A 1153433-nucleotide genomic window follows, 5' to 3' on the forward strand; every position below is an offset into this window, starting at 1 on the left:
AGACATTAATAAAAATATTTTTTACATTTATTTTTGATGCAAATTTCGATTATAAAGAATGAAAATAACATTTAAACATTTTTTTCTCCCTGATTTCGTTGATGGACCACCTTAACAAAATTACATGTGAAACTCTGTTCCCAACTCCTACAAAAAATATTTTTTCAGATTTTTTTCAAAAAGTAGGCCACAATGAAATAAATTAAAATAATAACATTTTTTGTTAATTTTTATCGCAAAATGAGCGGGTAAATTATTTTTGTCAGCTCTTTAACGATTTATTTGTCTACAAAATTCATATTGAAATATTTTGCTGATCACAAGTTGAAAGTTAATGATAGCTAAATTTTTTTTCAATTTTTATAATTCCATAACATAAGGTTTTTATTTTATAAATATGAAATAAATGCTTATGTTGTGGAATTATAAAAATTAAAAAGTTATTTAGTTATCGCTAACTTTCAACTTGTGATCAGCAAAACATTACAATATAGAATATAGACAAATAAAACGTTAAAGAGCTGGTAGAAACGATTTATCTGCTCATTTTTTGAAGAAAATTAATAAGAAAAATGTTATTTTAATTTTTTTCATTGTAGTGCACCTTTTGAAAAAATCTGATAAAAATATATTTTGTAGAAGTTGGGAACAAAGACAACACACGTAGTTTTTTCAAGATAGTAAATCAACAAAATCACGGTAGGAAAAACGTTTAAAAGTTATTTTCATTTTTTAAAAATCGAAATTTGCATTGAAAGCAAATGTAAAAAATATTTTTATTAATGTCTAAGAGTAATATTATTAAGGTCCAAGTCTAATTTCATATTTATGAATTGAAAACCTTATGTTATCATATAAATGGAATCATATAAATTGAAAAATAGTTTCATGTTTTTATCTTGAATTTATAGAAAAATCTATTGATTAAAAAATTCAAGCATCTACAGAGTATTAGGTAAATTAAATAACATTTAAATTGCATTTAAAAATCATATAAAATACATATATATTTTAAAATTTAATATAACATATTATTATCAATATTTATTAATTTTCTTAAAGTAAATCAATTACATTTAATTTCGGCTTAAAAATTGATTATATACTTTAATGTAAGAAAAATTTAACTAAAACTAAAAAGAGGTAAATTGTTGTTAATAATTTAATTGAGTATAGTCGTCAGATGACAGGCATGAAATGTAAAAATATCTTGAGTCGGAACACGCCGAATTTACTATATCGATATGCCTTGACACGCGTACAAGTTCATGTGTTAAGGCATCGGTGGAACCTAGTGTACCTGAAAGGCTTCGAGGATACAGCGCTTTCAGTTTTACGCTTTTTAATTTTTTTTATGTCCAAATCTCTTGAGGTACAAACGAAAATAGAAACGACGCTCTTTCAAATGTCATTGGACGTTTTTCGATATCTTTTAAAATGGCTAAGTTTCCGGAGGAAGAGTGTACGTAAAAACTGAAAAGCGCTGTATCTCCGCACCCCTTGAGGTACAAACGAAAACAAGATAGATACAAACGGGTACAAACGATGCTCTTTCGAATGGCATAAAGGAAATTTAAAAATCTGTTAATTGGCCGTTGGCTATTTTTTCATCCCCTTAACTTTTTACCCCTTGAGGTACAAACGAAAACGAAAGTGGTCCAACGGGTACAAACGAAGTACAATTGATAAGTATTAAGCATTTTTGTTTTTTATAAAGTTGAGTGCTAACCTCACACCGGTATATAGCATAAAGGTAAATTTGTAACGCTTTCTCACATATGTGTGATTGCACGTAATCAGACGAAATAATACCATCTTGTTGCATTAAATTCCAGAGACAGTTTTGCATAAATTAAACTTCTAGTAAAACTCGCAGATGGTCGCGATTTATACATCCGGTATTAACTTTAAAATTATTGTATTTTATGGAATATATACTCTATTTTTAAATATTTACAAAACTTTAAAAGAATTTATTTCATTAATTATAATACTATTATGATGAATATCTTATTGAAACGTTGTTTTGATTGGAAATTCTTTGAATATTTATATAATTGCGTATACGAAAATGTAAAATTAAAGTAGAATATAAAAATTTAGTAAATTGCAAAATTTTTTTAGATTCGTGTCATTTGTTACGTGATACTACTCACAGAAAATGAATAGAACTCTATCTAAATTCGTCTTTCAAAGTTTCTTCTCTTCCCGGGTAGTTTGTTTAGATTGAAAAGCAAAAGTGTGAAATATTGCCGCAATTTCACGGAGATACTTTACGCAGTCGAAGTCGGCTTTTAGAATACGCACGAGATGGAAAGTGAGCTTCTCTTAATGAAAGAAATAATTTATGTTCTAACTTGGAATAATCTTTTATTTTCGGTATATTTCGCATCTTAGCGAAACCTACTTAAAGTACCTACGTCGTTCCTACTTGAATTATAAAAGAATATTTGGCAAAGGTATAAAAATATAATGGTCCAGTGCTTTTAAACTTTTACATTCAAGTATTTATTGCGCAGATGTAATGTACATTTCACAATTATTTTTAAGAGCATTGATTAGAGTATAAAAGTAAAAAAGAAATAAAATTTTTTTTTATTATTCTTTTGTAATTGCGAAAAATAATAAAATTTATTAAAAATTCCATGAGCTTTTGTGTCTCATCTTTTATAACAGTTTAATGCGAGTACTGAAAGTAAGAAACAAATGTTCATTGTTTTTGATAGACATTAAAAAGAAATTTCAAAATTGAATGAGCACTGCTCATAATTGAAACTCTTACGTACAACGAGAAAACAAGAGTAGAAGCAAGTTAAAATGGGAAGGTCAGTGAGAACAAGAGCACTATCAGCTTAAACGAACGGCAATAGTTTATACTTCGACATTGTCGCGCGAAGAAAAAGGGAGGAAACACGCCGTCGATATTGACGAAGGTGTTACAGTCGGCGACCTCGTATAGTAGGAAGCGACAAACAAGACCGTAGATATTGCGAGTGGCAATTCACTTTTATGGCTGTTCACATGAAAGAATCCATCTAAATTTTTTTTTTCTGCTAACCTATTGAAACCACACAATAAATTATTAAAGGGGATGATCGAAGAAGAAAAAATTTAGCAAGCGTGAGAGAAAAATAGCAAGAGAGTCACATTGCCATATTAAAAATATGAAATATTGTACTTACGCATTTTGGAATTAAAAATGTTTTATTAAAAATGCAAGATGAAGTTATCCATATATAGGATAAGTAGGCAATTTGTCAAAAATAGGCGGAAGCTAACAAACAGTCTCTGATATTAGAACTTTCACTATTTTTGTGTTGCGCAGCAGCGTGCGTGCTCTGTTCTAGAAACATTGCGACAGGAATATACTGGCCGACATTTATGAGCAAACATCGTAGTTTTGCCACGTGCCTTATTTGGCATTCGATTTTCTACTGTAAATAGTACGGAACGCCAGTATACTTTGCACACATTGTGTTACGAGAAAAACAATATTGCATTTCCGTATCATCTTGCTGTATCATGTCATGTATCTGGCGCACAACGCAATGCGTCATTTTGTTCACGGTAAATATGTTTGTTCTCGGAGAATATCACATTACGAGGCTAGTGTGTGGCCACATCACGATAATTCACGATTTCACGCGTCGGCGATGATTCACACAGTCCTCCCAGGAGACAGAACTCCGTGACTTTGATGCATTGGCAAAGGCCTGTCACTAAATACATAGGATACTATTATCGAGTCGATCTTCGCTTAAATACAGATTTACATATATGTTCAAACGTTGAATTTTTTTGTAGTGATCTGGATATAACAATTTCGTCAATATTTTGTTTAAGAAAGTTAATTTTTAATTTTATTTTAAGAAAAAAGCTATTTTAAGAATTTTATTTTAAGAAAATTTTCAATTTTATTTTAAGAAACATATTTTTTAATTTTGTAATAAATAAATATGCAATAATATAATAAATATAATTTTATTTATCACAACTTTTAGTGTATTTTGTGATAAAGTGAAGTAAGAGGAGACAAAGAAATAACGAATTGACGGAATTATTGTAAATGATAAGTATATTTTTTAACGTATTTTAACTTAAAATAGATTTATCGTACATATTTTTGCCAACGAAATCATTTCCTCGACATTAATCGAATTGTCCTGTACAATTCACTCCTGAATCTGCATGATTTTACGAAAATACTATATAACATATATATGCGTATATATAGTACGTATATTAATAATAACTAGGAACATTAGGGGAACGGATTTCACTTTTGAGCAATTTTCTTTAGCCTAACGGATAAAACGACATTAAATTTCGCCTGATTCAAATCAGTTAGCTTTAAAACTGACTAAATTTTTTGTAATCTCGCGTTATAATTTTAAAAAGCGCAAAAAATATTTATGAAATTATCTAACAGAAAACGCAGATTTTTTTAAATATAATAATTTGAAGAAAAAGTCTGTACAAAGAAATGTTGAAAGTTTCGTGTCGTCGCAAAATAAGTTATCAAGCTTTAAGAAAATGATTTTGATTAATTGCTAACATTATAACAGCGAAAGATTTAGTCTGTTTTAAAACTAAGTGTGGAGTGGTCTTATAAATTAACAAGATTATATCGGAAGACATGCGCATTTCGTGAGATTACGTATACGCTTAGGCAAACAAAAGTACAAATATTTTTCGATGCATACAAACATATCGTACACATAACGCAATATACATGCTCTCTATTCGCCCAACTTCTATTCATGGAATATGAATGATACAAATGCTTTATTTTAAAACCTTATAAAAGTCTCTATGCTACATGATATATATGTGGCAGTTCTGTTTCATAATATAATATACATAACGTCATACTACAACGCGAAATAAAATATGCAATCTTATTTTAATAAAATATCAATATTATTTTTAATTCTGGTTTCTTCAAAAAATCTCTTACGATCACAATTGTTTCTAAATTAATTCGATGATCATATTTACTTCGCGAATCTTGCGTTGTCGAAACGTTTGAGACAACGATTTTTCGCTATTTGGATCACACGTTTAAATGCTTTACTGTTTAAGATAAGCTAATTATAGCACCGCAATAATTTCTAATAACAGAAATAATAATTATTTAATTGATAATTCTTGTCTTATAATAATTTATAATTATTTGCCGTTATCTGTCTATTATTATTACAAAAATATATATATTTGAGAATAGTAAAATAATATCTGTTTCTAATTTAATTTCTTATGAGTTAATATTGATTAGTATGAGAGTTGGCTTTCCCGAGCCATTCTGGAGACATAAATATCTTAACCAGATATCTTATTCATAATTCCAGGTTGGATAGCTTAGGGACATAGATAAGGAAACATATCATTATATTTTAAAGTATGCAGTGGTAAATATTCATATTTGACGCAGTCGGTTTATCGAATTTAAAATTAAGATACGTATCATAATTAATGCAAATTTAGTTCTATCTTGCACAATTATAAGTAAAAATAGATATTTTCACTGTCGCGTTGAAATAATGTTTGCTATTATCCTTATTATTAACAAATTTTTGCAGTGTTGCAATTTAGTAATTTTACATCATTGTCCATGACTGTTTAGTATGTATAATTAATTTTAGTTATAGAAACAGAAATGTTAAATAATAAAATAGATATTCTGTCAAAGAAAGCAATTAAACTTTCGACAAGCAAATCATAAGATCACATGTGGAAAGCACATTTTCTTTCTTTTCGCGTTATACCTCCTATAAGATGAGAATGTTTTCCAAGCGCATGATCGAATTTTATTTAAAGTAATTATTAAGTCTTGAGTACGAGCGAACGGGATCGATCGTTCTGTCGATTGCACGCACGAAATCGATCATCTCCCGTTTACGACGTAAAGGCGTGCGGTATAATTGTGTTTTTCGCTCGAGTGCTCGCTATAAATTATTATGCATTAATATGTACAACGCATATGTAGCGCGAACGAGCACGCGCACGCGGAATATGAAGAGTGAAGCGTAATTTTGCGTCTTCAATCAAGATGCGGAGAGTTCTATCGCGGTCGATTTCTTCTCACCGCGCCTCTCCCACGTGTTGATCCTTTTTAACGGATAACAGATCACAGCCGACAAAAGCATCAGGCTGCCGGACAAGTAGAACGAGGCGTCGTAGCTCCCGGTCGCATCCATGAACGCACCTGTTTACATGTATAAATATTATTATTCAGTTGAATTAACGGTCAATTTCTCTGATTTATGAATGCTTATCACAAGATTTATAGGATCTACGTATGATAATGAATAATTCTAACGAACGGTATAAACATTTCCTAGAATCAAAGGTGCTTGTTAAAAGTCTGCAATCACAAATCAACGTTCCGATCAAACTTTTTGCGACGTCGTATATTCCGATGATCAATATCATTCTAATTACCTGCTAGAGGCGCGCCCACAGTCGCCGCCACACCTTGGAACAGAAGAAGCAGCCCAAAAGCATTTGTTAGTTTCTCTAAACCCAATAGATCCACAACGAGAATTGATCTTAGGGAAGCGAAGACAGCTGTGAAAAAAAATGTATGATGTATTTCACAGACCAATATGCTTAAAACTAGCTTATAAATTTCAAATGACAATAATATATAAATAGAATGAGATATAGTACGATACATCTATAAGATTTTCATATATGAAATGCATCATATTCTTTTGTTTTCATTTGTAAAAAGAAAATTTTAAAAGTCACGTATGCTGCTTACATATACTGAGACCAAAGCTGGCTGCATAAAAGAATTGATATCCCTCGCTTAGAGAAAGGCCGGAGAATATAGTTACTAAACCACCGACGCTGATAAATATATTGTTCACAACAAGAGCGTTAACCCCGGGCAAACTGCTTGCTAACCCGCAAACGATACGACCGATGGTATTACCGATACCTATTACCGAAACGAGGAACATTGCCGTCGAAGCATCAATGTTAGCTTTTATTGCTCGATCTACAAAACAGATAGATAAAAGGATTTCCTTAAAATAAAAGAAACAATGCAGAAAAAAATATATTATTATGACAATATAATAGACAAATTATAAACAGGATATATACATTTTATCTTTATTATAAATCTAAAATTAATAGAAAATAACGCAGTAAGTAAATAAATTTTATTATGATTAAACAATCCTAGCAATAAATAAAATTGTAACTAAATCTTTTATCTTTACTAAACTTGCATTAAATATATTTATTGTTTATATAAGTTATTAATTATTATTTTACTTTTTTGATTTGTAACTATTATATTAGAAAAATATTATGGGCGGTGTGTAGTATTTTGAAAAAATTCTCTTGAAAAATTGCTTTTTTTTTTAAATACGACGAGAAAAATTATGAAAGAATAAATATTAATTATTATTCTTACCTGCTACGTACAAGAAGGGCGTATAAAAGCCCATCATAGTGAGCCCACCAGAGATCGCTAATATTAAAAAGGACGGACTTTTTAGAAGGCTCAAATCCAGCATTGTGGCCAGAATTCGTCGCACGCTTTCCGGACACAGGTAGAAACTTCCGCTTTCTTCCTCCGCCACATCCTTTGCCGTTGGCAATCGCGTCACTGACATGTGATAACCGACCGACGATTGCTAAAAAGTCGTTTTTGATAAGTAAACATTTCTTCTCAGAAATTTAGCAACGTTAGCTTAGCGTAATTTGCTATTTGATGTTTTCGTAAAAATACAACTAAAAAAATTCAATCGGTTAATTATTAAATAATTAAAAAAAGAAAATCAGTTAACCATTTGAAATGCTATGATTTTATATTCTCTGCACAAGAATGCATTATAAATTTTTTTTTATATATTACTAAACATGTTTGTTAAATACATTTTATGGAAAATTTAACAAAAGTACATTACCGGAATATATTCTCGATAAAACTAACTTGAGATCTATAATGAGGAAGTCTATTCAAAGAGCCGCCATAAAAGATGTCATCTCTATAGAACGGTCTCTGCGGATCCTTTGAATTACGTTTGCCCATTCGAAAAGACTTTTGGCTGCATTCCGAATCCGTTCGGAGACGTCTACCGCTAATCGTATGTCGACGGATCTACAAACAGAAAACAGTTTTTACATCTCCAGAGTTACTCCAGAAAAATATATTTTCTATCGTTTTTCACTTAACATTATATATTAGACATTTTTTCGCAGATTCTAAAGTGGAGATGTTTACAAAAATAATTGATTCGCAAGGATTTTTCAGGTCATAGAATTGGCACTCGTAGTTTCGGAAATACTAAATTTCGTTTCTTGGCAAAAGTAAACATGTATTTTTCTTCATTCATATATATAATATTTTAGAAATATTTTAGTTTAAAAAATAAAAGTGAAAGATAAAACTTGCGAAAATTTTAAACTAACAAAGAGCTCCCCGATTATCGATCAAGTTCGATTATTCGACACAATTATTCAAACATTTTTGCAACTTTATTACTGCAATTGATCGATCAATTATAGTTATGCGCAGATAATTTTACCTTGTATTAATTAAAATCACTCTATCGTCCTAAATAATGAGTACTTGATAATTTTTCTTATAATATACGTCACTAGAAATCTTAACATTTTTATTCTTTTGTTCTTTATTCCTTTTAAAATTTTCGCGCAAAAACCCGATGATGGAAGATCCGTCTCAACTTGAAGTTCTGTTTGTTTCAATTTTCCGTCCGTATGTATGTTGATCTTACCGTCGGAACTTTCCCATTTAATCGCTCCAAATCGCCGCCGAGCAGATTGTTCTCCTCGGCGATCTTCTCGTCGTTAGTCATAACGTCTAAATCGGGTCCATCGGCAGGATATATCGGCACGGACAATCGTTTCTCCGAGGAGCTCATTTTTCTCTCCAAGGTCTGAGTCTCCACCTTGTGCAACGAGTGCAGGGACTTGGATGCGCTGAACAGAAATTAGGACATTCCGTTGAGAAAGCTGACGCGTTAAGAGAAACGATTGTCAAATATCTGTGTAAATAAGATCTTTCTTTATTACTTTACTATGTTAGGGCTGCTACTGAGAAGTTCCGCCGCCGTTGGATATTCCGTATTATTATTCGTGCCGAAGACACTTGTTCTTCTATTCGGCTGTACACAGTGTAACGAAGTCATTGACACTCCCTTTTCCATCAACGTTGCTTTCACCTCAAGCGCAGCGTTTTCCGGGGTTTTCTTTACCTTAATCCTCGTTGGTTTCAAAGGACGGAACATCGCGCCGAATACGGCACAATGTAATAGCATACCTGAAAACCGCGTAAACAAGACGTCGATTAATAAGGCATCTCAAAACGTTGAATGTATCTAAATTCAGTTTACTGCTAAATATTAATATAAATTTAATTTTATTATGTTTAAAAATATTACAAATCTCAAATTTTCTAAATGTATAATTATATATGTGCAAAACATATAAAAATCTGTACTATGTCTGTTTTCTGTACTCTTTGCTTTCTATTTTTTGCTTTTAACCTATTGTCTTTTTACCTGTTTAAACACTGTTTTATAGAAATTAGCAAGATAAAAGTTAACGAACTCTGAAAGAGATAAGTGACACGTGACGATAAGAAGCACGATAAAATAATGCGTGAACAGGCAAAAAGATAATATTTAAAAGTTAAAATGCAACAAACAGAAAGTAAAGAGCACATTGTAGATTAATCTTTATGTAAGATTAGAAAAAATAATTGTTTCACTTTTTTCATATTTACTAAAACATTACAAATAAATAATTAATAAATAACAAAATAAATTTTTAATAAACTTTTAATAAATATATTGTTCAATGTATAATTAATGAAAAATAACTATAAAAATAACTATTAAATCATCTAAAAAACATTATTTATTGATTGGGAAATTGAAAAGTTATCATGAGTATTATAAATAACATTCTTATATATTTTTTTAATATCTATATTTAATGCTACTTAGACTTCCGAAATTAATTATGATGTTTGCATGTAAATAGCTATCAAATTTATTAATATAAATACATTCGACAGTTGATTACATGCAAATGTCATAGATTATGAGCCGATAAAATTGTGCGAAAGTAGTTTCTTATGGTTTTATAACCGATTATTCAATTAAACGATACTTTTTTAGACATTAACTTATCTCAAACGGTCCTATTTCTCTCTTGAGGTAAGCGATATGCACACTTAATCATCATATGTTAGTCATGCAAATCTTTGTTATCTAGCTAAACGCACGTGACGTTTCACAATATTAAGAAAGTAAAAGAAGTCGCGTTACTATTTCTCATTGATGAGAAAACTGATAAGATAATAACGAGCAAATTTAATTGAAAGTTTAATTAAGAAAAAGTATAGGGAAAAAAGCAAAGTTTTTTTATTGCTATTTACATAATGTAAAGATGATAGCGCGCCTTTATTTTCCCGGCGGACAGCACAATGGATCTATACATTTAATTTTTCTACGGGAGAAAACTGAACCATCCATAATCGAAGCAATAATTTACAATATAACATTTAGCAAAGCAAAGGTATATTCTTTCTAAAAATATACATATATCAATTTTAAAAATTTTAATTAAAATCTGGTATTAAAATTCATAATTTTGATGAATTTTATTGTACGATCTTAATTAAAATCCGTTATGTATTGTTACAGTAATAAAAATGAAGTTTTAACTTAAATTATATTATATTTCTTCTAATTCGCGATTTAAAAGTCCATTTTTAAATGTATGATTAATTAATTTTTTTAAATTAGTATATTTACCTGCCTGACACAGGAAAGCTCCTCTCCAGCCAAAAGTTTGCATAAGTACATTCGAAAGTGGTGCGAGCAAAAATGCTCCGATACCAGAGCCACATACTGCGATACCTGTGGCTAAGGCTCGCCATTTTTCAAAATAAAAACCAGTAGTTATCACGGCTGGTACGTATATTAGACCTGCTCCGATGCCACCTGGTTTTTGAAAAAAGTCTTATCTTAAAACAAAACTTATGCATAAATTCAATATTTATCTACGTTCGAAAACATTTGAATTAATTTATCAGAAAATCTTGGATATTTAAGCTTGTTGATAGCATATTCCTTAAATTAATTATAATATATTTTATAATTATTTCATAATTATTTCTTGAAAGTTCTCTAAAATAACGGTACTTCCGAATCAGTATTAACATTTATATATCAATAAATGTGGTCAGACTTTCTGCAGGATTTCCTGCAAGATTGGATAAAGTAATAAAATATCGTATAATATGCAAGAGAACTTGACAGAAAAACTCGGCGAAGACGCCTACTACTTCAGCAATATGAAATATCCGAGACACAGAGAAAAAGAACTTACCGATGGCTCCATAAGAAATGTAAAGGAATTCAATGGAAGTACTGAAGTATGCGAGAACGAAGGCAGCGCAACTTATTACGCTTCCTAATATCGCTACCAGTCTAAACCCATATCGATTGGCGAGGGCGGATACGAAGGGACCTGAAAAAAGCGATAATTTAATTTACGATAATTTAATATAATCACTACACCGATGAATATTGGTTGAATGATAACGTATAATAATGATCACTCCTTATACGCTGATTATCGATACGATTCTAATCATTTGTTTTTTTTTCTTTTACTCGCGAATACATTAATTGCCACGTATATTGACTGTTTGACTATACGCAACTTAGCACGAATGTCGTCATTATAATAGCAAGCAAGTTTTTGCAAAAACAATATACACATCGTATGTTTAAACAAGTGATTCTATTAATGTACGTTGGTAATGCGATAACGCCACTTCGCAATATCAAATAATTTGCTATATATTAAATTTATAAGTATATTAAGAAAAAAATCTTATACGTTTTTTAGCACATAATAAAAAATATAAATTCGAGATGCAATAAATAAAATATCCACGTCCTCGTAATTTTTATACGATAGTAAAACAATTACATATATAAAATACAAACAGCTATACATAAATGATTCTTAATTTCTTCGGAAACAATCATTTCTGCAATATTAAAGATAAATTATAGGTAACATTGTTCTTTATCATCACTGGTAATAAGATACAACTTTACTACAACCGATTATAAATGTCTTGCACATGAAAGATTCGTGATATATAAAACTTTCCATAACGATATATATAAATCATCGTGTATTTTCCTTAAAAAAAAACTTAATTTAACTTTTGACGAATGATTAATTATGTAGTATTAAACACATTTAGCATTTATGAAATGTAACTGTTAATTATCGATGTCACTAAAGTGAATATGTGAGCGCGATAATTTAAATGCGTCAAACGTTGTTGAACGAGTTTGAAGATAAATTGAACGCCAAATGGAAATGTTCCGGCATATTTATTTTTCTTGCATTGCGAAAATCCTTGAGACTGGTCATACAAACGGTTACTTATATGCTAACTCGGGTGCGAACACAAGTGTACATCACATAATACATATGTGACTTTATCGACTCGATATGTATCAGGAAGATTCCACATGCGAGCATATTATACTGTTGTATTGTACAAACAGACTTATCAATTGCGTATATTCAACAGAAATATAGCTATCCTTATCCATATTTTCGGTGTCTTGCATAAAACGTGTTGCGTCAATATTGTGACTTGATATGTCAAAGATGTGTAAATTCTAAAGATTGCAAAATATTCCAACTTAAAAATGCAAAATCCGCGTATTAAAGAATTCATTGATCAAGCAATACAACATATTTTGTGCACAAACTTCATATTTTATTTATTTATTGTTTTGATATTTTTTAAAATATTATTATATTTAAGAATTATTTAAGTTATTCAAAAGTTTGTTTATTTGCAACATAATATTTTAATCAAACACAATTTCTTTGATGTTACGCAAGACAGATAGAAATCAATGAAATGTAAATGCATTTCAAATTCCTCTAATAATTGATTTAGGTATGATGTTTCTAATTGATTATGGCTAACTTTACAAAATAAAAATTACTATACTTTTAAATAAAGCAATTATTTATTGAGACAAATAACTTAAAAATTTTTTTACTTTAGATTTATTTAACAGGTACCCTCTAAAGTTTCAGAATGATGTCAAAGTGAAAAATCAATATGTCAAAATTTTTTAAGTATATGAAACATTAATATTTTATAAAGAGTCTTGTAAAAGTGACGTTGCAGTTTTCTAAGATTAAGTACCCGACTTGTTTTTAGATAAAATTTATTTAAAATAAATTATATAACGATTAATAACATAGATCTGCTGTTAAATGTTACATACGTGCCGTTACTAACCAGCCATGAGATAAAATCCGCTCTGTAACGAGTTAACGAACGCGACACTTGCTTTCGATACAGAGAACGCATCCGCGATTTCGTTGAGAAATACACCGAAGCTGAAAATGATACCGTCGACAAAGAAGTTGCACATAAAAGAGGCTGCAACAATCACCCAGCCCCATCCTCCGTCAGGTGGTACGACCATTTCCACTTCGATGGTCTGTTGAAAAATGTCAATGGAACTTTTAATACTTAAACAAATATCTTACATAAAATAGTTAAATATATATTTATGTAAAAATATAAACAATTGTTTTTATATCCTAATGCAATAGCAAATTATTGCAATTTTTTTTCCTACTTTTTAAAATTTTTAATTAACATCGGGTAAATCTATATTAATTAAAGAATTTTATTGAATATATTTTATATTAATAATACTTTGGAAAATATTATAATAATAGAAAGGCAAGATTTTTTATCAATAAAACATAGCTAATTGTAAAAAATATTTATTGGAATTTAGTATTTTCATGATTTTAATAATGAACAAGATAACAAAGAGTTAAGAATTTAAATATGTGATATTGTTAATAAAAGCATTTCAAAACGGCAGTTGCTTGATAAATAATCAAAATTTGTTATGGTTAAGTTATTTTAAATGATACGCGATCAAGTTGCTCAACGAGCGTTGGATTTATACGGATAACCGCAATTACGAAAATTAGATACCTACGACTTTTAATTAGTATGGAAATTTGTGCATATCCTTTACGTTGATTTTGAATAAAAAACAAAACAATACTAAAAGCATTCAAGCTAAAAAAAAACATATACGTAAATATAAATTATTTAAAAATAACTGTGCATAATTCTCGTAGATTAATTCACCGATAAAATAATTATAATTACAATATTATTCTTAACACAGAATAATATTAATTTATATGCTGCAAAAGCTTTATGGAGATATGTACGATATGTTCAGTAAACACAATGATGTAAATACGTAAGATTTAAGTGTAGTAATTATCATATCTGATTTATGCGAGGGGGAATTCACAACCCAAAATTTTGTACACCAATGCCGATTTTTGGCATTGCTGTAAAACACTGCCGACATTTTTGTACACTGCCGACAATGCTTATTGTTAGTCAATGCCTACAATGCCGTCAATCCTATATTAAAATTAAGGCAATGCCATGCAATTATGAACACTACCGCGTGCCCATTATCATACGCCAATGCCTGCACAAGAATTCTAAAGCTTTCCCGAAGTATTCAAAAATTTTTGTGCTCAACCCCATGATCGAAAAACCGACTCTGAAGTGAGCTCACCACTCCCCAACCACTGACGACAATGCCGTCAATATTATAGGTCACTGCTTACTTCTTTCGGCAGTCCACTGCCGAAATTTTGTACACCAATGCCGGCTGTGAATTTCCCCTCGGATTTATGCGAATATTGTCTATTCTAATAGTGATTTAAATATCTCATTTTACATGCAGAACATTTTACATTTGTAAATACTAAAAATATTATCTAGAATATAAACAAAAAATTTTAAAATAAGATTCAGTGATTATTATTAATCAATTATAAATAATGAAAAAGCTAATTTGAAAAATTAATTATAAACAAAAGTTAAATTTTGAAAATTTTTTCATTAAATTTGTAGTTTTTCTAAAAATTATAATTTGCACAATTCGAATATTTCAACATGAGAATTATTCATTTAATATTATTAAAGAATAAGATAATTAACGATATTTTTGCTTAAAGCGAAATTCTTTTTTGATAAGTAGCTTTCAAAATAATCATACTTTTTGTATTAATCATAATTAACGTTGTATTGAAATAATTCGCATAAAAATATACATAGCTGTTTTGCGCAGGCAACGAATTACGTTCAAGCAACATGTTAAAAACTTTGTATCTCAACTTTATCAAGAAATTTTAAGGGTGATAATTATATCGCGTGAAAGCTATTTCCTTGCTCGTGAGAAACACGATACGATACATAGTAAAGCTAGTTTGGAGAAGCGGCACGAAATCAGTTAATTCGCGAGTGTCCTTTTGGTATTTCCACATCAACTTGATTTGCCTTCGCCCATTGGAAATTCAAGGTAACTAAGGTCAAGGTCGTTCGGAAAGTTGCCGAGAGCCCGGTTTTTAATGTTTCAACCGTTTCGTGTGACCCAAAACATCAAAGTTATCAATCTATCGTCAAACGACGCGACGTACGCCTGAGAAACGTTGATTTGCCACAAACGACTTTACTTTCAATAACTTTGATATAAAACATTTTATTTAATAAGATATACAGGAAAGAATTAGTAAATTAATTTATCAATTTTGCAAGTACAAAATTAATACTTTTAAATTTTTCAAAAAATGAGGAAAGAATTGTGAAGAACATGCAATCATATTATTATAGTACTACTTCACTATAAAAAAAATATTTATTTACAATATTAACTTATATAATCTATTCTTAGCAATTTGAATTGGTTAAATGGAGATGTAAAAAAAAAAGAGCGAAACTATTTTAGCAAAGAGGTAATTTAGCAAATTATATCCGTCACTTCATATCCGTCAATAACAAAAGCACTTTTTCTACACAAAATCCAGGAGGCTCCTTTTCTTTTGAAGGTATCAGCTTTTTTGCACGGAAAGTCACACGCATTGTCAGTCATTCGCAGAAAATCGAGAAGTGCCTTATCATCGTTCGCGTTGTTAATTTCCAGGCGGACAGATAAGAAAAACTTTAGTCAGAAACGCGTATCCGCCCCTGGATGACCCACAGCGAGACAACGACTATCGAGTCCATTATGTGTCGCAAATAAGGCGATATCGCGTATACAGTTTTACAGCGCGAGATTCGCCCGTGCGTCGCGACGCAACTCGAGCGTACTGATCGCGCGAGCGAGAACGACGGTCGCCGCGCGCGAATGATCGGTGCGATTTTTTGCACCTTCTGTGCGTTTTCACGCACCTACACGCGAGAAAATATCACGAGAAAATCACCTCGTCGTTGTTATTGTCGTTGATATCCTCGAGCGGCAGTTCCTCGCTCTTGTTACGCTCGTGACCATTTTGCTGCGGCTTGCTCGCGTCAGAAATCTGCTCGTCCATTTTATCCACCGTCGTCGACATCGTCCCGTCCGAATATCTGAAATGTATAACGTTTAACGTCACTTGAAATCTGTTCAACGAGGACAGACATAACATCGATGCGATAAACGTAATCAAACGAAAGATATGCTTGATTTAGATATTAATGGAACAATAAAAACAAGCGACGCTTTCGTGACGCGATTAGTACAGGGATTCTCGATCTTGCCCGTCGCATTCGTGTAATTATTATTACATTTTGCATTTTATTAATAAAAAAAATTAATTTTTTCTCTTTTATATAAATCAATATTGTCGCGATATTTATTGGTATTTGTTGGGCCTATTGGCTCGTAAGGCTTAAAATTTTACTGTCTGGTACAAAAACCTTTACAAAAAGGTTTGCCGAGCCTAAGATGACTCTCGAAGGTACTTATGCTGAAAACAATGACTAGTGTTCTTCTCGAGTGTTATTACAAAAATAGAGACGTTACGTCTTGCAATCGATTTGCTTATGCGATGTTTTCATTCCTAATGTTTATTATCTATCGCTGATACCTATTACGACATTTTTGCTTGAGATTTATAATAACACGATAAAACTGTTTTTTATTGTAAAAAGAAACTACGTTGGCAAATTGCATCATCTTGTTAATGCGCAAGTCCTCAATTTTACGCCATTTTTGCTAAATTTTATGATATACATTTTGCACATTTCACGATTTCACTACAGACAATATAAATATCGAGAATTAATCTGGTTCGAAAGAATGTCACTTGTAAACGTGAATAATATTCAAAACGACGTATGTCTACGCTTGATGTATCGTAACATAATGAAACTTGTTTGAATCCTGTTATTCGCATCGATATCCAAGCCGTTTGAGCTTATCTTTTTTAAAAAAGAATAGACAAATTTTGCAAGCGGATTCCTTTTATGCTATGCTCGACACGCAATACATCCGTGCAAAATGTAAACAATGCAGATGCGAATTATTTTAATTAATATCGAAAATTAATTAAGATAAGATATTTATTTTTTTAGCTTACATAACCAAGAAGGGACTTGGCTTCCAAAACATGCTTGACCCACATATCTCACAAACGTATCGCTTAAATTTATATTCTCTCTATTTTATATATCGAAGATTAATTAACTGACAAAATATTTAGTCGATTTATCTGAAAGAAAGGTCTATTTAGACCAAATTAAGATTATACATATATAGTTTTAGATAAAAAATATCTCTCTCCGTGTGGAACATATCTCTGTGTATAACTGTAATAGAAGAACGTGTAGTAAAAGAATCAAAAGCAAGTCCGAGCACTTTCTTCGTATCAGCGTGTCATCAGTGTTAACTCTTTTTTTCTCACGCACACACGTATAAATCATAAAGGCAAAGGAGTGATTTGCTCGTTAATTGAATGGCGACGAAAGAAAGACGACAGTATTGAACCGGTTAATGGTTACGTGTCAATAAGTTTTCATAACAACTTGGTTCACTTAGCCTTGAACTTTTGAAATTCATCTTCCTTGATCTTCCTACTCGAATTAAGTCGCAGGCATGGCGTTTTCATTATACCTACGATAACTTGGAAAACGTTTAAATGATAAGTCACTTGAGGATACGATACATGAGCTAATCGATCATTTATCGGTCACATGATTGTTATTTCTGAAAATTTATAACGATAATACAGTCGACGGCTGACATTACACAGTATAGAACGTTATCAAGAACAGTGGATAAACAGACAATTACTGAATTAGACGATTTTGTTATCGCAATTAGTCGTTTTGATGTCTAACAAGCTTTTAGATGTTCTTACAATCAGATAAATTTAAAATTGATTTTTCTTTATGAATGTAACTAATTGATGCTTTTTTTAACAGAAAATTATTGTTTATCATCACTTAATTTATAATATTAAATTTTTAATATTATTTTAATGTTAAATATCTTTGGAACTAATTCTAAAAAATTAATATAGAAAATTTATAAAAAATATTACTAAAACTTTTACACATTTAATTTAAAAATTTTACCTATTTACTTTTTTTTTAAAAGTAAATAATATGATGTAAAATTACTATTTTCAACAAACTATTTTTCTGCTTTTGTGATTAATAAGAAGATATGGTAAATTAAATCAAAGAAATCAGATCGTGATTTGATAAGATTTAGGATATCTTGTGCAATTAAACATAAGAAGATTAAAACAATCATTGAAATTCTATTTACTGATCGGACTTACTGATCGAACAGAAGTTTACAAAGAGAACAGAGAAATCAAAATTATAACATTTAATGCGTCTGAAGTATCGAATCTATCTTGGAAATCTCATATTAACATCTTATACGTATTTGACGATAAGATAAGCTTGACAAAATATTTTTGTTTAATACAACATTTGAAATTCTCCAATTCGGTACATTCTTTTTTAATCGACATCAGTTTGCCTGATCAACAGATCTGTGAAGTTGGCACGATATTCTGTTGGGGAAAAAGAGAGAGAGAGAAGTTCCAAAGTTTCTTATAAAAATAACAAATTGTATTTTGTACCCCAAAAAAGCAAAAATGAAAAAAAAATGTGCTAATTTCGCAAATCTAGTACGATTCTTCCTCCAGAAGACAAGAAATCAATACATATTAGTATATTTGACAAGAGTTCTAGTCAATACTATCAGAGTTCTATCACTGATTGCAATTAAAAAAAAAATTTACACGATTAACATTTTTTAAAAACTAAAATATTAAACATACTACGTCTCTTGGGCAACAAGCAAGTTTTTTTATTCTTTATGTCGCTTCACAATATGTATGTGATTATATTGTCTGTCTCTTAGATACAATATCAAAAATAATTAAAAATTACGACTTTATCTTTTTCGCGTGTGCACGTTATTTCTAAAAAGTTACATTGTGCACAAATCAGCAGCTATCATGCAAACAGAATTGTGTAAACTTTGCTAATTGATAACGGATATGCATATTTTTAGCGTGACTTAGCTCATTTTATTCTTTTGCTGAATAATAATGATCTGCGAAAGGAGAAAGTAAATTCGGCAGTAAAAACTGCAACATTGTACTACTTTTTTCTTGCTGCCCTCAATTGATTCTATCTGGGCGCAATGATGGCTTTTAATAAAATATTTCATATAAAAATATTAAATATATTATAAACATTTTTAAATTTCCAGTTTAAAGCATCTACAATATAATTAAAAACAAAAGTTTAATATTTTTTATATAAAATAATTTCTTTAATATTTTTCAATTTATTACATTATATGTTGTTAATTATTAAATATACAATTTATAATTATTCATTTATTTAAGTTAATATTTATATTAGTATTGTACGTTTTTACTTGAACATGGATAACAAACCACGAATGTACTTGTATAAAACTGTTATTTGTATAACATAGAACACATAATGTTCATTAGCGTAAAATTATTACATTTACGTATATATTATATAACAGTTATATCTGTGTTTATTGAAGATATACTAAATCTTTATCTATATACTCGAACTTGCTTGTGTATTTAACGAGAATTCTAAATTCTTTTTGAAATTTTACTCTGACCGACATTATAAGAGTACATGTGACCGATGCTTATGAAATTATTATAGAACAACGTAAAATCCAGATAATTATTTGCTCATTATCAATGCTGTTTTAGATGTAGACAAAACACACTTTTGCAGATAAGATACAGATCATTATCGTATTATTTGCATATTACATCGATGAGTGGCATTGTACAATAGACCGAGGTTTCTATCATGATTAAGTTACAATCTCTTGAATAATCTTGAAAGATACTTATCGTACACTTTATCTACTTAACGCTTTTTCTGCTTCGCTTGTTACGAAATTCGGTCTGCAAAGATTTACATTGATAAAACAAAACGTACGTCACGCATTTACATATACGCGTGAGATACTATTGTTTGGCTACTTTGACGTAGAGATCCACGCGTCAATGGTAACAAAGAAACACGCGCGTGCGTAATTAGGACAATGAAAAAGAAACGAGGTAATCGCGTACTCAGATATGTTCCCCTCTAATAGTCGATCATAATAATCGTTGTTCTAGAAACGAGGGTGGTTCTTGTAAGAGAACCGCTGATTAATTCTATAAACACCGAGATAAATCATTATCGGAACGCAACGGACAATGCAATTCTTCTAACCTCGCTGATAAATTATGCCTGAGTAACTGTCGAGCGAATAGATATCTCTTTATTTTTTACCAGATAAAATACCAATAAAACTTTGCGATTTTACGCGACGTCATAATCGCCACGTGAGGCGCATCGATCGGCAATAAATTGCTGCCACTTCAAAGGGAGTTATCACTCACGAGGGGATAATGAGTAGATCAACACTCGGTCAGAGCGATAATTGTGGTGACCAAGAGGTTTTTGCCTAAGTGTTGAAGTACAGAAGCTTATTGTATATCTTTTTAGAATAGAGAGAATATACAATACGTTTCCGGCACGCGAGATGTGTCTCATTAATTTATAAACTTTTACACTAAACGGACAGTACGATATTGTAGTCGATCGATTTACAAAAAGTAGAACGAAGTAATATATTCTGATATAATTGCGAAAGCGAAGTGCAACGCTAAGATTTTTATTGATATCTGAAGTACATAATTACCGAGGAAGTTAACAACGGGCAATTAGTATGTAAGTGCGATATTGGCAGTCGCAATAATAATATGGATTGTACAGTTTTATACTACAGACAATATGTTTCTTGCATACTTTTTGCATAAAGCACTTGAACCGAGTACCTTTTCTTTTTACATTTATCTCTCTCTCTCTCTCTCTCTCTCTCTCTATTTTATGATTATCACAAAACTTAATTAAATAGATATATTTCTTAAAATTGCCTTGTTCATCTGATAAGTAATAGAACTTTGCTCTTGTAAATACTTTATAACGTATATTTATGTTATAATTGAATTAGTTAATTTATCTCATTCATTGCATCTCTTTTGTTATATAATTATCTTAAATTCTTTCAATTCATTTGCACTTTGTTATTAGAATTGTTGTCATATTTTCTAATATATGTGTTTTCTAAAGATATATAAATTATATAACAAATGTTTAAGCTGTTTACCAAGCCGCCGCTGTTTATGCGTAATTTACAATGAAAATTATTGTTACAAAAGAATCAAGAATACAAGATGCGTTTCGATCTTCTTATTGGATCCTCTTCAGGTGCACAGTGGTAGTTAATGATTATATCCGTAAGAGTGTAAATGAAATCTATGCTTCTCGCACATCACGCATGTTTCAGAATATCAAATGAATTGAATTACTTATCGTCAAAGATGGTAACGAACGAAAGAAAAACCGACTAATTGAAAAAACAGTAACCATAGCGATGTAATACCTCAAATCTCTTTAATTGGTCGGCCTTCCTTCCGTTCGTTACCGTCTTTGATGATAAGCAATTCGATTTAATTGATATTCTTAAACTTGCGTGATGCGAGAAGAGGCATAAATTTCATTTTCACTCTTACGGATGTTAACTACCACTATGCACTGAAGAGCGTCTAATAAGAGGATTGAAACGTATGCATTCTTGATTTCTTTGTAATGATAATTTGCACTGTAATGATAATTACGCGGCGGTTCGGTAAAAAGTTAAATAATAATTATAATTTGGATTAATTCATAGAGCCATATATACATTTTTATTCAATTATATAAATATAAATTTCATTAAATATGTAAGTTATATCAATTTTAATCAATTATTATTTATATGAATATATGAAAGAAAATTATAGAAAATTAGTTAAATTAATTTCAAATACACATTTCGATATTCCAGTGCAAAAATATTTTAATAATTTGATGAACGAATCGTTATTCTTTCGCTGTACGGTGCTACAAAGAAAGTATTTGCGAGCAATACCTTATTATTAGCGTCTAAAAGGTATTTATTCGCACAGCTTATTTTACGACCCTATAAATTTTCGTATAGAATAGATCTTTCCGTTTAAACGGTTGATTAAGTGCCGAAGGAATTAGAAACCAAGTGAATTGTTTTCTAGATCTGCGATACGTTTAAACTGCCCGGCGTTGAACAAGTGTTCTCATAAAATATGTTTTTAATGAATTGCAAATGCGCGCTGGTAGGTGGTTATGTCTGTGCTAGATAACAAACGACATTGCGACGATAAAAGGTATTTCTGCCTTCCACGGTTTGACTTCTTCCGCGTCATTGTTATTCCGCACCTTTATTCCTTCAATTTTTTCGCGTGCGAACACGATGATATTATAAAGATCGCAAAAACTCGATTTCCGTTCGCTCAATCACATGCCGATAAACATTGATACTTGCGCATGCGAGCTGCTGTCGCCGCATATTTGCAATAACATAATTATCGCGGGAGCGGCGATCTTATCGTTCTCTTCGGAATTTCGCAAACATTATTACAAAAGTCTCAGTACCATTCGAAACAGATACTTTGCGGGTGGTCAGCAGATTATTTACGATGATTCCACTGCATTAAGAAATTGCGATGTTTCTTTTAAAATTTTTAGAATTTTTAAAATGTTTACTATTAGAAAAAAAACCTAAAATTTTTAGGAAATTTCTTTTTTATTCTTGAAAATTCATGGATTCGGAGAGATGAAAATTTTAATTTTAAAATTAAATTCTATCTCTTTTTTTTGTAAAATTGTTTTCCTGTTCATTTTTTCTTGATAATGCAAAATGTCGAAAAACTTTTAGCAATGAATATAACACACACATTCGTGTACATTCTCATGCGATTCGTGAGTTTTTACAACAAAAAAAATCAGCGACAATAAAAGATAATACTTCGTTCTAAATTGGTATTGTGTACATATTTAATCGCCTTTCGAGTTTCTTACACGCGGAAAAATAACATACGAGACAAATACGCGGTTTATTGGCCTGTGTTTGCGATTAGTTTTGTAACATTTTAATCCAGTTTCTCGACGTGCGTTATCGCGAGATATGAATATTGCTAGTAAATAAATGCAAATCAGAGACGCGAAATAAGGAAGTACTTCCGGCGAGCTAAATCTATGTATTGCGGACAGATCGTTGTACATCATTCAGTTTATATTATTTACTTATTACTTTTTGAAATTTAATTTTTGGAACTCCTAACTTTTCTTTGTGATTCTATGAAAATAAGTATGACGTTACAAGGTGCATATAGTAAAATAAATTTATTTTAACATCGAACTAAAAATTGAATTGAATTGAAAGTTCTTTAATCTTATTTAGAAGTTTAAATTTAAGAAATCTTGGTAAACCCAAGAATTTTTAGGAAATTCTTTTATAAAATTTAAGCAAATACCCTCTCTTAATGATTTTCAATCTCGCAGCAGGATAAATTTCGGTATAGGAAGGATGCATGTATAATCTTATATTAAAAAGAAAGAAAAAATTGCACATTAATTATTCGTTTGCAAAAGATTTCAATAAAGTTTCCTATAATTGGATAGGTCAATAACACGGAAATATTGCGATTTTTATCTGTCTACCTTAGATCTCTTTAAATTCCACCAGCATACCTTATCGTACAGTTGAAAAATTGATTACCCCGAATTCATTGCTAGTCCAAATTCACTGATTCACTTTGCATCGAGAGTAAAATGTAAAAAATAGATACGACGAAACGTAATAAAATAGAGAGAAAAAAAATAAGACGTCACTCTTATTTTTTTCAAAGGATTGACTCATCATTGCTCTAAACTCATTGGTCAATATGTTTTTCATTTCATTAATAAGTGGAAAAAAATGTCGACGTAGTCGAAGGCCAGAATTTGCGACAACTCATTTTGCTTCTTTGATCTGCATTTATTTACTAGCAGTATTCATGTTTCGCGATAACGCACGTCGGGAAGTTGGATTAAAGCGATACAGAAATAGTCGCAAACACAGGCCAATAAACCACGTCTTTGTCTCGCATATTATTCTTCGGCGTGTCCTCTCTCTTTGTTTCCCGGCGAGGAATCATCAACGATTTTTTCGAACGTGCGAATTATAAACTTCGCTATTGTGACACGATGGAATAACAAATGTGTCCTATTGTTAAAATCCGGCTGCAGTTTTTCGATCGCAGATGCTGCACTGCTCTTCATACGAGGTCTACAATACAGTCGTTACGATGTTACGTCGTTGCGATGTTACGTCGTTGCGACAAACCGATCAAAGAAGAGAATATATGATTTTTTCTTCTTTGATTGGTCCCTCACAGAATGGTAACATCGTAACGACTGCATTGTAAAGCTCGCATTAATGTTTCGAAACTTAAGACTTAGTTTTAAAGGTATTTGTTAAATAATTCTTCAGTGCAGGTAATTTTAAATTTGTTAACTTCGTTTCTTTTAGACGCAACCGATAGGTGTCAGTCAGAAGAATATCAAAATTAAATAAATTAAATTATATAAATTTTCTCTACTTTGAATAAATTAAGTTTAATATTAAAAATTTTTTTATTATCTTTATCTTATATTTTTTAAAAAATTTTATACGTCGAAAAAATAACTGTAACATATTTATTCAATGATTATTTACATAATTTTTTTATTTATAAAAAAGAAAACTTTGAAAAGTTAAAAAGTATTTAGTGTAAAATTACATTTCAAAATATCAATGCAGATATATAAATCAAAGCTTGTCTTGTTTTTCATTAAATCAATAGAAATAAAGCTACTTTTTTACAATTTCTTTATTTTTATATTTTGACATTTATTAAATAAATAGAATTTTTTCTTGGCTGCACTACCGTAATGCAACACTCAGACTGAAGCGTATTTCCATAGCAAATTTTATTCAGCATGTGGTCTCTGTGGTTTCGATGTAAAATTTTATGAAGTGTAATTTTGTTGGAGAACTCAAAAGGCGGTTTAGAGCGAATGTGTTATAACTATGGAGTGCAGTGCAGCGATTATACGCAACCAGTTATATCTTATGGATACATCAAGCATGCACGCGGTCCATCCCAAAGAAAAACACTAAAAGATTCAAATAAAACAACAAATACGAGTCAGGCGCAGTAATTGGTGCATAAGAATAAAAAAGTTCCAGAATATCTTGTAGTTACAATATATTTTTGAAAGTTTTTGTTCCACCTTCGAATCACCTTTAGCGATAATATATATAAGAATTATCGCTGAAAATGGCTCAAAGATAGGGTCGAAATGTTTAATAATACATTGTTGTAACTGCAAAACATTCTAGAATTTGTTTATTTCTGCGCACCAGTTATCGTGCCCGACTTGTATTTGCCGTATTGCTTTATTTAAATCTTTATTTGTTATTATAATTTAGCGAATCTGTTTGGTTGTTTTCTCTTTGACATTTATATTGATCACAAATTTTATATCTAAATTTGCAATTAACATAATATGAAGATTTCAAACAAAAATAATGCTAAAGACTAAAAATATGACTTATAGTTAAATAAATGTATATATATTACGAAAAATTTTTATTTATCTCTAAATTTAACTTCTTATTTTTAAGTCTTTGTGTATTTTTAATCATGTTATGCATGCAAAGTAATACAACATCTGGTGCAGCAAAATTATCAGGTGCGCATGAAAGAAACGTCAACCAAACAAAAGACTTTCAAGATGTGTGATATCTAATTAATTTTTAAATTCCTCATTGGATAGACACTGATGCAAGAAAAAAATAGAAAAATAATTCGCGCCGCATTCGAAACAGGATGATAAATGTACTGCATTAAAAATATTTACAATCTTCTTAACAACCTTGCGTTTCGACATTCCAATTAAAAACTCTACTGTATTAAAAGAAACACCTGCGCGCGAGGACGCATTCCAAATTCGTGAAACCTTCTCCCAGACACTTGCGTCGTGTGAAATAAAAACTGGTGCTCGAAATCATTACGCTTTCATGGTCATCCGTGAATCATTCGTGCTATTGAATGGTTTTGTTCGCAGATTTTCGATTGATATCTAATATATTCGCTATAAAACAAGATTTCGACAAAGATGATTACATTTCACATAACGATGTAGAAAATTGTAAGACTGTATACACAAAAACTTTTCTAAAAATTATAGAAAAATTATAGAAGAGAGATCTTCGATCTCTATTTTATCTCATTGTATTTAAATTTACCCTACTGTAAATCCTCCTTAAATTCTCGAGGTTCTCTCGAGCCATTGCCCCGCCATGCGTTGTTGGTGTAAAAATACTTTGGCTCTAAAAATAGCTATAGAAAGCAGACCACGTTTTCAGAATATACAGATATATTACATGTGTTAATTGATAAACTCTGTCACCAGATATATAATCTAATTATTCTTCGCGATATCATTAATCACGCGTTCTTGAAACATCGCCGATTTAGTATTCTGAACCAACACTTATTAGCTTAAATAGTGCATTACTATCATCATTTATCATTAAAGGAGATATTTTAGGACCAACTAAAAACTATTAATAAAATTTCCAACAGAAAAGAGTGGAAAACATTTGAGAAAGATTAAATCTTTGTATCACCGACATAAAGACAATTTGAGTATTAAACACCATATGTCGAATTCTGCAAGTATTCGTAAAATAACTTAAAATTCTCACATATCAGTTCTTAATTCCCTAACTTTTTATTTAACAATCGCGAGATATGTAGACGAATTTTTCCGATAATGAAATTTAAAAAATTCTGCCCGGAGATTTTAGGTGTCAAAGCGTGACCTTTCCGATGACGACATTGACTCTTCCCACCACTCGTTCCGGCATCAATGACGTAAAAAGTGCTCTATTCTGAGTAGCACGTGTTTCCTCGCTCCATAAAAAAAGTTACTCAAGTACAGGAAGAAATACCAAATAGGGTTCGCATCTATATGTGTTTCGCGTCACTGGTCAGATCACGAATTTTTCATGATATCAACACAGACAATCGATCGTTCAATGAGCGTCCTAAGCGGCACTCACGCTTGCCGACACAATCGTAATTATGTCGCATAATTAATGGCACTCGTCGATTTTACGTGGTCAGGGTTCATCGGCGATTTAACGACGCAAAAAGAAACTCGCGCGATCACACGCGTAGCCGCGCGTTTACCACGTGCGCTTGCGCGCCCTCATCGGCGCGGGAACAGCTCGCGTGAACCAAGTTTCACGTGGTTCAGCCTCATTCGTTCACCTTTTCCCACGCTTCCCTTAACAAAGACACTCAAATGCACTCTTTGGTTCCGGCTGGGGATTTTTTTTTTTTTACGGCGGCACCAAGCGCGATCGGTTTAAAGATCAAGACACGTTACCTCAGATTCTTTCCAAGTCGCACTGTCACCAAACGTGCGTCAAAAAATTCCAGCGCGTGTGTGCATATGTGCGTGTGTACGCGTGCACTAAAGAGCCGCGCGCGATGTGACTCGAACGGAGGGCCCGTCGCCGTCGCGACGTTATACCGGGTGTGCCCCGCGGATTCGCGCTTCGTTTCAGCGATAACGACGGGATGCGAGATTGGCCGGTTTCGAAGTGGAGGAATCGAGGCTGCTCCGTCATCGGTGCCGCCGACACAGATATTGGTGGGAATATCTTTGCACGATCCGGGCCCCCCTCCTTCTTGTTGCCCGTAAATATTTCTCGGGACTTCTTTGCGGCTACTTTGTCCGATAAGCGCCGGCGACTATCCCAGATCGCGACATCGGAGCGATACGCAATTTTTTGGTTTTTTCGGAATTGATTGATAAAGCAGACCACAGCCAAAAAAAAGCGAGCGATCACGTAGGTCACGAACTTCAGTCGAGGAGTTACTCCGTTCTTTCGAAATATTTTTGATTGATGTGAATAAGCTAAATCAGCACCAATAGAAATTAAATTAGAAATGCTTGATTATCAAATAAATCTTGTCTTTTGTATTCTTACGTAGCAAATGTATGTTCTTACCCCCCTCGTGTTACTGTGACTGGATTTTCACTCTGGTTCACTCTAATTCAAGTTTAATGCAGTTTTAAAATTTCAATAATTCAGAGTAGTATTAACATCAGAAAAATATAACTATTACTCTAGAATTGAATAACTTAGGCATAAAACTTTGCTATGAAACTTGCTATGAAACTTAATATAATTATACTTTGTATTTATTCGTGATAATGACACCTTATGGTACAAGTGTGTTTTCAAATACGCACTAGAACGCAGGCGACAAATTTTTTATTAGCGTCTGTCTCTCGTCGCGACGACAGACAGTGGCGTTCGATATGATGCAACGATCGTAGAAAGTTTCAATGACGAAAATTCGGCATTGCCGAAATCTCGTTGCCTCGGCAGTAAATTATCATTCGTCGAGGTGTTCACGTCTGATTGTTCGAAAAAAACTGTAGCAAGCGTTTACTCTCTTCTTATACGTTTCGACGTATCCTTGGGAATCGTACGAAACTTAAACGATCGTAAACCGCGTCGTACACGTGAACAGGTATAAAAGTAAGTGTGGAAAAACGAAAAGTTGAGTTTAGTGCTGTATAAGATTCTTACATTTCGCAGAACGTTGTAAATTAACCGATGTGAGTGACTCTGAAGCAGGTCACCAAAAATTCCAAATGGCATCGCGCTGCATCCGCTTGTTTTACGTGTCGCTGATATCGCTCGCTGATTATGTGAACGCTACTGAATTTTAACTAGATCCGATAATGCATCGCTGTTTTGCAGTGGAAACGACTGCGATACTTGTTTTTAATAAATTTCCATCAAGGACGGAGAAACGTTGATAAAAAGTGACTTTATTGGACCATCAAAAATACTTTTCTTTTCATCTCTATTTCTTTATTCTTTGAGAATAAAATGTCTTATATTATATGAGCAAAATTGAAGAAAATATGAATAAAATATAAATTTAACAGTGATAAATTTTATTGCTTTGTAACGTTACAGAAAAAAATCAAGTAAAGCTCATGGATAATTTATAATAATTCGTGCCACATTTTTCTTTGAATAAAATTCCATTATTTTGTGTTTCGTGTATTCTTTATTTATACATATTCTTGGTTTTTCAAATTATTTTTGTGATATCTGAAATTATAATAAAATTCGAGTAGAACGTTACAAATAAAATTCTGTCATTTCCGATGCAAATTATAGATCGTCAGTGAATTAATGCAGTTTCGACTCTCTCTTTTGTTATCACTTGTGTTTCGTCGTCGCGATTAGAAAGGTCTCACTCAGTGTCAAGTTTACCGTTTCAAGTTTTCCATTCCACGACGAATATACATACGTGGACGTTGACACGCGTTGTCCACACTTATTATAAATTGCAAACACGCCCCCCTCGAATTCGATCAAGTGCACTGTGCGTAACTAAATGAAACGTAACGCGTCGCGCGCGATCTCCTTGTCCAGGCAACGCCCGCGTTATAGTGTTTTATGTATCCTTTCTGATTATGCAAAATTTAACCTTAGGTGTGCGTGCCGAACGCGCACTGAACTGTGCGTGCTTTCAGAAATCGCGCGATCGCCACGTTGCGTGAATGAGTTGTGTCCGTTCGTTTCACCGTGTGCAGGCGATACATTACGTCCTACGTAACTAATAATTAGTTTATCGTTTGCAAATTGCAAAACGACGAAGGACGGAGAGTAAACAATTTGTCGTAGTACGAAATAGAAAAATTCCGACGACCTGCGAGTCTTATTCACAAGAGAGAGACTTGCGTGCGAAATTTCTATAACGCAAAATGTTCTTCCCCGAACTAAAAGAATGGTGGAACACAATTTAAAAAAATGAGCCTACATATACACGTATATCCAGATAGCACAGAGAATTCAAAAAGATTAAAAAAAGAATTCAGGTTTATGTCACCAATACTGAGTTTATTTTGAAATGCAAAAAGAATTCTTTTTCTGAAAAAGAAAGAAAGAGTCACGAAAAGAATTTTTTTGCATTTCAAAATGAACTCAGTATCGGTGACATAAACCTAAATTTTTTTTTTAATGCTGTGTGCTATCTGGGTAGGAACCCCTCCGTCGCTCTGGGAAGCTTCAGGGATCGGACGCGCGGCGTCGCGTGGCGTGCGTCGTGAAACGGCCGTCGATCGGTGATAAAGATTCCAAAGGCGACTGCCCGATAACCCGTTTCAGACAGGGAGATTGTACGAGGCGCGCTCTCCACGTAACTCGTTTTCGACGTTTCCAAGAGCGTGGAACTGGTAATAGCGGCGCGGCGCGTGATGTAACGACGACGCGACGACGATGGTGAAAAAGTTTGCCAGAAAGGTCCCGCTTCTCGAGCGCGGTGCCGTCGAGTCGTGTCGCGAAACGCGTCGGTTTCGTTCGTACACACGTCTCTCCGCGTCAGATCGCAAAATTATTTGCAAATAATAATTGCTCAAGGTTGAGAAGTTACGTCGTTACAGTTACTTTTTTTTTAGTAACAAACTGATAACACTTTACTTTTGTAACTGAAATAGTAACTGATTAAAACTTTCAGTAATGATAATGGATTTAACAGTTAATTTATCATTACTTTACATTTTAAACTTATTTGCAATAATTTTCGTTGTGTATATGTGTGTGCTCAATCTTCGGTGTGTTGTTATATTTAAAATTATCTTAAGTATATACCCAGAGAAGAATTATATTTAAATTGATGAAATTGTTTCTTCAACTTGCTTTTTTTTTTAAGTTTAAATAGAAATACCTTTGAGGAAAACAAAAATTTATTTGATTTAAAAAAAATGATGTTAATAGTCTTTTTAAAGTAAATAAATTATTTTTTTAAATTATTTATTTAAATAATTTGTTAATTCAAAGAATGTACTGACAGAAACTTGAGAAATAATTTAGTTGTACTGATTTTAAAAATATATTCTTTTTATTCAACAAAAGATTGCATTGCATATTCAAACCATATTTTTAATTCTAATAAAAGGAATAAGCAACAATTTTTTTCAAAGAAGCTTTTCTTTAACAGCAATACACAAATTTCTTCGATTTAAATAAATTTTTTTTACTAGAAACTTTTCTCTGAATATTATAATATCAAGGTATTAAAACCAATTATTTTGCTACATACATTTTAAGTTTTGAGTTTGAAATTATCATGTAAAAATGTTTAAACATAAAATTTAGGACGTAAAAAGTTTGATATAAGTTCTGCTGTATTTATATATTTAAGAAAAGCTAAATTTTTTTATATTTACAATTTGAGCATTTTTAAATTTTTCTCTTTTAATGTTTTGTAATCTTGTAAAATTTAAGATACAAAATAATATTATTTTTATTAATATTTAAAATATTTAAAAAGAAACATTAGGAAAGTAAATTTTTTTATTTAATTTGATTTTGTTTTAGCATTAAAAAACGGAAAAAGCGAATCGTTATTTTCTTAAGTATAATGATAACGAATTACTTTTGAAAAGTAATTTTTCAACCCTGTAACTGCTTAGTTAGAAGCCACGTGGATAACTGATGTTATTGTGAGTCGTAGGCGCGAAAGTTGCTAAAGGGCGGCCCACACACGTGTAACATGTGCGCATGTTGCGTAAAATCGCTTCAACTCGACACGGTTCAGTTTGGGTTTCGCGACTCGCCGTGGAATACGATGGCGTCGAGAATTGCGTCTCTTCAATCAACGATCAATTAGTCAATCATGACTTTGACCGACACCGTTCACATCACCCGAGCTCACGAAATTGATGTTCACATCTTTCTTTTTTCTTCTTCTGAGGAGATAAATTATTCAACGCTTTACGATATTTTGCGCATTCAAAAACAGGAGGGAAAGAACGAGGAAGATGATAATCTGTTTTCTTTGAATAATAATAAATAAAAACAAGCGATATCTAGTAATTAAGAAGCAAACATTGCAGGTCAATTAAAAATAATGTATGCACAAAGTCAATAATTTTAGATAAAAAATTGTTCTTTTAATGAACTACAAATATAACATTTAGTTCATTAGTGCACCACTCTCTTATAAAGCTTTTTTTATACTGAACAACTGCAAAATATTCCGCGTTAATCAATTTATATTATCTACAATAATAACCCGTTGCATTTATTAAAGTATCATATTAACGTCCAAGGCATTAATATGTATTTTAATAGATGTAACGGGTTATTAATATGTAATTTTATCTTTGTTAAAATTTTTATTTTTCTTCTATTTTTGGTCCGTCTTACTGACCGAAATATGATAAGCTCGAAATGTGATGAACTCGAAAAGTGTAAGTGCAGAGTTAATTGTAAGTTAAAAAGTCGTTTAATGTAAAACAATGCAACTTTGGTAGTGAGATCAGTATGATATAATACTTTTAAATTTTAAACTTTATAGCATACTCACATTTACTATTGTCACGAAAATTCTCACGTTTAAATTGTGATTTAAGGTTAATAAATCACGTTTCTCCGTGACAGCAGTAAATATTAGCCCGCTATAAAAATTTTCGTTTTTGAAGGTAATTAACTTCTCTGACAGCACAAAAGTCCAAAAGAAGAGAAAAATATTCTTTAGACATCTTTCAAACTTTTATATTGTCTGGGATATAACATATATTTATTTTATTTAACTTAAATCTACACAATTATTTTCTTTATGAAAAGAAGCAAACATTTTACGAACATAAGTGAATTTTTTCAATAAATTTTTCTATTCTTGAGGAAAAGACCAAAAAAATCCGCAAAGAGATTGAAAAAACTTAATTTTTTTGAATCTTTAAAATTATAATTAAAAGACCGACTTTAATTAAAAGAATATACTGCACGTATAATTGTTTTATTTCATAAAAACGCAGCTAACATTTTAGCCAATAAAAAGTAGTGACTAGAAATTAATTCACACGTTTGCTATTTGATGCGTGATCTACTCTTTGTCCTTACCTGCTTTGTTTTGTCAGGCGATGAACTTACGCGGCATCTGATCTCCTCAGCATTTAATTAAGATAAACGCGTTCCTTTTCTTGGGGCTTTTTCTGCTTCTGCGTGATTCTAGTACGCCGACGCAATAACGACCCACGTGCGCGAGTGCGAATATGATTTCAGTTGCACAAACACAGTAACAAATCAGTCTTGAATTTTTATTTATAAGGAAAACAAACTGTGATTTTTCCCTTTCGCGAGCGGGATCGATATTCGCGGAAGTTCGCTACTTTTTCTCGTTCACAAAATTGGAAAGCACCGCCGGGCGGGCACGCGCTAATTCGGATCATACACGTGATGATTCCGGATGCAGCTACGATCGTAACTGCATGTGCAGTTTTAAGTACGCTTCGACGTATACGCGATGTGATACGCGCAAACATCCACGCTTTTTCCTCGCGACTTCTTGACACGTCAAGAGCCGATGACGAGGTGGACGGACGATTAAGTGGACACTCGAAGAGATAGAATTCTCTCTCGTACGTTAACCGGTGACTCGCGCGAGCGGAGGCGTTCGTCTAGATCTCCGACGCGATTTTTCCTGCGTCGATATGTCGAGCCCCCTCCTTGCGTTATCCACGCTTGAACGAAAGTGCGGATTGAGAGCTCGATTGTGCGCCCCGGGAACATGCACTTATCTTCTACAAAGAACAATTTTATTTTTGCGGCACATGAAAGGGAAGAAGGAAAAAATGAAACAAAAATCACGAGAAACAGGCCGATGATCGTTCAATCGCATTTCGCGCTTGAATGGAAGTGCGAATCGAGAGTTAGATTGCACATCCCGGGAATACACGCTTGTTTTATGCGAGGAATAATGTTATTCCCATTCTGCCGTCTCACGGCACGTGAAAGATGAGAAGAAAAAATGGAACAAAAATCACGAGAAACAGATCATCAAATTGTATCTCATTCCGCGCTTGAACGAAAATGTGAATCAAAACGTTTGATTACGTGTTTCGAGATGATGCATTTATTTTCTGCGAGGAACAATGTTATTCTCGCCCTGTCCGCGGCACATGAAAGAGGAGAAGAAAAATGCGAAACGGAAATTACGAGAAACAGATTGACGACCGTCAGATTGCATCTTATTCTCGGGTCACCTGCACGTAGATCGCGTCCGTAATATATGTAATTTGTACACCTTAACGCCGGGTACTTCCTGGAATCGAGCATTCGAGCAGGTTTGCGGAGACCGTTGTCCGTAATAATATTTCGTTCTTGGCGCCTGACTCTCTCGAAATGGCACGTGAGGTGGATTTAACTAGTTTTGCGATTGTACATGAATTGATTTATTAGACCTGAATTAGAGTAATATAAAACTGCATAATTAGCCTGTATCGTGAGTCTGAGGAAGGGAGCTAGGGGCTCGACCTTCCCTTTTCCGAACGTAACTGGAGACCAAGAATGAAATATATAAAATAGTTTATAAATATATCCTATATAAAATAATTTATAAATTTACTCGAAATATTTTATTTCTTATTGCGTTATCAGAAAAAAATCGAAGGAACCACCTATCTGTTTCTATATTTTAATTAATGAATATATGATTGTATAATTTAATTTTGTATCAAAAAAAGTTGCTTTTTTAAGGCATTTAATAATAAAAGATTGATGATCAAAGAAGTTAATAACTTTGAATTGATTTATTAATAAAAAAAATTCTCAGGCATAGAGCATACATAGAAAAAAAAAATTAGTAATCAACAATTCAAAATCAACAATTTATTGTTTCATATATAAGCAAAAATATAAAATCTTCTTAAAAGAATTTATAATCTTAAAAAATACATAATTTACCAACACGACGAAATTTTGTTTTTTTATGTCAGTAAATGTTTGTTTAAAATTATAAAGAATTGTTGATTTGATACTAATTTTTTTATGCTATTAAACGCGCGAAAGTAATTTGAACATACGCAGCAAGAATAAATTTATGTAAAAATAAATTTAATGTATAAGAACAAATTTGCACTTACTTAATCCTTATAGATATGCAGTGATAAGCCGTTATGCTTATACAATAATTCGCCAGGAAAGAACGAAACCCACGTACTGCATCGACATAACGCAATAGATATATATATGTAAATTGATATAATAATCTATTGCCGATAATTACTTCCGACTTGCTATATACACGCAATGAAGTAACGCTGGTATTTACATATTAGAATCACGAAAGCCGACTCGAGAAAGTCGAGGTGGGCGCATTAATATCATTTTTTTTTCCCCGGTGCTCTGGATATGCGGGATATGTACACGCAAGAAATAAACGAGCCAATATATTTTTTCAGTAATAAAAATTCATAATTTTCTCTTCAATTTTCGATAAACGTCACCTAATACATTTGTCCTTTTTTTGTACCATATCATATGTTTAACATATGCACGGAGTAGGGCATGCGCGTCCTTTTTCACGCTCGCACGCGGAGAGAATAGTGCGGCAGTATGTATCGTAGCAATAATGTGTATCGCGGGCCAACGTCGTCGCGAATATTTCGATAAATAATTCGCTCGATCATATATTATTGCGCGTGAACTGTATTCGTAACATCAATTAATTAGCACCCGTAACGACATTACGTTTTCGCGCATAAACGCTCTACCTACTGAGGACGCTCTAGTTTGACTTTGGAACACCACATTTAGGATCCAATAAAAAAAAGTACCCTTTTACCGAAAATGTGTTCAGAAAAGCATAATCCTCTGTAAAAGATACCCTGTAGCGTTTTCCTTTCATGAACTTGATTAAAATCCATCGTAGCTCTTAATAGATGAGGTTTTCAAAACTTCAATCGAAACTTTATCAAAAATTAATGCTTTGTTTATTCAAAAATCTATTATATCTTCCTATCTCTTCCATCTTCTTTCATGTTGCAAAATCAATGCTTCGTTTACTCAAAAATTTCTTATTGTTTCTTCTACGTCTAATGTAAGAAGATATGGAAAAAATATGAGAGGTTTTTGAGCAGACAAAGCATTTCTAAATGTAATATAAAAGAAGTAAGAAATTTCTTATTTTTTTGTAAGGAATTTTTTATAATTTCTCTTACTGCTATAATAGTGGTATTAGTAATGGAAGCGGGTGAGACTATATCAGTTCCTAGACGTTATCTAAATCTAAAGAATTTCTTTGTGAATTCCGTTAAGTTGTCAGTCCTAACCTAGTGATATGTACCGGACTTACTGCTCAACTTATTTTTTCTTAGGCTTAATACAAGCCCTGAGCTTAATATAGTCTCTAAATTTTTTTTAGACTTGGCACAGCCTCAGGTTCTTAGACTTATACAGTCCTAGTTCCTTATAGGCCTTAATATAGCTCTAGTCCCTTAGGTCCGGTACAACCCTAGATCTCTGGTCGAAAAATATATGCAAGGTGAAGTTCGCGATCGAATCCGAAACCTATTGATTACGAGTCGATCATTTTCACACACGTCATCACATTCTCTTAATCCTAATTAAAAAAAAAAAAATTCTGACAGGCGATAGAGTTCGCCACATCTATTAGATCTCAATGTGGTGTTCGAAATCGATTTTTAGAGTACTTGAAAATTAATGCAATTACAGCATGTCTCAATGGCCAAATCGTGTTCATAAATTCTTCATTGATCTCTTAATCGAATCGTGAAATTTTAGAAAAAGTTTTACTCCAAAAATGTCAAAAATCTGTGCTCACTGTACGTAGCGCTTTACAGACACGCATTCAAGTATAAAAAAGACGCCGTTTCAGCCATCTGTACAACTTAACAACGGTATAAGCTAAGAAAACGCCCTTTCAATCCCTTACGATCCTTTTAATTCTCTTCAGCGAGTACCTATTTTATACCCCGAGAAATAAAGATTTTGGAGTAACAATCTTTCTAAGATTATCAATTCAATTCGCTTTCAATTGTCAGTGTGGGTCGGAATATCGATACTTAATATTATAATAATATTTAATAATATTTAATAATATCGATATTCAATGATAAATACATATCTTCCTGGTTGCATCGCCACAATATTTCTCTGCGCGTGAGCGTAGACATGTACGCGCATTGAGCGCACGTTGCACACATGCTACTGTACATCTAATGCACGTAGAATTCGTTCCGCCTACATATCGAATGTGCGCGTGCAAAATGTCACGCGAGCACGCGCGCGCGCGCGTCGACGCTATTTATATAATCTAATAATATATAGTATTACTCTCTGCACGGGATTTTCGTCGCAGTGCGCGTGCACGCGTGTATACACGCGACTTTCGCAGGTGGCCGTACATGCGTATCAACATATGCCACAGTCCCGTTGGATTGAGACCACGCACAGCTTCTTACTCTTCTTCCTTTGTTTCTTCTACTTTTCTTCTTCTTCTTCTTCTTCCCTACACGATTGTAAAACGAAATGTAAGTAACGTGCGTTCACGTAAATTGTACTACAGTAATATTGTAATCGTGATAGGTAGTAATAGCGATAGCAGAGCAGCGGTGGCGAATAGTGTAATAGCACTGTTGGTTTTCATTATCGATATAGCAACAATTCCTATTCTTTTCCTTCTTAATTTTTTTCATTTCTTTTTACCAACAACCGCGCGCGATGGTAATTTAATTAATCGTAATCGTTACGACGTCCTATATACAATGTACGCGGTAGAACGCGTGCATTTGCCACTCAATACGATTTACAATGAGCTCCTCGGTCTACAAGTGTACATATAGATTTACATATGTAATAATACATATATAATTATTTTTGTTGCGTGTACATCTGTAGGCGTATATTCTTTTTCGCAAACGCTAATTACATCGATCCAATAGTGACCGCCATAATGAAATTAGTTACAGTAACTAGTTTCATACACACGCGCGCGCGCACACACACACACACACACACACACACACACACACACAAACACATACACATACCTGAAACGCTCGCAAATCGCTTGCTCTTGGCATCGCGCGGGACATATTCGTCGATTCGAAATTACTTTTGCATTAACGTGCTTCCTAAGTACTATCCTGCACGACACAGTCAATTTCATCAACTAAACGCTTATAAACCGTCTTACACGAGCTAACTGTAGCAGACGAGACGCGTTTCTTTACACATCAATAAGAATTTTCTGTTTTGGATAATTAATATATTAATTAGTCTATCTAACAATGCGTTAATTATCCTTTGATGAATACATTGATTACGCGAGGTCTCACAGCGAGACTCCAGCGTGCAGGAAACCCATAACTTCGTAATTATGAGCTTTTTATTCTTAGCTTAATTCTAAAGCTCGTTAGCTTATTTCTAGAGTTCGTTACATATATATATTTATATATATGTAAATATAAATATATATTTGTAACTCTATAAATTATTTACAATTTCTGTGCAACAGCGATATATTTGTTGCATGTAAATTAATAATTCATTCCTTTCACTTATATGTGTGTATATATTTATATATATATATATACATTTGTCGCAAGTATGCAAGAAAATATCTCTCAATCGTGAATATAATTTGAGTTGTATCTTTGGATGTGGCCAAAAATAGATTTAACTAACATGATAGGTCATTGGTGGGATCTTCTCGATCAAGGATGGTCAATCGTACGTTGATCAGAAAAAAACGTCGTCGTTGTTTTGTGTGCACGATTTTCGTGAAATATGTTACAATTAATAAAGTGGAGTGCATAGATAAATTGGTTACTATTCATCTATACATCGTTAAGCGTCATGATTAAAACGAGCGCCCAATCAGCGATACTTTGACCGATCCTTGTATGCTTGCATACTATATAATTATCAAATTATACAGTATTTCTACAATGCAGATTAATAATTTATACAAGATTACTCGATATGCACGTGCGAGAGCATTTTTTTAGTTTAATATTTTTTTCTTTCTCTATATATATACTGCTTGATCGATACTGATTAGGTTAATAAAACGTTCTATCTATCATTCACTATTACATATAGGCAACTAACAATAAGTATCTGTACCTGATGGCATTTTCGCGTGTATATATCGTTTATTCGCTTCGATAAAAAAACGTCTGACAAAACATACAATGGTATAAATCTAAATGTAAGTACGATAAAAATTCCATCAGGTATGCCACTAATTTGTGCTTTATCGATTAAGTTTGTAACAAAGAAGTACCTTTTTTTAAGACTTTAAAAGTAGCAGCCCTATCACAGTGTGGCTCGGAGTGAAGGCGATTTTTATAATCCGTTTACAAAAGATCAGAAGTACTTATAAAACAGACTCTATTTGCTTGATCTCTTTCTCGGGTGGCTCTAAGGGTGACGGCGCAGTTTCTACAATCTCCGGTATATCCTCCTCGTTCTCTTCTTCAATATCTTCGTCAATTGGAGTCAATGTATCTAATATCACAGGTTGAGTCTGCAACAAACAGAATAATTCGATAATTAATATATAAATATTGGAAAATACTATTTACTAAAAATCGGTACAACTAACGTTAAATGCAAAAATTGCAATATAATTAAGTAGTACAGAATGAAAGATTGATATAAGTTACAGCCTCACCTGCGGTGTGGTACACCGTTTCATAGCAGGGGCTATGAAACTAGTAACAGTGCTTACAAGGAAGAAGAACCCTGCCATGAAGAACGGTATGCTATAACTTTGCGTCGCATCGTAAACAGCTCCCGCTAAGGGTGAGCCAACTATAGCGGCAGCCCCTCTGAATAGAATTAAAAGGCCGAAAGCGTTCGTTAACTTGTCTAATCCCAAAAGGTCCACCAAGATGATCGATGTTAATGAGATATATCCAGCTAAAATCAAAATCATATAATATTAAGAATTTCCAAATTGAAATAAACTTCCATACTTGGCAGTTTCAAGCTAAAATAGATGGGGTTGCAAATACTTACATATTGCTATCCCAAAAAATATGCTCATAATGATATAAGCGGCATAGCTATGGCAAAATGGCGTAGCGGCTACTGCGATTGTAGATATAATTAAGCATATATTGTTTAGCAACAAAGAATCAACTTGTGGAAAATCGGCGACATATCCACAAGCCACACGACCGATCGTGTTCGTTATTCCAATAATAGATAATAAGAATGACGCAGAGTTGCTTTCAATTCCCTTAAAGAAAAGAAACGACATCGATGTATTTATGTAAGCGATGATTTTATGTATAATCAAGCGATACTAAAAATTAATAATACATACATCTAAGACCGCGGCATCCACCAGATATACAAAAGGTACATACAGTCCAGCCATACCAAACACATTGCTAATACCAATTAGGAGGAAAACAGGATCTTTCAATAAAGACATATCCATCATCGTCGCTAAAGCTTCCTTAAAAGAATCAGGTAATACCAAGCAAGGACATAAAGGTTCTAAAAAATTAAAATCTGTGTTATTTTTTCTGAGCTTTAATGTCATATAAAAGTATATTTATATATGAAGAAACAATACGTACGTTGTTGCGCTTTTTCGATATCAATGTCTTTCAAGTCACCACGTACAGATTTTGGAATAGACATAACACTCTGACGGTAATTGGCGAGGGATTTCTGGCTTTGGTATTCTGGTAAATTGACTACGCTACCACTGTAGAAAATATCCTTTCTTGACAAGGGACGGACCATCATTGGTTTCTCCTTTGGTTTCTCCGCCATACTAGCTTTACTAGTAGTGAAAGTAATACTCTCACCATCCTAAAACAGATAAATGCGCTCCGTGTTACTAGATTATTAGAAAAAATATTTGTACGATAGACTTGTTCAGAAAGAACGATAGGAAGATATTCTGTAAAACGTATGACTTACGTCAACCTCAGCATTATTATTTCGCGATCCCAACATGCTGCTTGTGGAAAGTTTCAGATGCAAGCTCTTTCTGATATCTCCGTTAGAATTAAGCGTTGTCCTAGAATTCTTTATTGCACTAAGGCTAGGCTTGTAGCGTTCGCTGGTACTTGTTTTACGGATTCTGTCGAAGAACGGCACGGAGCCGTTTTTAGGCAAACCTTGAACGTGAGTCGTGAAAGCCGGCTGTGACGCATTTCTGGGGATTATCGTCTTATTAAACTCATTCTCGGGCTTCTCCGTGTCCTTCGTGTCTTTGGTTTCATCGATACTTTTCTTGCTCTTGATCTTGTTGGAAATATTCTTTAAATCCATACTGCCGCTATCACTAGTATGTCCACTAGAGGAGTGCTCTTGTACCTTCACTTCGGATATGGTGGGAAGGGTTGGCACCGTCGGAACTGGTGTTAAAGGAGTTCCTTTAATACGGGTATTTAATGAAGGGCTACATTAATTATTTCAATTCGTACGCGCGAAAGCGTACACATCCGTGATTACGGAGACAGCACGTAATGATGTAATTTTGAGTTGATTTTAAAGACGATTAAACTCTCTGCCGCGCATCGAAAAACATTTTCTAATAATTCACCGATTTCTAAATTGATTAATATATTTTTGCTTTAAGAAAATATTTAATAACGTTATCAAAATAAAGGGTACGATCGATTCAACTTTCTTATATTTACGACTTACTCCATTTTCACAATTACTGGGATATAGTCAAACTTGATCGTCAGAGTCCCTTACCAGGCACTAATTGGTCTAAATTGAAGCTGGAATGAACACCGGGATCAATATTAATGGGCATTTTCATCCTCTTTTCCATGGATCCGTCCGGTAACTGCACCATAAAATAAGAGCCACCGATACTACCACGTTCCATTTGAAATCTCTTCTCCTCGGCCATTCTTTGTAGCAATGGCTTAACGGAGGAAGCTTTTGGATATTCCAGTGGTCTCATCATGGCACCGAATACCTAAAAATCATCTATTAGAATTTTTTTATCAGATATACGAGATGCCATCCCGATTAATCTACAGCTTTGCGCTACTCCTGCATAATCAAAGTAACGAGTGATTTCGCATTGTTTACTTACTGCGCAATTTAAGATGAGGCCAGCCAGAATTAAGTTTGCTCCCTTCCAGCTATATGCCTCCAGCAACATGGTTGCGAGAGGCGCGAACGCAAACGTACCGAATCCCGATCCACATACAGCGATGCCGGTGGCTAGGGATCTCTTGGTTTCAAAATAATAGCCTACGCAAACTACTGCAGGTAGATATATCAAACCGAATCCAATTCCTACAAGAACAATTGTGAGAGACGAGTGAAAAAGACGAAGATGAATAAAAAAAAAATACTAATCGAAGTCGTTATGTACCTCCCATAATACCATAAGTCATCATAAGCATATTTACACTGCTCGAAAACGTCGAAAGTACAAACGCAGCGGCACCTAAGAAACTTCCTGCCATACATACTGCTCTACAGCCATATTTATTCGTTAAAGCACTGACAACAGGGCCTATAACGAGGAAAAATTAACATAATAAGTGCATATATAGGGTTACAATAATACGTCATCTCTAGAAGTTATTTTAATGAACTATACATATTTAATAATTATATTTTTTAATAGCTATATTTAGTGTAAACTTTATTGAAAGCTATTACACTGGAAAAAAATCTTGTGTCATCATTTAGAAATCTGATAGATTCAACCAATACCTCTGTTAAAAAATGAACGAATCGGAAATCTTGTAGGAATTACCAGTGTATAGTAAAATCTATCAAACATTCTGATTATAATAATCAGAATCCTATTATAAAAATTAGAAATTCTGTTGGTTTCACCAGAAACACTCAATCACACAAGTTTGTTAATATAATCAGATCTTTTTTCTCAGTGTACAGCAAGGCCGCAATCTAATCTCCTTTCCTCTCCTTTTAAGATAAAGCACACTTAGTAATTTCGACCAAAAGATAAGATTGTTCGTCTCGTATCGCTGTTAAATTTTCTGACAATATGTAAATCAAAATATTACTAAGGAAAAACTTGTGGTTTTTTTATGAAGAAGACGTCATTACAATATTTTTCGGTAATAGCGTATTTTACTACTAGACTTCAAAGTTCATTGGGCGAAATTTTAGAGGCATTTCACGTATCTTACCAGCGCTGAGGTACATTCCAGACAGCAATGAGCCAACCCAGGCGGTCTTGCCCTTTCCTTCCCCAAAGTACTTAACGAATTCTCCCAGAAAGACACCGAACGTGTAGGCAATGCCGTCCACTATCATGTTACACATGAAAGATGCGAATACCACCACCCAGCCATATCCACCGTCCGGCGGTGGTGGTATATCGTGGTACTCGCAGAGCGAACCTCCCTCATCTTCCGGCGAAGCTTCATCGCCACCCGGTCCATCATTCCCCGTTAACCTTGCTTGTTCTTCCACTGAGTATTCGCTCTCCGTCTGAAAGAAAGATGTGGCGCAATGATAATCGGTGTTATTTTCCATAAATCATGTGCATTGAAAAATAGGAACATTATGCATTGTAAAATAGGTGTACCATCTCATAAAATTCCCTCTAAGAGATGTTTTATTCATTAGAAAATAATTCTTATATCGTAGATGGAAACGTCTGAGAAGAGAAATCTTTCTAACTTTAAATGGTTTTTTTTTATCCACATATCTTAATTTTTATATTATACATGCATACCTTGCATATTTATTGCTAAAATATGGTAGAAAATTATCATGAATACAACTGTACGCATCGCGACTCGAATTTTTTCCGTTGCGATAATTTTGCGCAAATAGTTACGTGACAAGGTACACAGGACCGCGTATTCTTTTAATAGTTTCGTAGAAAAACTAGCAAACGCATATAATTGAGGACTGTGCTGTGCCTCGCGTGGTACGAACGCGTTGCGTTCGCCTTGAATGAGACTTGCCGTTGTTCACCTTGAATGCTCTAAGAAAAAGCTTCCTCTCGTGTTGGTGCATAAATAAGTATTCATTTTCTAATGCGCTGATTTACAAAATATAGCCGACTAGACTTTTCATTATATAAATCACGAGAAAATATGAGAGAGAGACATTGGAAAAGAAAAATATATTAAAAATATCTTAAAATCACAGCGAAAAATCGGGATATATTAAATTTAATAATAAATTTACCTCTTTTTCCCTCAATAGAAATTTTCAACGATAAAAATTAATTTTTATATGCAAAAAAATTTGACACGTTATGACACCTACTCATCATTTTTAAATTTCGTATTCTCTTTCGCCTCTCGCATGCAGCTAAACACTGCATATGCGCAAAAGAAATAACGTCGAAAGCACCAGAAACAAGTCAGATTTTCACACACACACACACACACACACACACACACACAACAAGAGAGGAAATCCGAGAACTCACGTATATGCAAAATCGTATGCCACAGCTCGGCGATTTCGTTAATCGCGGGGCGTGACATGAGGCGAGAACAGAGCGCGTATCGCACGCGTTGAGATGATCTCATAGCGCAAACGCCAGCACAGATATTAAATAGCTAACTGTGACTTAATCAGTTTCTAAGGCTACATCTGGCCAAGGTGATACACGTCGCTCGCGTAGAATGCAACGCCAAGATCGAATCGATAAAGAAACAGTTGTTTGCGATCCAAGCCGCGCTTCGCGGGATGCAATTAGGCTTGCCAGTATATATCATTAACTCGTTATATGAGAGACGATAATTCGAACTATGGAGAGGACAGATTTCATTAATTTCTTTCTTTATGTATAATGGAAGATTGAATAATGAGAAACGTATCTAACAGCGTAAAACGTTTTCCTTCACGTAAAATCCTATTTGAAAATTTTATTTTATAAGTGATAATAATATAAATTATAATAATCGAAATAATAATTTTAATCGAATTTTTGCAAGTGAAAATTGTAGCTATTAGGATATTCACGAAAGTTATCAATTTACTCAGTTTTGTTACTTTCATTAATATTGCTTAAAGTCACCTATTATTGTCTAATAATTTATACAATGTTTAATCTGAGTGTTTATATATAATCTTATAACCTACACGTCATTACGTAGGGCTTTTAGCTTTCAGCTGAAAAAAATAGCTTATTAATACCGAGGTATTAATATCTCGATAATCGAGAAGGGGAAATCGAGCTGCGCCCACGAGATGCGACTAATCAACGACGTTTTAGAACTCGCAGCTGTTATGATAATTACACGAGATTGTTGAGCTACGAGAATCAATGAAAGCAAAACGTTCAAATGTTATTAATTACTTCAGCAATCGATGGAGATAAATTGGGAGTTTCAGTCGTGAGCGGCGTTAGTCGAATTATTCATCCATCTGTAATTTCGTACTTCGTAGCAAAATAAGAACGATAAAATATACCATCTAATAATATATCATTTTATATATTATAATTATGCATATATATATATATATATATATATATATATAATATATTTTATATAAGAAATATATAAAGTATGTAAGCGTTTTATCTCAAAACTATTGTTTCTGGATCTACGTATCAAACAACGTATTTACATTAATTAATTTATCTCATTAGTCTACACATAAAAGTATTAATATATAATTATTAAAAAAAATTAACAGTTTACGAGATATCATATATTTTTTGTCAAAATAAAATATAAAATATCTCCAAAACTTGATTTTTCAATAACTCTAATCTATCAATAACTCTAATAAAAGTTTCAATAAACTTTTACGTGCAAAGTGATTAAAGAAATAATACTATGTAAAAAAATCATAATTTTGTTTGGAAAAAATGGTGATGACCTTTAGGATAACCTTACAATGAGAAAAAAATTTGTTTGAGAAACTAAAATACTTAATTCATAATTATTTATTCGATAAAAAATTTGGACAATTGACATGAATAAATTATACCTTGTTTTTGTCAATTTAAGAGAATTGTACATTAAGAATTAAGAATTGTATCAATTTAATATTTATTTGAAATATTTTGTAATAAAATTTTTTTTCAGTGTAAAAAAGCAATTCTTTTCAAAGATTGATTTTATCAGTTATTTGTCCCTTTTTTAGACTATACTTTTGTCTGGACTATATTTCTAGGATAGAGTTATATATTTTTTAATGAATTAATAATTACTTTTAAGCTCGAAATATTTAATAATAAAATTTGAACGACAAAACAAGGTATATTTTTGCTATGTAAATTCAGAGACAATAAGTTATAACGCGCTTTAAATCACGTATTCTGTATAAATATTTTATATTTTAAAAAACGTAACTTGAATAATTTTTTAATTGTAGTTTTGCTTTAGCTGCATTTTCATCTGAAAAGTCTATTCGCGAAGCGCTTCACTGGCTCGGAAAATTGTGCAAATTTGTTTTATTTTCCTCGTCCGAATTATTGTCGCGGCCTCGAGTGTGAACCTCGCCGCGAGGTACGGAGCCCTCAGCGCTAATGAATTTGGATCAACGACCTCGCGTGTCGCGACCGCGAAGACGAATTTAAATGCGGCGCGCGTGAGTTGATCTCGGCCGAAAGGAAGGCCACAGCTGATCAGCTGATCGCGCGCGCTGTCATTCCGATCCGCGCCACCCGACGACGAGAGGCGCGAACCTCTCGCGTACTCTCTCTCTCTCCGCTCGCTCCGGAGAATCCGCGCACCGCTCCGCCTCGCGCGACTCGTACGACCTTGTTGCTTGCCGTCGTTAACACACGCGCGCGCGTGTACGTGCGCGCAATTACGCACCGTCGTAATGCGATGTACGCGAAACGCGTGCGTGCGTACGCAATCATCGGGGCCGACCTATCCTCCCGCCGATTAACCGGCCCCGATTGTCAAGGCTGAGTCACGTGCCGTACGCGAGAAGAGCCACGCAAAACGCGCGATCACCGTCGCGGCAACGACGATTGCAGACGACGTAAATAGATGATCGCTGTAACGGCTGAGAGGCTGCGCAAACTGCGCTGCGAGTTACCGGCTCATCCGGCTAGATTGCGCAAAAATCAATAATGTCCAGCAACGTTGGAATACAAAACGTGTATCGTGGGAATTTCCTCTACTCCAAATAGACCTAACGATTTCGCGATGAAAATCCATCTGTTCCTCGTCTATTCCTGATCTATACTGGAGCAACGTGAACTGATCAATGAATGGGACATTTTTAAAGGGATCTAAAAGACAAGATTTTAGGTCTTTTAAATTTTATTTCGGTCAGAGGTGACACACTCTGGCCGTTGTGTGACCGTTGTAACCGAAAATACGAGGGTCACTTAGGTAGTAAAACGTGATCGCTGTTTCAAACAAATCGGTTAGGATGAGAGAACAAGCAGGTAGGCAGTCAGGCACGGACAAACGTGCAAGAAGGAAGGAAGCGGATTCGCGCGCACTTAACCGACGACACCGCGTGTGTAACCATGGCCAATGCTTTTCTTCATAATGTATCATACAAACCGACATACCGAGCTAATTTTGCGGACGCGACGCGAACCGTACTGCGACTTGTTGAGCGACACTCGCGACATTCTACGACCGCCTTAAACCGTCAGTCACTCTCGTCTTTCTCTCTCTCTCTCTCTTTTTCTCACTCCTGTTCCTCCTCCTTCTCCCTCGTTGTCGCTTCTCCTCTTCTCTTTCCACCGCTCGTTCTTTCTGCGATCGCGGTCGCAACCGCGTTCTATTTTCGAGCGCGCCCAACGCGCGACTCGCGGCACGCAACGCGAAGCGAAGCGAGGCGAGGCGACGCGACGCGGCGCGGCGCGGCCACTCGCGACGCCCGCTCTCCTCGAGCGCGAGGAGCGACTTTGTCCAGCCGCTGGAGCACACTCTCCGCTCTCCGTATCGTGCCCGCGTTCGTGTTTCCCTTCGTGACTCTCTTTCTCTCTCTCTGTCAGTCTATCGGCCACGCTCTCTCACTCCTTCCGGCCCTCCGCAATCCACCCACAGTCGTGGCGGGATCACTCGTCGTAATCTGCTGCCATGTCGACTCCGACCTGCACTGTGCTAGCTGGCGCGCTCGCGTCGTCGTCCGCACTCTCGCTCACTTAGCGCACTGCCATCGCGCGCAGCACGCCGGTACCCGGCAACCCGCCTCGTCGATGCAGAAGCGGGAGAGTGGGAGAGGGATCTCTCCTCGATCTCCTCTCTCTCTCTCTCTCTCTCTCTCTCTCCCTTTGATCCGAGGAGAGCGCCCTGAGCGAACGAGTGGAACGGTGATATCAGCGGTGCCCCCGATGTGCGGACGCAGCACTTTTCGCGATATTGCCTCTCGGCTTCCTTTCTCTTTCTCTTTTTCTTCACGGAAGTCCACTCCTTGATTAATCTCGTTCAAGTGGATTTCTCTTGATTTTCCGACGAGCTATTCTCTCAACGCACTTTGCCTTCAAACTTTTCCTCTTCTTCGTTTCGACCACTATTCTTTGCTTGGCTTCAAAGTCTTTCTTTTCTCGTTATCGAAATTGAAGAAACGTCTCGTTGTCGCGGGCTCTGATTCAACAATCCTCTCAATGTGTCACACTTCACTTCTTTGTCTTGAAATTTTATTTCTTTTTTTCTCTTCAAATCAAATTATTCAAACTGGAGCAATTCAGCAATGTAGTCTTACTTACAGTCGTCAGTGATAAAAAAATAATAAATAATTAGAATTTAGTCGACAAGCTGGCAAATTGTATTTAATAATTAATTTTATTCACAACGTTTTGATCTTAGATTTAGGCCCCTTACTAGGGAGTCGGTTAAAACATTAATATTAATTTAAAACATCTTTCATGGAAACACGACTCTCCATGAAGTAATTTCATCTAATGATACTCGTGCACGTGAAAATGTATTCTTTGAGAAATAGCAGTCCGTTACTCCGGCTGAAAGAACCCGAGAAACTTGCGTGACCGCCAAGGTGCGCACGTGCTAACGTGGCTCACGTGCACCTCGGACAGGAGATACGTATGCGCACGGTACGCTTGGTCCCTTGTTTTCGCTGCGTTTTCTCACGTACGGATACAGTACGCCCACCGCTTCCGTTCAAGGTGGCCAGGATTGCTGCCGAACCCCGTGCGTCAACGGAATCAATCGGCGTGGACCACTCTCGTTCAGATGCACTCCGTCCTCCCCTTGCGTTCTCTCAACCCGTTTCTTCTCGTCCCCAGTCGCGGCTATCGATTCGACTGCGTGCGGGTAATATCTGCACGTGTTTGCCGGGGTGAGCTTGAAAAAGGAAACGATACGCTCTACCCTGAACTCGTGACACACTCACACACACACATACACATGCAAAATTTTCCGTGAGATGTACGAGAGGTCTTTGACGAATCGACGCGTCGTGGGACACCTGCAGCAGCTAGAACGAAATGATTTGGAAAAAAAGTCTAAGCGGCACAGCGTTCTTCGAAGTAAGCATCTTCGCAGAAGATAGCTAACCAGCGTGAAGAACCGAGAGTCACGCTCCCGTCATTTCCCGCGAATGTCAACCGATGACGTTCGCGACTTTGGAAGAAGATAGTACGACGTGCACCATATTGTCGCGTTTAATCGTGCAGTTTTTTGTCCCTCTTCTTCTTTCTCGCCTTTGAGACAGAATTAATGCTTCCTGTATTTCCACGCGATTCCGATCTGTCTCCCTCGATCCTCCCTGCGCGAAACGATCCCACAAGAGATTTCGATGCGTCTCCGCGTGCAAGTTAATCGCGGACAACTCGCTCGCAGCTCTCGTTTCTTTTCCCTTTTTGCGACGCCCGCGAACCCTGGGCTTTCTCAACTCACTGACAGTTTGCGCACAGCCGAGAACATCCGGAGTGGCGCTATATCGAGGATATCCGCGCGGCGTAGCACGGCAAATTCTATTTATACTCGAGAACACGCGCCGACTCTCGAAGCTCGTCGAACTTCCGCGAACAAAGCGCGGCTTCGTCCTTCTCCGCGTCGTGCGTAACGTTCCCTAAATCGAGAGACCGCGTTTTCTTCCCCGCCGCGATGGGAGGAGGGCATCGAGGAGATCGTTCGCGAGACGTCCGAGCGCCAAAATCGGCGTCGGCGAATTGCGATTTCTCGGAGCGGGAGAGGATTCTCAGAGTGATTCTCCTCGCGCTTCCGCGCGTTATTTATCTAGAGCATAATTTTACGATGGGAATTACACATTCAAATTGATGATATTGGTGGCGCGGGGTACGCATTATTGCGACCTTTCGGGGCAAACGAAGTCGCTTTGTCACTCGCGATCTCGAGTCATCGAGCGGAATCCCCGAGTCCGCTCGCGTGGTTCGGATCCGAGCATCGCGTAGCCGCACGTGTGACCCTCCTCGAGGCGCGGCACTGCGTGAAGCTCACCTACGTCGCCGATGTGCACGCTACATTCTCGTTCGCGCGCGTGTATCCCCCACTCGGATGGAATTGCGTGGCACGTCATGACGAAGCGAGCGTCCACTCCGGCGGCGACGGCGTCAAGGGACGCCCGCGTGAACGCCGCATTTTCCAGCGCGCGTCATCCGCGCCTCCGATCATCGAGAGAGGGAGATACTTCTCGCGGGAACGTTTCGCTCCATCTCGAGACCCTAACTCGCGGAACGCCGTTTCTGTTGCTTAGTTTAGAATAATAAACTTTTTTCGCTCACGATCCCTTTCCTTAGAAATTTAATGTGACCATTAATTCTTTTCGTGTAAATGAAGAATGATGTAAGAGTAGTTATAATTTTAACTTTTTAATTAATTGTTTTATAATTTACGTACATGTAAAATTTAATAATTCTTTTATATTTCCATACATGCTGAGAGAAAAAAGTTACTCAATTTTAGTAAATATTTGTTTGAATACTTGAAAATATTTATTAAATGTAAATAAATATTTGTTTAGTACAAGATTTAATTTAAACAAATGATTTTTTAATTTAAAGAAAATAATGGCAGAAATGTAAAAAATAATTTAGCTGTTCTGGTTTTAAAAATATATATCTTTCATTTAAAAACAATTTGCATTGTACAACTAATTTATTTTTAATTCCAATAAAAGAAAGAACTAAATAACTTTTTCAAATTAAAAAATTTTTCTTTAACTGTAAATTATTGCGAATGTTATTTTAGACAACAAATTTTTAAAAGTTGAAACTTGTAAAGATTGCAAAGACTGAAGAATTTAATTCTGCGATAAAATTTTGCAAATCCATAAAAATAAAATTTTATTTTCTCTGAAGATTTTCTTACATTAAATCTATTATCTTATAATCTATTAATTTAAGATTCAAAAAATTTAAATGTTTATACAAATTATCTTTGATTCAAAAATTTTTTTTTACTGAAAGAAAACTTTCTGGGTGTATATTGATTCACCAATTTTTGGATCTTGTACATTAAAAGCGAAATATATTTTGCAACCGCTAATATAACTTTTACGCAACACAGTTTGTTCACCATCTTAGAGAATAAATCCCAGAATGCAGAAAACGTGTATCAAAGATCTCGAATAATAACTCCTTGTGTTTTATAATGTTAGATAATTTTTCCATCTAGATACGATCGCTCGTCGTAATGTTTGCTACGCAATTTAAACGATCTTTCAGAAAATTAAGTCATCGTACACGTCAGAATTCTAGATCCTACAATTTGCGCCACATTGCTATAAAAATGCTGTTCCCCAGCAGCGAATAGGTCTGTTTGTGACGGTGAAAATAGCAACTTCAATTTAAATGAATCTCTTATGGATTTAATTTTAAAGGAATGTTTGACGCATTTATTTTTGCTCCGGCCAATGGGTGATTCATTACAATCTATCGCGGGACACTGTCATGTACAATAACAACAGGCATTAAATATTACGAGCTCCCAATTAAAAGGGACTTAAGGTATAGTCGTACATAACAAACGGATGATTGAAACTCGATGGAACCAGTAATTTATTTCACGAAACAATCTCTTACGGCATTATTAATTTTCGAAGCCCTCTATTGATACGTGCAATTCTGGGAATTGAAAGACTTAGAGAGCGGCGACGAATAGAAAGTCTCGCCTTCTCGCGCGGTTAGAACAAAGCCTTAAGGCCACCCGTCTAATTGTGAGGTCTTTGATCGAATCAGAGAGATGGAACTTACGACGAGGTCGAGACGCTGTTGGTCCGCCGAATCGGCCATAGCGCCGTGTATAATATCGTGGCACGATAAGCTCGTTTTCCTCGGGCTGCCGCGACGAGAGAGTCACGACGAGAGAACGCTCACATCGAAGATCGTCGACGTTTTGTCGGCGGGAACGAGCGAAATAATCCCAATGTCAAAAGTTAGCCCGAACGCGCGGCTGCGAACTCCGGTCACGAGAAACACTGTGCGACCGCGCGGCGCAATGCTCGCCCGGCTGATGACGCTTATGAATTAATTAGATAATAACCAGCGACAATTAGAGCCGAAGGCACGCGGACACATGAAACACACCATCTGCTTCTCATCTCCGCGGAAAAATTTCCTGGCGAAGTCGAGCGGCACGAATAAACAAACGGGTGTGTCTTTCTTACGGCAAATCTATCGATGGTCGATTGAAATCTTTTGGCGGTTGTACGCGCAATAGAATTTTTATAAGCCCACGTAGAAATGAATTATGTTAGATTTGCAGAATTCTCAAATCTTAAATTAATATAATTAATGTAAGGGAACCTTCAGAGAGAAAACAAAATTTTATTTTTATGAATTTACGAACTACGTCGCAGAATTAATTTCTTCAATTCCTACAAACTTTCGTAAATTTCAACTTTTTAAAATGTTCTGTTTAACATAAAGCGCATTAAAAAGTAAATTCTTACTTGGAAATTCTCTTTATAAGTTGAAAATGTTTCTATATAATTAATATAATAGTTGATTTAAATTTCTTTCGCTAAGAAGAAACATCTAACAATAAGTTATGCGAGCATTTAATGGAGATGGGCAATTAATTGAAGTCTTAACATCATTTCTCGTTCGAAGAATATAATCTCTGAATAGATCATGATAATCTCGTGTGTTTACACGACGAGGCTCAAATATTTCGCAAAGGAGATAGACGATTCCAACGCGAAACAGTTTTGAAGTTGCTCGTTTACGCGCTGTTTATCAGCTTAGTAATTTGCTCGGAACGCACGTAAGGCCGATAAAAATTGAAGTGGCCATCGTGCATGATAAACAAAAGCTCGACCGTTCAAGATATATCGGCTAATTCCCGCGATCTATTTCCGGCACGAAATCCCCATTTTATCGAGCGAGCTTAATCGCCGTCGCCTGTGTGTACAATTTACGATTTGGAACCACAATTAATAAACACGTCCGAAAGGGAGAGCAACGTTCTCGGACGCGTACGATGAGTCACATTTAGTATTGTTTGTGCATGCGCTCTAATTACTCCAACCTTACTGGTTTGTGCCACCGCCTGTTGATAGCGAAGTCCGCGCACTTCCGCGCTTACATTCTCAGACGCAAATGACCGCGAGCGCATTTGACGCGGTCATCGCGGAAACGGGTGACTGCATAATTGTAAAGCAAAAAATTATTAGAAGAAAAAAACTTTTAGCGACTCAAATTAAATTAGAATGCAGACAGATAGTACAAATACGAAGTATTTCTTTGTGTATGAAGAATTTAATTTTTATTGCGCACAAATAATGATAGCTGTACTGATTTATCACAGATAAGTCCCCCCTTTTACGTAATTAGGAACGTATCATTAAAGTTATTGACGATAGACAATTTAATCGACAAAAAAATAATCTATGGCAGAGACGCGATCTAATATCTGTCGGTTGAACAGCCGCGGATTCGAGGTGCGTTCGACATCGATAAAAGGACGATAACGGGTTCAATAAACACTCAAAAGATAAGAAAAGTTCGCACACAGGAAAGTAGATCTTGATCACTCTTTAGTCACGAGTGTGTTTAAATCATCGCATGTTGAAAGTCATTTTCAGCTCGAGAAATGAAATGGCGGCTTGCCGCCGAGTTGGTCTCTTGTAATTTTTCAGTCGATGATTTAATATAATATTTCAGAAATCATACGAGAGAGAGAGAGAGAGAGAGAGAGAGAGAGAGAGAGAGAGAGAGAGAGAGAGAGAGAGAGAAATATGCTCGCGGAAACGTCGTCCGGGATACAATATCATGTTTTGTCAGTGCCACGATGTCACATTATCAATTTGCTCGTCAACCGGTCTACAACCCACTTTCACTCATGTACTGCTCGATCGTGTTGCGCATCATTTTTGCCATTTACCTTGAGGAGATCGATTGAGAAATAAACGCTAAAAAGACAGATGCGTGAAAAATGCAGCGTGAATCGTGCAAATTGTACGCTACAACGAAATACCAGCAATTTGTTAAAAGGCCATTCAGGCGTATATTACGTGTCTCCCTTTTTCAGAGAGCCTGCACGATTTCAGGCAGCATTAAATCGGCGTAATGGAACGGATTGTCGTACTCAATATTTTTCTCAACCCTTAGAAAATGCAATGATCCCAGGGAACAGAAAATTATCTTGTAAATTCAAATCGCGAGCATCAATTTTTTTACACGCAATTAACTTTTCTTGCCGTTACTACAATGTACGCGTAATTTGTCTTACCCGTCCATTAGCAGCACTGCTTAAATCGTCTGGAAATGTATATCTGTTTGGCGAATGTATTAGCGACGAATGAATCATGTAGTGAAATGTCGAGTCGCCGTAAAACAATAAGATCGCAAATATAAAGCGCGTGTAACGACAAAGGAACTCAATTTTAAATTATTTATTTGTTCGTTTATTTGTGATATTTGAACATATTAATAATACAAATAATTTATTAAAAAATTATATAATGAATGATGGCTTTCTGGCAATTTTTTTTTTTTTAACTATTGATTATATATATATATTTGAACATTAGGGAACGTGCAAAATGTGTAGGAAATAGAATTCCGTACGCAGACAGAAAAACGAATTGCGGCCGTAGCATTAATTATTTGCTGTCGCCATTGATGCGGCGCGCGCGTCGATCACAGCGGAATTTCGTGGGAGAAAGAAGCAGAAAGTTGAAAAACTACGCCCACAAGTAATTATACACCGTCGCTTCGCTATCGGTTTGATTCGAATTCTTGCTAACGCTGCGGAGGCGCGAGATCGTTCGAGAACACGTAGACCACGTGCGATACCTTCACGAAACCCGACGTATCCTTTGACGAAAGAAAACCGATACTGTGAGATGGAAGCCTTGCTATTTTTAATAATTATAATAATAAAACGTTAATATAATTCATCGTTCAAAATTTTCCATATGCAGAATGTGAAGTCATTGCTATTCATTTGCGTTATCGCGGATATCTTTAGACAATCGCATTAATAAACACTGTCACAAGAGTTAATGTATATATTGTATAAAAATTTATAAATGGAAATATAAAAATATCTGTAATATCTATATATAATATTCCCTTGATTAATAACGTTTCAATACGTATCCTAATTATTCGAGTTGGAGAAGTTCACGTTATCAAGTTCGGATTTTGATGTAGTCGAGAGCAACCTCATTACTCAAATACAATAATGATGGGAATGCAGGAATATAATGATATCAATCTCAACGTCTAATTTCTCTACGAATAATGACGTTGTAATTATTCCGTACAGTATTCAGACGTGCCTGAGCTTTCGTAATATCGCTCGAAAGAAGCAGCATCCGTTATTTCATATATTAATTGACGTTATTGATACATATATCGGATTACATAATATTATTCAAGGAAATGATCGTCTTTAGAGCAACGTTATAAGCCATCGATCCCGCGCAAAGCCATTCCGCGCGACCGTTACACTTACCTTATTTTTAGGCGACATTATCGCGAGGGTGGTGGCGCGGGCTTGCTCTCTCTCTCTCTCTCGGCTGGAGGCGAATGCACCCTCGCGCGCAGGCGACGGCGCGAGCTGGCGGCGCAGCTAGACGCGCGCGGAAGCGCGGCGGAAAGGCACGAAGTAGAAGGCGCGGGACCGCGGCACCTGACCGACCCGCCGGCGACACACGGCGTGTGAAAGAAGGAGGTAGCGCTGCTCGTCGTCCGCTCGTCCGCTCGTCCGCTCGTCCAATCGTAGGAGCTAACTCGGCGCGAAACGCGAACGCGACACGCGCGCGAACGATAGAAAATGCGCTTTGCCTCGCGTTCCGCGCAACCACCGGCCGACTTAATCGGCGCGGACACGCAGTGCACGTCCATCCGATGTTCCCCACCACTCTCCTTGGAAACTTCGCATCTCTCGTCGCCGCGCTCTCGTCCCCGTTCCCGTTCCCGTCCCCGTTCCCGTCCCGGTCCCCGTCGTCATCGTCGCCGCGTCGTCGCGTTTTGCTCCGGCACGTACACCCGGAGTGCTTTCCGCGCTTCCCTGCGTCCCGTTCCATCCCATTCTGCGCTACACTGCACCCGTGATCTCAGTCATCCGTCTCCCTCTTCTCTCTCTCTCTCTCTCTCTCTCTCTCTCTCTCTCTCTTTCTCTGTCTCGCCCTCTCCCCCTTTTGCCCTGTCGCTTCTCTAAACGCGACCAACGTTATTCACCGGTCCGCGTTCATGAACAAAGCGGTTGAGCCATCGTCGGCGACGAGTACAAAGTTCTACACGATATAACTTCTTTGGAGTCCGCGAGACCGCTACACGCGTACTCGAAATCGATTTTCCGAGCGGCAATCTCTCTCTCTCTTTCTCTCTCTTTCCCTTGCGGGTTACGAGGTGCGAGATTATCTAGTTGCCACGTGCAAACGGTCACGGTAATTGAGCCAAACGTACGCGAGCTCTAATGACTTTAATTGTAAAAAGTATAATGTATATATGTATATGATGAATGTGCGTCAGGATGCCGAGAAACTTAATTCGCTGATTCTTTGACCGAAGCGAAATTGACGTGACGCTTCTCTCTCTCTCTCTCTCTCTCTCTCTTTCTCTCCGGTTACAAAGACATTCAACATTGAGAGATAAGATGTCTAAATATAGACAATGACATTCAGCTACATTTTTCTTAAGTAAAAATTAATTGAAGATCAGTCAAGAAACCTGTCATTAACGAATAATGCATAAAAAGAGAGAAACGAGACGTCTTGTATACGTAATGCACATCGATTCCATGTGCGCATCGATTTGGATCTTGTCGCAATGCTGTTGAAACGTGCCAAATTTCGGAGTACCGCAAGACACGAATTAACGTGCACTAAATCAGCGATGCGCGATGACGTAATGATTTCGGCGTAAGTCCCCATCCGATGATTAATAGGGAGAGAACATAATCGCGAGTGCTTTTCATTACAATCTTTATACGTGATTCAATCCAAGAGAGAAACTTGCATATATCATTTCAATTATCGAATATTTATTTTATATTATTTGTATTATTGAATGTTTTTTTTATTATTTTAATTATCAAATATTTATTTTATTACTTCTATACTTTTAATTGTCAGACATTTTAATGCCAACGTTTTACTAACGTGATACGTAACACGTTAACCGCGATAACGATATCTTAATGCGATATTATCGCGTGTTTACAGAAATCAAATGTGATTTCCACCATCGTTAATGAAACTTTGCAAGAAACACGAATATTATATATATATGTACAATATTTGTTTTACATACTTTTGATTGAATTCAATTTTAATAATTGACGGTGTCGAATAAAATTAAAATTTGAGACAGTATTGTTAAAAATTAATATATTTAACGTCAAACTTGACTTTGAAATCTTGGAAAATTAAATTTTTCACAAAATAAAGTGACAGATAAAGGTAGTATCGAAATTTTCAATCTCGATTTATACGTATAAATTACAAGACAAGTTTAAAGCCCGTTTTAGACGATCTATAATTTGTGATAGAATTCTCGAAGCATGCCATGCCAATCCAACTATTTAAAAAAAAGAAACATTCGAATAATGTATACATAATTTTAAATCAAATTATGATTCGTATAATACAACAATTTTTTCTTATCTATAACTATATTTATAATTTTATATATACAATTATAAATTGAATTTTGTTGCAATTTATAGATTGTGTGGTCTCAAGTGCACAAAAACAAGCAAAATTTTAAACGAATAATTGATCAGGCATGCCGCTGTGTTAATGTCACACCATTATTCTATGCTGATCAATAGAAAATAATACATCAGAATTGTGTTAAATTAAAATAAGGATAGAAAAGGAATAATCTAATTTTTGATATAAAAAATATAGCCAGAGCCATTCGATACTGCGTCATATATTAGCTTTTGTACATTTATGAATTTAAACAAGACATAATATCGATAAAAATAAACACTTTTAATGTGTGGATATATTTTTTCAGAATTTAAATATAATTTTTCTATACGATTCGTATCACAGATCTGCAATCCCCGATTGTCGATAAACTCCATTAAAAATAATAGAAATCTACTGATATAACAGTCATAAATAGAACAGCATCATAAAATCGCACATTGAGTGTATTTATATATTTCTATCGATAGTTTCGAAAAAAAGCTTTCCTAGAAAAACATTTCTATCAATAGTTCCGAAAGAAGCTTTCATAAAGGGATGAAACACATTCTCCGACGTGTCCCTCATCCCTTCCACAAGAATCTGGACGAGACTTTGAAAGTAGAATGGTAGAAGAAGTAATGAAAAAAGGAGGGAGAAAGAGAAGTGCGAAACGAAACACTTACGATGTTGTTCGCCACGTTGGTCGTCGGATTCGGATGTATCTGCAGGCCATAGTCGTCGCCGATCTGCTCTCCGATCTGCTCACGGCTGGTGGCGGGGCCCATTTCAGCGCCTGCCGGATGTGGGACGGAGGACGGCTCGGCTTCCGCCTCGTCGTTCCGTCGAAACCGAGGCGCCGGCGGCACCTGATCGACCGATCGACCGATCCCTCGGGCGATCTAAACCAACGATCCGGGTCGGCGTGCAGCCCTCCCACCGGCGGCTTACGATGCCCCCATCGGCGTCAGCCTGGCAGGGATCCTACGGAAATCAGCCTCCTCGGCCACGTCTACGTCCATTTGCCTCGCGAGGGGCGATCGAGAGAATCGATCGTGCGAAGACGATCGAAACGTGCGTAGTCGCGCGCGCGTTATCCCTCTTCTTTCTTCCGCACCGCTTCAAGGGACTATCTCCCGCGCGAACGACTGTCGTCGTCCACCACAGTGAGTTTCGATGTTCGGGAGCTTTAGCGCTTGCAAGTCCAGCGGCGGCAGCTGGTCTTAAGCGATCCCGTTCCTACGCTTCTCGTTATCATCGCGATAATATGAAGTGCTCACGGAGAGATCGGCCACTTACCCGTTACTATTTGCACGGCGACGCTCAGCGGAAATGGTACCTGGGGTGACATCGAGTTTAGGTCGGTCTCGATCTCTCGACTGGCCTCTGCCGGCTTCGACGACAGTGTGAAACATAGGACCACCGATCATCTACCTATAATCTTCGGAATTTCCGATCTTCCTCGGGCAACGGGCCTTCTGTCGTTATTGTCGCACAGATCCTTTGTAAATTTTTTTACGGATTCTTGAAAGTTGCCGAGAATTCTTCAGTCACGTTGCACCGTCAGTCCATCACGGCGTGGATATTTCACGAGAGAGAAATCTTGCCGACTTGAGCCCCTTGGGTCACTGGTTCACACCGGTGTATCTGCCTCCGGCGATGAGTGAATCCCACGACGATCGATCGCGCCCGTTTTCCGGAGCGCTACCAAGAAGCGTTGGTACCGACGTCCCGACGACGACGGGGACGACGACCACGACGCGTCGCACACACCCACCGGCCGGCTGCACCGCGAGGAGGGAAGGAGAACTCGCGCGCGCGGGGCGGAAAGGCCGGCGGTGTCGGGGAGAAGTCGGGGATACGCCGGCTTCGGCCACGCGGAGGTAAAAAAGAGGAAGGCCGAAAGGAGAGACGACGAAGAGGTTCTCCTGGCCGGTGAGAAGAAGAGTTTCCTCTCGCCAGCAGGCTCTACCCCGCCGCGGGTGGGTAGCGCCGCGGCGCCCCAGGATCAATAAAACGACCGCCCGGCCGTCGCCTGTCCTAGGTCCTGCTTGGCCTCTGCTTGCCGTATGCTGGTGCGACGTCGGACGCCCGACATCCCGACCCGTCGCGCTCTCCGCGCGTGCACCAATCCCCGGACGCGGCGGCGCCGCGACGCCGCGCCACGCTCCGGCGCGATCTTCCGTGGGCCGCGCGCACGCCCGCTCGCGTGTGGTACTCGCGCCGCGGATCGATATTCCACGGCGGCGGCGGCGGCGGCGGCGGCGGCGGCGGCAGCGGCAGCGGCAGCGGCGGTCAGGAGCGTCCACGGGAAAATCCGCGAAAAGTGCATAATTCACGGAATTCGTTGGCTTCTTATACACATCAATTCAGGAACGAATATAACAGATTGTATTATAATACCTGTTTTTTTTTCTTTTTTTTTAACTTAAGATTCGACGAAGGAGGGAGAGAACTTTCAATTTTAGTGTTATACTTGAATAAAATATATTTTTAGTCTCTTTTCGTTTATATTATGTTTATGAAAAAATTTTATTTTTTAGAATTAGACTTTTCATTTTTCCATAGCAATTTTTGTATTTTTGTTTTATTTCTGCGCGCGCAAACACAGAATAAAATATCTCGCGATATTTCTCGTACAGTTTCCGTGTATTGTGCAGAATATTTAAATTAAGATAATTGCGCACGATCGAACATCTATGGAACGCACGCAAACTTTTATTTGGAGCGGTCGGTCATTACCTCGATATATCTGTGCTGGGTCAGTGCAACTGACGTGTGTGTCTCGCTTCCCTTCATGAATAATTTATTATAAAGAGCAGACGAAAGAGAATTTTTTAAGCGTATTAACTGCCAGATTTAATAAATATGAGCGTTACCACGATGGAAGCGTAAGCACAACCGACAGAACGTATAAACTGCATTTTGCATTACTTGTTGTGGGAAATTTAATTATTCAAAAAAATCTAATTCGCTTCTCTCATACACTATTATACATTATTATCGTATAATTTACTACGCTATTACTACATAGTACATGCATGTATTAATATTCTTATGGGCCAGTTTTTTACGTAACTCATATAATATCGACTCTTTTTACTGTACAGTGCATTGCATCCTGTACGCTTTCATTTTGTTCCTGCTCTTTGCAGATCGATATCGTCGACAACCCTCGTGCGGTAGCCACGAACATATGTTCCAAGGATAGTCTGCAGTCTGGCGATAGTCTATTATTACAATAGGAAAGGGAACGCGCTTAAAAGTTCAGCGTTTTAGTCTGATACATAACATAATATAATTTGAGGGTTAATTTACAAAATCAAAAATTGAAATAAAACGAAAATTTAACGAGTTTGATACATCAAAAAAATATATATATAAAATATAATAATGTAAAAATTAAAAAAGTATTATTAAAAATATTATAATAAAAATATTTGTAGCATGTTGCAATGTGTATGTATAATATGTGTATTGCATAATCTATGTAATATATACAAAATTGGTTTCATGCATTTTATTTATTAAAGCTTTAATTTTATTTATATATACAATGTAACTTGCAGCTTAATTATAAAAGCCAAAATCAAACAAAATGACTTGATGCATCAGCATGTACGTTAAGAATGTTATAATAATAAAAATATTTGTAGCATTGTAACCAATATTATTATTACACTTAATTAATATATTTTAAATATATAATGAAACGTTTTGTAAAATACAAAAAAATTGTTTCTGATAGTTAATTATCCATTTATTAAAACTTTAAAATTATTTTTAAGAATAGTCTGAAATTAACTGCAATTTAATGATCATTCTTATGAAGAAATTTAAACGTATTAAACATTTTATTATTTATACGTATGTTTATATATGAATTATAAAAGATGACGCACTCGTTCGGAACGCTTTTAATTTTAATAATCACTTCATAATTTTTTGATTGTGCCGTAAAAATTTTACAACTTGTTTTGCAGCACCGCTTATGTCACTTCGTTTTGCGGACGTTAGCGTCTCGATTCTTTCGATGGGAATTGCTGTGGTTAAATCTTGAACGTATTTCGGTTCCTTGAGATCATAAGTGACGGATTGTAAAACGCGAAGACAGAGATACTGCATCTCTTCCGAAGACGCTTCATCATGTAAATAATGACTTAGCGCGTCTCCTATTTGTGACCCGAGCAGGTATTGCAAACCAGTCTTATTCATGCTCACGTTGTACAGGATCATTAACGTTAATCTGCAATTGCAACCGAACTTTAAAGATGTATATCCTGTACAGATTTAGGTAGTAAATAATTAAAAAGTTAAATAATAAAGGTTTAAAAATTAATAACTTTAAACTTATGTTAGCTAAATGATTTTGAATGGTTTTGAATGATTTAATTTTGAATGAGAATAATTTTTAACTTTAATTAGTTATTTTTTGAAGTACTTTAATTTATGTTTTTCCTAAGTTAAAAATTTATGTAAAAAAAGATTAGAATAGAAAAAAATACATTCCTACTTATAAAATATTTTTTTTGCTATTTTATATAAATTTATTTTACAAATAAAATATTAAATTTATTTGATGATTTATATTCTGATCTCTATTTTGTTTTGAATAATTTAACTTTAAAAACTTAAGAATTTCTAATTTAATATGAATAATGCTTTTCAAAATTAACTTTTAATCTAACTTAAGTTGATTTAATTTTAACATAACTTTTAATTCATTTATTTTTTCGTGTAATAACTTAACTAAATTAAGCCATTAACTTCGTTTAGTTAAAAAATATATATATTAACTTATCCAATTCTAATCCTCTGTTTTCGAGTTATTGTCGATGTTTTTCATTTTTTAAATAAAATGTAAAATGTTTATGAAAATCGTGAAGAAAGATAAATAGATAAGATAACTGGGACATATATCCAGCACATATTAGTTCATAGAATAGGTTTTCCATTTACCTAAGAAAATTGAATATTCATAAAAGTTTTTTTTCAACGATTGAAAAAGCTTTCTTGAGCTTATTCTTATGTTTTTAAAAGTTATGTTATCTTATGTTTTACAGTATCTTAGCTATCCTAATAAAATTCTTCAAAATTATTTCTACATATAAAATATTTTGTGCATGATTTGACATGGTAATTATTATTTTTTTAATATTCTGTTCAAGATTTTTGAATATTTGAAAAGTAAAATTTGGAGAATATTCCATTGGACAAATATAATGTTATTTAATTATTAATATTCGGAATTAAATTGCAGAGAAGATTCATATATTCTGTAAGAATATTAGAATATTCATTTAAAAATATTTGCGTAGGAAGAGCTATAGAGAATATATAGGAATGCGGAATCTTCTCTGTGTTGGCTGGATAGGCACGAGAAAAGGATGATTTTATTGAAATGTCTATAAATTCACATTAGATACAGCTCTGAAAATAATTTTATTAAATATCACAGATAATCGTATAGGAGCATCGAAATAAATATGTAGGACACTTAAATTGATTGCTAAAATATTCAAAATTTGTTGCAATCATGCTTGAACATTACATAATTATTTTAATGACAAAATTGTTTTCAAATCTGTATGTAGCTAACTTTAAACTAAAATTAGATACTTTAGCAAAACTATTCTTTTCACGTGAAAATAGCTATAAAGATACGTGGCAAGATAATTTTTTAAAACGTGCATGTACCTTTTTAAAAATACCGTCTCGGGAACTAACGGCAATTCAGGCGTTAGTTTAATTAGTTTCTGCACGAATTCCGTACCGCTGGAATTTGTAATTAAAAATTCACGACCTTCCGGGCTCGCGGATATATTAGTGACGATACCGAGCAGTCCCATTACAAATTGATACTCGATATTGCTTGCAGGAGGAAATACGCTTCCATAAGTATCAACAAATGCGCCAAAAGTCCCGTTCACTATCGACAAGAATTCTCCTATTTTACTCTGAAACTACGACAACATTACAAGACTGATAATTTTGTTACATTTACAAAACGGTTAACATACTTAAAGAAGATATATGCATTTGTACAGAACTTGTTTAATTATATATTATATATTTAAATACATCTTCTGTATTTATTAAATTTGTTTAATTAAGTAAAAATATTTAGAATTTAATAATTAATACTTCTAGTACACGAGGATTATTTAAATGTATACTTAAACACGTTCTCTAAAAATGCATATAATTTTTCTTAATATATATATACTCTTTTTAAATATAATTTTAACATTTAATTAAAAATATAAATTATTTATAACTACATAACATCTATAACTTTAATTAAATACAGATTAGAAAATAATTTTATGTTGGGCCATTAAAATAATTGAGTTTTGACATTCTAGCAACCAAGTTCAATATCTGTTACAATTTTTTTAAATGGTTTAATATAATTATTTTCAGATCTGTATTTCAACAAACTTATTCTTTCCGTGTAATGTAGAAAGACTTTCAATATCACACGTCTGTGTATTTTGGAAATTTTTGTCCTTTATCTTTTCCCATTTCGAATTTGCAAGAAATTTTAGCTATTTTACTCAATATTATTAACATGTACTTACTTTCGATAACCAAGCGTCGACTATTTGCGGAAATCTAGAAGCACGCCACGTCAAGTTACCTAATACTGCACCAAGGCTTGTGCAATACGTACTTTGACTTAATATCTACACGATAACGAACACACAAGCAAATTAGCAAATGGTATTTTTAGAAAATGAATAATGAAAATACTTCATTTTAAGTAATGAACGAGTAAATAATATTCAATATTTATAACGAAATATACAAGCGCGAGAAAACACGATCAAAATAATGAACGTTGGTTAAAGTTAATGGGAACGTGAGATAATAGCATCTGTCGATATCGAGACAACGAAGTTTTACTTGATCTTTCAGTCGTTCTATTTCTTCGAACGCGTCTTCTTTCTCTTTCGTTAGACGTCCAATCTGATCATGCAGCTCTTCGCATTTTAATTCCAGTGTTGCAATATCTTTTGCACTATCTATGAATAAATCCGATATTTAATTTCAGTCAAGCACAGAAATGTAACAAGATTTCGTACAATGAAGCATCGCGTCTAATGATAAATCGTTTTCAACGTATCTACTTTCAATATTTTGCATCACATTTAGCATGACGTTAAATTAAAATCTCTCTTTGTGTATGTGTAAAGAATGCAACCTTTTGACACACCAACGGACGACGTTGACAATTTATCGAAAAGCTTATGTGTCTTTTCTCCGTTCGTCTCCTCTTTGTGAGACACAGCTTTGAAATTGTCAGTCGCAAAAATCTGTGGGATGTCGTCTATGAATTCGTGCAGGTTACGTTCAGTAGAGCTCAAAATTGTCTCCAAGGAATTCTGAAAGGTTCGAAGAGACTTTAATATCGCAAGTGAATGAAAATTATATACGCGATAAACGCAATATGATATGCGAACGCACTAGGAGCTCGTGTTCATCTTCTGAATTAAATTCGTCCATGTGTGCGCTTTTGCGTTATCGAGAAAGAGAAACAATATGCGGGCAATCGTTGTATATAAACTTTTTTTTAGATTACTCGCTGAATTCCACTGCAATGTGACAAACACGTTTGTAACGTCACAATTTTAATTGTTGATGTCTCTGTAACCTAATTAATTCCGCGATTAATGGTAATGCAACTTTACCTTTATTCGTTTCTACGTATGATAGAACCATTATAACCAGATATAACTTTGAAATGGAGGATCATGTATTAATGATGTGTCTCTAAGTATTAAGAATTATGAAAATTGTAATTGACATACACCGACTGAACGTTGTCATTCAAAGCAATTAATTAAATCTTTGAACTTTTTTTCATTATAGGAGAAGATTTCACGAAAATTAACGTTTTAATCTTTAATGTGTCTGAAAAATTTCTGCTTTTAATAGCACGCGTTGACTTCAACTGCATTTGGTTAAGTTATCAGACAGATTGTATGTACAATTACACGTGCGCAATCTCATAAAAAGAAGCACGAATTATATTATCTCAAGATACTTATACTCTGAATATATAGTATGAGATATTTAAATATCATTTTTAAATATCATTTTATTTTTAAATATCATTTTATTTTTAAATATCATTAAAAGAGAAAAGATAATAATGTACTGTTAATATTAATCATTAATACTTTATAATTATAAAATTTTACTATATTTGCAATTTACATATTGTAATAATTATAATTATACTTTCATAATAATAATATAAATGCAATTAAAAGACACAAATATCAAAATACGTAGAATATAAAATCATAAAAAGAATTTTATCCGTATTATAAAATTTATAATTATGCATGTCAAATATGTAAAAATATAAAATTTCTGAGTTAATTTGTATTTTCAAGTTTATGCTCGATATTATAAGTACATGTCTTAATAAGAATATATCATTATATATTTATCTTATAAATACATAAGTTTTTTGTCTCTTCAAATGTGGCATCGCTTCTCATATCTAAGGTGAGTCAAAAGTTTCGAATTGGTAAAATATCTTGAAAATAAGAGTTATATATAATTGTTTTGTGCTCTTAATATTTTTGCATATGAAAGTAATAAGATAAAATTAGTTATAGTTTACAAGATATATACTTTATGTAGAAATATATACCAGAATAAAATATAAAATATATTGTGTTAATTTTTCGATAACTTTACGTTAATATATTTATATGCAAAATAATTCGAGGAATCATTATATGTAAAAAATTTATATAATTCTATTTAAAAGAATTGCAATGACTTTTATACGACCTTAAAAATTGATTTTTTTGAAAATTAATTTTATTATTATTTATTCCTTTCTAACAACATAGAAACCTTCTATGAAATCTTTTTTTTTTATATATGTCTTGTTTTCGACATAATTTATTGATCCAATATTTTTTGCTCAATAAGTATCGATTCATATTAAAAAAAATATTTACATTATATATATAAAATTTCTATCACAATATTTTATAATGATTGCAATCACTTTATTATACCTTAATAAAATAAAATAATATGATAAAATAATACTATATAAGTACTATAATATATACTATATTATTTTATATAATATACAGTATATTAACTCTCAGAATTATTTTGTACTAATTATTAAATATTTATTTGTTCATTATGTTCTGTTTAATCTTTTTTATTATAAATTAGTTTTTATATCATACAAATTTTCCTCTATTGTGCGTAAGCCCTAAGGATTGCTTCTAGAGATAAAAAAATGTAGAGTATAAAATCTCTATAAATTTCTCAAGTCATCTTCGAGCGACACGCTAAATTCCAAGCTGATCGTAAAGAATCGTAACGTGCCGTGCGAGAGACCGTTGAATCACGGCGTGGCTTCCGTTCGTCGCGATAAGATAAGGCCCGTGCACGGACGCGCGTGAATTGCGAACGCACCGTACTGTTAACGGCGGGGGTCGATTTCCCGCGTGGTCTCCATTGAATGAGTTGCGGAACGCTCTGCGTGCGTGTCCTGCGTGCTTGGGTCCCGCGCTCACGCGTCCCTCCCCCATCGGTACTACGATGCGCCAAAGCGGTATCAGGCGTAACCTCACGACTTGTGGAAGTTTTATTATTTTTCACGGCATCGTGGGTATCTACGGAGTGGAACCGACCATTTGAGAACGCAGAGCACGGTGAGTAGAGCATCTGTGAGTCAGGAAAGAGAAGCTCCCGTGGACGCGTACTGATCAAGAGCTCCGAGAGGACGCGTGCCGACACTTTCCCGCGAATCGCCCCCGATTCCACGCGATCGTTTACGTTTACGTAGCCTTCGAACGGGCGGTTACGAAACTTACGCGGCACCCCGCGCTTTTCGACCGAACGAATTCCAGCGTCTCTCTGCTATCGAGGCTCTTGTGCACACGTACGAGGCAATAAACGATTGTTTTTTAGTCGCGATTGCGTTAAATCTGGTTTATACAAGCCCAGTTGATCTTATTATTTTGATTTTCTACTAATTACTCTCGGCATCACACACATATGTATATGTATACATATATATATATATATATATGTGTGTGTGATGTTTATTTCTCACACATTTATATAACACATAAATATAATATTGGGCTAAAAAATTTTAATTAGCTAAACCAAACAGATTATTTTATTAATAAACATTTTTAATTAGATTTTGAGTTAATTGTGTAAATTTGTATAGAGCTCACATATAAATCTCACAATGAAGTTCACCGAGGGTGAAGAAGTCCTTGCCAAGCATCCAAATACTTCTGAATATTATAAAGGGAAAATTCTCAATGTCAGAGGCGATCGATATAAGATACACTTTGAAACTGGTGTCGAGCATACTGTTAGAGAAAATGATATAAAGGTAATTGTTTATAATTGATAACGGAATATTATTAAGGGGTACAAAAAATGTTGGATGAATTTGAAGATCTTGTATACTTTTTTTATGCCTGAAGGCTGATAGAACAGGGAGAACTACAGTCAGAGCAAGCAGAAGAAAAAGCCCATCGAGACAGTCGCCTAGTAGGAGATCACCAAGTAGGCGATCACCAGCAAGACAGGTGACTAAATCGCCTGGGAGATCTCCAACTTCGACATCTAGGAAATTACCCATTCGTAGCACACGACTCGCTAAAATATCTCTATCTCGCATAGATGTTGAAGGCGGTAAGTATGCTTGTGCTGTATTTGACACTTATCACGTACGTTTGGTAATCACATGCAAATTTATCTGATTTACAAATAGATAAAATGAGCAATCATAAAGGAAGCGACGCAAAGGCACTGGAGGAAAGTCCAACTGAATCGTTGCCTTTGCATATGCGCATGAAGAGGGAAATTATGTCGGTAACGCGCAGACCAACACTTCTGAAGGCTGATCAAGAATATAAATCAACTATACTAACAAGAAGTATTGATAGAGCCTCCTCGCTTCCAGTAGAAAGAAAAAATTATGTACAAGATTATCCTCCAGGAGAAAAAGAAAGAGGATATTCAATGCAAAGAGATCAAGTATGTTTTAAATTTAAACAAAAAACTTGAAAAATAAAACAAATGTATGTAAAGATACATTAATAATATATTATTTCAACATTTTTAATATTCTTTACATATAGTTTTTTTCTTAATTTTTCCAATAGAATAATATTTTATTTATTATCATTAATTACCTTTTTCTTAGGATGTGACAAAAGAAGAAAGCGAACAATGGGAAACAGTGATGAATCGTGAAAAAGAGATACACAGAGTTGACAAACCACAAGAATGGGGCGGATGGATCGGGACATCTTTTCTCGTATTTATATTACCATTGTCTATAATCTTGCCACAACTCTTGTGTTCAAAAGGACAATGCAAAACTGCACTTGTAAAACTTTCTGTTGACTGGAAGTCTTACATAAACCTACATGCATTGTCGTACGTTGCGTTTTTAACATCATTGGCTTGTATTTCAATTATACCGATCGGAAAAATCATAAATGGACAGCAGAGTAAAATAGGCAGACTTCAGTATCGCGTAAATGGTACATATTCTATAATGTGCAATTTTTTGTATGATTATATATTATATAACATTTTTTTTTTTTTAATTTTTCAGGCTTTTTGAGCGCTATAGTGGCGATAATTGGACTTGCTTTATGTGTGTATTTGAATATACCAATTAGTGATTACATTCTGAATAATATTGTGCAGCTGTCGATCAGTGGCTGGATTGTAGGAACGATTTTAGCTATGGGATTGTATATCAAGGCAGGAAAGATTTCAGTAATCAATCTAAATATATATGCGTCAACCAACAGCAAGATATATAATTTTTGGCAGGGCAGAGAGATTAATCCGCGTATTGGTGCTTTGGACATTAAGCTGCTGTTAATACGAGCTTCTCTCATTGGCACGGTAATAATTACTTTATATTTTTATTTTTGCTGCAAACGAATTATACAGTATAAAATAAAGTAATTAAAATTTGAATGTAATTAAAACTATGCTTTATTTTTCAGTTAATCATAAACATAGCCATTGCGATTAAAGCTGTTGGCGACATAAAAACTCTAAATATTCAGAAACTTGATGTAGCCACATTATTAGCTGTCTTGTTGCAGCTATTTTATGTTATACATGGATTAATATACGAAACCACTATCTTTACATCCTTTACAATAATGTACGAAGGAACTGGATATATGACATGTGTTAGTCACTTATTGTATCCATTCTTGACGACTCTCACTACAAGATTTCTATTATATCAGAAGTAAGTTTAATTAACATATACATAAAAAAAAAAAATATATATATATATATCAATGCATTATCTTTAATAATATTTCTATTTAATGTATTTTCAGGATGAAACAATATATATATATATATCAATGCATTATCTTTAATAATATTTCTATTTAATGTATTTTCAGGATGAAACTTAACTATTATTTTGCTGGTATATCTGTTTTGAGCTTCGTAGTAGGATATGCTTTGTATAGGACTAGTAACCTGCGGAAAGACGAGTTCAGAAAGAATCCAGTTTCACCAACAGTACCTTGTAAGTGTAAAAGCAGTGCAATAATTACTGCTTTTTTCCTTTTTTGATGAAAATTAATATTTGTTCTTGAAATTACAGATTCGGAAACTATCCCGACATCACGTGGAAAGAAGTTGATGTTGTCTGGTTTATGGGGCTATGTGAGACATCCCAATTATTTGGGTGACATCATAATGCAATGGTCTGTCGCGAGTATTGGCTTGGCAAAGGATATTCTACCATATTATACAGCAATCTGCTGCACGTTAGTGCTCGCTTATAGAGCCATAAGAGACAATAGACGTTGTCAGATGCGCTATGGATATGCTTGGGAACAGTACTGTTCGCGTGTAAAGTACATGATCTTGAAACGTATATTTTAAGGCAATAAAACGTGTAGCGAGGTATTTTTAAATTCCAAAATTCTATATATCAGAGTTATTGCAGAAGGTAATGCTCATTTACATTTTATAAGATCTCTATTCGTGCATTTCACATTATTTTTATGAGATAGGGTGATATAATAGTATTATAAAGTACACAAATGTAGAATTAGATGAGAGCTAAAAATATTTTGATAATTAAGAAATGATTTCACATTAGAGAGAGAAGATAAATATATATGTACAACTTAAATACATATATAAATTTATGATATGAATCTCCATACATGTGATGAGAAGTGAACAAGGCAATGTCACATGTTTTGATAAAGAGAGGAAAACTTATGTATTTGTAGGATAAGTATATATATATATATATATATATATATATATATATATATATATGTGTGTATCGTAAATATTTGTTAAAACATGTGCCTGTAATATCGAGCATTACAAACTTGAAGATACAAATTACTTAAGCAATTTTATACTTTTATATATTAGACATGTATAAGTGTACAATCTTATCATATGATTATGTAGAAATTATAAGCAGTTTCCTTAAAAGACATTTTTTTTTTAATAAAATGTATTCTCGTTTATTTTCTCGTGTTTATCTTGTAATTCTAATGTAGTTGTCTTCAGCAGATAGAAATATAATTATAGTATTGGACTACGAAGTCTGGAATAGTTTACATATATTTTTAGATTAAATAGTCTATAATAGAAACTCATGTATATGAAGCAACACAACTGGATTATTGCTCTAAATTTCTAAATAAAATTAACAAGTTGCTGTTATGAGGAAGCTACAATGCAAAATGGTCATAAATAAAAAAAATATTGCTGTCACTTAAACTTATTAAACAAACATTAAAAATTAGATGGGTTGTTAATATATAAAATATGTAGTATATATTTGTACACTTATTTTTTATTAAACTGCTCGTATATATACATGTACATCTAATTATAAAAACAATCACGTTAAATTGGATTGTTAAAAATATGTCCGTTTGATCCATTCATCTGTAACATAATTATTAAACAAAAGTTTGTTCTCACGCCATAATTCATTGTGTCTTAGCCAATAGTTAATAGAGAATATCCTCTATTTTATATGTTTCTATGTCTAAGAAGTACTATTACTCCTAAAAATGAAGATTTCTCGAAATGGCAGATACGCCTCACTGTAAAATAACGAAAGCAAATTTTTGTGTATCTGTAAATCTATTCGCAATTTAATCGCCCAGATTATTATACATATTTATTCATTATTTTATAGCTTTATATTTATTTCTTAAAATTATATTTAGAAATTGTCGTTAAGCCACAAATGTACTCTCTCTACATAATACTCTTCGAACATTTTATTGCACATTTTTAAGAAAAATATCTTTCAAGTTTGTGTACGTAATGGTATCTGATAATCTATACCGTAAATTGTATGATTAAAAATGACAATTATAAAAACAATTATATAATGTATAGAAAAAATGACGTTTAATTGTCTACCTGTTTATGTATTGCATTTCTTTAAATCATAATGTATTACGTCGATATCTTGTTTCAATTTTATTAGTTGCGTTATTTTATTTAAATTTAAACTTATAATTTGACCCGTTAATTTCGCGCTTATGACAGTCGATCTTAAATCTACTTTGTGCAATTGAGTGCCGGAGAACTATTTTGCATAATGATAATTATAAAAGTAAATCAAGTCACAAATAAAAAATAATATATTCGGTTTTATATAATTAAAACTATGTCGTTGCAGAAAAAATTGACAGAGAAATATACTTTTTATATTTTGTTAAATCATTAAGTAATATTTCTCGATCTAAAGAAAGAAAAATCTTTTTAATATAAAAACATTTTATTTCGAGAATAAAATGTATGACTTAGATCACTTTTATCATCACGAGCACAAATATCTTACTCCTATGCATGTCGTTTCTCGATATCACCGCAAATGTCATTCAAGTGCCTATTTATTGACCCTTCTCGAACATGACAAAGCATCATGCTTCATTAGGAACATATTGTCGCTCATTCGTATTGCTTAATTATTGCTTATACTTTCTAATTAATAAAATCTCGTAAATGCTGTTGGCACACACAAGTCCTCCGCTGTTCTACTTTTTTATCAATAAATGTTTCATGGCAGTACTTTCGATTCAGTACTTTCATCACCTGCTGGTATTCGGTGGACCTTCGTCCTCGTGAAAAATATTGCACATTGTTCGATGGTCATGTTAGAAAACTTGAAAGGATCTTCCCGAATTGATTGGTCCTTTTTAGGCGTATACGAGGCTGAGCGATATTCGATTTCTAATTATCTGTTCGCCGCTCAAAAGAAGTAGAAGGTCCAATACACGGCGTTAAACAGCATAAAGCTGACCGGGAAGATGATCCGCGAATACTTGTCTATCACGTTTACGTCCTTGATCTTTGGCATCGACACACGTAACACAGAAGCTCCTCTACGTAGAGCGTGTAACATCTGCAAAATCCGTTTGCAACTTTAGACTTAAAAAAAATGTGTTTATAAAATCGTTACTTATATCCGCAAAAAAAAAGAATTTTCAGGTTCACTCCTAAATTTTTTTAATTTTCCTCTAAAATTTAAATTTGAACTTTAGGAGACTCCAGAAAGTCCTTACATTTTTTACGAGCTTACATAAATATCTTTCACAAAAATGTGAAACGTAAGGGGTCGCGATTATGTTTGAAACATTCCTAAAATATTTTCTATATAGTTGCGTTTATTTAAGAAATGCCTTTGTATACCTTTGGCTTGTGCGGTCTCGGACCTCTGTACCTGAGACCGCTGTTTCGTCCGTACGTATTGTAAGCGGCAGATCTGGAAATGCGAAAACTCGGCGGAAACTTGGCCGGATCATGATCCTTTCCGACTCCCAATGAAGTGCTGACTAAGCCTGACCTATTTCTAATGCTCGGTAGAGGCGACATTCTGAGGTCCTGAAGCTCAATGATATCCGCGTCCGTGGAGCCAGGGAAAGGTGAGCTGGCTTTGCTCCCTGAAAAGAAATCGCGGATTAATTCGAATAGGCTAGAGAATAATATGAACTTTTAGAAATTCGGCTCGATTACCTGTCTTAGAACATAGTATTTTTTTCTCGTCGGTATCTTTCTTCTTGGGTTTCTTCTTCGCTCTGGCGCCCCAATACGTATAATTGACCGCCGCATATTCCAGTAAAGCCGCGAACACGAAAACAAAGCACATCACCAGGTAGATGTCGATAGCTTTCACGTAACTGATCCGTGGCAGTGAGCTTCTAACACCCGTCGATATTGTTGTCATGGTCAATACAGTCGTGATGCCTGTAAAAAAGAGAATAAATTATACATCCTTTATTACACTTGCCTAATAAATTTAATGAGAAAAAATTGTTTTTATAGCCTCTTTTTGTTAGAAGTTAAAGCTCGGAAAGTTAAAAGTTCTTGAAAAGAAAGAAACAAAATTTATATTAATTTAATTTGATGGCAATTGAATTTTTTAATTAATTAAACGAAATTTGTATATATTTTTTTAAGCTTACCGAGGGCTACTCTCGCGCTGGTAGCTTCGTGATTGATCCAGAAGCTAACCCAGCTGAGCATCACGATTAGAATACTTGGCAGGTACGTTTGAAAAACGAAATATCCGATGTTTCTCTGGAGCTTGAAGCTTAGCGAGAGCCTCTGGTAGATGCCCGTTGCCAACTTCTCCTTTCGATCGTTGGTCTCGTAACCGATTATTGTAAATTGCGGTAATTCTGCCTCCTCGACTCCACGAACAGGAGTTTCTTTCCAGAACATTACTACGTCGAGCACCGTGTATCCATCTGAGCATTCAGAACAGCGTAATTCAGAATAATCTGTAATTTATCAGGACTCAATTTTCTTTTATTTATCGATCCATATTAAATAACTGGTATTTTTTATCCTAGACGACATTATTTTAGTTACAATGATTATAATTTTTGCAAAAAAATATACAAAAAAAATCATAATGCAAAAAGATAAAGAATATTTTACAAGTTTTATCATGATTTCTTAGCTTTTTATGTAAAGCGATATGAAAAAAGAATTTAGTAAATGCTATACATTCGATCGTAGACGCATATTTCAATACATACAGCTTTCGATTTCGACCGTGCAATTTTGCGAGTCGAGGGGATAGTAATGCAGGTCCATCATGCAGGCCAGGGTCGTTGTGAATCTCATGCCGTATGTGATCGAGCCGTCACCAGATAATCTAACGAGTTTGTTACGCTCAGTGACATCGTGCAGAAAGCTGCAATAAATTCGGTAAAACGATATGTTAAAACAAAGCTAAAGAAAGATGAAGAAGTAAATAAAGAAAAAAAATATCTTTAAGAGTAAAAGATAAAAAAATAACTATGAATCGTTCAGCAAGGATTTTTGGAATGTCGCAATAATTTATTCATCGGTGCACCTATTTTTATTATTTATTTCTAATATTTATATTACCTATTTTTATCGTTGGCGAAAAATGTGTCCGGTACCCAAATCTTTTCCGCGAAATCGCCACTTAACGTCAGCACTTCATTCTTATGTGAAAAGGCGAGTCTCTCGTCCTTCCAATATTGATTTAAATACATCGTTATTGTGTAATCCTGGGATGTAAATAATGATTAATGTCGCTAATAAAATGCTTGTTATTATAATTAATTAAAACGAATTATGTGAAACGTATATAATTTATTTGATTGTTTTCAAGGAAAAAGGGGAATATAAAAAAGATATCTCTCGAAAATATAATATGTTTCAACACGATCGTCGATAAAAGAAAAAAAAAGAAACTTTGTTAGATGCATGTCGAATGTGGTTTATCCGCGCCTTGGGGATATGTATACACGAATCGATTTACGAATCGTGAGGATGTTATAAATGTCGGTGAGAGAACGAATTTTGTATTCTGACTTGTGCACATACATCATGTTCCAATACAAACGTCTCCAATGCAACGTAAGCAAACGGTCGATTCACATACATATGTCACAAGATTAAAGTAATAAAAATCAAAGACGCAAGATAGTACTTTAACATATTTTTTTTAATTTGACAAAATTAATTTTATATGATAAAGAAAATACATTTATATTAAAGTTATTAAACAAGTGAATTAAAAATTATTACTGCCACGGAATACTTTTGTATATACAATAAATATCTTTGTTATTTCATTTACTCACCATATTGACTTCTGAGATCGCGTCGAAACTCGCAATGGTGAGATCCATTCCAACTAACAATGGATCGCCTTTAAAGAATAATCTATTATTAATTTTTTTAAATATTTTTACCAAAAGATGAGAATTCAAATTTCTCTACTTTTTAAGATGTGTTTTACTATTTATGATGTGCATGCGAAAATGCAGGGGAAAAAATATAGTTTAAAGTCTTTGTCTAATCTATTGATAATATCGGAAAATTGCTTCCCCTTGTTGCACGTTCAATTAAAAGTACTGATTGCGATCATGCCTGGTTGAATGACGTGGAAAACTTTATTAAAAGCTTTCTATATCGCTTTTGAACTTCATTTTAAAATTTATTCTATCAAGTATGACTCGAAACTCAAATATGAGCGATAGCTTCATTTGTAAAGTTTATTTTGATTTGATATATTTTTAGTTTAAATTGCATATGTTTGTTAAGATTTTTATACATAAAAATGTTATATGATATAATAATTATATTAATATAATTATAATTTTACAGACTATAAATTCGCTGTGAACTTGTGAAAAAGCTTAATATACGGAGTAATTTTTAACAAAACGTGCAGCGAGAGAGAGAGAGAGAGAGAGAGAGAGAGAGAGAGAGAGAGAGAAATCGATCGATTTACCGCCAAAGTTCGGCCTTAATCGGATATCGTAGCCATCGAGTATCCTCGAAATTGTCTGCGTAACGTTCTCCAGTCTATCGGACATCCCGGTATTCTTTAGGGAAGCCCTGTGAAGTGCGAAATTCCAAAAATTATCGATAGGGCTTAGAGCTTCTAAAATAGCTTTAGTAACGAGTATATTGTTAAATGAATATTGAATCGACCGGAATAGCTTTGGCAGTCTTATAAATGGAATTTAATATTACATACATATCTTTTACAATATTAATTAACGTATTATACATTGGTAGAATAATTAAGTATGAATATTGACAAGATTTAATGTTCCAATATTTTAAACAAAAGCTCCAGATTTTGAAGTATGCCCCGGATTACGGTGTAAGAAGACATTCACGACGTTCATTTCTATTAAACATGTCCTAATTCCGTGACAAAATTCCATGATGTGTCAGTTTATTAAATCATTTATCCAAGGTTAGTCTAATATTTTTATTTATATGAGCGAATTATATTTTTATATAAAATACAAATGTTATATGTAGATATATATGCGATGTGATGTACAATAGCGCAATGAAAATGTAATACTCATAATTAAGATAAACGATATCGAAATTAATACGTATAAACGCCGAAGAAAACCATGGACAGGAAGGAAATAATGGAACGTCTCGGGAAATTACTTCCGTTGTCCAATTCGGGCACTGTCGATCTGGTCTGGTCTATAGCGATCATTATTCTTGCGATCATAATATTCTTCACTTTGAGAAAAAGTTAGCGAAAAGATTTCGCATGCGGCATTGTTCAGAAAAAATTATCAGATTCATCTTTTGCCCGGAAAATGGAGCTTTGCTGTTCCTCCTTGTGTACAGCGGACTGATTGGAACGCTAATTGCTCGAATAATCGCCCATGTAGCACGTCAATCTCAATTCAGGTATCTAATTATTTTCTAATTTGTATTTAATTTTCTTTCGTATTTTGATTTATGTCAATTTACTTTCTATCATTATATCAATTTTTTTATTATATATCAATTTTGTTTACTGCATTTTATATAATATTAATTTAGAAGCGCAACATTATTTTTTTTATTAAGATATTATTACCCAAATTGCATTTTAAATTTTATATTTGCACTTTAGATTGTATTGAAATATTTTAAGAACAGTTTGATATTCGCTGAATGATCGAATCAGAAGTCGACTTTTCTTTGAAATGTTTAAAAAGGTTTTAACGTATGACACGGATCAAATCTTTCTGATAATTAGACTCAGAGTTTCTTTTAGAGCTACAATTTTATTTAAATATCAGTGCTTCAGTTATATGAAGATTTCAGGAAGAGAGAAAATTACATTTTTTAATAATCTATATTTTTTAAAGTGGGTTAATTTTTACATGTTATTAATATAAAAATGTTATATTTATTTTATTTTTTAATTTGGGGACAATTTATATGCTACGTTTGTAAAAAAGCTGCCCTTATTACATTCTGCCAGAATGTGAGTGTAAGAATACGTTACACGTGCTCTACAATTGGAACACGGTGGGAAAACATTAAGACTTGTTACCCCTCGCGATATTCCACTGTTAGGGGCGAGGATTTTCGAATGACGATGCTTACCAGATGACACGATGACGCAGCTGCACGAAGAGAAGGACGATCAGCGGCAGCCCGCGCGGCAGCATCCTACCAATCGTCTTCGTTATCCGACCGGGATTGCGTCAGTGAACGACGAGCGCGATGGAGAACGTCATCTCGCGGTATTTTCGCATCCCTTCGGCATCCCTGTAACCGGCTCGATGCCGCCAGCGTTGCTGTTCTGCAATCACAGACGAAGGGAAGAGCGCCCATCGACCCTTCCTGCCTGCTTGTCGCTACCCTTGACCCCGTATACATGCCACACGCAATGTATTCTACTCAAACACGCACTCACGGAGTTATCCAATACGCGGGACAAGTCCCACGGTAACATTTCCCGCTTCTGCAATAAGTCTATTTGGAGGGGTAAAAATTAATTCATCGAATAAAGATCCGGAAAAAGATCCATGGAAGACTTATTTTACAAACTTATTTTGCAAATTCTATGCGTTTCTGTATTTAAACTAAACTTGATTTAATTTTATTTAAATTTATTTTGTTTTGATTTAAAAAAATTATCAATGAGTTGAACTAGATTTCGTCAACGTTAGAAAAAAGAATTTAGTGTCTTCAACAGAAGCTGTTTAATTAAAGCATTTTAAAACCAAATATTTTATTTTGTACACTGAGAGAAAAAATTACTAAATTTTGATAAATATTTGTTTAGATAGTTGCAATGACTTACGGTACATAAATATTTATTAAATAAAAAAATGAGTTGAATTCAATTAATGGTTCTTGTACCAAATAAACAATTATTAACATTTTATCTTTTTATATATATATATATATATATATATATTTACATATAATATTTGTTTATATTGACTAAATAGTTTTATTTGGTACGAAACAAAATTATTATAATCAATATAAACAAATATTCTTTTTTATTTATCTGTATTTCGCAGAAGCAACTAAATTTTTTGTTACATGTAAAGTAAAATATTGGGTTACTACTATTAAATAATGCTTCAACTAAAACTTTTGCTGAAAGTACTAAATTTTTTCCTAGTGTTAGTTTTTCAAAATGGTTACTTCTAAACTGCACTGATTTGTAACTCTGTCATTATAACGAGTTACATGGTACATTACCATTCTCAGAAAAAGTAATAAAAGTTATTGCTTTTTGCGCTAATATTTATTGTTTTGCTACTGATTCGCGTTAATATTTTAATGCTATCGTTAATTTTATCGCGTAATATTTTATCGCTATTAATCGAAAAAGCAAAAAAGTTATAAAGCTCTTTTATTTGTTCAATCAATAACGTTTTCCTTTCTAAAATTTCCGAAAAATTAAGTCATTAAAACTAGATATAACTCCATTATTATACATGATTGATCGAGATTGAAGAATGAAGCATAACGAAAGGGCGCAATAAAGCATTATACGTACAATACACTAAAATAAGAATAAAATAAAATCGTGCATAACGCGCTGTCTACATATCGCGTTGTGCTTCAACTCGCGCTTTATTCACTTCCTATTCAAAGATTGCGCACGTACGAGGCTTCGGCCTCACTTTTGCCTCTATAGACATGACATTCGTATTAAATAATAAAAAAAACACATAAAATATATTCAACAAAATTACGTACTTTTGGTAAATCTATTTTCCCGAGACAATCAAGACAAAGACGTGCCTTGTTAGTCACGAAATTTTATACTCCGTAAATAATGAAGGGATGACTTTTTTCTCCCCTAGGTTGGCTTTATTAATGTTCGAGTTTTAGATTGCTGACAAGGAATATTTCATGCACGCGACATCCTATGCAAGTACTCGACAGAAATTGACCAATATAAAATATTTTCCTCGCGCTGTTACTTTATTTAATTTATTAATTAATAATTTCCCTTGTAAAATTTTATAGAACTAGATACCACCGACGCGCCCTTTGCACGCGCTATTTAACTTTTTATTTTAAACTTTTCGAAAATAAATTGCATTAAGAATCTTTTATTAATGCACATTTCTACAAATTTCCTAACTCCATGATGATGGACCGCTTGTGGAGTTAGCGCAGCAAATTCGAACCAATTAGCAGGGAACAAAAGCGACAACAATTGGAAAAAAGCCAAAAAGCAAAAAAACGAAAAGGCGATAATCGTGCTTCTGGAAGTCTGAATAAATTCCTCAAAATTTATTCAAATTTCAAGAAATATATTTGTTGACTTACATATCCTTTTTTTTTAGAAAGGATGTTTTGAATTGTTTGAACTATTTTTACTTCTCTCGTGTGGAATATTTATGTCAAATATTTATATTAATTAAGCAATTATAAAATTATTATATTTATATTAATTAAATAATTAACGAATTTATACTCTCACGGAAAAGAGACTTCAACACGCCAAATTTAAAATAAAAAAAATTAAAAACAAAATACTGCTATACAAACAACAGAATTACACAAATTAAATCGTGAATTAATAGGAAAGCATAATGGTACATACTCGTACAATACTGAGTTTTAATTAATCTATTCTATTATCTAAACAAACTGTCCGTAACCTGCTAGCAGATTGGCAGTAATTTTGATTAGGAATTGTTAGTCAATTAGCTTTAACTGTGTTCATATTAATCTCGTGTTTTGTTGATAAAATCTGCTAATAAAACATGACAGCAGATTGGCGGCAGAAACCGAGCAGATCTGTCGAACGCAGATTTTGCTCTATTTCTGCCACCAATCTGTGTCAAACTGCATAGCAGATATATTAAAACTCTGCTTGATTTTTATCATCAAACTTTGTTATATTTTTGCCGGTATTCTAGTAACAGCCATCGTATATGTCAAATTTTGTATCAAACCTGTAAACTTTTTGTTGACAAACTTTGTAGCAGATACTTTACAGTACTTATTTTCAACAACTGTCTAGATTTTATATCAATTTATATATACATATACATACATATACATGCATATATATATATATATATATATATATATATATATATATATATATATAAATTTTTAATTTAATTAAAATTTTATACGGCAGTCTATACTTATAAATATTTGCAAAGAAACGGTAATTTGCTGCAACATTTTGCCTAATAAAATTGAAATTACACGTTATTTTATGCAAGCCAAATGAAAATTCGCTCAGGTCCACTAAAATAAATATATTTATGTACACTGTTAAAAATGTCATGAATTCAATGTATTTTTAAGTTACGCAAGTTAAATTTAATGTATTTATAACTGAAAATATGTGCATGAAATTTATTGCACTTTTGACAACATTAAATCCTTTTAATGTACTTACTTGAAACTGTGCTTTTGTTATATTAAATTTTGCTGTTTATTTTTAACAGTGTAGACATATTAATTCTCGATTTGCTGATAAGTATTGTATATTATTCCTTTTGCTACTGAGATTTACATGACATGCAGTAGTACCTGCCGCATCCGAGGGAAATCACGTCACACGTAACGATCTCATCCTTGATCCGGTACCAGAATGATTATTAGACCGATTGTCGCGTCGTTGACCGGAGTTATCACTCGCACACACCTCGGTCCATCGTCATAACTTGAAATCGATTGGCAGCGCAGGATCGCGAGATCTCTCGAGATCGTTATTATCATTCGCAGAATCCACTATTCGCAGGTTTCACCGGCTTGTCACTTCTCGACGCGATCGAATTCTCACGAGCGCGTCATCGATCGTCGCGCAGCATCATTCTGCGTTGAAGACCACGTCCACGTTCACGTCCTTGTCCTCGTCCTCGTCCTCGTCCACGTCGTCGTTGACGTCCTCGTTGTCGGATTGAAACGTAGGCGCGAGATATTCCTGTGCGCCACGAGCCTCACGGAGGCTGCTGCCTTTCATCCCTCGGTAGCTAACGCGGATCCACTGTCGATTACTCTCTTCAGACCCTCTCTCTCGTTCTCTCTCTCTCTCTCATTCTCGCTCCCCTCTTTCACTTCCTCACCATAAACGCGTTTTCCCTCTCTCTCTTTTTCTCGCTATCTCTTTCCCTCTCTTGTCTGGAAATCATCCCCCTCACTTCTACCTGCCAACGCGCAATTCCCTCTCTGTCTCTCTATTACAATTCACAACTCCCTTTTCTCTCGTTCTCGCGAATTCTCCCTCTCCCACGCTCTCGTTTTCGCAGGTCCTCCGTCCCTCTCGCTCGCATCCTCTTTTTCACGTGTGATTGCCCCGCTCCACCCCCGTTTGTCCCTCTACTCGTTTCCTCGTACTCAGTCTCTTTCTCTCCTCTTCCCTCTTCTCGCGCTCTCTCGGATCGCCTTGATGCTACTCTCTTCCGCTCCTCGGAATCCCTCTTCGTCTTTCGTCACCGTTCCACAGGCTTCCCCCGCGACTTGCCGTATGACTTGCGCAGGGCGCATGCACGGTATACCTAATACTCTATCTTCGTGTGTCGACCTAGTGACACACAGCTGGCGATCGGATTTCCAGAGTGAGCCGATCGAACATCTCCACCGTCACCATCGTTACCATCGTCATCATCATCATCATCATCGTCATCATCATCATCGTCATCATTCCATCATATTCGCTTCTTAACGCAAGAAAAGGCATTATTAATTTTCTAGAGTAATAATGCGATGAAAATATGCAGGCGATTGATGCTTATGCGGCAAGAATCGTCATGAATTGATCGGTTCTCTCTAATCGCTTCATGAAGAAATCTTACGTGAAAATAATGCAACTCGGTGGAGAGGACAGAATTATTTGCTCCTTTTACCGCAAACTATGTATCTTTTTAGTCAATCCATTTTTTTGTGTATTGTTATTTTTTTCAATAATAGACATGATTTAACATGACTCAAAAAGATGTACAAATTCGCGAGTAATCTTCGAAAGTTCCTAATTTTCTCAACTTTTTAACGAGAGCAAAATTTTTCGAATGCGACTTCTTTGTCGCATAAGAGTAAAATAAGAGTAAAAAACACGAGCGCGGAGATAAGATTAAATTAATGGATCCTCGGCTAAGCATTAATGAAGATTCTCCTCCGCGTCATATCACACACGTTATCGTGATATCTGATAAGTAAACCGTCGTGATTTGAAACACTTTATCGGAATATAAAGGATAATTTGTGTGAGCATCGTTAAAAATGGAATTTTTATTTTTTATTCAAATTTCAGATGAAAATTCTCTTGAGGAAGAAAATTATTATTTATTGCAACATTTCAACTTTCAGCGATAAGCATTTTTGTAAATTAATTTACAAATGAATAATAATTAAGAGCACTCTTTTAATATTATCATCTTGAGGAATCTGCTTTTATAATTTTATGTATCAAAACTCAGCAGCGAGGTCGTAATAGCGGTTAGATTTACAATCGATAAGCAGTCTCCGCCGGCAGGATGGGTTCACTTACCCTCCAGGAACGATAAGAATTTTCCTGTCGGCAACACCGTCGTTGGTCGGAAATCATTTCAACGCCCGGCGTCCTAGAAGACGCGTTTCGATCAGTTTTGAGATGTCCGTGAGGAAACGCAAGCGATAAATCACAGCACCGTATCTTCGCAATAGTCGTTCCCAAACCAAGGAAACGCTTCCCCCAAACTCACTTTTTATAACACCAGAAACTTTCCTATTTAGAGGAAGACATTCCATTTATTGTTTTAGCAAATATACATCGCGGAGGAAAATGAGGAAATTATTTTTTAAGAGTTTATTAAGTTGCAGCAGGTATTATTATTCTTTATGTGTTCAATACTTGTATTATTTGCCTTAAGAGTGAATTATTAGAAATTATCAAATTTTCGTAATGTAATGATCTATCTGTGTCTTATTTGGAGCAGTTTGTTGTTCAAAACTCTCGCTATGCAAATTTTATACTTGAATGTAAACAAAAATGACTCACCTAAACAAAGCTTAAAATATTTAATTGAATTATTACGGGATTAGAAGCACACACCTAGAATCTGTTAATTAACGTAAATTTAAATTTAATAGCTATTAGGAGTTTAGTGTGATTCGTTCAGAGAAACATGCAAAATTTCTTGATTGCAGATATTTTATAATGTAAAAAATGTTATTTAATTCATAATACTACTTTCTCATAAAATTTGCAAATAAGTACTATAAAATATAATTTTGTGTAAGAATCCAGAGCAAATAACAAATTAAAAATTACCTTTAAACCATTAAGAGAATTATGTTCAAATTTTACAGAGAAACTCAAATGTAATGATAGAAGAATTTATTAAATTAAAAAATTTTGAATAAATGCCAAGTATTTGGAGATGTGACACTGTAAGGAAATGTACGTCCTTAAAATAGTGTTTAGTTATTTTAATGTCTTGCAACCTATAAAGTAGAAAAACGTCTAACGAACTTCTTTAAAGTGTAAAAAAAATTTTTTATCTATGTTAATGAATTTTTATTCAAAATAATATTAACGTTAGAAAAATATAAATTATTCCGTATAATAACGTTAAAATTTAAAATTTAACGTGCAAAATTTGTCATCGCTTACAATTCCGAATATTACAGCTTTTAAGATCCTCATCTTTGTCTTTTCCGGCATTACGGAATTAAGCTGATGAAACTACACGATAAGTCGCACAAACTTTTCCATTTATCATAAGTTTCAAAGTTATCTTTCCGTACGTACTATACGCACGTACTATACGTAGCCCGTATAGGTGTGAAGAGGATTGAATGAATTAAAACGCGAATTATTCAGACCGCAAGTTTTCGCGTCGCGCGGTAACCACGCGTGTAAAGGATTAAGCGCAAATATACGGACGGCGTGATTTCGGGACTTGCGCGTCGCGACGCTGGTAAGTCCGCGTCTTAGGGGGGTTCGCGGCAGGAAGATCCACGCGGCCACCGCAATGGTCCGTCGCGCCTCGTGGCGAGTGTTAAACTCACTGGGCATCAACGGGGATTCAACGAACGTACCCTTTGAAATTTCGACGAAGCGGATTGCGAGTCATCATCGAGAGGATGACACCGGGCAAGCTGTCATTGTGAGTAAAATTATATTGATTAATCGTCAAAGCAAAAATAATTCGCAGAGTAGTTGGACATTGCCACGCATTTTGCATTTATTTTAATATTAATACGGTGCTTTATATTTTAATAGCGTTATCAAAATGCTTCGATTTTATATTTTTGTTCCTTAATTCTCCATTGGAATAAATGAATATTATTTTGCTGTGAGAACAAAAAATAATTGCATTTAATAACAATTTATAGTCATTTTTAGTGCACATTATATATTTATAGTTGTCTTAAATATGCACATTATTACTAATAGTTATTGTTATTATGTACAGTAAATAATAAGCGAATGTTAAAAAAATAATTATATACACTATATTATAATTGCATTTATTATGTAAAGATGTATACTTTTTTTATTCATATCTCAGCATTATAAATATTTGAAGTTATTATTTGTAGTAAAATTTTTATAGTTGGTAAAGCTATGAACATAAAATTATTACTAACATTATAGCAATAATAACTATAAAAATGGAGCTTTTAACTGTAATTATTAGTATGCAATTGTAGTTACAAATACTACTTTATTCTTAGTGTTAATTGTTCTTAAACATATTAAATTTAATTAAAATCATGAATAAGTGCGAGAAGTTAAGAAAAATAATTTTGATTATTTATATTTTATGTTATATTTAAATCGTAATGCTATCAAGTCATATTTTTTTAAAGATGTTTTCATAATAATTATTTTATCGTTTGTTTTGCAAACTTCTTTGTAAAAGCCATCAACTATGCAATTATTGTAATATGTGCCATTAATTTGACTGAAACAATGAAATTAAACAATTAAAGAACTTAAGACATTTGACTCAAATTTAATTTGTTATTCATTACACTTAAAAAATAAGTGTTTAATTTTAAGATATTAAAATGTAATTCTTACGACATCTACATTTAAAACACTAACATATTTAAAGCTGTTAAAGATTTTAAATTTTAAACGTTTTAGTATTTTAAATTCAAACACTGTTTAAAACCAAAATATTTTTAAGTATTTAGGAAACAGAGACAGAAATAAAACATTTTAATATCTTGAAGTTAAACACTGCTTTTTTAAGTATAAGTATACACGTTAATATAATTACTTGAAATTAATGATTGGTTTACTTATAAAATTATTTTATTACATCGATATTTTATTTCTTAAAATTATTATGTTGCACGAAACGATTGCCGATGTTGCATTCTCCATATTCGATGAACGAAACGCGGCTCGCTCCGTCACTCGAAACTTTGTACGGCCCACTCGAAGACCACCTCGAATTGCCCGAAAAATGGGTGTAACATGCTCATACCATCTCGCGATTATGATATAACGGAGCGCAATGTTCTCTCGAAACAACGAAGGAAACCCTCGTGAACCACGGGTAAATGCTGCTGAATCGGCAAGTCACAAGAGGTACTCTCCTCCACTTTTCCTTGCCGTCGCGATACCAACCTCGTTTTATGCCTTAAACCGAACTTCAAACGATGCTCGTCATTTACCCCTTTGGTGCTTTTATTACATTGCTGTATCTCGAATCCCGTAGTAAAAATTAAAACGGATGTAAACGGTTCATGTTCGTTGATTTAATTTTTGAACGTTTAACACCTCTGAGAAATCACTGGACGTGAAATGTAGCATCTATTTTTCCGCATGCTGAGTTAAAATGAAATTTGAAAATTAAAATGGACATAATTAATATTAAGCTTATCCTAGACATGGCTTCTCGTTGATATCAAACGTATATTCAGAAACTCTTAGGACAGTAATCAGTCGGTTTTTTTATTTAAAATGCTCCTAAGTACTGTTTTAAGATGTTACTAATTAATTACAGAGCCGTATTAGTATTTTGAGACTTTACTCTAAAAGATGATTTTGAAAGAAGATTAGACTACGGATACAGCTCCTCCTTACATTGTTATACATTTTTCACTGTGAAACCGACATAGATTTATAAAATATCCCATAGAATTTGCAGATTTTTGTAGAGGATTTCGAAAGAGAGCAAGAAGATCTCGTTACTCTTACGTTTAACAGGCGGATGTCTTCTCGCGTGTGTCACGAGTTGCGGTTTATTGGCAGCGGATAGTCCGGTCCTTGCACCAGAACAAACTTCTGGCACGCGGACGATGCTATTTCGCGGTGACTATGTCGGAAGGGGTGATAGGGAATGTGGGCATAAGAGCTGAGAGAACGCAGCGTGCCCCAGATAACATCTCCTTGTAACATCTTTGTAACGTTAACGTCATTATCATGTCACGTTACACTGCTCGAGAAGAAAAGCCTCGAATACCGCGCGCATCTTTTTGAAACGCGTCATTGATTTTCACTCGACGTGACAGTGTAAAGTTGTTCTAAACCATTTCATTAATAGTAGATATATAAATATGGGGCGTATATTTTGTGCGATTTCAGTGATTTATATGATATTTCTCTTTTTTTTTAAATAAAAATATAATTTGAAAGCGAAAAAAATATATACCTTGAATTAATAAAAATAAATATGAATACAAAGAAATATAAATTAGTATTTAAAAAATTAGAAATATTAAATTAAATTGTTGGAAGATATCGCACGTGCTCTCAACTACGCAAAGGGATTGTTCTCGTTGCAACGAAAGCGTTATAAAAAATTTGAAAGTCAGGATCTATTAGTAATATTAACTGATTCTTTTCAGACTTAAAATGCGAGCAATCGATAAGAATTGAAATGCATTTCTCTTGATAGAACGAAATATCAACTTTAAAACCCAATCGAATATCTACGGTGAACAATGCTATTCATACAATTCATAAAGTGCACTCATGTTCGTTAAATATTTAATGAATATCAATTATCGACATATAGGACCCATTCATAATGTCAAATATAATTTGACAAACATCGACACTCTTTAAAATATATTGCGTTCTATTAATTTTTGTTACGAATCTTTTCTATCTATTTATTTATTTATTTAAAATATTGTTTCGATTTTTTAAGTTTTAGTTTAATACACAAAAAGAAATCGCATATTGCTATAAATTTTCTCATTAATTATTCTGTTTAAGCTGTTTATAATTTATTCGTACTTTCGATACAATTAACAGTTAAGTTAAAAGCTTCAATTACACTGGTTGCTAAAAAAAATTTTAGTCAAATAATCAGAATAAATGTTTTTTATAATTTTTGACGCGCTGAATCTGAATCGTCTTCCTCTGAGACATTTTTCTCAAAAATCTGCCGTGATGTTAACCTTTTTACTTATGAATTTGTATTTAGCGTGTCAAAAACTACAAAAAACACCTAGTCTGACTAAAATCTTGTTTGAAAAAATTTTTTTTTGTCAATCAGTTATTGACAGCACTAACAAAATGTACTTTACTCTGTATAAAATTAAATTACGTATAATTAATAATTTGCACGATAAAATCAATAATTGCCATACTATAATCGTCAAAGCTTCTTTCTACTACTGATTATAATTCAACAACATTTTACTTCATTTGTTAACAGACTTAGGTATCAAAATGTGAGTATAATTTTATTATTAGTTAGATATTCAAGATATATTCAAGAACGCAAATATAACGAACCGTTTATTTTTAAACCGAAGTTGAATTAAATTTTCATAAGAAAATACGAACTTCAAATTTTGCAAGAGATTTATCACTTAATTCTCTACATAAACAGAATATTGCACGCCGATATTCGTCGTCAGTGGAGTAATGAACTCGCTTCTGTGTTACATGCGTAGCCTCGTCATTCTCGTGCCACTCACTGTGTACAAGTATCATTATTATGCATTCGAGACCAAAACGATGACGGGCATCGCGGCGCCGTCATCCAAATCGCTGGAATCGACATTGACAATCGGCAGCAGAATGCCCAGAGCTACGTTGAACGATACGGTCTCGAAAAACATCACCTTGGTCCTCGAAAATCTACTAATGAATTACGAAAACAGTCAGCTGCCCACGCACGGTAAAGGTAAGAAAAATAAGGATTAATGGAATGTTTCTGCAAACACAATTGTGACTTAATAAATTTCTGCTATCCAGAAGTGATAAAAAATAAATAAACTAAAAATGAGATAAAATAGATTAATGCATCCGGTATCAGATCGTTCGTTTCCTTTTCTGAAAGTTTATATATTTTCATCAAGAGTAAGCAGAATTTCTTTTCTACAAAACGTATTTTTCTTAAAAATAATTATGCAATAATGTATGCATTCTAGTTCTTTAATTATACATTTTTACTATTGATTTAGAAGATTACGTGTAGAAAATTTTATTTAATATTTAATAATAATGAACTTAAAGAAGTTTGATTTTTGCAAAAAGATATAAGCATTGAATACACCAGATAAATTACATACAAACGCAATAAGTGTGTGTATGCGTTTAATATTGATGTTAATTTTATGAATACAAGCTATATTGCGTTGTGGTCACTCAACATCACTGAAACTATTTCATCATGCATTATGTCCCACACTAATTGCAGCATCATACGGTGGAAAATAATATAGGATATAATTGCATTCCAAAGAGCTGAGGAAGATCGTACACGGTCGGTTTAACTGCTTTAATTATCGAGAATTCGGACCCCAGGCTATGCAATGCCGAATTAATGGCAACGGTTTGTTGCACATTAAAATTAAATTTAAAAATGTATATCTATGTTTAAACGCATATCCTAATTAATTGCTCGAGCAAATCTGATCGTCACTCTACAACCGCCAGCTATTTTGGTATTCCTTTTTGTTTTGTTGAATCTATATGTTTTCAACTTTTTCCAGAGTGCTGATATTGACATTTTATAAATCACGGAGTTTTGATGTATTTATTGATTTTTTTTTTTTTTTTTTTTTTTAGGCGTACCCACGGTGGTCAAAACTAATATTTTAATTAAAAGTATGGGTCCAGTGTCTGAGCTCGATATGGTGAGATTCGAAACTTCTTAGAAAGGTGCACCAGTAAACCTATTTTTCCCCATCTTCCTTTTTTTTTATTGCGATGCTATATAAAATATTCTAAGTATATCAATTTCTAATTATTGTAATACGCATCAGTCATTTATTACAGAGATCTCATTATGTTTATATTTTCTTTTTATTAATTTTACTTTTCCATATCCTTGACACAAAGTTGATGCAAAGTAGCTCTATAAATTTAAGCCTAATGCAATACTTAAAATATATGTTACATTTAATTTGAAGTAAAAATTGATCTATTTAGCAATAATCTTTAATCGGCTGTTTATTGGTGCGCGTACATTGTTGTTAGTAGGCAGACTCGATACTCTTATCTTATCTACCTGCGAATCTGTATAAAAGTCTTGATGCAGCGTGTCCTTCCATCAGGATTACTCAATGGACTGTTATTTCCGGCAGTCGTGGCGCGACTCGCGTCTAAGCTTCCTGGGCCCGATTAAGTCCCTCAGCCTCAGCATCAAAATGCTCGAGAGGATTTGGCGTCCAGATACTTATTTCTACAACGGCAAGCATAGTTACGTGCACACAATCACTGTGCCGAACAAATTACTAAGAATCTCCCAGGACGGCGATATATTATACTCCATGAGGTTTGTTCGCGCGTGAATTTACGCACTGTGTGGCAAATCGAATCCGATTTCGTCAATACTATTCTCGGACTTCTTTTGCAAATATCAACGTATACGTTTGCAAAAAAAAAAAAAAAATATATGTATACGTATACACGCGATCAATGGATGAAAACATTTAATTCTGTGCTTAATAGTATATTCCATTGCAAAATATTATACGAAAATATAGCGTTTTACTTTTGTTGCTTTCAAAGTAGTTACAATTAAAATTTTTTTAAAAGCCAATTTATACAAAAAATATATAGAAAGATAGAATTAGATACATTAAGGCCGTTTTATTTATAATATAATCAAAAGGATAATATAAAACATTAAGTAATATATCTACATATTTTATAATATCATAATCTATATCTATTTTTAATCATTTTTTTAATTATTCTTTTTTATTGTCTCGTAATGCAGGCTCACTATTAAAGCCAAATGTCCTATGGAGTTGAGAAACTTTCCTATGGATCGACAATTTTGCCCGTTAATAATGGGAAGCTGTATGTATCGACTTTTTTTAAGTGATTACATAGTAATATCGCAACTTGGGAAGATGAGTGTTACGATGTAAAAAAATTTTTTAATTAAAAAAAATACTAAAAAGTTTACAATTATAAAATTAAAATTAATAAACAATTTTCTCTAATTTTACTTAGCAAAAAACAAGAAGTTATACAGATCACTATAATCTTTATTTGTACAATTTTATTTTATATTGCATTTATTAGTTTGTTTACACTCTTCAGTAACGAACTCTTCTTTTCTCAATATGATATGAAATTTGTATGTGTGTTTCGTTTATTTTAGTAAGTCGTGGTCCTTTTCGTTCCTATATTGCAGTTTACAAATCATTTGGAGATATCCACAGAATTTTTGTGTTTCAAGATTCAATGCTGCAGAAATATAATTCGTAAAGAAATCAGGACAAATAGTACTTCATTCGTATGCCCTCGCGCGTTATGCTATTCTTCACGTGCATAACGTTCTGATATTATCCTTCAGCGAGTGTTCGCGATCGTCCACGCCGAAGTTACGATCGCAATAAATTCGATATTCCTTTACGTTTCGGCTTTACGGGTTCTGCCTTCTGTCATAACAGCCACCACATCATGGCTTATGATACGACGTAATATCGAAATTTATTATTATAAGCGTGCTAGTAATCGATTTTTTTCGGAACTCGAGATTTGAGATTAGTCATTTGTATTCAGGCTGGCTAAAGAAATATCCGAGTGGGATAAGGCATCATAAAAGATTTGTTTGACAAATGTATGTTGAATTTTTGGATATTTAGGATTCATAATCGAAGAACACATATAAAAAAAAGAGAAATAAATTGATCAATGCTACGCTTATTGGGTATTTTTTTGTCACTGAATAGATAATCCTAGGATAAGTATGACACATTAAGTGTCTAGGATTATCTATTATAAATTCTGTGGATTATCTATTATAAGTACATACGTCTAGTCTATAGATAAAAAAAATCACTTTTTTTTTGAAGAATTTTTTTTTAGGTTTTTTAAAATAAAATTTTTTTTATTAATATATTATAAGAAAATGCGGATATCTTCGTTAACCGTCTCTGAAATATTTCTAATTGAAAAACTTCCGGATGTTTAAGATTGATAATCGAGAGATAAATATAAGAGAGAAATATTTTTGGGATGATTAATTATTTAATTATTCATTTATTCATATTTATAAAATTTATAAATGGAATATTTCTAGAATATCATCGAAATAAATGCGAGTATCTTCAGCATATTTCTAAAATGCTTCTAGTATTTTGTTAAACAATTAGTATTTTGCAAGACGATTTTTTTAGTTGTATTATGTTGTTATATTACTCTCTACTTGTTAGATGCGTACACATCGGGACAGTTGGTTTACGAATGGCAGGAAGGTCTGTCGGTGAACTTTATGCCCGGAATGGCATTGTCGCAATTCGATTTAATGGGCTCGCCGTATAGAAATCTTACATTTTTCCGTCGCGAGGGTGAATTCTCGGTACTGCAAGTATCCTTCAACTTGCAACGTCACACTGGATATTTTCTCATACAAGTAAACACGCACAAATCTTAGTAAAAAGTGATTAGCAGATATCTCTTTTATACGATGTAATAAAAAGATTTTTTTACATCTACAGGTTTATGTGCCATGTGTTTTGATAGTTGTGCTGAGTTGGGTGTCTTTTTGGATTCATCGCGAGGCAACGAGCGATCGAGTGGGTTTAGGTATCAACTTACAATGAATAAGTATCACGTTACAATTAATTTTTAAATCTGCCCTTTCCATCGCTTTTCTTCACACTTTCATCATTCTGCGCTTTCATGATTTACCCTTTGTCGTAAAGAAAATTCTATACTTGTTCAGCACTCTTTTCCTGATTTCTTCTCCTTTATGAGTATCGAAAATCTTACAGACCTTAGGCACCGTGCGCCTGCGACGTCTAAATAGAATATTCAACCCCACGGATAACACTGTATCATAAATTCTCCAGGTATCACTACTGTATTGACGCTATCGACGATAAGCCTCGATTCCAGAACGGATTTACCGAAAGTTAGATACGCTACCGCTCTGGATTGGTTTCTACTGATGAGTTTCGGTTACTGTATCGCCACTCTCTTGGAGTTCGCCGGTGTTCATTACTTCACGAAGGTGGTAATCGCGATATTTTCCCAATGGATTTTTTGTATGAAGAATAATTCCCAATATATCTTTCTAAAGACATATAAAATGATTACGATCTCCAAGTATGTTTTTATCTTTGTAACATGTATTTTTGATCTACACGTTTTTTGTGTTCACGTTACATAATGTTGGCTCAATAAAATTGCTGCATTTAGAAAAAAATTATTCAAATAATATCCAAATTTTTTTTTCAGTGCGACTTGAAATAAAAACATACGTGGAAAAAAAAGATGAAATTTAATTTAATATTATCCGAATTTTGATTAATTTTCAGATTGATAGCGGCGAAATTCCTCTGGACGACGAAGAATGGGAAGAGTGGAAGGACATCGCGGGTGAGGAGTTCGAGGATACATTTCGATCGATGATTTCTTGTAGCCCTCAGGCTGTTCATCCGGAGATTAATACTAAAAAGCGTGGTTCTCTTATATCAGCATTATATAGCGTTAGTTCTATATTTTAAAAACTGCTACAATTTGTAATAAAGTCATTCTAAATAATGTCAAAGACAGAAATCCGAGAAATTTTTAAAAATATAGGAGCTCTTCAGATATTTTAAAATTTTTACATCTTCTGCCTTGCTGTAAAAATTTTTAAATTAATTAAATTTGCTGTACTTCACAGAAACTTAATTTAGAAAAGATCAAAATGCAGAAATTGATTCTGCAAATTTATTGAAAAACTAGACTAAAGATTTCTTTTTTTCTTTACGAATCCTTTATGATTTCTCCTAAAATTATTCTGTGAAATATCAAAATTTCATGTGAAATATCAGTTACTCAAGTTTCACTTTCGACAGGACGATGTCACATACGAACGAGATTCCTGCCATTCTATCACAGTCGCTATTTCTTCGAAACCATCGACAATGGAGAGACAGACGCAAACTGAGTTTATTTTACCGATATGGCGGCAATTTCTTTATTGCCTAGCAGGAGATGATGCTTTCAGGTACATTATGTATGCTTACTAAGAAAACAAATTTTATAGAGCACGTAATATTTTAAAATAGCTATTCAATTTTTATCGCAATTTAAAAGACTTTAATTATTATATCTTTATTTTTATTGTTTTATTATTATCATCTACACGGAAAGAATGTTTTTGCTGAAGTATCTAAAACTAACTAATTGTAAGATACAGATCTGAAAATAATTTTGTTGAGCAGTCAAAATAGTTACGTAGGATATTCAAGTGTGATGAGCGAGATTGCCAAATGTTTTGACATTCCAGCAACTAATTTAACTGTCCTACACAATTATTTTAATGGTCCAAAATTATCAGATCTGTATCTAACTAAATTTTGAGATACTTTAGCAAACCGTTCTTTCCATGTATTATTTTGACTACATTTATAAAGTAATTAACAAAAACTAATTTGTTATATTAAAGTTTTAAATTATGAAACATTTTATACAACAAGGTTAGAAAAATTAAAGTTAATAACTTAGAAAATTAAAATATAATATCAATTATTAATAATAATAATAATGCGCCAAGATCCATTGTGGCCAAAAGTGGATGTTTCATATATTTCTAAAATTAATTTAGATATATTAAAAGTTGCATGAAAAAACTAACTCAGTTGCATTAGAATTAAATTAAGTTAAATTAAAAGTTAATTTTGAAAAACATTACATTTATATTAAATTATAATATTATATTTTCAAATTAGATGACTCTAAGTAACAAACAAATTTACAGAAAAAAATTTTTTTTATAACATTTATCCTGAAAATCAGTAGTCAGAACAATAATGTATTTTGAAGAATTTTATAAGATTTTCTGTATTTATTAACCATCTACAACACAGTAAAATATGAAGTATATTTGATTATTTTTACTAAACAATATAGTGAAATTTCAATAATTTTAAAATATGTTGAACAGTTTAAAAGTCTTTATTGTTTTAAATAAAATAAATTATAGTAGTGTTAAACATACATATATCTTATATAAATTTTACAATGTAGCATATTTTCGCTCGACTAGTTGCTTACATGATAATTTTACTATACAGCAGAGTAAGAATTGATTAGTGTGCTGTTTATACTATAAATAGACAATATATAACATATATCGATATAAAAAACAGCGTATCACATAAGGCAAAAAATTTGTAATCCAGAGGTCCTGAGTTTAAATCCTACTAAACATTTTTTAAAAGACGATATGTATAACATTAAATACATTATCATATAAAGATACATAAATTTTGTATACAATTGTATATCATTATATGTATAAGAAAATTTTGTCTCAATTTGTAAAAATTTTGCCTAGAATATTTTACAATGTCACATGATAATTTTTATTAAGCAGTTTTAAAATGTCTTTTTTGGATATTTAAAAAATTCTTATAATTGATATTTTTTACGTAATATTTTGGTTACCGAATTGTTTCAAGTTTATCACCACACATAGTAAAATTTGTAGCGAATATTGCAGTAAAATATACGAAAAATTCTTTCCGTCTTATATTGACTATAAAAGAGATTATGCGGTAATAATTAATATTTAAAATTGTAGGCGTCGCCGGCAGCGAGAAGCGGCTAGTAACTATCGAAAATGCGGCTATCGTATGTCAAGAAGGCACATAAACAGCGTGTCTTACATCGACAGAGTGGCGCGAATAGTATTCCCCGCGTCTTTTGGTCTGCTGAATGTCTGCTACTGGGTAGTTTACGTTACCTATCAAGAGGAGTTTAAGTGGCAGGATCCGCCATTCGGATCGATAACGCCAATCTCCCATTAACGAAATATCAATAATAATAATGGCAAACATATAGTATATTGTGAAATGTAAGGAAGTGGAATTATCTTTAAAATTAAATTATTAATCGGAAATTCGTACGTAATGTATATATTAAGCCATAGATTTAATATTGCAATATATAAGCTTATTCCAATATTTATATCGATAAAATATCTATGTACCATAATTATTTTTAGTTATCTCAGTTATTTTCATTTAAGTACTTTCAGAGAACCCATGAAAATGTATTCAGAACTTGCTGTCTTCAAGGGTGACATCCGATCTCTACGTCGCTAATTGGCTAATTTAATATAAAATATTCTGATTGCTCCTAAAGAAAAGTTGCGCTGTAAGTGGCTGTGATCAATTGCAACGTAATCAAATGGCTGTCGCCCTCAAAGTTGCCCACAATGAACGAGAAATTAATTTATCGAATACTCTTCAACATCATCATAGGAGCGCGATATTATTCGTCGAGCGACCAAATTTAACGGTTACGCGATTGGCTCTTACTTTCAGATCCGGTTGAACTGGCAAATTATATTCATTTGACTCGTTCTGCAGAACAAATCGTCGAGTCCCCTACATGCAAGGCCTGCGACTGATTTGCTGGGCGAAAAACCAATTGTGTGTTTGATACTCCGCAACATGACAATTGCACAACTGTTGTTTCCGTTGAACGTGGTTTTGCCAGGTTTTGCGTGGTTCGCGATCTGCTACATCCAGTTTCGAAAAATTGGTTTCTAAATTGATGCAATGCTGCTGTGTGGATAAGCTACTTTAGGAAAAATCGAGCTTGGCGCACTACATCGAAAGAAAAAAAAGATAGCCGTTTTCTAATTGCAGTGTGCAATTATCACGCATTTTTTCTGTGTACATTTCACAATCACACCGGTTCGCAACATGGTGGTTGGATACAACCGAAACATGGCACTTTGGTTCAACATGAGAATCCGTACGTGTGATGTTACATACATACGCACACACATTTATGAAACGACAAGAAAATACTCAAATAGCATCTCAGTTTTAACGAATCAACATCTTTCTTCCCCCTCCCCGCTCCTTCCCTTCTTCGTGTCTGCTTTTTCATAAAATTATCCTTAAAAAGATGTATCTGTATAAAAGTTTCTCTACACATATAAACAACAAAAAGTTTATCATACACAATTTAACTTTCAAACATTATTACAAAATAAAGAATGAACAAAGATGTCTGCTCACAAATATATTACATCTGAAAAAATCAAAAGCTATTTTTTCCTTCTTTTTTTAGAAATAAATAATGAAGATGCAATTGTTTTTAATTCTTTGTCCAAGTTTATTTTCTATGAATGAACAAGAATTAAGCATCTGTAATTTAATCTGATATAACTTAATTTGATACAACTAAATCTAACTTAACTTGATTTTATTATTTAAGAGAAATTTATATGGATTTTGAAAATACAGTTTTGCTAATAATTGTGCACTAATTTGGTGAACCATATAAGAAAAGAAAGCAAATGCTAATATTCAACTAAACTCTATAGCTCAGAACTGTATAAACAGTATAAAATATAATTACTTAAAGAAATTAATTTAGTGACAACAAAATTACAAAACTTAAACAATTCAAATCGAATAATATTTATGCTAACTAGCATCTGTAAGATCCTTTGTCTCTGGAAAAATGAATTATTTTGATCACTCGCAGTATCAATCACAATATTTAAAATATTATCTTGAAATTACAAGTTAGTTATCACATACTAATGCTCTTAACATAACTACAAGTCTTCATTTTTCCTTAAAAAAAAGTGTTATAATTATTGATTCAAAGTAGATAAGAAAGAAATATATTTTATGGTATAAAATATTCTTTGTTGCAGAATTAAAGACTAATTAAAACAAAGTCAAGAAATTTTGAAGAAGTAAAAGTTTCGTAATGGACAATAAAAATCAAACGTATGAGGAAATTGATTGTATTGTCAAAATCGAGGAGATGGAACCTGAACAAGATTTCAGTTCTGAAAATCAGGATGCTAATTTTGAGGAAGTTTCCATGGAAAAACAGCATGTCATCACAACGCGAAGACGTAGAGGTAGACCCAAAAAAGTGCAAAGTACGCAATACGTGCCAAAAAAGTACGTTTATTCTCCGGAAATCAGTTTAAAGGATCGTTTTCGACCGATTCGGCCGAAACCCTTACAACCCACTTCGATACTGAGGCATAAATTTATACCATCCATGTCGAGTACGCCTGAACCACCAAATCGGATTATTGTCTCAGGAATTGACAGAAATGTTGACATTGTCAACAGTAACATCAATAGCGGCAGTAAAAAGAGTATTAATAATAGTAATACCGAAAATCTGCCGGTTACTAAGAAAAAGAGAAGTAGTAATTGTATGAACAGTAGTATTGATAGTAACAAAAGTAGTAATAATAGTAGTGATTTACATACTAAACCAATATCCAAATCTCATAAGAGTAGTATCGAATTATTTTTTGCGAGTATGGCACAGACCGTGTTGAATTTACCTAATGAAGTACAAGCGGACATTAAAATGCAAATCTGTCAAATTGTTACCAAAGCAGAGATACAACACTGCGAATCACAAACAAAGTCCAAGACTGAAAATTAAATTTCGAAAATTGACAATCTGTTATTAGTTTAGTTCTTAAATTTGTTTTATGACAATTAAATTCTTATATATGTATCAAGTTACATATAATGCAGGCTATAATTAATACTTGACATTAGGCGAAATTAACAATAAACTTACGACCAATTTTGAAACAGTAATTACAACTAAAATATATCTAAGTTCTATTTACGTTTTATTTGTCAAAAAAATTTGCATGACTCCTGAATCAAAGTGCTCGTTTCCTCTAACAAACAAAAATGAATTCAAATTCATTTCTATCCATTTCATACCATTTTCGTTTGCTGAGTCTTTTTAAAGATGCTTCTCATCATTCGTATTTTTAAATAGGAATTTTAAATCATGGTATAAATTTTTTTTCTTTGGGAAGAAAAAAAGGATAGAAGCACACTCCTGCTATATTAAATTCAAATTAAAGTGTAATTATGGGTATATTACAATTTTAATAATAATTTTCTGTATGTACCTTCTTACATTTTTTAATATTGATTATAATTTACATTGGACATTTGACGTTGAGAATGTACGGCGAGTAATTTTGTAGTATATCGACGAAAAAATATGAAGTATTAGTTTATTACAATTATATGTGCTATAATTATATGTCGATATGTTGGATTGTAAAATTCACAATTTTTTTGTATAGAGAATATGCCGTATAGAAAAAATATATAAATAAAAATAAATATATATTTAAGAAAGCAATAATTTTTTTTGAAAATGCTATGATAAAATAACATTGCTAATATACTAATATATCAAATTAAGAGAGATTTATCATTGTAAATAGAGAGAGAGAGAGATGTAAGTTAAGAGATAAATCTGAAAATTGATGATTTAATTAATTTCTTCTAATATATTATTAAATTATATGAACGTTGTATATACCTAAATTGGAATAAAAAATATTTGTTAGAAATGTGAAAATAAAACATAAAAAGTTTATCATTTCCATCTTTGTAAAGTTATATGTACTATTATAAAAGTAAAAAATATATGATTATTTTGACATCTACGAATTAAAAAAAAATGACCAACAACTCAAAAATCTTTTTTCCATTCCTATATATTCCTAAAGATATAATAATAAACCTTTATGCAAATAAGTATCTGCAAAATATAAAACGATTAAAAAAATGTCTTTAAAAAATTATCTACACTTGATATAAATATTAAAATAGAAAAGGAATGCTATTCATAGCCTTGAATTTCTCTTGACTTATACAGAAAAGAAATGTAGTTCATTCAGAGTTATGAACATTGTGTATTTTATAATTTCACTTGCAGAAGCAAAAATAAATTATTAATTGCTTTTTCATGAAGACAAACTATAGTATGTATAAGTGGTACACTGAAAGTGATTTAAGAAAGTGATTTAAGAAAGTGATCCAAGAAAGTAAGATATTAAAATTATTTAACTCTTATATCTTATTTAAGCTACAAACACGTTGGACGAGTACAATAGCATAAAAATGGTAAAAGATTGATAAAATACTATAGTGCTTCTTTTTTCATTCACAAATATAAACATAATACAAAATTATCGAAAAAGAAATTATTCCAAAATGATACCCTAAAAATGAAAATTATACCAAAATCAATTATTCATTTAAATCGAATCATTTTTTTCTCTCATGTTTATTACAGATATATAATGACAGCGCATTAAAGGTATATCCATTGATGTATAATGCATGTAATACAAACTAATCCCAATATGTCACGATGTCTATCTAAATGACTAATGGCTCGTGCACATACAATATTTTATATGTAAATTGCGATATGCAATGCTGTCAATATCTACTGAAGTATCAAAGCGTGACACCACATATCTTCCCATTCTTATCTCTGATGGTATTGTTATACGGTGTACAAAGTATATTTTAAGTCTAGTGATTACGAGCACTACATCTACCTAAAATGGATTTCAAAATGCATCTGCATTTTTTTTATTCTTGCTGTTTAATTACACAGAAAAAATTATTAAATAAAACAAAATACATATATAACGTTTGAATCGCAGTATAAAATATATATCAACCCAATGATAATTTCGTAAACTTTTCACTTTCGTAAATGCACTTGTGCTCTTCTAACGAGTCTGTGTCTTTCTCTTGCCAAAGCTCACTTTTACTAGTAAAATGTGAAATGCAAAAGCACTAAAAGCACTGTGAGAAATGAATCAGGAATAAACAATCCTTCAACAATAAAAATATTCTAAATGAACAAAAAAGCAATATGTAAAAGTGTACGAACAATTAACAAATAACGTTAATGTCGTGAAACTTCTCGTTACTACTATTTCGCAATCTGTATCTCGTGTTTTTTTTCTTTTTTTTCGAATACGTTTATAAGGAAATGCAATAACGATGAAGATAAAAGACACTAAAGGCGCGAAAGCCTTGTCTGCTTTTTGACAATAGAGACGCAAAAGCATTATATGGTAGTCGTTCATTCTTCTTCTTTTTCGGCCTTTTCAACGTCTTGTTTCTCTTCACCCTCCACCATATCACCGACCTCGAATTTTGGACCCGGCGCTTCATCGCCCTCCAAAACAATTTCCTCTGGATCAGGTGCACGTGGTAAAAAGTCTTCATCTGGATACATAGACTTAAAAATATTCTTAGCCTGTAAGCAAAAAAAAATGAGAATTTTAAAAGATAATCTAGTGTAATTTATTAAAAAATTATCATTTGATTCAATTGATTCAAATCGATTTAACTTTGGAAAAACCGGTACTGTATAGCAGTAAATATATCTAGATCAAAATTACAAAGTACTTGGAAAATTATATTTTATAATTAGTTATCAAATATAATTTTCTATTTTATTTTTTATTAGTTATATTACTATGTTATATACATATAATTATTATACTGTATTATCATTTTATAGTATCAATACATACCTGATTCACAGCAAAGTCAAAATCGAGCTCAAGATCCGGTCCAGAGCATAGGTGTATATTACTTGGTGCAGACTCGCTTAATTTAATGTCGCTCGCAGGTAAATTCAGATACAGAGACCATAATACTTGAGGTACTGGATACTCAATTGCTTCCTTTTCTTGTCGGTCATCCTATTATTCAATTTGATATATTACTTTTATTTTCATACAATTTTAATATTTACATTTTACTTCTTACACTACATAAAATCAAAATTAATTTTTGTAAAGATACCTGAAGGTGTCGTTTATCAGGAGAAACTGTTTGAGTATGAGAATCAGAACTACGTACAGCATTCGGGTCAAGCGGTTCTGCTCTTAGGAACTTGTTCACAACGTATGCTAGATCCTCCTTTGCATTCTTAGTACGTTTGCACGTCATATGAACTACGACTAAAGAAAAAAGAAAATGTATAACGGATATAAATCAAACTGATTCTGAAAAAATTCGCATTAATGTTACACATACACAATCCTTGAGGACATGCATTAGTAGATGGTCCCAATTCGATTAGAGTAACGGCTTCTTGGTCGGATTTTTCTGGCGGATAATACAAAAGAGTTAGACTTTCCTTTTCACCTTGCATAATTGACCTGTAGAAGCAAAAGGTAACATCTCAAATAAAATATATTAAGCGTATGCATATCATTTTTTAAATTGTAAGAAATCACATGAAAAGAAAGTACCTGTCAGTAATGAAAATTCCGCGCGAAATTTGATTTTCTCCCTCAGAGGCTACGATTTCTGGTGGCAAGTGTCCCTGCCCTACAACTAAATGCTCCAAAGCCAATCTCTGTCTTCCACTGATAATGGCTTTGCATTTATCTTCGCTAACTACCACGCCGTCTAATTGTCTCTTTAAGCAATAAATTCCGCCAAAGACTGCGCACAGTCTGAAAGTATCAAAATATCGTTTTTTTAGGTGACTGCAAAATAGAAGAAAGGTTTCAAGGTACTTTTACAGAAACGCACCTGCAGAAACATTGAGGCAGTTCTCCGCTTCCGTACATAGGCCATAAGAAGGGCGTATTTCCATAACGTCCAAGACTATTGAGAAAATGCTTCGTACGATTAACGCCATCTCTACATGACGTTCTGTCTGTCGCCATTGCGATAGCTTGCATAACATAATGCTGTACTATAGGCGTAAGATTTTTCGTATTAAGATATTCTAAGAATGTTTTATCACGGAAACCTGTAAGAGAGAAAGGTAAACATTATTATTACTATTATTATTAAATGAGGTATTAAATAATTAAGAAAATATAATACTTGTACAATATGTTTACATGTGACTACCCACCATCGAACTCTGGACTATCGGCACCTTGTTCTATGCAGGATGTTAGAAGCTGCATCAACATTCTCTTCTCGATCACGCTAACCGTTTTATTAGCGAACACATCGGCACGGGAGCAAGGAACTTGCGTAAGTTTACCATCCATAAAAGTCGCGACCCTAGAGACTGCACGGAATTCAGCATAACGTGCGATGTTGCTAGAAATCAACAGTTCTACTAATTCACCACGGGCGAATAATAGCTGCAATAAAAATCATGTATCATGTACATGTGCACATTAAGAATAAATGCGCGTATCTGAATATCTGCAATCCCTCACTTTAGGCGCCAAATCGATATTAAATCTTCTATACTCCTTCTTGATACGGTCTATGCTCCATTGTTTCACATTTTCCTTTTTGTCTGCCTTGTCCTGATCAGTCTTTTCCACACCCTCAACTGCGGCACTATCCCCGGAACTCTCAGTCTGGGTGTCCTTCGAAGAAACATCAGGTAGGTCGGCGTCACTGTAGGAAAAAAAGAAGGCTAGTCAGAATATACAAGATATTATCTGAAATCATTGAGCAATAAATGTATGCAGCTCATTACTTACTTGGAAATATACCAGATTTCTCCAATGTTCTCAACAGTGGAATATTGGTCACTAGCCTTCAAAAATTTTTCATTCTTCTTCAAATCAACATTTGTATTCCTAGTATTACTTTTAACACTTTTTAAATCTTCTATCCACTTTTGCAAGCCATCGAAATTAAATGTAGCCCACAGCCCTCCGTAATATTCGTTGCTAAATAAGAATAAGTAAACACTTTATTTAATAATTTATGAATAATGTCTTGATTATAAATAGTTTATCATATCATATCAGGAAGCTGATGGAAAAAAATTTTTTTATCTCTAACAAAAAGGCATGATAAAAACTCAATTAAGATACTGCTCTACTTTTTCTACTTTCCTCAAATGAGATCATCTTTTATATAGTTCTAACATTCTTAAAAAAATATTTCACAATTAACAAATACATATTAACACAACAAACTTAATTCAATATAATTATGACAGTTTCTTTGAGACTTAATAAAATATTAAATACTAATAAATATTGAATATTAAACAAAAATATTATATATTGATAATCAATTGCCTTTGTGATATTAAATGATATGTCAAATTTATTCCATACAAAATTGTTCCATACAATGGTAGGATCTTGAGGATTTAATGAAATATTAAATATTAGCAAATATTGTACATTAAATATAAATATTAAATATTGATAATTAACTGCCATGACATATGTCAAAAGCATTTCAAATAACGTGTGTATGAGATTGACAGGTGACAGATCGTCGGTCTAGGAGAAAAAAGGAGGAAAAGATAGCCGGGCATCTGACTATTACCTGTCCAGATGTAGAACCCTCTTGCCGATCCTGCTTGCCGCCGCGGCGACGATGGACTCGGTCATACCTGTCGAAAATCATGACAGCGGGGTTTACCGGCGAAAAGGTTTATTTCTGCTGGCGAACGCGACGCGCGATCCGTTCCGTCATGATAAAAATCAATACCTGTTCCTACGACGACCACATCGTATTCGGTCGGCAGATCGTCCTCCATGGTTGCCTCTCCCACGACGGCCGCCTCTGAACTGATCGAGTGCAATGCGATCACAGAGGTACGCGACGATTAAGGTGCGCGGGGGAAGGAGTATCGGCGAATAAATTATAAATCCACTGAATTATATCGGACGCAGATAACGTTGGAAGCACGAAATTATTCAAAACTCAGGAAACATGTGGCGATTATTCTTCCAGTTTCAAAAAAACTTGCAAAAAACTTATTTTATATTATATTATATTTTATATTTAATTATTTTATATTCAATTACACTTTACAATTTCACTTATTCACTTGCAGTCTAACAAGTTTTGTCGTGCTGATACCGCATTTTATTTTAAAATTTGATGACTGCAAGTAACATGGACGAAGGAAGAAGCAAGCAGTTTGTTTTCTGTTCCTGAACTCTCTAAATAAGTGTACACTTAAAATGAAATAGATAGATGTTTCAAAGTTAGCTTCTTCTTCTTTTAAAATTGGCACCCGTCCCCAGTGTTTAGGGCAGGGACGATTTGGCCATTGCAGAAAGTTGTATGGGAAACAAAAGGCTTAAATAGGAATACAGAATATGATTGAACAAAAAGTAAGGAGGATTGCGTCAGCAATCCTAACCGCGCTTTTTCACTCTATTACAAACACGCTTACTGGTACACGGCCAACCAGCGACTCTTTCAAAGTTAGCGAAAGCAAGAAGGAACGTTCCAGTGCAGTCTAGTGCAGGAATAGAAAACAAGCCTAAGAAGAAGACGTAATCCTGCGATCGACAAAGTAGCCCGTATGGGCGCGCTAGTGTCGTAAACTGTAGCCAATAGAATGCTAGGTCGGAAGGACCAATGCAGTGAGCGCTCAATCCGAGCGCCACCGCCGTCATCTGACAAATTCTGAGTGCTTTCCAATAGAGTCCTATATAAAGAGAGAAGCGACATCAAACCCCCACCACAACCTTCAGTATCCAATTGAGTCCTCCACCGCCATTTTGGGACCGCTAACGTCATCAAACACCATTCGTATCATTCTGCAAACAGCTGTGGTCACAATATGGCTGCTCGCTTAGCCAATCAAGTATCAATCATTTTACCAATCAGAGCTTCGGACATCAATGTCGCTTCTCTCTTTATATAGGACTCTACTTTCCAACAAGTGACACAGGCGACACTGTATAACACAGTGTCTACATTGGTGCTTTCCAACTATGACACAGAGAGACACAGAGTGACACTGCAAAACACAGCTCAATCTTAAGTTTGGCCGTGTCAGCCATCAGTAGTGCCAACACATCGGACAAATAAATTATTTTTTCAAGTGTGGTACTGGTATATTTTAGTCATGTTCAGTTATGTTTTGTCGCCTTAACATACAAAATTAAAATTATAGTTTGAACCTTTCGTTTCTTTACATGCTACATTTTTAAATTAGCACAATGGACTTATATTTTTACTAAAAATGTCTCGTGTTCGAAAATAACGTACCAGACCCAGAATTCTTAGATGGTAATCAATATTTATTATTTTTATTTAAAAAATTGTATAAGCCTAAGAAACAATGCATTTGTTGATTATTCATTATTCATACGTATTTCATCGAATTAATTTGCAAGTTTATTCTTTTGTTGGCATTGTAAAGGAGTTATTCCTACGTTGGATAATGTAAAATTCCTTTTTTAACGGGTCTGGATTTTCTACGGATAGATTTCTGATTCAATTCGAATCTGTGTTTTTTACTAATTGTAAGTCAGTCTTTTACGCACTCTAGTGACCGTGTTTGGTAACTTATCTGTTCCAATTAGACTACACAACTGTGTTACACTGTGTCTCTCTGTGTGACACTGTGTCACACTGTGGCACTCTTGTTGGAAAGCACCCTCTATAATTCAAGCTGGACAAAATCTTACCGGACAAAATCTTGCAGTAAAGGGTCTCGCACATGAAATGCATAACATACATTAGCACAGCATAAGACCGATGAACCAATAAGCATCCAGCATAAAGTCGCCATATTGATTTACATAAGATTCCCATTGGTCCAAAGACCTTATGCTACGCTTATGCTCTGTTATGCATTTCATGTGCAAGGCTCTTATCTATGCTATGGGACGCCACCCTTAAGGGCCTCGCACATGAAATACATAACATAGCATAAGCGTAGCATAAGGCCTCTGGACCAATGGGAATCTTATGTAAATCAATATGGCGACTTTATGCTGGATGCTTATTGGTTCATCGGTCTTATGCTGTGCTAATGTATGTTATGCATTTCATGTGCAAGACCCTTTACTGCAAGATTTTGTCCGGTAAGATTTTGTCCAGCTTGAATTATAGAATTTGTCAGATGACGGCGGTGGCGCTCGGATTGAGCGCTCACTGCATTGGTCCTTCCGACTTAGCATTCTATTGGCTACAGTTTACGACACTAGGGCGCCCATACGGGCTACTTTGTCGACCGCAGGATTACGTCTTCTTACTGCTTCTTCCTGCTTCTTCCAAGGTCCGTGGATTGGCGTAGGAGCGGAAGGAAAGTCGTTGCATAGCAGCCATTTTCGAGACAGCGAGTCAGTGTTAGTGTATGTACGTAGATAGTAAGGTACTACAGCTATTAGTTGTGTGAGTGAGCGAGTGTGCAGTAAAAGTATGGCCGCCGCCATTTTCGTTCCACATCGTTGAAGTGGATGCAACGACCTTCCTTCCCCTCCAACGCCAATCCACGGACCTTGGCTTCTTCCTGCTTCTTCCGTCCATTGCAACTGTTACGTGCAAGCACGTGCAAGTAAATCATAAATAAAATTGTAAATAAATAAATAAAATTGTTAATAGTTAAATAAAATTGTAAATAAATAAGTGAAGTGTAAATATAAAATATAAAATAAGTTTGCAAGTTTTTTTGAAACTTAATTTCGTGGTTATCTTTCATATAAAGTGGCGTAAAAATGGCTTCGGGGTAAGTCAACTATTAAACGTACAGTGATTTAATCAGTGTTATAACAGGTACCCCTCGAGGTACCCAGATAACAACCCAGATAACAAAATGCGTGCGTAATGAGTTCACGGAGCGCGCATGCTGTGCGGATTATCCGCACGGTGTGAGCTCACGGCTGCTCACGGCATCCGACAGATGCGTCATCATATGAGACTCATATCGGTCGCACGCGTGCGGTACTCATGCGTGCGAGCGATATGAGCCTCAAATGCGTTCTCCAAATGAGACTCATATTGTTCGCACGCATGCATATACGGCACTCAAAAATTCTAATCATTGTCCATTTTTTTCACGTACTTTTAATGCTTATTAACCCTAATTATTCGCGTGGTTTGTTTCTGATACCCTTACATTTATATATCAATGTTTATTCTTTTTTTATGATTTACAATTAAAGATTAATATTATTATATACAATCTTTAGTAAATTAGCATTAAAAGTATTAAAAGCATAAAAAGTACTAGAAAAAAATACGCAATGATTAGAAGTTCATATAGTATTTTGTAAATTTGTTAATTCAGTATAATATACGGGAGGGTCTTGTTTGACCACGTTGCAATTAACCACAGCCATTCACAGGTGCCTAGAATTTTTTTATTGTTCAAGTACTGTGAGTGGCTGCTGGTGGTCAATGGCAACGTGGTCAAGAGAAAAATTAACATGTACACAATTATTTGATGTTAAAAATATATAAACAACACAAAATTTTATTTCAAAAGATATTATATAAACTTCTATCGTTTTGCGAATGCGATAAGATTGAAGAATAAACGTTTGGAAGTTCCAGGAATTTTATTAAAACTTGCTTCAAAGGAACAATACTCAATGTACTATTGCGTAATACAGTTCTAACTCTTTTTTTAGATCTCCCAGATGTTAAATACGATCTTATTATGATTTTAGAAGGTAAAAATAAACAATTAATATTTTTTAAGTATGCAAAAGTTATATGCTCAGTTTTAAACATTTTGAAACCGTTTTTTAAAATATTTAGCATGGATTTTAAATCTGTATTGTTATTAAACCTATGAGAAATAATTGTCAGAAGATTCGATAAATAAGAATTAGTCATTTCATTAATGATACTATGAATAGTTTTTCTACTTAAATTTCCATACGCATATAGATAAGTTATGAAGTAAAGTGACGTATTAATTACTTTATCCTGGAAAGTATTTAAACTAATATTTTCATTATTATTATCATTAATTTCTACGAAGTTTAATGGTAATAAAGAATTGTTTAAAATATCTGTATTTTTTATTAGTTTCTCAATTTCATCGTTGGTCATTTCATGCAACTCTGTAGTGTTATTTACAGACGTACTAGCATTTTCATTATCATTGTTGTGAGAATTATTATTCGAAACAGAAATTTTTTCAATCTGATGATCACGTATTAAATGACGTTTTAATGAATAAACATTTGCATATTTTTTAAAACAATTTGCAAAATTACAATCAACTTGGGAATATATACAAGTTTTATGTTTCAATGTAATGTGTAACATTAAAGTATTTAACGAATAAAACGAATGTTTACAATAAAAACATGAAACCATTGTCAAATAAATTTAAAGTAGAAAAGTTAAATTAAAAAAAATCAATTTAATTCTTTTTAATCTGTGTATTCATTTTCAACTGAAATACTCAAAGATTCTTCATCACATGATAAATTTTCAACATTCTCTTTACCATGAATTTCTACTTTAACTTTATTTAATATATGTGCAATAAATGGTATGGCAGTGTCCCATTTTATATTAAAATTGTAAATACCTTTCTGGATTAAAAGCCATAAATATTCGCTGGCAACTGGATAACTTAATTGAAAGACATGGAATGCTTTAAAACATATGTCTAATGCTGTAATGACACTGTTGACTGTATACAAGGTTTCATCCACACAAACATAGATCTCATTTACTGTATTATTAGGGCCTACAGTGATGATGTACGGTTGAACTGTCAATTTTAGTGTTGCAGCGAAAATCTTTGTTTCCGTTCGTATTCGAGTTACATCAGCGGCAGTCTGAAAATAAATATGTTTATATTGTATAGGATGTGTCATAATAAATATATATATTCTATTATATATTTTTTTCTAATACATACATTAGAAAAAAATATATTATAGATATAATAAAAAATCTATATATATGATTAACTATATAATACATTATGTATATAGTAAAAAAATAATTTTCAAACAAATACTAACATTAACGTGTTTAATCATGCTTTGTTGCGCTATTGCTATTGAAGGTTTAAAAATTTTCTTCCCACGGCCACATAATTTTCTTGGTGGTACAAAATGTGATAATAAGTGTATCATTTTTACTACTTTGTTGTCTGTAAAGGAAAATAATTTATTATAATTATTATAAATTGTTAAAAAAAGTATATAGAAAATTTTTTAAAATTAATAAGATAAAATAAATTTCCGTGTAGGAAATACTTATTTAAAAAAAAAAAAAAAAAATTGTTTATTACCTTCTGTAACATCTTCATTGTCTATTTCCTTTAACATTAAAAATACATTGCTATCTTTGCTACTTGTAGTTTGCATTTCTCGTATAGCTTCAAAAAATTTTTTCCAAATGTTGAAATTTATTTCCATATTTGTAATATTCATTTTATTAAAATCAATATTTATCAATTCATATCCTTGTGGATGTTTAAATAATGACCAATTATCAAAAATATTTGCTAAGTTTCTTTCTTCTAATGTAGCAAGATCATTCATTCTTATGTTATAGGTTTTTTGCCATTTTTCTAAAACATCAGCCCATGGTGCTATATTGTGCTTCAACCACTCAGCACACTCTTTTACCTCATCCTCAAATTCTAAATTTTCTGTAAATAGTACATTTTTATTAAACAAATAAAAATAATAAGTAATAGTAGTATTGACTAATGATTAAGTAGAAATTTATACCTGTTTGAACACTACTATGCTTTATAGTTTCTTCTTTAATTCTTTTAAATAATAGATTATTTTTATATCTTTTATTACGCCACATCGAAATTAATTTGCCTTTTGATATTATTGATTTATTATATATTGAATCTTTTTTCTTGATTGGAGGAATATAATATGTTTCAGATGTTTCAGTAGGAAAAATTTCAACAATTGTTTTAGATATATGCTCACATAAATCATTTGTTAAACTATAAGAAATAATAAAATTAAACAGATTAATAGTAGAATAGGTTAAAAGTAAAGTACAATATGTAAAATTAAAGTAAATTATTACCATGCAGACATATTTTCAATGTACAACAACAGATTAAAATAAAAGACAAAATTGAGTTTTGAAAAAAATAAATCTAAAAGACAGCCACTCGAAATAAAAAAAACTGTTCTTTGGAAAAAGTGCTACTTTTAACTTGCAAGTTATTTTTTACAAGCAAAATAAAGCAAAATATGGATACCAAAACATCAGCAAAGAGTTACAAGAAATAAAATTTATAGTGAGGGGAAAAAGATTAGTTATTAAATACTGCAGATGCACTAAAGACTGTTCCAGCAATTTATGTGGCTGCAAAAAAGGAAATGAGTTCTGCACACAACATTGCAAATGTTCGCAGTGTAAAAACAAAGTAAGTTATAAAAGATCTCCAGTTTGTTTTAAATTATTAACAAAAAATTTTTTTTATTATAGGCTAATTTAAATAAAACATCTGAAAAGAATTCATCTGAAGATAAAACTAAAGATAAGACTGAAGATAAAACTGATAATAAAAGTGCTACTTTTAACTTGCAAGTTATTTTTTACAAGCAAAATAAAGCAAAATATGGATACCAAAACATCAGCAAAGAGTTACAAGAAATAAAATTTATAGTGAGGGGAAAAAGATTAGTTATTAAATACTGCAGATGCACTAAAGACTGTTCCAGCAATTTATGTGGCTGCAAAAAAGGAAATGAGTTCTGCACACAACATTGCAAATGTTCGCAGTGTAAAAACAAAGTAAGTTATAAAAGATCTCCAGTTTGTTTTAAATTATTAACAAAAAATTTTTTTTATTATAGGCTAATTTAAATAAAACATCTGAAAAGAATTCATCTGAAGATAAAACTAAAGATAAGACTGAAGATAAAACTGATAATAAAAGAAAAGATATGAAAAAGAAAAAAAAAGTAAGTAAAGCTACAAGATATATTCAGATTTTTTAAAAACTATTTAAAAAAAAATTTTTTTAATTATTTATTAATTATTAAAACTAATTATTAAAACTAAGTATTAAAACTAACATATATGTTAACATATAAATTTTTTTATATGTGAACATATATGTTGTTTTTTAAAAAATTATTAAAAAAATTTTTATTATTTTACAGGAAGAAAACACTGATCCAAAACCTGGCCCTTCGGGCTATAATTTACGCCCTAGAAAAAAATGATTTTTTTTATTTTGATATGATTGGATATTTTAAAAGGATAATTGCTAAAAAGAAACTACTAAATTAATTTTTATATTTGATGAAATTACTTCATGTGTGTTTGAATTAAATTGAGTTTTAACGTTCCCGTTGCGAAACATAAATTATTTGGAATAAGAGTAACTTATGGTAAACCTTTACAAAAGAGGAGCAGTCTCTGACTACCTTGAGATATTATCAATGGGAAGGTGTGTGGCAACTGAGTACAAAAGGTTTTAAGTTTACCTAATTTCAATGCTTTCGTCGTTATTGTTGTAAAACTATTTTGCGTTGAAAAAATCCCCGTATTTTTTTTATGTGTCATTTCCATATGTCAAGGTCAAAATTATTGGAGGATGGTCCCTATCTTTAAATAATTACCAATGTCTATAGTGTAGATCCGTTTGTAATTAACGTAGAGTGCATCATGCCGTAGGAAAGATATTGCCGGAGGGTATAGGCGAAGTCCAGGAGTTCATCGACATATGCGATTACGCAGTCGGCTTGTCGCGGACGTTATCCGGTACTGTATTCCCGTCGGAGAGAAAGAGCCACACGCTCTTAGAGACGTGGAATCCCTTAGGCGTAGTTGGTGTTATCTCCGCAATTTTCCCATAGCGGTAAACATAATTCTTAGAGAATCTTGCGATCACTCCTCGCCTTCAGAGCTTGTAATTCACCGATTCGTCGTGTCTTAAGGTATACGGCTGGAACAGTGCTATCGCTTTGGTTTGTGGTAACACCATCGTCTGGAAAGAGGCGTCAAGTACACCTCTAGTAGCTATCGCGACCACCAGGATAATGGCGAGTGTCTTGGAACGTAATGGTATCCCAGGCTCCGTTGCATCCTTGATCACAGGTGGACCGGATGTCGGGGAGACTCTGGTGAACGATAAACGGTTAGTTCTGATTTAGATTTATTACATTATTGTCCTACATGTCGTGTTGAGAATAGATGACAACGTTTGTCGTATTAGGGTACCTCTCGTTTCGTTCACTGGAAGCACGAACGTAGGAAGACAAGTAGCTCTCAAGGTTCAGCAAAGATTTGGAAGATCTCTGCTGGAGCTTGGCGATAACAATGCATTAATAGGTGCGTATCTCCTTATATCAATTCTGCTTGTGCTGTGTATAACACATTCTCCTTTGTCAACAGTCGCAGAGGATGCCGATTTAAAAATGGCAGTGAGGGCAGCGGTCTTCTCATGCGTTGGGACAGCTGGACAAAGGTGTACCACCACCAGGAGATTAATATTGCACAAGAAAATAAAGGACGAATTCCTAGGTGAGTGTAAATATAAATAAGGAAACATTTAGTCCATCATATGTTACATAGAAATTTTTAGGGAGACTGAAAACGGCATATAAGAGCAGATCTATTAGAAAGAGTCGGAGACCCGTTGGATGACGGTATCCTATACGGACCGATGCACAATCAAGTAGCGGTCGATGCATACAAGGTATATGCATCATTTTTTTTTAAGCAAAGTACTACATTGATTAAAAATTCATTCGCTCCTTTAATACGTACAGGAAAAAGAACCTTTTGATTAATCCAACGCTTTTCACTGCAGGCTGCAATTCAGAAGGCTGTGGAAGCCGGTGGCACGATAGAATTCGGTGGAAAGCAAATAGAGCGACCCGGTTTTTACGTTGAGCCGACGATCATCTCGGGTTTACCCGCTGATGCAGAGGTGATACAACAGGAAACTTTCGCCCCAATCGTTTACATCCTAGAGGCAAACTCTTTTGAGGAAGCTATCGATCTTAACAACGGCGTGGAGCAAGGACTGAGCAGTAGTCTCTTTACTAGAAGTATCCAAAACGTATTTCAGGTAAATATATACCTAATATGTTGTGCTAATAAGTGCGTTGCAACGCCATATAAACTGATTTACGCAACATATTTGAGCTCATTTATCAAATGTTTATTTGTCACACAGTGGATCGGTCCACACGGATCAGATTGCGGAATAGTTAACGTCAACATCGGCACCAGCGGCGCCGAGATAGGCGGTGCGTTTGATGGTGAAAAGGCCACAGGCGGAGGTCGCGAGAGTGGAAGCGACGCCTGGAAACACTATATGCGACGTGGCACCGTCACGATCAATTACGGAAACGAGCTACCTTTGGCTCAGGGCATCAAGTTCGAATAAATTAAACATGTGTATTTTTTTTTTTTTTCGAAAAATCAGCGCTTTAATTCAAATCGTATAAAATCCACCTGAATGTCGACGGACGCTTTTCTGTGGAATTTGTAAGCCTTCGGCAAGTCATATCTGAGTTCGGCTATCACCGTTCCTGTCGCACCAAGCTGCGTCGCCTTCGATAAGACGTAATCCCGCGTGCTGCTTTTGTGCAGAGAATAAACTGCATTGGACGAAAGCCCGATTGCCTCCAAAAACTTCATGTCGATGCATTGTTTTTGGTGCCAAAAGGTGGATTCATTATAACAGATCAAAGTATTTTTTAAATTTTCCTGTAACGTAAACACTCTACATATTTTGTAATCTGCAATAAATATGAGATATTTATATTTGTATAGATACCTGGTAAATATTGTAGTACGTCGCACTGCACAATCTCGACGAAGAGTTCTATGTCACTGCAATTTCTGTAATGAATATCAACTGCGTCAGAATTTATCTCAAATCCAACTACATATTCAGCACCAAACATTTTGGCGCCCAATGACAATGTGCCACATCCGGAGCCTAAATTCGCCACGCTTTTATCTTTTATATCGTCAAACTGCGTCTGTGCAGTGTACAATAAATGTGACGCGATATGTGCACTGGTGACATATTGTTCAAGCGAGACTTTTGGATTTTCGAACACGTCCAGTTGATGCAGATATTCCTCTAATTGACGAAGTCGAAGTCCAGTCATTATTTACTTAAGGGCAGTCAACTGTGATTCTTCTACAGAGAATCTTATTGCAACAAATATCTATATAAAAAGGTGATTTAATTCCTTGACAAATGAAATTCTTGTTACTGATACATGGTCCTTAATAACATTGAATTGCTTATATACATCTGCACATTCAGTACACGCGATTTATTTATTGTCAAATCTAGGCAGAACCAGTAATATCAGATTTCCAAAGGAAGAATCCTGGGTAACAAAGTAACCAAACAAAGCGGCATGTGCATTGTGCAATGCTGCTCTTTGGGAGGCACTCATCGCTACACCATCGTTAGATTGCCCACCCTGTAAAAACACAGCAATAACGTTAAGTGAAACAAATAAACACTTCAACTATTATTGACACTTGCTATATTTGATGCAGAGCCAGTTGACGAGACTCCCAGCGACGTGTTTAAGCTTGGCGCAACCCCTTGTTTCAATAACATCTGCTTTTTCAGCTGCAGCTCCTCCAAGATTTTTCTATTCTGCAATTCTACAAATTAAACAAAATTAGGGATTTGAAATGGAAAAAAATGTGCAAAATAAAAGACAAGAGGGTATTGCATTCCCATTAAAATTACCTCTGGAGTTTGGTTGTGAAAAAGCCATCAAACTTACATAAATAATTCAATATTATTCAAATCCACGACGCGACGCCGTGCGTATAAGTTGTGTTTATTAAGTATTAAACTTCTTTACTTCCTTCCTTCCTTCTGACCAGTAGATTTTCGATTGCAAATCGAAGTACCACGTGATCCAATTTTTATCGCCGAACTTCCAAGCTTCTTAAAAATCGTATTTAGTAATACTGTTTAAATTTATTAAACTTAACCTTCTCAGGTAATGAAACAAATTGATCTTTGCATTCATGATTTTATTTCGAAGTGCCTTTATGTCTGTAGAATGTGAACATTGAACATAGCCAATGTCTTGGCCACAGGTTATCTACGATTTTGTGGTTCTCTTCCAAAAATAAGAAAGAGATTGGTAGATACAAACAAAGATAATTAATCTATCAAACGTTTTTGTCTATCTAATATACATACTTTGCGACTATAGTTAATAATTTTTAATTTAACATTGTTAATTTTAAATGATTTAATATTTAAATAGTTTTTTTTGAAACATAAACTTTATTTATAACTTTTTTCCTAGTTAAAAATTTATATTAAAAAAAAGACATTTCTACATAAAAGCAATATATCTTTATTATTTTATATAAAGTTGATTTAAAAATAAAATAATAATTGTTATTTTATTAATTGTTACTTTTTAAAGTTAAATTAAAAACAATTCTATCATATATATCAAACAAATTTGTTTGATGATATAAATGTTTTGAGTAATTTAACCTTAAAAAATTATGAATTTTTTAATCTAATAGAAATGATATTCTTTAAGACTGACTTTTAATTTATTTAATCTAATTTTTAATTGAGTTAATTTTTGGTTCATGTAACTTTTAACGTTAAGCCATTAATTATTTATTTATAAGCCATTAATTTTAATTTAATTAAAAAAATTAAGTGATAATAGCGTTTCGCGCCGGTCTAATATAACTCGGACAGAGAGAGAGAATTGACTAATCGCATTTTAATAATTCGGCCAATGATTAATGCGATTGATCAATTCTCCCTATCTGAGATTTCAACTGATTTCTAACATTGTAAAACCTAAAATTTGAGTTTATCGTTTCAACCAGTTGCTTTAATGGTTGGTTGTAGCCATTCTTCTTTTAATTTTTCAATTGCCTTTGTCATTTGAATAATTTCATTACTCTTTTTCTTGACAAATTCAGTCAAGTTTTAATAGTAGCTTTGTATTTCTTCATATTCCCGTAATATCTAAAAATATAAACAAAATATTTGATTTCTGCATTGTATCAATAATTGACAGTGTGCTAAAAAATAATTATATTTTCCATCATGCCATGCGATGATGCTTTTAAATTATCAAAAAGAATTATAAAACCTTATTCTAGTACAAACTGGATATATAAAAAGAAAATTTTCAATTATCGACTTTCTAGAGCACAAAGAACAGTTAAAAATGCTCTGGGAATTTTTGCAAATAAATGAAGAATATTCCACACAGCTATCAGTATGATACCAGAAACCGCTGATTTAATTGTAACAACCTCAATTTGTCTATACAATTATATATTGAAAGAGAAACAACGCAGTGTTGTGCCCGTTCGGCCGAGCTTGAGAAGCTAGCCGAAGGAAGAATCTATCGATCAGACAGAAGAAGCGCGGCCGGCTTTTCTTCTGTTCGGGACGCGGAGCTGTCAAGCGATATTTGAATAATTCCGCTACCAATTAATTGTATATAGTCATTAATTAAAGTCATTTAACACCCATCTCCTGGCAGTTCTTTCGCTGCACTGAACTTGTGCGGCAATTTCTTGTGTTGAATTTTCAGCGTCCCACAAAGCTGCAATCCTGATTAAATTTTCTTGAGATGGTTTAAAAGCCATTTTTCAACAAATAAATAATTTATTGTCAAATTATTTTACTGTAATCACTAAAATTATTTCTCTAACCATCAACGCATGTAACAAAATATAACGTTGATTGCATTTGTTTTTTAACAAGCGTTGAGTGTGATCATAGGCAGTCTTTGAAAAACCCGGGTTTTTTTAAAAAAACAGCCAAGTAAGGCTTTTTCGGATTTTTGTTTACTTTTAATTTATTAAGTTACCAACCCAGATAACAAAATGCGCGCATAGTGAGTTCACAGAGCGCGCATGCCGTGCGGATTATCGGCACGGTGTGAGCTCACCGCATCCGACAGATGCGTCATCATATGAGACTCATATTGGTCGCACGTTTGCGGTACTCATGGGTGCGAGCGATATGAGCCTCAAATGCGTTCTCCAAATGAGACTCATATTGTTCGCATGCATGCATACGGCACTCAAAAATTCTAATCATTGCCCATTTTTTTCACGTACTTTTAATGCTTATTAACTGTTGGAATTCTTGATTTATTTAAATAACGAATTACACTATAGAGAATATAAAAGAACGTATACAGAACACGCACGATCTTGATGACAGACATAAGACAAGTGACACATACGCATTTTAAATCTCCCGCGCGCACGGATTTGGAGGAATAAAATTTTTTTTAGGTTGGTAGGACCGTCTTTGACATCCAAGAGAAGTAACACGTCAAAATATCCATTAGTGTTTGAGATACGCATTGTTTTGTGAGCTGCTAAAAGTGAATTTCTCGTTTTTTGCCGTCACACACTGCGCTGATTATTCATGATTTTTTAACCAAAAACTCGACTAATATCGTTCCACAACCACCGTATTCACCTGATTTGGCTCCATGCGACTTCTGCCTATTCAGCAAACTCAAGCGGCCGCTCCGGGGACACCGGAGTCGATAGAAGAGATTCAAGCCGCTGCGAAGAAGGAGCTAAAGGCCATTCCTGAAATCGATTATTACAACTGTTTCGAAGATTGGAAAATCCGTTGGAATAAGTGTATTATATCAGGGGGGGATTACTTTGAAGGGGACGAAATTGATTTGCAAGAATAAATAAAGAATTTTCGAAATAAATGCAATGTCACCTTACTTTTTGGACACAGTAGTATGTAATACATAGCAACAATATAGAAATCATATTGAACATGTATCGTTAGCTTATTTCATACAGCACCAACACTCTTTTATATTTACTAGATTAAATTATTAATTCTAACACCCCCTCTTAATCTAGTGAGTATAAACAATTTCAGTTATTAAAGTTTAAATCCTTTTTAAACCTAGTCCTTTTGTACAAAATTTATGCTTTGGACCATTTAAAGACTTAGTAAATATATCAGCTATCATCTTGTCAGTTGAAACATATTTAAGTGTAATTAAATTTCTGTCAACAGTTTGTCTGACAAAATGATATTTGATTTCAATGTGTTTTGTCTTGTTATGAAACACAGGATTACATGCCAACTTTTGTGCACTCTGATTATCATTACATAAGATAATTTTCTCATCATAACTAATTAATTCATTTAACAAGCCTTTTAAATGTATAGCTTCCTTGGCAGACTCGGAAAGAGCAATATATTCTGCTTCTGTACTCGATAATGCCACTAAACGCTGTTTTCGAGCCTCCCAAGATATTGCACCATTTCCTAGAATAAATACAAAACCAGTATAAGACTTTCGATCATTCAAATCATTTGCCCAGTCTGCATCACAGAAACCAACCACATTCAAAGAATTAGTTTTTTGATAAGTTAAAGAATAATCGATTGTCCCTTTTAAATATCTTAGAATTCTTTTTGCAGCTTTCCAATGCTGAGCATCATGATTTAAATTGAATTGACTTAAATAGCTAGTTACAAAAGCAATATCAGGTCTAGTATTAACTGCTAAAAACATTAAAGTTCCAATTAATTGTTGGTAGGGTACATCAATATTTTCTTTTTCATTATAATTTAACTTAGAACTCGCTTAGAACCAACTTCCATAGGAGTAACAACATCTTTCGCGTCAGTTAAATTAAATCTAACAAGTAATTCCTGAATAAAATCTTTTTGATTGATACTAATTGTATTCATGAAATTATCTTTATGTATATTTAAACCTAAACATCGTTTAGCTTTTCCTAAATCTTTAATTTTAAAACACTTCATTAATTGATCTTTAAGTTTTAAACAATCTTTCTCATCATTAGAGAAAATCAAAAAATCATCCACATATAATGCAATAATTATAATAGATTTGTCTAAAACTTTAAAGTATATACAGGCTTCATAATTTGATTTTTTGAAACCTAATTTTTCCAAAACATTTTCAACCTTTTTGTTCCAAACTCTGGAAGATTGTTTGAGACCATAGATCGCTCTTTTCAATAAACATACTTTTTCTTTATTATTTGAATCTATGAAACCTTCTGGCTGATACATATAGATTTTTTCTGATAATTCACCATTTAGAAAGGCAGTATCGACATCCAAATGATCTATATTTAAATTTAATTCAGCTGAAAGTGCAATTAATAATCTTATACTTGAATGTCTTACTACTGGCGAGAAAGTTTCATAGTAATCTACACCGTATTCTTGGGTAAAACCTTTAGCTACTAAACGAGCTTTATATTTGACTATTTCACCCATTGTATTTCTTTTAGTACGAAATACCCACTTATTTTTAACTATTTTTTGATTCTCTGGAGGATCTACCAAAGTCCAAACCTTATTTTTCGCCATAGAATAAAGTTCTGCTCTCATTGCTTCTTTCCATTTATCATGGTCATCTCGCTTCAAAACTTCAGTAAGATTCTTAGGATCACTTGGCTCACAGGTTGCTTGAAACAGGAAATAATCGGAAAACTTCTTGCTACTTCTATTTCTTTTAGGATATCTTCTCTCTGTTTCTCTAATGTCTTCTCCTACATTATCTTGATCCTCTTGATCTTGATTTTTATCATTATCTTGATCCTCTTGATCTTGATCTTTATGATCTTGATACCTATTCTCTGTTTCTCTATTGTCTTCTTCAGCATCTTGTTGTTCTTGATCTGTTAAACTTTGAAATTCTTCTTCATCTTCTTCAGATCTTCTTTCTGATCTAATATCATTTTGTTGTATGTCTTCTTCAGAAGAAAGAACTTCTTTATCTTCATTACTCAAATGAATATAAGAATTTAAATTATTATCTGCTTCACTTTTTTCTTCTATTGAAAATTTATTTTCCAAGAAAACAACATCTCTTACTCTGATAATCTTTCCTTTATCTTCTATATCAAATAATCGGTAGCCTTTGGAATCTTCACAATAGCCAACAAATATATAGGGTTTTCCTTTTGCATCCCATTTATTTCTTAGATTCTTTGGAACATGTACATATGCAAGACAACCAAAGACTTTTAAATGACTGAGATCTATTTTTTTACCTGTCCATATCTCTTGAGGAGTTGCTCCTTTAATTATTTTATGTGGAGAACGATTTTTTAAATAGACAGCAGTATTAACTGCTTCTGCCCACATCTTGTGATCACAATTAGCAACATGCATCATACAACGTGCTTTTTCTACGATTGTCCTATTAAATCTTTCCGCCACTCCATTCTGTTCCGGAGTATAAGGAATTGTAAATTGATGTCTGATGCCCTTTGATTTCAGATAAGCCTTAAATTCCTGACTAAGATATTCTCGTCCATTATCAGTGCGAAGAACCTTTATTGTATGACCTGTTTCATTCTCCACCATGACTTAATATTCCTTGAATATTGAATATACTTCATTTTTCGAAGCAAGAAAATAAGCATGAACTTTTCTTGAGAAATCATCTATAAAAGTAAGAATGTACCTTTTTCCACTCCAAGAATAATCAGGCATAGGGCCACACAAATCAGAATGAATAATCTCAAGTAAATTTCTAGCTCTACTTGATTGAATTCTTTTGAATGGCTTCCTTGTTTGTTTACCTTGTAGGCATGCAATACATTGCTCACCTTTTTCATCAGCGAAACTAACTCCTGTTGCCAAACCTTGTTTCAATAAATTCATACTTATACGATTGAGATGTCCAAGTTTTCTATGCCAGATATCTTCACCATCCAGATGCTTCGTCAGATTTCCGACTTCTGTATCCAATTCTTCTGTATCCAATTTATATAAACCATTATGAATTGAAGCTGTTACAACTACTTCACCTTCGATTGAACAGTCTTCAGTATCATAAACTTGACAACCTTCGGAATTAAAAATAACAATGTAATTATTTTTAATCATTTTACTTACAGAAAGCAGATTGGTTTTTAAATCTGGTACATAGACTACTTCAGAAATTCTCTTCGGACCATTTCTTGTAGAAACCAGTACATCTCCTGTACCATAAGCCTTTAACTTATGTCCACTAGCAACAGCAATATTATGAGAAGTATTTGAATTAAAATTTTCAAACCAGTCCTTCTTGTTTGAAAGATGTGTAGTCGCTCCTGAATCGATGTACCAATCTTCCGAATCTGAATTCTTCACTGACACAAGTAAAGCTTTATCAGCTTTATCCTTCTTGCTTGTCGTTTTTTCTTGCTTATCCTTCACATTATCTTTATTTTCCCTTTTATTAGGACAATTATATTTTAAATGACCTTCTTTTAAACATTTATAACAAACCACCTTTCTTTTGTTATACACTTTATTATTTTTTGAATAAAGCGCCTTTTCGCTTGAGCTATTAGAATATTTAATATCCTGCAATAGCTTAGCTTTAACAAAATCACTGGTCAATTTGATGTTAGCACTTTCTAAGGCCATTACCATAGGATTATAATCTTCTGTAAGTCCACTTAACATAATGACAGCAACAAATTCATCGTCTAACGCAGCATCCATATCAGCTAACTTCTGTGAAATAGACATTATCTCACTTACATAAAGTTCCATATTTTTGATATTCTGCAACTTCATTCCTGACAATGTGCAATGTCAATCTTCTTGACAGTCCTTTGTCTTCATACGCTTTTTATAAATTTGACCAAGCTTCTTTTGCATTTTCAGCAGATCTCACATACGCATACGCAGAAGGTTTTATCATTAAGCATATTTTCGCTAAAGCTTTCTGATCTCTTCGTTTCTTCTCGACTTCTGAAGTTGTGTCTTCTTCAGGATAACCCTCTATCGCAGCCCACAAATTTTCATGAATCAGGGCCATCTTCATGCCGAATTTCCAGTTATTGTAACTTTCGCGTCCTTCTAGCTTTTCAAAAGCAAGATGAATTGCCGATTCACTCATTTTAATGCTCGGCAGACATGAAACTATTTAACTGATTAAATACGGCAAGATTAAACCTGATAGAAACTTAGATCCTGCTTGAACTTCTGTCTATCCGTTTTTGTGTCTGGTTTTCTATCCGTTTCTTATATTCGTCTCAATTAATCTATATGGGAGCTTCTGGGCCCATAACCTGTTGGAATTCTTGATTTATTTAAATAACGAATTACACTATAGAGAATATAAAAGAACGTATACAGAACACGCACGATCTTGATGACAGACATAAGACAAGTGACAAATATGTAATACATAGCAACGATATAGAAATCATATTGAACATGTATCGTTAGCTTATTTCATACAGCACCAACACTCTTTTATATTTACTAGATTAAATTATTAATTCTAACATTAACCCTAATTATTCGCGTGGTTTGTTTCTGATACCCTTACATTTATATATCAATGTTTATTCTTTTTTTATGATTTACAATTAAAGATTAATATTATTATATACAATCTTTAGTAAATTAGCATTAAAAGTATTAAAAGCATAAAAAGTACTAGAAAAAAATACGCAATGATTAGAAGTTCATATAGTATTTTGTAAATTTGTTAATTCAGTATAATATACGGGAGGGTCTTGTTTGACCACGTTGCAATTAACCACAGCCATTCACAGGTGCCTAGAATTTTTTTTATTGTTCAAGTACTGTGAGTGGCTGCTGGTGGTCAATGGCAACGTGGTCAAGAGAAAAATTAACATGTACATAATTATTTGATGTTAAAAATATATAAACAACACAAAATTTTATTTCAAAAGATATTATATAAACTTCTATCGTTTGCTTTTTATCGTTTTACTGTGTTTTACGAAATAGGCCCAAACGCAACAATCTTGATTTTTTGAGTCAAGACCCAAGTTAAATAGTCAATAATTTAACACTGTCTTCATTCAGTATTATTCAGAGCTCGGTAAATCAGTTTATTTTAAAATCGCTATTAAAATGTATATTATATTCGGTAGAATAGATAAGTGAAATCGAGTCATTTATCCATGCCATCGTACATATATATGAAAAATAATTCGATCTTAGACTATGATGAGAGTCTCGTGGAACGTGGAAAACATATTTCGCTTTTGTATTTACTACTTCGAGATGAGTGATATAATGGTGAGAATAATACAATCTGTCGTAAGTATCGAACCGTCCACACCTCTTCGAAAGGACTTATAAATAAAATATGCGAGGTCTGTCAACAATATATAAAATATAAAATTGTGCTTGCTCTCGTATTACTTGTGTTCGCTCCTGTTACACACTAACGTAGACGTACGAGACACTTTCCCTAGCAAACGTAATGTAAAGCAAACAACGCGAAATCGTCTATCGATCTATAGAAATCTCCGCTACTTCTGACTTCTGACTGACTTCGACTAGACGCGGGCACACTAAATCCAAATAAAAATAATAGTCGCAATGGAATATCATTCGACGAAAACAATCGCTTTTGTGCATTGATAACAACGAATCATTTCGAGCAACCTATGTCTATCAATATTCTTAAATCACAGTTAATTTAACAGGAATGGATATAATAATTAGCAGTAAAAATAATAATAAGCGATTCTCTGCTTAAAGCGCGATCCCACTTTAACCGCTATTGTCATTATTTTCTAGTATTATTTCCATAGACATTTAAAAATGTTGAGCATCACAAAAATGAGCGATAGTCTACACACAATATATTTACATAATCGTTTTCCACGTAATTTAAATAGCTGACAAAAATACAAAGTATCTTTATCATCATTTATCTACCTATAGCATCTTCATATAAAAGCACAAAAAAGGATACACCAAAAGCTACTATAAAATATATAAAACTGGGTAAAATTATATAAGAGCATAAATATTTCGTCCGATAAAATTGATATCACATTTTTGGCACAATATATATATTATATGTGTATACGTATATATACGTACATTTGTATATTATACATGTATATAAGATAAAATATATATGTATACATATATACGTTTATAAGATATAATACATATGTATACAGGGTGTCAGGTAACGATCGCCCGTGGTTTCGTGGATTGATAGATCAAGTAAAACTGAGCAGAAAAGTCCTGTACCATTTTTTAATATTTGCCATAGTTAACGAAAAAAAAATTAATAAAGTCTGCGAATAAGCGCGTATCACCGCGCGCAAGGACCGCCCGCCGATCGCCGAGACGTAGGCAGCCGTGGCTGTAGGCGCGGCGCTGTGCGGTGAGGAAGGAAAAGCAGTAGCTGTTTCCCTAAATATCAACACAAAAATTCTGATGAACGTTCAAGGCCTCACAAAGTTGGGTTTTCACATAAATAGTTTAACATATTGTTATAAACAATTAATATATATATCAACATTTACATTAAAATATCTTACTGTATAATAAGGTAGACATTTTTGTGTCGCCAAACTTTTCAGTTCCAATCCCACCGAACCACGTGAACTGATTAACCAATTCATCAGTCATAATGTGTTTTACAGAAGTATGTAAAAATTCTCTCAACTTCGCGCCTCCTAAAGATTGTAAATGATAACACTAAAACAAATTTAAGATGTATTATTTTAATTATATTATTTTTCAATACTATACTCAATTAATGTTCAAGTAACTGGCACATATTCATAGATTGCATGGTACATTATAATGAATTCATAAATTTACCAATTGGTTGCGTTCGTTTATTTTCTTAAGTCTCACTCTCAAGGTTATAAAAATCTTCCAATGATTTTAATGGAAAACCATCGAGAGGCTCATAAAATGTTTTAGAGATCTCGGTTGTATTCTCTGACAATTTTTTAAATATTTCCTTCATCTGCACATTTATTGTTTCCTGTCCTTTTAATAGGGTTTCGTATTGAGTTTCCAGTATCCTACAAAATACAAATAAATAATTAGATGAAATATAAAATATTCCTTTTAAGTGTTGAATTGTCATAATGTAATTATAAATTTTCTTGCAAAGTATTGTATTTAATATTTTTATTTACGCGGTATGATAATAAAGTTTGGTGAATATTATGAGAAAATAAGCCACTAAATTAATATATAAATAATCTTTATTATCCTTTAATTTAATATCCCTTAAAGATAATATACGACCAATAAGCTCTAGCCGTGTTGAAAACGGGAGTCTCATATATTGACATAAGAAACTCATAAACTCTAAGACAAAAACCTTATATGATTATTATTCAACCTATAAGATTACATGGTTTTTGTCCTACAATATATGGAATAATAAGACATTTCTGCAGTTGTTAATAAGTTAATTTTGAAATTTATTTTCATACGAAAGAGTCAATTTATTTGATAATAAATACAGTTACTCACGTAAATTTTTCAAGTATTTCTTTCTTTCATTCTTTTATTTTCCAACTTGGCATTTTGTATCCATTTTTCTTGACGATCAATTTCTTTTGGTAATTTATTCATTTTTACACCTAATTTGGAAGTGTTTTGGCATCCTTCTGCTGCACAATGTACCATCTCGCTAAACAATGTGTACAGAAAGACTAACATATTTTCTTTAATGTTATTCTACATATAAAATGACAATAATATTAAATAGAATGTTAACAATAAGTAATAATAAATAGAATGTTAATAATAAGAAATAAAAAAATAGATAAATTTTTAAAACAATTTGAGGTTATATTTGTATACATTATTTCAGAAATAGTTAACTTCTTAGTTTTAAAAAAATTTATCAAAATCGGAGGTGGTGGGGATATTCAATTCAACAAATATTGATAAAACTTACACTTGTGTATGTACACCAGTCAACTGCTTGATATCGTTGAGTGAACACGTGTTGTGTGATCATAACGTAAACGTGTGTTTCTTCGAGTAATTTTAACGCATCGAATGATTGTAGTGATTAGAGTAGTAATTAATAAAGTTGATCGATCGATTCGTCGCGTAGTTCCGCGTTTATCGATCAAGTGCAGAGTAAATAGTGTAAATGTGGTAAAATATGAAACTTCGAGGGATAGATCTGAATAAAGGATAAATTTAAATTAAACTGTCGCATCGTGGAAACAATAAGCTGATTATGTGTGCGTGAATGAACGTGCTTAAACTTGTTTAAAGCCCCCTTCTCCCCCTTCTCCCCCAGAGAGAGAGAGAAAAACTAAATATCAAAAATTTTTTACAGGCAAAATAAATCATCAGAAAATGATTACCAAAACATAAGCAAACAACTGGAAGAATTACAACTTATAGTGAAGGGGAAGAAGTTAGTAAATAAATTTTGCCTATGCAATAAAAATTGTTCCAATAATTTATGCGGTTGTAAAAAAGGAAATCAGTTTTGCACAGAACACTGCAAATATTCGCAGTGTCAAAACAAAGTAAGTTATAAAAGATCTCCAGTCCATAAGGTATCTCCAGTTTTAAATTATTAACAAAAAATTTTTTTTATTATAGGCTAATTTAAATAAAACATCTGAAAAGAATTCATCTGAAGATAAAACTAAAGATAAGACTGAAGATAAAACTGATAATAAAAGAAAAGATATGAAAAAGAAAAAAAAAGTAAGTAAAGCTACAAGATATATTCAGATTTTTTAAAAACTATTTTTTAAAAAATTTTTTTAATTATTTATTAATTATTAAAACTAATTATTAAAACTAAGTATTAAAACTAACATATATGTTAACATATAAATTTTTTTATATGTGAACATATATGTTGTTTTTTAAAAAATTATTAAAAAAATTTTTATTATTTTACAGGAAAAAAACACTGGCCCAAAACCTGGCCCTTCGGGCTATAATTTACGCCCTCGAAAAAAATGATTTTTATATAATTGGATATTCTAAGGATAATTGCTAAAAAGAAACTTTATTAATTTTTAATTTGATGAAATTACTTTATGTGTATTTGATTGATTTAAATTGAGTTTTAACGTTCCCGTTGCGAAACATAAATTATTTGGAATAAGAGTAACTTATGGTAAACCTTTACAAAAGAGGAGCAGTCTCTGACTACCTTGAGATATTATCAATGGGAAGGTGTGTGGCAACTGAGTACAAAAGGTTTTATGTTTATCTAATTTCAATACTTTCGTCGTTATTGTTGTAAAACTATTTTACGTTGAAAAAATCCCCGTATTTTTTTTAACCCAACATTGTCTCACGTCCACTAATGACGAGGTGGGTGCGGGGGAGGGGCGGAGCCCCTCAAATGTACATCTGAGAGATCTTGCGTCGACTACGCAAGCTTTAACTAGGCTGTATTCTCTTTTTATCAGTAAGTAATCAAATGATTTTATCAGTTCGATTGTATAGATTGTATCAAATAATTACTTGTGTCAACAGAAGATCAAACAAACGTCGATCAAGGCTTAGCCGAGGAAGTTGTGTCACAAACTTTGGAAGCATGTATGTTTGCGAGATATAATCAACTGTATAAAGCGGCGATTCAACCAGCTGCTATAGTAATAGTGTTAAAATACAGAGCTTTCCTAATTCAAAATATGTGCGCGTAAGAGATGTCGCTAATAGCTTAAGCGCTGAGCCCTTTTTTTTGAGGAGAGCGGGGAGCGGTCCCTTTGCGTCGGGGACTCTGGCCGCACTTGCGCCTGAGCTTTCTTACGAGACACGTCGTGTAAAACAGAGAATAAAGAGCATTCAGAATATTCAAACGTGTTGCGTCATCCTTTTCACCGTCATATCCTGCACTAAGTTGTCAGGTTATGGACCCAGGACGCGCTTCCACTGCGCGAGTGCTAAAGTGAAAATTAAGAGTGAATCCAGGGCTGCGTTCATAAAGTTTACTCCAAGTAGAGTTAGAGTAGAGTTGGGTTAGGTAAGAGTTAATTCGAAGTTTGTATGACTTTGTGAACGACCGGAGTATCAGTTGAGTGTTGAGTTGATAGTAATTAATGGCCGCTGTCTGAATTTATTAGTAATTATAACCTAAAAAGTTAAAACTTAATAAAACATTTATGCAAAGAGCATTAATACCTGTATCATGGCAGAAAATGTGAAGAGAGTAATTTCTTTCACTATATTTTCTTTTGCAAAAAACTTAATACTGCATATTGAAGTAAGTATTATATATAATACTTTATTGTGTATGCTTAATATAATAATTCATTTTTTTGTTTACAAGTAGAAAATATAATTTTTATAAGTAGAAAATTTAAACAATTATTAACAAGAACATTTTGTAAAAAATTTTTACGTTTTTCCGTAAATATCTTAACGTATTATATACATTTTTATTTTATATTATATGTATTATTAGGAAGAATCAGATAATGAAGACTTTGAAACGTTTTTAATTGGGACATATTTGAAAGAGAAGTCTAATCGTATTGTTGGATACATGGAAAACGTAGCAAACTTTACAAATATAGAGTTTCAACGACATTTCAGATTATCCTTTGAAGCATTTGAGTATTTACTGGAACAAGTTGGTCCACTATTAAAGTCTGAAAATGAAAATAAGCAAACTGGTCGTCCGAAAATAGACCCACGAAAGCAATTACTTTCAGTTATCTGGCTATTAGCTACTCCTGATTCGTACAGGTATTCGTTTATATTCGCAATAAGAAAATCTATTATGTGTCTTTATTATATGTGTGTATTTTTATATGTAATGAAAATGTGAAAAATAAGCAATCCAATAAAAATTATTACCTTCGAGTTTGCTGAATTGATGTAGTGATTGGTTATTGGATTTTTCACATTTTTACTACATTAAAAATATGTAATAGATTCCAAAAATTTAATTTCATAAGGTCTTATCATCAAAATTATGCACACAATTTGCTTACATGAGCAAACGTGGATTAGAATATTGAATCTCAAATATTATCTGATTTTGGAGAGTTCATCTACAACATAATATTTTATAATTTACGAAATATTCTTAGCATATATTCAAATTATTGTTTTATTTATCAATGATTATTAAAATTGTTCAAAGGTATAAATTATTGGGTGAAGGCTAATGCTTATTTTTTAAGGAATTTGCTTATCAATTCTTAGAATTAAAAGTTATTATTACAAATCAAATTGAAATATTAAAGTACATAAGTTGTAATGTCTTAATAATTTTTTAGATCTGTCGGTGAAAGGTTTGACATGGCAAAGTCATCGCTATCAATATGTTTTATGCGAGTAATTAATGCTCTTTGCATAATTGCACCTGCAGTAATAAAATGGCCACAAGGAATAGAATTTGACACAATTGCAAATCAATTTGAAAAAAGTTCAAATATTCCGAACGTTATTGGTGCAATTGACGGAACGTACATTCCAATCAAAGCTCCAAAAATTGATGCAGAAAGTTACATAAATCGGAAATGCTTTCATGCTATTACATTGCAAGGAATATGTGATGCATCAATGAAATTTATTGATTGCTTTGTAGGATATCCAAGTTCTGTGAGCGATGTGAGAATTTTTAGAAATTCAGACATATATACTAATATAATGTCAAATACAAATCGCTACTTTCCTGGAAATCAATTTTTATTGGGAGATAAAGCTTATCCTGCATTACAATGGCTAATTCCACCTTATATCGATAGAGGAAATTTAGATAACGTTAAAAAGCGATTTAATGAAGCTTTATCAAAATGCAGACAGATTATTGAAAGGGCATTTGCCCTCTTAAAAGGACGATTTAGAAGACTTAAATATTTAGACATGAATCGCACAGATTTAATACCAGCGACAATTTTGGCTGCATGTGTCATACATAACATGTGCATAGATCATGAAGATACTAATATTGAGGAATATATGAACGAAGGAATAGAAGTTGATGACAATATGGATGAAAATATTAGAGGCCCAGTTCAAAATTGTCATAATGAAATTAGTGGTAATCAAAAAAGAGATGCTCTTGCTGAATCCCTTTATTACAGAGCGTAAATGTATATCAATTTATAATAATATTTTGTATTCTTTTAGTAAATAAATAAGTTTTATATCAATTTGTAATAATTGCTGTTGGTTATTTGATACATATAAATTGAAAATACTATATTAAGTGAATAGGAATAATAAATCATGTGTTTTTATATTGCTTGAATCTGTATTTTATTTATCAGAATATTCAAATATGTTTATTATAATAACTAAAAATAATATTTGTTTACTTTGGACAGTTTGATAAAAATCTGAATAAAAAAACAAATAAAAAAATTAACTTACAAAATGAACAAAGTTAACTATTAAAACTAAGAACAAATATTATATATAGATGTGGAGCAGTCTGTAAGTATCACAGTTTTGCATTTTTTTGTGCATTAATACTTAAAGTAAATAAAAAACGTTTTTTCAGTAATTAATAATAATTATCGTGGAGCAGTCTGTAAGTATCACAGTTTTGCATTTTTTGTGCATTAATACTTAAAGTAAATAAAAAACGTTTTTTCAGTAATTAATAATAATTATCGTGGAAACACTTAAGTATAACATAAATATTCTTAGCATATAAACTTTATGTATATTTAAATTGTTGAACACTTCATCTATGTTCATACAACAACGTAAAAATATTGAAAATGTGATAAAGTCTGCCTATTAAGCCAGGGACACATACAAAAACTTAAAGTAGTAAGACGTTATAGTAAGCGAATTAGTCAATCACGATAGAGAATGTAAGGTAATTGGCCGTTTCGCTTACTGTTATGTCTTAGTGCCTTAAGTTTTTTTGTGTACCCTTGGCTTTATAAAAGAAAAATTACAACTTATCGATTAATTGGTCCATTTTTTCACTGAAAACCTTTATCGCATTTTCTTGAACAACAATAAGTTCTTTGTGCCTTATATATTTTGCCTCTTCTCTTTTGTTATTAATATTGTGTAATTGCACAAACATTTGCTCAAATTTAGTTTTTTGGGGAATGTTTTTCTTTGGTGCTTCTTCTTCAAAGGAACGCTGTTTTATTTCTATATTCTCTTTGTTATTTTCAATATCATCAGCCTGCAAAATATTTTCTACATTTAAATCGGTATCTAACGCTATTCCCTGACCTCTAGAAGATGATGCAGTTGCAAGAGGAACGACATTGGGTTTGCGTCCTAACATTTCGTTGAATACATCAAAATATTCAAATTTTATAACAGCTGCACCACTTGCTGTCGCTTTCATATTATCAACTTTTGCAGTATATTTCTTTTTCAAATTTTTAAATTTAAATTCGCACTGCTTTGGTGTGTAATAAAAATTTTTCTGGCCCAAATTTGTCGAAATTATTTTCCATACTGCTTCATTTCGTATTGTGGATGATTGAAACATACTCATTTTATTTTTGTATTCGTATATTAATGCTACTGTTGCATCATGCGTCCATTTACTGTTCTTTTCATCGGTGCTATTATGTTCAAATGAAGAGCTTTGACAGCTTTCATCAGTGGTCGACATTTCTTCTGTTGCAATTTTAGCATACATTAAACTCTTGTCTGAAAATAAAATTAAATGAAATATGTTAGTGATACAATTTTACGTTACATTTACGATTTACATTGTAAAAAGATAAATTACAAAGAAAAAAATAAATTATAAATATGTTAACCCTGTCTTCAAAAATTTTAACCCCTTTATTTGCGAGAAAAGCTCTGTTTTATATTATTCATTAATTTGCAAGCCGTGAAAGGGGAACTAATAATTAATTAAAAATGTCTTCACTAAAAAATAGAAAATAAATTACCTGCAACATTTTGTAACAATGTAAGGCCATTTTCATTTAGAATTCTTCCTCCTATTTCGTCTGTCACTATCACATATTTTTCCATTTTGTATAGAATTGAAAATAGAATAGATACGCCTAAAAGTATCTTTATATTGTTTCTAGTGGTAATCAGTAGTAATGGGGTGTGTATTATTTGCACCATTACTTATAAGGTACCTCTTATTTAGGTTAAGGTAAACAGACACTCATTACTGCGCATGTCGAGTTATTTCTACCCACCTCTTTGACATGAGTTAAGATAGTTAACTCTGGAGTTAACTCTATCAAATTTATGAACGACTTACTCTGAACGTACTTCCGGTCATATTCGAGTTTCTGAACGCTATAGAGTCAACTCTAGTTAACTTTGAGTTAAAGAGTAAACTTTGAGTTAAAGAGTAAACTAAAGAGTAAACGCAGCCCTGGGGGCTATCAGAACACAGAAATATTGGAGAAAATCGAAAAAAAATTGTACTCAAAATTTCTAACTTTGACTGATACAAGTCTTTCGTTTTTCACTTTAGTGGTTCGATCCATCATGATAAAAGTTAGAACTCCTCCGGAGGCTATCAGAACACAGAAATATTGTAGAATATGGCAAAAAAAATTTTGCTCAAAAATTTTGGTCTGATATAAGTCTTTCGTTTTTCACTTTAGCGATTCGATCCATCATGATAAAAGTTAGAACTCTTCTGGGGGCTATCAGAACACAGAAATATTGGAGAAATTCGCAAAAAAAATTTTTCTCAAAAATTTTGGTCTGATATAAGTCTTTCGTTTTTCACATTAGCGATTCGATCCATCATGATACAAGTTAGAACTCTTCTAGGGGCTATCAGAACACAGAAATATCGGAGAAATTCGCAAAAAAATTATACTCAAAAATTTCGAACTTTGACTGATATAAGTCTTTCGTTTTTCACTTTAGCGATTCAATCCATCATGATAAAAGTTAGAACTCTCCTGGGGGCTATCACAACACAGAAATATTGTATAATATAGCAAAAAAAATTTTGCTCAATTATTTCGAACTTTGATTGATACAAGTCTTTCGATTTTCACTTTAGCGATTCGATCCATCATGATAAAAGTTAGAACTCTTCTGGGGGCTATCACAACACAGAAATATTGGACAAAATCGAAAGGAAATTGTACTCAAAATTTCGAACTTTGACTGATATAACTCTTTCGTTTATCACTTTAGCGATTCGATCCATCAGGATACAAGTTAGAACTCTTCTGGGGGCTATCACAACACAGAAATATCGGAGAAATTTGCAGAAAAATTATACTCAAAAATTTCGAACTTTGACTGATACAAGTCTTTCGTTTTTTACTTTAGCGATTCGATCCATCATGATAAAAGTTAGAACTCCTCCGGAGGCTATCAGAACATAGAGATATTGTAGAATATGGCAAAAAAAATTTTGCTCAAATATTTCGAACTTTGACTGATATAAGTCTTTCGTTTTTCACTTTAGCGATTCGATCCATCATGATAAAAGTTAGAACTCTTCTGGGGGCTATCAGAACACAGAAATATCGGAGAAATTCGCAAAAAAATTATACGCAAAAATTTCGAACTTTGACTGATATAAGTCTTTCGTTTTTCACTCTAACGATTCGATCCACCATGATACAAGTTAGAACTCTTCTGGGGGCTATCACAACACAGAAATATTGGAGAAAATCGAAAAAAAATTGTACTCAAAATTTCTAACTTTGACTGATACAAGTCTTTCGTTTTTCACTTTAGCGGTTCGATCCATCATGATAAAAGTTAGAACTCCTCCGGATGCTATCAGAACACAGAAATATTGTAGAATATGGCAAAAAAAATATTGCTCAAAAATTTCGAAATTTGACTGATATAAGTCTTTCGTTTTTCACTTTAGCGATTCGATCCATCATGATACAAGTTAGAACTCTTCTGGGGGCTATCACAACAAAGAAATATCGGAGAAATTCGCAAAAAAATTATACTCAAAAATTTCGAACTTTGACTGATGTAAGTCTTTCGTTTTTCACTTTAGCGATTCAATCCATCATGATAAAAGTTAGAACTCTCCTGGGGGCTATCACAACACAGAAATATTGTATAATGTGGCAAAAAAAATTTTGCTAAAAAATTTCGAACTTTGACTGATACAAGACTTTCGATTTTCACTTTAGCGATTCGATCCATCATGATAAAAGTTAGAACTCTTCTGGGGGCTATCAGAACACAGAAATATCGGAGAAATTCGCAAAAAAATTATACGCAAAAATTTCGAACTTTGACTGATATAAGTCTTTCGTTTTTCACTTTAGCGATTCGATCCATCATGATAAAAGTTAGAACTCTTCTGGGGGCTATCAGAACACAGAAATATTGTAGAATATGGCAAAAAAAATTTTGCTCAAAAATTTCGAACTTTGACTGTTATAAGTCTTTCGTTTTTCACTTTAGCGATTCGATCCATCATGGTAAAAGTTAGAACTCTTCTGGGGGCTATCAGAACACAGAAATATTGGAGAAATTCGCAAAAAAATTATACTCAAAAATTTCGAACTTTGACTGATATAAGTCTTTCGTTTTTCACTTTAGCGGTTCGATCCATCATGATAAAAGTTAGAACTCTTCTGAGGGCTATCAAAACACAGAGATACTGCAGAAAGTCGCAAAAAAAATTGTACTCAAAATTTCTAACTTTGACTGATACAAGTCTTTCGTTTTTCACTTTAGCGGTTCGATCCATCATGATAAAAGTTAGAACTCCTCCGGAGGCTATCAGAACACAGAAATATTGTAGAATATGGCAAAAAAAATTTTGCTCAAAAATTTTGGTCTGATATAAGTCTTTCGTTTTTCACTTTAGCGATTCGATCCATCATGATAAAAGTTAGAACTCTTCTGGGGGCTATCAGAACACAGAAATATCGGAGAAATTCGCAAAAAAATTATACGCAAAAATTTCGAACTTTGACTGATATAAGTCTTTCGTTTTTCACTTTAGCGATTCGATCCATCATGATAAAAGTTAGAACTCTTCTGGGGGCTATCAGAACACAGAAATATTGGAGAAATTCGCAAAAAAATTTTTCTCAAAAATTTTGGTCTGATATAAGTCTTTCGTTTTTCACTTTAGCGATTCGATCCATCATGATACAAGTTAGAACTCTTCTAGGGGCTATCACAACGCAGAAATATCGGAGAAATTCGCAAAAAAATTATACTCAAAAATTTCGAACTTTGACTGATATAAGTCTTTCGTTTTTCACTTTAGCGATTCAATCCATCATGATAAAAGTTAGAACTCTCCTGAAGGCTATCACAACACAGAAATATTGTATAATATTGCAAAAAAAATTTTGCTCAATTATTTCGAACTTTGACTGATACAATTCTTTCGATTTTCACTTTAGCGATTCGATCCATCATGATAAAAGTTAGAACTCTTCTGGGGGCTATCACAACACAGAAATATTGGACAAAGACGAAAGGAAATTGTACTCAAAATTTCGAACTTTGACTGATATAACTCTTTCGTTTATCACTTTAGCGATTCGATCCATCAGGATACAAGTTAGAACTCTTCTGGGGGCTATCACAACACAGAAATATCGGAGAAATTTGCAGAAAAATTATACTCAAAAATTTCGAAATTTGACTGATACAAGTCTTTCGTTTTTTACTTTAGCGATTCGATCCATCATGATAAAAGTTAGAACTCCTCCGGAGGCTATCAGAACACAGAGATATTGTAGAATATGGCAAAAAAAATTTTGCTCAAATATTTCGAACTTTGACTGATATAAGTCTTTCGTTTTTCACTTTAGCGATTCGATCCATCATGATAAAAGTTAGAACTCTTCTGGGGGCTATCAGAACACAGAAATATCGGAGAAATTCGCAAAAAAATTATACGCAAAAATTTCGAACTTTGACTGATATAAGTCTTTCGTTTTTCACTCTAACGATTCGATCCACCATGATACAAGTTAGAACTCTTCTGGGGGCTATCACAACACAGAAATATTGGAGAAAATCGAAAAAAAATTGTACTCAAAATTTCTAACTTTGACTGATACAAGTCTTTCGTTTTTCACTTTAGCGGTTCGATCCCTCATGATAAAAGTTAGAACTCCTCCGGAGGCTATCAGAACACAGAAATATTGTAGAATATGGCAAAAAAAATATTGCTCAAAAATTTCGAAATTTGACTGATATAAGTCTTTCGTTTTTCACTTTAGCGATTCGATCCATCATGATACAAGTTAGAACTCTTCTGGGGGCTATCACAACAAAGAAATATCGGAGAAATTCGCAAAAAAATTATACTCAAAAATTTCGAACTTTGACTGATGTAAGTCTTTCGTTTTTCACTTTAGCGATTCAATCCATCATGATAAAAGTTAGAACTCTCCTGGGGGCTATCACAACACAGAAATATTGTATAATGTGGCAAAAAAAATTTTGCTAAAAAATTTCGAACTTTGACTGATACAAGACTTTCGATTTTCACTTTAGCGATTCGATCCATCATGATAAAAGTTAGAACTCTTCTGAGGGCTATCAAAACACAGAGATACTGCAGAAAGTCGCAAAAAAAATTGTACTCAAAATTTCTAACTTTGACTGATACAAGTCTTTCGTTTTTCACTTTAGCGGTTCGATCCATCATGATAAAAGTTAGAACTCCTCCGGAGGCTATCAGAACACAGAAATATTGTAGAATATGGCAAAAAAAATTTTGCTCAAAAATTTTGGTCTGATATAAGTCTTTCGTTTTTCACTTTAGCGATTCGATCCATCATGATAAAAGTTAGAACTCTTCTGGGGGCTATCAGAACACAGAAATATCGGAGAAATTCGCAAAAAAATTATACGCAAAAATTTCGAACTTTGACTGATATAAGTCTTTCGTTTTTCACTTTAGCGATTCGATCCATCATGATAAAAGTTAGAACTCTTCTGGGGGCTATCAGAACACAGAAATATTGGAGAAATTCGCAAAAAAAATTTTTCTCAAAAATTTTGGTCTGATATAAGTCTTTCGTTTTTCACTTTAGCGATTCGATCCATCATGATACAAGTTAGAACTCTTCTAGGGGCTATCACAACGCAGAAATATCGGAGAAATTCGCAAAAAAATTATACTCAAAAATTTCGAACTTTGACTGATATAAGTCTTTCGTTTTTCACTTTAGCGATTCAATCCATCATGATAAAAGTTAGAACTCTCCTGGGGGCTATCACAACACAGAAATATTGTATAATATTGCAAAAAAAATTTTGCTCAATTATTTCGAACTTTGACTGATACAATTCTTTCGATTTTCACTTTAGCGATTCGATCCATCATGATAAAAGTTAGAACTCTTCTGGGGGCTATCACAACACAGAAATATTGGACAAAGACGAAAGGAAATTGTACTCAAAATTTCGAACTTTGACTGATATAACTCTTTCGTTTATCACTTTAGCGATTCGATCCATCAGGATACAAGTTAGAACTCTTCTGGGGGCTATCACAACACAGAAATATCGGAGAAATTTGCAGAAAAATTATACTCAAAAATTTCGAAATTTGACTGATACAAGTCTTTCGTTTTTTACTTTAGCGATTCGATCCATCATGATAAAAGTTAGAACTCCTCCGGAGGCTATCAGAACACAGAGATATTGTAGAATATGGCAAAAAAAATTTTGCTCAAATATTTCGAACTTTGACTGATATAAGTCTTTCGTTTTTCACTTTAGCGATTCGATCCATCATGATAAAAGTTAGAACTCTTCTGGGGGCTATCAGAACACAGAAATATCGGAGAAATTCGCAAAAAAATTATACACAAAAATTTCGAACTTTGACTGATATAAGTCTTTCGTTTTTCACTTTAGCGGTTCGATCCATCATGATAAAAGTTAGAACTCTTCTGAGGGCTATCAAAACACAGAGATACTGCAAAAAGTCGCAAAAAAAATTGTACTCAAAATTTCTAACTTTGACTGATACAAGTCTTTCGTTTTTCACTTTAGCGGTTCGATCCATCATGATAAAAGTTAGAACTCCTCCGGAGGCTATCAGAACACAGAAATATTGTAGAATATGGCAAAAAAAATTTTGCTCAAAAATTTTGGTCTGATATAAGTCTTTCGTTTTTCACTTTAGCGATTCGATCCATCATGATAAAAGTTAGAACTCTTCTGGGGGCTATCAGAACACAGAAATATTGGAGAAATTCGCAAAAAAAATTTTTCTCAAAAATTTTGGTCTGATATAAGTCTTTCGTTTTTCACTTTAGCGATTCGATCCATCATGATACAAGTTAGAACTCTTCTGGGGGCTATCACAACAAAGAAATATCGGAGAAATTCGCAAAAAAATTATACTAAAAAATTTCGAACTTTGACTGATGTAAGTCTTTCGTTTTTCACTTTAGCGATTCAATCCATCATGATAAAAGTTAGAACTCTCCTGGGGGCTATCACAACACAGAAATATTGTATAATGTGGCAAAAAAAATTTTGCTAAAAAATTTCGAACTTTGACTGATACAAGACTTTCGATTTTCACTTTAGCGGTTCGATCCATCATGATAAAAGTTAGAACTCTTCTGGGGGCTATCAGAACACAGAAATATCGGAGAAATTCGCAAAAAAATTATACGCAAAAATTTCGAACTTTGACTGATATAAGTCTTTCGTTTTTCACTTTAGCGATTCGATCCATCATGATAAAAGTTAGAACTCTTCTGGGGGCTATCACAACAAAGAAATATCGGAGAAATTCGCAAAAAAATTATACTAAAAAATTTCGAACTTTGACTGATGTAAGTCTTTCGTTTTTCACTTTAGCGATTCAATCCATCATGATAAAAGTTAGAACTCTCCTGGGGGCTATCACAACACAGAAATATTGTATAATGTGGCAAAAAAAATTTTGCTAAAAAATTTCGAACTTTGACTGATACAAGACTTTCGATTTTCACTTTAGCGATTCGATCCATCATGATAAAAGTTAGAACTCTTCTGGGGGCTATCAGAACACAGAAATATCGGAGAAATTCGCAAAAAAATTATACGCAAAAATTTCGAACTTTGACTGATATAAGTCTTTCGTTTTTCACTTTAGCGATTCGATCCATCATGATAAAAGTTAGAACTCTTCTGGGGGCTATCAGAACACAGAAATATTGGAGAAATTCGCAAAAAAAATTTTTCTCAAAAATTTTGGTCTGATATAAGTCTTTCGTTTTTCACTTTAGCGATTCGATCCATCATGATACAAGTTAGAACTCTTCTAGGGGCTATCACAACACAGAAATATCGGAGAAATTCGCAAAAAAATTATACTCAAAAATTTCGAACTTTGACTGATATAAGTCTTTCGTTTTTCACTTTAGTGATTCAATCCATCATGATAAAAGTTAGAACTCTCCTGGGGGATATCACAACACAGAAATATTGTATAATATGGCAAAAAAAATTTTGCTCAATTATTTCGAACTTTGATTGATACAAGTCTTTCGATTTTCACTTTAGCGATTCGATCCATCATGATAAAAGTTAGAACTCTTCTGGGGGCTATCACAACACAGAAATGTTGGACAAAATCGAAAGGAAATTGTACTCAAAATTTCGAACTTTGACTGATATAACTCTTTCGTTTATCACTTTAGCGATTCGATCCATCAGGATACAAGTTAGAACTCTTCTGGGGGCTATCACAACACAGAAATATCGGAGAAATTTGCAGAAAAATTATACTCAAAAATTTCGAACTTTGACTGATACAAGTCTTTCGTTTTTTACTTTAGCGATTCGATCCATCATGATAAAAGTTAGAACTCCTCCGGAGGCTATCAGAACACAGAGATATTGTAGAATATGGCAAAAAAAATTTTGCTCAAATATTTCGAACTTTGACTGATATAAGTCTTTCGTTTTTCACTTTAGCGATTCGATCCATCATGATAAAAGTTAGAACTCTTCTGGGGGCTATCAGAACACAGAAATATTGGAGAAATTCGCAAAAAATTATACTCAAAAATTTCGAACTTTGACTGATATAAGTCTTTCGTTTTTCACTTTAGCGGTTCGATCCATCATGATAAAAGTTAGAACTCTTCTGAGGGCTATCAAAACACAGAGATACTGCATAAAGTCGCAAAAAAAATTGTACTCAAAATTTCTAACTTTGACTGATACAAGTCTTTCGTTTTTCACTTTAGCGGTTCGATCCATCATGATAAAAGTTAGAACTCCTCCGGAGGCTATCAGAACACAGAAATATTGTAGAATATGGCAAAAAAAATATTGCTCAAAAATTTCGAAATTTGACTGATATAAGTCTTTCGTTTTTCACTTTAGCGATTCGATCCATCATGATACAAGTTAGAACTCTTCTAGGGGCTATCACAACACAGAAATATCGGAGAAATTCGCAAAAAAATTATACTCAAAAATTTCGAACTTTGACTGATATAAGTCTTTCGTTTTTCACTTTAGCGGTTCGATCCATCATGATAAAAGTTAGAACTCTTCTGAGGGCTATCAAAACACAGAGATACTGCAAAAAGTCGCAAAAAAAATTGTACTCAAAATTTCGAACTTTGACTGATACAAGTCTTTCGTTTTTCACTTTAGCGGTTCGATCCATCATGATAAAAGTTAGAACTCCTCCGGAGGCTATCAGAACACAGAAATATTGTAGAATATGGCAAAAAAAATTTTGCTCAAAAATTTTGGTCTGATATAAGTCTTTCGTTTTTCACTTTAGCGATTCGATCCATCATGATAAAAGTTAGAACTCTTCTGGGGGCTATCAGAACACAGAAATATTGGAGAAATTCGCAAAAAAAATTTTTCTCAAAAATTTTGGTCTGATATAAGTCTTTCGTTTTTCACTTTAGCGATTCGATCCATCATGATACAAGTTAGAACTCTTCTGGGGGCTATCACAACAAAGAAATATCGGAGAAATTCGCAAAAAAATTATACTAAAAAATTTCGAACTTTGACTGATGTAAGTCTTTCGTTTTTCACTTTAGCGATTCAATCCATCATGATAAAAGTTAGAACTCTCCTGGGGGCTATCACAACACAGAAATATTGTATAATGTGGCAAAAAAAATTTTGCTAAAAAATTTCGAACTTTGACTGATACAAGACTTTCGATTTTCACTTTAGCGGTTCGATCCATCATGATAAAAGTTAGAACTCTTCTGGGGGCTATCAGAACACAGAAATATCGGAGAAATTCGCAAAAAAATTATACGCAAAAATTTCGAACTTTGACTGATATAAGTCTTTCGTTTTTCACTTTAGCGATTCGATCCATCATGATAAAAGTTAGAACTCTTCTGGGGGCTATCACAACAAAGAAATATCGGAGAAATTCGCAAAAAAATTATACTAAAAAATTTCGAACTTTGACTGATGTAAGTCTTTCGTTTTTCACTTTAGCGATTCAATCCATCATGATAAAAGTTAGAACTCTCCTGGGGGCTATCACAACACAGAAATATTGTATAATGTGGCAAAAAAAATTTTGCTAAAAAGTTTCGAACTTTGACTGATACAAGACTTTCGATTTTCACTTTAGCGATTCGATCCATCATGATAAAAGTTAGAACTCTTCTGGGGGCTATCAGAACACAGAAATATCGGAGAAATTCGCAAAAAAATTATACTCAAAAATTTCGAACTTTGACTGATGTAAGTCTTTCGTTTTTCACTTTAGCGATTCGATCCATCATGATAAAAGTTAGAACTCTTCTGGGGGCTATCAGAACACAGAAATATTGGAGAAATTCGCAAAAAAAATTTTTCTCAAAAATTTTGGTCTGATATAAGTCTTTCGTTTTTCACTTTAGCGATTCGATCCATCATGATACAAGTTAGAACTCTTCTAGGGGCTATCACAACACAGAAATATCGGAGAAATTCGCAAAAAAATTATACTCAAAAATTTCGAACTTTGACTGATATAAGTCTTTCGTTTTTCACTTTAGCGATTCAATCCATCATGATAAAAGTTAGAACTCTCCTGGGGGCTATCACAACACAGAAATATTGTATAATATGGCAAAAAAAATTTTGCTCAATTATTTCGAACTTTGACTGATACAAGTCTTTCGATTTTCACTTTAGCGATTCGATCCATCATGATAAAAGTTAGAACTCTTCTGGGGGCTATCACAACACAGAAATATTGGACAAAATCGAAAGGAAATTGTACTCAAAATTTCGAACTTTGACTGATATAACTCTTTCGTTTATCACTTTAGCGATTCGATCCATCAGGATACAAGTTAGAACTCTTCTGGGGGCTATCACAACACAGAAATATCGGAGAAATTTGCAGAAAAATTATACTCAAAAATTTCGAACTTTGACTGATACAAGTCTTTCGTTTTTTACTTTAGCGATTCGATCCATCATGATAAAAGTTAGAACTCCTCCGGAGGCTATCAGAACACAGAGATATTGTAGAATATGGCAAAAAAAATTTTGCTCAAATATTTCGAACTTTGACTGATATAAGTCTTTCGTTTTTCACTTTAGCGATTCGATCCATCATGATAAAAGTTAGAACTCTTCTGGGGGCTATCAGAACACAGAAATATCGGAGAAATTCGCAAAAAAATTATACGCAAAAATTTCGAACTTTGACTGATATAAGTCTTTCGTTTTTCACTCTAACGATTCGATCCACCATGATACAAGTTAGAACTCTTCTGGGGCCTATCACAACACAGAAATATTGGAGAAAATCGAAAAAAAATTGTACTCAAAATTTCTAACTTTGACTGATACAAGTCTTTCGTTTTTCACTTTAGCGGTTCGATCCATCATGATAAAAGTTAGAACTCCTCCGGAGGCTATCAGAACACAGAAATATTGTAGAATATGGCAAAAAAAATATTGCTCAAAAATTTCGAAATTTGACTGATATAAGTCTTTCGTTTTTCACTTTAGCGATTCGATCCATCATGATACAAGTTAGAACTCTTCTGGGGGCTATCACAACAAAGAAATATCGGAGAAATTCGCAAAAAAATTATACTCAAAAATTTCGAACTTTGACTGATGTAAGTCTTTCGTTTTTCACTTTAGCGATTCAATCCATCATGATAAAAGTTAGAACTCTCCTGGGGGCTATCACAACACAGAAATATTGTATAATGTGGCAAAACAAATTTTGCTAAAAAATTTCGAACTTTGACTGATACAAGACTTTCGATTTTCACTTTAGCGATTCGATCCATCATGATAAAAGTTAGAACTCTTCTGAGGGCTATCAAAACACAGAGATACTGCAGAAAGTCGCAAAAAAAATTGTACTCAAAATTTCTAACTTTGACTGATACAAGTCTTTCGTTTTTCACTTTAGCGGTTCGATCCATCATGATAAAAGTTAGAACTCCTCCGGAGGCTATCAGAACACAGAAATATTGTAGAATATGGCAAAAAAAATTTTGCTCAAAAATTTTGGTCTGATATAAGTCTTTCGTTTTTCACTTTAGCGATTCGATCCATCATGATAAAAGTTAGAACTCTTCTGGGGGCTATCAGAACACAGAAATATTGGAGAAATTCGCAAAAAAAATTTTTCTCAAAAATTTTGGTCTGATATAAGTCTTTCGTTTTTCACTTTAGCGATTCGATCCATCATGATACAAGTTAGAACTCTTCTAGGGGCTATCACAACACAGAAATATCGGAGAAATTCGCAAAAAAATTATACTCAAAAATTTCGAACTTTGACTGATATAAGTCTTTCGTTTTTCACTTTAGTGATTCAATCCATCATGATAAAAGTTAGAACTCTCCTGGGGGCTATCACAACACAGAAATATTGTATAATATGGCAAAAAAAATTTTGCTCAATTATTTCGAACTTTGACTGATACAAGTCTTTCGTTTTTCACTTTAGCGATTCGATCCATCATGATACAAGTTAGAACTCTTCTGAGGGCTATCACAACACAGAAATATTGGACAAAATCGAAAGGAAATTGTACTCAAAATTTCGAACTTTGACTGATATAACTCTTTCGTTTATCACTTTAGCGATTCGATCCATCAGGATACAAGTTAGAACTCTTCTGGGGGCTATCACAACACAGAAATATCGGAGAAATTTGCAGAAAAATTATACTCAAAAATTTCGAACTTTGACTGATACAAGTCTTTCGTTTTTTACTTTAGCGATTCGATCCATCATGATAAAAGTTAGAACTCCTCCGGAGGCTATCAGAACACAGAGATATTGTAGAATATGGCAAAAAAAATTTTGCTCAAATATTTCGAACTTTGACTGATATAAGTCTTTCGTTTTTCACTTTAGCGATTCGATCCATCATGATAAAAGTTAGAACTCTTCTGGGGGCTATCAGAACACAGAAATATCGGAGAAATTCGCAAAAAAATTATACGCAAAAATTTCGAACTTTGACTGATATAAGTCTTTCGTTTTTCACTCTAACGATTCGATCCACCATGATACAAGTTAGAACTCTTCTGGGGGCTATCACAACACAGAAATATTGGAGAAAATCGAAAAAAAATTGTACTCAAAATTTCTAACTTTGACTGATACAAGTCTTTCGTTTTTCACTTTAGCGGTTCGATCCATCATGATAAAAGTTAGAACTCCTCCGGAGGCTATCAGAACACAGAAATATTGTAGAATATGGCAAAAAAAATTTTGCTCAAAAATTTTGGTCTGATATAAGTCTTTCGTTTTTCACTTTAGCGATTCGATCCATCATGATAAAAGTTAGAACTCTTCTGGGGGCTATCAGAACACAGAAATATTGGAGAAATTCGCAAAAAAAATTTTTCTCAAAAATTTTGGTCTGATATAAGTCTTTCGTTTTTCACTTTAGCGATTCGATCCATCATGATACAAGTTAGAACTCTTCTGGGGGCTATCACAACAAAGAAATATCGGAGAAATTCGCAAAAAAATTATGCTCAAAAATTTCGAACTTTGACTGATGTAAGTCTTTCGTTTTTCACTTTAGCGATTCAATCCATCATGATAAAAGTTAGAACTCTCCTGGGGGATATCACAACACAGAAATATTGTATAATATGGCAAAAAAAATTTTGCTCAATTATTTCGAACTTTGATTGATACAAGTCTTTCGATTTTCACTTTAGCGATTCGATCCATCATGATAAAAGTTAGAACTCTTCTGGGGGCTATCACAACACAGAAATATTGGACAAAATCGAAAGGAAATTGTACTCAAAATTTCGAACTTTGACTGATATAACTCTTTCGTTTATCACTTTAGCGATTCGATCCATCAGGATACAAGTTAGAACTCTTCTGGGGGCTATCACAACACAGAAATATAGGAGAAATTTGCAGAAAAATTATACTCAAAAATTTCGAACTTTGACTGATACAAGTCTTTCGTTTTTTACTTTAGCGATTCGATCCATCATGATAAAAGTTAGAACTCCTCCGGAGGCTATCAGAACACAGAGATATTGTAGAATATGGCAAAAAAAATTTTGCTCAAATATTTCGAACTTTGACTGATATAAGTCTTTCGTTTTTCACTTTAGCGATTCGATCCATCATGATAAAAGTTAGAACTCTTCTGGGGGCTATCAGAACACAGAAATATTGGAGAAATTCGCAAAAAAATTATACTCAAAAATTTCGAACTTTGACTGATATAAGTCTTTCGTTTTTCACTTTAGCGGTTCGATCCATCATGATAAAAGTTAGAACTCTTCTGAGGGCTATCAAAACACAGAGATACTGCAGAAAGTCGCAAAAAAAATTGTACTCAAAATTTCTAACTTTGACTGATACAAGTCTTTCGTTTTTCACTTTAGCGGTTCGATCCATCATGATAAAAGTTAGAACTCCTCCGGAGGCTATCAGAACACAGAAATATTGTAGAATATGGCAAAAAAAATATTGCTCAAAAATTTCGAAATTTGACTGATATAAGTCTTTCGTTTTTCACTTTAGCGATTCGATCCATCATGATACAAGTTAGAACTCTTCTGGGGGCTATCACAACACAGAAATATCGGAGAAATTCGCAAAAAAATTATACTCAAAAATTTCGAACTTTGACTGATATAAGTCTTTCGTTTTTCACTCTAACGATTCGATCCACCATGATACAAGTTAGAACTCTTCTGGGGGCTATCACAACACAGAAATATTGGAGAAAATCGAAAAAAAATTGTATTCAAAATTTTTAACTTTGACTGATACAAGTCTTTCGTTTTTCACTTTAGCGGTTCGATCCATCATGATAAAAGTTAGAACTCCTCCGGAGGCTATCAGAACACAGAAATATTGTAGAATATGGCAAAAAAAATATTGCTCAAAAATTTCGAAATTTGACTGATATAAGTCTTTCGTTTTTCACTTTAGCGATTCGATCCATCATGATACAAGTTAGAACTCTTCTGGGGGCTATCACAACAAAGAAATATCGGAGAAATTCGCAAAAAAATTATACTCAAAAATTTCGAACTTTGACTGATGTAAGTCTTTCGTTTTTCACTTTAGCGATTCAATCCATCATGATAAAAGTTAGAACTCTCCTGGGGGCTATCACAACACAGAAATATTGTATAATGTGGCAAAAAAAATTTTGCTAAAAAATTTCGAACTTTGACTGATACAAGACTTTCGATTTTCACTTTAGCGATTCGATCCATCATGATAAAAGTTAGAACTCTTCTGGGGGCTATCAGAACACAGAAATATTGGAGAAATTCGCAAAAAAATTATACTCAAAAATTTCGAACTTTGACTGATATAAGTCTTTCGTTTTTCACTTTAGCGGTTCGATCCATCATGATAAAAGTTAGAACTCTTCTGAGGGCTATCAAAACACAGAGATACTGCAGAAAGTCGCAAAAAAAATTGTACTCAAAATTTCTAACTTTGTCTGATACAAGTCTTTCGTTTTTCACTTTAGCGGTTCGATCCATCATGATAAAAGTTAGAACTCCTCCGGAGGCTATCAGAACACAGAAATATTGTAGAATATGGCAAAAAAAATTTTGCTCAAAAATTTTGGTCTGATATAAGTCTTTCGTTTTTCACTTTAGCGATTCGATCCATCATGATAAAAGTTAGAACTCTTCTGGGGGCTAACAGAACACAGAAATATTGGAGAAATTAGCAAAAAAAATTTTTCTCAAAAATTTTGGTCTGATATAAGTCTTTCGTTTTCACTTTAGCGATTCGATCCATCATGATACAAGTTAAAACTCTTCTAGGGGCTATCACAACACAGAAATATTGGAGAAATTCGCAAAAAAATTATACTCAAAAATTTCGAACTTTGACTGATATAAGTCTTTCCTTTTTCACTTCAAAGATTCGATACATCATTATAATAGTTATAACTCTTCTGTGGGCTATCAGAACACAGGGATATTGGAGAAATTCGGAAAAAAACCAATTTTATTCAAAAATTTCCAACTTTAACTGATATAACTCTTTCGTCTTTCACTTTAGCGATTCAAACCAATATGATAAAAGTTAGAACTCTTCTGGTGGCTATGAAAACGCAGAGATATTTGAGGAATTCGCAAAAAAAATTTTACTCAAAAATTACGTACTTTGACTGATATAACTCTTTCGTTTTTCTCTTTAACGATTTGATTCATTATTATAAAAGTTATAACTATTCTCGGGGCTAACAGAACAGAGAGATATTGGAGAAATTCGCAAAAAAAATTTTACTCAAAAATTTCGAACTTTGACTGATATAACCCTTTCGTTTTTCACTTTAACGATTTGATTCATTATTATAAAGGTTAGAACTATTCTCGGGGCTATCAGAACAGAGAGATACTGGAGAAATTCGCAAAAAAAATTTTACTCAAAAATTTCAAACTTTGACTGATATAAGTCTTTCCTTTTTCACTTCAAAAATTCGATACATCATGATAAAAGTTATAACTCTTCTGTGGGCTATCAGAACACAGGGATATTGGAGAAATTCGGTAAAAAACCAATTTTACTCAAAAATTTCGAACTTTGACTGATATAACTCTTTCGTCTTTCACTTTAGCGATTCGATCTATTATGATAAAAGTTAGAACTCTTCTGGGGGCTATCAAAACGCAGAGATATTTGAGGAATTCGCAAAAAAAATTTTACTAAAAAATTTCGTACTTTGACTGATATAACCCTTTCGTTTTTCACTTTAACGATTAGATTCATTATGATAAAAGTTAGAACTATTCTCAGGGCTATCAGAACAGAGAGATATTGGAGAAATTCGCAAAAAAAATTTTACTCAAAAATTTCGAACTTTGACTGATATAAGTCTTTCCTTTTTCACTTCAAAGTTTCGATACATTATGATAAAAGTTATAACTCTTCTGTGGGCTATCAGAACACAGGGAAATTGGAGAAATTCGGTAAAAAACCAATTTTACTCAAAAATTTCGAACTTTGACAGATATAATTCTTTCGTCTTTCACTTTAGCGATTCGAACAATTATGATAAAAGTTAGAACTCTTCTGGGGGCTATCAAAACGCAGAGATATTTGATGAATTCGCAAAAAAAATTTTACTCAAAAATTTCGAACTTTGACTGATATTAGTCTTTCCTTTTTCACTTCAAAGATTCGATACATCATGATAAAAGTTATAACTATTCTATGGGCTATCAGAACACAGGGATATTGGAGAAATTCGGAAAAAAACCGATTTTATTCAAAAATTTCCAACTTTAACTGATATAACTCTTTCGTCTTTCACTTTAGCGATTCAAACCATTATGATAAAGTTAGAACTCTTCTGCGGGCTATGAAAACGCAGAGATATTTGAGGAATTCGCAAAAAAGTTTTACTCAAAAATTACGTACTTTGACTGATATAACTCTTTCGTTTTTCTCTTTAACGATTTGATTCATTATTATAAAAGTTATAACTATTTTCGGGGCTAACAGAACAGAGAGATATTGGAGAAATTCGCAAAAAAAATTTTACTCAAAAATTTCGAACTTTGACTGATATAAGTCTTTCCTTTTTCACTTCAAAAATTCGATACATCATCATAAAAGTTATAACTCTTCTGTGGGCTATCAGAACACAGGGAAATTGGAGAAATTCGGTAAAAAACCAATTTTACTCAAAAATTTCGAACTTTGACTGATATAAGTCTTTCCTTTTTCACTTCAAAGATTCGATACATCATTATAATAGTTATAACTCTTCTGTGGGCTATCAGAACACAGGGATATTGGAGAAATTCGGAAAAAAACCAATTTTATTCAAAAATTTCCAACTTTAACTGATATAACTCTTTCGTCTTTCACTTTAGCGATTCAAACCAATATGATAAAAGTTAGAACTCTTCTGGTGGCTATGAAAACGCAGAGATATTTGAGGAATTCGCAAAAAAAATTTTACTCAAAAATTACGTACTTTGACTGATATAACTCTTTCGTTTTTCTCTTTAACGATTTGATTCATTATTATAAAAGTTAGAACTATTCTCGGGGCTAACAGAACAGAGAGATATTGGAGAAATTCGCAAAAAAAATTTTACTCAAAAATTTCGAACTTTGACTGATATAACCCTTTCGTTTTTCACTTTAACGATTTGATTCATTATTATAAAAGTTAGAACTATTCTCGGGGCTATCAGAACAGAGAGATACTGGAGAAATTCGCAAAAAAAATTTTACTCAAAAATTTCAAACTTTGACTGATATAAGTCTTTCCTTTTTCACTTCAAAAATTCGATACATCATGATAAAAGTTATAACTCTTCTGTGGGCTATCAGAACACAGGGATATTGCAGAAATTCGGAAAAAAACCAATTTTACTCAAGAATTTCCAACTTTGACTGATATAACTCTTTTGTCTTTCACTTTAGCGATTCGATCCATTATGATAAAAGTTAGAACTCTTCTGGGGGCTATCAAAACGCAGAGATATTTGAGGAATTCGCAAAAAAAATTTTACTCAAAAATTTCGAACTTTGACTGATATAAGTCTTTCCTTTTTTACTTCATAAATTCGATACATCATGATAAAAGTTATAACTCTACTGTGGGCTAACCGAACACAGGGATATTGCAGAAATTCGGAAAAAAACCAATTTTACTCAAGAATTTCCATCTTTGACTGATATAACTCTTTCGTCTTTCACTTTAGCGATTCGATCCATTATGATAAAAGTTAGAACTCTTCTGGGGGCTATCAAAACGCAGAGATATTTGAGGAATTCGCAAAAAAAATTTTACTCAAAAATTTCGAACTTTGACTGATATAAGTCTTTCCTTTTTTACTTCATAAATTCGATACATCATGATAAAAGTTATAACTCTTCTGTGGGCTATCAGAACACAGGGAAATTGGAGAAATTCGGTAAAAAACCAATTTTACTCAAAAATTTCGAACTTTGACAGATATAATTCTTTCGTCTTTCACTTTAGCGATTCAAACCATTATGATAAAAGTTAGAACTCTTCTGCGGGCTATGAAAACGCAGAGATATTTGAGGAATTCGCAAAAAAGTTTTACTCAAAAATTACGTACTTTGACTGATATAACTCTTTCGTTTTTCTCTTTAACGATTTGATTCATTATTATAAAAGTTAGAACTATTCTCGGGGCTAACAGAACAGAGAAATATTGGAGAAATTCGCAAAAAAAATTTTACTCAAAAATTTCGAACTTTGACTGATATAACCCTTTCGTTTTTCACTTTAGCGATTCAATCCATCATGATAAAAGTTAGAACTCTCCTGGGGGATATCACAACACAGAAATATTGTATAATATGGCAAAAAAAATTTTGCTCAATTATTTCGAACTTTGATTGATACAAGTCTTTCGATTTTCACTTTAGCGATTCGATCCATCATGATAAAAGTTAGAACTCTTCTGGGGGCTATCACAACACAGAAATATTGGACAAAATCGAAAGGAAATTGTACTCAAAATTTCGAACTTTGACTGATATAACTCTTTCGTTTATCACTTTAGCGATTCGATCCATCAGGATACAAGTTAGAACTCTTCTGGGGGCTATCACAACACAGAAATATCGGAGAAATTTGCAGAAAAATTATACTCAAAAATTTCGAACTTTGACTGATACAAGTCTTTCGTTTTTTACTTTAGCGATTCGATCCATCATTATAAAAGTTAGAACTCCTCCGGAGGCTATCAGAACACAGAGATATTGTAGAATATCGCAAAAAAAATTTTGCTCAAATATTTCGAACTTTGACTGATATAAGTCTTTCGTTTTTCACTTTAGCGATTCGATCCATCATGATAAAAGTTAGAACTATTCTGGGGGCTATCAGAACACAGAAATATCGGAGAAATTCGCAAAAAAATTATACGCAAAAATTTCGAACTTTGACTGATATAAGTCTTTCGTTTTTCACTCTAACGATTCGATCCACCATGATACAAGTTAGAACTCTTCTGGGGGCTATCACAACACAGAAATATTGGAGAAAATCGAAAAAAAATTGTACTCAAAATTTCTAACTTTGACTGATACAAGTCTTTCGTTTTTCACTTTAGCGGTTCGATCCATCATGATAAAAGTTAGAACTCCTCCGGAGGCTATCAGAACACAGAAATATTGGAGAAATTCGCAAAAAAATTATACTCAAAAATTTCGAACTTTGACTGATATAAGTCTTTCGTTCTTCACTTTAGCGGTTCGATCCATCATGATAAAAGTTAGAACTCTTCTGAGGGCTATCAAAACACAGAGATACTGCAGAAAGTCGCAAAAAAAATTGTACTCAAAATTTCTAACTTTGACTGATACAAGTCTTTCGTTTTTCACTTTAGCGGTTCGATCCATCATGATAAAAGTTAGAACTCCTCCGGAGGCTATCAGAACACAGAAATATTGTAGAATATGGCAAAAAAAATTTTGCTCAAAAATTTTGGTCTGATATAAGTCTTTCGTTTTTCACTTTAGCGATTCGATCCATCATGATACAAGTTAGAACTCTTCTAGGGGCTATCACAACACAGAAATATCGGAGAAATTCGCAAAAAAATTATACTCAAAAATTTCGAACTTTGACTGATATAAGTCTTTCGTTTTTCACTTTAGCGATTCGATCCATCATGATAAAAGTTAGAACTCTTCTGGGGGCTATCAGAACACAGAAATATCGGAGAAATTCGCAAAAAAATTATACGCAAAAATTTCGAACTTTGACTGATATAAGTCTTTCGTTTTTCACTCTAACGATTCGATCCACCATGATACAAGTTAGAACTCTTCTGGGGGCTATCACAACACAGAAATATTGGAGAAAATCGAAAAAAAATTGTACTCAAAATTTCTAACTTTGACTGATACAAGTCTTTCGTTTTTCACTTTAGCGGTTCGATCCATCATGATAAAAGTTAGAACTCCTCCGGAGGCTATCAGAACACAGAAATATTGTAGAATATGGCAAAAAAAATATTGCTCAAAAATTTCGAAATTTGACTGATATAAGTCTTTCGTTTTTCACTTTAGCGATTCGATCCATCATGATACAAGTTAGAACTCTTCTGGGGGCTATCACAACAAAGAAATATCGGAGAAATTCGCAAAAAAATTATACTCAAAAATTTCGAACTTTGACTGATGTAAGTCTTTCGTTTTTCACTTTAGCGATTCAATCCATCATGATAAAAGTTAGAACTCTCCTGGGGGCTATCACAACACAGAAATATTGTATAATGTGGCAAAACAAATTTTGCTAAAAAATTTCGAACTTTGACTGATACAAGACTTTCGATTTTCACTTTAGCGATTCGATCCATCATGATAAAAGTTAGAACTCTTCTGGGGGCTATCAGAACACAAAAATATTGGAGAAATTCGCAAAAAAATTATACTCTAAAATTTCGAACTTTGACTGATATAAGTCTTTCGTTTTTCACTTTAGCGGTTCGATCCATCATGATAAAAGTTAGAACTCTTCTGAGGGCTATCAAAACACAGAGATACTGCAGAAAGTCGCAAAAAAAATTGTACTCAAAATTTCTAACTTTGACTGATACAAGTCTTTCGTTTTTCACTTTAGCGGTTCGATCCATCATGATAAAAGTTAGAACTCCTCCGGAGGCTATCAGAACACAGAAATATTGTAGAATATGGCAAAAAAAATTTTGCTCAAAAATTTTGGTCTGATATAAGTCTTTCGTTTTTCACTTTAGCGATTCGATCCATCATGATAAAAGTTAGAACTCTTCTGGGGGCTATCAGAACACAGAAATACTGGAGAAATTCGCAAAAAAATTATACTCAAAAATTTCGAACTTTGACTGATATAAGTCTTTCGTTTTTCACTTTAGCGGTTCGATCCATCATGATAAAAGTTAGAACTCTTCTGAGGGCTATCAAAACACAGAGATACTGCAGAAAGTCGCAAAAAAAATTGTACTCAAAATTTCTAACTTTGACTGATACAAGTCTTTCGTTTTTCACTTTAGCGGTTCGATCCATCATGATAAAAGTTAGAACTCCTCCGGAGGCTATCAGAACACAGAAATATTGTAGAATATGGCAAAAAAAATATTGCTCAAAAATTTCGAAATTTGACTGTTATAAGTCTTTCGTTTTTCACTTTAGCGATTCGATCCATCATGATAAAAGTTAGAACTCTTCTGGGGGCTATCAGAACACAGAAATATTGGAGAAATTCGCAAAAAAATTATACTCAAAAATTTCGAACTTTGACTGATATAAGTCTTTCGTTTTTCACTTTAGCGATTCAATCCATCATGATAAAAGTTAGAACTCTTCTGAGGGCTATCAAAACACAGAAATACTGCAGAAAGTCGCAAAAAAAATTGTACTCAAAATTTCTAACTTTGACTGATACAAGTCTTTCGTTTTTCACCCTCTTCGGTTCGATCCATCATGATAAAAGTTAGAACTCCTCCGGAGGCTATCATAACACAGAAATATTGTAGAATATGGCAAAAAAAATTTTGCTCAAAAATTTTGGTCTGATATAAGTCTTTCGTTTTTCACTTTAGCGATTCGATCCATCATGATAAAAGTTAGAACTCTTCTGGGGGCTATGAGAACACAGAAATATTGGAGAAATTCGCAAAAAAAATTTTTCTCAAAAATTTTGGTCTGATATAAGTCTTTCGTTTTTCACTTTAGCGATTCGATCCATCATGATACAAGTTAGAACTCTTCTAGGGGCTATCACAACACAGAAATATCGGAGAAATTCGCAAAAAAATTATACTCAAAAATTTCGAACTTTGACTGATATAACTCTTTCGTTTTTCTCTTTAACGATTTGATTCATTATTATAAAAGTTAGAACTATTCTCGGGGCTAACAGAACAGAGAGATATTGGAGAAATTCGCAAAAAAAATTTTACTCAAAAATTTCGAACTTTGACTGATATAAGTCTTTCCTTTTTCACTTCAAAAATTCGATACATCATGATAAAAGTTATAACTCTTCTGTGGGCTATCAGAACACAGGGAAATTGGAGAAATTCGGTAAAAAACCAATTTTACTCAAAAATTTCGAACTTTGACTGATATAAGTCTTTCCTTTTTCACTTCAAAGATTCGATACATCATTATAATAGTTATAACTCTTCTGTGGGCTATCAGAACACAGGGATATTGGAGAAATTCGGAAAAAAACCAATTTTATTCAAAAATTTCCAACTTTAACTGATATAACTCTTTCGTCTTTCACTTTAGCGATTCAAACCAATATGATAAAAGTTAGAACTCTTCTGGTGGCTATGAAAACGCAGAGATATTTGAGGAATTCGCAAAAAAAATTTTACTCAAAAATTACGTACTTTGACTGATATAACTCTTTCGTTTTTCTCTTTAACGATTTGATTCATTATTATAAAAGTTAGAACTATTCTCGGGGCTAACAGAACAGAGAGATATTGGAGAAATTCGCAAAAAAAATTTTACTCAAAAATTTCGAACTTTGACTGATATAACCCTTTCGTTTTTCACTTTAACGATTTGATTCATTATTATAAAGGTTAGAACTATTCTCGGGGCTATCAGAACAGAGAGATACTGGAGAAATTCGCAAAAAAAATTTTACTCAAAAATTTCAAACTTTGACTGATATAAGTCTTTCCTTTTTCACTTCAAAAATTCGATACATCATGATAAAAGTTATAACTCTTCTGTGGGCTATCAGAACACAGGGATATTGCAGAAATTCGGAAAAAAACCAATTTTACTCAAGAATTTCCAACTTTGACTGATATAACTCTTTTGTCTTTCACTTTAGCGATTCGATCCATTATGATAAAAGTTAGAACTCTTCTGGGGGCTATCAAAACGCAGAGATATTTGAGGAATACGCAAAAAAAATTTTACTCAAAAATTTCGAACTTTGACTGATATAAGTCGTTCCTTTTTTACTTCATAAATTCGATACATCATGATAAAAGTTATAACTCTTCTGTGGGCTATCAGAACACAGGGATATTGCAGAAATTCGGAAAAAAACCAATTTTACTCAAAAATTTCCAACTTTGACTGATATAACTTTTTCGTCTTTCACTTTAGCGATTCGATCCATTATGATAAAAGTTAGAACTCTTCTGGGGGCTATCAAAACGCAGAGATATTTGAGGAATTCGCAAAAAAAATTTTACTCAAAAATTTCGAACTTTGACTGATATAAGTCTTTCCTTTTTCACTTCAAAGTTTCGATACATTATGATAAAAGTTATAACTCTTCTGTGGGCTATCAGAACACAGGGAAATTGGAGAAATTCGGTAAAAAACCAATTTTACTCAAAAATTTCGAACTTTGACAGATATAATTCTTTCGTCTTTCACTTTAGCGATTCGAACAATTATGATAAAATTTAGAACTCTTCTGGGGGCTATCAAAACGCAGAGATATTTGATGAATTCGCAAAAAAAATTTTACTCAAAAATTTCGAACTTTGACTGATATTAGTCTTTCCTTTTTCACTTCAAAGATTCGATACATCATGATAAAAGTTATAACTATTCTATGGGCTATCAGAACACAGGGATATTGGAGAAATTCGGAAAAAAACCGATTTTATTCAAAAATTTCCAACTTTAACTGATATAACTCTTTCGTCTTTCACTTTAGCGATTCAAACCATTATGATAAAAGTTAGAACTCTTCTGGGGGCTATGAAAACGCAGAGATATTTGAGGAATTCGCAAAAAAAATTTTACTCAAAAATTACGTACTTTGACTGATATAACTCTTTCGTTTTTCTCTTTAACGATTTGATTCATTATTATAAAAGTTAGAACTATTCTCGGGGCTAACAGAACAGAGAGATATTGGAGAAATTCGCAAAAAAAATTTTACTCAAAAATTTCGAACTTTGACTGATATAAGTCTTTCCTTTTTCACTTCAAAAATTCGATACATCATCATAAAAGTTATAACTCTTCTGTGGGCTATCAGAACACAGGGAAATTGGAGAAATTCGGTAAAAAACCAATTTTACTCAAAAATTTCCAACTTTGACTGATATAAGTCTTTCCATTTTCACTTCAAAGATTCGATACATCATTATAAAAGTTATAACTCTTCTGTGGGCTATCAGAACACAGAGATATTGCAGAAATTAGGAAAAAAACCAATTTTATTCAAAAATTTCCAACTTTAACTGATATAACTCTTTCGTCTTTCACTTTAGCGATTCAAACCAATATGATAAAAGTTAGAACTCTTCTGGTGGCTATGAAAACGCAGAGATATTTGAGGAATTCGCAAAAAAAATTTTACTCAAAAATTACGTACTTTGACTGATATAACTCTTTCGTTTTTCTCTTTAACGATTTGATTCATTATTATAAAAGTTATAACTATTCTCGGGGCTAACAGAACAGAGAGATATTGGAGAAATTCGCAAAAAAAATTTTACTCAAAAATTTCGAACTTTGACTGATATAAGTCTTTCCTTTTTCACTTCAAAAATTCGATACATCATGATAAAAGTTATAACTCTTCTGTGGGCTATCAGAACACAGGGATATTGCAGAAATTCGGAAAAAAACCAATTTTACTCAAGAATTTCCAACTTTGACTGATATAACTCTTTTGTCTTTCACTTTAGCGATTCGATCCATTATGATAAAAGTTAGAACTCTTCTGGGGGCTATCAAAACGCAGAGATATTTGAGGAATTCGCAAAAAAAATTTTACTCAAAAATTTCGAACTTTGACTGATATAAGTCTTTCCTTTTTCACTTCAAAAATTCGATACATCATGATAAAAGTTATAACTCTTCTGTGGGCTATCAGAACACAGGGATATTGCAGAAATTCGGAAAAAAACCAATTTTACTCAAAAATTACCAACTTTGACTGATATAACTTTTTCGTCTTTCACTTTAGCGATTCGATCCATTATGATAAAAGTTAGAACTCTTCTGGGGGCTATCAAAACGCAGAGATATTTGAGGAATTCGCAAAAAAAATTTTACTCAAAAATTTCGAACTTTGACTGATATAAGTCTTTCCTTTTTCACTTCAAAAATTCGATACATCATGATAAAAGTTATAACTCTTCTGTGGGCTATCAGAACACAGGGAAATTGGAGAAATTCGGTAAAAAACCAATTTTACTCAAAAATTTCCAACTTTGACTGATATAACTCTTTCGTCTTTCACTTTAGCGATTCAAACCATTATGATAAAAGTTAGAACTCTTCTGGGGGCTATGAAAACGCAGAGATATTTGAGGAATTCGCAAAAAAAATTTTACTCAAAAATTACGTACTTTGACTGATATAATTCTTTCGTTTTTCTCTTTAACGATTTGATTCATTATTATAAAAGTTAGAACTATTCTCGGGGCTAACAGAACAGAGAGATTTTGGAGAAATTCGCAAAAAAAATTTTACTCAAAAATTTCGAACTTTGACTGATATAAGTCTTTCCTTTTTCACTTCAAAAATTCGATACATCATGATAAAAGTTATAACTCTTCTGTGGGCTATCAGAACACAGGGAAATTGGAGAAATTCGGTAAAAAACCAATTTTACTCAAAAATTTCCAACTTTGACTGATATAAGTCTTTCCTTTTTCACTTCAACGATTCGATACATCATTATAATAGTTATAACTCTTCTGTGGGCTATCAGAACACAGGGATATTGGAGAAATTCGGAAAAAAACCAATTTTATTCAAAAATTTCCAACTTTAACTGATATAACTCTTTCGTCTTTCACTTTAGCGATTCAAACCAATATGATAAAAGTTAGAACTCTTCTGGTGGCTATGAAAACGCAGAGATATTTGAGGAATTCGCAAAAAAAATTTTACTCAAAAATTACGTACTTTGACTGATATAACTCTTTCGTTTTTCTCTTTAACGATTTGATTCATTATTATAAAAGTTAGAACTATTCTCGGGGCTAACAGAACAGAGAAATATTGGAGAAATTCGCAAAAAAAATTTTACTCAAAAATTTCGAACTTTGACTGATATAACCCTTTCGTTTTTCACTTTAACGATTTGATTCATTATTATAAAAGTTAGAACTATTCTCGGGGCTATCAGAACAGAGAGATACTGGAGAAATTCGCAAAAAAAATTTTACTCAAAAATTTCAAACTTTGACTGATATAAGTCTTTCCTTTTTCACTTCAAAAATTCGATACATCATGATAAAAGTTATAACTCTTCTGTGGGCTATCAGAACACAGGGATATTGCAGAAATTCGGAAAAAAACCAATTTTACTCAAGAATTTCCAACTTTGACTGATATAACTCTTTTGTCTTTCACTTTAGCGATTCGATCCATTATGATAAAAGTTAGAACTCTTCTGGGGGCTATCAAAACGCAGAGATATTTGAGGAATTCGCAAAAAAAATTTTACTCAAAAATTTCGAACTTTGACTGATATAAGTCTTTCCTTTTTTACTTCATAAATTCGATACATCATGATAAAAGTTATAACTCTTCTGTGGGCTATCCGAACACAGGGATATTGCAGAAATTCGGAAAAAAACCAATTTTACTCAAGAATTTCCATCTTTGACTGATATAACTCTTTCGTCTTTCACTTTAGCGATTCGATCCATTATGATAAAAGTTAGAACTCTTCTGGGGGCTATCAAAACGCAGAGATATTTGAGGAATTCGCAAAAAAAATTTTACTCAAAAATTTCGAACTTTGACTGATATAAGTCTTTCCTTTTTTACTTCATAAATTCGATACATCATGATAAAAGTTATAACTCTTCTGTGGGCTATCAGAACACAGGGAAATTGGAGAAATTCGGTAAAAAACCAATTTTACTCAAAAATTTCGAACTTTGACAGATATAATTCTTTCGTCTTTCACTTTAGCGATTCGAACAATTATGATAAAAGTTAGAACTCTTCTGGGGGCTATCAAAACGCAGAGATATTTGAGGAATTCGCAAAAAAAATTTTACTCAAAAATTTCGAACTTTGACTGATATAAGTCTTCCCTTTTTCACTTCAAAGATTCGATACATCATGATAAAAGTTATAACTATTCTATGGGCTATCAGAACACAGGGATATTGGAGAAATTCGGAAAAAAACCAATTTTATTCAAAAATTTCCAACTTTGACTGATATAACTCTTTCGTCTTTCACTTTAGCGATTCAAACCATTATGATAAAAGTTAGAACTCTTCTGCGGGCTATGAAAACGCAGAGATATTTGAGGAATTCGCAAAAAAGTTTTACTCAAAAATTACGTACTTTGACTGATATAATTCTTTCGTTTTTCTCTTTAACGATTTGATTCATTATTATAAAAGTTAGAACTATTCTCGGGGCTAACAGAACAGAGAGATTTTGGAGAAATTCGCAAAAAAAATTTTACTCAAAAATTTCGAACTTTGACTGATATAAGTCTTTCCTTTTTCACTTCAAAAATTCGATACATCATGATAAAAGTTATAACTCTTCTGTGGGCTATCAGAACACAGGGAAATTGGAGAAATTCGGTAAAAAACCAATTTTACTCAAAAATTTCGAACTTTGACTGATATAAGTCTTTCCTTTTTCACTTCAACGATTCGATACATCATTATAATAGTTATAACTCTTCTGTGGGCTATCAGAACACAGGGATATTGGAGAAATTCGGAAAAAAACCAATTTTATTCAAAAATTTCCAACTTTAACTGATATAACTCTTTCGTCTTTCACTTTAGCGATTCAAACCAATATGATAAAAGTTAGAACTCTTCTGGTGGCTATGAAAACGCAGAGATATTTGAGGAATTCGCAAAAAAAATTTTACTCAAAAATTACGTACTTTGACTGATATAACTCTTTCGTTTTTCTCTTTAACGATTTGATTCATTATTATAAAAGTTAGAACTATTCTCGGGGCTAACAGAACAGAGAAATATTGGAGAAATTCGCAAAAAAAATTTTACTCAAAAATTTCGAACTTTGACTGATATAACCCTTTCGTTTTTCACTTTAACGATTTGATTCATTATTATAAAAGTTAGAACTATTCTCGGGGCTATCAGAACAGAGAGATACTGGAGAAATTCGCAAAAAAAATTTTACTCAAAAATTTCAAACTTTGACTGATATAAGTCTTTCCTTTTTCACTTCAAAAATTCGATACATCATGATAAAAGTTATAACTCTTCTGTGGGCTATCAGAACACAGGGATATTGCAGAAATTCGGAAAAAAACCAATTTTACTCAAGAATTTCCAACTTTGACTGATATAACTCTTTTGTCTTTCACTTTAGCGATTCGATCCATTATGATAAAAGTTAGAACTCTTCTGGGGGCTATCAAAACGCAGAGATATTTGAGGAATACGCAAAAAAAATTTTACTCAAAAATTTCGAACTTTGACTGATATAAGTCTTTCCTTTTTTACTTCATAAATTCGATACATCATGATAAAAGTTATAACTCTTCTGTGGGCTATCCGAACACAGGGATATTGCAGAAATTCGGAAAAAAACCAATTTTACTCAAGAATTTCCATCTTTGACTGATATAACTCTTTCGTCTTTCACTTTAGCGATTCGATCCATTATGATAAAAGTTAGAACTCTTCTGGGGGCTATCAAAACGCAGAGATATTTGAGGAATTCGCAAAAAAAATTTTACTCAAAAATTTCGAACTTTGACTGATATAAGTCTTTCCTTTTTTACTTCATAAATTCGATACATCATGATAAAAGTTATAACTCTTCTGTGGGCTATCAGAACACAGGGAAATTGGAGAAATTCGGTAAAAAACCAATTTTACTCAAAAATTTCGAACTTTGACAGATATAATTCTTTCGTCTTTCACTTTAGCGATTCGAACAATTATGATAAAAGTTAGAACTCTTCTGGGGGCTATCAAAACGCAGAGATATTTGAGGAATTCGCAAAAAAAATTTTACTCAAAAATTTCGAACTTTGACTGATATAAGTCTTCCCTTTTTCACTTCAAAGATTCGATACATCATGATAAAAGTTATAACTATTCTATGGGCTATCAGAACACAGGGATATTGGAGAAATTCGGAAAAAAACCAATTTTATTCAAAAATTTCCAACTTTGACTGATATAACTCTTTCGTCTTTCACTTTAGCGATTCAAACCATTATGATAAAAGTTAGAACTCTTCTGCGGGCTATGAAAACGCAGAGATATTTGAGGAATTCGCAAAAAAGTTTTACTCAAAAATTACGTACTTTGACTGATATAACTCTTTCGTTTTTCTCTTTAACGATTTGATTCATTATTATAAAAGTTAGAACTATTCTCGGGGCTAACAGAACAGAGAGATTTTGGAGAAATTCGCAAAAAAAATTTTACTCAAAAATTTCGAACTTTGACTGATATAAGTCTTTCCTTTTTCACTTCAAAAATTCGATACATCATGATAAAAGTTATAACTCTTCTGTGGGCTATCAGAACACAGGGAAATTGGAGAAATTCGGTAAAAAACCAATTTTACTCAAAAATTTCCAACTTTGACTGATATAAGTCTTTCCTTTTTCACTTCAACGATTCGATACATCATTATAATAGTTATAACTCTTCTGTGGGCTATCAGAACACAGGGATATTGGAGAAATTCGGAAAAAAACCAATTTTATTCAAAAATTTCCAACTTTAACTGATATAACTCTTTCGTCTTTCACTTTAGCGATTCAAACCAATATGATAAAAGTTAGAACTCTTCTGGTGGCTATGAAAACGCAGAGATATTTGAGGAATTCGCAAAAAAAATTTTACTCAAAAATTACGTACTTTGACTGATATAACTCTTTCGTTTTTCTCTTTAACGATTTGATTCATTATTATAAAAGTTAGAACTATTCTCGGGGCTAACAGAACAGAGAGATATTGGAGAAATTCGCAAAAAAAATTTTACTCAAAAATTTCGAACTTTGACTGATATAAGTCTTTCCTTTTTCACTTCAAAAATTCGATACATCATGATAAAAGTTATAACTCTTCTGTGGGCTATCAGAACACAGGGATATTGCAGAAATTCGGAAAAAAACCAATTTTACTCAAGAATTTCCAACTTTGACTGATATAACTCTTTTGTCTTTCACTTTAGCGATTCGATCCATTATGATAAAAGTTAGAACTCTTCTGGGGGCTATCAAAACGCAGAGATATTTGAGGAATTCGCAAAAAAAATTTTACTCAAAAATTTCGAACTTTGACTGATATAAGTCTTTCCTTTTTTACTTCATAAATTCGATACATCATGATAAAAGTTATAACTCTTCTGTGGGCTATCCGAACACAGGGATATTGCAGAAATTCGGAAAAAAACCAATTTTACTCAAGAATTTCCATCTTTGACTGATATAACTCTTTCGTCTTTCACTTTAGCGATTCGATCCATTATGATAAAAGTTAGAACTCTTCTGGGGGCTATCAAAACGCAGAGATATTTGAGGAATTCGCAAAAAAAATTTTACTCAAAAATTTCGAACTTTGACTGATATAAGTCTTTCCTTTTTTACTTCATAAATTCGATACATCATGATAAAAGTTATAACTCTTCTGTGGGCTATCAGAACACAGGGAAATTGGAGAAATTCGGTAAAAAACCAATTTTACTCAAAAATTTCGAACTTTGACAGATATAATTCTTTCGTCTTTCACTTTAGCGATTCGAACAATTATGATAAAAGTTAGAACTCTTCTGGGGGCTATCAAAACGCAGAGATATTTGAGGAATTCGCAAAAAAAATTTTACTCAAAAATTTCGAACTTTGACTGATATAAGTCTTCCCTTTTTCACTTCAAAGATTCGATACATCATGATAAAAGTTATAACTATTCTATGGGCTATCAGAACACAGGGATATTGGAGAAATTCGGAAAAAAACCAATTTTATTCAAAAATTTCCAACTTTGACTGATATAACTCTTTCGTCTTTCACTTTAGCGATTCAAACCATTATGATAAAAGTTAGAACTCTTCTGCGGGCTATGAAAACGCAGAGATATTTGAGGAATTCGCAAAAAAGTTTTACTCAAAAATTACGTACTTTGACTGATATAATTCTTTCGTTTTTCTCTTTAACGATTTGATTCATTATTATAAAAGTTAGAACTATTCTCGGGGCTAACAGAACAGAGAGATATTGGAGAAATTCGCAAAAAAAATTTTACTCAAAAATTTCGAACTTTGACTGATATAAGTCTTTCCTTTTTCACTTCAAAAATTCGATACATCATGATAAAAGTTATAACTCTTCTGTGGGCTATCAGAACACAGGGAAATTGGAGAAATTCGGTAAAAAACCAATTTTATTCAAAAATTTCCAACTTTAACTGATATAACTCTTTCGTCTTTCACTTTAGCGATTCAAACCAATATGATAAAAGTTAGAACTCTTCTGGTGGCTATGAAAACGCAGAGATATTTGAGGAATTCGCAAAAAAAATTTTACTCAAAAATTACGTACTTTGACTGATATAACTCTTTCGTTTTTCTCTTTAACGATTTGATTCATTATTATAAAAGTTAGAACTATTCTCGGGGCTAACAGAACAGAGAGATATTGGAGAAATTCGCAAAAAAAATTTTACTCAAAAATTTCGAACTTTGACTGATATAAGTCTTTCCTTTTTCACTTCAAAAATTCGATACATCATGATAAAAGTTATAACTCTTCTGTGGGCTATCAGAACACAGGGATATTGCAGAAATTCGGAAAAAAACCAATTTTACTCAAGAATTTCCAACTTTGACTGATATAACTCTTTTGTCTTTCACTTTAGCGATTCGATCCATTATGATAAAAGTTAGAACTCTTCTGGGGGCTATCAAAACGCAGAGATATTTGAGGAATTCGCAAAAAAAATTTTACTCAAAAATTTCGAACTTTGACTGATATAAGTCTTTCCTTTTTTACTTCATAAATTCGATACATCATGATAAAAGTTATAACTCTTCTGTGGGCTATCCGAACACAGGGATATTGCAGAAATTCGGAAAAAAACCAATTTTACTCAAGAATTTCCATCTTTGACTGATATAACTCTTTCGTCTTTCACTTTAGCGATTCGATCCATTATGATAAAAGTTAGAACTCTTCTGGGGGCTATCAAAACGCAGAGATATTTGAGGAATTCGCAAAAAAAATTTTACTCAAAAATTTCGAACTTTGACTGATATAAGTCTTTCCTTTTTTACTTCATAAATTCGATACATCATGATAAAAGTTATAACTCTTCTGTGGGCTATCAGAACACAGGGAAATTGGAGAAATTCGGTAAAAAACCAATTTTACTCAAAAATTTCGAACTTTGACAGATATAAATCTTTCGTCTTTCACTTTAGCGATTCGATCAATTATGATAAAAGTTAGAACTCTTCTGGGGGCTATCAAAACGCAGAGATATTTGAGGAATTCGCAAAAAAATTTTACTCAAAAATTACGTACTTTGACTGATAATACTCTTTCGTTTTTCTCTTTAACGATTTGATTCATTATTATAAAAGTTAGAACTATTCTCGGGGCTAACAGAACAGAGAGATTTTGGAGAAATTCGCAAAAAAAATTTTACTCAAAAATTTCGAACTTTGACTGATATAAGTCTTTCCTTTTTCACTTCAAAAATTCGATACATCATGATAAAAGTTATAACTCTTCTGTGGGCTATCAGAACACAGGGATATTGGAGAAATTCGGTAAAAAACCAATTTTACTCAAAAATTTCGAACTTTGACTGATATAAGTCTTTCCTTTTTCACTTCAACGATTCGATACATCATTATAATAGTTATAACTCTTCTGTGGGCTATCAGAACACAGGGATATTGGAGAAATTCGGAAAAAAACCAATTTTATTCAAAAATTTCCAACTTTAACTGATATAACTCTTTCGTCTTTCACTTTAGCGATTCAAACCATTATGATAAAAGTTAGAACTCTTCTGGGGGCTATGAAAACGCAGAGATATTTGAGGAATTCGCAAAAAAAATTTTACTCAAAAATTACGTACTTTGACTGATATAACTCTTTCGTTTTTCTCTTTAACGATTTGATTCATTATTATAAAAGTTAGAACTATTCTCGGGGCTAACAGAACAGAGAGATATTGGAGAAATTCGCAAAAAAAATTTTACTCAAAAATTTCGAACTTTGACTGATATAAGTCTTTCCTTTTTCACTTCAAAAATTCGATACATCATGATAAAAGTTATAACTCTTCTGTGGGCTATCAGAACACAGGGATATTGCAGAAATTCGGAAAAAAACCAATTTTACTCAAAAATTTCCAACTTTGACTGATATAACTCTTTCGTCTTTCACTTTAGCGATTCGATCCATTATGATAAAAGTTAGAACTCTTCTGGGGGCTATCAAAACGCAGAGATATTTGAGGAATTCGCAAAAAAAATTTTACTCAAAAATTTCGAACTTTGACTGATATAAGTCTTTCCTTTTTTACTTCATAAATTCGATACATCATGATAAAAGTTATAACTCTTCTGTGGGCTATCCGAACACAGGGATATTGCAGAAATTCGGAAAAAAACCAATTTTACTCAAGAATTTCCATCTTTGACTGATATAACTCTTTCGTCTTTCACTTTAGCGATTCGATCCATTATGATAAAAGTTAGAACTCTTCTGGGGGCTATCAAAACGCAGAGATATTTGAGGAATTCGCAAAAAAAATTTTACTCAAAAATTTCGAACTTTGACTGATATAAGTCTTTCCTTTTTTACTTCATAAATTCGATACATCATGATAAAAGTTATAACTCTTCTGTGGGCTATCAGAACACAGGGAAATTGGAGAAATTCGGTAAAAAACCAATTTTACTCAAAAATTTCGAACTTTGACAGATATAATTCTTTCGTCTTTCACTTTAGCGATTCGAACAATTATGATAAAAGTTAGAACTCTTCTGGGGGCTATCAAAACGCAGAGATATTTGAGGAATTCGCAAAAAAAATTTTACTCAAAAATTTCGAACTTTGACTGATATAAGTCTTCCCTTTTTCACTTCAAAGATTCGATACATCATGATAAAAGTTATAACTATTCTATGGGCTATCAGAACACAGGGATATTGGAGAAATTCGGAAAAAAACCAATTTTATTCAAAAATTTCCAACTTTGACTGATATAACTCTTTCGTCTTTCACTTTAGCGATTCAAACCATTATGATAAAAGTTAGAACTCTTCTGCGGGCTATGAAAACGCAGAGATATTTGAGGAATTCGCAAAAAAGTTTTACTCAAAAATTACGTACTTTGACTGATATAATTCTTTCGTTTTTCTCTTTAACGATTTGATTCATTATTATAAAAGTTAGAACTATTCTCGGGGCTAACAGAACAGAGAGATATTGGAGAAATTCGCAAAAAAAATTTTACTCAAAAATTTCGAACTTTGACTGATATAAGTCTTTCCTTTTTCACTTCAAAAATTCGATACATCATGATAAAAGTTATAACTCTTCTGTGGGCTATCAGAACACAGGGAAATTGGAGAAATTCGGTAAAAAACCAATTTTATTCAAAAATTTCCAACTTTAACTGATATAACTCTTTCGTCTTTCACTTTAGCGATTCAAACCAATATGATAAAAGTTAGAACTCTTCTGGTGGCTATGAAAACGCAGAGATATTTGAGGAATTCGCAAAAAAAATTTTACTCAAAAATTACGTACTTTGACTGATATAACTCTTTCGTTTTTCTCTTTAACGATTTGATTCATTATTATAAAAGTTAGAACTATTCTCGGGGCTAACAGAACAGAGAGATATTGGAGAAATTCGCAAAAAAAATTTTACTCAAAAATTTCGAACTTTGACTGATATAAGTCTTTCCTTTTTCACTTCAAAAATTCGATACATCATGATAAAAGTTATAACTCTTCTGTGGGCTATCAGAACACAGGGATATTGCAGAAATTCGGAAAAAAACCAATTTTACTCAAGAATTTCCAACTTTGACTGATATAACTCTTTTGTCTTTCACTTTAGCGATTCGATCCATTATGATAAAAGTTAGAACTCTTCTGGGGGCTATCAAAACGCAGAGATATTTGAGGAATTCGCAAAAAAAATTTTACTCAAAAATTTCGAACTTTGACTGATATAAGTCTTTCCTTTTTTACTTCATAAATTCGATACATCATGATAAAAGTTATAACTCTTCTGTGGGCTATCCGAACACAGGGATATTGCAGAAATTCGGAAAAAAACCAATTTTACTCAAGAATTTCCATCTTTGACTGATATAACTCTTTCGTCTTTCACTTTAGCGATTCGATCCATTATGATAAAAGTTAGAACTCTTCTGGGGGCTATCAAAACGCAGAGATATTTGAGGAATTCGCAAAAAAAATTTTACTCAAAAATTTCGAACTTTGACTGATATAAGTCTTTCCTTTTTTACTTCATAAATTCGATACATCATGATAAAAGTTATAACTCTTCTGTGGGCTATCAGAACACAGGGAAATTGGAGAAATTCGGTAAAAAACCAATTTTACTCAAAAATTTCGAACTTTGACAGATATAATTCTTTCGTCTTTCACTTTAGCGATTCGAACAATTATGATAAAAGTTAGAACTCTTCTGGGGGCTATCAAAACGCAGAGATATTTGAGGAATTCGCAAAAAAAATTTTACTCAAAAATTTCGAACTTTGACTGATATAAGTCTTCCCTTTTTCACTTCAAAGATTCGATACATCATGATAAAAGTTATAACTATTCTATGGGCTATCAGAACACAGGGATATTGGAGAAATTCGGAAAAAAACCAATTTTATTCAAAAATTTCCAACTTTGACTGATATAACTCTTTCGTCTTTCACTTTAGCGATTCAAACCATTATGATAAAAGTTAGAACTCTTCTGCGGGCTATGAAAACGCAGAGATATTTGAGGAATTCGCAAAAAAGTTTTACTCAAAAATTACGTACTTTGACTGATATAACTCTTTCGTTTTTCTCTTTAACGATTTGATTCATTATTATAAAAGTTAGAACTATTCTCGGGGCTAACAGAACAGAGAGATTTTGGAGAAATTCGCAAAAAAATTTTACTCAAAAATTTCGAACTTTGACTGATATAAGTCTTTCCTTTTTCACTTCAAAAATTCGATACATCATGATAAAAGTTATAACTCTTCTGTGGGCTATCAGAACACAGGGAAATTGGAGAAATTCGGTAAAAAACCAATTTTACTCAAAAATTTCGAACTTTGACTGATATAAGTCTTTCCTTTTTCACTTCAACGATTCGATACATCATTATAATAGTTATAACTCTTCTGTGGGCTATCAGAACACAGGGATATTGGAGAAATTCGGAAAAAAACCAATTTTATTCAAAAATTTCCAACTTTAACTGATATAACTCTTTCGTCTTTCACTTTAGCGATTCAAACCAATATGATAAAAGTTAGAACTCTTCTGGTGGCTATGAAAACGCAGAGATATTTGAGGAATTCGCAAAAAAAATTTTACTCAAAAATTACGTACTTTGACTGATATAACTCTTTCGTTTTTCTCTTTAACGATTTGATTCATTATTATAAAAGTTAGAACTATTCTCGGGGCTAACAGAACAGAGAGATATTGGAGAAATTCGCAAAAAAAATTTTACTCAAAAATTTCGAACTTTGACTGATATAACCCTTTCGTTTTTCACTTTAACGATTTGATTCATTATTATAAAAGTTAGAACTATTCTCGGGGCTATCAGAACAGAGAGATACTGGAGAAATTCGCAAAAAAAATTTTACTCAAAAATTTCAAACTTTGACTGATATAAGTCTTTCCTTTTTCACTTCAAAAATTCGATACATCATGATAAAAGTTATAACTCTTCTGTGGGCTATCAGAACACAGGGATATTGCAGAAATTCGGAAAAAAACCAATTTTACTCAAGAATTTCCAACTTTGACTGATATAACTCTTTTGTCTTTCACTTTAGCGATTCGATCCATTATGATAAAAGTTAGAACTCTTCTGGGGGCTATCAAAACGCAGAGATATTTGAGGAATTCGCAAAAAAAATTTTACTCAAAAATTTCGAACTTTGACTGATATAAGTCTTCCGTTTTTCACTTTAGCGATTCAATCCATCATGATAAAAGTTAGAACTCTCCTGGGGGCTATCACAACACAGAAATATTGTAGAATATGGCAAAAAAAATTTTGCTCAAAAATTTTGGTCTGATATAAGTCTTTCGTTTTTCACTTTAGCGATTCGATCCATCATGATAAAAGTTAGAACTCTTCTGGGGGCTATCAGAACACAGAAATATTGGAGAAATTCGCAAAAAAATTTTTCTCAAAAATTCGATTGGTCTGATATAAGTCTTTCGTTTTTCACTTTAGCGATTCGATCCATCATGATACAAGTTAGAACTCTTCTAGGGGCTATCACAACGCAGAAATATCGGAGAAATTCGCAAAAAAATTATACTCAAAAATTTCGAACTTTGACTGATATAAGTCTTTCGTTTTTCACTTTAGCGATTCAATCCATCATGATAAAAGTTAGAACTCTCCTGGGGGCTATCACAACACAGAAATATTGTATAATATTGCAAAAAAAATTTTGCTCAATTATTTCGAACTTTGACTGATACAAGTCTTTCGATTTTCACTTTAGCGATTCGATCCATCATGATAAAAGTTAGAACTCTTCTGGGGGCTATCACAACACAGAAATATTGGACAAAATCGAAAGGAAATTGTACTCAAAATTTCGAACTTTGACTGATATAACTCTTTCGTTTATCACTTTAGCGATTCGATCCATCAGGATACAAGTTAGAACTCTTCTGGGGGCTATCACAACACAGAAATATAGGAGAAATTTGCAGAAAAATTATACTCAAAAATTTCGAACTTTGACTGATACAAGTCTTTCGTTTTTTACTTTAGCGATTCGATCCATCATGATAAAAGTTAGAACTCCTCCGGAGGCTATCAGAACACAGAGATATTGTAGAATATGGCAAAAAAAATTTTGCTCAAATATTTCGAACTTTGACTGATATAAGTCTTTCGTTTTTCACTTTAGCGATTCGATCCATCATGATAAAAGTTAGAACTCTTCTGGGGGCTATCAGAACACAGAAATATTGGAGAAATTCGCAAAAAAATTATACTCAAAAATTTCGAACTTTGACTGATATAAGTCTTTCGTTTTTCACTTTAGCGGTTCGATCCATCATGATAAAAGTTAGAACTCTTCTGAGGGCTATCAAAACACAGAGATACTGCAGAAAGTCGCAAAAAAAATTGTACTCAAAATTTCTAACTTTGACTGATACAAGTCTTTCGTTTTTCACTTTAGCGGTTCGATCCATCATGATAAAAGTTAGAACTCCTCCGGAGGCTATCAGAACACAGAAATATTGTAGAATATGGCAAAAAAAATTTTGCTCAAAAATTTTGGTCTGATATAAGTCTTTCGTTTTTCACTTTAGCGATTCGATCCATCATGATAAAAGTTAGAACTCTTCTGGGGGCTATCAGAACACAGAAATATTGGAGAAATTCGCAAAAAAAATTTTTCTCAAAAATTTTGGTCTGATATAAGTCTTTCGTTTTTCACTTTAGCGATTCGATCCATCATGATACAAGTTAGAACTCTTCTAGGGGCTATCACAACACAGAAATATCGGAGAAATTCGCAAAAAAATTATACTCAAAAATTTCGAACTTTGACTGATATAAGTCTTTCGTTTTTCACTCTAACGATTCGATCCACCATGATACAAGTTAGAACTCTTCTGGGGGCTATCACAACACAGAAATATTGGAGAAAATCGAAAAAAAATTGTACTCAAAATTTCTAACTTTGACTGATACAAGTCTTTCGTTTTTCACTTTAGCGGTTCGATCCATCATGATAAAAGTTAGAACTCCTCCGGAGGCTATCAGAACACAGAAATATTGTAGAATATGGCAAAAAAAATTTTGCTCAATTATTTCGAACTTTGACTGATACAAGTCTTTCGATTTTCACTTTAGCGATTCGATCCATCATGATAAAAGTTAGAACTCTTCTGGGGGCTATCACAACACAGAAATGTTGGACAAAATCGAAAGAAAATTGTACTCAAAATTTCGAACTTTGACTGATATAAGTCTTTTGTTTTTCACTTTAGCGGTTCGATCCATCATGATAAAAGTTAGAACTCCTCCGGAGGCTATCAGAACACAGAAATATTGTAGAATATGGCAAAAAAAATTTTGCTCAAAAATTTCGAACTTTGACTGTTATAAGTCTTTCGTTTTTCACTTTAGCGATTCGATCCATCATGATAAAAGTTAGAACTCTTCTGGGGGCTATCAGAACACAGAAATATTGGAGAAATTCGCAAAAAAATTATACTCAAAAATTTCGAACTTTGACTGATATAAGTCTTTCGTTTTTCACTTTAGCGGTTCGATCCATCATGATAAAAGTTAGAACTCTTCTGAGGGCTATCAAAACACAGAGATACTGCAGAAAGTCGCAAAAAAATTGTACTCAAAATTTCTAACTTTGACTGATACAAGTCTTTCGTTTTTCACTTTAGCGGTTCGATCCATCATGATAAAAGTTAGAACTCCTCCGGAGGCTATCAGAACACAGAGATATTGTTGAATATGGCAAAAAAAATTTTGCTCAAATATTTCGAACTTTGACTGATATAAGTCTTTCGTTTTTCACTTTAGCGATTCGATCCATCATGATAAAAGTTAGAACTCTTCTGGGGGCTATCAGAACACAGAAATATTGGAGAAATTCGCAAAAAAATTATACTCAAAAATTTCGAACTTTGACTGATATAAGTCTTTCGTTTTTCACTTTAGCGGTTCGATCCATCATGATAAAAGTTAGAACTCTTCTGAGGGCTATCAAAACACAGAGATACTGCAGAAAGTCGCAAAAAAAATTGTACTCAAAATTTCTAACTTTGACTGATACAAGTCTTTCGTTTTTCACTTTAGCGGTTCGATCCATCATGATAAAAGTTAGAACTCCTCCGGAGGCTATCAGAACACAGAAATATTGTAGAATATGGCAAAAAAAATTTTGCTCAAAAATTTTGGTCTGATATAAGTCTTTCGTTTTTCACTTTAGCGATTCGATCCATCATGATAAAAGTTAGAACTCTTCTGGGGGCTATCAGAACACAGAAATATTGGAGAAATTCGCAAAAAAAATTTTTCTCAAAAATTTTGGTCTGATATAAGTCTTTCGTTTTTCACTTTAGCGATTCGATCCATCATGATACAAGTTAGAACTCTTCTAGGGGCTATCACAACACAGAAATATCGGAGAAATTCGCAAAAAAATTATACTCAAAAATTTCGAACTTTGACTGATATAAGTCTTTCGTTTTTCACTCTAACGATTCGATCCACCATAATACAAGTTAGAACTCTTCTGGGGGCTATCACAACACAGAAATATTGGAGAAAATCGAAAAAAAATTGTACTCAAAATTTCTAACTTTGACTGATACAAGTCTTTCGTTTTTCACTTTAGCGGTTCGATCCATCATGATAAAAGTTAGAACTCCTCCGGAGGCTATCAGAACACAGAAATATTGTAGAATATGGCAAAAAAAATTTTGCTCAATTATTTCGAACTTTGACTGATACAAGTCTTTCGATTTTCACTTTAGCGATTCGATCCATCATGATAAAAGTTAGAACTCTTCTGGGGGCTATCACAACACAGAAATGTTGGACAAAATCGAAAGAAAATTGTACTCAAAATTTCGAACTTTAACTGATATAAGTCTTTTGTTTTTCACTTTAGCGGTTCGATCCATCATGATAAAAGATAGAACTCCTCCGGAGGCTATCAGAACACAGAAATATTGTAGAATATGGCAAAAAAAATTTTGCTCAAAAATTTCGAACTTTGACTGTTATAAGTCTTTCGTTTTTCACTTTAGCGATTCGATCCATCATGATAAAAGTTAGAACTCTTCTGGGGGCTATCAGAACACAGAAATATTGGAGAAATTCGCAAAAAAATTATACTCAAAAATTTCGAACTTTGACTGATATAAGTCTTTCGTTTTTCACTTTAGCGGTTCGATCCATCATGATAAAAGTTAGAACTCTTCTGAGGGCTATCAAAACACAGAGATACTGCAGAAAGTCGCAAAAAAAATTGTACTCAAAATTTCTAACTTTGACTGATACAAGTCTTTCGTTTTTCACTTTAGCGGTTCGATCCATCATGATAAAAGTTAGAACTCCTCCGGAGGCTATCAGAACACAGAGATATTGTAGAATATGGCAAAAAAAATTTTGCTCAAATATTTCGAACTTTGACTGATATAAGTCTTTCGTTTTTCACTTTAGCGATTCGATCCATCATGATAAAAGTTAGAACTCTTCTGGGGGCTATCAGAACACAGAAATATCGGAGAAATTCGCAAAAAAATTATACGCAAAAATTTCGAACTTTGACTGATATAAGTCTTTCGTTTTTCACTCTAACGATTCGATCCACCATGATACAAGTTAGAACTCTTCTGGGGGCTATCACAACAAAGAAATATCGGAGAAATTCGCAAAAAAATTATACTCAAAAATTTCGAACTTTGACTGATGTAAGTCTTTCGTTTTTCACTTTAGCGATTCAATCCATCATGATAAAAGTTAGAACTCTCCTGGGGGCTATCACAACACAGAAATATTGTATAATGTGGCAAAAAAAATTTTGCTAAAAAATTTCGAACTTTGACTGATACAAGACTTTCGATTTTCACTTCAGCGATTCGATCCATCATGATAAAAGTTAGAACTCTTCTGGGGGCTATCAGAACACAGAAATATTGGAGAAATTCGCAAAAAAATTATACTCAAAAATTTCGAACTTTGACTGATATAAGTCTTTCGTTTTTCACTTTAGCGGTTCGATCCATCATGATAAAAGTTAGAACTCTTCTGAGGGCTATCAAAACACAGAGATACTGCAGAAAATCGCAAAAAAAATTGTACTCAAAATTTCTAACTTTGACTGATACAAGTCTTTCGTTTTTCACTTTAGCGATTCGATCCATCATGATAAAAGTTAGAACTCTTCTGGGGGCTATCACAACACAGAAATATTGGACAAAATCGAAAGGAAATTGTACTCAAAATTTCAAACTTTGACTGATATAACTCTTTCGTTTATCACTTTAGCGATTCGATCCATCAGGATACAAGTTAGAACTCTTCTGGGGGCTATCACAACAAAGAAATATCGGAGAAATTCGCAAAAACATTATACTCAAAAATTTCGAACTTTGACTGATGTAAGTCTTTCGTTTTTCACTTTAGCGATTCAATCCATCATGATAAAAGTTAGAACTCTCCTGGGGGCTATCACAACACAGAAATATTGTATAATGTGGCAAAAAAAATTTTGCTAAAAAATTTCGAACTTTGACTGATACAAGACTTTCGATTTTCACTTTAGCGATTCGATCCATCATGATAAAAGTTAGAACTCTTCTGGGGGCTATCAGAACACAGAAATATTGGAGAAATTCGCAAAAAAAATTTTTCTCAAAAATTTTGGTCTGATATAAGTCTTTCGTTTTTCACTTTAGCGATTCGATCCATCATGATACAAGTTAGAACTCTTCTAGGGGCTATCACAACACAGAAATATCGGAGAAATTCGCAAAAAAATTATACTCAAAAATTTCGAACTTTGACTGATACAAGTCTTTCGTTTTTTACTTTAGCGATTCGATCCATCATGATAAAAGTTAGAACTCCTCCGGAGGCTATCAGAACACAGAGATATTGTAGAATATGGCAAAAAAAATTTTGCTCAAATATTTCGAACTTTGACTGATATAAGTCTTTCGTTTTTCACTTTAGCGATTCGATCCATCATGATAAAAGTTAGAACTCTTCTGGGGGCTATCAGAACACAGAAATATCGGAGAAATTCGCAAAAAAATTATACTCAAAAATTTCGAACTTTGACTGATATAAGTCTTTCGTTTTTCACTTTAGCGATTCAATCCATCATGATAAAAGTTAGAACTCTTCTGGGGGCTATCAGAACACAGAGATATTGGGGAAATTCGCAAAAAAAGTTTTACGCAAAAATTTCGAACTTTGACTGATACAAGTCTTTCGTTTTTCACTTTAGCGATTCGATCCATCATGATAAAAGTTAGAACTCTTCTGGGGGCTATCAGAACACAGAGATATTGGGGAAATTCGAAAAAAAAGTTTTACGCAAAAATTTCGAACTTTGACTGATACAAGTCTTTCGTTTTTCACTTTAGCGATTCGATCCATCATGATAAAAGTTAGAACTCTTCTGGGGACTATCACAACACAGAAATATTGGAGAAAATCGAAAAAAAATTGTACTCAAAATTTCGAACTTTGACTGATATAAGTCTGTCGTTTTTCACTTTAGCGATTCGATTCATCATGATAAAAGTTAGAACTCTTCTTGGGGCTATCACAACACAGAAATATTGTAGAATATGGCAAAAAAAATTTTGCTCAAAAATTTCGAACTTTGACTGATACAAGTCTTTCGTTTTTTACTTTAGCGATTCGATCAATCATGATAAAAGTTAGAACTCCTCCGGAGGCTATCAAAACACAGAGATGTTGGAGAAAGTCGCAAAAAAATTTTACTCAATGATTTCGAACTTTGACTGATATAAGTCTTTCGTTTTTCACTTTAGCGATTCGATCCATCATAACAAAAGTTAGAAGTTTTCTGGGAGCTATCAGAATACACAGATATTGGTGAAATTCGCAAAAAAAATTTTGGTCAAATATTTCGATCTCATATAAGTCTTTCGTTTTTCACTTTAGCGATTCGATCCATCACGATAAAAGTTAGAACTCCTCCGGAGGCTATCAGAACACAGAAATATTGTAGAATATGGCAAAAAAAATTTTGCTCAAAAATTTCGAACTTTGACTGATATAAGTCTTTCGTTTTTCACTTTAGCGATGCGATTCATCATGATAAAAGTTAGAACTCTTCTGAGGGCTATCAGAACACAGAAATATTGGAGAAATTCGCAAAAAAATTATACTCAAAAATTTCGAACTTTGACTGATATAAGTCTTTCGTTTTTCACTTTAGCGATTCGATGAATCATGATAAAAGTTAGAACTCTTCTGGGGGCTATCACAACACAGAAATATTGGAGAAATTCGCAAAAAAAATTTTACTAAAAAATTTCGAACTTTGACTGATATAAGTCTTTCGTTTTTCACTTTAGCGGTTCGATCCATCATGATAAAAGTTAGAACTCTTCTGAGGGCTATCAAAACACAGAGATACTGCAGAAAGTCGCAAAAAAAATTGTACTCAAAATTTCTAACTTTGACTGATACAAGTCTTTCGTTTTTCACTTTAGCGGTTCGATCCATCATGATAAAAGTTAGAACTCCTCCGGAGGCTATCAGAACACAGAGATATTGTAGAATATGGCAAAAAAAATTTTGCTCAAATATTTCGAACTTTGACTGATATAAGTCTTTCGTTTTTCACTTTAGCGATTCGATCCATCATGATAAAAGTTAGAACTCTTCTGGGGGCTATCAGAACACAGAAATATCGGAGAAATTCGCAAAAAAATTATACGCAAAAATTTCGAACTTTGACTGATATAAGTCTTTCGTTTTTCACTCTAACGATTCGATCCACCATGATACAAGTTAGAACTCTTCTGGGGGCTATCACAACAAAGAAATATCGGAGAAATTCGCAAAAAAATTATACTCAAAAATTTCGAACTTTGACTGATGTAAGTCTTTCGTTTTTCACTTTAGCGATTCAATCCATCATGATAAAAGTTAGAACTCTCCTGGGGGCTATCACAACACAGAAATATTGTATAATGTGGCAAAAAAAATTTTGCTAAAAAATTTCGAACTTTGACTGATACAAGACTTTCGATTTTCACTTCAGCGATTCGATCCATCATGATAAAAGTTAGAACTCTTCTGGGGGCTATCAGAACACAGAAATATTGGAGAAATTCGCAAAAAAATTATACTCAAAAATTTCGAACTTTGACTGATATAAGTCTTTCGTTTTTCACTTTAGCGGTTCGATCCATCATGATAAAAGTTAGAACTCTTCTGAGGGCTATCAAAACACAGAGATACTGCAGAAAATCGCAAAAAAAATTGTACTCAAAATTTCTAACTTTGACTGATACAAGTCTTTCGTTTTTCACTTTAGCGATTCGATCCATCATGATAAAAGTTAGAACTCTTCTGGGGGCTATCACAACACAGAAATATTGGACAAAATCGAAAGGAAATTGTACTCAAAATTTCAAACTTTGACTGATATAACTCTTTCGTTTATCACTTTAGCGATTCGATCCATCAGGATACAAGTTAGAACTCTTCTGGGGGCTATCACAACAAAGAAATATCGGAGAAATTCGCAAAAACATTATACTCAAAAATTTCGAACTTTGACTGATGTAAGTCTTTCGTTTTTCACTTTAGCGATTCAATCCATCATGATAAAAGTTAGAACTCTCCTGGGGGCTATCACAACACAGAAATATTGTATAATGTGGCAAAAAAAATTTTGCTAAAAAATTTCGAACTTTGACTGATACAAGACTTTCGATTTTCACTTTAGCGATTCGATCCATCATGATAAAAGTTAGAACTCTTCTGGGGGCTATCAGAACACAGAAATATTGGAGAAATTCGCAAAAAAAATTTTTCTCAAAAATTTTGGTCTGATATAAGTCTTTCGTTTTTCACTTTAGCGATTCGATCCATCATGATACAAGTTAGAACTCTTCTAGGGGCTATCACAACACAGAAATATCGGAGAAATTCGCAAAAAAATTATACTCAAAAATTTCGAACTTTGACTGATACAAGTCTTTCGTTTTTTACTTTAGCGATTCGATCCATCATGATAAAAGTTAGAACTCCTCCGGAGGCTATCAGAACACAGAGATATTGTAGAATATGGCAAAAAAAATTTTGCTCAAATATTTCGAACTTTGACTGATATAAGTCTTTCGTTTTTCACTTTAGCGATTCGATCCATCATGATAAAAGTTAGAACTCTTCTGGGGGCTATCAGAACACAGAAATATCGGAGAAATTCGCAAAAAAATTATACTCAAAAATTTCGAACTTTGACTGATATAAGTCTTTCGTTTTTCACTTTAGCGATTCAATCCATCATGATAAAAGTTAGAACTCTTCTGGGGGCTATCAGAACACAGAGATATTGGGGAAATTCGCAAAAAAAGTTTTACGCAAAAATTTCGAACTTTGACTGATACAAGTCTTTCGTTTTTCACTTTAGCGATTCGATCCATCATGATAAAAGTTAGAACTCTTCTGGGGGCTATCAGAACACAGAGATATTGGGGAAATTCGAAAAAAAAGTTTTACGCAAAAATTTCGAACTTTGACTGATACAAGTCTTTCGTTTTTCACTTTAGCGATTCGATCCATCATGATAAAAGTTAGAACTCTTCTGGGGACTATCACAACACAGAAATATTGGAGAAAATCGAAAAAAAATTGTACTCAAAATTTCGAACTTTGACTGATATAAGTCTGTCGTTTTTCACTTTAGCGATTCGATTCATCATGATAAAAGTTAGAACTCTTCTTGGGGCTATCACAACACAGAAATATTGTAGAATATGGCAAAAAAAATTTTGCTCAAAAATTTCGAACTTTGACTGATACAAGTCTTTCGTTTTTTACTTTAGCGATTCGATCAATCATGATAAAAGTTAGAACTCCTCCGGAGGCTATCAAAACACAGAGATGTTGGAGAAAGTCGCAAAAAAATTTTACTCAATGATTTCGAACTTTGACTGATATAAGTCTTTCGTTTTTCACTTTAGCGATTCGATCCATCATAACAAAAGTTAGAAGTTTTCTGGGAGCTATCAGAATACACAGATATTGGTGAAATTCGCAAAAAAAATTTTGGTCAAATATTTCGATCTCATATAAGTCTTTCGTTTTTCACTTTAGCGATTCGATCCATCACGATAAAAGTTAGAACTCCTCCGGAGGCTATCAGAACACAGAAATATTGTAGAATATGGCAAAAAAAATTTTGCTCAAAAATTTCGAACTTTGACTGATATAAGTCTTTCGTTTTTCACTTTAGCGATGCGATTCATCATGATAAAAGTTAGAACTCTTCTGAGGGCTATCAGAACACAGAAATATTGGAGAAATTCGCAAAAAAATTATACTCAAAAATTTCGAACTTTGACTGATATAAGTCTTTCGTTTTTCACTTTAGCGATTCGATGAATCATGATAAAAGTTAGAACTCTTCTGGGGGCTATCACAACACAGAAATATTGGAGAAATTCGCAAAAAAAATTTTACTAAAAAATTTCGAACTTTGACTGATATAAGTCTTTCGTTTTTCACTTTAGCGGTTCGATCCATCATGATAAAAGTTAGAACTCTTCTGAGGGCTATCAAAACACAGAGATACTGCAGAAAGTCGCAAAAAAAATTGTACTCAAAATTTCTAACTTTGACTGATACAAGTCTTTCGTTTTTCACTTTAGCGGTTCGATCCATCATGATAAAAGTTAGAACTCCTCCGGAGGCTATCAGAACACAGAGATATTGTAGAATATGGCAAAAAAAATTTTGCTCAAATATTTCGAACTTTGACTGATATAAGTCTTTCGTTTTTCACTTTAGCGATTCGATCCATCATGATAAAAGTTAGAACTCTTCTGGGGGCTATCAGAACACAGAAATATCGGAGAAATTCGCAAAAAAATTATACGCAAAAATTTCGAACTTTGACTGATATAAGTCTTTCGTTTTTCACTCTAACGATTCGATCCACCATGATACAAGTTAGAACTCTTCTGGGGGCTATCACAACAAAGAAATATCGGAGAAATTCGCAAAAAAATTATACTCAAAAATTTCGAACTTTGACTGATGTAAGTCTTTCGTTTTTCACTTTAGCGATTCAATCCATCATGATAAAAGTTAGAACTCTCCTGGGGGCTATCACAACACAGAAATATTGTATAATGTGGCAAAAAAAATTTTGCTAAAAAATTTCGAACTTTGACTGATACAAGACTTTCGATTTTCACTTCAGCGATTCGATCCATCATGATAAAAGTTAGAACTCTTCTGGGGGCTATCAGAACACAGAAATATTGGAGAAATTCGCAAAAAAATTATACTCAAAAATTTCGAACTTTGACTGATATAAGTCTTTCGTTTTTCACTTTAGCGGTTCGATCCATCATGATAAAAGTTAGAACTCTTCTGAGGGCTATCAAAACACAGAGATACTGCAGAAAATCGCAAAAAAAATTGTACTCAAAATTTCTAACTTTGACTGATACAAGTCTTTCGTTTTTCACTTTAGCGATTCGATCCATCATGATAAAAGTTAGAACTCTTCTGGGGGCTATCACAACACAGAAATATTGGACAAAATCGAAAGGAAATTGTACTCAAAATTTCAAACTTTGACTGATATAACTCTTTCGTTTATCACTTTAGCGATTCGATCCATCAGGATACAAGTTAGAACTCTTCTGGGGGCTATCACAACAAAGAAATATCGGAGAAATTCGCAAAAACATTATACTCAAAAATTTCGAACTTTGACTGATGTAAGTCTTTCGTTTTTCACTTTAGCGATTCAATCCATCATGATAAAAGTTAGAACTCTCCTGGGGGCTATCACAACACAGAAATATTGTATAATGTGGCAAAAAAAATTTTGCTAAAAAATTTCGAACTTTGACTGATACAAGACTTTCGATTTTCACTTTAGCGATTCGATCCATCATGATAAAAGTTAGAACTCTTCTGGGGGCTATCAGAACACAGAAATATTGGAGAAATTCGCAAAAAAAATTTTTCTCAAAAATTTTGGTCTGATATAAGTCTTTCGTTTTTCACTTTAGCGATTCGATCCATCATGATACAAGTTAGAACTCTTCTAGGGGCTATCACAACACAGAAATATCGGAGAAATTCGCAAAAAAATTATACTCAAAAATTTCGAACTTTGACTGATACAAGTCTTTCGTTTTTTACTTTAGCGATTCGATCCATCATGATAAAAGTTAGAACTCCTCCGGAGGCTATCAGAACACAGAGATATTGTAGAATATGGCAAAAAAAATTTTGCTCAAATATTTCGAACTTTGACTGATATAAGTCTTTCGTTTTTCACTTTAGCGATTCGATCCATCATGATAAAAGTTAGAACTCTTCTGGGGGCTATCAGAACACAGAAATATCGGAGAAATTCGCAAAAAAATTATACTCAAAAATTTCGAACTTTGACTGATATAAGTCTTTCGTTTTTCACTTTAGCGATTCAATCCATCATGATAAAAGTTAGAACTCTTCTGGGGGCTATCAGAACACAGAGATATTGGGGAAATTCGCAAAAAAAGTTTTACGCAAAAATTTCGAACTTTGACTGATACAAGTCTTTCGTTTTTCACTTTAGCGATTCGATCCATCATGATAAAAGTTAGAACTCTTCTGGGGGCTATCAGAACACAGAGATATTGGGGAAATTCGAAAAAAAAGTTTTACGCAAAAATTTCGAACTTTGACTGATACAAGTCTTTCGTTTTTCACTTTAGCGATTCGATCCATCATGATAAAAGTTAGAACTCTTCTGGGGACTATCACAACACAGAAATATTGGAGAAAATCGAAAAAAAATTGTACTCAAAATTTCGAACTTTGACTGATATAAGTCTGTCGTTTTTCACTTTAGCGATTCGATTCATCATGATAAAAGTTAGAACTCTTCTTGGGGCTATCACAACACAGAAATATTGTAGAATATGGCAAAAAAAATTTTGCTCAAAAATTTCGAACTTTGACTGATACAAGTCTTTCGTTTTTTACTTTAGCGATTCGATCAATCATGATAAAAGTTAGAACTCCTCCGGAGGCTATCAAAACACAGAGATGTTGGAGAAAGTCGCAAAAAAATTTTACTCAATGATTTCGAACTTTGACTGATATAAGTCTTTCGTTTTTCACTTTAGCGATTCGATCCATCATAACAAAAGTTAGAAGTTTTCTGGGAGCTATCAGAATACACAGATATTGGTGAAATTCGCAAAAAAAATTTTGGTCAAATATTTCGATCTCATATAAGTCTTTCGTTTTTCACTTTAGCGATTCGATCCATCATGATAAAAGTTAGAACTCCTCCGGAGGCTATCAGAACACAGAAATATTGTAGAATATGGCAAAAAAAATTTTGCTCAAAAATTTCGAACTTTGACTGATATAAGTCTTTCGTTTTTCACTTTAGCGATGCGATTCATCATGATAAAAGTTAGAACTCTTCTGAGGGCTATCAGAACACAGAAATATTGGAGAAATTCGCAAAAAAATTATACTCAAAAATTTCGAACTTTGACTGATATAAGTCTTTCGTTTTTCACTTTAGCGATTCGATGAATCATGATAAAAGTTAGAACTCTTCTGGGGGCTATCACAACACAGAAATATTGGAGAAATTCGCAAAAAAAATTTTACTAAAAAATTTCGAACTTTGACTGATATAAGTCTTTCGTTTTTCACTTTAGCGGTTCGATCCATCATGATAATAGTTAGAACTCTTCTGGAGGCTATCAGAACACAGAGATATTGGAGAAATTCGCAAAAAAAGTTTTACGCAAAAATTTCGAACTTTGACTGATATAACTCTTTCGTTTATCACTTTAGCGATTCGATCAATCATAATAAAAGTTAGAACTCTTCTGGGGGCTATCAGAACACAGAGATATCGGAGAAAGTCGCAAAAAAATTTTACTCAACGATTTCGAACTTTGACTGATATAAGTCTTTCGATTTTCACTTTAGCAATTCGATCCATCATGGTAAAAGTTAGAACTCTTCGGGGCGCTATCAGAACACAGAGATATTAGAAAAATTCGCAAAAATGGTTTTACTCGAAAATTTTGTACTTTGACTCATGTAACTCTTTCGTTTTTCACTTTAGCGATTTGATCCATTATGATAAAAGTTAGAACTTTTCGGGGCGCTATCAGAACACAGAGATATTAGAGGAATTCGCAAAAAAAGTTACAGGTTTTTAAAGTTGGAGATTTTTGAAGTTGGCCCCCCAAATTTTTAAATAATGTTTTTTTATTGCTTTAATCAACAGAACTTTTTTTTTAATCATTCGAAGACTCTTGAACTCTTCGAGGAGCAACCAGAACTGTGCATATTTTTTTCAAATTTTGAAAAAGTGATGCCAACTTCACAGAGATTTTTTGAATTCTATTTTGATTTGGAGGAAAAGATTTGTTGAGCTTTCCTTGATTCAAAATCAGTATATCTACCTTTTTATTGATTTTGTGTAGTCAAACACATATTCTTTCACACAGCTTTCCGGGTTTTGCTATTTTATCTTCTTCAATATTAAAGAAAAAACAATTAAATAAAATACTTTTTCTTGGAATTGTTGTACCGGCGGATGCAACAAGATAAAATTCAAGATTTAATTCGTTTGAAGGTTTGAAACCCACGAGAAGGACACTTGAAGGACTCGCGGGGTAGCCAATAACACTTTCACTTTCTTATTACCAGAAGTCATACATCTTTTAATGTAACAAATTAATTTTATAAGTCATTATTTTTAATTTAATTAAATTTAAAAAATTATTAATTATTACAATCTTGACTTGTTTATATTTAAACAAAATATTTGACGGTACAGCAACAGACAACTGTTTTGTGTGTACACTTTTTCCATCAAAATCAATATTTTCTAGAAGTATGCTTTGTACTTTTTTAGCATTGTTAGCGTTCCTATCTTTCCGTTAATGTTTGAAAAATTTTGTTTTTTGTTATAGATTGCAGTATACGAGACTGACAGAAACATGACTGAATCAGATAATGGAAGACTCGACGTAAAAGATCTAAGTAGTTCGAACAAAAAATGTCTCCGTTGAGGTATTACTGCAGGTGCAGCGTTAGCACTGAGTATATTTTAAACTGTCTTTTAATTTATGTAATACTTATTTTGGCGCAGACATTTGATTCAAAAGAATGCAGCAATAAGGTCTCAGTCACGGTAAATTACCACAGAACATTTTTATTTCTTTTACATTGAGTATATTTTAAACTGTCGTTTTTAATTTATGTAATACTTATTTTGACGCAGACGTTTGATTCAAAAAGCTCCAAAGAATGTAGATGTAAAAGCTTTCAAATTATGTTAAAAACGCAAGAAGAAGTGATTAAGAATTTACGTAAAAAAAAAAACAAAGACTTAAAGGAACTTACTGTTAAGCAATACAACAAAATTCGAGTATTACAAAATGCTATTCAAGATATAAAAAGAAATATCCGAGTTTTTTGCCGAGTTTGTCCAAGAACTCGGAAAGATATTATATTAAATTTATTACCACTTTATTAACACTTGTATAATTAAAAACATTTATTAAACATTAATTTAATATTTATTTATTATTATACGAACGTTTTTATGTTTCAGAAGGCTCGACGCAAAAGGTCAAAGTTCGAGCAAAAAAATATCTCCGTTGAGGGATTACCCGAGATGCGGCATTAGCACCTGCAGTAATCACAGACGTTCTTGTTTTACAAAACATGAATTTTGCACTCAAAGGTGCAAACGCACTTTTGATTGCAAAAATAAAGGGTCAGCTACGGTAACTTACCACAAGAACGTATATAAAGTCTTTTTTAATTTATGTAATGCTTATAAGTTACTTCTACTTATTGTGTTTAACAGATAAAATTTCGTTTGGCTCACAAACAGAATAGACACCTATAAAAACATTAAAACAAGATCAATGTAAAATCATTCAATTGGAATTAGAAATACAGAAAAAAAGAAATAAAAAGTTAGAAGAATTGAATTTAAAATTACATAACAAAAATCAAATACTGCGTAATATAATACAAGATCTGAAAGAAAATATGAGTTTTTTGCCGAGTTCATCCATGGCTCAATCAAATGGGTAAGTAGAAATGGTATATTAAATATTTATTTGTTATTTACTATTATACGTTTTTATGTTTCAGAAGGCTCAACATAGAGCAAAATTTAAATAAAAAGTCCCCCTTGAGGGATTACTGCAGGTACAGCGTTAGCATCTGCAGTAACCACAGGTGTTCGTGTTATACGAAGCAAGAATTTTGCACTCAAAGGTGCAAATGCACTTTTGAGTGCAAAAATAACGGCTCAGGTAAATTACCACAAGAACATATATAAAGTCTTTATTAATGTACCCTATGATCAGAAAGTACCGGGAATTTTTAAATAAAACAAAATAGAGTTAAATTTCAGGCAAATTTATTTTATCTCCTTCAAAATATGATCCATCTAAAGCAACACACATGTGCCAACGCTTGACCCAGTCCTCCATACATCCCTTGTAGGCCGACGAAGGGATGGCCTTTAGTTCCCTCGTCGCATTCTCTTTGATCTCCTCGATCGACTGAAATCTCTTTCCACGAAGTGGCAACTTCAACTTGGGGAACAAATAAAAGTCGCACGGGGCCATATCAGATGAATACGGTGCTTGCTTGATGGTATTTACTTGATGTTTGGTCAAATAATTCAGTACAATTCGGGCTCGGTGCGATGGTGCGTTATCATCATGCAAAATCCAAGAATTGTCGGCCCACATTTCCGGCCGTTTGCGACGTACAGCATCTCTCAAACGCTTCAAAACGGATAAATAATATTCTTTGTTGACTGTCTGGCCCGGTGGAAGGTACTCATAGTGCACAACGCCTTGGCAATCGAAGTAAACAGTCAACATCACCTTCACTTTTGAGCGGCTTTGACGCGGTTTTTTCGGTTTCGGTTCGTCTTCGAAGCGCCACTCGGACGATTGTTGCTTTGTTTCCATGTCAAATTCATAGACCCATGTCTCGTCGCCCGTAATTATCCGTTTCATGAAGGTTGGATCACTTTGGGCTTCAGAAATCATCTCTTCAGCAACTGTCTTTCGGTGGTGTTTTTGCAAGAAATTCAGATCCTTCGGAACGAGCCTGGCTGCCACGCGTCTCATACCCAAAACATCAACCACAATATGCTGTGCCGTTCCATATGCAATGCCAAGTTCACTAGACATCTCTCTTAAGCTGGTATGACGATTTTCAAGCACCATTTCTTTCACTTTCTTCACATTTTCATCGGTGTTCGACGTCGATGGACGTCCGGAACGAGGGAAATCTTCCACCACTGTACGACCACTTTTAAAGTCTTTATACCACTCGTATGCTCTTGTTTTTGATAGAGCAGATTCGCAAAATGCTTTTTGCAACATTTTCAGTGCATCGGCACACGAAATTTCGTTCGCAACACAAAATTTCAAACAAACTCTTTGTTCAACAAAATTATTCATGGTAAAATGCGGCAAAATGAAAAAAGTTGACTGATGTAAACAAACGCCAGGCAGACACTAATGATCGGATGGCACTAAAACCTGACAGATGTGCGTCTTAAGGTCGTACCAACATAAGAAAAAAAAATAAACCGGTTCCCGCATGCGCGGTACTTTTAAATAAAAAATTCCCGGTACTTTCTGATCATAGGGTATGTAATATTTATAAGTTACTTCTACTTATTTAACAGATGGAATCTCGTTTGGCTCAAAAACAGAGTAAAGAGCCACCTGCAAACATATTAACGCAAAAACATCAACAACTCACTCGAGAATTGGAAACGCAAACAAAACAAAATAAAGAACTAGAGGTATTAAAATTAAAATTAAAAAAATCAGAAGAATTAAATGTAAAATTATACAATAAAAATAAAATACTCCATAACATAATACAAGATTTAAAAGGAAATATGAGAGTTTTTTGCCGAGTTCGTCCACGAATAAGTAAATATATTTATAATAATACCTGTTTAACGAACTATTATGAATTAGGGACGATCAGAGGATCCACGATTTCCTTTTTCGCAAATAACGAATATTCCTCATTTTATTATGAGAAAAAATGCGACAAAGCATAGAAATTGTTTCTGAGAAATATAACTCTCGAATGTTACAACCGGAGCGATAAGATTGTTAAGATAGAAACAAAAAAAAAGAAATTGTGCGTTGACAAAATCAAAAGCAATATTTGCTCAAATTACCCAAAGCATCGCTTTCGATATTCTATGGCGAATACAAGAACTGGCTATCGTTCAAGAATACATTTCGTAATATAATCTGATCGCAGGCAGAATTGTCGGACATAGATAAATTGCATTATTTGAAATTGACATTAACTGATGAAGTTGCCAATAAGATAAAGATTTTAACGGATGACGTAAGCTAAGTGTTCAAATAGTGCGTAAGTGTTCGAATTACTCGAGCAATCGTTAAAAGTAATCCCGATACAAAATGATCCGTAAGACAAATTCAGGATTTAAAAAAAAATACTTGAGTTTTATTTAAGTCCGTCGACGACGGGAGATAAAATTGAGTCAAGATGTCTAACAGGAATTAGCAAAACTGTAAATTAAAATTTATAGACCTGGCTTTGTCTGCCTAAATGACGTTTTGTCATGAACCGGAAAAGTGACTAACCTTAATAAATATAGAAAACAAATCCTAAGCAAACAAAAGATATAAAAAATCAGAATTGTAAATTTCCTTAAAATGAAAATTGATAGATCCCTAAAACGAAAAAATTATTAATCTCCTGGATACACGAACAACACGTTGTACACAAAAAATACAAATGGAATCAAGATTTGTACGTTACTAATGTCCAACAAAACACATAGGCCAGAAGAACTAATGAACACCTTTGAACAGCGCATCGCAACCGAGCCAGGGCGGCTACACGTTTAAATGAACGGTAAGTTTATTTATACTTTAGTAAGTTTACTTTTTTAATTAAATTTAAATAATATAGTTATTGAAAAATAATACAATCTTTATTGGGATATAATTGAGATCAACTTATAATTTAATTTAGAATACACGGTGCGGCAACCGTGTATACAAATAATAATATATTATATAATAATTCAATTTGTATTGTAGATCATCGAGATCACATTCCATCACAAAAATAATAACTACAAATAGACACGAGGTATCGAGTTCCGAAAAGAGATTAAAACGTGTCTTCACACGTTCACTCAAATTGTACAAGGAAACTTGAGTATTGCATAGATAAACTGCATTATTTAAAATTGACATTAACGGACAAAGTTGTCAATAAGTTAAAAATTTTAACAGATGACGTAAGCTATGCGTAAGTGTTGGAATTACTCGAGCGATCGTTCGAAGTAATCCCGATACAAAATGATCCGTAAGGACAGACAAGTCAAGATTTGAAAAAAAAAATACTTCAGTTTTATTCAAGTCCGTCGACGACGAGAGATAAAATTGAGTCGAGACGTCTAACAGGAATTATCAAAACTATAAATTAAAATTTATGGACCTGGCTTTGTCTGCCTGAATGACGTCTCGAATAACGACCCGGAAAAGTGACTAACGTTAATAAATATAGAAAGTGAATCCTAAGCAAACGAAAGATATAAGAAATCAGAATTGTAAATCTCCTTAAAATGAGAATTGATAGATCCCTAAAGTGATTGGGCGATGCGACAATTCGTCCCTCTTAGAATTAAGTAAATACATATGATTGAGGTTTTGAAAGAAAACACACATGAGTGCTACAAACATTTTGTCTCTAGGTCTTTAGCTAAGATCTTTGCGGCAAGAAGTCTAGAATCTGACTGTCGAAAAGTTAGAGGCACCTAAAAAAGATAATAAATTCTTGAAGAAAAATGTTGAAAATTGAAAAAAGTAAAGTTTTACGATGCTCCTTCTTGCAACTTAGTATCTGTTGTGTCGTAATAAAGTTATACTCCAATTTTCTAAGCAATTCTAATTGTACATAAATCGACTCCTTAACAAATTTAATCGCTTTAGATATATTTATAATACATATAAATTATAATTATTAAATTTATCGTTTTAATGGTTAAATTTACCGGATTTAATTTGATAAATTTAATAATTGACGTGTCAGCATAAGAGTTAATATAACTTTATCCACCCATTTAGCCCTGCCGCCAAGTGTCGTTAATATATTTTTTCAGTATTCAAAGAACTACTCCTACTGCATCATCATCGTCCAGAGAAATACAATCATTGTTGTCGATATCATCAACAATCTTCGATCAAACTACATTATTTGTCATGTATCGTAAAGATTTGATTAAAAAAATTAATAAATTGCAATCTTGTTTACTCGCCATTGACAATTATAAACATACAAGTAAAAAAGTGCATAAAAAAATATCACATAAACGTCACTACGACTTTGACCATTTCACCGATTTGTTATTTAAATTAATAAATTTATCAAAAATGGCGAATGTAGTAACGAACAATCGTCATAACAGGCAAGACACAGTGTGTAAAATTCAAGATGCTCCTTCTCGCAATTTAGTACCTGTTTTGTAATAATAAAGTTACACTCCAATTTTTCGAGCAATTCTAATTGTACATAAATCGACTCCTTAACAAATTTAATCGCTGTATACATATGCATAATATACATATAAATTATAATTATTAAATTTATCGTTTTAGTTATTAAATTTACCGGATTTAATTTGATAAATTTAATAATTGAACGTGTCAGCATAAGAGTTAATATAACTTCACCTACTTATTCAGCCAAGTTCAGTATTCAAAGACCTACTGCATCATCATCACAGAAATATATTTATCATTGTTGTCGATATCATCAATAACTTTTGATCAAAATACATTAATTGTCATGTATCGTAAAGATTTAATTTAAAAAATTAATAAATTGCAATCTTGTTTACTCGCCATTGACAATTATAAATACATACAAATACATAAAAAGAAAAACACAATACACATCATTACCGATTTGTTACTTTAATTAGTAAATTTATCAAAAGTATATATGCGATAGCGAACAATCATAACACGCAAGTCACAGCGTGACACGTAAAAATAATCGTGTTCGTAAGATGTTCCTTTATGCAACCTGTTGTGTCGTAATGAGACGTTTGTGTCTTTACCATTTCCGATATATCTAGTACAGAAAGAAAGGGTACTGTCAGATCCTTACTGGTTAGGCTATCTATCGGCGGATACTTGACAGAGAAATAGTAAGATAGGCAGCCGCATGAAACGAGAGCGCAGAACGAGAAAATTTGTAACGACGATTAAATCAGAGTTCGGGAAGAGCAAGATGTGTAATAGGCATAGGGCTTCTGTAAGTGGAAGCGTTTAGCTTCGTAGTAAGAGAAAGTAAGAGACAGAGAAACAGTAAGAGAAAGAAAATGAGATGATCCCTACTGTCCTTGTCTAATGTTGTGCATGCGCATCAAGCTGAGTGGTGCTGAGTGGGAAAGTATGGTGTACTTTGCCTCAAATTCTCCCCACTTGACTGCGAAAATCAACAGTGCATGCGCGATTGAACAAAGATGGTGGATCATCTCGTTTCCTGTCTCTTTATATTAGCTTACGCATTCGTAGCTGGCTCTTCCCCTCTATAGTATAATCTCTTTGGAGAAGAGCAACGAACGGGAAAGCACGGAATCGGAGCAGAGTGAGTTAGACAAAGACAGCTAAAAAGATAAGAGGGTGAACGTAATAATAAATAGTTAATACACAAGAGGTGATCACATAGGAAAAGGCTAATGGCATCTCATCTAATCAGACAAATTAAGAGAATTATAAAAGAGAATAAAGGTAAGAAGAAATATAAATTAAATAGAAAGAAAAGCTCCGATCGCGTGTTCCACCCATCGCAATCACGCTCGAAACACGCTCTGCCGAACCCAGTTCTCGGACTTCGTGAAAACTTAGATTTACGTGCCAAATAATCAGTGTATAATTAACAGTTGACTTTTACAAATAAAGACCTTTGTTACGCCACAAAGTGCAAGTGAATATCTCTGCGGTGCCCAACACCTTGCTCCTCCCAATCCTGACACCCACTCTGTGCTCGTTTGCACAGAATCTTACAGTACTAACAATGGAATAGAGAGTGGATGGAGAGAGAATAAAATAGAGATTGAATTAGGCCTACAGGGGAAACCACTATAAAAAAAGGCGTGCCATGTTAATCTACCTCACAACAGGCGGTGTGGAAATGATAGCACTTTATCATTTTCTTAATAATTATTTTTTTAAAAAGTTGTAAAAGTGTTTATTACCAACAAACAAAGTGTCAAACCTTGATTTTAATGAAACTTTACATACATTTAAGTAACATAATAAAGTTTTAAAATCGGAGTGACACTTTGCGATGTTCCCTTGTAAATACCAGAAACAAACTGAAAAGTTTGTAATCTCTGCTAAATTTAAAAAACACGCAAATTCAGGGGCAAAACGAGCCATGTACGGCTATTTGAAAGCGTAATAATAAGCGTCTTGAATCGTTTCGAGATAAGAAAAGCACAGAACACACAGCCAACAAACATCGTAAAATCTTTGAAAATATGCATCTTAACACGCGAGTCATAGTGTGATGCGTAGAAATAATCGCGTTCGTAAGATGCTCCTTTACGCAATGTTAGTACCTGTTGTGTCGTAATAAGTTACACTACAATTTTCCAAGCCATTTTAATTGTATATGAATCAACTCCATAACAAATTTTATCGCTTTATTCATATTACTTAAATTATAATTATTAAATTTATTGTTATATCGACGTGCGTCCAATTATTGCTCTGTTTATCTTCTTCAACTTGTCTTATCTTTTTTATTTTTCTAGAAAATATTGATTTTTAATGTTTTTAAAAAAAGGAATGAACCAATCGTAATAACTTTATTTAATCAGACTTATAATCCGAGTAAAAATAAACTAATTAAATCATTGAATCGTGAAATAAAGATAGATTTAACCCTTAAGCACACCCATCCCGTAAAATACGTAAACACATTTTCGGGTCTGGAAGACGTTTTCAACTTTGAGGAACATAACTTTAGTACCAAACAATATTTTTCAACAACTTTTTTTCTTAAATAAAAGTTCAGAATTTCAGAAATGTGACTGCACAAACATTTTCGGCATTGCCGAAAAATGATTTATTGTAAAGTTATAAAAAAAAACCGTTAGGCAAAAATAAAGAATTGTTCCAAAAATTACTTTTTCTTTAAAAAATTATATCTTCGCAACAAAATAATTGTATAACAAGGAGTTTATGAAGTATTTTTCATTAATTCAAGATGTCTAAAATTGAAAATTGATGTGTTTCATGATATATTTCAGATCCTTCGTAGAAACCTCCTTATCCACAGCACTATATAATATTCAAACTTTAGACAGAATATACGCGAGTAACATACGCGAACGGATCGATTCGAACGTGTACGAGGTGTGTTCAAAAAGTATCGCGAATTTTGTGTTTTTTCAAAAATTATTTATTTATTCATGAATATCTATTTTGTCCCCTTCAAAGTAATCCCCATGAGATATTATACACTTGTGCCAACGGTTTTTCCAATCTTCGAAGCACTTCAAAAAATCATTTTTTTTTATCTTGTTCAGCTCCTCCTTCGATGCCGTCTTTATCTCGTCAAGCGTAGCGTAACGTCGTCCTTTCATGGGCCTCTTCAGTTTAGGGAACAAGAAAAAGTCACAGGGGGCCAGATCTGGGGAATACGGTGGCTGCGGCATCATTAGTGTGTTGTTTTTGGCCAAAAAGTCGCGCACAAGCAACGATGTGTGAGCAGGGGCGTTATCGTGGTGCAAAAGCCAATTTTTGTTCTTCCACAAATCCGGGCGTTTCTGGCGGATTGCTTCGCGCAAATTGCGCATAACTTGCAGGTAATATTCCTTATTGACCGTTCTACCCTGTGGCAAGAACTCATGATGCACCACGCCCCTGCAATCGAAGAAAACTGTCAGCAAAACTTTCACATTCGACCGAACTTGGCGCGCTTTTTTCGGTCTTGGTTCGTGCGGCAGCTTCCATTGAGATGATTAAGCTTTGGTTTCCACGTCATAACCATAAACCCACGATTCGTCACCAGTTATGACCCTCTGGAGCAAATTTGGATCGTCGCGGACAGAGTCCAACATCTCATTAGCAATGTTCATGCGATGCTGTTTTTGGTCGCAATTGAGCAATTTTGGTACGAATTTCGCGGCGACCCGTCTCATGCCCAAATCATTGATAAAAATCGAATGGCACGAGCCAATCGATATGTTTAGGTCCTCAGCAACTTCTCTAACGGTGATTCGACGATTGGCCAATACCATTTTCTCCACTTCATTAATTTTTTCGTCTGTTGTTGAAGTGCTCGGGCGTCCGGCACGCTCTTCGTCGTTCACATCTTCTCGGCCTTCTGAGAACATTTTGTACCACCGATAAACGTTGCTTCGGTCCAAGGTAGCTTCTCCGTATGCCACAGTCAACATTCGGAATGCATCCGCGCACTTAATTTCGTTTTTCACACAAAATTTGATACAGGTTCTTTGATCCATTTTTTTGAATAGGTAAAAATCGAAGACGATCCAAAACACGTGCAAGCAAAGCAGCTGTCAACAATTAAGTGAACATTCAAAATGGCCGAGCTTGTCGGCATAAGTGAGAGACATGAGTACCAACATAACGCCACAAAAAGATCGAAATTCGAATATACGTAACCCGCGAAAATTCAAAATTCGCGATACTTTTTGAACACACCTCGTATTGTCCAGTTTCTTTTTATTATATAAGATTACTCACAAAAAAGTCACTCACACAATTAGTCTCACAGACTCTAACAAAACTTTGCTGCCGTACCGTTTAAATTCTACTGTAAAAAAAAGTTGTAACGATATGATTTTTCTCGCGGTCGCGGATTAGCTCGTCGATGCCAGGGAGAAAATAAGGAACTCCGATTTGAAAAAAAATTAACAAAAATATTTTAAACAAGTATCTCCCCACACACCGTGATACAAAATAAAAATTTTATTATAAAAAGAAAAAGTTGACACCTTCGGAACTCATGTTCCTCGGAACATTAATTACACGCGGAGAGAACTTAAAACTAAATTATAACGCTCGCGGTGTCAATTGAAATCTTAAGTCTAAATACAAAACGCAGATTTTACAAACTAACGCATGGAAAATATTACAAGAAAACGCGGACTTGATGCTAACGCAACTTAGTTTCTATCGCTCGCTAGGAAGGGGTCAAGATGCGCTCGCTTTGCTAGGAGGGCGCTTGTTCAGACGGAACGCTCGGGACGGAGGATATTTGAGGAAAATCCGGCGAGAAAGTTGGAACTCTGGGTAAACGCGTCGTCGCCGATCGAGTGGAATTATTTTAAATTTGCTCTGAAAATAAAACGAAAATTAAGAGCCAAATTACAGGATAGGTAACAGGTAAAGAAACGGGTGTAACAGAGTACGCCCGGCACAGGAAGCCGAAAACGACTGGTTTCAGGAAGTCGAAAACACCCGGCGCAGGAGTACGATACGGAATAACCGAGTACGCCCGGTATCAGGGGGCCGTGAATGACCTATGTCAGAAAGCCGAGAACGCCCGGCACAGGAATGCGGATAACCGAGAACACCCGGTGTCAGGGGTTTTCAGGAAACAGAGTACACACGGTATAAGGAAGCCGAGAAGGAGCTCGGAGTACTCCCGGAGTGTCGGTACCGGTGATTTGGAACCGACTGGTCGCTCCTTCCTGGTGTGGCTCCGTATTTATACCTTCCGGCCGCCCACGCAGTCGGAACCACGTGTTTACTCCACTTTTCGACGCGTTATTGCCAGAAAACAAAGAAACATTATTTAGAGTCGTGGATCGGAGATAAACATATACGAGGGCAGTCCGATAAGTACTTAGCCTACAAAAGAAAAACAAAAATTTTGGAAAAGTGGCGATTTATTTCTCAACATAGTCTCCTTTTAGCTCGATACACTTGACCCAGCGATGCTCCAACTTCTTTAACCCATCTGAAAAATACGTTTTCTCGAAGTCTGCAAAGTAGGCCTCCGTGGCGGCGATGACCTCCTCATTCGATTCAAATTTCTGCCCGGCGAGTGACTTTTTCAAGTTTGAAAACAAAAAAAAGTCGCAGGGGGCCAAATCTGGAGAATACGGTGGATGGGACAACAGTTCGTAGTGCAATTCGACCAATTTGGCCGTGGCGACGGCGGAGGTGTGAGCCGGTGCATTGTCATGGTGGAAGAGCACTTTTTTCTTCGCCAAATAGGGCCGTTTTTACTGCAATTCGGCGTCGAATCGGCCCAATAATTCGGCATAGTAAAACCCTGTGACCGTTTTGCCCTTCTCCAGGTAGTCGATGTAGATCACACCTTGTGAATCCCAGAAAACGGTGGCCATCACCTTTCCGGCCGATAGGACAGTCTTCGCCTTCTTTGGAGCACGTTCGCCGGGTGAAGTCCAATGTTTCGACTGTTTCTTGGTCTCTGGTGTGTACCAGTGGATCCATGTTTCGTCGACGGTCACGAAACGACGCAGAAACTCCTTCGGATTGCGCTTAAACAGCGTCAAACACTGCTCTGAAGTGGTCTCACGGTTGCGCTTGTTGTCCAGAGTGAGCAAACGCGGCACCCATCGCGCCGACAGCTTTCTCATGTCCAAAATTTCATGCAGGATATGATCCACGCGGTCTTTTGAGATGCCTACTGTTTCAGCTATCTCGCGCACCTTCAATCGGCGGTCTGCCAATACGAGATCGTGGATTTTTGTCACGTTATCCTCCGTGATAGCCATTTTCGGGGCACCTCGGCGTGGCTCATCAAAAACCGACGTGTGACCACGTTGAAACTCGTTAAACCAATTTTTGACGGGCGCCATCGAAGGAAAAGAGTCAGCGTACACCCATCAAGCGCTCTTTGATTTCGTTGCGCGATTTCCCTTCCAAAAACAAGAATCGAATCACCGACCGATATTGCTCTTTTTTCATTTTTCTAAAATTCGCGGACACGCCCGCTTCCACACGCGGTAAAAACAAAACTACGAGTCCGATTCGGCTGAAATTTTGACAGTAGCCGTCTACGAGAATGTACTACACGATAGTAAATCTCTTGCAATACTGACACCATCGGGCGGTGAAGCTAAGTACTTATCGGACCGCCCTCGTATATACGTTCTACAGCAAATATATACACGAGAAATAGGAACTCAAAATATTAAACACGTTTCAAACTTTACGTTGGTCCAGCGGTCAGACCGAACATATATACAGAGTTTGTTTTAAAAGTAATGAGCCTCATTTTTTTGCCACGCAACTGTACAGCGCACACTTGCGCGACCGATTGGAAGTTGAGGTGGAGGGGGAGGGGGACTCTAAGCTTGGCAGTGACGCCTGGCTCAGTTGTTTACGAGCTCTCGGAGCGGTCATCGGCGGAATGTCATTTTTAGTGAGCCTCCGCGCAGAGCCTCGTGGTTAGAATGAAGAGAACTTTGGAGCAACGCTATGCAATAAAATTTTGCGCCAAACTCCAAAAGACGGCGAAGGAAACGTTTGATTTGTTCACTCAGGCCTTCAAGGATGATTGCTTGTACTCGCAGGTCAAAAAGTGGCACAAGTCGTTCAAGGAAGGCCGGGAAAAAGTGGCCAATAAGGCCCGTTCTTCGACGCTAAGGGAATCGTGCACCACGAGTTTGCAGGACCTGGGCAGACCGTCAACAAGGCCGCCGACTTCTACAAAGAAGTTCTGAAAAGACTCAATCACAGAGTCACCCGCGTCCGGCCAGAGATTCGGTCGTCATGGAGACTCCATCATGACAACGCGCCGAGTCACACCACCTTCGTTGTCAACTCCTATCTGACCCAGGTCGGTGTTTCAACGGTGCCACAACCCCCCTATAGCCCCGATGTAGCCCCGGGAGACTTCTTCTTGTTCCCAAGGGTGAAAAGGGAGCTGAAAGGAAAACATATGGAGACCCTGGACAACATTCAAAAAACCACGATGAGGTGCCTTAACATCATTCCAAAAAGCGAGTTCCAAAGGGCCTACGATGCATGGAAAACACGTTGGCAAAGGTGTATAGACGCAAGATGAGACTATTTTGAAGAGTATTAAGTTGTATTACATGTTTGATCAATAAATCTATTTTTTTGAAAAAAGACTCATTACTTTTGGGACAAACCCTGTATAAGGCGCGAGAAAGAGAATTCTTTCTCTCGACAAGTATCAGTCTAACAATAAAGACGCATAACTTGTAACTCGGGCGCTTATTTGAAAATACTTATTAAGGCTCCTGACTCCTCAGCCGAGAACTCCGCGTTGACGGTAGTGACATTTCATCGCGGACAAAATTAGAACTAATACACGTGAAACGTGACAGATTGACGATGAAATGTTATCGTGCATGTCATTTTGTTATTATGTGTTTCATTGTGAAAATATGACTTGTCTCGTATTTACCAAATTCGTAAAAATGGACCGCGAGTAAAGTTTCTTTGAATTTTATACATAAAAGTATATTTTTCACTCCTTTTAATAGCTATCCGTGTGTTTTCCTGTCTGAATAGACGTCACTTTACGTGCTTTTTACTACTGTTTACTGACTGCTAGGCGAAAAAAGGATAGTCGTGACCGATATTTAGAAGTGTTTTAAAGTCATCTGCTTAGTCTGTTTTATCCAAATTGACTTTATTTACAAATGGCATGTCGGACAAAATTACGTGTCATTTCACGCAATTTCTCGCTTCTAACGTCACGACTTCAATATGGCCGCGGCGAGTACTCAGGAGCCTTAAATACCGATTTAAACCGTTCCATTTCTCAAATTATTTTCTCATCAACTCACACATCCCACAACAGAACTCTATAGTGGTGACGACCCGACGTGATCGGTTAAACAATTTCTTTTTTTTCTGTCATTGGAACAGTAAAATGTAATAATTTTTTTTTTTACATTTAACGCAAACTTGAGCAAAACCGTGCGTGAGTTGTGAGTGTACGAATAGGACAAAACGTGCAGAATGCCTATCATGAAAGATGATGAAGACACGATGCAGCGGCAATAAGAGAGCCGACAGTGCAGCCGCTTATACAGCCGACGATGCAGCCGATGGTGCAACCGATCATGCAGCCGATGGTGCAACCGATCATGCAGCCGATGGTGCAACCGATCATGCAGCCGATGGTGCAACCGATCATGCAGCCGACAAGACGAGCTGCTATTGTGAAACCGGCGGGTTACCTCATGTCCGGTCCCGAAGTGAGCCGTGTCGGGATGCGTATGCCGCAGTTCATGCCCGATGACCCTGAGCTGTGGTTCAGTATCGTGGACCGCAGTTTTCAGACAGCCGGGATTACAGTCGATACAACGAAATTCAGGTATGCGTTAACGGCGATTATGAATCCGCGTTATGCCACCGAAATACGCGATATCATTATGAATCCGCCGGCGGAACGATTTAATTCCATTTTGACACTTCAGTACGTTTATGGTTTACGAAGGCATGATAAATCGTCATAATTATAATCTTGATGCCAAAACATTGAATTTTATTGAAACAAACGAGATGTATCCATTTTAAATATGAATATTTTGAATAATAAATACACTGTACGTTCTTCTAAAAATGGATGAAAGCCCATTAAAGTATTGGATGTCAAACATGCATTCGTCATTAAAAAGCATTGCGTTAAAATATTTAAGCATAATTGCTACATTGGTACCGAGTGAACGGCTGTTCTCGCGAGCCGGAAATATTTTAACAGAGGAAAGAAATAGATTGTCAGGAGAACATTTACAGCATCTCCTTTTTTTAAATTCGCTTTCGGCAGTTGATTGGTTATTGTAAAAGTAGTTTTAACGGAACCGTTTTAAATAAGTTACAATTATATTATTTTATGTATTTTAAAATGAATAAAGAATATTATTCACAGTATAACATTTATTACATTGCCAAAGGTTTATTTTATTTCAATATCCGGTAATTTCGTATGTTATTTTTTATTATATTATTTTTTATTAATATTACCGATATTTACTGGTATCGATATTTTGTGTCCGATATTTTTGTGTATCGATATTTATATCCACGATACGTATCGATACAATATATCGATACTTTCGTCTGTATCGCCCATCCCTATTGTGCTTTAAATAAAAAACTATTTTAATAGTTATATACATAACAGAAAAATAAATATAAAAATATAACATGTACTCTACTAGAAACATTTATATTAGTTAAAGCTGTAAACTTTTTGCATAGACTTCGTTCACTGAATATATTCGTTGAAAATTCGTATAACCAGAGACGATAAAAACCGCCTCTAAAATTGAACTTATAAAATCAAATATACTACACAGGCATTGGATTAACTAGAGACCCTATATCAGAGTCTGGACAAGGCGCGATTTGGGCAAAATCGCACGAGAGAGAAAGAGATACACATCTCTCTCAAACTTATTCTTGACGTGTCTAACCTTAACTTAAACGCGAAATCACGTGACACGTAAAACTATTGTTCTTTGTGCAAGTTTATTTTAAAAATTATTAAAAATGGGTGGCTGTGCAGCCCCATTTGGTAATAATTCTAGAGCTAAAGGATACATAATGAAAATTTTTCCTAGAAATAAGGAACGCCGCACTTTATGGACAAAAAATGTTGGACGACTAGATTGGACGTCAACGAATAATTCGCTTCTTTGTGAGGTAAAATAATATTTTCATAAATTTTTAAGAAAATAAATAAAATATATAGTGCAATAATTAGCAATGAAAAAGATATTAAAATTATTTTAATAAATTCTGTTTCTTAAAAGCTTTATCTATTTTTTATATAACAATGATAATTGTTTACTAAATTAATATATTCTTTGTTGTATACATAGGTACATTTTGCTCCAGAGATGTGGGAACAAAAGGCTAATAATCGAAAATTAAAACGAGATGCAGTTCCCACAATATTTGGATATTTTTCAAAAAAAGGAAAGTCAAACAATACAGACTCACACCAACCAATTGATGCCAATTCAGATGGATCAATCCATCGGTGTCATCCAGATGGATCAACATATTAATGATACTCAAAAGCAGGAATGTCAGGTTAATATTAAAATTACTTATAATGTAAGACACATTATAAGAAATAAATAACAGTTTCACATTTAAAATTTTAAAATAAATGTTTTAGGTGATTAATAATACAACTGAATCAACATCGTCAATGAATATGGAATCAACATCATCAATGAATATGGAATCAACATTATCAATTAATATGGAATCAACATCATCAATTAATATGGAACAACATCATCAGTGGTTTGTCCAGTTTCACATAATAAATGTAATGATGAAGCAGAAAAGAGATGTAAGAAATTCAAAGATGTTATCCAAAAGCAACAGATAAACCTAATTAAAATGCGAAGAAAAGTGACAACTTTAAGAAATACTATATATACTTTGAAAAAAAAGACAGTAATGATAAATATAAAAAAGCATTACAGTCAATTTTTACAGACTGTCAAATTGAAGCTTTATTTAAGAAAAGACATACTCGACTTTAGTCGCATGAAACAATTGAGCGTGCTTTGCGATTAAAATTTGTATGCGGAACCAACGGATACGAAGAGATAATTCAACAAGGAATACCACTTCCAAATATACGCACATTACGACGAAGATTAGAAAATTTTCAATTTGAACCTGGACTTTCAGAAAAAATGTTTGAATTTCTTAAAAATAAGAAACATCAGTTCAAAAATGACAATGACATAGAATGTGGACTGATATTTGATGAAATGGCCATCACACCACAGCAATGTTACAATTCTGCAACAGGATCGTTTATAGGTAAAATTACATTTCCTAATGATAAAGATAATAATAAAATTGCCACGCATGCTCTTGTGTTCATGCTTGTTGGTATTGGGAATCGATGGAAGCATGTAGTGGGGTATCATTTTACAGGCAATAGTTTTAACAGCGAAACATTAAAGCAAATAATATTTCAGATCATAAATAAAACTGAAGAAATAGGTTATCACGTAAACTTTATTACATCAGACATAAGATCTGGAAACACTGGATTATGGAGAATACTAGGCATAAGTACCGGTAGACACAGTGAAATTGTTAATCATGTTACACATCCATTCGATGCGAGTAGGAATTTGTATATAATTGGTGACCCACCACATGTTTTTAAGAATCTTAAGCAGTCATTAATTAATAATGAAATAATAATCATTCCAAATGATATAGTTAGGAAATATAATTTACCTACAAATGAAATAAAGTTACAACATTTTAATCAGTGTTCAAAATAATTCTGAACTGTTATTAACCCCTCGATTAAACTTAGACGATATATGTACTAATAATTTTAATAAAATGAAAGTCAATAAAGCCAGGCATGTCTTCTCGAATGATGTAAGTAGCTCATTGCAATTGTTAGCAGTTGAGAATAATAAGCCAGAGTTTATTACAACTGGATAGTTCGTAAACATAGTATCTAAGTGGTTTTCGTTAATGACATCAAGATGTTGTAGTATAGCATTGGGCGAAAAAAATAGGAACATATATAATGCAAATATTGATTTTCTACATGAAATTATTAACATTTTTACTCAGTTAAAAATAGGCAATGGTCAGTTTAAACCAGTGCAAAGAGGAATTATAATTAGTACCAAATCTATAATAGAATTAAGTAAATACCTTATAAGAAAAGAATTTTAAATATATTTTAATTTCTCGTTTTAGTCAGGATTGTCTGGAGAATTTATTTTCTCAAATAAGACAAAAAAATGTTATTCCAAATCCGCTTCAATTTTCTAATGATTTGAAATTAATCTCGATTGCAATGTACATGAAACGAATAAAAAATAGTAGTTATAATAATGATGACAGCGAATATTTATCAGGCTTTATTAAATATTTGTCAGAAGAAAAACAAACAAATAAAGGAAACATTGATATAAATAATAATAGCACAAGTAATAGCACAATTCCGCTTTTCAATAAACATTTAATAAGATTATCAAATTTAGAACTAAATAGTTTATATAGCATTGCCGGGTACCTCATACAATCTATTACAAAACAATGCAGACTATGTAATAAATGTTTAAAATCAGTTGGCTCAAAAACTCCAATATTACATTCATTTACCAAATTCGTACAATTAAAATGTTATACAAATAATTGTTTATTTTTTGTTAATGTTGAAACTTTTTTAATCTTTTTTAAGTTTGAACAAATGTTTCAACATTATTCAAAATATTTTAATAACATTACAGATATGAGTTTAAAAAATTTTTTAATTAAAGAATGCAGTAAAGTTACAGCTAACCATATTTTACCATGTCACAACTTATATATAAATATAATTAAAAGGTTTGTAATTTTTAGATTAAAGATTTTTAATAAAAAAAATGCAATAAAATGTAAAAAATATGACACAGTAAGTCAATGGCAATGCATACTATATTCAAATAAAATATATTGTATTACATTATAAAAAAATTTTCATTTATTTATTTTCTATACTCGATTTTTCTATAACATCTAAACGTAATACGAATATTGGAATTCAAATACAGGCGGGAGTTGACCAAAACTGAAGAACCAATCAAAAGTGATTGTCGCCTGTCCAGACTCTGATATAAGGTCTCTAGGATTAACCAAATTCATATTATATTATCAACACACAATATGTGTACCACCCTGTACCACCACAGAACGAGAAATCAGCTCAACAGAACTCAAAATCACGAAGAATAGTTACACACGGTTAAAGATGGGCTCCAACGAGCAATGACGTGTGTAACATCGCGACTCTTATATCCTAATTGCGGAATCTTAAACAGAAGAAACTACTCGCAAGCGCGGCCATCTACCGGCGCGCGCGGTACTAAGCGACGCGGGTCGGCGCCCGGCGATCGACGCTCGCTCTCTCTCTTTTGCTCTTGCGCTTGCCGGACTACCGTTCTACAGGCGCTTGGTGTATGTAATAAAATATACATACAAACATACAATCGGAAGATTGCGATATTTTTTTTTCCAATGAATTTAAGAACACGCGATATTAATCAAGATGCGCTCATGCACATGATTATGATGTTAAATTCGCGTATACAATATGTAACAAATTTAAACAAATGTCATGTGCCACGCGCAAAATCTATAATAAATAAATATTAAGTTTATGAAATATAATGTCAGTAGAGCATATTACAAGGTATATAAAATTTTTTTATTTATCCAATTTAGCATTATACAAATAGCTCAGATAACACAAAATATTCATAAAAGATTTACAAAATATTTATAATAATTATTTGTAACTTCTATAAATACTTACAAAAATAATTCATAAATATATAATATTTTTGTTATTTTAAATTAAAAAGTAAAGTTGTCATAAAGATTTATTATTAATGTCATAAAAATATTTATAAGACATTTATAAAATATTATATGTATTACCGTTTTACTTATTATAAATATAATATAAAATATTTATTTAATATTTAAAATATAAATAACAATAAATAATTATAAATATTTAACATAAACATTGTATGTTACTTAAAAGAGTAAAATGTCAGGATACGATACCTGATTATATATAAATGTTCGACGAACACTTCTAAAAGTTCTGATTATGTGCATCTCAAAAGTTGCTAATTTTTTATTTAAAATTTGTATAAATGTGCTGAATAAATATATAAATTTTTGATTTGCAATATTCTTTATTATAAAGTATTTTTTTATTATAATTTAAAAATAATATATTTCTTAATATTTTAAACACAATTCAGCTAAAAATATACACCTAAAACTCCAATATAATTACATATAATACAATTCTTTTAGTTATTGTGCATATATAAAATTATTAATTTCTTTTAATAATATATTTTATGTTAAATAATTAAAAACGGTCTAAACCTTGTATATAACAATTTAAAAATATAAAATTTAATTAAAAAAAAAATGTTTTCACGAAAATGCTCAATATCCACAACAAACTGCTTTACTGCAGTAAATGTGTGAATAAATACTACACTTTCATAAAATTTTATTAAAGTCGGTGATTCTCATCTCGCGGCCCCTTGTAAGTGCATTTTCATTGTTAAAAATGTCATAGCAATACATGAAACCGAATACGAAAAAACGTAAAATATTTAAAAAAATTATAGCTTCTCAATTTTAGTAAATGAAAGTACAGATATTGGTAATACAAAGTTTATGTGTATTCATGTACAATTTTGGTTGCAAAAAGAGAAAATTGTTAAAATTCAATTGTTAGAATTATTTTCATTAGACACTACAAACTGTTCAGCAAGTTAACTTTTTGAAAAATTTAAGTAAATTTTAAATAATAAATATATCTCTATAAGAAATGTTGAAATAGCAAGCGATAATGCATCAGTGATGATAAGATGCAATAATTCGTTTTTTCACATTTGCAGTTAGAGGTACCGTCTGTAATTTTATTAAATTGTATTTGCCATTTTTTTGCGATAATAACCAATAAAACAAGCAAAAAATTACCGGATTTTTGTGATTTTAATGAAAAAAGTTGCAACTTATATATCGAGTAGTGCAAAAAGGTACGCATTTTTAACAAAATTTCAAGAATTTTTTTAGGTAAAAAAAAAACAAAAAATTCTAGGATTATGTAAAGCATGATGACTTGTTTTACAAAAATACGTGATTAGAATTCTCGATCAATGTGAAGTTTTAAAAAAATTATTTTATTTTAGCCACAATTGAAGATAAATCAAAATCTGTAAAAGTAATTTTAACACAATTAAATAATAATGTTATTGAATCGTATTTGCTCTTTTAAAAATATTCTTTAAAGTATTTTAATAAATTTAACAATTTTTTCGATCACGCGATATTTTATTTAATTCATACATTACATGATGATGATGGCGATGATGGCGACGATGGCGATGATGGCGATGATGGCGATGATGACGATAATGGCAATGATGGCGATGATGATCGGGCAATCGTATTGTCGCTATTATGACGGCAATGGAAATGGCAATGATAGAAATGATAACAATAGTGGGAATGATGGCAATTGTGGCGTTAGTGATAGTCCACTGAATTTCTGCAAAATTAAAAAGAACTTGAAAAAGGAGGATCCAACTCCAAAGTTGGACTATCTCTTACCGTTTTTCCGCTAAAGATTATTCATGTCATTATAGTGGCAAAATATCAGTCACGACGTATGCAAGACGTATGCAACGCTTACGAGCGTTGAATGGGTATCGGAAAATCTCGAGCAAGCCCAAGTAGAACAAAAAGTCATCATTATATCAAAATGACATCAAAATAATTTGAAAATGATTATTATAAATCATTTTTTAAATAGTGACATAAAATTGATAAAATTTTGATTATGAAATTGAAAGATACACTATTTTACATATTTTGAATTCATAATGTTTCCAGTACTTATATTTGCATGTTAAAATTAAATAGAGATATTCAAATATAAATTGTTCTTTCCAACAACAATTTTACAATCATGAATAAAAAATAATTTTCATAATTTATAATTGTTTTCAAAAAAATTAAAAAATGTTACTTTTTCATAATAATTCTTTTAAAATAAAATACAATAATTAAAATTAAACAATAAGTCACTATTATAATTTGTTTGTATAGGAATGAAAACTATTGTGTAATATATAATGTTCTGTTATTAATTAATATTGCTATTCTTTTTATTATTTTTTTTTACTATTTATTTTTTTAAGGGTGCGAAATAAACAGATTTGCATTTTATACAGTAATGAGTAAATATTATTCGTATTTTGTTGTAAACATCTCAATTTCATATATGTAATTAAAAGATTAAAAATATTACTTTTTATAATTGTAAACATAATACTGTCATATAAGATAAAATCAATATAATTTATTATTTACATGTTACATAATAGTTATAGTTTAAAGTTAATATTTTTTTTTACAGTCCCGTTTTAGGGAAAAGAAAGCTCTGCGAAAGTATAAAATCAGGGCAAAAAATAGAATCCATGAAGCTTTCATTCGTTCAAAAGTGCAAGATACTGTATCTGACTTTAAACTTGATCACAGACTTGAATTTATTCAAAGTGAAACGAACCCTTCACTGAATTATTTTCCAGATGATGATATACATAATACTGTTTCAGAACAGTGTTCCATAAATTCCAACAACAATACTTTCTATTATGATAATATTAATTATTCAAGTTCCGAAGCTAATAATGCAAACACAAGTAATGACAATTATAAAAACATTTATTACAATAGTTTTAAAAATAACACTAAAACTCATATTTTTCAAAATAAAGAAGAAAAAAAAAGTATATTTTGACAGGACTCAAAAATTGGAGACTTCGTAATGTATCTAAAAAAAAAGTGGACGCTATTTTAAAATTATTTAAACCTATTTTTCATTTTTTACCTAAATCATATAAAACTCTTCTCAAAACTCCACGCAAAGTCCCCCTGCAAATTGTTGGTACAGGGCAGATGTGGTACAAAGGTATTAAACTTAATATTCAACAAAGAATAAATCAGCAATACTTGGCCATATACCATCAGATTGCTATGGATGTGAATATAGACGGGATTCCTCTCGATAATGAGTCTAGTAAACAATTTTGGCCAATACTTGGAAAATTTGCACACCATAAATATCCATTTATTATTAGCATATATTTTGGTAAAGGAAAACCAAGTAATTTAGAAGAATACCTTTATAATTACGTTAGTGAAGTGGCAGAACTTACAAAAGATGGTTTTGAATTCAATGGATCAATATTTCCATTTTGTGTTAGAAATTATATTTTGGATGCACAAGCTCGTAGTTTTATTAAACAGTGTGTACCACATAATTCTCAGTTTGCTTGTGAAAAATGTGTAGTAGAAGGAAGATGGTATCGAAATAGAATTATATTTGAAAGTATAAACTGTGAGTTACGAATAGATGAAAGTTTCAAAATAAGACAAAATCCATGCCATCATAATGGCAATTCTCCTCTAGAAAAAATTAACACAGGAATGGTGTCTCAATTTCGACTAGATCCTATACATCTTATATATTTAGGAGTTTTTAAACGATTTTTATCTTTTCTTATTGAGAAACGAACAAACTGCAGACTTCCAAGAGACACTGTGATAAGAATTAATGACAGTTTAAATGAGATTGCTCAGTATTTTCCTAAAGAGTTTAATCGTAAACCTAGAAGCCTAGGAAATCGTGATAAAAGAACAAAATGGAAAGGCACAGAATTTAGACGATGTTTGCTGGAATTATAATATTCAAAAATTATCTTCCTCAAAATATTTATCATATATTTTTGTTGCTTCATTCAGCAGTATATATATTATCAAGTAGTTTTTATCATGATTTAAATCATGTTGCTGATTATTTATTGAAAGAGTTCATCAATCATGCAGCTTGTACCCTAGGTCATGAATTTCTTGTATATAATGTACATTCTCTTACTCTTGCTGAAGAATGTAAAAATGGCGCTTTAGAAACATTTAGCGCTTTTCCCTACGAAAATTATTTAGGTGTAATAAAAAAGTTGCTTCAGTCGAATTATAAACCACTTCAACAATTAGCCAGACGTGATTTGGAAACAAAAGGTATATTAATTGAAAATATTACACCTAATTCAAATCAACCTATCTTACGAGAATGGCATGAAAGACGACCAGAAATTATTCAGGGCGAACAATACACGAAAATAATATGGAAAGGAATGATCTTCAGTAATGATGAGCCTAACAGATGTTTCTGTACTGTTTTTGAAGAAATTGTCCTGCTATCAAATATTGTGAATACTATACATGGTGCGGTTCTAGTTGGAAAAAAATTCAAACAATTACATGATTTTTATGATTTTCCTCTTCCATCATCTTCTATTGGGATATATAAAGCTACAGACAAAGAAACAAGATATCGATATTGGAAATTATCACAAGTCAAAACTAAATGTGTAGCCATACCTCTCACAGATGGTATTCTATGCATTCCTATGATTAATGTAGATTACTGAAAAGTATGTTTATGTCAGACATTATATATATTTTATAAAAAAGTGTAAATAATTTCTTTTAATGAATTATGTATAACTCTTTACTAAAATATTATTTAAAACATTTTTTATTCTATTTATAAAATTTAGAAATAGAAAATCTGATAAAATATTTGAAGAGAATACTATTATCATCTTTTATTAGAAAGATATTAAGATTTCAAAATGTTAGTTTATAATGTTATTTAACATAATATTTTTAAATTAACATAATATTTTTAAAATATTTAACAAAATTTTTAAAATTAAGATTTATCTAATTTTTTAGTATGCAGTAGTAAAATTTAAAGAAAACGAGGAATCTGTAGCGGTTGTACCATCTTCTTGGATTAGTCAGGATAAGCTAACATGCAAGTGGCCTCCTAAACAATTTTCTAGTGATAAAATTACAAGACTAATTATGAGTTTGTCAGAGCCAACTTCTGAATTTAATAACTATCCAGTAACAGTTATGCATGAGTATGGTATGTATGCTTTATTTGTAATTTTAAAATTTTTCCTATATTCCTATGAAATAAAATTATATATATATATATATATATATATATATATATATATAACGTTTTATAATATAGTAATTTTATATGTAATTTTATTTCATAGAAATATAGGAATAATCGACCTCTATTAAGCTGGACACCCCACCAGCGAAAATCAAGTTCGCACTAGGTCAAAAATTTAGTGCTATTTATGTGCTAATTTGTTACTCTAGTCCGGATTTTATTGCTCTAGCCGTTTAGCAACATTTAAAAAAAAATGGGGGGGTCCAGCTTAATAACAAGCTGAACCCCCCCATAAAAAAAAAATATATACAGTAGCCCCTAGACAAAAACAACTACGCTAGAATTTGTTGCTAATTTGTTGCCCTCTTATAAGACCAAAATAAATATAAAATTGTTTCTTAAATATCATTATGCGTGGAGCTTGCGCGCCGCGCTGTATCATCCGTCACCTTATCTCGAAATAAATTGCTGCTTGCATAGTATTATATTAAATGATAGAAATCCAACTACTAAAATAAATGCAATTTCGGAATTAGTTGCTAATTATAACTTGTAAAAAATATATTTGTTTATGCGAGGCGCGTGCTTTCCACGCACAAAGTAATTATTTTCAACAAGTTACAGCTAGCAATAAAATCTTAATCTTATACCAAAATGATTGTTAGACATCCTACTACTAAAAAAAATAGGTTTTGGATTTAGTTACTAATTATAACTTCTAAAAAATATATTTGTTCGTGCGAGGCGCGTGCTTTCCACGCACAAAGTAATTATTTTCAACAAGTACAGCTAGCAAAAAAATCTTAATCTTATACCAAAATGTTTGATAGACATCCTACTACTAAAAAAAATAGATTTTGGATTTAGTTACTAATTATAACTTGTAAAAAATATATTTATTTATGCGAGGAGCGTGCTTTCCACGCACAAAGTAATTATTTTCAACAAGTTACAACTAGCAATAAAATCTTAATCTTATACCAAAATGTTTGTTAGACATCCTACTACTAGAAAAAATAGATTTTGGATTTAGTTACTAATTATAACTTGTAAAAAATATATTTGTTCGTGCGAGGCGTGTGCTTTCCACGCACAAAGTAATTATTTTCAACAAGTTACAGCTAGCAATAAAATCTTAATCTTATACCAAAATGATTGTTAAACATCCTAATACTAAAAAAAATAGGTTTTGGATTTAGTTGCTAATTATAACTTGTAAAAAATATATTTGTTTATGCATGGCGCGTGCTTTCCACGCACAGAGTAAATATTTTCAACGAATTGAAGCAAGTAAAAAAATCAAAATCATATACTAAATGATTGTTAGACATCCTGCTATTAAAAAAAATAGGTTTTGGATTTAGTTACTAATTATAACTTGTAAAAAATATATTTGTTTGTGCGAGGCGCGTGCTTTCCACGCATAAAGTAATTATTTTCAACAAGTCACAGCTAGCAATAAAATCTTAATCTTATACCAAAATGTTTGATAGACATTCTACTACTAAAAAAAATAGATTTTGGATTTAGTTACTAATTATAACTTGTAAAAAATATATTTATTTATGCGAGGCGCGTGCTTTCCACACACAAAGTAATTATTTTCAACAAGTTACAGCTAGCAATAAAATCTTAATCTTATACCAAAATGATTGTTAGACATCCTACTACTAAAAAAATAGGTTTTGGATTTAGTTACTAATTATAACTTGTAAAAAATATATTTCTTTATGCGAGGCGCGTGCTTTCCACGCACAAAGTAATTATTTTCAACAAGTTACAGCTAGCAATAAAATCTTAATCTTATACCAAAATGTTTGTTAGACATCCTACTACTAAAAAAAATAGATTTTGGATTTAGTTACTAATTATAACTTGTAAAAAATATATTTGTTCGTGCGAGGCGCGTGCTTTCCACGCACAAAGTAATTATTTTCAACAAGTTATAGCTAGCAATAAAATCTTAATCTTATACCAAAATATTTGTTAGGCATCCTACTACTAAAAAAAATTGATTTTGGATTTAGTTACTAATTATAACTTGTAAAAAATATATTTGTTCGTGCGAGACGCGTGCTTTCCACGCACAAAGTAAATATTTTCAACGAATTGAAGCAAGCAAAAAAATCAAAATCATATACTAAATGATTGTTAGACATCCTACTATTAAAAAAAAATAGGTTTTGGATTTAGTTACTAATTATAACTTGTAAAAAATATATTTGTTTGTGCGAGGTGCGTGCTTTCCACGCATAAAGTAATTATTTTCAACAAGTTACAGCTAGCAATAAAATCTTAATCTTATACCAAAATGTTTGATAGACATCCTACTACTAAAAAAAATAGATTTTGGATTTAGTTACTAATTATAACTTGTAAAAAATATATTTATTTAGGACTTGGTTAGGTGTGGCGAGTGAGAGCGGACGTGTGCAGAGCGTGTGTGTGAGCGATAAGCGTAAAAAGAGCGAAATTGTAGGTAAAGGAGGGTTGTAGGTAGGTAAGAGGTAAGGGAGGAAAGCAAGGAAGCAGGGCGAGTGGAGGGAGAAAGTAGGGTAGAGGGAGAATAGAGCGGCGAGTGAAATTCAACGGGACAGAAAAACGTAGGTTATGTCGACGAGGAGCGCGAGCAGTGCAGGAGGGTCAGGTGTAGGAGGTGTAGGGAAGACAAAGGGAGACAATAGGCAGAGAAAGTTAATAGAGGATAAGGAAGGAGGGAAAAAGGTAACTTTTAGGCTGTCGACGGAAAAGGATGAACATTGCAGTTGCGAAAGAGAAAGAAGGGAATTTAGGGACCAGATAGGCAGGGAATTGAATGCAATAAAGGAGGAAAGAAAGGCAATGAGGGAATATGTAGAGGAATTTAAAGTAAAAGAAAAGCTATGGAAAGAGAGACTCGAGAAAATGGAAGAGAGGTTAGAAGCATTAGAGAGGGAAAGCGCGAGAGAAGAAGGTGCAGGGAGGAGTGAAATGGAAGACGACAGAAGTGTAACGAGCAGGTTCTCACAATACAGTAGGGCTAGCTCAGGGCTAAGTGATAAAGAAATGGACAAAATAAAGAGATGGATGTCAGAGAAAGATAGGGAAGAGAGACGTTGTAATATAATAATAAGGGGGATCGAGGAAACGAAGGAGATGGAAGGAGATAAAAATAAAGGATGCACGTGGTTAAGGGAATGGTTTAGGGATAAATTAGAGGTAGAATGTAAGGTAGAGGAGTGTAGGGTAAGTGGAAAGGTAATCGTAGTGAAATTAAGTAACAGCGAACAAAAGGAAGAAATAATGAAAAATAAAAATAGACTAAGGGGAGGATCAATTTTTATAGCAAACGATTTAAGTTGGGAGGATAGGAAGATACAAGAAAAGATAAATAGGTGGGCAAAAGAACAGAGGGATAAAGGAAAAATTGTAAAAGTGGGAAGGGGAAGGGTGAGAATAGGGGGGGAATGGATAGATTGGGCAGAAATAGAGAGGGAGGAGGAAAATAAGAGGAGGAGGGAAGATAGCTTAGGAAGACAGAATTTCGGCTAAGCCAAGAAGGGAACATGGAGGAGGGGGTTGGGGCGGAAAGTAGGTTTAGGGAGGAAAACAAGGAGAAAACCAGAAATATAAAAAAAGGGAAAGAAAACAGAGGAAAAAGGAAGGGAAGGTTTTTGTTTTGGAATGTAGCAGGGGTAAATAACAAGGACAAAGAATTCTGGGAATTTATAAGAGGCTTCGACTTCATAAGTCTCAGTGAGGTATGGATAGAGGAAAAAGGTTGGGAAAATTTAAAGGGAAGGTTACCGAAAACTCATGAGTGGTGGTGCAGTTATGCGAGGAAAGTTAAGAATAAGGGAAGGTCTATGGGAGGTTTTGTGATTGGAAAAAAGAAAGGATGGGGAATGGATGGAGGTAGCTTATGCCGTAGGGAGGTAGAAGGAATGATTCTGTCTGAGGTAAGGATGAAAAAGGAAAGGGTATATATTGTATCAATTTATAATAAAGAGAAGGAGAAGAAATTAAGGGAGGGTTTAGATGAACTTCTAAAGGAGGTAGGGGAGGCAAAACTAGTCTTAGGAGGAGATTTAAATTTGAGGATAGGAGAGATGGGAGGAGGAGATGAGGAGGAGGGAATGGGAAGATGCAGTAAGGACAAAAAAACAGGGAACGGAGCGGAGAATTTCATAGAATGGATACAGGAAAAAGGGTGGAGTATTTTGAACGGGGCAACGGAGGGAGATTGGGAAGGAGAATTTACGTATATAGGACCAAGAGGTAGCACCGTGATAGATTATGTAATGGTTAACGATAGGATGCGTGAAAATGTAGTTAATTTTAAGGTAGGAGAAAGGGTGGACTCAGACCACATGCCTCTGTGCCTGGAGCTTGAAGGAACAGGAGAAGCAGAAGAAGAGGAGCATCCGGAAGAAGAGGGAAAGGAAAAAGAGACGGAAGCGGAAATAATAGTATGGGATAGAGAAGCGATCGAGAGCTTCAATAAGGCAACGGAAGAAGGAGAGGGAGGAGAGGAGATACAAGTCACGGTGGAAGGAAGATGGCAGGAAATTAAAAACATAGTCTACAGCGCAATGGTTAAAAGAAAAGTAAGGAGACGAAAAAAGGAGTTAGGACACAGAGACTGGTGGGACAGGAGCTGTACAAGAAAGAAAAGAGAAGTAAAAAGAATGCATAAGAGATGGAAGTCAGGGAAGGTGGAAAGAGAGGAGTATATGCTAGAAAGAGCAAGGTACAAAGAATTCCTGCAGGAAAAAGCAAAGGAGAAAAGAGAGGAGGAAGAAGAAGAACTGAAGAGATTAAAAAAGGAAGCGGACGTGTGGAAATATATAAACAAGAAGAGAGGGAGAAAAGTCTGGAAAGAAAATAATAGAAGCAAGGAAGAATGGAAAAGGTACTTCCTGGAACTTTTGGAAGGAGAAGAAATAAAGGAAAGGAGAGAGGAAGGAGAGAGAGGAGGGGGAGGAGCCGCAAGAGGGCTTCTCTATCAGAAAGGGGGGCTCCTCCTGCACAGAGGAGGGCTCCCCCTGCACAGAGGAGAAGGATTTGGAGAGAGAAGAAATAGGCAGGGCAATTGGAAGGATGAAGAAGAAAAAAGCCGCGGGGATAGATGGGATCCCAATGGAAGCGTGGTTGTATGCAGGAAGTTTCCTGAGAGAAAAAGTAGTAAGGTTGATACAACAAGTATGGAAAGAGGGAGTGATGCCAGAAGAATGGAGGAGGAGTATTATAGTACCCTTATATAAAAGAGGGGACCAAGAGAAAATGGAAAACTACAGAGGCATCTCGTTACTATGCACGGCGTACAAGGTGTATGCAGAAATAATAAGGAATAGATTAGAGAAGGAAGTAGAAAGGAGGAGTCTGTTGTCAGAAGGTCAGGCAGGATTTAGGAAAGGGAGATCGACCATAGACAACATATTTGTTCTCAGCCACATGGCCCAAAGAGAAATAAGCGAAGGGGGAGATGGAAGAAAGATATATGCCCTTTTTGCAGATTTGAAGGCGGCATTCGACAATGTGGACAGGGAGATGTTATGGGAAATAATGAGAAGAAATGGCTTGGACGAGAAGATGATAAGAAGAGTAAAAAGGATGTACGAGGTAACGGAGATGACAGTGAGGACGAGGTATGGAACAACAGAGAACTTCTACACAAAGAAGGGCGTAAAACAGGGCTGTGTAATGAGTCCACTCCTTTTTAATTTATATATGATGGAAGTAGAAAATAGGTTAAGGGATAGGGGGGTAGGAGGGGTAAAAATCGGTGAAGAGAGGATATGGAGTCTGATGTACGCAGACGACGTAGTTCTAGTTGCGAATAATAGGGAAGCTTTGCAGGACATGATGGGAACATTTAAAGGGTGCTTAAGAGATAGGAAATTAGAGTTAAGTGCGGAGAAAACAAAGGTATTAGTATTTAACAGGAAAGGAAAGGAAAGGAAAGAAGTGTGGAAATGGGGAAATAAAGAAATAGAGGAGGTAAATAAGTTTAAGTATTTAGGCTTCACGTTCAACAGGAAAGGGAACTATAAGGAACATATAAAAGAATTGAGTAGAAAAGGAAGGTTGGCAGCAAATAAGGTGTGGGGATTAGGTGAGAGATTAGGGAGAAATGATTTCAGAAGGAGGTGGACTCTGTTTAGGTACCTGGTTCAGAGTGTAATGGCGTATGGAGCGGAAATATGGGGCTGGGCAGAAAAAGAAGCGTTGGAAAAAATAATGTTAGATTACGTTAGATGGCTGTTCGAATTAGATTTTTGCACACCAAGATACATTGTAACCAGGGAATTGGGAATGGAAAAATTACGTATAGGATGGGGAATAAGGGCCAAAAGATATGAGAATAGGATCAAAAATGGGGTAGCAGGCAATTTAGTCAAGAACTGTTGGATGGAGAAAGAGAGGAAAGGAAGGAAGGATTTATATAGCAAAGAGAGGGAAAAATATTACAATAGAAATGGTTGGGGAGTGAGTGCAGTAGAGGCATGGAAGGAAAACGGGGGAGAGATAATTGAGAGGGAGAGGGATATACAGATGCAAGAAGAGGAGAGTAGGATTTTAGAATCAAGATACAACAAGAAATACAGAGAAATAGGGGTAAAGAGCAGGGAATCCGGGCCTAAGTACCTAGAAATAGAAAGTTTAAATAAGATAAAGGGAGGAGAGGGAATCAGGGCACTAATAAATTTGAGATGTGGAAATATGGAAGAGGCAAATAAATATTGGTTAGAAGAAGAGGAAAGAAAATGCGTGTTCTGCGAAGAAGGTTGGGATAATATGGAACACTACATAGGGAACTGTCAGGAATTGAAAGAGGACTGGGCGGAATTAGGCAAAGGAAAAGACGAGATTATGGAAAAAATATGGGAAGATAATCTCGATAAGATTAAGGAAAGGATTTTAGGAAGGATATGGCTTAAGAGAAAGAAAGTGAAAAAGATGAGGAAAGAAATAAAGGAACAGGAAAGGAAATTAGGAAAGGGAATAGACGTTAATAAATAGAACGGGCAATAGCAATAGAAGAGGTAAAGGTATAAGATTAGGTAAAAGTAGGGTAAACAGTGGCGTAAGCGTATATATGCGTATATCGAAATAGAGGTAAAGGTAAGAGAGACTGTAAAGTAACACAAAGAGCAGGATAAGGCGAAATGATAATAGGCAAACGAAAGTATAAATAAAGTACAAAGTAAATTTGTGAGTAGAATGTATATAGTAGAGTAAAAGAACTGTAAATATTAGGTAATAAGGATGTAAATAGTAGGATAGGTAGGCAGCGGCCACGAGGCGAAAGTATGGGTTATGGATGGATGCGTGCGGTAAGGAACTCATTGTAAACCAAGTCCCTTCTTGGCATGTAAAATAAGCCGAAGTAATAAATATCTATAAATATATTTATTTATGCGAGGCGCGTGCTTTCCACGCACAAATTAATTATTTTCAACAAGTTACAGCTAGCAATAAAATCTTAATCTTATACCAAAATGATTGTTAGACATCCTACTACTAAAAAAAATAGGTTTTGGATTTAGTTACTAATTATAACTTGTAAAAAATATATTTCTTTATGCGAGGCGCGTGCTTTCCACGCACAAAGTAATTATTTTCAACAAGTTACAGCTAGCAATAAAATCTTAATCTTATACCAAAATGTTCGTTAGACATCCTACTACTAAAAAAAATAGATTTTGGATTTAGTTACTAATTATAACTTATAAAAAATATATTCGTTTATGCGGGACGCGTGATTTCCACGCACAAAGTAATTATTTTCAACAAGTTACAGCTAGCAATAAAATCTTAATCTTATACCAAAATGTTTGTTAGACATCCTACTACTAAAAAAAATTGATTTTGGATTTAGTTACTAATTATAACTTGTAAAAAATATATTTGTTCGTGCGAGGCGCGTGCTCTCCACGCACAAAGTAAATATTTTCAACGAATTGAAGCAAGCAAAAAAATCAAAATCATATACAAAATGATTGTTAGACATCCTACTATTAAAAAAAATAGGTTTTGGATTTAGTTACTAATTATAACTTGTAAAAAATATATTTGTTTGTGCGAGGTGCGTGCTTTCCACGCATAAAGTAATTATTTTCAACAAGTTACAGCTAGCAATAAAATCTTAATCTTATACCAAAATGTTTGATAGACATCCTACTACTAAAAAAAATAGATTTTGGATTTAGTTACTAATTATAACTTGTAAAAAATATATTTATTTATGCGAGGCGCGTGCTTTCCACGCACAAAGTAATTATTTTCAACAAGTTACAGCTAGCAATAAAATCTTAATCTTATACCAAAATGATTGTTAGACATCCTACTACTAAAAAAAATAGGTTTTGGATTTAGTTACTAATTATAACTTGTAAAAAATATATTTATTTATGCGAGGCGCGTGCTTTCCACGCACAAAGTAATTATTTTCAACAAGTTACAACTAGCAATAAAATCTTAATCTTATACCAAAATGTTTGTTAGACATCCTACTACTAAAAAAAATAGATTTTGGATTTAGTTACTAATTATAACTTGTAAAAAATATATTTGTTCGTGCGAGGCGCGTGCTTTCCACGCACAAAGTAATTATTTTCAACAAGTTACAGCTAGCAATAAAATCTTAATCTTATACCAAAATGATTGTTAAACATCCTAATACTAAAAAAAATAGGTTTTGGATTTAGTTGCTAATTATAACCTGTAAAAAATATATCTGTTTATGCATGGCGCGTGCTTTCCACGCACAGAGTAAATATTTTCAACGAATTGAAGCAAGCAAAAAAATCAAAATCATATACTAAATGATTGTTAGACATCCTGCTATTAAAAAAAATAGGTTTTGGATTTAGTTACTAATTATAACTTGTAAAAAATATATTTGTTTGTGCGAGCCGCGTGCTTTCCACGCATAAAGTAATTATTTTCAACAAGTTACAGCTAGCAATAAAATCTTAATCTTATACCAAAATGTTTGATAGACATCCTACTACTAAAAAAAATAGATTTTGGATTTAGTTACTAATTATAACTTGTAAAAAATATATTTATTTATGCGAGGCGCGTGCTTTCCACACACAAAGTAATTATTTTCAACAAGTTACAGCTAGCAATAAAATCTTAATCTTATACCAAAATGATTGTTAGACATCCTACTACTAAAAAAAATAGGTTTTGGATTTAGTTACTAATTATAACTTGTAAAAAATATATTTATTTATGCGAGGCGCGTGCTTTCCACGCACAAAGTAATTATTTTCAACAAGTTACAGCTAGCAATAAAATCTTAATCTTATACCAAAATGATTGTTAGACATCCTACTACTAAAAAAAATAGGTTTTGGATTTAGTTACTAATTATAACTTGTAAAAAATATATTTATTTATGCGAGGCGCGTGCTTTCCACGCACAAAGTAATTATTTTCAACAAGTTACAACTAGCAATAAAATCTTAATCTTATACCAAAATGTTTGTTAGACATCCTACTACTAAAAAAAATAGATTTTGGATTTAGTTACTAATTATAACTTGTAAAAAATATATTTGTTCGTGCGAGGCGCGTGCTTTCCACGCACAAAGTAATTATTTTCAACAAGTTACAGCTAGCAATAAAATCTTAATCTTATACCAAAATGATTGTTAAACATCCTAATACTAAAAAAAATAGGTTTTGGATTTAGTTGCTAATTATAACCTGTAAAAAATATATCTGTTTATGCATGGCGCGTGCTTTCCACGCACAGAGTAAATATTTTCAACGAATTGAAGCAAGCAAAAAAATCAAAATCATATACTAAATGATTGTTAGACATCCTGCTATTAAAAAAAATAGGTTTTGGATTTAGTTACTAATTATAACTTGTAAAAAATATATTTGTTTGTGCGAGCCGCGTGCTTTCCACGCATAAAGTAATTATTTTCAACAAGTTACAGCTAGCAATAAAATCTTAATCTTATACCAAAATGTTTGTTAGTCATCCTACTACTAAAAAAAATAGATTTTGGATTTAGTTACTAATTATAACTTGTAAAAAATATATTTGTTCGTGCGAGGCGCGTGCTTTCCACGCACAAAGTAATTATTTTCAACAAGTTATAGCTAGCAATAAAATCTTAATCTTATACCAAAATATTTGTTAGGCATCCTACTACTAAAAAAAATTGATTTTGGATTTAGTTACTAATTATAACTTGTAAAAAATATATTTGTTCGTGCGAGACGCGTGCTTTCCACGCACAAAGTAAATATTTTCAACGAATTGAAGCAAGCAAAAAAATCAAAATCATATACTAAATGATTGTTAGACATCCTACTATTAAAAAAAATAGGTTTTGGATTTAGTTACTAATTATAACTTGTAAAAAATATATTTGTTTGTGCGAGGTGCGTGCTTTCCACGCATAAAGTAATTATTTTCAACAAGTTACAGCTAGCAATAAAATCTTAATCTTATACCAAAATGTTTGATAGACATCCTACTACTAAAAAAAATAGATTTTGGATTTAGTTACTAATTATAACTTGTAAAAAATATATTTATTTAGGACTTGGTTAGGTGTGGCGAGTGAGAGCGGACGTGTGCAGAGCGTGTGTGTGAGCGATAAGCGTAAAAAGAGCGAAATTGTAGGTAAAGGAGGGTTGTAGGTAGGTAAGAGGTAAGGGAGGAAAGCAAGGAAGCAGGGCGAGTGGAGGGAGAAAGTAGGGTAGAGGGAGAATAGAGCGGCGAGTGAAATTCAACGGGACAGAAAAACGTAGGTTATGTCGACGAGGAGCGCGAGCAGTGCAGGAGGGTCAGGTGTAGGAGGTGTAGGGAAGACAAAGGGAGACAATAGGCAGAGAAAGTTAATAGAGGATAAGGAAGGAGGGAAAAAGGTAACTTTTAGGCTGTCGACGGAAAAGGATGAACATTGCAGTTGCGAAAGAGAAAGAAGGGAATTTAGGGACCAGATAGGCAGGGAATTGAATGCAATAAAGGAGGAAAGAAAGGCAATGAGGGAATATGTAGAGGAATTTAAAGTAAAAGAAAAGCTATGGAAAGAGAGACTCGAGAAAATGGAAGAGAGGTTAGAAGCATTAAAGAGGGAAAGCGCGAGAGAAGAAGGTGCAGGGAGGAGTGAAATGGAAGACGACAGAAGTGTAACGAGCAGGTTCTCACAATACAGTAGGGCTAGCTCAGGGCTAAGTGATAAAGAAGTGGACAAAATAAAGAGATGGATGTCAGAGAAAGATAGGGAAGAGAGACGTTGTAATATAATAATAAGGGGGATCGAGGAAACGAAGGAGATGGAAGGAGATAAAAATAAAGGATGCACGTGGTTAAGGGAATGGTTTAGGGATAAATTAGAGGTAGAATGTAAGGTAGAGGAGTGTAGGGTAAGTGGAAAGGTAATCGTAGTGAAATTAAGTAACAGCGAACAAAAGGAAGAAATAATGAAAAATAAAAATAGACTAAGGGGAGGATCAATTTTTATAGCAAACGATTTAAGTTGGGAGGATAGGAAGATACAAGAAAAGATAAATAGGTGGGCAAAAGAACAGAGGGATAAAGGAAAAATTGTAAAAGTGGGAAGGGGAAGGGTGAGAATAGGGGGGGAATGGATAGATTGGGCAGAAATAGAGAGGGAGGAGGAAAATAAGAGGAGGAGGGAAGATAGCTTAGGAAGACAGAATTTCGGCTAAGCCAAGAAGGGAACATGGAGGAGGGGGTTGGGGCGGAAAGTAGGTTTAGGGAGGAAAACAAGGAGAAAACCAGAAATATAAAAAAAGGGAAAGAAAACAGAGGAAAAAGGAAGGGAAGGTTTTTGTTTTGGAATGTAGCAGGGGTAAATAACAAGGACAAAGAATTCTGGGAATTTATAAGAGGCTTCGACTTCATAAGTCTCAGTGAGGTATGGATAGAGGAAAAAGGTTGGGAAAATTTAAAGGGAAGGTTACCGAAAACTCATGAGTGGTGGTGCAGTTATGCGAGGAAAGTTAAGAATAAGGGAAGGTCTATGGGAGGTTTTGTGATTGGAAAAAAGAAAGGATGGGGAATGGATGGAGGTAGCTTATGCCGTAGGGAGGTAGAAGGAATGATTCTGTCTGAGGTAAGGATGAAAAAGGAAAGGGTATATATTGTATCAATTTATAATAAAGAGAAGGAGAAGAAATTAAGGGAGGGTTTAGATGAACTTCTAAAGGAGGTAGGGGAGGCAAAACTAGTCTTAGGAGGAGATTTAAATTTGAGGATAGGAGAGATGGGAGGAGGAGATGAGGAGGAGGGAATGGGAAGATGCAGTAAGGACAAAAAAACAGGGAACGGAGCGGAGAATTTCATAGAATGGATACAGGAAAAAGGGTGGAGTATTTTGAACGGGGCAACGGAGGGAGATTGGGAAGGAGAATTTACGTATATAGGACCAAGAGGTAGCACCGTGATAGATTATGTAATGGTTAACGATAGGATGCGTGAAAATGTAGTTAATTTTAAGGTAGGAGAAAGGGTGGACTCAGACCACATGCCTCTGTGCCTGGAGCTTGAAGGAACAGGAGAAGCAGAAGAAGAGGAGCATCCGGAAGAAGAGGGAAAGGAAAAAGAGACGGAAGCGGAAATAATAGTATGGGATAGAGAAGCGATCGAGAGCTTCAATAAGGCAACGGAAGAAGGAGAGGGAGGAGAGGAGATACAAGTCACGGTGGAAGGAAGATGGCAGGAAATTAAAAACATAGTCTACAGCGCAATGGTTAAAAGAAAAGTAAGGAGACGAAAAAAGGAGTTAGGACACAGAGACTGGTGGGACAGGAGCTGTACAAGAAAGAAAAGAGAAGTAAAAAGAATGCATAAGAGATGGAAGTCAGGGAAGGTGGAAAGAGAGGAGTATATGCTAGAAAGAGCAAGGTACAAAGAATTCCTGCAGGAAAAAGCAAAGGAGAAAAGAGAGGAGGAAGAAGAAGAACTGAAGAGATTAAAAAAGGAAGCGGACGTGTGGAAATATATAAACAAGAAGAGAGGGAGAAAAGTCTGGAAAGAAAATAATAGAAGCAAGGAAGAATGGAAAAGGTACTTCCTGGAACTTTTGGAAGGAGAAGAAATAAAGGAAAGGAGAGAGGAAGGAGAGAGAGAGGGGGAGGAGCCGCAAGAGGGCTTCTCTATCAGAAAGGGGGGCTCCTCCTGCACAGAGGAGGGCTCCCCCTGCACAGAGGAGAAGGATTTGGAGAGAGAAGAAATAGGCAGGGCAATTGGAAGGATGAAGAAGAAAAAAGCCGCGGGGATAGATGGGATCCCAATGGAAGCGTGGTTGTATGCAGGAAGTTTCCTGAGAGAAAAAGTAGTAAGGTTGATACAACAAGTATGGAAAGAGGGAGTGATGCCAGAAGAATGGAGGAGGAGTATTATAGTACCCTTATATAAAAGAGGGGACCAAGAGAAAATGGAAAACTACAGAGGCATCTCGTTACTATGCACGGCGTACAAGGTGTATGCAGAAATAATAAGGAATAGATTAGAGAAGGAAGTAGAAAGGAGGAGTCTGTTGTCAGAAGGTCAGGCAGGATTTAGGAAAGGGAGATCGACCATAGACAACATATTTGTTCTCAGCCACATGGCCCAAAGAGAAATAAGCGAAGGGGGAGATGGAAGAAAGATATATGCCCTTTTTGCAGATTTGAAGGCGGCATTCGACAATGTGGACAGGGAGATGTTATGGGAAATAATGAGAAGAAATGGCTTGGACGAGAAGATGATAAGAAGAGTAAAAAGGATGTACGAGGTAACGGAGATGACAGTGAGGACGAGGTATGGAACAACAGAGAACTTCTACACAAAGAAGGGCGTAAAACAGGGCTGTGTAATGAGTCCACTCCTTTTTAATTTATATATGATGGAAGTAGAAAATAGGTTAAGGGATAGGGGGGTAGGAGGGGTAAAAATCGGTGAAGAGAGGATATGGAGTCTGATGTACGCAGACGACGTAGTTCTAGTTGCGAATAATAGGGAAGCTTTGCAGGACATGATGGGAACATTTAAAGGGTGCTTAAGAGATAGGAAATTAGAGTTAAGTGCGGAGAAAACAAAGGTATTAGTATTTAACAGGAAAGGAAAGGAAAGGAAAGAAGTGTGGAAATGGGGAAATAAAGAAATAGAGGAGGTAAATAAGTTTAAGTATTTAGGCTTCACGTTCAACAGGAAAGGGAACTATAAGGAACATATAAAAGAATTGAGTAGAAAAGGAAGGTTGGCAGCAAATAAGGTGTGGGGATTAGGTGAGAGATTAGGGAGAAATGATTTCAGAAGGAGGTGGACTCTGTTTAGGTACCTGGTTCAGAGTGTAATGGCGTATGGAGCGGAAATATGGGGCTGGGCAGAAAAAGAAGCGTTGGAAAAAATAATGTTAGATTACGTTAGATGGCTGTTCGAATTAGATTTTTGCACACCAAGATACATTGTAACCAGGGAATTGGGAATGGAAAAATTACGTATAGGATGGGGAATAAGGGCCAAAAGATATGAGAATAGGATCAAAAATGGGGTAGCAGGCAATTTAGTCAAGAACTGTTGGATGGAGAAAGAGAGGAAAGGAAGGAAGGATTTATATAGCAAAGAGAGGGAAAAATATTACAATAGAAATGGTTGGGGAGTGAGTGCAGTAGAGGCATGGAAGGAAAACGGGGGAGAGATAATTGAGAGGGAGAGGGATATACAGATGCAAGAAGAGGAGAGTAGGATTTTAGAATCAAGATACAACAAGAAATACAGAGAAATAGGGGTAAAGAGCAGGGAATCCGGGCCTAAGTACCTAGAAATAGAAAGTTTAAATAAGATAAAGGGAGGAGAGGGAATCAGGGCACTAATAAATTTGAGATGTGGAAATATGGAAGAGGCAAATAAATATTGGTTAGAAGAAGAGGAAAGAAAATGCGTGTTCTGCGAAGAAGGTTGGGATAATATGGAACACTACATAGGGAACTGTCAGGAATTGAAAGAGGACTGGGCGGAATTAGGCAAAGGAAAAGACGAGATTATGGAAAAAATATGGGAAGATAATCTCGATAAGATTAAGGAAAGGATTTTAGGAAGGATATGGCTTAAGAGAAAGAAAGTGAAAAAGATGAGGAAAGAAATAAAGGAACAGGAAAGGAAATTAGGAAAGGGAATAGACGTTAATAAATAGAACGGGCAATAGCAATAGAAGAGGTAAAGGTATAAGATTAGGTAAAAGTAGGGTAAACAGTGGCGTAAGCGTATATATGCGTATATCGAAATAGAGGTAAAGGTAAGAGAGACTGTAAAGTAACACAAAGAGCAGGATAAGGCGAAATGATAATAGGCAAACGAAAGTATAAATAAAGTACAAAGTAAATTTGTGAGTAGAATGTATATAGTAGAGTAAAAGAACTGTAAATATTAGGTAATAAGGATGTAAATAGTAGGATAGGTAGGCAGCGGCCACGAGGCGAAAGTATGGGTTATGGATGGATGCGTGCGGTAAGGAACTCATTGTAAACCAAGTCCCTTCTTGGCATGTAAAATAAGCCGAAGTAATAAATATCTATAAATATATTTATTTATGCGAGGCGCGTGCTTTCCACGCACAAATTAATTATTTTCAACAAGTTACAGCTAGCAATAAAATCTTAATCTTATACCAAAATGATTGTTAGACATCCTACTACTAAAAAAAATAGGTTTTGGATTTAGTTACTAATTATAACTTGTAAAAAATATATTTCTTTATGCGAGGCGCGTGCTTTCCACGCACAAAGTAATTATTTTCAACAAGTTACAGCTAGCAATAAAATCTTAATCTTATACCAAAATGTTCGTTAGACATCCTACTACTAAAAAAAATAGATTTTGGATTTAGTTACTAATTATAACTTATAAAAAATATATTCGTTTATGCGGGACGCGTGATTTCCACGCACAAAGTAATTATTTTCAACAAGTTACAGCTAGCAATAAAATCTTAATCTTATACCAAAATGTTTGTTAGACATCCTACTACTAAAAAAAATTGATTTTGGATTTAGTTACTAATTATAACTTGTAAAAAATATATTTGTTCGTGCGAGGCGCGTGCTCTCCACGCACAAAGTAAATATTTTCAACGAATTGAAGCAAGCAAAAAAATCAAAATCATATACAAAATGATTGTTAGACATCCTACTATTAAAAAAAATAGGTTTTGGATTTAGTTACTAATTATAACTTGTAAAAAATATATTTGTTTGTGCGAGGTGCGTGCTTTCCACGCATAAAGTAATTATTTTCAACAAGTTACAGCTAGCAATAAAATCTTAATCTTATACCAAAATGTTTGATAGACATCCTACTACTAAAAAAAATAGATTTTGGATTTAGTTACTAATTATAACTTGTAAAAAATATATTTATTTATGCGAGGCGCGTGCTTTCCACGCACAAAGTAATTATTTTCAACAAGTTACAGCTAGCAATAAAATCTTAATCTTATACCAAAATGATTGTTAGACATCCTACTACTAAAAAAATAGGTTTTGGATTTAGTTACTAATTATAACTTGTAAAAAATATATTTATTTATGCGAGGCGCGTGCTTTCCACGCACAAAGTAATTATTTTCAACAAGTTACAACTAGCAATAAAATCTTAATCTTATACCAAAATGTTTGTTAGACATCCTACTACTAAAAAAAATAGATTTTGGATTTAGTTACTAATTATAACTTGTAAAAAATATATTTGTTCGTGCGAGGCGCGTGCTTTCCACGCACAAAGTAATTATTTTCAACAAGTTACAGCTAGCAATAAAATCTTAATCTTATACCAAAATGATTGTTAAACATCCTAATACTAAAAAAAATAGGTTTTGGATTTAGTTGCTAATTATAACCTGTAAAAAATATATCTGTTTATGCATGGCGCGTGCTTTCCACGCACAGAGTAAATATTTTCAACGAATTGAAGCAAGCAAAAAAATCAAAATCATATACTAAATGATTGTTAGACATCCTGCTATTAAAAAAAATAGGTTTTGGATTTAGTTACTAATTATAACTTGTAAAAAATATATTTGTTTGTGCGAGCCGCGTGCTTTCCACGCATAAAGTAATTATTTTCAACAAGTTACAGCTAGCAATAAAATCTTAATCTTATACCAAAATGTTTGATAGACATCCTACTACTAAAAAAAATAGATTTTGGATTTAGTTACTAATTATAACTTGTAAAAAATATATTTATTTATGCGAGGCGCGTGCTTTCCACACACAAAGTAATTATTTTCAACAAGTTACAGCTAGCAATAAAATCTTAATCTTATACCAAAATGATTGTTAGACATCCTACTACTAAAAAAAATAGGTTTTGGATTTAGTTACTAATTATAACTTGTAAAAAATATATTTATTTATGCGAGGCGCGTGCTTTCCACGCACAAAGTAATTATTTTCAACAAGTTACAGCTAGCAATAAAATCTTAATCTTATACCAAAATGATTGTTAGACATCCTACTACTAAAAAAAATAGGTTTTGGATTTAGTTACTAATTATAACTTGTAAAAAATATATTTATTTATGCGAGGCGCGTGCTTTCCACGCACAAAGTAATTATTTTCAACAAGTTACAACTAGCAATAAAATCTTAATCTTATACCAAAATGTTTGTTAGACATCCTACTACTAAAAAAAATAGATTTTGGATTTAGTTACTAATTATAACTTGTAAAAAATATATTTGTTCGTGCGAGGCGCGTGCTTTCCACGCACAAAGTAATTATTTTCAACAAGTTACAGCTAGCAATAAAATCTTAATCTTATACCAAAATGATTGTTAAACATCCTAATACTAAAAAAAATAGGTTTTGGATTTAGTTGCTAATTATAACCTGTAAAAAATATATCTGTTTATGCATGGCGCGTGCTTTCCACGCACAGAGTAAATATTTTCAACGAATTGAAGCAAGCAAAAAAATCAAAATCATATACTAAATGATTGTTAGACATCCTGCTATTAAAAAAAATAGGTTTTGGATTTAGTTACTAATTATAACTTGTAAAAAATATATTTGTTTGTGCGAGCCGCGTGCTTTCCACGCATAAAGTAATTATTTTCAACAAGTTACAGCTAGCAATAAAATCTTAATCTTATACCAAAATGTTTGTTAGTCATCCTACTACTAAAAAAAATAGATTTTGGATTTAGTTACTAATTATAACTTGTAAAAAATATATTTGTTCGTGCGAGGCGCGTGCTTTCCACGCACAAAGTAATTATTTTCAACAAGTTATAGCTAGCAATAAAATCTTAATCTTATACCAAAATATTTGTTAGGCATCCTACTACTAAAAAAAATTGATTTTGGATTTAGTTACTAATTATAACTTGTAAAAAATATATTTGTTCGTGCGAGACGCGTGCTTTCCACGCACAAAGTAAATATTTTCAACGAATTGAAGCAAGCAAAAAAATCAAAATCATATACTAAATGATTGTTAGACATCCTACTATTAAAAAAAATAGGTTTTGGATTTAGTTACTAATTATAACTTGTAAAAAATATATTTGTTTGTGCGAGGTGCGTGCTTTCCACGCATAAAGTAATTATTTTCAACAAGTTACAGCTAGCAATAAAATCTTAATCTTATACCAAAATGTTTGATAGACATCCTACTACTAAAAAAAATAGATTTTGGATTTAGTTACTAATTATAACTTGTAAAAAATATATTTATTTAGGACTTGGTTAGGTGTGGCGAGTGAGAGCGGACGTGTGCAGAGCGTGTGTGTGAGCGATAAGCGTAAAAAGAGCGAAATTGTAGGTAAAGGAGGGTTGTAGGTAGGTAAGAGGTAAGGGAGGAAAGCAAGGAAGCAGGGCGAGTGGAGGGAGAAAGTAGGGTAGAGGGAGAATAGAGCGGCGAGTGAAATTCAACGGGACAGAAAAACGTAGGTTATGTCGACGAGGAGCGCGAGCAGTGCAGGAGGGTCAGGTGTAGGAGGTGTAGGGAAGACAAAGGGAGACAATAGGCAGAGAAAGTTAATAGAGGATAAGGAAGGAGGGAAAAAGGTAACTTTTAGGCTGTCGACGGAAAAGGATGAACATTGCAGTTGCGAAAGAGAAAGAAGGGAATTTAGGGACCAGATAGGCAGGGAATTGAATGCAATAAAGGAGGAAAGAAAGGCAATGAGGGAATATGTAGAGGAATTTAAAGTAAAAGAAAAGCTATGGAAAGAGAGACTCGAGAAAATGGAAGAGAGGTTAGAAGCATTAAAGAGGGAAAGCGCGAGAGAAGAAGGTGCAGGGAGGAGTGAAATGGAAGACGACAGAAGTGTAACGAGCAGGTTCTCACAATACAGTAGGGCTAGCTCAGGGCTAAGTGATAAAGAAGTGGACAAAATAAAGAGATGGATGTCAGAGAAAGATAGGGAAGAGAGACGTTGTAATATAATAATAAGGGGGATCGAGGAAACGAAGGAGATGGAAGGAGATAAAAATAAAGGATGCACGTGGTTAAGGGAATGGTTTAGGGATAAATTAGAGGTAGAATGTAAGGTAGAGGAGTGTAGGGTAAGTGGAAAGGTAATCGTAGTGAAATTAAGTAACAGCGAACAAAAGGAAGAAATAATGAAAAATAAAAATAGACTAAGGGGAGGATCAATTTTTATAGCAAACGATTTAAGTTGGGAGGATAGGAAGATACAAGAAAAGATAAATAGGTGGGCAAAAGAACAGAGGGATAAAGGAAAAATTGTAAAAGTGGGAAGGGGAAGGGTGAGAATAGGGGGGGAATGGATAGATTGGGCAGAAATAGAGAGGGAGGAGGAAAATAAGAGGAGGAGGGAAGATAGCTTAGGAAGACAGAATTTCGGCTAAGCCAAGAAGGGAACATGGAGGAGGGGGTTGGGGCGGAAAGTAGGTTTAGGGAGGAAAACAAGGAGAAAACCAGAAATATAAAAAAAGGGAAAGAAAACAGAGGAAAAAGGAAGGGAAGGTTTTTGTTTTGGAATGTAGCAGGGGTAAATAACAAGGACAAAGAATTCTGGGAATTTATAAGAGGCTTCGACTTCATAAGTCTCAGTGAGGTATGGATAGAGGAAAAAGGTTGGGAAAATTTAAAGGGAAGGTTACCGAAAACTCATGAGTGGTGGTGCAGTTATGCGAGGAAAGTTAAGAATAAGGGAAGGTCTATGGGAGGTTTTGTGATTGGAAAAAAGAAAGGATGGGGAATGGATGGAGGTAGCTTATGCCGTAGGGAGGTAGAAGGAATGATTCTGTCTGAGGTAAGGATGAAAAAGGAAAGGGTATATATTGTATCAATTTATAATAAAGAGAAGGAGAAGAAATTAAGGGAGGGTTTAGATGAACTTCTAAAGGAGGTAGGGGAGGCAAAACTAGTCTTAGGAGGAGATTTAAATTTGAGGATAGGAGAGATGGGAGGAGGAGATGAGGAGGAGGGAATGGGAAGATGCAGTAAGGACAAAAAAACAGGGAACGGAGCGGAGAATTTCATAGAATGGATACAGGAAAAAGGGTGGAGTATTTTGAACGGGGCAACGGAGGGAGATTGGGAAGGAGAATTTACGTATATAGGACCAAGAGGTAGCACCGTGATAGATTATGTAATGGTTAACGATAGGATGCGTGAAAATGTAGTTAATTTTAAGGTAGGAGAAAGGGTGGACTCAGACCACATGCCTCTGTGCCTGGAGCTTGAAGGAACAGGAGAAGCAGAAGAAGAGGAGCATCCGGAAGAAGAGGGAAAGGAAAAAGAGACGGAAGCGGAAATAATAGTATGGGATAGAGAAGCGATCGAGAGCTTCAATAAGGCAACGGAAGAAGGAGAGGGAGGAGAGGAGATACAAGTCACGGTGGAAGGAAGATGGCAGGAAATTAAAAACATAGTCTACAGCGCAATGGTTAAAAGAAAAGTAAGGAGACGAAAAAAGGAGTTAGGACACAGAGACTGGTGGGACAGGAGCTGTACAAGAAAGAAAAGAGAAGTAAAAAGAATGCATAAGAGATGGAAGTCAGGGAAGGTGGAAAGAGAGGAGTATATGCTAGAAAGAGCAAGGTACAAAGAATTCCTGCAGGAAAAAGCAAAGGAGAAAAGAGAGGAGGAAGAAGAAGAACTGAAGAGATTAAAAAAGGAAGCGGACGTGTGGAAATATATAAACAAGAAGAGAGGGAGAAAAGTCTGGAAAGAAAATAATAGAAGCAAGGAAGAATGGAAAAGGTACTTCCTGGAACTTTTGGAAGGAGAAGAAATAAAGGAAAGGAGAGAGGAAGGAGAGAGAGAGGGGGAGGAGCCGCAAGAGGGCTTCTCTATCAGAAAGGGGGGCTCCTCCTGCACAGAGGAGGGCTCCCCCTGCACAGAGGAGAAGGATTTGGAGAGAGAAGAAATAGGCAGGGCAATTGGAAGGATGAAGAAGAAAAAAGCCGCGGGGATAGATGGGATCCCAATGGAAGCGTGGTTGTATGCAGGAAGTTTCCTGAGAGAAAAAGTAGTAAGGTTGATACAACAAGTATGGAAAGAGGGAGTGATGCCAGAAGAATGGAGGAGGAGTATTATAGTACCCTTATATAAAAGAGGGGACCAAGAGAAAATGGAAAACTACAGAGGCATCTCGTTACTATGCACGGCGTACAAGGTGTATGCAGAAATAATAAGGAATAGATTAGAGAAGGAAGTAGAAAGGAGGAGTCTGTTGTCAGAAGGTCAGGCAGGATTTAGGAAAGGGAGATCGACCATAGACAACATATTTGTTCTCAGCCACATGGCCCAAAGAGAAATAAGCGAAGGGGGAGATGGAAGAAAGATATATGCCCTTTTTGCAGATTTGAAGGCGGCATTCGACAATGTGGACAGGGAGATGTTATGGGAAATAATGAGAAGAAATGGCTTGGACGAGAAGATGATAAGAAGAGTAAAAAGGATGTACGAGGTAACGGAGATGACAGTGAGGACGAGGTATGGAACAACAGAGAACTTCTACACAAAGAAGGGCGTAAAACAGGGCTGTGTAATGAGTCCACTCCTTTTTAATTTATATATGATGGAAGTAGAAAATAGGTTAAGGGATAGGGGGGTAGGAGGGGTAAAAATCGGTGAAGAGAGGATATGGAGTCTGATGTACGCAGACGACGTAGTTCTAGTTGCGAATAATAGGGAAGCTTTGCAGGACATGATGGGAACATTTAAAGGGTGCTTAAGAGATAGGAAATTAGAGTTAAGTGCGGAGAAAACAAAGGTATTAGTATTTAACAGGAAAGGAAAGGAAAGGAAAGAAGTGTGGAAATGGGGAAATAAAGAAATAGAGGAGGTAAATAAGTTTAAGTATTTAGGCTTCACGTTCAACAGGAAAGGGAACTATAAGGAACATATAAAAGAATTGAGTAGAAAAGGAAGGTTGGCAGCAAATAAGGTGTGGGGATTAGGTGAGAGATTAGGGAGAAATGATTTCAGAAGGAGGTGGACTCTGTTTAGGTACCTGGTTCAGAGTGTAATGGCGTATGGAGCGGAAATATGGGGCTGGGCAGAAAAAGAAGCGTTGGAAAAAATAATGTTAGATTACGTTAGATGGCTGTTCGAATTAGATTTTTGCACACCAAGATACATTGTAACCAGGGAATTGGGAATGGAAAAATTACGTATAGGATGGGGAATAAGGGCCAAAAGATATGAGAATAGGATCAAAAATGGGGTAGCAGGCAATTTAGTCAAGAACTGTTGGATGGAGAAAGAGAGGAAAGGAAGGAAGGATTTATATAGCAAAGAGAGGGAAAAATATTACAATAGAAATGGTTGGGGAGTGAGTGCAGTAGAGGCATGGAAGGAAAACGGGGGAGAGATAATTGAGAGGGAGAGGGATATACAGATGCAAGAAGAGGAGAGTAGGATTTTAGAATCAAGATACAACAAGAAATACAGAGAAATAGGGGTAAAGAGCAGGGAATCCGGGCCTAAGTACCTAGAAATAGAAAGTTTAAATAAGATAAAGGGAGGAGAGGGAATCAGGGCACTAATAAATTTGAGATGTGGAAATATGGAAGAGGCAAATAAATATTGGTTAGAAGAAGAGGAAAGAAAATGCGTGTTCTGCGAAGAAGGTTGGGATAATATGGAACACTACATAGGGAACTGTCAGGAATTGAAAGAGGACTGGGCGGAATTAGGCAAAGGAAAAGACGAGATTATGGAAAAAATATGGGAAGATAATCTCGATAAGATTAAGGAAAGGATTTTAGGAAGGATATGGCTTAAGAGAAAGAAAGTGAAAAAGATGAGGAAAGAAATAAAGGAACAGGAAAGGAAATTAGGAAAGGGAATAGACGTTAATAAATAGAACGGGCAATAGCAATAGAAGAGGTAAAGGTATAAGATTAGGTAAAAGTAGGGTAAACAGTGGCGTAAGCGTATATATGCGTATATCGAAATAGAGGTAAAGGTAAGAGAGACTGTAAAGTAACACAAAGAGCAGGATAAGGCGAAATGATAATAGGCAAACGAAAGTATAAATAAAGTACAAAGTAAATTTGTGAGTAGAATGTATATAGTAGAGTAAAAGAACTGTAAATATTAGGTAATAAGGATGTAAATAGTAGGATAGGTAGGCAGCGGCCACGAGGCGAAAGTATGGGTTATGGATGGATGCGTGCGGTAAGGAACTCATTGTAAACCAAGTCCCTTCTTGGCATGTAAAATAAGCCGAAGTAATAAATATCTATAAATATATTTATTTATGCGAGGCGCGTGCTTTCCACGCACAAATTAATTATTTTCAACAAGTTACAGCTAGCAATAAAATCTTAATCTTATACCAAAATGATTGTTAGACATCCTACTACTAAAAAAAATAGGTTTTGGATTTAGTTACTAATTATAACTTGTAAAAAATATATTTCTTTATGCGAGGCGCGTGCTTTCCACGCACAAAGTAATTATTTTCAACAAGTTACAGCTAGCAATAAAATCTTAATCTTATACCAAAATGTTCGTTAGACATCCTACTACTAAAAAAAATAGATTTTGGATTTAGTTACTAATTATAACTTATAAAAAATATATTCGTTTATGCGGGACGCGTGATTTCCACGCACAAAGTAATTATTTTCAACAAGTTACAGCTAGCAATAAAATCTTAATCTTATACCAAAATGTTTGTTAGACATCCTACTACTAAAAAAAATTGATTTTGGATTTAGTTACTAATTATAACTTGTAAAAAATATATTTGTTCGTGCGAGGCGCGTGCTCTCCACGCACAAAGTAAATATTTTCAACGAATTGAAGCAAGCAAAAAAATCAAAATCATATACAAAATGATTGTTAGACATCCTACTATTAAAAAAAATAGGTTTTGGATTTAGTTACTAATTATAACTTGTAAAAAATATATTTGTTTGTGCGAGGTGCGTGCTTTCCACGCATAAAGTAATTATTTTCAACAAGTTACAGCTAGCAATAAAATCTTAATCTTATACCAAAATGTTTGATAGACATCCTACTACTAAAAAAAATAGATTTTGGATTTAGTTACTAATTATAACTTGTAAAAAATATATTTATTTATGCGAGGCGCGTGCTTTCCACGCACAAAGTAATTATTTTCAACAAGTTACAGCTAGCAATAAAATCTTAATCTTATACCAAAATGATTGTTAGACATCCTACTACTAAAAAAATAGGTTTTGGATTTAGTTACTAATTATAACTTGTAAAAAATATATTTATTTATGCGAGGCGCGTGCTTTCCACGCACAAAGTAATTATTTTCAACAAGTTACAACTAGCAATAAAATCTTAATCTTATACCAAAATGTTTGTTAGACATCCTACTACTAAAAAAAATAGATTTTGGATTTAGTTACTAATTATAACTTGTAAAAAATATATTTGTTCGTGCGAGGCGCGTGCTTTCCACGCACAAAGTAATTATTTTCAACAAGTTACAGCTAGCAATAAAATCTTAATCTTATACCAAAATGATTGTTAAACATCCTAATACTAAAAAAAATAGGTTTTGGATTTAGTTGCTAATTATAACCTGTAAAAAATATATCTGTTTATGCATGGCGCGTGCTTTCCACGCACAGAGTAAATATTTTCAACGAATTGAAGCAAGCAAAAAAATCAAAATCATATACTAAATGATTGTTAGACATCCTGCTATTAAAAAAAATAGGTTTTGGATTTAGTTACTAATTATAACTTGTAAAAAATATATTTGTTTGTGCGAGCCGCGTGCTTTCCACGCATAAAGTAATTATTTTCAACAAGTTACAGCTAGCAATAAAATCTTAATCTTATACCAAAATGTTTGATAGACATCCTACTACTAAAAAAAATAGATTTTGGATTTAGTTACTAATTATAACTTGTAAAAAATATATTTATTTATGCGAGGCGCGTGCTTTCCACACACAAAGTAATTATTTTCAACAAGTTACAGCTAGCAATAAAATCTTAATCTTATACCAAAATGATTGTTAGACATCCTACTACTAAAAAAAATAGGTTTTGGATTTAGTTACTAATTATAACTTGTAAAAAATATATTTATTTATGCGAGGCGCGTGCTTTCCACGCACAAAGTAATTATTTTCAACAAGTTACAGCTAGCAATAAAATCTTAATCTTATACCAAAATGATTGTTAGACATCCTACTACTAAAAAAAATAGGTTTTGGATTTAGTTACTAATTATAACTTGTAAAAAATATATTTATTTATGCGAGGCGCGTGCTTTCCACGCACAAAGTAATTATTTTCAACAAGTTACAACTAGCAATAAAATCTTAATCTTATACCAAAATGTTTGTTAGACATCCTACTACTAAAAAAAATAGATTTTGGATTTAGTTACTAATTATAACTTGTAAAAAATATATTTGTTCGTGCGAGGCGCGTGCTTTCCACGCACAAAGTAATTATTTTCAACAAGTTACAGCTAGCAATAAAATCTTAATCTTATACCAAAATGATTGTTAAACATCCTAATACTAAAAAAAATAGGTTTTGGATTTAGTTGCTAATTATAACCTGTAAAAAATATATTTGTTTATGCATGGCGCGTGCTTTCCACGCACAGAGTAAATATTTTCAACGAATTGAAGCAAGCAAAAAAATCAAAATCATATACTAAATGATTGTTAGACATCCTGCTATTAAAAAAAATAGGTTTTGGATTTAGTTACTAATTATAACTTGTAAAAAATATATTTGTTTGTGCGAGGCGCGTGCTTTCCACGCATAAAGTAATTATTTTCAACAAGTTACAGCTAGCAATAAAATCTTAATCTTATACCAAAATGTTTGATAGACATCCTACTACTAAAAAAAATAGATTTTGGATTTAGTTACTAATTATAACTTGTAAAAAATATATTTATTTATGCGAGGCGCGTGCTTTCCACACACAAAGTAATTATTTTCAACAAGTTACAGCTAGCAATAAAATCTTAATCTTATACCAAAATGTTTGATAGACATCCTACTACTAAAAAAAATAGATTTTGGATTTAGTTACTAATTATAACTTGTAAAAAATATATTTATTTATGCGAGGCGCGTGCTTTCCACGCACAAAGTAAATATTTTCAACGAATTGAAGCAAGCAAAAAAATCAAAATCATATACTAAATGATTGTTAGACATCCTACTATTAAAAAAAATCCGTTACTTTACTGATTAACACTTTAATACCTTATATCGTATATTATTATATAATTCTTTATTAATTTTTTTTTGTAAAGTTTTGATTAATCTTTACGTGATATTTCGTAAAAAACTGTTGAAAGGTTGTATTAAAATCAGATCAATAATCTTCACGTTTGTAAGTTAGAGAATAAAAATAATACTCAAGTATCCATATATTTCATTGATTTTTATTACATTATTATTATTATTATTATTATTATTATTATTATTATTATTATTATTTATTGTGCCATATTAATCGCGCGTATTGTCATTTGTAAATCATGCGTATGCATGTATATGCCATTGTAACATAATAAAAAAAGAGTGGGCGCTTTCTAGTCTCTCTACGTCCCTGCGCAGAAATCGTCCGAAATCCTCTTTCTGAATTTTACGACCTAAACGTAGCACGGAAAACGTGTTGTGTCATGAGGGGAGTAAAGAGGAGGGTATCCATAGAGATAACATTGCCGCTTGCTCCATGTCTATCACCGCGATGCTTTCTCTCTCTAACTGAAGGCCTAAACAATTAAAGGACAATCACGTTAAAAGAGAAAGAGAGAAAGAGAGAAAGAGTGAGAGAGAGTTGCGTCAAGATTTAAAAAAATTAAAAAAGCTAATTTTTTCAAAAGCATAATTTGAAGACATTTAAATAATAAAGAATTATGTAAAAATAAAAAGATGGTATATTTATTCGTGGAAAGACATTTATTTCTTCTTCATCATATGATGCGATGTTAATTACAATTATTTTTTAAGTACTGCGTAAAATGAATGTTTCTTTATTAAAGAACCAAATTCTCTGTTACTATTAAACATCTTTTTTAAGTAAAAATATAATTGTGCAAAATATGGGCATAAACGTATTGATATGTATTAATATCAATGTTAATGTAAATAATTCAGACTATAATAAATAAAAAATTACGCGAAAGTAGACGTAATTAATCATTTGTGCACATTCTCGACCCCTGTTCTGGATGCAACATACGCGATACGCGTCAGATTTTATTTGCAGCAAAATGGATGTTAGCACGGACAACAACCTACATCCATTTCTCGAGAGATGGATGTGGGTTGTTGTCCACACTGTTTTTAACGACGGGTTGCAAAATGGATGTGACACGTAGTTCCCATTCTGACCAGAATAGATGTGCGTCACTAGTGTACGGAAGTTTCGAAGCGTTATAGGAAAAAGGCCGCCATGGCCGCTCTCAGGTTCCTCTCTGGCTATAGTATACGTAACGTAAACTATTGATTTTCAGTCAGTAAATTTTGGACCACAGTCTACGTCGGTATGGCAGGTTTCTTAACCTCAATAGTCGTCAACGATCGAATCTCGAGCCTCTCGAGCAGTAGTAGGAAGAGAGAAAACTATAAAACTACTTTTTATATTGTATTTATTTGACTTTTACTACAAGAATTTGAATTGTTAGTCAAGTTTAACTTTAATATCCAAAAAAAGAGCCAATTGAAACAAGAAGTACTACTACTTTTCTTAAATTGCGAGTTTGGTACGTACAATATTTAAATACATATTTTTCTCTTTCTGATAATTTAATGTGCAATATTTTTTATAAAATAATTTCAAACAAAGCGCATATAAAATATACAAAGGATTTTGGAAAAAATGGTGAACGATTTAAAACTGGAATGCTCCTTTTCTACTTGGTATCCAATGTTCAAGAAAGATACTTTGGAAGCTAGGATTCTTCATATTCCCAATGAGGTTCTGAAGTATTTGCAGCATGATACGTTTGTCTTGCCTCTTGAAGCAATGGAATGCTTACCAGAAGATTCAGAATGGTCTGATGGCTCGCCGGTGACACATGAAGATGAGGTATTTTTATTATTCTATTTTTATTATTCTATTCTGTTTGAGAGATGACAAAATCATATGAATTAGTAATTTATATAACAATGTAATTAATTTGCATATAAATATTTTTTGTAGGAAACGGATTATCAACCAACATTCCCTGAATTCAGTCAACAAATACAGGAAGTATTAGACGAATATGAGGGGGTATTTGTTAAAACAAACTGGAGTACACCTACAGTAAATTATTTTCTATTATTCATTCCTACTTCACAATTGAATCAATTATTTTAGAAGAATAATTTCTTCCAAAATTTTCTCATATTTTTTCAAGAAATAAACATGTGTCTTCATGAACAAATACTATGTATGGTAAAAAACAAAAATTCCTTTTCTAAAACGAGTTATTTCATAGATCAAATAGTTTGTTTATAAATTCTTTATTATAAGGACATCAATATTGCAATATAATTTTGTAATAACATTTTGTTTGAATATTTATAATACTATAACTGTATTAAGAAAATTATAATATAAGTTATATATGTAATTGTAATTCTTTTACAGGATGCCATGTGGGTTGCGCCCACAAAAACTCTTAAATGTAATACTTTAGAAGAGGTTTACTTGTTATTGAAAAGTTCTGACAGGATCGCTAAAGATCTGAACATCGTAGAGTCTTTGAGGAACTGTGAGAATCTTCTGCCATTCTGCTTGGTGTTGAAACAATGGCGGGATATTAATCCCTGCACAGAATTTCGCTGCTTTGTCATGGATAATGAGCTCGTTGGTAATTTATTTGACTCAATTTTCTTTTTATTCTATTTCTAGATTTTATTTCTAGACTTCTATTTCTCGATTGTTAAATTTTATTAACTGTCTTTGCGTTTTTTTCTGTCTGCCTTTGCAAAGTCAACTCTCGCGATAATGAGTCATATCTCTTATGCAGCTATAAGTCAGAGGGATATATCACAATACCACAGTTCTAACGAGTTAGAAAAATATGATATACAGACAGACATCAAGAGTTTGTTTGCCGAGCGCATCCAAGGCAGATTTCCGTTACGTAACTGTAAGCAGAGCACTGTACCAAAATTAACAAAAATACACGAATTCTTGTAACTTGTAGAGTTTATTTTTGGCAGATTCCTTCGACGTTGTACGACATAGAAAAGATAAGGTAAAAATAATAGATTTTGGTGCAATGGACGAAGCGTCTACGAAAGGAACGCTTTTTACGTACGAGGAATTACAAAATCATATTGAAAACACGCCGGAGTTCCGTTTTATTGGAGAGGAAATAGGTATTCAGCCAAAACCTCCTGTGCAGTTTTGTATTCCACAAGAGATCAGCGAGTTTTTGCAATCAAGAGATAATGTTACGTTACTGGAAGCAATTCAGAGGGTACATTTTCCAATTACTAAAGAAATATTCTTGCAAAATTAAACGATTTGTATCAACGTTACCTTTAGATTCGACGCTTGATCACGACAAACGAAATTTCTTTGTTGCAGGAGGTGGAAAGTCAACGGAAAGAGCATGAAAGAGAAAATGCCGACGTTTCAGAAAGTATTTGATGTATGTACAACGTATAAATAAACATGTTTTTCTTATATACGAACAGCTGTAACTCTTTTACTCACATGTACAAGGGATACAAAAAAAAAGAAAGGGACTGTAGTTATTGTTACATTGTTATCTTTCCCAAAGCTATTATCTAATGGTAAGTACATGCTCTAATAAATATACGCGAGATTACACAAAACGAGCGAATTCTACTCTTTAAATCTCATATATTACATTTTAGCCCGTTTAAATCCTACATTTTGAGATCATTCGATTACATCAATGCTAAAAGGAATAATCGAACTTGTTCAAATTACTTCGCTCCTCGTAAGTTTTCAATTTCAATTTCTTCGTTCTTCGTTTCTTCTTTCTTCACTTCGGTACAATACGTGTTACAAGAAATTCTGAATTACCTGCATGCAACATAAATCACTTCGTGATGATCTGTGAATCGAATTTAAAAAATTCCCGATAACTTTCATAACGTGTCGTGAACTTTCAAATTATATACCTTCACAAGTACGTGCAATTAAATGCTCCTGATCACCGAATCGCTCCTACATCTTGGGATGTGACGCGTGTGTACGTGTGTATGTGAATGAATGTACACCGACAAGATATTTAAATACAGAACTTTCACTTTTATTCTGCCAGACTCTCTTTTTCTATCATTACATTACATAAAACGATTAAAGGCTATCCTACCGCTTGAAAGAATTATCATAATATTGCAGTATTTTTCGAGCCATCGGCCTTCTTACCGAGCGACGTCCCTTATATAGAAAATATGTCTTGTTTATGTACAATATGCAATCCTTAATACTTCAGTTTTGAAAAAGGATCTCCGATATATGTACCTCCGGACAAGTTAATATGCTGTACAGTCATATCCAAGGAGTATTTTTCATCTTTCTCTCCCTTTCTATGTTTCTCTCTGTTCCTCCCTCACGTATCTTCTCACAATCTCTTCATAAAAACAAAATCGATAGGATGGGGCGACTACTGTGTGCGATTTTACAATTTTCATCAGTGAATTAATGGTACGTTACTGAAATCCGAGCTCCGGTTCTCTCGCAAAACGACCCAGCAGCTTTTCGCATTTCGGGCCTCGCACTTTGTCTGTACAGTTCAGCCGAGTATTAAGGACGAAAAATACAAATGCTTAAATTCTAATTTTTTGTAACATATTGATTCATCAATTTTTAATAATAATGCAAAGACATTTCTTTCGAAATTATATGTTATTATATAAATAATAACATATATATGTATATATAGTTTACATTATGCTGAAAACCAATATAAAAATTACAATCTTTTACGAATTCTTAGAAAAATACTACTGGAATATTATTCTAAACTTTGACTTAAAAAGTGAATGACGATTCTAAATTTCTGGATGGGGTATCATTTTAGATTAACAATAATGAAGCGATTACATTTCTCTACCATACTTTTATCAAATAATTTAGCCTGGGAGATTTAGAGATTCGGTGGGAAGCAAATCATATTTCCATCATTTCGCGCATCAGCAATCCTGTTTAAATTTCCAATTTCTTTTTCATCCAGAAGACAAAGATAGATAATTGCGCTTTTAATTCGATACGAAGCAAAAACCCGTCATCGAAAATCCGCAAGTGCAATACGATGAAAAAAGTTGCGAAGTCGCTTCGCGAAATAAAGCCATATTTACAGAGTATCCTCTTCTTCACCGCGAGCGAAATACGGTTGATTGCTTCGTCGCCGTTTCATTATTACGGAAAACTTCCACGTTGATCGCGATTGCAATTTGTGCATCGGTCTCTGGCCCACAATATACACGCGAATTCCAGTCGAACGGATCTTATCTAAAAGGTCCCAAGCACCTCCATATATGAAAAAATAAGCTTAGTTCTTTCTAGAGGGAAGTACGATGCCATTTCGCGTGATAAAAATAAATTTGCAGCGCATCACTGTTCCTATAAATAACGATAAACAGTAAGATGTGTGAGGATCCTCGAAATAACGCAGAGTAATTAATATCATGTACATTAATCAGAGCGGTGCGCAGTCCCTTTTACATAAAAGCCTTTCGATTTTTTATAACGATCTTCAGGGAAATGTCTCTTCTCAAGATTGCGAGAGGTCACCTCTTCTCAGCGCATTATTTTCGAAGGACACCTGGTTTTTTAACAACATTCAGCGCGTATGTATAGCGGTATGTGGAAAAAGAAATATTTAATTTAAAATATTCAAATGTTTTATTTCTGCCTTCGTTTTTTTTTTACATACTTAAAGTTTTAGTTTTAAGCGGTGTTTAGACTTTAAACACAGGTCTAAACTAAGGTCTGTTCGCGCCGTTTATAGTTTAACTTTAAACTCGGTTTACTTTTTATCCTTTTCTAAAACTAGAAAGGAAGTTAAATCGAGTTTGAAGTTAAACGATATTGGTGCAATCGGACCTTAAGCTGTTAATGATTTTATCTTTAAACATTTTAGTATTTTAAAGTTAAACACCGTTTAAAACTAAAACATTTTTAAGTATTTAACAGAGACGGAAATAAAAAACATTTTAATATTTTTAAACTAAACGCTTCTCTTTTTAATCTACCATCTAAGAAATGTTCCCTTCGCGAAACACGTGACTAACATCGTTCTCCTATCGTTTGTTATGTACACGTCTCTTCGCGTTCTCATCCGTGATTAGTTTCACGTCACATTCACATACTCGCCCTCGGTTCTCTTCTTACAATATCTGATCGTTCAAATTATTTCTGACTTGATTTGTGCTAGACGACATTGCGTAGCTTAATGAATGTACGTGTTGCGGTATACGGCCGTTCGTTTATCCTCCGCCACCGTTTCTCCTCCGCTCGCTCGCACTCTTTTATCTTTATCCTCTACGCTTTTCTTCTTTATTCTTTTACTATACGTCGCTCGTTTTAATGATACTAAAGTGACGTACAACAGCATTCGCACACTCTCTCAATTCTCTTTCTTACGATCCCCTTTCACTCCTTCTCACTCGCTCTTTTTCTCTCTCTCGAATACTGGTAGGGTGTTGAGTGACAAAAACAGTAGTCTTAACAAACATACGATACAAAAACTCTTAAGTTATCGCTTAACGGCCAGTGTAAAGCGGGTTGTTTTATTTTATCATTATTTCTTTTCTTCTCTCTCTCTCTGTCTCTCTCTCCCTGCCCTTCTATCGCTTTAAGTACCTGAAGAATCTTTGCTTTGAGAAAATCTCGCCTTGATCCGCAAATGCTCTAAAGTCTGAAACCGATGCGGAATCTCGGTAAGATCGGATCTTCGATTCACTTTTCTCTAGTAATGATCCGGAAATCTTCGCGATAATTTTCAGCCTCGGAAATCGAGCTCGCCGAAATTGCATCGGTTCTGATCCTTGTCTCAAAATGTATTTCCCCCTTTTTCTCTCTTTCTTTCCCTCCTGCTCCTACCCTCGAGTCCGCCTCTCGGATTTGCCTTAACGATGAAAAAAGACTACACACCCCTCTATGATAAATGCGATTGGTACGACTAAACTGGGTGGCGAAAGGCCAGACTATCACCGATGAATCGAGTGATGCACACACGTCTGACGTGCGTGAGCTAGAAGCTATCTCCCATTCAAAAAATACGCATTTCTATTTGGTGCGAGACTCACACTCGCTCGGAATTTTTATACACGCGGAGACACGCCGCTTCGACACATTTCTCTGTATTTTTCTTTCTCCCTCTCCGCCTCCCCTTTCTTTTTCCTCTTTTTAATATACAGGAAGATAGAGCACGCTCTCTTAATTTTTTACTGCGGGAATAAATACATTGAAGTTGTCCTCGCTTTATACAAATAGTTCGAGTGGAAACGCGATTCTTTCTTTTTTTTTGGGATACACTCCTCTCGCGCTGAAACACACCGAGAGAAAGCCGCAAAAGAAAATTATGTAAATGCAAAATAAGAGACGGTCTACGAAAAAGAAGGGTGGTTTGTTCCTTTGTTATAAATCAATTTATTTAATCCATATAAATTAAACTTTTTTTCGATTAAAAAATAAATCTCACGCATTTGTGTAGACCGCCTCGATTACATAAAATCGGATTTCGAAATACGGAATAAAATAATACGGTTGATCTCGCTTAAGAGATAGACCGTAGATGAAACTAAATCAAGAAAGAAAAATGTGTAATCTAGGCCACGCTACAATAAGGTCGCTTTAACGCTACATTGTTATACAGATTTTACGCTCTTTAATCGCTCCTAATCAGAAAAGTCCTAACGAGATAACATAAATGCTCCTGGAAACATAATTTATTTACATATATTTTTTCAATGTTATAAAATTGTTGTTTCTGTAGTTAAAATCCAAATTATTTTCAACGTTTCGAATTGTATTTAAAATAAAATAACTGCCGGTACGTAAAAAAGAAAGAGAAAGAAAAGCGCCAACGTGCTTCTTCTCGGAAACGCGAGTCGCGTTTTCACGTCGCGAGATCATAGACCAACTCTACATCATACGAGAAATATACGTGGATATTCGATTACGTTGAACGATTACATACGTGGAACATTCAAATTTCCACACTTCAGAGCCGTAATCGAGATAAACTAGGAAGAGATGAAGCACACGAGGTAGGTATCTTGTTCTTCGTTTAACCGAATGGGAAAATCGAAAGGAACGTGTTTCGCGATATAGTTACAGTTTATAATGAAACGATTATATCACATATATCTCGCGGAGAGAAAGATATTAATCATTTCAGTTGCTAGCGTACGTGTAGAATGTGTAAATCAGGAAGAAACGCAATAACAGAAGAATCGATTATTCACTTCATTTGGATTCAATCTCCACGTAATATACATAAATATTAATTATAAACATTTGCAGCGCTCTACGACAGTTCTATTTGACGCTATTCTGTTAGAAAATAATATTGTATTACATATAAATATAAGTATCTATCTTTTTTATAATTTTAATATCAGTAATAACATTAAATTCGGAAAGAATATAATATAGAAAAGTTTTCTCTTCGGTCTTCATTTAGCGTCAAATAATCATGTGATATTTGCATCAGATGTAAAATAGAATATAATATACATATATATTGTTATATCCAACAAATAATATAGCCTTAATTCTTTTCTAAACATAAGATTAACGATTACTGAAAGAAATAACTAAATTAATCTACGGAAATAAAAAAGAACAAAAAACAAAGAATCTACAGAATGATCGAATTAGTTTAATTATAATTTACATATTCTACACGTGTATTGCTGTTCGCTTTTTACATGGATTCATTACGCGTTTCTCTCATACTTTCTCGACAGAGCCTTCACTTTGGTTCATATCACGCAATGAGACACTATTCACAGGAACAGTTACACCTCGATTACTTGAAGCTATGATATTCTTTTCTTGCAACATCGAAAGAGAACAGAAAAAGAGAGAAAGAACAAACTCGACGATGTAATACTCTACATATTTATACATATATACCGTGCGCCGGGATAAAAAATTTTGGAATGGATATCAGCGCCCGACGTACGTTAATCGTAATTATCATAACGAAATGTTAGATAAACTTATACTCCCACGCAGCCTCTATCCCGTTCTTACGAGCTTTTACAAGTTACAAGTTTAAAGTTAAGTCCATAGTAAAATTTGCGGGCATTCACACGTTTCACGACAGCACACGGAGATACGATATAAATCTATCATTCTCATCTGAAACAAAGTGAAGCGTTTTTGTACTAAAGTGCAGCGATATATATATATATGTATATATATATAATATTATACCTTTTTAATGAATTATCTACGTAATGTACAATCGTGGATTTTTACATGCACCATGACAAGGTATGGTCGGGCCGTACAACAGACAGCTGTTAGAATGATCCGTAGAACATGTTATTGCCACTCCACATCTTTCTTTTTTTTTCTCTCTCCTCCCATCTCACATACGCCTCGCATACTTAAGTCGGGCGTATCGGTCTTATCCAAATAATAACCCCTTGTTCTTCGGGGATCGTTTAAGAGTAGAGTGCCGAGAATTTACAGCGATAATTTTTTTTCTCTATAAAGTTAGAGTTATACAGATACAGGTAAGCATTACACGAAAGGCAAAGACGGTGCGACTCCTCACGGGATCGCCGCACGTCCTTGTTACTATATTCTAATATTTCTTCGAAAAGAGAACTCTATTATTATTTGTCTATTCAGTCTGACCACACCATGTTACAACGTGGAATAGCTTTGCCATGATAGACATACTGTAAGTTGAATTATATAAATTCAGGCTCTCTCTCTTTACTTTGCGAGGGATCTATTAACGATCGTTATGGTTTCCGCTTGCTTCTCTTACCTTAACGCTTTGTTCACTCGTCGCCTATACCCCACCACTTGACTAGATTGCATCGCTAAACGGTCCTTAACGATTTAAAATCTAAGTCTGCCATACATAAATGATCTGTACCTTACAATTTAATATCGTAATTAACACCTAATGGTAGAGGGATGACCTACTGTTATCGACGAGAACTATTTAGTAGTAAATCGTATGCTTATTATACTCTCGTCCTCTCTTTCTCTCTCTTTTTCTCTTTCCTTTCACGCATCCTTTCACACATATATCAATATGCACGTACACAGCACGCAAATAGACGTGAAGTAGATCCACTGTTAATTTAAACTCATGGAGAATATTTCTTTTGCTCGCATAATTGAGCTCGTCTGCCTGCGTGCAAGTGTAGCCGCTGAATGCTCCAAATATTGTAAGTATGATAGATTCACGGAATTCGCGTTTAAGCGCGTCTTCAATAATATTTACAGTGCCATCGTCATGGATCTTTTGATCCATGGATAAGATCGTTCGCTGTCTGAATCGTGTTTTTTAGCGAGAAGCGTCAAATCGCTCCCGGTCCGGTTTCGATCGCGCTGAAACGCCCGCATCGTCGTCGCATTGTAAACCACCGACGACGATGATACGCTAATGATATAACAAGACGTTGCGATGCTCGCGCAAGCGTTCGATCGCTAGGACTACCTCTTCTTGCTAGGCTGCTTCGACGATAGCCGCTTCTTCAGCTTCTGATCTGTCGATTTGACTGTTGTCGCCGCAGTTTTCTTTTTCGGTCGTTCCGGCGAGCCATTGCAGCACGCGCAGTTTTTCTTTACATGGCAACGCAAACTGGATCTTCTAGCGCGACAATCTGCCGGTTCCATCAGCACAATATTGCTCGTCTCGTCCTCCGATGCCTCCGATATCTTATCGCTCGATACTATCATTGACTCTGTTGCTGTTATTGAATCTGCCTTGGGAATCCGTTTTGGAAGTGTCGCTGCTGCTATTGTTGATTTGTGATCAGCGCGATTTAAGATCACTCTTGCGGCATTTATCTTATCCTTTTTCTTCATATACGTGCAATGCCGATCGGAGGACAAAGATTTTAACGTTTGTACACTATCCTCCAGGCCATTACTCAACGTGATGTTATCTTCTAGTTGACTACCAATTGATTCGCTGATGCTAGAATCCTCATCGTCGCTGCTGGACCTCGTGCGCTCGGACATTGGACTCTCCCATGCCATGTACGAATCCATACGCACCTTGGACGACGACATGCGTTTTTTGTTGGCATACGTGTACTTGTGCGTAGACAGCAGCGGTCCAGTCAACGGTGACAATGGCGACTCTATAGTATGATGATCCACAGTATTACCACTTAGCAAAGTCAAGCTTTCGTCGCCTGAACTCGCTGTCGAAGTGTTATTAACGTTCATACTGTGTGGCAACGATTCCGAATCCAAGTCAATGTCCAGTTTCATATTGGATGGTATGCTAGATACGCTGCTGGGTGTTCCCTCTTTCGAGCCGCTCCTCGAGGTAAGTTTGACGCGATGACTCATATCTTTTGACGAGTCGTTCTCTAAAGAGCCAAGATTCGCCGGTGATAGCCTGGAGATATCAGAGTTGCTATTCGACGCTTCATCCTGACTTAAATTGTCCAGAGCCAATCGCATATGTTTCGGGATACCCAATTGCAGATCCTCCTTCTCTCGCTTCCTCTTCGGATCCTTTAAAGCTCTCGCACGTTGACTTGTATTCTTTTTGCGTTCGTTCGTCTTGAAATCGCTTGTTGGACTTGCATCTCTGCTACCGCTAGACGAGTCTAGCGATCGGAAGAATGAACTGTTGTACGGCTTCATACCCAGAGACTGACTGCAGGACGCATCTTGCGAGGAATGATCAAACGACGGCGAATGATTCGTATCAAATAGTAGCTCTGCCTCGGGGAATAGCTCGCTAGTGCTAGGCTCGTCGACTCCCAGGTCTTCACACTCCTCTGACAAGCTTTTTTGCAGCTTGAGTTCACGTTCGTATTTTCTCTCTATCCTCTGTTGCATCAGCTCGCGGTCCATTCTGGGAATCAACTGCGATTTCATCAAGTTACTCTTGTTGGAGTATGGAGTGTCTAGAGTATGATTCATAAAGTATTTTTTTGCATTCGATTGATAGAGTTGTCCGCTCGCCATCTCGATGCCCTGGCCCTTGTTGATAATCTGCAGCACGCTCTCGGAGTTGTCATTATCCCTGGAATTGATCGTGGCCAGTCGAATTCTCTTTCTTAAAAATGTCAAGATTTAAAAAATGATTTGGCTTTAAATAATATTTAAATTAGATGGAAAAACTTTTACAATGTATAATAATCTGAATCGTTACCTGGAATATGCTTTCAATGGCTCGTTACTCAGTGTATTCATTGTCGTAGGATTGTATCTCCATGGCGTTTCCGGCGAGATTTTTCCTTCCGGTTCCCAAGCCTCCTGTAAGTGTGCGTTTTCGTACAGCAACCCATTTCCAACTTTGCAGGATCCATCGATTGTCTCGGTGGACTGTTGCACAGATGACTCCTGGCTATCCGAACTACTCGGTCCACCGGTCACCAGGAATTGCGTCGTGCTATCAATAACGCTCGATTGCTTGTTTGTGGAAGTAATAGAAGACATAGGCTCTATAAGAAAAACAATATGCGAGTATTAATTGTCGATACATGTACATATATTGTCTATGGCGAGAATCGGTACGCTGTTTAAATTATTCTGATACAAAGTATTGTTTCAAAGATTCATTCTTCTGTAAATTATAGTGCAATTATGCCATTTAATAAGTTGACAAAATAATCATAATCATTTTGGAAAAATTATTACAAATAAATTTTTATTTGCATCTTGATTTTTTAACTTAAACAAAAAAATAATTAAATGAGTTATTATCATAAAAATTTACATATCTTGCTGTGAAATAAATATAAAAACAGTAATAATTGAACATTTAAACACAAAAAAGTTTAAAACATAAAAAAGATATAGGGTCACTGCACCAGTCAATGAACAAATAAGAAATTAGACCAGTCAATGAACAAATATAAAATAACTTAATACAATTACATTTTCAAATAAAAAATTACATTTTAATAAAATCTCCATAAAAATTAGATTTCAACAATATTAATTAATTTTGCAGTTTATTATTTTGAAGTCTTATTATGTTAATTTAAGTTTTTCTAAACAGTCATTTATTGGCGACTGTTCAGCGACTGGTGCAACAATCCTACATATCAAAGATAATGACTAAAGAAATACACATGCAGAAAATGTAACTTAAACTTACAACAATTTACTTTTTATTGCTTTAATAAATAATCAAAATACTTTTGTATATAAATAACAATAATTAAAAATTAGCCTTATATAACATCTATCAGCAATTAATTATGTGTAAATCTATCGTATAAAAATGTACTAACATAATTTATAAAGAAAATAAAACATTCTATTATATGTCGAGTAAATTCTTACCAAGTTTTATATTGTTCTGTAATGATGTGGCAATGCTCGAGGAAATCAAAGATCTCGGCGATATGTTTTCCTGTATGCTGATAGTGTTGTCGAATTTTCTCTTTACTGTTTTCGGTGAAATGATTTTGGTACCGGACGTTATCTCGGTGGAAGCTTCCTTCGTGTCCTTCTGCTGTTGTTGATTTGCATCGTTCAACATGGCGTTCACATCAGTTTGTTGAGTGAAGGCGAGCGCGATGGCAGTGCCCGTTTGTATGGGTACCGTCTTCTCATGTATCTGCCCATCTTGAGGTGATTTCTTTTCTGGTGAATGTGAAACCGCAGTAGCCGGCGTGAGACAGACCACATTTTCCGCCTTCAAGGTGGCAGGCGCCGACGACAACTTGTGTATGTTCGAATTGAAAAACCTCGTGTTCTGCAGTGTCGGATTACTGGTGATGACGCCGCATATTTGCTGACTGTCCGATATTTCGTTGATGTTCCGAGTTCCGATTAAGCTGAGAGTGGGATTATTCTTATTCACCACGATAGCGTTTGTCGGCGTTGATTCTACCGCAATCGCACTACCGGTGGCCACAGCATCATTCTTCAACGTCAACTCACTAATCACACTGGGCTTATCTGGTGTCGACACCGTCACAGTAGCTGCCTCTGCAGAAAACTGCGTGCTTCCGGTCTGCGATATCACCACGGGCGTGCTCTGCGCGCCGGTCAGCGTTTGATTATTGTTCGATAATGTCTGCAAGGTGGGCTGCATCTTCATCTGTTTGACCTGCGGTTGCGCAGAAATCAACTTGCCCTGATTGAGAAAAGATTGTAACAGTAAAGTGTTGGGAACAGTACCGCTGGCCGTGCGCATAGCCGTTGGCATAGCCGTGATCAACTTGTTTCCAGACACTATGTGAAACTGTTGGGAACCTTTCATCAATGGTACCACGATACTGGTAGGCATTAGTACTGACGTACCGCTCATTTTGCTCGTTACCGAAGCGAGCGCCTCGCTCACCGAGCTGGATTGCAATGCTTCCTGAACAATCACTGCACGAGTAGGCTGACCTGTGCCTGGCTCCGTGAAGATGAGATTACGCCGTTTCACATTTACTTCAACACCGTCATTCGAGTCGCTCGTTAGATTGCGTACCTCTGCACTTGCGTCCGCACTCATCGAAGGTTCTTCTGGTGCAGAGAAACCGGCTGGACTGTCCTGTACGTGTACAATACCACTGGACGAATCCTCGCTGCCCATAGTTCTACCGAGATCATCCGTGCTAGGGCTCAATTCGGAAGTCTGTTGTCCCACCGTTGGCTTGGTTTTGCTAGAGCTTGATTTCTTTCTTTTCGATGATTGACTCGGATTGGTCGGCGGATTGGATCTTCTGCGAGGCGCCGGTTTGTTATTAAGATCCGGCGAGTTTCTCAGCTGCTCTGCGTATTCGTCAAGAATCGCGTAAATTCGCTGAGCAGTCTGCTCGTCCTCCTGTGGCTTTTGCTGTGGTTTCGGAATCGGTGATGCCTTGGATGTATTAGTGGCACTGCTCTTGACCGCTTTGGGTGTCGATTTCTTCACATTAGTTTTAGCAGCAGCGGCGGTTCCAGTTGCAGTGGATGGCGGCGTCGATGGTGTTTTACCAGCCGATTGTGGTATCGGTGCTGGTGCTGGCGTCACGCATGGGCTCGAAGAACTCTGAGACGTGACGCTCAGCGCCGGTGATGCTGCTGGTTGACAATAACTGGTGACTACGACCACCGGTGTCGTAGAATTGGCCGCCACTTTGGTAGTGCCGCTGTTTGGATTTACATAGGCCAGAGAGACCTTCTGTGGATACACAGAAGATTCCTGTTGTTGGAATGTCACGGTATTGCCATTGCTGGCAAACGGTTCGCTGTTTGAGCTGGATTGAGTCGGCATCATCAGTTGCTGCGCCAAAGTACTAACGGATATCTGTTGTTGCTGCTGCTGCTGTTTGCTTGCCTGAGTCTGTTGCGTGGTGGTCTGCGTCTGCACGGCTGTCGTGGTTGCGTTACTGGAGGTCGACTGATGAGACTGCGGTTGAATACTTCTCTCTTTCACCTGTTCCAGCACACTCTCGAACTCCCGTAATTGTTCCAGAGTCGTCGAGCTCACCGAATTGTTTACCTCGATCGGAGAACCAATTAGACTGTCTGCTCTTACGGCTTGCTGCTGTTGCTGCTGCTGCTGCTGTTGTTGTTGCTGTAACCTCGATGTCAAGACCTGAATAGCTCCCGTGACATTTTGTGGTCTAACTGGCGCACGGATAATATTAAGTTTGACCACGGGAGTTCTGCCACTTTGTGCCGAATTGCCGTGCGATATGATCGTTGGTGGAATGATGTTTAGCTGATTCGGATTATTGGCTATTACTTTGTGCGTATAAATAACGCCGGTGTTTGACGAATTGGCATTTTGAGCCACGAGTTGTGTAAGTGTTGGATTCGTAGTCTGATTTGAACTGAGGGGAGTGTTTGCTGGACCGTTATTACCGGAATTCACAATGTTGACTATCTGCCTGCCGGCTTGCATTTGCAGATTAGGAATGATCGATTGCACATTTACATTTACAGCATTCACCTGTTGTTGCTGTTGCTGTTGATTATTCGGTACAGACGTCTGTACCGCCTTTGATAAATTCGTTGTCTTCTGCGCGGATGTCGTCGCCACTTGTTGAACGCTACCCAGCGGTGTATCTGTCGCAGCATTAGCAACTCCACTTGCGGTCGCATCCGACAAAGTATAGATGGAAGTTTTACGAAAGGCCTGTTGGAACTTAGGTAAACCAGTGTTCTGACTAGTCTGCGACGTATTCTTCACAGTGCTTGTGCCAGTTAGTCGGTCATAAGCGTTTCTGTTAGACGACGCATTGCCTGTTGCATCCACACTACGTTGTTGCGTCGTTTGTCTTATAAAATTTGTACCGCTACCGTCCTCTAGGTTTTGCAAGCTTAAAATGTTCCTTTGATTGGATATAATCTGATTGGGATTAATAGACGCAAGCTGGTAACTGCCGGATTTGCAGATGACTTTTAACGATTCGGATTGCGCGATCACTCCGCCTGAAGACATTGTGGTCGTCGCGGTCGTCATTGTTGTGATTGTAGTTATTCCTACACCCGCAGAACACGGCGAAGAGGGTGACTTTTTCGGTGATTGATTATTCTGCTGATTATTTGCACGGCGTAACTGCGCCATTCTTATTGGACTTGACGACTCGGTAGCAGTAATTTCAAGTTGATGAACCACTGAGGAAACATTATTGGCAGACATCGTCGTCGGAATCGTCAGGCCGATAGTCGACGGTGACGCAGCGTCCAATGGCTGATTGGCCTCTTCGCCGATGGTGTCCGGCATTCCGAGGTTCGATGATGATCTCAACGGTGGCGTCTGACCAGCTGGACTCATGCCAACTCCACTATCGTGGCCACCCGTCGAGGACGGGGTACCCGGCAGCTGTATACTGCCGTTGCCACCGCCACTGCTTTGGTTACTAGCCACGCTTGGAGTGCGTGTCGGCCGCGGCGGTGTGTTACCACTGACGTTAATGGTTGTCGATGTTCCTGTGGCGGAATTTGGACTCTGTGGTACACTACTTCTGGAAAGCTGGACAACATTCACTGTGGAATGCTGTCGCGGTGGTACCATCATATCCAGCGAGTTCAGACCCGGCACATTTTTGGCCAATATATCGGAATCCCTAACGGCCTGCTCTAGAATATCAAACTTGGTTTTATTCAAATTAGACTTGACGGAGCCAAAATGATGATGATTATGATGATGATGATGATGATGATGATGAAGATTATCGCAACGTCCGTCAATTACAACAGAGCAGGATATGTCGCTCTTGCTGCCGGTGTTATTCTTGACGCTAGCAGCACGATTTTTTGGCTTTTTCTGATACGTAATTACACTTTTGTTTGGCGAGAACGGCATCGATTTCTGTATGTTCATCAGCTCGCTGGTGATGTCACCGCTACTTAACCGTTGCTGCGGTTTCTTGACACGGCTTGTCAATTTATGATCGGTCTCGTCCGTGCGCGTCAGCACAATCTTTGGGTTCAGATTCAGCGTGCTCAGCATTGGCGCAAATTTCGCAATGTTGTTGGTCGCTTGTTGTTCGGTATCCGTTCGATTGCCGTTATTAGCATCCTTGTTCTTGTTTAACATATTTTTCTGTAGAATCTGCGAGATTCTCGACGACTTTTTCGACCTGAACATCCTAAGAGATTTCAGCACCGCTGGATCGCTTCTTCTTGGAATCGGTTCACTTGATGTAATGATTAATTGCGCCGCTGCGGTGTATGCTGATCCTTTGATCGTCTCGCGCTTGTTTTCGTCCATATCGGCAGAAAAGAGAGTAATGATATCGTTGCTGCTAACATCAGAACCACTGGCGTCCTCGTGCGCATTCGTGTGCCGCTCTTCATTTACTAACATATGAAAATGCGAAACAGACTCGACAGTGAGGTTTGATGCTTTCGACGCACGTTTCTTACTGGATTCTTTGCCACTCGATTTATTGGATTTCTTCTTAGTCTTTAATCGACAACCGTCACTGCCTAGACTGTCAGTCTGACTATCCTGCGTGTTACTGTCGCTATCTGACACCGAGCTGATCCTATTTCTAAAGTGCTTTGGTTTACGTTCAGTGCTATCGTAGTCACTTTCGGACGATTCCAATCGATGAATCTTTCGTGTTCGTGCGGTACGTCGCACACGTAATACACTACCACTATCGGAATCCGTCGTGGTGTCGTCCAGACTACGACGCACCGATGAACGTTTATAGCCGGCCGCCGGCTGGAAGCTACCGAATTGCTCGGAACTGTCGGACGGCAGGTCGACCCACTGCTCGTAGCCTTTCTCGATACCAAAGAAAACATCCTTCGTATCGTCTTCCGATGGCCAATCCTTGAACTGAGAATAATCAATGTTTAGATACTTAAGCTCCTTGTTCGTATTGCGCATCTCCTCGGTATTTTCCAGATACCGCTCGCATAAATTCTTCAATTCTTTCCAGTCCAATACCCAACTGAGCATGTGGTAACGTGGACTACTCAATACTACAGCTAGATCATCGCACAGTTGGGGCGACAAACCCAATTTCTCGCCATCTAGCACTTGGCTGGGCACAGATTTCTCGTCATAATTCGCCGAACCAGTCACCGCATCGCCTTTGATTAAAATCAACGCGTCCAATGTTCTTTCTACGTTCTTCTCCGGCGTTGTGCTAGCTTCGTCCAATTGTAATTTATCATCTTTTAATTGATTATTATCGGTGAATTCGCCATAATTGAAACAAAGCTCGCCGAGGTCGGATGAAGATTCACGTTTTAGATGCAACGGACACCTGTCGCTATTTGACGTCGCTGGTGTTGGCATTTCAGACGATGTCGTGTCGGTATTATTTGCCAACAGGCTCTTCAATAACTGATTGGTTTGCTCAAACGTTTTCGTTACCTGACCGTTTTGAAGATCTATGTCCTTTGCGATGGTTGAATTTTGATGCAGCAGCTGTGTTTCTAAAACTGTCGAACTCAACGAAGATGCCAACGATGTGTCCATAACACTATTATCTTCTGTTAGTTCAGATTTTATTTCAACCTCAATGGTTGACTCAGGAAGATGAACGTTTGTAGTTTCCATAGATTCTTCCTTGATAGTTGTTTCTTCCTTGTTAATTAATTCCTCTTTGATAATTGGCTCCTCTTGCGATATGCCATCTTCTTTTGCTTTTCCACACGCCACTGCCAATTCCTTTATTCTGTCGTAACAGGCTCTAGTAGGATGTAAGGAGAATGCTGTCAAAACGCATTCTCTTGCGATGCCAATATTGCTGTCTACTACGTCCGCCAATTTGAGGAATTGCGTGCTCAGACGCTTGGCGGTCTCGCGCACCTTATCCTTGTCCGACTTCACCTTCTGACTTTCCAGCTCGTTCATATCCGTTGTTAGCGCTCTGATGTACAGTTCGATCACCAAAGGTTTTATATTCTCGCCGAACTGCAATTAAAAAGAAATCCAAGAAAAATATTATTTGTTTAATTGAAAAAAGATTACTTAATCTTTTGCCGCTGTACACAATAAAATTTGATTTTTCTATTTCTTCTATTAACTTTTAAAATATTTAATTTTTACTAGTAATTCTAATCTCACACAATACATTTTTTTTATTATTTCTGGTAGGACAAAAGAACATATTAAAAAATATTTTTTTATGTTTTTTAAGTATACTCAATTTTTTTAGATTAAATCTTTACTTACATGTTTTGCAAGTACTGCACAGAAGATATAAATATGTTGAGCACTTTCCGCGGGTTCAATTAATTTTCTAATCATGCCAGGCAGAGTCGGTGCAACATCCTTCAATTTTGCGTGCAGCAGTGCCCAAGAGTTCAAAATCTGCTCCAAAATATTTGCACCAGTTTCCGATACCGGTCGTACCATCCCGGCAGTAACGAGATACTGCGCGACCAATTCCGCAGCCTTTATCGAATTTCTCCAAACACGCGCCGTTCCATACTTCGTTGGCTTCTCACCGCTAAGCCTTTGGACCAATTCGAGCCCGTCGTTGAGGTCCATTAATTTTAACTGTAACAAAGCGCAGTTATGAAGTCCAACACGGCAATATTCGCACAGAACGCAAAATTCGCCTTTCTTCAATTCACGTGGAAACGAATCGATTTTCTAAATGTGTAATCCTACTTTCCCACAATTCCAATCGTTCGAAAGATACATTTTTAAACAATAAATGGAAATGTGAATAACAAATAAGGAAAAAAAATAAGGAAAAAATTATTCTGTCGAAGAGGATCTTGGTCTAACATATTTGCATAAATTTTATTATTTCTAGTTTATGCAAACTGTACGTTGCTCATTTGTCGGTCCTAAATATATTTCTAAACTGAGGCCAGAGTACGTAATCACAAATATCACAAATTAAATTGATAAGAAATCTAATAACATTGCTAATGAGCATCTTAAAATATAGTAAAGCATTACAAAAAATATCTTCCATTTCAGCCAAGGATCGCACCTAGACCTTCCCGGACGTTCCGTCTTTACCAATTTCGCTGAGGCGGTGATATTTACCGCAATAACCAGTAAATGTTAAGAGAACGTCTTTTTTCGGACAACGTAAATACATTTTTTAATTTTCTGACTACACCCTCGCGCTTCAGCAAATTTTGGCAAATTAAGCAAGTAGGTCAATATGACTCATGATAGAGTGATCTGACATCTCCGATGATGCATTTGGAGCATCAGATGCGTCACGCTTCTTCAAACCATGATGAATTGGTTTAAGAATACCGCTTAAAATTTGGAGAGCTATTTGTGCTTTACGTACTTTTGGCAATCTGAATCGAATAAACGTCCATTCAAGACAATCTAACCATCTTGATTGATACTTACTTGAGCGAAAATATCTTGCGTGCGTTTCAATTTGTACAAGAGGACGATATACACGTCGATCATGTAATGGACGTGATGAGACTCCGAGAGCGACCGCAGCTGATCGCTTCGTCTGAGGGAGCGCACGCACGCGGCGGCGAGGTTCACCGCTATGTCCTCGCAGCGGTCCTCGCAGAGTATCTTCAGTCTCATCGTCAGCAGCTCGCCTTTCTCCGAACAACAGAATTCTAAAAGCGCAAAACACTCTTTAAAACACGTGCCTCCCGCTGGTTGCCATTCAACAGCGTATTAACGCCGTAACTTTTAAAGGGATGCGAAAAATACCAGAGATTGTTGACAAATTCATTTATCATTTAAACTTCCCAGATGGCAAGCTGACGTTACTTGACGACATTTTGACTCCAAAATAACGTCAGCTTGCTGCCTGGATTATTTCAAAAACTTATTCATGAATTGTTCAAGAACATATTCAAAAGAACCTCGAATAATTTAGACGGAATTAAAATAAAAGTGTTGAAATATCACGAATATATGTATACGAAGAGGACAAAAGCTTTTCGATAATATTGATATAAATGGCATTGGTATAAATGGCACTTCTAGTTTTTTTCTATAAATTCATAATATACGATCATCGAAGATTAAAAACATCTGAACAAATTATGAAGTCAAAGAGACACAATTGGACAAATAAAATAACCAGAGATCATACTAATAATTAAGAATTTAATATATTTAATATTTGAACGACAGAGAGACTATCGTTTAAATTTACGTATCTATATCGAAAGAACGGTGGTTTTCCTAAAGTATCTCAAAATTTAGCTGGATATAAATCTAAAAATAATTCTGTTGGACTATCAAAATAGTTATAGAACGTTTTTTGCAGTATAATAATATTATATAGTATGTAATAAGTTTTGACATTCTAGCAACTGGTTTAAGCTTTTTACATAATTATTTTGAGGAGCCAACAAAATTATTTTCAGATCTGTATCAAACTAAATTTTGAAATACTTTAGTAAATCTGTTCTTTTTGTGTCCCACATGTTGGTCTAATTAATCGCTTTTATAATTTATAAATAAGATCTTTAAATCTAATATTAACTATAATTATATTAAATACAGCACACTAAAATTAAACATTCAAACACGATGATATATCGAATTTCTCTTATATATTATTACTCTCAACTTGGATATGGAGTCTTTGAAATATCTGCTTTATTTTATTATTTTCAATAGTTATTTTTAGAAAAAATATTTTTTTAGAAAAACAAATATTTTGTTCTGTGTACTATTAACGCTGAAAAAATGTAACTGGTACATGTACAAAATTGAGCAATTATTATTTTTCATTTTATCATGTATTTAAAAAAAAAATTTTTTTTAACTCTACGTCAACTGGTGTATAATATAATTAATTTGATTTTTTAAGGCAGAATGTAACAGCTCCCAGATATTAGAAGCATAAATGTTATTTTCACAATTGCTAATAAAAAAAAACTAAGACACTTTTAGATCATACCAACTTTATTGGTCTAATTTGACTCAAACTTGATTTAAAATATTCTAAAAGTTTCACAATTTAAGATCTTAGATTAGCTGGAGTTCTTAATAAATTCTACCTTGGTAATCGTGCCACATATTTTCACCTTGGCAACACCGGGTTAAGGGTTGAAGCAAGTGCGCGCAAATATACTTGTTCAAACAACCCACTTTTCCATCGAGATATTGGGCACAAGATATTATAAGATTAACGACACGTGAGCTTACTTTTTATTCAAATTTAAAACGGGGCCGTGTTATATCAAAATGACGACAATAATTCGTTTTTTCTTACCCTCCTCATGTTCGGAATCCGGTTGACCGTTAAGTATGCTGTCGAGGACGGGATTCGTCCATGGATTGATCACCAGAGCCAGCAGGGCGGTACACCTGGGTGTAGCGGGATGTTGCCCCAGCTGAGTTAAACACCTCTGCAGCGTTACGGTGAGGTGTGTTTTGGGTGCCTTTCCCAATTTCGGCCACTCCCCGCGCAATACCAATGTCAATGTATGTCTGTATAACAGAAAACAACAGCGTGAGTGAGTCGCAACGCAAAAGAACGGTCGGCGACGTGTTTGCGCGAACTTGTTTTCGTATTTACCTCCCAATTCGCGATCTACCTCGGCAGTGCCTATCGCGAGGCCGAGCGTTAAAATAAAAAGGAAAAAGAGAAAGAGATATCTGCATTCTGGAAAGTCAGAATTCCAGCTAAATCGACGTTTCAATTCTGAGTAAATTAATATTTTTTTTTTATTCCTTTTAACTCGTTATTTTTAATCTATCACCAATATATGTTACATTACATAATTAGATTTGTTATATTATATAAATAGATTTAACGTGATAAAATATTTTAAGTGATAAGAAAAGTTAATTCAGATCTTGTCAGTTCGCGATAATCTGTTGCTCCGGTCTTAGCATTAGCAACGGCGAGGTCCGTAAACAAAAAACTTGGGTTAAAATTAAATTAAAAGGCGAAGACTTTTTGATTACTTATTCACGTCTAATTCACCCACGAGATTTAATTAATCCACCAGCAACAATGCCGAATGGCTCGCTAATCAGACCTCCATTACAGAAGACTGGAAACTTTACGAAGAATAATGTTCTCGTGCGTCCCTTTTTGGACCATCCTGTACCCATAGGGTGCCTCGGTTGTATACCCGTCACGTTAACGTGAATTTGCGTCGCATTGCTATTCAAAATTCCAGGATCGTTTGTATGACGGTACTACATACGTGCAGATTCATTACTCAATGTAATCTGTCTCTCTTTCTCTCTTCCCCTTTCTCTCTCTCTCTCTCTCTCTCTCTCTCTCTCTCTCTCTCTCTCTCTCTCTCTCTCTCTCTCGCTTTTTCTCTCTCCCATCACGTTTATCTGCCGTAGAACGACGCTGTTACATCGAAACTCGTTTCACGCTACCTTTACGCCGAAAAAGCTCCGGCCGGTATTACAAAAAAAGTCAACATGCTACGCATTAAATGGGTCATATACGCGCACGCGGAAATATCTCATAATGCAATAATAATGAACATAATTAAATGGCAAATATAACTTGGCAGAGTCGTTATTATATATTCAATTATTTAAATATTCCAATTAAGTACAACGATAATAACGCGGACTAAAAGGATGATGTTGTAAAAAGAATTCTTTCCCAACTCATTATTTCTAAAAGGCATTTAAAAAAGAACACGAAATAAAATTGGTATTCCAAATTATTTAAATTATACAAAAATTAAACTACTGGTGTTTGCTGGGCAAATTTAACTTGATCCTGTTTTCAATCAAAATATAAATTTTGAACAATACACTTATTTCGTATTAAAAATTTAAAAAAATTACAATGTAGACGTAACGCATGTCTATTTTCAACAACGTAACTCAACGAAAAATAATTATAGTTATGCAACGCTATATCTCTAATGATGATATTTTACTTGCAAAAAATAATAGATTACTAGTTTGTTAAGCCCGTTCGACTTATCGTTCATTTTCCAATTAAAATATATTTAACATATGCCTATTTTCAACGATGTAATTCGACAACAGGGGACGATCATAGTTATGCAACGATGTTATAATTATCCCCACGCTCTCGTACGTGTCTTCCTAAAACGAGTTCGCCGTTAATTGAGGGTCGGCTGCATAATTACGGATACAACAACAACGATCGACGGTCGACGTGTACCCACCTGTGAGTCCATTCTATGAGGGACTGGATAGCCTCAGGCGGTGCCGTAGGAATAAAGTTGGTGACATACTCCCAGGCTGCCAGAAGCGCACTCACCTTGTCGCTGTACGGCACCTTCTTCTTGCTGTCACTCAGTGTCGCCTCGAGCCCCTCGATCGCCTACGAAACGAAGAAGTCGCTGGCTTAATTAAGAGGAATCGGAAAATCATCGGAGAACGGAGGGATATAGGAACTGTGTGTGAGAGAGTAATCGTCGCGTCAGGATTGACGCAAAATGCAACGATTCATCCTAATAGAACCGCGTTTTTCGCATTTTGTACTGGACCCCTCAATACACCCCGGTTATCAATTTTGTTTCGTCCGATTAAGAACGTACTTCTCATCTCGTCTAATTGCAAATCGTATTTATCTGCAGATATTCGCTATTTACGTTGGCGGTAAACAACCAATATTACCTTACCTTAGTAACTCTAATTAATTAACTCAATGTGTTTGTCTGCTTCTATATCTTATGTATCTCTCAGCTTCCTATATCCGTCTTCGCATTTCTGCCCTTCTATCTATCTTTCATTTCCACCCACGTATTTCCGTGCATTTAATAAATTAAATTTGAACAAATAAAATATTAAATATACACTTTTGCATCTTCAGGTCTATTTACATTTGTTTTCACTGAAGATATCGAAATACATTAAGTCTATTAATGTAGTTAATTAAGTATATTGATGTACAAAATTATTAATTTGAGAGTAATTGCAATATGTATATTTAACGTCTGTTCTTTCGTCTAAGAAAAGACGAAAGAGCAGACTATGCCATAGTCCATAGTTAACCGACATTGATAAATCGATCCATCGACCGAAAGATCAAGAACCACGCAAGAGAAGATTGAGAAATATATAAATTCAGAAGAGATAGTCGTGTCGAGAAGATCACCGACGGAGAAAGAAACGCAAAGTTTTCACTCGAAGAAAGAACGAAATATTGAAAGCCATGACCCGATAGAATGTTCCATAAAGAGAACGGTACTTCTTAGCGTTCGATACATCAGCACACTCGATATTTTTACGTCAGTGATATGGCTTGTATTACGTAAAAAATACGGTATTGTCGCGTGTGAGGAAATAGCTTTCGGATTATGCGGTTTCTTGGAACACGCTGCTTTCGCGAGAAGAAGATTACCTCTACTGCAAACAGTAATACAGATAAACACAAATTTGTATTATTAAATTAATTGCGTAGCTTCGTAATAAAAATTAAAAATAAAATAAGTATTTATAAATATTTTAATAACACAAATTTTTTCGATAAATTTAAATATTACAAATAACATTCTAAAAATTATCTAAGTTTGATTCCAAGATATATATATATATATATATATATATATATATATACATATATATATTCGAGCTTTCGCTGGGTATTTAAATTTTACCTAAAAATTCCTGGATATATAATTTTACAAGATTTTATTTAAAATTTTAAATAGGATAAGAGAATTCCATAATGCTTTAAAATAAATTAATTTTACAATTTTTATGTTTCTTTAAATATTTTTAATTATGTCTTTTAATGTTTCTTAATCAAATAATCACAAAAAAATTATTTGATTATTATTACATATAAAAAAATTTTACAAAAAAATAACATGAACTAAATGGCATATAATAATCTGTTTCTAATACGTGAAACGTATTGCAACTCATCGGAAGAATTTGAAAAATAATTAAGCACCAATTTAGAAATTTTAGAATAATATATTCTTATGTCCTTTATTGTTGCTAATTTTTTGTAAAAACTCGCAAGTTATACAAGAACGTACGTGAATGTACGCAAATGCACGTAAATGTAGATGTATTTCCTATATTTATCACTTTATTGTTAACATTTTGCACTATTAAAAAAAAATAAAAACCATTTTATCAAAAAGAGAAAGAAATAGAATTTCAAAAGTATAATTCCAAAAATTTCCTTGATTATCAATAAAATTCCATAAAAATTCACAATTTTCACAGATAAGAGAAATTCATTGAAAATTCTAGGTTTTCTCCGATAATAAATGCCCTGTTTCTTTAATAGAAAGGTTGTACCTTCCTAAAAAGCTGAAATGCTATTTTATACGTTCTCAATAGCAAGGACCGACAATGTTGGTCTCTAAAATCGAAGAAGTTGCCATTTTGAACCGGTTAAAAGGGACCCTACTGCATCCGTGCGCTTGTTTCTTTCAGTGAAAAGCGCAGTCGCACATAACAAGCGTAATGACATTTATCCAGGGGACTTTGAAGCGACGTTCCCTTGGCAAACAATGTTTACCAAGGACCACGTAGTTCCGCGGAGGATTGATAACGCGGTTAAAGCTGTGGGGTTATTCGGGAATCGCATTATTCAAAGCAATTACCTGCGCGCACTAAGGTTCGTGTGCGAGACGAAGAAAAAACGGGCGAGCCAAGTTGCAAAATAAAACTCATTTTCCTCATCAAGGATTTTACATGAAAATCGATTCGTTACGTACAGATTTCGCTTCGGAGTTTTTCCGCTGACTCATAGTTATAAAGAAAAAGCTACTTTCTTTCATTATATTAAAACAGTCGTGTTTATCGTAACAAATAATTCATAAAAAAAATGATTCCATTATTGTTCACAACAACAATACTCAATAAATATAATTTTCATAAAATTCAATATCTATTTTATTTTCCTCTTCGTAAAAGTTTCATTAGTTTCGATTACATTTTATTACTGTATAAACTTGAAGTTTTATTGATGTTAGAAAGTAGCACTACAGGAGACTTAACGCATCGTTATCCGGATAGCTTATTTTATGGATAGTAAAGATATTTTGGGAACGCAATACTCTGCCCGTGGGATAAAAGCCTCGCTGTATAGCGCGAAACGCATCAACAAGAAGATTTGCGCGAACTCGATGCACCATCGCAAATATGTTAGATCGGGATGGGGTTCGGCAACAAACCGCAAATATCCGACGATTGAAACGAATTTGACATGGCACTGGCAAATCCGTCGAGTAAATGTCAGCCTTGATTTCTATCGGTTCTTTTTATTGTTAATCACAGTTCGATGCATCTCGCTCGTTCCGCTAACGTTCCATCGTGTGTACGAGATGTACAAAACAAAAACCGTTGCTACGAACGATTTTTAGAAATATATTTTGCTAGCACCAAAAATAAAAAAAAATAAAAAATTGTTAAAGATCCGAAAAGGTTTTCGTTTTGATAAAATTTTTGCGCAGCTTGCAGCTCTCGTGGTCAGATTTATAAAAAATAATAAACAATATTAGCTAAAGATACATATTAACCTGGTGCTGTAAATAATATCAGCTATGTAGCGATGATAAGAGAATTCCTCTTGCTCTATCAATCGTCAAAGATATAGAGACTTACGTTACTTCCACACACTTGTAACGTTATCACCACAGGCACGGAAAACGTTTTTCCTTTGTTCGCAAACATTTCTCTTTTGCATATTTGAAAGAAGCATTTCCCCTGTCAAGAGACGGAGAAAATATGGAAGTTCTTATCTATCTCGGCAAAGTCTTTATGTCACATAATATTATTCTGTTCGCTATCTTTCGGCATGTTTCGCAGCGTGCGCATCTACCGCGTCAAAGGATAAAGATTGCCAAAAGAGCCAATAACGTTATCGAAGACGAGAATCAAAGGATTCGGCGTAACGAAGGGTTCAGTATAATAAATGATAGTGCGCGCTTTCTTCATTTAGTAATATAAGTCGACACAAAAAGGAGCGTTCTGTCTTTTTTAGAGAGTAACAAAGATAGAATGACGTTTGTGTCGACCTGAGTCACTAAATGGAAAGTACGTTCGCTTTTTCTAAGGACGTAAAAAATTAATTTAGATTTTATTTTCAACTCGACTGTGTAAAATTAATGTTTCCCGCTATGCATTAGTAAACAAATGGAACGCACCTTTGTAGAATATTCTTGTCCCTTGGAGCTCGTGAACGAACCACTGTGCGACGCGGGAACCGACTGAAGCTGCAAAAATAAAAACAATGATATTATTAGAAAATGTTCAGAAATCGGTATCGTCGTACTTTCTTACGCTAAAATTAAACTTCAAACGTTTTAGATCTAACTTCGGACGCGCGACGCTTGAGGAATATAAATTAGCATCTGCGAACAAATCGGTTTCAGGGAAGGATATTTTTAAACGAAGTTGCAAGATGGCTTGTCCCAGAATCGTTCCGAATCACACGATGTAATCGGTCACGTTCGCTCGCGCATTACACGAACGACGGAAGTCAACCGGCATTTAATGTTGTAAACGCGTTGCGAATGCGATGCGAAGTCGGTGGAAAATTGGTGCAACCGCATGCGTGCAAGGGAGACCGAGAGGTGGTAGGGGGCAAGAAAGATGTCATTCTCGCAGGACGCACGCTGAGAGACGTCGCGACCGCTTCTCGCGGAGAATACCGCCGACGGTATTCCCGGCCGACGTAGGTACGTATGTATCCAGGAACGTACTCGACACGTCGCCCACAAATTCCCCGCGAATGCGCCTGATGTATCGTGCATCCGGAATACCGGGTGTGCGGCGAGATTCCCCGGGTGCGGCGAGGGAGAGTGCGTCTTTGCGCCCTGCTACGAGCGCGAGACGCACCATAATATTTTAGAGCGGGGTTTCTCAAACTTATGTGGATCGCGAGCCATCTCTTAACAGCAAACATCCGCGATGCATTTAGCTTTAAGGGTGTATAGGATATTTCTCAGAACAGAACTTAAGAAAATTATTAAAAAATTACAGATTGCTTTGTACTGTATTTGAAATTTGTAGAAAAAATTTGATGGCGATTTTCTATCTGAATAAAAAATTATTTCAATGAGAAGTAGACATATGCTCTAATGTATTCTCAATGAGAAGTAGACATATGCTCTAATGTATTCTAAATACTTTAAATATTCAAGATAATTTATATAGTTATCATTAAGATGCAAAAATCAATTCTGTTAAATAAACAAAATATATTTATTCATAAGATAATTAAACAATCATAATAAAACTTTATAAATCAGCTTGAATATTTACAGAAAGAATTTGAGATTTTTCTTAACATTCGCGTTGGGAAAAATAATTTAATTTGTAATAACAAATAAAGTAAATAAATTATAAAAAATATGTTATTAAATAAAAGTAAAATCTTATTCATATAACTTTCATATGCATATAGTTTATTTGAAGTGTTAATATTAATTATTTCTAAATTTTATATATTTTGCAATGACTGTATGTCCGATACATTCTTAAGGATTATGCAGAAGTAAGCTTTATTTATTTATATCACTTTACTATTCCCACTTTGAATTTTTTATTGAATACAACTTTATAAATCTATTTCTCAAAATATAATGTATAAATGCGCTTATTTCTATTGTTAATATTTTTGACATCGCGTTGAAGCAAATCATTTTCATAAAAGTTTAATAAATATAGTTTATTTTTGAAATTTGATTTTAAATTTTACCATAGCTGAAGAAATTTTCGCGACCGAAAAACCGCGCGGGTCACCTACTTTGGAAAGTTCCCTGTTTTAGAGTATTGAATTATAGTTAACGTTATCTATTTTTTCCTTAACCAGAATTTATTCAACGATGATGCAAGCAAGTGAGATTACACATTAATAAGCTAATTGTAAATTGAACGTTCGTTTTTTACGAGCAATTATTACGAACTAAGCCCGAGCTCAAGATGGATCTTCATTTAATAAATAAGGTGATTCTTTCTTAAAATAATCACAACTAAAAAAGGCGACACGTTGTCCCGATGCCAAAAATAAAGACTAACTCGAGTTCGATATAACAATTTTTTTTTTAAAGGATAAATCTTATCGATTTTAAAATTATTTCTTATTTATAGTTGCGACATGGATAGCCAATGCAGAAAGTTAATAAGAGGTTTAATATTGTATTGAGGATATGATGCCACGTAAGATATTATTCCATTATGAATCATCTCGAAGAAGTTTCGAGAGCATCAATAATCTAAAATTGTACAACAGTGGTGCGGTACGTAACAGTCCGCGATCGGCGAAAAACCGCGAGGCGTGGGGATAAACACAGTGCCGAGGCACGACGGCGCTCCTTTATACCCGCCTACACGCTCGCGGAACTCCAGTAAAAGGAAAGAGAAGGATCCGAAACGTTTCATGATGATGGATCACGAGACTCGTCCATACCTGAACGCTACCTTCTGCAGTTTTACTGCAGAAGAAAATCGATTCCCTGCGTCCCTGATCTTTAAAAAAAAAAAAAAAAGTGTTACGAATAAAATAAACATTAAATTTATCGTTGGATTACATTTTTAGGATGAATACATTTTCACAAAATATATGAGACCTCGTAAATATTTAAGGCACACGAGGAACGCTTTCGTGTTCTTATGTATGATCCTCTAATTATTACACATAGCGCCTTTACGGAAATAACGTGTCAGTCCGATATACCCGTGCAACAAGTTTTCGTAAATCTTTAAAGGCTGCGAGCACGCGAGATTATTACGGCAATGCTGCGGCGTTGATGTCCTACCTGTGTAATACGGCAACGGCTACGTCACAAATCAATTGTAATGTTGGCTTTTATTATGAAATACGGGTCAATAAGTTCTCCTAAGGCAATTTCCTCCTGTGTGTTCGCACATCGTGTGTGGGCCGCACGACTGCAATATTTATCCTACGCTGAATGCAATCAGTGCAAAACGTCGCAGTGGCAGTGGCAGTTTCGACGCGTTTTTGCTTTCCCATCGGGCACTTCGTCAAACGATTTAATAAAGTGTACATATAATATACTCAACATGACATCCTCTTTTATTTCTATTATTTAGCTTGAGCGAGAAAATGGAAAAAAAAAACATACTTTACGTTTTATTAGTCTAAAACATTCACATTATTTACGAGATGTCCCAATTTTACCAGTATCTCTGCTATTTTAGCGTTTTTCACTTGTTGGCAGTTTTATTTTCCGCCGGACATAATTTCTCTCTACTTTTCAGATACACGAGACATTTTTATGTAGCTCCAATTTCATTTTAGCTTATTCAATTTTTTTTTTACAAACTTTTTGCTCGCAACCATTTTAGTTTTAATCCGTTCCATTGCGCACGCTTTTCGCGATGTGTGAGTAAGTTTCGCTCGCAATCCGCTTAGCGTTATCATGTGACAAAAGCGTCGGAAATATCGAGCGCGACCCGAGGCTTAATTTCGCGGCATTTATCAAAATCGATTTATCCGTCGGGCTCGGGCCGATCTCGTTCGCGAATCTATGGATTGATCCGACCGGCATGGCCAACTTTCCGGAGAATTACGAATCTGGGTCAAATGGATCCATCGCGTAATAACTTTTGAGGTTGACATTGAGGCAGCGCGAAATTCCTCGAGGCTTTCAACCGCTTGAACGATATTACGAAAAATGGAATGCTTGCTTCTGCCATATAGACAGATCTCGTCCATAGTATATTATTATCGTATTGTTACTATCAATTGCACTTAAGCTCTACTTGCTAAAACTGTTTGATGAAAGTGGAAAAACGCATGCAATGATCGAAAATGAATTAAGATAAAAAATTGAAATATTAAAAAAATGTAATGCTATTATCGATCTTGTTCACTTTGCATTTGCAAAATGCTTATCAGAACTTGTATATATCTTTATATATCTCTTATATATCTTTGCGTCAGTCATTTTAGTAGTATATTTTTACACGGGGTATTTATTATAACTCACGAAAGAAATAGCAGGTCAATCAAATGTAATCCAGATGGCAATAAAAATTTCCAGGAGCAGGTGCGAGACTTACGATTTCTTTTCCGAGCACGCACGCTGCCCGATCGTTAGACTGGAGCTTTATTCGAAAGCACAACTCGCAAGCTTGGTTACTTACACAGAAAGTCCCCCGCCCCCCTCCAACCCTGCCGCATAACTTTACCCATTTGCAACTTTCGTGTTGCGCGCCCCCGTGAACCACCCTTCCGCAAGAGGACCTCGTTTCCTCCGATTTCGTTTTCTTTCCGACGAAAATGGTTTTACGTTCTCACATAACAAATCCCGCAGACGGCGCGGAAAAGAGAGAAAGAGAGAGAGAGAAAGAGAGAGAGAGAGAGAGATCCCATTTATATTCCTTTTCTCTCACTCGTAATTTCCTTTCCGACACGATCCCGAGGTGGACAAACGTTAGAATAGCGTCTCCACTTTTCTACAATGTGCTATTTCACGAGACGTGAGGAAACAAGCTTATAACGATGCGATATAGAATAGAAAGATGTTCTTCTTAGAAAAGATTTAAAGTTGAGTTTTCTTGGGCAGACAATGCATACATAGTCAGGCTAATTTTGACATTAAAGTAAATGTAGATACTTGGATTCTTCAACGTTAAAGTTAACAATAATTGTAGATTAGAATCAAGCACTCGTCTCGTTTCTGAATGCATGCCATTGTACAATCGATTTACGATAGTCTGTAACATCGTCTTGCCTCTTTTGTGGTGATTAATTTCTATTCTATTTTTATTTTCCGATATTTAAAACCCGAGTCAAGAAATTAAATTAAAAAATGTTAATCTTTTCTGTCAAGACAAAATATATAACGAACCAAGTGAAGGAACGTTAATTGAAAGGTATCTGCTATTTATTGATACTTTTAACCTTTAACCTATAAAGGCATATGATCTTTTTATTGCGTAAATTTATTCCATGCATATCTTGAGACTTTATTTAATCTTCTTGAGAAACGTTTATTTTCTGAATAAAAAATCTACTCTATTTCGAATAGCAGCGTCAGAGCGCTGCCATTCATGCAAGATCAAATCGACGTTACAATAGAAACAATTAAACTTCAAACAGGTTCTCGATCGATTCTGAATTAAACAAGTATTATTGTTTACCGAAGTACCATAGATGCCCAAACATGCGGCAAACAAATATTTGAATAAAAATTATAACTGCGATGAAATTTCAATAAAATAAATGCTTTTGTGCTCGGGCTTCCCGTAAAATTCATTAGCATTAATGGAATTGTTATTTCGTATAATTGCAAGTGGTTATTAATTTGCTACGTATTCAATGCGTCATTCAATATGCGGTGAATACGTAAATCGTTCAATACGTAATAGCAAAGAGAATCGCGTCAGAATCAAATTACATTCTTTCCGTCTTTTTTTTTAACAAATGCTTTCTTTAGAATGTATTATAGTTTTATTGTATCGTAAAATTTAACAAGCAACCAAAAATGTACATCATTTATATAAGAATAAAAAGTGACTAGTTTTTATAATATGCTTTCATGTGTCTTAATTACGTGTAATTAGATTCTGACTCGAAAGAACTTAATTTCATGTTTATTTACTTCCATGTATATATAATACATACACATTAAAGTATTTTATATTCATAAACATTTTTATACACGTAAATGGTTAATCGTCCACAAGATTTTATACTTTTTGCTTAAAGGTTAATAAACTCATATAAATCTAATAAATTCAATATATCTAATTTTCAAGAAATTGCTTGCTATTTAGAAAATATGAACAAATGCAAAAGAAAATATTTTACCATCTTTCATCGCTACTGAAATATCTTGATTTTCATCTGAAACTAGTTTTCTATAAAGCTTTATCCGCTGAAAGCGAACAGAATAGTTCTAATATAAAAAGTAGAGAGAGAAAGAAATTCCCTTTATTATATTGGAAATAAAAATAAAAATCCCGCAACATAAAGTGCAGGTCGTATCGGTTTTCTAATTTGGCGCAACATTCAGCCGCTCGCGTAGCCGACAATCGATATATACGCGCAATTATTAATAAGAAATTACTATTTTGAGATACAGTTAATTATATTTGGAGAAACTATGATGTCTGCCGTTGAAGGAACGGCGCGTGTCGCCGACGTATTTTGCGAACTCATTCTCGAACGACAGCCGATACGTCACCGTCGAAGGATATCCGATATCAATCGACATCTTGCAAGGAAATAATGCAAGATCTATTAAAAGGACGAAATGGACAACCGCTGATTCAGGAAGACCGTGCCGCATCGAGCGCGCAGCACAGCCGGATTATTGACTCAACGATATATCCGGCAATATATTTGCGAGGCTAAAATTATAATTTAATTATCTGGGAGTTAATGAGCTTTCTAATTTTCTCCTAGTACACATCGAAAACAACAATTATTATCTATCCGACTGGTTGAGTTAATAAAATTGATTTAATTCCGTGCATGAAAATTGGTAAACCAACTTGAACCGGGAGCAATTAACGGTATAATGCATCATTTTCAATGTTTATCTAATATTTCTGCGTAATAAAATTCGAATTAACATCTAAATTTGTCTATCGTTCGAAAAATAATTTGATAAATGTATAAAATATATTTATGCAACATGAGAAATATAAAACAATATTTTTCAATAAGAGTGAAAAAGAGAAAGAAAGAAAGAGAGAGAGAAGAGAATTTAATATCTCTAAAACATTTATTTATGATAATTGTATGTATTTACACAACAGATAATAGGAATAATCAGAAAGCTACTAATTGTATTATTGGAAAATAATTCCAATGTTTATATATATTCTTTCCGCACAAATAAAAATAAATTAAAAACTTCTCGCTTTAGTCCATTACAAAGGCATGATATTTGAATGAGAAAATTATATCTAACGAAGTTCTGATCTCAGCGATGAGTTGAAGAGTGAATTAATGTTTCGACAATAGAAAGAGGCTGCCACAATTGAATACAATGGAAAGGGGGGGGATGGGATTCTTGCTGAACTTCTCGGGATCTTCAAATGCACGTCTAAGGAAAAGAAATCATTGCTTCTCTTGCAAAAGTCACTTGTCCGCGTACAGTGTAATATTCTATTTTCACTACGTCATAGACGTCTTCCTTAGAAACTGACGTTTCGTTTTATCTGTTCTTGAATTTTAGAAAATACAACACACGCAAGAAGGAGAGAGAATAAACGCTTGAAACATCAAGAGGCATTTTCCCGTGTCTTGTTTCGGAAAGCGATCGCATAACGGAGAATGGCACGAAAGCAATGCACCAACCACGCACTCTTTGGGAAACTGCCAAGTCAAGTAAAACGCCCGGCGGAAAAAGTCGATTCGACAGACCGACGAAGATCGGTATGCGGGGCATTCGATGAATTTATTCGCAATATTCATTGATTACGCTCTGTTCGCAATATACTCTCCCTCTGTCTTCCAACAGAGTAATTTATGATTCCTCCTCTGGCATAAAACCAAAATAAAAATAGAACTGTGCTGTTCTTTAAAAAATTAAAATAGTTTTTATATTGTTCAGATATTGATTTATTATCCAACGTAATCATATACACAAAAAAAAAAACGTTCTCTCAAACTAATACGGGCTGCGATAAATATCACGCCCCAGCAATCAAATTGGTCTAACGCCCAACACGGAATGAGGAAATTCCAGGTTCAGACCGTATCTGGGGTAATATTTTTCGCAATAAGGTCTTTACATCTGATGCTCGTAGCATCATTATTAAATTGGAGCGAATTGATCTGAGATATTATTTTTAATTTCAGTTTACAATTGCATTTTAAGCCTAACAATCCTATCATCGGTACGCAGTTTATCTAATTGAAAAACGCATTTATTTAATAACTAATGTGAAAATATTATTAAGTAGTAAGATTATTATAAAAGATTTTTAATTTGAATTTTATGTATTTTAAACAAGTCCATTCCGAGGGTTATTAAACGTGAAGCGATAACTCTTTCCATGTCAGAAACCGCAACAAAAAATAATACGAAGGACATATATGAATTCCAATGTGCAGTCTTGGCAAGAATCTTTGACCATGCGAGAATATTTCGAGGGCAGATCGATCTTATCATTGGCACAGCAAGGGTGATAGCGAAATCGCTGACGGAGACAACATCGAATCGTCCAAGGAGCTTCCCGTTTATCCCTTCTAGGTTGCTTACGTTTGTGTCACGGCCGCAATGGCCACGAGGTCATCGACCGACCCTCCTGCGATTTCTGCTAGGAGGTAAACGGCTACTACGAGTCTGGCAACGAACCCTTACTTTCACTACCTGCATCGTATTGAATCATTTGCAACACGAATTCATTTTTCTTATCAACGACGATAAAATTGAGAAAACAGTAATGTAAATATAACAATTATACATGTTAAAAAATTATTCAAAACTATCTTAGAGTAATTTATGTGATACTTATTGGAATTAAAAGTAAATATTTAATGATATATTTAATTTATAAATAGAAAATATTTGTCTAATAATTTATCCTCGAAAAGATTTCTACAATTAACTTTCCTTCAATCTTAAAGCTTTCAGCTAATATTTGACAACAACTGCTCTAAAGCAAAATCTCGAATTTTTCATTGAAGTTGTATCGAGAAGCTCAGTATTATCGCCGTAAGCGTTTAATATTATTGCTACTCGTGTCGATAAAAATCAAAAGGATCGGACTGTACCGCACGTCGAGTTACACAAACAGATAAATCTTAATTCTAGGGAAATAGAACGGCAAAACACCACGCTGTTTTTCCGCGATCCCCTTGATCGGCGTTTTTTTCAAATCGACAAAATGAAACGCACGGATGGGAACATAAACCCCCCACGGCGCTTATTGCACGAACGTTTATTCCTCTCTTTATCTCTCGGAGCCTATGTGTGTAAAAATGGATCGACCAGGCGCCGGATTATTCGCATGGAATTCCGCGGTTGTATACGTCCAAAGCTTTGAGCTTCGAAATTCCTTTCTGCCGATACTGACAGCCAATTAGCGCGATGACGCGCGCGCGAGCGCAGGCGAGCGCAGGCGAGCGCACTCTTCTTCTCTTCCTCGCTCCTACGCTTGCACGTAAAATCGGAAGCAAAGAGGATTAAGCTCGCCACACGCTCTTCTCTTTCCTGATTGCCAGGTTCAAAGTTCATGATCCTACGTCGATGCGAACATCGTGAAACAAGCTTAAATTGCACTGCCGTAAAAGCGGACGACGTATTCAAACGTATTTGTATTCGCGTCATTTTATATTTGCTTGAAGTTTCCGAAAAACAATTTTTTTACGTTATAATAGCCATATATCTCGTGCAAACTTTAAAACTTGAACGATAAAAATATCTATAAAGTTGTTGGAGATGTAAAATAGTACGTACGCGGACCATTACCCCCAACATCCTTGAACAAACTTGAGTTTTTAATCGAGATTTCTCGATATCGTGATAATCCATATGGTAACTGATAACAGAGAATCGCAAAGTTATGCGATTTAATTAAAAAACAGAGAAACTGGGTCTCTCGATTTCTGAATGTCACTTCATCAGCACAAAAAGAAATACACTCTTTCCAGGAAGAAAGTCAAGAAACAACTGAGGACTTGTTGGTCATTTTTTCGAAATGTGCTGACGAAGTTTCATTCAAACGACGCGACGGGATACTTCTTCCAAAAATAGCTATGAATTGAAAAGAGTTTTATTGTATTCTTCGTCGGGAAAAGTCACAAAGAGGAAAAATTAGAAAAATAACTATTGATCGAATACGTATAAAACGTATCTGAACAAAAAATAAAAGAAAATAAACGACCACCGGTGTTTTTCTGTTCTAAGTCTCGATCAACAATTAATGTTATAAGCCTTAAGTCGTAAGAAATTGACCAACCGTGGTCGAATATTCTCCTCATATTCAACTAGAAACATACCACACCTATTGTAGACCGTGACTAATACGTTCTAATGGAAACGTTTGGCAAGCCATAAATAATAAATATTTGTCTCTTTACGTGAAAGGAATTCTTTCTCCCGAGTTCTCCGAGTTTCTCATACATTTGTAAGTTACAGTAGTAATTTATATATGCATTCTCGTAATTTTTCGTTTCCTTTTTTCGCATTTTCATGTGACTTAAAAACTCTCTTCTTTAATAAACCTAAAATTAAGACTTGTATACCAGATTGGCATTGCGTTTTTTGTGACTCCGTGTAATTTCAAGCTTACCTACAGTACCGGCAAAATTATATCTTTTGATTTTTGAAGCATAACTTTTATCGAAGTGTATCGAATGCATTCAAAATTTTACAATAAACACTTGATAAAAGGTACACCTTGTACATAAAGTGTCATTAGACTTGACAACATATACTATGATCTTCGAATTTTTTATTAATTTTTCCGTAGTTGCACTTTTGTGCTTTGTTTTTCGTGTCGCAATCATTATTTTTACCATCATAACCTAGTTTTAGTAGTTGAATTTAATATTCTACATTATTTATATTTGTTATGACTCAAAATTATAATTAAAATTTTACATATTTTGAAAATTTCAAATAAAAATAATTTTTAACGAGTTACTGTTTTTATTATTTGATAAAAAGTTATTATTTACGTAGATTATACTTATCATCGAAATATATTATGATAGAGATCTTCTGGGACTTAATGGACCACAATAACATTTAATAAAATTATTAAACATTAAAATTCATTTATCTTAAAATAGTGTTAGTTCAGTTGTTCTATCACTTTACAACCGCCATAAAGTATAAAAAAGTTTTTAAGTTCTTAATTTTTTATTGCCGAGTAAATTTTTGCTCAGAACAGTATTAAAAAAAGATAAAAGAGTACTCTAAAGCTAAGATAAACATTAAGTTGCTGACTAAACTAGACAAGAAAATATGTTTATTGTCACCTGAGATTTGAGATTCGCGTAATATCGTAATTGTCCAAATAAAGATAGAAATAAATAGAAGAAGTATAAAGAAATAAAGTTAGTCTAGAAGAAAGAGAGAGAGAGAGAGAGAGAGAGAGAGAGAGAGATCGGTTCAGGATTGAGAGTTACCATAGAGAGTCGGGAAATTATTTTACAGTGTTGATAAGAAGCATTTTAGGATTGTGTATGTATACACTTCGTCCAGTGCATGCACGCACGCACGCAGATTCGCGTTTGGTCGATGTCAAACATCGGGCTGTGCCGAGAGTAGAAGTGGCACCAGCGTGTGGATGATACTTTATTTCCAGAATGCGAACGGTCTACGGTCCGTCCAACTCGAATCTCAATAGTATACTACGCGAGAAGCCAGATCGATTCTTTCGCTTGGAAAGTTGGTCTTTTATTCCGAAAGAATAACAGCGGTCTCTCCCGGCCTCCGCTTTTCCCCCGTGCGCCGAATGGAGCCAGTATTGGATATCCGCGTCTTACAAAGTACTTGGCTCATCCGAGAAAAGAAAAATATTTTCCACCACATACGCAGCCACCGTAATCTCACGTCAAGGTGATGTCGGAAAACTAAACACGTATCTCCCAGCTTTGTATATATTTGCTTTTTTTTTTCTTTTATTTACTATGCCTCCTCCGCTGCCGCCACATTATATTATAGTTTTCTCTCGCCTTCGTATTCAGAAAAAAGCAATGATACATAAGTGCAATCTTAATTATTAATATGTACATGCGAATGAAATGTTAAAATCAAAAAGTATAAATTTTAAACATGCAATTAATTTTATATAATTAATTAATATTAATAGGTAGAAATGAATAAATCAAGAATTATAAACCGAGACTATAAATTTAGATACGCGATTAAAATTTGATACAAATTTAAATCCAATAAATTTGTACCGCGTTATTTGCTCCTCTGGATGATTCACATTTATCGCAAAATCAGAGCTCAATATAGATTTTACAATTATTCGAAATTAAGAGAGGTAGCTTCCACTTTTAAACTTGCTAAATATTTCTCTTATTTAATTATAATTTTCATGTGATTTAAAAACAATTCAACAGCTGAAAAATTCGTATCTCAAATGAGATACGAATTTGTACGCTGCTAAAAAGAAAGTTGAACGACTTTGTGTTGAAACGCGCTTTTTCAACGAGAAAAAAGAATCGTCTCGAATAAAAACTCTTGCTTAATGTCAACTTTTATCAATTTTAGCCAGCCATAAATCGGCTTGTCCGTGCTCGTGGATTATGCTGAAAAAGAAAGTTTCTTGTTGCATCCCTTTTTACTCTCATGTCAAATATCAACTGCTAACTCTCTCTCCTCACATCCCTCGCCATTTCTCTCCGTCTGCGATGCCTCGCGTAAGATTAATCGGCCCCGCTTCTTATTGGTCGCTTCTGCTTATTCGTGACGAGCGGCAATTATGCTCTCTTCAACGTTCACGACGAAGCTAGACTCGCGGGACTCGCACATACGTGTTATCTTTATCTATCGATTACTCAATTTCGAAGTGCGTGAAGTTTTGTTTCAAGTACCGGGATCATTATCTTCTGAGAAAAATATGCAAATAAAATTGGAATCTTCGATTACTCATTTGCAAGGGATATTCCAAATTTTCGTAAAAGTCCATTTGATTCTTTTCTCTGTTTGCTTATTCAAAGGATCGAAAGAAAATAGGAGCGGTAAAAATCACCGTTGTAAATCAGCTACGTCTGATTTGTTGGATATAATTAATGGAACCGTTAAACCGTACAGTTCAATCTTTTCGAAATTTAGTACTTTGAAAAATACTTTTCAAAATTTTTTGACAAACGTGGTCTCTATATGAGAAATATTGTAAAAAATATTCCATTTTTTTCGAATAAGCAAATAAATAATTTTACCATATTCAGAAGCAATATATACACATTCCCAACTTTATTATATTCGCAATAATTTTTCACGCGTAATTTAAAAGTTACAATGAGTTACTGTGACATCACGCGATTAATTAAAAGTTAAGTTTCACATCTGAAAATAAGGATTCGAAATTTCCTACTAAAAAATACAGATGTTGCCGTTCAACTCGCAAGACTGAAGACGCCAATATTAAACAGAAACGCGACAAGATGCGATCGTTTGAAGCTTAACAGGGCAGAAGCAAGGGGAGTTTATCTTCGTTCCTGAAAGCAAACGTCGGCAGCGAGTAACTAGATCCGCCGGAGCGACGTGTTATCACTTCGCGCTTAGATTCGCTATCGTGCCAATTTGCACGTGAATACTTTCCCGCACGTTAGTCTCGCGAATTATTCGCCGCTCTTTCCGTTGAAATTCTCTCTGAAACTCGCTTCTCGGATTTCCGGTTTTGTGTGCTGACTAATGTTAAAATACCAGGAACGCGATGAAGCGCACTGAGTGCCGTAGAGAAGTCGGAATAAAAAAACGAACGAAAAATAAAAAGAGATCGAAGAATATTGCGAAAATTATTAGAGGAATACGAATCATTTGTGAGTCGAATCAAATTCAATCGATTTTTTTATAACATGTTCAAAATTGAATTAAATTAAATTTAAAACTTTCATGTCGAGTCGAATTCCAATCAAATTTTCGCATTATATAATTTTTAGAAAATAATTTAAGAAATGATGCGCTTAGTACAAATTTATAATAGACACTGGACAATGCGGCACAAGCTTAGTATATTGATATATGAGCATTGAATACATATCATACAAATTATAATGCTACTATCAAAGTGATAATACTTTAAATGCATTTCATTAGAAAAATGTAGTTCAATAATTTTTCAAATTTTATTCCAAATTTTATAAAATCGTGATACAAATCTATAAAATGTTGAAATAAATTTACGAAAATAATTGTCTATCATGTATATAAATTTTTGAATAGTTTGTAAGATTTAGAAACGTTTTGGAAGTCGACAATCACATATAAAAATGAATACATGCTATTCGAATTTGAAATTCTTTTAGATTCAAAAACAAATCCAATCAAATTCACCGTGATTTAATTCGATTCGATTTAAATTGGAACTATTTACACATTTATAAATTATTATTGCGTTATTTTTTCATTCTCGCTTTTAGTTTTTATGATTATCTTATCTCAGTTTAACATTGTGAACGTATCAACGAATAATAAATTTTATGTCGATAGAACGTTCACAATTGAACTATAAAAAAATTTACAGAAACTTGAGAAATTGTCACGATTACGCCAATAACCTCATTAAGATTAATATTTGTCGCAAAATCTATCCGATTTAAAGCTCGAAACATTTACTCTGGGATACTACGTATAGAGATAAATTAGAGATGACATCTTTTTAGGGCGGCGAAACCACTCTCGACATCCGTTCCTTCTTGTCGAGATGCGTACGTGTGCATCTCAAGGAGCCCGAATCGCTCCACACGTGGGAGACACAGCGTCTCAAAATAAAATAAAATAAATAAAAAAAAAAGATATCTCTTTCCACGGGAAAAGAAGAAGGGCAAACCCGCGTACCCAACCGCGGCTTCAGCCGTCACTCCGCCACACCGGTATCCTGCCGGATGAAAACCTCCCCTCGTACTTCGGGAAGGCGCAAAACTTTTGCACGTGCACCGTACCCCATGCTCCGTATTACGCAAAAACTTTCGCGTGACCGCGCACACGAATGGCCACATCGCATCGTTCGCCGCGACTCTCCGCGTGCGGCCAGCGTGTTATCCGGCGCGCGAAAGCAAATATTCGCTTGCAAGGTTACAAGGGGGCCAAAGAGCACTCGGTAAAAAGGCACGTGTCGCTTATTCTCGCTCGCGCCACGTCCGCCCCGTTATTCCGTATAATCTCGTAATATCGAGAACTTAGTGGAACGCGCGACGGGCGTTTCGAGCGCAAAAATGTTTCACGGCCCGCCGCCATCCGCGGAATAAAAATGCTCAAAATCTATTTGCTTCGCACACACGGCACGATAATTCTGTTCGGTTTTAATATCTGCAATATATTGGTCGCGTTCGAACACTTTATTTGTCTAAATAATACAATAAAAACGTACGTCGATGAATTTATGCGCTGTAGAAAAAAAAAACATTAAAACAGAATTAAAAAAAGCTACAGTGGTCTGAGTAAATTGGATCAAGAAAAAATAAATTTGTCTATTTCGTTTCTACAGTCTAATATTATACCCTTTATTTTTAATTAATTAAGAATGAACAGTCGTCGCGTGCTCTGCGTTAGATCTTCCTGAACGATACGGAATGGCTGAACGTAATCGGCATTACCGCGGGAAGGAAAACCACCTGTACGTTACGGAATTGTTCTACTCCCCTTTTTATCCCTTCTCCTTTTTGCTCCTTTTAACTTTCGACCTTTCAGCGCCGCCACTAAACCCTCTTTTTGGGGAAGGCGAAATCCGGGGAGCCGGAGGGGCGGTCCGCCTATTTTCGAGGGAATAAGGACAGGGTTCTTAATCCCATAATACATGCGCCGTGTGACGTCAGAACAAAAGCAATGTGCGAAAAATAGCGGAGTCGAAACGCCTCACGTACGCTTTGTTGCGCGCGACGATGTGCGGCTCGAGTGCGCGCGCGCGCGCGTGTGTGTGCGCGCGCGCGCGTGTGTGTGCGCGCGCGTGTGTGTGCGTGCGTGTGCGTGTGCGTGCGTGTGCGTGTGTGTGAAATATGAACAAAGATGTGTGTTAACAGAGTTGGTCTCTGTAACAAAATGCCTTCAAACCTTCCAAATTTTCCGATTCAATTTTCAAACTTCCGATTCTCAATCCACAAAATTTCCTTCCCCTCCAAATTTAATACTTAACTACATTGACGGGCTGACGGAGTATGCCAAAAATATCCAACCGCACACAATTACGCAAATATTATTTCTCGTGTGGCACATTTATTTATTATTTTAGCCTTTTTAAGAGTAAATAAATTATTTGTTTAAATTATTTAATTTCAACAAATAATTTTTTAATTCAAAAAATAAAGTAATGACAGAAATGTAAAAAGATAATTTAATTATCCTGATTTTAAAAATATATATCTATCATTTAAAAACAATTTGCGTTGCACAACTAAATTATTTTTTTTTAACTCTAATAAAAGGAACAACCAAAAGATTTCTTCAAATCAAAGAAACTTTTCTTTAATCATATAGCAATAAATTTCGTTGAATCAAATATTTTTTCTGGGTGTATAAAACAATTGACGTAGTTACCAGATTTGATCAATATGGTCAAGGGTTAAATTTGATACTTAAATAAAATTGATAAAATCTTAAATAAATTTTTGACTCTCGCGACACAAAGTATCATTTTTTCAAAATTGTGTCAGTAAATATTTCAAATCGATCCTCATTGGCAATTTCTCTGATATTATCTCGGCGAGCTTATTTGAAGAAGAAAATTATTCTTTACATGAGCGCAGTGCGACTACCAGAGCCACCCCCGTCTAGGGAGTATAATTTCTCGAATTTATACAGTGCTGTTTCCCTTCCCTCCTTTCTCTTAATCCGGATCCTTTGCGTAGCAATTCGAATAAGACTGTTCTGGGACCACGCGAACTAACGTTCTTATAAGAAAACGCAGTGCGGCGGAGCTAGAGTTTCCGAATAACGCGTTCCGAGAAAGCTCGTTACCGGCCGCGGTCGTCTAATCACGGAAAGAAGAGCGAGAGCAAGAGAAAGTGCTACAGGCACTTCAAGATTAAATGCGAACCGTCTCGCAACATTCGTAGGAACAAGGAAACTTCGATCAAGCTCGCCTCTCCTTATTAAGTGAGAGGGGGGAAAAAAAGAACGGCGACATAAAGCCCGAAGTCCCTTCGCTTACGCGAAGTGCTTTACTGGGTAATCCGGAAAATCCATATCCTATATGTATATAAATAATCTCCTCTAAATATAATTAAAAATATTAAATATATTACACTAATATATTTAACACACTAAATATATTAAAGATATTTTTAAAAAAGCAATCGAAGGATTATTAACTTTAGGATCGAGCAAAATGTTATTGCGGATATTATTGTAGTTACTTCCGTAATGTTATAATATCTTTCTGTAAAATCAAAATATTCGAAATAAAATATTGAAAAACGCAAAATCTAAATGAGGAGAAAATTAAATGGTAATGAATGTTGGAAATGTTTCTTTCCTACACATTCTCGTCGAAATCGCATAAATATCGCAAAATTACTGTACAGAAATCACAAGTGAGCCAACATTTTTCCTCCTGCGTTCCTCCTCTTCTTTTTTGTCGCATTAATTCGGTCTGTCAAGGCGGTGTATCGTATGTATCGCGACTTTCGCGTGCAACACGCGAAAGGTCGCGAGCTCTAACTGCGCTTCGAAGCTTTAAGCACTGCGATTTGCCGATCTCCACGACCTCCAGATTTGTTGCTTCAGATATTTCGAGACCGGCGAGTCACGGATAGAATTATATCACGGGTAGAACAGACTAAAACCGACGTTTAAAAATTTCCGTCTCGATTTATTTTCTTTTTTTTTTTACGAATAGTGGCAGAAAAACGCGCGCATGTGCAACGTATGTGACGTTTTCGTCATTGGGGCTTACACCATTATGCGAGCTACGCGTACAGGATATGCGCTGAGGAATAAACGCTAAATAAAAACGAGCGCAAACTGCTATTCGGATAATTAACAAAAAACAACTTTCAAAAGCTGAAGCAAAGTTAAAATAACTGCGAAGTTAATCCCTGTGTCGTCAGCTGTTGCGTGGCAACAGGTGGTGCTTTGTGCAAATAAAAAAAGAAATAAAAATATAATCAGTTGCAACGATCTCTCGTATTTAACATGTAAAATATAAATCTTTGTTGCAAAGAGAATTTTTTACAATGAAGAGTGAGAAAAACCGGAACGATTTGCACGTGTACATTCGCATTGTAAAATTATTATATAAAATATAGATATTTATGAATAAAGCTCTTTTAATGCTTGCGAAACCTCGGTTGACGATTCTCTCTGTGAAATTATTTTTGAAATTAAAGTCTCAGCTACAACGCTACCAAAAAAAAAAATATTTATTTAGTCCCTGTAAAAGTTTTACAGTCTTTAACGCTTATTGGAACACCTATGTGCAGCGATCGCCATTTTCAATTCTTTGAGCCAACAAGTCGTCGTTTTATTCGTCAGTTTAATGTAAACACAGAAAAAACCCAATATCCGTTTTCTCTTTTAACTTCTCGTCGATTAGAGGTGCATAAAAAAGATGCATTTTAAATTTTATTAATTTCCGTCGCGTTTACATCGTCACGAGATACCGTGAACGAATCGTGTCGTCTTCGCGTGCTAGCGACGCGACGCGGCAATCGAAATTTGACCACGCTGAACTGTAACGGTCTCGATCTCTGTTTTCACACGACAAACGTGGACGAGCGTCAAAGGATTTTCGCGTCTCCTATATATCTATCTATACACACATCCCCTTTAAAAGGTATCCTAGATAGAACGAGACCGACGAGCGGAAAGAAAAGCGAGCGACAAAGAGCAGGGGAGAGAGAGCCCACCCTCCGAATACCGAATGGGAAGGGGCGAAGAAAGAGAGAAAGAATTGAGAGAGAGAGAGAGAGAGAGAGAGAGAGAGAGAGACATACATACATATACACATGTATTCGCCCTCTCTTTCTCTCTTTCGTTAAATATCATACGTTGAAGAACCTTTCCATCAGGGACTTTCGAAGACAAAACGGAGAGCGTCGGCCGCTTGCGATAGATATTGCGAGTCGAGCGCGGGTTACGCTATGGGGAAACGCGCCATTGTTTCCTGCTCAAAGGGAAAGTGAGCATAGGATAGGAAGACACGGAGAAGATATGGGATGGAGGGAGTAATATAAGAGAATCGGAATTATGATTAAATTCTCGTCCACTCGCGCGCGCGCGCACAAAATGCGGAGCGACAAATATTATCCGCGAGTCGAGATAAGACGCTTTACATTCGCGCTAAATGTGACTGAGCGATAAGATATTCCGATACGTACGCTCAGTGTTAAATGCGACGATTGATATTCATCCTGCGTTGACGTTGAACACGATTCTCGTACGAGATCACTAAATAAACGTCATTCAATTAGCAGCAGCCAAAAACAGTTTGAAAAAATGTGGCAGATTCTTTTCTTTCAATTCTTTTATAAGATTTCCGGATAATCTCATTTCCAAACATGATGTGTGTGATAGATTAAGCTACGTTACTCCGTGCCTAATCATACCTATTACATAATTTATTACGAACACAGAATGATTAACCAATATGGAAAATTGACGGAAGAACTTTAAGTATATATGGATCATATCTCAAAACATTATCAAAAATGTAAAAAGTTTATAGAATATTCTAGAATTATATTTTAGTATCTATGTAAAATTTGAGCACAATTCAATTATTGGTTTAAGAGCTATTTAATTTTTTGTTTACTTTTGTAAAGTAGCATTACCAATTAAATCAAAATTTTTACGTATACTAATAAAACTCTAATAAGTATTTGTGCAAAAATTCATTTATATCCACTTACTCGTTTAAAAATTATTTATTTAAAACCGTAGCAAAACGTATAAACACACACAACTAGTCTCAAGAATGAACTAATAAACAAAAATTTTTTTGAAGAATGTTAAAGATAGATAGAGTATTCTAAAAGTTGCATGAAAAAGTTATTTATTAAAAGTATTCAAAATTGAAAGGATTAACACGGGTTATTTTCATGATAGAAATGTTGAATGACAAGAGAGCGAATGAGAGTTCACATTATTAATATGTCAAGTCTATAAATTTGCTTGAACTAATAAAAGTGGCGAATATATAATTAAAGAAAACATTATTAACAGTATGTTATTTTTGCACATATTTAAAATCCATTATTATTATTATTATTTGTTGTTATTATTATTATTGGATTCGTTATAATGAAAAATAAAAGCCAAGTTAGACAGGAAAACGTTCTTCTCTAAAAAAAATTCGGCGAGAAGATATTTATTTTTCTCGCATCGCAATTTTTTCGTATTGCGCGTCCGCACAGTTCAGCGTATATTCCGTTGTAAGGATTTAATTAAATCACATAACGGCGGTCGGTAACACAAAGAAATAAAATTTTATTCCGAATATGGGTTTCACGAGGAGAACATTGCCGGTAAAAATCCTTTGTTGGATATCTGTGCGCGCCCGGTGTAATAATAACTGCGCCTCGCGGTCCAATTAATCTCGCTGTTTTTCAGCGGGAAGAACTGTTCGTATAACGTAAAGCACGATAACGATGATTAGGTATGCCGCGAATGGGCAGCTGTAACACAACAAACTTCAAAAAGTTGCCCCGCGGTCGGAAAAGTTGCTCGGATGCAAGTTGGCGAATACCAGTCAGAACGCAGCGATACATAGCTTTTCTTCTTATATACGTCCAAACTTTTATTATTCTTTCCTAATTTTACCGCGACGTAAAGTTTTATCTAACGTCTCGTCGGGCTCTTACCCGCTCGTAGAAATTCGTACTCGCGTGGTGTATTATTTTAATTTTAATAATCGCATGAGAGATGAACGATGTACGAGCGGAGAATACAACGGTCCTCTCCTCGACGTATCGCGTTTTTAGGTCAGATGAAAAACGCTCAAACCTTGACACGAATACCCTCGTATACTGTGAAAACTCGCTTTTATTCCGCGGCTAAGATAAAAGTCGCATCGCGAAACTTATCTTCATTGCGCGAGTAGTTACGCAAGTTGCATAAGTACTCGACTTTAAACAAGTAGCAGGTATTCCCATTTAATTTTCGTACTATCTTTTTTTACATGTATATTCAAGAGGGGAGACTTCGCTCCAAGACAGAAAAGTTTTTCGGACGCATAATCTTCTCTTAAACGGAAATAACAACGCTATTAAGCCACTACACCACCGCTAAGCTGGTCGGGTGGGGAATGGGGATAATTAAAAGCCCGCACATAATTCGCGGACGGGAGCTGCAGTCGCGCGTTGGGAAATTTGTTCCGCGGGACGTGCTCAATCGGGAATACGAGTTTTCAAGAACAATTCACACAACGCGTACGTTTCAGTCCGAAACAGACGCGCGCATGTAAATTTGCATGCGAGAGCAAGGGCGAGCGGGATGGCTGCAGAGGGAGGGAGAGAGGAAGGGAGATGTAAAAGCGTCGTAACAATTATCGGGAGGCATCACGCGCGCCCGCGCGCGTGCTTCGGGTTTGCACTCAGACGTAAAAGCTTACAATGCATATCGCTGTGTTACAGCAACGCTGGGCCGCTTTATCATGTAAATGAACCGTCAACCACGAAGAATGACGATAAATCCCAAAGACGAGTGATATAGAGCGTTATAAATGCTCGGCGGTACCAGACGCGGCGCACTGCAGACGCCCGCGATTAATAAATAACGCAATTTTGCGATTTTCCGCCGTCTGCGCTCCCTTCGCGTATTTGCGCGAGATATCGACATTTCAAAATTGAAATTAACAATACCGTAGTAGCATTTTATGCAACCCGATTCTCGTGCGCGCACAAGCAAACATATTTTATATTATAGACGTACAATATTATCTTCCCTTTAACTCCAGAGGCCGCGGGGCAACATTAATTACATTGCTTTTAAAACGACGATTTAACGTCGGACATTTTATAAAACGTAATATGAAAAAATTAATATGAAATGATGACTTACTACCAGTGTATGAAATGTTTTACACGTCCTTGCTTTAGCGATAAAAATTTTTTTTTCTATTTTAGTACGCATTTCAAGTATTAAATTAATAAATTAAAAAAAATAAAATTTTTATTAGATAAATTAATTAAATTAACTAAATTAATTACAAAATAATGTAGAGTATTAACAATGTTTTTTTTAATTATGAAAAATTAAAAAGATCTTGTCGCAAAACTAACGGTCGGACGAAAACTTTATTATTCATTTAATTTCAAGCGCATTTTGCTCTAACGGAGTTTTAATTCCACGTTTACTTACCAAGGAATTTAATATCATAAATTACGAAGTCGTAATAAATAATGACCTCGCTCGAAATTCTTCCATAAGAATTTTCATCTTGAATTTAAATAGCGTACTGGCCTTCACGTTAGTATTGTAGGGAGCTTACCCTGTATAAACACGAGACGGGGATGCAGTTGATAACAAGTTTACGATCGCCGTGCCGATCTACGCTATTCCTTCCCGTAAAGCCGGGATTACGGGGGATATCGTACCCTGTCGTGCGCAATAACTAAATAGCGTCTAGCTGCCGATTTTTCCCTGAGAAACCGACAAAATCGCCTCGGCCGGCGAATCGATACGCGTGAGTAATACAATTGCTCACGCGATCTTTCTCTCTCTCTCTCTCTCTCTCTCTCTCTCTCTCTCTCTCTCTCTCTCTCTCTCTCTCTCTCTCTCTTTCGTCGTTTCAATTAATATACACTTTAACTACGGCGTAGCGATTCCGCTCACTTGTGTTATTTTTCCGTGGAAGGAAAAAGTTTTCCCGAGCGAGTCGATCGAATCCCACCCATCGACGGGTTGGTTTCCGGCACAGGGGGGACAGCAAGGTAAGAGAGGGGAAAAGAGTACACGAGGGTGAAAACCAACGGCAAAAAGGTCGGCCGTCAAAAGCCAGAGCTGCATCCCCTTTAAGTTTGTGGAAGAATGTGTATGTGTGCGCGCACGTGTATGTATATGTGTGTGTGTGTGTGTGTGTGTGTGTGTGTGTACGCGCGTGTGGGTCGTACATATACGTACGCGTGTACGTGTGTATACTTTGTATGCATGTGCACACGCGCGTGTACGCGTTCCCAAGAGCTTATAATAAGAACGCGAATCGTATTCCGGGGCGACCTGCGCACTTTACTGGCGCGACGCCGCCTGATTAGATAGCACGGATAATCGTAACGACATGGTAAAACCTCGTGGACTTTTAACGCCAAATTAATTCGTTACATGGACTACCTTTGCGCGTGATGGTTGTCTGCACGGAAAGAACGGTTTTGCTAAAGTATCTGAAAATGTAGTTTGATACAGATCTAAAAATAATTTTGTTAGGCCATTGAAATAATTATGTACGACTATCAAACTGAATTGTTACAGTGAGAGAAAAAATTTGGTAAATAAAAAAATATGCAAGAAAAAATCACTTTAATAAAAATTATTTCTTTATTTTATTTACGTAAATATTTCAATTAAAAAAAATGTTTAATTTGACTGCAAGTAAGTAAGCGATTGGGACTCACCAGGAATAATTTTTTTGTGTTAAGTAAAATTTTTTTATTGTAAGATTTTTTTTTTCTATCGTGTAAAGAGATTTTTTTTTCTATCGTGTCAAACATTTTTATAGCATTGTTCATCATGCTGGAACATCCGTCACAAATATTTTGATAGTCCAATAAAATTGTTTGCAGATCTGTATCCAGCTAAATATTTAGATACTTCAGCAAAATCATTCTTTCCGTGTAGCCAAAGCGTGTCACGAACGAAACTTTTGGTCCAAGAACGAAGGACGATGGATCTCTTTGCTTTCGCATTTGTATAACAATAGCACTCACTTTATTTTACACCCTAGTTTCTTACATCCGTCGTAGATGTTTGTGAATATTTTAATTTTAAAAAGCACTCTTTTAGAAAAAGAAATGTATTCCAACACGAGAAAGAATTATTATATATCCAAGAAAAATTTTTTTATTTTTAAGAGATTATGCGTTTCTATATTTTTTATTTAAATTATTCGTAACTTTCTATCATTTTTATAACCGTAGCAAGAAATGGTCGTCACGAGGGATGCAACAATATTCACATATTTCGAAAATAATGAAAAACAGGTCGTATTATACCAAGTTTCGTAATTAAATATCTCGGGCTCGGTTAAAAGGTATTAGTTTCGCCGTGAATATTTGATGCGCGTTTCGTAATTACGACGCTGTTCTTTGATGCAGTTTGCAGGCAACTGTAGTCTCGTATGCAATCTCACGTCGCCGATTGGCCTTTGTAACGTAACGTAACGAGGCGTAATGCGGCGCACGAAAACGTAATCAACGCGGGACAAACATCGTAATGCCCATGTAACTCCGACGTACAATTTAAATCAACGGGGAACAACCCCGGCTACTTGCTTGATAATGAACCCAACTGGCATGCGTTCTATGCCCGATTAGTTATTATCGATACGTAACAGTCGCATACGCAATATTGCAACTTGCACTTTGTAACGACGAAGTATCTCAACATTGTAATCATGCTTGTCGAAAGCAATTATTCAATACGATTACGTCCGCTTAATTATTTGAACGGTAATAATCCTGCGTAAGTTATTAGAATTATGTCAATCGCTATGTGAGCACAATAATTTATCAAGCTCACATAGCATCGTAATAATAATATGGACAAATTAAACTATTGCTCATTATAATTCAATCGCAACGCACAAAGTAGTCGTGGCGCAAAAATTTTACATACCATTTTCTACCCCGTCGTAATATTAATTTCATTTAACATATAATAATTTCAATTTAATCGATGTAAATATATGTCTCCTTAATAAATGTTAAAGCTCTAATTATTATTTTACATATGAAATTATAAAGAAACTCTATTAATAATATTGAATATCAATTTATATAAATTTATGTAAAATATTATAACATAAAATTAAGATATTTTACATAAATATAATATTAGTTATTTTTCTTATTTTTTTTATAACGTGTATCATTTTGTTTTATTTATAAAAGTATCACAAGTATATTTAAAGAATAACAAAGTTTATATATGCATGACGAAAAAATAAAATAATTGATCTGTCACAAAAGATTTCCTCAATTGGACAAGATTTATTGTTTCACTAAATTCGTTCGCCTCTCCCGCACGTGTTACTTTTTCTATCAAACGTTGTCCTTTTCAAAAACATGAAAGTGTAATGAGAATTATCACGCGCAGTATGTCGCTCAATTTTCAACATAGATTACATACGCCCGTCACAACCGCAGTGTTATCGATGCAACATCGACGCGATAGCTATAATTAATTACTCTCGTGGTTCACCATGGCCTGGTTCGCGTGTTAAATAATCCAAATATTACAGTGCTTTATATAACGGACGGCTGTTTAGCCTATTCGACCGGCCATACACGTTTTACGTCGCGTTTGTCACTCACATTTCATATTTCACGTGCTTGTTCCATGTAACGCTTTTCCCCTGACGTCCTATGTGTGTCGCGCGACCTCGAACCTCTATCAAAAAGATTTTGAAAATATAAATCGCGCCTCCAAACAACCGTCAGACTAGGAGATAGATTACTTTCTTTGCTGCGGAATATATATCGCGATATTCTAAAAGCGAGATTGTGTCGACTGAAAAAAAAATGAGTCCTTCGGTACGAGGTTTCAACAATATTATAATTTCTAATATTTTCTATTATTGTCATCATTACCATTTGACATTTATAGAAAATTGTATTGTGTCCCCTTTGTTATATCGTCACTATAATTTCTTGATTGTTATTTATTTTGAAAAGAGTTTAAGCCACGCGTGAAATAAAATTGTGGCATTTTTCCAGGCCATAAACCGAATGAAAAGCATTTATACGAGCGCAAAAATATAAAATCGATTTTTCTTTTTTGGCCATGACAGTTTTCTTCCGGGTGGCGCGATTTATATGCGCGAGCCATGATATTTATTTTCGCTGGTAAATTACGATAAGCGACACTCGAGCCACGATAAGCCTTCCATCGTCGCGAATATTGATTGACATCGACGTGAGTTTGTAATAAATAAATCGCGCCGGATGATTTATAGCTATGGATCCGGAAGGTCGAGAGAAATCGCGTGCGTGTGCGTATTATAACCGTTAGAAATTATACAATGATTACAGATGATGAATTCGCGATGTATTGATATCAACGCAAATCGATACAATAATTAATATTATAATTAATAACATTTATAATTAGTAAATATTATGTTGTTTGTTGTGTAGTAATAATCTTCTCGTATTTGCTTTGACAATAAATTGGCTTTTAAGTAATCAATGTGTGCAACTGTTGTAAAATTTGTTAAAACTATTTGGATTGAAGAACCGTTGACAGGAAGATTAATTAATAATTATATCTTATTTAAACTGAAACGCGCGTAACTGTCGATATTATTGCATTTACCGTATTGTATAGGCTTTCTCAATATCGAAAGCCATTTTATCATATGCCATTATCATTGGGCGCAGGAGGCATTAACTACGGTTATTCCTGACAGTGGCGTTTCACCCCCCGAAAATGTCCATAGCAATTGTTCGGCGTCGTGTTTGCCTCTGCATTCGTCGTCCCGTCACGAAAGCCCAGAGACCCAGAACATTTCGTGCACCGTATACAACTACCCTCTAGTAGTAGAGGGTAGAGTCGCCGCTCTGGCCCAGCCCCTCGGTAATCCAGCTGGAAACACATGGCGTCATCGCGTCCGACCGCCTGGCATATGCAACGAAATGCCTCGCATTCGAATGAGAGCAAAAATCATCAAACCAATCCCACGAACCCGAAGTGTGTGTCATATATACGTATGTAATGGTACATGGTACATGGTACAGATATATATCTATTATATCGTTCCATATGAAGTGGATTTCGAGGGCGTCAGTTTCGTGAAATGCTCTTAAAATAAGAGCGTCTTGCACAATATGATTTATGATTCTATATTACGTTAAAATGACTCAACTTGGTTTACATGATCGTGCAGCAGTTTTTATTACTTTTTCAGTGTTAAATTGGAAGGTATCGATCAGTTATTTGCTCTATGAATGATTATGACGGACGCTTAATATCGTTTAATTATCCCAGGCAGGATGGAAATTATAAAGTTATAAAGGTCAAAGTTGAAAGAGCATCGAGGGACACTGCGGGCGAAACGAAGTCGAACAGAGGAAGTCCATTCGCGCGAGTTTTAAGCAAGTTTTCGATCGAAGTCAGTTTTCCCGTTGAGCTCATTAGGTGAGCCCTCCCTGACCCTTCACGCTCACGGATTAGATGGCCATCGTGATTAGAAGCTCCCTTTTGCCGCCCTTCTGTGGGTCGCCTACGTTTTAAGAGCTGTGCCCATAACGCTTCGTCAGCGCTGTAAACACAAAACTTCCTCTTTTCTGTCGGATGTACTTTCCGTGATGACTTTCGAAGGATAACTCCGACAACTCGCATCTCGAAATTTATCATCCCGTGTAGTCAAAAATTTTCCGGACAGGCGTGCCATTTGTAGGAATCACTTTCTGCGTGGAACGTAAATCGTTTTTGAAAATTGAACTACCTTACTATTCTAGAATTGCACTCTGATCCGACTTGCAAGAATCTCAGAAAACACCGTCTCTATATTCCCTTGTTATTCATACATCTATTTAACCGCGCGACTTTCAGGCACAAAGCGCTTCAACATTCATAAATTTATTATGGGACGAATAAGATCGAATTCTCGGATACTTTGCCGTTAATTAGAACAACGTCTTCATGTCGTAAAATTATAAAAATATTCCTTGGATAAAATTCGAAATGTCAAACATGATTTTGAATTGCACTTTATTTTAATCAACAAGACAATTTTACTGTTTCCTTTAATATAGTCGTCTCGTAATGCTGTTGGGTAATCTTATCAGTCTGGTTCTATTTTTACGAAGGCAGATAGCGACGCTGTAAACTACATGCCACGTAACTCAGCAGAAGTTTCAAATCCGCGGTCTTCTCTCTCTTCCCGTCTCTCTTGATCGCGATCGCGATCGCGTCGAGAGTAAAAGTAATGAAATTTTTTGAAGTTTCCTTTGATTTGTCCCTCTGCCGACGTGAGTTTTAACGGATGCGAAAATGAGATCTCCGTCTTTGAACTTTCTACCAAGAAGTTTCAAGAAAGGTGCTCTCACGCGTATTATCCATCCGTACTCAATCCCCTTTCGTTCCCGCTCCCCCTGTTCGTTTCCTCTCACCCTCGCTCCGTCTTCGCCCCATTCGCGCTCTCTCCTCTCAATTTAATCGAAGAGAAGAAGTGAAGAGATGCCCGAAAGACGGCGTATCGACGAATCCTTCCTGGATGCTTTCAAATATCTTCTTAAAGCAATCGTCCACGAAATTGAACCTGCAGTCTAATGTAAGACGCGAAATCAATATTATCGTTCCGACGATAATACCCTTCTTTCGTTCATTTGACGTTTCTGTCGTTTGTTTGTCGTTTCACTTTTTGTTCTATCGGTCTAGACATTTACATCGATAAACGATCGTGGATTTTATTCCATCTTTAGATTCGTAATCGAGTTCGAAATATACGTCAATACTAATCACGAAAGATCTTACATTTGATAATTCATACTGAAGGACTGTTAAATAATGAAAGAAGATAACTATCGGAGCTGAATATTAACTCTGAATAATTCCAAGAGCAAGCACTCCATTAGATAACACGAAAATGCATGAATTCAAATAATCTAACATTTACAATGCACATCTCCTTTTAATTCGTAATTACGGCTGTCGCCGATAAAATAGCTGTAATCATCTGAATACCAAAATGAATAAATTAAAGTGATCTAACATCTACAGTGCATATCCTTTTAATTCTTAATTACAATTGTCGCTGGCAAAATAGCTGTAATCATCAGAATGCAATTTCGATATTTATTATCCATTTAAATTTGCTCATTTAGTTTAATTTTAATAAAATTCTAATCTCTTTGCCGTTACGTAATTAAGTAGGATCCAATAAAGCTTTCCCTAAAAACAAATCAAATTTCGAGTTCACTCGAAAATACTTGCGCCATCCGTGTATACAAGTACAAAAAATGAGAAAGGTCCATGGGAAGCAATTTCAATTGCATATTCAATACGCATCTGAAAATACAGATTTAATGTCGAAATGGCTGATGTGCAGAGACAGGTATCAATATCACGTAAAGCCGACAAATATTCATTACCGTTAGGCGCGATCTACTCGACAGTTAACTATAAAAATTCAAGAAAATGTAAACGGTTAGAAAAGTTTCTTTGACTCAAAGAAATCTGTTGAGTGTTACTTTTATTAAAATTAAAGAAACAGTTTGGTTGTGCAACGCAAATCTTTCTTTAAATAAAAGAAATATCTTTTTAAAAATATATTCCTTTCAAATAATTTATTTGCTTTAAAAAAAAAAAAAAAAAACCTAATAACGTCGTTTCTCGAAATCAAATAAATTTTTATTTTTTCCCTCAAAAGGTATTTTCACTTTATCTTTAAAAAAAACCAAATTAAAAAAACGATTTCATGAATTTAAATATAACTTTCATGTATAAAGAATCTGTTTTCAATGTGTATTACATGCAAGTCCAAGTGTATAAAAAATAAAAAGTAAACTCCATAAAAATAACAGCAAAATATGTTAAACTGCATGCAAATAAATGTATAAATTCGCCTTTTTATGCGGCATACAGCGTATTATTTTTTACGGAAAACTAAACCACACACATGAATAAAGCACTTTTTACACACTTGGATTTGCAGTGTGCGCTGAATTAGAAATAAAAAATTGGAAAAAGGTAACAAAAAATATATAAAAAAAAAATATGACAATCGCAACTCGTCTGCATAAACAAGTTACACGTCACAAGACTGAAACTGCTTGGCGGGAACAGTTGTACATCTGTCTGCTTCAGAGTTTTGTATTGACCAAACAAGACCGATATCGGTCGAGGCGTGCTTACGAAGGAGAAAAAAATGCTGGGTTTCGAAGAAATCAAGAGCTGCTACGTGACGCGCGCGAAATACAAGCGTGTGTGTGTTATACGTGTGTATGCAGTTCTTTCTGAATATTTATAACGTCGAACTCGGGGGCTGCCGTGACGGCGGCGGCAGCGGCCTCGGGCAAGGCGGAAGGACGGAATATCATTTTGAAGAAGCGAAAAACGGGCCCGTGCGCTTATTCATCGCCATAATTGAAATGACTCTCGAATAAAATCCGTTCAAGCGAGACAAGCGAGAAACCATTTTAGCCCAGTCGTCCCGAGCGCGCAAATACGTATCAGGATTATCTAATATTAAAAAGGTGGAGAAGTAGGGTAGGTCTCGGAGATAGAGAAAAAAGGCTTTCTCGCACACGCACGTCCACATCGTGTACTTCCATTAAGAGGGACTAGATAGAAACGTATATTGGAATCCCTGAAGAAAATAAAATGCTCGTGCAGTCCTCGTGCAAAATGAGAATATAGTCCTAACATGAAGCCATTACTATTAAAAGATCGCGGGAGAAATACAATTCGTGTATGCCGTCTCAGCAAAATTGAAAAATAGATTCAACAGAAATATTTATTTAAAGAATATATCTGTATACAAAATATTATTTAAAATAATTATTTATTATTTTCTTTTTTGTATTCTCAAGAAACAGAAAATATAGTAAATAAACAATAAAAATTATAGAAAACTTATTTATGACATATTGAAATGTAAAATAAATTTCTTATTTCAAGTATAAATGTACATATTGATAAACATCAATACTATTTTTATATTTACTACATACACACAAAATACTTATATTTTGAAAATAGTATTTTTTATATATACATTCTTTAGAAAAATATTTTCTATTTCAACTATTTTCTCCAGCACTGCTGCTTACAGCCTTTCACGTCAATCAGAATAATAAAATAAAACAAATAAAAATGCATGAAATATCAAAAATTTTAAGAAACCTTTTTTGAAAATAAAAAAAAATATTTATGGGTTTGTAAGTGTTATAAATATTTGTTTTTTTCAGTATCGAAGTTTTTTGACGCATATTGATAAAAGCAAAATTTTTTAATTGAATATATACATTCATTTATAATAAACAAATCTGTCTATTGCATCAAATTCATGACAGGAATAACAGCTCGTAGAAAACCGCGGCAGTATGTTTATATAACTGTAACAAGTTTGAAAATAGTTTTTTTTTGTTAAACTTTCGCATTCACGTGACAAAAGGTCGGGCGCACAATGAACAGACAATAGATTGAATACGACCAAATAAAAACGATCATTAGCGCGACTTTAACGAACTGCAATCGTTCAGGACAATCAAACTGTTAAGAGGGATCCGTGCACACGCACGAGTTGGTTAAATCAAAAATGCATAAAACAATATGCGTGCTCGTGGATAACCCATCTTGACCTCGATACAACGGAGTATTTCGAATTGTTTGTAATCCGCCGTTCGAATATCCAATCGCGCAGAATTCGTTGTCTGCCTAGCTGGCAGGCATCGAATATCAAGATTCAATATCTTAAGAACGATCCGTCGAAGGGAAATAGCCCGAATGCTGGAGGATACTTCCTCACGTGTAACATTTATTTCCGACTTCCTTCTTCAGCCCGTTTTCATCACATAAGGTGCTTTTCATAACCGAGCGAGGACAGCTCTTGAAAAATTCTCGTCATTAAAAATGATTGAATGATATAAGGCGAGCTTTTCAAGAAAACGTAATTTTAAAAATGATTTTTGTACACTGAAAAAAAAAAAGTTATTAACTTGACTCAATTTTTCAGCTCGATTAAATTTTTTTCAACTATTCATTTAGGATTTGGCTTAAATACATAAAATACTTGAGCTTAAACATTTATATATTTAATTTAAATACATATATATATATTTAATATAAATACGTAAATATTTAAACTGAAGCAATTCAAATCTAAATCTAGAAATAAAAATCTAGTCAAGTTAACAACTTTTTTTCTCAGAGTCGCAATACTTAACATATATTAATTAAAGCATGCGCGCGCGGTCACCGATTAACTTCTTCGATATATCATGCAAATTTAATTATGTTTGAACACCATACCACATTTCCTCACAAATTCTAATTAAAAATGCTATGAAAAACTAATGTCATACTTTTGCACTTTCAAATGATTGGAAGATGGAGACAACGCAATTATCACGTCTGATAAATGCGATGATATTTTTGGATTTCCCTATTAGAACGTGATCGATAAGGGCTAATTAATTTATCAGCATTGATACCGTGGTGTATGCTTTAATTTAACTTGGGTTATCGCGAAACATGCTCTCTCAGGATCGGTGAAAAATAAATTAAACCAGTCACTTAATTTTATTGTGAAATATTTTCGCCATTTGACACGATAAGAGGCTTGTCAATTTCCGCGATTATCTTTATTAAAAGAACGAACTCGTGACCCTTCCAAACTGCTAGCTTCTTTTTTAAAGAAAATCGTTTTACTGCTTCATATTTTCCTCTCCTGTAGAAGGCAAATTAATTAATATCCCTGGCTTGTGGGAAATGTTATCTTAGAGACACTCGAAGTGCTCCGGTAACGTCGGTTGCACGAATAAACGCTAAGAGACCGAAAAGCAAACATTCTCATGATCTTCCAGCTCGAATACATATATATATATATATATATATATATACATATATATATATTCCTTAGCTCGCACAGAAACTGCTATCCGCGAGTGTCCCCATTAATATTCGGTGCTTTCATATTTCACTCAGCAAGCTCTAAACCAACCAAAATGTGCCCGATGCAGAAAGCGCCGGGATACACGTAAATCTCAAGTATTGTATTTACGAATCTCTTAGCGATCACTGACTGTAACGAATCTTTCTCCTTTCCCCCTTCCTTCTTCTTTCTCTCTTATATTATTGTCTTACGTAATGTACAATAACAGAAAGCGTAAAGCGAAAATAATCAGTTTATAAGTTTCCTTTCTCGAAACATTTATTCATATTTTTTTATTTTTCGTCTTATTGTAAATTAAAATTTCCAAATTAAAATAAAATAACAAGAGTTCAATTTTTATTTTTTTCATAAATGTAATAATTTATAATTAAAGAATTTTCTACAAAAACATTTTTTTAAATTTAGTTTATAACAAATCATTCTATATCAGTATCGTTACATTGCAAATAATTCTGTTCCGGCAAGAATCAAACAAAAAACGAAAAATATAGATAGTAAATATAAATTTCCACAAGAATGAAACAAGTTCAGATATCTTTTTTTTAATGGATTCGTACAATAATAAACAGAATCTAAAGCTTTATTCTTCTACCTGTATATGTACTATCATATTTTCAGAGAAAAATTACCGTATTTATACAAAGAGAAATATAAAAACATGTTTTCGTTGACAGCAATTTGTAAATAAAAAGTGAAAAAATTGTTACTTTATATTTTAATATTTCCTTCTTCATCCTTATCATTATTAATATTACAAAAAAGGTAAATGTAAAATATTATAAGATAATTTGATAGTAACTATGTAATTCCTCGTGTAATTCTTACAAAAACCAAACAAGTCCAGAAATTTTTGTTTTTAAACAGGCTTCCAAATATTAATCCACTACAACTTTGTTCTTATATCTATTACATGTTTAGAAAAAAAATTATCATTTATACAATAAACGGTTTAAAAATGATAAACTTTTGTTTCCTAAAAATTTAATTTTTTGGACTTATTGAGTTTTTTTGTAGGAAACTCTTCAATTGTGTTCTACGTGTGTAAATAAATATATAAATAAAATAAAAAGTTAACTAAATTGTGAAACAGCGATTGCGTAATATTGCGTAATATTAATAAAATTTGATTAAATAACCAATTATTTGGTTAATATTTAATAATTTACATTTAAATAAGAAAAATACGGGAATTTAGTGAATATTTTCCCACCAAATATTAAAAATCGTACATTAGTCATCCATGGTACTTGGCCGCTCAATTAATAATTGACAACTACGAAGTTCTGGTCTAGCCCTTTGGCAAAACGTCCGTGTTTTCCTTTCCAATAAAAATAGTAGTTCGAGCGTGGGACAAGTACGACTGAAAGAACTGCGAGAGCCATGTTCTGTCCTCTCCGACAGGCACGAAGAAAGGACACGGAAAGAAAAGCAATCATCAGTTTGTTATATAGATTTACTCAAACATCCTTTTCGCCGGGAAAGTTGTTCTCGGGACGCAGATTGCTTTCAGCTGACGGTCAGAATTTTTTTATGTACGCGCTGTAATTACTCGTACTTTATTCTCTTTTCATTGAACCATCCTTATTGTTCATTGGTATATAACGGGTTCTTTAAAATTGAAGCTCATTTACTCAGTCTCGATTTCAGGTCAGTTTATTATCGTTTCCAATATAAAGGATAATCATTAGAACTTTTAAAAAGCTCACTGAGAAAATTCTCAAGAAAGAACGCAAGATTCTTGAAGATTGGTAACTTACTTAACTGTCGCGTTTCTTTAAATTTCTGTTAGAGAAAATCCCAGAACCGAAACTCTATGACAATATCAAAACTCTGAAAATAAAGTGTTAACGTTCCGTTTTGGGACACGCTGTATACGCGAAAATTGCATTATCGAAATTCGATGAACGGCGAACGTCGAAAATCACCGCGCGCGCCGAAAAATTCGAGATCACGAGAGAGAGAGAGAGAGAGAGAGAGAGAGAGAGAGAGAGAGGGGGGGGAAGATACCTTTGGATTTTTTTAATCCCAAAAGCGAGCCCGCTGCTAGGCTGCCCGGGACGACGGACGACGGAAAGTTAAATCGCGGTAACTTTTTAATTGAAATCGAGAAAGTTCACGTTGAACTGAACTGAAAGACGCCCCGGCGAAGAAATAAATGTCCCGTTGCGTCGCGCCTTCCCGGCTTTGCTTCTGTGCCGTCTTTCTCTCGTTGAATCTTATAAAAACCGACCGGGAGTTACTCGGACGATAATAATACGGCCGGACTTTAATATACAGCCTCTTCTCCGCCGCCTTTCCCCTCGCGATTTCCTGTTCGGTTTCTATAGGCGCTGCGCGCGCTTTTATTGAGGATATATTCAATCTTGATCTTGATAGATGTTCAATACTTCCTTCTACAATCGATTATTTGATCGGATATAATAGCGAAACCTCACGCTCGCTCTACTTTTTCAAGATTTGCGTTGAAGCCGGAATATTTTTTTTATCTCCGACTATAGGGACGTTAAAAATGTTTTTTCAGCGTCGCTGATCCCACGCGGAAAAGCCGTGGCTTTTTGAGAACAAAAGAGGACGGAAGGAGATAGAATCGTTCGCGAAGAGAGAAGTACGATAAGAAAATTGGACGAAGGAAGGAGAAAACTGGTACAGGAGTCTCGCGCCATTGAAGGAAAATGAAGTGGAAGAGATAAAAGCCGACGAAACAAAGCGATTGGACCGGCGTTCCTAATTGTGTGATTTTTCAAATTTTCTCGAAGAAATATCACAGCGATATGAGTTATTTAATCTCTCGCTGAGCGCAATCGTCTGTGAGATCCCGAGACCTTTTTTAAGCAGAAATTATATATCAAACGTTGTTTCGATAAATTCAATTCCCTAGCGAAAGGAGAAGCATGGTGAATTGAAAAATGAACTCAGCGTAATTGATTCCCCAGTTACATTTGGAAAATTAGATATTCCACTGTCTATTCCACTGACAAACCTATACGCGCTGTTTCATTAATTAAATTGTATCGGCTTTAAATTTTTATTTTCAACAGTAAAATGCGCAAAAACAAGTTCGAAAACAAGTTGCGCCGCGAATGATATTTAAAAAAATAATCTCTTCGTGCTTTCGTGTAATAGAATTCCAATTAACGAAACAACGCATGGCAGTGATATTTCACTTGCCATTTCTAGAACAGGGTATTTCTCGAATTAACGGGCACGAGGATTAAAGATAAATCGATAGCAGTTTTACCTCGAGAAAAAAATTACCCCGAGAATTATGTGAATTAACGCCAAAGAAAAAAGAACGTGTCACGCGCAGAATTTGCGAAAAGTTCATATTTACTTTGTAAGCATTAATTTTTACTCTATAATGCAAAATATTACTTTACAAAAACATCTTACAAAATTATTGTTCGACGAATATTAGGTCGACCACGTCTCGCTTCTTTTCTGCTTTGTACTTCTTATTGAAGCAATAAAAGAATGGTTGTCTTATGGATCCTGAGTGCGTTTGTATGTACCTACGTATGTCGTGTGTGGTTCTCGAGAGAGAGAGAGAGAGAGAGAGAGAGAGAGAGAGAGATTTCTGCAGACGAGTAAAAATGCAATTACCGGACCCGGATCGCGCTACCGATCAGGTCTGTTGTCTTCTCGGAGAATTTATGATTTCAAAAGCTCGCCCCCGGGAAATAGGAGAAATATTTTGTTTACAAGCCCGCACGAAAATGGCTTTCCGCCGTTCAACCATTTTCGGCGTCCATCGTGTAATTTTATTGAAAATTTGATCACTCTCGCGCAGTTAATAACGCAAAACATTTTCAAAATGCACAATCATTTACGTAGGATCACTTATATGCGCAAGTGTTACGATTTTGCGCAAATTATGCAAAGCATCAAATGGTGATGATTATTGGTAGCGTTAATTAGAATAAAAAAAAAAATTAAACGTTGAACACACAGCATTAAATATTCATCAGTTAGACAGTTAGACTGATATTAATTGTATAGTAATTGTGTTAAATAATTAAAAATACTAAAATCAAGTTATCAAAGCTAAAGATTATACTGAAGTATTCGGCTAAAAGAAGTTACAATAAATAAAGTAAAATGTGATTTAAAGTCTGTCTCTTTTTTGTCAAGTGCAAAAAAAGTGCTTCTGACAAATAGAAATAATTCAAGATTAAGGATGATGTATCGAACATACGATCCCTACAAAGTAAATAAAATTTGGAAATGTGTTAATATTAACACTTCAAATAAACTGTATACATATGAAAGTTATATAAGATTATATTTTTATTTTATAACATATTTTTGTAGTTTATTTACTCTATTTATTAAAAATTAAATTATTTTTTACAACATTAAGAAAAATCTCAATTTTTTGTGTGTAAATACTATAAGTATTGTGATTGTCTGTTTAATTATTTTGTAACCAAATAAATAAATTTTACAGAACTAATCTCTGCAATAAAACTTGAAATAAATCATCTTGAATATTTAAAGTACTTAAATAAAAAAAATCAGATTTTTTTATTTCTCATTTTATTATTAATTATATTTCATTAGAGCACATGTATACTTCTTACTAAAATAATTTTTTATCCAAATAGAAAATCGCCGCTCAATTTTTTCTATTATTTTTAAATGCAATATAAAACAATTCGTAATTTTTTTCATAATTTTCTTAATGTTTTGAAAAATGTCTTATACATTCTTAAATGAGGTACTTTGTTTCAATTTGCTTGGGTCAAAATTACATTTACATATAGCCACGTAAATAACTTAATGGAGAAAAGAGTATCTGTATGAAAATAAAATTGCATTTTCGCCAAAGAACCCGCGTTTGGAGGGGAGGGTAGCCGTATAAAGCGCCGTGAAACGAGCGCGTCGACGAAACAAGATTGAAAAATAAATGAAATCGGCGTCGGCGTGCAGTCGATGAAAAATCACGGGAGGATAAAAATGCGCAGAGAGCAGCAGTTCTGTCGGAAGTAATCAGACCGAGAAGCAGACGCGATCTTTCGCGCCGCTCGTACGTTCAGATGTGTCATGTCAATTTATCGGGAGTGTGTCTTTACGGGAACTTTGCTTTCCCTTGCCGCGTATGTACACACGTCCTTTGTGTAACTTCGGTGATTTTATGGGCGTCGTTAGAAATTTGTCTCGACGTAATTCCGCGCGTGTTGGAATAAAATTCTATTTACGAGAGAACAACAGCGCGCGACGACTGCGAAACTCTCGCTTCTATAGAAATCGATATGTACGACCTTCCGACAAGCTTGCGATCTTATTTTCACTTGTACTTTATACAGTGCGAGATAGGAGACTGCGATATCAGTCAAAAGTATTCGGAGCTTTCCGACCTTCCCATCGTTGACCGGAAATTCAATTTACGAAAAAAATTGTTTTTTTTTAGCATTCCATGTATATATATAAATATATACATAAATGTTTTTATAGATCTGTGATGTTATCATTTGTAAATTTTGGAACGGAAATATATTTTATTCAACTGCGAAAAAAATGTGTAATTTTTTAAATCCAAAAAAAATCCCAGTGACATTTTTTTAATTCTTTATTAAAGCTTGTTGCCTTCAGCGCGTGTTGCCAAACGAACCAAATAAACGCAATAAATCACAGCCTTTTTTTTTTTTCAAAAATAAAGTTTGACATTTCGAATATCCTTTTCACATTTTTGTTTCAGTTCTCTTGTTTTTCGTGTAATATCGCGCGAGGCGTAAAGGTATTACGTAAAATCCATAACTAAATATAGTTTGCGATAAAAACGCTTGCAAACACGTTGTAATATATCCCACGAGAATGAGTCGCGTAAAAATGTAGTCACTGTTCTTTAATATACCTATCTCGCACGAACGTTACACCTATTTAAGTAGATGAAACAAAGTTTGAAAAAATAAAAACAAAGCACACATTCACGTTTTTTTTTCTAAAATGGAAATAACTGTAAATTACAACTTTTTTGTTCAAAAATATCCCCTCAAAAACAATTACTTACAGTTCATGAATTGCCACTTCAGCGCGTTCAGCTTGCGACTTGTTCCGCAATAAAGAAGTCGTCTTTGCTGAATACGTCGAAGACACGTCACGTACACGCTTTGAATATGTAGAACGATTCTCGGCGAGAAACGTTTCAACGAGCACGAATGTCAATGCCAAACGTTGGTATACGCTATATATCGCAGTTTGATTCAAGACACGCGCGACATTTTACTAATTAAATTGCGGCGGCAATTTTCACTCCGAACAGTGAGATTAAAACGATATCATATCTGATTAAATTTATCAGAGGGAGGGGAGGGGAGGGAGGAAGAAGGAAGGATCCTGTTTTCTCCAGAAACTCGGAAATTTAGTGAAACTTCCGAAGCACGACTCGGCGGCAATCCTGATTAATCCTTTCACTTTACGTTGGTAATTTTGGAGCTTATCCCGAACTTCTTCGGCGCAGCAATACTCGATAGTTTACTAATCAGGGCTTTAAATTCATTTCCTAACGCCTGATTTCTTCCCCTTTAATTGACTGTCAGATAAAGTTATTCATGCGATAACTTTAACCTTCCTCTTTTCAAATCCTTATCTTTCTCTTCTTTGCAACGTTTACATAATAATGTAGATAAAAAAAACCGAACATTAAAATGCTATAATAAATAACAGAATAACGACACGTACCTATCGTAAATAAAACTGACCAAGCTTGAAGGAAGCGACTGCGAGAAAAGAAAAATAAATCTATTGCAAATTGCATAAAGAATCACGCCTCGTTGCATATTTATTTTCTGGACAAATTCCCGCGTCTGGTATTTTCGAGCACGAAAAGTCTGTTACTTATATGCGCGGAAACTTCCGGTAGATGAATCTTCTGAGTGGAACTACGTACTTGGAAAGAAGTACATCAGCGAATCTGTCGAAGCTTCCCGTGAGACCAGAGATCGAAGATTGATCGAGCAGAAACTCTTTTATCATATCGACGTTTTCCTTTTCCACGAGAAAGTCTCAATGGGCAAGTATATGTTAGCATAAAGTAACGTAATAACGAATATTGTCTCGCGTTTACCGCTTGCGCCTTAAAAAATATTGCTACTCTTTATAATAAAAAAAATTTGTATTCGCTTTAATCTTTCAGACTGGATTTCGTGCGAAATAAACGCAAATGTTGTATCGCAGATGATTAAAATGTTAGAGCATGGAAAATTCAACGAGATGCAGGTCATTCGAAGTTCTTCGAAGTTCACTGATGTAATCCTGCCGACTTAACAACACGTAAACATTTTCGAAGCACGAAAATTCATCTTGCTCTTAGATAAGGGGATTTGCGATTCGAGAGTCGGATGTCGTTTGCCGGACGAGATAGCAACGGCCGTTTACTCTCTCTCTCTCTCTCTCTCTCTCTCTTTCTCTCTGTTTCTCATTTCACTACTTGCCTTCGCTGGCTAACATATGCACACGGTATCGTGCGTATCGCGATACGTATGTGTGATACACACACGACCGGTCTAACAAGAACCGTATTTATACGAAGCCGGTGTGGCCGCATGCGAGAACGCCTCGTGTAACTAATCGCGTATCCCATTGCTAAGAAACGCGCTCAAGAAACATCCCCCTGAAAGCAGTGGTTCACAACTACTGAGCGGTACCGCGAATATGCAAAGTTATAACATTTTTACAATATAATGATACACATAAATAACATATAGGTATATCGTGTCATTTATCAAATAAAAAAAATGTTTTTTCTTTTGATTATGGAACGTAATGATTGCGAAAAGTGAATATGCGAACATTTAAATTTAATTTGGAGTTAATTTTCATTAGCAAAAACATATCGAGGCAAAATATGTGCTCAGCAAGGTACATACAAGCTATTGGAAATGAAGGATTCTTGCAAATTAATGGAATAAATAACAAAATGTTGTTCATGTTCATATTCATGTTTATCAGAACGCAATGTTATTCGCAAATGATAAATGGGAATTATCTGAATCTTACTCTGTCTCTTCTTCGTATTCTCTTTCAGCAAGCCAATTACAGTGCGAATAGCTGCGAATGAGCCAGAATATATTCGCAGTTCATCTTGGATGCACTTTAACAAGAGTACATTCTTAGTGACATAGGTGAAATCGTGTGCTGCATTGTGTTACTAAGCAACAGGAGACAATTTGTCTTGAAGATTCTCGAGTTGCACAAACGAAGAGGAGCCAAGTACGTCAACCATAAGGAGCCAATATGCGAAATTGAGAAAAGTAAATAACACGTGAACGTGCAGATGTTTAATCGCCAAATACGTAATTTAATTTCTCTCGAAAAAATATTTCGTCGTAAATGTGCATTATTTCATCCTTCCGAACCGTGCTACCACGATTATATGTATTTTAAAAAGTATTCTAAAAAAAAAAAAAATAAAACAAATCGAGAATATAAAAACAAATAAAGAGAATTATTCTTGAGATAAATTGGAACATTGATCCAAAATAAGAATAGAGAGAATTAAATCAGAGATATTTAATGCTGAAAATAAAAAACAAATTTTTGTTCTTATTAATTAAAAAAAAACTAAAAAAACTTAATACATTGTATAATAAAATCAAATATCTATTATTCTGAAATAATAATACGCATTAATTAGAAAAAAATGATAACCTGAGCCTTTGAAGAGGTAGTGCAAAACGAATTTGAATCTCGGGATGATCGATTATAGCGCTCGTTCACGTCGTGAAAAATCGCGCCACTATTCCCGGGTTAATAACTTTTCTAATGGAAAGTGATAAAGTACTATTTTAACACGTTACGTGCATTCGACGGAGGCCGAGCAGGAAAGCCCATTAACGGTTTTTGTGTAAACCTATGACTAACATGATGAGCCAGCAAGACACGTTATATAATCGTTCAACGCTGTTACACGCGCGCGCACGTCTGCTAATAAACAAGCGTTAAATTTTCCAGCTGAAAGTATCGAAATGAGCGATTCGATTCCAACGTAAAGCAAATTCAACACTGGCGCACAACGAAATTAACTTAAATTGTTTCCGCTGATGAAATACCAGCGTAATAATATCATTGATTTAGAAGAAGCTTCACGATACACTCATTTAATTTCAGAATAAAATTCAGAGATAAAACAAAATTATATATAATTATATCGTGCGTCTGCTAAAGTAAAAACCGTCGCATACCGAAATTAATTCATCTTCAGCAATTTAGAAAATTATGACAAATTACTAATACAAATTGTCAAACGATTTTAATATATTACTTTTAAAGAGGGAAAAAAAGCGTAAAAATTAATGTGAAATAATCTTTCACAGTTAATTCATATTAATAGGTGAAACAGATCATCTGTGAATTTGTAGATTGCCCTACGGCAATATCTGACCAGCTCATTCATTCCGTGAAACAAAAAAAAAGTGATAAAAACGGATTACGCACCACATGTGGGTGGTAAACGTATTCGAACTTCGCTTTATTATAAAATGTCATCGACACTTTATATTGTCCGAGTTAATAAAAATGACAAACGTAAAATGGCTTTTCTATCCGCCTACGCCGAGCATAATAAAATTTCTCTCACTGCGAATCGCACTCGCGGGAGATGGCTACAGTTTTAATTGCCGGAATTCTTCCCACAGAGATATTTTGAAGCAGTTTTCTCGCGCTTATGCACGTCGGATCCAATGCGTTTACGCAGCGTACCGTAGCAAAATTATCGCATTATAAACATTGTTGCGCAAAATAGTTCGCCTCTGCAAATACATATATCGATTCCCATATCAACGGTGAAATTCACGTTAGAATGTTATGGAAATATCATATGGAAATATTATGCTCGCTCGCTACTGTGTTATTACTGTATAATGCAAAATTATTATTTGACAGATGTTGAAATTAACATAAAATCGCATTTGATAATGTGGGTATTTAGGATGAATATTTATCGAATGCAAGCAGGATGTTGTTATATGACGTTAAAATAAATTGTATCAGTTAATGAATTATGTTGTACCGTTCGCGAGGGAGTACAAACTGAATTTCTTCCTGTATTTTCTTTCTCCGCCACTGTTTGGAGAGGCAAGACTAGGAACAGACAGAATTAATTAGAACTCACTTAACTTCAGTCTTTAGCAGTTTAATTTTAAACTTAAACTTTAAACGTATAGCGCCACGTTATAACTACATTGCCCTCGTAGATTCTGATTTCTATAGAAAAGCTCGCGAAGTTATTGTTACAACTGCATATCATCGCGGAATAACGCTATTATCGTGCGGCGAGATTAAAGCGATAAGATAAAGTAGCTGAAGTTTACACGTTAGAATTATCCATCAATTTTCTTCGATTATCAGTCAGTAATACCAATAAATGCGAGATCACGCGCTCCCGTAAAAACAACCACCGTAATAAAATATCGATAGCAGTTATATTTAGCCCTTCACAGTTTCCGATAAATTCCAAGCAATAATCTACGACGATCTGCATAATCCTCGGTGTTGTTTTCGCTCAATTGCGTAAGCTATTTTAACTGTGGCACTTATATCCCACGTATACATGCGTGACACAGAACATCTATCACAGCGGATTGAATTACTTCTGTTCTTTACTTTCTTACTACGATTATCTCTGGAAGTGTACGTTTAAAAAAGTCTTTCTATGAAAAATCTACTCCATGTTTAGCAACAGTTAAGGGCGGTGTGTTTATTTTTCATCGATAACGAGCACGTTCTGTAGAATCTACTTTTTACGAAGCTACATTTTTTTTTATTTTACTTTATAAGACTTTTCATGAAATCCGAGAAATTGAAACGATTCATTTTTATTTTCTAGCTGCGTTTCATGACACACTTCGCATTTAAAGCAAGATATATTTTCGGAAAAGTTCGGACGGAGAGAGGCGCAAAGTGCATAAAGTAGTTAGACATGTAACTGGCAATATGGACGATTCTCGCATTGTACAGTCGCGTTCCTGGTGCAAGGCACCAGGGGGAATCGACATTCCTGTATTCCGGAAAGCGTCTCGACTGCGGTACATGACCCCGATGCAGGTCGTATGACGTAATTAGGGATACAGAAACAATGCGCGGCTTTGCCACTGCCGTTCTATTAATGCCGCTTAATCTCCGTTGCCAATAATTACTCTCAGACCGAATATTATATTGCCTTGAAGCGTCGCTATTCGCCCGACACGAATTCAACGGGCCGCGCAGTTTCGTTTTAATATATCCTCATGTTTTAGTCATAAATATAACTGCTGTATGATTAATTTATCAGTTCATTTCAATTGATAGCGTAATAATGCTGATGCATCACTGCCGCGAATCTTTTAAATTTCGATAGTGCTTAATTGAATTGCTGATTTAAAGAGGGAAGCCGGTTAACTAGTCACCGGACTATAGAATTCTCTGGGAATTAAAAAAAAACCTTTGCTTTGTAACTTCACTCACACTGAAAAAAACGTTATATACTTATGCACGGAAAGAACGATTTTGCTAAGTATCTGAAAGTGTCTTGTAATGTACCTCGCTAAAGTATCTGAAATGTACAAACCTGAAAATAATTTTGTTAGATCACCAAAACACTTGTATAGGATGCTCAAGCTGATTGCTAAAATGTTAAAATTTTTTGCAGCATTGCTCATTATGCTTGAGCTCATTATGCTCCCACATTAAACTGATGGTCCATCAAAATTATTTTCAGACGTATGCAAAAAGAAAAAGTTATTAACTTGATTAAATTTTTCAACTGGATTAAATTTCTTTAGTTCAAGAATTTAAGTTTACTTATGTATTTAAGTCAAATGTATATGTAGTTAAGATAAATATATTATAAATGTTTAAACTAAAATTCAAATATTTTATGTATTCAAGTCACACAAATACATAAATGCTTAAAAAAATGTAATTAAATTAAAAAATTTAGTTAAGTTAAATTTAATTTAGTTAAAAAGTTTAGTTAACAATTTGTTTTTTCTTAGTGTGTAGTTAAATTTTTGGACTTTACACTGAGAGAAAAAACATCGTAAAACAAAACATTATTTATTTGGTAGGTAAATAATACAATGCAATCAAATTAAAAATTTCTTAATTAAAATATTGAGTGAAACAAAAAAACAATTTTTAACCAAGTAATTTTTTCTTACAGTTTGGAAAATATTTATTGTTAGACTTTTTATATTCAAGATAATCAGATTTTTTAATCTACAAAAATAATTTAATTTAATTTAATAATATTACTAAATTATTTGTAAAATCATTATTTAAATGTAAAAAATGTAAAAATGTAAAATTATATACTTAAGATAATATATCTATTTACTCTTTAAATCTGAATCAGTAGATAATCACTGAATTACCAGTGGTATACTTAAGACTGATAATTCAGTGATTATCTTAACCTAAAAATCAATGAAAAGTAGTTACTAATATTCATTGAAAAATTCTTATTAATCAGTGTATTAATGAATATATTCATAAATACTATATTAATAAATACACAATAAATTCATTGATTTTTCAGTTCGGATAATCACGGATTACTAGTGGCATACTTGAGACTGATGATCAGAATTATCCACTGATTTAGATTTAGAATACTTAAAAGTAAATATTTTTACATAAACTGAACAAACAAACAAATGCATCAAAATATATGATTTTAAGAAAATGTATTTTTTTCATTAAAAAAAATTTTTCTTTCAACGTAGCAAAATCATTCTACGTATTCATATTTTATTTGATTCTGTTTATGCTATATTAATTCATCCTTTCATACGAAAGAAGAAAGAACTAAAAAGAAAACAGAAATCTTTCTACAGATTAACGATCAAAAATCACTTCGTAAAATTCACACCATATTTTTACTGCGCTTGCCTCGGACGTACGGCGAGGAATTTTCAAATATACCTATGAAACGCGATATTCATTTCGCTTACGTTTTTTTTTTCTCGCACTAAAAACATAATCGTCTCGCGCATTTATCTACCCGGAACAATCGCGCGTCGCGCGCAATGACTGGCGACAATAACAGAATCAATAGCACATCACGTTTCAATAAATTAATGCCGCGCGTTTTATTTCCGCCCTGCCCCACCCCGCTGTATTAAAACAACGCGATGTTGCAGGTATTTACAGCGGAACGCCAGTTTCCGAGTAATTCTTCCTAATTGCCAGGGCGGCGCGGCATGGGATTAAAATGCACGGCGCGTAGTGGAAATGGTTAATGCCACACTCGCGAAAATAAAAGTCTCCTGCGTTCCCTTATACACATACATCTCGTCTTTTCCCTTCTTTTTTTTTATTCTTGATAAAATAATTCGCGGCGCTAAAAAAACCCGTGGTGTATCCTCCTGATAAAATCGTATTTAACGAATGAAAATAACTTAATAAGAGAGACCTGGGAAAAACACTTTAAACACAAAGCGCATATTTTAACAACGGAGCTTCTTTTAAGCCCCGCAGCAAAGCAAGTTCCGATATTTATATCGGCACGTGCATTGCGTTTATACGCGCATTACTTTTTGATAGTTATAGTTACATTTAATTATAAAGTTTACGCTGGCGCGCGAAATATATTGTACGAAGTCAAAAACAATGGCGCTAAGAGAGGGTGAGCGCACCCTCGTCACCGTGAATTAAAGTGAAAGGGCAAATGGTGCAGTGGGACGCGCGCGGTATTAAAGAGGCCGAAGTGTCGGAAGGGGAATGATTAATCGTCAAGCAATCTCTTCTATGCGTTCGCCAAAAAAAAGGGAAAGAAAAAAGGAAGACATGCGTGGACAAACACGAGAACAACTGATGATGTGACATGTTTACGATGAGATGTATCGCACGATCTTGATCTACGGCGTTTACTTCTTGACTAATATGACATTCATTATATACAATGAGACATAAATTCGTACACGGGATGCTCGATAAAAAGCATATAAACATCTTATCGACGGAGACGGTTTTTATTTTCAAAAGGCACGTATTTTGATAATTAAAATGAAAAGCGCGTTTTAATCGAAGCGATAAAAATTGCTTTTCTCCATTCACAATATGGAATTTGCGTTTGCCATTAGCGCGATTAAAACGGATCATGAATAAAAAAAGATTATGAAAATGTTGGCCGCACGGGTAAATCTATGGCTTATAATATCCTTGAAATTTGATTTATAGATTTCCAGATTCTCGGGTCCTAAAAGCCCGGGGTTCCCCGCGTTTTATTTCCAGAGACTATATTTTAAATAATTTGTGAACGGGGAGAATTAAAAATTTGCGACCGTCCGACGTTAAAGTTTGGTGGAGAAGAATCGGTTTCCTTTGAAAGCAGATTCTTGCGTGAGCAGAATCATTTCTAAAATATTTCGTATACGGAAAGAGTGGACTCGGAATGTATCAACGATCTAATATATTCCTTTGATACGTTGAATCGTACGCATTCAACGTATTGAATAAAAGACGTCTTTATGTATTTGCAATACTAAATATTTTTCAAATCCGATGATATATTCACCTGCACTACCTGAGTGAACATTATAGAGCTTCTATCTTTAGGAATTGTCAAGTCCGGAAATCCGTAATGAAAATGACGGATATGTAGCAAATAAGATTGTCAAGCAAGATATTTGTAACAAAATAAAAAAATAATCCATTGAAAAAATAATGTGTAAAACTTACCATCAAAAATTTTCTAAAGCAATGCATTTTTCTTATAAATAAAATAATAGAGAATGATAGAGTAAAAATTTTTATGTTTAATTCAACACAGTACACATGTCCTAAAAAGTTTACCCAATTTTTTCGGTTAATTTAACATAAAATGAATATTTTAAAAAGTAATACAAATATGCAAAAAATCAACATAAAATATGTAACATTTGGCATAATTTGAAAACAAATTGTAGAAGCATATTTTTTCAGTGAAGTTATTAAACTAATAACACAGTAAAAATTTTATGTCAAATTTAACACATTTTAAATATCTCAAAAAGTTTACTCAAATTTTTGCTGCTATTAACTAAAATAAATATATTAAATAAAAAATTTTAAAAATAAACAAATATTATGTAAAAAAATTAATGTAAAATATATATAATATTTAACACAATTTCAAAACAAATTGTTGAAGATTATTTTTTCAATAACATTATTATTTTTTACATATTAATATTTATAATTTTTCATTTATCTTAGAAAAAAATTTTTAAGTTTCAAAACTATTACTTTTATCTTCTTATTTGCTCATTTACTCATAAATCGTGTTATTTTTGCATTAAAAAATGTTCAATATTAATTTAACATAAGATATTTAAAATAATACAATTACATTACGTTAAATTAGCACTCGGTTATGTTAAAAATTTAACACAAAATTTTAAAAAGGACCGAATGTAATATAAATATAAAATGTTTTCTACTGTGTATTGAATCTGCACACAGTTCTGCTCTGTAATATTCACTCCAGTAAAAGAGCAAGCCTGCGAGGTCAACATGACGAAAGAATATTTCTATATATATATATATATTCTACATCTAATTACTAATACATCGGAAAGCTTATCGAAACGTGAAGAAATATATGAATAAGGAAAAAAAATAACGAAAAAAATATCTCAACACCGTTAAAATAGCTTCCTCCCTCGTGCTCCCGAGAGTGAACTCTGATAACGCGAGGTCTATAAGCGAAACATAATTCGAGTGCAAAAGATTGCCGCGTCAGCTGAATATTTGACGTACGTAGGTATTAGCATTGACGAGAGTGTCGACCGCTACTCCGCATATTTACGAATGCACGGCGAAGGAAGAGAGGTTATGCGCCGAGGCCTCTTCGAGGTTCAATATATCCAATCAGCATTGTTCTAACGCGAGTCTTATTCTGCATAATCATGAATACGTCGACGAGGAAGTGACACGCCACGACACCTCAATATGTCTAATCAACGTTTGACAAACGCGCGAGGGACGCTTCACAGTGGACGTCGCGGCGCGGCGCGGCGCGGCGCGGCGGCGCCGAGAGGCGGGAGAGATTAACGTCGCGAGAAACGTCTCAATGTACATAATCAACGGAAACGTGGTCGCGGGAATGCTTCGCTCTCCGTGTCGGGCCGTCGCCCGTTGTCGCGTACCGGTGCATAAAGAGCCGCACACGTTGACCGAAATCTCAATGTATCCAATCAACGTTATCCCGGCGCCGCGTTGTTCCGCGTCACGCATCTCCGCGATCTTAAATTATCTTATCGACACGCCAACACGTGTGAACGCCGCGCGACTATAAATACCGGAGGGAAAGATCGCGTCACGTGTGAACGCGTATCAACATCAGCGGGCAGCAACACGCCGCGCCACGTTGTATATCTATAGAGACGTATAAGAGATCGCATCGCGCATATAGAGCCGCTAGATACATGCTCCACGCCTGTCCTAATACGAACGCTATCGGGAAGAGGTTACGGTTACCCCCCCGGGACCCGGCAGCGGCGGCGGCAACGGCAGCCGCACTAATCAACGCGGATACGCGCGCGCGGAGCAGCACCGTGCGTCCATAAACACGAAGAGACATCGCGACGACGTCGCGCGTCATAGCGGCTCACGAGACGGACGCACACGTCAGTCGGCGTCAACGGTGTGTCAACACTACGCTACACAAAATACACTCGTGGGCACGAGGGAGGAAAGAGATTACGAAACACTCGCGCTGCCCAAAAAGATCACCGATGACGATGACGATGACGACGACGTATGTCGACGTCGACGTCGACGTCGTCGTCGTCGTCGACGACGTCGACGTCGACGTCGACGTCGACGTCGTCGCCGTCGTCGACGGCGTCAGCAACAACGACGACGACGACGACGACGACGACGACGACGACGACGGTGGCGGCGGCGAGCGGCGGCGCCAGCGCGAGCGTTGGAAAATATGTGTGCAAGGTGTACTCACCGTGTGGCTACCATAGGGCCTAGGAAGGGTGGTATTGCTGACGGAGGTAGGGGTAGACACGGGGGTGGCGAGCCGCTGTGCTGTCTCCGTGCGACGAAGACGATGCGTAGACATCAGGCGGCACGGGACGCACCTCGTCGACTATGCCGCTCGTCGTACACACAGGTACCGTGCCGCACGCACCACGTACACGCGCCGTCATCCGGCGACGGTGATTGTGGCAGGGGGCGAAGAGAAAAAACTGAGAAAACCGAGAAGAGAAGCTTTGAAGTAGAGACCCGGACAGAGAACACACACACACGCACTCGCACGCACGCACGCACGCACGCACGCACGCACGACACCCCGAACGACGTGAAGGGGCGGGGCGAGGGGCCGGGGAAAGAAAACGTATCCCACGCCGGATAACTCGTCACGAGAATCCAGAAGGCGCACCAGGAAGCGCAGTACTCCGAGGACGTCGGCGGCGGCGTCGGCGGCGGCGGCGGCGGCGGCGGCGGTGGCGGTGGTGGTGGCGGTGGTGGTGGTGGCGGTGGCGGTGGTGACGGCGGATTAATATGGCCGTCCCTCGGTTGACACAGAGGCTCGGATCGCGCTTAAAAGCGAACGCTTGCGACGCTGGCAGCGGCAGCGACGGCTGCTCGGTGTTGCTGGCACAACGGCGAGATGGCACGATGACGCGACAGCGACGGCGACGGCGACAGCGACGACGCACTTCGTTGGCGGTCTCGTAGCTCGTGGCGTACGACGCGCACGCATTTGTTTCACTCGCGGGGAAACCACCACGCACCACCCACGATCACGATAACTTAGCTAGAGCCTAAGCGCGACACACGGGACACACTGCTCGTATAACGCGTATCTCTCTCTGTCTCGCTCTCTCTCTTCCCCTTCCCACCGGTACTCTCCTTGTCGCGCTCGTTCTGTTTCTCCCTCGCCGGATTTTTTCCACGCGCCAGCGGCCCGGCGACGATTCCTCGCTGACTCCTCACTCGCACACACGCACGCACGCTCGTCCCACGACTTTCCTCCGCGACGAAGCCCCGCACGCGCGATCTTTCTCCTCTCACGTAAACGTGCGCCCGATGTTTCCGGGCTACGTTCTCACTCGCGACGGTCACGTATACAAGTTTCAGAGCACTCGTTATCTCACGTTCTCACTCTCTCTCGCTCTTACTGTAGCTAGCTGTCTCTCCTTTCTCACCTCTCGCTCGCTCGCTCGTTCGTTTTCCCTGGAGGTTCCGTTCGGTCGAACGTCGTCTGGAACGCCAAGGAGAAGAAAGACCACTGTAGAGTCACACGAAATCTCACGGCACTCGATCGTCGGGATCAACGACGGGCACCACCTTCGCTCGCGCTCTGTCTTTCTCTCTCTCTCTCACACTCACGTATGTTCGTCGCCCGCGACGATGCTCGATGGGCACGACGGCACGGTCCACGGACACGGCGTACGCGGATGTACGCACGCACGCACAACAATCTTCACGCGGCACGAGGACGTGACGCGACCTCGGTACGAACGACAACGTCAACATCACCACCGTACGCTTTCGTGGCGGCCATCTTTTTCGGGAATACAGTGGCGATATACGCGAATCGCGGAACGTGAAACGCACGCGCGTACATGGGTGTAAGTGCGCGAGGGCGCTGCGCGCGTGCGAGCGGGACTGTCGCCGTCGTCGCACCGTGTGTGTACGTTGGTGTATGTTCCTCCATCTGGCTGTGCGCGCGTCTGTGTGTTGTGTACGCCGTGCGCGCAGGAGCGTGCCGAGCGCGAGAGGACCGGGCGTTTACGAATGCCTCCTGAGATTTGCTCGTATCGCTTGAAATTTTTAACAGTTTTCACATTCAAAGCGAGACAGATGTATGTGTATTCGAGCGTTGCGAAGAGAGAAAGGTTCGGAATTCAAGAAACACAAGCGACAGATTTATGTAAACTGTTGAAAACAACGTACTTCGTACAGACTTCTAAAACATATTTTTATTCTCAGTGTTGGGTAATAACTAGTTAAAAATTTAAAACTTAAATAATAAAATTTTAAAAATTAATAACTTTTAACAAAGTTAATTTTAAATGATTTAATTTTTTACTTTATCTAGTTATTTTTAAAACACAAAATTTTATTTATTAACTTTTTAAGTTAAAAATTTATCTATGTAAAAGAAAAATTTAAAAAATATATATTTTCATATAAAAATAATATTTCTTTGTTATTTTATATAAATTTTATTTACAAATAAAATATTTTTGTTTGATGATTTACGTTATAACCGTTTTAAGTAATCTAACTTTAAAAATTTCTAGTTTAAAACGCGAATAATGGTTTTTAAAATAAACTTTTATCTTAAGTTTAAATTAATTTAATCTTAACATTTAATTAAATGAATTCATGTAATTTTTAATGTAAATATATCAATTTTATAAGTAATTAACTTTAACTTAATTTAATTTAAAAAATATATTAGCTTACTCAATCCTGATTATTTTCATATTCATATTAAACCATATTTAATGTAAGCTAAAAATTACAAATATGTCAAAGCTTAAAATTATACAAGACTTATTTTTTATTAGCTTTATTAAATAATTACGATTTAATCATGTATAATTGAAAACATATTATAAAAATATACAGTAAGTAAAAAGTATTCGTACACAGAATATTTTTTAAAACCTTGTTTTGAAAATATAAACATTGAAGTCTGTTCTTTTCAGTTAAATTTTTTATACTGTTTAGCTTTTCTCTTTACATTTGCGTTTAGCTGAAAAGAACAAACCTAATAAGAGTTAGCAAGCCACTATATAAGTGAATAGAAGTATTTTTATTTTCTGCGAGTTATCTCTAGGGAACGTTTTATCGAAACAGAATTTTCTTTTAAAATTCGAATAAAATTATGCATTTCGATGAAAGAAAATTGAATTATAATTATCGTTCCTGAGCATTCCCTTTATATCTTTCAAGAAATGTACACGTAAGAGAGAGAGACAGAGAGAGAGAGAGAGAGAGAGAGAGAGAGAGAATTGAGAAAGAGCGCAAGTTCAGTTAGAACAAATATAAAGAATGTTAGAGCAATATGTGAATACAAATAATAGTGCCACATTAAAAAGCTCTTCTTTTTTAAAATATTAAATATATATAATAAAATATTTTCTACCTTATCTTTTAGATATTTTTTCCTCTCAGCCCATGAAAATTATTATTGAATAATGAAAATATATTTTTTTTATGAGACTACACAAATTTATGCAACAAGTTATACATGTTTAACACTATACAATCTCATTTCCATATTTATTAATATTTCAAAAATAAAGTTATTTTTAAAACAAGAATGTTTTTTTCAGTGTGTCTCAATGTGATACTGCCAAGTGTGGAGGCTTGTATTAAATTTCTGTAAGAGTTTATATTTTGCGTGTTCGGTGTTTTCAAATTTCTAATAAATCGAGATTGCCGGCGAGCGATTTACCATCCACGTCGCGTCCCTGGCGATACGACGCACACGCGGCGGGCAAACGTGTCACGTACGCGACCATCGTGTGAGCACGCGATACCGGCTGACCATCGTGGAGGGGAATTAAAGTTATGCGCACAAGCAGTGCACGCCAACACTCGGCGGCCATGACGGCCTGGTTGGCGGAGTAGCCGATTTTGACCGAAGGAACGCGGAACCGACCGACCGTCATTCCGCGTGTTCAACGAAGGACTCGTGGCGCCACGTTCGAACGCTTCGGAAAGCCATGACAAACAATGTCGCCGGTATAATCGTACAAATTAATGCCGCCGAAAACTTGCCAACGCTTGGAAATTCTCCGCTCGCTTGCAATCACGAGCTGCACGAACACGTTTAATTGAACGTCATTCTATGTAAAAATTTTTTAAATTCATAAATAAGCTAACTAATAAACTGAAAAGATTACCGTGTTTATCGCTAACGTAGACATTTTACGCTTCGCGTTTGATTTATTTTGAAATTTTATTAATTGCGAATTAATTTATTTCAATTTTGTCACATAAAGCATCCTCATTATTGATCAAGTATAATGTAAAAATATAGTGGACGTATAAAATATAAAAATATTTTTGGTAAATATAGATTCTAACGAGATCTAAATAATCGATATATGTCGAAGACTGAAATCGATGAGATTTTCATTTATTGTTAGCGATTAGCAGAAGTGAATAATAAGCCATAAACGTAAATTTTTAAACATACTTAATTTTTCACATCAAAACAAAAAAATATTCTCTAAAATCGATTTGTAAAAAAAACCGTCCCTGCACTATTTAAACTACTTACTCCAAGATTTATATCATAATTAGAAAATGATAAATTTGCATATTTTGAAAGCCCACTGATTTTTTAATTTTAAATATATTCTATATTTTAAAAGTATTATTTTTATGAATGAAATCGAAATTTTTGTTTCTGATAAATAACAAATTATTAGATAAAAATGAGATATTTTTAATTTTTTTAAGGCAAAACACAATTTAAATATTTTCTTTGGAAGAGTGGAACGGACCGCACAGTGGAAACAAGAAAATAGAATAAATTATTTTGAAAGATAATTCTATTTCCATTTGATGTTCTTTACAAATAATCCCAAAAAATATTTTAATATTTCACTCTTGTGCTTTGTAACGTAAAAACATTTTTAATATATGAAACATCAAAAATGGAATTTTATTAAGGAATAAATTTCCTTATATTGAAAAATGTTGTACAAACATGTTCGTTGTTTACAAATTTAATTTTTTATATAAATTGTATATGTATATAAAGATTTTTCTCTCGGTTAACAGACCATATATTTCTATTGCTTAAAAATAAATGCTTTTGCTGATTACATGTACACTCAATGTACATTAGGCCTTTCGGAGTAGGGATTGAAATTTACTTCCGCTAGAATCAGATTTTGATGCTGCGGATCACTTCTGATCTGCAGCATCAGAAATTTAATTCCATCGAAATTACACCAGTTTCAGTCATTACCCTTCAATCGTGTTTGATATTTCAAAGATGGAATGTTTCGTCGTGTGTACTCCATCAAAATTTGTGCTTTAAAAAAATAGAATATTGTTTGTACATAAACAGTTTCCCGTCGATCTAACCAGCAATCTGTAGCTTCGAGACTAATATTTCATAATTTCCTCCACGGCCACGCTAATATTATGAGCACTGATACCGTACTTCTCAAGCAATACCATTGGCGGGCCGGAACGTGGTACCTCCGACACTGCCAATTTCTTTACTATTATGTCTCTTTCCATAGCCACCGCGGATTGAACGGCCTCTCCCAAACCTCCTTGTGCGTAATGATCTTCAACGGTAATGATCCTACCGCCGACTTCTTTGGCGTTCTTTATGATAGCTTGTGCGTCGATGGGTTTGATAGTGAACGGATCCATTACACGAATATTGAGCCCAACTTTGGCTAATTCGTCGGCCGCCTTGAGTGCCTCGTGCAATGTTACACCGGCGCCGATCACAAGCACCTTATCCTTAGCGGAAGATCTGACCACTTTGGCTTTACCGATGGCCAACGGTTCGTCATTCTTGTATAAAATTGCCGTAGCTGGACGAGAAGTACGAATGAAGCAGATGCCTTTGGTGTTGGCCGCCAGTTCGACGGCGCGCTCCGTCGATACGGCGTCGCTTGGGTAAAAGATGGTAGAACCTGGAATCGCGCGAAACATTCCGATATCCTCTAAGCCCATCTGCGAGGGTCCGTCTTCGCCAATGGATACACCGCAATGCGAACCAGCAAAGTTTACATTCGTCTGAGATATCGCACCCATACGGATCTATAACAAAAGTTAATAATGTATTTATCTATCTCTTCGTCATTGTCAATAATTTTAACAAATCTGTATCTTACCTGATCAAAAGCACGCGTAAAGAATGTCGCAAAAGCGGATACAAATGCGATGGTACGATCTCTGCACGAGGCACCGATAGCGACACCCACAACATTCTGTTCAGCAATGAATCCTTCAATAAATCTGGCTGGATCAACCGCTTTTATCTTATCAGCATAAGTAGAATTCTTTGTATCACCATCCAGAGCTATGACACGAGGATTATTCTGTGCCAACTAAAATAAAACGATTAAAAAATACATTTTTTTTAAATATATTCTAGGATACAAAGTTTAAAAATATTAAATATGCACGAACCTTTGCAAGAGCCGTGCCATAAGCCAATCTAGTAGCTACTTGTTCACCTATTTTATAATTTGGAGGTGAAGCTAATGTGACGTTTTTAATATTTACAATAGGAGCATCATCTATGAGTGGCTTTTGTGGATGCAAGGCAAGAGGTCCAGAATTCTTCAAAAGTCCTTTCAAATGCTGTAATAAAAAAAATGTTGCAAAATTTTTTTTTAATTTTCGTAAATTCTTATTATCATGTTATTAACAAAATTTGATATTAATATTAATATACCTGAATAACTTCATTCGCCTTATTACCCAAAGGTTTGCCATGCCAGTTTTCCAAATCTTCGATTTCAGGGAAGTTCTTGCCCTTAAAAGTCTTAGCTAAAATGGCAGTGGGACGTCCTTTTGTATTTTGCGCTTCATGGAAGGCCTAAAATAACATAACTTCTTTGGCATATATTCAAATAAACACAATTATTTTGATTAATATAACTCTCATGTACCTTCGCCAATTCTTCCACGTCATGACCATCTACAACCAAGGCATTAAATCCGAAGGCCTCTAATCTTTTGCGATAAACTTCCATATTATGTTGCAGCGACGTCGGTTCGCTTTGTCCAAGACGATTGATGTCAAAGATAGCACAAAGATTGTCTAATTTGTAATAAGACGAAAAATGGAGAGCTTCCCAGATGGAACCTTCGGCAGCTTCTCCGTCGCCAATTAAACAGTAAACACTGAAAGATAAATAAATACAAAAAGAAAATGTAATAAAAAAAAAGAAAGCAAATTTGAAGCAATTCAAATGATTCAAATATTATACGTTCTAATATGATATTAAATATAATATTTATATTACAATATATATTATAATTTAAATATCATAATATGTAATATTTAAATAACTTAATATATTATAATTAAATCATCTATATTATAATATATTAAATTTATATTATAATTAATATAATTGGAGACATAATTTATTAATTAAATATTGAATAGCATACCGGTAACTGGCTTTATCGTAATTCTTTCCGACGTAAGCCATGCCAGCTGCAACTGAGAGACCTTGTCCTAGTGAACCGGTTCCTACGTCTACGAAATTGAGCCTCGGGGTAGGATGCCCTTCCAGATCGCTATCGATTTTTCTCAAATTCAGTAGCTCGCTGGTTGGAAACAAGCCTGCTTCCGCCCATGCTGTAATAAAATATAAATGTAAAACAAGTATATATTATAAAATTTATTATTAAAAAATATCAAAAAATATTAAAATAAATTATAATATTATGAAATTAATTCTAATATATTAAAATATTTAGTAATTTTATGATTAAATCAAATTAATGATGTTGATAAAGTACAGAAAAAAATTTTGTATGAGTAAATTTACCTGCGTAGAGGATTGGAGCCGCATGACCTTTACTGAGGACAAACCTATCACTGTTCGCATCACGTGGTGCTGATACTTTGAAACGCATTGTATGGAAGAAAAGAACGGACATAATTTCGGCCATGGACGCACATGATGTCGGATGCCTATTAAAAGAAATATAAATCAATATAGAATTAAATAAATCTGAATAATCAACTACAGTTAATTATATTTAAAGAATAATTGACTCCAGATAAAAAAATTATGAGCGATAATTCTTTCTGAATATTGGTTCACAACAGCGATAATTCCGTTCACGTAATCGAACGATATCTGTTTTTTTCTAAAGCATTTTTTGTCGTCATGGCAAGGTCAGACTATCAACAGTGTCGGGAAATAACCTATCTTTGAATCTCCTTCTCACGAAGGGTCACAGAAATAACATTGCGATATTCATAAATATGGTAAACCTAGTTACAAAATATACTACAAAATTTATATTCTACCATCATGATATAGATATATATATATATATATATATAATTAATTTCATTTAAACATTTTATTTAAACAAAGTCACTTATCTAATTATCTTTTAAATATAATTAATTTCATTTAAACATTTTATTTAAACAAAGTCACTTCTATCTAATTATCTTTTGAATATAATTACATTAAAATATGATTAAAGAACATAGGGTTAAATAACGCAGTAAATTTTTTTTTACTAAAAAAATAGAAAAAATAAAGTTCAAGTTTCACTATTCATTACATTAAAAAAAAATCATCTCAAATTTATAACAGAACCTATCACAGTACAATAGTGATTTTATTTCTTGTGTAAAACTTCTTTATTACGCGGCTTAAAGATTAAAGATACAATATTAAGTTGAACAAGGATAAAATGTAACAATAAGAGATAAAAAATTACGTCTGGGTAAGGAAAAGCGTAATGTCCATTAACGAGAAAAATACGTTAGCTAATTACAAATGTAATCTACAATCTCTCATCGTACCCGCTCTTTGATGCTTCAGTCGCTTGCACGCACTCAATACGCAGCTTATTTGCGAGATCCTGGAGTTTTTCCATGTTCGTGTCTCGAACCATCGTGAATTGAATTACACACCCAAGTTCTCTGAGACTATCGTCGACAATGAACGTTCGATCGCGACTGCCGGCGAGACGAGTTTCGGCAAACGAGCCGGCTGCGCGCGATTATCTCCCTACCTCTTCGACTCGTCACAACGACGACGAGTACGACGACGACGGTGACGACGGTGACGATGGTGATGACGATGACGACGATATATAGAGCAAATATATAAGGTGTCTCGAAACATATCAACGCAAAGAGCGAGCGTTCTATATCGAACAGTTTTTCTTCTCTTCGGTATCTCAAAATATATTGTCTTTCAATTCGAATAAATGCTTCCACTTTGATTGTAATTTTTACTTGCATTTGTACTACTCTTTAACAGTGCCACATGTAGTCACGTATTCTTCCGTCTTGATTATCGTTTCCAATTATTTTCAGGGTTTTTCGTAACTCGAAACTATAAAACCGTGTGAAATATTAGAATCTTATCACCTTTTATTTCCATTAATTTTATTACAAGTAGTCATTCAGCTGTTCAGCGATTCGCATATGTCTTATGTAAATACATCACAGTAAAATTCCGTAGAACGTTCGCCATATGTAGCAAACTTCATTTGCATACCAATGATTCAAACGTAGTACTCATTGTTAGACAAGCGTAGTACCTTACGTAAAAGCTCATCTGTTACTTGATTTTTCAAAATGAAAAAAAGAAATCGAGAAATTTAACAAAACCTTTATACATCCTAGATAAATTTTGATTTGAAATATACAATTTCCTCATGCTCTTCTTAATTAATTCTGCCTTAATAAATTCCTTACTCTTTATACCAAAATTAATGCTAATCTTTTCCGAGTCATCAATATTTCCGAGTCATTCGAGTTGTGTGCACAAAGAATAATTTATTAGAAAACCTGCTACCATCATTACATTTCCTTCGCTTTACGTGACCTCGAATGCAAGCGCATGACTCCTTCATTTCTTACCTAGTTCTCATAATCGTCCACACACACACACGCACACAGATTAAAAGACATAAAATGACAATCAACGCAGAAAAATATTATTCAAGTCGATATTCTTGCAAAATATACACGACAGATTCTTCCTTCCGTCATTAGATGATTTATTTTTATTTTTTTAGTTTATCATTTAAAATATGTATCAATTACTAGTAAATACTGCTCGTGTAATAAGAAATATTAGAAATTCTGGTTTCTAATATTTCTTATTACAAAGTAATAAGAAATATTAGAAACCAGAACAATTACACAAGCTGAATATAATAAATGTTGATTTATTTATAATTTATTAAATAGTAAGAAACGTTTTGTCTAGCTTGATCCTCTTCAATTATTCTCTTTTACTAACATCTCATAATTTCTGTCACAATTATTATAACAAATCAAGATTGAGATATTTCTACAAAATGTGGAAATGTTATACCTACTTTTTAATCGCATTTTTTGTGATCTGTACAATTTTTACAAATATTTTACTTAATTTCATTAATCGCTCTGTAGAATTTTGTAAATGACGATTTATGAGCTATAAATTGTACATGTATAATACAGGGTGTCTATAGAGTCTGTCCCCACTTCCTATAATCTTTTGAAAGCGGTTTAAAATTATAAATACGTGCTCGATCATTTCGAGAGGTTCTTCCATCCCTTACCCTTAAAATAGTTTTCACACTTTTCATAATATTGAACCGTTTCCGAAATGTAGCGAATGGAGACAGACTTTATAAACACCCTGTATATTAAATTTATTAAATATTCACTATATTAATTATAAATGTAATAGCTACTAATAATAGGTGTAATAATATTATAATACATTATTCATGCAATCGCATGAACATGATTGTAAGAGTGTGGGAGTGTAGTAACAGTAGTAGTGAATGTTGGTTGTACTACAAGGTTAATCTACAATAAAATAAAAATATCCTATGAACGATGGCAACGTGAACACGTGACAAAGTCTTCCGATTAGTTCTCTCTTACAACCAACGCTGTTGTAAGCGTGGAAGATAAAATTCAATCGTCTTTTAACAACACACTTTGCAACCAGTAATAGCGACTTACAATCGCTACCTCTCTTACATTTTACATTTTACAATCACGTTTACGCAATTGTAAAATAAGCTTTAATGTATTCTTTTTGAATTTTTAATTTTGGAGTAATGTCATTTCGATCAGTAAAGTAAAATCGTTAAGCCCTTCATTTCCTAATTCTTTCATTTTCTAATTTTAGTAAAATTGCCAAAAGATTAGAAACGCGAGTCATCAAACGTAAGAGCGCGCTCAGTTAAAAAAAAAACTAATGAGTTAGCAATTTCTTAAATTACATCGCCGTCTAAAGACATTCCGGCAGCAACAATAACGTGATAAAGAGTGGTGGATAGCATGAGTGAATTTTATAATTTAGCTTAATTTAATACATGCGATGTAATATAAGTAACAAATTACGCGACAAATTAGTAATACAAGTTGAAAAATATGATACTAAAAAATGTAACATTGTCTGTTTTATCCACTCATCTCTCTTTTGAGACACAGATCGATAAAAAAATTGTGCCGAATTAGATTATCTGTCCATGCAACTGACAACTGGCAATTTATTTCGATTCTTCTTGTTTATAATGAATGAATACAAAGATCATTTTCGCTTGATTATAAAGCAAGAATTTTTGCTGAGTAAACTAAAATTACATCGATTTGAATGATGTAAGTTCTGTTACGAAATACGTTCGATCTCTCATTCATTTTCATTTGGAAGATTAAAATGCTTCCAAAAAGCATTTTTGTACGATCAAATTGAAGGCAAAAATTGCGAATTTATTTATTCTCTCTTCGTTTAAGTATTTCTTCCTATCATATTTGAGATGTAGCAAAACAACTTGTAATACAAAACTCATTAAATATACAAGAATTTTCTGTCATTAAAGATTAAAAAATTTCAAATGTTTTAAGTACGCAGTTTTATTTCGCGACTTTTAAAAAAGCCTTTTGCTATTTTCTGGTCTAATTTTCCTCAGAACATTTAGCTTTATAGTTTGAACCTAAAATAGACTTACAAAAATGTTATTGCAAAAACAACACACATAAACATAAAACTTTAATTTCCGCGTAAAATATTCTCTGTATTGTTATTTTTTTGTAATACCATTTTTCTGTCTTTTTTTTAGATCTTAATCTGTAGAGCACAATTGAGGAAAAATTAGACCAGAAAATAACAGATTGCTTCCTTAGAAAACATTTTTATATTTTGTATTAAAATTAATTTTCTTTATCTCAAATATAGTCAATATCAGCGTTGGGTAAGTTAATATACGTTTTTAATTAAATTAAGTTAAAAGTTAATGGTTTACAAAATTAATTTAGTCACATTAAAAAACTACGTAAACAAAAAAACTAAAACCCAGTACATAACGGAAAACTATTAAATGTTAAAAATAAGAATTAAAATTTTAGAAATAATTTCTTCAATAAATATTAGATATTAATATGATACATCAATTTGTTATACGAAACACAACTTACTATTTATTTATAGTGTTTATTGAAAGAATTGATTCTAATATTCTAATTCCTATTCCTAATATCTAATATTCCTCCATTATATACAAGACCTAACTCACAATCAGTTAAAAGTTACGTTAAGATTAAATCGATTTAAATTAAAAATTTATTTTGAAAAGTATTATTCGTATTAAATTAGAAATTCGTATTTTTTTAGAATTAAATTACTCATAGCAATTATAATAGAAACTATCAAACAAATTTTTAATATTTTATTTGTAAATAAAATTTATATGAAAGGAAAAAAAATTTTCAATATTTTATTTGTAAATTAAGTACATATAAAATAACAAAAAACCATTGTTTTTTTTACGTAAAAATATATATTTTGTTATAATTTTTTCTTTTACAGAGATAAATTTTTAACTTGGAAAAAAGTTAATAAATCAAAGTTTGTATTTCAAAAATAACTAATTAAAGTAACAAATTAAATCATTTTTAATTAACATTATAATTAAATTAAGTTATTAATTTTTTAATTAATTACTATCCAACTCTGATAAATGTAAATATAATAAATAATATTCAAATAAAGAACTGTGTCCACACAGTTTATTTCTTTCCCTCACACAAATTCGCAAACTTCGCGTCCAGTTTAATCAATCAAAACATCCCAACTTTCCTTAAAAAAAAAAAAAAAAAAAAAATTAAATAAAGGGAAATCGTATAATCGAGTTAGACGCTGAATTGGCATTTTGCAGCTTGCATTTTAATTCGTTACTCGTTCGAGTAACTGCGTTACATTAGGCATAATCGATATGATGCTCTTATCAAAAAACTACGAGAATCTATCGGGTCATAAATATATGTCAAAATACATAGATACATAACTCCTCTGGCTATAAATACTTCTTAATTAGAGATGTTATTTGTCAAACATACACATAGTAAACACGACTGCACGACCGAGTAATGTGTGTCAGCCTCTCTCTCTCTCTCTCGCTCTTTAGCTGACTCCTCCTCCAGCAATTTTCAACTCCTCTTCCTCTTTCAAGACATCGAACAAAATACTTGTCGTTTCAAACGCATGTAAAACACAAACAAAAGCAACATCTCAGTGGTCAACTCGATCATTCACGCGGGAATTTCCGAACCTGCGATTACATAATTCGGATAACCGCGTGTTCTCGCTTATCATCGTCCACCGGGCGGCGTTCGCCGTAGTTGCCAGGACGACCGTGTGTGCTCGTTCGTCACACCGGTTAAAGTATTGGAAGGCGAACTCACCCCGATTTGCTCGCCTGCGTGGCCTCGACCGCGTGAATCCTCAATTTGTTCGCGATATCTCGCAGCTCCTGGATAATTTTCAACTCGGGCTTGTGATAGTTCGCCATGTTTTGTCCGTGTGTGTGTGTGTGTGTGCGTACGTGCGTATCTCCGTTGGACGGCGCGGCCTCGCGGCTTTTTCGACGGACGGTCTCTGTAAAAATGCAGCGAACGAATCGAGCGACGCAAGTGTGCGCACGCAAGGTTTGGTTTGCGACACGCAACAAGTACATACGCAGATTCGCGGGAACTCGAGGATGCCCGAGCCGCCCGAGGACGCCCGAGCGGCGCCGAGCGCGGTCAATTCTACGGGCGCGTTCCCATTGGAAGCGTTCGATGGACCCAACAGTTGAGTAAATGCTCGCTGTTATTGGTGTATTCTTTTAGATCATCCAATCAAACTTTAGATCTAGAAGAATACACCAATAACAGCGAGCGCTCATTCGATTGCGGTCTGCTGAAAGCGGCCATTGACAACTATCAATGCAACTTTTGATTGGTTGTTTCCTCATTTCTAATATAAATGCGCCTTAAGATCATCAAGTTCCCACATGTTCAACGAATAACGAGCTTGGATGTATTCTATTATTATTTGAAGCAATTTGGAGACAGACTTAAACTATTAGACGGTGTTAGAAAGCAATGTTGCCTTTTTTTTAAATAAAAAAGATATCAGCTTTTGAATACACTTTCCAAAAAAGCGTTTTTTGGACAAACCTTTATTAAAATTAGAATGCTAAGAACGACTAAGCGCATCCAAACTCTTGAGGTAACTATCGAAGTTAAAAGTGAATTTATGTGCATCGAAATAATGGGACCATTGAAATATTTTTTGCAGTATGAAACTATTCACTTTCGAAATATATATCCTTTGAAACGTTTGAAACAATTGGAACTTTGGTTGATCAGCGTAGTGATTGTTGATATCTGTTTGAAATAGCCTCTCTCTCTCTCATTGTTTTTAAAAGGTGAAACAGTTGAAGTTCCGCCACGTCGTGTGAATGTTCAATAATCGTCTGTGAGTAAAATAATACCAGTTTTCCAGCAAGAGACACAAATCGATAGGAATTGCTTTGCCTTTGTTTGATATTCAGAAGAAAGAAAGACAAAATAATGGTCTCTTGTTTCTCTTGTTTCCCATGAAAAGTGACTTCATGTAGGATTTGCAATTAAGAGACATGAGTAAGAATATTAGTTAAACAAAAAAGTGAAATCGAATAAAATGCACATTTGCATTAAACGAGTCAGTATTGTTAGTTTTTACACTCTTGCACTATAATTTGTATAATTCTAAAATAATAAAGAATTCAAGAAAATACAACACGTAATGTGTAATGTCTTTACCTTGGTTTAATATTTTTTTAATTATAGAATCATCTGCACTCAGTAGCATGAATTTTTTTATTACATATATGAGGGTTAGTACATATATTGTATATACTAATAGACACTTATTCTTATAATATAATTTGAATTACGATATAAAAAATTAATATATCAATTTAAATCAAGCTTTACCTTTCATTATATCACTTGTGATTTTTATTTGTTTATTTTTTATGTTTATTTTTTTTAATTTACTGTGCTGCCAGGAGGAACAATGGAGGACAAGGAGATTATCAATGAGCCTATATATGAAAAAAACTTCATAGGTCACAAGGATGCAATAACAGCCTTAAGCTTTCATCCAAATGGTGATCAACTAATATCAAGTAGTTTGGACAAGAAAATAATATTATGGCATTTGAAAAAAGATAAGCCAGCTTATAAGTTTATGGGCCACAAAGAGAGTATCCTGGATGTGTGCTATTCACCACATGGAGACCTTATGGCCAGTGCTTCAAAAGATAGATCTGTGAGAATTTGGACTCCTAAAATTAAAGGACATTCCTCAAATTTTGTAGCTCACAGTTCTGCAGTAACATCGATACAGTTTAGTCCAAATGGAGAAAAGGTAATTCTTGTATTTAATTAATTAACCAATTTGTTGTGGATAACTTGTATAAATTGTTGGTATGTCTAGTTGGTTACTGCATCAAATGACAAAACTATAAAAGTATGGTTAACACATGAAAAAACTTTCTTCAATTCATTTGTTGGACATACACATTGGGTCATGTGTGTCAAATTTTCTCCCGATGGAAGACTTTTGGTATCATGTAGTGATGACAAAACGATAAAAGTATGGGACAATATCAGCGGATTGTGTATTAAAACTTATAATCAGCTAAAAGGTTTGTTAAGAGCATTAAGTAATTTTGTATTTTAAACCTAGAGTAAAATTTTGCTATATTAGCTCCCGCTAGGTATGTGGACTTTCATCCAAGTGGAGCAACTATTGGATCAGCAAATGTGGATGGGTGTGTTAAATTGTATGATTTAAGAACAGACTCTGTATATCAGCGATATAATTCTCATAAAAAGACTGTTAATATGATTAAATTCCATCCAAAGGGACACTTTATGTTAACAGCTTCTAGTGACTCTACAATGAAGGTATTTGAAAATTTTGATTTCATGCAGGGTATCTGAAAAGACCAAACTTATATAATGTGTTAATAAGGCCAAATAGTATAGGTGAAAAAAGTTTGTATGACACCCTGTATAGCTTTCAATAGATTATTATCGTATTTATTTGCAAACGTGGTAATATCTGATAACGAGAAATATCAATTAGATTTTAGATTTACTAGAAGGCCGTCCAATTTATACTCTCAAGGGACCTACACACAAGACTGTCACAACATCCATAGCATTTTCAAATGATGGTGAGTTTTTCGCTTCTGGCGGCACGGCTCAACAAATTCTACTATGGAAATTTAATTTGTATACAAATGTCCAAAACGGAGAGATCCCCAAACAGTTAATATCTCCTATCATCAGAGAAAAATCTGATGATGTGGATGAAAAATTGGACAGCAACGAACATAATGAAGATGCACACAAGAAGCAAAACCAAGCGAAAGTAATAACTTAATACATAAACATAATCTATTGAAAGTAACGATTGCATTTTATTTACTCTGGAATGCTATTTATATGTTTCTAATAATTAAGAATTTTTTTTACTTTTGTATTTAGGTTGCAAGGTATTATGATAACTAACTGACACTATTTTAATGTAAAAAAATTTTATTAGAAGATATATTTAATCAAAATTTTAATAACAGTTTTAAAAACTACTGAATTGAATTTATTATTTTGTGTGAAAATTCATCCACAGTAGCATTCCAGGATCAAAAAGAAACATCAGAAACTGTTAATTTATAAGATATCATTTCAGTGTTTATCAAACACATCAGAAAAATTGGATTCAGAATCAGACAGCAGTCAAGAACCGCTAACAAGACAAATAAAACCGGAAGTGATCAATATTAAGAACATCAAACCTATTCAAAGGACACGTAGCAAACGTGATGTAGCAAACGTGCACGTTCCACAAGGTGAAATATTACATGATGTACCTTCTAACCAATCCATGAAAAAGATAGATGTACTCTGTGATCAAGTACAATTACTACATCAAAGTATTCATATGATAGAACGACGCTTAATAAGATTAGAAGAGAGATTTCATAAATTGAATTTTGTAGCTTACAATCATTAACTTATAATTGTTAATCACTCTTAACAATATGTATATATGTAATATTGACAACTGGTTAATTTTTCAAGCAGAATTTCAATTGATACAGTAAATGATATATATTAACTATAAATATAAATAATTATACACAAAATATCTCCTAAAATATTGTATATATGTATATAGCCTACATACATATATAAAAAAATAATTGAAAAATAATTAGCAAAGTTTTTACCTTAACACAGTTCAAATCGCGAAAGTCTATTAAATGATCATAGTAAGATCTTAATGCTAAAATAATGTTTCTTGTATGATTTTTTAAATTCATTTTCTAATTCTTCGAACCGTGCGCTATTACTTTCAATCTCAAACACAACTCTTGAACTAAATAAAAAAAAAAAAAGTAATATTACAGTATTAAATTGATGACTAACTTTTCTGATTTAACTTCAAATTATTTGAGACTAAAAATAATGACACACTGTTTGAAGAATTAGAAAATGTAAAAATCTTAAAAGAAAATCATACAAGAAACATTTCAGATCTTATTATAACCGTCTATTTACTTTTCTCGGTCTGAATTGTGATGTTATTCCAATTACTAATTTTTTTCTTGTTTTTCTTTACAAAAAGTAACATTGCAATTATATTGTACAATATGCATAATTTATACATGCAATTTTATTATGTTATACATATGATATATAGACAATTTTTTTCTCAAATTAAAAAAAAACAATCCAACAATTATCTTAATTATTTTTCAATTTTAATTACTTTTCTTATATATACAAACGGAAAAACAAAATAAACAGAGACGTTTCATATATAATTATATATATTTGTATTTGATAATAAATGTTCTATTGATAATAGAGTTGGTAAAAATCATGTTTTTTTTTAAGAATTTTTTGTTTACTACATATTTTTAACGTTTTAAGCATGTTTAAACACATAATATGTGTTTAAAATGTTTAAAACATTATTTTTATCAACTCTGATTGAGAAATAGTTTCATAATGTATGCTACGAAGAAATAAATATTATAAATTTGCTGAGACAATATTTCAAAGCTTTATATTATAAATGAAAAACGTAACATATCTCATGTTGAATTATAATAAATTCAAAAAATTTTTAATATGAAAGCTGCTTAAGATAATAAAAATTTAATTATATCAATATATGATCTAAAATGTACCTATATTTTTGTACTTATATATATGAATAAGTAATTAATGTAATTTTTCTTATTTTTTATAGAAAAGATACAATGTAAAAAATATCTCTCTTATAATATATGCCTGACATATTTAGCAGCACCTGTTACAATCACATAGTGTAAATCATTCATTTTTCTTAACGGGTCCCTAAGAACTGGCAACCCTTTCCTGTTTTCTTGATTGTTTGTAAAATCTCATCTGAATCCAGTGCAGTGGTCACAAGTACCTTCTTCCCTGGTAAATCTATCTTGATATCATTGATACCTATATATCACATAAATAATATGTTGGAGATATCTGAACAATACTTCCATTTCTTTATATATTTTAACTTTGGAGTGCTACTATGGATAAATTTTTACCCAAATAAAAGCTAATTCAATTTTAGTACAGATTTTGTTATTAAAATTTTGATATCTCAAGATAATGTTTAATAAGATTTTATTTCCATTAAAATTTATTTAAAATAGTGTTAATTCAGTTATTCCAACATCTTGCAACTTGTAAAAAAGTGTAAAATATTTTTTTTTTCTTGGATGAATTTTCATCCAGAATCGTGTTAATCCACTGCCTACAATGTGGGACTTTTTTGTCCAGCTCAAATTTTCAGTTCTAGGCTTTCACGAAATTGAAAAAAATTCAGGGTTACTTTTCAACATCTCTATTAAATTACTAAACAGTTTTTTTAACTCATATAATTAAAAACCTTAATAAAAAATTGAAATTTGAACAATAAAATTTTTTTAAGTGAAATTTCGTTTATGCCAAAAAAACCTAGATTGCAGACGGAGAATTAATGTAAGGAAAATATAAGTAGCACTACAGAGTTAACCTAATTTCATACGATTTATTAATTTTTGCAAAAGTAACGTTTTACAAAGCTATTGATGTTATTTGCGGATTATGAGCGGGATTATATAAGAAAATATTTTTACATCCGCGAAAATCGATTTAAATGTTCTCGAGTACCTTCTTTTTTCCTGAGTACGTTTTGCACAGCAGTTGAGCATCCCTCGCATGTCATTTCGACGCTGAATTCGTGCACCTTGTAAACAGATTACTTGTCAAATATCATCTAGGTTTTCGCTGGCTTTTGCCCGAATTGTTTATATCTGTTTGAGATCAGAATATCATTTTCTTATTACCTGAGCTGCCATAGTAACGATACGTCTCCAAAGTTCGACGTTGTAGGTTATTTCCAAATCAAGTGATGAAGTAGGAAGAAAAATGTGCATACAACAGAAACCTGCAGCTGCACCGTAAATGATAACGCACGTATATTGTGTATCGATCGTTTCCAATTGCAAAGTAATTGATTCATATTCAAAACACGCTTATAAAGATGTTAACGCGCTTTTTTTGTCGTTCTCTCTTTATTTTACATTCAATAAACGATAAGGATAGAATTAAAAAAAAAAAAAAACGCGTTATCTTTACAAGTGCGTTCTGAATGCGGATCATTGTGTTTATCGAAATGGCTGATATGTTTCATGTCTGATAAAAAATAATCTTAATCTGACAACGAGACAATATTCGATTTATAAAATAATGCAATAACATTTAATGCAGAGGTCATATAATTTCATGAAAAATATTCATTTTAAGTTTTGTTAACATTCAAGAATTAGACTAAAATTTCAACCAATTTTTGAAGTATTAAATGCATTTCCTGATGGAAAGTTTTCTTAATTTCGTTTTTGTATATATTTATGTAAATTTCAGAATTTCTAGGAGTTTAGAATTTTTTAGAAAATTTCTCAGACTTTTTATATAAATTGGAACACTTTTTTAGAAATGTTTACATCTTTTCTAAAATGTTTCTATATATAAATTTTGAAATATTCCAAGATTTCTATTCCTCATTTTATAATTTCTAATGAAATCATATAAAATCTGAACAAATGGTTTAAAAATTTTTTTAATTATAAACTGAGAAATCTTAAAATATTTCAGAATTCATATATGAAAAATGTAAAAAAAAAGATGACTTTCTCAGTACTCCTAAAGTATTCTAATTCATCAAAATTCTGAAAATTTTCACAATTATCATTATTAAAAATTATATTCTAAGCTATTTAAAAAATTGATACTAGTATTTTTGTATATATACTAAATAATTAAATTTAAATTTATTTTATGTGTTTTATTGTCTTATCGTAAATGAGACTGGTTTAAAAAGAAAAGTTAAGCTCTTCTATTTTAAGTTAAAAATTTGTGAAAATATTTTTGATATAACGAGAATGTTTTTGTAAAGATAAAATAATTATTGACATTTTCTATGAAAGATTATTAAATTTTCTAATAATTCCCAGTCTAAATCATAGTACAAACAAAACATTTTGCACTATTAAGTGGTTGGTAATTGAAAGTAACATTAGAGAATTCTCAGGGGATTCAGGTTTTATTTTCATCCTTGCATCTTGACATAAGGTAGAAAAGTATTACGGTTGAATGCCTAGTAGTTGTGTCAAACTCTGTATACCTCAGGACTGTCTTTTCAACTGCGGCTACGCGAGGAACAAGCTTACATATCCTACTTACAGCATGATTTTGCAAGCATTTCGGCTAAAGGATGAATTGGCGATACAGATTTTTCCAGATCGACTATAACTTTTCCTACATAATTTTTTTCTTTTCCTGCTTCGGGACCGCGTGATGGAAATTCTATTCTTACAACTTTCGAGATGGTGAGTAGCGAGTGAAATGTACAAATGTGTGATAAATTTGTCCCTGTTGTCTCTATGATTGTTCTCACGAACGAGAGAACGTAGACTGGCACGGACGGCGGCGGGATTTATTGGATGCCTTGTGCGAATGAAAGATCTTATCACAGTAATCAGTTCGGCTCGTACTGAGAATGCCTGCTCTGCATTTCACAAATCGGATCAACTCCGTCGATCATCGCTCTTCTATCATACGTGTACCATTCATCCATACATTTGTCTATAGTTTAATTTTTGCACACTCAGTCATATTGCTCTATGGTGTTAGTGATAATCCTTAGTCGTTACACAATTTGTTAATACACTTCTCGATACGCTTATCGAATACGATTTTTGCTATTTCTGTAGGGATACATGGGATCATACTTACTGTAGCGTGAAACGCATTGTCCTTTCCGTTTATCCCGGATGATAGCATAATTGTATCCTCCTCTTTTCTCTCTCTTCGTGTTATTTACTTGACAAATGGGGGAATTTATACATTGATCTTTACACTGACGAGGACTAGGAATAATTTATAAATATCGCAGCTCGTTTTATGGTTATCGATGATTATAGGGCACGTCTGTTACATTTATTCGCCCTACGAAGCATTGGGATTAATGACAATGCGATTGAAATGCGATTTTGTATAATAAATTGTACTCATGAGACGAAGCGGGATTTAATAGTATTTTAGCTTTAGCTTTGGCGCACTTGTCAAGTCTTCGGGATGATCCGAAGACGTAAATAGGAGAAGGGGGGGGGGGAGATTGCATATACTGGCAGTCCATAATTTGCGATTTCGGAGACTATCATACCCCAATTACATACATACGTTTACGCACAATGTTACATGTATTGATTAAGCGATGTGTAATCGACGACTCAGGGGACCTTTCATTAAAATATATCTGTTCTTTCAATAAAAATATACGAGGAGACTATTAGTTTGGTCTCGATGAAAAGACGAGTCACAGATACATGCGAAACTTGTGAAAGGGAGCTCCGTGGAATGCTGCGGCGTCATTAGGAGTGGGAATTGAGCATGACGTTATGAAATGATATTATTGCTAACTAAGACTCGTTTTGTTGGCAGACTATTCTATTTCTTCGATGTAAATACGATACGCAAACATGTTGCTAATAAATCATAAAGGTATAATATCGAATGCTAAACGCAAGAGTCAATGATTGGAAGATAGTTATTCCAAAAAAGAAAAATGCAATTCGTTTGTACTAGTAAAGAGATGCGCTTTTTGTCGTGGCTTATGGCTTGACGCAATTCTCTGGAGACAAAAACTGCGGTTACTTCATCATATCGTTCAGTCCGTCGGACTGACCGGATTGTAGCCTGATGGCGGATTAGCGTGAATCCAGCGTCAGAGAAAACTATAAGTATTCTGAACTGCTCTGCCGGTGGATGAAGCTGAGCCCTGTTGTTCTGCAATGGTGCTCTGTTGCTCTAGTCTCTCCAACGATTCCACGCGCGTTCTTATAGAACCACCATAAGTGCGTACCTATTTTATTAACAACTTATTAAGTAATTGTATATATTTTTGGTCTTGCAATCTTATCAGAAGTTTCTCTTAAAGTTTCTGGATTTTAGAATTAGTACAACACATAAATATATACGTGTCAGGAAAAGACTTGTCAATATTTTAGAGAATGAAACTATAGTATAAGAGAAAATCATGTTTTATTAGTGCTGTAAAGAATATAAATAATACTGATAAATATAAATATTTATATCAAAGTACAGAATAGATATTGTAATACCATTTAATTTAATTTTATTATCATTATAATCATATTATAATCATATTAACATTACATTATAAAATTACATGATCTATTATTAATGATACCAGATTCTATAGATTCACCATAAGAAATATTGACAAGAATTTGTTTAACATTTTTGCGTAAATGTAAGCAAATAGGATATTTCGTCCAGAATATTAATATTGCTCTGTCAATTAATATTAATGCTGTTTTTTATAACTTTCTGATATGTTTTGCAAGTAATTTAATTTAATTTAAAAATTATCAAAGTGAATATTTCTGGACGCTCCTTTATTGCTTGAGGCAAAATTGAAACATAAATCTCTTATAACATGTAATATAATCAAGCACACCAGAAATTTCAAGAAAAAGCTTTCACTAAAAGCGAGCTCCTTGTCCCACGGTCATGTTTCTCTGAATACTATATGTCTCACACATTTATATCATTCCAAACTTTTTACAAAAATTTCACACGGCCATAATTTTGTATATTTAAACGAATGATATACAAATTTAATCAAATTATTTGTAAAATAATAAATAAATGAAAGGTGTAAAAGTGTGTTGTATAACATAACATATTTTAGAAAAAAAATTTTTTTTAATATATGAACATAAGAAATTTTTAATAATACTTTTTTTGTGTGGTGTATATATTTTGAACATATATTAAATAAATTATAACAAATATCAGATTGTATCATAAAAAAAAATACATAAACTGCTTGCGTTACATTTAAACTTTGTATATCAATCTATACAAATTTTCATCAAATTTCCAGCAAGTTTACACAAATGCAGACACCAATTTAAATCTGTTCTGTATCATCGACCATACGATAAATACGGGCGCTTTAGCTGGTTTATCTACTCACTGTCTGTAGATTAGACTTCAGACTGTGGGTGTTGGCCACTCGCGCTCACACAAGAGGAGTTAGACTTCCACTGCAGACTCTTACTTCTCTGGGCTCCAGAGCTGCTGGAGGTCTCCTGTCTTGCGACTGTTGCACGTTCGAACTACCCGCTACGTTATGGTGTCCCGATCGCGTTGCGTGATTCGTCGCCACTACGTATTCTGTTAAAGTAACATCCGCAGTCCCGCCAGATTCGAGTGGTATCGCATTTTGGCGAAAGTGTTCAAGCATATCGTATATCGCAGGAAAGCATAGATGTTGAACTCGGCAATGACCTTGATCATTTAACGTCATCCGTAAATGCTGCAATGAAAAATAATGCATGTAATGGTAAAGTCGTTTGCATATTATTCATTGTTAAGAATTAAAGATAACATAAATTACTTTTGCTCTTCCTTGGAAATTAAAAGTTAACACAAATTCGCCTTTTCTAGTCTCGCTTTGCCGAACTAAGAATACACCATGACCATTAGCTGCACTATGCAATACAAGCTGCGCGGCATCCGAGCGAGGAAGGGTGCCGTGAAACCACGGATATTCTCGTAAACTACTCGATAAATCCAGCTCTCCCTCATTAGCAGGCACTGTGGGCAAACAAATGTATAAATTTTTTACTTATTTCAAGTTATACTTGCCTAACGACATTATTCTTGTAGTTCATATTTGGATTTATTCCTTACTTTGCTCGATTTCTTGCTGAGAGGAACATAATTCTAGATTGCTACTGCTGCGCATGTGGAGTCTCGGAGGTAATTCTGGTGGATTGCCTTGCGAGTCATCGCCATGTTCATGACTAGCGGATCGGAAACTCTTACTCGCCGAGTTGGCTCGTAATCGATCATTGTCGGATCCAATAGCCAACGAACCGTGGCCCAGAGAATCTCCTAAAGAATCACTCGGTCCAGAGCCAGGGATACTGGAACTCTGCTGCACTGTTCGCATGCAGTATCTAATCGTCGCCAACCACGATTTCATGTCATTCGAGTCGTGCGCCTCGATGACAAACTCCATGTTTTGGGTCTTCAGGACGAACGTGTTCTCGTGGTCCGGCATTTCGAGCGCCGTGGTCTCCCTCGCTTCCGTAATCGCCGAGCAAAAAACGCCACTTCGTGGTTTCACGGCCTTCGGGGGGGAATAGAACTCCAACATGTAACCACCGATGGCCTTTATCAAAGCTAGCCGTGACTTTTCCCATTTCTGCGTCCCATCTATGTTCTCCCCCATCAAAGAATTAACGATTCCCTCTTTACGACATTCCACCACGATCTTCGATAGCTTGGCCTTGGAGTGCTTATCCTTGCGGTGTTCGCTGTGGGACAACTCAACTTCATCGCTCTGCTGCTTGTGGAAGAAACTCTTGCCTTTTTTAAGTCCTTTAAAAGATAATCTGCGGAAGAAGGGTTTGTGAGCAGGCTTTGGCGACACTGCCTCTCCCTCATGTTCAGAATAGTCACTGAATTCCTCATGCGATGACGCACGAATTGGTGCATTGGTATTTTGGCTTGCAAGGTTTATGTCTCTTTCATTGGACACTACACTTCTAGTATCATGCAATGATAGCGATCTAAAAAATACAAGAGCAGTGTTACCATTATCTATTATTGGATAACTTAAAATTAAGTAACTTAAAATAAAAATTATTTTTATAAAAAAATGTATATTCTTACATAATATATATTATAGAAATAAAACTATGAATAATTCCTTCTGCACAATAAAAACTTTAAATTTTCAGGTTATCATATTTTCTTATACAATTAATATATGTTATCATTAAAAGTATTCTTGTATTTTTATTTCTATAAAATTTATAACACAAGTATCTACATTTGCAAACTCTAACTCATTTTCGCCATTTTTCAAAACTTAATCTTTCAAACGAGAGTGCATGGAACTTGAGTTTTTCCTCTACCATTTATAATTTAGATGATAATAGTGTTTACTTGCTTTTATATGTGTGTATATATATATATATATATATATATATATATAATATATAATATATAAAACAAAAGGTATATACATATTCTTATAACATAATAAAAATAAAACTATAAACAATTTCTTTTGTGAAATAAGAATATTCTTTTTTAAACTTCTAACTTTTCTTCTAACTTTTCATTTTCTCCTTACTTGATTAATCTGCTACTATTATTAATATATTTTTATAAAATTTATAACAAACAGAAACATCTATATTAGCAAACTCATTTGTTATTTTTCATAAATATTGTTTCAAACAAGAATGCATAAAACTCGAGTTTTTTTCCTCCCCCAGTATTTGTTATTCAGGTAATTACAATATTTACTTTTTTATATGAATAATTTGAACCTCCAAACTTCTATAATTTAAAAACTAATAATTTATAAATAATTTATAAAATATAATAAAAATTCATTTTTGTAACATACATTATAAAAATAATAAAATTATTAACAATTTCTTTTTTGAAAAAAGAATTTCAAATTTCTAGATTATCATCCTTTTCTTGTATAATATGCCATTATTTAAAAAAATACTTTGTATTTATTTTTTTGTGAAATTTATACCAAACACAAGCACCAATTGCATAATTTGCAAGCTCTAACTAATTATTCGTCACATCTCATAAAGTTATTGTGTCGAACGGAACACAATAATTGCAGAAAACTCGAGTTCCTCCCCCAACGTTTGCCATTCAAGGCGATTACTCCAATGTTTACTTCCTGACGTATGTACGAAAGGTTAATGGTTTCCACTATGACTACGTGACAGCGCAACGGCCGCGCACGATAACACGAGACACACACCTCACGTTTTGGCGCAGATACTCGCTCTCGAAGTGCTCGCAGAAGCTCTCGACGAACTTGCGTAAGAAGTCGCGGTGCGAGAGATTGGCGCGGGCGCTCTCGGGCAGGTTCAGGCTAACGTAGGCGCAGAATGCTTTGGCGAAGTCGGAGGCCGAGGCGCGGGCGTGTCTCTCGCAGAACTCGATCCAGCCGGTCGCTGCTTCCGGCGACGCGGCGGTCGCCGTGGACGACGTGGCCGTCGTCGTAACCGGTGCCGTCGCCGCTGTCGTCGTATTCGTTGTTGTCGTCGCTGCCGCCGCCGTTGCCGTCACCGCCACCGCCGCCACCGCCGACGTCGTCGTCGTCGTCGTCGTCGTCGTCGTCGTCGTCGTCGTTGTCGTCGTTGACGTAGTCTCTGTAGCTATCGTCGTCGTCGTCGTCGTTGTTGCTATCGGCGACGTCGTCGTCGTTGGCTTCGTTGCCGTCGATGCCGTTGTTTCCGTCGTATTAATCGCCGGCGATATCGCGGTGCTCGCTGTCGGCGTGCTCGCAGCGTAAACACTCATTACCGGCGTCTGGCTCGCGTAGGGGGCGGAAGGCCTCCCCCTTGTGCCGCGACCGCTGCCGCCACCACCACCACCGCCGCCGCCGTCGCCGCCACCCGTCGCCCTCCACTCTCGCCCGTCGCTAACGGGGTCCCTTCACGATCGCGAACGTCGCTGCGCGAACATATCACTTCCCGTTGTAAAAATTACGGTGATCACGGCGATTGCTGAATAGCCACAGTAGAGTAACACACACACGCGCACACATACCCTGGATTCTGCAGGGAGAAAAGGATATCGACAATGGGACGTTGATACGTTGATTCTGCGTTGAGAGAATCGCTGAGCTCTCAACTTGAACGATACCCGCTGATGAATTCGTTACATTATACTTATATCCCCCCTCAATTCATCGTATTGTTCTGCGGGGAGGGAGCAAGGAGCAGCCGGGTTAACCGGAAACCGACGCTGATGGGATTTCGGAGCGACCGGGAAGTCTTCCGCTCCTCGTTACTTACTCACTCGCGTCTACCTGCGACGACTTTCTCTTTCTTTCTCTCTCCTTTCCTTGTCTGTCTCTCTTGTTCGTACCTCCCGTTGCCGGGTAAACGATAGTGATCATCGGCGGCTTTGTCGGACTCACGCCGGCGACGCGCGCGCGTCGATCTTATCACGCGCGTGTCAAAGTCAAGGACCTACACGCATGATGCTCGCGCGTTCGTGCCGACGTCGGAAACGTTTACGGGCATTATGAAGAACACGCGCGAAATGCGTGATACGCGCGACTCGCTAATGCCACTGGCGCACTCTGCTCTTCTCTTTCTCCTTCTCTCTCTTCTTTATCTCTATCTTTCTCCGTCTCGCGCGTCGCGCGTAGAGGTTAGGTAGTCGCGTGGTCCGCTCTTTCGCACATGAAAATTCGCATTTAGGTCGTCCCATCGGAATTGTTGCTTTACGTTCGTACCTGTAACTTAATTGCCATTACATATTATCTTCAAATGTTATTGTAACAATAAAACGAGAAAAATGATACGCACAATTTGTCATTTTGTAATTATTATTAGAAATTTTCTTTTTCTATTAATTTATTATGTAAAAGTCTGTTCTTTGTAGCTGTACTTTCTGCACTTCAAATGAAATTACCAATAATTATACGAAATTATATATAGGAGAAATGAGGAGTAAATAGGAGGGAGAATGAAGAACTCAGTTGCACAATTGTTTTAAAAAATAAATCAAATTTACAGGCTCTCTTATGGAACTTGTTAGTATGGACACTTAACCTGATTAAAGCAAAGTGTGGTTATTGAAAGTACAATTCCGAAATGATTGAATCTTGCACGAAGAAGCGAATGTTATTAGGTATTACATTCTTAGGAGGGTTAGTTTCTCATATATATTTTTGCATTAAATAACAAATTGGTATTTTCACAAGTTGTTTGATCCTGGAGTGCTACTGTGGGTGAATTTTTTGCTCAAGTGCTAACTCGTATTACAAATCTAATATAATTTTTGTTATTGAACTGATAGCTTAAAATAACATTCAATAAGATTTGTTTTTATTAAAATATTGTCAGTTTATTTATTCTAACATCTTGCAACTTCTAAAATAGATAAAAAAGTATGAAAAATTCTTAATTATATGGGTGTTAATGTAAAAAAATTATGAGTAGCATTCCAGGATTAAACAGGGCGTTTGCTGGATTAACTTTTAATATGTAATTTCATTTCCTACAGACTAACAGTTCTAGCGCTAATTATCGAAAGCCACTGGACAAATAGCTCGAGTAAGCTCTACGTCGACAATTACGAGAATAATTCTTCCTGTGTCTCTGGTGAGGAGTACGAAGTGATATCCGAGTGCCATCCATGCACAGCTTTCGAAATCGCCAGTGAAAGCATTGGTGTTTGTGTCCATGCGAGGTATAAGGAAGTGCTGAAATGTAAGAGTGGTGAAACTATAACAAGAAGGTACGTACTGATAGAATTTTATGTCTACTTAGCTCTGGGATTGATATTTGTAAAACATTTATGTTCAAAACAGAGATACTAAAACATCTTTATAAGAGAAAAATTCAATATAGATTTTAAAGGAATATATTTGTATGGTTGTTTTTATTTGTAATGTTTATTTCTCAAAAGTATTATAAAATTTATCTTATTTGTAAAATATAACAAATCTTATAACAATATTCAAAAGATATATGAAAGCACAAACAAAAATTATATTTTTGATTCTGTTATTTAAATTTTAATATTTTCGTATAGATTAATAAACATTCTTTTCAGAATATTTAATTATATTTACTTCTTAGTGTTTATTTTTATTAAAAATAAAAATCTCAAAAATAACAATTGCAAAGCTGTCTTTTCTGAATGCAGCCAATGTTTATATAAGTAATATATAATTAAAACACTTCATTATATTTTTTTGAAATTTTTACACAGAAATAAAATAAAACTAAATTTGAAAATAATAATTACTTACTAAATTCTTACATTAAAACAAAATGTAATATGAGATTGACATAATTATATTAAAAAATTGGTAGATTTATATTAAATACATTTATTTTATATTACATTGTCTTTAAAATATGTTTAAATCAAGTATTTTTATTTAAAACATGTTTAAAACATTAAAAATATATTTTAGACAAAAAAACAATGTTTTTTTAATATGATTTTGACTAACCTTGCATAGTATTGTATATTATATTCTTGCATATTGATGTTACAGTTGTGACAAAGTAGCTTGGCTGGAGGAAAGAGCATTTTGGAAATTTGAAGGTTTCATGTTCGCCGCGGCGATCATTTCTTGCTTCACTGTGTATTGGAGAGAGAATATATTAAGACAGAGAATAATCAGGAAAGTGGCAAGACAATTGCGAATTAGCGTGTGAATGCAGTGAGTTAAAAACGTGAGTTTTATTTTTTTATCTCTTGTTTAAGAAAGAGACATGGAGAAAGAAATTATAAGTGAGGTGTATTTAGTGATATATTCTATATCGAAGGACTTGTGTCTCGCTCCGATAGAAACGATAGTAACGCTATTTACTATAAAATATTGCGAGTCTCCAGTTAGCATCAATTTAATACCGAGCAAGCAAGATTTAAGCGAACAAGCGTACACGATAGATCTCACGAATTTCGTTTACAAGATTGTAAATATAAATGAAATACCTTACTACGCGAGCCTGTGCGAATTACCGATTGTCACTGCGAATGACAGCTGCATGGCTGGTTTGTGCACAGTATTAAGACAAATTGTAAAAAGCGCCCCAGAATATTCATTGCATACTACTAAGTTATTAGGCTTTAAGGATTCCTGTTTGATTGCTTGCTCCGAGTCAAGTGTGTGGACAAAATTTTGTGAGGTTGATTTAATTTTAACTCTGAAGTCTTTGGACTCAAAGAATTTGGAGAAATCTGTACTGCCCGTTAGCTTAGCTAGATTCGAGTGTCACATGTCTCAACCAGTTAGACTGCACAATTTGTACAAGTATACAATGTCCAAAAAGTTCGCTGCGCTCGATATATCTAAATGGGATAAGACAGATCTGCCAGAACACAAGTACGTGGAAAATGTGTATATTACGTTATCTGACATAATTATATTTGTGTGCATGCACATTCTGCTGAATATGTTTCCGAGCCAGATGATATCTGAGCTAGTACCACTGACTACCAAATGGTACAATGTAATGTTAGCAGATCAGTTCATAATGCGATGTCTAAGCTGTTTACGTTCATCAACAAGCTTTTCAGACGTTCTCCAGTATACGCTTCCAGTTGTAGTAAACGAGAGCTTGTACAAGAAAGATCCTAAACGATACAAACCGAGAAACCGCATTTACACAAAGCAAGAGGATATAGAACGTTCGTTGCAGTTGGTCGAAGGAATGAAAATCTTAATGCAGCTCGACATTGGACCATTTGGCGCAGAGATAAATCTCGATTGGTCTAATGTCCCTTTTGAGGCCACACCAGCAGGCGGTTCATTGCCACCTACGAGGCTGCAGCAAAAGCAAGAGCAACTGCAGAATTTATGCAAACCTGTTCTGAAATTGGCGAAGGCGGGTAATACTATTGTGGATTTTTGCTCGGGTAGCGGCCATTTGGGAATATTGGTAGCATACTTGCTGCCTCGTTGCACGGTTATTCTGCTAGAAAATAAAGAGGAGTCCTTAAATAGAGCTAAGGAAAGAGTACGAAAGTTGAAGTTAACGAACGTCAAATTTTGTCAATGTAACTTGACTTTTTTTAAGGGTGATTTCGACATTGGCATGTCATTACACGGTTGCGGTTTGGCGACAGATCTGGTTATTCAATGTTGTATACGAAAAAATGCGATTTTCGTGAGTTGCCCTTGCTGTTATGGCGCGCTGCGGGATGGTCATCAGATAACATATCCGCAGAGCGATGCTTTCAAGGAGCATATCAGTAATAAAGAATACTCATACTTGAGTCATGCAGCGGATCAAACGCATGACGAACGGAATATTAAGACTAAACAAGGTTACAGATGTATGACGATTATAGACACGGACAGAAAGCTGTTTGCTGAACAATTTGGGTACAAAGTATATCTTGCTAAATTAAATCCAGAAACGTGTACACTTAAGAATCACTTATTAGTTGGTATACCGAAGATAAACTAATATATGGCAATTCATATGATAATTGAATGATTTTTGCAAATAAATGGCATTTATATTGAGAACATTCATTAATTATGCAATTTCTTTATGTTGATATCATTAAGCAAACATTTTTTTATTATATGAAGAAAAATCAGAAAAGTTTATTTGTTCCTCATAATACATGTGTTAGCAAAATATATATATATATATATATATATATCATTTTTAATCAATTTTTTCAACAAGTTTTGCTGCACATTTTAACAAAAGATATGGGAACGCAATAGTGATTACTGTTGCACATTTTTAAAATTTTATTTACTTTAAATCGTTACTTATAATTAAAGTAATTGGCATATTCTACATCAGTTATTTTAATATTTGTATTTTTTCGCTAATCAATTTTTTTAATTGTATTTAGATCAAATAGTTGCTGTTAAATGCGAAATTTCTTCTGGTCGCTTGTTACCGTAAGAATTGGCCAATCACAATCAACTTATAGAAGAATATAACTATGATTGGACGATTGCTTACGGTAACAGCTATTATAAACCAACCTTTTATGCATTTATGTAGGGCTGTGTTCAGATTAGGTTTGTTCGAGTTGCTTGAAATCCCCAAAAATTTTTGCACTCGAGATAAATATATATTTGATCGTAAGAGAGAGACGACAAAGAAATTAATTCAAAAAGGGCAGCAACAGGCCTATTCCCCACCCGGGTGCACCTAGATGTTGTTTTATCTTTGTTATTTACCGAATGTTAAACAGAGATAGAATGATGTCTGGTTGCACCCAGTTGAGAAATCTGAACATAGCCTAGAATGGGCTTAAAGCCTATCACACATGAAATGCATAGCATAAATCAATAAACCAATGAGAATCTTTTGTAAATCAATATGGCGACTTAATGCTGGTTATTCATTGGTCCAGCATATCTATGCTTTATGAAGATTGGCTGAAGCACAGATGTGCGATCCATACTCTAGCCAATCAGAGTACTGTTACGTGACGAGTTGGCGAGTCTCTTTTCATAGGGCCTTTAGTCACTACGTGAAAAGCACCTTAAAACAATCGTTTGTGATGCACGTGGTTTAAAGAAGTTATTAATTTACAATAATTATTTTCTGTTATTGCAATGTCTTTTTTTATAAGAAATAATCGAGGAAGAGGTGGTACACAAAAGCGTAAAGTAAGTGATTTATTTTAGTCTCTTTTCGAAAGTGTTGCTTTCTCTTCTGCATAGAGGTTAAATTTCAATTTTTTTCAAAATGATTATATTGTATTTCTTCTGATACTTGTTGAATATTTACATATTGCATTGATTTGTTAAAAAAAAATCATTACAAGTTACAAGATAGCAAAATATTAAATTAAGTTGAATATGTATTTTATATATATAAGGCAACATATTTGTAATTTTTTTTCTTGTGTACAATTTAATGTATTGATTACTATTAATTTTGTAAATTATAATTTTATCATGTTAGCACAATGGTCACTTAAGTAAGACGTCTACAGCTCAGTTTACAAAACAGTCAAGAAAATCAAAGAAGTCCAAATTCAATGACAATGAGAGTATTGCCAGTACAGATGAAGAATTTGCAGAAGAAAATTTAGGGTAACAATAATTAAATTTATTTAAACAGTAGTGTGGTAGTCCATATGAGTATTACAAAATTCTCACTTACAGAAATGAAGCAGAAAGTGAAACTGAGGAAGAGGAGGAGACTGCGCAAGAGAAACGTTTGAGACTTGCAAAGAAATATCTTCAAGAAATTGAAGAAGAAGGTACAATACTGGACAAAATATTTTTGTTTTATACTATTTTCAAACGAAAGAAATGATTATATGTAATATATTTTTCTTCTGTTAGAAAAAGATAGAGCAGAATTTGAAGAGGGTGCAGTTGCACGGAGATTGCGTGATGAATATCTAGAGGAAAAGGGCCGATTAAGAAAAACTATAGCGGCAAATTATGTTGGTCATGATGAGTTTATAATATTGAAATGTAAAGAACACAAGTCGTCTATTACTTGCATTTGTCTTTCTAGTGATGGCAATATATTATATTCAGGATCTAAAGACGGCAGTTTAGTTAAATGTAAGTTTATAAATTAGCTTTAAATAAATAATAAAAGCTAAAAATAATTATATATAACAATTAAAATAATTAACTGGTCAGATACTATTGTGAAATATAAATTGGCAATTATTTATTAGGGTCAGTTAAGGAAAAGATTAAATTAAAAGCAATTAGAGGAGACAGAGGGAAAACAAAACCTGGAATAAAATCTGTACGATGTTTGGCAATTAGCACAGACGGAAAGTTTCTTGTGAGTTGAAACGAAATCTTTTTTATTTCTTATAAAAAAAATGATAATATAAGTTTTTTTTCTTTGTAGGTAGTAGGAGATGGTGGATGTAAAAATATAAAAATATTTTCTGGCGATACTCTCGATCACATAAAGGATCTGCAAGGTCATAGAGGTCTTATATCTGGATTGGTATTCCGTAAGGATACTCACACGTTGTATTCCGCATCCGAAGATAGAAGCGTGAAAGTTTGGAATTTAGACGATATGGCTTATGTTGAATCTTTGTAGGTAACTTTGCCAATCTAATGGTATTTTTTTACTTTACACAGTAACTTTCAAAAATTTTTAGCCAATGACTAACTTAATTTATATTATAAATTAATAGAATCATTTCTATAATTAACTTCAAAACACGATATTACTAGATTAGAATACATATATTTTTATCACTTATGTACATTAGATCTTTATTTATAAAAATTCTTTACTTGAGTAATGAAATAAAATTATTCACTGGTTAAAAATTTTTGGCAGCCACTATTTATATTGAATTTATTTTACTTCAAATTACTTCTAATTGTATCGCTTCTCTTACAGATTCGGACATCAGAATGCTATTACATCTATCGATGCCCTGTCGCGAGAACGCGCTATCACGACCGGTGGTTACGACGGGACTATTAGGATATGGAAAATAGTCGAAGAGTCGCAATTAATATTTAATGCGCATAGCGTCGGTAATAGCACTGATGTGGTCAAACTCATCAATGAAGAGCATTTTTTCAGCGGTGGGAATGACGGACAACTTTGCCTTTGGGGGTGTTTGAAGAAGAAGCCACTATGTTCGGTACTGGAAGCACATGAAAAGGACGAAACCAATGGTCAACCGATGTGTATTTCCAGTATCGCTACACTACTGAATACAGATTTAGTAGCATCAGGTGCATTATCTTATATCTTTGTGTCCGTGTCCATATTTTTTTCTTTTTTAATATTAATTGCGATTTCTAGGATCGCGAAATGGTACGATCAAGTTGTGGCAATGCGGTGAGGGCTTTCGATCTTTAAATCCGTTGTTTGAAGTTAAATTACTGGGCTTCATAAATGCACTCGCATTCACTCCCAATGGGAATCACCTTATTGCTGCTGTAGGTAAAGAACATAGGAGTGGTAGATGGTGGCAAATACCTGAAGCAAAAAACGCTGTTGTTATCATACCTCTAGTACATAAACAAAAAACAAATAAATAACTTTAGATCAATTTATGTAGAATTAGCTCTGCATATAGATCAGTTTTATAAATATTTTTGTAAATCATGGAAAGCTTTATTTACCTATCACACTTTTAGTTATATTTATAAAACATAAATATCTTAAATAAAACAAGAAATAAAATTAATTTGATAGAAATATTTATGGCAATCGTAGTATTGAATTTTTTAAAACAAGAACAACTGTTGCCTTTATAATATTGACGCTATGTAAAATTTACGTATTCGATGGTTTTGATGTGAATGAAATGAAAGAAATATTGGTCCACAGTACAAGTATTTATTCTGTACAAAAGTTGAGTTATAAAATATTATGTCCCTATTTTAGGTCTTGTTTTAGTCTTGTATACCATGCCGTCTTGAGTACATTCGTATAATAACAATATCGCCGCATGGAACGCTCGCGTTCGTTCGGGATGGTTCTTCGCAGTTCTCTTCGCTTCATCTTATTCCGATTCGATGGTTCGATTCCCCGCGACAATTATAATGTTCTTTGTAAGACCGAATTCCCACGTCTGGAACGATCACGCCAGTGTTCCACTTGCGCACGAATCTTGGACTCACCGTGTACATATAAACCAAACCGACTTTAATCCGCATATTTATTCGAGTCAACAAACAGTAGTACAGCGAGTGTACGCTACTTCTTGTGCATTCTTGCGATAAGTTTTCAAACGAGTGCGATATATAGGCCATCCTTAATTCGGGGCACACCACCCTTCCGTCGTGTCGTTCATTTATTTTTCCTTTTTTTTCACCGACGTTGCTTTGCGCTTTCTTTCTCTCCAGGCCGTGAGGGTGCTGTTTTTCGGGTGCGTTTTTTAAGGGTCCTCAAGCGACATAGTTTTCCGCAAAAATATGCTCGATTAAATATCTCCCTGTTTCTCTCCAGGCTGGTATTATCTTATAAGCGCTACAATATTATTTAATATTAAATAATATTTCTGAAATATTATTTAATATTAATAAAAATGGTTATATGTATTCACTGATAATATTATATGAATATGAGAAGTAAATAATATTAATTACTTTAATATTTTAATTTACCGGGAATATTATAACTTTTAAATGTAATAATTATGTTTGTGAACATTTTATGCATAATAATTTACATTAATTTTTACCACAATAACATTCATAGAACATTTTTATAATATTCCACGGATATTGAAATAATGTAGTAAAAATATTATATAAAAACGGACATAACATTAATACAATGTTCCCATAAATATTAAAATAATATTAAAAATATTGAATAATATTCTCGAAATATTATTTTAATATTATTTTAATTTTTAATAATATTCGTATAATATTCTAGGAATATTGTAGCACTTATAAAGTAATTTCTGTGAGGCAGACTCAGGGGTGAGGGGAGGGGGGAATTTATTTGGCAGATCTTGTTTTTCCCCTTCGCACATTTGGCTCACTTCAATTTTTTTGTTTTATTTTTTAATTTCCTTGCCGTCTCATTTAATTGTTCGGCCTTTGACGCGGTTGATACGTGTGTGTGTAAATTGACGCGCTCTGCGCGACGAGTGCCTCTTCTTTTTCTCTACCTCCCTTGTCGCACTCCTACCTCCCTTGTCGCACTCCTCGCGGGGTCTTCGCGTCCCCGCGCTGATTGCCAGTCTTTCCCTCGTAAATTCACTCGCCTTGGAAACCAGCCAGATTTATCAAAGTATCAAAGAGTCGCCTTTAATCTAGAATCTAATAATAAATGAGCCTCGCGTTTGACAAAACCGCCTGAAACCCGACGACGCTCTTTCTGTCGCAAGCGCGAAGCGGAGTTGGGCGCGGGCGCGCTTATTCCGTTGCTCTTGGTCGATAAATCACTTGCTCTTCCGTTTATTCCTATCGCAACGAAATGTGCTCTTTTTTTTTCTTCCTAACAGATATCCGCGAAACCGATAGATATTGTTGCTTCATTGCACGGCAGTCGAGAGCGATTGTTTTATTGCTATCGAAAATACTAATCTTACACGTCCAACTCCGTACTTCGCCGTACATTGCACGCTGATGATTTTCTTCCGTCGTCGAAAGAAACGGAAGTGTTACAATGATCGCGGAGAGAGACGCGTCTTCGGTATGCAATTGACGCTCGTTGCACGTTAGATATGGATCGGTGTTATTCCGAGAGGATGTTACATCCCGCTGTTAGCCTCCGTGAAATTTCCTCGTTTAGGAAATTGTCAAATGCGCATGGTAACGTAACTCCTAAAGCGTAATGCGACTGAATCTCCGTCAGATATGCAACGCAGGAAAGAATGAACCATATGTTGAAAACGTTCGTGCTATTCTCACCGCGATTACCTTATTTATTTATTTATTTTTTTTTTGCTTACTGTGTGTGATCTCTTACATAACAGTCCGAGAAACTTTACATATAGAAACATTTGAACGGTGCGTTAACGATTTACGTACGTTAGATTTGAATGTCAGTTACGCTATCACGAATAAAGCGGGTCTTGCGTTACCTTCATCGTGTGTTCGTACAAAACAAAATAGAAGGCAAAACCCAGTCGACACAATTTGTAACCGCTATATAATTTGGGGGAATAATATTTTATATAAACAAGACCTAACAAATATTTCGTGATATTTATAATTACTTGTATCTATTGCTTTTTTTATATAAATGTGTAAACACTACATATTAATTATGTAACAAATATGTGATGCTTCAACATAGAATTTAAACATTAAAACTATATAAACTTTACGCAAAAAGGTAATTAATTGTAATAAGATGATGTAAATGTATCATCATCGTACTTTTGAAAAAGGGCGAGATTATAATGTAACTACAACATTGCTGCAACTTTCACGTTATATAAAATGTGACACTGAAACTTATAGCTATTATATAGTGAACACATAACTGTGTCGACTAGAAAGTAGCTTGCGTGTGCGAAGAATATAATTATTTTTACAATATTAAAGCAAACTTAAAATTATCAACGGCGACATCACGTCGCGCTTATCGACAGCCCTTAATCCTCCGATGTGGAGAATATTGCATAGCCCACAGTGGAAACGCGAGTCGTACGTTTATTACGGAAAAATTCGTTGTTTACCAAACGCACGCAATAGTAATACCTGTCAAAATCGTTGAAATAATATTCTCCTCTTTTTTATTCTTCGGATGTACTGAAAATGATTGGTCTTTTTTATATGGATGATTGCTTCCAGTTTTATCTGCTTTCTATTAGTCACGCATTAAGTATTGAATCGAAAATTGATGACGATTATTAAATATGGCAGCTTATTTCGGGAAGAATTGCTTTTCGAATAGGATAGTTGTTTTGCTCGATTATACTTGACGTAATATATACGTACAAATGAAAAATATGTTATATTTATATTATTAAAGAAATTATTTGAGTTTTTTTTTATATTAATTAGTGTTCTTTAGTTATAGATTTGGTAACAATAGCAGGAATATTAAATTGATTGAAAACGTTTCTTTTTAGATGAAAGTTTTTAGGCCTCTTTTCATGGCGTGAAGTATAATGGTCAGGTTTGAGCGCTCAATTAAAATAGGCAGAAAGCGCGAATGTATTAAGATTTAGGAACCACGTCTTTTAGGTCGATAAAGCCTTCCACGTTTTTGAGACCGATATGTGTAGTTATTAACATCCTCGAATATAAGTAAATCATGCAAAATAGTTGCAAAAGATTTATTCAATTTTCAATTTGAAAGTGAAAAGTTATCTATGTTTTCAAATCTCCAGTTGAACCACGGAGGGTTAAATAGAACCGAAGTGACGGATCAGTTGTCAAATACTGTTATTTGCTCGCGATTTATGTGACGCAAGTGGAATAAATCGCGCACCGAGAAAAAAAAAGTTAATTTGACTAAACTGATTGTTGAGTTGACAAAATTTTTCAACTTGATTAAATTTCTCCAAATGTATATGTATCTAAGTCAAATTAAATTTCTTCAGTTCAAGCATTTATATATTTAATTTAAATACAAGATATTTGAATTGAACAAATTTAATCAAGTTGAAAAATTTAACAATTTTTTTTTCTCGGTGCGTATATCTCGTTTTTGTACTAACAGCAGGATCGTAAGATAGGACGGTCCGCTTCTTAACTTCGATACACAATTCACCGTGAATTACGATAATAATTTAGCGAAGAGTGTAATGTAACCGGCGCTCATTAAATCGAAAGACAAATATTGCTCGCGTTAAGAAACACTTTTCTTTAATCACCGAAACTATATAATTCTGACTCGTGACGTTTATTGCGGCAACAAATACCCGGGAAATATTGAAAGCGGACGAAAGTCGCGGGATGCTTAAATTTGAGAAATTGATGCAATCGACACACTGAAAAAAAAATTAGTATCAAATCAACAGTCATCATGAAATTAAATTAAAAATTAATTTAATATTACCAATGCTAACAGGTATCTCTCTACGATCCCTCCATATCCCGTAAAAATTTGCCAATATTTTAATTTTTTACAAATTTTAAATTTTAAGTAATTTGACAAAAAAGCAATATTTGATCAGGGGGATATCCACGTTGCACGTTACAACAAAAGAGAAAAGAATATTTGCATGTTGAGATCACCCCCTTTTTCTCCCATTTAAATGAAATTGTACTCTACATTCAAAAAAGTCAAAAGTTCCGTCCTTGTAAGCAAGTTATGTCTATTTAAGATTCTTTCAAATTCTTTCGAGAAGATTTTAGAGACTCTTGCTTACACATGAGGCAATGATTGTTGATCTGATACTAATTTTTTTTCCTGTGCGATTTCGCGATTGGCGAGCGTCTCTTTTTCGGACTGTCTTGTCCCTCCGACTCTCCCGAGCAAACAGGGATGAATTCGTACAGGATGTTTCGAAACGAAATACGATACAGCTTACAACCCCCCCGGCCCGACGCACGAAATCTTTCCATTTCTTCCTTTCCACTTTTTAAATTACTTTCGTTTGCCATCGATATATATTTCGCTATATATCGACATACATATAGAATATACCTACATAAATTGTGTAACACCGACGAGCCTACGCTCCCTCGCGTAAGATCACGTACATCCTCTTTCCCTCCCCTCCCCCCCCCGTTCTTTTTCACTCTCATACATCCACGTTGCACGCGTGGTGTACGTTGCGCTTACACGAACGCGGTTTTTTAGATATACCGTGTGCTTCACCCTTATCTCCCCTCGCGCTCTTGATCACCTTTCTCTCGCTCTGCCTCATTCTCTCTCTCTCCTTCTCCCCCATATCACGCGTATGCGATCTTTCGCGCAGTTTCCGCGGTTCCGCGTCTACGCGTAATGTGTCTTGCGTCCGCTTGTTACGTCTACCCTTTACACGAAAAATTTATTTACGCTTATTTCCCTCTTTTCTCCATGCGCTGTTCTATCTCTTTTTCGGTTGATTATGGCGATATTTTCCTGTTTTCTTTCTTTCTTTCTTTCTTTTGCAACCGGCGGCTGCTCGTTTAAATACTATTTCGCTATAGTGGACTACCGTTATGAACGCTACGCTACTTTGTATTGTATCCTGTAATGCTTCGTAATGAACGACTGGTACTGAATGTGCATACTGGTGAACACACGCAATCTATAAGGTCCCGTTCCAAGGATACCATACGCGGCGGCCGAGCCGAGCGGCGCGGCGCGGCGCGACGCGCGGAAACGACGAGCGTGCTCGTTAACGAGCCCTGGCTCGTAGACACCGACGAGATTTTTAATTAATATTCCGAGTATATCGCGGCCGCGCGAACGTCGCGTCTCATTAATCACAGGACGCGCCGCGCTCGACAAAATAATCGTCCGCGCGAGAAAGAGTGTCGCAAAAACGGATGGTCGCTATTAAAAACGTGCCCGGACAGCCTTGATCGGACTCGAAGCGAAATTAATGGGATCTACGGATCGAGATCGGCGTCTCTCGGAGAGGAAGCTAAATAAAAATGTTATTTTTTTTATCTACCGCTTTTCAGCGTTTTTTTTTCCTCTCGTCGTTTCCCTCCTCTTGATTAGTTGTACACGCGAGTATTAATCAAAATTTTTTTTCGACTTTTTGTGACGACTCACAAGAACGAGTCCGTCGCCGCGTTTCGCGATAGAGATGCCGCGTATGCTAGCCGTGACGTCGAGAGTGTGTATGTATGGGTCCTGTACGCTCCGGTTACAAAATAATATATGCAACGTGAGAAATCACGATCTGGCTAAGTGTTGCTCCGCCCTCTGAGCCTGCTTTCCTGTTTAATTAGTACTTTGCGTACTCCGGTTACGGATAGTGGTAATCGTGTAGTTTACAATTAACCGCTCTGCGTCCTCTCCATTCTCATTAAAAATCTTAGACATCAACATACATTCACATTTTTTTTCTTATTTTTATAATAAACCGTTATTAGAAACCTATCTCGTTATTCGCTATGCACTTTAATATAAATTTCATCGTGTTTACCGTTTATTTTATCGTTAATTTGTTTATTTACAGCGACGCATATTTATTCGAAATTCGCTTTATCCTCTTTTTTTTTTAACTCGTTAATTAATTAATTAATTCATTCATTACAAACCGCGCGGCCGTGCTTGTCAGCGCGGCGGATATTTTACCCTCAATCTCGAGAAGAGAGGAACAAGTTTTCCTTTTTTTTCCATTTTTTTTTTCTTTTGACGCGTGAGAACGCGCGCGGCGTGTCCCCCCTCGCCCCGAGAGAGAGAGGGAGAACAGGAGAGACATCCGCGCGCGAGCCTCGCATCCTTTCTTGTTCTCTTGCACACGCACACGAGTGGATGATTACGTAAGTGAAGTGGCATTACCGAACGTAATAGCAGACGGGAACTCAGACCTCCTCGGGATGGACGTGAAGCGTATCCTGTTCTCGTTTTTCTCTTTTCTCTCTTTTTTTCCCCTTTAAATCCTATCTCGGACGTTTATTTACACGCGTTTAAATCTCGCATCGACGGATCCGCGGATCTCGCGCGCGCGCGCGCGGACCGTAATATAGATCTGACTCGTTAATACAGGCGGCGTCGAATCCTCCCGCGTACGCGCGCACGTTACATCTATTTACATAATACGTTTCTGAACAAACAAACCCATCGCAGATGCGTTCCCTCTATCTGCTGTTAAAAAAATACTTTTTCTTTTCCTCGTCGAGGCAGCAGGACGCCTCACGTCTCGCGGTCTGCGGCACGGGTCTGTGGGTGTACATAACGGTGTGGACGTGCGGTGGATGGGTGGATGATGGACGCAAAAAAAGGGGGGAAATAAAATAAAAAAAAGAGGAATGAGTTTTGCAGTGAGCGACCTTGTCTATTTTCTATGTCGAATAATTCGAGTCTATATTATTGTTATAACGTATTCACTTATATCGTCTGCGCGAATGAGTACCCAGCGTGTATCGTGAATCCATGTACCCTTTCGCCCTTTCGCGTGCGAACGATCGATTGAGCGGCGCTATTTCCGTTTATATCCTTCGCCATCACTTAAAAATAAATTCGATTGACTGTCCCGTGATACTTTCGCAATTCCCAACAATGCAACTGATGGTGCAACGAGCGAGCGTGTTCGTTCGCAAAGTGAATTCCGAGGTTCTATAAAATGTTAGGTGCGTACCAAGAACTCTGGTTGAAAGAAACTGAAAAGTATCCTTAGTATTCACAAGTGCTCATAGCTCAAATGAATATCTAAAGAATCGAATGTAGATGCAACAATTGACATCTATTATTAATAAATGATTATAGATTACTGTACTGACTATAACGACAATTGCATCAGCACATTTCAACCAGGAAGATCGAGGATGGCGAGTATACATAACATAAATAAGTCACTCTTAATCTGACAAATTTCAAATACAATAATGATTGTCTGCAAATACATCTTGCTTAACGTCGCTTATCTAAACGAGACATGTGAGTTCCGAATCAACGATCGAACCATAAATTGAAACCGTGAAAGATTGACGTCGACTAGCTCACTCGTCGCTAATTGCTGTTGCAGCAACAAAACAGAAGTGAAAAATCCAAACCAATGGATATCGCATAACGCTCAAACTTACAATATCGTTGCTGAAGCTTTCGTTTATTTCGCGAACATATTATTTTGGGCTAATTGTGGTTATTCGCAGCTCTCGCGATCGTAGACGCGAGTGGGGACAATGAACTATGAATGAATTTCCGAAAGCGAATCGGTTTGCGTCGAGTAGTCTTCAATGCGTAAAAATTCTCATTTTACTACTTAAGATTCTGTGAATAAGGATCTCTTTTTCTCTCTCTTTCTCTCACACGTACTCGTAAATACGCAATCATGCATCCTCTCGTCTCGCTATGGTACTCATTTTTTGCGTATAAATTCGTATTTACAATAATTCGTTAGTGCAGTCGCGTTCTCGCAATTGTATTTTTTTGTGGACACGAACGAAAAATTACTCACTGCTTCGTCTTTCGTCCTTTGCGTGCCGCGGCCACGCACGCATGCATGGGCTTCACGCGAAAGGTGAATCCGCGAGTGTATATGCATGAAACGTGTACACGCACAAGTCTTTTTCCCTGGTAATGTGTGAATAATAAATAGAATAATAAAAAAAGGGAAAACGTAGAAAAAGATTGGTATAAATCGGAAACACGATCAACTAATTAGACATGGTATATAGTAATGAATAGAAACATAATTGTTTACGATAATCTGAACGAAATCAGAAACGAGGGAAACAACAAATGACGGTTGGGAACGGGAAATTGGCTCCGGGGGCTCGTTCGTGCCGCGATCACCGCTTCACCCCCGGCGCCGGCAGTACGTTAATTTGTTCGCTATTAAATTTGATATTTCACTAGCAAATATAGAATATCGAGTGTTGAATATTCGTAATGATAGCGGATAATAAATATGATACAGATCTATAGATAGAAGTCTCAGTATGGTACAGCTATTATACAAATCTGTCTTTTACTTGATTCGCGACTCAGTCTCTCTCTCGCACAATATTCTCTATTCGCTTGCTCGCTCGCTCGCTTTATCTATGCTACTTTCCTTACTCAACGGCCAACGATACTATATGCTATATCCTTGACTCGTGACAACGATGCAATTAGACCTGTCGTAGTGGCAGCAATTTGCATAAGTTCGTGGCTCCGTGTCGATTTGTTCGATGAGCACGGTGCTCACATAATAATCGCATTATGCACATACACGCTCACACTTTCTGATCCATGCGTTCTCTCTTTCTTTCTCGTTTCATATTGTAAGATTTACCTAGAAATACGGCACTCTTTCTTAAATCTCCCCGACTCCCCGTTGTCGTCAGCGACATACAAGGCAGCCACAAGAGCCACTTGTACATATTCATTAGGAATTTATTTACACGCGTGCTAACTATCCTACTCGCGATCTCGCATGCGAACTCGAATGATCCTTCGTCCTCGGCGTCCTGCGATTGGCCGGGCGGCCGTGGCGATCAGCCCGCGCGAGAGACACGATATTAATCCCAGACGATTCTTTCTGACTCTTCTGATCCTTCGCCCGGTACAAGTCGTTCCGATCATCGAGGAACTAGGGCGCGTTACGTCGACGACTTCGAGGGTCCAAGTAATCTCTACGAGGGTCTCGGAAGCCGCTCGGCGATAAAGATCGCGATCGTTCGCTCCCGAATTGTCATCTTGGCTGCGAACCGAAAGCATTCAAGGATTTTCAGGTACTCTTTTCTCGAGGCACGGCGCGCTTGCGTGATCGCACTCAGGACAAACTATTTCCTTGCCGGCCCCGAGCGAGGACCCCTTAACGAAGGACCGTTCGTCGTCGATGGCCGAGTCCAAGCGGCATTCTTCCTCGAATTAAAGATTCGCTCGATCAATCAATGATGAATGCGATCTGACGTTATTCGTTACATAGCCCTGGTTACTAATACATAATAGACGTCCTTTCGCCTACACTTTTCGCTCTCGGTCGAGGATACTTAGCACGCTGTTACGACTCTCGGCTCATATCTCTCTTTCTCTCATATTCGAATAAATACCTACAGTTAGCGTAATGATAAGAAGGACAACCAATACGACTACCATTTATAGTAGTGATAATAGTGTGGGCGTGTACTATAAGTAGTGTCTAGTAGTAGCGCTTCTCTTTTCTTCTCTGCTCTCTTCTATTTCCCGCCCAATCCTCGTCTCTTCGCTCTACGGTATTCCACCCTAGAACTTCGCTAGTTCCTTAATTGTATTTAATATGGCGTTGCCGCTCGTGTGTCGTGCGTGTCTCTTCTCTCGACGTGGCTCTGCTTGTCTCGTTCTTCATCTTCGTCTTTTTTTTTCTCTTTCGTTCTCTCCGTCTTTTCTCTCTTCTCTGCTATCTCTCGAGTCGGCGCGACCATGGATCGTGCGTGTCTCACTACGATCGAGGGACGGCCGAGATACGCGCGTGTGTGTCTCGCGCGCCTCTCAAGAAATCAATTAAACGTAGGATAATCACAGAAGAAGGGGTTTCGACGCATGGGATATACGACGTCCTCGTACATGGCCGGTGCTGTCGCTTCACCGCAGCAGCTGCTGCAGCAACGCGCTCATCAGCAGGCTGCACGTCGCCAGGATTAGACTCTGCGTGTACCGAGCTCGCGTAAGAGCGTACGAACTTGCGCCGTTGTACGTCAACTCCTCGTTCTTCACCACCTCGTTCGGATGATCCGAATACTCTTCTATGAAACACAAAAGCATAAGAATTCATTAGCCAATGATAAGTTATACGATGAGCGACGGTAGAATATTAGGAAGCACAGATTTCATAAGCTGATAAAATCGGGGATCCTGCAACCAGAGTCTGACCATGAGGCGATTTAATCCTACGAGAGAAAAGGATATACATTCCTTAACTCTTTCTCATACTTTTTCTCCTTTATCTTATCTCTTTCTCTCTCTTAGGGATTGGATGACATATCAAAACATAGCGAAGCAATTAAACTGGCTATCTTATAACCAGACTCTGATTGTAGAACCTTTAGTTTAAACGATATTAGAGAGACAATCTTTTTAAATATGAAGAATTTAAAAAATCTTTGGAAAGCAAAGGATGACAAGTAGAATTATGTACTCCTGGATTTCATTCTTTTTGCTGCTCCCTCTTTCTTGTTCAAGTAAATTCCATTACATCATTAAAAGATTAAGTCCCAAATTTTTAAGTAGAACAATACAATTTGTTCTCATTTTTTATACAACTATGTTTCAATTTTTATGACAGAGATCAGTTTACGAATGGGATATGCCGCCGAGAATATTCTTGAACGGATGTTCAAATCGCAGCTCAAATTTTAATGTTTATTACCATATGCGGAACCGCGAGTGGGAAAGAAAATCCCTGGCAATTTCGTGTCGACACCTTGGGGGAACGTGTATCCTCTATCGTGCCGTGTCTCGGAAACACGGCACCGTTAATGGGCGAGCGCGGCTATCCGCGCGCGGCTTATCGGCAAAATGCAAATGCGCACGTACGCGGCGCATTTAGAAGTCAAATTATATCGTAGACGTCGACGCGAAGAAGAGCGTGCGGCACCGGGATCGACAGATGGCTTTCGTTCGGTTTTCATCCGGACGGAGATCTTGACATTGCGCCTCGCTGACCTTTCCACCTGGCGTATGCAGAGGCGCGCGTATTTACGGCGCGCATTTGCAACTAAATGTGGCGATTCGACTCTTATCTCGCACATAAACGCGACGTCAAATAAATATGTAAATCTGTCTCACTTTATTTCCAGAAATAATTTGTAATTGAACGGGAATAAGGAAATTCGCCCGTATCAGCCGTGAATTAATGAGATAATGAGGTAGAACGAGTGCGGAAAGTGAGATAACTTGGAGGAGTATAATTTGCAACCGGTAATAACTGGCGACCGACCAGCATTATTATTTCTACTATAATTTACTGTGGTACCGTAGATATGCCGCAGATAGGCCGGAGTTGTATAGATAATAGAAGATACGGCCGTTCACGCCTCATCATAGAGAGCGAAGCTCAAGTGAATGCATTAAAAAAGAAACCCGACTGGCACGACGAACGTTGCCAATGTTCCGACTGTCAATTAACGTCGATTTGTAACGATCATCATGATAATTACCGCGGCGCATTTCACTCGCGAACGTATATACATGTGACTTAATTATACCAAGTGCCTCTCGATAGAGCAAAAAGAAATCAGCGACGGATTAATCCGACTTTCACGAACTGCCCGATGACTCTACCAATTTCGAGACTGGACCGGTATCGAGTACCGGTATCGAGCCGGTACCAAGTGACTCGGATAGAATACGAGACACAAAAGCAAAGCCGCCGCGCGAGGAAGCGCTTCAAAATGAGATTCCGATTCGGACAGACAAGTCAGACAGATAGACAGACGGCAGCGCGCAACGGTGACGACGTGATACGTACTGTTCTTCTTCTTCTGACCGGTCGAGGTCTTGGGCGGCGTGATCGAGGACGGCGGTCCATTGTGATTCGGCGGCTGCGGCTGATGCGGATGCACGGGGTAGATGGCCGGCGGGGGCACATGGGCCAGAGTCGGCGCCGCCGTGCCAGGCTGATGATGCTCGTGATGATGATGAATGTTGCCCCCCGGGTAGAATCGATCTCCGCCCCTGTAGACGATCGGCGGCGGTGGCGGGGGCGGCAGGCCAGCGGCGGAGCCGCCCAAAACCGCGGTGCTCGTCGAGCTGCTGCTGGGCACGGTGCTGCTGGTCACGGCTACGGCTGAAAAACGGACGGTGTTAGGTGATTACGCGTCATATCTTCTCTGCACCTCCGCCCGACTCGCGATCGAGTCGGGCACAGATGTCGAGGGCGACAATCGGCGACGGTTACGGCGCACGACCAAACAACGAGTTGGTTTCTACTTGTTAGTAGACTGAAAGGAGAATTTATATGTCGAAATGGTTGTTTCAGGCATGACGTTTGAATATCTTATCGCTGAGAACATCTTGGTACTTATAGAACGGCTCTTGGTTCTCTACCGATACGCTGAGAGAAAAAAATGGTTGCAATTACCATGATTTAACAAGCAATAGTCATTTTTGGTGCCAACTATATATTTATAATTGTTTTAACCATGCAAATTATAGTTATTAGTTATTGTTACTATGGAAATAATAAGCAAATATTAAAATTATAATAACTTTAATATTCGTTTATATTAATTCTATAATTATTTTAAGACACTGAGAGAAAAAAATTTTATATTAATATTTAAAATGATCATAATTTATAGCAAAATTTTGTCACAAATGGTATTACTATAAAAATAGAGCTCTTAACTATAATTATTTTACCAATTATTTTGCATTATAGTCACAAACATATTTTTCTTGGTATACTCGTTCGGTTTCAGTATGATTGTATGGGTACTCTGAAGGATCGTATTGCGTGTATAGAGAATAATATATTTTCAAAGAAAGGCTCTCTAACTGCGTATGTACGGTTGATTGTAAAACAAATTTCCTTTCTCTCCCAAGAAAAATATTTAAAGAAAAATACTTCAACAAAGTATTTACCATTGCAAAAGATACTTTTATATTTAATAGCTATCTGTTCCATGCATTCAGACTTTTTCTCTTCATGCATGTCACAAGCTCTTTACGTTTAAATAATATATTTTTAAGTAGGATGAAATCGTTTCGTATTTTCAACTCGCCTATCCATGTTAAATATCTTATAAATCTTGCAGTGTAAAAAAACAAAGTTTCCTTTCATCTCTAAGATAAACACGCTGTTAAAAAACGGCGAGGAGAAAATCTCCTTAAATCGGTTTTAATGTATAAAGAAGTACGGATAAGTTTCAGAAACTGCGAATTGAATGCAGCGCGAGAGGCAACCTTCGTCATCTTCACACTTTCCCATCGCGAAGACCCGCCGATAGCCCCTGCGTTATTCCGAACGCGCAACTTGGTGTGCTGTACCTGCTAACCCTTCGAAAATAAAACTCGCGGCCGAGGAGGTACGTGCACCCCCCGGCGATATAATTGTGTGGAAGTAGCCGCGCGCGAACTTCTCGACGTCTACCGTGAATGCGAGGTCGGGTCTCGCCGTGGAATCTTCAATGCCCGAGACGCCGAACACACCGAAAGAGAGAGAGAAAGAGAGAGAGAGAGAGAGAGAGAGAGAGAGAGAGAGAGAGAGAGAGAGAGAGAGAGAGAGAGAGAGTTCAGAGTTCCCGGCCAGCAAAATAGCTGGTCATTATGGCGCATGAATCGTCTCTGCCGGGGCGGAGGTGGCAGGAAGAGAGAAAAGAGGGACCAGGGGGAGGTAAGAGGGGGACCGAAGGAGCGGGAGGACGCTTCGAGGATGCTTCGGAACGAATTGGGGAGAGAATAGCGGGGCGAAATGAAATGGTAGAATTTATTGTGCCCCGGGACACAGAATTGGTCCCCCTCCGGCCGCAACAAATGACGCACGGTGAGGATTATAATCGATAGGGATTATTTAAGAGAGAGGAGAGAGAGAGAGAGAGAGAGAGAGAGAGAAGGGGAGGGATGGCGGGACGGACGACAGGAGGGAAGAAACGGGGGCGCGAGGTGGATAAGAGGAAGAACGAGGAGGAAATGAGCTCGAAAGGATGGCGAACGAACGAATACACCGCCTGTTATGGTAGCCGTTCCTCTCACGTAACTGATTACGGGATAATGAATTTATGGACCATTTCTGTTTCGTGCCCCTGATTCTCTTCTCCCCCTTTTCCCCTCCTCGCATCCCTACGTTTTTTTCTCAGGAACACGCGTCTTCGATGGAGGCCGCGCGGAACGAGAAAGCGTGAAGAGTTAAGAGTGTGATTTACACGTGGAATGAAAAGGCGGTGTCCTTCGTGCAAACGACGCCTGTAATTTTAGATTATGATAATTGAGAAATTAGAATATAATTGGCGCGCGGATTATGCCTTCCATGGGAAGAGCTCGCTGCGCGTTTCGGGCACCGTTTCGCAGAGGGTGCGCGATGCAAATGAGGAAGAACACGCGAGTGAACTCGCACAGTGAATCGTCACGCGAATTATTCGCGGAGGATAAGTTTCGGCCACTCTGTCGGATCTTGGAGAACAAAAGAAATTCATCGCTATTCGATCCGAAGCGTTTCCTTCTGTCTCGGGATCAAGTATTATTCTCTAGTGCTTACAAGCGTTTCTTAAATAAAAAAATTCAATTTTAATTAAGATTGGAACGATTTTCCTCTTTGCTCGTATATTAACTTTTGGGTCTTTCAACTTTGCAACGCGTTACGCCACGAATACTTACAGTTGTTGCGCGATGTCGCCGACGAGGAGGTCTCGGCCTCATTGCCGCAGCAGACCTTGAAGACGACCTTCATGTTGTGGCTGGTGCACCGTCCACCGATGCGCCTGTGGAGATCGTCCTTGGACGAGGTGCTGATGAAGTAGTAATCGTGGCCCGGGAGGAACTCGAGGCCCCCGGGTTGCGGCGTGAACGGCCTGAACGTGATGGTGAAGTACATCGTTTTGCGCGGCTTGTCGCACACCGCTATTACCCGCGGACTCGGGTTCGTTATCCGACATGTCTCGTACTCCTCCTTGGACACCTGCAAAACGCCCAAGAGAAATACTGCGGTCAGTCGCGACGGTATAATCGATCGGCGATGCGGGACGACGCGCGGATCGGCGACACCGATCGCTGATTGACTACTGTGAAAGGTGCCATCTTAGCGTTTCCCCCCAGCGAACCGATTCCCGGGCTCTTCTGTAGAAGAGGGCTTCATTGTTGGAGCTAATCGTCGTGTAGGAAGAACAGCGGAGACAATGGGACGACGGATGGCGGAGAGTGGAGGGACAGTCCGGACAGTCAAGTGGATCGAAACGATTAGGTCGCCGACGACGCAGGAATGGTCTTTGGGAGGTTTTGCTTTGCTCGAAAGGGTGGACGTCACCGGAATGTTTGATGGCCACGTCCGTGAAAGCCGAGATTCTGCCGCGATATCCGGAATTGGTTATCGGGGGAACGAAAGTTTGTAAAAACGTATCAATGTGGAACGCGGTGTCAGATTTTCGTCTTTACACCAGCGACAGTTTTTTTGGATCTGAATTAACTTTTAATCGAATAAAAGAATTTATAGAAAAATATTTTAGAGAATAAAAATATTACTTGGAGAAATCTCTGCGGCAAATAAAGAGAACGGCGAAAAAACTTGTTGAAAAATAAATAATTAAGAAATGGAATAATCTTCTTCATCCAAAGATAGAATCGCGCGCATCGAGCCGAGATTAAAATAGAGAAGGAGGTCGTGAGATTGCCAAACGTACTTGTAGATATGTCCACTATTTCTTTCAGTTTATCGATAAATCTACATTTTAGTAGTACACGGTACGCTCACTGAAGAGCGGATGTCGTTTCGGGAATATAATGGAAGCTGGTTAAAGAACCAGTTTCAAGTAGCAGCAGCTGTCTAAACATTGGCAGACTCCGATCGACAATTTTTTATGCCTAATACAACTGATGTTGTCATAGAGACACACACATGCACGTCGTAAGTTATTAGTTTGGAATTCGTTAGCTAATAAATGCATCGAAGGGAAAGGTGTCGCTGCATTTGGCTCGACTATCGATATTCAGATAAATATATATTGCAAAAGTTGACTTACGTTGTAAATGATGTACTTCTCAGCATCGTCATCGACGTACGAGTCCGGCGGATACACGGGACATATTATATTGACTTGATCATATTCGAACATTGCGTTGTTTTTGTTCACGTCAATTATGTGATCTGTGTTGTCTATTCGAAATCTGTAACATAAAAACAGACGGGATTAATTAGCAGAGAATGGAAAGATTCCTAATTGAAAGTACGATTCCTATCTACCATGCAAATATAAATTTATTCTAATGCTGATGATAACGCGAGCAAGAGTATCACAGTATTAATTATTCAGTGAACTTCCTTTGTCGAAACATTATTTATTTTGCGAGATAATAAACATATCTTTAAAACTGTATTACTATCGCAAATGCATGTTTGGAAACCGCATATCAAAAACTTTACACGCGATTTGCTAAAAATCTACTTTACAGTCTCGGAAGCGTATTCAGGAAACGCTTCTTGCGGGGATCATATTTCTCGCAGACTATGGCGATGCAACGTATACCGCCGTTTCCGTGCAGCAAGTTCCAGGACTATCCGTGAAACATTCGCGAGATACCGACGCCTCCGGTGGAGCCTGGGAAGGGCAGAGAGAGAGAGAGAGAGAGAGAGAGAGAGAGAGACCGACCAGCGTCCCTACGGCCTGTCGGTAGCCAGGTCAGGAAAGGGAGAAAAAGAAAAGACGCGGACTCGCCCTCGTAAGCACCCAACGTCAGATAGGCAGGCACCCATGGTGTCGAAGCATCGCGCAAGTGTACGTACACCGACCCTTGTACAGGATGCCTCAGAAACAGATTTTCCTCAACTGGCAACTTTCTCACGAATAAAGTGAAAACCAAAATCATCTTTCTTCTAGTACCTTTCGGCATATTGATATCCGAATGATTCAATTACCATCATGCTGAAGTAAAAATTTATACAATGTTAAATAAGAAAGATCTGACTCATCCCGCCTCACTGGCGAGTCAAACGTTATTGACGTCTTCACATTGAAGCGATCACAGCGGTTTCGCTTGGCTTGGCATTCTCTATCCAAGCTCAAACACCCTGTACTTCTACGCGTGCGAGTATGCGCTTAGCCTAGCGGCCGTGCACATACACACACATATATGCGCGTCGCCGCATTATATAGCGGCGGGTTCGCCGATGAGGATACTCGGGGAGGACGGAGGAACGAAAGGTCGGCGGATGAGCAGAGGAAGAAGAGGAGAAGGTGCAGAGAGAAGAGGTAGCGGACAGTCCCTATATAACCGGTTCTTACCGCGAGCACTCTCGCACACGCTAATACGCGCTCCGTAAGTCGAGGTGTGCATACGCAACGGCGACGTCTCCCTATTCCGCGACGTTCGACCTATTTCGCATTCGCGACTCGCGGCAAGAACTTGCGCCGTCATTCAATAAAATTAATAAGTCGCGAAGAAACTCAATGTAAGACTTCACGCTCCATCAATATACTTTATATGTATCAATATATTTATTTATACATTTATCTGTAGATCTACGCGAACGCTTATTATTTATCTATTTCTATAATAAACCTTCTGAGAAATATTTATTTTATACTAGCGTAGACACGAAGACGCCTCGTCTCGTTGCCGCTGGTCTGTGATTTCGTCGAACGGGACTGCATATTTCACCGCGTTGCCGGACGCGGGGCGTCGTGCCGTTTTTCACTTACGCGAGAGAGCATCTCGATTCCCCGTTCAAGCCATTTACGCTTATAGATGCACGCACTGTCGGGCGCGTCTACTTTTTGCGGGCGCATCACCAGCGCATCCAAGCCGCGACGTAGAGCTTTACACGGGTATAACCATATTTATTCTCTGTCCCTCGCTCTTTCTTATGCGCACTTGCCTTCGCGCTGGTAGCGCGCGCGTTCTTACGTGTTTAGAGTTTACCCGTGAGCCGGCAATACGTACACATTGCACGCATGGTAAAACGTACAGATATTTTTGTTGCTTATTCTCATGCTATCTCACGTGCGCTTCCGCGGTTGGACCACGTACAGTTGGAGCCACGGACGATATGAGCCGCAAATCGTATTTATCTTTTTCCCATACGTATATTTCAGGTTTTGTTGTATACTCGATATTAAAACTTCAAAATGCATTTATCATTTTTGAGAAAATATAGAAAAGAATTAATTATAAAATGCAATCCTTTTGATAAGATTCAAGTAAAATTTTTCAAATAATTTTATTTAAATTTCTGTTGGATTTATTTCGTTTGTTTCCTGATATTTTTTTTCTCATCAAAATATAAATACAGCAAAAACTGATGATTTTGAATTTATTCCCTTTTGTTTTCAGCTACAAGTTAAATGATGAAATAAATAATTTTTTTTTTCTATACATATATGTATAGAAAAATTTTATTATGTAGCTGCCATGTTGTGGTACTATTAAATATAACAAAATTTGTGTCAATTTTGGTGCCCTTTTGCTAAAAAGATTTGTATCAAAATTTTACAAGGTCTGTTTTCAGCAAACTTGGCTATCTGGGTACATTTATGATTTTGTTATAAAGCTCAATCCTTTTCAAAATTAAAACTTTATAGTATACTTTATTTCGTATAAAATAGAAAAGTCATATAAAACGTCGTCCTTTTGATAAGATTTAAATGGCATTTTCAACTAATCCTATTTAAAATCCAGTTTGATTTATTCCGTTCTGCGTTTCGTTATACTTGTTTGCTTTATTATGGAAATACAGACATAAACGAAACCGATAATTTTAGATTTACTTCCTTTCGTTCTCAGCTACGGGATTACGATGAAGTGGGTCGACCGCAAATTTGTCAAACGGTACGACTCCACAAATTTGATATGAAACTTCTCATGAGAGGAATGAGCGCTTCTCTCACGCGCGTGCACAGTCCACGCTTGTCACGGGAGACATGCACGACGACGACGACGACGACGACGAACGACGACGAGGAGGACGCTGTTACAGAGGAAAATGCGAGCGTCGGATATACGCGTCCCGACATTTCGGAGCGTTAACGGACAATCTCGTAAGTGGGCGTGTAAGGGCTCGAAAATTGGAAGGTAGGCTGGACCTCGGCCAAATTAACGTTTGGCGATAATATCCGCTCCCTCTCGCTCGTCGTCGTCGTCGTCCTCATCTCGCCTCTCTCTCTCTCTCTCTCTCTCTCTCTCTTTCTCTCCGGGGTATCCTCGTCCGGGGTCGGTCGAGCCCGATACCCTAAACGTGCAACAACGCGGTCCAAGGAACGCGTGTGCGCGTGCATATGCGTGCACGTGCGAAGGCACGTGTGAGTGCGCGTGGGCGTATAGGACGTTTCGTTCGCGGCGTGGCCATTCACGAATTTATTAGAGACCGTATATGTACGTGGCAGCCTGAATTACTCGTGATAAAAACGCGCCGTTCTCCTTTCGCCCCGAGTTCCCTCCCCTACCCTCCCCGTTCGCCCCGAGAGCGAGACAAGAGCAAGAGGTTTTCAGGTCGTCGTCGTCGTCGCCGTCGTCGCGGATAATGTACGCGGAGGTGGCTATACGAGCGAGAGCAGCTTTATCGCCGTTTCCGCCGAAACACGTAGTCTCAAATGTATTTAACTTTTCGCCCTGCCCGGAGGAACGTTCGTTCCTCTACGGTGCGGACTTTTTACTCGTTCGATTATTGCCGTCGACGGGTTAGGGACCCGGGCGAGTGGCCTCGTCGCGTCTTCCTCTTAATCGCGAAAGTTCGACGATAATCCGACCTTTTTCCCGTCGCTCGTCGCTGATGTTGGAATTTCCTTTTTTTTTCTCTCTCTCTCTTTCTCCCCTTTCTCGAGCATATCCCGGGCACCACGGCAGTTATAAAATAAGATCGCCACATTCGCTCTTCCTCTCCTCCATTCTCTCTTCTTCTAGCTGCCACAAAGAACGGACTCTCTTCTATATGTACACGTAGGCCAGACGTGTTATTGGTAGCCCCGATGTGTGATTTAAAGGATCTCCCTCCGGGGAATGGTGTCATTTGCATATACCTATGTATTCGTAGGATCCCTCGAGTATCCTCGTATTAATGTGATACCTCGCCTCGGTTTTTAACAGTTCTTTCCTGGCCTTAGGTAAACACTCGGCATGAATATGTATGCCACCTCGCCGGTGACCCGTCCGAGATTCGAAACTACTACGCAATGGACATCGAGTGGCTCGTTTCATAGTCGCGCGTCCCTGTACGCGATCGCCATATAGTGGATCGTCCTAACGATATATTATTGAACGCGTGTATTATTCGGCGATTCCCCGTCAACCCGGCGTTGCGACAGAGGATAACGGTATGTCGGATAGATAGGAAAACGTGATCGCCATCTCTCCCTATTGACGGAGATGACTAAGTATGGGATATCGCTGGCTTTGGGTTATTTACGATTTAATGCAGGATTATTGGTTTTAACTCCGCTCTCGCGCGGAGCTAGAGAGTTTCCCTTACCGCGTTACAAAATGATAATCATATGCTAACCGGTTGTTAGTTACGCTTAATCCTATACAGATAATAAAAAACGAATATTCTTATTACCAGAATATCTTCATTTCCAAAAATGTAAATACTGAAAGATTGCCGTTAAACAGACATGCTTGGATGAAGAAACTCTGTACGGAAAAATATGTTCAATAATAATTTTCATGAATTGAGAAGAAAAAATATAGGATGGGAAATACAATATCTTGAAACTAATTAGAATTTTTTAATACTATTATTATCGAAACAATCATATTGTGTTCTCGAAACAACTGTTATCGTAATGAATTAAAAATATATTGCTGAAATTAAGATTCTCAAAGTCTTTAAAACAAGATTTTACACTTATGTATAAAAGAATGATTACGTTAAACAGAATACATTAGTTTTAACTTGATGCTAATTTTTTTATGCATCATTTTTTATTATATCCAATGTTGATAGCATTTAGCATGGGAGACGTAAAAGGTTGAAAGATAAAGATAAACTAAATATAAATAAATTAAAACTAATGTGAAATGTTAAAAGAATTAATTTTTAAGGCGAAATGCTACACATGATTTTTAGTACCGCATTATCGACGAGGCATCAGTCGAATACGATCGGGCAGCAATCTTCCAAGTGATTTCCGTACGAGTGCAAAAGTGGATTTGGTCGTCGACACCGCGCCATAACACTCTACCTCTAACTGTCTTCATTAATTCCCACCACTGTCTAGCCGACGCCAATCAACTACCAAGCGAATCCTGCGAGAGGGTCTTCCTAATTGGAATCGCGAAAAAGTGGGCGTGTCCCAATCCTTCACCATCGTTTCGAATCGTTCCTGTGGATTTCTGTCAGCCATTCGGCGGCGACGGCAATTTTCTGTTCCACTAATTTCAACGTCGATAACTAAAATTGCATTTCTTGAACGCTGTCGTTTTACTGTACGATATGTAATGTATCTCGTGATTACGATACGGATTAATTTCGGGCGCAGCTATCATTCAACTGTTCCCCTGCGCTAAAAAAGATAAAACCGAAAAGAATAATGCGCAAAATGAATTTTTATACTGCCCCGATACCGTTAACAAGTCAACGTCCTCGGGATTATACGCGTGCAACGAGAAAATTATATGTAGCACGCAGGCAGGTTATTTCGATCGTCCGACTGCATCGGGGAGGGTTAATGCAATCGTCACGATCTGCCGTTCGCCGGATTCACGCCGACAATGTTGAAACGAAAGCGCGAACAAAGCGGAGGAGCGGGTTAACCTGCCTGACCGAAAGCAAGCAACGCGAGGCGATACATTCGCCCACAAAGACCGCCTTTCGTACGCCGATCCTTGACCCTCGCGTGTCGTCAAATTGAAAGAGAGGAGATCCCGCGAGAGGCTCCGCGGGACGCGAGCGTCGCGCGCGATTCTCGGTGCGTCGCAACTCCGCGAGCTCGGAGCCCGATGGATGGACGGACGGCGGGACAAAGCCTCTCTCAGTGAGAAACCTCGGTGAGAAAAGCGAACCAACGCGCGTCGTAAAGGAGAGAGAGACACGGAGCGGAAGAGAAATGTAGAAAGACTGGGGAGAGAAAATAAAATGAGGCGATACAGAGACGGGGGACTTGGTGAAGTTTCATAGCTTGGAACACTAGCACTATTATTAGCAGCTATTATTCCTTCTCCGGCAGCAGTTTTCTCAAGTAGGTTGGTTGATTAACGTTAAGTAGGTTTACGTTAAATGTTCCAATTCGCCGATGTTCGTCCGGATGACTTCCGGGAACCATGGGTGCGCCTTTTGCGCGCCTCCTCTCTCAATTAGAAAATTTAATGAATGTCTCTGGATACGATTATTCCGCGAGGTCGTTTGACAGAGCTGTAAACTCCGGAGCTCGTGAGCCTCATTGCTTTACATATACGGATGCGCGCTTCTGCCGGCGACGAAGAGGAGGCAGAGAGAAACGTAGATGAAACGGACGCTCGTGCACCAACTGTAAGCGGGATATTCTGGCAGGAATATCAAAGCGCCGGGACCGCGTCAAAGAGCGCGAAGAGAGCGCAGCGCATGGAAAGAAGAAAAGAAAGGAAGGGAGAAAGAAAGAGGGAGAGAGGGAAAAGGAGCGAATGCAAAAAGGACACCGTGAACGGAGCGTGGACGTTACGGCTTCGGGACCACCGCTTGACTCTTTCATTCATCATGTTCATTCCTCAAACGGGCATTGTGCCCACGTATGATGTACGTTTCTTTCTCTCCGCTTCTCTTGCCACCAAGTCGTAATATTCGCGGGACCGCAAATCGTAAACGAAGATATAAATTTGGTTCGCGCACTCACGTCGACACGCGAATTTATCGCCCTTAATGTTGTTTTATTCCACGGTCGAGATTAAGCCGCTAACGTAATAATTTAGCCCACCCCGCGTTGTAAATGACAGCCTATCTAGTTCTCGGGAAGATAGCAAAAGAAATCATTGGATATCGGTATCTCCAAGAGTGACATTCTGCACGAGAGCAGCTCGCTCGATCGAGGAGAAGTCGCAGCTAAACGGCAAAAAATTACTCCTCGAGTTCTCGTGAGTCGTCTCGCGTCGAGAATCGTCCGACAAAAGGAAAGGTAAGAGCGTTAATTTTCCGCGTGAAATCTGAACGGCGCGGCGCGGCGCGGCGGCGGCCGTGGGTATAACACGTCCGGGGCGCGGAATCGTTAAAGTCCGTTTCTCGGAAGGCGCGTATCGGCGGGGCCCTTCGCACCTGCCCGGCCTGCTCGGCCGACAGTTGCAAGTGCTCGGCAGAGAGAGAAACAGAGAGAGAGAGAGAGAGAGAGAGAGAGAGAGAGAGAGAGAGAGAGAGAGAGAGGTACCATGCGTCGCGTCGTGATTGGCTCCCCTGGGGGGTGATTTTATTTCCGCCCGATACACGACCGGGCCCTTTGTCACACCCCCCGACAGTTGCATTCGCATTGCACTTTCCAATTTCCGTCGCTGTCGATCGCGCCGCGAGGCAGATGTACAATGGATTTGTCGCGCGCGCACTTCCCGGCGCGATGTTGTATCGATTCTATCCGCGCGCTATCCAGAAATTCGCTGGCACGCGCGTCATCCTTTTATCGTGGAATTATCTTATTCGTGAAACGATGGCAGATCGCAGCGGCGTTTCCCCTCCCAATTTATTGAAAACACAGAAATTAAAAAAAAAAAAAATGGAAATCAATTCGAATCAATCCAGTTTACGTAGTAAGCTGCCTAAAATTCGCGTTGGTACGTTCAACGTGACGGACGTGCATTCATATATCTTATTCATACTTAAACGCTAAATCTGGCTATTTGATTTTCAATCTGAAATAACATTGCATACATATATGAGACGGATAAAATTCTCTCTCGGATTGGTTCTTCTGAAAAGCATCATCGGGCCTCCCCGGCGAACGCTTGAAAAGGCGGATTTACGCGATTCACGGACCCTTCAATTCTTCTGTATTCTCGCGGTCGCGTCCGTTCCTCAAGTGCCGTGCGGTTCGGAGATCTCTCACGGCAATATCTCATGTTTCGCACGCATGTATACCGTGCTACCCTGCGAGATGCAATAATTGGTCGTTAGCGCCTACACACCTATCATTTGCAACTGCAGCGCGCGGTAAAGTTCGTGCGCGCGGCCGACATTCGAAAGCTGTTGCGGTGGCGGCGACGGCAGCGATGTAAAACGTGACTCTATAACAACTTCCTGGACGACGTCGACGTCGGCGGATCCCAAGCCCCACGAGCGGCGACGGCGTCGGCCCGCTTAATGCACGACATTAAGGCGTTACGTAAATGCGTCTCGCGTGCTGCGTGCGGGACGACTCGCTGCCGTCGTCGGCGGCGGCGTCGGCGTCTTTTGGGCGTCTCTCTCCATTAAGACGACCCGCGACGTTATTATTAGTTAACTTCAAATATTTATCGTATTCTTCCTCCACACGGCCTCTGTCGCCTGTCGCCCGACGGATTCGTCTCGCGCGGACTATTCTCGTATTCGGGCTAAGTAGGGACTTACGGTGAACCGAGAGCAGTTAGCCGAATTTATCCGATATGTGAGAATTAATCTCTCGATTTTTGGATTATTTAATCTATTGCTTTAAAGATAGATACGATTTATAGATTAAATTGATAGAAATAGGTTGCGCCTAATAAAACACGAGACATAGATTCGCGTGACGTAAAATGGTGATTTTTAAATAATTTTATAGGTCAATATCAAAATTATCTTGTTAGATTGCTATTTAAAATTTTATACATATTCATAAATAAAAGATTAAATGGATTTTTCTGGCATGGCGAGGAAAATAGCAAGCAGAGGAAAAATGTTCCGTGAAAAAAAAAAATGAACATGACGTGAAAATATAACAAAAAAATTTCTAGGGAAGTTAGTAAATATTAGCTTAAGGATGTATACGATACCTGCAAATTAAATAAAATTTGTTTAATATTAACACTTCAAACTATATACATACAAAAATTATGTGAATAAGATTATATTTTTATTTAATGATTCGTATTTACGTGGAGAGAAAGAGAGCAAAGGGGCAGAAGATAGGCGGAAACGAGTGCCGGAATTCGAGCGCGTTTCCTCCGTCCGGGAAAAAGCGGCCACGGCACAGTTGCATCATTCGCGTCTCGCGCATTTGTTACGCCAATCTCTCGCGTCTTTTTGCCGCGGCCGGCGGGGCAATCATCGCGCGAGCGTGTTGCTGGAAAAAGAGAGAGCCGGGAAAGAAACGTTGCCCTCGAGTCCTGGTGTAACATAGCCTGGAGGACAGCGGTGACGGCGAGGGGAATGTTAGTTAACGAGGCGTCGGGTGATTTTATTCCCCCCCCCCCCCTGGAGAGAGAGAGATAAAATTCCGTTTGCGTCGGCGAGTTTTAACTCTAGCTGTTAAGCGAGCAAAATACCGGCAAACGACCGATAATTTGTCGAATTCCGTGTCGTGACTAGTTTGAACTAATCCATTATCGACGGTACATTTCGCTCGTCGTTGTGCCACGCGACTCGCTCGCTAACGGATTAATGAGACCGACGATGGTTCTTACGTCACCGAGACGTGGAAGCTGCCAGACCGTTTGCTCCGCGACGCAGCGACGACGGGCGGAGACTCGTGTGAGTCGGATATTTAATATAAAAAGATGATTCACGCGTGAAGTGACATTCAAGTGCAATGAAATGAATCACTGGCCGTCGGGAGGTCGCTTGAAAACTATAGCGCGCATTCGACAGAAATAGTGCTGGCACAACGGTGAAACGCTGACGCTCAATAAGATTGCACTTCCTGAGATACGAAATTTATTCAGCGAGAGATCCACTTTCACGCTGAATGTAATTTTCCAAGTTGTCAGTGTGAGAAAGTCACCGTCGGAGTTCTATTATTCAAGGTTCTTGCTCGGATTTCTTAAGCGACGATACTTTAGGCCGTTTCATATTAATAATTAATATTTCATAATTGACAGTAAAATCTTAGTCATTAAGATTGCTATGCCATTAAGTACAGGAATTGATTAAATTCTTCACAATCCTGTAATAAACGTTTACAGATAAAAATCTTGTGAATAAAAAAACGAATGATCGCCTCGTATTGCTTCTTAAACTTGCATTATAAATTAATTTCTGGTAATGCGTTTCCCGAATCGTCCCTTTCCATTTTCTTTCCGTCTCTTCTTTTATCCGTAACGAATGTAATCCGTTTTATGAGTATCACTCAGGACTCGCCGCCTCTTCCGTCGTTGCATTTCTCTTATCTATAGCACATTATCCGTATCTTCTTGTCGTCAACTCGAACAGCGCGATATTTCCGAGGGGAATGTGGCACATAAAACCCTCCGTCGCGTCGTCTCGAAAAAGATCTTTCTCTTTCTCTTTCTCTCTCGATCGATCTGCGAGAGTCCGAGCTCTCATCCGATAATAAAAATCACGAAGTAACATTCACGTCGTCACGTTTCGTAATTTCGCGAAAAAAAAGTAAGAATGCTACAAAAATCTTTACGTGAGATCTGGAAGAAAAGTAAAAAAACGACTAGAAAATGATAAAAAGAGTTAAACTCTTGTTTTGTATTTATACAAAGTTATTTTCATTATATGAAACTCTTTTGTGTTGATTGTTAGACCTATTCACGTCTCTCGGTTTTTTTTTTACGATCGTGCGCGAATCCATTTTGATACAACGATGTGGTAAACAGCTGGCTGCGAAATGTGGCGAACGGACGGACTTTGACGTTACTCTTCGTGACTTTTATTAGAGGGTTTCTAGCCCGCGCCTATAGTCAAAGTTCATCGATCCACGCGCGCCACGACGCCGGGCGTCCTATTAAAAGCCGCCTCCACCGTCTTCGCCGCGCGCGAGGCGCGGAGCGGAGGCAGTAAAGTGGCTGGACGGACAGACGAACGGACGGAGTGTCGGTGTCGGACGGGGAGAGAGATCAGAAGGCCGACGTCGAAAGAAATAGTTCGCCGGCGAGAAACGCACAAGAGAGGCGAGCGCACCACGTGTTTTCGGAGCTCGCGCGTCTCGTCTACGGCGGCGGCGCGCTCCGTCGATTTATCAAACGCGACGTCTACGGCGGCGGCGCGCTCCGTCGATTTATCAAACGCGACGTCGAAAGGCGCGACAAGCTGCCGCTTTCACCCTTTGCGTTCACGCCGCGGCTCAACAGGTGATAACACGAGCGAGACACGGTGCCGCCTCTGTCGGGATCTGGCACTTAATTAGCGCCGCCGATTGATCTCCTGCATTTCAGAAATGCAGAAAAACAAATCTGACTTGTGCAGCGCGGTGCAAAATAGGACGAGCTGCTTAGAGAACAACGTACGTGGAACTATATATTTCTGATTTATTGAGTAAAACATTAAAATAAAGTATTACACTTTTTAATTTGAAATTTTATTTGTGTTTAGGAAATAGGGAATTATAGATTAAAGTATTTTATGATATCAGAGATTATAGAAATTTGACAAATTATGCTTCAAAATTGCACAGAAATTAAACATCTCCACTTTAATTAGTACTATATAAACTCTTCTTTAATAAGCATAAAGAAAGGTCACAGACAAGCTATTTAAGGATGTCAAACATATGTTTTAATCAATAAAATTTAGATTAGGAACGTTTCAACTTTACTTAGTCATCATCAGCCTCACTTTTATTGATTAAAATATATGTTTGACATCCTTAAATAGCCCATTTATGACCTTCCTTTATGATTGTTTTATTTTTAGACAATCAAGCGTTTTTTAATTGTCTTTAATAACTTTTTTTTATACAATTAGTACGATACTATCCATTTTTTACGAAACGTTGTATGAAACAATTTCCTAAAAAAAAAATTTGAAGATTGTACTCTTGATATTTTTGACGTTACAAACGAATTGCTCAATATATAGCTATGCAGTCTATATTTCTCGTAGGTTGATCTATGAGAATTAATAGCCGAAAACTTTATACGTCGTCGATTTATTGCAGTTGGTAACGCCACGTTGCGTTAAACATTTGTCCGAGTTTATAACAGCTATTATTTTTATGTTCGTTGCTTTCGTACACGCTGGAACGATCATCAATCATCGATACATCATAGACACGAAAAGCAAAAGAGCGATACCTATACTTTCCAAGTTTAATACGTTACAACGATCGATTAATACTGTTCAATGAATTCATAGAGAGAATTGGAAGTCACGTTTTAGATTACTATAAATTATTCATCGATGATCACCGAACGGTTATTGCCTCTACAAAGTAACAAGAAATTATTGATTAACAGGCAAATTGTGTTCCTCCGCACATAAATTTGTATCTTTTTTTTTTAAGTAGCCGAGCTATGCGATGCCTCGGCCACATTAAAAGTGATTTAATTGCACGTTTCCTAATTTCAAGCTATTTCCAGCTTTTGTACCGGCGATATACTCGCCGTGAGAGAGCAACGAGGGACCGAGCGAACCACGATGACATTTGACGACGGTTTAATTTTACGATCGTTGGGTTTACGAGGCTTTCGAAAGTCGATTAGGAGAAATCACTCTTGGGGCGGAGTCGCCACGTTGCCGTGGTCTTAGTCTCCGAATTTAGGAAGAAAGCGCGGAACTCGCGGTGACCTTGGCACGTTACGACTTCCTCGGGTTTATGGCTGATACCGTGGTCCATGTACGAGAAAAGTCGAAAGGTTTATGATTGTGGGAATACTTGTTCCTTGTGGTATATTAAGTACAAAAAAAAAACGCTCGAATAAAACTCGGCCGGAATTGGGAATTGGAAGGTATATAATATCGTATACGGCTTATCGAATATAACTACGACGGATCCACATATTTATGCATTTTGGTTTTCAATAATTAGCTACCTTATTATATCCAGACTCTCTAAATATAAAGATAATCAAGAATCATATACGTAGAGGAGAATACATATTTGATGAATGTGCATAAATCAGTATTTTTAGACGTATATTTATAGTTTAAGTTTAATTTTCTAAATATGGATCTGAATAAATTTCTCTTAATCATATACTTGGTGTTAAATTTAGATACGTTTTTTTTTTAACGTGTCGTTATTATCGTAGCACCGAGATTAAGCTTAACAGAAGTTTAAGAAAAAAACAAAATCTCATTTTACAATTTTATATTTTGTTGAGAAAGTACAACTATATTTAAAATGATATATATGTATATTAATATGTCGTGAAAAATACAAATCTAATAGAATTTACGATAAGAAAACGTCAATGTCAAATTGATCGAGCAATTTATAGATAAGAGTACTTGCAACATCCTAAGAAATGGTCGAAAGGAATAAGAAAGAAACTGTCTGACATTGTTAGAAGCTATACGCCGATAAAATCCACGATGTCGGATCGTAGCTTCCCGTTTCGTTTCTTATCCCGTTCGCGCAGGATTAATGTCCCGAGAGCACAGGATGCCCGTTCGGACCACGTGCATCAATTGCAATGTCAAGCTATCCCCCCCCCCCGTACAGATAGCGCGGTATCGAGCGGGGCAACCGCGAGCTCGATGTCTTCCGGGGCGATATGACCAGCCACGACCGCCTCCAGCCGCCGATTTCTACTTCAACGACTTCGGAGATCCGCATTGAGACATTTCTGTCCGGCCGATACGGGCGGGATAACCCGCGTTAACCGGGTCTCGGGGCCCGGGGTCGGGGCCCCGTTCACTTCGAAGCCGGAGTCAGATTCTCGGGCGGACTCCGTCATCGTCATCGTCGTCGTCGTCGTCGTCGTCGTCGTGTTGATATCCCCGCGATAGCTCCATTGTTCGTGGACATTCGGGTCGTGTGCAAGCAGGTATACGCGCTCGTGCGATCAGCCCGTCGCCGTCGCAACAGTTCGGGGTCACTTCCTACTCGTCGGAACGTTTAACACCAACGTGACACATCGGCGCGGCCGTACAGTCACGAATTCGCGTGACCGCGCCGCGGAAAATCACCGGCCGCGCCGCCTTCCGACAACGGGACGAGATGCATCTCCGTTCCGATCGCCGATCGGTGAGAAATCTCGACTTTCTCGCGTTTCACGTGTAGGCATGCACTCACGTGAGTGCCACGACTGCCACGCCTGCGTGTAAAATTCCCGGCCCGGCTAAGACAAGCCGAAAAAAATGAACATTCTTAATAATCTGTTCTCTACGAGAAACTATAATCTGCAATTTTTTGTCTGATTTATAAATCACGTAGTTAAAATGCATTTTTGTATCTATTACTTTTTACACGTAAATATTATACTTATATTATTATTATTATTATTATTATATTATTTATCTTGTAAATTCTGCAAACTAGAAGAATTATATAAAACAATGAAAATGTTAAGTATCTGTATGTGCAAGATTTCCTTTACGTTTTCTAAATTACATTAATACCAAAATAAAATAAGCATATGTAATCTTTTATGTTTTTAATTTGTTTCAACAAGGTTAATAAGATCTGCATATCCATCAAACGCGTGATACGTTCCTGAAGTTATCAAAAAAATATGTCGCGATATAGTTATCGATTCTTTTCTCAATATCAAGAGTACAGCTAGCGAGGAAGTTATCACATATATCACTTTCTTGGAAAATTCCGTTTCTTGTGAGATAATGTTTGCATCGATTGTCACGGTAACTATTTAAGTACAGTGAATGCATGTTCTTTGATATCCATCGCATCTGCTAAAAATAAACTTTGTTACTTATCGATTTCTACCTTCTATTTTTATTTTCGAGATATGTAGATTTATATTCAACTAGAGACATGCCTGCATTGAGAAAGAAAGTTGTTAACTTGACTCAATTTTTAACTTGATTAAATTTCTTTAGTTCAAATATTTATGTATTTAAGTTAAATTTATAAGTGCTTAAACTAAAGTTCAAGTATTTTATGTATTTCAGTTGAAAAATTTAGTCGAGTTAATAACTTTTTACTTCTCAGTGGATATATACACGCTTTAGTTTAGAAAATTTAAATATTTTCCTTAGCTATTCTCGGTAAACGATCCCTGTTGCTGCGTGTCGCACGAGAAAGTAATGTAAGAGTCTCCATGATGATAATGATACATAAGTATGCATATAATTGCTAAGAACTACGGAAAGTAATCATGTAAAAGCTAAGCGATTAAACGTAACAAATTAAGTACTGCTCTTTAAATTAATGAGCACAAGCCAGGTATAATTACCAAGTATAATCACCACGGGCTTTTTCGTATAATCCGTAGTGATTATGATAATCACTTTTCTCGTCAATCACCAAGCTATTGCATACATTACACTACGAATTTCCGTAATGATTACATTTTTTTCCCTTTTTTTTTCATGCGACCATAAAGATGGTTCGCACAACCTTAAATACGATAGCCTTATTGTTTGTACACGTGAACGGGAAGTCGTCGTTTTCTTTTATTTTTGACGGGATACTTCCAAATGCGCAACTGACAAAAACTTCTTTGCCACATTCCGTGTGCATGTGTGTGTGTGTGTGTGTGTGTGTGGGTGTGCGTCTGTCAACATTTCGACGATTCCTTCGAAGAGTCCTCACGCATAAATCACGCCTTCGTTCGTACCTGCCATAATCTCCAACGTCGCCAGCACTTGTTCTAAGGAAATAGACTCGTCATCCCTTTACGACATGCTAAGGAGCAAGGTAAACATCGGGACCATCGTCCTCGTTGACGTTGAGCCGGTCCGAAGTCTTACCTCCCTCGACTTTTTACCTCGGTCCCGGTATCCGCACGTGACTTTCAACGTTCCGAGTCCGTCTTCAGCAGTGGAAAGACAAGGACAAAGAGACGAGGTACCGCCCTCTTGGGACTTGGGTCTCCACCACGTGCGGTACCCCTTGAGAATAAACCCGGGGTCCTAAATCCGGGTCTCATAATCTGCGCGGTGGGGTATGGTCCTATATTTATGCGACGGAGGCAAGTGGTTGTGCCAATACGAGGCCGGCAAGTGGTACGGAAATTAACCTTGAGGAACCTTCCCCTCCGGCTTTCTCTCCCTGGTTACACCCCTTTTTTTCCTCGCGAGTATCTCGGTCGTCCTTGTTGGCCCGGAAGGTAAAATAAGGGGCCCCGGTCTGCGCGGACCCGGGGCGGGGTAGCTACGGTATAAATCTCGATACCCTAGACAAATGGTAAGGGGAGAGAGAGGGGGAGGAGGGTTCCTAACGGTGCGTGCTTGCTTGGAGTTCTGTGTGAGCATGTATGCCACGAGGCCCCTCTTTGTTCTTCGAAGGACAACGCGCCGGGCGGCATTCGGCTTGTTTGCTTCGCAATCCTTAGATACTCGCGCCGATGCGATGCAGTTTTCATGAGGCGGATCCGCTCGCGTCCAAGGTCGCACTACCGCAAAGAGAGTGTTCGTGTTAGGTCCGCGCGAGCTGAAGAATGAGTTCGCAAGCGAGAAGCTACAAGAATAATCACCGAGCTGGAGATACGATCTCATTTCTTCCAAAGTGGTTCAGATCGATGGCGATGAAAATACGATTTAGATTAATAATCATTGCGAACAAGCTTGGTAAAGTGTCAATGAAAAAAATTGACAACAAAAAAGATGTAGATTGAAAACAAAAAAATAAATAAGTAAAAATAACTGCGATTAACGGCGACAGTTTTTCTTTCATTTCTGCATTTTAATAAACATCAGTATTATTTTAATAGAAGTCATTTATACGAATCTCGCCCGAAATATATTTCGAAGTTAACTTGCCTTTAAAATTTCGTAATTTGAAAATATATCGACGAATTTTTCTCTTCCACGAGATTCTACGATCAGCGGCGAACAAAAATCATGAAACTTTGCCTGGAACTGGGGAGGAGCCGATCGTACATAAATCCTAATATCCTCTAGACTTAGATGAATAGGTTTTAACGGTGCGTACGGTCTCCACGCGCTCACACAAGGCCATGCGTTCACCTTTGTCCGACGAGGACAAACGTATAGAACGTCAGTCATTTTCGATTTTCAAGGTTCAGCCGTGTAGAAAGACTCGCGTATACCTGGGCTTCTCCCCGAGGATTTTCAGGCCGGCTGCCAGGTATCTCAGATTATGTTCGCGTCTCCCTTTCGGAGATTTTCTCTCCGCGTCTCTTCCGCGTCGCGTCCACCCTACCCTAGCCTCCTTTCGGCGTATCGTCGAGTTTTCAGCAAATAATGGCCCACTTGATTGTGGGTATCTTAAGTAAGGATGCGAGGGACATCCTCGTCATGGTACACGCTTCACTCATATATATCGTTCCACCGGTAGGGGAACACGAGATCTATTGTCGGGGCTCGACGCATCACATCGCGGAGAAAAGAAATATTGCGGCTAGAAGTGGCACGCATTGTTTGCCCAGCATTGTCACGGAGGTTAATATGAAGTGGTTTGTTGCCGGAATTTTTCGGGATCGCGCGGTTTAACAACAGATGTTCGCTGATGGGCGGAACCGTTCGCCCCCGTGACGCTACATCGCTTACAAACAGCGAGACCGAGTGCTCGAGATTACTGTTTTTATAACTTACAGCCACAATGGATCGGTTAGTTACACATGCAGTTTCCCAGCAAAATTTCAGCAATTTTCTGGGATATGTTCAGAGAGAGAGAGAGAGAGAGAGAGAGAGAGAGAGAGAGAGAGAGAGAGAGAGAAGGGAAAAGAGAGAAAATAATAATAATTTTTTTCACATATACAACGAGGGTCAGTGATTTTATGATATTTTTTATCGTATATTTATAGACAGAGCTCCGAGAACGCGGGCGTCGGACCTGCACGACGAACTGCATCATCAATCATGAGGCTCTCCGTCGATCGCGCAAGGTGCAATTATGGATATCCAGAAACGGGTGGCGGCCTCAAATACAAAGAATCCATTTCACCCTTCCTCGCGTCTCGCGCGCACATCTTTCTTCTCGCCGATCGCCCCCTTTCTCTCATGTCTCTCCCGCTCGTCTCTCTCCCCCTCAGTTCGTCCCCGAGAATCGACCTACGGCTGTTCCTTCGGAAACCATATATTTTTCGTTTCACAGTTCGCAGCGCCGTTGAATGCCCTGCCTCCATTCAGACGAGGGTGCATCTCCGTAGCAGCCGCCAGGTATAAATTCTGGCGTTGGCTACGCGCGCTCGATGGGGTGGGTGGGAAGGTAGGGCAGGGAGAAGAAGAGGAGGAGAAAGATCGGTCCCATGGTAATCGATTACCTCCCCCGTATCCCCAGAATCCCATATAGTGACCGGCCCCATGGCCCGAAGATTGAACCTTCGATAACCGGTGTGCTCCTCTCTCGTTCTCCTCTCTTTTCTGTCTCATCCTCTTCTTCCTTCTCCACTTCTTCGTCTCCCCGAGTCGGTCGGTGATCTCGTCTATTTTGTTGTGTCGCGCGACGAAGGATATAATTCCCCCGAGTCTCGGAAACGCTGCGCTAATTAAGCACACGCGTTGCTTTGGCACCTACTTATAAGAGCATCTTCTCATCCGCCACGATCTTCACGCGACTATGCACGATATAAAACAAGGCGTTTAGTGCACGATGTGCCTCGAAATAGCGAACGAGGAGAAGCAAAAAGAAAGTATAATAAATTTGTAAAATATGTGCAATAATTAATGTCGCTGTTAATCAAATCGTGATTAGAGTCTTGGATCACGTCGTTGGTGATTTTGAGTGAATTTTATGGCATGAATTTATGCTAATTAAGTCACAAACGACCTTTCCGCGCTTACCGCCGCGCCGCGCCGCGCCGGCGAGACGCTGTATGGAGATGCAAGTGTGCAGGACGGGTCCTTCGAGGCGCCATTAAAACGCGCCGTTAATTACACGCCACATCGAAATGCGTGCTACGCGCCTACTATGTAAGCGTGCATGATGCGCAAGATATAATTGAGTCGGGCGCGTCTTTGGCCCGCACGTATGCGTCCGTACGCACGTACACTCGCGCGCACCTGCGTGCATGGCGATCAGACAAACCGCGTAACTTGATATTCCTAGTTCTAATTATAAATTCCCTGCGCACAAAACAGCTAATTGAGAGGGCGATGCTACTGCATGACGTCACCTCGCGAATTCCGCAATTCGGATTTCTGCGTGCCGGATCACCGAGCTATCATTTATCTGCATGCTTGTACAGTATTTACTGTGAACAAGTAAGTTGTAAATGCATCATCCTTTGGTGTTAACCGCCGCGGCAATTAGATCTGATCCTCTCTTATCGTTTTCATTTGAAATAACTCGTGATAAAGTCATAGAAAATATGACTATCGTATGCCGGCGCGTAACTTGATACTAGATCGACATCTCTTTTATCTACCGGTTTATGCTTTCAAATTCCAACGACCAGATATTTCGATCGATAATTCCATAATTCACGGAAGGTGAAGCAAGGCGACGTCGAAGAGATGACTTAATCAAATTCGAATCTCGCTTATATGACGATACACACAAAAAAAGGTGAAGTATAAAATTCTCATACAGATTGACATAAAGTGAGTGACAAGAATAATTTCTGAAATGTTAAATTATTTACACCCACGTCCGTCTTGGAACTACTTTTATCGGTGGATTATCCTTCTTGGAAGGCATCTGTCTCCGTAGTATGCGATAAGGACTAGGAAAACCGAGCGATATTCTTATCACTTGGAAATTGATACTTGTGCAGCAGTCGAGAAATATATTCGCAATTGGATATATACAGAGAATTGGATATATACAGATATAATTGATAAATGTGTTTTCTAATTTATCAAAGATTACTGAAATCTAGATTGTAATGATGATAATAATAATAATAATAATACCATCTCGTACACAGAAATTTAATAACTTTTAAAGGCATGTAAATTAAAAATCTGATTAATAGTACGGATTATAGCAAATTTAGTGAACTAAAATTATGTGAAACGCAAAAGATATAAATAACGTATACAGAACGAGTAACACGAATAAGTTGTGAGTGAATACAAGCGTACACGAGAAATAAATTTTCTTTTAAGACCTACGGAGCACGCGATATAAAATCTACGACTGCTGTCGGTATACGAAAAAGCGGACGTCTCTTTAAGGATCATGTTACAAAATGCCTATCACAGTCATGTTTTTCGGTCGGTCCGATATTTACGGCAAGCTGAAATCGTAGAATCGGAGACAGGGACGGAGAGACGATCGAGACGATATCTCGTGCTCGGAAGGCGCAGTCATAGGCCGTACAATCATAACGCATAAATGCGAGAAGGACGATACGGCTGGGTGCATAGCGGGGTGCAGCTGCCTCTTCTTCTGCAGCCGGGTAGCCGCATCTGCCGATCTTCCTTCCCACCCCGATGCGTCGTCCATCCGTCGTCCTCCATCTCATCGGTCTCTCCCCGGTCATCCTCGTTTCGGGCCCGCGGCGCATTACGCGGCACATTTTCTCCGAGATGCATCCTCTTGCAGGATCTTGCGGCACCGAAAAGACCGGCTCTCCGATCTCCTTCCTCGGGTCCACATTCAGGGAACGTACCGCGCCCCGGTGTAATAACATCCCTCGCGCGTATAATATCTCGGCCCGCGCGTAATATACAAAATATTTTCGTGAACATAGCGGGTGATCATATGGTGCGCGAGCATCCAAGTATCCTGCGCGAATATCAACGCGAGAAAAAAGAAACGCGAGGCGTTGGAAGGAAAGCGAAATCCACGCGATAACGTACGTAACGGTGATGTTACGCTATGTCAGAGCACTGCTGAGAATCGTACATATCTGTCCGGGAGTTTACGAATGATTAAAGTAGTATCGCGTAGCAAAACTGCCGCTGAACATGTATGTTAAAGAATGAAATGAAAATAAGCACACGCGGTGTAATCGAATAGCACGCTATTGATAGTATCGCCACACGTTTGCATCGGTGATGCAAGCCACTTTGTTATTGTATTCCGAGGAAGAAATGATATCAGAGCAATGTGTTACGACAGGAATCATAATTGAGCGATAGCCATTAGAGGCTGATGCAAGAGGCGCGTTAAGACTTATTTCACGCCCGTTGAATTTAATCGAATATATGTTTCGCGCGATCAAATCACATACAGACCTATTTCTCCAGTCAGTGTTATTTCTCTCAAGATAAACCTTTTCACTCGTCCCTTGAATTATACACGCTGATGTAAGAAATGAGTCGCCGCTCGGTATACATTTTGCGAGATGAATAAACAAGCAACAGTCGTGAATCACGCTTCATATACTGAATGCGAAAATATGTGGTTTCTCCCCCTTTTTCCCCGACAGGTTTCTTATACATTAATCCACCGCGCTGCGGTACGAAGAGGGCACGCGAAGTCGATCCGCAGACGTTTGTTCATCGTCTCAAGGATAGTTCATCGAGAGTAAAATGTTTGCTAGACGACGAGGAGGAGAGAAGAGAGGATACCGCGCGGGAGCTCTGCTCCCTGTTTACCTTGCGCTTAAGTACACGTTAGTACACGTATTCGGCAAGTTCGTGGCCGGGAGAGACCGGGGGAGGGAGGGCACCATTCACCCGGCATTGTATCGAAGTTTAAGCTTCATTCAACGAAACGTAAATCCCCCGGCCTCGGGTCTTGGTTCCCATTCAAGGAACGCGAATATAAGTCGCAGCCGCCGCGAAATACTTCAGCTGCACGAAAATCCCAGGGCTGCCGGTGCAGATGTAAACATACTGGAGTCTTCGAGGCAGCTCATTCGCATCTCCCCGCGTTCGGGATTTTATATAAAAGGAATGAATAGCGCGCGGCGCATGACAAACGCGCCACTCCAGAATGATCCCTCGGACAAACGTGCATCGTGATGCGTGCGAGACGGAGAGATTTTCGGCTTTTCGACCATTGTACGCGAAGAAGAATCGTCCTCTTAACACATGTTTCTCGCGGAGAATGTCAACGAGTTTATTTGTTAACGGAAGTTCAATTCTCCAAGACCTATTGCTTTACTTTGCAAATTAAGGTGATGGAAAGGGATAAAGATTCCTCGCGTTACTGTCAAGTATTGAATTTTCATTAAAACACGATAGATCACAGTAACAATCCGCGAGAAATTCATTATTAATAACAGATCGTTAAATTAAGGATGTATAGAAAGTTATTGTTTCACTTAAAATCATATCATAAAAATATAATGTATATCTACACATTCACTCCGCACTGATTTTCGATATCCCCCATCATTATTGATAAATCGGTGCGTAGATTCTCAAGCGATACGTGGGAGGATACTCGTTCTGCCGCGCGGCCAGGATGCGGCGAAGGAGAAAAGGATGTTACGGCGGAGTTACCACCTCGGGGTAAGAACGTATCGTATTAGAGAAGCAGCCGCTTTATACATTGGTTTAGAAGCGGAAGATGAGCGCGGGTTGCGCTGCGGCGAGAGGAAGAGAAAGAGAGAGGACGAACGGGAAAATCGTTCCTCGCTCGATAGCGTACACATATGACGGGAAATTACCGCCAATTCTCGATAAGTTATCGACAATTTTAGAAGAATGCCGTCGGGAAGTGACGCCGCGTCGCGCGTTCGTATCGAGCAAAACCGACAATTTGCCGGGCATTAAAGGCAACTGCGCGCCGGTGCAACGTCGGGCCGTTACAGATCGAAACCGCGAGGCTCTTCCGGTCTTTGAGGGAGGAGAAGGAGGAGGAGGAGGAGGAGGAGGAGAAGGACGACGAGATATGAATCCGAGGCATCGACGAATTAACGGCATCTCTCCCGCCGGATCGTATCTCCGAGATGGCACGCCGCCCTTCCAAATTTCGTCAGCGTCGAGTGTGCGCGCGCGAGGAAGTTATTAAGGCAGCACACGGTGTTACATTAGGCAGATAAATGGTAAGATAGAGGAGGATTAAATTACAGCGCTATACGCGCGGCATTAAAACTATTCGTGCCTGGCTCGTGGAAAAACAGAGGGGCAAATTACAGACGGCCGTCTCCTGTAATAAGCCGACGCAACGCGCGTGGACGTTACCGCTCGCCGCCGTTAATCGCGTCATTCGATTAGTAGTTGATCGCCGCATAAATCCTGCCGAAAGCGTAGCGGTACGTGAAAATCACGGCTTGACGCCGCTCGTAATCTCGATCGGATTAATTTTCGATTCGGGAGATACGGATGAATGTAATTTACGCCTGCCTGTCGCAATTTATCGTATGCATCGCTTGAAATCGGAACGCACGGAAATTATGTCGGCTACGATTCTTGCGGTACCGAAGACATGTAGATTACGGAGAAATTTTCGAGATTTCGGACGATTCGTGAGACAATGAAGCCCGTGGCCGAGAATCGAGGCGGGAAGTTGGGGGCCACGAAACTCGGGGACTTAATCTAAACTAGCCGGGCAGGTTCTCCCAGAGGCCTGCCCGTAATTAAATATTACAAATGATCGTTGGCTGCGTCTTGAGGGTTTCTCCATCCCTTGATGGCGACTGGCGAGAGAGAAGCGCTTCCAACACGGTAGACCATTCACGATCGCCCTGAAGGGAATAGGTCCGCTCCACCCGTTGCAGGAGCGTAACCCGTTTCAGTCACGCTCACAAGCGGACCTTTTAACGTGTGCTACGCACCTAAGTCAGACTGATTTGTAACGTTTTTCTTGGAACACGCGTGTAAAACTAATAGGTGCCGTTGCGCCGGATTAAAACAATAACGAAGTCGTTTTAAGATGACTGGCACGAGTCGTTTAATTTAAGAATGTTGGGGACGGTTTTAAAATGTCTTTATTATAATTTCTAATTACGATGTTATTTATATGACTCGAGATATTTAAGAATAAACAATCTGTCTACTCTCTAAGTTTCGCAGAGTCAAAAGTCACTCGAAAAATTGCTCAATTTTCACTCTTTTAGAGTACGTCATTCCATGATATTTAAAGAATATCTATTTCGTTTTGTGATAAAGAGTCACGTGCGAGAAAGACAAAGAATCGCGCTGACTACGCAACACCAATGTGATTCTGTGACATTTAAAAGTTCACGAGCAATTCTCTCACGCGTATCTGGATGGACCAAATGTCCACTTCGAGGATGATGAGGCGCAGTAGCGGTGATTCATCTCGGAGCGAATCTGACGAACGGTAAGACGACGTTGCTTTATCAGCATTAGTAGAAATCAAATAACGTGCTGATATCAAACGCGATTATCGAGACGGTTTCGTCTTACGTTACACGAAGGATGGTCCATGTAATTCGAACCTGGGCTCCAAGAGCCGCCGAGACCACGGCGCGGACTCGGTACAACGACTAATCATCGTGAGAAGCCCTCCTACCTCCGCGGAAGCGCTTAATTACCATCGGCTTTCTCCCGATAACGCGACCGGGAACTTCGACCTCTTTGTGCCTCGAGGTACGAAAGACGAGACGGACGGAGGTCGGGCCCATCTAGATAGAGTCGTAGCGAGCGGCGATCCATATCACTATCCGACGTGGAAGACAATTGGAAACGAGATTTCGTAACGGCGACATAAACGTAAAAGCAAACGATCGTGGCACGACGCCACGACGAGACAGGGACTGCCGAGCGAAATTCCATTCCTCGCTCTCTAATTCTGGACGAGGAAGAGGGAGATACTTTTTCCGTTGAATGAAAGTTTTTTCCACAAATTTTCTCTTCGCAGCAACGACAGCGACGATGACGACGACGATCTTCTGCAAACTTCCGTAAACGCGAGACTCTTTAACTCGTCGTATCGCGAAAACAACGCGGCGATTTAGCATCGTGAGTTTTGCTGCAAAAGGATAGTCGATAAACGATAGTTTTTTTTTAAAGCGAATTTTTAAGTACGCTCTTGCCAGAGAATCGATATTTAGTTCATTTTTTTGCTAGAACGAACATGCATTTAACGATGCATATATTAGGGTTATAACTGGCATCCCGTGAAGTTGGCATTTCTGGGAAACTTGAAAAAATATCCAAACCCCGATTTCTTAAAACTCGTCATTTCAGATCTGTCAGGACTGTCAGGGATAACCGTGTGTCGCTTTAACGAATTTTTCCAGCACAGCGGGGAATACAAGATTATAGCGATGAGTTCTCCTTTGTTTGGCTTGAAAACCTTGAAACGGTGACTCAATGACTGTCGATGGTAACGCTGATTTGTATTATGAAACAAGAAGTCGACAAGTTTCTACGAAGTTAGTTTCCCTGTCTATTCCATAACCGTGGCAACTACGTTGTTTGTATGGAGCGTAGCGTGGATCCCGAGCGTCTCCGATTTTAGCGGACAATGTAGTTCGTAAAATTGTGAACAAAAAAATAACGACAATTGGCCGCCCGCGATGCCACGGCGACATTCACGAAATTTTTCTACCCGCGTAAACAAGCTGTCTCCCGATCCAACAAGAAACCCGATAGGATCGCTGCCTCCCGCGGTATTCCGTAACGACAGGACTTTTCCTTGTTTCGGTGGTTGGCAGACCGGTGGAAAACACATGTCCCGACTGCGGGACGTACACAATCGATGCGGCTGCTCGGCGCATTCCTCATCTCTTGTCAAGTACGAGAGAATGGCTCGTCCTCGTCGTCAAGGTATGATAAAGACCAAGAATGGGAAGAGAGGGAGGACGAGGAGGAGGAGGAGGAGGAGGAGGGATCGCATCGTCGTTGACGACCATCGTGGAAAAGCAGGACGAGCCAGGGCCAGATGGGAGGACGATGACGGGGAAGGGAGAGAAAAGGTGAAGGTGCAACGAGGTAGAAAGCAACCAGTCCAGCTCTGGGATATTCTATTATGCCGGGTTATCTAGATTATGGCATTCCTGCTTCGTGGAACCCAGCAACCCGGAGTGGACGCGGGGTGGACGGGGTGTTGCGAGACCAGGGGCCCCGGATACAATCGCCCTTCTCGCTTTCCGTATATCGCGGGCCCTCGAACGCCCATTAATCCTGCACCGTCTCGAAAAGCCCGAAATTAAAAAAAGAATATGCGTAGATATACGTATAGAGGGGAGAGATCCCGGACAGAGAAACGGCCTGCCGTGCCGCCGCGCTCGGAACAGGTAGTGCGCGTTCCATCCATCCAGGTGCTCTCCTTCTTCCCACCCGTGTTTTGGGAGCTTCCACGATTCGCTTCGCATTAGACGAACACGCTCGAACGAACGGACGATTACTCGCGACGAGCGAAAACATCGCTGCGACAATAATGTTGCGTGGCACTGGAACAAGTTACTGAGGATCGTTTACAGGAGTTATAGTTTTTTTCGCTCTCTCCTTTAGAAATGTATTCTTTTTCTCTGAATTTTTTTTTTTTCGTTTACGTTATTTTGAACGCTTCATTTAATGAAAAACTAAATCGCAGATTGCGGTGTAATGACAGACGGAAGTTAGAGATTTTACCGTAACTTATTTTTCTCTGTCGCGACATCATAATAATATCGCTCGTAAATATTTCAGTCGGACGACCGTATCTAAAAGGTCGAAACGTAGATCGGAGACCGTCGAGGTAAGCCAGGTAGCCGATCCGGGTTAGTCTTTGTTTCTGCATTCCTCTTGTTCTTTCATTATCTGAAGATTATGTTACATTAGTGTATCCATCCGTAAGATTTACAGCGACAATGGTTGGGACGCATGGCGCCCGTAATAATGGCCCTTGTAAAAACGCGGCGGAACAAACAAACTTGTGTCAATATGTCGATCCATTAGCGGGTGATTTTCCGATTTTACTGTACCTGCCCGGAGAGTGAGTGAGGTCGGATACGAATTTATATCTCGACGGCGCCATTAGCGGCTACTCGAGAAAGATTAAATATAAGACGCCGCGTGTGCAGCGCTGGCTAGATAAGACGAGTAAATCCCATTACTTTTTTCGGGAGATTAAGCGATTGCGGTAGATGCAACGGACCACGTAGCGAGATGAAAGGATTGCAAACAATCGGAAGTTTGCATTGTAACGGACGCGCCTTCCATTATGTGGCCTTGATAAAAAAAAAAAGTCTGCACCTCGATCCTACGTTCCCCTTCGAAGATACGCCGTCGAAAAATGTTTGCCATTTTTCAGGATCGATTGTAGATAATATTTAGCCATAGGATAGTCCAAGGGAGAAGATAACATTAGTCACAGAAGTTCCATTCGAATTGAGACAAAGAGGCTCGCTGACGATCTACAGTGCTTATCTCTACGCTCGGGACCTATGCAAATAGGTATTATACGATGAGATTCCTCTCTCTTTCTCTTTCTCTCTCTCTCTGACATGCTTCTTTACTCTAAAAAATTAACACTGTAATCTAAGAACGCGCCTAGGCACGTGTCCAGTTTGCCTAAGCGTAAGATAGGCCTCGGCAATATAACAGTAAACGCTGCTCGAAAGTGGTTTCGGTGCAACGGCCGGCGATTCCGTCGGTCCTTGAACGAGTCATAAACGTGAACAGCCGTGGTCTTCGACTGCTCTCAGAGATGGCGCCGCGTGTAGCTCCAGGAAGGGAAGCTGAGAGAGAATCTCTCATTGAAAGAAATATACATATATTCTCTCGCTTGCGAGATGGACCACTCTTCGAAAACAACAACCCGCAAGAGAGACGCGGCGACAACGCCTCACTTTGCATCGCATTAAAATATTTTGCGTCTTATAACTAGCTTAATGAGTCTTCTCTGTACTCGTACCTAAGTTCTATACGGAGATTTCGGTCGTTTCGAAACGGCGCGTAGTTATACGTCGAAGACTTCCGGTCGTTCGTACTCGAAAATATTCCGGACGAATAAGGAGACTTACAATAACGCTAATTTGATAGACAATAATAAATAGAAACTTCAAATACTGTTTTAATTAGAAATTGTAGAGGACCCCGGTACACTAAAAGAACGATTCTGTTGAAGTATATAATATTTAATTGGAACGACAGATTTGAAAATAATTTTATTGGACCATCAAAATAATTATGACGGATGTTCAAGCATGAGTAATGCTGCAAAAAATTTTGACACTTTAGCAATTCAGTTTGAGAGTCCAACATAATTATTTTCATGACCTAACAACATTATTTTCAGATCTGTATCCAATTAAATTTTTAGATACCTTAGCAAAACCGTTCTTTCCGTGTATACGATATTATCTGTGATGCATGAGCCATATGTTTTAAAAGAGACAAGTTAACTTTTGAAAAGATTCCGAAAGATATAAATTATTGTACCGCCAAATTATTTTACAATAATGTAATACACTGGCATTTTCTATGTAATTAACATTAAAGCTTAATTAATTCCTGATATTTTCCTCCGAACGTTTTCAATTTTTTCAACTCTCCTGCTTCGTCCGATTTGGCTTATTTTTTAAAAGTTTCAACAACAATTTCCCAGCCTATTTTTTTGTTCCGTTTCGATGAGAACATAACTGCGCGTAAATATTAAAGACTTCAGGGCGCGGAGAAATTTCAGCGCAGTCGGCGCAACGCGAACTGCACTCGGGGCGCAAATTATCTCATTAAACGCTTCCACGTTTCGAGGCCCTCCGCCTTCCGCGGCGCAACAAAGTGTAGCCGCAATAATTGCGACGTCATTCATACTCTCACAATGCGGCCGACCCCGGACCGAGAGTCACGTCGCGGCTGCGGCACGGCCGCTGCCGTTGCCGCCGCCGTTGCCGCCGCGCGAAGACTAATCTTCCAGATACAGAAAGTAGTTCCCCGGGGCGACAAAAAGCAACGCGCGCGAGGCCGCGTGTATACCTCAATTACACGAAGCCGAAGAGAGATCGCACCTTGCGTCGCAACCCGAAAGAGGAGTCCCTCGCCGGTCCCTACCCGGAGATCCGTCTCATCCGTAACTCGGCCGAACGAATGTCGTTTCTCTGCGGGATAACTTGGCCGACCGATATGCACCGACATTCGTAACGAGTTCTCACGAGGAAATTAAAGATGAGATTTATGGGAAATGTAACGGGGCGATTCTAAAAATTGACGTCGATAACAATCGCGAATTACAGCGCAATAACGGCAAAATGGGATTAGAATTGGTTTTTAAATTAAACATTCGCGTTGCGCCAATTCGCTTGCTTCAATTTCCACGTAATTTCCTCGGGTGAGGTTGAATAAATGTAATATAACGCGAACGTTAAAGGCTATTTAATATCACGTATCTCGATCGCCGAACTCGCACTGCACAAGTGTACCCCGGCGACGCACACGCAACGCTCGCATATGCGTGCAGGTTCACGGGCGCGCGGGATGACCGTGAAAGCGCCGCTCATTACGGTATAATGGGTTATTTCGATCCTTCTCGAATTACCGAGTCGACAATAAGAGATTCGATTCGAGAAAGCCCACTCGCTTGGGTCCTTGCGAGTGCCTTCGTATTGGAGGCGATATGGAATAAGGACAAAACGAGAAAGAGCATGAGAACGAGAAAAAGGAGCGAATGATGAAAAAAAAACGAGGGGAAAATGCGTTTTAATCGGACAGTTAGAAGTAATATAAGCCGGAAAGTTTCGAGCGTACTAAATACGAAAAAAAATGTCTTTAAAATCGCGGTTAATAATAAATTTAAAACCTGCATTATTAAAGCATATGCATATTAACTCTGGAATGCTACTCATCTCTTACATTACTTTGGGAAAATTCAGTCGCATAATTAAACATTTTTTTATACTTTTTAATGTCTACTTTTTATGCCTAGGTTGCAAAGTGTTAAAATAACTGTAGTGACATTTTTAATGTAAAAAAAATCTTTTGGATAAAAAATCGGCAACGTAATTAAACATTTTTTACGTCCACGTTGCAAAGTGTTAGAATAACTGAACTAACATTTTTAATGTAAAAAAATCTTATCAAACGTTATTTTAAGCTATGAAAATTTTAACATCAAAAACTGTACCAAATTTGAATTAGTATTTGGACGAAAATTCACCTGCATAATTAAGAATTTTTTACACTTTTTTTTATGTCTACCTTTTTCATGTCTAGATTGCAAAGTGTTAAAATAACTGTACTAACACTTTTAATATATAAAACTTATTAAATGTTATTTTAAGCTATCAAAATTTTAGCATATTTTAAAATTTTAGTATGAAAACTGCCCTGAATTAGCACTTGGATGAAAATTCCACAGTATAAACATTCCAGGATTAAATACATAATATTGAGTCAATATTAATCGTTTCTTGAGCTATTTATCGATTGCAATCACTATTTTCATGAGCTACGGTAAATATGCTGCAATTATACTGCATCTGTTAAAAGAATTAATTCAAAGAATTAAAAAAACTAGCTCCCTAGAAGAATTAAAAGTCGCTAATTAGACTCTTAGCACATTTTTAACTTCTCATCCCAAGACAAGGATGACTCGAGAGAATACGGCGCAGGGAAATCAAGGACAGTTACGCACACGCGCGTTCATTTCTGTTACCCTTCATCTGAACGATGAAACTCCAAGATGCAATCTCCTTCACGGTACGATTTTGCATGCGAAACGTACACTTACACGCACTTCACGCATTCTCTCCAGTCCACCCTCGTACTTCGCGTGGCGTGTCGCTTCGTAGACGACGTCTCTTGTGTCACGACACTCGCCGACACACCGAGCTTTAGAATCATCGAGTCTTCCGGGTGTGACGGAGCGGAAATCGCCATTGTGTCGCGCTAGCACGGCTCTTCGCGCACGACTCGCGCCTCGAAAGAAAGAGGGAACGGATCGCCATGCCGGGGCGAGGACTCGCTTTTCACTACGCGCTACGCCATGGCAATCATAAAGGGAGAAGAAGAGGGCGACGTTTCATCGGTTGAAACGGCGATTGCGCTCGCGCACGTTTCGCTCATCGTACGAAAAATTCTGATTAGACGTTGCGCTCGCGAGAGAAATGTATGCGGTAAAGCGTAACGTATAATGAGATACGTTTAAAAAGTACACATCGAGAAAAAAATTTCCTAATTTTAATAAATATTTATTCGAATAGTACTAATGAAATATTACTTGCAATACATAAATATTCATTCTACAAAAAAAATAATACTTAAATTAAATTGGTGGTTCTTGTATAATAGCTAAATAAATATATATTTGCATTTAGTAAATATTTCATTAGTAGTATTCGAATAAATATTTATTACAAAATAGTAATTTTCCCCTCAGTGTAATAGGAATAAAAATATTAATAAATTTATTGCAAATGCAAAATACTTTCGTCGATATCACAGTAGAGATTAGAGATTATTCGCAAAGCATTATATACCGAAAATGAGCTACTAATTGCTATCTGTAATTTCCTCATAATTAGAAGTGTTGGCTATGCACCCGATCTAATAGCCGAATTATTGTAGTGCGTCAAGATTTTCTCGTGAGTAATGCGCGCTTAGATATTCTTTGCACGCATCGAGCGGAAAGCAGATTCGTCGACCGCGCTAATTAGGCCAACGGTCGGACGCCGACGAGCGTCTTCTCGCGGGTTCCCGTGGGAATGAAATTATCCCGCGCCGCTCACGTATATGCACGCGCGGACTAGTGTGCTCGCAGACTCGAGGTGCATTGCGGCGTGCGCGCGCCGGGCCCGCAATTATTTTAAGTGCACGGCGATATCCAAGTAGCTATTAATGACGTTCCCGCGGATGGAATCGCGTGCCGAACGCGGATAACGCGGCGCGTCCACGTACGACGTCGGCGCACGTACATACGTACGTACGTATGTATACGCAACGTGGGCGTGAATTAATCGGCGTAATAATGATCGTTACGGTACACCGAGTCTCGGCGTTATAGTTTTCTCTTTGTTTTTTTTTTGTTTTTATCATGGGACATCACCCGCTGAGTCCGTGGAGGTTTCGGTTACCGGAGATCGTTCGTCGATGTAACCGTTAATAATCCCGAACGTGCATCTCGTGTCTCCCGGAGACGGTGCGTGGTTTTTAGCATTACGGCGAATTTATAACGCGACGTATGTCCCGCTCGTTATTGATGTCGTACCAGTACCCGGGACTCGACGTTGTCACTCGTTTCCGACGTAGTCATAATTGTGAAAAATTGCAATTCGCAAATTAAGGTTCAGAAACTTGAGTAGTTCCCATCTTTTCTTTTTTTTTTACAGTTATAATCGGAAATGTGATTCTTATGTTTAAAAAAATTACACATAACATATTTGTGCAATAATTATCCTCTGTTTTAATAACTGCAATTCGCATAATATGCTGAGATGCAATTTCGAAATCGTAATATTGTAATTAGTAAGTCAATCTTGTGATGAACAAGACGTTGGCATTTCAAGAATCATGGTTACCATTTACGCAATAGTTAAGCTCAATTATAATTGCGCGAAAATATCAAGATAATGTCCGTTAATTTACAAAAGATGAGACGAAAGCGAGGGAGAAACGGCATTAATTATATCTAATCACTATTGCGAAAACGCAATCATAATATTTAATAACTCAATTAATTTTGTGATAGGGGAGACGTCGACGCCCTCGAGAGAGATAAAGGGAGTGGGGGCTTTATATTTACGTAATTATATCCCATTGTATCTCGTACTGCAAGCGACACCATCGTAAGCCCTTACGTCAGGTCCGACGTCCGGAACGTTATTATTCACGCCACCCTCGAACAGAAACGGATACGGTGCGTCGTCCTCGTGCAATGTGGCGCGACACGAAATTAGGCACGGCATAAATTCTGCTAGCGGTCGCGCGTTTTATGGATTACAGTCGCCCCCGTCCTGGTTCGGCGCGTAAAGTATCCTGTAAGCCGTGTAAGCGCCAGGGGCTGTCCTCGGGACACACGGGGGTGTGGGCCCCCTTTTCGTCTTTCCTGACTCGCGTGGGTCACGGGAGCTCCTCCCTGACAGGAAGCAGCTGCAGCTGCGACGACGCTCTTCCGATTACGCGTCGTGATGGCTTGGCTTTTCCCTTCTACGGAGGCCACTGTATCGTCGTCGCGCTTTGCCCCGTCGGGGGTTTCCAGTTTCTATATTATCGCCGTCATAATTAGTGACAAAAGTAACGAGGTTCCGATAATGGACGACGACACGTTTCCCCCCCTCCCCTATAACGCGGCGCGCACTCGAGCGATTCTCCGCTCGTCGAAGCAGGAAGTTGGCATCAGAACGGATTACTCGGATTGCTCCAATACGAAGTGACGATTAGCGGGTGTGGCTGTCGCGCCAGGATCTTTCTTTTTTTTTTACCGTGTACAAACGGGTTCATAAAGCGCCGCGTGAATTGGCTGCGGACATTGGTTGTAAACACGTGGAACCAGTTTCCTGAATTACTGGAAAATGCGCTCGTTGCACCACGCTCGCTCGATTCTGGATTTTGCATCGCTTCGGGAATGAGTATCGAGCGATTGGGAACTAACAGTAACGTCAATAGCTTGGTGAAGTAGAATGATCTGTGCGGCTTGAAAATAGAAAGGTACGTTCAAATATAGAATATTTGCCCTTTCACTCGCAAGCCGCAAAATACTGTCGACATGACAGCAGAGTTTGCGATATGTAAATTCACTTTGACAAATCCAGACAGCTGACAGAAAATCTTACATTGATTTATAACTGTACATGCAGAAAAATATCATTTTTCTGCTAAGAAAAACCATTACTCAGGTTTCTTTTTTTTTCAATAACAGTTATCTTTATAAAGAATATTTTTTTGTTAATAGAGTTTAAAATACACTCATTGTTTTTTTGAAACACAAATAATATTTACTTAAAATAAACTTTTGTAAACTCATACATATATAAAAATACATACTGTAAATAACTTGAAGTTCATCATAAGTATCAAATTTATTCGAGAATTTATTCAAAATATATTCTGAATCCTAACAATTTGATACTTCAAGAATATTAAGTTAAAATTAAAATTCGATTTGCTTATTATATTCTGATTTTTCTTTGATATAATTTTATAATATTTTCTTCAAAAAATATAAAATATTTTTTTTAGTATATGAGAGATCGAGAAATAATAAGCTTTTCTAAAATTTGTGATAAGTATATTTTAAGATAATTATTAAGAAAATGTTTCTTATTAAGGATAACCGTTATTTGCTAAAAGAAAAACAGTAGAATTAATATTTTTCTGTGTGCAGTTACAATTTAAGTTAAAAGAATTTTTCTTTTTTCTATTAATATAAGTATTACGTAAAATGTTTAAGACCCATTTGCATCAATGTAGATTAACTTTAATACCGGTTTAACTTACTTTCTATATTTTTCAAATTTCTTAGAACTAAAAAAAAGGATAGAAAGCAAGTTAATCTGCGTTGGTGCAAACAGACGTAAATCATGTTGTTTAAGGATCAGTTTTATCAAATTACAGTTATATCGCCATACTTTATAAGGAAACGGGATTTTCATTGAGTCCTGTGGTAGCACGGCAGCAGTTATACATATGTCTTGAAAAAAAAAATTACACGGATAAATAAGTCTCTAAACGAGTTTATAATGACTAGTCGTGCCCGCCAGCATATATTGCCCGGAGCTCGATCCGAGAGAGCACGAAGGATACAGTGAGACAGGAAGAAGGTGTCTCGCAAGTTCACGGAGATATTTACGTGCTGTCCGCGCACTCGTAAATGTCGCCACGGCGTCTTGCTTCTCGTTTTCCTCGGCTTGACGTGACAGCCCGTTAGGCTTTAATGATGAATAATTAATTTGCGGCTCGTTAAGATGATGCGTCGACCGTTCTCTATCTATCGAGCGCGTGGGCTTCGTAATCGTTCCAATAGGTCGTCCTAATTGCAATAGATTATCCAAATTACATTTTTATTTCCCAACTAATTTCTCGATTAATCGGTACTACACACATTCGTCCTTTCGTTTCCCGCGTCGCTCGAAACGTAAGTACACCGTATGGCTCCAATCGTTGCGGATTCACCTAGGAATTTTCAATTTTCGAGGAGAATAAGTGCTGTTTCGCTCGGGGAAACCACCGATTTAAGGGACGCCTGCTCGCGCTTTAAGTGTACGGGATTTCACACCGCTCGCGTAATCATAGCCTGCGGTGTGAAGCTACCGGCGACGACATGCGCAGAATCCGACCTCCTTCTCGGCGAGTTCGCTAGCTGTATCCTAGCTGACCTGCTTTTGCTAATAAGCAACGAGGAAAGGTGACTGGCGGCGTCAAGTTCCGGTCAAAGTTCAAATGAGAAAACTGCAATCTCTCAGTCATCGGACGCGCTCCAGCCGCCTTTATAATATGTACTTCGCGTTGACGAGAAATGAGAAATTCTTGTTCGCAAAATATTTAAAAGTTATTAGATACATTATTTTGATGTTCCTGTATTAATTTTTCCGTTAAATAAATAACCGTTAGTCTTTTGATCTATGGTTTAGGATACTCTATCTCGCACTTCACTTAATTTATTAAATATATAATCCGAAACGACTGAATTATACCTAATAGAATATCGTTACAATGTAATCGGCAAGCGAAATTTACGGCTAGAATTTACGTAAAAAATTTACAACGACAAGCAACGCTCGTGTAATGGCGGCGATTAAGATTCCGATATGAGCATTTTTACGCCTACGTGCTGCCGTCCGGCTCGTCGTGACTGAAACATCCATCGGTTTCCGCGTGATTCGCTATGACGGTAGTGCGCCCGGCGATGGGTTATTTCCACGAATCGACCAGCGAATTCTCAATCTTCAGGAACGGAGGGTACTAGTTTCCTCGGGGAAACCGCTGATTTGCGGTGGCTGTAAATCGATGTTGCTTTAATACTTTGTGCTGCAAAGCACCACGGTACCCGAGGCACGGGGGCGGATAATAGGAAGCTTCTGCGGCTTTCAAAAACGAGCTTCTCGTCGTGTGCGCCACGGCAATTTAATTTAATAACGGGATCTGCGACTCGTGCTAAAGTGTAACGGGGTAGCTGCGGAAATTAATATTTTCCACGAAAGTGAAAATTATTATTTAGCGCAGACCCCGCAGTCTCGTAGAACCGCAAAGAGGAAATTCGACGTTCCGTCCGATAAGGAATTCAGCCGGACGTCAATTTGGTCGACGATGTTGTTCAACGGTTTTCAACGTATCGAGCATGTTTCAAGCGTTATCTAAATAGCACGGGAGATACGGCACGTAGCGTTCGCAGAAAGGAACGGGGAGTAGCATATGGAGAGGCGCGTGCACTTGCAGAATTTACCGCACGAATTCTTCGAATGACGCGGCCGGTCGCTCGCCGCACAATGACGCATTTAGATCCACCTACTAAGCGTATCCCGACGTTGGCAATCCCCCTACACGATATGACGAATAGGCCGCGGTTGCGAGTTCTGGGTAAGCCGGCGCGGCCGCTTGGTATCGAGCCAAAATTCGCCATTCATTAAGATCGTTCACGGTGACGTTCAGGTCTGACATATCGGACGTAATAATCGAGCAAAAAACTAATATTGGAATCGAGTCTGTTGCTCGACGTGAAACTTGATACCTCTATGAAGATATCGATTGTATCTACTAGCTTATCGTGAAAAAAAAATGGGACAATGTTGTCACAGCTGTTGTCACGGATATCGTTATTTCGTCGCGACAAAGTAAAACAACGTGGCAACAAATCAATGCTCGATGAAAAAAAGGCAGTTTCTCTATAAAAAGTAACGCTTTGTACAAAATCGATTTTTTTACAATAGCGAAGTCATTCGCATTTCGTACCTGATTGAGGTGCTATAAATACTACAGAAACGCAAGCAAAAAACAAGCGTGTTTTCAAACTTTAAAGAAGGAGAGAAAAAAAAGGAAGAAGAGGATTGCAAGAAAATGCGGCAAAAAAAGAACGGACTTAATAATAGCACCAAAAGACTGTTAGGTCTTGCCATTACTCCGAACCCAATGGAATTATCCACGACAATGAGGGGGGGGAGAGAGAGAGAGAGAGAGAGAGAGAGAGAAGCAGACAGAAAAGAGGTAGAGAGTTCAATAATCTAGCAGCGCGGATCTCGTTGCCCGGCATTGAAGTCTCCAATGGCGACGCATTGCGACTTCTCGTCGCCACCGCGGCTCGTGTTTTCGGCCGTGTGTTCGCGAGGAAAACGGCATGCGAGGAGAGATGCACGTGTTACTTCGCACCACTCGCATAACTCGAGGAGAGATCTCGCCTGCCTATCTCGCGTGGCGATTTAAAAAACGGAGCACGACGCGTGACTTTCGTAATGGACGCTGTCACCGTTTGCGCAACGCGCACGTATTCATCACTTTTTCTTTTCTTCCTCTTTCTTCTTCCTTCCTTCTTTTAAAACCTCCGCACACGGAGCAGTACGGAGGAGCGATCCTTTTTTCGAGAAGCATTCTCGTCGAGGAGGCAGTAAACGTCGGAGCTTACGCTTCGTCCGATAGTCGCTGCGATCATCGCGGAAGCAGATTTATGATAATCAAGCGGTATCGGCCGTCTCTCTTGTTCGCTCGCAGCGTCCGCCGCCAGCCGACAGCTTTCTTAAAACGAATTTCGATTTCCCAATAAGAGGCCGAGATTTACGGCCTCCCGTTTTGCCCGGGCACCTTTTTTGCGCCTTGTCACGTATCCTCTCCACCCCCCCCTCCCCGGGCCGTGCGCCCGGATCCTCTTCTTTTTTTCCCGGCCTCGCGAAGGAGGCGCACGCTTTTTTACTGCCCCTTCGTACCGTCCCACGAGCAGGAGGACGGGCCTGACAGCGTCCCTCTCCTGCTGCACAAAATGGATTTTCGCACGTACCCGAGAGCTCGCTCACTCCCTGATTCACGCATTCACTCGCTCGCTCGCTCGCGGGGTTTCGTAGCCGGCCTCGTAATGCACGCGCGAACGTCAGAGTCAGGTAGACGCGTTCGTCGGCGTCGGGGCCCCGTGAGCGGAGAATAGGACACCCGATTTTGCTGCGCCCATCGGCAACCGGCCTCGACACAAGGTGCAGTTAAATGGAACGCGAACGCTCCCGTTCCATTTAAGGTAGCGATCGAAAAGCGCGCGGCCAAAATAAAAGTTATTCTGCCTAGAGAGATCAAGAGGCAGGCGTCGCCGTCGGTGGTTTCGTAACGCGAGAGAGTTAGCAATCGTGATCGAGAACAAAGAAAGAAAACGGATGTGCGTCTCACTCGACAATTAAAACGTATACGATCGAGATTTTTAGATCAGATGTGATATGAGGAAAGCAAGAAGCGAGGTTCTACGTTAAGAGCAACGCGGTCGGAACGATTTAACGTCGATCGATGTCATTAATTGCGATCGTTAATTGAAGCGAATTGAAGTCAGGAAGGAAATCGGACGGTTTCTTTTCACGTCACAAAAATGGAGACACGTTGCTCTCGTTGTACGACCTTAGGTTTGCGAAATGCAAAATACGAGTAGCACGAGTGAATGGAGCACATTGAAAAAAAAATTCCTAAATATTTAGTCAAATAGTACATTTGCGGTATATAAATATACTCTATAAGAAAAAATAATACTGAATTAAATTAATGGTTCTTGTACATACTAAATATATATATATATATATATACATATTTACATTTAGTAAATATTTATTAAATTTTAATAAATTTATCATTATACAGTTGGAAAAATTAATATATAAATTTAATATAAATCACATATCTTAAACAGTCCACTCAAAATTTTGTGTCAATTTAACATAATCCGAATGTATTAAATGATAACATTAATATTGCGTTAATATTTCAACAAAAAAGAAATGTAATCTTGATCGTAATTTCAAGTTACTTGTATGTACAATTAACATAATTTTTATGATAAAATTAACAGAAGAACAATAAAAAAAAATATGGCACAGTTATCTTCACTTCTGTTACAATATAACATTAACACTCTTTTTCTGTCAATTTTAACAGATACAAAATGTAAAATTATAAAAATGATTTAAAAAATATGTTAAAGTAACACAATTTGCACGTATTTAATATATACATACTTTAACATATTTTTTAAATCACTTTCACAGTTTTACATTTGATAACTGTTAAGTTCAGTTAACATAGCAAACGTATGTTAAAACACGTGAATATGTTCACACACACATACACACACACACATTACTTAACACAAATACTTTAATCAACAGATTTTTTTTATAAATTTTCCAACAGTGTAGTGCTATTCAAATAAATATTTATTAAAATTTAATAATTTTTTCCTCAGAATATACATCCCTCATCATCGTGAGATGTGTGAGAAGGAGGAAAAGGGAGAAGAGGGCAAAAAGCTTTCTCGCGAATTACGCAGGCTGCTTCACACCAGGCGAAAGAAATCATCAGGGGTAACGAGGTACCCACGTACATAAGGCCACGTGTTTCCTTATACATAAGAAAAGAAAGAAAAAAAAAGGGAAACGTTACGAGATTGCGGCGGTTAACCTTACTGCGTAGTTATGCAAGCAAGCGGGCAGGGGTCCAGCTACAAAGTCGGTCACAATGTTGCACATGCACGCGCGTGCACATACGTACGCGGATGCATTTGCGATTCGTTGCACCTTTGCGCGCCGCCGCCGCTCTCGGTTAGACGAGTCGTGTTCGACTGTTCTTCTTATCGATCAATTATCGCTAAAGAGGCTGCACGCCGCGTAAGATATGTCGCATTAGAGAAGGCATTAGCAATACTCGGGCCCGTCGCTCGAGCCGATATCCTTTAAGGAATCCGGGATTAAGCAGGATTCGCTAACGCCGTCGACCTGCCAAATTCTTAACGAATTCGTTTCGGGGAGATTCCTCGCTCGCAGAAGTTTTGCGATGACGCGCGCTCCGAGAGAATCCGAGACTGTTCGCGCGTGCAAAAGTCATCGCCGTCGAAATATCGAAATATCCTTGCGACTTGGAAATTTTCAGTTCTTACAACTTCAAACTTCTGCGCGCTTGCAGCAGCTCGGGAAATTTTCGGAAAGCTTCAGAAATATCCTACTTCCGACTCGGAAATTTTCAATATCGCGTAAGTTCCGATTGACTTTCGGCAAAACAAAATTGCCCCCCTTTCATCAATCGCGAGGATTACCACTACCGTTACACCGAAACTTTCCTGCTCGATCTGCATCGTGCCGTTGCGCTCGCAACACCGCGGCATCGGCCACAATATTGCGCCTGCCATAATCCCGGCGCAGTTTCTGACACGTCGCTTCCGCCTCTCTTTTTCTCCGCGATCGCCTGCAATTTGGACGTCACGGGGAAACGCCACACGGTCGGTCGGTCGGTCGGTCGGTCGGTTGGTTGGTCGGAGGGGATCGGCCAATTCGCCGGCGCGGCGCATTAAAGTCGTACACACGATGCTGCAATTTTGGCAGACGCGGTACCACGCCCGGCGCGATAAAAGCTCGCCGGAAGTGGAAAGAGAGTGTGTGTGTCAGAGAGAGAGAGAAAGAGAGAGAGAGAGGGGGGAGAGAGGTGAGTGAAAAGAGTGAGATCCAACGGGAGAGAATGGCTGTTATGCGAAACGACAACGACGACGACGACGACGACGACGATGCCGGTTCCGCCGTGAGAAATCGATTCGACCGGCAAAACGGCTCGCTTGCAAACACACCCCGGAGACTTTTAAACGTCTTGGCACACGCGCCAAACACCGATACGGTTCTCCTCGCTCGTGCGACTCGTTAACGACAAAAGGAAAGACCCGTCGTGACGCAGCGGCGGAGAGAAAAATGTTGGTGCGCCCGGGAAAAAGACCCCTGTCATGAGATTTACGAAAATTTCGGAGCGCGAGGCACGTGAACGAGAGAGAGAAAACAGTGAGTAAAATCGAATTTTGTCCAAATCCGTTCGCACGAGTGCGCCGTATTCTTTATGGAGATACGCGGATTATGAAACGAGACCTATATTCTCCCTCGAATATGTAACGCTATCTGATCCCTACTTCGCATTTAGAATCGAGATCGAATGATCTCACATTTAGAGTTAAATTCATGATAGTCTTTAACATTTCAAGCGAAAGAATATGCAGCTGTAAGTGCAATCAAATTGCAATTTAGACAGAAATTCCATCGCAGTTTATGCATTTGAGAGAAAAAATTCCTAAATTTCAACAAGTATTTATTCGAACAGTACTAATAAAATATTTACGTACGGTACATAAATAATCATTATGTACCGTACTCTGTAAGAAAAACTGATGCTTAAATTAGTTGTTTTTGTATTAAATATATATTTACATTTAGTAATAATTATTTCATTGCAACTATTCAAACAATTATTTATTAAAATTTAGTAATTTTTCCTCAGTGCAATAATTTATATTTTATTCTACACAATTTCAAAGATGTACAAAAAGTAATATAGATTTGGTTTTTAAAAGGAACATAGATTGCGCTCAAACGGATAGATTAAAATTTTCAACTGTGTTCGTAATCGATTTTTATTTTAAAATTGTTTCAAGAAATATCTCAAGATGCTAATCGAAAACGAACGATCTCACATTTGAAATTAAATTCCTAATAATATTTAACATTTCAAGCGAAAGAGCATGTGAGCAATTTAATTGTGCATGCAATTAAACTGCAATTTAAACATTCAATTACAGTTCATAGGAATTTATATTTTATTCTACAAAATTTTCTAGATGTAAAATTAGCGATTTAGAAAAAAAAAGACGTTAGCACGGCTAGATCAGATTTTCAACCGATAATCGTAATTAATTCTTATTTCAAGATCGTTTCAAGGAATGTCTCAAGATGCTAATTGACTCCGTGATTAATTGACAACATCCTAAGACAGCACTTACAAATATAAGAACCGACTACGAATACTGGCTTCAAGTGGAATTAAATTATTAATTATTTTACCGAGCAGCACTATGTCTGCGATCGATCACGTAATTCTCACTCTTCGCGCACGAGATTCGTGCGAAATTTTCACTTAACGTTTTCTCCTCACCCCTTTTTTTTTGGAGGGAACTCGGGGGGGAAGACCGCACTCGCAGGGAACCATTACGTGATCGATTGACGGACTCGTCGTGAGAACGCGCGACACGATCGCGGAAAAACACTGGTGAGTCCAGAAGCTTGGAATGCGCACTTACATGGAATTGGTGGTGTTCCAGTACATGCTGATCGTCTTCGCGCAGTTGCTCACAGTCGACAGTAGTACCGTTTGCAGGCACACGAAGAACACCAGGGTCACGAAGGACGTGGAAACCATGGTAACAACGACGGCGAACGACGGACGACGGCACCGTCACTTTAGGCACGGGGCGTCCGTACTCGGCCGTGTTACAACAACCACCGGTCACCAACAACAACAAGCACGAGGCACAGCACCCGTCGTTGCACTTTCGCCCGCGACGACCTCGCTGCAGTCGTCCACAACCACCTACCTCTTCCACCACCGTCGCACCTCCACCACATCCACACTCCACTTTGATCGTGTCGCGCTTTTCCTCCGCAGATCCTGAGCGCGACGCACTGCACGTTGACACCCTCCTGGTCAGCAGCCCACGCACCTTCTTCGCGATCCTGTGCCGTCGCTCACGCCGTCGTCATCGCGACGAGCCTTCCCGGAAAATCCGGAGCGACGACGATTTTTGACGCTGGACGCTCGGCAATCACCGTAGAATCGATCTATCGATGAGGTCGCGACTCTCGCGTCTCGCCAAATCGGAACGACGATCACACTCGATCCGCGTCTCTCGGCGCGCCGTGGTCGTTGGTGTCCGTCGGTGAAAGAGTAGCGCCGGTCCCATGGAGCCAGCCCGTGTTTCTCGCGTCGGGAACGCAGTTCGCCAGGCGGATCATTTGGTTCACAGTTTTCTCCCCCGGGATCTCACGGGGAACGGGCGACGCGACGGCGACCCGACGCCAGCGAACGCGGACGCGACCGGCGCCTTCTCGGAGGCGAGCGAAGCCACCCGTCGGCGAGCTCGCCGCTCGTCGATCACGCGAACCACTCGGCGATTGCACGCGACAGCGCGCTTCGCATGTTCAGATCCGCGCTTTTTCCCCCCCCTCGGTGACAGTTGGGAGAAGAAGTGCGTGAAGCGTGCGTGAAATGAGTATTCCGTGACAAAGTTAGACGACGACGACGACGACGACGACCAGTGGGCTTGCGACTCGTGCACTTTTCAAACGCACCGTCTCGTACCTCCACATATCCGTCGCGAGGGGACGAAGAACGTCGTCGTTTCGAAGTAACACACTAAGGTAGATCCACACTCTGGAACGATCCTCACGATATTATCCCTCTCTCGGGCACACAAACACTGTCGAGTACTCTCTCCTCGCCGCGTCGAGAATCACACCTCTCTCTCTCGAAGTCGCACTCGCCGCTGACTATTCTCACGGAATGCCGGGACGAGATTTCGCGTCGCGCGAATAAGACTCGGCGGGCCGCCGCGATCCGAGCGACGAGAACCACAAATCAGTTGGAATATGCACGCGCGAGCGGCCGAAGGAGAACCGAGCGATACCTCGCGAGGTGCTCTCTCGGAGAGACTCCGGCTCGTTGGGCGGACTGAGCGTAACGATAACCACCCTGCACGGTGTCGCGGACGCGTCTGTCGGCCGAGCGTTCGTCTCACGTCGGCAGACTCGGCTGGCGGCGGTTGGAAGATGGGGGGCGCGCCGAGCGTCGACGAACCCGCGCGAAGTCGGCCGAAGTCGCGCAGCCCCGTGCGCCTCTCGCACAACTTCACGGGGTTCGCGATTCTCGCAAGACTACATCGTCGGCATTATGCCGCTCGCTCGCGAGACGCTTAGAATCGGCTCTTCCCCTCTCTGCGCCGATGGAAGTGCGTTTGACTCGTCTGCAGTCGGTGCAGACGAGACGTTGCGGTTACACAGTGACACACAGGTTTTTTTTATAATATCTATTATAGACTGCCTCTGACACCGTTCGAACCGCGCGCTCCAACCGAGTAAAGGTGTAATAAAAAAGATAGCGAAACTATCATTACGCAAATTTAACATTTATAATCGCGAAACTAATTGTCTGGATATTAGAAGATAATTTTATGCTTAATTTTGCCGAGTATAATTTTACAGGGAAAATTTAATTAGAAGTGAAAACTCTTGCCAGTGATATGCATTTTCATCAAAAATAATCTGTGTTCAAATTGAAAAAATCACTGGCCTGTTATTAACAACAAGATCAAATTGAAAGATGTACTTAAGTAAAATTGTAACGATTAAAAAAAATCGATTCTGTTTTAACTCTATCTTTATCTATTTTTACTTAAGTTTGAAAATGTGTAAAAAAGATGTTGGCGAAATGCGGAATAATATTAAATAAATAAAGTAACCTTACATACAGTTACGAAACTAATTGTCCGAATATTGAAAGATTATCTTATGCTCAAATTCATCAAATATTATAATTTTCTATAAAAAATTCGATTAAAACTAAAAGTGAAAATTCTTGCCAGTGATACACATTTTCATCAAAGATAAACTTGTGTTCAAATTTAAAAAAATCACTGATCTATTATTAAAAAAATCAAATTAAAAGATTTTTTAAATTAAATAGCAACAAAACACTAATTTTGCTTTATCTTAATTTTTATCTGTTTTTACTTAGGTCTGTGTAGGAAATGGTAAAATTACGGCGAAATAATATCAAATAAATAAAAATAAAATAAATAAATAAAATAATCTTATAATCACAAAATTATTTGTCCGGACATATAAGATAGAAGTATATTTTGTACTACAAATCAAAATCATACTTTTGATGAAAATGCATCACAAACAAGAGTTTCACTTCCAATCGTGTTTTCTCTAAAAAAAATTATATATTTAATGAATTTGTAACATAAAATAAACTTCTATATCTTGCTTCCAAACATTTAATTTCGTGACTGTAACTAAGCAGATTTTAATGTTGTAGCAATTATAATTGCTTTCGGACACAATTTCTTTGCCATCAAATTTGTTTATTTATAAATATTAAATTTATGTAGCAAGCTATAATTGTATTGCATCAACCTATTTTTTTTCGGTGATGTAATTTTACGAGCATCGTGTTTACTTTATAAAATACATAGCATTTGATATCGAATCTGCAGTGACAATAAAGCGATTAAAAATTTGTGTTGAACTTAGAATAACTCCTGTTATTTTTGTAAAAGAGGAAAGGAGCAGACGCGTTTTACATAATATTCCAACGTATCACATTTTCTTCCCCGAATGACTTTTTTAGTTGTCCCTATTCCGACGTACTGACGTCTACCTTTTTGTGATCTTTTCAAACAGTATAATACGTACGAAAAACTTCACGTGGTTTTCGCAGGTTTCTTCCAACTCAAAGAGAGTTTCGCTTCAATATTTTTTTTCAACTTATTGCCTCATCCAGACACGCGACTGACACAAAGCAGATCAAACAAGCTCCAACGTCACGCCAGCCGCTATTTCGGAGCTTATACGTTGTTCCGACCGATCCCCTCCCCCCAAGGGGAGAGAGGGCAGTTTGACACTCATTAAGAAAAGCAACTACCGTGATGAATTCGCCCCGGCGGTCGACGGTTCGCGTAAAACTCAGCAGGAATTTAATTTCGGCAACGCGAAGCGCGCCGACGGCACAACGATCTCGGCTGAGTTTGGGCACGCTGATATTACGTCGGCGTCCCTTAAGCCTCATTACCGCCGTCCGAAATTTCCGGCCTCTGGGATATAATCGAGGTGACTAAGCCGCGCGGAAGAAGGGAAGAGAACGGTTCGCTCTTCTCGCGAGCTATGAATTAGCGCGCGCGTGTCGCGATGCGACGCGACGCGTTCCGTTTTCTTTTCCCCGTGCACTACGGGCTTTTAAGAGCGAGAGTGCTTCCTTGACTTACGATCGTTGCCGACTCGCGTTTCCTGTTACGATCTCGCGTGCGTCGCGTCTTCTCCTAATTCTGTCGCGCCTTTTCTCGTTCCGCTTCCGACGGAGACAGACGCCGCACCGGAATGGATTTTACCCCGGTAAGTTAAACCCTGCTAAGTCTAAACGTGAGATTATCTGGGAAATGATGTTCTCTGACAAATTTAAAGTCGCTTTATAAACATTTAAAAAGAGATCTCTCTATCGTTTATGTATCAGCATGAAATATTTCAGTTGACGGAGGTAAAGCTGCTTAAAATAAATTTTAGAAATGTTGAAGCAATTTTCTATCTGAAGTCCATTCAATTTTCTTTTTAAAAAGATTTCGTGATGTAACGTATTTTTAATTCTCTTCACATTAGTTTAAAATTATAACGTAGACTCTCGCGCAAAAGTTCCTTTCAAGAACTTAAAGAAACATCGATAATCCTGACAGAATTCGCGTTTTCGTTTTCTTCGAAGACAAATAATTTTCATAAGAAAATCAGGTTCATCGTGCTCCGATACCTGACTCACGACTTTTTCGCGCGTGCATACGAAACGTGCAATCCGCGGATGCACTCGAGTACGTGGCGCCCTCAACGCGAAGAGGCGATCATCGGCCTCCGTATTGCTCTCTCTCGTGTGCAACGATCTTCTTCGGGGCATGCTCCCTCTCGGGGATCTCGAAGAACCGGTATCTACCGACCCACGGACAGTCATGTCGGTCATTAGTCGGACTAATGTAATGCTTCAAATTCTATCAGGGCCCATGGCGCCGGGACGTTTGCCTCCGTCCTCCCACTAAAGCGTCGAATCGTTAATATATACGACGATAGGAACGAGGCCGTATACCTGCTTTGCATTTTGCACTACGCTCTCCTCTCCTCTCCTCATCTGCTCCAGGTGCTTTTTTGTTTTATAATTAACGCGGTCGAAATTCGAGATAAGGGATGGTCCTCGTTAAACCGGAATCGACGACGATCCTCAGATTAATTTCCGCCGGTGCGAATGACAGCGATTTAGCAAACGCGAGCGGCACGCACACGCAATATTGCGACATGACATTTCATTGGTTTATCGCGAAACGTTTTAACAATGATTAGATAGAGCGGTGGATTACTCTCACGCAACGGTTTCCTTGAAAATTGCTGTTCCGTTTATGCATACGTACCGCCGCGCCGTCTGATTTATTAACGTTCGTTTGTTAATTGAATAAATGACTATCATTAGGCCACTCGCTTGTTGTATTAATAATAGCGCGTTCTCTCTCTTTCTCGCATTGAAATAATAGCGCCAGCAAACCGTGATAATTCGAGGAATAGAAACAAAACGGATACGGCGAGCGATTATTCGTCGAAGCGTTGATTTTTCTCTCCTGTCACGGACGATTAAACAGGGTGTACCCATAAAACTTTGATCTGCTATTTGAATCTAATTTATGGGAATATCCTCCCTATATCTTTAACATTCCTCAAGGAGATTTAAATGTGAAAAAATTACGAAACAATAAATTACATTTGAAATTTGTACCTAAATTCATTTAGTTGTCGTGCGAGAGACATCGGACATGATGTGCAATGTATTTCCTAACGTAACGACGAAAGAGAAACTAATAAAGAGAAGCAAAGCGAGGTAAATAAAAAAGAGCAAGCTTTAGGGCCGGCTTTAATAAAGTCGAGTCACGCTTCGTACAGGGAGATCTTTAAATCGTCCTCAAACAAACCCGGTCCGGTCCTTGATCGTTGACCCGCGATCCGTTTGTTACACATCTTACCGGGTTCTCTCTCTCTCTCTCTCTCTTTTCATCTGCCTCTCTCTTTTTTTCTCTTTCTCCCGTCGGCTTCTCGCTCTTTCCCCGGTCTGCGTTTCTTTCTCCGTACCGTGTGCAAAGCAGCCTCGCATGAGAGCACGGTACAATGGAAGGTATTAAATGGATGTAAGGTAGTGGGTAAAGCTGACCAGAAACGTATATACGTACGAGTGTCTCGAGCGGCGCATCACGAAAATGAAAGTGCTTCGCAAATATTGGTTGCCGTTGACCTTACCACCGCGCCGTCGAGGAGCCGAGAAAGGAAGACCGGGAAAAAGCCAAATCCTGTGTACATATTACCACCGCTTCGAGCACTTTTCAGCGGGCTTCCTTCCCTCTCGCGGAGCACCCACCGCTCGATCGTTCGAGCGAGAAACCGCAGACGCATTCCGGAAGACAGGTGCGATTCTTTGGAAAACGGCACGCCGCCTTCGGAAAAGTTATGACAAGCGGTTGCCCGAGTCGGTCCGCGGAGGCATCAACAAACATCCTGGCATATCTATCAGACTGTCGTAATAAGTTTTTGTACGTCTAGCTAGAGTCGTTCGTATCCTAATGAAACGTCATTTTATAATCATTATTTTTGAATTATGGATATTACGGGTCAGATCTCCTTCACGTTTTATATTATACATGGATAGCAGCGGGTACCTTTCACAGGTTTTCTTCTCAATCTATATTAATCGTCAGATTATCCGAAAACGAGCGCACGAACGTTTAAGACGAGGCAGGTGCGGGATCGTTGGGCACCCTTCGGATTTATCGGAAACTTGCGAGGAGAATGGCGCGTCTTGAATTTGTGTTTGCGCTCGGGCAGGGAATCACACGTGAAAGAGAGGATAAGTCACGCTCGGGGAAGCTCGCAGCTCGATGATTGCAGGAAATTTACCATCGCAATTGTATTGAAGCACGTGTAAAAGTGACGATCGAAGAACACTTCTGATGTAATAGACTAATCCGAGATATCTCGGAAGATAACAGTTTCTTTCGTAACGCATGTAGAAACGGTTGTTACGGGGTTGACCGCAGACATAGCTCCTAGATCGCTATCCTATTCGTCGAAAGGTCGCTGATCCTACCAAACGATCCGCGCGCAGAACGGATTATCATATGTTAATAAGTCCCGGGAACCGTAAGCCCGGCTACGCCTAATTTGCGAGGTAATCGCGATCTTTACTCGTACAATACGAAATTCTCAACGGCCATCGATCATCATTATTTATCGCCGTTCGCCAAATTCATATCGCGCGTACACTCACGTCGTTCCTCAAGAGAAACGCGCGTGTGAGTCGGCGAGTGCGTACACGCACTCTCACGCCGCGCCGCGCCGACCGGGGGCCCAATCCATTTCGCTTCATTACGGCGCTCCTCTCGCGCGAGGATCCGAGGCTCTTCTTCCTGACCCTGCCTTGAACTATGATTGGACACGTTACATCGATCCTCGTCGATCCTGATTCGAGGCGTCCCGAAGCGCGCGGGTAAACGCTTCGCTGGGCCTCTTCTCACCTTCGTCAATCGCGCTGACGATATCGCCTCGTATCGGCCTGTGGCCTTTCCGCGAGCAAAATAGAAAGATACGAGAGGGAATGAGACGAGACGAGACGAGACGAGACGAGACGCGTCTTGGTCGGCTGGTTGGTTGGTCGATCGATCGATCGACCGGCGCTGAACGAGCCCCGGCACCTGCGGACCCCGTGCGCGCGAGAGAAACGCTTCAGCGCGCGGGCCGCGATGCCCGAAGGATCCATTAGCCATTAGCCAACGCTCATGCCCGTCAACTTGTCAACGGCGGAACAATGCGTCCAGCGAGAATAGAAATCGATTTTTACGCTTCCCTTTTATGACGCCATCGTTTCTCGGCCTGCTCGCGCTATTCTTCCCGCGACGCGAACTCCGCCACGCGAGTTGCGTAATCGACATCCGCGCGCGTATCGCTCTTGGTCGTCTCCTTCCGCTGCGACCCCGATCGCGCTTCCGCTTATTAGCAGTGGCGAATCTTCGATCGGGACTCTTACGTAAAGGTATATTACTTCCTCCCGCATAAAATATACACGTGGATATTTTATATTAAGAGACGAAACGCGCGAAGGTATCTGGAGAAAGCAATCTAAGGTTTTAATTGTCGGTATATACTGGTGAACTCGCGAGTAAATGGGAGAACGGCGCAAGAATCGACGTTCGGCGATATTTTTCCATGCGCTGCGATTTCGTTTCGGCATTGGAAACCAGCGGACGCCGAGACAGTGGTTTCTCCCGTCATCCTTTATTGTTTCGGCCGCGTCTGGAATCTTAAAAGACTACCCCATTATTATACATCCATCCAGAGGGACCCTAGCCCTCTTTCCCTCGTGTAATCCCCGAAATAAACCGGCGAGCGTACGAGACACCTGCGTGAAATCGAGCGGCGTCTAGAGGCGCTTGCGCGAAGACCTCACTAATCAAGTTTTATGACCTTTCTAAGTCTAAGAACGTTATTTTATAGATGCATATAAAATAACCGCATAATCTTTACGTTTCCACGCGAGTGCGCATGTGCGCTCGTTAAATACATTTTAATGGGAAGTTATAATTAACTCTTTCATTTTCAACGTCCATTACAATGGACACGTTTTGCCCTTACTCGCGATACAAATATACACGTTCTTTAAAACGTTTGGTACCATCTAATAATTTTCAAGTAACGTAACGTAGAGGGAAAGAAATTCTTGCGTCGAAAATCCAGCCTTGTAAATGTTAAATCTCATTTTATCTGTAGTTACTAACGGATTCTAATCACTCTTACGAAACACGCGTAACCGACGCGTGCAGTTAAAATCGTCCCTCTCGTGGCGACTCGCGCTAGTGTCACGGATATCGTGCCGTCGCCGTCGTCGCTTCCTCTATCTCGCGAGTGGACCTCCGCGGTACGTGCTTACGTTACGTCATTACGCATTTGAATGCTCGACAAATTATGCCACGAGCGCCGAACGTATGCACGCATCGAACGGCGTCACGGCGTCACGGCGTCACGGCGTCACGGTGCCAACACGGCGCGACCGCATTCGTGCCGGCGAACTTTGGAATCTCTTTCACAACCCTTTGACGCTGCGCGCCGTGCCGGTGGACGACGACGCTTTCCACGAGAATCGAAGAAGTAGCATAATGCACGCGGATGGAATACGTATGCGCGGGTCGCATAAAGTCCCGGGCGTACCGTGCCGATGGGCAGAAAGCATAATGGCCCGACCGCCATAGGTGTACCGCATTACGAGAACGAAGGTGTGCGCTCCCTTGTCTCCATACCTCTCCTTCTCCGTCTCCCCGTACATCCACATACTGCGAGCACGCGCGTTTGTAACCACGCACGCATACACAGCCGAGTAACCGATACGCGTTTGTACCCATCGTCGGATCGAGAAAAAGAGAGACAGAAAGGAACACAATGGCAAATGGTATTCTATTATTCCAGATGGGTCCCGCGCGCATCTCTCCTTCGTTGCTCACGGGGTCCGAGGAATGCAGGCATGAAATCATTCTCCAATATCTCACCGTAGGACTCTCCTCTCCCCTCCGTCTCCCCAATCTTCTACTTCTCTCTTTCTCTCTGCCTCTCTTCCTCTCACCGCGACGTTCCGAACAACCACCCGTCCGTAACCCAAAAGTAAACCCTAACCACCGGCATCCCCCACGTCGCGCGATACGCCCCTGTCTGCGCTGGTCATTCATCACTCTCGTCTAATAATCCTCTTTGCTCGCCGAGGTAACATTAATTGTGGCATGAGATGCATCGCGCTGAATACGGCGGACACGCGCGTGCGTGTGTGCGGGTCGAGACGCGCCCCGAACGATGATGATCGATACCCCGCTTTTTCTCGCGGTTTTCACTTTAGCCCGGATTATGGTGGTGCGGCCTTTTTATTCCTTGTCATCTGTAATAGCCGCATTTAAGACTGAATGGTGCTCGTTCGAGCCGCCCGTTGAACGATCGCTCGACAGTCTGAACGTTGCCAACCTTGACCGAGAGCACGTTTGATAAATTATGGTGTGTGTATGAAATATGTCAAAACTAAAACTTGAGTTTATTACAACAAATTGTAATAAACATTAAAATATGGTTATCAATATCTTTTTAGGACAATTAAAGTTATAATTTAGAAACATCGACTAATTAATTTGATCCACTTGCAATTTAATGAAAATGTGGCATCAGATGAATTCATCTCGAATAATATTAATATTTCTAGAATTTAGGACACCAAATTTATGTTAATCTATGTAATCTAATTTATGAATGTTAATTAATTAATTTGGCCAAATTATAATTTGCTAAAAATGGTATGTCAGATAATTTTATTTCGGACAACTGTCAACATTTGTCAAATTTGGAAAACTTTAGAACAAAATTTATTTCTATGAAATAAACTTTCGAATATAAATTGGCATTCTCGTCGCCGGTATTTTCGTCGCACTTAAAAATTATGACAGTTTGTTTCTTTAACGCGCGGTCCATGGTTATATTTAAAATCTGTTTTCGTTCTCTTCACTCTTTTTCTTCGTGTCGCAATTCTCTCTCGGAGAGAATAAGAAATCGCGGGCAATGATTCGGAACAAGTCCCATCCTGTTTCGCGCAGACATTTTTTCACGGCCCATCGTTATTTCCGAGTCTGGGAATGTTCTCTAACGAACGCTCATCGCGCGGATTCGCCATTATTCCCGCGTCCTTTCTGAAGTTCCCGAAAAAAAAAAAACGGAAATGAAAATGTCGGCGATATTATCCCGCGTATTCTAGCTATCCCTTCATTATCCCTTTGTATTTATATTACGACAGGATATATAGAAGCGCACACTAGGTACGAAGCAAATTTCTATCTCGAGTCATCTCTTCGAAATAAATTATTATTCCAAGGGCTCGCTGAGAGATCCGTCGCTATATGAAACACGTGTGTGTGTGTGTGTGTGTATGTATAAAAAAAAATACTATCGCGACGTTGCGGAAAATTGGCGATAATATGTGATACCTTCTGCAGAAGTGTTTCGATCGAGCTTAACGATATTTTCGACCGTGCTGGCATATATTGCATGACGTACTGCGATGCCGCGATATCTGTACTCGCGCGAATTTATTGCCTCATTTGTTCGTGACCGAATATTCGATTCTATCCCATCCGTTCACGTGTGGACGTGGAATATTATACCGTGCACGTGACAGTTATACCGTGCACGTGACAGGTGCACATCACGCATATACGTTACGGAAGAGACTCTTTTCGCTCTCTCGCGCGAGTCCCTACGAGAGCGATCAAGCGCCAATGCACAATTCCACCTGCTGTAAACGGTGATGGTGATGAATCCGCGTCTCGAATAGTGCAAATTTGCAGATCGATAACCGAGACGTTTACTCTCTCTTTAACACTCGCTTACTAATATTATTCTTCTTAAACCACTAATATTATTCTAGAATATTTTCAATCCATTTTCAAACAAGTTACAATTTTTATAACTATTTTGCTGCTTAAATTTTTTACCTACAACGAAAATATATCAATATTTTACATCTATCTATCTATCTATATATATATTATAGAGAATTTTTATTAAAAAAATATTCCTTTTAGAATTGTTCGCTATGGTACGCGCATTGCATGAAGACAATGCCTTCATGGTATAATAAATTAAACCATATGCGGCTTGGAAATTGTAACAGTGCAAGCCGCGTTTATGCTTGTAACTAGGGGTGCGCAACCCTCATGAAATAGCCCTCGCGTTTTAGATGTTTATTTGTACGACGACTAGCCCACACGAATTGCTCACCCATTGTACGCTTTGGACTACGATATGATTTATCCTGAATTACATGTTCAAGTCGCACATAAATTTTTCTTTTGTCTAGTAACGATTGCAGCGACTATCGCTAAGCGGGAATAGAACCTGGCGAAATCGATGAGTAAACTTTTAACATGCACAGCGTAGAGTTACGTAGAACAATTTCGTAATCGCGAATAAAATATTCCACCATTCTTGAAAAGAATTTATATTACATATTTATGCAAGGGATATTTCAAAATTAAATTTCTTCTCGTTATAGAGCGCGGATATCATAAAAGAAAGTTTCAAATGTAAATATTCGCTATTATTGTTACTCATCACGAAAGGTATATCTTTTCTAAACATTTACTGCTTTAGTAAGAATATTTAGCGAGTGAAAATTGAAATACAAACTAGAAGTACGATTTTGCTGAAGTATCTAAAAGTTTAATTTAATGAGACAGATCTAAAAATAATTTTACAGATCTAAAAATAATTTTACCGGGCCATTAAAATAATTCTGTAAAATACTCAGATTAATTGCTAGAATGTCAATTTTTTGCAGCTTATATCATTCAACTTTAGAGTTGAACAAAATTATTTTCAAATCTAATTTAATTTTTAGATACAATTTTACTATTAAGACTTGATGCAAGAAAATTAATGTGTGCAAAAGTATATATCGTATAAAAATTTTGACAGCACAAGGCTTCCATTCTCATGAAACGTCGTTAGGAAATTAGCGCGTACGATCGACCTGCAGAAAGATTTAACTTCAAAGATAGTAATCGTGGAATTTACGCGCGCGACCCGTGCACGGGATTCCATAAAGAGCAACGAGTATGTACCGAAGCTAATGCCGTTGCAGCACCGTCACACTCCGCGCGCTTTTTGCACGGACACTCATGGCGCGGATGCAATCGCGCGCACACCACCACGCGACTTAGCCTTAATTAACTTAGTTCGGCTTAATGCAGCGAGATGCCTTTGTCTCTCATATGCAGGCACACGTACACGTGTATCTGTTCCCTAATGCATGTACATACACATCTACCGTCGCACATAGTAGTGGCGTAATGCTGCATGTCGGCGGACGTGCTGAATGCCGAACACTTTCTCCGACGTGGCGGTATCGGTAATGCTTCGATTTATTAGTCGACACTTAGCCCTGTTGCTCCAGATTCCGCGGTCGGATCGGATCGCGGGACCGGTACGCGATACGAATTAGTTTCGCGCGATAATCACTCATACGTGTGCGAGAAAGAGAGAGAGAAAGACAGGAAAAGAGAGAAGGCGCTTGCGATCGAGGATTATTTCGCTCTTTAATCGAGCTGTCGATCGGCAGAGTCGATCGCCATTGATGGTGCTCCGTTCTCGCCGAATGAAGTCACGAAGAAATTCTTCGTCGGATTCGATAAATACATCGGCGATCAATGTTGTCGACGATGTCGGATTACACGGGAGAAATTAAACCAACAAACCACTCGCGATAAATCATTTCGAAAAGCAATTAGCGGCGGATCTGTTATTAGGTGCTCGAGCGATATCCTATGCCAGATGCTCGAAGCATACGTGTCCCGACGCACGTTCATCCCGTTGAAATGCAATTCTCGAGCAACGATTTTGCTGTCGTAAAAGACGCTTAAAAGCAACGTAAAAATCCAACTGACGGATTTCCGCTTTTTAATATGCGACACGTCTGTGGACGGAATAAAGTCATCTATTTCTAACGTAATTGCGAACATGATAAAGTCTGTAACTATTAAAAAATATGCCAATATCTGACATTTCCGCTTTAAATGAACAAATGTAAAAAATAACTCACTGAAAATATTCGCAGCATTTTTATGCAGAAAGATTTTGCAGAAATACAGATCTGAAAATAATTATGTTGGTCGCTTAATCCGATTGCCAGAATATCGAAACTTTTTATAGCAATATTATCATACTCGAATTTCTTATATAATTATTTTAACATGTCCAACATGAAATTATTTTTTGATCTAGATATAAATTTTAGATACTAAAATCGTTCTTCTCGTGTAAGTGAAAAGCGGCATTACGAGCTTCTTCGATTAGAGATGCGATACGCGCAGCGTACTCGATTAATTCGAGGGACCATTGGTCTTCAGCGACTTTAACGAACAAACAAAGTTTCCTCAAGACCGCGCACGACCCGCATGCACGATCGCGTACCGTAATCATTGTGGGTTATCTCCCGGCGTTACGCAACCGCGCGTTGTATTCGGTGTGTATGTAAAATGGACGCGGTAACCGGTATGAAGTGCACGTGCGAATACGGTCCCGCGAGTCCTGCACCGCTGACAGAAACGTTAAATTGGCTCGTGTCCCGTGTGCATTCTCTCGGACATTTACGACGTTGCGCCGGCCGACGAGGGAGGAACCGGTTGCTTCCGCGAATGATTTTTCAAGCTACGTTTACGATGAAATAATGCGAGTCATTTTGCGGGCTGCAAGCAATCGCGCTCGAGTGACGCTAAAGACACACCGAAACGAGACCCGCAGGAATTTCCTCGCATCCCGACCTTGCTGATTACGTTACCACGAACCTTCTTTCATACGACTGAGGCGGCTAAAGTGGACAAGTACATAATTGCCCCGATTTGATGTGACAAGTACATCTATTGAAGTAGTTGAAGTTGTGATTATTACTCCTAGTACCAGTGAAGTGCCGAGATCCCTCTTACCTAATAACGTTAAGTACGCTTGTACAAATTAAATCGATGCTGGTGCTAATATATATTTAAGAAATTTTGATGTAACATTATATTTAGATATAATGTCATGCTTCGATATAATATTGGACAAAATACTTTTTGTCCCAATGGGAACAAAATCGCCGATGGAACAAAAGGGAGGTGTCGGGTATTCACAATCGAGGGCGAGTACGTGTCAGCGACGACACGAATAATCTCGAAGGCTGTAATACCGTCGAACATCAAACGACTGGGTCCTGGTGATTTGTTTTCGGTGTAAAATTCGCGATTCTCCTCGCGTCCGCGTCGGTACGTAGCCGCGTGTACCAAACGAACGTGTCCACGGATTGAAAAGGATGTACACCACGGAACGATGTGACCCGTGTGTCCTCGGGGCGGCCATTTCTTGAGGATTGGACATTTTCAGTGTTGCATTGGCTCCGGCAGTTCGGTTAATTCCAAATTTCGTTGTCCGAGCACGTACTTCCTCGTAGGCAAAAAAGATCTTTCGATCATCAAGAGGCGGTTTTCTTGGAAGACGAGGAATTTTATTGCGTCAAGTACCAAATGCTTACTTTTATTAACGCTGTTGACTTATAAATAACCAAAATATTTCTACGATATTAAAATTCATAGATCTGTTAATTGTTCAAATATTGAGTGTTCTATATATTTTACAGAAAGATGAAATTTTAAAAGTCGGATTAAAAGAAGCGGCAATTTAGGACGTACAATTAAAATAAATTGAGAGTCACGTTGCCGTTTCATTGTCGCGTCGATTTAATAAACGAAATTGAAATTAATTCGCGAGATCGTCGAATTAACATCAAGATATTAATAACTTCCACAAATTAAGCGAGATACACCGCATCCAATTAACGTTTCGTTAAGAGTTAATGAGCACTTTCCCCCTTCATCGCGCGGATTTGTGTCTCCCCGCCTCAGGAGAAACAAAGCATCGCGGATTTGTCGCGGCACCAGGCGGTTACGCTAACCAGATTCTCGTTATTACGTATATACATCCTCGTATAACAAGGGGATTGCGTAATCGGGTCAACTCTCCTCCGGGGCCGAACACGACGTCCATCCTGTTAGTGTTTTGAGGAAGAGAAAGGGGGAGGACCACTATCGCGCAGGCAGGCAGGCAGGCAGGCAGGCAGGCAGGCAGTAGCGTGCTTAAATGCGGCGCTTGATTGTCACTCTTAATGCCAATAGGAAATGACTCACTCCTCAACGCCGCAATGATATCACTCGAGTCGTGCGACCAGCGATCGAGCGCGCGCGCTGCGAGATCATGATCCGATCGTAGACGTGGTAGGTAGATAGTCAAGAGCGTGGGCTAAACCTCTAGTATTATACTACACCGATCCGTCGCCGACGCCATTCGCGCCGAGCACTTCGCGTTTCGCTCATTTACAACGTTATCCGAGCTCGTTCGCGCGAGATTGTGATTGCGTAATTATGCCATTTGCAGGCACCGCTTATCCTACTTGCGAATAGCCGTGAATAGTCTCGCTTTAAAGCGCAAACTTTCGTCGAAAATTCGCAGCGTCGAATAGTTCGCAAGGTAACGAGGTGAGAGAAACAGGCAAATGCCTCCGCCTTTCTTTCGCAACTGCTGCGCGCTGTGCGTGTTGACAGAGCGTTATTACAACAGAAGCCAATTGCGGGATTTGCAAACGTGCGGTTCTAGAGCCAATTATATCTACGAGTATTGTTTGTAATTTAAAAGCTCATTTGTGCCCCCGCGCTTATAAACAATCGCTTCTACGTCAAATCACCGTGTTGCGGTCGTTTCAAAACCGACTTTTACACAAAGCTAATTTAACCGCGGAGAATCCGACGAGCGATCCGGTAATTATTGGCATTAGCTTAGCACATACCACGTATCGGGGTATGATCGGCTTTAGCGTAGCCGATTAGTATACTTTGTCCTTCGCTTTAATGCATGCATGCATGTATGCATACAAGCGGTATAACAAGAGAATGTGTCCCGAAGCCACTGTGGCGCGGCGGCGCAAACATGGAGATCCAGACGATTAGGAGCGTATATGCAAGTCGATGAGTGCAAAACCGTGGCCCCTCTCGTAGACGTCTCGCAGTCAACGTAGGCGGTTCTTACGGGCGTCGGAACGTCGATTGCGCGCACCCGGTATCTGTAATTATTTAGGTCGCCGACTGCGTTGAGCAACGCAGAAACCATCGAGTCGCGCGCTAGGATAGGACGGCTGAGCGCGTCGCTGATAGTTTTATAGGCGCATACGTTATCCTCCAGTAACGAGGAAAAGCTTCATTAGCGCCGCAAAGGCAAAACGCGTTCTCCAAATCGCTGGCGCGGCAACGTCGACGATGCCCATTCGTCCATTCGTAATTTCGCTTTAATCACACGTCCTCGGCGCCTCGCCACGCGCGCCTCTTTTTCTTCCGTCAGCGTCCAAAGAAAGTAAGTATTCTCGCGTTCGCGCGCGTAAAGTAAACGCTTATTAAATAGCGCATAAATAAAGACCTTTTCCCGTCGCGCCGCGACGTCGCGGCGTTCCGAGGCGCCGGAGTTATTGCTGCGGGGGCACAAAGGCTGCGGCTCGTCGTCTTAAATTATATTCCGCGATTCTTAACGAGGGCCCCGCGAGTGCACCGGCGGGTGGGTACTGTACGAGAGAAAGAGTGAGCGAAAGACAAGAGAGAGAGAGAGAAAGAAAGAAAGAGAGAATACGGTAATAGCGAGTTAATAGCTGGCGCGATTTCGCGCGAGAGCCCGCCGGGCGCCGGGCGTCGTGCTCTCCTACGCCCGGTACCGATCCGCTATCTCCACGGTGGAACACTAATATCGGCAAAGATGATGGATGTCGTGTCGGGGGAAACTGTTTGCGAGAAACCGTGCATCGCGCGGCCCGGTTGCATACCGGTTTCCCCGTAGCGCAGCTATGGCAAACTTGAAGCATCGTATCTCACCGGAGCAGAACAAACCGTCATATTGTATACCGCTGTCATTTGCTGAACGTAGTACGTAATAAGTGGAAACGCCTGTGCTTCAAAACTGTACTGTCTAAATCATACTGGCCTGTGTGTAGCAGGAAGCGTGAATAATAACTCTCCGTCGCCCTACAAAAACGAGTGTTTCGTGTTTCCAGCCCGAGTCGCCAAATTTTAATTATACAATTTTAATAATTATATAAAATTAATTAATTTATATAATTGAAATAGCATATTTTTATATTAAAAAAATTTTTATGATAATTAGTCCCATATTTTATTTGAAAAATTATATTTTATGAGAAGTGCACATATAAAAATCCACGGATAAATTATGATTATAAATAATTGTCTTTTACTACAGAACATAAAGTCGTGCTCCGGGCTGCTTGTTAGATTTATGACGCTTCGGAGACAGTGACTCGAGACATCGACACAGAGAAATGCGAGAAAGCGTGTCTCCAAAGATCGCGGGGGTATATCGCAACGAGGTGATGAGGTAAGAGAGCGATTCCGGAGCAAAAGCGACTGCACAGGAACGCCGGGAGAAGGTGGAGGAGGTGAAAGAGGAGTGGGCAAAAAGGAAGAAGTGGATCTACATAAGAGATCATGACTTGGGCGCGCTAGTCGAGTTTCGCCGCGCGGAGAGCCAGAGAGGAGAAAGTTACCAGGAACTGCTTGAATCTGCCCGATTGGCAGCCTCCTTGCGCGCCTTTTCCACGGACCGGGTATTGTAGTCACGAACGTGCAAACCATAACAGCAACAATAACCCCTCCCACCAGTCCGCCTCTTCCCACCTCGCACAACGAGCCTTTGTTCGCTTCTTCTCTCGGCGTGCGGGTGGTTTGTTCTACTCGCGATATTTGCTCGGCACTCGCTGTATTTTCAATCTTCGTTATTATTTTATTTTTGCTCTCTTATCTTCCCGTTTGTGGCGCGCGCCGTCAGAACATTCTTCTGAAAACTTCATGAAAGTAGAACAACTTCGTGTATGTACGTTCGCTACTACATGCAAAATGCGTCGCTCGCGACATTCGCCAGATTATTTGGTCGATTCAGTTTTTTGGCAAATTTTCAACTACGAAAGATATTTTACCTAGCTAAGTTTCTTTACTCAGAGAGTTTCATTATTTACTTTGAATTTATTACAAATTAATTTTTCATTTAATAAGGTACGAAGGTACTTGATTTGACGAATACAACGCGAAGCGGATTTTAGTTCAGCGATACATTTGCGCAACACCGAGCTATCAGTTTGTGGTGTCTTTTTCAACATTGATTGTCGCTGCATTACATTGCTCCGATCTCAATCTCATGCCATTAGTTGCAATTAGTCCCGACGATGAATTTTCTATGAGTGAATAATTAGGCGTGCTTGTGTACGTAACTTCTGAGCGTCGTTGAGTGATTACACTTTCATGATCGAGGACCGACGATCGAGTAACCCGATGATTCGTTAAAACGTTCGGGAGGTTCGATTACTATTGAGGGTTTTCGAAATCGACGATCTGTTTTCATCCTGATTGTTGCTACTGCGTTCAAAGCACGTAATCAACAAATCGTACTAATTCGTGGCATTTTGCTAATGAGCTGCGATTACAGTCATGCAAATTTTCTTAATTAATTTCCCCACGATTTCTGCACGTTTAAACTGTGACTCAATCGTAATCAAAGTCGACAATTGTCGATTATTTTTTTAATTCATCGGATCAAATGTCATTGTGTGCTAATCTTTCCAATTTTCTTGGAAAAGAAAATTATTCGTTTTTACGGCAAGTGATAAACATCGCGTACACGTGCTGTTTGCACAGGTAAAAAATACGCTTACGTTCTAATATGAATCTTGAGAGATCGCTCCCGTTTTTGATCGACCTGAAGAAAGCTACTGCGCTCCACTTTTCGCAGCTTGGTTTCAAGACAGAAATTTATTCACTACAATTCGCGACTTTGCGGCGCATTCGCGGAACAATATCGATAATTGATCGATAATGTCGTCTCGGTGGTTGTAAGTAACGCCTACTCGACGGTGAACCGGCCTGCAGCACATCGAGAGATTGGACAGTTATTAATAATTACACTTTCGAGACCAGCCAGATCGGCAGATACGTCCGGACGTTCGGCTGATTTGTCAATACGTGGCGAGTAATGTGTTTCGCCGCCGCGTAGCCGAAGCCTGATTACGATATTTGTTCGCCTGCGAACCGATAATGCACCTCGCGATAACGAGATGTTGATTATATTGTCGTATACGTCGGATACGATTGACGTTATTATCATTGCATACATCACAATGTAGAAAATTTAATTTAACATGGACATTATGTATGTAACGTAATATCGCGTCTGCCTCCCTTTCTCTTTAGATATTGTTATTTGTACACTTGTACATCATACAGTGAGCTGTGTATCTATCATTATTATCATACTTTTCTTTTATATTAAATAAAATTATTTTACTTTATCCAGAAATTCGTAATTTTATATTGAGAAAAAAAATTTCTAATTTTTAATAAATATTTATTCGAACTAATAAAATTTTACTTACGGTACATAAATATTTATTCTATAAGAAAAAATAATACTTAAATTAGGGCTTCTTGTATCAAATAAATATATATTTACAATTAGTAAATATTTTATTAATACTATTCAAATAAATATTTATTAAAATTTAGTAATTTTTCCTTGAGTGTATTTTTTGATATAAATTTTGATGTAACTGAGAGAAATAACAATAGAAAAATATCGTGACACAAAATTTTCGAGAGTATCATTAAAAAATAAAAGATTACTAATAAAAAACAATTTTTATATTCTTTGCACGTATAATTTTAATATATGTTATTAAAATTATAAAATTATCGAACTTATTTCGTATTATTTTTATTCAAATAGTAGCATAATTACACGCGTATGTGCGCCTGTGCTTTAATCACAATGTATTGTAATAATGAAAAATGAAGCTGGATAACTTGTTAAAGGATACGCCTATGTTGTAAGAAAATAGTTCCATTAATAATTCCGCTTTCGCCGTCAAATAGATCAAGATATATGCCGAAATGTTAGTAGAATTGGTTTATGTCGGTTAGAACCCGCTGTAGTAGTAGAGCCATAACTTTGATATTTATATTATAGTAACGCGACCTATAATACTCTCGACGACCAGATAACCAGGCTGTATTCGAAGCCTGATGTAAAGACGAGGATAGCCAGGAACGTTTAATATCTCCTGCACTACTGTTGGATTATTCCGTTTGTACGACGCCGTAAATTCTCGAAACTTTTCGGTAGTAAAGTAGAAAGCGGAGCTACGTCGTGTTCCCATCCAATTATAAATTCTACACGATGAATGAAAAAGGATGAATCCTTGTGCATTGAGACAGACGTGATTTTTAAATTATGAGTGTTTCGAAATTAGGAAGCTGAACGAATAAAGTGTAGTAAATCTCGACAAAACATTTTAATTCTTTATTTAGAACACACTTATGAAAATGTTAGCGCACTTTTCCATCACCCTTGTTTTACATGTAATAAACGATAAAGATAGAATGACAAAGAAAAACGAACTAACATTTTTATAAGCGTATTCTAAATATGAGTCTTACTCCTCATTTAAATTAGATTTTCCAAAAATATATAATACAAAAAATATACGCGATTGATATGCCAATACATCTATAATAATGTTATGTTAATGTAATATTAATGTCAATGTTCATAACTGCCATCTGTTAATAATTGTGTACGCGACGGTTATTAATTACTAAGAGATATATTGGTGTGCATGTATCGTTTATCAACGTATGACGCTTAATGAGTTTGCCGTGCTGCATACACATTTGATACGCCAGTATTCTGCCAGTGTAAACTCTTAAATGATTGCCAGATGCTGTTCTCCGGACTGATGCTCAATGAAACTTTAAGTTGTGTTTAATGTGACACGTTGCCTTACGATTATCACATACGACGAATCAAACGCGCAATTTATCAAAATGTTTCAAGCGAAGAAAAATTGAGTCAAGCTTTAACCCGTTCATAATAAAATGTTAAAATATGTAAAATTAATCGTATCAGCCAACAGTCAAAATTAATAGAGAATAATGTGAATTAAAATATTGTTTTAATATGACACAAAGGAATTGCATTAAATGAAATACGAATTAAACGCAATGTATTAATAAATCGAAATGTTTTAGAAGAGTGAGCCAAGTGAGAATATGTTAAGCTGTTCATAATAAAATGTTAAAATATGTAAAATTTAATTGTGTTATCTAGCAATGAAAATTAACAGGGAATAATATAAAATATTGCTTTAACGCCGCACCGGCGAATTGCATTGAACGAAGAATCGTGCTATTTAGCACGCGTGTTGTGCAGTCGAGTAAATGCAACGGATTGTAAGCGCTTTTCAGACTTTTTTCTGCCGCGGATATTATCAAAAAATCAGATAATATCACGTTAGCGTACGAACGTCTGCGTCGTCTCGTTCGACGATCATTCTCATCGCTTTGGCCATTGTTACGTGACGAGATACTAACCGGCGACGTGCGTGTACAAGATTAGTCATTGATTTCAAAGAGCTAAACCTGTGGTTACGGCGGGCCTCTCGCACGATACGGGGATTCCACGGCGTTGAGTTTAACTATGATTCGTGTAATGACATCCGAGAACGCGCGAGCGTTCAGTTAAAATGTATCTTCCGTTCCAGCGGATAAAAACCCGGCATTTACTTCTTCCTGAAATGATATAATAATACGGCTGTCTGTCAATACATGAATGCGCCCGCCGTTTTTTCTTGCGCGCGCGCGGCGCAACTCGCGCCCAGCGGGTGGCACCCCAGCGGGTGGCACACCTACATGACGTAAAGACTCGCCTTCACATGGACACTTTTAACCAATAATTACACGTCCGTTTTTAATAATGCAGGTCGAATCGACCTCGAGACCATTCTCTCCTTCTCGGTATTTCCTTCTGACAGAAGTATTTTAAGCGTCTCACAGAAATATTTCTTTTCCACACCTCCCCCAATCTTTCCTAGAATTATTTTAGAGATTTTCGCTTGCGTACTCTTTGTTTCTCTTTGAATTTTTAAGAGATCGCACGAACTGTCGAGATAGCTATAATCGAGTAGGTAGTTATCAATACATCGTGTTTCACCATTTACTAAATTTCTTCGTCCCGTGATTAATTTACGAATTCCGTGCAGACGCAGTGCTATTATAAAATGATACATGGCATTTAATACGCATGTAAGAATCATTAATAGATATTAATAATTCTCAGTCGAGTTTTGCGGTCTTCATTCGGTAATTAAATGCGACACGCAATACATCACGACGGCGACGTTGGCATTTCTCAGATTCGACACGATCGCGTGATACCAGGATTGGGAGATCGCAGAATTCGAAAAGAACGACTGTGTGCCACCGATATAGAAGATAGCAGAAGCTTTTGTCTTTGATCGCGCTCTGCCGGGGTAACCCACGTGTCCCTTCCCACGTAGCCCACGATCGCGGATAATTGTCGGTTTAACTATCGCTGCGCACTCGGCTGTGTACACACGTTTCCGACGTCGGAATATCTTTTCACGCTCGTACGTCGTGCTGCACGTATGCAATTAGAAATTTCCCTTCACCGGCTCGTTGACACTAATCACGCGGGCGTCTCTGTCTTTCTCTCCGTATTCTTTTGTCCCTCTCTCTCTCTCTCTCTCTCTCTCTCTCTCTGTGTGTCTTGCTGTCGCACCCGCGCCTTAACAGTCATAACCATGGTTGTAACATACATTGTTGTGTATATGTGTAGTAGAAATTGTCTTAATGATTGCCGCTAAGTTCCAATTACGCAATGTTAAATTATATTTCTTCGTCGTACGGAGTGCGCAATTTGTTTACGAATTTTTATACATCGACTAGACGTAATTAATTGACGGATGCAATAATTAGCATAGCTGTAGCTAATTCTTTGCAATAGATTTTCTTAGCATCGATTCTGTTTATTTTTTTAGTGGCAAATGCCTTACGTTTGGCTCTGCTATAAACTTTATAGTAAAATTTCTATAAAATGCGCAAAAAATTAAGTATCTAGAAGGAATAGAGGTAATTATGTAGAAAAAAAGCTAATATTGACTTGGCATGTATGTATATCCAAAAAATTAAGGCATATTATATGTATGGAATTTTTTTGCTCGTGCTAGATGTTAAAGAAATTTCGCAAAGCCTCTTTATGAGCGCGTTTTTGTTCATTTCTTTTATAGTAACTCTATATTATTAAGAATTCAAAGAGAAAATTGCTCACTTTTAACGACACCCTGCAGCATTTGCGAAGAAAAACATCTTTCTCTTGATAGTAAAACTCGCATGCAAGACCAATATGTTTAGATATTAAAAAGGCATCTCAGAAAATTATATGTTAAATGTTTTGAGGCTTACAAATCCAGTCTCTTTTATTTTAAAATGTCATTATTTTTAATATAAAGTGCAAACCTTTCAATATTTTTTATTATAATGTATTAGCGACGAAAGAGAAATTTTTTCAACATTCTCTCTGTATAATATCACACATATTGCAACTTGTGTAAAGATAATAATATCATAAAATGGCGAGCAAAGATTTGTATATTATACTGCTGACATATAATTACATATCAGAAATTAAACGAAAACTCTATAAATATGGAAAAAATATAAAACGGTTTTCCGCACAGCCTATAATTTGTGTGAAACTACGCGAACATAATTACATATTTCTTTCATCGAACGACAGCGCTCTTACAAATCATTCGCAGTTATTGGTCCCGAGTTTTAACTCTCTCGTCTATTCCCCGAGAGAATAAATCCAGTGGCACCGCTTTCGCGAATACCGTTAAGCGATCGTTTCCAGCGCTACCATGGCCGGTGCCAGGCAGTAGCTCCGTGTTATTAGGAATTCAGAAAGAATTGCCTCGCGTCTAATGACTCCTCCCTTGGAGAATAATTTCCGAAAGGGAACGATCGCTCTCTCTCGCTCGCTCGTCGCGATCCGAAAACGCAACGAACGTTGCCGAAACGATTCTCACGGATCGTTGGAGGAATGACTCCTCTCTTTGAGGTGGCCTCCCGCTACCCATAATAGACATTCGAATCCGTGAGTCCCCTGTGCCCCGTTTCGCCACAACGAAATAACAAACGAAACGGACGAAACAAATGCGAGTAAAGAAAGAGACGACTATTGGCGTGGCACGCTCTAATCTCGGGTCTAATCGCGTGGGCCCGCGGGCACGCAACGGCGAGTGGAAAGGAGAAAGGACGGAAAGAAGGGCACAAACGGCTGAAGGGTTACTGTTGCATCGGCAGCAACAGGTATCGGCCCGCGCAACGACTGGTCGTATCGATGTCTCGAATAGGATACCACGGCATAGACGTATATTTTGACGACTGAAAATCGCCGGCTATCGGTACGGGCGCCCCCGGGTATTCCGACGGGCCACCGGGGCCCCTCGCGCTCTCCTGCCGTTTTTCGGCCTGGCGCGATGTGCCCCGACGTGGTCGAGACCGTTCTGTTCCCATTTAAAGATCGAGATTAACGGCACTCCGCCGAGTGGCTCTCTATTATTTCCTAAGAGATCGAAAAGTATAACTGCACGTTCGGCGATGCTCCATTTCGGTTTCGTTTCCGTTGCTTGCAGGTGCATTAAAAAACGCGGCGTTTCGGCCCGATTTCGACCGGCGTATACGCCGGGCCCGGGATGTATGCCGCGTCGGATTCAAATTATAATACACACCGGGACGGAACCGCGAATTTTCTGTCGATTCGCCAGATGGTAATGAGACGGAATTAACGAGCCGTTGTGCGTCTCGGGCCGAAGCGGAGCGGCATTTTTCGGTGGCTCCCTTTTTAGGAATTCCGTGTCACTACTCCTCCTTTACCCCTATAACGCACGCTCTATCCGCTCTCTAGCCAGTATACTAATTTTACGGCGCGACTATTAAACACGATCTGCAGCACGCATATCTAACGACCCACACGCAGTTCGTTCTTTCTTGTCTGGGGTACCGCGCGGCGCGCGGTAATAACACAAATGGCAGGTTCCTCGTTTCAAACGGCGAGGTCCCGACGTTAAAGTCAGGATGCACGAACGGCCACATTCCAGATGGAAATCGCCGTTCCGGTGTTTCTCGTTTGTCATGCTTCCTGTCTCGCGGCGTGGTGTAGCGCGGGTGCGCTAAACGCGCGATAGAGAACTCGGCAGTTTCTTCCTCTGCTATGGGAATCGCATCGAATTATGGTCAATTTGAGAAATATTAAATTTCTTCTTCCGTCACGATACAATAGAGATAATTGCGAATAATTTTCTCACTTGCCTAAATCTCTCGAATCTAATTGTACCGAGACACTGATTCGGCGAACGCATGATTATTTATGAAATTGTAATTTAACGCTCGTAACAATCGCAATTTCGCTCCAATTAAAATTATTTGCCAAAGTTCTAACCAAACTTTCTAGCGTTATAAATTAAATATAAATTTAACAAACAAATACATATGTAACTCCTCTCGCAGGTCCAAGTTTCCTGTGTTTCTCATTAAACGTGAGTTTCGAGCGCCGTTATAACTTACAGTTACTCACTCTATCTGCAGCCACATGCGCTCTTCTCAAAGAGATAACGTTGCGAATAAAGAACAATTTTTTCCCTTGCAAGCAAGGGTGATAACCTCCACGTTGCGCTCTCACTCATTCGGTAATTATTTCGAGTGTACGTGCGCTTTTTTATTTGGCGTATGATTCTTCTCTCGCAGCGTCGATCGGCCGACGATAAATTTAATTTAACGCTAGATCTCGTTGCAATAAAATCTAATGATGCACCGTGTGCAAACGGAAAGCGACGAGGAGAACGTATGAGGAGAGGGAGAGTTCGCTAACGACGACGATGAAAGTACGGCTTGGAGACAGAAATCGATTTGCGGTGATCCGCAACGGCGGATACTCGCGGAAAAAATGCAAGAATTTGCGCTACTTTCTTTCCTCATTGCAGAGAGCTATGCGATGATTATGCGAGTGATTTCGAAATCGATCCCTGTCGCCTCGTTTCTGGATAAACGAATCACGGAATCTATAGAGAAACGTAAAAAATTTCTCGTACTTTCTTCATGACTCAAGAATTAAAAAAAGATAAGTATCGATTTTTAAATTGGTGCCGCTGTTATAATTCTAAATGGATCTAAATTGGTCTAATCACGAAGAACAATTTCTAATTTTATCGTGCAAAAAACAGATAAAAATGTTCAGGAAGGATATAATAATGCAGTAAAAAAAAAATAACGTAATTATTAATCTATATTTCTTCTTTTAAACTATCTCTCAATAAGAAAGTTAACAAGAGAGAAGGAAACGTGAAATACACACGTTTTCCTCGTTCTGATAAGTCCGTCATATTTTCGTGATATTAAACCGGAAGATATTACATATCTAACGTTATCCGCATTTCATTTCAACTGGGAGAAGTGTCTACGGTTGGTTGATAAACGAGAGTTATAAGTACGATCGTATATCAGCATTTGGAGATACTATATGATATTGCTGACGTCGCGCCTATTTTCTTATTATGTTCGCGCGAGAGGATAAAAACTTCTTCTTTATTTGCTCCCATAAGCTTGCTCGAATCGGTTCAACAAATTCACGATTTAGGAATCGAGAAAGATTAATTTCCAATGACAATTTCAATGATGATGACTTTTTTTGTCCTGTAGTTACGAGACGGTCTTTATAGCAAGACTCTTCACGAAATATAAATGGACACGATTACCTCTCTTTACATCAAATCGCATTTACGTTTCGCGTGTATATTTCAAACACTCGAAATATGCTCAAACACAATCGTATATACAAACGAATGTAGCCTGCAACTCCTTTCCTTCGGCCGAAGTTCAATGCTTCGGGACTTTCTCTCGTGGCGCGTTGGAGGGCCGCCTTCTCTATAGGGATTTATTAGTGAGTTTCGTAGCTCGCGCGATAAATTACGGATTTATTGGGCAAGCGGGCGGATGGCAGACGGCTTCGTGGCACGAAAAGGGGCGAATCGGCGAAGGGAAGCAGAGCACGGGGGAGAGGAAGGTTCTTTATCGCTATCGCGCGCCTCTTCGTCGGAAGCCCCGTCGACACTGCTACGGGCCGATTAGAAATCACGAAGTGACAAGTCGAGAGGGAGAATCGGTCCTATTGATTTTAATTATCTGCGGTCTCTCTGGCGGCGCTCGCTCCATCAACGGATAATAATTCCGGAATGTCTTTCGCATATACGCGCGATATTTCTCAGATCGACATAATTTGTAGTCGACCGGTATATTTCCGCGGGACGGCACTTTAAACGTAAATCTTCTCGTTAGTCCTGCCACGGACGAAGGTGTTGCGAATTAGGTGCCAGTATACTGTCGCGATAAATTACACGGGTTTTGTCTCTGCTTAGTTTATGGGTCTTGACTGCGTTTGAGCCGGCGCGGCGGCGCGACGCGGCGGTGCAATGTGAAATGAGTATCATTAACAGTATTGTAATATACTTAGACGATATTTTAGCACTACTATTACTACTATTATATGAAGCAGTAGTATTTCATTGACAATAAAATTGAAGCCAAAGTGAATTTTCTACATCTACGTATGTAGAAAACGTTCGTCGATTTATGAATAAATATGAATGTTGCGCTCTCTAATCAGTATTCAAGCGGTTAGTCATTAATTCAATTAATGCAAATTTCTCGCTGTCAAAATTACGCATATACATATTTCAAGATTCGAATGATATAAAATTATGATTTCTTACGTTCGAATATGTAATAAGGCGATAAATTACGCGATAAGCGTGTCAACACTCGGCACACGTTCCGTCTGTTAAAAGTTAATATGCGATGTGACGTGAAATATGTCTACATTATGCCATTTTAAAAACTATCGTTTCGGCGAAGGCGTTTTAATTGCAGGCGAGAAGTTAATGTAGGACCGGTATGGTCCGGATCAACTCTCGGGATCGGGGCCGGGTCTCGGCGAAATATTCCGTATATTTCATCGGGTCCCGAGTTATTAGGATTAACGGTCGTCAGGTTCATTAGAAATTGAAAAATGACCATAATTAAATCATCCGTTAATTAATTCCAAATATGAATTTATTACCGGCTAAAATAGAAGGACACACGCTCATTATTTCTCAACTACTTTGTAATCGCATCGTTAGACCAAACGGTATGACCTCGACTAGAAAAAGAGAGAAACACGACAGAGAGATGCGCAAGACGAATTCCTTCGATTAGGATTAACCTACTTTTTCACCAATCTTTTTCCTTGGCTTCATCCGTTCCATCATTTATTACGGATAGATACGCGTATCATTAGACCGTTTCTCGTTTGAAATTCATAACTAAATAAATGGATACTTTGGAAGGAGGTTTCTATTTACATGTGACGTTTTCGACAATATTTCATCTTTTTTCCGTTATTTCCGTTAATATCGAAATAACTCAGCTCACAAACGAAATAATTTTCATAATTAGCTGTAATAAAAAATTGTATTTCTTTCTTCGTATCAAAGAAAGTCATGAATTTTTTCTCAGTCCTAAGGGAAAATTCACACCTTGGCGGAAAAGCGGAAAGCGGAAAGAAGTGTCAATCAGAACTCGCGCTGGTAGTAAGTGGATACAGTCTGTAACAGAAAATTGAAACTGTATACTACCAGCGCGTGTTCCGATTGGCTCACTGCTTTCCGCTTTCCGCTTTTCCGCCAAGATGTGAATTCTCCCTCATATTAATTTTTTTCGTACGATTACCATCAAAGGTGTAAAAATACTCGGTCGCGTCCAAGGCACCGTTTCTACGCTACCTTCGGGGAGTGCTAAAAAATTGCCTCATGTTCTGTAGGAGCCGCTTATTTCCTCGCGCTCTTTTGAATGTATATACGTCCTCGCAGAATCGACGGAGGAATTTCAGCCTGCGAACGCCCTTCTTTCTCCCTCACTAATTTTTCGTCGAGCTCCTAGACGGATACCCGCCGAGATGTTTAGTGGGTGTTGGAAACGGCGAACGAAGATACGGAGGAAACGGTCACTCGAGGAGGAACGAAAGAGGCTAAGAGAAAGAAGAAGGATGGAGAAAGAGAGTTGTCGGCAGACGGATTCCTTCGATTCAGTTCGGTTCGTGTTAGCTGGATTTGGCGAATACGGCTCGTTTGTAGTCCGCCGAGAGCCCAGCGGCTGTTCCCTTCTCTCTATTCCTCCTTCGCACTCCTTCCTCTTTCTCGAGCGATTCGAAGCAGGGAACCGAGCAGAACGGAACGAACGAGCTACCTGCCAGTCCTGCCAGACGGATGCTGCGTCTCAGCCGGAGGAGAAACTGAGTGGAAACGAGCAGGAGGAGACGAGGAGAACGAGGAGATAGAGAGGATGTACGGACGTACGGACCTGTTGTTCGTAACACGTGTTTGCGTGAACTCGTCCTTCGTGTCTCTCCCGTGTCCACCCATCTATAAAGGGCCAGGCGAAGGCGACGATGTATTACCACCGGTGACAGTCCATCACCTCTCCTCTATCCTCCCCGCGCTTCTCCTACCTCCTTCTCTTTCATCTGCTACCGAGGACGACATTGCCGCCGCCGCCGCCGCCGCCGCTGCCGTTGCCGCCGCTCCAGGGAAATGAGCAAATAAAGGCGGCACCGGCGGGCGCCTCCAGATCGTGCTTGCTCCAGATTCCGGAATGCGGTTCCGAACAGGCGAGGAGTATGGGAATTCATGTTAGGCAAGAAAATCGTAGGCACCGAAAAAGAAATTCGAGAAGTGAAAAACGCAGCCTCCATGTGACAGTTACAGTATTAGGGCTGACAAGATCAGCAGGTCAGAAAAAAATCGACTATGTAGGTTCGGGAAAGAATCTACAAATAATTTTCTTTAGGGATAAAGACATAAAGACATAGATGAAAGTTATACGTAATTAAAGACGTACAAAATATGACAAATAATATCGTGAAAAAAATTTTGTTTTAAACTGAAAGGTTACAACTATTTTAATAATTTTTTTTTCAGAAAATAATTTGAGAAATGTGAGGGTGTAAAATTTTTTGATTGTTCGCATTGTGGTTTAAAATTTCAAAAGAAGAAAAAAAGACTTCTTAAGAAAATGGATGTATATGGCGCTCACGTTAACAACGAGTGCATCAGTAAGAAGAGAAAAAGAGAAAGAGAAAGCAAGAAAAAAGGAGAGTTCTAAGGGCGCAGAAAGAAGGGAGTTCTGGGCCAATGAGAGTCCGTCGTGACGGCGGCCATTTTAATGATCGGTATAAACAAAGAGAGAAGGAAAGGGGAGCCGAATGACTTTCCAGCCCCTCTCTCTCGTGGGGATGCATGCTCCCCGCGAGTACAGTAACCCCTTCACACCGCGTATGTATGTGGGCGTGCGAAGGGTGTCGTCGACCAATCATTGGGCCGCGTCTTCTTGGAGACTCGAAAGAACACCATGGTGTACCCCTCCGACGTTCTCACCTTTCCTCCGCAAGTATGTGCATACACATATGCGTATACATATCGCGCGTATATATTACTTACACTCAAAGTGTGTCGTAAAAAATAAAAGTCGGTAACAAGGCTTTCTAATAAATTTCTCGACTAAAATTTCACAAATCATCTTTTCTTGAAATCTTCGACTTCATAGCTAGTTATCTTGGTGACTTAGTATTTGTTTAAATACTTTAATAAGACAATGTCGAAAATTAAGATAAAAAATAATTTCAAATAAGTAGAAGCTCAGATGCCTTCATTCCTTATTTATATTAAAAATGTGATTTGTGATTATGTTTAAAAATAATAAACATATGTTTATTAACATTTTTAGTTAAAAATTTTTACATTGTTGCATTTTAGTGTCTGGCAAACCATTCCAATTCAATATTTTTTTTTAAGTCTAGAAGATAGATCCCAACAATATGCAAGAAGCGTTAAAAAAAAAACTAATTCTGCGGAATAGATTTGCATATAATATTACCAAAATTATGGATCACATCGACGTTTTTATACCTTATTACACCGTGTATATTCACATGCGTATGTGCACGCATCGTCATCGTCATCCTTATGTTCTCGTCGGCTCGTTACACATTTTATGCACGCGAGAGGAGGGACGAATATGAAAAGTTATATCACGCGACAGACGGCGATTTGCTGATGAGATTGTGAACGAACGAGAAAGATACGAGTGGGTTGAAAAAGTGCGAAGTAGAACGCGCGCAGGCCAATTGTTCGCGATTAATTAATGCACGCGTGTCGCTAACAAGTGCGAGACAAAAATCATTGTCTCCCAATTGAAAGTCCCCGATGATGACGCCTCAGCGTGCCGGAGAGTCGGTGCGTGAAAACAATTTCTTGCTCGGGTACACATTGTCCTTCCTTCTGCTGAGTAATGACTCGCCCGTCGTGCCACGGCAGAACTGAAAGAGAGGAGAGAAGACCCGCGTGTGTAAATCCCCTAGAGCGGTTTTTTGCGATTTCCGAGAGTCGTATCCTCGCGATTCCGTCGCCACGCCGCACCGGAAAGTAAGCGTTTACATACTTATCACATGCGGGCGCGTTCGACAGACGGCTGCTGAATACGATTATATAAGTATGGATCGCCGATGCAAAACGCATGTTCTACCGGTCGAAAAACGCCAGCCATCAATGGCCTTCTTATGTATTCAATAATCACCGAGGCATTCGCGCCTGCTTTTAAACAGAGTTATTTTTCATCGTGCGTAGCAATTTTTATCCTCACCGTTCATATCAATGAATTTTCTCGTAAAGATATTACCGCTCTATCAGCGCTGATGATAATATAAAATCGATATTTTAATATTTAGCGATGCAACAGCAAGTGACGATATATTAATATATTGATATATTTACTCCCGCGTTCAAAAGTTATTTAAGCTATTTAAGCTCTAATTATTCTCAGAGATATTATATTATTGCATTTGTTTTAAACCTCACGTCATATTTAGCATAAAATATTTTACACCAAACACTTTATTTCTCCAATATGATTAGCGTACGTAATATTAACGCGACAGTTTGACAGACTCATTTAGCGCTAAATCTGCGGTGAGAATACGGGCCGTACCACATCCACATAGAGATATACGGCTTCCAATTTCGCACAGTGGGTCTACCCACAGTTCATTCTGCACTTCAATGGATCGAAAGCGCCACCGGCAAGTCGCCTAAGAAGCGAGGGTTGGGGAACAAAGCGCGATATATTTTACACGCCTACCGGAAGTGCGGCGGTGCGCACCAGGATGAGCGCGAGCCTCGAGATGAGGGAGAGGAAAAGCAGAAGCCGGCACACATGGAAGGTTTCGAGACAAAATACACACCTCGTAAGAATGGCCGGTCGCGTAGGAGGGCGGCGAAGGGGGGAGGGAGGGGGGCAGCTAAACAGGGTGGTCGAGGAGTGTGGGGAGAGTTTCTTCGTTTTCCTGCTCTGCGACACTCTACCCTTTCTCCCCTCGGTATACACGTCGACCGGAGCGAGCCCGATGTGATTTGACTACATTCGCACCCTTGTCCTGGCACCAGCCCAGTCCTTTGATGCCCGGGGGACTCTCACGCGAGGCAATACACATGTGAAAAAAGAAAGAAAAAAAAATGCCTCGCTGCAGTGAAACGCGGGAGCGACACTGCCAGTCGGGATACTGCATTGTGATTACGCACGTACTATAGACGTACTCTCGTTAGCTATTGCTAATTTCCTATCACGTTCGATATCGCATTTGGAATTAATGCAATAGAGTGCAACGTGAAAGAATAATTAAAAAATTCAATTTTAAAAATTGTAAAGATCTTTAGACTTACTCTAATCCGATTAATAATGTCATTCTGCTAATGCTTTTAATTATGATGGTTATTAATACAAAAGACAGATGTTATCTGTAATTTTGTGGCGGTCTCTTGTATGTGATAGGAGAAGAAAAAATTACTGCATTTTGAGCACGTTCATGAAAAATTTCGTGAGATGGTGGCTTCAGCGTCAAGTTTGACATTGTCAGATGCTGTTACTTGCGGAATTCTGGGAGAAGTTACACCGCGGATTATTTTCCTAATCTACGAGAGGGGCGTAAATTAATGAAAAGTTACCGCGCACCATTTCCTAAGATCTCCGTGGAAACGGTTCCCCTGTAAGGTTTTATTAATCCTATTCACGAAGCAGGGTTCGAGTTACCGGCTCGCAGAGAAGTACGTCTCGTATAATCCCTGTAGTCGGTAGTTCGAGTTTCACGGAAACGCGTCTTCATTAAGCCCTTTCGTGCGGTGCCGGTACTCGGTTCGTTCCTAGAAAAAAGATTGAGCCCTGATCCTAACTTCGGGATTTCTCGTACGTATACAATAGACGCACCCTATTCTGATAGCGTCGTTAAGAGTCGGAATTTACTGGCGTGTAAGAACGTAACTGCACTCCTCTTACTATGTCTACGCGTATAGAGATGAATGCATTTAGAGATTATCTTCCTATATTACATTATATCCACTTAACTTTAATTTCAACACTAAGGCCGATATTTCATGTGTCGTACGACAAGGCTTTCCAAGCTGGTTGATTGGCTACAGGACAGAGAGATACGAAAGTTTCTTTGTCCTACAGCTAATCAACAGACTTAAAAAGCCTTGTCATAGGGCACATAAAATATCGACCTAAAATTCTATGCCTAGCATTCCGATATTACTTTTTTCATATTGTTCTGCTAACAATGTGTTTTACTTATTCCTGAATTATATATATGTGTATTATATGCATATATTTAAATATAATTCAATAAGTATAAATAAAATATATTGTTAAGCAACTATAAAATAAAGATAATAATTAAAAACTAATAAAAAATAATAAATTTATTATTTTTTAATTATTATTATCTTTTTACTGTCTTCTGCTATTTATAAGATATTTGTAAAATCAGTGTAATTTAAATTTATAATTATAATACAATATATGACAATATAAACATTTTTAATCAATACCCAAATTTCATGTTTTAATTTCGATCTGCTTTTGTACAACATGTAAAGTATTTTCCAAATATAAGCCTTCGAGTGTAAAGTTTAATAAAGCCCAGACACATATTACGTGCGATTTAAATCAAATACTTTCGAACATGTCATCTCTTAATGGTACCGGATCCGATTTAAGATTGGACCGGGAATGACAAACTAAATAACCAGTGCGAAATCCGAGGGGCCGTTCAATTCTCCGTTCATGCGCTTAAATGAAATCGTAAAACGCGTTTAATAAGGCCGCTACTCGATCGTGTTAGCTCTCACCACCGTCGGGTACCATTAAAACATGTCGCGCAGAGTTACGGGGTTTTCGGCGTTTCGGGCCCGGAACTAATAAACCCATTTACAATCTCCCGCATCGTAATACGGCCTCGCCGCAAAATTACGCCAGGATTACACTTCGCTATTCTTGATTTACGTCTGAAAACCGGTAGTACGTACGCTGCGCACGCGTGTACGCGGCCGCCCATTTTACAGCGCCGCTATTCTTGGGTTCCGATTGCGAAATCAATCTCGCTCTCGCTCGTAACCCGGCGCGGCGCCCGCGCGCTCTCCTGGTATCGGCGGCCACGTCTCTCGTGGCTCCTATAGTATTATAGACGATACTCGCCGCGATATAACTACTGACTTACGTCTCGTAATTCATTAAAGCGGTATTCTTGCCGTTTAGACTTCGCAGCGCGCGGCCGGTTCCTCTGTGCCGCGAAGGGAGGCGTAGGATGAGGCCCCGACATAGCCTCGTGTATTAATTATTGCACTGTGGACGCGGAATGTATAGAGGCGACGTCAATTGATCCTGTAACGGCAGACGCGGTCGTTTCTACGTGCGCTTTCATTCCTCGTCCGACGCTTCTTGCACCTCGGCTCCTTCGTTCTTGCCGTCTTAAACGTCGCGCTACTCGTACGGCTACAAAATGCACTTGGGTATCGATTTATCTTTAACGAGTTTTCAACGGCAGGGGATAAAAACGTTAGCGATACTTTTGCTTGTCCATTAAGAATAGTTATATGAGCCCTCTCGATAAAAAGGATCGACGTTCTATCATCAATGTAGGTCGTCAATTACGCGAGCCGGCTCGGCGCGGCAATAATGCTATTTTTCAGAAATTCCTGGAGGTTTATAGTATAAGGTTCGGCCATATGGTAACGTTTCACGGTGTACCGTACCCGTATTCGATTACTGATGCAAACGACGCAGAGCAGAGTTCGTATCGTAACGAACAGTATTTTCTCTCACGCAAGCAAAACCGAAGGGGCGTCCTATACCTTCGAGAATTGGCCGCGTCGAACCCAAGTGGTACGTGGACGGTACGATATAACTACTGTACATCCCATAATTCATTAAAGCGGTATTCTTGCCTTTGGACTCTGGCCATTAACGGAGTTGCTGTCTCACCGACTAGCCTCCGACTCGCGGCTGTAGAAACCGAGTGCGAGAAGGCGAGAGAAACATGAAAGCAAAACAGACGAGAAAGGAGAGAGAGGGAGAGAGAGAGCAGAAAGAAAAAGATGGAGAAGAGAATCTCTCCCGTGTACCTACATGCGCCTGTATTAATTATTAGTATCATCGCCTCGACGGCAATGTGCATGCCTCTCATTCCTTCACGCTTCTAGAACCTAGGAAGTTCGAGCGGTGTTTGTATAACCCTTCCCGAACGCGTATCAAGAAGGTATCTTTAGCGCTCCGCTTTTAGACTGATTCTTCTTATTCTTGTTTGCAATCAAAATCGCGTATCAAGTCGGCCGTCGCAAGAGGTTGTTTCAAGTGTTCATACTCTCTCACATTCTGTTGCGTAAGTCTGACACGCGTATCAGCAATAATTCAGGCGCTCTTATCTCCGCGCCAATAAAATGTTCCGACTTTATTAATGAATTTTTAACGAACAGTCATGATGGTGAAGGAGCAGTATTTTTCTTCGATGAACTGAGAAGGTCCGCTGGGAAGGAAGCACGTGAAGAGCTGCAAAGATGGCTGATTCTTGTAACCAACACCATCCAGAGCAGCCATTCGCGAAACATAAGGAATCCGATACGGGGTTTTGATCTCCATAAGCCCACCCTCTATCGTGTTACCCGTGGACAGCGCTCTCACCTTAGCGGTGCAATAAAAATGGCACAAAGAAGGGAGGATCTTTGGCAAGGGGGAGGATCTTCGTGATGTTCGCCTGTCCTGCCAGGCCACGAAGGCGGTTGCGATCAGTCGGCGATGCCCCTCCTCGACCTTTTCTCCAGGGTTAATTGTCCACTTTGTCGTTGGAGTGTTCTTCTATCCGTTCGGTATCCGCTCAAAAGTCTCGAGGGTGGGAAACTGTTGTACTCAGGTAAAAAAAGAAGAAGAAACCGGGCTGCATTCGGTGCACCACTTTGTCTGCCGTACTAACGGCATGCAAAATTAACGCGATAAAGTACCGTTCAGGTGGGCGCTGTTGTGTGTGTGTGTGGTAGTAAAGTCTTCTACCTGGTCACGACGTTGCCTTACAACAAAGAGCGCGGCTACCGCCGCATTGTTGCAGGTTGAGAAAATTGGTCGGTCGGGTTCCTCGGTATTGTGTAAACTCTGGATAAGTATTTTCAAAACTTGCATCAAATTATCAAGGCGTATTTAACGAGCCGTCAAATTAAATAACGAGGCGTGCGTCTTTGAGACTAAGCCACAACATTTTTCACCCAAATTCACACGATTACACATTCTATTTTATTCTAACAATAAGCTCGATTACTACAGTTACGCGTCTTTAGATATTCGTGAGGAAAAGCAAGAACGATTTTGAAAGTAATTTTATACAGATATTAAGCGCGTTTATGATACATCGGATGTTTAAGATATTTAAATTATTAATACTGTTATACAGGTACAAATATTCGCCTTTTTTATCCTGCGGACTAGAATACAATAGTGATTTGTCGTTCCGTGTTACTAAAGTAACATAAGTAATTGGACAATCAGTTTCCATTTGCCCTTGCCTTATCTCGCGATCGCGCGTAATCCGGTCGAAAGTTATTACGCGAGTCGCGCGCCAGCCAGCCGCTGGTTTGTTTCGCTGCGAGCGGAGCGTGGCAAGGAAGCCAGTCTATGAAAAGGATTCCGGCTTTAATCTCGCGGTCATCGTTTTCACACGGCGTTCCATTAACGATACACTTGCAATTTGTCGCGTCGATACGCGGACGTCGATTTTACGGCCGCGTCGGGACGGCCGTTCCCGTTACCAATCCTACAATTCTGTGTTAACGAGAGAAAAACAGAGCTGGCTGCTTATCGACTCTGGCGCATGTACATGGTGGATATACGCCCCGGCTGCGGCCGGTCGCGAGCCGGTTTAGGTCACGCCGGAAAAATCGTGTCGACTTGTTTGATTTTCGCATCGCACGCCTTACGGCACGGCGTAAAGTTCGTCCTCTCGTTCGTCCAGGAGCCGAAGGAAGTTAATCCCGCTATCTCAAGGTCATCGGCGTCGCACGGACACACTCTTAAGGGATGAATACGTTAGTTAGCCGCAACCGTAGGTCATCGTCTTGTTTCGCTGGCTTGTACAAGCGATACGTCGGAGGATACGGCTCGCCGTGTCGCCGGACAATTTAATTTCGAGCGTCGCGAGTTTAATGGCACCGCGAGGACACTATTGGTTTTGCAATTAATACAGGATAATGGAATTAAAGGCACTCCGGGATCTGATTACGAGCGTTCTATCGGAGGAACTTCCACCCCGGCGAACCTTGCGGGATCTTCGCCGACTTAACTTCATTAGGATAGAGTTAAGCTGATTGTAATTGGTTTTCTTATTTCTGACTTGAGAAAAAAATGTCGACGTAGCACAATCTATCTCAATTATTTACAAGGGCAAAGTTATATAAATCGCCTTATGCATTAGCAGACTCATGAAGACGTTACGCACTTTGACTTTGTAAAAAGTAACTAACTTTAAAATCCAATTTACACAATTTTACGCGTGCCTAAACGAAAATCTAATTTCTACAAATTTTCATTTTCCTAAATTGACAAAAATTTAGATTTTTTGAAAGCCTAAATGAAAATCTCAATTTAAAACATGTATCGAATTGTGAACAAAAGGACAGTGTTTCTATAACTTGATCAAGTTATAGTGCATCGCAAGATGGCAATCTGTATCTCATGCAGTCATGCATGCGCGAGCAATTGAAAGCTGCTCGTCGCAGACTACTCGATAATACCTCAATTTCAATTAGTTGCGCGTTTTGTCGTGCGATTGCAGATTCATCTTTAATCCGGCTCGCTTCGTCTCGCTCACGAACAATGTGAGCGCAGAGCAAATTGATACGTTGGCATTAATATCGTTCTGTCGATCGAGATTTTCGGTCCGATTTGTTTCGGACGTTCGGTCTCAGCGCGGCGATCGACGAGCGTAATCTCTCTGTGACCGGCTCTTAAGAGCGCTGTACCCGTTAGGCGTTTCGCGCGCGAAACGAAAAGCCGCCGTGGAAGCGATAAGGCGGCCAGGCGGCCTCGCTCTCACGAGAGATCCGCTCGCGCGAGCCTTTTTCACGCTTCGTCGCTCTGGTCGTACAGCACTCACATCGAGATAAAGAGTTAAGCTCGGTTTCGTGTACTTTGCGCTGCGCGCTCGTCTATTTGCGTAATATCGTTAATATAACGTTGCGTTGATATCCTCTCAATGCAAAAGATTGATAATATAATTATTCAAAGAGTGACACTATTTCAATACCGTTTACTTTTTCACGCGCGTTAAATTACTTATCTATATCACTTGGCAAGAGCCATTTTTTTTAGATCGCGGAGAATTCGAATACGAACGCTTTCATGTGATGTTTGCCTCGCTGTTGTAAGATATATCAAGTTTTCAGACATGCTCTGCTTGGTCACGAATTAATGATAAGGCAAAACGATACAAGAGTGGTCTCTTTACGTTGCCTGACATTTCTGATTCTTGCTTATGTCGCGACACCTCAGGCGTAAATGCGAAAACATGTACTATGCTTTTAGAACACGATCATTTTTGCGACACCGCCCTTTTAACTCGACAGGCTCGAGAAGCATATATTTATGAACCTCCTCTATAACAACCGTCCTACTCCCGCAAGTTTTGTATCTCTAGTTTTTTTTTTATCAATATACACGAGTGAAAGGGACAAAAATTTAATTTTTAGAGCTTTGAGATTATCCAAGAAGAGAAAGTACTAGTAAATTTTTATGGATTTTGGAAAATATGCGTTTACGCATTGCACGCCGGTTTCGCGTTTCGTTAGAGTCTCTCGCAAGATTTCATTTATGCGAATCTTCCAGGTTAAAGAATCTAGCGATCGGTAATTCGTCGACGAGGCTCGTCCTCGCTCGCTTTCATCCGACGTCCACGGAAGCCTCGGCGCGCCCATTCTCCCTCGTTTCACCCTTCACGAGACACACAATTTCCACTCTTCCGCCGGAGATTCGAGCGAGCTTGCCGCGGCGTGTAAAACGCGCGATAAACTAGAAGCTTTACTGGGTATTACGAAGGCGCTAAAACCTTATTCGAGCTCCACCGGCGCACCACCGCGGAATTGCACTATAAAACAGCGCGGGGTACATTGCACGCGCACCTGACCACATCACATCAGCCGAGGCGTGTTCCCGGAGGTGCAGTCGATAGTTATCCATTATTTAGTTATACCCCTCTCGAGATTATCAATCCTTTTTTGCAGCTGCCAACCAAGTGGATTGCCCCGAGATCTTGTCAACTGAAGTGATATTTTAATCATACTGAAAGTTCGGATTAGTTATGCCGGCCGCCTTAGTTTATCAACTCTAGTTAGCAATTCTCAGTCTCTCTCTCTCTCTCTCTCTCTCTCTCTCTCTCTCTCTCTCTCTGTAGATGTCGGAGACATAAATTCCATAAATTTAGATTAACATAAATATCGAAGGATGCTTTAATTATTCCAGACGGACGATTAGTTGATCTTGGCGAAATAGAACATCCTCATTAAAAAAAATTATCCTTATAAAATTATTATATATAGTTTAGGTAACATAAATATCAAATGCCTAAGAAATATCGACGAGGTCTTCATTAAAAGCGGATAAAGAGAGCCTCGGCACTTCGTTCTGAAGTATAAATAGACGCAAAGGCATAAACGTCTTTCCGCTATAAAGCAGTCGACTCGTTATTACGGTTCGTTGCGTTAATCATTCGCGTTAGGTTTTCGTTTGAAGCACAAGTTTCAAAAATCAAGTCCTTCGTGAATTATTTTGAAACATAACGAAGGCGAAGGTATGTCGAAGGAAATTATAAAAATACCGCTCGATAAGATGTAACGTCGCCTAAAATTAACAGATAACACATGCTAATGTCTCAGAAAAATTATATGGAAAAAAGAAGAGTTATAATTTCAATCCAGAGTGTGTCGATGGAGGGTTGGGCGAGCGCACGTCGGAATGCGCGAAAGGGGGACGTTATGGAGAGAGAGAGAAAGAGAGAGAGAGAGAGAGAGCGCCGGCAGTGCCGCGGCTAATACATTATTGCATCGCGCACAACTAGGTAGGCAGTTAATTTAGCGGTGGCATACCTCCATCGCCGGCCGATTGCTTCTTGTATTGCCTTCCACCGGTCATATGCATAATGTAATTGACTTCATCCCGCGCTACCTCGCTTTTCGCCTAGTCGTCGCTGGCCTTTATTCCTGTTTCGCAAGCCCCGATCCTCCGCCACGCCGACGTTCAGACCAGCTCTCCAACCCCTTTCGATGCCACGTTCGCGAGTATAGTTCGAAATAGGTCAAAGAAGAAAGCAAGGAATATATTCGTTTAGTCTCGTTTCGATTTTTGATATATTTGTAAAGCAAACGAGTATAATTTTTACGTGCTTTTTCATAGTCGTCGATGTTGAAGTTAAGGGTACTCGATACATATTCAAAATTGTCGAAGAGATAAAATTATTTTATTTTTTTAATCCTTTAAATACTGTGTAGGAATCTTTTTTTTATCTTCAATAAATCCGTGAATGAAGTATCGCGCTTAACTGCAATATTTTAAAAAACAGAAAGTGATACGTTTTTGCAACAGTGGAAGAATATAACTGCTTTTTTTTTATTATTATTAAAACGGCAATGTGAACGCGACTAAAACGAATTCATCGCGTGCAAGTTAACAATGGTAATGGCAATTAATCTGGAAAAGAGTTACATTGAACTCTTCCGCGTGAAGGGAAGAACCATAATTCCGCATTAAGCATTGTAGGAGGGAGCTTCGGCTTATACTTAAGAGGCTTTTATAAAGTTTTCGTGCCGCGCGCGCGCAAACGAAGAAAGACGAGAAGAAACGGATTGTGTTTCGCCTGATCGCGGTTATGCTCATGACGCGTGACGGAGAATTCTGATGGAGCGCGGTCGCGGATCGTTACGGCGTAATTGTCCCGGTGGACCTGATCGACAGATATGTCCGGCCGGCTAGAAAGGTCAATTTCATGTTTCAGCGATCGTTACGTCGGGAGGCATGTCAAAGGTGCCGGGTGTCGCAATCGAATCTCATCGGTGCTTTCAGCGCGGCATTACGGACCCTTTTCAAAGGCTCTTAATCGCACGTGATCCTCCATCGAGGCACTCTGAAAAGTAACAATACACGCGAAATAATGCCTCGCGCGTCTCTGCGATTGAATACCGCGTTATTTGTAAAGCGAGAACGGACGGTTCGAGATCCTCGAATTAATATCTCTCCCCGCCGCGCCGCGCCGCGATGACGGGACTAATGCGCGGACTATGCTCTTTCTTCGGGATGATAAGAATTTTTAATGCCTCCTCCTCTCGATAAGGCTCTTCGGGTTGCGTGCTGTCGTCCGAGATCGCCTGCATATACGCGGCCAGATAGATTGTTAATTACACGAGCGGAAACGTCTCTAAAAGGCAGGATCTATCTCGCGCAGATAGCTCGCGTCTCCCCTTTTTTCTCTCATCGATGGCCGATTCGCGATAAATGTCTTCATGCGATCCGCCGCAAACGTAGTGCGGGCCGTGCCCTCGTATCTCGCCAGCGGCCATTTCTCAAAACGTTCCTGAAGTAAACTGTTGCAAATTAAGGTTGCACAAGGAGCCAGTGGTCATTTCTCAAGCTGTCTTCCCGCATAAATTATTGCAAACGAAACCCCGCGACGAAAGAAACGCATAAAATGCCTCCTCTACCGCTCTCCACGCTCCTCCGCGTCTCCGCTCCGCTGTCTCCCTTTCTCTTTCTCCGCGCCACGCCGCGCCGCGCCGCCGGTCTCTTTCTTTTTCGAGCATTCTCCCATTTCTTCGTTTCCTTCTCCCTCGCGCGGCCATACCGTCGAGTTCCGATATCGCTGAGGTACGACTAATCCACCAGGTAAAAAATAACCCATCGTGGCAGCGAGACGCCATTTCGACAACGCTCGAAAACTCCCTGAGTATCTAGTGGTGCCGAGCGGCGTCATAAATTAAGAAAAGTTTCCGACCCGCATTGTTTACCCGGCGTAATTGAGAGTCGGTAGAAATATAGGATATTGAGAATTAATGGAGTATTTTAAACTTACGATCGCTGCGTCTACCCAAATATTCTCATGGTTTGCCTTACGTACCTGAAACAAAGAAAAAGGCTACAATTAGAGGGAGGCGAAGTGACCGGTATAAATCGAAAATAAATAACACAAATTACTCGTTTTCAACTTGTAACGAGTAATGATGAGCCTTGTCAAATTCTTACGTCTATTGTGTGAAATTATTTTCAAGCGTGTATTGTCGTCACGTAGTTAAAATCAGTTAGTACCTATTGAACAGGAACGATATTCCGCATCGTAAGTTTTACACTTAAAAGTTTCTAGCTTCAATCAGCAATAACAGAGGAGTTGGAGCGTAAATAATTATAACCCACTTAAAGCCCCTCAACTCCTATATTTTGGGGATAAAAGAACGCCTCGCGCTTGAGAAAAGTTCGACGAAAGTTCGCTTGGCGGCCGGTGGTGTAAATCGATATCGGCCGGTCGAATTACTTCATATTCGTTTGAAAAGGATATCGTTGGAGAATCGTAAAAAGAGACGTCTATTCAGCAGCTGTCGCATTCGAGAGAAATCCATTTCTATTATAAATTAGCTTGACGAGAAAGGGAGAGCGATTAATAGCTCAACTATTCTGGCGTTGATGAAATATCATGTCATAATCGCATACCAGTTTTCGAATGATTATCAAAGCAAAATTGAGTGAAGCAGGTGATGTGGTTTGTTCTTTTAGAATGATTCGGCAAAGCGATTATTTAATACGCAAGTTACATTCTCCCTCTCTGAAGAATGTACTTCGCAAAAATAATAATCTGTTTAGGCACACGTGTGTACACGTAGCCATGCATTCAAATTCAGATGACACTTCGTTCATTTTTCCACATCGGATAAAATCGTTCGTGAAACTGTGCAAAATTTCTCGTTCAATTACGGCGCGAATTTCACGTCCCGTAATAAAAAAGTGCCGCGTGTCCCTCGGCAAGGATGAATCGTAGGAGACGAACGTCCGGAGAGAGGACCGAAGAAGACTTCTAACGCAAAGTAATACGGCGCGGTTAATTCGACGAAAATTGCGAGGCTGTCTGCCCTTATTCATCAATTTTAATTCAGCTCGCGGCCCACCCACCGAGGGCGTGCCGCCCCTGGCAACTTCCGTTCGCGGTCCTTCCGTGAAAAGAGGCGCGGGCCTCTCCCTCCGTTCGTCCCTTCGAACGGAGAGGCTACCACGAAAAATCGCTATTAATCGTTGTCAGGCCGACGACCCGAAAATACAATAGCTCGTTCGAGATAAACAAACTTCAAAAATACGAATTCTACTTCAAATTTACTTCACTAATATTAAAAGGGTGACATTATCAAAAATAAAATAGACGAATACGAAATACGATGCTTGAAGGATTGATCACTAACATAAAGAATTTTCCATGTTCATAAGAATTTGTTTTCTTTGTTTTTTACCATTTTTAGACATTCTGATTGTTCTAGCACTGAGATATAATAAAGTAAATTGTTATAAATAATAAATATTAATAATAAACACATATGCATACACAAAAGGTACTACACAGTTTCGAGCAGTTATTTAATGTATAGACATTCATAATCTGTCTTTTTTATCGTTGCCTTTCCATTTTTTTGAACTTCCAACGTTTTTTGCTCTGTACTGGAAGGTAAAAAAAAAAAAAATTTTTACAATCTGCTATCCTTTTTAAATTTTTCTATAGCTGACATTTAATTTTTCTTCTTATAGTCAAGGATATTGCCCACAAAAAGTTCTTTTCAATCCTACATCCCCTATCCTCATAACGAAATATGGTCCACGTGCCGTTCGTCAAGCGGATTAGCTTTTATAATCTTCAAACTTATACATCTACCTGTCAGATTTACACCTTCTACCTGATTTCTTTAGATGTTTTTCTTTCAATTCCCAGGAGAATATCTCGTATCAGTTCGATCAGCATAAATTAGAATAGGTAACAATGCATACAATTCTTCATGTTTAGCATAAGTAACAAAACTTAGATAATAAACGAGATAGATTCCGACTAAATCGTTTAAAAAAAAGTCATTTAAGCTTCCTCTTAGTTTTAATGTATCGTCCTATTATCTGTAATCTATGATAATTTTTAGATCCTTCTACGCAGAAATAAACTTATCGGTCTATGCGATATACATACATCATCATCCATCAAATAACTGCGTACAAAATTAAATTGTATAGAGAAATAGAAGCATATATATGATCTTAAAAAATCATTCTAAGTATTAAACGGATTGTAAAAATGTTAGAAATGCATTTTGATATTTGTGAAAATTCGGAATAATCGTCTTTTAAGTCAAAATATAATTCTACGTGCATAATCGTTTTCACTCTAAATCTTCTCTTTTTTCTTCTATTTTTTTGCAAATTATCCCTTATTTAAGATACAGTCCTTTTACATTTTCTTTTTCCAAACCCTTCTTTATAATTCGTTTATTTATAACGGTGATTTTTAATATGAATCTATCAATGCAGAGTAAAATAAGAGGAAAACTGGTGAGAGAACCTTCCTAATTTTTTGCTGATTTTTTTGTTCCAGTTTCGTGTCAACAAGGTCAGTTCAATGATCCAAAACTATGAAAATCTTTCCTCTTAACGAGCGTAACGTAACTAACGCGTCGTTCTTTCTAAAATTATTGCGGTCAGTATAATAATTTTTCTCAAAACTCACCAGGGACAGATTTTTCTACAATACTTTGACAGCTGTTTGCCATCTCTACGAAGATGATTGTGAAAGCATGTTCCATAGTCAAAGAGAATCCGTCGAAATCAATATAATTTCTTCGCAAACGGCTTTGCACAGCCTTATGATTTTAATCGATTATTAAATATGATTTGAGCTTTCAAATCTTATAAAATTGTACAACTAGATGGAATAAAAATGAAACTAATTGAAGAATATAAAATAGCACATTTAAAATAGGGTTCATAAAATTATTTAAAAATTTATTCCAGTTGTGTAATATATTTATATAATATTCGTGCAAAACAACAAATTTTTTCATGCATTTCCATGTGTTTCAAATCGATTCACCTTGCAATGCAAACATTGAATAGTGAGAAAAAATGGGTGATGATCACACAAGGCACATATGCACATTCATCTTACGCCTCACACATGAGAGCATTTTAAGGGTTGCTACGACTTTCGCTTTAATATTCCCTTTATCTTCGATTTTAAAGGGAGAAGAGAAAAGTTCGATTATGACGGCGCAGGATAATTCTTCGCGCCATCATCGCTCCCTTGTCCTTTCTAACGTAGAGAGGCGAGAAAGTGAGATTCAACCGGAGAAGAAGAAACAGGGGAGAGAACAGCGTACCCTTTAATGATGCTAGGTGCGAAGTGCGTATGAATTTCATACGAGGGTTGTAAATCTTTTTTCCTTTTATAATCCAGTCGGAGAGTCTCCGCCGCACGTCCGGCTCTCAATTTCTCCCTTCTTTCTTTTTCTCTTTCTCTTATGAGGGGGATGAATCGCGCGTGTTTACGGGGATTGAAGCGCCGCGGAGTATTCAGATGCACCACGGGGTATCGTGTATGGAAATATGGAAGGGTTCCATATTCCAAGGGAGAAACGGCTGACGAGAGGATGGTGCGCGCGCGGATACGGCCGACAGCCGGAAGACGGCTCGCGCGAAACGCGCGCTCACTCGGAAGGCTTTCCGCTCGCTTTTCCGCGATCGTTCGCACTCTCGTCTCCCAGGAAAATCTCAATTATTTCGCATCCTTTGTAGCCGCGGCAACGTAGCCGCGCTATCAGGCAACTACTCCACAAAGTGGGATCCATGAGCGTTAATGAGACACCGTTACGGCACTTTTTTGTCGCCTGGCTAGTGCGGAACATGTTACGGACTGTGCTGGTCGAGCTAACCGCCGCACCCGCTGGTCCGGGATTCACCGGGTTTATAGGTCATGGAGTGAATGGAGCCGAAGTCCTGGACGCAGGTTTTATCGCGCCTCGCTTCGTTCGAGGATGAGAATGCACTTTTCTCCCGAGCCGGCTTTCGCTTTTCTCGCTGAAAGTTAATACTCTCCTCTTTGCGGAAGGTATTTTAAGTACGTAATTTCCGTAAGTCTTTGATACTTAAACTGTGTTATGCAATGCGCAAACTCAAGTAACTTTTAATAAAATTCTGGCTCGCGTACTTCAATCTTTTTTTTTCTTTAGTCGTTCTTTTTTTTTACAGTTCAAGTTCACAGGATAGATGTTATTTTTACGCGCAGTAAGATTAATGCGCTCTATGTTTATTGTCAACACGCACGCGATATTATCGGGGAGTAGGTATTCACTGAGGTAATCTGTATGATTTGCGGGAAAGACTTCCACGGAGTTTCCGCGAAATACATTACTCGAATATGGAAAGCAAACAAATGCAGATTTGTATGACGTGCCTGAATGTCCGCCCATCTCACGACAATTTCTTCTCTGAAATACTGACGTCCTCGACGTTTTCTGTTATCGACGTGTGCGTAAGTAAACCCTGCCATTACGCTCGAACGAGGCAACGTGGAATGCATAAACTTTTTCGCGGTGCTGCTGTTTTCCAGCGAGGTAGAAAGGAGATACGCTAACGGAAATTTCTTCTCTTCATTCTTAACCGCATCGTAATCCGTACGGCAAAACATTTATTCACTACGGCAGAGAGAGAGAGAGAGAGAGAGAGAGAGAGAGAGAGAGAGAGAGAGAGAGTGCTGCGTATTTACGAATTATGGAATTATTATTGCACTCTTACAACTCACGTCGCGCTTAACGTTAAGTGGTAACTTCAGATTTGCGTTGCGGCGCGCTGCTGCGGACACGTGCGCTTACCGTAAATTAACATTATCTCAGTGTTTTCTAAACCCTATCCCTCTATCTCTCTTTCTCTCTCTATCCTCGTTTCTTTCCCTCGCTGCGCGCGCGCGTCCGTATAAAACCCAATTAAGTTTCCAGTTAGCCGCGCAACTGGATTGCCATGCATATTACGGTAACGGCACGGTTGTGCGAGCACACGGCCGCTCGTAAATTCGTGCAATAACTTGGACAAAAATTAACGGCGCGGCGCAGGATCGCGCCACGACCTTGGACAAGATAATACGCCGTACATGCGTGCGAGAAATCAATTACGTCGATGAATATATATTGGCTATTAGATAGTGGGCGTCCTGTCCGTCGCGTACGTTAATAATGTATGACATGTTCTTGCCGTATTGCTGCGGGCACTTAGCCCGATCATACGAGGCGCTGCGCCCGGCACGGCGCGGCGGCGCGGCGGCAGCGCTAATGGGATGCACCCCATCCGAGACCTCGCCATTGTTGTTCCGCAGATGCGTGTGTCTTCTCTGACCCGCGACACGAGCTTGTACGCACACCAGATTTCCCCCACGTAAAAAGTCCACTCACGGCGATTACGCGGCAAACGTGAGAACCAGAAAAACCGGGATGCGGCCTGGTATTCGAAGTGGTTTCCGGAAATGACTCGAGCGATCATGATCATATATACTTTGTTGTAAAAAATTAACAATTTATCGAACAATCGTCGTGACATGGCGCTTGAGCGTGAATGCACGCTAAGGTGGAATTTTTACGGCGGGATATAGCCACGAATAGCTTTCTACGATAACTGCTTTCGTGTAGGGGGAGAAAAATGCGTGCGATGTGAAATAATCTATCCACATCCACGTATTTTTGTCCGTCGAGCAACCGGCCGCCGATATTTTCCTCGTAAACGCGCACTGGAGTGCTATTTTATAGCGGACCGAAGACGCTTGTGTCATTCTGGCGATAACTCAAACATTTGTCGAGTCGTCAAACTGTCACAGCCGAGGGTATCTGTATACGTTTCACTCGTCGCTATCTGCCCTCGTAACTCAACGACGGGAAAAAGTACTACATGAAAGATTTCCCGTCGTAACTTCGTCGTACGACGCTACGTGCGGAAGATTGGAGAACAACTTGCTTAGTCAACAGGCGGTATCCAGACGAGACAGCAGAAAGGACAAGAGATAACAGAACCAAGTTATTGAACTGTTCGACTAAACGCCTGTTCGACTGAACTCGATGATATAAGCGCCGCTAATGCGATTGCGAGACATATCGCGTGCGTAATAGAGTACGTGTTATTTATCAAGTGTGACACACACGTACATTTTACCCGCGATCTATTTTAAAATCTCTAACGATAAAAATTATATTAATTTGTAAATATATATATTTCTGTACATTTTACGTATTTAGTAAATAATATGATTTATGTATACTTAATTCATGTATGTTCTATATTATATTATTTTATTCTCCTAGTAAGACAATACAGAATGCTCTCTTTCTTTTTTCTATTAATGATATTCAAATGTTATTAATATCGATATATGATGCTTTCAATATATTTGTAAAAGTAACATATATTGACAAAGATTTTTAAGGATATCACTTTAAACTGGGCATTCTTTCTACAACCATGGTTTAATCGCGTTACGTCGGCATGCTCTTTGGAGTGCTATTATACGGTCTACGAAATGGACCTATAGACGAATGGACAGCTTAAGGGTGCCGTTATCGGAGAAAGGGTTTTACAGCCTAATCTGGGTTCCGGCCTCGGATAAGGAATGTCAGAGCTCTGGATTCTTGGTCACCTGATATATACGCGCGTATACGCAGTCGAGAGGTATCGAGATAGCTAGGTATAACCTTAGGAGCGACCCGCGGAGGACGATTTGTCACTCTCGAACTGACGCGAGACAACGAGAGATTAGTCCCGATATACGCATTCGTGTTCTGGGTTTCATGATAAGTTACATTGCGTCCGTAGATGGCACATTTCGCCGTCGCGTCTCTAGAAATTAAAATATGCGATAGAAAACCGGTACTAGGTCTCTTGAAATTAATAATAATTGTAATTAATTATGCTAATTAAACGAAGTGTGTGACAATTTATAAAGACGCACACATTGCGTAATAAGATAAATAATGGTATTAAATATAATTTGTATCATGTATTTAAAACTATGATACGCGCGATTTCTTTCCAAAGTTTCTTCATTATTGAAAACAATGAGAATCAAGAGGCAAATCTGGGACATCGACTTTCGATTATTACGTGATAAATTTGAGATTTTGCAAGTCAGCGCAGATATAATTTTTCAGGAAATTAATTTTCTACGGAGTTTCGCTATTCTTCAACGAGGTCACGACGAAGGTTCTGTCACAATCGGGAACAAGAAGGAGGGGCTTCGATCGGCTCTGCTCGATGAGCTGGAGAGAAAGAGCGGTTTGCCTGATTAATTTCGCCTTTCCACATCGAAGTACATAATCCGCCTAGTCACGGAAGTCCATTCGTGCTCCCCCGATTTTCCATCCGAGGCCGATGACGAGAGCATAATAACCCAAATCATAGGGGAGCCCCGTGCACCCTACTCGACCAGGAAAAGAAGAGCATTCTTGGAAAATAGGCTTTCCAGGATGTTCTTCGAGGCCGTAAAATCAAGGACAAAGGGAAATTTCGCATGGCGGTTGCATTGTGAGAGAAGGGCGGAGCGGAAGTCGACCAACAACGACATCGTTCGCTTAGGGCGTACCTAAGGATCGAAGGGATAATCCCACGGAATCCACTCGCAGTCGTACCGAGTGCCACCCATGGGGTACCGATGTTTTTCCTCGAGCTTAAAAAAAAAAAAAAAGAGAGAACTTTTCCAACCATCTTGAACGTTGTCTCGAAACTTTTTCAATGGTCCGACAGACAGCGACGTAGTTAATCCCGGAATGCCATGGCCACAGTGATGTACTGGTCACAACGATGCCTTGTTAATATCTTAAAGGACGATGTCGGGTTACCCGGAGGATAGGTGGCTCGAGGGTACATTCGTGAGGGCATTGTGAACGCATATTTGAAGCCCGTCCGGCGCAATTCCTGAAATATTCAAGGCTCCCGCCGTTGACGACGGGCTCTGAGCGCCGGACTCTCCTCCTTCTTTGTCTTCCTGTGCGCTTAGAACGAAAGAAGGGTCGAAAAATCTGATAAGGGCTTCCTGATCCTTCCTACGTTGATGCCACCCGCCGGCTATGACGATCAATCTGACCGTCCGTCGCCGACAACGACGTGTGCCACGACGTCGGTCGTCTCGCTTGAGGGATTACGTACAAAAATCAATCATATTTTCCAAGCAAAATAATGAATTAATTATATTTTGTGATAATTTCGGGTTAAAGAGAGAACGCGGTTTGATGGTATAAAAACCGTAGAAAAGATTCAGAAAAATTCTTGTTTCCAATTTAGCAGAACGTCTGACGTGACCTCGTTAAGGAGCAGCGAGATTTTGTAGAAAATTAATTTTCTGAGGAATTATATCGCGCTGACTTGCACAATTTAAAATATATCGGGTAACGGCACAAGTATAGCTGCATTCATAAAATAATTGGGAACTCACTTTTTGCTACTAAGAGAAAAGATCCTCCATTACTTATAATATGTATCAGACGGTTTAATACAAGAAAAGTCAGATTCCTTTACAAAAGATACCCTATTCTACCCCATTTTTAATGCCATTGCTGCCGAAGGAGCTACACTCGCATTTAATATAAATCATCTGATCTGGTATATAAGTGATGCTATTCAATTAAACATCACGAGTTAAAAGGCCACGTCGACCGATCGATCTTTATCGATGGCGCATCGCGAGAAGAAGAGACCTGGCTCATCTAGGACAAGTGATTCGCACTCGTTCCACGTACGCGTGTAGGCGTGACTGTATTCGCGTGCACTCATCTTAATCTCTCTGATATCGTTCCTTTATACTTGCAGCCAGCGTTCGCTTCTTGCCGGCGATTCTCATCTCAGGCGAAGCGGAGCGTGCACTCGAGTGAGTTGGCATAAGGTGATTATCCGTTTCTTGCCAGCGGATTTATTAGCTTTACCTATTTGCGGGGCTGTGCGAGCGGTCTGTTGCGAGCGAGGCGAATCCGCGACAAAAAGGATCTCCGCGTCGCGAGTAATGGAGGTAGTTTCTTCCACTTACTTGTGGTTCTGTTTGCTCGCGGGCTTTCTTGCGACCGTGTCGACGTCTCGTTGGGATCGCAGCGCGGTCGAACGAGCGCGGCTGAAGAGCGCCAGCGAGACGCGTTTAGTGTGGGCCACGGGTTTCGCGAAAGCGTTGAGACGCCCCTCGTTCGAGGGAATAACTGTTACTTGGAATCGTGATAGAATGCCGGCTGAAGATACAGTGAAGGAGGGAGGTTAATTAGCCGTTACCGCCACGGCTTTTCGACCGCTTTAGCTGTTCTGGACTCGTGGAGCCGCACGAAACGCGAATAAAGTAATTAATTGACGTTTTTGAACAATGCATTTTTGCCGGCATTACTCATTGGATGAGAAAGACCTTGGGAAATATGCTGGAAGCTAATTGTGTTAGTGAAGCGAAAAGTGAACGATATACAATGACATTACACTGTGAATATACATTAAAGCGGGAATTCTTATGTTAAGCAAAGATATAAATCTCTAATTGCAAGCAGAAATCACACAGGTACTCTTAATGCGATGTATGTCAATCTGTGAAATTGCATTTTTTTTCAACTTTTTTTCTGAATAATTTATCACATTCATATTAATTTTAGCGTTTATATCGAACAGCTTATTAACTTTGACATGCGAGTAATTAGTTGCATCAACGTAATTAGTTTCTAGTAACGTATTGCCACATATATATGTATACACAATGGAAACGTCGAGCTGTAAAATTATTAACATATTAACGGGAGTGCGCGCTACCACTTTAATAAACCGTTCGCAGCAGATCCCACGGATCATGAAACCAGCTTAAAATTCCGACCGTTCCGCCGACCGCGAACTCTGACCTGTCATTTCGGTAGAAATTTCCCGAGTGAATTCATTTCAGGACCTGTTCCGGCAAGCGATTCATTAAGGCTGGCTCCGTCGCGATGATTATTCCGCGTGTTCAGCAACGATAGCACAGAATGTATGTACCTACGTGCACATAGACGTACGCCGTAATCCTCGCACACGAGCGTCGGAAGTAAATCTGAATTTTGTACCTACGAGAACTAAGATTAAATGACGCTAATAGTTTTCCAGAGTATTAGAATTAGTCAATAATTTTATCGCCAAGCATTCTCGTGTTTTCGTATAATTCCAATTAAACAGAATTCATCTATACATGTGGACACTAGTTTTCATTTGAGAAAAATTTTTAAATATCATTAAATATGATCTAAAAATTAATAAATAATGTGTATCCTTTTTGCATACAAAATTTAAGAAATTTTTAAGTATTATTAAATATGATCTTAAAAGCACTAAATAATGTGTAATCATTTTGAATAAAAAATTTGAGAGATTTTTAAGTATCATTAAATATGATCTTAAAACTGCTACATAATGTGTAACTCTTTTGCATAAAAAAATGGAAGATAGAAAATTCCTAATATATCCAACTTGAAATTGATAATCGATTTTTTTTTATACGCAAGTAATATATTCATTTATTTTTAAAATTCGATAGCTATCTTTCAATTTTTGCACCTGTGTACTTAACTATTTTTATGAGGCCAAAAATTGACTTCTGCGATTGCTATTTGCGTACGCGCACGCAAATCCCACGAAGAAAACGGATTAGGATAACAACGCCGCCGACGAAGTTAGAAGAAGAGAACGAAGAAGAAAGACGTCACAAGCTAAAAATATTTTAAACGTGACAGACAGTGAGTCTACAAACCCCTTACTTGCTGCGACGTTGACGATCACCATGCTCAGTACAGACTCCTCGCTACTTCAGTCTACCGTTTCGTGTCTCACCTTCGGAGCGATGCGGTATAATCTCTTTTTGCATAACTTCCCACGACTGACGGCAGCTTCGCGCCACGCCGCGCCGCGCCGGTCGGTCGAGCGGGACTCGCGCCGGCTCCTCGAATCCAGTTAGCCTGAGTTGTTTAGCGCTCCATTAAATAATCGCGTAATGATTCTAGAGCAACACGGGCGGTTTACTTTCGGAATCGCTCGCGCCTAACTGGAATCCCTCTCCGCGTGTGTGGGACCGTTCGTCCAACGTCCGATACGGCCGACTGGATTCCGGTTTCGATTACTGGGATTCTCGTACTGTTAGTGCTATTAAGTACCGTAAGAGTAATGCCAACATCCGGCGCCTCGCATTGAATTCATTTGTAATCGTTACCTCAGTTACCTATCGTAAATTAGTTTATACAAATAGCACAAATTAACTCCGTTATCTAAACTTGAAATATGTGTCGATAAGAGATAAAAATAATTGATACTGACATGTGATGACACTTCGAAAAGTATTACACTAATGCTATTTTTATCAAAGTAGATTAACTGTAATCTCGGTTTAGCTTACTCTTTATCACTCTTTTAATTCTCAGAACTAGAAAAATATAAAAAGTTAAAAACCGAGATTACAGTTAATCTGCATTGGTAAAAATGGACATAATACTTCTAAAGGAAAGGGAGTTTCGTAGAACGTTTTTCTGTAATACACACATCGCTTAATTTCATCAAACAATAAAATATGATCAATTTACATAATGAACGTTTCTCGATCTAGCTTTCCCTCAAGTTATACATAGATAAATATTTTCAGTTCTGATTATTAAGAGTTTACGACGTGACAAATGTGAACACGACTGCATTTTGAATTAATAGGCCTGGTTATTTGTAATGTTAAAAATCGCAAGGGGAAAATATTATTTTTATCGTTACGTAGCGATCGTATGTCAAATCGTTATAAGCCGCGATAAAGTAACCTTTCAAAAAGCGCTCGGTCGCGCGCGGATTTTTGCATTAGCGATGTCGCGGTATTGAAAGTTTCGCGCGCCTATAAATTTTCCAATTTATCGGTAGTCATAAAGCCACTTGCGTAATCACCTTGCGCACCACTCCCCGTAAGGAAAAAAAAAACGAGACCGCAACCGGTCGAGATCTCGTGGTCTCGCGGAATTAACAACCGCTGCGGGTGTTAATTTCTCCCGGACATGGAAAAAGCGTGCCAACTTTAGCCTGATTAGGTCAGAGCTGTCATCGAGGCACGAGTCGAACGCGTGGGTGCGCACGTATTTGCGCGGCGTTAATTTCGCGTAATGAAGATCATACACCGGGTCGGAATGTCTCGCGGCGTGAGACCGGTCGGCCGCCGCGCGGAGAAAAATTTCCCACCTGGCGGATGGACGTGCGCCGTCCGTCGAGGCGTTAATTTGCAGCGGTAAGAAAAAGAAGTTCTCCGGGTGGAAGCACTCCCATCAGATCAAAGGAGAAGAAAAAGAAGAAAAATTTATTACGCTTCAAGAAGAGTCCGCTGGATCACGTATAGATACGTAAAAATATTTAAAAAAAATTTGATAACCTAATGTAGATTTGTTGTTAGATATTATATAAATTAATATGTGTCGACATAATTTTATTTACATATTAATTTATTTAGATATTACTTAATTTAAAGCATATCAAAAAATAATATAGCTGTATGGGGTGTAACAAAAAATGAATCGTACGCGGCAAATGAAGATAACATTCTGATACGGAAGCAGTATCAGAAAAATGCTTTGCGGCGTTTGTTATTTCAAATATATTGTTTCGTTCCGCAGTTTATTTTCGCCTAGCGCGTTTTGCGATGTGCGGTGAAATCCAAGAGAAAAAGTCATTTATCGTTTTTATATATCGTTCCGACTATGTGCCAACCGACTATGTACCAACAGTGAGAGTGGACACAGATCATTGAACATTTCTGAGAGCATCGAGAGAGTCTTGATCGGACGGAGTCATAAGCGACTTGAACATAGCGTTCATTACATCTTAACCAAGTCCCATAACACTTGAAAGTATCAAAGTTGGATGAGTGTACACAGACGTAACGTGTCGTAAGTCAAAACTTAAACTTAATACCACGCCCGAGGGAGGGATTAGCTTTACGATGTTTTTCTCCTGGAGCATTGGCACGTACGGCCGCGGGAAATAAAGTTTTCCAGACGTTCGCGCAGTCATGCCAGCGGCAAAGTTCCCGGAGCAAAAAGTCGCCAACACTCTTTTCGGCTCGGCGCGACGGACGCGGCGCGGCGCAGCGCAGCGCGACGACGGCTTGCGGGAAAGTTTACGCGGAAAACGTGTAGGAAATTTCCTGTATAACGACCGTGGAAAGGAAACTCGTTGAAATGGGTCAAAGCGGATTCAGCATGAACCCACCTGTTGCCCGCTCACATCTTCTGGTATATCTATATAGCCGCGGCCGCACTGAAAGCGATGGAGGAGGTAAATGGTCGGAATGTGCGAGCGAGCCTAGATAGTGCTTTGGACTGCCATCGATCCAACTCTTTCGCTACAGGTGCACGAGCAGGCTTCGCCTCGTTATCCGCTGTCGCGCGGACGCTCGAGGCTCGGAGCGCCGAAACGCGAGTTCGGAATTCGCCGACGAGAGCAACTTTCCACGTCGTGGAGCGTAACGAGAATCATTTTTTTCACCAGTATTGATTAACTGTCACTGTGATTTACCTACTAAGAGATACAAGGTACATACTTTATGAGGGCAATTTCGAATTTTATCAAAGTGAACCGTACCTTTCTACATCGCAGTACCGGTTGTAATATAGACGCTAAGAAACTGTTTAAGGCGCTAAAGCGAGTCAATCATTTCGTGTACGAGACAGGCGAGAGGAATATCTGAGTGAACGTATCACGTAAGACGGAAGTCGGTGAAAACAGGATTAAAGATATTGCTTGCCGATAGGTGTAGTTGGCCGAAATATAAAATGATCAATGTTGCAAACGAGAAAGCAGCGGCAGCAGTAGAACTGAGGAAAGTTGGATTGTCAGTTGCAAATTTCATCCGATTTTTAATCCGATATCTCTTAGCCGACTCTTTTTTATCATATAAAAATTTAGAATACCTCTTAAATACAATTTTACTAGAATAATTTCATTCTCCTTTTTGATATCTTCTGGAAATACCCGCGAATGTACTTTGTGGTATTCGCGGCTACCTTATAAACCACCAGACAATGAATTATATTTAAAAATATTCCCTCTGAATTTCTCAAGTTCTCTCTTCACGGGTTCCACTACCGTCAGATGAAATTTCATCCCTTCCGAGCTAATGAGAAAAACTCACGGCGCGTCTCGCGTTCCACAGAAGCTGAACGCGACGTCTCGGTATCTTAGATGCGGCGTCGCCGCCGCGAAATCTTGTGGAATCTTTGCTATTAACTTAACTCGAGAGCATTTCAATTCCACTACGCCTGACCCTGCACCGGGGATTCGCCATACTTCTCCGTGGGATTTCCTCGCGTGTATCCCCCTCGTACGAGAGGACGCATTTGTTTTTCGATCGTCGATGTCGTATCATTCCGCTAATTATCGAGTAACTCTTTCTCTCCCAATCTTTTATCCCATTCCATTCCTTCGAGAAGCAACGCACTACGCGCTGGCGTGGCTGGGCGGCGATCGATGTCCCATGGATCGTCCATGAGCCCTTATCGATCGCGTCGATCGTATCGTCGCGTCCTATCGCGCTAAGATCGCGCATCTTCGAGAGGCGTAGCGCCGACAGGAAGAATGGATAGAGACAGCGACGGAGTTTAGTACCTCCTTGGCTTGTCGCTGGCGGGTAATTAAATCATGGTGTACGAGGGGAAGAAAGGAGATCCGTGGCTTAACGACGTCGGCTCTTCAGATCCTCTCGCGCCGCGACGACGCTGACGTCTCGATGCTTGACGTACGTCCGTTGCTTGTTGCGCACCAGTACTATTCAAACACACCACGTGGGTGTGACGACCTACCTTAAGTTCAGTCTGATCATGCGTGACACGTGCGTGCGAGCACGCGCGACTTGAATGGATCAATAAAGTGACCGCGGCAAAAACTTGTGATACAGATTGATGAATGTATTTTCCCTCGTGTCTGCCCAAAGCTTCGAGAAGAGATCGTAATAGAAAGTTGTACTCGATACAGCAAAGTTTGCGTCATCATATTAGATTGTCACGCAATACTTTTTAAATTAAATTAAGAAATAAAAGAACATTTTATCACCCACGAAACTGTGATTATTTGTTTGTTAAATAATAATTAATTACGAATACCGAATGTTATGTTAATTTATGAGTTATATTATTATTTCAATAATATCGCCCAATAATAAGCCCTTTCACGCTATTTTGTGAGCGAGTAATAAGGTGCAAGCCTTTCAGAGGAAAAGAAGCACTGTTCATTATAATTTTTCACTATTAACCAGCCGTGATCGCGGTGACCACGCGAAAGACGCTTTTTCCTTGCACTCGAAATCGCAACGAGGCATGCAGAAACGAAGAAGGGCCCCATGGATAATTAGCGGTAATTAACGGCGGTGGCTCGACCAATACGACGGTTTTAATTACTTCGCGAAAGGCACAGGGTTTCCTTTCTTTCCGTGACTGATCCCACGCCACCGTGCCGATACGGTAATGAGGAATTAAGAGACCGACGGCGCGGCGGCGGCCCGACTTGATCTCTCAAAAGTATGCAATGACTTTCGACGTGTGGTGACCGAAGCCTCTCATTAATGGCGGCCGGGGTAATTTGCGTGGATGACTTTGGTGCGTATCGGTTCTCCCCGCGATTCTCCCGCCGCTCTCATCGACGTGCACACGCGGCAACGGGATTTCTAACGCCTACGCCGACCGCGCATGCCGCGCGGCTCGGGTCGATGTGACGCGCGATGACCGATCATTAGTTCACGTCTGTCCGACAGCCTACACACGATTCCATTCGATCCGCGATCGTCCGCTTCGAGAACACGACGATGGATTAACCCCGTATCCCGCGACAACCCGGATGTTTGTGGAAAACTTGTATATGGTATGTACGTTACGTTGATCTTCTGAAACTGAAATTAAATTTAACAGAAGAATATGGCATGCAGAAAATTTCGATTAAATGAAAGCATTCAGTCATTTCAATCTCTGATTTTTTATTTTTTCCTTCATTCCGTTTTCACTTATCTCTTTCTACGTGACCGATTTAGATAAAAGTTGATACGAAAAAAGAATCAAAAGGAAGATGTGTAGTTTGCGATATCGTAGTCAGAAAGATAATGTATGTAATATGTAAGATGTGCTCGTGGCATGGGCGCGATAAAGGAATGCATTTTTCACCACAACGATGTACAGCGGGAGTTCCGCGAGGAGCCATTTGTCGAAGGAACGATTCTTCAACGGAACGAGAAATTCTCGCGGATTACCGGACGTCGACGTTCCATCACCGGCGGCTACGCGCCGATGATAAATCACCTCCCCGTAGCTAACTCGTTCACGAAATTCGCGCGGCAGCCGCGCCGCGACAGAGACGCAAGAGAGAGAGAGAGAGAGAGAGAGAGAGGGAGAGAGAGAGCGGTGGTGAGAGAGAGAGAGAGAGAGAGAGAGAGAGAGAGAGAGAGAGAGGCGGTGGTGGCGAAGAGGGTTCAGGCGGCTCGGTGCCGGGGCCGGGACTTTAATACCGTTAGTATAACGAGAGGCACCGGTTATCAGCGTGCGATCGGCCAATACTGCCGGGGAATAAATGAAGAGGCGCAGATCCGAGGCGAAATCATTACAGTAACGAGACATTAAGCAGATAAGAGAGACGCCGGCCCTCTGCTTGCATCTATCGCGCGTGTGTTGCCGGGCGCGCATCGCATGTGCTCGTAACTTACAACGGGGCGGCGTACGTGTGTGCCGGAATGGAATTTTCGTTATTAAAATACGGTTCTCCCCTCGGCCAAATGGATCGCGGGTAAAATTGTTCGTTAAGACGTAACGGCAGCTCTTCTCGGCTGGCGCATGAGCCATCTTCTACGTGCATCGCGACGTTTCTTCAATGCATTCGCCCGCGAATTACTCCGTGTGTGCGCCCGCGATACGCCATTAAACTAATAGCGTAACGTATTAGCGTGCCGTTATAAAAGGTCTGCATGTACGTACGTTACACGCCGGATGATCGCGTTTGCGCTTAATGATTTAGAGAGCGACAGGACTGCGCGGCACGGCGCGGCGGCGACCCGCGGAGATCCTTGACGCTAAGTCAGAGAGGCTGACGATCAGATTTCTATAGATAATGCGTGTAGATATTGCAAGGCGAAGTAAACTCTGTGATTAGCGAGAGTAATTAGCCAGCATTTCGCTACTCATCGTGACCTGTTGTAAATTACTTTATCACACGCTGTTATTAGCGCCTGGTAATATAATTCCAGTTCATATATTAATTAACGGCTGATCAAAAAATTATCGCACGAAATGAATTAGATTCTACTAGGTACGCTACTAGAAATACATCGACGATGATTTCGAAGTATATGGCTTGCATTTTCATTGGAAGCACGTTAATAGCATAGTTAATGACACAAACGGCCTTTCACCAGTGTTATTTCGTTATTATCCTTTTCAACATCGGCACTTTACCCTGTTATCTGATCTCATATTAAGATAACGATCCTTTTATTATTCAAAGACTTATTTCTCATTTTACAACTCCTTCCATTAGATACGCAATACACTTGCAACGCAAATATTAGCGAACGCGCGCCGTTGGCTGCAAAAGACTCATTTTACGTGAAGAGGGTAATTATTAGCAGATGTTATCGAGGCCGAGAGGTATCGATCACGAGTCAATGGCACCGTCTCGACACAATCGCTTCCCGATCCGAGAGTTTTCGATACCGCGGGGACACTCGTGCGCTGCTGGTTTATCAGAGATTTACAGAAGTATTTTAAGAGGGGAAGGGAGGGTCGGTAAGGGCTGCGGAAAGAGCGGAAGGGGTCAGGCAGGTGATCTTGTTTGCTAATGGCGTACTCGTGTTCGAATGTAGTTGCCCCGCTATGTCCATACGTCTTCTGATTAAGATTAAAGAAACCGCGTATCTCGTCGAGCCGCGCGCTTAATGTATTCACGCGCCCATGTAAAAGTTAAGAGTCGCCCTGGCGTACGATAGACCGCACGAAACCCTTTTCCGTTCGTCGACTGGACGCTGTATATTGATCGGGCCGCGCGTTCGCGCACGCCGAGCGACCGCTGAAGGCGAAGTCGTTGTCCCGCTTTTCGCGTAATTGCGATCTATGTTGCAGTCGGCGCGCCCGCTTTCATTAAGATTGTGGCGCTCCGGGCGTAATTGGCGGCGATCACGACGAAGAATAATTAATTCGTTCATGCGCAGAGCGCGTGCTGTGCCGGGGTCTCTTCATTGTCAGGTAATACGTGCACTTGGGGCGAGGGAAACCAATGCGCTTCTCCCTCGACGTTGAAGAGAAGAAGCCCTAGATACGACGAGTATCATTGTCTCTTACTGATAGATACGATATTGATAGTGTCGATAACGATCTTTCGCCAAGGGTATGATTCCTTTTCACGTTTGACGCAAGGAAAACCGAGAAACTATTTTCCACATAAAATTATATCATAATTAAATCGACTATAAAATAATTTTTCAAAATATACGGTAAAAGTCTAAGGCTGGTATTTTCAACCCGATCTTATTTCAAGATCATTTTAAGTATTATAATGTCTCGAGATGCTACGGTTCTATGATTGGTTAATGACATCTTAAGACTGCACTTAAAATGATCTTAAATATAAGAGCCGAGCAACCGACTGAATACCAGCCTAAATCTCAATTTCTTTTTACTGCACGCACACATACACACACTCGTTTTTATGTGCCCGCAGAACTTGGTCGTTGCCCGATTACACTCGAGTGCACATCGATGCGTCGAGCACTCGCCTCGGAATGCACTCCCATTCGGGCCGCAGCACAGCGAAATGCGAATAACGAACTTCATGCACACGCACATACACACAGACGTACGCGCGATTGCGTAAGGTAATTGCGAATAGTACGTGCAGAGAGGGCTGGTCTCTAGATCACACCTCGGAGCTCGAACGATCCCGGAGGCTGCTTTGGCTACGGAACGAGTGTCGCAGCCACGCTCGAGCTGCGTGTAATTGTGAGGGACAGGCAGAATTTCTCGCCTCGCTAACAAAGACACGAAGAAACCTGCACTCGAGCGAACACGTTCGACAAAGCGGGCCTCGCGAAATAAAGGAGACCACGTTTACCGTCCCTTTCCCTTCCCCTCTTCTCTGTCTCTTCATCCTGCTCTTGGCGTGCATATCGAGAAAGCATAGAAAGAAAGAGAAATACAGAGACAGAGAAAGAGAGAGAGAAGAGGATTCGATGGCCTCATAGGTGTGTGCTGCATCGAAAACCCCGCGGAACGGGGCCGTGAAAAGAGGCCCCGTTCCGTCACCGCTTTGGCAGCGTTGTGCGTGACATCAATGGACCGATGCGAGAGAGGAAATGTCCCGCTAACCGATGTTGACAAGCATTGCGACCGTATTGCAAGGAAAGCGGCCGTACATGGTTCACGGCTTGAGCGGGAGCGAGATAGACGCGAGGAAACAAGAGGTCGCGCGGAGTGTGACATTACTGATGTAGAAAGAGTATTGTTTTTTTTTTTCCAGGCGCGAAGTTCTCTTCACACTGTCGGAGATCAATCGCGATGAAGGAGAAGGATCGTACCTTGTCACCGCGAACGGCGTGTCGAATTTTGGACACCTGAAGAAACGAGACAAACTGTGAAGACATGATTGCGTTCAATCTCGGCGAGTCACATCTCCATGCGCACATACAGTCGGAATTGTCGCGAAAAATAGGACAGAAGAAGAAGAAGAAGAAGAAGAAATTTGAGAGCGCGGCTGTTATATTGAACATTATATCGTATATTATTGCTCGTCAGCTGGAACGAGACGATGGTGTCGAAAAGAGGCAAGGAGACGCGTTACAATGACGGTAGCCGTGCGATTGCAAACTTGTAACTATGGAACCGCTTCACAAGATCGTCCTGCTCCAATAACCTTAACGCCTCTGTCAGAGGGGGGCCTCGCTTGTCTCACGTTTCTTTCGGCTGCTTGCACGTGTACGTGTCCATGCACGTTTCCGTCCAGCGTGACGATCTTGTTAACACGGTTAATTATTGTTTGGACCGTACGGTTCCGAGAAATAATTATGCCAAATGAATACGTCAATCCACGGCAATGTGAAACAATCCAGTTTGTTACAGAATTGATGCCAGTCATGTAATTATAAAATACTTCTGACGTATCCTAATTACGTATTTTATTCCACTGACTGCTTTCAAGTTCCATGATTGGAGCGGACACGCATTACTTTATAATATTACTGAATTATTGAAATATTTAATTTTATAATGCAAAATTCACACATGGCAGATTTGAAAATTAAAATTAATGCATAGCTTTTCCATTATGGTGGACTCATCTTCAGACAAAATAAATGTTTAATCTAAGTAAAATATATTGTAATATAATTCCTTTATCACATCCTTTCAAAGATGGTAAAGTGATACTAGCCTCGAGCATCAAACCACGTTATTGCATGCCCTCGATCCTGCATTAGCCGTTATTAAGTTTTCTACCGGGGAAAATTTTAGCGGCGGCACGGTTTTTCTCATCTACGTCTAGACGACAGCGAAATTCTCAAAGAGGATATTCTGGATTGGAATGGGTAGCGTCGGAAAGTCATTAACAGACTTGAGATATTCGACAGACAAATTCCATGAAAAGATCCCGAAAGTGCAAGTTAGTTTAAGTTTACAGACTTCGCAAGTCGGTCGAATTTCCTTATTCGTTTCTTCTCCTCTCTCCCTTTTTCGTTTCATGCAATGGTATGGAAACTTTTGGATATGCGACCCTCCGAATATAGCGAATAGATCGCGAGAGATAACTTTCGTGCAAGAGCTCGTTTTACGATTAATCCTCATCATGCAGTTAATTAAATAAATACTCTATATAATTCGAGCGTACGAAAATTTTATTCTACAAATAAGAACTAGCAACGTTCGATGGCTATCAATTAAATAGCTAGTGAATAATAATCGCAGCCAAGGAGTTGGCACAGTTGGAATACATTCAAACTAGCAATTGAATTTCGACGTAATAAATTTTTAATTCATTGCGTTTTAATTTAAATCACTTCGGTTTTAAGAACCTTAATTTATTTTGCTGGTTTTGTTTGTGCACGTCTATATATAAAATTTATATTTCTTGATCTTTAATGATATTACGTATTCATCACGTTCGCAGTCGTTCCACTCAAATGGTTGTAACGGACGGATAGTGGTAAAAACTAATTAAGATTTATATGCCTGAAGAAAGGATAGGCGTAGACTCTTTCGTATTTAAAAAAATACGAAAAAATTATCGACGTAGTCTGCAGCACCATGCGTTACTCCGTGCACCTGTTTTATCGCATCCTCCATCGGAGTAAGTCAGTGATACGCTGAATATTTTACGAAGCGACCCTGATGAGGAGATTCCAAGCGAGACAGAAAGAGACCGAGTATAAGTGCTATCAGCGGATAGGTAGTCAGCTCGGTACGTATATTCATGCGCCTCCGAATAACTCCGAAGCGATGATATCGAAGCTACAAATTACCAGGAGGCCAACCACGAAACTCGCGATGGAAGCCCTCTTCTTTCCTCGCGGTTCCTCCTTCGCTCGGTAACCACTTTTTCTTCCTCTTCTTCACCATCTTATCCTCTCCGTTCGGTCCATCTTTTGCGTTCGCTTCTTGCTGTTCTCTGCTTTTCTCTCTCTCTATTTTTCTGCCGCGGGATCTTCCTCCTTCGTCTCCTTCGTCGTCCTTTCCTCTCGAATCTCTCTCAGCCCGAGAGTCTTCGCATCGGTTCATCAGAGGTCCATCCACCGAAATTATAATAACAATAATGATAAAAGCAGGAACAACGTGCTGTGTCCGCGGGAATATAGGTAGAGGACCGCGGTATGGGAAACTGCAGGAAGGAGAGGTACAACGCGGAAGGGGAAGGAGGGGGGAGAGGAAGAAGGAAGGAGGGTCCTTCACCTGCCGCCCGGGAGCCATCGTCTTTTTCTTCGTCTTTCATCTCTGGCACGTTTTACCATGCCACTTTTCGCTGAATCGTCAACCATCGATATCCCGGCGATTGATTGGGAGAGTATGTCCATTTCGAGAGGGACAACGTGAAAGAATGCCAATTAATAATTCATAGTGAGCCTAATTATTCCGAATACTGATTCTTCTATATATTATGTAGTCAGTACGAAATGCAATCAGGATGACTAACTAACATTACAATTGCTTCAGAGAATCTTTTCTACGTTCCTAAATGCTAAATAAAGTTATAAAAACAAGCTGAATATGCATTGGAAGATAAATTTGTTAAAATAACAACACGCAAAAATGATTATCTATATTCATTCTTCTCTTCGCTATTATAATTCACACGTTACCCTTAAAATAAACTTCTCAATTGTAATTACTTGCGTCTTTTAAAATTAAAAGACCGCTCCTACTCTGTAGTTAGATAGTCCCGACGCCGATACGTGTCAAGACGTAAGAGGATCATCAGCGTCGAGTAGGCGACGCAACGTCGGTGGAGAATAAGCAGCCGCGGGCAGGATGGGCCCGCTTTCTGATGCGCGCAGTATGCGAGAAACCCGCGGTCCACCTAATAATTAATGCGGAGGCGTTTGAGATACGCCACACCCATCGGAACTCAATCAACGCGAGGCTAAAGGTAAGCAGGGGCTTTTGTAGGGGCGAACGGCTTATCTCGAAGAGCTTCGAGTCATCCTAATCAATAGCGTTGGTGGACGCGATGATGGCGCGCGGTGCATCGCCTTCCTTCAAGGCGCGCTGCGCTGCACTGCGTTGCGTCGGTCGTTCCCGTCTCACGTTTCTCCATCTTGTTCTCGCCAGTCGTCGTCTACGACGCCGTTCTATCGTCTCCTCTTTACAGTTACGCATTAATTAAAATGCCCGGTCGTTTAATGGTCCGTGTGTTTCTATCGTGCGCGCGTTGTACGTGATGCGCCTTTGTGAACGCGCTTCTTCGATCGAGCGGCGATCGGGCGACCTAATCGCGCGCGTGAAATCGATGTTCGCGATATCGATTCCCGGGGGTGATTTACATGCGCGAATATTATGACCGCCGTCTATCGTATCGGGGACGAATCAATTTGCCCGCGTAACAGAACGGTGTGACGCGGGACGCCTGCTGTCGGGCTTATCAATCGCGATTGAACGTGACTGGGCCTTACTGAGGCCCTTTGCGCTGCTAAGCAGCTTCCTGTGCTCGCTGCTCGCTGCTCGCTGCGCTTTTCTTACTCGACAGACTTAACCAGTTAGACTGAGAGATTCGTATTATGAATATTCAACGTTCTTGCGAATTCATCGTAAAAACGATGAATCATGCAAGGTAACGGCAGTCAAGCAAGATGGGAGCTGCTCTAACAACATTGGTTTTAATAGCGAGAACTTTGTTATCAGTAAACCAATAAAGGAAGCATTTTGAAATCGCCCCTGATTACTGTCTGTGAAACGTCCACTTATCAAGCTCTGATAATTATCAGTTACTAATTAGTGACTTTATTATCTGAATTATATGCGCCCGTGAGAAAGAAATCGAAGCGGCTCGTTAACCGCTCAATACGAAAACCTCTGCGAAGCCGTGCGTATGTTTGAAGCAGCCGAAAGAATTCTTTGTCTTCGGGCACAAATTGCTTGGCTCTGGCAGCGGTTGCTCCTGTCTGCCATCGGGCGGAAAGAAAGGAGAGAGAGAGAGAGAGAGAGAGAGAGAGAGACGAGATACCCGCGATGAGAGGAGGCGAAAAGGGAAAGGACGCATTCTCGTCGGAGAACCGATTCATCTCGTGGTCTCGTTAAGTCGCACGAGACGTAGGGTATCGAAGGGAGGTTCGTTCGTCGACAAGAGGGCGAAAAAGGACCCTCCCCGAGTCCGTCCGCTCTTGTCCGCTCCTCGCGACAAACAAATTGTCTGTCGTGCATTGGAACATGCGGAAATCGTTCCGACGCGTCGCGTTTTCTCCCGGTAGGCTTGCGATCCGTCGGCGAGATTCGAAAGATCGAGAGATCGCGAGAGTGACGAAACAAGAAGGACAAGGAGGAGCGTTGGGGATATGTGGCCGAAGCAAAAAACGGCAAAGCCGATCGTGATTTAATGGACAATTTCACTTAAGTCCCATGAAACCGATGATTCGTAAAACATCGATAGCGTTGTAGATTATTTGCGTCGCGTAAACAAACTGTGTAGTGCGATACGCAATTATTGCGTAACACGACTTTTTTCCCGTACTTCAACGTGATGTTTGTTTAGAACTATTAAATATGTTGTTAGAAACGACTATTGCGGAGTCGTATTTTCGTCGTAATAATATCTCTGATTTGATATACAATATTTTTTATATCGGATTTTACTTATAAAGAATAATCTTTTGACGTAAGATTTGTGGCGTATTCACAGTAGCGTTGTTTAGATATATTTGGCGAAATAAATGCAAAATAAAAGAAGCCAACTACCCACTTAGCATCGAGAAGACAAAAGGAGAGACTGCGGCGACGCGCAATTTAGGGAGGCTGCAGCGATGCGCAATTTAGGGAGGCACCGACGGCGTGTTAACCCCGTCGCCGACGCGTCATTGTCATTTGTCATTGTCTCTTATGTTAATGTTCACCGGCGCCGGCGCGATGGTGGGAGCTTACTAATAGCGGTAATTAGCACCGTGGAGCCAGCCGCCCGATATACATCACCTTCAGGCCGCGTTCTCTCTCTCTCTCTCTTTCTCTCTTCAAGAGAAGCTCTCCCCTGCATCTTTCTCCTCGTCCACCTCTCATTTTCGTACGTTCGTCTGTGGTCTGGACGGACGCGCGATGATTTCGCATACGCTGGCGAATCATCGCTAGATCATTACGCGCGGCGGCGCTCGCATACACCGATCCGTCGAGAGAGTTGTTGCTGGTCATCGTCTGCAATCGATATCAGCCCTCGAGACGACGACCGTTCGTGCATACGTTATACCGAAGAGAAGACGCTCTCGCTCTCTCTTTTTCTTTTTCCTTCTCTGTCACTCTCTGACCGGATCCCCGTGTACGCGGGAGCGACTAATTATTCTTACAATTTAGCCTGTCTTATTACTCGCGCGCGAGTATTTACACAGTCATGATATTACGTCGATTCATGATTGAGTCGCGCGCGCGACCCATGCAGGAATGCTTCCTCGTTGCCGAGATCGCCGTCATCGTCGTCGTCGTCGTCGTCGCCGCGTCGTCGCCATCGCGCCGGTGATTAATATACGCGAGCGAACGAACGAGCGTACGCGAAACTCGTTTAACGAGCTCGATTTTGCCCGGCGCGCTAATTCGTTTTTGCATCTCCATTCCGTTCTCGCCGTTAATCATTTTTCCGCTCGGGTAACGCGCCACGACGCGACGGGGAGAAAGTCGAATTCGATTAATATTTACTTTTTTCTCTTTTTTTCAATCCAGGATCCATTCTGCATTCGAAGTGCCGGGTCGGTGCACGATGCGCAGCTGCGATAGGGGAATCGATGTACGAAATGCCGTTTCGATATTTATGATCGATACCGGGAAATTGCCGGCGATATAAACGAGTTCCGTTATTTCAGATTGAAAATCTCGGCGCGCGGCTCGCTACTGCTGGAAACTGTGTCAAATCCCGATCGCGCCGATGAAAACTTGGTATCAATCCTATCTGCTCTATTTGCCGTGCCTGATTTTTAATAAACCGCGGCAGCGCGCGCCCGCTTCGTTATGTATTCGCCGTTATACTTTCTCCGGGGCGCATCTCCTTTGAGTGGGCGCTTAATAACCGCGCGGCGCGGCGGGTTATTTCGAGTTCCAAATCTGGCGCATGAAACTTTTTCAGGTCTATCGACGAATCATCGTCGGTTCATTAGATTGCCCAGCTGCTTGGAGATTACTATTGTCGCGATTGTTGCCGGTCATCGTTTGCAATCGATGCCTCGAAAACAGTATGGGGTCTATTCTCGACGTATGCCGTACGGCCGCGCGTCATTTTATTCGCGCGATATCAAAGCCGACGGATTCGCCTTATTCGCATTCACGCCGTAATTAAATATTTTTCCCGTGACGGGGGGATCGCGCTCTGACTGCGTGTGGTATAGAACACGTGGGTGTTACAAAAGATCCTTTCAGCCCCGTTTAATAATGGATTTCTCATTATAAGCGAAAAGTGTGACTCAAATTACACGGTTGGGTGTAATTTAATAAATATTTTTGCCTTTGTTTTCAATAAACATTTAGCTCGTAATCTCTTAGAGATGTGCTCCTGATGCGAAAACTGAATTCTACTTAAAAATTAACGCGAAAGTCTTTCCGCGTTAAAAATTTTTAACGCGCTATTTTCCTAAATCTTTCTTTATGGATGGCTCTCTCTTTCTCTCTCTCGCCTTCTCTCGTAAAAAATTATGACAAAAATAGCAAAAATCAAACTTGTTACAACGTCTATCTAGGTAATTAAACGTTAATTAGTTTAATTGTAAATGGACGTTACTTCTCCAAGATTTCTTTTCTCTCAGAATTTACTACTTTATTGATAAGGCTCGTTGGTATTCCATGCCATATTACGATTGCGTGAAGCGTGCGGGCGGTCTTGCTGCTGAGAGAATTTTTCATCATCTTTTAATTGCAGCACCAGAGAACCGGCGACGCGGCGCGGAGGCAAATGAATCGCCGTAAAGACGGGGCGTTTTCCTTGAAGCCGGGAAACCGTGTGACTGTGCAGGGACGTTCCCTCATTGTCAATTACCGAGAAACTCTCCTGTCACGCACGCTAGGGCAAGCCGCGTCCTTTAGCCGTTTTCTAAGCACCACGCGATAATCGCGGTGCTCCACGGCGCGCACTACTAATTATCATTACGTCGCTTTATTGCGGCGAAGGGTAAGCGAGAAGATCGAGAAACGCACATAATACGCTTGGCTGCATAGTCCGCGGGGACTCCCGCGGGCACGTCTCGCATATTCATCCGCGTCCACTTTGCCACCGAGTTTACACCTGCCAGGTAGCAACGCGTTTGTTTCAATACGCGCTTCCGCTTCGCATTCTCATCTCTCATTTTCTCAAACAATTCTCTATAACCCGCAGTCATATTCTCATGCTGTTATTTATTGCAGCTGCTGATGTGTTTCATTTTTTGGGCCCTGCAGATTTCTTTTTGCGTTAGAATTAAGTATACATCGCAAAGCAATATAATCCTTCGTAAAATGTTAACTAATTAGTTATAATTAAAGTATTCCGGCGTTGAATTCGTTCAATTGCGATATTCGCTCATTACATATGCTTAACGAAGCGCCACAGCGAGAAAGGAATTGGGGTCGACATCGTTCGTTCCGCATCATCATTTCGCAGAAGCTTCTTCTCGTTCCTTTTGCTCTTTTTGCGAGATAACGTCGCAAAAAATATCAAATTCCGTACTTGCGATTGGCTGAACGTCCGCGTGAGAAGGTCAAGCATTAAGGCGTAAGTACGCGCACGAATATCGGCAAACAAGGTCGATGCAATTATCGTCGGAAAGAGAACCGGTAGTAAAATTTCGGGCCTCCCTCTACACGTTTATTGCCGTGGCGTGGACGAAATGGGGATGATTCGGGCATCGGTTTCCTCGTGCACGTAAGTGGCGATTTTCGATCATTATGGCCGACTAAGTGGATCTCGGAGGGTCGATTTCGACGGACCGAAAATGTTGCGCATAACAAACAAACGCGGGGATGACCGCGACTTTTTTATCCATGCACCGCCGCAAAGCGCAAGTCATTTAAACCAATCGGGTGGCTCGTAAAAGGGATGGTAAAAAAAAAGAGTACGCGGAAAGAGAAAGCGAGAGAGAAAGAGATGTTAATAGCCGTTCACAGCCGCGGGGGATACAATTGCAATTTTATATTTTACGTTCTTGGGACGCCGTGAATTCTAATCGTTCCCGTTTATCTGAACATTACATCTGGGCAAATCACGCCGCAATAAATTTGCGGAAGTAAGTTTTCGACCATTTAAAGTCTCATTAATGAGTAATATAAAGCGAATTTCGTCCGTCGATACGATCAACGATTAGTGAGTATTATAACGGGTCACGATTCCCCCACGATTGGAGCGGCGCACAAAATTACGTGCGGTCGACGGCGGCGCGGTAAGTGCTGCAGGCTCGGGGAGTTATGCAAATGGAGAAAATAGCAAAGAGGCAAAGAATGCGTGGGCATGCGGGGACGCGCATTGACAAATAGACGGATAGCGATGTTCCGCGGTAACATACGATCTTAGCTCGCGGACACTTAACATCGTAATCCCTCCAGTCACCTATCCTGTCATATGTGTACATGACTCTGCACATATATATTTTTTTTTCTTCGTCGTTTTCCCTCGCCGACGTGCGACGAAGCGCATACACGTGTAAACGCACATGCACGCACACACGGACATTATTTTGAACAAATTATTCAATTCGCGGGGGAGACATTTCATCATTTGAATTAATCAAAAATTGAAATACCAGCTAAATGAGTCTCATTGTGCCACACACCTCCGAAGACTTTATTACACTCGAGGACGTCGTCGTAACTTCTCTATTAGGAAAGTTTCCAAGTATCCGTGCGAGATAGGCACCGAGTATAAATTCGTTGCAGGTGCGTGATTAAGGGGAATAATAAGAAGCTACCTCGGCAGTATCCCGAGAATGGCCAGGATCCTTTCGAAACGGCGATGAGATATTTCCTCGGAGGTAATCGCGCGTAAGAAACACTTTCCAACATTTTTATGAGGTTGTGCATTAACGCGCCGACGGGGACCGGTTTATTCGCGGTATGAAGCGAAAAAGGCGCGATAGGCATATCGCACGAGGCTTTCAGAGGCTTCGAGAAACCCACTGTCATGCGAATGAAAACTCAATGACGACCGCGAGATTTTCTTTCGCGAAAAGGGGGAAAGGGGGTACTCCGCACCTCTCAGCCGGTCGTTAAGTAAGACGGTTACATTGAGAGATGGCCAATGTAAATTGCGACGGCACGGTACGTATGTGTCGTGCGGTCCGTGTAACGATACATCAACGTCAGCAAATTGTGATAAATAAAGCGCAATTGAAGACGAGAGGACGGACGGACGGATAGACGAACGAACGAACAGGCAGGCACGGTTGGACGAAGGTGGATTTACTTTTCAGCAGATGCTAAAGCTGTCTGTGAATCCCTATCTCGCCAGAGCAGAGCGCGCGCTAACGACAGCCGTAATGAGTTGCTATTAATTAACGAGGCTCATTGGCGTAACGCGCATAATACGAATCATCGGCTATAATGGACGCGGCAGCGAGGCGACTGACGTTGCCGGCAGACAAACGAGAGATGCAACTCTCGCAGGATGTTGTCACTTTTACGGTTGTTGCAATTCAAGGATGTTTCAGTATATTCAATACAATGATAAAATTAAAGTCAATCTAAACGCCTTTTCAAGGGAAGAATTTATATATTTGCAGAACAATTGTAACAAAAATATGAAAAATAAAGAGTAAAAAAAAAACGTGGATTAGGTAATAATTTTCGCAACAAATTTGTTACAAGTTTTTTGGAATGAGGGATTTTATGGAGGCCTATTGGCATCAATATTATTAAATTGATTAGCAATATTTAATATTGTAATATTACTTTTCTGGTTCTATTTGAGCTGCGTTATAAAATCGATAAATATGTGGCACGCAGTTCGGAGAATTAGAAAATGTTTATAAAATTAGAAAATTATTATTTCAGCACTAAAATTCGCTTTGAGTGCTATTTGGCGATTTCTTAATTTAAATGTGTTATACTCACTTCGCGGTCTCGTATTAATTATGTTAATTATAAATTATAATGCTCTTCGTCGTATTTTTTTACGACAAAAAAAATTATTATTTTATATTAATTGACGCATGACATATCTAAATTCAATTTATCATGGAATCTACGCCTTAAATATTTATAGAATCTTGGATTGCCTTAGTATAATTATCCCGAAGTGAAGTATATGACGTTATCTTAAATTATAGTTGTTAGTCGACTCGTCAAGTCTAAGTGCTTCTATTATACACCTCGGCAAACGTCAAAGAGTCGTGACAATCAGAAATCCCCGGTAGCCCGCGATCTATCGTCAGTCTGTTAAACTCGCAGCGAGCCGTCATTAAATTATTACGCGGTGGCGGGTTCCCGCGGGGTGGGAGGGGAGGGAATGAACGCGCGATTATCAAAGTTATTCGGCTGTATATCGTTATTAGAGCTAGGAGCGCGAGCTCTCTACGTATCTCCTTGGAGTGCGATGACAGTATGGGCCCGCCGAGAGCCCCTCGTTATTGTAATTGGATAATGCCCATACTAGACCCGCTTTTCCTTGTGCCGCCACTATAACGGTAAACGATCTGTACACATGCAACTGTATAGTGTAAATACATGGATCCGCTAAAGAGCCTCCTCCATTTTCTACGAGCTTAATTCTTTTCCTTTGCTCTCGAAGGCAAATGCTAACTTTTCGAGACTTGATAATTATTTTATTAAGAGATACAATTAAGAATTTAAAACGGGATACTTAATTTTAAAAGACTGACGGATATCTCGGAGAAAACTATTCTCTAAAATTATAAAGGTCCGTATGATTGAAGCGTAAATATAAGCTTCATTACTTATACATTTACTGTTGCTTCCTTTAAATACCTAACTCACGAATCATCCGTTGCGTTGCCCATGTATGGGCGTATCGACGAGAAGGCGTATAGAATTTGAGAGGGTTTCCGCGCTATCTCTGAACGTAAAGACGAAAGGAGGCTAGAGGGTACACAGAAAGTAAAGAAACGAGGGAAAGGAGGAAGAGGCTGCCACCGGACCGCGTCTGGACCTCATCGCATTACCGTGGGCACTATAGAAGCAATCAGCGAACGATGGAGTGGAGGAGGGGGAATCGTCAGCGCTATCTACGTAATATATCGTGGGTTAATTAATCGTTTAATGAAACAGTAGTTAGCCGTGATGATTGTGATATTTTATTATTATCCCTCGGCGAGGAGAGAGAGATTCGGCGAGAGGATCCCGAGGATCGACGGACCGACGACCTTAGGGGGACGCATGGATGACGGCTTGGGATAACTAAGGAAGAAGGAGGAGAATGCGAAAAAAGAGGATTGCTGACCGATGATAAAGGGAGAAAAAGAGAGAGAGAGAGAGAGAGAGAGAAAGAGCGAGAAAAAGAAAAAAAGAAGAAAGAAAGAGAAGCCCGAAGAGGTGGACCAAGAAGCAATTTGCGAGGAAATCGTTGCTGCCTGCCAGAGCAGCGATTGTTCGCGCTTGATGTATGGAATGCTCATGGAATGATTTTCGTTATGTTATCACGCGTGTTGTTGTTGCGTGTAACGAGATTTATGCCGTAGTTTCTTGAAATTACGTTCTCAGGGTGGTGGGGCCAATTTTCTATTTCGCCAGAGAGTTATTTGCGCGCCGCGCCACGCCAGACGATTAAAACCGACTGATTGCGTTGCAGTGTGATATGAAGTTTCGGAGTAAGAAATTAATTTTTTTTTAAGATTAACGCCGACAAACTCGAGATTAACCTATTACTGTGACGGGTTACTCGCACGATATTTTGCATATTTTCCGCCGTGCACATAAATAACGTCCCTAATTTCCTGTTGTAATATATCACACATTTCATTTGTTCAGTTAATCATATTTTATACAAAGCTCTCCGCGTACTTTTCTTCGTTCATGAATTCTTCCATTAATTTTCAAGTTCAAAGCAAGAGTAATTTTTTAATATCCCTAATATCCCTAAATAAAATAAAACGAAGGGAGGGAGTCGATATGTTACGCTCGATACGGCTTTCAGTTAGAGACTTCGAAAAAATAAGATACGTTTACCGGTTGGTGGGATCTATCTAGCACAAGAAATCGTTTCTCGCCACGTCGCGAAGCTATCGTTGGGCGCCCGGTGATAAATCAACGCTGCAAACGGTCGGGCGATCGCCGTGAAATAAATGCAGGAGGCGGCGGCAGCATTTTCCTCTTCTTACACACGTCGCTTCAGCACGCGCGTAGCCTCGCGAACGTAGAAATTCCGTGCCGACGACGACACGGGCCAAGAATTCGTGTCGGTGGCCGGCGAGCTGCTCGCTCGTTATAATACACGAGAGCGTTCAATGGAACGTTTAATAATGATGATTTGGTGGTCGTCGAGTCCCATCTTCTTTTAGTTCCCTAACCCGTTTCCTCTCTTCTTCTTTCTCACCTCTCTTCTGTACCGCCAAATCGCCTCCGTTTTCTCTCATTGTCTCCTCTTCTCCTCCGCTGCTCCTAACCTGCCGCTCGTTTCGGTAGGTGGGATATGTACTTCTTGTAGAGCGAGTGATTGATCGCTTAAAAAACTAAACTCCACTGCGTACCACGAGATCTGGAGCCTGTGTCGACCTCTCTCTCTCTCTCCTCGTTGTTTCTCTTCTTCTCTCTTCCCTCGCTCTTCGCTTCACCTTTTCTCGGTAGCTGTTGTGTACCCAGCAGTGCGTCTTTTTTCGTTATGCCATTTTTAATCAGCCGCTGTGCTGACATCGGCCAAGCAACCACCACGTCATTAGATTCGCGAGAAGAGAGACCCTGGTCCTCAATCAGTCATTGCGACGCTCATGGAATCGAGATAAATTAATCGATAGCGGTGATTTCCATTACGGCCGGATTCCACGCTGGAATGCTTTTTCTCTCGCTCTTCATATAGATGTCAGTATAAAAATAATAAAGTAGCAACTTATAAGCATTTATTTTCGTTTACTGTTTAAGTACGTATGTCGAAAAGTTGCAATTTTAAAAGATGATTATCTTTTTTAATGTTCGATGAAAACTATCTGTCTGATCCACATTTTCACTTGTTGTAATTGGTATGTAAATAATTAATTTTCAATCAGCAGAAGAAATCAAAATCTGACAAGATCTAATCTGATTTCTACTGATGTGCTATTTATTTAATGTGGATATGCTAGAGTTTAAAGTGATTGAAGAAACTTCTATTGACGATAAGAGCGTTTTTTTTTACCCGATAGAAATTTTACGTCCATTTCTCAATACTTTGATCGGAACTTTTTAACAATTCAGAATAAAAACAAATGTGAGTTGTATATCCCCCCCAAAAAAAACGCAACGCGACCGCAGCGTGCGCGTGATATCGCCGGGGGCCACCATTCCGGGGGCCACCATTTCGAATGATATTCCGGAGGATTAAGAGGACTCCTTTCTGTTTTTTAATGACAGAGCGCAATCGAAAGCTCGCACACGCGCGCTTCCGGTACGATGTTCTACCCACACACGCGACGCTGGTAACTTAATATCTCGACGCGGAGACAAATTTCCGACTATCGATACCTGTTGCTCGCCGCGGTATGGAATCTACATTCATTAGTCCGATATCGTTTGCCCGCGCACGTTGCACCGTTGCATCTCCGTCGCATCCGTGCGCTCCGTGTTGAAACGCTCGCGGTCGTTGAAGCGCACGCGGCCGGCCTCTCTCTCCTCTTCTTCATTCGTCTTCGCACACACAGGCGCGGCCTAAAAGCGCGTAAACTGGCGCTGTTGCCGGGTGATAAATGCCGAAGAGAAAAAGGATTCGCGCATCTCGTTGTTCGAGTCGATTCGGCCGCTCCTTTCCCTTTGGCGAGAGAGGACCTGCATGCCGCCTCCCTTTCCTCGATCGCTCGCGCGTATTGCTTTTTAAAAAACAGCTCGCCTCGCACTCATTCGTTATGTATTATTCATTACGCATTATTGCGGGGATTGCCGATTCATTTGCTACCGCGGCGGCAGATTATTACTTCTCGCGTCGCGTGATGGCATGAAATCGCGAGAGAGGCGACGATTCCGAGGAAGCAAACGTAATTTCGGATCGTAAAAAGTTCTCCTAGAAAAGAGAATCTTTGCGATTCGTTCGTTTGTTAATGTATAAAAATACATCGCCTTGATAAGCGCAACTTTACACGCGAATAACCTCGACACCCTACAGTCGCTAGATATTTCTCCCTTTCCTCCGCAGACTTCCTGGCGTCTCGAATCGGAATACGCCGGATCGGACAAATCTCCGGCTATCGATAACCGACGTTTCTTAGAGCGGCGAATCTACATTCGTTAACTCAAGGCAACGGACTGACGACGAATAAATCTCAAGACAGTCGCAATCCGCCTCGCGTATTCCCGTGTATACCCTTCATCGTCTCCTCCCTCTCTGCCCCCTCCCTTCCTCATTCGTCTCCTCGTGAGCACAACTTGCACACACGCACGACCTAAAAGCGCGTAAACTGGCGCGGCTGGCGGGTGATAAATGCTGGAGAGAAGAGGATTCGCACGCCGACATCAGTCGTCTTCTCTCTTTCTCTCTCCCTTCTTCCCGCTTGCTGCAAGCTCCTTCTGGAGCTACGGATCGCTTGTTACCGTCTGCACGCGTTCACGCGTGTACCGCGTACGTGTATACACGTGTGCGTTCGTGCTTGCGGACGCGCATTCGCTGACATATCGAAGAGAGACGCCGACATACGTAGCTACACGTACGTGTACACGCACGCACGCATGCAGGCAGGCGGCCTGCACTCGTGCGGCCTGCGCCTCATCCTTCTTGAGGCTACTGACGCGCCAATAAGCGCGCGCGTTTCATTTGTAATTAGGGAGAATGTAAATCAAAGTCCTGGACCGCGCCGCCTCCTACTCCTGCGAGCGTCTTCTCTCCTTCTTTAGCCTCCTCGCGAATGTGTATCTACTATCTCGTCCTATACGGGTCCATGTATACGTCGTACGCGTCGTCTCTAGCGCACGGCGAAAGACGTTCGGCGGCGGTTGTATGCAACGTGCGCTGCAACGAACTCCAATTCGCTCGCACACGTATGCATGCGCAAACAAGTATTAACGTTAGAGTATATATATATATATATCGATGATAGGTGTGTGTAAAATGCACACACATACACAATATGCATGCAATGGACTCGACAAGCTTCCTCAGGCTGGCGCATTAGTTAGCTGTCCGTCCGCGTCCAGGTGTCCGCACAGTTAAATGTTAATTTCGTTGTTCCAGCTCGGGCTCTGGAAGTTCGCTAATTAGAAACTATCTATTCGAACGGCAGGACGTGGGTGTGCGCGCTAGGGCTTCCGCAACGGCTCTATTTCGACTGCGCGACGATTTGATCGAATTCGAACGGAGTGATGCATCGCGAGCGATTCGTTCTGTACGACAGCATCATTTGCTCACTCGAGAAGGGATGAAATCGATATCACGAGTTGAGCACATTCCGCGGGAGAATGTACGTAAATTACACGACGGGCCAAGAAAGCTTGCAATATAATAAATATTTAATGAATTTTTTTCCATGTATCGTGTATTATGTATGACGCGGGCATTTTAAAAGAAAAGAGTAAGGTAAAAATGTAGAAAAATAGAAATTATGTTACGTAATATTATACAAAACAAAGGCTGTCAATATCATTTACGTTGTTAGTTGTTATTCTCCCATTATTTTCTAAATTATAGACGTTAAAAGCTTCACATTTTCTTTTATCGTAAAATTGGAAAATAATTTATAATATTAAAGGCATTCAATAACACAATTGCAACATAAATGCAAATTACATTAATTATCTTAAAATCTGTATTTAAATAATTATCGTATTCGATAATTATAATTATATTTATCATAATGTAATTAATTATAATTATATTATAATAAATAATAATCGCAATTTATCTAGATTAAAATATTTATTATCGAAAAGATGCGATTGAAGCCAAATAATCAAAAGAACGAAGATTGAATGAGAATTCGGTAGGAACCTCGTTTAACTATAAGCCTTTCTTCTTTCCTCCCATTCTCTCGCCTGCAGCATCCGTGCGAAAGTGTCACTCTCACGGCGGCGATAAACATGTGCGGGAGTCGGTCCAACAGGACAGACGAATGGAGACCATTCCTCGCGCGTAAAGCGAAAGGACGAGACTATGGGGGATGAGACACACGGGAGACAAAAGGCGCAGGAAGCAAGGGCGGGCAAGGCGAGAGACGGGAGACGTTTCTCGAACCTGGGTGCGACGCGCGCGCATCCCGAACTCCTTCGTGAAGCGCGCATACCTGACCGCGGAATGCGCGTTCGCAGAAAACGAGAGGAACGGCTATTGTCTTGTCAGCGGCGGCCGCTAAATCTGCCCGCGGATCTCTTCACGATCGTACCCTGCCCCCGGTCCGGCGGCCCTGCCCCATCGATTCCGCCTTCTTGTCTTGCGTATTTCTTGGTCGTTTTCGCCACGTCATTTTGTTACTTTGCTCCTGCGACGGTCCGTCCGATTTCTCTCGGTATCTTCTAAAATGGTGATCGTTCGAGAGTAAAAGAGAGAGAGACGGTAAAAGATATCGTTATTAAATTAAATATTTATTGATAGTTAAGACGAATCTCTGTGTATCGGCTTCTTTATTTGTAAACTTATAAGAATAAGTTTTAATTAGTTTAAACCAAAGATGTAGCAACAACTTTTTTCACGCTAATTTGAACATGTTTCTCAATGTTTGATTTATTAAACAGAAACTAAAGTAGAAAATTCTTGAGAAGCGCCCGTACTTATCTACAAACTCGTAAGGTATCCCGAGTTTTCCTTTTAATAAGTAAAGAAGCGAACATCTCGGAAGGGATAAAATACAGTAACTAGCGAAAGGCGAACAGGTCGATTACAGTTCAACAAACCTTCGGGAACGTGGCTGGAATTCGAGAGGACATTTCGATCTCAAGCTTCCACAATCATGAACGAAACTTTATTGCGGCGGTACTTGGATGAAGTTGGAGTAGATTGCAAACAGTCTCGGGGTGTAATCGTTAATGATGGTTTGATGATTTCAAGCATTTAGTGCCCGGATACACCGCAGGAAAATCTGCAACGGCGACGACCATGATGCTGCGCTCGTTACACCGGTACCTATACAGCGATATGCCTCCATTCCATAGTATAGAACGCAGTGGCCGCTGCGTGTGTACGCAAAGTTATTACATCCGCTTTTACGCGTGCGCGAAATGTAAAGACCGGTCACTAACGCGGTTCGCGAGGCATAAAGGAAATACCGAAACACAGTAGGAGAGTTCATAACGACCGGACATCACCGAGGCGGCTTTACCGAAGGATTAGCTCGTCGCTCGTAACAACCTCAGACCCGACAAGAGCGCGTCAAGTAACGTCACTATATTGGTTACGTAGTAATGCGTCGCGTCGATAAAACGAGCGGGAGAGTAACGGCGAGAGAGCGAGACAGCGCGGGAAAGGGGTTAGGGATTTTATGAACGTATGGAGAGAGAGGAGGTCAAAGGACTTTCGCACGTGACCCGTCTTGATATTCTCTGCTTCGATATTCCACTCGTCTTCTCGTTTGCGCACAATGCATTCATCTGTCTAATGTATCTAATGCTCACTCTAAGACTCGCACACGCGCTTCCGGCACGAGATGACAAGTACCTCCCTTTTCCATCCGATTTGCAAGTTGGTTACAGACGATCGAACTTGTATCGATCGATCGTACGCGACCAGCGATCAGTTAGCCTGACAAAGCTCGGGGATGGAAATGTCCCGAGGAGACGGACGAAGAGCAGAACGTCGAAAAGAAGACGTGCGCTGCGGAGAACGACGTGAACATGAACGCGGAGAACGATGAGGAGACAACGAGTGGCCGAGAGAACGGCGAGGAACTATTCGCTGAGGAGGAACGTGTCTCTTCGATTTCCCTGATGTACGAATGAAATATTTTAGATGAGGAGAGAGAGAAAGAGAGACGGAAAGTGAAGCAACGATGCATTTATGCGACATCTACTGGAGGCCTGGACCTTATGGATGTATCGTAATATCGCAAGGTCTCACATTTCATATGGCATCGACAGAGACTATCATCGTGTATGAAGGACGAGCTTATATTTACAGGAACGTCTTGGCGGCCCACGCCTCGGACGAGAACGCGCTCTCCTTTTTGCCTCACCTCGCCGGCCGGCGTGGTTTCGTTAAATCCGCCCCGTTTCTTTCTCGCTCCGACTCTCGTTGCTCGTCGTTATGGTACAGCACCGCGAGCTATATTAATTTCTGCACCAAGCATTGATTAATGCCGGTGCCCCGCGATCGTGCCGACCGTCGTCGGCGAGCACCGAGATGAAGAGGGCGTACATCCAAGGGAGAGAATCAGGACTGAGAAGCGACGCGAGATCGCGTGACGGCCAGATATTTGTGGGACATAGTCCGTGAAATAATAGAGGCACGCTGCGCCGCGATAAGTCGTCGTCTCGAATCGTTCAACAAATCCTGGAAATACGGCGAAGGCAGTGAATATCGCGAGAACGTGTCCGCTCGTTCGCAAGAGGGATACAAGCGGCAACTCGTTGCGAACTGGTTTTCGTCTCATTTGGCGATTAACGTTAATTAATCGCGGTCCAGCAACGACGCGCAGCGTCGATGGTTATTCTGAGCGAAAGTGCTCCTGCGTGTCTGCGAAATATTAGTGACAGTTGAACGAATCTGAGTATAGGCAACGTAGCAAATATAATAGGGACATAAGTTTGTTATTTAACTGTCGCGAATGTACAATTTAGTAGTAAGAAACGTAGGTTAATGTCACGTATAATTTCTAAAAGAATATACAAGTTTCTTTATGAAAAAATTAAATGTTAAGGATATTTTGTTAAAGTCGTTTAATAACAATATAAGAACTATTTTTGAGAAAGATTGAAAAACGTTAAATAAATATGTTCTTATCTATACAGAGAAAGAATTTTCTCTCAGAATTTACTTTGAAAGTTATGGTAGTTGTGGAACAATGCAGCCTTCGAAAAATTTTACTGTAACTTTAATAAAATTTAGTAAAATTTTGATAAAGTTTAACCAACTCACCTTCTATTGTTAAATATTTTATATCGTTTCTAAATTTAAAGAAATGTCACTAAAATTTTACTTAATTTTACTAAAAGTATAGTAAAATTCTTAAAAGTTTATGTTGTCCTTTATTATGAGAATAAATTCTAAGAAAAATTCTTTTCATGTACATTTAAAAATTTCTACATATTTATTGTATTTTGTACGCAATGACGCTGTCGTTTTCAAGAGAAAATTATATAATCAGTTTTTATAAATAAAAAAATGTTTCTATTTAATTTTATTATGTTACAAATATAAGAATTAATTTTGCAAATAAGAAGATAATTAAATTTTACAAAAATAAGATAATTTATAAAATAATTAATTTTTACGGAAGGTTCTAAAATTTCAAATTGTATTTGAAATGAAATTGACGCATTGCGGTGTGGGTAGCGCCAACGTTTTTGATTACGATGTGGTTACTCTTCTTTCTGAAGTCAAGGCGGGTTTTACGTTTAGAATAAGTTAACTTTTTCCGTACGCGGCTGTCAGAAGACAACAGAGAAACGAGGCCGAAACCGTCGAGTACGGGACTCGTCGGATGAGTTACGGCTGATCGTTTTGGGCTTGCTCGTTGCGAGTCGCGATACCGATGCTGGAGTGTGCCAAACTAACTTTTTGTCAGTTTCACTCTCCAGCCTTCCGTCTCTATTTTTACTGCTTTTTTTTTTACTGCTTTTCATAAGCCTTTAGATTTCAGAGCCGTTCATAAAACAATCTTGACATATCTATTAGGAGTGAATTAAAATCATTCTTAAAAAATAAATTATATTCATGTTCCATTTAATTCCTAAACTGAATAAAATTAATTGTACTTAAATATCAAATTAAAATTAACAGAAATAATATAAATTGATATTATTCTAATGTTTCTTTCAAAAAGAGGAATCGCTTTTTTTCTTCGATTTTGTAGATTCAATGCTTTGAGCGGTCGTACCGCGTGTGCACGATCTATTTTGTAACTTCGTGATTATTTACTTGACCGCGCGAACTCATGTTACATCGAGAATTATATGCCAGTCCGTGTGTATACGCATAGTTCTACACGACATTTCTTAACTGAATGGATGTAATTAATAGCAAGCTGTGAACGTTTGCCATTTCGATTTTTTCTTTTACTCTCGAAATTCCTTTCGAATGTTATACGTATCTTAAGCTTGACGTACACTAATATTTCTAATCAAATCTGATAAATCAATAAATTATAGGATAACGCAACATCTTACGTGACAAAACGATATTATCAGATATATCAAAAACACAGTGTTGTGCGTTCGACACGGCAACCAGAATTTCGAATGGGCCTCGATTAATCGTTCAATCGGTCAATTAACCGAGAATCGCGCCGCGCCGTTAATATTTTCGCACGGCAACTTGCTCATGACGGATCTATCATTAAGCGCGCCTTACTCTTTACCCTACGCACACTCCGACGCGTGTACGCGCGCGCGTCGGTTGCGAGCTCGCGAAAGATAAAGGATAGAGAACAGTAGCGGCAATCAAGGCAGACATCGGACAGTGACGAATGCCGCATATCATCGCGTATCATTAGCCTCGACTTAAGGCACTCCCTCTCTGCACCCTCTCCTTTACGTTCGCACACCTACGTCTCTCGTCGGCATTGAAATCCGCCCGAGAGGAAAGAAGGAGAGAAAGAGAGACGGGACAGCGGGGCCGGCAAGCTGCAGCGTACATGCGCTCTCTTTCGAGGACGATGATATAAGCGCTCGCTCCAACTTGGACAGGAACGATACCGTAACAAACGTACACAATGTATGTACACGAGGCGCAGGTTCCGTATACCGTCGGCGCAGTAACACGGGCGACAAGTAAGCCGAGAGGGGGACGATATAATCTGCATATATGACTTCACTCTCGATTCTTTCGCGAGCGACGCAAACGGGCGCGCTCGTCCCCATGAAAAAAAATGTGATCTTTCGCCGAGCGTGCTTTGTCACTCGCGACCTGCAATTTACCATCCGCACGCCACAATTTACCATTCGCAGGGGCTTCACCAGGGACTTTCGGCTTTCTCGACGGACACGCGGTATTATTAATTGCCGCCGCCGCCGCCGCCGCCGCCGCCGCCGCGGCCGATGCACCGGCTCTGTCCGTGCGCGCAGGGAGACAAACGAGCGTGCGAACTCGCTCAATTACGGCGATATCGCGACGTTTCGCAACTATTCCGCGGTAACAGTGCCCGCGAAACTCTTTCGGGAAAACTCGTTTGCGATTACAATCTCACGCTGGTACTTTTAACGAACCGTATAAGGAGTAGCTTGTGCAGCTAAGACAACACTGAGCCGCAGACGGATTAAAAGACCCCACGGATCCATTTGTAATCTTTTGCTTTATAGCTCTAGTCTAACAAAGTGTGCCTCGTGACATAATAACGTTACGAAGACCGTGCATTGTGAATTAAATCGTAACTCTCTTGCAATTCGAGAAGTTTCAACAAAACATTACGCTAAAGCATTAAAAGTACGACGACATTTCAAATAGCCTCGTCAGCTTTCTGTATAAACATCCCTCGTTCGCTTATCGCGGACGCCGTGGACGTAACACGGTTTTAATTGTTATTTTGCAGTTTATGCGCGGCCGAATCTGTAATTTTGTGTTAGAGGTACGGCGAAGGGTGAGCGACATAAGTTCTCGAAGGCATTTACTTTTATTTTTCTCGTGTTCGTCGACTTATCCCGTGATAGCGCGACCTGCGTCTCGGACTGCGAGATCGGAGCCGACGGCGGCGGCGGCGGCGGCGACGGCGGGCGCATCGGGACGGAATGCGGCAGGAATTCGGGATACGTCTTACGTGAACGGTAGCCAAAGGGCGTTGATACGTCGAATCGGTGGTAAATGAAACGGGTAGACTGGGGGCACGTGGAAACACGAGTGCATGCCGTGTATGTGCGCGTGGCGCGGCGGCGCGGGTGAACGGGCGAGGCAGCCACCCAAGAAGTTTTCGGTTCTTGGTTAATAGCGCGCGATACAGAGAGCGGCGGAGCCTCTGAAACTTTGCCGGCCGTAGAGATAAGAGTGCCGACGCGGGGAGAGTGCTTGGCGCACTCTCGACGGTTCTCTCCCCGGCGCATTCGGCATTCCTCGAAGATTTAGCTAATTTAATACTTAAAGTGCCCATAACGCTCGAATCTAACAAACTTCGATCGTATACTTGTCGTTTGAATTTTCCTCCATCGGCGTTTGTCCGCATTAAAAGAGCTGACTCCCTCTGCGATTACGGTTTGCGAATACGCCGTAGGCGTATTAACTATATATTCGCGAGTGTGCAAGTCCTTCAGAAGGAAGAGAGAGAAGGGGAAAGTTAACGGGTCGACGATTTGGTTTTGGGTTAAACCAAGTGGTTTTGGTTTAAACGCGAGGCTCCGAAAATGGAAACAAAAAGATAGTAGTCATTCATACTTTCTATAGATACGCTCTAAATTTCTGAAAAATTACTCTATAAGTGTGAACTTTTTAAATTCTTATTTAATAATAGAGTGACAAATTATTCGAAAAATTAGGTTCAATTTTCATTCTTTTAGAGTGACGTTTCACTCTATGAGATTCAGAGAGGATACTTGCTTTAATTTATATTCGATATTTATATAGAATCTTATCGTTTTTGTAATGCACTTACGTTTGTGTATAACGTCTTGGACGATAGAAAGGCTCTCTGTATATTCAGTAGACGTTGCCATGAGATCGTACTTACCTAGAACAAAAAGAAAAGAAACAGATTATTAACTCGCTTGGAACCGTACATGGAAAGGCAAAGTGTTAAAGTTCGTTTATCTTTCTTCCATACTTGCCAGAGAGGAAGGATTATGTACATTAGAATAATATGTCTGTATTAGCTACAGTGCACGTTTCCATAGCAAAATCATGAAATTATAATGTGAACGTAACAATTTTAGGAAAATTAGAAAGAACTTAAAATTTAACAAAGATATTCTCCAAGAATATAAAATATTTAATAAATTGGCATACATAAAACGTGTAAAATATAAACGTGTAAAATATACTAAAAAGCATTCTTAAAATATATTATATAAAATGGAATAATTGTGACATTTAATCTTGTGAACAATTTTAGAGTTAACTCTTAATTTAGCACAGAATGAATTTTTAAATCATAATTTTCTTTTATTCTGTTATCTCGAGTAGTGCCAAGATGCATTATAACGTCATGCAAACGTTCGTAATCGCGATTATAATGTGGTGATATTTGTCATAAATGCTGTTCGTTCGAGATATTGTCGGACAATCCTTCAGGTCGTGAGAACGCGAGCAGGCGCATTGAACTCGCGGAGCCGCCGCTGTCCAGAATCGTTTCCGACTGCTCGTTTCATCAGCAAGAAGCTAACACTTTCTCACCCAGCTTAACATGACTTTTTCAGACCGTCATTTCACGAGGACGAGACCGTCGCGCCGGGGATAATAGTATGCACACAGACCGGGGCCAGTTGCCGTTGAGGTCGCTTCCGTGTCCTCGGCGAGGAATTTCGAGATCTTGCGCCAGGTAGACCGTAACTCTCGTGAGTATACTGCGTTTGCGCACGAACGCTCTTAAACTTAACGCTCCGTTGAGTAACGATCGCCATACGCGGTCCACTGTTGGCATTTTTCACTTCGGCCCAGTTCCTTCGCAGAAATGAATTTTTGGACGCGGTCGCGGTAGTCGCGCGTATTGGCTCACCTCGCATCAAACGTTTCGTAAATTTTCATAATTTACGCGACGACGCGGAATGAAATTTTCGAAAATCAAACGGGATATTAAATATAAACCCACTAAAAGATTCAATTTCACTTCGCTCAACACTGATATTAACGTTAAATGTACTGTAGAGGATACGCGCGCGCGCACATGCACGCGTACAATACGCGCACGCAGGATTATTACAGATTTGCCATTGTTCACATGCGGCGTTATCCTATCCGCGCAACCATAACGACTGGGAATATGTACGCGCTGTGCGGTCGTCCTGCCGCTTATGAATTTGTATCAGTCCATGTTTTTGGCTCGTTACAAGCGTCACTCTTAAGCATCGTCGATTCTACGAGCGGAATTACAGCAACGCCAATCCGACTCGGTCGCGCGCGGAATAAATGCTCGTCAATGCCAATCATTAAACGCGAATTAATGATCCGGCCATTGTGAGCGTTTATGCGTCGCTCTATTCGCTCGAGCGACGATTAGCTGCGGATTACGGGGCACCGCAATGTCGGAGATAATGCTCGCTCTATTCAATGTTCGCCACCGGCTAATTTAAATCCGAACCGCGAAAAAGGACTTTATCGTATCGTTGTATCCAAGCTGGCAGGATTTGGTAGAATCGGTACAGCGCGGAGCGGCCAATTTTCGATTTAATCCAACGATACGTTGCGCGATCTATATCCGCGTCATTATTCAGATATCGGCGAGATGGCTCCCGCCTGAATGCCGTCTCGTTATTATATTTCATGAAATGGGGTATTACTGTCATACGCCCGGCAAACGGGTTGAAAACACGTGAAATGCGCCGGTTATGATCGGACGATGCGAAAAGTGACGAATTTATCAGCATACGTGAAGCGCGATATCCCTGCTATTATGATTCTGAAATTTTTACGAAAATCTTATTAGTCGCCAATCTCGTTCGCCTCGTGCTGTTAGCTTGATCGTACTCGTGCAGCGATATAAATTTTATGACGGACAGATTTCTTTTGAATGCCATTGCTATATTGGGGGAAAACAGTGCTGCACATCGGCCGTTTGTATTTCACGCTTATCGTAACTTAAAACTCTCCACAGTCTTTGGATTAACGTTTTGATCGCAGACCTTCGCCATGCAAAAATCACCGCGAATACGAGGGCGCCGCAAAACATTCGCGACGGAGAAGGATGACGGCGTACGCCCATTTTCCTCGGTGTAAACGGAGAAACGGATAAAATGCAAGACCGCGAACCTCAGGCTCATCTTCTCCTTCTCCCTCTTCCGATCCGCCTCGATTTATTACAGTGGCACGAGGATGATTTTCGAGAGACGAGTCGAGCTCTCTCTCTCTCTCTCTCTTTCTCTTGGGAAGCTCACAGAGAGATTTATCGCGGAACGTGGATGTTCCGTTAAGGATGCGGGTTAAAAATCAAGCGTCGGTCAGACTCTTCTCTCTTTCTCTCTTTCTTTCTTTCCTTCTTTCTCTCCGTTTGCTGTTTCGAGCTCGTTGTACATTTGCGTATATACACAACGCCGGTTGACCGATGTAAGGAGAAGCCAGCGAACAGAGTGGCATTGACGACAGCGTGCTCTCGTGAGCAACGGTATCGCCGGGGCCGAAAGAAAGGTTGCCTTGTCCTCTTCGGTTTCCTGTCCGCAAGAAGAGGACTCGTGTACCGCTCGACATCATATCCACGCGCGCTAATCGTCATCGAGGATGGCCCCAGGCCCCGGGCCACGCACAACGTGCCGTACCTCGCCCATTGTCCTAATTTCCGGGCCTGACGATCGTTCGCGCGCGCCTAATGCGTGGCGTCATTCATCAGCATCTACTTGTAATAAATACTCCCTTGAGTCAAGATTGTGCGTTTCTGTAACGATGTGCCACGTCGACTCGAATATATATCACGGCCTCGTCAAAATTCGGCCCCGTGCGCATTCAGCGAGCGCTAGACGAACGAAAGAAGAAAAATTGCCCCGAACGGGCCGCCATCGACGAAGGTCGACGATGCCATCTATTTCCTGCGTGAATTAAGTCGCTGGGATATTTAATTCTTTGAAAAGAAATCTCATCAATTTATTACAAGAGATTTATGTAAGCTTTTTGACGTGGCAGTTTTATATTCCTCCGAAAGAAAATACGCAATAATAACGAAACATCAAACATTTTAGATATTCAACTTCGTATTTTGCTTTTTAAAATTCTAATTAAATTTCTAATTACAAGTTGTACTGAATAATCAAGTATCGTTTTTGACGGTACAAAGAGGTACGTGAGCACTTAAAAGTTAAATTAATTGTTTGAAACAACTGTTAACCGTCGTAATGCGCGTTTGGCTCGTGGGAAATGAAGTCGCTTCAATGAACACCTGCTGAAGTTTACATTGCGTTTAAGTTTGGATTTACCGTCAATAAATATAAGGCGTCTCATTCGTCGTCGCACGACACGAGGGAAAGTTTTCCTTTGAAGGGAGTGCAGTAAATGACTACCAGTAATGTAGTGCAATCGGCTACGCGGCAGACTTTGTGCTCGTAAATCCCGCCGGTTGCAGCACCGATTGTAAGTAACTACATCAGGTACAAACATTACGCGCAAGCAAAGGATCCGGCGAGTAAAAGGAATAAGTTATGCGTTCTGAAAACGCGAGCATGCAACAGCATGCATTTTCAAAATTCAAGTTCTTAACAAGGGTATAAATCTCAATATCTCAATATCTGAAGTTTGATTTATAAAATGTTAGCAAGACGAAAGAAAATATCCAACCAAGGCGTACATTAAAGTTATTGGTTAATCAATCCTTAAAATTTTTCCGAAATTATCTTTAACAATAATGTAAGATTATTAGAAAGTCAAAGAACCTGCTGCACAATAAAATAAAACTTTTGACAAAAGTTCATATACACTGTAAGTAAATTTGGTTAAGTTACGGAGATATAGATAATTTTATAATTTTCTAATTATATTATTTATTCAAAATGTTTATTTTCTACTTGTAAACATGCTATTATTTTTTGTATCATAGAATGCTGCCAATTAGTTTGCACGTGTTCAATAAAATTTTCAATAAGTAATATTCACCTAATAAAATAATAAAATAATAAAAATTATATATGTTTGGGATTTTTTGACTTGTTATAATATTATCTATGTCTCGATAACCGAACTGAATTGACCTATAATGCATATAAAACATTTAATGTTATTTTTGTATTCTGAATTTATTTTTGAAGTTATGCCCACATGTTATAAAGCACCCTGTATATATTCGCAATTATAAACCGTTGGTTTATCCATTTTTCTAAAGCGCGGACTAATTGCACATTAGTTGCTACTAAACAGCGAGATCATCGAGCCCGGTAGACTTTCCCACATCACTCACGGACACGAGGCGCAACCCGGATAATCTACGGGGGGTCGTCGCGAAAAAAACGCCCCGCAAACTCACGGGAAGAATAATTATAAGCATCTATGGCAGAGAAAGTATCCTCGGGGAGTCTTGAGTGAGCGGATGACGACGATCGGTGGTGCGGCGACCGAGCATGACGTACTCCGCAATCGTAAATCCTGTCGGTTGTATTAGCGATCCGCGCAGGTACGTACGTGAGTATGTACATTATGCGCGAGAGGACCACAGTAAGTCACCCACCTTAAGAGAGAGGTGGTATCCTCTTCCTACCTGCAGCTAGGAAGCGAGAATAATATGCGCTCGGTGTACGAGCAAAGCGACCGCAAGCTCGTGAGGAAGTCGAGAAGGAAGACGAAAGAGAGTAAGAAAGACAGAAAGAGAGAAAGAGAGTCACGTCGCGCGGAGGCCACGGGCCCATTGATCATTTCGATCACTTATGCTAATCTCCGGTGAAACTGGTTTGGATGCCATTCCAAGTAATTATTTCACACTTGCAAAGCGGCTGTTATTATTAGTAGCAGAGCTGATACACGGGCACAAAGACGAAGGGAGGATAGCGGAATCACCGGGAGACACGAGGAAGAGGGACCGGATGATATGGGGTGTGAGATCTCGGGTGGGCACGGCTATCTGGACGCGCGACATGCTTCGTTCGCACAAGACGTCTCTCTCGTAATCAGATATCGATTTCGCTGATATCCTGATCGCCAATGCTGTCCCGATCAGTTGTACAAAAACCGATTAACCTACTTATTGTGACGCATATTACTCAAATCAGTATAAATATCTTTATTAGAATGTTCACGGTGAGAATGATTTTATCAGCTGCATCTTTGTAGGCGAGTTTTTCAGTCTGAGTATGTTTTTTTTATGTAGAGATTTCTCTTAATATAACAATAATAATTTTATAAAATACTAAAAAATGAGAGACAGGAGGCACAGAACGTAAAATCCTGCGAATAAATCTGCATTAGTGACTTAATAAATTAGCGAGTATGCGCGTAGATTACGTAATCCCATAAAAATATAATCTAAATAATTATGTTGGACGAATTTCTGCTTGACTAGAGAGAGCATTGTGTACATGTTTTAGGAAAACGACAACTTCCGCACCATTAAATTAAGACGTAGGGTAGAGAATCGAAAATGTCGCCATCGACCATTTACTCCCATGAGTCCCATAGGAAATAAAAGTGAAAGCTTTTTTCGTCACTAATGCACATACAATATTAATTTTTTATGTCGTTAATTTTTTACTGCAGCCATTAAATTAAATGTTGATATATTTAATTAGTGAAGGAAGCTAAACTGTTTTGTTTTTAGATTTCTAAAATAAATTTAAAAATAATTTTTCCAAAATTTCTGAAATATATATTTTTTTCAACTTAATACAATAATATTATATTAATTTCGTACAAGTGCATGACGATTAATTGGACTAACTTTTCGTTTTTCTTTTTAATCTCAACTTATTTTTCCTGTCATAACGCCCGAAATTAGAAGGCGAAAGGTTGAGAGAAAAATGCGCCGATCGACACCGTGGGCCACGAATGATTTAACGACTCCCTCGAAATTTCGATCGGATCGCAGCGAGGGAAAGAGAAACGGCCGACGATGAAGAAGAAACGGAAGAGTTGAAAGATGAGAGTTTGTAACGAGCGGTAGCGCACTCCGATGATTTACGGGTCGGTTCCTACGCATGAATCATATACGCGTACGGGAATAAAGAAATAGGAATGAGCGTGGGGTGGTCGATTCAAAGAAGAGATATAATTTTCAGAAATCTCCCGGAGCTGTGTAATTGCGCGGTGCAGCGTACAATGATTAACGCGCATTCGCGATATCAATTGGTGAGAAATGATATTCATTATGAAACCGCATTTTTTGCTATAAGCTGAAATTGATATTCCATATGCTACATAATCAAGTATGATAAAGCTGTATATATTCTTGACACAAGAAAATGTGCAATTTATCGCGAATGAGACAGTTCAATAAGTTACGTAACTTTACTGCAAATCTCCTTACGTAGAACTCGAAAAACCAGTTTTAACTTGGTCATATAAATTATGTATGATCTATTTGTTTATTCTGCACTGAAATGCAGATAAAATTGTCTACTATAACTACATCTATTTTAAAGCTTAATGAAGCCATCAAGCATTAATAAATAAGCGTTCTATTTTTCTACTTTCTTCCCCGCGAGAGAAAGGTAACACTTCCTTGTTCGTTCTTAATGGATCCTGCGGTTTTCCTAAATAAAACCGGCTCTGAAGTGAAACAGAAGCCTCAAAAGCCCGTTCTCGCTACGCTGGTGGTGCATTTCCGCGGAACAAAGCTATCTCCGTGTCCATGCCCATGCAGCGCACGGTAGGTATTCGTATTTGTATACAATAGAGCATCATAATACGTAATCTGCCTAACGTATTCGCGGGTCGGGGAACTACCTGAACATCTCTCACGTTCTATCTCAAGGCGGGACGCGTGCACCATCCTCTCGCACTTGTTCGCGCATCGTGCGAAGGCGTGTATGAAGAGCCGACACATTCGACCTCGTGCGCCTCGGCACCACGTGTGCGCAAAACGCATCTCGCCCGCCGTAAATTTCACCCGTATTCGATCTTTTCTCGTTTGCGCGTCGACTTTATTTCACATTAAAGTCAGCGAGAGAAATATGCGAGCACGTGTGTCGCAAAGGATTCGATTTCAAATAGCCGCTTGCGGTTGCGCATCGCGGTTACACAAATATTGAATAATATTATATATAATTATGCAGCAAAGTCTCTTCGGCATTTATTTGTAGTTATATATAATAAATAACAGCGAAAAGAAACAAATAACATAAATGAATAGGTTAAGATACAATTGGAGTGTTAAAAGAATCAATGCATTATTTTAATAAATTAAAACAATTTTAATTGAATAAAATGTACTGTGTAATTGCAAAAAAATGTGTTATTATTTTCTTGAGGCTTGTAACAGGTATGTATTAAGAAAATTTAAATATCGTTTTCTTGTAGTTCTCTGTAGTTAAAATATTTAAGTTTTAAAAGAGATATGTAAAGAGATCAAATGTAGATTTCAAATTCTACTGCAATGATACTTGAAAAGTGAATTAAACTAAAGTTGTAACGATAAATTAAGAAGTTAAAAGAGTTAATTGTGTACATGCTAATTAAACACGGTCTTAATTAAACACAACGCTGTACTTGAAAATAATCCGTATTTGCGATATTTAATTGATGCAGTACCGTAATAGCATTTCGAAAGGTAAGTACAAAAATATATTAAGCAGGTCAGGCCGCTATTCGCTAGATTGAACATCGTCGCGCAAATGACAACAAGATACTTAATATGTAAACATATAGTACAAAAAACGTGTGCCGAGGTATATGTACCAACTAGCTTACGTTTATAAAATATTCACTGCCTTATAAACTATTTGTATATCGAATATTTTATTTATTAAATTAATTAATCTTGTATCAAATTAATTAATAAGCGATTACGCTGCGATTTTTCGTTACAAGAATTACATGTTCAATGTGTAGTATATCACTTTGCTCTCGATCCGAAAAAGGCAAAATACGTTTAAATCGCAGCAGAATTAATAGCGTGACGTATATCAATCAATCAATCAACCAATCAATTACGTATTCGAATTCAAATATCGTTAAAAGAAATAATTACTTGCATAAATACTATAATAAAATAATAATACAAAAAGTATTAAAAAAAAATTACAATATAATATTTAATATTAATGCACTTATAACTTACTAATTTGTTATTGCAGCTTGATCACTGTAAATTCAAATTTTTCGATCTCATTCATTATGTTACATTTTATTCTACGTTACAAGTTCAGAATGCCAATGCTCAAATAGCGTGTACATAAGATATTGATTCAGTCGCTGTACGTTTGGAACGTGTTGCATTAATATCGAACCATGTTCCTAGCAATGTAGCAAGGTTCTGATATCCACGCGCATCTCTGCATCCGGTGCCGGATGCAACGTAGAGTGAATGTACGAAAATATCTCAGCGGTATCCTCGAGGCATGTTCTGCAACGCGATCGTGTAACGTGGTTACATATTGCACATTAAACGTTTCCATTCTCGCTGCGTGTATAATTTGCGTTTCGAGAACATAAATTATCCACGGTGCTGTTCGCTAACGCTTTCAACATGCAAAATTGAAAAATTACAACTATAAACAAAGCGTGCGTCGATGCAACGATCGCACTTTTTACGCCATCCAAAATAATCTAAGAAATCATCACTTGACCATTTGAAATTCCGCAGCGTTAGATCTCGTCGAGTAGACTGGTCCGAACATTCGCGCGATACGAAACCGAACGACTCGGAATAATATTATTGAAATGTGGCTTATAAATATTGCAAAACGTTAGCTTGCGGGAGTCTGAATGGACCGTCCGTGGCTCGACCGTGGCTGATTCTAGCGTCGATGAACTACCCTCGCCCTTTATCCCTTCTTTACGCTGCATCGTATAAATGCATGTTGGGCCAAATCACGAAACCCGCGCCGTTGTTAGCATAATTCTTGCGTTACTGTCAGAAAAGTGCTGGTTTATTGAACGATGGAAGCGGCAAGCTATCGCGAAGCGATAATGCGCGAAACGAATACGCGATTAGACTTTCAGGTATGATGATAGTAATGTCGGAAATTCATATAACTGGATCCTTATACAAATTTGAGGAATGCAAAGAAGAAGTCGCTTTTGTATCTGCTACAGAGTAAGACGCGATCGTTATCAAAATTGAATCATTAACTTCATTATGAGCGCAAGTACGACGAGCGGTGATGCCTATCGTCGGCAGATAATTATAATTATCACTTGTCTCGCGGATGACCGTGCAAAAAACCCAAGTATCAATTTGCCGAGCGGCTTCGATGCGCTCCCTTCGCGGCGTTATTCGACCGAGGAAATATCCGCCGAGCGTGGAGAGATCGGAAGCAAATTGGAAATCGTATAACTACGTTAGCCGTCCTCTCGGACCTGCAATTAAAGCGCGCTCAGGTACGAACGTGTCGATGCGTCTCGATTAAAAGGCAGCTGGCGTCGCCCCGTGTGAAATGGCAATCCAAGTTTGCTGGTCGTAATTCAAGCGTGTTTCCGACCGATAAAGTATGACGGAGTAACTAGCCGCGCGGGCGCCGTAAATTAGTCTCTAAACGCAGCGCACTACGTAAACTACGCGGACGGTACGAAATCCAGCGGGGAGAAGAGGGGGGGGAGGGACGAAACGGCGGCGATGTATCGAGCGCGTCTTGAATCCGTGAATTAAGTTATCCCCCACTAATCGGCTTCCGAGCTCCGCGCGAGCGTGATATATACTCGATCGTAAAGTCAAACTTCATTCCACATTCCTGTCTGGCGCTCCCTTTACACACTCTATATGTAAGCGGTTGGTCGCCATGGCCTAGCTCGCCTTTTACGACTCTATCTCGATGTGACACGACAACGAGGTTAAGAGTCGAGGTAACCTGAATGCGATGGCTACTGCACCAAGATGGGTTCGACCTGTAACGATTTTATGCCCGCGGTAAGCCGGTCTTAAGCCTGAAATTAATACCCTTACGTGCGCCGAAAAGTTAAGGAGCTTGATGTCCTTTATAGCAATAACTCGTTATGCACTCTGATCTAGCGAGATTTAGCGACAGAGTTCTGATCACGCGACAGGATTTATCAAGTCTATGGAAAGGTGAAGCCACTGAAACGTGTTACAAAGATTATCGCAATAGTAAAGTGTTTCTTAGTAATTGAATAATTTTTCTGTAACAATTGAAGAAATGTACAGTTCTTAAATACAATAATCTCTCTTATTAATCCGAGAAATTGCTATACAAATAGTTATGTGGATATCTTTGTCAGTATTGATTGGCCGCATCTGTATGAAATGATAATAATCAAACAGACAGACGAGTTGTATTGTACAGTCAGATTGTCACGTTTCTATCACTCGCGTTGATTCTTTTCCAATACTCAATATAAGCGAGTGGAGAGGTATGAGACACAATAGAGCTTCAAGACGTGATACGCTTCGGAGAGCGATACTTATCTGCGTCGATGAGGTTAATATCTACGTACAGGCCAATATCCGCGATAAAAAAGTTAACGTTTTTTCTCGCTGACAATGGCCCGGTCAGAGGACGAGATCTCGAAACTCGATCAGCTATGCGGCGGCGAGAGCTGTTCGTCCGAGCGGACCGATGGCCCAATAGAAGACCCGCGGAGATTAGATCGGATTGGCCCTTTCTGCGGAGCCGTTGAACGACCGGCATTGTCCGTCTTAAGTACCTTCGGCCACGCATCGATGATGTCGACAGGAATTGCGTGAACCGCATCAAGAACTTAGATTCGGCTCCCGATCGAGATCCTCACTTCTCTCACATCTCTCGCGCTCGCTCGGCATCTCCAGCCTCTATCGACGTACCGTTTCTTTAATTACAAACTGCCTCCGTGAGCTCCCGTTGGCCAAGCTGGGTTTTACGTCAGAGAGAACGCTATGTCTTCTTTCGCGGTCTGTGACGACGACCAGCGGAGCTCGACTTCTATTGTGCCTGTCAAGCCGCTTGTAAATCGCGAATCGCGAGCTTTACGAGCGGCTTTTCAAAGTTCTGTTTCCTGCTCGAGGGAACTAATATGCGTCGCAACAGCCGTCATTAATTAGTTTCGCATTTTAACGGCGGTTCATAATGGCTTCCTCACTGGGACGAAAGCTTTGCTGTTATATTTGTCAAGTGTTCGTGCCACGATGTGAATTTATCTAAGCTATTAAATATCTATGTATATTTAAAAAGAAACGCGTTTTTCTCCTATTCTAAAACTTGCAGATTGATAGATACTTTTGATAACATATAAGAATAGGCCATTCGCTTGACATAACTCAATGCTGACGTGAATTCATTGCCCATATACGCATATGCGTATGGCGATCGATCGCTGATTAGATATTATTAGATAATCGCGATCTCTGTGCCGTATTGTTTCAAACGAACTGATTTCCAAGGTAAGAGAACAGACAGGCGAGCGAAATAAAGTGCGATCGGCGAGAATCGAAAGGCAGCCGACAGAGAGTGATACGAGAAACAATGTCGACACGCTCTTATACACAGGAACGCGAAGGTAACGCGCGTATATCGCTTTAAAACGTAGGTGCACGTAACGACATAATTCATTAACAATTCGATTCACGGGGAACAATCGGATTCATTAGTACTCGTGGCCGTAGTCTTCTCTTCCCGACTGCTTCTTCGTTCGTCCGTCAGTCAGTCCGTCTGTCCATCTTCCCGTCCGTCTTCTCGTCCATCCCTGAGAGATATAAATACGTCTCTTATTGCCCGACTCGCTCGATTATTCGTTTTACCAATCAACGCTCGCGGTTGTATCTCGCTCCGGTGAGCGAGAGCGCATCCACAGAATCTCGGATCGATGAACGAACCGAGGGGGGAATCCCGCCCGATTCTATTCGAGAAGCTCTTCTCTTTGCCTGCTCTCACCGGTGGCTTCTTTCTCCCGCGTCCACCTTCTCCGCTTCTATCTATCTCTCTGTCGCGGCACCAGATGATAGACGCGAGGCCTACTATAAGGCCCGGTCGGCCGATACATCTTGCGCCAAGAAGATAAATACCCGAGCGCGCGTACTCGGCTGGATTTAGACGAACAATCGGCTAATGATGTCAAGGTTGAAAAGTCGCTTCGTTAAGGTAACGAAGCAATTTCGAAGGTCCTTTCGCGAGTCCCTCCTTATCCCTTCTTCTCTTTTCTCATTCTCTCTCTCTCTCTCTCTCTCTCTTTCTTTCGTAGGATCTTGTTTGCGTGCCGATGCACGAGATGGTCTTCCGCGTTTTACATAATTTTAATATCCCCCGACAGTTGCGTCTCGAAGGAGGAGAAGCCATTTTGCGGCCACGGGCTACTTTGTGTCTGAATGGCGTCGGCCATTTGTTTCCCGCACGCACGAATAAAGGAATCGATTATGTCGGCCATCGGGCCCCTCGCGTGGTACTGAATGGCCGTCGATTTACTCGGGGTATGTTGGCGCGCACCGCCTCTGACAACTCGGGTGTGGACGCCTTAAATGTATGCAGATTGCCCGAAGCATGATATTTCGCCGGTGCCTCGCGTTCACGCGACAAGTAAGACGTCCGCGTTTTATTAATGTGCCGTATTTGTTGCGAGAGCGCGAGGCAGTAGATATTTAAATATAACACATACCATCTCGCTCGAAGATTAACATAAATTTTCGAGTACATTTTTAATATCCAGGCCGACAGAGCCTGTCGCCTTGTTTAAGTATTTAAAGTGATGCATGATTATATTTTTTTATCTTCTTCCTGTTATCTTTACAGTATCATAGAGAGGTTTTGTTAAAAGGATCTGTTAAAATATTCGAAGTAATGATCATTTATTTGACACAAATGAGAATTTGTTGCGAAAAGTCAAAAGTTCTGTTGAAAATCACCGTTTTTCTCTCGAAACATTATTCACATCGTTCTCACGAAATAAACGGTATAATCGTCTCTGAGTGTACAGCTCGATTAAATTCGCGATTTCCAACAGCCGCGCTTGGAAAAGCAGTCTCGTAGACGGCGAACACTCAGCAGAAATAAACCCCCCGCGGCTCAAAAGCCTCGACTGACTGCTCACTGGTGGGATGATGCGAAGAGAAGGCGCGTATGAAAAGGCAAGTGCGGTAGTAAAAACGCACAGGTGGGAGGATTAGCCCGTCTCAGAAGAGACAGAGAAGGATAAAAAGAAACCTCTCGCGCTGCACGTTGAATACATTCGGATTTCGTGCAGACACAACGCGGCGGCGGTGTCCGATGCAATGCCCGTCCGTCCATACGCTCCTGCCGGTCCATCCATCCATCCTACCATCTATATCCTCGCTCGCGGGCCATTCGCACTTTGCCAAGCAATCCTCATTCCCATTTATCACCTCTTCCTCCGCCGCTCCTTCTTTTCTATCAGCCCGTTCTTCCTCGGCGCGTCCTTCTTTTTTAAACCCTTCGACTCCAATTGGTTTCTTTCGAGACCTCTCATTCGAACGCCTTTCGTCCTCTCTTTATCCATCTTCCTCTCTTCCCGCGAGTCTTTGCCGTTCTCTCTCTCTCTCTCTCTCTCTCTCTTTTTTCTTTCTATCTTCGTCGTACGCAGGTACGAATACGAATTTGTTCTCCTGTGCCGTCTCGTCCGGTCCAACGCACTTTCTTATTCCTGGTTACCTTGGGGAAGGGGATTCGCGAAAGAAAGGCGCACGACGACGTCTGAAAAGGGAGCTGCCGAAACATCGGACGGAACCAGACATTTGCACGCTTTATTGCACACGAGGAGACTCGCTCGCGATCCGACAGCGTGGAAAATCGATCGTTAGAATCGCCTTTTATTGCAATTCTGTTATTCATCACTATTATATATAAAAAAAACAATCTGTAACCTATCTAATTAATTCTCTACTTGGTAACAAATTTAATAAAGAAAATTTAAATTACGCTATGTTATATACACAGAAAATAATATAAATATTAACAAAATAATAAAGAATTGTATCTTGCGAGCTTCACCCCTATTTCCGGCGCAACTAAGCTTAATATCGCTACATTTTATGACATATCCCTTCAACGAAACATTTCGTTTGTCATTTGAGACCTCTTGCAAGTATGTCTGTCGTTCTTCCATGCTATAACGGAAAATTACGTTCTCGTTTCTCTAAGATATTACGCAAAGCGGGGATTCTTTCCCGTTGTATATCACTATAATGCGACATTATTTCTAAGGTCCTTCGGCGGTAATCATGGACGATTATTGTCCCGATGGCCACCTACTGAGTATTAATAAAACCGAAGAAAGGTGGCGGCAGGTCGCCACGTTAACCCCAACTGCGCGGCTTGACGTAGAGGAATCGAGATTTCGTTCTGTCGGAGCCACCGTTGGGTGGCTGATCCTGGCCGGGCCCTAAGGGAATAGCCCGCGCGCAGGATACGAGGACCCTTCCAGGAAGAAATAAGCGAGAGAAGAGCCTTATCGTTTGTGATCGCCAGTCCCGGTCTCACAATCAATACTTAGGTTAATAATGAGGCTGCAGCATTCCCCGACATTTTATTATCATTATTATTTATTGTTAATTCGCCTCCTCCTGGGCCATGCCTGCCATGGGTGGTAATAACACCTCGAGAAGAACAATGCGCCCGTTCTTATGTGGCGGTCAAAAAGAAGGCAGCAACGCCGAATGATTTGCATTCACTCTGATTCTTGTCCAACCATCATTTTATTTCAAAAAGGAAAATGTTATTGCATTCATTTTCAATTATTACTTTTTAAATAATTATGCCTGACAGATGTATAAATATGTATAAAAAGAAAATATATGTTTTATTACCTAATTTGATTTATGTATATCTAATAGAAATTCTTAAGTGACTGAGAAACCTCTATTATATTTAAAACGTTAAATGCTTCTAATAACTTCTGCAGCTATTTTTATTAAGTTATATAATTTTCCAAGTTTTAAGCTATAAAAAAATAAGTACACCTGTAAAATCAAATTTAAATCTCTACATTTCATTTAAATCTCTAACATTTCACTTGTTCGATAAGGAATATAATGACAGAATAAAATATTCACGCGACATCAGCGCGATTCTAAAAGAAGCAGTTTTAAAAGTAGCTTCCTTAATTTACTCGGAACGTTAGATCTATATCTACTTACAAATGGAATCAAGTCTACGATAAGCTTTATATAAAGTGTCCTTTCTTCCTCCCTCGTAGTCGGAATATTGTTAATTATAGTCTTTATAACATTTCGTTATTTGATACTCGCGGAAGAGGGAATAACGACTTGTCAGTTGTAATCGCAAGTCGTTTACACGGCTTATCCTGGTGTTCCACATAAGGAAATAGCTATTGTATAAATGCTCGCATGCTCGTTCATGAGAGCAAGGACTGTAACGGATCTTTATTATTTCAATCACGATATTGCGATTATTTTATATATAAATATTGGTATTAAGATATACTAGAAAATCTTTATCTGTATAATTTATAATATGTTATATTATTTGTTATTTTCGTTTGTTATGAATTCTGTATATAATAAACAGTTTCGAAAGCATCTACAGTATTTCTAATTTTTATTCTATTGAATACCTATCTAATTGTACAATAACGTTTTGCCTCACATTTTAATTTCTTCTTCGCGCATAGCCGATGGCGCAATATCCTCTTGCGAGGATAATAGGCGACGGTTTGAAGTCTTCGCATTTTCAATTAGCTTCAGTGACGATGGTTCATCGGTTCCTTCGGACGCTCACGCGTGATTGCGATTAGAGTCGGCTTAGGCGAGGTATCAGCGAGATATTGAATCGTTCGATAACTTCGCGCGGACTAGTCGTGCCTTCAAAGGCGAGACATAGCAGGAAGTATCCGATCTTTCACGGTGCTTTCTTGGTCGACGAGAGAGAGAAGATAATAACTCGAGATCTGTGCCCGCTTACGTACCGGTGCACATAGTCGGATTTTCGTTCTTATAAACGTGGGTGGTTTTGTGCTCGCGTATTAGTACTTGAAGTTACCTAGTCATAGGGCTGAAACGCTCGCGATAAAAATGCCTCAATGTCCAATTAGCAAACAAGAGGTATTGTCGCGCATCCCTTGCATTATGCGTGGTAGGATGTCGCGAGAAGTGACACCGTACGACGGACACGCATGCACATTTCATCAAGTGCAATATCTAGAAGAAAAATGTAAAATAAAACTGTCATGTGAAGCGCTCGCCAATTGTGTGGGGTACACACTCTCGCTTTAGTATTCTCAGTCGCGAGAAGCGCGTCGAAGCTTTCGACAATTCAATTGTCACTTAAGAGTGTGTGTCACATAATTAAGGCGAAGTGCGAGATAGGATTGTATTACTAGTTCCAGCCTTTTGTGCGCCTTCGAGACGTACTTCGCGCTCGAAGTTCTCGAACTAGTTTCGCGAAACTGGTGTCTGCGAAAGTTCTGCACAGTGGCAACAACGTCGCTTCGGTACTCAATCAACGTACATCCAATCGGATCCCTTGTTCCATCTTGACACAGTTCGACGAGATAATTTCCTACAGTTAACCATTCCCACGTTACGTATAGAATGAATGCCAATTCAAACGTCTGATGAAAGATAAAGATTAGTTTATCTTAACTTAAACATAAGCGAAGAGCGATCTGCGCGAAGAGTGTAAAGCTGATATTAATGTAAAGGGATAAACGTTAGTCAAGTTTTGCGCGCGGCACAATATGCTTTCGTTACTTGCAGCGAGACTAGGATTCATGACGACGCAGCATTACGTTGTAGTATGTATCCCAGTGGGCGTACCTCCAGGTAACGAGGTGACGTCTAATACCGTATGTCACGCAACCGTTTCACGTACCCGAAAAGACGTAAGCTCAGCGCAAACGTCAGACATAGAATTCCGCCGTAGCGAGAAACGCCGAGAATCGCGTTTCTGATTATCCGTCACTTAAGACGCCGCCTGAAAAGCGCGGATGCTTCAAAGCGCGAGGCATTCCTCAATGCACTTATTTCTCTAGCCCGCCGACGGCACAATACCCGCGTCGTTTCGCGATGAGATTACAGTCACGTGTGTGACGTATCCGCGGATTAACGTGAAATGCCACGTAGACTACCCGTTTCTAACTCGAGGCTCTTTGTCCGGGCCCAGTCGAGGATTCCAAAGTTCTTCTCGCCTCGTCGAGGTTCAACCAGCGGTGCTTCAATGACCAATCAGCGAGTAGCCTTTCTTTAATGTCTCTCTCTTTCTTCCTTGATTAGATTCCGCGATGCCGCTTATCGTTGTCGACGAGATAGATTGACCCGCGCGTCGGTCGAAAAATTCCGTCCGAGTAACCGTAAATTATCGCTGATTTTGACCCCGGAGATCATTTACAGTCGGCTCGAACATACGCGCGGTGTTTTGAGTTATAGTTCTAGCTGGGCATACCATAAATACGACACGCACCTCCATATAATTCCAACCATGCGCTTATTTTATGACCGCGGCGGCTTTCCTCCTTGTGCACGTGAACGCGCCAATCGATGCTCTTTCCGCGGGTCCTTTTCCTTTCCCCGCGGAGGTCAAGGCGCGCGATACAGCCGCTGCAGAAATATTTCTGTCGTTCACGGTAGAAACATCGTAATTCAGTGAAGGTATTCTGTATCCATTCAACGTGCAACGTTAATATTTACGTGAGGATACCAAAAGCACGATACATTTAAGCGCGCATTTCGTTCAAGAAGGAAATGCTCTTTATCGAAAGCAAGTAAGCGCGCTCGTATCGATAAATTATATTCACAAAAACCGGTCGCCTTAACCCACTAAATTGGCATTCATTGCATACAAGGCAAGTTTGCGCCAATCGCCGGCCCTATTGCTAGCTCTTACCGGTCACGAAATTCAGTCACGCCGTCGTGATAAAGTCGCCACCATTCACCTTTAGCGATATTTCTGATAAAAAGTTAAACACTACTTGTCTGAATATTTTTCTTTAATGTAAATTTAATCAGGCACCATTTTCATTTACTTTACCTTCATATTTAGCATTAAAAATATTTTCATAATTAAGTATCAAATAAAAATTTTGGCAAAGCCAATATTTGATATTGGATATTTGTTATTAAAAAATTCAAACTCCTAAAATTTTATTCAGAGCATTTTCTTCTAATAATTATAATGCAAAAATTGTTGACGTCTCAATGGCTTTAGTTAAAGGAAAATCAACTTCAAGTATGGAATTACACATAGAAGCTTTGCGGAAGTAATTAAATTTTAAAGAGATCTACGATAGTGTTCATCGTTCATTGATGCACATGCTTGCGTCGTATTATCGACGGATGCTTCGTCAGGTCCGCTTGTCAATTTCACGGTAATAAACCACGGCATCGACGACCCCGGGCGCGATGAGGAACGCATCGATGAAACGTTCTCCTCGCATGTGTCACACAGTGCATCGAATTCTCGGGTTTACCGTACGGCCGTGCGTCGTCGGCCAACGCGACATGACCTGTGCGAACGAACTTCTTCAGCTGCAAAATCTCACACGGAGAGGAAGAGGCGCGAGCCACGAGCGCGGGCACAAAACGAGGGAGGGTTCTCCTTGAGCAGAGGAGCACATAAAATTAAGCCGCAAATAAAGTAAGCCCGCGGGTCTCTTCGGAAGAGCTCGTACCGGCTTATGCCCACGGGGCTGTGAATCATCGCACCTAAACTAGCGACATTTATTGTCAGGGATAACATTTGTCATACTAGAGTAAGGAGGCCATCGATTCTCACAGCGAGTAGGATGCGCGTGAGGAGAAGAGAAGGAAGATGCACCGGGATCGACGGAAAGGTGCCAGCAAAGAGGGATGGTTTGGTAAAGGAGTAAGACGGATAGCGAGCTCGAGTTCATAGGCACATCCGTACACAGGGCAAAACTCCAAAGCACCATCGTAAATCTCTTCGCCGAGCACTGCCTTGAGATCGTTGAATTAACGGGTCGTGATCGTAAAGCGCTACGCGACCGGTCCTCGTCGCGATGCGTCGCGATGGTAGCACGAACAACGCGAAGGATGGTAAAGGGACGTCTCCCATGAGAGAGAGATTCACGGCGCGGAAGAAATCCGATTTTCCTAGAAAAACCGTCCGGAATCATCCGGCTGAAGCAAGAACTCCTCGTCATCTTACTTGGTGATCGAGAAGGATCGCAGCTCATAATGTCAAATTGTGCGTTTTACATCGTTTTACTTCAACATTTTTCAAAAAAAACATTCTCGCAATGTCTGAAATAACGTATTTTACACGTGAGCTATAATCAAATGAGAAATGAATAGACAGCTAGAAATCATTCCTCAGCAATAGCGTAATAACTTAAAAAAAGCGTAATATACGGCGTAATACATAAAGATTTAATAGCAGTAAAGATGTAACATCTGGAACATATATCATCGCATTTTCTTCATTGTTTATCATGATAAAAAGTGAGTCCAAAATTCAGTTCCTCGAAAACCAAATTAATTGAAGATACTGCGAGAATTCACCAAAGTCAGATCGGTACCAACTTTCTGCGCCGAGATATTGTCAATTATCAGTACATAAACATTCGTTCTCCATGTCAGCGTATTCCCATGGCTGCTTGCGTCGCGAGTTATACGCGTACTTTCTCCGCGTCGAGAGGAGACACCGACACGCATAAAGTAAGAGCAAAGAGATGGAGAAAAGAAATAGAAGGTCGACACAGACGAAGGAGAGGAGAAAGAAAAGAATGAAGGCGAAGAGGAGGCGAGGAGGAGTGCGCGCAGCGCGACGCAACGTACTCGGGAACGTACGACGGAAGGAATGGAATATGATATAATGCGAAGGTAAAAAGGAACGACGAAAAAGGGAACCGCCACGATGATGGGGGCAAAAGGGGGAGATTTAAAGCCGCATGGACATTGTCATCGGACGCGCGGCTATAAACCAAGCCGCGTGCCACGTTGCTGAGACCGAGTTCGCTCTCGCTCTCCCCCCCCCCTCCGCGCCCCCTTTCGCCACACAGCCGTGAAAGGGTGCTGCAATATACACCCCGCGTTACATACATACTCTCGGTCGTCTTGCCCATAGGTATAGATCCATGGGGACCAGCGCTTTCCTACACGCGATATATTCGCGGTGCATTTACGATCTTGGCAGCCGGACCGGGACAAGTGTTATTTTTCATCGATTCGTTCGAGCGCGCGCGTTCGGCCATGCCGGCACCTTAAGTCCCGTGCCGATTTTCAGCCTGCCTGCGAGAGAAGACAGAACGGACGAAAGAGAAGCGAGAGAGAATGAGAAAGCGAGGGAGAGAAAAGGAGAGGAAGTATAGCGAAGAGAATGGAGAAAGAGAGAGCGCGTGCGCGCGCGCTCGCAGTAAGATCAAGGACGACGACAATCTGATCGAGATCGTAGCGATAATAACGCATTCGGGAGCGGCGGTGGTTTGAAAAAGAGTTTAAAACCGCGGGTAATAAATAGGAAAAAATCAACTACGCGGCCGTGATAAGAATCGCGCCTGTGTTGTGCGGCGGAGTGAGAGCGATCGCGGATAAATCGTTACGCGGCGTACCAAAAACATGAATCGCGGTGCGATATTTAACTCCTTCAGGGCACACCGTTCGCTTTCACATTTGCGAGCCGCTTGCTCCACCGCGTGAAGTTTGCCTGTGAATAAAGTTTTCTTTTGGAACTGAACTGGGATCGTCGGTACACACGTCGAGACTTCGAAAGGATGTTGTGGGACTATCCGTTTGAAATCCTTTCTCGATCGATGGTATTGCACCGCACGAATCAGAACCTCAAACAGCCCCGCGGTTTCGACGATGAGACTGTCGGGCGCCCCAAAGGACTAACTGTTTCGACCCGGGCGGCGACGTCGTGTATCGTATCCTCGACTCGTAGTCCCGACTCGCATATCACCGACCCCCGAAGACTCCCATTCCGAGGCACGATTCCGACGAGGTACCGTAACCTCCCGCGAGTGCATTTCCATATCCATGACTGCACCGTAACGTTCGTTCGTCGACTACGTTGGAGATCGCAACGGCACTGTGACGTCCCGAGCGGTTTCCTTAACCGCCAAGCTGAGGAAACCTCTCTCGCGACGCGACACCCCGCCGGCCGGTCCAGCTTGCACGGCTGCAAAGCAGGCATCTCGTTCTCTCTCTCTTTCTCCGTCTTTGTTTCTCGCTCCTACCTCCGTCTCTTCCTTCTCTCCGTATTTTCTCATCCGCGGGGCTCTTAGGTTGCGTTTCGCATTCCTTGAACGCTCTAAGCGCCTCGATTCGAGTCATCGCCGAGAAGCGCCGTGACCCTGCCCGAGACTGCATTTCCATACCGCCACCGCCGCAACAGCGGTCCGCGCGGCTTCGATTCGAGTCTGCGATGAACCGCGACATACCGAACACGCATACACACAACGGCATTAAGATATCCATCGGGCGGGCCTTTTTCTCGCGGCCGAGCGCCCCGGCTCGGGGTCATGGCCCGTTCACGGTCGTGAGACACCCCACAAAGACGACGCGCATGGACGTCTCCGTCTCGAGCTCTGGTGTATACTCGTGACGGCTCGCTATCATCAATTGTTTTGCCTTCGGCTCGTGCACCGTTCCTTCACCCCGATTCGCTTGTCCTCATTCCCTCATCTTTCGTCCTCTCGCTGACTCTCGTGCTGACAACTTCAGAAGACTGCGACGCGAGATTTCAATGGGCATTTTTCCGCCGACGTCATAGAGACGTGAGTAAATATCATAGTACGTCTTTCCCAGGACAGAAGCGTAGAGAAGATGAGGAGGAAATCGAGGCGAAGGACAGCAGACGTCGTCCCGCACGCTCGTGTTGTCATATAACGATCGTAGCTGTTTCTCTTTCAATCCTGCGAATGCGTCGCTGTTTGAACGCTGTCTACTTCTATTCGTCGGATTCCATTTGCATTCTTCAACGCGCGTGTCAATGATAATTCTCGTGCACAAACGTCGCCGTAACGGCCGGAAAATAGGTTGCGTGATGCGAAAGTGAAAGTAAACGACGAGACAGATGTGTGAGAAGAGGAATTTGTCATTTCACTTTGCGGTTGCACGCGACTGTTTTTCAACATTTTGCCGTGTGATGTCCTACTGCATGTTATTTTATTGCTCATTTGCGTATCCGAGATGACGATAGTAAAGTTTTCTAGTTATTTAACTGATACACTGTCGTTTAATCAACGATGACGTTAGTGATTTGCGTAATACTTCCGTAATAATCGTAGCACCCATATAAGTACCTATGTAAGATAATAAACGATTTACTTGTAATAAGAAACTGCAGCTTGTAATTTATACAATATTCAACGCAACATTTACTTGCTAATAAATATTTTGACTTTTTTTTCTCGCAATCAGTGTACGTGCGGCTATTTATTCGGGATGTAAAGCGGATGTTTGTTTCGCGATGGCAAACGAGCAGCTGCGTTTACCGATAAAAACAATTCGTCGCGGTATGTTACAGTAGCGCAATGATCGCAATAATAATCATAGCAGCATCGATAGCATCTAGTCGCGGGTTCATAGCGCTAGAAGCGCGCACCCGCTTCGCGAGCTCGTAACCTTTAGAGCGATACACCGTGGCTAGATGATACAAGATAACAGAACATCACAGATAACGGTGCGGGATGACCGCCACAACGAGAGATCTATGGCAGGAAAGCGAAGATAATCGCGGAACTGTGGGGATGAGCGGAGGAGATCCTGGTATCCGTTTACCAAATCCGTCGGATTCACGTGCAGGGAGGAAGTCCCAAACAACTTTGCGGTTCCCTCGTGGCGAATTTATGAACGCGATTTCGACGTCATTAAATACATCCAGCGGTCACCGAGAGTCGTTTAGTTATGGCCAACTGCAGCTGTTGAATGCCAATGGGTCTGAATTTCGAAAGAATTTATGGATATGTCTTTATTTTCTCTCTAGTGCAGATTTTTATACAATAAGACAAATCCCGAAAGGAGACATTAAACGAAACATTAAAGTCTCAAATTGCGAATCTTTCGGCAACCGGAAGTGCTTTTCTGATCATTGAGAGCGTACTCGGTAACATTTTTTCAACCGTTATCTCGAACGCGACGAATTACGAGCCCACGAATCGACTTTCGGGCTACCATCGATGCCACTGCAGATTAGCGGACGATATATATCTACATTCGCGCTATACCACTGTCTCACGCACACGCATATACGTACAGGCACATACCATGCCTCCTCAGGCACACGGGCGTGCATCACGAGACCGTGAAACGGAGCTCTACGTGTACCACGGGTAACTTAACACCTTAACAGATATTTATGGGCTTTCGCTAATACAAAAAATAAAAACAGCGATTTTGGTTGGCTTTCAACCGGCGCTGTGCAACATGTATAATGCGTCATGTCGCACACACGATGACGGAGAGTGCACGTGCGCCAAGTACACGACGATCACGCACTTGTTGACGAGAGGGAAAGGCTTGTATCTAGATCGAGTATTTGGTTGTAATACATGGGCGCATTCATCACGCTGCATCGCCGATGCCGAGAGTAAATTCCGAAAATCTCACCACGATACACGATACATCTCAATTACGCCCCAAGTTTGATTTCTGGAGATGATGTGATTTTAAGAGGCTATAAAGTCGTTTAAAGTCTAAATGAATATTCCTGGAATACCTGAGAAAGGTTCCCTCTCAGGAATTTTATGTCTACATTTTCTATTTTTCGACATTACGTATATCACGTAAAGAAATCAATTTTATGATCTTTTTTTCCTCAGATTATACGACTCTTCGGGTTATACATAAGTAAATAAAAATTTTTGATATCTGTAAAATTATTCATATAATTTTACAACTAGCATTTAGATAGATTAAAACGTAGACGTTTCGTTATTTTTTAACGACTACTAATAAATGTATTACATCATATTACACATACACTGATTTAACATTAAATAATAACGATAAGAATCTTCTTCGCAAATCAATAATTTTTCTAATATACTGTCCTCAAAATTAAAAGACCGATTCTGACAAATGCCCTTAAATTATTTCTAACAATTATTATTAAATGAATTTGGCGAGTTTATCACGAGCAGGATTAAAATAAAATTCCGTGAGAAGATTGGTACATGACGGTCTCGCGAAATTGAAATGTCTCGGGACGTATGCACGGTAGCCCTTCGCGAAAAAGGGCGTGCCGGACGCGATTATTCTGCGGTGGGCGGGAAAAGCAGTATAAGTCATTACCTTCTACGTAGGTACCGATGCGAAAAGGCCTTAAGTTCGCGGCTCCAGGGCCCCGCGAAAGCCCATCTGGCTTTCTTCCCGTGTGCCACCCTCTTAAGGGGAAGGGATGGAAACGGAGGAGCTGCTCAGCGGTACCCTTTAGTTGACGACCGACATTGCTCGCCTCCGCGACTACACGCAGCGTGGCTTCATTTGCACGTACACGTTCGAGATGCGTCCGGTTGTGCGTGTATGCGTGCGCCTGCCATTCGAGTTCTCGCACCATTCCGCATCCCCGTGGTTACTCGAGGTGGCAACGTCTAATTATCCCGCGGAAAGTTCATCCTCCAATTATAGTAGGCCGCCGCCGCCGCCGCCGCCACTTCGGCATTGTTACGGATTCTTCGTTGTTACGTTATTATTACGGACAACCCGCGCCGTTTCTTGACTGACACGTTACACGCGCATTTACTTCTCGATAACGCGATGGTATTTCTATGATGAAAAGCAACGCGCCATCATTTCGTTGCACGAGCCCGTGGTCGCCGGGGCGTTGCGTGCTTATCGCACTCACGGCGTTTCTGATTCTCTATAGAATTATTAGGTTCGCTTAACACCTCTGACACGTCCCACTCTTCATGCGTGGGTGAGGAAAATGAAATTATCACGTCTGCCCATTTGACGGAGGGTAGAACCCCATTATTACAGCCTGTGCGCAAGGCTCACTCAGCGGAGCGTATTTAAGCGGCGTAGAGGTGAAACTCGTTGACGCCAAAATTTACAAGACTTGAAAAAGTACGAAATTATTTTTAATATAAAACGTACGAAAGCTGAGAAGAGCAGCGTGATGTAATTTTCACGAGGGATAGATCTTAATTGCGAGTATAAGGAAATGTACAGCCTCAGCTTCAGCTTATACGCGTATATTTTATCCCATCCAGTCATCTCGACGTCACATTTATTTTCCACGCCACACTGTGTATATGTACACATACTTTATATAAAGAACATTATTGACCGCGAGTAAATCCATAACACTCGTTAACGAACCAATCTCGTCTGTCGATCGGTATCTAAATGGGAACGTATCGGCCGCTTCAAGTCGCAGCGTCGCGCGAATAATGCGGCAACATTACTCGCTGATCGTCGCGCTTTTTCGCGATCCTCGCCGGATTATATTCGTATCGTTCGCCCGTCGACACGCCGATTAAGGGTCCCATCGTTTTCGCACGATTAGCACCCGCGTCGGCCGGACGCGATCAATTCTATCTCGATTTCGTGATCTCCCGTAGGCATTAACCGCAAACGACGAGTGGATTAGGTCTCCTCGAGGAGTAAAACTCTCCTCTTTTCCCGTCTCGCGTTATTCAACGACACAAACACGCGTGCTCTTCGCGAGGAGTCCGTTCGAACGCAATCGCCGATTGAACGTGAGCAAAAGAAACCAGATGCGGGTACACGACATAAGCGTATCAATAAAATGTTTAATTGGCATTTACATTTCTTCATTCAGACCCAACAAGATCGCGATACGGATCTTTCGCTCGCTTTCTCGTGCAGGCACCTCGTCCTTCCAAGCGCACCTCGGTCGCTCGAACGTCAGCTTGAATGTCGAGCTGGTAACCGGCTGACAAGGGAGACGCGTAGGACGAAAGAAAGAGAAAGAGAGAAAAAGAGGGAGAATCGGTGTAAAGGTGAATTTACACGGTTTTCTTTTGGCCGACTGATTCATCAAAAGAAAAGTGGAACCTGTTTCCATAAAAATGGCCAGCCGTTCTTGAGGCTAAAAAGAACATCTTCATTTTTCAGCAACACTTCAATGATCAGTCAGCAAAAATAAAATCTGAAAAATGAAGAATGAAAAGAGCTTCGTTGTGAATGACTCAGTAGAAATTCGTATTTATAGAAGTCACGTTTCGTAGACATATTGTTGAGGAAGACAGCTTGAACTGAAACATTTATTTTTGGCATTTATACCCTTATCTCTTCATTCGTGTGAAAGAGTATTCTCTTTCGACGATTCACCTTTGTCGATATATCACTTGATGCGAGTCATTTAGGTCGATCATTAGAAGTAAACTATGCAAATTCGCCTTGAGAACCAGTGGCAGGCCAAAGAGAGTCGACCAGACGGAATATATTGTATACATACTGTCGACATGAACGACCCGGCGCGCGGCGGTGTTTGGTATCTCTTACATTAGTTCGCTACCGGTAAACGGCTTCGTGTTTTCGCGTGCTTGCGTGTATAGGTGCGTGCCCACTTGATTGACGGACCATTTGAGGTGCTACGACGCCTTCCTCATGTCCGGTTGCGACGAATCGGCGCGCGCGACGTGATAATGGATGCAATTGGTGCCTCCGGACACGGTCTGTTTGCGATAAGATGCTGGGCGGAATTTCGGAGCGACATGGTGTCGCCCATTATTTGTTCTTATTTACGCGCGCGGGCCACGTACGACAAATAAAAGAACGCAGACACCCCGGCGGTGGCGGTTAATATTTTTAATCGGCCTGGTAGAAAATTGGAAGATTATAGGATGACAGAGGCGGGATCCGTGTGTATGCGTCGAGCGCCTCACGCTTCTCGCTAAAAACAACCTCATACGGGATTTATTAATCGAGATAACGCTTGCGACCGTTTGAGATAGGTATTCAAATGCTACACAGGGACCGTCCCCGCTGGTCTCTAAATTTTTCAATCGTGATCATGCGGGCTCGAAAAAATGTGGTGGCTACTATCCCTTCATTTCACATCGAGCTCCCTGCGGCCGAAATTCTACAACTCACACAGATCCGATCTGATATCCGCGAAGATCGCGCGCTCATACGTCGTCGATTCGTTCATGAAGGAATTTGGCCGCGCGATCCCATCGGCCGCGCGTTCACGGTCTGGAGAGAGATCGCTCCAATTATTTTTTATGCCACGCGACATATTTCTCAATTTAATCTGGCGCAAGAGGGTCGGGATTGCGGCGTCGAGAAGGACGAGATAGAAAGTGCTCGCTCGTTGTGCATCCGCACCGCGCGATATTTCACGCCAAAAACGAACTTCGCGAGAGTGATGTAATCGCTTAATTAACGAGCCGCGCTACTTAACGCACTCGACGTGTCCTGTCCCTGTCTCTGTTTTCTCTCTCTCTCTCTCTCTCTCTATCTCTTCCTCGCGTCTCTCCTTCTTACAGAATGGAAAGAGAAACGATACACGTGTAAATGCTGCAGCCAAGCTTGCGTGTACGAACGAGCGCGCTTGTATACATATGAATCGAGGCGCATCAGCGGGCATACCACAGGTGCCGAAATTTCGTTCATTTATCCTCGGCTCCCGGCCAGTTTGTTGACCGTTTACCCGCAACACCTTATACATCACGGTCGCATCGTACGTGCATACAGCCGTGCACGCGCGCGGCCATTGCATACCGTGCGCGTGTACGTGTGTGTACGTGTGCATGCACACGTATCGCGGTTCGGCCAGGCGCCCGATGGCGACGGTATGCCATCCTGTTTGCACTGATGAATTTTTTTGGAGGAAACTCCGTGCGAGAACCGGTGGAATGCAAACGTCGCTCGTCCCTTTCCTTGGGAGCGCCTATATCCGACGCGGCTCATTAAACGCGCTCGCTGAGCGAGCGACAATTGCACGAACGAAACGCGGCATATAAATGTCTCGCGCTCGCATAAGCGAGGTGCGTGCACATGCGAGTGCTGACGTAATGATTCCTTAGCTTGAATACGCGGGTAAACGATGGTTAATGTTTTCACAGCAGCTATGAACCGAATGAAATGCAGTGTTTATTTCGTCGAAATTCGTCGCGCCTTTATCTTGTGATAATTTTTGTGATATTCCTCGTACAATATTTTAATTGTAACTTTTCAAATTAATTCATTTGTAAAATAATATCCGATTCCTTCGGTTTAGTGATCCCGTAACAATGAGACATTAACGTATCAAATTTTGTCTAACAAACTATTCTAATTTATTAAAACAAAATTTTCGTTAATTGAAAAATAATGATAATAACGAAATAATCGGTATTACTTGTATTATAAAACAAAGTGTGCATTATTATGCTTACGTACATCACGATTGGAATTTTATCGGCATTAAATTAGGCGGAAATTATTCGGCTACGAGAAAAAGCGCAAATTGTTCTCGCCATCATTCGTCCGCGATTGCAGATAAAAAGATTACGTTCACCCGATGGAACTCCACCTCGGCCGGACTAAGCCATCGCGTCGGCGACTTTAATAAGGAAATAAGCGGAAAGACGAAAGTTCGAAGGTAGAGAAAGGAGAGAAGAGGCCCGTTAATGATTTACCGCGGCTTTATAACCGCGAATTCACCGCGCACCGCCGCCACAAATGCAGGAGAGAAACTCGTCGGAAGGAAAAGGAAAGAAAAGAGAGAGAGAGAGAGAGAACTGCGCGCCACGCCCCCGACTTCTCATCTTTTACGCGTCTCATCTCATGACGTTGGTACGTGAGGGCCCTTTTGAGCTGGACCCCAAACGCCCCGTACGACGACGACGAGGAGCGTTTTCGGGAACCTTTTTCCACCTTTTTGTTCCCTGGAATGTGTTAACCCTGAAGCGAGGCTCGCGTTCGGCGCACGATATATCTGCCGGAGATTTAACTTCGGGATTACTTCGCAAGAATCTTTTCGGAGCAACGAGAATATGGAGAGCTCTGATCGTAATAACTTTACACTTAGAATAATCTTGCTGCTTTTAACAGTAATTAAAAATAGTATTAACTATGAATCATTTTTAATACTTGGATTGAATGTACAATTTATTTGACGAGAATTTTATTAAATTTTAAGTATAAGTGTTCACATAGATATAATTTTGTTAAAAATAATCGTATAATTTAACAAGTTTATTCCTTGGCAGCAAAAGATCGGTATCTAGATGCTATCATGGATAGATAATAAATGATCCAAGGTGTTTGAAAATAAGCGATTCCCGTTATGATGAGTGAAAAGTATCAGATATATCCGGACAAGCGGTCTATTTTAAGGATCATTATTTCCGGATCGGTTTACCACTATTCATTAACGTCAAGCTTTCCACGCAACCCGAGCCGACGCGTACAAACCGCTTGAGCCACCAGCTGCGTGTTTACACGCGTAAAGGTGCTCTCGGATAATTATTTTTCCTAGCCGCCTCAACGTATCGTGTTAATTACTTTACAGTGCCCGTAAAGCGGGGCCTGGACAAAGTTCGACATTATTATGTCGTAAATATATGCAAACACGTCAATAATAATTAATTAAGAGGACAGGGTGCTATTTTTACTTAACTGCGGCAATACAGATTTAAGAGGATTAAAAATATAAATCAAAAATATATATACGCAGTGAGCACGACAGAAAAAAGCAATTATTTTAGTAAGTGAGATTTTAAATAGTACACAATTAATTTAAGTATGGGTATACTATTAAATTATTGATACTTGGAAAATGTAATACAAAAATGTAATACAATTTAGATTAAATTTTAAATAACTGAAATATAATTGACACTATTAATTTAGTGACATTTATAAAATTTAATTAAAAAATCTTTTTTAATCTATATTAAATATTTCATTTATCTTACACGTAAACAAGATATTCTAAAATTAATACGTTCACACGACGTAGAAAATACTGACTATTTCTCAAATAAATCCTCCCCGTAAAACATTGGAAAGAACACTTTTTTAACCAATATCTAAGGAAAGAACGGCTTTGACATAACTCTAGCAATTCTTGCCTGGACACGTCGATTCAAAAGCGAGTAGAAAGATATACTGGCCACGAGGGATCATTTCCCAGCAATCCTACGACTATCGATTCTCGCTCGTGTCGAAGACCGGGCGTGGCTATCACGGAAAGAAAGATATTCCAGCCACTGCGGCCACTAAAACGGAGGTGTTGCCGCGGCTGCGGCTGTAGCAGCGGCGGCGGCGACCACAGGGACTCTTTCACGGCTGCCATAATGGATGAGCGTTCTTAATGATTTTTTCGCCGGCGGAGGCATTCGTCATTGAGTAATGATACGCGTACGAGATAAGAGCCGCCGTATGTGCCAGCGCAAGACGAACGAGGAGAGGCGAAGGAGGGAGCGAATACGCGTTAAACCCCACGGCGCTTTGGGCGTCATCGCCCTGTAAGAGAGAAACAGTCATCGTATGTAGGATACGCTTGAAAAGATGCCAGTCGGTAGCGAGGATGTATTTTCAGTCGACCCCTGTGCGTTAAGAAAAATACCTGTGAACTTTATTACGAGCACATTTGAATGCTAAATGTTATGAAATTCTGATGAATCTAATCGCACAAATTTAAATGAATAAAAGCTAGTTTTGCACACTTGATCTGATCTTTCATTTCAAAAGTACTGAAAATTAAGAAATAATTCGTTCGACAACAAGCAAATTTTCAAATAAATTCTTCTAATTACATTTTAATTACAATTTTGCTTAATATTCTTTTCAAAGCCCTCAAACTGTTAACTATTTCGTGTAGTGTCGACCTACGTCCTACAAATCACTGGTGTTTAAAGACTTCGTACTAAAAGAAGCAAGTCCCTGTCTTTTGTCATATTTCATTAAGCCTCTCGAAGTGAGCGTGTTGCAGAGAGGACAAAATAAACGAGGAAAACAGGCGAAAGAGAGAAAAGGGAGAGTCCAGGATGCAACTCGAGTCGCGCGACGCTTCAGGCATTCGTCGCTTTGTCGAGGAAAAGCATTTGTCGCATGACGCCACTTCGGTTTTCATGTTGACAGTTTATTTCAGAGAATAGTGGTAGGCTTTGTCTCGAGTGCGTTTCGCGTGCATGCGCTGCGCATAGCTTCGCATTAATTAATAATCGCAAAACTATGCGGCGACAAGCAATTTTGCCATCCTTTCGCGTGACGCGACGTCGGCGTTTCGTTTTGGCTGATAGGAAAATCTTATCTGCGCTCTCCTCTAGCTTCTAATCGCTTTACACGGCTCGTTCCGCCGACGGAATGCCGGAGTATTCCCTATGTTCCGGTACGTAAAATGTAGAGAATAATTTTCGACGATAAGTATATAAACGGCGCCGCGGTTAACCGGAGAAGACTCGCAGACAGCAAATATTTGCGTTGTATAGCTGCATCTTGTTCAATTGGACAAGAGTGTATCTACTACTGAGTGAGTATATATTTGAATATCTCGAAACTGATACAATCAATACCGTAGAGGTAGAATAAAGAGATTTTTTCCCCCTTTGAAGATATAACACTTGTTCTAATATTGATTCGAACGACTTGTTATCTAATAAAAATTACATTATCTCTTATCGGACAAACACTGCAATTCTTTTGTATTATTCCACGTATATATATTGTTTCAACAAACTTTATTATACTACTAAAGTTTAACGTATAATAGATAAGATAGACAGTAGGATAAACAATTTTATCGACAAATAATCTCGAATTAAGTAATGTTCAATTAACATTTTATATCCTATCATGAATTATTGCGTCGGACTATTCGGGTCACCGAACGGTTTCGCAATTATTATTAACTATGAAACGTGTACGCTTTGTGAAAATGAAACAAGTTCCTATCGTAAACAAGTCGATAATAATGTCTGTTAAACGCCTAAGACGTCAAGAGTGATAATTACCGTGGAAAGTCTCGTCGGACGATAAATTAATTGTGCTCGCGCGTATATCAATTAAGCACAGGATGCACGAATCATTAATTAATTCGATGTACCAACGCTACATTCATCTCTTCCTTCTGTTTGAGGACACGTCCGCGAAAATCTTTCGCAAGCACTTGCCACGAGAACGAAGAAACTCGAGCGATTCGATGAGCGATTGCTCATTAAGTAATTACAAAAGAAATTTTGTGGGCAATTATTTTTAATGTTAGATAACGCTAATAAAAGTTCGTATTAGAAGTATTAATAATAGATAAATCGAAAGCATGCACGTGCAATTAATAAAATAAATAAATGAATTATTATCTAACGTCTGTTCTATCGCATTTTCCATGATTATGATTCGAGGAAGTGTCTGCCAAGGTGGCGCGGCGCGCCGCGGCGGGTCGAAAAAGGGTTAAGACGAGGATACGAGAAGGGAATTACGACGTCGTTTTACGATCGCGTCGTGCAGTCGAAAGAAATTAAACCGCAGTTTGGCTCGAATCCACCGAGTTTCCTTCACCCTTTACAGACATACTGAACTTAGATCGAAAGGGAAAAAAAGTGCTCACAGGAAACTCGACATATTCGAATTTTAAATAATATATGACTGGTTTAAACATTTATCGTTTCTAAAATAATTAGAAACATAATTTATAGAAATGTTGAATATTAATGAATATGTATAAGATGTTATGATCCCGAAAACGTAGTCATAATTTTGTTAATATTTAATATCTTTTGAGACTTTGTTGCGCTTTTCTTGTTAATATAATAGATGAGGATTGTACGATGTAACATCTATTGGCACGTCTAAGGCTCGAATTGATCGCATCCGAAAAAAATATATAGAAATCGGTTATGATCATGCGACTCTTCGGCCCGAGGAGATCCGGCGAATTCCGTCAGTCGTCTCGCTTTAAATGAAATGTCCGTGTCAGTGGACGTCGGACCCCCTCTGGGCCCGAGCCCGGAGTTCACTGAAACGTTGCCTGACTATGTGGGACACCGGGCGACATGGCGCGTCGTGTCACTCGCGTCCCTTATTATCCTTGACGAGATAGTACATTCACGATTGTATTAATCATAGACGATGCAGCGTGGATCCGGCAGACATGACCTCTCGGAACCGAGACCTTATCTACATGATCCTAAAGATCCCCCCCTCCTCCCCTCCCTTTCGCGTCTGATATTCCGCCGGCAGATCGATTATCTCACGAGGACACGGGATGCGATATATCGCTTTGAGAGTTTCATCATACCTCCGCGGACCGGTGAGCAAACGATTTGTCAACGTACAATCGTGCGTTTCACGGATCATATTTCCCGGGTAATTAATACGTCTTTCAGGGAGGGTGAACGTCAGTTATTTGTAAGAATGGAGATGCGCTTGTCCAATTATCGTTTATTCTCTGGTGATAAATTAACATTATGACTGTCAGGATAATATCATTACATTTTTTAATAGACAACAAACGTAAATCTGCGAGAGAAAAAGGAGATAATAATTCAAGAGAAAGGAAAGATGTTCCTTTCTATTCAGCTGTTACCAATTGCCAGTCGCGATAAAAGTAGTTCGCGAATCTTGAGAATCGCAGACGCGACGTGCTCAACGTCGCGACGACTTTGTCTCCCTACCAAACCACGACCCTTGACCTACCATTCGTGTAAGAAATTCGGGACCGTCCCCGAAGTGGCAGCCGCTTGGAAATCATTTGTTTTGCTGTCGCTGCGTCGTTTTGCGGTTGTCGCCCGTCTCTCTTCCGCGAGTTCTCCGTTTTCCCCGAGCAAATACTCCAAATAAATCACCGACTATCGTCTTAGAGTCGGCTCTGTCCGCGTCGACGGAACAAACAGTTCGGAACGATCTCGCTCGCTCGCGCGCGAATTCAGAACTTATGGAATGCGCTTTGAAGAAGAGGTCCGACTCCGATGGTCGCGGTATTCCCAGGCTGCGTTCGCCACGATAGAAACGTTCGGAATCTCGCGCTGACGTGACTATCTTTCCCATCGCCTAGAGCTCGCGCAATCGTCGACCGGATAATTACACTATAAATCAGCTGATAAATAGATTCTCTCGGGTGCGCGCGTATCGCGACTTTGGTCATCACCATCGTCATTCCTCGGCGTCGTCACAGTCAAAGTTTGCTATTAGTTTTTACTGCCAACATTCCACGAACAATGCGCTTCATGGCACGTTATTATATTCCATGCTTAAACGTTTCTTCAATCTCTCGGATAAAAAAGCGGCGGATAAAAACAGTTCTATTTGAATTGTTGCGTTTCAAAGAAATTTTGGGAAAGAATTATTTCAGAAGCCTTTTGGAACTGAATTCTCTCGGAAAATGCCACTTTCGTGCTCGCCTTTGCGCACCAAGCTGTTACAGAAGTTCTTAAAGACGCGGTATCGAAGAGAACTGGACGCGGATGCACCAGCTGGATGTGAAAAGGAGAGAAATGTAAAAGCGAATAGAAGATGGTAAACGATGGGAATGAGAAAAAGAGGAACGCCACGTGAAGTACGCGCAGAAAGAGCGAGAGAACGTCCGTCGCCTCGACGGAGTTTCACCGCCGCGGAGAGCAGAGTGTACATTCGTTATCTGATCAGAGACTTAAGGCCTACCTTGAATGAGATAAATGCCTTTACGTGTCTCTTGCGCGCTTACCTAGGCGCATCCATTCGCCCTTTCATTTCAAGTGCTCCGCTGCCCTTTTCTGGGTGGCTGCCCTTTCTCCGTGGCCACCGTGATGTACCCATCACTCTTTCTGCTCCCCCTCCCCCTTCTTGGACTGTGGGCCTTATGACTTGTTATTTATTGTACGGGTGAAAATTTCGCGAGCATCAAACGCGGTCGCGTGATCATAACCTTTCCCAATTTTTATCAATTTTTAGCTAGAAAAATGAGGTAGTACATTCCGATTTGTTTATATTTTTGTAAATCAAGCATATAGTTATCACTGAATTCTCATTTTCCAATTTTTAAATTTCCTCTCACGTAAATTTTATTATTTTCTGTTGGAAAAATTATACGATCAAAAAATAAAAAATAAAAAAAATATTAATTTTATTTTAGATAATTTCATGGGCCCGTTATTAACTATAGAAATCGTGATTCATTAAGAACGTCACGCTATATCAACATATCAGAGATATTTAGCAATCTAAAATGCCGATCGCTCAATACGTCGATACAACGACACCTTCGTCGACAGGATGAGACATGCGGAACGCGACAAGGTGTCTCCAAACGAAGAGGACGAGCAGGATGAACAGTACGATCCTATGAGTTCTCCGCACGGTGGATCGACGATCGGCGCTAATTTAACGAGGTATAAATAAAGTTGGAGGGCGTGGAGGGCTCGAGATGGAGGAAGCTGGAAAGACTTTGAGTAGGGTTCACGAAGAGAGGAAGAAGGAGGTTGGCGAAGGGAGAAGGACGCGCTCAGGAGTCTGGCGGCGAGATAGAGGTGGACCGAAGGCTGGTTAGCTGTTTCGGAATGACAAGTTCATTTTATTAAGACGCCTTCAGCCGCATTATGGTAGTCACGTGTTATTCGCGGACCTGCAGCCGACCGGAGTTACCCATATTCTCCGCGAGCCGAAAGCGTGTGCGTGCGTACATGCGTGCAAGCGTGCATACGCATACCATCGCGACGATACGGTCCACGAACAACCAAGGAACAGGAGGGAACATATATGAGTGCCGAGTGTGAACGGATATGTCGCCTTCTTTGATGTCTCCGTCTTCCCCCTCCAATAGCGATGAGGACGACGACGACGACGACGACGACGACGGAAACGACGACGATGAAGGAGAAGCGAAAGAAGAGAAACACAACGATGATGAAGAAAGGCTAGCTGCTTTTCGTCTTTATCCTTTTTTTTTCACAGTTTCTCTCCTTCTTCGACCCTCTCCTGCTTCTTTTTGTGTGTACTCTCCTTAACTATTTATTTATTTCTTTCTTACTCCAATACTCAATAAACGTGGTCAGTTAAGAGCTTATATACTAAAGCATGTATTCTTTCGCTGCAAACAGTAGTTGCTCAGTTACTTCTTTTTCCGAATGTTCGAAAATTGGAAAAACGCGAGAAAATTTCAACTTGAAACTGTTACTAAACTTGACAGGTGCAAGTTGCTGTCGAACTTTCTCGCTAAAATAATTAAAGAGGTACGTCAGATAATTTTTAGGTGCAATAGTATTTTAAGAGAGATACTACAACTGTTATTATCTTTAGTAAACAATAGAATTTTTCACGACATACTGAATTTTGATTAAAAATTGCGTCATATCTCCCAAAAATAACATTGGATTGTTGAAGAATTATAACTATTTGTATTCATATAAATTTCAGTAATCTTGAGTAAATGACACTATGAATGTTGAGATTAAATGATAGCATTTAAGATTTCACACCGTACCATTAGACATCTGTGGATAATTGTCGGAATACAATTATCCGTTATACCTTTCAGCGAGTCTGTCCGGGGCGTTTATTACGTGAATGAAATAAGCCGCTTTTACCAAGCTTCCTAAATAGCGTCATATTTCCCGGAGTAATGTAACGACGCTTTAAAAAAAAAAAAAAGTAATCTTGAGTGGATGCGAGGAAAAATACAAGCGCGTCCGCAGTCGCGCGAGAGCTTTTGATAAAAGATCGCGACGGAAAAGATGACGACAGTACCAATTCGGCTTTCGGCCGGTACTGGAATAACTCTGACAAAGTAACCCTATAAATACGCGCCCGCGCGGGGTTTCTCCTTTTTTTCCCTCCTCTTGCCCCTCGGTATCGGAGCCAGAAAACATTCCTATCGTCAGTCCGGGACCTGACTCGTCCTCTCTCCGTCGGCCGCACGATCCCGATGTATCCTCCTTTTCTTCGTCGTCCCATGATCTTCCTCGACATTACCTTGCGCATTCGCGCAGAAGGGGTCCTGCGGCCCTTCTTGTATCTGATCGAATCGGAGGGGCGTCCTTCTCTTCGGCCGAAGAGGTAAAGACCGTCTTCTTCTTCTTCTTCTTCTTCTTTTCATCTCCTTCCTCCTCTTCTTCGAACGGAATACGACCGATACGTCACGATAATTCCCCCGTATATCGGCTGGTCATTGTGCAACGGCTTTTTGGAGCTTCCCACTATCGACGTCCCGTGGATATCGCGTTATGTTATTTCAATATCCGAGACATCTGCGAGCCGCTTCAAACGCGAGTCTGTTGCATGTCTGAATTCGGTGACGCGCAACTTGCGATTAAAATGTTGCTATATATAAATTATTATATAAAAATTCAAGTTAATTTAATTTAAAAAATCTGATATAATATGATAATTAATATCAAGTATTTATTTCAAGTAGTGAAATAAATATGAATAAATACAAATTAAAAATCTATAATAAATACATAATAAAATTGCTTTATGTACTATTTTGATTTACCGATTTCGTCTTAGTTGTTTTTTATTTAAATTAGCTTTCCGTTGTCTTATCAAGACACAAGACAAATTTCTGATTTATTCAATAACATTATAAATACTATAATTTGTTCCTATTTGCTCTAATTATATTATATCGTTGACATCTCTTTAGAAAGTCGTACAAACTACTTGCATAAATCGCTTCTCTTTATCTTGAAGTTATAAATGAGTATTAATTAAGAAAGATTATATCAACAGCAAATAATTAGAAGCAGAATTGTGGCAAAAACTTTTCGTTTTTTTTTAAAAAAAAGCAAAGAAAGAAAGATCTAAAATAGATATTCTACTGGATTTTCGCGTTTGATAATAATCTTAATTAATTATTTCTCTTGTTTGCAAACAATGCAATTTTTTAATGTTATATGCAATAAGAAAATTCTTTTTTAAAAGCAAAGTACGATAGAAAAAATTATAAGAAAGTAAAAATTATGACAATTTCAAAGCCAATATTATGAGCGCATCTCAACTTCAAACTCCTCTTTGAGATCTTTACATCTTCTAAAATCATACGGCATTTTTCTTTCGCACAATTTTCACTGATGGCCATGAAATTGTTGTTATCGTCTTGAAACCGGTTTGCTCCCTCGCGAGTGTACCCGCACGGTCTTTTAACTTTTATCTCCTTGCGTCGTTTCGTTCGCTACTGCCCGTAATATCGAATTCCTACGTGTGTTAAATTTTCTCGAGGTTATTCGATTTATCGCGTACGTTCATACGTACAGAATTTTTTAATATGTGCAAATTGCAAATAGATAAAAATACTGGGACATATCGAGTTGGGAAAAATTAACAGAGATAAAGATTATATAAAGATTTTAATAAAATAAGCTTATGCCCCGAAGGAAAATGCCGTTAAATTAAAGAACTGACGCTGTAGAATGACCATTTATGTATGATTAACCGTGAAATAGAAGTTAAAATTCCATTAGCTTCATTCAGTTATACAATTATAAAGTAACCGTGTGCTATCGCTAAATTTTAGTCACGGATTAATTAAGGAAATTAACATTGAGATGAAATGATAGTCAAATTGTTCTGTAGGTATCTATACTTTTCTTTTTTTTAGTCGCAATCAACAACAAATACTAAACTGATAGAAATGTATATACTATGCTGCTTCTCAGAAAAAAAGACGATTGTATGCACACGCATAACTAATTTCGCACCGGCGCGGCGGCGCGCGGCGCAAGTCGGACACGCGGGTTTCTATGTTCACGCACTCGCGCAGAGCGCATATGTTCTTTTATTCCGTGCGATAGCGTGCGTGTGAAGCGTCGTCGGCGCGCAGGTGTGGGCGTGATCACCTGCTCTCGGACCCAAACCTTTGCCCTCCCGCTGCTTCCATCCGGCGTGGCTAGTGGTATTTCGCTCGGTATTTCGCCAACGCGCCAGACTTAATTTTACAGCGAGCTTTTCGGCGCGCGCCAGCCTCTGGGAAATTCTAGAGCGGCATGTACGGGCGGATTGTGTTGTCACCGGCGAGAGCACGGTTCTTACTCGCGTGGAATGCCCGCGATGTGCAAACACATAGGTGGGATTTTATGAAAACGCATCGTTATTACTGCAGCTGACAACCGGAAAGTTCTTCGGAGAAAAATTATTTAATTACGAAAAAACTGTTCTAAAGTAAATTGAGAATGTCGTGGCAAATTTTGACTTTAAAAGTGAAAATCGTATATATATCACATATATTCCTAAGAGAAAGAGTTTGCAATTATAGAGTTAGCATTAAAGAGCTAGTTAATATAATATTAACATACATATCTTGATATAGCTATCTTTGTTTCTTTAATTCTCATCTTTTTATTCCTGCGCTACGGAAAGAAAAATTTTATCGATGTGAAAGCTAGATAACATTGAATCCTTCCTGGTGAAACAAGGTGTGAATCTCGTTTTGCTATTCTGATCGTTGCGCTACACGGTGTTAAAAGCTGATGCTTGTAAATATTATTACGTTATTACAGCATAAGTGTACAACGAGAGATTTACACGCGCTATTATCTTCTATGGTAGAACTTCCAAGTAAGCCATGCTGGGTCATTGATTTATTTAACAGTTTTGTATCAACGATGCATTTCTTCTAACATATTATGTTAGGAGAAAAAACTAATAGCATGTTATTATTGAGAATGTATTCAGATTAATACGATTTATGAGGTCCAAATTTCGTTAGCCAATCGGTGCAATTTATTGTATTTTTTTCTAGCGATTTATTAAAATTATGATAATTTTTTCACGCTTCATATCTTTTGTGCCTCATCCATCCTCGATTTCAGTACCTTTTCGTTTAATTCTTCGCCGCCGTTCTCTCGTCCACCTTCCATCGTTCCTCACCTTTCTCTCATTCTTTTCCTCTTTCCTTCTCTCCACCGCTTCATACGCCATATCGAAACGCGGCGGACGAAAGAAACCGTGACGCCGCAATTAGCGAAATTGCTAATTTACAGCCTTTTTAATCAAATTAATGAGAGGGTAGATGCGCACTTTTATGCCCCCGTCCAGTTATTTATGGTTTATGGTAACTGCCCGAAACGGACCTGCGTCCATCGGTCGCGGCTGAGACCGGGGCCTTTCGGCCGACCCCCATACGAAGCTCGTCTCCCGGACGACCGCCCTTTCTTCTTTCGCAGGTCTCCACTCGCGCGCCATTCTTACGTTCTTTATCACTTTCCTCTCGTCCTCTTGCCCACCCGCTTCTTCGTTTTCCCCTTCCGCGTCCGACCGACCGGTCAAAGCGGCCTTACGACTGTCTAATTAACGGCGGATCCCAACCGTAAGGGATCATCAGCTTGTAATTTTTTGTCACCCGTCCGCCTCGACACATTCCCTCGCTGCGTGTACACACACTGCTTATGAAGCGTCGAAGCAATAGTAATTAAGACACGTATGCGACAGAAAAGACCAAAAAAGCTGGTAATGTTAAATACGAAGTTTTAAGCAACGTTGCAAGAAGTCTAAAAATTACATGCTGCAAAATCCACACTATTAAGAGTGCAGATGTTATATCCAAATTAAAAATCATTTTCCATTACTCGCCTTTCCGCTCTTATTATTTGTTAAGCGTTCGTGACGAGTGTATGTTTATTGTGATAGTAATTGACACACCTAAGAAGTAACGGTACGAACGCATTAAACGTGAAGCGTCTAATGAAAACGATGACAGCGTGACGACGTTGTACAAGTCTTTGACGTCTCTCACACTCGAATCTAGAAACAACAACACGATCAAAAATCAAGTTGGTCTTTCCGCGTTGAGGAAACGGCCGTTAACGTCGTTGTCGCGGGATATCAGTCACGCATTCGCTCTTTCTCGCGTGTTCAATGTATTAGTCTCTTCGGCCCCGTAATTTCCTACGAATATTACTTCACGCCCACCATTTCCTCCGCTGCGATCAGGCGGTACTTCTCTTTTCCTCATCCCTCGTTGATTTTCTTTCGGACTTCACCTGCCGTTGTCGCCCGTACGGACGTCGACGGTGTCCATGTAGATTTCTATTTAACGGTGTGTCCGAAGCAAGAAAGGGATTTCTTGGATGGTTCGTAGCGTTTTTATCGTTGTGCAGCAAGAACGTCCTAGCTATGTGTATATCCGTCCGCATAGCGGTATATACACGTCGTTGAATGCACCGTGCAGATGCTCACCGGCTAAAGGCCTTCCTCTCGCCGGAGAGAACGATCTGCCAGGAATGGATCAACGACCTCCGACATACGATGCCTATTTATGGGCGAGTAAGCTAGGCTCGATCTTCGCCAAAGAGGCGAGATGTTACGAGACATCTTAGCGGAACAATGGTGGCCACATTCTTACGTCAGAAGTGTGACAATACGTTATTCCCATTTGATTGCGTTAGATTTATATAATGTATAATCATATATACACACATATAATTAGATATGTGTATTATAATATATATTTCATGATACTTTTTATTATATTTAAAAAATAAATATATTGTAATATGACTCAATAATATTCAAAAGTTAGCTCACTGTTATATCTATCATATTTCTTTCACGATAACAGAATCACTTATCTACTGAAATAGGCAATAAGATATTAGATTAATATGCGCAATCCGATACCGCGCTTCTGGAGGATAATTCCTAAAAGCGATCTTCGATCAATAATCGACGGAGGAATCGTAAGAGGACATGGCGCTCGATAATAACGCGTGGGAGAGCAGATCGGAGCTGGACGTTGAATAAGGAGAGAGAGAAAGACGGATCAAGGAAAGAAAGATGAAACGTGATAGAGGGCGGGAAGTATAGAGAGTAAGAGAGAGGCAGAATCGCTTGGAACCGGGCTGGACTTTGATGTACTGTCAGGCAGACATCGTAAACGCATTAGTTCCCGGTATACGAGCCGCGCGCTCGTGTATGTCCCTACCCCCTGTGCGATTCCGTTATAGACGTTACCTTCCTATCCGTCGCCCATCGGACGCGTCTCTGTGTGCACAGAAATACACGCGCGAGTTCGTGGGAGCTGCAGCGCGCACAGAGACGGAGAGACAGACGTGTGGTTTCGGTTCCACGCAACAAGATCTCGGTACATACCGCGCGCGGATAGGCGAAGTACGGAGCCAGGGCGAAGTCGAACACGAGAAGTGATCGATGTTAGATTATGATGCGGATGGTACGCGCACCGAGAATGGTAAAGAATGTCCCGGCTAACAAGGCTAACATTGGTTCAGTCGGTCGATAGCGCGCGCGGTTCCGTAAGACAGTGAGAGTACGTCCATTATAAGTAGGTACGTGTGTATGGGAGAAACACATATTTCGAGCAATACGCGAACGCGCAGAGACAAATCTACATGAAAGACATTGGATTTTATTTGACGCGAAGAGGCCGCGTGATAGATGTGTTTGGCAAAAAAATTTTCAATTCTTTTTAAACCGATGCCTCAGGCTCCGAATGTTTACGTAACGTTACGTTTCGAAATCGCGCGAAACGACGGCGATAATTCTCGCGTAAATCTCATCGATTCTCATTATCGTGTTTATCGCGGCCGAGATGGCAAAATACGCGGAGGTTAATCACGATCGCAGCTTTTACCCCGCAGCTTCCAACGGTTGCAGGTTGTACCGTACCGCCTTCCTCCCATATGAAGTCGATGCTTAGACACGATACGTAGGCGAGTACGTCTCGAACCGAACTCTAAGCCGAACGTAATCGATTCTTTGTCGATGCATTGAAAACGCGCGATACCATCGGGGACAGGAAAAAAATCATGTATTAGCTTATATTTGATGATTATCGGCTACGGCAATTAGGTGATTCGGTACTTGACATTTTACATCCGTGTTCCATCGTGTTGCCTGGTTACCCGGAGTTGCCTCGTGATAAGACAGGACATAATAGGCACAGGTAAATAGGAGATGTAATGTAATCTCGCAACATACACACGCACAGGTACACATAGGAGATGTAATGTAATCTCGCAACACACACACACACACAACATGCGGACGAACGATGGAGAGAACGCAAAGATACACTCGGAGAGAAGGTGATCGATGCTAGATTATAAACGCGTCCACTATGGGCCGCGCCACAGGAATTATAAAGAATGTTCGGCTAACAAGGCTAACACGGGCCCTCGCAGGGCGATACAGTCGCGCGCGACGTATCGTCCGGAAAATAACAACGCGATTGTGCCCATAATAGATATCGAAGAGGATGACCCTGCGTGAACCCCGCGTGACTCCACCTGGGTGCGCGGGGTCACGTCAATCAGCGGGGTCCAGGTGGATGCTGATCCGTCCGCGATCGCCAAAGGTGATTTGATAAAGTGCTTGTTACTACGTGACTCGGTGGTCGCCACGCGTCTATTCGCCACGCGTCTATTCAGCGCCGAGAGTGGATCATCATGCCGATAAATACACTGGTAGCGGAGTGCGGCATTAAGAAATGCGCGAACGATCAATTCGAACGAGCGAGGGAGCTTCACTTTCACGAGTGAATCTTGCGAGTGGAATCGTTCGGTTCGGATTTAAGAGATGCGATGAAAGTCCGTGCGAGAATAATGAAAATAACAACGTAATGGCCCCTTCGTCGTCGGTGGCGATAAAGTTCGCGAAAATTACCGCTTCATTCACAGTGAGAGTTTGAACCGCGCGAACTAGGAAACCTCGCTGGAGCCCAAGATTTTTTACGCATGCTCTATAACGGGAAGTATATAAAATAGTTTGCAATTAGTACGATATTGAAGTTCGTGCTAAGCGCGCGCAGCAAATATCTCTTATGATAATTAAATTGAGCACGCTATAACGCTGGGAAAAATATCGGTATGTTAGATAGTGGCGTGATAAGGTCAGCGTTTAATTGGAGGATATTCTGACCTCACCTGAGACTTAGCGCACAGTCACGCATCAATCAATGATGATAGACGACGATGATTCGATCCATCCGCGTTCCACAAAGGCGACTCGCTATCGTGTCGCCGATGTTTCCGCGACGCGTCAGCAGTTAACCTGTGTGTCACATCTCGGTAAGACACTGGCATGTATACAGACGTGATTCAGCGTTTGAAGCTTCGTACAACTGTGCAAAATTGCATCACAATATTGTGAGTATTATTATTTTTAATAAAAAAGAAATTGCATATTAATCCCTAATTAATCGGTTTCCTCTTTATCACGATCTCTCTCACTTAATCTTTTCAAAAATTGACAATAGATTATTCAACGACGCAATATAAAGATATTGGATCAATATCTTCAAGAGATCTACCTGTATACAATAATCTATGAGTTGACGCATCGATTTGAAACGAAGCATTTTGCAATCCGCTCGTGAGTTCATCCCGGAGATTGCGCATTGATCAATGACCGCGGACGACGACGCGATTTATTCGAGTTCAACGGAGCCATCTGTCGAATACCGATTATTAATTTATCTGCGTTACGAAGTCGTAAAAATATCGAAGCTGAACATAAACCGCTGACATATCGCTGGCTGAACGAGGCATTTCGTGAGCCACGCGAGAACGGGAGGTCGCCGCATCGATCAGCGATCGCGGACGATGAAGACGTGACCTGTGCGATTTCGATGTGGCCAGTATTGATCCTCCGACTCGTTAACAGTTAACTATCCGTTCGCGTACGAGGCTTCGTATGCGTTATCACGGTGTGTGAGTCATCGAACGAAACTCCGTTGAATCGCGAGGCAAGATTTATTCGCTTGCACGGCGGCATGATTCAAACGTATCTATAAAAGGTAAAGACCAATAACGGTAACTAGCTGTATTATATTTGCAGCAATGCGAAAATCCGGGGTTAACGAAATAGTATTCGAACGGTGCCTCTCGCGTGACTGCGGCAGAGAACCGGGAGGATCACGTGTCGATCGATGATTATAGATGACGACGTGATACATTAGTGATCAGCGTATTATCTTCATCTTTGATCTCTTGGACTTGTAGCCGTTAGTCTGTGACACATACACTAGCGCTGTGATTAAGCGAATAAATGGGAAATGTATTGCTATTTCAAAACATCGGCGGATATTCAATTCATTTTCATCTAGACAAGACTAAAGGTGAATTCTATTATACCATATGCATAAAGTCCCATTGCATAACGTTAACATATTAGCGTACGATAGATCACACAAACATAGATATATATTATTGACAGTTATTAAAGAAATCATTCGAGGTTGATTTTGCCAATGCCGGTTCCAATGCTCTCCTCAGCAAGAAAACGCATTTTTTTTTAATTTTTGCAAAATTGTTGCATCATACTAGTAACATATTTCCTGCTATATCAACGGGACAATAACCTGAAAGGCGGCTAACGAGCCACCTATTACCAGCAAAAATTGCACTACTGTAAACACCATAAATTAAATTACCGACATTACATGCGCCGTACAACTGACGGGATACCAAATGGTCTAACAAATCGGGTGTCAGGCATCAGCTCTCTCTCTACTTCTCTCAAGTAGCAGACGTCGCTCACGCATCGTCGTGATCCGTCCGAGTTCGGTATCATCGGTATTGAACACTGTCGGCTCGTTAGTTGTTAATCTCCGAGCCACATATCTGAGAGCGAGGTGAGGTGAGATATACGCATCGTCGTGCAACGTGATTCATCGCAAGAAACTCAGTAAGACTACGCGGAACCGGCAGCATAGCGATGTTGGCGATCCTCGGGAGAACGTTCCGTTCATACACAACAACTGCCGGAGAGAGATCCTCATTGTTGGAAAACGCTAAGAAAGCTGTTGCAAGAGAGAGAGTCGGCACTGTAAAAATCGCACGACCGTTACTGGTCACTACCGGTGTGCGATGCCATCGCGACGGTCATCTCGAAGCGCAGCGTCGCAGGGTGCTGAGAGAGCGAGAAAGAAAGGCCGCGAGGAAGAGGAGGAAGAGGAGGAGAAGAGCACGATATGAATCGTCTCGTGTCTGAGTTACAGCTGACCTGGTGTGACCTCGGATTATGAGGGTTATTGCCTGCGCGCGCGAGTATACTAATTAGCGTGGATATATACTATGCGCCTATTACGGTACAAACACTGTCGAGGATTTTCGCGTGATCCGCAAAACGATCGCTGAACATACGTTCACCCATACGCGTGCTGCATTTGCTTCCTCACCATCGCGAGCGACACGACGCCGCGCCGATCTAGTGGCGGACTGACGGCGGAAATAATTACACGATTTTTCGAATCGATTTATCGTCCAATCAACCAGTGCCGAAACGCTCTTATCGCAACAGAAACGAAGAGGACGAGTCAATCGAGAATTACATGAGAGTCATTACTTGCGGTTTCGCACAGTATAATACGTTAATTATCATAGCACTAAAGATATTATCGTTTCTTTTTTTTTCATCAATAGATCTCAAAAGATTTTACGTATTTCTAGCAAGCTATTGGACATTTTTACCAAAACAAATTTGAATTTTTAGGGAAACTGCCGAATAGTTAATAACGTCTACGTCCATGCAGATCAAATCTTACCGTTACCTGCATCGTGCCGCGCGACGATGCGACGGCCGATGCCAGGCAACGCGCCGCGAAGAGCTTGCCCGATTAGAATCGAAGAATTTCCCTCGATAGACGCGCGGATCCGTTCGTATCTGCAGGTGGTTAGTACCGCCAAGTTCGTCTTAGCGGACCGGTTCTCGGGATCTCGGGACTCTCTTCCCCGCGCCCATTGCTCCTTGCGAGCAGGCCTCCCTGTTACGCCGCAATGGGCGCTACCATGACTCTCGTCGTGCACCACGAGGAAACGTAATACCCAGAAGGAGCCCCGTGGTTGTGGTCCTTCAACGTTCGCGGCCACCGGTCGCCGGCGAGCATACGTCGGTTCTGGCTGCAAGAGCTGCCCACCGCGTCGGTTTCGGTCGGCAGTACGGCCATTTAATATGGCAACGCGCTCGCCGGAGACACTGACAGATCTCGGCAATTAATAAAACGTTTCCCTGCTTATTGTCGTGAGCTACTTGGTTATGCTCCGTGGGCTACCCTTTTCAACGTTGCGGGCACGTATATGCGAGGTCTCTTGCCTTTCTCTCTTCGTTTCTCTCTCTCTTTGCCTTTCTCTCTACCGCAGCTTCTTTCCATCTCCCTTGCTATCTCTCTTCCAGGCTTCCGTGCCGCACGACCGACACGATGTACCGGGTGTGCCGCGGAAAGGCAAGCGTGCACACAGAGGCGCGGCCGCGTTTTGAACGGACGCGTATTAATTGGCCCGCGGTTCGGAGCTGGCACTAGTGGATGTCCTCGTGTCGAGTTTCCGCCGTGGCGATTGTTGCCGCGCTAAGAGTTCTGCCCATCGTTGGCAGAGATAACGAACAGCACCCGTTACTGCTGCACGTTCGAGGGACGTTTCGGACCTCCTAGGTTCGCGAGATCGCCCGATTATATCAATTCTCCGCAATTCTGGCGCTTGACGCCAGGCAGTCGTGACCTGGACGAGAATATGTTGAAACTAGATAGACGTTACGAGATCTCATTTGATCACAAAGTAAAAATGTCTCCCATATATTACGAAATATCTTCATTAAAATGCACATTTATATTACGTAATATGTATTCATATTAATTTCAAGAGTTATCATACTACTGTGATCTCTCGTTAAAAATAATTGCAAAATAAAACAATTTAATTTTTTATACATCACAAAGATATTTATATAAGAAATAATAAAGACATTTAGTAGATATAAATTTATAAAGAACTTCATTCTAGTTATTCGACGAAACGAATTTCACGGTTATGGGAAACTGAGGCGAAACGATGCGAAACATTACGATGTGCGATGGCAAAAACCGCTGTAAGAATAGCTCACTGGTTTCCACCGAAAGACGTGCGGATACTTTCGAGAAAGGAAATTACGTCGGTATACTACGCGATGTACCGCTAGAAATGATCTTGCCGTTGCAAATGCTCATTCCACGCTTTTCAAAGCGAATGATTATCGCGAGTGTTCCGTAACAATGACCTGGTTCTCGCGAATCTCTGAACCATGTTTCGACAAATTTGTCATTTCCACTCGAGTCACTCATTCTAAGAGACAACGTGGCATATTCATCTTCATTTGATTTATTATTATCAAAATTTTTTCTTTTAGAATAAAACATTTTTTTTTAGATTGATGTATAAAAAAAACGATTTTACTCAAATATCTAAAAATTCGGCTATAAATAGCTCTGAAAGCAATTTTATTAGAAACTATACAGATCTGAAATTAATTTTATTAGACCATCTAAACAAATATAAAAATGATTATTTTTCTTAACAATTTGTTTACAGTATTTGGGGAGAGAGAGGAATAGATGCTTTTGTTAGTTTCATTCATTAGTTTCAATCATTATTTTCAACTTCATTAATTTTTTAATATCGTGATATACTTTTTTTTCAACTTATAACTGTGTTTCAAAACTAAAAATTTATTTGGTGTCAAGTTTAATGAACTTAAAGAGATATAGAAAATCACATAAAAAATAGTTATAATTGAATAAGACTCATCTTTAATTCAAAGCTTCCTTAATAGATTTATATTGATCTATATTCTTCTATTATTAAATATGTAAGACTTTCAAGAACGATGAAGAGTACAAAAAGTCTTAGCAGCCATTTTGAATGTTCTACAAATTTAATGGTCCTACAAAATTATTTTTAAATCTGTATCCAACTAAAATTTTACATATTTAAAAACTGTTCTTTCCATGTATTATTCACAAAAATCTGTTCCAAACTTTTGTCCCGATAAGGTTAGGTGTAAAATAGTAAAATTTAAAACGGATAATAGTGACATAAATTCTTAATTAATATGTCAATCAAGTGTTCCTTTCTTCAGAGAAATTGTCACATTGAATTTTCTTGTGAGCCGCGACGGCCAATGGCAAGCCCGAAAGAAAGGGAGAAAAGCGACCATGGCCGAATATAGATCAAAGATTTGACGTACTTTACGATTGCCATCAGCTAACGTACTTTGCGTTCAAGAGCCTCGAGTGTTCCATCTTTTCGCGGAGTCAAACGGCGAGTAAACGCTATTAGCTATTAGAAGCTTATGTATTCACTACGGTGATGCTGGTTTCGGCCTGCTGTGTTGGCAATCTTTTCGCTGGCTTTACATTTTCTCAGCCTGCATGCTCGACGACGAAGTCATTAAATGTCAGTTCGCGTCTCCGTTGGGTCTATATTCGCGTCCAACCGTTGCGCATCGGTCGCAAAAGAGATGTATATTTGTAGAACGTAGTGGCTTTATCTGACGAGCGACAACGAAAGGATTGCGTACAGTTAAAGAAGTTCTGTCAAAACAAAACGGTAGTGTGACCTCAAACCTAATTATACACTAAATAATATCTACAAAATTTGACAGTAAAAAAAATTAATACGTTAAAACAGAGAGAATATAATTCTTTAATAATTTTAATATCAGAGAAGATTTGTTGACGTAGCCATTTGCAAAGTTAAGCGACGTATTTCACAATTATCTGTACAAATGCGGATTATTTAAAGATAAGCCGCGTCAAACTAAGCAGCAAACGTGAATGTTGCAACAAAGCGAGTTCAATTGCCGCAGATGACAGTGATACGAATAGCCATTGTCGCTTTAGATGCGGGGGATCCACGGCTTCGCCTTTTATGTCCGCCTTGCACGTCGGTGACGCCGGCAAATAAGATGTATCATTAGCGAAGATATTCGCGCTGCGCTTTCACACCAAGTTGCAAGTGGGCGATGAAAAACACGAGATTATAAATTAAAACGGAGAGGAAAGAAGTTTAAATGAAGATAAAGAAGACGACAAAGAGCACCGTAAGGCGCGAGAGAAATCGAATCATCTTAGCTGAACGCACGAGTGTCTTTTTATTTCTTTTATGCTCGCACATTAATGTCGCCAGACGGCGCGAATTCCATCGTTGGAAATTTGCACGTTAATCCGTTATCCAATATATTTCTCGCCACGTTATCGATGCATACGACCTCTCATTTCTTAATCTAACATTTGGGACAGTCGCAAAGTAGTCGCATCATTACGAGCGATATTCGCGTCGCGTCGCGATACGTACTGCCGAAGTTCAGTTTATAAGTTGTTACGAGTGGTCAATTCCAGAAAAAATATGGATCTCAATCGAGATAACGAGACCGTCGAAAGCGGTGAGAGAGTGGCGGGTGGAAAACGAACCTAAACTGGTTCGTTGCGGACCACTTACGTGCAACGAAGAGAACGAGAGACGTTTGTTAGATACGAGAATTCACAGCGGTGGACAAAATTATCTTTTTACAATGTTACATCGCGCGATATCGACGCAAATCGAATTCTTTCACGTTGCCTAGATCTGAGCTGTTAACGTCAGCAACGTTAAGCAACGCTACATCTTGTTACGTACGTTGATCGGTATCTCACCGTACTCCGGTGGGTGTCGAAGAGTAGGATCGGTCTATTGAGACATTCAATTCATGAAACGACACTGAATTCATGAAACGACACTGACTCTCAAAGGAAGATAGCAACGTATGTATAGAAGTGATCGAAGAAACCTCGACTCACTCAATAGCTATTTTGCCAATTCACTCGAACGGTAATATCATTGCTACACCGTTATGTGTCTACAGATGCAAACTTTTATTGCAGGATGTGTAAGCAGAAACATTATTTTCCTCTTTAAACATCTTTAATTTGTTATCGAACAAAAGACAAATAAAAGATTCTAAAAATTTGAGTTTTAACAGCATTTTTTGAAATTTTATACTCCACAGCCAATTAGCACGTTTGATAAACTTACACAACAAACATGAAATAATTCGTGCCGTTTCATCACTGCAAATAAGCACAGATAGCTTGTATTCTTTCCAAATTGAGAGAAGGTAGTAAAGATATGAAACACGAGAAACGAAGTTGAAAGAAAACGAGAAGGAGAATGAAACGATAAAGAGGCGGCAGTGGACGCGGGTGAAAGAGGAGGAGGGAGAGAAGGAGGAGGACAAAGCTGACCTGGACGCTGGTTCATTTCGAGTTCGGGATTTGGGAATTGGTTATGAATAATGCAAGCGCTCTTCGAGCGTTCGGCCGACCGGCTGGAGATCGAATCCGCGCCGGTCAAACGGAGGTTCCGGGTGAGAGGGTTGGTCCCCCAGCTTTAAACGCGAAACGACGATGACAACGACCTCAGTCCGGCTCGGTTCTGTTCCGGTTGTCTCGCGCGGCCTCTTCGTTGTCCCGGCGTTCATCGCGGATGACGATCTCGCGGAGTAACGATTTCGGAAACGGAATCGACCGACGTAGCGTTTCGGCCACGATCGAAGGTACCGTGATGTCTCTCGACCGATGAATAATGCATCTACTTCGAGCGAGTCGATGACCCCTTAGCGTGCCGTTATTGCGAACATCTTCTGCGATTACAATAGGAAATAGCGAAATATTAGACAGTTTCGCTTCGCGGAATATCTTTGCGAGTGGGAATGCAGCCCTATAAAAGTCAATGATTAAAAAACAGTAAATGTGCAATAAGGAGAAGAATTCGAAGTTAAACGTTGATGCACGCGAGCTTCTGTGGCTTTTCACTTTTAATACAATCAGATGCGTATGTCATACAATAGCAGTAAAAATAATATTTTTTTCGTAGAGTACAAATAAATATTGTTATATTTCTTCAATAATGTTATTTTGTAGAAGTCATGTGTCTTTGCTTTACTAACTTTGTTATTTCTGGTAGCAGGAAATGGTGGTGGGGATACATATTTTTTGCGAGTCGAATTTTCCCTTGAACATTTCAATCAAATTAGGAGCCGACGAAACTGGACACGCGCCGCTGTCCATCGCGATTTAATGCAATTAGCTAAATGCGTGTCTGCTGTACGTTGAGTGCAAACACTGCTAACGCCGTCAGGGCCTTTGGAAGCGACTCTGACTCACTGTCTGAGCGATTGATCGACTCGGTGAAATCGTAAAAACGAAATTCATTCGTTCGATAAATAAACTGGCATAGGCTAGAGTTTGAAGTTGCAATTTACTAACCGAATAGTAATCGTAATTACCAAGAATTTTCGTTTCGATCTGACGAACCGCAGATGTTTTTCTTTTCGGACATTTCACAGAAAGCAATCTCGCGTTTGTGGGTTTGCATGTTTTATTGACCGCTTGACTGTTCGAAAGGGCATTTTGCTTACATCTGCATTAGCTATGTTGCGCCAACCGAGATATACGCAAATCGTATAATATCAAACGAGAAGATGTTTAAAATAAAAAAAAGAAAACAGCTAATATTCTAAATGTATCAGATTAACTAATAATATTAAATAATATATTAACAAATAATATTAAAAATATATTACGCGTGTAAATGTTTGAATATTATTTGCACTATACTAGGAGAACGTCAGCATGATGATTTATGCTATGTCTTTTTGACAAATAAAATTTCGATTGCAAAATTTAAATTGCTTTTAACTTGACTGTCGCAACATTTGCTTATTAGAATTTTTAAGTTTAATTTATTTTCACAAATACGTAATTGAAACATCGTGCGACAGCTTTTGGGACACCTTATATACAAGAGAAACCTTATTTGCTCGTAAAACAGACGGTGCTGTCATAGAAAAAAAACAATTCTGCATTTTAATGTACGGTAGAATCCATCGGTAGCCGCAACACGTGCCCGCGTGACTCAAGAAACGCGTCCATCAATATTCCAACGCGAGCGTCTCAGTCATTGGTTAATTTTGAATAGGGGCTCATTTGTGGTCTTCACGCTCGTACATTTTCTATATAGATAGCCGTGCGCATGTGTATGAAATGCAGAAGTTGCAAAATCGCGCTGGACACGAGAATCCTACGAATGTTCGACGCATGTCCTTCCGCTTCCTCGAGCGCCACATGTCGTCCCTTTCAAACATTCTTTTTTTCTCCTTCTTTCTATCTCTTTTGCGACCAATCCTAGTGTCCGTCCTAGCGTACCTAGGAGCCCTCCTAAAATTTTGCGACGCGAAAAAGCTAGAACGGACAATTTTGTCACGCCACTTTCAAGGTAAAATGTGAAACTTGTCGTCCGCTCTGATTCGTTCGGATTCTTGACACGTTCTAGAATGTGAGCAGCCAGTACGAGGATACTAGGCCAAATTGTACATTTGCCAATGATGTTTAAACAGATGTACAGTTTTCGAAAGACGATATTGTTGTCGGGTGAATCGAAAGTATTGTCATTCCTTCGTTTTGTGTTTTTACAAGCGTCTTGTGTAACAAAACAAATAACCGTATTAAAAAGAGAGAGATTTTCTTCAGATGGTTGTAAGTTAAGCCAGGTATATACGCGTGAGCATATGCGGCTGTTAGTTAGGCGTAACTCAAATCGACTTCAAAAGCAACGCTGACAAGCGCATGAATTCGACTTCTTCCGCATACTGACTTGCCACATAAACGCATTCGCGTATACGACTGTATGGCGTAAGCGGTATGCGAGTGTTGCAAAGGTACAGTAGATTTGTGCGCAAAGACGAGGTGCTACGATAATGCATACTTCTATGGGGTTCTTCGTACCTTTCTCCAAGTAAAAAAAAAGCAGTCATAAATAATCGTCGCGCGGTCCCGTGTCTTTAATTGCACTTGAATTCTTCTGTGTCGCAACATATCAAGTAGATATACGGCGCTTCTAATGGAGAAGTCAGCGACTGCAAAACCGCCGTTTCTTCGTTCTGACTGCGAGTTGTCATTTAAATGATCTCGAAAGAGTTTCTGCAAAAGCGAACTCTTCCGCGTACCGTCGAGTACCGATCTCGGAAGATGCATCGAGGACGTGGCACATTCCATTACGTGACACACAGATGTTTGAGGTCACTCGCAGGAAGATGCCTGCGTTTACGACACAGTCCGTGAAACGATAACTCGTTTTTACGAATCGCCACTTTTTTTTCATCCTCGTCCGGTTCATCCAGGGTCAAATCGATTTCGGTCAGAATTGGAGAAAAGTTTATGCGACGGTGCGCCGGGCATTGGTCGGGCGGATTGCACGGAGCATATTGCGGCCCCTTTTTAGCGTGCGCCATACGAGTCAGCTGGCCGCCTTCTCTCGGAGTCTTTGAGCGTATGTACACGGGTCAGAGTCAAAGCGTCGAGCCCTCGAGTAGCCGACCGACGCATTTCACACGTGTCAATCGCAATAAGATTTACCGTCGTCCGTGCCGTCCCCGTTCCCTTCGTCCCGTTTCGTTCGCGCGTCGTATATGCGTGCACGTCGGAGTAGTCTCTCGTCTCCATTCGTTCGTCCGTTCGCCTTTCCCTCTTTCGCTTCGTAAATCATTCTGTGCGTTTTACCTTGCGAACCACGACGCGACGTTTACGGGTCCTACGCTTATTGGATCGGTCCGAGACGCGTTGTACCGCGTTATGGATTTTTTCAGAATTAGTCGCGACTGAAATACTCGTAACGAGCGAGATGTGAAATTATGCGCAAAGACCGGATGCGAGCCGATTGAACGGACGTCTCGAGAGGTGATTATTTCGCGGCACGCAAATCTAGTTTGCGTAATATGAAATGTAAGCGCACAATTGGAAAACGATTTCTAAACATAAAAGATATACATAACTAGCGTATATATAATTGCACCTAGAAGCAATTAAAATTGTTTTTATAGATACAGCAATTAGAAAACATTTTCGCTCTGTCACTAGAGGAAATATTGATTCTCAAAAATGTGCAAGTATAAATATTACAAAAATGATGTCTTAATTTATGTCATTATAGACATTATAGATATTAATTTGGTTAAATATATGTATTTACGTATTTGTTCAAAGAATAAATAAAAATATATATCTTCTTTACAGCACTTTATATTTGATCCGCTTGCAAGTTTACTATATGAGAAAAAAGATACTTTCCGTTTTCTTGAGTAATCAACCATGCTCGCGCAAGACTTCGTTGTTCTTCGCGCCCGTTTCATGAATGTCGTAATATTTCCTCGCTTATATGCCATATATATATATAGAAGAATGGGCATGAGCGGATCGCCGGAGATGGGCAGTAAACCTTCGAAGCGTGTGGCTTGAGTAAAGAATGAGAAATTGTAAGTTTGCAAAGTGATGACGTGTTTTTACAGAACTAACGGCGAAAAGCAACTACAGCTTTTTATGGCCTAATTTGCGATATTGTATACACTCGCTTATTTATCGTAGATGAATGATTAACGTGGTTGATGCAACTCGTTCGTTACTAATTAGTCGACGCTCAACCGAAATAGCAGCGATAATTACGTTTAAACTAAACGAAACTCGTCGAGATACGATAAGTTTAAGTAAGCACGCAATTTTCGTAGAATCTCTATAGATGCATCTCGATCATTGAATATGTGTTCGTGATACCACATACATTACAGTTCCGTTAGGAATTTCATCCACGTTCCCGTAGAATACATATTTTATATATATATATGTACACAAATTTTATTTTCTCCTTTTTACACATATTTTCCTCTCTTTTTGGCATCCCGTGATTCGATACTGACATTTTTATCGAAGACGGAAGTTAGTTTAACGATTTTTTTAAGTTGAAAAGAGATTAAGAAGAAGAGAACAAGATTGAGCAAATATAAAATAATGGAATATTGAAAAAAAGTACATCGATATATGTTAATATTAGAAAAAATTAATCGGCATATTTCCTGGTACTGTTAAAGTTTACATAAGTTAAGTTTAAAATTTCAATATAAATTAAGTATAAAATTTTATAAGAAAATTTGTTATAGTTTAGACTGCAATTAACTATTAATTGTGTGCGTGTGTGTATGTATGAGAAAAGGAAATTTGTTTATATTATATTTAATTAAATTATATATGTTACACGATGTTTTAATTCTCAATAATTTAATTCAATTTGATTTGTAATTGCCATCATATTTTTTGTTATAAGTTGCACGTTCTAGAACACTTTAGATTCATGTGAAAAGTTCATTAAAAAATTTTAATGTGACGATAAGGTTCCTCAAGCAACATCAAGATCGACCCGATAAATTTTTTCGAGCGTAATGATCTTTCCCTAGCGCCAGTCTCCGCTATCGCGCGTCTTAACGTAAAAGAATCTCGGTCACGTCCACGTGAGGTAAACGCGACTCATCGCTCTCTGTGGTCCAGCTATTCATACGAGGCTTTATAGCGTGTTAATGAAAAATGCGACTAGTCAGCTGGCGTTCGTCTTTAAGTGTACCGGGTGGTCGCTTTCGCCATGATTACTCTCGCCTCAATTCCTCGTATGCGAACTTCCTGCAATCAGCGCATCTCGTATCGACTTCGCGGAAGTCTGTTCCTGTCTGAAACGCTCGTTATAACGTGCAATTTTGCCAACTAAAGTCGCGAGGCATCCGATACTTTCTTCGCTCACTTTCCTTGTATGTCAGTGTTGTATCATTCCGGAAAGAAAGCAGCAAGAAGGTGTTGGAATAAGGAGGGAACTATGGACCAGGTGTAAACACTAAGAAATGATATAATTGCACGGATGCTCTTTAAGGAATGCCTTTTTGCTGGAATACTCTAGCAAAATGCACTTAAGAGCGTGCTCTTAAAGTTTCTTTAAGTACCGTAAAATTATCCATAGTAATAAGAAGACGGTGTGCATGCAGATGCCGGGAGGAACGAAGGAAATGCATTCGACGAACGTGCCATGCGCGTGCTGTGTGAATTTGATCCCACGAAACGCGATTCTGATTTCTTGCGAACAATCGCGCACCACGCCGCTCGAAACGCGGCCGCTCGAAACGCGTTAGAATCGCGCCTCTCATACTTTATTATAACGGGCGCGATGATAGCTCAATTGTGCGAAACGTTAGATAAATTACTGTTTCGAATCGCTACGGCGAATCGCACGGATAGATAGAGAAGGATAATAAATCGTATGGAGGAATGGGGCGTGATCGACGTAAGCATAATCCTTTTAGCATTTTCTAGCGAAGATAAAAAAAATTCTACGGAATCGGCGTATAATATCAGCGTCATTGTACTACACGTAAAATCAATATTGCTCGAATGTCTTATCAATTAATTCAAAGGAAATCGAAAAGCAACATTATACAAGGCATCAAACGGTAGTAAGGTTTTCAATGTCACCCTGTACATTGTGCACAAACGAATCTGTGTATACGTATACTAGACGGTATATACTAAATGTCTACATAGATACCTAGAATAGATACTGAATCCGTACGTGATGGTATATAAAAGTGCACAAGAGATGCCTATCACCAGCGGGAAAGGCATAGAAACCTGCATTATAAGCTCCTGCTTACCATCAGTATAGTATCCATTAATTGCCAGCTTTTCAAGCATGCTCGACCCGCACGTTTTGAAGCTTGCAAGCTTTGTATTTCTGATACTATATATCAAGCGAGGCTGAATGCGTACGCGAAATTGAATCTTCGAAGCTTTCAAAAATATGTTATATAATTTCTCTGTTGTTCTTTTGTAATAACAATTAAGTTAATTTTGAAAATAATTTCAACTGTTTTAATAAATATCTACATCGAGTTTATTTCTTTTTTTCATGATAACATTTTATACTTTTGTCTGCCTGAGTGAAAAGAAATTATAATAATTTTACATTTTGTGAAAATAATTATTAAAAATATTAATTATTCAATGATTGTATTAAATGTAAAATGCAAATATTAAATTGCAAAATAAACATTGTATAAATAATTAGTTTCTATTTATGAAATTTTAAAGTTTAACAAATTTGCGTTGCCTGAATGTGCGTATGTACACGCAAATTAGTAACATAATTTATAAGCAACATTAATTACGTAGACAGGAAGTTAAAAAAGTGAATATATAAGAATCAATTGTCTATAATAAAAATAATTTGAAATTATACTTGAAAATAATCTCTCTAAAGAAATGGTTCAACTTAAAACGCATTTTTACTATTTTTGATGATATATATATATATATATATATATATATATATATATATATATATATATATATTACAATTATAGAGAAGCATTGCGTGCAAAGACATCAAAAATAGTAAAAATGCGTTTTAAGTTGAACTATTTCTTTAGGGAGATTATTTTCAAGTTTAATTATAAATTTTATATATTAAATTATTATTTATATATATATATATATATATATAAATTTTTGTATATATATATATATATATATATATATATATATATATATACATACACATATATAGACGCAATGATGCTATCTAATTCAGAATGCAAAAGTTATTTCATTAAATAATTACAAGCAGGTTATTCTTGAAGAAATTAGTCGCATGTCTGTAAAAATTGATAATAATAGAATCAATAATTATGGAACGGTATAAAAGAGCAAGGATGATTGGATGATGAACGTTCATAATCTTAGTCAAGAAAGAGAAAAGGAAAGAACAGAGAGTAGAGAGAGAAGAGTGTGCTTAGCTTCGACCGAAGGAGAAGTTCTTGCCGCGCGTTCGCACCGTTTCTCCCGTTTCCTCTTCCTTCAACGATCCAAGCGAGTCTCCCTTATTTTCCAGTTGGTTAACATCCGTGAACTATGAGCAAGTCCTTACGACCGGGACGCGAGAACAGGCGAGGGACATTATCAATGGATCTACCTTCTTCGTACGCTTACGAGAATACTTAGAGTGGCTGGCGCATGCGTTAACGTGGTTTCTGCTTCCTTTAAAGAGAGTTTCGTGCCTCTAAATGAACCTCCTTCCTTTCGTTTTTCCACTTATTAACTTGGATGATTCCCTGCCTAACGGCGGAAAGATGATTACAGAAGTCGTTTACAACACCCAAAGCGGAAGTGTTTCAAGCTATTTCATGATTTTGCGGTATTTCAAATATCTGCTTTTTTTCGATTAAAGTCCTAGTCGAAATAATTAAAAGTTACAGATAACAAGCCATAACTTTTTGAAATATAAATAACATTTTATATAAAATTTTTTCAAATAAATTAATTGCGTCGCAATTTAATACGTATACAAAGAGCAAAAATATTCAAACATAAAAAGTTTGAATATTTTATTTTGTACTTTAGAAATATGCATATATTATAAATTCGCAATGAAACATATTCGATATTTAATAAATAAATAAAAATAAACTTGTATGTTCAATTTTATCAAACCAAACAATTTCACAGTAATTAATAACTCATCAATTAACGAGATGTTTGCTTTTTATATCTATTGCAATGGCAGTAAAAACATCAATCATGTTTAAAATAGGAATATAATTCATAATAATCCTTTGTATACATGTGTATGTGTGCGTGTATACAACTTGTATGTAAAAAATTTTGTCGACGATTCTAATCGACAATCTCGCTGATAATTAATCAAAAAAACTGACGTTCAGTCGTCACCTTCTCTTTACTGTTTCGCCTGTGCGACATTATTCTCACTACCGTGGCAGCCCCATTACTTTATTTTCTGACGTCTGCTTACGTTATGAGAGCTAAACAATCAGGTTGACGTGTACAATAAGGCGCGGCCGCCTTTGATCATTCTTGACATTCGGTATTTTCATAATTTATTCTATTGCTCCGAGTTTCCCTTTACTCTCCCCATGTAAACCCCAACGGCACGTCCCCGACTATAGGATAAAATCTATTCGTTAGAAACGTCTGTTCGGAAAGCGGCGTACATAGAAGCGCATTAACACCGAGTATCCTTCATAAATTAGAAGTCGAAATGCGGACGCGTGGGCAACGCTTAATAAGGCATTTAGATAAAAGACTGGTACCCTCCCAAGACTTTTCCGATTTATCACGCTCGCGGCCGGGGTCCTTGCTCGCAGACACGTGAAAGTATTAATTTATCGGATATACAACTGGGAACTTAAATCAATCTAGACAGTTGTAGAAACTCGACAGCTTGAAACAAGAGTAAGCAATGATATATGTTTTGCGATTATAAATTTATATATAGAGAAATACATTCTGTTCCAAATTTTCCCAAAATAATTTAATTGTTCTTTTTATTATATATATTAAATTACATTTAGGTAGCTATAATAATTATTCTGTTTAAAAAACAGAGATTATATTAGCATAAAAGAAATATATAAAAAAACCATATTGACACAAATATTTATAATTAACAAAAAATTAATTGATTATGTAAAATGGTAACGAAAGTATGTTGTTTAATTTATATTACATGTTCAAAGTTAATAGTTAATTAGTGTTTCCAATCAAGTAGACTATCAATTACAACATAGGATATGTTATAATATGACGAAAATTTCCAATTTGATTTTAATTAAATTTATGTAGACGTATTTTCGAATATTATTATATACGCGTATATGCACCCGATGAATGAAACGATAACTGGGTGCTCTCGTATGAGATATTATCCTATGGGATAAAATATTAAATAATTAAATTTTAAAGCATTATGCAAAAATATTTCACAAAACAATTCGCGTAACTTACAATGCATGTTAGCGAAATTAATAACAAAGCGTAAAATCTGTACGCGTCACTGAGCTGTCTCGGGCGAAAAATTTACGAGGCATTTTTAAGACTTTCAATATCCCGCTCCCAATTTTGGGATACAAATCGCCTTGTTCCTCTCGTTCGTGCTGATGATTCACATTCCAGATGTATAGCTTCCAATAACACGTCTGACTTCTCGCGTATGCTCGCCTTATGGCCTCGTTAGAGCGGAAGCTCATTACACCGTCTAATGTCTACGGAAATTAGAATTCTCTGGCTTCACTTAGGGCACGCTAAATTAGAACAAAGTCCGATTTTCCGCTCGAAGATTCTTAGACTGCTTAATTTTATTTTTATGTATATCGGTATACGTTACAAATTAATATTTTTTAATGCCTCAAACAAGAAACCTAAATACATCAAATCGTATTTTAACGTTTATTTGAGATATACTTCGTAATTAAATAAACTTCTATGTTTATAATGTTTACCTTTATGTGTTTTTCAAATCTTCGTTAATCAACTTTATCTACTAAATAAAACGAGCAATTAGATTTCTTCTCTTTCTGCTTACCGAGAAGTTTGAATAATCTAGGACTAACACGTATTTATGGTGAGAAAACACCGTTTGACGTGTAATGTATTACTTTAATTAATAGTTATGTAACTTCCTTCTAGATGATCATTACGTGTACATTGCAATTAGCCTCGTTGCCCAACACGGCGTTAATATTCGCCTTGGAGATTGCGCAGGGCAAAAAAAAAAAATTATAATATCAAGTACTCGGTTGGACTCTGAAGACGTTAATATTTTTTTTCCGCGCATTCTGAACGTGACCGAAATCTTCGTGTCTAGTCTCTCTGATCCGAGCCCATCCTCTCGACCTCCACGAGCCTCACGATGCACCGGCGGCTCGGGCAGCTAGAGCGAGAGAGGGAAGAGAGAGAGAGGAGAGGAGGAACGTTAAGACTCCGTTAACTTCGTCGAGTATGAGCCAGGAATTGCGTGGTGGATAATTAATTGGGTGACATGTCGTGCGCTAGGTACTACGCCAACGGCATCGAGCCGTTATACCTATTCTACGGTGCGTTATAAATAACACGGCGCATCCGCGTATTTGCATATTAATTTCGTGTAATGAAGCCGATTAGGCTAATGAGTGTCGAATGTGACTGTCATGGCGGTAACTCTATATGCAATTCTCTCTATGCTCGTCGATTAACTCCCAGGGCAACCTATCTCTTTTATCGCCCACCTGCGAGCGATCGTCCGATCGATTTAAGCGAAATTCAATTAACCAGATGCATTTAAAGCGCCGCCAAAAATCTACGCTCCGCATTTCGCTGCATTGTGTTCCGATCGCGAGGATGCACGTACGTTCTAATTATATGACGCGTCGTAGTACGCAGACCCTCATAAATTACACTATCGCTCGCGGCGGCGTACGGTTAGACTCGCCGCAAAGTACTTCGTACTTTGTTGATTTGAGAGAGATCGAATGAAGCAAATTGAGGGGATGCACACCAGCTACCGACCATTCGAAAACGATACCCGTCCAGCGGGCATACGAGATGTGTTATTAAACAAATGCGATAAAAGCGATTTTGATTAACGGGTGTTCCTTGGCTCGAACGGCTTTTGGCGCCCCCTCCCCCCAACCCCGGATCTTTAACTCCGATTAGTCCAAGGATACGTAACTACTAATTTACATGATGCAGTGAGTCGCGCTTTTACTGTTCGGAAGTTACGCGATGCGTGAAGCAAGGGTGCAAGTGAGAGGCATCTCATTAAAAAGCGTAGCCTCCAAATGCTGCGACTTGTACTATCCAAGAAAACTCTCAGACACAATCGTATTCGACTTTCGTTTCGAATACTTTAATATTTTTATGTTCTACGAGTCGTATTTAAACCTTTGTGACATAAATACATATTGTGGTTGCATTCTTCATTTTAAACGTTTCCGCGTAACATTTCCCTTCGAATGTCAAAACACACGATTTACGTAGACTTAACGTATCACTATTTTCAGTGCTGTTTATTTGCCTTGCATCTAATGCCCCGCCAGATGCGTTCTACGCTAAATTAACGTCTTCCGACGTAAATACAAGGGGGAATAAATTTCGATTAAAGCGAAAATTCCCAGTCGGCGCGGATTGAAAATAATGATTTGCGCGGCGGTGATTATTAGGGTCGATAAATTTTAGTTAAAACTAATGACAAAAACCACACAACTTCCACGCGAGTCGAACTCGACTCGAATATCCGGCGTGTCGTAAGAGGGAATTTATCGGCGCGGGTAACTCATATGCCTGCATGATTTATCGGCGCGGGTAAATTAGCGGCCGGTTAATTAGTATGCGACCACAAAACGAAACAAAGCACGAAAACCGGTGTGTTTTTGAGTGTCGAGACCGAGTGACCGATGACATGTGTCATAGCACGTCGACACGGATAAAACGTACGTGAAATTATATAAATATAGTAGCATCTGTATAAATGTCTGAGATTTCATGCATATTACGTGAAAATTAATTTAACGTCAAAGTAATTGCTTTTAACATTGTACTGTGCATAACGAAATTCGTGTTATAATACTCTCGCGTATTTAATACGAGTAACAAAAAGTAAAACTATATGTAACTTGAAGTGCAAGAATAAATAGCGCTGCCGTTATTATAATCGCGATTTTTCTTATATGATAGAGTATCATTTCTGGCATCAATATGCATCCCTAGCTCACTCGAGCGTTACACATATATAAAACCGACTTATTCTCTCCCGACGGCAACCGTTGTCCGAGCATTACTAGTCGCGCGGACCCATTACGGTAAATCAGCACTCCCACTCGCGGTATGCTGAAACATCCAGCACTTTGTATTTATTTATCTCATCTCGTCGCGCGGCGAGAAATCGCACACGAGGGAGAACCGAGAGTTACACCTGTACGGGAATCGCTAATGAGAATCCCCGCAATCACCGCGCGACGATAGATCGCCTCGCCTCGCCTCGCGATCGCCTTCGCGACGCACCACCGTCGTCGCCGAATATTATTAAGGACGTTTAACAGTTTGTAGCTTTAACATCGGGATCTTGTGCGTGCTCGTGCGTTCGCATGTGCGCCAGCTGCGTAAATCACAGGGCCCGCCCGCGGGCCCGCCGATCGAGCCGTTCGTAGGGAAATTAGACACGCGTGCTGTATAGCAACCACTATCAGCCTCTCTCAGTCATCCTCATCCGATTCTCTCGTTCGCGCTCCTTTCCGTTCTCATCGACCCCAACCTCCGCTACCAGCACCTCTTTCTCGGGGCCCTCTACGGTCTCCTCCTCATCGTCGTTCGCCGTGCACCGACCGGCGGCTAATTTATGTAATTATGCGATCTTACCAACACTAGATGGTGTTTACTCGAAAATCCCGGTAATTATTGGACGCATGTTTCACCGCCCGTGTGCGTTACCGCCCTTCCCTTCCTACTTTCTCGCGCTTTTTCGTTGCCCCTTTATCGCGAGATTCTTCTCGCGCGGCTCGTCTCCCATTACATCTTTCGGACAGCTTCGTTCCAGGTCATGATGCATAAATCGTGCGCTCGTATACGCCACGAGTCACGAGCACGTGTGAAATGGGTATATGGAATTTTTAAGAAAAATATGCAAGGTGTCAACTCGTGTGTTATTACATATGAAATTCTTATTTCATGTTCACACATTGCCTTGTAAATTATGGTAATGTGAACGGAAATGACAATTTGATCTTTCATCGTGTTTTAATAGTGTCTATACGTCATCGCTAAAAACATTGAAAACATTAATTTTTTTCTTTTTAAATGTATATAGAACTAGAAATTAAATGTAAATTTTTATTTAATTTTTATTTAATTACGAGAACATGAGAAACCATGAGACACGCGTATTTATATCGAAGTAGCGTAATAAGCGGTAGATGAAGCATCGACTTCTCTTTTGTTTAAGGTAAAAGAACGGAATGTTATGCGAGTTTATCGAGTCTGGTGGTTCTGATAGCGAATAATTGGATCGCCCGTCTTGTAGCTGTCGCACATTATTTGTCCCGTATCAATTGCCATTAGTCATTCATCCAAGCCCATTTGCTGTGGCGAGACGCGTCAGTAATCACTTCCGCGAGGAAGACGCGAGCGATCCTGTTGGCTCGTTACAGACATGTTCTACACGCGGCGATTTGTCCCGCGTTATCTACGTACGACGTGTTCGCGAAACGTTAACCTACCGTTCATTAAGTCTTTAGATTTACACACGCGAGCGCGCACGCGCGCACATCCGACTCTTCTTCGTTGCAACAAGTTCCCCGCGGCCTTTGCCGCTCGTAGGCTTTATCGTTCATTTGTCCATGTCTAGCGACGCTATCGGTACGATCGAATTGTTTTTACCGCGCCGTTCGACGATTTCAATTTATAAACAATATCCGGTCTTTCGCGATCGTAAAGCCACACAACGCAGTCGTTAACATGAGAGTATCGTGAAAAAAAATCGCGCTAAGCCGCATTTGCGCATGATAAAGCGACTAGATTGTGAATAACGACCGTAGAAATTTCTCGATAAGAAATCATTAACGTTATCTAAATTTAGAAATATAAATAATAAATTAACTTCTCAATACCTAATATTTTAGCCATAATATTGAGAATTTGAAGCTAAATGAGTAATAGATGAGAATAGAAGATCGATATTCCATTTTACGCTTCTATTTCTTAATAACAATTTATGTCTATTCTTATTCTCTTAAAGATGATTTGTCTATGTAGTTCATCAAACACAAAATCTTCAGTAATAGTAATTTACCTAATTTTGCTAATTTTCCGTGTTAAACCAATTCAGATCCTTAAATAAATTTCCTCGTTCGTGAACTGTAATGCGGAGGCAATTTCATTCGTTCATATATAAAGAAATTTACTTGACGGGTTCTTACTTCTTCACGAAGTCGTAATGCGGAATATGATTCACAATGTACTGCATGAGATTTGACCGAGTTTTATTTCGTTTTGGTCTATCTTACGTTTATTACTCCGCAAGCAAATAATGCCCATGTCTCGACGTCTATTATAATCACGCATATATGCGTGTCTGGCACGAAACACCAATTTTGCGTGTGCCAGAAATGTACGGTATTCGTTTGGCAAATAGCTTTTTCGTGGAATTTAAACACTGTGGAATGAAGTGGTTGACTACTTGATCAAGCGTCGCGTATACATTGTGAGTTATTTCCGGAAACCATGTTACCAAGTGAGATTTACATAGGTAAATGAAAAATAATATTAAAAAAAGTATCAAAAGCGATATCTCAACAAATTGTTCTAAACTCAAATTTTGAAACTTCAAAGCATTTATTATGTATATTTTTCGCGCAGACAAATATGAATTATTATTTTCGAGCAAGACACGATTTCTCGCAAGAACCAAGTTCCGTTTGACAGGAGAAAATCGGAATTTCCGACAACGGCACGTTCCTATTCTTTTGGAGAACTATTCCCGCACGAGCCGGATTTCCTGCAACGGTCGCGGCACCTCTCTCGAGGGAGAGGAAGTCGACTTTTACGAGTATGATCAGTCACGGGCGTCACGACGCCAATGAGGATGAGCCTCTCTCCGCGAAATATCAGAAACCTGGCTCTGACACTGACGAAACTTTGTCAGTGTCTCGCACGATTAGCGGCCAAAGGTCGATTCCCTCTGATCTCTCTTGCGCCGCGGTCGGATCATTCCTCGTTTCTCCTGCGGTTTAAGCTGTCGCGCGGCGTCTAATGGTTTGAAAGATCCCACAGTTTCTTCCGTGCTGCACAAATTATCTCAGTACATTCTTCTTGAACTAATTAGTACGGTACGGTTGCCGCCCACGTTGTATCGAACAATTAATAGGAGCGTGAGAAATGAAGGTGGTACTATGCAAGTATATATATCTATATGTCTTCGAGGAAAGACAGCGCGCACGCGATTGCATTCTGAATGATTGACAATATCGTGCATAAAGTAAACGGATAAAACTCGCTGTGAAACGATGATTTAGAAGATTACCTGATCCATCATAATCCAATCGCCCGAAATAAATCGCTTCTTTTCAGATGCGAGAATATTTTTGTCGTAATGAAAGTTTTACACACATGCCGTGCATGTCGATTTCAAATAAGCCAACTGCATAAAAAATAACGTAGCAAGAGAGATTATAAGAAACGTTTCAATTAAAATGGTTAAGTTAAAAATACCAACGTTTATACGAAGAAAACAAAAAGAGGAAAAAAATACGATCAGAAGAGACGTGAATTCGCGTTCAAGAATAGATCGAATGAATCGGTTGAAATGGATAAAAATATTATAAATGTAGGTCAGTTTGCAAATATTTCTGGCTCTGTCAATCCTTTATACGATCGCATATTTTTATAAGCGGATGTAGGTGTTTACCTACAGACAGCGGATGTGCTTTTTAATTAAAAATATTTTTTTATAAATTCGTCACTTTTATAAATTCGTGCCAACATCTCACGTTACCTCAACACTATATACTTGGTGCTCTCATAACTGAATCCTTATAAATTAATGATTGTTTGACTTAACTAAATGTCTTTTATAATCCGTTTACGGTAAATGTAGAATCGTAAAAATAAAATTGAACAATAGAATCGAAGTTCTATACATCCAATTTGTTACGGCTCTCGCAATTATCTCGTAACAAATTTCATCGGACGGATGATCGAATGAAAACAAATCCGACCAATCGAAATGTTAAAAATCCTTTCCGTATCAAATTCCGGTTTGAGATCTCAGGACTCCCCGCCGCGAGCACCTTTATTCGCGCTCTTTTTCGACTAGCCAGCGGAAGATACCGTCGGTCGTCGCTTCTGAGAAAAATCGGGATCAAGAAAGATTAGTGATCGCGCCGCGCGTCGGATCGAGTCCGAACTTTATTTTTACGGCTGCTACGAATTTAAGTACGGCCCGGAGGAAACACGTTCCCCGTTGGGCCAACCGAGACGTCCGCAACTCCGAGGCCGACGAGCCCTCAACAAAACTCGTACAACTCCGCCGGACGCGGCGCCCCATGACGTCGATTGTGTGTGGTCTGTCATCTTGTAGATTCATTTCGAGATCCGCTCGGATTGTTTAGGAAACAGATCTCTGCGGCTGTAGATAGAACTGCGTTTCGTTTCAGACACGCCAAAGTAAACACGGTTCGCTGTAAGAGAATCCGACAGTTCCCACATCTTTTCGTAGTTTCGTTCTCTCTCGACCAGAACGTGCATGATCGCTTTTTATCATCGTGTCTATTAAACCGTACATTAATGCATCTCTTTCTTAAAAATATTTTCTATGTTATGGATATTTTCAATGAAAATATAATAAATGTCATAAAAATTCTCTTATTCTTGTCCCATCTCAAAAAGTGTATTGCATCGATACTCGAAATCTCGAAGTTTATTGTTGTCGTTTTTCCGATGTGCTGATTGATTCTCTTTCAGCACTTACTTCGTGAACGGCTGTCATCGCGGAAATCGCATATGTTGACTATGTGAGAGATTAATAATGTAATATTCAATTTGTAATATGTCTAAAATAATGTAATATTAGAAGCTTTGTAACGCACGTTTGTTTTGTCTAATAAAAATAAGAATTATAGCTGAAAAAAAATTTCAGCATAAAGAAGCATTTTATATCGCTATAAGCATCTTCTTCGTGGCATGTGCAAGAGACATTGCTTGTTACTTGAAATAACGACTTAGCAGTTCAGACGCGATATATACGGGATCGACAGTGAGCTCGTTGCGAATGTGTTCTGCCTCCCGAATCACGTTTAACGCACGTCTAACGTCGACTAAGCTTTTTCAACCACGATTCATACGACACTTGTTTTGTTACAAGCCATAGTCGCAGGCAGCAAGTCACTTAAAGGAGACGCACTTTCTGGGGTGCTTTTGTCAACCCGCGACGTGCTCACAAATCGTGGTTGATCCAACTGATCGGCCGGTTAGACGTTAAGTCCAATGAAACATGGTCTCACTGGACCGATAACGTGACGAGAAGTCAGAGTGAACATTGCATCGATCTCCGATACCGAATCGTAACCCATAATTTCTGATGTGTTCAATCAAACGTGAAAATTATTTTCTGGACAAATCACAATGTCTAGTGCATTTATCACGAAAATTTGAGATAGAAATAAAAATTATACATAAAGATAAAAAAAATTTCTGCATTAAAAAAATCATTTTGTAGCTCTGCAAGCATCTTTCCGGGGCATCTGAAAGAGACATTGCTTATTAGGCGATTAACGAAATAACGAATTAGCAATTCAGACGCGATGGATACGGGATCGATAGTGAGCTCGTTACGAATGCGTTCTGCCTTTTGTATCACGTTTAACGCACGTCTAACGTCGACTAAGCTTTTTCAACCACGATTCATACGACACTTGTTTTGTTACAAGCCATAGTCGCAGGCAGCAAGTCACTTAAAGGAGACGCACTTTCTGGGGTGCTTTTGTCAACCCGCGACGTGCTCACAAATCGTGGTTGATCCAACTGATCGGCCGGTTAGACGCTAAGTCCAATGAAACATGGTCTCATTGGACCGATAACGTGACGAGAAGTCAGAATGCACATTGTAACGGTCTCCGATACCGAAGCGTATCCCGTAATTGCACATGTGCTCAATTGAACGTGAAAATTATTTTCCACAAATAACAATGTCTTTTACACTTATCACAAAAAGCTAAAATTCTGTATCTGAAAAAGTGCATTGCATCAATACTCGGAATCTTGAAATTTATTATTGTCGCTTTTCCAATGTGCTGATTGGTTCTCATTCAATGCTTACTTCGTAAATGATAGCCGTTCGCGGAGAACGCGTATTTTGACTATTTGTATTGAGGAGTTAATAATGTAATATTCAATTTGTAATTTGTATGAAATTATGTAATATAGATTTTCTAGCGCGCGCCACGCGCGCGTCTGTTTTGTCTAGTATTAATAAAAAATTGAAAGTAAAAACACTTAAAACAATAATATTATATTATAGTTTATGATGTTATCTCACATTCACATTAAGATTTCTCGTTTAGTTTAAAGAGAATTTGCAAAATTATATGTATATTTTATTAATAAATTTTAAAAATTATAGCCTTACATTTTGTTTTTTTTTAAATTAAAAAACAAAGAATGATCACACAAATTAAGAAATATCCACGGAAAAGTTATCTAAGAATCGAACAAGTTTGCAGATCGCTTTTTCTTTACAACGTCCGCGTTCTTGAAAGAAAAAACGCTAATACGGCAGACGTATGTACCCGAATGAGCACGACGTTGAAGAAAAAGAGGCACTGTCGTAAAGAGTTGTATGGGTTGGGCATATGTTATTCAGAGTGCGCTCAGTGACCTATTGTAACGTAGGACAATATAGTACTGCTCTTCAATGGCTGGCTGTTCTCAAGGTGTTATGTTATGTGTTGGCTGTTATTCAGACGAATAGGAAAGCATTCAGAACCATCGCCGTTGGTTCACCATCGTGACACGGAGACCCAGACTCCATCATCGGTCAGGTGACATTCATGATCGCGAGTTGTCGACAGTACTTGTCGATAAATTAACTCTGCTTAAATAAACTAGCGACAAAGATTTGCGCAAAAAGGTTTTGCTCCTTGCAATGCTCGATATCGCAAAAAAGTTGTTTCATCTAATTACCGTTAAAAGGATTTGTCAATGAACTAGTCGTGGATATATTCTATTCCGTCATCTCGTAAAACATATTTCTGTAATAAATTTTGCACTTCATATTGCTTTGCGTGAGTATGCAATACGTAAAGTGTAATTCTATTCAAATAACAAGATCATATGCAATTAAACGTTCCTTGAAAAGCAATATTCCAGACATTCCAGAGGCATGTTACTAATTGACAAGTCCTATACAGATACAACAGGTAATTAATAACGTCTGAAGATGTACCGGGTGATTCATGCTGGACTAGTGACTCATCGTGAAGATCTCAGGCATGCGGGGAGAGAGGAGCAAAAAGGGCTAACCGTAGTCTAAGATCCGGTGCGTAGTCTAAGATCCGGTGTGCCTAGAGGGTTTAAGTCCACTCACCGCGTCTCACGCTCGAGAGGGTGGAAACGAGAACGCCCCGGGGCAGGAAAGGACGTCAGTGACTTAGCGGCCGTTTGCTGAGGAAGGATATCCTCTGTCCTCCCACTCGCAGTGAGACGTGATATTTGGATTTGCTCCTGCGGCAGGAACAAGCCCTGTGCCCGCCGGCTTTCATTTTCTCTGATAGTGAAATCCAATGGAGACTTCGTAAGAATCTCTACTCGTAACTTTATGAGTGGCTCACGTTCTTTTAACTATTATTTCTCGTTCTAGTCATTTCATATTTCTCAATTTTAGCACAATTTACAGAACGGCAATAGTAACTCTCTTTGAAAAGAAATCGCTGAGTAAAATTACTATTTTGAAGTGAAGGAACGAAAAGACTACAATTATTATTACGACTCCTTAATTGTTTGGAACAATTATAAACTATTAAGATTAAAAAATTCAAGATAGAATAATTTGAATTTGTATCTCATACAAAAGTGTAACATTGTTACTTTGTTCATAATATTATAATAACACTTGAGAGAAAATATTTTTTAACTTTAATAAATATTTATTCGAATAGTACTAACAAAATTTTACTTATGGTACATTTAAAAAAATAATACTTAAATTAGTAATTCTTGTACTAAATAAATATACATTTACATTTAATAAATGTTAGTGCTATTCAAATAAATATTTATTAAAATTTAGTAACTTTTCCCTCAGTGTACGTTTTCTATTATGCGTTTTTATTACATATAATGAAAATGCTCAGTATAACAAAGTATAATAATATTTCGATTGTATGGCACATAAATATAGGTGTTTCAAAAATATCACAAGTAAATAATATAATACAGGTTCGTTAAATCTGACAGTAACTTCTCAATTAATCACGCAGCGTCCTTGAAGCCTCGAACCTTATTACCACCCACGGCTCATTCTTCGAAGCGTCCTGAGATACGTTCTCGCGCGAGTGGCGATACTCATTAGTAAATCTCTATCCTACGCGAAGTGGGCGGATGTGGACGAGCCGCGGCGCGAAAAGGCAGGCCGCCGCAGAAGCCGCTGTTGGGTCTCGTCCTCGGAGCCGCCTTTCTCAGAGAATACGCGTAAAGCGCGGCTCCATCTCCTTCTTTCTTTCTTTCTCTTAACCGTCTTCGCTACCCTCATATCTTCGTATTCCTCTTACGGATCCTTTCGTTCTCGACGTCGTCATATTTTCGCATACCTACACAACGCATTTCTCTAGCGTGCTTGTACGAGACTACTAACGCGGGTATTCTCAATACACGGGAGAGAAGGAGAGATACCGGTCGTGCGGCGAGGCTTTATGCATCGGCAACTTTAAATCACAGTCTGGGAATAACTTACGTATGGATAGATAGTTATTACTATAAAGCTTATGTGGGACGTGCGTGAGCAGTTGGAGGACCTACAATCGACTCGCCTGACTGGTCGGCCGTCTGACCTCAACTTCTTTCTCGCTTCCTTCGATTTTTGCTATCTTTATCGCCCGCCACCTCTCTCCGCTCCTTAACGGAAGAGGTACATCTCTCTCGGCTGACCGTTACTAATTCCTAGTTTGCCGCGTATCCCGATTACTTATTACGGCGTCGGATGACAAAGCATGGCAGATCGGAGAGTTACGAACGGATTTGTCTATTGGCAATGCGGAATGGATTTAACGTGGTTATTTCTTATTGTAATTTCATGGTATTTGCTGATTAAAATTTTTTCTAGTAAAATGATAAAGCTGTCAGCGTGCTAATTATTATACTGGAATGTCTTCTAGCTTGAAACAGAATTGTTCACGCAATTAGCTAAATAGTTCTTAATTTAGCGAGAAAAGGTTAAGGGTTGACCACTTGAAAAATATGAAGTTCTTATGATTCAAAACTATAATGCAACAATTTGTTGAAATTTATTTTAAATAGAATGATATCACAATTAAAAAAATCGTCACGAAAAAATTAATTTCTCGGAATAAATTCTCTTTATCTTTCGTTCAATTTTTTTCAATTGAAATTCGATATCAACGATAATAAAAGAAAAAGATATCTGGTTTTTTAATATGTCACAATCATTTATAAAACGACGTTATACACAACATGCGGAATTTGGTCGACAGCGACAATCTCAGATCTCGAATGCGAAACCACGTCAGGCCGTAGGTATGCGCGGAGGCCTCCGAAGAGACGGCGGCCTCTAAGTGGCCGAGTGGCAAAAGTGGTCGAAAGTGTCGTAAATTAATGCGGAGCACGGCCGCCTTTTCGACGATCTCTCTCTCTCTCTCTCTCTCTCTCTCTCTCTATCTCTATCTCTCTATCTACCGCCGTGTGATGCGGGCCGAAACGTTAATCGGACTCAATCTCGTGCTAAAGGAGAGAAAGAGTAACAAGAATCGTTCCGCGCGTCGCGGGAAATAACTTGTGCGGGAGAAGATCCCTGTGGAAGCGATCGCAAACATCGCGTCTGATTTACGTACAACGTATGGAAGGGGGCTAAGGAGAGGAAGTCACAATCGAGAGGAAATGGCGAAATGGAGCAAGCGTGAGCAGCGGACGGAGCGAAACGGAATCGACCGGCCGCCTGCTGAATATCATTTTTTCCGCTCGAGAAAATTTTTCGTTCTCCTTTTCGTTCCACGACCATCGTCGCCGTCGCCGTCGTCTTTTCAAGAGTACAGGGATGAGATGAGAGGAGGAAAGGAGAATTTCCCTTTTCTCCGTTTCCGCTCCTATGTGCCCGACTGCGTGCTCTCGCGGTGCCAGACGCGCCGCGCCGTTTCTAGTCCTGTCGTTTGTCAATCTCGACGAGATATCTCGCTTAGGGAGTCCCCATCCTTTCATTCTTTTTTTTCCTTTTTCCGCGCGTTGTCGACGACCAAGTCGTCGCCGATGAGAGGCTTACGCGATGATGCTCTTCTCCCTCGCCGAGTGCGAAAGACGACGCGGCGACAGGAGAAAATCCGTCGAAATTCGATAGAGGTTGCGTGAGTGGGAGCGCCAGCGTGAAATCGCGGGGATCTGCTGCTTCGGATTCGGAAACTTTTCTCGGAATCAAATTGCGCGTGGAAAGGAAGCATCGAGTTTTCGTTGCCTCGATATGATTTATAACTGTGAGTTTCGTGTAATCGATGGGTAGCTGCTCTTGGAGCGAGTCGCCAAAAAAATCTTTCACGAGTAAGATTTCCTATGACGCGTTTCACAAAACACGAACTCTGCTTTGAGAAATGTTTTTCTCATCTTTGAGCAATAAATTCAATTTTAATTGTGTTTAGCACGAAGACTTTGTTTTATTGCAAAATTATGCACACCGTAAATTATATGTTCGAAACTTTTTAATGCGGCACGACAAGCAGATAAAATCGGCTGACTTTGACAAAGGACGCTCGCAAGAAAACTGTAGTCGTGAAATCGCGAGAGAGAAACTGTAATCCCCGAGATAAGGTAACTTTAGATTTACCTTTTTGCCACTCTTGGAAGCCAAATTTTGGTCGACGGAATTTCGACCATAGTCGATAAAGAGTGGATCGACTTTGGAAAGTGGGAACCGGTTGCATCTTCGAAATTTATTGAACGTGGCTCTTTTAGGATTCGTCGTTATTACACGCACGTAGACGCATTCAGACGCGTTAAACTCTCATACCGCGCGGGCCAAATTGATGCGCTGATACGAATCGACACGACACACTCACAAAAGTTGCAAAAACGAGCACAGGAAAAACGCGAGTTGCATTATTGCGGGAGGAGCATAAAACATGCGGATAAACATATTTAAAGTCGTGAGGGGAAAAGAAACCGGTATACGCTCCATTGGTTCTCGGATAGTGCACTGTGAATCTTCAAAGCTATATCGATACGTGAATATTATTCAAATTTTTGATCGCTAAACAATAGATATTCCGAACGATGTGATAGTTTGACTTATTATCTTCTCAATGATTGCAGGCCCTAAACTGAGAAGTGTTTCAAACCAATATGTCATATGTCATAATCGGTAATAACCTGTAAATAACTCTATTATTTCCTACAAAAATTCTTATCAGAACTTTTATAAATTGTAAAATTGGAACACTTTCCAAAAATATTGAGAAAATTCACATCTTTCTCAGAATTTTTCGTAGAACTTTTTTAAGTTCAAAAAATCTAAGCAATTTTCTAAAAGGTTATAAAATTGTATAGAAATTTTGAAAAATACTGAAATTTACATAAAAATTTTAAAAAATTACTTGAGAAATTCTGAGAAAAAATTTATAATCCTGATAAAAATTTTTCACAAAATTTTCCATATAATTTTTTTCAAAATTTTTCGAAATTTGTGTATAATTTTATAATTTTTTAGAAAATTACTTACATTTTTTTAACTTAGAATATTTTAGAAATTATATATATGAAAAATTGTAGAAACATAGATATTCCTGAAAGAAGTATTAAAAAAAAATTTATATAAAAGTCCTGAAAAAAATTTTTCTGTGAGAATGGCTGAGTTATTTAAACTACTGATTATGACATATGGCATATTCAATTCGGAACACTTCATGGTTTAAATAAGAAACCTGTCATAATCTAGAAAAAATAGCCAAATTATTCCCAAAGTTCAAAATATACCCAATATATAATGATGTGATAATAATGACGATGTTTTTTTTCTATCTATAATGTTTAAATAAAATCTTCCTGTAATGTGGGAGCGTGCAGAGACCGCCTAAAAGATATATTTTCACCTACACTCATCGTTCTAGAACTTTGTCCAAGTGCTTACTGCGGTGTGCAGATAGCGTGGTCTAAGCCGAGGTCACGGGATGAGCGCATTACCCTAAGCGTAAGCGTGCAATAAAATCGCGGAGCTAACGACTGAGAGAATCCGGCGGAGCAATGCCGCGAGCAGAACTTAACAGCACGGCCGTCCGGGGCCCGGTTCTCCTGCGGTCCTTTCGGTACATAACACGGAGGATTTCGATAAACATTTCCGAACATATCCGAGGAGGTTGGCTATCGCGGTTTGACTATCGCCTAGTAACGCAATCGAGAAACAAGACTGCGTTTATTTAGCTCGAACATCGAAGCCTCGCCGGGAGGTCCGTTGCAAAACGATCGAACGTTGTTCAAGATAAAATGATCTGGTTGAATTACAGCGCGCACGCAGTTATCCGATCGCTCTCACGAATTGTAGTAATAAAATGGAAAAACATCGACTGACGATTTCCGTATAAATAACTCTGAGTATCCCGAGTGTACGAGAAAATCCGACCGAAATTGATTCGATTGCGTGTACGAGACCGACGGCAAACTTTATTCCAGACATGTACCGGCTAATAAAAACGTCGCGCTGACGGCCGACGGATTTGCAGTGTAAACTCTTCAAACGGAAATCGCCGAGAGTTGTTTTCCAACGGGCAATCGTAACATGGGGAGCTTCCGACAAACGCATCCGGCGACCGCTCGAGGCAAGTGACTTCGATTTTTCGAGTATTTCAAGAGGTGCGAGAGAAAGATCTACCTATCTAATATATATACATTTACCTACCACGAGCTTTAGGGGATTTAGCGCTTTTCTTGTAGATATTCTTTGGTGCAACATGTCAGAAAAGCGCCAACGTGTTGCTCTCTCATTATCTCTCTCGAGCATATTTTTAGAAAAGATCGATCCTTGCTCTTGTTTCTTTGGCACTTTAAACTTTTTTTCCCTACTATTCAACCTCCTTTCATATAATCACAGTTTAATTACACCCCACGATTCTCCCTTCATATTGTCCTGCAATCTCTGCTATTGTCGCCACGCGACTATTTACCGTGATACAAGCATAAATAGCACCGGAAAAAGCATCGGGTACTACTCGTGGCTTACCGTTAACGAAGATCGGAAAGAAATGTGACAACTCTAGCACTTACCTGAAACAGACAAAAAGAAAATTCTTTTATGAAACATGTCAACGCACACAATAATAAATAAAAGATTATGTTTAAAGATATTCAACAAGAATATTTAATAAAGTTTGTTATTTAATTGTTAAAGCTTTTCGTTTTTTTAATCCGCTTTAATTCGTTTTAGGCACTTTATAATTTGCGTCAGAATAGAATTTTATTTGTAATTTTAAACACTGTATATTTTAACATATATGTATTTTTTATATTTGTTATATACAAAATTAGGTAGTAACTAGTAAAAAGTTAAATAATAAAAAAGTTGATAAATAAATAATAAAAAAGTTAATAACTTCTAACTTATTTAGTTAAATTTTAATGATTTCATTTTTAACTCATTTTTAAAACTTGTAAAATTAAATTTCTTAATTTTTTCCTAAGTTAAAAATTTATCTATATAAAAGAACAAAATTTAAAAGAAAAAATAAATTTCCACAAAAACAATATTTCTTTGTTATTTTACATAAATTTAATTTAAAAATATTAAATTTAATTATTCATATTATAATTATTTTAAGTAATTTAATTTAAAAAAATAACCAATTTCTAATTTAATATGAATATAATGCTAATTACAAAATTAATTTTTAATTTAATTGAATTTTAACGTAACTTTTAATTTTAAGTTGGTTTTTTGTTTACCCATGTAACGTTTAACATAATTCATTTTATAAGTTATTAACTATAATTTAATTTAATTAAAAATATTTTCATTTATTCATGTTTGGTTATATAAATTAAATTCTTTATAGAATTCTATTTACAATTTTATAGCTCATTATTTATTTTACATAATTTTATTTATTTTTTGATATTATATTTTCGTATGTCTTTTTTTAAATAAATTTTTATAAAATTAAATAAAAATCTAATTCTTATATAAACGATGCAAATAATTGTAATTAAAGGTATATTGAAAAAGAAATTTACAAATATTAGAAAAATAAAAATATTTCATTAAGTTTCTTAAATATCTTAAAATACAATGAGAAAAAAAGAATTATTAATTTGATTTTCTTTAATTCAAATATTTATGTATGCAAGTTAAATTTTTTTAATGTAGTAGAGAGATATTAAATCTATTTAGATATTAAATTTATTTAGTTCAAACATATATATTTAACTTAAATACAAGACACTTGAATGGAACAAATTTAATCAAGTTAAAAAATTTAACAATTTTTTTTTCTTAGTATAAGAATTATATATTACACTATAACAAACAGTATGCATGAAATACGTATAAAATATTCCATGTACGACTGTAGACGCTTTACTGTTTCATGATGAAATAACGATGCGAGAAAGATTCTGAATCGAGGAAATAACCTTTACTTTCCGCGGCGCTAACGGTTTGCAACTCCAAGCGGAGAATGTGTCGTCACTGCCTTTCCCTCTTTATCTCACCCATCAAGATCACTCATCAACGCCGGCAACGATATACGACTCCGCGAATATCAATTTCAATGCGTAGCGAATATTTTTGGGGGACTCGACGATTCAAGGCCAGATACACGGCGTTCAACCGCCTTGTTTGTTTTTACATACCATACATCGCGCCGCCGCGCGCCGTTATGCTTACAAGCGTTAGCCGCGACATCGGTATCAAAACACGCGTAGAGAGGATGAGCATGCCGGACGGAGCGTCGCATCGTTCCGTATCGCCGTGTCGTTGCTTACCTCTGGAAACGCGATCGCGGCAGGGTTAGCAGGAACGTCACAGGGTGTTCGATGTTCGCTCCCTCCGAGTCGTCCGTGTGGAATCACTCAATCACTGCGATCACTCTCGTTCCCGTGCGAGCGGTTAATCGTTGCGTAGGAAGATGCCGCGAGCGCCGGCCACTCGCTTGGTCAAAGCGGATACTTCTCGAAATTGTCATCTAACCTGACGAGAGATTCGAAACGACGAGAATTCCGAATTACGCAGGCGTCATCCAGGCGGTGCCTCGTTGCGAACGGCTCGCTTTATTTCCGATTATGTACAACATACGCTCACGGACGGTCCGTCGCGTCTCAATTAGTCTATTGATTTACGTCGTATTCACTTTCCGCGCCCCGTGGCGTTAATGGTGTGCAACCCGTAGCGAAGAATGTGTCGTCACCGCTGCCCCCCTCCCCCCCTCCCCGGTCTCCCACCCATCAAGATCAGCTCATCAACGCCGGCAACGATATACGACTCCGCGAATATCAATTTCAATGCGTAGCGAATATTTCTTGGGGGACTCGACGATTCAAGGCCAGATACACGGCGTTCAACCGCCTTGTTTGTTTTTACATACCGTACATCGCGCCGCCGCGCGCCGTTATGCTTACAAGCGTTAGCCGCGACATCGGTATCAAAACACGCGTAGAGAGGATGAGCAGGCCGGACGGAGCGGATCGGACGGAGCGCCGCGTCGCGTCGCGTCGCGCCGCGCCGCGCGCCACATCACTACGCATCGCCGTTTACCTCTCGAAACGTGGTCGCGGCAAGGTGAGCAGGAATGCCACAGGGTGTTCGGTGTTCACCGTTCGCTCCCTCCGACGGGTCGTCTGCGTGGAATCACTCAATTATTGCGATCACTGTCGTCTCCGTGCAAGCAGTTAATCGTTGCGTAGGAAGATGCCAGCGCGACTGGAGGGAGAAGCGGGAGCGCCGGCTTACTCGCTTGGTCAAAACGAATACTTCTCGAAGTTTGTCGTCTAACGTGACGAGAGATTCGAAACGACGAGAACTCCGAATAATGCGGGGGTCATTCAGCGGTGCCTCGTCGCGAATGGCTCGCTTTATTTCCGACGATCATGCACAAACACTCACGGACGGTCCGTCGCGTCTCAATTAGTCTATTGATTCACGTCGTATTCACTTTCCGCGCCCGGGGCGATGGCGTGCGGCCTGCGGCGGCCGCGGCGAGTGCCGCTTGAAGTTGGCTGCGTAATTTCGAGTCGATGCCTCGTTCATTTGCAATATGGCGCTGGTCCCGGACACACGGTAATTACGTTTGCATGCATGATCATCTTATTCTCGTGTTCTCCTCTCATGATACGTAATAAAGTATGTCTCTCGCGTGCCGTCGAAGGCGTCGTGCGAAGTACGTGTATCGCGCGATCATCGGGATAGTCTAACTTGACGAGAGGACGACGAGAATCGTAGTACATAAATGACGCGCGTTACTATCGAACGTAGCTCAGTCGCGAACGGATCGCTTTACTCCCGGCAATTACGTATGTATTCACGAACGTGTCCAACGCACCTTAATTACTCCGTTGACCTGCGACGTATGTACACACGGGCGATCGCAAGTGGCGCGTGGCGCGTGTGTACATACATCGCCAAGTTGGTCGCGCGATTTATACGCAGAATCATTGGCGTCTCGTCCACCAACAACGCAACGCTAAACGTTCTCGACTGGACCGTAGCTGCTCGACTGGACCGTAGCTGCGTAGCTTCGTACGCGCGCACGATTACGGGGAGCATTACGGTGATATTATAGCGTTGTAGATGTGATTACTCGTAATATCTCCGTTATTAGATAACGAATTCTAGCGATTGTATTGACAAGGAGAACACGAGAAATGTTCGGCGAGTTTTTTTGGACGATTCTTGAGATAAAAGATATTTACATATCGCGGCGTTTATCAACGTATGGCTTTAACTGCGTTTCCATATATTGTCAATACTGAAAATCTGTAATTCGCGTTATGTAAATTTTCAATACTGGCAGTGAATTGTGGAACGCAGCCTTTGTTTTTGAGTTATAAATTTTTGAAATCCGAAAAATTGAATAATTGTAAATCGGGTTTGCATTCAAAGTTCGGCAACTTTTTTTTTTCTTTAATACATGTTCCGTTTGTTACTTTTTTCAAATAATTTAAATATTAAAAACATAATATACGAATTTTTGTACTAATAATTAATGAATATAAAATAGCGATGTTTCTTGCAGATCATTATTTTGCTGTAATTTTTGTGTCAATATTTTAGTTAAATATTCCAGCAAAAGTGTTTTTCAATTGATCATAAAATCCCTATAGTAATATAAACAAAAATTGGAGTAGAAAACAGAGCGATCGTCCAATTTTTCGAAATGTTAAAAATTAAAAACTCGAAAACAAAACCGCATATTGATAAACACCGCGATACGTAAACTCTTTTTTAAAAACAAAAATTATAAAAAAAATCATAAAAAAAATTTTCTTTTGTGAGAGAAAAAAAAAGTTCACTAAAAAGAAAATTTGATTGAAATAAATGTGTTATTAATACTACTCAAATAATTATGTTATTTCAAATCAGTAATATTAATTTTAAACAAGAAATATTTATTTGTTCAATACAAACAAAATACTACAATTATTCATTTATCTGATGTAAATAAATTATTTGAAGTGCTAATACCATATTTACTTGAATCAAGAAATCTTTCTTATCAATGTACTTATAGAATTATTTACTCAAGTTATTTGTTAAACTCACTATTATGTTGTGATATGCCAATACATAATAGCTGATATTTGTTATTAGTTTTATTAAATTTTAGTTATGTTAGTTTATATTAGTTTTTGTATTTTTTTTTTATTTTTTAAAACTTTCAAGACTTTCACGTTTTATATTTTAACATTTAATTATACATATAGAATCATCTATAAGTTTGGAACATTTTCGTTTTATAAACACGTATGATAATGATTTACTCATGTTTCAAAAATTTTTCAAAATTTGTGCAAATTCAGAAGTTTATAAAAATTTATTTTCTTTTTTCTCTTTTCTTCGTAAACTCCAAAAATTTCAAAGTTAAAGACATTTTACATGAAAATTGAGTTTATACATAAAAAATTCGATATCACATTGCTAAAAATTATTTTAATCAAGCAATTTTTTTTTCTCACAAGAGGAACCCTAGAAATGTTCTTCGAATTTTTGATACCAATTTTTTTATGATTCTTGAGGCCAAAAACTTTACTTATTTTTTCACAAAAGCGTTTTAAAGCTTAGAAAGTCTACTTTAAAATACTTTTATATTAAATTTTATTCGATGATATTTCAATTTCCAGCGCTTTAAAGTAAAACAAAAATATTGCAAAAAGTATTAATCTTCAATTTCATACAGTTTAGAAACAAAATGTTCTAAAAACATGTTCTTCCTTCTCATAGCCTTCCCTCGCGATACGTAATAAAGTATATTCTCAGTGCGGGAGTATCGAAAGTGTCGCGCGATCATATTTGATAATTAGTGCGCGAGTGATTGTGTTTTCATGAGAAAAGACAATAGACCAACAATGGAGAAATGCGAGAGGAGGAGGAGGCCTAGGAGGTATCAAGCGACAGCGGAGCAACCATCGGGTGAGTATTGTTTATTATTTATTATTAATTATTAATTATTTATTACACTTGCTACAAGTCATTTACAAAACATCGTCCAAAAAGAATCTATTCTATAAAATTCTTTCATTACATATCTGTTTAAAAGACAAATTAAAAATTCCATTGTTTTTAAAAACATTAACTGTTGGGGACATTATATTTTAATTAGGACATATTTACGTTTTTACAGATTAACACCAGCGTAGTGTGTACAACAACTCCGCTACTGCGCGTCGTGTCGGTGAGTTTGAAATTATTTTTTATCTTGAGGTAATAAATTTGTAAAAATTATATCAGATATATGTGTGTAACAAAGCTTTTCTCTGATTATTAATATATAAAAATATGAATTTATAATATTAACAAATGTGTCCGACAGTAAAATATTCTATAATATTCATTGTGAAATTTGCTTAATTCTTTTGCCTGAATTTATTTCTGTAAATTTATTTCTGAATTTATTTCTTAATATTTACAAAAATAAATTTTTAAAATTAATAATATAAGAGAATGGTAGATATATATAACATTTTATAAATTAGTTAAAATAAATGGGCTAAAAGAAAAATTAGTGCAATATTTTAATCCTAGAATATATATTAATTTGTTGTGAATAATGTATACTCAATTTGCCAAGTATATCCAAGATTTTCAAGACATGCAATTAACAGTATCAGATGAAGATGTAACATATTAATCAATTTTATTTGGTTGATTTTAGTATTTCATTATATAATTATTTGAAATTTAAAATGATTATATGAGTAAAAAATAAAGAAAAGGAGAAAAAGTATAATAAAATAATTTATAAGTATTGATATTTTATATAGCTTTAATTAATTAATTTTATAAAAATATAAATATTTAAATAATAATTTCTATTGTTATAACACTAATTTTATATATATTACATTAATCTTTCCTATTCTGTCAATCAGTATATATTTATATATAAATATATTAACAATTTGAATTAGCCATTTGTATACATTAATTTGATTTTATATAATTTGAGAAAAGCAATTAAATGATAAAATAAATATTTTCTTGCATCCTGGAAATTTTATATATATAAATAGAATTAATTGTTTTTATTATTATTCTGTGATTTTATATATGAGATGTTTCGTATAAATTATAAATGAACAAAATTGTTTAACAATATCGTGTAGAACGCGCGCTTCAAATTTACAATTAGGTACCGACATGTACATATCAATTTCTGTTATTTGTTATTAATTTTCACAATATTTTTACTAAAACTCTATAAATATCTTAGATACTATTATTATTATCATCACTCATGAGCAATGCATACAAAAATTAACAATAACCCATGCATTAAAGACAATTTATCGTATTCTTTCCTAAGAGAAACAATGGAAATATATTTGCGGCGAATAAAAGCCGAATAATGCTCCATATTATCTAGCAAGGACGCGTTCATGCGGCCTTACGGCTGTTGGAAAAATCGTCTCAGGGCCAACGGGCGTGTAATAAATTCAACGGGTCCGCATGTGTGCCCCGGGGGCCCGATGCACACCGATTCGCAACGAGACGCCGAGTTTATTCGCACTCACGCGCGTTGCATCACGCGGTGATAGGAGAGGCGAAGGGAGGGGGAAGGAAAGGGATTCGCACCTATGCGTTTACGCAGAAGAGGCAGGCAGGCGCGACGTGTGAGGTTTTTCACGCGATTCACCTGGACGACTCCAGTCGAGGTTTAAGTGGGTGTCCAGGAGATAAGCGGCCACGACTGGCATAACAGCTCGATAAACTCTCATGTTTATTGGATCGCCTTGGCTTCTTCTCCTCTTTTTCACCATCTCGCTTCTATATGGTCCGCCGTGTGTTTGTTACCTTTTCTCTCACTCTCTCTGTTCTTCTCTCAGCGCCTGTATCTTTCAATGTTTTCGTCTATCGTGCGATTCGCGGCGCTTCCGCCACAGCTCTCACTTTCCTCACTCGTCGTTTCCCTCCATTCGACCCTTTACCTCGATTGTTAACCCCAAATTAGTGACCTCGTAGTCGCAAGAAATTCTCAAGCTGCAGCTTTTATTGAGGCAGCTGCTCACGAGCCATTGATCAACATGCATCTAGCGGATCGTTTCGCTGATAATACGTAAAAAATGTGATATTTTGTGTTTAATTTGTTTAAAATTATAAAATTATTAATTTATATAATAATTGTCTATATTATAAAAACTGATATTAACACTTGCAAGAGCTGAAAACTTTTATGTTCACATTTAGTATCATTATGTCACCATTACGTACCATGACGCTTAACGAGCCGAGCTTAATAAAATTTTATGACTTGACAAAGTTTTCATGTATACAGCGCTGAATACTTTATGTTACATAAAATAATTCATAGACTTGTTTATTATAAAATGTAGATTTAAAAAATAATAATCAGACGGTAGGAAAATTTAGTCGAAAGATTTTACAGTTCTCTCTAATATTTATAGAATTTATAGCATTCCTTTGATTGATTAGAAATTAAATAAATTATCTTGAACCGAAAACATATGCATGTAATATACATACGTCATGTTGCAACAGCGTGAAATTATTCGCCTGTTAGTTTTGGATTATTTACCATACTTCCAATTCATGTATCATTTGATTTCTCTTACCCGTGCTTTATGCTGCAACATCTCTTTGATGTGAAACACAAAGCTAGAAACTGAGAAAGATAAATATTGCTTGTGAAAAGGGGTTTCCGCGATGAAGTATATGAACGCGGCGATTCAGAACAGCCAGTATTTCAACATGGTGTTTACATTTGTGTCATGAACGGTATCTGCCATACTTTATCGCAAAATGATTCTCAATAATATTACATATACGCAAAATGTTTACTGACGTTTTCGATATTTGATTAATCCTCTGTAATTAACGTGCACAATTACCTTGCAAAGCAGCGAACTTGATATAAATTGTATTTCAATCTGCATTTAATACTTTATTAAAATATTACATTATTAATTTCAACGTGCAAAAAATAGAACAAAATATCTCGCGTACAACGAACGACAAGCTACCCATTGCGTGCGTGTTATTTGTAACCTCGATTGTATCTGGCTATCATAATATTTATACAACACTTTATCTGTGCGATGTCACGAGTCGCAATGCGGAAAAGGGCTGTTTTCAAAGTTGCGGTACGGAAGAGAAGTGAACGCGCGTTAAAGAAACAGCGAATGGAACAGGAAGACGACGAAGATAAACCGAGGTGGCGGCAGACAATACAGCGCGTTACAAAGACCAAATAGTGCATAGTAGAGCTTTGATTGGATTTGCCACGCAGTGCCGCATTGCGCCCACGTGTAACGCATATTAGCATTCACGGTCGGCCGCCAAGAGTAGCGTCTATTACTATCGTAAATCGTTCTTAACAGTACCTACTCGCCGGAGTTCAGTCGCGCGGACGCGCCGGAATACCGATCATCCGCCTCGTCTCCGAAACGCGCGTGTCATCTTTCCTCGACACGACGACGTCTGGCCGGAATAAGTGAGCTCGCACGTCGAATTTCAATTCGCGTGTTTTCCCGTTAGCGAGTCCTCCATTCTCTTCCATTCGTCTCGTTGTTGGTCTCGAATATAGGTATCGTAGGCGGAATAATGATTCATCTGAACGAACGTTCGTAAAAGCTACGAACATTTTTTTCTTCGTCGCTTGGCAATTGTTCCATTTATTATAACAACCAATTAAAGTTATATGGTGGATCATATATCAAAAAACATAAAAATATAAGAATTTTATAGACCATTTTAGTATTACGTTTGAGTATCTGTATAAAATTTTAATACAATTCATTTATTGATTTAAAAGTTGTTTAATTTTTTGTTTAATCTTGATTCTTTTATAAAATCACGCTTTGCAGTGCTTGTTTGCAAATGGAAAAGTACCAATTAAATCAAAATTTTTACTAATAAGACTACTAAATATCCGTGCAAAAATTTATTTAAATCCATTTACTTGTTTAAAAGTTATTTATTTAAAACTGCAGTAAAATATAGTAATTTTTGCTGCAAGAACCATTATAAATCAAATTTTTCATTGTTTTCTTTTTTGCAGCTAGGGCGAAAATTCGGGCATTCGCGATCAAAATATTTTGTTGTTGAGGAAAAAAACAAATAAATCTATAAAAGCCTTCAGTTTTTAAATTTTTATAACTTTTAATTTGTATTGTATAGCTAAAATATCCCTAAATTTTCTCATGACGATTTGAATTCAATGAAATATGTATTTTGACACATGACTTGTACATATATCGAGAGAAACTGACATTTTATATACGAATATAAATATGTTTGATACTAGTTAATGTCATACTTAGTGGAGACTGCAAGTAATAATTTTTGGCAAAAAGACCGTCCATTTGCTATGCATCGATTTTTGATTGAAAATATACGGTATGTTCAGATTAACGAAGTAAAAAATTTATGTCACTAAACGTCAGGCGCTAAAAATCGAAGAATACTCGTTTATTTAGAACTGTTCGAGAATACAAACTCGGCATATACGTAAAATAACGATTACGAACAAATGTGACTTCATCATTCTTTATTCTTTTCGAGATTGTGTACTTTCTTCTGTGCTTTCATACGCATGTACACGCGCATGTACATCGGCACGCGGGAAGAGTGTCACGCAAGATCAGATTATCATGGCTATTGTTTATGCTTAAAAATTTATGCCCAGTACGTATAAGTGAGTGTGGTGCAGTGTATGGAACATCGGGTCTTATATTTTCACGGTGCATAGGAAGAGCACTGCACGATGCGTGCCGATCTCGTAGAATGCGTGAACGAGCTTTCCGCGCTCTCTTGCGCGTGAAGGGAAGCCAGAGACGTCTTTATGCCGAAGTTCGAAAGTCCTTCGTTGATTTACGAGCTAGAGTGCTGTGTCAACGGTTTATAGAACCCTACGCAGAATGATCCTGCGTCGATTTTACGACAGTTCTCTCGCGCTCGAAATGGCTGTTTGAGCGAAACACTTTTCTCGCTGTAGGCTCTATGTTGTCTATGAGATTGCCCAGACATCGAGAACGCTGGCAACAACATAGAGGCTTGGGAAAGCGTGGGATATAAGGTTGAAAACAAGAGAAGCGATGCATTCATGTGTTGAGAACTATCGTGTATTAAGTTTAACATCAATAGCGCAAAATAATGTTATATTAATGATTTTTTGGAATAAACATAAAGCATTTAGTAATTTATAGCAAGTTCAGATTTTACTCTTTTTCAGACTATAGTAATTTCAAACAGGAGTATGAGAGCACAATATATTTTTAAGAAAAGCCATTGGCTTTCACGATTTCATGATGACCGCGTAAGATTTGTTGCAAGCGTTTCCGTGACTGACCGTAGACTAATCGAGTAATAAAAACGAGTACTTAGAAGAAGATTTGTAGTTTACTATCGAATTCTTTCGATACTCTTGGACAGACAATTGTCTCTTCAAGATAAACGGAGATAGTGCGAATTCCTATGGAAAAGTCAATGCGAGGAAGATCGACTCGTAAAAATAATGCAATACGTCGCTCGTCCGCCTTTCCTCACTCCGCCTTTCCTCACTCAGCCTCGTAAATCCTTATCGTCACTCTCGTCACGCGGACGCTGCTTTCCATCGAGCCCCAGGAGTCTCGCCGTTCACAACGCGGCACCTCGCATTATCTTTACTTCTCGCTTCGGAATGCGAGTCGTGCCGTATAGTCCATAGCTTAACCCTTTCAACAAGCGCGAGATAAACGTGTCGCTGGACACCTTTCGTAAAATTGAATAATTCCGAGCCGCGCTCATATCCGTCCGAATGCACGTTACGACACTTATCTTTACCTCTCTCGAAAACTTTCGAGGTGGTCACCAGCATTCGATGACCTCGAACGGCGAGCGAACGGTCGATCGGACGATCGAATGTTTTTTAAAGACATTTCGTTGTTCCGAACCCACGGCTATCGTAGGTTGATTAAACGCTTGTGGGACCGGACGTGTAAAAGGGTAGATATCGAAATAGGTAGAATTTCGTGGGACTCGATAGCCGATGCCACCAAAGCTAAAAAGATGTGTTTTCATTCCTCTCGTGCGGATTACACGAAAACGATAGTCGTGTTCACATATCTCGTGTAGAGAAAGAGCTATGCTATACTCGCAATGTCGATTCTTCGGGGAAATAAATACGATACGATTACAATATGATTTTATATCACGTTCGAACACGTTAAAATAATATAAAACGGAATTAGGTGTTGCACCAGTAGAACTAAAAACTACATTTAGTATTTAATACAATTGTTTAGTTAGAATTTTCAATATTCGCGAAATTCCTAGATACCAAAAAATTTTTTTCCTTACTTTGTAATCTGAAACCCACTATTGCAGAGAGAATTAATAAATTTTTTATTAAAAAAAACATGCTTTCACCGATAGGTGTTGTTATATTAAAAAACGTGCAAAATTTGATAAAGTCGGATTAACTCGATTCCATTTCATCGACTCTTCAATTACAGAAAACTGATAAAGATCGGCTACGCTTGCGAAGAGAAAACTAAATCAGTGTACGATTTACGATAAATACGATAGCAAACGAAGGTATCGTCCGAGGTGTTAGTGTTCGCTCGCAGATCGCGCAGATTCTTTCGAGGAACGTGAGATAGACGCGCTGTCAGATGGATTTCACCAAATTGAACGATTCCGTTTCTGCGGTCATATCCACCGAAGACGTTTTCCCTTTACCGTGTCTCAGGATACGACCATCTCGAACGAGAAATCGCAATTGGCTACCACCGACGTCCAGGGTTTCTTCTCGCGAGATGAGGCTACATCGTTTTCAGCGATTGAAAGTATCAATCTGGCCTAACCGCACTCATTGCGCCGTAGTGAGTGTTGACTTCCTCGGTATTATATTCTTTTGCTTCGAAAGTACTATTCGTTATTCGCCAGAAAAAAAAACGTAGAGTCTGTTCTACTACCTACATTCTCTGCCAATATTACCAATCATGACAGAAAGTATGCATCCAACAAGGCTCTGCCTGTGTACCTCGTACCCTTTCTACGCTTATCATCGGTTTTAATCGCTCTTAACTCGCTGCCTACGTCGTATCCTTAATTTCCTCGAGCACGGGAACAACGTTACTCAGCGAAATCTAGCTTTTACTAACTGACGTGTCCGTTTATGAGGATCACGCTGTTCAGTTATCAGTTTATGCGTATCGAGCATTCGAGATTTCCAGGTACGTGAATGTCGATCGAGCTTACGCCGATTGCAAACTTGCTTTCTATCGATTAATATCCTCGGTAAAGCCCGCCTCGTAAAGATTAAAAGGCGTTCAACAAGTACAGCATGTCGCGCTGTCGCTAGCGACAGATAATTGGTAACAACTAATGCTCGTACACGAATCGTTGATCCGCGCTATATATATGTAGCGTATATGTCCGCGAGCCACATACGATCAGGTTTCTCCTGTTACCTTTCGAAAGATCGAACTCGTTTTCTCTCTTTTAGATCCTTTACGGTTGTGAACGCAATTAGACGATTCTCCAGATGGCAGTTCTGGCGGATTACGTCGCATAGAAAGTATAACTGCACAATCGAGCGTGGTTTCACATTAGCGAATAATAGACCGAGGAGAATTTAACTCGTTAACTGTATCATGAAAAAAGAGCCTATTGCCCTACATATTCACGCTCGAGCGCTACCGTCTGGTTTCCGTCGTCACGTTTACCACACATTACCGTTATTCCTTGTCTCACTGTCCATAGTATAACGACGCTTGCCATAAATCGCGGCGTAATTATTTTATGTAATAGGTATATTAATAACATGCTTATTATAACTCATTGCAAACGAAAACTATGAGCAGTAGAAAATACGTAGAGCAGGTATGATAAAAATAACATACTGCAGTTATGTATGTATATCGTGACATAACAGATGCAAAACAATAAGTAAAAGACCAGGAAATAAATAAGGAGTGCAACGTAACTGTTACAGGAGAATGCGTACAGAATAATGCAATGTGTAAACTATGATTTTTTTTGCATAGAAATTTAAACGTCACATAAGGTCACATTGCTATGTATGTCTCTTCTACCGCACGCATCGCACGCACGCACGTTTCTCTTCTGTAACAGTTACATCGGCCCCCCTATCAACGGCTCGATTATTTTTACCCCTGACATCCGGTTCCCACACGCCAGACGCTCGATACGCGCAGGAACTGGATCGTCGCTGGCGGCCGCGACTACGGTCGCACATTTCTCGGATGATCGCGGTCGGATCCAGACGAGGATGGTTAACGGAACGCTTGAGATCTCTCTCTCTCTCTCTCTCTCTCTCTCTCTCGCGCGCGCGCGTTCTGTTATCTACCGTTCAAGAATCTGGTGTTCGGTTTCCTCGCGCCTCTATGCCTTTCCGTACGCTTGCCTTCTATACCGCCGTTGCCGCCGCCTTCTATTTCGAAGCCGAAGCTGCCGATCGGCCGTAATATCGTCCCCTCCTATCTTTCCCTTACCTGGCTTGGCCGCGGCATACCGTACCGGCACGCATTCCGATCAATAAGAAAAACACGTCCGGTAGACCGCAGAACGGTAGCTCATTCACACGGTCTCCCTCTTCGTGGCATCTCTTCTCGAACTGTTCGAACCTCGGTATCGCGCGCGAATGCGCGTGCACACGCAAGCGGCGGCGGTGGCGATCGGTGTGTGTGCGCGCTCGTCGACTTCGTACCGCTCTTTCGACGCGTACAATAAACTTGCGACTCGCGCCAGGATAATGCCTTCCTACTGGAAGTGAAATAACACTTGACGTGCCATAGCGAGGAGAGAACCTGGAATTGCCGCTCTTGATGGATCCCGGGAATTGCCTCGGCAAGTAAGCGCCGCGATGCCAAGACGAAGAACACCAAGGGATCCTGACAGACTTGTATTTAAGGTGTGCAGAGTCACACAGAGAAAGATAGAGACAGAAGAGAAAGAGAGAAAGAGAGAGAGAGAGAGAGAGGGGGGGGGGAGAGAGCGCGGATCTTACCGCAAGCGACATGACTCTCGAATGGACTCTCGGACCAAAGTTTTCGGAGGCGACGCAACGCGACGCGACGAGCCGGCACCCGCGGCGTCGTCTGTCGGAACTGCGGCAAAAACGATTCTAACAGAGTTACTCAGGAAGTACTTCGGATTGCTTTGACAATTATTAAAGGAGAACGGTAAGGTAGATTGGAGTTTGCTCTTACCCGCTGGCGACTTTGCCGAGAAATCATTGTCACAGAGAAATTACAGCAACCGGAACTCGCGTTCATTCGCTAAATCAAATTCAAATAGGGGACAGTGAAAGAGCGACGTGTCTTCGTGAAGAATGTACGTGAGATGTTAAGTTCGTAATGAAAAAATGCATTCAAGAAGACGTTCGCCGGTCTTCCGGAAGATCATGGAGATAAAGTCACTAGATATTTTATTATTTCGATTTACATTCCCAATGATTTCGTTTTGGATAGAACACGTTACGGTCGTGAAAAATTAAACATCGGCCGTGTAAGGAATTCCCCTATGCTGAAATTTATTCTGACTCATTAGGCGCGCGTAGATAGCCACGTAACGATATCTAATGCGGGGAAAAATAGACACCAGGAGGATTCCGAAAGAAGAGAGAGATAATATTGAGTTAAACTTTTAATAGATTTCTCTGGATAAGCGTAATTACTTCCGCTTACCGGGATTCCGGCCTTGAACTCAACGCACCTTCTCAGACTTTAATTAAGAAACTATCTCGCCTGTAACCTCGACATTATGGGGAGGAACGCATGCGATGGAGTATCCCAGAATTTTTACGAGGTCCGCACGATGACTGACGATGATCGATGAGGTTCCTCCGTGAACCGTAGCCATTTTTACATCTCCCCCTACCCTCTGTAACTTACCGTGGCGTGGTTGTAAATAATTACAAAGTTGTTGCCTCATAGAATCTTTGTTTAGAATTTTGGTGCACGTACGTGCATTAAATTTATCTATACCTCTTGCGCAAATATCAACAAAATTAAATAGAATTGCACGACGAAAGAATTGGACGGAAATGAAAAAGATCCAAATGAACTTTTGTAAAGTGAAACTTTTGTAATGTATCAGAAATATTGTTTTTTTTTTCGCTAGAATCGTGTTCGTTGGCGAAGCAGAATAGTGAGAAACAGTTACACAATATGTCGATACGGTCTTTCCATCAATTCTTGTTTGACGTTCAGTCGTTCTTTTTCTATTGCACTAACACGCTTATCCATAGCGAACATTGTTCCAGGAATGGTCGATAGTTTAACGCAGACAATACGACTAATGTACGGCGAAAGCAAAGAAATTCGTTGTACGTGTTGCCGATACTTGTAAAAGCAAAAAGTCTGTAACTTATCGGTTTAAAATGTTTTCATTGTAATTAAATGTTTTAAAGCATATCTTCTTCAATCTCTATTAAAGCCACTTTATAAATGTTATAAATACGTATTACTATTAACTAAAATTAATTCAAATTAACATATTTCAGAAATATCAGCACTAAGATCTAGCTATGACCGTTAAGACTTTTTAATTAGTTGTATTTTCACACGTCGGTCTATGTTTTCTTATTATCACATATATTTCTGTTTTAAAAAATATCAAGGATTTATACACTTAAATGCAAAAATATATGCATGTATGTTTTTCTGTAACACCGCGAATTGAATGATATCAAAAACGTACTGACAATCGTGTACCTATCGAACTATAAAATTCTCTTCCTCGAATTTAAATTAATAGTGTTTAAACTTTTATGTTAAATTTATACACTGAACAGTTATCATATAACTTTTATATTTAACTTTCGAGTATAAGTTTTTTCCACCTACTTAGAAAAATGCTGAATAGAAATTTGATAAATTTATTTCTTAAAATTCTTCGGAAAAGAAAACGTCGTTCTTTTCGGAAAAAATTCTCTTTGCAAATTGTATCGTTCAATATTCACTTTTTAATATCATTCAAATTTAAATGGTATTTGCGAAAAGCGTGAACTGCTGCAAGATAGTAAGCATTACAGTTTGAAAGGACCATATCCGCGTGGGGCTACGGTGAGAAAAGGCATATGATTATCGCACCACGCCGGTATCCCGCGTAATATTATGTCATTGTGGTTTCATCAGCCCTACTCTCAGGCGGAATACCTCCGGGGCTTCGGTCTTTGCAGTCTCTGTGAGATCCTACGTTCGCTGTTCCGTCCGTTTCTCGGGCGTTACGTGGTTTTGTCCGGTCGAGAGAGCGTGATGAGGATACGAAGGAATAACGGGGGGAACCGTCTAGAGAGGACTCCTTAATAATACGTTCAGTTCTAACCTCTGTACCTTAAAGAATGGAGCTCAACGTGAAACTGAATGATGAATCGTCTGAATGACCGGATATTCCTTCGAATTTTGAATTGTGCTTAAATTTTTGAGAGGTTCGCACAACGGAAGCATCTTTCAATGAACATAGTGAAATATTTAATTTGCGTATTACAGTGTTTATGCTTTTTCAGAAATAATCATTTCTGGGAATTTACTAAATTTTAATCGCTTTCCACGTAACGGATTTTGCTTGTAAAAACACTACTGACCACACTTACCTATATAACTACATGTGCGATTTCTCGATCTTGAGATGAGGGAATTACAGTGTCAATAAGAAGATGGCTCACTTCGCATCCAGAGATATATTTCATAATCACAGTGTACGAGAGCCCGAAATCTCGCGCGAGATCGTTACCGATCGGCGCGATCGATATCTTTTTTTTGTTTACACACAATTAGTCTTGTGAGATATAATTGCACAGTGTGATCCGGCGCGTCTCATAATTGTCCGCCTCTTTTTGTTCGACGTCCGCACGTCAAAGAAAGGAAGATTAAAAAAAAAGAAAAAAAAACGGATCGAGTTGCGTGGATACGAATGACCTCGTGTGCACTCACCGCGCTACCCGGGATATCGCAATTAGTTTTCGACAGCTTGATTCGTTCCACGTGTATTTCTGTAGGATCGGCCAATCAGTTCCAAAGCTAGACGTTTCTCCCTGCGTGCACAAGAATCGACGATACTGTAGACGCGCTTTGTCGTTTATGACGTTTCCATTTAAGGAAGATCTTTAATAATCGCGATGTCTGACGTCACTTTCGTGCCCGGAACGATCGTTCGATCGGCACCTATGCACGCTGCCCAAAAACGTGTCCTTCGCGCGGCCATGAACTTGTCGGCACTTGTGATCCTCTGATCGATAGAACACGGGATACTAATGGTTTTAACGACAGCATAAGCTCCGATGAACACTCTTTATGAACGGACCCGACGTGATAAGATTTCCTTTAGATACAATGAATTATCACGAAACCAAGATTTATGTTTCTCGTATTGTTTAACGGTGTCAGTCGTTAATCATCAGACTACTGGGAAAACGATTCTCTCTCTTGCTGGGATAGATCTGTCTTAAGGTATCAAATAAGAATAGCTTTCTCATGTATAACAATGTGATATACAAGCACAATATGAATATAACTAATTGTGCCTCATTCTCGAACATAAATATTTTCTACCCAGAAAATCGTGTAGACTATAAATTATTCATACGAATATCGCCGCGTTATTAGTTTGGCAGTATCCTTTTGAGGATTGTATCGATACATATCTGAGCGTGTAATTCTTCAAAATCGGTCAATTCCATCGGGTTTCGAATGTTAATGAATTTAATTACGACTTAGTTATTCGCCACATGCAGCCGTTAATCCGGACAAGCACGTTTCGTCGTCGATACCATCGGGGATCCATAAATCAGCCTCGGCGAATGAAATATTCTCGTGGCCGATTCCCCGGGATATCGTCGCCGACTATCCTTGAACTTGTCGGCAGTTGCATTCCACGCGTCTCGTTGCATTACGATTACACGCGAACGCTGGTACACGCCCGGGATGATCTCCTTTCCCAGTGCTCCCTCTGTGTTCTGAATTTTCGCACCTTGAGCCCCGCGCATGGTGGGAGACCGTATCGCTGCGTAACGAGCCCATAAACATCGGCGGTAGTGCTCGCCGGTTTTCACCGTTAACAGCACCAGGAAGCGGCCGCGGCCGCTGTACCTTTAAGGGTTGAATCGTGATCGGTTACCTCTCCTGCCGCTCGATTTTCCCGCCGCTTACTAGTTTACCGCACCGGACGATACGTTACCGAGGTGCAGAACGATCGTGCGCGGTTTGTTGCGCGGATCGTTTCGCAGCCTCCAAGTCCGAGACGTGGAACGAGCGTATGGAATCCGGACACAGCGTTATCAGATTCGAGGCGTTGCGCGAAACAATTTCGCAAATGCATCAGCCGCGTTATATATTGTGGAGAACGCGAGGAGGCGCGTCTTCCTCTCCGCGGCATGCGCGGAGATCACTATAATTATTTCACTGCTTGTTAAGGCGTAACAGTCAACAGGCAACCGTTCGCAGATAGTGCGATCCTCCAACAATCCATGGGGAAACCATGATTTTTATATTATTTCTCTCGTTCCTTCTCTCGGTCCTTCTCTCCCACAATCTTTCTGATTCTTTTTTATATTTGTTTCTCTCCCTTTTTTCGTCTCCTTTCGTCCTAATATTCTTTTTGCTTAGCACAGATATTATACACGCCATCTTTCTCTCTGATTTTTTTCTCTTATTCTCCTGCGTGACTCGTCCACCTAATCTTTGCGTCTCTTCTCCGTTCTGGCCAAGAAGAGTTCCTTTTCAGCGTGGAATTTCCACCGTCCCACGTCCCGAAGTATGTAACCTATACTTCGCCGAGTTCTCGAAAGTGGCTCGCGTGCTTCGAAAGCGAAGTGAACGGGGCGGTCAAAGTTTCAAACGCGCTCGCGGTGTGTATTTATGAATGGAAATAAATCTATCGAGCGGCGCTTTCGAGGCACTCGAGAAATCGGCTCTCGAGAACTTAACCCACTTCGCAAGCTGATTTTAGACATCTCCACTTTTTACTTCAATCCTAAATTATATTTCCATGACATAGAAGCTATTGCAACATTATGATTTATACCGACCCAAGTATTACTATGGAATTATCGTTAAAATTAGAAAATTAAGAAAACCAATATTATTACATGCACATGGACATTTTTTATGTGAGATCTGCTTTGCGATCAGTCGTAAGATTAAACGATGCTTATCATATAATTTCTTAAGAGTCTAATTACTTTTTACTGGATGAAGTCCCTTTTTTCGCACGATGCCATAGTGGTTTTGGCAGCTTATAACCCTCGTTCCGCTAACGCATTTCGCATCGGAGGACGCATCGTAACTTACCCGTCCCGTATCTCCTTACACTTATCTGCCAGGCTCGTTGTACATTCTCGCGCGGACCCGGCACGGTTATCTATGTGACGTATGTACGAGGCTTGAAGCACGCTAATATACGGTTAATGAAATGTTAAGTCGTGTGCTCGCACACACACACACACACACACACACACACACTGATGTCAAGGAGACCAAAAATACTTCAGCCGGACTTCGCCGGGCTACGTCCGGCTCGTAATTTCCGGCGACAACCGACGCTTTTCGGGTCAGTTGCCGCGATCGCTGGGATAAAAAAATTCCTACATCTGTGATTTGTGAATCGCAACGTTGCTCTACACTTTTACGAATTTAGAAATTAATAGTGCAATATTATTAACTACAGAAAGTTGGAAAACGACATTTGAATAAAGAACCTTCATAAGCTATCCAAAACTTTTCTTATCATACATATCTCATATTGGTCACGAAAACATATAGTATACACTATACAGTATTCAATATTTAATGTTATAATTGATTTATCATTTAATGAGTTTTTCTCTCTTTCTCTCTCAATAAGTTCTTGATTTTTAATTCTTGAATGAAAATTGCATTCAAATTGTTCCCTATATTAATACAAATTATATAATAGACTATGCAATAGCAACCATTGACCTAATTACGTTGTTCACAATAAAATTCAAAGACAGGTTATTATTATAAAGTTTGTAACAAAGTAGAAATGCATAAAACGAAACCCGCAAATCACAGTAATGTAGAATTAATTCGAAGTTGAAATTGACAATATATTGTCGGGATTGTTTCTCCGTGAAGCAGAGGAGTCGCGTAATTCGTGGCGGTTCTGGTTGTCTCGTTGGTCTGCGTGGACAAGGATGCACGTCTGCGATTTGTGAATTACGGTCCAGATACTGCTTGACCCAACGATGGGCCTTCGAAGTACAAGGGAGGTCAAAGATCGTTTTTTCGTCGACATACCAGCTGCAGTAAGAGCAACAGAAGCAACGACAGCGGCGGGGAAGGATGTAGAAAAGGAAGGAGATGCACCCTTCGAGCGTAATTCATTGTCCTGGCTGCAAGCGTACGTATTTCCACGCCGCAGTGCATCGCGCATTATCCAGATAATAGCATCTGAGATGATCATCTCGGATGACCGCGCATCGGCTGACCTTGCCGCTTGAAAACGACACACGCGGGACCAACGCGCGGTATCTCCATCTTATTTTAGATTCAATAAAGGATACATATTTCATCATTTATCCGAAGGCTCTTCGTAATTCAAGGTTGCACGTACAGAGAGCCGCGCGCGCGCGACGAGATTTGCTGTAAATGACGAATTCTTGACGCTTCTATCCGCTGCATTGGCACCGTGAGTTGCTTCTTCAAGAGCAACAAACGTAAATCTCGTTATCTTACATATAATAAGTATCTACAGCATGCCTCTCACAGTGAGCCATTGATTTACGTTAGTATACGCTAGATATCGGCTTTTCCCTAATGATGTGTCCAATCTATACTCGAAATTATTGCGAACGTGGCACCACGGTGCACGTTATCCAGCGGTTAATCTGCAAATAATTTTCAACGCGAAGAGAGGCAAACCCTTTCGATATTTTTGCAATCTACATTTCTCATTGTAACATCGCAGAAAGGAATTCAGGCGTCATTTTTCACGTCACGTTCTGTTATTTGCGTGGTTTCTCCGCGCGGTCGTGCGCGAATGTCTGTTACGTATCTTCCAGTTATTTCAAGCTCGATGAAGATTACATATTTTACATTTTATCCGAAGGCCTTTGGTAATTCAAGGCTACACGCGGGAGTGAACGTAATACCGTACGTGTGGGTCGGCCACGCACAAGAGATTTCAATTTTCTCTCGCGCCTCTACGCGCTTGTATCGACCGCACCTCCGTCTATGTCGCATACGCACCTTTGTATACTCGAATAATCCGATAGTAGATATCTAAATAATAAAATACCGGCCTGTAAAATCTTCTAAAGCTGCGCTCTCGACGCGTACTTCTCGAATATCCGAGAATCGAGGAGAGATTGCATTATCTACGTATCCTTCGTCGCTCCTCGAACGTCCGCGCACTTTTGCCCTCTATTTTTGCGTATCGGTCGAGAGAATGCCACTCGTCGAATCGACGTGCTTATGCTAAAATGTGTCTCTCTCTTTTTCGCCGAAAGGTAACAGGAGATCTTCCGACGGGAGACCGATACCGCGACCACTTTCCGAATACTTCGAACACGTTTACATAATATTCGTATAGAGAGCTGTGTTAGGAGAAGTTATGCTTTATAACGGACAGTTTTATTTCCCACTAGCCACGTCTTTATCAGTTTCTGCCACGCAAATTAGCGAATCTACCGGGAACCGGTTCGATCAGCTGTCACGCCGACTGTATCTCATATGTGTTAGCATCCTATGAGAATGCTTAGATACAGGATGTTCAAGTTTTATATTCTTGGTCTCTACACGATGACTAATCTGCTTCACGACGAACCGATCCTTCCGTCGCGACGCATCGGTGCTTTTTGCACACATAAATCGCGATTGGACGAACGAGACACGTTCTCACAAGTCGTCAACAAAGTCATTTGTAACCGGCGCGAGATTGAATGAAGAATACCCATCATTACCGGTTACATCGGCAGCATCTGCTGTTACACGTTAATAGTCAATTCGTCAATAATACTCTGAAGAGCATACATATGCTAATCGCCCGTATAGTTGATACAGAAATGAGTTCGACATTGTTGCAGTAATAGGTTGCCCCGGTCGATTAGTATAAGGGAATGCAGGAATAATACGCAAAGCTTCCTGTATTAGAACAGGATGCGCTCGCAGAGTATAGTAAATGCACGTTCATCACAGTAATTACTGGTACTACAGCAGTTAAAGCAAATATACGCGCGGTTAACGCACACGCGTTTAATTAGGGGCGCAACTCGATGAAAATATTATATCTACACATTATACTGCGTCGTTCGCAATTTGCAGCCATATACAAACGCATGTTCGCTCTTTTTTTTTTCTTTTTTACGTTACGTGATCGTTCGACAGGCAATTTTCTCGCCAAATCAGCCCTTTGCCGGACATGCTTAGATATATCGATGGTAAAGTGGTAAAGCGACTGTGATTATAATAACGACACGCTATTGTAATACTATTCGCGGGGATAGTAAATGATAGTAGTCATTGTATTCTAACGGCCGCGGCGTAGTCTGGCGGCTCAGTCTCGCTAGTGGTAGTAGGTAAAGGCATGATAGGAGCTCATGATATATGTGGCTCGTGGGCTTTAGGCGAGAGATGCAAACCATGGTGTATCTTCGGCACGTACACGCACACGCGCACACGTTCGCGCGTATGTATTCTCGCATTCGCGAGTGGTGTGTGAGCGATCGCGTGCTTTTTCACGCGCACACATTCGCGGGGATGTACAGGGGAATTATGCGTGTGCAGGTGCGCGACGCATCGCCATAGGGACATCACATCGCGTCATACACACATACACACGCGAATGCATGCGCTCGTGCTAGTCAGGATGGTCTCAGGCGGACATAAAGGTAATTGCATAATTTAGTGCGAAGCATTAAACATTCGCGTATTGCCTCTCGCTCGATTCTCTCCGAACACCGATCCACTCCGGGACTTCTCCCCTTCTCTTCTGCTTCTTCTGCTTCTTTTACGCCTCACGAGCGTTCCACACCTCCGCGGCCCGCGGCCCGCGGGCGCGAAGCGGAATCCTTTTCCTCATCGCGCGAGCGCGCTTACGTTTCTTCACCTCTTCCTGGTGCGAGCGCGCCCAGCGACAACCACGTGAGCGCACATATGTATACGTCATAGGGTTCGAAAGGATGTATCGTGCACGTGGATCTACGGGGAGAACGTCGAGGAAGAGTAAGCGTTCTTCTCGCGAAAAAGATGAGCGTAGCAGATGCAAGGGAAGGGGAAATTTGTGTAACGATCGTAAGCTCACGCGTTTTAACGCGGAAGAACAATGCAATTACCGTCTCTGCTAATAGAATGTATGGCTGAACAAAAAATGCAACTTGAGATGTTCGGGGAAGATAGAAAAATATATAGAGACTGTAAATTCTGTGCCGCGGAAATATGCGGTACGGAGGAAGAGTTTAACGTACGGCGCACGCAAATGCGTGCATACATATATTAACGTATAGACACTCGGGTAAAGAACGAGTAACGTTCGCGTATACACGCCGAACCGAAGAACTGGAGGAAGAGAGAATAGATTGGACACGAGGTTGCGTAAACGCATCCACGTACGTCACGGGCAAGGGCGCTCGGAAATTATGCGCATGTGTACAGCCATGCGAAAAGGGCGCGGAAAGTGCAAAGGGGGAGTAACCGCCGTCGAGGATGGAGGATAGGAGCGAGAAATTTAGATAAGGCTGATAAGAATGGAGACGACAGGATGAGGAGAAAGGGGGCGAAAAGAGAAAAAGCCGAGTGCTGCGGCAGACGGTCGAAGCGGGGCGGGAACACGGGGTCCGGCGAGGTACACGAGGGAGAGAGTATGTATGCAAGTACTAAGTGAGTTATAGCTCTCGGGCAGATATATCAACTCCTTCATTTCCGCCGCAGACGCGACCGGGCATCCCGGCCCAACGGCAACCTCTCCCGGGACCGGTCCCGGTAAGTCGTCGTCGGATTCGCGCGTACACACGCGCACCGGACGGCGCGTGCACTCTTTAACCGCTCGAGTATAAATGGAGCGCAAATGGTTTGCGCCGAGCATGCCGGGCGTTCGCCGGAATCGCGTATACTGTTCGCGGTCTTACGGGTTTAGCAACGATTCACGAGCTGCTCTTCGAAGAACATCGGGAAACACGTCCGAGTAAGCGCAACTTATTTTATTCTCGAATGCTATTATTTTTCAAACCTTGTAGAATAATAACCCATCATCGCGCCATTGATGAAAGGTTTCGTATGTTGTTGCGAGGTGCGCCAAGGTCTGCATTACAGCCGATGGGCTTGCATTACGTGTTGGAATAAGTCCAAACAGTTCGTTTACAGATACAGACAGTTTGCAATTTCCGGTTCACGCGAACTCGAGAATGACGAGTCGACAATTTGATCGTGCCCCTCACTGGACGATTGACTTCTTGCCATCCCGGAAATGCGGCGCATTGCGGTTTAACATCCGATCGAATCGGCTAGCTCGCACGAGAATTACGCAATACGCGGGATAATAGCAGCGATTGATATAATTCGCGGAGCGGAGAGCGCCCCGATATGTTAGAATCCGCGCGAAGGATGAAGATACCAGACTCGAGATGACGTAGAACGATTTCTTGCCGGGAAGAATATTATTTTCTCAATTTTTGCAATCGATATTTTTTAAATAGTTAAGTAACAGGAAATTAGATGGTATAAAGCTAAAAGCCATTATATCAAAACTATTGAAAAATTTTCCCTCAGTTTAATAATTTTTAATAATAAATATAATACACTGATACAAATTCATTCATCTATGAAAAAATAGTTATAAAAGATATGACACATAGATACACATGAGTGGTGGATATATGAGAAATTTCAAAAAACTTATGTATTTTGTTATTAATTTATTTATTATCTTAATGAATCAAGCAAGATTAATAGGTTAATTGGTAATCAAATCAGATATCAAAATTATGTTAAAATACGAAAAATTAAGTTGGAAATTTTCTTATGATTTTACAAACTTAAAATATTTTAAACATTACTCATACTGCATTTACGAATATACGTAGTTACGAACCCATACGGTAGACAAGTATAAATTAACTTGATAAAAAGGCGTCAGAGAAGTCTATTAATTTTATTGCTTTATTCACGCGGCGTGGAATTCTGGGCATTTCCGATTCCGATTTCGTAGTGCCAAATCTATTTGTACAACATCTTTGTCGCTGTGTGTGAGTATAAATGTCTAGGAGGTGGTCGTTTGCGTCACGCTTTTTACACCGGCGCCTTGTACGGTCAGAATTCCGCAGTTTCCGGAGCGACAACGAGCGTGATATTAATGTGCGGTTTCTAAAAACGACACCTCAAAGCGCCGCAAAACCAGAATCTGTATCTACGTGGGATATCTACTTTAAAAAATGAATCCTCTGAATCCGTTTAGTCATTCTTTAAGATGTTCTTAATACGATATTAAATTTCACGGCAAAAGTCTTTAACAAGCGTAAAAACTAATAAATTATTATATAAAATGATCTCATGCGTCCATAAACGAAAAAACCCAACTTATTTAAAAATAAGTTTTTGAAAATAATAAAAGCTGTGCAGCTTGAATATCGCATTTATCGATTTTCATTATAAAATACAAATAACGTTTTAAATATTGATCAACGATTATCGATGTCACGTGTGAAAAGAAAACTATCGGAATTTCCTATTGTAATATCTTTGGCTATCTCATATTCACTTCAAATTCGTGAGAAAGGGAAGTCTTGCGGGGCTCAAGACGTCATATTTCCTTGAGAACGAATCATTGCGATCCGGCATTAACGCCTCGACTCGAAGCTGAGCCGGACACACGGCCGAGCTGATCCCTCGGCAGTTACTCGCGCGGCTCGTTCGACGCGTATATCTGAACCGAGCGGTCTCTTAAGCCGAGAAACATTTGTGGCAATACTAATTTTATTTTTCGCACCCCGGCGCAGCCGCAGGATATATGGTCCCATCGTATTTAAAAATTTGCATAATAGCTCCCTGACATGTTTATGTACACACGCTGGGGTCTCCATCCTTCCTGCCAACCCCCGGGCTCCCTTTGAACCTCGCTACGCCGTCTGCGTGAGACATGCATGTCTCCGCCTAACGCGAACGCACGCGCGGCTCCTCTTGCAGAGGACGAAATATAACGTGAAACGACCGGCAACGGAATCACTCCGCGGTAATTCCCCGCGAGGTCGGGCTCGACGGATTAAAAATCCCATCATTGTACTCAGACGTCGTAAATATGCGATTTGTCCGAGAAAGAGAGAGTACCGTACCGCGCGATACTGGTTAATATCGTCGCGCATCTTTCATGCCTTCTTCAAGCGGTATCTATTCCGATGTTGCATCGTCAAGATGTCTCGACAGAGACAGGCAAGCGCAGCTTAAATCTCGAATTGAAGAGACGCGGTCTCTTGAGCGCATAATCGGTCGTTGATAGGCTTTTTCATTCCAATCGAGAAAATTGAATAAAGTTGATATCATTTCTGATACAGCCTCGATGCAAATTGATAAAAAAAAAAAAAAAAACGCAGACATTAATGCTAAAGTAATAAGGTCATCTGCAGCTGCAGCTAAATATTTGCGAGTGCAGATTACGTTCTACCTACGTGATTCACAGAGATGGAGACTCTCATAGCACATAGCATAGTCATATTCTTGCCCTCGGGAAACGCATTTTACTCCCACACATTGTATTTCTTCTCCCTCCCCCCTCCCTCTTCCCGTCTTTCTACGCTGTCACTCAAGATATTATTATAATCTGCACGACTCGCCGCAAAGATCCATTACCTTGTGCGTTGTATCGAGACGATAACAACATAACTTGGTACTGCATCGAAACGTTCAGAGCCATCCAGCGTCTCATTCCACTGCAGGGATTATTACATTGGCGAGCGCAACGCGGGCAGATCGGGGGCGCGACAGTGTCGTCGGATCGATTGTGCTGCGACTCGCACGACGATCCAGATGTATCGAGCATGCGGACACGCAATTTACAAGTTAAGCATTTCCACCCGTGCGCCATGCGTTCTCCGTCGGGTGTGATTTGCGCAACAGAAACGAAACACCGGCCGTTGCGCCGCATGCGAATGCTCTTTGCGGCACAGCATGCCTGCACACATGCGCGCACGTACGCGTGCGTGCACGCATGCGGTCCGATACGCGTCGATATGTGTGACGGATGATCACCGCGAACGCACGATTTAATTTCACGGATATACAAGCCCGGAATGACTTCGTCTCGAGTAGCGGACGAGGTGGCGGTGCTCAATTTCTCGATCGCCGATACCATTCCATGTCCCTTCAGTAAGTGGTTCTTAATTGCTAGATATTTATGACTTATTCATGGTTATCTCGCGGCCATCTCTCGTAATTACGCGCGGTAGCCACTGCCAGTTGGTGTAAACTATCTTTGAAATTTTATTGGATTATGGATCAAGCGATATGGGACGCGATTAACACGTGACAAACCTTGTTTCATAGAGAGATAAAATACAGAGAGAAAATTTCTTTCAATTTATTAAACTCACTATTTGACAGTTATTTCAAAAAAATCGTAAAATTCAGATTGATCTAAAACTTGTAACTGATTGGATTTATTTAATTTGACAGTGATGAAAAACAGTTGAATTAAAAATATCATGGATATAAAAGACGGTAAAAACACTATACTTTTATATAGTTCTCAAAAACGTGACTTGTCATTTTTTTAATGGAAAAATATAAATATATAATCTGTCAAATATAGCAAATCGATGATCGCGTATGTTTTTAGAAAAATGTGATGCGATGGTGTTAAACAGACAGAGCGCACATTTTCATGACATGTTTCACAAAGATGCATTCGAGGAGATATAGAGAAAACAGATCGTCCAGATTCGGGCCGAGTCTGGTCAACGCTCCGGGCGTACCACGCCCCGTGCACGCGCGTCAATATACGGCATATATATTTATTCATAATGCGTATAAAAGAGAGAGCAAGAAAGGGAGAAAAGGAAGAGAGAAATGCGGGGCGAGAGAAAGAGCGGAACGTAAGCGCGCGGATGATGCACACGCGTATACGCGCGCACGAGTTCGACTCCCCCGCCTTGAAAATGCACGCTATTCCATTCCACACACACATATAATTAAGAGCCCTAAATCGCGCGAGATCGCGCCTCGAAGGGCGTGTCCACGTTCTCGACCACCTATCCATCCCACCAGCTATCGAATACCCATTCCGCCCTTTTCCCTCCGCTCTTAGCTCGCTCTCGAACTTACGCCGTACCATACCATATCGAATCCCTTTTTAATTTCGCGATCGAGACATGTGCGATCGTTACTTATGGGGATGAAGTATATGATGCGGTGTGCAGAAAAGTGTGTGAGAGGGAAATGTACTTAAGAGAACTTCCGTCGAATGTGCACACGGAAATCGGATTGTGTTTTAAGATATAAATAATTTATGCAATATATAAATAATTTTACATAAATTTTGTCCAGAACGTTTTCGAGCATAAATAATTTAATACATCATACATTTTCCGAGAAAAAAAGTTTATTATTAAGCATTATGTGTTTAAATATTTTCTCTCGGTATCAGCGCTTGAGCAATCGTTTCGCCAAAATTTATTTCAGATTTAATAACGCACCGTTCGATTTCACAGTGCAGTTTTAATGGCAGGCCGATACTACATTTCGCATTGAATCTCGATACACACCCAGAAAGATCGATTTTATTATTCTGAGAATTTCGGCCAGTCGTGTAAGATTCGATCGCACGCACTCAACAAAACAAGCTGTGGGGTTAATACCGAAGTTTCATGCTCGTGAATGCAACCTATCTCGCAAGCATCATCTCTACCCTGGGATCGAGCCAAGGGGAGAGAGTGTCGAAGTTTTATCGGAAGAAGGTGCGAGAGAATCGTGCGAAAGGAACGAGAGAAACGGGCCGATTGATTTATAGTGCGAAATGGATTTCGCGGGGAGGAGGCAACGACAGGCAGCGTTGGGCTCGATTAATCTTGAATTTATAGCTGCAATTATCTGTCTACGAAATATCTGAGAGAGAGAGAGAGAGGAACGAAAAAAATGTAAGAGAAGATCTGCAAAAGTGCGTAATATTGTAATTATAATTATTGTTTTTGAAATTTAAATGTTTGTTCTTGAGCCATTCGAGCATTGCATTCGCAAAAAGGTCTAAAGCTTCCACGGGTCAAAGAAAAAATTAAGATGTGTCGAAAAAACACCGATTAAACATGTTTGCTGTTTAATCGACCGCGTGAGATTGTATGCATTAAAAGCACAATCAGTCTTCCTTCTTGTCTTTCATGATTAAAGTCTTACGTCAGATGCGAAGCCTTAATATGCATAAGACAGCGTTTTTACGTGTAACGCTGCCAGATTGTCATTATCCTGTTATATTCATTATGTCACAGAATTAAAATTTTTATTTTATTAAAATTCCTTTATTTATACGAGCATTTGAATAGTTAATTAATTATTCTTTTAAATAGAAAGAAGTAATTTAAATTTTAAATGTAATTGTACATTTAATTTTTAAAAATGAAAATTCATCTTTCTCCTATGGCTGAATAATGAAAATTATATAATTCATTTTTTTTCAAATATTTATGTTTTGAGAAGTAAATGTAATTTTAATAAATAAAACGAAAGTTGAATTTTTGTTCAATATTCATAGCGATTGAGGTTTCACTATTTATTTTATAGTTAATATTGTACTTGGTTTAATTAATATGATGACCCTTCGTTATGCGCATCGCACATCATACAAAAGCATAAAATCTTGCGCTTATTGCTTTTTGCTGTCGATTTCTGTACGAAACAAAATGGATATTGGCCAGGAGCTACAAAAAGTGAATTCAATCTGGCCAAAAGAAAGAAAAAGAGGAGAATCTATACAAGGTAGGCTGGTGTACAACACCAAGCAGAATATAAAAGGTACATGGCATAAAGATAGGCCTATAATGCTTTCTCGCGTACGTGCGATCGCACGTAATCGGAGATAGAAAGATGCCGTCTCAAGTTAAATTCCAGATCCACGTAAATTATAATACACTCCCAATAAAAACTCTCAAAACGCAATTTAAATCTAAATTTACTTTTCTTATTTTGGGTAATCATGATTGACTTAGGTCAGCGTATTAAATAAAAGTGTGGCTAAGTACGGCAACTTATTTTTATTAAAAAATTTCAATTGAAATTTAAATTTGTGAGAATACTTAATCATCTAATTTTACTAAAAAATTTAATGCAAACTTAGTTAAATATTTAATTGCAATTATATATGGAGTAGTTTGTATAACAAAATAAGATTGCTGATATATTTTTTTATGATGAGATATAAAAAAACACAAAACATGCGATTAACATTTGTTGTTGAAATATGTCAAACTCCGCACAAACATCGTATTTTAACGACTATACGTACACAATTAATAAAAAAGTTTTGCCTCACTAATATTGACATAAAATATAGAGACAGTATAATAATATCAACTTGTGTTATAGAATCGTTACATAAATTCAAACGGCTTTTCTTGTCAACTTATCAGCAATTCCTTCTACTTGAGAGATTTAAATAATCCGTGCTTCTGGTAATACCATGTTTACATTGGCAATACCATCGTCTGACACGAGGGTGCATGTGCAATAACATTCAGGTGCATAACTTAATTCAGCTAATTCCTCCTTCAGTGGCGACTAATTATAGCCTATAATTCTACCAAGAATATACTCTGACTTAATCCTAAACTATTCCAGCTATCCCAACGCAACAAAGCTGGCTTGAAGATTCCTAAGAAGCTAAGTCACGCCGGGCTTGTTTCGTATATTAACCCGCGATCCATTACACAGCATTTTCATTAATAAGAGAATAAAACAATTAGAATTTGACGGGTGAGTATATACATGATCTTCGACTTGTGCAAGATGTTGTTTAATATCAAAGTACAATTTCTCTTTCTCCTATCTTGTCAAAGTGTCTCTTGCAAAACTATAATGGCACTAAACGCTCGCATGTACGCATGTAACTAATCGAATTAATTTTTTACAACTATGATGGATGATCATTCTTTATCTTTTCAGTATATAATTAACATCAATCTTTTCAATATATTATTAAGAAATGATAATGAAGAAAAATGAATGTATTGGAAAAGAAGTATTATAAGAATAGTATTATAACATTTTAGTTAAAAATCAAACTTTGATCGATTGTTTTAATTAGATTGTCGCAGAATAGACCATAACTTCCCTTGCGAAATCCTGGGTCCAACACGCAAATCTCGTTCGAACGTAACCAGCCTCCCACAGAGGACTTTCAAGCGAACTATTGATCGTGAAGTAATGAGCGTGACAAGAGCTGTGGGTGAGCAGGTAAACGGGGGACAAAAGCGGCATCTAGGGAGATAGGTGAGGGGCACGATAGTCATAATGCCGTTGTTCAATGCCGACAATGGTGCTTAACGTTCGCCGCGGTGACAGTATGAAATCCGCTGGCGTCCGAGAGTATCTCACTCGCGTAGAAACGCCGCATATGCGGCAACTGGGTCGAGGTGTAATCGTAAAATTAGCATAACTCCTTCTTCTCCACGGCGAATCCGTCGCTCAGCCACCATTGAGAACGTTACCGATCCGGTCCTAAGAGAAGGCGATGCTTTACGACTACCCGGTATGATCGTCCAGAGAATAGACGTTGACTCCGTCCTAACGGCGCACATGGCATCTTAGATGTCCGAATACGTTCTACCAGAAATGTTTTATAGTCTTGATGGGATGAGACAAATTTCACGTTCGACGCAAACACGGTCGTTGAGCTATTAAAATAATTTATTTCAAAAATGATATAAAAATCATAGCAACATCACAAGTATAATAAAAATAAAAAAATATATTTTAGCAAGACTTCAAAACTTTGGTTTATGCAATTAAATTATCTGAAATATATTTCACTCCTTATCTCATATCTTTCATATTATTATGATCCATTAACACTATAATGATCTCTATTAAAAATCGCTGTGAGTCAAGAAATTTGTGAATCATAATAAACTATACTGCATGTCGTCAAAGATACGACAAAGGTTTACAATTTCACAAAATCACTTAACGGAACATTAACGTTACAAAATTGCATGAATAGCTCGGTTATCAGCGGTTATCACTATCCGAACTACAAAGAGGCCTGTTAAACGTTACCGTACACTGTTTTAGAGCTAATACTTTACGTCAGTTTAGCACGAGTGTCAGCGAAACAGCGGACTTCGTTGCAACCATTACCGCTTAGTATATAACGTGGTAGGTTTACAATGTGCTAAAAAGATAATGAAATTTCGCGCGCTCTATATTACGAGAATAATATGGCAAATTTTTTAAGTTACTTAATGAAATATTAGTGGCGTAAAATCGTTGTTATTAGTAATTCCGTCACCGGTCGCTAATAATTAGAGAATAATGGAGATTTCACAGAAGGTGTCGCGATAATTTAAAAGATCAGGCGTAATCGGCTGAGAGAGAATGAAATTTAATTTCATCGTGAATTCGGGATCCATCGTCGGAATTTTGCCGTTGGCGTGCGACTCGCAGATGCAGAAGTCAGTTTAGATAATGCAAACAATGATTTACAGCGGCAGTCGTGTAGGTAATACCGATAACGAGGATAAGATCCAACTAATGCGCCATTGCGGTAATCTTCAAATGCCACGGATGCCGGACAAAAACGGGATCCTGCTCTCATGGAATTATTGATCGCCGGTCTGTTCTCACTCACTTAGCTCGCCGTTCGTCTTGTTACTCAAGCTTCTTGTTTTGTCTTGTCCGCGGAGCGAATAGCGCAGGTGGGCTCCTCTCCGATTTGTTCGCCTCTCGGTTCCGCCTCGACGGACGGCAACGCGATCGATCATAGCCACGAAGCGCAGATCGGGAATTCAATATGATCCGCGTTATTCCGCTTTAACCGGCGTTACCGCCGCTCGCCAGACCGTAAGTCGTGGCACGTTCGTTGGATTCATTCACACTCGCGTCGGTCCCGCTCGCACGCCACGCGAGTGTTAAAGGCGAATTAAGCCACGGTGCCGCGGTAAATTTTATTAGCGACGTGTTGTGACACCGTAACTAGAACCCCGCCTGCCTCGATTGCGATCCTCAAAGACCCTCTTTCAGGCAAGGAGCCCTTTACGCGTCGCGATATCCCGTAAATAATGAAATTTTACGATGCGGAAACCGTATCTGAAACAACGCGCCGCTGCGCAACGAAAGGGTAGACGTAAGTTATAAGGCGGGCACGGCAACCGACGGGCTGAGCAACGGGTGCGAGGCGTTTATCGAGTCGCCAAAGGTTTATGTCGATTCCCCATACACACACGCGAGAGCTAAAATCCCGAAGCGAAACGAGTTTCACTTTGTTGCAATTCCGTTGCACGCGCCAATGTCGCCGTGGCATCAGACGATTGATGTCGACACGATATTTTGTACGTTCCTGTTACCGCGTTATCTCCATTTTAATCGAAAGTCGATTCGCGGTTTCGCCGAATGCCGAATGTCCAAGTCGACACGAGAAATTGTCGTATTTCCGTTCCGATCGTCCGCGGTACAGAATTTTGTATGGAAATGGTAGTTGTAAGGCTTTTTGCCAGGCTGGCTTAATTGAGGAAACGCACCTCTACATGTCTTCGTACATGCCCCAAATTGGGAAAAAAAAAAAAATACAAAATGTATCGGATTTGAGACGTATACACTTTCCAATACACTTAAGAATAACATTCTTCTCAGCAAAAATTCAATGTTCTCAGTGACATAAAAAATTTTTGGCATTTAAAGCTGAAATTAAAGTTTGATCAAATTAAAGTCAATGTTGTAATTCAATAAGCGTTCTTTAGGAATTCTCTCATTTTCAGTGCTAAGTAATCTCAATTCAAATCTTCGACAGAAAAAATTCAATTCCAATTTCGTTGCAAATTACATTCTTGAAACGTTATGTAAATTTTCTGCAAAGAACACCCAGTTATTATCAAGGTTTTAGATTAAAGCTCGAATTTGATATTATCGCGAGCTTAAAAGTTCTTTCCAAAGTTTTACGAAGTCGCTGTGAAACGCCGATAGTTTGCTGAAATAATATTGAACGTATCGATGTCAATGAGATACCTCGTGTTTCCCAACGAGGCACTCTAGGCAAACTTTAAGAAAATTCTGCATACCCTTGCGGGACGAACAAATCCTCAGAGCGAGACTTTTAAATGGAAATGATGCTACCTTGCGCACCGCTTTAATCCGGGAGTAGCGCGGCTCGGTGTTTTCACCGCGCGTCGCGCGATGAACGCTATTATAATCCGGACCTGTATTTCTGACTGACTTCCAGAGAGACGGACCCCCTTGCAGAATTGAGTCGAGGATATGAATAATTCATGCGTGAACGGGCGGAAAGGGGCGGCAGGGAAGGAGGAAAGGGGGGATTACAAGAAGGGCCCCGTTTAATGCGATACGCTGGTTAAGGCGCGGCAGTTTACTGAATAAAATCCCTGATTGACCGGTGGCAGGGTGGTGACGGTGGTAGTCGCCGAGCGGGCAAGAAAGCGTCGAGCCATATATACGCGGTGTGCTCGAGTATTCCTCGTCGCTCTCGCGCCGATCGTTGCGCCGATGTATCGTAACGTAACGAGAGAAATCCACGATCGTTCCTCAACGAATGATTTATCGAATGATTCTCGTAGCGCATAATGACAGGGGGAATTAATGCGCTGAGAATTCACAAAGAGACGCGGCGCGGATGCTTCTGTGGGTACGATGTGACAAAACAGTAATTGCATCCCTTTCATCATTGAGAGTGCTATTAATTAACGTCAGTTGGCATTGGATGATAGCAATTTTGCAATAAAAAGGAAGCCGTCGAGTCGGTCACCGCGCATTATGTAAAGGTGGGTCATTAATTACAAAGAGTAGTACGAGTCTGCCAGCCGCAAAGCACTTTACAATCAGCTGTTACAAAACCGCGGTGACAGCGGAGACCGGCAAGAAGTTCTGCGGGACGCGCTGTCCTGGAGGGAGCCGCTGTCCTTTCACGTTTTACTTCCCTCCGCAGTACCGCCCGGAATGATCCGGAGTGGTTATGATGACTGACAGTTAGAATTGGATTCAAAGAAGAAAGCGTCGGCACGAATAGAGCTGGATATCCTCGAACAAACACCGCGGGCAATCGCGAAATTCCCTCGTGTCGTTATTCCAATTATAAACCCGTTTTCACGCTGGCAGCGAACGGTCTCGCGAAAAGTGGAAGAAAGTTACACACACGTCGCGTTCGCGAATAATTCCGTGCCGAGTGTTCGGCAATGTCGAACCATTTACGAGATTCCGCATCATCTGTGGTCGTTACCGCCGAAGACAGGCCTGAAGGGATACGTAAAGAGGCGCTGTCGTGATGCGGAGCGGGCTTTCACGTGAAAATGCACACTTCCGTGCGCATCGAGTTAGGAAAGACGCGCAGCAGGACTAGCATTCGAAACGCGAGAGCATGTTCTGTGGGAACATACGGTAACCGAATACACAAACGAGAACCCCCGACGCGGCGAAGCGAAGCCTCATCTCTTCTCTCTGGACAACGAAGGAGTCGAGGTGATGGCTCGTGTCAGTTCACTTTATCTCACCGGGACTATCTACCATTACTTCTTTTCACGTTGTCTTGCAAACGTCAAAGGCATTCGTACGGTCTCGCATCGGCCCCGATCTGTAACGGTCGCAATCGATCGGCCAGCCTCATCGCGTTTTGATCTTTGAGATACCTTCGGACTCCTCGCGGCTTTCTCGGATTTTCGGCGTGGACGAGCATCCGCATATAGTCGGAAACAATAACTGACTATCACGAATTGCTCAGAGAACCGGTCGCTGTCGTCTCGTATAAGAATTCGGTCAGAGGTCATAAATAGGCAATTTGTGTAACAGCTAGAACTGGATCTATTTCTTGTATTAGGTCAATTTTTTATATAGAATGTCTCATCAGGTATAATATTATAAACTAAGAAGAAAAAATAAAATATAAAAAATTTATAATTCAATATCAATTTATTAATTTTTTATTACTATTAATATTAAAATTATATAATTAATGTAAATCTATGTTATGATTTATGACAAAAAATTGTTTCAATTAATACGTAAAAACAGCAAGCAGAAGCAAACGTCGAGGCTATATATAGATGTCTGATGCGCTATTTTGATCGGCTTAATGAGCGGGTCATCAGCCCTGCGGTCCTAGATTCATCGAACTCAAAATTAATAGCGTAATCGGCACGCGATATCTGCGGATGCTGATCAATTAATTATCGACCGCGGTCCGCGGGGTGGGATCAAGTATTGTTGGATCACAAAATGGACACGACTTTAATCTTGCCTCAACGCACGATGCCAGAACCGTGACTGGCAGAACGAGGGAGAGAGTCATTATCAGATGACATCCATTATTTCATTCGTCCGTCCGTTCGATTTAATTACACATTCAATTTGGCTTGACCTTATCGCAATCGCTTGCAGGTTTGTCGAACACAACACGCTTAATGACTTCTAACTCTCTGAATCGTTCTTGACTGCTGCGTCGACGGGAGAACCACCGCCGACAGAAGACAATACCTTGCGCAACTATAATTCCGTAACGGACTTTAATTGCTAACGGATTGAACGGGAAAAGCATTTTCGTCAGCTTGTAAGATTATATAACTCCTTCAAAGGAGTCTTTAGCGCTTGAAGAAGCACAAAACTAGTTTGTCATTAAAAGGCAATGATTTAACATGCTGACACGTTGTCTCCTAACGGGCATTAATTGGCGGCGGATCAAACAAATGGAATACTTAACGTTTATTAAGCGGTCTAGTGCTTTTGATCCATATATTGTTGCGTGTGTTCGCATTTCCAACCTTGACAAAAGTATCAACAGCAGGAGCAATCGTTGATATGACTGTCTTATATTTTATAACCGGCATTATTACTAACAACCACGTATTGTCTCAATTCATCGAATTAATCGATCGTTCTTGACCAAATATTTAACAGAGAACTGATTTATAGGAAATCATTCTTTAATAGCTAACTCAATCATTAACGAATTAAATTTCCTTATTTCTATATCGGAAATAATATATTTGCTCATCTTGTCTATTTTTTGTATTAACTGACGATCGATACCGTTTTTTACTCTATACAAAATAAATTCTTTGTTTATAAATCACGTTTACAGTTATGTCACATCATCTTTTATCTATGATTCAATATTAAGTAAAATCTTATTCTCGCGTATTTCTTACGTTTATCCCCAAGAAACGGCAATAAACGTTTCTCTCTCGTTTTCTTTTCTTTCATCTTCGCTCTCTTGAATACATTACGTCGTGGTCAAAGAAAGAAATACCATAGTCTTCGACAAAGGAGGAGAAGCCGCGAGGGAAACCGTAACCACAGTCGCGGAAGCGTGAAGAATGAAATCCTCGCGGTGAGAGCGTAATCAGGTGATATTGCTCGAGCTCCTCCTACGCTATTAATTATGTTTTTACAGGTGCGAAAGGGGATGAAAAGATGAGCAGGGGTGGCTTGGGGCAGGCAGAAAAGTCGACAAGAAATGCCGCGCAATTATCCCGCAGTTACTCGAAATTAGCGTATCGATTAACCTCGTTTCGCCTTGGTTGCATCGCCGACGATGTTTTGCGTTGCCGCGACCGCGCTGGTTCTTTTCCGGTATCGCGCACATATGACAGTATGACGTTCGTAACACGTTCGTGCGTGCATGTACGAGATCTGCCTGAGCTTTGAGTTCTGACCGATCGATGATGAATTGACCGCGGTGGTTAATAAGCTGACTGACATCGATACGAACCAGCCGGATGCGGTTTTTATTACGATAAACGATGTAAACCCGGTGTCAGTTTCCATGACTGACGTCTGTCAATTAGCGTAATAATTGTGGCACGTAAAAAAAATCATGGTCGCAAAATCTGGTTCAGTGTCTTCTATCGTTTGCAACTGGCTAGTTGTGTTGTTAAACGTGATATTTTTCCCATCCACTTTGGGAAATGTTAATAAATTATAACGACTAACGTCGGTAAATCTCAGTACACTTATATGTGAAATGTGATTTCCGAAGTTGCCAGAGTTGTTAATTATGGACTGCGCGCTGCGGTGCAATTTTCAATGGAAATACGTTTCGATAATTTATCATCGTTTTACCAGATTTAATCGACTGTTAATTCAACTGTTGCTACTGTTCATTAAACTCTCAGCTCGGCCGTGCGTGATGTTAAATAATTAACGTGAATTAATCCTGTTATTTTGATAATGATTAAAAATACTCCAATTCTGCTGGCGATAATAATACCTGTACAGATGTTCATAATATTAGTAACCCGAATAGTAAGACGAAATTATTTCGACGACCATATCTTCGAAGGAACAATCGATAAGGAGAATGTTATATGTTATAACAAGCGAAACTAGAAACGATGCAATTTGCGTACACCACTTGAGGGATTTCGAAGTTGCAAAGTTCATACTATTCCGCGATATTGTTACGCAATACATATCAATTATTATTACTTGAATCTGTTACAAACTAGCAACTGTGCAGGTAGCTGTGATGGTTGCTCAATTATTTTACTCCGAAACATTACGACATTACTAGAGATACACGATTAAAGATAACGCGGTATTTAGTGATATAATTCTATTGCATAAAATTCTTATGCCACTTGCATATTCATAAATCACACAGAAGGTGCATACAATTTATTTCCTCCGCGTGCAGTTAGAGACAGGTATTTTTAGAGATACGATAGGGATAAAACGTTGGATAATAAAAATTCGCTTTACGTGGAAGTGAGATATGAGCCAACTTGAATTATCGATGGATGCGAGAGAAAGGAGGAAAGTAATTAAAAATACTGTCAAAGACACACGGGAAGAGCTTTCTCCTACACGCGAAGCTCTCTCTTTCTAGGCTAGAAAAACGACGGCGAACCCGAGAAGGCGTGGCTCGTGCCCCGTTCCCTCGGGTACTCTATCTTCGTCTTCCTCTTTCTTTCCATCAGCCTGTCGTTCTTCCTTGTACGTGAAACACACGTGTAGTAGCACGTATCTTCTCGCGTCCGAGCACACCGTCCGACCTCGTTCGACCGGCTCTGACTTTCGGCCTTATACATAAATATCTCATAAATAACCGTCTGGATAATCAACGTCGATTATAATTACCCACCGCTTGTATCACTAGCCCTATTCACGGCCCTTTTTCGAGCAGACGCAGCAGACGATGAGGAACAAAACACGGCATCCCGGATCCCTTTTGCTGCCACGTCTTTCCATACCATCTTTGGATACGAAACCCTCTCACGGTTTTAAGGTCAGACCATTCTTATGGGCGTGCACGTGTGTATGTTAGCAAACGTTTAAAGGAAATTGTGTGATAAAAAATATGTGGACGTATCGCATTCGGTTAGTTTTGGGTTCAAAAACTCACCTACGTTGGAAACGCGTGAGACATAACTGCTAACAATAAATAAAAGAATATGATAAATATAGATCAATGCTAAATCAAACATCACAGAATGATAAAAGTCTTAAAGAATGCGACACTAAAAAATAAGAAATTATTTTTTGTTGAGATGTATGAATTGAATTTCTAATTATCATATTTAACATCAGGTGAAGATGAATCTTAAAATTTTACGTACATCTGATGGTTGCTTATGCAAATTTAAGCAAGCCGTCCTCCATTTTTTTTTCATCGATCAATAGAAAGTTAACGACTTTTCAATACTGTAATTCACAAGTTCGTTCTTTTACCGTAGACTAAAAATGCACTTCGCTGCGACGAAGAAAAAGAAGAATAAATTCTCGATGCACACAAAGAAATAAGATTACCTACATTCTAATTCAGGTTGCATTTGGCGCACGTTTACTTATCGATGTACTCTTATCGATCATGTTGCCTCGCCGAGTCCGACTAATCGTCTTAATTAATTTCCTACAGTAAGGAATTATTCCAAGAATCGTGAGCGACATTGTTTTCGCGCTATTTAATAAAATGTCAAGATTATTGCACATAGAACATAAGCAAGAAATGTCCTGATTAAAATGTATAACAATATATCATTTTTATACAATGCCGTGAAATACTTGTGCTTAATAGTTTCAGATTAAATATTTAATTTTTAAGATTTTCGATATATGTAATCTAGAATGTTGTTTATATTCCTAAAAAAAACTTAAAAAATCTTTATAAACTTATTACTTTATAAACTAATATTTTTCATGAGTTCTTTTATATTTTTATAATTCTTATCATCTTATATATTATAATCAACTTGTAATTGAAATATTTTATAGCGAGAAAATAGAAAGGGGTAATTTATCTTTAAGCTGTGAAATTATGTCTATCCCATTTCAATGTATTGTAATTATGTTACGTCGTTGTGAGAGAGAGTACAATCGTCAACAATGAAATTTAGCTTCTCATCTCGCTCGGAATAACTTCACGTAAACTAAATCGTATTATACGTGAATTCCTTCTGCATACGCAATACCATGAGCGACTGCTTATTTATGCAACAGCTATTACTCGGTACCTATTTCTAGCAATTTAGTACGCAAGCTTTCCCGAATTGAATCAGCACTTCTCGCGAGCCCATTAATCGGTATGCAATTAATTTCCCAATTTTCCTTCAAACGGTGAATTTTTTCTAAGGTACAATAAAACATTAACATTATAATCGCATCAAATTATTCGTATAAAATTACAATACAAATTCATTTTTCTTAAATATTCATTATTCGGTAATTCAATGAAATAAAAGCTCTCTCGAAAGTTTTCCTAAAGGAGCAAGTGCGTTTCGGAACGCAACGTTACTGATTGACACGACAGTTTCTAAAGCCGAGTTCATCATCAAGCGGCTAAGTCGCCGTCGCAATGAATTCCCGATACCGCGAATAAGCGCAGTAGGCGGTTTTCGATCGAGATTCGTTTCCGCGGGCCGGGGCTTCGGTTATTATTGTTGCCGCCTCAGGGACGTAATCCTGCGCGGCGATCTCGGACGGACGGGGTTGAAATCGCGCAGTCATGCGATCGATTCAGCTTACATCGAGATGAAATCGCTCGCGGTCCGCCGGCCTAATCGATCGTTTGCATTGGGGTTTGTCGAGAGCAACATCATCGGGCACGCTGCTCAATCGTGATTCCGGATCGATCGATGGGCCCTATCGCTGCCCTATCTAACTCCAATCCTCGCTATGAGTTTTATCAACCACTGCACGCGGTATCTCGCTCGTCGATTACATTCGAGATTTCGTATCGTGTCGTGCGATGAAACGCCGGATTATGACCGCGAAATTATTGATTTCGAATCGGTGTCCGAAAGCGCAACCAGATCATTCGTATCCGTAATAGAAAGTTTATACAATGCGTATCAGATATTCTTCTCCAAATAAATAGATATAAAGGTATTAACAATCAGAGAACTGCAAATTCAATAATTAATACGTAAATGATGGAAATATCTCTGTATAAAGTTAATATATTATTAAAGGCATAAATGTACGGAAAGAACAATTTTGCTGAAATACAAATCTGAAAATAATTATGTTGAACCATTTAAAAAATTGTGTCAGTTTTGCTTGATTGCTAAAATATTAAAACTGTTTGCAGCACCATGTTTGGGCGTCCTACATAAGTTTGATGGCCCAGTATAAAATTATTTTCTGATCTGTATCTGGCTAAATTTTTAGATGCTGCAATAAAATGTTCTTTCCGTGTTTCTACTACGTTCTACCGGATTTATTATAAAGTTAGGATCAATTTTACTTTTACACTTTACTTCTGAACATACATGAAAGTCGTAAGAAAGGAAAATTAAATAGTGAAAGTTGAATTCATGAAGAAGTTCTTTGCTACTGACAGTGACGTAACATACATTCGCGGCTAGTTTCAAAGCATAAGCTGCCGAGTTCGTTTCACGAAACTGGCAACCGCCGACGCTTGCAAAAGGCATGAGAACCGTGTAATTGGACGTGTCAAGTGCTATAAGCGGACACGTTGCTGTTCAGTCTTGACTCCCTATGAAGAACGTGCCGCACCGTTGCGCCTTCGCCGACGATCCCTCTCTTCAGCGTGACTATGTATCTCTACGACTTCGCGCACCATCTGCAATCTTGTTGGCAACCGCTTTCATCTCGGGATAGATACGATAAATGTTTCTGAATTAGATCTACCTATCGCGGAAGATACGATCGGCGTCCGCGAATTAGCCCCGACCGCATCAGCCCCGACCGCATCGTTAAAGAAGCCGCTACTTAATGCTGTTACGCTATCGTCGAGGCATCGAGATTATCCGCGGGACGCGTACGTTTCGTGAGCCGGCGATTCGTGTCCGTCGCTTTATCTTCCGCCTTTCATTAATCACCACGGGCGATTTCTCGTTGTGGTGGCCGTCGCGACGTCATTACAAACCCGCGTAACACCGGTCGTCTCACTCGTGCGCCATACAAGTACTATCGAGACCTGTCCTTCGACAGACGGTGCAGGTTTCCCTCGCCTATAACAACGCTTATAGCGTACCGTCGTGTCGGTAATCCGTCGAAATACCGCGGAAGGTATTCTCTCTCTCTCTCTCTCTTTTTCTCTGTCGGAGGTGTGCTCGCGCGACTGAATCCAAGCGCGCGAGCGCGCTCGTGAGCGCGTGTAAGAAGCGCGCGTGTTGTACAGCATCACGCACGAATCGCGGGCGCTTAAAGAGAAGCGCGGCACCATCAAACATCTCGCCGCTAGACGAAGGCGATGATGGATAACCTTTGATGAAATCATTCATACATCAGCGTCTCCACCTCGCGCCTCCTCACCGCCCAGCCAACGAGCGCGCGCGCTCATTTGCCGCGTACCGTTAATCTTTAATTACTCATTGATTTATTATTGGCCACGCGGCGTCCGCTGCGTTACCTTTCGCACCGTAGCCGATCGCTCTGGCAGCCACAGTATTTTTACGGCAAGATATTATTCCGATGCATTCTCTATGCAACGTCGTTCCATTGACACGCCGATGATTCTCTCTTGAGCTTCATAAAGAATGACAATGTAAGCGATCAAAGCATGGGAGATGACATCGCTTGCCGCTGTAAAACCTTGAGCAGGACGAAGAGACGTTGAATGAGATTTTTAGAGATAATGCTCGCGCATTTATAGATTTGATTTCGTACCGCAATTTAATTCGTAAAGTTTTTATTGCGAGATTAAGAAATTCCCAGGCGATTTAGTCATCTGACATTATAACACCTTGTTCAACAACTTTTTTAAGTACTACGATATATTCTTTCGCTCACGCGCGTTATTTTCTTCCAATTATTAAAATGTCGTTTATATATATATATTGTATTTACGGTTTAAATATATATATATAATATATATATATATATATATATATTGTATTTACGGTTTAACAAAATTTTGGTATATAATGGGAGAACTGCCAAATATTTATTGCTTGTAAAATTTTCAAGACAACAACTGTTAATAATTCACTGTTAAAATCTCCGTTTATCAATCTGATTAAAATCTCGTGTTTATCAGTGCTTGAATCGCATAAATGATAATCGTTATCATTGCAATTTCGGCCTTCAAAGTCCGATATGTAAAAGTAATGAAACACCACGTAGGGAAACGGGAAAGCGACAAAATAACTGATAGATAAATCGTCGTCTGGGACATCGATTAGTGATGTCGCGTACTGCCAACACTCGTGGCGTTTGTGCAGATTGATACCGCCGTCGCTGTCGGATCTAATAGGCTCTCGTGTTCAAAGCTGAAAACAGGATGACAGCGTTTATATGCATACATGAATGTGTATATGCGCGCACGTTCGATCTCCCGGCTCGTACACTTTCACTTCGTTGCCGTTGTCGATCGCTCTTATAACGATCGTTTCTGACGCGTCGTCGCGAGACAACCTGCGTTATTAGGAATCGTTATCGAGGACAAGTTCTCGGTCGAGCGACTAACCGATATTGACGTTTTGCTCGTGTCAGCACATGCATACAAATTATGGCCATTATGCGAGTATAGCGGCGCTCGCTTCTCGAGCATCTTCTGTCTGATAAATTGTTCTCACATAGAAATGCGGGAAAAAGATTTCAGTAGCCAGGTCTGGTGTCGTCACGTTCCTGTGATTCTACGCGTAAAGATTTTTATCTTTATCAGATTCAAGACCGTCTTAGGATCAATTCAGAATCGAAGAGAAACCAGTAATTTACATTCTGACCAATCTAACGTAAAGTAAAAATAAACTGAGATAATTAATAAAACTTAGCAAAATAAAATAAAAGGCTAAATATATATAAAATAAAACGTAATAAAATTTTTAAACAAGAAAATTAATTGAAATTTTTACCGTTTTATCGCGATAATAGTTTGCATATTGATCAAATTTGATTGTAATCAAGTTACATCGCGAAATGTCTTTTTTTTTAAATTCCGTAAGTGTATCAATATCCTCCAGGCAGGACGAGTAATATCCACCAAAACGTGGATTACAAATTAGGATTCCTGATTTCGGTACTTCTATTTATAAAAAACACAAATTTCAGCATTTATGTAAGTTTGAGACGTCACTAGCGGAAAAATTGAAATCGGACGTTGCGAGGGCATTTAATTTTTCATGGTGTGGTCACTATCGAAGATTTCAAGCGTCTGTTCGCCATCCTGAGCGCGCTGTCGTCCGACCGTCCGTTCGATTTCACCGAGTGAAATAAATCACGGACCACCGGCGCGCATCGTCCCGATGGAGACACTCGAAATATCACGGGGGGACCGACATTTAAACGCCCGGCGCTAATGTGCGACCCGTGCGAGACCCGAATGACGCTCTCAATAATAGATTAGATGCCGGCTAAGTGCACCGACATCCGCCGACGCCGTCGCTCGTGATTTATCGATACCGGCACGTGCACGTATCGAGATTTTCACTTCTCGTGGTCGACGCGACGTAACGCATTCCGAAATTAACGGTGGCTATAACGTCGCAGTAAGAGCGCTTTTCCGTAAGTGACAATTTAACGATGGGATATAAGAGCAAACGACAAATTGCAATCCATTCACTAAATGTTCACTGAATTACCCAATCAAATTCCGCAAAATGTTTTGCTTGTCAAAAGGTAGCAATGGATAACTCTAATAAGCTATACAATCTTAAAACAGTTATTTGAATCATTTATTGTATCGCGTTCTATATTAAGCAACTCGTCTATAATTCAAAAATCTATCTCTGATATTATTACACGGAAAGGACAATTTTGTTGAAATACATATCTGAAAATAATGATGTTAAACCATTAAAAAATTAGACGTTTAAGCTGGTTATTATAACGTCAAAAGCTTGGCAGCAATATTATCATGCTTAAACGTCTTACATAATTATTTTGATCGTTCAACATAAAATTGTTTTTTGATCTGTATCTAGAGAAATTTTTAGATACTACAATAAAATTGTTCTTTCCGTTTATAAAATCCTAAATTAAAAATAAATACTGGAATCATACAAAAAAAATAGTTTTGCTTCAGTATCTAAAAATTTTTTTTAGATGCAGATTTGCATATAATTTTGTTGAACTATTGCAATAGTTATGCAGGATGACATTCGAGTGATAAGGATGTTTCAAAAAAATTTTGACATTTTAGCAACTTTCTTGATATATAAATTATCCGTCCTATATAAATTATTTTGAGTTCAGTAAAATTATTTTCAGACCTGTATCTCAATTTTTACTTTAGTAAAACCGTTCTTTCCATAGAATTATGAGTAATGTGATGGTATCGCAAATATATCCTTTGATACAAAACGGCAACTGCGTCGGGTTAATTAAACACGAATGATAGATCGCGCCTCTCATGCGTACATCGAGATTTCGATTTCTTGTGCCCGCAGCGCAATGTACGTTTCATAAGCGAGCGTGAAAGAAATTAACAGCAGCCTTAACGTCTGGCAGCTCGACAGAAAATAAAGACACATATCGAATTAATGTCGTGCCTCGATGCTGACACGCTTAATCATTAGATCTGCAGTGGTATCCAATCGGAATAATGTATAAATCAAGCACGTGATTTGCGCGCTAAGAAAGAAAAACGTGCGAGCGATGACACGTAAATATTTCAAAATCAACAAATCCGTGAAAATCTCGCGTGCTGCCCGAGCGAATTTATTCGATCAATCGCAACGTCGTTGACGTTACACGATGAATTCCAATAGAAGCTATTATCCAGCCCAAGTAATTATGACGAGCGATCTATGTACTACGCCGCGATGAATAATAGTTGCGGTTTCCCTCAGATTGCACAATTTCATTTTCCATTTGCATGTATACGTAACGTGGCTTATCGATATGTGTATCTTTGCCACGCAAATATCGGCTTTTTCGCCTTCGTCGGTCGTAAATAGTACGTGTCGGGAAACTCGTGGTTAACAATGGTCTTACTGTTGCCGTTAGGCAGCTATACATCTATTAACTCGACAGGAAGCAAGAACAAATGTCGAATTAGCCACGCACCGTAATACTTGCCGACTAAATCATCGGGGCGATTGAACCTATCGGTCTTATGCATTAGGCGCGGCTTACTGTTCAAAAGATCAATCTAGAAAAAGCGAGCGGAAGCCTATCTGTCGATAGCGATTACGTGATAAAGTGGGGAACGACAGAAGTTTGTGTAATTTTCGGAATTCATTAGTCATCGAGAGAGACTACGTTATTTTGTCTAATTATAGCTTTCAAAGTTTTAGATACTCTATGCTTCCGATTACTGCCAAACAGATGACATAAGGGAGGTCAGATGCAAGCGCAATTCATTAAATATCTCTCTCGACCCCAGTTTGAGAGAGGGAGAGGGTCGGAATCGTGTGCGCCATTCTTCGTGAGTTAATTTTGTCTGTGCGATAAATAATAACTCTTAATGGAACGCCAACACGCGACCATAAACAACGCGCATTCGGGCGTGTGATCTCACTTAATGTGACGATCGTGTCGCGCGGAAATCCAAGAAGATCTGAAAGAACCCTTTCGAGAACCAGCGGCAGGAAAACATGCGTTTGAAAGGTGCCCTCAGTGTTTTTTAGCCTTTCCTAAGTGAGTGCCGGCAAATTAAGAAAGAACTAAGCGCTTTTAGGCTGTCGAACGTGCGTGAATCGGGCAAGCAGACTCGCGCGTGTGCGTGATTCTAGACCCCTCTCTCTCTCTCTCTCTCTCTCTTCTCGGCTTAACATACCAGTTGCTCATAATAAATACGATAGTAGGTAATTTTTCATTAGACGCGAGGACACATTCTCCACGCGTTTATTGGAAAATATGCTAATGCACCGATTAATGAAAAAGAATTTAAGTAATATTTGTGGAATAAAAACTGTTTTCCAAATTTATAATTAATACATACAATAAGTTATGAGATTTTAAAATTTAATTACGATATGATAATTTATTATAGACGCAGCAAAATAATATTCGTCAGAGAAAAAAATGTAGTTTCTATCCTAGCTTCTTAATAATTATAATTAATTATAATATATTAGAGATTAATAATTGTTTTACAGTAAATAATCTTTGATCCGAAATTATTAAATACATATTATAATATTATGAAAATGGGCAATTTATATGCACGTCAATTATGATGACATAATCGTACCCGTAATTCATTATGCACATTTTCAAAATTGTATTTGCCAATTAATCAACTAAGCCAGTTACCACAACCATTTATTTATTTTTAGTTATAAGCAAATGATGGGAAAATAGGAAAAAAGTTAAATCGCTATGGTGCGCATATGGCAGTCGTAAATTATAAAATATACGAACATTAGTTATACTAGACTCTTGTGCGCCCTAGTCTTCATGGTACGAGAAGAATCTCATGGAGTGGACCCTAACTCCAGTGACCCTAACTCCAGTTCCGAACCCGTTCTCAGTTGTCTTAAAAAGAGCAAATGGAACATCGCGGAGCGTGCGAGCAAAAGCCGACAAGGCGAAAAAGATCGTTAGAAGGCGGTTCCTTCGGACACTCTTAACCCAGAAAACCGAGGTCATTCTGGTCAAATTAAATGGCCTAAGATTGCGCGCGCGCGTGTATTTGATTGTGTCGGAAACCCTTTCTGTCGAGGTTTCAAACGAAAAGGACTTCTAATCACAACTGCTCAGCTGGATCGTAACTGTAACGCCACCGCGTCCGCGTCCGTTTTACGACGCAACTCCGCGGGTCTTTTTACGAGTACATAAAGGCGTGTGTGCGCGCGCGTGACATTTTTTTCTAATAGTCACGGCGACACGTTTTCTCCATCTCCGCCCCGGTGACTCACGGGAATGTAAACCGACGACTGGATTTTTCTGCATTTGCTCAGGCCGATAACGACGCTCGCGCGCGCCCCATTGTTTGAACGGTCCGAATACGCGGAACAAATTGTACCGTCGTTAGCATCGAGACCTCGAGGGTCGGCAAGATAAACGAGGCGGCTTTTAACGCCTTATCTAGCCGCGAAAATAGCGCAGAAGAGCCGTACGTGCCGTAGTTAATGACCAAGAAGCAATAAAATCTAAGAATAGGAGTTTAAGAAATGGATAATTTAGGGACACGGCTTTGCGCGGCAAAGTAGTTCATCGATACACAGGGAGAAAATAAAAGATATTCACTTATATATCCTGCATTTTTTATTGATAAGTGAAATCGCTCGTTATATCCCCGATCTTCAATCGATTGCTCCTTATAATTATTATCTTCTCGCGCCTATTGGTAATGAACGTTGTATACTTGTTTTACTTCTTATATTGTGCTCCTATGCTTCATTGTGCCGTGGCTGTAAGAACCGACGTTACTTTCTCATCGTGAAGGTACCACTTGTGGAGCATAAAGGCGGTATTTAACGATGCTTCGGTCAAAGTTCGCACGGTTGGAGTTACGTAAGCGAAGAAACCTTCCTAGTCTCGAGCGTTACCTCGTAAAATAGCCGAAAGAAATTTCAATAATAGGATCTGTTACGTGTAACTTCGATTCACAATGCGCAGGGCAATATGTGAAAAAATTCTTAGCGATCAATATGTATTAATCTAAGTAAAATTCTGTTCTACGGCGTAAATTAATGAATAATTTTAGAGAATTGTAGAAAAGGATTTGATAATTCTGCACGAAACGACTGGTTTTAAGTCATTCATTGTAATGCCATGTTGGATAATGGTCGCGCTTTGGACGGCGAACTACAAAAGTAGCGAGAAAGCATTCTCCGATTCTCGGAACAACAATATTACAAAGCTCTGCTCCATATTGTTCTCATATAATTGCAATTGAAGAACGCACTTTTAAAGGCCGATAATAATTGGCTCAACCGTAATACATGTTAACGCCTCGAGGCATTTGAGCCTGTCAGATTAATGAATACTTATGAATGGATCAATCATTTCGCGAAACTATAATCTAGCCGCAATATTTCCGAGAACGAAACCGGCGGTATCATCGTGCGCGAAGGCATCTCCGGGGCTCAAATCGCAATAAATCTTGCCAACGCCTCGGAATTCCATGCGCAACTCGCGACTGTCCTTCGTCCAGGGTTTCGTGTCATTATCATTAAATCCGTGAAAGGCGCAACTAAATAGAATATACGCAGCCACGCGATTCGCGCCGCGCGGCAGAAACGGCGCGAAATCGCTCTCGAATAGGCGAGATATGTTCGCGCGTACGTCTATTACCATTTGTCCGTTTCGCAACTATTATCGTTGATCGCGCACGGGCGCGCAATATCGAGTAGACGGTATCCGCTTTACGATTACGTGGGAACGCGTTTCCAAGGCGGTGCGTTTGCAAGGTCGCAGGAATACACGATCGAGGGATCTCCCGGCTCCGTCGCTCGAGGAAACGTTCGTCAAAGCGGAGGACTTCTCTCTTTTCCGCCGTGAGGTCCGACAGTACAATGGGATTACAATGTCGCTACATCGCGACGATGCAAATTAAGAGCTCTAATGGCGTTTTAAGTATGAGACGCGCCTGCTAAATACGATAAATGCGCGATAAATTGCTCTTATCCGCTTGGCTCTAGGTACCGATGATGATAATAACCCGCCAGTCTTTCTAGTGGCACTAAAATTGCAGATACGTGATTTTATACACGTGGATCGCGGACTAAACGAATTGAAAATGAAAAAAATGCCCGCTCGCTGAGGCATTTAAACTAATTTAAACTTGCCCCACTAACTTGTCTTACTCGAGCCAGTCACTCGTCTGTCCAATCGTGGCAGATTTTTTTAGAATATGAGTTTTCAGCTTTAATTCGAGATTCGTCGTTCCATTCTGTATTAATCTCTGCTATGACATTACACAGCAGAGTTTTACAAAAATTAATTTGTTTCAATTTAATATACTTTTTTTTAGATCAAAGTTATAAATTGCCAACTTTTTGCCTATCTAACTACTAACAGATTTCTTTTTCATTAAAGTGGTAGATACTTTACCGTTATTTTTTTCAGAGAAGTCACATGGCAGGCGTGTAGCTAATACATGTTTACACGAGGAGGCGTAAATATGTAACTGCTCCCTGAACAGAAAAAAACTCGCTCACACGTGATACTTGGCGGCAGTCAGAAATCCGGGCTTGGCGACGGCGACCCGATCGCTATAAAAATACGATAAAATATTCAGCCGCACGCTAAGGCAGCCGATATAATGTCTCGCGAAGTGTCCGGTTACTCTGGAAAGATTTCAGCTGGGCCGGCCGGATTTTTAGCCGTTCTTTTGCCGTGCACTCGCGTGCACGCGTCTTTTCGCGCGCCATTCTACAAGCGTTAACGAGCGAGCGAACGAGCGAAGCTCGCCGCGTGAGTGGCCATCCGTGGATCGGTACGAGCGCGCGTAAAAAATTTTATGCATTTTCTAATCCCTCACGGGAGAAACGAGGCGCACGGATTATCGGCGTCGTGCTCCGCTAATTTCGGCGCGTGTTGCACTCGTTGGTGGCCCGTTGCTTACGAGCATACAAGTTGGCCTTGAAGAATGGCCTTCGAATCGTGCGTCGCGGATCTACCTGTTTTTTTCCTCTCCTTTTTTTCTTCTACCTTTTGCCAACCCTTCGCTATTCGCGTTGCTCCTGCAGTTCGCTCCTGTTACGTCGTTGGGAAGCGAGAGCGAGAACACAACTCTGTCGAAGGCAGAGAAAGAGATCGGGAGAAATCTGTCGGGCATCGGGAAGAATCGCGCGAATCCTAGAGCGACAGGGAGATGGACGATGTGGAAACACGTCGCGTCGGGGATCGCAGTCCCAAAGTCGGGAGGGAAGAGAAACGGCGAACGAGCTGGATGCGCTCGAGGAGATCGAGAGATCTCGTTTTCTCGGAACCCGGCGAACCAACACGGACCCTACAAAGCGTTTCCGCTCGTTCGATATTCCGAAACCGCCTCGGTCGTACTCGTTTTGTCGCCCGTCGGCCTCGGCGCCTTCGACCGCGCTAAAAAGACGTGTTTTTGCACACCGGGATCGGATATAGCGAACTAGGCTGCTAACGCGTGTCGGTGCCGATTGACGACTCGAGAAAGGAAATGCTCGGTGTGATTCTACGAGTTTGAGATGCACGTCTCGATCTTGGAAACATCCTGGAGCGAAACTGCTGCGTGGACGATATTGCATTGAAGAAGGCATTAACCCCTTCGGAACTCGGGGAACAATGTGTTTCGAACGATTTTTAATGCTCCAAATTATGATTCTTCTCATATACATGATTTACATGGATGCGAAGTGTTTTTCTAAGAAACGAGATATTAATTAAGATTGTCTGCCTCATTTAATCGTTAAATAATGAACGGAGTTTCAATGAAAATTTAATCGTTAAATTCATGCCACAGGAAGATGAGAAGAAGTTGGTCGTTTTACATCCATGTAACAAACCAGTAATAATTTTCTCTCTTCCTCTTTCCTCATTTTTGCGCGTAATTGGATTTATCGATTAAGATATTGGGGCTTAATGCTTTGAAATCGAGAGATTTTCGGCTGTAAATTACGCATTTTAATAGGTATAACGTTACAGTGTATTCAAACTTCATCTCGCGAAATTCGAGAATGTACTAATTACGATCGCATAATTATAACATAGGAGAAATATGTAATTTGCGCGCGACAGTAATTACAATAACAAACTTCGCGCTTAATGAACTGTCAACGGTAACTCATTGTTCCCGCGTAGAAATTGTCTGGAACTTGTTTCTCATTTCGGCATGCCTTTTTTTATTCAATGTGCAATGATCAAATTTCATTAGCTTTAGAAAACATTTGGAATTTTTATCGGCTTATTAATAATCCCGTTGAAACAAATGCTAAAGAAATGGATTCTTTTGATAATGAAATCAAAGGGATCACTTTGTGAAGGTTTATTATGAGCTGCGAATCGATTAAAAATAAGTTTCTCTTCTTTGTTTAAGAATCAATTTTTTCAGATTATAAGTGGTATATGAATCTAAAAATACAATGAGTTTGATTCGTGTTTCATCTGGTATTTTTGTTCGAAAATTTACTCGTTTATCTGTGCAATGGAATGTAAATTCTACTGACAGTTTTAATGGCTATATTCGTATTTTGTTTTTAATAGCTTTTTTATCCACAACTTCACTTCGTGAAACGTTACTTATCGTCGATTACGTGTCTATTTTTATATTTATTCGTATAGTAAGTAAATGGATTCTCTTGATAAAGAAATTAAAGGAATCACTTTGTGAAGGTTTATTATGAGCTGCGAGTCGATCGAAAATAAGTTTCTTTTATTTATTTAAGAATTAGTTTTTTTCAAGAAACAAAAAGATCATGTGGCATATGAATCTAAAAATACAATGAGTTGGATTCATGTTTTATCTGGTATTTTTGTTTGAAAAGTTCGTTTATCTATGCAATGGAAGTTAAAATCTACTAACATTTCTAATCGCTATATTCGTCTTTTTTTTCTTTTAATAGCCTTTTCGTCTACGGTTTCGTGAAACGTTACTTATCGTCACCACGATCGCGTGTCTACTTCTATATTTATTCGTATAGTAAGTAGCTCCGTGTTTTACGACGCTTGATCATACGATTGCTGTGGATAGCATTTAAAACTTCAATAATAGCGTAGGGCCCGATATTTGGTTACGATATTCGACGATTTCGACGATTCAATCGGACGGGAGTGACACCTCCGATCGAGATCATTATCGCGCGTCCTAATTGGTATATCTGTTCGTCCGTGCCCACCGTCACTTTATCAGTGAGATAATATCTCGTGCGAGCGAGCGGCTCGTCTGTGCGAGCGGCGCTCGTTTCCGGTAAGGAAGTCCCGCGAGAAACGGTGTCTCTGATCTTACGATTATTTCGACAGGATATCCGGAATGGGTTGCGCGCCGCCGAGATAACATTCACCCCCGGCGCAATGGTTTGCGGCAAAACAAAATGATATTTGTAATTACGTACGTATGCGTGATGCTAAATAGACAGTAAAAGCAGTTTAATTGCGACATAAACGCAGTCGCATGTGTCGTAAATCTTTTTAAAGTAAAATTAATTGCAGCGTAGGTGGCAATATTAATTCAACAATGGTGACGATTAATTTATTAAGGGATTATTAATTATTTAACACATTGTCTACATAAATGTATTCGCTCAAGAACGTAATTTGAGCAGTGATTTTTTTATATAAGATTTCTTCTGATTAATATTTAAATAATATCTAAAAAACTAAAACTATTTTTATTCGACGTACGTAATATCATTGCGAAAAACCAATTACACCAACAAAATGTTTCTTACATATTATATTTTATACGAGTGACATATCGGTTATAATCGGATTTATAAACACGCGGCGACGCCGCGTGGATTAAGGCTGAACGATTGATTGCGAAATCTACGATACAACATGGAATAACGTGCGATCGCAAGAAGGAAGCGACGGAGACGACAACTGACGAGATTATCGAGAGACAGAAGCCGCGAGCGTTTGGCAAGTTTAGAATGACATCGTTGAAAAGTATTATCGAATGGAATAAGATGAAAAGCGGATTGGAGATATAAGGGAGAAAGAGACGCGAAAGAAGGACTTATGAATTTAAGGACGGTCGGCGCGAAGTCGCCGGATTGATGCTAATCCGACCTGTCGTGGTTACCCGACGGGAAGCGCAGGTGAGAAAAGAATTCTACAACTTATTTGCAACGTTATCCAAATGGTCCGTGGGACGAACAAGTTCGGAGTTCGTACCTACGCGACATTAATCCTCTGCGCGAGCACTCGCCAGTTTAGTCTGGCCTCTCAAAAGATGATATACTCGGCGTAGGAAATCGAGCATGAACACGCTGATACGTCGATCACTCTCGAACAGCCCACGTGCTAATTCGTGAGCTTTTCTTTCTGCCAAGTTCAACGATCGCTTTCGCGTTATCGTCATCCGATGAAACATTATTTACTTCGACAGTTATATTAAAAATACACGACGTTAGAAATGTTGTAATTTTTTTTCGAATTTAAATCTCATCGAGATTGCTCTTCGTCTCTAGTCTTATTAAACAATTTGCTAAAAGAACTTCATTAAGAACAAGAGAACAGTTAATAATTAAAAGTTGTTTACGAGTTGGTTAAAATTATGCAAAATATGAGGCACTTTCTTCCCACTAAGAGGCATAATTTGAAACGTTGAGTGGCCGATCCGAGAATATTCGCGAAAGAGGGGCTCGTCGAGAAGAGCGATCCCGTTGACGAGCCTCGTCAGCGACGTCATCGAGGACCGATCCTGAGGTGGAGAGGACCCCCGAACAGGTTTTCGGTCGTGAGGTTAGCCGCAGGCACGCGCTCGAGAGAGAACATTCACGCCTCGCCACGAAATACCAACCGGATCGACGTGAGTCTGGGGCGTGAGAGAGAGAGAGAGAGAGAGAGAGAGAGAGAGAGAGAGAGGGGGGGGGAATGTGTGTGGACAGCATTCGTAATGTTTAATACACTATGCGCGTGGCTGCATATCGATGACAATGATTCAGAGATGGGAGAGGCGCGAGCTATTGGATCGGCACTCGAGGTATCGTTGCGCGTTATTGTCTGTTGACTCAACATCGCGGAGCCGACAGTGGACATCCACTAATGCCTGCCTGAGAATAATCGTTTCCCGTAACGCGCATGCTAATGACGCCCGCATAAGGAGTTTCCTTTTCCACGATTTACGTACATACGCGAGGGCGTTTATAGCTTCCACGCGACACCATCGCGTCTTCGCCGCAGACGCTGCAGTTCAAGAAGTAATAACGTACTCGTATTTATGACTTTATGGTCACCCAAGCGGCCGTAAGTTCCCGTAATTATTCGATAACCTCTTGATTTATCTTCCTCATTACTGATAAGGAACGCGCTGTGCAAACCTGCGAATCTTAATACCACCGCTTAAGACTAAAAGTTGACAGGTGTGACTCCGCTATGCGACATGAATAAAGATCGCGGATGCCGATCACTTTACTGCCTCGCACGATATAGGATGAAATCTCACAGTATATTTTCGTTTAAGATATACTTTTATTGGAGGCGCGCCCAACTTTGTTTGGCGACGATTTTTAAATTAACTCTTAACTCTCTCTATTGTTCTACATGTCTCTCTCTCTCTCTCTCTCTCTCTCTCTCTTTCTCTCTTGGACATAAATTTGAGTTACAATAAAACGTCGCACATCCGGTTAATCTCGCGGGGACTGACGTATCCGTATGTAGTAAACGCAGATAAGCCTGGTAAACGTAGGAAAGAATCCAGACAACTTCGCTGCGGGGAGAGAAAAGGTGGAACGCGAGACACATGGAATTCTAGACGTCAGCGTGCTCGCGGTATCTCCTGCCGGAGCGGAAAGGAAACGGTAGAGAAAGGGAAAGAATACTTCGAACAGAGTCTTGTCTCTTTCTCTCTTTCTTACATCCTTCTATATGTTCTCGAGGGTTACCGTGGGCGAATGGGGTACCTCGTCGGTCGGAACAAAGCTCAGATAAGAGTAACCGTAAGAGAAAAAGCCGATCGAGAGACACTGAAGAGGAGTACCTCTCTTATCGCATGGCCGGACGAGGCGAGACGAAGGACACTTCGAAGTATTTTTCACGGCGATAAATAATCCAGAACGAACGTCATTCCGTGAACTGACACAAGCGAGTTGCGATAGCAGCTCTTTCATGCCTCTAGCAACTCTCCTCTTCCTCGTCTTCACTCTTTCGTGTGTTCTCGTCTTTCTCCCGGCCGCTCTCTTCGCCAAGAGCATTATCTACCTGGAAGCAGTGTCCACCGCGGGGGCACGTGGGCTACGAAAGCACTTACACGACCTATTTCGAGACTCGGAGAAATAATGTCTCTCCATTGGTGGGCCAGACGATCGGTCGATCGCGATTACGGGTGCGCGCCTGGTTCCAGGGTTCCTGGACTTCCGGTGTGCAAGTCCCCGCTCTTGCAAAAATCGCGGCGCTCAGTAATATATCCAAAGTGGAGCACCATATCTGCGACTAAGAGCCTGGATAAGGAGGACGAAATATATATTCGGTAACGATAACTCTGTTTCACGGTCGCGGCGCTGAAAATGTATAGGTAGTATTACATGCAGAAAAATGATGCTATCATATCATTATAGAATAACACGGAATAAAAATAATATTAATTTTAATTTTAGATTTAATTTCGGGGCTGTTTCCGTTTAACTTCACAATTTCGCTTTGCTGTAAAAATTGAGAAAGAAAGAAATTAGTAAAACGCGGAACTACGTGTGATAATCGTAACTTATTTGTGAGTCAAAGTACTGCACTAAAATTTGCGACTTAAATTGATGACGCGGATGAAAGTGGCGTTACAAGGAAGTGCCCGACGTTTTCTTCATTACGCGTTTAAAGCGTATCATTTGGGGCTGCCCGTCGATCCGATCTCTAAATCTGCAACGTAACAACGAATCATCCATCCTCGCGATGAGAGCGACGGCCTTACGATGATCGACGTATCGCAATCGCGGCTGATTGCACCCCGCAGTATGCAGGTTCGATATCCTCGAGAAATATCGATCCTGTTATTTGCTGAGGATCAGTTCGGACAAGGAACGAGTCTCGGGTACACACGCCGCCGAAATAAATCGTGTAGAAAGTCGCGGCTACGAACTCGAGAACGAACTCGAATACACGCAAACGGTTTTCGGCTAAGTATACTCGTCGCGTAATGCCGTCGCATGGTGCACGTGTCGAAGGAACCGACGTCCCGAATTAGATGCCTGCGACCCGTCACCGTTCGTAGAGTAATTTAGCCCCTGAACTTTGCCTGCACATCTGGACTGTTGTTGACCCGGCGCTCTTGCTCTTATTTCGATAACGCGGTTACGATGGCACCGCAAAGTAATCAAACCTCGAGCAGGTCGAGGCAGTAATATTTTAAGCGCGTAATACAGTTTTGTATTTCGAAACAAGATTACTGTAAAATAGAACGTTTACGTAACATAGATAAATGAAGGATATCGGATAGTGCAAATGTTACTCCGATAAAGTTAATAATATTCTTTATTTGAGATTATTTATTTTAACAGAAATAATAGTACCTACGTGATTAACTTCATTCTGTCAGCGACTCGAAATACTTTAAGTTCAGTATTGTACAAAGATGTTTTAGAGCACGAATGTTTCTATCAGCTTCTCGATTCTTTCGCGAGCCATTATTATTATTACTTTTTTTTTGACATCCCGCAGTTCTCAGCTTTTTCTCCCGTACGCTAGGAACAAGAAACGCAGGCATCCTGCGGCGAAGTTGAATATATTTCGGCCGAATTCCAAGTAGGAAACGAAGAGTACTGATTTTCTCTCTTCTTTCCTCACGATCTTCTTCGGTCCCTCAAACTTGCATGGGGAAGGAGGAACTTTGAATACAGACGGAAGGGGAGGAGGGAAAGCGGCAAAAAACCGTTTCAACTGGTCCGGAGAGAAGCGGCGAAAGGCCCATAAAATGAGGGACTGAGATGGGTCCGTGGTTGTCCCCGTGTTCTAACAGATGTAACGCGGCATTTAATGTGGCTAACCTACCGCGACGAGTGTGCCATGACGAATCCGCGTCTAGCCGAAAACCGGTGAAATCGATACCCGAAGACTCGCTACGTCGTTGGTGTGATTCAGATAATTACGTATACTTCTAAAATAGCATTTTCATTCCTCGTCTCGGATTGCCTCTCTCATCCTCTCACAATAATAATAATTTCTGACCACCTAAACTTCTGACGCATCATTATATTTTTCAAATCTCGATCGTTAAATCGGTGAGAATTGCTGATTTTATCACGCGCAATAAATCTTAACTATAGTATTATTATTGAATATTTCCCAACGCCGACAAATAATCGTGAATAAGATAATCATGAATTGTGATAAAGTCAACATGCCGCAGTTGAATTTTTTTAAAATCAAATACGCATAATTATATTTTTTCCCGATGCACTTGTACGACCCTAATCATATATTCTCCTTAATACTACACCTGTATACTGATTCTCCTGCTCGAGCGATTTTTCGCCCTCGTTCGTCCCTCTTGTCGGCCAGGATCCGTATAATAGATGTGATATCGGGGCTCGAGAGGATGAACGAAAAACACGCACTTACCATAATGCCCGGTTCCGCTTGTGTAAGCGCTGAATCGGTAGGAATCCTATAATCTCTTGACACGCGCGATTGCGAACACAGACAGCCTGATCGGCGGATAGACATACGCGCGAATGGTGCAATTTAAATTCGACGGTTGAATTAACCGAAAAGTTAATTAATGCGGCGAGGTGAGACGTCTCGATCGGCCAATCGTTTTTACTCCGAAAATGCTTCATTTCAATTCGGCAAATTGCTTCTTTCTTTTGCCGTTCGTATATTTCCTAGGTCGGTCTTTGTTAATCAATAATTTATTGTTTTGTGAAGCAACGATTCAAAATTACGTATTTGTAAAATTGTCGTTTTAAAATTGCCGTTTCTAAGTTTGCTTTTCAGGTCATTCGAGAAATACACGGTTGATATCATTACACGATTATATGCGTGATACACATGGTTATCTACCACTATACAGTTAATTGAATCGCAGGATTATTCTCGCAGTGACACGGTAGGAAATTAAGGGTCATCTATCTCCAGCGTTCCACGCTGCGTTTAATAGATTTGTGACAAAATAACATTACGCCAACGTAACATAAATTTCAGGATCGCGAATTATTGCATCTAACGCGACATCTAACTCCGAAATCCTCGTAAACGTGTGTCGCACGTGATAAAGTAACGCGTCCTGTGCACTGCCAGGACGAACGGAATATTATTGATGAAAGCAATATGATATTTAAAATATAAAGCGCAAACTCTATCAGACCTAGAAGAGTGAAAGTCGAGAGATAGTTGCATCTGTACGCGATTACGTCGTGCAACACACAGTATACAAATTATACTTATACATCTTATATGCTACGCTGCTCTATGTATTGTACTTTTGCCGACTCATACGCATATCGAAACTTGCAAATTTCCCTCGAGCGTATCGGTAATTACCTCGAACGTAGTCATCGTGATTGACACTGATTGCCTGCGAGCTACAGTCTGCGCAGCGGATCATTGTTATTCATTAAGACTTCTACAGCGACTTCTGGCATTACCGAAAGCGACTGAAGTCGTATAGCCGTGGTTACGACATGGTTCGCCGCTCCTGGCCGACCACTCGCAGAGAGTGCCGAGTTCGTCAAGGAACAGCGATGCATTTATTAAGCGCCGCAACATCTTAATGGCCGATTATGCATTCGTTTTTCTATCGCCACCGTGTGTGTGAACAAGGCTATATTTACCCTGCGAAAGGGCTCGACTCATTGACTCTGGTATATTCCGTCCGGTATTGAACGCCGTGGCACATCAATTATTCACGTCGCATTATGAGATGCAAATAGCAACGACTAAACGATTAGCCATAAATTTATTTTCAGTATGCAATATTTTTATAAGACAAAAATACCTCGGCTATCAGATGCAGTGCCATGAAAGAAAAAGCATTAAAGCTTTAGAAATCCTTCTTTAAAAGATCTCAAGTTATAACTGTATAAATAGCATTATTACTTTCGCAATGTCCATTTGTGCACGTAAAATTAAAGTTGACTTCCACGACACACCCTGTTAGACTCCGTGCAACGCACTGTTAGTCAACGCCGACGCCGATGGTACAAGATCGAGAGGTTGAGCAACCTCTGGCGTTGACGTGAGCGCGCGCGAACGAGAGTGACGGGAGACAGTCGGCGCGGTGGCTGCCTGCGGTCATCGAGAAATGTTAATTAAACGCCTTTCCTATATAAGGAATCCGGCAATGTTCCATAAGAGGCATTAGGAGGCCTTAGATCCGCATCAGCCTCGAAAGGTCGTCCGAGTGTCTCTACGCAGCATCGTACGGCAGCGAGACATTCGTCGGACGCGAGACGCTTTCCGGTGCTTCGTAATAAAAGGAATGTAACTGGATGCGGCGAGAAACGCGCGACATGAAACGGAGTATTCGGCGAACTTTCTTCCTCGTCGAGAATATTTCACTTCCTCGATACCGTGAATGTGAAACATTAAAGACTCATGCTTCCCTGTTTATAAAGTTCTAAATAATTATGAAACAAAATTGTGCAGCAGATATAATTTATAATATTTATGACAATGTTAAAAATTCGAGAACGCCTTTTGAAGCACGTGATAAAATTTCAATGAGTTTCTACGTGTCTCAGAAACTTGTTTAGACGAGCAAGAGATACGTTCTTCCTCTCGACACTCATTCTCGCGTTGCGTCAGAGTACTCGCGCGGACTCGGCTCCCGGTGGACACGCGTGGCTCTTACGACCCTTATAAAAAAGACATTCCGGCCGGGCTGCGGTTAGTTCTTAAACGTTGAGCTTACTCCCGATGTCGACGTTTTACGGCGTCTCTGCTCCGCGTCGCGCCGGTGGTACTCGGGCGAGTTCCGTGACGCGGGAGCACCGGGGTCTTAAAAATAAACTAATAAAGCGTCGTTTCACACGAAAGTTTATACGAAAGCGAGGCCCCCGGGCCGGTCGCGCCGCGCTAACGTCGTTCTGGTCGCAATAAAAGTAAAACTCGACGACAGTGACGACGGCGCGGCGTCGGCGGCGAAGACAACGAGGCCACATCCTCCGGCTTGTCCATTTCGAGAGGATCGAATTCGTCACCCTTTGTGGACAGAAGGATGCGGTTCGCTTTATTGCTCCTCTCACATCGGTTGTGAAGGCGCTTGCATGCGTGTCCCTCTCTGTATGCGGAGATCCGACCGTCGGCGTTTCTTTTTTTTTTATGGGCGCGGCCAGCTCTTAAAGTCTATACAAATCCGGGCTATGCGCCATCGCAGTAAACGCATAAGTCTTAAAAGGCTCGGCTTTATGCGGGCATACGAGACGGACGAGGAAATGGAGTGTAATAGCCAGGAAAAGTGAGATCGCGCGCGCGAGACGCAATTTGTTCCGCGCTAGCTCGTTGTAATCCTATACGGATAGACAATTTTACTACGTCGGCCGAGTAAATTCATTTGCAAATGAGTAACACCCCAGATTTTCTGAAATGCATCGTGTGTAGAGTTTTTGTTTTTCGAAAGTCGCAGTTTCGAAAATTTCGTTTAATATAAAAGATATTTTCTCTGAATTCTTGATCCTACATACTGAACTAAAGTCGATATCGTGTTCGCGTAAACAGCATGGTATTCTTTTACGCAAATAAAATTTTATGTGCAAAATATTGCCACAGTATATTCAGTAATGTTGAAGGTAGAATAGATCCAAAATTTTGACCTCCATGAAACTAAGATAGTTTTCACGGCGGTTCGACGGCGTCAAAGTTATCACCGTGCCTTTTTCTCCGAAGGCGGTTTGTTAACCCCGTTATTTAACGAAGGAGACGACACGTCATTGCCGCACTGCGGTTTCCAACAATATGTCGAGGCGATGCGGCATGTGCAGCGGCCTAAATGTATATATACACACGGTCCGTAAACGGACGATATATTCCACGAAGGAGAGCGGAATATGAAAGAGACAAGCGGCCCGGAGTCGCGCCGAAAGGTAAGCAAACTTGGTCGCGATTCAAGTCGAAATCCACGTGGACTCCGCGCTGACAAGCAGACGAGAGAAGAACCAGCCGACTCGCGCGGGTGGCGTTATTTCTGGAACGTCGATGTACGTACCGTCCGCGCCAGGATAAAGGAACGGAGCCTGCAAGATCTCTCCTTGGTCTTCTGCATCGTACCACCAAGAGGAAATCATCGGTATGCCGTAACGCAACGAGGCTCCCGAATCACCGGTTTCAGACGTCGTAAATTCGTCGGAGCTCAGCGCGCGAACCTCTGCTACCGCGGGGTTTATGGGGCATGAGATTACTTTTCAGGAGGTCATCGGGGGTGGAAGTAGCGACGTGAAGCCCATTGAAATTAACGTCGTAGCCGCTCGCGCCCGCATGGAATACGAACGCGAAGGGACGTTGAGTCATCGGTCGGATCGATCGCGCACCTGCACGTCGTTATGCGCGGTGAAATAAATCGCGCGAAATAGCTCTGAGAATGTTTTATGAGAAAATGTTGCGCGGTATCGAGCAGAATCGCAAGACAGAATTTATTCGTTTATTCGGAATAACATTTAAAATTATTCTTAAGAAATTTCTTACGGAATTTATTCTTCAGTCCGATAAGAATTTTCGCAGGAAATTCAATAATACCGTTGTCCATTGTAAAAGCGGAGATGAAAAGAGAGAGAAAGAGAGAGAGAAAAAGACCTGTAATAATATTATCAACCACGCGTAACATTGTCAAGTTATGAAGGCGAAAGTAAAGCAACAAAGACAAAGCGGATCTCTGCATGATATCTCCGGCCGTCTCGCTATTAATTCTATCTACTCCATCACCTCTCACTTTGCCACTATTCACGTAATACTCGATACTTTCCTCGCTTTTACACATTCAAAGAATAATTGCGTCGATCGAGTATATGTGCTTACAAGGGGAACGCGAGTAACAATAAAGACGACAATCGACTTTGTGCCGCGTTTGGGGAAAAGTCGTCTTCGTGATTAAAACAGCATTTGAACTATCGCCGTCACGCCGCGTCCTCGAATTCCCGCGTACGGTATGCAAAGAGACGAGTAAAACCGCGAGACGAAGCGAGCGAGTGAGAGTTACGACCGGGGAAAAGAGGCGAACGATACGAAGGAGAGAAAAACGAAGTATTCGAATGACGGCGTAGGCTAGACAAGAGAACACGAGTGAGAGAAATCGCGGACGCAAAGACACAACGGGATGAGACGTAGACAACGTCGAGAGTCATTCGACGTATCAATTAGAGAAGCCGCTATTAATTTCTGAGAGGTAACAGGCATGTTAACAGAGGACACCATTTTTCTCACTCAATCGCTTCATCTCGCTTACGGGCGGCGTCTTAGGTGTTTTCCTCTTCTCGCACGTGCACGGTTCCTCGAGTCTCCCTGTTTTTGGGCAACATCGGAACGTTTCTTTTCCTCTACTTCCCCTAATCTCCGAGATCTAATGCGTGGAACCGTGAGCTCGGTCGCTCGCCCGATTAATAGATACGTCACACGCTGCCAATTAGGAACGCGTACACCGGTATTCGTGATTAATCCCGCCTGTCTGCTGGTATCTCGGACGATGCACGAGCGCGAGCGAGTCGTCGTGAATAACGCGCTCGCACTCACGCGTGCGCGCGATGGCACGTGTGCGAGCGTGAGGACGCGACATCGCCGTGAGTTACATAGTCGCGATAGTCGCGAGGTTTCACGGAGTAATAAATTCCAGAAGGCTACGCAACCGTGCTCTTCTTAGTTGCTTTATCTCGATACGCCTAACGTATTCAAGGAACCGCGCCGCCTTGTCCGTCTAAATTTACTCAACTACAATTATGACGCTAAACGACTCTGGTCTATCGGAGTCGATCGGAGAATTATCAAGGATTGAGAATGCGATACGTAAAAAAGTCAGCGAAAGCTGGAAATAACGATGTCTCACGCTTGATTTGTCGCCGCTGAATTCTCGCGAGTTCACTCCGCAAACGGCGATAATCGTAATGCAGAGAGATGAACTGAGAGTTGACGTGTGTTGCAACGACGGAGTCGGGCGCGGCGATCACGGCTGAACGGCTCGCTGCACGGCCTGTCGATACATTCACGAACGACGAGCGGAACGTTATCGAGATTAGCGATCTCTCGGGAAAATCGATTCCACTCCGGTTCCTGTCGCGCCTCGCGCGTCACAACGTTTCACGCTTCTTTGGGGTTGATAACGAACGCGATGAAAACACTTTGTTCGATCTATTCTCGGCAAGAACGCATTCACGAACAGGTTCCTTATGTAAATCTCTATTTCGTGAGAAGAAACGAGAGCTTACGAGTGCCGATAAACTCCGCCGTTAACACGTTCGAGAGAAGATGTTTCACTTGCGTATCTTTGATCGTGAATCTTGATACGGCATCGTTATGATCGATTAACGGTTTAGCTATTTAATGCGAAAATGCATTTCGTTGCATGGACATTACCGTCCGAAAGCGGTTCTAAGCTAAATGGATGGGATATTTAACTAGCACTTATTAATACGAATGACAGTAATATTAAAAGTACACATGATGTCGATCATTTGGTCGTAACAGCTAAATGTATCGAGGAAGATTACAGGAATAGGTCGTAGCAATATTACGAATAGCGTACTCTTATTTATTACGCAGAAAGAAGATGAAGCAAAAATCGCGACTGTCAGCTTTGCTGTCAGTTCGCCGTCAGGAGCGGCCACGCCTCATTGCGCAGTTTCATTTTCATAACGTCGCGGAATAATGTATTATTCGTGGCAAGTCGCACATATAGCACAGGTCTCTTAACTATTCGACAAACCGGCGATCAGTCGCGCATAATGTCCCCCTGCGGGCCCCGTGATCTACTGCCGAAGGTAGGCGATGCACCTTCGAGAATGCCGGATCTAAATCTTCTCTTCGCCGAGTCAATGGCCGGAACACGACGGTGCATCGGATTTTATGGCCGCCGCCCTGCCAATTTCCGCGTACCGCAAATTTTATGCACCTGTTGACCCGCGAGTGTATCGGCCGGCTAGCACGTAGCCGATGTTCGCGGTTTATGCCGAGCGCGTATCACGTTACATATTGACCAACTGTTTCTTCGTAAGAATTTCGCAACTTTAAATTGAATGTTGAAAATTAATTTTGTATAAATTTTCTAAAAGTTGTACACAAAAATATAATATTCTGAATTTAATAGCGTGCTCCAGATACGTAATATTCAAAATTGAAAAATTATTACAAATAATGTAAAAAGATCACACACACACACACACACACACACACACACACACACACACAGAAACAGCAATTCACTAGTGTCTAAAAAATTTAGCTACAGATACAGATCATAAAAGAATCTTATAATGAACTATCAAAATCATTACGTAAGACATTCAAGCATGATGATAATGTTGCAAAAAATTTTGACATCCCAATAACCAACTTAAACGTTTAGTATAAATTTTTTAATGGTTCAACATAATTATTCTCAGATCTGTATTTTAGCAAAATTGTTCTTTCCCTACAGTATAGATACGTGAGAAATGACAAAAAAAGAAGTCCGAAATTCTTGCTGCCGTGGCCGCTTGACCCCTCGCAAGGTGTTACAACAAGGGTAAAAGGGTCTGAAGTAAAGGGCTTTACTACGGACTGTCTCCCGATAGTAATGTCGTCGGCGTGATTTGTGGTTCAAGTTCAAGAAAGGAATTGTGAGGAGAGCGCACGCAGCCGCGTGTAATGATCGGGGAATGCGTTTTTCACGCTTCTCAATTCGAATTTGCTGTCAGTGTATTAGACTTGCGCGAAAGACCAGACCGCCAAAGCGATGATCGTCGCCGCGTTTCTTATAACAGCTCTTCGTCGCCGCCGTAAGTCACGGCACTTTCCATCCGCGAGCACCTTTCTTGCACTTCCCTCGTCATCCTCAATACATTGTCCGAACGCTGAAAATTGCACATACGGCGAGTAGCTCATCGACGCGGATACGCGAGGGAGTGCAGTTTATTTGGATTCTTCTCGGATGTTTACTCGTCGTGATACGTTTTTGTTACTGCAGGCGGAAATTTACGGCGAAAAAGCTTCGCATACACTGCTGTTTCAGTTGGTCTTTTAACAAATACTGGACAGATACATCGAGCTTTTAAAATTTAACTTTTAATTCAACAATTTAATCAGAATTAACCATTAAAATATTAATTATTTTGAGCGCAATGTTCATTTTTAAATCTTATGTTTGTGTGTTACAGTATCACCGCAGCTTCAGCAGCATCGTGACTGAGTAACTCCGCTCATTGCGCATCGAGTCGGTGAGTCAAAAACTAATTTTTTTTAATTATATTCTAAAATAAGCTTTGCAAATGTTCTGCGCAGGATTTTATTTATCTTGTATTTTATGTACGATTTTTATTAATGAAGTTAATGTATTTTACAATCAAGACTTACTCCACTGCTGTTCGCTAAAAAATTACAAGAGAAAAAAATTTATGCAAAGTTTATTTTAAGAGCAAGTTTTAGAATTGTTGTGGATATAATTAGCGATTTCGAGGCTATAGCACGGTCCGCGATATTGTTTAACTACGTCATAGTATAGCTATTCGCGAAACATTAGTGATTCAAAGTTTCAGCGAATAGTCGCGTCGGGAATGGTCGCTTCGACCATGAATGCACTCGGACATCGTCATCGAAAAGTCATTCGAATTTATTCGCGTTATTCATGAAATATAATCGGCGCTCGAAAACGTGACATGTTCTCACGCGCAACGGATGAAGATGTGAATCGCGGTAGAAAGACGATTTTTTCCACGAAGTGTGGTAGAGTTCGTAGACCACGGTAAAAAGGGCGATGGTCGCCGACGTCGTTCACGAAACAGGTTCACACTTAACCGGGTCGCCATTTAGGCCGTCGGTCTGCCAATTAGTCGCGAGCCTGGTCGGGGAAACACGAAGGGAATAAACGAGAGGCACAAGCGGCAACTACGTGGCCATTACGATGAGTTAATAATAATGAGTTTCAATAAAGAAATTGAAAAAAATCACTTTGTATGTCATTCCGCAGATTTACAATAGAATCTTTTTTAAATCTTGAGATTTTATTAAAAGTTAGACACAATAATGTAAATAAATACGGCAATCATGAATTTTTCATAGATACATGTACAAAACGTGTAACTTCTATACTACATGTAAGGAAAATTAAATTTACAATTAGCATTTGCAACGAAACATTTAATTTAGCTTCTTTGCATGATCGCTGATAGAGTCAAGATTTTGACTTTTAATTCTTTTGCTATTCAAGGAGAGTGCGTGTTTTCTTAATTGATATCGATATCAATATAGTTTAGTTAATATTCGCGTATCATTTTAACAAACGAAAGAGAGAGAATGCAATGTGACCGATGAAAGGTCGCAATCAGACATTCCAGTCGACCAGAGGCATTTCCGTTTCCCGTTTCACACGACCCGGACAGAATGTCACCAATGAACTCGTCTGGCAGAAGGTGAGAATCCGCCTCGGTGACGTTCTCCGGATTCCATCTCGCTCGCGATTGGCACCTCCTGCCACGCTCGTTACATTACTTTGTCAGCGTGCAAGAATAAAGACGCTGTCGCAATAAGATTTTTAATATATTCGCTTGCCGACAACGATTATCGCCGCACGCGTGCGTTTTCTCTTCCTCAGGCCCGTATCTGCCTGTCGAGGGCTATATCGTGCGTCGCATGACCGTTTTCGCGGTGCCTGCGACACAGTTAATTAGTCCCAGTCCCGCGAGGTACGTCGCCCGTTTGCAGATATTTATGTCGGGCCCGCGTCGACTTAATGCCCTTTAATATACGCGCCGAGCCTTCGTCGTCGTCGTCATCGTCGTCGTCGCGCGCGCGCGCGCGCGAAATTAGATGCGCCAGGTTACCGTCAAGTATCCGTCGCGTCCGTCGCGGGAGATGACGAGCGTTCAATTAACACCGTAGGCACGGTGGAATGCCTGCGATCGGTACGTTACGCCTGTAATTTGTTCCCGCCGCGCCGCGCCGCTCGCTCACACTCTCGTGCGGATTGCGTATTACGCTCGTGAACGTACAGACGCGTCTGCAAATTACGGCTCCACGATAGCGAGAGCGAGAGAGACGTGCAGGAATTGGATAGATCTACTGATATGGAAACTAATATAGGACGAATATGGAAATTTAAATTTGTTGCCGCCAACTATGGAAGAGACACCGCAGGATAATTCTGCTAATGAATAATTGTCGTGATTCTTTGAAATTATACGTTGCATAGAGCAGAAGATATTCCTTTTAAGCTTGCTGAGAATAAAAAATGGTTAGTTTCAAACCTTGGAGCGTTGCCATTTGCCTCTGAAATCATGATATTTGCGCTTGAGTTTGCATAGCAGTTTTACAAGGAGAGGTCTCAATTAACGCTGCAAAGTCGATGGAATTTCTGATAATTCTCCTCCTTCCTTCCTTCATCTCGATCTTCTTCTCCAAATCTGCACGATCGCGGATGAAAACGTATCACGCGAGGGACCCGATCGTTGACAAAGTGCGTTTCTCGTTCGATGAAATAAAGGTGAGTTATGCTAATGGAGAATGCATATCCATTCGCTCACGTCGGATGGAAACGTGTTTAAATTAGAGAGTGTAGACTTTCGTGATGTAGGTCACTCGAGCATCGCGCGTACATAACACAAAGTTGCTTCACGTATAACTCCGTCCGCGATTACCTCTTCTACGCGGCGTGATATTACCACACGGAAATGCGCGAATATAATCTCGTTCATCCATTAAATCGCATCTCGCCGATCTTCTCGGCAAACCGCATTATACACTCTACTCTATACCGCGCCGTGGCGATCGGATATAAAAAAAAAGAACCGTTAAAAAGTACGCGCGCGTATTTAACGAGGAAGCGCGAGTCGATGAAACGCGGAGATATGCGCGCCGCGAGAGTTTAACTCGAGGTCGTATCGCGTAATAAATTGCATCGCGGTCCGAGAGAGCCGAACATTATGTTTGCTTTGCTGCCCTTGTCAAACATATGCCGCAGCGAAGGGCCCGTTCGCAACTGCCAGCGTCGACTTCAGCGCTGGCCGCCTTCGACACGATGAGGCACCTTCCTGTGTCGTTTGCATTTCGTTTGCTCTTGCATCTGCTTCTCTGCTTCATCGGTTTCTCGATTGTAACCGCTGTTGCGTAACATTCAATCCTTTATAAGTATTACGTTCGCGTTCTTCGTGGCATAATAATCTTTGGTGCGTGATATATATTTAATGCTAAACGTGGCCTTATGATTCTCAGCCTGTGATAACATCAGTTATAACTTACGATATTCGTGAATCTGCTTCAGGTGATATTATTCATTTTATTAAATTAATTATATAATTTATTACAATGGCTTAAAAAAATTCGAAAATTCTTATTTTGCTAGATTTGACAAAAAGTGTAATATAGGAATTGTAATTTTATATCTTTTAGGAGATAATTAAATAGATAAATATCCAATTGGCTATGAAATTTGTTGTTAGAATTTTAGTCAGGCGAATGCATATATGATATACGTCTGCGGCATGTACTTAATTATAATTTTTCTTAAAACACTCTACTTCTACGTGCGTGAACACAGTTTCCAACGTCTGCCTCTCACTGCGTATTCCTAGAAAATTACAGAGGCTTCTTTTGCTCACTCGTCTGAAGAAGGCCAGCCGGGCAGCTGGTGATGCGATCCGTCCGAGAGACGGGTTCGGCCCGATACGTGTTTCCTCCCTCGTTTCCAGAGGCATTGTCCTTTTTGTGAACCTTGAGCGAACAGGCGCGACAAGAAACGAACGGTCGGTGGCACGCGAGCGTTTAAAAGACCTTGCGCGAGTCCTGTTTAACTAATTTGGTTATTAAAACGAATATCTTTCGTCCTTATGACGTTTCGCGAACACGCGAACCCCGTGCGCCGTAAAAACGTGGGTTTGCATACGCGTGACATTTGCATTACCTTCGGTCCGCGCCCGCCGACCCTCGCCGGACCCCCTCTGGTATATAATGAAAAAGAATTATGCCAGTGTGTTTTCAACCGACGTATATTACGCGACCGAGTCACGAGAGCGATTTGTTTCGTGCATTCTCCTGGCGAGTGCAGTCTAGTCATATTTGCATAATATGCGGCAAGCCGACACTTCGTTTAAATCCGTTTCTATCGAATAATTCTATCGCGTATGAGAGCCTTCTGTTGGTAAAATATATCACCATCGTTGTAAATTGTTGTTTTAGATATAAAACAAAAGTTTGGACGTACCGCGTAGCTTGGTGATTTATAAGATTCTTACGTTACAAGCTCTTTTGCTACGAACGCTCGTGTTCGATATATTCGACATGGCAGGCGAAAACTTTACCGCGATAAGAAACGCCACACGATAAAATCGTTTCACGCTCACAGCGATGTGCCGATGTGTGTCCAAATATAAAAACCCGAATTACCTGCAATGTTTTCCTTTTTTTCAAAAAGAATTCAATGCGGCAGACGTTGAGTAAAGCGAATACGCTCGCACGATGTGCATTGCGTGATAGATCGTACTAAATGATATGTCAGGAAAGAGAAAAGTTTCTATTTTATTTCATTCCTTTTCGCTCGACCTACTAAGGATTTAAAAGTCAGAGACCTCGTCATCGCCCGACGAAACAGAATGAAAGAAAGACGTCATTGGGGATAACAGGTGCGCTTAGTATTTTCTTTATCCCTTGTCGTTCATAATAACGCATGCACGTCGTGTAACAGTAATCCTCCTCCTCTCCTTCGACTCTTGACGCGAGAAAATCCTGTTGTTTCCGCGTTCTTAATTTCGGAGGACCCTAGAAATCTCGTCGACGCTACCGGGCGCATTTTATGCCACTTGAGAACGCGTGCGTCGCGATGAACTGCAGGTGCGCCGTGCACTACGTTCCAGAGAGACGGCGAGGCAATTCGATACAGTCGATTCGTTTCGTGACACTCGCACATAGCATACGCATAGGGCGTCGATTCTCCAGTTTTCATTCGTGTACTCTTCACAATCGAAACACTTCTAATCGTCTCGAGGTAGGAATCACACGCATCTCGACGGTATCTCTGTGAGTTATGGTAAACGGGTGCATAATTCGTTCGTTTCTCATGCTTTCACTCGGCCGTCAAACTGGCGGTGCGGCGGAGAGTGCGTTCGCCGATCAATTCGACGAAGACTCTGTGACGACAAAGTGCTCGCCTCGTTTCGCTCGTCCCCTTAACAAGAAATTATACGCATCGCCGTGACAGTCGGTGTGCCTTCGTTGCTGCGCTACCAATTACACCGGTCGGGATCTCATTAACCACTTGACGTGTAATTATCGGCAAGTGTTGTCACGCGAAATATTAATTCCTCGTTAATGATCATGGAAAGTGCACATTTTCGAAAGTTGATCGATCCCATGTACTCTTCGCAGCCGTGTCTGGCCACTGCGTCGTTGCCAATCGCCTTGTTTGTCGAGAGAAATTTTCGCGTTACAATCACGAACAATGTCGCGGATTTTAATTTTAATGTAACATTTTATCTGCTTGTAAGAATCATTTTAATGATATTCAAATTTTTGTATCAGTCCTCATATTGACTCGTGTTAAACTTCAAAAATAATTAATGACTTTTTTTAGAGACTGTTTTGCGTGTTTGGCATCTATGATATTTTGTTAGAAGATTCCTCTCAACTCTTCGTGCCAAGTCCTGTACCGTTCAACAGCCAGCGAAGGCCGCATTCGCGTGGCTTCCATCAATCATACTCTCGCGCACGATTTACAGCACCCACATATCGCGGCGGTCGCGGCGTTCCGCGACTTTATGTTAACCCGGATGGCTCGTTAACCGAGAATGGTGTTCACGCGTGGCATAGTAACCGCATCTTAGAATCCGTGACTCTTGCCGCGACCCGCGGCTGCTCTCCCGCAAAGTCTCTCTCTCTCTCTCTTTCTCTCTCTCTTTCTCCCCGCACGATTTACGGGGAATAGAAAGTCTATTTCTCAATAACTCTGTAACAGTTTAATGGGATGTAATCGGCTCGCTTATACGGCAGGGGGACATTCGTAATACCGGCTGGCGCCGCTTACCGATCGCATTTATCTTTCATGGCGATTCGCGTCGAGAGAGTCACGTGTAATCATGGTGCGAGGCAACATCAGGATCGCGGGGAGCCTAGGCGAGGATGACGAAGAGAGTTGTGGGGACCAAGCGCATACGCCGTAAACCATAATTAATCGTCGTCGCATGCTCGAGATCTTCCCGTTTCGAGTAGTATCGCGAGAGACGCGCGCGTCATAGAAACCCCATAAATCTGCTCGCTGTCGGACGCGGTACAATCTACCTCCGGCGATTTTGTGCCTCGAGTCCGTGGATAAGGCCGACGACGTACCCATTTATAAAGGACTCTTATAAAGTACCTACTTATATAGGCTCTTACGCAATTATCATAATGCTTTTCTTGCCTTCATCGTAATGCGCAACACCGACGCGCCGTGTTCTTGTCTCGATAAAATTTGCAGCGGGAATGCTCGCGGAGGCCGTGAACATTTGACAAATTGCTAATCGAACGAATGTGCAGCTGGAACATGCCATTCGTGGAGAGAAAAGAGAGAGTTGAAGTACCAGAAATGACTGCATATATTTTATTTCCAGTATATTTCATTACCTTTCATTAGCACTGTGCATTTATATAAATAACGTACGCGAGGCTAATTGATAGGGAAAATTCAATGAACTTTTACTTTTACGTTTGTTAGTGCAAGTTTACTGAAACCCTTATTATGCTACAAAATTAAACGGATATCGCGTTTCGAGTTTCATGGAATGTCTGAGGAATCTTTCCACGAATACTTTCGATAAATCAAATTCCACAAATCGACAGTTGACTTGGAAGCAATTTGAAAAATGCATACGAAATCTCATAAAATTTCTATGAGATATACTTTCGCGCGCTCCTTCGTGCGTTTCGCGGGAGATCGACTTACGGGCATCGGCAATATATACCAACTGTACGTACGTTGCGAGACACGACCATAACGTTCTGTTCGCGGATGGTTTCTATGCAAATGCGGTGAACGACTGTCGATAGGTATTCGAGGTAAGAGAATACGGTGTATCATCTTTTACATACATCACGCGCGCGGCGCAGTGTGTGCAGGTAGAAGCAGCTGGTTCATGGGGTTCATGACCGTCGCTTCTATATAGGTAACATCGCAATTATCCGGGCTCCCCGAAATGCTGTTATAAATGCACGCTCGCGAACGACCGAGAGTATCTTTCGGCGTGCAAATTTGTAAAAATGGCGAAAGAATCTTCTCGAGCGAGGAGTTGTATTGTGCGCATGATAAATGACTCTTCCACGGTTTCGTAAACTACGGGAGCGCAAGGACGGCCGAGATTAATCGCGAGTTTTATTAATTTGTCAAGCAAGTTCGCGCGTTGCGCTGTAAATAGGTTCCCATGGCAGCTTCGCCATTTGTAGCGCGGTACGCGCCGTAATATTGCTCAGATAAACTGCAGAGAATAACACGGTAACTTGGAAAGTCGATAGTATTTTGTGCCTTTGTCCCAGTTGCGAACCAAGCAAGTGTAATAATTTCATTTGTCCGTTGTTATTAGTGTCGTATATCGACGTTTCAGGTCATCAGTTCTCTTATAAAAGAGGCATCACCACTCTTACGTCGAGCGAAAACATAAACATATCGTTTTTCTAGATCAGTTTTCATCATGAAAACTATTACAACGCAGGAAGCAAATGTAATCGTATTCTTTATTGATTTACCAATTGGCGTATAGGCAGGCAACTTTATGCCCTTTACAGTTTCCACCACAAATTATCTGGCGAGATATTATTTAAGCATACTATAGCAGACATAATGGATTTGACCAGAAACACTGTAATAGTGCATCCATTCGCGCTCTCTCAATTCGATATCGATTAAATATTTCAATGCTAGAAAATGTTACTTCCATACGCATAAATTCAATTGATCTCAATGGTTCGGCATCCAAAACAATATTACTTTGGATAATAAACAAATTTAAGTAAATTCAGACTTTGGAATAATATTGTCAAAATTTTGCATTTATATTTTCAATGCTCACTATTTTTTACAATGCATGGAATAAACTTTACTGACAGATATGAAAAGCCGTTGTCAACTATACATGTAAAAAAAAAAAAAAAAAATGTACGAGTTCTTTTGTCAGAAACTTTAACGAGATTTCGTTATATCTGATCGTGCTCGTGAAAATAAAGAACTGCAACTCCTTTTTTCCAACGGCGCCCGCATCCCAAAGTATCAAGCTGCCACGTCTGTAGCTTTTTGTCGATCCGTCTGTCTTTCCCATGAAACTGTACGTGGTCAGGCGGTGTCAAAAGACGCGAAAGAACAGTGTATCTTGTCGTGATTGGGACAAGGAATCCGAGGAGAGAGGAACGCTCTCTCGAACCGACTGAGCGACGCGATATAAATGCGAGGGATTTAAAAGTTAGTGATCATGCTCGTTAGGACGTGTACGAGGGGCCCGTGTCCCACGCCACGCGTATCTATAACGTTAATGCGTTACATACCTGCGCGCGGACGCGCGAAAGTGCGAGTATGCATATCGAAGAAGGACGCGGGTGAGCCGCGACGGGGAAGGAGGCGGGCTGGGAGACAGAAAAGTGTTGCATCAGCTGAGTGCGTGCAGCGCACATGCGTACGCGCGTATATACAGGCGGGTACATAAACTATCCTCGCATTATCGTCTTTCGCGCAACACGTTATACGCTTGTAAAACTGCGAAAACAAATGCCGTCCCGACGACGAGGATGTTAAGGAGACGGTTATATGCCCGGGGTCCCGGGGCCCCGATACAGTCGTCCGCAGGTTTTATACGTATGGCGGGTCATTAATGAAACGCGGACAGCTTTGTCAACCCGGCGCGGATTATCTCGTCGAAGGCCTCCGTCGACGGTGCCCCCTCGCAGCAGTCGGCCGTCGTCGCTTCCGTTCACCGCCAGTAATAAACTCGCCGATGGCGGCGAGAGACGGCTCCATTCTTTCTCCACCTCTGTGGGTCGCGCAGGTCAATTCTGTCTGGGCCAAATGGAGATTGGCCAGGATACAAAAGTGAATGCGTTTCATTTTTTTATGGGTTTACTGTCGTTTTCTATGATAAGATTATGTACCTAAAGACGACGTGTTGAAATTATGAATTTAAACAAAAATGCAAATTAATGATTATCAACATTTTTTTTTAAATAAATTTTATTGAAGAGTTTTAATTGAATGTTTAAAGAAAAAATTCTGTTGTTTCTTGATAACTTAACTTTTTGGACTTGTTTCTGTATATGGAACCATTCAGTTATCAAGTTAATAAAGAACCAAGCACATTTGCTGTTCTTAAAAATACTTCATGACAAAATAAATCTAAAAGGAATAATAATAGATTAAATTTTACATTACACAATGCTTGAACTGCACATATTTTATAGGTCGTCAATGTAAGATTCTTTTGCTCCTGTCTAATATAAGCTATTAAACGTGGAACAATTATTTTTCAGTGCAAAGCACTCATTAAAGTCGTTCGCGAAAAGAGATCGAAAGCTTTGGTTGAAATGTTAAAATGTCCTTTAATTGGCTTTAATTCTCCAATACAAACCAAAAGATATCAAAATTTAAACTTAATTCAAGTTTAAATAAATTTAAATTTATTATGTTTCGCCTAATTAACGATAAAAAAATTTTGATTGCAAATACTTGAAGTTTGACCCCAAAACTAACTACAAAGAATAAAACAGTGAAAAATTTGGCTTATGCAATATAAGTAGATTCAAATTTTTGCAAGGATTTTACGTAAAAATTAAGAACCAATGAAAAATTAAATAATTTCAAAACAATAAGAGCATTACACTCAGCATTGTTCAAATACACTCAAAAATAATAATAGAATTAATTTGTAAATTTGTAAATTTTGATAATACTTTGAGATATAACACAGCATACTTAAAGAAACATAGCTTTATTAATTCTTACAATCTATCTCGTTTATTAACTCGTTTATTATCTAATTAAATCCTAGACATTATCTTTTTTGTTATGTACTCAACTTTTATATTATATAAATATATGTTATAAAAAGGAACACGTAATGATCGTTCAAATTATATTATTCGCAAGAGAGGTGTTTTGATACACTGTTATAACTCGAAGTTCGTAATTGGCACTGTGAGAAACACTCTTTTCCTCGCGATTTCCGACGCTTTGTCGGCATTATTATCGGCGGCATTATTTTGCCGAGGTACCCAAGTGCCGCTGTTTTGACCAGCGCTTCGCATTTTATAAAGTATTTAAGATATAAGATACTAGGTTATATATATATATATATATATATATATATATATATATATATATATATATAATCAAACGTGTTTTATGCCGGCGTATTAAGCCATTTCCGAAAGACCCGATCAAATGCCTGATGGCTTTATGCGGTGGACGAGCCATTAATGCAACACCGTCGCCTTTGCAGAACCGGTACGGATTATCTCGTCGAAAGTTTCTCAATGCAGCTCTTTTGGACCGGGGCCCGCAGCCGCCGCGCCGTCGCAGCTCGCGGTGCAGCCGGGGATGCCCTTGTATAATTAATTGCGGACGCGTAATGCCCGGTACGCTGTAGAATCACGTAGTAATTGGTTCCTCGGTTTTGGTTAACGAGTCCTTTAAGTACCGCGCGTACATTCCAATGCCGGCAAATCTCACACGAGATAAGTACACGTTCGTGTTATGTTCTATGTAATGCTCGGCACGGTGGTGGGCGATTATTATTGTAGATAGTGCGGACGATATAATTTAATTTCGTGTACGCGGTTATTCGGCGACGCGTTAAAGTATTTACGTTGTTTAGTCCTGTTAGCGCGCTTTAATAATTCGGATGCAAATAGGATACGTGCGGTCCTCTCTATACAAGCTTTATTAATCGAGAAGGGAAGAATTCAAAGGATTATTAGTATTCGAAGTTATAATGTTCGTGATGCAAGTTTCTGTTATTGCTATAATTATTTAGAATTAACGCGACGTATATTTAGTGTAATGTACATGCGAAAGTTTGCGAGACAAAGCTTTCGAAATATCATCCAAGTCCAACTGCTAAAACTGTCCGGGGAGCAGCTTACGATAAAATAAATACCGAAACACCAGATTATGTGAGCACATCAAAGTGCAGCAGCGTGTAATTAAGTCGTAAGGATCATTTAATTAGGTCGCAAGGATTAAACGCTCGTTGCACAAAAGTATGTAACTAATGCAACCGCTTTACGGCGGTTTCTCGCAATGGCTTAATTCGTGAGCAGCGCTTACTCGACTTAGCTCGGCTTTGCGTAAGTACATCTTCCTTTAAACGCTGACTGGTCGACGTAATGCCGTGCCAACTACTAAATATCTCCGTCGTGCGATGTACAACGGCAATCAGCGAGACGTGTAGATATTTAAACGATGCCGCTCGCGCGAGGATACGCAGCATTCGAATGAAGTAAAAGTAACGATAATTTTTCCGAAGGCTTCTTTCTACGGCTGAACGTGCCGATTGCTACGAGCATGATCGCGATAACGTAATACGTCATAACTCGGCGCTCGCACATCCGTTAGATTCCTCTTTCACGCTATTGCGAGAAATAAGTTGCACGCCGTGCCGCCGTGCCGATCCGTTCTCTCTATCGGTGCAACCGATCGTTTAGACATAATTACTGACAATCCTCAAGGGCACCGTATCGCCCGTGATTGGCCATTTCCATGGCTCTCGATGATCGTTAACGGGTATTCGTGGCGCTCGTAAAGGAAGCGCCCGCGCGCGCACACAGGATTACTCGCCGCTCTCGCGGATCTCTTCCACGGAGGCGACTCGGGCGCGCGCGCGTGTGCGGAATATAGCCTTTGCCGTTCTATAAATTGTCGGTACACGGCTGTACCACCGTTCGGGATCCAACGTGGAAATCAATTTTATTTCGTGCACACCGCCGTGTGTTACACAGCCGCGTTTCGCAACGATACAAAGACGAAGTATCCGCGCGGAGATGCGGCGTAGGGTATCGGCGCGGCCTTCTTAAGACGGTATATAATTGAGTGGGTACGGCTATTTATGGTCGCTACGTGGCGGCGTCGGTAGTTTCATTAACGATTTAAGCACGTGCCTTATTTCTTAGGGTCGTAGCGCGGAGGCGAGTTTTACCGCGCGCCGCGGAAAATAATGGGATCGAGATAAACCAGATCAACTGTTTTCGGTACGACGATTACCGTACACATAAACTCCTTTGCTGGAATGCGCCATTAACGCGGTGAATTCACTCACTAAATCCAGGGATTGAAACCGGCGCGAGTATGGAAAAAAAAAGAAGCGAGTATAAGAAAGCCATCGAGAGTATTAACATTAAAATTGTGACGCTGCTGTTTTTATAAGTACACGGTACCGTTATCGCAATTTTAACTAGTGAAATCCTTCGGGCATTCGCATTCTCCGATACCATCTTAAATTTCGCGTAAATTGCGTTTAATGAAATGTGCTTCTATCTCTACCGTTGCCTGTGTAATTCATCGTCCAATACACACGACGTCTAATAACGATGCTCGCCTCACGAAGCTCACGATTTCTGCTCGCGGTTCGCCATCGTCGCAAATAAATAAGATCTATCCGGCGAAGATAAACGTAATCTGCCAACGATACCGTTCCCAGGGTTCGCCGTCTCGCTGGTCCGCTCCGTCCGTCGCGCCGATCGCGGCGGGGCTCTTCGGGGTTTCACGGGATGACACGGGGCCGCGAGGTGGTACGTCGCCTTCATTATATTCTCCGCCGAGATTGCCCCGCTAGATTAACAGCCGCAGATTAACAACTGTAGATTAACAACTGTATCGCCGCGCGTACAATTACTAACGGTCAGAGACATCGTAACTCTTACGGGCGGTCATATCCGCGGTTCTCTCTCGGGTGGTCATTAGTGGGTATATGGGTGCCATAATAAAGACGAAAGCATGAAGAGAGACCCCGATAACGGTGCGCTCTCGTCGTCTCTCTCTCTCTCTCTCTCTCTCTCTCTCTCTCTCTCTCTCTCTCTCTCTCTCCCTCTCAATGTTCTCCCGAGATCGACTCGTACGTGGTGCACGTGCACGCCGTTGCGCTCGAGCGTACAAACGCGTATGCATACGTCCTCGGCCTATCTCAGAGGTGCCGTTCGGAGCACCGGCCGGTAGATTGGCTTAATAAGGATGATAAATCGGCGCTAACGCGGGAATTACGAAACGGCGCGCGCAGTCACGTCTCTCCGACGGAGGAGCGAGAGACCTCCTGCGCCGGGGCTCGCGGTACCCTGGACAATCAGCGGGTGTCCGCGCGGGAAAAAAAATACAATCGGCGCGCTCCTACAAAAAGCCGTTCAACCTGCGGGTTCTCAAGGGTGCGTTCTTGCTACACGTATACATATGCGCGTATTGCAGACGCGTGTACGTGTTGTGCACGGCCGCCATGCACGAAAATCGGCAATAAAGCCGACGGACGTCTTCATGCGGCGCGCTATCGCGCATCCCGGTCGCACTCTTGGACTTGTCCTCGCGCGGATACTCGCGCGTTCCCCGTGACACCGTCGCCGCAGCCGGGGACAGCTTACTGGACTTGAATATCTCTATAAATAATCGATTATATGGCACTCGTTAAACGTCTTAATGAGCGAGACACCGGCCCGTTACCCGGCTAGCCGAAAGCCGCACGACGCTCTTCGCAACGCTCATCTCGCTCTTTCTCTCTCGCCTTTCGTTCTCCGTCGCTCTGCCAACGCGAGTCCACCTCTTCCTGTTACTTTTGTACTGTCACGGCCTCGCGCCGCTCCCGGTGGTGCATTTTTCCCCCCCGTAGACACGGAGTCACGATGCAGGTATGCGGTATGGTGGGTAGAACGCGTTACGACGATTAGATGTGTTGCGTAAAACAAGGAAATATAACTGAGGCGAGCTCCTTGCGGAATATGAGAGGCTCCTTCGCGATGCTGTGCCATGAATGAGAAAATAGTTCTTATCTTTTATGCATCACTACTCCCTCTCCTCGCACAAGACATTAAAACGTAATCAAACATCTCTTTACGTGTGTGCTTAGAAATTTAATCGGATTACGTATGCAATATGCTGAAAGTATTCGTTGCGTCACGACAACATTCGTTTTATGTAATTACAAATGAGATAATTGCAGTGTTAGTTAAACTAAAACGTTTAAAGATGTTTGACGGTCCTTTCTAAATGTTATAATAAATTCGTAGAAATCGCCGTGTCTATGTTTCTTTCTGATAAATTGATGATTTATCATGAAAGATTACTAGGGACGACATCGCGCCTAGAGTTAAAAAAATTCAGAGAAAATTATTCAAAGCTCAGGGAATTCTCTCACGCATGTCGTGATTGATAGGAACAAGAAAACGTTCTCTCCTCGTACCGTGAAATCGGATAAGAATCGCCCAATAGTCGCGTTTAAGCGCGCGGCAGTTCTACTTAATTAGCGGCGTCGGAATGTAGTATAGGACGCATCGGTCATTAGAAAAAATCGGCGGCGACTGCGAGACCGGTGGGGCGAGAGGGAGAGGGAGAGAATCGGCATGAATTTCGAAGTTTCGGAGAAAGGCACACCCACGGGTACGAGGCACGCTGGAATGCAGAGATGAGCGGGCCAACACGCCGCGCGAATGTACACAAGTATTCGAAACGACACGCAAGCCTCACCTTTGTTTCGGAATACCTACGCACCTGCTATCTCGCCGGGACGATCTCCGCCGTTGGAGGCGAACAAATCTCCCCCGCCTCGATCACCGGTCGGGAAATTAGGGGAAAGCCGATATGTCCAAATTCAACCCTCTTTTGATCCTATCTAGATCAGTGTTGCTCAGATATTTGTCTGATCCCTTCTATCGCTGCTCATTCCCAATTAATATTCTTAAACATTTGAGCCTTTCAACTATGCCGAAAGAGATACACATCGAGTGAAGTAAAGCGTTGTGTTGGAAAGATAATTCATCTTCCACACATAAGAAGAATTTAGAAAAGAGGATGTTGCAATGAAAAGTGTGTTTCGTAGCAAGTTAGTAGCCAATTATAAGCAATTAAAGTTTTTAGTTGTATTAGAGTCGCTATTGAGAAGATCGTTTCGATAAATAGATTTAACGATTTAACGATCAGTGTATCGGAATTCATTTCGTTATAAGATCTCGAAATATCCACGGGGTCAAAGTTGCGAGATCCCTTTTTTCTCGATCGTTTGATCGGTTGCCGCGATTGATCGATGGTGTACAATGACGTGCACAAAACACAGTTGACCGGCCCGGTGCGATCGTGACATAATAAACGCGGCGATACGCCACTCGAAGATGTTTCCGGAACGAAGAACGTTCTATTAAGATGTCTCGGCGATTCGGGGTCACAGTTGGTCGAGTGGCGCGCTCGAGTGCATCCTCCCCCCGAGTGCATTCCGCCCCGTCACTGCTTTCCTGTCTTTTTACCTCGCGACCGCCACCCTCGCGACCGCCACCACCGTTTATTAGCTTCCCTCGTCTTCTTTACGGCGCAGGTATAGAGTGGACTTCAGAGAAAACCGAGATTTTATCGAGCGATCGCGGCTAACGTCGGGCGTCATCGATATCGTTTTTCGAATGGCGTGTCATCCAATTTCCGTGCGAAGGACGGATAAGTGGGGCCGCGGATGATATTATTTTACACGCCGGGCGGAGCGACATTAAGTCGCACCTCCGAGAGAATCCCCACTTCCCGTCGCATATTTAACGTTCCACCGCGTTTACAATGGTTTCCTTTCTCGAGGGATCGAGCAGGTTACGAGAGCACTGCAGCGGCAGTAAGGAAAGCAAATAGTAATCGTAATACGTAACTATGTTATTTTTCATCATCATATTCTTCCATTTTCATGAAAGACCACATCTGTTAATCAACCATACTTTGCACGTACAAGTAAGAATAGTAAAAGTGCGCGTTTTTAAATTTAATAACGACAATCGCGAACTTGTTTTTCACTCGTTAATAGAGAAAATCTATTTTCCAAAAACTGTACCAAAAATACGAGGGTGATCTCGAGCGTAAGACAGGATGTCGCGTCGTGGCAAGAGATATCTTACCCGCGAGTTACCGTCCTTCGTCGGTAGCATTAGTACCTAATCTACCGGACCTCGTGCTACCGTATAACTCAGAGAGCCAGAGAGGAGGCTAGTCTACGGGGAGATAGAAAAAGTACAAAGAGAACCGGTAGAAAGAAAGATAAAAGAAGTAGGCCAGGCACAAGGATTCTTGGTCGAGTCCTGATAGTCCTTTTTCTATCGCCTCATCGCACCCGGTTCTCGATGTATCGAATTACGATGGGGTTTCCTAAGACTCGGCCATTGGCCAGAGCGCACGAGTGTCAAAGGAAGGAGATCCAAGGAGGAGCGTGCATGTGCAAAAGGGCCACTTGCGTGCGAACAAGATTATGCTAATATAGTGTTGGGGTGTGTATACGCGTGTACAGAGGGCACCCACACAGTTCGTAAATCGCATAGGCAAGACGCACGCACGAATGCGAGAAGTCTGTAACTTCTGAGCAAAACTAATTATGAGCTTGGTATTTAGGTGACGGCACTACCTCTTGTTTAGACGAAATCTCGTTTGAATATATTAGCCTGTGACGAGACGTTCGTCGCGACACGTGCGGTTCATGCACTGATTGTCAATTAAGTTCTCTGTTCTATTTTTCCTACCTTGTCCTCACTTTTTCGTTGCTTGATATTTACATAACGATGGTAAATTTAGTGTCATTGCGTCGTACCATCGGCATTTTAATTATCCACGGTATTATTTTAAAATGATGAGTAATCCAGAATAATAATTAATTGCGTTAATACAAAATCTTTTTTTACCAAATTATCATTTGTTTATCTAATTTTCTAACAGTTAATTTAATATGAAGTAATATTAATCGAGAATAGACAATGAAAACACTCTTATATAGTAGAATCTTTTCTTTTCTTTATAATGAAAGTAGTGTGGCACATTTATCAGTAAATCTATAAACAAAGACTATAAAAGCAATTAAAAATTATTAAAAAACAATATCTAAATAATGTAAAGCAATATATTTTCCAAAAATGGAAGTTTATTCATATTGATCGGTATTATATATAAACACAAATATATAAATTTTTATATTCATAATTACAATAATAAATATACAAAAATATACTTTCTATTATTTTTTATATATATATTTATATATGAAATATACTTCATTTTTCAAACTCCCAATATAGCATAGAATGAAATTTTTCATCGGCCACGTCAACCAGCTGGCCTACTCTATTCCTCAAAGCTTCCGCGTGGTGACAAAAAGCTGATGTCTAATGATCTTTAGAGACGCACGTGTTCCAAATCATACGCCGACGACGGAACGAAACTGCAGGGCACATAATAGTCATCTAGCAGCTAACCGGAGCATAGTGCACTCACATGTACACACACAAGTTCATGTACATCCTCCATGTCCCCGGTGCATAACCCAGCTAAGTAAACCCAGCCCACGTTGGGATCGTAAACGCGCTTACAGTGGCGTAGCGGCGGCTGAATAAAGTACGACGCGCACGTTGCATTGTAATTGGTATTAACACTCGCTATTCTGTTTATCTGAAATGCCAAACTCACTGCCGGCGAGCTTACCGCCTGTTGTTACTAAAATAACGTGTCGCGTGAACAATTAACTTGCCTTGTCAAAACAGTCTATAGGATTTCTATATTTGTGCCAGGATTGTGTTGAGGATTGATTCGTTAATTCATATTCGAGAATGAAACGTTAATTCATATTCGAGACAATATCCTTGAAATATCCCGTTGGATTTAGATGGTAGATTAAAGTTTCATGATTTTTATATGTTATAATAGTCAATGTTATAATAATTGCAGCAATTGAAGTAGCCCATTGTTGGTCAGAAGATTGCTATCATTCAGTTACGAGTCATTCGGGCGTTACGTTTCTTCTCTCTATCGATAGATCTATAAGGTTTTACAGACTCGAGTCTACAATCAAGTTCTATTGGTATCAGTTTTTTATAGCTTTGTAAACTATCACGTGCACCACGTAAAGAAACGGAAAAAAAAACGTAATCCGATTTCATTGCGCATTATCAGTACGTACGTATTGATATTGCGGCAAAATATATTCTGAAGTGAAAGGGAATTATCTTATTGACGTATGCCGGAACGTTTCCGCATGTGTGCATACCATCTGCTCGCAAATTTTTCGACTGCATACGAACGTTTCGTTAAAACGTCTGTCGATTATGTAATATATAATTATTTCCCGTGCCAAGTTCCGCATGTGTTACGTCGTATTGCATGTTAGGAAACGTCAACTTTACAAAAACTGCGATACGAATTTGCTGCTTGAAAACTAATAATTATCGCTATATCAGATACTAATTTTAATGATTATTGATCTGAAGTTTGTCTATCAGTCCTAACTATGTTTACATATTAATTATGTCCGTATTAACAAAGTAATCTTTTTACCTTCAGACAAGTTGCACGATCAGCTACCGGTTGCAAAACGCAACTTCCATTATTTTATTCATGTAAGTTGCAATATCACCTTTGGTACAAAACGTTAAATATTCACAACTATTAAAAGACGGTTATTCGTAATTAACGGTAAAATATTCTAGCAGAGAAAGGTTAAACGAAATGTAGAGGCAATCTAAATAACGTTCAATTTTCTTTAATAGCATATAAAGTTGTAAATACGTCCAATAATTATTACTATCTTTCAATTTGCATATATCTATAAGATTCCAAACAACACTCTCCATTTATGAGTGAATAAATTTTGTAAACTTAAAATCTTCAATTTTACATATTTGTTTCGTCATCTTACGTGCATTTCCGATGTAAAGTAAGGAGGAGTAGTGAAAAATAAAGCATAAATTATATCCGTCTTATTCGGCGCTTCAGGTGAGACTACTGTTCGCTCGTACGGCGGACAATAAAAATGAATAGTCGCGAAAAGGATAATGCAGCGAATGACGCGTAGGAAATTTAATCCGGTATTCTTAGATATAAATATTACTATAATAAAAACTATCAAATTTTATGACGGAAGGGAAAGTACTTTGAGTCACCACGAAGACCCGCACCTTCGAAGAGCGCATTGTTCTACAACGATTAGAAAGCCGAAGTTGAATGCCGATAGCGTGGCGTTCACGGGCATATAGCCGAGTCCTATCGTGTATAATACAACATTTATTATTGCCAGCATACGTGATAAACTCACAACGCATCAGGGCTGTGCGGGTAGAATTGTGGCTCGGTAGACGCGGGTGGGTGTTCGTGCCGAGAATAAATAGTTGTAAACGCGGGCGCGAAAGGTTTCTCCTAGAAGCCGTGCCTGCTATTGTCTTCGAATACGGAGTCTTGTTCACTGTTGCGCGTAGCACACTCACTTCTATATACTATATGCTTGCCGATGATTTCGGGAGAACACTTTCCTTTCACTTTTCTCGTCTTTACTTGTCGAACGTCTCCGAAATACTGATAGAAACCATCTTTGTTCATTTATAACTTATTTTTAAAATATCTTTATTAATTCTAATAATTTCCAATAATTTTTAATATAAAATGAAACATTTATAATGGCCGATAAATACAGTTATCAATGTCAATGTAGAAATATATGAAAAAATTATCGAAGACTTTCTTACACAAATAACGCTGTAATTGGTCCGTTATAATTCCTTTGTATATATAATTCTATTTTGGACTTCTATACTTTGGCAAGTACGTGTATCGGTAAATGTGGGCTATAGGTCGATCGTTTATGTAATTATCGTTTGATTGCAATTTACGTAACTTTGGCGATCGTGCAAAATTTGTACGGGCGCGGACTGAAAATTAAATTAAATCGATTGTTAGTTTGGTCTTCGCTCTCACGTAGTGAACTTCAGGTACGGTTAGAAACAGACGCTGGACAGCGCGTACATTGCGGAAATTAATTGCACTCTAAAACGCGTAATTAAGAAAGCCGATAGGGTATTATTACGTCTTACATTCCATTCGACGTTTGGTCAGTCGAGTAACCTCTACGCAATAGTTTACGATATACATTAAGGATTACTGACAATGTAAACTTCTGTTCAATCTAGTAGCCCCGTCGAGTTCGAAACGAACGATAAAAGCTATCAACGGTCGTTAGTCAGTGATACGCTTTTCATTCTCACTTGCACACGCGATATGTGGGCGGTAATAGTATCGGTTTGTTCTTTACGAAGCACTTGTAAGTACGACTCACAATCAATCTTTTGTTTTTCAAGTAACAGTTATTTTTAGTATAACATATTGAATAGAACGGTATATAACATATTGAATAGAACGGTATTGTGAGATATTTTAAGCTTATCGTCATCCGTTTTCATCGTATATTTCGATATACTTTAATCTTTTAAATTATACAGTATACACCTGGAATGTAACTGTAATCGAAGATGTTTATCAGTTTATTTTTCTTTCTCTTCCTGCATTACAAACCGTCAAACCGAATTTTATTACACAACGATTAGTATGCGAAATATATCTCTCATATGCAAAAATAATAAAGATTAAAACCTAGACCCAATAGTTTATACGTGCAGAAAAATAATTCGTTTTTCATATGCAAAAGTATTATAGTCATCTGTCGTAAAAGTGTTTGGGCAGAAAAAAATGAGCTTTATGTCACTGCGAATCGGCCAAACGAAACCACTATACAATGTGCGACAATGAGAAGCATAATCGAGCTGGAGCGCGATCGCAGACAGTGTCTCGAATCCCGATGCAAAGCCTTTTTAATGCGGTTCTGCTCGTACCGTACTCGGGCCAATCACGCGTGGCAGCGTCGAATCCTACCGCGAGTACGGTCCGGCGTTTATCGGCGGTGCGACGAACCGCCAGAGTGCAGCCGGGCCCGATAAACCGTATGCACCGGAGAGGAGAGTGCACCGTATTATAATGCCATTGCAGACGTGGCATTAGCGTATCGCCCGGCTGCATCTCGATCCCTTCGTCCGTTCGTTCGTTCCTTCATCAGTTACTTTGTAATCCCGTACGCGCGGGATACCACCTTCGAATACCGTCTGGTTACCAGAGCTGCTGCGGGGTCCGATGTAAATAACGGGAAGCGACTTCCACTCTTCTTCTGGTCTCGCTCCTCCATCTCGGCCGCGACCCGTCGCGTCGTCGGTTGCGAAATATCTTCGGGGTACGCGAGCAGCGTTCATCGACATGATTTCGAAGTCATGTCGATCGGCTAGACAATTTATCCCTACTTGCTGTGGAGCGCTGATAATTTTCATCGACCGATAACCGAGACCCCTCGAGCGAACAAATCGTATTGTTCATACCACGTTATCTCGGCACGTTGTTAGCTTGTTATCGTCACAATACTAAAGATGCTTGGCTTGAGATGTTGCGTAAGATTTTTGATAAACACATTCTATACGTCAAATCAATTACAAAGCTTATAAAACTGAAAATGTATATTTAAGATTTACATATAAAATAATATTAGGCACTAAGGTCCAATCTTAATCGGAGCTAGCGTTGCTTTATTTATTTGTGTGTTAATTACGAAGCATAATATATTTATTTAAATAAATAAATAAAATGATTTCCAACGATTACTTTTTCAGGTTGTTAGAGATTTTAATTAATTTATTGTAAAATGACATTAATAGAAACATTTCTAGTTTAGATTAATTTTATTCCCATGGAAGAGATATACTTCGACCGATCAGTACAATATTTTGACAATTGATATATGCACAAATAGAATGAGTCAGAACACAAGCACTCATTGAATACGTAGTACGAATCTCGCCATTAATTACAACGGAAATGCTAATTGGGCGTTTGACAACCCTAATTTCCCTGACACGGTTATTAAACGCGCCGCTCGTTACAACCACGTTGATCGAGGATTGCATATTGCGTGCGTGCGAACTCGTTAACATTCGGCTATTATAACGTCACGCGCGACATTACACTCGCAACTCGATTTTAATATTGAATTTTCCGCGCTACGCGCGAGCACCCTTTTTTGACGTTTCGTTGTACTCGAGGGTTTTGTTAATAACTTGTAATCCACTTGTGATCCATGACAAATTTCCTCGATAACATTATCGCTTTAACATTTCATTATAACGAGGGTGCTTTATTCTCCCTAACAGATTGTGTCACTGACTCGTATAATCCTCTTTTCACGATCAAAAAATACGAGATACGGGTTAGAATGAGTTTATCCCCCGTCCGTTCTGATATAATAAATTCGTAGATTCGTTCTTCGCCGAACGCAAAAGTTCATTCCAAAGCAAACCTCATCGTTTCAACCCGAAACGATCATCTGATTTTCTCGCGGAAAAAGGTTTTACATTTTTTACATGACGGAAAGTCATGTAAAAACGTTTACATATTTGCAATGAAAATCACGCCGCTTGGCGAGATTACGATGACGCGTAGGTTTGTTTAAAACAATCCATACCGTTTATGAGCGCCGCCAACCGGAAGATAAAGCCATCTATGCGCTTTTATTGATTCCAGATAGTTAGGGTACTAGGGTCCGTGCATATGGGAAACCGTGCGACGGCCGCCGGGGTCTCAGCTGCGTACACATCGAAACTAATCCAGGATATCCATAACCCCGGACAGCGAGGCAATAAAAATATAATGCGCGATAAACGCGTGAAAGCGTACTCTAAACTCGCCCCGTGTTGCTGACATTCATATCGACCGTAGCTCTCCGTAGCAGTCCACGAGCCTATTGTGTCTAGATCCATTTACGAAAGCGCTTAACCGCTTTAACGCTTCGATGGCAAATCTTGTCTCTCATTCGATCGCCGAACTCCGGAAAACCGATTACACTCTTTACGAGTGATCGCTATTCCTTCTTCCTGTTTTTTGAATCGACTATGGATAAATTTCATATCTTACACACTCTGTGTTGCGCGTTGCGACAACGTGTTATGCATCAATTGGAATCAAAACTTAGTAGTCTTGAATATTTTAAGGATTCTCGTTTTCTATCAGATATCAATATTGGAAATACACCTGTTGAATGTTTTTCTATATCTTCACATTTCTTCACATCTATCTCAAATAAATTTTAAATTTCATTTGTGATTAAAAAAAAGGGACACGAGACCTTTCCTTTTCGAACTAGAGACGATATAGACATAACGTATGCGTAATTTATTATTAGTCGTCGATTATTCGCCGTCTTAATGTGGCACATATGTTCTCTCGAACGACGTAATTACACACGTTATTATCTTGATTTCAAGATGAAGACGATGAAGTTCCCCTCGGGGTACAGATCACTTTTCGAGATCCCAAGTTCGGTATTGACCGAGAGAGGAATCCAAGCTCCACCAATTTCGAAGGGTTTGGACGACAAGATGTTAACACGTGTGTTCTCTCCCGTATATTGGAGCCAGACCGACCCAAGCGAGGTGACACGACGTAATCTGAGACAGCCGACTTCGACGTGGATTCGGTCGAAGAACCGACTCTCTCGTCGCGCACTTTGCTTTGCTTTGCTTTGCTTTGCTTTGCTTTACTTTCTTTGCTTTACTTTGCCTGGCTTTGCTTTGCACGAACAGCCGGAGTGCGCGCCCGAAGGATCTGTCTTTTACACACGGCAGGATGCGTCGTGACAAAAGAGCAAAGTGTCACGAAGCCACGACCGACGGACCGGTGTGGGAATTTGCGTGCAATTTGTGCATGCTGGCGAGGCATCTGCCCGAGCGAGCGTGATTCGTCCGCGTCAAGGAGGACACCATAAAAAAAATAAAATAAAATAAAAAGATATATATACATATATGTGGATGCTTCGTCAAAAGTGTATCTGGTCGTTATATTAGTTATGTCCCGCGTATATCTTTTTCGTACGAAATTATATGCGTGTCGTGCAATTCATTTTACTTCATTGCCGACAATTTTGCAGCATCACGCAAAAAGCATAAATCGTCATTAATTGGAAAATTCGCGCACATTTACATTAAATCTTGTAGAGAAAAAAATTCCTTCGAAAAATTGCACAGGCTCAATTTTTACTCTTTTAGAGTGACGTTTCACTCTACGAGATTTAGAGAGTGGAATATCTATGCAACTTTGTCGCGCGTATCTCTCGAGGGGATCGAACTTATGTAAAACAGCTCGCAGCGATAACTAATTTCTGTTGAGTTTGAATAAGCGGGAACGATGCAGAAGACATCTTTTAAACGTTTTGTGACAATAGACAACGCCGCGTTGATGTTAGATATTTCGTGAGACTTGACGGTGCGTGTGGGTTGAAGAATGACGGAAAGTGGGACTCTTTGGATCGTGCAGAATGTAGGGAAAGGGACTTGCCCAGCTGCTGTAGTGTTAGTCGAGATATGCAGGCACGCAACACGTGACGTTGCGATTTTTTTGCGGCCGGCTAAATCGACCGGGGCGAATCGCAGTCTTTCTTTGCTTTCGAAAAATTACCAATCAAGATGGAATCCGCGCGAGAACGTGAATACTATCGGGACGCTCTGGAGCGTAAATCTGCAACGTTGCATCATAATTACTCTTTCTGGCAATTGCTGTTTCCTGTCGCTAATGGCACGCTATTGTCCGCGAAAAAGTAACATGTTTTATACGACTAATGCTATAAGAAATGGTAAATTAAATATGAAAAAAAAAGTAGTAGATTCGTGTTTGTTCCAATGTTTGGAATGTAAATTCATAATTGCGATACATCGTGCACAAATTAAACAACGCGTATTTAATATTATCGCCACATAGAATAAGCCTCTCCGCACAAAAGTATCCGTAACGTCATAAGTTAATAAATATTGATCCTAAATCTGTACGCAACAGTAAACTTATGTTAACACACAAAAGAAAATTGTAATGTAACGTTTAATATTATACAATAATTTTTTTATGCATTTTAATGTACGCACAAATTTAAGTTTAAAAACAGTACTCGACGTAACGCGTTACGGATGTTTTTGTGCGGAGAGATTTATTCTACAATATAGTGACAGTATTAAATATTTACGAGATATGATACTTCAAACAACAGAGCCTAATCATTTCCTACGAATCATTAGGCAAGCATCACGCAATCACCACCTTCAGCATACGTACAGTTTCAAACGTGCTTATTTTTCACGTAACCGCCTTTCTTCTCTGAACACCGCTTCTTATCGTTATCGTTCGCCGTAATTGTTACGCTGACATCATCGCGGATGTTATCAGACGACAATGACATCACTCTAACGCGCAAAGAGAAAAGCTAACCGGGATCAGATGATTAATGCTGTTTGCTTAGTACGCGTTTCGGCAAAGAGCGCGCATGGAGACGGACGGAACAGGTTAGACGAGCACGAAGAGTTGAGCGGAGACAGCTAAATAAACATTCTCGTTTTGCTGGGTGCAGCCGCGTGCAAGCGATCAACAACGTACATGCACGCACGCACGCAGGCATGCACGCACGATGCGCGCGTGTCGAATTTCGTGTGTGAATGCAACTCGTAAAACTGTGCGAGAGACCTTCGGATCGCTTCTGCATTTCGCAGCGGTTGGCCTCTGAATACTTGATTTATTGTACCTTCAACAAAAGACGACGATTTACTGAATTTCCCGCTGCAGTCATCGTTCAATGGCATAATTCCTCAATCAGCTCCCGCAAAAACAACTGTCACGCGTCCGCTATTATTAGAGCTTGCGATTTTGCAATTTGTACGGTGATGAAGCGATTCAGCTTATCGCGGATGATTCACGCTCTTCCTTTTCTCTTTTGATCCCGTGATCGCGGTTTTACACGAGCGAGTACACGAAAAAGAAACGACGGCGCCATGCCACCACGGTTACGGTAGACACCGGATGACGTGCACGTCACGCGCCATAATTGAATGATTATTGTTAACCGTAAACGGGTAGCCGTAGGAGGCGTCATTAGGAGGTGACTGAAAAATTCTTCGCGACGAGCGGAACCCATACACGTCCACGTCGCGCAAGCCTGTAATTTTCATCATCGTGCGCGGAGAACATTCCTCTCGTCTTCTTTCGCATCTCCCTTCAGCACCTTCACCCCCGCATGCTTCGACGTCGTTTTAAATCATCAAATGATGATTATCGTATCTCGATATAAAAGCCACGTCCTCTCGTCTTTGCCCTCCATGTAATCTCCTCCTTTCAGGATTTTTCCGCTTTCCTTTTCTACGTTTTTTTTTTATTTTTTTTTATTTCTTACCCCCTTGTACGCGACGCAAACGCTATCCAGAGCAATCGACGACGAGCAGCTGTCCGTAAACGCACTCGCGCCACCCGTTCTTTGTTCGTAGGAAAGGTTTCCTCGAATCGAATCGCACAGGTTCGGAACGCGACATCTCAAGGCTAAAGCATGCGTGTCGCGTTGCGTCTCGATACGCTTAAACAATTTTCTATCCAAAGGTGGAAAAATATAATTAATATAATTAATTATTGCAAGTTATTATTACGAGAGATTCACGTTGATTGATTTCCTCTCTTTCGTATTTTCGTAATTAGGTCGTTATTATTCGTTATTGTAACAAGACAAAGTATTGTACATGTCACGATACGATTAAATTAAACATGAAGCCTAATTAGTATCCTGTAATGACATTGATTGAAGTTATTGTTAAATTATTAACGAACGTCCATACGTGTTTGGCATATTTCAGTGTTTATTTCGCTACTGCATTTATATGATAAAATGATAGAATCTCATTTACGTAAATTACAAATTCACATCTTTGCTCGGTTTTACCGAACAGAAAAATGAAGATGCAAATCAGTAGAAAAATAGAAAAAAAAAACACACCAACTGACAAGTCTAGCTCCGTAAAATTGTGTAAAATTGTCCACATCCGGCCACATGAAACAGAAAATTACGCACACCTGAATAAATGTGCACAATGCATGAAACTCTCTGCTTCTGCTGATTCTAATCGAAAGAGCCCTCTGACAAGTTCAGTTTAAGGGTTTCGAGATCTCGACTGCCGTAATTCCCAAGAAAGGGCTCTTCAGTAGCAGAAACAGGTAGTCGAACCATCGAGCGGATATGCGCTCCGTTCGACGGAATAAATGGAGCTTGAATAACCACTTGCTTATATCACTATTGAATACCTATGCTTTCTACAATCATTGCTCGTGCTATTGCCGTACAACCTCTTCAATTAATATAAAATAGGTATTTTTTTTATGCAATCACCATGTACATATAAAGCGTGCAGTTTTTTTTTTTCACAATGCCATTTAGCTTTGGGCAAGATACACGGTGGCATCTCTCACAGATATATGCTGCTGCGCCTCTTGATTTATGTAGGTGCGAGCGAAAGAAAGAGAGCACGGGCCAGACAGGATTCAACGGATGGACGGACAAGAGAGGACGACATTCGGGCCCCGTCACAACACGGTGTCACTTCTCTGTCAAACCGGATTAGACCGACGGATGGGCGATATTGGGTGGGGCAACGAGGTTTTTTGTGCTCGTAGGAGCATGCTGCCGTGAGATCGAGTATATCGCGATAGAAGTCCGAGAGACCCACGCGCGATCCGCGCCACCGCTTTCACCGTCGGTCAGTCTCGCACTCTTCTACGGACGACGATAAATTCGTGGGTAATATTGATAGCGACACCGCGGACAAGATCCGGCCTGCCCGGCTTGTTCCTCGTTCGGTCGGGATAAATTCTTTTAACGAGCGAGTACGCGTCGCTCGGCGCATTGTTGCCGGCACAATCTATCTCTCTCGCTTCTTCGACGGTTAACCCACCCGCGGCGGGTTTCTCGATCATAGGTGGGCAGTGAGTTATGCGTGCGATCACCTTCGCTGAGATGCGAGTGACGCGCGAGGATAATCCATCGTGCGAGCGTAGATCGCTCGATAGAGTGATGAAACCGATATCGCGTGGCACCGATGTCGCGAACGAGGCGACTGGCGCTAATTGAATTGAGTCGTGAAAATTGGCACCATCCCGAGACGCAAACGAGATAAAGAGGAGAAAAAGAACGCGGACGTATTCTATATATATCTGTATATATATCTTCTTTGGAGTGAATAGATCGATTACTATTAGCAAAGCTATCACGAACGAAGCCTGTCGAATAGAATTGACAGACATCAGAATAAGAGGAAATCGTTCCAATGGATTATAAATTAAGATCTCTCAGAGGAGAGAATCTATTATCTAAGCACTGATAAGTTAGCAAGATAAATATTCTCTGTACCTGCGAGCGATAAGCTGAATTATCCTTCGTAAGCTTGTTTGCCTTTGTTCGTCATCCTTCGCGGCTATCAATTTCCTTAACGAAATTAACTCTCGCACATGCCGCCATGCCGTAAATCATCGTAAGACTTGATAGTCCCTCCGCGTAGTGGGTGCCTCTATTGTGGACGGACGTCTAATTTACGCGACTGTGTTACGCGGACGCAGACAGAAGAAGAGGGGCCGTATCATCTTTGTTCGCCGTCTCGTAGGATCGTTCCAAAGCGACTTAGATGCGTAAACGAGCGGTCTGCCCGGTAGTCGACTATGTTTATTGCCACTGTTAATTACTTTACGATCGGTCATTACTGTCGTGGCGTGGTCATTTCACGAGATAACGTATTACATTGCTACGTTACGTACTACCTCCTGTAATACCAAAAGCGCAAAACACGAGTTATCCCACGTGGGCGGGTAGAGAACGCCGCACCGGCTCGTAAACTTCGGGCGAATCGTAGAATTTTCACGTTGGAAGGCGCGGATAACGGTTCCGGTGCAAGATAAAATTGTTCGTGCTGCGGTTAAGTCGTTAGAGATCGTACACAGCGACTCCACAATTTATACCAATTATCTCGTTTCGTAGAATCTAATCAGTTTAGATCATACACGGTAGGAAACATTTTGTTAAAATTTTTGTATTGAATTTTTAACATAACCAAAAGTTAATCTAACATTATGTGGTTGTGTTATTTGAATATTTTGTATTAAATTGATATTCAACATTTCTTAGTCTTATAATAAAACAATTTATGGATAAAAGAATTTATGACAAATAACGTAAATAATGTAGTTTTTAAGTGTAAAGTTTCTAAGGTATGAAACAAATAAAATGTATGTGTCAACATATATTGTAAATATAATTTCACCAGAGAAATATGCTTTCACAATTAATTGTTTCTAAGTGTTTTCAACTGTGTTAAAATTTTATCATTTTTTGTGTTAATTTTTTTTACATAATATTTATGTTGTTTTCTGATATATTCATCTTGTATTAAATTAAAACAAAAAGAATGAATCGTTTGGGATACATATTATTATATGTTAAATTTAACATGAATTTTCCAACTGTATACATTATACAAGAATTCAAGCGTTAATTTGCACTCTTCTACTCTATCCAACCTTTAAAGACAGCAAATTAATAAGTGAGTACGTTATTTGCTAGATATTTAATTGCTCAGTTGAATAAATAATTAAATATAGTTGATTATAATTTACGAAGGCAACATTTTATGTTGCATCTAAATCATTCAACTTGTGGTCATCCAATTAAATCAAGAAAGTATCGCTACATGTTGATGAGTTATATATCTGATTTGAAGACACAGCAAAGAAAGAAAATTGTGCAGGCGGCATATGCGCTCCCGATCTGCAAAATAGGCATTGGACGAGATGATCGGCATGCCGATCGATCGCCAACCTTTTTCTCATTTTGTCAACCATGATCTCGCGATAAGAAGAAACGCACGAGGGACGAACAAGTATGTTGTAGGTTGTAAGTAGCAGCAAGTCAGTTTCTCGAAGGCGACCCTAATTAATTAATGAGGCAACGTTCGTTGAATACTCGACGCGCAGATGGATCCAGATTGTCTATATATAATCATTTTACATTGAGTTAATTGATTATGTAATTTCGAAGGAAAAAAAACGGGCAATATGTTCGAAATAATTGTTTTGTTTCATACCACAAATAACTACCGTAATAATAATGTTACCATAAATTACGTTACACACCTTCAGAATTAATAGCGTGAGTAATAAGCGTCAAATGAGAAAACTAATCCGAAAATATTACGTCAAGCAATACTAATGACATAGCGTAGCGAGTTCTTTTGCCAGCATAGCTACCTGTCTGATTCAAAAACGATCTTAATTAATTAACAAGTAATTCGCTCGACAGACGGATCATGCTGAGATACAAACACTGCCCGGCAAACCGGTGTTTTGTGCAAACAAATGATCTGCCTGATTTCGATGGTCTTTTCGGTGTACAATTAAGTTCAACACAAGCGCAATTAAATTGGTTCTTAATCACGGCGGGTCACATAAATATGCACGTAATAACATCGTTGTCTTACGCCTTACCGCAATTATAATTCAGTTAAAAAACAAGCAATATTTTTATTTCTTATATTTTTATTTAGGAATGTGATTGAAGAATAAATATTTAATTATGTAAAGAATATACATTTTTAGATATTTGAAATAGATATTTAATTTAATTCTATTATATTCTATTTAGATCGCTAAAATGTGTCTGTCTTTTAAAACCTCTCTTTAAAACTATTACGAGAGCAGGCGATCACTATCTTAAAAACTTGTCGCATCACGCGTTGACGGTGCATGTTTTTCTGCCACGAGCCAAAGGAGAGACTAAGCCGAGCTTAGCGCAAATGTGACCTTAATTAATTAACGAGATGGCGCTCGATGGATCGTCGGGACTCGAGGGAGCGGGCCGGGCCGGAAAACCGGCGTTCCGTACGAACGACCGGTGCGTTCTCCCGGGCGTATCCGTGCTCTACGGTGTGCTAATTCGGTTAAATGCTTAATTGCTTAATTTCATTTAATACGTCTGCTTTCCGAGTGACTGCGCCCGCCTGTCTCCGCTTATCTCTTCTTCCTTCCTGCGGACTTTTTCCGCACACGCTTCTCCGTCCGATCGACATTCCCAATTCCCTCCCCCCCCCCTCCTTCTCCTCTTTCTTAACCATCACCTTATTCCAGCTCCTTGACTTCGTCCCTGTCGATTGTTCCGGACGTTCCACCTTCGCGAGGATGGTTCGGAGGATTCGAAGAAGGGAGGATGCAAGCGAGCATGCGTTTCCGTCGTGGCCGGCCGATCCATTCGCGACGAGGTCGACGGCCTCGCCACGGCCGGACCATCACGGCAGAAAGAAATCACGGGCATAATTAGCGAATGATTGATCGATGCGTGTCGCACAAGCTATGCATGCGCATTGGCTCCTTCTCCCTCTCTTCCTCCCGGTCTCGGTAATGTATCTTCGTCTTTCTTTAGCTCGTCGTCGTTTCTGCCTTTTCTCTGCCGGCTCTGCCTCACATCTCCGTTTCTCGTCTCGTCCGGTTCAGTTCGCGATCTCTTTTTCTTTTGCTTTAATTTAGTGCCCATCCGCGTCTTGGCATACGTCTTGAGAATTGCGTATGTATGCGCAAGTGGTTCGTACGCGGATGCGTGTAATATTCAGAATTTTTTGTCGCAATGCCAAATCGTTATATCAATCCAACTAATTAGACCGTGCGTTGATCATTAATTATGAGTTTAATGTTCATTATAATTGTAATCTTACAGAAAAAAGAACTGTTTAAAGGTGATTACGAAATCACGCGATTAATGCAAATTCGGCGGGGAAAAAAGTGGCAATGTACAATTAGTGAGTCGTAAACATTAAATGAGGCAGATTCTGAGGCCCGGTGTTATTTCGATGATACCACCGATCGCGACGATCGTTTATGATTCCCATCGAAGCCGCTTAACGTTGTCAGTCCGATAGCGATGTCCTTACGCGGAACGAAACACGGCGGGTAATAAAACGCCACCGTAGAAGACCGATCCCTTCAAAAGGTGATCCGCGACGGCGTAAAGGGCGATAAAGATGTGGATTACCGGGACGGGCGTCAGCGACCGTGCCACTTTCTTTTACGAGCCTGTTTTGAATTTCGCGTACTGTCCGCCCAGCCAGTAAATTTCTGCTTGAGCGCGCGCAAGCTTTTGCCAATCTCTATTGGGAACTACGTGGTAGCGTCATATCGGTGTATTCGTCGACTGCAACTGTATTACGTTCGAAAATTAGCTCGGGTGTAATCGATTAGACTAATGCAATAGTACTGTCAGTATCGTATATCGTGGTATTTCGATATTGTAGATATGATTATATTGATTGTTGAGAACTTGACGATTATATCGTTTGCTCTTCATTAAAAGCTTCGACATTTCGATTCATTTGCATGACGTTTAACCGAATTCATTATTATTGATTTTCTTCCGATTTAGCGATTCATCTTTGTGAATTGTTGAACGTTTCTTATTATTAAAATGTCAAAAGTTTATCAAATAATTACTTTTATTTTTTGAGTAACAAAAAATATGGAAAGATCCCTCCATTTAATTTATCCAAATACATATTTGTAATATAAGATACACACCTTGCGCCTCTCGGAGAAACGTTCAGCATGAGTAGTAATGCTACTTACCTGAAACAAAAGAAAGAAAAATATTAGCATAAAAGATTGCGTAGTTTTTCAATCATTATTTAACTGCACTAAATGCATAGCACGTAATAATTTCCCGTAAAATTATTACACATAAAGTACGTGAGACTTGAACGCGCTCATAAAATATCAACCATACTGCGTAATTCTGAGATTCCACATTTCTAGAATAAAAATTAATAAGAATCGTACAATAAAACAGAGTCATGTTGCTGTAAAATATAACGACACTTAAAATAATTAATATTGTCTTTTAACTCTGTCATTCCAATTTAGTATGGAGAAATATAATACATACATACTATACATACATAAAGGAAAATATAAAAAGAAAGAGAAGAATAGTAATCTTAACGATGTACGTACATAAAAAATACTATGCGCACTAAACATAGAAATAGAAATTGCCTTTTTCACGAAAGAAATATTTCTCGATCGAACCTGAAATGTTCAGACAGTGGTTGGTGAAAATTCATAGATGAGGGAAGGGAGCGAGGGTGAAGGACGTCGCGACAGCACGAGATGTAAGTAAACATACGTTCGCGTTTCAAGATCAAAGATCAATGCCCATTGGAGTCGATTTGAAACGCGGGCGCGCAAACATTATTATATACCTTTGCCGACTTTGCATACAGTGCTCTGCCGCCGGTACATGCATTTTGCCTCCTCCCTCCTCTTTTCCGTCTACCAACCCTTCGGGAGCGTCCCAATGGATATGTGCGTGAGTGCGTATTCGCGGGGAGGGAATGCAAAAAGGGGAATAGGATGGATAGCGCGACGCGATCCTGGTGCAACTGTATGTTAATCGAACGTGCATTCGAATACGGAATAAGAATGGAAGTCGTCCAGTTTGATATAGTATTCCGTCTACGTTCTCCACCACTTCGATAGTCATTCACCTCTTTCTTCGTCATCTGGTCATCTTCTTCGTATCCATCTTGCGCGCTCGCCATCGTTTCTTTCCTTCCTCGCCAATTCGAGCACCGAGAACGTAGTCCGCTATCGACACTGCATGAGAATCGAAAATGTCTCGTTTGTGTCTTATTCTTCGACTATCGAACCTATTTCCACATTCTCGTTTTTCCCTTTAACTCGCATGAATCGTAATTACACTAATAATTTGTTAATATAAAATTTCGCTGGCATGCGTAATATTGTACAACAAATTGTACTTTGCTAATTTATTTATGAATTAATGCGACATAGCAATCGTTTTATTACAACTTAATACATATTGAGAAAGCTTGAAAAATATAATACCATAAATTTATAATTGTATTTTCAACAATATAATTAAATTATATTTTTTTATTGCCTATTTTATATTTTTACGAGTAAGATTGGATATATCGCTATCACGGAATCTATTATATGTAGAATCAAGAAAAAAATATTACTTTTCTATTAGGCATTCCAAGAGTCTCTTACACATATTTTAAAACATTTGCCCACGTTCATCGGCGAACATCATTGTGCTTAAAGCAATCGCTATGGAAAACTAAGTAATATAAAGTACTGTCGAGGTCTATGGCAAGATTCGTTCTTGGGCAAAAGACGCGCCTCAGGTGGTCTTGGGCTTCGTCCCCGTCGTCGTCCGTCGTTCGACGAGCGAGTTCGCAATAAATTGGAATACGCCAACGCGCCATCAGCCGCGTCTCTTTCTTTCTCCCGATGACTCCCGTACGGCTCCGATAATTCGAACACGAATAATGGTAAGGAGAGGGTGTTCTCTCGAGTCACCTGTCACAGTCCGCAGATAAACGCAAGAGTATCCGCGAGTAGCTTGCGAAAGCTCGCGTCCTTGGTTGCCGGTTTAGTTGGGTCCACCGAGTCATCGATGGATCTTCTGCTTCTCGTGAAGTAAATCTCGCGCCGACGTTCTCGATGGGCGCGAGTTAGGTACGAACTAGATCCCGCGAAGGAAGCTCATAGAACTCTGTTCCGAAGGAAGACTCGATGAGCATTCGCGGAGGTAACCAGAAGTAAAGCGGCAGTGGACGCTCGATAATGTGCGGCGAATTGAAAGCGAGCTGCGGTGCAGTCGTTAGACTGACTAGCGAAGTACGTCGGATGTAAGAATGAAGCGCACATCAGGCGGAACGTGCCTGTCGCGATTTCCTGATGCCGAGAACACGCGCGGTGTCTCCCTGCCTTATTTGTTGGCGGGAGTGATGCCGAGATTGATAGATGCTCTTTTTACAACGTGTCTCTCTTGGCGCGAACTATCCTATAGAAATTCAATATCTAAGGGGAAAGAATGGTCGCTGATTTAATTTAATTTTTTCTTATTAGAAAGATCTATCAGAAATTCCAGTAATTGAGGCATAATTCGTACAGAATTCGCGTGGCTAATACTTTTCGCGTGTATTGATATAAGTGATATTGTGTTACATATACAAATGGAAAAATGTAGTACAGCAGATTCTGTACAAATGGATAACTACCTTAGAAATGTGCTACCTCCTTGAAAGATATGTATCTGCGAGCTTAAGTAGAGAAAATAATACCGGAAATTCGAGTCGAAAGAAACCACTCACGTCGTCGAAATTGTTTTCACTTTATTTCGACTGTGGCGGATAATAAATTTTCGTTGGAAACGGAAGTCGTGCGGACGTAGCGGCAACGTTCTATAAAAAGGTAAGAGCATCCTTGGGCTTCAGAAAGTAAAGAATATAAGAAAAAAAAGAGAGAAAAAAAGAGGAGATGCATCCTTAATGGGCTCCATTCCATAACAGCGTGTTCCAGCGTACAGCGACTACAAGACAGGTCGAATAGATCAGCTGAGCGCATAGGAAAAGAAGTCAAGTGTCGTATATCAGCGTGATAAAAATGCGCCAGAAACTCGCCGCGTGAGGTACGTTTTATCGAGAGGCCAGAAATCGTGCCACGAAACCTCTTAATTAGACCTACATGCGTGGAATGAAGAAAAAAGAAGGGGGGAAGGAGGAGGAAAAGGAGGAGGAGGAGTGGAAGGAGAAGGGAGAGGAAGTATGACGAGGAAAAAATCAGCATTATCGGATACGTTTGTTTAGCATTTCCCTCTTGGCAACCGAGTCGATTTGCTGCTGCAGGAGTATTTAAAAAAATCTAGACCATTCAACGACCCTTTTCCATATTGCGAGAAGGGTTGCAGACGCATGCACACGTAGCTCTGTGCTAGGTGTTCTACGTTTCGTCGGGCTCCTTGTACGTTTACGCATAAAGGGAACCAACGACAGAAGTGACGTCGAAGGAGAAATAAACGATAGTGAGTATGTTGATCTCAGTTGGTTGCTCGTAACTGCATACCACATTTTTCTCTTCTTCTTCCTCCTCCTTCACTTGCATACGTATATAGATCGTACGTTATACTACATGGAGGGGATTATTCTTAGGGCAGGACTTTGCCACCACAAATGTAAAAGTGCGAAAAGGAACGAGATGAGAAGGGTCGTTGGGACGGAGGTGAGTGTGTGAAAAAAAGAGGAGCGCCTGTGGAAGCGTAAGGAGAGAATGCGGGGATACCGTATACGTGTCGTTGAGAAGGGTGAGAAATCGGAGCAAAGAGTAAAACAGAGAGAGATGGCGCGATACCGATGGAAATGTGAAGATCGAGGGAGAATGAGAAAAAGAGATGGAGAGCAAGAAAGAGGCAGAAGAACGAAAGGTAGGGTGAAGGGAAAAGGGTTACTGCGTGAAGAAAAAGGGGTTGACGAGAAGAAAATCGAGCTAGAGGTTGCATACGAAGATGCATACGCGATGCGCACGAGCACTCGCCAGGGCGGTGCACCCTGACGAGTGCATTGATCCCTCGTAGGTTGTACGTAGGGGCGCCTTAGCTGCCTATCCCTTTTTTCTCGCATCCCTCGCGTTGCGCCTCGCCCTTTGTCCCTTTGCATTTCATGCGCTTCTCCAATTCTTCGCCTTGCTCTATGTACTTATGCGCAGTGCGTCGCCGCGTGTACTTATAACATACACGCGTAAGCAGACGTCCTCTCTCCCCCATTTTGGCGAGCAACACAGGGGTTGGAAAAAATGTAGAATTTTTCTCGCGCGACGACGATGATGAACGGCGACGTCGGTTTCCGTTTACCTCGCGTTTCAAACGGTAACGTGCCGTTACCGTTTAAAAAAGACGTCCGCAAACGGGAAAGAGTTACGAGAATGAAAAAGGTAATTCACAAATGCGGAAAGTACGTACGTATGAAAAACAGAACGACAGTGAAACTCGTTAAAATGAATATGCAGCTTAGATGAATTGCGCGTAAGATATGTAATACGTGTAAAAAGTTAAAAAGAAAAAAAGAAACACGTATGCATGATTCTCTGTTAATCGTCTTGTTGATCGGCAAAAAAGTTTTTAAAAAAAAATTGCATTGATAATTATATATATTTAAAAGAGATCTTTTAACACGTATCAATATATAGCGAAAGGTGATCATGTAATCACGCTTTATGTAACGATATCTAGGTAGAAACTGCACAAGTACTCTTTCAATATCACACACGTGTAGACACATATTTTATGCACGGTGTCTGCAGTTAATAATGATAAAGTGTCAAATATAACTATATGATATTGAATCCGAAAATTCTCATTTATGACAAAAAATGAAAATGGCTCTCGCAGAAATTCATTGTGATTTATCGGCGTTACGCATCACTCGGTTGTAGCTCGTAACTTTTGCCACCTCGCGTTAAATCCGTGACAGTGATAAACTGATCAGCAATTGACGTGTGCAACACAATCGCGTACACACTCGCGCATTCGAGGGCTCTAAAATCTTCCGCCATTATAGAAAATGTACGACCGGGGGGGGGGGGGTGGAACGCGTGATAAGCCAGTTTTTCGCAGCTACGTATCAATTTGTGATATCGAGTTACCTGCATCGCGGCGCGTCGAAAGCGATCCCTCATATCTCGCGTGCATTTTTCCGACGGGACACGCGCCTATTTCTCAGCGTATAAATCACACACCTTCGCATTCACCCCCTTTCTCGAGACAGATAGATAGGCGGAAAGAGAAAGAAAGGGAGAGAGAGAGAGAGAGAGAGAGAGAGAGAGAGAGAGAGAGAGAGAGAGAGAGAGATCAGATCGATTGGCGAGGTCCGCTACGGAGAAAAGCGCGCAAAAACAGGGCGTTAAATCTCGACACGCCTTCACAATGGGTTTTCACGCCACGCGGGTTTCTCCTCGATGTCTTCGAAAGCATGTCGTAGAAATTCGCATACGAACGAGAGATCGGTCCGTATCTATATCATCACGCGGCTATCTCGCGACGAGACCACGAGAGTAGCGCGCTCGTACCCCGAAGATAAGGAAATGAAGAGCTGATAATTAGAGCATGGCACACCACGCCTTCTCTTGAACTGTCCAGAGATAAACGTGATCTCGCTATAATACTCTCGTACACACATGTGTTGGAGGTTGCGTATATAATACGTACGTGTGCTTGTGTTTCCGTATACGTCAACGTGGCGTGCTGTTGCACAAAGTATGGCGGCCATGTGGCTCGGCCAACCCCGGTGGTCCACTGCATTTAGAACAGCACGAGTGGACCCGCTTGTGGACCAGCCGTACAAAGCGTATATCGCGATAACGAGCCTGGGAATTGTACGCGACAGATAGAGACCTGTCCGGCTTCCGGCTTTCTACCGGCTTCCGGCTTTCTACGAGGATGCTCGCGCGACTTGAATCAACGGCGTCTCGCGAAAGAACAGTATTTTGAACATAAGCCCCGATAATGGTTTGCAATATCTAGCTCTCTAGTTTGTCTTTCTTGTTTTCTTCTGCTGTAAAATTTTTTTGTGTCAATTATTTGGAAATATTCTTTGTTAATGAATTTTGTTTTGAAAAAAATCTTAAGAATAAATTATAAAAATACGAAAATATAACATAATCCAGATTTTAAAAAAGAGATTTTCAAATAAAGCTCTTTGCAAAACTGTGTTAAATAAATAAAAGATAAAAATTATGCAATGGATACAAAAATAGTATGAGAGTACTTTATTTCAATTCGGTCAGGATTGTAACTTTAATTCTCAATCTTTTACATAATATATGTTATTTAATAAACTAGTAAGAAATAGACGTCAAATATAAAAGTTTATCATTTAAAAGAACGAAAGAAAAAAAAGAATAATGTATAATTAATAACTTTAGTTTTAGTTAGCTTCTGTTGATTATTAAATCAGCTTGATTTATATTATTCAAAAAGTTTAATGAAATCCTTTAATGTAAAAGTTGAATGTTTTAAATCTGATCCAGTGAAACTTTATTGATTGCAGTGCTTATAACTGTGATCATTAATGACTATTCGCTGTTCAATGATTCCGATTAAAAAGAGGTACTCTCACTGACCGGAATCAGTATATCATTACTGAAAGACAGTGTGTATCATTGATTAATATGATTAAATTACAAGTATAGCACTGAAATTAGACTATTCACTGTTTTTCAATGAATAACACACTGATTTAGAGAGTATAAATCTCAATGTGATAAAGACGATAAAGATGTCTCTCTAAAGAAGTTGAATTATAATACACATAAGAATAGAAGAATTATGATATCAGAAATAGTGCTTTCGTACTACCTGGAACCTCTCCTGATAGTAATTAAACAAGCCTCTAATTAAGGTTAAATTAAGGATGTCTTAGCTCCATAATACCAATTAAATTATCGAATTTAACAACTAATGGCTTTCAGTTATAAATATCCGAATTTGATTCTGAAAAAAGCCGTAAAGAAGAGAACAACGAAAACTTTGGCTTATACTGATTTGTGCAACAAAAATAACTTTATTTTGCTGAAGTTTTAGGTAAATAACTATTAGAAACAAATAAGTGAATCCAAATAAAATTTTTTGCACAAATATTTATTAGAGTTTTAGTACACATATAAAAAATTTATAATGCTACTTCGTTACTAATTTTATAAATAATAAATACTACAAATTAAACGCGATTTTACATAAGAACCAAGAAAGAATAAAAAATTAAATTTTTAAACCAACAAGATAATTATGCTCAAATTTTACAGACACTTAATGATAATTATACAACAATCTATGAAAATTAAAAATTTTAGGTAATATCTTTGAAATGTGGTACATCCTTAAATAATTGGCAGATTATTAAAAAAGCTGAGAGTTCGACTTTTTAATTCCACCAATTATTAATTCATATTATCATGTATAATTCATAACGTTACAAAATGCTTATGTCACATTTAAATGACTTACAGATATAATTTAAGAATTCCCTAAGATAGGCATACGTAAATTATTATATAATACATGTTTTTTTAATGATAATCGTTATGTATAATTGTATAATTTGCGAATTACGTAGTAATATGTGTATCTCATAAATTACGTGAGCCGCATTACAAAGATTAAAACAAGACGACAGAAAGTAAAGATAAAATTGATAATTCGTTCATAATTACATAAGCTGGTGCTTCAGCATCAGTTTAACGGATTATTTGATATTATTTTACGACAGTTTAGATACGATCACGTTAATTCTATACAATTATGCTGCAAAGTGAATTATGCGTATCTATCTCGTTTCTCTCGTAGACAGATACGTTTTCGCGGATCGACATGAAATCAGCTGCGCCAAATAAACGGACACGAGAATTCACTTTCCGATTTGCGCCTGCCTCTCCGCCACTCGGTTCGGCGCATATTAATTAGATGCGGCAAAGCTCCGAGTCATCGCGGGCCGTATAATCTCGGCTCGTTGCGAGCGCGTATACGCGCTATTATGGCGCTCGCAATAACGCGTGACATGATTTCTGCATTTCTGCAGTGAGCTCGCGCGGCTGTAACGTACGTCAGAAACGTCTCTCGCAACTTGCGGCGGACGCGTAAACGTAGATCTCAAAATGCAGATAGAAGAAGGAAGGAGACGAACGCTTAATTATACCACCTCACTCGTTTTCTCTCATTCACTCAGCGTTACTGCCATCTTGATTAATATCAATTGAATTTGAACGTTTAAACTGATCACTCGCCGCGATGTCGCGAATGCGCGTGTTCTCGCATGCACGCATAATTACGCGCTGTGCCGTTCGCTCGCTCGGCGCGAGTATATGTATGCATACGCGCGCGCGTGCATCACAGGGCACCGGAGATTCCTTTCAATCTTAGACGCTTAAGCGCGCGCTCACGCGTAATTACGCGCAATTTCGTTCGATTGAAACTCGCCAGCACCGAGCCCGGTGCGTACATCGGGAACGCGAGACTCGAGGGGCCTCGGCATCGTTATCAAAGGGCCCCGCCGCTTCCACGAAGTCGCGTTCGAGAGACGAGAGAGGAGCCAAGCCCCCGCGTGACCAAACGTTGGCGTATTTTTTCGCGTAAGCGAGGAATCTACGCCGGGGCGGCTTTCGCCATTCTATCGCATCTCATTCTCTCGCGAATCTCTCTCGACGTCTAAAGCGGCGATCGTAGACAGAAATCAGATGTCGATGAAAAGATTAAGGACATACTCGAATTTGAGCCATTGAAAAATATGAGATTGGCTGTTAGAATGATTAGAATAGATTCTTGCTAACAGCATATATTGTTTGCTACAGCAACGTTAATTAAAAAATGATATTGTTTTGAATCATTAAAATTTTGTAATACTATTTTTTTAATTAAATACAATTTTGGTGTAATTTGTTCTGATTGTACTGATTGTATCAAAATATAATAAATTTATCGTTCAGTATATTAAATTCTTTCAGCATCACTCAGTGTATTAAATTTTTATTAAAATTCTTTTTTGCAGACAACTGCAAAAAAAAACGAAAATTTTTGAATTATGTCGTTGTTGTAGCAAATGAGCGATATGATATGTAAAAATAAATATTTAATCGTGGCTTAACACAGGCTTTATAAAAAAGTGCTTTTTGCTATGCAGATAATGGAGCAAATTTTTATTATAATTTCTTTTTTTATACAGAGAATTTGTAACGCGTAAAATCTCTAATCACGAATATTTACATATTTACAAATACGTAATCGTACGAATTAAATCTCACCGTCTTTAGCAAAATGGTGCAACTATTTGCGTACCTATGTGTTTCTTTTGTCGACACATTCGCTGCTATTTGCATTCATTTACGTCTGTACGCAAAACTGCATTGTAAAAATGTTACGTGCAGTGGCCAAGAGCGCTAAAGAGATTCTGCGGGAATACCCGCAATGCCACGGGTGAACAAGGCGAAATACACGGTACAGGAAAAGTGTGTTACGATAAAATCCTGTGCGTTGTACTGAAAATGGTACGACACACGTTGATATCGATCATCGCGTCACATATAACTTGCTGCAAAATTGCACACAAATACACACACACACACACACACACACACACACACAAACGCATTTTTTACTCATATTAGTTTATTGGAATTTTTACAATATATAATTAAATTTAAATTATAACACAGCGTAGAAAATAATAATTTACATTAATATATTAATTTGCGATGACACCCTGTAATCGATATTCTATTATTACGCAAACATATTATAATTAATGTAGAGAAAGAAATGCGTTGCTAAAACTAGAAGATGCGTATCTCTTTGAACATTATTGACAGCAATATTTCTCTCATAAAATACCTTAGTGTCTTTGTGGACTTTACAAAGGTGGACTTTACAAAGGATATGCACGCCTCGAAAACACGCCGCGTAATTTCCGCCCATGAGTCGGTCCGTCATAACCATACATAAATATGATGCATCTAAAGCACGTTGACACATTATGCATATTAGAAAAAGAATAAAGAATATAAAGACAGAGAGAAAAATAAAGATTGCAACGCGGGTCAAAGATATAATATAAAAGTCGTATTCCGGTACACGCTACTGCTGAAAATCTATAATATACGTTGCATGAACTACAGATTTTCAGTACTGGCAGTGCATATGGGAACACAGCCAAAATGCGAGCGGTGAGAGACAGACGACAGACAAGAACGAATGACTAGACTGGATCACTCTGCCAATTGGATAACGACTAGCGTCGATGACAGTTCAATCTAATCCAAACATTAGGCGTTACAAATCGTTAATTGTCACGCGAGGAATGCCATACCGGGACGCGTTCTGTAATTAGGCGGCATGGAGGCGATATCGATCGCGCCGCAACGGTTTTCACCGTCGTGCACCATCGTCGAGCGCTGCCACTTGGTGCAATTTGAAAGAAGCGGCCCGAGAGTCACGACGCGACTTGTCCGGTGGGAATGATCTACGAGCGTACGATCGATCGGATCCGATACCGCGGAAGAGCTTCTAGAATTCTTCAACTTGACTTCATTTATAATGAACGTAAACACCGTGGCTTCCTCTTGGCGTGCTCGCAGTTATAACGAATAGTTTACGGTCGTCAATAGATGAAAGAGGAATCAAGGATCGATCACATGGAATTTAGACTAATACTATCCCTTGAATCGAGTTCGATCCCTCGAATGAGAAAAACACAACGATCAAGACAGTAGAAATTGGTTTATCTTGAATTTTTTATGATTGACCGAGCAATCGCTTTACCAAATGTTGATCTTACATAAAAATACTATATTTATCATTGATAAAGATTTTCTAGGAAGAAAGCACAATCACGGGCAGATTGTGTTTCAGTTGCTATTGACGTTGTTCTCATTCTTAATTTATCAAACCATACTGTGCATGAAATGCGCGGAGGAATGCAGAATTGAGGTCGACTCTAGTGGGAGCGAAAATTAAAAATCATTAATTTTCTTAATGCATGCGGAGAAGTGACTACTCCTCCGTCTCTCATCGTACTAGCGCATTTCCTGTCGTTGATGCTCCGTATTCACCTGCATGGAAAGGCTTGAACAGTGAGGGAAAGTGCGTGGTACAAGAATAAAAATTCAAAAAGCGAAAGCCAGCAGAAAAGGGAGATGCGTGCAAGAAAAATTGGAGTAGGTGAATTGTGAGGAAGATGATGAGCAGTCGTGTGGAAAAAAGAGCGATTCATTAAATGACACTATTTCATCGTTAATAGATATATCAAACAACATATTTTTGAAGGATCGGAAATATATATAAATATATACACATCTCGAAGTATATAAATTTACAATTAATAAGCACGTTATACTTCCTGCAATATTAATTAATTAATACTGTCTCGAATAAAAAAAGACGACGTAACACGTGTGAACGGCTCGACTGACACGCAAGTGTTAGCAGCGCAGGAATAAAAATTCAAACAACAGAAGATGAGAGAAAGGGAGAAAAGCGTTGCATACGGTCGACTTTAATCAGGATGGAGGTGTGGTACGCGCTGCGAGGGGATCGGTAATGTCGTAATCGGGAGACGGAATATCGAGCGCGAAGCGAAAGAAAAAAAGGGGCGATGTAGAATCAGCGCCACAATGGGCCGAGTAATCCTGTCGCGTTGTTAACTAACGTGCGCCTGCTAATAAGTCATTAGGGGCAGAACGTACATGTGTATGTGCGTGCATAGGTGTAGTTGTTGTCGCGACGAGTTACGATTTCACACGCAACGCAACGCAACGCAACGCAACGCAACGCAACGCAACGCAACGCAACGCCTGGTTTCGCTGTGCGTGCATACGTGCGTGCTTGCGTGCGTGCACGTGTCCGCTCGTAGTATCCCTTGCGGAAGGGCTGCGCATCTTGTTAGCGACACCCCTGACGTTGGACAAGGGTCTCTTTCACCCTTTGCTTTTCCTCTCCCTCTCCCTTCTCGCCTGCCTTCTGATTTCGCATCGCGTATGAGTATGTGTACGTGCGTGCATGTCACCCACGCGCTTTCAACTCACGGAGCCACAATAGGGGCTCCGTGATGCACGAACGAGACTCGAAACGCGCTTGTACGCATTTGCGCTCGGCGAACACCGCAAGAAACGATGGTAGAGTGCGACTTTTACCGCATCGTACCGCATGTGTGACATGCTCGCGGTTCGTCTTGTTAAATACGTCAGAACGGGTGGCGTCGTGCCGAGTCACCGTATTTCTAGTACGGTAGGTTAGTTAAGCTCTCTTTCAGCCGCCAACATTGAATTTACTTGTCCGCGCAAAGGACGCAAATAATTTGCGCTTCAGCTTAACTTTGTACAACGCGATGCGAATTCCTGACTGCATAACGAATTTTAACATTTTATAATTAAATTTAATTATAATTTGATTTCGATGTTCCTCTTTTTTGTACGACAAAAATGATTTATATTGCTATTTATAATACACACTGAAAGAAGAATTTGATGATGACTAGCAAATGTTGAGTGAAATAATGTCAATTAAATATTCGATCAATATAATCGAAAATAATTTAAAAATAATAATCTATTTTTCAGTGTATTTTACAATAGCTACTTGTGTTTCCTCGCTGTTTTTTTTTCAATCTTAAAGAAAGAGCATTGGATAGTAAGAGCATTAAGTGTGACAACACTGTAAATTATCGATTTGTTATAGAATAAACTTTCGCGATAATGCTGCCTTCAATCTTGAACTCGGAAGACATTACGCGTACAATTACGTAGCATACAGATGAAATTTATCTAACACTCTCTCTTATGGCTATTTATATTTAAGACTTGTCAGGATTGAGATGATTAATGATGCCATCGTATATAATTTCGTTGTCTCCTAACGCCTAGGTCTCAGCATAATGAAGGCCTTAGTCGGACAACATACACGCTACGATTCATTATCAAAATTATAGTCTTACAGGCGTTATACTTTCCGCGCAAAGTATACACGAAATAAAACAAGCCGTGCGGCGTATTAGTTTCGACTCCCGCTTTAACGCCAGACCATCGCTTTTTGCCGTGTTTAAGTTTTACTTACAAGCGCTTTACCATCGCGCTAGTAGCTCGTTCAATGGCGGTATAAATTCCGGTGATCAACGATGATTTATTATCCTAGAAATTTACTCGGGAAGATATAAACAGAGAAGCAACCCTTTGTCAATCACGAGACATGTTATTCGATAAGTATAATTTACTTTAATTTTGCAAATTTACAAAGAAAAAGTATATTTTCTTGGTGAAAGTTTTTCTCAAAATTTTTCATATAAAATATTTTGCAGAATTTTTTTTTAGAATTCCTATATAATTTTATAATTTTTTCAGATTTTTTATACGAATTAGAATACTTTTCAGAAATACTAAGAATATCTACATCTCTTCTCAGAATTTTTCGTATATTTTAATTATAAAATATCCTAAGATTTCTAAGATTTTTTTTCTATAATTTCTGATAAAATGTTATTAAATCTACAAGTGTTAGAAGATTTTTTAGAAATTATGGGATGAGAAATCTCAGAATATTTTAGAATTCACATGTAGGAAAAATTCTAAGAGAAGATGTAGAACTTTGTGAATATTTTTAAGTATTTCCAAAAGTGTTCCAATTCGTGTAAAAATTATGAGAAAAATTTTGATCAGGGTTCATTATACTTTTTCGAAGACAAAATTTTTTTTTTTATATATAATAAAAATTTGTCGGTTTGTATCGTTATTACTACGAATAAAAAAGAAACAATAAGCTTTTTAATTTATAAAGATTTCAATAATATTACAATGCTTTTATACTGTCACAAAATGAAGAAATAAGCATATAAAATTTTCTTACTTCCATCTTTATATTAGAACGAATCGTCACAAGACTAATCTTGCATTCAATAATGCAATAATAACGGTAACGTCATCCATTTCGTATTAACGTATTAACAAAGGGAGCAACATCACACAAGAAGCAAAATCAGGGTCGAGTAAGATCCAATGTGGCTTCACCGCGTCGTGTAGCTTGTTCTTGTAACGGTAAGAGCCGAAGGCGGACGAGGGGCGGAAGATGAAGTCCCGGAGGTGGCGGGAGGAGCTAGTTGCCTTTGACTCGATGTGGACCTGCTTGGCTAGTGCAGGTATTTACTAGATGCCTGTATATACATGCATATACTCTCCTCCCTCTAACAACGGGCCGCTGTACGTTTACTTGCGCTGCCGGAGCCTATCCACCACGAAGAGCGGCCGCATAGTTCGAAATTTCTTTCACCTCGGGCTTGACGGGACGTCGGTTGCCGTTGCGGGGTTTGTAGAGATTGCCACCTCATAGACGAAGAAACGCGAGGTGCGTTGCACGGAACTAAGTGCACTTCGTGTCGCCGCCTTCGAGGGGGGAAAAAAAAACGCGATGCATTAATCATCCCCGGTGGAAAACTAATGCGTATTAGCGTGAATTGAATTTACATATCAATAATGCAGCAGCACGTGCGCGAATGCGGAGAATCGGTACACACAGAATCGCAGGATTTACGGTTAATATTGACAAATGGGTTGCTCAAACGAACGAAAGAAAACGCACTTGGATTTATCGGTCATTATTCACACGGATTATTGCGGTGTACGCTTTAAGTCGCTGCCTCCGTTCAAAAGGGGTTGCGGAAACTCGAGGCCGGTGGTCGTCGCGGCGCATACGGCACACACAAGTAAAACGCTAGGCCTTTAACATTGAAATCTCTTCACGCGCTTCTGCGACGGCACCGTCACTGCGTTCGCCGAGCGATTAGAAATCATTCCTAGAGATTTATTGATCATTGTTCACGACGGGAGCTGTAAACTGTTCCGCATAAGGTGCTTAAAATTTCCCCGCGATGCTGCAATGCGAGATAGTATCACCGTTGGTAGCGACATAAAGCAAAGCGACATAAAGCAAAGTGCTATTGAATATTTGAATCAGCTAACTCGGACCTTTCATGAAACAATTACCGATCATTGTCATTTTGATTTTATTGGCTATCTGTCACTCCGTTGTACCTTTAGCGTAGTCAAATAAATAATGTGAATTCTTATATCGAAATATTACATAGAATCCTTATAAGGCAATTTGTATTTTCCTGAAATGGACAAAAGTAAGAATATTCGATTTCATAGCAGTAATGCACGGTTCGAACATTAAATAATGACGTATACATGCCGTAAAATATTTATATATTATAATCAGACGCGCTAACAGTACGGAAGGTATTCCAAATAAAAATTGTACGTCACGCGCATCGCGTCAAGATTTATAAACGCTCGTCGGCTTTCGTAAGAAAGTCGTAAATTCTTATCCAGCCCGCGCGTTTCCACGGCAGTGAATTCAAAAAATGCATCGGCTCGCGAATGCAACCGCGGCGGCGGCGTCGGCGGCGGCTAAGGTTACCGCAAGTGACCTTATCGGACCGATCGGACTTAGCGACTTAAATCAACATAAGGCATAAAATAAATTCACCGTAGAGACACATCGTCGTCACGGTTCCCGCGATGACTCTATATCCCTTCGACAAATAATTACTCGCGTCGACGCTGATCAGCAAGCGCACTATGCCGGGTGAAATAATTCATTATTCGCCGCGTCAGAGTCACGATCGCAGCATGTTCCATATTGCGTCTCAACATTACCTGGCAAAGTACTAGTAAATCACTTGGCTATTGGTATCCACCTACGACGAGACTGCGATACATGCGCGTAGTAACGTGATCATTTGCCATCGACTTTCGCCATCGGGATATGGTATATGTAGATTACTGATAAATGATTAGTGATAGATCCGTACGTTAAAGATACACTTGATTCAACGTAATCATTGATGCATCTACGGCTGGCGCAAATTCTAACGTCAATAACATGAAGAAGTGCTGATAACGCGAGTTGCATTGACTTCACCGCTGAACAAAATGTATGCCGAGATAACGGGAGAATCGCAGAAGACTTGAGCTTTGAGCACCACGGTGGATGAGGATATTTAAGTAGATACTTTGCAATTTTAAGTACGCTTCAGACAGTAAAACCAAATTGGGTCTTGAATCTTGAGTGCCCGAGCTCACGCTATGCACTTGTACAGACGATATACCGTCCAGTGAATTAAACGCAGGCTTTTCAAGATCACTATAGATTTTTCATATTTTTAAAAACAAACTCCAAAGGTAATGTAATGCATTCAATTCAGTGCATTCAAATCAGTAAATATATTAATGTAGGATAACTGCACCAATCAATGAACAATGAACAAATAAAAACAATTTAATATAATTACATTTTTACATTAAAAAAATGATATTTTAATCAAATTATAAACATTAGATTAAAAAAAAAATCAATTTATTTTTTTTTAAGTCTTATCGTTTTAATATTTTTCTCAAGTAATTTATGTAATTATTCAGCGGCTGATGCAATGACCTTATGCTGAAAAAAAATTGGTAATCAAATTTAATAATATTCACTGTTAAATTTATAAATATTTAGAAAAGTAAAACTATTTTTTGGTTGTATTAACAAAATATTTAATTGACATTATTTCACTCAACATTTGATAGCTATTACCAAACTCTTTTTTTTTCAGGGTATATAAAGCATTATTATAATTATTAGGAAATTTTTTCAGCAATAGTATCCGTATTCTATAACTATCGCGTCCTTCTCCCTCGTTTACTAGTGAGTCTGCGATTACTCGCATCGGTATCCTCCCCTGGTTATCGTGTCGTCTATAAAAGTACATACACCCCTTCGCGATGCGGTAAGACATTTGTACTTTTATAGGGCAGGAATCGTTCGGCGACACAATCCGCGTAACAGTTATATCGTCGTAATAAGAAATTATACGTCGTCAAACTTGTCGTCCTAGTCTTTCATAACTATCGATACGCGACGTTGTTCCTTCGCTTGGGATGCGCAGGGAGGGAATGGAGGAACTCGTCAATCGGATCGACCGATCGAACGGCTCGTGTCGTTAAACTGTAAACTTGTAACTGGAATCGCATCTTCCTGTACCCATTCATCCAGCAGTTACGCTCGAGTTATCGCTCGCTCGTGCGCGTAAAGTGAAAGTATGCTCGTTTCGCTCGTATGTCGTGCTTAGAATATGCGGGAGATAGATACATATACAAGCTGTCCTCCATAAGTTGCGCACTTTCTCTGATTCATAAATATCTTAGTGTGGTAAGACTTAAACATTTTTTAAGTCAAAAAATCAATTGTTCAAAATCCTTTCTTGATTAAAATATAATTAAGAGATTTTAAAAAATTAATATGAAAAATATATTTAATTGAAATTTTAGAGACTTTCAAAGTTCTCAAATTGTCATAGAATTTATAACCGAAAGAAAATTTAATCCTTGTATGTGGCGCAATTGTGTGTAAATAAATATATAAACATAATAAATATTTATCTCAAAAGAGAATTCAAATAAAAATTATTCGTATATGGCACGTGAAAGAGAAAGGAAACTTGATCCTAAATGTATTGTACCATAAGAAACTTCGAATCACGCTGAGTTTATTAAAGATTTCATTTATGGAGGAACATAACGATGGCGATTATCTAATCAATATCAGTAAATTAGTTTTATAGTCTAAAACGACGGGGTGAATTAACGAGCGTCGTGCCTTCGCGGCTCTCTCGCGGGACGTAGTCATTTATAAATGGTCGACGCATTAATTACCACAACCCGCTTGTTAAATTGTTTATTTATTAAGCCGTTTATTTCGCGTCATCGCGGTTGATTAAACGCGCTCTCGTGGGAGTTTCGCGAGTGAGAATCGTGTCGCCGGTAACAAGCTGTTCCAATCGCGCGTTACGTTTGAGAAAGATAAGTGCAAGATCAATTGGGTGTAGGATATTCAATCAACACACTCTAAGAGTAAATACCCAGTTATTTTCCGAGTTAAAGCCGTGTAATTATTTCGGGAGCGTTATCCCTCGTTGATAAACGATCGAACGTATTTCATAAAGTAACGCACCGATTCTCCGCTTATCTATCCATTATCTATGAACTTGCTTTAACCCCATCACCTAAAGCATGTACTCGATTAATATCTTTGCCCGAAATGCTGTTGATAAGATAAGGCGTGGCCGAGGAAGCGGAATTCTGATATCTCCGCATGCATGAACTTCGACTTGGAGGAGATGATATACGGACCTCATTAAATGCCTTTTACACGCAATTTACTGTAGCAACTATTATTGACTATTTCTAAATCAATTTAACTATTTCTATTTTACGTCGCTGTATCCAAATCGTGGTAAAAATACTCACATTGTGAGAGAAAAAAATGTATTTATGTAGTTTTCTATTACATTCAATATTAATGCACATGCCCTTTTACATCTCGCATTAACCGATTCAGCCTTTGTTTTATGCTGCTAGGTATGTATTCGCGGGCACTTAAGGGTTAATTGCGCCAGCAAAATTATTTATGAGATCAGCCTCGCTATATGAAGGTAGTACCGGCACGGTAACACGCGTAGTAGAATTCTGTTGCAACAACAGCCCCTCGTGAAAATTGCTCATGAATAAATTACTGAAAGTAGCAATGTCGCATTATTATTAATTACATATCGCTAAACAGGCGTTTAATTTGACGTAATTAGTAGCGAGGCTAGCGATGATGTTATACAAGTGAACGCAGAGCACAATCGGGAGAAAGATTCGTTTATTTCGGATGCCTTTTACGTAAGTTTTCTGCATAAGTTTTCAAGCCCGATTACCGCGACGTTAGTTTTAATTACATCGTTAAAGGAAACTCAATTAACAACTAATTTAACGCGCCGCGCCGTTCCGAACCGATATTACGGTGAAAATAATATTTATCTCCCCACGACGATGCGCCCGGAATAATTATAATAATACGCCGCCTATCCCATTAACCTACCTCATTCGTTACTTCATCGCGCTTATCCGCGAAATGATTAATTTCGCGTCGTGAGCACCACGCCGCCGGGCCAAACACGTGTCGGTATCGACAGTTCGAATGAGCGGCGACCGGGGATGATTGCGGAAGCGCGGCATAATCCCGAACACGTGCACGTACGAACCTTGACCCTGACCGGAAGGGATGATGCACGAATGCACGAGACATGGTCTGCCCCGGTCTGTCCCTCTCCACCAACTCGCTCCCAGAATACGTGGGGTTGCGAGATAACCGGAAGGCTCGGGGCCAGATGAATGGCCATGAGCGTGGCTGGTGTAACCGAATAATATCACTCATCGCTGGCGATTAGCATAATTCAATGATTCGCGGAGGGCGATACCGCCGCCGTGTTCATCCCCGACGGGATCGCTTTAGATCGCTCGCTGGCGTGCCGCGCCTTGCATGCGAACGAGAAGCTTTTGTTTGACTGAAATAGCGATTACATATTGTTCCGCGTACAATTTTGTCTGTGTGAATTTGCGTATTGAGCTTAGGAAATAAATGCATTCTGGATATATTTAGAAAAAGTATAATTTATTGTAATAACGAAATAATCTTTATGACTCATATATAAATTGTCAAATAGTTAAATGTGTGTATGATATTCGTTTCGTTTCGTATAATATTTATATCCAATTACTTTTTCCATTGATAAAGTTTAAAGAGAAGTTAATTGTAAAATTAATTCCAAATCAAAATTATATTATAATAGTGTATGTGTGTGTATGATATTTAAATATAAAATTAAAGGGAGCAGAAAGGTTTTCAATAACAAACTCGATAAACTTTGATTCGTTAATATAGGTATAAAAATTAATTAAATACAAAATTATTTTGTGAACTATTTATATTATATATTAACGATAAAAATCTAATTTAAAATTTCAGTTTGCAAATAACCTAATTGACATATTTAATTAAACTAAACGCATTATGTTTCGAAAGCTTTCTATAGAATTAAAATTAAAAAGTCCGATAAAAATTAACAAAATGGCAGTAAGAAAATTAAAAAAGTAGAGTTTTCATATAAAATATAAATAAATAATATATAAAAGTGGCAGTATTCAGTTCTGTAAAAAATTTAATTTTTTTAAATATTGTATAAAAAATCTTAGTCAAAGTTTATCGAATTTTCATCTATTTCAAATATTTCTGCTCTTCTTAAGTTTACAAAAGTGATCCAAAGAGTCTCCAAAAAATGCTCAATTACATGATTTTCTTGTGTTCTTCATTTAGCTATAAAAATCACTAAATAAATAACAACTCCATCAATAATAATTATACTAACATTCAAGCAGGACAGGTAGTCACGAGCGCAGCCGGCGTCATCAAATATAATAATATCGCGATTAGCATAATCCAATGATGCGCAGAACGACCAACATATTTATCGTCGGTAAAGTCGTTTTCACTTTGAACGAGCCACAGCATCGGCCAAATATACGAAGTTTCGGGACATTAGGCGCATTATTACGCGACGGTGCCAGCCACCAAAAGCGGAATAGATAATATATCGTCGCTCGCGGGGCCTTGGGCCCCTTAATATACCGTGCGGCATAATGTATGTGGAATGGTGCTCCCAGACATCGGGGGCGGGCGAATGCATGGAATATACCAACGGGTTATTTATTGATTTATGTGAATAATCAGGTTTGAAAGCGCCTTGTCGAGCGTTAAGGTTCTTTTCCGGCCGGTAGTCGTGCGCCCCTTTTTTACCCCATCGTACCTTTTCTCGCGCCGTTCTCTCCCTCCCCTCGAGTGCGAATAAATTATACTTTAGTGCCTATTTCGTGGTGTGCAAGATTCAGCAAGGGCATGAAGAAAAGAATAAAAATTTAAGGAAGGGGCGCGAGATAGAGAGAGAGAGAGAAAGAAAGGAAATCGAAAAGCACGCAGAAAAGAAGCATCGAGGCGGCAGAGAAGAGGTACGAATCAAGAGCATCTCCGATTTTGGCTTGAAATTATTACACTCGTCCGCGGGGAGCACCGCGTTTCCTGGACACGTGTAGGTACACGTCTACTTGTCCCCTTCACCCTCCTGCCCTCTGCCAAGCTCTCTTCTCGTCCCTTTTTTTCTTCCCGCGTCATCCTGGTCCGTTCGCGTTCCGCACGCATACGAATTGTGGTTAGCGGTTTGTTTCGCTTCACGGTCTCTCCGAAACGAGAAAGGTAAGTAGAAACTGCTTATAACGACTCGAAAGTAATCGGTCGCCCCGCGGCGAAGGGCTGACCGGGACCCACGCAGAATTTCGGGAGAGAGGAAATGAGGGTCGATTGCGTTAAACGCGCTAGTTTACGAGGGATCATGAAATTTTTTTAATGTCGGATTAAATGACCGCGATAAGACGAACTATAATGAATCCATGCTTTCACGCTTGTTCTAGCGTATCATGCAAAAAAGATAATGTATCATGGTTCTTCAAAAATCTTCGATTACTCGCTATGAATAGTTACAAAATGTACGGAGCGTTTTGCTGAATTATCTGAACATTTAGCTGAATACAAATCTGAAAATAATTTTATTACACCATTAAAACAATTATTATAGTAATACTGATATATGAGAACACTCAAATTGGTTGCCAGAATGTCAAAACTTTTTGCAGCATTGCTCTCATTTGCAGCAACAAAATTATTTTATTCAGTTAAATTTTGAGATGTTTCAGCAAAATCCTTGTTTCTGTGCATAATTATCATTTAATGATGCTTCCGATCGAATGTGTTTCGTATTGTTCGTTTCCCGCTTTAAAAGTAATTTACCCATTACTGTTTTTGAAATTAAACGTGTAACATGAATCGAATACTTCAGGTAACGGAATTCCATCATCTGTCAATCGTTAATTAGACAATAATATCTCGTGTGTTACGCGAGATTATGTCACGCACGGTTAATGTCAAGAATACTGTACAAAGTGCAGATCATATTTCAGTAATTAACGCGTCATAATTGAGCGTATTTTCGCGAGTGTTGTGTTATGCAACAGAGAAACCTAATAGAACAAGCTTTAGAGACATTAAGAGACGGCATCGAGGATGGCGGAGGAACAATGAGTGAGTGATTTATTATTTGTATGTTACTTATACAATTTATCGTTTATTTCCATTTGTTTCGTTAAAAAAAAAACCGATATATTTCAACCTGGACGGTCAAAATAAAATCATGATTGAAATTTTACATTAATCCTCATATTAAATGAGAAATAGTGCTTTTTTGTCAAAGCTCTATTACATACACATTTAACTAAGACATACGCATTTTACATGTACCCATGTACCCAATTACGTATAATAAAAAAAATCTGCGAAAAATTAATAGACTTTTCGCGCGCCTCTCTTTCTCCTTCTTCACTTTCGAACGCTGCGCGTTGAAGAGGAAAACGTAGTCCGCGGGGTTTGCACGGTTCGCGAGAGTTTGCGAATTCGCCGGACAACGCGCCGGCACGCGGTGTGCAAAGAGAATTGGAGGAAGTCAAAGTTAATGAAATGCAAACGAGCGTAGGAAGTGGCGGGTTTGCATAGAGTGCGGCTGGCCGTTAACAAGCGCAAAACAAACGCGTGAACAAATAAAAGCTGGGATACCGCGAGTAAAATAAAATAGTTTGATGGTTAGGTCTCCTTGTCGCACGCGTCCTCCTCGGCATCAGCGATCGACGATGAGGAGGACGGAAGAGAGAGAGGCGAGGTGATCCGAGAGGATGGTAACCGGCGCAGCGACCGAAAGGGAAAATTAATAGATGGGTATTTATTAAATTGCACCACCGCGCCCGTTCCGGAACGACCGGAAGCGAATCGGTATTTGTTCATTGTCTCGCCCATTTAATTGCAAACATCAATATGTTTTATTTGCCGTCTCACCATCCTCCCGCGGGTGCACCACCCTCCGCGGCGTTCCCCTGAAAATACGAAATATCCGTAATTTTTTTCCTCTTATGCCGTTACGCTCCATCGTGCGACCGAAACGTGCCGTTTGGAAATTTAACGCGCTTATTTGACCCGATCAAACATTTGTTCGCTCGTTTGGAGTTACCGTCGAAACAAGACTGATTTTTTGGTTTTAAAGGCAAACGTTAAAATAATAAATCAAAGTTGGCCGAATGATTAATTTTCTTCGTTTATCGCAATTTCTTCTAATCTCTCGTTTAAAAAAATAAATCTGTACATATATTTCTCTGTGTAATAAAAGAAAAATTTAGAAATATTTCATATTATATCAATCGTACATTTGTTCTCTCTTCGCGATCGCGCGTTTTACTATATTCACACGAAAGCCTTTCTCTTGATATTCGAAGACTCATGTCCTTCATTGTACGCCAACGCAACGCTTCGTAGGCGGATATTTTTATTTGGAATACCGATTTGCCGGTTGATCCATCCAATTTTCTTGCACAACCGACGTGTAATTTTCGCGGTAATTTCTTACAATTACGCATGGCACCTTTCATTCTCGTTCCCCGTCTTCGCCCAACTTACATGTAATCGTCTTCTTAATTTATGAAAGTACGAGCAGTTGAATAATGAATCATTATAAAACTCTCTCATTATCCGAGAAATACGATATAGCCAACAGATTATATTTAAAAATCGTTTTTCGTACATACAAGTTCGATATTAAGCTCCATTCCATGGGTAAATTCCATTCAGTAAATTCAATTACCGGAAAATAAAATTTTGACAAAAATAGAATTATTATTAATTCAGAGTTTTGAGCAATTGCTTACGCGGACAATCGTTATTCTATGTATTTTTATTTTTTATTTTTACATAGAAAATTTTTTTAAAATTTATCCTCAAAATTATGATGGTCGTGGGATGACATGGACTTCGAAGAATTCTATTATGCTTTAGTAAAAATTTAGTTAAATTTTACTAAAATTATAGTAAAATTCTACAAAAAGTGTTTCACTATTTGTTTACTGTCATGATTTTGACGGTAAATTCTAAGAAAAAATGTTTTCCATACATTTGCAGGGTGATTCATTGGGTGATTTGCATAATTTGCGTTATGCCATTTAATTGAATTTCGTTCGAAATTTCGTATAATTTGGAATGAATCTTTATTTAGAATATTGATATATGGATCAAATGAAGCCGTAACTAGAGAATCTCTCTGTTCCCATTATTCTCGCTATCAAATACTACGAATTTCACTGAAATCTTTGATATTACGTTGGATGTTATTTAAGAATTAATATGAAATTGCAGTGTGCTTGACGCATAAGATTCGATCTGATTCTTCTCTTCCCGTTGGATTTCGTAAATCTATCGAATACCAGTAGCGATCAGCGGCGCGAGAAATAAAAAAATACTAAGGGGGTCAGAGGGGTTTGGAGATGCAAGGGGCACCACGATATTCGGAGTTACAGTGGTAGGACTTGTGCGATGACGTCGCCGACTCCTATTTCACGTCATTTTCATAAATTAAGCCTTATATCAGGGGGCCCAGACGCGACACCACGCGGCCGTAACTTCGGGCATTACAATAATAAAGAGCCGGGTTAGGCCCGGCCGAGAATGCGCGCCAGAGACGAGGAGGGGTCGTCGTAAGTTCGGGACATTTCCATAATCCGGGTCGAGATGGTACCACCCGGTGCCCAATGAAAAGCTCGACTTTACGCGACACCACGCTGGACTCTGCACAACCCTAAGCGTTTGCGAAGCGCGTGCCTTCTCTTGACTTCTAACGATTTGTCCCAAACTCGAAATTTATGCCGTTCGAAAGCGGCGACTGAACTTTGCCGAAGTGCTACGTCGACTTGTACAAGCGAGTGTACCTTTGTGATAACAGGTTGTGGGCGAATGTAGGCGAGCGACGAAAAAAAAAAACTTCGATATGTAATTTAAATAAATTACAATCGATACGACGTTGTAAATAAATTTCCACAATTACTGCATAATTGAAATTAATAGCTCGTAAAACTATTCCTGTTATCCCTGAGAAAGTTTTTCAATATTTTCCATATTCGTATTCGTATTTTCCGTAACGAATATGATAGAATATATAGCTCTGATTATAAGTTTCATCTCTAACTATAAAACTTTTACACCGAAATTATCTGTGGGAGAAATTACTCTTGGCGGATATCTTAGAATTTTCTTACGATCCAAATTCTATGGACTACGATTTTAGTGGAATTTGATTACCGTCGTCCCGTCTTTAAATGGTATCTTCCTTCGTTATTTAATCTTGACGGAACCACGCTCTGTCTGGTTGGGTATGCTTAATCCTTCTCTTTACGTGCGATACATTATCGAGGCGGCGCCCACGGAATTTTTTTATCGTAAACCTTCGTTCGAGCTACGATTGGACCAGACAGCCGGCGCGAGAAAGAGAAAGAAAAAGCCACTTTAGATATTCGATTCATAATCCTGCAGCAGCGGTAACTTACTACCGCGACGGCACAATAGGCGTTACCATGGCATTACGTCTCTTAGCAAGCGAAATAGACGGCGCGCGACTGCAAGTACAGTTAAATCAATTAAGGACTCTCAACTCTGTGAAAGCAGCTATTACCGAACAGCTATGTATGCAACGCCATGTAGAAACATGTCGCAGAGAAACGGAGTTGCTGAAATGAGTGTCTAACTAAATATCTGAATCAAATGTGTCACTTCAGCAAATTTTTTGCTTCCTTGCACAAGCTTGTATTTTGTAATTTAAACGGTGGACGGATTTTATAGACTTGAAAGATGATTGTGAGGATCAAGATCCTTGTTTTCATAATTTTCTTTAAACTTTAAAAATAAGTTTAAAATTTACAAATTATTTATACTAAAAGAAATAAGGAAAGAACAAAAGTTTTATTTCATCGATTCAATATTTTCTTTTAAGCAGAATAAAAATTCAAATAATAATTCAAGTCAACTTATTTTGGGATACGTTTTATTTGTACATCATTGTCACATCTAAACTTGATTTATACATTGAATACAAAATTAACTGTGCAAATATCTCTCTTTCCATGCATCAATATTATTGAACGCGACGGTCCATATTCCGATCACGTCACATGAATCACCGGCGGCTGTATCGTTTCGCGTTTCGAAAAGGCCATAATTACATTCCGCCCGCATAGCCGTCATCCGTGTTTCTGAAAGATCGGTAGCCGGTTGACGAACGATCGCAGACGGTTCATAAATAAATTCGATTGCCTCGACGATCGTCTCGAGAGCAACCGTCTCTTTTCGCATGACTCGTCATGCGGCGAGCATGTTTACGCACGTCTAAGTCTTGTCGTGTGGCCTTCGATGGACTGCAATCTCGTTGCGCATCCTTTAAACGTGCCAGGACGCGACGCGACGCGAATACCGATTTCAGTGGTGAAGGCCAACGCCAAGAGGTCCTCTCTCTCTCTCAGAAAACCTCCTCGAAGCTCTTCGTATTAGCAGTAACTCAGAATTATTAGCTTACCGCGAGACTCTTTACGTCGCGCGTATACGCGTTGTACACGCGCTGCATAATGCGCCGCGATCGACGCGACGGTCCGGAACTGCAGCATCCGAGGAGGACGGCTCACGGCGATGAAGACTGCCGGTTTGTACGTGACGGCATCTGACTCGGCATTCGGTGCACACACGGTCTCACTGCCCCTCACGAACCCTCGCCTTCCTTTGTATGTACGTATGTACCGGCACTCGTGAATTTTGTGTAAGCATTTTTGAAGTGACTTCCAACGCCGCATTTTAGCGAGCGACCATGGTTGCTGGCTAAGCCGAGGGAAGATGGCGTGTGTCTGTAACGTCCAATATTTCCCTTCGCGTGATTTCAAGCAGAAAAGGCTGCGGTGTTCGCACGAATTTTTTTTTACGATGCCCCGAGAATGTGGATATTCCTATGCGGCTTTGAAATATACAATTTAATCTTAAATATTTTCCTCAATAAAATCTTTTTACTAGATTCTACGAAACCTCTTGATATTCTATACAGATTTCCCATGCGATGCGGGAAGAGAAAATTAAAGATAATATTGCGATCGTAATTGTCGTTATAAATATAAGATTGGAAAGAAATATGTACACGAGATAGGAAAGAGGATAATATAATTACATAATAGAAATATATAAGTCCTTATAAAATTATCGCGACGTTGATATGGCAAAAAACTGATATGGTTTTAAAGAAATTCAATTAAGTAACTTGAAAAGTCCGATATCTCTGCACCTGCTTAAAAAAGTATTTCGGGCCTGTCACCTGACTGTTATAATCGAAACTTATCAGATATGCAGAGCATAGTTGAGTACCGATGATATGTGACACGTCATATCGAGTCAATAAGCGGCAGAGATAAAAAAGGTAACGGAAAGAGAAGATTCGATCGTGACGTTTACGAGTCAACGCACACCTCACCGTATCGATCGATCGTGCTTTCACTTTTATCCCTCCCGATGTCATCGATTGTTTCACACGAATATCAATACTTATCTCTATATATTATTCGTTTCCATGTTGACGTAGTAAAAAATTTTATGTTACATAATTTTTTCTATGATTGCAAAGTGTTTTGGCTACACAGTACTAGCTAAAAGTTATGAAAATTTAAAAACTGCAGACTTGTTAGATTTATCCTGTTTTTTTTTCTAATCAATGATAAAAAAATTTTAGTTGTGAACATCCAAATTTTGATCCTGAAAACTGCAAAGAAACTAAAATAATGAATAATTTAGTTTATATGCAACATGAATATGCAATGTCTATATTTTGCTGCAATTTTAGGTAAATAACTTTTAAACGAGTAAGTGGATTCAACTGCATAAGCTTTTGCACAAATAGAACTTTTATATTTTTATGATATTCTCGCAATCGCATAATACCAAGTACTTTCTTTGGACTTGCTCTCGTCGTACTTAATGCGAATGGGTTGCGGAGTGTACATCTTCCGTGTGACCATGCATTCAGTACTATCGCACGACGTGTACCGATCAATATCCTACCCTTCGCAGATTCTGAATAAGAGTCATCCGAGACAATCTGCGAGAAAGGTGTCATCGATGTCGGTACGACAGAACGAAGGACTTCTGTCATGCGTAAATACGGTCTTACTTTATTTCCCACGACGTTCGAGTGGCCACGACGTAATCCGCATCGAGGTGCGGCCATTGTCTATGCTAACTCTCTCGACGTGGCCCCGTCGTGTCCGCCACTCAAGCTCAGACTCTCTCGACAGGCGGACGGTGGACGCGGATAGCTCCGCTTGCATCCTCGTGCGAGCTAATTGCGGCTCTGAGAGTCTGAAACGCGAAGGTTTCGCCAGTTGTCTAGGATTACTCGACTCCGGGGCTCTCGTGTCTTAAAGAGGTATAATCAGGTTTGCTAAAGCTTTACATAATTCGTTGAGTGCCCCGGGTCCGTAAAGCTAAATACTAAAGTAGCGCTACAAATATCTTTCTCCACAAGGTCGCATGTTTCTTGAGCTTAAACAAAATGAAATGTATTTCAATAAGATATATTATAATATTACAAAATAATTTCAGTACTTTACATTGGTGTTAGTGTAAAAGAGAGTCTCAAATTAACAAATAGCGTCTGACAAATGATACAGGTGCGTAGATGTGAAATGAGAAATGTATAGAAAGAGAGATCTACGATACATTAAAGATATCTGACAGTAAATCTCTAGCAACAATGCACACTGGGGCAGCAGCTGCTGAATTTTTGAATTAATCATATTCGTTTCCCGATTCTCTCGGCATTCTATTTCCATCTCATCTTTTAACGGACGCCCGCTCGTTCCTCGCTTCACCTGCCTTCGCTATCGCGGCTTTTAATTAAGGATACGCAACTATATGAAACTTGCCATGCCATCCGGATCAGGAGTTTTGCCAGGATACGACGGGACCAGCCGGTTATACGCGTCTTCTCGGCATGAATCAGGATTAGTTTATTCCTTAGACAGGATCGTGATTTAAGGGTGGCCACACCGGCTGCCAGTTGCAGGAGTAACTGCGTGCTCACGCGTGGGGCTCACAGATACGCGGGCGTACCTTGGGGAAATAAAAAAAAAAAAAAAAAAAAAAAACGGGAGAATCATAATAGCGTGTCGGACCGCGAATACGGCGCCTCCCTATCAAAACACGACACAACGTTTAGCTTATTATTTATTGCTTATTAAAGTAGCAAGGTAGGCCGCGCGCGTTTTCTACCGCTGTCAGTCCACGTTTACGAGTGTATGGACGTATGTACGTACATACGAGAAAGACGCGCGTGTTACACGTGCGAGAAAAATTAAGGAACGTGTCGTTATTTCGCCTTTGTCATTGGATGATCTACGACGGGCTGGATTCCTAGTTGTGTCTTCATAAAATTCGTGAGGGGATTAACGGAATGCCCACGCGCTCTGGCCGTAGGAGGATCCGATCACGGTTTTTTTTTATTGCAGACCGAAGGGATCTAGAAACGTAAATATCTATCTTCGGCTTAGACGTCGAATTTGAAAGGATCGTACTGCTACTCGCGTAAAAAATTAGTGTTTTGATCGCAAAAGAAATATGTTAATCTGATTCATTATGTATTATTTTATGTTATTCGTATATGTTTTAGCTGTGTGTTTATAAAGTTTACATAACGAAAAGTAAGCGAAATGAGATTATGATACTCTCGCTTACAGTAAAAGAATACTCGGCCGTATTCGACACCGCGCTCTATTGTTACGAACTCAGCAGTTTCAGTTTCGTTGATTAAAATTCCGTTAATTAAAATGTCTCATAGTTGTGAACAACACCTTCGCTGGAAAACGTCGCGATGTTCAGCCGCATAAATGCACGTCGCGTATATTCGAGCTTAATTGAACAAGCCGGAGGGTTGGTTTGTACTCTCGAGTCTCTTTGGTACCTCTCTCATCTAGTTCTCTCCATTTTTCTCCCTTTCCTTCCTCCTCCCTTCGTCTCTTTTCTTTTTTTTTATCGCACTAGAAATCATTAAAAATTAAGTGTTCTCACGGTCTACTCTCCTCCTCCTCTGCCGCCGCCGTCGTCGTTCTCGTCGCCGCCGTTTGATCCTCTGCGATCTTTTTTCGCGTAAATCGAGCTTAAGCTCATTAATTTCACAAGGCTTTTGGGCGTTTCGGGGCAAAATTGTCTCGACGACGAAAGGATTACAATTACGAGCCGAGAGCATCAGCGGTACCCGAGCTAAACGTCAAATTACAATTAACGATGAAGTGGCCGCGCAGCGCCGGTCCTCTTTCGCGCAATCAACTTAAGGACCGCAGTTTGCTTCATGATGTTACTCTTCTCCGATCCTCCCCTTTTCCTTTCACTGATTTCGTCTGCTCTTCCGCGTGTGTTACGAAACTGGAGGAAGCGTTCGCGAAGCACCGAGAAGTTATAAAATGTTTTCAAATTATGCTCAAAGAGCGGTCACTCGAATCAAGTCGATAAATTCGTTCCTTCGTGTCTCATAATTCGCGTTAATTGGAGTCACCTCTGGCGGGCTTTCAAACCAGATGGAGACCAATAAAAAGTAGCCAAGTCGGAGAAGAATTCGAAGAAACCGCCACGAGAATCCGTTGAATTATTTGCGAACTTCGCCCCGACTTTATTCCGTGCGCATTCGTTGCTCCGGACAGCCGCGATTGTCGCAAAGTCTTAAATCCTTCACGATGTAAGAATCGCCGGTCGTCCCGCGCCAGCTTTCAGAAGTTTATAGAATTTAAAGCGTCTCGTTGAAAAGGATTTTCAGTACACTGTCGCATGTGACTGGTACTTGTCACGAGGATACGCGAGAGTATTATCTATTGTACATGATATGCACATCATAAAAGATTTACAATGTGATTTTCATCGCTGTGACAAATCGAAAATACGAACATAAAATTCAGTCGCTTTTAATTTAGTCTTTAATCTCGCTATAATTTTTTCTTTCACATTGCATTAACTCGAGAAGTAACTTGCAGCTGTGTAAAAAGACGCTAACGATAGAATTTGTATTTTCGTTCAGTCGGATTCTCTCGATTGCGTTCCACGTAAGGACGGCGCAAATAGAGTCCGCAAATACCTAAGTACAATTTTCCCGGGAAGTAACGAGCCGGCTACGTCTCTCACGATAATTGACTTCCGGCCGTCTCGCCTCGCGATGCTAAACTTTTCTGGAAATGCATGGAGCGGGACGGGCGCGAGAGAACGAAGTCTGGCGAAGACTGGGACGGTGAGAAGCGCGGGTTGAACGTTTTACGGATTTCCTCTCTCGCATTTCGAGACGGAGGTACGGGAACGGGAGCTGGGTCGGTGCTGGAAAATGCAGTTCGGACATCGTATTTCCTTTTCACTCGACAAAAGCGCCGGGGAGCAACTTCGCAAACGCGACGAAATCCGGTCGCGCCTCTTACTTACTGTCGGTCGCCATAATATTGTTGGGAACTTTTGCGCGCGCCGAGAGGCATTCGCTTAATTGCCGCCGGGAACGTCGACGACAATGAGGAATCTTCAAACAAGGAGCCACGAAGACGTATTCATTCGATTTCACCGTGTAACGAGCGATAACGTTCTTGTGCAACGTTGGTTCATCCGCTATTCAAACGCGTTCTCTGTGCCACTCTCTCATCGCTTGCGACCTGAAGAAGACGCGAACGCATTAATTATACAATATAAACGCTTGGCTTTTGATACCGTTTTCATATAGGAAATCTTCAAAATTTTCCACGAGCGCGAACCCATTCTGTACCTACGATGGTTTTGAAATATAATACTCGCATATCGTTCGTGCTGCGCATTTAATTTCGTGAAAGAGCACATTATTAAACCCGCGATTCTATAGAAATCTCAGCCAATCTGATCCGAGGATTGAGAATCTGAAAACGAATGGCTAATTACATCGAGTATCTCGTAAGAATAAATCATTCATTAAGTTCTGCGGTTTTTCCGAAGTACTTGGAGAACTTTTTCGCGCAGAAGTCGCGCAGCTTTTACGAACGCGGCATTATGTCCCTTCCAGAACGTTGGTAGAAGGTGGTCGATCAAGATGGACAATAATTTTTGATTGAATAAATGTTCAAGTATAATAGATTTGTGTTTTAATTGAAAGTAAAAAAATCGCAAAACTTAATGAACGACTTAATATTAAAATAGTCATTGTTCATACGATTTTCTATATTTTAGCAAACAAATGATGTTTTTGCTTCGGTATCTTAAATCCAATAGCTAATGCTAATTTAGTAAAATTAAAGCGCGATAGCTAGTATCTTCCAATAATTCAAATAATTCGATTCAGCTCCTCTATTATCCTCATTCTCTTTCGCAATTCTAATTCTTCCGACACTTTAGCCACAGGGATTTTGGCATTCACGTTTCTTTTGCGTTTCACACGGAAGTCGAGATTGAGGAACCGCGGTAACACGTCTGCAAAGTTGACGAACGACCGAAGGAGCGAGCATAAGGACGGCGGGGGGGGGGGAGAGGGTAGGAAACGGAGGAAGATGCCAAAGGACGGACGGACGAGGGAGTTTTAAGAGACTGCGAACACGGAGGTCCCGCTGCGAGCGCGAGTTACCCGCGCCTGGGTGGCGCGTATGCGGTACGGGCGTAATGGGGCAACTTGTCAGCTACCGCGGCTCGTTGTCAGCTACCGCGGCTCGTCCGTCAGAGGACGAAAGATACACCCGGCTTCGCTACTCGCCAAGATAGGAAACGACGCTTGGTGGCAGGCGAGTGCGCTTCCCTTTTCCTAGAGAACAGCGCGATCCGCGCTCCGCTTTGCGCCGCGTTTATGCCGAAGATGTAGCCGACTGGTACGAGGAATCGGCGCTTGATATCCCGAACACGTAGACGTGCCAGGCGCCGAGAAAGAGAAGAAATACCGGCACGAGTTGTAAGGAAACGCGGATCCGCTATCGTGAGATCCTGACGCCAAGAGATCCGTCGTACTTTGCCCCTCTCTAGAGCGCAAGTGCGCCGCGTAACAACGTTATGGTCACTAATCTTTAATGCACAAAGATTGGCCTGTCGTAAGAATTGCAATTAAATGATCTGATTGTAAGAAAATATCAAGATTACGATAAAATTATTAAAGATGGAATCATCGAATAATTTTTATCATTATAATACACAGTTGAATAAAAATAATAAGTTCTTTGTGAAATAAAGTTAAAAGTTTCCACCGAGAAGATTTATTCGTTACTTTTGCAGTGTTCTCTTGAGAAAGCATCGAGAGTTTGCACTTGACATTTATCGAGGCTTATTATTCAGAAAAATGTTATATTTTTGTTTGAGATTTTTATTTATTAATTTACTTAGATCGTACAAAAAATATATATATATTTTTGGGCAATTCTAATTAATGTCTCTTCCTTTTTTTTGGTCCAAGTTTAAAATGTAGGATTACTCGTCACGTGCAAGACGGTCAGCGCATAATATTACTTTCGAGGAAGTGTGTGCGTTTATCAGAGCACACGGTCGCGCGAAACGGTTTTAAAACGACGCACGTGCCGTGATTTACGCGTCCCAGTTGTTTAACAGCGGAATTATCGAACGCGCCGCGGCGGCCAGCGTGTACGTCGGACGGAGCGCTCTCGCTTCGTTTCTTTTTTTTTCCACCTGCACCGTCGATCGACAATTACGCGATTGCGATCAGCGCCCGGAACCAATAACGCGCCCGCTCGTTCTCATTTCCATAATTCACACACGTTTCGCCTCTTCCGCGCCTCTCGCGGATCATCGGGACGGCCTTGCCCGGACGTACTCTCGCAGCTGCGCTCCGGCTACATCTGGCGCACCTTCGGGATTCGTGTTACGCAATATTGCGATGTATCAGCGGACGGTATCTGGGAGAAGCGCAAACATAATCGAGACGAAGTAGGCGCACGACAATTGTCGCACGGTCGCTCGACGCAAATTTCATTAGTCTTGCGCGAGCCGTCCCATCCGCATGGCGCAAGAACTCTCAAGAGCCGCATCCTCGTCCGAGAGGATGTGATACGTCTATCGGTCTGTATAAAATATGCCCGATCGAATCGACAAACGATAGAAAAGGAGGAGAGAGGAAAAGGGTTATTTATATTTTCGCTGAATAAAACGATGACTCTCGTCCCGATTATCCGATAATCATCCCTTTACGCGCGACTAATCTTCCATCCGACAACGACGCGTCACGCTTATCCAATTCACACGTGCTCGCGCGCGTTCGACGGCGGAAAATCCTAGGGATTGGATCTATCCTCTCGTCATTTTCTTCATCTCGTTCTCGCGCGCGTGCTCGGCCAGACCGCTGTCATTCTCTCGCGAGTACTATGCCGTGTTACCGCGTCCGCCCGAGACGCTCGCCAACCCGAACCCGACCGGCCATAACTTCATCCTCGGCTTGGCTGACGCTAATTGGCGTATCGTGCCGTAATGCGGTCACGCCATTATCTCTACCCACTGCGAGAGCCTGATATTGCATTACACCAAGTTGATCTTTCATCGTCGGCCCATTTCCTGGGCTCGGCTCGACGATTGGCCGCGGGCGGCGCGCAGCGAGCGGCGAGCGGATGAACCGGAACTCAGCGACCTTGGGAAACGTGACTTTGTCGTGGCCGATTAGGTGGTTCATCAACCTTGCTCTGTTCCGTTAAAAAAAAAAAAACCGTGCTATCGAGCGTCAGTCGATTGCTCCGGGAATGAATCGACTTTCCATGATATAAGCAATTGTGACGATTCAATTGAAATCGATGTCGTATTTTCGGAGAATCTATTGATGATAAAGATTAATGTTATCTTTATACTTTGCGACTCGCAATATTAGTCTAGAAACCGCGGATCGATACATCAATTCATTGTGCTCACGACTAAAGTCGATCTATAAGAACATCGTCGATATACCGGTCGCCGACGAGGTGGCTGGACGAGAGTGCCATAAACACCACGTCAAGGACGTAAGATTTATAAATCGTTGGCTTTTATTTCGAGTTAAGCCAGCTTTAGGACTTGTCCCATTAGGTGGGGCTTCCAGCTCTCTCTCTCTCTCTCTCTCTCTCTCTCTCTCTCTCTCTTCTTTTCGCTTTCTTTTCCGCCGCGGTTGAACGTTGTTACGCCTGCACAAGCGCCGTTTATACGAGGGTAGATTAAGAGGCTCTTCGCGGCTCCTAAATATCTTATTAAACAGCGTCGCGATGGTCTATTAACTCGCCTATACCCTGGCGCATTCTCTTTTTCTCTCCTTCGCGTCTTCTCTTGTTTTCTTCGCCGTTCTTTCCTTCGTTCTTGTTTTTTTTTTTTTTTTTCTTTACGAGATGTACGGTGTACACGTCGTTAATGCGTTTCCACCGTGCGGCCGCCTGAGCTTCCAGCGAACGATTTTTCGCCGTGTGGCCGCCATTAACACCGTGGAACAAAGTATTAAGATCACTCGAGGGTGCTGCTGGCGGACGACCCGCATTTTACGCACAGAGCGAACGACTCGTCGGAAGTCGTCGATTAATTCGCGATCCTTTCCGATTGCCAGCCGCGCCCCGGATCACTCCGACAGAAACGATTCTGAGAAATGGAGCCGTGCAGATTGCTTCTTTCTCTCTTAACGTTCTCTCACGGGCCTTCTATTAAATTGCTATCCGCTTTGTGAGCCTGCGAGGCATCAAGATAGAATCGGGTGAAGCTAGTCGACGCCGGCGACGTCGCGGAAGAGCATCTCGCGTTCCCTTTGATTTCGCTCGGAGCTTTGAGCTCCATCACTTCGCGTGTCTCTTGCTATCTCCATGAAGCTTCTTCTTGTTTCCTCTCACGAGAAAAGTGGTCTGTATTGCGAGCATACGGCGAGCAGATGGGTACGGGGTGTTGGATAATTTGTAATACAGTTAGAGACACTGATAACTCGTAACATATTACCAACGATTTGCGATGTTTTCTCGCGAGAAAAATAATGTAAACGCAGCTATTAAATGTAAAGATTTTTACTTATCTCTTTCGTAATATGTATGCTAAATATCGCTAAGTAGTACATTTCTGGATATCGTGCATGAAACGCTCATCCCCCAAAATGTTTAGTCTCCTAAATGCATCGCATCCGCCATAATCGGGAAATGCAATTAAGAACCACGGCACGCGAGTGACATGCACGTAATAGAAATGCTGTGAAATATAATTATAAACGGGAGCCCGTTCGAAATGCGAGCTTTCAATTAGCGCTCTCCTTTCGTATGAGTGGCCAGTGTGTGGTCGTAAATAATTCACGAAACTTCATCCGCGCGCCGTGTTACCGCCCGACTACGCTGTCTCGAAAGTTTTCGGATGGGCCCGTCTGACGGCAATGTTATACGTAGCTCCTGCATCGTAAACACGAACTCGTAGCCCTGAAGTAACAGACCCGCGTTCACCTGAACGTTGTCGTCGGGGTCTCATCCGTAGCGAGCAGCAACTTTCCCGTCCAGTGACTTCCCGTGACTTCTTGACACGTACGTGAGACAGTTGAACGAGGATCCACCATTAGAGATCTTTATTGATCATGAGTTCCATTAGCGCCGGTTCTTACAAATTTAATTAAAAATTGAAACGCTAGGAACAATTCGATAACGCTAAAATTCTGTATTTTAACATATTTGATTCTTGTCACTTTGAAAATTCGCAAATAAACAATAATGGAATAAATCGGTGTCATTAACATAGTCTCTAGCAATAAAGATAGAATCTAAATAATATGTCGCGCGATAAAAGATTTCATTTTGATATAATTAAAAATTAATTTCATTAATAATTCAAGATGTGTAACAAGTAGAATTTTTGTTAAAATTTTTTCTCATCTAAATTATTAATTTCCACAAAATTAAACTAGGCATGACGATGGTAATGACTGATATTCTAAACGCAAAGAGTAAAGAATCCACAAAATAATCTCAAACGGAGCTCTCCCCGTTCCCCGAAATAACGATTGCCGTCGTGAAATTCGATGCTTTCGCGAAAACTTGATTTAAAAGGGGGCGTAGTCGGACCGTCGGCGTATTAATTATGAGCGGCATGCTGTAGCGATGACATGGAGAACGAAAGCGGCAACGAAGTCCGCGAGGCGAACGTTGTTTCGCCTGGCATGTATTGAATTTCAATTATTTATCGGGAAGCCGGCGCTAATTGCGACAGGCGCTCTCGCAAGAAACGGGCCGTGTCGTCTTTCAGCGCGGCGGATAAGCAACGTTACCGCGTCTTGTCGCGACGGCAAGAAGCGACGGCGCAAAGGAATAGACGAGTCCTTGAAAGGCGACACCGAGCTACCTTGAAACGGGAATGCAGGAATTGGCCGCGTACACACGTAAATCAGGGAGATACCGAAGAGATCTCGCGTATATAAGATCGCGGAGGATCATCGGACACGTGGGTGTAGTAAAAGTTATCCGGCGAGACGGAGGAAACGAATGTATTTCAGAAGCGCCGTGAAAACCGGATTACTTTCGGAGGTGGCTTATCGTCTACGATCGTCCGGAGTCGGATTACGTCTTCGTCGCGGATCCCTTCCTTTTATAGCGCTCCTCCATTGAACCTAAATTATTTTCTTTATTTGAGGATAGGTAACATTCCGTAAAATATGATTTTATAGAATTTTTAGAGACACGCGTCACAATAAAAAATAAATAAAATAAAAAGAGAAAGAGAGAGAGAGAGAGAAGAGAACTCAGTCTAAAAAAAGTCAACAAGCACTGTAACGTGAAAACAAATATTTACATTTATTAAATATTTGAAAAAATACAATACTTCGCAATACTTCCGCAATTTTATAAAATTCTTGTTATATGCTATCAATATAAAAAATTGAAAACTACACCCAGATTATATATAATATTAAAAATTTATTTTAAAATTAACTCGATTTCAATACATTACCGCGGTTGTCTTTCGCTTAAGATTAAGTGGCCACAGTTTCAACTAGTCGATTATTGTGCGATTGACAAAGTAATAGAAAGATAAGAATTACTACGCACGAATACGGGGATTACAAGGTCGGAATGAATATCCCGCGTGTGTGCAACGGGCAATAATAAAGTCATCGCGCCCGTAAAGGGCAGCGCGATGAATCTCGCGTGAGCCGCGCTCCATTCATCGGCTCGCTTTGCAGGTGCATTCTCGGCGACATAAACCCAGCACGCGTCTGCACTCGCGCTACCACGTTGCCCAACATCTATTCCACGATAATTGCAGCCGCAAAACGGTCCGTAAGCATCCGAGGTCGTTCTTCCGCTCGTCAACTTCGTACGCAACGGCGTACCGTTTGAACAGAATATTACGCACCTTGATCAAGAGCACTGGTAACAACATTATTGTGTTTGCGTAGCATATAGTCCCGATCAAAAGTTTAAAATCATCTTCGGCAAAAAGATGATAAAAAAGAAATAAACGCTGAAATTGTCTTATAATCTTAATGTGTAGATTTTCTTGTAAATACTCTTATATAAATTTTATAAAATCTTGTATGATAGTTAAATTGTTGCCTTTAAAACGTTTTATCTTTAGACTCTTGACCAACGCTGTAGTACATTTTACTCACGATCTACGGGTGCGTCGCGGCCGCGCTGTAATAATTACATTCGTAGGCAGAGACGGGCGGTCGTACGCGATCACCGAGCTGCAGCATGCACCGCATGCGATGCGACGCAACGAAGGCTGGCGCACGGTGAACGCCTTGCCGTTCTAGCAATGGCATGTTTGCTGGGGTTAATTGTATTGGCTCCCTCGGCCTCATTCTCATTCAATCGTGATCATTACCCGCCGGGAGAGCATCCTCCTACGTGTCGCTTTGGTCGAAAGTGCATGAAGCGTGGCTGCACACACGCAACGACATTTTCTTCGACCTTAGACGGGGCACTCACCTACACCGACGAGAGTGCCTCACCTATCTCGGTCACGCGTGTCTCCGCCCGTGAGTGTATGGGCTCGACATGGCGCGTTCGAGAAAGGATAGACGTGATTCCGCGGCTTATTCGACTGCCGTGGAGACCAGCTAACGAACGTACGAGTGTGCATGCACGTTTCTCTCTGTTCGCTCTATCGATACAAATTAATAGCGTCTGCCTCACCGAGGGGCCCGAGCATAGCTCCGCGTAGAGAAGACAACCGAGGACGCCCGGTCGCCAGAGCGTGCCGCCTTGGAGCGTACCGCAGTGCATCGTGATGCAGCAAAGAGAGCGAGCAATAGATAAATCTGTCATTGTGTAATGTTATATGTGCGACGAGATAATGAGTAAATGTTAATAAATAAGTCATAAATGAATATTACCGGAAAGTGAAAGTGTTTATGTAAAACATGGAAGATGATATAAACCAAAGCTAAATATTTATATAATGTAGTCTTAATTTTTTAAAAGACCCAATAGAAAATTTGTAAAATTTAATTATTATATGAAAAAAAAAAAAAATACTAAAATACTACTCTATAAAATACTACTCTACCATACAGCAAGAAATCTGACAGACAAATAGTTTAATTTATAGCTCGCGGAAGACATTAACAGTATCAATATCCTAAGTATTTTTTATATTCCTTGTAAAAATAACGTGCCATATATTTTAATTTACGACACTATTCGTTCTGATCGTACGGTGTCGGACACGCTTGAAAACGTCACGCTTGAAAACGTCACGGACGGAGGGTATAAAAATTACTCATCGCGGTAGCATAAATATCGAGATAAGCGACATCGTAAAGAGCAGCATAAAATCGCGAGTAAGTGACACACGGTAGTGACACACGCGTGCGGAGAATAACAATAAAATCGCAGTCGTCATTCGGAAAGATTACGCGCGAGAAATCAGCGCTCGACTATGAGAATGATCTCCGCCGTAAGAAACGGACCCGAAAATCCGTTCTTTATACCCAACGCGGCGACCACCGCGAGAACGTGGAATCGGCTAAGGCGCATAAATAACCCGGCCGGTAGCCGCGCGCAACCATCTCGACGAGTCGGAGTCGGTGTCGAACAAGCGCAGTTACTAACAGGGATACGCGAAATCGGGATTCCTTCGGGCTGCTTCGAAGCCGTCCATTACTCTCGGATCGCTCTCTATCCACGGTGAGGTAGGATACACCATCACGGATGGACATGAGGGATCGCCCGGGGCTCCCCAGGTAGCGCAGCCCGAGGGCCTCGATCCCCGGACAACGGAGTCGCGACAATCATAAATTCTGTTCCAGCGACGCTTTTTTCGGGCTTTCCCGTGGCCGATTCGTCGTCGTCGTCGTCGTCGTCGTCGTCGTCGTCGTCGTCGTCGTCGTCGTCGTCGTCGTCGTCGGCGCATCTCGATTCACGCGACTTCGTCTTCGATCTCGCGCCCGAAAGAGAGGGAACCGTGTGGCGGTCGGTCGTTTTGTTTTGTTGCCCGTGAAGCCCGGGCTAGCGCTCCGGACTGCGAGAAGACCCGTAGAGGGCAGAACGACGGTGAGAACCACGATTTGCGTTTTATTCTGTTGCTCGTTGCGCCTGAATTTATGGCCTTTCCGCCGCTTTGCCGGTCAGCCGAGGCGGAGAGGCGCCGTTTGTGGGCCGCTAAATTATTCGCCAGGGTGTGTATCCGCGTTCGCCGGCGATGCCTTTTGTCGAAAATACGCGAAAAATATCTACGTCGTATTTACATATGTATAGAGATATCGTCGGTTATTTTTACGACGCTCCGGCGTCTTTCGGATGACGAAGAAAAGAATTTAAATTAATCTTCTAGTTAAGAATTTTTCAATTATATTTACAAAAGTTTACGATAAGGAAACGAATAAATGATAGTAGCTAAATGATATTAATTATCCGTGTTAATTTGAATCTCATGCGAGTTTGCTATTATTATGTATATAAAGAAAGAATACGAATCATTGCGAATACATCGAGATTAATTACATGTCAATAATAATAATCAAATAATAGTGACTATTATAGCATTAACAGTGATTATGATAATTAGCTGATGTCAGTGAATATAATATTTTGCAAGGCCTCGTTATTAATGGAAAAGATCTTGTATAGTTCAAATAGCATGCTGTCGACAACGTAATTGATACTTTATTAAGTACAAAGTAACGCGCAAATTCAATAGAAGCCCGTCGCGCCGTCAACTTGTCGCTTTTCGCATGCAACTGGCTAACTCGATTCTCGCACGACTAGACGTGAACTTTTCGCTTGTTCCGAGTTGGCGGTAACGGTCTATAATCGCCAGCGAGATTCAAAGGCAGTAGATCGAAATCCGAAGCGGAGTCGAAGGGTTTGCTAATCAGAGATTTAATTGATACCGCGACAAGCACGACTGCCGCGCACTAGGAATTACTCCCACACAGAGGGAACACTAATACGTATACGTGCATGAGAACGTTACATCGTATCGAGCAAAAGGAACGGACCGTAATACATATGTAACGCGACAGCGCGATGGGACGCGAAATGAAGATGAGAATGGTAACCGGGGAGCAGAACAGAATGGGTTACAGGGAGCTACTTAGTCCTGAGCTCTCCATTAGTAGCAGGAACCAATCACTTCTTCTCTTCGACTGCGAATACCCTAGCACTCGTTTCGATTATTGCACGCCCGATCTAATCTAAATTGTTATCATCGATTTATCCCGTATATTCCAATCGTCGACGAATACTGGTAAGGAGATTAACGTTTACGTTTAATTTTATATAGACACGTAACAAGGGATTCAAGACACAGGCGATTCGATTCTTTGAAGGCCAATTTAATTTTAATTAAAATTTGAATTATAAAATTCTTTTGAAGTTTTTAGTTTTAATAATTTTATGGGAAAGAGATATTTAGATCTTCTCGAGAATAAATATTGTTCTATTTGTAAGATTCTTTATTTCAAACTTGCAAAATAAGGTTTTAAAATTCAATATTAAGACGCTATAGAAACCAGAATTCAAATCTTACAATTAGCAATATTTATAAGGCGTAATCACACGTGATCACATAATTTATATGGATTTAAAATACACATAAAATGCTTGTTTATCGCAATATTACTTCGTTTTATTTCGTCAAATATTTGTGTAATATAGATGTGTAATATGGATTTTGATGACAGCCTCGTAGCTTGTGATCGAATATTTCCGGATAACTTGCTAAATAAATCATTCGCAACTCATTAGTATTCACATATTAAATTAACAAGATATCTTGATTAATTAACAAGCTTCGCAGCTGATCTTGAGCGTCGTAGCAAGTACATTTAAATTTAAACCTGAATTCATTACCTGAATGGCTGGTCAGATCACACCATTGCAAGATCGAGTGAGGATTATATGATACAACACAGTTGTTGACACTTACCTGAAACAAAGGAAAAGAAAAAATTACACTCAGATATTTATAGAGACCAATAATTAATTGATATTAAGTAATTAATTTATGATACATTGATTCATCGTGATAACATTTAACATTTTGCATTGAATATTTCATAATGATACGTAACGAATTGAACAGTGCTCCCTCAGAGTTCGTTTCTAGGAACGTGTCAGTATTGCGCGTTTGACTGATACCCTCCTGAGGATACACCTTGACGTTGGTGCTCGGTACTCGGAAGGATTTATCCCGAAGGAGAAGCGAAGTACCCAAAATACTGCATTACTGTGAGTGGATGCCAATCAAAATGGTCAAATGCATACATAGTGAGCGCATTCGATGCATTAAATATTATTGTACTAATTGACAACTGTACAAAATTGAATAAATTAATCTAAAAAATTCAATACGATCTTAAAATAGGGTATCTTCAATTTATTGCGACAAATTTGAATTTAACGTCTATGTAATATAGTTTTTGCTTCTATTACTCATAATTCAACGTTCTATATTAATAATTAACTTTATATCTAGTATAATAAATAAATAAATAATAAAAAACCTAAGTATACGCATGAATAAAACTTGTCGGCTCTTATATTGTTTTGATTTATATTCTTCAAAGCATACATTTTGTTTTTCATCTTCTATTCTTGTCGTATTTTCAAGTAGTATTTTTAATTACTTCTACTGCCTCGAAGTAACATTACTTTTTTCGTACACCAGCACGATCGCATGTAATGGATCGGAAATGGCTGAATATAGGTGCTGTCAACGCGCTTGCAAAATGAGCATTCGTATAAATGCAGTAGCGCAAATAAATTAATGAAATATATTAAAACGCGTACATACTCGTAAGACGCTTATATTAGACGTTAATAGCCGAACGTACATGGAAAACCGGTTGTAATTTATTTTAATTATAAACATTTCGCACGGCACTTTTATGAACAATTCGCGTTGACTGTCACCTTTCCGTCGAGACGACGCGTATAACGGTTAGCTTCGTCTTTATCGATACGTCGTTCGCGCTTGGGCTTGGGCTCATCAGCGAGCGTTGCTCGTTAATGATGAAATTTTATCGATAAACGTAATGTTGTATAATTAATTCAACGGATATCATCGTTACGCTGGGGACAGACGGAAGGATTGGCCGATCTCGCATTTATTTTGCCCGCCCAAGCGCACGCAGCTTCATATCTGCATAATTGTACAATTACACAAGCGTACGCCGTCATCTTGCTTACGCGCATACGTTTGCCGATGTGTGCACGCATGGGTGGCTTCGTCATTGCGGTTTGCGCGAGTCTCTTGCTCCTTCCTCTATTTCGTTCTTCTCTCTACCGCGACTCTTCTTTCGCTTCACGACATTTCCGCGCTAATTTGTTTACGTAATCTCGTCTTCTCGTTTTCCGCTATCTCGCGCGACACCTATTTTATCCTAACTCGCTGTATTCCTCTCTATTTTGCTTTGACACCGTTCACCGTGAACCGACCTTCCAAATTTCATTAATTCGAGAACGCCAGGGCGACAGATGTTAAACGTAGCTGGGCACTTGCGACACTCGAGACAATCGGGTTATACGGTACACAAGAATTTCTGCACTGTAACAAGGACGAAATTCTCCTTGGAAAATTGTTTAAAGTGATAATGAACGTAATTATTTATGCCGACACGAGTATATGTACTCTGTTATCTTCTTTAATGCCTTTGTTGCTTAGCTCAAAATATGCTAATAACAAAATTTTATTATAATGTATATTCTGCAGTAATAGCGAATGGTATGTCAAGCAGAATTACATCATCAGGAGTGTCACAGTGAGAGTTTAAGTGCTTCCATGTATTTCAGAGATATTTCCGAGATTACTGTTGTCGTATGTAGAACAATAACGCTAATTACAACGAAACCAGAAGTGGAAAGATAATTTGCGAAAACATGGATATTATAACAGATTCAGAAACTTTGTTCATTAGATTTGTACGTTAGATCTTCTCCTGTAGACTTGGAAGCCAGGGCATTAACAATTTTGCAGCCGAGCGGGATCAAGAAGTTGAAGGAATTTCCAGCATGCGTTACGAATTATCTCTCATTATGCTCATCGGCCTACCCTGAACTCCAGTCGCGTTGGAGTACAGCAGTTGCCAGTTGCTTTTGGTTTCGAGTGAAGCAGGTCGGGCGCATATAAGAATTTTTGCTGTTATGAATTGATGGTCGTGCCGCAACGTAACACGAAGTGTTGTCACGTGCGACAGAGTATGAGACTCGAGATGAAATATTCTTCGTTGTTGCGGGAAAGGCCAACGGCCTTTCTCCACATGTTTTATTGCTTCCTCCTGTCGCGCTTCCTCCGTCGCTCGTAACAATTTCTTTGTGTTTCTCGAGATGTTATGATAGAATAACACCGTTTATATTGAAAATAACAGAAGCTAATTTCAGGAAAGATTTAATGAATTTAATTTAATTTAGGAAGATCTAATACACAAGCGTAACGTATTTCTTTTTCGTCACACATTTACTTCAATTGATTTTTAAAATTATGTCCCTTCTGTTATTTTCATATTTCATATTTCGTATATTATTATACATTCCATAATTATGTTAATAATAACAGGGGAAACATATTCTGAGAAACCAGTTGAAATAAATACGTACGACAAAAAAGAAATGCTTTGCATTTGTGTATTAAATCTTCCTAATTTAAATTAAATTTATTAAATTACCTTCTTAAAAATTTGCCATTTCTAAAATAAATATTATTTTATCTTCTTCTTATCTATCACTTTATGAAAATAGAATGAAATTGTCACGAATGGAAACGGTCAAAAATATTACTTCTCTCAAAAATACTTTCAATTATTTCAATTACTTCAATGAAACCGCGCGCGAAGTAATTAATAAAGTGATTAATAAAGAAGCTAACAAGTCATTCGGGGATGTTGATTAATGTGCCTAAAATTTAATCAGGGTACGTGGATTGTGCTCGCGCGTATATTAAATCCCGCGAAGAAACTTTCGCGTCCCGAGCGAACGCAGCTGGAAGTTCGTAGCACACGGAACGGTCGTAACACACACGGGAAACAGGATACGAGCTCGGTGTGTCCAAATTGTCGCGTGTGAGATTACTCGGATAATCCGGGCGCAAGCACTCACCTATGGAAAAGCGACAGCGAGTTTAGCTGTTTAAACTCGGACTCTACGAGGCTGAATCCTCGGCGAAGTCGGTATCCGTTTTCTATCGTGTGCGCGCCGCGATTTCTATTCCCAGTTTTTCGCGCGTATTCGCACGAATCTCAAATACCTTCCCCGGGGGAAGTCGTACGGGTGTCGAAGTGAACTCGACAAGATAATGCAACCTTTTGTAGCTGGTAGCACGGCAATAATGACGCCAGAGCCGTCTCTTCCGTTTTTATGACGTCGACAAAGCGCGAGAACGCGCGTCGATCGGTTGCGAACTCGTAAAACGGCGTTTCCCAGCGCCCGATATTGCGATATTACGCCGCGCGATTCTTTCTCCTCGTTTTCCCTCGATATCCATAAATCTTACGATATATCAAGAGTAAAGGATAGCTAGAACTCCGACGACAAAATGAGTATCGTTAAGAGCTTCTTGTAACATGGCCGGTACAACGTACGATGCTGCACCCAACTCTGTCGTCACGTGTTCGAGGAACACCGTCGAGCTCGGCGATATCCTTACTAGAAATTCCAGCAACGGCATCGTTAAAACGCCCGTAAAAGTGGCCGTGGATTTGGCCGCGCTTTATGGGTCGCGGGGCCGCGATATTTTTTTTTTAGAGTCAACGTTAACGTCGTTAAATTTACGACGCGTTCACTAAAAGTCTAAATTTCTAATTCAGTGACATCATGGCGGCGGCAGCAGGCTGCTCTTTCCGGCTGGCCAGGGATAACAATAGGGGATGATCGACGGGGTGCTCTGGATCGTCCTCGTTTATCAGGGCGAGCGCACAAATAAAGCATAAAGTCGTGCGGGTGGCGAGCGGGCAAGGTGCAAGGTACGGCGTCGCGTTAAATAAAAGATGCGAATGCATGCCGAGTAACCGCGCGGTTTTAAATTCTCGTAATGAAACCGTAAAGCACGCAGACAGAATTCACTTTATGGCCGGTTCGAGTGCCGCTAGACTGTGCGGCCCGTATAAATTTATACACACTTAAAGCGGACCTCTCCCGCGGTTGTTTCGATAAATGTATCGCCCTCACTCGCATTCGGTATTCCCATGACTCTTGGCATCCGTTATAAGTAGGTACGCGGTAACGTTTATGAGCAAGCATTTAAGAATCTCTTTTGCTCAGGTCGGAATCATACGCATTAAAATCTCAATAAGTATATGCATAGAAAAATAAAAATCGGAAAGGGAGATAAAGAGAGGAGGAAAATTTATCGTTATATATCATTATAGTTACATTTTTATCTATTAAGACAACATTTTTGGATAATTTAATTATTTTACTTACAAACTGCTTAAATGACTTCTAATTCCTAAATGTTCCATCATATCGTTTTGAAGTAAGACTAAACGAGAGGTGGAAATTTTTTGGGAAAAAGAAACGTGTCGTAAGTTATATATCCGGTAGGCACGCGTATACACCGAATTGTCGGACGCATGTGTGTACAAGCGGCGACAAAGCGCGCGCGATACTGAGAAGACGAGAGACGACAAGAGAGTAGAAGAGGAGAGAGAGAAAAGGGCAGGTGTTTTGCGAGGCCGCTAAGGCGGACGTTGGCGCGTTGTTGGACCACGAGACCCGTTCAGAAGGCTGTTCAACCTTCCTTCGCTGCCGTCGCCGCAGTCGGACACCCTCGGTTCTCTCTTCCTCGCGGAACGGCCGTGTTTCACCGATCTCTTCGGATCTTCTCACACCTGGCTGCGTTTACCTGCCTACCTAGGCGACTGCCTCGTCCGGTTCGGTTCTCTTGCCGCGCTCGCGTTCTCTCTTTCATTCTTCGCTGCTCTCCTCCGTCTTCTCCCGCTTCGTCCACTTCCTACCTCGCAATCCTTACCCTGGCTACCTGTCTTGGCCAATCGTTCGTCTCTCTCTCTCTCTCTCTCCTTCTCTCCTTGTCTCTTTCCGCCTCCGTTTTGCTGTCGTATCGCTTTACTTTCGAGCGAACGGCGGCCGACACGAATGTCTGAACATTCTTTCTCTCTCCCCTTTTTCCTCCTCTTCATCCACCTCTTTGCCCTTTTATACCGTCACCCAACGTACGTTCTCGTGATCTTATTCTCATTCCCGACGCTCGCGGCTCATTATGCAGGGCTATGCATCGACGAACCGATTGCGTTCTGGCCATGTTGGCGGAAAGATTTTTTCGCATTGATTGCGGTAACGAGATCCGCCGCGCCGCGCCGCGTTGGCATGATCGATAGTGTTCGAATTCGCTCTTGCTCGCTGTATCGCACAATCGGCGATATTCCTCTGGAATAGGTGATCCGAGAAAGGTGTGGGTGTGTGTTACGCGATAAACCCGTTTTCCGGCTTCGCCTTGCAGCGGCGATTCCTCGAGATACCGAGATGGAATTCGCGTAATCGCTGCAATTTGCATTTCTTGATCGGGAAGAGAGAGAGAAAGAGAGAGAGAGAGAGAGAGAAAGAGAGAGAGAGAGAGGAGGGGTACTTTTTTTATTTTTCGATTTTTCCGTCGATTGAAAATTATCTTTCGTTATGATTGCCGATCTTATTTTTCCGATGCGCTGAACGCAGAAAACGCGATGAGAAATATTGTTCGGATATATGTATTGCGACACGTTGGAAGATGGCGTGGCGATAAGGTGCCCTCGAGAAGATAAGTTGGATGTAGTGTTTCAACGCGGAAGTATTTCGAGTTTTGTTCCACGATTGAGAAGCGATATCGATCGCCGTCGCGATCCGTTGTCGCGCGGGGGTAAATCTGTAAATGAAAGAATCAACCAGCCGTATACGGACCGAAGATTGTCTTCTGGAATGAGACGCGAAGTCACAGATAGATTTCGCCGTTAGAGTTTCACGCTGTAGACATTCCCCGTGTTTCAATTTTCTCGATATCGATGGAATCTTTTCAATTTGCATTCCTTCACATTGAAAACCAATTTTCCACTCCAACCACTTTTGTTCTATAATTGGAGATTTTCCCATCAGCGTGTGTGATTGCCGCAGCGTTATATCATTTCTAGCGCGTTCGCGCGTCGATATGAGCCGCCGGACATTAATTCATAATGCATTGAGCAAGGGACTTTTCTGAAATATTTCTACTACGTCAAGAATTCCAAGGTCGATTACGTATCCAAAGATTTACGTTTAATTTGTGTTAGCAGGTAGCGGCTATAAAAGAAAATCGTAAAATCGTGATTCGAAAAGTTGTTATCGCGTGTTTACGTACAGGTCGTAAATGTACACGATTGGTACACGATTGAGAGAGAGACTGTTCTTGAATTTCCTAGAGACACAGTCCCATTAGTTGCATCGCGACGCAGAGAGAGTAATTTGGTTCTCTTCAACAATTTCGGAAATTTTCACAGGCAAAACTAAACTGCAATTCTCGGTGCGTTCGGTGCATCTCCGCGCGCGGACTTATTTGTAATCCGCGTATAGGACGGGATCGATGTCGCGGCGATGAAAAAATCGACGGTGTTCGCCAAGCGAGCTCGCCGGAAAGTTCGACAACAATTTTTAATTGCGACTGGTCGCGTCACACCTCGCACCGCGTGCATTGATCCCGTATGCGTTTTCCTCTTTCGGTTCGCGTAGCTAGCTCGCTGTCGTGTGCGCCGCGGATCAACCAGAAAGTCGTGTTTTTTACGGCTCCGTGGAACGCGTCGAAAAGCTCGGTGCGAGAGATCTCCGACAATAGATGCAGCCTCGACGCGATTGATGAATGAATCCACTGGACAGCGCACAGCGCGAGGCCTGGAAGCATATCGCTGTTTCCGGATTTTCGGCTTTTTTTTCTGGTCTGTCCCAACGTTATTTCGTCACGCCGATTGTGTACCGCCGGGGCCGCCGGACCCTGCAGAGGGTCGGTATACGCCTGTTTTGTTTTCCCAGAATATTGAAATATCGGGATTATATGATACGTAGATCTCCAATTTGATCGAAAATGAAGGAGCGACTTTGATTTACAGTCTGCCGACATTGGTTTAGATATTTGTGCGCGAAGAGTGTGCTGATAGATCCACGTAGCGCTGGCTAGCGGGTTTATACCTTAAAAGCGAAAAAGCGTTTTCAAATCGGCTTACTTTTATCTGACTTTTTCAGTCGCCCGCTCGTTTTTCTAAAAGGAATTGTGTGTTTATACGAACGTAATCGGAGAATGTCGAGTTTTTTTGATTATTTGATTTTACACTGATCGCACATGCGCCAATTATATTTTCATCGACTGTTATAAAAATAGGTATCAAAGCTGCTCGCTAAAACTGCTCCACGGAATTTCTCATGAGCATAGGCTGACCTTGAAATACTCGATTACATTCTAAAAGATAAAATAAAAAATGCAATATGTGAATGTGCCGATGTCATGAACGTGGCTTACGTGAAAGTAGCGAACGCCATAAGCGCCTGTTATTACCATAATCTCTACGTAGCTGCTTATGTAACACGATTGTTCGCACCATCTGCTACGATATCGTTGTCGCGCCCCGGGCGATAAAAAGTAGAAACTCTGCGAGGTCGGCGCGGATATTTGCATTTGCATTTGTACGGTAGGTCAATGTAAACGATCCGCCGCGGCGCCGCTGCGCCGAGGTGCGGAGGCCGAGAACGCGCGCGCGAGCCGAGAGAGGCTCGTGAGAAAATAACGCGAGAGAAAATTCGCGCAAGGTGATCGAGTGGCGAGCTCGTTGTCGGGTAAGCGCCCGCATATTACGAGCGGCACGTCTAAGAATGTACCTCTCATCATGGTGTCGGCGAGGCTTGGCCGCCTCTATCGAGATTAGTCTCTCCCGGCATTATCCTCGATGCGTCGATTATCGACAAGGACGCTAAATGCATCACGCGCGCGATCACGTTATGGGCTTTCGTCGTTTTGCAACGATCTGTCTGCAGTGCGTGCGGACTAGCGCACTCTTGGCGATATTATATATACTCCATGTTTCGTCTTGTTGCTGAGAGATAGAAGAGAATCCGACGTACCACTTTGATCGTACATCTGAAGCAAAAGCTAAAAACAAAACTGTGGAAATGTAAATACAAACTTGAAAGTGCTATTTATGAAATGGTATAGCAGTTTGTATATCATTTCGAATTTTATAATAATTAAACTTTTCGGTAATTAAGGTAATCAAAAATAAATGTCTGATAAATGAGCCCTAAGCTGGCATAACAGGCAGTAATGCAAACTTTTTTTTTCTTCTCTTTTAACATGAGTCATCTTGGCAAAATATTTACAAATTAATATATATGAGGATTCCTAAAAGCTTTTCATTTTGATGTAAAATAATTTTTGTCGATCTATATAAATTCCTTTATACAAATCCCTGTTCCGCAAGACGGATATGTAGGACGGCAATATATAAAAATTAGATTAGGTTACTAATTTAGACGTATCTTTTTTCTAATGCTGGGGGGGAGGGGTGTTATTCTATTCTATATAATTTTTACGATTTTATAACCAGTCTTATCGATAGATGTATATCATTTATGTTAAAAATATTTTATTATTAGAAAAAAAGAGAAAAATAAAAATAAAACAATTAACTCGTTACATGTAAAATCCAATATTACTAATTATATTATTCACTCCATAAACTATACAATTTGCAAAAGAACATCGTGTAAATTTTATTCTTCTTGCTTTGAAGCATTTTTTTAACGGATTTTATGCAGAAAAAACTATGAATGTATGAACTATATATAAGAGTTTTAATTTCTTTAATTATCTAAGCAGATTATGTTTTTATCAGTATTAATAAAGTGCGACGTTTAATTTCCGAGAAATAAGGAGGTATCGCTTTAAGGATGTCGATATTGGCAACTTTCTTCTAGAGTCGATTGTTACAAGGCATTGTTATAATAAACGAGCAGAGGTGTGCCGCGTATTTTTTTTAGAACTCCGTGCGTAATAGTTTGACGCAATACCTATATGCTGCCTTGTTACATTTTAACAAAAGAAGCGCGTGACGTTGTTGAACAAATTATATAACGCATTGCGGTTAAAAGTTAACGTACGTATATTTAAAATGGACACATTTTTGTATTAATTCTTTGTAGCACAATAAAAGCGGGTTAAATTTATAGAGAAATCAGTAAATTACGTCATGCAACGAAACGAGTTAGAAATACAATATCAACCCGCGTTATTTATTGATAGGCACCGTCGCTTTTAAATATTTACGAGCTAACTATTACTCATGAATATGCATTTTCACGACGTAATAAAGCTCCCTTGTTTTTCCCGGTTGTATATTAATATAGCACCTTCCACATTTCCCTAACGTATATATTCTATCTATCGTAAATGTTATTTGAAATAGTTAATAAAAAAAAACAAATGTTAATAACTATATATATTCATGAACAATTAAAAATTTTTCACACAAGTACCTTTCCCATCTCGTAAATTATTAGATTCAAGATGTTTTCCGATAATACTAGATATGTGAAGAGAAAAAATAGATTTTTCATAGCTCACTAGTTACGTGTCTTTTTATACGCGAATATTGACACTTCGCCCTAAAAAAGGGATAATTACTGATAGATAGGTTAGCTTGAGTGATATTTAGTTCTCTTTAACCTCGTACTATTCTTTCCAACATCAAGAGCTCGCTTGTTCTCGGAAAGAAGAAGAAGTAGAAGAAGAAGAAGAACGATACGACGTGAACAAAGACCGATCACCTCTGTGACATGCTCCTAAGTATTCGGAGCTTTCCACCGTGTAAATAAGACAATGTAATGACCACAATGCTTTTACAGAACGCGGGTCATAATAAGCTGTCGGACTGTCTCGCCTTGCATTTCAAATTAGCACATAGATTTGTGATTTTGTCGAGGTAATATTTGATTCATTCATCACGGAGTAGAATAAAAACTGACGTATCTTGTTGCTCGAGTAGAGGAGTTGCGATAATAATAATTTTAGTAATTAGATTTCTATGCTGTCTCTCTCGAAAAAGGTACGATGAAAGAAATATGATATAATATTTCTGTAACGGAATATCTCTTGGAATACATCACGAGTGTTTCAATTTTCTTGACCGCGAAATTCATTTATGCTCTATGCTTACACTGCGCAGAACGATATTGTATTTTCCACGGCGGATTGCTCGGTCATTGAACGCCACTGAGTAAAAGTGCCGCTCACGACAAAGACTCGTCGCGTAAAAAGCCTATACGCAACATTTTCATCCTCCTCTCCGGGCGTCGGCGCCCGCATGCAGTTGCGGCTCTGTCGTAAATTTTTTTTTTTTTTTTTTTTTTTTCCATTTTGTCACCCGTCGCGGAAGCGCGTTTCACGGTGAAACGCCTGAAACGCGTTTGCGAACGGACAAAGCAAGATAGAGAAATGACACGGTACCGCGAAGCACCGGTCGAGTTATTTTCACCGGTCGAAAGTGGAGTAACAGTGGCAGTGCTCCTGCATGGCTCCGAGAGCTGAATGTGGGAAATTCAAAGCAGGATATATTTTTAGAGCCAGACCAAGACCATTAGGCGCCACCACTGTCGCGAATATGTTAGCGGTTAAACCCTTCGGCTCCAAATCAAAGTCAGATAGTTGTCTCGTTGCGGCGGCGCCGGCGTCGCATCGCGTCGCGTCGAGTCGAGTCGACTAGATTGCGATTGCTTTAGAATCCGATCTTTTTGAAGTTCGGAGTCCAGGTCCTTGGTCTTTTATCTCTCCCGGGAGATTCTGTTTTAGGTCGCGCGGTTAGCGAAATATTTGCATTCCGGGCATGCAAATACCGCATTCAGTTTGGTTTTATCTTCTAACGGGCTCGATGTTGCTGAAGAACGTTCTTTACATAGCAGTACATAAGTATTTCGTCGAGTAATTTAACGCGGCACATTTTCTCCGTGTGTTTATTGTTACTGAAATATATATCGATATTAAAGCAGTCAGAGGCGAATTCAAAAGTCAACCAGAAGCTAAAAGTGACTCGTACCACTTCTATTTCGCTTTCCAGTGACTCTTTTTAATCCCGTCCCGTTTAGTTTACCAGTTCAACTCTTCTCTCAGCGATCTAACGTTGATGTCACAACGAATTGGACCGCAACCTCGGATAAACCAGCCTCCGTTGGATAGTTCCGTAAAATCTGGTCTTTGGCGAGTCTAACATTTTCATTCGCCGTCCACACGGCGCGACGCGACCGCAGTTTAATTTACGTTGCCAGTCGCTAGAAACGTCCGACCACAGAACCACAGCGGGCTACAAATATGAAACCCGCCGCGAACGAGAATTCTCAAGATCTAGGCGCACACCCCGGGGGACTTGTGGACAGAGCCGTTATACGAGGCGACGTAATTTAATCTTCATTAAGCGCGGAATATTTTTCTACCATTTTTGGTAGAAATGTGCGCACATATCTGCCGGTTGCAAAATGCGCTAGAACAGCTATTTCGCGCTTGCTACAAAAGGAACCGTGTTAAATATAATGTTTCATAATCATTCGCATCATTAGTTTTCGTTGGAATTTTATTTTTTAGACACCAACAGCAATACTAGCGTAATTATAATTTTTTTCTAACGAATGCGAATGGCGTCGAAAGGACGAGAAGCTCGATTTGTAATAAAATTCTAAAAAATTAGAAAAGAAAATGCTTTCCTGCCATTTCGTAAATATAATTTAGCGTTGATTGAGTTGTGTCTATGAAGGACAGGTATAAAATTCGTCATGTTCCCTTGCTACTTATTTCGCCAAGAATGAGTCACTTAGATCTCACAGGAGCGGAAATCGACGAGTGGAGCGCCTTCTACTATGAAGGCAAACACTAGCCCTGGTTGTGTCGTCCTTTCTTCTTGTCGCGATTCTTGTCGGTTGACGACTGGGTGTACACCGAGTACATTAGCAACCACAACATCGGTTACCGCGGATGGTGAAGGGTTCGGATAGAAACAAGGCCGGGAGAGGCCGAGGAAGCTTTGACAGCTGTTGGCCGGCTTTTGCCTCGCTGTCTACCACTGTACGGAACAGACGAGATACACGATGGGCCGTTATATAGGCTCTGGATGCTCTCCCGTTTCGAGTAACTCCTCGGGCCACTTCAAACGTCGCGTCCATTTTGATTCACGTCGGTGTTTCCATTCATCTCGAGAGAAACGTAATGGGAACGAACGCGTGTACGTTTTTGTAGCGAGTCGTGATATAATAGATACGATTACAGCGTTTAGAGTAACACTTTTGTGCTCCGAACGCGAGAAGGCACTTTATATGCGTACTGCAAAGGATTTGCATGTCAATTGTAATAGCTAATTGTGTTACACTCTTTTCGAATATTATTCTATTCTATTTTCGACCGGTGGGATTCAGTTGCGAGAAGTACAGAAGGCAGGCGAGAGCGCGCTGCGGATCAATATCGAGCTCAAAATATATTTTCAGGAACATCTCAGGCTACTTAAAATGTCACGTTCAGTTTGGTTCGCGTCAACATAGACTAGCATTTGACTAACAGCCTAAATGGAAAATCGTTCTCAAAGTTAAAATTAATGGCAATTCCAGCAGAAATGACCGATCCGTACAGTCATATGTTTATTGTTAGCAAATCGGCAACTGAGTTCAATACATTTTAGACACTCATATATGTATATATATATGTATATATATATATATATATTTCTTTTTCAATAATATAATAAATATTTTTAAAAAGTAAAAATAATTTAGCATTAATGAAACAATTTAAGAATAACAAAAATAAAAATAAAATACTAAAGATAAAATTATATATGTACATAGTTGATATGCATAATAAATAAAGCAAGACAGCTAAAACTAAAGTTTTTATTTATGTTTCTTTAAAACAATGATATAGTTTCTATTTGTACGATATCTTTCATCTATAATAACGTACAGCGGAAATTACATAAAAATAAACTAACAGAATACTGACAACATTCTCTGATATTTAAATAACTTTCATTGGCATTACGACATTTTTATTTCTAGCCATCAATCATTACGACTTTAGCGTTGAAGATATTTTTCTATGATACGCAATTGTACTCATGTGCATATTGCATATAATATTCTCCGTATATTAGAAATGCATACGTATATCATATGTGTTAATTAACTTCGCTTCGTGCATCCTTATTATTATCTCGTAAATAATCCCTCGCTCGACGCTAATAAGTAGCTTCCTCTGATGCAAGACATTATCTCCAAACATAACGTAAGAGAAGATTAAGAGAACAGCTAGATCAGCCACAATGCGATGCGATGCGATGCGATGCGGTGGCACACGCCCTATATACTCTTCCGGCTATATTGACTTCTGAGGTCATCCAGGAATCCTCTCCCTCGCCCTGAGCAATACAGTTCGTTAAACTCGCGGGCGAGAGGGAGATGGGGGGGGGAGGGATGGAGAATGGTCTTATCGACAACGCAGAAACGCATCTTTCACAGTTCCTTTGCAGTTACCATCATCCCGCCGGCGAAGAAGAACGAAGGCGAACGCCGGGCATCTCTCCGCGACGCGGCGTGAAACTGGAAACGCCGCTGCCGCCGCCGCCGCCGCCGCCGCCGCCGTCTTCGTCTGCATCTGCCTCTACGTCTTCCATCAATTCATACCCGTCGGCTGGAAATTGAGCCTTAACATTTGCGCTGACACGCTTAATCTCGCCGAGACCGTGCCCGTCGCCTCGTGCTCGTAACAGCTCGTAAAATATTTCGGACAGTTCGGCGAAACGAGGAGCAGCCCGTAGCGAGCGGTAACGAAGACGAATGACCTTTATCGTCCAAATCAAGCGCGGTGCACCGCGCGAACGCACGGCGCGGCGACGACGCGTTCCGACGTACGTTACATTCGACGTTGGTTGCCGCTTTCATTCCTCCTGAAAACTCCCGCGATATATAATACACGCTCGACTTTCACCGCGCGCCGTTAACGGCGATGCCCAATAAATCCACACGTCTCGCTTGCGATAAAATACAATGGCGCATACCCGTGTGACCTCTTCCCCCCCTGCGATTATGTGGCATTTATCGGGGGAGACGATCTTTTTCGTCGATTCACCCTAATTGGCCCGACGCCGCGCCGTAACGCGTCGAGATGAGGAAGTGAAAGCTCCCGCCGTCGTGCCGCTATTTTTAACTTTATCCTATATGAGCATGCACTCGCGGAACCATTATTAATATCCATTGGCAGCTCCATGACTCACAGATAACTCGTCTAGGTCATGTCGTCGTCGTCCCTCACAGAAGCGAGAGACCTAGGTGTGTTTGGCATTCCTGGGTTACCGCTGGGTATAGGATCGTGGCGAGCAACTAGAGATCGCGGCCCGAGAGAGTCTCCCTCGGGTTCGACACACGCGTGACGCGCCGTTGCATGTGCATCGCGTGCACATCGTATGGCGCGACGCGACGAGACGACGATTGTCCGCGCAAACGAGTTTCGCAACTTCGCCGGGGCTGACGTCATTTGGGACAATGCGCGCATAGTATGCACTCCTGGCACAGATTTTGTACGCCTCGCGCCTCAGCCTGTCTCGAGACAATGGAGGACTTCCACTTCCGTCAATGCGATCGTTGCCAGCCGAGTGGCTATTGAGACACCGAGACGACCCGTGCGCCGAGAAACTCGATGTACTCGCGCCAATGTTTTATTAAAACGGTAGCAGTAATTTATTAGGTATAGTGTAAAAACACACACAGAGACACACACACAGACGTTTCTTGAGCATTCTTTCTTCAGAGAAGAAATTCAGTTCTACACGTAGAATAATTAAAAATAAATAACAAGAAGCAATAATGAAATCGTTCTTAAGTAAATTAAATAATTTATATTTGCAATTAAACAAAAAACATACTATTTTACGCATTGACACAGTATTTTTAGGATTTTTTCCAAGCTAGATACTTTCGTTACTTATGACGAAATAGTATACCACTGTATCTCTCGCTTCATGCTGGATCGTGTCGCAAGATCGAGATATGACAGGAGGATATAAAAGAAGAGCACCGAAACAAAAGAGAAGCTGAAGCTGTCCCCGTGATTTCTATCGCTCAGGTTACGACTATTGTACGTGTACGTAACGTACGTGCAATAGCCACGAGATGAAAAAAATATCTAATAACAGAAAAACGAGAATGATGGCGAGATGGAGGAGAGGTAACTGGTAGCGACAGCAATACGGGTTACAGCATGTGTTTCGCGTCGTGTTACTAAACGGTTTCCCAGATTTCTGTTCTTTCCCTCGTGCAATTCGATCCTGGAGACTCTTAACGAGACAGGAGAGTGCTGTCTCAGTTCAGTATGTAAGGTAATAGTGCAAGAAATCATTAAACTTCGTGTCTTGCTGAAGCTTCTTTTCATCTCAAATCGAAATCACGACGTATTGTATACATTAAGAAATGAATATTTTTCTAAATGACTATAATATCTCAAATTATATATAGATATATCTTGCGATATTAAAAAGGAAAAAAAATGCACATTCTATTAGCTCTGTTTTATAAAAACTTAATAAGATTTTATAAAACTGATAGTTTATAAAATGGGCGTTTCTCAATTTAATTGTGCTAAGAAGATTTGTTACGGAACATTAGCAGGACTTTTGCGAAACAATTGCAACGTTGCGCATTAATTAACATTACTCTTGTATTATAAGTACAATTGCAATGCGTTTTCATCGCTTTGTATTACGAATCAATCAATCCCACAATCCCGCATATATTTTGAGGTAATACTTAATATTGCAAAAATTGCTAAACTACATGTGTATTTATACACAAAAATTGTCGGATAAAATCGCGTTAATATTACTCAGTTGAATTTTAAAATCGTCGATGCAATCGCGGGTCTCTCTCTCTCTCTCTCTCTCTTCGTTCGAAGCATGCGCTCGGAAATAAAAGAGAGGGTTGCGCATACGTAAGGATACCGGTAGCGCCTGTTGTAAGGAAACGTATGCTAATACATGACATATGTCTGTGCATGTCTGGTGCTCATGCGAGCGACGAAGCTACGAATCGACATACATGGGTAGAGCAGCGGCAGCGAGCCGCACAATAGCAGCTTTACGTAATCATTCTACGTAAGCTATTATGATTCTACGTTCTGTCGAGATTCAATTACGCCCTCTACCTTCTCGGTCTCTTCTCCAGTCTCTCCGTCTCTTCGTACTTCTCCGCGCTCCGCCGTTTGAGATGCTGAGGAACAGTAACGCCTAAGGTGGAACTTGCTCGGTGCTAATATTCCGCTTTAGCTTTAGCACGTCTCGCTCAAATCAAAATATTATCAAACAAAATCTGTGTAATTCTTGAATATGTAAAGTTAAAAGAGAAAAAGAGAGAGAGGCGTAAGAAATTTTTAAAATTAATGTAAGTAGATATAATTTTGATTATTTATTTTATCGTCTTGGGTACAGTCATCTCTATCTTTTCACACTTTCATAGATTCGATTGTTTATTTCACAATGTAGAGCGTACGATCGCAGCACGTGCAAACATCGCGCGAAAGTACTCGTATCTCCAAAAGGAAGGACCTTCATGCGTGTACATGAATTCGGGCGAGGACTTAGTGGCCAGATCGATGGCCATCGACGCAATCTAGCTACCAGCATGATCCCCCACTTTGTCGCGCAGGCGGCACCCATATGTGATTTTTTTTCCTAATTCCCACAAGCGCACGTAAGAGGGGACCGCAAAGAGGACAGGGAGTCGAGGGGCTGCGCGCGGTGATGAAAGAGCTCGAAATCGGGGGACATCGTTCTTCGCGCTATTATTTATCCGAGCTGTCGACCATCCCGATCAGTCATGCCGACATATGCTTAAGTAAGATTACATTTCTACTAATGCCTGCGAACGCGTCGCATATATGTCGACTAATAGGCGCGGCGTAAGAGGGTAGTGAGAGAGAGCATTCGGTCGCGGGGAACACGAAGGTGGGGATGGAAAAAAATAGGGAAGGGTAGACGAAGTTAGGTCGGCACCGAGTGATATATCGTGCTTCAACGGGGTGGGTCCAAATTTTTTTTTCTTTTTTAGTCGCTTAATGGTCGCTCTCTCGACAGATTACACTCGCGCTGTCCCAACTGGGACGATCCCTTATAAAGATTAGTGGCTTATCGCAAAGTATTACTGTAATGCGCCGTGGAACACATATAATGCACTGAGCGTTCCGCATGGAGGCTGCGTTAAATAAGTCTACCGTGTAATTCGAGACTACGCGCGCGTGACCCCTCTCACTTCATTAGGTTTAATACCTTTGGAGGATTGCAAGGAGAAACTAAAATGATTGTGACACCACACTGCCGCAAAACACTCGAGTTTCGTACGCTTTGTATTTTTCAATGAAGTTAGAATGATTTTATTCCTTTTCGTACACCTTGCGAAAAACGCATTTCTCATTTCTAACCATCCCTAGAAAATGTATCAATTTACAAAATTATGCATGTTAAATAGATCAATATCGTCCGAGAGTGCTCGTACTTTTTTAGAGACCCTCTAAGAGTCTCGCCAAAGTGGATCAGTATCTTGGTCGGTCGTTATTTATGATCCATTCGTATATTTCGGATAGCTTCGTAAAATTTTCGAAAAATGAAAGTGAAGAGAAAAAAAGGAGAAACAAATAACTATGAAAAAAAGCAAACGTCTGTTATTTCTTTCCATCCATCATTTTTTATCCACTTTGAAACTCTTATTAGAGGATCTTCAGTTTCGAACAACTTGATAAAAATATGCACGCTCGAGTCGTGATTGTGCGTTAATCGTTATCGTTTAGTCTCTACGCAAAAATCGACATTAAGCAACACATATATGTCTATAGCGACGTATTACTGTTGATTGTTTCCATAGAAACATATCCGTGATCTACAGAAATGCAGAGGTAACAGCGATGTGGCGGGGAACGGCACACGAAGCTTAACAAAATCTAAACGTAGTACCGAATAGCAATATAAAGCGGTACCGATACGCTCCGAAAAGTTTCTTCCCCCTTCCCCATCCCAAGTGTGTTTGATGTGCGAATCGAAACACGTGTCGTCGTGACGGCGTGGATGCACCTGGTGCGTGCATACGCACCTCCGCACGCGGCACAATGGGCCGCTAACAAATTTCGCGGGAGGGGACTAGGAAGCTTTATGGCGAACACGAGCGATCTTTCTCACGCGATGCCGCGTACGCAACCGTGCTGATATGTCTGGATGCATCATTTACGATCGCGCAGTCTGCGGTGAAACTTTTTACGCGAAATTTACCACGCCCGACGCGGAGCAATATTTTACGGTTTATTCGATTTGCACGGTATGGCTCACGCTACATTCACTCAGGTTAAGATATTTATGGTTAATCAATTATCGGATTATGTAGAGAGATTTATTTAATAATATAAGGAGAATAATGAATTCTCAAGTAATCAGTTTGATGACTTAATAACAATATACTAGAGTCTCGTGCACATATATATGTGTATGAGTGATCACGCGGTGCTGAATGTCAAATGCAGTAAACGTTATAGAGAAATGAAATGTATATTGAGTGTACTTTACGTTGCGGAATGCATATTGCGTAAAATATTGATTATGCAAGAATGATGGGGCTACGAGAGTTATTATTCGACGTATCCTTTGCTTCTGCTAACTAGATATTGTCGTATTGTCGATTAATAATCTGTCGGAGGCTAAGTACCTCGGGATTATCGGTCCATCAGCTGTGCAGGAATATCGATAGGCATTTCTTTATCAGATCCTCCGCGTTCGTCAGTCTCATACCTCTCTTGCGCGCGCTTCCACCGTCGCGAAAAATTCTGTCAAATGCAAGCGAGCGAACTTGCGTCACTTGAAGGCGTCGTTTCTGCGTGTTCGTTCGCGTGTTCGCAAAAGGAGCGATGCCCGTAAGGAAACGGACACACGTGATCGTCTTTACTCAATACTTACGCGATGATTGCGCGACTCGATAAGGGAAAGTTCACTTGTCCGTGGCTCGCAGCTAAACAGACGATCACGGAGATCGATAGGTTGCGCTGCGAAAGTCGATTCAAGTATTTACGGTGTCGAGAAGCGTTTTTTTTTCTCGGCCGTGGAAATGCCGCCACGCGAATTTGCACTCACGTATAACAAATACGATAATAAGCAAAGTAAAGAAAAATTTGAAAAAAAATTCATTTGCCAACATGAAAAATATTTTATTGTAATAAATATAGTTTTGTAAACACACTTTGTTTTTTATGAAAAATTATCTATGAAAGTGTCAAAGTATCAAAGTTTTCGGGTTTCTTCTTCTGTAATGAATGATGATGTTGTAGCTTGTAGGTTGGATACGATTGGTGAAAGTGACGACTTCGAGAAAACAAAATTTTCTGTGAACTGGAATTGACGGACGAAACAGACAGTGCCAGTTTTCGGAAGCTGACGCATCAATTAGTTTTCATGAGCGAGAAATGTAATACGGAGTAAATTGATATCATTCTGCCAGACATTGACTCTGTGATCAAAATATAAAACGAGTTTTTGTAGTCGATATTTAGGATACGTTACTTCGTTAGAATTATCTATAAATAATGCATATTTTATCACAAAGTATTTAGATAATACAGTTGGAAAATTTAACATATATTACATGTCCCAAACGATCTACTCTCAAATTTTGTGTTATGTTAATTCAAAGATGAATATGTTAGAAAGCAATATACTATATATACAAATATTATGTATAAAATTCACACAAAAAATATTTTGAAATTTGGAAATAAATTATGAAAGCATATGTTTTCATTAAAATTATAACATGTTGGTTGATACGCATATTTTGTTCATTTATCCTAAAATTAAACATTTTAAAACTGTATTATTCTTGTTATTTATTTGTTTATCCATATATTATATTATTTTGACATCAAGAAATGTCGAATATCAATTTAATATAAAATATTTAAGTAACATAATCACATTGTGTTAAATTAATACTCGAGTATGTTAAAAATTCAAAAATTTTTACATAGGACAGTTATTAACATAAATATAAAATGTTTTCTAGCGTCAAAACATAAATAAATCAAATCAATTACCAAATTACATATTAAAAGATTTAATAAAAAATTAAAATGTAGCTAATGATGACATTGCTCATTAAAAAATTATTCATAAAATTCTCATCAAAATACTAAAAATTATTCATATTTAAAATCGTAGAGCTTAAAGCGTCACGGGTCGAGTGTACATAAGTACAAAGTAGAAAATAAAAATCCCATAAAAATGAATATCTCGTCGCTTTAACTGTGTAATCGATCCCTCTTATTCTCACCGTATCACGCAAGAAAGCATATGAGTCGAGACAGCCCAAGATATTCATCATAATTATTGATAAACATAATAATTCGAGTACACGAGTGATGACGGCACGCATGGACGCAACGATAACTCTATCACGCAAGTTACAGGGTAAGCTCGTATCCTTGGATTAAATCGTATATACACGTTGTCTTATCCCCGGGTAACTGCATTCGCACGCCCATCCGGCTTCCCCGTTTCGACGATGAGGCCTAGAAAAACCACGGCTTTTCGAAACAAGGGACGCGCGTGGCGAAGCGTCGATCACGCGGCATTACCGGCGATAGCGATCGGTCGGATCGCCGCCTCGTAATTTCTTCAACATTTAGCACTCTTCCCCCCGCCCCCCTCTCGTTAGGGAAAGCCCGATCCGAATCGTCCGCGCGAGCCGTAAAGCAGCCTATATACGGCGCTAGCGCGGAACGCATACACGGTTCTTACATATACCCAGCACCCCGGGGCTCTCGTAATCATTGCGATTACCGCGCGGTAATGCGGCGCATTCCCTCTCGCGAACTCCGCTCCGCGATGTCCGTGTGGAACGGCGAGTACGTGACTTTGCCAGCTGGCTGAAAAACGCTCAAATACGGGGGACATGCGCGCGCGTATGCGCGAGCCCCCTCACATGTTCCGTGATATTGACCTCAATATACGAGAATCGACGCACACTCTCGTTCGCGCGCTTACATGCTTAGTCGCCATTTTACTGTTTGTAATAACGTGCCGCGTTATCTGCGCTCGCAGCTGGACCTCTTTCGAACGGACCCCGTTATGTCTAAACATGACAATTGTTCGGTATAATTCGAGGAATACGGATAGGACGCGATATGCAGCGTATAATGTGTAAACATTGTGTCCGAAAATTAAAATTCTGCAACACATTGATTAATACCCACACTCTTCGTCATGCGCGCGTATTTAATTTTAATTCGATTGTCCTTCCCCGCCTCCTCCCCTTTCTCTGTCCTCGGCGTGTTGTTATGTTACATTATGTTACATTACGTTGTTATCCTCATCGCAACGTGTACCTTTTTAATACGATTGCCTACGTTCGCAGCACACGATTATACATAAACGCTGCGCATTATTTACCGACTTATGCAATTTACATACATTTCCATAAATTCTGTACTCGTTGTTAGAGCGTATTTCCATTGCGCGATGCATATTTCACTTCCGTTAACGCCACCTTTCTAGCACTCGCCCGTAAACGACGAGATGCGTGAATAGCTATGGCATAGTGCTCTAGCACAATTTTCAACGGCCCGCTCTTCAATGGCTCTCACTTTTCGCTTGTACTTCCAATTTTGCGATTTGGTCAGTCGGTTGCGGCGAAGTTCCTGGTTTCGGAGTAAAATTTCGTGGCTATCTGCACGCGTCGATAATCCAGTATTTATCGGAATCGTCCGGTTAATTGAATAGTTGCTTTCACTCCACATTACCAAATGAATGTATTGTTTTCGTGCAAATACCCACAATGTGCGGTAAGCATCAAATAACACAGAGATCGCGCTTGTAAAACAAAATTTGTATGCATTCTTGAATTCGCTTTGCAGGCGTAATTTGTATTACGCCAATCTCCCTTCACTTAATTAAAACAATTTATCTTATTTACGAACTTATTTACGAGCTTGTTTTTCATTAATAGTTTTATAATTTATATATAGAATATGAATATTTCTATATTCTGTTCAAGATAAAGATAATAGAATACTTTCAATTATAATTAAAAAAATACTAAGAACTATACAAGGTTGTTTTAATTAAATGCTTCGCGTTGTCAAAAATATAAAGTATATAATAAATTTTGTTAATAATAAATCAAATTCTTTTGAGAAATTACGCATGTGTGCGCGCCGGCGTGTAGCTAGGTTGGATTATTAATTATACACCAGATGCGTTCGACTGATGATCCGTTTAGACGTGCTGGTCTTTGGGTTTAAGAAGTGTACGTGGGGATTGGCGTGGCGCGCGATTTCGCCCTGTAATCACATGTACGTGCTTAATGGGAAAATAGACGAGTGCCGGCACTCGAGCGTCGCGATATCTCGCGCGAGCAGGGGAGAGCGAGAGCACGGGATATCGGCGATTCGGAGGGGCGTTGTCTGGTCCAATCTCTTAGGGAAATTGACAAAGAGTCGACAACTGTCAGCGCGCAGCTGGGTCACCGACTTCGAATGCTCGCACGTCGCGTACACGCGCGTATTACGTACGTCGAAATCTCCCCATCTAAGCTCGGCTTGTCGCCACCCTGTCAGCCAGCCGCGCAAATGCCTCTTCGACGAACGTTCAAAAGAGCACATTTCACCCACCCCTTCTGCCTACCCTCTCGCGACTCGCGCAACCGTTCTATTGAAAATCCGTTCTGTTTCATTCGGACGCGGACGATTTCCCATTTCCGCGGCACGTTTTACGCAACCTCGAGTTGCGCTGTACTTATTTATAACGCACTTCATCTCCCGCCATTCTCATCGGTGCGATGTCTTTCTCTCCTCGTTACTTCTCTCTTTCCCCACCCTTTTCCACATATAAAAGTGCTTCCGCTTAAAGATTTGAGAATACGGCATGTCTATCGGTTAAACAACAATCAACTAGAGTAGCACATCGAGAGATTTACGATCTATAAAGAGATAAAATCTTATCAAAGCATTATCAAGAGAAATCGCCTTTTGCCTTCAATTCTAGTTTACTCATAAATCGTACATGAGAGGATTGAGAACCTAAATTGCGGACACGCGAGTTTGTCGATGTAGTTTGCACAGAGATCCTTCTGTTATTGCATTTCATCCCAAGAGGATTCCCACGATGTTTTAATGAGATTCGCGAATTTTGCGAACGCCTCGATTCCCACAGAGTCCGAAAACTTTCTCGGTAATGACTCGGGCAACTGAAGACGGTCGTTTGGTCCTGATCCTGATTTCGTGCGCGCGCGAACTCACTTGTTCGTGGCCGATTATAAGCATTCGGAGTCGAAAGGCAAGCGAGCAACTAAAACGGAGGAGCGTTATCTGCTTCTACTCCGATGGATATCATTTCACGGGATCCTGAGCAACTTCATCCAATCACCACCCCTGCGAAAAGCTCTATCCGTCTCTTCGCCACTCTCTCTCTCTCTCTCTCTCTCTCTCTCTCTCTCTCTCTCTCTCTCTCTCTCTCTCACCACAAGTCGTTTCTCCGTTTTCGCTTTCTCCACCTCTTCCTCGACTCACTTTGGCGCTAACTATTGATTTGTTTCATAGCCTGCGGCTCTTATAGCAAAATGTGAGGTAAGGGCTTCTTCTTTCCCTCTTCAGACTAGGGTGGATGTACATACCACCCCTGTTCTAATCATGGTAATGTCGAACGTCGCTATCCAGCTTGCGATACATATGCACATACACACAGCTGCGCACTGATTTTCTTTTGTGTATATAATGCGCCCGGCTATGTGCGTAATCCCCATCGATGTCCGCTTACGATTTCATCCGATTGAAATTTTTTTTCCACGGGTTGTCACGTATGCCCGCGGCGACGATTGCCACGTGCGATCGATTCGCGATACACGAGATATAACCCGCATGAGTTTCGAGAGGCGAGAAAATTATTGGCAAGCGACAAATGTTCATTCCGTGGATATTGCGAGGTCTCTCTATTTCCGATTTTTTATTACCGTTGATTACTTATGCACATTGCAATTCATACAAATACGAATTTTGCCAGAAAATATTTCTTTCTATTAAATTAGTTTCTTATTTGCTACATGGAAAGAACGATTTTGTTAAAGTATTTAAAAATTTAGATACAGATCTGAGGATAATTTTGTTAGACTATCAAAATAATTATATAGCACGTTCAAACTGGTTGCTAAAAAGTTGAAACTTTTTGCTCATCATACTTGAATGTCCTCTATAATTATTTTAATTATGGCCCACCAAAATTATTTTTAGATCTGCACAGTAAAAAATAAATTGTCACAGGAAGTCACTCTAAATTTTATGTTAAAATAACTCATAAGTTAAGTTAAAATAACTCTTATTTTAAGTTATTAAGTTAAAATAACTTAAAATAAGAGTGGACTTTCTGTGACATTTTATTTTTTACTATGTATATCTAATAAAATTTTTAGATACTTTAGCAAACTGTATATTAATGTATACGTGTGCGCGTGTATATCTAAATAATAAATCGTAATAGGAAATGACATAAAATAAATAATGTATTAGTGACCGATTTTAATTTATTCGATGTCGATTTCATCACCAGATACTCGTAAATTACATTGGGAAATGCAACATCAATAATGTCAACTCAAGTGGTGAGACGTACATTAAACATGTGATAAGACGATGTGCATTAAACCGAAACGTTTAAGAGCGTAGCTTGATTTACAATCTCTTTTTGTCTAATTATTTCAAATCAAGTGATCTTATTCACCGCGATCTTATGCGCAATCGATTAGGCTTAATGGCAAAATTATCAGATAGCTGTTTCTTCCTGGTGATGCAAGCAGACCGGTTCAGATCTCATGTGATGAATATAATTGAGGTAATTCATTGGCGAAAGCACCGTTAATCGTGTTTACGCGGTTAAAACACGTTCCGTGCAAAATGGAGCGATACATTGAAATTAGTATCGCCGATATGTGTTATAGCTTGATATTTTACGAGAGTTTAACGATCTCTCGTTCACAACTGTCTTGTAAATATTTAATGAGGCGCGAATGACAGATATATATTGCTAAGATATTTTTACATGGCCAAGGAAAGGAAACTTCGTACCTGATAATAAACGTAATAAAATCATCTCATTACTAATATTTAATGTAAATTTATCAATGACGGAAGAGAAATTAATCCCAATACTTTATTTTAAATGTATTAAAGCATATACTGCTACAATATGTGCGAATAGTCCGAATTCAAATTAATCATCTATTTTGATTGTTTTATCTTTCGTGATACTAAACTTGTATCAACGCGTATACTTCGATTTGATTCGACATGAAAATGTCAAATTCGACTCAATTCGATTTCGAACATGTTACCAAAGATCCGATTTGACTTCACAAATACTTAATTCGCACACCTTTATGTTATTAACATTTTACTGTCTGTATATTGCAATTTTCGGGGTTATAATTACCTAATTGTCTTATTAGTTTCGACGCAAAGACGCTTGGTTTCTATTACATAAGAGCCGTCTAATTATTTCGCTGTTTAATGAACGGATTAAAATGGAAACTAAAAGTTTTCATTTTCACAGTGAGAACAACTTCAACGTTCAACGAATGGAAGGAAGAGCACGCGGCAGTTGGAATAGAAACTTGGGGGAGTATGAAAAACGTTTGATAGCTCGTACTTGATTGCAAGGGGTGCATTCTGTTGCGGTGGATTCCCGTGGTATGCCAGCTCGTCCATTTTCGGGATAAGATGAGAATTACAAGTGTTCCGTTTCGGAATCCTCTTTCTCTGCCCCGCCGCCCCCTTTCTCCCCCACAACTCCCCGAGGAACGTTGTCATTCCGTGAACACAATAGGAGATATTTCAGTGGTAGTTGTTTCTCTTGTCCTCTCTCTTTCTTTATCTCACTCCGTCTCTCTGTCCCTTCGCTAACTCGACACGGGATGTTACATTTACGTCCCTGCTTATGCGAGGGTTCACGCGTACACGGCCATTTCGGCAGGTCAAAGCGTTTTAGGTAAATTGTTTCGTGCTAATGCAGCTAAATCCTGCGAAAGAAGATCAACGTCTTGTATTTCGTCTGTTGATAAGTGTCTGGAACGATTGTATTGTGTTTTCCGCAATCGACGGGAGCTTTCTAAAGACAAAAGATCTGTTGAAAGCGGAAAATTGCTAAAAGCTCTCGTAATTATTATTTGCAGAGAACATCGGCAAGCTATTGCGCATTGCGCTCTAGATAAAAGTTCATTATTCGCATTAAAAATATAATTTAGCGCGAAGCTTAGGTACTTCGCCACGCTCGTTACTCGTTACGCAATAATAAAGAAGTGTTTTCGATATCATTTTCAACGACACGGTTCGTGTGGAAGTCACGTTTCTTGTGAGACTGAGACTAATTCTGAAATAAAACTACGAGATATGGTAAAAGCGCAGATAAAAATAATGAATAGCGGACCGAGTTAACCGGCGTTCTCACGGGCGACTTATCGCTGGAGAATTCTCGAGCGCGCGGTTACGACTCTTAGCTGCAACTTAACTAATTTTCCTTTAACGTCGACGTTACGTAGTCCACCCCCGAATCGCGCGCCGCGTATTAATCTTCGTTTAACCGAGAGAGTCCGACTCGCAGATAATGTTTTATCGGCCGCGTTTCTCCGGTAAGTCGATAGCGGACGATTAGGGAATTTTATGGGCTCGTTTGAGGAGAAGAGGACAAGAATCACGATCGGTGTTATCGCGTAACTGCCGTGCGGGACGATATTTCAGAAATCGTTTCACTTTTGGGGGAGGGGACCGCACGGGGTGACCCCGCCGGGTGGGTGATTCACTCCCATATACAGCCGCGCACGAACCCTCGACTTCGTAATTGATTGGTCCCGATACGCCTCCTTATCTCTTAATCCATCTTCCGCTCCCACGTTCCACTCGTAGATTCGAGCCGTTCTGCCTGTTTGTTATGTATGTCGGGACCTCTGGCATCGGGCATCGAGGAGGCGAGCGAGGGGATGAACGCGGAGCGTGGCCGTAAAGAATCAATCCCTTTGCAATACGCGCGCGCGTTCCGACGGATGTAAATATTTGCGGCAATTGTGTAAAGATCGATCCACGCGCCAACCGCTATTACGGCACAAGAATGTAATGTATCCGAGTTTAACGTTCTTAATAAATGAACGGATGAAACACTTCTTGTCGAGCGACCAGCTGTATCGAGATTATTTTATTTTGAGCGAATATCGTTCGCTGCCTTCGAGATATTTCATTTACCAGATATTAAATATTGTTTCTGTGATATTCTAACAGTAGTAGAAAGTTCTTGATAACGTGTCATTCGAATGCAAATATACAGGGCAATTTTGGTATTGATGTCACAGAATTATAAAAAAATAAAAGAAATAAAATAATTTGCTCGCAATCACTTTGTTACATGCCTTTTGTGGTGTGATTTCAGTTTCTTATTGTTAATATTAATGAAACCGTCGTGAATTGATTCAGTATTGTGAGTAGCATAACGATGTATTAATAAAAAGATTACTCTCTGTAGGGAGTGTAAAAGGCTTCATGATTATTTCGTGATAAATAAGTAAAGGATGAAGGATAGCAAAATGCAAGCACATAGCTCTCGTATTTTTTGATCAGTTTGATTATTCCACTCACGAACGATCATATATCTTTTTCAATATTCTTGCAAAAATACAAAGGTTTTAAAAGTTTCTTTTTAAATATAAGAAAATAAACATTTTCATATTTTTAATTTGTCTTTACAGTAGACAACCTAAAGGTTTTATTCGTAAAATTTATTCATCTCAAGTATATTAAATAATACTTGATAAAGTAATTTTTCGATAGATACGGCATATATCTAAATTACTCTACCAATTCGATTGAAATTCATTCTCGAATCACATTCCACGTGTAAGATTCATCCTCGTGATTTCAATGAAACGCTTAAAAACTGACGAAATGAGTGACGTTGGAATAAGCGACGTGCATCGCGATGCAACCACGGTGTAATGACATGCAACAAAGTCGCGGATAGAGACGCGATTTTACGCGCGAACAATCTATGCGCTTTTGTATACGCATAGCGGGCATTTCGCGGCGAGCGACGAGTCGTCGTGAGCGTGACAAAAGAAATTTTGCGGAACGAAAGTGATTTGTGCCGCGCATTCTACGTAATAGTACGTGCTCTCGACCTCTCGGGCCGCGAGCTCGATATATCACCGTGGTGGATTATGACGTTTAATGCGGACAAGTTACGTTGGCGTGCGTCTTCATCAATTGGTGTGTCACACGCGCCCTGACCGGCCGTTTTGTCCGAGCAACAAAACGTGCAGCAGGATATGCTGCTCTTATTGCGAGCATTAAGGAATGAAATTATTGTTAGCACCGCGTAACGTGCGCGGTTGTGGAGTGACCGACGATGACATTGATAAACTATCGAGTCGTCAAATGGCTGAGAGGAAATAAATTGCTAGGAATAGTCGGACTAGATTGCGGCTTGCGTTACACGTTTAAAAAATGATTGAAAAATAATAAATAATGCATTCGATGCAATTGATTAAGTTATTGTGCCAAATGGCATATTGAAATAACACGGACCCGCGGTTTATTTACGCTTGTCAATTTTCGCACAGGAAATTTCTTGCGGTGGAAAGGCAATCGCATAATGGATAGCCGCGGAGTATTATAACGTTATAATGCGGACGAGTAACGGCGCCGTCGTCGTCGTGCGTCTTCATTAGCGGGCTGGACGTTTGTACAAGTGAACAGGAACAAGACAGGGCGGTTTCTTCTTGCACCTTGAAGAAGCGAAATTGCCGTAAGGTCATTTGCAACGGTTAAAAGGTGGGAAAGGGATAGTTGAGTTCGTATGGGCGGGTCACGTTAAAGGCGAGGCACGGATTAATGAAGAGAGACGTTATGGGGAATGCCCTTTCCTAGACCGCGTGATACATCAGTAGTTTTTATCGCTCGGCGGATGCTTGATGGGTCTGGAAGCGATGGCTACCACGATGGCGCACGCGAGGGTCTGTCCCGACCGGCGTCGCCGTTGTCCCGGCTTCCGTTCGCGGCGGACGTGTTTTGAATTTACGTCAATGCGTCACGAAGAGAGTTTAGAAGTTGAAGAGGCATTGCGTTGCGCGCTGAACGGAGACTTAATTTGTTTCTGTCGTCTACAATTTCGAGTATCCGCTTTAACATTGGTTTTGTAGTCCCTCGACGAGTCGGAATTGTTCGGCGGAAATGAAAGGCGTACAGAAATCCAATTAGAGTTTGTTTTGTTTGCAGTACATTGATATTATTACTGTTATTATTATTGTTACTGTTGTCATTACTATTATCGTTATTATCGCTACTAATGAGAATGCAGAAATATAATGGGGGAGCAATTTGTAAATGGTAAATGAAATGAAATTGTAGTTTAATGTAAAGCGAAGCCGATCCAACTTCATTTTTTTTTACGATCCCGAACTTCAACGGATCATTAATTCGTTTTTATGTCAAGACGATTATTTAATGGGACGTTATATGGGTCAACGAATTAAGATCGTATCATTCAAACATATATTATTCAAACAATATTTGCAATCTCGCATGCTGAGGGCCGGACGTTTTTAGACTATTTCATAATACGTTACGCCGGGGTGATCACAACCGAGAGGATGATGGCTTCTAAGCGGAAGCGACTGAAACGCGAGCAGCGACGGCATTTAATGATTCTAAAAAGCTCTTCTCTCGTTAATTCACGGAGTGCACCACTTCGACCGTCATCTCTTGTCATTCTTACTTTTCTCGATTGTCCCCTTTCAGAAGACCCACGCGGCGCGACGCGAAGTCCCGGTACCCCAACTTACAACATGTATGCGCATTTTGTAGGGTATCTTATTGTTAGGGCCATTAAAGGAACTCCAACACAAAGATCGTTTGCGTGAGATATGTGGAAACCTCCTCGCGTGAGTTTCGTACATAAAGCAAACACGTTGACCAAAGGCTAACATTACATAAAATTAGCGATTATAATGTTAAACGTAAAACGGAACACTAGTTGTGAAAAACGTTCGGTGATCATGACAAACAATTTTTGCAATTATTTATACCATATGCAATTATTTACGCTACGTTAATGAATGCCTGTCAACTCATGCTCAGTTCATTTAAAATTAAAATTTTCCAATGTACTATTATTAGAATAAGACGATATATTCTCCCTTGGAAAGAATATAATTCAGCGGTCAAAGATATGAGGAAAATGGCAGCTTCTCTGGCAGCAAATATATACCGTAAACATATACACGTGTACGGACACGTGTCCCTCAATATCAATCATTCGGCAAACTTTTTTTTGTTGTACTAGTCGACAGACGTCGCCGCAGTCGATGGGGAGAGATCAATTAGAGGAAATCTCGATAACGACGTTTCGTCGGTTCCCCCGTCTCCTTCGTCGACATCGGGAAACCGTAAAGACGCAGAGGAGGAGGCGAAGAGGGAATCAAACAGGAAATAAGAAAGTGTATATGTACCTTTCGTGAGGAGGTTCGCCGCGGAAGCGAGCGAAGAGGGAAGAGGTCGATAATGTTATAGCGGATTATATACCGCGTTACCTCGTGCCGTGGCCACGTTGCACAGACGGAATCGTATGTACGGAGGGACAATAGGGTCCGTGCGACCCTCTTAAAGGGAGGTTAATTGGATCCCATCGATTCCGATCGTACAATGAGCTGAGATCAAATCCTCGCCGATTCAGAGAGACGGCGTAACGGTCTCCCCATTCTCCCGATACCGGTGTCCCTTTTTCGTGCTCTACTCCCCGCAACCCCCGGCCCTTTGTACCTACCCTACCGCCATCGAGCTCCTTTCCACCGCGCCGTAGTCTAGGTAACTCCCTTTCGCGTTAGTTTCGAGGATCCTCGCAATCTTGGCTTTCCAAGGCGACGGGGCCTGGGCGTGCACTTTCAAGGATGCCACTCTCCCCGATTAAAGACAGCCACCTTGTGGCGGGCTTCATATTTACAGGGGAAAGTTCTTACAAATTAGCAAAACTTTGCTGTATTCTTCCAGAGTTGATCGGATGAACTTCTGATGATAGCGTCTTATCTTGTTTTTTTTTGTTTTTTTTTACCAATTCTTTCCTTATGCCCAAAATTACCGTCTAGATTGGAATAAGGGGTTCGGAATAGTTCGTTAAAACTTCGTCGAGAACACTCGCGATCCCTTCTTTTGCCTGTCGAAGGGAAATATAACGATGCACTTGAGAACGCTCGAGATATGAACGAAGCATCATCATATCCATAATGAAAATTTTTTGGACATTAGAAAATTTTATATATATATATATCGCATTAAAATCTGGCAATTTGCGCAATTTGAGTCTGACAAAATTAAATAACTCGCTCCCACAGTTCCCTCGCGCGATACGTTGAAACGATACGACGAGGCAGCGGTTTATTTTCAAGCGAATAAAATAACGGATGGTATGCCAATCTTATTTCCGGTCAAACTTTCGACGATGAGTTTCAGCTCTCACGAGCTTGTCATGTATTTCATTCGAATGCTATGAATGAGAAGCCTTCTACATTTTTTTCGCTTAATTTTGAAAAAACTGAGTAACGTATGGATTACCGTTGTTTCTAGAGTTTCTATGTCTATGTATATTTCATATTAATTCTATTATTTTCAACGTTTCATCGTAGCATTTCGATGATTTTTTTTTTACACGTAATGACATGAATTTATTTATGTGGTAAAAATTTTTACATAGAAAATGTTTCTTTTTATTAAATAATTAATTGCATTGAGTTTTGATATAGAATCTTGAAATAACCTTAAGTATTGGTCGACATGGTCTACGACACTGTACGGTAATTTGTAACTTTGCATGAAGCAAAGTGTACTTCACACACAAATACACACGTAGCACGGTGCGCCCTGCGATCGATAAAAGATACATTAGATACATGGGATACGACAGTGAGGTCACGCTGGGAGATACACCTCGCACGCTCTCGGCTCTAATTAGAGCCTAACTAACGTACATCCTGTCGGTTCCGTAAAGTCATCTCGATTTCAAGATAATACGCGGCAGAGTCGACGATGTTATAGCGGTGGCTGAGAAAAATGAGCGCCCCTAAATCGTATTGGTCACGGTCCTTAAGTTCGCCATGCCCACTTTGCTGCGGTTAAAGTCGCGAGTTCTTGCCGCTGAAGAGGGAAAGATGGAGAGCGAGAAGGTTGTACAACGCGGATACGAGGGTACGAGGTGGCCTCCAGGGAGATTGGCAGGGGGGCACCGCGGAATGGTGGGTTGCGGCGTTTCTGCCTCGTTCCTTCGCCTTTCTTCCTTGCTCTCCCGCTCCCGACGGGATGAGAGGGGCCTGCCTCGACGCCAAGACGCCAATTTTCTTCTTACCGACGTGAATATGCGGTGGATCGCGTGTACACTTCCCGTTCCCCGCGCTCACGAGAGAAGTGCAGGCGCACTTTCTTCCCATTGGCTGTACTCGATCTGATTAACACGTTCGCGGAATATGTCGAAAAGTGTTATTAAGGCTGGGGCAGGTAAATTACAAGAGACGCTATCCAAGTGCAAATATACAGAAAATGAGCGTATTTTCGCGGCGTTATTGTGTCCTTGGAGATTCTTTGCCGTCCTTGTGTACGTCACAATCGCGCGATGAAAGATCTCCTTGTACGTTGAACATTTTTCAATTTATTTTTTTTTTCTGAGAAGCGCGAGAAATAATAACTTGTAAGTATGAGTAAAGCATTCATATTTATTTTTAACATTTAACATACAAGAAAATGCAAATTCTTCTTTTAGATAGCCGATACGATATTGCTGTTTAGTTATAGCATATGTTAAGTTAAAGTTCTCTTTCCGAAACTCGGTATTCGCGGGAAGATTCCTCGCGAATTTTGTATTAAACCAGCGTTTTTCCCCATGCTTCGATAATCGATTTACGAAACGCAAGAACGCACTTATCATTATCAAAAGTATCGCTTTTAAATCAGATACACATGGCACGTGTTTCTCCATCGCTTTGCTCTCCCCGAAATCTCCTGAACTATAACATATTATATATTCACAGTCAGTGTACCATTAATAATCGTTATCCCGACGTTCCCCTGCCAACAGCCCAGTGGATAATTGGAAATCGAAAATAGAAGTTTCGTGGGGTGTTTGAAGCCCGAAAGTCCCATCGGTGATATAATTTCCATCCAAAAATGATCCACTACTGAAACCAGGATATTACACATCCCCCATGCGAAACTCTCAGAAATGTATATACCGATATATTATACCCTAAATATATCTTTGAGACTTACCTTTGCGAACCAACTATAAACATATCAATCACAAACTCCGGTTAAAGTGGCAATCCATCAAATATCGGCAATCTCATTACTCTGACGGAGCTTCTAAAGATATATCTAGATGATTTGCTTATTAATTTTCACATGTCTTTTTAAAACTCTTCACTGACTTGTCAAAGAGTCCATTTAAAATTTGTTGTATATAACTTTTTTATAATTTTGTCAATGTTGTAATAAGAACGGATTAATTTTCCAATTCAAAAATAATGTAATATGACAAGATAATACTGTTTCCAAGCTGGGAATAAAAATCTGCCATGATACAAATTGCTATGATATACTTTCAATCGTATTAGTGTGATACAAACATCGATTTAAATCGTAGCAGTGCGAAATTGAAGCAGCTATGAAAATGAAGAGGGCCGGAAGAGTCTCGTTGCCGGCGACACATCGCAGCACGTGCCGGACGACGCGACGCGGCGACACGTGCCGCGCACACGTGACCGAGGAAACCTATCCCATGTGGCATCTGGAAAATGTAGTACGTAAGAAGTAATGCAACTGTTCTCGTTGATCGTGCTGACGCTTTCACGCCATTTCCATTTCACCGCCCAAGAGCGCGCCCACATTTACAAAACGTGCATATTGCATATGCACTATTGCACGGTTCGTTTAGTTTCCCAGAGCATTTTAAATGAAACATTTATGACACATTATAATCTACTTTCCACGTTATACATTTCCGAGAATTAATTTTCATTAAGCTGGCGCGAAAATAATTGAAGTTCTTATTATTTTAAATTTCAATGCTTATTTTGAAATAAACTTATATTTAATTATGTTCATGTAATGTATCATTTTAAAGGTCAAAATTCGTTTTACTGATTTATAGCTAATTAATTTGTTTTCATTGTATGTTTTTGTTTTTATTCTAAACTGCTAAATTAAAGATGGAAAAAAGCAAATCTAAACAATTTTATTGACTGAATTCAAAACAGGATGTAAAGCAATGGAAACTGTTCGCAATATCAATCAAGCAATATAGCCTGGGGATCGTCAACGAACGTGCAGCTCAATATCGGTTCCAAAAATTTTATAACTGAGACGAGAACCTTGAAGATGAGAAGGGACGCAAATGTTCTTTCTTCCATCTTTAATTTAACAGCTTAAAAAAAACAAGAATAAAGTGAAAGTAAACCATTAGCATAAATCAGAATAAATTTCGAACTGTAAAATATATATTACATGGACATAATTAAAGAAAAGTATACTTCTAAATATTCATCAAAGTTTAAAATACCAAAATCCATAATTATTTTTCCACTAACCTAGTACTTACATTCTCAATTCCGGCACGTGCTGCAATGTTTTATTTATCTTACTGATTTTTTAATTATTAGCATTATTTCTATATAAATTAATATATGTAACATTTTGTTTTAATCAATGGAAAATAGATGGCAGAAAATTAATTTAATAAATGCTAGAACTAGCCAGGTTGTAAAGGAGGCAAAGATATATAGCTTCAAGCCTCTTCTTTATGCATTCAAATTACGAATACCTCCCGTATAGAGGCCGTACGTTATCTTATCACCACCCGATAACACCTGCGACAAAGCATTTTTTTATCGCGGCCTGAATGTTCTATTATTTCGCTTCCCTGTGTTCTTTATAGCGTTTATCGATGTACAATGGTGCGAAAACTTTATTGCGTTCTAATCGGCGTCCCACTTGGCACGGTATGCCGCGATTGCCGTTCCGTGTTTCGAGATTACGCTGGGGAAAATTCACGCTTTATGACGACACGAAGCGATTCACGCGGATTCACCATCGTGAAACCTCCGGGCTGACCCTGGAATCCCCCCCCTCGTTCCTCACTCTATCTCTCTTTAATGGGCTCCGTCTTGCAAAGCTGCTAAAGATAGATGCGTTATAAGATCGTACGCACGTTTGAGCAACGGATCCCGGCTTGATCCTTGAGGGGTTACAATCCTGGTTCAACGCCGCCTTTAACGGCTCACTTATCACAACGTTCTGGGAGGTCACGATTAGAGGCGTTGGACGTTTCTCGAGATTGCAAGCATGCATTCTCGCGAGCCTCACCTCGCCTTCTCATCGCACAGGGCGCGCGACTGGACAGGATGCCGCTCAAGCTATGCTCGTTTTGTAAATCGGGGTCTCACGTTGTTCGCATCAAGGTTATCGTTTCCATGGATTGCGTGGTTAGAAATTCTAACTTTAAAATTTACATTCCATAGTTTGTGATTTGTTTTGTATTTCTATCTATCTATAAATATAAAATATTTATTTGGATGTAAAATTAAGAAGTGATAGGTAACTTAAATACACAATAAAAAATATTGTGTTAAATTTAATACATTTCACATATCCGACTCAAATATTCTACTCAAATTTTTGTGTTAATTTAACACACAAGATGAATATGTTACAAAAAAACATAAATATATTATGTAAAAGATAAACGCAAAAGATATAACATTGACACAATTTGAAAATAAATTGTGGAGCATATTTCAGTAGCAAAATTAATATTTATAATACATTGACTGTACATACAACTTTATTCATTTATCTTAGAATTTACATTTTAAAATTATTTCTATTACTGTTATTCACCTATAAATATATGGTAATTTAGTACTAAGAAATGTTGGATATCAATTAAAAACAAAATATTCAAATAACAAAGTTACATTATGTTAAATTAATACTATGCTAAAAATTTAATGTAAAATTTTAACGAGGGTCGATTTTAACATAAATGCAAAATGTTTTTTTATTGCATATAATCAAAGTTGATTAAAATGACAGCTGTGTGCTGCTTGAAAAAGTTGACACGAGTAATTGGCCTGGGATTAATGAGCTAAACGATGCAAATCCATCGCTTATTACAGTAAATTACTATTATTATAAATCATCGTTCACAATTTTACACTTTACTGCTATTTTATTAGCCGAAGAAATCTCCACATATTTTTATGGAGACACTAAGAAAACGATTTGCGTTTTACCCACGGTTTATTATTCCGCGTTCCATAGCCTGGACGTCTGCCGGAAATATCCCATTATACCTCCGCGAATCATTCGCGACGCCGATATCTCTGCCTACGGCCAGCGACCGAGGGGGAAAAAAAATGCAAATCGCGCTTTACGACATGCCTGCCAAGTCTCTCATCTAAGGCCTCTGATGGCCTATTGGTGGGTGTTTAATAACCCATTCCGGTTTTGATAGATAGATACTGACTTACACACGCAAATCCGTTGCTCGATGCTGGGCAGGTGTGTACAAGACTGTACACACATGTCCGTGTCGTGGCAAGGCGCACACATATAGGGTATCGTGTCAACAATTAGAAGGATTAACACTCGAGAATTAGGCATCTCCTGTCCTCTGTTTCTGTCTCGCTCTCTGTCTCTGTCTCTCCTTCTCTTCGTTTCTACCTCTCTCTCTCTCTCTCTCTCTCTCTCTCTCTCTCTCTCTGGCTTTTCAGATCGGAGACTATCGGAGATAGATTCGGGAGATCTATACAGGAGTTTCCATGTTCGATCATTATGGAGATCCTATCAGGATTGTAAGTCATTCAATCATTCGCTCAATGCCCCGGTTGTTTATCTGAAGGGAACGCATCCTGACAAGAACGTGATCGAGAACGTCTCGGTTCGTTATCACCGAAATTCCACTAAACACCCGTTTGCGTATTTCGCGGGAATTTGAGGAAACTTGAGGTAACATGCTTGAGAGAAAGCTACACTCTCCGAAGTTTCCAAACTTGCGTCGTCGAAACCGAATTCGGAGGTATTAGGGTTTCTCTGTTTGGATAGTCGAGCAAAAGTATAAAATCGCGTTATCAGACGTAGTTTTCCTGTCGAAACTAGCTGTCGTCTGTATATTTATGTTGTAAGCGTAGTTAGCGGACGACTCGTCGGCAAGTTCATCGCAGAGGAGGAAATTCTGGACCGTTTGCCTTGCGTTCCTATTCCTCGAGTCGGATACTTTGACTCTGCAAAGTATTATGACTGTCGTATACGAGTATATGGCTGTCAGTAATTGAGTCCCCTGCGGTTAAATGAAAACTTTGTTACACAGTTTTTCTTTCTTCTCTTCTCAGTTCCACGTAAATTTATTTATTCTTACTGCGTTTGTATGTGTGTCGTCTTCAATTAGCAAAAAATTAACGTTGTATTAAAAAGCAACGTAAAAGGCAAATAAAATATTACACAACTTTATCGTTGAATCATTTGATAATACTCCAAGAAAATTTAACATTCTTTTTGCAATACGAATGTAAATAGTCATTTTTGATATATTTTTGCCCGCTGAACACGACTCGGTTGTTAAAATCTGGCTATCACATCGTAACTTTGAGAAAAAATGGTGTCAAAGAGGCCAAAGGCGACGATTTTGAGAATTTTTATGGCTAGTGCCATTTTTTTTCTAAATTTCATTAATACTACACGAGAGTATAAACTTTTAATTGTAAAAATGCATTTTTGTTTATTTCGATATATCATTTATCTTCTAATTTAAAAACAGTTTTTTTCCTACGTAACACGTACTATCAAACAAAAGACCTCTTTCATCTCGTGTGGAAATAGTCATTTTCTATTTTCATTGTATTTTTGCCTGGTGAACATGAACTCGTGGTCCAAATTTAGCTATCACGTCACAATTTTGAGAAAAATAACTATCTTGACGGTGTATCGTTTTTAATCTCTTACCATTTTTCTAAAGTTCAGCAGGCAAAAATACATCGAAAATAACTATTCACAGTCGTAATGTAAAAAGAAATTAAATTTCGTTGAATAATGTGTGGAAATAGCTATCTTCAAATTGTTACATCTCGAAAATAAAAAATGATACGGAAATGAACCAAAGTTCATTTAAAACATAAAAGTTAATATTTTCGCATGGTATTAATTAAAATTTAGAAAAAAATTTGCTATTGTTGCTATAATGTCATAAAAGTACTTAAAATAGTCATTTTTTTATCTCATTAATGTCATTTTTTTTCGAAATTGTGACGTGATAGCTAAATTAACAACGGATTCGTGTTCAGCAGACAAAAAATATGTTAGAAATGACTTTTCACACTTGTATTGCAAAATAGTATTGGACAGCATAATTATTAAAATGTCTAATTTTGCAATAATTTGTAGTAGCAGTTGTATTATCCCAATTATACATGGTATTTCATCATCATATTTTCGACATAAAATAAATTGCCCCTCATTGACACATAAATCATTACAGTTTTTGTGTGCCCAACAGTTTGAATGAAATCGTTAGCAACAAAGTGTTCGGACACTGTCAAGTATGCGATTCGATCGCACATATTTCAACGCGAGGTCCTTATTATTTCGGTAATTACTCGCCGTCTGTTATTTATCGGCGTATTAAGGGACAAACATTTCATTGCGGCAAAAACGGGGCGAGTAATAATTACGCAAATTGACAGGTTGCCCCCAAAACGCAGCACGTTAATTCGCTCTTTCAACCTTGAATTTAAATTTCTAATTTAAAACATACATGGAGTAACAAAATTCAATTTGCTCATAAATATGCAGTGTCCCTCTATATTTTTCTTCCCTAAGCATCATCAACGTCATTAGTTACGAGATAAATACTCGTGACACGTGCACATCGTATTCGTCGATTATAAGGCTTATTCGCTTATTACATTACATGTTAACAATTTTGTTATGTTACGTGCATAATACATAGCATTTAAAAATATCTAATGACTTATTTGTATTCTAATAGATATTTGTATCTATTAGAATAACTATCAATCATATGTTAAAGAACATTTACTGCAATTTCACCTTAATGCCCTTACGGACGTTGTTAACTGGTTCAATAAATTACGAGATACTTAATGATTCTTAAGTTCCCATCTCTTACTTCGAAAAAGCTTATCTGTTTATTTCTCTTTTCCTGGTAGGATCCGACGATTAATTCGCACCGTTCGTAATACGTGGGCCGATCACAGGGATTAAGCACGTACTAAATGCTCATTTGCAAGAAGTCTTAATTCACTGTCGAAATTAGCGCGCATAACGGTTCGCGAAATTAAATTTCGCTTCGCTCATGCCGCTACATGTACAGTGTGCCGCGTGGGGAAATAATCTTTTGCCAGCGAAATTAACACTAGCGCGCGTATGCACGCCGAGATATGTAATTTGATGGTCGCATGCCTCAACGCGATACCTTATTGTCGTAATCATGATTGTGATTATTATCTACCACCCGCTATTCATTGACAGCTTAACGGCGACAATACTTCTGCGGTGTACGCATATACGGACTCAAATCACTCAATAATTACTCAAATGTCACGCGGTATAAAGGAAAAAATATAGAGGAAAATACATTTTTAATCAATTTTGACACAATTCATTGTGCAAGTTTTATTTTAATATCTAAAAATATAAAAATTGTAGATTATAAAGAATTTTTAGTAGTCACACAAACTGTTAACTATATATTTTTATTTTTACAAATATTCAATTGATAATTTTACAGGATAACAGGATCAAAGGAACAGCATACATCGCTTTTCCCTATTGTTGCAATTAACTTTATTATCAGACAACATTAAATGAATATTTTTAATTGCGACATTAATTGCATTGAATCAAGCGATCCTGTTTGAAAAATTCGTTCGCAAGCTTTTTAATACCCAGTAAACAAGATTTTCCTTAGAACTTAATCTTCTAGTCTCTATTGCTAAATGTTGACACGATAAAAACACCCTGTACGTCGTACTCGAGATTCAGGTAGAGGAAGGTTCGCGATAAAGTGCGGAAAATGTAATTTTATCGTTTGATATTGTGAGCGTCGCTTAAGGAGGCGCATGGGTGAGATATAGCTCCCTGAAAGCGTTCGTCGTTATTAACCCCCGGTAAGAGCGCGCGGTAGGATATCGTGATTACTGTCGTCAGTACCTATGGGGTCTCTCGAAGTGAATCATCGTGAGCAGATTGTCTGCAAAAATTACGATCACACCATAATATCTCTCTGTCTTTTCGTTTCTTTCCGTTTGTTCGCGGCACCGCCTCAAAATCGTTGAGCCTTGCGATTTTTCGGATCGAGTTAGGATCATGGGATTGAAAAATTCATAAGATTACAATGCGATAAATCCAATGGAATTTTTCCCTTCAAATAATTTAAAACTTTTAGATATTTTAATACAATTTTTTCATATTTTTTAATAAACTATTAAAGATAACTTAGATCGAACATGTTAAAGAAAGAATGTGTGAGAGAGAGAGAGAGAGAACAAAGTGTAAAAGCATCCATCACGCGTCGGGCAATGTAGTAAGGAGTTCTTTGAAAGTTGCTTATTTCGCAAGCTCCGCTATCAAACAACTCTACGTCTGACTGTGGGATGCTCTACTTTGTAGTTTGATGTAAGAGATCGGCGGATCGCGTGCTTCTCTCTTAACTCGTTTTAAATTTCTAAGCTGTTCCTCTTTTGTTTATCGAGTTTTCTGACGGATACTGTTATGAGAGTATCCAGACTGCGGTTTAATGAATATACGCCATTATATTAGCCTCGAAGAAAATTGTAATGTCAAAACTAATAACTGGGTTAGAGTAAAATATGCAAATTCTCAGTTCTTTTTGTGTGCTAGGTGAATTACTATGATAAGTATATCGCTCGCGATTTACGGTTGATGCAAATACCTGTTAATAGATATTCGCTTACCTCTCATTTGCAATTCTCAACCGACCAGCGCGCGCGCGCGCGATGCCAATATCGCTGACGAATATCCTCGTTCGACTAAAGAAGAGCACATCCTTTTCGTGCCACAATGACTTTCTCTCATATCTAAAATTCCAATAAGCGTCGCTTAGTAGCGCTCCGACAAAGTGTCGCGTTGAAAGACTCAATCTGTTCGTAACAGTTCACACATGCACCTTAGGATGCTTGAAACGAGAGGGTTCATCTCACCGTTTAATACCCGGACGTGAATTTTCGACCACCGCCGACAGTCGCCGTCGTCTATGAGATCGGGCATGCATAATGGCAGCACGCCTCTCTCCTCACCAGGGAAGTGTAAAAAGGAATCTATCTTGTCGGTGTGAAGTTATTAAGGCGCGCAACAGTCGCGAAATTAATTTCTTTCCAAGCGCTTGCACCGACAAGCGCTTATATTGCATATCGGAATTTGAAATGTACCATTCGACGGCTCGATACAAAGTGCTCGACGGCTCGATACAAAGTGCTCCTCCGCAGCATCATCTGCATGCCTGAAAAGTCTCCGGCTCCAACAGCAACTTTGTTGCTTGTTAATTTTCTTGCTTTTCCGAAGAATATCACGGCACTATTTTAATTTTCTGTCACACCGAGTCACGCTCCGAGCGTCACTGTCAAGCGTAACTGGCAATTGGACGATCAATTTAATTAAATTATCGACAATAAGTTATTTATTGACGTGGCTATAGAAAGTATAACAGAATCATTGCAAGATATGTACTTTTTATGGCATATTTATATTTTTTTTCATGAACGTCTCTTATTATAATTAGATATATGATGTATTATAAATTAGTTTAATTTTTGTGCGATAACAAGATTTACGATGGTTCAACGATAATTGCACATTGCTCTTTGACGACCTCAAAAGCGTAATATCATTTATCGATTATTCATCTATCGGATTAACATCAGCATTATCTTTTATACCATTATAACGCAAGTAATGAATGCTAATTTGTTTTGTTTTAGAGATATAACATTTGATTCTCACATAAAAAATACGTGCAGTTAAAATTCTCTCATTGCGCATTATAAGAATAAAATGTTTATTTTTCTAATAAATAAACAGCATCGTGTAACAATATCACAGGACTTTTCGAAGCACATAAATGCAAATGTCGCAAGGCTGAATCAATGATTCGAGTACATTCAAGTTGTGCATGTCTAAGCAATTTGATTCTGTATCGATTATTCTCCGTTCAAGATACCGGCGCCCGTCGAATCATTCTCCATCCACGATATCTCGATAACTTTGCGCTAGCGAGCAATTGATAGGCAACTCGATTGCCGTGCTGCCGATTAAATTATTGCGAGCAAATTATTTATTCGATCTAAAGCGATCGCATGAGACGGTCGCGACGGATATTGCCGATTTGTGCCGGATGTATCCGCCGTGCCGGCTGCATCCCCGGTCTGCTCTCCTATTATCACCCCGTGCGCGGAATTATTAAAAGCCGACCATCGCGGACGTGCATACATATATTTCGTAATGTTGGACCGGGGACTAAAGCATACCGGGTGGCTGCCGAGCAGAAAACAATAAAGCCCTGCTATCATCCGGGACGGCGCCTCCACCACTTCAACTTCCCTTCCCAGATCGACCCCTCCCGCCGAAGCTTCTGCTTCGGTCCGTGTACGGCCGGTATACGCTCTCCATTCAATTTAGATCCCACTTACGGCTCCCCCCGACCCGTCGACGGGCCGTGCCGTACGTCATATTTATTCTATTTATTGTAAGCCGATCCCATCCCCGGGCTTGAGTTAATATTTTCCTACGGGATCGCGCGCTTCGCCGTTTTTCGTTTCCATATCACTTCAGCGTCGTGATATTTCTTTTTCTTTTTTTTTTTCCATGGATGATAGTAGGACGTGTGGCGTTCATAACGTTGAAAATGAAATTATTCGGTATCGTACTGTCGACCGAATCGGCGAAATGGAGAGTCGTTTGTCTCATCGAGATTGGGGTGTGCTTAAAATGGACGAAACGACGTATTTATTCGAAAGTTGTCTGCGTTCGTCGTAAATCGACAATTCGGCGCTCTCGGCTGTTATGAGAGAAATAGTAATCACGTTCCGCGGTTTTGGGAAATATTTGTCTAAAGGTAACCGCATTTATAAATGGAATCGGGTAATCGTTCAGATTCGATCAACGATACAAATGAGTACTAATGTTATCGCCAATATCGCTAATTTCCGAAATAATCGAAATCACTTTGTCGTTAATTTTAGTATTTGGGATTAAAGTTAAATTTGCCCCGAATAAAGGTAACGTAATTAATAATACCTGTTAATCTTATTGCTATCGCGATACGCATATAAATTGCAATATCTACATTTCGTCAATTATATTAAATGCAATTCAAACCGATTGTATTTTTGTGTTAACCGATCTCTCGCAATTAAATATACTTTCTAAGTATCCAAACTTCTTATATTCCCGATTGATACTTCCGTCGTTTTCCTTTATCACAGTTTAATCGCCAAGTCGTGCGTGAAATACGCATTCATTTCTTTAGCGATATGATAAACGTCGTACGGTCCACTTATGATGTTATGAAATACTGTGATCGTGGGTAAGCATTGCATTAAGCAGCGCATTAAAAACCTGTCCCGTTATCGTGTCGGAATCTGTTGTAATTTATCAGGTAGTAACCGCGTCGCACTTGCAGTACCATTTGAATTTATTGACTTTTGCCACGTCGTAATTGAAATAGGTCGTAATATAAATTCATCGATTTTTTTTGCAGGTTGAACAATACAATTTCAATTAAAAGCACAGTAGAAAAACAATTTTAGCGAAAGCTATTATTGCGCTCTATGTACATTTTAATTATTCAGCGGTAAATATTTCGCGACTTGCCGGCTTGAAAATCTGTTTCAAAAAAATATGCCGTGGAGGTTTCGATAATTCGCAGACGTAGGAACACTCGACACGCTCAGCGCACATAAGGTCAATAATCATAGAGAGGTTAATGCAGTTGTACGCGTTATAGTCCACCGATCGAGCGTTTCGCGGCGCGTATCGCGAGGCATCACGCATCTATGAAATCCTCCCTCGACCCTCGCGCCGACGAGTTATCCGCGTTTATGCTTTCGCCCGACTCCTCAAATTGGCGCGCACCTGATCGAGATTTGTATCAGCGGAGTCTTTAAGATAATGATTCGCGCGAACGATGCGTTAAAGCGCATCGCGCTTAGCCACGAGGTGCACCGCCGGTGGTAACAAGATATAATAATCACTGTCATCAGAGCCGACTTGTATCGCCGCGCAACTAGCAGCCTCGACGATCGAATGGAAACGCGCGTCTTGCCTCTCGGTGTGTCGAGCGAAAAGAAAAAGATCACGAGTCGGTACGAGGGCCCGATTATCGTGCCATGGAGAAAGCGGATCGTTCAGCTCGCTTCGAATGTACGAGATGTTTTAACGGTTCGTTTGGTAAAAGAAGAAAAACCGCCGAGCGAAATGCTCCAATGCAGTGTCCCGTTCTACGTTTATCCGGTTTATCTTCTCTGATGCAATTACGTGGTACTGCATATTGCGTGATGAGGAAAACGTATTGCTTTCCGTCCGTGCAGAAACGTTCACGTCTATGTTACCCGCGTCACTACGTGGTGTTAATTCGAAAGGATTGAGCTGCAATATGCGTTCATCGAAAGGAGATATTTTGTACGCAAATTTCGTTTTCAGATTTTATCACGTCCGGTTAAAGTGCTATACACGGAATGACCGACTTTTACCTCTGTCGCGAATCTCTCGGAAGTGAGAGATTTCTAATCGCGTATGCGCATTGTCTTTCCGACGTCGTTTCCCCCGCACTGAGATTTTATCGCAATTACTGACTATTCTCTTCGCAAACGTGAGTCTGGACCTTATTTTCTTCTGCACTGCACGTACTTTGGAAAAATCTGAGGTTTTAGTCAGCGTTTCTCCAAAAGCTCGTCGGACTCTTTGGAAGGCTCAACAATGGTTCTGTCATGGTCATGGTACTTACAGTAGTCAGCAAGGTTACATTGTTACGAGACATTGAGATGATACGTGCTGCCCACGTGCATTTTCGGACAAATCAAGACCATTGTCACTTTACTTACGGAGTTCTCTTCAACAATTTTATCTTCTACTGCATTTAGTACATTACACAGAGAAAAAGACACTTAAAAAAATTTACATCCCACAAATAAATTTTCAAGTGTTTTTTTTTGGATTTTACAAAATAAAATTTTATTCTTAGCAAATATACTGATTAATAAGAAAATCAAATTTTTTTATTGTATAGCTAAATATAAAAAAAAACACAAATAACAATTGCTTACTAATCTAATATTATTATTAATAATATAATATTTTGACTTTTTTTCTCTGTGTATGCTTAAATCGGAATAGAACAACTCTTTATTAATATTCTAAATTATTATAAAAATATAATTCTCTTTTAATTAGTCTAATAATTAGTTAATCATATATATATATAAATATAATACTAATTTAATCGAACCACAGTTAAAAATCAGGATAACACGAAAGTATAATACAAAGTCAGTTTAATTTCCATCGATAACAAGTTCAGTCGCAAACGACAGTGTCGAACTCGTGATTAAATACGGGCAACTTTGATTGTTTCTTAAATTGTTACCTCTTAGCGATATTGCTTTACGTCGTCAGCTCATCGTCTCGTTATCGTGTCATGCTTAGTTAAATCGAAATAACCAGAGCACGCCCACGTTGGCGCTCTTGCGCGCCGGTATCTAGATTCAACTAACATAAGCTCGATGCGATAACGAAGCTGGTAACGAACAGGTTCGAGTATCCGGTGGGGTTTTGTTAAACCGAATCATTTGTCACGCGGCCGCGATGCCACCGCGTTGTATCATCGCCGGCCGACGGGTAGGTGCCGGCGGGATAGATTGTCAGATTGTATCGGGGCTGAAACGGGGTCGGCGCGTTGATTGGCGTTCCACGATGCGAGTTCGATTCGACTCGTAAGGATGAAATCACGCGTGTCAAGGCACCTCACGACGAGTTCCGAATTACCCTTCTCAAAATCGGTAGCCGGCCCCGGCAGGTACAAGGTGGACCCGACAGTCCGCACGCATGGACTACCGACGAATTAAAATTGATTGATACTGCCACACCGCGGATTAATCGCCGATGTGGATACGTAGGTTAATGGTAAAACGCTGCTACTGTCCGATCGTACGGCCGTCAAGACCCATTTCGAAATATAAAACATAATTAAGATGCGTTATAGATAAGCATCGCGAATGAAAGTCTGTAATAACCTGGGAAGGGATTTTATCTGGTAATAAACGTCAATCAAATTACGCGAGTTGGATTACAAGAGATGGTAGTCGGCTGTTCTCGAAGAAAAGACATTTCCTCGCTTTAACTGCAATTTATCAAACGTAAACGCTTTTATTTATCGTAAATAATACATTATTGTAAATTAAATTTGTCTTATTATCGTAGTACAAGTATATCGCTTTGAAATCCGCTGGAAGAGTTTTAAATTCTTTAACAACGATTCTCGAAAAAAAAAATGTCTTCGAGACATTCTCTCAATATGATGTTAATGCGGCAGCCTCATAAAAATGACCCTTCGCTTGAATTAGAAATTTAGACTGATCCTCGGATCATTTCCCCAGTCACGTTTCGCGGATAATAGAGAGGAATATAAATCGGCGTCGCGTCGTCTGTAACTCGAGTAATGTGACTTCGAATTTTCGTCCTTGTTGTTATGTTCGTCCATTCGAGTCCCACTCTCTCGCAATTTGCTTGTGGAAGCGTTCGTTCGGACGAAATCACACCTTTTTATCTCTCGCACGAGTAGCACCTGTCTTCGGACTTTTAGATAACGAAGTGACCGTTGCTGGTGTTGTCAACGCTCGTTCCAACCAGATGCATGCTTATCCATCTAGCCAAGCCCGCGTTTTGGACTCATTTTCGGTGATATTCCTCGTTACGATTATTATTATTATTTCTCATGCCCCTTACTGCGACTTTTGCAAAAGCTAGCGCCGCAAGTTAGGCGCATACCGAGTATACTAAATTTATCCGCCGAAGTAATGAAACTTGATACAGAGAGAAGAGAAGAGAAAGAGAGAGAGAGAGAGAGATGTTATCTGATTATTCGCAAAGTCCAACTGTCCAGATCTAATCCGCGAATTGTACGTCGGCTCGAGAGAGAGAGAGAGAGAGGAAGACAGCTGGTTGTAACGCCAGAGGGAAAGGTCAAACGTCGGCTCCCTTGGAGTCGAATACCGGTCCTGCGGATCTTCACCGGCTCTCTGTCCATCCAACGATCGAACGTACAACGTGCGTCCGACTGCGTTTAGCGGAATCTCATACGTTGCGTCGTGTTCGAGTTACCGGTACAGGCAAACCGTTGTGTCCCCCTCCGGCTCGAGTCGCTTGTAACGCGCGATCCTTGCCTGTGCCGCTGTTGAATGCCGGTTTGTTACGCGGAAGTGCATACGCTATTTCGCGAAGAAGAGACACGAGACAACGGATTGGCTGTCCGCGACCGATGACACTGAGAGCCGGGTTAACGACTCCGCGGAAAGCGTTTTCCATACGAGGCAAGATCGACTGGCGAGAGGAGGACATAGGTGCGTCACCTTCGCCGCGTGTAAGAAATGCATTTATGCTCGCGTGGAAAATATGACACGTTTAACGTACTGGCACACTAGAGACAGTAGTAATATTAACCTCTGATCTCTCGCGCGTATTCCGACACGTCAAACGTCGAGCGGATTGCGGCAGTTGGCTGCCGCGTGTTCCTCGCGATCGCGATTCCGTGCATTGGCGTTCTCTCGACTCTCGCTCAGTATTGTAACATTAGAGATCGCATTGCGTGTTTGCGATTGATAATACGTGACTTTTCTAAATACTTTCGTTCCCTTGACATTTGCGAGATGTGCCTCATCGCGCGACGCCAGCAAAGCACAACTCCATGCGCGCAGCAGCGTCACGACGGGGAATGGAGCGTTAAAACAGGGCCATAATTGACCTGTTAAAGAGACAAATGCGTATTGTGCCGCTTATACGCATGCACGCGCGTCGTACGAGCGTATATTCCGATGTACTCGAAAAGTCCCGCGATTATCGGGCGTGACTCATTGGTAAGTATCGAACAAAACTGTATTGTCGGCGCGACCACAATGGAAGCGGGCCGGTGAATAAACGGCGACATTGTACGCGTCAATCGACGCGCACGTTCTCCAAACTGCTCGCCGCATATCTCCAGCGTCCGATAGCGCTTGAGTGATTGGCAATTATCGACACTGTCATCGGACTCTGGACAGCACAACGCGGAGAAAATTGTCGGTTCGACACACTCGCGCGTGATCATTTATACTTCGATGCTCGTCTCGACTATTCATTACCTGATCGCGTATACCGGTTCCTTGCACCGGCAGACTCGATCGCCGGCTACACTTCGTGTTAACATTATTTACACCTGACGCGTTTGCGATCCTGTAAAAACAACTGTTCTAGTTGATCTATTATGTCTACCGGTTGGCAACAATCTTTCCGATTAGCTATGGATGACGTTTGCCATTTGTGCGACTTGCAACTATAGGAAGAATCCCGTTATAGAAACTGCCAGCAATATGTTTCCGAGAAAACTTTTTGCTCATGAGAACTTGTAATAAGTACTTAAATTATATTTGGCACACATGCAAGTACGATAAGTTTTGAACAATTATAAAAACATTTTTCATTCTTATTCATTTTTGCATGTGATTTTGTGTATTATCTTTTTTTAGACTTATCACATAATTATTTCAACGAAATAAAAAACATGGGCTATTGGCTTTGTTCATGCGTACGTGAAATTAATCTCGATTATTGTACATTTCTGTAGATATTTATAGTGCAATTACTTCGTGGTATCGCAGCTCTTCACAACGCAAAGAAAGTTAGTCAGAGAACCGTCATGCCGAATAGAAAGAACCGCTGTTAAACAGGCGCTTCTTGCGAGCACGAAATGTGGAGCACGAAATGAATCGTCGCTTCTTTCACCGGTCCCGGAATATCGAGATAAATCGGGTCTCGATTTATTTGAAGACTTCCAGGGACCGGGCCACCTGAGCTGGTCTCGACCGGAGTGTAAAAAGCTGCTGATCGAGGCAAGATCGCGTCGCTAAAAGCACGATCCTCGCGGGCCCGTCCGAACCGCGTTAAGCATCTCTCTCGAGGGGGAGACGAAAAGTGGTAATGGGGAAAGAAAGGGCGCAGGGTGCGAGGGAGAAGGAGTTCGGTAAGGTGGCTCTATGGGATGTCGAGGCTGTGCTTAGCCCGTGTCAGGAATGTAATTCACACGCCGCTGGCATTCCGTCGCGTTCCATTCCGCTCGCGGTTCGCCTTTTGTTGCGGCGCGGCGGCGTGATACGACGCAACGACGTGGCGTTCCTACGCGGCTATTGCTAACCATCCGCTCACGAATCCAGGACCACCTTTCCCACCTACGTGCGAATCAGGGGCCAGGCCTATCCGACTAAATACCGCGTGACTGTGAAAGTGTAGGTCGGCTTCCACCTTTTGGGATTCCGACTTTCATTATACCGCCTCGCAAGAAACGACCGTTCGAGGACGCGTCTCGAGTCGATCAACCCACAAGTTATGGCACGCGATCCATAATAAGAGTTTCAGCCCAGCTCTCGCTCTCATCAAGGAATTTTTATGTTATTCAGGTGTACCATCACCTGAACATTAAAGTCCACGTTAAAATAAATATATCTTTAAGGCCTTTAAATCTGATAATATTACACATATATTATTTAATTTTTCAAATCAAATAAAAAAAATTAGCTACTTTTAAAAAAAAAAAATTTTTTTTTTTTTTTTGACAAATTGAACAAATTACAAAACTGTTTATCAACTGTTTCGTTCAATAATTACATAAAATGCATGTCTACTATTCTCCGTAGTCTGCTATTCTCAGCATAGAATTATTTAAATTGCTTCCTAACAAGTTTTCCCATGTTTTTCATTATCTCGACGGCTAATAAGTTCTGACTGTTCATAAATGTTCGCGGCGCTGCTTTACTTGGAAACTAGTTAACCACAGCGATGTCACTTGTCGCAGAAGAACCTGCGACTGCATTCCGCGCGGTTCTTCCACGCCCGCTCCTTGCGGCGCGGACGCACGAACGAGGAGAGGCGGCGGAATAGCATAAAACGGTGTTTATTACGACGTTACTCCAGTTTAGCAAATTACTTGCATGCTCCCTTAATCACGGCATAATACATGCCCTCGCCACATTCTTGTCTCGTGTAATGCCGTCCGCTGCACGTCTGAGCGCGCACAGAAGTCACGACGCGGTGTACCATCGGCCTTGCGTTTAACGTCCATTGCCTGCAATTGCGCTTATTTTGCTTAAGAGAATGCCGATGCAATTTAATAAACGACTTACAGTTGGCCGGTAAGCGCGCGAAGAATCGCCCCTGAGAAAAACGTCGTTTAAGATTAACTTACCGTAAACACGTGTTTTCGTTGAGAGTTTATAATAATCCTACAAATCGCAATTAAGACGATACTCGAGTGAAAAATATCTCTATAAAATTCTATTCATTTAATTTCAATTCGTTTTTCCGCAAATAATTTTACAGCTTGAAGTAAACGAGATGCTTTACCGAATAATTAAGATACTGTGAGGTTGTTTAATTATCGGCAGAGACGAAATTCCGCTTAATTTGGTATTCTCTGATGCTCCAAGCAATAAATAATTATTATCGCAGACACAATGGGCAATCGAGTCTCGAGCGCTCAAATTCCCGATGGCGGCGCTCGTCAGCCGTTCGTTTACTCGCCACTCGACGATATCTCTCAACTTTCTCATCCTCCTCGACAGCGTACTCTTTGCATAACGGATAGGGAAGCGAAGAATCGCCATGAAAAGAAAATCAAACTCCCTTCCCTGCAGATCCGGTCGTTCTTCTTCGTCGCTTCCGCGCACGATGTCGACTCCGCGAGCAAAATCAACGCTGACGAACAATTCACGGGGTCGGCGAAGTTCTTCGGTAAATACGGCAGACACAATACATGCGAATGGATATATTTGAAGGTAGTACTGCTGCACTGACGTGCCTGTGCCCATGCCTTGCTCTTCGCTACCGGTTTTCTTTCAACGGAATAGGAGCGACCGGGGAGAATCCAGGCGGACGACTAAGTGGCCGTAAACGCGCTGAATGCATTTCAATCTCATTCTCGCGATTACTGCTTGCTAAAATGATCGTCGTTGTCGTCGTGTCTCGGAAGCAACTATCCCTGCTACTGGCTGCTGCAACAGCAAGTGCGGGAGCATATAATAGAGAATAACATTGTCCACGGGACGTTGCCTCGTTTTATTACGATTATCATTGTTATTATCGTTACTTCGAGTAATACCCGTACGTAATTCCTCGCACTGAGCTTCCAAGTCCCTTTTCCGGCGTCCTTCTTTTAACGGCTTCCTCTCAGTTCGCACTACTTGAAAGCAGTTTAAAATATTGTCTTGCTTTACAAATTCAATGTTATTCAAGTCGATCGAGAAAGTAAGGTGCGTGTGTTTGCGCAGTTACGCGAATTTTATTTATCTCGACTAATCAAAGAGATAATTTAAGTGCAATGTTTTATCGTCCAAATTGTACCATCATTACTTATCGTCGAACGTTCTCTCAGGGAGAAAGAAGTTACGTTGCTCCGGCGTTGGAAATCATTGCGTTTGCCTTTCAAAAGCGACTGTCTGCAGTTTCGTTATATTCCACTGAACGATGTCGAAAGGCGTCATTGCAAGATTCGCGATAAGCTTAGACATGCATCACAAATGTACAATCGCAAAAGCGTGTGGGATTGTGAAAATGTCGCGTGAAATGTTGCAATCGTTCGTAGAAAATGTACTTTTAACAAGGCACGATAAATTGTCCCTTTTTCCCGTGCCTCTGTTAATTTGTTAGTAGCGCGCATTCTAAGCTGCTATCAAGGACACAAGGATTGACCGATCTCACTTTTGTAAAGCGTTGACAGTGAAGAGAATAAGAAAGTGTAAGACGTGTAGGCGACATGGACAACGCAGAGATGTAAATTCACTATGCAAACTTTAAGGATCGTTCTCCATTGTGGTTAAATTTCATCTCAAGAAATGTCGAATGAGAATGGAATTAACAGCGACGTACATTTTCTTTTTCTTAAAAGTGATTTTCCTCAAAGAAAGCAATAATGGCGGCAGGACACATAAAAAGAAAAATTTTATTTCTTTTCAAAAAAGATTTTTGCTTTTAAAAATGCGCAGGAGAAAGGGGATATACACAAAGATTACTATAAAATTTATTTTATATAAATCGAGGTCTTATGTAGTGAAGGTAGTTGCACGAATGATATGCAAAACTTGGATTCGCTCCAAGAAGTTAGTGACCCAGAGAGAAACGAGTCATATCTCTCGCTTCAGGAAACTTGGTAACAATTTCGAAACTGGAAGAAAACATTAACCCGCATACACGAACAAAAACAGCACATGCGATCTTTTATCGAACACTAAACGCTTATCCGTTTTCCAATAATGAAATACTGTTACCGGACACAATACCTGTTTATAGAAATTGAGAAAAAGTTTCATAACGTTAAAAAGAAGTGCATATCCCGATTTAACGAAATCAAATTACGGGAAAAGAAATATCACGATATCACGATTCCAAATCAATATAAGTGACACAAATTTATGATACAACACTAATAGCTATATGTACTTGTATATTCTTGCCCTGCCAGTCAATGTCGCTTATTGTCCAGTTCAAAACTACCGACATTTTAAAATGCATTAGCCGTATCCCGGAAAGTTCTTTCCATCGTGCTTCTAAGTACAAATCTCTCATAATGCGCCGTATTAGCGAATCATGGTCAAAAGACCACTTAATTGCACGATTAATTAGCAACGTGATCATCAGACTTCTCGAGTGAAAGCAGATTTGAAGCAAGCTCGTTTCGGCTAGTTGATCATGATCCCCTATCGACATGGTCGTACTTTGTCGACGTGTATATATTCGCAACATCCCTTCGCAAGATGTATGTGTACTCGTTCATTGTTTTGGACGCAAGCACATCTGCGCGCACGTTAGTTGAATAGCATCGGGGAATAGTTTGGTACAAACGTTTCTAATTCGCTTTTCTAGGATCTATGCATGATTTTTATCGTCCGTTTTCGAGTATAGTCTCAATCCGCGGAAAATTGTCCCGGATAATCGGCGTAAACTTTGATATCCAATATTACAGCGACGCGGAATCCATTCTACGTGCGCGCGTATTCGTATTAGTACTTCTAATTGTTCGGAACGATAGTAGAGTGGTCAATATCGTAGTTTGAACAATACTCGAAAACATTTTAACAAATATTCTCGAAGAATCTTAACATTTGTACTTGTGAAACAGATTTTTATAAATTTAGATACCAAAATTATTAAATGTGAACAACGTAATATTGAGACTATTATTACAGTGTAATAATAATTAAACTCATATATTGAATTGTAAATTAGTTTTATTAATGACATATATAGATGTTCAGTAGAGAAAATATATTATTAATTCATTTATAGGGATATTTGAAATTATCAGTTAAAATAAATATAATAATATCGATGCAATATTGAAATAAATATATTCATAAATTTTGAAGAAAAAAAATAAGATTTTAATAATATTACTTTATCATTTGTAGATAGTAGTTAGATACTGAAAGTCAGTTTAATGCTTCCTTGGTATTTACAATATTAATAGTTATTTCTCTAGCTATGCGATTTTTAGCGGATTAACGTACTTCAGGATACGCAATTGACGCTCATACGCTACACTTTTCGCAATCGTAGAAAATAACATCTGCACGTTCCCGAACGTGATGAAATTGTGACAAAGTGAAGGATCGAGAGAAGGACGCGTGAGCAAGTGTCGACCAAGCTGGTCGAGGCGTTACTCGGACATGACCTCGATATCGGATGTTCATGCTTGACAAGGAATCCGGCGCAATTAGGCGAGAGCGAGCGGGGCCAAGCGTGCATCGGCGGCAATTACTCCCGGCACTGTGGTTACACTACGCTGAGGAGTGAAGTGCATAGCGACGGGACTGGGGACGGCTGAGCGGGCAAGCGTCAAAACAGCCTCATTAAGGTCATTAGCGTTCGTCCGGCTGCAAAGGCTTTCGCGTAAGAGTAGCGGGTGCATGCTCGTAATGCACATTGTGCTGCGCGCGTCGTCAAAGGAACGCATCTGCGAAAGCGGGCTCGTAACAGCGAGCCTGTTACAAACTGCGAGCGAGGCGCGGCTGCATTTCGCGCGGGTAGCGCATCTGTTCGTTGAAAAACGTCCGAATGTGTGTGGTACGGTACGGGGCAAGGTTTTCGCCAATTTGCATTCTCGATACCGTTGCACGGCGTCAGCCGCATTCGTGTTCCGCGTTTGGAAAGCAATTATTGCGGTTCTTATGGATAAAGTGAAGTGAAACTTTTATTGTACTATTAAACGCACACAAACGAACGTGTGTGTGACGTGACTTAACGTGTCTTTAAACATCCAGATATTCGTGTATACTCACGATTCAGAATCGCATCTGAATAACTTTACAATTATCACTGTTTGAAATGTGTAAAAGATTAAGCGTACAATAAAAAATACAAGTTACATATTTAACAGACCAATAAAAATGTACAATTTTAAGTTGATATATCATGACGTACGCTAAAAGTGTCAAGTAAATGTGAATTTAATACAAATTATGGCATACACGGTGTTGCAAATCAATATGTCATGTTACATTCCACAGTAAGTTGCTAAATATGGGTTATGCCATTTAATGGGAGCAAACTTTTATTGAATAAAGTAATTCGATTATCTTTTATGATGCAATTAATTGTACGGTTTGCTTGATGGGTACGTAGTTAATATTTGATGAGTAATAAGAAAGGTGTTTATTGCTTGCTACGGTTATATTTCTGTATGCAATAGTGACGTTCTAAAAACAACAATTGCGATTTATTAGGATATTAGTGCATCGCGTAGAATGATATAAAGCTCTCAGCAAATAGAGTTTTTGTTTGCGACATATTATATTCGACCTTTATTTATGTCGATCGTTAAATGAAACCAGTCGCTTTAATTGCTTTCCATTTCGAGATCAAAAATTAAGAAGCAAAAATCAACAATCTAGCAAAAAAAAATTCAACCTATTATATTATATTGTATGTACATTTTTATATTTTGTTCATTTGAGAGAAGCAAGAATAGCAATTAGAATTCATATTTAAAAATATTATTAACAATTACATTATTCTTATCTAATCATCATCATTATCATTTTCTGTTATTTATATCTAATTCATAAATGTTATCATATTAAAAAAATATATACGATACTAAAATATAGTAAAATATAAAAATATAAAAATGTACCGAAAAGTAACGTGTGAACACGTGCGATTTATTACGAGAATAACATATGTCAACATCTTAATTATAAAAGTATTTCTGTCTCGCAAAAATGACACTCGGCTCCCCTTCGCTAATTCGATCCTAATTAAGTTTTGTCGTAAAAAGTCATTCTCTAAATCGAGAAGGACGCAGCATCGTGTTTCTTTTTGGGGAAGTTTTGTTTCTTGTTACTTCTGTCTCTACAATTCTCGACTTGAAAGCTTTCGTATTACCTGAAGTGGCAGTTACTTGCGGTTTACCGCATTGAAGTCACGCCAACACTTCTTTTCAAAAGTGCATATCCCGTTTAGAATAATTTGGAGGGAATTACGAGAGAGCCTTACCGAAATTATCGGAATTATCCAATTATCGGAATTACCCAAAACGCAACGAGCACCTCGTTACCATCGTATTTCAAAAGGGTTGCCGTACGTGTAATAATTTGAATAGGCTTCTGACCCTTGTCGAAACAACCCTCGCGTCGACCGAAAAGTTTTGTCTTTATGTAGGGGTTCTGCAAACGTTCCGTTCGTCAGAGATGGCGGTGAACGAGTTTTTTGTACCACGGGTTTACTCACGTGGTGGGCGAGTTTATAAATTAGAGCGAGAAAAAACTCGTATCGATTGTGCAATCAAATTTGCACGCACGGTGATTACAGTCGATACCGTCGAACTATTTTGCTTCGGCATTTTGCGTGAAACTATTTCATCAACGTTCATTGAATGTTCCATTGTAGTTACGTAATGAACAATCAGAAATAGTTTTTCTATCGCAATAAAGTTTAATTGACGCGTTATTAAATAAACGCTTTATTGGAAATTGTGGCAGATAATTCAAAATGACATTTTTTATGCCCGCACAACGCAATTTAATAAATATAATAGTATTTTTCTTTTCACTGAAGCAAAATCTTTAAAATTATATACGCGAAGAGAAAACAGTATTGCGTAAAAGGGTAGTTTCGGTGTTGAAAGCGTATCGAAGGGTTAGAGAGGCCGTAGGAAAGGACGTCAAGTGTGGTACGAGGAACGCCGAAATTACGGGGCGAGTGTTGCGGGAGTAACTGTTACGCGCGAGTAACGAGGTATATTATCGCTGCAAGGCAGGCAGGTACAACGTTTAACGGCGCGTCGTCTCCCGTGAGTTCCCAACGAGGGAGATACCCCAAGTCCCGTCGTTCCATAAATTCCCGATTCCGCCGCGCTCTCGCCATCTCGTCAGCGCACCGTGCACCGTCTGCCTTCCGTGACGGTAACTTTCGTACGGCCGTAGAAATCCGAAACTTTGGGGCTGTATCGCGTTCGCGGGATGCCGTTCGTACGTTCGCCTGGCTCGGTTTGGCATGGCGCGGCGCGGCGCGACGCAGTGCGACGCGTCGCGTTGCATCATGTTGCAGCGGGTTTCGCCCGATCGTTACTCACGTCGCGCCCGAATAACGCGTGCGACTCAACTCGTTACGCCGAAATACCGCGCACCGAAAGACGTGACGTATGACACGGCGCAGCCCGCACGAACGGTCCATATATTCGTCGGAGACGAGCAGTTAATTGTAGACCTCCCCCCGCGTCACATCCGGTCCGGAGAGGGTTCGCGGCTCGCTTACCAATCGAACGTCTGATGGAAATCACTACCGCGTGTCACATCGCCCTACGGTCGCCGCTATAAATATATGATGTCGCTAGAGTTTCTATTAGATACATGACTTATCACGTGGTTTTCGGATCGAATAGTCGTCGCCTGAGCAACTCCTGCTTTTAACGAACGAGAGATATTTTATCGCAGGATATTTTTATCAATATATATTACATTTAAACACGAATGTTTGAACTGCAATCAGACGAATATTGGAAGTTTCGACATTCGATATTTGTTTTTAAATTTACTATATTTAAAATTTCTGCCATATTTTTTTGCAACGACGAAATATACTAAAGCAAACGTTAAGCCAGCCCCCAAAACACACCTGTATACCTTCGCACTGATCAAATCGAACTTTATCCGATAAAAATCTGTTATTTATTTAGCAAGGATCATCGCCGGCGGCCGAAAAAGAGAGTCAAGTTTGATAGAAGAAACGACGTTCACCGCGATATAAATTGCCCGGGTAAATCGTGTTCGGCTCGTGGTAACTCGCGCGGACACGTCCGGTATGTTCCGGCTCGTCCGAGCGAACGAAACCGTTCCGAACGGTCTAGAACGATAACCATACGTCAGGTGGAAGCGTCGTTGCTGCTACCAGACGGCCAGGAGCACGAGAGAGAGAGAGAGAGAGAGAGAGGGCGGGGGGAGGAGAGGAGATGGAAGAGAATTCCATTTGAGTTCATGGCGGGTCTCTCGCGTACCTCTCGTCGGCGCGTACGTTTCACGTTCGCGCGTAACGCGCGGCTTATGCGGCCCCGTGGGAGAACGCGTTTCCCGTCGTTTCGCATCGAAAACGCCTAGGCCGAGAAGCGACGTGCTCCGTCTTGCGAGCCGAATACAAATGCGCGCCGATAATAGGACCGGGCCGTGCCCCGAAAATTCAGCCGTATTTGTTACGCACGACCGCGCCCGCCCATAATAATGCGGCGCGAATCTAATCTCTGGGGCCCTATCGCTGATACCGGCGCGTCCCTTCGACCATGATTCGTAGCCCCGCCTGGCCGGGGAATTTCGTATTTCGTGGCACGGCCGAGGGCGAGGCGCACGGTAATTTCCTTAGCGCGATCTGTATCGCCGTGATTAGTTTCCCTAACTGTCTCGGATGAAAATTTTAAAAGGGTTAAGCTTTATTGGATGCACGTCTCCCTTTCCCCTCGGTTCGTTATGCAGTCGGGACAGATAACATAATATTAGCTATTTCGAAATTTCTTAATAACTGCACAAATATTTTTATACCTCTGCGATGATCCTACATTATTATTATCATATCATTATTAAATTGTGTGCTATTAATCACGAGCTGTCGAGGAGTGGCACATCATATAATGCGCAACAATATGTGCAACAATACAACAATACGACATTAGGAAAATAATTTCTCTTTTATTACTTATATTTCTTTAAACGTTTCTTTAATACTGCGTAGTAATTACTAGCACGATAAGTCTCCATCCCGATGAATGTTGCTTAATGGATTTAACCCGCGGGTCAATCAAATGAAACATCTTCATACATATCATCAGTGCGCAGCACTCGTAAATATGAGAATCATATCTTGTAGAAGCGGTGTCAGATGTGTAGAAGCGGTGTCAGATGTGTGCATAAAGAAAGTATTCCTAGCGAGAATGGCGCTATACATTTTGCACTCGTCACTCGTTAATTACGCAGAAAAGCTTCTTACACTATTCCACGGATCAATCGAGCGTTCTTTAAAATGAGGTCGCCAACCTTCCCCTTGTTCTATCTTGGGAATCTCGGCGGAGGATCGTTTCGGCTGCTATTTTGCGCCCCTGCCAAAGCCGACACGTTTGGACCTCCGTCTCGTTATCCCAGCCACGCTGTCTTACTCGTTTGCACAAATTAATGCCTCGATACTATCGGCCGTGGCGAGGTTAACGTCGCGTAACGGGTAATCACCAAGTTACAAGCGGGTTAAAAATAACGGCACAGATTTTAAGTGTCGCGTTACACCGAGTGAATGACTGACACGCATGGCACGCGTTAACCGAGCTCTAACGCGCTCCGTGGAGAGGGGTCGTGTATCGTTCTCTACAAGATGCACTAGCGTGCATCTTAGCACGCGACACTGTCGCGCGCGAGGTCGACCGGGCAAACACGGAACAAAAACGCACCGAGCGAGACTAATTGCGAGGCGAGCGATGACAAGTCGAGGAAAAGTTTAAAGGCCGTCTTGTTGGGATAATCTGCGTTTCTCTTGAGGACGCGGTTACGCGGAATCCTCGTCGAAACTTCTCGGATTCTGAAAGTCTAACGTTGCCAATCTCGTTACGGCGAACTGCATTGCGGCGGGAAAGCAATCAGAAGAATTAGAATCTTAAGGGGTAGCGTCGCTTTAATGTAATTAAGTATCAGTTACTGGAAACTTCAGCTCGTGGAGAAATATTTAATTTTGATAATATTAATGAAAGACGTTTAACACAATAAATAGTTTGGCCCGAGAATAAAAAGTGAAACGATTTATTTTATTGTGTCACTTACACGAAGTATATAAATAAAGTAACGCCGTTTCTTGTTTTTTTAGACGTCGCGTGTAAGGTAAGGGCATTGCGCGATAATAAAAAACCACATGCAAAGCCGATGTACTACGAGTGAATTTAACGACGGCGAGAGAGGATTTTTCTGATGATGCAATGCGCGGCGCATCCGGTTTGCCTTGATACAAGTTTAATCATATTCACGCGCCGCTCGTATATATATTAACGAGACACGGCCCGTCCGTCGCATTTAATATTTACCTGAGGATCATTTCCGCTCGTTTAATTAAAGCGTACCAGCTGCCACTTTCTTCCTTCAGCCACGATCGGCTCCCAGGATCCGCACGAACGGTATTTACTGAGCGTGATTCGCAACGAAATTAAATCGGCACGTCCAATCTACCTCTCCCTTTTGCTATTACCCTTTTCGCCCCTCGATGTCACCCCGTCGTTGCCATATTTCCTTCTTTGAACTTTCAAGTCAAAGAACAAAAAAAAGAGTATCTAAAATTTATTCTTGTTTATACTATTCCTTTAAAAAATATTGTAATAACTAAATACGTATAAAATTCCTTCTCAAGTTCTTTTATTTTGCTACTTTTCACGTATTGATATCCTAAAATCAAAAACATCTACACTACAACAAATTTAATTTAAAATAAATTTTAATATTAAATTAATTCTTGGAATAACGTTTTTTTAAACGTTGCATCAGTCGTAAATGATTTCTAAAGTACGGACAACATTATTGCAGGTTGTAGTTGGTCGAAACAAACTATAGTTTTATCGTATGACCGTCGACTCATTCCTATAGATTTTTTTTTTTTCTATTTTCTGCTTCTGTGGATTTTCAATTTGCTGGTACGAGCGACCAGACTGACATCGGTATCCAATGTCGCGTCTTTTGACGCTTCACCGCGGTGGATTCCTGCAGCATGCCTTTAGGTTCTCAAGTTATTTGCCCCTGTTCAACCGACTCTGATTCTGATACAAACTCACGGTTTTTATGCAAGAACTGCAATAATCACATAGCATGTGAGTATTGAACAAATCAAATTATGAGTATTTTTATTATACATATTTTTTATTAAATAAATTCTCGTAAAACAATAATTATATATATTGGCTACTTTTTCAAGAATTTTTGTTTCTTATCATTTTCACCGTGTTCTTACTGTCCAAAAGCGTAAAAGGTTATCAAGCCTGACGAATAACAAAATAGTAAAATATTGCATGATAACACAGTTATCGATGATTTGGAATTTAGATTTTCAAAAAGCTTGTGTGAAAAAAACACGGAAGATAAAAGCCCCGTCAGACTGTAACAGTCCTTTAGTTGCATGGACGCAGCTTGATATATAGGAACGAAGAACTGTCCCGTGTTGTCCGACACGATGGCTGACGAGGACGTGTACATCGCTCGCGTGAACGAACAAGCGTGCTAGTAAATCGTAACTACTTGCCGACTTGCCGCTTCGCAGAGATTGAGCGAAAGCACGACATATACATGTATACGACGCTACTGAATGTGCTGACGTCTCCGCAGACCGTCCACACACTTTCCATTTCTGTAATTTCAAAGAGGTCAAGCGTGCCGTTCGCTTTGCCTTTCTATATGTCTTCCCCGTCTTGTTCCTCTTTTTCTCCATCTAACATTCGTTCGCTGTCTTGCTGAGTTCAAACTGCGATAATATATTACTCTACGTATTTTACGCTAAAGAAATGGACGCATTAACGAAAGATTTAATAATAATAATAATAATGCCTTTACAAGAACGGATTTCCTTGTGTTTTAATATTTGATATAGAATGTCAGATTCATCTGAAAATAAATCTTTATTTTTCTTTTGATATTTAAATTAAAAATAATGAAAACATTTGAATGGTGTTTACGAATATAAATTATCTAAGAATATATCTTATAACATAAAAATATTTTCAAATTATATCGCAAATGAAAGATGTAATTGTTCCAACATTCAAACGTTTTTATGAAACAGATTCCGTGTTAATACGCGATTAATCTGACTCCTGTTCAGTCGCAAATAAACCGATTTATTCACTGACAGGTACGAAATTTTAATTGCGTGAAAGCTTCGATTTAATTAAAAGACCGGTTGAGAGACCGATGAGTATGCTTGGTCCGGAAGCGCTTATCGCAAAAGGGATAGCGGTGGCAAAAGGCGGCACGAGAGAGAGAGAGAGAGAGAGAGAGAGAGAGAGAGAGAAAGAGAGAACGAGAGACAAGGATGAGAGGAAGATCGATATAGGGCGGTCGCGACGGACTGATGGGCCGCGAGCTTTATCCGAACGTTCCAATTACCAGGTTCAGATCGCGGATCTCCGAGTTCATTTGTAGGTACATACATGTAGGCACAGTACGGAGGTTCGCGAAGCAGAACGGAAGACACACGCGAACGCGAATGCAAACGCGAACGCAAATGCAAACGTGAACGCGAATCGCGCGCTCTCCGGGCGGGAGATAGCATCGGACGGGAGCCGAGCCATGTAATTGATTCAGGGGTAAAACAATGAGCCTCTATGCGGAACCACACTGCATATATACCGCACCTTGACCAAAAGGTACGATCAAACTACGAGAACATTTACAGCTCTTAGCAGGGCGAGTATTAGAAACTCATTACGTGTGATAGAGAGAGAAAGAAAGAGCGCACGTTGATAATTGTTGTTGACCAAGCTAACCGGTAAGGAAAAAAAAGATTGATGAACAATTAGTTGAAATAAAATTGTATCATTATCAAATCGATGTAATTTTCTGAGATATTTTGTCTGAAATAATTATACAAATGCAATTAATAATATTATAATAGAATGAATCGTTTAAATGCGGCAGCAAAGAGAATGCAGCGTTTTCTATTATCGATTAGACGGCGAAGAGAGAGTACAAAGCGCGGAAATGTATTTCGTCATTGTTATCTAGCCATTGACGATGCACGTTCCAGTTTTGCATGCGCGCGACAAATGCAAATGAAGACGCAATGCGCGCGTCAATCAGATAAAGTGGATAACGCTATCGCAAGCGTACAAAGTCGGGAAAAAGAGAGAAACTTTTATTATAATAATCTGCAGGGTCCGCACGCGCGCACACACACACGCACAACCGAAGACACATGGTCCGCGATCTCTCTGTTTTTTCACTTTTTTTCCGCTGACAAACCACCCCATTCGCTGTGCGCTATCCCCCCGACTGCCGAGAGATGCACTTCATCACAGGTCTTTGCGAGCTCGCTGCATCAGAGAAGGAGAGAAAACTCGTGATGAACGCATGGAGTGGTTAACACACGTCGTCACTGTTCTTTGTAAATTCGTAAAGTTGAACGTACATACGATTTTAGTCGCATAATGTAAACGGAAGTATTTTGAAATATGTTAGGAAACAGAAAGCACGATTTTACGAGAAAAATAATCATGGATTTAAAATGATGGTCCCGCGAGATTGAAGGAATAAGGATTTCTATATTTTTCAATATAGAAGTGTACAATTTCAATTTCCGCTACCTCAATTTTTTATTATAGGTATATATTAGATCAGACTAATGCAACTTTCATGTTGAGAATTCAGTTTTAAAGCAACATTATTTATAAATTGATTTGTTTTGTAGAAATATATAATAGTATGTGTAAAAAGAAATTTTTTAAATTATATATGTGTATTTAATTTTTAAATAATATTTAACGCGTACTAATGTTGCAAAATTTATTAGAGTTAATCGAAATGTCATAATTAAATCTTAAAAAATTCTATGTCATTACATTAAATATATTTAAACTTAACGCAGTAAAAAGTAAGATTGGACGATTACACATAAAATATAAATAATTTACATTACATGTAAACGATGTAAACAATGTAAATTATGTTATATGTCGTCTATATAAACAATAATCGATTAATCATCATCGAAGATTTAGATTTCATCAAAAATTATATTAGTTTTTAATATTTCTGTTGTTATATATTTTTTTATTTTATTAATATCAAAGTCAGATATATTAACAATATCTTATAACTAAATTACTTTCTTGTTTATCCTGTATTTTCTGGTGTTATCTATTTATAATAATTTACATTGTTTGTGTATTATCTGCATAAAAAATATTCGTGTAAATAACACATACGTAAATAAACAAAACGTAAATAATCCACGTAGACGTAATCTTGAAATGTACGGTACAACGCTGGTAAAAAATATCAGCATGTAAGCGAGAAAAATAGGAACACGAAATGTGTTCTCAGTGCAAAAAGCAATTACTGCAGAAAGATCTTAATTTACTATAGACTACGGTGACGTATGCGCTCATCACATGCTCTCATGAATACTTGACGCACGTGTAATTATGCCTAATTGTAAGTTGAATAAAAAAGAAAGAGTACTCTCTTGCTGTGAACAATAAAAGATGAAAGAGCGGAGCATCTCCTTCGCTTGCTACGCATTGTGCTTCGAAAACGAAACAAAATCCAGAGTTTTTTTTTTTACTGTACAAAGACGCTCGAATGCAATCACATATATGCATGCATGCACGTACCATGAATACAACATGATAGTAGCTGTGCAATTCATTAAAGTCATGTTTCTGTCGCCTACTTTTCTTTCTAGCGACATCCTATAATGACGACAGTAATGACGATAAGAAAGATGAAAATAATATCCGGCATAAGAGGACGAATATCACAGTATAAGTATTGTTTCATCTTAACCATCCGCACTGCAAAGAGCTTAAATTAAAAAATTTAATTTTAAAAAATATACGTAGCGTTTCGTAACTTTTATAATGCACATAATGCTAGTATGTGGAACTAAAAAATAAAAGAGTAAAATTTATAAAACTTTTTATGAATGTTATGCGAACGTTATCCTCCGAATCTGCATGTAGCTGCAGAAAAAGCTCGCTTACATTGTACAATACGTAGCAACCATGGCAATCGCATTTCCTTAACGAACGTCGGAAAAGTCGCACTTTACTTTGCAAGCTTTTCCCGCGAAGGAGAGGGTCAGAAACCGCAATACCTCAACCACGGTGCGAAACTGGTAGCACCATCTGTGCAGCCGGGCTGCAACCCCACATCGACGATAATTTCCCTCGAGGTGGTTGCACCGACGTGCATACGAACACGATGCACCTGGAGCCGCGCGATCGTTCGCGGAATATCCTTTGGAGGCATTCACGTCGCACGCGAGCTTCGATCTAGATGCGCTGCCGACAGAACAAAGAAGACCGTGGAGCGCCAGTTCGCTATATTCGTTACTGTTTTTCGCTTCGTGTCCGCAAAACTCGGCGAAAGGAATCTCGTTGAAATGCATTCGGTATGCACGCCGCAGTTTCTGTTACCTCAGATGGAAGCTGCATCGCAAAAAAACGAATAATTTCGAGTTCATAGAAATCAAAGAGCAAAGCGCCCGTAATATTGACGAGACTAGAAGGGTAGTAAAAAAAAAAAAGAAGTTTCGCTGCATCGTGAGAAAGCGCAAGATTAAACTTTTATCACAAAACAAAACCGTAAGAGAGAATCTTTTAAAAAGAAAATTACGTTTTTTGCTTGCTTTAGCATGATATGTTAATGCAATGCAAGACGCCATTGAGAGAAACGTACATACACCAAAGAGATAAATGCCTTTGCGCGAGAAATGCGTCGTACATGTATGAGAGTGAGTACACCGTGCATTTGTGTAGATAAAAAAAAAAAATATATATATATAGAGAGAGAGAGAGAGAGAGAGAGAGAGAGGCGGGAGGGAGGCAGAAGAGGGAGAAAGAGAGAAAGAGAGAGAATTGATTCGTCGGCTTCTCGTGCTCGCTGTGGTCGCTCTCCGCAAAAGTCGTCATCGTGACTTTCGTAATTAGCGTAATGACAATCGCTGAAGAGTACTACGACTGCTGCAGCGGCTGCAGCGGCTGCAGCGGCGGCGACGACATCAGCGCACAAATTATTGAAAGCTACCGACGGAACGGCAGGTGCAAATTGCATTGGCGCACCGTGTTATTGTTAGTTCGTCAGACGTGAAGTTTGTCAGTCCAAATATTCCTGGAACGCACAAAATTATTTGATACGGTATGCGCGCATCGTCCGTTGGAAAATTCCTTCGTAAACAGTCGCCTATACACGCGGAGCTACGACGCGACGATTTAAACTGCATGAGGGTTTAGACAGTACACGTCCCGAGTTGATATCGCGCGCATGCAAACCCTCGTTATTTTTGCTATTCAAGCCCTGTCCGAGCGACTCGTAGTCTATTTCTCTCAAAGCAAATTTTCTCATTAATTGGATGGTCCTAAAGAAAACAATTTGCGCGCACGCACCGCGACTTAATGAGACATTCCGGAACTTGATCAGAATTTAGCGTGTGTGCTTGAATAAAAAAAGAACCCAGAAAAATGTTGTCATTTCTCACAATCTCTGATATGAAAAATCAAATATTTCATAATAGAAAATTTTAACGCAAAACGTAAGAATTATTTACATACAAAAAAAATTGCGCAAATTTCTTACGAAAATCACGTCGCCGTTAAGAGAAATTACGCGTAACACTACGCTACTTTCTACAAAAATCGATCAAGAACGCAAGTACCATCTGGCTCTTATCGATTCGTTACGTTCGATCTCACATTCATTTGCGCGGACACGTGTTCAAGCCTGGCATCGCATTCGTCGGCGTTCGTCGGAAATTCCTGCGCGCGTGGAATCACCTCGATATATATTTCCGTCGTTAAGGAACGCCAACGGTGCGTGCGCCACGCATGTACGCGCGCACGAAAATTTATGCGCTATGTGCGACCAGCAACAACCCCCTGCGAGCAGTTTAGATGTATACACGTACGCGTCGTATGCGTGCAGGCGTGCACGCATACGTGCCCTCGTACGTGAACCAACGAGACATCGACGGACCAGTGGTTCTGGTCAGTTTACTCCGGGGTTGATTGGAGAACGACGAGGACGAGTTGAATTCAGCCAACTCATTAGCCGACGACGCCGATAAACCGGGTCAAGTGTCTTGCACGCTAATCGATTGCGTCTACAATCCACTGCCGAGCTTCGGCAATGGATATATTCCGCCGCAATGACGTATCAATCGCTCGTTAAGCTCGAGAACAATGTAGATGAGCAAACTCTGCAGCGATCGTTTAATTCAGTAATCCATGACATTTTACAGTTCTCTTGAATAATTAATCGTTGAAAACAAAATCTGTTATTAAAATGTTCGTTATTAAAAAAAGAATAAAAAAAAAATTTTCCGTTATATCGAACGCACGGTGCATACATGAGTTAATTTGGTTGGCGCCGTTACCTAGATTGCGATTGTACCAGTGATAAATTTGGACCGAAACTTTTTGTCGGATAGTTAGAAACTATGCGGGGAAAGCTTGCGCGCGATGACGTATTGAGCATATCACGTTTCCGACAACGCGAAATGAATTACGCGAGTGCTTAAAATATCGCGCAAACGAGAAAATAAACAGCGAGTATTTTTCATATTTAACTTCTACGTTCGGATAGTGATAAAATAATGAAATAAATTATCCTTTCATGTTTGATTAATAATGCGTTGGAATCTCGAAAATTTTGCGGAGAGGTTTTTAGCAAAAAATTTTAACTTGGATAATCAAAGGTTCATCAAAAATCATCTTCTCTTTGGTTTTAAATATACGTTTAAAAACAAATATAAATACGCAAACAAAAAACACGAGTTTGGAATTCGGCAATATTTCATGTTTTTTTCGTCAAATCGAATCCGATAAACCCGCCAGAGAGTTCCATCGTTTAATTATTCCCGCGTCAGCTTTATCTCGGGATTTTTTTTTACGAAATTTCCGTAACAGACCTATTTACCATTCGCGCGCGATTAATTCGACGAATAAATAGCTTCCTTGAATGCCGTAAAATAATTTTCGTTTGCCAACACTGCCGACCGTAAAACCGAATCAATTCTGCAACAACCTAAAATAAATACATTCTCTCTGCTATTAATTCATTACATGTTTGTCCGTCGCAAATATTAGCACTGAACATGTAACAATTGAAGCGCTGATAATTCACTATTAATTTGTATTAACTTGGTTTTATATAAATCTGCGTCATTTTCAATTATTTTAATGAACTCTGTTACGATACTCTTTAAATATTTCGATACAATGTTACGCTGTCATGAATCTCTGTGCCAGATATCAAAACAAAAGTGATTTAATATTGATAATTAAATGTTCCCAGTCTCTTTGGTTATTTCTGCAAGCAACGTCGCAAATTACTATTGCGTAATATGACGAGTATGCAGAAGGAATCTCTTCTTGTACTATCTCTTCTTGTACTACCAACGCAAGCAGATGCACGCCGGATCGGTAAAATCGGTGATGCCGATTTCTCATTCGCCGGCTTTGCAGAGTGATTGGGTGTAGATTACGACCTCGCGCTATCGCTTATACCCGTTTCCTACGGACAGCGATTTACGGGTTATCACCGGTAATAAACTTTGGATATCGGGGGCTCTGGCGGGTTGACGAGGGCCCTGGCTCTCCGCGCGTCTCGAAGATAGGTGGGACAGCCGGCACATAAAATTACAGGCGATGGGAGTGAAATATAGTTGGTGAAGTATAAAGTGCTAGAATGACGACGGCAGCGAGAGGACCGGAGCACGAACAACGGGGACGGCACACGGGGCGATTCTATTCGATTAACGCGCGGTGAACCATTGTCGAAAGTTTCGGGCATAATCTTCGATTTTGTTTGCGGCCCTGGAAATGGCGATGGGTTTTTCGCAAGCGCGCGCGCGAACGATGGCTCAGCGTGTACCGAACGCCAATCTGCTGAGCGTGGACAAAACGTTATCACACGCTGTATTCGTTCGTCCGGTATCGGCAAACGATTATCCGATTTCACGGGCCGTAATATGCGTATTTACGAGGTCGCTACAATGGACGTATTTATCGAATACGCGATTTCGCAGCTACGCAAATATTTTCATCTATTAAGGCTACTAGTTTGTTTCCGCGAGCGCGATTAATAATACCTCAATCCATTCGTATCGCGTTTCAATATCGGGTAAACTGTTTACGAGTTTCATTCAAATTTTTACAGGTCTTTTTTTAAGCAATATATTGACACGAGATTTTTTTTTTATAGATACGAACATTTTCCAATTTATAAGCAATTAGAATCAAGGGGCTTTCTTCAGATTAATCTTCGGCGATGCAAACGCGTGGATGGTCCTTATTCAATATTTCTCGCGCGATTTGTCTTTCATCATCAGATATTAAAATTGTGGAACGAGAAATTCAATCAGAATCCGCGATTACCATATTATACTTGTATTTCACTTATATAATCGCCCGATGTACGTAAAATATCCGCTTCGATATGATAAAGCTGAATTGAACTTCCGAGCTATTCGGATACATACTATGTATTCACACGCGATTATCTCGTTAGGTATTCATTAAAGATCCGTGCGCGTGAACGTGTAATGATACATCTCCGATAGAGTCGGAAGACGGAACTGAAGGCCTTGTGATCACGACTATATTTATCGAAAACACACCGCTTTACCCTATTTGCCGCTTGCGTGCGACGGTTAATTCATCCTCTGGCAGCTTGCTCGTTATTTTCCGGACGCGTCCAATTGCGGCTGTCTTCGGGACGAATTACGTTTAACCAATACACCAGCTATCACGATTAGATCTCACTGTGTTACGCCCGTCTTATCCGCCTTACACGTACACACATGCAGCCGCGTGACCGCTCCGTGCCGCTGAAAGTCCCGTCACTCGTCGAGACTGTTGTTCGTACTAGGACCGATAAATAATTAGCACGACGCTTCGGGGGGATAATAATGACCGACACTGCCCCTTTTCGCATGGAGGGAACGGTTAACGAGCGTAAAAGCGTCGCAGGCAACATCCATCCCTTTCCCCGATTTCTCCTGCTTATCTTTTCTTCTCTTTTCTTCGGCGAGTTCCTCAGCCGCGCGTACCTGCAGCGATCGAGACGGCGGCGGCATCTTAGTCGTTAGCCCGAGGAGCTACCGAGGCGCGACACAGGTATGATAAACGTCGTGAAAATATTATCGGGGCGAGTTCAACGGTGTGCGAATACGGCGATGATAGTTGACATCCGTGATCAGCTAGGCTAACGAGAGAAAGGAAAAGTTATCCGCCCGTCGTTGCGTCGTAACGCTGCCCGAGGCGGGATGTGAATCTTCGTCGCATTAATCCGCATTCACGCTTCACGAGAACCTCGGAGAGTAAATTTTACCGCGCCTCGGTTCTTGCTTCCGATATCGACGATTTATTATATTTCGCAAGGCAAAAATTGAAGTATTTTGTAGGAAATCTTAACAATTTATTTAGCTACTGTTTTCGTATGATTTAAACGTTTACGTGCATATTAAAACAAATATCCATATAGATACCGTCTAAATTTCTAGAGTGAAAAATCATTCTACAGGAATGACTTTTTTTACTCTCATTAGAATAAAATTACTCGAAAAATTGTTCAATTTTCATTCTTTCAGAGTGACGTTTCAGAGATTTAAAGATTATACTTGTTTTATTTTATATTCGATATTTATATAGAACCTTATCATTTCTGCACTGCACTTACGTTTGTAATGTAACGTGTATAACGTCTGGGACGATAGAAAGGCTCTCTGTATATTCAGTAGACGTTGCCATGCGATCGTACTTACCTAGAACAGAAAGAAAAGAAACAGATCATTAACTCGCTTGTGGCCGTATATGGAAAGGCAAAGTGTTAAAGTTCGTGTGTTACGTTTATCTCTCTTCCACGCTTGCCGGAGAGGAAGATTATGTACACCAGAATAATACGTCTGTATTAGCTGCAGTGCACATTTCCATTCGAAAGAGCATGAAATCTCACGAGTGCCATAAAGGTCTTCATTATATTAGTTTGTTTTATTATTTTACTCATAAAACAAATAATGTAAAATAAATTACACATTATGCACCAGTATACATTCATTCGTTTAGTAAAAATAATGAAGCTTAAATCTGACACACTTTTTATCAAATTTGAAATACTTTAACGTTACTTGAATTTTCTTGTTGCTGAAGATCATGCCGTGTACCGCTATATCCACGTGTATTCAATCCTCTTTCACGCTTGGAAGCTTCATCGATTAAGATATAAGTTCGAGCTACATCTAAGAAACTTCGTAATTGCCTACACCCAGATCCGTTATGGGGTGATCGACATTCTCGGCATCGGCACTCGACTTTCCTCGCGTCGATGCTCACGCGGCCGGCAAGAGGGGAAGAGGGGCCCAGGCGCGTCCAATTTGTCGGCTAATCGGCCCCGGCCACGGGGGGTTAAACATCCGCCCTCGGTCATCCACGAGATGCGTTTACGCGTCGAGCGCGACTAACTAGCCATTACTTTTTGATTTGTGCGTCGGAGTTTGCGTTGCGCGAGCGCGGTACCCCTTTATTGCCCGCTTTAGGCCGTTGGACGATGCAGCACGATGGCTGCAGCAGCAACGGCAGCGACAGCATTGTACATCTGCCTTGTGAGAATGCACACGCGCTCACTCTCTCTTCCTCTCTTCCTCTATCTTTCTTTTACTGAAGAAGAGAAGATGGACCCGAATAGGGTCTCGATGGTAGCAAGCGAGATGGGACGAGTGAGTACGAGGCATTGATATTTTTATTGTGGCCTCTCTTGGACACGGCTTAACGCGCGGTTGTACACAGGTATTTATTACAATAACAACGTAGTCGTGCGCGCGGTTCGGTACCAGGAATATAAGGGCTGCCTTCGACGCCTCGGCAGTTAAAGAGCGCGGGATCGAAGGCGATTTGCTAGACGGCGCGAAAATGTAATATGTTAATGGCGAGAGGGAGCATTGCGAGTATGGCGTTTAAATATACGGTGCGCCACAACAATATCTCAACGCGGATATCGCTTTCGCGAAAGCGTAGATACCAAAGTTGGGAATAATTGGCTAGAAGATACTTTAACGTTTTCACTACCGTTAAACCGACTTAGAATGTGTTTCGAGGAATCGTGTCTTGTCCAAAGTTCTCCACGATAAAGTTAGTTTGTGACATTAATGCTATATAAAACAAGACAAGTAAAACATGGGAGAAATATCCGATTTAATTGCTCGTCTCGTAAAAATCATTGAGGTAATCGTTAAGTACACTGAAAGATTTTAAGAGTTGATTTCTCGTACTAATTTTTATGACGAAAATGATACATAATCATACAGGGGTTGGTTCTATTTACAATAACATTATTTAAAATACATATTTAAAGTAAAATGAAATAGTTTAGTATTTATTAATTTAAATAACTTCTTATGACCTATTTTTTTATTTTATATTTTAAATAAGTTTCTGAAATCTATTTTATATTTTTTATTTTAAATAAGTCGTATCAGTTATTTTACTAATATCTGTGACCATGTTCGAAACAATTTGGGTTCAAAGACACAGGGTGTTAAAGTAGAAATAACTTTGTTTCTTTCTAAAAATTTATGCCACAAGGTGAACCTTCATGACCTTTAAACCTCCACAAAATTTCATTAAAATAGTCAGAATGATTTTTGAAATTTTTGGAAGAAACAAAATTTTGTCTTCAATTTTGACTTATATCTTTGAAACTAAACCGTTTCGAACATAAAGTTATATAAAGTTTTCATCTTAAATTAGTGTAAGGAATCACTTCTTAAAATCTTTTAGAGTATTTAACGATCACTCTGTACATTTTCAATTCAAAAAAACTTATTTTTTTATATAAAAAATTCTACAAAAAAAATGAAAATAAATGCAAATTTTGCTTTTTCATGATTACAGCATCACATTGTTAATCATGTATTTCTTAACTGAGAGTTTCCCATCCGTCGATTATTTCCGCACGTACAAGATGAGACCGCGTAGACAAGTCGTGTACGCAAAGATATGGAATTTTATTAAAGCAAGGCAATTTATTCTCTCCGTCTGTGTCCCAGGAATCGTACCGTCGCGCATCCTCGCAGGCATTAATCGCAAGGCGAAACTTATGTGCGAGAGCGCCGCGAGTCACACCGCGCTGTGTCGCTTTATCAGTGTCCGCGCGCGATGCGCGCGATTCACGCATAACTCTCTAATGCGGCGAGGATTACTTTTCAAACTTTTTAACTCTCGCGAGAGGCCACTGGGCCTGGACGCACTATGTCGGCGTCGCCCCGTCCATCTCGCGACCCTCCTGGACGCGTCTGCGAGGGATTCCGCGTGATTCATGGGAGCCACCGTGCGACCAAATGGGTCCGGTCCAGAATTTTCGTCCCTCGCGATACCCCGGTCGGTGACCACCTCGACGCCGGTTGCGTATCTCGCGCGGAATCGTTACTTTGCATTCCGCGATTTCTGAGAAACAACAAGTTGCAGGTTGCAGGTTGCAAGAATTTAAAGGGGGAATGTGAGATATGCGAAACGTATCGGAAGATCTTCCGTGCGTTTATCGAATTATGTCAAAAATATGTTTGGAGAAGAAACTTATGCATTTTGGGAGAAAAAAAAACTCTGAGAGAAGCATCGTATCACTAGAAATAAATTTCAAGAATTGTGTATATTAGTACATAATATAGATAAAACATTTTTATTTTATTTCGTGAAAATCATAGGTACTTTAATTCCAATTTTATACAATTAAAAGTAATTGATGTGAAATTCTCGATATGAAAATGTCTATTCTTTATTGTTATTTCACTTCTATACGTATGTATTACCTGATCATTTAAAATAGCGTTTGATTTGAGCACAATGTACACGTGTACGAGGTGCAGATTTATTATGCTACGTAGTAGACGCAACAACAAAGAGAAGAAAGGAAAGCGAAGTCGCAGCGAGGGTACTCGTGATGGAAGAGAGGCTCTTTTGTAATATGTTGATATTTAATGATCTCAAACGAAATAGTTTACGATCGACGTATTTATTAAACGACGCTGTTTAAGACTCTAATACTCTCTCTGACCAACTAACGAGCGGCACTATTGCACAATATATACTCGTGTGGGGAACGAAATAAACGCGACCGTGACACGCAGCTTTATACGACTCCAGGGAGTCATCAAGTCGACGATGCGAAATGCCGATATCCGTTATCTAAATATCATCCTTTGCACCAGCCATCTATTTCTGCTTTTTGCGATGAGCATGAGCATGAAAATATTACAGAAAACATTTGAGTTAGCTCAGAGCGTGTAGTCAATTTTTCATTTTAAAGTCCTCTGTGGAGACAAAGTTACTAGATATTCTAATCTGAAAAGGACATTTAACATCGTACGTTTTATCGCAGATATTGAAAATAAATATCATGTAAATACAAATTATATAAATCATAAATATTACAGATTTTATTAGACAAATATTTTTTTACCGTCTCCCTCGTCTTTGTAACTATGGTAGTACGGTTAACAATACAATTGATGATCGATGCATTAGACAACTCTCTCTCTCTCTCTCTCTCTCTCTCTCTCTACTTGCACCAGGAGTCCTGTTCTTAAATCTTTTAAGACGTCGCTGCGCAAGAAAAAGTCCAGGTTAGAAGCTGAAGCGATGATTTAAATTTATTTAGTGAAGTGTGTGCATCTTCCTATCTCCTTTGGCGCTGATATACGGCTTAGCGAAATAAAGAAGTCGTAAGTCCCTGGGCCAGGTCGGCCACTCACCAAGCGTAGGGGGACGCCAGGGGTTGGAGAGACCCCGTAGAGACGCATCCCTAAGATCAATTATTACTACCAGTCGTAAATAAATATCAATATATTCCTTATGGATCTACTGCCTCGCTCTCTCCTCATCTCTCTCCTTCTCGCATCTTCTCTCTCGTCTCGAGCACTAAAAATCCCTTCTTACCGCGGCTGTTTGCGGTCTCTTTGTGACGCATGCCGCTGCGGCCGTTTGAGCTTGTCCAGCTACAAGACGCTTGTACGCTCGTATACGTTTCTCTTTGCCCTATTCCCTACGCCAGTCCTGTACGTTTCCCCATCGTTCTGTTTCTCACAGAGTTAAGACAGCTCTGGCATCGTACTAGCCCGTGAATTCTTTTGCCAACCAGCGGAAGAGCCTTACGCGGTTCTTGTTGCGGATGACAAATCCAAGACGCACCGAGTGAATTAAAGCGAAGGAATCGTGAAGATAAACGCTGATATAGCGAATACGGTATAATAATATATTGGACTCTTCGGAAATAGGGTCCATTATCATAAAATGTCTGAGATACATATCTATAATAGCTACTGAATCTACTTGTAACAAGCGAAAGAGATATCTTCTGACAAAGATTCAATGAGAATTCAATTCAGCTTTAAATAACTTCAAAGTGATAATTATTGCATTCTATAGTATATGAATTGATTTTTAATTCGAGACACGTACAGAAACTAGCTTGAGACACACATTCAAAAATTTAAAAAAAGAAATCCTAACGATAAAAATCATTCACGCAAAGTTGCAAACAATAAAATAAAAAGCCACGTATGGTGAGACATTGATCGATACCCACAAACATTTGCATCGGACATTACAAACTTCATCCGTAGAATTGCAATCGCGTTCGATTATTTCCCCGCGATGGGAACAAATCGTCGTTGGCGGCAAGCAAAATATATTATCCGCGCCGTCCCCGAGGCGTCGCAAATGCGTGCTTCAAAAAGAAAAAAAAACAGGTGTATTATAAGAGAAGAGCGAGCAGCGGAAGGGGGGGAAAGATCGCATCCCGTTCTTTCGCTCCTTGGCGAAGGACTACCGTTTCGCTGCGACGGCCGTCGGCAAAGGAGAAAAGGTATGATGATATTAACTTAACATGTACCCGCGCGCATTGTTATGATAATGTATTTAAATGTCAACCGCACGAACGGCTGCCGCGGCTGGGCGAAGCTAGCTAGAGTACGAGTGCACGCGACCGCTTCTGCACGGTAGTGCGCTTCGCCGTCAGTAGGCCGTCGACGAGGTCGTCCACTTCCGCGGTTGGGTGATCCTGATGTAGACGAGCGAGAGTGGCTCGGCGTTTCTTCCCTTCGCGACGTATGCCGCGAGGACTGGTTCCAGGTCGACTTGGTTTATTGGGATTGCACGTCGGAGGCATATGCCGGCCGCGCAGTTCTTTCGCGAGTGAACACATGCGCGGGGATGTCTCGCGGGGAAGAAAAGTTTAGTTGACTGCAACGTGCGATGAAGGATCGCGCACTATGCCGTGCTTATTTAAAGAGCCGAGTAGATGCATCGCGTGTAATGGCGACAGAGTTACGATGGCGCTCGAGAACTCTACTACGAGATATCCGATACACGTCGTCGGCCGCACGTGAAAATAGCCGAGCAATTTCTTATCGCGCTCATGACAAATAGTTATGGTCTCACAATGTACGGACATTACGGAGCTGCGTACACAACCGACGCGGCATAATCAGCCCCCGGGCTTCGTGGTAATAAGTAAAAAAAAAAAAAAAAAAATTATTGAACAACATGATTACTCTGTTTGTTCAATACTTATTATTTGCCATATTAAACGGACGATATTCGCGCGAATGGTTACGTTTAAAATGTGTATATTTATTTATGACAATTACAGCCGGCAGCGTCAGTTTTTATATCCAAACAAATACGAAAACAAATCAGTTTGATAATTAATGCGTTAGTGCTCGCGCGCCTGCTAATTAATAAAAGCGCTCCGTGTGTTTGTCATTCCTGTGCAAACGCGCCGCGCCGGTCGGCGAAATGTAATCAGAGCATTCGTCGCACGAACACGAACGACGGCCTCCGGGCATAAATAAGGATCGCACTTTGCGGGCCTAACAGCAAGAAAGGTGCGCGCGTTCCGCGTGGTACCGTTCGCGGATTCTCTTTGCGAGTACATCGCGAGTACATACGAGGTGTAGTGCCTGCAAACAAGGCCCTACCTCTGAACCTTTACAGCACAGAGGGGATGTTTCTCTTTCGCAAACCCGACATGCCGAGGTTCGCTCGCGAGAACCGTCAAGACCACAAATAAATAATACATTTCGCGCGGCTCTCGATCGTAATGAGAAATCGTTCGCCGCCCTTTGAACTGCGTGCCCACCATGGCTCTGACGGCCACCGTGTATGTACTCGTTTCTCTCTCTCTCTCTCTCTCTCTCTCTCTCTCAATCGCCGGTATTCTCATTAAGTCAATGCAACGCGATGCAATGCGGACTCGCGGTCGCCGGTAGAAGTGCGTGCGTGCATGCGTGCATCGACGCGTTGGCGCCACCGTGATGTCGATCTCTTCCTTTTCTTCTTGTTTTGTGAATTCCAAGGAGCTGCGAGTTGATTGGTAAAGAGAACGTGCGTGAGGAACTTTCTATTAAGTCGATTGACAGAATCTTCGAATGATCGTACGTTGCGGGGGAAGATATAGTAACGTGCCGAGACTTTATCTCGAATGCAGCACATATGATGAGAAAGATGAAACGTCGATGGTATCTACCACTTTCGATTTAAGATCGCTGGATTGCTTTGGTCCTCGTATGTATATATATTTTTTTTTCGATGTACGTCAAGAAATTTACATGTATTTTTTGTATTATTTCGACATCCATATTTAAAACGTTTTCGCGATTGCCGTTCGCGGAATGCGAAGATTAAGGCTCGTTCATTCACTGAAAGATATTTTACCGAAGTCCCATTTATCTAATTATTTACGAGGGACTGATTTATTTGCTTATTTCTGCATTTACAACGTTAAATTGCAGCTTTCTCCTTACGACCTATGTCATTAGTAAAATTATGATGAGAAATAATAATTTCAGAATATTGCGATAAGATAAAGCGGCTGAAGTTCAATCGCACAAATTCGTTAATCAGCAATGTAATTACAGGCAAATGGTCGGTTGTCATACACGATATACTGAAATAAAATCTATTATGCTCAATATATCTCGCGCGAAACAAGACTGTGCGTTGCATAAGGGGAAACGGTTTTATACGATGCCAGAGTTCGCGGGGCTGGGAATCATCATTATCTTTCATCTAACGGCAGCACACGTAATAAGGAATCCAACGTTCCAATATCTATTACGCCGACCGTAAATTTTGTGGGAACACCGCTAAGCGCGGAATCGTATTTCCAGCCGATCGCACCTTCAGCTCTCCCGTTGGTCCTATTTTTCCCCGGTGACATGTAATTTATACTTAATAGCGGCCCGAACCGCCGGTATTTTTACTGTGCGGCTCATATTTTCCACCACCGTAATTCGAATTCCCTCGCAAAAATCGGTTGCTGACGTGAATACAAAAAAAAAAAAAAAATGTATCCGTGATTAGAACCTTATCTCGTAATTAGAAAAAGCGCTGGCTTCCGCAACATTCGCGGCCCATAATCCCCGGCTGCGATTCATCCCGGATTTATCGTCGCCAGTTCAGTGAAAATGGAACTCTTCTCCGCCGCGTGTCGGCGCGGCATAATAGCCACGTATGGCGCGGAATTTGCGCATGAATTTTATACACCTGCGAAATACGGTTGCGAAAAGAGTTACGGAAGAATCCGCGAAAATAGACAAAGTTTAAAAGCGAACTCGGTTCGACGACAATGTGGGATCTGACAAGAAGGAAAGAATTATGGAAAAACTTGAGGACGGTAAGTTTAAGTTTCAACTTACTGCCCGTGGATGGAGTTAAAATTTAAACTCGCGCAAGTTTTCCGGCGCAGTATACACTTCTTTTCCCTCAAACAATCGTATCCATACATAGAATCGTAAAAGTCACGTTGATTGTATTTACCGCGCAGTTAAATTTTAATGTTCGTCTACCGTGAAAAACAAATCTGTTATGTTTGACTGATTATAAGACGTACCTATAGACACGGAAAAGACCGACCGTAAAGCACAAAATCCGAAGATTGCGTAGAATGAGAAGACAGTTAAGAAGAAAAACAATTAACAATAAAAGAGAGAAAAGAAAAGAAAATTGCGTGAATCAGAGAGACAAATACGGCAACTGTTTTCCGTTGTTTCTACCTGACGGTATTAGACACGCTCAATTTGTTCTTACTATTATATATCTATAGACATACTTCAAATTTGATAAATTAATTTACTAATTTTGACTCTTGGTTTGATTAATTGTTCTGGTAGAACGTAAAATTATTCGCGCCAACCGTTGCTGCATACACACTCGCGTCTTATTTCAAATCACGAGGTATCGGCGTGCGTCCCGACCGAGATAGAGGCGGTCGCGCGCCGTGCCAAAAATACATGTCGCGGATCCGCGTGGACTCTAATTTCGTCGGGCGCCGTAGACACCACGCGGTCCACGGGTCTATTTCCTACCGGCTGCGTCGGGTCGGCTTCTAGGAGCACGCGGGATTTCTTGGCTGAGCACGACACGTCGGGACCGGTAAGGAAAGACGCCGGGTGAAATGCCACGGACGTAACGGGCTAGCAAATCCGACTCGTCTCGAGGTTTCTCGGCGCTTGATTTTCCACGCTGCACGATCCAGATAGAGCGCGAGAGAGATGTAGCGTAGCAAGTGCTCCGATCAACAGAGATAGAGGGAGTGTGAGAGAAAGAGAGAGAGAGAAAGGAAAGGAATATATTTGTGGCAAAGGTTACATCTAATTGCCCGGCAGTGCAACGCTCGACAATGCGTCCGCGTATCGTCATTGCCGTCGCCATCGCCGTAGACTCGTTTTAATTCTCTAAAGACGGACGAGGATGCCGGGAAAAGAGAAAGGACGCAGAGGGCAGAGGGAAAGCGCGGCCGCGTGGTAGACCACGTGGAATGCAAAATAGAGCCACAAATCCGCCGGCATCAAAGGCGAGGGAGAACGGACCGTCTCGGCATTTCTTGGGCTTGCGGGGCCGTTCTCGCACACAACGCGCGAGTACCGTCTTTTGTCGGCATAGACGGTAAATCGAAGATCCGCCGCAGTCTAATTAATTGCGTAACGCCCCGAGGATCGAACGGTCGACGTCCGAGGGAGGTGCAAAGAAGAAGGTGCGGTGCGATCGCGTGCCAGCTTTTAGAAAGGAAGTATCATGAGAATATCATGGATAAAATAACAACGCGGTTATAAAATTATTTCATGTTATGCAAATTAGTTATGTGTTATGCAAAGTATTATCAAGACATGATACTTCATGTCTATTCAGCAAACCTCTTTGATCTTTCTTACAAGGAATTAAAATATAATCAATTTATCTGTCTAATATCTGTCTCTAATGGATGTGTAATCAGAATTCATACAATCTAAATCAATACGTTTTAAGAAAATCATACGTACATCTTTGAGAACTGTAATATAGATATTAACAGAATCTCGATTCATTCTACATATAATTATGGTGTAAACATAAAGGTACGTCAGAACGCAGCTTGATTCAATTTGTGGAAGCTGTACTACAATTCAATATCTCGCCGTTTAATAATAGATATACCTGAATATCGCTAGGTTTATAATTAACATTAAACGTTTTACGATCGAGTTTGATGTGCGATGCAATTGTTTTCCAATTGAAGTCGTTACCGTGCCAAGTTGTTAAGGTTTTATGAATTGCCTTGTAGAATGGATTATGTAGAAAAATCATTCCACTACGAACCATTCTCTTCGCGGCCATCGAGCAAATGTCTAATTAGAGGGCCCAGTGCCCGTGCCAAAGTCACTGCGCGCGTGTTCGCCGGACGTCTACCAGTTAGTCACGCCTCTCGATCATCGGGTGAATTTATCAAGCCGGACGGGAAGACGGAGGAACGCGAAAAAGGAAGAGTCGCCCCGCAACATATCGTGGGCCAGACTGAGTTGCACGGAGCCTCACCGAAAGACGGCGGCAGAGAAATTAGCACCGAAAATAGAGCCTAATGCGACGCGACGATTATGAGCTTACTTAGCAACGTCGCTTTCGCATTTTGCATCATGACGTATAATTCTCGAAATACGTTTGCACGTATCAAGAGTAGTTTTAATCTAGTGTTAAATCTCTTTATACCAAGGAGATATTTCATATTTTAAGCAATTATGTTCATTTAAAAAAAATATATAGCTCCATATATTAATAAATATTTATAATTGATTACGTGTGATGTAGTATAACGCGATATAGAATTAATATGATTAAAAGGCCTCTTATCGCAAAGATCATGAAGACAATATTGAAGAGAAAGGATCGTTGTATACTACACGAGTGCACAGAGCCACTTCCTCGCAATAAATTTACTCGACACAATCTGTCTCCTTAGTTTAAGTCCCTCAATTTAAGCGAATTTCTTCAGCTCGTGGCACAGTTAAAAGATGAACGCGCTGGAAGATGTCATTTGTTAACGTCCAGATGGAGCAGAGAGACGATCTCGACTGGCGCGTCTCGGGAACAAATGCCATGCTCAAGTGGTCGAGTACATCTTCGGGTCCAGGACGAGCCAAGACAATTTCTTTAACAACGAGTGGCGGGAGGAGGTTTCTTAGCGCCTTCGGGCACTCATTGTCGGTTCTTAAGAAGCCCAAGAGTGCCGAAGGTTGACCTCACTGACCCCTGGCGTCTAGCTTGAGGATGTACTCGTCTCGTAATTTGATTCATCCCATATAACCCGAACGCACGTGTTCACTCAAAGTACATTATAAACTTTCAAAAAGAATAATCTACTTTGACTACTATCAATATCTTAAAAATGTAAAATAAAAATCCTCCTTAAAAATAACATTTTTTTTTATTATAAACGCAATTATATATAATCTTCTAAGAAACGTACTTGAATAAAGCAAAGTACACCTAAAAATATGTACCTAATAATATTTCTATCATACCTAACAACAAGAATCGTAGAATGTTATTTAAAAGGCAGGTAAAACGAGAGTCATAAAATTATTGCACAGTACATAAACTGCACACTAATCTTTTTCGTAACAGAAGCTCATTATCTCCGAATCTATGATGAGCTCATTTGCATGCATTTTACAGAAGAGAGAGAGTGCATTCGAGGCATAGTTTCTTAATGGAAGTGCGGTCTCGTAACAGCTGGGGGATGAATAGAAACGTGATAGTAATTAATGCACATACGACCTGATTATTATGTTGGATGCATCAGCGTAGGTTAATGGATCCTTATATCATCTCTTAGATAGGCTACGGTGCTGGCATGACCTACTCTGCACTGCGTAGTACGTAATGTGTTTCTAAAATATTAAATACAGAGGATACACCTTTTTTTCAAAGCTGTAAGCGTTTCACGTTCGATTTAATCGGAACAATAGCCTCCGCGACTTTGCAAAAATAACACGGCAAGAACGTTTACACAATTATTCGCAGGAGATTGAAGGACTTTTTCTTTCACGTCGAGAAAACAGAACACGGGACCTTTGATGGTGCGATAAAAAAAATTCAGTTGCGACGTTTAAATTGCGCTTTAAAGTCGGCTCTCTTGCTGCGCTGTTGTACATCTCCGTTCTGCCGGGAATCACGACGTTGTTTTATTTGCTTCTGGCTGGATCCGTGCCAATACGCCAATAAAATTGCCCTTTTCTACGAGCCGACAGCGTCTTTTCCTCTGTGGCTTCCGCGCGACCATCTCAATCTCGAAAGTCTGCTTTTATCGTTTAGTTCAGAAAGCGATGCACTCCCAGGCCTCGCTTTAACCTTATACCGGGGCACTTTTATGCCCCTCACGACAGAATTATTAGAATCATATCGTAAATCCGGCTACAGGAAGTATACGTTTATCCTTGCAACTCGTGGAATTACCCAGTCAATTCGGCGCGTGTACGAAGAGAGACATTAAGGAACACATAAAACGCTTTATTTCCTCCTTACAATACGTTTCTCCAATGAGTTCTTTTGGCCGCTTCCTAAAGAGGCTTTCTCATGTAAAAATTTTCAAAATGCTTCTTCCCACCATTGACCGAATTGACATTAATTTATGAACACCCCAGAAGTCTTCCAAGCATTCGATGCCTCGAATGATGCATTGTAATAATGTAACTATACCTGTGAAGCCTTATCACCAGACGATGTATTAACTCAATTGATCAAGGCAGATTTTACTGTCAGATAAGTCACACCGATGAACGTACCTCTGCGCGTACGGTTTATGTATCGGCCACGCGGTTCTTCCTCGGTTCGTTTTCACGGCGCGTACGACGCGCGACTTCATGACGCGAGTATCTACAGAAGTCCTATATATCACATCGCTCTCTTCGAACACTTCGGACATTTGCGAACCCGCGGCTGCTGCGCCTCACATCCAATGGCTTAGCGAATATTATTTACAGGCGCGTGTACGGGTCGAAACTTGTGGGAATTTAATCCGTCGGCGCTATTTCGCTCGAGGTCCGCGCGGTAACGCGGCAGGGGACGCTGAAACGGGGCGCCGGGACGCCGAATATAAATTAGACGAACTCCGCAGCCGGTTGACTCCGCCCTTTCCGCATCCGAGTGCCAAGTTAGTCGAATTTTCCGCGATTCTTCCACCGGGGAATTTGAACTTGGTCCCTCGGCGCTATTTGCCGTCTCTATCCGAGATTTACTATGGCGCGCGACCGCATAAAGGCCGCCGCCGCCGCCGCGCTGCGCCGTGCCCCAATCTCAAATGCTACTACGACCGTGGAAATCGAAAGGCGGATCCAAATCGGTCCGCGCGGAGCCGGCTAATCGCACGTACGTTGCAATGTAAAGAGTTCCACGGGAGCTATATAACATATTACTTGCTTTTTTTTCGTTCTCGTTACCGTTCGTCAGTTATACCGCCGTATCTCTTCTCTACCTTTGTTAATTGTTCTCCGCATTATCGTATTTCCTCTGTACTTACGGGACGCTTGCGCCTCAGATTTCAATTAAGGATATCATTATAATCGTTATGCTCATTCTCTTTTCTCTCGTGGCAAATTATCATTATTATTACTAATTGCATTACGGCTCTCTCATAACGAATACCTCGTCCCATTTCATTTGCATTCTTGCTCCTTTATTGAATCACTTCCTCTACCGATAAGGAACGATCCATAAACATCCCCTTGTAAATTATTATATGTACATCATTTCCTCGAAGATTGCTAGTAAAAATTTAAAAAAAAAATTTAGACACGACTTTTAAAATACTCTAACAAAAAATCTACGATATTTTAATTGTCTGGAAGGGGAGATGTATCTTTAGTGACTTAACTAACGTCGTTCGTGCGCTCGACCCTGACATCGATTTTACGGGAACGAGTTCCGGGTGAGCATTGCAGTACAATCCTAGTCGCGGTGCTATTAGGTACGCGCAGTTAGCATTGTATGTAATGACACACCTCTTGCAATGAAGGATGCCGTTCGTCTCGTCTAGTTGCCCAAAGGTCGATCGTGTTCGCATCGAGGGTTAATTCCACGGTAATTGCAGACTATTAATGCACGCGTAAACGATTCTCCGATATACAAATGCTCCAAATTTTACTTTCTGCGATTCTTGCACTGGAAACAGAACAGCTTCACCCAGAGATTATCTCGCACAGCAGATTTTTATATCAATACATCTGCGTTTAAACGTACACTTCCTTTTCTCCATAAGACTTTTACGCGGTCTGGGGTGTTAATAGTTCGTGAAAACTGTTATCGCACTCCCATCGCGCGATGAGATCGCGCAAATAACTCCAATTATCTCGCGTAGAAACGTACGTGAGAATGTACTTAGCGATATCTAAAATACCCGGATTACCTCGTGAACGCGGCGACCTGGTGCGAGTACAACGAATAGCCTAAGGTTTAAAATGCGCCATGCGAGCCAAGAAGGCACGGCGATGCCATTGTTGGCCGCATGAAACTTGCCGGCACGAAATGCTATTTACAATTACGAAACGCGCGCAGTTCTTGCCATTGCCAGACTTTACGTAGATCGAGAGTGATTTACCCTTCCTATTTTCCTCGCGAAGGGAAAAATGTTTGTCCAAGTCAATTATCCAAAGCCGATTCCGGTAAAGTTTAAGTTTAGACCTTCTATTATAAACATCTATAGTATTATTTTTCACATAAGAAATAAAAATGCACAATTTAATATTTTATATTACTAGAGAAAAATTGGAATAAATATCAATTATAAATATGCTTAATTATTTTATCAACCTTGATGCATATTACTGTAGGAATAGTTGCTGCTCCGCGCAATCCTTTGTCGAGATTGCAAGAATCTTACAAGAAACAGACATTCCTACATGAGACGTATCGTGGAGCGAATCGACACTTTGTTTTTAACCTTAAAGTCGAGATGCATTCCTCGGGCGTGCAGTTAATCCCATCTTTCCCTTAATATCCTTGCGTTGACGCCATTAGCGCGCCTCTTAAGCTCCGCACGCATTCATCGCGACGCGCATTTAGCCGAAGCTCGCGTATAAAAAGCGATATATAAACATACCGCGCCGAAGATCGAAAGCGAGGGCTTGGCAGCAACGAGCGGCGAAGACACAAAGAAGCGACGAAAGCGAAAACGCGCGCGAACGAGTTCTCGCGCTCGCACGCTGTCGCACGAGGGTATGAAGAAGCCTGGAAAGGGGCCCGCGCGGTTGCGAAGGGCATCCGGGGAGTCGAAGAAACTTCACTTCTCAACGCGACAAGTCGAAGAAAGTGAGCGCATTACTTAATGAATGTGCACAGGTAGTCGTTTACCTCGCCGCAAAAACCGTCCTGCAGACGGCTGACCAGATACGAAAAACCCTTCGTTCCTTTCCCTCGCCGAGAGAACGAGCCAACTACTGCGACGTTCACATCGCGCACGAGCCGGCGTAATAATTATATTTACTTCTATAATACAAATGTATTATGCGGACCCCTTTGCGATAAGGCCGACGGTTGACGCGTTCGCGAGATTTGATCCGAGATTTCGCGCAACTGGCAACAGCAATCCCGTTGCAAAACCTTTGTGATGGTCGCTGAAATGTGCGACGATCGTGACACTTCATCATGGTTTTACGCGTTAGGGAGAAAATCACACCTGCCAACCACGATGAACCTTAAGCAGCTGGTCTCCGATGTGTTCTCTGGGCGATGCGGTAATAAATGTACGGGAATTACCTGATTACGTGTCGCCCGGGGAATCGTGGACGGAGTCGAAGAAAGGGCCGAAAAAGATGGCCGACTTTGGGAGATCTCGAGATCCGCGGGAAGAGCGATTGATCGCTTCGGGAAGTAACCGATATTTTTATGTGGCATAGCCGCGCCGTAAGAAAGATTTACGTAGAGGAAACCTTGGTGGAAGGCTGAGATATGTGCCATTTATGCTGATGCACCTCGTGCACGTATTACATGCGTGTCCGTGATACGTTACTGTGATATGTACAAATTGTTATAATATATTTTGCGAAAAGAACACCATTATATTATGAGCTTTTTAGGGAATTAATTATGCTAATTAAATTACTAAAATTTATAATTTCTAAAATATTAATGTAACGTAAGATTCTTATAGATTTTATAAAACGGCATACGAACGAATCACTTTCTCCGGAAATTTATAATTTAATTTTTTGGACAACACACAATTCTTCGACACTTTTGTTCTGTGAATTTTTTTTCTTTGAAAAACCTAGAAACCTGTAATTATTTACAATGTTTTCTTAAAAAAATAATTATACAAATACTTTTAGACATGTTATAGTAAAAAATAATGTAAATAAGCAATGTAGGAACCGAAGAACTCTTTTATACTTGTAAAAGTGATGAAAAATAAACCTGAAAACGAACGACCTATCCTGTGTAGAGAAGGTGCGAAAAAACAACGTGTGTACAGGTGGTTAATATTCCAAGACACAGCACTGTCGGTCGTGAATTGAAGAACAAAATGTCCTTCCCACGTTTTCCTTTTTAAATAGATTACGCCACTGCGAAGTGACGGCAATATACCACGGGCACGGGACGAGTTTCTCGCGAACAAATATATCTGCGAGGCTAGAGAGAACGATGGGGGATAGTACACGGTGAGCGTGCGATAAGTTTTCGACCTGACGATCGGCTGGTTATCTTAACGGCGCGAATATACAACGAGACGTCCTTCGTTTCTCGACTCGCTCCTTCTCGCACGAGGGTTAAACGACCTCCGCGCGATCGGCCTCACGGCGTTCTATAAATCGGCCGGCTTTACGATCGAGCAATATTCAATAATAACAATAACGGCATTACTATCATTATAGCTGTTTTATAGATTTTGTCGCGACGTATTTATGTGTTATCATTAACCTGCGCTTGTTGCTCAAAGTACGCGCCTAGTTCCGCACCGTATGGAGCCGTCTTTCTTTTCGCGATGTCTTTCAGAAACGATCTTGATCAGCAAACTTCGCGGATATATTGCAAAAAACTTCCCGCGAGCGTTACGTAGTGACAGCGTAGTAATCACGTACTTTTATTTTAGTGCGCGGTATCGAGTAATGCATATAGAGTCTTCCGGCGATATTAATCTCTAAACTTACTATTATCGTTACAATATGTTATTACTTACTAACTACCGCTTTTACAAACACTGTTATCTTTCATTCGTAACGCAAAAACAATACACAACATAAGATTTGCGGAATTAATGAAAATGTTAATCTGCGAACATTCCACTTTCACAATTTCCATTACATTTTTTCATTTTATTTACGCTCCTATTAGATTCAGAATCACTGCAAATCCAAGTATGTATTCTTGTGTGTAAAATCATGTAATCTTTTTACACATTTATATCGGTGTAATTTTTGTATTTATTACACGCTTAAACGTATAATTTAATATTGATACACGTCTAACCGTGTAAAAAGTACAAAAATTACATGTATAAAATTAATTTAACGTGTAAAGATGCAAAGATGCGTAAAAAGTAACTATATGTTTTACACACTTGGATTTGCAGTGATATTAATACAAATAAGCATGAGACATGACGTATAGAAATAAAGGAAGGCATTGAAAATATTCAACGCCTCGTAAGCGTTATATTTTCTGCTGAAAGTATCACGCCATATTTTCGACTGCAATTTCAACGTGAATGTTAACTTTTTATCGCTTGATCATCATCGTGTACACTTTGCACGTCCATAACGATTTTGCGTTGTTTTATTTATATCGAAATCGGGATCAGGTATCAATAATGAAATACGACGAACAGAACGAACGACATACATGCATAATATTTTTGTTAAACAGTTTACTTAAATATTTTGCGATATGAAAAATAACGTATTGCAAACGTTATTTTGTTACCTGAATGTTTGTATCATTATACGATAATAATAAGTATGTATATTCATGGAAGTCCTTTCATATTAATAATTCATTGTCGTAACTTGATAATTTTGCCAATTAAGACTCACTTAATTTTCATCTTGGCAAACTTCGTTTAATTTTAATCGAAGAACCGTTTTCTTAAAATCTCGGAGCAGAATTAACGAGCGTTCCCTTTGCATATTAATTTACATCGTTATCGTCAGTATCTTGACACGCTGAAACAATTATTGAAACGCGTATGTGTATAAGCGTCTGTACATAAGGATGGAAATGCACGAGCAGCTCTAACTCAGGACAGCAAATTGAGAGGCGCCGCTGCGAAACGTATCTCGATAGTATGCAGATGCGAGATGCGGGCAGTTAGTTTTCGCGAGTTGACAAGCGCCCGATTTAATAGTGTCCGTTTGCGCGCGCATCCGCGCGAAAGTGCGACGGCATGCACCTGCTGGACGCGCGCATACACACGCACGATATTGCGCGGGACGCAGCTCCGCGTGTGCGAGATGGAGCGAAAACCGCGGAGTCGTACGTCGAATAGATCCGCTATCTGGGGGAAACGAATCGACCGGTCGATGCATCATTTGTCGCGCCACGCACGCTAAAGTTGCGGCTCAATTATCGAACGCGCGCGTACGCGTGTGCGTGTGTGTGCGTGAGTGAGCGCAATATCGCAGCTGCGCGTGTACGGGTAACATTAGCGTCGGGGAATTTTAAGAAATTGACATACGAACGGAACGCGAACCGGTTTCGCGATGGTTCGATTAATTTCGGATGGTAACAAGACGCGAATTGGCAATGCGAACTTTTATACGCCATTTTATTTAAGCATCTTATGCAAAATCAGTTTCGATAGCGATCCGGTAGTGATCCGGTTGTAAATTAAGCGAGTTCGAACACTCATTAATGGACCGATGCTATTGAATATATTAAACGCGATAACGTAGGAGTTCTATAGGATTTATTTATACGATAATAAGATAATTTATATTCTTAATTGACACGAGTAACTCTCGAGAGTCCGTATGAGAAGTATACCATTACGTTGCTGAATTATACCGGCGCGGTCAATGAAACATTTTCAGTCGTATATCTGTATGAAAATTTTATGATGTTTACAAAACCTGTATACACATTAGCCAGAACGCTTTACGCATGATTTATGGACGCGACGTGCGTTTTTGTTCCCTTTCCTTTCTTCCTATAAACATAATATTCTATCTTGCGGTACATTTACACTTATCTAAAATCGTACTCCTACAACGCGGGTACACTTTCTCGAATCTGATATTTGCGCGTTTTGAAATAATGACTATTATTATCTGTAAAATACAACGGTAACACTCTACGCATATTGGCCGCAACGAATCATGTAGGAGAATTCGCGAACTAGGCAGCCTACCCATTACCAATCTGCCATCAGTTGGAACCGAATCGGCCGATCGACGTATCATTTGTCGCCTCGCGTGCCTGAATTCTTGCCGCTGACTGATCTCGTACACGCATGGTATATATGCGTGCCGGCAGTCTCGCACCTGCGTGCATTGGTAACGTGTAGGCGCGCGATCACCCGAAGTGATTAAGGCCCTTCCCCGACGTTCAATAAGCAGAAATAGAAGTCACCGCGACTAATATTGCTAGATTGTGAAATCTAATAACTAAGAGCTATCTACTACGTTTGGTACCAGTTGGAACGTGAGCACTCGCACGCCACTTTTCCTATGTCGAAGGACATCGGGACGAGCCGAGCCTTTTGTATCGCGCTGTGAAACCAATTCTCCGCGACACGCGTATGAGCACGCATAAGTACACGCCACTTACGCTCACCGTCGAGTAAAAACAAAAATTTTATTTCGACGTAATTGCCCGCCATTATCTCGCGGCGCACACGCAAGAAACCATAATTTGTTTTACTAGCGGTTAGCGCTGTAATACAACTTCTGCGGGAGTCTCAGATTACATGGCAGGCATCACGCCACGATACGAAACGTATTCGCGCCGCTTCGGTCTGATTTATTATTTATTAAGTTGGAATCGCGCCCGGCGGTACGGATCATTTGTCACGTTGCTCGCGCGCGCGCGTAAGCACGAAACTAACGTTTTCGTTATCGCAACACGCGTGTAGCGTGTCTAGCGCGGTGCATTCGCGCGTTGTCCATCTCTGTGAGACTCAAGCGGCCGCCGCCGTCAGGCGGAAGAGAGCAGCGAGGCTTTACGCGAGAGATGACAAATGATAGGTTCCGCGTAATCACTGTCTACCGCGTGTATTTCGTACATTCGAACGTACGGCGAACGATCCGTCAGGTGTAACACGGTCAGTACGCTTCGCATGCCTCTTCTTCTTCTTCTTCTTCGGCGCTAACTCTAGCTCGACTACCGCGCGATTATCGCGCAAAAATACGCTCATTACGATTAATAAAGCGAGGTAGGATATTTCGGGATAGCGATCGCAAAAAGATCGCTACGAGCCTCGTAATTGCGTTTATCAATCCTTCGTATATTACCGACGTGCTATTTCCAGTTGGCGAGTGCATGCGTGTGTGACTCGTAGGGAGTCATACATCTCCTACAGTTGATATCTGGAGTGAGAGAAGGAGTCGTCGAACTGATACATGTATCGGATCGACGATACATCATTTGTCACTTCGGCACTAAATTCATACCTCAATTATCGAGGCAGGTACGTGCGCTCGCGTACGAGCGAGGCGGATAAGCTGAAAGCCGCGAAAAGGTGTTTAATGGTAACGTTAGAGCTAATAGCCTCTCGCGCGCGAGAAACCGGACGTTTGTCTAGGATTTGAATAACCAACATGCACGTCGCGAGGTATGCACGTCGTTCGCGTGCCCGGCGCATTCATCGTCGCGGCGGTATGTTTATGCATGCCGTTCCGCACGTGCGACTTCGACGAGTAAAGAGCTCAAATAGAGAAATACAGAAACTGCACGCGTTCTCGCGATAGAGCATACGCATTGCAATCGGACTGTAAATCATCATCGCCTGCGGTGTTTATGAAACTGCCGTATGTATGCTCGCGGGAGCGGATTAACGTCGTGTCGTATCATTAGCACATCTGGATTATCCGTCAATAATTCAACGTACGGTCGACTCGTCTCTTAGCATAATTATTGCGTTTCACGTGAAAGTGACATGCCGAGTTGGCAATCACGCATGACCGGTCGTTAATAAATCGCCGTGTCGTCATTTATGTGCGAAATTACGCGACGACGCGGCGTCGGCGGCGGCGGTGGCAGCAAGAAGTCGTACATTTACTATAGCTGATATCTGGTGAAAACGAATCGGCCGGCCGATACATCATTTGTCGCGCCGACCGCTAACTTGTGACTCAATTATCGAGCGCGTGTGTGCGTCGAAAGTGCAAAGTGGCGATGCGCCGCGTCGGTGCGAGAGTTCTCTCGCGTGCGCGTGCAGCCGCGAGGCACGGCCGAGCGATGATAGCGAGAAAAACGTGGAATGACAGATTTACGGAAATTGCAGCTCCCTTCGTCAAACTTTCCGCGATCCCCGTAATTATTTCAGATTCCGGAACGCACGCGCATTTGCATATCGAGTCGAGAGGCACATCGCGTGCTCGCTTTGAACCGCCCGTGTTTAATGTCGTTTATCATTCCTGTGTAGTATCGCGTTCTCTAATAATTTTTCTTTATGATTACTTAAATAAGGGTGATGTATTGCGTTTTCAACATAATATTTTTTGTGAGTTTGAGTTAACCGATAGCAACAGCGTGTAAAAATTAACATAAGATGCTACAGTGAGATACGAGAAATTTAAGGATGCATAGAACATTTTTTAAAACATTAAAAAAATTATGAAAAAAATTACAGATTATTTTATACTGCATTTTGAATTAATAAAAAAATTTGCGGTGATTTACTATCGGGAAAATTATTTCAATAGGAAGTAGACGTGTGCTCTAATGAAAATGTAATTAATAAAAAAAAAATCTAAATTTTTCAATTTAAGTATTTTAAATATTTGAGATGATTTATGTAAAGTTTTATTACGATGCAGAGATCAATTCTGTAAAATACAAGTAAACAAAATTTATTTATTTATTTATTTACAAAATAATGAAACAAACTATCACAATAAAATTTTGTATAAATCACCTTGAATACTTAAAGTATTTAAATATTCATCAAAAATTGAGATTTTTCTTGATGTTGTAAAAATAATTTATTTAATTTTTAATAATAAATAGAATAAACTTATAAAAACTAAAAACTGCCAGTAAAATATGCTATTAAATAAAAATATAATTGTATTCGCAACTTTTATATGTACATTGTTTGTTTGAAGTGTTAATATTAAACACATTTCCAAACATTTATTTTGCAGGAACTGCATGTCCGATAAATCTTTAAGTTTCAAATAATTGAATAGTATCGATTATTTTATTCTCTCTATAAAAGTCCGACGCGCGGACATTTTCATCAGACCTCAGTTCAGTCGCAGGCATTAATGTTCGAAGGTGAAAAACATTTTTAATCTGCAAGTGACAACGACAAACGCGAAATTATTCGAGGCGTCACGAGAGTGCGCGTTTTCTACGCCTACCGCGTCTGATATCCGGCGGAAACGAATCGCCCAAACGATACATCATTTGTTGCGTTGGCCGCTAAATTTGTGACTCAATTATCAGGCGGGCGCGTGTGCGTGCGTGCGTGCGTGCACGCATTTGCCGCAGGGAGGAGCCGAGGGAGAGGCGGGGTGGCGATAAAAGAGAGAGAGGCGCCTTCGTACGCTAACCAGTCAGTTAGTTAGCGCTTCAGATTCGCCGGCAATATTCCTCTGGCGCCCTGCCGTGCATCCGAACGGTTATGGCACCTCCGTCGACGAAGGTGCCAGTAATTACCCTAACGCGTCGAGTCCGTTCGTGTTAATCGTCTTTTCGGCTCGATCGAGAAAGATCTGCTTTCGTAGCTTTCGTTAGATCGTAATTCAATCCTCCTGAGTTTTGACCCAAGTGAGAACGTACTCGAGAATTCGATAACAATACGGAACGCGTGCAATTTCTTTTTCTTATAAAAAAGATAACACACTCCGTTCTTTGTAGTTCTTTCGTTCTTTAGTATCGATTGCAAGCGGTGGAGCAGATACTTTTCTAATTTCTCTCTCATATTGTCGTAAACAAGAAAACTACAAATCTGGAGCTTTTGCAGATAAAAATCGCTATGTTTACACTTCGCGGAATATTTTTTATTTTACCGACGTAAATGCGCGTATCCGAGAAACCGATTAAACGAACGCGTAATCGCGCCCGAAGCTGTTATTACGGCTTCGCTGAAGGTGATCGGTAATTATCTTACGAGCGTGTTAATTTTGTCGATGTTAATCACGCTTTTTAGCACGCGATCAAGTAGATTCACCGCGTATACTTTCATAATTGTCGGCGAATTTTCTCTTCCTTGCTTTTATCTGTCGTCTCATCTAATATTGAGAATAACGAGCAAATATCTTATTGAGAATTTTCATTTAAACGAACCTTTCATTGATAAGAACGCAGACTGGAATGTAAAATTAATAACCAGCGTAATAAAGCTAACTATCACGCGAAGAGTAATTATTACATTGTAAAAAAAGAAACCATGCGGTTATCATTTTTCCACTCGGCCTTTAGTCGCACTATTTTCCTCTCATGCGCAAGCATGATCCCTGTTTAACCCCATCTCAAAGCGACGTTTGACGTTACATCGTCTTCGCGACTGATGATCCGTAATCATCCCACGAGCGCGTTAACTCATCGATGTTAATCACCCTCATCATACCGATCGAGCTATATTACGTATATTTTTTTTTTTCAGTCTGACCGCAGGTATTCTTTTCTTTCTGCTGATCATTTTGTAAGATGGATGATAGGCACACAGAAATAAGTAAATAAGTTTATTAATCTTATCACGATTCTCTCTTGATGAAATAGCGATGTAGTAAATGGTGTGCTCGGAAAAAATAAAATATTATATACAGAAATAAGTAAGAAACTGGTTAAAATAAGAGTATTCTGACATTAATGTAATGAAGTCGTAACTCATGATACAAATAATTAATAAACATATTAAGAAAGACGTGCACAAAACTAATTAATATAACCAATCATAACGTTATTATGATAATAACATGTGTGATAATAACATATGTTGGACGTACATAAATAATAAAGAAGGAATATTGCGTTTCTCTTATATGCAGTGATCTATCCAATTTTATGCAAGCGCAACTGCCAAAGCCCTATGTTGCACTTATCCGTGGCTCATACCTACTTCGCACCTCATACGCCACGGTGGGAACTCTGTATGGTCGTGTTAGCTACCTCCGGGAGGTAGTTATTGAGCGTGCGAGCGAGATAGAAAAGATTCTCATCGCGAGAGTATGGTTACCCGGAAAATTCTTTGACCTGCGCTACCCGAGAGGTAGCCATCGCGAATTCATCGAGGATGCATTCCAAGGCTCTCGTTGAAATGGAGAAATAATATTTCTTGAAGGCTTTATTCCCTCCCGCTGATGACGTACAAACAAATTGCAACAATTCTGTACGTGTTGTAATAATTGCTCGGATTGTTCGAGCGTAATTCGTGATACCGAGAACTAAATTTTTTAGATGTTATCAGCGATCTGCGCCAATTCTCTCCTTACGTGAAACTCGCTTGAATTTGCCATAGGCTAAGAATCAAACGGATTGTGATGCAACTCTGCAGTTGCGCAGCGAGATCGAGATACCCGAAAATCCCGCGTCGTGAATCCCCGGGGGCAAGGAAAGGGAGAGGAAACAAGGTCACACAGTTTGCATACACGCAAATACAGCATTGCTCCTATTTACATACATATGGACACGTCGAAATCGCGTTAAGAGTCGACGCGAGCGCGCGCGCAAATGTTAATGGCGACGGTAGCCTTGGCCGCCTTGCCACATTCTCCGATCCTGTACCGTTTTGCAGTATCCGCCGGTTTAACAGGCAGGCAAGAAGCAAGGATTGCGAGGTAATGGGGCGCGGAGAGGAGGCCAGTTAGGAGCGGCGGAAGATGGACGGCGAGAGGGAACGAGAAGCCGAAGAAGCGGAAGGCGAAGAGAACGAGAGCGCGCGGCGCTTGCGGGCACGGGAGCCGCTTTTTCTGGACTTAGCACATTTTTCAATGCACGTCGACAGCTATCCCAATCTCTCTCTCTCTCTCTCTCTCTCTCTCTTGCTCGTCTTCCATCTTTTCTATCCTCCACCTACTCGGCTCCTCTCCGTTTCTTCGGGTTCCTCGCGTGCCTCCTCCACCTCCAACGCGTTCGCCACCTTCTGCCGCCACTCCGACGACAGACGGTTTCTTCCACTACGTATACGCTATCCCGAAGGACGACGACATCGGCGCGTTTTCGCGCTCGTCGGTGTTTCAGAAAACCGTGAGAGCGCGAGAGTTCGTTCAGCTAGTGCCGTCTGTCTACCGCAAACAAACGTCACTAAATTTACGATACAGGATGAACTGTTCTACGTCAAGTGATACATACGGTTACACGCGAGATGTTCATTAAACTTTCGAGTAGTCACAATTCCAAGTATTGTATCTATCTATCGGAGGACGTAAAATTGTTGCATCAATATAATAATTAGATAATAACATTTTTAATAAAAATGTTAAAAAAATGTTACATTATTTTTCACTATATTATTATTTGTAATGGGAAAATGCAGAGAATATATTTATTGCACTTATTTTTTTTGTTACAATATCTTTCTTTGCAATTTTTTGATACTTGAGTATTATTCACACAGCCAAGCAGCATTGATGTATTTACATGCAAGAATGCGTCTGGTTTAATTGAATCCCAACCGCATAAACTCGCCTACCACACGGTGATAAATGCATCGCAGTGACTTTTCCCTCTCCCTCTCTCATTCTATTTCTCTTTCTGGGCACAGCTCACATCCTGAAGGTGACACGGGAGACTTTTACTCCGAATGAGCGCGCCCGCAAAAAGCCGAGCCGTCGTACACTCGCCCCTGGAGACGCTCGTTACACGCGTACGAACATCCGGTAACAATGTGCGAGGCATTCGCTCTCCTGAATTCGTCGGCGCTGTTTTTCTTTGACGTCGAGCTATGAGCCGATTCTCCCCGAGGACTTATGCATTAAACGTGTAAACCCTATTGAACGTGCAGCATCTCGCAGAAAGAAACTTCGCGATATCGTCGAAACACTTTTAAAGTAAACTGCCATTGGCGCGAAATGAGATTCTCGTAGCGATGTAGAAGGATGACACGGTGATAGAAGAATACGGTCGAATGAAGAAAAAGATCAGGTCACCTTTGATACTTTTTCTCTTTCATCCACGGACGTATATCTCATGACTGTTAAACACCCTAGCTACGGCTATGTAATACCACGTGAGAACAGAAACGCGTTGGTACGTGGTATTAATGAAAATGTATCGAGGTAGAAAGTCATGGGCCGACTGACCCCTTAAGAAAGGTTCACTCGGCATTGGCTCTTCCATCAAGTGCGATCCTTGAAGGTGTGATTCTGCTTCTTCGCTTTATCTCTCGTCCTTGGACTTTTCTTCTTCTTCTTCTTCAATGCCTGCTCCTGCTTCTCTTTACCTTTCCTGATCCGACCTCTCGTTCTCTCATCTCTGGTATTACAGAGGCTTCAGATATGTACTGGGCCCCCGAAGGTAGTTCGCTCGCTCTCGGTGCTTCAGCGAACGACCGTACCGAGGCAAAGCATAGCCACCGTTACTATCTACCATCTGGCATAAATCAACTCAATGCTCGACTCTTAGAAGCTTCACTCTCCCTTAAGCTCATATTGCTTGCCTTCCTTTGCTTTCCTATTCTTTTTCCTCCCGCTCGACGTGTTCGAGGGGAAGCAGCTATCCGGCCGATCTACCGATTATTAATTCAACTTGCCTTTCTACCCTCCATATACACTGGACACCCTGGATCCTCTTCACCATCTTCTTTGACGACCTCGCGCGCGTTTCGCGTAGCTCTTACAGCTGCGATTCCGCGGCTCCATGCAACTTCAGAGTCCGATGTATTATCGGCGAACCAATCGTATTCGCGATGATAGGCTACTATTCGCCTTGTGCGCATCATGGATAAGAAAATCGCGAATCGCGGCTAAAAAGCCGACAATTCGATTCGTTCAAAGACAAGCCGACGAGATTCGAGACAGAAGAGGGGAGGGGTCTGGATGAAGAGAAGTAGAAAATGAGAGAGTCACGGTGTTTGCTCGCTGGCGGGTTCGTTCCTGTATACTTTGTGCTCTCCGAGATACTTCGATAGCAAGGCGCACCTCCTTCTTCTTTTTTTAGGCTCCTCTCACTACCCGGTTGCAAAGATCCTACGGGAAAGATCGGGACAACAGGCGTAACAAAGGATTCGACCATATACACTTCGTTGATGTGAGCAAAAGGGACGGAAGGGATAAAAAGGAGCAAGTAAATGTTGCGTTGAAATACATACACACACACACACACATGCGCGCGCGTGCGCGCGGGTACACATACATATATGTGTCAAACGTGTACGCGTACGTCCGGCTGTTATCGTCCTATCGTGGCGCACGCAGAAAACTAGATCCGTCGTGGACTCGAAAGGTGATAAATCTAACGAGCTGTGAGTAGGACGCTAACTGGTATGATTCACGATCAGGCGCGAGTATCTCTCTCCTCGTGAGTATGTAGCACGTTCGGATACAACGGAATCCTCACTGATATCCGTAGGTCCTCTTTCTCTTGTCCACGGCTGAGGATTTACGCGAGAGCTCGGCCGGACTAGTGGCGAACGTGAGACGAAGGAAGAGAGCGACCGGAGGCCATCCAGAATGTTGTGAAGGACGCCATCCACCAATTAGTTCGGAAATATCTACTCGCCATGCCGTTCAATCTGCCGTGAACGTGTAGTCTGCTATCGCGGATCAAGTTACTTCTTAGCGTAATTGCGTGAAACTACAGTTTACGGGATTCCGTGGTATAGTGAGCATCTTTCAGCCTCGGCAGGCCAACGAAATTTGATAATGGATCACGATAAGGGCGTGAGAGGAAACTTGAACAGAATCCTTGGCTTCATCCAATAATGTTGACCATTGACTACAGGTGCATTGAAAAGATTGAAAATGTTACTTGTCGCATTCACGTCTTCTTGACTGAGCGCGCACGACTACTGGAATACCTTTCGGTAATAAATTAGTAGGCTCATAATCAGCTCGTAATCGGCAAGAATTCTGCTGCACTCGAACGCGTTGCATGCTCAGTGTTCAAATTGGAAAAAGATAAACATCGTGCGATTCTGTCCTCCGCTCGAAGAGAACATATATGTAGATGATCCATATTACTCATACTGCCGCGTACCAAGCGCGTTTTCCCAGAATCGCGCGCAACCAGACGGCAAAAAAGTTTTCTGCTTTCTCTCAGAGCTCAACCAACCGTTTTCGTCGACGGAGGCAGCAACGTGGCCGGGCGTGTTGGTTACGAGAGCGAGCGTAAAAATCACGCGTGAGTAAATCAGTCGCCTGTCGTTTGCATCCTTCGATCCATCGGACCGAAGCTCAGGCCAATGGCCGTCGCGCCCGATGTCGTGCGGGTTAGAAAGCCGTCCCGGGGTCGGTGGCAGCAGAATTTAAGCGAGTTTTTGCCTGAAACAGGGCCCTGTCAATGCAAATGATTGGTGCGCGCGAAAATGGAACAAGACATCGCGAGACAAGAGAACTCCTTCCTCTCTCACCGCACCTTGGCCACCATTTGTTATACGAGCCTTGTACGAAACATGACGACGGCAATGATGCATTGCGGAGATATTGGGCCGGACCAAAATATCTCGTATTCGAAGTATGCGTGTGTGCGTATATGCGTGTGAATGCAGGGCGCTCCGCTATCGATGGGACCAAGGGACTATCGGACCATGCGATATCTGGTTGGACGGCCGGCCGATGTTCCAAATACTGGATATGTATCACCGAGAAATGCGGCCAGATGGATATTATATATGGTCGTCTGAGCAAACTTGTGTTTGTCAGGAATTTTACGTATGTCGATACAGTTAATTAAAACCCAGCTGCGTATGTGTCTACAGCACGTTTTCACATTATCTCATATATTATCTCATTCTTCGCGCGGCACGAGGCACGTGATACGTCAGAAGCAGCGCGTTCGATGTCGCAAGTGAATAACGCACGTACGTTCGATGTCGCAAATTGCAGGGTTTAACGCACAATCTCCAAGCACCGAGTAACCCGTAATTAAATGCGTTACGCACGAAACAGAAATCTGCGATTTGCTACAAATTACCATGGAGATCGTCGAAGAAAGTAAAGCCGTTCCGTTCTAAGCGCATTACGTCACGGAAAATGAATTCCTGTTACCCGTGACGCCGTCGGCGATTAGCGCCAAGGTAATTGCATAGGTAGGTGCCCTGTAGTTGTAGAAGGGTTAATCCAATAAAGCGGGTAAGTGACTGTCCGTCAGTGGTGGGACGAAAGCGGCTGAATGATTTGCGGCGACAGCCTTCGTTCATATTTCTTACGTTGATACGCCGGTTCCCACACGATGGCGATCATTATTGCGACCGGTAACGAGCACGCAGGCCTTTTGTGCGAACGACGAACGACCCGACGACTATCTCTTCACGCGTCCGATCTAACATATCGCAACTTATGCATATGCGCGTAAACGTACACGCAACACCTCTCGGGAATAGCCGTAGTCGACATTATTCACGGTTTAAGGAACGAATCTTGCCGGGGCCATTAAATCTCGAGCAGTCCCGCAGGCATCGCTGAGCTCTTCCGAAACTCCAGCTATCGTGGCGGCAGTTACAACGGCTGCAAAATCGCCAGCGAGATAGCTCGAGAAAGGTTTAACCGTACGTACACATGTATGCGCATTCCGTGTGTGCTAAACGCGGAATCGGTATATTTGAGTTTGTCGCAGCGCGTTACACGCAAGGTTGCCTCTCTGCCTTGGATATACCCGGGTGTAAGTTGGCGACGCGCCAGAATCGAAAAGAATCCCTCTCTCCTATTAAAAACCGGGAATGTCCTCTTACGTCTTTCCCATCTCGTTCTTTCCTTCAAAGAGAGCTGTACGGTCGTTTCCGCGCTGACACACCCAAGGCAGAAAAATAGAAGCAGCGCCATACGATACGCGTGCTAACAACGGCAGCGAGCTTACGAACGAAATTGTTGATTGAAAACTCCTTGTATAAAATTTAATCTTAAGCAGTTGTGCAATTTTTTCCCAGATAATAGGCTTCCATACATTCGAGAAATAATAAAATCATAGGTTGATGTTGTATTACGGCGAATGTTAAAGTTAAGAAAACTCGTCAAGTATATTACAGCGAGTGAAGGTGAAAATTCACGATAAGTGGTACGCACGTCTCTCGGTATGAAGGAAAAGTATATACGATGTACATATATATTACATTTAAGTGGAAATAAAAAGAATACGATTGTCGCAATTCTTTCTCATTTGTTCTTTACGCTCATGCTGCGCACTCTTCTCCTACTCTCTTATCGCAACAAACGGTGTATAGCGCGGAATTGCCGTTTAAGCGGCGTGTTTCTTATATGATTTCTGAGATGGCGACCGTCCAAACTCATTAATCGTAATGCTCCCGGATAGCAGAATGTAACATACTCCCGCGGAATTCTCTTCCGGTAATAACTGCCGCGCCGCCAGAACGTTTTTCAAACCCGCTACCTCCCCCGGAAAGGGGGCGAATCCACCGTCTATTTCGTAAGTGCTGCGTAAGTCGAGCTCGTAGCTCGTGAATATTACGCGATGTCGAGATAATAACGTTGCGCTCGAGCGACAAAATTTCGCAATTTGCTCTCCGCCTCGATTATAGATCTTATTTGACAGCCTTTTATACGCTCCGGACTTTCATAGAGCCTTACGTTTTATTCACGCAAGTATGTCATAAAGAAGAATACATATCCTTTATAAAAGTGGCATTCATCCATTATTCCAATTAACAGATAAAGCGAAGACTCGATGCGAGAGAACTGTAACTTTTACCTTTATATATATATATATATATATTATATATATATTATCTTACTGTGACATTACAATATAATTGCTATATGTTAAAAATAAATTTTCATGTAATTTTACGTGACTTTAACATCGTAATATTATTTGACGCGGTAGGAATGTTATGCAGCGTACAAATGTAATACACAAGAGTTGTGGTATGAAAAGAGAAACATCGGCGTAATTTCTGAAAATGTACGGAAGAACGTCAAAAGTGGCTTTCGCTATAATATACGGCTCTTCAATTTCGCGCGACCCGGGACTGCTGTGCTGGATCAGAATAAAATATGCAAGCGGCCGGGTCGTAAAGCTTCGGCCTTAAAGTGACAGTCATAAAAGGCGGCGCTTTATACAGAAGTCGAGATAAAAGATTTCATCTCTGCTGTTTCCGCGTAAGACAGCTAGTCTCCGGAGTATTAAAAACAAAAAAAAGAAAAAGAAAAATTGCGTATCTATAACTATTTGCGGAAAATAAGAAGGAAAAGTTCGGTTCTTCCCGTTAAAGGTATTCACACGGAAAAACAGAATTGAAAATAAGAAATCAAGACGAAACACATATCTCGATTAATTTTGTCCGTATCAAGGCTGCCTAATTAAATTAAAAAATAACACGAAATTCTGTAGTGACAATAATTATTCGACGTAATTTCAATCCTAACTCTCGAGCACCTTTGTACCGAAGCAGAAATAAACGGTATCGGTTGCATCGCAATATCGCATTATCCCGGATCCCTCGTGTGGACAGGCAAGAGTCTTTCGCGGGGCGTTTTAAAACAATTGCCCTCAGCGAGAGAGTCGTTTCGCAAGCGCAATACGCGGCTATCGACCGAACGGACTCGCACGAAGTTTATTCGGTCGAGGGCGTCGATACCGATTAAATTAAACACGCCGAAAGTTCCGTAGCGACGGACGGGTTAAATATGAAAGAAGAGGTCTTACCGAGAGGAACGGATGAGAAATAATGAGTACGCCCGGCGTAAGTATACCCTCGGTGAAGGTGCAAACAGACGAAAAAAGGCATCAGCCGCCCGGCCGCAAAACGAGAACCATCCCGCTGGATATCTGGGATGGACTCCTGTCAGTTCGCACGTCCGCGAGCCCGAGCACCTCCTCTTTTCTTCTCTTCGCTTCGCCTCGCTTCACCTCGCTTCGTCTCCTCTCCAGCTCGCGCCGGTGCCGGGCACCCTAACACCCGTCTTTTTATTTGATAAGAGAATCCTCCTCGAGGCAATTTTCACGGTCTCCGCGGCCGCACGAAACATCGTTTTCGTCTTAAACGAAATAATGATACTGGCAATAACACGATGAAGTTCTTTCTCTGCGAACGAGCGTACGCTTTTTACGACTTGCGTTCGCTGATACCGCCACTACGCTATCGAATTTTCTGCCGAAGAACGTGCATACACGAAATAAACGCGAACGATCGCGTTCGGTCACGCGAGGCGAGCCGCAACGGCGAGCATTAATTACGGTTTCCTCCAGACAGCGATTTTTTACGTCTCGCGGCATTTAATGATCGTGATAATGTCATGAAAGTAACTAATCGCCGCGCTACCAAAGCTCGATGAGCATTCAAGATTTCGACGTCGATTAATAGCGAACGATCACCTCGTGATTCGTGCTCGCGAATAGTTTTCTTTCGGAATACAAAGAACGGAGTAGCGTTGTACGTTTCTGCGCATGCACGGGCGGCGCGCATAAAGATGCCCCGCGTGAACGAACGTGCCGCAGCTGACTTTGAATGATTCCGGTCTCGTTCTTTCGGTAATTTGAGGCGTCTAAGGCGTCCCCATTATCAGCGACGATTATGATGGAGAGATACTGCGTTTGCACCTGCTGCGCCAACGCTCCCGTCTGTCCATGGGGAGTTAGCGCGAACGCGGTAGGGAACATATCGCGTGCCTTTATGCGAAGGGCCAAGCCGGCCGCGCGGCGCAAAGGCAGAGATGAGCTGGATGGAATATTTATGATCATTCTAGGTGCGGAGGACAATGGTACCTCATTGAACTTTACTCAGGAGGGAGGAGAAAGTTGCATCAAAAACGTGCGGCAGGTAAGTGTGTGTGGGGGGGGGGGACGGAAGATTTGAACCCTGATCGTGGCTTATGGTCGTCGAGCGAAGAAGATAAAGTATTTTAATGATTAACACCTGAAGGGTGCAGGCTTGATCCTTTTTTACGGTGCACTTTGCGAGCTTATGCGAGAACCTTTTCCCGGAACTGTGGAATTTAGAGCGAATTTTTTAGCTCACGGCAGAAACTCATTGTAGACAAAGCCCTGCAGAATTCAGTCATTAAACAAGAATTTTATAAATTTCTAAAGGCAAATATATGTAGATGTATACAGCCATTTTTACAACAGATATTAATTAATAATTACATTTAAATATGTAACGCGCATTTTTCCGTTTGTGACTTGTATAATACAAGAGACGAATTTTTATTCCACATTTTATGAGTTAAGATGCTAATTTCTAAAATATATTCTGTATTCTACATTTTTTAATGTATATGTGTGCTAACATATAATATATATGTAAATTATCTATGTATATTATATTCTATGACCTGTATTCATAATCAAATTTTATTTCAAGATTATCTTAAATAATATTTTAAGGTTCTGAGACTGGTTGATATCTTCAGACAGTATTTAAGATAATAAGACTATGAATATGTAAACATTCACTTTTCCACTTATATATTTTTTATTTAGTCAAAATTAGTGTCTCGTGAAAATAATCGACTGGTTAAACACATCGTGAAAAACTATAGCGCGCGGCTTACCGATGCATTTCCCTCTGGCATTTTTATGTCTGGTAAAATGTGGAAGAGCTCGTAGATAAAACTTTTTAAGAGAGAGAGAGAGAGGAAGAGGCGCTCAGGGAAGTGGCAAATGATATAAAGTTAGCCGAAAAGTTAAAATGTGTGCGCGGGTATTTTCAAACAGGTACATTGCCGTTGTGGAAACTAGAGATAGTATTATCTAAAGCGGAAAAATAATGCGGTATAATCATGGCAAAGTAGAAAAAAATGCGTTAAAGTGTAACACGGATATAACAGCACAGAATTAATCCATAAACGTGGCAGTATAGTTCCGAAGAATTTACCCATCATTAATGTTCTTCGATTTACATTTAACATGTTTTAATTTTTACGTTTTATAGTTTATTACATTTTTATACGATTTTTAAAATTTAATATCGAAATTATTGATATTTGTCAAACATTACAAGTCGAATGAGATATAATTCTCTTCGGCGCAAAAAACAAAGTTTTCCTCAAATCATGTAACAACTTCCGTACTTTCCGGCCAGCATTATTCTCTTAACTTAACAGGCCTTCGCAGAATTCAACGAATCGCGAGACAGTTTCCATCGTAAAAATATCCCAAGGGAGCTCATAGGTATCGTCCGCAAAGGCAAGTGCCGAGCCCGGCGTGGCGTGCAGACTGCCAGGATACACTTCCCGTATGAGAATACTGCACGCCTGTACCTCATACTGTTCCTTCTTCCGCTTAAGTTGCCGTGCCTCCTGCGAATGCTGCATGTATTGGACCGGGTATATCGTTGGAAACTTATTTTCTCGTGCGCGTCTGCCGCTCGTAAAACCAGCTTCGGGAATATAACCCATCGTCGGGATAGCACCTACGTTCAGTAGTAACGCGGCCCCCTCATTTCCCTGGATTCTTCCAAGGAGACTCTTTTCGCCTATCCGACAATAATGATCTTGCGAAAGCTCCTACCAGCCGAGACGCTATTTTACGAGATCAAGGATCGAGGTGCAGCGCGGTGGATCAACGTTTGATTGTCTTGTCGCTTCCATCCACATACCGCGCACGGTACACGATAAAAAAAAGCTCCCAGATACTTAACTCGCGCGGGATCGTATCAGCAAATTTTCAGACTTACAATTTTTTCGCAGCTGCTGTAATTTTAAGATCTTGTTGAAGAAATCTCGAGGTACTTACGTTAAAATTGGTTTTTATTGCGCAGAGAAAGGTGTACTTTTAACCAATTTTGACATTTTTCATTATACAAGTTTTATTTTCTACAAAATAATAAAACATTCTTCCAAGTATTGAAATTGATATATATTTTTTGTAGATTTAAATTGTTAAATTTTACATATTTTTTAACATTAAAAAAAGTTCAATTCAATTCAATGGTACAGCACTAATTTAATACTGACGTATTTATGATCAATAAAAGGTGTGTATAAAACTGTGTGTGTAAACTAAGATTTTTTTATATTTATATTTTTAATATATTTTTATATGTATAAAACTTTCTATAAAATTATGAAAATTAACTTGAACAAAATAAAATATTATTTGACAATTAAATTTTATACAATTTTCTACATAACTACTTATGCAACACTTTAAAACTATTCTATATGTATTCAAATAGTAAATGATTTTCTCATATAACAACATAGTTCTCTTCATTATTAAAATTGCAGAATGTAAAATGCTTTTGATAGTCAAACTGCAAATTATACGTTTTTATTTTTACAAATATTCAGCCGATAATTTCACAGGATAACAAATTCAAAGGTACAACTGGTAAAAAAAAAACATCTTCCCGTATTGTAAATTGCATTAGAATAGCTGTTTTTTAATCGCGTACTTGATCTTTATCGATGTTGATACATACACTCAGCTAAAATGTATTCGCCGAATTTATCGCTAAGATTAACGAGCGTTGCTAATTAATTACGAAAACACTAAGCACACGTTAAGCTCTTTGACTTAGGAGCTTCGAATCCACCATCGCGAACTCGGCGCATCAAAGTTATCTCCGCTGGTCTCTCCGACGTGTCTCGATTGCACAGAGGTACCTTGACAAACGAGCACGCTGGCAGGCTTAACATTTGCCGTGCAATCGTTTGCGACTAAATGGTATTTGTTTAATTTGTCCCGTCAGCCGGGCGTCCGTGTGGTGACCGTACATTTAATACCACTTTGAAGCGTATCGAGCCATGGCTGCACCACCGGCTTCCACCGGGGATCCTCCACAGCTCCAGCCTCTTTAAACATCATTAACAATCACCCAAGATCTATCAAACAGCCCGGAAATTAGTGTACACAGTGCAGCAATGGCATCTATCCGCCTCCTAGTCGAGCTCCTACAAATGTCGGTGATTCTACGACACGTCCCCGCTTTGCACGCGTACATTCGCCTGCGCACGTACGTACCATCTAGGCGAAGTGACGTGTCCGCTTGCAGATAACCGGACCATGCGTGCCTTATTTGTCTACGACGCAGTCATACACGGTTTGCACGGTACGAGACGCCAAAGCTAATTGACGCTTTGGACACGATAATTGCGCGTTTAGTGTCCGATACTGAAGCAAGTATTCGGTTTCGTTTTAAAGAAGATTATTACGCAATTATTGTTAAAACGATTAAACATGTGTTTTATATTTTACATACCAGATTTTATTGGAAAATATTAAAAAAAACGTTGTATAATCATCTATATGTGCATATGTACTTCTACGTATTATATAATTATGATTTAATCGACGCAAAATCTATTGAGTCAATGTTTTAATAAATGGCACAAGTTTCGCCCAAAGATTCTATCCTACATTTCTAAGAAGTCTAAAAGACGAGATGATAAGATTAGAATGTAACGACTAATCTGCTCTAATAGAACTGTCGTTCTACATTGACGTGGACCGACACGTTGATGCATATGCGCGATTTCCGAGCAATCCAGTGCATACAGCATTCTACGGGTAAGTGTGTCGTAAGTACGACTGAATGAGATATCTCGGGCCGCATTAATTTGCCAGGATCGAATCGACTTCGAAGCTTCCGTGAACGCTTTGCCTCCCGTGAATGATATCTCATACTTGATCAAACGTTGTTGCGCAGCGCACTCGACAGCGCACACCGAAACGCGATCACGGCGGAGCACACGCGATCTCATTACGTCGTACAATTCGAGCGATCGGGCGTAACGGGCTTTGTACGGCACCAGGGGCAATAAATACTTCAAGGTAGGCAGATCGACATAGAGTGCGACGGAGGTTTCGCGTCTGATCGAGTGGGACAATTCGAGGAGACGTCTGGCGATCTCCGAAATAATCGCGCTAAACCGGGTCGAGCAACATTCGTTTTGCGTGAGAATACCGTGTGTCGAACGGCGCGCGAACATGAATGAGTCCCGCATGAATAATGCCCGCGTGATGTCGGTGATTGACTTACGAACATAACAGATTTCACGCAGCGCCGCGAAGCTATAAATACTTTGGACAGACAAACGACGTGGATTTGCCATGAAAAGTCTCACGTCAAGATCGAGGGTTCAAGAAAACGTCTGCTGATACTCTATACCATTATGTGCCAACTCGACTTGACCATTAACGACGTCATTTGTATCCGCTCGTGTGTCTATTCAGGTGTAAAATGTATCGTGTAGGCGGTGCCTATACAATATAGCTACATTTTTTATCTGATCCTGAATTATCAATGATTCTTATAAATCCTTACGTAATGCAATACTTGCAGATCGATTGATCACCAAATCGCCAACTATTAATATATAATAAATAAATATTAGTAAAGATGCTTTCGGCAGTTTCATCTTTACAATTACGCATTTCGTCGGTGTAATAAATAGATGCCCAATTAAAGAGATCGGAGTAAATTTCATTTAATATTTGTGGAGTACAATGAAAATTTCACGTAATTATTCAAAATGGAAATATCGAAAGAGATTTTGTACGTAATTATCAGATTGAATGTTATTTGCTGAGAGATATGTCTTGTTGACGTAGAGATATAACGCATATACAGACGTTACGAGCATGGTTTTACTAACTCGAATAACTTCGAATACAATTTTCAGAAGAGAGCTTCCGTTAGAGTAGTACATATCTCGGCAGGATGCGGGAAAAATCCCGTCAACTCTCGCGGACGTTCTCGCGGATATACCGTCGACACGTACGGCACGGTTTGCTTTATATTTTCGGTTATACTTCTCTCTGTGGAAAAAAAATAATTGCCACAATTCACGGCATTTTATGGACGGGCTTTACGAGCAGTCGCATGAGAGGTAGAGTGCTCTGTTACACAAGGCATAATTCGAACTTTCATCGTTGTCTCTCGCAACGGTTCGTCGCGTTTTACGAGTAATTACGTTTTTTAATTCCACGCGGGCAAGATATCGTGAACATGGAAACTTCTTGCCGAGGTCGGCCTCAAAATCTCGCTCAGTCTGACGTTTCAAACGCGAAGTGCACGAGCAAAGTCGTAGGCGACTTGGATAGTACGACTTTAGTGCCAACAATTAAGATAATATCTCAAATCAAAGTCTATCGACTGCAGTCTGTTCAAATCTTTTTTTCATGTTCAAAAATTATGTACTCTCATACAGGATTGGGAAGTAACGCGTTACTTATAACGCCGTTACTGTTTTCGTTACTTTTTTACGGTAACGAACGTTACCTTTTTATGTCTCTAACGGTAACGGTAACGTCGTTACATTTTTACAGTAATGATAACGGAATTCAGCCGTTACTTTTTCGTTACTTTAGTTCCTTATTGTCTATTCAATAGATCGCGCACTGATCACGCATTAGAGTAATGATTGGATACAAATATTTTTATCCAAATCAAATAGCAATAAATTTTCAAAATCATAATAATGCGCAATGTACATACAATTGGAAAATGGTTTTAAATTTTATTCAATTAGTTTAAAGTTGATTTTTTGTATTGATCAATAATGTTTGATTAATCATCATTCATAATCAATCACAATCATTCAAATGTGATGATTATGAATCGCAATTGTAATAAGATTTAGTGAAAAAATCATGTTCTTAAGTGTACATAAAATGTTTTTTTTATCACGTAATAAATAAGTTTTTTTCTCATTGTTCTATATTAAAGGATTCCACACAATTTAAGTAAAAAAAAAACAGCGGTAAATTTTTTACTTTTAATATGTTACAGTTTCCTGACATAAATTCAATTAATTGATAATATTTTTTTACATAAATCGTACGGGATTCTTTCCAAATATTGTATTTACTATTGTGTAAAAACTTAAAGTTTCTTTTGTTATAAATATATATATATATATATATATATATATACAATATTTTTTCTTTCTGTGTACGAATGGTATACAAGCAATTACTTGAAATGCTGTTTGACACTTAGGCATAATCGTTGATATGGCACAGTATGAAAATAATATATTCGACTATAAAATATATTAATTGCGATATAGAAATTTTTTTAAAGCAATTTTCTCGTGCATCGTAAATTATGACACGTTAATATATCACGAGGTAATTTACCTTTCTCAAAATAGAAGCTCATTATTTTCGCAGTTCGGTAAGATTATTATTTAGAGCTTATTTGGATTATATTTATAATTAAGATAATTATTTATTTTTACTAGATATTTTATATAATTAACGAGAGACAAGTCGCAAAGATTTTATTTTGCCTTGATCCGTACGATCAGTGCATTTATGCGAAATATAAATATTCGCAAATGTGCCACCGACAGGATGAGGAAGTGATAATTTTATGGTGAGAAAAGTCGAGACGACGAACGGCAATGAGGAACGCAATGGCCCCGCGGCTCGCTGAGAGAACGAAACTGTACGAAAGTCCAGGATCGTTCGCTTTCTCACGTGTCCGCCCGTGCATGTGCGCGCTCCATCTTCGGCCTTATGGAAGCACACGAAAGAGCGAGAAGAAGAGGATACGGCGGCACCGTGGTGTAGTATCGAAGACGCGAGTGGAAACGAAACGGCAGACGAAGGAAGTAACAGCGATGGTGTGAGAACCGAGCCTCGTAGTGATTTCCATAGTTATTCCGAGATAACCGGCGGAGGGGCCCTCGTGGTTCTGGCTCGCTCTTTCGTCGAGCATCCTATCATTTCGCTCTGCGAGGCCGAGTACACCCTCGCCGCGTATATTCGTTCACCACGGAACCTCGCGATGATTCATACATACGAATCGGTCGACGTCTTATTTCGGATAAGCGAATAATTCCGCGATGGTTTTGCATTTTTTGCGACAGTACAAAATCTAGCCAAGAGTCTGCAAATAATCTTTACGCTTGATCAGATATTTGGACAATGAAAAAAAGGCTGCTAGAGATTTTCTTGTTTCGATCTTATTTTTGACTTATAAAAATCAAACTATAATAGCTCCTTACAGTACTTCAGTAGATATTTGAAAAAGCCTTAGTTTCAATATAGTATATATGAATTAGGGACTTCTACCGAGACTTTCCGAATACCGTAAACGCAGAAAGCAAACAAACAATTTTATCTGTCGACAAATGACAGCTTGCTCTCTTCGCGTTCGTAAGACCCGTCCGAAATAATCTCAAGTTTTAATATACCATAACTGCTTAAACAAACGTTCGGTATCCGCGGTATGGACAAACTGTTATTCGGCCATAATGACACTTGATGACTCGCCCGGTATCGCTCCAAAAGGAAGGGCTCCCTGGAATTGCGCGGGTTCGACGAACCCTAACGTGCCCTGAAATTGCGCGCTAGCGGAGTCTCTCTCGAGGAAGGGGAGGGAGAGATCGCGCGGTCCAGGTCCTAGTGGGCTCTCTTGTCGTCCATCACGTATAAACGATTTAAACGTAGCGAGTGTCAGCTCGTAAATATTATAATTATGACATCAAATATGGCGAGATCTTTACACCGTGTAACGAGACCCGCTCAGGAGACCGGAATACGGTTAAACGCGCAGCCGAATAACTGTAGTCCGGGGCGACGCACGAAGGCGGATGCGGTCCCGTTCTTACGCCGGACCAATAGATGTTCGGCCGGCCTCGTGTGGGTTGGAATGTTTTGTCCGCTCGATTTGTTCCGTTTGAAGGAATTAACCCGTCCGGCGACGATCAATAATTTGGCCGTCGCCGCCACGAGATGCCACCTCGGCGCGGCGGGGACCCGAGAGTGCAGAGAAGCGCGGCGCGAGGCGCGGGAAGGCGATGGGGATTCGCCAATTTGTGTGACCTGGTTATTTTCAATGAAGCCCCGTACTTGACGTAATCGCGCGTCTGAGGTGTCTTTAAAGGGCTAGTTAACGCCGATATTCGACTAAGTTTGTCCGCGAAGTGTCTAACCGGTGCGACGAGCGCCGAGCAACGTGCGGTTTTATTATCTCTATAATATAGCGTATAGATTTCGCAGTACGGCGGAGTTCGCATAATTTCGTAAGAATCTGGAGCGTTTAGTCGCAATTTTTTATTAGTTATCGAGATGTTTACGCGCGTAGGTGTTTCTAATCGAACGATAATGTGGGCTCAAAAAGACTTGTTCGACAGCTATTACACTTTAAAGCGCCTAACATACGCGTAGCTGCATCGTTATACGCGTACGATGACACCGCATTAGCATACATTATCGTGGAGGGAAGTACCTGTATCTAAATGACGATTTTGACACATAAATAGTATAATTCATTTCAAGAAGCGAGAGAGAGAGAGAGAGAGAAGAAAATGTACATCGTATTCTAAAGATATAGCCGAATTATCTCCATAAAATTTTTATCGTATCGCAAATAAATAATGAGAAAAATGTTGTATACCGTTTTCCACTCGTTTCATATATTTCCGCTAACATTTGATTATCGCATGTCCCATGCATCAATCCTCGAGGTGATACCTCACGTTTTGATTGCCGCTATCAGATTGCCGTTATATCAACTCGCGGGTAATAAAATGTTTAAGCCGAAACTTCGCCGCCAAAACTAATTTGCCACGTATTGCATTTGTTTCCGGGTTAGACGGCCATCCGGTAGGATCGCGGGGAAACTAATAAAACAGGTACAGATGGGACAAACGAAATACACCACGAATCCGGCAAACCACGAATTTGCGGGACGATGCTACGGCGAGCGGCGTGGGAGAATTTGCAAAATCTATCATGGAAATGTAATTACCAAGTTTGATTGGATAATCTCTAGAGAAATCAGCCGCGCATCGGACATCACCGCTCTTGTGTCTAAGCTGGCGGATGAAATAGAAGTGAGCCGTGCAACGGGATGTGTCGATGGAGGTACGGCCGAAGCGCCGGTTAAAATCGACAACAATGTTAGTGAATTTTGAGTCCCTGCAGCTCCCCCGTTACTCTCCGTCAATCGTGCTAGCACAGCTGTTTTTTTATCATTATCACGGACGTACTTCTCGAAACTGGGAACTATAATGAGTTTCCGCAACGTCCAATTCGCCGATTCTAACAAGGCGGCACTGAAGCAACGAGGCGATAATTAACGAGTTTCGACGAGCTTTTAACAATTACCATTGAAAAACAACACGAGTCGTACTCGAAAACCGCGACTAACGGCATTGTTTTAAATCCAAATGAATACGAAATATATTTATGCTTTCGACATATTTGTATCTCATTAAAAGATCTAAAAATTTATCAGACTTTTTGAAGAATATTATGTAAAACATTGTACGGTATGTAGAGAAGAGAATTTTAAATAAAACGTTAAACTAATTTAAAATGCAATGAATCAACTCTTACTTAATAAATACTAAATTTTTGAGAAATTTGTATCAATAAAGACAAAAATTTTATATTCTTTCTCGTCGTAATATAATATTATAATATTGATAACGTCATTTTTAAAAGAAAATTTATAACATATTCGATGATAGTTCAATTTCAAAGTCTCCGAATTCCAGCATATTTTCTGAGTACTGCATAAAGCAGCTGTTTTTAAACGTAGTCTCTTGAAAATTTTTCACATTCCAATTTTTAATCCCTATAAAATTCCATCATCTAGGGAACTCCGTTTCAAAAGCTATCTCATAGACTTTAGAGATAATACGAACGCTTCTCCGAAAAATCCATAAAAGTTGGTCACGAAAAAGTCGCCGACACCTTCCGCACCCAGAGGCTTCGCCCACGTTCCTCGATCATCGGCAGGACCAACGCGGGACTGCAGCAGGCTCGGAGTATGCGCTTCATTCTTATCTCGATTATAGTCGAATGGAGTTCACTCGGGGGCCGAAATACTCCCCGAAGTATTTCATTATCGAGATCGTACCTCGGTGGGTAATAAAATTGGAAGGCACTTTCTCGTCCCAGTCTGCTGGAAGAGGGGCAAGCTCATCGGACGTACACAAACACATGCGCGAACGAGCGAGTGTTGTTCCATTGATGCAGCATCACGGATGAGAATGAAATATCGAGAATACGTTCATGATGGTAAATAGCGTATCTGTGAAGGGCAGAGTATGCAGAAAGGAAAACGAGAGATTTCGGGGTGAATGACGATTGAGGTCTGAGAGAAAAGGAAGCAGAAGGCTGCAGGGCCAGATATCGCCAGATATCGATGCGCGGAATGAAAAGAGAACAGAACGCGTGCGTATGTTTGCACGTTGAGCGAGATCGAGAAAGGAGAGCTGCTTTGAGAAGATGGGAGCGAATGGCGGGAAAGAAAGAGAAAAAAAATGATGGCGCGGAGATGAGGGTGACCGTAGGAATAAGGGGGGATCCAGGTGGGCCAGGTATGGCGAACGGAGGTGCCGTACGGCCCACGCAAACCGGCCCCCGCTTTAAGGCCCCCGGGCCCGTACGCTACATCTCTTTCCGTCCTTCCCTTGGCTACGACCATCTACCATCTTCGAAGTTCTGTAATACCCTTGCGTTTACGACTAAGCATCACCGACACAAGCACAAGGGGACGTACGCGTAGAGACTGAGAAAGAGAGAGAGATGCGCGCGAATACGTGCGTATAACTGCCTGCAGATGCATCTGCTTCGATCATATTCTTTTCTCGAGAATTTTATTGGCTCCGTCATGTATAAGGTGTTCTTTCGTTTTATCAAATCTATGTGTTCCATAGTAACAATATATTTCTTGACAGGAAAATACTCAAATTTCACAAAAGAAAAAACCCAAAAAGATTTTATAACAGATTTTACGCGAATGACGGCAAATAATTTTTTTTAAATCAATTATTACATTAGATAGATTAAATTCGTATCGTGTGAAAAATACCGTAAATGTTTTGTTACATTATTTTCCTGTTTCTCTGTAAAAACTTTTTACATTTTCTTCTCACGTTGCACTAATGTGAAATTCGACTGCATTCGGTATAACATGATTGTCGCACGTATTCGCAGACGTATCCCTTTGGGAAATTCGTGGGATTAGGATTTGGCACGCGTCGAAATCCGATGTACGTTCTCTGCCAATATTCGTAACCTACTCAGACGCGTATCACGGATTCATTTGTAACACTTTCTCGGACACTTCTGCGACATTACGTGTCAAATAAACTTCGATTCTGAATATCCAGCCTGCGCAAAGACTCTCAATTTCTTTTAGATATTCTAGCCCGACACTTTTTAGTATTTTTATTCAAAAAATCAATTGAACATCAAGATATTATTGAGATAACATTATTATTAATTCGATTGCATGATAATTCAAAGCTACAATAATTTACGCTTCCTGAACTCGTGTTTTGCTTTCAGCAACGATTGCATTTATTTGTACACTATTGTGCATAATATGATGCACAAGCGTTACCTTCGGAATACGCTCTCACATTGTTTCAAAACGTTGTGTAACGCATTTCCTGCAGCCATAAATGTGGCACTTAATATTCCGCCGCGCGGCGTGAAAGAGGAAGAGGAGGTTAATTTCTCGAGATAGATAGCTCGCTCGATCGATCGAGCGCACGCGAACAGGGTTGTATTCTACGGAGAACAGCTCAATAAACGCGTGCAACGATTGACTTCGGAAATAGCAGTGAGGTAACGTCGAGAAAGAGAGATAAGGAAGTGGGCCTGCTGTAACTAAAGCAGTCGGCATTTAGAAATTTATTACACGCATCAGAGGTATTCGGTTTTACTACAGGTGCATCACGCGAAATACACTTCCCCTCGAAAAGCTAAAGCGCTTCCCTATTACTCTCTTCCTTCCCCTTTATTATTATTCGAGAGTAAATTTTTACATACGTAAGAAACGATTGATTTTCTTCTTAGTATCGTAACAGAATCCTAAATTCTTATCAACAACACTATGTTGTTTCATAAAATTTATTGTTTCATAAAAAGCTAGATCATATTTATCTTAGTGCTTTTACCTTTATTTTCGGCGCGTACAGTACGGTAGCCAAATATTTTTCCAACAGTACGCTGTAAATTTACGTACAAAAAACAAATATGAGTTTCATTAGAGCAACCTGCATTATTTTTTAAAATTAATTTTCAATAATCTTTCAATTTGACAAATATATAAAATCGAACAACACAATCGAAATCAATATTACTACATTTTCAAATTAATATTTGTTAAACATATATGATCGTTCATTTGCAACACGTTTAAATGCACATTTAATTCTCGCATCGCCGTCAACTAGAATTGCACGCGCAGCGGTATCTCCAATCGAATTTACGCTCTTTCTGTCCGACTTACTTATTTATCCCACCTTATTTACGTTCACTAGAACTCACGCTTCTTTATCGCGTTTCAGCAGTTACTTTGTAAGCACAAACCAGACTAATCGATTTCCGTTGCCGCATTGCTTTTACGTCGCGGGACAGCCGTACCGAAGGGGATGGAGAGTATGGAAGTATTTATGGGTACCCCGAATGAGCGCGTCGTCGCTGGGGCCACCCGAATGCCACCCAGGAGATGGTGCCGGGGATGAAACCAATTTTCGACGGTGTCTATATAAATCAGATCTTGTTTCGCGCAGGTACCGTCAGCGCTGCAACACTGGCTCCCGACGAGTCTTCTCCATCAGATGCACGTCCGGGTTCCCCCGCCCCCTTCGTCCGCTCGCCGAATGGCCCTTTGAAACCCAGTTAAAAAGGGGGTCAATATTTATTAGACGGTTTCTAATGAAACATTTTAAATGCATGGAACCCACGATACCACCTCGCTGGTCGTACCTCGCCGCGCGCGCTCTTGCACTCGCAACCGTCGTTCCCCTTACGCAATCTCCGTCTTCTTCCGATCGTGAATCCCCAACCGCGTTATCTCCTGCACGTTTGACATTAAAACGCCATGAATCGCTTCCTTCTGTCTCATCCTGTGCTACGCACGGCCTGCCCGTAACTTCTCGCGCAAGGAGTACCAAGGGGATATTTTGAGCATCATCGAGGCTCGGATTTATGCCGGGCTAATAAAATTAAAATTTCATCTGTGAGAACGAGAAATTGATTTTAAGCAGTGTTGAAGGAACGAGGTTGACCGTGTCGTAATTCAGTATACCGTGCCATAAACGCGTACATTGTCATCGAATACTTTCTTCACAGCATATATCATTATGCGACGCTGAAATAAGAAATTACTACAAGTATCGCGATCCCTCGGATCAATATCGAGGTACCAAATTCTGCTAGATTTTGCAAACAGCGCGCGTCTCTCCCTTCGATTACGAGAACACTTAAATGACCCTTCGTTACGTTTATTCGCTGCCGGTGTAAAACGTCACCTCGGCTTTACGAGTGAAGAAGCACGGCGTACTCTCGCTCTCGCAGGGGGTTGAAAAGGAGAAGGCAAGAGGGCAAACAGAGAAAATAGAGGCGAGTTTTACGAGTGAAGGCATTTTTCTCACAGCAAAAAGCGAAACTCGTTACCTCTCACACCGCTGTCTCGTTTAGGCGCCGCGCAAAAAGTAGATTGTCAAAGAAGAAAGGAAAACGTCGGGGGCGAGCGAGATGTCGCTTCGCGACTGCGTGAAGAAAACGTGAGATATCAAGAAGTAGAATTGCCGCAACACAAGACTTAAATAGTTGGTCGAGTGCGAGCGTTCTTAGGATCTCTCCTGACAAGTTCACGCGTTCGTTTGTTGTCCTGAGAAAGTAGATACATCTACCGATAAATTGGACTGTCTAGTACTTGTGATTGATCGTTTCTAAAGTTGCGGTAACCTTACGAGCTTTCGCAAATGAAGTTAGATACTTCGTTATTACTTCACATGACGATTACCGTTTCATTTTTATCTGTCGCTGCAAACGTCCTTATTCGAATTAAAAAACGCTTTGGTATAGGCGAGCTGCAAATTCGTCTCGCGATAATTTCGTAGTCGATAAATATGCACACGAAAACGTCCAACCGATATAAAATTGCATAGTCATCGACTTTAACGATGTCGTTTCGCGCAATAAGATGGCTAATCCTGTAAACTGGTCGATGCTGTATAAAAAAAGGAATGTGGAGATTAGCGAGACGTCTGAGGATTACTTCGAAGAGGCTTAATCCGAAGAAGGTAAAACGTTTTGGGTAATTGACCAGCGGTCGCAAACGCAGTTAAAACAAGAAAAAGAAGACGCAACAAGATGCAGATTCACTGAATCTTAAATCTGCTGTAAAATTTTTTATTACGTTTCTTTCAAGCGAGGCACCTTTCATTCGCAGTCCAAGGAATTTATTATTAAATAATATAAAATTAATTGTATAAGAATATTATTCTTTTTCAAAGAGAGCGTTACTCATGATAACGATAATTATATAAGTATTCGCTAAATCAGTATTATTTCTTTTATAAATCTTTTTAATATAAAAGGTAATAATAATTATTATTTCAATCGAGCTTTTTATCAATTAACTTTTCCGTTCATAATACTTTAACGCGATGAGACGGTCGCCATGGTATAACCGCTAATTTCGTTTAGAGCAAGAATATTTCTCGGACCCGGAAAGCGTTTATGTTCCTGCGCTCTTGTAGGAGGAAACTAGGAGAAAGAGTATATAAGTCGTGGGTAGACAGGAGCTAGTGGTCCCCCGGCGACATCTTCTTCCTGACTGTTTCCACCTGAAACCTGAAACTAATGGCGTCTTCCACTTTGGTACCTTGGTAAGTAACTAAGTGTGTAACTAATCACGCGCGTAGCGCGTTCACCATGTCGTGTCTCTCTTCCTTCTGCTCTCCTTTCGTTCTCGACAGCAGCGGCAGCAGCAGCAGCAGCAGTGCAGCAGCAGAAGCCATTTCACTGTGGCTTTCGTGCGTCTGTGTGGACGTGGAGCAAGGACCCGTCGTTCGATTAATCTCCGCTAATACCTACTCGCTACTTCGGCACACCTCTCCACCCTTTCGGTCGCCGGCCACACCGCCTCGCGTCGGCCCCTTGTCCTTGCTACCTCCGAGAGGTAATTTAACCTGCGATGCCTTTTCCCCTACCTCGGACGCTCGATCTATCGGTTACTAATGTCTACCCGCCACCGTCTGGGATTGGCAATCATTTTCATGAGTTCATTCCCGATGCGGGATTCGAGAAGCCAATGAGCCGGGAATTGCTCCTAGCCCACCTGCGCGACCGCGCGCGTTCGTTTGTCTGTCCGTCCATCCCACCATCGCTTCTGTATGTGGGAGTCGATGGGTTCGAGATAGATGATCGATACGAGCCCGCGGTGTAATTGGATGATATTATTTGCCTCGCCCGATATATTTATTTATGAGGCGTTACATTTTTCCACAGCCGGAGATCCGTGATTCGATTTTCTTCTTGGCGAATACGTTATCTCGATTGAAATTTCTCAGCGGATTTTTCTCGAGTTTATATCCTTTATATTGAAGCTTCTCTTGCGTTTTTACGACGCATTCAATGTTACGTATTATGAAGTTTCTTCTGCATTGATTCAAAGATTCTTTCGAGAAAGCAGGTAATTCTAAGTTTGAGCTCCGTAGCAACTTACAGTGTTGTAGCATGGTACGCTTGAGTTACTTAAAAAAGTGAAGCGGGATAATGCTGTACAGTCACCAAAACTACGACTTCAGAAAGAGAAATCCCAAGGTTTATATCCTCCGTCGTAAAGTCCAAGTGAAGTTTTCTGCAGTAAGTTCAACTTTTCGAGCTTTGCATCTCTGATTTTGGACCGTTGGTGAACAGTTATCACGTATATCACGTATAATATCATGATTTATCGCAAATATTTTAGCGGAGCTACGTGCGCTAAAATACGTCCTGCAGACTGAGTAGATTGTATTAATAAAAAAGTTGAATAACTATTTGATTACATCATTAGTACATGCAATATTAAAATATCAGATTAAAATATCAAATTTAAATTACAATTCTAATCGTTTAAAGAGAAATACATCCGTTTGTATAATGGTCTAGCCCGTTGTGCTTCGGTTTCATCTTCCTCTTTATTGCGCGCATTAAGAACTCTAGCTACTAGTTACAATGATATTAATAGATGTGTTTAATTAGTAGCCCGTGAGGTTTAATTAACGGCCAGTGACGGGGTCGCGCGGCCAACGCCCGTAATAGCGAGATAGAGAGAAGTCGGCGACGGGAAACATTGTATGTATATGCAGTAGAGGCGACGCGCGTAACTGACTGCACGGTTCGCGCGTTACATTGCGGACTGCGTATACCGGAGAAATAGCGGCCCCGACGAGAGAGAGAGAGAGAGAGAGAGAGAGAAAAGGATTGTCGGCGCATGCAGAGACGCAAAGGCATGTATAACACGCGGGTGTGCACATTCTGGTGACTGTTTGCATTGCAATCCCACCGTAAACTCGTCCTTCTGCGCGACGCGACACGACGCGACGCGGGGCAGGGCGCTTATTATTCCCGAATTCAGAGAGAACGAGCAGAGTCCACAGCTATCGTGCGATGCGCGGCAACACCTGTGCTATTCCAGGGAAACACGTGCCGGGCAGGTCGACGCGGGCGTATCAACGAGGCGATAATTGACACTAACACCTGGATAGGCCTCGAAAATCGACTCAACGACAAATATTTACTCAACGAAGGGAACGGAGTGCGAAGGTGGAGAAAGCTGGCTAGCGGACAATGTCGACGTGCCGTTGTCAGACGGTTACAGCAAGTGCAAGAATATCGATGGGGTTTCTCGAGTTGGATTGATGGATGATTCCGAAAGACGCCTCGAAGCGACCGCTTGTCGCGTTGGATTGTAATCGCAATCTGATGCGACCATGCGATGGGGACCAACGAAAGCGATTATCGGCTGCCGCTTAATTTCTTGCTACTCCTCACGAAACGCACAAAAGCATTTAAACGATGCTCGCCTCGTTCATCCGCCACAGATGCTTATTTGCGACATCATGGTCGATATCATGGGCGTTGATAAGAGCCGGCGATCGGTATAATTCGATAAATCGACCGCTCGGCGGAATTCGCATGCGCGATAAATCCCAGAGCTCGCCGGCCAGATAAACGTTCGCGGATGCGCGGCGAAAGGGCAACACGAGGCGGTAATTGACAAGTGGCATCACCGAAACGGAAATTTGCGATAATGGCGGCACGGCCGTTGCCGCAGTGGGAGACGAAACGGGAAGAGAGGAAAAACAAGAGACGCGGAGGACGAATAATAAATGAATTCCGTGGGCCAGCAGGTTTTTTATCGAGCGCCATACTCACGCTGAGGTGCTTTGACTCGTTAGCAGTTAGCAATAACATTCGTTATTTTTATCATATCGCCGCGCCCGTTCGCTTCGCGGCCTTTATTCGGGTAGGAACACGTTTTGGTACTCGGGTCTTAAGATACTTCGAGATAGCCGCGCGGCTGCTTAGACTTCTTCTTATATCGTGGCCGCGATATACCCGTCCCGCGTGAATACAGGGGGTTTCACGAACGAACGACCCTTCCAACACCCGGACCAGCGAAACAAAATTCAATCCGAGGGCGATGAGTTTCGACGGCTTCGTTTTTCCTCGAAATTTATCCATTCAATAATCGGCCCCTCGCGTCAGCCAACCCAGACGTTGTGTAAGAAGGCCGAGGCTATATCTTCTCACCGTTTAATATATTTATCTTCGATCTTCTCTCGAGTCGCCTAACGACGAGCGGACCCGTGGGGATAATTACTCATAAGAAATAAGCACGCACGAACGCACGCATGCACGCACGGGTTTACCGACACGGCGGGCATACCGATGTCCGGCCGGATTAATTACGCTTTTTTTTTCCTCTCCTCTTCTCCTTTTCCTGTCCGATGCGATACGCTTCCTTCCCCTCTGCGTTAGATCACGCGACGCCGACTTGTTTTCGCGTTACCCACACTCCCGCGAGTGAGAGAAGGAAAAAGAGTAACACTTCCGCGGTACCAGTTGGCCCAGGGAGAAAGAAACAGAAAGAGAGAGAAGAGAGAGAGAGAGAGAGAGAGAGAGAGAGAGAGGAAACCATGCCACGGCCATTTCCTTTTTTTCGGGCCCCGCGATGCAGGAAGGGAGCTCTTGTTGAACGAGATTCACACGTGTTGACGCGCGGGAAACGGGGTGTCGACGTTATCGCCGCGTTGACAACCGCTCAATTATAATTGAACGCGCCGGTGACCTTTATTTTTCGAGTTTATTCAAATACGCGAGATAAAGCGGAGGACGCGGGCGTTTCTTCGGGGTTGAAAGGGGCCAGCCGTGCGCGCTGCCGGAACGTTTAATGGGACAACCTGTTAATACGTGACATATGTTACTCACACGACTTAGCGTTTCATATACGTAACCAGTTAGGTCGCCCTCCCGGTTGTCTCCCGCTTGGGTTATGCGCTCTCTGCTCTCTGTCCGCTCTTCCCACTTCGAAGAACTCGAAGAGTATTCGCATCAATGCATCGAAATTCAATGTGAATATTATGAGAATCAATGTTGCAAATACGTGATCTTTATGGATTATTTCGCGCTAGTATCTTACGTTTCGTTTCTTATTAAATGCAACGTACAATTATCATCGCGATAATAAATATAATTTAAATAAAGATGTAAAGTACACTGTGGTGCTCGTACTTAAAATATGAGACTTGAGATTACTTGAGATTACGGTAAGTGGATAATTCATTCCGAAATTCTAATTACTTCTCATCGTGTCACGAATTTTAATTGCTCGCTCGACTTCTTCAACGATTGCCAATTGCCTCCTGCGGCGTTATAAATCACGTAGATATAATCACAACGGATATTATATGAACGATATAGCTATATCTGGAGGTCTTCTCCGTGTTACATAGATGTAAATTTTATGTATTGTTATTACCAAAATGGTAAGCATGAAATTCATTTCACTCACTAAATTAGCGGTTATACGTGAAACGCACGTAAGTAAATTCAGACTCGCAATTACGAGACGAGATTGATAACGCGTTTCCGGAATGCAGACGAAATAAGTAATATTCCGATATTATTTCGATTATTATGTTACGTGGTAATTCAAAATATTAATAACCAATTATTTATACGAAAGATATAATTTACTTTCAGGTAATCAGTAATACTTTTTTAAATGTTATATCTGTAATATTTACTAAAAAAGATCAATAAAATCAATTTTATAACGTCTATTTAAATAACTCGAACTATTCAGTACAAAGGTGTAAGTGATTAAACGTTAAGTCGAATAGACAGGATGATTATATCCTATAAACGCAAACATATATGTTCTTACATTTCTGTATCATAAGCAGATTTCCCGTCACGTAAATTTTGTTCTTGATTGTTGGAATATAATCTACGCGAAATAGCTATGTCAGCTGACCACCTGCTGTCAGATCTCTCTTTACCACAGGCTTCATCGATAAACACGCAGGTCCGACATTTACTGGCGTCGTACAAAAAGCTTCGCTAATTTGCCTATTACGGCTTTATCGCCCCGCGTTATACGACACTATTATTATACTATCTTCCTACGAAACGATACCGATTTACTACCATGCCCATCCGCCCACCTCCTACCCGTCGGGTTCCCATTAACAATAGATTTCCCCGCAGACATTTCCGCGAGCGATTTCCACCGCATTCCCGCACACTGTCCATCGGCATTCGAATATTACGACGACCCGATGCATTACGATGCATAGGTTAGATATAATAGGAAGGGGAGTGGTAGCAATAACAGTGACAAGAACCGATATACCGATATATCTGTTTCAATAATAACGTCCTTAAATCACCATGAAATCCGCTTTGTTTTAGCAAACTTTATACCTTTATTTATCACAATTTTTAATTCTTAATATCGAATTTTTATATACTTTATTAAACTATAAAATAATTATGTTGGACGCTGGTTGCTAGAATGTCAAAATGCAATGTTACTTAACATGTCCTTCATAATTATTTTGATGACTTGAAAATTATTTTCCAATCTGTGTCGGTTTTAGATACTTCAACAAAATCTTTAACAAAATTCTTTCTTTTGTAAAAAAACATGTTTCGATACATATTTATTTTTTTTTTAAGTTTAGTTAATATCTGTCTACAATATCCGGCAATTTTAGCACAGAGCCTAACGGTAACGGTTTTTGCGACAAGGGCAAATTGATCGTGCGCAAATCGTATCATATCTCGCGATCGTTAGCACCTTCCTTGCCGAGAGTACGTGCGCATATCTAGCCAGACGCCGCGAGAGGTACACAGCGGTCTCGCTTTAATGCAAGTCGCAGATATCGGAAGGTACGATCAAAATGTACGTGCCGATGGCCACGAATGCGTCTATAAGTCATTGGAAAATCAGGCTCAGCGTGTGCGCGCGCAAGAAGAAAAATAAGCATTAATGCCCGACGGGGGATACCAGCGCGTTATAAAAGACAGTACTGATTCGCATAAACGTGGAACATGTGAGAGCGTGAACGGCTAAGAATATGCGAAATACTTATTGCGCCGCAGCGTTCTTCATCATTCGTACATGTTTGTGAAATTCCAGCGTGCAGATAAAACGTAGAGATCACTGCATTCATTTATTGATGGTTACGTGTTTGATAAAGTATTAATTACAATGATAATTTATATGATGATTGATAACGTGTTCTGAGAAATACATAGGATTGCAGGGCAATTAAAAAGATGATGATGTCTACAGACGGGTTGTAATACGTCTTTCATGGTATCTCTTTTAAACAGATTAGAACGACTTAATTAGCACGTTTAGGTTTGATAATTTTTTGCGTTTAACTGAAACAAGAAAAAAAGAATCAACATCTATTTCTATCAGAAAAATGTTAATTAAATTAATTTGTTTTTAATTATTATTTATCCTAAGATATTCGAGCAACTCGTTACTTTTACTTGCAGCCTTGTCGAAATAGTCGAATGACGTACCATATAAATTGAACCGGTTGATCAAAATTGATATTCCATGCAACCGGTTATTGCCATGAGATACTGAATTATCATAAATATCAGTCTCGTTTAGTCTTTCCACGACATTATCGTCCCTTCTCTCTCTGTCAGCCTTCGCGTAAACTCTCTCGCTGGCGCTCATCCCTAAATATCCGCGCGCGCGTGAAAAATTTCCGTTGATTTAATCTCCTTCCTTATTGGATCACGCGTTCCTATCTCGGACGATCGCCATCGTCTATCTCGCGTGATTCGCGTGCTGCAAAGCGCAACCTCGTAGAATCAATGCCACGGAGGTGCGTTTATACTTACGGCAGGAATTTAAAGTTCTATCCGTTCAGGATTCGATTTCAACTTGGCTCGTATAAATCCTCTGCTAAGTGGAGGATGGCGATCTTACTTAGGGAGATGAGATTGCGACGGTGGTACGTGTATTTGAAAAGTTCTTCGTGAGGTTGCCTCTCTTTCCCCATCGTTCTTTCTCCTTCTCCCTCCTCTTGTTTAATCGATGGAACACGCGTTGCGCTTCCCCTTGCTCTCACGGGATCCGCTATCCTTTTCCTTCGTTCCATTCCCGAGACCAGATAAAGAATCGGTTTCCAGCGACAATCTCAGTCCTTATCGGAACAGTGCGACGGTCCAAGGTGCGTTACATCGATGCTGTTAAACTCGTCCTGCAAAAAGGGTGTCCCAAAGGAAGTGCATCTCGTGCCGATAAAACGGCCATTCTACACTCCAGCGAGTACACTCGTCTTTCTCAGCGCGTTCTCTCCGCTTCCGTTTGCGTTTGGAGAACCATTTATCGAGGAAAATCCTTTCAACGTCTTCTTTGACGTTACGGCCGCCGCCGTTGCTCTCTTCTTCTATCATTTTCGAAACCACTGCAAGGTGCGGAGCGATTTCATATCCCCCTTCCATTCGCACGCGTAACCTACTGTTCGATAACTGCTATGGGATATCCGCTGACTGTGCAATCGATTCTCACGAAATGATATGACTTCTCCTGCAAAGCGAAGGTTTCGCATGACTGTCGTATGACTTGAGGAGAACCTTTCTATTTTAGGAAAGCAACTTTCATTGAAAACAGATAAGAAATATATTACACGTTAAGCAATAATATTTTAACGCGGATATGTCATAATTCCAAAAAAATATTAAAACATTAAAATAAACGTATTTCGTGAAATAGAAATAAAAAAAATAAGCTCTCTTTTGTGCTGGCGTATATAATTAAAGAGAGTGCAATATATAAAATAATTTTATGGTTAAAAGATAATTTACGAAAATTAATTCAACTTTCATAATTTAATTTACTAAGTTTAAAAATAAAAGTGATATCTATATTCAGAAATATATATTTTTCATGTATAATTTATGCGACAGAAAAAGGGAAACAGCTAAAACTTTCACGTACGAGCTATACACCGAAAAGTACTTAACCAAATTATTTTAACTATTAAAATCAATCGACGCGCACGGTGAGAGAAACAGAGAGAGAGAGAGAGAGAGAGAGAGAGAGAGAGAGAATTGTCAACGGAGCCATAATTTAACTCCACTCCAATTTCCCGGATGCCGCTGTATACAACATCGCAGTAGTCAGTCCAGAATTGCGGAGGGAGATACAGGGGTTGTATCAATTTGTAGTTTGTTCAATGTCTCGCGCTCTTTCTCCGTCTTGGCAGCCTCGGCTCTCTGACAAACGCGCGCGGAAGTTCGTCGAAGCGAGTCCGGTGTAAGTAAGCAAACGGGCGACTAAATAAAGGGGTGGCTAAGTTCATCTCACTTCCTCCCGAAGGGGGTGGCGAATCTCCTGGAGTTGGCTACGAGGGTGGTGGCGGCGGCGGCGGCGGAGGCAGCCAGACAGAAATTGATGTTAGGCGTTTGCATTTATTATTAATACGTTCGCCGGGCTGTCACTGAGTTCAGCCTGTCAGCCAGCGTCTCTCAACCCCTCTTACCGACCCTCTTCTCCTGTCGCCGGCCTCGAGTATTTCGCTTCTCCCAGCTCTCCTCTCTCTCTCTTTCTCTCTCTACCTCTCTCTTTTTATCCTATGGATTGTCAATTTTCCCCAAACTTCAGCATTGATCGGCCAACTCGTACATCTCCTTAATTATTTAAACGCCGTCAACTGAGGACCAGCCAATGTTGGCTTTCGCCGTTCAGCCACGCAAATGTCGCTTCAGTGTCGATCAAGTTGTCGTCGTTAAAACTGTTTAAGCACAAGGTGTTATATATTCAGTATTGAAGGTTGTTTCAACAACATCTAAATCGTCCAATATTGTGAAAAGCTGTTAAATCCGTACGTGACAAAAATTTTATTTTCTGAACAGATAAAATCCCATTCATATTCATTATCAATAGCGGCAGCAAGAAATACCGGCGAACAATGGAAAGAGACAGTATCGATAATACCGGTTGTCACGGTATCGCTCATTCCTCGATGGAATATTCGCATCGTCACATCGATTACTCTGTGCCAATATTTATGGACAAATTTCACGGCAACGAAGGCGGCATTATTGTCCTCGAGAGAGCGAGGGTGCCTGTTAGTTTTGACTATCGTTCCGGTCTGTCATTGCTCACCTGGTCGAGCTTCGTGTGTTTACTGAAATAATAACGGAGCCGTACGCGGGCGTTTCTGAAATTCGATAATTCCCATCCGTAGGAGCTTCCCTGCGCAAACACAACACAGTGCATTATCCCTTATGCTACGCGTGTCACAAAGCCCTCGCGTTACCAATGAAACGGCATATGGCAGTCCAGGCTACGCCTTATAAAAAATAAACGGAGGGTGAAGAACAAGAGAGAAGGAAAGAGAGAGAAAGAGGGTGCAAAGGGTAATGTCGAATCGAATGTCGATCTAATCGTGCTAATGCGCACGGTTTTGCATAATACAGTGGCCGAGGGATTTCAGCGTGTACCTTCGCGTCGAGAAAGGAATCGCGTCCAGCATCTTGACATCTCGGCCCGGAGCGCCTGACATGAATCAAATGTCCCTTACGTCTTGACCGCGCTGCCACCTTTGTGATTTGACCTCTACCGCTTCTCATCTCTACTCTACTGTTTCTTGTCCAATTGATCCGATTATAGCCACGCTGGCCGCGCGTGAACATTGACGGAACGGAATATTTGGTTTGCAGCGCGCACACGTCGATACGATGTCGCCCTCATTGAATATTCTATCGGGCCGGAAGCGAAGGCTCTCGAGATAAAAGATAAGGCACGCATCGACGTGTACGCATGGTAATACGTTTACTTTTACATGTAACAGAGCGCAGGTATAGCGGTCGACTATCAAGCTCCGCATTTGTTTTTCCCGATCCGCCCCGATATATCGCCCAGTTAGAAGAAAGGCACTATAGATGGATACGGAAAATCATGACGTATCGATTCCGTTTGAATGCCTTTCAATTCCCTTCACGGTTTCTCGCTATTTATATGAGCACTCGAGTCACGCTTCCACTAGACGAATCTAGGTAAATTCTCTTAGAGGAGATGCTATCTGACATGGTCAGTGGCATGTAAATTATGTGTATGTGTGTGTCAAGTATATACAATACATAAGTATATCGTAATAATAACTCATTCGAATAATAAAGAATAAAACTATGGTGAAAACGGCAGTTTTCTCGTGCGGCGAATGATAAACAATAGTAATTTACAGCATGTGTGTGTGTGTGTGTGTGTGTGTGTGTACACACACACACACACACACACATATATAAAGTAAGAAATATACATAAATATATATTTGTTACTAATTCTTCAATAAATATATATACAAAGTCATATAAGTATTAATGTTATGTATAATTTTAGTTTAATTATAGTAGTTATGTAGTATTTAATTATATGATTATATCATTTAATTATATGATACATATTTAAAGAAAATTTAAATTGAAAAGATATGCATGTTAATTTTATTTTTCATGTATAAAATAGTTATTGCGTCAAGGTCTCGAAAATAAATTGTAAACTCAGGAAAACTACGTCTGCATATTTGTTTATAATTTGCTCAGTTTTACGTAAAGATTCTGTCGACTGATATAAAACCTTTCACTGTCTCTATTGAACGATTTGACAATCTAATAGAAACAAAAGGACGAACATATATGACAGTCACGAGATATCGAATCTCTGCGTATAAATTGCGCTTACAAACCAAACTCCCCATCCCGGCTTTTCTTGCAGATTCCTGTTTCCTGTTCGCGTCAACGGTAACGTAGCTGCGTTTGACATTTTCATTCCTAAAGCACCTTACGGAGAATCCGTTTGAAATATCGTTTGCACGATGGTATCCGGTATCGTAGCGGATTAACGACTGCAACAAGTCGTTAAGTCGTGCAAATCGTAAAGCGCCGATATTAGATGAAGATCGAACCGTGCAAACCACCATCGAATCAGTCGTTCGCTACGCACGATCGTTTTATGCGGCTGTCTATTTACCTTCCGCAACAGTTCCGCTGCATTATTTTGTTTTGTCTTGCGTCGTGCGCATTTGTTTACTGAACACACCGAACGGAACATAAACGTCACAACCGGTATAATAAATTTTTGTCTGGAGATTTCTTTTTTTTCGTTTAGTGCACGTGCACACAATGTATCTTAAAAAAAATATATTATATCCATAAGTTATCTTTTATAAAATGTGAAAAATGAGTAACAGATAATCAAAGTATAATAATTAAGAAGAATAAAATGAAATAAAAATAAAATAAAATGTATACATCCAAAGAATAAAATTCATTCTATTTCTCCATCATTTCTGTATCTCTGTTCTATCTACTGCTAATTGTATACTCAATTGCGATTTAAAGTTCGCCGCAGGGGTAGTCCTATAAATTCAGGAGTCAAAATAGGTGTCAATGAAAATACAGATGTCCAGACAAAGGGTGCAAAATGACGTGAGGACTTGCTCGAGGCTCAGGATCTCTCCTTACGCCTCGTTAGACACCTTATTCTATATTTCGAAATGTATCTACATATACGTGTATGTATATACGTATCTACAAATGCATGTGTAATATTTTGAAGTGACGTGAACTGAGTTTATCGCTAACAGCACATTTTAATGTTTCATTCACGCTTGCATCCATCTCAGACATGTGAAAAGAATTTAACTCCACTGAAGAAAGTACTCAGCACAAATACTCAAAGTTGAATATCGTTGAAGTAATTACAGCAAATAACAATTAGTGTGATTTAAAGTATCAGACGTACACTGAGAGAAAAAAATACTTGCAATTACCGTATTTTAATTATAATTCATAATTATTTTTGATGTCATCTATATATTTATAATTGTTTTAACTATGTAAATTGCACTTATTAGTTATTATTACTACTTAAATAATAAACGGATTTTTAAAAAAATAGTTATATTTAGTCTAATTGTATTCACTGTAATTATGATTGCATTCTTATTAAAAATATTCATTTTACTTTTATACCATATATCTTGATATTTTATTAATATTTAAAATTATTATAATTTATAGTACAATTTTTTCATAGTTGGCAGAACTATAAACACAAGATTATTATTATTAATTATAACATTCATAACTATAAAAATGGATTTTTAAACCATAATTTTTAAATTGTAATCTAATCACAAATATTAAACACTTTTCTCTTAGTGCATTTAATTTCTTCAAGTACAATTTATATACTATAAATCTTCAAATAAGATTTTTTTATTTATAAATTGCGCATGTAGTAAAAAATCTCATTCATGTTAGAATATTATTCAAAACAAGTAACAAAAATTATTAAGGTATCAGTAGTATACAATTTAAGTTACATTGCATTTTGTAATCGCTGAAGAGAAAAAATCAAGTTTTAGGCATTCCATCGGGATATTCATCAATGATGCGAAGATATATTATTCACATATACGCGGGACAGTCGGAATGTACGTACAAGGCCACAGAATCGTCTGCAATTTCTTGAGGATGCAGAATACGGTACCGGTATACATGCACGCCGCTGGCACGCGTGACACGCATCTCATTGCGAATAGGTTACGGAGATCGTAAGAGCTCGAACGCGAGGTTGGGTTTGCTGCGAGGCTGCATATCGACAGGTGTACACGCGCACGTGTATATGGTACAGCGGACATGTAGACGCGCTGGAGAGACAAAGACAGACGCGGTAATGGTCCACGCGGCTTGGGATTCTCTCAAGTTCTACATGCGATGCGTTATGGCACGGTCTTGTGTACCATGCACCATCGACACTGTTAGAGCGCGGTTAGACCAGTCGGCCGTTAGCGATGATGCACGTACACACGATGCACCTCGCGCAACACACCGCGATACGCCAAGAGACCGCGTATCTAGAAACAACGCGACACGTTTTCACGACGAAATCCTGGCGATTTATCGAAACGGATCTGCGCCCGCTGATATGTATCGCGTCCATCAACAGCGGCGAATAATATTATGATATTTTATAATATACACGCAATATCACAATATTTCTCTCTGTCGTATAAATACTTTAAATCCTTATAAAATGGTTATTTTATTGTAATAACAGACATCAAATTTACAAATTATTCCGAAATAAATATTGAATTTTGCTATTTTCCGATATTTCCGTATATTTTCTCTTTCATAACTATGTCAGCTTTAACTCGGTTTTTAAATTGGCGGATTATCATTCATTATGAGGAATTTTACAGAAACGGATGGCTACGTTTATCAAAGCACGATAATACGAAATCTCGCCGCGGAAGTATGAATTTAATCAAGAGATTAGATTCAGTTTTCCCAAGCCTTGGCATGCCTCGGCGCGAATGAGTTATGGTATTCTGCGGTGCTATCGATGCTGTTAGCGCGGTTAACCTGTTGGTTGTTAGCGATGATACACGCCACATTCAATGTATGCCTCTGCCGCAGCCAGCCCGTCTGTGCGATACGATATACGATTGGATCTACGAGGAACGAGTTCGTCCTAAGAAAAATTATCAGCGTGCGGCCATTTTTCGCATATCGAAACGACTTTATCATTGGCGCGCACACATACTTCACAAGTAATGGAATGTCCGATCGAACGCTTAATGAAATATCTCGAATACGATTCAAGTACAGTAATAATACTGACGCGGTACAAATCGCCACGAAAGACATTCTTAAGAAAGACACAAAAAAAAGATAATCCAGTCACTGTAATTTATGGCATCAAATATTCAAGATTAAATCATTAATTAAATTTTTTGCTATGAAAATCTTTCATATTTTATTTTAAGATGAAAGAGATATTTAGAACACATGCCCATTTGAACCAACCAGCGCTTAATAATTTACGTATTCGACAGCCGTGATATTCGAGAATAATTTGTTTTCAACGGAGTTTCTAACAATATATGCATATTTTTGCAATAAATAGAAAGCGAGGTAGAGAAAGTTGTGATCAAATTATAATAAGGAAGTTTGATAATTCAATAATTTATGTAACACATTAACGTGTATCCCCTGCACGTATTTGAATATTTGTTCGCACTTGGTTAAATTATTTTCTCTAATACGCTTATGTAAATTCTAATATTAGATGACTTGTATTGCATTAAATTAAATTGCAAAAAGATTATAGTGTTCGTTAGAACAAACTTCCAGTAAATTTAGCAAAATTGCCGATGGAAGTCGGCTTTTTTATTTGAAAGAAAATATTTTTCAATTCTTTTTCTGCAAAAAATATTAATTTTTTAATTTTAATACAGAGCTTGATGAAAGAACGACAAACTTCTGTATCAAATAATATAATCAACATGTAATATTGATATTACTTGTTGTGTAAAAATTCGACGTGTAAAGAATATTCTATAAATTGTGACAATTAATAAATTTATCAAGTAATTTTAAGGATTTTAACTGTACAATACAAACTAAAAGTTATTAAAATTTAAAAACTGCTTCTTTAGATTTATTCTTTTTTTTTAATCAATAACAAACAATTTTGGTCACGAATACTCGAAATTTTGACCTGAGATTAGTTAGAAAGAAGAAAATAATGAAAAATTTTATTTATATAATGATTTTTGTAGCAAAAATTACTATATCATATTGCAGTTTTAAATAATTAGTTTTTAAATGAGTGAGTGAATCTAAATTAATTTTTGCACAAATATTTATTAAAGTTTTATTATATGTAAAAATTTCAATTTAATTGTACTGCTACTTTTCTATCAAATCTGCAAATAAGTACTACAAAACGCGATTTAGCATAAGAAAAAATCAAGAGTAAACAAGAACTTAAATAACTTTTAAACCAATAAGTAAATTGTGTTTAAATTTTATACAAATATTCAAACGTAATACTAGAATATTCTATGAAAGTTTTATATTTTTGGTAATATTTTAAGATACGACGCGTACATTTTTAATATAGACGATGGGTACCAGTGACTCCAGCTTTGCGACGATCAGCACTAACACCTAGTACTCTGTTTTCATAGCTCGCCACGAGGTGGCAGCATCGCCTTGATGGAAAACTCTGGCAACCAGCTGCGGTCGAAGAGGTAGTGGGAGAAGTAGTGTGGCACAGATGCGCGTGAACGATCGAACGTGTAACATCTCGTAAGCGTTTGTGCCTCTCGCAGCTTGGTGCTAGGAAGCTCTGCGTGAAACTACCGGTGTCCTGAAACGTTTGATCGCAACCTCGTACTCTGGCGACTCGTCGAGCATTCGTTCAGTCGGATATGAGTCGGTTCTCGACCGGGTAAGTGTATCGATCCAGTCGTGCTCTGCGCCGACTCTCGGCCATTTTAGCATGGGCGCTGTTGGCGGACGTAGTACGCGTAAAATTTACTGAATGAGTTTGAAATGAATGGCGCGAATTGAATTGCACGTCCTGTATTACTGCCAATAAAGCGACACAGAAAGTTTTTAGAGAAATATTGAATTGCTAATTACATACAGATAGTGACGTTTTGCTGTATGAATAGAATAAAAACTTAGAATAAAGCATGTGATCTCTCAAAAAAACGCAAGTTCAAGATTGACTGATAAAAATAATTAAATCTGATTAAAAACAATGTTTTTATATTAATTAAATGAATATAATTAATTATATTTTCCATTATACTAATTAAATAAAATAGATTGGTTTTATATTGTTTAGTTTTGTAAATGCTAGTAATATAAAAGATGCTTAGTGATATTTTCTACATTGATACTTTAATCTAAATTGATAGTAAAGAAACGTGTGAAGAAAATGTTTCTAAACAAGCGTTTTATATTTTTTTATTACAGGAAAGAGATCAATAGCATATTCCATTAGTTACTATTGACGGCAGTTAGTACATGATCTCCTGTAATTCCCAAATCTCTCTTCATAATGCCGTTCACGGCGGATGCGGCGGCGAATCAGATACACGAACGCCTTAGGAACATTTACAACCTTTTGCATGAGATTGAGAATCAACGAGTCCGTTCGGAACACAACCTAAACAACATCATGAAGACCCATGAGAAAGTCACGCCGGACGACAAAGTCACTCCTTACTATCAGCAGAAGTTAAAAAATTTGTATAACGCCGCGGTGACCGACACTCAGCAGGAAGAGGAGATCCTGCGCAAGGCTCTTACCAAAATTAACGAGATACGCACGATACGAAATGAACGACGCATACAGGCGCGTCAAGCCGGCAACAAGGAGACCATCAGGCGCGGCGCACTGATGAAGATGCTGCTGGACATTGCACAGATCCTGCCCCTCTACGTGGGAAAAACACCGGGCGCCAAACCACCACCATTGTGCGGCGCGATAGCCGCCGAGCCTACGTACATCGCGAAGATGGGTGATATGGTAGCTGCTTTGGTGAAGGGCAACGAAGAGGGAGAGAATTGGATACTCGCGGAGGTCGTGCAATTTAATCCCGCGACAAACAAATACGAGGTGGACGATATCGACGAAGAGCAAAAAGACCGTCACACGGTGTCGCGCAGGCTAGTGGTACCGTTGCCATTGATGAGAGCCAATCCCGAGACTGATCCACACGCCTTGTTCCCAAAAGGATCTACGGTAATGGCCCTGTATCCGCAAACTACTTGTTTTTACAAGGCGGTCGTGCAACGTCTACCGAGTACCGCCACGGAAGAGTATCTGCTCCTGTTCGAGGACGCCGCTTATCCTACCGGCTATTCACCGCCAATGAGTGTAGCGCAGCGTTACGTCATTTCCATCAAAGAGAGCAAAAAGAAATGAGACTCAATCTTAGTAAACAGTATCATTTCTTAAATTATTTTTAATTATTAATTAAAGTTTTTTAAATTTAGTTTCTTAATCGAAAATTTAGGTAATCCTTTTTTTTTTGACAAAAAAAAAGCGCACACAACCAACAGACAACACGTAACTGTGGCCGAGCCTTTTATTGCAACGTATAGTTTAATGCATATCTGTGACGTCGATTAATTCTATAAATTGCATTATAGTTATCAGGGAGAAACAGTATATGTATAACAAAGAAATATTTCTAGAAAAGGTACGATTTGTTCATTTACGTTCCCTTATGTAATTTTTTGTATTTGACTTGTGATATTGTGATAAAGTACAATAAATAGCAAATTTTTATAACTTATGCCGATACTTCTTAATACTCCTAGCTTTATAAATTTATAAATTTCACGAATTTTGACATATTTTACATGAAACGTACGATAATTTAAACGCGACAGTTGGATATGTGAAGATAAATATTTTGTAAAAAAGACAGACAAACTATTTTGAGATTTGCAAATATCGGAACGATATTTTTCACGATATTAGCGATGATACGATTATTCGCAAAGTGTCTATCAAAATCGTGCGGTTTGTTGTCTCATTAAAATTAATTCCGAGTGTTATAACTGCAAGAAATAAGCACGTACCGACAGTTAAAGTTCTATTTCCGCGGTACTGCTCGTAGTCGGGGGTAATTGAGGTAAATTATGGGATGATAATAGCGGTATCTTTATGTACATGGGTGGACCTGGGCCCGGACTTCGCTGACCTTCCGCGGAATCGGTCCTTCGTGATTCTGTCCGTGTAATTTCTTCCTATACGGAATAAATCTTTCCCTTCGCATCCGTCACGAAGCGGGATAGAGATAGGAGAACGAAGGAGAGAAAACGGAATAAAGGGAAGATAAAGAGAGCAGAGAGCGGGCGAAAGCACGAAGCCGCGAATGCGAGAGTGAATCGAAAAGGCTGGAGAGGACGAAAGAGGGAACACCGCGCAATAATTGATTCCATAATCGGCGGCTGCCGCCAGACATCAAAGCAACTCGGTATACCGAGCCGAACCCCCAGCAGACTGGCTCAGCTAGCCAATCCTCATTCATTATTTAACTTAACTACCCCCATACGGAATCACAAAAAAGTACTTTGATTCGGCGCGCGTTGCGGACACGGTGTTTTCACCATTTTCCTCGAAATTAATCCTGAAAATTTTTCATTGATTTCTGACTGCCGTTCGGTTGGAGATTGGTATCACAAGGGGTTTTTAATTGAAACGCGAGGCTGGCTCCGTCGCACGAATGAAATGCTGTACGTGAAAATTAAGGAACGGAACAAAGCACGCATGTTTTTGAATAGCGTTTGAAACGTATTCATTACGAAAGAAACGTTGAGTCATGTGTATATTTTCTTTTTCATGGAAAAATTAAAATATGTATATCTTCCTTAATTTCGAAAACAAATTTTAAACGATAACTAATTTGTACCTGAATGTAGAATAAAATATTCTATTTTTAATTTTATATGCTGAAACGTAAACAAAACACTTTAAAAGAATGACATATAAAATATACAAATGTAAAAAAAAAATGAAAACAAACTATTAAAATGCATTAAAATTAAGATCAATATAAAATTCTATAAAATCTGACACGAATTATAGATCATTTAAAGGGCTTAAGATAGAGTTATTATTCAGCATATCTCAAAGCAACTTTCTATTATCTTCAGCACGACTCTCGTAATAATAGAAATTATCTAACCTGCGTGTAATGGCTTTTATATGCCTTCTCGCGAAAGTTGGTAACGACCGATTGTATCTAGTCTATGGTAGTTTCCCTAACCGCATCAGAGTTCACCTCCGAGCTCCAGGGTCGGCCGGGTCACATGAATTTAGCAAAACGCACGACCTCGAACCTTTTATCCACATACTCGCGCTAAGCCGCAATCGAAATCGCGTTTGCATGCACGCGCTCTGTCTAGCATTTCCGGCAGCCATTAGTCGCACTCAATAGTCCGATATCTTTCCATTTCCAGATAGTAAAAGCGCCGGCGTGTCGGCAGAAGCCATTCTCAGTTCTGGAATTAATTCAACCGGCGATTAGCTTCCGCGTCGGGGGTGAGTTCTGGCCGAAACGACTTTCGTGCGTTCGAACGTAAATGTATGTGTTTCATGTGCGTCCATGTGCCGTTGACTGACTACGTCCGAACCACGGGCGGGCGTGCGGCGTATTCGTATGGCGGGCCTAATACAAGTGGACTTGTAGCATGCGAGCAACCGGAAGCCAAGGCGAACTTGCGCCTGAACACGCAAACCGTACTTTCCACCCTTGGTCTCCGCGTCGCCTCGTCCGACCTCCTACGACTCGTTCCTACCCGTTCCGAAGTTCCCTTCGTTCATTCGTTCCACGTCTCAGTTATCTGAGTAATACTTCTCCTCCGGCTTCACCTCGCACTGCCCCTCGTTGCCCTGCCGCCTTTACTCCGTCCGTCTATCTCACTCTCGTTCTCTCCTTATCTCGCTTTCTCCCTGTATTCCACTGCTGACCCTCTTCTCCTATCGTCCTTCTCTTTTTCTCCTTTCCGTACAAGTCGATCGAGGCAGGTTCACTTAACCCTCCGGTAATGGCGCGCTGTATTTTTCTTCGGTGCTTCGTAATTACGCCCGTGCTCTCGCGAGCATATTTTATTTCGTTCCAGATCGATCAGTTCCGACGCTGGTATCTGTCATTGCCCTTCCTCGTCCCGTCTCCTCTTTCTCTCTCTTTCCCTTTTTTTCTCCATCCTGCCAAAGACTTCACCAAGCGTCACCCTCCGGCAACCATTAGTCTTTCTTTCGATAAATTGGCGGACCAGAGTGATTGCGAGATGTCACCTCAACACCCTCACCTGTCTGTAACACACATTTGCCAGTAATTCGAACGCAGTGCGAGTCTCCCTTGTTCGCACTTGATTAGAGCCATAGCAATAATGATTTGGTAAGATCCCATATGTGTCGCTTCTCACGGTTGTCGACGGTTGATCGCCAGCTATGTGCTCCTAGTTGTTTCTAGCGCGCGTATCCGACTCTAGACAATCATTCAGAATATTCTATCGATCGATCTCACGACGTCCACCACATTTTCCGCAGCGAGTCATAATTTATACACTCTTGAATGCGAAAAAGGTATGAAAAGATAAACCATAGCTAGTCCATTGAGACTTCGCTAGTTTCGTTTAAGTAGTATTCCAGAGTTCATTGAATTATTGATACTCGAGAATAAATTGAAAATCGATAAGCGATCTAGTGTAATTTAACTTCACAGGTTTCCGGATGAAAGAGAGAGAGAGAGAAGAGAGAGAGAGAGAGAGAGAGAGAGAGAAAGAGAGGGGCGGGAAGAAAAAGGTGGGTGAGTGGGTGCGAGAGAGGATACGGAACTTGGGGATTACAGAACTCGTGTGTTGGACGGGCTCCGGATTTTCATTTTTTAATTAATACGCCGTGCACAATGGTATCCAGGAGAAACGATCGATAAGGTTGGCTAACGAGCTGCCAACCTCTAATCCAACTTTACCTCGAAAACTGTCGGAACTCTTATACGACGTGGTAATGAGTTCTGGCCGTTGAACGGAAGAAAAGTCACGATGTTAATAGCTTTTGCCTTTGAGTCTCCGGGCAAAAAAATCGCGCCATACGGTACGGACGGCGATGGTGGAATCCGGACAGCAAGAGCGCGCACGCTGTTCGCCGCCTACTCCTGAATACGTCCCCGTAGCGGATTATGTTTAGCCTCGTTTAGCTGCGCGGCCAGGTCGAGGAGATAAAGCTCTCCGAAACGGTCGCGAGTACCGATTCGATACCGAAACCTATTGGATTTCACGGAGTGCAATTTCTTCTCCGAGACCGCAGTGCAATGTTCCACGCGGCGCGCGCCACGTTCTCTCATCGATATCGCGAGACACTTTAGACGAAACGATAGCGAATCGCAGCGCACTGTGTAGTTGGTGTAGCTGGAGTGCCACGTACTTTTAAAGTACCGCATCAAGTCTCGCCCTGCGGACGCCTTGCGCGCTCACGAGTCGAATGCGACTATATCGCAAGGGAAATCACGTTGTCGCAAAAGTTGCACACGGAATAAAGTTCTTGATATAATTGTGAACGATTTCGGAAATCGGCAGCGCGCTGTGTATTACATTTCAGTTTGCTGTAATAACATTCTGGAAATAATGCGTTCATATCGCGACGGGGGGCACGGCTCGTACGTTAGAAATTGCAATGAGAGTTGAAAATAGTGACTGGTTTAATGAAAAAACGCAGCCGGCTAACAGATTAATAATACGAACATGATGTTTTGCAATTGTCGCTACTGTAGACTTCTTTGCATTTTCTCAGCGTTAAAAATACTCCTGACTTTATCGCAGACGGAACACCCTAATAGTATCTCTGTGCGTAATGACGCGTACTGAAATTACCAATTCAAGTAGTGGTGTACGGGGATACAGACACGACTACCGTCAAGCGACGTAATGCCTCGCCATAAGAGGCTTGTAACATTATCCAGCTGTCAATGCCAGAAACGGAGCTTTCTTACTTGTGAGTCAACGGCGTTTACGGCACCAGCAATTTGTTACGTTTTTCGTCAACTAAACGCATTAGGAAGCAAAGGGGAGAGACAGACGCATTAAACAAAACGGATTCTCGCTTACAAGCACACACACACACACACACACACACACACACGCACGCACGCACGCACGCACGCACGCACGCATACGCACACGCACACATATTTCAACGAGACATTCGTTTCTCGCAAATTCCAATGTTTCGATGGCCCGAATGACGTTCCCTTTCGTAAACGCATGTAGCTATAGCTACAAGAGAGTCAAATAATTCATAGGCGGGCGGCTCCTCGCTAATTAATTGCGTTTGCCAATGAAGGCGGGACAGTTTAAAACTTCCTTCATAATTCAGAGCCATAATCGGTTATCGCGGTCATTACGGTGCGACACAGCGCGATTGCCGATGAAATCAGCATTTACAGGCGATTTTACGGCGCTTCACTGATTCAGGAAGGAATTTTAATCTCGCGAAAGTTGCTAATTACAATTGACATAGGCAAAGAACGTTTTAACAGCCGAGAGATATTTCATTTCCAATTTATTATTGAGTCACGAATTATATCCATCACATAATTTAGTAAGAATAATTTCTATTTGTAATGAATAATATGTAATTATCTAAATTTCTATATTTTATACTTCAAATAATATGCTACGAATAATTTCTAGCCAATTTTAAAGAAATAAATGAATTATGTCTATATGGAATTTAAAAGGTAAATTTGTTAATATAAGCATTTTTATGCATATTTAATGCATGAAATAATTTTCTTGCCTCAAAACTTGACAATTTGTAACGAACAAACAAGGTTGTAATTTTTTATATAAAAATGTGTCGACGAAGTGATTAAAAACTTATCTACATGAGCGTCGATGCACCGGGCATTCGCGTTATTCTCTCGGGTTGTAAGGTAGTTAGGAGATCCATAGTTGTTCGAGAAGTTTATTCCTAGACCGTGTCTCAGGGACTCAGTGGGTCACTGTATATGTCTGAGTAAGCGATGATTAATTTCCAGCTCTCATCAACGATATTAGTTTTTAATGTACGATCATTGTTGTGGGAATTATAATAATTAGCTCAGGGCCCTACAACTCGTTTGACTGTACGCGCTTGAGTTCCCAATTGTGTTATCCGTCAGTATATCCTGATTCTGTTTAGCCACATGAAAACGTACTACTCTTACATACGTTGCTAGGTGACCAGATATATATGTATAAATATATATTATAGACATTATATTATACTACTTGCGATGATAAAGCTATGTGCGAATGCAAGAATATATATCGCGGAAACTTTAATCACAAATAATAGTCAACTGATCAATGCTCTATTATTACGAAAAAGTGTTGTCTTGCGAGTAAATACGTGCTTTTTTGCAAGCACGTGTAGACTAAGAGTGTCCACAATTGCACATAGAAAGTTACACAACGGGTAACCTCAGGTCTTGAACGCGAGAATCCGTGAAGAGACACAAGAAGGGTGGGGAAGAGGGAATTGGTGTAACCAGTAAACTTTCAGCTTAGAAGTTACTTCATGATTCGCTTGTGCCCTATCAAGCTCAGCAAACAATTCAGTAAGTCCCCGGCTACTATCAAAGGTTATAGGGTATCTGTCTTGATGATTACATAAATTATGAATAATAATATTTTCTTACAATTGATATTTCTAGATAGTATCGTTTACTATAAAAATATTAGAAAATTTAAATAAAAAATCTGGATGGGTTATTAAAATATTCGATATTAAATACAATATCATCGCGAATAGTTTGTGAAGATAGAAAGATAGGAATATATACAATGTAGCAACGTAAGAGATATTGCACTTTGATGCAATTACGTGAATATTTTCGTAAATGTCACAGAGAACAGAAAAACATTCTGGTAGCAATTTGGTGGAAATATTAAAAAGTTCACGTACAAATTTAATTCAGCGAAAATTGATAGTTAAAAAAGACTGTAATAAAAAAGTAAAATCTTCTAAAAAGACAAATTTTTCTCGAAAATAATAATAGAAACGTTTCTTTCAAAAAATACAATTAGAGATCTAAATATTATTCTCATTAAAAAGTAAAATACGTTCTATTACTGTCACTCATAATATCGCACACTTAACTTAAATTCTGATTTTTATCTTCTTTTGTAAATTATTGGTTGTGATAGATACTAAAATAGTATTTTATCTTCTTTCTTCGAATTTAGAAAAATTTGAATCTGAATTAATAGCCTCATTAATACTGTGTCAATATTCATTAAATCTTTGCATGTAAGAAATGTGTAGATATAGAAGGCTGCTTTAATATTTTAACATTCTAAATAATTCAATAATGTTTGCCCATTATATCTTTTAAATGTGTCACTCAACTCTTTACCGATTATATATCCAAAAATTGGATTTAGAAGTTGATGAACAGTATAAGTATCTATCCGTCATAGATCGTTGGTTAACGACAACAGAAATCGTGGATCACAATCGACGCATTCGTTCTCGCGGAGAGACTCGAAGGCAACCGCGGACTAACCGGTGAACCCTACCTAATTGAATTTCGCATACGAGCGTCACGACGATTCGTCATTCCGGCGTCCAATTTGGACGCTAGTCTCGCGCCACTCTCTTTCGGTGTTCGCTTCGCGTCAGCTACCGCGTCTTTCATCTTCGTCCCGTCGGCTGTCAGGACAAGGGCGTCCATCACATCGACGTGGTAGCAGTCGTTTTGAAATTTCACCAAAGTGACATACTCACGCGTACTTCCCATATGCGCCTCGCAGATGAACGGCTTTAGCTAATTGCACTTACCTGAAACAAGCAAAAACATGGTATGGTTAGCGAGAGCGTTTACCAAAACGAGGCCTCGATATCGTCTTCGAAGGAGAAAAAGAAGAATCCACGCGCGCAAAATTACACCTATTAGACAGAAGAGGTTCCTCGCGAAACAGCGATATGCGCGGAGTACTGCCGCGGAAATTACAATGTCTGCGGGGTGAATTCTATTTTTACGGGAGATCTCTCTACCCCAGAGAAAGGCATAAGCGTTATGTATAAATTACTAGCGAATTTTCGCGTTCCTCCCTCGAAGAAATGCTGGGAGGCAACGCTATTGATTTTATGCTAAATTACTCGTAGTAATAATATACAAACACCTGGGCATTCTGCATAAACTGTAATTGAGCTAAGGGCAAGAAACGTAGCGGAGAAAGCCCGTTGTTTCTCTTCGTATCGGCCATAAGGAAATAAGGGAAGGACAGGCTTCCTACCACCAGAGGCAGCTGCTTAGGTTCTCACATAGATTAACCCAGGTAGTTTCTGTTCTCCTTCGTCTAGGAGACAGACCTTCGGGCTGCCAGGAAGTCGCTCGCAAACTCGATGGCAAATTGTCGAGTCCCCCGCGTGCCTTCTCTCTCTCTCTCTCTCTCTCTATCTATCTTTCCCTTATCGCGACGTCCTACTTGTCTCCTCGTCTCGCAGCATTTGTCCTAGTGCAGCTCTCTTTCCCTCCCGTGCTCTCCTATCCGCAACGAGAGTCGTCTTTATCCATCGGGAGCTCGCAAATCACAGGCTGGCGGGCCGCACCGACCAAATTATCCGGGAAATTCCGAGCGCAGAGGTGTACACCGGCGCGGCGCGCGGTTATACGGTACCTACGATTCGCTTTGCGTTCGAGATAATCCTCGTCGATACACATGCCCGACGTCTGATCGCCTTAGGATTCAATGCTCTCTATTCGCGAACGAAGGAAACCGCAATTAGGTTGAAGCAGCACAGAAGGAAGTTGTCGCTATACTTTTTTTTATCAGAAATGCAATATTAATAAGCGATAATTAATTATTCAATTTACATATACTTTTTTATAGAAAAAGTACATTGCAAAATTATTAAATTAAACTTATTAAATTTTGTAAATTTCTCTTTGATTCCTTTAAACATCTTTGAAATAGCATTCTAATCATAATATTTATTGAAGCAATCTGGAATAATTTGCGTCAATTACAACGAGACAAAATATAATGCTGACTTAATTAGAATAATTTAATAGAGATTAGTATATTGAGTTCGAGCAGTATGTAAACGATGCTTTATAAAATTAACGCAATTATAAAAAGAATTATTAACATCTTTAATTGTGCAAAAACTATTTGTAAAAGTCAGAACAATACTTTATTGAATATTGTCATGCTAATTATATAAAAACAATTATATATATCATATGATTGGAGAGATTTTACCTTAATATAGCGTAAGTTAATGCTTTTTTATCCTTTATCGCATGGGAATTCTTAAACGGCTTGAGCCTGATGAAAGACCGATGTTATTCAAGAAAGTTCTCTTACTTCCATTGAACTTACAAATTCAACTAACCTACATCTCAAAATTTTAAATTAAGAGTTTGTGTATCATTTTCTCTTTCCATCATTATTGCTCATTAGCAGTGGTTTTTTCCGGTTCGCACCGTCTCTTCAGTTAACGTTCTTAAAGCTTTAAAATTTCAGCTCGTTTTCTCTGATCTACCTTTTAATAAATGATTGCGAACCTCTTTGCTCGAGCAACAAACTTCGCCCAGTGCGGGTAGGGCGGGCTTGTAACTTCGTAACTTTTGCGACAGGTATCGAGCAAACTTCCTACGTACATTAATATATACTGTTTATCCCTAATCTTTAACTACTTTCCAGTTTCAAGTCCCGAGAGAAGTGCAAGCCGAGATATTCTTAGCCTGGTTTGTTCTTTTTAATCAATGTCGGCCGTTGAGTAGATTTCCGCTCGAAAGTATTTTCTTAACTATTAAATAAAAGTAATGTGCAAAAAGTAAACTGTAGAAAAACGATAAATAGCTTACAGAGACGACACACTTTATGTACGCAATTTGTTTTTTGATATTTATATTAATATCTGTTCACTTATCTTAATGAAGGATCACATAAGTAATTTTTATTTTATTATTTATTACATCCCTTTCAAAAACGCGGCTATGTGACATAATGTGAGAGTATCGGTAATATTATCAACACAATAAACAAATTTTGATCCTTTGTTGTTCCTTTGCGCCATGTAAAGATGCTGAACAGACATTATCCCAGATAGCTTTTAATATTGTGCTCTTGAGCAATAGGAGGATAAAGCCAGCGGCGCAAAATTTGTTTTCAACAAGGAAGGATTCGCCAAGCTATCTTCGTGCAAAAACGCTTTTACAGTTATTTTTAATCCATCCGGTGCGCGTATAGAAAATTCATGAAAGCGCGAGAACGCGATTCCGCGCTATTTCTTGCTCGAGGAAACACGCAGAGTACGATGGCTTGGACGGCCTACGTTTTCGCGTTTACACGGTAAGATTATTGTTTACACGAAGGAAGTCGAACACCATTCCATAAGTTGGAAGTTGATACGAGCGAATAGGCAAGCAGAAATGTTATGTCAATACAGAGTGATGGACAGAAATGGCATATTCTACCGTGAATTTCAAGCGAAACGCTAATGATTCTTTTGATGCCCGTTTCTCATCAGAAGTGAGAACACTTTTGTCCGTCTGTTATTTTAAAGAACTAATCGCGTTTTATTCACTAGAATTCTGTATTTTTATGAATTATGAGGAGAGAAAAAAAAAAAATAAAAGAATTTATTAAATTCAGCTTTAATGCTATCATATTTCTATGTTCTCTGATCCTCTCTCTCTCTCTCTCTCTCTCTCTCTCTCTCTCTCTCTTATTGCTTCGCCAACAATTTTATCCAGAACTAGGTACTTTTTGTGGATTAGCTATTTAATTGTAGTACATAATTTCCACGATATGTACTATAATTAAACTAAGAGAAATGTATAAATTATTTTGTAATTCATTCGCTCGAGACCCACCGTGCCCGAATTATAATCGTTGAATCGAAAGTAATAACGTCCAATAACGTGCGGTGAATACGATAATTCGTAATTCGGTACTGAATGGAATAATACGAGCAAGCGAGGATGGCAATTAAAAGCGATGACTCCTGCAGACCGTTATTCTAAAGTTGGCGTTAGCGAAGCTAAGGGCGCTCAGTCCGGTTTATAAATGCTGGTAATTTGGAGATCCTCGGCGATGGATTCTTTTTTCCTTGCAGAAAGAGGAGCTGTGCTTGGATGCAACCACATTGAGCCGAGCCGAGTCGTGGAACCTGCTGTTGCGAAGGGACAACGAGTTAATTCGTCGAGCTGCACACGGCGGGACGGCCAATTCTTTCACACAGTCGGGACCCAAGGTATGTACGGCAGGATTCACCGAGGTTATCTGTATTAATTAGAGAAACCCGAAATTATAGTCACAGTCAAATGATCGTTAGGATGCCTATCGACGCTCATTGGAAGTTGAAGTGTACCCGAAAGGCACTTGCCCCACAAGACAAGTGCTCAATGCGGAGACCCTCGAGCTCGGCACACTCTATCATTTAAACGATGGTCACGTTATTTCCTACTGTATTCATGAAAATCAAAAGCCTCTTGTTGTATTAAAACAATTCTGGTTTTCTTTCAACACGCGTCAGATAAAATTATAATTGTGCGCAATAATAACGATCTTAGTCGTTGATAGAGCAAAATTTGTTTACGAAAAACGAGAGACTTAACAGATGTGCATTCTTGAACGCGATGTTACAATCGGAGTGAAACCGATATAAAAAAATAAAATAAGTAAAAGCGAAGTAAAGCGCAGTTGGAGATTACTTTCATGTATTATCCTCGACTTTACTCAAATAGATTGCTTTCGCGTGCATATGCATGCGCCGTACGCACGAAACGGATAAACGAAATATTTTCCCTGTATATCTGTGGCAAGTGGCAGATGGTACCATGATAATATTTTACGCGAGTTGAGATCCGAAATATGGCATGCCAGGTGCCGCTGCGATGTATGTAAATCCGAAGTCACTATGCAAAACATCAATATACATTTGCATTCTACATTTTATATTGACTACGTTCCCACTTAATAGTTTTATTCTAAATAGCGAGGAAAATGGGAATATATTAGCGTACACGTGTTCCCCCGTATCCATAATGTTTTTCTTCTTCGTTTCAAATCTATAGTCTCTCGTTGAGTTTGATTCTTTTCACTCAGAATGCGATTCACGATGATAACCAGCAAATGATGCATGCCATCATATGCTATTATCGTCCCATCGACGGTATTACCGACAATTGATGGCTCGTGTTGCCATATTGTTACTAGCTAAAGCCACGTAGCTTTACACTACTATCATTCATGTTCCGAACATTAAGTGCATTACCCTATTATTTACTCTCGCTAGGTGCATTATCCTATTTATATTCATTACATAAACGCTTTTCTATTCCCCTTTATTGAACGGTTTATTGAACTTACGAATTGAAACTTAAAACCGTGTTTATAAACACAGCATATAAGATAATTGGTGAGCTATGTTATTTTTTAATTTTAAATTAATTTTCTCTATTTTCTCTAACAGAATGACTTCTTTCATTGTCATCTATCGCACTATTTTACGAGATACACTTTAGTACTGCTTTACGAGGTTTTGCAATATACGTCTGTCACTTACAGCTCACCCCGTAATCTCCGCCGAGAATGCGAAACCGTCGAAGACAAGCTCAACTTGCACAAGATTGTGCCGATCGATAAAGTTTCGTGCATTTCGTTGCCGCAATTTCAGACAACAAGGCACTTGCACGTTGACGCTGATGAGCCGTACGACTTCCACTCACGGTGCCTGCTTTGCATTGTGGGGGAGTCAGACTTACACATGTACATTCGATACATATACGTACTATGTACACGACATACATACATGTCGGAATACAGAAATCCGTAATACTCCGCGAAGGATACGCGGTCTTCTACGTGATCTAGGGGGCGAAACGACGGATTATTTCCCTTAGGGCGTCGAAATCGGAAGCACTCTCGTACCAAATGACAGACAGGTGCGCGCGTGAGGGAAGGATCGAGAACCGTTCGACAGGATGACCGAAATAAGAGAGCTCGATTTGCAAGAGTAGCGTCGACTTTCCCTCGCTGGTGCAAGATTTCCAAATACAAACGTCTCTCCGTCATCGCGAAACCTTCCGCCGAAAACTCATACCTATTCAGTTCGACATCAGCAGAGATGTGGATAAACTAACTTCTGTTTCTTAGCAAAACGAAAAGGGAACGTTGCACAAGCAACGCATTTACATAAAATAAAGGTACGTGAACGAACTTAAGATAAAGTGTGTTTTCTCAATCCGCGCGGACATAAGAATAAATAGAAATTTTGAGATTCGCCGAGCCTCGCCGTTTAAGTTTCCCTCGCTGGGGAAAGGTGTTTTCGGTACGTACACTATCGAGGTGCTGCGTTCTGTTGTGGATACCGGAGGAAAACAAGTACGAGAGAAGCGGAGGTGAGGAAAACCTCGCGCGGGAGATACAGAGGGCGACGAGATCAAGTAAGATAGTAAACGAAAGAAGGCTGGAGGATAGAAAGTGGATGGTGGATCAGGGTGACTAGGATGAGATCAGATCAGATCGGTCGTGGGCGGCATTGACGACGGTGATGGTAAACTCGTGGGCTGTGGTAAGCGCAGAATCGTGTCGCGGATAAAGTGGTACCCGTCACTGCCTGTCAGCAGCCCTTGTCGCAGTTTCTCTCTTCTTCATCCCTCTCGCAGCGGCTCGCGATTCGACTCGGCGTCATTCTCTTCGATTCTCTCGTGTACTTCCCTTTCTGTCGGTGGACGCAATGTAGCGGCCGCCATAATTCACGAACGTGCATAGGCGAGTGCGTATGCATGTGGATGGGACAATCGCGAGTGTCGATGAATCAATCGCGCGTCGTCGGTTACTTCCTCGTCTTTCTTTTTATTAGTTTATTCAATGCGTGAATAATGATACAGCACGGCTAGAATTTTCAGCTACGAATTTTTATTAAAATAAAAATAGTTTATCAATGATAGTTATTCAAGTTACGCATAAGATAATTTATGTGTAATTTTCGCAAATAATTCTTGGAGATTTTAAAAAATTGTTTTCATCAAACTAAACTGACAAATAAATTATAATAATCTAAATAAAATACTTTGGGTGTGTATTTTCTGTAAGTTTAGATTATTCTCCCCCGTCCGTCTCTCTTCCATTCCACGTCCTCATTTTCTATTTTAATCCCAATTCAAACATTAACATAAAGGGCGACGATTTTAGAACTAATCCTATTCCTCGCCGCGTGAATAAAGATCGTTAGAGATAGAAATAGAAAGCAGAGAGGAGATAGCGGTCGAACAATGGGCAGACGTATCGCGAGAAAGAGAGAAAGTTAACTTGCTCTTTCGCGCCTTTGCGCCGGAATATGATACGAGTCGCCCGATGACCAACAGATATGAGTAACAAACGCGTTTCTCATGCACCGAGTCTACGTCGTACCGACCTTGCGTATATGCCTGTCTGCACATATATACAAAGTTAGGCGTCTACATGCGTACAGAGCGTACAATCGCGTATACCGATGCGTACACTACCAAAGGATAGCCGAGGTAGCCCCGAGGGCCTGTCGGAGGTGAGAACAGTACATTACCCTCGCTCACGTATGCCTCTCTCCTCCCTCATTCTTTCTCCCTCATTCAATGTTCTCCATATCCCCTGTCCCCAATGCCCTTCGAGAGCCCACATGCTCGCCTCCTCTTTCGTTCTCTCATTATATTCACGCATTTCTTCCAGACAGCGTAACTATGACGATCTTCTTTTTTTAAACCCTGTCTAACACCCTGCTATGTGCAGACAGCATATCTACAAAGAAATCCTTCATACAAAAAATGACATTGCAAGGTATGAAGATATGCAGTCTAAACTTTTAATATAATTTAAATTACGTTTTAGAAATTAATTCCTTCCATTGAGAAATATTTTTAACACGATTTTGGTGGTCAGATTAGATAAGAGAGTTATACATATATTATATCAGGTGTTTATTTATTAATCAATATATAACCGACTCATCAGACGTGATCGGTAATGACATCGCATGTGGTGTATCTGCATCAAACGGAAATGCGGTTCGTATTTCACACCATTTAATTTGACATTAATTGGACAGAGTGTGATTAACAAATTATTGCCATATACAATGTAACGTCTGTCAAAAGTGAATGTTACAACTATCGCCCGTGTCAGTTTCGTAGCAATGGGCGGAATGTACAAGTTTAACGTTAATTACGCGTAATTCAATAGACCATCGATGATTATGATAAACTGAAAATGTATACTATGAATACATAATATCAGAGAAATGTACTACAAAATACACATTTGAATACATCACAGTCTGAATCACAACATCTGTGTAACTTATTATCTGGAAATGTAGCATTTGCGGCCTATTGTTTCCCTTGAAAAATGTTCATTCTCAAAATATTAATCTATGTTTGTCTACGGACGAGTTAATAAAAGGAACTTCCAGAGATGACGATTCTTGCAAGAAAAACGAAGGATCTCTACAAAGGTACACTGCGACGTGGAAGCCGTCATAGTGGATGATGCGAAGTCAACAATGGCGTCCGGCTGTCGGTGATGAGAGAAGAGAAGAGAGATGGTCCATTAGCTCGGCTGTCACTCAACGACCTGACTGGCTAGTACGCATTATGTACACACCCACCCGGATACGTGTCTATAGTACGCGTGACATAAAAGTTGGTATATCGCTGTGCCAACGTTAGAAGAAAAATGTTCTAGCTTGCATATTGTTTGCTTATTTATAAACAAAAAAACAAAATTTAATATAATTCGATTCTTCTATGGTGATTAGCCAATATTTTTTTTCAAAACAAAATATCTGTATATTTTGTAATCATAGTAGATTATTATATAGAAAAATTAAATTGTAAAATTATTATAGTACATAGAAATTGCTTGATTTTATTTGAGGATATGTTACGATAGAATTGTGTTATGCCAAACGTGTGACAGCAATCAAATTAAATTAACAACGTATTCATTCAGAGATTATCAATTTTGTAATTACTTAATTAATTATATCATAATTAAAATTAAATCTGCGTATACAAAAGATTAAAACGTACCAATACACGAATAATTATGTTAAGAAGATTATTTCATTTGCTCTGTTATTAATGTAATAATAAAATCAAGTATTTGTCTCTCTCACTGAAATTACTCGTAATAAAGTACATTCACAAAAAAAGCTATCAAAAAATGTCACAAGAATTTGACATTCTTAAGAACAATTAAATTTGTATATTACAAATTATATATAAAGATATTTTCTAATGTAATTATCATAACTACGTACAAGAACTTTAAATGCAGGCAAAATGTGAAGCGATAAATACACTCACTAACAATAAATATTCGATCGTAGAGTAAATTACTTGAGATTATTCGGTTGTACATCTCTACAAAAGAGAAGATCGCGAGGAACAGGAAAAAGTTGTTGATTTAAAAAGTTTACAGAGCTCTCGTGCCTTTAGTCCCGGATGGTTCACTGGTAATGTTTTTCCGTACGGGAAAACTACAGAAGGAAATACGAAAATTGAGATGCCGGGATATTCTTTAAAATCCATATAAAGCGGATAAAGTCAGACACTAACAACAACAAAAATTAAAAGCACACAAAAATTTAATCTCGCGGCACAACTTAATCTCAACCAAATCTTTCAAACGCGCTAAAAAGCTTACAAAATATTACATTATAAGTGCGGTATCGATTGTGCGCATTTCATTGATACTATTAATAGCATTAAGGCTATTAATATTCTATTGGTTTATAATTAAAATGCAATATAATATGCAATTCCCAGTTGTGCATGGAATTATTAATATTGTCGATTTTGTGGATCGGTAAGAAGCGAATTGGAAATTTTGGTACATAATATATAGAATTATTTCAAGTCCGATGATTTCTAATTATCGTTCGTTGTTAAATATATGGTTCATATTACGTAATTATATAAAGATTGCATCAAAGTTAATACGATAAACCGTAAGAATATTTAGTTTTGACATTTTGGAAGATATAAATGGTAAATGTAGTCATTATTCAAAGCCGCGACAATACGCAGTGACAATAAATAACGAGGTCACCATAATTAATGAGAAATTTTCTTCTCGTGTTCTATTGTTAATGCACCATTCTCCTTTCGTCACATGAATAATACTTTTTTCATTTATATTCGAATAAATTGACAACGAAATAAATTTTGTGTTTTTGAAGTATACATAAAGTGAGCAACAGTATTCATAAAATAATGTAGCTCACTTTATAAAATATTTATAAAATATGAAAGATTCAAGAAGTATCTGATTACAATTTTTTTTTCCAATACAAATAACGATTAAAAAATCACAAAAGTTATGTGAAAAAAGCGAATGTTTCTCAAAAATGTTTCTGTGCAAAAGCATTGAATATTGCAAACAAAAAAAGATGAATTCTAAAAGAAACGCATAAACTAATCTAAGAATATTTAATGTTTAAAATAGCGCCAAGAATAAATAATCTTCAATTAAAAATAAATTATTCTTAAAACAAAGCAAAAAGATATTTTTAATTAAAAACAAATTTTACTTTATTTAAAGAATAAAATTGCACCCGTTTAACATTAAATATGCTTGTATTGGGATTATTTTTCTTCAATGCGGATGAGTCTGCTGCAGCGGATTCATTGCACATTTCACTCATGTTGTTTTAATTTTTTAATTACCCAGCCCTGCAAATAAGTTACGAGAGTTTGTAACAAAGTGCGATGCAAGAAGATATCCCTAAAAGTCGTTGCAGTCATCTTGCGCAGCGAGAAAGACTCTGATTAGTTAAGGCGGATATGCACGTCGGTTAATATTTCCCCATTCGGATTGTTGACCGCACACGGTTCCGTCAGACAGGCGCACGTGCGTATTAATAAATATTTAAAATATATAAAATACACAAGTGTCAAAGTTTGCATAAAAATTAAAAGTTATTATTTAAAGTAGGAACGTATAATTTTCTTGATTGTCTTGATTGTCTTTATAAATGTTTACAATTTATAATAAGTTAAAGCTAAAGTTAAATTACTTACTGATAAAATGTATTGTAAGATATTAATCGTAGATATTGTCACAATTGTGATATTTCAATTTTAATATATTATTAAAATATGTTATTTTATATATTTTAATTGATAATTGTTATATATTATACATGTGACATATAAATATATTATGTAAATATTACATATATACTATATATATGTATAACAAAGATTTATATTTTATCATTATATTATTTCAATGCACTTGTGTTGCAAACAAAATTATGATTATATCAATATATTGTTAATACAGTAAATATTGCGACCTAATAATTTTAACATTTATGTTTCAAATTTTTACAAATTTAAATTAATAACACGTATTTTGTAATCATATCAAATCGTAATTCAATCAAAATCGTAATTTTATCTCGAGTTTCTTAACGCGCTAAAATATTTATCCAATTCTCAAATTATATTTAGAACATGGATTTTTACGTTGGTAGTTAGTCATATATACTAAGAGGCAATCTTATTGAATAAGCGGGCAAGTAGTCTGTAAAGAAAAGGAATTAATGCAATTTCAATTAATCGAGCTAGTACCGCGCTTGGTCTCTGTCGGTTTTGTGTTCCTTTAAAAAGAAACACAAAACCGCTACTAGTCGTGGAAACCAGTAAGCGACGAATATACAAAGGCAAGTCTTAATAGAACCAACTGAGTAAGTAACCAAGTAAAACTAATCGAATAGGTGTAAATGCACAGGCAAAAGAGGAGAAAGAAGGTGAGGTAGGGAGAGAGACCGACAAACAAACAGATAAGAAAGTGCGTTCTATGCGCCTTTATTAACGTTCCAGGGCAAGCTTTCTAAAAACGGAACAAATAATACAGAGAAATAATAAGAGAAAGAGAGAGAGAGAGAGAGAGAGAAGAGCTAAAAAATATCAAGATAAGTAGAAGAGAAAACGAGCAATACAAAACAAGGAAGAGACGGATATCAGCAAGTTCGCGTGAATCTGAAAAACAGTGACGATCTTGTACAGGCAGGATAAGGGGACGAGAGAAGTATGGAATAGTTGAAAAGAAATAGAGACAGGCGGAAATTAAGAGCGTAAGCGTAAAAGGAAGGTATAGGAGATAACCATTCCGAGCAAGGAAAGCGTGAGAGCAGAAGAAAAAGCGGATCCCGTGAGCTGTTAGGATACCTAGTCCTTGGGGCCGTTGTCAGGGGAGTGCTGCCGCTAGATTTCGACTTAACCAAGTAAATCATGCTGAAGCGCCGAAACGAGCGCGGTCAGGAATGCGCAAAGAGTTTCGCCTGCCTGGAAATTTTCGATTACATGGTAGAACGCTGACGCTGCGGTTGCCATATCAATCCGCTTCTTCGAAAAATATCGCTCAAATTTTTATGTCACGTAATTCGTCGCGTAAATTCGCGACATTCAACGCACGATCGCGAGATTATTTTCGTAAATAGTGACCAGTTGTCCTGTGTAATGTCACGAAATGCCAGCTATCGATTACAATTATTGACAACTCTAATTACTCGTGATTACAGCATATAGCACTCCTATTAATCGAGCTAGTGTACAAATAAATGCAAGAATAGCAATTACTTTTAAGTTATTATGCATCGTGTTAATATTTCTTTATCGATATTTAGGTTATTCCACTTTTGTAGAGTAGAATCGATGAAGTAAGAATGGCGCTTTTCGCACATTTATACAAGTTGTTCCCTCAATTTTCAGACCCTTCCTGTTTCTCGCGTTGCCCTTTCCAGCTACACGGCATGGGCGTAATTTCGTGAGTTATTAATAATTAACTCGGAATTACATGCACCTAACCGCTGGATAATGCCTAGCGGTTCGCGATATATCCATCTAGCACGCGACGTGCGATACATCAACTTTTAACCGCGATAATCCGCACCCTTTCGCCATGGCTCGCATGTAACGCAGGCATATATGTATTCCTTTTCTTCCCCTTCGCGAAAGAAGTCCCTCGGCAGCATAACTGCCGCGCGATAACGTTCCTAAATTTATTCATCCCCGTCTCTTAACTCTTTCCTCCATGATTCTAACCCGTCCAGAATCACCTCAGCATTTCAATTTCCTTTGGTATTTATCTCTACGTTATATCTCTATTAAGTATTATATATTATAATTTTTTTCACACTTTACCGAAAACGACATTTTCGCATGCGACTGTTAGTTTATTATTAGTTTCATAATATGTGTGAAAAACAATGTTTCTATTAATAAAGGTCATCATTTCCAATTGAAAAATGTAAAAAAAAAAGTGAAATATTTAATCTCCTACGAAGAAACTCCACGAATACTGACAACGAGTGTGGTTCGTGAACTTTTCATCTGTAGATGGTATTCGGGCGCTTGATGTATCAAAATAAAGATATTTCTTCACGGTGCAAGATGGATCACGTCGTTACGGCGGCGGCGTGGTTGCGGAAATTTTGCGATTACAAAAGTGCACACTCCCGGAACGCACGTCGCGCCGGGCGCGAGGTAAAGTCTCTAACGAGTCCTCGAGTAATTCGGTTAGGTAGTGGCGAGATTTGATTAAGTTTTAACTTCGGTTCACACGGGGAGGTGCAGACGAACGCGGACATTGGAACGAATTAAGCGAGTTTTACTTAGTGCTCGCGGCGCGAAGAGAACGGTCCTTCGGAAAACAAACGTGCTCTCGGGGACCCTTCGCCTTACTACTTGCCTCTCCTACTCTTTTCGCACCCCGCGTTTTTCTTCGCTGTCCGCGTCTGTTTTTTTTCTGGTTCTCCCCCCTCTCCCCCTCACTCCCTTTTTGCTGGTCGTCGACGAGAATCTCTTTGCAACCATTTTATAGCCGCGGAGGATAAATAAAAATAAGTTTAAAGTTCGTTGTAAGATCTTCCAGAGGCGTCCACGCCTTTTCCTCCTTCGCCCTCCTTCACCCAGGAGAATCGTATTTCAACGCAGAAATCTTGGCAATCCGAGTATGCTAGCGGTCCACGGATTTCGGATGAGAGAGATGTATGTTTGGATGCAGGAGGGCACGAAAGCGTCACGCACGTGACTCACATGATGAACGCTTCCGGGTATCGCAGCGTTATATTTCCGTAAATCATAAAACTCGCGTTAAAATTTACGTTTCTTCCGGCGCGATAATGTATGTCTGAAAAATCAATTTATTTGTCCGTCTAGTTTAATCGATAACTGCACCATCGTTCCGTGCTAGAAAGCACTCTCTGTGCCTATGCATCGTAGATCGCGTCCATTAATTTACTCGCAGAAATGCAGAATCGCAAGTGGCGCGTATTAAAAGCGCGATCAATCGATGGACGTTCTCGGCGAGGATGTAATCTGTGCACGTCGATTTCGAAGAATGGAAAAGTGCGAGGTCTCGATGCAAATAACCGGGCGAAAGGGGGCAGCGCGCGGCGTAATTGTGATGTATGAAGTTAGAAGCAGATGCATGGAGACGGGGTTTGATGGATGAGAGGTCGAGGGCTTCCACTCCGCGAAAGGCGAGAGAGTGAAATGAAATAACTCGCAGTGGGGAAGCTCGACTACGGTCGATGCCTCTCTTCCTGCGTTCGCCGGTATTCGACAAGTTCTCGATTCATCTTTCATGCGTATGTTCATGCGCGAATAAGTGCGGGTTTTTATTTGCACCATTCCTCGAGTATATATTCTGAGGGAAAAATGCTTGTTTCCTTTTTACAATTCAATGCTTTTATATATTTACGGGAAAAAAAATCATTGATAAAGATATAAATGAGATTATCTCAATTAAAAGAATCTATTATAATATATAGTGGACAAAGAGACGTTAGAAAATTTAGAATTATCATATGTCATACTTATAAAGAGATTATGAGAATATAAAAGCGGAAGGAAAAAGTAAACTAGTTTAATCGTATTTGCAATATTTTCAATTAATACGGATAGTGTTAACATAAATATAATAAAGTTGATGTAACTCTTTCTTATATCGGTTATTACATAAAACGTTATATAGGAACAAGATAACGGATAATTGAGATATATCACCTGAGAGGATCTTTTGTATATTTTATGTGCTATAATAATTTACGTTACGCTAAACTGTTGTTTATTATATCGCTGATGGGGAATAAAGATGAAAGCATAGGGGTAAGTAGTATACGACAATATTGTAACAATTGTGATAAAAAATAATATAATACAGCTCAGAGGTATTGATGTTAAAAACTATGTTCGAAAATGTAAGTAAAGTAAGGTAAGATGATACATGATTGTAAACAGAGATAAGATAATGGATAGTTATTAGCTTAGTCATTAAATAAAGTTGATAGATGAATAGATGTGTGTGGTTAAGTAATTTTGTAAACAGAGTCACTTCTTGGCTTTGTAAGCTGAGGTAATAAATTCTATTCTATTAAATTTCGTTCAAGTAATTCTCTAGAATGCGATACGTCGCGGCGTCGCAAAGTGTAACGTTCATCTCGCTTTATATCTAGGCCAATTTCGTCTTGATCAAATTATTGATAAGAAGTCGAGTGCGATTACGATTGATCGCTCCAAAGCGTCTGGCAATACCAGCATAATGAACTCTCATGGTGCTTATAAATTTCCATAAAATGAAGGACAAAGAAATATTGAGCCAAGGATACACAAGGTTGCATCTCGCACCAGAGTATGCTCTTCGTGATATTTCGCCGCGCTTTTTTATCACGAGACATTGCCAGCTGCGTGTATTTTGATACAATTTAGAATGCACTGCTGCCATCGTTATAAAGATTGACAAAATCGACAATGACGACGATGTAGCCGGAAGTTGCCGAATATCGCAATTTCCTGAGAAATCTCACGGGGGTCATCGTTCGAACGGACCGTACTCGATATATCGTCTGTGCGCCAAGGCCGTTGGCGTCGGGCTGGCGGGGGAGGATTGCGATGTAACCGCAGAGCCGTTACACAAGCGTGTCCCTAGAGTACCACTTGCACCAAATTGAAACTGCTCTTTGCATTGGATTAACTCTTTGCGCGACTACCGCCGCAACTTCACGTCGTCGGTCCACCGATATCTCCGCGTACCGTCCTTTTCGCCCTGACTCCCTTGCTATCGCACCCTTTGTCGCACCCTTCTTGAAGGCAACCTCAACCTTTGTCCCTCGGAGATTCCAGTGGCGGCCGGACAAATAAACGAAGCTCAGTCACGTTGATGAGACTTTTATGGAAAAATGCATACTGCGAGGATTAACGTGGAGTTTCCATTTTGCCGAGAGGAAAGGATACTTTTCTAATTTTCTCGCGACGTACTGATTTTTCTGTCTCTAACTAAAAATGTAAAAATATTCTAAAAATAATTTTATTTCACTTTTTCATTATTCTTTTCATTGGCAAAATTTATTTAGGAAAGGTATATTTAAAAAATACATAGACATTATCGCATTATTATTGTTAATTTTCTGTTTTTAACATTTCCATGTTCGAAATAATTTGGCATGAACATGGCTAAGATTCCGTTTAGCTATTGGGACATTAATCGCGCTTCATCGCTTGCAAACCCTACGCAAATTCCATCCTAAGGGACGCGAACCTTGAAAATGCCCGAAGAGACCGAGACTCGTGGAATCTAGACGCGGTTGGCCCCAAAACGTTTATCTAATGTCCCTGTCTCTGATTCGTCGATCCTGAGAGTGTGAAATTCCCCGGTGGTAATTCCCCGTAGAACCTCGGATCTCTGAGCTGTAAATTAAACCACTCCACCAATCGTGTATCTGTCTGTTTGTCGTTCGTACCCTTCGATGGTCTTATTCGAGAATCTCGCGAGGAAATTAAGGGAGAACAAAGGGGTCGAAAAAGACGACTAACCCTTCATAACTCGTGCGATTCCATGCTTATCGCGAGCAGCTTTTTACGACTAACAGGGCGTTTAAGATAACGGGATCTTAATTTCCGGAATTAATCTCCCGGGATAATAGTTTGCGCAGATTCTTCAACATCGTTCTGGACATCGTTCTCTCAACCCTTCCCTTTCCTCCGAAAATATAAAAGTTATAAAAGTCATTTCTTATCGCAGTAGCCGTGAGTCGCGGCGACGCGCAACTTTCGAAATTTTCACCGAGCGAAGCTGCGTTCGTGTAATACCTGGCACGCCATTAGCGTGTACAATGAAACGGAACCGAACGCGACGACATGCGGAACGTATGCATGGCCTCGGTATCATTTGGCTTGCACCGCTGGAAGCATGTGTCTTCATTAGGCGTCGGGTAGGGGCGGCGCAGCTCCACTGAATCACATCGGGAAACCAACCATCGTGGCCCGAATTAAGCGCTAAATGCAACCCCTATCACCCCCGTCCCCTTTCGCCTCCTTGTACTTCTATCCCCTGCACCTACTTTAAACTTGCCGCCTATGTCGGCCTGGCTGGCCGAACTCGAACGCTGGATGTTTTGCATGCGGCAGTCATGAATGCATTTCGAGACGTTTGAATTCAAAGTATGTAATAGAGATTCTCGAGCCAAATCTCGGACGTCTTCCTGTTTTTGAGCGATAGATCATCCGATACTGCATACGCATTAATTTATTACGTCGAGCAAAACTATTCCCTTCCCTAATTAGAATTTCGTTGTTAATCGTCATTTCATTCATTGAATAATATCCGAACTAGTGTTTACGTAAAACGTGTCACTTAATTTAGAATAAGATAACCGAATATAACTTTAAAGCGTTCCGCAAATATGTGAAAGTGACTTTAAAAAGCTAATGTTTTAGCGATCCGCCGGCGGAAAAGAGCGTTCAGCAAAGTGCACTTTAAAGAAACTCATCCGAGATAAACTGAATCATTTGGATACTTGATCTCGCAACCGCAGGAGGTGCATTACATACCTCTTGTACCTCTCTGTTAGGAAAGCGTTTCCAAGAGCGAGGCTGCCTCCTCGAGTGAACGCGCTTTGAACCGCGGCCAAAATTTCATCCCTCTCTTACCTCCCGATTGCGCCACCCTCCGGAACGACTTTTTTGCCTTACATTTCGCTCGTTTACCACCGAATTGCCGCATTACACATCGGCTCGCACGGCTTACCGTTTTTACCCGGCAAATAAATTATTTGACAAATAATTGCCTCCAGTGTACTTTATGTCCTAGTAGTAAATTTTACGAGCAAACGGTTTGCGGAGCGTTCCACCGTCCGTCTGCTCGTCGTGGCGCACTTTTTTTAAAATTCCATTATGTCATCCCCTCCTCTGGTATTCTTAGAGGAAGCTACTGCGAATTTTACGATCGTGCTCGAATAATGTGTGTGTGTGTGTGTGTGTGTGTGTGTACGCGCGCGCGTGCGTTAGCAGCGAGAGGACGGCAGAATGCCCCAGCAGGAATACTCGGATTATATAACGCTCATTTCGATGGCTCGTAACTCGAATTCGAAGGATTAATTGGGGTTGTTACTCTGTCGCGCGTCTGCGTGTATGTACAGCCAGACGGGACCCGAATCGTGTTCAACCGAAGATACAATCATCCCTCACGCCGAAGAGAGGCAAGCTGGCTCATTGAGAAACGTTACCGTCGTCGTCACCATTGGTTGTCGCCATTCTTGACGTTGACATCAACCGGACGACGTCGTAAATATTGATCTTTGAGTTTTATACACAATACTATCATACATAACGTTTTATAACTCACATCCCACTCAACTGTTACAAAAAATTATTTCTATCGTCCAATTTGACCGGGAGAGATGTATCGTCTATGGCATGGGTGTCGTTATTATAGCGCACTTCACGCTAACGATTAGATCGTAAATTTCCCACACGCGAATGAGAGTTTATAGTCACGAAAACTTGTCAACCACACAATAAATGTTTGAACATGTTTTTACGAGGTTCTTGCAAAGTATTGTGTTTATATTTCAATTTAAGAAATTTCATGTATCCCATTTTATACAATGCAATTTACGATATGTCCATTACATAAAAAGATTATTAATAATCAAATATTATGTTAATGTACGTATTGCTGTTCTAATATATTATAATCGTATAATGTATATTCATTGATTACTCAGTAAATGTGAGTTTAAAATAATACATTTTTTTCTTTTTCTTTAATCAAAATGACAACCGGAGATGATTAAATTTGAACGTGATATCTTATTAAAAAGTTACGGAGAGAATTTTCATTTAGAATTTTTTCTCAAAATCATGGACAACGTATAATATCTTCAAAGAATTTTACTATACATTTTATTAAAGTAAATTTTAATAAAATTTCAGTAAAATTTAACGAAATTATTATATAATTTGAAATAGTTTGATTACATTTTACTGAAACTATAGTAAAAGCTGTGTTGTCTTACGACAATCACAGTGAGATCAAATTATAAGAAAAAAATTCTTTCTGCGTATAAAAAAAATTAAATATTTAAATCTTGTCCGTTACAAGCCAGAGTAAATATTAATAAAAAAATGAATTCTCTTAGCTCTCGATTTGCTCTAATTAACACTATTAAATAAAGAAATGTGTAAAAGCGTGTGTTTAATCTAACTCGTATTTATCGCGATGCAATGCCAGCCAATATTCGTGTAAGTGTAGTTCGCGGACGATCCTGGCGAGCAATTCGTTCCGGGCGTGGTCCACGTCGGCGTTTTTCCGTTTAAGGAAACTCGATAACCGTTAAAGCTTGCTCGAGCAAAGAGCCCGAGCTTCTTTCGCAATGTTCAGCGCGTGAGAAAAAGGAGATAGAAGTATAAGGTAGAGGTGCGGGAAGGATGGATCGCGAGCGTACAAACTGCGTGGCGAGGAATAGATTTAATTCCAAAGTGGATTTACCTCTTCCTGAATGACGAGCAGCGGGCGGGGAAGAAAACGACAACGATAAGCCTTCGACTCGAGTTTTTCACCGTCTCTCACGATCAGGGGGAAATTCCGCGATCGGAAAAGCTACCGGCGAATAAACATCCAGCCCGGTCGCTGATTCTGCGAGGCGACGAAGCGGAAACGCTCGTACTAGCGTACGCTTCCCGCCGTCCTTCAGTTTCTATCTTCGTTTTCATCAAGCCTTTCCCCGTCTCTCCTTGATACCCTACAGATCAAGGGATCCGTCTGCCTTTCGAACCGCGTCTCGTGGATGAAAGTTTCGCGAGGCGCGATCGCTCCCGGGGAATCTTCCGTCAACGCTCGAATAATTTCGCGATTCAGGCGGAAACAACGTGATTGGTGTTCTTCGTTCGTCATCTGGCTTGCGTGCATTTGAACTTTTATTATTAATTAGAGGTGCTGCAGTAATAACTGGATTGCAGTGATACACGTTGAATATAATAAAAAGAATTAAATAAGTTCGTATAGCCATAATATCAAACTATTAATAGTAATTCATTTTTTTCTCATACAACATAAAAATGTACTTCCGTGTTTGTCAGCTTTAAAGAACAATGTCCATAATGCATAACTTATAAAGTATATACGGGAAATATAATATACGCGAAAAAACAAGTGAAGAAAGGGAAGAATTATTAGCACTTTGAAAGACATGAAAAATAAGAGTTAAAAATATGAGGGTGAGCAAAGAGAATATTTCTTACGTCAAGCGTAAGATGAGAAGCTTTGTCCAGCGACGATTTTACCTTTATTCCTCAATTTAAACTCTCGCTTTATTCATCTTTATCTTTCATTTTTAAGACGGCCATTGCAAGAACAGTGAATAGTGCATGGTATTCTTGTGTTTTGCTATAAACAGAGATCACAATCTCCATCATTCGTTCCCTAGCTTTTTCATCTCTCTGTTATCAATGTCTCTGTTTAAATATCTATTTATTAAAATTTTCTTTTAGAGAAGATACAATTTTGTTACGTGAATAATCTCATAGCATAAACGTCCTGTCTACATTATAATATTTGTTTTTTTCTTCGGAAATTTTTAAGTATATTGTCAAAGTGCATTGTCACTTTTATATTACATTTTTTATTATTCAATCTTGTATCAAGACTCTGTTATAATCAGCACGCAATGTCATTTGCATGCAGAGTATGCCATTAGTTTCATTTCGTTTGAATATAATAATTTGCGCGCACGCGCGAATGTACAAAATTCATTGAAAGAAACGAGCAGGGAGGAGATTTGAATTCGGGCGCTCTCTCTCTCTCTCTCTCTCTCTCTCTCGCGGAACTCAAATTTAGACGCGGGATGAGAATGAGAGAGAACGAGGGCGTGATAGGCGGGAACGCGCGAAGGGTGGTCGGGGCCAATTAAGTGGGCAGCAGGCCGCTATCTCTCGTGGCCAGCCATGAGACTACCACGCACCTCATTATAATCTACAGGCTACGTTATAATCCTAGCCGCGTTACAGTATCATTCGCAGATCTCTCCCGCTCTCTCCCTCACTCGTCCTCTCTATTGCGCTCGACCGTTCCTCTGGCAGAATAGCTGTTTCGGATCCTATATGGAAGATCCAAAATCGGGGCCGCTAATACGGAACTACATTCCATTAACATCGGGTAATGGTGTTCGTACGCTCGAGGAGTTTCGACGTGGAGTGGATGCGCGCATCTCCCTACGAAATCGAAAGTTCTGAATCGAAACGCGGTTAAATAAATATTTCGCAATCCTAATACTTTCTTTATATAATATAACAAATATCACAATCGTGGATATCGTAAGAGATTTCGCACAACGTTATACGCAACACTTCTGTCAAATAAATCAAGCAATATTATACGAAAAAAGAATGCTTGCTGCATTGTTGGCACACTTGATTGTACTTTTGTGCATTCGTATAATTGTCATGTAATCATTTCATTTAAAAAATTTAAAAATTTAAGATAGTTGCACTCTTAACAATAATATATTACAATATCACGAAAAGAATGGAGGGATACAACGTGGTTTGTCAAGTAAGCATAAAGGTTACAGAATAGCGACGCGAGTAAATCGTTTCCTCTCTTTCTTTTTCACAGACACGTCGATGCCGTGCGTATTTTCTCTTTGTGAGACTTTAATTAAAAATATTAATAATGGTGCTTGCAGGTGGGCAAAAGGCATGCCGGCAACTAAGGGACAACAAACGAGTTTTGGCCCAGGTTACAATGGCCCTTATACGGGAGGGCGAATGAACCTATTTCAAATATTGAAGCGCGTTTTTTATCGCACATGCAGGAGCAATCATAAAAAAGGCTTTTGACCTCGTCCGTTGCGATAAAGCAATTCAACTTCGAAGCGTGCAAGCTTCATTGTTCTTCTGAAAATATGAAATCATCGCAAAATATAAGCGTGAACTCATTCGGAGGAAATTAAGCGTAGAAGCGTTTTATATTGAACCCATAAAAGAGGCAAGTATTGCGAAAAATAATCTGATCTAAAAAGCAGTATTTGAGATCGTATCAATAATTTAGTGTGCTTTTGCTGGGCCAATATATTTTGAAAGAACGTCAATAAATGATAGAATATGATTTCAATACATAATTTGTAGACGATTGATGGTAATAAATTTTTATATCAAATATAACTAGGAGATATGTTTAATTAAAAATGAAAACTGAGAAAACAAAGCACGCGAGAGGAATGAAAGCTCCGAATAAAATCGCTGAGAAAATATCGCGCGGCGTGCGATTGATCTTCTTGAAAAAAAATTCTGTTGAAATACTAGTCTGAATTTTTAACAGATAAAGTTAAAAGATAACGCGCATATTATTGATACTGTTCTGCTTAGTTCTATCTTGAAATAGCTCAAAGTGCAAACGGAGAGGAATCCAAAGTTGAATGTGGCTGTGTACCTGCGACAGGCGTGTCATATGCATCGTGCCGCGCGGAAGGAGCGAGCGAATGCCCCGCACGTACACTCCTCCGAGGATTCTCGAGGATCTAAGAACTGAAGGGACTCAAATCTCTTGATCCCTTTGAAATTGGGACGCGCTCTGTTATCAAGCGAGAGACTCGAGATCCCGCGTACCGAACCGAACGAAAGACTCGGCTCAATACTCGGTCACGGTTTTCCTGATGATTCAAGCAAAGGTATCACGCAGGGCTTAGAGTATATTCGTGCTACTACCTCGATCCACGGTGTCTGCAACGTAAACGCACCAAAGAAAAACCTGAATAGGTAAAGCATCGATACACACACATTCCGTAAACGAATAATATATCTCTACCTGTTTATAGTATATTTTTGGCAGTAAACATATTTGACAAACAGAGCGCGATGATCTTTATCTAAAATTATAATATTTCAGTTCAGCAAATATTCAACGAATATAAAAAACGCGTGAAAAAAATATTTGTTGTATCGCTATATGTAGATTCAATAATCGATCTTTTATCTTTTATTTTTATTTATTTATACTACATGTACTACGAAGCTGGCTCATCGAATGAATCGTGCACAATTTCGAAGATATGAATAGGTCGCTGGATATACGTTATTCGCGGGACAATGGGAATCGGTTAATTGCGTTGGATATCAGAACCAATGCTTCGTCCTACGCTAGAATGAACATACGGATAAACGAGGGACAAAATCGATGACTCCGTAGCGATGGTAACCTACATATCGATGACCATCGAATATCGATCGCGTATTTTCGCGGTAATGAAGGGTCGAAATGAGTGCGCCTAGTAGACCAATCAGCCGTCTGAAAGGTAGATCGAGTGGAAAGTTCAACTCATAATCCTTGCTTCGTGTATGCTAATAGGCAGCGCGCGGAAATTTATTCCGTGCATTGCTCACTTCTTTAAAGTCCAAGAGCGCTTCTACAACGATCTATCCTTTCCACTTTCGCATTATTAAGACAATGCCTGGTATTACATATTTTATAGGGATTTTTGTTTAAATTGCATTTTCTCTTCAATATGCAATTAACGCTCTCTTCTCTTTTGTACGAATGATCGGTATCAGAGCGAGATGCATTGATTTAATTCCACCTGACGGATAGATATTCAGACTAATCAAACACAATCGATGTATGTACGAACGCTTGCACCGCCCGTTCGATCAGCAAAAGCAGAAGGGTGGATGACAAAGGGACGGAGAAAGGGGAACTGAAATTCAATGATTAGCTAAATGACGCAGAGCAGGCAATCGCGTTGTAGTAACGAGCGTTCCAGTAGCCAATTCCTCTATCTCTCTCTCTATATATCTGCCTTTTTCTACTACTGCCAAAGCTCTGCCTCTTTAACAAGCCTGGAGGGCATGTTGCGCGCTATCTGCTTGATTTGAGAACGCCTAGATTCTGTTTGTAGCTTATCCCATCCCTTTCACCTATGTACATACACACACACACACACACACACAGATCTACGCACGTGCGCGCATCTAAACAGCTGTATAGATAGCCAATCTACTCACAATGATACTCTCTGCGTCGCACACATACGAAATATCTGCACACCAATGAAACTACAAAAGATTCTGGCTATCCTTCCTACGATTCCATCACTTGCGCAGCTACAATAATACAACGAACGCATCGACAATTTGTTGTGGTGAGTACGTGCGCCGAATCTCTATATCCAAAGCGGAAAGGATGCGATATTTGTCTCTGTCTTCGTCAGTTTTCTAATCCGTGGTCAGATCGTGCTTGCTCTGCCTATTGATGCCGATTACGTGATGCTGCGGATTCCCATTACGACAAAGAAAGGAGCGAATTTAGATTGATGCTTTTCTTCGGTAGTTCGCTCGTATTAGTCTATCGCTTTGCGAAACGTGAGTTTCTCCCCGTTGATGAAAGATCACAAACAAATAAAGTAACGTTATAATATTTAAAAAAAAATAATTTTAGTCATACGCGAGTACTCAGGTATTACTATTCGCAGCATTTTAAAGGAGGAAATGTAGTGGCACTAGCTTAAGAAAAGGCTAATCCGGTATCTGGTTGAATTGGCAACCCTGGTAAACATCGCTATTTAAAATTTAAATTTACTCGATATCTAGAGTGCCACGCTTTACTTTTCTCCGTCTTGCCGCAGTTGCCAAGCCGCATCAGCTCTTTCCGTCCTCGCTGCGTCGTGACTTTCGATGGATAAGAAAAACATCCCCTGAGTTTGGTTACGTGTCGAGTCTTTATCAGCACTATTCTATACTAGAAATGCAAACTCGTCTTCGATTTTATGCGTTTTTTTTTTCTACTCCCTTTGTATCTATTTCTTATTGTTATACCGATCCTAATACCTTGTGCTTTCATCTTTACAAAATTTAAATTAATTAGAGCGTCAAAATATATCAAAAATAATCATTTTGTATACAAGTTGTTTCCTGCAACTCGATTATTTAAAATATGTCTGTTGTTTTTAATGGTGCAAAAAAATACCAAAAAGAAAAATCGCATTTCAAAATGGCAAATATTTTATATATAGGCAGCTTGTTTATTCATGTTTATTATTTTACGATATTTCGAGATCATCATTTCTGTATGGATGGATTGACATATTTTCATTAACGCAATAATGTAGTTAAAAAAAATGTAATTATATAAAATACATTGACTTTAAGATAATTTTAAAAAATCTTTATATATGATTGTTTTATATTTGAAATCATCTAAAGATCACTTCAAATTTAACATATTACTTACTAAATTAATAAGGATAGACCGTTCCATTAACAAAAAATGTCGATAATCTCTAAATGATCGAGCTACAAAAAATATCTTATGTGCGTGTACGCATAAAAACATTCTTTCGTTTTTCCCTCTTTTTTCGTTTTTTTATTGTAAGACAAATACAATTTCGTAATAAAGCCACCGTACCTGTGATCTTTCAAGAATATCATTTTAGAGAGGTATGAAAAGTCTTATAGGGACTCGCGCGACAGTGAATCATAAACATGAAAAAGTAAAAGACGAAGTATATCTTGTGTTCGCAACGAATGCGCCGCAACAGAACATAAGTTTCAGAAAGTCCAAAGTCGCACATGCGCGCATTTATTCGTCGTCGGCGCTTCGATCCATACCCGCCGCGTTATCGCTCTTATTTTTATTATTTTTTTCCTTGACATGTAGTAGCGAACGCGCACCTATGCACATACCGTGCCCTTTAGTTGCGCGTAAAAAAGGGCATTTTACGAGGTACCATTCACTACCTTGATGGATTCCGCTACGTAGCGGAAGGACGTAGATATATGCAGCGTGGCGACCAGTTATGTTGCTTTGCTGTTTCCAATTTGGTTTAGCACGATCATCGAATGAGATAGACTGTACGTATATCTCGTGGACAAGTCCCGTAAAAAAAAAAAAAAAAAAGAGAGATTGAGGTTAAACGATTATTTCTCTGACGTATTTAATTTTGCGTGCATTCAAGTTAAGTAATGAAATACTTGACAGGCATATGTTAGTCGTATTTCACGGTAATATAACTAAATAACTGTCAAATAATTATCACGATTTTACGAATATAAGTAATAAATAATAATTAAAAATAATGGAATTACGTATCACATCATAATGGGTTTTGACGTTAACAATAATCTTTTCCAAGAATTATTTATTGCAAACTCGTGATGTGCATAAAATTTATGTTAAATGGTGTAACGAAACATATATCTACAGGTCATTTAAAGATATTTTGAAGGGACTCGTGTTGACGTCGTTTAGGGAGTTCATCGAGTTCTCGTAGCAGAGTTGTCGTTACGTGCAAATGCACACGTGATCGGGAGCCTTAATCCGGGACAGTTTTATGAAAACGATTTCACAGAATTCTCGGATCTCGCCGACGAAATGTCTCTATCGGTGCGCCGTGGAAATTTGCATAGAGCGCGGCACCTGTTCCCATCATTTTATTTTATCGAGCTTTCTTTCTCTCCCGCTTCTTCCCTTTCCTTCCGTCTCACTTTTTCCATCGGTCATTTCGTTCGTACGCACACGAAATCGAAAGTGTTTGTAGTTTTCGTTTTCTCACTGTAATAGTCGAGAATAAAATAAATTACCACAATTTTCGCGCAAGTTACACATAAAAATTGCCGGAGTTAAAGCTGCGATACTCCGATAGCAGACTTGCTCGAATGTTACGATACAGATTTTCAGGAAAACAGAATTGTTAGTAGATTATAGCATTATCTCGCAATAAATCATACATTTGATCGTACATTTGAACCAGAGTGGAATTTAATAGAACACATTGCGTCTGTACATACACGTCGTGTTTGCATGTACATACACTGTTCAGGTCGTGATCTAAACAAAATCGCGCGATGTTATCGAGTACGCTACACCGACGATTCCCCAGAGATACACGAAAAGTTTGTGTTTGTGTTACAATGTAAACCAACGGCTGCGTTCTGTGGTTAAAGAGTTATTACTCCATTATAATCCTAGAGGGTTCATTGCCCATTTATCATTAGTATTGACGAAACATTACCCTATGAATATACCATTAACGCTACTACCTGCTCGCAATAAATACGTAAATTGAATTGATTATTTCTGTTATTTATCCGTGCGTCGAATCGGCGAGTTAATGCTGGCTCTAATTTCGTCGTGAAACTGATTTGAGTGAAGTAGACTGCGGCGAAATAGAAATAGGGCCGAACTACTCATCTGCAATTCAAATTTCAACCCCTTATGCTTACACCCCGCTCGTTCGTTCGCATCTGACCTTCTTCGTAGGAGGGTTGCAAATTAAATGGATACAGATACGTAAAATCGATATGCTTCAGCCTTTTCATTCGTTTCACTGCATACAGAGCGTGCTTCATTGATTTACACGAGGGAACACACAATACGCAACTGCGTAGTGTATATAAATCTGCGTTATCTATTTCATTTAGGATGCCTGTAGGCATACGAATTACATTCAATTATATATTAAGCGTATTATTTGATTATTTTATATAACGATCAGATTACGCTGATGTGGAGATGAAATTCGCATAATGCAAAATTATATTTAAAAATAATTAATTATTAGTAATTATAACAATTATTAGTAATTATAACTAAAGATCAATTAAGTTGCTCTTATGATTGCTAATTATAATTAAAATATGTTTAATTATTTGCTCAAAATTGTGAACAAGTTCAAAATTGAATTATTGATTATCAATATTTTCCAATATTTGAATAAATAACGGCATATATTTACATTAATGCATTTATTTCTTAACTGTAAAATAACTTTTTCACGTCTCAAATAAATTAAGAATATTATTTTTGATATAAAATTTTGATAATAATATTTATGGTTGTAATTATCAAGAGTACATTCAATTTTTCATTTTTATTCTCAATTGATTAAAATCGTTTCTCTCATGAGACTGACATGATCGTAAGAGTATTTTATCTTATTATACCTTTAAAGCGCGACGGAAGAGATAAGTAATACATTATTAATGCTAGGACTGTGTGGCATGACGGTTTCAGAGAGTTAATGTTTCTGCCAGTCGATTAATCCTTCGTTTGAAAATTATAAGAGATCCCGCGGTAGTGACGACCCGTGAAGAATCGTGGGGTGCATATTTGAGCGAGAGTTAGCCCGAGAGCACGTCACCCTCCATTTTTTATTCAGCTCGAAACTTCACGATTCTTTAGACATCCCTCGGGAGGTCGAGGACGATCGAGACTCCTGTTCCGGACGTTTTACCTTATCGTCATGCAGGAAAAGAACATCGCGAAAAGGATAAGATCGGCAGAAGTGAAAATAGAACAAGGGTTACTATCGAACGAAAGAATAAATACAAAATAGTTCCCTTCCTTCTTCCAATTCCTTTCCTTATTTTTCAGTATGTTAAAGACAAGTGAATAGTGACGTATCAGAAAGTGTGTCAGCCGATCTCGAAAGGCATGAACATCATTTTTCATCATGGTTTTACAGTTTTAATCATCGTTTGCGGGAGATTGTCATCGAAAACGAAGTAGTCGCAAAGTTGTTTACAGAGTTTCGCAGCTTTACTACGTCTAAACACGAAGTTGGTCAGTGTAAAAGGAACAACAAGAAAGCCTGAAAAGAATCAACTGTCCCGTCTTCCTCAATTTCGAGCGCCATTATTAAACGGCGCACCTCTTTCAACGACTTGGTTGCCGTTGAAAGTTCCGGAGAGGTCGTGAAAGGAATGGTCGATCGTTTCGCGAAAAGTTGGACGGACCAGCACCGTGCTAGATTGCTGCAAATTCCTACAATACGAGACGCAGATAAAACATTTTGCCAAAGCTTGTTAGCTATCGATTCTAACGACCTGCCGAAGTGTCGGCTGAATTTCATCATGGAGGCGCTGCTCGGTTTGAAATTCAATGCATAAATTACGATACCAAACACCGGGAAAAGTAAAAGTACGTAGTTCGACACTACAGTACCGCGAGAAAGATTGCGAGCATTATGCGAAGGCTTTGCCGAGACAGTATCGGGATGCGCGCCGATGCCGTAATACCTCCTTGAAACGATCTCCAATAACTCTTGCTTGCGAAGTATTACTGTCGGGACGGACGTTTTCTCTGAATGTAATTCCGCATCGATATTGAAACGTCGCCGCGATGTAACGTGACGACGGCCCTCTTATCCAATCCGATTACATGAAATTGAATCGCGGTAAACAGTTTCAAATTGCTATCAGTCACCATCGACCAGAGTAGAAAGCTCTTTTCAAATGTATTTTCAACTAATCTCTCATTCCTGTTGCTCGCTACTTTAATCGCAATCTTCTTCTATTCGTGCTGAATTATTCGCGAAAACTTTATTAGCGGATCGACACCCAACGCATAGGACATTCTTGCTTTTCAAGCAAAGATAAACGCGTTCATCGTCGATGCGTCTCTTTTGCAGCAGTCAAGACGTGTCTAACAGAGACGACAATGGATCATTATCCCACCACCCTGGCGATGGCCGATGAGTTTCGGTGGTCGAGTGTGCTCCCCGCCCGACGCACAGTCTTACGCCTTATTAAGGACAAACGAACGAGCTCGCCTCGGGGAGCTCAATCTCAGCGCGAAACGAGCTCCGTGTAATCCGAGAGCGAGGGGAAACGGGCGGTGAAAAAGCGAAAAGAACGGCCGCGGGAATGATCGGTGTGGGCAACGCAAAAGTAACGAGACGGCAACGGCGATAAACAAAAAGGAAATCATGATCGCACCATAATGATAATCACAGTCGAAATAATGACGAGGATGATAATGCCGCCTGTGTCCCTCGGAAGTCATGCCGCTACGCATGCAGCTTAAATAATGACATTAATTCGGTACACTGCAGGATACCCAAGTACGTCCCTTGATCCGGCCTTCGTGACGCTATATTCTGGTAACGTCGTTTCCCTGTGGCGCAAAGTTTCTCTCGTGGGGCAATCTGATCCTATCTTAGGATATAACACCAACTAATGCAAAATTACCTCAACAAATTCACGTCAAGTATTTTACATATTATATCTCTAATTACAAAACTTGATACGATTCAAATTATTTTCCGAGCTATTAATTTCAATATTCAATTCTAATAATAAATTTATTTTACGAACGAAAAAAGCTAATAGAAGGAAGAAAAATAATAACAAAAACCCTTTTTTAGATTTTCTCTTTTGCAAATTAATAGATTGGCAAAAATTTATGCGGAAGATTATTCATTGCTTAATGAATATTATAAGAGACACATGAGACACGTTACATTTCGCTGATGAAGTTAACAATGTTTAGCAGGTATCGAGAACAAACACCAAAGCAAATTTTAATTATAAAATCGAACTCGAATTACAGGCTAATAGTTTAATCAACTCACTGTTTATATTTTTGCATTATGTTCAATATCGATACGTATAAAACAAAGGATCTATATTATCGATTCAAAGAGAAATGCGCATATGTTGCAAGCGAGTGCAATGATATTCGAATTAATCGATAACTATTTCAAGGATACGCTGTTCTGTGGCTAGTACGCATGTTGAATTCGAACGAGGGATATGTACCACCCGTGGCGAATGCCGCAAGGTTTTCAGTACTGCTACATTATAAAAGACCTTACATGATGCAGAACTCATAGTGCTCCTTTAACACTCGCCCCTGTCAACTACACTCTCAATTCTCCCATGAATTATTCAGCAAATTAGACATAACAAATGGTCCACAGTTGATGCGCTTGACACACGCGCAAGACTAATGCCGTTAATAAATTCAGGAATGCATCACCGTGAAATGCGCGTTCAGTGAATCAATGGGGTCCGATTCAAGTCACGATTTATAACTATTTTTGTTGCCAACAATGCAGTGTCGCGTGCGCGTAGCTTTATGTCTCATGCATTAATAACAGCAAAAATACGCGAGAAAATACAAACAGCAAACAGACTTGCAAATATTACAGATATAAATTATGCAAAACGGTTTTCAAGAATCTCATTTTATGTCATTTACGTTTTCAGGCTTAATACGAATTTCAGGTCGATTTTTAAGAAAACGTGCAACTCCATTTTGAAAATGTTACCGTTTCTGGTCAACACTTCCGCTTTACGTCCAGACATTCGTGTCGGATATAAAACTGAAGCGATAAAACAAAATATCAGCGACAAAATAACTTTTGCCTTTCGCATGACGACAACATTCTCTCGTAAACAGAGCCGTAACGTGGTCTATTAAGATAACTGAGTCGTTGTTTCTCTACCTTTGTAACTTTTTCCCAACAAAACGAAAGACCTCACCTTAAGCGCGGATTGCCCCAAGAGACGAAGGTAATCTTCATTTAATTAAAGTAAATTTACAGTGTAATGAAATACAGCGATAATAGAATTCGCTCGAGAGAAATGCCCCTAAAACCGTTAAGAGAATTCTCTTCAATGCTTGCGCAAGGAAATGAATATGCGGAATCAACTGGTGGTATCAGATTGGAAAGGATTACCGTTATGAAAATAGTCGCCTGCCCTTTACAATACCATAAAGACATCGCAATATTGCATAATATTGCATAATCGTAATATCACATTAGTAGATTTGCATTTAAACGATCAATTAAATGATAATTAAATTAATAATATCAAAGTATCATTATGACTCGTTGTCAGGTGAACGCTAAACGCTAATGATCATTGGTTATATACATGTAATTACATGAAATGCAGTCCCTGCTTAAATACCAACATCGCGAACTATACAAATAAGTAATTGCATGCGGAGCAATATGTAGTAGTCTCCACGGGCCAAGTCGCGGTCATTTCGGAATCCGGCCATCGGCAACGATCGGCGTCGGTGCAGATTCGTAACATGGAACGACAATATGGGTTTGTAAACGGCGGCGACGCCGATTCACCAAATCGCATACAGCGCGAGGCACTGGACGGGCAAGCATAGCCGGAATCCGTGAATACACCACGGTGTGCACGTGTATCTTCCGCCACACATATGCACGCATACACATACGTTAATGCGACATACAGTGACCTGTGCCTGAGTGCGTGCTACGGGTCGGCATTAATCAATCTGTGCATTGATCAGGCCCACAATGCCCGTACCATTACATGCGTTGCGCACCCTCTCGCTCTAGATCTGGTATATCGTGTATTAAACGCACTGCCTCGCCACGGTGTCGACTGTTTTTGGACGCGCATATACGCACGCTATCGCTGTGTCATCCGTAATGGAATAATGGACATCTACTGACGTCTGCACTGGCGACAGTTTGGTATACATCTGCAGTATATCGCACGCGCGAATTCATTAGTGCTACGAAATCGTACTACGGTTATACCAGTTTTTTCTTAGAAAAACTCATAATCGAACACCTCGTGTTTTCTTTCATTCTTAAACTATCATACTGATTGCGTGATGAACATTCTTTGTACTATATCATCAGAATCGCGTTTAAAATTTGCACTCGAAAACTTGTAATCTTTAAATGTCCCAATCTAGCTCTCTCGTTAATGAGCAAGAAATTAAGTAACATTTTTAATATCTATTAAATTAAAACATAATTAGAAGCAAGGGCAAATAATGAAAAAATAAAACATTTTTAATGAAAAAACGTTCCTAGCGCTTTGGCGTCCAAAATCCCAAACCCAAAAAGCAGTTAAAGAAAAAAATGGAAATAAATTCAATAGTATAAATATTTATTTAAAGGATATACTTATAAAAAAATATTTGCTTTTTTTAGATTTACTATGCAAATACTTGTTTCAAATAGTATTTTTTATAGATATCTTCCTTTAAATAAATATTTCTATCATTATTTTTTATTTCAAATATTTTCCCCAGCATTTTTTGACAAAAAGCTCATAGGTATAGAACAAGTGATAAAAACAAAAGAAAAATAATAAGAAATTTATTAACGACTGGTAAAATGAAACGTACTACTGAATCGAGTTCACGACTCTTTAATCGACCAGCAATCCCGAAACTGCTCCTGGATGGTAGCCGCCTAGGAAACGTCCGAGGGTTGCAATGGGAAAAGGGATGAAGGGATTACGCGGATACGTTAAGCCTCAAGATACTCCCTTCGCGCCTGGTTATACCAACGTCCACCCACCTGTCCGTCTCGCCGCGATAGGCGCTTGACAGAGGGCGAGGAGGGCAACACGAGGATGGATCTCCGGTGAGGATTTTCTACGGGCATGTTTGTCCGATATATCAGCGTGATAGTTCGGGGATGAGAGAGGCATGCGAGGTGCTCAGAATCTGATCCCCTCCGTTGGCACTTTCGGCGAAATATAGGATTAGCTGGTGAATTCCTCGCAACCAATGCGAATATGTTTCTTACAGATATGATATGCATATGGGGAAAACAATAAAAATCCGAACTATTATCATTTCTATGTGAAAAAATTGTTTTATAATATAAATATAGAGAACACATATTCAAACTATTAAAATAATTTTCGTAAAAATAGATTATCGGAAAGTATTTTTCGATGTAAAAAGTGTACGCTACGGTAAATACGAGACAAAAGCGAGTGTAAAACAGATAAAAATCAAAGTGTAGTTTCAAATATAATTCAATATCAAACAATAGAGAGAAAGAGAGAGATATCTATAGTTAGTAAATTTTAAATATATTTTTTAAAAATAGCATCAGAGTGTTTTTATTTTGTCTTCCTTGATAAACGCCAATAATTTTTTATATGTGTAACAGAACTTTTACGTTATGAGCGTATTCGTTTCGTCCTACCATTAATAGACGCGACAAGTTTCGGTGATATTAAACAGATGACGCATAACGTCGTAGTTTATTAAACGTATAAACTATAAATTAGTTGAACGTCACTGTACACGTCGGTTAATAGTTTAAACTTCCTCAGGAGACCATTTCATAATGTTTGTACCTGGGGTGAAATTTACAACTTTTCCGAACTCATTACTCGTGAAAACCACTTTTACGCGGTCGGTCAACTTTTCGTCTGTATCGTGAAATACGTTTTCACGTCATGCCGCTTTAATAGCTTGCCACCAGTTGCAGGAACAAGCCTGTATGAACATTATAAGCTTCTCCGTAGCAACCTTGTTTATCAACCAATGTGTTTATTTACAACGGATTTCCTACCGATTACTCCCTGCCTAAACTAAAAACTACATAAACTATTATTTTAATGTATCAACATACAAATTAATATACATTTTTTTAAATAAGATACATACAAGTATACAAACAATTTCAATTTACCACATTTTTAAAAACATTTTTAACGTATGTTTTATGTTTAATTATTTTACGCATTGATCAATCGCATTGATCAATTTAGAAAAGAGATTTTAAAAGAAAATTTATTTTCGATCAAAATTGGCAGACAGGAAACATTTGTAGGAAATACGAAGATTTCGCAGCTCGAAAAGACTAGTGCTCAAAAAGGGCACCATGACGTTCACGCATCGGCAAGGAAATTTGAGTGAGCAAGCCAAGCAAATATCCGGAGGGTCTTAGAAGTGGAGAGGTAAATCGGGTTCAAATCAAGTGGCGGTAAATGCCCCGGGCAGGCAGGCTAAGGTAGGATCTGTGAGGACTAGGAAAGGATAGCGGCGCAGATGAGAGAGGAAGAGAAAATAGAAAAGGAAGGCGGGATGGTGTGTACGCGTCTACGAGGAAGAGGGAAAGAGGCGAGGGAGCAAGGAAAGCTGGCGTGGAGCCTCGAATAAACCCACCTTTTTCTTCAGCTTTTTCCCTCAGAGGCCGTCTGGGCGTCTCCTTCGATCATATTTGCATTTTAGTCATGAAATTTGCCCCGGGACCCGTTATATCCGTTTACCTTACTGACTCTCACTCGCTCCGTACCGGAGCTCTTATTGGCCATTTTAAATCGGGCCGTCAACGCCGCTGCTATCACTGCATCTTATTGACCGACAATATCTTCGATATCTCTGTATTTATTTTGAATTGTCGAGAAATCCCGCGATTTTCAGTCAAATACATTCTCTTCTCGGTCGTGTCTTACTTTTCATTGACTGCAATGTTGGAGTGATAATTCTTCAACGTACATAAATTGAGATACAACGTCTAGATAACGTTGTATATATTTATAATGATATTTTCGTAAGTAAACTATTTTCGTATCGAATGGGTCATGGAGAATGAAAAGAATGTATCAACATTCATGGGAGCATTACATAAGCAACGAAGATTGAAAAGATCGATCCGTCGACACTTACTCTCGTCGGTGGAGGTTCTGATAAAATAATTTGTCAGTACTTGAATGTCTGTGTGTACGTGTGTGTAGATAATAGGTGGGCATCGGAGCGGCGATAGGGGAGTGAAGGGGTGAATGCACAATGGAGGGCCGATCCCTATTGTGTTGGACGGCCAACCTCGGTTTCCAGGGACACGCGTCTGATTTTTCACTTCTGAATAAAATTATGATAATAATGGAGTAGACTTCTCTCAACGCAGGAGTTACCCCTTTCTCTCTAGAGTTTTTATCTAGCGTGCACAATTCTTCCGAGTCAAAATAAAAGATTAAAAAAAAAGTTAATTAAAAATAAATGTATAAAAGAATAAAACATGAATTTAAAGCAAATAAAATATACTCGAATAAAATTGATGAATTAAAATAGATCAAGATAAAAATAATTGGCATGCAAGCAAAGATTTTTCTTTAATTTAATTTATTATACTATCGGAATAAATTTTAAATATCATCGTTGATAGTAGTATCACGGAGTAGTAATTTAAAAATAAAAATGGATAATATGTTGATGTGATATGTAAAATACTATTTCGCATATAATACGAGTATGAAGATAATATATTTAATACTTTTATATGCGTCATTTGTTCTAATAAAACAAAAACTCCCATTGCAGCAAAATGATAAAACAAATTATCGCGGCAGAACTACCGCCACTTTGACGACAGAGCGGATCTTTATCCTTTAGCGACGACTTTAGTTTAGTTATCTCCGATTATCTTATTAGCTTCTAAGTGCAGCTTCCGCGGAATCTCTCGTATCGCTGCTCAACCGTTTTCGCCGATATCGTTTTTCTCAGTATTGATTACTCGTAACCAACCACAACGGGTTGTACACGGTGAAGAAGGCAGAAGGAAGAGGCTTACCTACCTAGTAATTACCACCGGTAATTGACCGGTCTTAATTATCGCAAAATTTTATTACGGATGGAAAATATAGTTTTAATAAACTGCTCCTGATGCCCGCCCTTCAGACTCGTATAAACGCAATTCTGATATCGTAGTTAGGGCTCTTGAGACGTATAACGGAGTTGAAGGGGCGGCACAAGAATCTAAACTAAAGGGGGATCAGAAACAATTTCGAAAGGGGGCGGGGTATTGCCCCAATAATGAGGTGTAATTAAAAATGATAATCTCGTACGCTTTTCGTCCGCACTTCGTTACTCGCACAAATCGATTCGTCGGGACGACTGTCTTCGAAGCCCAAATGAATTCTTAACGACTACTTAAGTGCAGCATCAAACATCTGCCAAATGTCGATAATTACGTACAATCAAGGGCTTTAAAACTGCTTGTTTGCACGTTAGCTCTTAATTTCTTGTAGATACTATCGAAAGACTGTATCGATAAATTACTTAAGTTATTTTAGATACGTATCATTTTTGGTTTCATTTAATAATGTTCATCCTAATCAATGTTAATTGATAAAATCAATAAAATCTAAAGATTTCAAATATCATGTATCTAGAAATAGTAGAGAGTATAATGTAATAAAGTATAGTAATGTATCTAGGAATAGTAGAGAGTATTTGAGAATTAATGGTATATCACGAATAATTTAATCGAGCAATATTTGGATATTTCAAATATAGCGTAAATAATTTTTGCATGATGAATTCGACGTGATTTCGCTGATTTCGTAGGAACATAATTACGTTCAATTGGCCGAGGCTAATTAATAAACTACAGTTTGGGTCTTTTACCTGGAGCACGGTCGTCAACCACGATAAAGTAGGTCAAACGAGCGCGCACGCATGCATATAAATGTATACAGCGGAAGCAGGTAAAACGGATGAGATATACAGAGGAAGAAAAAAGCTGCGAGAGAGAGAGAGAGAGAGAGAGAGAGCAATGCGACGCGGGAGTATAGTTCACGAAGCTAATAATTATTTGTATTTGAACAATACCGTCGCGTGGAGCTTGATTACTAATGAAATTGTCATTTTCAATGATAGCATTGTAATGGTAGTGTGCCTAGTGTGCCGTTGGTTGTGCTTTATATAAACGTAGGATTCGTTTTATCTTGATGGACCAAAACGAAAACGTAATACCGGGCCAGGGGGACAAAACGCGCGGGGGATTACGGTCAGGCGGACAAATATACCGCTCATTATTATTTTCACTACCGTGCACACCTCATTATATTAATCAGGAGTCGGTTACGCTGGAGAAACAGATAACCGAAATCGCGCTGCAGTTAACCGTTATTTTTCAAGCGCCAATCGATCGCGTAATCGACGCTCGATTCTGCGCAAGAGGCCCCTCAACAGAAGTGAAAAAGCTTAATCAGTGTTTGGACATATCCGCGGCCCAATGAAAGAGCGAGTTAAACTCGCTTTTGATTACACGCCGCTCGTGCGCACGCAATACTTTAGGCGAAATGAAAAATTCCGTTCGCCCCAAGATCGGTTAAATTCGGATGTAACGATGGAACTTTGCCTTTAACGTGAAGCGGATAGGGTAACCTTGTTAGACGCGGCTGAAAAACGGAATGGGATTTACGCGATAGTGCGAAAGTGTACGTGAAATTGCGCGCGGTTGCTGGAATTATAATGAACATTGTTGAATGCAGCGCATGTAAGTAATGAGCTTAAAAAGCGAGTTCTAAAAATAGAAATATGCGACGTTAGTTTGGTTCACGAAGGAAATGTTTTAAATATCCGTAATTCCTCTTACCTTACGCAACAGAAAGCACGGCAATAGATTTGCAAACAATATTAAAAATAGAATGAAATGCTCGAACTGAAAAAAAAACTTTTGCACTATGATTATTCTTCAGATAGAACCTGTGAAACTCGTTTTTTCTTAAAGTATTTGTTGAAATACACTGCGTCGAAAGAACTTTGTAATATATGCATATGTAAACGCGCGCGCGCACACACACGTACACATCTCTATATATAAATCCGTATATATGTAACATATTGCAAAGCTCTCTTGATAAATGTAGAGTATTTTTGCAAATACTTTAAAAAGAAAAGTTTTTCATATAATCTCTATCGAATAATAGGGATAATCGTATCAGAACAAAAGTTTTTCTCAGTTTGAGCGCTCTATTTTTCGTTCTATTTTTAATAGTTGACGCTGTTTGTAAATCTGTTGGCATGCTTTCTGTTGCATAAGAAAAGGGGGAATGCAGAGATTTAAAACATTTCCTTCGTAAACAAAATGTCATGCATTTTTCTATTAATATTATATAACGCATTAAACATTCTTATTATTCCGTCATGAATTGCTTTTTACACGTTATAAGCAAAACAAAGCAAGCTACATGAAATTTTATAGGACAACGTAAGAACAATGAAAACTTTGTGATCGCTGTTTTTTATGCTAATAGACAGTGACGTGTGCCCATTAATGAACTTAGTGTAAAAATCGGTAATGCCGGCCCTTTAATTCCGTAACCGCATCCTCATTAAGTTCGTTAACACCGTTAACTTGGCTACGTACGCGTATGTTCGTTATTCTCGTATGCTGTAAAAATTAAGGTGCAGCAACGAAGGCAATTACCATCCACCATGTGATAGAAAATGCCCTCGAAAGCCGTGCTTGCCGAAAATTGCGTACTACGCACTTCTGTCCTTCCTACCGCACGCTTACACAGGAGCGAGCTGGTAAGGCGCGCAACTTCTAATCCCAATTACTCTTCTAGTGGATAATGGCCGGATAGTTGGCAGTTAGCCGATGCTCGCCATGGCGGCCGATTAATTGAAAGGTAAACTTACCAGTCGTCTGTGGCCAGACTTTCAAGAGCGCTGGAGAGAAACAGCAGCGCAGCTAGGCTAGAGGGTGGTAAGGCCAGCCGGGTGAAGCCGAGAGGAAGATATACACGCCGGAAAAAGGAGGTGGAGTAGAACGGGCAAGAATGAAGAGGGTATGGGCCCGGAAGGTGGAGAAGGGTTCTCGCAGCGGCACACAGGGGTAAGGCGTCTCGTACAGAGGGTAGACGGTTTGGGAAGACCGACGGTTGGAGTCGTAACACTTACCTGAAAACAGAAGAGAAATGGTTGGTTAGCTAAGCTAATACAAATAGCCGGGGCAACCGGAAAAATCGGTTCGGTTAACCGCACTTAACGCTGTAACAACCGTACAATCTCGCCAGTTTGTATCGCGTCGCACGTGTACCCGTTGTTTTCCGTGTAATGTACCGAGCGAAACTATTTTCGGAAATGATGTAGAGAGTACAGAAGGATATGCGGCGAGGTATATTCATTATAAAGCATGCTGCGTCGGAAAAAAAATTGAAACACGCGGAGGCGTTTCAATTTTTCTTCTGTTTTTAAATAAATTGCGCGCAGTGATGCGCCGAACGAGCGACTAACGAGGCACGTTCCAACAACCTGAGATTTTTTTTTTCGATAAAAACTATGTGAGCGAATAGCAAAAATTTGAAATACGATGAAACGCTCATCGGTTTGTTTCCTGAAAAATATTTATACTAACCATTGTTGGCACGAGATACACGATTCGTATTGTTCGCGGATTTTTTCTTTGCCCGCGTACGAAAATATGTAATAGAAATATATAAAGAAATCTTTCAGTTAAAATGTTATAATCGCGCAGAGATGGACGAGTCTAATGCTCATTTCGCGAACATACATTAGAATTTTGAAAATTCTGAAAAAAGTATATCTTTTCAGTTTACACATTATTAAATTTCATAACAAAGCTTCCTACATACGGAAATTGTGCGGATTTATCAAAGAGACCAAGTCGCACTTTAAAACGCCAATAAAAACCTTCGAGCGCGGCAACTGAATAATTTTTCCAATTTAGTGATAAAACTGCTTACGCGGATCACCGTGAATACGAGTGAAATAATCAAAGCGAGGAACGTGAAAAAGAGAACAGAAACAGGTAAGCCGACACCGGAGGAAAAAAGCTTCAACCGAGAAATTGTGGCGTGAGGGAGGTAACCAGACACTGGAGTGCCGCAGAACCTCTTTACTTATTCGTACCGCAAACCGTGTGCTTCCCCCAGTTACACGCTAATTACGCGAGTCAAAATTGATGGTTTCGCCACCGACACAGTAAAACGGTTTTAACTTTACGTCGTCCGGCCGGTAGATACGCGCGATTCTTTATCTATCCTCCTCCTCTTTGGCGCACCTTTCCTGCTTCCGCGACTCGCCGCCTTCGTCTAGGAAGCCTGCCTAATACCAGAGATGCGATTCAATGCGCATCCCGTGCCATCTATCTACGGGACCGATCGCTAATTAAAGAAAAGCCTCCACCGCGATTAATAGATACCCCGGTTAACTGGGCTCGCTTATTGCTCCCCCCTTCTCCCCCTACCGCCAACACGATGACTATGCGCGCACTGTAATAAAGGGTTGCATCGTTAAAGAGCGTTTGATAACGGCCTGCAGCGTTAGCGCCGTAGTGAAAAACCGGCGTAGCAACGCGCAGAAACCGCACTTATTGCGCAATCTCGTCCAGTTTGTGCTTCAGTCAGTGCATACCGGTTAGCTCCCGCGTAAACCAACCGACGGGACCAGCTCTGAATTTATTGTTTGGCGAGAGACAGCGAGCGAGCAAACGAGAAAAAGAGAGAGAGAGAGAGAGAGAGAGAGAGAGAGAGAGAGGAGGGCGCGACGATTAATAACAGTCGGAGGGTAAATTCTGCGCTTGACGTTGAATCGCTTCTTGCCGGGTGAGCAACCCCCTTCGGTCCGTCAAATTATAAGGCGCGACGGGTACGATGGTTGAAAACTGACGTAGAAAACCCTACAACTTCGAAATCGGAGGGTCCTTCGTTCGTCGTTCGACGATTTACTGCTTCATCACCGTGTTAATTATTACTTCATCATTGACTTGGCGTGTCTTTCAATTATAGCAGATCATTAACCGTTGCGTTACGCAATTGTCACCGATCGATAAGTGCAAAACACACTTTGAAAATATATAACTATGTTGTAGCTGAAATCTAGAAGTCTTCTTCTTTAAAATTACTAACGATTCAATTATTGATTATTATAAAAAACGAGTTTAAATTTATGTTTTATAATAAATCTCTTTTAAAATATATAAACAGCTAATTATTTATAAGTAACTATTTCTAACGAATACGAAAGATAGATTCTTCTCTTTTCTTTTGAATTATTATTACACGTGCCAGACTATTTGCACGATTTCGCATATTTTATTTGCCACGTCATTTCTGTTTTTAACGTTTTTCATTCTCTACTAAAACCTTCATTTTGTCTCCTGCTATGTGAATCTCCTGCTTTACTTCAGGCTCCCTACATGCTCTCTTCCCTTCTTCAGAAAGAGAGAGAGAGCATGTAGAGAGCACCCTGTTAATTACTGGAGTTTTAATGAGCGGAATTGCGCACCCTCGCGGCACCCTCGCCGTTTCTTGCCATCTATCCTCACGTGGCGAATTGATATCGCCTATCTCGCGCTACCACGTGGATCGACGTGGAGATTACGTGTTGTAACTTTGCCGACAGTATCGTTCTCGAACGTGTGATGCGCTTCCGCGGCCGCATTGTTAGTCGCGCGTCTGCTCACTGGAGATTGAAGAGGGGTAGAAATCGTTATTTTTAATTAACAATCGACGGGAGTTTCGACGCACCGGAAAATATCATCGGCCTTATTAACAAACGCCGCGGCGCGGCGTCCGGGTTTTTGGCTCGGCTAACGACGCATTAATTTTAACGAACTAGAGTCGCGCGACATTATGCTCTCCCGTTTGTGCGCTACCGTGGAGACGGCAAAGAATGACAATTTCGAGCATTATTTCTGCTAGATCGTTCTGGATTCCTTAAAGAGGAAAAACCGAACGTAAAATTGATCGTATCGAAATATACTTGCAGCTAGTATGGCAATTACAAAATAAATATCGTTATGCTCTTTGTTTTAATATTGCTTGTATGTAGTAATTTTTATTGAACATAATTACGAGCAATCATAAAATAATAATTGCGTATATTTCAGCAATACGATTGCAGTTATATAAAAGTCCTGCAAATTTTTACCAGTTTCTTTGTCATACCACGTGCACAGTTTTCATCATATTCATGTTAACCTATTTTTCATATCTTTAATCTTTCTATTTTAACAATTATAAAAAAAAACGCAAGTAAGTGTAAGCATTTATTAGTACGTATGTATATCACGTTAAAAATACGATTCGCAGTTTTCACGCGGCTGTATCGTGCAACCAAAATACTCTCCGTTCACTTTTGAAATTATCATTCCATTCAAGCCTCGACGAGGAGCATCGTATCGTTTGGCAAAAATATATACGTATATACAATATGCGTGCACACAGTTTTTCATCGGCAGACGATTTTTCGTTCTATTATTTACTGATGGCAGATATTCCCTGACGCAGACTTTGGTATCTTCGCGCAATCGGACACGCGATAGTCCGGGGCTATCGAATACCGGTCGGTGTTATCTCTCGTCGCCGAGTGCGATCTATTTTTGGCGGTTAATGGAGTTTCGACACGGCGAGAGAGAGAGAGAGAGAGAGAGCCGGGTTGCACACGAGCAAGTGGAGACGAGAAGGGCGGTGGAGTGTGAGGGAGTAAATGCGTTTCGGCCAATCAACGCTTTGGAGTCCCGATTTTCGCATTTCTTTCCTATTAAATCGCTCTGGAATAGCTCGTCGGCGCTGCACTCTACCGATGTCACCGTTCCTATCCAGTTTGCCCATGTTGCACGGTGTGCGTCCCCGGTAGTACAAAATTAATCGAGATTCGATCTCATCCGAGGCGACGCAAATTGGAAACTACCCTCAGAAACTAGTTCCGCATAATTTCGACGGGAAAACAAATCTCGGGAGCGGGAGAAGACCCCGCGGCCGCAACCGATATTGTTGACGCCGTAATGGTGCGACTCGCTGCGCGAAATTCCAAGTTCCAATTCCAAGAGTGAGCTCCGATCGATTAGTGGACGCGCGCGGTATGCTGGCTACATTAATTTTTAAGTACCGTCGTTAACGCGCTGAAAATAATGCCGCGTATATGTAACTCACGGATGCGTCACGGGTGTTGTAATATTCTTGGTTACGCGGGCATCGCGGATAAGCAGATTATTCAAAGTGTATGATTATGTACTCGTATTTATAATACATTTTCAACGTGCAAGGGTGGCCGGAATTACAGGGGCGGAGATGGCAGGAGTGCGATCGGACGAATTCCATTTAACAATACCATGCAGTGTTACAGCGTTAACACGCGCGGCACCGGTGCAATCTGCTTTGCGAGCTTGCGTGCACGTATACAGGGAAGCTAACAGGAATTATTTTCTCTGTCACGGCAAAATGTTGCATAGAAATGCGGTATTTTAATGTTTTTCCATAGTATAAAAGAGCCTTTCATGTCACGGAGAAATGAAATTCTAGAATGCGCCCGCAACATGATGAAAGGCGGCGCGGTGCAATTAAAAGTATTCAAATGAATAAAGGAAAGGACTTTCATCGTGTTATTTCACCGAACCACAAAATGTTAATACCGTCGTCGACGACGTCCGTCACGTATGACGTTCAATATCTGCTTTCTTAGAATTTTACGATCGAAAGCCGTACATTGAATCACGTTCATATATTATCAATGCAATAACAGTGTAGTAATGAGAAATATGTACACAATTGGATAAATCAATTTTTGCACCAACGAGTATTTCCTTCCTCGTCAATTTCTGCTTGAAAAAAGGCAAGACGCATTAATTCACGCGGTTGTTACGAGGTCAGTGAACTGCTCCGAGTTGCAGTCATCATCGCCGCCGACGCCGTCACCCCCGCTACTAACATTGCCGTTGTCGTCGAACAAACCAACTCGTACGACGCGTATTCATTGAAAACAATCATCAACGCATACTTATGTGCGAGAAGTACATACGGAGAACGTACATCCCTGTACGAAGCTTGGGGGCAAAAGCTTAAGTTCGTGTGGACGTGAGAGGGTTTGAAGAGAACCGTATGTGCATGCGTGAGGAGGGAAGACAGAATATCTGGAGGGTGTAAAAGAGTGCGGGACCGTGCGAAACGAGACGACGACGACGTCGCAACGAGAGGACGCAGATGGAGAAGGCGGAAGAGGAGGCGAGTGTGTATAGAACACGATATTGCGTGAGGGTAAGGGTAGGCGGCGGTACTACGACGCCGGGACAAGCAGAAAAACGTGTGTCCCGATTGTTTTCGGCGCAGCACCCTCGGCTGAGAAGCGTGTGTAGTGTTGCGCGTATCGTGCGACGAACGTCTAAACACGAGGCGATGCTATACCACGTTACGTATCATCATCGACAGAAGAAACGAAAGATGAGTCTTTCTGTTCTTATTTCTGGTAGACCTGTAATCGCCGAGGGTCCTTTGAAGTGCCCTCCCGCCTCTTCAACTCATTGACATACGATTTATTTCTTGTGCAATACTTCGTGAGTAGGTGCGATTCTCTTTGTTGTGGGTAACACAGGCGCAAAAATATAATGTTCGACAAGGAAACATTTTGATGTCTTTTAATGCATTTTTTTAGTCCGACGTTAGCAAAAAATTGCAATCGTTGATTGAATGCTTGTCCATCTTTATGATTACCTTGTTATGTCACGTGTAGTGAGAAAAAGTATTTTCTTCTATATACGTTCTATAATACGTTTTCTATATAAATATTGTATATTCGGATGTATTAATATTCAAAGAAAATTAAAATAGTCACTATAGTTTATTAATTATTTTTATATATATACAATTTTTAGTTATATATGTGTGTATATATATCTTTTAGTTCTATCAATGTGTTGTTATAAATGTTAGATTTCTAATGCTTCATTTAATTCTTTGTTTAATTAGAATCAATTTTTTATTTTTTATTAATTAGATTTACGCGACAAATACCGCGTCCATCGCTTATGATAGTTGCGTTTTTAACAATTTATTGCGTTTTCAGGGATCTCTAAGAAAACTTTATACCTTCAATTTACTTGAGATGACTATTTCATTAGAACATCTCATACCTCCAAAATAAAAAGAATATACTCAGAGAAAAGTTTCATCAAGTCAAAAAATATTTGTTTGAATCAAAGAAATTTATGCAAATTTATGTTTAAAAAAAGTTTTTTTGATTTAAAAAAATTTTTTGACTCCTTTTATTACAATTAAAGAAACAATTTGGTTGCGCAACGAAAATCTTGTCTTTGAATAAAAAAAAATATATATATTTTTAAAACTAAATAACTTCTTACATTTCTGTTAACACTTTCTATGAAGTAAAAAGTTATTTATTTAAATTAAACAAATAATTTAATTACTTTAAAAAAGGCTAATAACGTTATTCCTTGAAATCAAATAAATTTTTATTGTTCTCAAATTTTCATTTTTCATTTCAACTGAAAAAACAAAGAAACAATTTCATCAATTTAAACAAAACTTTCTCCTGTAATAAAAATATCCTGAGATCCTGTAGAGAGCTGCCATTTTTCAGTGCTTCGGCAAATCTTACTTGCCAGAGTCATATCATAAAATGGCACATGTCGTGATCAGCTACTAAAAAAAGTGAAGGTGTATAAGTACATGCACCAAAAATAACTGTGTTATATCTAATACATAAACAAAAAACAATTAATCAATAATTCCACGGTACAGATAAATAAATTCTAATTGAAATGCACACCGGCAAAATATTTTTTATCGGTTATTCACGGCAAGCAGGCATTAATGTATGCAAATATTCGAGGTTATGGAAGCAAATATTTACACTGGGTATCATACATAAACTGCATTATGCACGTTTATCGCATTTATCAAGAGCGGTGTCTCTACGTAGATTTTGTTGCCTCGGGCGCCTCCGCTCGCCCTTTCCTCTTTACTACTAAATGTGTTCACGGAATGGAGAACTACGAGCAAAGTCTACAAAACGTAACCAGCTATCCGAGAAGTTCGCATTTTGAGATATTGTTCAATTCGAATGCAATGGGAATGTCTATCTATCACAAATGTCACCTTACCATTTATTACCTGTATATCATAATGTATCAAAATTGATATTACTTCGCTGAACATATAAATCGACGTAATATTTTATCCAAGCAGAGAGTAATTGATTAAAAAATTGCTAATTTCCATTGGCCCAAAGTAATACGCAAAGTGTACAGTCGCTATCAACTTTATTGCTAGAGGAGAAACTCCGCAAGGGCGTACGCGGTGAATGCGCGCGCTCTTCAGTAACGAAGCTCAATTTCCAAGTCAAATATCTGTAATGCAATCGACCGCCCCAGGAGCGTGTCACTCGCGCAGCTGTATTGACAGCAGTCAGTTGCCTCGAGAAAGTCATGAAGCCGGAATCAGGTGCAGCTTGCGACAGCGGGACCCGCGGTCTTCCCGTCGTCTTTCGTTCTAGCGCAGCGCGAAACCAGTTTAACGATTTCTCATTATCCACTTAGCGGGCATCATTTCTGTAAGTGGCTCTTCCAGCCGGCTCGAGGAAGTGGTAAACTCGTGTGAAAGCGAGCCACGGTCTCATCGTGATATCTACGACCATCGTGGCGACGAGCTGCGGAATTGCAGTTTCGGCTCGTAATCGCTTTACCGAGACGGGCTTTCTTGCGGCTGACACGGCAGAGATACTCGGTCGCGGGACCACCAAGATAATCCATTTGTTCTCTCTCGAAAAGAGATCCGGGCCGCAGCTGAGAAAAATTATATGGGAGTACTGAAAAATATCCGTTCCGCAAAGAAGTTTCCCATGTTTATCCCGTTACACTTAAACTTACTTCATCTCGCTTAAGTTCAATTAGATTTTCCAGAACTTTATAATAACGTTATTATTTAATGGTATTACTCGTAGTGATATTTTGCAGGCACAACTTTTATAACAACTCGGTAGTGAACAAGTATATAACGGAATTATTTTAAAATGGAAGCTGAAAAAATTAGAGCGTCTCGAGTAAAATTGTTAATTGTTTTGGTCTAAACTTGAGAAATTAATTGAGCAATCGAGGAAACCAATCGCACAATGTATGAACAGACAATTTTTCTGTAATTGCTTCAATATGTTGAGGCTTTTTCACCGAAAAAAAAAATGATGATACATGCTAACAAAGAAAGCACCGAAAACCAGTCCAAATATTAATTTCGTTGTTGTTACGTTTCAATATCACGCAATCTCCGAGAAATAAATATTTTTTTCCCAGAGTGTGCGTATGTATGTATATCTGGTAGCTTTTCGAATGTTCTCCCGACAACTTTCCAAAATAACCGTTGCGGTTGCGTCGCCGAATATTGGAATGATATGAGCATCGTATTTTTCATATCGCGCGGCAATCTATCCTTTTTTCGAGAGTACTCCGCGCTCGTCAAAAGTTTAATTTAGCCGTCAGTGGAGATACCAGCCGTAAATTAAATATCAATTTTTATTTTCTATCGTCATTTTTGGATGTTTTGAACGGCGTCGTTTAACCTCAATATTATAAACGTTTACAAGCCTTTTATATGCAGCACAGAATGACTCACGAATATATCGCAATAAACAGTAAGGATGCTAACATCTTATCGAGACGTATAAAGTATTTTATTGTGTCATTTACTTTAAAAATCATATCAATTTTAGATGCTCGTTATACTTACAGGAGATGGATAAAATAATGTGATCGCCTAGGAAATATAATACACTTTTTTAGTAAGAGATTAATTTACTATTTGTCTTTAATGCAGACAGATTCTGTCCTTGTTAAAATAATATACAATGTTTGAAGTCAATAGAATGTTATACTATTTTTTTAGCAGAATATGTTTTAATTTATTATAACATATATTTAAGTAACGTTGGATGAAAAATATTTTCTCTCACACTGTTTTCCAAAATTACCTTTCTGCTGTTCAAAACTTCAACATTTTTCCTGGCCAGAGTAACTGCCTGGCTTAAATATCATCGAATTATTATGAGCAGTTTTGTAACGCAGAGTGAAAACAGATTTTCTCTTTTAATATCTCTTATGCATCCCTTAATAACTCTTAAAATATATTGTGCTAAAAGAAAAAAAAAATATAACGTTGCACTAGTAATTAAATAAGCAATATATGATTTTATTACAAAGATAAAATTTGTATTAAACATAAATGGACCACAGTCTCTTCTTAATAAAATAAAGAATTTATTTCTCTATGTTTTTCACATTATTTTGTCTAGCCACTGTATGTATAATAAGAAAATGTATTAAAAGGATAATTTTATGTGTTTTGTACATGTATAATTTCAGTTCATTTGAGTTATTTGACGTATTATACAAGAATACTACTCACAAAAAAAACTCTTCTTAAAGAGATTAAACCGAGTTGCCTGACGTTCATAATTGTAATAGAGAGAGAGAGAGAGAGAGAGAGAGAGAGAGAAAGCGAGATTTGTACTCGCCAAAGTAAAGACATAATCTTGACCGTATATCCCAAATACAGTATCTTTGATATCAAAGTGGATTCGTGCGCATAAATCGGCGACGTGCTATCTCATTTGCATAATTGAAACCACTCAAAACAATTGGACAAGGATTAGCGAACTTGAGGCAAAATTGCGAGATTGCAGCATTCTTTTATCCGAGGAGACTTCATTATCACCTTAAGAAGGCGGAAAAATAAGAAAGAAAGAGAAGGCAAATCCCAATGTAGGTGTGTGAAAATATTCAGCTTTTCTCCGTCAACGTTTGTCCGTCATGCTCTCGAAAAGAAGCAAAATCAAACTTGAAACTTTTCTAGTTATTACCTACATGTACATCAAATATAAAAGACAAACTTCTTTTTTACTTTTTCCTTCGCTTTCTTTTCATAAAATAAAGTACATAATTATGTTAAATTAAATTTAAAAAAGTTCGATATACCATTTCTGTTTCTAGCTTTTATCAATCTCCCATGTTACAATTCAATAAAAATCTGCTGGTTATAGTTTACTTCAATTTCATCTATTTAATTCTTTTAAAACTAACGCTTGAAAATTGCTACAATGAGATGTATAGCTGCTCAAAGTAGTGAGAATAAATTTTCCTATTCAAGATAACTTATATACATATGACTATATAGAAAAGCGTGCCAAAGGAACAACAAAGAAATGCAAGCGCGAAAGAGTGGGTGAGAAGACACGTGACGTGCTTGCTTTTGTGTCTGTATATGCGTGTATCAACAAGCTTACGAGATTTATCGGCGGAGGTGCCAATTTACACGTATTTTGTTCTCGCTGTGACAAAAGGTGAGAGCGAAAAGCTGGTCGAGAGTAGCGCACGCGGGTGGTACACAAGATGATGTGCGAAAAGAAAGAGAAAAAGAACTAGGCAAAGACAGAAAGAGAAGGAGAGAGAAACGTAATACAAAGGTAGAACACCCGTCGAGAATGGTAGGTGACGCGTTGCATTTCTACTGAAGCGAGACCGAGAAAGATGTCGACCGATCGAGAGACTCAAGGAGAAAAAGTAGTTGAAGCTGTTATCCCAGGGAGAAAAGGTAAGAAGGTTGGAGCTACCTGTTATGCAGATTTTGCGTCGTGGTGCATCTAGCGCGTTCCAGTACAGTTGATTTACTTGGTATACGCGAGCGCGAATTGTTTTTGGCGGACGTGCGGTTTTATCGAACGCTGATCGAATATCAAACGACGGCGCCCGCACTCGTGTCCGCCTCTGTTTCGCGCGGGTCCGGAAGCCGGTGTTAAAGAGTCCAAACGATGGCCGAACAATCGCCAAGCGTTTGACAGTTTAAAAATGATTTAATGTCGGTACAGTCGACGTTATAACGTGAGCTTTATCGTTACCAGCTTTATCGTTGCACGCACTGAAATAGGTTTTCCAGGCATCATAAAGTCACCTGTACCTCACTTTTATCTCACCTCAAACTATTTCAACGACCACGCTGTATTTTAATTCTGAATATGCCTAGAATTATTTACGAGGGTAATACGGATAAATTTTTCTATTAAAAAAACTGTGACATATCTGTTTATACCACAAGATTGTTCGGCGTAACTGAACACTAAAAAATATCGATTCTACTCCTAAAAAAAACAATTACTCAATTTACTTTTTCCCTTTTAATAAGTAACGGATATTTTTAATAAAGAATATTATCTTGATAATAGTCTCAAAATATACTCATTACATTGTGTATTTAGAAAAAAAATGTATACTCTTTCGAAGCATATTATGAAAGTTTAGAAAAGTCAAAATAATAAGCAAGTCTAATTTTTGTTTTAACTTGATATTCATAATTAAAATATCAACTGACCAGAATTTATAAAATATTGTATTTTGAATAAATTTGATGCTTATGATTTGCGAATGTATTAAATATTTATGTGTATGTGTTATGTGAAATAAATAATATTTAATTCAGGTAATTTACGTGTTTTTCTGTTTTGTATGTACAATACAGAAAAATTAAAAATTAATCAAAAAAATATTCTTTGTAAAGATAACTGTTACTTAAAATAAGAAAACTAAGATTGAGAATCACCTTTCTCAGTACTAGAATTATATTATTCTGCGTGTATTTTTAACGAAATAGATAGTAACACAACTCATTTGCTGTCAAATTTAAAATTATGTATTGACCAAAGAACATGTGGCGAGATAAACGCATTTGAAATTCGAACATGATTTCGCAGAGATCGATGCACCACAGCGTGGTTCACGTCGTCACAGATACCACGAGGAAAAACACGTAATAGTGCTCAGGGAATTCTATGGAGGACGGCGAAGTGCGGACTGCAGAAACGACGCCGACGGAATCGGCGATCGATTCGTCTCGACCACGTCGTTATCATTACTGACTGGGGTAGAGTTCTGCCGAGGAAGAAGAAAATGGTAGATCGTGACCGTATTTACGATGCAGCGGCGCGAGGGAGAAGGATTGGAGGACAGTTGGACGGTAGTACGACCTACGAAATAAATCGTTAACGCGTCGATTTCTCTGTAAAAACGTTTACGGCACGACGATTTTGAATTCCATTCACACAATCTGGCAATGTCAGGGTGTCGCAGTGGGACCCGTACTCTGTCCTGCGCGTTGTCAAAATGGTCGCGCGAGTAACGGGGATGGTGGGATGAGTTCTGGCAAGGTGCGACGGCACTTAAAATTACAAGGCGCGTACGGCTGCCGGAACGCGCGGATTCCACCCTATCGAAATGCTTTCCTTTCCTTTCACATGTCCGCCCGACCATCGAATCCCAGACTGAATTTCCATCTCACACGTGAATCAGATCCTAAGAGAGCACTGCTAACTCTCAGCAAATCGTCACGGATATACATTATTCGTTCTAAAATCTCATTGAAACGTAATATAATTCGAAGTTGCGAGACTGAACCCGCGCGATTGCTGCGCGTCTTTACAGGATTTTGGCGAACCCATAAACCGAATGTAAAACTTGATTTACCGCGCGGACCAAATACGCGAGCAGGGACTACGAAGCATTACGGAAGACTGGTTTGGAATAGCGGGGATTTACGATGATGGGCATCTTCGTGGCTTGCATTTTGGACACGCGAGAAAATTGCATGTTCGAAATGGCATTGCAAGGCGCAAATGCTCTGCCCAAGGAGCGATACCCGCGCGATGCTTTGTCACGTTTATGACGAACGCAGGGCCGAGAATTGCATTCCGAAATGAATGCACGGGCGCTCGCCGAGATGTTGACTACGCTGAGAAATCTCGCGTAAATACTCGCTATCTAGCAAGACGTCGCTAGAGCGAGGAAAAATCATATCTTGAAACGAAATTGATTCCCTATCGCGATTGCGTCGCTTCTCGCACGCGTTGTTCCGAAAGTTGCGAATTCCCGCGGAATTCGCCGCGGTCGATTACCGACGATCGAATTTTCCAGTACACTCCCGCGAGAATTCGGTGGATAGTATCGGGAGTTTACAAGTTTCTTCGATCTTGCGTGGCGCCCACCACCGCCGAATCGCCCGATGAGAGTGTCGGCGTGAGTTGGCGAATGTCGTCGCGTCTTTAGTGCAAAGTTTTGGTCAACGCGTTTTATCTCGCGATAAATCTCCGTGACGTATTTGCGCGGGTTGCACGAAAACGTCGATTACGTGTTCTCACAACCGATTACAATGTCGTTAGACATCGTCCGGGTCATAAAGTTGGAGAATAGCTTTTGAGAAAACATGAAGGACACGTATGTAAGACGTGATATTAAATAAACGTTTAAACATTTCGTGTCGGTTTTCTGTGCTGATTGATCGCCATGAGATCGGAAAAGCGACGACGAGATGCAGCTCTCGTTATGTTATTTCTGGATAAATTCCTGGAGTTATTTCCAGAATGAAAATAATATTCAGATAATGCCGTTTCATTTGCGCGCCGCGTGGAACGCAACGCAAAATAAAAAAAAAAAAGCACCTGAATATCGCGACGTTATCAACGCGAGTCTATGTTCGCGTTTACGAGCGCCGGAAAAAGGAAAAATGCGACGGGAATGAAGGCGCCGCGCCGCGCCACGCCGGCCGGGCTGCATTTCCAAAGGCCCAGAGCATTTTAAATCTGGTGACATATTTATCCGGCCGAATAAACGAGAATCGTCGACGAAATCATTCCGACGGGACGTTAATGAAAATTGTAGCCTCGGCATTGACTGTTCCTATCAACGGTGCGCGTACGGTCGATTAAACGTTACTACCCGGTACCAGCTTAATTACGCAATCCACGCACGCCGGGATAATTCGAGAATTCATCCCGGTAGTTTGTTAACGCCAATCGATCGGCAGTCTTTTAATTTCTGTCGCAAATGAATTGCCCGGCCATGGCTAGGCAAGGTGGAAAGCGGCGCGGTGTGCACCGGACGTGCTGGTCGTGATTGCACCGAAAAGGCAATAAACCAATTCGTCTTATTACTCGACCGGTCGCAATTACCGGGCGATGCATCGGCAGCGCGGCGGTGGCGGGTCCCGCTTTGTTTCTCCTGCAGTTTTCCAGCCGAGATTTATGGCGAGACAGCAGCGCAAGATCTGCGGTAGCGGCGCAATGGAAGCGTGGAAATCCGGAAAAGGAGAGGAGAGAAAGTCGATGCAGGGCGATAACTTTTTTCCGTTTCGCTGTTTACGACCAGTAAAACTAAGATCTCCGACTACCAAAAAACCGATAATGTCTCTGTACTCGCCGTCTGTTACTCGTTCGGATGCCATAAAATCGCGGTAATGCTGTAATCACCTTTTCCTTCGGCCGTTTGCGATCACCACGCGTTTCATCAAAAGAGGAGAAAGAGAGTGAAATGACAGAAGGTGTACCAGCTGTTTAAATTAGTCAAGAAGTTATTTCGCCTCTCGCATTTTCATATACGTGTACTTTGCATTAAAGATTTCAACTACGATTTCTTCTTAATTGATTAAGAAATTTGATACAATTATAATTGACGTGAATCGTTTGCCAAAAATAATATTAACATTGTAATAAATAAGAAAGTTGCATAAAAAAATGAATAACAAATTTATTTAATATAAAACACTTCGTATGGGGATATGGTTACAAGCGAATATTCATTTACCAACTACCATCAATTTTGCTGCTAACAACAATCAGGTTACGAGGTGATTCGTTCTGATTAGTTGGTGCCTGACCTACGAAACAAACGCTGCATCATCGCCGTCTGAGCACTTTCTTGTGCACGTAATACATGCGGATTATTTCGATCCGTCCGTGTAGAGGTACCGTCGAGGCTAGGCAGACATGCGTTTCGTGACGACCTAGAATTTCATGTCACCCGAGACCGCCGAGTTAACGTATGGCTCGGGAAGTTGCCGCGATAAAGAGTGAGGTTTGACGTAACGCGGATAAAGGATTATGCCGATTAACAGCTACGGTTAAAAAAAAAGAAAGAACGCACGGTTGTGTAGCGACGTCACGAAGGTGCAATCTACGATCTACACTGTAATCACATTATCACGCGGCGCGCCGTATCGGAATTTATACTCGACATGGAAAACGGGACACTCGGTTAAGATTGAGACAACGCGTTGTAGACGCATCGATCGTCGAATGAGATTAGGATGGCTCGTAAAACATGACAAAATTTGATAGAACTGAGCGCTTAGCGAGGAAGGAGACTAGATAAGAGGTCGCGGCTGCGGCGATAAAGCCGCCTTTGTTTTATTAAGCGATAATGCACGAGCGGATAATAAATTTTCGGCGGATTAACGGTAGATAAACGGCTCGCTATTATGCACCTACGTACCCACTATACGTATAAATCGCGCACGTCATGCGGTAAGTATAGCCGCGCGATAGACGGGTCCAGCGTACGACGTTCCGTACACACCCACTTCGTGCATCAACGTCAAGATGCTAGTTACAGGTCGATTCACGGCGACCTCTTCGAAATAGATAACGAAGATTGTGCATAAAGTGCAAGAGAGTAGTCGGTAGCGGTTGACCGAAATGACGAAGGAGAGACTGACGTTACCTCCTCCATAATTAGGCGGTAATAGTCAGTAAATTAGCCGAGAGGTTCAGCAGTAGTTATAGTTTATCGCGTGCAGCAAACTCTCTCTTTCTGCCCTGACCGCGACGAGTTCTCTGATTTTCTCTTGCTGCTTCCTCCTCCTGGGGCAATCTTCTTCCGTCGGTCAAGCTAGTCTAGCTTTCGACGTACTTACGGGCTACCGCATCCAAAAGCGACAAGTTTCGAAGGTTCTTCGACTGAGCATGAGACGTTCTAGCCTCTTCCACTCTCTGCCCCCGAGCTAGTAGAGTTCGTTATTCTAACTCTACCAGCCTGGCCCAGTCTCGAGGGAGTAGCAGATACTTACGAGGATTTGCCAAAGTTGGAAGGTCGATGGGCCAAGAAACGGAAACTGATCATGACAAAGTGGACCGAGGGTGGGTCTACAATTTGCGGAATTCAGAGATTCATGTAATTAATGGCGTGACGGCCGTTGGATTTGCGGTGATTTGTGTTATCTGCCGTTAAACGCAACTTTATATTCCTACATCTTAATCACATTCAATTTAATTGAATATATAATTTTAATTCAATTGGAATAAATTTTAAAAATATAAATGTCAATCCTAACATATGTTATGAATAAAAATATACATATACGGACATAATTAGAAATTTCACAATTTAGTAGCTTAATTGTGAGAAAATATAGAAATATAGAAACTTTGAATAAACGTGTTTCGGCAATGCGAGTGATTCGGCGTTGATAGCTGACTCTTGTTCCATTTAGCGAAATTTCGTTCGATTTGCTCTTCATTTCTTTTCCTTGCCGCTCGCTCTCGAAACAAAGTGAAGCACGCTGGTTTGACTCGCACCATTACACCGTGGTAGATATCCAGAGAACACGTCTTGCGAGCGGACATTTTCTTTCCCCTTTTTTTTTTTATTTACTTCCATCTTCAGTAGATCCCCCTCTCTAACCAATTTCTTCAGTCTCGTGTTGCTTTTTATCGCAACCGCCTTCGAGGCAATCTTTACATCGGTGTCATTGCCCGACTCGCCATCCTTACTCCTGCCTTCCATTGACCTGTTTCGTGACCCACAATTACTCCTTGAAATTGACTCCGACATCTCTACTCCCGGGGGTTTATTGAAACTTCATACCTTTCTCGACGGTAGAGCGCGTCGTCTTCTCTATACATCTCTGTTCGTCTATGCCTCTTTATTTGCCTCTCTAGGCTATTTTGATTTTTTTCTGTAGAATAGCTTTGATTAGCATTTGAAAGTTTACTTACATTACATTTTTTTTTAAATTATCATTCCGATAAAAATATAAAATTTCTTTCGATAAAATTAACATATAATATTGAGAAGAATTTAATCTTTTTGTTTCATTTGTTAACGTTTTTTACTTTTGTTCCCAATATTATAAACAAATCTTTTAAAATTAAATATTAATCATTTTTAACCGAATATTGTGTTATGAAAATCTTGTTGATAAACAATACGATTGTTTGATAAACGCGTATAGATGATTTAATTCAATAACTTGACGATAATTACGCGCGGACATAGCAGAAAAAAATAATCCTCCAATTTCCAGTCAATTTGATTGTCGTTTAATCAAATTTTGAAAGCCATTTTCAGATAACCCAATTTCAAGCCACACACAACGGATTTATCAAATCATCGCGATGTACACCGATTATGGGCTCGATCGCCCCTCGAGCCACACCAGCATTTTTCTTCATCACTTAGAGGTCGGAAAACTTTTCTCCCCATCTTCCACGGTAAAGTTCTCCCCTTGTGGGATGAAGATTACAGCTGTGTTTTCGCGAATGCTGCTCTTCCCCTCTGATATCGGAATGACTTGGAACTGATGCACATTTCTCTTTCTCCCCTACAGATTTGTCAAACCCTTCGAGCTCTTTAAAAACATACGAAAGCTACAAAGATATACGGAAGCATACTCATTAAGAATAATCGTTAATCTTTTATCTAATGATTAAGTATCATTACATAATACTGTTTTTATTGTCTCGAACTTTTTTTCTGTAACATTTCCCTAAAATAAGTTTGATATTTAAAAGATTCCTCGTGTAATATCGTCTAAAATACAATTACAGAGTTAGCGATCATTTAGCTGATCTGGTATAAAGTAATTTGGTATTCTAGCACGCGCGCGCGCGGGAGAAGTTTGCTTTAAAGTTACAGTCATGATATCTTGCGCTGAGAGTTATAAGTTCGTATTTATTCATTCATTTTGTATACACGCGGCATACATATTCATGTCTTTAAGAAAAGACAGAGCGACGTAACTTTGCTGAATATTCGTTTGAAGATGAACGTCTAACATCTGCTCCGAAGACGTGTCCGGAAATATGGTAAATGTCGAAGCAGTTCTACTTTGAAGCAGTAATAACTATGCAACTGACGAATGCCTTAAAACATAATGGCGTGTCCCAAGCTTTTCCGAGAACACGTCACTCAGTATCAATGCCGTTTCAATGGAATATTTATTGAAAGTCAGAAAAGCAAAGAGATGTGGCGGACAACTTAAGAAACTATATTTCGTCACTTGTATATAAATTAGAGAAATTTCTCCGCGCTAGTAGTATAATAATCTCAATTCTCCCACTCTTATGTGCGTAACGGTAATGTTTCTTGCTATATATGTGTTTTAGAAGAAAATCCATCGAACTATCGTCTAAGAATTCCGCGCGGTTGTGATTACTGTAAAAATTGGAAATATCACGAGACAATTGCGGTGTAGATACGTGGTTCCCTCCCAAGACGCGGATTTACGATATCGTATCGAGTTACGCGAAGGCGAATGCAAGAGAATCCAAGAAGAACCGTAGAGCTAGGCAGGGAGATAGACGCAGGAGGGGGAGGGGGAAGGGCGAAGAGAGGCGAACGCCGGCAAACGGCAGTATTAAGTTTATGGGTGCATTGCGGTGGTTCCAGACTCTTGGCTGGCTGGCTCCAAGTATAAGGGATGCTTGGCATGGGAGTCACGCGCCCCGACAATTATTTCACCCTTCCACCGAGAGCAGCACGTTCTTCCTTCCTCGTCGGTCTCTTGCTTTCGTGTTTCTGCGCTCCTTATTGGTAGACGTTGCCGTCGTAGTGGAAGTCAGCGTAGTGGTAACTCACCCCCCTTTCCGCTTCTCGCGCCTTCCTTTCTCAAAGTACAGAGTTCTAATGTTAGCCGACGCCACTAATCTTAGCGCACCTGGCCCTACGTGTATTGCGCCGGCAATCGTCATAATTATTCGATAACTCATGGTGAAACGCAACGCGTTCTGTGGCGCGACAGTGTTGCGGCGTGCAAAGTATGGCCGCGTCATAAGAGAATAATGGCTAATTAATTCTTCTGTTAGGATATGTTGTATAAATACGTTATTTCAGATTTGTTGCTACTTTTTGCTTCATACGAATTTTATATATTAAATCGAAGAATTCATATTGGATATATGCTTAAGAATATCTTATTATGATTGCGACCGAATGTAATGAGCGTTGATTTTCTTTGTTCTATTGTAATAAGCGAAAAATGAAATCATTTACCAACAAAGACTTTTATACACCTAAATATAATTCAATACACGAATTAGCATAAAATTCCGAATTTTTAAAAAAAGTTTTATATATATAACAGAAATTCATCTATCACTATCTTGAAACTTATAGCAATTTTGCAGTACATGTATTATGCGATTTAGCTTCGCTCTACAGACTTTAATCGTGCTACGTAGGAATGCACTGTCTCGTAGGTGGTGGTTTTCCATCAACGGTAACCAGTGTCGAGAGAGAAGACTGATAAAAAGCCGTTAAATCACACCCCAGGAATCTAAATTATCTTCCACCAGGAACGCGAGCACTTTGGTCACGGTGGTACCCGGGGCCCGGGAATTTATCGAACGCTAACCACCGGGCAACATTCCTACTCGAAAGTATTCCGTAAAACAATTCAGGATGAACGACGTACCGTTTTTCGCGGATACGGTGATCTATTGTCGCGAGATTGACGTAACTATTCGAATGTTGCGCAACTACTATGAGTGATATTCCGTCATTTCGTCCGAGGAACACAATTTTTACGTGGACGTTTTGCGGTAGTTGCAAATTGCTTTGCAAGATTAATGCAAACCGGAAATTACCGTTGTTGTGGAAACTCATTACCGAAAACGCCGTTCAAAAATTGTCTCGCATTTTCTCCATGACGTTCTGCCCAATTTCCGCTTCGCTCGGTTACTGCCCAACGCACGTACGGCCTTTACGTCTGATCTCTTTAAAAAGATTCCTCGTTGCCGAGACTTTCGTCGTTATCTTTCTCTTTCCGAGTTTCCATCCCCTATTGCATCGATTTTTTTTTTATCAATACTCTCTGTACGTGCATGATCGGGAGTCTCTAACCAGAATTCCCTTCAAGAATACAAAACGAAACGGAAATCACACGAAGAATTATGTGGAGAATAAAAGAACATATTCTAGTACGAGGGAAAGTAGCCGAAAGAGAAAAAGCTGCTGACTTCTTCTCGGCGAACGAAAGCGAACCATCGTCCCCAACATTGAGCCAAAGTAAATAACTCTCGATTCTCTCTTTGCGAATCTCAGGCGACAGGCATGGTGCATTGCCGCTTGGCCATCTTGAATCAGCGCCAGTTTATATACGAAGGGAAAGAAAACAACTTTGCCGTTTCGTTGCCGACATCAAACCGAAATCAACGCTAGCGAGTTTCTTGGCGACTACAACATAGAATGTCGGAAACGAATCAATAATGTAGTATTTCATTTAAAATTCATCAGGTGGCTTTTGTTTTTATAAATGACAGTTTATTTAGCGATTTATTTTCACTAATAAAAAAGAAAATGCGAAATATTGACTTTCTCGCGCGGAATTATATAATTTTTATTAAAAAAGAACAAATCACACAGCAAATGAACAAATAAAAATACAGATTGCCATACTTTTATACTCTTCAATTGATATTCGGCATTCTGAAAAAATAAAAAATATGACGCTATTGTTAGTGCTTCGAAAGAAAACAACGTCTCGTTTTTGGGATTGCTACCAATTCTATGCTAAGCACGGAGCAGCGGAGGAAATGCGATGTTTCAGCCAGTTCCTTTTTTTTCGACCGCCGAGAAAGGCAAACTACACAAGAGCGGTTACCACGCGCGGCGGCTACGTTGAAACGGGAGCGGGGAATGTGGTGGGAACTGGCAATTATTCAAGTAGAATTATAAAAACAAATAGAGTCGGTTTCTAGACACCGGGGTTGCGGGGATGGTCGGCGAGAGCAGGCACGGGGTGTCGGCGCGGGTCTGATTCAGTGCTGGGTTACGCTGGGCTACGTTGGTTCGTTCACATAAATATGAATGCGCTCGCGGCTCTCATTAAGTCTCTCTGCCTTCATTTATTTGCCCTCCCACCCTCATCGTTCACGATTCTTACTTCTCTTTCGGGAAACCATGCAACCAACAAGAGCCCCTCGTGCATTAAAACTTTGATTCTTGCGCAATAGTACAAAGCCAAATCATTTAGATCATAACTGATTCTTTCAGTCGAATTTAATAAACGGTTAAATGGAGACTTTTAGTATAAAGAAGATTAATCTTAGATTTTCAAAAGCCATTATACTATCACGGAGATATGTTTCCATGGAATCTATGAATTATATTCTTTCTGGTCAAAAGACTTCTTCGCCTCGTCATTTAATAATCTACCACAAAGTAATACTGTGTGTCTACCATTAATCTTCCTTTAGATGCAATTCAAATCTATCTCACTGAAATCCAGTGACTTCTTGCTCTTTCTTTCTCCCTCCCCCTCCCCCTTCTCTCTTTTCGCCGTTCTCCGAATTCTCCCATCTAATTTGCCCACCCCAGCGCTGTCATTATTTCCGCCGAACGAGTGCCCGGTCCTATAAACCGCGCTTCTATAAAACCTTCCGCAGATTGACAGCTTCGGCTCTCGAAAGTGCCGCGATATAACAACCAGTGCAAACGAATCGGTGGTGGCTACGACGACGGAACCCTACATCGCAACGCTATCAAAGTCACATTCGTCGACGCCATCGTCGTCCCGTTGTCATTCGCGAATAATGAGAGACGTTTCTGCCCGCCAACGACAGGACTGTCCCACCCTCGAGGGACAGCCGACGCTTCCACCATCCACTTCGAGTGTTCGGTACATTGCCGGATCTCCGGGTGTTTTCGGCGTCCTCGTCGCCCGGTCCTTTGCTTTACGAGCGGGGGGAACCACGACAGAGTTCCTATTAAGGCGTGCGACGCAAACTCCCTCGCCGCTCTTCGTGAACATATCGCGTGATTATTATTTATGCCCCATCCGTAGCACTCGCCGAGTGTACGCGCGATGCCATCAGCACCTTTCTCTCCCCAGTCCCACCAGACTCTCCCTTGGTGTTACGCGTTTGAACGCCTTGCTTTTCCACCTCTCTCGAGGAGCGGTAATCCTCGCCGATAAATCAAGCGACGTAATCTCGCGCCGCCAACAAATTTCGCGACGATTGAACGTTTCTCAGGAAGGAGAACGCGTTTCGCGATATCTCTATGTTCGACGATATATATATATTTCGCATCCGGGATTCTCGCGCGTAAAGTCGTCCTCCTCGATAAAATGTACATTATGGTTTTATCCTCCTATCGCAAAGAAGGCAACATGCAGAAAAATATATAACCTGTGCGGCCTTTTAATACAACGTTGACTGCCTTAAGTATATATATATATTTTTTTTGTTCAAGAACAGATTGCAGTTTTATGTATATAAAGTAGTTTTATCGCTTTACGTTTTGCAGTGACGGTACAACCGAGTGCACATAACAAGATACGATTTCCAAATCCATTTCAAGAACGATATTTTTACGTAACGACATAGATACGATTTAGATATTCTGTTACCTTGGCAAGTTACAAATACACTCGATAAATATACAAAATCCTTACTTATAGATTATCTACATTTTTAACTTGGAAAAGATTCGGCATTTCGTTTCTTTTTTTCCACGGAACGGTTACACTTCGAATGGTTAAACAGACTCTTGTGTTTCTGCACTAGGATACTTTACAAAGTATAAGAACACTCCGCGGAATTAGAGTGAAAAATAAGGACACAAAGCAGGTAGAAAACAAAAAAAAAGCGACGCGAAATTTTCACAGCGGGCATTACTCGAAGGGAGAAACGGAGGAAGAGGACCAGGTCAACGACAGAGGAGGAAAGAGAATGAGAATGGGCACATGCGAGAGAACGAGAATCAGAGGAAGAGAGAAAGCAAGAGTGAGTGAGAGAAAAAAAGGTGAGGTTGGTGAGAAAGGACTTTTCAAAGGACTCTCGAGCTCAAACGTAGCTTTCATCGGCTTATTGTCCGCTAAACACTGGAGTCGCGCGTCCAGGTAATAAAAGGATTCCTCCCTCTCGCGAAAAAGTTGAATAAAATAGCAAAAAAAGAACCGTTCCGGACCCAACCGACAAAGGGTGCGCCTCCTCGCAACGGAGGAGGAGGAGGTTCGTGCTGGGAAACGGAACGAGACGAATCGAGAGAGGAACGGAGACACGAGCAGAGGGATTCACGACAGCGAGAAAAAAAGAACGGGGCGAAAGAGACGAGAACACGCAGCAAGAAGAGAGAAAGAGATACGGAAGGAGTCGAACGAAATAAAACATCGAGGGGGGTCGCCCTTGCTTTATCGGGCGGTTAATGAAAAATAGCGACACCCTCTCGCCGAGTTCTATCTCCCGCTGAGCGTCGGATTGCTTGCTCTTTACGCTTCACCCCTTCAACCCCTCTTCCCGCCGCTGCTGATCCACGGCTTTCACTCTCGTCTTTGCGTTCTTTCTCTTACTCTCACTTGCACTCTCCGCGCTTGATTCGCTCCCGTTCTCCTTGTGAGATAGGTTTCGCGTGATTCTATTGCGCACTCGTTGAAATTTCTGTTCGGATTTCATGCTGCGACACGTCATATTACAATGTCCCGCCGTGCCACGGAAATAACCACCCTTACTCGCGCCACCCTTACTCGCGCATAACATTTACCCACCGCTTCTTTTTCTTCCTTTTTTTTTCTCGCCGGCGGTAACTGTTTCGTGTTGTACTATATTTAAGTAAAATTTTAATAAACTGTAGTTTTTGTATAAATTGTAGTTTTTAATAAACTACAATTTTGTATTATACTTAAATAAAATCTTTTATTAATCTACAATTTTGTTAAAAGTTTTGTTATGCAACAAGTACACGTTAAATAATTAATACATTTGTATTATAAATCGCAATGGAAATCAATGCTCGACCCGATTTTACGAGACGGAAAAAAATTCAAAGAGGACAACAGAGAAATAAGTGTAATCAGAAATCACCGCTTGTAAGTGAGAATTGTTAAAGATCCCTGGTGGCCTATTTCAAGCTACTACTGTCTTTAGCCCCATCTCGAATCCCATGGGTCTTCTCAGTACTGACGAGTCTTTCGTCGTCTCGCATCTCAATCGTTCCTCTGTAGCGTTTCTTTTTTCCTTATCCTCATTCTTTCCTACTCCGCTAAACCGGCTCTTCGCTTTTCAAGAAGCCCAAGAGCAAGATCGTTACGGATCGCTACGGACTTATTATTTTTTGTGATGCAACGTTTTGCGATTTATCCTCCGTAATAACGTTTCGAAGAACTGTGAAGGCCACTTGAGGTGCCGAATATAAAATCTGTATTGTTGGTAAAAGAATTGGTTGTTTCCTGTCCTTATCGATTTCCTGCTTCGGTGTCGAAAAATATCTGCTTCACGTGAATTTCGAAGAGAGATGTCGGCCTGAATGGTCTTTTATTTTTCTTTCAACGATACGTGATTACAGAAAGACGTATTTCGGACGTGCGTGTCCTTCATGCAATTCGTGAGAGAATCCGCACATAAATCTTCTGTATTTTCCGCGTGATTAAGTGCTAGGTGATTTTTTGTCAGGCCCGTGCAAACCGGTTTTCGGCCGACACCAACGACGTTGTAAAGCAACTATTTGTTAGTAATTGCGGCACCATCCGAGCGTCCGAAGGTATGCGTGACGTAAGCGCTTGGTTAACGTAATTAGGTATTCGTGCTCTCTTATTAATCCGATCTCAAACTGATGCTAGGGTCAACGTCAGGTTCAAACATTTCTCACATGCAAGAGCGAATTTCGTGCGAGCGCATTAAAAAAACTACTTTACGTGCCGTGGTGAATTTCGTGCAACTTTGGCGAGAAAAGGGTCGCGGCGGTGAAAAGTTTTAAAAAAATGAAAAGAGAAGTAATGGGCGCTTGCAGACGCGCTACAACGTGCGGACCGCGTCGTAATCGATGGTTTTCAAGTGACTGGTAATGAGGGGCATACAGATCGAACATGTCCGTACAATTTGAATAAATACGCGGATGTCGAGGTACCTTGCTTTAAGTCGATTGCACGATCGTTTCTCGTACCTTCGACGCGAGGCAACTTTGTAATTTGTGCACCTCTCAAATTTATGTTTACATTGGCTAAAGTTAAGTGGAATCAACCGCGTTAGCAATAAATAAAAAATATAATGATTGATGGACAATAAATATTTTCATCTGAAAAATTTCCAAAAAATGGTACAGCAAAGTATTGAATTTCTATAATAGTATTCATTATAGCGAAATGATCAAATAATTTCCAATATTATATAATAATTATATAGTAATTGAAATATTTATCACATTGATAATTGTAAATCAAATTTTTGTTGCACACAAGTGTTTCCCAAATGTTTTTATTTCTTTGGGTAGTTTTTCCGCGCGATCCGTGTTTCATTCTTAAGAAGCTATTTTATCGCACAGTTTCCGCAAAGAAGTAAAAAAGTCTCTACCAAAATTAATAATATTCTAATTATATGTCTATTATTTATAAATTTGTCTGACGAGTCTGCTTATTATTTTTCAATGGCTATGGAACTCGGCCGCTATAATGATGCACTTGGCGGCAAGGCGCAGCAAAATGGAAATTCGAGGAGCAACAAATCGAGGAAACTACCATGAAGATAATGGACTTGCAATGGGATGGGGGTTGCGCCGTCGGGAAAATAAATCAGGCCGCGGGTCTCTGGTAGGGTTTAGGTGCGACGGAAGTAGGGTTCATGATCTATGGACACCTCGCTATTTCCGGCCAAAAATCCATTATATATTACACTTAGTAAGGCATAGCGACGCGTCCGAAAGTTACGAAAGCCCAAGCGTTCTCCCTTAGCAATGTCAGACATAACTTTAATCGAGTTGTCTCGAACTACGACGCCCGTGACGGAAATACGTAAATCAGTAGCAAAAGTATTGGACCGCTGAACGTAATCAATGTGTAAAAAAAATGACCGCGTAGTAAAACACATGAAAGGTTTTGTGTGTGTGTGTGTGTGTGTGTGTGTGTGTGTGTGTGTGTGTGTGTATATATATATATTCAGAAAAATAAATGTTGCTCCGAGTCAGCGCATTACAAATGACACACAAGTATAAATGTATATATTTTCATATTGTAGTTTTCTTGCACAATTATGTGATATTTTAATAACGTAATCCAAAAATTAATTCCAATTAAAGATTTGAATATAAAAATAACTAAATTAAAATAATTCCCGATAATTATAAGCTATTAATATTATTTTAGAAAAAAATGTTTAAATCTAATATTTATTTTCAAGAGATGAACAAAATTTATTCATTTAGTGTGTATATATATATATATATATATATATATAAAAATATATATATATATTTCTTTTTTTTAATAATTCTATTCAAATATAAAATACTCAATCAAGCATTTTAAATTTATTGTACAACAATGAATAATGTATATAAAACAGTTCATAAATTTGTTAATTAAATACTGTCAATAATAATGAATTGCTGTTACATACTTAAAATTACATAAAAAATAAAAAATAAATTTAATTAAGCCAAATAATTAATTAATTAACAAATAGAAATTAAAATGTCTAAATATACTGTTCATACAATAACTTATGTAATATTTAACCTTGAATTCAAAATAGGAAAGCAAATTTTAATTAAAAAAATTTATAAAGAGAAAAAAATAAAGAAAATAAATATTTTAAAAATATTTCAATAAAATTTTAATCAATTTTTCACTATTTTATTCTATAAATACTAATTTAACTTTATTTGATATAAAAATATGCTCACACAAAATATGTTCTCTAAATAAAAATTTTATTTCACCCTTCATCACACATGAAATATTAACATTACCAAAAATTCATATAAAACTATCAATATTTTATTCGTTATTCGTTTTATTGCTTCTTTTTCTCATTTTCATCAATTTTTCTATTCAATTAACAGAAAAATTAAATCTATTATAATGGGTGTGATACTGTAAATTTTAGTCAAATAATGAAATTATTAAAATATTTTAAGGTATTTTTTTTATTTTGTCTTTTAAATATTTTGCATATATTTAAAAATTTGTATAAAGTGTTCAATAAATCGACATATAAAATATTACGTATATTCCAAGGTTGAATAATCTATTCATAATCCATTCATTTCGAGATAATGAATTTATGATATATGATATTTCTATAATATTCTCATATTCTCTTATGTTTCGTATTCTCTTAATTAAAATACTAAATTATTATATAGATAATTATTATAAATAATAAATTCATATTAAGTAATTAAAAAAAATTCTAAAAATTCTCCTCTCAAAATTAAATAAAAAAGATATGTTATTTAATAACGAAAAATGTCATATAGAATATATGACGCAGCCGTAAATGTTCAATACATTTTTAATATATGCATGCTTCGCACAAGGCACGAAAGAGTTAGCCTGGTACATTGATAGACATAAACATATAAATTGGTAAACAATTGGTAAACAATTACATTGGCAAGTAACAAATGATAAGCAAATGATACCTCATGGTTGCTCTACTGTCATGACATATCGTTCAATGTCTCGCCAACAGCCTCCTCCTTCTCCTCTCTCCGTCTCTCCACCATGGCACTTGCACAACATTCACTCGCGGAAATAAGGTTAATGTGATTGCGACTACGATTGCGACGCACCGTATCCATTGGGAATACGACGATCACACGACATTTCGAATATTATTCCCGATGCGTTAATCATGCAGATGATTCGCGACGCGAATACGTCCCGAATACGGAAAAAAGATTTCGCGATGGAAAAATAATAGCTCGTGCACACCAGTGCACAGGGAACGCGGCAGACGCGGCAACGCTTGCTGCGCGGCGGAAGTCGACGCGGTAGCTAATCAATTTATCAGCTTTTCCAGAGCGAAAGAATGATGACCCCTACCGCGTCGCATCCCGCTCGCGCGGCAAACGTTTCCGCAATCCTATGTGCAGGAGTCGTAACGCCAAGAAGAAATACGATCGTGCGCGTGCACATACCGAGTTTTCCGTTGAACGCGACGTCCGCCGGCACGCACTGGGAGAATTCGTAACGCAGCCAACTTCATGCGTCACGCGCCGCGCTACACCCGCCTGCACTTTCGCGCACCGCCCGCACTCTTTCCTAACCCTCTATCCCAGATTGTATAGCTCACTCGCGTTTAAGGATGATTAGTATTTCGCTCGCGATAACACGAGCGGAAGCAAATACGCGAATATACGAATTCGATTTGGAAGAAGGACGTCCCGGAAATACAATATCAAAACATAAACATTGACCGTGTGTTTGTCCGTCGTCGTTGCGCCGGCCATTCGCTCGAATAAACACGTCTCACGCGTAATATGTACATTTTGACGAATTATCGATTTGCCCGAACACGAACATTTAAGTCGTAGCTCGTAGATATCTAAGATATAGTTTTAAATTACTTATTTATTATACGTGCCGCGACGCGCGACGCCACGCGACTCAGAGCCGATGTGAATCTCGTACTGGGCATTGCGCTAATGAACGAAGATAGCGCCGGATACGATAATCGACCTTGTGGGAAGTCGCGTCGGTAACTGTTAAAGAAACACTTATCATTCGCGTAAATATTGTGATTAAATACAACAGTTTGTATTTTCTATACCTTCCTTTGTTCCGACTTTATAACTGAAAGACATATGCGTGAAATGTCTTGAAAAAATAATGTTGGGATTAACTAATTATAAGTACATATACAAAATTAATTAATCGTTTTTTTAATAAATTTTATATTGATTAATTCATTGAAAAAAGTTATTAAATGTAATGTTTGAGCAACAAAAGCTAGAACTTTATAAATTTAGATGACATTAGGGAAATCTTATCCGTTTTTCTTATATTATGTACTAATGTTCAGAGCTAAATAGTAACTAGTTAAAAAGTTAAAAATGAAATAATAAAGTTAAAAAGTTAGTAACTTTTACCTTCACTAAATTAATTTCAAGTAATTTCATTTTTTACTTTAATAAGTTATTTTTGAAACACAAACTTTAATTCATGAACTTCTTTTCTTAAAAATTAGCTATGTAAAAGAAAAAAATTATAATAGAAAAAATACAACTATTCTGGTAAGCTCGTATGCAATTTAACAATTAATTGAAAAGGTGAGACGAGCAAAAAGGTGTAGATGTTCGTATAGCTAAAATACATTTCTGCATAAAAAATACATTTCTGCATAAAAAATAATATTTCTTTATTATTTCATGTAAATTTGATTTACAAATAAAATATTAAAAAATTGTTTGATGATCTATGTTATAATTGTTTTGTGTAATTTAATTTTAAAACTTACAAATTTTTAATTTAAATAATGCTGTCTAATTAATTTTTAATTTAAATTGTTTTAATTTTAACTTTTAATTGAGTTAGTTTTATCTTCATATAACTTTTCACATAATTAAATTAATTTTATAAGTCATTGACTTTAAATTAATTTTGTTAAAAAATACATTAACTTAAATTAATAATACATTAACCCAACCATGTTACCGTTTGTTCAAAGAATTAATTTTAATTTCATTTTTGATTAAAAAAATATTTACTTACTTAGTAAATTAACTTATTCTTTATTATTATTTCGTTCAAATTTCTGCGTTTTAATAGAAATAAAATTGTATGGTCTTAATATTATAAATTAAGAAATTCATTTAAAAATCAAAATTATAATAAATTACAAAAATAAGATGTAAAAAATTTAACAATAACTTGTTATTACGTTTGTAAATTATTGCATGGTCATTGCGAGAAAGAGAGGAAAGAGAGAAAGAGATACAGCTTAATAATAAAATTATAATAAATTTATATGATCTATTTAATTATTATATAAAAATTTAATTTTTTAAATTAATATTTCGTAATATTCTTATAAATTTAAAAATAATTTTTTAGCTTTTATATTTATAACATAGAATTTTAATTCTATTTTATTCATAAGCGTGAAAACTATCATATTACCGTGTAATGGAACAGAATATAATGCACTTCGCCGAAAAGTTAAAAATAAAAATATACAAAGTAAAAATATCTTATAAGAAGCGCGTTACTAGCATATTGCTTACGGAAGAGTCAGGGACGATTAAGAAAGTATAAGGGGAGGAGATGGGATAATTTAGTTTACTTCACGTAATTCGGCTAAGCCACTAATCAGATTCTGGTAATATGCTGATCTAGACGAGCTCCTATAATCTTCAGATAGGGCGTCTTCTCGTTATATTTCGTAGATAATAGGATTTATTATCAAAAAATTCTTATTTTATGGAATTGAGGAGCATCAAGAATAAAGATCTTTACTGTTTACGCTTAACAATTATACGCGGAACAGTCGAACATAGCTACTGGAAAAGAAAGTGCATAAACGTTAAACGGCTTTTACGTTCGTTAAAAATTGCAGGCCGCCTGGCGACATTATAATGCTTCGAAAGAAAAGTCATTTCCAGCGACACAAAAGTTAATCGCGCCTTTGTTTCGCAATATTTGGTGACTTCATTGTAGGCGTTACGCATAGAGCCGTGCGCTATAAAACACAACAAAATGAGCATTTTCTTGGATGTGAAAATTTATTTTGATCGAGTAGGTGTGCGCAGCTTCATTATTTATTGCTCACAATACATGTCGGATCGCCCCCTTCCGCTTTCAATGAAACTTTTAATTAAAGTCTGTAAATTTACGTTCAGCCCGACGTGATTCTGTTAAAATATTATTTTGCAATTTCAGCGTTATCGACCAATTCGGCCTTGCTGTAGAATAGATTTGTTACTAAATGCCACGCAGATAAGCGTCCGCACTTTCCGATTCTGTTCGAAAATATTTCTGTAAAACACGTTAAATTGCGTCACGCAAAGTGGAATGGCTTAAAATATTTGATAATAACGCGGCCGAGGCAAAGCGCGAAATTCTGCTTTCATAATAGATAGACGTATGAATAGGCGCGTAGAGTCGTGAAAGCTATGTTTTTTCATCGTGCAACGTATATCGCTGTGTGTAGCTATCGCTCAAAACCAACTGTACATTTTTCGTGAAATTCATAGAGGTTAAACTTTTTTAAATTCCAATTTGTGCCAACAGCAACGGAGAAGAGCGTAGAAATAAGAATAACGTGAACAAATGCTGTTTATTTAGGTATACTGTTCGCTGTCGCAACGTACAAGCGAAGATCTACATTCTACTCTTTTGTGCATGCCACTTCGCCAAAACGGTCGGGCACGCCTGTGCGAAACTTCTGCCGGGATTTACCGGGTGAAGTGCCACCGGGTTACAAATCTACGTTTAGTCGAACTCGTCCGCAGCAAATCATCTTTTGACGTTTCATTTCGACGCATCTCCCATCAGTATAACAACGGTGGACGATCGTACGCAGGAAGCACGCGACTTCTACCCGAAGAATGGCTACGATGTGTGCTCTGAAACGCGGGTGAAGTCGCGCGGCAATACAAACAGTTGCCAGTGGCACGCCATTCGTTAAACGCATCGGCGAGAGAAGGATCGCTTTGCGGAAACGCTTCGTGCAGAAGCTCACTCGAAGTTTCGAGCGCTTATCGGTCCCTCAGATTCGACTCGTTGAGTTTCCTACCCAGGCGTGACGTGGAATCACCGAAGTAACGTATCAATTCTGGCCGAGTGCGGAGCAGGAAAGAAAGAACGGAATAGCCGTGCGCTGGAAAAGAACGTCGCGGAAAGCGAAAGTGCACGTTCCGACGTTGTCAATACCTGAAACGTGTCTCTTTCAAATACCATTCACATTTCTGTCAAATACCTTTTGCGATTCACTTATTTACATAGATCCGTGTCACTTTTCGATCTAACAAAAAAATAGCGCTTTCTCTACCCAGTGTTTTTTTTTCTATCTAGTTTAGCGCAGTCCTGGTATACTTTTTTTTCTTACTTTTGGGCACATTTAAACATTTCGTATCTCGATCTCATTATATTGTCGTTGCTGTTAGCTTTTATAAATAGCCTCGAGATCCACATCATCGTGGATGCTCGTGGAAACGATTCACGCTGAATATCACGACCTGTCGCACGGCTAACACGAAAATATTGCAAATTGGTACCGTCGCCCTTCGCGGTTTTATCGCGGCGATAAGACCTCCGATCTTGGCCAAGTGTCCTGTATCTCAGCACAGAGAACGCGAGATGAACGAGCTACGTGGCCATTTTTGAACGGTCCTCATTATCCAGATAAGCCATCGTATCGCTCGCGTAAACGCTATCAGGTAATAGCAATAAATTGCATTTTGAAAATGGAACGCGTTGGAGCGCGAGCAGGTACGGCGAATCAATCAGCGTAACTTACCGCGCTATCTTCGCTATAAAGTATCAAATTGACGCCTGAAATCTGTACTTTCAGCTCATTTCTCTTTGCGATCAGCGAATTTGTTTAAAAAAAGATTTGCAAAATTAAATAAGGCTGAATTTTTACATAACGCAATGAAGGGGCACGTACGTGTATCAAGTCCTATTACGCTTCTGCGTCGATTGGATTTTTGACGATTGAAAGGCCGACATCGAAACGCCAATTTGGGGGTTGTGGCGCAAACACAGACGGAAAACAAACAGGATAATATCGTTTGGCTTCAAAACGTTTCCGCCGACCTCAGCTGATTCGAGAATATTACGACTGGTGCCCAATGGTGGGGGAGGAAGCGGAGAAAGGGAGAGCTACCACTGGTACGAGATTCAATTCACGTTTGATATAATTGTGAATTCAAGAATTTTCGTTAAATGTCGCGCGCGTACTCAGTCGATGCCGACTCTCGACTTTCATATCGTATACGTAAACTGATACTCTTGTTTGCAATAGGGGCTGACATCAATATCCCAAAATCTGTTATTAACATTATCATATCAGGCTATGTCACCACGGTGATGCCAATCATCAAAATGTGAAATACGATATTTCAATTCCGTTGTCGAATTATCCGCGGAAACTCTACCCGGTTGAACGTAGCGGAACAAAACAATGCCAAAAAAATACATAATATTATTTGACGCTGTAACGCCGCACGACGTAGTGGAAATTTATTACTCCATTATCGTCTAAAAACTCCGTTACCAGTTCTTCGTTTCTAGTTTCTCCATTTTCTTGTGAAAAACAGAGAAAGAATTGTGTTCTAGATAACAAAAATATTAACTCTTATCGGAGTAAGCAAGGTCCGTTAGATCCTATAACTTTTTCAGAAGCAGCTTTTTTGTGTATTAAACAAAACTTATAGTAAGTATAATAGTTTAACATTTGAAATTTAATTTAACGTCTACGGTGTAAACAAAGTTCTTAAATTTCACAAATGTAAAAACATTAAGTTTCGCTTAATACATGGAAAAGTTGCTTTTTATTTGCCTGCATAAAGGTTAAACACTGCTACTTTTTTTAATTATAATGCTACTTTTTAATTATTAATAAAATTTTAATGTGGTAGCTAGGAGATAGGATCGAGAATGGTTACAATAGTCGAGGTTTAATAATTTGAAACTGTTTTTTGTGAGATAAGGCAAAACTTTGCTTTGAAATTAGCAGCAGGGCAAAAGTAAAAAGTTGCGTATGAATATTTAACAATCGCAAAACTAGGAGAATACGCGAGTTCGCCGACTATCGGGGAATTAGCAAAATTAGGTTTCTCTCGTTTCCGGAGGAAAACCAATTAGAGCCATTTGCAGATTTCCGGAGTTCCTAATCCGCGTGACCGCCAGTTGGAAACAACGCCGCCGGATGACACAATTTACTCCATTCCCGTGCTTCAATGTCGATTAGTGACCTGCTTGCCTGTTACTCCGTAACGTCACGTTGAAAGTTAAAGAGAGAGAGTGCTCGTTCGTCGTGTGTATTTTCTAACGACTGAAAATAGAGTCGACGTCAGAGTCAAGTACTACATCCCTGTTGCCACAGCACTTTTCTTTCGGGATTGAACAAGCTTGATTTCTGCTGGATTTAATCGTAAAGCTTTAGCTAATGTAATGGGCTTGCTACACGATTACCTTCTCAACTTAATGACCAGCTCGGTTGTTAAGGAACGACGGTGAATGTCATGTCTTCTTTTAGTCACGTAGATGTATTTCTTCGCAAAGGTTGTACATGCTCGCCGAGCGCCCTTTGCGATGTTAGCCAAAGAAATAATCAAAACTCTCGAAGCAGCTACTCCCATACTACACATAGACGCGAATTCACCGGCAACTCCAACTTTCCGACCAGTAATTAGTTGCGAACTTATCAAAGCCCGATAAGTAATCCGGCCGGGTATGTCGTTATTTGTCGGCGGGACCTTCTCGTAGTAACGGAGATAAGTGCGAAAGAACGATTTCACAGCGAAACTTCGAAACGACTTAATTACGTGGGCCCACCCTCGGGGAATCAAGGGGGGAGGGGGAGGGGAGGCAGGAATAGCCGTGTGCGATCTTAATCCGTGCCTGCCAAGCAAGTAGACCGCAGATGATCGTGTTTCGGGACATTGTCGATCGATAGGCAAGGCATGTTTCCTTCGCGGTGCCTCCGCAAAAGTTTCACCGACGATTTCGAGACGGTGCCAGCTAGGCAAGTTCGCATACGCAGGAGAAGTTATATTTCCGCGTATAAAATTCACGCTTCGAATTGAAACGGTGAAAAAAAATGAGTTTCCCGACTAATATTTCCTGGTCCTTCAGTGACACTTCAACCGCGTCTAACGTAGGATAGATGTCTCCTTGTTTTTTTTTTCTTTCTTCATATTTGTTTCTCGTGACAGCAAAAAAGCGCGAAAAGAATTTACTGCCACTGCTGCTGTCTGCTCTCTACAGATGTGTGGTACTTTTAATCGATTATCGAAGTCCTCTAACCTACCGCGTCTCTTCCTTATTAAACATCTTCATTTTGTTGGAAATGCTTGAGAAGCGAGTTTTTTCATAATCACTTGTCGTAACAGACATATTACGGAGAAAGATATGCAACCCAAGATAAAAATTTAAAAAGAAAAGGTTTATTTTATTCCTACATAGACTAATATTGCTGTAAAACTTTCTACATAAAGTCCATTTACTGGCAGAAAGGTAATTGAAACCCACGACGATTTTTCTTTCCGAGAGAATATCTAACTTAATTATTATTCTTATTAAGTTCTTATTAAGCTGCTTATTATTCTTATTAAGTTCCAACCTCAATGTTGCTGCGAGTTTAATGACCTCATGTTGAATCTTGAATCTAACATATGCGACCATTGAAATTTTTTCGAAAAGATTTGTATTTTTAGCGCGCATGATTACGACAACGGGCGTGGTAGATTAAAACGAGGTAGATTAAATGCAGCGCGAGGACAAACTATTCCGATGGGTAGAGGCAAGTGCGAAAAAGGTTAACATAGGACGAGAGAGGTTTCGGAAGCCGGCCGGATGTAACGGAGCGCCGGATTGTTTTACAGTTTGCCTAACTATCTGAAGCATCCTATGGCCGTTAAGCTGTGCGGCCGCAAGGCAGAGAGAATCTGGTCCCGATAGATGGAGCGCGTTTTCCGCAGACAAGTATAGCTCGCGTCCGCAGCGAATTTCGATGGAGCACCGATTGTTTCGCACTTGATTATCCGGAAAACCGCACTGCGGCCCGTCTGGTTCTACACCGGCGGCGCCATAACTCGCCCCGGCAACGTACGTTGGAGCCAACTATTCGCATATTGGTTAATTTAACGTGTTGCTCTACTACCACTGAGCCGGGCAATCACCCCGCCGCTCTCACGATTAATTATTTATTTTACCTCGTATCGGTTTAAAGAGTTTCCGAGTTGCATCGATACAGTAGCGTTACGTGGCTGTGCTGGAGTTAACTTAATATGCAATATTTTCCACATTATTAGACACGTAATATAATTATTATTAGAGTAATACGTTTCATAAATATTATTTTGAGAAAGCGTTACATTTGTACCGCTTCTTTTTTTGAAGTTTTTATTAAAGAAAGAGGACAATGTGTATTTGTGTCGTGCTTTAAATATAATAAGAATCGATTTAAATAAGAAACATAAAAATAATCCCGCAGTCCCGCGTAATACGATTAATTAAAGAACTTTCTTCTGAACAAAAATAAATTTCTCATTCAGGAAAGCAGTTAATAAATTATAAATGGCGAATACCATATTGGGATAAGCGTGGATCGCGGTGCAAAATTAAAAGGCAAATAAAGCACTTTATTTAGCCAGGCTTGACAACGCTATTTCGAGAATTCTCCAAGCAACGAAGCTCGTCCCTGGGTATTCGTCGCCCCGAGGGGCAACCATTCATTCGGGGTGTTCGATCCAGGACCGTCTCGGCAATCATTTTCAATTTATTCGGAGAAAGCTCGCAAAACCTAAAGCAAAGTGCCTCTTCCGACGCCTACACCCGCAACTCGTCTTCCATCCACCGTCCCCTCGCGAATCTTTCTAAATTAAATCCACCATATCAGACACGTTTTATTTAATCAGAAGCTCGAGTCGGGTGCCATCCGAGCTTGCCCGGATGCCACCGGCTCGTCTTAAGCGACTTTCAAAGCTATTGCCTGCCTGTTAACCGAAACGAAATCACACTCGAGATAGGCGCAGACGGGATACTCGTAAAGGTCTGTCGACCTGGACGTATCGAATGCGTGGAACCGGAGAAAAAAGGGGAAAGAGACGAATTAACTTCCCGAGAGAATCGATTTCGATGGTATGTAATATTAACGTCTGCAATGATGATAATAATAATGTTAACAACGATAATAATGACAGTAATAATAACAGAGATGTCCATTAGCAGGTCGCATCGCTTTTGCATTAATTTGTGGAATAATTGTAAGTATCCTGTTTCAAAATTATAATGCCGCATTATAAGCCGATTTATCAATCATTAAAATCAATTTTATCCGCGCATTGTCTGTTAGCAAATAATTGTTCTGTAATTGAACGCTATGTTTAACCACATTTCATTAATAATTTAATGTACGACTAGAATAATATGATATACGTCATATTTAATTTCTGTTAATGCGCGAGCGTGTCATCACGTGCCTGCCTATCTTAAAGCAATTCGTGCGGACGTGTAAGACGCGCGGCACAGCTAAGTAAGATCGTAGCACGGCATTCGTGCGATATCACGAAACACCGAGAGGAGAGCGTAAATTGCGGAAGAGAAACAGATGCGCTCCCCCCCCCCGAGTTCTTAAGCCGCCGTTAATAAAGGCGCTACGATGGCGCGGGGGATAGACGGAGATGCGAGATGATTAAAAATAATCCCGGCCACTTCATCGCTCGCGGTTCGTTGACGAATGATCTTATTAAGAGATTAAATTTAAAAGAGCCACCTCGTTTTCTCATTTCCTAATATTAATACAGCTAGGGATTATGGTGCCCGCGGGGTTGTACACTTTTTATCGGGCCATAATGACGGTAAGTAACGAAGTTAAGTCGAGTCCGCCCTCTGGTCTACGATCTCTTATGCCGTCCGTTCTCCTTTCGCTACCCTCTTGCTCTGTCTCTATTCTTGTGAAGGAAAAAAGAAGCAATAGAAAAAAAGAGAGGGAGATAAAGAAAGGAAAGCTGTAAGAATATTTAGAGTCCAAGCTCGTGGGCGTGGTTGCCAAGGATTTTATTAACGCGCCAATTACGTTATTTTGTGATTTTTCTACTAGTTGAGGAGGAGATAGTGGCACGCGAAGGAGATACCGGTGTGCTGACGCTGCTCCAAGAATCTCTCGCGAATGAAGGAGCGCTCGGGATTAAATATCAAGAGGGTTGCGCGTATGAAAGAACCTGTCTCTCCCTAGCGAAACATTGTATATTGCGAGCAACCGCAGTAGTGCCGCCGCTTTAAGAAACCTCTTGGAATTCTCGGTAGCTCGACGAAATCTACGTCTTTGCTAATTAGAAGGCTGACGAGAGACACAAGACTGGGATCGAAAGGCGGCAGGGCGGGGAGTATAAATAGGGGTGCCAGAGGGCGGGAGAGGGGAGGGGGAAACGTCGCGGGCTTTGCCTTCGTGAAAAGGTAACCGACCAAAGGAACAAAACTGAACAGTCTTTGAACCAACGTCGATAAGACGCCTGGCATCCACTTAAACGACGAGATCCGTATTTTCGCATTTAATATTAAGTGAATTCCTTTTGATATTCCTCGACGACACTGCACTGTCTTAACGGGTTACCCAGAGAAACAGGTTACTCGTAGTCGATGTGTAGTAGAAAGCAAAAACCATCATCCAAGAGCGCTTTGATTCACTATTTCGTCAATAATCAATTGCTCTATCTCTCGCTTAATTAAGAAAAAAGCAAAAAGAAAGAAAACAAACACTACCGATAATATTGTAAACTTATAGTGTATCGTAGACGTCTTGGTTAAGAAGAGATTAATATTCAGCTGCTCACTTTTATTATAAATCGTTGTTTTTAAGAGAAGGATATTTACGAGGATAACGTCGTTACGGTGATTTCTCCCGTTAGAGCGCAAACTTTTCCCTTTACGTTTTATCTATTCACGACGGTGGCCCGCGCGCCGGGGGTGGACCGCTACAAAAGCTGAAAACAATCCGAGGAGGTGATTGATGAGCCGAATCTAATGGGACATATCCGGCGTAGCATCGCCGTTAAGATAAAAGCGAGCCTCGTCCTCTGCGTTCTTACGCATCGCGTTAGTCGGTGATAATTCAAGAAAGCGGCTCGTCTCGCATCCCCGAACAGAGGGGGGCGTAACTATTCATCGCTAGAGTTTCTGCCTCATTACTTTGTGGAGGATACGAGGGCGAAGCGTATCGCGGTCCCCGCGATTTTACGTCGCCCCCGACGGCGACGGTAGGCGGCATTTTGTTGTCGGGCGTAATGCGCCAAATCGCCACGATACCGTTTTACACGGCTCTATCCCGGAACAGTTTCGACGTAATTTCGTTTATATCGCGCTATGGCGCGACGCCGATATATCGACGACGGACTTCGAGTGGCGGAATAAATGCTTGCTCGTAGCCGCCAAGACCCTCCCTCTCCGCTATAGAGATTCTCCGACGAAGTTTTATTATCGAAGCGTTATACTTCGAGCGTAAACTGGCCTTCCTAGACGGGTGCCACTATCATAGTGCATCGTCGTAAAAGACTGCTTAAACATAAACGAAAGATTTCGCGTAGATAAAAGCATTCCTAAATTTACGGGGAGCACCCCTGCGCTTGATATTCACAAAAGTGATATTCGCGATAAAAAGATCCATTTGATAAACCTTAAACAATCACTTTTCCATAGAATTTTATTTAAACGCGATCTCTACGTATGACCTCTTTATTTTTTAAATCAAATTCTCTAAAATAAATTCGAATTCGGTTTAATTGAGAAATAATCTCATCTATGCAATTTAATTCGTTAGAATACTGCCTTTATTTTTAAAACTAAAAGTTCAATTTTATAATAAAAAGAACTGTGATTTGGGTAAAAAATACTTTTCTATAATTTTAAAAGCAGAGCTTTCTATTTTCAAATCTATTAGTGCAAAGCGTTTATAACACATCTATTATAAACGCGTACACGTCAACGACAGCCCAGATAGTCCCCTTAAAATAAACGTTTAATTACGCTTCGGAGTAATTGTCACCTCGCAGACGATGTAATGGCGTTCCTCGTGTCGGTCGTAGCTGAACGTAAACCCGAATATTGCTCCGAATTATTGCCGATGCGGTTTCGCCATGTCGGTCCGCATGAATAGCCCGGTGCGACCGCAATTCTGAGCAGAGCGAACCCAACTATTAAAAACAAGCGAACATTATTGTGTCAATAAACTTCCAAGATGCGTGTCAGTTATAGAAAATGGACACAATTCCTTTTTTATGGCCCTATTTTAGTAGGCAATTCGATCGTCACGGATTTCAACGAGGATACAATGAAATGGATCGTCTCGTCGAAGTCTGTCGGTCGGCATGGCAACCGAAGATTCTCAAATACAAATCTTAAAAGTTCTAGCGCGTAATTTCGCAAAGGCACATTGCAATATATACTCTTGACGCGCCGCGTTAAAAAATGGTTGTAGTATCACGTGGGATCGTATTATGCGAACGATTACAGGATACAAATCGCCCTTTACGTCTCATTACGTTCCGCTACGAATCAAGAAACGCTGGTCCTCGATCATGCTCAGCGAGAGGTACGGATCGTTGGACGCCCGTCCCCGCCAATTCAAAGGCATCACGTGGAAGATGTGCACGAGACGCGCACGCTGCTCGTATTTGCGTATCGACGTATCGCTAAACACGTTATTCATCTTCGTCAGGTATATCCCGCGTCGCTGGGAATCCTCCCCGCGGTGAGGTGAGGTCGACAGGCAACCATGAACGCGCCCCCGCGGTTATGATATATCGAGGGACATTAAGACGCGCGCGTGTGCGCGTGCAAGCGGGGGTGTACACGCACACGCGAGCGCGCCGCGGTGGCTATTGTGCCTGCCAGGCTCGTCAATCGACACGTCGGGGGTTATCTCCACCGGATTCGGTCCTTATTACATTTTTTTCCCTTTCCTTTTTTTTTACGTCGACGCGAGAGAAATTAGCCTGGCGACAATGCCGGCCAGGTATTACCCGCGTATCCGACCTTAAAGGCCATCCATCATCCTGGATGTACGCTTACCCCCATAGCGTCTAATATTATCATAATGCCATTCGCACGTCCATTGTGCGACGCGATCAACGCTCGTGACGAAACGCCCGCGAGATTCGAGCCCCTATCGTCGGCACGTCTGACAAATAATGTTCGCGCTCGTGAGAGGGCCCATGATATTTTACACGCGACGGGCTTCCAGTCGAAAATCCGGCACAGGCTTTACGGTACGTTCCTTGGTAAATCGATAAGCGAGTCTCCATGTGATGGAATAAAATTGAATCTTCGGGATCGAGTTTATCCCGGCGTCTACATCGGAAACGGCAGATAATCTCTTTCGCAACATTTACGCGACGTCCATGCATAACGAGGGATTTCGTAGGTACGTTGTGGCAGGCATATGTTACTTGCAAAAGTGCGTTGCTATAATACTTTTATCGCTTGCCTGTTCTAAAAATCAATCCGACGTATAACATAATAATTGAAAAGATAGTGCACAGATAGTACCAATTATATTGAACAAATGCAACATCTTTGTGTCGTAATAATGGACTTGTTATATATCGTATACATTTCACATTGAGAATTTGATCGATGTTCGACTACATTGGAGAGACTCGATCAAGATTCTCCTATTTCTTTTTATGTCTATACATACTCTTGCATTCGTTCCAAGACAAATAGTTTTCGTACATGGAAATGGAAAAATACAAAGATTGAACGCTATTATTAAATCATTTTTTACAATACTGGAATGTCTTTTCCATTATATTTTAGAATTATACTTTCTGTTTTCTTACATCGAAGAAGTAATGCTATACATTATTTTAAGCGTCTCAAGAGATAATAAAATTGCCACAAAATGGGCAATTCAGGCTGCGTTATCGTGATGAAAGCGCATCGAAATAAGACGGAAGAATATCGAACGGAATAAAATAGCTATTAACGCGAAACATCAGACGATTCGCAGGAGGAACAAACATACGTATATCGCGGCGTCAGTCGGGCGTACGCGAAATCGGAGCACCGCGAATTCCCAAATAAACGGAAGCCTCGGCGAGAAGCGCCTCTTATTGAGAGAACGAGGCTGCGGAATGAGGAGATCCAGAAGGAAAACAAGAGGAATACGACGGTATCAGGTTAGAGACGGAACGAGAGGGATGGAAAGGGAGAATCGGAGGGCCGAGAGGAATACCGAGGTTTAATATCTCACGGCGTCCCGAAGAGCAGTTATAAGGAATCTCGCATTTCTGCATCCGCAATGAACCGTCTTAGTACGCGGGCGCGAAGCGAACGCTGCAGGGACGAGTTGACGCCTTCACCGTTCCCATTCCCACGGACCGCGCGCGAGACCGTGAACCATCAAGCGTTGTCGATAGTTTCCGTCCGTCTCGCCGGAACCCCTCGCCCATCCCGGAAAGCTCGGCCTGGCTACGCCTCAGTCCCGACCTCAGATATTAAAACTCTTCGTGGGACGCGCGCGAGCCATACGTCCGCCTCGCGTGAGGAAAGAACATACACGCGAGAAGCGTACGTGCGCGATCCGGAGAGCTGTTGCGAGGGAACGAACTTCGCTCGGCCGTGTCACGTTCGATCACCCGAGTCAAGTGGCATAAACGATGATGCATGCGTCGTCAAATGACAGCGCGCATCCCGCTCCACCGGACGATTATGACCGTCTTCTCTCCTCCACCCTTCTTGCACTCACACGGTTCCGTACGCTCCGTGATTCCTTTGACCTCCCGCCACGACCTCCAATCTCGAAACGAACCGCAGCAGGCCGCATCGTCGTCGATATGTCGCCGTTGATCGAAGAAGAGAATTCCTCGGGGATAAATCGCAGCTATAAATCGCACGGAACGAATACAGAGTGGAGGCGGAGCGGGGTGATCGGGATGATGCTTCTTTTGGCAAGAGGTCGATGCACGAGAGGAATTTTGTGCTGTGTAATCAGTCGAACGATGTGCCATGTCATTAGGTTGCCTCGCGAGAGAATGCCAAAATTTAGCGCCCTGCTTTTTCTAAAATAAACTCTAGAAGCTCGCGTTTATTTTACCCGTGACGCTCCTCGATAGTTAGGAAACCAGATTAGCTGTACCAAATTCTCTATATAATAATATATGTATATACTAAAATATATTTAATTTATTGACAGAAAAAGAAATGACGTTAAAGAAATTCATAATTCTTAAACATAAAAGAATCGCAATATTCTTTCCTATATCTTATTTTGTTCGTGACGAGAGTGCAATCGAACAATAGAAACCTTATCAAACATCATGTTCGCAAGCTTTAACCAGACCAACAAAACGGCGCTCCGATTCATCAACCACATCAACCGGTACAGAGCAAACATTTGGTGAAACTGAGAAGATCTGCAGAAGAGAAACAGCTGCTCGCTGAAATCGCCGAACGGAGCGAGGGGAGCGACTATCGTTCGTTGTCGAAACCTCGAGACCGAGCATATACCATAAGCATATTTCCAGTGGACGGGTTAGGTAGCATAGGTTATCCGGATGGTCCATTGGTCAGCAGGGGTTACTTGACCACCGGGTAGCTCCCGGACCGGCCCCAGTTGCTCGTGTAAAATAGTGGCTGGCCGCGCTCCAACCTCATACGTTAGTTCCGTTCATACGTAACCTACCTGCCAGCTTGCCCGCCACTGCACCCTTTCGTCCCGTTGGCATCCACCCGCCGTCGCCGGTGAATGCACCGCGCTCTATCGCGCTCACACGCACTAAGTTACCGTGAGTTCGTGTCCGCTCTCGCTCGCTCCGGTGCCGTACAATCGCAAGGTTTCTACCTTTCTTTTCCCTATGCATATCTCACTCTCACCAGCTCTGGAGACCACCGCCTCTGCCACACATCGTCGTCTGCATAGAAACTTCGTTCTCGATCGATCAACGATTTAGCCAGCGATGCACAAAGTCAGATCAAAATCAGCTAGGAAGAACATTCGCGAGTGACTATAGCACAACGAACACGCTTTTCTTTTCTCACATAAAAAAAAACATAAAAACGTAAAAAAAGTTTTCATTGATATATTTGGACTAGTTCGCACTCGCGATACCGTCTATCTATTTTCGCCGAGAAGTGAGATATGCCAGGTGATCGATTTATACATATTGTCGGCCCACAAATTCACATATTACATTATGCGGTGTAATACATTAGATAATACTATAAACTAAAATATGTAAACGTTCTATATCCATTTTCGCAGTAATAAATGCGATAATTTGTAATTGACTTGAAGATAACTTGAATTTTATTGTATTGCTACAAATATTTATTTATCTATCAATTGTATACATTATATTAGCATAACTAATATATAAAAATTACATCAACGTGTAAAAAAATAACTAAGCGCTGATTTGAAAAATTTGGCTTTATCGTTATAGCGCGTTATTCATTTGCTGCTATCTAAAAGCTTTATTATTCCGTATCACTCGTTATCTCACATTGCATGCCGAATTCGTCACGTTCGGGCACGCCGCGTCGATTAACGAGAGGTGAATTCGATCGGACTAAAGTATGCGCGCCGAATATCGAAATTCGTGAAACGAGCGCGAACTCGCGCTAACGATTTTTTGGGTTCGACGATTTCGAAGTTCCTGGCGTTGCAGAGCGCACTTCAACGCGCAAAGCGTTGTTCGCGAATCGTTCGTCGAGTAGTTTCGTTTACAGTCATCGAATGCTACCCGCGGTACGTGAATATAATGCAAGTAGAGTTACATGGCCATGTGGCTTCGTGGAAATGTTCTTTCACGCGTTACAATGCAACGTGCGGTGATTGCCACGTTACCGCACGAGCAATGTTGAATTTTCAAACGCACCGGTTAGATGTTTGCGCGTCGAAATTGTCGATAATTCTGGCAAGAAAATTCAATAAAAATGGCTAATTTATTTATTGATCGCTGAATTGAGCAGCGATGAAGTAATTTCCAATGGTTTTTCAACATCGAGCTTTAATCGCTCAAATGAAACAATTATAATTACACAGTCCTGTGTAAAAACGTTGCGAGAATAGCTGGAATGGTATAATAGCACAGTTCTTATACCACCGTAATTTGAAACAAAGATGCTTTACGTTGATAATTTCGAATCGTTATTATCGGTGAATTCAATTGTGTGAATTTAATCAATCAGTCACGTCGATTTGCACGTTTAATTTCAATGAGAAAACGTCTTCGGCTTGCTTATTGCACCTCCGGCCTTTTTATAATCCCATTGTCGGCCGAGTTATAAAGGGTGCCTTTAGTAAACTGCTCTTTCGCGCAAACGGAGAAACTTTCGCGGAAGAAATGCAATCGAACGACCGACTGCAAGGGACACGGCCATTAGAATTCGTTCGGGAATACGATGCAGGGAACGATTCGTGTGGTATATAAACGCTGACCGGCCAACAAAGAGGCAAGTGCACTGTTCGTGACGTTTATCATATTTTATTGCCTTTGCCGGCGGGCCCCATTGTGCGTTCGTCTGTTTTGTTTCCGGTTATAATTTGGTCAGTGCTTCTAACAACGCCACCCTTTATTGTCCTCGATCGACGCGTCAATGAAGTCGATGCGCCATTATCATTTTTTTCTATTTCTCGACAAACATTAATCATCGAAATCACTCTACTGCTTCCTTCGTTCATACTTTTCGCATCTTTTCACGTGCTTTCCCGCGACGAAACGTCCGATCGTCACAAATTTTCTCGATTGCTTTGCTACATCGATACGTTAACAAAGCTTAATAATTTCACGTGTCGAAACGCACGCATCGAAACGTTCCCACGATAAAACACCGTCCCTTACGGCGAGAAAATTGCCGGACAAATTAACGTGGCGCAAAGGCCGCTCTGACGTGCAACGCGGCCGGCATGGGAAAAGCGGCGTGTTGTGGCCGACAATGTATCAAAGGGCAGGTGAGGAACAAAGCCGGCGGAAGAGGTCCTCCGCGAATGGCAAGGTGCGACCGAATGGAAAACAATCGCGTCGTTCCATTACCCATGCTAATAGCTGGTCAGTCCGTTTAACACGGCGCTTAAACGATTTTCTTGCGACGCCGTTTCGCCTTGAAACGCGCTTGCGAACGACGGAAAAGAAAAGACGGAGAAAGGTCGCCTTGGCCGCCGCCGTTGTTTTTGCATCTTATCGTGCCTCGGGGCTCCTTGAAATTATTTTTAAATCAATTCGAGGTTTCTGAGACAAGAGCCATCTTATTATCTGTATTATTACTTGCCCCTATTTTTCGGCTCTTTTCTCTTTCTTCGACACGGTCGAAACAATTACCCGGCCGGTGGCGCGGCTTCCGAAATTCATTCGTATTTTTCTACGTCCAATACTCTTTCGTAATATCGCCAGTTAACATTGCCAATACTGATGTATATCGTACAGAAAATAATATTCGGTTCAACTGACTCGTTAGCCAAGACTTGTTTACAAATGTTTTATTTCCCATTGTAGGAATTAAATAAAATATAACAACTGCAGTTTTTGATTTGTTGAACTTTGCAAAAACTGTTGAGTAAACAGATTGATTGATGGCGATACTTCGAAAAGGTAATATATAAATAAATGTAAACATATATGTTATAAAAATACATTATTATATTAGAGTATGACCTTTATAATATTATTTCTACTATTCATTTGTGCCATGTGGATGTGTAGCCAATTTTACTACAAATATTATTATATTAAAAATTTTACAATACGCGCGACGTAGTGGATAACAATAATTTATTCATGGAATCAAATCAACTTTCATAAGAACGCAACATGCGATTAATATTCATAAGTTAGATAACGCTGGCAAAGTTTTAAATAAAGATATGCAAACAAATAATGAAACCGAGTTTCGGTATGCATTGCATGTTATGCAAGAAATATTACCGAATATAGTACGTTTGTATGTATCCGTTATGTAAAAATACACTTTAACTTTTTGAAAGGCGTGTGTATGGCGAAAGATCCTTAGCAAATAAAACGCCAATGGTGTTTAATGATATTCTGTCGATATTCTAACAAGTCACACACACATTCACTTGAATCTTATGATTAAAGGGTGAAGCGTATCTTTCCTTTGGTCATTTATCACATTTTTTACAATCAAAGTGCGTTTTCAAAATTTTCCAATCATTGTTATTTGTATAGTTTTTTTGCACGCCGGCTAATTGAAAATGTCAAATTGATGTCAATGTTCTGTGTGTGCCTAGTTTCTTTTCCCTTTCATTAACTCGTCTTGAATTTTCAATAGAAGACGCCATTTCTCACTATTCGCTCGTTTTCCTTCCTCATGGCTTTTGTACGTGAATGCGAACGAGAGAGAAAAGGTCAAGGCGCGGATGATGACGGCGAGCGCATGCTGTTCGCGAAATAACGTTGGACAAAACGAGTGCGGGCCGTCGAGTAGAACTGGGCGAATGTTTTCCCGGTTTGATTAAAATCAGAAATGATTTATTCCCGGGCTGTGACCCCTTCTCTCCACGCCGCGCTCACACCGACTGCGTCCTCCGGCACTAGATTCCTATTTCCATCCAGAGATCCGATTCCGACCTCGATCCTCTCGTCCCGCGACTGAATCTATTACCTGCAGTTTCTAGATCACAGCCCGACAACCCCTCCCCGTTCCACCACTTCCGCCCTCTCGCCTTCCATCCGTTTTCGATGCACCCATCGTCGAACCATGGGTCAGTCGTATTTACTGGCCGTTTCGGGCTCGGCTCGCCACCCCTCGCTACTACACGACGAATCGTTTCTCCGCGCTTCTCGTTTTTCTCCTTCCGATCCTCCCTTTTGCCCTTTTTCCGTCCCGATGCTCCGCGATTTCTCGTTTATACCTGTTGACAGGCTCGTTCGTGATAACGAGCCCGTGGCACAGTTATAGACTTTTCCAATCAAGTTGCCCTAATACCGGCTCGATGACGTCCACGTGCATCGGATAGCTTCTCGAATAGTTGATGGCAGTTTATTGCTACCGCCTGACAATGCATACGAACCGACCATTCTTGCTCGCGAATTTATTTCGACGAGTCACAGCGACACTTGTCGTTTAAATCGATTGGTCCATAAAAAGTATGTTCAGTTAACGGCCACCAGAAATTGCGGACTCCGCAAACACGGATCATATTTGGACACTAATTGAACATTTTTCCTTTCCATTTAAATCTGTCCGCAAATAATTTTCCATCCACGTCGCGGTGACTCGCGAAGAAACTTTATTATTTCACTACTTTAGAATTCCAATCGGGGTATTGTGGCAGAGAGAACAAGTTCAAAGGGTTAATCCGTGACGCTTTAATAATAAGCGACTAGAGCGACGGGCCACTTGCGATGTTGCTCGCGTTGCCCGAAGATTACTTCCAACTATCTCGCGCCACTATCGAAAGTTTCTCCGCTTTTGGTTTATGCAGCAGTGCACTCTATCATACGTTATCTCTGCTCTCGTCGTCTTCCCGGTAGGCGAGAGGCTTTTGGCTTCGCGCATGCCTTATTCAACGTTTCGTTGGATATTTATGGAATTTAAATGTTTTTAAATCGATACACCGAGCCGAGCCTTAACGCGCGCAACGCGCTGCTTCCGCCCTTTACGACGCGGATAAGCGTCACTGTCTCCGATGCGCTCGAGTAAACGCAGAGTATAAGAGATGGTAATGAGCTAATAGCCGGCACGATAATTGCCGTTGTTAACACAAGCAGTCGTCGGGGTTAAAAAGTCTTGAATAATCTACGTCTAATGCCGCAGTTAAAATGAGACCGTATTTCGTATCGCAAGCCAAGTACTTGAAAGCTTTATAATAAACGAACAAATCGTGCAAAAAAAAAAAAGAACGTGCAACGTGACATTTTCGGATTCATCACATTATTGCTCGTTAATCTCTCCAAACGATAATTTAATATCGATAGAATGCGCCAGAGTTAATGTGACATTTGAAAATATTCATAGAAATTAACAGAAAGAAGGAAGCTCTTGCGACATATTTGCATAGGCCATATTTCGCATGCGGCATCTTTTTGCAGAAAAATCCCGTCTCCCTTTATGCAAACGACGTCTGTGCGAAACGCACGCGTCTGCACAGTCCTCTTTCCACGGAGCTTCGATGTTTCCCGTAGGTAGGTCCTAGACTCCCCTCGGTATCGTAATTCTGGCCCTAATCACTGCAGTTCTTGTAACGTACGTAGTCGACGAGAGTGTGCTTTTTCATCAGGCGGCTATTCTCTTGTGGGAACTCGTGGAATTTCGTCTAATTAGCCGCGTTCGCGACGGCTTTCCGGATAACCGAGCGTTTTATATCACTTACGCAAAGAAAAAAAAAAGAGCACTCCCACTCTCGCGGAACAATGGTTCGCTCGCGGTATATGTTACCGCGAGTTACAAGTACGCGTGCTTTAACAAGGTCCGTGTTTAGACTGCTCGGTCAGAGTAGAGTCCCGCGCGTCCGTCGAATCGGGCGGCCATTAATTATTTTTACAAAATCGCCAGGCTATGTTCACCCTTCAAAAACAAGTTCGCCTGTGTCCGAGCAACTGGCAAAAAAATACGCGTTGCGCGTTTTTTTCAGTAAATTATACAGAGCATGAACGGTATCGTTAAATACAAACTCTACAATTGTATTTAAATTTAGACAATAAGAGTATGTCAAGTCCCAATTAAGTATGAGGCGAGAAAAGCAAATATCATATATAAAATAATTATTGGCACTTTTATTAACATGTCACCACTAAAAATGTATTTTGTATAACTTGCAAGTTTCTTCACTCTAAATCACTAACCGATAACGTTCGTATGATCATAAAAGATCATGATAGATTGGAATAGTGTTCAGCAAAGCCTCGCGTGCTTCAATGCGGATTAAACAATCGCGTTAACACCTGTTGATACGTTATCAAACTGACGCGATCTGCATCCAGATGTATCTGAAAAACAGCGACGGCTTTACGCTCGTCAGGTTTGCCGTCTGAAGTTCACGATGGATAGAGAAACTCGCGCGATTCGCGACGAAATTTATTTCCGGTACATTCCCGTGTACCAGGGAGCCGACAATTTTTCCATTTTCCCGTAGCAATCAGAGGTCGGGGTGCTTGCGACATTCGACCTTCGACTTTTACATCCTTTCAGCTATGCCAGCTCGTTCCCCCGGCGCGATTGTCGGTGATTTTGAGAACCCGATTGAGCGTCCATTCTTTCTCTCCCTTCGTCCCTCGCCTCGCCGAGATGTTTCCACACCTTTCGCCTGCCTGCTTTCAGCTTCCTTTCTTCGACTACGCCATTTCTTTTCAATAGATATTACGCCGTCCCGACTCCCGATCGCGAGACCTGAGAAATTCAGAGCGACCCAACAATCCGTGAGATTTTTCTACTGGTTGCTTTCGTGCTTCCGTTACTCCAAACGAGCCCTTTCTCTCCACCCCTTCGTACTTCTCCTGTCATTTCTTTTTACTCATCTCCACGCGAAAGACAGCAGGGGACAACAGAATGACATCCGCAAGGATTCTGCGGTCATGTGTCCCGCGGAGAAAGGGCAGAGAGGAAACGAGAAAATCATCCTCGTGGTGATCTCTGCACCGCGCGAAAGATACTCGCGTCGATAATCGAGAATATCCTTGCTCCCGTATGGTCGATACGAAAACGAGGGTCGGTCTCCCTGGGGCGAAGTCTTATTCACGCTTGATTACGTTCAGCTACTCTGGCACAGATATACGGTCCCATAAAAGTACGCTGCTGCGGCTCATCTGACGATTCATTAAACTGTCGCGTGTTAATACGGCCTGTCGTACATCGCCGTTTCAATTATTGAATGCCTGACAATGATATAAATCTAAAGCAGGAAAATTAAACGTTAGAGAAGAGTAAAATGTTAAAAAGATTTTATCAATCGCACATATAATAATACTAATTTAGGCGTTAATACAAAATATTGTATGTATCATCTGTACAAGATATGTTATAAAAGATAATTTAAAATCGAGATTTACATCAAAATTATATTCTGCTTCGTTTTCTTTAGACGTGTGATATCCGAGAAGAGGTCCGCTGTATTTCTTTTAATATTACATAATTATTATATTATACCTGTATTCAACTTGCGCAACGGAAGACGCGTAATGAGAATTCACAGCACGAATATTAGCGACAATTGAATTTACCGGTGCCGATCGCACGCGATATTCCAGATTGCACCGATCGATCGATATAATGACCCGATAAATCCCCCTACGCGTCAACGCATTAGAGCATATCCATAATGCGTTTCGCGATCTATTGACTCGTGCACGCATAATGGCTTGTGCGCACAGTGCGTGCAGCGAAGGGTACTCCGCGATGGATGCATTAATGCACAAACGTCTTAGGATAATCTACATCATCGTGCGGCGATACAGCTGCAACAGACGTCTGACCTGACCATTGTTTTCGTCTTAAGCGACTCGCGATCGATAATTAATTGCTCCTTCCGGCGTTAAACAGCTCAGTCTGACGTTGTATTTCGTAACGCCCGCATCTATACGCAAACGCGCGAGATACTACCGGCCGTGGCCGAGATGTAAACTATACGAGCAATAAAACTCGTGCCTCGATAATGGAAGAATATCCATGCGCAATGTGATGCATATACGCATACACTCGCGAGTCATTTGCGATAAGTTAATTAAAATATTGGAGTTTTGCAGAGTATCCTAGAAATAATCTGTTATAAACAGAATAATTTAAAAAGTTGCATGTTGGCTGGAATGATAATCACTAATGCCTTTTAATAATCAAATTTTACATTATACATAAATATTTTTTATACATAATGGTCAGTTTCAACTATGTGATTCTTCAAGATGTAAAAAATATTCATGTATACATATACATATACTAAAAATAAATAAATGCTTACTGCAATCGTGGTCTTTAGGTTACGCACGTGCCAATATTAATCTACGGTCTCTCGCATGGCGAACGCTCGCGGATTAATAATTGCGAATTCGAATGGTAACGATCGAAATCAAGAAAATAATAGCTTTGCATTCGTGAAACTCATTAACAAACATCGGTGAATTTACGCCCTTCTGAATCAACGACGAACCACGTACGTTCCTTGAATTATAGCCCCGAACTAATTATGATTCCATTCACTCGATTCGCAATACTAATTATCGAGGATAATGAAGAACAAATTAATTAATCGATAAACTCCCGTCGTCCCCGTCGGCTCGCCTCCGGGGGCGGCATCCGTTCACTGCGTCGATGCTACCGCGAGCGACGCGCATCGTTTCGAATGCGATCGACACCGGAGGGTCTGGAGGGCAAGTTTTTCACACCCGAGTAATTTCGGCCGCTCTCGAACAGAGCGTACATACGCGACTTTTATTGCTAATACAATCCGGCAGGCTGATCGAGAAACATCGTGAGTGGACCCGCGGGGTGAAGAAAAGGAGAAACGGAATCAGTGTCGGCCGTATACACACGGACGATGGATGCAATACGCGACGAATTAAATCGAAAGGGTGACTGAGAACGGACGTTAAGGCAGAAGAACTATTCGTCACGAGAGAGGTGCACGCGGTAAAACGTGCTCGTGGAATTACGGCGGGGAAAAGGTGCGGGGATATATTCGGGAACACAATCGTAGTTTTATGCAAGGAGCGATCGTTAATCAATCAGCGTCTACGGCGGATCACGAGGTTGATGCTGGTCCTCGCGACCAAAAGAGCGAGAGTGATCCAGAGGAGAGGAGAGGGCGCGACGACGATAAATATTCTTTTTGTTGGCGCCCTTACGGCGTCCCGCTGGACGCTTGGCGATCAGTTTCCAAGTAACGCGCATCGAGAAAAAACTGCATGGTAGCAGTTCAGTTGCAAGGATTCTCCTTTTATATCTCGTATATTTTGTTTCCGAGACCTCTCTTATATGCACAGGACGGAAGAGAGGAAAACGCGTATATATCGCAATAAATACATATACCTTGTATCTGCGTGCGCATTAATTATTAATATCCGGCTATAGACTGGATAAAAGCAAAGACTGAGATAATAACGCTATCAAAACGCGGACAATGTAAATTTCATTTTTGTGTTCATTCCATTTCCATATTCAATGCATTACAGCGCAGTCGGGCCAGCCCGCCTGATTCAACAAATGATTGCATTTCGCGTCAGAGCCAGACCTTTTCGATCTATCCTAAATTTCGCGCGAATAATTGCATTATTCTCGTGTGGCATCCAATAGTGAGCAAAACGTACTCATTTAATCGTTGTCGAATGCTAATTACACGCTCCGATCTCGAGCGATTCCGCGTACACTCGATACTGAGCTATCGAATTTACAATGCGTTTACCCTCCCCCTCCCCCTTTACCCCCTTTGATAATAGCGCTTCAAGGGACTCCCTTTAATCAATGACCGCCGAAAGTGTGAGGAGAATAATCTCTGCCGTCCTTTCTCTGAGGGATGTTCATTATTGATACGACTTACTCTAATCCCTTTGCCCTTACCCTTAGTAACTCTCTGCTTTAATGACCACGTTAATAATAGCACTTCAGCACTTATATGCCAAAGAATGTTCGCCATTGATATAAAGACAAAGCACTAGTATATTATGAACTTAATTACTTACAATCATAAAGCTTAAATCGTAATCAGCTGACTGCTTACTCACCTGAAATAAGAAAAAGTTGTAAGATTAATCGATTTATTATGCAAAGAATAAAATTTGTTTGATGGAAAATGATAAAAAATGTAAAAAAAAAACCAGAAAATTGTGGACATAAATGCACATTTTAAGAACAATATAATCATATAGTGCTGACTAATTAGAATGACGTAGTATAAGTAAATAGTAGTTAAGAGTAATCTCTATTTCGCTTGATCAATGGAAGTAATTGTTGCCAGAAAAGTTGTTTATACACAAAAAAAACAACTTTGTTAAAATACAGATTTAAAAATAATTATGTTGAATAATTTAAAAAATTGTATTGAATATTTAATGTGGTTGCTAGAACGTCAAAACTATTTGCAGCAACATTATCATGCTTGGACATCCTACATAATTATTTTGATGGCTCGACATAAAATTATTTTCTGATATGTATTTAGCTGAATTTTTAGATGCTGCAGTAAAATTGTTTCTTCCATGTACGTTGTAACATTCCTGGAAATCGGTAGTTAGTTTCTCTCTCCGTTTCTGAACTGTCAATAACTGTATATTTAATTTTTTTCTAACATGTATTTTATTTTGTATTAGTCTACCTGTACAAACGCAAAGCACGAAAGCGGTGCTTGCACAATTTCCTGTCAGCTCGGCCTTAATAGCGTTGATATTAACTAAGCAAACGGCCGAATAGAGCCATATCAGTACTGGACGCATGGATGACATGGGTATGTTGTGCATAGTCGTGCACGCGTTAAAGTTAGCACGGGTCGTACAACGTTATTACTTGATGGAAGGCAAAATTTAAGCATGGCACATTATGTCCCATAATTACACAAATATTATTAATTGCAAAATAAATTTATTAACTCATCAAATGAAGGCATGTCGAAGATGTCACTTTGGCCAAGAAATTATTTCTAATATTTAGTAATGACTTGCATTTTTAATGTCATACCTATAATATATAATCTATAATATCTATAATATTATAATGCAAATATAATTAACAATCAAGAATTGGATCTAAGAATTCATAAATAAATGAAATAATCGATACATATAATATTTGTCTGAAAATATATGCAAAGTATATGACACATTTCAAAAAAGTTTCTTTTTAGTTGGTAAAATTACTCAAAAATAAAATACCAGATTTTTTTATTTTTGTTCCGTTCAGCAGCGTAAAAGATAAGAATATTTTATTGGCGACCGATTCCACGTGAGACATGGAATTCGTATCGAGAAGCAAAATGTGAATCGGTTTTTTAACAAACTCGTTACACTGAAAGGAAAGCAGCTCATTGACTTTCTTTCATTGCATCGCATTATATGAAAGTGATTTTATGATATTCATATCCTTTTAAATCATGCTACGCCAGTGACAGAAAAGCGATGACAAGATGTGATTTAGCTGCCAGCCAATTTTTATGAAAAATAAATTTTCTTCGCTCTATTGAAAAATACGAAATAAATGATAAATCAAGCAACGACGATTCAGAAAATAATGAAAGTCAATAAGCAAGAAAATCGCATTGTGTGAATCGTATGTTTTAAGCGCACATGTCATATACATACATGCTGAATTTTATCATGGTTTGCTTAATTAAAATATCCATAATTTGTTTCTTTTTGTACAACTTTGTAAATTCCTTTAAAAATGTAAATATATATTAGACTATGCATTAAAATGTTGTAAAAGAAAACCAGTTTTTCAGAAACTCTTAAAAATAAAAGAAAATTATAATTTCGTTGAAGCGCTATGACAATTTTAAGAACAGTCACGATATTGAATAAATAAAATTCTACTTATCTCTGATAAAAATTACCCGCCCTTGTAAAAATCGCAATTTTATCACGACTGTGAAAATGAATGTGCAATGCTACAATAATAAGGATAGGACGCTTCAATTCCAGGCGGGACAATTTCACTTTGCCTCTCTCAAATGCGAAATCGACGCGAAGAGTTCCAAGCCGGATAGAGGAGGAAAAGAGGGCGATTTTGCGTTGCTCGTAAATCGTCGACGGATAATCCTGACGGGACCGCGCTGGTTGCGCAGCAACCGTAGCCACGATTCAAAAATCGCAGGTGGAACGAAAGAACAGATCGCTGAAAAGTAGACGGTAAATTTATTCACATTTTGCTTGCTTGGAGTTGGATGGCAATTAGCGTGTTCCTTTCCTTTATTATCTTCGGTTTAAGCCGCAATATTATATAAATTGAAACGGGAGGGTGCTTTAATGGTCGCTTATTATATTATTTTTCTGTCTTTTGTTATCCTTCGTTTTATTATATTCATCGATAAATTTTCTCTAAAATATTCTCTTCATCGCGCCTTGAAAGACGTAGCGAACGGAAAGGAGAAGAAAGTAATTCCGTAATGGCAAATTTGTGTTTCCCCTCTTTCATAGTTGCTGTAGCAGCTTTCACAAGATCGACAATAACGGTGCGATTGACCGTCGCGCCGCTTGGAAATACCCATTTAAATACTGCCGCCGCGTCGTCGTTCCTTAAAATCCCATCCCTCCGCCGCATGTATTGTCTGGCTTTAATAAGGTATTTTAATTGGTGGTTGTATATTATGTCTGATCGCGGCTTGTGTGTTCTTTGTTGCGACGTGATACGAGATCCTTCACTCTCCGCTCTTCCCCGCGATAGAAGGATGTAAGTTAATAAAAACGAAAGGAAGAGAAAGAGAGACAGACAGACAGCGAGAAGGAGAGAAGAGGAGAGGGAGGAAAGAAAGAGAGGGAAAGAGGACACCGCCTTTAAACTCGGCTATCTAACCATAATGCTCGCTACTGTGTACAACACCGCGCTGAGAAAAGACACCGCTGGTCTCCTACGCCGGTGACCAAGGGTCAATCGAATACCAGTTGGATTCTGTGTTTCGAGTGCCTCGCGCCCGATTAATTACACACTGGCCAAGATTTATCGGGCTGGAAGAGAGCGAGAGAAACTGCGACCGAGATGATATTCCGGCGATCGTTCTTTGATGCGATAATTGCTTCGTGCCCGATTACTAATTGCTCCTACTTACTGGCTTCTTGTTAGACGACTGATCTGAGACGACGTCCTGTCGATGAAAATGTCAAGAAGTGCTATCCAGTATAATAACCTCATAATAATAATAATAATAATAATAAAGGTGTTTGCTCACACCGCTATGTTCTTACGGAGATAAAGGTTGATATTTATAGTAACAGAGAACTTTGACCAATATGTGAAAATAAAATGTAAACAATTGAAGTACCGATAAAGCATTTCGTTTATTTTTAAAAGTTGATTATTTGTAGTTATGGAATAATCAATTTAAATAGAAAATGCTTCATTGATTGTATATAATTAACAAGTGGACCAATTAAATTATACTTTTTATAGCTTATTATACTTTTATAAAAGCACGCTTAATATTTGTTTGCGAAAGAATCAGATCAATAATAATTTTTATTTTACGAGAAAATTAATTCTTCGGAGAATTGATCACTAATATTTTTCGATATTGTCACTGCGGCCGTCTCTTAATTAATATTGCCATTAACCAAATTAAATAACATACATGGCTAATATTAAATTTACATACGTCGCGATGTGAAAGGATAAACTTGTCCATCGTCAATAACGTAATAAATGTATCACGCCGTTTCGCGCATCGGCCTAATTAATACTCTCCCGGAAATTATAATTACTAACGGAAAATCCTATCTCGAAATATCAACGGGAATGACAGCGGTTCGTTTTGGTGACGAATTTTGCCCACCCCTCCGTCGCGGTTCTAGTAAATAATGCAGGCTTTGAAAGTAATCCCCGGGGGGCTGAAACTTTCCAAAATGAAGTTCGAAAGCCACGCCATAGGACTGCGGCTGCAGGGGCGCATATTTGAGTAGCCATTAACGGCTTTGGCTTGGTTGCTTGTCAGCCGATAAAAGTTCTCGCCGCGTCTCTTTCCGATCGCCTATCGTCCTCTCTGTTCCCCTTCGTGCAAAAATATTTGATCCTAAAAACTTTAAATAACATATCCACTTTTTCGATCGCTAAAATCTTTATAAAAAAAAATATGATACAGTGCTGATGCGGAATGCGCGTGACACGTAAGAAAGATCAACTTGACTAAATCTTTTGTATTTATAATATAATGAATAATATGTCAATTAGCGTGCAGAAGTAAGATGACACTAATTGAATTCAAATCGTGACGTCGTAATAAATAAACGAACGATATTCGTGAATGGTTTCCAATCCATAAATTATGAAATTATGCCAGCCACAAAAGTAGCCGGTGCAGTTTCCGCTACCCAAGATCCCCGGCGCAAGTTGCGAATGTCCGAGGAATGTCAACTTCTGAAGCAATATATTATCACTCGCGACCGTGTCCTTTCGGTAGTTGCGCAGGGAATCGACTGAATATCAATAATTATGAAATATTGGCTGCCTGTCACACGCCAGCCTCTCTCGACTCTGCACCGCGCCGGCCGTTCCGTTTCGATCCATCCTCCAGAGCTCGCCGGGAGGGGCATAAACGCGTTAAATTATAACAAAGAGGAAAAGAGACGCGAAGGGCGAAATATAATAGAGGACAGCGGGTCGCGCGCGCTGTGCATTACCGATCAGCCAGCCCTTAATGGAATGTGACAGGTTTTAACACGCGACCACACCGCCTCCGTACCGCGGCATATGAATTTTCGCATACTGGATTTGTGCGGTAAACTGGCGAATGCTTTACCGAAGCTTGTGAACAAAAAAAATGCATGCACACACGCGCGCACGCTCCGCATATCGTTACGCGCATCATGAACGAAAAATAATACTATTATCGTGGTTTCGCGCGCTCTCTCGCCGCAATATTAAAATAATACCGGAATATAACCCAAGTGGAAATTTTGTCATTATCGTAACGTCATCAATCTCACTTTTGGAACGCCGCGAAATTCGTAAATGCACGCGTCGCATTATCTTAATGACATTCGTAAACTCGGGGACGCAAACTTATCCACGGCAGATTTTCAGTTTATTCACGGAAGATTTTTTTTTTTTGCCAAACAATCAAAGCATGGTTGTAAATTCATTTGTCACGTATATGGAAAAGACAAACTTTTCGAAGCTTTCACTATTGTCTGAACTTTATGGACATTGTGTATATCATAGCCTTCGGCTACGGTGAAATTATTTTGTTTTATGTAGGAATGAGAGCTTGATCGTAAATTGTATTAAACTTTCGTGATTAAAATTAGAATTTCCAGTGATTAAAATCTGAAACAGCCGTTCTATTATACGTCTGCGCTTACATCCAGCGCGGTTCTCGTATCTCGTCCCGGATTTAACCGGAACAGAACACGCTGTAACTGTCCTTGAATCAACTTTGATTATGACATAGATTAACAACTACCAGCGATGCCCCTGAGCATTCTGCGGAGTTTACTTAGATTACTATCTCGTGTAATTTTCTCCATTGGATGCAAAAGGATGCTCTCGAGATATGAGCACGCATCTCGTTTTAATCTTCCTCAAAAAGTCACAAATTACACCTCGCATATTAAATTTTATTACGAGAAAATTCGCCAAGTGCCTCGCTTTGTCTTTAATATCGACCGAGACGGAGCCGGGACAAACAGGAGGAAGTAATAACGTCCGCACACTTGATATCAAGATCTAAGTACGAACTCAACAGACTGGACTATCGGGCGCCCTCGTCGCGATCAATCTCCCGTTTAAAATCGCAAAAATAAACGGTCGTACCCGGCCGTAGCGGGGCAGAGTATTGGTTTTCGATTTTGTTTTTCCTTTAACGTCGAGAATGCGTGCTGCTGAGCGCTTCGCTAGGTAAATTGGCTACAGCGAATTAACAGCCTTATCACACGCTTGCGCATTTCTTCGAGTCTCGGAGTCAGTAATAACTTACGTTTCGTAATGGAGAACTCTGCACCGCCGCGCCGCGAGAATTGCAGCGGAAATGGTGCATGCTGATGCAGTTAGATACTTAATATGAGTTAATTGATTAAGGTCTAATATATTGCGTTTATAAGATGATGCGTGTGAATGTATGAACTTTATGACGCGTGCAAAAATTGCTCACTTACTTTTCACAGCCATGCATACAATTCAAAAACGCCTTTTTATTGATCTCAATTTAAATGACATTTATAATTGTAAAAAAAGTAAAGTGACTGTCCTAATTATTGTCGCTTTTCTTCAATTGCAGCATTAGAATAAAAAGTTATGTATTAAAACAGTCATAATGTTAATCTAAGACCACTATGTATATAAACACAAACAAATGACAGCAGTAAAATTCATACCTTAATTTTTTTCTTTCATTACATAAAAAAAATCAATTTTAAACTTATTGTTTTTATTTTGTTCTATATTAAAGTTTTTACTTTATTAATCTTTAAGTAGTTGGGTGGAATGCTGACAACATCCCCCCCCCCAAATATTATTATTGTCATATTTTTCACTAATATAGTATAAAAATTTATATTGGTTAAACTAGTATTAAATTTATATTGGTTTAGGAGAATGTAAAAAAATAAACTTTAAAAATTGTAGACAATACTTTTTATTTTTCTTTTCCAGAACAAGGTTTTTTTATTCTGTATTTCTTCATTGCTTAGGTGCTGTGGTCACTCCACTTGCCTACTTATAGGTCAATGATGAAAAAGAACGTTTATATATTATTTAAAAACTGACAAAATAAGCTTATCAACTGCAACTATAAAGCGGCAGTAATTGGAACAGTTACCTTACGAATTATGTGTTTCATGAAAGATAGCACGATTATTCGGGAGAAAAAAAAACAACTTAGTCACAACGTGAGAATTCTAAAACAGTGTACGAGCAACATCAAATATTGCCAATCGCAGAAGTCGTCCAATGTTCTAATAATGTGGCTAGGCGAGTGGTTGAATTGCGGTTCCACGCGGATCGGCGACGAGCTAGACACACATGCGGTCGTAGCCGTCGGCAGAATAGAGCAAGGGTGCGTACAAACCACTCACGATGCCTCGTCTCTCACGCCCCCTTTCACGAGCGTGCATACGTGCATACGACCCGATGAATCATTTCCTCCTTCCGCCTTTCGCCGCCTTCGTCCTTCCTGCAACCGTATTACGTTCAAACTGGCACGCCATGCGGTCGCGCTGCGATGAAAGCCGTTCCGACCGACAGCGGCGACGCGAGCAAAACGAACAAACGTACGCGGTCACGGTTACCACGACGGCGGCGGCAGATTAACGGCTTGGACATCGTAAAAGTGCAATCGCGCTGTTCCCCGCTCTGTCATCTCGCGTGTGAATTAATTCGGAGCGCGAATCCGCGTTCGCGAGCGCCCGCTGCGTCGTCGAGAGATCGTTGGTGCAAACGGCAGAAAGATCTGTAATCGCATACGTATTTACCGCAATAAAGCGAAATTTTGCCGCGACTGCCGTGCAAACAGTGCATATCGATCGTATTGCTAGATGGGTACTTCGTCCGGGGCCAAGTTCCCGCTCTCAATTCTCGCTTCTCGTCACGATTGAATCCCGCAGTCGATCGCAGAGGTTCTTAATTCTCAATTATAGTTCTCAAATATTGAGCGTTGCCGGCGATATTTCATTCCTTGTAATTCTGACATCCGAGCACACTCCAAATTAAGTCTTGCGAATAATTTATGAGATAGTATATTAAATGTAATTAAAAATATTTTTCCTGACTTTGAGCTTTTGTAAAAACAAAACTGTGAGCTTTTCTCCTTTGTCACTTGTTCTTTTATTTTTACTCATTAGCGCAAGACCATCAAGCATTTCCTTCCCAAGCATCATATTTTCATTAATATTATCCTTTAAGTGCTGTCGACACGATCGGGCTGAGAGAGCAGAAGGGGCGGACAATTACGACGTACATTGCTCGAGAAGCTGGACGGCCTAATCTTCGCATTAACCACAGCCGTGGTAATGAGAAAACTAAACGTACGTTGACCCCTACTCACGCGGCACGTTAACATGCGCGGTCGCCATAAAAGCAACGTTACCTGAAACATCGTGCATGCAAAATTAAACTATTGCGCGAGCAAAGCTTATCCCAATGTTTCTTAAAAATCTGTTATAAATTCGATATTACTGTATTACGAGAAAAGCAGATTTACAAAAAAAAAAAAACCGGAATAGCGGAAATGGTAAAGGAAACTGGCGTTGCTGCCACACGTAGACGACGCGGAAGAAACCGGAAAGCAGAAACGCGAAGGCCAAAATGGATTTCAGCAGACGCATTGTGCGTGGCACGATGAAAGGAAAATCGCCAAGTGTATAACTACATTTATTCCGCGCCGTTGTGTTCTACGCATGGCGGTAATCGACCGTGTCGGTCTCATTCTCGTGAAACGACGTTTCACCGCCGGATGTTATACCAGCAGCGGCAAAAGCCATCATCCGGCGTCGGTCCAACTTCTTCATTCGCGAACATCAAATGTCACAAATTAGTTATGCACCTTGCACGTTGTTAGGTACAAAGTCTCATTGTTTAAAAAACATTTTTTCAATTTTATAAAAAAAAGAGAGAGCACTATTTGATCGTATTGTGAAATTAACTCGAAATCAACTACATTCGTTCTAGCAAATGTCGTTTACAAAAGTCGTTTACAAACTATTGTGTGTTTTGCCACACAATTTTGTGTGACAAAAAATGATTTTTTTCGAGGTAAAAGAATGCTAAAAATGAAAAGAAAGCTCAAAACTTTTATACTACAGAGAATTTCTATCGAGTGCATGCAACGTGAAAAATGTTTGCGTTCTTGTAAAAATTAAAATATAATTATTGAGATAAAATGCAAAAAAAAACTTTATCATTAAAATAAACTGCGAACAAAAGACTCAGAAACTATAATAAAAACACCTATTCTAATTAGAATTAGTCAATCAAATTTTTTTATGTCAACCAATGTAATTATTGATTAAATTATTGATTACTGATTTAAAGTTACGATGGCAAAGTACAATTAATAAAATAGCACTAGTTCCATTGATTTCAATCAAATATTAATGTGACATGGTTCGTTAATCTGATAATTTTCTAATCTATCCTGATTGTAATGCAGACGACCCTAAGCGTGTTATAGAATAATTTAGTTGCCTCCTACAGCCTATTATAAGCCGCGTACCTCAATACGTGCAGATGCGCGCATGTAGTTGTACTACTTGGGATGTATTCCTCGTGAGAACGAGAATATTACAGCGAACACGACGGGATTTCGTTCAAGATTACGTCTTCGATTAATTGACCTCTGCTAACGAAGGGATTAATATCCGATAAGACGGTATACAGGAACTATCTCTTTGGACGGAGCTGCTCACGATGAAACCTCGACGAATCGCTGAGCGAGACACCGAAAGACCAATTAATTCGCGTTTCGCGGGGAGGTCGATTACTCCTATAAAGACTTTAGGGGCGGGAAAAGCCGACCGTCCTACCCTAATTGGCCAATTTTCGCCGCTTAACATCCAATTTATTACTATCTTCAAGATCTTCCGGAGACGTCGGAGACGGCAAGAGACGAGCAAGGCGAAAACCTCTTTCGAGGATATAATCCGATCATTAAGTCGATAGGTTGTGATGTGGATGAAGAGAGTGGCAGGTAGTTCGACCATGGATAAGACGAGGATGTAAGAGGGAGAGGTCCGGGGGCCGCTAATTAAAATTATTTGGTGGGTAATCCATCCCCCTTCCTCCTGTCAACCACGGTCGACTGAAGATTTTTGATACTTGTTTTATGAAAGTTACCATCATCTCCGTAATATTAATTTATTTTACAATGTAGTATCTAAGATGTTACAATATTAGAAATTTACGTTAAGGCAATTGTTGTGCTAATCGACTAAGAAACTGATGCAATTGTGAAATAAAAATAAAAATAATAATTACCGTTATTCCATTGTAATCGATATAGCGAATCAGTGCGCAGCAACCGGTTGCTGCTATTAATTGTCAATTAAAAGTGCGTCAAATATTAACGGGAAAGATTTACTGTTAACGGACTTGGAAATACACGATAACAACGGTGATACCTGTCTAACGAGAGGCAGATGGCGACTAACGAGCACACTAATCCAGATCCCTTCCAATCCTCCCTAAATACTGCACGGTGTAGAAAGTTTGATGCTTTCGACGGGGTTTACATGCTCGATATTTAGCAACGATGGCAGGGTGATCGTTCTTCTGTGCGAAAGCTCGGATAATCTTCCTAATTGGGGCCGGATCATAACAGTCTTTTTACAGGGGAATATCTCTAGAATCGTGCGTGCGTATATAACGCAGAATTGATTCGCATGTAATTACACATATCGAACTCTTATCGCCACTTCCAACATTTATAGTACAAAGCAAATGTAAAAAAAAAACAAAAAAATGTAGATCAAAGAATAATCGTTATTGCAGATATCTATTTTGTGATCTTGTTATGGCAAACAAAACTTATACAAATATTAATATTCAATTTATCGGTGAACCGTAACGTAAACGCTTAAAGAGGTATCGAAAGGTAACGACAACACACATCGTTGATATCATCGTCAAACATTAATATACCAGTTGCCAGCGTTCGATGGAGAAATGCTATAAAGCACATGTAGCGTGCAACGATTGCTATTTGTTGCTTAAAGAAACAGTTTACGTGATCACTCAGCAAATACGATTCACGCAACGTCTCGCTGCTCAATAATATAATCTACGATGTGTCGTTCGTATTTTGATCATAAGATAATTTCAACAAAGTACGTGCGAATGAGACACGGTTACAGCCGACCTCCAAGATATTACCGTATGGTCCGGTAAAGGAATTGGATTTCACGTAATGCCCGGACACCAGGGAGAGCACTGGCGATAGAGCGAGATAGTTGATGAGACTGGGCGGAAGGAAGCGAGGGACGAAGTTGACCTAATCCAATTCGATGCGAGTTCTCGCCCACTTGATATCGCATAACAAGGGTTGGATGGCGGAACAATTTGAATACGGAATAAGATTATCGTTAGGGCAATTAATTAATGCAATCCAAGTATCCAGGTATTTGCTGGAGGCGTGCCGTCGTAAGAATTACTTACAAATTGGCGATCGAAAGAAGCTGTTATGCAATTAGCGCATTTGTGCAATATAAATTTCAGATTAATTAAGAGAACGTACTTGAACTATTTGCACTTTTGGTTAGGAGATTTGAAGTTAAGACAAATTATTACGTTGTCTCACTGAGAAGATTTGTTTTTCTAGATAATAACAAAATTTGTCGCAAGCATGTTATAATTTTGTAGGCATACATAACTAAAAGAATCTGAGGAATCCATTATAAAGCGTTTTCACGACACGCCCGTGAGTAGAGCAAATTGTTTAAAAAAATGTAAAAAGCGTGAGAGACAATCATCTATCATCGAAACCAACTCGCTTCATGTAAAATTATGCCATTATGTCGATGGCGCGCCATTTTTTTCGATGAAATCCAATTTACCGGAGGGTGGCGGGTTATAATTCATCTTGCGCGACAGTGGCCGTTGTCTCAATTTCTCAAAACAGCAACATCCATCTTCGCGGCGAGGAACTCCTTGTTCGCGCTACGTGTATTCACCTTGCGTGACTAACTCCGCCGCTGCGGTCCAACATAATCGCTCTGGAAGTCGTGAGTAATGTGCAAACTTCCATTAAGTCATTGCGTCATAAGGGTCCCGAGTTCTACGCTGAGGAGTAACGAGGAGTAACGTCATCGTCGAGGTACCGGGGACGCGCGGGAAAAAGTTTCTCTTGCCGATATCTCCTTAACATCGCTCGTTTATGCATTGTGGAAATTTACTGAAAACTCACATCACCGAAACTTACAGTGTGCAAGCAACAATAAATTGATCAAATTCACTGATTGCGCAGCAAAGCTTAACAGAGTGATGTTCGATAAAATTATAGCGGACTCCTGTGCCGCCTTATCTTACATGTATATGCAAGTGGTATCGCAATGTTTATCTTAAACGAATTGCATCAGGGCCATTATAACGTGCTACAACGTACTGTTTGAACGTGCGGTCGGTCACGCGAGACAGTTTCATATATTTGCCCTGTTCATCGGCTCGACGCACTGTACTCAATGTACAAACGTCATAGTTATCACGCGAGAGGTACATTACGTGATTACTAAATCGTTGCAATCGTTCTGCCCTTCGAAAAATTTCATCACGTCTATCCTCGTTATCTCAAAATATTCCAGACGATGTATATCAGCCTTACGAAGATATCGGATAAGTGACGCTAAAGAGAAGTCGAGATGGAATGTTTATTAACACAAGTGCGGGCGCGTCCAACCATGAATAACATTAAATTTCCTCCATCAAGATTCCGTCCTATCCGTATTCTAGCTGTTAACAACGCAGTGTCATCGCATTTTACGTAAACCGTACGCGAGCAAGTGGAGGTAAGCGTGCTTACGGGGAAACTTTCCGCTCAGGCGGACGCGCAACAATGATGCAGTCAGTCACGCGGAGGAAGCGGCTGTCATATACACGTCGCTGATGCATCGTCGTTGCGACGCTCTTCACCTCCGTGTATCCGCGTCGTTCATTTAAGCATTGCGAGCATCGCAGGCGCGCCATCGTCGTATTGTTTCTCAAAGCGCTCTCTCACCACGAGAAACCGCGACCTTATCTGCGGGACTAATCCCCGCCGTTCAGGCAACCCTCTCATTATCCTTACATTTATTACCCACCGGCTTAAAGGACCTTTCGATGCGATCGACACGCGCGCGAGCGGAGAAACGCAGAAAAACCGGGTAGTATCTGCGCGCCGCCGGCGCTGCCATGGCTTGTTAACATTCTTCACGCTGTAGGCGCGGGCCGCATCCTTCGAAAGGGGGCCCGTGGAGCCCGGCGTTCATGCCACCACGATGTCGCTGCCACGATTATCTTTGAGCGCGCGGCGGAGGGAACGAGAGACGGCTTTACCGTCTTTACGTGAAGACGAAAAAGCGGCTCCGTGCAGCAAGGTTGCCATATTGCGGACGAGCAGCCATCCCTTCGCGTTAATAGTATCGGTGCCTTAAACTCCGCTGGAAAGGATCTTGCCGTGAGAGAGATGGTTGCTCGTCCGCAGCATGGCAACCTTGCCATACAGCACCGTATAGATCGCACATCCGGTTATATATTCTCTCGTTCGTGGCACAACTTAAGTAGACTTTATCGCAAACGGGAAATTTATGTTCGCGGTATACGTTCAGAGGTAGGTATATCAGATATGCAATATGAGTAAGAAATCTATTTTTCCGGATGACGTCGGATGCGGCGCCGGGGAGCATTATTTAACGTTACGAACTTCTCCCTCTCATTGTAATGACTGTCAAAAGTTAATGTTTAATGCCCGTATGGCGAAGTAGCGCTCCTGCACAACTTCTGTCACTGGTAAAAGATGATACCGGCAATTTCGTCTGGCGTATAACAAGAGGGATACAGGGAGCTATCATAAAGAAAAATGCATTCGCCTTTCATTGTGACATTCAACATTTTATCCAGTCAAATCTGACGAGTCGTCTTGCTACTTAAACACGTCATTCCTTTCTCGTATTACAAAGCAGCGAGTTGTGTTCTTTACAGCAACGTGTCTATTGTGATTAGCGGCAGAACGAAAAATCGATCGTTCCACGATCGAATAATTCGCTGAAGGCGCGACGGAAACGTCATACCTGCATGGGCGAGCAGCCATGCAGAGAGCTCTCCGTAACGCGGCACTTGTTCGTCCATAAAACCAATCGTTATTGACAATAACGGCCCATTAAAACACCGAAACGCACGGCCGATCGGCCCGTCGTGTCGAGCGCCAATCGCGTCGGCGGACCGCAACGAATCTGTAATGCGCATGGCGTTATCGGTACACCGAGATGAACTAAAAACTCATCCATCGATTCTCTTTTTTTTTCCCCCACTTTTGGCTACCCGCGTCGCGACGAACGGCGCGCGGTGCCAACTCGTTCGACACGCGAGCGATTTAATTATTTTAAGGGCAGGTGAGTGCGTTTAAACTTGCCGTATGTACACGATCAACCGCACGAGCACATGCATCGGGAGCGTCGGAGCGGAACATCGCACCCCGCTGCTGTTAAAAAAAAAGCCGCGATTCGTTTTCTACGATTTTTAAATCCTCGCGCACGCTCGTGAGGACAGAAGGACTGCAACGAGCACTACAATTTTATTTCGTTAAGCTGGATTCGCGGCGGCAAATCCAACGATTTTCCATTTTCCGCCTTGACTTTTCCGCAAATCCTAGCAGTAAATTTGCTACGATAATTTTAATAAATTTGTCTGGTTTGGAGTCGATTTAACGTAAAAAGAATGTTCTATTGTCTGTTCGTCGATGATATCTTAGATATCAATTTATGTATTTATTTGCCTATCTATAATTATTAATCTATCGACACATCGATCGCCGAGTAGGCACGATGTTTTACGTGCGGTATTTAATTTGCATTCATAATTTGACTCGGTCTACATTTATGCCGCGCAAAATGCTTGTTACAGAATTCTCGGCGTAGTTAATGACATTGCGAGCTTGACTCAGACCGCCGATCACACCAGTTGCATTTACAATCGCGAAAGGTTAGCGGCGGCCGACTTAATCGCGTCGCGATAACTTTTATTGGCACCTTCGTGCGATAAAACGCCAATCGATCGAGGGTCGGTATCGTGCCAGACAGGTGCACGCCGAAGGAGCCACGCGACGCGACGTGGCCCCTGCGTGGTTTACGAGCGTCGTTACACGTCATGCCATCTAATCACAACTTCCGCGATATTAAGTGTATAGGTTCAGCTAGCCCATTTCCGCCGCTGCGCCACCGTAATTTCTCGTCAAACGGTATAACAGCCGGTACGTCACTAAAAGGGCAATAAAATCGCTACCGCCTTATCGCGGCGATGCGCACACACGAGACGAATAAGGAACTTTTTTTACATGCTACAAACATAAAAATAACAAAATGATAGCGTTTGCTACACGTAGGATAATTTAAATATAACAATGTCGCGATGTCGCTACAAAATCGCTTTTTACAAGTTTTTGTACATAGTCAATGCAGTCACTGCTTGATGAAAATAATTAACGTCGAATGATGATTAAGATATAAATTAGTTTAATTACGATTCATATTTTATATCTATCGTTTATAACACACATTATCTTTATAATTTAACTTGAGCTCTACTCTACATGTCATGATAAAAAAAAACGGCCATTCGTGAAATAAGTCAACGCATTTGTGACTTTTTTTATTATTATGAAAGAAGTCACAAATGCGTTGACTTATTAAATATATTATTTGCTAATATTATGCTTCAGTGTGCCTTGAAGTAAATATAAATTCGATCATTCTGGCTCCACCGCTCGGGGCACGACTTTGTACGCGAGCCGGGTCGAATATCCGATATTATCGAATTATCAACGCTCTCGTTTATAGCTCAAAATACCAATTTCATGCCCTTAACGCTCTAAACCCAATGCGGATAATTCGCGGTCCCAATGCACCTGCCTCGCCGATAATAATAACTTTTTACTCATTCTTCTGCTTGTAAGCGCCTGATACCATCATGCGGTGAAAAAGACGTTTCACAACGTTAATATCTATCCTACATGGCAATCGGACAAGCGTATACATTATGCGAAATAATTAACTCATATTATAGGATTATCTCAGCTGGCGATCGAAATAGGAATTAGTTCACAATGTTCGTTCCGCTCATGTTCGTGCATATGCTACGAGTTAGCGTTTGCCGCTTTTAACGCTCATATGAATACTATTAATGCTTTCATTCACATTCATATCGCTCTCGCTGCAATTATATCCATCGTGGATTTAGTTCAATGCTCTGCAGATTTTTTATATGTATTTTCTAGTTTTGTGAATTTACACAAAAATCTAACTAATGTACATAAAAAGAACGGTTTTACCGTATCTAAAAACTTTAAACTTTTACAGTATTTAAAAATTTAGCGAGATACAAATCTAATTTTTGTTGATCGTTAAAATAATTAAGTAGAACGTTCAAGCATAATGAGGAATGTTATAAAAAGTTTTGATTCTAGTATCCAGTTCGAACGTACTACACAATTACTTTTTCTTTTATCTTTTTTAAGTATTGTATGCAATTTATATAAAATGGAAGAAAATTCTAATGTATAATCTTAAGTACAACATAGTACAAGAATAAGCTCTCGTTTATTCTTATGCTACGTTATACCTAAGTTGCATCATTTTATTACGTCTTTCTCTATAATTTTGTCTTTTAAATTTTACATATATATATTTCTTATGAAGGAAAGTTCATGTTTACGTGACGTTATTCCATTGCGCTTCTCTATAATAATTTCATCCTTAACTTTTGTATTTCTTATGGAAGAAGGAAATACCTTTCCGAATGATATATTTCTCTCACGTTAGAAGTCATGTAACATCTTTAAACGAATGTTCTGTTGGATGTTATAAATTTCGCCAATCCGTTTCAAGTTCGGGCACCGCGTGTCTGTCGTGCAAAACGGAGGCAAATTCGTGTAGTGCACGCGAAGGATCGTGATATCCGGTTGCCGAAGACGAGACACGCAGGCCAGAAACGGGAGCTGTAACAGGGAAGCGGCGCTTGCCGTGCATCGATACGTCGTACGTGCGTGAGTAGCCCCGTCGAAGAGCCCCGAAGGGACGGCCGGCTGTAGACTGAAATCGAATATGAAAGGCAAGGGCTAAAAGCCAACCTAAGGAAGCAAACGGTAGTCGTGTATAATGTGGTACGGAAAGGCTTCATCTTTCTTTGCCGCGCGTCGTTAAGGGCGAGGCCGTGTTACACGGCCTCGCTCGTCGGGATGCATTCGCGAATTCTTTTTCTTTTCGTTTAAGAGTTGCGCCGAAATTTAATCGCGTTAAACGAGTCAAGTTTAGTTGATCTTATCGTTTGTATTAACTATTCGATAGCACTCGAAAACTTACACCGAAATTGAATGACCTGTACTTGAATTGTGCATAGCCGAGTCCGTGCGCACGCACGCAATCCATGATACTCGTAATTTCTGTTTATGTGGATGGTCTGCTAAATATACGGAATAAATTGGTGCGGCACAAAATATATTCGGTATGCGTAGAGTACAAGCGAATAATACATACTGCCGCACACCTGCAAAGCGCGTTATGATCGATCAGTAAATGAACTATCGGAAATATCGTCCGTTACGTTTTCGTCGAGCCGAAGCTTGTACGTGTTTGTTTAATTAAAATTATGCAAGTATGATGTGTAATTTATGGAAATTCGCGTAGCGTGTATGGGATGCTCTCCGTCACTTGGGCGCCATTTGTGGACTCGGTATAAAATTAATGAGGCGAAATACGCGAGCACATGACTTTTCCGATACCGCACTGTATGTTTCCATATGGAATAATTATTTCATAAGATCTCGCTACGCGGAATAATTATAATACGAATGCTTATGCTAATATCAAAATCATATAAAACCCTGTTTGGCGAGAAATTACAGAAAATTAGGGGAATATTTATGAAATTTCCAGCTCAATAACGTATCGCATTTCGTTTTCTGGTTTAAATAAAACTCAAGAGTTACTTATTTTCATTGTATTATGAATGCTTGCATTAATTAAAGTATTATTCAGCATTGTAATTAATAAATATTGTTTCAAATTTTTTAAATCAAATTTTATGTAATTCACTACTGAAAAAGTATGCGCAAACAATTTAGCTCTGAAAGTTCGCCCCGATTGTTTTTCTTTAACTTTAAAAGAATATTAGATAAACAGGTATCTTCATAAAATGTCAAGAAAATGGGCTCATCCATTAATGCATCGAAGAAAGCTAAAGTTCACTTAGAACATCGAAAGTCATGTCCATCTATTATATGTGAATTTGATGTAGCGATATAACGTTCTGCTTTTCTAAGTATCCAGAAATTCTAACGTATTTACTTTGCCGTTATCCTTTCGACTTTCAGATATTTTGTCGTGCTATCCTAGATACTCTCATAATATAAAAATAACAAAAGTTTTCAATCGTAACACTCAGACGTGAATGTTAGAAAAAGTAAATACCACACTCGTGTTTCAATCTATCGCAATCTTTAGATGATTAATCTCTTTTTTTTTAGTAGTGGTCAATTGCAATCGGTGTCTAAATCGCGAGGCCGTCATTACGTTCGACTCACGACTTAAAGAAAAGATCCCGTTCTTTCTCTCCATCAGCTAGTTTCATATGGCCCATGAGGATAAGTAGACGCCAATAAGATGCTTGTAGAAATAGAGGCGAATAAGATGCATATACGGTAGAGAAGCCAGTCTTCACTTAAAATAGACTACCTGAAGAAGTAGTGCTACGTTCTCTTCCTTCAAACCTTCACTTCCGCAATGCATCCTATGACGCGATGCATACCGCCACGACTGCCTCCCACTCATCCAGCCAGCCAGCCAGCCAGCCAGCCAGCCAGTCTATATATGTATGTAACCACCCCGCTCGTCTAGACACTCTCCTACTCTACTGCACCCTCTGAGCTCGCATTCTCCCCTAGCCTCTGCTGCACCTCTCGCACCACACCTTGAACCCTTTGACGTTGCATCGCGCTACCGAGATGTCTTGAAAGTATTAGTGAATACACGCACAGCAACGTTGCATCATGTAGAATATGGCTGTGCAGGCATGCGTACGCATACACATAACGTATGTATGTGTTACGTACGTTCCGCCTCGCAGCAGCCAACGAGGGTGCACACACATCAGACGTCGTCCCATCACGCATCGTAAGTCGCACGTACGAGCGAAGCAGAAAGCGAGACAGCAGGACGAGGGGACGAAAACCCCTTCGGTAAGGATTCCGTTTGCGAGGAGAGGGTCAAAGTCACCCTTCTTCCGTTCCCTTCGGCTCCGACAGGCCACGCCTTCCCGACCTACAGCCACAATATCCTCCCTGCCGCCCCCACAACCGATTTCTTCACCCTGTCGCAGTGACACTTGGAACGTCACGTTTCCATCAATAGTCGATAGTAATTTAATAGGTACTTTTACATTTTGCACCTGAGTTTCCTCCCTTACTGTTCGATATTGAACTAATCCGCTATTTTAATTATATAATACCAAAAATATTTTTCTTTCATTATAAAATTTATCTTTATGGTAATTGCAGCAGATTAATTGTGATTATTCCGAATATAAAAATAACAAAATTTTCTCGCGTAACTTTCATCTTGAAAACATTTAATGTATACATTAAATAACAGAGTATAACTTTCAATAATAATTTTGAAAATATAATAATTATCTTATAGTAATAAGATGTAATATTGCGATGGAATATAATTGCCATAAAAACGGAAAATATAATTTAAAACTTATCACTGCTAAACAAAATTAATTGACGAAAAACGTGAATGTAAAATGGTAATTTGCGCGCGTGAAGATATAATGGAAATGTTACACGCGTGCGCTTAAATTACTGCACATATTCTTCACTAGAACTCTTTGACAGTACTTCTCTCAACTACGTGTTTGGAATGTAACTCGCACGATTCGATTCGTTTCTTTTGATACTTTAGGTGAAAACCAAAAGTGCCGAGAGTTTCTCTCTATAGAATACTTGAAAAATTTAAACCGCTACCGTCTATAAATCTTCCTTAAAGATATTGATCCTTAAAGATATTGAACAGAAATACATCATTATTCTATATTTCGAGGCGCACATTGTAGGTAAAGTGTCGCTGTTATTCCGCTGCAAAATAAGTTTGGTTATCTTATTCAATTTTATTGTGTTAGATATAATATTAATATTTAATCAAATTACGATTGATACAGCACAAATTAATATAAATATTAAGATGTGTAAATTTAGAAAAAATTCATGTAAGAAATTTTAGGATTGCAACTATTTACTTCGCAGCACATATTAATTTCATGTAATCGAGCAGAGGTGCGACAACAGCCTTTCACTAAAAGGTATAATAGATTTGCTCGAGCACGGAGGAAGACTATGTCGTCGTTCAGCGAGAAAGGCTGACGGATAGAACGTCGTGCAGAGTTTGAGACGTCGGACGCCTATTTGAAAACTGTCGTTAAGGGGTAGTAAGTCCGTAAGGGTGTAACTAGTGGGAGGCGAGAGGGTGGAACGAGGCTGCCTGTCGGGGACTGCGTCATTATTGAAGGAAGTTCTGCCTCGCCTCGCTGCCTTATGATTCTGATCCCTATGTCTTAGCTCCTCTTTCCTTATTCGCTGTCACTCTTCCGCCGCCTCTCGTCAAAACAGACGCCTCCGCCGCTATCAGTTCTCGACCCGCGCTACCTTAAGCATATCCCGCGTCGTACACCACGGACGTACCTGCGCGAACTTGCTGCCTTCCTGTCGTGCCAGCACTCCAGACAGAATTCATCATGCATGGCTGCAACCCCTACATTGTTAACTCGCCGTAGTAGGCAGCGCGATGCTAGTACGTCGCGCACGTAGAACCGTACCTGCATGCATGTATGTATGTACGTGGAGACGGATGCGTGCACACGTATTCGTACGCACTGCGCGTAATTAAAATTGTTTGTGCTATCTAAAGTGTTATCTATAGTAAATGTGCATTAACTACTATGTGTAACTAAATTTCTCACGTAATCAAACTTTTTATATGTAAGCGTAATTTAGTCTAGTACGTTTTTTTTTTATATTCTTATGATGCACGACGTAAAAAAGTTATAATAATGAGTAAAATTAAGACCGATAGCGTGAATAACACAATTAAGCAAAGAAGAAGAAACGTCATTTTTTAGCCGGAGCAAATCTTAATGCCTGATAATATTTGTGTAAATTTTTAAAAGTTTACGCAAATTACGCGCCGATTATTTATTAGTCTTAAAACGTAGTTCAACACTTAAAACTAAATAAAAAATTAAGCAATAAATTTTTTACAGTATTTCAAAATGTTTGTTAGTGTTCAAGTTTCAGTTCCAATTTAAAACTGCCATGTGTTTCGATCTACATATATAATCAGCACGCAGTTTTCATAAACTAGAAATTGTAAAAATTCACACAAATATTATTAAGCGCCAAGATCTTTTTCGATCGAAAATTAGCGTTTCTTTTCTCTTAATTGTGTAAAAAGATTAGTTTGAATGTGGCTGAATATTATCCAAAACTATGTATGAATATTCATCGTCATGTCAGCGTAATATGCATAATAGTAGTCGTTACAGAATCCTTATTATTGAATTATCATTAAAAACTTGGTAACATTGTTGCTGTCTCAGTTAAGTTATGTATACGCTTCTACCCTCCGTAGACAGTGAACCTTTTACTCTTGTTTCAGCGAATTCCAGACAATCGTTAATTAAAGTTTATTATGTCTGACTGGTTCCTACTGTTCGCGATTCCTTGTCGTATACTTATTAAGAGCATTACTAAGCCAGCGTAATAGAAAATTTTGTATTCTACTTTGTATAAATAGGCAGCAAGTATAATTCACCAAGACAGTAAACACCGATGCAATTTAACATAATGGAATATCAACTAATATATTTGAGATTCATTTGAAGAAGTTACGAAGTGGAAAAGTTACATAATCAATTTTTTTCCTCGTTAAACTTATTAGCTTTATGATGCGCGCGTTGTACGTGCGCGTGTGGCGATTTCCTGACGTCTTCATCGAATCAAAGCAGACCGGCCGTCGAGGAAAGGAAATTAGCTCTAACCGACCAGGTTTCGTTTGTTTTAGCTCGTCCGTATTACCTTATTCCCCCATTCACTCTATCTCGCAAAACGTTCTTCCGCCGTTCCGCCGTTCCGCTTCCCTTTTTATCTTCCTCAAGCGCTTCACCGATTTTCTCTCTTTCACCTACCTCTTCGGCCCGCGGGCAATCGTTACTATCCTATCGCAATCTCTCTTGCACGTCCAGCATTTTTCTGGGAACTATCTCGCTCGGACGGGGCAATCGCCCAAATGCTGACGCGGCCAGAGCTCAGAGATCGCCTCGGCTATCCCTGCCAGGTACGTACGTATCTCTGCTACATTTGCAATTGGAAACTTTACTCCGTCGATGAAATTAATTGTTCACATCGGCTCTTTCGAAATGCGTTGGCCTTTCGCGCCTCGTTCGAGCCTCTTCGTCTCTCCATCATTAGTTTTATCCATCATTAATTTTATAAAAAAATCCTAGTTTCTCGAGAATCAATTGATATTTTCACTTTAATGTAAGAACTGAATCGTCTTATTTACAGTAATATTTTTAAAACATTTCAAAGTGATTTTTGCTGAGTCATAAATTGTACGCGTTTTTCACAAATTAATTTCTCAAAAACATGTTAAAAAAGAAAGATTGTATCAAATTATTTTTACATATATTGGACAAAATGGTGGGCGATAATAATTAAACAAATTTCCAGTATCGTAATCTCGCATTTTATTAGTCAACGTTATCTCCTACACGCGTAGCTGATTTAACTTTAATAAATTAGAGCGGGATAAATTACTCTGCTCCCTTTCTTTGTACGCCGGCGATATTACGGTGCATGGCTTACGTCGTGATTTTAAAATGCTGTCGTCCCCGCCGGTACGTCTAATTAAGCCCGCAGATAATGAATTTTTCTGGATAACACTGCTCGCGCGCGTGCAGAGAAAAAAGCGCGGCCGCTCGTTCGTTTCTCTCTTAATAAGTCGACTCGATCGTTCTCGTGCGAGCATGAACGTGCTCCCGGTAACTAGCGTCTCGTACCGCGCGCATATAGCGACGTTAATATCATGCGAACGGGATGTTAAATTATGGTAATGAAACGTTTCGAAAACTTACGACAGTGTTAAATAGCGGTAAGGTCGGAGAGCCAAATTTCCATTTGCCTAGTGACGAATGGTGATTACAATCGTTTCCGCCCCTGCAGAATCCATTATAGACTTGTTCTATCGTCGGATCTGTCTCACTCTCGGCGCGCACAGATTATAATTAGACGGACATAGTAAATTCCGACGGACAGCGGAGCTTCCGCCAACGGATCCTCATCTAATCGCCGGAGATAGTTACGGCTCGCCATTCTCGCCGTAGATATTCCTCCAGACAGCGAAAAGTATTCGCGGTTCGAAGAGAGCTACGTATTCGACACTCTCGACATTTTGCGAGAAATTATTTTCAAAAGATATCAACGTACAAGATATCGAGTATCGCTATGCAACTGTTACATTAAATAAAGCAATATCGTTCGATGAATTTGTGAGATTTTCGCTTTTTATAAATATTCGCTTTTTCAGAGTTTTGTAAATTCAACTTTTCAGATATGCAAACAGATCGAATGCAGCCGGTATAAGTGTATTGATACAATTAAAACTGCAGGTTGAATGATTGGAGGTACTTTCAGCATTCGCGTTGTCGACAATGTCGAAGGAATCAGTTATACGGCTCTATCGATTTTCCATTCCATCAGTGTTTCCAAGTCTATGCAATGCATTTACAATTTAGGTACCCGCATCAGCGTATTTCGTCGGCGGTCCCGCACGCGTATTAAAGGAGGGCAGATGTACGATTTCATCAATTTTCCGAAAAAACGTCCCGGAATCGTGGACCGCGTCGCATTTACAGCCGTCGAATAACGATACGTTTTCAGCACATCCGAAAGCACTGAGCGCGCGTGGAACTCGCGGACGCGACTGTCGGCCGCGATAATGGCGCGGCGAAGTTTCCTCCGGCTGACGCGCGTGTTTTACGTGCTCCGACGGTGGCTTTCAAATTACGCAGCCACTTAAACCTCGGAAATTTATCGTCCGTGGCGAATCGCGCGTAAGGTTGTGCACCGGGAGCATCGAGTCTGCGAGTCTTCGGGACAGCGATCCCGGCTACAGTTTGTCCGTTTAACGTTTACACACACCCCGTGAATTACCTAATCTGTTTTATAGAGCGGCGGCGCGACGATAAGTGCGCCAAACGCTAGATCTTTCCCTATGAATTATAGCTAAGCGTGCGTAAAACGTTATCGCGCTCGTAATTAGAGCGTCGCCTCGATCGTGTAGTAGAATCACGGTAAATCAGCGGGACAGGTAAGGCTACCTTTGCCCGTTCGTAATCACCGCGTGCGAGCACAGATCGGACTTACCATAGGGCGTAGTAGCCCGATAATTACGCCCGTGCTCCCATAACGCGCTGTTAACGAATTATTTCTCGACGTGATAAAGGCAGGAGATACGTCGTCGGCGATATACCGGTCAACCGCGCGGCATTGAATGCATTGTGCAAACGCGTTACAGCTCGATTCCATTTTGTTTACGCGCACCGCGCGCGGCTCACTATTTTCCATAGCTGCGAAAGTGTGAATATACATTTTTTTTTGACACGAAAACGTCAATTTGGAGATGCGGGGATTTTAATTTTATATGCGACATGTGTCCGAAATTTCGAATTGGATTTCTAAATTTAGCGTGTGCGCGCGAAAGCGCTGAGTACGGTTAATTTTGATGATTTCTAGTCGCTAGAAGTTAAAAAAAAAAACGCGTACAGCTTTAACTTACTAAATAAAATTGCTTCGTGCTGTTTAAATTGCCACGCGAATAACATTTATGCTACAAACGAAAGAGGCAGGACGCAAGTTCAGCGAAACTTCGTTGAAATTTCCGTGGAAAATTCTAACTAGATAATAACGATTACACAACATCGCAAACGCGAGGAGAAACTTAAAAGTTTGCCGCATTAACTTTATTCGCAACCGAGCCAGTGAAAAACTTCGTGCGGCAGCGGATTAAGCCCGATGAATACGGAAACATTTTAGCACTGTTATTATCAAGCGGGATTGATGTTTATATTTAAATACTGCATGTTTCTTTCAGAAGACAAGACATTTAATCTTCAAAATGTAATCGGTACGTAAGATTGTATATGCCTAACATCTACAACTTTTTTTATATGATTAACTCTTCTATTTAACATTAAATAGTTTTCTTATTAACGAATAATTTTTTCCCTTATACCATATAATTTACAACATTTAAAGTTTAAAATTTAAATAATAATGTTTGCTATTTCGTAAGCAATAACGTTCAAATAACTGTCGTAAGAATAGATAGAAATAAGAATAGCTACCTTGATGAATCGTAGATAAATATATATATATATATATATAGTTTTCTAGACAATAAAAAAGTTAAACTTTGAAAAATAAATTATATAAAAATGTGCATAACAAATTAATAAAAGTCGCAATTACGTATGTACATTTCTCATTATCTTTTGCATTTAAAATTATTTTAACCGTTATGTTAACACGTTTTTATATAAAATATGTATCTATTTATGAAAGACTATTTTGACTTTATTTTTATACTTGTCTTTTTTTTTAGTAATTTCATCTACTTGAGCTTTAGATCTATATATTTAAAGATCCATCACTTTATATTATCTGCTTTCGCAAAATTATTTGGCCGTTAGAAACTTTGTTCATTAATGCTATTACCTTATTTTCGTAGGTCGCAACGGAATAGAGATTAATATACCATCTTGTTAATTTTATGAACCTCTTTATGACTGTAAGACATTTTCTGCAAGATAGAAATATAGCAAGAAAATTTAAATATTTTCCATAGTTTGGAGTTTCTGAATTCCCCTTCTGACACATCGATTATTTAAATGAGGAAAACTTGACAGGAAAAGTAAGAAAGATTTCGTAAAAAAAATTGTAATCGCAAAAGCAACCGTTGAAATATACGTGATACTTTTGCATTTACTTTATCCGAACATTCCTTATGCGTATCACAGTTTATAAATCCGCATTACGACTGCGCTGAGTGAATTCTTTCTGTGTAAAGCTATTCTAAATTCATCCCGTAAGAAACATGTACGTGTTTAACAAAAAAACATGCAGCTCGTGCGTTCTCATCACGTTCTCTTCTCGCAACTGTGCTTCGCAGTTTTGACGACGTGCATTCACCACGCGCAGTTCTGCTTTATCTTCATTTCTGTCTAATTTTCAGCCGACTTTTACATTTTACTATTTTATCCGAGGAATGTCGTACCGGTTCCTAGACCCCAGTTTTTAAGATTTAGCTAATGTACTTCTCGTAATACACTGTACTTGCATAATGCGCGCGCTGAGAAAAATATCTCCGCGACGAATAGGAACACTTGCATACATCACATCTTAGAATTAGATTCAGAGAACTCTAAGAACTCGCAAATTTTTCAGTTGGTAGATTATGTAGCAATTTTTCAAACAAAAATTTAAATATATACAATTATGTAAAGAATTAAGGAAAAAATAAATAAAAATTATATATGTAATCAAGAAGAAAATTTTAAGAAAGAAAAAACAGAAAATCATTAATAAAACGATAAGAAAATTAGTTTCGTTATTTAATCCTGAGTGGTACTGTAGGTCAATTTTCACTGTGACGCTAATTCAAGTTTGGTACAATAATTATTAAAATTTATTGCTAAAATAATACTCAACAAGATTTCTTTTTACATTAAAAATAATTTTTAGTTATTTTAACACCTTGCAATTTATAAAGTAAAAAAATCTAAAAAGATTTTTAAAAATGTAAAAAGAGTCTTAATTATGTGGATGAAAATTTTCACTCAGAATAATATTAACATTAAAAATATGAGTAGCACTCTAGGATTAAGCAATGACGTTAAATATAAAATATAACGGTATTTGTCTTTAACTATAAGTTTTTAGTGAAACAAGAATAGCATGCATTTATTCGAATAGCCGTGATGTAGATGTTTAAAAGCGAAATATGGCGCGGCGCCGAAACAAACAGCAGCAGCTTGCACCTCCTTCGTTTCCAGGGTGCGATTCCTCGTCGTCACGGTTCGCAATTCCAAAAAGCTTCCGCCCAGGTAGTCCAGTCCCGCGCGAAAAATTTCGCGAACTTCATCCTCATTCCTGTCTTATTTCCTCCGTTTTCACGCTCCAGATTTTCACCTGACTTCTTCTTCCGTTCGGAACGCTTCGGCAATTTCGATTACTTTCCTCTTCCCGCACACCGCATGCGAGAACGACGTTATTTCCCTTTTTTGGTGCGATATTTTATACCATAAGTTAAAGCATCCTCATTAGAAGTGTATGTCATGTTACGTACTATTTTCGGAATTAATTTTGCGCAAAATACAATTATGTCAAACGTTAATTTTCTGATTTTCCCGCAAATTGTAATAACTTCCTGCGAATCGGAAACGCGGTATCGATCTTGTTGTCGTAACATCGGGAGCGTGTTGTTACGTGAGAAGGAGTATTCCTGTTTAGATACTGAAAATATGCACATGCACCGAGAAAGAAATTGAGATGTGTCTTCCATCTTCTTCCACAGTAACTCCCATCTCGGGTAATATCCTAGTTTCCGGAAACTTCCACGTATATACGCGCGTAGATAACCCACCTTCGTGCGAGAAATTTGTGATCTATCTCAATTTCTCTCTCACACGGTGGCTTTCTTGTCGCGACTATGGTATACTTACTCGGCATCCTGTTACCGTGCCACGCGATTGCTTGTGTGAATAAATATGTTCTGTCTTAAAAGTATATCCAAACTTCGATTTCACGAGATATACATTTTAAATGCACATTTAACATTAAAATTCGACAATATTTTCTTTCTTAGGAAATACACGCCAATTCTTGCTATAACATCACGCAAATCTTTTTAAATCCCTGTTACGTAGGATAAGAGTGCGACAGTGATATTAACACGGCACTTGCGAAAGTGTATAGAGTAATCACGGGAATTCGACATGCGAGAAGGCGACGACGACGACGCTGCAGAAAAAGTCTGCAGCTCATTCCGTAAGAAGCGTAAGCGCGGCGAGATTATTATGATATCGCGCAACTGTGCAGTTCGCCCTATCGCATTCCTCCTCATTGCGTTATACAATCCCGGGACATTTACACGCGCATATACACACATCTCTGTATGCATACAGAATTTGCGCCGTTCCCGTGGCGGAGCGAGAAATTGGCGCGCTATCCTATCCCTTTCCCGGATCGCACGCTCGGTGTTCCTCACAATTCCACTTTGACCCCTCCTCGCCGCACTAATTCCAGCCAGTGTTATGCACGTGTAGTGTCTGCGAGGGAGAATTTAGTGGCGCGACGCGCTGCACCGGCGTGGCGCGGGTGCGACCGAGCGCTTCACGGAATTTTTACCGAACGATCGGTGCCGCGCGACTCGCGCCATTGCCTACGAAAATTATGCGCTGACACGAGCCACTCGTTTCCGGAAAGTCAATCGAGCATGCCGACAGGAAGAAATCGAACATTCGGATTTTCTTATTACGGCATTAAATCGAATGAAAAAGATACGATTCATGCTAAACCGATTTAAATACCAATCGGATCCATCTTGCACAGTGTGTTACGCCAAGTAATTCAAAATTAAATAATCCCTTTTAATAACGACAAATTGGACGTCAGAATTTATTCTTATTTCTAGTGGGCAAAAATATCATTGTGACACTTATCCATTCTTAGATTTATTTTTATGGAACGACAGAAAAACTATAGCTCTTTAGCATAATCCTTCTTTATTCGTATTAGCGAATCGTATTATATTTTTATATATGAATTTCGAGTTTAAAAGAATACGTAGAATGTCATCGTTTGAATGCGATCTGTGTCGTCGAGAACTCGTTCGGTCTTGTTTCCGAGAAAAAGAGTCGACGACGGATACCGGGCAGGATGAAACTTACTCGTGCCATTTTCCGCGACGTAGGCAGAGAAAATACCTCTCTGCCACTCTAGCTGGGTCCCCGTGCGCCTAATCTCTAAGTGGCGTCATTTATCTGAAGAGACGAAACTCGTAGATACGTACAAACTCACGCATGCGCGTTCAGGATACGTTTCTGTGTGCGAAAAGGCAGCAGGAAGGAATATACGAGAGACATAGGTGAAGTGGGTACCTAGTCTCGTCAACGTAGAGAGATCGCAGTCTCCCAGAGGACCTGGAAGACGAAAAATATACGTTTTTCGTATAAAGTGCCCCGGAGAGCTGAATAGACTTTCCGTAATTTTGCGGGTGTATACATTTAAATTATTAACATTACTATCTTAAAGGAAAAAGAAATGTATGTATACATATATATATATATAAATTAACTTTAAAAATTTATATTTTAGAGATATACTTATGAAATTTGTATTGCGAAGATCTGCTTTAATTTCATAAAGACAAAAGTAAAAAATACAAGACGCGCGCGTGGTTGGTATTTATTAGTATAATTATAGTTGCATAAAAATTTTACGTTTTAAACTTTTTGAAAATCAGCTTAAGAGATTAACTCGGAAATTCATTAAAAAAAGTATCATGATAGAAGACTCCAAGACGATCAGCTAAATGACCGCTTCGACAAGCTTCGTTCGTTGAAAGTGCCACTGGTACGATGGTGAAAAAAGAAGAAAAAGAGAGGAAAGTAGGAGCTGATCCTAATGGTGGTAACGTCATCCTGTCGCCCGGGAACCGTGTATGGCTCGTTGAAGAGCGAAGCCTCTTCGGCCTCCCTGAAATCCTTGGTAGCGCACCGAAGGTGAGATGGCGAGGTAACCTGAGGCGTTATCCGAACGTTACCTAACCGCGGCTGGCGATCCAAAGCGAAACCCTATCCGCTCCTCTGTTAAGAAACTCTCGCTTCTTCTTCTCTCCTTTCCTCTTTCTTCCTCGGTGTTTGGGAAGGAAAAGCGAAAAGAGCGACGGCACACAACACAAGAATGGACCGCTTCGTCTACCAGGCGAACGAAGAAAAGGGATGCGAAAAGAGGGAGGAGCCTCTCTTTAGCTATATTGAGCCAGACCTTAAAACTATAGAGATGAGCCGGTTGCGCAGGGAAAGGAGCAAACGGGAGAAGAGAGGACCGCCAGATATTCACGCGTCATAAAGCAGTGGAACAACCTCCTCATCGGAGGTTGTTCCTTGCTCCGCGAGAGCCCCGTATCCTACCGTGCGAAGTATATCGTAATCGGTAGAACGAAAAATGCGCTTCGACGTTTCGCGAATTTAAGAACTACCGCGTCCAATTCGCTCACGATCTTCGAACTTTACACGATCGTGCGCAAACAGTCGGAGCATTAGTGTTACGTGTGAAAGATCGTATCCAATAACTCTTAAGGTTGCTATTTAATTCAGATAATAGATATTTGAAATAATTCTATGAAAATTTACAAGCCAAAAGAATAATTGGACATATACTAATTTTGTGTTTCTTCAGTTACTGGTCTTTAAGAAGTTTTTCATAAAATATTGCTGCAGTGGATATAGCATTATTTTAATTAAACATTTTTATCTATTACCACCAATTAATTTTTATATTTATCTACGTACGAAAGATTGTTAGTTTTTCGATGTTAGTTCGATCCTCGATGGTCTTTCGTATACGTTTGTTTTCTACCCCTTTTGTGGCTTTTATGAATTAATCAGAATAAGTGACACGCCTACATTACGCATATCATCTTCTCGTTGGTTTTACTCGAATCTCTGTTCTCTTACTCGCTACCTGTGATTTCAACCATTCATATAAACAATGCCATCTGAGTATCATATTAGGATGGTTGAATACGGGATACAGAGAACGCTTATAGGGTACGCAACGAGGTAAAGGAGACCCGTGTTACCAGGTTGTTGTGGCGTGTTCCTACAACAGCCATCACGTTATCAGATTGAAATGGTGTTCCCGAGGGGATTTGAAACATCACGAAAAGCCCATCTCGTACATTTCGAGGCCGAGGCAGATTCAGACGAAGAGGTGTAGTCGCAAATAAGAAAAATTAAATAAGCGCCAGTCATGCTGAGGCATGTTCCGCACATATATACGGTCGCATGCGTCACGCACAAAGCAGACGAAAGTAATTAACAAGCGCCAAATAAAATCGTTCAAATTTTCAACGCTTAACTCACACGGCGCGGCGTTTCTCTCTTTCTCCAGCGCGTATTTTTTTTCTTTTTATAAATATCTACGTACTGTCGTTACGCGTGTTTTTCGAAATTTATCGCCGTGCAAATAAACCCCACCCGTTATCATCAATCCAATCTCGTTAGCGTCTGTCGCGTTACGAACAAACGACATCAAGCGTAAATGCGGACAGGATGAAAAACGCTTCGCCATGCTCGAACACGTCCGCCCGCGCTTCAATCTTCTGCGTTCACCTGTCGAATCTAAGACGGAGAATGCCTCGTGTGTCACAGCATTTTGTTTAAAAGAATAAATCAACCAAGTTTCCGTCCATCGAGTAAAGGTACCATCCGAGCTGTTCATCGAATTACTTTATAAACCATCAACATCATTTTCTTAGTGTCAATTTGTATTTCAGTGTCTCGATAAATGCAAACCTTTTAGGACGGTCGGCGGCCGTTTCGCTTGGCTTCAATTGGTATTTCCGATTTTCGCCGAGACATGCACAATTAATATACCTTAACTCGTTCGATTCGTTGATTGAAAAATCCCGTCCGTTCTACCCAATAATAGCTTCATCGGATATTTATTGAATACCGTGTTGATCGATACGCGAGAAGAGCGCACTTTCGGAAGGTCTGACAAGCACGGATTCCGCAGCAAGTGGAGAAGCCGTTTTCATTAGCCGGTATGGCCACTGTAACGAAATATTATGACATCAAGAGGAAATCGATATCAATTTTTCTGAGGACGACGCGAGCGCGGCGCGTCCGGTATTATTTCGTCCGTCTCGTTAATTAGAACCCACTGAATCCATTAGAATCCACCTGAATACGCAGAATGGGCCTGGTGTAACAGAACCGGGCAAGTGGCCGTGCACATACAAACGCACGTACATACAAGCGAATGCCGACGTTTGTATCGATCGTGACGCGCATATCGATTATAGCACACGCGCCGACTGTGGCAATTCCATGAGTAATTATCGGAAGGTAACCAAACATCTAATAATCCCAGACAAAATCTATATCCGCCCATGGCGCACGCATGCCTGACCATTGAGGCTCCTTTCCTCCCATGAGCTACTATATATCCTATACGCAATAAAACGGCGCGTGTAACTCGCGCGGCGTGGATGAGATTGCTTCGGCGATCGCGCCTGCCGGAAGTCGGGCAGACGTACTAAACGCCCTAAACGTACGCATCCCCTCCCTCTCTAAGACGTGTGTTTCTCTGTGCGTGAAATTGAACGGAATGAAAGAACTGACGACGGCGTATAATGATACCTACTAGGAGGAAACGAGCCGAGTTCCCGGGGACCCTCGCCCGCTTAGACGGACGGTCGACGGTCCTGCCCCCGAATTTTGCTCGTGACTAACGTATTATTAGCCTGTTTTGTCTATGACAAACTGTTAAGTAGAAGGGAAAGTACGGCGAACAATGAGGCTTTTACGAGGGAACCTTTGGAGAAATGTTTCGTTACACGAAGAAGATACCATTTACAGTAATTGCCCAAAGCGATCGATATTAAGGATCGATATTAACTTCGTTAAACTAAGTAATATAAGATTGCACAAAATATTTCGAAAAAGTACCTTTAATAAAATTTCCGTTATGCAGTCGTAGGAATTAGAAAATCATACGTGCGCTACAGAGAAATGAAATACTGAATTAAATATTTAGAAAAACTGCTCTTTACTATAATTCTGTTAGAACTTTTTAACAAACGACATTCGTTCCTGTTTTAGATTTGTTCGTGTAAAACGAGCGCGTATTAAGAAAATAATATTTTCGAGACGCGAGAATGAATATTACAGTTCTCCCTCCCTCTTTCTCATCACAACGTCTCATCCTCATCCTCTTCCTGCGTCGCGACGCGAAAGTTACTTCGTGTAGGAATTAGAGTGAGGGAGATCCGTCTCGTCCGCCACTTCAAGTAGTAGGCACACATCGCGGAAAACGAGCGCGAGTGGTCGAGCCGGTTATATGTTGACGATTATGTACTTTCTCACACCATCGTGGCAATACCGCCGTCAACATATCTGAGTATCGTCGAGTGAGTCGATAAGAGTAACGCATTCCAACGTAACGCGTGCTATGAGCAAACTGAACCATAACGAAATTACAACCCTAGAAAGTCTACCAATTCTGCTATTTCTACCACTCGGGAATTACCGCGCTGCTACAATTATTTTTGAAAAGCTTTTCAAAAGTATCGCACGTTACTTATTGTTAGTACGAGAACAGTTATATCACGAGACTCGCAGACAGACACAATTTTGCGTCGTATCTGTTGAAAATGATCGTCAGTTGGGAAAACGCAAAAGAAAGAAAAAAATTTATATATTTGATATTTTTTAATAACGATTTTCTAATTGCTGCAATTATTTTAATTATATATCTAATTATTCATCTATTTCTATAAAAAAGAGATTAGAGAAATAATTATATGGCACGTAGCAACAGAGCTCAAAATTACGAAATGCTTCGTAAAAAAAACGCACGACTGAAACCATCAGTAAAATCACCGAGAAAGCAATCATCGAGGAAGTGGGCGGAGATAACTGCATTCCTATAAAACCCTTCACTCGCCATCTTTCTTTTTCTATCCTTGTTGATAGACATCGATATTTCACGAACACGAAGAAGACGTAGACATGTATAATGTACGCGCACGTAAACTGACAATGAGACGCGTTTGAGGGGCGTGCGTGTGTGAGATTTGTACACTCGCTCCCTCGCCTTACATCACGCACTTCATCCACCTCCGCCATCGCCACTGCCATCGCCCATTGGATGTCAATGACTCGGATGATTTCGTGAATATTCGTCGTCAGTAACTACGCACCGACGACGACGGCGGGGACGGAGGCGTCAGTGGAAAATCGATTGCCACCCAGACAGCGAGGTTCTGTCGGGAATCTCATCGAATCAATGTGCGACGCGGTGCAACCCGTCGAGGGAAAAAAACTGAACAAATTCACTTCTTTCTTGTACCAATTAAAATAATTGCGATGTCTCAAGACATCGCAAACACAGACGATCGCTCTACGGCGAGAGAGTCGCGTCTCTGACATATTACTTTTAATTTTAATTAAATAGTAACGACATTCAACGTAAATCCACAGAATTGCACATAATGCAAGTGTTTTATATTTTTAATGTGATATGATGTAGACTTTCAAAATACCAGCATATTCGACGGATAAGTTTAAATGGGATATTAAAAAAGTAAGTTTTATGTGTCCTACTTTTTCGTGACTTTAAGTAATAAACTTTATACATCAGTTTTCAAAGTTAATTAAGTTAAACGATAATATAAAATTGATGAATCATCTTTTTTCACTTACCACCTTTAGTCTATTCAGTTTAAACTCTAGAAACCAAATACGACAGTAAAACTCACCTGTAACATACAAAAAGAAGCAATTATTATAGTCTATGGTTGTAAGATACGTTATTAAAATTGACTTCATTTGTACTAATTTACAACACTGTGTCTGTGCGTATCTGAGTAAGATAGAAACAAGAATTTAGTGGGTGTAAATTATATTTAAGGATGCGCGTTGTTAGATTTTCTGTAAGAAGAGGAGGCGTATAAAATAAAATAAAAAAGCATAAAGGAAAGAGAGAGGGCTTTCCTTTTAATTAATTTGGGAATTACCGCGAAGGCAGGACGACTGCCTCTCGTAGCCGCCCAACCTTCCATAGGGCTCCTGTATTATGAACAACTTTTATAATTAGGCAATGAAGAAAACTTCGTCAGAAAATTCGTAGCATCGTTACTTAGCGCCACCTTGTTTTCTGCGCCATTTCGAGGATACCATTTTATTAGAGTAACGCCATTTTTCGTTCGTAGAATGTGTTCCCATCTCGAAGATTACCAAAGTATAACAAAAGATTATGAAAACGTGCAAGTTACGATATAGTAAAGTGATGCAAAAATGTCAGAAGGGCCGCTTTCGTAATTCGCTTGTGTATTGAAAAGCTATCTGTACTTATGCACTAAGAATGTATGCACTGTATGGGAAACGATGAGGACCCGCGATGACACTCGTGAACCATATCGCCGCGTCAGGTACCTCCAAACTGGAAAATGGGAAAAAAAATTGACGCATTTTAAAAGTTTCCCGTAAATGGAAAGGAACTCGGCGCGTCGTAGCTCGTACCACGTACGGGATAGAAAGTGTGTTATCAAGTTTCGTCCCATGGTTATTTCATAACCGACTATGGTATAACTCAGCATGTTCATGCATACCTTATGTTTATGCGCCTGCAACGCCGACATCCGGCCGCGTAAACACCATTTCGCGGTATGCCCATGTCGCGTATCTCGCATGAAGAATATATTATGCTATCTGCTTACTGGTCACACTCGAAATACATGGGCTCGTGCAGGTTTGCACTTCATTTTCAAGTGGAAATTGTTGAGATCGCGCATTTGAGAGATTTATCAAGAGATAAACTACGACGTGCTGCTAACGGCGATACGCTGTATAGCCCTTTACGATCGAAGGTAAACCGCACATGAATTCACAGCGTATGCATTGTAAAAGTGGTGACACCGTGATACCGTGTATTCTCCTAGAAACCTTATTACGGAGTCTCCGCGTACCGAACTCCTCGTTTTATTATTAATACGTGACACCGTTTCTGGTCGGTACTTTCGTCGCGCGGAACTGGCTTATATTTTTACGACCTCCCCCGCGCCGTCGACATTCATAAATTGAAAGATTGAACTGCAGCTGTTCGTGACAGTTAATTAAACGGGAACAACTTTCCTGAAGCTTTGCTACGTCTCAAGAACATGCACTGTCTTAATCTGTTCGGTAAGTACGTTCGATTCCCTTATACTATCGCGACTCGAAAGTGGAACATCAGCCATCCATTGTAGAATAATTCTGTTTTTATTCGTCTTCTTTACACTGTTTCACGACATAGAGTTGAATTTTCTTGCATCAAAATAATATTTTTAATTGTACAACTCATTTGACTTATAACAATTTTCAGCATGATAAAATCACTTTATTAGATAATTAAGTCTCGTCTAAATAGCTAATAATATTAGCTGTCACAAGAAATTGCTAAATACAGTACTGTAAATAGGTATATAATTGACTTGAAATATGCAGTATCAAATATTTCAAACTTTGCCCCAGAATACTATTATTTTAACGATTCTAATAATACAAAATAAATAATCCAAATGTAAATTTCGTGAATATAATTAAAAAATTAAATATCTTATTTTCAGATTATATTATTCGCCACTTTTAATGTGTTATAAAAATACACATAATAAAAAAAGTTAAATAAAAATTTTGATTAAAAATTTATTAATTTTTATTAAAAACCTCTATAAAAAAATTTTTATATAAAACATAACTTGTAATTAAATTTCACACAAATTATAACAAAATTTATAAATATGATATAAAAAATAAAGTTTTCAATGCATTCATGTATATCCATCGAATATCTATTTCAGTACTGGATATTGAACATAACTAAAAAGAAAATGAAACACGAATGCTGAATCACGACTCTTTCAGCGTCCAGCTTTTAAAAACTATTATAATAGACGTCGGCATGAAACAAATTTTGAAGCAAGTAAAATTAAAAATAATTCTATCTCGGATAAAATGCAAAGTTTTCATTATAGCCTATGTGTAATTCTATAAAATTATTATTCTAAAACAAAGTTTTGTATTAATTTTTAGAATACAATATACTTTTGCTTATTTTTAAAATACGTGTAGAAGTATAAGTGTGTAAAATATTTGAAAAAATTTATTTATCCATTTATTAAAACTATGAACTAAAATGATTCGTTATAGTCAAAAAAGTAATTGCAACGATAGCGTGCAGCATCGCGAATAACGATTGATTTCCGCCGTGTCATTAAATTCTTTTGCGGTCGCTTTGATGAATAGTTTCTTCCGGATGACACCTCCAGGTTGGAGGATACCTACAGAGTTATCTCGAGAGCGGCGGAACGAAAGCATTTTCCTTAGCCTCGCGCGAGTCGCCTGTCGAAAGGATAAAGAGGTAGGAGAAAACGATCGTCGTTTTCAAGAAGGATACGAGAAATCGTGAGAGCAAAGGTGTACCGAGAGTTACTAGCGGAAGAAGAAGAGACGACGGGGACCCGAGGTATCATCTATCATCCGCCTGTTTACCGGTGAAACAGCCTGCAAATGCTATTCAATTTGCCTGATGGAAAGCCTTCCTTCCTTCCTCGACCTCGTGCGCGTTCCGTTCCGCGTCGACATTCCTTGACTACTAAGTTCCTCCACGCTGCTCCTTTTCCTCCCTCTCCCTGAACCCCGTGCTACCCCTTTCACGGGGTCTCTCGGCGCCGCGGCTTTTCCTTCGCTCTTTGGCTCCCCTTTCCCGACGTATCTTTCATTTTTTTCTCGCGCGTAATGCGTTTCCGCGTGTTTGCTTTCATCTGAATTCTACCTAATGCGCTCTTGGGAAAATGGCTCCTCGCTAGCCTAAGACGATCACGAGAAGCGTATATATCAGGACGCTTTGATAAGTTTACGTTCTCAGTAAAAATCTCATCTCTTTTCTTCGTTGTGTCGAGAGCGCAAACAAATTTCAGTTTTACGTCGAATGGAGAGTCTTTTTTCGCAACAGTTAACTTGTTTTTGTATTTTAATATATAACGCGTAGATATTTTTATTTATCAAGTGAAAACCTTCGGTTATTCCTACATTTAAACTGTCGAATTTCTACGATATTTTTCCGTCGGCGCAATCCTCCCGCACGGGTCCACGTCCTTTCGACGCACTCTCGCGTATTTGCTTTTCATCGAGTCACACCGTCTATCTCTCACGTTTCTAATGGCCACTCGAATGGTGGCACGTTGCCTTCTAGACGATCTTAAAGCGTGCGGTATCGAAGGGCAGTAGAGAACGAATACACACGTAGAGTGCAACGATAGAGAGATTTCCACGAGTTTGAGCTAGGTTCGAAAAGAAACTGAAAGAAAGACCTTTGCCACTCGTCTTACAGGAGAAAACCCTTTCCGCCAGTCTATCGACGTTCTCGTGAACACGTGCGCGATGGGTGGTGACTAGCACTTCGAGATGAATAGGTAGAAAGACGCGAAATAGAATCGAGGAGAGAGAGAGAGAGAGAGAGAGAGAGAGAAAGGTCGGACGAAGTATAGTGAATGAATTGAAGGTTTGGAGCAATAACATCGTAAGCCACATGAAATTCTCACCTTATATTTATTTATCGATTGATTCGATTTAAACTTCTAATAAGAGAGAATCTCCTGCACTCTTCTCTTAAACATTTTAATGAATTAAAAAAGAAAAAAAAGGTTTCAAAAAGAAACTAACGCAAAAATTTCAACTACAGCAAAGTTTAAATAAAAGTGGCATTAATAGTCACAAAGTATCATGAAGCAGTCTCTAGAAGTTGGTGAATGATATTGCCAAGTTTCTTCCGCCTTCTACCAATTTTCACATCGTGTTAATCGAGCTACGAACGACTGCCTCCGGCGTTGGCTCGATGCAAAGACTGGGAGACGGGAAGGGTTGAAAAGGGGAGATCCCGATGTCGGAGTTTGGGGGTAATCCGCGCATCATATCTCACCGTTGACAAGCATTCATGACCCCTGGTACCCGGCGGCCTCAATAGCGAACGACATTCGCCAACAAACGTTCTCCTCCTCTTCCTCGACATCCACCCCACTCGCCCCTTGCCCCGCGCGAACCCCCCGCGTGCTAGTCTCGCGTGCTATCACTCTCTCCATCTCTTTCCCTCTATCTCTATCTCTCTCTCTCTCTCCCCTTCTGATTCTCCTCGTCGCTTTCCACAAATTCCCAGCGTACAATCCCATAGACCGCAGTCGTTGAACCGGACGGAATACGTCAACGGATGGTAGCTCCGAGTTAAAAATTAACCGACTCACCATGAACGTGCTCATATTTTCCAAAGCTTGTCCCCGGAGCGCCGTGAAAACGCACGTTTCTCTTCTCTGAGCCGGCCTTTATCGCACAAAACGCGACACACGGGATTGTACCGCGATCATGCGGAAGAGGCGTCACTTGCATAGGCAGGCAGCCTTGGACGTGCGCATTGTATCGAGCCGTAACGTACGGAGTATATTGCGGAAACTCGTCGCGTTACGTTCACTATATCCATATGTATCCCTTGTGAAAATCACGTATCTAAACGCGAAGTTGTCTCAAAGCTTATGTCACAGGAAAATTGTCCCGTTATAGGGTAAAATTATTTTTCCTTACATGAACAAGGATAATCTCTCGTAAGGGAGGATAAACTTAATTGCTGCAACGCATGCACGTATTTTCCAATATATCTTCCGTAAACGTATCATTTTGTAATTATTCTTTCAGCTTTGTTATATATAGCGTATGCATTTCAATAGAGATAACACCATAATTAAACCCTTAACGAGCTGACATATATTTATGGATGAATGCGTTGCGCGAATATATTTTTACGCTTCTGAGCATTAAAGTCTGATGCGTACGTATTATACAATGCACATTTTGATACAGAAACGAAACGTAGGATAAATTATGCGAGCGGACGCCAAGTGCTTTTATCGTAAACAGCGTTTCCGTGATAGAATAATTAAGGCCTCCGCAATCAATATAAAATGGCCATTAGAGCGTTCAGACTGGGCGTCAGCGATACGCGGGATATATCGCGTTAAAGCGTAATTTCATTGAAAATCGCACGCGTACATAATGGTATTAATTTAAGAGGGAATTAATCCGCCGAGCGTCGCATTAATTTAAAAGCGTCCGCCCGAAACGATTTGTTGGCGCGCGCGGTACTTCACTTCGAAACCTGCCAAATTAAATGCCCTTTGAGAGATCGACGAATTTCCGTACCATCGCAACCGTACACGCTCCCGCGTCGAACGCATACAAATTCTGCGTATATTGCAGATTTTTCTGAGTTTCTTTATTTTAATTTCTGATTGGAGGAAAGCTTTAAAAACCAATGGATTTTCACATCCGATTGTGATCCTCTCTAATTGAAATTAAAATGTAATCTGAACTTTCAAAATTATATAAATCTCTCGATAAATTATATATTCTTTTTAATCTGGACTTGTATCAAAATTAAATTTTATTAAATACGGAAAGGGAGAATTGTTAAATATTTACCATTTAAGTTATTTTTTTATTATATTTATGTTGTTTATATTAAGTAAAAATGTAAAATATTGAATAGGTACACTTTAGAAGACGAGTATGCATTCTGCAATTCTCCCCAGTATTTCATTAAATTATACATTTCATTTTATTAAATTATATTTGTTATATACATTTTATTTTCTCTAATAACGCAATTATTTTTTAAATTATTGTTCAGAGAAATGTTTCTATTGTATGAATATATTTCATTCAAGCGGTAGTAGAATGGAATCAAATTTTGAAAAGCTTAATAGGCTCACCGAAACAATTGAAAATTTATAATTATGATACAGTAACATAAAGAGAAACAATAGCTGCGTTCAGCAAAAAAAAACAACTTTGCAACTGTTGTAAGATTTTTTAATACGAATAGTTTTTGCCCTTAGTTCCTGCCGGATTTAAATGTATAAACCAATCATATTAAAGAATCTTACATCAATTACTTCTTCTACTGAACGCAGCCAATGTATGCATAATTTTATCATCTATCAAAAGTAGCATTAACAATGTGAATTAGTTACTACAGTATTACCTTGTGAATATATATTAACATCGTCGCTCATAAGTTGGTACATAGTTTCGGTTGGTTGGAGATTAAACCTTCCGAAGCTTGCAAGAACATCACAAGCTTTATTAACAATGGCCGCATTGCATGTGAACGGCATCCGATACGACACGTGCCATAATTTTGCATCGGCATGTTGGATATTTACGATTAAGCAAATTTTCAAAGTATTGAACATTTATAACATTTATATTATTTTTATAACATCGTTTTGCCGACGACAAAAGATAAATATTTGTCATAAGCAATACTTTGAATTTATACCTAAAAATTTCTGTTTAATTAATTTGATTAAACGATTATCTTTATAATAAAGTAATTTTCACAATATATTCCGCACTTAACATAATACGCCACGATCTTCATGCACTGCAGACATTCTCTTTCTCTTTACACGACCGCAAGATGACACTCAAGCACAATTATCGTTTGGTTATAGAATTCCTTACGATTTCTAACGATAACGTCGCAAGAGTTGAAACGACGTTGGGTATCCTTAGCAGGCACACGGCAAATGCCGTAGCTGTAAGCCGGTCTTAGAGACAATTCAATTAGCCGATATGACCCTCCGACGTGCGTAGGCGTGCACGGAGCACGCAGACCTGCATGCACACGCCGATCACAATATGCAATCGCGTATGTTCACCCCTCGGCGCGCATTCGGGAACGGCAGCGTGCATGCAGATTCCACTAAGTGTAGTTTTCCCTCAAGCCAGATCGGAATTATCGAAGCGATCGAGCGGCCGCGGTTGAATTGCCTTAATAAAACAACAATTACCGGCGGATTCTAAAATCGTTTACGAAGGTTAAATCCTAAGGCCCCTGTGGTTATTTCATCGGCGAACATGGTTCATCCATGCAATTTCTCGTTTACCCGTTGTGGCCGACTCCTTTATTTCAATTTGCTTAATTAAAGCGTTTTCCGTTTGCATTTTTTTCCTCCCCCAGAAATCTCTTAACCAACTACGATAGAGAATAAACTGCGTTCTGCGTTATATTTGGATTAACGTAAACTGTATGTATTGTTCTTCTTTTACGTACGTTCTTTTAAGGGTTTTAAGGTTTAGAAGCGATCCGTAATACGCAGATTAAGAAAAATCTTTTATTAATTTACAATCATTTTAGGAATCCATTAAGTAAACTAAGCATTAAATTAAACCCAAGCAACGGAAACCGTTGATTCGTATTGTGTAATCGAGATATCAAATTCGAGAGCGTGCTGGCCGCTCAAGGAAAATCTGTCGAGATAAGTGCCGGGCACGTTCTGCCAATCACTGTATCCGTCGTTCAGTGATAGCCAACTCACGTTTCCAAATCAAATAAGGTCGTATCATGCTGATTGGTCTAATAAATGAAATACAAATAGTAGAAATAAATCCATTTTCTTAATAACAACAAACGTAGAGTAGCAACAAAAAAAAAAAATTTTTTAATCTAATGCAAAAACTTGAAAGCTCAAAATCATTGAAATTATTACGCTCCAAAATAAACTTGGGATAAAACAAAGATAAATAATTATAACAATAATTGTAATGTTAATTAAACAAATTAATAATTATTTTGACGGAGAGCAATTGACATAATCTGGAGAGGTCGATAAATAGCTTTGGATTTTAACAATTTCGTCATTATGAAGCGGATTTGATTCCAAATACGTCAATTAATTTAATAGTAAGAGAGGATCTGGATGACGAATTGCCAAAACTCGAATAACGAATGATATTATGTCCCGCTCGGCACATGAAATATTTTTTTCGTCTCCGCGCGCAATTTGCCCGATCGCGCACTCGCGCGCAAAATTTAATTGTTTCAACGACGAAACAGAGAGCCGCGCAATTAACAACTGCACCGCGGCTCCGGATAAACGCGCCGCGAACGATCGAGACCCGCTGTAATCCCAAAAATCTGTCGCCTCACACGGGGAATCCGCGACCTCGCGCGCGCGTATACGTATACATTTATACCGCGCCGACGAAATTTCAGCCGACAATCTCGCGAAGGGCGAAAACGATCGTCGGCGACTTTTCCAGCGCGGTATGAGCATAAATCACCGTCAAAATAGGCAGTTCGCTTCGGATGGACATACGCGTGCATTCGTGCGATCGCCCGTGCCGCGCTGGGTCGATCGTCGAGTTTTAAACGGACGCGACAGAGGGCTCGCTGATTTATTCCAGCGCTATTTGTTCACCCTCTCATCCCATTTTTACCTCCTCCTCCTCCTCCGTTCTTTGCGTTCGCATTTTCACTTTTTTATATTTTTTTTTTTTTTTGTTCGATATACACGCAAGGGTCTCCTACAGGGATGGTAACACGTAGCTGCGGGCGTCCGCAGCTACGTGCTGGCGGCCATGGCGCACCAGCAGTTTTCCCCACCGGGAAATCTGCAGCAATTTTTCATTACCCGACGCGACAATGTATCTGCCTGTTCCGTCCTCCTGCCGCCTCCTCCACCTACCCCGCGGCCGCCCTGACTCTCGAAAAAGTGTCGTGCCGCTACCTGTGCTTCGACACGGGTGAGCGCCGCACTTCGCTGGCCATGATAATGTTTTCATTATTCAATGGATTATACGGGGCGCGTTGGCGGAAATCAGGTGGGACGGTATTATGCGCCACTATCGGCTGTATCGAATCGGTGATTTACCGGCACGCGGAGAGAAAAAAGTTGTCGGCCCGACGACATTCCGGCAAGTAGCGCCATGATTTCCAACGCGGGGACGGAAAATGGTCAATGATTTATTTTTGCGCGACGCACGTCGCGTTCGCAATTGCGCGAGATCTGTTTGATTAATGATGTCGGAACGCTGTCCACGCGTAATTTGTAATTTTGATCAACGTCTGTCAAAGCGCGCAAATATAAGAGGCATTTACTTCTTTGCAGCCGTGCGTGCCATATCGATCCATGCACAATTTCGTCAAACCTGTATGGGTCTTCTAACTTACCACGAAACGGGAAAACGATGGCAATCTAATGAAATTTCGTCGATCGATAACGCAAGAGCATCGTGTCCCGAATGCAATATTCGTGGCCATGTTAACGCCCGCGCCGCGCCGCCTCCGTATCTCTCAAGAATGAGGCGACTGCAACAACACGGAGCAACGGTGGTAGCTTGCGACAGCACAGCCAGCAGCGATAGCGCTTTATAAACTTCTTCCATTCCGGATGAAGCCCGGGTCGGTGGAAGCATACCCCGGTTTTCATTGCGAAATAAGCCGCTCCGAGCGACGACGGATAGGTGGGTACACTATCCGCCTACCGAAGGATTAGGGAAATCGGGTTTACAGCATGGCACGGATACGAGGGAGCCGCAGAGCCACGAGCGAGTCGGCGACGTAGAAATCTTTGCCGGAGCGTCTTAGCTCTATTTACCCCCTTCCGAGAGATCGCGATGCAGATAGACTTGCGACGTTGGTAACTGCGTCCTACGACTTGGCTGCAGGTTGATGTGGTCTCTCAAAGAGCGCCGGGTTGCGCCCGCCTCTCCCGACAGTTTCTCACTCATGCAAGGAGATGCAGAACGCTCTGTCCCGACACGTCGTGTCGCCTCACCACCGTCTATGAGATATAGTTCCCAAGAGACATCCCGATGCATCCCGTTTACGCATTACTTACCGTTTGCTTTTCATCACGAGGTAATCTTGAAGTAGGTAAAATTATGCGCCCTCCGAATGGAGTACACGAGATATTTAAAAACTGCGTCGCAATTTTAAAAAGTAATCTACGTAAAAGTAATATATATATATATATATGTGTGTGAGAATCAAAACAAATATGTATATTTCGGTATTTGTTATCAACCGTTCATAATTAGAAATACGTCATAATTTATCATTTACGTTTAAACAAAAATAGATCATTTCCCATATACAATTTGGCATAGCCGTCGTTTATCAAGAATTTTCAATCTACGTCAAATAATTAGTATAATTCAATTACTCGTTAAGTCTCACTCTTATAAGTGACCACTCTATTGAATCTCTGTCACACAATATCCTTTGTCAAAAGCAATTACCGCTCTCGCAAGTGACTGATGAAACCGAGCAAAGTATGTTAAGTACTTTACAAGAGAATAACCAGCTTTGAATCCACTTACTACAATGGTAATTACGGCATTGTGAAAAGTGTGAGGCCGCTGGATTTACGTGAATAATCAATAAAAAAAAGGTGCGCGCAAAGAGAAATTCGCAGGAAAAAGAGGGGGGGGGGCGGAGAAAGTAACGCGGGTAACAAAGAACGACGGAGAGGCCGGAATACCGATAACAAAGCGTCCGCAATGACAGAGAGAAACGTAGCTTATTACGTGAGATGCCGTCTGTCTTTACGCGGTCGGTTAAAATCGTTTAATTCACAAATATAGAAGATTTACGATCGATTGAATTTGGCCCAGTTCCGCGCATTGTCGCGTAGCGAACAAAAGCCGATGGCGAGGACGCGAGGATGTTGTCAAATCGACGCGAGGCGAAGGCAGACTCCCGTGCAGAAGTTTGCTTTTAATCGTGAACAAATAGCGCGCTATTTCTCTCTCTCTCTCTCTCTCTCTCTCGCGGAATGGCTTGAATAGCGGCAGAAATGATCAAAGAAGAGTAATTGAAAATTAAAATCTGGATTAATGCATTCGTCCCTTCTGTTTTTACGCAGGTGCAATTCTAATAAATATATTTACATTAATTTTCAATGACGATTATGCCTTTTGGAAACGCTCGACAGCTTCACTGTAATTCATCGACTCTGCATTGTTAATTGGAGTGCTTCCACAGCATGACAAGCAAGAAATTGCAAAATACGTGATTATGATAATTTGCCCGGTGAAGCATTCAGCTAATTGAATAAAGCAATCATATTATTGGCATAATGCTGTGATGTTAAGTAATCAATGCACTCAGTTGTTTACGATTATGATGTATTGTGTATCGGCAAATGTTGGAAGAATATCGATTCGACCGCATCGCGCAAATTAATCATCCGTTGTAACAGGTCGCAACGCGACTCTAGAGGATAATAGCGCACTTCGAATAGATTTTAGTATCTCTAATGATCTGTAGCCACGGCGCGTTATTCCCAGCGTACATTGAAACATCGACTCGCGCCACATGCACATCGCCTAACACACTTTATAATACATCTGAGAGCATATTCAGGTGTTCGAAGCGCACGGTGGAACACTGTTCCGCAAAGTTCGAGAGTCTCGATGGGTACCTGGTTACAGGTTAATCGTCCGTTAAGAGACTTTGACCAACACGCAGTGCGAACTATCCGCCCTGCAAGAAGTTAGTACGAATAATTACCAATTATACGCTACCGAAGACAGTAATTGGAGGCACGGCCAGATTTCAAACACCTTTGCTGAGAACGTTGCAGGTAGTGCTATACTTATTAAAGTAGTAGCGATACAACTTCGCTCTTTCGCGTCTCGTCATATTTGTTGTTTATTCTATGAAATAAATCGTCTTCTATTTCCATGCAATTTCACATTTCCTTGTAAACTTAATAAGGATGTTTACTCAAATTTTGTAAGAATTCCTTGAGAATTTTCTCAGATTTTCTAAGAATTTTCTTCAAAACTTCAGAAAACGTTACAGAATTTTTTAATTGCAGCTTTGAAATAAATTTATTTTATTATACTTCTTAATAAACCTTAATTATACAATCACCAAAAAAAGTTATCCTTAAATTCTGAATTTGAAAAAGTACTAAAAAGAAATAATATAAACTATAGTAAATACGGCATATAACAATCTATCGACAATACACGAATCTAGCTCATCGGAAATAGAGAATGCAAAAGATAATTAAACATACAGCACCAATTTAAAACGTCTATTGTCTTCTATTGTCGATTTAAATATTTATGTTTTTTAATAAAAACTCGCGAGTCACACGAGAATACATGTGAACGTGTATAAACCGCATTTATTGCTAATCGATTTTGTGTTATCAAGTAAAATGATCAAAGAAACGTTTTTGTCAGATAAAAAGATAGAATTTAAATTTAAAGGTAAAATTTCAAAAATGTTTCTGAAGATTAATAAAATCCTATGAAAATCCATAATTTTCAAGGATAAAAAATAAATTCCCTGAAAATTCCAGGTTTTCTCGTTTTTCCCAGTAGTAAATGTAAGCCCTGTAATAAAGAATAGTAAAACAGTATTCATAGCGGTATTTGTAATTAAAAAAAAAAAAGATTGGTAAAATAAGAAGTTTTATACAAGCACGTATTTCATTGCGTTTTAAAAATATTTGTTGTCATCAACGAAACAGTCGAACGCCACTTTTGTGTTCTAAATAGAATCTGCATCGTGATGTAGCAATTTCAACACGAAATATCTTAATTAACACGAATCTCCGCGAGACACGAGCGAAATGGAAACGAGGCGAAAATGCTGTTCCCGCAACAGTGTAATTTCGCACGCAGATTATAGGTGTAAGGGTGACGTTTTCGTAGATAGATGTGAAAGCCCAGTCAGCTAAATTCAGATTCTAACTTGATGATGGAATCCAGGAACGCCAAGAGGAGGCCGCACTGGGGCAGACCGTGGTCCTACGTTGCATCGAACTGCCTGTTTGTACACGCGCGTATGTAGCCGGCTGCCGAGAGGGAAATGTTTCTGGAGTGCACGTCCCCTGCAGCCGTGCCACGGTGCACGCACAGGGCTTTGTTTAAGCCGGTATTATTGCTGCGGAAATTGGGGTCTGACGCGGGAGGCTGTTGATTCTCCGCGAACGAGGGATGTTGGTTGAAAGGCGAGAAACGACGGTGCCGCTTGTACCACGCGGCGACAGTTTGCTTTGGCGCTTTATCGTCCTGCTTACGATGCGTTCCTTCCGCATTACGATCAGAGCGGGTGTAATGTATTAAGGGTGCTTACGCGACGTCGCAGTAACGAATGGATTGCGGTATGTCAAATGGATGTATTTCTTCGCGTATGTCAAGTGTACGTCGTTCCTCGCTGATCAATTAATTGTGTCGACGAAAAGACGCGTGCGGCATTGACATAATTTATTTACTTGAACGTGCGACAATTTAAACGGATTCCAATTGCGCTGTTACTAATGAATTAATTATTTGGAACAATAAAATTTACAAAACCCAATAATGCGTTTACCTATGGGCTTTTGCGGTTGAGTGCCACAGCGCAAGAGACGCTTTATGTAAACAAAATTTTATTTATCTTTTTATTTTTTTTCCCTGTTTCTAAATATATTTTATTAGTGTAATAGATATTAAAAATATCATTTAATTATTTACCGTTTGTTGGAGTATTCGAAGATCACAGGCCATTGGGCGTAAATTAAAAAAAAATGCGGTTATGATAAAATTAAATTAACGATGTTAATCATTTGCTTTACCATAAAACCATTAGTAAACCAAAAGGACTGATAGTATTGCAAATGTGTTTTAATGATGAAAAACGTTTCGTCACATTGTTAAACGAGGCATTTTCCAAACGTGAGAGAGAAGGACGAAGAAGAATGAGCGTGAGACACAGGGAGACAAGAGAATGGGCGCAAATAGGAGACAGTTCTTGCGGCTTTACTCAGCCTCTCTCTAAAGAGAGGAACGGTAAAGAGAGAAAAGAGACGAAAGGTAGAGAATAAGACGAAGAGGATCGGAGATAGAGAAACCGCGGCGTGATTAAGTGCGTGTCAAAGTCCTGCTTCACCCTACTGCGCAGAAGCTTCTTGTACTGGCTATGGCCTATCTTGCACGACACTCATCCTCTTTACGTAACCACCGTGTAAGAGATGTACGCTCTCTCTCTCTCTCTCTTTCTTCTTCGCTGTCTATTGAGGTATCTGCGTACGTCATAGCGCAGTGTAACCAGAGCGATCGTAGATTCATCAGATTTTGTATCGCGAATAGCAATCGTCGACATCTCGGCTTGTCATTTGCATTACATTAATTTTGGAGAAATTGCATGAAATTACGTGTTCTTCATGCACTGTTTTGCGAACTATCGTTATAGGAAATAAAACACTGGAGCTTTATTCTTTTCTAAACCGGTATTCGTTTTACATTCAGTTTTGTCAATGGCGATTGAAATCTTTTGCAAGAAAATACTTCAAAGCAGAGATTAAAATGCAATGAGACAAATTTGAACAAGATATCTGATTTAGAATTTGCTTCAGCTTGGCGTCATGTAATTTCAACTCTGATCTCGGTTGGAATTTCAACCGTGATCTATCTGAAACGCCGCTCGTCTCTGAGGCAAGCGTACGATATACACACGGTATTCTATTCACTAGAGCGACAAAAGGGGTACATCTCTATAGGCCGAGAAGTAGGAATTCTCGTACACTCGATTCATCCGATTCCGTGCAAGACGAGCTGAATCCAGAGATTTAACGTCTTTGTGCGATATAACGCGCGCAAATTCATCAGAGACTCTGCAACAAGCGTGTTCGTGCATCGGTTAGTATAACGTGTCGCCATTAGTATTAGAATCATCTTATTCTTTCGTTTTGTTGGGAATTTATAGCATGAAATCCCTAAGAAACTTGTAAATTCTCTCCTAAAATGTGTCGCTATCTCCGTGTCATTTGGATGTTTTAATTACCAGTAAAATAGACTTTTCATTTAACTACGAGCTCTCTCTTGCAACCATCAAAATTATCGTGCGTCGCGATTGAACAAAATTTAATGTTGCAATCTAATATATAGTCGCGCATCTCAGCATTCACTCGATCTCATAGTCCACGCACATGTACTTGCGGCTGCGAAGCAAGCATTAGTGCCACCTCCGGTATCGGTGCCTCGGCGTGGAGAACATAAACGTAGAGACGCGGTCGTTAAAGCGGCAGCTACTACGATACCGTTGTCGTCTCCGGTATCCAAGACGACGTCGACGTCGAGATCGCACCGCTGCGATACCGGCTACGTTATCCGCGGACGAATCGAAACGCAGTTGCTAAGTCGAAATGCCGGTTTCGAATGCGCGCCGCATCTCTCTCGCCCTCTCTTTCTCGTCCCGGCAATTTCGAGCCCGAAATCCACGGCCGAAATTCGCTTCGACCCAGCCCCTCCGTCGACCGATATCGACTCGGGCCCGTGTCGTTGCGGTTCGTAGTCGAGCATGGCGTTCGGTTGTGTTTCGGCAGAGGCAACGCGTTAGCCGCAACCAGCTCGCGGACTATTATTTGAACGGTTATTGGTATGATAGCGCGTATCTGCGCGTCGTGCATCACGGCGCCAACTCTACGGTTGTCATCCTGATTTCGGGGGTCTCCCTCATCCTCGTCTCGTCCCTCATCCCTTGCAGCGGCATCTCCACCAGTGTACCGCCTGTCGTACCGTGCTGCTGCCGCGTCCCCTCTCGCGCACTTGTACCTACAACCTACGCCGCAACCCGGGCTGCTCTGTCACCCCTCTACCCGGTCTCTGCTTGCTCCTCTGGGACGACTCGCCGCATAAATGTATGTTTCCAGGATTTCTGGTTGTCTGCCGAATGAATTATGGAGGCTCGACGACCGACGCCCGCCGCCGCCGCCTGAATTATGGAGGCTCGACGACCGACGCCCGCCGCCGCCGCCGCCGCCAGTGCCGCCATTGGCATTACCCTCCCCCGCTGGTTGAGATTGCGAGGGTGGAAATCATTCTAAAGAAAAGAGGCGTATCTCCCTCGTTGTGCAGCTGTACGATGTTTACGCTGATAAAAGGTGCGGATCCTTACAATTATATTGGTATATAGGTGATATATTAGGATGAATGATTATCCGTCAGCCCTGAACTTTGTCGTGATGAACTCGATGCGGAATTTACGACGTTTATACGCGTACCTATCAAAACTTTTGATTAATGATAAAGTGTATCCTTTTAATCATCTCGGGACTTGAAAAAATGATGGAAAAAAAGAAAATTATCGCGTGGTAGATTAGTTGCGAGATAAAAATAAAACTGGGGACAGTTGATTAACGAGATTATATTCTATTGTAGCTCTCCCCTCTCTTTTCCAACTTCCCCTCGGTTCTTCCAAACCTTAAAAACGTCGTTTCGCAATCTGACATCTTACTGAAATAAACGATATCGATCTGTAAACAGCATACGCGGCGGAACTATGTATTTGCTAATTACTGCGTTCTGAGCACAGCTAAAGTATATAATTGGTAGTAACAGCAATATGCAATTAATAGCAAACGCTGTGTAATTACCACGGTTGTAATCACATTGGCAATGTAATCTGATGCTACTATTCACTCGAACGATACCGCCGTCCATCACGGTTTGATATATCGTTACGCTATCCCATATACCGACATGCGCCATTCTTACAACAACGCCCAGCGCGTAATTACCGTCCACACTTTCGTCTCGGGCCGTCGCGATAGCATCAGCGGACGATATTCCCTCGAAAGTGCACCGCTGTTTTCTCAGCGCCCTATCAACTTTTTCATCTTTCCTCTGTTATTTTGTTTCTTACCACGCGCACGGCGCGACAAAGAGGAAAACTTCTGCCCGCGCCTGAACTTCCCCATTATATCGCTGGAGGGAAAGGTCGACGACGACACATTTGAATCTCAGCCGCGACAATAATCGCGATTACGGCAATCGCGGGAACGTGGCAGAACGTATTCTTACACCGTGCACAAGCCGCGCGCACCGAAAGTTCCGGCTCTGACAGTAACTTTTAATTTCTATCGCGTGCGTAAAATATAGAGGGACGCAAACTACACAAAACCTTGCTGGAGGCTCGCGGAAATCGTTTTGCACGATCGGGTAGGCCGTTCGAGAAAATTATTCTCGAATAGCGGACGCTTTCCGCGGACAATTTCGCCTATGGTAATGCTGGCATAAACTTAACATCTGGTTTTATTGGCTTTTGGAATGTCGAGCAAAGCTGCGTCACACGCGTATGCAAATGATTTTGATGCAAGGCAGATGGCTGAATTTGAAAGAACGAGCCGCGCTTTTGGCACTATAAAATAGTATATAAAGTTGGGATACTTCCGGTTTATTACCACTTTATCGCATGACTTTGAAACACACTCGGGTAAACGCAGTTTCGGAGAGTCGTAAGAAAGTCGCGACCGAGTTCTCTAAAATACAGCATCTTCGAACAATTTCTTCGTGATTGATCTACATAGCCGATCTCATCGAACGTTCAATTTTTCTGACCTAATTAAAAATCGAATTGCGTGAGGCTTTATACAGTAAAATTTCAAGGCAAACGACGACAGGGATACGATGTATAAACTGGGGACGGTACGCACTCGGGTGCTGCTGCTTTCTGTCATAACAATTTGCTAAAACGAGGTCGATAGGAAAGGACGAGAAGTTACAGCGATGCTACTGTTTGAAATGATCTCGACACTAGGGTACGAGTACCTTCTCGAGCGGGCCTCGTGTCCTTGTTTTCGTAACATTTCCAAGCATCGGATGGAGAGGGAAAGGCTGATTAATCGCGCCGAAAGTTCCGAGTGGACAGTTATGCACGAATGTTTGATTACATTTATTGCGCCCCCAATCTCGCTGCCGAATGGCGACGAAGCCGCGCCTGTGTCGGAGACTATTATTACGGTTCGTTATCACGGGGTTAAACAGTTCAAAGTATACAGCGTTACGGAAGGTTGATTGCGCCCCTCGTGAAAGCGAGATCGCAGAGGAAGAGCAGGCTGAAACGAAGTCACGGAAACGCTCTCTTTAACCCGCCGATATATATCATTTAATAATACAAAACGCCCGTCGAGCGCGCTGACGAGCAGCAAAATTGTAGAAAAGCCAAACGTTCGTGAATCCTTTGAGGGTGATAAGAAGCGCTTCTTGAGCTGTGAATAAATAAGCAGCCTTCCGCGGATTAAACGGAGTACTCATTCCCAATCGTGCTCCAGGTCGCTCCAGAGAATACTAATAAATGCGCAGTAAACATGGAAAATTGTTGGCAAATCTGTGGAGTGGTAAAATACTTTCCAGAGATCGAGTCTGTAAAAAGTGGTCTTGGTTTTATCTCAAATCGCGTATTTCCGGCGAAATTCCAGCTAAATTTTATCGGGATATTATAGTTCGATCGTTAAGAGATTCATTTGGAAAGTACGAAATGAGCAGATTTTACAAAGTTAGATAATAGTGAATTCAATCGCATGAAGAAGAAATTTTGTTTCGCGTTTGATTATAAAAGTTTGAGATACCGTTGTATTCTTTTTAAATATTTCCCCTCTTAATCAAAACTTCGTTATGCGTAAATGATTCTTCGCGGTTGATTGCAACTCTTATACTTTTAAGGTAGCACAAAGGTATGGTGAGCGTGCATTTGCGAGCGATCCCACGTTCACCTAGATCGACATAACGAAGACTTTGCAATGTAAATTCATCCCACATGCGGTTTCGTTTAACGAACTCCTCTTTGTCCATGCTTTTAGTGCCGCACATGCGTGCTGCCCCGAACATTTACGTCGTAATTACGTCGCAGCAAAGTGATAGAGCGTCACCCTGGTGTCCACTAATGGGTAAAGACGACAAAATAATCGCAAGAGTTTAAACGACGATACCGCGATGTGAACATTTTCATAGAATTCTCTTGTGCCACTACCGTCATTCTTCCTATTCGCAGTGGTGCCGCTGCGGTTACACTCACTTTTGCAAAAAATAAAATAAAATAAAATAAAATAATAATATAGCCAACGACGAACTAACGGGGAAAAAGTCGAAAGAGAGGCGCGAAAGAGTGAGCCGATGAGCGAGCGAGAACAAACAAGCACCTGGCGCTTCTCATCGTCGGTTAAATCTCACGGATCTCTGGTTTGACGATCGGCTTCCGCGACAAAGATCTCTGGTTCCGGATCTCGAGACGGAGTCACATTTACGCGAATTGCGATAGAACGTCTCGTCGGGACACGAGCGATTTCCGCGTTTGCCGTCTCTTCCGCTCGTTTCTTCATCTATATTCTCGCCCTCTCATTCCTCGCCGCTCCTCATCTCTTCCGTTCGCCTTTATCTCACCGATGTCTCTTCGATTTTCCTTTTCTATTCCTTCAATCTCGCCATCGCTTCTCTGACTATCCTATCCTCGTCTAACTCCGTCGACGGTTCACCTCGGTTAGACTCGATCGTTGTGATCCGCTGATTGAGTAATCAGATTCACTGGTCGCTTTCCCCCTCGTCTTGCGGCACTTTCTAACTGATTGAACGCGATTAGGTCGTTTCGGAAACCCGATTGAATTCGGATTTATGGATATTAGAAAGTAAGCGAATCGCAGCAAGCGATGTGGATTAAAGACAGCATGTGATCAAGAGATTTTGTATAGTGTATAATTTTTTTTATAAGACAAAAATTTGAATTATTTTCGATATTCTTTCTATTTTCTCAAGCACTAAAATAAATTTTGTTGAATTATTCTTTCAATTTATGTTCGTCAATCAATTTAATCAAAGTTGTGTGAGATTATTTTAGAAAAATTAGACTTAAAAAAAATTAGGAAAAATTCAAGGTTTGTCTATCGTTAATAATAATAAAAAAAATTTGTATTTTTACACAATGTGCAATCTAAATGTAACACTTCTACTGTCTATACCGTCAATATCATATTTCCCATTTTAAACGATGGCTATATCCATTTACGTTAATCTCGGGGTTATAGTTTGCGATGGTAATCCAAGACGTTGCTTCGGAACTTTTTACCGCCACAATCCATTAACAGTTTTGTTATCCGTTGTTTGTTGAGTCTTCTAACCGGGGCCGCACCTTTCTGTCGGGTTTTCTTTCTCTTTGTTCCTCTCATCCCCCTTTCACGTTTTCGCATTCTGTCTAAGTCCGAAACCCACCATCTATTTTCCTTCAAATGTACCATGTAACGGACGCTTAAGACTAAAGCAATTAGACCGACAGATCCGGTTTCAGGACCGGAACTGCAGCGAGAAGGAGCTTTTACGAAAACGTCATTTCGCAAAGGACGAGATCTGTAACGAAGTATCGCCTTCAGAGAGTTCAGAGGAAAGAACCGCTGTTCACTTTGCCGTCTGGTGCTACTCACGTTTCCGTTTCATTCGCATCCGAGAATTGGTGATGCTTTTTAAAAGGCTCGAGATTATTTTCGTAAAACGCTTATAAAACGTCGTTCGCGCATTTCTACATAATTCTCATCTTTAATGTAAATCATAATAAAACAACAATGTATTCCTTTTCCCTGTCTATCGCTTTCTCTGTTCCTTATTAGTTACAATTTCCAATTCATAAATTTAAAAAATATTAATTAGAAATAATAAACAGACAGCACAAATTGATAAATCTTATACGTATCTTATGTATCTTACGACTACATATTATACTGCTGTTTTTCTCATTTTGTCGTTAAAACAATTCCTTTGGCAGCATCTCTTTTTATAGAAGATAATGGGAATGAACATGATATTTATACACGCTAATGTTGACTCGGTATACGATGAAATGTATCGTCCAAAAACATCGAAAAACATACGACAAATATAGGATTGTTGGCGCGACCGCACTCGATCCGCAAAACAAGATTAAACGTATTTATTCGTTCGAATGCGGTGCGCGGGCTGCAACCCTTCCGGAAACGTACCAATAACCTCGGCTCCCCTTCTCCCCACCCCCCGCCGTGTGATTTTACGATCGACGTTTACGAACGATCTCACGTAGCGAAGTGGAAGTTTACGAGGCCGATAATGCGATCGATAATGTCGCTCTTCGTCGGGAAGTTGATAGACGCCCGCAGGTAAAGTCTCGTCTTGCGAGGCTGGGTTATTATAATCGAATTTGTCAATCTAGTTTTAGATACGACTGACAGGATACGTAGAGTGGATAGAAACTCGCGGCAAGAAAAAAAGTAGATACCCATCGAAAGTTCTTGACCGTTGAGCAAGAGAAATTTTATAACAAGATCAAAGCGGTTATTTAGGAAGTTCGCAGCTTCTCCTTTATATCCTTCTTGCGAAAATGAATGAACCGTACAAATATTTCACGTAGACAGTAATTTCTAACAATGAATGTAACATGTTGCTTGCAAACATAAATGTAACATTAATATCGCTCTTCGATATGTAATATGTCGTTTGTAATAATGAACTATGTGACAACTATCGTAAAACATAAAAATAAATAACACTATTACCAACGCATAATAATACTAAAATCAACATATGAAATTATCGTTAAATAAAGTTCGTAATACGTAGATATAAATGCTTCGCAAACACTTTTGGTATTTAAACGATAAACACAATTGCTAGTATAATAGTTGATGTTTCCTTTAGACAAAATCAAGAATAAAAGATACTCGCGTATTAAAATATTAGCACACAATAGTTCGCGGTAAAAGAATAGTCCTCAACTCCAATCATTATGTACAGAAGATTTATATATTTGCATTACGCTAGTCCGCTGTAGATCGGATCGTTTTCGTGGATCATCGCGCAACAATGACGCCGAAAGCGCGTGACGACGATCAAGCAACTTAAATCGACCGTGCCACCCTAAAACCGACCCTACATTTCCCCCTTTTGATATTCGACCAAATATCCGAAACCAGCGCGCAATTAATAACCGCTCGATATTATTGCGGAAGCGATATTAATTTGTCATTGAGCGTTCAACCGAATTTTCCACGTTGCGTGAATGTCGAAGCGGCGGGGCAGCGCGGCGCGGCGCGGCGGCGCGACGTGTCGGTCGAGCGTGAACAAATCTATACACAAAGACGCACACGAAGCACGTTGCAGTCTCCATTGACATTTCGCGTTTCATCCGCGACCGCGTATTCTGCATTGGTAATTACGAAAGTAAACGCGCCGCTATGTTTGCCATCGCTTACGCCAGATTCGATAACCGGCACTCGATTACGTCGTTATCTATGAAAACAGCGATGCGCAAACGCGACGCGCGTCTCCCGCTCTCTCCTTCTCGGACTCGATTCTAATTTATTTAATGTACACACGCATCGCGCGCGTCCAGGGAACAGTACCGTACACTCGATTAATCCGTTTCTATTTGACATGTTAATACATGTAACGATTTCATATGACATTGGTTTGCATATTAGCTCTGGCGGGTACACCATTCGTATTCGACGCGATTTAAAATTCAAATCCCGCGACTGCCGCTCTATAATGAGCCCTTTATAAGTTAGTTTCGGTACGGTCAACGATTTCGCAACAGGCTGATAAATCGCTCCCTAAAATCAACTTTGAATGCTCGGGCGCAACAAACTGTTTGATCAGCCAGCCGGGAATTAGCCGATTTAGTGCATTTCGTTTGGGCCGCAATTCAGAAAGTGCACCACGCGCAAAATCGATCGAACGAGAGAATGCAAATTTCTTTTTTCTAAAGAAAACGATTACAAGAGCATTTTACTCTTTCAGAGAAATTCCGCAAGAAAATTATTCGCTATAGAATTATCGTAAAATTAAAACGGGCGGTACATCATTCAACGAAATATGGAAAACGGCGAGGTTTCGAAGAGAGCGAATATCTTGCCGTCACACAAAAATCTGGACAAGAGACAACGCAGGTCCACGGAGCCGAGATCGATGAAGCGGAAGTGTCTTGCGAATGCAAGAGAAAGAATACTTCATCACCGAGGCACGTCACGTATCTTGAATTCCACTCGCTTTCTCTTATCCCTTTTTATCTTCGTAACAGTTTCTCTATATCTCTTCCTTTTTTCTTCCATTTTTCTCCGCCGTATTCACGATTTCTTCCCGCTTCTTGTTCCATACATGTCGGACAGTAATGAGAGCGTCGAAATACACGCGATTGAAATAGAAAACGATGAAACGCAATTCCATTCGCGAAACGCCGGCCAGTTCTTTCACCGGTGCGCGAAGCAACATCTCTCGTCAAAAATAAAATACTGCGTCCTTCTGTATCGTACAGAAAAAATAATAAACCCGTGATTGAAGGTGTGTGCTATAAGGGCAAGAAGATTAAACAATTCGGTTAACCGCTGTTGCCGTCAGTTGGCTAGCGCGCGCGCGCATGGGCTCATCATCATTACAAGCGCTCTAAACAATCGGCGCCGTGGCGTGCAATCGAAATTGTAGCTGCGATGCTGGGAATGCCTCGTTCCTCGTCGAGCGCAATACGTTTCCAGATAACGATCGGCCGGCTCGCGATCTTGCGGTTCGCGGCCGAGTTCAATTGGCCGTGTTGCGGTAACCTTGGCGTCGCGGATAGCCGGCCGACCGTGCCGTGGAAACGAGAATACGGGTGGTAATCGCCGACCATCTTAACCCCGACGGACGTCCTGACATGTCAATAGGGGTACAAACCAATTTTATCCTTGCTTCGGCGTCTCGACACGATCTCTCTCTCTCTCTCTCTCTCTCTCTATCCGTGGATTTCTTCTCCTCCCTCCGTCGAGCTCACTCGGATCCTCTTGCTTCTCTCATTCCGTGCGCAATCTAACTTAAAAGTTCCTTCATCTAGATAAACGCGACGTAGGCACGCTGCCTTATTGGCGTATCAGTGCATCACCACGAGCTTCTGTCACTACTCGATTATTTCAGATAAGCGGAGGAACGACCGAAAGAGCTTTATAGGTCGCCGGGCGGCACTTTGTGCTGGAACTCGGCCTCGGCTGCCAGCCTCGCGATAAATGCTGGCAGCAATCGTGCCGAGACGGACAATCGATCCCTCTTTCTCCCTCATTCTCGTGGGCAAAGGAATGTCTCACGGAGGGCTAAAATCTTTCACGCCGTTGCACGTCGATCGACTTCGTTGTGCATTCTATCCCGATCGGGTATTCGCTGCTGTCTTTGTGAAGGACGTCGGTGGTTGAGTGAACCGGACGGAATGGCGCGGGATGGAATTTAGGAAAGTAATGTAAATACGGAACGCAAGACGCTTGCACTTACCGTTCGCGTAGTGACGGACCGTTCGGAATCGCAGGAAGAATGCGCGGGCGTATGGATCAAATGCAGACCGTAATTCCAAACTGATATAACGTTTAAAGTGCACTCGAAAAATGAATATCGCGGACTGACAAGGGAGATCGTGGTATAAAAAGGAGCCTTTTAATTTAATTAAACTCTAGCTTTTTTTCGATAACAAAATATGTATTTAACCACCTAGAAATCGTGATAAAGTCGCGATCTCGATTTGATCGGATAAATGGGATGACTAGCGCGCTGCGTGCAGGTTATATATTCGAAAACTGGGAAAAACTCACGAAAAGCCGATTACGCTATTCGCACTGGTCAGCAGTAATGGTGTCGCTATATTTCGCGGCCTATCCGACATCGGTGATCCTCACCTGTGGCATTAAACGATGAGCGTATTATTCCGACTACACTTAATATGTTTAGTAAATCGGCCGAGACCATGTCAGGTGCTTGTACGTTCATAATACTCGCCGCTCACGTGCATAATACCTGTGCGCATCCTCGTCGACGTGTCGCACAATCGGAGAAATGTGTACGTGTGTCGCTGCACGTAATCCACATGCACATGCGGTGCACGTTGCGTCGCTGCGCGCCGCTCCGCGCCGTGCGTGCATTTAAGCCCGTAAGCACGCCATATTTCGCGCGAGAGCGTGCAATAGTATATCGAGCATGTCTCTCTGGATAGGTAAGGATTTCGCGTCACATTAGATTTCCATCGAGCCACGGACAAGAGATATCGCCATGTCAACAGGCACAGTATCGGTGTCACAGGCGACGCCGCCGGCCGCCGACCGCCGCACCGTTGCCGTGCCGCAACCGGTGTCAGAATTTGTCGATAAAGGTAATTAACTCGTCAACTAGTGTTAAAAGAGAGACCAGAGCCGATCGATGATGGCGGGCAGCCTGCTGCAACAAGAGTCTCCCGGCTCTTGAGCATTCCGGGCACGCGATACAACGAACAGCCACGTCCGCGCCCAAGTGATTTTCATTTATCGCCGACGAAGAAATTGATAATAGCCCCGACCGTGCAGTCGCTCGGAACACTTAGAACTTGGTAGAGAAGGCGCGAGAGGGAAGGAGAGATATTACGGCGGATATAAGACGTGACCTAACGGCACGGTAGCACGCCGCCGCCAGGCTCGCTAGAAGCTATTACAGGTCGATGTAAAACGTGACCTAATGACCGCAGAGCCTTGTCAGGTTTACCGACCATTACGGCTGACCAAGGTGCTAGTGCCGCTTAATTAATTCGTCTATCGCCGACAGGAACGGCGGCAACCGATCGATCGATCGACAACGGAGCGAAGTATATTCTCATAAGGTTATAACTTATGACGATGAGAGTGCGCTGATCGGTTTGTGTTCGTGGTGTTGGTTGTTGCCTCCCGCTCACGATGATGCCGATAACGACTTGACGTCGCTGGATCGTGTAATCGGAGGCGTCGAACGAACGAGATACGGCGTACCGCATATACCATCGTGACGTAATAACCTAGTGTACTGCCACAGTTTGCCAGGCTGCTGATACTGGCAATTAATTTATCAGTCTTGTACAAGGGAGCGAGATCGATCAATGCGCCAAACTACTCGATGAGTAATAAATTACATACCGTATAGAACCCTACTCGCGAACTGAAGTTTCGAGTGCGCGCGCTATCGAAGCACTGCTATCGAGATTACGCAATCGACAAAGAAAACTATATCGACTGTTAGCGCACAATTCGTGCTGCAGAATATTATCCAAGTATCACTGCCGATACGAAAGAGAAAAGAGATTTTATCGAAAACGCCAAAGCATTGAAATCATGTTCCGTACAGAATAAACTTTCGGAATACCACCTATGTAACAGAATTGACTTCCTATCCACAGCAGGTGGTTGCCATTTGTGCTTTTAGAACAAGGATTCCATTTCGCAGATCGACTTTTCGATAAACCGATGAATACCGATGAATAATTTCGAGGAAAACCATTGTGGAGTCTACTAACAATGTAGACGACGTGTGACGTTGCTTAATAATAAATATGCGAGACAAATGATTGCAGTGAAACGTTAAATTAAATGAAGCGTTAACAGCGGTGATAAATGTGGATTTCTTAACGTCAGGAGATATCAATTAGCATCCCTTGATAATGATAATAATATTCCTGATATCTACATGTCAATAGCGCATGCTACGAGCAACAGGATGTAATAGCCGACAGTGCGATGCCTGAATTTATCGTAGCCGCTGACTATGGCACAGAGATAATTAATACATCAACATGATCGGCGAACAGTCACCCACTCGCTCAGTTATTTACCGGTTTATATTCGGCCCACGAAAGGTTATATCAACGACGAGGTGTGAGCATGGCCGACGGAGAGTCAGTTCGTTAATCTTCTCGCAAAACTGTGGATACCGTCCGTCCCTCTCGCGTCTTACGTTTCGTACCTACGGTCTTGCTCCTACCTCGAACTGCGAGCGGTACCTCGCCAGCGAATGCGGTCGCAATGTCGGCCAGCCAGAAAAGCGTGTAATTAACCGGAGACGTGGCCGCACTTCTTTCCTTGGCAGGAAGTCATTATCCACCGCCAATTCGGAGCTTTCGCGGGTAACGCTCAATTATGCTAATTCGCAGTCGGGCAAATATAATCGTTCACCCGATGACGAGTTACTGCGCGCCGTATGCTGTCGGCGGAACGATCCTTCCTATTTCACGTCTCATCCTATTTCTTTTTCCCTCGTCTCGACGCGCGCAGTTAGGGCGATTCGCGCCTTGTCTCTCCGGTAGACAATAAATATAGCGCGGCGAACGAGTCTCGCCGTTTCGAGGCTTGCAATCAAGACGTCATCGATCGTGCCAAGTAATACGTAGTTGTCGATCGAGAGCCGCGAAATAAACGCCAAACGTGACGATTCTACTGCGAAATTAAGTCGGAGATTTCGTGATGCTCTTAATACGCAATGATAGCGCGCGGCGCGCTTTAATTTATCGATAGATCGTCTGTCGTGCGTTCATTTTGCGGCGCTGCTCGAGATGTGTAAGGCATAATATCAAGTACTAAATTCTGCTTCGATAACAAAAAATAATGGACGTATAATTTTAGATCCATTTTTGTATCACGCAAATACAGAATAAAAATCCAATAGGTCGCATCTTTTTAAAATATCAAGCAATTAACATTCATCAAAAGTGATATCACCACTATAATTCGAAGAGATAAAATATGCTATAATAAGCGATAATCTTATCGTTTTATTCGACTCGCTCGACAGAAAGAGAAATGCTCTCCACGTCAAAGCTCCTGCTCTCCGTACAATCAGCGCACTTTCATTAATCAAATGACGTGAAATGAAAGAACACGTTCAAAGGGAACAAGGACAAAAGGGGCCTACAATTTTTTTATGTCGGTAATCGTTTCCTCTGAGTCGCACATAAAGAAGAGGCGACAGAGTGAACAACGAATAATATAACGCTCTAGCAAGAGGGATTAATAAGCTCTCGACAAGAAATACGACAGAATCGAGGGCGCAACAGACCCTTCCGAGTAAGATCCTTGCTGTTCCTTTTCTTTTTACGTAAGAATCTCAAACCATTCCGACATCGACTAATTCCACCCCCCCCCCCATCTAACTATATTTGCAAAGTTTATCAAGCACATCAATCAATAATAGTCCATGAATTCCAAATGTTTCAACAGAATGTTCTGTATTATCTTTCATTGGTATATGACAAACCATCGCACACTGAAAAAAAAGTTTGGTAATAATAATCAAATCTAGATAGTTACCAAGCTTTGATGATGTAGTTTCAATATTCGGTTAATGTAACCAAATATTTAGTTATTTTAGTAAATTTAGTTTGATAACCATTTAGTATCCGATTGGTCATTATTATTATTATGTTTGATTACAGTTAATATAATTACTAAATATTTGGTTCTATTAATCAAACATTTAATTGATATTATTTCTCCAACGCTAAATTATTATTACTAAACTTTTTTTTAGTGCACATATGCTACAAAAATAAAAATTTTTCTCGATGAAAAATATTTTTAGATAATATTTATAAAACATGGTATGTATTTTCCGAACAAAAATATTTTCAAAAGCATTTAAAATGTTTTATATTTCAGAAACAAAATCAGCAATAAACCGTTAATTATAGTCTATAATTATCGTTAAAAGGTTGTAGGACATTGGCATTAAAACGATTAATGGACAATCCCAAAGTTCCCAAAGAAAGATTAACAGCCCCTCGAGTAGTTCTAGAGGCACTCAACGGAAGAAAATGAAACGAAATGGAGTGAAACAGATCTCCAACGGCATTCTAGTTTCCGTTCTTTCAAACCCGAACACAAAAGTTCTCTTCATCATCCAGCGCTCGAAAAGTAACCCAAGTATTTTGTTTGCTCGTTCGGCACCAAACAAATCACTTAATGACCACATAACGTCATCCAAAGTCGGTGAAGAATGTAAGGAAAATGAACGGTAGCAAGTCACTGTGGCAAGTACCTAACAAAATCTCTTTGAAAGAGAATGACCTATAGGTATATAATCCATCACGAGTTCTGGAATCGATTATTTTCGTAGAACAAGGTTGTGTGTGTGTGTGTGTGTGTGTGGGTGTGTGTGTGTGTGTGTGTGTGTGTGTGTGTGTGTGTGTGTGTGTGTGAGAGTGGTCGCGCGACGTTCCGATCCAAGTCATTGAACATATATCTCAGATTGATGTAGAGTGCCCGTGGAAACTTGCGGACCGCGTCCTCTTAACCACTTCGTCCCTTCCCCGCGGCGTCGAGTGTTCCACGAGTAGAAAATAATTTGGCATTGAGCCGAACGGCCATTCGATTCGAGGACTGTGTGTCCCTTTTGTACTGTCGATCAATTCCGTTTTTTTTTCTTCACGCAAACTCTCCTTCGATCGCTCCTTCGCTCGTCGACCGGAGGTGTTCGAAAAAGCGGGAGGATGTAATCGTGCAAACTCCCTTTTTGTCCCGGTTATCTCACACGTTTCATCTGGAAACGTTGCATCTTGGATTCTTTCCAGCCATCGTGCGCATCCACCACACCTCCACCTTCGCATTCCATTTCGCGTCAGTGAAATTCAATTAATTTTTCATGCAATTAGAAATGCCGCGATAATGAATATAATAGGTCAATGCATTCTCACAGGAGCAGCCGAATGTGAGATAGGTCGGACAAGCGGATATCGTCAATTTGCCCCTTACAACTCTAAAGAGTGAATAAGTCGAGTTCATTCTCATGCGTCTATAAAGTGCAGGAAGTTGTTAACTTTATAAGTATCAAGATGGAATCTAATAAAATATTTCGATTCGTATTAGGGTAACGTAACGTATACAGTCTGTCTCGTTTTCATTTGACTCACCCTAGTATATTTCATAACGATTCTTCTACACGAAAAGAATTTTAAATTTGAAATATAGATTTGAAAATAATTATGTTGAGCCATTAAAAAATTGTATTGGATAAGCTAGTTGCTAGAACGTCGAAACTTTTTGCAGTAGTATTATCACGCTTGAACATTCTACATAATTATTTTGATAGGCCAACATAAAATTTTCTTCTGATCTACAATATGTCTAACCAAATTTTTAATACAGTAAAATTACTCTTTCCACGTAGTCAACTGACTTTTTGCGGTAAAAAAGCTAGCCGGCATTCAAATTGTGTAAATCGAGTAACGATAATAATTATTATCGTTTGCGAACTTTTTTCACATTCGCCAGTTAAGTCATAAATCGTTGCGGTGGCAGAAATTTTTAATTTTGATATATGGTCGAGTTGACGGCGATTGCTGGCAATGTTAGCACGATGTCGTGGCTCATTCGACCGAGCGTGACGCTAAGCGAAAAATTACTCTTCAGACAAAATTATCGTGAAAAATATGTACACGCGTCAACGCCGCGTTAATGGTTCGCGCCAGCGACGACGCAAAATGACTGTCGCGACGTAGACGCGGTAGCGAAGAGCCAACGAGCGAGCGCGAAGCGGCTCAGCGTTATTGTGCTTGCACAGCAGTGGTGAAGGTAAATCAATTAGTCTTGCGAAAAAAAGGGATGAAAAAGCGCGGCGCGAGACAAAAGATAGTGTTTAACGGTGTAATGAATGTTAGCCGTTGATGTGATCTTGATTCAACAGTCTTAGTGACATATTTTACACCTCATGTCTCCTTTTATATTAAAAGATATGTTAACGAGAATATACCAAACGTCTCTGTTCACATAATTTAATTGGAAATTATAAATTTACTGGGAGATTCGTTCAAAGTGTGTTTGCGTGTTACGTTCCAGGGGGTACAACGGCGCATCTTTGTCACGGAAGGATACACGATGTTTTCGCTGTAATACCGTAGGATTTTACCTTCATTCAATGTACGGACTGCACGTATACCCTGGAAGTATTCTCTCGCGGAAATATACGCGCTATACCCGATAGAATAAATGTCGACAGAAATTGCTCGTTAAGCCGGCCATAATACGAAGACCGCACGCGCCGTGCCACGAATCCGTACATCATTCTCCGCGAACAATTTCTATCGTACGCAAAGGCGCGAAGGATTCCCGCCGCGGCGAGCGCGAAAGTTACGACGCACGATAATTTTCGCGAGGCGCGAAGAATACCCACAGCGGCGAGGGGAACACGCGCGGTGCGGCAGAAACGAGATGGTGCGCCGCTGCCGGGGGTTCGCGGCGGCGGTGCGGGGGATTGATGCATTTTAACCACCGGCGGCGTTCGCACCCTCTCTTTTTTCAGATTTTCCTCCCTTTCCCGGGTGGCGGTGGCGACGGTTGATAGCGCCGGCCGTCGCGCCGCGAGCGCTCTCGCATTTTTCGCGATATGCACAATTGCCCGTGCGTCTCTGTATTTAACGTGCTTCAAGGTAACTTCGTGCCCAGCCGCCGCGCCCGTTAATGCACGCCGATGAGAACGCGCAACGGAGTGTTGCAGACCCGAAAGTTGTCGGGATATATAGGCCACCGAGATAATTCCGTATCATTTACCGGGGTCGCGGGTTAACTGGCGCAGTAATACGGGTTCCGGGCACCAGCGCCGCGCGGATACAGCATCCGTGTGAAATTACGCGCGGCAAGTTCGTACGATTAGGCAAGATGAAGCACGTTTTTACGTTGTGTGCATACGTTACGATTTCGCGCGCGCGGTTGACACATTTGAGTTATATACGCTCGCTCGCAAAATATTGGAGCAATTTTGAGGGCATCGAACTATTTTATTCGCGATGATACTTGACGTCAACTCTATCATAAGTATTTCAGGACCGACTTTATGCGTTTGACGCTCATCACTTCATACGACAAAGTATCCGCGTGCGCTTCATAAAAACGCAGTCGCAAATGGGACTTTTAAACAAATTTCTATATACGCGCACAATTGCGCGAGCTCCCCGTGGCCTGAATTTCTTCGAAATCGCGTAAGTGCGGGGGTCACACGATCATTTCCACGATGTCTTCGCGAATCGTCGAATGTTAGATAGCGAGCGATTCCGTACCGAACAAACTTCCCGACGGTAATTTACCATTTACTGTTCAAGGAACAATCGAAAAACGGAAACTACAAAAAAAATAGAGAGATTACGAGAGAGGTAACAAAGGAAGTGAGGACTGTGAGCACACGAAGTACGACGCTGATGACCGTTCAGGATTCGCCGAGCGAACGACGAATGTTTCGCGGGCGAAAATAGAGGACGTCGTTTTACGAGATGTCGTTACCGTGGCGGCTAAACAAATTAGCCCGTAAAAAGCGAGGTGGACCCTCCGACACGAAGGCTTTATTCGATGCACAGAAGAACGAGCGCCGTGGGCGGGGACGCGGTGGTGCGAAGGGTCGAAACAGGGCGGGCGCGTCTTGCACAAAGGGGTAACCGCGGGCGACGGAAACCCTTTGGGCGCCCTTGTTGCCGAGGGACGGCGGCGCACGCGGAGGAGAATGAAAAAATCGACGACAACCAGGGAGAGAGAAAGAGAGAGAGCGCGCACACGCGCAAACGCCGACCGGGGCCCTTGGCGCGCGAGCGTCGGGGGCGAATTTAAAAGTTTCACGTGCAGCCGAGAAATTAGCTCATCTAATCAGCAACGGCAGTTTTAATAACATCCCTCGCCATCTACTTCCCCTGTCCCCTTTCCTCGCGCGTCATTGCCGACTGCGTCTCGTGCCGGGCTACGTCCGCATTAACCGTGCTTTATTTCCGCGACGCGCCCGATTCTCCCCGGCCAGACGAGCCGGGAGATAAAAATGTTTCGCTCTCTTTCCGCCGGCGTCTCCCGAGCGTGCTCTCGTCGGCCCCATAATTCGTGGGATATGTCTATGAATCACGGCGTGGCGGACTCGATGGCTGCGCTGAAAAGAACGACGCGGTGCCCGGTGCTCGTAAACCCCGGCCCCAACCCCCTTTCTTCCGGGCCATTTCCGATCGAAGTGTCGCGTCAGAAAACACTCCGCGTCCGTACTACCCGCGACGGGAATCTGTTCCGCAAGGGACGCAAAATCGAGGTCTTCCCGCGAGATCCCGCGCGCGACGGATGATTCATCATCACCCAGCGAGAGTGGATGGATAGCTCGAGCGATTAAGTCGCATCTATCATGGGTCGCATTTCGGCCGTCGACGAGTTCGCGGCTGAACGTAACCAAGCGCGATTAAACTTGCAATTATTATTATACTCGCGATGATTCAGCGATCGTCCAAACAGAAGTTACGTTGGCCAATTGCAATAATTGGGTGATAAATAAACAGTAAACATTTATTTGTTAGCTCCCAGCAAGAAACATAAATAAACGTATATAAACATATCCAAGTTTACGAACACTGAATTATACGACTTAAGAACGCACAAAAAAAAAGAGGAATTAGATGAGTGTCGACAAGGACAAAACACCTGTTGGGAATAAAATTATAATTTTGCATGCGTCATAAAAGGTTGTGTGCGATGTAACCACGTATTTTGTACGGTATCAGAATAATATACTGTCGCGCCAGTTATTTAACGTGATAAGGCTGCGTTATGCCGCGAATATTTATCCACCGCTGTTCCTGAATTAATAACGCAGTAAAGCCGAGCGGTGTGTAAAGCGGTCCATTGAAATTTCCTGATATATGACATTATATGCGTTGGCATTATGACGCTCTTCTTAATTAAGGTATTGCGAGCGTGCTGCAGCCGCGGTCCTGCCGTGACGTATTTCCTTTATGAGCCGGCAACACCGGCGCTAAATGGGTCATGCTAGTATGAATAATAACGGAATTCAAGAAAAGCTCTCAGAAAATAATCTTAAATATTAAGCATCTTCACCCGCGTATTAGAATAGAATTACGAAAGATGAATGAATCCAAAGTCTAATATAACATGAAGGCGAGACATACATTTTGGCAGTTTGATAAATAAAATAGACATTCCCCGTGCATTGATAACGCGAAATAATTGCATATAAGTAAACACGCTTCGCGATAAATATTTTATTATTATTATAAAAACACACCAAAAAAAAAAATAGTCTGCGCTAACAATCGACGTAATTCTAATTGTAGCAAAGCGTTCTCTGAAAACAGTCTTGCGAAAAGTAACATGATATCGATCTCTAGCATCGGAAAGAAATAAAAGGCAGAAACAAAAGAGCCGTCACACACGTATAGCAACGAGACGATATCGGATGCGCTTATCTGCCATTAGCGCGAGCAACTGGGAAGAATCGTAGCCTCGGGAGAGGTCAGCCTGATTTTCCGTCGACATTACGCGCCATAATTATGAAGTGGATAATGACGCGCGCGCTCGTCCGACGGAGCCCAGCATCAGACGCTATTTTCCGCAGGTGCGAGCGCATGACCGTACTCGAAATTACCCTTTCGTCGCACTCGAGATGCACCCTCGTCCGAACTCGCACGACGTCTACGTGACCGAACGGCCATCGGGATAATACCATGGAACGAGCGGTCCGTAACCCAGATCTGGTGTCCACGTATAACCAAACGCCGATGTACGTGTATGGGTGTGCTCGTGTATAGACGCGACGACGACACGTGAGTACGTGAGCGCCGCTGAGACGGAGTGTTAACTGCGATATCGAGGTAACGTCACTCGCGAATTCACGAGCGCCGCTTTGACGCCTTTAAACTACGGGCCCGTGTGTTCCGCGGGAACTAACGCCAGAGATACTTTGCGAGAGTAAGTGAACCGTGTGTATATAATTACGTAAGCGTCTGCAAGATGGGGTTTATAATAAGAGCTGCGAGAAATTATGCGTGTCCCGGGGCTAGTGATTTTGTTGTGAGCGAGGAAGCGACGTGAATGTTTGATCAATACTTGGGTCCACACTGATTTCTACCTGATAATTGTTTTAAGGATTAAAGTAATTGATAAATATCGCAATGAGGTGGAATGCAATTACGATGCATCTGATAACAAATGATAAAATTACAACGTGAAAAGGAAGCACGCAAAATGTTGCCGATCGATATCAGCTGTTGGACGCATGACGATAAATAATTTAAATCACAAAGTACAGGGAGTGGGTGAAAGTTTATCAAGATTTATCAAAAGCGCCGAATTGCACACTTATTATTTTGATAACTTTTTATCTAACTTTCCGATAAACCTTTTTGTAAAAAAAATTGATAAGCGGAACGTAGATATCAATGAAAAATTCATTGTTCAATTGAGAGAGTATACAGAAAGTCCAAATTTCTATCGATCCTGATTTAGCCAAGCAAACTATAGAAAGCAAAATCTCAATTCGCAAATTATCGGCCCAGACCGAACAAATATATCGTTTAAATATAAATTAACAGATCTACGTACATTATTTTTTACGATTGAACGAAAAGAATGAAAATCGCAGAAAAAGTGCGAGGGGAGCTGAAGTAGAAGAAAAGGAGAACAAAAGAAAGAGGGAGATTTTCACCTGCTCAACTTCGAATTCAGCATACAATCTTCCTTATTTTCTTCACGGTAACGTTTTCCATCCCTCTGATCACTTTAGTCCTTCCTTCCTTCCCTTCCCTCTTCTTTATTCTCGCATACGCCCCAAACGCACCCCTCAATTTAACCCATCGGACTAATGGATTATTATACGCCTCTGCCTACATGCGAACGATCCTATTCTATCGAGGCCCACCGTATCTTCTGCGGAGATACCTACTTTTGGATCGATTAACGAGTTCGTCTCTCTTCAACCTAAACATACGTACACGCACGCACACACGTACGTACACGTATACGCAAACCATATACTAACGACCCAACTCTTTTGCGTCGATGTGGCTAGCACAGCTATCACGCAACCGAGCCTGAGAGAATGATAGGTTTGCGGGGGCGAGAAGGAGAGAAAGACAGATAGAACGAACGAACCCGATTACGAAGTAGTCCAATTTTCTGCGGCGCTGGATACAAATTGAATTCCGCGTAGGATTAACGTTAACATCGACAGATTTCACGCGGCCGCTTTTGCGCCAGGTACGCTGTATTTTGGGGAGGCCGTTGGCCCAACTGTCACCCATCCTGGGAAACAAAGTCCCCTATCTACGCGGGTACGCGCGGCCGGGAACGTGTAATTCTGTAACATTCCCGGAACGGATGCGGCCTGGTACGTTTGTATGACATTTTCGACTGAGATTGACCTCGGTCGTGGCCACGTAAAATTGTTTTTTTTGTTTTTTTTTTAATCGCAGGGCTTGTTCCCTCCGCATCGACAATCCGGAAATCTCTTGTAGCCGACAATCTGTAAGTTTAGCGTGACAGCCAGAAATTGTTTTTCCGCCATGCGGCGGGTGATTTTGCTTTATGTATGAGAAGCATTATGTGAATCGAGGCCTGTGATGTCATTAGCATATACCCATAGAGGAAGAAGTAGATCGTAAAAATAAAATTTCAAAAATATTTACAAGGTAAATGAATTACGGTACAATTGTCAATCATAGGCTTAATAACTTTACACGATAATTCTCAAGCTTGTATCATTGTATTATTAACCTAAGAATCTTCAACTAAGTTTTCAGTGTATACAGTATTACGTAACATACAATAAAGAGGGAACATATAGAGAATGGCTATAGATCATGTGTTTAAAGAATATTAAAATGCGAGCAGCTGGAGTCAACGTGTTCTTATCGGACTACGTGGCGTGTTTTCAAAATCCACCAACATGTTGCCTGTATGAAGCACAGAGACAAATAATATATCGCGCTGAAAGAAGCAATCGTTCATGTTATCGTAGTTCTCTTGCGTAGCTTTGCATGTAACTGAATTCATGTATTCACCAACGTGTGTGTATTAATATTTAATTTGCCTGTTGTGCGTTACCGCGTGCTTACTTTTAATCGTATTATCTATGCGTAAACAAGGTGAACTTCTAGTTCTGTATGTATAGTATTAAAACTTTCATTATGAAACCATTTGAAAATTGAATAAATAATAATTACAGCAGTCTGTTTATTACATACATTTTTATACTGTATATGTATAATAAATAACCTTTATCATATATTTTCATTTTACGGAAAAATAAATGACATAAATGAATAAAGCGATATAATTGAATACGCAATAAACAATGTTGATATTATCCCGGTGTGTTATACATCAGGATTTTATCATGACTATTTTATTCACATTCGACTATAATTTTATAAGAGATGTCAAGATTTTCGAAAGTTCCGGATTAACATTTGACGATCGCGTTTACCGTGCATTCCACGCCGAATATAAACTGCACTTTAGCGATGGCTAAGGGGAAATGGCGGTGATGGCGGACCGAGTCGGTGAAAGATCACCGAGCTTTTAGGAAAGGGGGACTGCTAACATCTGCCGCCCGCCCCGCTAATGCACCGTTGCATAAGAAATTGGGGAAATTAACTTACAACTGACTAAATTCCTAGGACGAGGGAAAACGGCGAGGCAGGAAGACAGGATAAGATCAAGAAGCGCGAGCGGGAAGGGCGGCGGAAGGGTGGCCGAACAGGGCTGGTAAAACGGCGGCAACCGTTGAAATCGTTATTGAGCCTCTTTCCAGACTTTCGTCGCTGGGAGTCGTCGACTACCATTTTCTTTAAGTTCCACGAGATCGTTCGGCTCCCGCTCGCTTTCCTTTCTCGGAGAAACTTTCTTAATTCGAGCTTTTCTGGGCCTGCCCCGACAAAATGCAACGACTCCAAAGGATCTTCTCGCCAAGTTCGCTATGATAAGACATTCGTTAGATTCGGTTTAGCCAATGTAACTATGTTAGAGAACGGCTGGCACGATACGTTGCGCCGAGCTTGTTACATATCGAAACTGTTGAATAATTCGGCATGATATCAAGAATTAGCTTCGCAATCGATATAACAAACAATCGCGCCGTCTGATTCAATGATTGACAATTTGCGATATCTCATTAAATAGCTTTCAATTAGCATGTGAGAGACGTCAATTAAACCTTCTGATAATAGGAACGTCAATTTCAAAGAGTTTAACCATTTAAAATTACCTATTCGTTATTGAGAATGAAGAAAATCACTTAAATTTCAATCTCAGAGTCCAAAAGTATGCATTAAAATATCGGAAATTAAAAATACGGTAGGAGATAAAAACGTTTTTATAAAGCTAAAGCGCGTTTCTTGATTGAAGTACGAGCGGAAAAAGTCGTGAGATGCTGCCTCTCAAATACCTGAAATCCGCTCTTAGCAGCGAAAAGAGAACAAAAATAAAGAGTTTCCCCTCGCTAGCACGCTCCCATGGCCATATCCTTAAAGGATCCTCTTATCCTCGTCAGGGGGTCTATATAGAGGTATAAGAACGCGTCCGTTGGAATGGGGTGTGTCTTCCTTTCGAAGAAGAAGGGGCCATGCATCTCCGGGCTAATAGAGCCAGAGTGTTGCCCGCATGCCTCGGCACGCTGCCTTCGATCAATTTATTATACTCACTTAAGCCCGCGCGCTACCCCGTGCCGTTTTGCACTCTTTGGACCTCTAGCACCGGTTGCATCTCGCTTCGTTTTTACCTAGGCGCGCATTGACCGCGTGCCCTCTCCATCGCACACCCGCCGAGCGATTACTTACCATTTTACCTTAATCCTTCTTATCTCTCATCACGCGTTCCTTTCCTCGCGTGTCTTAGCGTTATTGATTCTCTTTTCGAACTATTACAAGACTGGATTTTAGTTCCTCCTTTCGACTTTTCGTAATATCAATAAAACTCATTCTCCGCCTTACATTAAAATAAGGAATGATACTCGGAGAAAGATACACGAATATACAGAGAAATCAAATGCCGTGCACAATACGTCGTAGACGATATTTATTATTTAACTTGTACGTTAAATCTGTTATCAAGCGAATCACTTGTCATTCATCTTGTACTCGGCTACTTTCAACTACGTATCGCGCAGAGAAAACCTGAGCGTCCGTGAGCGATTATGATACGGTGATAGTTTAAAGTTCGCGTAATAACAGGCTTCGAACGCGTGCAACGATGAGAATGCGCCTCGGGCTTGGCAACGTTGATTCCTCCACTTCGATTAGTAGTCTTGACGTTACTGCGGCAGGCACTGAGCCTAAGATAGTTTCAGTTACCATCGATAAAGTGCTAACACTTGATTTTACCTCGTTTAAGGTAGAAGTCATGCTCTCATTACAAAGTCACGACGACGCGTCCCAGACTGCACCTCGCCACAGCGATAAAGTGCATCCGTTATATGATCGCGAGAAGAAACGAGGTCTATAATTAGCACGTTATTCTATCTCAACGGTATTATCGCATGTTCTCATTCGCAAAAACTCGCCGCGCAAGAAAGGAGAGGGTAATGGATTGTTTATCTCAAGATCGCGAATCCGAAATGATACGACGTTATTACACCAAAAATATTACGATTTAATATTAATGGTTAATTTTTTACTTCGTCGCGAGAGCTCTCAGGAACAGTCGTGTTTGTGCGCTGAGTGTACACATTTTTATCCATTTCTTCTCCCATGTTATTCCATTTTTCTCGGACTAACGAGTTGCAGCAACGCTCTGATGTTGTCGCGAGTTTCTCGATAAAATAGCGGAGAGACTGCGTAGACATTGCATAGCACACATTGCATAGCAGATGACAAACAATTTTCGACTTGTAGAATAGCGATGAAGTTACAAGTATCATTTCACGATATTTAATCATTACACCGATCATTCTCCGTTCATTGCTGATACGGCAATGGAAACAAAGAGCGGTTATTTACAATTTAATACAAAATTAGATGTCATAAACGATTCAAAGTGTAGACGCACTTAGATATGTAGGATGAATGGGTCGAAGGCGAGCGGGACCATCACGTAAAATGCGAAACGTCAAATGGTTACGGCGTTCTACTGAGGCTTCATGAGACTTTACGACGGTCGTACTAGTCGAGATTTGACGTAGGAGAATACGAAGAGCCCTGGAGGTTTATCTCGCAGTCGGTGCAGTTTGCGACTCCGTCTCTCGTCGCCGCTTCCCTCTCGTCGATAAATATGAGCAGTGATAAAATTCATTGGCCCCTGGCCGACGTAACCCACTGTAACCCACTTTCGAAGCTTCTCGCGAGACGGCTACATCATTCGAATATTATAGATACTTTCGCTGAGTTTTTGCCCTTTCAATTCATGAATTATATATATTTCCGTAAAAATCGTCGAAGCTTTAGTGATTGACGTATTGCAAAATTTAAAAAAAATCAATTATTACAGAAAATCAACATTTTAAATATAAATCTCTATTACTACGATAAGACAATAAAAAATTCACTGACGGTAAAAAGTACTTAATAAGATGGAAAGAGACTTGATCAATTTAATTACTTACGCGTCTCGTGTAAAAGATAATTAGAAATTAAGTAAAAAAAAACAGGGTTTTTCTAAGGCTACTAATAGTACCTCTGTTTTTTTTGGTAGCGTCATCATGCGGTGAAACAAGAAAAACGCGGGGGAAAATTACAAGTCGAAGTCGCTAGCACTATACAACGGCGATGCAGATAACTACGATAGTGACGTAAAGGTGCAAAAGAAAGCGAAAAAGAAGGTGGAAGACAGAGGGGAGGCTAGAAGCAATTCTCGAGTGGCGGAAAAAGAAATAACGGGAGAAACCTTCATTTGAAATGCCTTGCTTGCTTGCTTCCTCGCTTGCCTAGATGCCGAGCGATTTCAGTCGAAACGCTTATAGGCAGAGAGCGAAGGAGAATGAGAAAAAAAAGAAACAGAAAAGTGGGAGAAAGAAAAAACGAGTCGGGTAGGGATGATATCTCTGGAGACGCTAGGGGACACAATCGAAAACGCACGAGAGGGAGCGAGAAAAGAAGAGAGAGCTAAGCTATAAAAAGCGTATCACAACGATGGAGAATGAAGAAGGAAAAGCGGTCACGCTTCAATGGAGATTTCAAGTTTTTCCACCTTTTGAGCAGCGTATATAATTAGAGCTTGAAAAGTATAGATGCAGAAGAGCATGGAAGCAGATCGCGAGGCCAAAACGCGAGGTCGACGACAAAAGGGAAATTCCTAATGATCCTGGCCCAAATAGCATCGGTCTTTTATCTTTGCAGTTAATCTTGCACCGACGGTAGTCTCATTGTTCCTCGTCCCTCATTCGGAGGGTCTCTACTAATTCGCCTCTTCGACGCCATCGGAGGATATTTTTTTTCTCAATGGAAATTGCGTGGCGGAATCCATCAGACATCGCGTCACCTTGAACGATCGAGCAGTGCGGCTTTGATCCAGTTCAACACAATTTTCGCTTTCCCCTCGAAAAGCCTGGCAGTATTTCATTTCCACGAATGTTTTACGCTCTCGCGAGGAAAACGATTTCACCATGTAATCATCGTCATGCAAGAGTTCAGAAGAAGCAATAGGAGCGCAAGTTTACAATGGTAAACAACGGCTCAAGAAAATCATCAAGATGCCATGACGTTTAGTGTCGAGTATCTCGCAAATAAAAAAAAAGACTTTTAAACACACGACACGACCGCAACGAGTAAGATTAAAAAACAAATTTCGCAAACTCTTCACAGCACGCGCTTCTCTTATAACAGTTTTCCAGAAGATAACATCTCTCGACATCTCTCTTGTTCGACGCTGTTCGCTTCTCCGTGCGATTGCTCGTGATAGCGAGATTTATTTTCTATTTCGGATTCGGTTTTTACTTACGGCAATCTTGCACAAACAAATCTTTTATTTTTCCAAATGGCTTTCTATCTACTATCTCATAGTATTTACAGTCTACGAATTGCAATCCTCTGAATTTTGAAATTTTTTGAAAAGCACAGATATTTAATGACAGCTCTATCGAGTTACTAAATCGCGGTGCTTTCACAATACTTCGGATGAATATAAAAAATATTTTCTATCACGGAACACGATGTTCATTTTCTATATAAAAACAATCTTCTTCTCGGGTCATCCTTACACGCTGCGTGACGCTATTGTCGCGCACCTACGCTCCGTCGAGTGAATCACGACCGACGTAAAATCCTGGGTAACAACATCGCGAGAAAGAAATGCATGGTGCCACGTCAGTTTCAGCGGCGCACAATTTAATACCGCATGGTGGGGCGAACGGCCGGGCTCTACGTGGTTATTCGGGCAGTAAATAAACCTGTCCGCCTTAAAACAATAAGGACGTCTTCCGCCCTGAGTACGTATCACTCCTCTGTTTCTCTGCCTTTTTCCCGAGCAATTTCGCTCGGACGAGAGGCATCAGGTCGCGAGAGGGTGGGAGGGGGAGGAGGGGGTGAAGAGGCAGCGGCCGGGGCGAGAGAGCATCTGCAATATTTGTCAGAACCATCCCAAGGACAAATTGAAATGACGTGTATGAGATGGAGTTGTCACGGTCCCGTTGGTGTATACACGAAGAGAGAACTACGCCAACTATACACACAACACGCGATACCGCAGCTAGATTTGTCTGCGCTGGCGCGGGGAAAATGTGAGGAAAACGTCTCACCTACGACTCCGGAAAAACTGCTCGAGGCCTTCGAGCGTAATTTCAGCCGGCTGCCGGGAAATTTTCGCTTTACACTCGCATGTACTTTGTCATAAGCGATTTAACGTTCCGAGCAGTTGTTATTTCTGGATGTGTGAGAACAAATGTGCAAAGAAATGCTTTGTTTTATAAGAAATTATTTTTATAATTAACATTATTCATACTTACTTCTTAAAGAACGTGAGAGAAACAACGAAACTTTCCTCGATCACGCGCATTATAATATTACGAGAGAAGCTCTACGGTGTGCAAATATAACACCTAGTAATTGTTATTTAATTAGCTTCCACTGCCGAGCTACTAACGTGCAATTAGAAATACATGTAAAACATCCGCATGCGTGTCTATGATGGCAAAATAAATTTTGCAAGATGTGTTCCGAGTCTCTTCGATTACCTTCTACAGCTCATATTTTCCGATGATATTATCGATCGATAATATCGCGATATTAAAGGCAAGATATGCATCTATCCTCGTCATCGAGTTGATTCGATATGTATCAGTCCCATTTGCGTGCTCATTATAACCCAATATAATAACGTTCAGGTAAGGAAGTTTCTTAAGACGAAACACTTACTTTACGGCAACGTCATGCTTCGTTGGCGCCTTTTTGCACCATCGCCCCTACGTATTCTTGATATACGCCTGGCGTTTCTCGTTCAAGGCCGCTCTCTCGTCCTTGTTCGACGTCCGTTGCGAGCTCGGCACTACCATATCATTAATTTTCGGGATGAGCTCATTAATAATAGCCAGAAAAGGAGCGCGTATATACACCGATAGCGTGCACAAAAGTTACCCTTTGTCCCAACTTCCGGCCTTGTAAGGCTTTTCGCGACGTCAAGCGACATGACGGGGGCATGAAACTTTCGTTGCCTTCTTTCTTTTCATTTATTCCTACCTTGAAGAATCTTCGTTCTTTGAATCGATAAGATGCTTAAGATCTTTCCGCCCTTCGAGGAAGTAGATGATTTCTTTGAAACTTGTCATGTCAATTTTCAATCGGTATTCGTTAACAAAAAGTAATTTCTGTGCTATTTCAATTTGTTGTAAATATTTTAATAATGATAACTTAATAAAATCGAGAAGAAATTAAATTCGTGCGTGGAAGCAATTTCCATTCCTGAAACTAACTCATTTCCGTTTCTTCCCAATCACACATTCTCAAATTAACAGTACGGAACACACGCAGGGCCAAGTTCATGCTAGGAATATCTTGAACGTGTTTTATATCTTGAACGTGTTTTCAACCGATACTACGTCAATGCCGCATCGTTCAGGTATACGTTGCACGTGCTACGACGCTTAACACGTTCGTACGATTAAGCATGTGTCGTGTACATACGCGCAAGACGCCGTCTAAGGCACTAACGAAAATTGTAGGCCTAATACGTAGGCTGAATTGTTCCTAATTATATGCCATTACCCGAGGCATCGGCATACGTGGCTTTATCCTATGCTCGTGTTCTATATGCATGTGTCTACATGAAGTATATATGCATAACGCTCTCACGTGTCGAGATGATGCGTGTCTGTTTCGAATGCATACATATCAGGAATTCACGTGAGGTCGTAGGTTGCAATACTTGACTTATCCTTGTATTTATAAACCTTGAATATTTATTTCTTCATGATTGGTAGATAATTTTCCTTCCCTTCTCTTCGTAGAATTTTACTTCTTTCTTCCTCCCCTTCCATCTCCCTTTCTCTTGCAGAGTAAATTAACGTCACGAAAGATTCTCTTTTATACGTGGATGCGCGGGACAAAAAACCATATTCTGTTTCTTACGAATCGATATTAATACATCATTGATGAAATTATATCACGCGCGTTCACGTAATATTGTTCACTTAAATAAGAGATAACCAACGTTATGATACGATGGTGTGATAAATTAAAGGATTTCTTGAAAATGATCGTAATGCAATTCTGATACTTAGATGCAATCTAATCTGCGCGACTCTTGTCCCTTGTAATTTACGTTATCTTGAATCTCCAGGGTCGAACACGAAATGTGTCGCGGCCACTTGGTTTAATGGCACTTAACGCGTGACACGAGAAAATTGTACGGTCCTTTGTATACGATAGATGTATCGCCGGACAAAAATAAAAGGGCTAAAGCGGTGACTTGAAAGAAAATAATAACGACACTTCCGAATGTAATATAAATGTTTAATGCTTGTCAGTTTCATATTTGATCGTCGGTATCATATCTCTCTGCATTCACATCCACGGACAAAATCGACTCGAGACTTTCTGATAAAGAGTCAAACTTCCAAGCAAAAAAATATTTATTTAGATATATTACGCGTTGATTTGAATGCGCGTTGGGAAATAATAGAAAACGAACGGACTAAAAGTCGCACCTGTTGTAAATGAAATTTTCGCAGCGCGGCAACAAAATGGAATCCGTAACTAGTGAGTAGTTAAAGTAAATAAGCTGAACTCCGATCTAGAATTGAAAATTACAAACTGCACCCGCAGCGTCGCGGCGACGAGCCATCTCCCTTCGCGAAACAACCGTCTAGAGACGTAATAATTTCATTATCGCGCACCGCGGAAACGGTGATTCTGATTTGTCACACCAAACGCAGACGCGGCGTCCGAAATCAATTACAAAGTTCGGAGATAGTAGCCACAACATCTCGCGGCTCGGTAGCCATTGGCCTGATTATTCATCAACCTCAACATGGACGAAACAGTGATCGAAATATATTTCTTTTCGACACAGTTTATCGATGAAGACCACCGATAATTTTTCTATGTCATCACAGTAATTTCTATAATGTAATATAAAGGAGTGAATGTCACCGTGAATATCAAATGTCAAAGATAAATCCGGAGAAACCTGTACTTAGAAACTAATTACATTAATTAAATATAAGCAAACATCGAACTGAAGCGGAAGTTTCTAAACTTAGCCGACAGTCAATATCATTAACGAAATATTATCGAAATTAAATGTTTAAGTAATTCGGCAAATCAAAGTACGTCCTTACGTTCGCGAGACCTAAATAACTCATACGCAGAGGCGTTACTTCTCTAATCACCGTGTGGTAAGAAATTAAAGCGCGGAGCGCGGTAGCCACGGACATTCTCATGTCGCAGAAAAAGGAATTCCTGATACGCAAAGTGCAAAGTGGTCTAGCCGCATCCCGAAAGCTCTTCGGCGTTACTTCATTTCCTGAGCTTCGCGTCGCCACTTCCATGTGGATTCGCACACACTCGCCCGCGCACAGACGAGGACCGTCGGTTGGAAGAAAAAGTTTCGCGACGTCGCCGCCTCGATGGACGACGATGAACGAAAGTGGACCGAATAACCGGTACTTGTTGTGCAGGGTCGGGGGTGGGTTTCGAGCTCGCGGTTAACCGGAAAGCGTCGGTTCCGGCGTTGGTATAAAACTCACGGCGCATCCGCGCGTTTCTTGCGTCCCGATAGCGCCGCTTTTTATACCGGGAACACTTTTCCGGAGCGGTGGCGGTCCAAGCGGAACCGGGAGGCCGATGGTGCCCAAGCCCGCGACGATCTCAAAGCCTTAGCCTCGGCATCGCGATATCGCAACTTTAGTCAGTTATATTCCGCTTCTTGTCGCGAGAGACGAGTGTGGTGCGCGGCACTGTGGAAGACAAGGCCGACCTTTTTACCCTGTCCAAAGTCTGCACTACCACCGCCACGCCATCTCGCATCTAAACATTATGCATCGGCGAGATTTAAAGGTTTAAGCTCTCGCCCGGCGCTCGCTTTGCATCGTGAATTGAATTTAAAGCACGAAACACATATCGCATGCGAAGTTCCGCGTTAGTGGAAATAGTGAGGTTGTTTGAAATTCAACGCCGATGTTAATATACGCTCCGCGTAATGTATTCGGCGCTTTAAAGTTAACTCCTAAATTAAAGCGCCTTTAAGTTCGCCGCGAAATTCATGGAAAGTCGCCGCGCGCGCGAGACCGCTCGCGATATATTAAATTCATGGCGCATTGGTGCCTGCCTAGCCGTTATAAAAGTCGAAGCACCCGGCGGCTCGTGGATTAAACGGGAGCGAAAAAATATCAAATTTGTCACACGCGGACGGTGCGGCAACTGCTTACACATCTCGATGCCGTTATCCCTGCCCCGGCGCCAATGTTAACGTACATTGGAAATTTCACCTCGCGTGTCTCGACTTTTTTAACCAAGACCCCGTACCCTTTAATAGCCCGGCCTTAACGTCAAGTGCACTCCTCGTTGCTGTAGAAAACAGGTCTGAATATTTTATGCTATATTTTAAAAGCAACAGCGCCTGGACTTAAAACTTCTTTTTCGAGTCGGCTGCTTTAGTTAATGTTTAAAGAGATGTACCCGTATTGTGAATCGTATTGTGCTGGACGAACTATCGCAACTGTAAATTTTTACAACTGGTAAAGAGGATGCTGTACGCACGGAGGATGAGATTTACAACGTCGATATTTAGCCTTCCTATCGAAATCCGGCGTAATAAATGCGCCGTGTATTTTTCTTCAATGCTTTCAACGTACGTAACATTCGGTATAATTGTTATCGAAGAAGCAAAAAGAAAGCTGCGTCGGATTATAATTGCGAGAAATCTCCAAAAAAGAAAATTGTCAGAATTTAGAATAAATAATCTCTTCCTTTTTCACTCTTTCAATTTAGTGACAGTCGCGATGCGAATACAAAAGTAGCGTGACAGAGTGAGCTTTTTTCATCTCAAGTTCATTATATAATATAATGTAACCAACTGGCGTACAGTGAACGTGCAAGATTTTGCAAAGATGGTAATGCAGAATTAAAGCATGGTAAAGAAAAAAAAAACGTTTTGCAACAATTTCGTTCTTTTTTTTCTCATTTGGTAATCAGAGGAATTAAGGATCGCACGCGAGATAGAATCTTGCGCACGAACATCGTTGGAAAATCGCACGATCTAAATAGCCCTTAATGCACACATTTACAACCAATTTTGAGCAATCGGCGTGTATTTTCACATCTCGGTAATCGCTATCGTGTCCCGGTAAAGTATTTCCCGAACCTGACCGTTGCCGGAAGTGGATCGATTGATTGCTCTCTACGCCTCACGGAATACGTCGATAGCATCATTAATCAGCGCGCGCTCTGCCTCACGCAAAATCCTCGCCGCGTCTCATTACGCTCACCTACACCCATCTTCGATCAAGTCGTTCCACCGCGGGACTAGTCGGACTTGAACGTGTGGGTGGAAAAATCGGAGTTGTGATTTTTCGTGCGGAGCCAATTTCATCCGCGCGCCTTTCGTCCATCGGCACGAAACGGCACGTAAACCGGGACCCGGACGTGGCTTATCTTTTAACGACCGGATGGTTTTACGAGCGATTCGTGCCGACGAAGTTCAATTCTGTCTGACCGCTGTCGCGCGATTTCCAGCGTTACGAGTGGCACTATTGAACCTTACTACTTCCATTTGCCGTCGACCTGTCATTTATCGTTGTAAATCGCTTGGCGTGGATACAGTGAGATAAATATTATGTAACATTGATTTCTATTTAATATATCCCGATTAGCACCGAGAATACTACGTCTTGCATCATTACACATCATTTTCACGTCTCGTCTTCATGAAATATTTGAAGAGAGAATTTTTCACATCGTCCGACACTCGAATCTTTACAGCCAGACGAGTGCACATTGTTTGCCTGAAAAGCAGCGCGTAATCGCGACATAACGGTCCGTGAACGCCGGCAACTGTGTTTTACATAAAGCGCATCCGCGAAAAGCATCTTGGAAGAACGGACGACGTACGCGCTCGCATAATTTATGACGCGAATTTAACGACTATATCCTCCTGCACTCCGACTTTTTACTTTTGCCGCATCTCGTTTAGTGTTTTGCTCCACAGCCTAGAGCTTCAAAGTTACGTTCTAAAAAACGTATAATTGCGAAGGAAAAACTATTGTTCACTTATTAATGTACATAAGATATATTTCACACATTTATGTGAAATTTTAAAATTATTTTAATATGATTAAAATTATTACAAATGAATTGTTTCCCATAAAATCAAATAAATCTGAAAAGTTACATTTTCAGAAGAGTAAAAAAACTTTTTAAATGGTAGCCTAATATGACCAAGAAGTGTATCAACATATTTAAATAATGAAAATAGCTACCGGTCGAAAGCCGGTCGAAACATTTACAAGATCCCCAAACGCATACTTGCCGGACAAAACGTAGCTTTTGAAAAGAAGAGAAATTTTTCTTTTCAAACAATTTCTACTTTTAAATAATTAAACTTTACAATTTTTTATCATTAAATGTGCACCTTTCATAACAATTTATACAATCCTTATTATAAGGTTTTATTTAAAGCTCTTGTTTCGCAATCATATAGAATTTTAATGTTAATTTATTTTAATCATTACAGAATTATACAATTCTATAATGATAATATTATATAACGTATGATTATGTGTATAAGTTTTTCGCACAATTATACATACATTTGTAATTCTACACATATCATTTTACGTATATTCTAAAAATAAATTAAATCAAAATTCAATACAATTGCGATACGAAAGCTTTAAATAAAATAGCTATAATAAGGATTATATAAATTGTTACGGAAGATAAACATAATAATAACAAATATAACGGTTAATTATTTAAAAAAAGAAATTATTTAAAAAGAAAAATTTTTAATAACGATTCTATAAGAGTACGATTTATATGTTTTTATATAGAGTACAGAAGTCATAATATTATAAGAATATCACTTATAATTATCATTCGGTAATATTATAATTATATCATAAGGGTATTTTATACGTACTGATAAGTAAAAAATAAACAAATAAAGTCATGATGAAGTTTTTATGATGTTATTATGACACTGTGTTTTATCTAGGATGTCATCGCTCCTGAGACAAAGTGTCTCCACTGAGCATTGTGTGTATCCAAACATCGACTACTGATTTAAAATTTAAAGCAATAATTTTTTCACTTTTTATTAACAAAATTTTACAAGTTGCTCTTAACAACATCTTTTTTTATTTCCCTTGGTATAAATGTGGGTAATTATTTTCCAAGAAAAAAGTTTATGGATGGTAAAATAATAATTATGATTAGGAATTCCAGTTTTATAATTATTATTGCTATAATGTTAATAATAATAATCTTGAGTTTACAGTTCTATTGTAAAACAATTTTACTATGAATTATAATATTAAATATTAAAATAGTAAAATATCAAGATATAAACAAAGATTTAGGCTTTCAAATTTTGAGAAATCTATAAAAAAAAAATAAAAGTAACTTTAGACTATTTTAGTTCTTGTTGCGGAAATTGTATATTTTATATTTACTATCTATTTACATTTTCTGTCTTCTGCTTGATTCTCTTGAAAAATAGACTTGTTTGGTATGTTTGAAAACTTCAAATATGTAGGATATTCAAATAAATTGTCATTTATTTAAGTTAGTTAGTTAGAAAGATTGTGTGTGTGTGTGTGTGTGTGTGTGTGTGTGTGTGTGTGTGTGTGTGTGTGTGTGTGTGTGTGTGTGTGTGTGAGAGAGAGAGAGAGAGTATGTGTCGTCAAGTAAAAAAGCAGTGTCGCTTGACGAAAAGGATTGCCATTGTTTGAAACATATGTTGTTTTATGGTAGCATCATAAAACACACAATCAATTGTATTTAAAGCATGTAAATGTGATATCCACGAGTGGACGCACCTTCGTATTAGGTAAAAAGAGTAAAGGCGAGTAGAGAGGACAAGCTAAAGTCAGAGCATTTCAAACAGCCAGAGAGTGAAGAGTATTGCGAGCACTCTGAGAGTCAGGAATTAAGAGAGTTTTAAGAGTTTGTGAGTTGAGAGCAAAGCGTCGCGAGCGATCAAAAAGAGATTTGATCGTGATCGACCATTAAGCAAATTGTGAGACTTTATTTAGTTGTTAAACGTTCATTCACTATTAAACTACTTATATTCCCGTCACTCCTGGTTTTACTTTATTTTATTTAACATCCTACAAATATATGAAGAAAAATGCAGTATTTTTATTAATTGCCTATCTAGTAAATTAAGGTGATGTCTTTGAGAGGAAAAAGTCTCAAAATGTATTGGTGTTTGAACTACCCTTAACATTTGATGGAGTCAATTTACCTAATTATTGCTACTGAAGTCTTCAATTTAAGAAAAATGAGTGCTCGTACGCTTCTCACAAATTAATGACGTCGATATTTAAATACATGCCCGTCCTCTACATGCAAACCATGCTCTCGCTGCCTGATGAGGAAAGTTAGTATGCTTTAACCGCTTTTCCCGCAGAAAACTTTGCAAGTTAAAGTATTCAACCTATCGAAGATTCCGGAGGATGGCTGAACGGGCCAAAGTGTAGCTTCTAATTAATTCCATCTAACGACCATAACCGCCCCGTAATTACCGCGAAACAACGTTCCCCGTTATGTTTCTCGGGGAGAGGACCCTTCTTAACTTGGCGTCGCCGTGTTTGTCATCGAGCAGCGCGACAAAAGAACAAGCACGAACTATCCTTCCCACTTTCAGTTTGCGCACGACTGTATGCATCCTGACGGAAGGAAGTGTCTCATTGTTAAACTTTTACTTTATACTTGCGTGCTAACGCAGCAAGCTGCGCGAGAAGTCTCACTTTTGCGACGCCATCCCTGACGTAATTTCGGAGGGTGTCTGCCGACGCGTCTGCGATGAAATGTACGACGCGCGTTTTCATTTAAGTCGCGTCAGGTCAGCGTGTATAGGGGCAAGTACATGTGAAATCTATTCGGAGCTTCATAGCTAGACGTTTATTTCGTCTGTTCAGTTAATAGAGAATAACTCTAGTGTTATCTACGAGATGGAAGCTAGAGATGAATGCCACGCGTCGAAAACTCTCGGAATCACATTCCGTCTTAAATTGCATTTGTGTTACGTGAATTTTATACCGGCATGTAAATGTCAGATTCGCATCAGATAAACGTGGAATAAGCGATGAGAAGGCAGACTTTCGTATTTTAACAGTTGTATCAGATATTCCGTTTTATCCGGGCGATCGACAGAACAATATAAATCACGCATGCTAATTTGAATCCGCGAATCTTGACTGCGTATAAAAGATAATTGCGAAAGACTGTGCCACTTGTTGTTTCAGTACGGAAACTAATGGAAATCTTCCCATTCGCTATACAGGATGAAAACTATCGCTCGATGCCGACGACGTCCGCAGCGGCCAAATTAAAGCCTCGTCCGACGCAGCGCGGCGGCACGATTAACGTGCGCACTGTTCCTAGCTGAATGCCTGGTCGGGTTAAAAATCCCTTTAGTGCAAAGGAAACTAATCAAGTACAGGAATTGCGTATTTCCAAGCGAGATAGCCGAGGAGTTTCGTTCCGCGGTCGGCAGACAGAAAAACAAACGAGTATTTTTCTACAGCAGCGCATTGCGAGAGGGAAATGTGTGTATGTGTGTACATACGAGAGAAAGAGAGAGAATAAGAGAAAGATAGAGAGAAAATGTATACACGCGCGCTATATTCGCGTATCGGAGAATCCGCGAGTGTATACGGACGCAACGTAGTTTCCTGCAACGCGCGCGAACGCAATGCGTTTCTACCCGGATTGCGAATCGCGATCCTCGCGCCCTCGCTTCATCAGCCGCCGATTGTTCCCGCAGAAAAGTTAATTGAACTTTGATTTCCACTGGTAACCAGAATCTCCGACGCCATGCGCCGTCCGACGATTGATTTGCATTAGGTTTTATTAACGCGAGTGCGCGTCGCAGGGAATTTTTTCTTTTTTCTTTTTTTTTTTTTACAATGCTCGCTATCGCGCCGTGCTCCGACAGAGTAAGGACAATTACCCCGAGAACGATCGAGAGTTCTCGCTCTTCGCAGCGGTGGAGAGTTTTTTCAAATAAGAGTTATTTGCCTCGTTTTAGAGTAAACGAAATTGCGGGAATGCGTCTGGCTTCCGCCGGAAAATCGGTAGCATGCGAAATTGCTGCGAAGGAAATCGAGAATGAACGGATCAGAATTTCAACAATAAAGCCGCTCGCGGCGTCAATAGGCAGAGGTTCGCTTAATTGAATGACGGAAAGCCATCACCGGTAACGCGTGTCGTGCGACGACTATCACTTCGTTCGCAGCGAGATAGGAAAATACAATGAAAAATCGAGGGAAATTGATAAAAAAAAATCGGCGTACTATTCGTGCGCCAAATATTAAACGTTTTACGGACGGGCCGCTATATTTGCCCTTTAATAAAAATCCCGGTAGCCGTCGAGTTTAATAAATTCGAACTGCAAATCCCCCGTGCCTCCTGCGTTGCCTTCTACTTCATCGGGCCTGTTTCAGCAGAGCTTTTCCTGCACCTCACGCGTAACATCCGTTGCACCTCGTGAGCGCGGTAACATCGATCGCCAATCGTAAATGGATTCCCATTAAAGTACGTCGCACGGTGACACCGGCAGAACGCAATAAGCCCGGGATAAGAATTAAATGAGAACAAAGGAGCTGTAAAATAGAAACGGTCAATTCTATCGAGAGTGAGAGAAGGAGGACGACGAAAGAAGTTCTTAAAACGGCTAGGCACGACCGCAAGAAGCCTTTTCCCTCCACTTCCTTCTATCCACATCAACTCTCTTCGATTCGTTCTTTTGGATCTGTCGCCTTAGCTTCGACCACCTCCTCTCACAATTCCCTCTTGGTCATCTTATCGACACAATGCCATTGTTTCAAAAATTTTATCCCCTTCCTCACCGCTTCTTGGCAACATTTATTAACCATTTACTACACATCAAATCATTACTCATGCCTATTATTATTGTTTCGAATCTCTCGCTACGTAAGAAGTCTTTCTCAATTGTCCCTCCGATACACCTTTAATGGAATCCAATCCTGATTGTTGTGCCGCAGACTGCGAAATCTCTTTGCAATGGGCTATTTTCTATGGTAACATGTACTAAAAGGGACCATTGACGAATCACAAGCAGGGATACGATATATACTGCCTACAGTTTGTGCGTAAACGCATGAGCCTGTTTACCAAACAACCTGTCAAAGCTTTGCCCACCCAATTTTCCACGAGCAGTTAAGCCAACAATGTAGTGCCACCCGTATCTCCCCCCCACCTCTCTCTCTCTCACTCTCTCTCTCTCTCTTTCTCCGTTCTTCCTACCTCTCGTTTCCCTCTTCTCTGTGTACATGTTTGTAATTGTATATGTTAGAAGAGAGAAAGGAAAGAATGAGATGGCAAAGAAGGGGAATTCTCTAAATCTCTGGGCCGCTTTTCAATTCAGCTGATTACCTGCGCCAAAATTTAGGAACACTCTTAATACTCGTTATTGTACGTCACTCAAACTCCCGCAATTAACGTACAACTAAGCTCATCGACGAACGAGAGGGCGAAATGCTCGTGGAGTGCCACGAATCTTAGCTAGATAAATCAAACCTCAGAATTCCGAGTTGTTATGATGTACACGCAATGAATAATAATTTCCAGAGTGTTTGGAATAGAGGCCTTCTTTATTCTCGATTCTATTCTTTCCCGAAGATAATAATTTTTGCCCAGTATTTTTTATTTGTCGGGAAAAATATATTCAACATTATTCTTCAAGAATCTATTATTCAATTTGTAATATTATTTTTCTCAGTAACGTTATATACTTAAATTTCATTTTGTGTATGATTATTGATTAATAAACTATTTACAATTACGTCCTATTTGAAGTATCATTCTTATCTAAAAGTATGACAAAAATAATTCAAACTAAATTTTATCAGCATTTTGATTAGTTTATTACGACAAAAACAAGACGGGCCGAAATGCACTAGGGCAGAAAAAGTCGGCGATATCATCGGGAGCGAAACATAGCGCAACTAATGACGATAGTTCGTCGACGAGAAGTGGATTAAGATTTTCTCTGTTGGTTTGCCGAACGGTAGCAAAAAAGTACGAGATGATGGATGATTCTCAGCGCGGCTTTATATACGACATATAAGCGCAAACAAAAAATTTCTTTCTCTCCTCGCATGCGTTTGACGGCAGTATCCCTTTCGACGAACAGGGTAAACAGATAACGCGTTACGGTAAAACCTTTTTATACTGGAGCAAAAAGCAACGAGCATTATTTTTCACAAATAAAGCATTTGAGCAACCGATACAGCTCTCGCTTTTCAAAACAGAGGGTCGTTAACGGGGGAGGGGGAGGGGATTTCAACTAAAAAAATCATCTTTTTCCGGATATTAATTGCCAGATTATTCTGCACACAACATTTAAAAACTGAATTAATTACTGTACTTAAAGAAAATAAATCCTTAAAAAAAATTTAAAAAAATATATGTATCCTTTTTTTGTATACTTATCGTCGTTTAATAAACATGTATATGAAGAAACAAAAAGACAAACAAGGTAAAACAGTTAACTAATTTTAGTAGTCTTAACAAACCTAACAATCTGAATAGCTAGTATCTTACAGTTTACAAGCACAGTTTCAAAATACGACAATATAATAGAGTTAACATAACGTTTGCCCTTGTCACGCGCGACGTCTATTAGACTGGCACAGCCATTTTTGATACAATCAAATGCGACTTATACAGGAATTATTTACTATTTTTTTGCTGATATTTTGTTTTATTTACGATTTTTTGCTTCAGTTCTTTTACTAAAAATTCTCAATAAAGCGCCAAATTAGCTAAAAAATAGCACTAGAAAAATACACATTCATTTTTTTAATTTTCTTCTTTCATCTTGATGGCTGTACTAACTTTAATCTTAAGCTAGCACAGCCGTAGTTTTTAGCGAAATGGCTGAAGCAAAAAAATCATAAATAGAGCAAAAAATTAACAAAAAAAATAACAAATAATTCCTGCATGAGTCGCATTTGATCGTGATAAAATGACTTTGCCAGCTTAATAGATGTTCTCGCGCGTGATGCTCACATTGCTCGTAAAGGTGCGTGCTCGATCACCCCTGGCGACGCGGCGAGATGATCCAGACCGTCCGTTAAAAGCCGAATTCATCGCCCGAGCCAAAAGCCACGGCAGGGCTGACAGACGTTCCGTCCTGAGATTCTAACCCCTTTATCTCGTGTTGAGCGTCTCTATCTCTTTCTATCTATAATTTTCTCTCCGTCTGTCTCGATTGCCAGCTAAAATTTCTGGTATTGTTCCTCGCTTTTGGCATCGCGCTTTATCTCTTTCTCTCTCTCTCCCTCTTTCATTCTCCCTGTCTGTTACTTCGCGCGTAACGTGAATCCTTTCTGTCATCATTGTCTGTCTACGGTTATTTCATCTCTTTCGTCCTTGCCTCTTTTCGTTCGTGAGCAGCTTTGAATTTTCATTCGATAAAACGAATGAGAAATCGTGGAGGAAAAGAAAAAGGCAGGTAACGCGTGTGTGCGAGAGGAAGGGGCAGATGCGTAAGGAAAAAGATAGCGAGAGAAAGAGAGAGAAAGAGAGAGAGAAAGAGAGAGAGAAAGAGAGAGAGAAAGAGAGAGAGAAAGAGAGAGAACGCCAGCGAGCGGGTATCTCGGTCGCGCGCAAAAGCTTTCTTCAAAGAGTGCTCCATTATCCGCACCAGGAAATCCGAGAGAAGTTCGAGCATCCGCTGAGATAATCGAATTCTTACTTCTCGACCGCCCTTTATCTTCCCGCAGACCACCCCTGCGAGTCCTTCTTCCCTCGTTTCCCGTTTGAACACTCACTTGAACATCATCTCGGGCCGCGTACATATATTTATCTACCTTCATAACGCCTCTTTCTGTTATGCTGCAATATCCTCCTTTCAAGCCTCCGCCGCCTTTATATTACACTTCTGCGTCTACATCCACAAGCTTTGAAACGATAGCACGCGCGTTTACGCTCCCAGGTTAATCGATAGAAGCCCCTAACTTACCCCTCTACGAACTATGAGTTTATTGTAAATTTGCGAGAGAGGCAGCATGATTTCAATATTGATCCCACGCCGCACTAAAAATTTCATTTGATGCTTTAAAACAGAAACGATACACGATCGTCGTATCCGCGAACAAATGATACGCGTATCATTCGGACATTGGAGAGAGAACGGATATTCCGATCGTACGACCTCCCGCGTGTTTATAACTTTGCTCCGCTCCGTGCTCTCTCGCCAATAATTTACGCATATCTGCCCGACGTGTTGATTAAAGTCGGAGGTGGACTGGAGGAGAAAAAAAGGTCCCGCGAGGTCGTAAAGGCGTGGACTTTTAATAAGTCCGATGGGGCGCGGCGCGATTTCACTACAGTTGCCGTGCGCCCTCGGCCTCGGAGTTTGTAATTAGTGCGTCGGAGTGTGCGGCATTTTCTCACCAATTCGAGCCTTTTCACGCAGTAGCTCACACCACGAACATTATCGAGACAATCGACGATTGTGCAACCGTGTGTGTGTGTGTGTGTGTGTGTGTGTGTGTGTGCTTTTTTATATTTTGTAACAAGGCTAACTGTTTCGTGCATCGATTGCAAACTCGCGCGATAATAAGGTGACTACCGGGCCGTTACGGTTAAATATCGATTTGCTTGCTCTCTCGAGTCTAAATTATTACATTTATAAACCAGTTTTGTCACTTGTATAACGCTGGCGGCTGTTTAGTACAAAACGCTTTGAAGCTACAAACGCTACTGTTTATACTATCGACCTTTCAATACGCGCACATAAATCCTGTTTCGCTTCAGAAGAACGATGGCTGACTAATTATTCGATTATGTTCGTGGTACCTGTAATGCGTGCACATCAGATTGCTGCTAATGACGTTCAAAGTGCCAGCAGGAAGGAAATGTCCCATTTTACTTGCAGCTATAATCTAAGACTCATAAAGTACGTGTTCGTTACTTTCAAGTCAGCGCTGTAGGGCACGAGGACGAGAGAGTGCAGCGAACGGAACGTAAGAAGAGGAATAAATGAAAACAGCGGTCGTTACGTGTCACGTAATTCTAGATCTTCCAAGAACCACTCCCGCTTTTTTGCACGTACAAGCGGGGGAGGAGTGAGCTAATGCGAGATTGATGTCCTGCGGTATTAAAAATGTATCACGAACGGGTCGCGCCCGAGAGGGCAAGGCTTTAAAATTACAATTAAGTGTGCAATTTATTCAGGCGCGTTATTTCCGTATAAATTTCACTGGCGCTGGTCAGAATGCGAAGTGAAGGGGGGAAGTGAGGTAAAATTAATGTGTCTGCTCGCGACGTGGCCGAAACAAGCGAAATTCAGGGAAAAATCAGTTTCCACGACTAATCAGACATCCCGCAGTAATTTTTAAGATATCTAAATAAAATATCTCTGCAGCATCTTCGAGTATTAAATTTGTCGCAAGAGGTCTATGGAGAAGTCTACAAGAAGGTTCGAGCTACAATGTAATCTTTCAAGTGTAATCACATAAAGATATTCACTTACGGAACTAGATCCACAAAGATCGCACACACCATCTCTGCGTCCAAGAACGTTGTAGGTACTTACCTAAAAAAAAAAAAAAAATAGAAAATGGTTAGTTCTTCAGAGGTTCTTCAAAAATAAATTGTTTGTAGAAAAGTTTCAATCTCAATTCAATCTTTTTTATTCCTGGCATTATTCGAACAGATTGAGGTAAAATCGATTGCACCCACGACTGCCGCCACGATAAATAGCGAATATATCACATTGTAATACAATCATTCGTATTCATTTGGTGGCTCTCCGTAGTGATTCGTGCATCCACTCGTCTCTTCGCCTTTACCACGATTGCAAAATCGAGAATTCCGAGGAATCTAAAGACAGAAATATCACGACCTAGCGAAAAATACGATATCTATTTACGGCGCTAGTGATCCGCGAGTCTCAAACTGAATACAGCAATTTCTCTGCAAGGCAGGAATATTTCGGCATCTACATTTGAACATTTGCTCAATCGGGATAAGTCATCGCTAGTTATAATTACGTGCGGTATATAAATTTCATTGTTTGAGAGCGACTAATGTTAATTTTCCTGATAATTGAATCCATTATCGAGAACCACTTAACCAAAAGTGGATCACTGAAACTACAGCTATCAATTAAAATTCAATGCCATTTGTCACATACAAATAAGCCTTATAAGATCGTATCAATTGCATGCGATATCGAGAGTTTTACTAGGTACAGCTATCTATCGCAAGACTCATAGCACGTGTTACCGGCCTGCGTGTAGTGTCTCTTCCGGTCTGGTTTATCCAACGGCCATCGCGTTATCCGCGTGATACAATCGATATTGATATTGTCGCGCGCGTGAGATGAAAATTCCGGAGAAAATTTCAAATTCAACGGAGTCAGCCAGTCTCTGGAATTTACACCGTTCCGTGCCGATCGATCATCTCTACTCTGCATGCCGCCAAGAGATTATAGCGTAGTGATCTACATCCACGTAAGCGAGGCTTTTTTTTAAATATCAGATCAAACGCTCGTGAAAAATTCGGGTCGACGACCCGCGATTTGAAATTCAATCGCGTCATTTTTACAGCACCGGTATACAAGGCAGGTGTTATAACCGGTCAAAGCTCGGCCACATTATCGACTAGAAGACTCCGTAACTATACATGAAATAAATCGCTCTTTATTCAAGGACCAATAGTTGTAAGCGCCGTTCCCATGGATAATAGAAATTTCGTTCGCAATCAGAGAATTTCACGACAGTAATAAAAATCTAATAATTTCTTATACCGTGTGCATGATTCACGATAGTATCCCGTGTAAATAGAGTTTACAAGGAATAATTGTATAAAATTAAAAGAGTATAGGCGGAGCGTATATAATAAGTATTATCCGCTCGTATATTACATAAATATGGAGCTCGGTTCCGAACACGTTCAAGTGCAAAATGTAATTACTGTTGCAGATGACGCTGCGACATCGTTAATTTCATCGAAGCGCAAAATGCTAAAATGTTCGTGACACATATATAATAATAACATTTATCCGCCAAGCACTCATATTATCGATCAAAACCAACGCGTCTAGCTTCTATTCGTGGTAAACTACGCTCAACTGTTTCTTACGTAACCGTATTGTCTCACATCGTTGGTAAATTGATATTTCCAGTCGCATATAAGATTATGACTAGGTCAACGAATTCAGTAAAACATATGTTAATGGAACTGTGCCAAGAATAATAGTTTTATCGCATACATGTAATTTTCGCTATATATTTGTAATGTGATCACCGGTACATTTCAGAGATCCATGTCGTTGATACTCAGACACGTTATATACGCAAAACCAGTTCACGGTTTAATCTCATCGCAGATCGCGATATTTGTAAGACAATTTCGCTTTAGACATTGAAGATGTGAATCACTAAATATAGTTAGAGAAAGAGGATAATTTTAGAGAAAGAGGAAGAAGTGTGGTAGTGAACAAAGGAAGAAAAAAATTAGAGATTAATGGGAAAGCGCTTTGCTTAATTTTGTTAAACCTAATTGACTGAATTAGATTCAAAACTGGAGAAATATCGTATGACAACGTCGGATTGGGTGTAAGATCAGCGACTTGGCTCGCCAAATAAACGAGTACACATTTACGCATTTGCTGAATAGACTCGTGGTCCGTGGAGGGGATCGCTTTCCGAAGATGCAAAAAGTGATTGCGTCGCGCGCATGGCAATGCGCGGAACTTTGACACGAGCAGCATGTCCACGTTCCGGCGAGTTGATGCGTCGTCGACGGTAGCTCAGGTCCAATTTCCGTTTCGGGGGGAGGAGGGGAGGAAGGGAGGGCGCAAAGCAATCTTATCGCTCTCTGTCTGAATGCCTCTCGCAGCCACTCGGCACGAGCTCGCCCCGTTATTTGGTAAGCTTTCCCCAAGCTGAAAGCAAACCGTTCTTATCGCAGAAGGGAATCGTGTCATTTAAAGTACATCGATTCGTCGATCTCTCGCGTAGTCGTCACGAGGGCTAGAAGACGTTCTTAGGACGTATTATCAAACGTCACTATCGTTTCTGTCGTCATGTAAGCAGGACTGATAGCTGAGAGATGTCAAGTCTTTGGGCTAATATCACAAAAGATCAATTTCCTTCACGCAAATGTTCTGTTTCTTCATATTATCTTTCCCCCGTTTTATTTTTAAGTGGAAACCAATACACGGGTACTCGTACGTGCATAATACAAATGTTGTAGACGCGATAACGAAATAATAAATAAAGCAGATAAAAATCTCTATGTCGCGAATATCCTGTTCATGGTTTTAATAAAAAGGAGATCTCGAGTGATGGAATAATTTACTAATTTTGCGGGCATTCAGCAAACCCCACAACATTTCAACAGGCTGGAAGTCGCAAAAATGTCAAAACGGGCTTCTAGGGCGGGCCTCGGATATATAATACAGGGGGAAGGATATTCACCATGGCTACCGCGAATGGATTCAATGCACTCAATTAGGGTAACCCTCGGGTTCGCTTCAAGCGTTTCGAGCATCCGTTCAATGCCGTACAAGTTGAGGCTGCGATACCGCAAAATATCTCGAGATGACGGTCGCAAGCGCGTCTCGCGACGAGAGGAACTGCGGGCTATTCTGGTGTTTCTATCGCGCCATTTTTCAACGCGCACTCGCTACACCTTCAGTGCGTTTCCGTGCAGGAAAAGGAAGAAAAAAAAAGAAGGCAAAACCCTCGTCGTTACAAAAGGAACATCCCGCTACAAAGGTGGAACGCGCGCTGCGTTAAGAGCCAGACGTTTCTCTCGAGGGAAAGCGCGCGAGTTTGCGCGGAGGCAACGCTCCCGGAACGTCGACCGGTCGAAATTATACACAATAACGAATCCCACGCGTAATTATCATGTAACTTCGTTGGCCCATTGTGCATCCGGCAACGTGAAAGATTAATTCGCTTAGCCCACCCGCCGCATTCCATTGTTTTGGATTAGCCCCACCGTTCTCTCTCCACCCTCCTCGCGTTTACCACCACAGCCCGACTTCTCCGCCATGAATTTATTCATACGCCACCGTGCTTGTAACCGTGGACCTTATTCCTCGCGGGGGACATCCTGCCGTGGGCGTCGTCGGGGCTCTTCGTAAAATACCGACGGAATTTTCCAATCTTTGAAATTAAAATTCTCAAAATTTTCTTGCGTTATTACTTGTGTTGCAAACCTTGTATAGTCATCATTAACGATATTCTGTTCTAAAAATACTTTTCAATTGAAGCTACAGCAGTAACTTGTTGTGTGATTTTCTTCTTTTCGGAAAATTTATTCGCTGTGCGAGTGCAAACCTTCGCTTTTCTTTCAAGACGATTATATACCTAAATCCTCGCGATGGTGAAGAACCGTAACAGTTCCGTCTTGAAATATTGCACACGCGTGTGGAAGATATTTAAATGCTACCAACGACTCCATTTCTGCTTCTGTATATAGGAGTATTTTCGTAACGCGATAGTGCAGAGACCGCGATCGATTATTCACGAAGAGCTCGAGAAATCGCTGGCCTGGTATTTATTCAAATTTACGTGAGACTCAATATAACGCGAAGTAAAATACGTAATATAAAATGGAAATATTTATGTGCAGTTGCCACTATTAGCATTGTGAATACAATATCTGTCAATTTTATGAATAATTCTTGTGCCGCAAATGCGGTAAATTAATCTGAAATACCTGCTAATTTGACGTTTATCCAATATTTCTTCTATTATATTTTTATAGACAGAATTTAATCTAAATAGAGTACACATGCACAATTCAACTCTCATTAGTGATGCTAATAACGTAATTGTCTTCATAAGGTTACAGTTATTTGCGCATACAATTCATAGTTATCTTATCATCGAAATTCGTCCACAATAAAACTGGAATACATTTCTGAAATTTAATTCAACCACGTTTGAACACGTTGCACACTAATGGATAAAATATCTAATTAACAATTATTTTAAGATAGATCTATATCTAGATATCAAATGCAATAAATTTTGCAAATGTTAAATTATCTTTTAATTGTGTCATATCGTAGAACGTGATAAACTTTAATGTACGTGTTAATATTTTAACAGTTTTATTATTGGAAATGGACGAATTGAAAATGAGATAGTCAGATCAGTAGAGGCGACACGTCAAGTTACATAAACTATTTTTATGTGATCGGATGTTCAGTCAAACGTAAAAGTAACGACCGTAAAATACATGCAAAGAGATTTATCCCGTCTATGGGCAACGGTAACATTTTTTACGAATATACGTCGCCGCGTGCACTCGATACTTCGGCACAAACCGTAAGCCGTGGCGTCGTCGCTCTCCGAGGAGTATCGGTATTTGCGAGGTCAACAGAAGGCTGTCCCGCCTTTACCACGGAATCTTATCCCGCGGGATGGCGGACAAAGATTCAAGTCAGTTTACTGTTATGCCAAGCCCCGCGGGGAAAACGAGAGAAGGAAATCCCGTACCTAGATTTTCCTCCCGTCATATACCTAATCTCGATGGCGACAGATTCCCATTTCAGTGCCCAGCTCTAGGATATCATGCGCCCCGGGCGTGCACTTAAACATCCGCTGCAATTTTACCATAAAATTTGCAGGCGCATAAGAATCAGATTGAGAAGGTGGCGTTTATATTTGTTCCTGCATCAATTGACCAAAGCGAATTTAAAAGGCAAATGCACGCTACAGCGGAATGTTAGCATGTACATTAATAGTTCAAAATTTATTTATGATATTATAGATAATACGTTACTAAAATTTGACGGCAATTTTCCTTGAATTATGAATCTTCCATCGTTATGCGAATAAGCGTTCACGATAAATTACAAATTCTGCGTTGTAATATTTTATGAAGTGGCAAAAATGTAATTGAATCCTCTGTGACTAAATTTAATTAATGTCATGCATGTTTCACTCACTGACAGAATTTTAATGTATTTAACATTGTTAAATAGGATTTATTGTTCATTAATTTAATTTATACTATATCAAGATTCTATCAACCTTTCTATCATTGTACCAATAGATATTCGATCTCTTTGATAGCATTTAAACAAGAATATCTTTGTGACAAGTGGAGCAACGCTGGAATAAAGAATAAAAAAAAATCTGAAAGTTAATAATGGGTCCCATAGGCTTCGCGGAGTCGCCACGCGAGGGACTATCGTGACACAAAAACTCTAATGAAATTTGCATAATAGTACGTGAACCTCCGAGGTATTATTTGTCACGCCCTGTCATTCCGAGTTGTTCCATCGTTTACTTGATCCTGACTACTCTATCTTTTCCTCGAGTATGTATAGGTACGGAAATAACTTTGTTTAGCCAAGCTTACACAAATAATACCTTGCTACTTGCATCTCGCTGTTTGCATTCGTTGATATGGTGTTATTCTTTGTAATAAAAATCTGTTTTTAGAAACGCGATCCCACATGGGCCCAATAGTAATCTCAAAATTTTTATATGTATCATCCCTTTTAAATAGCAGATATGTAATAAATAAATAAATTTTATTAGCTACCAAAACAAAAATATAAAAATATAAAATTAAAGTAGATTAAATTAGAGTAAATCAAATAAGCTTAGTAATGAAGCCGTTCGTTTTTCTTGCATTCGTATGTACTTATATATAGCGTGACCTAAATTTGATGAGTACCTCCATCCATAATTTGATTCACCTGAGAAATAAATGTGAATCACAATGTACGCCCACTCTATCGAGCCACTGGTACATTTGGAGGGGCTTAAATCGAATCGCAAATCGTCCGAATGCAAATAAAAATGGAAATTCACCCACGCCGCTCGTCCACCCTCTACTTCATACTGCTCTGGATTTTATCTTTTTCAAACTAAAAAAAATTTATTCTATCGCTCGTTAGGTAACCTGATAATGAGTTATTCTGGCTAGACGAAGACAAACACTAAAATATTTATTTAATTAATCACATTTGCCCTTCGAATAATTAAGTGTATGTTTCTTTCTTTAACGAATAACACTTTTACTTATCTATCGACTATTCTTCTTGTTTAATAGTAATTGAATAAAATTCGTCGTCTCGTATAAAAAAAATAAAATTGAATAAAATTCGTCGTCTCAAATAAAAAATATTTAAAAGATTATTAAATTTGCGCAAGGAGCAACGAAAAAGATCAAACAAGACAAAGCACGTGTGCACCAATAGAACAGATGAAGAAGATTATGAAGACAGAAATTTTAACATGATAAAGCAAAAGGCACGATTAGTCAATCAACGAGATCGTCACAGCGGGAACCCGATATTACTGTCTGCACACGTAGATCCCTAAAGGGAACGAGGGGATGAAAGCAGCAAGTCCTTCTTCTTCTTCTTTTTCCTTCACTGGCTCAACCTTCCTTCGCTCGCACCTACACACGAAGACCTCCGACCTCTCTCACGCGCCATCGGAGAGGACGTAGAGTGGAAGCTAATAAATTCATAATTCAATATTGACTCGGGGATTGTCTCCGTTCTTGCCTCCGCGTAATTCCTCGTGGGTTTGCCAAGCTTTTAAACAATTAGCTGCGAAAACAATTACTGTGTCGCCGAGACCTCGTGGAAACACACCCCTTTTCCGCGTCGCCCTTTTCACGGCGATCCGAAGGTGGCGTTTTCTTAACGCGGTGACTTCGCATTACGCGGGGGAGGCGAAAGCGACAACAGTGCCACGCACTTTTGGCATAAGTTCAAGACAAATATTTATCGCCGGGTATTATGAGAACTTCCTCTTTCGGCTTTTAGGGGAGCGTTTCTTTGAAACGCTCGTCGGGACGCGAGAAGCGTATCGTTCGTCAATGGCTAATCGAAAACCATGAAAAGGAGAATATTTATGCGATTATTGTCTCGCCTCTCTATCTGCAATTTATTCAATTATACTTTGCATAATAATTGCTTGCGATAAGAGACGATCGAAATAAAGTTAAAGTTTTCACAGAGAAGATAAGTTTCAAAATTAAAAATATTTCTCAAGTGTTATTATCAGTGGTATACAAATATATTATACCAATATACAATGTTACCTTGTTACGATTATTTAATTCTGTGGTGAAGAATCCCATGAAGTTTAAAGATATCCGACTTGCAAGCCACGATTCCATATATCTACTTCTAATTTAATAAGGTGAAAAAGTACCGCACTTGAGATTCTCACGTCTCACGATTATTTCGTTCTTCGGGGAGAAACGCTGTGGAATGCGTATCAATTTTCACGTAAACTCGCGCGACTGACGGAAATGGAGATTCCAGACGCATCGCGTTAGAAAAACACATTTACCAAAATTCTGCATAAAATATAAACACATATTTGTAGCATAAAAGCAGACACAATTACGGATAATTAAATTTCGAGATAATTATTTCTATTACGATGAATAACAGACTTGAAAAACATCATTTGATACGATGCATCGTTGCAAAATTTCAAGAAAATTTAATCCTCATCTGCATGGATTTTCACAAATATATACACACATACGTGTATACAATTCGTGCTCGTTAGCGCAGAGTGATTTATCGCTCTGAGACTTACAGTTTTACGAATCGGGCGGGATGGAAAGTGTTAATGAAATTTGTACAGGACATTTAAAAACATCTGGCTTCCGGGGGAAGGCTGTGATTAGCGTACACCGCAACGGCACGCACGATAAATTATTCCCGGGGCTCCCGCGTTTGATTTAAAATTATTGCCTCAGTTTGTTCCAGGATTACGGGACGCAACGTATTACTCTTCCGTATAACCCAGTCTCGCATACGTCCCTTGCTAAGCCAGGTGATTGTTTAACAGCAATATACCGCGTCAATGCTCCAAATCTGTATATTTCATCTTCTCGATCGCGGTTTATTTTTGTTCAACTAGATGAAAATATACGATGCAGCTCAGCCACGACCTAAATTGTTAAACGTCTTTAATTATCTGAAATCAATTAATCAATTAACCAACATTTACAAATTGAAATGTGTTAAATTTATAGAAGACTTTAAAAATAGAGGAAATATGCTTTATAATTCAAAATATAAAGATGTATTATGCTGTAAAAGTTTTCGTTACGGTTGCATATTCCTTTCGGATTTTAAAGTTTTTAAACTCTTTTGGATTTTACACATTAAATATTTTTTAAGGAAATAACGATGATATTATTGATTAGATAAATTTATTCCATTATAAAAAAAAAATGAAATAAAACCTCGTGACTCAATGTCACCGTCATTTTTTTTATATGAAATATTTTGGTTTTATATGAATGATAACGGTTGCGCTTTTCCTCGATAACGCAACCGGTTTTACGCCATGTAGAGTGAGAAGGTAAAATTCCAGAGATCGCGCCGATCAGTCATTAATCATGCTTGAGTAATGAGTTTTATCTGCAAATAATTAGTATCGACGTGCCAGGGCGATGAATCATCGTCGATATATCGTGTCAACCGTGCATATGTGGCAAGTTCGATTCCTACATGGCATCTCGAAAGTGCGTGGCAACATAATTTTGAACCGAATGAGATTACCGATTAGTTAATGGAATCTAATAGAAATATACTGTACATCGTTATTTTGTCAGGAGATAAATCAGGGTGAACATATTATTAAGTGAACGTATTACATCAATCATTTACAGCTAGCAAATATGAAAATTGAATGAATTTTACTGACGCAATTTTACGTTAAATTGACCGCGACGACGTGTATACTCTCTTGTAATTATACGAGATTGAATTTTTTAAAAGCACGACACAGTTGCTTAATTCTGTGATGTAACATTTGCGACGTTTAATCGAGTCGACTAATTGTTAAAAACGGTTGTATGAAAGTTCTATATGGTTATATCAGAGGATTTATAAATGTACCGGGTAACGTGGCGGTACGACTTATATATACGGCATATATGCTGAAATTGTCCCCCAGAGAAATGAAACGGCCCTCGTTCGTGAGCATCGCGCGTAAACGAACTCAACCACCGAAAAAAGATCCCAGTCATACGAATTCCCTTTAACTCGTTAAATCAAAAGTTACATGGCCATAGCCAAAGCAGAGAGGATGGGAATGCATTGGCGAAGTATGTTCGGATGGTAGAATCGCATATGCGCACTCGACGCAGCCCCCGACTTCCGTTGCTGCCTTCGTCGACGCCGTGGCAACCAAGTCGAAAGCTCTCGTTCCTCTTAACCCCTTTTCTCTCCTGCTCCCCGCTTTCCCTCGCCCTATCACCCTGTCCGCGCTACCCCTTTTGCCTCTGCAAAGCGCGAGCTAGCAAAGTTGTAAGTAGCGCTTTCGGCCGTTTGATTGCATTAGCTTATTCAACCAAGTTTGGACGCGCGGTGCCTCTATCCGGCACGACGCAAGAGTTCTCCCTCTGCCTCCTCGCCGATCGCGCTCCTCTCATCCATTTAAATGCACGCTGAATGCCGTCCCTTTCAGAACGCCGTTGCACATGGCGTACTACCGACGGACCGCACTACCGTCAGAAAGCTTTGAAGGATTGTCTCGTGATTACGACCGTCTGTTATCGAATTCGGTGATACAATCTGCCGACAACGGAAGTTGATATCCGGTCGAGAGGCAGCTAATGCACTATTCGGTATTTACGTTCAAGATATAAACGGTACATACACATATATATCGCTGAAATGTACTGGTTAGATCTTTTGGAAATGAAAACGACATAGGTATATAAAAGAATTATAAGGAAAAAAAAAAGATTATTAAAATATTGCAAGAGAATTTACAAAAAAATACAACCATTAATTTGACTCAATTACTGATTTGCGTCAAATCAAATTTTGCTTCAAAGAATCGCCCGATTTAGACATCGTATTTACAAAAGAAATAAAGGTACGACCGGGGTTCGAGATGGTACTGCAGAAGTAGAATTTTACTTTCCAAAAGTTTCGGATTACAGTATCAGAAACTTCAATATCCTTTTACGATTACATGTCGCAACAGGATGTCATGTTCGAAACTCGGTCAGAGAATAAAACCGATGCAACGCAACGTTGACGTAAGCATGCGGACGATCGTACATCTTCGCAGTTTTAAGGACATAGCTTAGATTTTACGATGTCGAATGACAATTCGGAGGTATGTCTGAGCGCGAGTGAGAACAAAAAAAAACGTACGAGGGTGCAACGACGTACGCGGGGTAGACAAAATGATAATGCGAAAGAGAAACGGAAAGTCAAAGTGGGAAAGCAATTTAAGGGTGCCTCTAGCAGAGATGCATATAAAGGTTTGGTGCGCAGAATATAATGCTATAAAGAGAGTTGTGGACGGCGTTATTGCGAGCTTTTTACCCTCATGTCCGACACGTTCGCGTTTCCCTTTTACGAGCACTTCTTGTTGTTACCCCGAGACAACTGCGGTGTTACAATGGCACGTACTTGTCTATGTGCAGGACGCCCCGCAATAGGAAGTTAATTATGAGGCTTAAAGTTATTCGGAAATATAATCGTCAAATAAAATCGTAGGAGTTTGATTCTCTTGTCAGTAGTTACCTGAGAGATTCATGACGTGCCTATAATATAATGATTTCTAATCTTCTAACCGATAAACAGGATATGCACAATTTTTAGTAATAGAGATTTAAATTTACTATGCCGCCAGATTAGATGCAATGCTTAATAAATCAAGCAGTTTCAATATTTCTTATAAGGACATGATATGTCGAAACAAACTATATTTACAAGCAGACGTTAAAGAAGACGGAAACTACAGGCACTGACAAGACATCCAGCTAATTAAATCTTCCCTTTCGGGAAGTGTCTTTGTCTCGTCTCACAACGCGTAGCTTAGGTTTTATTCCTTTGGATGCTGGCAAACGCGCACATCCGAGAAGAAAGTATCCACAAAGGAGGGAAACGTCCTGTCCGGAATGAAGCAGTACCGGTGATCCTTTCAAAGGAGGCCGAAACTTCGGCCCCACCTGTGATCTCTGTGACTCGACCGAGTGGAAGTCTCCTGTAATTGGGATTACTCCGACAGACAAGACTCTTCTTTATCTACTTCGCGTCTCTTTCCACGTAGCTTTCCCGGTTCACTAAATTCCTTTCTACGACATCTTTGAATTGGCGAATCCCCTCCCCTCTCTCTCGTGGAGAGACAGATTAAGAGAAATCAGTCAAACTTATCGTAATCGAACATCACAATCTGCACATATACATATATTCGAAATGCTCAGGACAGATTGAACGGTACGGAACAAGCAACTTCATGACACGTACAATGTACATAATCTCTTTCGCGCTTCTTAGTCGCATCCTATCACTTTATAATCCTTGACGTATTCGATATTAAGAAGCTCGTGCATTAGTCGGTTCAAGTACGACATCGACGAGGAGGCGCTTAATACCCCGACTTGACCGGCGATTGAAATCTATCGTACTTCTTAATCCGGGGACGACACCAGCCAAACGTATGGCTACCATTATGCGAGATTGCATCGTGGCATTACGAGAACGAGGAAGATCGTGTTAAACGCCTCGCGAAGAAGGACCAAACCGACAAAGCGGAAGGGAAGGCGAGAGAACGTCGCGATAAGCACCGACGACAAAGTTGTCCGACCACGTCGGGCCAACGGCGAGGTATATTGCAGGTGTCTGATCCTTATCTGCCTTCCTCCTGCTGCCGATCATCTCACTGCTCGCTCGCAGCATCCCGACCGACGAGTCAACGAGAGAGAGAGAGAGAGAGAGAGAGAGAGAGAGAGAGAGAGAGAGAGAGAGAGAGAGAGAGAGAGTACGGCGGCGTGTTCGCGCGATAAAGCAACTTTCTGTACGGCAATAAAGCGACAAGCGCACGGGTGTCGCCCGTAAAACCGAAGGCTATATTTGTTTGGCGCGGTCGCTTTGTATTGTTTACGAGTCGTTCACCGTGCATTCGAAGTGGCAGAGTCGTCGCCAAGCAGCGGGGTATCCGACTGTCCGGTTCGCCGTACGAGCCGTGAAACGGACTGCGACTGGCTCTCTCCGTGACTTCATTACGAAAAGATACCTGTCGGAACAGGATAAACAGTCAATGTGGCGCGGGAGCCTGCTTGTTTCGAGTGTTGAAACATCTCTTTCGCAATTTCTCGACCGCGCTCCAAATAAGACCGTCTAGAATTCAATAGTTCGTACGGCTTTATCGATTTCTACTAAACATTAGAACGTTGCCAGCCAAATAAATTAATAAATTTCTCGTGCTCGTTTATTCGATGCCTCCGTAAAAGAATCGGAAAAGAAAAATATATTTATGTGTTTCTACGAAAGAAAATTTCTTATATAAGTATATGGATTTCGTTCGTTTTTATAAGTAGCTCATGTTGTATGTAGATTTATATACTTCAACTGAGAATATAAAGTTCAAGGGTAAAATAATGACCGATCAATTATTAAATATAATAGCTAATCTGTTCTAATCTTTGATCAGCAATATTATCTTATCACCTTACCATATCCTTATGTGCTCGAGTAATTTATTTCTTGATTATAATATGATATTATATATTTAGTAAGTCCTATTACGGTCATAAACATACATTTGCGTCAGTAATGCCGCGTCACTTTGTGGACCATTAAAACGATCATCACGTCCTGAACGCACTTTACCACTCTGTGGACACGACCTGGTTACATCGTGTTCTAATTATCTTGATTCGCGGTCACGTGCGATCATCAGATTGTAGTTTATGCCAACATGACGAGCATCATAGTCCACAATTGTACCAACTCAAAGCAAATCAAGCAATTCATCATATGACAATAGAGCTAATCATCGAAATCTTTGAATATTATGTATGCCTATTTTCAGAATTTTCGCACAGCAAGTTTCGCGCGAGCGTGATAAAGTAATATCATGTAATTCACATATTGAACATTAACTCGTATAAATATTCAACGAAATCACGTTGGAAAGTGTAGATGTACAAAATGCGTATAAAATATTCATCTCATTACCTTTTTTGATAATAGCCCGAGGCGTTCGATATTCTTTCTTTAAAAATTTTAACGGGCATTAAAACGGTTAACGTCACATCGCGTCGTTGGACCGGAAGATCGATGCCGGATTATGAATAATGCAAAATGGACATTCATGATCTATCCGCCGACAAATAAAGAAGGATGTATCAGACATTTATTTATTGACAACCAAAATCGTTCTTTTGCAGTGTACAACGTTACACCGAACGATCAATAAATTATTTATCCGTCGTAGCGCTATACAAGCTACATTGCGCAAGGTTAACCGACATGGCAAGCCGCGAAAAACTTGGGACGCAATTTTTACACCACCCACCCTATTCGCTGACAGATTTTTCCAGCGTGCCCGCATATTGATCGACCTACGTGCTCGCACAATAATCCGCGACCGGAGGAAAGAGTTTATGTGCGTGAAACGGAGCGAGACCCCGTTGCACCCACGTGTGAGTGCAAAACAGGCATCGTCATTCTAATATATTCTCATTAACTTGTATTTTAATTAGAACGTTCATGCCTGCCACGATGCGCCCCATCTTTCTCGCGTGTCCTCTCTCACCCTCCTCTTCTCTCCCGTTCTCTGGTTTTATACTTGTCTTTCACTCCTTCGCGTGTTCGCTTTACCTGCCTTCATCAAGCGATCAGAATTCATATTTACATAGTTAGCGTCTGTGATACACATTGTTGTAGCGAAACTATCGGATCTCTGCTCCGGTCGCAACGCATCATTTCGCTCCGCTTACCTTCATTTACTTTTTTATAAACGAAGCCTTCGAGACGAGACAGTAATTAACTCTCTGTTACCTTGCAGATTTTTTGCGGCAATCCAGTATATCCGGTAATAATTATTGTAACGCCCGATCTGCTACTCACGGTCCTCTTTAATTTTACGGACGGATCTCGTTTGTGGCTTTCAAACCGGAAAAATCGATCGCGCTCGCGTTTTTCGATCATCCTAGCGTTTAGTCTTGTTTGTCAGGATTAGAAAGACTAATGACAAAAAACGTTAAAAAAAATGCAAAAATTTAAAACGTTAGTAGATTAATATGATATTTCTATAAAACACTAAGCATAATACAACAAAATATCCTTTGATAATGAATAATCGTTGCATCATAAAATCGCATTTGTAGTTATAAATTGAGAATGCATTTTGTTTTAATTTCTGTTTTAATACATTCTTCAGTTTTTACATCCTTTTAGTCCCCCGTCGTCGCTTTAAACGTGTCGCAATTGCAATCTCCATTTTTCCATTTAATCGGAAAGATGTTAACGTCGTCTAATACACCTACATACGTACCGCTCTTTATGAACGAGACAGATATCAGAAGCTTTCCGACACATATTAGATTGCTCGGCCGTGAATCACGGCTCTCCGCTCGAATCAGCTCGAAGGTAGAACCGACATCTCGCCCGTTTCGCCTTTTTCTCTCGGGAAGAATATTTTATGCAAACTCGATGCTCCCCTTCATGAGAATCGATTTCTCTCGAAGGTAGTCCGAACGAACAAAATTTAATCAAATTTTAGAAAACAAGTAGCTGCGGCACGTATCCTCCGATAATTAATCTATCGACCTTTCAACACTCTTACGTCATTAGCATTACATCTAAATCGCTTTGGAGATCCATGAATTAAATCTTACACATTTTTCTGGTACATAAAGGTACATAAAGGTACTGCAGAAAAATTATATTATTTTATATAAAAATACGTCTCTATATATAAAGATAATTTGTTCAGTTATCATTGAAATAACATTTTATGGAACAAAGGTAACGAGGAGATAATTTCGTCGAGTAAATTTCTATCGATTTGCGCATTGACCCATAGCCCTGTGCATAAGAGATATCTCCAAAGCACTGGCGAGAGTTTATATCGGGGCAACGGTACTCGCGCAAAATGATTTGGTGTTTCATCAACTCGTCGAGCTGATTCAGCAGTTGTCACCGGCTGATACCGCGCATCAAGGCAAAAGATATGCGCGATGGATGCTGTCGTGCCGCTCTGCGATCCGGTCATACCTGACCAGGCTGCTCGGCACTCGGTGAGCCGAGTGCTCTGTCTCCCGTCTGTCCTAAATCAAGGGTAGTTGACGGACGCAGGACAGTCTGCGTGGAACTTGCGGGTCACCTGTCCACGTAGGCTATCCCGGCCGTTAAATCATCGCCGCCCGATCCTCCCCCTTCTCCCATCTTGCGCACCCATGCAGCTGGTCCACGATCCCGTCCCCACTGATCCGCACACAGGCCGTACCGCCAAAGTGCCGCACCCGCCTCTTCCCTCCTTCGCCCCCTATGAGGAATAGTACGGGGGCTGCTTTTGATTTAGCGGAATATATGCTTTTGGCACTGACGACTCGCTCCCATTACCCGTTCTCATAACCCCCGTAGCTTGTGCACGTTCCACGCGATCTGCTGCCCTTAGTGACTCCCCCTCCCTCTTTCACTCTCTCTCTCTCTCTCTCTCTCTCTCTCTCTCTCTCTCTCTCTCTCTCTCTCTCCCTCTCTCTCGCTCTCTTACCCTGGTCCAGCATAGTCTTGCTTGGCCTCGCCTCACCTCACTTCGCTACCACGTCTCGCCTCGCCTCGCCTCGCGAGACCTTTAATTAATGGTCCGCTCATTTCGCCGGCATGAACGGTGCGAAAAATTATGCGCTTTTGAATACGGATGAACTCCGTAACCGGCGGCGCTCCGTTCCAGATTCCTCGTGTCTCGTTTCTCGGTGAATTTCTCCGGGTCTCGCGCCTGTATTGGGCGTGAGAGCGCTTCTGGGTGTCGTGATTGATCGTTCTTGCGACCGGTCTGGCAGAGACCTCCACGGTTTTATGCAGTTTTACGGGACGAGCGATTCGTTAGCTGAGACGAGTGGACAAGTGGATGGTAGAAATCGTAAAAGCAGATTTGTCAAGGCCATCGAGAATTGGCGTTGCTAGTTTTAGCACGGTTCGTCGCTTGATTGATGACAGAAGTGAGCCCGTGCGACGGACTTCTAACGGCCGAAAGATAAATGGTAGCGTTTGCGCATTTACAAATGTCGTATCTAACTGCAATTTTATTTTGCGACAATATGAATATCGAATACTCCAGGAAAAAGAAGTATTTCTGTACTGGAACGAGCATTATAAAGATAAGTCATACGGGAGTCTATTGAAAATGCATCAGACTAAAATCTACTTTGACATATAATCGGGAAATTGTATTCTGGAAGAAGATAAAAAAAATATTCTATGGCGGAAATTACTAATTCTCGAGCATCTTCAGTGATAAGCGCGGCCGCTTTTCGTTGCAGCAAATTGGTGGCCAAGAGACGTTTATTCGTAATTTGCGAGAGGACAAGGTGAAATCGTCATCTACGACGGCACGAGCCGGAAATAAGTGGTGGAAGCTGCGGGAAATAAGGAGAGCTTCTCGGGATAACAAACAGCGAAAAGTGGTGAGTTGTTCAAGAAGAAGGAATGGCGGGAAGAGGGGGTTCTGAAAAGGGAAGGAAAGGAGGGAGGCAAGGCGAGAGACATCGCCGCAATTCCCATTCAAATTAATGCAAACGGTCCCCGCTGCCAGGGCCAAAAAGAGGAGGATTCCGCCCACATTTTTTCCCCTCCGTGCGGCTGCAATGATGAACATTTGCGTCACGCCATTCTTCGAAACCGAGAGACGGAACGAGTCTGCTCGTTCCATCTACACGAAGTCGCCCCAAGAAAGATCTCATTTCTCACGAGAATTTTGCATAACGCGACCCAGCCGAGGCAAAACGAAACAAACGTATTACACCGCGTGCAACGCCCAGCCAAAAAAATTTCCGAAAAAAAAACAGTTATCTGTATAAGATAATATCATTACATTTCGCGGATTGTTTCGACGTTTATTTGAGGGGATATTCAATTGTCCGCAAATCTCACTGGCGCTATCTATGACACAAATGACGGCAAAGCCATAACCGTGAATTAATTTAATGCGCGTACAACCGCGAAACTGTCATACAGTAACGATCGCGAGTATTATAGAGAACGCGCGCAGTATTTGCGTATAGTGAATAATTCATAGGAGTATTGGCATTTTTCCCATCGTCGTCATACGATGCTTATTGAAGTAACCGGTTTACGCTCCAAATGCGAATAGCATCCGAATGCATATGATATTTCGATAACGCGGGATAACAATAACTGTAGTGATGTGATTCATAAACTCGCAATTAAAGAGAGCTAATTCATATAAAAGCGTATATATTCTATAAAATTTTGTGTTTATTTTTATTTCCTCTGCTATTCCGACCCGACTGCAATTGGTAGGGTGAAAGTGATGTACCTTTGATCAATTATGAAATTTTTTATTATACAAGTTTAACTTTGGCGTCCAAAAAATAAAAGCAATTCTACCATATTCTTTTAAGTATTGAAATTTTTTGTAAATTTAAATTGTTACTTTATATTTTTAATACTTTTTTTGATGTTAAAAAAAAGAAAATTTTGATTAATGGTACAACACTTTTGATTTCTCTCTCTCTCTCTCTCTCTCTCTACATAAAATTTATAAAAAATAACGTGAACAAACTAAAATAATATGAAAACAATAGAATAATTACAAATTAAATTTTAACAAAATTTCCTTATAAATTTCCTTATAATGACTTTCTTAAAATTTCAGCTTAAACTTTAGCTTTATTTTATCTTTTTCAAGGTGTATCTATTACTGATCAAAATACGACATTTGTTTATTTTGTTATTTTTATAAATTGTAAGTTAAAATTGATAACGTTAAATTTATAACATTTTTTATTTCTCTTTATTTTAAAAATTGTATGTTATAAAACACTTTTAATAGTCAACATGCAAACTATATTTCTAATTTGTAAATATTCAATAGTTCACAGGATAACGTGTTTAAAAATACAACTAGTTAAAGGAATGTTTCCTTATTGTATAACATGATACAAAAATATATGTGTTGTATTACCAACATACTTAATAGCATTAAAAATTTACCACAATGTTAATAATCATTGTTTTATGTTTTAAGGATATTTTGTAACGCATAGTATTGGCATCAGAGAAGTTTAAAGATTTATATGTGAGTGACGTTTATCGTGAATACTAATTATGCACGATCAGTGAGCTATGCAATCTATCGCTTCCTTCATCCGTCTAGTCATATGCTCGCACATATGAATGTCGCTCTGTGTGTCATGTCTATCAATTCATGTCATTTCCTATTGGATATGCTAATGTGTCATGATTAATACTACTACGGTTTATTTATTATACAATAGTTCTTCGGAGAAGACAGTTCCGTTTTACTAAAATGCGCAAATCAAATTTTTTGAGAAATATTTAGATAATAACTCAATAATAGATCAATTAATTAGCCAAGAAAATAGTAAATTAATTCATTAATTAAGAAAAATTAATAATATCAATCGTATAACGTGCGTTTTCTATTTACTTTGATTAGCACTGTACACGCTTTCGTTGTCAAAGTCCAAAGGATTAATCTTTTACTGCCTAAGGCCAGTATTTGCTTCGAGAGAAGCTGAGTTTGCTGGATTACGCACAGAAACCGCGCGAAGATACACTTCGAAACTGTCTACGCTGAAAATTAAGCCGAACAGTAAGGCAGCAATAGTGCGCCGAGACGAAAACTGCAACTCGTAAACAACGAAAACAGCGCACTCGGAGTGCAACAGATAGATCCATGTTTATTTTGCGAAACTGCCGTTTTGGTTTAAATAAAACCAAAAATTTTATATACACAAATTTTGTATACAGTCGATCGATCATTAGATAGTATACACGCATAAATGTATATTTCATTTCGGCGAGGAAATACATAAATGAAAAACGGTATAGGACGAAGGAGAATAATTCAAAAGGATGCTGCATTAATGTAATGATAAAGCACCGGACAAAGGGGGTGTTTCGGACTGTACAAATACGTGAATTAAAAAAGGATATTTAATCGCGCTAATTGTCAAACAAGACTCGCGTGCGCTCATACGAGTATCCTGATCCTTTAAAGCGCACGCCAAATATTAATTATGAGAGTACGACATTCGTGGTGATGAAAAAGTTTCTACACGTTTCACTCATCGTACACAGACATACGTTAAAAGTGCATAATAAAAAGCACGCGCTTAAATTAAGTTTTATATTTTTCTGAAATATTGCCATGTATGAAAATCCTATATGGTAAAACGCGACATTTTTTTCTCTTACAGACGTTCGTCCGCGGTATAATAACTAATTCTATATTAAGTACTTTGTCAAATTAATATATTTAATAGATAACTATTAAAAACTGAATAAAAAATAAGAATATGTGTATCAATTTGTTTATATGTATACTAATTCATTTAAGTTTGCCTGTTCATCATTTGACAAATTTATGTAATATATCAATATAAATAACAGAAATTACATATTCTAAAATTAAATAAAATTGATATTAATAATACTTCATATATTTTTATCAAATCAAAAAAATGTAAAAAAAAAACTAAATACATTGTGGAAAAAAAAAGAATTAGCTTTAGGCAGTAATATCGCAAAAATACAAGCTTGTATCGCAATCAACGCAGATTATTCCGTTGCGAGAAATACTGTGAGTTGATCAAAGGGTAATCAAACATGAGCTTATGAATTTCCACAAAATTCCCTCGTGAAATCGCGCATACGTTTATACAGAAGTTCACATATCCCTCGGGGTGCATAAATCGAAAAAAAAGGGAAAGCAAAATATAAGACTGTCCCGCAGGCCGACGCTAATTTCCCTAATTTCGCTAATAAATTGTCCGACGTAAAAATTCCCAGATGGATTGTAAAAGTATTAATTTCTTCCACACGATCCAGCAATCCCCATCCGTTCCTTCCTCCTGTCTCGCTTTTCTCGACATACGCGTTCATACTTCTGCACAGCCATCGTCAAAAGAAAGAAAGCGACACGCCAGAAACGTGCGTGACAAAGACGAAAGGACAAGATTACCGTAAAAGCATGCTTGTAATATATGTTTTATATTATAGTTTTATATTGTATAATAGTTATACGTGTTATACGTTTCGAAAGTCCGCAATCACAAACTTGAGGGAAAACGCAGCAAGAGCGAGCGCGGAGATTGGTGGCGCGGTAAATCGAGTCGAAAATAAGAAGCACGTCGAGAGACGACAGCGTTCCGGTAGCGGTTTCGCGAAGTGCTCTTCGCAAATTATGCTTGTAATTATACTGCAGACCAGACCGCTCGTCCATGTGCGCTCCCGAATATTTCAGTCCGGTCCCCGTCGACGTGGTCACGGGCGTGCGTTAGATATTAGTGAAAAGCGTTACGCTGCGGTCAGACGCAATGGTCGCCGCCAGACGTTGGTGGCTTTTTCTACTCGCAACGACTGTTTCTATCTGTCCGCTCAATGTTCAACTTCTGAACTTTTCGTTCTCGTCTTCGCAATAACGATTGATAAAAAGTTGTTAGGATGAATATCGAAAAATTTTCCCTCGACATTTGAAAAGTATATCTCAATTGTAAAAGAGCGAAATAGAAATCGTACTGAAGCCTCGAAAGTGAAAGTAACAATTCATTTTTAAATTTTAATAAAAAGAATATTGATATATATATTTTTAGTCGTAATATATCTAAATGTACTTTAATTATTTTTAAACATTCGTATTTTCCTTCCATTGAATATTGGATTTATATTTTTATTGATCTATTTGAAATGGCTGAAATAAAGCTGGCTGATATGTTTATGCATACTCTGCTAATATACAGAACAATACTGATATTTTTAAATTGAATTGAGATAAAAAATACCTGTGCTGTAACAATATACATTGGATGTCGACAAAATCATAAATATCCTTTGCGTTTTATACATATTTTCTACTATACGATATTTCTATGTTTCGTGTACCAAGCATCGGACTTTTCTCACCACAAATTTTGGAAGTACGCAGAATGAATCATCCTTTATGTCTTCCCCTTTCCAAGACACGCTAACGAATTGCGTGTTAAATGCCCGCGAGAAATCACAAAAAACATCTGCATACGAGAAAATTTTTCTGGCGTGGAATTCTAGTATACATAATTCTTTCTGCTCGTTATCAAGAGAAAGCTGCAACATTTCCGTTGGAAAATTATTACGTATTCCGCCTCTGATATATATGTACTAAAAATATAATTAAAAGAGAAAGTGGTATTACGGTCCTCATTTACATTGTACAATAACTGTGTTAATAATCAATATTTTAAATTAAAACTTAACGATTACATTCGTCATTGTGTTGTTCAATCGATTCCAGAATCAAAGTTATGAAATATTTATTACTCAGAAAGTTATTTATAAAAATATGACAACATTGTATAATGCCTCGGGGTGACCAACAGGGGTGGTATAATGCAACTATCTCACAAAAATAAATTTTTATATTCGGTTTTATTTGAAAAATACAGTGTTTTGTTATAAAATTATATGTTTATTCAAAATAAAGAGAAAATATTATAGAATATACGTAAATGTATATATACATAACTCTACATACAGACTGCAGTATTGAAAATCTATAATACATGTACTATAGATGTTTGCAGTAAAACTATAATTAACTTATCGAATAATTATTATAATTAAATTACTACGATGTAAAACTTTCTAAAAAGAGGCCGTTTTAAACCTGTTTAGGCATCAGCATGCATAAAAATTCGCAATAACAAAATCCGATGTTTAACTTGCATAACTCGAAACGTATACAACCAAAAAAAGGTTGAATAACAAAAAAGTACTCAAGTATACATACATTTATGTGATAATACGTTCAAGTTAAAAAAAAAAAAATAAAATGTCCTTTAAAAAAATTTTAAAACAAAAAATGTTTTATATCAAATGTCGGCTATCGCGTATTGACATATTAGCACCACTGCACAACGACAATTATTAAACAAAATGATTACATAAATACTTTAAAAAAATATCACCTGATAACGGATATATTATTGAGGGTCATAATATCACCTTCTCCATTAAATAATCAAAAAAATTGATATCTATCTCTTAATCAGAATTTTGTGAGCATTTTATCGAGTATTTTATAAGATCGTTAATATTAGAAAAGAATAGATTTATTGATATTCGTGACATATACTTGTTGAAAAAAAGTTCCCCAGTCGTAAGAAAACTTGCCTCGTCAATATGCAAAGAACGACAGATTAAATTGCGAGTTGCTACTCGCAGCTCGAATCGTGCTTTGTGTGCACGGGATAATCGAAGTGTTAAACTTCGCCTTTAAAATTTAATTTCGCGCTTCAAAACTCCAGAACAACGTTCCGACAAAATTTCCCGAACGCGGTGTAAATTCCGCCGAAATGGAAGAAAGCCACGAATGACCTACATATTGCTCTTGGCGGAAGAGCCTTTATTATAATTTTCCGGCGGTAGTTTTAGCTCGGCAGCGTTGATGGTGGGCGTCACGCTGCCATCAATTTCGCGCGACCAGTACAGAATCCGGCGCGGGGGCCGGGGATGAAAGGGGATAATTCCAAATAGTCTCTGGTATGGAGCGAATAAATGAGAGATTAACCGCGATCTAATTAACGAACGCTTTCATTAGACTTTCTTCCGGTAGCTTCATGGAATTAATTTCCCCTAGACGATCATCGCGTTTCTACGTCTCGCAAATATATGTACAATGCTCTCTCGGAGGTTTTATATGGATGCGCGGAAACAGAAGGAAAGCTGTGGTACGCGGAACTCGTTTTTACTATAGCGACGTCGAATCGGCCGAGATAAGAAATGTCATTTCCCCAAGACAATGGGCGTATCATTATCTGCCATGTACAAAATGAACCAACCGAGAATATACGTACACGGCCAAGTGCATCTCTTTCTTTTCCCAAACGTGCAAGAACCCAAGAGAAATTTCGTGGCTTTTCTCTCACATAAACTAAGCTACCTCAATGAAAGTGTAAGCATGCTGTTATAACTTTCATTGTTAAAAATTTTAAACCGGATGTAAATCAAATCCAATATTGTTGAAAGCAATTTATTGAATGTGATTCGCCAAGAACAACTCTTCTCGTTAATGTGATTAGTTTTGTCTAACACATCGGATTCTTATTTGAAGCCTTTCCGTTTAATGCTTTTATGCAAAGTCAGACGACCATTCTCTCGTCTTCCTTCTTCCGCGTTGAGAAAAGCTGCCGCGTAACAAAAATCGGGAAACGTTCTGTCCAGGAATAAAAATGTGACCAAACTCCTTTGAAGGCAGCCAATGGATTAACAACGCCGACTCGTCTGCAACGGGTGGCACAAAGTGCTGGACACGCTCAAAGCCTATGCTACTTCGCTAAATACAAAGGTTACGCACAATGGAGTGGCCGCTGGTCTCGCAGGGAGTCGACGGCGTCCCTGGAAGGTCCAGTTATAGAGGGTGTTGGACGGTGATACTACCAAGCTAGCTCGAAGGCAAGGGTTGTGCGTAGCGTTGGTCAAAGGCTGTCATCCCGCGCAAGTGTTACCGCCTGTCATCGCCAGGCTATTTGCGAGTTTCGTACCGTAGAACGTAATCCACGAGTACAACAGCGCGGTTCAAACATCAGACATGATTTGATGCTTCGTGCAAACACCTTTCATCAATTAGCATAAAAGGTAGCGCAATCATTTAAAGATAAATTAAACGTTCGAACGCGCAACTGTGCGCAAATACTGTCATATGAAGAGTCAGACTTATAAATCATACAGCGTAAATGTGTACGAAGCTCATCCTATGCATTGTACAAACAACGTCAAAAATGCAGTAACTACGCGTAGAACTATATGCCTTCGTATCGCAGCGATTCACTAGCAGCGTTTCAAAGTATTTAAACCTACTCCATCACTGAATTCTCTATACGATTGAAATTCTGACACGGGCAAGAGGAACGCATTAACTAATGACGATCAACCGGACATATGGCATCGTCCCCTTGTGATTGATTACGTCCGCGTAAAAGCCAGCAACGTTGGAAGAGCTCGCGGGGCAAAATAAAAATTCCGCGCCGCTTAATAAATACGTCGCGCCTGAGTATCGATCGCCGCGAGTTGGCAAACGATTACGTCGGCTGTTCGGATGGATACGTTCATTAAATGTCGTACATCAACGACTGCCTACGAATCGCTGACAGCAGATTGCGCTCTGCAATCACTGTATTCAGCTGATTATCATTGCGTTAAACCAAGTTAATTTGCGTATCTATCGACTGGCTCCTACGTGCGAAGAGCGCGGAATCATTCGCGGAAAGGTAAAGAGAATGTCGCCGTGTCGGTCATGTACAACGCGTCTGTCGTGCGCATACACTCGTATCTGTACGGTGGTGAAGCATAGAATAACGACGGATCACCATAGGCGGGTCGTGCCATTATGCGATTGATTTCAGACACGTCAATGCGCGGCTCCGCAGGATGGAAAGCCGCGTCCGTGCCGGCGAGAATCGCGGCTGCCGCCGCAATTGCTACCTGCAACCTCGGTCTACGTCGCGCTACAATGGTGAGCGACGGCGGGCTTTGTCATTAATTAATTCGCGAATGCAATATTAATGGTAAGTAATCAGCCGCGCCTGGACTGCGCGCCCGTGGAAATCACCTATTACAATTACTAATTGCATGCGTCGGACTAGCGAAGCGTGGCTGGTCGCCGATCTAAATACACAGGGATCCGTATATGAACGCTGGCTCGCAGCGCGCTCGGAAATAGGGCTTACGGTTGGTTATTCATTTTCAAATTATATTAACATCATAATTAAAAGAAAAACGCTACCTAATCAAATAGAGAAAGATCAATTTCACTAGCATTCATGCGAAAAAAAACATTTCGACGAAATATAAAAGTATCGAGAAGGAGCGGTCATGGTTCAGTGGCAGGTTGCCTGAGAAAGGAAAGGCCTAGATTAGAGCCTCTTCTCTCCTCGGGCAGGGCCCAGAAACTCTCTGATATTTTTCTCAGGTTGTATCGCCTACAGTGTAACAACGAATGGAGAAATTACAACGAGGGGGGAATTACAAGCCTTGCAAAATTGATCGAAAATACGAATTACGGAGCGCGGAATCGGCTAATAACTCGGTCGGAACGGTTGGGCAATTAGTGACAAATTTTAATTAGACCGCCGCAAACGAGACTCCTCGTTATCACGCACAACAGTTTCCCGTTCGAGCGTCCGTCGATTCTTCGATCGTAGCTGCGGGCTGGGAACACGGCGACAAGCTATTCGAAGCTTTTATAATATCCAACACTAGTCTGGGCTTTGTTGGACTCTGTCGGACCCTAGAGGATTTTCACCCCCCTCTTCGAAGGGATCCGGCTTAATGGTGGCTTTGAAGCGTTTCGTCGTTTGATGGGTTTGGTGATGCCGTAATATGCCATGGCAACGTGCCGCTTTAGCTCCATCATTTCACTGACTTCCATCGTCATCGTGCCTTTTAGCTCGATTCGGCCATGAGCTGGATCAAACTGTGCCAGCAGTAAAATACTTCGATGACAGTACTCTCTGCCGGAATATCGCGGAATATCTCATGTTATTTCCGCCCTTTGTGAGCTCGAGCAATTCGCTAATGAGGCGCACCATAATGCATTAAAACGATCGACTATTATCTGTCTGCCTCCCATAAGTACTTGGTAATACTTGGTAATGACCGATTGCCACGCATGAAAGCCCTCCGACCACTCCGTTTTCATTACCGAATCAAAGTTGAATCTACCAATTTTACGGGGCATAATAAGCGGTGCAGATCTTGGGATTTATCGACCGTTGAACCGCAAATCTGTTTACATGTCGGAGAAAGATCGTCCATTAGACGGAATCGAATTATTAATTCATTAGCTGTCGCGATCAGTTCGGCGCGGTAAGTGAAATGCGAAATAAAATCCTTGAAAAGATATAACCAGACATCTGATATTACTCATCCAATAAATCGATGTTAATTTAACGAGAAAGATAAATCACCAATTTCTCCACATATAATTAAAAATTAAATAATTAAAAATAAGATCAATAGTAGAAACGCACATTAAAATAATAAATAAAATATTTCTTAGATTTCAATAACTCTATCCTCTGTTTCCCTCTTTTTCTCTGCTTTTCTTCATAAATAGACATTATTGATTGCGGTCGTATAAAATATGAAGCCAAATGTATCCAAATAAGTATTAATGATAAGAAACTTTTCTCTGATTTTTTTTCAAAAAATATAGATCTATCTTAAATGTAATTTTGATTCGTTATAAATGATGAAGACGTACAATATTGAAGCATAGAGACTAATAGATTCGATATTTTAATTAAGCGTCGCTCAAAGAGCATGGAGTTGTCATCTGTCTAGACTACAGAACAGAAATGCAGATTCCTGCACGAGGAGGACTGTGATGATGTTGTAATGGTGGCGGTGACGGTCGTATCGCGATGTACATCAGAGTCCCTCTTGGTCTCTCTAAGGTCGGAAAAGGGGATGCTTTTGGTGGAAGTACGTAGCGGGGGTGCAAAAGCGGAAACGCGGGACCGCTGACGGATATTGAAAATACCTCGAGAGCCTCTGGACACGCAAACCAGTTCCTACGCGGCATTCTATTCACCCAAGTTAATGCGAGGAAGGCAGAACGCAAACCGTGTAATCGCAGTGTGTGTGATGTATATATACGTAGAACGTGGTTCTCCAGAGCGTTGAATGTAACTGCAAATCGGGACTAATGTCGTGTCTGCACACCGGCTCGCGCCACTGTCGTGTCATAAACGACGATATTCGTACGCACGCAGGAAGATACCAGAATCCGTTTACGTCTGCTCATAATGAAAGCGGTGATGCGTACGGGACGGCGCGGTATAGCAAAGTGGTGAATCTAATTGAACGCGTCAGAAATCGCGTCTTGCAGTTTGTGAATGCACCGTCACTACATAGAATAAATGGAACTGCGTAATTTGACGTGTTCATCAGGAAAACGCGCGTATAGAGTACTGTTATTAGATAATTAAATGCAGTCCAAAATTCAATACTGAAAAGAAGCATCGATTGTGATTGCATATAAGATAGTAACATAGACGTATTCACGGGATTGTAAACAGTTTAAATTTGTACTGCATGCCTACATTGCATTCTGTACTGTTGTCTGGTGTTTACATTTGTACATAATGAAAGCGGTAATGTAAACCGAGTGGCATTAGGCAGTAAAACAATGAACCCAATTGAGCTCCGCGTAGACAACATTCGCAGCCTCGTGAGGCCGTAATTACGGAATATCCTATTAACATCAAAGATAGACTTTTCGAACGTACATTTGTATCCATTAAAAAGAGCGCTCTCTTTATATATCACAGAAAAATCATAAAATTTCATAATTAAGTCAGGCCATTAATTCTTTCAGTTAGGTATTAAGCATTAAGCGCACGATTTTAATCATTAAATTATAAAATAAAATCGCCAGTAAAAAATCTGCACGAGTAATATGTTTCGTACCCAATAACATTTACGAGAAAACTCTCTTGATAATAAAAAATGTTTTATTCACACAAGACTATATTTGCAAACTGAGCTTTCGAGTCTTCTAGCGGATGTCTCATTGCGCAGGGCATAAAATAGTTCAACAATAACGCGCGAATCGAGAAAGCCGGAAATCATGTTTCAGGGTGGCGTCCCGTAGCGTTTCTCGAATAGTCTCGCTACTGCACACAATCATACTTGCCAACTTCTCGGGGCGAGTAACTTCGGCATAGATGAGTTCGAGATTGAAATGTTCTCTGTCGATAGATACCGCGGGAGACTGTGGAATAGAGTCAGGATAGATCCTCGAGTCCTTCCAAAGTTTCTTGAAATTTAATTTTACGTTTTATCAAAGATTTAGCGTTTTTTCCAAATCACATATACTTAATTAAAAGAAAATTTCAAAGTAATAGAGAGAGATATTTTGACCGTTGCTGTATCAATACAAATTGAACAAGAATGCCTTCTACGGTCGCAGCTAGGTCTTCGTGCTTGTATTGCCTGTGTGATTTTATATACTTTCCTCAAGTTCAATGAACTGCGCGCCGAATTAATTTTCAGTCATAACAATTCTAAATTGAACAAGATATTTCGCAATAATTTCTTTACAGTTTTTTCAGGTGGGAAAAGGGTTAATATTTAATAATACGTGATATTACTTAATCTTGTTCAATTTAGAATTGTGTTATGACTGAAAATTAATTCGGCGCGCGGTTCGTTAAACTTAAGAAAAGTATATAAAATCACATAGACAATACAAGCACGAAGACCTAGCTGCGACCGTAGAAGGTATTCTTGTTCAATTTGTATTGATACAGCAACGGTCAAAATATCTCTCTCTATTACTTTAAAAGAAAATCAATTTTCCTGTTAATTCGCAAAAAAATTAAAATACGCAGTCAGCACGCTATTGCTAGTCCTAATTGCAGTAAGTTAGTTGTGAGGGTGCTCACTTTATCGTTCTTCGTCGAGATAAAAATAATTGGATCTCTGCCTCGTGAGAATTTGCATGCGAAATGCGAATGTCCGGCGTTTTTATTTTGTTGACGCCGACGAAATTTGCAATGATTCCCTGAAAAAATTGACGCACTTGTGATATTCACCGCATGAATAAAAGTTACATGTACACAACAAGCGATAAAAATTCGTTGCAATACTATTGTTCAATGTATTTCGATTCACGGCAATTTGCTCTGTAGACAATATGTTTTTAGTCAATTGCAAAGTCTTTTCTATTGAAGTTTAATGAGTCTTACGACCGTCATTAAATGAAAAATTATTATTTTTATGCGTAATAAAATGAAGGAAAAAAGGATGATAAAATTTACAATATATTTTTCTTTAATCCAAAAATATTTATCTAAGGTGTTTGTTACTATGGTATAAAAATCGTCATAAAGATAATGGTTTACGCAAAAAAAAAAAGAAAAAAAATGAAGTGACTATTCTCCCGGGCTAAATCGTACAAATAACATTCGCATCCGCAGAATATTTGGCAACGCAAATATTTGCAACGGACCACCCTGCTGCAATGTTCTTGCTCATTACATTCGCAAGGAGGACCGGGATGAATGGTCTGATAGGAGAATGGTCAAGAACATGTTTAAATCACACGCCCGGCATACGATATTCGCACTCGAATACGGGTATCCGTTAAGATAACGGCGGTACTGCCGAAGTCTTGGCATTCAACATTATACCTAAAAGCGACCCATGCATTATCTTTATTCCCTCTGCTTTCATGTACAGGGTGCTCAAAAATTGTACTTCTATTATCATATCGTTCCCTGCGCGTTCTTACTTTAATTCGTGAACAATAAGAGAATAAAAATTATTCTTATTAGACTACGAGACTAGAAACTTTATCAATGAATGCAACATACGTCTACTATAATCGATACGCAAATCGTACGTCTATGCAAGGAGATATAACAAATACATTTGTAATAATAATGTCAAAGATATTAAAGTATCTATCGTCATAAAGTGTAATTAGAACAGATCGTTACAGCGTGAAACCACAATTTCCTCAAACGGCGCAAACTGTGTTATCGATGAGTAGCTTGAATGACACTGGAACTTAATCATTCGTACAATCGTTCCGCAAGTGAATGCGATCACGTTTCGTAAAGGAAATTCGATAAGCCGCGATAGAACACTTCGATTCCTGTTTGTTTGCAAAGTAATTGGATCACCCTCTAGATCACAATCCGCTCGCGAGTTCAATATTCTACAGGACCGAGTGGAACATTATCCCGGGAGAGACACGATTCCGCAATTACAAGATACCGGGATTCCCCTCCCGGCCACTGTCGGCTACCTTCTTATCGAATATTTACGTATCGATTCCGTTATCGAGTCGCTTTCCCTTCGCCGAGGACGATCTTTCGCCTCGACCTTTACACCGCGGCACCGGTGCGGCAAGAACAAGCGAACGACCTCGAAACTGCGGTCCGTACACACAGCGCGAGATCCTCGTGCCAATGGCGGAGCCTCTGAGGAACGTACAGGAAGATAAATCTCGTCTCTACCGTCGATCGTTAATTACTCTTGCGCTTAGGTGGGAAATCAGTTTCAAATAAATCATCATGCTCGGCGCCCTCCCCCCCCCTCTCTCTCTCTTCGTAGTGTTTCTTCCACACTCATGGGCGTGTGAGTCGGAGAAGCGGTGACGGCGAGAGATCCACGCTCATATATCGTCGACGAGAGAGGAGAGCACCGCTCTCCCAGTGAAAGCGTTTCGCGTACGCTCGCGACGGCGACGTGCAACCTTCCTTCGGATACCGTAAACTGCGGGCTATTCGCGATAATTGAGGGAAGACTTAACGTGGATCAGCCGTTGCTTAACGCGCGCGCGGTAATGCCTGCTAGTTATACCACGCGCGTATCTTCGAAAGTAATTTAAACGCTTTCTGCAAATCCAAGGTGGTACGTCTCGAGCACCGCGAGCCATTTGCGAATAATGTCTACAATTAAAAGGACGAATAAGACCAACGATGCTTTAGGGAACGTTTCGTAACGCAAGATAATAACACTATATCTATCTGTAACTTAATTCTCCTCTTGTTACGGGCGATGATCCCAGCAGCTGCTGTCCGTAACGCTAAATAATAAAAATATATTACGCAGAGAACACGACGGCTCACTTCGATCCCTCGATCGGTATGATCCAACAGAATTTATCATAAGCAATTCCCCGATGCAATTATCCAGAACTGGAAGTCATGCAATTCCAACTATAATATAGCTTTCATAAATAACGCCTTAGGGCAAAGATCTAACGGAAGAGCGTTTCTCTATCATGGCCTTTACCTTCAAACGCTACATTTAGGCTCATATTTATAGTTGCAGAATCGTTGCAGAAATCTTGTGTTAAAAAGCAAATATCGCTCATTTGCCATAACAACGATACAATAATTGTCATTTTTGAGTTATCTGCAAAGAAAAGAAACTTTTGATTAAAATTAAATATATTGAGTGAAAAGATAATAATACTTGTATCCCTCTACAATCAGTAGACCAAATCGTAACACTAAAATCGTATTTGAAAATAATATTACAAAATTTTAATGATTCAAAACATTCAAACTGAAAAATTTTGTTTTTTAATTATGACACAACATAATTGTTGTAGCAAATGAGCGACATTTTCGCTTACATTACGAGAGTTCTAAAAGTTCTTTAATACTAGTTATTCATTTGTTTAAAAAAAAATTATGTTTCAGCATGAGGTGCGTTCCTTGCTCGTCTGATAAAAACATATATAATTCTGTTGTTTTTCTTTCTTTCTTTTAATCGCACACATTTTCATGTTCAACAAACCGTATTTATCGGTGACCGTCAAACGCATCGCTACTACGTGCGACAGTATCTATTAAATAGAATGAAATCGGTGCAGAAACATTTTTAAAGCGATCCATATTCGAGTCGTTGGGCCGACGCGATCCGGCAGCGGATTATCCGCGGCGATTTTTCACTCCATCGTATCTGGCAAGACACCTCGCAAGCTGCTGAATGAATGAAGCGTTGGTCGCTCTCTAGTACGAATAGGCAAGTGCTAAATTAACGAGGCAAGTAGGTAACCGCGACTCGCCGCAACTCGTCTCTATTACGAGTAGCTGCGGTCCGCGAGAGCATGTGCGCACGTAAACATGGACGACACGTGGCGATATCGTGACAATTTGCATGTACGCGTGTCTTCAATGCACGCTGATTTTCGCATTACACTACTCGAAATTAAAGCGTAAATTTCAATTTTCATTTCCGTAAATCTTGGCAGAATAAATTTGTTTTAATTTAAATTTGTTTGAATATAAATACAGAACAACATACCATAAAGTTTCTTTAAATACAAAAGATTGCTTCTCGGACTATCTTCGTAATCACCAGCTTGCTCCGCGTGTCTTACTGTCTGACTAGTAATTTATTAAATGACAAATGCAGGTTAATCAATGCAAATAGAAGAAAATAGTAGTTTCACACACTTCAAAGACAATAATGTGGTATAATAATTTTCGATACATTGTTGGATACAACAAATTACTAAATGTAATCAATTATAGGATCTGCGAAGTTCACATATTTACTATAAATGATAAAATCATTATGATATGGAATGAAGTGTAAAGGAAGCGTTAACGAGCTTGTTGCTTTGACTCTCAATAGACTCGGTTTGTGGCTAGCATCAGTGCGGAACTCGTTACGGAGGCTCTGAATAAATTTACTCAAGCGAAGAACTATTTACTTCATCTTTCTCCATTTCTAATATACCTTTTATATAGAAGAAAGGGGATGAGAGAAAGAGAGAGAGAGAGAGAGAGAGAGAGAAAAAGAAAGAGAAGAGGGAGCAAGGAGAGAGAATTCTGGTTGAGAAACGTTACAATGTTGTACAACGACAAATATTTATACGTTTTAAATAGATACAACACTTGTTAGAATGTTGGCGGAAAGCAATTTTTCTTGTCAAATTTACGCTATCGACAGTCTGTCGCAGATATCACGATGAATGAATGTACTGAAACGCGACAATCGTTTCTTGCAGATCGTCATGTAAAGAGACACTTGACAGCGAAAAAGATATAAAGATAGAAAAATACGATACGATGTATATCTCGAGGAATCGCGTTGTCACGCCGTTTGAAAATAATTCACGTCTCGCTTGAAGCAGCGTTACGTGAGCAGTATATTTTACTTTAAACTTCCCCGAGCAAGTGAAAGGATATCACATCCCGCGGAACAAAATGATGATTTAATTAATAAGTGCAAGAGATTTGCCGACATATTTTTGTGTAAAACGGAAGACATCTTCAAAAATAGCGCGATGTTGCAGAAGCCACCAAAATTTATGAAGCAAAAAAAATCCGTGGAGCTCGAGATCATGTTTCCTGGTTCCCTAGAACGTCGGTCCGCGTCTGTTTTTCCATCGCTTTAGATGCAGCACCAAGATCAGCGGACATACGCAGCGGCATAATAAGGTAGAGAGGGGACGGAAAACCTCGGGATGGAGGAAAGAAAGGAAGAAGATTGCTTCGCCGGGTGAAACGAAACGGACGAAAGGACGGAGATAAAGAAGCTTTGTGTTTCTCAACCGTTTGAGCTCTGAGCCTGGCGAACAACGCGGGCTTTGCCCTACCATCGCCAGTAACAACGACCTCCGCTCCTTCGAGCCGTCCTGCTCGCGTTCCTTACCCTTCATCGTTCTTACGATCCTGTTCTTTCATTGTGTACGCTCGTCAACCCCCGCTCTATTCACCCCCGCATCCAAAATGTAAGAACATATATATATATTCGCGATCCGTGAAATAATGCCATTGATAATATCTGAATTCACTACGATGCCACTCTGGATTCTGAAACGTAATCTCACGCTAGAAATTCGTGCTCTCTAAAATATGTAATAAATTCAAAAATCATGGCAATAATAACGACAATTCTTTTAGAAAGCAGCATTAACATTTTTATTACAATTTTGCCTTTTTGTAAGAATAAAAATGCACATATACGCATTCATCGAAGATTCGTTACACGACACTTTTGCAAAAGTTGATGTGCAGTGCATAATTCAAACGTTTCACAGTGCAATTATCGTGCAAATTTGGAAAAAGAAACTCTGTTAAAATTACGTAATCACCTGCCGCGATAAATATTGGAAGAGTAAAATGACGAAGAGCGACACTTCGTTAAACACGCTAGTTTTTTCGTTTTGCGTAAACAAACGAATTTGTTTTCTGCGTCACAAACGGATGAATATTACATGGTTGCATAGAGACATTTGGTTCTTCGATTTTCACTCTCGATCGTAACTATGGGGGCTCGAGGTGACAAACAAAATATTCGGGAGAAAACGCAATTTTATCGACAATTAATTAACCAAACATTTAAACAAATTGCCGCATTTGAATACAATCGGCGGCCGCGCGTGACTGTAATTATCGTTCGGGCATTTCGCTCTTTCGTTGGATCGTGAGAATTTTCAGTTATTTGCCGCTTATCTCACAATTTGTGCAAATAATGCGATACAGCTAACTAGATGCACGGTCTATTAAGTCCCGTTGTATTTCGCATTTCCGCTCTTCGGCGATTACAAACACGTTGTATACGGTTCCACGTTGGCACGGCTGTCTGATATGGTCTAATCTGGCCTGCTCGTGAGTGATCTGGGTGGATTTAATCGATTATAATGTAGTCGTAGCCTTAGAGGTGCACAGACAAGCGGATACACGTCTGCGTAATAACGGGTTCGGGTGTTCAGACGTTGACCCTCGATACACAGTGAAGTGGGTCAATCAAAAGCATTCCAATTCATGGTTCGCGCCAGAAACTTGATTACAAATAATCTCTCTAATGCATATGCAGTCGGTGCAGTCAGTTTGCGCGGAGAAACACACGTAGAATCGGCATACCTACTGGCTCGTCTACTATACCTGTACGCTATATTCCAGCGAAATACACGACAAAATATCGAAAAGCGATAACAACCCTCGTGTGTAGTCGGCACAATTACGGAACAAGTATATGCGTACATGGCTTATCGGAGATTAGTTGTTCATATCAAGTAGAAATCCTAACTAAAAGGCATCCATTTAAATATCTGTGTCAATTAAAATTTTGACAATCAAATTTTTGAATAATAAGTATCGAAAAGTAGGCAAAAAATAGAAATGTTAATTAATACGTAATTTGTTTTACGCAATTATTGCAACACGAGAATAAAAAATTCTCCGCTAATGTTTTCATAATACGTGTTCGTAGTATAAAATAAAGCAAATATGTAAGTTTAAATTTCAGGATTTTTATTTCATCCTTATTCTGCAAGCTTCGATATTTTCCACCTCATACATTATTTGTTCACGCAAAATGTGTGGAAAGTTCGTAAAGAAACTTATACCGAAGAAACTTTATACCGAAGCTACATGAATCTTGCTAAATTAACAAACGAATTGGCTTTCAACAAATCTGTAATTTTTCAATTACAAAAAAAGAGTTGTAAATAAGACAAGCGTGTTGACAAAAACATGTCGCCCAATGTGAATCGAATGAATAAATCCACGAGAGGAAAATAACTTTTATGTCTCGTAATAAACGTGCGATGGCGGAAAGAACGCGACATAATGCATTTCACGCATAGCTGAAATTCTAACGCCATGCGAGCAATCGCACAGCTGGAAGTATATGCACGGTACACAATGTACGGCGAGTTAATTTAGGGTCAGAGACGCCCTCAAACAAAAATCTGCCGACGTGTCTCGCACAAAGTTCCTGGTAGGGTGCCACAGCGTGGTGAGGACCGCGCATCTACTACGATCACAGAGAGACCAGTATCGAGAGCGGTGGTCTGTTTCATGTGGAAACGGGCAAAACCGATGTCGATATATTTCAGGTACACAACGCACACGCGTGGAAATACGCACAAACGAGAATGGCAACCGAGAGGGTCCTGGTGAGCACGCGCGGTACCATTCTTGGCATTTTAATAAAAGTCCCATTGACCGTATCCATGAGGCTGCAATAAAGCGTATTGCTACTAGATCAGGTACAAACCGTGTAAATGAATCGTTTGATTAACGCGTCGCTCTAATGAGAATCTCGACGATGGCTGCAGCAGAAAGCACGTGTGAACCGTGTAGAATGATAGATTACCGGTAGCAAGTGCTCATTCATTCTGCCATCGTGAACTTAACAATTGAAGCACTTTGATCCTCGCTAGTCCTTTGATCACCGCTCGTCCAGATAAATTCCTAATTGTCGCAAATACGCGTAATTCGCCGAGCGGAAAATTAAAGTTACAGAATGCACAATACGATTTATCTCCAACTGTTAATACAGAGAATTTGTATGATTTTTTTCTTTTCATTTGTCTAAGCAAGATATAAAAAAGATCCGCAAAATTATGTTATCATTGATAGTAGTTCGAGTTCTTATTTAATATACATCGTTGAGCCTCATTGAAGCATATAGAGGAAGGTGTTAAAAATAAATGCAGTCAACGATATATTGATCTTTCATAATACAATACGTAATTATTCCTCTTTTATCGCATTCTCTCGTCCATTAGCAGGGTAAAAATATTTTTCTCTTATTTGTACTTTTCTATCCATTGCCTCCGCCCTTTATCTTGATCAAAGTTTCTATTGTAAGGTCGACAGCTGCAACCTCGCAACTGACAATCCAAAGATCCGTCCCATTGTTCCTTCGTGTGAGACTTTCACAAAGATACGGCTTTTCGACTAACGCGACTTTTTCAGTTACCTATTTCCCCGCGTATGCCTTGGACCCTTCAACCCACAAGAAAAGTTTGCTAGCAGAAACGTCATCCTGATCCTAGACCGCTACTCTATTCGCGAAGGAAATTCAACGTCTGCAATGTCCATCGATGTTACGTGGCAAAAAATGTGACATAAAGAAAAATATGATATATATTAGATGACATGAACCAAAATATTTCTCTTCTATTTATTCTTTTAGAGACACGGTAATAAAAATAATGCGTATCTTAATCATTTTCATGTGACATATTAATACTTTTTTTCACACAATTTTTATCAATCGTAATAGTCAAAAATAATTTTCGTCCATTCATAGAAGCTATCGTACGAACACAATTTCCGTATTGATCTACACGAGAATATTCCGCATGCCGTAAAGCGGATATTTAGTGTGTGTAATTAAAAGATCAGTTAAGCAGATAAATGCATTCAACAAGATGTTGACGGCGCATCCAAAGAATAGATCTCGTGGCGCAGAGCCTTGAGAGAAGCCGCGGGACTGATTAGTAAGTCCCTTGCATTACTAAGGGGACGGGGATAAATATCCAGTGTCTATACCGTGCGTTTCTGGTACAACGAAGCCGATACGAAGCACGCGGCGAGGCGCGGCGCGGTGGTTCGTAGTCGGCACGAAGTTTATTCCTACGTCGAAGTCGTTAAGTGCACTTTGAAGCGGATAATTGCTCGGTTGTACGCATAAATTTCGCAGGATGCTCGACGCACAGCGTCCGACTCCGGCCGTCGTGTGCTCCGGACGCCAACAACCACCGTCCGTTCGTTCGTATATACGTATACATATACAGTGTACCGATTCCGCTGGTGCGTTTCACGCGAGCACCGCGCTTGTGCGGCTGGGGAGCATCAGAGCGGGATCACAGTGCTGCGCGATGTCGCGCGAGAAGCTGGCGCAATTTCGCGCGAATTTTCATGTGCGAAACTTCAACTACGTTTGATCTCCCGACTCTGCGTCATTCGGCAAGGTAGGGACGACGATAGTCCTCATTTAAGGCTACCCCTTATATGTCAGTTGTCGGCGCGGCGCGGCGGTAGCAAGTTACCACATCAGCCTGCCGTCGAGCTGAATAACGGCGTGTGCATGCGTCACATACTCAAAGAGGGAAGCATTGACGTGTCAAATTGGGAAAGTTTCCTGCATTGTCGAGCGCATGGAAGTCGCGAGAATGGTGTATTAATAAAGGCACGAATTAATATCGAAATTAAATAGTTGCGTCATGCATAGAGAGTCTCGGCAGTCTCGTGTCGCGACAATACGCCGGTACATTAATGAGTTTACCTGCTGTTTAAAGTTGGACTCGGTGAAATAGTTAATACCCCACACGTGCGTGGGGGTATTACATAATACAAAAGTTTACATGACTGTTAAAAGTTACGTCGAAATTTTTATTTTCCGGTGGTAAAAAGTTCTGAAATGTAATATCGCTCACGTACGTGGTTATAATTTTTATTCTATGTAAAATATCGAGCAAAGCAGAATAACTTTAGAAAACGAATGAGAAAATGACGGGACGAATGGAAAAGTATTCGGAGTCGTATCATCAGAAAATTCTTATTTTGCGTTACAGCAGCGTCATACGTATCGGCTATCGATCGACCTGAAATTCTTGTTCGATTTATACGTGCGAAATTTTCCGGCTGACCCCGCCTAAAGCGACTTCACTGACCATTTTCTTCCTTCGACGTTCTGCATATCCGTTATATTCTCTATATTCCGTATTATGGCCAATCTGAACCGGAGAATGCAAATATCCGAGTCTCTCATATCGGTTTTACGATTTTTACGATAGGTTTCATTACACGGTCGAGATGCGCTCGCACGAACGCGGTAACAGCGGAATTTCACCCTGGCCACGGTGCGGGTCCACATGGCGAGGCAAGAGTTAACGGTTTAAAAACGTTCAAAGAGACGTACTGTCGATTAATGCCGTGCGCATTATGGCACATTAACGTCACCGACTGACAAGTAACCGTATTCGGTGTGCGTAATAATAACGTTCTGTGTAATTCCATGAAAAATAACATATTGAGGCGGAGGAGGTACAGTGGCGGTGCTATTTTTCGCGCAGTGTATTTGCCTGGAAAACAGTATCACCAGAATGACGTGCAATTTATAGGGAAATGCAAAAAAAGATTGGCAAGCGCGTTACGCCGGCAGGTACATCCTCAACCTATCCATTTTCCAATTACCGTCACCCTATAGAGTTTCGTAAAACCGTAACGAACGCGAAACGTTTAATTTGCGGTAGCGCGTCGATAAATTAAGTGCGACGAGTGACACGGAATCCATTTGACGTAAGCGTCGTTGCCTGCGTGCATATGCGTCGCCGCATTACGAAATAATACAAAAACAATTTGTATCCTAAGTTAATATTTCGCACGGGAATTTACCGTGATCGTGCATTAAGGGAGCAAAAATTGACATGTCGCGAAAACAATTTTCTAATTACAGACGTTTACCCAACGATATTTAATTTTACGCCATTTCAATCATTTCATGGACAATAACAAGTTATCAATAATTAATTTCGAGTCACTGTGTGTTTCGCAACTCTGCAGCAGCAGAAATCCATAAACAATATTCTCTGCACGCATTCGCCGTCAATGCATCGTGATTATTTCTCTCCCTCTGTTGGCTGAGTCCGCGGTACGTCCAGAGTACAGAGGCATACGCGTTCGAAGAAACGGGATTTCTTTTCTTTGTTCGAGTCGCCACCGCGGAAACAAATTACATTGGCGAGCGTCGTAATTTCTTTTTGCACGGACAAGCATCTGTACCACGAGGGGGATATTAAGAGGATTCGAAAGTCATCCTGCTCGTACCCTCTCTCGTTTGCTCGTTTGAAATAACAAGCGTGAAAGGATGCCGAAAGGCAACATGCCGAAAGGCAACGCGGCGCTCTCGATGGCAGACCCATAATTTTCTGCTTACACGTTTCCGGATGCCAGTGAAAATTGTAAGAGTATCGCCCATGCAAACAACTGCTGGGTGCAGCGAATACAATACCGGCCAATGTAAAATCTTCGATAGAATTGATTATATAGGTTTTTAAAAATAACTTTTTGTTCGCAGAAAATAATATATAAATATCGTTCAAACAGCGGATATTTCATTTAAAAATATCAAACGAATTTATCTTCTCATTGCGAGTTATATAAGCACGTCATCATGATAAATTTTCCGATACCAGAAGAAAATTACAGTATATCACGCTAGAATGACAATTCGCAATACCTTTTTTTGTAAAAAAAAAAATATATAAAAAATAAAATAAAATAAATAAAAATAAAATTGAATTTTTTCGCAATAAAAAGTTGCAATTATTTAAGCAATATCAAGGCTATATTAAAAATAGTATTAAAATCTTAATCCAAGTGGGGTTTCAATATTAAATTATAAATCGTCAGCGGCGGCAAAAGTAATCTCAATAATTTTAAATAAAAGTATCGCGCGCATCAATTTTTTCTCCGTCTTTCGCATGCATAACTTAACAGAAGCTTTCGTGTTATTGCTAAATTTTCTTATATCGCTCAAACCATGTCCCAAGAGTTTCTAGTTTATTAATGTCCCCACGTATCTAAGGATACACAGCACGTTTATGAAAAATGAACAGTCGCTCGCTCTACATTCCTGATACATATGTCATAAATACATGATTGCGAGAAAAGTTTTTCTCTACGCTCTGATGGAATCTTTAAGTATCTAGCTGATCCGATTCTTCAATCTATTTAGGATGCGGCAAGTAATAAAGAGAGAAGGAGACCAGATTTGCAAATTTAAAGAAATTAATTGAAATGGTAACTATATTAAAAAAAAAAAAAAAAACATGTTGCGTCGTTAACAATGAAACTCATTGATATTGTAGTCCTTTAAATAAGCTTGTCGTAAAAAGAATAAAGAGCAAACCATTAATCGATCGTTTTATCGTCAAAAAAATTTATTCGAGCGATGCTTGCGACGTGCAATTTTAGAGCAACGACTTCGAAGGAAGCTATCAAGTCCTGGTAACCGCAAAACCAAGGCGTTATTTGAAGTTACTGATAGAGACGAGAAATACATAACCGTTACTGCAGCGTGTCAATGCTGTTGGCTGTAGTTGATTATTCGAATCGACACGAATTGTCTATCGACTTTAATTAGAATCAGCAGAGAGTGTAACTGACATTCCCGATGCAGACTAAAGGTGATTACGTGACGAGTGTCCGCGGCCGAGTAATTGCTGGTTCTGGAACGTGCGTACGTTTTAGTGCGAATAACATTACGTGCGTGTGCCGGCGAACGCGTTTATTCACTGTCGTGATCGGATAACAAGAATCTAGATAACGCAATCGTACCCACTGTCGACATTGCCACTCCGTCTATTACGTCATGACGTATCCAATTGCGTCGAGTATCTTTCAACGATTGATCGTCAATCGACAGATCCTCGCGACTCGTGATTCGTCCCACACTAGACGTTATTATCAGTAGCAGAATTCCAATGTAACACCTGGCTATTGTCTAGATAGGTCGCGAGGACTAGCATCTCGCTCTTAATATCGCATGCAGACGCGTGAATTTGCATTGAGATACGATACAGGCACGACGCGTAAAACGATATAAAAGGATCTTATGAGAAAATAAAAGATAATAATCTCCCGTCACCGCACTCTTCTCTCTCGTAAAGAATCGCAATTCCTGCTTAAATTTTACTTTATACGTAAGTCTAATGACCGTGCATAACTAACACAGTTCAGTTTAACTCCGAAATAAGCTCGTTCCTCGTCTCGGTTCATCAATAACGATCGTCGTGCTTCGAAGATCTCTCGGGCGATACCGGGCGATCAACGAAAAAGGCGACGGGCGCCTAACCGAGCGCGTCTTTAATTACTGTCACCGAATATTTCCAGATTAACGGCCCGCGGCGCGCCTCGGTAGCCAAGATGTACGACAAAACGACGATCTTGGCGCGCTCCGAAATAAGCGGCTGCACGGCAAATCGCGTGTAAAAATTTACGTCCACGTTCGCCTCGCTCGGGTCGTGAGTATGCACGTACGTCCGTGCGCGCGCGATATTCGCACAACGAGCCAGCCCGGAGAGGAAGAAAAAAAAAAGGGACGGCACGCCGGGAGGGAAGGCAGGAAGAGCGTATCACCGAGCATAATAAGATGCAAGGTATGCAATGTCGACGCGCTCCTCGTGTATATATAGATATGCGGGAAAAGACGGGCGTGCGTATCACGCCCGATATCAGTATGCACGCCGAGGCACCGCCCGATCATAATTAGCATTTAATTAATTCGACTAATGTGCGAAACGCGTTGATATTTACGACGAGACGAGACGAGACGAGACGAGACGAGGCAAGCTGGCCAACGACGAGCGTCCTCCCTCCGTCCGTCCTTCTTGCCACCTCGTCTTTCACCACTCGACTATACCCGCGCTGCTCACGAACTATAGACACCCCGGTCACGTAGATTGATCGATTTACGAGGGCTCGAAGCGGCGCAAAAAGTTGTCCGTGCCGCGTGGAGGAACGCAATTAATTCCGCTAAAATCTCGAAAAACTGCGCGGGGAGAGCGCGTTTAATTTCACCAAAGCGCGAAAGGATTTAAGCCGTTTCGGTAATTGACACGCGAGCTGAATTCGCGTTCGTCAAAGAGCTCGAAAAATGCGGGAATGGGGCCGCTGTTGAAAGTACCAGCAGTTTGGTAAATACGAGCGTCATAGTAACGGGCGTAGTAAAAATTCTCGTATTCGCGAATACTCGTGAATAGCGAAAATAAATCATGATAAGCTGTAATACCACGCGAAACACAAAATCACCGGGTGCGGCAATAATATATTATCCTTCAGCAATAATCCACGTGGATTCTTTTAATTAGCGTATTTGCTAATGCCGCAAAGTAAAAAAAAAAGTAATCCACGAAATTACGTTCCAGTGATCCACGCACATCGCGGACGTATAAACGTCCTAAATTTGAGTTTTTATAAATCCGGTATTTCTGAAAAAACAAAGAAGTATTCAGAAATATTACAACATTCGCACTGCAATCTAATTAATTCCGCTACAAAGCGTTTAATACAATTCAAAATCCTAACGCGGATTAAAATGCAGCTTCGCCAAATCGTATCGATGAAACGAGAAAAGATTTATAACAGGGGAAAATCATTTTTATATCTAAAAATTTTTCATATCTAAAAAGTGTATAACTGAATGTTGATTCGTGAGTAAATTCGAATAACAAAAACTAATTGCAATGAAAATCTGCAGCAAAGATTTTTTTTGTATCACTGACGAAGAGACGAGAGAAAAGTCATCGGAAGAACACGTCGCGTGTAAAATAGACGATATCTTTGTCGCTCGGCAATCTTTACTTTATGATCTACCTTTCAAGAAAAATCGTGAAAGGAAATCGACTACAACTGAATCCAGTCCTCGCTGAATATATAACAGGATAACAGAAAAATGCGAATGAGATTGCGGGAGTGGACAGACACCGACGGACACAGTGAACGTGGCGGTAACGTGTGTCAGCAACAGTCGGACTCCCGTCGCACGAGGATTCTTCCCCGCGAAAGTAGCGCGCGTAGTATCTTTTTGCCTGGAACGGGGCATCGGACGGTGAGTCTTGAATGCCTCCATTCCCACCGCTAGCACACCGCCACCCTCTATCCCCCATCTTCTTCAATATACGCGGCTTCCAATCTTGGTAGATCCGATCTTTCCTGCTCGCTTCTGAGCCTCTCTCTCTCTCTCTATCTCCCTTCCTTTGCCTTTCTTTCGTACCTACGATACGTGTTGAGTGGTCTCGCCTCGCCCTTGCACCTCTTTCCCTTCCCCTTCGGCGCACCCTTCGCTTCCTCCTGCCACCGGTTCCTCCTTCCTCCGGCCTCTTATAAGGACGCGCAGGAAACCTGTTTATCCTTGCATCCCGCGATGGGATGCCGCGATCGGTCGAGGAGGAGGCTGCAGGCGCTCGCCTTCCAACACGTCGCTGCTTGTGTGCAGGCGAGCCCCGCGCTCACCGAAATACCGCGTCCTTCGTCGTCTTTCACGACCTCCTTCTCGTCTCAGTCCTCTCTCGCTTTCTCTTCACCGTCTCGTACCGTCTCCGCCACGTCGGGCATGCCCATTCAAGCGCATCTTAGTGGCAAAGTTTTCACCGTTAACGCTCCCACCCGAATATTCCGCGTTGGCAAGGACCGCTGTTACACGGACGGAATAACTTCGTCGATTATACGCCCATGAGAAATCGGTTCGCCTCGCAGACCAGAAATGAAACGAATTCTATATTATGATATTTGAATGCGAATAGGATGCATGTAACAACAATAATTGTGGTATTGTTCATAATATATAATGGTTCATGCCATTACTTTGCGACAGAAATAAATGCATAATTGTTAACTCGACGCTCTAATAATTGTTACCAGCTGTATGTATGTCGCTAAAGATAAAATGATAATTGTAAAACATGTATTTTACACCCTACAGACTAGTATTCAAAAACATTATCTTTCTCACGACCGTCGAACTCCAAGATAAAAATTATTACAAGTCTTCTTTTACAAAAGGGACAGATCACAGACAGGTGGTAAAGTTCTTCACGAAGCATTCTCTTTCTCTCTCACCCTCTTTTCTCCCCCTCCTCCCCTCTCTTTCTCTCTCACTCTTCACATATTTTAGTCATGAAAATAGAAAAATTCAAGTAATGAAGAGAATGAAGAAACTGCAAAAGCTGGGAACACTACGTGTCCTAGGCACTGGCAACGAAAGAAGAACGCGTTCTAAAGGCGAAATTGACGGAGCGGACGATCGAGATCACGCCGGGTCCAAAGAGACAAAGGGGAAAAAGGAGAACGGAGAATGATGAAGGAGGGGAGAGTGAAAGAGATGAGAGAATAAGAAAAGACGAGCGCCGTCGGGCCGAGTTTGGACAAGTGCGAATTCCATCGCGTCGCGATCGAGTTGCTTAGAAAGCCGGTCGCACTCTCGTGTCTTGGTACCTACACGCATCTGAAGATGGCAAGATACCATATAGAAGAGGTAAATAGCTGGACGCAAGAAGACGGCAAAGGCCTGCCTTGGCCTCCACGCCAGTGTATCTCGCTCTCGCTCTCTCTCTCTCTCTCTCTCTCTCCGCCTGCAGCAAGTATCGTGGTCTATACCAGGTAACCTGTTTCACCTGACCGTAGTCAGGATGTGGCGTATGGTGCGTTAACTTGCTAGCTACGGTAACACTGGCCAAGCTCAGTGTCACGAGCAAATTATTCAAATGGACATTTGTGCTGCAAGCGGTATACACGAATCAGAGAGAGAGAGAGAGAGAGAGACTTTGAGAGAAAACTAAAAGTTGAGTTAAAGTCTTACAAGCAGTCAAGCTGTCTTCGTATGCGAGCGAGCAATGAGAAATTCTTATAAATCGCGTACAAAATATATTATTATATATACAAGACAGATTTTTTTATATACGCTTAAATAAAAATTTTTTATTTGTTATAAATTACAATTGCGACGATTCGATAAAAAATTTTGTTACTTGAACCGATAATTTTCATACAGGATGTCCAATCAATGCTCTTATTACGTTCAATGCGCTTCTCCATAGATTTATGTAGGTACCTTGGAAGAGAGGAACGATTATGTCGATTATACTGGTAGCGATTGCTAGTTATAACCATCGTAATGTAAACAAGTAATCAAGTATATTATCATCTAGCATTATGGCTGCAATCGCAAGGCTAATCGGGGTAGCGAAGAAAATGAGCGGAAAATAGTTGTTATCCGAAATTACCTGCGAGAAAATAATTGAAACGCACAATAATGTTACACGGCGCGCAGTGACAAATGCTTTCCCGCAATGTATTTCGGAATGCTCGGGGACAGACGCACTTATAGAAACGTTCGACGGTTAATTTCCTGACGATGCACACTTTAGAGCACAAAGGCCAAATAAGCGCAGCATCAATGTGCGTATTAGCCACGGTCGAATCTAGATTTACATTTATCCACTTTGCAGCCAGCAGCTGCTGGCGGTCCTGGATCATACGAATCTACCAATTCGCTAAACAGCCATTGATACCCGTCAAAGCGCAGCTGCGTGGTATACGGTCTCTTGTGGACTACACTTCGAGAATAACTATCGTCTTCCGTATGCGCGCGCTTAGGTAGGTATATACGCGCGTCTAGAATCTAAGAATGCGATTATACACTGTAAGTTTGCGCATTGTGCCTCCTTTACCAGTCTTACACCACGCTACCTGACTTGGACTAAAATCCACCGCGCGAAACACATATTTTATCCTCTTTATTCCGCCGCGCGCCGTGCTGAAGCTTCTTAACGTGAAAGCCAGCGAGAGCTCGCCCGCGCGTTCGCCAGCCAGACTCTCTTGTATCGCGGTGCTTACGTGGAATCAATTATTCAAGATGTCATTAATAAAACAGCGAAATATATATCAAGCGCGATAGAAATCGTCCGCGACGTACGTGCAGCGAGCCTGCGCGGATTCGTAAGAGGTACAGTTTCGTCGGTCGGACGATCACGGTGTATCTAAGCGGAAAGAGGGATGGAAGGCGAGAAAGGACGGACGGGGGAAGCAAAGGGGGAAATCGGCGGGAGAAGAAAGAGCGAACTGCCGCAACTCGGGGAACAGGAAAGACGAAGACGGCGCTAAACTCCGTGGTATCTTTGCCTACCTTCGCCGATTCCCGTCCCTTCGCGCTGCATCTTGGAGCAGAGGAAGTGGGCCACCGCGCTTTATTTCCTCCCATTCGCTCTCCACCGTCATATTCCGTTTTCGCCGCCGCTGCCGTGCCGGTTCCACTTTCTGCCACGGTGCGCGGAAAGCGGGTGCAGTAAGAGAGAAACTTCTGCTAAATTAATTCCCAACAATTTACATATGTCGCCCGCTATCGTTATGATAACAATACGTTCGACGTCGGACTTTCCCGTAGACTTCCCTAAGAGGATTTTACTCGTGATCGGCGTCGCTTTTGATCCGGTGAATCAATATCGCATTAGCGATCGCTCTAACGATTTGTACTAATTGCAATTGCTAATTAATTCTAGGAGATCTCGTCTATTCACGTATCTCGTCATATGTATTTCCATTACCATGTATTTTGAAAAGCAGTATTTTCGTAACCATTGCAGTGACACATCAATTATTAAATAATGCAAGTTCGTGCCTGATATTCGTGATTTAATGAAATGCGATAATAAAATATAAATCAATTTAATGTTAATGTAATTTCAATCCTAAAGCTGTGAATTAACAGGCAAAATGATAATTATAAAAATATGTCATAATAATTGTAGATAACAGAAGCTCGGTGTCAACCGACCGTATTCGTGATACATGTCGGAGGAAGCACACGGTGGAAAATTAGGTCCATTTCCGAATCCCGTGCACGATCTCCCCGACTCGTTCGAGCGCAGTTAGGTCAGATAGTCGAACCGCAGATCGCATGGGGCTACTTTATTACGAGAAGGAGACAGCGTAGAAAGGAAAAAAAGAAGAAGACAGATCGCGTGCAATTTTCACATTCACCACGGCCGGTTCCCATCCAATCGAGAGCTTCTTCAAGAAGAAAAATCACGATTTGAAATTAACCGGGCCAGGTGAGTATTCGAACTTGGAAGCGAGGTACTCGTGGAGTACAATGAATTTCTCTCGGTATAAAAGTAAAGTTCAATCGTAAAAGTAAAACTCGATCGTAAAATTTTCCTCGCCATAATGCGCGTTGTCTTTTGAGGCGAGTGTATTCTGCTGTTCCACCGCGATTGTGCCGACGGATGGGGCGGAGAAGAGATGACAGGTAAAAAGCTGCGTGTAAAATTTCAATCTCGTTTCAGCGTTTACGTTTTTCTGCTCGTCGCGCGGCCGGGGGTTTGGATAAACGCGAAACTATTCGTCGGAGTAGATGTACGCAAATACGGCGTCACAAGAGTTTGCACAACGAAGAATGGTTCGCCAATGTGTAATTAAGAAAGGGCGCTTGCTTGTAAGCGTACAAGCGACGCGGCGAACCGAATGGAATACGGTTTTGCGGCTCTCTCTTTCCCGCGGAGTTTCGCGACTTGTTTGCTGTCCTATCCTTCCCGGAGGTATCGCGGTCTTTTTGGAAACCCGCCTCTCGCCCGCCCTTATTCCCTAACTCTCCGCGATGAAACGCATCGAATCGACCAATTGCCAATTGGCCGAGGTTTACCTGCAATTGATAAAGGCTACAGTTGAATGGAGCGAGCGAATGTATCGAGTGGCACGAATAACAATGGGCGGCTGGACGAAGAATAAACGAGCTTACTCCACTCGCCCTTTGCTCTGCAAACCGCCTCGCCACCATCTCTTGTCCTTTCAGTCTAACGCTTTTTGTCTGCATTCTTTGCCTCATCTCGCTTACCGCGCGTTCGACAGCGAGCGCTGTCTCTACTTAACTCGCAATACGTCTGTCCGCGCGCACTGCGATGAACACTAAGACGACACCCTATAACATAATCAGTCCGCAATGTATTTATCGGACCATTCCGAAGACAATGCCCATTGTGCAGGGGGTACTTGTTTTCGCGCGACTATGGCGGCACATGGTTAGTTACCGCGGACGTGAGCTCGAATATACGATGGGCTATGGCGCCGTTTCTGACAATCCCTACAGCTTGGCCGGTGATTAATAAAAATAAGAGTAAAGAGTAAGCGCGTTTTACGAGAGCAACCAAAATAGTAAAAGTCAATCACAGTGTACATATAAAATGCAATATGAAGCACCGAGAATGGTTTGTATATACATTTTATATTAGAGTTGCCTCGTCAAAGTTTCTCCGCCAAAGGACTTGCAGGTTTTCATTTCTACTATAAACTCCGCGTCTCGTTGAAGAAACACGCATCTCCTTCACTCTGCTACGAAATAAAGAATAAGGAAGATGCAAAGATGACAGATTTTCCTCGATTGTTCTTTTGACGGATGCTTTTTACCGTAAGTTGAAAACAGACAAGCCTCTCTCGTGCTAGACAATTGGTGTATGTCGCGACAGCTGTATTGCGTTCAGCCATTCTCAACCCATCTGCAAGACGTAATAGCTGGTGCCATGTATCCGACGGACATTTCAGACGCAATATATTGCACTTCATGGCATTAGTTGGAACGCCATTAAGCTGCCAATGCCTTAGTTCCCGCGCGAACAAAGTTAGCGATGCGACTCACGCATAAATGAGTTTCAATACTTCCATATTTCTTCGGAATTGCTTCTTTGGAGGCGGATCAACGACACGAGATCGAGTGAGCTTCAATATTTCAGTCGCATCTACCGGATACATCCTGAAGCTACTTCCTTCGCTTTTATGAAACTTTGGAAAAAGAGAACAGTAAATAAGCTCACTTTTACTCGAGCGCCCGCGCTCGTAAAGGTCTTCTTCCGTGTCTTCTATTCTCCGTTACGATACAATAAATATGTAAATGAAATAAGATATCGGTAATAAAAGGATTTGCCCGAGCGTCTCTTGCTCGCTTAAATTTGTTCGCGTTTTCATGAATAATTTCATGACGCCCATGATCGAAACTTCATTTCTACCCGTTACTTGTACAGTTGTACGACACTCACAATTAAATCAGAATCATATAAAGCCAAACAGAGATTTTTTACTTCGCGTTAAAAAAAAACACGATAGAGATTCCGATTCACCATAATTCAAAGACGTCATAATTCTTATTAATTCTCTTTGAAAATTCAGTTCGTTCTACGTAGTGTACAGTATCGCATTCATCATCATAATCAGTATAAATACATGGTGAATCTTTCATAAATTTTATCGACAGTCCGTGGTTGCGTGTTAATCCGTGTCTCATAACATAAGAAGACAACTCAACAGTTCAATCCTAAAATATTCTGGCGTAGTGACCCCTTCAGACGCTACGTATACTTCGTGCTCCGATTTCACGAAGCTTTGAGGGCGATAAGCATCGCTACTTTTGCCAGAATGCCGGCTTCGTGACTCCGGGACGCAGTTCTACAAAGTATCTTTCTCTCGGAGCCACTTCGACGCGCGATCGAATTACGAGAATGCACTTTTCTCGTGCGATCGAAAAGGCTAACACGTCGCCGGAACGAAATTTACTGAAATTTCCGACGAATAGAAATAAACTCGAGCGGAGAGGTACAAGAAACGTTTAGTATTTATAAAGAAACAGAAAAATTGTTGTGGGCATCTGAGAAAAGTAACCATCGTTCGAGAATCGTTCGTCGCCATTTAACTATAATTGATATTATTTTATCTTTTGATTTTAATATTAATATTGGCACACAAAAAAAACAGAGTCAACCAATTTATATCTTTCACTTCTGTTTTCATTTTATCGATTACTCGTTTCCCCATATCTGATGAAATAAAATATATTTATTTTTGATATGCACACCTAATTCAAAAGATACGATGCCGAGAGTTAGAGAAAGTTCGGCGGAGATCACTATCACCGAGAAAATGACTCGTGTCATCGAGAGTCGAAGCAATGCAGCTTCTGCAAAAGGACACGGAGAATTTCGCCCCGCTCTCTCATCGCGCCATATTCGGGGATATCGAAGTTTCCGCAGGAACGGACGCTCTGTGAGATATGAGTTCGCGAACTGTCGTCGAGGCCGGGCATCGTCGTAGTCGTCGTCGTCGTCGTCGTCGTCATCGTCGAGAAAATAAAATCTGCCAGATTACGGAGCCTGCAGGCAGTATGAGGACACTCTATAAGAGCAGACGATGACCGTAGGTCGCATATTGCACCCCGAATCCTTTCGTTCTTTCCTTTCGAATAAAAAGAAGCACAGCGGGTGAATCTGCGCTGATTGTCGGAAGCTATATAACGTCGATCATGTCTATGTCACCAATTTTTGACACCAAATTCAAAGCCCACTACCTCTTACACACAAGGAAATATAAATCTTCGTGTACTCTCGAAAGAACGCAATCTACAAATATTTGGATCTCTGCTAAGATAAATTTTGAAAATGCGTTTAAAACGTTGAAAATGTTTTTGCGATATTTGGCTACGAGCCGAAACCTAAGAGAACAACAGTTCGCGACGATAAAATGTCTCAAGGCTTAAAAAATTAAGTGGTATCAATTCTTACTCTCATGAGATATTTATATAGCAAAATCCATTTATACATCTGGCAATTATGTTTAATGATTATTGGATTTTAAAAATCAAGCTACAATTAGCAAGTTGTACAAAAACGTATGAGCTGAACTATATTCTTTCATAAAGTAAAACATCTAGAAGAATAAAAATTGAGTTCATGCAATTTTTAGTGATTTTTTTATTCTAGATAAGATCGAGAGATTACGTAATAAGTTAAATTTCCAATAGGTATAATATTCTTATACTAATTAATATTAGTGTGAGAAAAATCTTACAAAATAAGACTGATAATGAAACATTGATATTTTTAGTCCTTGTTCGTGCAGACGAGAAAGTAGGATGTGTCAGGCAGTCGGAAAAAGAGTCATCCGGAAAATCTTTTGGTATGGGAGACGGTTATGGAAGGAACGCTTACGGGAATGAGAGAACCAGCAGCAAACCGGAAGGACAGCGGCATATCGGAATAAAAGCCGTAAACGCGGCAAGATAGAATCTAACCGAGGCACTTCGACAGATCTCCGCGAAACGAGAATGCACGAGGATGTTCCGGCTGTAGGGATTTGTTTTTATTATAAGGTATGCAAATGGCGTACGCGGAACGCCGCTGGGGTTCTGGTACGCGACCCATGTCTTAGCCTCTCTATTTCTTTCTACGGCGGTACGGTCATAAACTGAATTGTAAGGAAGTAACTCTTTTTCGCTCAAAGATTTTTAAACAACGGTAAATTCCCATAGACGCCGTGTTATTATAATACAAGAATAAATGAAAGGACATTATTCAATTTCGATAACAATTTTCGATGATTACTATTGAAGGCGTGAAAACGAGCCTTCTTCTCATTTCACGTGTGGAAATCGGCGAAGCGAGCCGACGAATGACGCGCGTGCAATCCAAATGCATTTGCCGACGAATGCATGGCTAGACGCGCCTGGATGCACGTGTATGCATGTATGCGTACGCGTGTCGGTAGCGGACCGACTCTCGGGAAGGCGATTCGTCGTCAACCAAAGCGTAAACTGCATTTCGGGGTCTCCCGATTCCCCCGCCGGCGAAACCATTTTTCCAGCCCAGCGATATATCACGGGAGAACCGCGCTCGTTCTCTCTCTCCGCGCCCGTGCGCGCCGCGCCGAACGGGCATTTTTGTCGGGTCATACAAGACCCCCGTGTATAACGCACGAGAAGTCCTGACGTTATCCGGAAGAATTCTCTCGGTGTTTTATTATCGGCTTCGTTGGATATAAATTCTCCGCGCCATATATCAATCTCCATAATTTTTAATTCCTCTGTAGATGCGGCTTCGATATCCCGGTATCGATAGGTATGCGTAAGATGGATATATGTGTCACTAATACTAAACTATACCATTCCATAAAACGTGTGAACTATAAATTCTCGAGTCGTGTTAATTTTGAAAAAAAATTTGGAATTATTGGCCGTTTACCTACTTTCTTCAAATACACCTTCATTAATATCACGTAAACTATTCGACGTCAATTAATGATTTCTTAAAACAGAAATAATTTAATCTGAGTTGAAATGTAACAGATATTATTTAATCTTGAATAAGATTTGTGAGGTCGACTATATTTCTCAGTAGCACTTTTGAAACTGAATTGAATAGTACAACCATGCTGGAGTAAGCATCATCATATCATGCATAATGCATCTGCGCCTTATCATATCATTGCAAAAACAATGTTCCGTGTTCGGTATTATCCGCAAAACTTGCAAATCTTGGAGCGCGATCCATTAAAGAGCCACGACACCGCAAAACACGATAACGTAGACACTTTCGCATCGGCAAATAAACGTCAGTAACGGTCGCAAAACTTGTGAATTTCGAAATCTTGGCGAGCGTAAACGCGCCTGACCCATTTATACATCTTGACGGCGAAGTTAACGCTGGCAAGTTTCCTCTGTCTGACGGAAAACAATACTACCGGAGTCGGATTAAGCAGCACTGTGTATACGGATCTCCGTAACTATGTATGCATGTACATAAGCATAGCTTCTTCATTTTTCCTGCCTGCATATATGATCCATGCACGTGCATCGAGGAAACGGTTTCACTGCTATATACCCGAGGATGCTATCGAAGTCTACGTGTACGTATGCATCTCAGATGTATACACTGTGGAATTGTGCCTTCGCATATTTGTGCATATACAAGGTGTTTCGCGGCCGTTGGAATCCTCCGGATACTTTAACGCATTATTATTCGAATTTTTATTTTAAACTAGTAATCCATTAGAATACTGTTACAGAGCATAATTCATTTCAACGAGAAAGATATTTTCTCGTATTAGATAAATCTTGAAATAAAATTTTTAAGTAGTATTAATCTCAATTTTCTGTCAATCTTAATTTATGTATCGCGGGATTAATTTATCACAATTTCGTCTTTTCTACAAAAATTCGATTATCGATACTTGGCAAGAAAATCAAATCAATACCTTCTTCATTAGCCTATTCTCTACTGCTGTGGTTAAAAGAACGTCTGATAGTCTCAGGGCACCTTGTACACGTACGCGTCAAATGCGCATACAAAACTATACCTCCGCAAACAAGCACACGTAGAAACACGGGCATTCTAGTATATACGTGAAAAGGGCGCGCGCATGTGAGGGCTACACAGGCACGGTTTATGCGCAGCCCTTTGCGTATACACGCAGAGAACTCATATAAGTGCACTCGCATACGCAGAAGGAATCCTTGACGTTGCCGGCGTGCAAGCAGGATATCGCCGCCGCCACTACACCGCTGCCGGTTGCTTGGCTGCTGCGAAGAAGACCAGGCATGTTTGCCGACAACAAATAAACGAAAATAAAGTGGCCCGAGTAGCTACTCCCGAGCCCCGGCAGAGAGATCGGCTTCAATTTATACAACTCAGTGTTCGGACTTAATCTGGGAGACAGATTTACACCCACGGACAAGGACAGAGGCGGTCGAGCGGTGAGGGAGGGTGGAGTCGAAGGAGTACGACGGAGCAAGAGAAGAGAACGACGGGAGAAGGAAGACACACCGATGTTTACTCGGATTCTTCTCCGTGCCCCTAACTTTTTCCCGCAGCGCGGAGTGACGGGGGAGAATCGAATCCAATGACACACAATGAAGACTAATTACTGTCGATATCGGCGCGCACGCCGCCGCGCCGCCGAGGTCGAAAACCTGGCGGCAGAAAATATACCGCGACCGTCAGGTACTTGGAGCAACCGATATTTCACCGGTGGCACCCTATGATGCTGCCAAGAGAAAATAATTTATCTCCTTCGAGCGACGCGCGCAAGATCCGCGCCATAATTAATTACTCGAATTACATTTAATTACGTAAGCGGACCGCGAGATCACGATCTGACCGAGCTCTGATAGATCTCGGCTGCTATCGCGCGACTCAGTATTGTGCCCGAAGTCGTTTGAAAAATTGGAATCATATACGGTTATAAATGAACAAGAGCGAGAGTACGCGGGTGATTGGTATAATCGCATATAGAAAAAAATTGATTTCTCTCTCTCTCGGAACGGCGCACACAGCGGTCCCAAAGTCCTGAGGTGAATTTTCTCGCTACGTTATTCCCGCACACGCTACAGCATACATCCATAGCTATCAGCGATAATTAATATTGATTTATGCAAACCGCAATTTTACTCGAAAAATCTGGCGCGATCATAAATCTCCGCAAGTGCAGCGGTCGTATCATATCAACGGAGATTTTGATATTGAAATCGGTTTTAATAGCCACGATCACGAATCACGCTGGGGGGCATCACGGCGTGGCGGTGCGATCGTTCCTGCAGATCGATGAAGTCGATCTGCCTTTAAATACGAACGTCGATCGCGTTTAATCTTGAACGCATCGAGTGACACTGGCACTCAATCTCGCTCAAGCTCGAATTGCAAGATCAAAAGGAGAATATCGGATCGGTCGGCGTGCCAATAAAACGATCCTATCGGTGCAGCTCGATGTTACAGTAAGTTAATATTGACAAGTAAGTCGCGACCATTATCGGAACACGTGGCTCGCTCGGCACAGGGCGGAATAGCCCCTCTGTATGGCGGAAAATCGCGCAACGACGACTGTGTGTCGCTCCCATGGCGATGTTTCGTTGATCTGGATAAACCGGTGTAATGGATAAACCGCTATACGTGTCCCTGATGACTCTCGCCGCCGCGCCACACGCCGCCTGCGCTGCTGGAAGCCGGTTGCGGAGCGGAGCGGAGCGGAGCGAAGCTAAGCGGGCGGACGTTATCTCTCCGCGTTTGTTTGCTTCGCCGCGAAACCCCCGGCGAAGTTGCATATTAATAAAAGTTCCAGCAAATTAGTTTAGTTTCGCGGAGTTTCCCCGACCGACTTCTCGCCGTGTAACTTGTCGTTGCATCGCGCGCGCCCACCTCGGTGTGATTTCTTCGCGCGTGTGTGTGTGTGTGTGTGTGCGCGCGCGCGCGCGCGCCACCGAGCAGGACTAAACGGCTCGTCGAGACGAAATGAACCTGCGTTGTAGTGGGCGCAAATCCAATATATGCATACCCGTCAAAGCCAAAAATAGTGATACGCGTATAATTGCGTGTAATTGCAGGTAATTCCTTCCGCACGTATTTGTAAGAAATAAATTGAAATTTATTTTATTGTGCGAACCATTAGGTCATCGCCAATGAGTTCCACAAACAATTTTACGCAAACCGTATAATTGTATAAATAATAATTATTATTTAAAATTTGTTTACTACCGTTAATTAAAACATTTATTCATTATGCGTTCCGTTTGTCACGCTGAATATTAATTGACTAATTATATAGGTATTTGTTATTATCGTTGTTTTAAAATTTCGCAGCAAATACGGTAGCGCGATCCATCGCCAAGTTAGAGCGCGCGTGCTATCGCGTTTTCACGAGAAATTGCGTTCCGACAAACTATCAAAGTGCTAGAGTACCGTCCAGAGAACATTGCTTTCTCCCGACGCTCACATCGAGTTTGACACGAGACATAAGTCCGCGGACGACTTTACGGGGTATACTACTACCTCCATTCTGTCATCGCATTTTCATCGCACCTCCGTAACGTCCGTCCCATGTTTCATCCGCGCGTGTGATGGATGCTGTACAAATGTGTTCATACGTCTTAACTCCCGCGTCCAAGGTTTCTCGAGATCGCCCGAGCAAGTGACCAGAGGAAGTGGACGAGCCGAGGGAGGGAAGCAAGCGGGAACGCCGCGGCCGGGAAGAACTGGGTTCAGGGATGAAGAGAATTGCGCCTGGATTGTGTTCCCGCTTCCTCGTCCGGAGGAGAACTTGTAGCCATATATCAAACCGAGTTCTGTCTTCTCCTCTGTGTGTGCCACGGTCCGCTACTGACTCTGCCTTCCGCAAACTCCCTAACTTACGCGGGTACTTACATATACCCTCGTACGACCTTTCCGTATGAATACGAATACACCTTGTCCTTGCGGCTAAGCGCATTATTGTACCTTACGGCCGTTTTAGGTATAGGGAGCGAGAATTTCAATTTGTTCGACAGATATATCACTGAAAGAGCCTTTTGCATTGGCTCCAGATTGTAATAAACATCTTCGTACACGATTACGAGAGGTCACGCGTTTACAACGAGCTTATTCTCCAACGGAGATCTTCAATATAACAATAAACGACGTTGAGTCCTAATTATGATTGACAATGCGCTCAACGTAAACGCATGCAAGAAACCGAGCGCTACTCAGTACCTAAGGGCAGACCGCTGTACAGGGAGAAAGCTGAGCGAGTCAGTTCCAAGCGAATTGTGCTCGCCGAACGAGGAACGACAAAACCTCGTCGCTCAGATAATGTGATTAATGGGACTAAACGTTTCCCTCCGACTCCCCCTCATCCTTCCGTTCTCCGCGGAGCGATGCCAGCAAGAAATGTCTCTATTCTGACCCATCGAACAACGACTGTCATTGCATCGATGTCGTCGTCGTCGTCGTCGTTGTCGTTCACGTCGTCCTGGAACGGCTGGTGGTACCTCGAGGGCTCGCGTACCTCCCTTTATAGGTTCAACCGAGAGCGGGAGACTCTTACTCGAGGACGACGACGACGACGACGTGGTCAGCGTTTTACGCTAATGCATGTCGTATATTCATCTCGCCCGTATCTTGGTCCGCAGTTTCGCGGCGGTTGTGTGCGCGGGTCGACGATAAATGCGGTCTCTTCCGCTAGATTCGCTCAAAGAGGAGAGCGGGACGGACATTCAAGAAGAATAGGCGCGTAAGAACTCGAGTGGACAAAGTGGAAATGGCGGCATTAGTTTCGCTCCATGCTACGAGAGGAGTTCAGCCAGCGACGAAGTAGCCCAGACATCGTCCAACATTAAGGCCACGTCCAATTCGGAACATTTTTGCGTCGTTTCGCTAGTTAAATGGTGTGGCACAACTCGGGTACTTCAATAACGTATTGCTGCGTAGATCTGAAGTTCAGTAGCTATTATTCTCGCTAATTGCGGGGTCATTTCAAAACAAGTCAAATATAAATTTTTACAAGATCGATATCGCCGCCTAATCACGAGCATCGAATTAATTATTTATTAAGCAATCGTGATATTGTACGCGTGTATAAACGCTTTCGCGCCAACAGTAAAAGAAATAGCAGAAAATTTCACGTATTCTTAAATCCCCCTGCATTTGCTAATTACAGTTGTTACCACCTCCTAAGTGAAATCTGCTAATTACAAGATTAAAGCACAAATAAAAGGAACTGGTTTACGACGAGAAAGAAGTTGTTCCGTTGATGCACGTGCACTGATATGATGCAAACGCTAATATCGCATGGAAAGGGAACAAGAAGGGGAAAAAAGAGAGACGGGGAAAAGGACAAACCACGCTCCTTTGCTTACACAGCGTCTTCCCTGATTTTGCTAGCCTCGCTTTTCATATTTCGCCACGTAAACCAGATAGCGCAGGCTGCGCTAACGAGGACCTTGGCGTACTCTTACCGTCATACCGTGCAATTGCCGGTGCTCCCGTAATCTGAAGAACTCTAAAACGTAGATACCGTGGCACGTACGCAAATGCGCTCTACAAGATGCGCGAGGATAATCAAAAGAAATGTCAAGATGAAAAAAAAAAGAATGAGCGAGCGAGCAAGAGCGGCATCGGCTTCATACGAAACGCATATTGATTTCGGTATTTCTTGGCGAAATCCACTGAATCCATTGTGGAGATACATCGGTGGAGGATACACCTTCGAGCGAGAAGCGTATCAAGCGTATTGACATTTCGAGCCATCGAATCGTAATTACAGCATACAATGCGTACTGTTAACTCCGAGGAAAATGGAAGCAAAGCCGTCCCCTTATCCCATTAACCGCGCCATCGCCCTTTGATAGACAAGTCGACGATTATAGCAGACGTAATGCGGCTTCGACAGGAATTGTGTCATCTTGCCAAGCGATTACAAGTGCTGACTAAGACCAGACAATCAATAGGATAGCGAGTGTTCCATTTTAGACGCCTGTTATAATGGATTCATACAACAAATCAATGCTGTAACTACATTGTCGTCAACGTATTACTATTCATCTTCATAATAAACGTTACGAATCTCAATTTCCTATTATTATAATACTCCAAGTACGCAAATTACTACAATAATTTTCTGTAATTCGGTACGGCAGAGCTAACCGAGCGCTAAGAATTAGCTAAAAGCTTCGCTAAAGGATTAAAATACACCGGCGATTTCGAGGAAGCACGTATATTTCACTTTTGAGAATGCCATGTCTCTTACCACGCCCCGGTGACGTTCGCAGGAAGATGTAACTTAAAAAAGCACGAAGAAAATTTTACGTGATAAAGCCGCGGACGGTGACACAGTTTCGTCGCTCGCGGCCGAACGCGGTCTAGAGGGGCAGGTATGAGCAGAGAGAAAAGCCGAGTTGCACACGTGTTGTCCCCCGGGCGACACGTGCGACCACACGGTTGCATCTGCTCCTACGCCGAGCCGTCGACGCAGATCGTATTTCGCGTTTTCCAGGCAAATAGAATATTTCGTTCTTCTTTCCGCACTGCGTTTTAAAGAAAGCCGACAAGTCGTGGAACGCGGAAGGGTCTGCTGCACAAGCAAATATAATTATACGTTTTGATATGCAAAACGTTGAAAGTCGGCAGAATATCCGCGTACTATTTGCTAATGATGATTTTTTGCTGATAGAAGCTACTTCCTTTAGAATGTACTTATTGAAATTTCAAAATTCTCTTTTACGTTATTCTTTACATTATTTAAATCTTGAAAAACTGTATTTATAAAATTTATATTTAATACCAATATCGAGAGAGATTTGCTGTGTAAAATTTTTAATGCAGTAAAATAATATTATATATTGATAAAATTTATGGTGGTTTATCTTTAAAGGATGAATAATTCGTCGAATCCGTGTGCCTGAAATAACAACGGGAATAATATTGCATCGGCTATCGGCCACGACATATACTCGAGACGTACAGTAAGGTGCATTTAAGATACCGCTTCGCACAAAATTCCGACATTAAATTATTTCGACGTACGAACGAAAGGAACGTCCGCGACGCTTTGAGACTGCCGCATGGTCGCAACGTTCGCCTGTAAATTAATAAAATGCATTTTGTACCTTCATCGTCGCAGTGAGTCAAATTAACCTCGCGGCGCTCTCTTCTCTTTTTGCATTAATATTATATATATAATCATCTCAAATCATTTGAATGTGCGAGTAAATTATTCGAAAGCTTTCTCAACGCGGAAAGAAAATTAATGGCGTGAGATAAGATTAAATTTTTCTACGTTTTTTTTTATACAATGAGACAATGCAATTGTAAAATAAAAAAAAATAAATAAAATAATTAAAGAGCCGCATATATGAGAGAAACATCTCTAATTATTCGATTATACTGAGACAGCTGAAGTTTCATTATACGACAGCGACAATGAAAATAACAGATCAATCTTAACTATTAACCAAATTTCTTGAAAAAGTTTCATAATTGGAAAATATCTCTGCTACAAAAATTTTTGAGTTATCAGCTTTACCATTCAAAAGAAATATTTTTAGATATCAATGCGAAATAATACAAGTCGCAACTATCTTAGAAAAAAATTTACATAACGTCTATCAGTCATACAATCTTTACTTTTCTTTTCAGCGGGTTTCAACTTTTTTTCCAGCGAGAAAGAATAAAGCTTGAAGTGTGTCCGGAAACACAAAAGTGCGTACAACACTCTTCACAGCAGAAGCAAAGTTTCACCCCGCATTAAGAATGCCGGCTAAAGCCTCGACTTGCATTTTCCTGCTGTCCACCCCGGTGAAATTTCGTCGCGCGCCACGAGTAGAATGAATATTTTTTTTAAGAATACACGAGCCGCAACCTCTAGCCACGCTCGGCAATAGGAGCTGCCGCGCAAATACGTCGGGATGTGTTCCATCCTAACTTTCGCGCGAGCCTTTCGCCGGCATCCGGCGGGTCATGCTGAGCGGTGAAAAATTAAGTCGCGCTTGCACCGCTCCGTATAATGGTGTAATGCGAGAGCACGTTAAAGAAATTGCCACAATTGCGTTTCCTCTGCGGCGTCTACTACGGTGCAGGAGGAAAAGCAACAGAGGGAGTAGGATAAAGTTTCGAAGGCATCTTAATGGCGGCGCATATCCGGTTTCATTATAAGCTCAAAATGAATTCAATTATATCGTTATTAATACAAGTCGTAAGTGTCATCCTTTGCAGCATTATTGGTAAATGGTAATCCTTTACTTTATAACCGCTTCAAGCGTAATTGTTATTTCTCGTAAGATCATTAATGTTTCTTTCGTTAATCTCAGCAAGCCTGTCTCAGATTCTAAATAAATTACTGCAAATTTCTATTTTATTCTATTTCACGCGAAAGCCATATTAATGCCGTACGGTCGTAACATCAGCGAATTACGTCAGCGCAATACCTCACTCTTTATCGCAATGTTGTACACGTGTATGCATACAGGTATTACTAATAATTTAGCAACGATGGCGGTGCGATATCTCTCGCACACTTGGCCAATCGTATTATCACCCGGCATTAGAGAAGATATACGCGGCAGCGATAGCACGCCGAGCAAGAAGAGGACGTAACCGTGGGTGGGATCGATGGGCCGTTTCTGTAAGAAATGACGAGGCGGTAAAAAGAGAAACGGCTCGAGAATAAGATAGTAAGCGTCGTGCAAGAGTAATCGAACCATCCCTCGCGCAAGAGCGATCGGCAGTGCGACGAGATAAGGGCGGGGTGCTATATCGGTTCTCGTAGGGGGTGAGAGGAGGAGGTTGGGTGCCGGTAAAAGAGAGAGAGAGGGAGTATGGAAAGGCAAGGGGGTGAGTTACGTAGTGATTGCAGCGGAAGCCGGAAGCAGGAGAGGCCGAAAGGGAGGAGGGAAGGTAACTAATAGTCGTGGGTCTACCCCGTTCGCTGACCACCGTCGACCGTGTCCACGCTTTCTTTCCGCCCTTCTTGCTCCACGGCTCCAGCCTTCAATCCCTCCGCTCCCCCTCGGGTTTCACTCACGAGTTCCGTCTCTTTTCATGGCTGCAACTCGCGCACGCGTACCGGGGAACCGAGCGAAGCACGTGTTTTTCAGACTCCACTATATCTCGCTTAGCGTGACGTTAATAGAGTTACGATGGCAATGACGACGCCGTTTCTGCGACTCGAGTCACTCGAGATTATCTCGCTGGGCTGGAAGAAGAAAGTCGAGAATGTCAATCGACAATTCCCCGACGGTGAGGCGAATAATTGCATTTTACTGACAACGTTCGACGATTCGGAGAACAGCTGCTAAATGTTTTAGTTCGGCCGGCAAAACGCTGGACGAAGACTAACAATACCATGTTTACTCTATTTTTACACTGAATGCAACCGAATATTTCGGACTGCTAAATGCTATATATCTAACAGTATTTGCTTTAGCATTATATAAACTAAATGAACATTTTGCCAGATGATCTCGCGTGACTTGGGAAAAAAATATTTTCCGAATAAATATTATTCCCGGCCGTTTTGCCAAACTCGCGGGAAGTAAATCAAATTATTCGCGAGACTCGCTGCACCTACATATATATTTTTCCTCGCGTATCCGTAAAAAATTTGTTTGCCCGCGTAGCGAGTGTCAATAGAAGCTTTATCAACGATGTCTTATTTCGCCATTAGATATCGTAACAGCCAAGAGTTCGCTGTACTTTCACTGTTTAGCAAGGCGCCACTTGGAAAATAACGCAAACGGTTCAAGGAACTCGTGGCACTCTCGTCTTTTCGCGCGGTCTGCCTCATCGTGGTCGTCGACAGAAGCGAAAACACACCGGTTAATGAAGCGGACAGTGCCATCGCGCGCGCGGGCTCGAGGATGTCCTCGTCGACGTCGCAATCGTCCGCGGCACCTGCAACCCGTTGTTGCTACAGCAATCTCGCAACACCTTTCACGATAACGTTCGCGAACGTCGAGGCGGCCTCGAGTTCCTCCGAGAGGTCTGCTATAAATGATACTTCTCGGAAGCGGCATGGGCTTCCTCGAGCTCGTCGGCGTGCTACAGAGATTAATAGCTCCCTGTCCTGAGCGACGAGAGAGGCCAGCGAAGGACTTCCGACGCAGGATGCGTTCGACACGTTCGAACCGGCTCGCTACATCGTGGATGATTAAATGACCGGCGCGAATGGCGAGTAATTAAATCAACGAACAAGAAGCCGGAAGTAAATTTCGCTCGGGTACCGTTGAGCTTGGGGGGCAGTGACATGGTAGTAGAATGGTAACCGGTGAATTGACGCTTATAAGGTCAATGATACAGCGGCAGGTTACCCCGAAAACGTAAATGAGACCGAGTGCATTTCGCGTGGAGCACAATGGCCGTTAGCCAAGCTTAAACGTCCGAGAGAAGTGCACACGCGAGGATAATACCTAGCTAATGACATCGCGTGCCTCTACAGAGCGTCCCAGACCAATTTCCTTTTAACAATAGATACTAAGTAAGTAGGTAAAGAAGAAGAGACACATGTGACAGGCGCGATAACTTCTGCACAGACGGACTCCGTCATTTTCGTCTCCGCGAGTTGAAGAGTCAGAATTTTTACACTAATTTTCAAACACGATTCACTTTGGACGTAATTAGCATTAATCATCAGAGCTCTCATCATCCTCTCGCAGAAAGCTCGAATTTCTTTTTCTCTCTCTTCTGCCCGACGATATAATTCGAGTGTTTGTGTCGAGTATAGTGTAGCACGCATGCCATAGACACACGTCTGCAACGTCATGCTACAAGTGTGCAAAGACAAACCACGCCAGGCCAGAAAGGAATATTATACGTAGAGAGGGGCAATAATGCGCGCAATGCACGCAGAAGCGTGCATGCGGTGGCAAAACGAGCGAAAGGTATTAGTAGTATTTACGCGCGCGTACGAGCGATGCGAAAGGCGCGACATAGTCATTGCGCAGTTGCACGCCGCCGCCACTATCGCCGCGCAGGTACGTGTGAAGATGCCATTCAGGAGACGTAAAAGATCGCGCTGGTACGCGGCGATGGATGCAACTAAGTGAATTGAGAATGACAGCTTATTCCAGGTACGCGGTACGCGGTGCCTGAGGCCCTCGTAAATGCTTTAATGAATTAGCGAGAGCTCGTCTCAAAGCTGAAAATAAGCGAACCGCATCGACCGGTCCGACTGGGAAATTAATGTCCGTCGATGGCGCGGCCGGTGATCTTCTCGACCGGCAATAAATGGTCGGCCGCGTCCCATGTGCGGGTTGCGGAATTACGTTATTATATTATAAATTTTCCGAATGGATTTTCGTCGGGCTTCGCAGCTGCGTTGTCGGCCGAAAACGCAGATTCGGCCGGCGGCATTCGAGGTTTCGCGTTTGCAGGAAGTAATTACATCGCGAATATCACGCGGATTGCCCGCGTACGATGGAAACGATGAAAAGTTATCACTCCCATTTTGGACATTTCCCTATAAAAAAAATATGCGTGTACATGTCGTATGTTAGACTATGATTTAGGTACTAATTTCATCGTTTATTTCGTTTAAACGATTAGATGTAGCCCAGCTAATTAGATTGTCGCCCGACAATAGCCAGAGTCACGTAAACTCGTTTCAAGAGCTTCCTTCAAAATATATAATATAATATTAAATATACGCCGCGCGTAAATAAATGGTCGCGCAGTGACACGTTTATAAATTGTATTGCTCGCTGCGCGGCCTTAATCGTCTCTCATTTAGAAAAAAATTTCCCAGATTCTAACGATATTTCGAAACTATGTGCAAGGGTAAGCGAGCGAACCACGAAAGAGGGAGGAACGTGCATCAGTTATGGTTGGCATCAACGATGCTTAACCTTACGACATTGCATCACGCTACTACCTGACGAAGGAGTTCCGCTGTTCTAAGCTCCGCCGTACACGAAATCTTGCAATATCAACATCAAAATGTGTTTTTCAAGTTCTGTTCGCGCTAAACTACTAAGTGGAGAAAGCTTCGTACTTTTCCGGACAAAATATTGACAACGTTTCCTAACGCGCGAATTACCAATAACGCTCAGTGAAAATATTTATCAGAATAACGTCAGACACGTGTGAGGATTGTATATCGATATTTTCTTCTTCCTTTTACGTTAAACAATACCGCGTCACTTTTCACGTTATTACTGTATGTTGGGCGTGAATAATATTACATAAGAATTGCGACGTCAATGTAAGATGAAAGGTAAGACTCTTGGCGTAAGAATTGTTTACTCTTAATCGATAATTCCTGTTTCCTTAAGCTTTTTAATAAAATCTTGCTCGCTATGCTATGCTATAATTACTGCGATAGTGTAATCGACGCTAGAAGCTACAAACTAGAGAACAATTTATCGCTTCGGGGGCGCCATTTGTCAACGCGATTACAGATCCAGAACCAACGCCCTTTCTACTCCCTTTGCTGCAGAACTGAATAGTACTAAAGATATATCCGCCGGAGGGAAAATACAGTTTCGTGGTGCACGAACCACGCTGCAAGCCGGGTCGCACAATTAAGCATTCTGACATAAAGATTTCAAACGATATACCGGTATTGTCGGAATCTCGCCAATTAAAGTGAAATTCGTCGGGTCGGTGGCATTTGTTCAAACCACTGACGGTTCAATGGCACGGATATGCCACTGACCTCAAAGACTTTTATTTCAGCCACGCATAAAAAAAATGCGATAGCCGATTTTAAATCTGTTTATTGCAATCCCGTCTCTTGTATAAAAAAAAAACAGAAATATAATATTCGATGTATGTGTTACGTATATTCATATGTGAATATATAATCTTTTATATACATCTTGTTGCTTCACTGTTACAAAGATTGTAATTAATAAAAATATTTTTTAAAGAAGCACTGGTACGTGATAAAAGTAAAAGTTTAAATCTGTACATGACAACGAAAAGGACACGCCGATAAAAAAAAAATTCAATCATTAATCACACGATAATTCAATCAGATACGTCGATTACGTATGAGCTCGCAGCTTCGCGACTACGTCTGAAACTGAGCGTGATAACGTTCATGGATGTTCCGCGATCGTGTAAAGAGCAAACGAAAAGGCAAGCTGTCACCAGTACGACGTACCACCCGCCGTGAAATCGTAGAGAAGCGCATTTGTTGCCCCGAAGCGTGTCGAGTGCTCGTAGATCACTCAACTCAGCCCGTGCTACTTCCAATTCCAAAGAGATATATATATGTATGTGTGTGTGTGTGTGCGCGCGCGCGCGCGCGCACACACACACACACACACACACATATAAGAGTCTCGAAACTACGGTTTCTCCTTTCTCTCTTCCATTTGTAAATTCTTTGGCAAATTTTGCAACGACGTCTGTCGTTGCAAATTTTTCACGTGTAATAATTTTTCCTACTATACAATTAAACATTCGAGTAAAATTAGTCAAGGACAAAACTGACATTTTTTAACAATTTTAATATTTTTTTTTACGTAACAATTAATTTTTTGAAAGCTCTCCATTGTCAATAACCCAAAAACTATCTCTAGTCTCGGAATTTTCCGCAAACAATTCGTGCATAAAAACTGACACAAATACTTTTTAAAAGAGAGAAAAACATAGTCAAATACCATGTGTGATCTTTAATTAATTTTCCAATTCGCGCTGCACATTCCTAAAACAATTAGTTTTCACAAAAAGCCAACGAGCTGGAGAAGACCGACATACTATGCATAGGATATGTATTCCCAGTCTTTAAAACTGCAATTAACATTATTCTATAATTCTTGTTGCATTTTTTACATTATCAAATATAAATTTCTATTTTTTTAAATTTTTACATTTTAATAACTTAGAATTCGATACTGCAAAAACAAAATCTTGTTTTTTTTCTGTATTAAACTGTGATAATATTTTATTCATCGCGTTGTAATCTTGCTGGCAGTCGCTCAGAAGTAATTGCAATCGATTATGTTATTGCTTTGCAGATAAGGTAACGGTAAATTAATTTTTAAGCCCCGAGCATGCATATATTGATGGACAGGAAACTTCGCGCGTGCGCGACACAATTTTCGTTCGCAGATAGTTTAACTACCGCGGCCTACATAGTCTCGGGGGGTTAATTAGTGTCAGTTTTCAAGTACGATAAGTCTCTGAGGGTTGTTCTCTCTAACCTAGCCCGGTACACAACTGCAGTTTGAATAGAGTTACGACTATGCTTGCCGCAAAACTGTTACGGTTAGATTCTATAGTCTCGCGACGATATACGCTACATTCCTTTCATCCTAGAAATTTATTTAAAAGTATTAAACTAAGTGCATCAATCACGAATTTCGAGTGACAGAAACAATTGTGATAAATCAAATATTTAACTTGAAAATCTTATTGACGTTATAACTATGTCCCCTCACTGAGAACAAGACAGTGTTACTTTGTAAAGACGCTAAAAACTTTATGCAAATAATAGAAAAAAATTTATCGCCATCTTAAATAAAATTGGCATCGGCTTCCGTTAATTTTGCATTCAGCTCGGTTAAATCCTTTCTGCGTGCGACATAGTAATTAATACGGCAGTAATCGTTTATACCGGACGTAATGCGAGTCAGCTGAATGTTACGCGTGCCGAAATTAATACAGGTCGTTCGGCGTTATTGCGCCCAGCTCCGAGAAAACGGTACCGGCTGCGCGACGCAAATTGTGCTAGGAGGTGAGAGAGAAACGCTGTGTTTGGAGATGTAAAAAGTCCGCCGGCCAGGGCAAAATTCGCTCCGAAAAAGAATGGCAACGACGCCGTACGCCACCGGGTGTTAACGGAGCATTCCGTTGCCTCATAATAAATTCCGGGGCCGAGTTAAACGCCACGCCGATTCTACTCCGTTCTCGCACTACTTTCCTTCTCTCTCTCCATATCGCGGCAACTTGAGAATTCCGTGGTGGCCAGAAGAGGCGAGGGACGATGGGAGGAAAGGTTATACCTTTAATTAGCGGCTCAGCTGAACTTTTTGGCGAATAGATAAGAATATATTTACTGCGTTCAACTCGCGCTCCACGAAGTAACAGAGCGAGGCTAACCGCTGCTCTTCGGCTTCGGCCCACGGTAATATCTTATCCTGGTGGCGGTACCACGGACCCCGGTACTCCGCGCCAGAGATACGGTCGCCAGAGAGTGAACCGGCCTAGCGATGTACACGAGTCGCTATCGAGATCAGAGTGCATTACCGGATTCATTCGTATACGTAACGACTTCCTGAGCCCTCCTTCCACCCCTCCCTCCCCCCCGCCCCACACTCTTCACTCTCGCATGAATACGCAACGTTGAATCACATCTTGATAAAACTTACAGCGCGCCTACGTGAGTCAGTTCAAATTTGATTATTACAAGTCTCTGCATGAACAAGCGAAAATCGCAAGCCTGATTTCAGTATGCTGCTTGATGCGGCGGTAACAGCATGAAAGCATATTTCTAGTAAATTCGCACACGTTCCTATTTAAATTATGTATTGATGCGAGAAGTGGAGATAAAATCAACATGATAATGATTTAATAATTGAATGTTTAATATTTTCAGCAATATATTTATGATATGAAGAGAAATTTTAATTATGTAACAATTGATAAGAACTTCTTGTTATTAAAAAAAAAAAACAAATTATGTAATAAACAAGCTTTACATTACGTAAACTATTGTAAAATCAGTTGCTACATCATATTGTGATGTATAAGAAACTTAATTAATTGTTTTAATTTGCGCACCGTTCACGGCGCCGACTTTTTATGACCCGTTTATTACGTAAATTGTTTTCTCTTTTATCTATTTGATGCGTTAACAGAAACGGACGCTTTTGGAATTATCAAGAAAAAATAGAGGCAGGTAAAAATTCGCTTAGTCGCTCGAAGCCTTTCGTAAAAGATCCGCGGCCAACTTTCGAAGGTTAAAAATACGATAAACGCCTGCTCGAGGTTCCCGACGTGTTATCTGCGACGCGGCTAATTGATAACGCCGTCGAGATTAGCTTTGCTCAAGCCAATTTAGGTAGTCAGATGTGCAGATTAAGGGTGAGGTGCAGAAGAAATCGGCCGCTTCTACGTCGCGACCGCGCAAATTTACTGCGGCTTGGCATGAAAGCCGATCCCTCCTTCCCTCTTTCCCGCGCTTCTTCTTCCTTTTAGCATTTCTCCATTCACGTTCTTCCTCTGCCCAGCTCTGTTCCTGCTCACTCATTCCCCTGTCTTTTCTTTTTAATCTTTCTATCCGGGCGTAAAATGAAGCAGAAGCATAGGCTAGAGATACGAGGATAAAACCGTTGCGTTCGCACTTATTCTCTTCCGTTATTTTCTCTTTCTTTCCTTTTGTTCGTGTGCATCGCTTCGATAGTAAGAGGATCAGCAAAACGATAGAATAATCGATCGATATCTCCTCACTTTGGTCTCGTGAAAATAAGAAATTCGATAATAAGAGCGAAAGGAATGGCAAATGAGAATAAATATGAGAGGCGGAGTTATTAGCGATTGTCGAGTGTCCCTCGGCATTATCGACGAAGGAGATAATAATGACACTCACGTCGAAAAGAAAAAAATCTTGATTTTCGGTTCTTAACGAGAGCGAATGGTCCCTGTACAAAATTTGTCGAGGGCTCTTCTTCATAGGAAAAGCGAAGTACTCTTCTTAAATGCAAATGTTCCTGCCTTTCTCCTAATACTCGATGGTACTTGTTTGTAGAGATTTCGACATTATTGAGATATTAAATACAGTGTGACAAAAGAAGAAAATTATTTAAATGCGGTGGAATAAACATTGTGAACTAAAGACCTCATCGTGCGTCGTAATTCACGATATCGTATCGTGTCGAAAAAAATCGAATGCGTTAGATTGAACTTGCATGAAAGACTACCTAAAAAGAAGTCTCGAGACAAACATTCTCGAATGTCGCTGGTATTTTCGCTTGTACTTTCTCATCAATAACGACGAAACGGGCTTTCGAATCGTAACTCGCGTACGCGGGCGTGGATAACACGCGTTGCTCCAAGAACCAGTTTCTCGCTCGTCGCTCTTTCTGATCGTCGATGCCTGATGTACGCACGGGCCGTCGAGAGTAGGGCTCTCAGTACCATCCTCCAGGATGTATAAATATGTGCTTTTGCTGCACCAGCTTCGATCGAGCCCTCGTCTCGGAGCCGGTTAAGTAACCGATATAAAAACTTATCGATTTTATGTCTCAATATGTGAGAAAGGCGGAGAGAGGACGGTAACGGCGATCGTCGTTTCTCGAGCAAGGGAAAAAGAGACGGATCGAGATGCGTGAAAACGGAACGCTACAGGCTGGCGGAGAGGAAATAAACGCCGGTAAAAAGTTAGTCAAGCGGCGAGAAGGGCAAGCCTGGATTCGAAAGGACGGAGAAAGAAACGGGAAGGAATCTACGGGCCGTTATTAATGTTTTTTTTTTTCACACTGGTACCGTGTAACGTAACTAATTGGTAGTTAAGTCGTGACCATTCGATTAGTTCAGCGCGTGCATAAATTTAGGAAAACTTTCCGCGAGCGAATTTTAGGTGACATCGATCGACGAGCTTTACTAACGGTTCGATCTATCTTCCATCCGAACGAGTCTGCGTTCGATACATGGAAGAGACGAAAACGACGACGACGACGACGCGACTACCGAAGTTCACGTCAAGGCGCGAATAAAGGTGATAGTTCCATATCCTGAGGGGAAAACGGGTCGAAACTTTCTGATTCGATTGAACGCCACTTCCGGAACGGCGTTCGCGCAAATTCTAGCTTAAGCTATAGGATGCAGATCGAGTCGATCTTTACCGTAACGATCACGAGATTCTTTACAATTAGAGAATTCTACGAGAAAGTTTCAAGTGTTCCGGTTCAATGTGTTTCGACAGTTAGAAAGATTGAAAAATTGACATGGCAGAAAAACGCATTCTCATACGTGCAAATTACTGAATCGAAATAATCTTCCGAGGTGTGTGTGCTATGGACGTTCTAATATAAATAAAAATGTATAAATCCTTATTACATTAAATTCGTGATGTATTAATATGTCTCGTTGACTGACAGTGTTAAGAAATCCATCTACGCATCATATCGATAATCCCGAAATGCGATGATAAATTGTTTGCTAATGCGAAATTCAGAGATCGTCTCCGTAATAATTCAACAAGCATCATAACATATGTACGTGCCATCGAAGAAACGTACACTTGGAAGCGATGCACGTCGCGGCCGTGAGGGATCACGGAATGTACTCTTCAGCCAAAATCAACCAGCCAATCCACAAACGGGTGCTCCCACGCACAACACCCTTCATCACGAGAAGCACTCAGCTCATATATCCGAAAACTTGGGGCTCTTAATCAATATCACCGTTATGCATTACGGAACGCACGTCGCCGTTGCCCACATACGCACTCTCAGCAGCACCCTCCTGAGTGCATCTGCGAACTTGTTTCGTGACCTCGGAACAGCACGATCGACTTCGGCTACAGCGTGTAACCCTCTTCTTCTACCGTCTCCTTCCCCAAACAGGCGATATACGACCCGACGTAATGCCCAAGTAATAACCATTAATTTGTATGATCGGTTTACAAGCCACAATGTACTAAGCGTAATCTGGCACGCCAGACTCGGAGATAATTTCTCAGCACCTTGCTGCGTTGCTACACAAATGATACTTTCTCTCACGAGGAAACGGATCCGAACGATCGACCGCCAAATTCGGCTCGCTCGCGAAATCACGGATACGGATCGGCCGAGCATCGGCAAACAGCGAGCAAAACAACGAGAGGACTATGCAAATGCGACGTTTGGTTCTGTTACGAATCAAGACAATCACTTAATTAACGAAAGATCTGACTCTTTCCCGCGTTCCTACATCCGCTCGTCTTCGTCCTCCTCATCTCTTAAATCCGCTTGACGTTTCCTGTCCTCCTCTGTACCGATATTTTTCTCTCTTTCCCGACCTCGCCAACTCTTTCCAATAGGATTCATACCGCCGAGTGCACTCTCCAGAAAAGCAAGCCGTTTTGATGCTCTTAACCGTCCATTTCACTGGCAATCCGGATATTACGAAACGTCTCAAAAGATTCTTTGGGCAGATATTTTCAAGATCACCGTATAGACGAGGTCCTATACTTCGTGTCATACCTGTGACAATGTCTCCTGAATGTAACGTAGAAATGTATACGCAATATACGAGTTGTCTCTAACATTAATTTATATATCTATATATACATTTTTTCCTTATTGCAATTATGTAATTAAATTTTCTCTCTTTCTAACAACGTCGGAAATTGTACGGTTTTGTGTACGACACAATAAAATCAGTCGCGGATATTAAATATTGTAAAGTAAATAATGACAAGCACGCGAGGCAAAAAATCCATTCGATCGCGATATTAAATCTTTAGCAACGCTGCAATATAACGTAGTTCAACACGGCATAATAAAATCTCTAGAAATATATTTGATATTTGAAAACAAATAGAGTAACATGCCGGAAAAGAATCCCATTGAGCGACGATTTTATACGCTTTCGTTTGACGCCGTCACATCTCGTAGTTTAATATAATGTAATAAAATCAGTAAAAAAACATTAAATATTCGACAGGGAGGGATGAAAAATGCTGGACAAATTGACGCGTCCAATGCGGTATGTGAATTAAAATCTCATACATGCAGCATTCTAGGCAGAGAATTGCACAACGCATTGCTACGTAGCATGTTCTATAGAATGTATTAAATATTTAATAACAAAGATCACACACGCAAAGCGAGCGAGGTTGATGAAAATTAATATACAGACGAATGCGCAGATAAATATTTCCATCGTTCAAAATTCATTATTTTTGACGTTATGGAATATACTCGTGAAGAATTGAGTTAGAGTCGGAACATTTTCACTTTCGTAGATTAAGTTTTTCCGCTCGCCACGCGCGTGGAACTATCTTCGAACTATCTTCAATCGCCGCATCATCGCTTCGCTTCCACGTTACCCTTCCAGCTCTATCAATCTCTTTCGTTCTTTCCATAGACAGTTACGTATACCTTCTTCGTTCAACGGTGTGAGACACTTTATTATCGCATCTGCTGGATGCGTATTACGGAAACTCGTTCGAAGGTATCGAAGATAGTGCCAGCGTGCGGTATACACGGCACTTCCGCGAAGCCGGCCGTCTTCGGGGCTCACTTTAGGGAGCGTCGTATATTGCTGAATCAAGAGGGAGGATGAAATGAGCGGGGACAAGAGGTTAGGCAGAGGAAACCCCCGCCTGGCCGGCTTGCGAGGTACGCGAGGATAAGTCGCGGATCGGAGTGATAAACGACTCCGGTGTTATTAATTGCGGCCTCCATTAACTGATGAGTCCCCCTACCTGCATCCACTCTACCCGCTCCGAGTCGTTTTGTTCGGGCGCCCTCACGAGGCGTTCCTTCTTCCTCCGTCGCGTACTCGCGGCGCGGGAGACGCGTAAGACGAAGTCAAAGCGAGAAATCCTTCGCGCACGGGAGAAGCAAATGATCCGCGAGGAGGACGGCCGTGCGCGCTTGCGCTGCGGGAAAAGCCGTGATGCTTTGCAAATGAGCCGAGGGTAGCTTCCTGATTTTTACGAGGTCCGCTAATGAATCGCTCGTGCGTCCTTCGGCGCGAGCGCGCGGACGCTCGATTTATCGTCTCGCGTTCGTTGCGAGCGCGAGTCGGCTCGGTTCGGCGCGGCGCGCAGTGCGTTGCCTCGATGCTGAATGAGAAATCGGTATCGCGTGACAACCGTGTCCAACGCTCCGATAATGCATATATTATTGTCGGTACGTTCTCTTACATATACTTGGGGAGAGGAAGCGTGCGAAAGCTGCCTCGCCGATGCACAAAGACGACGGAATTTAATAACATACAATGAATATATCCATTACGTTGTTATACCCCCTTCATTCATTAACCTTACAACGGTATAACGAATCTCTGGCGGGTCTCAGAGGAATTTCACAATCACATCTCTCTCTTTCTCTCTCTCTCTCTCTCTTGCTTTCTCTTTGTGAGGCAAGTTTTGTTTTTCACTTGCAATAAGTACGTTTTTCCAATTAGAACGCAACAAAGGAAGGAAAAGGTAATCACGGCCGCTATATTACGTGTCGCAAGCTCGACGAGCGCATTCTGCTCGATAATCGCAAGTCACATCGCTAGTTCTCTTACGAAAGGTGGATTAGTTATGGTCCCTTTGGAAGAGAGAGTACTACAAATAATTCTACGAGCACACTGTACTTTGTTGCAAACGAGAACCGGATGGATTTTTACGCTATTCATCTAATTAATTGCGGCATGACCAATGTAAAAGTACCCATCGCTGTGTTGACGGCAGCGTGGCGACGAAAAGGAATCATAATCCGCGAAGGAGGATTATTATTGCCATTGGTGAAAGCACGACCGACCGCGGTTTTAACTCGAGGAAGACTCATTATTACTGTTAAGAGTGCATGAATAATTCCTACTAATTTTTACAACATTCACGTTGTAACGTTTTATTGCCGTACGGCTGTCGGCCGCCAGACGATCGTCTACCTAAAAATGCGCGCTTGTCCGTTTCGAAGCTGCATTTCTAAGTGGCCAATGCCATCTTTTATGGACGGATAATTTCCCCTTGGAAAAACACCCGGTGATGAAGAATTGTACTGTATATACACATTTTCAGTAAAGCCGCTTTACGCCGTAATTGCCGCTTAAAAATGCACACGACAGCAACATGTCAAACAATTTTAAAGCAATCCTGCAAAGCAAAAACTTTTTTTCGACGTATAAAAGTAATCTACTATCCAATATCCTCTTACTTCCGCTAATTGTCAAATTCTGAAACTCTCGATAAAAAAATTTTCATCTGTAAACAAATCACTCTTTTATCTTTTGTTTCGTTAATTTTATTCGTAATATTTTGTTAAATAAAAAAAAAAACAAAAAAATTGTAAAGCAATAAAAACAGCTGAAGAGATGAATTGTATCGAGTTTTTTACTTAAGGATTTAATCCATAAGGTTATCATCTGTAAACATATTTTGCAAAACGCTTATATTCGCGTCTCGAGCGACAATATCGAATGTCCAGTTGCCAGGTTTTATTTGTTTGTTCCGTCTGACAATTCAATCCGACAATGCTGCATTCACTGTAATGTATTTCATACATCCGATGCAATTAATCCAAGTGCATCACAAACACACGGCAAGACGAAACGTTCGCTTGAATAAAACGCCACGTGTATGGGATTAAGCTGGACATTCGTGAACGCATTAAAGCTGCACTGGGCGAAGTACGACTGTGCAACTTCGATGTACCGCTACTTTTGCCAATCGAAAACGGATCGTCTGAGTCAATTAGGGTCACAATCTTCTCAATCGAACATCATCACCGATTACGTTCCTGACAATTGGAGCGCAAAGAATCGCGAGAAATTGCGATTTCTCCGCGCATAATCATCCGGAACTGCGATGAAAGAATGCACGAAAACGAAAAACAAAAGGTGAAAGAATAAAGGAAGAGGGTACGGAGGCACGAGGAGCATGAAAACAAAGAGCAATCGTAACGATGGTAATCTCTGCGGTTGACGTACAATTACCTTCGTCAAGGCGCCTAGGAAAATAACCAATTTCAGAAGTGTTTATTGCAGGCTGCAGCGTGCTTCATTATTCCCGCCGTTAATGAGAGGGAACGAAGGCGAGATCTCGCGAAAAACCCCCTTGTATTTTTAAATTTTAATTGTACCAACTTGCCGCTGTGCGTTCCGGCGTATGGCTCGGTAGATCGCTAAGAACGACCGCGAGAAAATATATCGATGGTATGCAGCGTAATATATGTAACGAGAAGAAAATAAATTGTACGAAATGTTTACGGCTTATTTTCCTCATGTTCCCGCACTGCCATATTAAAGATATTGCGCTCGTCAATAATCTCGTTCAATATTCGTGTTCATTCTCTCAATTCAACGCGCCCCGATCTGATTTCGAAAGAAAGTTGACCCGAATAAACTCTTTTCCCCGACAAAAGTCATGGATTGCGGCATTTGCCAGTAGTGAATGAATAAAGTTTTCATAAAGTTATGAACCAAATGCTTTTTCAATTATCCAATTTGTCTTCGTGCCCCCGTATTTCTCAGGATTACGGCAAAAAACACACTATCTTATTACCTGGAGGCCCAGGTAACCGTCTGTTATCTTCTTCTTCTTCGAAGTGACTTTGTTTCTTACTAATCCATAGAAAAGTCAAACCGCAGGAAATTCCGCAGGTGTCGTTCGTGACGCATTACTCTTTGATCGTTTACACTTCCACCTTCTCCCTCCTGTTCTACGGACACCTGGAACTCTCGAGGAAGATTCGTTCTTCGCTGTTGTACTTCTCCGCCGCGATCACGTTTGAGCGATTTAAAACTTTTTGTTTGCACTTCTCGCGCGCGAAGACTGAAACTTTCACACGCGAGCGCGATTTAATTCCCATTGGTATACTATCGAATCTGTCGTCAAAGAAAAGATAGTGACAAACTGTTTTCGATAACCGCGCGTTTTTTTTTACGAAAGCTTGTAATTGATTATGCAAATTTAAAAAATAAGCAAACAATAATACGCTATACTAGAAATAAATATTATTAGTGCAGTATCTTGGTGCAGAATCTTTTGTTAACGATTCGCGTATTTACATCAGTAACTTTAACCGACCGTAGCCTCTAGCGCATTACAGACGTTCGGGCCCTTCGTCGGCATCGTGCAACTCCCCCGGATTACCGTTCGAAGGTCGCTCGATAAGTTCCCTCGCCAGTGCATTCGGTGAGTGGGTATAAATTATTTTGCCGGGAAATGATCTCGCGGTGGCGTGGCGCGGCCACGGGGGTGAAGAGGCGGAATAAGGTTAAAGGAAATAAAAAGAGCGAAGCGAGTACCGGGAATCCAACACCGGTTGGCCGCCAGAGGCAGGAACAGACGATCCAGGAGTGGCAGGAGATGGAGTGTGAAACATCGGCCCATCCTTCCTGCCCTTCCTGCTCGGTCTACGATGTTGGAGCTATCGCTTCGCGCTCGGCTAAATCGTGTATCGGGTGTTTGAGGCTCGTACTGCGGAATCCGTTTCTTCGCCGGGAGAACAGGTTAAACTGTTTCGAGAAATGTGCGATACCAATCGAATATCGGCGATTACACTGCCGCAACGTATCGCGTGCCTTTTACCGAATAAACCAGAACATGGAGTGAACGAATTCAAATTTTCTATTAATTATGAATCGATTAATTATAAACTGTGGCACAGCGAGAAAACAACGGAATAATTTTCCTTTGCCAACGCAGCAATAATATATTATTCTAAATACATATTGCGAGAATATTCGATAATGTGTTGTTACACGTTGCAACAACAATTCTCGCTGAATCGTACCGTATTTTCAAGTACGTTATTTTAATTTAATTTAACTTTCGCATTTGTTTCATTTCGTCAGTATTACCATAATTACAGATATCTCCTCTCTTCGTCTCCTCACTCGAAATGCTAAAATTCGAGAAAAAAAATGGTTTCGCGGTGTCACCATAACAAAAACTCTAACTTTGCTCGCGAGCCTGATAATGGACCGATCGTCATGAATCTTTCTTTATGGTCTCCGAACTTCTCGAGCACGGTACATAATGCACTACGGTATGCTCGTGGACGGGCATTCGCAGCGACTCAGCTGCACGTGTGTCCGTGAATTCGAACACGTGCACACATATATACAAGTGAGACAGACATAGAGAGAGAGAGAGAGAGAGAGAGAGAGAGAGAGAGAGAGAGAGAGAGGAGATAAGGTAAAGGGAGAGGAAGGTAAGTTACATATTGTAGATACGGGAATACATAGGATAATGTATACCAACCATATCGGTACCTACTGCCCTACTATGTAGGCCACGTGCACACGAGAGCCATGCATCTTCGATAAATACCTTTAGACCTTCGAAAGGTAGCAGGAGGACATAAAGTAAAAATTTTTTTCGGGACAGCGAGACGACCGCGCCGGTCGGTCCGCGCGGATTACGTTGCCATTCTGACACGTTAATTTTAGCGACATAAAAATTTGGACGATAATGAAAGGACCGGTCGGTTATTGCCAGGGCTCCAAGTAATAATGACGCTCATTAATTAAACCTCAATAAAACGGTTCCACGGATTCCCTTGCTCTCTTGAAAATTTATAAATGCGTTAATGGCCACGCATATTTATAGGTTGAATCCGGCAATAACTAACCAATCGCGCGGGTCCCGCGAGCTCTTGCTCCATCGGGCGCAACGGAAAGCAAAACGCATCGAGAGAGCGTAAAATAAAAATTTTTTTCCAACAAGCCGGCCATGCGTCAAGATTACGTGTTAACTTAATGCGCAAAGTGTATAACGATGCTATGCAAAATAAACGGTCTAACAAATAAAATGTCGTGGAAGCTCACATTCAATAATTCCACTTTGAAAGGCTTTTCTCCAAAACGCAAATAAATATTTACCGCAGAAACGGGGCTTTTGTTTTGCACCGACCATGATTTGCATATTATCCGCATCGGTTATTCGCAAATAACATGATTAACGTAATTATTGCTTAGTCAAAACCGCGATCTGTTTTCAATTTTAGTAAAGCTCAAATCATTTATTATTACGAGCGATACCACGTTTGCAATTGCATCATTAATGAAATGAAATTCGTGATTGATGGCAAGAAGCAATTCCTACACCTATACATTAACCGAGGGTATTCTTTGCGCCATACCGTAATGCTTGGCAAGACGATTATTAAGCATGCTGCTGAGAATGCTGCGCGTATGTACCAAGATATTATGCTCGATGCACTAATAACCGCAATTAGTTAACATTCGATTCGCTCAGTCTTTCACCCGTGCAAGTTTATTAACAAATTAACGATTCGCGCTCGGAAGGTTGCTTTTGAGACCGCGCGATTTATGTTGCCAATTAAAAGCGGTGGCATGTACACCAGTACAAGTACACGCTTTACATCATGGCAAGTTTTAATGGCAGCATTCACCGTCAAGCTCGCGTTTTCGGTTCGCCTCGGAAAGAAAAGATGAGAGCGTCGAGTTTTCTTCCTTACGATCGCTACCATCCCTTTACCACTACCATCGAACGCTTTGGCACGAGAGACAACAAACTCATCATTCTATGACTCGGAGGTGAAAAGAGACGAGTGTCCCGTAACCGTACATAAAATACCCATCGAGTGCAAGCCGCGAAGCGACATTCTCAGTTCCCGTTCCGAGGCATCGATACATTCTCGTACGACGAAAGGCACCGAGCAAAACGATCTCCCATAGGAGCAATACTCGAATCGACGCAAACAACGCATCCCGAGTTATAAGGCCAACGGTGCAGTCACTGGAATGTCCGATAATAATTCAATAGCCAGTTATTTATCGGTAATTCGGTGGTCGTTCCAATATCGCCAGGTGGGCGACCTGGCGCGCAGGATCACGCGGAGAAAAGAGAGAGGCAAGAGTAAGAGAAGTGTGACCGAGAGCAAGAGAAAAAGAGAAAGAGAGAGAGAGAGAGAGCCTCGTAGTCGAGAGAAATCGAGAAATGTGGGACGGGGGGTGCCATTAATTTGGCAGCCGTTGTTCGACTCGCCCACTGGGCCTCCTCTCTCGTCCCTGGTCTCTTCTGCAAGCCTTAGCCTACGTTCGAATTCCTCGGCTAACGTCCACGGAACTACACATGGCGCAATATAAGTCTGTTTCTCCCGTCAATTCCTCTCTCCCCAGACTTCTCTTCACCCTCATACATTCGCGCACTCGCGCGTGCACGTACACTTTTGTTCCACCCCGCTTTTCCCTCCCGATTTTCCTCCTCCCCGCGAAATTCCTTTCACCTCCAACTTTTTCTCCCTTTCTCTTTGCCATTCCCATTCCTCGAACCCTTATTGCCTCTATCAACGTATCCTGCTTGATTTATACATCTGTATGTTCCGTTCTGCTCTCCGTAAATGGAGGAGGGAGGGGTAAACAGCAACGTGTAATGCGTAACCATGCGACGAGGGGACTCACCTTAACGACGCTGCATCGATACGATATGATCGTCTCAGATAAGTAGACGCAATATCGTTCGCATATCGCGTTATATATTGTATCTCGGGAAAATGTTAAATGCGTAGAAGCAGAAGTCACATTTATTGTCGAGATATGGGACGGAAAGAAGCGCTCTCAGGAAGCATTGAATTGGAAATCGCGATATCAATAATCATATTATATAGTCCGTCTTATAAAAATTCTTTCTCGAATCACAAATATACGGACTAAATTGGAAAAATGTGATATGAATGTTCAAAGTACGATTAACTGCAGGTTGACAAACATTGTCGACTCGTTTCTAATAAAATCAATTTCTTTTCACGGTCACGAGAGATTTGCCAATACATACGTACGTCTCCGTGATAAACTTGATACGGGAACACCTGTTATAATTTTTATTCTGGGACCCGTAGGATCGCAATAACACGGGATGAAGCGAGACAGTACATTGTGCGCGCGCGAGAATCCTATCGTCCGATTCGTGTGTGAACCCCCGAGATTAAACCTAGTCGACAAGAGAAGCTGGGGTGCGCGTTACTTCCCGTTCGTGCACTCTGTTATCTTTTTACTTTTTTTTTATATAGCTCACCGCTACGGCTCGCTGCGAGCCGACGTTTCGCGTGGCTTTACGCGTTAATCCCTTAAGCGCGATCGTCGTGTAAACCCGAAGAGCTTCGGGATCGGATTAATACCAAGGCAAATACGAGTTGTTAAATACGCTATGCACCGCGTGGAGCGATGACAAACTACTACTCATGTTCGATAAACGTCATACGCTACGAGAACAACTTGAAAGCTGTATTCGTAACGTGAATAATCTGCCACATTTGCTCGTGGATTCTTCTCGATGGGCTCTACGCCCACGTTCTTATCTCTCATTTCTATCGATACTCCACATATTTGGATTTCATAATTTTCATATCGGATATAATAATATTGTAAAAATAAATATGTTTCTGACAAATATTACACATAATAATATATGGTGATACAGATCATGTTTTTATAGTATCGAGCAATATTATACTGAAATCTTATCGAGGACGATATCACCAAACACGTTAATATTATAATCGCAAACCTGAATGTAAAAAAAATTCAAAATAAAGCGAAATAAATAAATATAAGATACATATTTCTGGCGTGATGAAAGTTACGTCTCAACACTTAATTGCAACGGGTAGAAATATGCACGTATCCCCAACGCACCTCAGCGCAAACCGGAATCCACAAATATAAACTACACCTACTGACAGTAATTTAATTGACACGCCGCTCGCGCGTGCAAGAATAAACCACCGTGATATTAATTACACTCAGCCAAGAATAATCTCGGTTCGTCGTATTTTGTTAATTCGCGCGCTTCATCGACGATAATATTTTCTCAAGAGCCTGGCGTCCTTCTTCTCGCATAAAGCACGCGCACATTCCTACGAAGAACCGGGATTCGGCGTGCGTGCCACGTCACACGAAACCTGCCTCCGAGAGCGCCTTTATGATATGTTTAATAGCGGGTCCATCGCCCCCTCCCCCTCTCCGGTATCTTCCCCGGTCGCGACCGTTCCCCCTTACTTCTCGCCTCGTTCCCTTTCCGGCTCATCCTTGATCTTTCGCGGCCCTCGTGATTATTAATGACGCTATCCGCGAACGGTCACCACCCAGCGCAAGGGCCCGAGATGGCACCGATATTGTTTCATGCTTTATTTATTTACACCGCGACGTGACGCGCGATCGCCCCGATAGCGGTCAGACACGGATTTATGAAGTGCGCCGCGAAAAGAAGACCTTAGCGCCCTTCGGTCAGCCTCCAGAGTTGGCCGGTAGATATCTCGACAAGGTGACGAGGATCGATCGGCTGACAGTATTATCGAAACATTGCAAGAGGAAGCGAGATAAACCTTACCTCCAGGATGCGCGCGGATCGAAACGATATATCAAACCTGATAGGGCGATGTGCCCCAAGTAAATTGGTAGTGTTGGTACTCACCTGAAACAGAAAAAATAACATCATGGTTAGAGAAAATATAACATTGTGAAACGAAAAAATGCGATATAGGTACAATTTCGTCACCCTAGAATCTCGCATTTTTCAAATACAGATGTAACTTGTAACAATATGCGATATTCTCTGTAATTGCAAAGAATACCCTCCCTAATTGCGAGATCATGTATTAATAGATTACAGTGATATGTAATTACCGCAGCTTTTGTGAGGTGCTTTTAATCGTCACCTTAAACAATACGAGAGAATAAGATCGCGGCAAGATGTGAAAATAATTAGTTGGACCCGTGAACGTAATACCTACGCCTCTGCAATTACGTGACGTATATAACCTCGGTAGTTATAGCGAGCCCCATTCGGGGTTTCCCGCGGGAACCCGCAAACTTGATGTTCTTGCGGCGTAGGCTACGACTGAGGTGGGCTAAGGCCGGTGGTCATTCTGGACTTCGGCAAGATGCAGAGCAAACGCGGCTCACCGAGCCGGTGGATCAACAAATTCAGGATGCCCGCGATTATCGGATACCAGTGTCGACAAACATCAATTTCCTGTGCGTACCGGTATCGCGCAAACTCGAAGATATTTACGCGGCTCGTAGCTACTTCCTTGATTTGCTCAAAGCATAAAGCACACTACGAAACATGCTGTCGTCGCAGCAGACGTTTCTAGAGAGGCTCGTTCTCACTCGAGAAATATTCAAGTGTAAACTTCTTCGCTTACATCTCATTTTGCGAGTTTATGGATTTGCAATTTCATGGAAAAATTTAAATCCGAAAAATATCAAAAGATGTTGTTTCAGCAATAATGTCTAACAAAATAAAACGACGGACATACACCTAGTAGAAATAATAAATCGTAGTAAAGACAATTTTTTAACAATTTTCTCAAGTCACTATCGATAGAATCTTACTTAAGGTTCTGGCGGAAATGATGCGAAGGGTTCTCGCGAAGACGATTTCAAAGACGGTTATAACCGAGGTTCCAATCGGTTAGAGTATGGATCGTCGAATCCTGAAATCCGGTACATTAACCGGCCACAAAGCGTACGGCTTTGCGGCGCGAATCGCTCGTAAACCGTGCAAACGTCGTTCGCGACGCTTCGTACCCACTAACTCCGTTTAACTATCGCATCTAAAAAGCACTCTATTTTTTACGTGATTCAAATGCAACTGCAGCACCACGAAATCGCGGACCATTAAGGAACGGACAGTGTTCATTCCGCGCTGTACTTTGCGAGGGGAAAGTGGGAAAATCGCCACGTCGGACTGGCTTGCAGAAGGATCGCTGCGGAGGGCACTTTTATTTTCGGGAATTACGTGTCAAAGTCGTGATCGCGTCATACCGCATATTTCGACGCATATTATTTTTATGCTGAACAAGATAATCGACGTGCCAAATTGCGCGACCGATTATTCACATATATCTGGCGAACGAATGTCGAAGAGTTTCTTGCCGTTCAACATTTTTTCGTCGTAATAGCGTCGAATATCGATTGTGACACATTTGGGTCGTCTGTAATATAGGGACGAAATGTTCCTATCTGTAGATCGGTAGTTACTGCCGCATGGTCGATCGAAAATTGAAATGTCAATTCGTATTTATGTAACATTCGCATCCTCGCCAAAATGTAAAAAAGCTCTTGGTGCGATTACTTCTTCGGCGTCTCGCCATTCGTCTAATGTTTGTACGCGACGCTGTAGAAAATGCTGAGGCCGACGTACGTTTTAGAGCTACTTCTAGCGTCCAGCAGTGCGCGGCGGAGAGATTTTAAGTAGAAATCAAATCCGTAATGGCTCTATAGCCAGTCGAAGTCGGGCCGCTTGCGTATACGAACGAAATGGGCAATTTTATCGCGATAAATCGTTACCTCCTGTACGCAAAGCGGAATTCGCCTCGACTATTACTACGACTAAAGTGCCGGGAGATACGACAGATTGATAAAAATCCGAATTCTCGTCCGAGTTTTATTAAGCTTCGTCCAATAAAGTTCAATCGATAATAAACGTCATTACACCGTGTTCGTTCGTGTGTCTGTAACTTATAATGAATAGATTATAGCAGTTACTTCAAAATTAAAATATACGATTTATTCGAATTATTCGACTAAAACTCGTTTTCTATTATATTTATTTTCTTTTTTATTAAAATAATCGCTTTTCCATATAACAAATTTGTGAATATTCACGGTATCCAAACAAGTGCCGATTATATTTCTTATTCTCGTTGCTTCCGTTGCATTAACGAGATATTCGATTTAACGAACCTTCTTTTTCCCAATTGATTAACCGTTCCCCGCGCCGTGTTCTTAACGACGCGCAAACGCTGAACGCGCATGTAAGAAACGCACTGCGGTGCGACATATTTGCAAGTCCTCGTCGTATATCAGCATTAATATCCCGCGCGACAATAACGCGGGGTAGCACAATCGGATAACGAATGTACATGCTTTCGAGAATGCGGGACGAGGCGAGGGGACAGATAACGTAAAATGCAACCAGTTTCGTGCACAAAGCAGGTAAGCACGGCCACTGATCGGGGAGTTTCATTGCGACGCGCCGACACGGGATGCGCGTGTGCGTGCATTATTATGTGTGTGTATGCTTGGCGTGCAATCATCTCGAAGATCAAACATATACCTGCCTACCTGGCGGAATTCCTCTACGGATCAGTAGCCCCGCGATAGGCAGTACAGGTACCGGTAATGTCACGGCACGCTCTCGGATACCCTCTGGGTCGAATCGCTATAGCACACGTACGACGTCGTCGTCGTCGTCGTCGCTGGGGAGCGGGACGTTATGGGGAAGAAACGGGCCAGAGAGTGTATGCTACGTGGTAGCACGAAGTGCCAATAATATCTTCATGGCACGTCGTGTCGGGAAGATATACTCGGTGCTCGGGTACATCTAGAAGCGATAGCTAGTCCACCGTCGCGCCCGGTATACCTGCGGGACGATCGCGTGTAAGGAAAATAAGGAGAATAAGACGACTTCTCTCTCTCTCTCTCTCTCTCTCTCTTCTTTTTTTCCTTTTCTCTCTCGCTCCGAAGGCGGCGAGGTGTCCCCTTTAACGACCAAGTCGGCCGACCACGTCGAAGATGCGCCGTTACGAGAGAAATATTCGCAATCAAAGTGGCCGTGGCTGGAATGATGTCCAAGATCCCGCGCGCCGTCGTACGCACATGCTCAATGACCAATGGATGATCGCTATCGGCGATATGACAGGCATCGAGAAGATATGCATATAAATAGCCGAACTCGCGTCGCTGTTGTGCAAACATCACGATCTTGTCTCGCGAGGATATCTCGGTGCCGCCGATCACATTGTTACGGCCGGCGCGTCGTTGGATCGGAAATCGATGGACGGGGATGACTCTGGATTTTATATCCTTCCCCGTGCGCGATGAAAAATGACCGCGATCAAATGGCGCGCAGCTTTTAAGGCTAATGGATAACTTGGAGGATCTCGGAATGCGCGGCGCGGATCGCGCTTTATCGAACGGTCTAGGTTCGCGAGTGGAGGCAAACCCGGTCGTGAAAAACCTGGCATTCCCGTGAAGAAGAATACGGTACCCCGGACAGTAAGGCAATACCGATCTTTGTAAAACAGGATATAAAACGACATTACAGCGATAAGCGTGTCGCTGCGACGATGTAACGACGACTACGCGTCGCCGAGCACGCAATAAAAACGAAACTTGCTCGCCAAAGTATTTTTTTAATCCATAATATCCTACTCGCGTTGCAGCAACGACAATCTCGTGGTTATAAAGCTAGAATGAGGTGCGAACAATAGCAAAACTAACTGCGTGAAATGGCTCAACACTCAATAGCATTCCTATGACACAATAAAAAATGAGTGTAACACAAATTGTTTATTCTCTAATTTGTCCATCATTTTGCTCGTAGTTGGAATAGCTTTCTATATATAAGATTCTCTCGCCAAATGCAGATCCTCCTGCAGAAATGCCTGAATTAATAAGAGTTAAAGGTCGCATTGATTACGACGCCAATAACGTCAAATCTTCTGCCGATAATTCCGCGTTCATGGAAATCTGCGTGCTCCAACGCCGCGAGTCAATGATCTCATGTGGAAAAATCCCAAGGCAATTAACCTTGCGCCGCACAGCTCGGTGCAGAAAAGTGAGACGCTTGAAAGGCTACGATCGCATGAACATACACACACACATACACACATACACACACACACACACACACACGCATACATATCAACGAATCGCCAGCCCAACCAAGGAAATATTCCGTATCGTACGAATGCGTGCATACAAACGTTCGGACGCGGGCGATAGAATGCAATATTGTGCAAGGTACTAATTACGAGTGAGAAGAAAAACGGCGTGGGGTCGCGATCCCGAAGCTTAACTCGGCACGACAGAGAATTCCAGCCGACTCAGGTTAGATATATTGAACGCACGTGCCGTAAAAAAAGAAAAGATAAATAAATCGCGCGTTACCCGCGTAACGTTTACACGACGCGTACAAGCGTGTGTGCATCGCACGCGCGCGCGCGAATCAGTGTAAGTGAAATAGGGGGTGCAAGCAGGGGTGCTGCCATGAGGTGGGGATATCCCTTGCACCCTGCCGCCGCGGTCGTGTAATTATGTCGTGATTTATAATGATGGCGGGCAGTCGCCGGTGCGCAATTCATCTACTAAATGAAACGCCCGAACCTTGTTACGCCGAGTTCGTCACTGCGGCGGATCCTCGGCTTTTGTACGTACTGATTACGCGTATCAGCGCGAGAATGAGTTATGGCAAACGCGTGGTCAGATTGAAAATAGATAAACGTTTGATAAGTGGAAACGTAGAACGCGGTCATTTGAAATGGTACGATCTAATGTTAGTTTAGTTTGATTTTTCACTATTTTGCAAAAAATGCTTGAGAACAGAATAAAATAAAAATGAGATGTAACGTAATAATTGTCGTTATTATGCTTCAATATAAAGCTAACTGTGGCTAGATCAAATTATTCAAACAATGTTTAATGACTCCGTGCAAGAGAAGCGCATAATGTGACGTTGATGTGCTCAGTAATATAGTTACAAAGCGTAGTCTTATCCGCAGAGTGAATACAAAACCTCGGAAGCGAGTTCCAGAATTCCGGTAAGTCGCGGCCAAGTTTAGAAGTTATGTTGGCGCTGCGACAAGTCGCTCGCAGCTTGCCGGAGACTTACTTCCGAATGCAGCCACGGTGACGTGAAAACAATTCACGAGAATAGAGAGTCATTAAGATATCTAAGACCGCAGTCATTATGACAAGAAGCTTATACCTCGAGTAAGTAATAACGCTGATTAAACTTACATAACAGTAACAAAGCGGTGTTCGCAACTTTATGCGAAAGGATTTAGCCGCGAACAGCATTAAGCGCGTTCGCATATTTTCGAAAAGGTAACACCGCATCAATTCGTCAAGAGGTGATTAATAACGTAACAGACATATTTCACTTGCTGCGTAAAATCTCCAGTTATTCGTTGGATATCGCCTATTTTATAAGCTCTGTTATTAAGCAGATAAATTACTTTCGTCTTCAATAAAAAGTGATATTTTTGATACGCATTCTCAAAAGATCATCTGAAAACGGATAAGATCGAGGGTAAAAAATGGGGCATTCGCGACCTTACTTTGCCACAAAAGAGCTACGCCGAGGGTCGAAGTGACAGTAATGACCAGAACACGCATCTATGAGAAATATCACAACGTTGGATGGCGCAATAAAAAGCTCGCCCTTTATCAAATCCCGCTTTCCTCTTCAACTGCAGCCGACCGTCGATCATGCACAGTAGCGCGCGATCCACCGGCAGATGCGCGGTCATCAATCGTGACTCGATGCAAACGACGTCAAAAATGTGCAAGGCTGAATTTTTCCGGGATGAATCATCGCTTCCGTGGGACACACTGGCGATGGCTGCCGTTTTGCACCCCCCTTCCGAAACACGCTTCGCAGCGTCCGAAGCACCGGCGTTGTGGGATCGTTCCGCTTCCATCCACGGCGAGCTCTCTATTTACGATCTATCTCGGTGGAACGTAAGGACCTCGTATATCACGTTCTGTTTAATTTCCATTCATGTGCGCGACCGTTTCGCCATCACGGGCGTCTATATGAATCCTGGAAATTGACGTCTTGATTTGCAGCGTCTCTTTGGCATCTTTACGACTCACGAGATCTGGCTATCCGGAGACCCTAGAGAGTAAACGAGCACTCTACTAAATTTAAGTCAGTTGTTTAAACGATAAGATGTCGCAGGGTCAATAAAATTCCCATTGTACACGACATAGAGTATAACAGAGATACATTTTCCCTATACTCCATACACCGGCGGACATTTAGGTCGACTAAGTCGCCTAGAGCTGTATACGCGTTAGTTCGAAATAGTTCGCCGAGAACGTCAGGCAGTCGCATCAGTGGTCGCGTTCGGTAATCACGGATGGGTTTCGCCACTTTGACTCGCAGACGACGACTCCGGCAGTGAGCGGATGGTGCCTGAGATTGACTGCGGACATACCGAGCGATAGGAGAAACCTGCCGCATTACGATGTTCCAGCGAGCATCGCTCTCGGCCGTTGCTAAGGGATCGCGCAGTTACAGCGGCGAACTGTTCAGCCAACTGCGTTGATTACGCTCCAAGACACCGAGAGTGATACTCTCCACCTATCCCCCCCCTCTTCTTCCTCATCCGTTTCCATCTCCAAGGATTCTCCTGTCATTTCACCATCCGGAATTGAGAATGCCCGTGTCTCTCGTCCCTTCTATCATCAATGTACTACCTACGCTCCACGCTCTTGCCTAATCCTCGATCTTCATCCTCCCGATGGAGTCTTTCACCTATAATTCCTTTCTTTCGCCGTGCTCTCTCAAAGTCTATGAGGCTAAGTGCGCGCCGTCTCCTTCATGAGCTCAGCCATTCTCCTAGTTCGTTCATGGTCCCGTCGTCGGGATCTTCTATGTTTTTTTAAGTAGGTAGGATAAGGTCGTTAATGAAATTCCCTCCTGGCCGACGAGGGAAGTTCCTCTCCGCCAGCGCCACGGTGTTTTTCATCACGGCGCTTCTTGAAAAGGATCTACGGAGGTGGACTGAACGGAAGTACTGCTCTTCCTACGGGGGATGATGAAAGAGGGTAGAGAGATAGGATGAACGAAAGCTTCGAGAGTCGCCTGTCACGCGGACCGAGATTGCCCGCTTCTTTCTACTACCACTCCGCTGCCTCTCCCACGACTCCTAATTCCGATGGTTACCCGCACAAATGATGTGGAACGAGCAAAACATTGGGATCTCGCCGGCTCTCCTATCCCTGTCCCCAGATAAGATAAGAGGGAGTCACGCGCTATCGCCTTGCAGAGTTCAATGTTCGTGCGCTTGCCGTGAGGCTTCTTGCTCAACTACTGCTTAACTACTTGCAAAGATCGTCAGTTTCTAAATTACGCGACCTTAATCAGCATTCATGTATTTGATACTTTGGAAATTGAGTAGTTGGATGATACATTTGCGCGCGCAAGCGCGCGCGTGATTTACTGTGACTCCAAGATAATAAAGGTAATTATATTATCGTGCGTAAATATGTAGACGCTCTGTCGCCCAAGTACGTGGAATTAACTGCAAAAAATCAGTGTGTAAAACGACGCGGTATGCGCGTCGGCCTACGCGACATGCGTCTGTCGTATGATTTGCATCGGCGCATGATACATACGGGGTAATGGAGCGGCGGGGCCGAGCAATTAAATTCCAATTTAATAAAGGCACCGGGGGAATGTCGACGCCGCGGCGAAGTTTCATTTCAACGGGGTTGGAATCCCGAGCGTGCGACCGTGCCGCATCGGGGATGGTATGTGTACACGTACGTACGTTTAACGGCTGCGTTTCGCAGCCGAGAGACGAATCAATCACTGCGCCACGCAAAGCGATCGCGAATGCTGGTATTCGATGCTCAACAACCGGCGGATAGTTTCAGCGCTGCCGAAAAAGTTCTTTGACTGCCGTAGCAACCTAAGCGTTCCCAAACTGCGCGATTCGATTATTTGACGACGATGAGAAAGTAATTTCAGCCGAATAGCTTTGCGCGTCGTTCGCTCGCGAGATGACCGGTTGGCGAAACAGAAATGCGTGGAACATCAGAGTGATGGCATTGAGATTGTACAACTTTAAAACTTCACACATTCAAATAAATTTTGACAAATTAAAAAAAATCATGTTATATTTTTATAAAAATTGTCACTAGTAACCAAGATTGATTACAAATAAATTCAACAATATGAGAAAACGTAGACACAGGATCAACAATATTTGACCAATGTGAGCCACCAATACAGTCGTACATTTATTTGAAACCCATATTTGTCCAGTGTAATATTTACAAACCGTTCGAAGATCATAGTTTTGGAAGAGTAAAGAAGCTGAGTAAAGAAGAAACAAATCTTCAAAATCGAAAATAATTAAGAACAAAATTTTCGTAATTTAATTCACTATACTACAAGAAAAACGATATGCAAATGTTTTATCTATTGTTTATGAATATTAAAAATAAAATATTTTATATTGATTTTATATCTGAATTTGTATACTTTTCACAATAGAATTAGTTCAGTACTGTTGAATGATAAAATGATATTAAAAAAAAATAGTTATAATTCTCGTCACGAAGAATTTAATTTTAAATTTATAAAAAAATAAAATATGAGCCTGCTATTTGACACAGTTACAAAAGACCCTTTATATGTGCAACTGTTCACATTTCTATAACGAGTTAACAGAATTCCGAGAACAGCATGGATCGAAGAGAAAAAGCTCGAGGGCAGACTTGCGGGGAACATGGGATATAAAGGAACGATTCGGAAGCAATTCGGTAAGTACATGTCGATTTATGTCCGGGAATCGCCGATAGCTCACCTACGCCATTTTCTTCCCCCACATTCGCCGGGTTTTGCCACTGGATCGCCGAGGATAGCGCCATAAGAGATCCGCGGATGTTATTGTATGAGAACGACGATCGTCTCCAGCCTCCCTACCATATTTTATACACCCGGTATATAACGTGTAGAAGAACGTTCCCGATGGTCTATCTTATGACGTTATTTGCGGAGTGGCCCGAATGGATGAGTCGTCGACTGTCGATCCGTCGTAGCGTTCGAAAGGAAAAGAGACGCCCGACAAACTTTGGTCAAAGAATTATGAGGAGCCTTTTTTCCTAGATTACACGAAACATTCAGCCGACATTCGCGCGAGTGGTGAAGCAGCACGGAGTGGATTCCACGGTGTGGCAACGGAGATTTCTTTCTACGAGATCTCCGATTTCATCTACCGTAGAGATCGTAAATACCATCGGTTCCTAACAGCAACGTTTATTTCGTGACACTAGATAATGGTATTGGATGGATTTTTTATACCCTCGCATATATTCCCGTAGATAAAAAGCTTGAGTAAACGGATGTTACTAAGATTTATTATGTATAAAATGATAATATAAGTTGTGATATCACGAGAATGCAATGTTTAAATCAACATACCGTTGTGCCACGAAGCACAACTATTTCAAAAATTTATCTTTAATAATATTATTGAGGGAAAAACACATGTTTTTTTTACCCTTTGTATAAATTTATATTAAACATGTAATAAAGATAATAATAAAGATAACTCGACCAGATTTTCAATAAATTGATTCTTATTGGAATAATGTTCATGTTATCGATTATATCGATACTTGTAAGTTTACTTGTAAGCGCTAATTTGGAAATATATCAATCATAAAATAATATTAACGATTACAAAGATTAAATAGAAACAAAATCGAAATAAGGATGTAATTGTCTATCCACTCGAATTTTATACTTGATCTGGTTATGCATTATCATGCTTTTTGATCCGCAATAAGCCTCATAGCGGCACGTAAATTATTCAGATGAGTTTGCAGCTGGTGAATAATCCGGTTGCGCGGTGACGGGCCAATGTTTTTCATGCGGCTATCCCTCATTTGGCTTATCTCTGATTCTGACTAAGACTAATGCGGGCGATTCGCTCGATCGTTTGTAACCCCCTCTGACCCTCGTGGCCAGCTCGCACTCATTTACCCCCGGGGGCTACCCTCGGTCCTTTGCTGACTAACACGCTCTCATTTATCCGCGAGGAACCAATGCCCGTCGCGTAGATATTAGTTCGAGGAAACGTCAGGATCATTCACGGCCGGAAGGTGAAAACAAAACCGCTGCGATCGATCTGTCAAAAATCGTATCATGTCCTTTAAAACATATCGAATTTTGGCGAAATAAATTCGACGAATGCTTCCCACCGCAGAATTGCAGAGTGGCACGAAATTGTGCGGACACTTTTGCGTTGAAAAGTTGGGCGCAAAGAGACATCTTAGATTGACGTAACTTATGTCACAATTGTTTTCGAATTGTGCCGCCATCAAAGTCTCGTTTTCTGGTACTCGAAAGAGAACTGGGAACGATCGCGGAGGTTTTCTCGCTTTCGCCGGTGCTATATGACTCGTGTAACTGCCGCCGGTGCTCCCGGACGTTCTCTATGCTCGAATAACGTTGCACTTACCCCGGGGTTTACGTCCCGGCGTTTCTTCCTCTCGATATCGACTTTTAACGATCGGAACGAGGAAAACCGGCTATGAGGCCAGAAGTGGTTGCGTCCGGAAAAAACGCGTAGAAAAACGCGTCCCACCCTTTCTTATAGCTTACTTTTTTACGGCAAACCGCAAAGCCTCCGCGATCCGAGATGAGACTCTTCGTGACACGTTCCCATATAATTTCGCCGGATCGCGAGGGAATAAAATAAAGTCGGCGTGGTAACAAAATAAAAATAACTAGCAACACAGCCATTACCCTAATCGCCTGCTCCTCGGAGTATCCTACCAAGCAAGTATTTCACATTGCGTGAATACGGATCGACGCCGATGTCGAACTGGTTCTCCGCTTCGTGAGTTTCTATCCGTCTCTGTGTATCCTCTTCCCGGAACGTTTCCCAGCGCCTATCTCTTTCTCTATGCAGCTCTTTCCCCCTCCCTCTTTCTCTCCCGTTCTACCTCCTGCCTGAGCGCGCTTCTCTCTCCTCCACCGTTCTCTTCGTTTAATTTCTTTTCCGACCTCACGTTTCTATATCACCGGATCCTGGATCCTACATCAGGCGGCTCACACGCGATTTACTAAGAAATTCATTGGCTAATGAAATTAAATTCCTGCCCGCCGTTCGTCTCACTCCACAACGGTCCTTCGCGTCGTAGTTTATGCGCCGTATTGAGTTCCGCGAGTTCCACATCTCGTTGTCCCCTCGTTTCGCTCTTCTCTCCTGATATCGCACGCCGAAGCCGAGCGCAAAAAAGTAATCCAAATAATTCTCTTTGCTCGCTCCCCCTCCCTACCCTACCTATCTATCCTTTCCCTCCGGTCTTCTACCCATAGCGCATCCGCATCGCTCGGCAAACGCTACGAAGAAAATGAAACGACGAAAGCTGGTTCAATGGAGAAATAAAGGAAAGACGGAGAAAAAAATGTCGACTCCTCAGTCGGCTCTCACATCTTACGCCTCGCGCAAATAATTGGAACGTGCTGAACCCCTCGAGTTCTCGGGTACTCTTTTAATTTCGCTCCTGGCCTTCCCTTAATTCGTCGCAGGTAGTTAGAGAAAACACTCCCGGAACTATTTCCCTCGTCCCTATCGTCTTCGCGTGCCTTCCATTCTCGTCCGCGCATTGCATTAACTTGCAAACAGAATCTCGCCAGGGTCTGCCGGATCGAATCACTGCGGCGAGATTTTTAAATAAACATCGAAGAGGGAGGCAAAAGGTCCGATGTTGACTCCTTAAAACTTAAGCGCCACGCGCCTTCGACTTCTTCCGGCATAACTACTCTTGACATAAGGAGATTTCTCCCCGCTCCTTCCAAACTTCTTCTTTCCTACTTCAAAGATCTTTAATTTTGATAGCGCCGCGTAAAATTCCAGAGCAAATTTACGTAATTTGCGATTGAATTTAAAGTTTTAATAGCTACAACATTATAAAACGTAATAGCCGTTTATGCGTTTTACAATTATCGTGAAAAATTGAGTACTAAAATTGATTTGCGCAACGAAGCAACTTGCAAATGTTGCTTTCGCGTGACTCAACGTGCTGCACCATGGATCGTGTGTGAACGGTGAGTCGTAATTAAATTTCTAATTGGCAGCAGACACCATTTTTTTCGATGTGGCAAAACTTCTTTTTCATTGCCAATTATTCGAGCTCCGGCACGGACTTTAAATTTCCAAATGGCTTTGGCGCGCTTTTAACGATGTGCGCAATGTTTTATGAGTATGTATTATTTTTTACGTGGCATCGAAACGCCACGCACGGTGTTTGTTTCGCACGCCGAGTTTTGTATTCCATTCATAGGCAGAACGCGTGTTGTTCAGTTTCATCGATCGACAATTTACGCGTTTTTTTGCCAATTTATCGCGAAATCTCTTTTTATGAAAATCTCAATAAAAAAGAATACAGTTTTCACAGATTTAATCAAATTAAAAATAGATAGATAGATAGAGAGAGAGAGAGAGAGAGAGAGAGAGAGAGAGAAAAGCAAATATTGATATCATATATAAATTATCGAAATGTGAATAAATCGAAGCACTTTTTTATTAGTTCATTCAACAACTATCGCGAAATCGAACTATCACTTTCTGTAACTGAAAGATATCGCACCGCAGTGGCACCGTCCCAAAAGAACGATGGCGGCATATTCTTTTTTATATCCCGCAGGAGGGATAATCTTGTTTTTCTACTCGAGAATTCCCTCTGGGAGAATAAGTCAACGGTGGCTCCGAGTATCTCCAGGAGAGAGAGAGAGTTAATTCGCGATCCGCTGCAGGCTGCAGGCTGTTTACACGCACAGGATCTCAGTGATGTATTCGCGCCTCGAATTCGCGGCTTCCTTGTCGACCACCCACGCCACGAACTTGGCCGTTTTCGTTCTTCCGCTCAGCAAGACGTCGGGGCGAATATGTTGAAAGTCAACGTAATTGTAAAACTCATGCTCATCATCAATCTTGTTAAATCGTAGTGCGACAGAAAAAAAATATTACTTTGAAAAGAGCAATCGTTACAGGCATATCGTTTTTTGCACTTGTACTACACGATTAATTAGTTATTGTCTTTTCATACATTACATTATTACGATTGTAATATTTTAATAACAAGATCTTACACGTAGCGAATTAATTTTGGCGATGAATAAAGTTTACAGAAAAATCTCCTTAAGAAGCTTTCAGAGTTGACAGCGGGTGGATTAGTGAACATGCGGTTGACGTATAAGGCTTGTCAATTAATTACCCTTCCTTGTATATTCAACTTCGGGGAGTTCGCACCCTCTATCGTTCCATGGGATTATCATGACACGACAAGCTCCGCTTATGCCCGGATTAGGAAACGTCTGTGAACGTTTCATTTTAAAGACAATATCATTTTACGTTAACATGCAAGAATTTCCGTTATCATGTTCTCTCTCTCTCTCTCTCTCTCTCTCTAAGTAATTAATTTATTCCTACTAATCATAAACAATTTTTTTTAGACAAATATGTAAGAACAATGCAAAATATTATTATAACACCAGACGTCGAAAGGCATAATTAACGATTCCGTAACTCGACAATTCCAAAGCACTCAATCATGCAATAATATTAAAAAGTGCATTTATATTTAACAAATGCTGGTGCAAGCGTGAAATAGGATATTATGCCTCTCGTACAATATTAAAATATAAATTTTATACCGCACTAAAAACAGCAGTGGCGAATTAAAACATGAAAACGATTTGGCGAGAACGTTACGCAATGGTTTTACACGATATCGCGTGAGCATTATCGCGGCTACGAAATTAATAGGTGCGAGGAAGATGAGATCAGGAAGCGCCGAGGTCGATACGGCGACAGCGGTATAATAGCGCATGGCGGTTACGTCGAGCTTAGTCGCGAGATACGAACGAGGGGGTCAGGATTTGGGGTCGGCGTGAGGTCGTGGGCAAGCCGCAGAGGTGCGTGCGAGAGCAACTGAATCTTTGATGGCGGAGGTTGAGAGTCAGGCTCTCATCCCTTCCTATATACCAGAGAGAATTTCCCCGTGAGGAATCCGGTATAGGGGTTGGCGACGGTTAAACGGTAACCGGCCACGCCGAAAGTTCCACTTACGACACGCGACTGTAACCCGTTACTGCGGACCATATCTGCTTAACGGAGCGACAGTGTAACGAGGTCATCTTTTTACTGATAGCTTGTATAACGCGTGAGTCTCCGAGTTGAATACGCGCACCCGCCCAGCCCCGCAGCAAAATCTAATCTTCTCCTCAATTACTCTCTCGTTATCCGGTGGAAGTGAGCGCCGATGAGATGAGATTCCCGTACAGAAACATCGGCGCTGATGCGTCGTCCTGAAGAGTGACCTAGTTGCCTAAGAAACTTTACGTGCGCACGTGGGCCCATGCAGGTTGTGAATTGCGCGAGCGATAGGTTATCAAATGAGAGGGGGGTGATTAAATCGAATTTTCTCACAAGAAATAGCACACTATACCGCCGATTCTGTGACACACATTGTGGCAAGACGTAGTGACCACGCTATGCAATTATAATAATTTGTATTATGAAGTTCAACGAGGTAAAATAACAGGTCGATAGTCAAGATATTATAATCAAGCGTTCCATAAATTAGTCGTACGTGTCTGTTTTGTCGACACTCGACTAATCACAAAGTGTTATTTCCGGAAATGGGTGAACGATTTTTATAGAGATTCAATAAAGTGCATTTTCTGTTTGGAAAACAAAAGATATTTAAAAAATATATATTTAAAAAAGATATTAAAAATTAATTATATGTAAAATTAAAAGCTTGTCAATAAATAATTAAAAACGTCCATTATAAAAACATTATCATTGTTACAATGTAAGGCATAAGTGGTAATTTGTCTTTTAAATAAGGATACCCCTTTTTTCGATATTCGTACATACGTAAATGTAAAAATCTCAGTAATATTACCGACACCAATTATTGACTATCAGTGAACGCAGTCAGACGAACATAAAAAATAAAAAAAATACGATGTTGGTGCGCAGTGAGCGAAAATTAGCGAAGCGTGGTGTATTATTGATAACCAACTTCGGCATTCAATACTTTCTGCCTCGATTCGCAGAAAATCAAAACGAGCCACTCGTCAAACGGGGCTAAATGGCAATGAAACACGATAGGGCCATACACAAACGCGTCCACTTCGAATCGTACACGGTAAATTTGCAAAGTAAATTCCTCTTTTTTCGCACACGTACGCATCGTGTTGCAACGCGACCGGTCAAAAGAGGATTACGTTGGAGGATGGGTTCAGTCGGGAGCCTTTAGATTCCGCCCACGCAAGAAAGTGTTGCCATCCATGGCGCTTAAGGCGGGACGACGACGGTAGCTCGATTAAGTAACAGGGTTTAATGTCTATGCAAAGTAAATTGTTGCCCGGCGAAGCTCGATCGTGGCACGAAAAAGTGCGAGGAGGAGAAGAAAAAAAAACAAAGTCTGGTATAATCGAGGGATACGGCGAAACCGGAAAGGACGGGGGAGTAAAGCAACTGAGCTACAATTAAATGAAGAGGACACCACCCACCGATAGCGCCCAGGATAAGTTCCTTTAGCGAGTGATTAAATTTTAATCCACTTCTAATTAGATTTTTTGTCAGGCTCGACGTAAGGGCGAGCGCGGCCGAGCCCATTTTGAAGGGAGATGGTTAGGACCTTAGTAGACGAAGATGCAACTCTTACGCTAAAAGGATTCATTTTAATCGAAACTTTTTAATGAGAATCGGTTGTCCGGTATTTTAATGTCGTTAGCATCGATTCCGCCGACAATTCTTTAACATTGGCATTCGTTCAGACGTGAGACGAACCGATAAATTACGACTTTTAAATATCAATTCTATTGTCCTGATTTTGTTGATCAAAAGTTGAGATTAAAGTGCGATTGAAAGTAAAACGACGGAAGCGAATCGTCATTCCGATAGTTAATGTGATTAACAACTGCAATCCTATTGTCAGTAAGATTCACTTTTCTTCTAGTATCTCTATATTCGAATAAAAAGCATTTCTTATATAAAGTCACAGTTTTCAAGTAATGCCACAAATCAACAAAATTCACTCATTAAATCTTATTTAAGCATTTAATATTATTTTCCTTCCACAATGTAGTTAAAATTTAGATACATTTGCTTCCGCAATTTATCCGCTAATTGAAAATCGCAGTAATATCGCGGACAATGCAATTTTCTTCAACTAATTGTAGACCAAGCATCTTCGAGTTTGTTCAGTTTCCGACATGAACGAATCGATGGGCAAACAAACGATGAATTTGGCAACTTTACTTTGGCGAGTCGGCCGTCGCCGCCGCACCGCGCCGCGCCGTTTCTCTTCATGGATCGCCGTCTCGAACTCATTCTACTTTGCATCCCGCGTACATCCTGCTCGGACCACATAGCCCATCATTCTCTCGTTCCGCTAGTGGTTCCTATCAAGTGCCGATGATTCGAACGTGTAGGCACCGAAGCGAGCCGGTGCCTTTTAGTCAGTAGTTACCTCGAGAACCGCCAGGTCGATTCTCCTCTGTCCGGTCCGAAGCAGTCTCGCGTAGCAGCGATAAGTAGTTAGTTACGTTACCATTATACCCTCCTCTAAACGTACACGACCAAGAAAACGTTACCGCGTGGCCCTTTAGAAACGCCTCGTCTTCCTACCGCAATCTTTAGACCGCCTTTCAGATGCCGCGCGGAACCATTCTCTTAATTGAATTAGCCAGCCGGAATTAGCAATTTGAGATTAGCGCCGCGGCGCCATCGTCTTTCGAAAGTAAAGCCGGTCGAGAGGTGGATTACAGGCTCGTTACGTAACTACGCAATTAGGGAGCGTGTACGTCCGCGTTGTACGAGTGCAGAGCGAGCTGCGACGTTTGTAGGATTCAGGAGACGAGATCGAAACGGTAAAGATCAGAGCGGAAACCCGGAACTCAATTGGTACCTCAATGAAATACGGGAGCGTTCGACTCCATCTCGACGACTCTAGCGCAATAGGTACACAAGTTCGAATCTCCATACGTCGCGAACGGATGGACTCTATCCACGCTCTATCCACGTCATCGTCGTCGTGCAGTTTCGAGTTGTAAACTTCAACCGGCCAGAATAAATGGCCATTAATAAAATGTACAAAAATAGAGAAGACCGACAGAAGAGAAAGAGAAGCGACGAAACGAGGTGTAAAGAAAATAAAAGGCGAAATAGGTCGATTCTCTCCACTCGGCACGATCGTCTTCTTATCGTGTGACACAGGTAGACGACGATATTTATTTGGTGATACCTATTTCCTGGAAATCACGGGGAAACACGGACTTGTCCCTGTAGGTTGTCGTCTCTCATCGCTAAACGATGCTTTTCTCTCGCGTTTCCGCGCGTACGACTCTTTCACCCCAATCGGGATACAGCTCCCTTTGATGTTTCTCGAGTATCGACCATGCTCTCTGAAGGTCAACCTTTCTTGGTAAAATGAGTTTTTCCGATAGCAAACGGAAAACTCTCGATGCTATAGAACTTTGCCTATGTTGAAAAGAAGGAATCATTCGCGCTATTTTCCGGATTGCATATCGATTCGTATATTTGCTATAATAAATAATCCAAAAAGATTGTACGGCTAAAAATTCATTGTGCTGACAGAATACGTAATATTAAATCAATTTCTATAAGTACTACGACATCGGTTTCGATAGCTGTCGATAGAATAAAAATATGTGAAAAAAATATGATTTGCAATAAAATCTTTTTTTAGTTGCCCTTAATAAATTTCAAATTAAACGATGTGGGAATCCAGTTTATTGACAGCAACATCCTGCATGGCGCCAACAAAATAAAAATAAGCAGAAACGAAAATAGAAGGACAGGATATTAGAGTAACCGAGGGAAGATATATTGCGCTAGTTCGTTGGCTTTGATTGCCGGATATTCAACGGGGCTTAGCGCGGATGTGAGAAGACGGTGGGTGGCGCTTAATGTCATAACATCATGCGGCGACGTTTACGCCATGTAGGTATACTTAAGGCAATAAGATCTAATGTGATATACAGCAGTTTATATAGCTGTATCTCGAAAATCGAGCCGAGAGCAGATCGTTTGCGTATCGCTACTACCGCATGCGCCGCGACTGTTAGAAGGATCTGCCAACGCGTTTCTGCACTCGGTAAATTTTGCATCTCTTTGCATATGCATGCGTCGGCAGAAACGAAATCAACGATTTACGAGATGCAGAAGGAACCGCGCTTTTCATTGCTACCATTAGCGACTTTCTTCCCCGTCAGCATATAATTCTCTACGAGCATTTTATCCGTTAACAGATTACAATCCGCCAAGTAACAATCTACGGCCAATCTGCATGAAAATTATCAACGATGTAGCAAACGATCCGTTCGTAATGAGAAATGACTGTATTTACATCTGACCGATTTATTTCATCTACGTGATTATATTCTCAACCGTACGTTACAAAGCTCGTGTTACTGATCCATTAAAAATCGCTTAAAAGAATATAAAACGAAGAAAATAGTCGCTCTGTGAAAAATACGTCACGCATGAAGTAAAAATTATATGCAAATTAAATTCAATTTAATTGATCAATCTTGAGCCGACGTAAATTTGTTTGCCGTTCGAGAAGAGACTATTGCTGATTTATGATTCAAACGTGAAAGAAAAAATAAATTAACTGATAATTATCACGATCAAAACGTGCAAAATTACACGCTTCGTATCTTCAAAATTAGCACGAATTAGCAAGAAACTATCTATGTTGAAGTATACACGAGAGATTACGAGAAAGGCGAATGCTTTCGAAGTAATTTACACAATAGGAAACGACGAGACGAAATCAGTAATGCTGGGTTTAGGATGCCGTACACAAATCGTCTCGTCCTCTCTAGATAGACGAGATGTTTATACTAGACTGCGCTCTTCCTTTCCCTCGTGCAGCAGGAACTATCGTACTGGTACTCGTTATTTGGTATTATTACTTTGTAATACTCGAGATTTTCCATTGTCTTACCGTGGAGAGTATTTAGTAATTCTGAATCCAACAAATCGAATTTATTCAGTCTCTTTCTGTGATCTGTGTACTTCTAGTGGATGCCTCTTCTCTCTCCTTCACTAGTCTCTTTCTCCATACTTATCGCCTTTTCTATCCTCTTAATTATAGGAATGAAACTTTTACGTGTTTCGCATCGTAAATGTTCCAAAATATGTGTGTGTTTGTGGAAAATGAGAAAGATCTCTCTCTCTCTCTCTCTCTCTCTCTCTCTCTCTCTCTCTCTCTTTGAAATCCATAGACAATGAAAAAGAAATAGAGTGGAACTTATCCTTTAATTTACATATACGTATGTGTATGTACACTCTCACACACACCGTTTCTTAAATTAAATAAGCAATGTAACGATGGTTTTGTCGTTAAAAACAATCGAAATATCGTCGCGCTCAACAAACGTCGTCGCGGTTGCTTTGATATTGCCGTCGAACCGTCGGATACCTCGAGTAAACATTCGCGACTATCCTACAGTAGCTCTCGAGCACAAAAGCCAGCTACTTTGGCTCAGGCAAGCGAAAAGCCGTCCTTTCTCCGTGAACGAAATGAACTCCGAGAAACTTCGCTACTTAAACGCGAGAGAAATTGGGATTTTATAGACATTCATAAGAAAAACAACGATCTTGCGAAAGCAGCGATGGTTGCCTCGGCGTACTAATCTAATCTTGATTATATTTGCACACGTTGAGAAAATGAACATTTGGATTCTGAATTTGTGAGAAATTAAGAGATGCATGCGGATATTTTATTCGTGCATAGGAAAGTAGATCGTAATAATCGTCACTTAAACAAAGAGACAGAAAGAGAGTTTACTAGTGCTCTATAGCAAGTTTTTTAAGAACAAACAGAATAACATAGAAAAAAATAGCATACAAAAATAACAAAAAAAAAAAAAGAATAATAATGTGAGTGAAGAGTATGCAAACAAAATTGAACAAGCGAAAATAGAGAAATTTTTATCTATGCTTAATATATTTAATCGATGCTGATTATATAACATAGCAATACCACTTACAAGTCGCCATACGATACGTCTTACGTTAGCACGTAGATACACGTTATTTACGAAAATGGTGAATATTTCAAATAAAGCGTGACTGCCGGGAGATATACATCTTCACGCTCTATCTCCGCGAGTTCCGTCGTATAAGGTATATCATATTCACGCATGCATGCATCATGGTTAGTACGTCGTAGCTGTCAGACATTGGCGTGGTGTATCTAACGTAAGCCGAGACGTCTTCAACTTGATTACCTTAACGATATCACGACGGCGACGTTATCTAATAAACTAATGCAATATAACAATAGAAAGAGGTCGGAAATGATCCGTACAGCAACTAGAGTCTGTCACGAAATTTCATAAACTTGTGACTTTTTAAACCACTTTTATTTCTTCGATCCGGGATTCCAAAGCCCTGCGAGGGAGAGGAAGAAGAAGGAACATTAATAATATGCGTTTGTCTTCTTACAATCGATCGTAACTTTTGGTTTTGAAAAAGAACTAGAACTGAACATTTTCGAGAGTCATACGAATGACGATTATCGCTTTTAGGCGATCTGTGATATATCGCAGTTTGTCCCGCGGCGCATTGAAAAACCGTAAAAGCGAACATTACTGCCGGGCAATGTCGGCAATTTTCGTACGCGATCGCGTACAGTGCCAACTTGAGGATAATAAAACACAAATTGCGCAGGTGATTCCAGGTGACCGCAGGCTAACACGTGGCGCATTCGCTAGCATTCGTGGAAACGGCGCGGCGCCGAGAGCAACGATAACTAGGAGGAAGGAGGATTTTCGGCGTCGCTCGTGACCGCGGCCGCGTTTATCGCCCACGAACGGCCACGGTTGGCTTTCTTTTTTGGCGAGCCACGTGAGAGAGAGAGAGAGAGAGAGAGCCCAACCGCACCGCAGCATCATCTGCACCCAACATTCCGCCATACTCCACCCTCGCGTGCCACCCAAACCTCCCCTTTACAAAGAACGCTATTAAATCATATCAGGTTCAGCCGGCAATTATTTAGGTATTAGCACTCTTTCCCTTCTCGCGCATTCGCGTTCCACGCGGCTGCTGCTATCGGGCACCCGCGCTTCATCGGGCTAAAGATTTTTTGTCCGCCACGTCGCGCCGCGTCGGCCACGGCGCGATGCGTTTTTCGCGCTCAATGAAATTCCGCAATAGTCTCTCGGTAAAGGTCGCCGCATCTCGCTGGTCTAGCTGTTGCGCTTGTTACGTTAAAATACATCTGGCTGATAACAATTGGCTTCATTATGAATATCTAGATATTATTTTTATACAGACAATAACGACTTGTATTTCTCCTTTCTGCGCTTTGTGCTTTATCATTCGTTTTTGTTTTACATTTATATATTATACACATAATAATTCATCTTTAATACTTTACTATATTTCTCGATAAAGTATTGATAGATAAATTGCGTGAAATCGGATCGTCTTATTCGAACGTAATTAGATAATGTCGGCCTGAGCATGATTTAATTCCGAAATTGGCGGCAGACACAGAAAGGGGATAAATAACTCGTTATTGCATTCGATAAAACGTCGCGTGACTCCAAGTCCTTAAAACGTGCAGCCGCGTGCAAGCTCGTGGGCAGAGACCCCGCCGTTTCATTTCTCACAACAAAGTAACAAATGTGTGCACGATAATGAGAAGGACCGGCGGTATAATGAGTCGAGATCGATTTCTTGATCAAAGATCAGACTCACAAATCGAGGAGGACCTACCTACCTGTTCGTTCGTCGAAAGGACTATTGATTTGTAGAACGTGATCATTCGCAAGGTGATAGCCCTCAGAAAAAAATATGTTGTTCCATTAAATATCTTTCCAACAAGCCGTATTAACCGTTTAATTTGACTTTACTCAATGTTCCTTATCTTATGCGATGAAACTTATTCATGAAACCGCGGCTGCTTTCGTTTTACTCTAAACTAAATATGTGAAAATAATACTTGTACGCATAAAACACCGCTGCTTCTTATCAATGGTTTATCACGCCAGCATCGCGCGACAGTGTGTAATGTTAGTAACGCCCACATTTCTCGCAGGCGCCGTATCGATTACCGTTTCTTTGCAACATGCGCCCGCGTACATACATTCGACACGTCGCCGCGGACGATCCCGGCGATATTATTATAGGTATACCAGTGTCCCTCCGCGGCGCCGGCCGGCGCGCAACAAAAAGACAGCAGCACCGCGCGGGCTCGTGCACGTGGTTTCTCTGTGCGAGTTAAAGGATCGCACCGTTATAAATAATCGCTTCCTGCCGGCTTCTGTTTGCGCCGCGCCGCGGAGGGATTCACCCAAGGCGAGATTCTTTTTTTCGTCGAGGATTGCACGAAGCGGGCGGGGTGGCGACGAGGTCGACGACGGCGAAAATGTCGGTCATAAAAATGTCCCAGTAAGGAATGGCCCCAGCGAGAAGGAAACCAGACGAAAAAAAGAGAGAGAGAGAGAGTTTGGCCGGCGACCGTACCTTCGAGATGGCGCGTCTCGGTCCGGCCTCATCCTGTCGTAGGTGTGCCATCGCCCTCCTCTCGTTTATACCGCTGCGCTTTATATGGTGTAGGGCAAGCGAGTACGGGTCGAACCGAAGCCGACCCGGCGAGCTCCGGTCAACGGAGAAAACGGGGTGGGAAAGGCCTCGACGGTGGGAGAAGACCCGGTGGTTAACCTCGTTTGCACGCAAATTCAGATAAAGTCGCGGTTACCACGATACCGTCAGGTCTATAGATCAATCGATCGGGTAACGCGTTCGACCTCGAGCTACAGTACGTTTACGGCCTAAGGTCTCGAGAGAGCGAAATGACTGTGCACGCCTCTGTATAGTAATTTGCCATACAATAATTCTCGCGTACGAATTAAGAGATATAAGAAAAAAAATATTTTTCATTGCCAAATATCTGTTGAAAAGACGCGAGTGCGTCGCGGTCGTCCGCAATAAGAATACAAACGGATCAAGTATAAACGTAGCAAAGTTTCACTCGCGCTCCTCCGCGTGCCTTCAAATCGCATCGCTTACAGTCCGCTGGTCTGTAAAGTTACGTTCTTTTCATAGCGCAAACTTGTACCGCCGCAAAAGATTCTAAAAGTTAGTATTACAAAATGCAAATTGATACCAACCGCGGGCGCATCGATCGAGAAACGTTGCACGCGCGTGTATCATAGGTTTCGCTATCTTCTCCTTTATGCCGGAACATTTTATGACGTAAGTAAGTATAGGTTGACCAGTCGATGCAGCAACCTGCGGGCAGCCAGCGAACGGGTATCCTGGGAGAAGGAGGATCCGCATGCAAATTCGAGTAAAGTCGGTTCCGCGCGAAGCTGCCGGGCTGCATGCATCGATTGACTAGCAGTGCATCTACCATTATGCGTTTCGAGAGGAAATCCCACGAGAACCGTATTCCACGATAAAAAGGATGCCACGAAAACGCATTTTCCATTAAAATTATGTAAATTAATACTATCTTCTTCACGTCAAACGCATTCGTGTACGATAAACCTTTCTAGATTCGCAGATGTTATACGCGTGCACATTGATATCGTTAGCCCGGAACTAAGTAGAAAGATTAAACCCCGGCAACTTTCGAGAAAACGATACATATTAGCTTGCTGACGGAGGACGGGAGCTAACCTGTTCCTGTTCCACGTAAATTCACAGAGAATCGCCTTCCGAGAAGCAGCCGAAGTTTATAGATCCTTTGACTACTCGTGCATCAAGCGAATCTATGCCAAGGAAAGAACGCTCGATATCAAGAGTGGGTCAGTATCTTCTTATTTTCATAACTTCTCGCGTTTCTCTTTTCACTTGTGCAAAAGATTCAAGTGGTACGAAGTTAACTTTTTATCGTCTTGAGCTACGCGTAGACTTTCCGCGAGATGAAGAAACAAGAGAGAAGAAAATTTAACGCTACATGTTCTTCTATATTCTTATGTATATTGCAACTAATTCTGGACTATCGAAAACAAGACTCTTTTTTCATTTGTCCGATAGATCGAGAATTTTGTTTTTAAACACTACAAGTATAATGATTTCCGCTTTCGTATGTAAAACCTTTTTTTTCGGCGCGGATGGAAACATTAAAGGAATATTTAATACTTTCATACATTTTGCTAACATAATTGCATTCGGAAACTGGGTGCGCCATTCTTTTTCGCTCGCCCCGATCCCTTTTTGCTGCTCATCAGCACACGTCTCGTTTATTTTCGCTATTTCTTGTGCTTCGCTTTTTCAGCTTACGAGAGATACATCGAAGTAACCTACCGTTGCATGCACTTTGTGTCTGGCCTATTTTCCTGTGTGCCGAGGAAACGAGGAAAATGATATCCCGCTTCGTCCTACCCTACCCCTCGCACGTCTCTCGTGACTCGTTCCTGGCTTTCTTTCCGTTTTACGTTGCAGTCCGCTTTTTGAGATACGCGCTGTAGACGGGGGCCCGGAGACCGGGTGCGCGCTCGAACGGGTAATTGATACCGACGACGGCGGGTGGTCTGTTCTAGGGCATATGCAGATGCCACGGGAATATTTCGCGATCTCTCTTCTCGGGATGTGGGATACGTAGCGCAATAATTTGCGGCGTTTTTGCTACTTTGTTCAAATTTGCGAGCATAATTTTCATCCTTTGCGATTCTCGAGCGGACTAAGGAATTTTGCAACATCTCAAGTCAAATATACTCAAATTAAATATAAAGATAGATCCATCGTTACTTTAAATAATACTTAGCAATTTGCATGCCAAGTCTCTAAAGTGTTTTAGTATTTTCCGGTATATCGTTATTGTTGTTATTATTATTATAACAATAAAAGAAAATAACGTATGTAGATCCTCTACAGTTATTACCATTATTACATTCATACGGTTTCTAATTTAATTTAATGTTTCCAAATTGTTTGTTACATTTTATTTGGGAAGCGTAGAAGAAGGCGTTCTGAATGCAAAATAATGCTGTATCATGTGCAGCAGATGAGGCTTGGGCATAAAATAATATCGGAATAATCATGAATCTTTCGCAATCGATACCGTTAATATAATGAATATACACACGTATTATCTTATCGCGACACATTTGCACAATGGTACAAAACAAAAACACGCACGATAATCACATTTAGTGCTTCAGCCATCTCTGCTTGAAATCATATTTCACACATTTAAATCCGGCAATCGATAATGCAATAAACGCGAGAAATTACCACAGGAATTTTACGCCACCGTCGGTGGCGTAATGCGCAGATATAATCAATGCAAAAAGCTTTGAATAAACGAAGGTTCATGCATTATATTACGTCAAAATGTAATATCGTTCGAAATGGAAAATATATATATTATCGTATAACTCTAAATAATCCTGCATTATGCCGTGTGATTGATGTATGGAAAATAATATCCTATCCTATTTGTTTCTTGGATTTGGCACGGAAACTGAATAGAATAGAATCTTTGCGCGATTGCAAGGATGCGTGAGTAATACTTGTAGCCTTTCTCCACTAGCTAACTCGTTCTTTCCTGGTCCATTGTACGAGTATATGACACGCGCGAACGCGGAACTTATATAAAAGCACCTCTTACCCCGTTACTCGATAGTCGAAATCCAGTTTAGGAGTTCGAATCGTGCGCGGAAGCGAAATGTCGCCCTTTCAAGAGTGCTTCCGCGAGATCTACGAGGGTCGTTCTCCGCGTGGGTTGCAGCTTCCTTCCTCGAGAGGACAAGCACGTTCCAATTAAGTGTTGCCTCTTACGGATCTCATCCATTCGTAAAACTAAACCACTTAACCCAAGAGCCGAGGACTTCTTTCCTGCGAACTACGAAACTAACCAGATTAAATCGTACTAAACTCTCGCGCCCCATTTAAAGCGTTACATCCCGAGATTTTCACAGGTTGCCAAGAGTCAAGCCTCACAGGTGAAATTGCGAAGATTCTGCGAGAATGAATCTCAAGGGATATTTTCAGCGATTTACTTCAAATCCCTGTCCGCACTTTGTTTTCCCCACATTACCAAAAATGTGCGTAATAAGTATCTAACACAGGCAACAACAGACGTATTGCATAATAAAAAAATATACAAATGAGCTAGCGATTTACTTTGCGTGTACATTACTTCTCATTATTACTTTTTTCTGGAAAAAATTTATGAGGTGAAGAGACTAAAAATATTTTACGACTAAAACTTTCTGGGGAATTTTTCAAAGTTTCATCTGAAATTAGGTTAGTACTTAACCGAGTCTCATCGTCAATCTATCTACTAGCATTAGATTTTCTTCTTTCGACAGCTTGTCATATTTCTCAATTCTTAGCTGAGAGACGATGCAAGATCAGTCAAGCGGATACTCTATGATTGGTACTACCGGCGGGACACAGATTTTACCATCGAACGTTACGATCCTGTTTTCCATCGTATCGTGAGATATGGTTGCAACGTCATGCATGCGTGAAAAATGTAGACGACAAGCCAAGTACGTTCGAACGAGACATCGATACGATTTACATTCTCGTGATATTACAAATGGCCAAAATTTTCTATATCCACAGACGTGCGATATTGCAAAACGTGACAATACTAGTTTCGGAATGACTGATAAACCTAAATATTAAATATCTGTATGTTAATCTATGCGGAATGCGTCGCCACTCGATAAAAATCATTACAACAAAAAGTTTATCGCACGCATGCGGATATATTTCAATATCACTAGAGCAATAAAAATAAATCTACTTGAGTTTTCGTTTTTCTTAATTAATCGAGATTTACAGTAAGTCGAGATAAATATATAAATAATATATGCAAGTCTATCTTAAAATCGTAACGAAGAAAACAAATATCGGAAGTTTATACGTTCTCTAAAAGTTGAATCATCAGAAATTTTCCAGCAGACTATAAATATAGCATGAGTAAACGTTTACGAGCAACCGTCTACCTATACAAAGCAGATGTATAAAAAGAGATGGAAAGAAAGAGATGGAAAAAGATATTGGTTCAGACAAACCAATTAGGAAAGGATGAGTTTGCTGGTATCTCTTATATAATATATCCTGAAGCTTGCTCGTTGTTTATCTGGTATTATTCTGAAAAATGCGTCCCCCATTTCTCTCTCTCTCTCTCTCTCTCTCTCTCTCACACACACTCGCCATGCACCTTCGGTACGTCATCCGACGTATGCAATCGCATCGGAAAGAATTTCTTAGTCATCTCCTGTCAGTCCGACAGAGCCAATTCAAAGTTACGATCCAAGCGAAAGCAATATAATAAAATATTAAAAAGATTGCCGAGCGAATAATTGGCCTTTGCTCGTTTCTTCCGACGACACCTTCGTTCCGAACCATCGAGTCAATTACAAATGCGTGGTTCGAACGGCGAGCCCGCGCGTCGTTAAAGGAAGAAAAACGATGACGGGACGGAGAGCGGGTTGAAAAAGATTATGTCGAAAATTAAAAGTAACGCAGGCGTGGAGTGTTAATTCCCAGTCGACGAAAGCGCGGGCAAGAAGCGTCGCGCCGACCGTGAAAATCGGGAATAAAAGTCGGAACACGCGAAAGTTGTACTGCTAACTACCTCATTTCCATTCGCGCGCTTTTTCGCGATATACGATAACGGGTTTCACCATTTTTCGCGTCCCCCTCCACCCCTTCCAAATATCGCAAATATCGCGCCGTATATCTTTTGTTGCTAGTTGATTAATTTCACAAGGATCGATTGTATCAATATGTATGCACGCGTCCGCTCGTTAATTATTATTTGCAATTTGTAATTCGCGCGTGCGGGAAAGGTACGTACTACGACGGTTCGATGAGGTTAAATACGCTTGCCCGCGCTATCAATCATCTCCACCGGTTCGTCCATTATTTTGTCGCGAGTCGTCACGCGACGAAACGCAAAGCGCAGATCAATCCAAGTCTTAACTATCAACGACACAGGGCGAAGATGCTCGATAAGGACGCGGCGAGCGAAGGTGAACATTTCCGGTCTAAGGAACATTAGCGAAGATCGATTGCCCGGAACTTAGACTCGACATCTTCGCATGGTTTTTCTCGCGCTGGACTTCATTCCAACAGACACTGATCGCAATCAGTTTTCTTTTGCATGTGTATTTACGCGGAAATTAATTGTTCTGCATCATTACATACGATAGAAAAATTCATGCTTGGGAATTATCGCGAATTTTATAAGAGGCACGGTTCATGAGAGGCTCGAAGACGAAATTCTTAGCGTCGTAACATCGGGTCGTTACGAAGGCGCCGGCCGGGGTGAAGGCCATCGCTAGCAAAAATAAGAGATTGCGTCGATGAGCGAATTACTCCAGCATTCTTTCTTCACTGAACGATGGTAGTCTGCAATTATAATGGCGCAGCTGCTTTCACACACAGCGGTCTGTACCGGTCTGACCAATTACCTTGTCCCAATGTAATCTATAGTTTCGGGCCCGGACTTCTAAGGAGACTCTATCATTAAATGCAATATTTTTAGGACTGCTGATTGCCCCGTTAATTACTCGAGAAAGGCTCGACGCCGCTGCTTGGTCAAATACCGTCGATTAAACGGAAGATGAAGCGTACTCTGACGGTGCGAAAAGCGCGGAGGCTCATCGACGCGTCGCTAAACGCGTCTTACGAACGAACATATACATATGCAGAGCTGGTCAATGCAAAGATGCATCACCCTGCTGCGTGCATCGATGCACTATCCCGGTCACGTTGTGTGCGTGCGCGGAATGGACTATCGCGCGCTACAATTTGACCAAAATGAGTTCCTACACATCCAACGCACAATGCTGCCTAATATAGAATTACCTCATTAATTTGGCAGAGATTGCCGAAATGCCGAAGACGGCCCAGCAACGCCGAAAATCAAGATTCAAACGGGATCGGTACAATAGTACCACATTATAAAACGGAGCATACAAGTCCGTCGTAAATTAATTATACCGTTATTACTAATTTTATATGAGAGCGTCGCACCCTTCCGCAATTTAAAATCATTCAATCATGCAAATTGCGAGCGCGCTGATAAAGGACATTTAATTGGGGTGCATAATGGTTCGATAAAATTTCGTAAAAGCGCTGGGCCGCTTTACTTCCGTAATTTTTCGTACCGGTCGTAAAAAAGACGCTTAAAATTAATGATCACGAATCTCTTTTTTATGGACTCACTCATCAAACCCGTGCTTATTGGTGTTGGGCTACGTACGCGGAACCATCGTCGACTAAAATATGCATGAAGTGGACTCACCTGGAATAAAGAAACAAATATAATTGTTAAAGCAGAAGTTGAAACGCGAGTGGAGGTCACTATTCGCTAGTGGATTTTTCATACACATAATAATCTCTCTCCATCTCTCTCGTTAAATCCAATAACATAATGTATAAAAAGTTGCATAGTTATTTCCCGATACGTGAGGATATTATAGATCCGATTAAAGGGAATGTTATTTTAATTTCAAGGCATCGAACTCTTGCTTCTAGTTATAAGCGACCAAAGATCAACTTTTCGCATATTAAATTTCAAATATGCAAATGAATAATAAAATTATACTTATCAATAAATTCTTGATGAATTTTGTTTGAAAAGTTGCTTCATTATGGCCTCATTAACTAAGATATTTAACGTTGGAAGAAGTAGTGAAAAAGTGGCTAATTAATTTTAGAAGAAAGATTAAGTTCAAATTCGTTAGGAAATCTGTAACTATTAAACAGTGTGAAATTTCTTTTTATTACAACTTGTATATATGTTTTGTAAAATAGCAAAAATTTATTTATATATATATATAATTTATTTTATTAGAACAAAACAGTCGCGTGCGTGACTGGTGGCAATATTAGCGAAATTAAGAATTATTTTTAATGATTCCTTCGCGGTAACACGCGGGTCGCCTTCCTTCCGCCATTAAGAACCGTAATTGCTCATAGCCGTTATACGTCTCAAGCAATTCCGACGTCAACGTGCGATATGCGATTAAATCGGATTAGCATAATTTTTATATTTAAGAAAAGGATATCCGCCAGCGCGATCTCGCTGTCTCTCTTTCTGTCTCTTCTTTTCTCTCTCTTTCTGCTACGAATATACATTCATAAAATCATAATCGTTAACGATGTCGGAGAATGCAAAGCAACGGGGGTCGCTTTTCTTTTCTCTGCCGCGGGCAGTAATTGCCTCGTCTTATGCGCTCCGAGCAATTCCGCTTCTACTCTAACGCGCGAACGAGAAAAAGCAGCCAATAGATTTCAGCCAGCTCGACATCGCGTCGACCGATCGTATAATGCACGACCGTCTCCGTTTAGTTCTCCTCCATCACCCCCTCCCGCTCTACCAACCCCTGTGCCCTCCACATCCCCCCCACCCCCAATCGCTAATTAATTTTACATCCCCGTAAAACGGGCAGACTGGCCTCGCGTCACTAAAAAGCTCTTCCAACCTCTCGGGACGTATACGTCAAACACGTATAACTTATATCTACATACATCTCCACGAACTGGTGCGAGTCTTTTCCGCAAGAAACTCGGTCCAACCATTCTACGAATCCGATTCGTGGATACGTGGGTGCTGACGGAGGGAGAGACGGGTGGTGGAAAAGAGGAAGGAGAGAGTAGTTCGACCAAGGATCGTTCCGATTTTTGTTCACAGTACCGAACCGAAGGAGGGCCGAGGGCACGGAGGTGGCGAGTGATAAATGGACGAGATTCAATTTGAGGCCAATCAACATTCTTGTCCTCTCTTCTCTGTCTCACTCCCTGTCTTGTCCGCGTGTCTGCCTTTTCGTCGCCGCTTCCCCCCATCCCCGACTGTCTCGCTTTTTCTCGCCCGTTCGCTACCTGTGTCGAGCGCGAGGTAATATCGTGCCCACCGCGGGACCCGCGTCCCGTATTTTTCTATTATTCTATGACCCGTATAAGAGAGAGTACCGAAGTAAGTACAATAACGTCGTGTTCACGTAGACATAGCTATGTAACTATGGCCGTTGCCGGGGTTGTCAGAAGAACCTTTTTCCTCTCCGAAAAATATTACCCGAGACTACTCAAAGCTACACAAACTGCAGAGTGGCCACTATTTATGTAGCGAAATGGGTGTTCTGGGGATCATGAAGCGAATTTCGGTTGCGGCCAAATATTATGATTACTCACGCAGCAATTGATTGCTATTTGTACGTTGATGCGTAGAAGATCCGCGTATTACGTATTATACTTGATAATTATATAGCGCATGTTATGATGAACATGTTGTTTGCGGATGGAAATGATATCGATACCAAACTGAAATATTGCCACCGATGCTTATTAGATAATAATATCATTTTCCTTAATTTCCCAAATTTCCCGACTTAATGTGGTATCTTAAACAAATTAAAAAATTTTAATATAGTATAAAACTATCCACGGTGTATGGCACGTGTAAAAACTTATTTAATTGGAAAATTGACTATTTTACTGTTAATAAACGATCATTATTTGTTAACACGATACACATGCTGTAATATTTGTCCGACGTATACACGTCATTTATTAACCACGCGTTTGTTACGACAAGAAAAGTATTGGCAAACATGTCAAAAATTCTTAAAGCCCTAATTAAGGACATTAATTAAATAAAAAAACAAAAAAAACACGATAAAAAGTCAAATTAACATAACTTTTTTGTCTTTAAAGAATTAGTATATACATGTTCTAATTTACAACTGAAAGACGTCCCACAAGAAGCGCAAGAATACGAGTATTGACTACGAGCTTTTTCAGCGCGTAATCGTCTCGCCGACTAAATTCTAGCGATACGCAAGGAAGGTGAATTGAAATTTGCGCTTATCAACATGCGCAACCCTTTTGGCGAGATCGCACGGTTAGAACTTGACGGTTGCAAAAGCGTCAGTACGCGACGTAAGCTTCCTTGAGACGAAATATGCCCTCCCTCACGTCGTTGCTCACCCCACGGTGCTCGATTCAAGCGTGAAAACTTCTGCTCGCCGGGGATAGGGCGCCCGCTGCTGCTTGTAGCTGCCTAGAATTGGAGCTATGTAAGCTGTGCGTTATAATGGTGGCACGGCGGTAGTGCTATTGCCACAGCAGCAACCGCCTGCATCGCACGAATATACCCTCCAGAATGCGCGTATTATTTAAGTATGCGACCGTACCGATATCGACTCGATCTGTCGCGGCGACCCGTGCTACTCGGGCACGCTATTATTTCTCGTGAACTTTCTCGGTATGCAACCATTGCAGCGCGGTTAAGTTCCTCCTCGCCGCCCACGATCGTTATCGGCACCGTTAAAATCAAATAACGCAATGATCGCTCGATCTGGTGCGTCGAATGGTTCTGGGTCGACCAAGAAATTGCTGCTAAATCGTAAGCGACGTATTGAAATGGGAATGCCGTTTCTCGAGCAACGCGCATAAATCTCTCGGAATATTCAGCGGGTCGTCTGTCGTGCGGTAAATCAAATATGTAGGTAAGAAAACAGAGGCGTACACGCACGTATACGGAAGAGGATAGCTGCCGAAGCGCAGCTAGACTCTGCCAGAGATGACGTGAGATGCGCATGAAGGAAAAACTAATTTCACCTAAACAAACAAAGAGATTCCTCTATTTGCCGGGGTGATCGATCGCGCGACGTAATCTTGGACGCGAAAGCCGCGCACGCTCTCGATATAGCGAAACCTTATCTTTTTAGCCCAGGCCCTGTGCGCGATCCCGCATTCGGTACGCGACAACGGCCTTATATTTTTATTTCATCAGTCGGGACGGTAAGTCTTCGCCGAAGTCTTTCATCGATCATTCTGCGATCAATCGCACGTCATGGAGATTGTTTCCAGGAGGAGGGACTGTTATCCGCTACGTGTCTACGCTCGGCGAAGCGGACTCGAAGCAGAGGCCTCTCGTCATCGATCATCGCGTAACCGTGCCACTTCCGAATTTCAAGTACGCGCATACATCGCAATTGGTTACCACGAATTACCTAGGGCGCTTACTGGCACTCAAAGAGGCAATCTAACATTGATTACGCTTCAATTAATCATTGTGAGATTGCCCCAGTTCTAGCACCACATTGGCATCCGACAATGCCACGCGATCCCAACATTTTCAACACTTTCGAACGGAGTAACTAATTATTATTCATCGACTTGAAAAGTTCGCTGTAAGATTGCAACGAGCAGTTGTGAGAGAGTCTGATAATTAAACGTCAATTTCATAAATTGTACGATCGATAAAGAATATATAACATTAAAATATGTATTATTTTGTTGAGGAAAAAGAAGTTGATGCACAGAAACACGAGTTTTGCAATAATTTTATGCACGTGCTCGCGAAAAGTTTTGGCAAGTGGTGGAAATCGAGTATCAAAGTTATGCAACGTTATGGCGGTAAGGAAATGAGATCAACGAGTTGTAAAATCACGAAGCTTTGAAAGTCTCGTAAAGATGCCGCGTTCCCGCGGGAAACGTACATGGTCGGATGCGTTCCGGAAGAATACATAGAACTATCGTTGCACGGTTACAAGATAAACGCGCGACATTGTTAAATTATTTTTATGAATGACGAATCTTATGATAATTCAACTTTAGTCAGAAGCAAAATTAATTTAAATTAAATTACTTTCTCAGAAGATTTCCCTTCAAGTAGGGAAGTAAATTAAATCAAAGTCTCCAACTTTATACCATCAGACAGATTCTCGTTAAATATTTACGTTAAATATTCAACGTAACACTATGGTAAATTTTAATTGACTTTACTCCAAAAATTCGATTCATCTCGATCACATGCGAATATTTTCACTAGCATCGTGCAATTTTAGATTTGCAATTCCCCGAACTCATTTGTCCTTTCTGGGACTCATTCTGAATGGTGTAATAAAGGTTATGTATCATTAACAGTTGCAATTGCACACACTAGAATCTGCGAATGACTATATTTGACTTCTTACCCAATACCAAGTTGAATCGCCTATACGTATAGGGCGTTAGTTGAAGCGGTACAGGGGCTTAGATAGCTGGTGAAACTCGTAATGAAATTCCTAGCATTATTAATATTGCCGAGATGGGATAGGAATAGCAGTCAGCCATATCGTGTTCAACTAGTGAGGAGGATCAAATCGCTGTCAAGCTATGTGCAAGGCATCGCGTTCAAGTTCGTCTCAAAGCTCGGAAAGTTCAGTGTACACGATGATGCTCATGTAAATCTAACGTGAATAATAGAAGCATAGAATAAAAGCACAGACCTTTTATAAATCTCATCTAATTGCTATTTATTAAATCTTTCGTTAAATCGCTATACATTTAGATTTGATCTACAACGAAATTAATCAACACAATCGAGAGCGTCGAGCAATCTTAACAGATACTAATTGGGGTATTTCATCGATATCGATGAAATATCCCAATTACACAGTAGCCTCGCGTGAGATGGCCAAAGTAATCTCGAACCGAGCTAAGCAACAGTGTGGAAGACGTTGAGCATATCCGACTAGCCAGAGTTCAAAGCCGAAAAGCGGATCACGTGCAACTGGATCGATTGTTCTTAGTTGCGGCTACGCTGCGAATGGAAAGCCTTGTACACAACTCCGTAATGTCACGTCGTAATTATTGGAAAACTTTGTTCGCACGGTTCTACGTGTTAATTCACTTCACGTGCCTGTGTAATGTTGTACGTGTTACGCTAAGAAGCACGTCGTATATAGCAAACTTAAATCGATGAAATTAAAATTACCCTTGCCTTCTGTTTTTTGCCATGTTCTTGTACCTGTTTTTATACAGGAAAGATATATTTGATAGATGAAGCGCGTTTCTTGACTCGCACTTCCGGATGTTAGGCGAGAATTTCTAGCTAACGTATTCACCCCTTCGGGTACGGAAAGCCGGTACTAAGGAAAATCCACGTTCTCTCTCTCTCTCTCTCTCCTCCGTGCTCCATATCCTTACGTTTAGAACCCACGCGAGGAAAAAAGAAATCGATCGCAGAAGGAAGCGGTCGGAGCAGGAACTGAATGCGCGAGGGCACTAATTTGCGAGGAAAGCGTTATTATACGCGGAGTAGCAGCGTCGCCATTAATCATCCCCGACGATCGTAGTCCGACATTAATTATCCAAGGCCATTTTCCTCGGTCGTGCGGTGGCGACGGCGTCTCTCGGTAGGACGATTTCCTGGTCTCCGCCAAGCCTCAAAGCGCGGCTATACCTCTCGATAGAGGAAGACCGATGCTTCTCGACGGGGCGGCATTTGCGTGAAATTGATATGTTATCGCGTTATTAAACGGGCATGATCCTCGCGGCTTAGTGTAAACCGTTTCCGCGCGTAAAACCGACCGTTCAGGGATCTAAGGATCCCGGGCTGGCATCTCATCGTTGATTTGGCAAGCCGTGCAAGCGGGGCTCGAGTTTCCTCCCAAGTTTGATCCCCATCTCGAATCCCGCCATCCTAGCTAGATTCTAGAAATAAGCATGCATTTAAATTTTAGACCGATTATATCGATCGGAGACCTGTATTTTTGGAACTACCAACGTTATTTCGTTATCCGTAATAATATCATAAATGCAGCCATTTCTGTCGCCGCGCCGCTTAGCTTGGCTTAACAGTTGCAAGTCGACCGCAAAACTGAATACTATTCATGATTGAAATTTCATTGTGCGCGTCACCCTCGAGCCCGCCTTGATTGGTCTCGGTTTTAATAAAGATCCGTCAAACGCAACCGCCGGCTCTCCGGCCGATTTTGAATTAAAGTTTCAACCTGCGCGCTTTATGATTGCTGGAATTAGAAGAATCAGGCCGTTGAAAGTGGTGGTGATTTTTTTGTTTTCTGTCGATGCCATGGTTCTCGGTTCCGGCGATCGTCATTTTTCAGAAGAAGAAAACACCGTGCAATCCGGCCGACTCGATCGATTCTTCTCGCGCGAGTGCTATTACGAAACACGTACTGCGAGTTTGATGATCTATAGGTCAATCTTCTCGTTTAATCTCGCTGCGCTATCGCGAACTTGGTCACCTACTTCGGTTCGGAACTTGTCAACCAGTTGGCAAACTATTGGCACGGAACTCGAGTTAAAATCTCTCTCCTTCTCTCTCTCTCTCTCTCTCTCCGCCTCCTGTTCCAGCTTTTCGCGGATTAGTCAGTCGAATTTCTCCAATATTGAGACATTGGAACTGCGATGGAAAAACGAGTCGATCCGCCAGAAATCGTAGAGCCTCAAAAACCAACTTACTTACCAAAATGTTTCCCTTTCAACTATCCGCTCCGAGCTCATCGACCGAGCAAAGTTCCATTACGGAATTATTACACTTTCGAAATTTCTCTCTCGCCCTCTCGTTGTGACGAGATGAAGTTAGACTTTCGCAAAGTTTGACCATTGCTATATAGTTTCCGCCAGCACACGAGAGAGTCCGTTCATTCAACAAAAGCTACAAATTGCTTATTGTTTTACCCTAATATTATTCTGACCGTTTAATAAGACGTGAATCGCTTTGTAACAGCGTGGCGTTGTCCGCGCGGACAGAAACGTATGGCGATTTAACAAACAATTCGGCATATACACATGTGTATACATATAGCGCTATTCTGCGGAAATTAGATTTACCGTAATCTTTTTTGGTAGCTGCGGTCAGCGTACAAAAACCGTACGTATTCGTATTCATTTGTACGTAAGCTAGTTTTTGTCTGTCGGCCTAGGCGATGACTAATGGCCTATAGAAGGGTGTTCATTGAAGATTTGCGCGCCCCTGGTGCTCTTGTATGCGATTTTTCACGGTTTTCACGCACACTTTGCTTGTTTGGTACT

The 1153433-nt window shown here is 39.5% G+C and overlaps 21 protein-coding genes, 3 long non-coding RNA genes and 3 pseudogenes across 50 annotated transcripts in view; 11 read left to right on the top strand and 16 right to left on the bottom strand.

Annotated features, from left to right (window-relative positions):
- Window positions 1-4057: 4057 nt before the first annotated feature.
- On the bottom strand, window positions 4058-34885 carry LOC105203955 (monocarboxylate transporter 3). Of its 5 annotated transcripts, none has more exons than XM_011172912.3 (12): window positions 27752-28396; window positions 16348-16492; window positions 13334-13538; window positions 11377-11517; window positions 10800-10988; window positions 9052-9298; window positions 8754-8958; window positions 7949-8116; window positions 7427-7649; window positions 6764-7003; window positions 6442-6567; window positions 4058-6205 (listed from the first exon to the last, which is right to left on the bottom strand). In XM_011172912.3, the coding sequence occupies exons 2-12, from the start codon at window positions 16474-16476 to the stop codon at window positions 6045-6047; spliced, it is 2034 nt and encodes a 677-aa protein (XP_011171214.1). In that variant the 5' UTR covers window positions 16477-16492; window positions 27752-28396; the 3' UTR covers window positions 4058-6044. The 5 variants fall into 5 exon arrangements, with proteins under 5 accessions (XP_011171214.1, XP_011171219.1, XP_039303075.1 ...); XM_011172914.3 differs by lacking the exon at window positions 27752-28396 and adding an exon at window positions 33303-34885 and having other exon boundaries at window positions 6045-6205; XM_011172915.3 differs by lacking the exon at window positions 27752-28396 and adding an exon at window positions 28968-29234 and having other exon boundaries at window positions 6045-6205.
- Window positions 34886-35630: 745 nt separating this feature from the next.
- Window positions 35631-60243, bottom strand: LOC105203956 (monocarboxylate transporter 3). 5 transcript variants are annotated; one of them, XM_026139101.2, is made up of 11 exons: window positions 58868-60243; window positions 43355-43658; window positions 42565-42708; window positions 42280-42485; window positions 41931-42159; window positions 41145-41602; window positions 40796-41033; window positions 40537-40712; window positions 40227-40449; window positions 39880-40127; window positions 35631-39732 (listed from the first exon to the last, which is right to left on the bottom strand). In XM_026139101.2, the coding sequence occupies exons 1-11, from the start codon at window positions 58967-58969 to the stop codon at window positions 39583-39585; spliced, it is 2478 nt and encodes an 825-aa protein (XP_025994886.1). In that variant the 5' UTR covers window positions 58970-60243; the 3' UTR covers window positions 35631-39582. The 5 variants fall into 5 exon arrangements, with proteins under 5 accessions (XP_025994886.1, XP_025994887.1, XP_011171222.1 ...); XM_026139102.2 differs by having other exon boundaries at window positions 41145-41584; window positions 58868-60242; XM_011172920.3 differs by lacking the exon at window positions 58868-60243 and adding an exon at window positions 55997-56358.
- Window positions 60244-61695: 1452 nt separating this feature from the next.
- On the bottom strand, window positions 61696-65898 carry LOC105203957 (heat shock factor 2-binding protein). Its single transcript, XM_011172921.3, has 6 exons — window positions 65649-65898; window positions 65386-65566; window positions 65088-65206; window positions 64763-64867; window positions 63879-64144; window positions 61696-62427 (listed from the first exon to the last, which is right to left on the bottom strand). Exons 1-6 carry the CDS (start codon window positions 65685-65687, stop codon window positions 62112-62114), a joined length of 1026 nt encoding a protein of 341 aa, XP_011171223.1. The 5' UTR covers window positions 65688-65898; the 3' UTR covers window positions 61696-62111.
- A 1815-nt stretch (window positions 65899-67713) lies between these two features.
- Window positions 67714-72611, top strand: LOC105203958 (delta(14)-sterol reductase TM7SF2). 2 transcript variants are annotated; one of them, XM_011172922.3, is made up of 9 exons: window positions 67714-67876; window positions 68404-68574; window positions 68669-68879; window positions 68959-69224; window positions 69394-69736; window positions 69811-70109; window positions 70214-70467; window positions 70631-70758; window positions 70837-72611. In XM_011172922.3, exons 2-9 carry the CDS (start codon window positions 68425-68427, stop codon window positions 71118-71120), a joined length of 1935 nt encoding a protein of 644 aa, XP_011171224.1. In that variant the 5' UTR covers window positions 67714-67876; window positions 68404-68424; the 3' UTR covers window positions 71121-72611. The 2 variants fall into 2 exon arrangements, with proteins under 2 accessions (XP_011171224.1, XP_039303076.1); XM_039447142.1 differs by lacking the exon at window positions 67714-67876 and adding an exon at window positions 67906-68106 and having other exon boundaries at window positions 70837-71120.
- Window positions 72160-82889, bottom strand: LOC105203964 (gamma-aminobutyric acid receptor subunit beta-like). 3 transcript variants are annotated; one of them, XM_026139097.2, is made up of 10 exons: window positions 82041-82889; window positions 78621-78819; window positions 76999-77105; window positions 76346-76413; window positions 75621-75766; window positions 75266-75423; window positions 74687-75004; window positions 74238-74468; window positions 73914-74164; window positions 72160-73626 (listed from the first exon to the last, which is right to left on the bottom strand). In XM_026139097.2, the coding sequence occupies exons 2-10, from the start codon at window positions 78683-78685 to the stop codon at window positions 73474-73476; spliced, it is 1497 nt and encodes a 498-aa protein (XP_025994882.1). In that variant the 5' UTR covers window positions 78686-78819; window positions 82041-82889; the 3' UTR covers window positions 72160-73473. The 3 variants fall into 3 exon arrangements, with proteins under 3 accessions (XP_025994882.1, XP_025994881.1, XP_025994883.1); XM_026139096.2 differs by having other exon boundaries at window positions 78621-78992; XM_026139098.2 differs by having other exon boundaries at window positions 74687-74971; window positions 78621-78992; window positions 82041-82886.
- A 2540-nt stretch (window positions 82890-85429) lies between these two features.
- Window positions 85430-100346, top strand: LOC105203961 (gamma-aminobutyric acid receptor alpha-like). Of its 3 annotated transcripts, XR_005574381.1 has the most exons (14): window positions 85434-85597; window positions 89114-89129; window positions 89355-89587; window positions 90475-90542; window positions 90963-91183; window positions 91631-91713; window positions 93078-93277; window positions 93363-93450; window positions 93717-93877; window positions 94185-94355; window positions 94710-94861; window positions 96440-96712; window positions 96896-97620; window positions 98537-100346. XR_005574381.1 is itself a non-coding variant. In XM_026139094.2 (11 exons), exons 1-11 carry the CDS (start codon window positions 85575-85577, stop codon window positions 96663-96665), a joined length of 1626 nt encoding a protein of 541 aa, XP_025994879.2. In that variant the 3' UTR covers window positions 96666-96852. The 3 variants fall into 3 exon arrangements, 1 of the variants encoding a protein (XP_025994879.2); XR_005574380.1 differs by lacking the exon at window positions 89114-89129 and having other exon boundaries at window positions 85430-85597; XM_026139094.2 differs by lacking the exons at window positions 89114-89129; window positions 96896-97620; window positions 98537-100346 and having other exon boundaries at window positions 85575-85597; window positions 96440-96852.
- Window positions 100347-100934: 588 nt separating this feature from the next.
- LOC105203962 (rab proteins geranylgeranyltransferase component A 1) lies at window positions 100935-105913 on the bottom strand. Its single transcript, XM_011172925.3, has 11 exons — window positions 105129-105913; window positions 104964-105030; window positions 104159-104350; window positions 103886-104072; window positions 103570-103807; window positions 103239-103461; window positions 102953-103159; window positions 102735-102859; window positions 102501-102658; window positions 102227-102397; window positions 100935-101946 (listed from the first exon to the last, which is right to left on the bottom strand). Exons 1-11 carry the CDS (start codon window positions 105175-105177, stop codon window positions 101770-101772), a joined length of 1794 nt encoding a protein of 597 aa, XP_011171227.1. The 5' UTR covers window positions 105178-105913; the 3' UTR covers window positions 100935-101769.
- A 2187-nt stretch (window positions 105914-108100) lies between these two features.
- On the top strand, window positions 108101-115120 carry LOC105206389 (putative aldehyde dehydrogenase family 7 member A1 homolog). Its single transcript, XM_039447631.1, is given in 10 exon segments — window positions 108101-108111; window positions 112996-113177; window positions 113180-113196; window positions 113276-113475; window positions 113554-113669; window positions 113733-113861; window positions 113923-113948; window positions 113950-114036; window positions 114151-114411; window positions 114520-115120. Coding segments are annotated over 10 exon segments (1242 nt in total). The 3' UTR covers window positions 114733-115120.
- On the bottom strand, window positions 114747-116104 carry LOC120357086 (annotated as a pseudogene).
- LOC105203370 lies at window positions 114762-116193 on the bottom strand (annotated as a pseudogene).
- A 9279-nt stretch (window positions 116194-125472) lies between these two features.
- LOC105206563 lies at window positions 125473-126893 on the bottom strand. Its single transcript, XR_005574328.1, has 4 exons — window positions 126619-126893; window positions 125950-126158; window positions 125664-125823; window positions 125473-125535 (listed from the first exon to the last, which is right to left on the bottom strand). It is a non-coding gene; the product is annotated as an uncharacterized LOC105206563 (long non-coding RNA).
- Window positions 126894-128157: 1264 nt separating this feature from the next.
- LOC105204208 (putative nuclease HARBI1) lies at window positions 128158-131244 on the top strand. The gene is made up of 4 exons (XM_011173261.3): window positions 128158-128539; window positions 128608-129337; window positions 129539-129822; window positions 130359-131244. Exons 2-4 carry the CDS (start codon window positions 129263-129265, stop codon window positions 131173-131175), a joined length of 1176 nt encoding a protein of 391 aa, XP_011171563.3. The 5' UTR covers window positions 128158-128539; window positions 128608-129262; the 3' UTR covers window positions 131176-131244.
- A 96-nt stretch (window positions 131245-131340) lies between these two features.
- On the bottom strand, window positions 131341-133451 carry LOC113003548. 3 transcript variants are annotated; one of them, XM_026133387.2, is made up of 2 exons: window positions 132960-133451; window positions 131341-132678 (listed from the first exon to the last, which is right to left on the bottom strand). In XM_026133387.2, the coding sequence occupies exons 1-2, from the start codon at window positions 133141-133143 to the stop codon at window positions 131990-131992; spliced, it is 873 nt and encodes a 290-aa protein (XP_025989172.2). In that variant the 5' UTR covers window positions 133144-133451; the 3' UTR covers window positions 131341-131989. The 3 variants fall into 3 exon arrangements, with proteins under 3 accessions (XP_025989172.2, XP_025989175.2, XP_025989168.2); XM_026133390.2 differs by having other exon boundaries at window positions 131341-132706; XM_026133383.2 differs by having other exon boundaries at window positions 131341-132711.
- A 63088-nt stretch (window positions 133452-196539) lies between these two features.
- LOC113004815 lies at window positions 196540-197026 on the bottom strand (annotated as a pseudogene).
- Window positions 197027-237893: 40867 nt separating this feature from the next.
- Window positions 237894-240081, top strand: LOC105196686 (cell division cycle protein 123 homolog). Of its 2 annotated transcripts, none has more exons than XM_026134907.2 (7): window positions 237894-238158; window positions 238242-238484; window positions 238599-238703; window positions 239031-239253; window positions 239413-239535; window positions 239609-239868; window positions 239979-240081. In XM_026134907.2, the coding sequence occupies exons 2-7, from the start codon at window positions 238275-238277 to the stop codon at window positions 240039-240041; spliced, it is 984 nt and encodes a 327-aa protein (XP_025990692.2). In that variant the 5' UTR covers window positions 237894-238158; window positions 238242-238274; the 3' UTR covers window positions 240042-240081. The 2 variants fall into 2 exon arrangements, with proteins under 2 accessions (XP_025990692.2, XP_011161036.2); XM_011162734.3 differs by having other exon boundaries at window positions 237908-238158; window positions 238262-238484.
- Window positions 240082-240655: 574 nt separating this feature from the next.
- On the bottom strand, window positions 240656-316092 carry LOC105196685. 2 transcript variants are annotated; one of them, XM_011162732.3, is made up of 9 exons: window positions 314138-316092; window positions 264993-265061; window positions 261048-261205; window positions 259148-259365; window positions 257305-257531; window positions 256156-256482; window positions 249876-255894; window positions 248737-249028; window positions 240656-248640 (listed from the first exon to the last, which is right to left on the bottom strand). In XM_011162732.3, the coding sequence occupies exons 1-9, from the start codon at window positions 314249-314251 to the stop codon at window positions 247056-247058; spliced, it is 9009 nt and encodes a 3002-aa protein (XP_011161034.1). In that variant the 5' UTR covers window positions 314252-316092; the 3' UTR covers window positions 240656-247055. The 2 variants fall into 2 exon arrangements, with proteins under 2 accessions (XP_011161034.1, XP_011161035.1); XM_011162733.3 differs by having other exon boundaries at window positions 240656-248607; window positions 314138-316091.
- Window positions 316093-318800: 2708 nt separating this feature from the next.
- Window positions 318801-327862, bottom strand: LOC105196687 (transketolase-like protein 2). 2 transcript variants are annotated; one of them, XM_039446508.1, is made up of 9 exons: window positions 327584-327724; window positions 322691-323228; window positions 321693-321838; window positions 321310-321499; window positions 320802-321036; window positions 320585-320728; window positions 320317-320490; window positions 320019-320234; window positions 318801-319944 (listed from the first exon to the last, which is right to left on the bottom strand). In XM_039446508.1, exons 2-9 carry the CDS (start codon window positions 322780-322782, stop codon window positions 319273-319275), a joined length of 1869 nt encoding a protein of 622 aa, XP_039302442.1. In that variant the 5' UTR covers window positions 322783-323228; window positions 327584-327724; the 3' UTR covers window positions 318801-319272. The 2 variants fall into 2 exon arrangements, with proteins under 2 accessions (XP_039302442.1, XP_011161037.3); XM_011162735.3 differs by lacking the exon at window positions 322691-323228 and having other exon boundaries at window positions 327584-327862.
- LOC105196689 (POC1 centriolar protein homolog A) lies at window positions 327841-331621 on the top strand. 5 transcript variants are annotated; one of them, XM_039446510.1, is made up of 8 exons: window positions 327977-328391; window positions 328461-328865; window positions 328994-329040; window positions 329215-329576; window positions 329646-329856; window positions 329919-330118; window positions 330300-330587; window positions 330906-331621. In XM_039446510.1, the coding sequence occupies exons 4-8, from the start codon at window positions 329223-329225 to the stop codon at window positions 331227-331229; spliced, it is 1377 nt and encodes a 458-aa protein (XP_039302444.1). In that variant the 5' UTR covers window positions 327977-328391; window positions 328461-328865; window positions 328994-329040; window positions 329215-329222; the 3' UTR covers window positions 331230-331621. The 5 variants fall into 5 exon arrangements, with proteins under 5 accessions (XP_025990677.2, XP_039302444.1, XP_039302443.1 ...); XM_039446509.1 differs by having other exon boundaries at window positions 327977-328640; XM_011162739.3 differs by lacking the exon at window positions 328994-329040 and having other exon boundaries at window positions 328461-328640.
- A 644-nt stretch (window positions 331622-332265) lies between these two features.
- LOC105196688 (copper transport protein ATOX1) lies at window positions 332266-333860 on the bottom strand. The gene is made up of 3 exons (XM_011162738.3): window positions 333580-333860; window positions 333404-333479; window positions 332266-332698 (listed from the first exon to the last, which is right to left on the bottom strand). Exons 1-3 carry the CDS (start codon window positions 333667-333669, stop codon window positions 332571-332573), a joined length of 294 nt encoding a protein of 97 aa, XP_011161040.1. The 5' UTR covers window positions 333670-333860; the 3' UTR covers window positions 332266-332570.
- Window positions 333861-334816: 956 nt separating this feature from the next.
- On the bottom strand, window positions 334817-341920 carry LOC105196716 (SH2B adapter protein 1). Of its 2 annotated transcripts, none has more exons than XM_026134893.2 (5): window positions 340626-341920; window positions 338516-339399; window positions 338220-338419; window positions 337881-338138; window positions 334817-336656 (listed from the first exon to the last, which is right to left on the bottom strand). In XM_026134893.2, exons 1-5 carry the CDS (start codon window positions 341168-341170, stop codon window positions 336519-336521), a joined length of 2025 nt encoding a protein of 674 aa, XP_025990678.2. In that variant the 5' UTR covers window positions 341171-341920; the 3' UTR covers window positions 334817-336518. The 2 variants fall into 2 exon arrangements, with proteins under 2 accessions (XP_025990678.2, XP_025990679.2); XM_026134894.2 differs by having other exon boundaries at window positions 337797-338138; window positions 340626-341917.
- Window positions 341921-342396: 476 nt separating this feature from the next.
- Window positions 342397-344142, top strand: LOC105196691 (protein JTB). Its single transcript, XM_011162742.3, has 3 exons — window positions 342397-342530; window positions 342887-343120; window positions 343890-344142. Exons 1-3 carry the CDS (start codon window positions 342475-342477, stop codon window positions 344050-344052), a joined length of 453 nt encoding a protein of 150 aa, XP_011161044.1. The 5' UTR covers window positions 342397-342474; the 3' UTR covers window positions 344053-344142.
- On the top strand, window positions 344068-345878 carry LOC105196690 (glutathione S-transferase C-terminal domain-containing protein homolog). Its single transcript, XM_011162741.3, has one exon. It carries the CDS (start codon window positions 344110-344112, stop codon window positions 345808-345810), a length of 1701 nt encoding a protein of 566 aa, XP_011161043.1. The 5' UTR covers window positions 344068-344109; the 3' UTR covers window positions 345811-345878.
- Window positions 345879-346815: 937 nt separating this feature from the next.
- LOC105196717 (U3 small nucleolar RNA-interacting protein 2) lies at window positions 346816-349520 on the top strand. Its single transcript, XM_026134880.2, has 8 exons — window positions 346816-346982; window positions 347281-347411; window positions 347484-347581; window positions 347667-347894; window positions 348014-348126; window positions 348196-348392; window positions 348706-349049; window positions 349120-349520. The coding sequence occupies exons 1-8, from the start codon at window positions 346929-346931 to the stop codon at window positions 349356-349358; spliced, it is 1404 nt and encodes a 467-aa protein (XP_025990665.1). The 5' UTR covers window positions 346816-346928; the 3' UTR covers window positions 349359-349520.
- A 1440-nt stretch (window positions 349521-350960) lies between these two features.
- LOC105196693 (ephrin-B3) lies at window positions 350961-919076 on the bottom strand. 4 transcript variants are annotated; one of them, XM_011162744.3, is made up of 5 exons: window positions 917658-919076; window positions 365976-366120; window positions 364618-364918; window positions 361772-362089; window positions 350961-360047 (listed from the first exon to the last, which is right to left on the bottom strand). In XM_011162744.3, the coding sequence occupies exons 1-5, from the start codon at window positions 917660-917662 to the stop codon at window positions 359887-359889; spliced, it is 930 nt and encodes a 309-aa protein (XP_011161046.1). In that variant the 5' UTR covers window positions 917663-919076; the 3' UTR covers window positions 350961-359886. The 4 variants fall into 4 exon arrangements, with proteins under 4 accessions (XP_011161046.1, XP_025990672.1, XP_025990671.1 ...); XM_026134887.2 differs by lacking the exon at window positions 917658-919076 and adding an exon at window positions 571530-571787; XM_026134886.2 differs by lacking the exon at window positions 917658-919076 and adding an exon at window positions 570761-571121.
- Window positions 573379-637445, top strand: LOC120357079. The gene is made up of 3 exons (XR_005574280.1): window positions 573379-574400; window positions 574612-574662; window positions 635797-637445. It is a non-coding gene; the product is annotated as an uncharacterized LOC120357079 (long non-coding RNA).
- Window positions 842383-844614, top strand: LOC105196692 (SAGA-associated factor 29). The gene is made up of 2 exons (XM_011162743.3): window positions 842383-842753; window positions 843287-844614. Exon 2 carries the CDS (start codon window positions 843372-843374, stop codon window positions 844239-844241), a length of 870 nt encoding a protein of 289 aa, XP_011161045.1. The 5' UTR covers window positions 842383-842753; window positions 843287-843371; the 3' UTR covers window positions 844242-844614.
- A 202619-nt stretch (window positions 919077-1121695) lies between the features above and the next one.
- LOC113003813 overlaps window positions 1121696-1153433 on the bottom strand; it is a 96803-nt gene continuing 65065 nt past the window's right edge. Inside the window, exon 3 of the long non-coding RNA XR_005574279.1 lies at window positions 1121696-1145910. This is a non-coding gene — a long non-coding RNA (uncharacterized LOC113003813). The remainder of the gene's footprint in view (window positions 1145911-1153433) is intronic.

This window comes from Solenopsis invicta, chromosome 3 (assembly GCF_016802725.1).
Source record: "Solenopsis invicta isolate M01_SB chromosome 3, UNIL_Sinv_3.0, whole genome shotgun sequence".
Classification (NCBI taxonomy): domain Eukaryota; kingdom Metazoa; phylum Arthropoda; class Insecta; order Hymenoptera; family Formicidae; genus Solenopsis; species Solenopsis invicta.

Excerpts from the sequence above, each read along its gene's own strand:
- LOC105203955 (XM_011172912.3), bottom strand. The coding sequence starts at position 16,476 with ATGTCGACGACGGTGGATAAAATGGACGAGCAGATTTCTGACGCGAGC. Across the intron at positions 11,518-13,333 it reads CGGATTTTATCTCATGGCTG|GTCCCTTCGTATCCGCCCTC; the intron begins GTTAGTAACGGC and ends CGCTTTTTTCAG. Across the intron at positions 8,959-9,051 it reads AGCAGCCCTAACATAGTAAA|CGCATCCAAGTCCCTGCACT; the intron begins GTAATAAAGAAA and ends ATTTCTGTTCAG.
- LOC105203956 (XM_026139101.2), bottom strand. The coding sequence starts at position 58,969 with ATGGGCCCCGCCACCAGCCGTGAGCAGATCGGAGAGCAGATCGGCGAC. Across the intron at positions 42,160-42,279 it reads GCCTCATCTTAAATTGCGCA|GTATTCGGTGCCATGATGAG; the intron begins GTAAGTAAACAA and ends GATGATTTTTAG. Across the intron at positions 41,034-41,144 it reads ATAATAATGCTGAGGTTGAC|GATGGTGAGAGTATTACTTT; the intron begins GTAAGTCATACG and ends TATCTGTTTTAG.
- LOC105203957 (XM_011172921.3), bottom strand. The coding sequence starts at position 65,687 with ATGGACGAATTTAATTCAGAAGATGAACACGAGCTCCTA. Across the intron at positions 65,567-65,648 it reads AAGATGAACACGAGCTCCTA|AATTCCTTGGAGACAATTTT; the intron begins GTGCGTTCGCAT and ends CGAACCTTTCAG. Across the intron at positions 64,868-65,087 it reads TAGAACGACTGAAAGATCAA|ATATTAAGTCAAAGTACGTA; the intron begins GTAAAACTTCGT and ends GTTATCGTGTAG.
- LOC105203958 (XM_011172922.3), top strand. The coding sequence starts at position 68,425 with ATGAAGTTCACCGAGGGTGAAGAAGTCCTTGCCAAGCATCCAAATACT. Across the intron at positions 68,880-68,958 it reads TCGCATAGATGTTGAAGGCG|ATAAAATGAGCAATCATAAA; the intron begins GTAAGTATGCTT and ends ATTTACAAATAG. Across the intron at positions 70,468-70,630 it reads AGATTTCTATTATATCAGAA|GATGAAACTTAACTATTATT; the intron begins GTAAGTTTAATT and ends ATGTATTTTCAG.
- LOC105203964 (XM_026139097.2), bottom strand. The coding sequence starts at position 78,685 with ATGCTGCCGCGCGGGCTGCCGCTGATCGTCCTTCTCTTCGTGCAGCTG. Across the intron at positions 74,469-74,686 it reads CAGCGCGAGAGTAGCCCTCG|GCATCACGACTGTATTGACC; the intron begins GTAAGCTTAAAA and ends TCTTTTTTACAG. Across the intron at positions 73,627-73,913 it reads CGAGACCGCACAAGCCAAAG|ATGTTACACGCTCTACGTAG; the intron begins GTATACAAAGGC and ends CGGATTTTGCAG.
- LOC105203961 (XM_026139094.2), top strand. The coding sequence starts at position 85,575 with ATGACACCGGGCAAGCTGTCATT. Across the intron at positions 85,598-89,354 it reads ACACCGGGCAAGCTGTCATT|CCTCGTCATTCTCGTGCCAC; the intron begins GTGAGTAAAATT and ends TTACATGCGTAG. Across the intron at positions 93,278-93,362 it reads CTGGATATTTTCTCATACAA|GTTTATGTGCCATGTGTTTT; the intron begins GTAAACACGCAC and ends TTACATCTACAG.
- LOC105203962 (XM_011172925.3), bottom strand. The coding sequence starts at position 105,177 with ATGGAGGACGATCTGCCGACCGAATACGATGTGGTCGTCGTAGGAACA. Across the intron at positions 104,351-104,963 it reads AGGGTTCTACATCTGGACAG|CAACGAATATTACGGAGGGC; the intron begins GTAATAGTCAGA and ends ATTCTTATTTAG. Across the intron at positions 103,808-103,885 it reads ATATCGATTTGGCGCCTAAA|CTATTATTCGCCCGTGGTGA; the intron begins GTGAGGGATTGC and ends TTTTTATTGCAG.
- LOC105204208 (XM_011173261.3), top strand. The coding sequence starts at position 129,263 with ATGGCAGAAAATGTGAAGAGAGTAATTTCTTTCACTATATTTTCTTTT. Across the intron at positions 129,338-129,538 it reads ACTTAATACTGCATATTGAA|GAAGAATCAGATAATGAAGA; the intron begins GTAAGTATTATA and ends ATGTATTATTAG. Across the intron at positions 129,823-130,358 it reads GCTACTCCTGATTCGTACAG|ATCTGTCGGTGAAAGGTTTG; the intron begins GTATTCGTTTAT and ends ATAATTTTTTAG.
- LOC113003548 (XM_026133383.2), bottom strand. The coding sequence starts at position 133,143 with ATGGTGCAAATAATACACACCCCATTACTACTGATTACCACTAGAAAC. Across the intron at positions 132,712-132,959 it reads ATTGTTACAAAATGTTGCAG|ACAAGAGTTTAATGTATGCT; the intron begins GTAATTTATTTT and ends TTTTATTTTCAG.
- LOC105196686 (XM_026134907.2), top strand. The coding sequence starts at position 238,275 with ATGGTGAACGATTTAAAACTGGAATGCTCCTTTTCTACTTGGTATCCA. Across the intron at positions 239,254-239,412 it reads CATGGATAATGAGCTCGTTG|CTATAAGTCAGAGGGATATA; the intron begins GTAATTTATTTG and ends TCTCTTATGCAG. Across the intron at positions 239,536-239,608 it reads CAGATTTCCGTTACGTAACT|ATTCCTTCGACGTTGTACGA; the intron begins GTAAGCAGAGCA and ends TATTTTTGGCAG.
- LOC105196685 (XM_011162732.3), bottom strand. The coding sequence starts at position 314,251 with ATGTCTACGCATCGTCTTCGTCGCACGGAGACAGCACAGCGGCTCGCC. Across the intron at positions 265,062-314,137 it reads GGCCCTATGGTAGCCACACG|CTTCAGTCGGTTCCCGCGTC; the intron begins GTGAGTACACCT and ends TTATTTTTGCAG. Across the intron at positions 249,029-249,875 it reads ACAGAACAATATAAAACTTG|AGCCTATGTCTTCTATTACT; the intron begins GTAAGAATTTAC and ends TTTTTCTTATAG.
- LOC105196687 (XM_011162735.3), bottom strand. The coding sequence starts at position 327,855 with ATGTACTTGTTGCGTGTCGCAAACCAAACCTTGCGTGCGCACACTTGC. Across the intron at positions 320,491-320,584 it reads AGGCGAATGAAGTTATTCAG|CATTTGAAAGGACTTTTGAA; the intron begins GTATATTAATAT and ends TTTTTATTACAG. Across the intron at positions 319,945-320,018 it reads TTACGCGTGCTTTTGATCAG|ATCCGTATGGGTGCGATATC; the intron begins GTAAGATACAGA and ends CTTTTGTTATAG.
- LOC105196689 (XM_026134892.2), top strand. The coding sequence starts at position 327,880 with ATGCCCGAGCCGCCCGAGGACGCCCGAGCGGCGCCGAGCGCGGTCAAT. Across the intron at positions 327,971-329,214 it reads AGCGTTCGATGGACCCAACA|GAGGAACAATGGAGGACAAG; the intron begins GTTGAGTAAATG and ends CTGTGCTGCCAG. Across the intron at positions 329,577-329,645 it reads TTAGTCCAAATGGAGAAAAG|TTGGTTACTGCATCAAATGA; the intron begins GTAATTCTTGTA and ends TGGTATGTCTAG.
- LOC105196688 (XM_011162738.3), bottom strand. The coding sequence starts at position 333,669 with ATGCACATTTTTCTTCCTACTTCATCACTTGATTTGGAAATAACCTAC. Across the intron at positions 333,480-333,579 it reads TCGTTACTATGGCAGCTCAG|GTGCACGAATTCAGCGTCGA; the intron begins GTAATAAGAAAA and ends TCTGTTTACAAG. Across the intron at positions 332,699-333,403 it reads CGTACTCAGGAAAAAAGAAG|GTATCAATGATATCAAGATA; the intron begins GTACTCGAGAAC and ends TGTGATATATAG.
- LOC105196716 (XM_026134893.2), bottom strand. The coding sequence starts at position 341,170 with ATGAGTGTTTACGCTGCGAGCACGCCGACAGCGAGCACCGCGATATCG. Across the intron at positions 338,420-338,515 it reads TCAGCAAGAAATCGAGCAAA|TGCCTGCTAATGAGGGAGAG; the intron begins GTAAGGAATAAA and ends GTTTGCCCACAG. Across the intron at positions 336,657-337,880 it reads CAGCTCTGGAGCCCAGAGAA|GTACGCACTTATGGTGGTTC; the intron begins GTAAGAGTCTGC and ends TTAATAAAATAG.
- LOC105196691 (XM_011162742.3), top strand. The coding sequence starts at position 342,475 with ATGATTGAATCTTGCACGAAGAAGCGAATGTTATTAGGTATTACATTC. Across the intron at positions 342,531-342,886 it reads GGTATTACATTCTTAGGAGG|ACTAACAGTTCTAGCGCTAA; the intron begins GTTAGTTTCTCA and ends CATTTCCTACAG. Across the intron at positions 343,121-343,889 it reads GGTGAAACTATAACAAGAAG|TTGTGACAAAGTAGCTTGGC; the intron begins GTACGTACTGAT and ends TTGATGTTACAG.
- LOC105196690 (XM_011162741.3), top strand. The coding sequence starts at position 344,110 with ATGGAGAAAGAAATTATAAGTGAGGTGTATTTAGTGATATATTCTATA.
- LOC105196717 (XM_026134880.2), top strand. The coding sequence starts at position 346,929 with ATGTCTTTTTTTATAAGAAATAATCGAGGAAGAGGTGGTACACAAAAG. Across the intron at positions 347,895-348,013 it reads AGACGGCAGTTTAGTTAAAT|GGTCAGTTAAGGAAAAGATT; the intron begins GTAAGTTTATAA and ends ATTATTTATTAG. Across the intron at positions 349,050-349,119 it reads TACAGATTTAGTAGCATCAG|GATCGCGAAATGGTACGATC; the intron begins GTGCATTATCTT and ends TGCGATTTCTAG.
- LOC105196693 (XM_026134885.2), bottom strand. The coding sequence starts at position 407,896 with ATGGTTTCCACGTCCTTCGTGACCCTGGTGTTCTTCGTGTGCCTGCAA. Across the intron at positions 362,090-364,617 it reads GGCGACATCGCGCAACAACT|CCGTAGCCGTGACCAGCAGC; the intron begins GTAAGTATTCGT and ends TCCGTTTTTCAG. Across the intron at positions 360,048-361,771 it reads CGGTCAGAAGAAGAAGAACA|AAGAGTATTCGGATCATCCG; the intron begins GTACGTATCACG and ends TGTGTTTCATAG.
- LOC105196692 (XM_011162743.3), top strand. The coding sequence starts at position 843,372 with ATGCCGTTCACGGCGGATGCGGCGGCGAATCAGATACACGAACGCCTT.